We start from the raw sequence: 1153433 nt of genomic DNA, 5'->3' as shown, positions 1-1153433 counted from the left end.
TGAGGTTATTGATATTTCTCCCGGCAATCTTGATTCCAGCTTGTGTTTCTTCCAGCCCAGCATTTATCATGATGTACTCTGCGTATAAGTTAAATAAGCAGGGTGACAATATACAGCGTTGACATACTCCTTTTCCTCTTTGGAACCAGTCTGTTGTTCCATGTCCAGTTCTAACTGTTGCTTCCTGACCTGCATACAGGTTTCTCAAGAGGCATGTCAGGTGGTCTGGTATTCCCTTGTCTTTCAGAATTTTCCACAGTTGATTGTGATCCACACAGTCAAAGGCTTTGGCATAGTCAATAAAGCAGAAATAGATGTTTTTCTGGAACTCTGTTCCGATGATCTAGCTGTTTCGATGATCTAGCAGATGTTGGCAATTTGATCTCTGGTTCCTCTGCCTTTTCTGAAACCAGCTTGAACATCTGGGATTTCACAGTTCACATATTTCTGAAGCCTGGCTTGGAGAATTTTGAGCATTATAAGGAAAAAATAGAGAACAACTAATTGGAAGCTGGTGAATATTAGTTCGTGGCATCAGACGGAATTGGTATTGGCTGTGTAAATTAGTGAGAAATTTACTTCTGCAGATTTTTTTAAAAATTTTTTGTAGTTTGTTGGAGCCAATAAGATCAAGCAGAACAAGAAGTCTTTACAAAAAGGAATGCTGAAAAAAAAATAGCATTCATTTCCCATCCATGTATATATCAGCTGTGCATGAGGCACTGTGCAAGGACTAACCATACAGAATGTATAGCCTCTACACTGTGAAGCATAACATCTATGTGGAGAGATAGTTAACCCGAAGACAGTAATGTACATGAGAGAGGTATGAATGAGGTGCTTTGGAAGCACAGAAGCACACTTCTGTACTGGGGGGACATGGAGAGCTTTCCAGAGGAAAAGATGGCACGTTTTTTTCAGGTGAATGTGGGATTGTGACTGGATGGAATGTTATGTTAAGAAGTGCTTGCACTTCTGAAACACCTGGAGTATAGTTTCCTTAATAGATGGATTGTATGATATGAGTCAGATGGGACACACGATGATCAAATCATCAAAACTTATATATTCAGGAGTTGGATTTTGCTGTAGATATATTTTAAGTAGGGGACAGACATGATCAATTTTCATTCAAAAATTAAAAAACTACTTTCAAAGACTGATAAATCTGAAAAGAGGTAGAGTAATAAGGAATGTATCATGTCAACCTAGGTCAGGAGCTGGAGATCAGATTAAGCCAGAGAAAGTATGAGTAGAGAGGAATAGATTCAAATGCTGATTATGATAATGATGATGGTACTGATGATTGTTTCTGCTGTTCTTGCTGCTGCTACTGATTACAGGTAACATTTCTGAGAACTTACTATTTGACATGTTCTGTGGAAAGTTTATTATATAAATCCTATCACATAATCCTCTGGCATCCCTCAACCTATTTTTTTCTTCATTTGAAATAAAAGGAGAGATTAGAACACATATTTGAATAATGATTTTCTCAGTATAATGACAATAATACCTACTCATGCTGCAATTCCACTTGGAATAAAAGATTCCTGCCCCTTGTCATCTAATTTGCATACTCATCCAAGCTCTTATATGATGCATTGTAATAATGGTGCCATCTCCAATATTTACATCTTTACTGGCTTTTATGTGTGAGTAGCTAGACTGATAATTATAATTCTATTGCTTCTTTCATGGGCATCAATTATCATATTAAAAGAGAAAAAAAAAACTGAGAACATCCCTTGAAAATTACCTTGAGTACATGTAATTTTTTACTTGTAACAAATTTATACATTAGGGTGATTTTTAGTATTGAAATTTATGATGATCAGTCTATAAAATAAGAAAGCCAATGCTTTATCAGGTAATCTTTCCATTATGCTAAAAAGTTAGACTGATAATGATTCAGAACTTGCGCAGGAAAACCAATAATTCTAAGGTTTTACTTGAATGGCTCCTTGCATTATCAGGAACACCTTTTTGACACTGTAGATGAAGACTCTGCATCCAGGCAAGCTTGATAATGACATTCTGTCATCATATAGCACACAGGGTGAAGCCCCTGGGGAGAAAGAGAATGTCTTAAACTAAATGGACAGCTAATGAGATACTTGAAGGCACAGCCAGTGAAATGTGTTATGGGAACAAGGTCTATACAAATTTGTTTGAGGCTTCTGGTTCATTGATCTGTTTATGGAGATGTCATAGGTTGATATATCCTTTATTGCTGTTGCCAAGAATGGATTGAAGACATATTGAACACATCTTATTTGGTGAGAGTTCCCAGAGGGAGTATAAGAATGAGCAACCTCCATCAATAACATTGGAGGGTACCCTGCTTGATTAAAAAAAAATTAATTGTGTAGTAATTGCTTCTCCAGTGTTGTTTATATTGCAGCCAATTCTGAATGTCAGTAATTTACCCTGAAGAAGCAAGCAAAACCGCATGTCCTTAACATTGTCATGACTGTCCGTCTCATTTATGTGTAATTTAGCTGTGTCTAAACAAAGGAAGTAAATGAAGAATTAAACAATTAAAGAGGGAATTTATTTCCACCAGCCACACTAGATCACCATTTTATCAGTTTTCTCAGTAGTGACATTGACTCTCCACTTCTGTTTCCAATGAATATAGGTGAAAACACAAATTAAAACTGAAGCACATATTTATACAATTTGTAATCATGAGTTTGAGCAGAAAGCTGATGAAGATGGTGGCTCACTGGGAAAGAACCTGCCTGCCAATGCAGGAGACATAGTTTGATCCCTGGGTTGGGAAGATCCCCTGGAGAAGGAAGTGGCAACCCGCTCCAGTATTCTTGGCTGGGAAATCCCATGGACAAGAGGAGCCTGTTGGTCTACAGTTCATGGGGTTGCAGAGAGTCAGACACAACTTAGCAACTAAACAACAACAAGGCAATGATATCAACACTCCTAGAGGAGAATAAGAACAGTTCAATATAAATACAACTCTTTTAAATGAGAAGCTGGGAGAAAACTGATACTTTCAATAGGATTTTTCACATTTTAAGTATTCGGATGTCTGTTTACCAAAATCCCACAGAAACACAGAAAAATCAAGTTAATTATAAAACCCATAAAAGCAAGTCTAAAACGAAAAAAATTTAAGTCAGTAGGAAAGCTGCAAATACATTTAAATATATTACAATAGTCATAGCCTTGACTAGTTAGTAAAAGAGAATACTTACTATATTTACCACATCATATGTATTTCAATGTAGTAAGAAATTATTAATGATACAACAGATGAACATTTCAGTGATTCAGATTTTCTTCAGTATATCTCCTTATAATTTAACCGTCACAATGATACATCTTTGGCCAGGTGGCTAAAAATTGTAATGATGTGCAGTTTATAGCTGGAAATTACAGAAAATCGTAACATAAAAATTTAGAATTATTTTAAAAATTATAATTTCTACTGCAGATTTCAGTAACATACATTGATGATGAAAATGGACTGCTTATAATTACTAAATGGGAAATAGATGGGGAAATAGTGGAAACAGTGTCAGACTTTATTTTGGGGGGCTTCAAAATCACTGCAGATGGTGATTGCAGCCATGAAATTAAAAGACGCTTACTCCTTGGAAGAAAAGTTATGACCAACCTAGATAGTATATTCAAAAGCAGAGACATTACTTTGCCGACTAAGGTCTGTCTAGTCAAGGCTATGGTTTTTCCTGTGGTCATGTATGGATGTGAGAGTTGGACTGTGAAGAAGGCTGAGCGCCGAAGAATTGATGCTTTTGAACTGTGGTGCTGGAGAAGAGTCTTCAGAGTCCCTTGGACTGCAAGGAGAGCCAACCAGTCCATTCTGAAGGAGATCAGCCCTGGGATTTCTTTGGAAGGAATGATGCTAAAGCTGAAGCTCCAGTACTTTGGCCACCTCATGCGAAGAGTTGACTCATTGGAAAAGACTCTGATGCTTGGAGAGATTGGGGGCAGGAGGAGAAGGGGATGACAGAGGATGAGATGGCTGGATGGCATCATGGACTTGATGGACGTGAGTCTGAGTGAAGTCTGGGAGATGGTGATGGACAGGGAGGCCTGGTGTGCTGAGATTCATGGGGTTGCAGAGTCGGACACGACTGAGCGACTGAACTGAACTGAACTGAACAACAGTGTGTATACACCTGTCATTCTATCTTATTTCACCTTTTGGATCTCTGTTCTCTTTACTGTTGGACAAATTAAACTATTTGAAAAAGAGGCTTTTAAAAATATTTTATCCTTTGAAGTGAAGTGTTAATCACTCAGTCATGTCTGACTCTTTGAAAACCCATGAACTGTAGCCTGCCACAGTCCTCTGTCCACGGAATTCTCCAGGCAAGAATTCAGGAGTAGGTTGCCATTCCCTTCTCCAGCAGATCTTTTTGACCTAGGGATCAAACCCAGGTCTCCTGCATTGCAGGCAGTTTCTTTACTGTCTGAGCCACAAAGGCTCCAGATTTTAACCTTAATTTTTACTATCTGAGCAGAATTGTGATGATTAATTTTCTGTGTCAGCTTAACTGTGCCATGGGGTACCCAGGTTGAATATTATTTCTCGGTGTGTCTGTGAGGGTGTTTCAGAAGGAAATTAGCTTTCGGATATTGCCCTCCTCAGTATGGGTGGGCATCATCCAGTCATGAGGGCCTGAATAATAGAACAAAAAGTTGGAGGGGAGAATGTATTCTGTCTGCCTGGCTGTAGAGCTGGTACATTGGTCTTCTGTCCTTCAACTAGGACTTATACCATGAGCTATTCTGGTGCATTTGGACTAGATTTTATACCATCAGTTCCGATTATTTTGGTTTTCAGGCCTTTGTACTTGGAGCTATGCTAGAACTAGAACTGCACAGTTAGCTTTCCTGGGTTTTCAGCTTGCAGATGGCAGGTCATGGTATTTCTCAGCCTTAATAATTGCATTAGCCAACTCTTTACAATAAATCACACATATATATGAATTATGCAAGTATAAAGGATATATATATAAAGGAACATGGTGAGCTACAGTCCATGGGTTGTAAAGAGTTGGGTACACCTGAAGCAACTGAGCACACGTGTGCGTGCACACACACACACATAATATACATATGTATTAGAGAGACAGTAAGAGAGAACCATGACTAATGCCAGGATATTTCAATGATAGCTAGTCTTTCATGCTCCTAGTAAAGAATTCTCATGTTGTAGGTTACCTGTATGGAGGCAAAGGAGGTTATTTACAGATTATCTGTTTCAGTTCAGTTCAGTTCAGTCGCTCAGTCATGTCTGACTCTTTGCGACCCCATGAATCGCAGCACACCAGGCCTCCCTGTCCATCACCAACTCCCAGATTTCATTCAGACTCACGTCCATCGAGTCAGTGATGCCATCCAGCCATCTCATCCTCTGTCATCCCCTTCTCCTCCTGCCCCCAATCCCTCCCAGCTTCAGAGTCTTTTCCAATGAGTCAACTCCTCGCATGAGGTGGCCAAAGTACTGGAGTTTCAGCTTTAGCATTATTCCCTCCAAAGAAATCCCAGGGTTGATCTCCTTCAGAATGGACTGATTGGATCTCCTTGCAGTCCAAGGGACTCTCAAGAGTCTTCTCCAACACCGCAGTTCAAAAGCATCAATTCTTCGGCGCTCAGCTTTCTTCACAGTCCAAGTCTCACATCCATACATGACCACTGGAAGGAAAAACCATAGCCTTGACTAGACGGATCTTTCTTGGCAAAGTAATTATCTATTTATAAGCATTTTAATCCTATTTTAGCATACTTCCCTGATGGCTCTGATGATAAAGCATCTGCCTGCAATGCGGGAGACCCAGGTTCAGTTCCTGGGTCGGGAAGATCCCCTGGAGAAGGAAATGGCACCCTACTCCAGTATTCTTGCCTGGAAAATCACATGGACAGAGGAGCCTGGTAGGCTACAGTCCATGAGGTTGCAAAGAGTTGGACACAACTGAGCAACTTCACTTTCACTTTTTTAGCTTATCATTGGATTTATTATCTCACAAATATGAACTAGCTTAGTTATATTTGAGATTCAATTTAGTCTACTAAATGTTTGCATCAATTCACACTGTCATTTTTGTTATGCAGAACATAGTAGGTTATGCTCATTTAACCAAAAATACCAAAATTTCAGTTTAAAACCAGGTGGAGTATACTTATAGCTGAGTCACATTGCTATACAGCAGAAACTATGTTGTAACACAATTATCCTACAATTAAAAAGAAAAAAGAAAAGCATGTTTGTTTCTCTTCATGATATTTCTTTGGTGGGTTACTGTAGGTTTTCCTCTAGCTCACCTCGCTGCAGGCCCGAGGCTAATAGGGAAGTGACCATCTAAGCCATGCTTTGACAAATTACAGCCCACAGGCCAAATACAGCATCCTCCCTGTTTTAGTAAATACATTTTTATTGAGATTCAGCCATACCCGTCTATTTATATATTCATTTTTTCTACTTTTAACTAAGACAGCACAGGAAAACACCTGCATCAGCAACCCTAAAGCCTGCCAAGCCTAAAATATTTGCTATGTGACCCTTTTTGAAAAGTTTATTGACCCCAATCTGGTACATTTCTGTTGCTGAATGGGGAAAATGGAAAGAAATCGGGTCTGGTGAGCCATTCTCTTGCTCTTAAAGTTTAATTCCTAAATTGAATTTTATCACATTTTATCTTTTAAGCAAGGGATCATGTGTTCTATTTACCTTGACATATTTCAGTTTAGCAATATCTGCCCATTAATTTTATACTGTAAGGACAGGTAAACTGCAGATAAAAAAAATTGAATCACATTATTTTTTCCTGGAATATTTCAGTCTTTAACTATCTCATGACGCTGGATATTGATGAGAAATCTGAGATCAGTCCAATTTTTTCTCCTGCACGCCCATAAACTCTCTCCCCCTTACTTTTTGTACTGATTGCCTGAAAATAATTTTTCGTCTTGAAAATACAGCACTTTAAACAGGATGTGTCTCAGTGTGTCATTTTCCCTGGATAATCTAAACAGTTTTTTTTTTAATTAAGTAATACAACATGCGTTTTCAGTGTACTTATTTAATTCTTCTTTCAGTGGAAGAAAATATTCTGTTGTATTGGTTCTTTTTCTAGTAATTGGTGTTAACTGTGATTTTTAAGTCCTTTATGTCATTTTATTTTGGATATTTTTATTCACTTTCTCAGACTCATTACTTTGGTAATATTGTTGCTTGGTTCATGATTTTGTTCCCCTGAGTCTAAAATCCTCCTATTCGTTTAGTTTTTCACGTTAATCATCTCATGTTTAATATCTCATTTCATTCAAAGTATGCTGTGTTTAAATCCTTTAATGGAAACACCTATAATACTAGTGGAGTTATTTTGTGTGTCTGGGTTTTATTTAATGTCAGAATTAAATACTTTATCACTCTGATTTTAATGTCTTTAGTGTATCTTCTTATAGTGTTGTAGATAGATGTCATTTTGCCTCATTTCTCCTTTCACTCATGTCTTAAAAATTTTTTTTTTAATTGTTGTAGAGTTGCTTTACATTGTTGTATTAGTTTCTGCTGTAGAACAAAGTGAATCAGCTGTAAGTGTGCATCAGTTCAGTTGCTCAGTCCTGTCCGACTCTGTGACCCCATGGACTGCAGCCTGCCAGACTTCCCTGTCCATCACCAACTCCTGGAGCTTGCTCAAACTCATGTCCATTGAGTCAGTGATGCCATCCAACCATCTCATCCTCTGTCAGCCCCTTCTCCTCCTGCCTTCAATCTTTCCCAAAATCAGGTCTTTTCCAAGGAGTCAGTTCTTTGCATCAGGTGGCCGAAGTATTGGAGTTTCAGTTTCAGCATCAGTCTTTCCAATGAATATTCAGGACTGGTTGGATCTCCTTGCAGTCCAAGGGACTTTCAAGAGTCTTCTCCAATACCACTGTTCAAAAGCATCAATCCTTTAGCACTCAGCTTTCTTTATTGTCCAACTCTCACATCCATACATGACTACTGAAAAAACCATAGCTTTGACTAGATGGACCTTTTTTGGCAAAGTAATCCTCTGCTTTTTAATATGTTCTCCAGGTTGGTCATAGCTTTTCTTCCGAGGAGCAAGTGTCTTTTAATTTTATGGCTGCAGTCACCATCTGCAGTGGTTTTGGAGCCCCCGAAAATAAAGTCTCTCACTGTTTCCATTGTTTCCCCATCTCTTTGCCATGAAGTGATGGGACCGGATGCCATGATCTTAGTTTTCTGAATGCTGAGTTTTAAGCGAGCTTTTTCACCCTCCTTTTTCACTGTCATCAACACGCTTTCTAGTTCCTCCTTGCTTTCTGCCATAAGGGTGGTGTCATCTGCATATGGGCTTCCCTGGTGGCTCAGATGGTAAAGTGTCTGCAGTGCTGTCTCCCTGGCTGCCGTCCTCATTTTGCCCCAAATAAAACTTAACTCACAACTCTCAAGTTGTACATCATTTTTCAGTCAACAGTTATGGCGACCGACGAAGCAACCCAGAGTGGACTTACTTCCTTCAACCTGACTCTACGAGGAACTGGAGCTTTGGTACCAGCAGTGGCCCCTTGTACCCATCTGCCTCTTCGGTGAGGGGAGGGAGGGGCGCGGGGGGTGCAGATGAATTTGGGACACTCTAGGGTTGTTCTGACGCTTATCTCAGTAATCTTTCTTTGGATGAAGATCAGATGCTTTAAGCATGACTAGCAACCAAGACTGGAAGAAGACATAATTTAAGGAACTGTCTCCAACATGGATGGAAGGACCTTTCTATCAGGTACTCTTAACTAGCTCATACCCAGTGAAACTGAAGGGAAATTGACTCCTGGGTTAATTTCCACTTCCAAAGGCCCCTAAGCTAGACTGGTCTATGGAGAAGGCTTCTGACTTCAAACTCACCTTAAAACAATGCTCAGAGGAAACCGCACTACACTAGGCAAGAAGAAGATGACATGAGAAGCAGACAGCTTGCCCAAGATGCTGATCTGACTTTTATGATCATTTATCATGTTTTCATGATTCCTTGGACCTATGCCTATCAATCAAATATTTTCTATCGTGGACATGATTCTATGCCAGTTTAAAACTCAATCTGATTGTTTGGTTGTGGCCAGTTACCTGAGTCTAGTACTTCTGGGTTACCTTGGGGGATTTCTGTTCTCTAGGGCTCTGTTGGATACACCCTAGGAAATTTATTTCAGATCAACGTTCAGTCCTGTTCTATCTATTTGTAATATTACTAGATGGGATTCTCTCACCTGGCCAATTAACAATGCTCTGATACTGGCCATAGATTTAAGTTTTCTCTTAGGGTCATTCAAACTCAATCAGAATGATGAGCTAAGTCTGAATAAAAAATTAACCTCTTATCTGTTAATTGTGGAAAACTCCCACAATTACGGGCTGAATCTACATGGTTAACACCAGGCTATGGTCATTTAAGTTTAAAAGCTCCTTTATGTTGCTGCTGCTGCTGCTAAGTCACTTCAGTCGTGTCCAACTCTGTGTGACTCTATTGGCAGCAGCCCACCAGACTCCCCCATCCCTGGGATTCTCCAGGCAAGAACACTGGAGTGGGTTGTTGCCATTTCCTTCTCCAATGCATGAAAGTGAAAACTGAAAGTGAAGTCGCTAAGTCATGTCTGACTCTTAGCGACCCCATGGACTGTAGCCTACCAGGCTCCTCCGCCCATGGGATTTTCCAGGCAAGAGTACTGGAGTGGGTTGCCATTGTCTTCTGCCCCTCTATGTTAGGAATGGTTAAATCATACTAAAAAATGATCAACCTGATAATTACGAGACAAGGCTGGGTGCTTTATGACATATGCCTATTATTACCCTTAGAGAGAGTGATTGGTATAGAACTCAGTGGATTTGTGGCACTAATTTATGGCCCTGACATCTACAGGAATGAATATGAAGTTGTAGGATGGGAGTCCCATGAATTTAAGATTATACATGTTAACAAATTAGAGGTAACCTCAACCAATCTACCATTGGGATGATCCCAATGGGTCAAAGATCTGTATTCTACTGGTATGACCATCTAGCAGCTTTATGTGTGTGTGTGACTTCAGTGGGGTTAGAGGATGTAATCGGCCATATCAAAGCCTTAAATTTCATGAGCTTTAGATGATAGTAACTGCACTATTAGCCTATTGAATTCTGAGATCTCTCTGTTGAGAAAGTCAGTGCTACACAACTGCAAGGCCCTTGACACCTTACAGGATCTCAGGGAGATATCTGTGCTACAATTCAAAGTGAATACTATATTTTCATTCCTGAAAATCCTTTAATGTATGTAACACATTTGATGAACCATATGAAAAATCAGATTTCTGCTTTAAGTAACCCATACCCTAGTCTTGATGAGCTTTTAAAAAACTGGTTTGATGTGGGAGTTTAATGGCTAAAATATTCCACTAATAATATTAACTATACTATTTGTGTTTTGCCTGTTTCACAAGATTATTGCTTCTTGTATTACAAAATGTATGACTGAGCCTTGAACAAAAATAATGATGACTAGACCTAAAGCAGTTGATCAAACATATAGCTTGATATGTGATCAATGATTGTAACAGTGTAACTCTAGATATAGGAAGACGCAACAAAAGGGAATACTTTCCTGGACCATAACTAGAATACAGGTGTCCAGAGAACTTTGACTTTTAAGACCTCATTCAGTTCAGTCGCTCAGTCGTGTCCAACTCTTTGCGACCCCATGAATCGCAGCATGCCAGGCCTCCTTGTCCATCACCAACTCCCGGAGTTCACTCAGACTCACATCCATAGAGACAGTGATGCCATCCAGCCATCTCATCCTCGGTCGTCCCCTTCTCCTTCTGCCCCCAATCCCTCCCAGCATCAGTCTTTTCCAATGAGTCAACTCTTCGCATGAGGCGGCCAAAGCACTGGAGTTTCAGCTTCACCATCATTCCTTCCAAAGAAATCCCAGGGCTGATCTCTTTTAGAATGGACTGGTTGGATCTCCTTGCAGTCCAAGGGACTCTCAAGAGTCTTCTCCAACACAACAGTTCAAAAGCATCAATTCTTCAGTGCTCAGCTTTCTTCACAGTCCAACTCTCACATCCATACATGACCACTGGAAAAACCATAGCCTTGACTAGACGGACCTTAGTCAGCAAAGTAATGTCTCTGCTTTTGAATATACTATCTAGATTGGTCATAACTGTTCTTCCAACGAGTAAGCATCTTTTAATTTCATGGCTTCAGTCACCATCTGCAGTGATTTTGGAGCCCCCCCCAAAATAAAGTCTGTCACTGTTTCCACTGTTTCCCCATCTATTTCTCATGAAGTGATGGGACCAGATGCCATGATCTTCGTTTTCTGAATGTTGAGCTTTAGGTCAACTTTTTCACTCTCCACTTTCACTTTCATCAAGAGGCTCTTTAGTTCCTCTTCACTTTCTGCCATAAGGGTGGTGTCATCTACATATCTGAGGTTATTGATATTTCTCCCGGCAATCTTGATTCCAGCTTGCGTTTCTTCCAGTCCCGCGTTTCTCATGATGTACTCTGCATAGAAGTTAAATAAGCAGGGTGACAATACACAGCCTTGACATACTCCTTTTCCTATTTGGAACCAGCCTGTTGTTCCACGTCCAGTTCTAACTACTGCTTCCTGACCTGCATACAGGTTTCTCAAGAGGCAGGTCAGGTGGTCTGGTATTCCCATATCTTTCAGAATTTTCCACAGTTTATTGTGATCCACAAAGTCAAAGGCTTTGGCATAGTCAATAAAGCAGAAATAGATGTTTTTCTGGAACTCCCTTGCTTTTTCCATAATCCAGCGGATGTTGGCAATTTGATCTCTGGTTCTTCTACCTCTTCTAAAACCAACTTGAACATCAGGAAATTCATGGTTCATGTATTGCTGAAGCCTGGCTTGGAGAATTTTAGCATTACTTTACTAGCATGTGAGATGAGTACAATTGTGTGGTAGTTTGAGCATTCTTTGGCATTGCCTTTCTTTGGAATTGGAATGAAAACTGACCTTTTCCAGTCCTGTGGCCACTGCTGAGTTTTCCAAATTTTCTGGCATATTGAGTGCAGCACTTTCACAGCATCATCTTTCAGGATTTGAAACAGCTCCACTGGAATTCCATCACCTCCACTAGCTTTGTTCGTAGCAATTCTTTCCAAGGCCCACTTGACTTCACACTCTCTAGATGAGTGATCACACCATCATGATTATCTGGGTCGTGAAGATCTTTTTTGTATATTCTTCCGTGTATTCTTGCCACCTCTTCTTAATATCTTCTGCCTCTGTTAGGTCCAGACACTTTCTGTCCTTTATCGAGCCCATCTTTGCATGAAATGTTCCCTTGATATCTCTAATTTTCTTGAAGAGATCTCTAGTCTTTCCCATTCTGTTCTTTTCCTCTATTTCTTTGCACTGATCGCTGAAGAAGGCTTTCTTATCTCTTCTTGCTGCATTCAGATGCTTATATCTTTCCTTTTTTCCTTTGCTTTTCACCTCTCTTGTTTTCACAGCTATTTGTAAGGCCTCCCCAGACAGTCATTTTGCTTTTTTGCATTTCTTTTCCATGGGGATGGTCTTGATCCTTGTCTCCTGTACAATGTCATGAACCTCATTCCATAGTTCATCAGGCACTCTATCTATCAGATCTAGGCCCTTAAATCTATTTCTCACTTCCACTGTATAATCATAAGGGATTTGATTTAAGTCATACCTGAATGGTCTAGCGGTTTTGCCTACTTTCTTCAATTTGAGTCTGAATTTGGTAATAAGGAGTTCATGATCTGAGCCACAGTCAGCTCCTGGTCTGATTTTGTTGACTGTATAGAGCTTCTCCATCTTTGGCTGCAAAGAATAGAATCAGTCTGATTTCGGTGTTGACCATCTGGTGATGTCCAAGTGTAGAGTCTTCTCTTGTGTTGTTGGAAGAGGGTGTTTGCTATGACCAGTGCATTTTCTTGGCAAAACTCTATTAATCTTTGCCCTGCTTCATTCCGTGTTCCAAGGCCAAATTTGCTTGTTACTCCAGGTGTTCCTTGAGTTCCTACTTTTGCATTCCAGTCCTAGTCCAGTAATAAATAGCACCTTGAGTAGCCTATCAACAAAAACCTTCTTCAGAACTGGGAACGAGCCTTCCCAGCAACATGGAACAAACTGGTCATGAAATGCCCCCCAAAGTATGGTCTGATTTATGACCACAAGGGAGCCATGTCACAAGGGGGCTGAAATGACACTTACGAAGAGCATTGCCAACAACTGAACAACAAAGGCATTTGCCATCTGCCTCTACAAGAGATTGAGCTTCATGCTGCTATAGCTGTTGACCTTCAACAACCCCTGAGGGCGTTCAGGATGGAGTGAGGTGCTCTAGGGAATCTGGTGGGACAGATCTTTAGATAGTTGGATGCTTTTAGGAGAACTTTTCAGGAGACATAAGAGAAGCTGGCTTGATCCCTGGGTTGAAAAGATCTCCTGGTGGAAGAAATGGCAACCCACTCCAGTATTCTTGCCTAGAAAATCCCATGGACAGAGAAGCCTGGCGGGCTACAATCCATAAGGTCACAAAGAGTCGGACACAGCTAAAGTGACTTAGCACAGCACATCTGCATATCTGAGGTTATTGATATTCCTCATGGCAATCTTGGTTCCAGCTTGTGCTTCAACCAGCCTGGCATTTCACATGATGTACTCTGCATGTAAGTTAAATAAGCAGGGTGATAACATACAGCCTTAAGGTATTCCTTTCCTGATTTGGAACCAGTCTGTTGTTCCATGTCCGGTTCTAACTGTTGCTTCTTGACCTGCATACAGGTTTCTCAGGAGGCAGGTAAGGTGATATGGTATTCCCATCTCTTTAAGAATTTTACACAGTTTGTTGTGATCTACACAGTCAAAGGCTTTGGAGTAATCAATAACCCAGAAGTAGCTGTTTTTCTGGAACTCTCTTGCTTTTTCAGTGACCCAACGGGTGTTTACAATTTTATGTCTGATTCCTCTGCCTTTTCTAAAACCAGCTTGAACATCTGGAAGTTCACAGAGGTTCATATACTGTAGAATCCTGGCTTGGAGAATTTTGAGCATTACTTTGCTAGTGTGTGAGATGAGTGCAATTGTGTGGTAGTTTGAACATTCTTTGGCATTGCCTTTCTTTGGTACTGGAATGAAAACTGACCTTTTCCAGTCCTGTGTCCAGTGCTGAGTTTTCCAAATTTGCTGGCATGTTAAGTGCCACACTTTCACAGCATCATCGTTTAGGATTTGAAATAGCTCAGCTGGAATTCCATCACCTCCACTAGCTTTGTAGTAATGCTTCCTAAGGCCCACTTGACTTCACATTCCAGGATGTTGGGCTCTAGGTGAATGATCACACCATCTCCTCTTTTTTTATTTATGTACAAATATTTTTATTATGAAAAGTATAATAATGATAATCCATTTACAAGTCCCAAAGCACCAGGATTAAGGAGAACACATAATTTTTATACACACATTTTTCGTACAAAATGTTAATCTTTATAGGCATTTAAAATGAATGATCCATACATCAGTAGCACTGATTGTGAAATAAGTATCTTGCTCTCTGTCTCAGGATGACCAGCCTCCTATGTGGCCAAAAATTTCCTTCGTGTCTATATCACCACTGTCTTCCCAGGCATCTCAGATGGTAAAGAATCTGCCCACAGTGCAGGAGACCCCAGGTTGATCCCTGGGTCAAGAAGATCCCCTGGAGAAGGGTTTGGCAACCCACTTCAGTATTCTGGCCTGGAGAATTCCATGGACAGAAGAGCCTGGCGAGCTACAGTCCATGGGGTCACAAAGAGTCAGACACGACTGAGCAACTGACACACACACTAGGTCACCGCAGAGCATTGCGTAGAGTTCCCTGTGCTATATAATAGGTTCTCATCAGTTATCTATTTTAGTTAGATTCACTCATTTCTAATTTGAACAGTTGTATTAATATTTTGTTTTTCTCATGTGATTTAGTTAAATTTTCCTTAAGTCTTCTTACTGTTTTATCAAAGACTTGTTTGTCTCCACCTCTAACATTTTATCTGAGAGGGATAAATTGTATGTTCTCTTTGGTCTTCCAGAAGCCTGAACATATGCCAGTATTTGTGTAGGGGAAGGTGGGAGTGGGTTAGGGTCAAAAGTGCTGAGTTAGAACTATGTATTCAGTTTGGGAACTGGCAGTTAGTCAGGAGTTCTGTCACAGGGCTTACACCACCTGGTTGGAATATGTTCTATCCTTGTTAGAGATATTTTTGAGCTTTGAATTTTTCCCCAGTGCATTTGGATCCTTTTGCTTTTGGAAAACACACAACCCAGATATCCTCATCAATTACTTTTGTTAGTTTTTGAGTTGGGAAATTCCAGGATCAGCCAGTCTTTACTCTGCCACATTATTTAGGATGTTAAAAGCTATTATAAATTTTTGTCAATTTTAGAAATGCCCCCAGATCATTTTTGGAGGAAAGCAATGAATAAGTAATAAATGATAGATATGTTAGCCCTACATAGCTGGTTCTTCTGTATAAAAACCTTTTATCAACAGTTCAAGAGTACGGCTTCAGGTTATGCCAACAAAGTATTTTGAATGAAATTTAAAGCAACTCTATTAAACAGGTTCCTAGCCTAATTTTTTTCCTTATAATCCATTTCACTGCTTAATATGCAAGTGACAAGAATATTAGCTGTCAAGGTGACACATAATTCCTATTAAGAATTCAGTTCAGTTCAGTCATGTCCGACTCTTTACGACTCCATGAATTGCAGGACACCAGGCCTCCCTGTCCATCACCAACTCCCGGAGTTTACCCAAACTCATGTCCATCTAGTCGGTGATGCCATCCAGCCATCTTATCCTCTGTCGTCCCCTTCTCCTGCTGCCCCCAATCCCTCCCAGCATCAGGGTCTTTTCCAATGAATCAACTCTTCGCGTGAGGTAGCCAAAGTATTGGAATTTCAGCTTTAGCATCAGTCCTTCCAAAGAACACCCAGAACTGATCTCTTTTAGAATGGACTGGTTGGATCTCCTTGCAGTCCAAGGGACTCTCAAGAGTCTTCCCCAACACCACAGTTCAAAAGCATCAATTCTTCAACGCTCAGCTCTCTTCACAGTCCAACTCTCACATCCATACCTGACTACTGGAAAAACCATAGCCTTGACTAGATGGACCTTTGTTGGCAAAGTAATGTCTCTGCTTTTGAATATGCTATCTGAGTTCAAAATGGAATCAACTAGGCATAGGTTCAATCTTGGTTGTTTCTGACCAACTGAGTGACTTTGGGTGAACCACTTCACCTCTCTGAGCTCTAGTTTCCTCTTATACTACCAGTATCTTTGGGTTATTGTGACTTCAACTGTGGGTGAAGTATCTGGTTTATTCTGTCATAGAATATCCTCAGTGAATAGTTGTTATTAATGTTAGTTAATAATGGAGGGTTTTATTCAATTTAATAAAAGCATAAGGTGATAACTATCCTATGGTTTTACCATAAATGTAAAAACACATAGATGTAAATGTTGTGGCTATGGATTGCCGCAACAAGATATGAAAAATAATTGTCAAAAATTTTGAAGACCTGAAAACAAGTGTGTAAAAATTGTTCCACATACTGTCTTAGTATAATAGATCTGAAATTGTCCAAGTAAATCTCATTTACTCTAGGGAGTAAACAATACTTTAATTCTTTAATTTTTAGTTATTTTTAAATAACTTGATTTTCATTTATTGTGTTTCTTTCCCATTTGGAATAGTAATTTCAGTTAAAAATTTCATAGCAAATTTATACCATCTAAATTATTTAGAAAACTGAAGATTTAACAAATGTCTTCGTGAGTCACATACTTTCCAGCTTTTCTTCTTTGGTAATCAATTCTCTCATATCTTATAAAATGAGATAAACTTCCAGTTGCAACTTATTGATGCAGAAGTGTAGTATATGACTTGATAAATGTAAGTTAAATTAACTGAGTTTATTAACTGTTGAACACTTCAAAACCCTCAACATCTACCAAAGAAAATGATTTTTAAAAAAACCTCACATGTTTGGATAGGGCATTCTTGTGCTAAAACAAAATGGTAATGATTAATGTTATGTTAGTGTTACATTTTTCTGAGTGTGCTTTTTAAGTTTCCTCCAGGATAATCAGAGAAAAGGCAGTTTTTTATGTAATGGTTGTGGGTGGTTCATGTTTTCTTCCTTATATCTATTTATTATGTCTGCATTTTATTAAAAAATCAATATAAAGCAATAAAAAATCTAAAGCAAAATTAATTTAAAACTTTCTATAGGAAAAGTACATGTAAAATCAGAAAATTTGATTTATAGGAACATTTGATTTAACAGAGAATAAATGTTCAATAAAGCAAACTCCACCTAATTACATTATTTCAGTGTTTATAAGAATTATGTTTGTCCATTTATTCATTTGTTGCTTTATTTCAAAATAAAGCAACTTTTTTCTTTTTTAAAAGATCTTGACTTCACACTTATGTACATCAACAAATCCATTTGATTTTCTTACAGTATATACCTGCTGCTGCTGCTGCTAAGTCGCTTCAGTCGTGTCTGACTCTGTGTGACCCCATAGATGGCAGCCCACCAGGCTTTGCTGCCCCTGGGATTCTCCAGGCAAGAACACTGGAGTGGGTTGCCATTTCCTTCTCCAGTGCATGAAAGTGAAAAGTGAAAGTGGAGTTGCTCAGTCGTGTCCGACTCCTAGCGAACTCATGGACTGCAGCCTACCAGGCTCCTCCGTCAATGGGATTTTCTAGGCAAGAGTACTGGAGTGGCATGCCTTTGCCTTCTAGTGACCTGTTAAAGTCAGAAGGACAACCGCTATGAAATCTTCGTAGATTTTGTTGAACTTTAATTGCCTTTTTAGTATGGCTGTGGACCTCTGAACCTGTGACCTTTAATTGCTTATGGAAAACAGAAATATTACTTTACCTCCATGTTTACAATTTTCTACAAATAACTTTCCTGAAAATAATTTATTTCTGCCTAATTATGCAATCATAAGGATTTGTTCATTATAAAGTGTTATTCACTGTTTTATTGAGGAACTTATTTTCAAGATTCTTAAATACTTGTTTACATACAGAAAAGTTTTACAGGCAGTTCTTAATCCATAAGTGCAGATTTTATAAGGTGCATAACTTAAATGTGTAAGCAGAGATATCACAAAGCAAGACCACCTGACCTTAATATTCTGAGAAATGCTTCCAGGTGATACTAGTCCACTCTTCAGTATTATTCCACCAATGTGTACCACTTGTCTTTAAGCACTAGGTTCTCATAAGGATGCTGCTGTCTGTGGCAAGTTGACCTTTCACAGGGCAGTAGAGCTACTCAAAAAGTGTGATCACTGTATATTAAGCAGTATAAATAAAGGGATAGTGCATACCTGCTGACCTAGAGGGTCTTCTAACTTCTTCATTACCTCTGCCTTTGTCTTTTCCCTCATTTTCAGAAACTATGACATATTAAATGCATTCTGTGAAGGAGAGATTAGAAGCAGCATTCTCATGGGAATTACCCATCGACTTTAGGCTTTGACACAAAGGATAGAGCCCAGCCCAATGCTTTATGGGGCTAAATAAGACCTTTCATATTGCATATGTTCAAGAAAAGAAGCCCAAAATACATCATCAGAAGATTGATACATAATAATCTGTTTTTTTAGATCCAAGAGCCATTGCGCTTTGAAGGGTCAACTAATCACTATTTTCCCCATTCTTTGTCTCCCTCATAGGACAATTATGATGTCGTACTTGGAAAAACCAGAGCCCTGCTAAAATGGCATATGGCATTTAACAATATAAATCTCCATTTTCAATGCTTGCATAAATCTAATGATTTTTTTCTCTTGAGCAAAGAGTCTTTAATGCCTTCCTGGTGTGTTTTGCAGAGCACTGGATCAACATCACACATGGAATATATTTGTAAAGAGACAGGCAGGATTATGTCATACCCAGAAGGGATAATAATCAGGTAACAAGCCTGCATTTGCTGTATTAATTATATTTTTGTGACTGAGAGAATTAAGAATAGAGTTGGTTAATATACTCAAGTTGACCTTATTCTCAGTCTCTAATTTTGGTGTTTGAAATCTGTTGACCTGTCGGCGCATTGTGTCATTGATAAAGTAAGGCTAATCATGCTTAATACCTCCTCATTGGCTTAGAGCTTTGGAAAGTAAAATTTCACATTTTGCATGTTAACTTGAAAACTTTTATACTGTTCAGGTGCTAATGGCTTTCTCTGGCAAAGAAAACTAAAGCATACCCTCTTATGATGATTTAAAGATTTTTTTTTCTTAAGATTTTGTTTTGACATGTATACATTGCTTTATTTGTTTTTATTTTTGGCTGCTCTGGGTCTTCATTGCTGTTCATGGGCTTTCTCTAGTTGCAGAGAGCAGGGGCTACTCTCTAGTTGCAATGCAGGGACTTCTCATTTTGATGGCTTCTCTTGTGGAGCACAGGCTCTAGGTGCACAAGCGTCAGTAGGTGCAGCACACAGCTTCAGTAGTTGTGACTTGCCTGCTCTAGGATGTGTAGGCTTCATAGCTGTGGCACTGGGGCTCATGTGTTGTGGCTGATGGACCCTAGAGCCTGGGCTCAGTAGTTTCGGTGCAAAAGCTCAGTTGCTCCATGGCAAGTGAAATCTTCCCAAACCAGGGATCGAACCTATGACCCCTGCGTTGGCAGGCAGATTCTTATCCACCATGCCATTAGGGAAGTCCTGATTTGAAGAAGATTTTAAGTGAATAATTACATTAATATTTTAAGTCAATTGCACATCATATTTATATCATAATATTTAGGGTTGTTAGCATTAAGTAAAAATTAAAATGTAGGTATTAAGGGTATTAAGATTGAGGGAAATGATAAAATGCAGTTTTAAGGAGACTATTTGGTTTTAGGTAAGATAATGTTACATTACACCTGGTAAAAGGAAATTTAGTAAAATTTTTCGGTACAGTTTAGCATCGAATTGGAAATGAGAATGACTGGAAATGGTCATGTTTTGTTAATAAGCTTTTGGGATAAATTTTATGGAATAATTGTATGAAACAAGGTAGTTGTAATACTCGTCAAAAACCTATCAGTTGAACTAGAGTTATAAGTGCTGTACTAATAAGATATTACTATTTGTCAATCTAAAAATAATATAATAGTGATGCTATAATTGATAAAAGTCAAGAGTTTGAAAAGTCATGGATAAACAGTCTTTCTATTAAGAAATTGTCCATTTCCTAAATGATACCTCATTGCAAAGCAGTTGTACATGTCTGTCAATGTCAGCTTGCATATAGAGAAGAATACAGGATAGGGTAGAATGTGTGTTTCTTTTTAAATTAAACAATGCAGACTTTATAGCCATTTCTCATTTTTTCTTTTTAACAGAACGCCACTTTTGTTCAGGCACTGGAGAGCCAAATACTAAAGGTCATATATTTTAGAGTGTATGTACCTGGGGCTAATTTTGTTCAGCTAAGCCTATGATTATAATTCAGTTTTCATGCTGATGGCTGAAACATGTGGTTGACTTCTGGCTCAATAGAGATGAGGGAAAATCTGCAAGGAGGGTTCTAGAAAAGACTTATTCTCACTGATAGCAAGAAAAAGTAGAGGCAAAATAAGTCTTCTCTCTGATGGATTCTTTTGTGACACCTGAAACTTTGGCACTCATTTGGGAACATGACTTGAGCCAACATTAAAGACTTAGTCAACATACATGTAAGCAGAGAAAAATCATAGAAAGAATGACTCATTATGATGTAATGTATCCAGTAAATTAGCCAGTCATTCTGACTCTGATCTTTTTAGCTGCAATATGAAATTTCTATACTGCCGAGTTAGCTTGTTTGGGTTCTTCTCTAACTTGCATATAGTTGATACTTGAAGTGTTAGTCACTCGGTCATGTCTGACTCTGTGACCTCATGGACTGTAGCCCACCATGCTCCTCTGTCCATGGGATTTCCCAGGCAAGAATACTGGAGTGGGTTGCCGTTCCCTTCTCCAGGAAATCTTCCTGACCCAGGGGTCGAACCCTGGTCTCTGCTTGGTATTCAATATATTGAAGCACTTATTTGTGATAGACATTCTTTCTGAGTGGATTTGAAAGCATTGAAAGTTTATATCAATGGTATGGGTGTATCAATTAGGGTTGCATTCATTCAAATTTGTAGGACAACTTTTAGATAATGTTAAAATTTAGAACAGAGAGGACCTAAGGTAACATTTTGTACATTTTTGTTCCACCTCGCCATTTTATAACAAGTACAGTGAACTCCTGAAACATTCATTGGCCTACCAAAGAGAGTCTAGTTTTCTGTATTTAGAGCTATATTTAAATACTTGTCCTTATTCTTGATTCAATTCTCTTTGTGTTATACTATGCTTTTTCATGAAGCTTAGGAACTAAATCATATATCTGATTTTAATTATTACCTTAAAGCCTTGTTATGTAGTTGTCTTTAAAAAACTGGTGGTAGTTATGAATTTTCGATATTAACCAACAGACTTGCTTTAACTCTTGGTATTGGCTAGTCACTGTCCATGGTGCTATCATAGTGGAGAGAGGAAAAAAGCTTTCTAATGTTGACTCAGTTCTTACTTTTTGATATTAGACAGTCATATACCTGTGGCATCATTTAAATTTTATTTAAAATAAAAAATTATTTAAAAATAACTTTTAAAGTTATTGCCCACTTAAAAATATAGCATATTCACTATATTTGTCTTGAAATTAAGGTTTTAAAATTGTCTTTATTTCTTTGCGGCATCCTTGGTGGCTCAGATGGTAAGGAATCTGTCCACAATGCTGGAGACCTGGGTTTGATCCCTGGGTCAGGAAGATCCCCAGGAGGAGGGTATGGCAACCTGCTCCAGTATTCTTGCCTGGACATAGGAGCCTTGCAGGCTATAGTCCAAGGGGCAGCAATGAGTCAGATAATGATTGAGCAATTAACACTTATTTGTTTATTATACTGGTAAGAGTTTAGATGAATATCTTTTTAGATTCTATGTGGTCAATAATAGAACAGTTTAAAATTATAACAGAATAATAAAGTAATTGCATGATTTGAGTTTTAGTTAGAAGTTTTGAGCACTGGTTTAGAAGTGGTAGTTTAATATGTTTAAATCTTTTAACATATATATCAGCATCTCAGACTGCCATGAATCAATTATTCATATTAAATATAAGGAAAGTTACATACTTTCTTCAAAGAACTATAATTTCCTTACCAAGGCCAATGAGACTCTATATGATCTAACCTCCCTAATCTCTTTCATGTTCTACCAAGCTCCTCTTCTTTTACTTGCGCCAGCAACAATTGCCTTTGTGCTATTCCTGAAATATACCAGCATGCTCCAGTTTACACTTTTAACTCTTTATTGTTCCCCCTTCTAGACGGCTTTTTTCTTCACATTCATATGGACTCACTTATCTCCTTCCTTCTGGTGTTATTTAAAATGTCACTTTCTGTAAATAAATGACAAAAAGCAACGTAAAATTGATTTAAATTGCTGACAACATGGTAACAAGTCACATGATAAAAGGCCCAGTGAACCATGTTCATAAACCATCTAAATGGTTTTCGTGTCACTGATAATAGAGGTATCATCATGAGTGCTTCTTTGACCCTATTGGCACAGAACAGCTTTCTTTGTAGTATGTATTCAGCTCAACTATGAAGAATTTCACATTTAGCTTTATTTCAACTGATAAAAGGACTTATCTTTTACACATTTAGAGATAAAGAAAAAGTCAGATAACTTTCCCAAGGCCAATTGACTTGTAAGTAATACAGCTGGGAGGGTACATGCTTTTAAGTAGTAGTTGTTTTTTTTTTTAATAATAGAGATCTTTAAATATCTAAAAAGCATAATATTTATTACAAACCTTATAAAAGTGATAATTGAACTTCAGTAACTTTATGCTTTTTGGGAAGAGCATTTTAGTGTTTTTCAAATACAGGTTATGTTATTTTGCTTCAAGTGTTTTTTGTTTTTTTTCTTAAATTATTTTCAGGATAAAAGAATCTTTATCCAGTCATGCGCAAAATTCAATAAACTGAATTTTCCATAAAAATGTAGAATTGTATGTCATTCCAATCTATAAAACTCTGCAGAATTTAAGCCAACATTGTTAGGTTCCATAAACATTACAGTTCTCACCTCGACCCTGGACTCCAGCTCAGTTTCAGACATGGCTCTGTTTTGTAAAGGATATGAGCAAAACAATGATTTAAAAGAGAATAGGCTGCTAGATCAGTTGGTAAAGAATCTGCCAGCAGTGCAAAAGCCTTGGGTTTGATTCTTGGGTTGGGAAGATCCCCTGGAGAAGGAAATGGCAACCCACTCCAGTATTCTTGCCTGGAGAATCCCACGGACAGTGAAGCCTGGGAGTCTACAGTCCATGGGGTTGCAAGAATCAGACATAACTTAGTGACTAAACCACCACAGGCTGCAAGAATCTCTAATAATCTTGAAAGAAGCATTAAGTAAGCCATGAAGATCATATCTAAGTATGAATAATCTAAGTATGATCATATCTAAGTATGGATAATCCAGCGGAAGAGTCATGGTAATTTGGGAACTTTTGAGTGTCTATCACATGAGCAAAGTGGTAATATCCCAGATAATTTAGAAACAATGAATTGAATCAACTGAGTTCATTAAAACATGGCAAGTTTATACTGTGATAATTCATCTTTTCCATTAAAAGGACTTATTCAGTCCATGACCATGTATTCTGTTTGCCCACAAATATACAGTTCTTTGAAGCATTGTTATTTACTAATCCTGAAATAAACATTTTTAAAAATCAAAATTAAGGAGAGAGCTTGAAAGGAAGTTTCAAACAAAAACTCGAGAATTTTCATACTGGGACAATTAGTGAAATAAAAGGAGTTCAGTTCAGTTCAGTTCAGTTGCTCAGTCGTGTCCGACTCTTTGCGACCCCATGAACCGCAGCATGCCAGGCCTCCCTGTCCATCACCAACTCCCGGAGTTCACTCAAACTCATGTCCATTGAGTTGGTGATACCATCCAACCATCTCATTCACTGTTGTCCCCTTCTCCTCCTGCCCCCAATCCCTCCCAGCATCAGGGTCTTTTCAAATGAGTCAGCCCTTTGAATCAGGTGGCCAAAATATTGGAGTTTCAGCTTTAGCATCAGTCCTTCCAATGAACACCCAGGACTGCTTTCCTTTAGGATGGACTGGTTGGATCTCCTTGCAGCCCAAGGGACTCTCAAGAGTCTTCTCCAACACCACAGTTCAAAAGCATCAATTCTTCTGCACTCAGCTTTCTTTATAGTTCAACTCTCACATCCATACATGACTACTGCAAAAACCATAGCTGGGGATTTTATAGAAAAGAATTATTGAGGAGCATATATGGAGATGAAAACAAGTGTTGTTTCCCTAAATTCCATCATTATTTGCCCTCAGACACAGTTAACAGTAGTTTTTCCACAGATCTACCTGCTTTGAAAAATTGCCTATTGAATAAGCAACTACATGCCAGATAAATGGTTTTCTGACCATGAATTTGTTGGCTTGGATGTAATTGCACTTCCACCATTTGTTTATATACGTCATCCTACACTTTACTTTTCCTGCTGCCTCCTAACCTTTCTGCTTCAATTTGCAATAGTGGTTGATGTCTAAAATGTGTAGCCCTGCGGAGACAATCCCAAAATGAAATTGGGTAGTCAGACCTTGATACCACCAGTAGATCAGACTCATAATACTTCGGTTATGTCAGTCTAAACATAATGGAAGCTGCAGTGTGTCCTAAAACAAAATTTAAAAAACAAAAAACCTATTTTAAAACCTGCATTAAATTAGATTAAAAAGGAAATGGCTTGATTATTCTTATATGATACTGGACAGAAAATGTTGCCCAGGACGTGGTCTCTCTGTCCCTTGTCACTGATGATGAAGTGACCTTCTCTTTGACTTAAAAGATTATGTATCTCAACTTGATACTTCAATGATTTCTCATCTACCAGTACTTAATGGTGTTCCCAGAGTCTACCAACAGTACTGCAACAGTGCAGGTGAGCACTGAGTATATATATAATAGGAACTGCCATTTAAGTAAAATCTTAAATATCACTCAGCCCTAGCTAGCTGTAAAAATACCTTTTTCTTACCCTTCATCTCTTTTCCTTCTCTTTTGCATTGTCATGAGAAAACCTGAAATCTCTAAAGTCTATAATTTCAAATATCATTACTGATTTTAAAAAAGTTATAGAACTGAATGATAAGTTGGAATGATTTGTAACCCAAAATTCAGAAAACCGAGTTTGAGGCATAGGTTCATAATTCTTGTAGAAGGGTGCATTCTAAGTAGCTGTACTCAAATTCTCTACTCTTTGTGATACAGGTTTTTATCACTTCCATTATCTTTTTTTCTGTTGCCATGTATTGTCTCCACAAAATGCTCTGCACACTCTGGATTACTAGAATTAGAACTCTGCTTTTTGTAGGAGCTAGGAGTGGGTTGCCATTTCCTTCTCCAATGCATGCATGCATGCATGCTAGGGCGCTTCAGTCGTGCCTGACTCTGTGTGACCCCATAGACGGCAGCCCACCAGGCTCCTCTGTCCCTGGGATTCTCTAGGCAAGAATACTGGAGTGGCTTGTCATTTCCTTCTCCAATAAAGAGAAAAGAAAAATATGACTAGCTCACCAAATAAAGTTTTGTGTTAGCTTTTTCTGTGTAAGAAAGCTATAGAGGAAGTTTAAGTACCATTTCTAATTCAGGTCAAAAACCAAAATTTCTAAGAAAAATTTCAAGATCACCTCCAAGATCACCCCTGCTTTCCATCACTATAACATGACACATTGTCTAATGCACACTTTAAGTCTATAAACTGAAAGACACGATAACATTTTTTATATTTACATTTCAGATTCCCCCTTTCCTTCCTTCATTCCTCTTTCCCCCCTTTCTTTTTTGGTATTGTCTACACCTTCCGCTGTCTCCATTTATCCAAGATTTCTGGATTCTCACATTTTAAATCCACATGTGACTACTAACCATTTAGCACTACCATTCTTCACCATCCCCAGTTTATGTAGGCCAAGACACTGGAGCTAATTGGACAATCTATTGGAGACAGAGAAGTTATCTTTGACAGATTTGTGTATGTTCCACTATATTTAGTGTTTCAGTCTCCTTACCCTCTCTTATTTCTTCTGTGTTGTGTTTCCCAGAGTGGAGAAGTGAGTACTACCTCCTCCATGGTGGCTCCATGAAGGTTAATGACTTTTATCAATAGCAGCAGACAACCCAGTTGACTGCACCCTCTTTTTGGAACACTGGCTTCTGCAATTCACAGGACGTCACCGTTTTCTGATTTTCTTCTTACTTCTCTGGCTTTCCCTTCTCAGGTTTTTTCCTTTTTTTTAGGCTGATTTCTGCTCCTCATTGTAATCTTGAACTGGAATATATTGGGCTACATTTGAATCTTTCTTTTTTCTGTGATATATACATAATTATATGTACATGATAATATATTTTCTCCTCATATGCAATGTGTCATCTCTGTATAATGCATCTCTTAATACACAGTATATCTTCTTTACATACATACAAATGTATGAGTTTTTAAAATGCTATTGAAAAATGGAATATTAATAATTATAACCAAACAGATTCATGACTTATTAGTTTCTAAAAACTTGGAAAACAATTGTGATCAAATAGCATGTTATATAATGGAGAATATGCTTTCTAATATTAAAATTGTTTATCTTTTGAGAGGTCAGATAAGTAATTTTCCTTATTGTTTTATGCCATTTCTTTCATGTGCTTTTGTACTATATTTGCACATATATAGTATATGTGTATCATAATTAACGTATATTTGTATATAGTAGAGTAACAGAAACATTATTCTTAAAAAGTAATAGATCAATGAATAAAATAATTCTTAAATTTTACATATTACTCCATTAATGTTTATTTAGCTTATTTTTAGAAACAGATTTTATTAGACTCAATGGATATTATGTGGCATTTATAATGGAATAATAAAGGATTAAAATATTTGCATATATCATGTGGTCATCATATTTGATGGGTCATATGACCAAAATCACTTAGAATATTTTTTGTGAAATATGCTCATTATCTAGTTCTATTTTCCATAATTCTCCCATTCTACCTTGGACTTTTCCAAATAATTGAAATTGGAAATATAAACTGGAATCTAGCTAAAATAATTTATTGCTTAGAATGGTATACTGACTTTCTTTTGAGAGTGTAATGCTGAATTATGAAATACATGAACATTCAATGGCTTAAAACAATAAGCATTTATTAGCCCATGAACATGCAGTTCATTGATTTACTCTGGTCTTAGCTGGTCAGTTCTGTTCATTTTGGCTGGACTTACTCAGATCTAGTAATCAATAGCTATAAACTGATACAGGTTAGCTATGGGTAAACTGGTGCAACTTCCCTTAAATGTCTAGGTTGAGCATATTTTCTCAGTGAGGACAGAGATGCAAGGGCACAATTGAAAGCTTCCAAGTACTTTTCAAGGCTCTGCTTTTAAAATACTTGCCAATATTCCATTGACCAAGCAAGTCTTATGCCCAAATCCGTAGTAATAGTGGGAGAGTTCTGTTTGGTTTTAGGTCAAAAAACATGAACACTAGGTGGGAAGCAAAATAAGGTCAGCAATGGAAATAGTCTACCACATGTGATATGAACACATTGGAAACTACTGTAGGAGTTATAATCATCTGTGGAACATATTAACAGAAACATACCCCTCTCCCTCAAAATTCTCACTCAAAGTGTATATGTGTTCAAAAAGCCATACAGATGATTGGAATATATACACCTGATTGGGAATCACTAGCTTAATAAAATTAATACCAAGAGATATGGTGTGGCAATTGATTGGTCTAAGAATGTACTTATATTTTTGGAACAGTCAAGCAGTTTATCTGGTTCAGGGCATCCACAGAAACTTTAAAAGTAAGCCATTTATTCAAAGAAAAATTTCTTTCTGGGGCTTGTGATTTATCCCTTGTGCTTACTTTTTAAAATATAAAAATCAAGAATAATAAATATCTAACTTCAATAAAATGTTCCTCCTACATTCCCTGTTTTCATATTTTCACTTGGTTTTTCTACTTATTTCATTTTATAATCCAGTTTTTTCCTTTATCCAGACTTCCCAAAGGATCTGTCTTCATTCTCATACTTGCTCTGATTCAGTGGACTTTTCTAATAATAGCTTTGTAGTAATCTCTGACTAAGTCTATGCCACAAAATAACTCTGCCTTTAGTATTTTAGTGCCATTTGAATTACTAATACCAGAATGTTATTTTCCAGCTCCATCATAAAATGTTATTGTAGTAAAATATCAAAGGTCAGGTTAAAAATACTGAAATAAGAAAATATATATGAAAATTGACTCTTGAATACACATAAATATGTACAAGAACTCTATTAGATTTTAACATAGGAAAAAACATAGACTATTTTCTATTTTAATTTTTCCATTTTTTAATCTGCTTCATTGACTGGTTTTAAAATAACCTCTCATCTAGAAACTTCAATTCTTATGAAAAAATAAGGTTATTTTTGATGTTCAAGAATTTTGATGGCATACCCCTGTTTTTGTCTATTTTCATTTTGTTGCCTTTGCCTTGGTGTTTTATCTGTGAAACATTACCAGACCAGTGTCATGAGCTTTTATGTCTGTATACTCATCTAGAAGCTTTGGAGTCTGGGGAATTGTTTAAGTCTTCAATCAATTTTAAGTTGAGTTTTATTTATGATGTAAGATTAAGGCCCAATTCCATTTTTAAGTATGTGGATATCAATTTTTCTAAATGCCACTTATTAAAGAAGCTAACCTGTCCTCATTGTGCGTTTTTAGCACCCTTGTCAAAGGATCAGTTGACCATATGATACATGGACTTATTTCTGGGTTTTCTATATGTTATTCCATTGATGTGAATGCTTTTACTTATGTCAATACCATACTTCTTTAATTACTGTATCTTTGAATTACATTTTGTAATAAGTAAATGTGACGCCTTCTCCAAATTTTTTGGTTACTTAGATATTTTGTGTTTCCAAATATAGTTTAGATTGTTTTTTCTACTATGAAAAAATGCCATTGTTTGTTCTTCATTCTCCAAATTTTTTGGTTATTTAGATATTTTGTGTTTCCAAATGCAGTTTAGATTGTTTTTTCTACTATGAAAAATGCCATTGGGATTTTGATAGGGATTGCTTTGAATCTATTGGAGAAGGCAATGGCAACCCACTCCAGTACCTTTGCCTGGAAAATCCCATGGACGGAGGAGCCTGGTAGGCTGCGGTCCATGGGGTCGCTAAGAGTCAGATACGACTGAGCGACTTCACTTTCTTTTTTCACTTTCATGAATTGGAGAAGGCAATGGCAACCCACTCCAGCACTCTTGCCTGGAGAATCCCAGGGACGGCAGAGCCTGGTGGGCTGCCGTCTATGGGTTTGCACAGAGTTGGACACGACTGAAGTGACTTAGCAGCAGCAGCAGCAGCAGCAGCTTTGAATCTATAGATCACTTTGGATAATATGGACATTTTAAAAATATTATGTCTTTCAGTCAAACTAAAACTCTTTGGAGAAAAAGAAACAATGAATAGATTGAAACAACTACCAATAGCATTAAAAATGAACCGAGGACATGCATAAACATTTCTCCAAAGAAGCCATACAGATGGTGAACAGGTTTTTGAAAAGGTGTTAAACATCATTAACCATTAGGGAAATACAAATTATAGCTACAATGAGGTATCACTTCATACCTGTTGCTGCTGCTGTTGCTAAGTCGCTTCAGTCATGTCCGACTCTGTGCGACCCCTTAGACGGCAGCCCACCAGGCTCCCGTGTCCCTGGGATTCTCCAAGCAAGAACACTGGAGTGGGTTGCCATTTCCTTCTCCAATGCATGAAAGTGAAAAGTGAAAGTGAAGTCGCTCAGTTGTGTCCGACTCCTAGCGACCCCATGGACTGCATCCCACTAGGCCCCTCCATCCATGGGATTTTCCAGGCAAGAGTACTGGAGTGGGTTGCCATTGCCTTCTCCACCATACCTGTTAGGATGGTTATTAAAAGAAAAAGATGAGTATTGTCCAGGATGTGGAGAAATTGCAACCCTTGTAAACTGTTGGAGGAAATGCAAAAATGGTGATGCCACTATGGGAAATAGTATGGAGGATCCTCGATAGATGAAAAACAAAACTGCCTCATGATCCAGCAATCCCACTTCTGGGTATTTATTTAAATAATTGCAATTAGGGTCTTGAAGAGATAGTAGCATTTCCATATTGCAGTACTAGTTACAGTAGCCAGCCTAAATATCCATCAGTGGATATGTGGTATAAAAATACAATGGACTATTACTCAGCCTGAAAAAATATGAAAATTGTGCAATATGTGAAAACATGGATGAATTGTAGAAACATTATACTAAATGAAATAAGCCAGCCACAGGAGGGTATATATGGCATGATTTCATTTATATGAGATATCCAGAATAGTCAAACTAATACAAGTAGGGAGCAGAATAGTGGTTGCCAGGGCTAGGAGAGAAGGGGAAATGGGGAGCTTCTAACCAAAGGGTGTGAAGTTTCAGTAGTGCATGCTGAATACATTCTAGAGATCTGCTGTATGTTATCATGTCTAGAATGAACAGTTCTGCATTATACACTTAAAGATTTGTTAGGAGGTTAGAACTCATAGTAATTACTACCTGAGTAAAGGGCTTCCCTGGTGGCTCAGATAGTAAAGAACCTGCCTGCAATGCAGGAGACCGGGTTCAATTCCTGAGTGGAGAAGATCCCCTGGAGGAGGGTATGGCAACCCAGACCAATATTCTTGCCTGGAGAATCCCATGGACAGAGGAGCCTAGAGGGCTGCAGTCCACAGGGTTGCACAAAGTCAGACATGACTGAAGCAACTTAGCACTCATGCCACAGTAAAACACAAAAATAATATTATTGGATAAATTAGAATTAAATGTCATATTTGAAGAAGCTCCTCAAATGGATGATCTACCTATTGAAAAGCTGAGGCCTGGTTTCAGAAAATTGGACCAAAGAAAGTCTAAAGTGCTTGAGGCATGTTTCCTGGCACCATGTTGCATCACCTTTTCTGAGTCTGAAGCCAAAACTCATAGCTTAAAGAGTAGGATGTTGATTGTCAATGTGTTACTAATCAAAAGCTAAGCCCTAAGATTTCCAAACCAGACATATTTGCAAAACCATTGCAATTTCTTATTTTTTTCCCAGTATCAGCTATTCATCTCACACTCCTTAAAAGCAATGCATGACTTCATTCATTATGATCTGTGCTTTGGTTTGAACAATTCAGGAATATTCATCAAGATTTACCATTAATCAGTTAAAGATGTTCATAAACAAAGCCAATGAATAATTCATTTAAAATTGAGTACATGTGCTCTTATGATGAATAATCATGAACTGATCTGGAATTTGTTAATGACTTATGAATATTTATCTCTCGATGGTACTCCTGTGCAATTCACAATACCATGAAAACAGCTTGCTTTCAGATTTCACTGTGTACTTCTGCTGAAGATGCCACTGGGACCATTAAGTATCTTTCCTAAAGGATTATAAGACAATAAAAATTGTCAATGTGATGTCATCTGCAAGACTTACTAAACACACAAAAAATATTAATTTTTTTCCATAGTCTCAATCCAGATTTTTCTCAGATAATATTGCCTTTCACCATATGATCTTCTTATATGACAAGAAGATTGCTATGTGAGGCTCCCTTAACTAGTCAGATGTGAAAAATGTGAAAAAATAAGTCAAATTGAAAACCAAATGCTGGAAATAACATTTCCCTGAAGCAGCCGCTAATCTTATGCCAGGTGCAGAATGTAATGCTCTTCTGTGAATGTCTTCTTAGTGTGCCCTCTCGCCGCTTGCAAATAGGAAATTTGACAACAGCTTTGGATTCAGTGTTTATATGACATGAGATACTTCAGCCTAGGATTGTCATCAGCTGGCCCTTCTCAGGATGAGGAGAGTTAACAAGCAACGTTTTTGGAACACTTAAGGGGTTCCAAGTGCTTGGCAATCATTTACCAGTTAATCTTTGTTTGAGGGAGGTCAATTTTCACATGAATTTTCTGCCTGAATTTTCATGTGAAGTGTTTCACACAGATGTGAAATAATCTCTAAAAAGGCCACAGGGCAGCAAATCTAGGGTAAAAGAAATAATCGGATATAGACCAGGAGCAACTTGAGGAACAAGAAAATTATACCTTTGGTTGACCATGTGGATGTTCTTTGTACCAGCTATTCTTCCTCTAAACAGTCAGTGAGTCAGTTCAGTCGCTAGTTGTGTCCGACTCTGTGGCCCATGGACTGCAGCTCACCAGGCCTCCCTGTCCATCACCAACTCCCAGGATTTACTCAAACTCATGTCTATCGAGTCGGTGATGCCATCCAGCCATCTCATCCTCTGTTGTCCCCTTCTCCTCCCACCTTCAATATTTCCCAGCATCAGGGTCTTTTCAAATGAGTCAGTTCTTCGCATCAAGTGGCCAAAGTATTGGAGTTTCAGCTTCAGCATCAGTCCTTCCAGTGAATATTCAGGACCAATTTTCTTTAGGATGGACTGGTTGGATCTCCTTGCAGTCCAAGCGACTCTCAAGAATCTTCTCCAACACTATAGTTCAAAAGCATCAATTCTTCAGCAGTCAGCTTTCTTTATAGTCCAACTCTCACATCTGTACATGACTACTGGAAAAACCATAACTTTGACTAGACCAACCTTTGTTGGCATTAAAGTCTCTGCTTTTTAATATATTGCCTAGCTTAGTCAAAACTTTTCTTCCAAGGAGTAAGCGTCTTTTAATTTCATGGCTGCAGTCAGCATCTGCAGTGATTTTGGAGCCCCCCCAAATAAAGTCTGTCACTGTTTCCCCATCTATTTGCCATGAAGTGAGGAGATCAGATGCCATGATCTTCGTTTTCTGAATGTTGAGCTTTAAGCCAATTTTTTCACTCTCCTCTTTCACTTTCATCAAGAGGCTCTTTAGTTCTTCCCTTTCTGCCATAAGGGTGGTGTCGACTAAAAAAGATGTACAACTTGAGAGCCGCAAGTTAGGTTTTATTTGAATGAAATATGAGAACTGCAGCCCGGGAGGCAGCATCTCAGATAGTTCTGAGAGACTGCTCCAAAGTGGCAGTGGGAGAAAGTCAATATACAAGGTTTTGGTGAAGGGGGAGTTCAGTACCATGAAACACTCAATTTACAAAAGGTTTTTTGTTAGTCATGAGGGTCTGATGTCACCATGAAGGGATTTAGTGCTTCTCTAGATATGAGGAGATACAAGGATTGAGATCATAAAATCTGTTCCTAAAAACATCCAACTATATACATCCTGTCCCACCAGATTCCCTGGAGCACAGTGTGGCTCACTCCACTGTGAACTCCCTCAGGGATTGTTGAAAACCAACAGCTATAGCAGCATGGGGTTCAGTCTCCGTAGAGGCAGATGTCAAATGCATTTGTTGTTCAGTCACTGGCAGTGCTCTTGGTAAGTGCCAATTTGTCATTCTCAGTGGTGTCACCTGCGTATCTGAGGTTATTGATATTTCACCTGGCAGTCTTGATTCCAGCTTGTGCTTCATCCAACCCAGCGTTTCTCATGATGTACTCTGCATAGAAGTTAATAAGCAGGGTGACAATATACAGCCTTGACGTACTCCTTTTCTTCTTTGGAACCAGTCTATTGTTCCATGTCCAGTTCTGACTGTTGCTTCCTGACCTGCATACAGGTTGCTCAAGAGGCACGTCAGGTGGTCTGGTATTCCCATCTCTTTCAGAATTTTCCACAGTTTATTGTGATCCACACAGTCAAAGGCTTTGGCATAGTCAATAAAGCAGAAATAGATGTTTTTCTGGAACTCTCTTGCTTTTTCCTTGATCCAGCAGATGTGGGCAATTTGATCTCTGGTTCCTCTGCCTTTTCTAAAACCAGCTTGAACATCTGAAAGTTCATGGTTCACATATTGCTGAAGCCTGGCTTGGAGAATTTTGAGCATGACTTTACTAGTGTGTGAGATGAGTGCAATTGTGTGGTAGTTTGAGCATTCTTTGGCCTTGCTTTCTTTTGGATTGGAATGAAAACTGACCTTTTCCAGTCCTGTGGCCCCTGCTGAGTTTTCCAGATTTTCTGGCATATTGAGTGCAGCACTTTCACAGCATCATCTTCCAGGATTTGAAATAGCTCAACTGGAATTCCATTACCTCCACTAGCTTTGTTTGTAGTGATGCTTTCTAAGGCCCACTTGACTTCACATTCCATGATGTCTGGCTCTAGGTGAGTGATCACACCATTGTGATTATCTGGGTCATGAAGGTCTTTTTTGTACAGTTTTTCTGTGTATTCTTGCCACCTCTTCTTAATATCTTCTGCTTCTGTTAGGTCCATACCATTTCTGTCCTTTATCGAGCCCATCTTTGCATGAAGTGTTCCCTTGGTATCTCTAATTTTCTTGAAGAACTCTCTAGACTTTCCAATTGAATTTCCTGTATTTCTTTGCACTCATCACTGAGGAAGGCTTTCTTGTCTCTCCTTGCTATTCTTTGGAACTCTGCATTCAAATGGGTATATCTTTTCTTTTCTCCGTTGCTTTTTGCTTCCCTTCTTTTCACAGCTATTTGTAAGGCCTCCTTAGACAGCCATTGTGCTTTTTTTGCATTTCTTTTTCTTGTGGATGGTCTTGATCCCTGTCTCCTGTACACTGTCACGAACCTCCGTCCATAGTTCCTCAGGCACTTTGTCTATCAGATCTAGTCCCTTAAATGTATTTCTCACTTCCCCTGTATAATTGTAAGGGATTTGATTTAGGTCATACCTGAATAGTCTAGTGGTTTTCCTACTTTCTTCAATATAAGTCTGAATTTGGCAATAAGGAGTTCATGATCTGAGTCACAGCCAGCTCCTGGTCTTGTTTTTGCTGACTGTATAGAGCTTCTCCACCTTTGGCTACAAAGAATCTGATTTCAGTGTTGACCATCTGGTGATATCAATGTGTACAGCCTTCTCTTACGTTGTTGGAAGAGGATGTTTGCTATGATCTAAATACAGGCAGGAGTCAATTTATTCCTTGCTGTAATCTTAAGAAGTTGGTGTTAGCGTTGTGTCTATTATATAGATGATTAAGGCACACAATGTGCAAATCAGTTGTTCAGCACATGGCTAGTAAGTGGCAGATCTGAAATTCAAATCCATTCAGCAGGGCTCCAGGCTGGTCTGGTGTGTGCTTAATTGCTCAGTCATGTCTGACTCTTTGGGACCCTTTGGACTATAGCCTGGCTTCTCTGTCCATGGGATTCTCCAGGCAAGAACACTGGAGTGAATTGCCATTTCCTTCCCCAGGGGATCTTCTGGACATAGGGATCAAACCCACATCTCCTGTGTCTATATTGCAGGTGAATATATACCCACTGAGCCATCAGGGCTGGTAATCATTCTCATATGCTATCTCCACCACCTGTGAGATGTCTGCTGCCCCATATTGTGTCTTGCCAGTCAAGATTGTCCCACCGTATTTTGTCTATGCCAGCAATTATCTGTATATACAGTTCTGCTAAGTTTTAGCTAATAAGCTTGTTTTATGTCCAGTTACTCTCTTGTCTCTGGTAGGGAGCTATTCAGTTATCCCTAGTATGCAACTCTTTTTGTTCTCTGAAAGTCTTTTGAAAGAAAAAGTTTTAGAAATGCTTTTAAAATGCCATATAAGTAGGTTGATACTGTCCCTTTTAAAAGATTAGCTAGTCAGGAGGAAGTGTGGAATTTTAAATCATTTTTTCTAGAAAATCCTAAAGTGTGTCTTGGAAAAAGGGGATGCTTTTGCAGTTAAGCCAGGGAGGGGATCATAACTAACTGGATGAGTATATATTAGTAATAAGTGCAGGATTGAACCAGCAGAGGAGATCGCATGATCTTTGACTTTTTTTCCATGATGCCAGGACATTTTTCTTAAGTTCAGGTGTGGTATTTCTGGGTATATTTAGGCAAACTACTTTGAGACTGGAAATCCTGTTGATGTCACACACTGGGTGGTTAAATTCTTCAGTTTTTAGTGAAAGTTAGTGGTTGCTATGAGGTCAGTCTCTATTCCAAATAAGTATTCTATTTGGAGAGAGGAAAAATCTTTGAACTATTTTACTTTCCTTTGAGTTCAGGACTATTTCATGCAGTTTTAAGTGTTTATCTCTGGACCAAGCTTTTAGATTATGTATATACATTTTTAAAGCAGTTCTCCCCATCTCATCAAAAGGATAGTAATATTTGTTAATAACCAGGAATTATAGTTATTGGTTACTTTACAAATATTATTGGTATAATGGGAATGATATCCGACAGCTTTAAAAGAGCTGTGAATATGCAATGGTAAATATAATAATATAATTATGAAATCTGTTTAAGAAACCAAACTGAAAAAAACTAGGTTCTTAGAAACATTCCTAAAATTACCTAAATTGTTGATGTTCATAGAACTTCTTACTTTTGTGTTTAAGATTTTCTTCCTAGGAAAAAATTTCTAAGGGCCAGTAGTCTTCTAAATGTCTATAAAATTTTATGAAAATTATTCTATTCACCTTTTTCATAAATGTTGTATACAGTTGTCTTCAAATAAAATAGTCTGATTCAACAACAGGAAAATATAGCTTTATTATTAGGATTAACAGCAATTTTAAATAGACTGATTTCATATTCAGGATTTTTCAAAATTTTTCTCTTTCAGTTTGCTGACACTTTGTATAGGTCTTAGATATTACTAATACAGATTATTCTTTTGTAGATCTACTGTAAAGATACTGTTTTCTCATTTATACTTATTACTTTAAAATCATAATTGCTATTTTAACAAAATAAAATTTGTTTTTAAAATAAAAGTCTTACCTGCATTAGCTTATATACTGTCTATGATGTCTCTCGTGTACTTTTATTATACCTATATTAAAAAGGAAAAAAATTGAGACAGATTTAGTCACTCAAAGTTGCAGTTAGTATTTGGCCAAGTTCGGTTTATACATAGGCCTTTAAAATATAGAACTTGCATTCTTAAGCTATAATTTGTTTGGGTTTTATTTATTTCAATTTATATTACTTTTCTCCAGCTTTACTGAATCATAATTGACAAATTCTGTTCTGTTTCTAAATCTCTAATAGTAGTACCCAGCTAATGATAACAACACCCCCCTGTTTTTCCATCAACCATTATCACTCTCCTTATGCCCTCCATCTTCCTTTTCAAAAACTGTCTCCACATTTCTAACTAATGTAGTTTTCAGAACCATGTCTTTATTTTTCACTGTTAAACTTTACTTATGGACTTACATTATAGAAGAGGATTTACCTTGTAGAGTTCTTCCCTTTGGGATTCCACTTCTATAGCCATTCTCCTAAAATACTAATATCTAACTTCCTGGTTATGTCAGATTTCAGTGTTTACATTTTTATGGTTTTGCAAATATTGCTCTCAGTTGAGTCATTGTCAGAACTTTCACACTTCATTTCTATGCTAAAGACACTAACACTTCATTTCTTGTATGAGTTTTTCTTTATCTTGGAGTTACCTCATTCACTTCATTTGCTTTTTTCTATATACTTAACACTAACTCAGCACCCAAATGTTTTCAAAGAACTGTAAAATTATTTTCAATATGATCTAATACTTAATATACATCTGTAAGTTTTACTATTTTTCCCTTGATATGTTCTTCCTGGATCTCTGTTTCCCTTGCTCCCATCTGACCTGTTTATTCACAAAACCCACTGCACATATGGCTTTGAATATTACCATTTTTCATCATCCTGAGAATTTTCTTCCTCTGACTTCTCTATTGGATCTCATGTGTTCCATTTTGGTATTTACTTCCTAATTTAGGTGGTGTATTTTCTAAGAGATCAGGAGTAAAGCATTTAAGACCTCATACGTGTAATCATGACTTGACTTTAAACTGTAGGCTGTAATTATTTCATTGACTTCTAATTTTCTAGATTGATCTTCTAGAAATACCCTGAATACCTATAGGTTGAAATACCCTGCAAATTTTGTATGTAACCTTTTTCCTTCTCTGGAAAGGAGATCTGAATATAGGTTTGAAATATCATTATGATCTTGCCTGGCTTACTGTGATGTTTTTCTTCCTATGGAATAATCAGACAGTCTTTACATGTAATCTAAAAATCCATAGGATTCAGGTCCAAGAAATCTCCCTCCCTGTATCTTTCTTTGTTATCTCTTTCTGGAACTATTAATTGCTGGTTAAATTTTTTGATTATCAAATATTTATCTTCATCAGGGTTAACAGATGTTTCTATAAAGGGCTAAATATTAATATCTTAGACCTTTGGAAGGTCTAACACCCTTTAGAGGCTCTGGCACAAGTGTTCTGACTCTGCCTATAAAAGCAGTAATTGATGACACCTAAAGGAATGGGCGTGGTTATGTTCTAAGTAAACATTATTTACAAATACGGTGAGTAGGCTGATTTGGTCTGCAGAGAATTGTTTGCCAACCCTGATCTTGATCCACTTTACTGAAATCATCAATTTTAATTTTTATAATTTTCTAAATCATTGCTTTGGATATTCTAAATGAAATCATTCAGTTATAGATTTGCATAAACAAAACAGCACAAAAACATAGATTCTTTCTTTTCACTGCTTCAACATTCTTTGAAAAAAATTTTTTTTTGACAAGATGTTTCAAATGAAGGACTTAATACTATTGACAGCAGTATTCTAATGTTAATGTGAATGATTCTAGCATCATACTAGCTTTTAGTTTAAGAGGATTTCTTTATTTTCAAAGTTATTTTTTTAACTTTAAGTACAGTTTAATTGAATTGAATTGAATTGAATTGCCTATGCCCCAACCGGTAATGCTGAAGAAGCTGAAATTGAATGGCTCAATGAAGACCTACAAGACATTTTAGAACTAACACCCCCAAAAGATGTCCTTTTCATTATAGAGGACTGGAATGTAAAAGTAGGAAGTCAAGAAACACCTGAGGTAACAGGCAAATTTGGCCTTGGAATAGGGAATGAAGCAGGGCAAAGGCTAATAGCGTTATGCCAAGAGAACGCACTGGTCATAGCAAACACCCTCTTCCAACAACACAAGAGAAGACTCTACACATGGACATCACTAGATGGTCAACAGCGAAATCAGATTGATTATAATCTTTGCAGCCAAAAATGGAGAAGCTCTATACAGTCAGCAAAAACAAGACCAGTAACTGTGGCTCAGATCATGAATTCCTTATTGCCAAATTCAGACTTAAATTGAAGAAAGTAGGAAAACCACTAGACCATTCAGGTATGACCTAAATCAAATCCCTGCTGATTATACAGTGGAAGTGAGAAATAGATTTAAGGGACTAGATCTGATAGCTAGAATGCCTGTTGAACTATGGGCGGAGGTTCGTGACATTGTACAGGAGACAGGGATCAAGACCATCCCCATGGAAAAGATATGCAAAAAAGCAAAATGGCTGTCTGAGAAGGCCTTACATATAGCTGTGAAAAGAAGAGAAGCGAAAAGGAAAGATATAAGCATCTGAATGCAGAGTTCCAAAGAATAGCAAGAAAAGATAAGAAAGCCTTCCTCAGCGATCAATGCAAAGAAACAGAGGAAAACAACAGAATGGGAAAGACTAGAGATCTCTTCAAGAAAATTAGAGATACCAAGGGAACATTTCATGCAAAGATGGGCTCGATAAAGGACAGAAATGGTATGGACCTAACAGAAGCAGAAGATATTAAGAAGAGGTGGCAAGAATGCACAGAACTGTACAAAAAGGATCTTCACAACCCAGATAATCACAATGGTGTGATCACTCACCTAGAGCTAGACATCCTGGAATGTGAAGTCAAGTGGGCGTTAGAAAGAATCACTACTAACAAAGCTAGTGGAGATGATGGAATTTCAGTGGAGCTATTTCAAATCCTGGAAGATAATGCTGTGAAAGTGCTGCACTCTATATGCCAGCAAATCTGGAAAACTCAGCAGTGGCCACAGGACTGGAAAAGGTCAGTTTTCATTCCAATCCCAAAGAAAGGCAATGCCAAAGAATGCTCAAACTACCACACAATTGCACTCATTTCACACACTAGTAAAGTCATGCTCAAAATTCTCCAAGCCAGGCTTCAACAATATGTGAACCGTGAACTTCCATATATTCATGCTGGTTTTAGAAAAGGCAAAGGAACCAGAGATAAAATTGCTCACATCTGCTGGATCATGGAAAAAGCAAGAGAGTTCTAGAAAAACATCTATTTCTGCCATATTGACTATGCCAAAGCCTTTGACTGTGTGGGTCACGATAAACTGTGGAACATTCTGAAAGAGATGGGAATACCAGACCACCTGACGTGCCTCTTGAGAAACCTGTATGCAGGTCAGGAAGCAACAGTTAGAACTGGACATGGAACAACAGACTGGTTCCAAAGAGGAAAAGGAGTACGTCAAGGCTGTATATTGTCACCCTGCTTATTTAACTTCTATGCAGAGTGCATCATGAGAAATGGAAGAAGCACAAGCTGGAATCAAAATTGCCAGGAGAAATATCAATAACCTCAGATATGAAGATGACACCACCCTTATGGCAGAAAGTGAAGAAGAATTAAAAAGCCTCTTGATGAAAGTGAAAGAGGAGAGTGAAAAAGGTGGCTTAAAGCTCAAAATTCAGAAAACGAAGATCATGACATCTGGTCCCATCCCTTCATGGGAAATAGATGGGGAAACAATGAAAACATGTCAGACTTTATTTTGGGGGCTCCAAAATCACTGCTGATGGTGATTGCAGCCATGAAATTAAAAGACGCTTACTCCTTGGAAGAAAAGTTATGACCAGCCTCTATAACATATTCGAAAGCAGAGACATTACTTTGCCGAATAAGGTCCGTCTAGTCAAGGCTATGGTTTTTCCAGTGGTCATGTATGGATGTGAGATTTGGACTGTGAAGAAAGCTGAGTGCCAAAGAATTGATGCTTTTGAACTGTGGTGTTGGAGAAGACTCTTGAGAGTCCCTTGGACTGCAAGGAGATCCAACCAGTCCATTCTGAAGGAGATCAGTCCTGGATGTTCATTGGAAGGACTGATGCTAAAGCTGAAACTCCAATACTTTGGCCACCTCATGGAAGAGTTGAGTCATTGGAAAAGACTCTGATGCTGGGAGGTTTTGGGGGCAGGAAGAGAAGGGGATGACCGAGGATGAGATGGCTGGATGGCATCACCGACTCAATGGACATGGGTTTGGGTGGACTCCGGGAGTTGGTGATGAATAGGGAGGCCTGGTGTGCTGCAGTTCATGGGGTTGCAAAGAGTCAGATATGACTGAGCGACTGAACTGAATTGAACTGAAAACCTAAAATTAGGTTTTACACATACTGTTAATCTAAAGAAATTTTAAAGTGTTTGTATGAATTATAGAATGTGCAATTAACTGTTCTTTTAAAGCTTAAAAAAATCACTGATGAGTTATATTATCCCAGAGCTTTATCTGGATTTAATTTTTTAATTTTCATAATTTTCCAAGTTATTGATTTATTCAGTTTTTGCTTTACCCAGTCAGTTTTGTCTTTACGTATGTTTAGAAAAAACATTTAACTTAATGAGATTTCAGATTAATTGGCCTATGTGTGGGCATGGTATTTTCTTAAAATATCCTGAATCTCCTTTAAATATATTGGAAATGTTTAACAGTGTAAACTCTTGAAAGCTACTGCTGCTGCTGCTAAGTCGCTTCAGTCGTGTCCAACTCTGTGCGACCTCATAGAGGGCAGCCCATCAGGCTCCCCCATCCCTGGGATTCTTCAGGCAAGAACATGGAAGTGGTTTGCCATTTTCTTCTCCAATGCAAAAAAGTGTAAAGTGAAGTCGCTTAGTCTTGTCTGACTCTTAGCGACCCCATGGACTGCAGCCTACCAGGTTTCTCTGCCCATGGGATTTTCCAGGCAAGAGCTCTGCAGTGGGTTGCCATTGCCTTCTCTGTCTTGAAAGCTAAAGAAGTGTTAAGGACATAGGGGATGTAGAATGACAATGGCTTTCATTGTCTCTGAAAGTTAAAATATTCAGTCACTTGGAAACACTGCAAAACTCTTGAAGGTTACCTACTCAGATTGCCTCAAACTGGAAGTTGGTTTTTCAGTTGTTTCTTTGCAGATGTAAATATAGCACTTTTCAAACTCAGATAGATATCACTTAATTGGCATACGTACAAAAGGCAATTAAAGCATAAATTTGCCTTGAAGACTGTTTGAGAATTATGATATTTCTTCAGTTCAGTTCAGTCGCTCAGCCATGTCTGACTCTTTTCGACCCCATGAATCGCAGCATTCCAGGCCTCCCTGTCCATCACCAGCTCCCGCAGTTCACTCAGACTCATTTCCATCAAGTCAGTGATGCCATCCAGTCATCTCATCTTCTGTCGTCCCCTTCTTCTCTTGCCCCCAAGCCCTCCCAGCAACAGTCTTTGCCAGTGAGTCAACTCTTCATATGAGGTGGCCAAAGTATTGGAGTTTCAGCTTTAGCATCAGTCCTTCCAATGAACACCCAGGACTGATCTCCTTTAGAATGGACTGGTTGGATCTCCTTGCAGTCCAAGGGACTCTCAAGAGTCTTCTCCAACACCACAGTTCAAAAGCATCAATTCTTCAGCTCTCAGCTTTCTTCACAGTCCAACTCACATCCATACATGACCACTGGAAAAACCATAGCCTTGACTAGATGGACCTTAGTCGGCAAAGTAATGTCTCTGTTTTTGAATATGCTATCTAAGTTGGTCATAACTTTCCTTCCAAGGAGTAAGTGTCTTTTAATTTCATGGCTGCAATCACCATCTGCAGTGATTTTGGAGCCCCCCAAAAATAAAGTCTGGCACTGTTTCCACTGTTTCCCCATCTATTTGCTATGAAATGATGGGACCAGATGCCAAGATCAGTTTTCTGAATGTTGAGCTTTAAGCCACCTTTTTCACTCTCCTCTTTCACTTTCATCAAGAGGCTTTTTAATTCTTCTTCACTTTCTGCCATAAGGGTGGTGTCATCTTCATATCTGAGGTTATTGATATTTCTCCTGGCAGTCTTGATTCCAGCTTGTGCTTCTTCCAGCCCAGCATTTCTCATGATGTACTCTGCATATAAGTTAAATAAGCAGGGTGACAATATACAGCCTTGACATACTCCTTTTCCTATTTGGAAACAGTCTGTTATTCCATGTCCAATTCTAACTGCTGCTTCCTGACCTGCATACAGGTTTCTCAAGAGGCACGTCAGGTGGTCTGGTATTCCCATCTCTTTCAGAATTTTCAACAGTTTATCATGACCCACACAGTCAAAGGCTTTGGCATAATCAGAAAAGTAGAAATAGATGTTTTTCTAGAACTCTCTTGCTTTTTCCATGATCCGGCAGATGTGGGCAATTTGATCTCTGGGTCCTCTGCCTTTTCTAAAACCAGCTTGAACATCTGAAAGTTCACGGTTCACGTATTGCTGAAGCCTGGCTTGGAGAATTTTGAGCATTACTTTACTAACATAAGAGATGAGTGTAATTGTGCGGTAGTTTGAGCATTCTTTGGCATTGCCTTTCTTTGGGATTGGAATGAAAACTGACCTTTTCCAGTCCTGTGGCCACTGCTGAGTTTTCCAGATTTGCTGGCATATTGAGTGCAGCACTTTCACAGCATTATCTTCCAGGATTTGAAATAGCTCCACTGAAATTCCATCACTTCCACTAGCTTTGTTGGTAGTGATTCTTTCTAAGGCCCACTTGACTTCACATTCCAGGATGTCTAGCTCTAGGTGAGTGATCACACCATTGTGATTATCTGGGTTTTGAAGATCCTTTTTGTACAGGTCTGTGCATTCTTGCCACCTCTTCTTAATATCTTCTGCTTCTGTTAGGTCCATACTATTTCTGTCCTTAATCAAGCCCATCTTTGCATGAAAGGATCCCTTGGTATCTCTAATTTTCTTGAAGAGATCTCTACTCTTTCCCATTCTGTTGTTTTCCTCTATCTGTTTGCGCTGATTGTTGAGGAATGCTTTCTTATCTTTTCTTGCTAGTCTTTGGAACTCTGCATTCAGATGAGTATATCTTTCCTTTTCTCCTTTGCTTTTTGCTTCCCTTCTTTTCACAGCTATATGTAAGGCCTTCTCAGACAGCCATTTTGCTTTTTTGCATTTCTTTTCCATGGGGATGTTCTTGATCCCTATCTCCTGTACAACGTCAGGAGCCTCTGGCCATAGTTCCTTAGGCACTCTATCTATCAGATCTAGTCCCTTAAAACTCCCTTGCAAAGAGAACCTTAGCATTTCTTTCTTCCCACATATATTTGTGAGTTTGAATTTTTAGCACATATGGCCATTAATAAAATAAATAAAACTGCTTAAATAGAAACAATTATGTGTGCATTGTCATTTTTAATCTCATGTGTTTTCATATATTTATTTAAACTTCATTTTAGCATGTTCATTTTGAAAATCACTTTTTACTGTAATTAAATTTTGTGTATTTATGTGTTAGTTGCTCAGTCATGTCTGACTCTTTGTGACGCCATGGACTGTAGCTCGCTAGGCTCCTCTGTCCATAGAATTCTCCAGGCAAAGAGTATTGGAGTGAAAGTATTGCCATTACTTTCTCCAGGGGATCTTTCCAATGCAGGGGTCAAACCTGGGTCTCCCAAATTGCATACAGTTCTTATCATCCAGTCACCAAGGAAGCCCATTTAAATTTTGCTTTTGCTTTATTGTATAGTTTGTATTAATTTCCTTTTCTTTTCTGAAGTGGTAATCAAATTTTTGATTAAAAAAAAGGAGAACTATGTCTTCATAATATTGTCTATGTATTATATGTAGATAATAACTGAATTTTAAAAGTATAAAATATGGTTCATGCAAAATTTTTTTAACTTTGACAATTATATGACATTTTTGCCCCAGGAAGGGAGACTGTTGCATGAAATATTTATAATCATTGATTTGCTTTGTGAGACTTAAGTAATTTCACCATAGATTAAATATTTTAGCTCTTATTTTTCTCTAATCTATGTTAGCTAAGGGTTTCCCTCATAGCTCAGTTGGTAAAGAATCTGCCTGCAATTCAGGAAACCCCAGTTCAATTCCTGGGTCCGGAAGATCCACTGGAGAAGGGAAAGGCTATCCACTCCAGTATTCTGGCCTGGAGAATTTCATGGACTATACAGCAAAGAGTCAGACACGACTGAATGACTTTCACTCACTTTTAATATTAGCTAATATTTTCAGGTAAATAAAAGCAATCCTGAAAGTGAAAGTGTTAGTTGCTCAGTCATTTCCACGTCTTTGCAATCCCATGGACTGTAGCCCACTAGGCTCCCATGTCCATGGAATTCTACAGGCAAGAATACTGGAGTGGGTTGCCACTTCCTATTTCAGGGGATCTTCCCAACCCAGGAATTGAACGCATGTCTCCCACATTGGCAGGCAGATTCTTTACCACCTAAGCCACCAGAATATTAGCTAACATTTTCAGATAAATGAAAATAGTTATATTGCCTAACAGTAGTTATTAATATTACAGTATTCTTCAGTTAATAGAAATATCTCTTCTGTTAATGTTTTACCAAGAATTTTATTTGTTTTATAATCACAAATGGATGGTGATTTATTTTCTAAAATTTGAGATTTCTTTAATTCATATTTTTTTCCTCCTTTGAACTATTAAACAGTGAAGCATATTCATAGATTTCCTGATAGGTGTTCATGAATTTCTAGATTAAAGAAGCAAAAGATTATCATAAGTCAAATACAGTAAATTTTTCATTTATGATGAATATATGGTATTAAAACAAACCTACCATTAGCTGTTAAATTGATGAAGAAAAAAACAGAAAAGGCATTAATATTCAAAATAAGAAATAATAAGGAGAGATGACTATTGAAACATAAGAAATTTAAATTTAAATACATTTGTATATTTTCAGTTCAAATAAATTTGAAGACCTCAATGAAATGGATAATTTCTTAGGGAAATACACATTAACAAAAGTAACCCTAGTCGAGTTAGACAGCTTCAACAGGGCAATTCCCTAATCAAGAAAATGATTAAGGAACTATCATGTAAGTGCCAGGCTCAAATGGTTTCACAAAGGAATTCTACCAGTCCTTCAAACTAGATAATCTCATTGCTCTATAAATCATTTGAAAGCACTAGCAGTAAGGAAAAATTTAAAAATTCCTTTTGGAAAGCAATTATAACACACATAGCTTAGGTTCCTTCTTCTGTCTTCAGTACAGTTTTTCATCATTTGCTTTCATTCCAATAAGCCTGTCCACCAGAAGGAAACGACAGGATAGTGTGAAAGATCATATGGTGCTCTGTGGTGAGTTACTTTTCTTCTTCTGTATTAAAGCCTTAGCATTCTCTGTCATCAGAATATATGCGGGTGCTATTTGTATTGAATATGATTTTTCATATTGATCTGTTGCTACTTGATTTTTACTGTTTAGACATATATAGACTGAATATGGGCTCATTTTCACTAGGTATATAATATTATTGCTCCATTGCTGGCATATGTTTTTAATCCTTATGCCTTTTCAATATACATACTTGCTTATATTATAGTGTGACTTCTTTCCATATTTATTGTTTTCTGCTGTGCATGCTACTTTGCTTGAAAATTATAATTCACCTCTTTATTTTTCATGATTTTCTTATGTAGATTTTTTTCTTTTAATCTTCTAAGTCAATAGTGTCCATGACATAAGGTTTGATGCAGAGTAAGTTACTTAACATATGTAAATCACTTAGAAAAGTACTTGACATAAGTATTTGACAGTACTTATTTTGTTTCAAGTAAGCAAAATTTAGCTATATATTTAAATTTTGTGTGAGACTCTCAGTTTTTGTAAATATATGTACGCTGGGCATATCTCAGTCATGGTGGATGTCAGATTCCTTTATCCTTACCTGCCTCCTGGTCTGTTCCCTTGCTCCATCAGCTGCTACCAGGACAACTAACCCATGTGTCCTTGGTCTTCCACCCATTTGAGACTGAAGCCCAAATTCTCATCATCCTCCCACTACTTAGAGATGTACTCCAAAGTTAACCTTGCCTGTTACTCCAGGTATCTCTCGACTTCCTACTTTTGCATTCAAATCCCATATGATAAAATGGACATCTTTTTTGGTGTTACTTCTAGAAGGTCTTAAAGGTCTTTATATAACAGGTCAACTTCAGCTTCCTCGGCATCAGTGGTTAGGGCATAGACTTGGATTACTGTGATGTTGAATGGTTTATCTTGGAAATGAACCAAGATCATTCTGTCATTTTTGAGATTGTACTCAAGTACTGCATTTCAGACTCTTTTGTTGACTACAAGGGCTACTGCAGTTCATCTAAGGGATTCTTGCCCACAGTAGTAGATATAATGGTCATCTGAATTAAATTCGCCCATTTCCATTCATTTTAGTTCATTGATTTTCTAAGATGTTGATGTTTAATCCTGCCATCTCCTGCTTGACCATGTCCAATTTACCTTGATTCAGGGACCTAACATTCCAAGTTCCTGTGCAATATTGTTGTTTACAGCATTGGACTTTAGTTTCACCACCAGGCACATCCACAACATGGTGTTGTTTCCATGTCAGCTCAGCCAGCCTCTTTATTCTTTCTGGAGCTATTTCTCTGCTCTTCCTCAGTAGCATATTGGACACCTTCTGAACTGAGAGGCTCATCTTCCAATGTCGTATCTTTTTGCCTTTCCATACTGTTCATGGGGTTCTCAAGGCAAGATTACTGGAGTGGCTTGCCATTCCCTCCTCCAGAAATTGACTTCTGCAGTTGCTAGAGAATGACCAGATAATACAACTGAAGTCAGGAATATTAGCTTCTCTTGTCATGAAATTTGACTTTGACCAGCATTGGAGGTGGGGGTAGGTGTGGGGGAGTGATATCATAGATATAGTAGTGTTAGTCTTTTAGTTGTGTCTGACTCTTTGTGACCCCATGGACTGTAGCCCACCAGGCTCCTCTGTCCATGGGGATTCTCCAGACAAGAATACTGGAGTGGGTTGCCATTCCCTTCTTCAGAATAATAGATATGCAAATAAGTTAAATTACCCTTTCCATACTTTTCTGAAAGATAGTATTTTTATCCTGTTTGGCTGAGTTAATGGACGTGTCTGTTTGTGAAACTGCATGTTCATATAATTTTCTGGTGTTTTTTAGAATGTCGTTAGTTCTGTCCTGATTAGATGATCTCCACTGCATGATGATTTTCTGAAATAACCCATGTTTTCATGACTTAGTAACACAGTAACATGTAGATTATGGATGGCAGTTTTGAGCTTGCTTCAGAATCCTTTTCCATTGGGATCCACTCACAGCAAGCAACTATTCACAACTTATATAATTGAGTTGGGATATTATTCTCAAGTGTATTGTATGCTACTTCTGAAATTTCAAAAGACCTAAAGCTGTTGTCTTAGTTGTTAGTGTCAGGAAGTACAATACAATGAAAAATCTATCTTTTTATCTTAAATATCCTAGAACATCACAGACAGTTGTCATCCAGACGCCTCAATATCTATAGAATTTCTCCAATAGTGTGTTGGTAAATGTTTAACAGTTAGAACTGGACATGGGACAACAGATTGGTTCCAATATTGTCACCCTGCTTATTTAACTTATATGCAGAGTACATCATGAGAAATGCTGGGCTGGAAGAAGCACAAGCTGGAATCAAGATTGCTGGGAGTAATATCAATCACCTCAGATATGCAGATGACACCACCCTTATGGCAGAAAGTGAAGAAGAACTAAAGAGTCTCTTGATGAAGTGAAAGAGGAGAGTGAAAAAGTTGACTTAAAACTCAACACTCAGAAAACTAAGATCATGGAATCTGGTCCCATCACTTCATGGGAAATAGATGGGGAAACAGTGGAAACAGTGTCAGACTTTATTTTTGGGGGGCTCCAAAATCACTGCAGATGGTGACTGCAGCCATGAAATTAAAAGACGCTTGCTCCTTGGAAGAAAAGTTATGACCAGCCTAGATAGCATATTCAAAAGCAGAGACATTACTTTACCAACTAAGGTCTGTCTAGTCAAGGCTATGGTTTTTCCAGTGGTCATGTATGGATGTGAGAGTTGGACTATGAAGAAGGCTGAGCCCTGAAGAATTGATGCTTTTGAACTGTGGTCCCTTGAGAAGACGCTTGAGAGTCCCTTGGACTGCAAGGAGATCCAACCAATCCATTCTGAAGGAGATCAGCCCTGGGATTTCTTTGAAAGAAATGATGCTAAAGCTGAAGCTCCAGTACTTTGGCCACCTCATGCAAAGAGCTGACTTATTGGAAAAGACTCTGATGCTGGGAGGGATTGGGGGCAGGAGGAGAAAGGGACGACAGAGGATGAGATGGCTGGATGGCATCATGGACTCGATGGATGTGAGTCTGAGTGAACTCCGGGAGTTGGTGATGGGCCAGGGAGGCCTGGCATGCTGCGATTCATGGGGTCACAAAGAGTCGGACATGACTGAGCAACTGAACTGAACTGAATGAATTACTAGGTGATCTAGGATACATGTAGCATTCTGCTTGTCAGGATCAGTATGGTGTTACTTCTAGTAGTATTAAGCTATGTTTTTTTTCCCAGTAGTCATGAAGAAGGCTGAGCGCTGAAGAATTGATGCTTTCAAACTATGGTGTTGGAGAAGACTCTTGAGAATCCCTTGGACTGCAAGAAGATCAAACCAGTCAATCCTAAAGGAAATCAACCCTGAATATTCATTAGAAAGACTGGTGCCAAAACTGAAGCTCCAGTATTTTGGCCACTTGATGTGAAGAACCGCCTCATTGGAAAAGATCCTGATGCTGGAAAAGATTGAAGGCAGGAGAAAGGGACAACAGAGGATGAGATGGATGGATGGCATCACGGACTGAATGGACATGAATTTGAGCAAGCTCTGGGAGATGGTGATGGACAGGGAAGCCTGGCATGCTGCAGTCCATGGGGTCACAAGGAGTCAGACAACAACAACAAAACGTTGAGCAGGGCTCAACTTTTGAAAGAACAGTATAGCCCAGTAACACAACATAAACTGATTAGAATCAAGTGAGTCCAAGACAGAAGACAAGTCAGTTTGTCTTGATCCTCAGTTAGCAAGGTATATGACATACCCAGAAGCACCATGACAGTCTCAGTGAGTAAAAGTCAGTCAGTTGTGTCCAACTCTTTGTGATCTCATGGACTATACAATCCACGGAATTCTCCAGGTCAGAATACTGGAATGGGTAGCCTTTCCCTTCTCCACGGGATTGTCCCAGCCCAGGGATTGAACCCAGGTCTCTGGCATTACAGGCAGATTCTTTACCAGTTGAGCCATAAGGGAAGCCCATGACAGTTCCAAGACACCATCAAAAGACCAAAAATTAGCAGTGGCCCAACTCTTGGAAATCTCCACCTCTTAGACAAAGTAATTGGAATAATCCTCCCACTCATTAGCCCGAAATTACCCAGACCATAGAAGCTAACCACGCCACATTTCGAGGCAGCTGGACTGGCCCTCTGCAATGGTCCACACTGTGTCTGTGGGGTGTGCTTCTCTTTGAATCTCTGAATAAATCCACTTTATCTGTCACTGAGTACCTTCTGTGATGAGACATCAAGAACCTGAGGTCCATTAGGTCCTGAAACCAGGTACCATGGGCCTTGGCTGGGTTCAAGTCCTGGTCACGTGGGTTTGAGTCCCAACCTGCGTATTGGCTGGGTTTGAGTCCCAGCACATGGGTTCAAGTTTCAGTCTGAGGGCAACAGTTTTGTTAACACAAGTCGTGTGCCTGACAACACAGTGAGGCCAACCAAACTGAAACGTCGGAGTCTGGAGTGGAGAAAAATTTGTTTCAAGGCCATACAAGGAGCTGAGGTGGCTCCTGCGCTAAAAAGCCTTGAATTCTCCCAAAGGTTTTGGTAAAGCATTTTTTAAAAGCCAGATGAGGGAGAAAGAGGTCACGGGGTGCATGATCAGACTGTGCACATTTCTCTGGTTGACTGATGATGAGGGAACAGGGTGTCACAGGCGTTAAAATTATCAGTCCTTAGGCTCTAGGAAGCCTGGGGCTATGTGCTCACCAAGGAGGTAGTTAACATATTCCTTTTGGTAGGGGGTTTTCACATCTGCAAAACAACTCAGGAAATTTGCATCAAATACTGTTGTCTAAGTACTTCAGAGAGACGCTAAAGCAGATTATGGGAGAAGGCCTGTCCCAGGACAGTCCCATAGGGTCCTGCTCCAATACAGTAGATTGTGTATGATGTTCTGTAGACCACAAGAACATCCTGTGTAATTTTGTATGGTATATCAAAGAAAATCAAAGCCTATGTGTGTATATTATGATAGAAGAATTCATCTGAGTTCTACGTTGAAGTTGCACTGTTGGCTTTAACATATGAAAGTAAGCCGCTTTGGGGCTCCCTATCATGGAGCTCAAGAAGAAAGTTCAGTTCAGTCACTCAGTCATGTTTGACTCTTTGCAACCACATAGACTGCAGCCCACCAGTCTTCCCTGTCCATCACCACCTCCCGGGAATGGTTCAGACTCACGCACATTGAGTCGATGACACCATTCAACCATCTCATCTCTGTCATCCCATTCTCCTCCTGCCTTCAGTCTTTCCCCAGATTCAGGGTCTTTTCCAGTGAGTCAGTTCTTAGCATCAGGTGGCCAAAGTATTGGAGCTTCAGCTTCAGCATCAGTCCTTCCAATGAGTATTGAGGACTGATTTCCTTTAGGATTGACTGGATCGATCTCCTTGCAATCCAATGGACTTTCAAAAGTCTCCTCCAATACCACAGTTCAAAAACACCAAGTCTTGGTGCTCAGCTTTCACTTTGGTGCAAGTCTGACACCCATAAATGACTATAGGACAACCCATAGCTTTCACTAGATGGACCTTTGTTGGCAAAGTAATGTCTCGGCTGTTTAATATGCTGTCTAGATTTGTCACAGTTTTTCTTCCACGGAGCAAGCGTCTTTTAATTTCATGACTGTGGTCACCATCTCTAGTGATTTGAGAGCCCAAGAAAGTAAAGTCTGTCACTATTTCCATTATTTCCCCATCTATTTGCCATGAAGTGATGGGGCCGGATGCCATGATCTTAGTTTTTTGAATGTTGAGTTTTAAGCCAACTTTTTCACTCTCCTCTTTCACTTTCATCAGGACCCTCTTTAGTTCCACTTTGCTTTCTACCATAAGGGTTGTGTCATCTGTATTTCTGAGGTTATTGATATTTCTCCTGGCAATCTTGATTTTGGCTTGTGCTTCATCCAGTTCAGGATTTTGCATGATATATACTGCATATAAGTTAAATAAGCAAGGTGACAATATATAGCCTTGTATACTCTTTTCCCAATTTGGAACCAGTCCATTGTTCTACATCTGTTTCTAACTCTTGCTTCTTGACCTGCATACAGATTTCTCAGGAGGCAGGTAAGGTGGTCCGGTATTTCCATCTCTTTCAGAATTTTCCACAGTTTGTTGTGATCAACACAGTCAAAGGCTTTACCAGAGTCAATGAAGCAGAAGCAAATGTTTTTCTGGAGTTGTTTTGCTTTTTATATGATCCAACGGACCTTGGCAAGTTGATCTCCAGTTCCTCTGCCTTTTCTAAATCCAGGTTGAACATCTGGAAATTCTCTGTTCATGTACTGTTGAAGACTAGCTTGGAGAATTTTGAACATTACTTTGCTAGTGTGTGAGAAGAGTGCAATTGTGCTATAGTTTGAACATTCTTTCTCATTGCCTTTCTTCGGGATTGGACTGAAAACAGACCTTTTCCAGTTCTGTGGCCACTGCTGAGTTTTCCAAATTTGCTGTCATATTTAGTACCGCACTGTCACAGCATCATCTTTTAGGAATACAAATAGCTCAGCTGGAATTCTGTTGCCACCACCAACTTTGTTCATGGTAATACTTTGTAAGGCCCACTTGACTTTGTACTCCATGTCTGGCTTTAGGTGAGTGATCACACCATTGTGGTTATCTGGGTCATTAAGATCTTTTTTTGTATAGTTCTTCTCTGTATTTTGCCACCTCTTCTTAATATCTTTTGGTTCTCATAGGTCCATACAGTTTCTGTCCTTTATTGTACCCATCTTTACATGAAATGTTCCCTTGGTATCTCTAATTTTCTTGAAGAGATCTCTAGTCTTTCCCATTGTATTGTTTTCCTCTATTTCTTTGCATTGATCACTGAGGAAGACTTTCTTATTTCTGCTCACTATTGTTTAGAACTCTGCATTCAAATAGATATATCTTTTCTTTTCTCCTTTGCCTTTTGCTTCTCTTCTTTTCATAGCTATTTGTAAGGCTTCCTCAGACAACCATTTTGCCTTTTTGCACTTTTTCTTCTTGGCAATGGTTTTGATCACGGCCTCCTGTACAATGTTATGACACTCCGTCCAGAGATCTTCAGGCACTCTATCTATCAGATCTAATCCCTTGAATCTATTTGTCACTTCCACTGTATAATGTAAGGGATTTGATTTAGGTCATACCTGAATGGCCTAGTGGTTTTCCCTACTTTCTTCAATTTAAGTCTGAATTTTGCAACAAGGAGTTCATGATCGGAACCACAGTCAGCTCCTAGTCTTATATTTGCTGACTGTATAGAGCAGGGTAAATAGATGGGGAAACAGTGGAAACAGTGTCAGACTTTATTTTTGGGGGCTCCAAAACCACTGCAGATTGTGATTGCAGCCATGAAATTAAAAGACACTTACTCCTTGGAAGAAAAGCTATGACCAACCTAGATAGCATATTGAAAAGCAGAGACATTACTTTGCCGACTAAGGTCCGTCTAGTCAAGGCTATGGTTTTTCCTGTGGTCATGTATGGATGTGAGAGTTGGACTGTGAAGAAGGCTGAGTGCCAAAGAATTGATGCTTTTGAACTGTGGCGTTGGAGAAGATTCTTGAGAGTCCCTTGGACTGCAAGGAGATCCAACCAATCCATTCTGAAGGAGATCAGCCCTGGGATTTCTTTGGAAGGAATGATGCTATAGCTGGAACTCCAGTACTTTGGCCACTTCATGTGAAGAGTTGAGTCATTGGAAAAGACCCTGATGCTGGGAGAGATTGGGGGCAGGAGGAGAAGGGGACGACAGAGGGTGAGATGGCTGGATGGCATCACTGACTCGATGGACGTGAGTCTGAGTGAACTCCAGGAGTTGGTGATGGACAGGGAGGCCTGGCATGCTGCAATTCATGGGGTCGCAAAGAGTCAGGCATGACTGAGTGACTGAACTGAGCTGATAGAGCTTCTCCATCTTTGACTGCAATGAATATCATCAATATGATTTTGTTATTGACCATCTGTTGATGACCATGTGTAGAGTCATCTCTTGTGTTGTTAGACACAGCTGTTTGCTATGACCATTGTGTTCTCTTGGCAAAACTCTATCAGCCTTTGCCCTGCTTTATTTTGTACTACAAGGCCAAGCTTTCCCTCTACTCTGGGTATCTCTTGACTTCCTGCTTTTGCATTCCAGTCCCCTATGATGAAAAGGACATCTTTTATTGGTGTTAGGTCTAGAAGGTCTTGGGTAGGTCTTCATAGAACTGTTCAACTTCACCTTTTTCAGCATTAGTGGTTGGGTCATAGACTTGGATTACTATGATATTAAATGATTTGCCTTGGAAATGAACAGAGATCATTCTGTCATTTTTGAGATTGCATTTTGGACTCTTCTGTTGACTATGAAGGCTACTTATTTCTTATAAGGGATTCTTGCCCAAAGTAATAGATATAATGGTCATCTGAATTAAATTTGCCTATGCTGGTCCATTTTAGTTCACTTATTCCTAAAATGTCACTATTCACTCTTACCATCTCCTATTTGACCACTTCCAACTTACCTTGATTCGTGGATACAGCATTCCAGGTTCCTACGCAATATTGTTCTTTATGGCGTTGGACTTTACTTCCATCACCAGTCACATCCACAGCTGGGCTTCATTTTTTGGTTTGGCTCAGCCTCTCCATTCTTTCTGGAGCTATTTCTCTACTCTTCACCAGTAGCATTTTGGGCACCAACTAACCTGGGTAGTTCATCTTTCAGTGTCATATCTTTTTACCTTTTCATACTGTTCATGAGATTCTCAAGGCAAGAATACTGAAGTGGTTTGCCATTCTTTTCTCCAGTGGACCGCATTTTGTCAGAACTCTCCACCATATCTCATCTGTCTTGGATGGCCCTACACAGCATGGCTCATAGTTTCACTGAGTTGGACAAGGCTGTGATCCAAGTGATTAGTTTGGTTAGTTTTCTGTTATTGTGGTTTTCATTCTGTCTGCCCTCTGATGGATAAGGGTAAGAGGCTTGTGGAAGCCTCAAAGAGGAAAATTTTTGTCAAATCAGTTTCTACAGAATAAGTGCCAAAGAATGTGTGAAAATGAGTCATTCCATGTGAGATACGGCAGTTTTAATTAAGATTACCATATTGATAACACTATAGCCCTTTACATCATCATCTATTGTGATCCATATGGTTCTAACCAGAGGCCATATAAGTGAACTGAAGGGGATATGTCTGTGTCTGTCTGTGTTAGTTGCTCAGTCCTGTCCAACTCTTTGCAACCCCATGAGCTGTAGCCCACCAGGCTCCTCTGTTTATGGAATTTTCCAGGCAGGAATACTGGAGCGGGTTGCTATTTCCTCCTCCAGAGGATCTTCCTGACCCAGGGATTGGACCCAGGTCTCCTGCATTGTAGGCAGTTTCTTTAACATCTAAGCCTCCAGGGAAGCCCCTAAGGGGATATAATGGGGGCCAATCATAGTGAATCCTTCACTTTTTTATGTAGATACATTGCTAATTGCTATATTATATATTGACATATTTTTAAACTAAAATCAAATACAGGTATAATAAAACTCATTTTGTTTTAATTATGAATGATAATTATTTGGAAAGAAACTTATGGTTCAAAGAAGCTTGTCATACATATATCTTTAAAACAGTAAGAGTTATAGGTAAATAGTTTCATATATTATTATATATGTTAGTTTTCATAAATATAATTTCCTCCATAATATTTTATCTTTCTTTCTTCTTATAGAAGTGTTCAGGAGATAAACTTTCATTTTTGAAATTTTGTCAAGCAAAGACCGTATCTCAAGGGTCAAACTCAATGAGTATTCACCAAGCTGAACACAGTAATGGAACTGCCCCCCAGATTGAGAGGTAGGGCATTATTAAGATACCAAAAATCATTCTTGAGTACCCCATTTCACTTAATAACCCTAATGATAAAGGTAACTGTTGTCCTGACTTCTAAAGAGCTTAGATTAGTTCTGCTTTTTTTGCTATTAATGTAGATAGCAAAACATTATGTGCACTTCTGTTTCTGACTTCTTTGTCTCAACATTTTACTTGTGAAATTTATCCATGCTTTTGCCTTTAGTTGCAAATCATTCATTCCTGTTACTGTGTAGTATCTTTTTGTAAGGATATTCCATTTTAGTCAACCTAAAAATTTATAGGTAACAGTAAGGAATACCTTTGCAAATATTTATTGGCTTTTAAATATCTAGTATCTTTTGCAAATATCTGTTCAAGTCTTCTGTATATTCTTCTGTTAGATTTTTGTCTTTCTCCTATAATAAGTTTATTTTAAATATGTTTTTGTTAGAGTATATATACTGCAAATATTTTTTCCACTCTGTGGATTTTTCCACTCTCTGTATCTTTTGCCAAATATTAAGATGGTAATAAAAGTTCAATTAAAAGAAGAGTTCTAAAAATTTATTTGAATATATTCTATCCTTCCCTATTTATTTTCTTTAAAAAGGTGATTTTATCTCTTGATATATTTAAGAACAAACATACTCTTTTTTACCTATATCTGAATAAATAGCTTTTTCAACATTGACTCTCCATTATCTGAATGAATTATCAGACTCTTTGCCTAAAAGGGGACAATTAGTATACTAAGTAGTTTTTTTTTTTTTTACCAAATAGTTTAAGGTTCAAATATATTCATTTTTAGTAAACCAACATATTGTTGACAGTGGGATCAGTATAGCTATGAACTAATGCCTAAGTGTCAACATTTCAAGTAAATAATTTCTTATGTCAAATTCAGTTTACTCAAGGAATAAGCAAATTATTATAATTATCTCCTCTCACCTTGTTTTTAGTAGATTAATTGACAATTCTCTCTTTTTATGGATGAATGCATATATACATATGTGTGTGTGTGATGAAATGACACATACACATACATAGAGTTGAAATAGTGCCTTACTAGAGGGTAAGACGCAAATAATATTTCAGGCCTGAAGGACATTTAATTATAAGTTTGACAGCTTTTTTACTGTGATTTGCAACAAGTCTACCAGGTTCAAATATAAAGATGTTAAATTTCCTCTAAGCAAAAGCATTGATCTGAAGACTTAACTTCTTCCCCTTGACAAAATATATCAGAAAAGTGTGGGAAAGGCCAAAATAGAGCTACTTGTTCTTAAATACTTTAGACCACTGCGTTTTTTCAAAGTATGCCTTAAGATTTCCTAAAGGAAATCAGTCCTGAATATTCATTGGAAGGACTGATATTGAAGCTGAAACTCCAATACTTTGCCCACCTGATGCAAAGAGCTGACTCATTTGAAAAGACCCTGATGCTGTGAAAGATTGAGGGAGGGAGGAGAAGGGGATGACAGAGGATAAGATGGTTGGATGGCCTCATTGACTCAATGGACATGAGTTTGAGTAAACTATGGGAGTTGGTGATGGACAGGGAGGCCTGGCATGCTGCAATCCATGGAATGGCAAAAAGTTGCACATGACTGAGCGACTGAACTGAACTGATGCCTTAAGAATAATCATTAATAAAAGAAATCATTGAATAGTATTGTTGTAGCCATACGTTCTGGGAAACAAACTCACCCAGAAGAACGATGCAGATAGTGGAGAGCAGTTTATTACATTGGCAGGCCCAGAGTCTCCTCTTAGCCAAGGACCTCGACAGACTTTTGTGAAAACCTTGTATACTTTAAATGCACTGCTCAAGCCCACATCCCCGAATTCCTTAAACCTAGCCTGGAAAGTGTTAAAGGGAGATACAATCAGGTTACAGCCATGATTCATAATAAGAAGGGTCAGCTGTTTATACATTGTAGCCTGTACCAATGGGTGCCATAAAGATTACAAAGGCACTTGACTACAAGGGGATTATTACATTCTTTTTGGCAACGGGAAATCTTGGTATAGAATCTGATGTGTATCAGTCCAGGAGGCCAGTTCGGCCATAGGTATGTTATACCCATGGTTACCAGGTGCATAGTCCAAGGCTCAGTGAAAGTGCAAGATGGAGTTTCCTTCTTTCTCAAGATGGAGTCAGCTCGGCCTGTTCCTTTCCTCCCTCAGTATAAGTAGGAGAAAGAATAAAAGAGAATAGGGAAGTAGTAATATCAGTATTACCTAGAGTTTGTAACTTTAAAATTTCTAGTTTTTGAAAATAGCCTAATATTGCCTGCAGATTACATTAAAATAATTGTACAGCATTCTTTTCTTCTACAGTGACTTCCTTTTGTGTGTGACTAAGTGATTTAAGAATAAAAACAAACGTTCCTTTGAGTTGTTTTTCATTTTCAATCCATTCCTTAGGGGCCATTGCTTTTTCTTTCTTGATTGAAAATTTTAAATCTAAGCCCAAAATGTTCTCTGATGCATTAGAAACATATTTCCCCCCTTTGCTCCTGACTTTGCCTAGATGGATAAGTCATAAAAGGATGGGGGCATAAGCTGTTTTTAGATTTGTCTAATGTACAACTACTTCTCTAAATTAAAGAAGTACTCCTTCCAAGTAACCTCCTCTTCATATACACACATATGCATATTCATGCATAAAAATAAGCTAAATAAGTCACAGGAGACATATTTTTTTCTTGGACTTTTATTTCAGGAAATGTAAAATCCAGCCGAAAGGAAATGGGTTGCAGAGAATACACAGCTTATTTATTGTCAAATTCATTCAAGTTAAATGACTCAGTGGAGCCAGCAGTCATCAAGAGGAAGGGGAAGTGGAGTAATAGAAATATCCACAGTGTATTATTTAACCAACAGAGCACTGTAATGGAAGAAAAGTGAGAGTTTTGATTAGGGTGTGGGGTTCTCTCTGGAGTGGGTACTTGTTGTACCTCTGTTTCATAGGTGAAAGCCACTGGGTCTCCAGTTACTTCATTTGTGTTTGATCTTTTAGGGGGTGGAATGATTCCTGATCTCTGTGATGTAAAAGTATCTGTGATGGTGTTCTGCTAAGAGCAAATATATAAAATATCCAAATGACTATAATAATCTTCATGTTTTCACATCTTAAACATATTTTTTGGACGTTTCATTCTGGTCATTTTCTTGGACTGAATATAGATTTTTTTAAAAAATTTATTTACTTAATGAATCAGCACATTGAAGTTTATTATAGTTTAATAGCATCCTTCACTAAAGTTCCAAACAAGAATTTCTTCATCTGAGAATTATTTCAGAAACTTTTAGCCCTGTAGAAATAGCCTAAGCATCTAGATAACACCAATATCTTTGAAACATCAGAACAAATTTATAATTCCAAGAATAGCATCAACATGTTACCATCTCACTATTCAATACAGCATGCTTTTCTTTTCTAGTCAAGCCTTTGAAGGTAGGGTATTGAATTTTTCTTCAAACTTTTAAATGATCCATAAATATCCTTCCATAAAAGACCTAAAACTACTTTTTTGGAAAGCCTTTAAATTTTTCAAATGGTTGATACAATTTGTGCAAACTGAAAATGTCAGCAGGGAAAAAAGATCACTAGAAAGAATTACAAACTCTTGAAAAACAAGGAGCAACCTAAGATACAGTCTCTTCTTCTAAAAATTGAACTCTAAGTGACAAATTTCGTTGCCACAGAGAAGTCATTAAAATTTTTTTCTTCAGTCTTATACTTACAAACCTAACAGGAATGTAGCAAAAGATGAGGTTTCTTTTTCCATTTAGTAAAATTTTTACTTGAAATAAAATTCTGATAAATCTATTTTTATTCAGAGTTTTATTTTCTTTCCTGCTTCAACCAAAGTAACATAAAAATAAACTCCAAAAAAACTTTTTAGGACAGTTTTTATTGCCTTTTTGCAACTGGGCTCCATTTGTAATAGGATATTTTGTAGGACAATGGTATGTAGCCCTTCCTTCAAGGGAGTATTTGTTCAGGGTGTGTGCAGGAAAAAGTGGAAAAGTGGTGCTGAGTTTCTATTTTCAGTGAGTTTGGGATATAACATTGACCTGTCTATTCTCCATCATTCACTTGCATACTGCCACTGTCTGACAGACCCAATACACAGAACTAAGTAAGAAGGCATAATCAGTAGTGTCAGAGAAGGTAAGAATACTTCTAATCAATGCAGAACAGTAATGCCTGTGAGCATATCTGAGAGATCACATACTACCACTGTATTTTGAATCTCTGTCTTATATTTTTCAGATATACTGAAGGTGAACTGGGTGCTCAACACCAAATAACTGTGGTATTTTTAGTTATGAAAGAACAAAAAGTTTGACTTTCCATGTATTAAAATATAACAAAAGATAATGTTTCTCCCCTAGAACAGCTTTGCTATATCAGATACAAAATAACCTGTTTTATTTCTTTTTTACTTTTTTCTTATAACAAAGTCATATAAAAATCAATGTAAGCATTAAAAAATACAGAAATTAGCATAGCAAATTTACCTTCTCAAAGCATATTTTTCATAACTTGACTCATAAATATATAGAATGAACATGTCAAAGAATTTTGAACTCATTAATGAAGGAACCAGTGGGCGTTAAAATGTAGTTACCAGTGGTGTAGATGTGAGATGCTTTAGGACTTGAGGACTTGGGGGAAGAATTGTGGAAGGGAAGGGGCTCGCTGTGCTTGAAGCCTGGGTTAGATCTGGGCAGAGGACAGGTAATTCAGAATCACACCCTGGTGAAAAGGGAGAAGGAAGAAAGTGTTAGTCCCTCAGTCGTGTCCACGCTTTGCAATCTCATGGACTATAGCCCACCAGGCTCCTCTGTCCATGGGATCTCCTAGGCCTGAATACTAGAGTGGGTTGCCATTTCCTTCTCCAGGGGATCTTCCTGACCCAGATCTCAAACCTGGGTCTCCTGCAATGCAGACAGATTCTTTACCCTCTGAACCACCAGGGAAGCCTAGTAGTTACCAGTGCAACTGAATATTTTTACACATTTTAGAAAAGGTACTGTTAGAAGATTTCTAGTTCAGATACAAAACTGGAGGCAATAAAATCCTATTGAGTGTGTCTTTTCTCCAGGCAGAAATATGCAAATGACCATGTATAGTTTTCCACTTCTAGATTAAAAAACAACAACAAAAACCTTGCTACCTGATTGAATCTCCTGGTACAGCCTGACCATTGTCTAAATGATGGTAGGTTTAAGCTCCAAAGCCTAACACTGTGAGTCTAATCCTATAGGTATCAGTAATTTAAAAAATAAACAAACAAAACAAAACTTTGTTTATTGGTTTCCAGGAAAGTGAGCATACCTTTCTTTGTTGAAGATGAACATTTGCCTATATCCTATACAGAACCAAGCATGAGATAATCCAGAGAATATCTGTAGATGCTTGAGATAAATGCAGAGAATATATGTAGATGAGACCGAATAGCTGTGTTTAATTTATTACAGAACCAGTGTCAGTGTGGAGAGGAGTAAAGTTCTTTATTGGGGTATCAGGAATAATTCTTTCATAAAAATTGTATCAGCGTTGTCTCTGAGGACATGTTAAGGACAGCGAGGGCATTGACAAATCTTTAGGGCTTTCAAATCCATTTTGAAAATTGTAGAATCTCTGAAATATTTATGTAATTCACAATTTACTTGTATAAAATCGTTTACTTTGAATCTCTTTCCATGCATCTCTTATAATAGTGTTAAACTAGGCCAAGACATATGGAGCATTTCAAATAAATCTAATTTTTTCTATTTCCCTTTTGATTAAATGAGGAAAACAAGCCTTTATTATTCCCCAAATGTCTCTAAGAACTCTAAACTTAGTTTTAGATAGAAAAGACATGCATTTTTGGGACTAAATTTAGGGTTTGATCTAAAGGAAAACAAAAAAGATTAGCATGGAAAATTTGGTCATCTGATTAAAATAGGCTCCTAGATATCTAAGAACAATTAATCAGTATGGCAACATAATACTTTAAGTAAACATGAGAGAAGACATCTCAGCTCCTTCTGATATGAGCAATATATTTTTCATTGTTTAAATATCAAGGACATGATGAGGACAAAATAAAATCATACATTTATTTGGATACTCTGATGAGGCATGAAAATGTATCTGTTTGGGCATACCATTTCAATACTCCATGCATGCTGCAGTCCATGGGGTCGCAAAGAGTTAGACACAACTGAGCGACTGAACTGACTGATGTTAAGAAATGACAACATACTTAAATTATGATATTAATTGATACCTAAATTCTGTCTTGCACTAATATGTGGCTGTAAAAAATGCATCAGTTCACATTTTAAAAACTTGCTTGAGGACAAGACTACATCTTTCTCTTAAAACCAAGAACTTATTGCATACATGCAGTCATTTTTTTCTATGCCATTAAAATTCTTAGTCTAATTTCAAACATCAAAATTGATTATAACTTTCAGTCAGGTAAGTTGTATTGCAACTGAAGGTAGTGAATGATAACTGTCAGTGTCAACCATGTTGCTAGACAACAAAGGATCTGGAGCAAAATAATGGGCTACCTACTGATACCCACACTACATTTACCCATTCTTAACTGACTAAATGGACGTGTTCATTAACTCGACCACAAAGTATAGCCACTCTGTAGCATGCTAAAGTAACAAAAAAATGTGTGCGTATATATATGTGTGTATGTATATCTTACTCCTTGAAAGGAAAGTTATGACCAACCTAGACAGCATATTAAAAAGCAGAGACATCACTTTGTCAACAGAGGTCATCTAGGCAAGGCTATGGTTTTTCTAGTAGTCATGTATGGATATGAGAGTTGGACTATAAAGAAAGCTGAGCACCGAAGAATTGAAGCTTTTGAACTGTGGTGTTGGAGAAGACTCTTGAGAGTCCCTTGGACTGCAAGGAGATCCAACCAGTCCATTTTGAAGGAGATCAGCCCTGGGATTTCTTTGGAAGGAATGATGCTAAAGCTGAAACTCCAATGCTTTTGTCACCTGATGTGAACAGCAGATTCATTTGAAAAGCCCCTGATGCTGGGAAAGATTGAGGGCAGGATGAGAAGGGGACAACAGAGGATGAGATGCTTGGATGGCATCACTGACTCAATGGACATGGGTTTGGGTGGACTCTGGGAGTTGGTGATGGACAGGGAGGCCTGGTGTGCTGCGGGTCATGGGGTCACAAAGAGTTGGACATGACTGAGTAACTGAACTGATACTGATATATATACATATATATATATATATATATATAAAATTCAGACTTTGTAATATTTTACAAAGTATCTAAATATTATTTGGAGGCTTCCCTGCAGGCTCATCAGTATCTACCTGCTAATGCAGGAGACACAGGTTCAGTCTCTGAGTTGGGAAGATCTACTGAAGGAGGACAACCCACTCCAATATTTTTGTCTGGAGAATCCCATGGACAGAGGAGCCTGGCAGGCTACAGTCCATGGGGTCTGAAAGAGTTGGACACAACTTAGTGACATCATGTCTGACTCTACGACTCCATGGATTGTAGCCTTCCAGACTCCTGTGTCCATGGAATTTTCCAGGTGAGAATGCTGGAATGGGTAGCCATTCCCTTCTCCAGAGGATCTTCCGAACCCAGGGATTGAACCTGTGTCTCCTGCATTGCAGGCAGATTCCATTTGAACCGCCAGGGAATCCCTAAACAACAACAAAATATTGTTTATTAATGATTTTATTTCACGTCATGGAAAATAGAAGGGGAAAAGGTGGAAGTAGTGACAGATTTCTTCTTCTTGGGCTCTAAAATATCTGTGGATGGTGAGTGCAGCCATGAAATTAGAAGATGATTGCTTCTTGGCAGGAAAGCTATGACAAACTTCAGTTCAGTTCAGTTCAGTCGCTCAGTTGTGTCTGACTCTTTGTGACCCCATGAATCGCAGCACGCCAGGCCTCCCTGTCCATCACCATCTCCCGGAGTTCACTCAGACTCACGTCCATCGAGTCAGTGATGTCATCCAGCCATCTCAACCTCTGTCGTCCCCTTCTCCTTCTGCCCCCAATCCCTCCCAGCATCAGAGTCTTTTCCAATGAGTCAACTCTTCGCATGAGGTGGCCAGGAGCTTCAGCTTTAGCATCATTCCTTCCAAAGAAATCCCAGGGTTGATCTCCTTCAGAATAGACTGGTTGGATCTCCTTGCAGTCCAAGGGACTCTCAAGAGTCTTCTCCAACACCACAGTTCAAAGCATCAATTCTTCAGTGCTCAGCCTTCTTCACAGTCCAACTCTCACATCCATACATGACCACAGGAAAAACCATAGCCTTGACTAGATGGACCTTAGTCGGCAAAGTAATGTCTCTACTTTCCAGTATACTATTGAGATTGGTCATAACTTTACTTCCAAGGAGTAAGTGTCTTTTAATTTCAAGGCTGCAATCACCATCTGCAATGATTTGGGAGCCCAAAAAAATAAAGTCTGACACTGTTTCCACTGTTTCCCCATGTATTTCCCATGAAGTGATGGGACCGGATGCCATGATCTTTGTTTTCTGAATGTTAAGCTTTAAGCCAACTTTTTCACTCTCCTCTTTCACTTTCATCAAGAGGCTTTTTAGTTGCTCTTCACTTTCTGCCATAAGGGTGATGTCATCTGCATATCTGAGGTTATTGATATTTCTCCCAGCAATCTTGATTCCAGCTTGTGTTTCTTCCAGTCCAGCGTTTGACATGATGTACTCTGCATAGAAGTTGAATAAGCAGGGTGACAATATACAGCCTTGACATACTCCTTTTCCTATTTGGAACCAGTCTGTTGTTCCATGTACAGTTCTAACTGTTGCTTCCTGACCTGCATACAGATTTCTCAAGAGGCAGGTCAGGTTGTCTGGTATGCCCATCTCTTTCAGAATTTTCCACAGTTTATTGTGATCCACAAGGTCAAAGGCTATGGCATAGTTAATAAAGCAGAAATAGATGTTTTTCTGGAACTCTCTTGCTTTTTCCATTATCCAGTGGATGTTGGCAATTTGATCTCTGGTTCCTCTGCCTTTTCTAAAACCAGCTTGAGTGGTTCACATATTGCTGAAGCCTGGCTTGGAGAATTTTGAGCATTACTTTACTAGCATGTGAGATGAGTGCAATTGTGCAATAGTTTGAGCGTTCTTCGGCAGTGCCTTTCTTTGGAATTGGAATGAAAACTGACCTTTTCCAGTCCTGTGGCCACTGCTGAGTTCTCCAAATTTGCTGGCATATTGAGTGCAGCACTTTCACAGCATCATCTTTCAGGATTTGAAACAGCTCAACTGGAATTCCATCACCTCCACTAGCTTTGTTCATAGTGATGCTTTCTAAGGCCCACTTGACTTCACATTCCAAGATGTCTGGCTCTAGATTAGTGATCACATCATCATGGTTATCTGGGTCGTGGAGATCTTTTTTGTACAGTTCTTTCGTGTATTCTTGCCACCTCTTCTTAATATCTTCTGCTTCTGTTAAGTCCATACCATTTCTGTCCTTTATCAAGCCCATCTTTGCATGAAATGTTCCCTTGATATCTCTAATTTTCTTGAAGAGATCTCTAGTCTTTCCCAATATGTTGTTTTCCTCTGTTTCTTTGCATTGATCATTGAAGAAGGCTTTCTTATCTCTTCTTGCTATTCTTTGGAACTCTGCATTCAGATGCTTATATCTTTCCTTTTCTCCTTTGCTTTTCACTTCTCTCCTTTTCACAGCTATTTGTAAGGCCTCCCCAGAGAGCCATTTTGCTTTTTTGCATTTCTTTTCCATGGGGATGGTCTTGATCCCTATCTCCTGTACAATGTCACAAACCGCCGTCCATAGTTCATCAGGCACTCTATCTATCAGATCTAGGCCCTTAAATCTATTTCTCACTTCCACTGTATAATCATAAGTGATTTGATTTAGGTCATACCTGAATGGTCTAGCGGTTTTCCCTACTTTCTTCAATTTCAGTCTGAATCTGATAATAAGGAGTTCATTGTGGTTTTGATTTGCATTTCTCTAATAATGAGTGATGTTGAGCATCTTTTCATGTGTTTGTTAGCCATTCATATGTCTTCTTTGGAGAAATGTCTATTTAGTTCTTTGGCCCATTTTTTTATTGGGTCGTTTATTTTTCTGGAATTGAGCTGCATAAGTTGCTTGTATATTTTTGAGATTAGTTGTTTGTCAGTTGCTTCATTTGCTATTATTTTCTCCCATTCAGAAGGCTGTCTTTTCACCTTGCTTATATTTTCCTTTGTTGTGCAGAAGCTTTTAATTTTAATTAGACCCCATTTGTTTATTTTTGCTTTTATTTCCAGAATTCTGGGAGGTGGATCATAGAGGATCCTGCTGTGATTTATGTCTGAGAGTGTTTTGCCTATGTTCTCCTCTAGGAGTTTTATAGTTTCTGATCTTACATTTAGATCTTTAATCCATTTTGAGTTTATTTTTGTGTGCGGTGTTAGGAAGTGATCTAGTTTCATTCTTTTACAAGTGGTTGACCAGTTTTCCCAGCACCACTTGTTAAAGAAATTGTCTTTACTCCATTGTATATTCTTGCCTCCTTTGTCAAAGATAAGGTGTCCGTATGTGTGTGGATTTATCTCTGGGCTTTCTATTTTGTTCCATTGATCTATATGTCTGTCTTTGTGCCAGTACCATACTGTCTTGATGACTGTGGCTTTGTAGTAGAGCCTGAAGTCAGGCAAGTTGATTCCTCCAGTTCCATTCTTCTTTCTCAAGATTGCTTTGGCTATTCGAGGTTTTTTGTATTTCCATACAAATGATCTGAGCCACAGTCAGCTCCTGGTCTTGTTTTTGTTGACTGTATAGAGCTTCTCCATCTTTGGCTGCAAAGAATAGAATCAATCTGATTTTGGTGTTGACCATCTGGTAATGTCCGTGTGTAGACTCTTCTCTTGTGTTGTTGGAAGAGGGTGTTTGCTATGACCAGTGTGTTTTCTTGGCAAAACTCTATTAGTCTTTGCCCTGCTTCATTCCGCATTCCAAGGCCAAGTTTGCCTGTTACTCCAGGTGTTTCTTGACTCCCTACTTTTGCATTCCAGTCCCCTATAATGAAAAGGACATCTTTTTTGGGTTTATTTCTAAAAGGTCTTGTAGGTCTTCATAAAACCGTTCAACTTCAGTTTCTTCAGTATTGCTGGTTGGGGCATAGACTTGGATAACTGTGATATTGAATAGTTTGCCTTGGAAACGAACAGAGATCATTCTATCATTTTTGAGATTGCATCCAGGTACTGCATTTCAGACTCTTTTATTGACCATGATGGCTACTCCATTTCTTCTGAGGGATTCCTGCCCGCAGTAGTAGATATAATGGTCATCTGAGTTAAATTCACCCATTCCAGTCCATTTTAGTTCGCTGATTCCTAGAATGTTAACATTCACCCTTTCCATCTCTTGTTTGACCACTTCCAATTTGCCTTGATTCATGGACCTGACATTCCAGGTTCCTATGCAATATTGCTCTTTACAGCATCGGATCTTGCTTCTATCACCAGTCACATCCACAACTGGGTATTGTTTTTGCTTTGGCTCCATCCCTTCATTCTTTCTGGAGTTATTTCTCCACTGATCTCCAGTAGCATATTGGGCACCTAATGACCTAGGGAGTTCCTCTTTCGGTATCCTATCATTTTGGCTTTTCATACTGTTCATGGGGTTCTCAAGGCAAGAATACTGAAGTGGCTTGCCATTCCCTTCTCTGGTGGACCACATTCTGTCAGATCTTAAACTTAGACAGTCTGTATCAGTTTAGTTCAGTTGCTCAGTCATGTCCAACTCTTTGCAACCCCATGGACTGCAGCACACCAGTTTCCCTGTTTATCAACAACTCCTGGAGCTTGCTCAAGCTCATGTCCACTGAGTCAGTGATGCCATCCAATCATCTCATCTTCTGTTGTCCCCTTCTCCTCCTGCCTTCAATCTTTCACAGGATTAAGGTCTTTTCCAAGGATTCAGTTCTTCACATCATTGGCCAAAATATTGGAGTTTCAGCTACAGCATCAGTCCTTCCAGTGAATATTCAGTATGATCAGGGCTATAGTCTTTCTTGTAGTTACATATGGTTGTGAAAGCTGGACCATAAAGAAGGAAGAGCACTGAATAACTGATGCTTTCAAACTGTGGTGCTGGTGAAGACTCTTGAGAGTCCCATGGACAGCAGAGATCCAGCCAGTACATCTTAAAGGAAATCAACCCTGAATACTCATTGGAAGGACTGATGCCGTAGCTGAAGCTGCAATATTTTGGTCACCTGATGCAAACAGAAAACTCATTGGAAAAGATCTTGATGCTGGGAAAGAGTGAAGGCAGGAGGAGAAGAGGTAATCAGAGGATGAGATGGTTGGATGGCATCACCAATGCAGTGGACGTGAACTTCAGCAAACTCTGGGAGAAGGAGAGGGTCAAGGAAGCCTGGTGTGCTGAAGTCCATGGGGGTTGCAAAGAGCTGGACACTCTGGGCGACTAAACAACAACAACAACAATAATATTTGAAATGAATCCATACCTTTGGGCTAGGCCTGTCCTTAAATAAGTAAGGATATTGAACATTTTGTTAAGCTTACAGACAAAAATGAAACTGAATACTTACTAATTCTTAACTAATACTTATATTAGCATAAGGTTTTAGAAGTTTTTTCTCCCTCAGGTTTCCTGAAACTTCGTTTAGTTGCTCAGTCATGTCCAACTCTTAGTGACCCCCTGGACTCTAGCCTGCCAGGCTCCTCTGTCCATGGGATTTCCCAGGCAAGAATACTGGATTGGGCTGCCATGGGTTCCCTAATATTTGGTTTATGTGACCTTTATTAGTCTCTATAAGCTAATTAAACAGTGCCCCTTAAGAGATTTTATAGTTCAATATATTGATGTAACATGAAAGAAGGAACAATTTCAAACTCACATCAAGAGATACAGTTGTTTCCTAATTATAAATACACGGATATGTAGAGCTTGCAGGTTTGTTTTTACAACATCAGTCACAAAAATAAGCACAAAACAATAACAACAAAAAAATCAATGCTGCAAGTCTCAAAGGGCTATTCTTTCTAGTGGGCAAGAAATATTTTCTTCATCAAGTTCACAAAGAATGCAAATGAACAAAATAAAAACCTAAAAAGATTTATGTCATCTCTCACCTGACTGAAAAAGATCTCCATCACCTCAGAAAAGATTATCAAATGTTCAGATTATAGAACTAGAATCCTAATCGTTGCTGCAGCCCAGTAAGAAATAAGGTATTGGTCATACATAAAGTAGAATCAGTACCATAGTTGATCAATAACCTGAAACAAAATGAGGACAAGGGGGTGGGGGTGGGGAGTAGATTAAAGTACTGTCAGCATATTGGCACTTGGAAATAACTCTAAAGATCCATTCTAAACCTCAATAAAATGTCAAAGATTTAATACTCATTAATCAGGAAATCACTCAAATAAAAACAGTAAAGCTTATTTCAAGAACAGTCAAGAAGTTGAGAATTTATTGAAGTATACAAAGTTAAAGGAGAAGTAGGAGGAAGAGAAGAGAAGAGTGCCGTGAGGATAAGATTAATTACATACAATCCTATTTATTGTCTTACAAGGCAATAAATCCATACCTTTGGGCTAGCTTTGTCCACCAGACAGAAAGTTACAAGTTAATAGCAACATCACATTTTATGAACTACAATTAAATAATAAACAGAAAGTTAAAAAAAAAAAAAACAGATACATTCTCTTGGGTCCAAAAAATGAAAAGATTCTTATTAAAAAAGGTACATGATGACATTAAAAGGGCATGCTATATTCCGTTTTGTTGTGGTTTTCTTTTCCTGTTTGCAAATTTTATATTATTTCTTGGTACTTTATAATTTCAAGTGAAAGAGATTACTATTTGGTCCATAGAGGTTTTTTTTTTTTCTCTCATATATATATATATAATTTTACTTGGGAACTTTGTATGGGATCTTATATAGTTTGAAAGCTTCAAACTTTTCATGGTAGGATACAACTGCCTATTTCATACTTAACTCATTAAAATGGGCAACTGGTGACTTTTCTAGTGGTTCAGTTGCTAAGACTCTGTGCTCCTAGTGCAGGGAGCCTGGATTCAATCCCTGGTTGGGGAACAAGATCTCACGTGCAGCAAGTAAAAGATCCTGCATGCTGCAAGGAAGATGGAAGAGCTTGTGTGTTGCAACTAAGACCAGGCACAGCCAAATAAATTAACTAATTAAAAAAATATGGCCAAATGATTGTACATATTTTCCATTTTATCCTAATATGCCTCTCTTCATTATATTATTACATCATATAAACAGTAAAGATTTAGATCCTCATTACTTTTAATCTTAAAGAGAAATAATTTTAGGATGTAAGTATTTCTACATTTTAAATTAATAGTGTAGTGATATGTTTCTCTATTTTGTGTTATTTTTTAGTTGAGGTGTATGTCTTAGTGGTCAGTGAGTAAATGATTTGTGAATATGAGTCTTTGAACCATGTTCATTGTGTTTACCATTTTGCATGTAAACGACAAATACTTCTGTTCAGCTGGTTTCTCAGTAATCATGTATATTCAGTAGCTTTTTCTTTAGTTTGCTTTCTCAACAAAGCAAAGTCTAGAGAGACTGTGTTATTCTCTACAAAGGTTTTGTGCATTTTATTTAGTTTTCCTCTACGGGAAAGCCTGAAGGCTAGCAGTAGTGTTATGATTTAGCTAGAAATTCTTGAGATGAATAAGCAAGTTGTGAGTGGCAGAAAAGGGTCTGCAATAGAGGAGTAGGAGGAGAATAGAAAGGGAAAAGGAAAAAAAAAATAATTCATATTGTAAAACCTCAGCAACAATTAGAACTAAATATACACCATCATCTCTAGGAAATTCATTATAGGTTTATTGCAGTTTTCTTCTTTTGTAATCTGTAGAAACAATTGTAATCTACAGGAAAACAATATATTGAAAATAATACATTTTTTCTGCCCTTTTAATCTATAAAAGAAAAATATTTCTTAAATAGTTTTAAATTTCCACAATTTATTTATATTTATAGAGTTTATCTCCTAATATTCTTAAAATTTGTAGGCTGCCAAGTGACTGAAATTTTGTAAACTCTCCTAAAATATGCACACATTTTTTCATGTTATAGAATTTATTAGGTTGATTCTTTCAATTCAAATGAATAATTTTTCTCAGACATCTTTATACTCACTAAATTGCTGAGTTAGTCTGATTCTGGTTCTTAGTACTGCCAATCCCAATCTAAAAGGTATATCCTGATGCTAAATTGGTCTTTCTAAACCAGACATTTTCAATTATGAAGAAATCTGTTACACATCTCATTGGTTCCCTACAGTTTTATTTCCATTTGTTCTTCCAAATCTACCAATCTGTATATATCCTAATGTCAGTTATGGACTTGATTAGAAGTCATTTCCCTCAAAGGGGTCTCCAAAGTTTTCCATATAAGCTAATATGCACTATTCAGTGTGTTTAAGTTTACCTGTCAGATGTATCCCTTCTCTGCTCTCATCCCAAATGGGTACATTGCTACATCTAAATATAATGCCTAACTCGAGCTTTTTTTATATTTAATATTATTAACTTTATATGATATATTTTAGGATATTATGGCTTAATATTTTATTAGTAAAAATCAAACATATGAAAGTTTCTATATTTTCCCTTGAAATTAAAACCCAACTGTCTCACAGTGCATTGCATAGAGTAAAACAAACTTATAACTTGACACATTTCACAAAAAAAGGACACTAATCATTTTTATCTGGGAGCCTAGAAGTTACTACTAAATATTTGATGAGTATCAGTATGCTCATTTACCCCTAAACAAATTAAATGAGCAGTTTCTCACAGACAAATATGTTAAAATAAAATAAAATAGTTTTTATTTGAGCAGTATATTTTGTTGAACTGAATCTTCATGTCTTCTTTCAATATTTTATTAATATTGCTTTCCATGTTGTCGGTTATAATCTAAATATATTTATTATTATTGTATTTTTATGTGTTTTAGGTTCACAAATACCTTATTTTTAAAAGACAAAGCACAACTCTTAAAGTATAGATATTTTGGGATTTGGATGCTATTATGGTATGTACAGATGAATACAAATATACTTTAATATCTAGGTGCCTATAGTTATTTAATATGGTGCCTATAGTTATTTCCTTTAGGAGTCTAAAATGTGCTCTGTACAGTTTTATTTCCTTCTTCATGCATTAATTGTTCCATTTTTCTGTTTAAGAGTGATTGTATAAAATAAAACTAAAGGAGTATTCAACTCTATTTGTGTATGAATATATAATTAATATTTTACATAATATAAACAAAATATTTTAGTGAGCCTGATATGTGCAAGTCCCTGTAAGAGGCTTTAAGGAGAGAAAATAAAATCATCTTTACTATATATATCATGTATGAATAAAATATCATTAATAAAAATTTTAATTTCTGCTTATCTTACATATTGGAAATGGAGATAAATTGCTAGGCTTGCTTCTTGGCTCCGCACTTGCCAAATCAGCTGCAACCAGCTTTAAGAGTGCTTCATACAATTCTTTAATGCCTTTACTTTTTAGCACTCTACGGATTTCAAGGAGCTTTCAAATTCAATGACTCATTTAACTCATACACCCTTATGAAAGAAAGTAGGCGGAAACAGAAACAGATTCAGGGTTGTAAAGTGACTTGTTTGGGGCCAAAACAGTAACAACTGTCTGTGAATTTCCTTTTGACTTTGACTCTAAGCTCAGATCTTTTTTCATGATAACTTGAATTCTTTTTTCAGAAATACATTGATTATACTGGAAATGAAACTGTTGGTGGTTGCCTGTGGCCACTTTTCTTCACTCTCTCTGGCATCTTTGTTCCCCAGTAGAGAGGACATTGACATACTTGATGGGCCGTGTATAGACACATAGGAGTTCAAATTTCAGATGTGATGTTTTCTCACACTGATATGGAGAATTTGGACAAGAGTCGATTTCTCTGATCCTGTTTCCCACATTGAAATGAAGAACTGTGCAACTAAATGTTTGTTCAAATCCACTCCAGCCAGATTATTCTGTTCTAGGAACTGGCTGTTTCTATTCTCTATTACAGAGTTGAACTTAGCCACAAAATGATGGATCTTATTTGTCAACAAAGAGTTTCCCAGTCATGCCTAACTCTTTACTTCTGTATGTTCCATTATGCAAATAAATATCTAAAGTGTACTTGATAAAATGATAAACTTTCAGTTTATAGAGGAGGCCTCAAAGGGAGAAAAACCATTTATATAATCACAGCACTTATATATACTGGAGGACATCTTTAAACACATGTAATTATTATAAAAATCAATGCTGACCTTCTCTACAAACACTACTTTCCAACATTAATAGGATAAGTCATTTATTTAGGAAAAGCTAATATGGCAGATTTACTGACTTTTGTAAATTTGAGATTAAAAATTCCTCAGATCTTGCAAAGTATTTTCAGCATCTTGAAATGCTAGTCTTTTGAACAAGAATGTTTCTTTTCAAAATGTCCTCAGCCTGATATATTATTACTATGACGTATCAAATTGAGTTATATCATGTAATAAAACATGCTGAGAAAGATACATTATTTTGAAGTACAGCAGACTCCCCTTATCTGAAGTTTCATCCATGATTTGTTAACCCACGGTCAGCTGAGTCTCAAAAATATGAAATAAAATAATAATTCATATATTTAAAATTGCACATCATTCTTAGTAGCATGGGGTTTCCCAGGTGGTGCTAGTGGAAAAGAATCTGCCTGCCAATGCAGGAGACTTGGGGAGATCCTCTGGGAGAGAAAATGGCACTTCACTCCAATATTCTAGCCTGGAAAATTCAATGGGTAGGGGAATCTGGCAGGCTATAGTCCATGGGGCTGCAGAAAGTCAGACATGACTGACTGAGCAGTGACTATCATGATGAAATCTCATGCTGGCCCACCAGATGTGAATCATCCTTTTGTCTAACATATCCTGCTCACTAGTCACTTAGTAGTATCTTCATTATCAGATCTACTGCTTGGTATCACAGTGCTTGTGTTCAAGTCGCCCTTATTTTACTTAATGGCCACGGTGCATAAAAGTAGTGATGCTGGCAATTTATGCCAAAGAGAAGCCATCAAGTGTTTCCTTTAAGTGAAAATACTTGACTTAATGAGATTAAAAAAAAAAAAAAGTCACATGCCGAGATTGCTAAGATATTCAGTAAGAACAGATCTTCCATCTGTGAAATTGTGATGAAGGAAAAGGAAATCCATGTACCTCAAACTGCAAAGTAATAGCCACAGTACATAAATGCTCAGTTAAGATGGAAAAAGGCATTACACTTATGCAATAAGATATTTTGAAAGGGGGGAGACCACATTCACAACATTTATTACGGTGTATTATTATAATTGTTCTATTTTATTGATAATTTTTGTTGTCAACCTCTTACTGTGCCTAATTTATACACTAAACTTTACCATAGGTATGTACGTATAGGAGAAAAAGTAATATATATAGGATTTTGTGCTATTCTCACTTTCGGCATCCACTGTGGGTTCAGGAATGTATTTCTATCAGAAGTCTACTATCGTAGTCTTCCAAAACTTAGAAGAAAGCATGTCTTAAAAAAGATACAGATGTGCATATCTAAAATATCCTCACTTGCATTGTTTTTGGTAGAAAATAATCAATGTGCCCTAAGTATATAAGTAAATCATATGTAAATTTAGGCATTATATTAGCATGTCTTTATCAGGCTTTTAAAAACATTCCTCATTGAGAATTGCATGTGCAAAACTTTGAAGATTATAAGATTTTGGTAGGTAACATTTGGAAAATTGAGTGTTTAGAAGAAAGTGTCATCACTTCTTCACAACAGATAAACCTTGTCAACAAGGATTAGTTTTCATTCCTTGCTTGACAGCAAGTTAATCCTGTCTGTCTTTTCAGTGCAGAGCAGTTCCATCTGAAGCCAATGAGGAAACATATAAGCTTGCAATTACAGGAGATTTAGACATGATGACAATTTATTTGCCCTAATTTCTAATCTGTCTAACTAAGAAGCTTGGTCTCTGATTAGATTTTTGTTTTAAGTGAGGCCAGTATGTAGCAAAAATTATATACCCCCTGTATCTGTTTAAAATTCCTATTGTTTGAATATACATTTGCAGTGTACATTGCCAGACTTTCGGTTTCTTAGAGACTGTTACCAACACTAAGATTTAAGGACGCAAGTGTAGAAATTTTGAAAATTATTTCAAGAAATATAAAGAAATATTGAAGTAGTTTTGAACTCTTGAGAATATGTACAGAATAAAGCAAATATTTAAGTAGGTTTGTTATGTTGTTTAAAAATTCCAGAAATTGTACTATCTGAGGGGAAAGTTGAAAGGTTCTTACCACTTAAGTATTTCCTCAAATCCTTACTAGTCTTGGTAACTCTCAGTTCAGTTCAGTTCAGTCACTCAGTCGTGTCCAACCCTTTGCAACACCATGGGCTGCAGCACACCAGGCTTTCCTGTTCATCACGGAGCTTGCTGAAACTATGTCCATTGAATTTGTGATGCCATCCAAACATCTCATCCTCTGTTGTCCCCTTCTCCTCCTGCCTTCAATATTTCTTGGCATCAGGATCTTTTCAAATGAGTCAGATCTTTGCATCAGGTGGCCAAAGTATTGGAGTTTCAGCTTCAGCATCAGTCCTTCCAATGAATATTCAGGACTGATTTCCTTTAGGATGGACTGGTTGGATCTCTTTGCAGTCCAAGGGACTCTCAAAAGTCTTCTCCAACACCACAGTTCAAAAGCATCAATTCTTCGGTGCTCAGCTTTCTTTATAGTCCACCTCTCACATCTATACATGACTACTGGAAAAACCATAGCTTTGACTAAATGGACCTTTGTTGGTAAAGTAATGTCTCTGCTTTTTAATATGATATCTAGTTTGTTCATAACTTTTCTTCCAAGAAGCAAGTGTCTTTTAAATTCATGGGTGCAGACAACATCTGCAGTGATTTTGGAGCCCCCAAAAATAAAGTCTGTCACTGTTTCCACTGTTTCCCCATCCATTTCCCATGAAGTGATGGAACCAGATGCCATGGTCTTCGTTTTCTGAATGCTGAGTTTTAAGCCAACTTTTTCACTCTCCTCTTTCACTTTCATCAAAGGCTGTTTAGTTCTTCTTCACTTTCTGCCATAAGGGTGGTGTCATCTGCATATCTGAGGTTATTGATATTTCTCCCGGCAATCTTGATTCCAGGTTGTGCTTCCTCCAACCCAGCGTTTCTCATGATGTACTCTGCATATAACTTAAATAAGCAGGGTGACAATATACAGCCTTGACATACTCCTTCCTGATTTGAACCAATCTGTTGTTCCATGTGAAGGAAAGTTACATGGCAAAACAGCCTGGAGTTAAACTCCCCTCCCCGCGGGTCCTCCCCACCATTCTATGCAAAACAAAGAACTCTCTCACCTGAACAAAAGAATGGACATTAATGTTGATTTGCTCAACTCCCAGCTGGTCCAGCCTCTGGCTTATCTCCAGAATTCCTTGCCCCAGCCATTTAAGAGATAACTACTCTGAACAATCTTGGAGAAGAACAGGTCCCCTTAAGACAGTAGATTTCCACATAATATGCCTATATACATTTACTCTTTTCTTGGGTTAGTTGAGCAGCTCACTAATCTGATTGCTGCCCCTTCTCGCCTCATTAAAGGTGATCTGTTCCTGTAAAGTGCCAGTCTCATTCTTTCTCTGAACCTCTCTTTCTCTAACTCCGTACCCTACAACATGTCCAGTTCTAACTGAGGCTTCTTGAACTGCATATAGATTTCTCAAGATGCAGGTCAGGTGATCTGGTATTTCTATCTCCTTCAGAGTTTTCTACAGTTTATTGTGATCCACACTGTCAAAGGCTTTGGCATAGTCAATAAAGCAGAAGTAGATATTTTTCTGGACCTTTCTTGCTTTTTCAATGATCCAGCAGATGTTGGCAATTTGATCTCTGGTGCCTCTGCCTTTTCTAAATCCAGCTTGAATATCTGGAAGTTCATGGTTCATGTACTGTTGAAGCCCAGCTTGGAGAATTTTGAGCATTACTTTGCTAGTGTGTGAGATGCGTGCAATTGTGAGGTACATTGAGTGTTCTTTGGCATTGCCTTTCTTTGGGACTGGAATGATACTAACCTTTTCCAGTCTTGTGTCCACTGCTGAGATTTCCAAATTTGCTGGCATATTGAGTACCACACTTTCACAGCATCATCTTTTAGGATTCGAAATAGCTCCCCTGGAATTCTATCACCTCCACTAACTTTGTTCATAGTGATGCTTCCTCAGGCCCACTTGACTTCACATTCCAGGATGTCTGGCTCTAGGTGAGTGATCACACCATTGTGATTATCTGGGTCATGAAAATCTTTTTTGTACAAGTCTCCTGTGTATTCTTGCCACCTCTTCTTAATATCTTCTGCTTCTGTTAGGTCCATACCATTTCTGTACTTTATTGAGCCCATCTTTGCATGAATGATTCCCTTGGTATCTCTAATTTTCTTGAAGAGAGCTCTAGTCTTTCCCATTGTATTTTTTTCCTCTATTTATTTGCATTGATCACTGAGAAACACTTTCTTATCTCTCCTTGCTCTTCTTTGGAACGGTGCTTTCAAATGGGTATATCTTTTCTTTTCTCCTTTGCCTTTTGCTTCTGTTCTTTTCATAGCTATTTGTAAGGCTTCCTCGGATAACCATTTTGCCTTTTTGCACTTCTTCTTGGCAATGGTTTTGATCACTGCCTTCTGTACAATGTTACGAAGTTCCGTCCGTTGATCTTCAGGCACTCTATCTAGGAGTTCTAATCTCTTGAATCCATTTGTCACTTCCACTGTATAATGTAAGGGATTTGATTTAGTTCATACCTGAATGGCCTAGTGGTTTTCCCTACTTTCTTCAATTTAAGTCTGAATTTTGAAATAAGGAGTTCATGATCTGAGCCCCAGTCAGCTCCTGGTCTTGTTTTTGCCTACTGTATAGAGCATCTCCATCTTTGTCTGCAAACAATATAATCAATCTGATTTCAATATTGACCATCAAGTGATGTCCATGTGTAGAGTCTTCTCTTGTGTTATTGGTAGAGGGTGTTTGCTATTACTGGTGCATTCTCTTGGCAAAACTCTATTAGCCTTTGCCCTGCTTCATTTTGTACTCCAAGGCCAAATTTGCCTCTTACTCCAGGTATCTCTTGACTTCCTACTTTTGTGCTCCAGTCCCCTATAATGAAAAGGACATCTCTTTTGGGTCTTAGTTCTAGAAGGTCTTGTAGGTCTTCATGGAACCATTCAACTTCAGCTTCTTTAGCCTTACTGGTCGGGGCATAGACTTGGATTACTGTGATACTGAATGGTTTGCCTTGGAAACCTGGTGACTCTCTGATGCCTTTAAAAATAAGATTTTATTTCTCTTTTATCTGCTTTGTTAATTGTTCTTGACAAGAAAATTGGTTTGATATTAGTAAACTCCCCCACTTAGAATGCATATTTCTCTTTCTAAAATTAAAAGATAAACTGTTAATTATAGAAAGACTTGAAAATTTCAGCTATATCAATAAATATGCACAATCAAGACTTCTTGTATAATAACAGGCAAAAGTGAAGAATTCATTGCAGATGGCTAAACTGTATTTCAAGCTGCACATGTGGAAAAAAAATTCTCCCTACTTAAAGCCACACCATATTTTCCACTCAAGCCATTTGTAGGTTGTAAGGGGAACACTTTATAATGGTAAAGTGAAATTCATGACAATTTTAGATGTGTCTGCACATAGAAAAATAGCCTCAGAGTACATAAATATTTTCAAATGTTGAGTAAAACTTGAGTGCTTAGAATTAAATCCCACTTGGTTATTCTGTGTAATTCTTTGTATATATTGTTGGTTTTGATTTGCTAATGTTTTGTTAAGAATTTTGGTATCTATGATTATAAGAAATATTGATTTGCAGTTTCCTTTCTTAAAATGTCTTTACCTGGTTTGGCTTCATAGAATGAATTAGGAAATATGTTCCTTTTGCTATTTTCTGAAACAGATGGTAGAAAAATGATATCATTTCTTCTTAAATGTTCTGTAGATTTACCAGTGAACCCATCTATGCATGGTACTTTATCTTTGGAGAGTTATTAATTCATCATTCAATTTCTCTAATGCATTTGGGCCTATTGAGATTGTCTGTTTCTCCTTGTGTGACTTTTGATGGATTGCATCTTTCAAGAAATAGATCTGTTTTCTTCTAAGTTATCAAATTTGTGAACATATTTTTGTTAATAATAATCCCTTATTGTCCAATTAAAAAACATGGTATTGTTAATGATGACTAATCTTTCATTTTTTATCTGTAATTTGTATCTTCTTAACGTTTGTTTTTAATTCTTAACATTTGAGATGCTTTTATTACCTATCTGGTCTTGCATATTGTCCACTTTTTAAATTATATCCCTTAGCATATTAGTCATAGGTGCTTTAAATTTCCAGTCTTATAGTTCCAACATCTCTGCCATTTCTGAATCTGGTGTTTGATACCTGTTCTGTCTCTTTAGACTGTGTTTTTTGACCTTCAGCACATCTTGTTAACTTTTGTAAAAGTCAGATGTATTCTGTGAAGTTAAAGGAACTGGGGTAGAGAGGCTGTTAGTATGTAGCTTTATGTTTAGCTGGCTAGGAGTCAGACTTGACTCCACAGCTGTAGCTGTGGTATCAGAGGCTGAAATATCCTTGTTTTTATCTCCAATGTTGTCTTTGGGTCTAGAGAGTCCTTCAATAGGATCTAAGCCTTGTATGTCTTTTAGTTGTAATCCCTTACTATTGTACAACAGCCCTAGTGAGGTATGGAAGAGGAGAAGCATTCTATATGATTAGGTCTGTCTTCTAGTAAGCCTGAGTTGGGTATTTCTCTTTTCCCACATCAAAGACTGGAGAAGGCTATATTTTCATATTTCCCTTTCTCCTGGTCAGTTTGGGCTTTGGTAAAACCCCAGGAAGTTAGGCTCTGATGAAACAGATTCTCTTGAGGCAGTTGTCTTGTTAAAAAGCACAGGGAGTGCTCAGTGTATTTCAAACATACTTTTTCAGTTTGATCACCTTTTTTTTTTTTTTTGGTGTGTGGACTGGAGTGATGATTTACAAGCGCCTTACATATAGAATGGAAAATTTAAAGTCCTCCCTAGAACTTTACAGTAACTTCCCTGTGATGGTATGCTCAGATGATACCCTGTCACTAGAGTTGTCAGGCCCAGAGCTTCAACTATAAAGCCCTCTGTGGTTTCGAAAGTCACAGATTAATTTTCTTTACTCTCTTTATTGTTCTGTCTCCTTTACTCTGAAAATTCTATTCTCTGGTCTCAACACTAAACTTAACTAATTTCCACTTTTCTTTCAAAACTCACTTTATTGTAATTCTTGTTGGTACTGAGCTTTCAGTGCATCTCACTAGGCTTGTACTAGCTTCTCTAATTTTACTTTTCATAGTATACTGCAGCCATCTTTTAACTTGCTTGTCTCCTTGACCAGACTGCTTTGTAACACTAGAACTTGCCACATAGGAGTTGTTCTCTTGGTAGTGGTAGTTTAATCACTAAGTCTTGTCTAACTCTTGTGACACCATGGACTGCAGCCTGCCAGGCTCCTTTGTCCATGGGATTTCCCAGGCAAGAATACTGGAGTGGATTGCCATTTCCTTCTCCAGGGGATCTTCCTGACCCAGAGATCGAACCCAGGTTTCCTGCATTACAGGTGGGTTTTTTACCAACTAAGCCACCAGAGAAGGCCAGTTGTTCCATTACTGATCATCAAATAAATGGGAGAATGGCACATGTGATAGACACTACTGTTGAAAGATGAAAAGTCTGATGATGGGATTGGATAATTCTAGAGTTGCATGGCCTATAGACATTGTTTACCAATCTCTTTAACAATGTAATGAAATATTGACGCATGCTACAACATTTTTGTGTAATGTTGAAAATATTATACTAAGTGTAAGATGCGAGTCACAAAAGATCACATTTTTTATGATTTAATTTATATGAAAAGTCTATATTAGGAAAGTCTGTGTAGTTGGAAAGTAGACTAGTGGTTGCTTAGGTTTGTAGGGGTTGAGAATAAATGGAAAGTGGCTGCAAAAGGATGTGGGATTTCTTTTTAGAATAAACTGTATGTTCCAAAATTGATTGTAGTGATTATTGTACCATCCTATGAATATAAGAAAACTGTTTAGAGATGCAGACATAGATAACAGACTTGTGGACAAAGCAGGGGAAATAAAATGTGGGACAAATTGAGAGAGTATCGTTGAAACATAAGCACTGCCATATGTAAAGTGAAAGTGAAGTCGCTCAGTCATGTCCGACTCTTTGCGACCCCATGGACTGTAGCCTATCAGGCTCTTCCGTCCATGGGATTTTCCAGGCAAGAGTGCTGGAGTGGATTGCCATTTCCTTCTCCAGGGGATCTTCCCGACCCAGGAATAGAACCCAGGTTTCCCACATTGCAGGCAGACGCTTTACCGTCTGAGCCATGTGTAAAATAGATAGCTAATGGGAAGTTGCTGCATAGCACAGGGTGCTCAGCTTGGTGCTCTGTGACAACCTAGAGGGGTGGGATGGTTTGGGAATTGGGAAGGAGGTTCAAGGGTCAGGAGGACATATATATACTGTGGCTGATTCACATTGTTGTATGGCAGAAACCAACACAACAATGTAAAGCAGTTAAAAATAAAAAAAGAAAAATGTTGAATTGTAAACTTTATACGGGTGAATAGTAGAATGAGTTATGCTGTGATAAAGCTACATTATTTTTTTTGTAAAGGCATGATGCAAAGAAACAGCAGACTAGAGAACGTTGGTGACTTTAAGAACTAATTTCTATAAAATTTACACAAGGCAGAAAAGAAAAGAATACTTACCAATTTATTTTATATGACCAGCATAATTATATCAAAATCTGACAAAGACCTAAAGGAAATCTGCAGGCTAATCTTTTTAGTGAACATAGATATTAAAATATAAATAAATCAATAGCAACAAACAAATATAAAATATAAAAGACATAACACATCAAAACTGAGTTGAATTTATTTTAGATATACAAGGCAGGTTTAAAGTAAAAAATTAATGTACTTTATATATTAGTAGTATAAAAAGAGATTTATAAAGTTTTATTAATTGATGCAGAACAAACTCTTGATAAAATTACTTATGGCAGTACTCTACTTCCTCAACCCCAGTGCTCTTTTTCAGAGTTTCCTACATCAAAACATCCACATTTCCAGTTGATGAACTGGACTCCATGGTGAAGCCATGTCTAACACTGGAGGCAGCAGCATTTAGAGAAAGAAAATAAGAACAGTTCTTTTGCCACCCTTTGGCAGACTGCATAAAGCAGTCCTCAGTCCCCTTCTCATGCTGACTCCAAGATTCTGCTATGAAAACTCACCTTTAAAGCTGGTTTCTGTCTTTGGTGGGAGCTCACCAACTCTTCAGTTATCCAAGTTTCACAGTCACTGTGACCCCTTTTAGATCTCAGACAATTCTGTTAACCCTTCAGTTTTCTTTTTGCTAAGTCCTTGCAGTCTTCTGAGGTCACTGGCATAGGTATTATTTTATTAGTATTTCTTTTTGGCATTTCAATATGTTTTCCAAAAGGAGTAGAAAAAAACCTGAGTATTCAGTCACCCTTCTTGACCTAAATATATCATTATGCAGATAGTTTCTTCATCTTTAACTATGATGTAACTAGTCACTAAATTAGTTCTAAAATAATAAGCAAATTCCTGACTCCTAGCTGTTGACTGAAAGTCAATGGAAAAACAAAAGAAAGAACAAAGCAGCTTATATCCTTCAAAAACTTTACTGATGTTTTCTGATTATTGAGAATTTTTATAAGCTTCACTCTAAATTTTTTTTTCTTTGTTTAATGAAATTAAGCATCTCCAAAAGATTATAAACCAAAGTACTCAGTAAAATACCTCTAATTTCTATACCTATTGATTTAAGCTCTGGAATTTATTATGAATGCAGCTAAATATAAGTGAGCATACCCTGAACATTATGAAGTGCATTTATGCATTTTTATGAATTGGTTTCTTTCTTACCTGGTTGCAGGGCCTCCATAAAATTGAATGCCTGAAGGATTTTAATAGCAGATCATTGACTTTCCATTCATTTATTACTGCTACTCCTCATTTCTATTTTCTTGGCACTAAATAACCTTAACCATAACAGCATATATTGAGTAGTCTTGACATAAGTGGAAAATTGACATGTTATTTGCAAAGCAGAGAATTAGCTGGTTACAATGGAAGTATTGGACTGCTTTCAGTTCAGTTCAGTTCAGTCGTGTCCGACTCTTGGCGACCCCATGAATTGCAGCATGCCAGGCCTCCCTGTCCATCACCAACTCCCGGAGTTCACTCAAACTCATGTCCATCAGACAGCTTTACTATAGGTCAAATACAAACTATTGTATGTCCTCATTCAAGCACCTTTTAATATTCTTGGTTTCCCATTTCCGTATCACCACCTCAGTTCAGTTTATCTCCTTTCTAGATTCTTCCCTCTGTTGACCTATATCCATCTTGATTTTGTCCAATTATTTCCCGCTTAGGAGTCAGAGAGATTCTAATAATGTGCAAAACAGAGCATGCCATTTTCTTGCTTGAAATTCTTCAATATTTGCTCATTTCTCTTAGGAAAAAAGACAAAATTCCCTCACAGGAAAAATAAGAACGTGCAGAATCAAATTCCTTCTAAGCTATCTACCATCTTCACCCTCTGTGTTTCACTCAATGTAGTTTTGTTTTTCATAGCTCCTTCACCGAGATAAGGGCTTCCATGGTGTCTCAGACGGTAAAGAATCTGCCTGCAATGTGGGAGACCCAGGTTCAATCCCTGAGTTAGGAAGATCCCCTGGAGAAGGAAATGGCAATCCACTCCAGTATTCTTGCCTGGAGAATTCCATTGACACAGGAGCCTGGCAAGCTACAGTTCATGGGGTCACAAAAGGTCAACCATGATTGAAAGACTAACATTTCCACTTTTCAATAAGAGATGATCCTAATTATTTCAGAGTCTTTGCATAAGCTGTTACCTCTGCTTGGAAAATACTTGGTCTTTTATTTTATAACCAAATGACTCATATATTTATATTTTATCTTTTTGGTCAAGAAACTGCTCTTATTAGTTACAACATACCAGGTGCTATGATAACATTGCAGATACATGGGTGAGCCCATAAGACACAGTCTTTGGCCCCAAGGAAAGAAAAGTCAAACTAGGAAAACAGACCGAGAGTAAATTCTTGCACAAATAACCTGACAGTTATGAAAGTGCTGCAAAAGAAAAGCATGGAGCAGTATGAGAACATAAAATGAGTGTGATAAAGATATTTCACCTAATCATGGAGGTCAGAGAAAGTTCCCATGAAGAAATGATGATTAGCTGAGCTGTGGAAGAGTAACCATTAAAGGCCAAGTGGAGGAGACACAGCATAAAGGCACTGCTATGGGAGAGATCAAGCAAAAGCTGAGAAATGGCATTTCACTCCATGATTGCTATGGACTGACTTGTGTCCTTAGAGAATGCAAATGTTGAAGCTGTACAGCCCAGTGTGATGATATTTGGAGATGGGTCTTTTAGGAGGTAATTATGGTTAAATGAGATCATAAGGGTGTGGTTCTAATCAGATCGACTAGGGTACTTAGAAGAAGAGGAAGAGAAAGGCCAGGAGAAGACATAGCAAGAAGGTGGCTGTCTACAAGCCAGGAAGAGAGCACTCACCAGAAACTGGATCTGCCAGCACTTGACCTTGGGCTTCCAAACTTCTACAACTATGAGAAATAAATACTTATAAATATTACTAATGATATGTCATTATGATAGCCCAAGCAAACTAAGGGCTGCCCTGGTGGCTCAGATGGTAAAGAATCTGCCTGTGATCCAGGAGACCTGGGTTCAGTCCCTGGGTTGGGAAGATCTCCTGCAAGAGGGCATGGCAGCCTATTCCAGTATTCTTGCCTGGAGGATCCACGGACAGAGGAGCCTGATGGGCTAAAGTCTATGGGGTCACAAAGAGTCGGGCATGACTGAGCAACTAAACAACATCAAACCAGTTCCATTGCAACTGCCCTTCTCTTGATCTCACTTCAGCTTTCCTCGGTGTGTTTCTTCCTTCTGTTGACAAACTTTTGTTTCATGGTTTGGGAAAATGCTGCCCCAAATTCCAAGTTTATTTTATGTAGATCAACTTCTAGAGCAGGAATAACTCCCCACTGTTCCTCTAGAAGGGGCTTCCCTGTTGGCTCAGACAGTAAAGAATCTGCCTGCAATGTGGGAGACCCAGGTTCAGTCCCTGGGTCAGGAAGATCCTCTGGAGAAGGGAGTGGTTACCCACTCCGGTATTCTTGCCTTGAGAATTCCATGGACAGAAGAGGCCAGCGGGTTATAGTCCTTGGGATCACAAAAATCAGACACGACTGAGCATACACACACATTCATATACAATTCTAGAGAAGGATACGGATTGGTCCTGCTGGGTCGTGTGCCTAGACATTACTGTGAAGTATGCTGGGCTCACCTGTCGCCAAGATCAGAGTCGTGACTAGAAGAAAGATAGGCGAGAACCATGCCCGGCAACCAAAAGCAGCTACCATGGCACCCAGCACTGTGCTCAGGTTTATGCCCTCCACCACTTTTGGAGTCTACTTTAGTCATTTCTTTGAGAGTACCTCACTTTGAAAGATGGTTCCATCATCTTTAAATATTTAGGAAAACAACATACTTAAAGAAACTCTAATAATCCATTTACAATGTGGCGAGTGTAAACATTCTTTTACTTGATTTCAAGTATGTTACAATAGAATACCTGAAATCATTAGCATTGAGAAGTAGTTTGTCGCTGCAAGAAAAACAGAAAATTGGAAGCCAACTTTTCCAGCTTTTGTAAGCGCCAAACCCTTGTCTGCACTCACTCTTAGGACAAGAATTGGTTTGTACTAACTTTTCCATTTATATTGAAATTTACAATTTCACCCATGAAGTCTCTCAACACCTGGTAAATTCCTCTCTAGAGAAAACAGTCTATCAAGTATGGAAATAATCCATCACCCTTAAATTCTAATATGGACAAAAATAAAAATGAAGAAAATAAATAGTTTAGAGTAAACTAGATAATTTTAGATAAGTTAATATGTTAACTGTTATTTTAAGAGCTGACAGTATATTGGGTTGGCCAAAAGGTTATGGAAAAACCTGAATGAATTTTTTGGCCAACCCAATATGTTGCTTATTGTAATAAATTTTAGAATAGGGAGTGGTATTTTGCTCTGTACTTCATGAAATATTAATAAATCCATAATCCCCAGTTACTCATAGAAATCTAAATTTATCTAAAACTTACACTAAAAGTATACATAGAAACAATGTTATTTAATGAGAGTGAGTTGTTAACAACAGGTATTAATTGAGTACTTACTCTATGCTTGGCATTTTTCTAGGCACTTGGGATACATCAGTGAATAAAGCAAAATTGCTTGCATTCATAGAGCTTAAGTTCTAAAAGATTCTAATAATTATTTATACTCATAGTTAGTTGAAAACTTCAAAGATGTCTCACAGTAAATGAGGGATCTGGGATCATGTGCCTACTGAAAAGTGTTAGTCTCTCAGTCATGTCTGACTCTGCCACCCCATGGACTGTGGTCTGCCAGGCTCCTCTGTCCATGGGATTTCCCAGGGAAGAATACTGGACTGGGTAGCCATTCCCTTATCTGGGGAATCTTGACCCAGGGATCGAACCTGAGTCTCTTGCATTGCAGGTGGATTCTTTACTGTCTAAGCTACTGTGGAAGCCTATTAGACAGGTCCCTGTAAATTGGCTTTTATGTTAGTGAAATCAGTTCACTTCATAGGCCAGCCTTCAACCGCATAGCTACAGAAACCCAATATTTTGTAAACCAAATGGTGCTTCATAAATCTCTCACAGGTAGAATTCAGTTAAACTCACTGACACCAGTGTGTCTATGATAAAATCACTGGTTTACATTAAAAATTGTAAAGGCTGGTGTACAGAGACTAAGCTCCTCTATGCATTCTTTCACTGTGGACAAAAGCTATAATCAGAAGATTGCTTAGCATAAAATTACAACATGGGAACTGAAGAGTGGTTTCAGATATTTGCAATATCAGATTTTTCAAAATCTGCTAATAGTAGCTTTCTATGATGTGTGTAGCTCCAAATTTTTGTGCAAATTATTTTGCCTTTCCTGAAGTATATGCATAGATAAACACAAACATGCTTTCTTCTTGTGGCTGATTCTATAAAGAGCTTTCCAGTTATTTGGTTAAGAACATGATTTCTCAGTCTTTCCATTGTCCTTCCCTCAGATCCATGCCCCTGGGAAAAGAAAAGGAAAAGCATTCAGAAAATGTGCTTGTCTCTCCTTTAAATAGTTGCATGATCTTCATTACTTTGCAGTGCTACTGCTGCTAAGTCGCTTCAGTCGTTTCCGACTCTGCGACCCGTAGACGGCAGCCCACTAGGCTCCTCTGTCCCTGGGATTCTCCAAACAAGATTACTGGAGTGGGTTGCCATTTCCTTCTCCAATGCATGAAAGTGAAAAGTGAAAGTGAAGTCACTCAGTCGTGTATGACTCCTAGCGACCCCATGGACTGCAGCCTACCAGGCTCCTCCATCCATGGGAATTTCCAGGCAAGAGTACAGGAGTGGGATGCCATTGAGTAGACCTGCCTTAGCAAATGCAGTATAAGATTTCAATCAGAAACTCCTTCTTGTTTCTCTAAATCTCCAATTAATACCTAATTAATATCCTCTAATACCTAATTGATGTGTTTTTCTAAATATTTTTTCCCCCAATCCGTGACATTCTGTTTCTGGGTTTAGTATCTGAAAATGGTTTTTGTACACTCTGAATAATAGTTATCAATTTTTCTCCACCAATCCCAGTTTTAATATCTTAACAAACTCTCACTAGTCTTTTCATTGTCAGCTCTACTTTAAAACTGATCTTCTTACATGTTTCTGGTTCATCCTATCTGGATGAATTTATTATGTTTATTCATATTCCCTGTTATAGTGTCCTATTACTTTGTGAAGAATTGAAGTGAATTTGGTTTATATACATATAACATAATAAATGCTCCCCACTGAAGACAATGGCATTTGTGCAAAGGCTGGTATTTTGAATAAAGTGCAGCTGGAAAAAGCATTTGTGATATTGAATTACAAATGGGTTATTTGTGTCTGACAAATTCAATGCTGTGTTTGTCCTTAATGGATCACTCTGAAACTGGTTTCTGATTCACAGTACAACCCAGGTTCTACAAATTAACATTGGGAGATCTGTAACAGATCATTTTTCAAAGTCTTCATATCATGACCTGGAAGATAAACCTGAATTGACCTTTGGTTATCGTATGTCATGGATTTACCCAGGACATCCTGCTTTACTAGTGAAATCACTGCTGCCAGAATATTTATTTTATTTGTTCCTTCCTTCCTTCAAATAGTTGGTTATTGAGCTACCTGGTGGCTCAGATGGTAAAGAATCTGCCTGCAATGCAGGAGACCCAAGTTTGATCCCTGGGTCGGAATCCAGTATTCTTGCCTGGAGAATTCCATGGGCAGTTTGGTGGGCTATGTTCCATGGGGTAGCAAAAAGTTGGACACAACTGAGCAACCTATGGTGGACATGGAAGTGCCTCAAGATCCCCCTTCAAGCAAGGACTCTGGAAAGCTGTAGCTTAAACTCCATCAAGTCTACTTCAGCTTTGCCACTGAGGACAGGCTTTGCACAGAAAGGCCCCAGCCAATGACTGAGTCAGGCTGTGGCATCAGGACACAGGCACCTCTGCTCAGAGTGGGTCTTGTCAAATTCATTACAGGTTTTGCAGACTGACATACACCGTGGTTTGATGACTATCCCTTTCTAATCTGGCTTTTTCAATTTCCTTTCTCAGATATGTCTCCCAAATGTAACTTTTGTACTCCTAACTCCATATGGGTATCTGATTCTCAGAGGACTTGATGATGCCAGAACTGAAGTTTCAGAATGGGATCACTTCCTGCCTAGCTGGAAATGATAACCACATATGAAGAGGACTGTGGGGCCTGGATATTGCTTAGCTCAACATGGCAGTCCAGTTACTAAAATTTCACCTTGTCACTGATAGCAAATGCAGAGAAAACTATGCATACAAGGTCAATAGAATCTGTTGACTGAAATTAAATTCCATTCATATCCTAACTGAAGCATGTTGAAAGCCTAAAAGCTTTTAACAAATAATTGAAAACTAAGTGTGAAAGCCAGAGGGTTTTATCTCCTGCAGGAGGAGAGAAGAAACTAAAGGATTTAATAGAGTTTTAAAATTTCAATGACATTTTTAATATTCAGTTGAGCAGGTGGGAGAACCTGGGACCCTGACACATGGGATCTTGGTGAGCAAATCTGAACATTCCACTCCTCAGATTTATCTGAAGCCTCAGAGTGCACATAGGTGGCCAGTTCTCTCTGTTAAGAGCTTATGGTCTCCCTGCAAGAGAAGACACTGCAAATCCTCTCCCAACCAGGGCAACAGGGGGCCATCATGAGGATCTATCCTTACTTTCTCTTCCGTCTTCAAGCCATTAGGAAGGGAGAAGTAACTGCTTATCTTAGTCAGGTCACATATCTTAAGGGAGAAAGACAATGTCACAAGAGCAATAGCAATTATCTGCTGGATATTGTCAGGAATTGGGGTAGTACAGGTAGGACTCGGTTTTAAGGATGCTAGATCAAGAGGGTCATATAAGACTGAATTTGTTGTTGTTTAGTTACTAAGTCGTGTTTGCCTCTTTGTGACCCCGTGAACTGTAGCCTGCCAGGCTCCTCTGCCTGTGGGATTTCCCAGGCAAGGATACTGGAGTGGGTTGCTATTTCCTTCTCCAGGGGATCTACCCAACCCATAAGACCAGATAAAAAAGCCTTTATTGACTTGTAACTTCTTTTGATATATAGGATTTAATACCACACAAAGAACCCTAAAATTTACTGTGGGGATGGTACTAGAAACCTGTAGAAAGTGATGACTTTGCTGGACACAAATGTGAAATGCCAGAAATCCTTTGGCAGACAGTTGAGATATAAATTAAAAGGCTCAGGGAAGTGGGCATGAAAGAGTGGATATTCTGGGTAAAGCCTGGTGTTCTAGCAGAAGATTACATTTCTGGGAAGACCTGAGAGATGTAGCTTGAAAAGGACTATATTTTATCCACATTAACATCCTCCTTCTAAATGTCCCCTCATTAAAGCAGGGACAGTCAAATTCTGGATGAGGGCTCCCTAAAGGTATATGCGTAAGTGGACTCATGTGGCACGTAGGGAGGATGGTGGCAGATCTTCTTCAAAAAGGACTCATTGACCGGTTGCAAAGACTGTGGTCAGTCGATAGTCTCATTGCGAAGTCCTTCAGGCCAGCCTCCACTTTTGAGCTGAGATCAAGCTGACAAGTTTCTTTAAAATCTGTGATTGTTTTCAGGAACTTAAAGGACTTCATACACAAACTCAAAAGTTCTTTTCACATATATAGTTCATTTATATAGTCAAAAAACTGGTGTTTTGAAGCGTGATGATTTATTAATACTATTTTCTACTCTTGGAGAGATCTTTAAAAATCTCCAGAATATTTTCCTGGAAAATAGAAATATATAACATGCACAAATTTTTCAAGAACACATATATTGGGAGTCATTTTCATCTTGTTAGATGACCTGCTTTACCATCCATTGGGTAGAAGGCACATACTTTTTCCTACTGGCTGACCTACCTTCTACTTCTGTCCTCACAATAAGATTACTTCGTGGTTTCCTCAACTACACGCTTTGCTGTCTGCTCCCTCTTGTGGACTGTTCTTTAGTTGGTTTGTTTTTGCAATCAAGTTTAGACAGCACCTATTGCTGTATTTCTAAAACTGCTTGCAGTAACATGAGACTTATATTTTATGTTTTGAACAATGCCTGGTCAGTACATACTGATGTATTTTACATTAAAAATTTTTTAAATTAATTTAAAAAGTCAATGATTTTTTAAAAGGCAGTCAGAATAATTTTATTGAGCTATTAACTATAGGTAGATTGTGAGTGAGTTTTTAAAATTTCCTCATTTCTCAAATATCCTATAATGCTCTGTTGTTTTGCACTTATTTTTTAACCAGTTTTTCCTTAGCTAATTGAATTGTCTCTAATGTGCTAAGATAAAATTTAGAATTTAATGCTTAAATTTAACATTCAATCAGACAGAAAACTGATTGAGCAGTCTTTTGTGGTATATCTTTATTTTTTATACAATTGTGAAAGATTACTTTACATTTACAGTTATTAAAAAACATTAGCTATATTCCCCATGTTGTACAACCCACCCTTGAGCCTATCTTGCATCCAATAATTTGTACTTTCCAGTCCCCAACTCCCATACTGCCCCTATACCACTGGTAACCACTGGTTTATTCTTTGTATCTGTGACTCTGCTTCTTTTTTGTTATATTTGCTAGTTTCTTGTATCTTTTAGATTCCATATTAGTAATATTATAGAGTATTTTTCCATCCCTATCTGACTTATTTTACTTAGCATTAATGCCCTCCAAGTCTATCCATGTTGCTGCAGATAACAATGTTTCATCTCTTCAATGGCTGAGTAGTAATTCATTGTTTGTGTGTTGTTGTTGAGTCATTAAGTCATGTCCAACTCTACAACTCCATGGACTGTAGTCTGCCAGGCTCCTGTGTGCATGGGATTTCCCAGGCAAGAATCCTGGAGTGGGTTGCCATCTTCTCCTTCAGAGGAGCTTCCTGATCCAGGAACTGAACCCACAACTCCTGCTTGGCAGGTGGGTTCTTTACCACTGAGTCACCTTGGAAGCCCATGTATATGTCTTTGTGTGTGTATGTGTATACATTTTCTTTATCCATTCATCTGTTGATGGGCGCTTAGATGATTTACATATCTTGATATCTTGGCAATTGTGAATAATTATTCACAATTAGTAGTAGTATAATACTACTATATTCACTATGTAGTGAATAATTCTACATACACTGTGGGGTATTTATCTTTTTAAATTAGTGGCTTTTTTTTTTTTTCTGGATACATACCCAGAAGTAGAATTGATGGATCATATGGTAATTCTACTTTTAGACTTTTTTGTTTGTTTTTAAAGGAAACTCCATATTGTTTTCCACAGTGACTGTACCAGTATACAATCCCCATCAACAGAGTACAAGGATTCCATTTTCTCTATATCCTTGACAACTATTTATATATATATATATATATATATATATATATATATATATATATTAGCCAGTCTCATAGGTATGAGGTGATATCTCATTACAGTTTTGATTTGCATTCCCTTGATTATTAGCTATATTGAGCATCTTTTCACATGCTTCCATATGAAAATTTCTCTTTGTAAAATATCTATTCAGTTCTTCTGTCCATTTTTTAAAATTTTTTTGGATGTTGAATTGTGCAAACTGTTTATATATGTTAGATGTTAATCCCTTATGAATCATATAATTTGCAAATATTTTCTCCCATCTGGTAAGTTATCTTTTCATTTTGTTAATGGTTTCCTTTGCGGTACAAAACTTTTTAAGGTAGCCTTTTAACTAAGTCATGTTTGTTTATTTTTGCTTTATTTTCTTTTCTTTAAGAGATGGATCCAAAAAATATTGCTGTAATTTATGTCAAAGAGTGTTTTGTTTATGTTTCCTTCAAGCACTTTTATAGTATTTGGTCTTACATTTAGGACTTTAATCCATTTTGAGTTTATTTTTGTATATGGTATTAGAGAATGTTCTAATTTTATTGTTTTACATGTAGCTATCCAGTTTTCTCAGCACCACTAATTGAAGTGATTTTCTCTTCTCTATGATATATTCTTTCATATATTAATTGATCATAATGCATGGTTTTATTTCTGGGCTCTGTATTCTGTTCTGTTTATCTGTGTGTCTGTTTTTGTGCCAGTACCATACTGTTTTAATTACTGTAGTTTTGTAGTATAGTCTGAAGCCAGGGAGCATGATTCCATCAGTTCTCTTCTTCTTTCTCAAGATTATTTTGGCTAATTGGGGTCTTTTGTGTTTCCATAAAAATTTATAGATTTCTTTGTTCTAGTTTTGTGAAAAATGCCATTAATATTTGACAGGGATTGAATCTGTAGATTGCCATGAGTAGTGTGGTCATTCTAACAATATTGATTCTTCCAATCCAAGAGCATGCTATATCCTTCCATATGTTTGTGTCATCTTCAGTTTCTTTCATCAATGTCTTACAGTTTTCAAAGTATGGGTCTTTTGCTTCCTTGGGTGTTTATTCCTAAGAATTTTATTCTTTTTGATGTGATGGTAAATAGAATTGTTTTCTTTATTTATCTTTCTGGTAGTTTGTTTTTAGTGTATAGTTTATAACTTAATACTTAAATTTAACATTCAATCATACATAGAAAAAATGATAAAGCAGTCTTTTCAGTGCTAGCTGGGTAAGTAGCAGTTTTATCATTTGTTGCTTACAACTACAGTGACTAAGTAGGGAGAATTTCAGAAACTGATGATTAAATTCTGAACATATCGTAAAATGTATGAGAAGATTGCAAAAGATGCTATAAAGGAAAGAAGGAAGGGAAGTTAAAATATTATATTATTTGGTCTTGATTCTCTTAAAATGAAAATTGGGAAGGCAAAGGGAAGTCTATTATAATTTTCACATATATTTATCAGTTTTATCTATCAGTTTTATTATAGAATATGCCAATCTAAGCTTATTTTATATCTCAAAACTGTCCCTGCATCCTTATATCAAACTCAATTCCTCTTTTAATTTCCTTTTGTTCTTCCTAATAAACCTTTCATGTTTTGTCTTTTGGCCACGAATTTTACACCCTCATCTTCATTTATTTTAGTCACTGTGGATTTTCCTCCAAGACTTAATTTAGTTCCCTCATTAACACTTGCAAAGCAGTCCACTACATTACAAAGAATTACTGAAATACATGGTTATATAAATCTTTCTTAACTTTCAGCTGTGGATATCTTATATTTTCTTAGCTTATATTGTTGAAATCATATAATATTCTGAACAACCTAAATTCTTTTGTCAGTATGTATTTGTTTATTTTTATGTTTCCTTGGCTAAATCATTCATAAATCAAAATAATCAGGGGATAGATTCTTTCTGTGTTATACAGAAAATAGCTCTCTGGTATTCACTAGGATTTTTAATTATAAGGATGACACATACGTATCCTAATTCAAGTGTCTTAGTGATACTTACGTTCCAACATCATTTAGGACTGTATGATGACTGAAATATGAATGGGCAGTAAATGGGACATTTCCAAACTCATCACTGAATAATTCATTTCAAATTAATTGCTTTGGGAATATGCCATTTATTAGAAAAACCTGTTATAGAAACAAAAGAAAAGAATACACTTTTTAAACAGAGTTAAAGAAACCTTTGAAAGTACTTGAAATCGCATCTTTTTTTCTTTATTTGCCTAGAACAGTCGGCAATTGGAGATTAATATAGATTTCAAAACTTTTTATAAAAATTCTGAGGCTTACTCATGGGAAAAAAAATAAAGAGAATAATATTTATCTCCTAGTGACACTTACAAATAGCTGTGAAAAGAAGAGAAGCGAAAAGCAAAGGAGAAAAGGAAAGATATAAGCATCTGAATGCAGAGTTCCAAAGAATAGCAAGGAGACATAAGAAAGCCTTCCTCAGTGATCATTGCAAAGAAATAGAGGAAAACAACAGAATGGGAAAGATTAGAGATCTCTTCAAGAAAATTAGAGATACCAAGGGACCATTTGATGCAAAGATGGGCTTGAAAAAGGACAGAAATGGTCTGGACCTAACAGAAGCAGAAGCTATTAAGAAGAGTTGGCAAGAATACACAGAAGAACTGTACAAAAGAGATCTTCAAGATGCAGATAATCATGATTGTGTAATCACTCACCTAGAGCCAGACATCCTGGAATGTGAAGTCAAGTGGGCCTTAGAAAGCATCACTATGAACAAAACTAGTAGAGGTGATGGAATTCCAGTTGAGCTATTCCAAATCCTAAAGACGATGCTGTGAAAGTGCTGCACTCAATGTGTCAGCAAATCTGAAAAACTCAGCAGTGGCCACAGGACTGGAAAAAGTCAGTTTTCATTCCAATCCCAAAGAAAGGCAATGCCAAAGAATGCTCAAACTACTGCACAATTGCACTCATCTCACATGCTAGTAAAGTAGTGCTCAAAATTCTCCAAGCCAGGCTTTAGCAATATGTGAACCATGAACTTCCATATGTTCAAGCTGGTTTTAGAAAAGGCAGAGGAACCAGAGATCAAATTGGCAACATCTGCTGCATCATGGAAAAAGCAAGAGAGTTCCAGGAAAACATCTATTTCTGCTTTATTGACTATACCAAAGCCTTTGACTGTGTGGATCACAGTTAAAATTCTGAAAGAGATGGGAATACCAGACCACCTGACCTGCCTTTTGAGAAACCTATATGCAGGTCAGGAAGCAACAGTTAGAACTGGACATAGAACAGACTGGTTCCAAATAGAAAAAGGAGTACGTCAAGGCTGTATATTGTCACCCTACTTATTTAACTTATATGCAGAGTCCATCATGAGAAACGCTGGGCTGGAAGAAGCACAAGCTGGAATCAAGATTGCCAGGAGAAATATCAATAACCTCAGATATGCAGATGACACCACCCTTATGGCAGAAAGTGAAGAGGAACTAAAAAGCCTCTTGATGAAAGTGAAAGAGGAAAGCGAAAAAGTGCTTAAAGCTCAACATTCAGAAAACGAAGATCATGGCATCCGGTCCCATCACTTCATGGGAACTAGATGGGGAAACAGTAGAAACAGTGTCAGACTTTTTTGGGTAGGGGGCTCCAAAATCACTGCAGATGGTGATTGCAGCCATGAAATTAAAAGATGCTTACTCCTAAGAAGGAAAGTTATGACCAACCTAGATAGCATATTAAAAGGCAAAGACATTACTTTGCCAACAAAGGTCAGTCTAGTTAAGGCTATGGTTTTTCTGGTGGTCATGTAAAGACGTGAGAGTTGTACTGTGAAGAAAGCTGAGTGCAGAAGAATTGATGCTTTTGAACTGCGGTGTTGGAGAAGACTCTTGAGAGTCCCTTGGACTGCAAGGAGGTCCAACCAGTCCATCCTAAAGGAGATCACTCCTGGGTGTTCATTGTAAGGACTGATGCTAAAGCTGAAACTCCAATACTTTGGCCACCTCATGTGAAGAGTTAACTCATTGGAAAAGACTCGGATGCTGGGAGGGATTGGGGGCAGGAGGAGAAGGGGACAACAAACGATGAGATGGCTGGATGGCATTACCGAGTCTATGGACATGAGTTTGGGTAAACTCCAGGAGTTGGTGATGGACAGGGAGGCCTGGCATGCTGCGATTCACGGGGTCGCAAAGCGTCAGACACGACTGAGCTACTGAACCGAACTGAACTGAACTGAACATTGAAAATGAAAGTGAGGAAATATTTTGTAATCTATCCATTGAATGTTAAGGAAATTGACATTATTTACATATCATTTATGAATAATTTCTTTTTTATTATTTTTTAGTTTTTATTTGGAGGATAATTGCTTTATAATATTGTGTTAATTTCTGCCATACATCACCATGATTCAGCCATAGGTATATATTTGTCCCCTCCCTCTTCAACCTCCCTTCCACCTATGATTAATTTCTTATTTTAAGTAGATGGTTGTACAACTTACTTCATCCAGGTTTAAAGCACACCAAAGAAAATTTGAGTTTAGTTGTCCCAAGAGACTTAATCAATTTCCTGAGCATATAGTTTTTAGAATTATTATAACACAGTTACATTTTTATAAACTTTTATGTATTTTAATGGGCAATATGAACATTAGCCTACTTAGTTGTTATATCATGATTTAATGCTTCCAGATATGTTGGTACTAAAAGCAAAATTAATAATAATGTGATGAGTATATTTTCTCTCTTCTGTGCTTTTCGGTTTCATTTCACCCAGCCAGCCACCTTTGCTAACAATTACCAAGGTATCTGTCTCCGCCTCGTTCTCCTCCTCTGTCCCTCTTTTCCCTCTCCCTTCTTTTTCACTATTTTCCCCAGCTTCTACTGGTACTTAGATTCCCCACTCATTTAAAAATTATCCAGAATTTTTACATTGGCAATCACATTGTGCTGGCTAATTATCCCAGTGTTGTCTATTCATTTTTTACTTCAAGTCTTCTATTTTCCGTGAAAGGTAAATGTTCTCCTGGAAGTTCAACCTTTGAACTCTTCAACCTAGGACCTCAAGCACATTGAAAGTTTAAACCTTCACAATCCTAGGCGTATAATACAGTAGCTGCACATCAGAAATGCCTACTACAGGACTAGCTGTTCACATTTGCCATCACAAAAGTGAGTGGGCTCACATTACCCTCCAGCTGTAGCTATACATCTTCCTACCATTGCCTCACGTGTGCCTGTAATCCTTTGGTCCATCATTGAGAACCTTACTAAGTCTCTCATGAAGAAATAGTTCGATTAATTTCAGGTCTTCCATGTTGCAGAAACAAAGTTTAAGAACACATACCTTATCGTCTCTGTTTGTCTACTCTCCTACCCCACAAACAGTTCAAAACGGGACAGTAGTGGAAAAGGGACAGCGAGAGTTTCCCCTTAATGGGGGCAGAAATTGAACTTCAAGAAAACTAGATAAAGATTTTAGTTTAATCTGTTTCCCACTGGACTAGAAACTCCTGTAACAGACCAAACTGGGAAACATGATATATCACAGTGACCCGAAGAGCTCTGTGCCCTATTAGCCTTTCAAAGTGGTTTTGAATATTGTTGAGACAAAAAATTAAATGGACAAGTACATATAAAGAAGGCTTTTGAAAATTAAATCCAAGTTTTCCCTCTGGAGATTAAAATTTTTGTTATTATAAATACTTCCAAAGAATAATTCAGGCATATAGTTAATTTTTGGAAATGTTTTCACCTGTATATAAAGTATAACAATCAATAGATTGTTCTTATCCATCAAAGGAAAAAGAGCAGAATGATTTACATCCAAGATGAGAGTGAGAAGAAAACAAATACAGATGATTTTGTTAAAAGTAATTTTTTCCTTTTCGATTGGCCGGCAGCCAACAGAGAGGATGTTCAGAGTGTTCTGCCCTTGGGCAGTTCAGTGGGTCATGAAAGAAAACCATTTTAATTGTTTACGGTTCTCTTGACAATCTTTGGGACACATCTAACAGGCTGTCTCTATATAATATCTATCAGAGTGTCCTTTCTTAATACCTCCTTCTCAGAACTATGCATGCTTCTCATCAGAATTTCACAAACTGGATCTGAGAATCATGTGGCATGGCTATACTTGTTAATGAAATCTATACCATCTTTAGAAATGACATAACTATAATTTACTTATTCTTGGAACCATATTTTATAAAATCAGGATGAGATTTCCACATCTATCATAGCAATGGCACCCCACTCCAGTACTCTTGCCTGGAAAATCCCATAGACGGAGGAGCCTGGTGGGCTGCAGTCCATGGGGTCGCTGAGGGTCGGACACGACTGAGCGACTTCACTTTCACTTTTCACTTTCATGCATTAGAGAAGGAAATGGCAACCCACTCCAGTGTTCTTGCCTGGAGAGTCCTAGTGATGGGGGAGCCTGGTGGGCTGCCGTCTATGGGGTCACACAGAGTCGGACATGACTGAAGTGACTTAGCAACTAGCATGAATGATTAGGTATCCTAAACTTCTGATTGCAAAATCAGACTTCTAAATGAAACCCCCACCACTAATGATAACGTTCTCCTCTCTCTAAGTGCTAAGTGCTAAGTGAAGTCACTCAGTCGGGTCTGACTCTTTACGACCCATGGACTGCAGACTACCAGGCTCTTCTGTCTACGGGACTTTCCAGGCAAGAATATTGGAGTGGGTTGCCATTTCTACTCCAGGAGATCTTCCCAACCCAGGGATTGAACCTGGGTCTCCCGCATTGTAGGCAGATGGTTTACCATCTGAGCTACCAGAGAAGTCTCCTCTCTCAGTCTTTTCTATTTATTTTTCTTTTATTTTTCTAGTTCTCTGAGAAAAGAAACTTGAGAAGTGTTAAAATTCTGAGCCTAATACACATGTTTACTGCACAGCCAGAAGGTCAGTGTGGCTGGGCCTCACCTTAGCAGAAAAGCAGCAGACATAGCAATGGATAGGGGCCCATGGCCTTCAGAGGCCCTGCTCATGGAGGGGTTTTAGGGCATGATAAGAACTGTTGCTTTTCAGTTCAGTTCAGTTCAGTCACTGGGTTGTGTCTTACTCTTTGCAACCCCACAAATCGCAGCACGCCAGGCCTCCCTGCCCATCACCAACACCCGGAGTTCACTCAGACTCACATCCATCAAGTCCGTGATGCCATCCAGCCATCTCATCCTCTGTCGTCCCCTTCTCCTCCTGCCCCCAATCCCTCCCAGTATCAGAGTCTTTTCCAATGAGTCAACTCTTCACACGAGGTGGCCAAAGTACTGGAGTTTCAGCTTTAGCATCATTCCTTCCAAAGAAATCCCAGGGCTGATCTCCTTCAGAATGGATTGGTTGGATCTCCTTGCAGTCCAGGGGACTCTCAAGAGTTTTACTTGAGTTGATTTTATGTGGTTTACATTTTAGCAGAATCTCTCTCATGAGTGTTGAGAACAGAATGCAGATTTGAAAAGATGGAGTAGGTGGGATCTATTAATAGGATTATAATAACCCAGGGAGGAGTTGATTATGGGACTAAAGTATAGCTATGAAGGTGATGAGAAGGGTTCAGATAGCTGGATTAAGGATCTGTTGATAGAAAAAATGCAGGGTGTGAGAAAAACAAGGAACTCAAGATTGACTTCATCTTGTCATTTTATGTGTCTTGAACAGTCTGTTGAAGCATCCTTAATAGGATTGTGTGTCTGAACCTGTTGTGGAAATAGCCTAAATGATTAGATCAACTGCATTCATTGGGATTATTTCAGCCATCTAGATATGGAAAATCTAGCCATTTAGATAATATTCTGAACTATTGAAAAGATGCTCACCCAATCACAGTTAAATAAAGGCAGTTACAACAATGATATATTTTTATCCTATTACTTTGTCAAAATAACATTTTCTTTCTTGTTTTTTATTTTTGCAAAATCACATTTTGATAGTAGAGATATAAGGACTTGGGAAGGCAGAATTTTTCATACACTGTAGAAATGTGGGGGAGTGTAGCTTGGTAGGACCACAAGAAAGGAGTGATATTTTCTATGCATGAAAATTCGAAATTCACATCTAACTGTTAACTAGAAATTTTACTGTTCAAAATTTAAGCCAGAGAGAGATTTTTCAGGTATGTTTCATGCATATATATCATTGTTTTTTTTTAACAATAACAAAACATTGAAACTGACAACTTCCTGTAGGTCATTGGTTGAATAAATCATTATTCTTTGTTATCCATTTAATACATTACTATGCAATAGCTTTTTAAAAGTATACAATTTATCTCTAAGATATATTCTTAAGTAAAAAGTGAAAGGTGGAAAAATTTTATAATGTAGCCTTTTATTATTAAAAAGGTTTATATATGTATTGATATATATATATGCATCTATATGCATAGAAAATCTCTTGAAGAGTACACAGATGGTGAACTGACATAGCCTTTGTGAGGAGAATTTATTACCTCAGAAGAGATCCTTATGTTTGACCTCTTTTTCAGTGGTGGATTTATTTTTTTTTCATGTTCATGTACTATACATTTAATTAATTTAGTTAAAAATACAAAGCAACTGTAATGTAGAGGTGGTATGACCTAATATAGAAGACAATACTCCATAAATATCCATCTGTTAACTTCTGAATTATTTTAATTTTAGTTCATTCTGAAATATCTGCAATATCTAAGGTAGTGGTCAAAATTATCTGGGTTATTGTTTTATTATCTCAAGTTCTGTTTTGTGTTCAATGTAGGCACTGAGTTCTTCTTCAGTGTCAGCATAGCTAATAGAGGCTGGAACATTGGAATACCAATGACTTTTTATTTACTAACCATGTTTGTTTCTCAGACTTGCTTTGATTTCCTTCAGGCATTACATTGCATTGACTACCACCTATTGGTAGTTACTGTATTCTACCTTGACTTCCAGATGATCACTCTTTCTTGATTTTTTTTTCCCCCCCTCTCAACTCCTTTTCCTTCTGTTCTTTAGCTGGCAGTTGCTTCTCCTTTGTGTCCCCTTTAAGGATCAGTTCTCCCCAGGGTTCTGTCAGTGCAAGACAGGTAGGTATTTTTAACTTGAAGTTCACAGACCTCAAAGTTGTTGTTATAACTCAGAGGGGGATCTGTGAACTTGGATAAGAAAAAGAATTACAATTATATTCATTAACCTTTCATTTAAAATTTGAATGTAGATGAAACCCACAGTAGTAGTAACAGTACCATATCTTTGTGACTGCAATAGACATTGAATCGTTTTATATCACATGACAGTTATTATAGATACCCAATATATCACTTATACTCACCACTACTTTTAAATTATAGTAGTTCTTAGTTTTCTACCGGATCTTGTTATTGATTTTTTAGTGAAGAGGTGGATGTATGATCATTCAAATGTGTTTTGCCAACATTTTAGGAGTTGTGTTTTAATAAATGGTTTTCTTTGCGACCCTGTGTATTTAATTCTACACATTTAAAAAGGTTGTTTAAGGCTTTCATAGATTTACCAGTCTCTCAAAGAAGTGAATAACACAGAAAAGGTGAAGAAAGTTAAGTCTTTCCATGGATGAGCACATCACTTCCAAGACTTCACTAGTCATCTAGAGTCTAGTAATCTTTGAATCTGTGTATGTAATAAAGACTTCTTTCATGAACTAGACCATCCAGAAGTCTCATGGACATTTTAAATTCAAGTCATCCCAGTCTGGACTCTCTATCTACCATTCCTTCCCCTCCCCACCTTCAAACCTCAATCCTGTTTACTCTCAGTTTAGTTATATTGTCCACATTCATCTAGCTTTGCAAACCAGATCATTCAGTCAGTCATTCTTTGCTTCAATGGCTTAATAAAGAGAGAAAAAAAATTATTCCATCTGGCAATTTTTGTGCCAAGAGCTATTTGGGATTTGCATCTCAATTTCATTTAATCTTCACACAATCCTACACAGAAGGAAGGTTACTGGCTGCTTGGTAGGCTGAGAAACATGAGCTTAGAGAAACTCAGTAGTATTATTAAATGAGAAAATCAAGATTCAAGTCCAGGTTTGTCTGATTCAGAAATCATGCTCTCTCTATCACATAGGAGGTCAGTAGAGTCCATTTTGCTGTTCTTATCCTAGTAGAAATGCAAGAAAGCAGGAGCCATGCTTCTCCCATTCATTCTTCAGAGATTCATTGAACTCCCCTCCATGCTTTACAGGGTCTTAGCTCTCTGTTAGGAGAAAAGATAAAGTTGAATGAAACATGATACCCACTTTTAAGTACCTTGTAGTCCAAGGGACTCTCAAGAGTCTTTCTCCAACCTCTTTAGGCAGAGTGAATTGCAGAAATTGGAAAAAAATAAAACATTGTTTTAATAATTGGATAGTGTGATAATAATCAGAGAAGGCAATGGCATCCCACTCCAGTACTCTTGCCTGGAAAATCCCATGGACGGAGGAGCCTGGTAGGCTGCGGTCCATGGGGTAGCAAAGAGTCGGACATGACTGAAGCGCCCATAGCAGCAGCAGCAGCAGTGTGATAATAATACCAATTTGTTTTCAATGCCAACTAAAGAAATGAAAAAATAGGTATAGCTTCAAAGAAGCAGTTATAGAATTTGTTCTACTATCTTGAATTTGTTACACAGTCACGTCCTTATTTGTGAGTATATTTCATTCAAAGTTTCCAGCACTGCCACAGATAATAAATTTGCATACAAATGTGGAGAGGATCATGACAGAGATCATAAATCATTGTCAGTGATAAAATCTGACTTTTTACATTTTTCTCACTGTGATTGAAATAAACAAATCTACCACACATTAGTAGATTCTTGAGAATTTCCCCTGTAACTGTTATGCCTCTATTTAAATATTTGAATAATGTTTTAAGAAATGAATTTTTTATTTTCTAAAAACATTGCATGCTTGCTGTTTTTAAAAGTGCATTAGATCCAGAAGAAAAATGTAAAAGATCACCTCATATGTGCAAGCAAATACTATTAAAAGTTAGATTAACACATTTCCACATATCCTTCTCATATATTTTAAGAGAAGAACACATGAACAGATAGCTAGAAATACATAGATGGAAAAACTTTAATAAAAATTGGATTAAACATGCCACTTCATACAAAGTATGAATAGTTTTTAAGTAAACAATGTATTTTTCCTCTTAAAGAAGTTTAATTTCTTAGTGTTTTTCAAACTAAGCCTGCTGCTGCTGCTGCTGCTAAGTCGCTTCACTTGTGTCAGACTCTTAGCGACCCCATGGACTGCAGCCTCCCAGGCTCCTCCACCCATGAGATTTCCCAGGCAAGAGTACTGGAGTGGGGTGCCATTGCCTTCTCCGCAAACTAAGCCTAGTGTAGTCTAAAAATGTGGTTAGTTTCCCGAGTGAGGACAATCTGTTATAATTGCCTATGTGACCTCATCCGATATTGTTTACAAGCCTTCCAGTAACACTAATTAAAGAAGAAAACATTTGCTCAATAACTGGGAGGAAGGAAAACCTTGTCCTTGGGGAAAACCCTAAGCACTGACCCGTTTCAATAGCTACCCTCATGCTTTCTACAGAATCACTTTTGCTGGAGCCTGATGTTGTGGGTGGGTCTTTTTGATTCTGTCCACCTCCATGTTTACCCTTGGACAATGAGGAGCTTCATCATCATTCCTCCATCTATTTTTCTCTTTGTGAAACCGGACACTACCACTTGACAAGCTTTTATATCCTCTCTTCCTCCTCCCTTCATAGCCATACATTTTGGTTAAGCATGTCTATCTATTCAGAGGTGAATACACGGATGAAGGAATTAATGCATCTTTGTACCCATATAAGTTGCTTTCACAAACTGTATATCCACACTATACCAAAAGTTGCTCAACATAACGTAGTTTTATACATATTTAAGATGCTTTGTGTTCTTTATCTTGTTGAAGTCGACTAGTCTCAGAGAAAGTCTTCAGAAGAAATAAGGTATATTGCTCCCTTTTAAGAGATGGAGAAATTTAAAGAGTAGTTGTTTTGTGATTTACTGGAAGTCATAGAATATATTAGAGTACAAGCAGAACCAGGATCCAAATGTCCTGGTTTCTAAAGCAGGACATTCTCCAGTACATCAAGACACATCCCTGGCTCACTGTTCCTAGCGAGGATACAAGTAGTAAGGAATTTGTAGCAAAGTACAGAGAGAAAACTGCTTATTGCATTTTAGTATATATGAACTACTCATGCTATCACAAATTTATTAAAACTCCAAAAGATTATGCTTAATTTGATTCAAGAAAGACATTTTACTTGATTTATTTTAATTCACTGCCATCATTTCCTTTGAGAGAAGGTTCATTTACTGAACCAAAATTAGAAGCATCAGTTGTTCCATGCCATTTAGAACATTTGTAACTATGGCAAAATTGTTTTTTCACAATTGATTCTTAATGGAACCAAATATTATTATGCCTGCTAGAAAAAGAATTTTGGAATAGGCAAATTAAGTGTTTTAAGTTTGATTGACTACATTTTTATATAAGGTTATATTTTTCTTTCTGAACTAAGATACTAATTTTAGACACTTATAATTAGGTCAAAAGCTGAACATTTAAAGTATCCATAACCTGACAACTCAGAGATCCTTAGTCCTACTTCAGAATGATTAATGATTTTTCTTTCCAGAATATAAAAATAGGCTTAGAAAAAACTGTTACTGTAGGGAAATCATTGTAATGGAACCCCAGTCTCTCTCTCCTGGGTTCCCTTGCCCAGCTCTTTACATATTCCAGGACCTGTATATTTGCAGTCTGGCTGTCCTTCAAAATCCATTCAGGCCATGTCATGATACTCAACTATGATGATGATTTATCTGAAAGTACAATCTATTGATTGAGAGACTTCATTTTCCACTTGAGTTCTGTTCATTGTGCTTACTCTTTTGAACCTATATTTGAGGTGAGAGCTGTTCCTCAGGGCTGCTTAACCTTTGACATCTTCATACCAGCTTGAAACAGACTGACAGCTGAAATCTAGATATGGGTTTCATTGCTTAAGAGTCTCAAAAGGATTATCTTTGTGCCATGGTTTTGTTTCAAGTTCATAATCCATACCAGACTATAGAGCATTCACTACAGCAGCTGCGGGACAAATCACCAGGTTTTATATATTGAATCCAGAGGCCTAGAATGTCAAAGTGTGTGGCCTTGGCAATAATCATTTTTGCTTTTTTTTTTTTTTTCTCCCCTAATAATGGAATGATAATGCTACAGCAGATCTAGCCCTGGGAAGTTTTTTTCGCTATACTTAAGGTCAGATCTTGCCACCAGAGTTTCTGATTTAACTTATCTAGGGAGGGCCTCAGTCACCAGTAAGTGTTAAAGGATCCTCAGGTGACTCATTTCCAGCCAAGGTTAAAGGCCTCTGCTACACCCTCAGTGATCACAGGTCTTTATCAGCCGAGGAGGAGACAAGACGCCAGCTAATGGTCCAGGCTAGAACTCACTTGTTTTCTCTTTCAAAGGAGCTCCCAGAAAAGTACACACATGATAAAGTCAATCTCATAGCTATGCACATATTAGAAAAATAACTGACATTCATTATTTGACTTGGAATTACTTCCTTTTTGTTATGTTTAACTTTGAAATACAATATACATTCACTTTATTTATATAACTGGGATTTGGCTTGCTTTTCTGTAGGTAAGTAGTAGGTTGGGTTTAACGGCTTTGGTCCCTAGTATTCATTCCACTATGACAAAAACAGGAATAGGAATAAAGAAATAATGATTTAAACTATCTTTGTCCTCTTTTGTTTTAAGGGTAGTGTTGCTACCAGCTATTGTAAGCATGAGTACTTTGGGCATAAGAACCTTAGTTTGCATCATATATATGTATCACCTACATATATAAATGTATATAGGATAAGAACCAAAAGGATGACTTTTTTCCACATAGGTTATTTTTTAAAGAGGCTACTAAAGAGCCTCTTGATTAAAGTGAAAGAGGAGAGTGAAAAAGCTGGCTTAAAACTCAACATTCAGAAAACTAAGATCATGGCATCCTGTCCCATCACTTCATGGCAAATAGATGGGGAAACAGTGGACACAGTGACTGACTTTATTTTGGGGGGCTCCATAATCACTGCAGATGGTGACTGCAGCCATGAAAAATTTAAAAGATGCTTGTTCCTTGGAAGAAAAGTTATGACCAACCTAGACAGAATATTAAAAAGCAGAGACATTACTTTTTCCAACAAAAGTCGATCTAGTCAAAGCTATGGTTTTTCCAGTAGTCATGTATGGATATGAGAGTTGGACTATAAAGAAAGCTGAATGCTGAAGAATTGATGCTTTTGAACCATGGTGTTGGGGAAAACTCTTGAGAGTCACTTGGACAGCAAGAAGATCCTACTAGTCCATCCTAAAGGAAATCAGTCCTGAATATTCATTGGAAAGACTGATGTTGAAGCTGAAATTCCGATACTTTGGCCACCTGATGTGAAGAACTGATTCATTTGAAAAGACCCCGATGCTGGGAAAGATTGAAGGCAGGAAGAGAAGGGGATGACAGAAGATGAGATGGTTGGATGGCATTACTGACTCAATGGACATGAGTTTGAGTAAACTCTGTGAGTTGGTGATGGACAGGGAGGCCTGGTGTGCTGCAGTCCATGGGGTCACAGAGTTGGACACGACTGAGCAACTGAACTAAACTGATACCTGTGTAGGAATTATAGAGAATAGGCTCACAACTGAGCAAACAAATCTGAGGTTTTGAGATTTAAAGAATATTAGAAAGCGGAAGAATAGGGGGAAAAAAACACCACAGAAAGGATAGGGAAGCAATTGCAAAGGCAAAGGGTGGTAAATATCTCAGTTCCCATTTGGGATATGCATGTGTGTGGGCTGGAAAGTGGGGAGGAGGGAGGTGGGTTTAAAAAAAAAAAGCTCTCCCAGAACAGGAAAATATTTTGTTAAAAAGGTAATATATTTTTTATTTTTATTTTTTTTTCTTTAATTAATATAATTTTTTATTTTTTTTTATTTTTTATTTATTTATTTATTTTTTTTATTTTTTTTATTTTTTTAATTTTTAGTTTTTTATTTTTTAAATTTTAAAATCTTTAATTCTTACATGCATTCCCAAACATGAACCCCCCTCCCACCACCCTCCCCATAACATCTTTCTGGGTCATCCCCATGCACCAGCCCCAAGCATGCTGCATCCTGCGTCAGACATAGACTGGCGATTCAATTCACATGATAGTATACATGTTAGAATGTCATTCTCCCAAATCATCCCACCCTCTCCCTCTCCCTCTGAGTCCAAAAGTCCGTTATACACATCTGTGTCTCTTTCCCTGTCTTGCATACAGGGTCGTCATTGCCATCTTCCTAAATTCCATATATATGTGTTAGTATACTGTATTGGTGTTTTTCTTTCTGGCTTACTTCACTCTGTATAATCGGCTCCAGTTTCATCCATCTCATCAGAACTGATTCAAATGAATTCTTTTTAACCGCTGAGTAATACTCCATTGTGTATATGTACCACAGCTTTCTTATCCATTCATCTGCTGATGGACATCTAGGTTGTTTCCACGTCCTGGCTATTATAAACAGTGCTGCGATGAACATTGGGGTACATGTGTCTCTTTCAGTTCTGGTTTCCTCGGTGTGTATGCCCAGCAGTGGGATTGCTGAAAGTATTGGGTCAAATGTAATTATTTAGAGGGTGGCATATGAGTTGTATTAGCCCTATTTAATACAGTGAGGTTGTAAAATACATAATTTTGTTTGGTTAAATACAACGATCAAATAACTATAACTCATGTAGCCTTAGAACAAAGTATTTCAATCTTTTCAAACTGAGATTATTTTTAGAGTGCTCACTAATGCTTAATCACTCCTTCCTCTGTCTCTTTTCCCTAATTGCATCATACTTCATGCCAGGGAGATGTGAAGTTTCCATTTGATACTTGAAAGGAGTAATACCTACTGCTTTAGTCACATAAAGATGCCTTAAAAAAAAAACATTCATGATCATTTATAATACCTGTCCTGTCTTGAAATATAATTCAGGGGGGAAATTTGGCTAGTAGGCATCCAGTTTTTAATGCATGAACTAGAAATCTTCCTATATATTTCATAAATGTGTGTGTGTGTGTGTGTGTATATATATATATATATATATATATATATATATATATATATATATATATATGCTTCCCTGGTGGTTCAGTGGTAAGGAATCTGCCTGCCAATGCAGGAAACATAAGAGATGCAGGTTTGATCCCTGGGTCTGGAAGATCCCCTGGAGGAGGGCATGGCAACCCACTCCAGTATTCTTTCCTGGAGAATCCCTGTGGATGGAGGAGCCTGGTGGACTACAGTCAATAGGGTTGCAAAGAGTTGGACACAACTGAAGCAACTTACTGCGCATGAATGATCTTTGAATCTCAAATGATGACTAAGCAAATTTTTCAAGAAGTTTTAGAATCAAGCTGAAACTAAATAAACGCATAATGAGAAAAAGCATAGTTTGTTCTTGAAAACTTTAAATGAATATAAATATGTATGTGAATATATATATTTATAAATCCATTTTATCTTACTATAATTTAGTCATGATTGGTCCTAATTAGAAACTTGGCTTGGTTTAAATCATACCACAAAGTGCTTTATTGCACAGAAGAAAATGTCCTTGATTCACTTTCTATTTATTATGGAAATAAATGCTAGTTCAGGGCTTCATGGATTAATCATACAGATGATTCTCAGAAATCCTTTCCCTACAGTGTAAAATCAGATACTGTGCAAAAGGGAAGAGAGATGATTAACTTCTTTCCTCCTAGTGTATATGGTCCCATAGTCTAATCACTGCCTTGAAGAGAAAATAATTTTTTTGTAGAAGACAGCTGTGGCTAGGCATCTGGCTTAGAATTAGAAGACCAGGTGTTATTTCTGGCACAGCTCTGTGATATCTTGGGACCATGATTTATCTACTCTGACTCTAAACTCTCATTGATAAAACAAAAGTGTCAGTTTTCCCTCAGAAATTTTAAGGATTAAATTTAAATACTTTATAAACTGTAATGAACTATGCAAATAATTGTTTTCTTCTATGCTTATGACAATTTATTAAGAGCATGCATGCATGCCAAGTCACTTCAGTCATGTCCGACTCTTTGCGACCCTATGGACTGTAGCCCCCAGGCTCCTCTGTCCATGGGATTCTCCAGGTAGGAATACTGGAATAGGTTGACATTTCCTTCTCCAGGGGATCTTCCTGACCCAGGGATCAAACCTACATCTCTTGTATCTCCTGCATTGGCAGGTAAGATTATTTACCACTAGTGCCACCTCTGTGCATGCTAAGTCGCTTCAGTCACGTCCAACTCTTTGTGACCCCATGGACTGCAGTCCTACAGGCTCCTCTGTCCATGGGATTTCCCAAGAATACTGGAGTGAGTTGCCATTTCCTTCTCCAGGGGATCTTCCTGACCCAAGGATTGAACCTGGGTCTCCCGCCTTGCAGGCAGATTCTTTACCATCTGAGCCACCAGGGAAGCCCTATTAAGGGCATATGAGGTATCATATTTATAGCACTTCACTTAACTGTGTGCATCAGGAATTTGGCAAGTTGCAGCTGAGAGGTGTGTCTCTGACCCTCTTGGTATCAGGTGAAGCAGCTGGGACCAGATGACCCACTTCCAGCATGACTTCTTCATTCGCAGGTCTGCTCTCTGGGTGCCCTTTGGCTCCCTGTCTCCCTCTGGCATCACAGTGAGATGCTGACATCTTGCACCATGGTGATCTCAGGGTACTCACTTTTCTTATGTGGTGGCTGACTTCCATGAAAGAGGAGCTGTCAACCCCAGCTCAGGGTTGTGCCCAGAAGGGACACAGAATCCTCCTCAGTGTGTGCTCCTGGTCAAAGCCATCTTAAGGACTGCACAGGTGCAAGGGGGAGAGGAAGCAGATTCTATCTCTTGATAGGGTGGTGGCCAGGTCAGCTGGGCTTTAAATCAGATCTGAGCCATTATCTTCTACTGCTTGAGTTTATTTTTTTCTGATAGATATTTTATAAATGAACACTTCTAGCTTCTTACATAATACACAAAGTACGCATGCTCACAAAACAGTATATGCAAAGGCATCTATTGCCTGCTATCTTACCATCTGGAAATATCCAATCTCTGAACATTTGCACATTTGTTACTATGACAATTGATAGTTGTATTGTATGATATTGAAAGTGTGTGAAATGTCAGTGTAGAATATTTACACTTTATTTTGGCTAGGGTACATTAAGTCTAAGGAATAATGGACTTTTGATGCCTAAGACAGCCTGGTGATGAAAATATTTTAAGACATGGATACGATGGAGGCAGCCACCTCCTCTGCATAAGACTAGTCATCGTTTTTATAACTTTGCAGTGTGGAAATACATATACGATGTATCAATGTGGGTGAAATGCCCTCTTTATTCCTTAGGATAGTTAACTAACCAGAACACCACATTCCTTCATTATATCAGAAAGGAGAAGACTAATTTTTCTAAAACTGTCATAAATGTTATTAGTACTCACCGCTAGAATAGCACGAGCTCTATAATGATCTTAGTAACCATATTGTGGCTCTCCTTCAGTAATCTCAGGTGGATGTTGAGGGACCATTTACTGTGTGTGTGTGTGTGTGTGTGTGTGAGAGAGAGAGAGAGAGAGAGAGAGAGAGAGAGAGAGAGAGCGAGCTCATCCTTTTCCATTCATTCTGGGGAAATTCCAATACTGCTCTTCCTCCGCTATTTTTCCTCCTTGCCTTCTTGATGTCTGCTTTCTCTGGCATTCTCTTCTCATCTTCCACTGGTCGCCTTCCTGATAGGATTGAAAGGAAGAGTCACATTGTTTGCAAGTGGCAGGACCTTGAACTCTGTGATGGGGCCCTCTTCTTCCCTGTGTCTACATTCCCATTCTCTTGCATGCTGCGGAATCTGATCTATGTGAGGGGATCACAACCTTCAATATCAGAAAGTGCCTCACAGGAAACATAGATGAATAACATCATGCAGGCTGGATACAAATAAAATACAGTCTTCGGGATTACTGTTTTCTCCCTGGGTGGTTCAGACATGAGTAAATGGAAATACTTTTGTATAATATAAATACTTTTCTACTATAAAAATTTTATCCGTGAAAACTGACACTCAGACTCATTGTGTAAGAGACAATGAGGAGTGGTGGGGAGTGTGGTAAATGGAAGGACAAAAGCCTTATAGGAGAGGCACAGGCATTACTCGGCTCCAGGTCACTGGAATCTTGTGAGAATGCAGAGCTGTTATTACCAGATCCAATTTATGTGAATTCCCTTGATTTTTAAATGTTGATGACCATTTTCAAACAAAATAAAATTATATATAGATCAATAAAACATATCTTTGGATCAAATTTTGCCCATAGACCTTACTTGTCCATAAATTTATTGACTCTTGACTGTCATCTTCTTCCTGAGCTTTAGATTTATATCCAGCTACTCCTAAAACACCTTCAGCAAATGCCTAAAAGGCATCCTGCTTAACATGTCCAATCAGAGCTCTTACTATGTCCCCCTAAATTTCCCTATCTCTGGAAATGACATCATTATCAGTTTAGCCATCTATCTTCATCATCTTCTTTCTATTTCTTCCTGTGGCCCAATACACCAATAAGTTATGCCGTTTCTGATCTCCAGAATTTAGCTGGAACACATGTGCTTCTCTCCATCTTCACCATCAGTCTCAGCTTTTGCTCGATTTCACTTTCCTAGAACAATGTGATAGCCTTTATGTTGTCTCTCTGCTTCTGCTCTTTTCCCTTTTCATCCTTACTCTATCAGCACTGGAGAAGTACTAGACGACCTCAACAAAAACAGCAGCAATATTATTCTTTCACTAGAACCTTTCGGTGACTTCCCACTTCAGTTGGAATAAAAGCCATAATCTTTTCCATGGCCTGCCTTTTTATAATCCCACTTGCTCGCTCACTGTTTTTAAGATACACTAATCTTCCCAGTGTCATTGAAGAGGACAGGCTCTTGTCCGTCTCAAGATTGTGGTGGTTGCTTTTCTCCTGGAGCTTTGAATAGTTGGCTTCTCAATTTTTAGGTCTTAGCCCACGTGTCTTCTCAAAGAGGCATTTCAAGACCATCTTATCTAATGAAGCCCTTTCTACTCAGTTTCTATCATGTCACCTGATTTATTGTCTCCATTAATAAACTATTAATTTGATTGCATTTTTTTTACTAGTTATAACTTCCCTGCTCAAATGTAAACTCTGGTTAAAGGAGAAATCTCATCTTCTTGTTCGCTCAGAAAATTCCTGAAAATTCTCAAATCATAAATTATCCTATATTTGTCTTTTTTTAAAATGAGATATAAATTGACATGTACCATTGTATTAGTTTTAATTATTTAGTTTATGTTATTTAGTTTTTAAAAGTTTTTTTTAATTTTTAAAATTTTATTTTGAAGTATAATTGATTACTTTCAATTAATTGATTAATTACTTATAATTGATTAATTGTGTTAGTTCGTATATTTTTACAACACTTTATTCTCATATTTTAAAAATAATGTGATTACATGATAAACAGTGAGTCATTTTTTCCATGTAGGGTCTAGCTTGGATCTAGCCTGACACATGGTATTTCAGAATAAATATTTGAGGGAATAAATGGTTTGAATACTTATGCATATTTAGTATGAAGACATCACTATTTTACAAAAAGCCTCTAATTTTTAACATGCCTGATGTTCTCTGGACCTGCCTACGTTAATGACTGCAGTCGGCGCCAACTTTTCCCATTCTCTATGAACTGCATAACTCCTTGCTTTGGCATCATCACAGGTGTCATTTCCTCTGCCCAGAGTGATCCTTCAGCTCAGACTCCTCTCAGTTATCCAGACATTTTTTCCGTTCTTCCTTCAAATCACAACTGAATATTGCCTCCCAGTGAAGTTTCCCCCACCCACCTCACATCCCATCACCTGAGACATGCATTGTGTGTGTTAGTCGCTCAGTTCTGTTTGACTCTTTGCGACCCCTTGAACTGTAGCCCACCAGGCTCCTCTCTCCATGGAATTCTCCAGGCAAGAGTACTGGAGTGGGTAGCCATTTCCTTCTCCAGGGGATCTGCCTGACTCAGGAATTGAACCCAGGATTCTGGCATTGCAGGCAGATTCTTTACCCATCTGAGCCACGAGGGAGGCCCTTGAGACCTGCATTGGTTTCCCCCAAATATATTTTTTATGTCCTTTTTATTTATATCCCTTATCCCACTTATAATTAACCTATTTTCTGTTAAAATTTGTTTACCATCTGTAAGGACCAAGTCTGTCGTGTTTACTGCAACATTACAGACTTTCTAGAACAGAGGTGAAACTAAATAAATGTTCATGAACAAAGATTTGTTACTTTATATTTGAAAATAGGGAATTCACTTTTCTGCTATTCCGGTTCCCTGGGGAGTACAAATTAATTACCATTAATAGAAATTAGTTAACATGTCATCCTAAATTACTAATACAGGACCTTCATTCCCTAAAACAGTTTTCCTCCATTATTTCTGGGAGGTCTTAAGGGATTTGCACGTGTGCTCATGAAACCCTCCTGTCAGTTACCATATGTCTGCTGTTCCCTTTCCTCTCCTCTATGGATAATTTGCCACTAAAGGACCTGTGTGAATGGATTCTGCCACTGTGCTCCAAGCTCTCAGCAAGTCAAATTCCATTTTTTCCTTTCAGGCACCATTGCTTCCCAGGTGGTAAAGTACCTGGGAAAGAACGTGCCTACCAGTGCAGGAGATGTAAGAGATACAGGTTCGATCCCTGCGTCAGGAGGATCTCCTGGAGAAGGGATTGGCAACCCACTCCAGTATTCTTGCCTGGGAAATCCCACGCACAGAGTAGTCTTGTGGGCTACAGTCCATGAGGTCATAAAGAGTCAAGACATGACTGAAGTAACTTATCAGGCACCATTGCTGGTCTCTGCCACCGCATGTGCTGCTGCTGCTCTGAAAGTGCTGAGTGCTTTGAAACATTCTGTGTGGACTCACTCCATTGAATAATATACAGAGAAAGAGAAAAGACTCCTCACTCTTTCCTGAATTGTACCTTGTAACAACAATAACATCTTGTATTCCAGTCCTCTGCAGATGTTTTTAGAGAAGAAATTATTTATTTCCTGATATTTTTAAAATTTATACTCATCGCTCTTAGAAGTCAAGCACAAATTCATGAAACCCTGAGTGGGATTTAGATTTAGTGACTGTTTCTTGCTTTTCTCAAAATCACATTACTTTTCTTTTAACTGAGGCTTTGATGTGGTTGGGAGAACATGTCTCAACCATTTCCCAAGCCTGGAATACCACTGAGGTGTTCCCCACCCACCAAAGTTTGTGTCAGTAAGAAAACAAACAAACATCACATCCAGGCAGATTCAGACCCTGTGTTAAAATACGGAAAATGGCAATTGTTGGGTAGGAAAAATAATTTTCCCTCTATGCTTCTAAGTTCATGGTTGGAACACCCCCTCCATAATAAAAGTTCAACAAGAGAAAAACAAAAATTTATACCATATATATATCTCCTGTACACATGGGAAATAACTGGGAAAATTGAGTGCCAAAACCAGCACATTAAATACTTACTCCAGCTAAAGACAAAGGAAAGATATTGGGAGTGGGGAGGCCAGTTATGGGAGGTAACTGGGAGAAACAGCAAAAAAGGCTATGAAGGGAACGGTAGTTAAGTAGGTTTAGGTCACTGCCTTTTTCATTGATAAGAATTGCTGCAGATTTAGAGATTTCTCTTATAAATGTAAAGTTCTTTTGCGAAAGGGTAATTTCCACTCATTTTTCAGAGCTTTTCCTATGTCTGCTGTTTCTTAAAAATAATCAGGCTAGAATAACCTTTATTTCAAGAAGGCATAGTTTGGGGTGATAAATTCTGCTCCCCTTAACAATTTCTGCATGGCAAACCACCTGCTATTGTTATTTATTGTGACGCTATACAAAGGCTAACTAATGAACGTGGTCTCAGGATCACACAGCCAGCAATGGGCCTAGGTTTCAGATATAGGTATAGCAAATCCATCAAAATGATCAGGGATCCCAGCCAATGTCCCCTTCTTTCTGCTTTTCCCTATATCTTTGCTGATGACTGCAAGAAATTTCATAGGCTTATAAAAGGGAAAAACACTGGTGTGAGACCAAGGACTCAGAATAGCATGGCGTCTGCTCTTCAGCAGGCAGTGTTTTTTCAACGTGTAAGTGACTAAACTTTTCCATAGAAAGAATTTTCCACTCAGATAAATCTGCCATACTTTATGACCAAATGCAAAACAGGATGACAGACACCGAACAGCCTAGAGAAGGCCTGACCTGCCTTTTACATCCTTGCAAGAGCCAGCTGAGCTCTGAGCAGTGAAGAGCCTCACTGCCTGAGAAATACAGAAACACCAGGTGAGAATTCAGAGGTCTGCTGTTAAAATGCAGGAGTTGGAACAAAATAGCAAAATTGTACTCTTAGAAAATTAGTAGAGATGGAATGACCTGGGGGGCAAATGTTTAAATCAAGGGAGATAAAAATAATTAAGGGAAACAAAAATAGACTGAAGAAAGACCTTGCCAATTCTTAGGCTCTGCTTGTAAATAAGGATCAAAGGGAAAAGTGAATATGTCTAGAAATGAAAAACAACTTACTTTAACCTAGATCTCATATGTGCATGTGTGCTAAAATGCATAGGTCGTATCCAACTCTGTGTAACCCTAGCCTGCCAGGTTCCTCTGTCCATGGGACCCTCCAGGCAAGAATACTGGAGTGGGTTGCCATGCCTTCCTCCAGGGAATCTTTCCAACCTAGGGAACTGAAACCACATATGTTTCTGCACTGGCAGGCGGTTCTTTATCACTAGCACAATCTGGGTAGCCACGATCATATATGTATTACTTTTGAAATATTTAAATATATGGCATGACTTTGACTGTGTTTACATATCCATTGAAACTTCATGCTTTGTCATGTCTTGGTGATTTTTACCACCTGCACGAAGTGATGGAAGCTAATACTTCCATTCAGTGATGAGGAGGCATAAGAAAGCATTATTCACAAGTAGCTACTGATGTATTCGGATGTGCTTAACTGTTCAGATTCTTGTTGTAATTAAATGGAACTCCCACAAGGGGGAGCAAGCGAACACGTCTCAAAGCCCTGTCCAGGCAACTTTCCAACTGAAGGTACACCCGATTCCAGAGGGAACTGCTCAGTATTCCCCCCAGCCCCCCACCCTGGAGAATCATTTGCAGCCTGCATTTTACTGTGGGAAGTTTCTTTCAGATTTATTTTCTCTGGTGTGTGTGTGTGTGTGTGTTTTTTTTTTTCCCCAGCTGCTTTTTTTAGTTGTAAATCCATGCTTCGGTTGAGCAGCAAAGCAACTGCTTTGCTGGAGTTCCCAGCACACTCCAGCAGGGAAGTATTTCCCTGCAAGATTTCTAAAAACCTTGCAGAGTCAACAGAACCTTCCCCAGCGCGTTGCCAAAGGTAGCACTCTGATTACCCAGCTTGGGGCCGGGGAGAGGGACGGCATAGACGGGAAGGAGACACTTTGCTTAGGAAGCTCTGGGGAAAGAGGCTTCATGACTCAGAAAGAAGCACTGGGGAAGCGGGCAGGTCAGCACAATAGATGCAATTAGAAAAAGCAATTAGCATCGGCAGATAAATCCCTCCCTTTTGACTTTCTTCTGTGTATTGCCAAGGCAACCCAGACAGCCTCCTCCTTTCCTACCCCCTCTCCATCCCAACAACCCCGGTTGCCACCCACTCCCCCTTCTCCCCACTTCTCACTTACTGCCTCTGCCCTTGGTATTGACTTTAATCAGGTTGCACCTGGGTTAGCACGTGTCTGGGGGTGGAGGAAGGGCAAAATGGATGCGGAGAGTGAGGACCTAGGGTTTGCAGATGAGATTTTCAGTGGTGGGCTCACAATCTGGCCTTATTTTACCCCTTTTTGTGATCCTCGGCTGGCATGAAAAACACCTTTCTTTTCATCATGACATGGGAGTTTGCAGCTGCAGAGCAGTGTGCCAGGCACTTCACTATCTGCTCCAAGTGGCATCTTTACACATTTCAATCTGCCACTAGCTAGTTTATTGTAAGAGGAGCAACGTTTGGAGTTCATTTTCATGGCCACTGATAGCTGGAAATTGTGAAGAGCAAAATCACAACTCAGGAAAAGAAATGGGAATGACTTAAAAAGTGGTATATATTATGAAAGTAAAAGTGAAGTCGCTCAGTCATGTCCGACTCTGCGACCCCATGGACTGTAGCCTACCTGGCTTCTTGGTCCATGGGTTCTCCAGGTGAGAATACTGGAGTGGGTTGCCATTTCCTTCTCCAGGGGATCTCCCCGACCCAGGGATTGAACCTGAGTCTCCCACACTGCAGGCAGAGGCTTTAACCTCTGAGCCACCAGGGAAGCCTTTATGTATGCCTATAAACAGTAATATCTGAGTGAGAAGCGGTATCGAGGAAGAATGTAGGCACTTTCATTTTCTGATTTAAACAGTTTTGCCTTTTATTAAGCAACTATGTAATATTTTTAAAAATACAAAACTACTCCCAAGCTAAAATTCCTTTAAAACTAAAGACATTCTGATCAGTTGGAAAAAAAAAGTAAGATGTAGATTCGAAATGAAGCCAATAACTCCAATAATAGCAAAACCTTCCCTGAATGTTTTCTGCGTGCCAGGCAGTATTCTAAGCCCTCATTTGATTCTCACAACCACCCTGGAATGTAAGTATTTTTATCTCCTTTTTGTCAGATGGGGGAACTGAGGAACAGAGACAACTTGCCCAACATTACTTAGCGCTGTAAGCTACCAGGCCATACTGCCTTTCACTTTCACAACTGTCTGCTGTGATTTGTTATAACATTGCATTTGGACATTATTTCTATAGACAAGAAGGAGCAAAGGACAGGTAGGCAGCTTGATGGCATTAAACATAATTAACCCTTTGGTCTAGCGAGTCATCATGTAGCTCTGGAGTCAGGTGGCACAGTGGCAAAGAATCTGCCTGCTAGTGCAGGAGGCCCGGGTTCTATCCCTGGGTCAGGAAGATCCCCTGGAGGGAGGGCATGGCAACCCACTCCAGCATTCTTGCCTGGAAAGTCCCATGGACAGAGGAGCCTGGTAGACTACAGTCATGGGGTCACGGCTTAGCGACTAAACAGCAACAAATAGGTAAGTGCATGTCTAGACTTCACCACTTAGCCGACTGGCGGGATAGCTTCTCAGCCTCAGTGTACAGACGTGTACTGTAGGTCAGATAATAGCTACCTCCCTTCCAAACTACCCACTCTCCTTTCGCGTCTCATCCCACTCATCCAGTGCCTCCCACCCCCATGTTTTGGATACTTTCTTCTTTCTTGATGAAGAAGAAAGTTCTGGATAAAGACATTCAGATAACATTTTAGTTGTGCAATGCTTTTCTGAGGGAGTATTGACACTGAAATAGAACTCAACTAGAAATAGAAACACTTAAACCAAAGACACGCATAATTCTTAAATGTTGTGGGAATGAGTTCCTCACAGCAACTTTGCCCTGATTTGCACCTCTATTTATCATTTGCATTTTCTGCTTTAAGGCTTCACTATAGTTTTCTCTGTGTTAGTCACATATATAGCACATACAGATATGTAGAAATGACAGGAAAGAAGTGAGAGACTTTATAGAAGGCTTTGCATCCCTGCCCAGCCTACCCATAAGTGTGCTAAGTCTTGGCTAACATGGGTGATACAACCCAAATCGAACCTCACATTTTTCAACTGGTTTTTCCCTCCAAAGGCTGTTTTATGGGAAAAAAGAAAGACTGCCCATTTAACTTCTCCAGATTTATTGAGATATAACTGAGATAAAAATAATACACTGAGGTATTGCATAATGATCACCACCATCACGTTAGCTAACACCTGCATTATGTCATCTAATAGTCTTGCCTGGAGAATCCTATGGACAGAGCCCGGAGGGCTACAGCCCATAGGGTCACAAAGAGTCAGACATGAGTGAAGTGACTTAGCATGCACACATGCATGATGAAAATATTTAAGATCTACTCTCTTAGCAACTTTGAAGTACTTAATTCAGTATTATTAACTATAATCACAATATTGCACCTTAGATCCCTAGAGCCTCCTCATAACTGGATGTTTATACTCTTTGGCCAACATCTCTTCTTTCCCATGCCCAGCCCCTATGAGTTCAGCTGTTTCATATTTCATATATAAATGGTATCATATAATACTTATCTTTCTGTGTGACTTACTTCACCTGATGCTCTGAAGTTCTGCTCATGTTGTCACAAATGTAAGGATGTCCTTTTCGTGGCTGAATAATATTCCATTATATATATGTGTTGCATCATCTTAATTCATCCATTGACAGACACTTAGCACTTAGGTTGTTTTCATATCTTGGCTATTGCAAATAATGCTACAGTGAGCATAGGAATACAGGTAGCTCTTCAAGATTCTGATTATATTGCCTTAGGCTGTATACCCAAAGTGGGATTGCTGGATCATATGATAATTTTTTTTTTTAATTTTTGAGATGCCTCCATAATGTTTTCCATAATGACTGCACTAACTTACATTTCCACCTACAGTGCACAAATGTTCCGTTTTTTCCACATCCCTGCCAGCACTTGTTATTTCTCGTCTTTTAGATGACAGTTATCCTAACAGTTGTGAAGTGGTATCTCACTGTGGTTTTAATTTGCATTTTCCTGATGATTAGTGATGTTGAGTACCTTTACATATACCTGTTGGCTATTTGTGTGTCTTCTTTGGAAAATGTTTATTCAGTTCCTCTGCCCAGTTTTGAATCATTTTTGTTTGTTTGCTTTTTATTTATTTATTTATTTTTTTTGCTATTGAACTGCGTGAATTCTTTATATTTTTTGGGGGTATTAACCCCTATCAGGTATTTGATTTGCAGATGTTTTCTACCATTTTGTAGGTTGCTTTCATCCTTATTTTTAGATAACATTCTTGAATGGGATGTTAAATGATTTAATCTCATGGAAAAACCTGCTGCCCTCGTTGGAGACACAGGATTGAGACGTAAAGAACAGTTAGTTCACAACAGACCCATATCAGTTCACTGGCTTGAATACTTATTCCTGGCCACTAAGAATATGAAATTTTCCTTGATCTATATTCAGGCTATGACTCTTAAACACCAGGAAAAAGTACTCCATGGTACTTCTTTTGCAAGTAGTGAATTTGGTTATATGCCCCAGCTGTTCTATTGAGACTGTAGAGCTTGGCAACTCCTGAGCATGTTCACGTGCATAAACACACACACACACACACACACACACACACACACAGAAGAGAGAGAAAAATGGATCTCTCTTTGACTTAAATTTTCAGGGAATATTAACATGGAGCCCAGAGGTTACAGTAGGGACTTTGGTTTAGATTCAGAGAAAGATGGAGAATCAGAGAAAGGTTTTCAGGCTTGTACAATCCTCTTGACTTCCCTTGTTTTAGATACTAGACATAGGGAGGTAGGATTAGAAGTGGGGAGACCAGCTAGAGGAGGACGAGTGCAATAGACAGATTGGACGCCAACTGCTATTTGGATCAAGGTGGGTGAATCTTGAAAGAAAATGAATTCAAGGTAGACAAAAAAAGTAGCCTCAAAGGAGGTGGTGACAGGATGAATGTAGCATTTGAAAGAAAGAGGAGCCAGAGAAAACTACAGAGTATATACTTTGATTAGGGAAAACAGGGTTTCACGCTTTCATGATTATGGTTAGATGACGCTTAGTGGCACAGTGCTACCTGTAAATTGTCCAAAATGGGTTAAATCTAGAGAAAAAACATTCCATGGCTTTTTAAGCACTATGTTTCTGCAGCAATGGAGTCCCCTGCAGCAAAATGGGCTGGGCTTCTGCCTGCCAATCGTGGTGCTGATAACATCTCACTTTGTTACCTCAGGAAGGTCGCATCATCTTTCTGGATCACCTTCTGTTTCATTTGCAAAAGCCAAATGACTGTACCAGGCTATCTGAGGTCCACCTCAGCTCTACATTCTGTAATTCTTTGTGCCTGTTACCTGATGAGGCAGACAACTCACTCTTCAGATGTAATTGAAGCTAATGGTAAAAATGTCACACAGAAGATTATCAAATGGCTTTCTGTCAAAATGAGTCTGGGAAATATTTCAGAAATGAAAGTAAAAATTATTTTAAAGCATTACTAGTTCATAAATTGTAGACATTTCTAAAGGTCAGAATTTTAAGCCTCAGAAATAACTATTTACAAATAAGGTAACATCAATAAATCAATAATATGTTTTTGTTTGAATAAATTGCAATGTTTGCTTCCCCCCAAGAAAGACTTTCCTGGTGGCCTCTTAGCCTAATTATAAACCATAAAGAAGAAATGTTGAGTTAACGTCAGAGGCATTAGTTTTGTGCTGTTTCTGAGTAAGAGATGAAAAGAAATCATTCCATATTCATTGATAGATTCTCCAGTTTGCACAGTTTATTAACTTAGTTCTATAATATTTACTTATGAAACATCAATCAAAGAATTAAACTTTCCGAACAAAAGGATGTATTTTATGATCAAATTCAGCCTTCGATGAGTAATCTCAAAATAGTAGAGTTGTTTTATCCTCCTGCTCAAGGATCTAATCACATATTTGCTAAGGAACTATTTTTTATAAATCATTCCATAGGTTGGCTGCTTACAAACCATTAATTCTTTCATTCATTCAGTATACTATGTGCAAGCACTATTTTATGTATGAAGGATAGAAGCACAAACAAAGTCATTAGGCTTATGAAACATTGCAATAGTCTGTTTCATGTTCACTTTCTCCATGTCAAGTAAACTATCTTTGAAGAAGCTAGAGTGTGAGATTGTCTGCACTTGTTTAGAAATGTAATTCTTAAACAGATCTTGCTGCTGCATGTGTTTAAATCCAATTATTGACTACTACTTACCATTTTTTCCTTCTTTAGCTCTCAGCATTGCTATATAAGCTGAAATTTTTAATTAATTTTTCATCAACAAGGATCTTTCATGTAGGCCAGTGACTGTGTACATTTCAATAAATTGAGGTACTGTGGTTAAGAGTAAAGAAACTGGATTGGGAATCAAAAGTTTAAGCTCTGCCCTGTCATGTATTAGGAACTCAAACAGTTTACTCACCTTGTCTGAGCTGAGGCCTCCTAAGTAAATTGGATGCCTCTTGAGGTTTTCTTAAGATTCTAGTGAAATGATGTATCCTATTATTCTCACCTCTTAAAGAGCATGCTAAGATACTAATGTTTAAAACACTAATTTTTAGTTTTAATAATAACAACCAAATTTGTTGTATATTTGTAACATACTACATACACATTATAGAGAATGAGAAGATAAATAGCTTTTAATTAACTTGAAAGTTTTAATCATCACATCTTTTTATTCATCAAACATATAGAATCAGAGAAGTTCCCAAGACATATCAATTTACTTCTATTATCTTTAACTTTTGACTGACAGATCCAAATAGCACACTCAAAACAGAGCGTGACAGAAAAGAAAATGTCTTTACCTCTGTTTATCTGAAAGAGGATGAGTAAGGGTAATTCATTTTACAATGAGAGTCTTATGCATTCCAAATAGTACAAACCACTTGTGGGGACATTCTTCTCATTTCTAGTGTGATTTTACCCTTCAGAGATTTACAAAGGGTGACAAAGGTGTTCCACAGGTACTACAGATTACTTATCAGGATGTCTTAGGCTCAGTGAGATCACAAAATAAAGTGCTGATTGAGAGATTTTGAGAGTCTCAATAGAGAATGGAAAATGAACAACACTATCCCTACCAATAAGTTAAAGTGGTCTTTGAAATTTCCACAGTAAATTTAAAGACTCTAAGGGACAGAATAAAATAATGGCAGTGCCCAGGGCAGAATGAAGCATAGGTTACATGCTAAGAGCATATCAATCATCTCAAGCAGAACCAGCCATCATTCTTAGTTGAATGTTAGCCTCATATTTTATTCTCTCTGTCTTCAAGTATGTCCCTGTTCTACTGTCTTACTAGAGAAAGTGTTTTATTTTAGAAAATCTACTTTAAACATTTGCAGGGAAGCATTTTATCTTTACCTATTTAGCATTCCTCATAAATATTTGTTGTTGTTCAGCCACCGCGTCTGACTCTTTGTGATCTCATGAACTGCAGCACACCAGGCTTTCCTGTCCTTCACTCTCTTCCAGAGTTTGCTCAAATTCATGTCCGATTGGAGTTGGTGATGCTATGTAATTATCTCATCCTCTGCTGCCCCTTTCTCCTTTTTCTCTCAATCCTTCCCAGCATCAGGGTCTTTTCCAGTGAGTCAACTCTTCTCATCAGGTCTTCAATATACAGACACTAGTGCCTGAAAGAAGGAAAAAAAAATCTAAACATGATGGACCACATTATTGACTCATGTTTCTTATTTTAAAATAAGTTGATTCTTGGTCATGTGATCCACACTTGAAAATAATTTATTAACTGTTCTGTTTGCTCGATGAAGTACTAGACATATTATGGATTTGGGAACTGGCATGGGAAATAGATTAGCATAGGTCAGCATTGAGTTGACATTCAGAAACTGAATGAAGGAAAAACAAAACCAGATACAAATATCACAAATGATTATATGACTTTACATCACTGTGTAAATAAACTAATTAAATGGAAACAGTCTCATATAGAAACTAAGTAAATGTGTTTGGGGAAAGTTTCAGCTCATAAATTGATATATGATATATGTCTCACACCAACACTCTGAAGCCACTTCTTTCTCCCATGCGCTAATGATTAAATGCTCAGTGGCTGCGCTTGGCAAACCATTTTGTCTCATGCAGCCGTCCATCAATTTTGTGTAAGAGGAAAAGCAAAATTAGAACTCAACTATTATGCCATTGACAAAATAATAAGTAGAGACCCACCAAAAATGTGATTAAAGAACAAAGGTGTGAGCAACCCAGTTCTGAAGACTGTCATCTCCACCACACATAAGCCTAGTTTAATATTTCAAAGAATAAATACAGACAAGAGAATGAAGTGGGAGGTTTCCCTGGTGGTCCCGTGGTTAAGACTTTGCCTTCCAATGTAAGGGATGTGGGTTCAGTTCCTTTTCGGGGAGTTAAGATTCCATATGCTTTGTGGCCAAAAAAGCAAAAAATAAAGCAGAAGCAATATTGAAACATTCAATAAAGACTTTTAAAATGGTCCACATTAAAAAAATCTTTAAAAAAAGAGAATGAGGTGAAAATAATTGTTAAGCAGCAGTACAACAATCTATGTGCTAAAAGGGTGAGGGGGTGGTTATTTTAAGAATGTCTCATTATTGGATTTGACAATATAGACTTAATCAAACTTGTTTCCTTAATAAATCTTAAATTAATATTTATTTCTTCAAAGGACAAATAGAAGATAATCAGATAACATGTCCTATAACACAAAACTAGATAAATTTGCAGCTTCTTCCTGACTCTGCTGCAGTGGATGTTGAGGTATACCAGATGGACCACCCGTTTAGAAGTAATGCACAGGTTTCTTCTGCAGATGGGGGGGTTCCTGGCTCACAACGCTCCCTAAGAATTGTCTTCTGCCAAAGGGAACTTTCTCTCCAGAACAGGGGGAAGAGTAAAAGGGAACAAAACCTGAGCCCCTTTGCCTCCATTTGGGAAGTTTCTTAGGTAGAAGGCCAACCCCAGAACTCCCCGGGGAATCAGGTCAGCCCTCTGCGGTCACCCTTTCATAGTCTGACTCTTCCTTCTGACCAATCCTGCCTCCTTACCTCTCTTTCTGGTGTTTTTCTGAAGAGTGCTATTCAATATACCACGTGTAAACAAATGTCAGTCTCAGAGTCTACCTCCTAGGGCACTGACCTTGGCATTGGCCTCCTCTCTAATTAATTACAGTTTGAAAATGCATACACTCTAACAGGAAATTGGGAAATCTCTGCATTTTCTCATTACTTTGCCATCATTTTATTAAATTACTTTGCTGATTGTCTCAAAAAGTCTTATACCACTTCCCACTTTCTCATCTTTAGCAATCTTGATCAAATTTTGATCACATCAAGAGTACAGGACACCAACTTTTTCTTTTCTAGATGCATGATTTAATAAGGACAGAAAATTTTGAAAGGTCATTGAATCCAGTTGCAGTTCTAGTTTTCAAAAGCCAAAAGACTATGAACATTCTATTCAGTCTTCCAAATTAGCATTAGTCATCCCTGTTCAAAATGTCCCTGTCTGACAGTTCATGCAGATTTATATTCCCAGACATAGGCTACTATGAAAATTAAGTTTAAAAGAAATGAACCAGGAGTTCTATCAGGAGCAGTGCCAATTCTATTAGGTGCAATTTGTATTTTTAAAAACAACTTAAATATACAAACAATTACCCAGTATCTAATAATGCTTACTATCTAGTATGTATAACAATAAATACTTTTCCCATATTGTCCCTAAACCTCACTACATGTGCACATGGTCTAAGTCATTTTAGTCATATCCGACTCTTTTGAGACTCCATGGACTATAGCCCAGAGGCTCCTCTGTCCATGGGACTCTCTGAAGTGGGTTGACATGCCCTCCTCCCAGGGATCTTCCCAACCTAGGGATCAAACCTGTGTTTCTTACGTCTTCTGTATTGGCAGGTCAGTTCCTTACCACTAGTGCCACGTGGGAAGCCCAAACCTCACTGCAAACTACAAGTTAAATATTATTAGTATTATACAAAGAAAGAGACGTGAGTTTCATGACTTTTATGTAACTAGGCCATAATTGCATGTTTTGTTAGTGATAATTCTGAAGCTCACTGGCCAAAGGCTACCAAGGACACATCTATAGTCATACAATGTCAAGTTTATTTAGCTTGGTGTAGCAAGGGAGACGGAGAAGGCAATGGCACCCCACTCCAGTACTCTTGCCTGGAAAATCCCATGGACGGAGGAGCCTGGTGGGCTGCAGTCCATGAGCCTATGGTTGCAAAGAGTTGGACACGACTGAGCAGCTTCACTTCCACTTTTCACTTTCATGCCTTGGAGAAGGAAATGGCAACCCACTCCACTGTTCTTGCCTGGAGAATCCCAGGGGTGGCGGAGCCTGGTGGGCTGCCGTCTATGGGGTCACACAGAGTCGGACACGACTGAAGTGACTTAGCAGCAGCAGCAGCAGCAGCAAGGGAGAACACTCCACAGGCCAGCCTTGGGACTTTCTCAATCTGAGGAAATAGTGAGAAGCTTTTACAGGGTACTGGAGATTGGTTTGAGTGGTTTTAAAATGAGTTGTACAAAACAGATTATCAGTTAAGATTGGTAGAGGGAGAGAAGCAGGAGGTATTTACTGATTGGTTATGGGCTCTTAGTGTATGTGTTTAGCCTTGCAGTCGTGTCTGACTCTTTGTGACCCCATGGACTGTAGTCTGCCAGGCTCCTCTGTCCATAGGGATACTTCAGGCAAGAATACTGGAGTAGATTGCCTTATCCTCCTCCAGGGGATCTTCCCAACCCAGGGATGGAACCAAGGTCTCCCACACTGCGGGCGGATTCTTTACCATTTGAACCACCATTAACCACAGGGAAATGTTACCTCTAGTTTTCTTTGATCTAAATCTATTATTGTGGCATATGAGTTAATACTCTAAAGGGCCCATCAAGCAGTTTCTCAGTTGACCTAAACCCCATAGCCACCATCTAAAAGCTGCCAGTGGACATGAGCCCATTTTATCTTTGCAGCTCCATCATGCTGCCTTCAATCTGGGCAAAAATTCTAGAACATGGGGGAAGTAAAACGTTTTCTTTAACATTTAAAACTTAATTTAAAATATAATGTATATTATATTGTATAATTATGTATAATGTATAATTATTGTATAATATAATGTTTAATTAAAGTATAATGTCTATTGATGTGAGCCTCACCTCAGCTTTCTCTTTAGCGAAGTAAGAATGTTACTTTTTCCTTCTCAGAATTGGATATTATTTTCTACAGTTAGATATACTGATCAGCAGAGTTTCTTTTTTTAAGTAATTTTAGGATTAGTCAGCAGAAAATACTCTAGAACTGTGGAAGGACAGGAAAACAAGAATAAGAAGTTGATTTTTAATATTGCATATAGTTAAGAATTACTTTGCCAACAAAGGTCCATGTAGTCAAAGCTATGGTTTTTCCAGTGGTCATATATGGATGTGAGAGTTGGACCATAAAGAATTCTGAGCACTGAAAAATTGATGCTTTCAAACTGTAGTGTTTGAGAAGACTCTTGAGAGTCCCTTGGACTGCAAGGAGATCAAACCAGTCCATCCTAAAGGAAATAAACCCTGAATACTGCTTCCCTGATAGCTCAGTTGGTAAAGAATCTGCCTGTAATGCAGAAGACTCTGGTTCGATTCCTGGGTTGGGAAGATCCCCTGGAGAAGGGAATGGCTACCCATTCCAGTATTCTGGCCTAGAGAGTTCCATGGACTATCTAGTCCATGGGGTCTCAAAGATTCAGACATGACTGAGTGACTTTCACTTTCATTCATTGGAAGGACTGATGCTGAAGCTGAAGCTCCAGTACTTTGGCCACCTGATGCCAAGAGCTGACTCATTAGAAAGAAACCCTGATACTAGGAAAGACTGAAGATAGGAAGAGACAGTGACAACAGAGGATGAGATGGTTGGATGTCATCACTGACTCAATGGACAGGATTTTAAGCAAGCTACGGGAGGTGGTGAAGGATAGAAAGCCTGGTGTGCTGAAGTCTATAGGGTCGCAAAGAGTTGGACATGACTGAGCAACTGAAAAAGAGCAACATAGTTAGGAATTACTGACAGTTTTTAAGGTAGAAAATGAAATCATACAAATACTAGTGGAATGAATTTGGGAAACTATGAAAAGGAAAAGACTTCAAACCCATAAATGGGGCTAAGGCCTATATAATACAATACACTTTTTAAATGTTAGATGTTACAGAGCTCTGATATTAATTTTATTTGAGCAATACAGTCTTGAATCTGACTGAACAATCAGTGTTTGCTCTTTTGCAAAGAGGAAAGTTGAACTGCTCTGCTTTAGAGCCACTGATCTTAAAGGATGACATTTCTGCCCTTCTCACTTTCTCCTAGACCTTGTCAAGCAGAACATGAGTGATTTTGCATGCTTGTTATAACATTGCATAGTTTTGATTTACTGTGCAAGTGAAAGACAGTCCTCTCCTCTATTCATCACTGTGTGTCCACTACAGAAGGACAGCATGGGTGATGTAAAGACAGTGTGTCCTGTTCTGGAGCTTAATCTGGTAACATAGCTTGACAAAGACTGTTTTCAAACATACAAGGTTAATTTTGCTAAAGTCAGAATGACTGACTTAGGAGCTGTTATGGTTACCTGTTGCCCTGATAAACTCCCCTACAGCTTAGTGAATTAAAACAACAACCACTTTAATATATCTCCTGCTTTGAGGGTTAAAAATTCAGGTAGGGCTCATCTAGACAGTCCTGCTCCCCATGGAAGTGGTTTGGATCACTGGTCAGTATCCAGTTAGCTGAGCCCAACTGGAGGGCCTGAGACTGTTACACTTACATGCCTTATTTCTTGGTGGGGATTGCTGGAGTGCTGGGTTTCGCTGGGTTTCTCTTCCTTTCTTTTGCTGTGTAGTTTTAGGGCCTCACCATACAATATCTCTGTATCTCTACCAGGTATTTAGACTACTTACGTGGATGTATGGGGCTCCCAAAGACCACAGTGGAAGCTGCCCACAGTCTTAAAAGCTGAGCCCAGAACTAGCATAATTTCACTTGTGCCAAATTCTATTTGTCAGTTGTCATCTCCAGCCCAAAGTAAGGGGCAGGGCCATGAGATCCTGATTCTTAATGGGGAGAGTGCCAAAGCATTTGTGGCCATATTTAGTTTGTGATGGGAGAGTGAGAAGTTGGGTGAAGCCTCCACTCATTGCTGTCTCAAACCTGGCAGGACCTCTTCCCACGCAAGTAGAATCTATTTGTTTACTACCTTCTGACATATCAACCCTGAGGGAACCAAGGATGCTAGAAAGACTGTACACACTGAGTGATACCCATCAAGAAGCTGCTAGTATTTTTTGCTGAAAATATGTGGTTTGAGTTTATCAAGAAATGTAGCTTGTAAGCAATTTTAGGGTGCTCTTATTTGCCAACTCTTAAAGCAACTAAACAGACTATAATGTAGATGGTTGAAACTAGTGGGAATGTCTAGGGTAGCAGTATATATTTAAATGGTATGTGAACTCTGCTTTTAAATTTTGTAGATCAGATAACATATATATTTTAATTTTATGAAGATAAGCGTTACCAATTTCAATTCTGCAAAGAAATTGGATTCTCAAATGAGATTTTTTAAACAAGCACATGTTTTCTTTTGAATTTTTTTTTTTACTTAAAGATGTGTCCAAACCTAGAGTCTTATTATTGACCAATGTACTTATTTACACAAAATTATATTTATAATACATATGTAATGACTAGTTGAAATAAGCAGTAAATACCATGTGTTCTTATTTTTAATCAATAATTCATTAATGAGGACATAAGTGTAAATGATGAACATCTTTTTTCAAAACCTTTTTTATTGTGGAAAATTTCAGACATACACGAAAGTGAAAGGAGTAGTGTAATAAATCCCCACAGGTCCATTAATTAGCTTCAAGAATTATCAACACATGAACAATCTCATCTCATCTATGTGTCACTTTTCCCTCTCCATTTTTTTTAATGTGGTAGGTTTTATTGCTGATTTACTTTTAAATAAAGCAATGTGTATATGTCCATCTCAGACACTTAACTATCTCCCTTGGGTGAGTTCTCTAAATCTGTGAGTCTGTTTCTGTTTTGTAAATAAGTTCATCTGTATCAATTTTTTTTAGATTTCACATATAAGCAATATCATACTGCGTTTCTTTTTCTCTAAGATTTTATTTAGTATGATAGTCTCTAGGTCCATCCATGTTGGTGTGAATGGCATTATTTTATTCTTTTTAATGACTGAATAACATTCCCTTGTGTATATGTACCACAATTTCATCTATTCCTCTGTTGATAGACATTTAGGTTGCTTCCGTGTCTTGGTTATTATAAACACTGTTACAATGAATATTGAGATTCATTTATCCTCTTGGACCATGTTTTTCTCCAGATATATGTCTGAGTAAGATTGCATGATCATAAAGTAACTCTATTTTTATAAGGAACCTCCATACTGTTTCCAATAGTGGCTATATGAATTTATATACCCAATAGTATAGAAGAGTTCCCTTTCTCCAAATTCTTTCCAGCATTTATTGTTTGTGGATTTTTTGATGATGGCAGTTCTGACTGGTATAAGGTGATATCTCATTGTAGTTTTATTTACATTTCTCTAATAATAATAGAGGAATAGAATGGGAAAGACTAGAGATCTCTTCAAGAAAATTAGAGATACCAAGGGAAAATTTCATGCAAAGATAGGCACAATAAATGACAAATGATATGGTCTTAACAAAAACAGAAGATATAGAGAAGAGGTGGCAAGAATATACAGAAGAACTGTACAAAAAAGATCTTAATGACCTGGATAACCATGATGGTATTATTACTCACTTGCAATCAGACATCCTGGACTGTGAAGTCAAATGGACCTTAGGAAGCATCACTATGAACAACGATAGTGGAAGTGATGGAATTCCAGCTGAGCTATATCAAATCCTAAAAGATGATGCTGTGAAAGTGCTCCACTCAATATGCCAGCAAACTTGGAAAACTCAGCAGTGGCCACAGGACTAGAAAAGGTCAGTTTCATTCCAATACAAAAGAAGGACAATGCCAAAGAATGATCAAACTGCCAGACAATTGCTAGCAAGGTCATATGCTAGCAAGGTCATGCTCAAAATCCTCCAAGCTATGCTTCAACAGTACACGAAGCAAGAACTTCCAGATGTTCAAGCTAGATTTAGAAAAGGCAGAGGAACAAGAGATCAAATTGCAACACCCGTTGGATCATAGAAAAGGCAAGAGAATTGCAGAAAAACATCTACTTCTGTTTCATTGACTATGCCAAAGCCTTTGTGTGGATCACAACAAACTGTGGAAAAATTTAAAGAGATGGAAATACCAGACCACCTTATTTGCCTCCTGAGAAACCTATGTGCAAGTCAAGAAGCAATAGTTAGAACCTAGAATGGAACAACAGACTGGTTCCAAACTGGGAATGGAGTGTGTCAAGGCTGTATATTGCCACTCTGTTTATTTACGTTCTCTGCAGAGTAAATACATCATATGAAATGCTGAGCTGGATGAATCACAAGCTGGAATCAAGATTGCCAGGAGAAATATCAATAACCTCAGATACACAGATGATACCACGATTTTGGCAGAAAGCAAAGAGGAACTAAAGATCCTCTTGATGAAGGTGAAAGAGGAGAGTAAAAAAGCTGGCTGAAAACTCAACATCCAAAAACTGATAATCATGGCATCCAGTCCCATCACTTCATGGCAAATAGATGGGGAAACAATGGAAACAGTGACAGACTTTATTTTCTTGGGCTCTAAAATCACTGAGGACAGTGTCTACAAAAGCCATGAAATTAAAAGATGCTTGCTCCCTGAAAGAAAAGCTATGAGAAACCTAGACAGCATATTACAAAGCACAGACATTACTTTGCCAACAAATGTCTATACAGTCAAAGGTATGGTTTTTCCAGTAGTCTTGTATGGATGTGAGTGTTGGACCACAAAGAAGGCTGAGTGCCGAAGAATTGATGTTTTTGAACTGTGGTGTTGGAGAAGACTCTTGACAGTCCCTTGGACTGGAAGGTCAAACTAGTCAATCCTAAAGTAAATCAAAGCTGAATATTCATTAGAAGACTGATGCTGAAGCTGAAGCTCCAATACTTTGGCCACCTGATTAGAAAAGCAGACTCATTAGAAAAGACCCTGATGGTGGGAAAGGAAGGCAGGGGGAGAAGCTGAATGACAGAGGACGAAATGGTTGGAGGTTGGATGACATCACCAACTCAATGTGCAAGATTTTGGGCAAGCTCTGGGAGATGGTGAAGTACAAGGAAGCCTGTCATGCTGCAGTTCATGGGGTCGCAAAGAGTTGGACACGACTGAGCGACTGAACAACAGTAGTTAATGACGTTAAACACCTTTTCATGTGTTTCTTGCCCATCTCTATGTCTTCTTTGGAGAAATGGCTGTTTAAATCTGCCCATGTTTTTATTGGATTGTCTGTTATGATGATATACAGCCACATGTGAATGTATTAGTTGCTCAGTTGTGTCTGACTCTGCAACATCCTGGACTGTAGTATTTAATGAGATTTAAACAGCCTCTCAGTTCACTTGATAAACATTAACTGAGCTCCCACTCTTGTCAGAGTCTTCTATGAGTGTAATGATGAACAAGATGAGTGAACCCCCATTGTCCAGAAGCTCACACTGTACTCGAGGGAGAGACATTAGTAAATAAAATAAGAGTATACAATTTGGAATAGTAATTAGTGCTCTAAAATTCAATTCAAGGAAAAGGAGAAAGATAGGGGGGCAGGGTTACTCTTCTACATCACATGGTCAATCAGGTCCTTTCTAAGGAGGTGAGGTTTAACAGGGCTAAATAAATACAAAGAGTAGACTCTGTGTGATCCTGCCCTTCCCCCATTATCTTTTCTCCCCTGACTAAAGTCTCCTATGGCACTAATTAACATCATAGAACTATATATGTTATAATATCATGTATAAGATGATTTTCTTGTCTGCTCCCTTGAATAGAATGTGAATGTCAAAACTTAAGGATAGCAGATGCTGAGTCAGTCTTATCCATCATTACAGTTCTAAATGGTATATTATAAATATATCTGTCTCTAAATCTATCCAGTTCTCCAGATGAGGTAGCAAGGGCTCTTAAGTTACCAGGTGTCTTAACCCAAGTCTTAAAACCTAGTAAATAGAATGAGGAGGTAGAAGGAAGGAAATGAACATGTGCTGAGTGTTAATATGTGCCAGATATTACAATAGGCATTTATCTAAGTCTATGATCTAATATAATCCGTAAAGCAACTGTGATAGGCTGAATGTTAGCCTCCAAAGGCTCCACATCCTAATCCCCAGGACTTGTAAAGGATGCCTGGTAATAGAGAGAGACCCTATAGATGTGATTTAGCTAGGGACCTTGGGAAGAAGAGACCATTTGATCATCCAGATGGGCGGTAATCACAGGAGTCTGATAAGAAGAAGGCAGGAGATCTGAGAGAAAGCAGATGTTTAATTTGGAAATGAGGCTGAGGTGATGTAAGGAAGAGCTATGAGCCAATGAATTCAGGTGGCCTTTAGAAGTTAGAAAAGGTAAATGAATGGATAATTCCTTGGAGCCTCTAGAAAGAATGAGCCATGTCAACACCAAGACTTTAGCCCAATAAAATTGATTTGAAACTTCTAGTCTCCAAAACTTTTTAAAGATAATAAATCTGCATTGTTTTAAGCCATCAGGTTTGTGGTAGGTTGTTATAATGCTCATAGGACATTAATACAGAAGCCCAGCTAGGGAACTCAGGTAAAGGTTAGGTACCTTGTTCAGTATCACAACACCTTGGTAAAAGAGAGTTAAGTGTTCTGTGTCTGTGCTCTTGGCGCTCCAAAGTTTATCATCATAGGGAGAAATCACTCCCGTGTTTCAGACTGTCAAGTAGTTACAAGTAATTCACAAAGCACTTACAAAAAGATGATATGGCAAGCAGTTTTTTGATGGGAAAATAATTATTCATTTTAGGTTGCACAAGCTCAGCATCAAATACAGGTCTTCCATACCAGAGGCCACCTGCTCCAACAGAACAGCAGCCCTTTATGAATTAGACATTCAACCACATTCTTCAACGCTAAAGTGCCCTGCTTACATCTCTGCAAAATGAACCTAGCACTTTCAACAAGCTAATTCTACCATGATTGTGCAGCAGTAACAATGTTTATTGGGGTATAAGATCATTCCATAGTGCTTTCAGCTTAGAATGAGTATCAGTATCAGCGGGGTGAGATAGCTAAAAAGTCTGTGACAAAAATTCTTAAGAAGAAGGCCATCAACCTGATGTACAGCAACTGCTCTTCTATTCTGGAGGTAAGTGAGGACTGTGGTCCACGTGGCTTATATTTGATGTGTTATTCTTCAGTCAGAGTCCTTGTCTTCAATCAGCTCGCCTTCTCTGAGCCATCATTATTGCTTTGATAAAATATAACAGGAGGAGGTGTACCATCTGCTTCTTCATATTCACTTAATGCGGTTCTCTTGACCCTCACACTCGCACCTCATTCAGTCTAAATAAGATCTAGAAGCAAATAATTCATCTGGGTTGTTGAGCCATGAGCTCAGAAGAGAATACTGGGACATGGAGGCTCTTTCCCTCCAAGATAAGGTGACCCATGCAAAGCATATAGAGACAGTGCCTTAAAGAAAGGCAGACTGTGCTACACCATGGTTGAATGCTTAGGAGTCACAGAAACTCACAGGCTTATCTTGTGGGCTTCCTTGGAGTAGAACACAAGACACTGCTTAATTGAATCCCTGAAGGGTAGATGCCTGAATATAATGAAAGCTTTGGGCTTCCCTTGTGGCTCAGTGGTAGAGAATCTGCCTGTGAATCAAGAGACCCAGGTTTGATCCCTGGGTTGGAAAGATCTCCTGGAGAAGGAAATGGCAACCCACTCCAGTATTCTTGCCTGGTGGAGGAACCTGGTGGGCTGCAGTCCATGGGGTCACAAAGAGTCGGACATGTCTGAGCAATTAAGCACAGCACAAGCAGATGAAAGAGGAAAGCTGCCAAAAAGAGATCCCCAGGGCCTAGCACCCACAATACAACCCTATGCATTGTGGAGATCCATACTCTGCTCAAGCCCTCTGAGAAAATCCACACAGTGTGCCTAAAGACAGCAAACATACAGGAATGCTGTCATGAAAGAAAACGAAGGCCAGACTACAGAAACAGGAGAAAAGACTTTTGACCTTCTCTATTTAATTCCTCTTTTCTCACCTCAGTCCAAGAGGAAGCAGGAAAAGAAGGAGGAGAAGGATGAGGGAAAGTGAAAGATAAGTGGAAAATGCCGTTTCCCATAGGAAGCCTTTGAGCCGTGGGCCAGTCTTGAATTGTGGAGAAGAAAGAAGCTCTGAATGGAATTTGACATTGATGCTGTGATTTAGACTAGATTGAACTTTTGAAGAAAGTTGACTGAGAGTGAGTCAGAATAACTGAAGAGGAAATAGAAGTCACTTGGAAGTTACGAGATTTGCATAATGTGCTCTCAGGGAGCAGGGAAGGTTGATCAAAAAGGAATGATAATTGGAATACTTGGTTAAAAATAGACTTCCAGAACACATTTCTGTCAAATTTAGTTCACTCAATAAACCAGTTAACCTCAAATGATGTAGGGTGCGATAGTTAGGCCTTGAGAGCAGACCGCCCATCTTATTTTCAGGTTTTCTGCATCATAGCATACATAACCTGATGTCTAATATCCTTAGAAATCACCCTAACATCAGAATTTAGCCTCTCATCTCTTTCCATTGAATATGCCTCTATACTGTATTATAAAATGCAGTGATTTGGGGCTTCCCAGGTGGTATGTGTTAGTTGCTCAGTCATGTCCGACTCTTTGTGACCCCATGGACTGTAGCCTGCAAGACTCCTCTGTCCGTGGCGATTCTCCAGGCAAGAATACTGGAGTGGGTTGCCATTCCCTTCTCCAGGGGATTTTCCCAACCCAGGGATCGAACCCAAGTCTCCCACATTGCCGGTGGATTCTTTACCAGCTGAGCCACTGTTCAGTTCACGGACATAGGGGCCAGGTGGACTGCAGTCCATAGGGCCACAAAGAGTCGGACATGGCTGAAGAGGCTTATCACACAGTGATATTAGTGATCATTGTTCAACTCTATTCCTGCCTTACAGAATCAGATTAACTTTAGATTTCCTTGGTAGGTGTTTTTCTCATCTTATTGTTTTAGTTTCTGGTTTGTGTAAGTTGCCACACTTTGTTCTTGCTTGGAAACTTTCCCATTGTTTCATGTAATAGTAAAGTAGGAGAGAGACATGGGATGATAAGAAATTATAAAATGTATTTCCGGGAGCAAAATTTGGAGTATCTTTGAAAACACAAAGACAATATTTGTGTTTCTTTAGGGTTTATCCTTCTAATCGATGGAGAGAAGGAGTAAAGGAAACATTATTTTCTAAATGATTTTTGAAAAATTTAAGGTGTCTTGAATGTCAACCAGTAAAAGACTGTCAATTTAAATTAATCATGGTTATATGAAATAGCTAGAAAATAATATTGGGAAAGGTAAAGCCTATGTTTAGTCATTGAGTGGCCTATGGACATTTAGAAGATAAATAAAAGCATCCTCTAAATCTGAGACAAATTTAAACACTAAATATTAGTAACGCTATTATACAAACTGGCTTTTAAGAAGGAAAGCTCTCTTCCTTATCCTGTATTACTTGGAAATTTTAAGAGCCAGCATGTCTCAACTTTTCATTTCTGCTTTAAATCTTATTCCCCCACCAAAATAGGAAAAAAAAAAAAAATCCAAGGCATTTAAATCGAAATATGTCAGATTTAAGGATGGAATTTTCTCTCTATTCTCGTTAAATGTCGTGAAAAGCATATTTGTGCATCAAAATGTTTTGAGCCTACTATATATGTGTCATTATAGAATGATAAAGGTCTATTCTCTTCCCTGTTATAAAATAAGCCATTCAGCAACAGTCAGGTTGTCACATCTGGTTGGGATCTTAGGGCTCATCTAAATCACTCCCTTCGTGGTTGAATTCTATCATCCAGTATTTCTCATCTGAAAAGTTACAGAATTTGAATCAGTGACCATTTCTGCTGACTCTTATCCAGTACACTCATTCTTTCTGGAGAGCATTTGTCCTTTTAAATTTGGCTTAAAATAGCATACACATTCTTCCCCCTACTCCAGACCCCTCACCCCAAACTACAAAATAAACTTTGGGATAATTTTATCTTTCTATTTTTCAAAGTTCATAGTTGTTTTGCTTTGTGAAGTACCTTTCCCGTTCCATTTTCTTGTCTCTGTGTTTCTTCTGCTCTAAGCCTTAACTCAATTATTCACACATTGGGCATCTATGGACAATACTGTGGCCTAGAAGCTGGGGTCAGTTGTAGGAGAAATAGGACAATCTGTAGAAAGGTGGCAAGCTAGAGAACTTAGTTTGACCCGTTTCCCAATCACTCAGTCTGCTTACAAGGTTGCATTGTAGTTTGTGTCAGATTAGCTATTTGTATCAGCATGAAAACATGATGATTTTGACCATGTTTCCATAATCACTTCTGAGTTAGATAGGGGAGGCTACAGTGCTTTAACAATAGACCCTGAATGTAGTGGCTGAAAAAAAGAGACTTAAAAATATTAGTATTTTTCTACACAGTAGTCTAGGACAGCACTTCTCAAAGTATGAGATCTGTAAGGGAGGTAGACTCTTGAGCCCCTCTCTGCATGCTGTCGCTTCAGTTGTGTCCGACTCTTTGGACTCCATGCACTGTAGCCCGCCAGGCTCTTCTGTCCATGGAATTCTTCAGGCAAGAATGCTGGAGTTGGGTTGCCATGCCCTCCTCCAGGGGATCTTCTCAACCCAGGGATCAAACCTGTGTCTCTTACGTATCCTGCAATAGCAGCTGGGTTCCTTACCACTGGGAAGCCCCGCTGTAGATGTACTGAATCAGAAACTCTCGTCTAGAGGACCAACAGTATATGTACATTTTCCAGATATTTCTGATGTACATTAAAATCTGTGGGACAATTTTCCAACCCCGGGAGATATATGTTTATGATAGTGAAAGGGGATATCTCTGCCTTACCAAGTCATTCAGAGACCCAAGTTGATTATATCTCTGCCATCTTCAACCTGCCCTCATGAAACGGGTAAGAACACAGAGCAGAATATGTGGGAAGTTTCTTCATCTCTCTTTTTTTTTTTTTAGGTGCAATTTTTTTCAATTGTTATTGGAGTGTAGTTGCTTTGCTTTCCCAGGTGGCTCAGTGGTAAATCTTCCTGCCAGTGCAGGAGACACAAGAGACGTGGGTGGATCCCTCTGATGGGCAGATCCCTTGGAGTAGGAAATGGCAATTGCTCCTGTGTTCTTGCCTGGAAAATTCCATGGACAGAGGAGCCTGGCAGGCTACAATTCATGGGGTCACAAAAGAGTTGGACATGACTGAGCAGCTGAACACACACATAGTTACTTCACAGTGTTATGCTAGTTTCTACTGTAAAGAAAAGTGAATCAGCTACATGTATACAAATCCCGTCTTTTCTGGATTTCTTTCTCCTTTAGATCACCACAGAGCACTGAGTAGAGATTCCTGTGCTCTACAGTATACCATCCTTATTTATTTTATATATGGTATCAATAACATATATATGTCAATCCCAATCTCCCAATTTATCCCACCTCCTTCTTCCCACTTGGTATCCATGTTTCTTCTCTATTTCTGCACTGTAAATAAGATAGTCTATACTAATTTTTTCAGATTCCACATATATGTGCTGATATATGGTATTGTTTTGTCTTTCTGACTTACTGCACTCTGTATGAGAGTCTCTAGATGCATCCACATCTCTACAAATGACCCAATTTCATTCCTTTTTTTTTTCAATTCTTACATGGTAGTATACATGTTAGAATGCCATTCTCCCAAATCATCCCACCCTCTCCCTCTCCCTCTGAGTCCAAAAGTCCGTTATACACATCTGTGTCTTTTTTCCTGTCTTGCATACAGGGTCGTCATTGCCATCTTCCTAAATTCCATATATATGTGTTAGTATACTGTATTGGTGTTTTTCTTTCTGGCTTACTTCACTCTGTATAATTGGCTCCAGTTTCATCCATCTCATCAGAACTGATTCAAATGAATTCTTTTTAATGGCTGAGTAATACTCCATTGTGTATATGTACCACTGCTTTCTTATCCATTCATCTGCTGATGGACATCTAGGTTGTTTCCATGTCCTGGCTATTATAAACAGTGCTGCGGTGAACATTGGGGTACATGTGTCTCTTTCAATTCTGGTTTCCTCGGTGTGTATGCCCAGCAGTGGGATTCCTGGGTCATAAGGCAGTACTATTTGCAATTTTTTAAGGAATCTCCACACTATTCTCCATAGTGGCTGTACTAGTTTGCATTCCCACCAACAGTGTAGGAGGGTTCCCTTTTCTCCACACCCTCTCCAGCATTTATTGCTTGCAGATTTTTGGATCGCAGCCATTCTGACTGGTGTGAAGTGGTACCTCATTGTGGTTTTGATTTGCATTTCTCTAATAATGAGTGATGTTGAGCATCTTTTCATGTGTTTGTTAGCCATCCGTATGTCTTCTTTGGAGAAATTTCTATTTAGTTCTTTGGCCCATTTTTTGATTGGGTCGTTTATTTTCCTGGAATTGAGCTGCATAAGTTGCTTGTATATTTTTGAGATTAGTTGTTTGTCAGTTGCTTCATTTGCTATTATTTTCTCCCATTCAGAAGGCTGTCTTTTCACCTTGCTTATATTTTCCTTTGTTGTGCAGAAGCTTCTAATTTTAATTAGATCCCATTTGTTTATTTTTGCTTTTATTTCCAGCATTCTGGGAGGTGGATCATAGAGGATCCTGCTGTGATTTATGTCTGAGAGTGTTTTGCCTATGTTCTCCTCTAGGAGTTTTATAGTTTCTGATCTTACATTTAGATCTTTAATCCATTTTGAGTTTATTTTTGTGTGCGGTGTTAGAAAGTGATCTAGTTTCATTCTTTTACAAGTGGTTGACCAGTTTTCCCAGCACCACTTGTTAAAGAGATTGTCTTTACTCCATTGTATATTCTTGCCTCCTTTGTCAAAGATAAGGTGTCCAAATGTGTGTGGATTTATCTCTGGGCTTTCTATTTTGTTCCATTGATCTATATGTCTGTCTTTGTGCCAGTACCATACTGTCTTGATGACTGTGGCTTTGTAGTAGAGCCTGAAGTCAGGCAAGTTGATTCCTCCAGTTCCATTCTTCTTTCTCAAGATTGCTTTGGCTATTCGAGGTTTTTTGTATTTCCATACAAATCTTGAAATTATTTGTTCCAGTTCTGTGAAAAATGTGGCTGGTAGCTTGATAGGGATTGCATTGAATTTGTAAATTGCTTTGGGTAGTGTACTCATTTTCACTATATTGATTCTTCCGATCCATGAACATGGTATATTTCTCCATCTATTAGTGTCCTCTTTGATTTCTTTCATCAGTGTTTTATAGTTTTCTATATATAGGTCTTTAGTTTCTTTAGGTAGATATATTCCTACATATTTTATTCTTTTCATTGCAATGGTGAATGGAGTTGTTTCCTTAATTTCTTTTTCTACTTTCTCATTATTTGTGTATAGGAATGCAAGGGATTTCTGTGTGTTGATTTTATATCCTGCAACTTTACTATATTCATTGATGAGCTCTAGTAATTTTCTGGTGGAGTCTTTAGGGTTTTCCATGTAGAGGATCATGTCATCTGCAAGCAGTGAGAGTTTTACTTCTTCTTTTCCAATTTGGATTCCTTTTATTTCTTTTTCTGCTCTGATTGCTGTGGCCAAAACTTCCAGAACTATGTTGAATAGTAGCGGTGAAAGTGGACACCCTTGTCTTGTTCCTGACTTTAGGGGAAATGCTTTCAATTTTTCACCATTGAGGATAATGTTTGATGTGGGTTTGTCATATATAGCTTTTATTATGTTGAGGTATGTTCCTTCTATTCCTGCTTTCTGGAGAGTTTTTATCATAAATGGATGTTGAATTTTGTCAAAGGCCTTCTCTGCATCTATTGAGATAATCATATGGTTTTTATTTTTCAATTTGTTAATGTGGTGAATTACATTGATTGATTTGCGGATATTGAAGAATCCTTGCATCCCTGGGATAAAGCCCACTTGGTCATGGTGTATGATCTTTTTAATGTGTTGTTGGATTCTGATTGCTAGAATTTTGTTGAGGATTTTTGCATCTATGTTCATCAGTGATATTGGCCTGTAGTTTTCTTTTTTTTTGTGACATCTTTGTCAGGTTTTGGTATTAGGCTGATGGTGGCCTCATAGAATGAGTTTGGAAGTTTACCTTCCTCTGCAATTTTCTGGAAGAGTTTGAGGAGGATAGGTGTTAGCTCTTCTCGAAACTTTTGGTAGAATTCAGCTGTGAAGCCGTCTGGACCTGGGCTTTTGTTTGCTGGAAGATATCTGATTACCGTTTCAATTTCCGTGCTTGTGATGGGTCTGTTAAGATTTTCTATTTCTTCCTGGTTCAGTTTTGGAAAATTGTACTTTTCTAAGAATTTGTCCATTTCTTCCACGTTGTCCATTTTATTGGCATACAACTGCTGATAGTAGTCTCTTATGATCCTTTGTATTTCTGTGTTGTCTGTTGTGATCTCTCCATTTTCATTTCTAATTTTATTGATTTGATTTTTCTCTCTCTGCTTCTTGATGAGTCTGGCTAATGGTTTGTCAATTTTATTTATCCTTTCAAAGAACCAGCTTTTGGCTTTGTTGATTTTTGCTATGGTCTCTTTTGTTTCTTTTGCATTTATTTCTGCCCTAATTTTTAAGATTTCTTTCCTTCTACTAACTCTGGGGTTCTCCAACTCTTCCTTTTCTAGTTGCTTTAGGTGTAGAGTTAGGTTATTTATTTGACTTTTTTCTTGTTTCTTGAGGTATGCCTGTATTGCTATGAACTTTCCTCTTAACACTGCTTTTATAGTGTCCCACAGGTTTTGGGTTGTTGTGTTTTCATTTTCATTAGTTTCTATGCACATTTTGATTTCTTTTTTGATTTCTTCTGTGATTTGTTGGTTATTCAGAAGTGTGTTGTTCAACCTCCATATGTTGGAATTTTTAATAGTTTTTCTCCTGTAATTGAGATCTAATCTTGATGCATTATGGTCAGAAAAGATGCTTGGAATGATTTCGATTTTTTTGAATTTATCAAGTTTAGATTTATGGCCCAGGATGTGATCTATCCTGGAGAAGGTTCCATGAGCACTTGAAAAAAAGGTGAAATTCATTGTTTTGGGGTGAAATGTCCTATAGATATCAATTAGGTCTAACTGATCTAATGTATCATTTAAAGTTTGCGTTTCTTTGTTAATTTTCTGTTTAGTTGATCTGTCCATAGGTGTGAGTGGGGTATTAAAGTCTCCCACTATTATTGTGTTATTGTTGATTTCCCCTTTCATACTTGTTAGCATTTGTCTTACATATTGCGGTGCTCCTATATTGGGTGCATATATATTTATAATTGTTATATCTTCTTCTTGGATTGTTCCTTTGATCATTATGTAGTGGCCTTCTTTGTCTCTTTTCACAGCCTTTGTTTTAAAGTCTATTTTATATAGCACATCTTCTTTATCCATTCCTCTGCTGATGCACATTTGGGTTGTTTCCATATCCTGGCTACTGTAAATAGTGCTGAAATGAACATTGGAGAGCATGTGTCTTTTTGAATTATGGTTTTTTCTGGTTATATGCCCAGTAGTGAGATTACTGGGTCTCATGGTAACTCAATTTTTAGTTTTTCAAGGAACCTCTGCACTATTCTCTGGGCTTCCTTGGTGGCTCGGTGGTAAAGAATCTGCCTGCAATTCAGGAGATGCGGGAGACACACGTTCGATCCCTGGGTCAGCAAGATACCCTGGAGGAGGTCCTGGAAACCCACTCTAGTATTCTTGCCTGGATAATCCCATGGACAGAGGAGCATGGCGGGCTACAGTCCATAGGGTCCCAAAGAGTCAGACACAACTGAAGCAACTTAGCACCCATGCATGCATACTTCTCCATAGTGGCTTTATCAATCTATATTCCCACCATTGCAAGAGGGTCCATTTTCTCCACACCCGCTCCAGGATTTATTGACTGTAAATTTTGTGATGATGGCCATTCTGACCAGAGTGAGGTGATGTGTCATTCATAGGACCATTGCAGTGCTTCTTACTTACCTTTCGAGGAATTTCAGCAAGTTCTCACCGCCAATTTTAAGAGAGGCTGAAAAATGTAATGTAACTAGGTGTCTTATATCCAGTTGCTATTAAAGAAAGGAGAAGAGATTTTGGTGGATGGTCTTGGCAACCATCACATAATTATTTTTGGACAATTGGGTTTACTGGTGATGGGTTTTATCTCTCTTTTCTCTTTAATCTTACATTCCTATTGATGTTTCTTTCACTCCGGTACTTTGATTCTGACATCCTACAGGAGCATTGCATCATGGGAGCACAAGTAAGAGGGCAATTAAAGAAAGAGTAAGCAGTTAACAGTGCCAGATGCTGCTGAGAAATCGATGAAACAAGCACTAAAAATATCCCCTAGATTTGGCAAAATGGAAGTCTTTGATGACCTTAAGAAGGATTGTTCCATAAATAAATGGTACATGGCTATGTTGGCATGACGTATGCTAGTAGATGCATAGGAGAGGAGAAAATGAAGACAGCAAAACAAGTAATTTCTTTTAAAGACCAACTGTGGAGTGGCAGAGAGGTGGAAATGTAAGTAAGGGTGATATATGATAGAAGCCTAGGATGACTGCATGTTGATGGAAAAGTTCTAGCTGAGAAGGTGTGGTTAAATATTAGAGAAAGTGAAGTTAGATAATATTCCTGAGAAATTATGATGGGGTCTAAACACACAGATGGGAGGAGTTGCCTTGGATAGGAAAAGAAAAACTCCCTCTAATGTAATAGGAAAAATGGAGACATACTGGGAAAGAGAAGAAAATTTAAATCAATCATTGGGGAAACTGAGAGAGGAAGTTTCTAGAGTAATGCAGATGGACTGCTGAGCTGTATGAAAGCTCATACTGATTGAAGCTACTTTGCACAAATCTACAAATCATTATAATAGCCTGTTAATGTTATATTGCATTGCCATATTAATTTGGATGCTATCAACCCTAAAACTTGCATTTATTGAAGTGTCTGTTAATTTTTTAAAAACAATAAAAAACTGACCAAGAGTAGGAAAATCTTTTTTTTTTCTTTTTTGCCTAACTCTGCTTAATTAATCTGTGGTAAGAATTCCTTAGTCAGCAGGCTTCTTACAAATATAACACTTTGTGAAATTCAGCAACTCTCTCAAGACTTCAAAATAAGCACTCAGATGGAAGGTTTTTAAGAGGTGACATCATTTATCTGTATTTTATTGGAATTTTAGAAAATTCTGAAAAGAATCTCATCAAATGAACCAGTGTTTCATATTTATTAAAAAGTAACTAAGAAAATTGAGTGCCTCATTTAAACATCCCATTTATGTGCCAAGAAGTGGAGGGGGGGAAGGCCTTTGTCAATCATTAGACTTTTTTAAAAATGGAATCTGCCTATAAACTGTGAAGGGACTTGGATATTTATCCAAGGTCAGGTTGTTTCAGCCTTGTAACCTGGCTGCTGTCAGCATCTGGGTGTAGGATTCATTTTGCTGGAGCCCACCATGTTGCCCTGGAAAGTTAACTTCCCTTTCCAGGCTCTTACAGTCTGGATCACATCGCATCACCCTAATAATGGCAAGTACCAACTTGCTCCATGGGAGAAAAGCTATGACAAACCCAAACAGCATATTAAAAAGCAGAGGCATTACTTTTCCAACAAAGGTCCATATAGTCAAAGCTATGGTTTTTCCATTAGTCATGTGTGGATGTGAGATTGGGACCATAAAGAAAGCTGAGTGCCAAAGAATTGATGCTTTTGAACTGTGGTGTTGGTGAAGACTCTTGAGAGTCCCTTGGACTGCAAGGAGATCCAACCAGTCCATCCTAAAGAAAGTCTGTATATTCACTAGAAGAACTGATGTTAAAGCTGAAGCTCCAATACTTTGGCCACCTGATGCAAAGAGCTGACTCTTTTGAAAAGACCCTGATGCTGGGAAAGATTGAAGACAGGAGGAGAGGGTGATGATGGAGGATGAGATGGTTAGATGGCCTTACTAACTCAATGGACATGAGTTTGAGCAAGCTCTGGGAGATGGTGAAGGACAGGGAAGCCTGGCATGCTACAGTCCATAGGGTTGCAAAGAGTTGGACATAACTGGGTGAACAGCAACAACAACCAGACATCTGGGCTTCCCTCATGGCTCAGGCGATAAAAAATCTGCCTGCCAACGCAGGAGATGTGAGTTATATTCCTGGGTCGGAAAGATCCCCTGGAGAAGGACATGGTAACCCACTCCAGTATTCTTGCCTGGGAAATCCCAATCCCACTGTTGGCTACAGTGTATGGGGTTGCAAAAGAGTCAGGCACAACTTAGCAACTAAACAACAACAACCAGACAACGAAGGATAACCCTTCTGCTCATGATTCAAATCGGCCCATCCTCACCAGCCTTATAAACCTGACTCTACTTTGCCTGCCAAAGCTACCTGTATGGCTGTCACCCCGTCGCTGGTTGCAGCTCCCTGAGTGGCCCTGCCCAGCGGCCAGCTTTCCTCAGTTGCATTAAGTAACAAAGTGTTCAGCCTTTCATCTGCATTAATCAGTGTGTTGTATGCTACCATCAAAAGAATTCTTCAAGTCTTATAAAACAATTGGCGCTGTGGTCAAAACCACTGACTTGGATAACTTCTTGGGCGACCACTCCTGGCCCACTAATTGGCTCCAGACCAAGGAGAGAGCAGTTTGGGAATGGAATTCGAGCTTGAGCTTTAGTCCTGAAGCCCGAGGCCCCTTGAGCCATGCTTTTCAGGCCAGAAGATTCTGCAGGTCTGCTTTTAGTCACAGTCTGTGTTTGCCAGAGACCTGTTTGTTCCAGGGGATTCTTCTTGTCGGTGGTGGTAGTTTCTTTGTTATTGTTTGGGGCAGAATTCTGGTTGGTCTGTGTGTTTCATGGGGCCCCTGTGCAGGGAGATGTTGATTGGGCTCCCCCATAGGAGAGACCACCCCATAAAACAGAAATAGCAGCTGAGTCTCATTTTGGTGTTGCTTGAGTAGGGGTAGAAACTACTGGTCTTTGCTGCTGTGTATCTCATTGAAACTTTATGCTCTGTAGATTCTCAGGAATATCATAGGCTGCACCTTCGGGGACCTGCTGTGTGTGTGTTAGTTGCTCAGTCGTGTCCAACTCTTTGTGACCTCGTGGATGGTAGTCTGCCACACTCCTCTGTTCATGGGATTCTCCAGGCAAGAATACTGGAGTGGTTTGCCATTTCCTTCTCCAGGAGATCTTCCTGACCCAGGAATCGAATCAGTGTCTCTTATGTCTCCTGCATTGCTGGGTGGCTTATTTACCACTGATGCCACCTGGGAAGCCCATACATATATATAATATACTGTATATATTTTTAAACAAAGGTCCACAACTTAAAACAATTGAAAATCCAAAATTTACTATAATAATTTCTTCAACAAAATGATTCAAAGGCTGCTGTTTGCCTTTTGTGCCTCTAAACACAGGCTCTAAATTTACTGTAACAAGTGCTAAAGTACACCAGTTGACAAAGCTTCATGTACTTAATTGTACTGGATCTCATATTACAGTTTTGTCAAAAGATCCTACTAAATTTAAACATGGAACCCCCTCTGACCTTAGGAGAGTAACTAACTATAAAAGAGAAAAAATAGGTATTCTTCCTTTTAAGTTATAGCCCTGCCTAGGTTTCCTATAGTCATAATATCTGTTGCCCTAAAATATTCTATATTGGATGTGGACACTCTGAAACGATGAGTAATAAGTTGAAGCCAAGTAATGACTTGATATAAAAGGACTCCATGTACCTCCCAGTGAAAATAGTTAAGATGGCCCAATGAGTTAAAACAGGGCCTTAAAAAATTCAAGCTTTGTATAAGACCTAATTAATATAGGTGCTATATTAATTAGGTGATTATGTCCACCACCTCTCTATTTAATAGTCAACTTTTACCTATACTTAAACCTCTTATAATTGAAGGAAAAAAAGAACAATGCCTCACAGTGGATCACTACATTAAGGTTACTTACATCAGAAGAGATGGCCACGGTGGTAGAGAAAATGGGAGAGAAACCACAAAAAATGAAACAACTCAATGAAGTATGCCAGAAAACGTTCAAATGCAGAGGAGACAGAAAACAACATATGGAAACTCACATCCCAGTGTGTGTCAGTGTCTGAGGCAAAAGTGTGGTAGAAGCCATGCAACGGTGCTTGCTCCCAAGAGTCATATTTTCTCCCTGCTGGAGGAAAATCACCCATGTATGTGCAAACATGCTAGCTGGCGCCAAAGGTTTGCAGTAAAACATAGTCTCACAGGGAACACCATTGAGCATGATACTGATGGGCAGAAAATGAAATTTGAGGTAATAGCATCTCATGAAAAATTGAGTTGGGCCTTTCATCTCAGTGGATATATCCCTTCTAAAAGGAAGCGTCAGTGAGGCTTCATCTCAGTGGATATATCCCTTCTAAAAGGAAGCGCCAGTGAGGCTTATCTCTGCCTTAATACAGAGTCACTAACTAGTATTGATCTCAACAGCTGTAGTAATTATTCTCAGCTAAATATCAGATTGTATCATTGAAAGGACTACAAACCAAGAAGCTTAGTTATTTTCTCTCAGAAACATATTTCTCTTTACTAAAAACACTGATTTAGAAAAAAAAAATTGACAGGCAGTCCTGTTAGTGGCTCCTTCACTACAAAGGTTTTATCAACCTCTTCTCACATCTGCAGGAATTTCAGGATGCTTATGGGGCCCATAGGTTGTCCTTAGGTTTTTGATGTTAGTAGCTGAGCTTGATCCAGTGCTATACACCACGAGACCAAAAATCACTTGCCACATACTGGCCTTTCCTAGAAATGGTGGCTCTCACAGATCCCTAAGCATGTGACCTTCTGTACCCAGTTGGCAATTATGCCCTGGTTTATAAATGCAGCACCCCTCAAACTTAGCACCTCTACTTAGTCCTTCTTCTTAAAGGATGAAACCAAACCTGAGCCTTCTGGGATATTCTGCCCGAGGAGTGCTTGGTCTTTCCTATCCTCAGTCTCTTGCCAGATGACAGGCTGCTTGATAAGGCTGTCTTTCCCCCAGTTACCTTAGCTACCAACAGAGGCCCTTGGGATCAACTGATAGAAGAGAAGCGCAGTTTTGTAAACTATTAGGCGGCATTGCCACCATCATGAATGATGAAGCTCAGTGGTATAGCTATCAGGGAAGGTGCTCAGATGGTAAAGAATCTGCCTGCAATGCAGGAGACCCGGGTTCAATCCTCAGGTCAGGAAGATCCCCTGGAGAAGGGAATGGCTACCCACTCCAGTATTCTTGCTTGGAGAATTCCATGGACAGGCCTGCAGCCCACAGAGTCACGAAGAGTCCGACACAACTGAGCAACTAACATTTTGGGCTTCCCTTATGGCTCAGCTGGTAAAGAATCTGCCTGCAGTGCAGGAGACCCGGGTCCAGTCCCTGGGTTGTGAAGATCCCCTGGAGAAGGGAAAGGCTACCCACTCCAGTATTCTGGCCTAGAGAATTCCATAGACTGTATAGTCCATGGGGTTGCAGAGTTGGACACGACTGAGACTTTCACTTCACTTTGCTTCACTTCAGTGGTATAGCACTGCTCCCCATCTCCCAAGTGGTAAGTCTGTTATAAAGGACAGGGCCCAAGAGTCAGAAAATTTGCCATGCTTCAGACAAGCATTTTAGCACTGGACGCCCTCATCAGTGAATTGCTCTGTATACATTTTCCTTTTCTTTTTACGTATACATATTCTTGAGTCATTGCCTAAAAGTTGTTCCCTCTGTTCAGGATAAAAAAACTCTGTGAACCTCTTTGCTCACAGCCCAGAATAGAAATCAAGGTCACACATATCTCTGCATGTATTAAGGTCACAATATAAGGCTCCAGCAGGTCATTCCTTATCCCTTTGGGCATTCCAGACATTGCTGACAGTGATCAAGGCACATATTTCACTTCTCAGAATACACGGTGCTGTGCTGCTGGACTGGCAGCCAATAAAACTCAATTCTCCAATAGGTCCCAGACAGCTGGTCTAATTGAGAGGCCTAATGGGCCCCTCAAAGAACTCTCTGTTCAGTCAAAAGATGACAAACCACTGGACAGTGTCTATCTTGCCCCCAGGCATTAATCCCTCTTAAGTCAAGGCTTCTTAGCCAACTCATACCACACACCAGCCTTCAGAAAATCCTACCTTTAGACGTTTACTTTATTTAAAGAGAAAGATGTCTGCCTACTTGTATATAAAGATGCATTATATATGAGGTCCTTTAATAATGTCTTTTCCTGCTGTTATAGATTTCAATTCTGTTCCTCTCCCATAGACCCATTCACTATAGACTGTCTCATGGGCCAGGTTCCTGCCCATCTGACATGGGACTCATTTGAGCCCAAACTTCCACCATTCCAAGAATCTTCATCAATATTCAGGATAATTAATCTTGGCTCCCCAGCTGATTTCTTCCAGAAAATTAAAATTACTTCCCTGGGAACATTCCCTTAGACAGTGTGGGCTACCAAAAGGGAGAAAACTGGACTTAGTAAATAAAATGAAGATAACATGAGGAGATAATAAGAAAACCAACATCATATCCCATAATGATGAAGTCAGACAACCCCTTGTTGGTAATTACACACGCCAGAGGAAACCCTACATCAAACAACAAGTCTTTCAAGTGCAGTCACATACTATTCTGTTGATCTGGAGAAGGAAATGGCAACCCAGTCAGTATTCTCACCTGTAAAAATCCCAAGGACAGAGAAGCCTGGCAAGCTACAGTCCATGGGGTGCAAAAGAGTCAGACATGACTGAGCGACTGCAGAACTTGATCTTATTGCTATTGGTCTGGATGATTTCATTGGATTGCAATTCACAGGCTCCAGTCCTCCAGCTAAGTTACTGTTTCAATCAAATTTGGCAGTTTCTGGAACCCACATCCCTACAACCCGATGTCTTTACTGGCTTGCCCATTACCCACCAAATCAACAACTGAGGTAAAGGGTCCATGGTAATTGGCTAAATGGGAGGGCTTGCCTATGGGGTAATGCTGGAGCTCCACACTCAGCCACAGATATTTTAATTTACAAACATGACATCCCATTAATACGATGTACCCCAAATCGATCATGTGATTTAAAACCTGTCTGCAATAGAATCCCATTCATCATCCATCTAGACAATCTCTTGGACAGTGGGAGCTTTTAGATTTGGCCACCCTTCATTACAAATTTAATTATGTCAGTTGGGTTCTGGTGCTTTAGTTCAATTATGGCAATTTCATTGAGGCTAACATCATCTTTGTTAGCTGTTCATCCACAAAGCCTTGATTTTAAAAATGTTTTTTAAGTCAAGCTCCCAGGATCAAAATTGTCTTCATATTTTACAAGAGGCTCAGTCTTGTTATAATACTATAGAGCCACAAAATCAAGACCCCGATTAACTTGAGCGGATATCCATATATAAAGATACGTCAGTCCCATATCCCAAATTTCTTTGCCCTGGACTAGGAGTCTGTTCTTAGAAAAGATACCATGTTAGATAATACTACCTGGGCCTAAGACTTGGAAATGACTTTGCACCCTGTGACAGAGACAGCTACTCCCAAATACTGAGACCACCATCCCAGAAACACTCTCTTACTGACTCTCCTAGGATGCCAACCAACTGGACATGAACTCTTTACTTTATTTATTTATTTTTGTAGATTTGGGATTTTGTATGTTTCTTGACTTTTGCTGTTTACTTAGCCTGTGGTATGCTCCTTGCTCTGTATCTACACTTACAGACCAAAAGGGACATCTTATAAAGGTTACTGCTCTCTGTGCCATTCTAAAAATTAATAGGAATTATTTCTTCCCCAAGTAGGTAACTGCCTCACATTGGTCCACCCTTTAGTTGGACCTTCCACTCTGCAGAGCCTTATCCTGCTTCCTCTCTCCCTCCAGCTTGCCACCACAACCACTCACCCTATATGGCCACCATATCCACCTCTTCCCCTTGGCTATGAACAAATACCACTGACCTTTACATATACCTTTCTGAACTAGCAATACATGTGTGTGTATATGTGTGTGCTCGGTCATGTTGTGATTCTTCTGTGACCCCACAGATGGTAGCCCACCAGGTTCCACTGTCCATGGGATTTTTCAGACTAGAATACTGGAGTGGGTTGCCATTTCTTTCTTCGGGGGATCTTCCCAACCCAGGGATGGAGCCTGCATCTCCTGAGTCTCTTGCATTTGCAAGTGACTCTTTCCCACTGTTCCACCTGGGAAGCCCGAGATAGTTCATACTCTCCATCTATAAAATGCTGCACTACCACCTGACTCAGGGAATACAAGATAATATTATTAAAAATATATAATTTGGACATTAACACACCTTACAAGTCCAGCATGATATTGTTCAGTTCAGTTCAGTCACTCAGTTGTATCCGACTCTTTGTGACCCCATGAATCACAGCACGCCAGGCCTCCCTGTCCATCACCAACTCCCAGAGTTCGCTCAAACTCACGTCCATCAAGTAAGTGATGCCATCCAGCCATCTCATCCTCTGTCGTCCCCTTTTCCTCCTTCACCCAATCCCTCCCAGCATCAGAGTCTTTTCCGATGAGTCAGCTCTTCGCATGAGGTGGCCAAAGTATTGGAGTTTCAGCTTTAGCATCATTCCTTCCAAAGAACACCCAGGACTGATCCCCTTCAGAATGGACTGGCTGGATCTCCTTGCAGTCCAAGGGACTCTCAAGAGTCTTCTCCACCACCACAGTTCAAAAGCATCAATTCTTCGGTGTTCAGCTTTCTTCACAGTCCAACTCTCACATCCATACATGACCACTGGAAAAACCGTAGCCTTGACTAGATGGACCTTTGTTGGCAAAGTAGTGTCTCTGCTTTTGAATATGCTATCTAGGTTGGCCATAACTTTTCTTCCAAGGAGTAAGCATCTATTAATTTCATGGCTGCAATCACCATCTGCAGTGATTTTGGAGCCCAAAAACATAAAGTCTGACACTGTTTCCACTGTTTCCCCATCTATTTCCCATGAAGTGATGGGACCAGATGCCATGATCTTCGTTTTCTGAATGTTGAGCTTTAGCCCAACTTTTTCACTCTCCTCTTTTACTTTCATCAAGTTTTTTAGGTCCTCTTCACTTTCTGCCATAAGGGTGGTGTCATCTGCATATCTGAGGTTATTGATATTTCTCCTGGCAATCTTGATTCCAGCTAGTGTTTCTTCCAGCCCAGCGTTTCTCATGATGGACTCTGCACAGAAGTTAAATAAGCAGGGTGACAATATACAGCCTTGACATACTCCTTTTTCTATTTGGAACCAGTCTGTTGTTCCATGTCCAGTTCTAATTGTTGCTTCCTGACCTGCATACAGGTTTCTCAAGAGGCAGGTCAGGTGGTCTGGTATTCCCATCTCTTTCAGAATTTTCCATAGGTTATTGTGGCCCACACAGTCAAAGACTTTGGCAGAGTCAATAAAGCAGAAATAGATGTTTTTCTGGAACTCTCTTGCTTTTTCGATGATCCAGCAGATGCTGGCAATTTGATCTCTGGCTCCTATGCCTTTTCTAAATCCAGCTTGAACATCAGGAAGTTTGTGGTTCATGTATTGCTGAAGCCTGGCTTGGAGAATTTTGAGCATTATTTTACTAGCATGTGAGATGAGTGCAAAGTTGGCTTAAAGCTCAACATTCAGAAAACTAAGATCATGGCATCTGGTCCCATCACTTCATGGGAAATAGATGGGGAAACAGTGAATGACTTTATTTTGGGGGGCTCGAAAATCACTGCAGATGGTGACTGCAGCCATGGAATTAAAAGATGCTTACTCCTTGGAAGAAAAGTTATGAACAACCTAGATAGCATATTGAAAAGCAGAGATATTACTTTGCCAACAAATGTCCATCTAGTCAAGGCTACGGTTTTTCCAGTGGTCATGTATGGATGTGAGAGTTGGACTGTGAAGAAAGCTGAACACCGAAGAATTGATGCTTTTGAACTGTGGTGGTGGAGAAGACTCTTGAGAGTCCCTTGGACTGCAAGGAGATCCAACCGGTCCTGGGATTTCTTTGGAAGGAATGATGCTAAAGCTGAAACTCCAATACTTTGGCCACCTCATGCGAAGAGCTGACTCATTGGAAAAGACTCTGATGCTGGGAGGGATTGAGGGCAGGACGAGAAGGGGCAACAGAGGATGAGATGGCTGGATGGCGTCACTGACTTGATAAACGCGAGTTTGAGTGAATGCCAGGTGTTGGTGATAGCCAGGGAGGCCTGGCATGGTGCAATTCATGGGGTCGCAAAGAGTTGGACACGACTGAGCGACTGAACTGTACTGAACTTACTAGCGTGTGAGATGAGTGCAATTGTGTGGTAGTTTGCGCATTCTTTGGCATTGCCTTTCTTTGGGATTGAAATGAAAACTGACCTTTTCCAGTCCTGTGGCCACTGCTGAGTTTTCTAAATTTGCTCGCATATTGAGTGCAGCACTTTCACAGCATCATGATATTGTTAGAGACTCCCAAACTTCAGATCAGTTTTTGCCTTCAAATAGGAAACTTGGTTACAGGTTGACCTACTTATACTTCTACTTGTTTTCCTCCTTCTGACTCTCATAATAAAATATTTTCCTAAGCAATTTAGGAAATCGCTACTCTCTGATATCTCCTCTACTACCTAGGCTACTAGATTTCTTTAGATAATTGAGCTCAGAACTGATGCCAAGACAACAGAAGGTCAGCTGTAATATAGTTTTGGTTTTGTGCTGTCTAGACCCAGTTTTGAGGACCTAACTAATAAGTGGTCAGTCCACTTCTTGAGCAACTGATTAAGTCCACACTCCAGCCGTGTCCCTTATCAGGCTTCCTCCTTCAGAACCATTGTTCCTCCATGCTAACTGCCTCAAGGTCAGGAAGCAGGCAACTGAGGACTGCCCCTATGACCTGAGCCGGAAAACGCATACAAAGCAGCCAGCCCACAGGGATCCCTCTGGACCTAGCTAATCCTCTCTCCTTATCTTCTATAGCTATAGCTTGCTGGTACCTGATGGGATGGTGGGGAGGGAAATTCTTCCATGTCTCTGTCTGGTAGCCATCTCTTCTTTGGAACTCTAAATGATAGGGAGTTCTCCTTTTCATCTATCTAAATGTCAGTATATTTTGTTCCTCTATCAAAAAATCTTTAAATCTCATGAAACATGTAGTTTATTTTCCTTGACTATAAAACAATAGCGGGAATGTTTCACCCAAGTCTGAAATTTCTAAATTCTTAGGATTGCCCCAAAGCAAAAATAAGTCACCTTAAGTTACCGAAAATTTAGATAATACATTTACACCTCCAATAAAGCCTTGTGACCTAAATGTCAAAAGAACCTAAATGTCAGAAGAAGATTAAACTCTTACAGGCATTGATTCATCATAATCATTGTCCTTTTTTGTCTTCATATTTCTCCTGTCGTTCTGTTCAAATCAGTTATATCTGTTTCCTCTGATCTCAGCTTTTTTGAGCCATTGGTATTCTAGAATGGCACTCTTCAATACACTAGCTATTAGTCAAAGTTAAATAAAATACAATAGAATTTTTTATCCCTAAGTTACACTAACCATATTTCCAGGTCTCAGTAGGCATATGCTACTAGCTGTGACTATACTGGTGGGTACAAAAAGGTATTTCTTGCATTGCAGAAAGTCCCATTGAACAGCTGTCTTCTGGAATACCAGTGCCTATTAATTCCTTCAACTACTTCCAGTATTATTTGTAGACATAGTCTTATGGAACATATCAGTATTTTAGGTGAATATTTGCTAACTGAAGGATAAGATAAAACAACCTAGGAGAAAAAGTGATGAAAAGTAAGAAAGAATGCACTTAGAGGAAAAAAAATCATTTTTAACCTAAAGAAGACAGATATACCAATTATGATAAAAGATTCTATGCAATCTTGGTATCCCTAATCCTTTTGGATGAGTCTTTCTTTCTTTTTTGTCTACCAGAGATAGTATATTATCTTGGATTTGATCTCTACTCTTCTGGGTGGTAAATATTTTTCTGGGCACACGTGTAGTAATACAAAACAAAAACAGCAAGCATTTACTCTTAGGCAATGTTCAGAAGACTTTCCTAAATGCATCTGAAAATATGCTCCTGATAATGCGGTTGGCTATCCAGACAGAGTGTGGGCATGATGTGAACAGGTCATCATGAATCCTTTTGGGTTGTACTGTCTATTAAGTCTTGCTGAGTGGAAGCATGGTGACTTTCCCAATTAGATATGCATTGCAGCAACTTACACTCATCTCCGTTCAGCAAACCGCATGCTCACTTAGGACATATACGAAACATTGTCCAGCGCTGGTACTGGTTTTGAAGTAGCCTGAGCATGTGTCTGAAAGCTGGGATGGTTCCCCACATATCATGCTTAAGATTAAACCTTGATAAATTCACATTTTATAAAATGTATATTATCTGATCTGCTTTTTTGAGCAGCAGTATGTGGCCATGATTATCAGCTCATTTTATATATCCTGTGTGTGTGTGTGTGTGTATGTTCATGTGGTGTGTGTGTGTGTGTGCATGGCAGTGTTTGTAAACCTTAGCACTGTTGACATTTGAGTCATTTGCAACTGTGTCAGCCTCTGTTGTGAAGGAAGGCCTGTTCTATGCATTGTAGAATGTTTAGCAGCATCCATGTTCTCTACCTAAAAGATGCTGGTAGCGCCCCCTCATACACAGTTGTGACAAACAAAAATGTTTCCAACTGTTGGCATATGTCTCCTGGGTGGCAAAATAGCCTGTATTTGGGAAGCTCTGTTCTATGATCATTTCTCAGAATTATGAACATGTTCATATGTATGTTTCTATAAATGTAAATATAGCACATGAACGTGTTACTGACAGCAAATATTCAATATTGCTTTTGGCCTCCAATTGCTCTACACTAAACCAGTCTGAGATGCTATGGTATCAGGTAAATACTCAAATCTGCAAATATCAAATCTATGACTTGTGCAAATTACGTAAGTGGAAATAAAACCCTTGATTAATAATGCCAAATCAAAATCACCTCTATGTAATCTATCTTTATTAATAGAGCCCTGAGTAAACACATCATTTTTTTACTCAACTGAAAGATGTCCTTTTAGTGCAGAGAAATTATTATGTTTGGCCATGTCTAAGTCACTGTTTTTGAAGTGAAATTACAAGGCTGGTGAAGATGCAATGCAATGATTATAGTTTATAGTTTATCCTCCACAAAATGATAGATCTTACCCTGCTGGCACAGTCAGTGACGAGTCTGCCTGCAATACAGTAGACCTGGGTTCGATCCTTAGGTCAAGAAGATCCCCTGGAGAAGGAAGTGGGGAACCCACTCCAGCATTGTTGCCTGGAGAATTCTATCGACAGAGGTGCCTTGCAAGAGTTGAACATGAGTTAGCAACTAAACCACCACACAAATCAAAAAATGTAAAATTAAAAACCACCACCAACAAAAGCTTTTGAGTTTGGAATTTGAGTATGGTGAGGTCTCCTTTGCCCTGAGAGCCTCTTAATCCCTTTATTTTAATTAGGATTGATTACTCATAGATAAGGAATTATGACTGGCTATATTCACACATGCATGAAGGGCGTTAAGACCTCAAAATGAGGCTACACAATCAGTCACAGATACATGTTGCCTGGATTGAAAAAGAAGGCAACGTTCTTCCAAATTTAAGCCTGGGATCCTTTACTGGTTAATATCCACGGTTCATTAGGAATTACTATTTTAAAATAATAAATTCTATAATTTTGTGTGAAAGCTTAATTATTGTATCATAGTTTGATGTTAGTTTCTAAAAAGACATTTTAAATATAGAGAATTATAATCATTTTTGTGTGTATATAAAAATATATATATTTGAATATATGTATATATTTAAATATATTTATATAAATGTATATATATATATATGAAAACTATATATATGTAGTTTTCATTTTTAATATGCTGGTGACCTAAAAATGGGATTTCTCTCCATCTTTGAGAGATTCTGCCAGTGTTCTCCTTGCTTATCGTGACATCCATCTGCGAAGTGTTGGAGTAAGAGGTAATTAAACCACTAAGTGCAACATCTGAAGTTTCAATGACAACCCTTTGGCATGAAAGGTGAGGACTGAAAGTGTTTTGCCAAGATGTGAGGGACGGAATCCAGAATTCAGGACTATCATCACCATATCACTCTTGGAGTCCAAAAATATTAAAAAGGATTTAACAAAATAATTAAACCAGGCTCATGACTAGAGGAGCTTTTGCATTTGGCAAAGGCACTTGAGAGCAGGCTTTTCCTTAGCAACCACTTAATCATGATCTCATGGCTTGTTCACCCATATCCCCATCATCCATTCAGATGCTTGCTTTTTTTTGTGTGTGTGTATTTCATATATATATGGATATATTTATATATCCATCAGTTAGTCTAGAGTGTCTGTCTGCTTTGCTTAAGGAAAACACATTTACCTGTAATATATTAGATAGCCTATTTTTCAACATTTTAAAATGTAAAACGCATCAGGAATCAGCACTACTATTTTCTCAGCTAAATCTCTGCACTGATTACCATGAAGAACATTGATGTCACTATCACTATGACAACATTATGACAAGAACTAGTCACTCTCAGCTACCTAGTAAAAGGAATTGTCATCTGTATTTGTGAATAAAATGTAACACACATTAGAATCTCTATTTTCCTGCATGAATTAGTACCTTAATGGCTAGGGAGTTCTGAATCACAGTTGGATGAAGACCCCATTCCTGTTTATGTTTCCCTAAAGGTAAGATTTGACTATTTGAGGATTCTATACTTTAATTTTTCAGGAGGTTAGAAAGGAATCAGTTGTTTTATCATTATAAGGAAGTATTGGAGGCAATAAGTACTCTTCATCTGCTTTTTTGTTTTGTTTGTTTTTCATTTAAGGAAGCACAGAGCTGTGATATCAACAAACGGTCTGAATAAATACGTGAGCTTTGGGATCTTGAAGTTTTCTATGTGAAGCAGTATTTGAATCAGTCTTTATGATTTTAGGATTTTGCATAATTTTTAACTTTCAGCTTCTTGTGATAGAAGTGAGTCACCCTCTTGTACTGTTCCATTTTTAATTAAGCAAGGATTCAAAACCATGTTTTCATTGTTAGCTTTAAAAATAAGTTGCCTCTCCTGCGATCTCCGTTCCCCTCCCAATAGGGATGTCCTACAGAAAATAAACAAAGGTATGCTGTACCCTTAGAGAGACAACATTAGCCCCCATAAACACACTCCGCTGCCTACATTTTTAGATTATTTATGCTCAATTTTGTACTTGTGTTGGTTTGTACAGTAGAGTGTCAGCATTCTGACATTTGTTGCTTAGAGAACTTTATCACCACACAACATGACATGAAGCAGTTGGCAAATGTCAATCTTCCCAGGAATGTTTGCCTTTCTATTTGATCTGAGCCAAACAGAAACTCTTTAGAGGAATTCCTTCTTTATAAGACTTGGTTGACCTATAAAAAGGAAAGCAAAGGTATGACCTATCTTGATTTTGAAATTCTACCTTTCATTTTGAGAGTTAAGATAATATGACAGATATCACATAGAAACAGGAGCTGCAGTCATAGAGTTAGTCAATGTGTTCCCTTAATTACAAAATCCTTAATGAACATGATTGAAAGACTTGTCTTAATTGTAAATGTATGTTGCATCATTTGGTGCTAGACACACTGAAGGAAAAATAAACATTTTTGACAAAAGGCGTGCTATTCCAAGTATATAATTTGATGCAAAAACACTATGTTTTTGTGTTACTCGAGTATCCATCTGAAACAGTTGGGGAAAATAATTGCAAAAAATTGAACATGGATAATATTTATCTGTAAACATCCTGAAGTTTCTCTGAGAAGTGATATGATTAACTCAACATTCAATATGTATGTATTTTGGTATAAGTCTCTGTCTTAGAACACAAATGTACATATTCTGATTATATTTTTTTTCCTCACTCCCTGATTATGCTGTTTTTTAAATTAAAAAACTTTTGTTTTCCAAATTCTACTTATGATAGCTGCATTAAACACCATCTAGTATACAAAGAAGAAAACAAATATTTCAATAGAAGGTATTTTGAAAATATTTCAATGGCATCTTGAGCAAAAATTAAACACAGATAAGCATAGATATGAAGAGAAGAAAAATAATCAAGAATCTGTTGGCTACGCAGAAACTTAAGAGAAGAGAGAATTTCAGACTTGTACTTTTAGTGGGAAAAAACAACAACTTCAAATTGATTGCTTTAAGAAATTTGTTTCCATGAGGCATAATTCCCCTGCAAATTATAGTTTCTATTTTAAAGTAAGCCTTTAGCAGAGCATATTGTATATAACTAAAAAAATCTGCTCAGTATCACTCATCTAACCTATTTTTATCATATAATAACACAAGCATTAGATTTCCTGTATCCTCTATAAAGTTAACCTAATTTCTACAGCCTTTTCCCATACACACAGACACAAACACACACTTACATGCTTTTATGTTTCTTCTTCTCTCTAACCCATCTGATATGGTTTACAATAATTTTATTTTTATGTCTGTCCTTTAAAATTCTTACAAAAGTAAACCAACTTAAAACTAAGTTCCCTGAGAACAATTTTTTATTTGAAGATTTAAACAGCCATAGATATTATGGTAATCTCTGAGAGAGCTAGGGCATCAGAATCATAAAGGAGTTCAAATCTTAAGGAATATGGTTTAGATCTAATTGGATATTAATCCTACTAAATCAATCACTTTAACGTGATGAATACTCCCTCACCTAGTGTTTTAAATTTAAGTTCTGTGATTTTATAGCACGTCAGAAATAGAAGACAGTGAAGTACTCTTCTTTTTCTTTCTTTAGGATTTAAAAAGCAAGTGTTTTATTTAATTGCTCTGGAAATAAATAAAATTTATTGCTTATAAATTTAGAATGAAAGGACAGCATAATCTCTGTGTTATACACAGACTGATTTATTGCAGATTGCCTATTTAAGTTACATCAAATAGCTTTTACCGCACACAGGGAATCCTAACGTTTAAAAAACTATTCAATTTAAAATGGAAACTTTTTTCTAGTACATTTGTTAGAGTATATATCAAGCCTTAGTTTCTGTGCAATGTGTGGTAAAAATGGCATTTGTGACTAGCACGACAAAGATCCCAGACACTGATTTTTACCTTATCCAGTTCCTAAGGCAAAGTAGTCTGTCATTACTTTCCTTAAACAGTATCATCTTGATTTAGCTTAAAGTTACATTCAGTGTTCTTTTATAAGCAGGTTTAGGTATGATCAGATACTTAAAAAAAAAAAAAAAAAAGGCTTCCATGAATCGAGGAAGTTTTCCACGTTCAGTATTATATTTCACAAGCTTAATGTTAATATACCTAATTATTTTTCCTTTCCGTTTTTCTTGTATAAACCTAATTGGTTTCACAAAGTTTGTTTTAAATTCAGTAGATTTTGTTTTGTAGTTAGGAAATGGAAAATCAGATAGATATTTTTACTCACCTACAAATTTTAAATCAAATAACTGTTTAAAAAATATTGTATTTAGTGTCCACAAATGAGATATCCTGGGACCAGACTTTTCTGCTATGAATATGAGGTGAGTCTTTCGTTAATATTATGCAAAAGAAGGTAGGAAGCTTTATTTTCTGCAACATAAATGAGATATTTTTTCCTCTACCATCTCAGAGCTCAGTGTACATAGGGATACCATAAAATATATTTATTTATGATATTTATTTTGTGAGCCCAGACATGTTTCAGGCTCTGAAATACATAGGCCCTATTTACTTGCTATATCACCATCTGTCAGAAAATATTTTGAGTTGAATAGAGGCAGCAAAAGAATGAGCCGATGTGCAGATGTTGTTCAACTGAGAAATCAATTATTCCAACAATTGAAATCGTCCTTTAGGGAGTAGAGGAATTTTTTTTTTTCATTGTGATACAATAGTTTACTTGATCTGACTCCTTGGGATGGAAAGAAAATGCTAATTATTTTTCATTCAGATTTGCATTTGAAATTTCACTTTAGGACTTAGCACAAAAATGGTTCAAGAGCCCTGTGACACCTCCACCCTCTAGCCCTGTGTTCTGTGCCAACCTAGTCTTTACAGCTGATCTGCACTCAACAGAGAGATTTATAAACGGTTTCCACAGCAGGAGTTTAGGGCCATCTTTTGGAAGAGAGTCTAAGGACTATTGCACAGTATGTTCTCATTCAGATTTGTTTCCCTGTTAAAACAAGGATAGCTTTCCCAGGAGAAAAATCACCAAAAAGGCAACTTTGGGGAATGGGCAGGAAATTCTGAGGGGCAATATTATTTGCATTCTCTTTGATATTGATGAGGGAAGCATTTTGAGGTCGATTTCTATCCTCTTTGTCTTTTTCTCCTCCAAGTCATTCATTCATTTATTTCCTTTTCCCCTTGTCATTCATTCTTTAACTTTTTCATTCAACTAGTATGTACTAACCATTTTAGCATTGTAAGCCACTCTATTGGAGAAGGAAATGGCAACCCACTCCAGTGTTCTTGCCTGGAGAATCCCAGGGACAGCGGAGCCTGGTGGGCTGCCGTCTATAGGGTCGCACAGAGTCGGACACGACTGAAGCGACTTAGCAGCAGCAGCAAGCCACTCTATTTGCTGAATTTGCTCCTAATACGAGAGTTTGCGTTTTCCTATTACCATCTAGTATTTCTTCACTACTTGATGCCATCCAAACAAATGTTTGCTTCATTGTCTGTTTCCCTCTAACAATTTGCACCTTGTGAGAAAAAGAATGTCTCCACGTTGTTCAGTGCTGACTCTCCCAGATTTAGTGGGTGGCCTGGCATCAACAATAATAATTAAGTAGCTACCTTTTGTTAACATTTTTTAATGTTTGTTCGAAAATGAAAGCATGAATGAAGGAAGTCTTACTAGGGGAATCATTGGCATTGATAAGGTAATGACCAATTGATTCCATACATTTTCACTTTCAGATAACCCAAAGTTTCCTATAGTCAGAGGGTTTCTCCAATCTCTTCTTTTCATTATCTTTCCAGCCCATTGGTATTCCACAGGCATTAGAATTACTTCTTTTTTTTTAATTTTTATTTTTACTTTATTTTACTTTACAATACTGTATTGGTTTTGCCATACATTGACATGAACCCACCACGGGTGTACATGCGTTCCCAAACATGAACCCCCCTCCCACCTCCATCCCTATAACATCTTTCTGGGTCATCACCGTGCACCAGCCCCAAGCATGCTGTATCCTGCATTGGACATAGACTGGCAATTCGATTCTTACATGATAGTATTGAATTACTTTTTGTGTGTGAGAGATTAACAATGTATTAAAGAAACCATCACTTAAGGCCAAGCCCCTAATTGTCCTTATATTGTTTATGACTCAAAAATCCTTAAAGAAGACCGATGGTAACAGCAAGAGTGTATCCTTGCTTTGATTCCAACATCCTCTGCCTCTGGCATGGTTGTTGCTATCAGAGTTTTTGTTAACTTTTATTATTATTTTAATATTTATTTATTTAGACTGTGTTATGTCTTCATTGCTGCATGCAGGCTTTCTCTGGTTGCAGTGAGCAGGGTCTACTCTTTGTTGAAGTGCAAGGGCTTCTCATTACAGTGGCTTCTCTTGTGGAGCACAGGCTCCAGAAAGTGGGCTCAGTAGTTGCAGCATGTTGGCTCAGTAGGTGTGATGCACGGGCTTAGTTGCTCCAAGGCGTGTGGGAGCCTTCCAGACCAGAGATGGAATCTGTGTCTTCTGCCTGGGCAGACAGATTCCTTACCACTGGACCACAGGTCCCTTACGAATGGCAGAATGCAGGACAGGACAATGAACGTGTAGGGGCGCCATGAACAATCAAAATAATTTTGACACACAGAAAACATGTCAAAATAAAGAGCTAGTGTTTTACAAAAATGGAAATTCTTGTATTTAAGTTAAAAAAAATAGTCAGCAATGCATAATAAGAAAATGCCCAGACTATTAGTGTGAGAACAAAACATACCACATTCTTTGAATGATGCAAATGTATAGTGAATATGCTAAAAGCATGCAATTTCATGTTCTTTGATAAAAATATATGCTTAAATAAAGGATATCATGCATTGCATTTATAAGGTGGATATTAAAATTTTACTTCTGTTTCAACAGGGATGATTTGATTTAGTTCATGCTCTTCTGGAGCAAGAAACCTGACCCTCACCCCAAGGAGATCTTTGGGGAAAAAATGAATAATTGTCTCTCAGTCAAGTTACAGGGAAATTTTCCAGTAATGGGTAGTAGAAAGGAGTGTATGATATTCAAGTCCCATACAAGACTGAAACGAGACTAATGGCTAAGTAATTCAAGACTAGAAAGCAAACAAACAAAAAACCCAAACAGTAACAACAACAAAAACCCCAGAAAGAAATGGGTAAAGACAGAATCTGTTGTTTCCAGTTATCAAAAGTAGTGGATATATTAATTTGTTTTTCAAGAGAGCTCTCTTGAGAATGTATAATTTTAGTTTCACCTTATGTATTAAAAAGAGCTACAAATGAGTAATTTATTATCACAAATATTTTCATTTTCACTGTGAAAACAGCACTGTTGCATATATTTTGATTCAGCTAGCCATACATGCAGACTCAACAAATCAAAAATCTTTTAAATAAAATTTTATAAAGCCTCAAGTTATTAGAAGCTCATTTTTTTTTCCTTATTCACATTCTAGTTGCTTATCAACATACTTGCTTATCAGTTAGGAGCAGGCTTGTTCTGTTTACTGTTTCTTGACTAATCTGAAAGAAAGTCAACTGAAGCTTTTTTTTCTTATTGTGATATGCATTTTAATATTTGATGGGAAAGAAGGAAGCAAAAAGATCAAATCTATCTGAGATTTAAAGGTATGAGGATTTTTCTGCTACCATCACCATTAAGCAGAAAGTTCAGTTCAGTTCAGGTGCTCAGTTGTGTCTGACTCCTTGCGACCCCATGAATTGCAGCACGCCAGGCCTCCCTGTCCATCACCATCTCCCGGAGTTCACTCAGACTCACGTCCATCGAGGTAGTGACGCCATCCAGCCATCTCATCCTCTGTCGTCCCCTTCTCCTCCTGCCCCCAGTCCCTCCCAGCATCGGAGTCTTTTCTAGTGAGTCAACTCTTCACATGAGGTGGCCAAAGTACTGGAGTTTCAGCTTCAGCATCATTCCTTCCAAAGAAATCCCAGGGCTGATCTCCTTCAGAATGGACTGGTTGGATCTCTTTGCAGTCATGGGACTCTCAAGAGTCTTCTCCAACACCACAGTTCAAAAGCATCAATTCTTTGGCGCTCAGCCTTCTTCACAGTCCAACTCTCACATCCATACATGACCACAGGGAAAACCATAGCCTTGACTAGATGGACCTTAGTCGGCAAAGTAATGTCTCTGCTTTTGAATATGCCATCTAGGTTGGTCATAACTTTTCTTCCAAGGAGTAAGCGTCTTTTAATTTCATGGCTGCAATCACCATCTGCAGTGATTTTGGAGCCCCTAAAAATAAAGTCTGACACTGTTTCCACTGTTTCCCCATCTATTTCCCATGAAGTGATGGGACTGGATGCTATGATCTTCGTTTTCTGAATGTTGAGCTTTAAGCCAAGCTTTTCACTCTCCTCCTTCACTTTCATCAAGAGGCTTTTTAGCTCCTCTTCACTTTCTGCCATAAGGGTGATGTCATCTGCATATCTGAGGTTATTGATATTTCTCCTGGCAATCTTGATTCCAGCTTGTGTTTCTTCCAGCCCAGCGTTTCTCATGTTGTACTCTGCATATAAGTTAAACAAGCAGGGTGACAATATACAGCCTTGACATACTCCTTTTCCTATTTGAAACCAGTCTGTTTTTCCATGTCCAGTTCTAACTGCTGCTTCCTGACCTGCATACAGATTTCTCAAGAGGTATGTCAGGTGGTCTGGTATTCCCATCTCTTTCAGAATTTTCCACAGTTGATTGTGATCCACACAGTCAAAGGCTTTGGCAGAGTCAATAAAGCAGAAATAGATGTTTTTCTGGAACTCTCTTGCTTTTTCGATGATCCAGCAGATGTTTGCAATTTGATATCTGGTTCCTCTGCCTTTTCTAAAACCAGCTTGAATATTAGGAAGTTCTTTTCTGTTCTTTTCCTCTATTTCTTTGCATTGATCGCTGAAGAACCCTTTCTTATCTCTTCTTGCTATTCTTTGGAAATCTGCATTCAGATGCTTATATCGTTCCTTTTCTCCTTTTTTCCCCGCTTCTCTTCTTTTCACAGCTATTTGTAAGGCCTTCCCAGACAGCCATTTTGCTTTTTTGCATTTCTTTTCCATGGGGATGGTCTTGATCCCTGTCTCCTGTACAATGTCACAAACCTCATTCCATAGTTCATCAGGTACTCTATCTATCAGATCTAGGCCCTTAAATCTATTTCTCACTTCCACTGTATAATCATAAGGGATTTGATTTAGGTCATACCTGAATGGTCTAGCAGTTTTCCCTACTTTCTTCAATTTCAGTCTGAATCTAATAATAAGGAGTTCATGATCTGAGCCACAGTCAGCTCCTGGTCTTGTTTTTGTTGACTGTATAGAGCTTCTCCATCTTTTACTGCAAAGAATATAATCAATCTGATTTTGGTGTTGACCATCTGGTGATGTCCATGTGTAGAGTCTTCTCTTGTGTTGTTGGAAGAGGGTGTTTGCTATGACCAGTGCATTTTCTCGGCAAAACTCTATTAGTCTTTGCCCTGCTTCATTCCGCATTCCAAGGCCAAATTTGCCTGTTACTCCAGGTGTTTCTTGACTTCCTACTTTTGCATTCCAGTCCCCTGTAATGAGGAGGACATTTTTTTGGGTGTTAGTTCTAAAAGGTCTTGTAGGTCTTCACAGAACCGTTCAACTTCAGCTTCTTCCATTACTGGTTGGGACATAGACTTGGATTACCGTGATATTGAATGGTTTGCCTTGGAAACAAACAGAGATCATTCTGTCATTTTTGATAGTGCATCCAAGTACTGCATTTCGGACTCTTTTGTTTACAATGATGGCTACTCCATTTCTTCTAAGGGATTCCTCCCACAGTAGTAGATATAACAGTCATCTGAGTTAAATTCACCCATTCCAGTCCATTTTAGTTCGCTGATTCCTAGCATGTCGACGTTCACTCTTGCCATCTCTTGTTTGACCACTTCCAATTTTCCTTGATTCATGGACCTGACATTCCAGGTTCCTATGCAATATTGCTCTTTCAAGCATCAGACCTTGCCTCTATCACCAGTCACATCCGCAGCTGGGTATTGTTTTGGCTTTGGCTCCATCCCTTCATTCTTACCCCATGCCCAAGGTAAGAGAAACCCAAGTTAGATGGTAGGTTTTGCAAGAGGGCATCAGAGGGCAGACACACTGAAACCATACTCACAGAAAACTAGTCAATCTAATCACACTAGGACCACAGCCTTGTCTAACTCATTGAAACTAACCCATGCCTGCGGGCAACCCAAGAGGGGCGGGTCACGGTGGAGAGGTCTGACAGAATGTGTTCCACTGGAGAGGGGAATGACAAACCATTTCAGTATTCTTGCCTTGAGAACCCCATGAACGGTATGAAAAGCAAAATGATAGGATACTGAAAGAAGAACTCCCCAGGTCGGTAGGTGCCCCACACGCTACTGGAGACCAGTGGAGAAATAACTCCAGAAAGAAAACAGAAGGTAGACACAGATATTTCTGTTCCAGTTTTCTCTGACACATAGAACATGGCTTCATGGGCTACCACATGTTTCTCTCTATGTCTTTGCCAGAAAGATCTCCAGCAACCATTAGAGTAGATTCCTTCTTTTAAATGTAAACCTGTCTGCCTGTCTGTCTTTCCCCCTGTCTCTCAGTTTCTCAGACCCCTTGAGCTCCAATTATTTTTCTGGCTAGCATTTCCAGTAGAGTTTATTAGTTGTACATACTTTGGTAATTTTTATATTTTAAACAATATTGTTCTTCAACAAATATAATTCAAGTCTTTTCAACTCTACAATTACATGTTGCCCCCAAATCAAATCTGAAATTATGTCACATCAAAGTAGTTTTTCATAATTTTCTTTAATTATAAAAGCCATTCACCTAAAGTATCAATCACATTGTTTAAAGTTAGCAAGCTCTTCTTATTTAGGGTATGCTGTGTATAAAATAGTTTATTTCTATTTATTTGAGAGTTTAAGAATCCTCTTAAATTTTCCTTAGCACATTTGGATTAAAGTTTTCATTTAAAATTGCTTTCATCTTTCATGTAAAAAAAAAAATTGTGTAGATAGCCAGCTATGTTTCAGTCTGAAACTTAGTATTAATTCAGTAGTTTAACTGAACCAATAACTATTTTGAGGCATGTCATTAAATTGGTTCATTTCAAATACCTGGCTCCTAGAGGACTTCCTTGGTCGATCAGTAGCTAAAACGCCAAGCTCCCAATGTAAAGTGTCCAGGGTTGATCCCTGGCCAGGTAACTAGATCCCATACACCACAAGTAAGAGTTCTCATGCTTGAACTAAAGATCCTACATGTGCAATGAAGACCCAGTGAGGCCAAATAAATAAACAATAAATACAATAAATATTAAAAAAGAGAAACCTCAAATAACTGGCTCTTACAAAATTTCCATTACATGTGGAATGAATAAAACATGTCAGAATCTGTTGTAAAAATGTACAGTTTATTCATATTATGTCCTTAAGATGGAATTTTAAAGGGCTTTAGCTGTGAAGAATTTTCCATCATCTTATTTTTATATAATGATCTACAATATGGATTTTATATGGTATATTTTAACAAAATTGTGTTAGCAATCCAATGGAAGTATTTCCTTCTCTAATTCTCAGTTGTTTGTCTTTACAATATCCCTGTGCTTGAGTTAACCACATAAGAAAATTAAAAATTAATTAGACCTCCTGAGGTTATCGTGCACTGGGGCCAAGGGAAAAATCCAACTCAATCCCTCATCTGGCCAGTCAGTTTAATAGAGGCAGGACAGACTCTGGGAGTATGCAACAGTGATTGAACATGCTTTTACAAACTTCTCCCATTGCTGTCTAATTAGGATTTTTCCCTTGAACCAGGAAAATGGTGCCAATCCATTCTGATATCACCAGCATGAATCACTAAAAACTTACTTAGCAAAATTTTACTATGCTTTTAATGCTGTACTATGTGAGATATAAAAAAGCATTTTAATCCTTAGTCCTTCCATCAAGACACTGTGTCTTAACTAGGGAGACACATTAAAAAGCTAAATTGTATCTTATTCCTTCACTCCTAGGAAATGAGAGAAGGAAATGATTAGCATGGGCCGTTACTATAAAATCACCACAGAAGAAAAAGACTTGAGTCAGGCGTTGAGAATTTGGGAGGTTATAGTTTTGTTGACAGAAAGAATGAAAGATAGGTTATGATGGGAAAAATATAATTAAATATATGAGTCAGGAAGAAATAGCGTATTTAAGAGGGAGAAAGGAGTGGCCATTTGGGAGTGTGCTTGCTATGTATGAGTTGGGATTTTTTTTTAATTGGAGTGTAATTGCTTCACAATGTTGTATTACTTTCTGCTGTACAACCAAGTGAATCAGCTATATATGTACATACATCCCCCCTTCATGTACTTCCACCGACCCTGCCCCATTTCCACCTCTGTAGATCATCACTGAGCTGGGCTCCCTGTATTACAGAGCAGCTTCCCGCTAGCTAGCTATTTTTGTCAAGGTAATGTATATATGTCAATCTTACTCTCCTGATTCATCTCACCCTCCCCTTCCTGAAAATGATCTTAAATATATGGGAGTGCTGCCAAATAATGAAGAGCATTGAAAAGTCAAATATATGATTGTAGAACTGATCAGAAATTTTGTTCATAATATTTTATGTTCTTTTGATGGTAGGCCTATCCAGATTTAATAGGGTATGGATGGTGGTGTTAATATGTTATTGTTACTCTGTTCTATTTTTCTATGTTTTGAAATAAATCTGTGTTTCCTAATGATAACTAAGTGGTCTGTGTATGTAATGAATACAAATCATCACTAAACCACAATTAAGAGACAAGTGTTTTTGTTTTGTTTTGTTTAATTTAATGTCTCTTTCTAAAATGTAGATTGGAATTTTTTCTTACAGACCTTGCTATAAATGGTGCTCCAGTTTCTATCATCATTCTGCCATCTTGAGCATCACTGATTTGGTTAAAGAAATTATACTTCTTGCCCCTATCTCATTTAATGGCCAACAGTCAGTTATTCATTAGTCTTTTCTCCTCACTATTGTCAGCAAGATCTCTTTAAAATGAAAATTTAAAAATAATTTTTCACTGCCCCCAGATTACCCAACTCCTGTTTAAAAAATTTTAATTATGTTAGAATAAATTCCAGTGTTCTTTTGATAATCTATAAGATCTTATTTTTTTTATTTGGTTATCTAATTCTTTGTCTACTAAACTAATTTACATTCTTTACTTGCCATTTATCTGAAATATTTACAATTATTCAGAGTGCTATGTTATTCTGTGACTCTATGATGTAGCACTTTATATTCTTATCTATAAAATTCAACTATTAAACACATCAGCTCTTCCAAATTTTTGTCCGACATCACTTCCAATGTAAAGTCTTTCCTTACTCCTAAATTTCAACCCTTTTCCCTAAAGATAATCAAGTTTACTAATGTAAAGTTTTATATGTAAACTCCTTAGGGTAAATATCATATATTTATATTTTAAATTTTATTTATATATTTTTCTTTTTTATTGCATTGTATACTACCTCAGGGAAAGGTCTATTCTATATTTATCTACATATTTCCATTGCTTAAGGCAGTGTCTGCAGTATGATAGATTTTTATTAATATTGGTTGAATCAGAATAAATCTTCCACCTACTGAAAGGAAGAATAAAGAATTTTTGATACATGTTAGCTGTGGAGTGGGTGTATAGCTCATGCTTAACACCAGGAATTCTAGAACAAGCTTATTTGCCAGTCAAACCTTGCTCCATCACTCCCTAGCACATCAAACAATTGTCTTTGGATTTTAGTAAGGTAATTGATTCTCAAGGGCAGATATCCCACCTACTCTTAATCCAATGTGAACTTATTTAAAACAAACAAGCAAACAAGTAGGCCAAGAGAGATAAAGTTGAGTAGCAGAGAGAGAGACAGACAGACAGACAGACAGAGGGGCAGAGAACACAAATGGTTCATAAGCTCTCACTTCTGGTGGCCTTCCTTAGGACCTGTGGTCCATATCTGGCCTGAGCTCATTTTACCTGCATTTCTGTCCCTTGAAACCAATGCAATCCTAAAAAATAAAATTGAGTATATATACATATATATGTGTATTTTTATTAACAGCTTCAGGGTTTTGTATATTTGTTGAAAGTAAGATGGAAAATGAAAACTACCACTTGAAATAATCATAGAAGCATTTATTAGCTTTGCTACTAGTACTATCTTGTTTTGTGTGTACACACACACACACACACACACACACACTACACCTATATCTATTTACAAAGAATTCCATAAACATTAATGTGTTCTAAAAAGGCAAAGGGAGACGTTTCATTATACTTTGAATGAATTGCGTCAAAAATCTTGATTTGCCAGGATTGTGATGAAAAGCTCGTTTTTTCTAATGTGAACATGTACTTTCTACCCCAGGATAAATCATTTTATTCAAGACATACAATGCTAAGCTGATTCTGATCTTTGAAAAGGGTGATGCTGTGCTTTTGCTGTTGCTGCTGTTATTTTCAAGCAAAAATGTGATGTCCTCTATACTTCTGCAGCTGAAGTGAGGAATGTCATTTACGACAACTCTTTTCAAATTGGAAAGTACCTTAATCATTTCTGAAATTGGAGAAATAGGGGAGCTTAGAAATTTATTTCTCAAGTCGGAGAGTCTGAAGTACCTCATAAAAACACGTAAACCATTACGTGATCAGTAATAAGTGATGATTATTGGTGATTATAAACTTTCTCATACAGTGTTCATACTGACAAGTATTTTTTTTCACAATTCTAGACAAATGCTTGTGTGGTTGGTGAGACTATGCTTATAAAGGAGTCACAAATATATCATCCCATGTGATATCAAGGCTAAGAGGAGAAGTGTGTCTAGCCAGTGGATAGATGTCGTAATGAAGCAGCCCGCACTACGTGTCTTCATGTTATTATATTTTTCTATTATATGCAATGTGGATCCTCTGAGAAGTAGTTGCTGACGATCTATCTACTCAGAAGGGCTGTGAAGGTTTATTGTGAAGTAAAATTAAAAAAAAAAAAGAAATTTGTTAAAAAAAGAAGAAGAAGAAAGAAAAGTAGGTGAGGAGGAATTAGCAGGATTCTGCAGGAGAAATGTTCAGTCCAAGGTTTGAACTTATTAAATTCTGTCAATCCAACAGAGAAGTCTGAAAGAAAGGTTACTCATTAGAAGAGTCCTTTGTTAAGCAGAAATGACCCAACTTGTATACCACAGTTTACTCAACTATCTGCTGCATCCAAATAGTGGCCTTGGCTCAAAATTTGTGATGAATGAGAAAGACCTGGTAAATGGAAGCCATCATCTGAACCACGCTCTGCAGAGCTGGTCAAGGATGCTGTCCTTGCATCATCATGGCACATCCCTGTGATGTGCAGCCACGCCTGACTCTGAGCGACTCTACAGACTGTAGCCCATAGGCTTCTCTGTCCATGGGGATTTTCCAAGCAAGAATACTGAAGGAAATGGAGTGCCATTTCCTCCTCCAGGGGATCTTCCCAACCCAGGGATCAAACCTGAGTCTCCTGTGTCTGCTGCATTGCAGGAGGATCCTTTACAATTGAGCCATCTGGGCACACTGGAGATACATAGACAAAGAAAGGTGTATGTTAATGAAGTTAGTAAGCACAGTTCTTTGAGAAACAGGACCGTTGGCCAAAATTCTAAATAGTATGTTTTTAAATTAGAAAGGTTTTGCTTACTGAAGTAACTAGTGGTTACCAGCAGAAAGTGCTCGAGTGGCAATTGGAAGGAGAGATATGGAAATAAAATCAATATTCTGTTCAATAAAACAAAAATAAGCAGTTAACCTGCATGCATACAAATCTTTGAAACAAATAAAACACAAAACCATTTTCAAAATAGAATAAAAATTCATGGATAAAAGGAAATTGACGATGAGCATAAGTAGAGTCATGCCAAAGAAAATGGAATAAAAGAAGGACCTAAAAAAGTCTTTTCTAAACTGGAACATGTATTAAATAAACCATACAACCCCTAAAATAACTATCACCTCCAAGAATGAGTTTGCCAGATGTGCAAGTGAGTATGTGGAATTAAAACATGTAATAAATCTGTAAGTTCGGATGTGATGTTCTCTGGTGTCTGAGCCCTTCTGTCTGAGATCCTGAGGAATGAAACATTTACCAATGGCTTTTATTTTATTTGACAGAAAAAGGAGTATTTGTTATTAAAATTTTCAAAATCTGGATAGAGAAGATAAGTGGATTCTCAGTACTGAGCATACAGTGTTCACATCAACTTTAGAACGAAGCAAAAGAGGATCTGCTATGGGACATTGACAGCAGTATCACACTAGTCAGTGTCAATATAGGTTTTGGAGGAAAATCACAGTTGTCACTATCATTTTCACTCCTTGGCTGGATTTGCTCTATTAAATAAAGTGATATTTATAAATTAAATTTTCTCAAATTATAACATAAACAAGTTTGTATTTGCGTATTTTCTTTTTCACTTTCAGTAATAAAATCTAATGTTTAGAGCTTTTCATTTGTTGACAGCAGGGACTGGAAGAATAGAACTAAACTGTTTAAATTACTGAGATTTCCAGTGACCTCTTTCGGGTTGGCACATTGGAACAGGTACTTAGTGAGCTAGCACCACAATATGTAATTTAGTAACAAAAATGGTTACTGGTTACAAATGAGTTATGCCGCCCTTAGTGGACTGTAGGACTGTGAATGCCTGATTTAGTTTCCTCCCTCAAATTTAAAAATATTTAGTTCAAGAAACTGGATCATGATGGCAGATTGAGTAAATAAATGCATGTAACTCTTGTTTACCTGAAATACCCTAAAAAGATGAAAAATGTGTTTTTAAAAAAGATCTCCCTCCTGTGCTGGCAAACAAGAGAGTCAGAGCCAGGAATAAAAATCATTCTGTCAGAATCAGCAGTTCTCACATAACCCAACTATAGGCAATTATACAGTATAACTGAGAAAAACTATAAATACCAGAAATAGACCTATCAATAAAGGTGCAATTATTTTATCAAGAAATTTACAGCATTTTACTAAAAAAGTGTGAGAGATCTGAGCAAGTGGAAGCAAGTTCACTATTCCTAAATGTGAATACATATTTGTGAAGATGTCAAGTTTCGTCTAACCTCCCTTCCTGTTGATTTATAACTCAGTCCAATCCCAAACAAAATACCAAATAAAATAATCAGCATCAGTGATTTCTCTACAAAAAGAAGTTAATTTCAAAAACAATGACCACCATGAAACTTTGGAATTACATAGCTAGGTTCTTTCTTGACTTTTGATGTAAGAATAAAACTATTTATTTAGCTATGAACTGGGACCTTTCCTAGAATTTTAGAACACCTAAAAGTTCCTTCTCAAGAGAAGTTCCCATGGACGACCAAGAGACCATGGTATGGTATGGTCTCTTTCATAGGAATCACTGTGAAAAGATGAGATGTAAAGACGTGAAGAGATGATTTAAAAATTGGCTAAGGATCTGAATGGTACCTGTGTGGAGATGATCAACAAAGAGGGTGGAGCTGAAAACCCTGAAGTAATGAAAACATCAGTTACTTTAAGAACTAGAAATGGTATCTTTGGGAACTTTGGTCATAAAACCAATCATTAAAGGAAGAAAATCAGGTAGTTTGGGCTGAAAAGTATTGAACACATTTCCTGAGACTTTGACTTTCTTGCTCCCTCCCTCTCTTCCTCCTTCCTCTCTCTCTCTCTTTGCTATTTTAGTAATATCTTCTGGAAGGGGTGTGTTTATGTAGAGAGATTGGTGGAGAGTGGTGTTAATGTAATTAAACAAGAAGGCCACTAGACCGAGATGGCTCTCAGGCTTCAGGAGCGCATGGAAGCAAACCAAAATCTAAGTCAGAGTCAGTGCAGCCACTAAGTCTGAGGAGATAAAACCCAAGAACAACCTATCGCGTAGCCAACTGGGCTTTCCTGTTTAAGGCAACTGTCTAAACTATAGCCAATCAATGTCCTTGCTTTGCTTCCTCATCTTGTCTATAAAAAGATCTCCCCTAATTCCTATCCTATTCCTAGTGAGGAGTATAGCCCTCCTCACTACATTGGGTTTCATCCTACCCAATTCAAATTGATGTATGCTAAAATCAACTCTTGAAAATTAAATGTGCCTCAGCTTATCTTTTAACAGGGTTACTTAACAAGTTAAGAAACTACCCAGTTCCTTTCTGCAAGTTTACCATCTGCCATCTACTAAAATATCTTCTGTCATGAAAGGGTTCCTCTGTTGAAGATCCCATCCTCATGAGGTCACCAGAACCGCCTGGAGGCCTTCTTAGCTACATCATTGAAAATTTTGCAGATGGAAGGGAAACAAATGCCTATCACAGCAGTTGGGGATGCCAAAAGATACAATGATATGGGTGCCAGGTTGACTGGATGTTGATTTAATTCTTGTAAAAATTGTTTGAATAATATAATGATTTAGAAGTTGTATAAGGGTTTCAAAACAATGCATTTAAATTGTACATGTACAATATAATAGAGTCTGCAGTATAACAGATTCTGTGCAACTATACAAGTGTGAACTTAATTTTGAAATTTCACTGTATGTTATATTCACTCATTCATGCAAAACTCTATAAATGAGTCTATTTGCCTTATTGTCAAATTATATTATTTAGGCCTTTATGTACAATATTTTGGGACAGGTATAAAATCTGTAGTATATAGAAATAGGCATGGTAAAAATCATCACAGACTCATGTTAAAAAGAGGAGCTTACAAAACACATGTCAAGATGTAATGTGAGGAAAGGGTATCAGGGTTAATGTTAGGTGAATAATAGCTAGCAGCAGAAAATATATTCATAACCCTTCCCATCATTGTAGACACATCTGTAATATTTCTCAGTCTTCCTTGGTTGGAATTAATCTCTCTATTACCTTCTCATGTTCTTATGCTTCCCAATCCCTACTTTTAACATATTCTATTTTATATTTCTGGAGAAGGCAGTGGCACCCTACTCCAGCACTCTCGCCTGGAAAATCCCATGGACGGAGGAGCCCGGTTTTGTGATATAAGAAAATATCTCCAGTACTAGGCAGTATTATTTATTTTATCCATCCCAAAGGTATCACAGGGTAAATAACTCTTTAAGTGGGTCAAAGAAGCTTTCACACAGTTCCTATTGGGACATTTCCAGAAAGCTTCAGAAATAATATAGAAAGAAAGAAAAAAAATAGGAGAATCAACAATTTTCTCAAAGATTGCCTGAGAACTAATTTTTGGAGGCATTGAAAAATGCTTAGAGTTTTTTATTAGTGGTTTTTATGCCATTTTTGGTTTTAAAAATGAAGCAAAAATATTTAAGAAGATAATAGATTCAAAAATATGAAATTTGAACCATGAAACTAAAAAACTAAGAGGTTCACAAATTCAGATTTGGTGTTAGCATGATTGGCCTGCTACAGGTTAGAGAGACCATTCCTTTTGCAATGGAATTGTGAAGGGTGATTTAGAGAAGCCAGGGAGAGAGAAACAAGAAGGAAGGCTACATAAATGTTTTAACGTTGTTCTCTGTTCATTTGCCTTTTGTATTTTTTTTAATGAAATGTCTTTTCTCTCTCTCTCCTTTTTTTTTTTTTTTTTTTACCAAAGCAAAGTCTCATGCTTCATATACAACCCAAACTTCATCTTAACATCTGCTGTGCTGCACACATGGGTATATTTATCTTTTTCTTCTCTAAGAGCCCATATTTTTTATGCAGTTAAGTTGGTTGGTGATGTTATGATAATATTTCTTGTACAGACACAGGAATGTTGTTAGAAGCCAAGAGGTTCTAATTAAAAGCTGAGAAGCTGTCATACTCATTCATGTAGCCTCTCTGGTACAGATAGAATGCATATAATTTTTGGATAAATAGAATTAATTAGCAACACACTTTCACATCCCATAAAAATGTGGGCTCCTGTAGTATGTTACTGGGTTTCCCTGATGGCTCAATAGTGAAGAATCTTCCTGCACCTGGGTTCAATCCATGGGTTGGGAAGATCCCCTGGAGAAGGAAATGGCTACCTACTCCAGTATTCTTGCCTGGGAAATGCCTGGTGGGGTACAGTTAATGGGGTTCCAAAAGAGTCAGACACAATGGAGTGACTAAACAACAACAATGAATATGTTACTACTTGGCAGCAGATTTTGCATTTCAAAAAAGGCTTCATAAAATCTTTACCAGATATTGAATGAAACTAATGAAATAACAGCACATACATAATAATCAACTTTACAGTAACAGTACTCAGCCTTTTAACAAATTCAGAGTCCTTTATGTGTGGGCATGAAGAGTATGAAAAGACAAAGTGATAGGACTCTGAAAGAGGAACTCCCCAGGTCAGCAGGTGCCCAATATGCTACTGGAGATCAGTGGAGAAATAACTCCAGACAGAATGAAGGGATGGAGCCAAAACAAAAGCAATACCCAGTTGTGGATGGGACTGGTGATAGAAGCAAGGTCTGATGCTTGAAAGAGCAATATTGCATAGGAACTTGGAATGTCAAGTCCATGATCTAGGAAAATTGGAAGTGGTCAAACAGGAGATGGCAAGAGTGAACCTCAACATTCTAGCAATCAGCAAACTAAAATGGACTGGAATGGGTGAATTTAACTCAGACGACCATTATATCTACTACTGTGGGCAGGAATCCCTTAGAAGAAATGGAGTAGCCATCATGGTCAACAAAAGAGTCCGAAATGCAGTACTTGGATGCAATATCAAAAACGACAGAATGATCTCTGTTCGTTTCCAAGGCAACCCAATCAATATCACAGTAATCCAAGTCCATGCCCTAACCAGCAATGCTGAAGAAGCTGAAGTTGAACGGTTCTATGAAGACCTACAAGACCTTTTAGAACTAACACCCAAAAAAGATGTCCTTTTCATTATAGGGGACTGGAATGCAAAAGTAGGAAGTCAAGAAACACCTGGAGTAGCAGGCAAATTTGGCCTTGGAATGCGGAATGAAGCAAGGTAAAGACTAATAGAGCTTTGCCAAGAAAATGCACTGGTCATAGCAAACACCCTCTTCCAACAACACAAGAGAGGACTCTACACATGGACATCACCAGATGGGCAACACCAAAATCAGATTGACTATATTCTTTGCAGCCAAAGATGGAGAAGCTCTATACAGTCAACAAAAACAAGACCAGGAGCTGACTGTGGCTCAGATCATTAACTCCTTATTGCCAAATTCAGACTGAAATTGAAGAAAGTAGGGAAAACCACTAGACCATTCAGGTATGACCTAAATCAAATCCCTTATGATTATACAGTGGAAGTGAGAAATAGATGTAAGGGACTAGATCTGATAGATAGAGTGCCTGATGAAGTATGGACAGAGATTGGTGACATTGTACAGGAGACAGGGATAAAGACCATCCCCATGGAAAAGAAATGCAAAAAAGGAAAATGGCTTTCTGAGGAGGCCTTTCAAATAGCTGTGAAAAGAAGAGAAGCAAAAAGCAAAGGAATGATATAAGCATCTGAATGCAGAGTTCCAAAGAATAGCAAGGAAAGATAAGAAAGCCTTCCTCAGCCACCAATGCAAAGAAATAGAGGACAAGAACAGAATGGGAAAGACTAGAGATCTCTTCAAGAAAATTGGAGACACCAAGGGAACATTTCATGCAAAGATGGGTTCAACAAAGGACAGAAATGTTATGGACTTAACAGAAGCATAAGATATTAAGAAGAGGTGGCAAGAATACTCAGAAGAACTGTACAAAAAAGATCTTCACAACCAAGATAATCACGATGGTGTGATCACTCATCTAGAGCCAGACATCCTGGAATGTGAACTCAAGTGGGCCTTAGAAAGCGTCATACGAACAAAACTAGTGGAGGTGATGGAATTCCAGTGGAGCTATTTCAAATCCTGAAAGATGATGCTGTGAAAGTGCTGCCCTCAATATGCCAGCAAATTTGGAAAACTCAGCAGTGGCCACAGGACTGGAAAAGGTCAGTTTTCATTCCAATTCCAAAGAAAAGCAATGCCAAAGAATGCTAAAACTACCACACAATTGCATTTATCTCACATGCTTGTAAAATCACGCTCAAAATTCTCCAAGCCAGGCTTCAGCAATACATGAACCGTGAACTTCTAGATGTTCAAGCTGGTTTTAGAAAAGGCAGAGGAACCAGAGATCAAATTGCCAACATCCCCTGGATCATGGAAAAAGCAAGAGAGTTCCAGGAAAACATCTATTTCTGCTTTATTGACTATGCCAAAGCCTTTGACTGTGTGGATCACAATAAACTGTGGAAAATTCTGAGAGAGATGGGAATACCAGACACCTGACCTGCCACTTGAGAAACCTATATGCAGGTCAGGAAGCAACAGTTAGAACTGGAGATGGAACAACAGACTGGTTCCAAATAGGAAAAAGAGTATGTCAAAGCTGTATATTGTCACCCTGCTTATTTAACTTCTATGCAGAGTACATCATGAGAAACACTGGACTGGAAGAAGCACAAGCTGGAATCAAGATTGCCGGGAGAAATATCAATAACCTCAGATATGCAGATGCACCGCCCTTTTGGTAGAAAGTGAGGAAGAACTGAAAAGCCTGTTGATGAAAGTGAAAGAGGAGAGTGAAAAAGTTGGCCTAAAGCTCAACATTCAGAAAATGAAGATCATGGCATCTGTTCCCATCACTTCATGGGAAATAGATGGGGCAACAGTGGAAACAGTGTCAGACTTTATTTTTCTATGCTCTGAAATCACTGCAGATGGTGACTGAAGCCATGAAATTAAAAGATGCTTACTCCTTGGATGAAAAGTTATGACCAACCTAGATAGCACATTCAAAAGCAGAGATATTACTTTGCCAACAAAGGTCTGTCTTGTCAAGGCTATAGTTTTTCCAGTGATAATGTATGGATGTGAAAGTTGGACTGTGAAGAAAGCTGAGTGCTGAAGAATTGATACTTTTTAACTATGGTGTTGGAGAGGACTCTTGAGAGTGCCTTGGACTGCAAGGAGATCCAACCAGTCTGTTCTGAAGGAGATCAGCCCTGGGTGTTCTTTGGAAGGACTGATGCTAAAGCTGAAACTCCAGTACTTTGGCCACCTCATGCAAAGAGTTGACTCATTGGAAAAGACTCTGATGCTGGGAGGGATGGGGGCAGGAGGAGAAGTGGATGACAGAGGATGAGATGATTGTATGGCATCACGGACTCGATGGACGTGAGTCTGAGTGAACTCCGGGAGATGGTGATGGACAGGGAGGCCTGGCGTGCTGCGATTCGTGGGGTCTCAAAGAGTCAGACATGACTGAGCGACTGAACTAAACCAAACTGACTATGTGGGCATCAGAGTCATTGTGAGGAGGCAAAACTAGTTTTGATTTGGGGAAGATTTGTTTACATAAATCACTGTATTCAAAAGTCTTTGAAAAGTGTCAAGTAGCCTCACTTGAGCTTTGCCAATGTTAGTTTTAATCTGTCTCTTAAAATGATCACTTTTTCCATGTTACAGGTATTATTGTCCCCCAGAAGATATGTATCTCATACTGGCTTCGTCAATGGAACTTGTGATCATTCTTTCTAAAGAATTACATTCTAAAGGCCTAAAGTCAAATGAAGAGATGCCCACCTTCAGATATGCCTTCTGCTTATTGTGCTTGTACAGCAAATACTTACATCGTTATTACCTGTATATTCACGATCCTGTGTATCATCTGTGACTATCAACTTAGCACAGTTTCAGTCAGACATTTTATCCTGTTCTGTTTATCACTGCCTTCCATTTTCACTGGGTGTTGAAGTTTTAAACCATATCTTTCTGCCCCAGCTCCTGAACTCTTTGTTTCCAGCTGGCATCTTCTTAGACAAGCAGTTCTAGGTATTCCTGAAGCTACGTGTTCACATCAATATCATTAAATGTCTCCCTCCTCCTTCTGCTGCTTTGCAGTGTTCAGAGATGACTTTCAGGTGTTTTTTGAAGTCAGTCAGTTTGAACTGGAGCAATTTTGCTGGTTCTTTGAGCGGACTTGACTGTCCTTCCAGATAAGTCACCGTTAGTCCATGAAGCAAAATTTTATAGGACTGGCTTTTTATAGGATTGGCTTTTCTGTTCTCAGCCAAGAAGGTTGACTCTATCCCCCAGTGAACAGTTGGACCTGTTCAATATTAGCATTAATGCCAGGGTCCAGCCCCGGTGGATCCAGGGTGATTCGAAGGTGGGGGCAGAGTCGGCATCCTGGAAAAAACTTATTTAATTACAGATAGAGAGGGAGATTAGAAACAGATAGTGTAGTAGGAGAATTAGTGGAGAAAAGAGGCTGAATAACTGGTTTACATGGAATCCCAATCACCATCTATGTAGGCCACAGGCGTCTTTCCATTTTCCCAAAGGAGAGGAGGCATTGAGGCCTCCCTGGTCTGATCTCAGAAGCCCAGGCAGAATTAGCAGGCTTGGTGAGTACCCACATTTCAGATGGGAATTCAGCCAGGAAAACGGGGAGCGAGAAAGAAACGACACGGGGGAATCAGTCTTTCCAGAAACTGATCCGATTTCTTTATTTTTCAGGTTTGTTTATATACCTTTTTGTTATACATAGGGATGAATACAGAGTCACACGGGGTCAGCAGACCTGACCCTTATCACAATCAGGTGCTTCATATAAAATTATTCAAAGGTCTTATGAGTTTCATCATCTTTTAGCCATGAGGTCTGCTGACATTTTATGGCCCTTTCTGATACTGGTCAGTTAACCAGAAAACTTATTTTTCCAGGGGTGATTTTTTTTCTTAAATCAGGCGCCACCCTCCAAATAAAGTTGCATTCCTATAGGGTGAGGGTGTAGTGAGTTACAATCAAGAAACCTAAGGTTTAACCTAAGGTTAAACCTAAGGTTTAACATGATTAATCTTAAAGGTTAATACTTATTTCTCCTATATGCTAGTTATATTCATTATAAGGGCAGGAATATGGAGATTTAGCAGCAAATATTGGCTCAACAAATGTAAACCCTTCACCAATGTTCCCCTTAAGATCTATTTTGTCTTAAGATAATGATAAAGTTACATTTTTGCATAGCAAGGACACAGTGATTTATAACAAAGTACAGCGATCTATAATAAAAAAGAAAATTCATTAACTCAAAAGTCTAGTATTGCTAACATCAAAACTACTATATTTCCTTTTCTATATTCCAAATACATTGATTAATATATTCCCAGGTGCCTAAGGATATGGAGGCCTGATGGCAATTATTGACTCATCAATGAGAAAAGCCCTATGCTAATACTCCAAACTCTCTGTGCTGTTTATGGCTGAGAGGCTGTCACACAAGCTAGTCTGTCAGCAGAGAGGTTTGACCTGAGACACCCTGTCACACCCAGGGCAGGGAATTAGCAGTAATTATTGGCAGGACAAATGAAAAAAACCCTTCACCAATATAATTCCTACTAATGCTATACTAATAATCTTCTAACTTCTCAAAAGAGTCTGTATTTAGAAAGTTTTAAAACATCCTGTGCCTCTCACAGTTGGGAGGCTGTAAACAATCACATGTGGCTGGACGAGCCTGATCAGGCAGGCCAGAGAACCTCCAGAGTTCGTAAGTTGAAACACTCTTGTCACGCCCAGGAATTTTTATTAACTGGAGCTGCAAGTTAACTCCTTTTCTGAGAGAAATGGTTATGGGGGAGAGCTCCCCGTAAAGTACTCTGGTTTTGGGGGTAGACACTCGGGAATAGGGAGTTTCCTGAGGCTTGATCACACCTTTGCGTATGCCAAGCTTCCTTCCTCATGACCTTTGCCATGGGCGGAGTTCCTCACGCTGGCTCCCAACACATTAAATTTTGCTGAATAGAGGGTTTGTGACATCAGAGGACTGGCCTCCACTACAGATGGCTCAAAGGCATTGAAGGTGTATATAATGAGTTTTTTCCTCCTGTTGACTTTAAGATACTCTACCCTTCAGGCAGCAAATCCTTTGGCTAGGTCATTGCCCCTCAAAGTATGTCAACTTTTTACTTTGCAAGTAATCAAAGCAACATAAAACAAAATTCTCAAGGGAAACTCAGAGATTTGACCCTTGTGTTCATAATTCAGACAGTATCATTGAAGTACCACACAGCTGATGCAGGAGTAGTGGGAAAGCCATTTTCATAGCCATAAACAGGCCCTCTTTGGTTCCAAAGGACATTGAAACTGCCTCTAGCCAGTAGCATCAGGGTTACAGCTCCCTGTCCAAAATCCTGTTTGTGTTCTGCTTTAAAACCACTCAGAGCCTGACAACCAGGACAGACCATCAGTAAGTAAGGGGGAGGTGGGCTGGTTTTGTACGCTAGTGATACATAAATTTGATGTAGTCACTGCACAATTACAAAACATTACAATTTGTATAGTACATTGAGAAAATGTAAAGGACCAGTTACAGTCAGAGCGATGAATTGTGGCCTCTTTAGGCCTACATGGCCCCACTGGAAGGTTAGGAGATCCAAGCAGTGCTATGCTCAAACCAAACCTATTGAACTAAGAGTAAATAAACCTAGATTTTTGGTCCTTGTTCTGCCTCTTCAATAGCTTCATGAACTGGGTCTTCAAAATTGTAGCCAATATTTGCTAAAAGCAACACAGAACATAAATCATTTTCTTATGCAGTATCTTATTTAAAACCTGGCTATCTGATGATATTGGTCCTTGTCTTAGTTCATTCAGGCTTCTATATTAGAATCTCAGAACCTGGGTAGCTTAAACAATAAATATTTTTGACTATTCTAGAGGCTGAAAGGTACATGATCTCAGTGCAAACACCTAGGTTTCCAGGTGAGGACTCTCTTCCTGCCTTGAAGTCAGCCATCTTCTTGTTATCTCCTCTAATGGGGAGAAACAGACAGCAAGCTCTGGTCTCTTCCTCTTCTTATAAGTATACTGATCCCATCATGGGACAATACCCACATGTCATCTTCTATGTCTAATTACCTCCCAAAGATCCCACCTCCAAATATCACCACGCTGGAATTAGGGGCTTTGGGCTTCATGATTGGAATTTGAGGAGGACACATTTAGTCTATAACACCATCCTATAGGGTCATTAAATCTCTTAAGTGACAAACTTAGGTTAAATGGTTCTCCTAGGACATTGACTATTACATTATAGTTGGATTTTGAATCAAAACCATCTGTCTCCAACTATCATTTTTTGTTTTAAACCATTGTACATGGCTTAATAATTTTACCCTATTTTGAAAACAAATAATTTTCCAACAACATTCTTTTTGACTCTTAATACAATAGCAAAGCAACCATTTTTAATACATGTAGTATTTACCCATTTCCTTTCCAAGTATTAGCAGAATTATTCCTATATGACAAGTGCTAGTGCCACAGAAAAAAGGAGCTCACAGTGTGGTCAAGGGGACAAGTTAACACACAATTACAGTTTGCAAAGGTGCTATAATAGAAACAATGTAAGCCTGGGAAAGAGACCCAACAGCAGAGGTTGGAAAGGGGAATGGGCTAAAAACTCAGTTAATGTGGGAAAATATACCTGCTTCCCTGGTGGCTCAGACCGTAAAGAATCTCCCTGCAATACAGAACACCCGGGTTCAATCACTGAGTCGGGAAGAGCCCTGGAGAAGGAAATGGCAATCTGCTCCGGTATTCTTGCCTGGAGAATTCCGAGGACATAGGAACCTGGTGGACAACAATCCATGGGGTTGCCAAGAGTCAGACATGACTTAGTGACAAAGAGTCGGGAGCCGGATACCTAAATTGAGTTTTGAAAGATGAGTAGAAAGTAATTTTTGATGGTGTGCCCAAAAGATAGAGTTTTAAAGATAAAAGAAAGGGTTCATGTGAGAGAAAACAGAAATAACACAGTGCTTTGGGAAACCAGATGCTTTATGGTTTAAGAATTGGGTATGACAGTGAAAGTGGTAGGATACGATTTCGCTAGATTGTCAAATAGTGATATTTTACAAATTGCACATTTTGCTAAAAAACTATAGACTTCTGGTTACAAGGAAGGAAGGGAAATAAGATGATCAGATTAGATTCATGGAATATATTTAATTTGGAGAATAAATTGTGAGAGAAAGAGCACTGTAGATTGGAAAAACAAAATGCAGGTAAATTGAAAAAATATTTAAAAAAAGGATTGAAACAAAGGCTGACATATGAATAGAGTACTTGATAGAGTGGTAAGGGAGTCAGAAATCAACAGGCTGTATGGATGACTGTACTTAGTCAGGGTGAAGACTAGAAAGTCAAAGATAACTCCCGAGTTTCTGACTTGAGCAAATTTGTTGAAGTTCATGCCAATCACAGAAGAAGGGAAAACAGGAGGATGATCAAGAATACATGTGTTTATTTGGGGTGAAAAGTTGAGGTTGAAGCACCACTGATAATAGAAATCTATTTCTAGAAAGAGCTTAGGCAAGTACAAAGAAATATTTCTGAGGTCAAAGCTTTACTTAATGGAAAAGGAAAAGTTCTGATAACTTATGAAAAGTGTGTAGAATGAAAGTCAAAGAGTGGAATTCCAAGATTTAAGAAATTAAAAGAGAATTGAGCTTGCAAAAGAGATTGTGAAGCACTATTTAATTTTTTTTTTCTTTTTTGACCTAGGGTATAGCCAACTAGCAAACAGTATTGTGTGAAGCAGTAACTTTGACAAGACTTGTTCACAGGGGTTCTCTCTACTTCTCTTCTTCACTCTGCAGTTGAAAAATCTCTGGCTTCCGCCCTAAAGTTTCCATTGGACTGGCACCTGCAAATTATCTTCATTGTTGAATCAAATGTATGCTTCCAAGTCCTAATTTTATTTGACGTCTCAACAACTTATTGCAGTTGATCTCACATGATTCCAGACACTTCGTTTTCTTTATACCTGACAGTCTTCTGAGAAAGTGAAAGTGAAAGTTGTTCAGTCGTGTCCAACTCTTTGCGACCCCAAGGACTATACAGTCCATGGAATTCTCTAGGCCAGAATACTGGAGTGGGTAGCCTATCCCTTCTCTAGGGGATCTTTCTGACCCAGGCATCAAACCTGGGTCTCCTGCATTGCAGGCAGATTCTTTACCAACTGAGCCAAGTGGGAAGCCCTACTGAGACTTCTTCCTAACTCTTTGGCTTAAGTCTCTTTTGTTGGCCACTCTTCCTCTAATGAACCTTCTAATTTTAGACTTTCTTCAGACTCAACTGTATACCAGCTCCTGTTTGTGTGTTCTCCCTGCAGCTTCTATGTATTTGGAAAAATATTTACATACCAGTGACATCTAAATTTGATCCTGAACCTAAACTTATCTTCAGATCTCTGGACATATGTAGACAACTATTTACTCATAATCCCCACTTAGATATCTAGTAGGCATCTACTTTGCATATTTTATATATTCTATATTTAATATATTTTATTATATATTCTTATCTCCTTTGTCTTTACCTAATTGATGCTTTTGAACTGTAGTGTTGGAGAAGACTCTTGAGAATCCCTTGGACTGCAAGGAGATCCATCCAGTCCATCCTAAAGGAAATCAGTCCTGAATAGTCATTGGAAGGACTGATGCTGAAGCTGAAACTCCAGTTCTTTGGACACTGATGCAAAGAACTGACTCATTTGAAAGACCTTGATGCTGGGAAGGATTGAAGGTGGGAAGAGAAGGGGACAACAGAGGATGAAATGGCTGGATGGCATCACCAAATCAATGGACATGAGTTTGAGTAAACTCAGGGAGTTAGTGTTGATGGACAAGGAGGCGTGGCATGCTACAGCAGTCCATGGGGTCGCAGAGAGTCGGACACGACTGAGCGACTGAACTGAACTGAATATCTAATATATAAATAATCATTGGATTTGGTTCTTCCTCCAGAATGTCTCAACTAGGTCCACATTTACTTATCTTGACACCAGCTCTGTAATCCAAAAGAATCATCATGCTTACCGGAATGACTCTAAGAGCCTCCTGTTAACCTTCTAAGTTTCACTCTCTCTGTTCTTGCAGTTTATTCTCAATTCTGTGGCTGGAGTGATTATTTTAAATGCAAATCTCATCTTTGCACTGCTTAAATCAATTAACGGCTTACTGTAATATGATAAAATTCAAAACCTTGGTGCTCCTTGCAAGGCTTTGCATAACTTTTTATTTTTCAGCCTCACCTCATAACTCTCTACCTAATATTTAATGTATTTCTCCAAACTCATCCTCAGTGCTCATCTCTCCAAAGTGCTCTCTACCCATGACTAAAAGACTCTTTGTCATGGCCATCACCACGGACATCAGTTGTCACTTAGAAGTGCAGCATCTTGGCACATAGAGAGAAATTTATGTGGAGGTCGAAGAGTCAGAGATGACATCCAGGTTTTTTACTTGAACAAGCAGATCTACATCATTTTCTCTCTTCACGCATACTTAAATCTGAGATTCCCTACATGGATGAAACTTCTTTAGAAAAGCCTTCTTTGATCCCCTGATAGAGTGCTTCTCACATTACAGCAGCATCAGAATCATCTGGAGGGCTTGCTGCCGCTGCTGCTCAGTCGCTTCAGTCATGTCTGACTCTGTGCGACCCCATAGATGGCCTCCTACCAGGCTCCCCTGTCCCTGGGATTCTCCAGGCAAGAACACTGGAGTGGGTTGCCATTTCCTTCTCCAATGCATGAAAGTGAAAAGTGAAAGTGAAGTTGCTCAGTCGTGTCCGACTCCCAGCGACCCCATGGACTGCAGCCTACCAGGCTCCTCAATCTGGAGGGCTTAGTAAATCACGAATGTCTGGGTCCCAACCCTAGAGTCTCTTACTCAGTAAGGCTGGTATGAAAGGCTGAAATCTGTGTTTCCAGCAAGTCCCCAGGTGCTGTTCATGCTGCAGGTCCAAGGACCACACTTTAAGAAGCCTTGCTCTGCTGAGAAGTTTGCAGTCTTAGCTGCATGGTAGGAATAACTGGTGGAGTTTTTTTTTAAAAAAAACACTGATTCCTGTACCACATCCTAAGTCAGTTAGATAAGCATTTCTGGGACCTTCCTATGGGTCCTGAACTTAAGATGGCAAGCGTTAGCTTCTTCAGATACTTGGGGGACCTATAATAACATCCTGATCTCTGATTACTATATCTTAAGATAAAACACTTTAAGATTTTCTTGTCTGTTATTTCTGCTGAAAGTTAAACTCCGTGTTTGTTGTTGTGAATTTACAATTTGGAAATGTCCTCCACATTCTGATTAACCCAGTAAAGTGTTAAATTTTTGTATGTTGTAGTTAATACAGAGACTTAGCATATTTCAGTGGGATGGAGGGTGGGTTTCTAGAGGATTCGTCTGCCAAGTCACTGTTTTAAATGGCATGCTGAAAAGTTTGTAGTTAAAAAGTAAAATTTCAGTAGAAACATAAGAGGGAAGAGTTGTTATGAATTTTCATAATGAGTAGATTTAAAGTAAATAATCTTTCAGTCCAGATTAAGAAAAAAAAACAGTGGAGATAGAAAAGGGTAACATTAGGATGTTTGTAATCTCAGAATTATTCTATTTTGGATACTCTGATACAGTCTTCCTATTGAACCACATTTTCTAGACCTCAAGAATTATTTTTCTTCTCTTGACAAGTTTCTCTTCAGATAGGAGAATACAATCGTCAATATGTTATACTTAGATTTGTAAACTACCTATTAATAGAGGGGATTGCTCCAGGTGTGTTGGTTAAACAAATGACTTTTTACCCTTTATTATTTTGACCTTGGGAGGAATATATTTCGCTTTGGGTCTTCATAATATGCGGGTTTTATGTGGAAGCCAGTGACTGGGAAAGGTTAAGAATTAATGTGGAAAGTTGTGCAATGAAAGCCATAGATGAATGGTAATGGACCGATTGGAGTTATTGAACCCTCTAAAATAAAGAAAAAATGAGAGATGCATGGATAGGGCTTGCTTCAGCAGCACATATACTAAAATTTGAATGATGCAGTGAAGATCAGCATGGCCCCTGCTCAAGAATGACAAGCAAATTCATGAAGTGTTCCATATTTTTAAAAAAAAATGATTGGACAAAAATACTGGAACTGAGTACATTCAGCTATGTCTAATATATCTCTTTCAGCATTTGCTTTTCTTGAACTTCTATTTGAAGATACATGATCAACTATTTATGATACAAATTAAGATAACCACATATATTTTCAGATTTGTTTGATTTTAAAGTGTTTTCTTATGTGGATTATTCAGTACACACTATTATGCTGCTGCTGCTGCTAAGTCACTTCATTTGTGTCCGACTCTGTGCCACCCCATAGACGGCAGCCCACCAGGCTCCCCTGTCCCTGGGATTCTCCAGGCAAGAACACTGGAGTGGGTTGCCATTTCCTTCTCCAGTGCATGAGAGTGAAAAGTCAAAGTGAAGATGCTCAGTAATGTCCAACTCTTAGTGACCCCATGGACTGCAGCCCACCAGGCTCCTCTGTCCATAGGATTTTCCAGACAAGAGTACTGGAGTGGGGTGCCATCACCTTCTCTGACATTCTATTATATGATCATATAATACATTAACCTGACTCCAGTGTATTCAGAATAAATCTCATTAATACAAGAATAGTGGTTAAATATACATATACATATTTTCTGTGTTTCAAAAAGTTAAGGATGCAAAAATAAATTATTAGGTAGAAATTTACATTTGAACAGTAATTCACCTAGAAACAAGTGGAATGACAGAAACATAAATTAAAAGACTCATAAGAGAACAGTTTTGTTTTTGTAAAGGAAATTGTTTTACAAGCAAAGTGACAAATGGCTTAAAACAATATTCTTGTTGCTAGGCTCTTAGATCCCTAAACAGACCTTATACTTTTTAGGTTTAAGCATAACAAACTGAAACATTATAAAGATGCTTAGTAAAAATAAGAAGATGACTCACTACAAAAATTAGAATTTTGCTCTTCTACTAGTTCTTGAAACTGTGTACAACAGATAATTCTTTCTTCAGACTTTCTGCCTTTTTTTGTTAATCACTTGGCTTAACAACACTCTCACTATGTGAATTTTTTTATTTTAAAAAAAAATATTATTTAAATATTCTCAGGTTGTAACTTATTATTTCTTGCATGTTAGAAACAAACTATTTTATTTGGAAACATTTTTCTACTATTTCTATCTGATGAAAAATATAAAATGGCTAGTTTTGATGAATCAATCCAGTATAACAACAACAGATTAATAAACTTGATTCAAATGTTAGAAGAATCTTGCCAAGTGATATAGGTACAGTATTGAGAAAGGAATTTCAAAAGGCAGAGTAATTTTCTTTCTTTCTTTCTTTTTATTACTCATTGGCTATGTAACTGTGGGCAGGTCATGTCTCCTTCTGAAATTTTTCAACTGCCCAACTTTCATACTGACATAGATTCCTTGGGTGCAAGACAGTCAGAAACTTTGAGGTCTTGATATTTGTGTTTAATAAAGGACAGAAATGGTATGGACCTAACAGAAGCAGAAGATATTAAAAAGAGGTGGCAAGAATACACAGAAAAACTGTACAAAAAAGATCTTCACGACCCAGATAATCACAATGGTGTGATCACTCATCTAGAACCAGACATCCTGGAATGTGAACTCAAATGGGCCTTAGAAAGCATCACTACGAACAAAGCTAGTGGAGGTGATGGAATTCCAGTGGAGCTATTTCAAATCCTGAAAGATGATGCTGTGAAAGTGGTGCCCTCAATATGCCAGCACATTTGGAAAACTCAGCAGTGGCCACAGGATTGGAAAAGGTCAGTTTTCATTCCAATCCCAAAGAAAGGCAATGCCAAAGAGTGCTCAAACTACCGCACAATTGCACTCATCTCACATGCTAGTAAAATCATGCTCAAAATTCTCCAAGCCAGGCTTTAGCAATACATGAACCGTGAACTTCCAGATGTTCAAGCTGGTTTCAGAAAAGGCAGATGAACCAGAGATCAAATTGTCAACATCTGCTGGATCATGGAAAAAGCGAGAGAGTTCCAGAAAAACATCTATTTCTGCTTTATTGACTATGCCAAAGCCTTTGACTGTGTGGATCACAATCAACTGTGGAAAATTCTGAAAGAGATAGGAATACTAGAGCACCTGACCTGCCTCTTGAGAATTGTGTATGCAGGTCAGGAAGCAACAGTTAGAACTGGATATGGAACAACAGACTGGTTCCAAATAGGAAAAGGAGTACGTCAAGGCTGTATATTGTCACCCTGCTTATTTAACTTCTATGCAGAGTACATCATGAGAAATGCTGGGCTGGAAGAAGCACAGGCTGGAATCAAGATTGCCGGGAGAAATATCAATAACTTCAGATATGCAGATGACACCACCCTTATGGCAGAAAGTGAAGAGGAACTAAAAAGCCTGTAGATGAAAGTGAAAGAGGAGAGTGAAAAAGTTGGCTTAAAGCTCAACATTCAGAAAACGAAGATCATGGCATCTGGTCCCATCACTTCATGGGAAATAGATGGGGAAACAGTGGAAACAATGTTTTTCTTTTTTTGGGGGGGGGTCTCCAAAATCACTGCAAATGGTGACTGAAGCCATGAAATTAAAAGACGCTTACTCCTTGGAAAGAAAGTTATGACCAACCTACAGGGCATATTCAAAAGCAGAGACTACTTTGCCGACTAAGGTCTGTCTAGTCAAGGCTATGGTTTTTCCAGTGGTCATGTATGGATGTGAGAGTTGGACCGTGAAGAAGACTGAGTGCCGAAGAATTGATGCTTTTGAACTGTGGTGTTTGAGAAGACTCTTGAGAGTCCCGTGGACTGCAAGGAGATCCAACCAGTCCATTCTGAAGGAGATCAGCCCTGGGATTTCTTTGGAAGGAATGATGCTAAAGCTGAAGCTCCAGTACTTTGGCCACCTGATGCGAAGAGTTGACTCATTGGAAAAGACTCTGATGCTGGGAGGGATTGGGGGCAGAAGGAGAAGGGGATGACAGGATGAGATGGCTGGATGGCATCACGGACTCGATGAATGTGAGTCTGAGTGAACTCCGGGAGATGGTGATGGACAGGGAGGCCTGTCGTGCTGCGATTCATGGGGTCGCAAAGAGTCGGACACGACTGAGCGACTGACCTGAACTGAACTGAACTGTACGCTTATAGTTTTGAAATGGTAATTGAGGATGCTCTCATTGAGCTATATCACATTAAAAAGGTACAGAATTGACTACGAATTATGGAGTGTAGATTTAAATTTATTTTAATTTATATATTTATAAATTTTATTTATTTATTTTCGCTGTGCTGAGTATTTGCTGCTTTTCTCTGTTTGTGGTGAGCGTGGGGCTTCTCTCTCGTTGCAGTGCACAGGCTTCTCATTTCAGTGGCTTCTTTTGTAGCAGAACATGAGGCTCCAGGGTGTGTGGGCTTCAGTAGTTGTGGTTTCTGGGCTCTTAGAGCACAGGCTCAATAGTTGTGGCACACGGGGCTAGTTGTTCCACGGCATGCGGGATCTTCCCGGACCAGTGACTGAAGCACTGCCAGGTAGGTTCCTTACCCCTGAGCCACCAGGGACGCCCGAATGTTTGTTTTTATGCAGCATGTGTGTGTGTTTTAAGGGGAGTGAAATCAGTTTAAAACAAAGATTACCATGATTAAAATAGAAATATATTAAGAAATGAGTGTAAAAGCAAGTGGAGTCTGGCCTAAAGAAAAATGTAATAGTTAAGAAAACAGACGGTGTATTGATTTTTCTCTGCAAGAATTGGTGCGTGATTTTTTTTTTTCTGAAAACTTTCTGTCAAAGGTCAAGCTTAAATTCTACTGGAGGTGATGAGCAGATCATGAAAATCCAAAAGCGCACACAAAAAGAACTTAATAAACACATACTTTAAAAATATATTCAGTTCAGCTCAGTCGTTCAGTCGTGTCCGACTCTTTGCGACCCCATGAATCGCAGCACGCCAGGCCTCCCTGTCCATCACCAACTCCCAGACTTCACTCGGACTCATGTCCATCGAGTCAGTGATGTTTATTTTTTTGGCTGCATCAGGTCTAAGCTGCAGCGTGTGGGATATTTTGTTGCAGCTCGCAGGCTCTTCTGCGTAAGCTCCTCTGCTTATGGTGTGCAGGCTCCAGAGCCCATGTGCTCCCCAGCTGTGGAGCGTGGGCTCAGTTGTTGTTCAGTGGCTCAGTCCTGTCCTGCTCTTTCAGACCCCATGGACTGCAGCATGCCAGGCTTCCCTGTCCATCACCATCTCTCAGAGCTTGCTCAAACTCATGTCCTTTGAATCAGTTATGCCATCCAATGATTTCATCCTCTGTCATCCCCTTTTCCTCCTGCTTCAAGCTTTCCCAGCATCAAGGTCTTTTTCAATGAGCTGGCTCTTCGCACCAGGTGGCCAAAGTGTTGGAGCTTCAGCATCAGTCCTTCCAGTGAATATTCAGCATTGATTTCCTTTAGGATTGACTGGTTTGATCTCCTTGAAGTCCAAGGGCCTCTCAAGAGTCTTCTCCAGAACCACGGTTCAAAAGCATCCATTCTTAGACACTCAGCCTTCTTTATGGTCCAACTCTGACATGCGTACATGACTACTGAAAAACCACAGTTTTGACTTAATGGACCTTTGTCAGCAATTTGTCTCTGCTTTTTAATATGCTGTTTAGTTTTGTCATAGTTTTGCTTCCAAGCAGTAAGTGTCTTTTAATTTCATGGCTGAAGTCACCATCTGCAGTAATTTGGAGCCCCCAAAATAACGTCTGTCATTGTTTTCATTGTTTCCCCATCTATTTGCCATGGAGTGATGGGACCGGATGCCATGATCTTAGTTTTTTGAATGTTGAGTTTTAAGCCAGGTTCTTCACTCTCCTCTTTTTCCTTCATCAACAGGCTGTTTAGTTCCTCTTCACTTTCTGCCATAGGGTGATCTGCATATCTGAGATTATTGATATTTCTCCCAGGAGTCTTGACTCCAGCTTGTGATTCAGCAGCCTGGCATTTCACATGATGTACTCTGCATATAAGTTAAATATGCAGAGAGACATATACAGCTTTGATTTACTCTTTCCCAATCTGGAATCAGTCTGTTGTTCCATGTCTGGTTCTAACTGTTGCTTCCTGACCTGCATACACATTTCTCAGGAGGCAGGTCAGGTGGTCTGGTATTCCCATCACTTGAAGAATTTTCCAGTTTGTTGTGACCCACACAGTCAAAGGCCTTAGGATAGACAATGAAGCAGAAGTAGATGTTTTCTTGAAATTCTCTTGTTTTTTATATGACCCAGTAGATATTGGCAATTTGACCTCTGATTCCTTTGTCTTTTCTAAGTCCAGCTTGAACATCTGGAAGTACTGAGTTCATGTTCTGTTGAAGCCCTTGGAGAATTTTGAGCATTGCTTTGCTAGCATGTGAAATGGGTGCAGTTATGTGGTAGTTTGAACATTCTCTGGCACTGGCTTTCTTTGAGATTGGAATGAAAACTGACCTTTTCCAGTCTTGTGGCCACTCTGAATTTTTTAAATTTGCTGACATATTGAGTACAGCACTTTAACAGCATCATCTTTTAGGATTTGAAATAGCTCAGCTGGAATTCTTTTACCTCCACTAGCTCAGTAGTTGCCCCAAAGCATGTGGGATCCTAGTTCCCATGCCAGGGATTAAACTGGTTTCCCCTGTATTGGAAGGCAGATTCTTAACCACTGGACCACCAGGGAAGTCCCCCCATAACAAATAATTTTAAAATTGTATTCTACATCAAATTGTAGCATGAATATCCCGTTTAAAACAAAATCCAGCTTTCGGCTTTTGGCTTGGAGGCGGCAAAGGTGCAACTTTCTTCGGTCCTTCGGAATCCGGGTTCATCCGACACCAGCTGCCTCCACCATGCCGCCTAAATTCAACCCCAACGAGATCAAAGTCGTGTATCTGAGGTGCACCGGTGAGGAAATCGGTGCCACGTCTGCCCTGGCCCCCAAGATCAGCCCTCTGGGTCTGTCTCCAAAAACGGTCAGTGATGACATCGCCAAGGCAACTGGTGATTGGAAGGGTCTGAGGGTTGCAGTGAAACTGACCATTCAGAACAGACAAGCCCAGACTGAGATGGTACCTTCTGCTTCTGCCCTGATCAAAGCCCTCAAGGAACCACCAAGGGACAGAAAGAAGCAGAAAAACATTAAGCACAGTGGAAACATCACTTTTGATGAGATCTGATGAGATCGTCAACATTGCCTGGCAGATGTCGCATCAGTCTCTAGCTAGAGAAGTTTCTGGAACCATTAAAGAGATCCTTGGGACCGCCCAGTCTGTGGGCTGCAATGTTGATGGCCGCCACCCTCATGACATCATAGATGATATCAACAGTGGCGCAGTGGAGCACCCCACTAGTTAAGAACTGCAAAGGAAAAAGAAAAATAAAGGATCATTTGACAACCAAAAAAAAAAAAAGCGAAAACAAAATCCAGAAGAATAACTTTAAACTCCTTATTATAAATTCCCCCCAAATTTTATCATCAGCAGTTATTGCTTAGTGCATCTCTTCACAAGTATCACAGATTTCTTCTTTAATTAGCTAATTGCAGCATCCAAAAAGTTCTAATGCAAGCTGTTGTGTTTAAGTGGGTCCAAATAATGCTGGGTTCCTGAATCTACCATTTACAAATCTTGTAATAGTAGATAAGCTAGTGAGTCTCTATTTTTCCCAATCCTCCCATGTACAGAATATTGGCATTAGTATGTAGAGTTATTCTGAGGTTTGAATGCAATTCCTCATGTAAAGTATGTGAAACATTGGGATAATAAAGCACAACACTAATGAATTTATTAGGTCATTCAATGAAATCTAATTGTCTAGATGCTATTGACAATGAGCCTGAATTTATTTAACAATGACCCCCAGAAAAACCCTGCTACAGTGATAAAGTGACCTTTGATGGGCACATTTCTTGAGAGAAGGAGGGACAGTCTTTGTAGGGTAATAGCTTAAGAGTAATCCACAGCTAAAGAGAAGTCGAATAACACTGTGAAGGAAAGAATTGTGGGGACCAAGAGAGGAGTGAAATGCACTTGGTAATAGTAAAATGTAGTCATTAGAAGACATTTATTTGCATATTTATTCACTGTATTTTAATATACCTTGTTTAACTGTAAGTTAATTTTAGCAATAGCTGTGTTTAACAATTGAATCAGCAGAGTTTTGAAAATTCAGTAGTACAGTTGACTTTCCTGAGTTGGTACAATTGCCTTTTGCAAACCACTGAGGGACACTGATTGTGAAAATGCACGGGTGATATTTGCACAGGTGCTTTGTTATCTCAAAACAGGCATTACAATCAAAGTTCTAGTCACCAAATGTCTGGCAAAAAATATCTGCCTATTATCACACTATCTAGAAACCGGAGTCTAAGACTCATCTTCATCATTCCCTGACAATAAAAATAATGTGTAAATTCTTCTGGATTATGCGTTCATACATTCCCTGAACAGAAAATATGTCTATAAAATAACCGTTTACTTGTAATCATTGTTATCTATTGTAGGCTACACTTGATTTATTACGATAATCTGAATTTTTGTGGGGTTTTATTTTCCTATGACATATTATGTATAGCATTAGAATTCAGAAAATAAATTCATTGATGTGTATAAACATGATTTTTTCCATTCTAAAACTAAGACTTCATTAACTTTAATAATCTCTGTTTTCATCCTTCTAAAAGCAATGTTACAATACAACAGCAAATGACCTTTCATTATATCTCAAGTGAAGGAATCTGTACATTTTTTTTATACTTCTGTATATTAAATACAAAAATAAAATAAACATGCTTTTTTCAATAAGTCAGTTGGTTATCCAGTAAATATTTAATGAGCAGTTAAGTGTGCTTGTTAACTTATTCCAGGTATGAATAAAATAGAGCACATCTTTGCATTCATTTCGGGGCTTGTCCTTCATTTCATGTTGATTCATTTATGTTTGTTCTTTGAAAAGAAGAGGATTGCAAGTGAAATGGAGAAGGTATTTTAAAGTGATGAAGGAAGGACCTTAGGAAAGATAACATTTGAGTTGATGCTGAAGTAAAATAAGAAACTGTGTCATGCACATATCTAGGGGCGGGACTATCTGGAAGAGAATTCCAGGCAGAGATAGCAGAAAGTGTCGAAGCCCTGAGGCAGAAGCTTGTTTGGGGAATTCAAAGGACAGAGGGAAGTGAAGAAAGCTGCATGCGTGCCCAAGACGCTTCAGTCATGTCTGACTCTTTGCAACCCCGTGGACTACAGCCCACCAGGCTTCTCTGACCATGAGATTCTCTAGGCAAAAATACTGGACTGGGTTATCATGCCCTCCTCCAGGAGGTCTTCATGACCCAGGGATCAAACCAGAGTCTCATGCATCTCCTTCATTGGCAGACAGGCTCTTTACCACTAGCGCCACCTGGAAAGCAAGCTGGAGCAGAGTACATTGAGAACAATAAATGGAAAAGAAAACAGAATCACGGACTGAATCAATAATTGCTAAGCCCTGTTAGGATATATCACAATATTAAAACCGAAACAGGGAAATTATGACCCCCAATTGCCCCTTTATAAAAAATATATATGAGAAATAACTTTCAAATAAAATTATTATTAATAATATAATAATACAAATGAACAGGAATGAACATAGTATTATTCCTGTTAAATTAACCTGCATCTTCTGTGTACAGTTTTGTTATAATAACCTTTCTTTGGAGAAATTTGCTTCATTAATTCATTTATTTACTGAGTATTTATATGCATTATTTTAGTGTCAGGCTCTTTTTTAGGAGTAAGAAATAAGAAGTGTAATGAAAAATTTCCTTTTCTCAATGTTTTTTACCCTCTATATTCAATTTTATACTTGAAAATATCAAAGACATTTTTATATTCACTCACTATTCTAGCTCTCTAACACACTTTTGATTCATCATTTTATATGCAATTCTTTTAAAATACTGTATCTAAAACTTTAGAATTTTCATGATTATGATTATATGTTTCAACATATGTGGTTGAAATTATAATAGACTTATTTAAATATTGCTTATCTGTAGTTTAAAACATTATTATGAATAAAACTCGAAGTTCAGCTGTAGGAATATTTCCATGTAAAACAACCTGAAGATAGTATGCCATGGACTCATTTGGGATACTTGGAGCTGCAAGTAATAGAAACCTCTGCTCAAAGTGTCTTAAACAGTAGGAATCTTCATTAATTCTTTTTTATCCTGAACTAGAAGCTAGAGTTAGGCAATTCTAGGCAATTTAAAGGCTCAACAAGTCAGAATGCTACTGAAATTTATATTATACAAATTTGTACTCTTTTTCTCTGATGGCCTAAGGATTCTTTTTGTCCTCTATGTATCATGTCTTTGACCAATGTAAAGAGAGAAGCAATTCTCAACGCATGTTTCACCTCCTCATGCCTCTTTCGCTTTTGAACTGATATGAAAACCTCCATCAGGTCTCAGTAGAAATTTGTCACTGGCAAAGGAGGACAGAGTTCCTCATTTTGGACATCCATGATTCAGGATCTAGTGTGGGGACAAAGGCTCATTTTACCTAACAAATTATTTGCCTAATGTAATTTTTTAAAAATAAATTTTTGATTCTGTTTAAAAGGAAGGTGAGATTGGGGAAAATTGCTATTGAGTGGGCAAACAATATCTGTCACTTTATGTTCCTCAGTTTATTTGAACTGATAAATCTTTCATGCAATAGCAAAGATAAATCTGTGAACTAGATTAAGATAAATGAGTACAGCTCCAAAGAAACTATTACTAATTGGATTCTAAAATTGACTGTTACTTAAGTTGCATTCAAAGTAATAATTTAGTAAATTGTGAAATTATATCATGTTAAATCTATACTGCTTCTAAGCATACACTTTGTTAATTTTTATCTAAATTGTTTAGTATAATTTCTGTATCTTTCCATTATAACTAATTTCTAAAATCTAGTATTATTTTTAAAATCTTATGTGATCATTATTTTAAGTGATTAGGAATTGACCTTTCTAGCTAGTTAGTCACTTCCAGAGGATTTTTCAGAATGAGTGACAAGAAATTTAAGTTAGTACTGGATATTATTCACCAATATTTCAATCATTATTATTAATTACCTGAAAACCACCTCAAGAATTTTTGTAAACTGTCAGCCATCTCCATGAACAACGTATATGTGTATAAATTACGCACGTTTTCTGCAGTGAACACTCTCTATAAAATCCATTTAAGCACCCCTTAATTCTACAAGCCTCAGGGATTTCCCGGGTGGTGCAGTGGTAAGGAATCTGCTTGCCAATGCAGGAGACGTGTGCTTGATCCCTGAGTCAGTAACATCCTCTGGAGGAGGAAATGGCAACCCACTCTAGTATTCTTACCTGGAAAATTACACAGAGAGAGGAGCCTGACAGTCTACAGCCCGTGGGGTTGCAAAGAATTGGACATGACAGCGATTGAACACACACACAAGATAGGAATTCTGATTTAAATTACTATTTTAAAAATCATCTTTTATAAAAAAAAATCATCCATTAAAATCACACATTAAATTCTTTTATGGATAAGACAGTCTTTTCAAAAATCCTCCCCCAAACAATCTCCAATTAAGATTCCTATTCATTATATAAGATGCTACTGATTTAATAATTTTTTATATGTGCTTGAACAGATGCAGTTCTTATGATAATAACAGTTCTTTTTATAATCATTCCCACTGTCTATGCTCTATTGAAGTTAGTTGACCTTTGCTCTGAGCAAGAATAAGTAATTCATCTCATAAATTTTCATGAAAAAATATAACTCTGCTTTCCTCACATCTAATATTTAAATCATGATCCTTACCATTACAAGAAGTACGATCTGTAAATCAACTCTACTTCAGTGGAAAAAATGCTGAAGGTAAAGGTATGGTCTGTATACTGTGAGACTTCAAATAATAAATTTATGTTCAATCAAAGTTTTATTTTGGACATATGTTACTTGAAAGGAACAGTCTAAGGAATTATTAAAAACCTTTTAATTTCATGTTCCCATGAAACAAAATACCTCAAATCATATCTTACTATGATAAAATATATATATTTGAATTGAAATAGGATTTATCAGTGTCCTTAGTCATTAAAAAGAATGGTAACACAGGAAATGTTAAATTTTGAATAGTGATTTTTAATGCTTTTGGCAAGATATAGTTCCAGACAGATGTGCCTTACAGAAAAATATTGTTGCGTCTCCAGAATAAAATATTTAACTTTATACATTTGTTGATATGATCTGCTTTATTGGACAGGAAAAACAATGCAACTGAAAGTTTTATGTATTTCTTCTGAAAAGTATTGTTGCTCAGTCGTGTCCAATTCTCTGCGACCCCATGGACTGTAACCCACCAGGTTCTTCTGTCCATGGAATTCTCCAGGCAAGACTGGAGTAGGTTGCCATTTCCTACCCTAGAGGATATTTCCAACACAGGGATCAAACTGGGGTTTCCTGCATTGCAGGCAGATTAAAAAAAAAAGAAAAAGAAAGAAAACCATTTGAGCCACCAGGGAAGCCTGTCTATGAGGGAGACTCAAGCCTTATTACCTGCTCATCTATTTCAGTCAGCCCAACTCCAGTGCCTAATAGTCTTTACTCTAGGGCCCTTCTTACTTGCTGTTTTCCTCTCTTGGATGTCATTTCTAAAACTGCGTTTAAAAATCCTTTCAGGGACTTTTGGACATGGACAACATATTCATATTTTTAACCAATTTGGAATTGTGTGTGTGTTGAGGAGGTACAGATAACATGCAGAACCTCCGTGGTTTCTGTGTTGCTAATCGCATCCGTGAGCATTAACATGTTTGCCTACTTGGGTCCTTGTGTGTTGTGTGCAGGTTTACATAAGCTATAGCTGGGCACAGAGGCCGTAAAAACAGTAGAGGAAAGAAAAGGCAAGGCACAGATGTTTCATTCATGGCTTGTTTGATTGGATTCTGTCTAGGTGTATCATATATATTATTTCATTTAATTTTTGCAACAATGCTATGAAGCTGGTATTAATCATCATCCTAGTTTACAAATGAGATAACACATGTTACATGTATTAGATGTTTTAGAGAACATACATATTACATATATTTTTTTAATGTCATGAAAGAAAGAACACTGCCACTCTTGCCAGTCTCTCTGCTCGGTTAAATTTTTCCCAGAATTTGAGTATTGCATAAAGAAGATTTTAAGTGGAGAAAAACATTTTTACCACCAAGGTTAAGAATGAAACACTTAAGGGAGTGTTGGACATTTCACAAATCACTAACTTTATGCTTCCAAAATAAGTGCAAGTGATTATTTTAACATTGAGGCTAACTCTTTGTACATGCAGGAAAAAGATCTGATTTATTACTATTTCTTTCATACTGTGGAAAACATATATATATATATACACACATATTCATCACCTACTTGATTGGCACAGAATAAAATGCATGGAACAGAGATTGGCACAGAATAAAATGCACGGAACAGAAATATTAATGAAGTAGTCTAGTTTTGAAGAGTTAAAATTTGATGAGTAAGATAACTTTATATCATTACATATGATATGAAGTATGCACACAGAATGCTAAAAAAGCATGCAAGAAGAACATTTGAAGGTTTGAAGTCATCTGGGGCTTCTCTGGTGGTTTGGATGGTAAAGAATCTGCCTGCAGTGTACGAGACCCAGGTTCGATCCCTGGGTTAAGAAAATCCCCTGGAGCAGAGCATGATAACCCACTCTAGTATTCTTGCTTGGAGAAGTCCATGGACAGTGGATCCTGGTGGGCTTCAGTCCATGGGGTCACAAAGAGTTGGACCCAACTGAGCAACTGAGCATGCTTCTATAAAACCTACAAATACAATAGTTTTACTTTAATCATTCTCTATCCTGGTGTAATACTACTAGACTATTCCTGTAAGTTCAATTTCGTTCAGCTCAGTCGCTCAGTCGTGTCCAACTCTTTGCGACCACATGAATTGCAGCACGCCAGGCCTCCCTGTCCATCACCAACTCCCAGAGTTCATTCAGACTCATGTCCATCGAGTCCGTGATGCCATCCAGCCATCTCATCCTCTGTCATCCCCTTCTCCTTCTGTCCCCAATCCCTCCCAGCATCAGAGTCTTTTCCAATGAGTCAACTCTTCACATGAGGTGGCCGAAGTACTGGAGTTTCAGCTTTAGCATCATTCCTTCCAAAGAAACCCCAGGGTTAATCTCCTTCAGAATGGACTGGTTGGATCTTGTTGCAGTCCAAGGGACTCTCAAGAGTCTTCTCCAACACCACAGTTCAAAAGCATCAATTTTTCGGCGCTCAGCTTTCTTCACAGCCCAACTCTCACATACATGACTACTGGAAAAACCATAGCCTTGACTAGACGGACCTTTGTTGGCAAAGTAATGTCTCTGCTTTTCAATATGCTATCTAGGGTGATCATAACTTTCCTTCCAAGGAGTAGGCATCTTTTAATTTCATGGCTGCAATCACCATCTGCAGTGACTTTGGAGCCCCCCAAAAATGAAGTCTGACACTGTTTCCACTGTTTCCCCATCTATTTGCCATGAAGTGATGGGACCAGATGCCATGATCTTCCTTTTCTGAATGTTGAGCATTAAGCCAATTTTTTCACTCTCCTCTTTCACTTTCATCAAGAGGCATTTTAGTTCCTCTTCACTTTCTGCCATAAGGGTGGTGTCATCTGCATATCTGAGGTTATTGATATTTCTCCCAACAATCATGATTCCAGCTTGTGCTTCATCTAGCCTAGCATTTCTCATGATATACTCTGCATATAAGTTAAATAAGCAGGGTGACAATATACAGCCTTGACATACTCCTTTTCCTATTTGGAACCAGTCTGTTGTTCCATGTCCAGTTCTAACTGATGCTTCCTAATCTGCATACAGGTTTCTCAAGAGGCAGATCAGGTATCTGGTATTCCCATCTCTTTCAGAATTTTCCATAGTTGATTGCGATCCACACAGTCAAAGGCTTTGGCAGAGTCAATAAAGCAGAAATAGATGTTTTTCTGGAACTCTCTTGCTTTTTCCAAGATCCAGCGGATGTTGGCAATTTGATCTCTGGCTCCTCTGCCTTTTCTAAAACCAGCTTGAACATCTGGAAGTTCACGGTTCATGTATTGCTGAAGCCTTGCTTGGAGAATTTTGAGCATTACTTTACTAGCGTGTGAGATGAGTGCAATTGTGTGGTAGTTTGAGTGTTCTTTGGCATTGCCTTTCTTTGGGATTGGAATGAAAACTGACCTTTTCCAGTCCTGTGGCCACTGCTGAGTTTTCCAAATTTGCTGGCATATTGAGGGCAGCACTTTCACAGCATTATCTTTCAGGATTTGAAACAGCTCAACTGGAATTCCATCACCTCCACTAGCTTCGTTCATAGTGATGCTTTCTAAGGCCAACTTGACTTCACATTCCAGGATGTCTGGCTCTAGATGAGTGATCACACCATCGTGATTATCTTAGTTGTAAAGATCTTTTTTGTACAGTTCTTCTGTGTATTCTTACCACCTCTTCTTAATATCTTCTGCTTCTGTTAGGGCCATACCATTTCTGTCCTTTATCGAGCCCATCTTTGCATGAAATATTCCCTTGGTATCTCTAATTTTCTTGAAGAGATCTCTAATCTTTCCCATTCTGTTGTTTTCCTCTATTCCTTTGCATTGATCGCTGAGGAAGACTTTCTTATCTCTCCTTGCTGTTCTTTGAAACTCTGCATTCCTGTAAAGGCAAGTTTTATTGGCCTAGAAACTTGCACTCCTGAGTAATGATTTGAACAGGATGATACAGAATGATAGAAGGAGAGTTTCCCAAAGAGAAGTCTACATCTGCTCGCAAAAGAAGGTGGAAAGGATGCTGAGCAGGCAGATGAGCCTGCCCTTTTTTTACATGCAACCATAAATTGTGATCTTTGCCTCCTCGGTTCCTTTTCTCCTTCCTTTGATGTTTTCTTTAGTGGGCAGAAGAATGTTCTCTATAGACAAATCAAAGTTAAGGAGGACATTTAAGGACTGAGAAAAGGAACAGAAAGTGCCCTCTAGAGATACTTGTCTGCCGTTCCCCAAGTCCCCACTGTTATAACACAGAGAAGCTTCCCAGGAATTTCTTTTTCTTCATCCTCCTCTCCATTCTGCTCCTAAAATATGTCCGTATTCATTCAGGTGGAGTACTTTCACTTGTGATTTTGATTCAATTTAGCCAATTTTTACAAGAACTGTTCTACATCAGTTTCCTTCATTTTCGTTTGTACAATTCCCAGCTGGTGTACTCAGGCATGCCCTTTGCAGAGAAAGCAAAACAAGTTTTTCCTTCACTCTTAATACCCTCTCAATCAGTCTTTCTTTTTCTCCTCATTGCTTTCTCTCTCTCTCTCTTTTTTTTACTCTATACCTGCTAGGTTCATTTTCGTGTCCCTATTTTTCACCTACACTTTGGGGTCTGATACTGAATACTCCACAGGTTGTTTTTAAAAAGATAACTAGCAAATAAAATCGTTTCATGTGTGTCCTTACTCTTGTTACTCTCATGTTCTCTGTATTTTCAGAAAGCACCAGATGGAAACTTTCTTCTCTTTCATTTTTCAAGCACTCCATGTGTGGTTACCCTCCTACCTCTGATAGCTACTTCTCTGTCTCTGCTATGATATTTCTTACCTTCCCCACCTCCAAAATATGTCTGTTTTCTAAGCTGTTTTTCAACCATTTTTTTCATTGCGCTAAACATTTTCTGTTTAGACCTCAGCTAAATGTATAGGTATAAGTGTGACTTCTCCACTAAAAACTTTCTAACTTTTGCTTAGGTCCTTCACTTACTAAAGGGCTTCCCTGGTGGTGCAGAGGTTAAAGCATCTGCCAAATGTGGGAGACCTGGGTTCAATCCCTGGGTTGGGAAGATCTCCTGGAGAAGGAAATGGCAATCCACTCCAGTATTCTTGCCTGGAGAATCCCATGGATGGAGGAGCTTGGTGAGCTACAGTCCACGGGTTGCAAAGAGTTGGACACGACTGTGCGACTTCACTTTTTCTTTCACTTTCACTTACTATCCTGCTGTTGCCTCAACCATACCAAAATGGAACTTGCTTTCCAGCAAGTCAGATCCAAAATAGTGACACCTCTGTTCTTGCTAAGAATATCACCTTTGTTTTTGTTATCAATCCCTCTCATTAATAATTCATGGAGATGCTTCTCATCACTCAACCTCTGGCTCTGAAAAATCCCTCTTCTCAGTTTTATAGACAACAGTTCCTGACTGGCTGCCCATTTATCTTTTGCCTAGATTAGCATTTCTCAGGATGAATCCTATAGTCTTGCTACTCAAAGTATGGTTGAGACACCAGCTATATAGTTCTCATCAGGTAATTTTTTGTTTGTTTGTTTTTTAAACTTATCTTTAACTGGAGGATAATTGCTTTACAGTGTTGTGTTGGTCTCTGCCATACCGCAACGTGATTTGGCCTTAAGGATACGTGTGTCCCCTCCCTCTTGAGGCTCCCTCCCCTCACCTCCATCCCACCCTCTAGTTTGTCACTGGGCACCAGGTGGAGTTCCCTGTGTTATGCAGTAACATCCCACAACTATCTGTTTTACGTATAATAATGTATATGTTTCAATGCTACTCTAGAATTGAAGAATCCTCAGACCCTACTGAATTAGAACCTACATTTTTAATAAGATCCTTTCTTTGGTAGCTCAGATGGTAAAGAATCCTCCTGCAATGCAGGAGACCCGGGTTCAATCCCTGGGTCAGGAAGATCTCCGGGAGAAAGGAATCCCATGGACAGAGAAGACTGGCGGGCTACACTCCATGGGGTTGCAAAGAGTCAGACACGACTGAATGACTAACACTTCATTTTCTGTCAAATATGAGTTCCATGAAATTTTTTGGAGAGGCACTCAGGAATGGTGAAGGAGGGAGGGAAGGAGGAAAGTAAAGAGGGAAGGAGGAGGAAGGAAGGAAGGGGTGAGTAGGGAAGGGCGGGGGAAGGAAAGGAAGCAGCAGACAGAAGAGAGAGAGTACCGATAGGTTTTCCTCTTAAATATTCCCGGTGTGATGAGCTGCTTAAAGCCTTACATAAAGAAAGAATATTTTCATGTAATATACTTTAGAGCATATTGGACACTGGTCTAATTCACCGACTCCCTCATTTTCCGTTTCATATAGCATTATTGCTCTTATTCATGATTATCAAACCTAACTATAAACATTTATGTGACTGTTTTATGTGAACACGTTCAGTCAAAAATGCATGTAATAGCTTTATTATATTATTTTTACACAGATTTTTTTGGTTTGGAATTATATGGTAGGATATTTTTAGAAAAAAATTTCTTGATAGACATTATCTTATTTGAGGTGTTCCTGAATCGCTGAGACTCTTTCGTGGTTCGTTTAAAATCTAAAGAGTTCATCCTGCTGTTGATGTGAGATAAATTTTATTTTTCTCCTTGGTTAAAAAAAAATGCCCTCAGTGTGACACACTCACCTATCTTACACATTTTCACAATAAAGACTGTCTTCCTTTCTGGAGATTTCCTATAAAAACATCATGAATTCACAGACAGATAAGGCTGCCAAAGCCATTTTAAATTGGTACCCTATTTGCAAGCTCATTAAAGCCCGCAATGAGACAGGACCTAGTCACCACTGATCTGTCAGTTGATACGTCCAAAGTAAAGATGACACGTGAATGCTTTTTTGTCCAATAAAACTCAAAGCAGCTTAAGGCTTGTCTCAGCATTAGTAAAGTGCTTTTAGAACCACAAGACTCCAAATGTAACATTAGGCTGTAGAGAAAATGATGATGGAAAAGAAATACAGTTGTATGGGTTTTCTTTTGTTTACCTCAGTCACTGATAAAAGTCATTGAATTAAAAAAATTGGACAGATGTCAGGTACATATCAATATACCACATGGCATTTTAATCAAGCTAAGGGGGCTGATTGAAACAGACATTTCTTTTGTAATTGGTTGGCTTTATTTTTCATTTGCTTAAGTGAGTATTCATTCAGAAATATACCCATTTCTGCATATTATTTTTACATGATAAAATTTATTATATTAGATTATATTGTAGAGATATAAATAGGAACAAATTGTGGTAGAATATATATAAAAATTTACTCTTGATTATTCTTAAAATTAGCATTTAATGATTTCTTATTGTTTATAAATTCTCTACTTTGGAGTCCTCAATCAGCACATTCAAAAAGCAATAGCTTAATCTCTCAACAATGACTGAAAATAAATAAATGAAAATGAAATTTTAATTCAATGAGATCATATTGATAATTTATAGCATGCCAAGCACTCCTGCACTCAAAGAATTGATAATTTTCATATTATCAGATAATTGCATTTATAAATAGCATATTTTATTCTTATTACTAATGTTTATTTATCATATTAAAATATACTTGTAGCATATTTGCATAACGAAAAATAAGATTTGCCATTAAAATTTTTTGGAGTACTATTCCTCTCCTGTGAGTGACTTATTAAATTAGTAATTTTGAATGTTAGACATGTCAAAAGGGAAAAATAATTGAAATTATTTTTCTGCTGATCAAACGGAAGTTGAAATTATTCATGAGGTTGAAACACTGAAAGCATACTTATTGAATCTAGAGCTGACAGTTACTTTAAATGTTCGCTTTTTCCTGAGGACATTGATCATCTGCAGATACAAAACAATGAAAGGGTAGTCAGAAAGGGTGTCGTTTTTTGTGATGCCACAAAAAAAAATGCTACTGACAGGGCATCCTTTTTCTACAGAGTCAGGGGGTAGATTCTGGAGAGGATATATTGAGATGTAATATTGTTAAGGAGGCAGCCTTTCCCAGTTCTTCACTTCTGTGCCATAATTGATAACAGAGAGAATAACAAAGCAGTGCCTTGTAATTTTCAAGCATCAATTGAATAGAGAAGCTTCTGGAACCATTGAAAGTGAGGTATGTTTGTTGTTTTAAATATTAACTATAATTAATGAGCAGAAAAGCAGAAAGTAGAAAAACTGAAAAAAATGAGTTCTGAAGCTAGTTGAAATTTTACCTTCATAAAATTATTGTTTGTGTGTATGTGAAATTTTTTCTTCTCTTTTTATACATCACTTTTGGAAATTCCATCAATTGATGGGCACTTAACATATGGGGACTGCAGTTATGAGTAAGACATCATTTCTACCCTGAAGGAACTTGTGAAGTGATAAAATTAGCACAATAATTACTTAAATAAAAAGGCAGAATGTAGTAACCTTGAGAGAGGTACAAATATAGCTAGGCCTGATTCATGCAGCATGGAGTTCCCATAGATTATATGCCAACACTGTGCGAAGAATAAAAATTTAACTCTGGGAATAAGAAGAATCTTTATAAACAAATCAATTTAAGATAGGAACTAAGGGATTGATAGATACAATTTCCAGTGATAAAGAGAGAACAGGAAGACAACTCCAGGCATACAAAGTTGTCATGATGTAATGTGCATAATGGCAAGTTTAAGTGTATTCAGGTGGCAGAGAATAATCTATTAGAGAGTAAGTGGTGACGCTTTGTTGTTGCTGTTTAGTTGCTAAGTCAGGTCCTTCTCCAGGGGATCTTCCCAACCCAGGGATCTAACCCGCGTCTCCTGCATTGGCAGACAGATTCTTTACCACTGAGCCACCAGCAAAGCCTGGAGATGTGTAAGTAGATGATTAATCTGGAAGTAAAAGTATATCCTAAGTGAACTATCCTGTGGAGGTTATTGTTTCTCAGTGCCAGCTTCACCCATTTTATTGTATTCTCTGTGATATTGGGAATGAGAATCAACAAACTCCATTTCTGCAATTTCTTTACTATCTGGGAAGCGATGGTGTGTTATTGGAAGGTTAGAGAAGAGCAGGGATTGTCTTTCTCCCTGCAATTTCTATCTGCATCTTTTTAGCATCAGCAACCTCTAGCAGCTCTAGTGCTGTTTGGTACTTCTAGAGTCAACCACTTAGCATTTCCAAGGTGGCCCAAGAATTACCCATAAAGTTCCTACCATATTCCATCACCTCTTCTTCTTACACTGTAATCCCCAGCCAGGTTCCTGCATGCCACCTGGAAGCCCTTCGGTCATGATTACCATTGTTGTTGTTGTTCAGTCATTCACCCCTGTATGACTTTTTGTGACCCCATGAACTGCAGCACGCCAGGCTTCCCTGTCTTTCATCATCTCCTGGAGTTTGCTCAAATTCATGTCCACTGGGTCAGTGATGCCATCCAGCCATCTCGTCTTCTCTCACGCCCTTCTCCTCCTGCCTTCAATCTTTCCCAGCATCAGGGTCTTTTTTTAATGAATTAGCTCTTTACATTGGGTGGCCAATGTATTGGAGCTTCAGCTTCAGCATCAGTCCTTCCAATGAATATTCAGAGTTTATTTCCTTTAGGATTGACTAGTTTGATGTCCTTGCAGTCTAAGGGGCTCTCAAGAGTCTTCTCCAACACCACAGTTCAAAGGCATCAGTTCTTAGATACTCAGCCTTCTTTATGGCCCAACTCTCATACCTGTACATGACTACTAGAAAAACCATAGATTCGACTATACTGACTTTTGTTGGCACAGTAATGTCTCTGCTTTTTAATATGCTGTTTGTGTTTCTCATAGCTTTTCTTCCAAAGAGCAAGCACCTTTTAATTTCTTGGCAGCAGTCACCATCTGCAGTGATTTTGGAGCCCAAGAAAATAGTCTATCACTGTTTCCATTATTTCCCCATCTATTTGCCATGAAGTGATGGGACCGGATGCCATGATCTTCATTTTCTGAATGTTGAGTTTTAAGCCAGCTTTTTTCACTCTCCTCTTTCTCCTTCATCAAGAGGCTCTTTAGTTCCTCTTCACTTTCTGCCATAAGGGTGGTGTCATCTGCATATCTAAGGTTATTGATATTTCTCCCAGGAATCTTGATTCCAGCTTGTGCTTCATGCAGCCTGGCATTTCACATGATGTACTCTGCATATAAGTTAAATAAGCAGGGTGACAATATACAGCCTTGAAGTACTCCTTTCCCAATTTGGAACCAGTCCATTCTTCCATGCCCCGTTCTAACCATTGATTCTTGACCTGCATACAGGCTTCCAGGATGCAGGTAAGGTGGTCTGGTATTCCCATCTCTTGAAAAATTTTCCACAGTTTGTAGTGATCCACACAGTCAAAGCCTTTAGGATAGTCAATGAAGCAACAATGGATTTTTTTTTCTGGAATTCTCTTGCTTGATCTTCGGTTCCTCTGCCTTTCCTAAATTTAGCTTGAACATCTGGAAGTTCTGGGTTCACATACTGTTGAAGCCTAGCCTAGCTTGGAGAATTTTGAGCATTACTTTACTAGCTTGTGTAATGAGTCCAATTGTGTGGTTGTTTGAACATTGTTTGACATTGCCTTTCTTTGAGATGGGAATTAAAAGTGACATTTTCCAGTCCTGTGGCCACTGCTGAGTTTTCCAAATTTGCTGACATATTGAATACAGCACTATAAGGGCATACATCTTTCAGGATTTGAAATAGCTCAACTGGAATTCCATCACCTCCACTAGCTTTGTTCGTAGTGATGCTTCCTAAGGCCCACTTGACTTCACATTCCAGGATCTGACTCTAGGTGAGTGATCACACCATCGTGGTTATTTGGGTCATTAAGACCTTTTCTGTATACTTCATCCATGAATTATTGCCACCACTTCTTAATATTTTCTGCTTCTGTTAGGTCCATACCTTTTCTGCCCTTTATTGTGCCCATCTTTGGATGAAATGTTCCCTTGGTATCTCTAATTTTCGTGAACATATCTCTAGCCTTTACCATTCTATTGTTTTCCTCTATTTCTTTGTGTTGATCACTTAGGAAGGTTTTCTTATCTCTCTTTGCTTTTCTTTGTAACTCTGCATGCAGATGGGTATATCTTTCTTTTTCTCCTTGCCTTTGCTTCTCTTTTCTCAGCTGCTTGTAAGCCTCTTCAGACAACCATTTTGCCTTTTTGCATTTCTTTTTTTTGGGGATGGTTTTAATCACCACCTCCTGTACAATGTTATAAAACTCTGTCCATAGTTCTTTAGGCACTCTGTCTATCAGATCTAATGCCTTGACTCTATTTCTCATTTTTACTGTATAATAGTAAGGGATTTGATTTAGGTCATACCTGAATGGCCTAATGGTTTTCCCTACTTTTGTCAATTTAGGTTTGAATTTAGCAATAAGGAGTTCATGATCTGAGCCACAGTCAGCTCCCGGTATTGCTTTTGCTGACTGTATAGAGCTTCTCCCTCTTTGGTTGCAAAGAATATAATCAATCTGATTTTGGTATTGCCCATCTGGTGATGTCCATGTGTAGAGTTATCTCTTGTGTTGTTGGAAGAAGGTGTTTGCTCTGAGCAGTGTGTTTTCTTGGCAATACTCTGTTAGATTTGCCGTACTTCATTTTGTATTCCAAGGCTAAACTTGCCTGTTAGTCCAGGTGTTTCTTGACTTCCTACTCTTGCATTCCAGTCCCCTTTGATGAAAAGCATATCATTTTTTTTTGGTGTTAGTTCCAGAAGGTCTTGTAGGTAGTCATAGAACTGTTCAACTTCAGCTTTTTCAGCATTAGTGGTACAGGCATAGACTTGGATTACTGTGATATTGAATGGTTTGTCTTGGGAACAAACAGAGATCATTCTGTTGTTTTTAAGACTGTGCCCAAGTACTGCACTTTGGACTATTTCATTGGCTATGAGGGCTACTCCGTTTCTTCTAAGGAATTCTTGTCCACAATATAATGGTTATCTGAATTAAATTTGCCCATCATTCAGTAGTTTTGTTCAACTCCCAGTTCTGATGATACTTTTGAATCTTTTTATTTTTTTCTTGCCTTGGGGACGGCAACTACTTTTATATCCCATTTTTCCTTTAGCCTTTTGATATCTGAGTAACCAATTATTTACAGTAAGCAATCATGTTTGAAAAGCTTAGCTTGTTTCTTAATTCTTGAATGTTCCTTAATGTATATGAACAGCATCAGTAAATTTGACAAATTAGTGAATGTAACAAAGAGAAACTGATTCAGAAATACAGAGAACAAATCAGTTGTTGCCAGTGGGGAGAGGAAAGGTCAGGGGAAATACAGGGGTATGGGATTAAGAGGTAAAATAAGCTGTAAGTGTATGTTATATAACACAGGGAAGATAGCCAATATTTTATAATAACTATTAATTGAGTGAAAACTTTAAAAATTGTTAATCACAATATTGTACACCTGTAATTTCCATTAGTATTGTGTAGCAACTATCAGTTCAGTTCAGTTCATTTGCTCAGTCATGTCCAACTCTTTGCGACCCCATGGACTGCAGCATGCCAGGCTTCCCTGTCCATCACCAACTCCCAGAACCTACTCAAACTCATGTCCATCATGTCAGTGATGCCAAGCAACTATACTTCAATTAAAAAAGCATTGAAAGATTTTGCCGTGGATGTGATATAATGAGTCATGTGTGTTACAAAGTTTGTCTGTATGATTAATAAAATGCATGGTAACCTGGAAGTATGGTATGCATTTGGAAAACTGCTAGTAATTCAGATAAAGCCAAAAATGTGAGTTGGTTTAGATAGAAGGGAAGTCCGTGCTGACATCATTGTTGTTGAGTCACTAAGTTGTGTCCTACTCTTTTTCAGCCCCATGGACTATAGCCTGCCAGACTGCCCATGGGATTTCCCAGGCAAGAATTCTGGAGTGAGTTGTTATTTCCTTCTCCAGGGGATCTTCCCCACCCAGGGATCAAACCCACCTCTTCTACATTGGCAGGAGGGTTCTTTACCCATGATCCATACTCAGTGAAGCAGGGAGGCCCTGCTGGCATTGTTAAGAGTAGTTTAAATGACACGTAGAACACAGAATACAGAGAAGAGTGTGTTGAAACAATGAAGATATTAATCCAGGCTGTGTATATTTCTACTGAAAAAAAGGTTTGCTTTGAAAGAACAGAGAAATTCAGTAACAGACAAAGAAATATGTGTGATCAGAGAGATTTTTATAGTCTGGCAGAGAAAAGAACATATTATTTTGAGATGCTAGTGGTTTCAATAAAATTCTAAGGAAAGCTTGATTATAATTAGCATATTGCTAGGATAACTAGGTATTTATATAGTTAGCATTTCTTATGTATATGATAAATCTTTATGTTGCCATAATTATGTTCATTTATGAATTACTAGTGCTTGACAAATAATATTTGCTCAGTGAATATTTGAAAGACTTATTCTATATTTTAGCATATCTATTTTCATTAACTTTTATTTATAAATCTAATTTTAAATAGATTTTTTTGTTGCCAAGTTGAAAGGACTTCTGCAATAAAATTTTATTTAATTTAGATATCACAAAATTTCAAGCAACTCCATTACTTGCTCTTGTCATCTCATCTAGATAAAGTACTATGAGTGATATGTTTGTAATAGCAATACAGGAGAGAGAAGAAAAGAGCCTAGGTTCCACTCATTGTGAACGAGACCACCATCCTCCCCATCTGCATAAAATCAGGATGCACAAAATCTAAATCATCTTGAAACAGTTAAGTAGATACATCCATCGCCCAACAACTCCAACAACAGGAGGGAGTTGCCTGTATTGAAAACTTGATGCTTGATAAAGAGAAAAGAATCTCACACATACACACACACACACACACACTCACAAAAATTTAATGATATCATATTCACACGTTCTAGAGAGACAGAGTCACCACATGCCACAGATGACCAGATGGGATGAGTACTAAGAGAATGGGTTCAACCAAGCAGTTGCCACTGCTTGAAAGCTGAGAAAGCAAGGACCTGTGGACAATGCCTTTCGTGGGGTCAGGTGGAGTACACAGAGAAGCTGCAAGGGGATTACACTGGTTATTTGAATGTCACTAGCTCTCAGTCGTAAGAAAGTGAATGGGGTAATTTGTAGCAACAGCAAGCCTTATCACATTGGTGCTTATCACAGCCTTTTTGTGGGGATATTGAAACAGCCAGAAAGTAAAGTTTTAAAATTTGCAGTACAAGTTAACATTCCTCTCATCCAGTCTCAGAAGCAGAGAAGACAGAGGTGGGACTAGAACAGTATGCAAAGAAATGACGGCAGAAAACTTCACAAATTTGGTTAAAGCTATAAATCTAAAAGCTAAAGCTGAATTAAAATTTGTAAAGGATAAACTCAAGGGATCCAAGACACATTATCATTAAACTTATGAAAACTAAAAACAAAGAAAAAATTATCAAAAGTGACCGGAGAGAAGCAAGCCATTAATTGTAGAGAATCCACCAATTTGAATGATCAGTTCAATTCAGTTCAGTCGCTCAGTCGTGTCCGACTCTTTGCGAACCCATGAACCGCAGCATGCCAGGCCTCCCTGTCCATCACCAACTCCTGGAGTTCACTCAGACTCAACGTCTATCGAGTCAGTGATGCCATCCAGCATCTCATCCTGGGTCGTCCCCTTCTCCTACTGCCCCCAATCCCTCCCAGCATCAGAGTCTTTTCCAATGAGTCAACGCTTCGCATGAGGTGGCAAAAGCACTGGAGTTTCAGCTTTAGCATCATTCCTTCCAAAGAAATCCCAGGGCTGATCTCCTTCAGAATGGACTGGTTGGATCTCCTTGCAGTCCAATGGACTCTAAAGAGTCTTCTCCAACACCACAGTTCAAAAGCATCAATTCTTCGGCTCTCAGCCTTCTTCACAGTCCAACTCTCACATCCATACATGACCACAGGAAAAACCATAGCCTTGACTAGACGGACCTTAGTCGGCAAAGAAATGTCTCTGCTTTTGAATGCGCTATGTAGGTTGGTCATAACTTTTCTTCCAAGAAGTAAGCGTCTTTTAATTTCATGGCTGCAGTCACCATCTGCAGTGATTTTGGAGCCCCCCAAATAAAGTCTGACACTGTTTCCACTGTTTCCCCATCTATTTCCCATGAAGTGATGGGACCAGATGCCATGATCTTCATTTTCTGAATGTTGAGGTTTAAGCCAACTTTTTCACTCTCCACTTTCACTTTCATCAAGAGGCTTTTTAGTTCCTCTTCACTTTCTGCCATAAGGGTGGTGTCATCTACATATCTGAGGTTATTGATATTTCTCCTGGCAATCTTGATTCCAGCTTGTGTTTCTTCCAGTCCAGTGTTTCTCATAATGTACTCTGCATATAAGTTATATAAGCAGGGTGACAATATACAGCCTTGATGTACTCCTTTTCCTATTTGAAACTAGTCTGTTGTTGATAGTAGACCTCTTATCTGAAATTTATGGAAGCCAGGAGGAAGGACATGGCCTTTTTCAAGTTTTGAAAGAAAAATGTCAACTGCAAATTCTTGATGAAAGTAAACATCGAGAATGGGAAAAAATAAAGACATTCTCAGACAAAAGAAAACTAAAAAAGAACTGTTAGTGAACATTAACTTAAAATTTCACTTTTAAAAATAAGGTAAATCATTCTAAAGGGAAGTGAGATTTAAAGTTGCCATGAAGCACTATATGGTAATACCTAGAACACCCACTGAAAAACATACAATGCAATGTATCAGTAGTCAAAAGCACTATGAATAAATCAAGACAAAGTCTTTAAAAAACAAACTTTTAAAGTCACCTATAGGAATCTCAGATGGTAAAGCATCTGCCTGCAATGCAGGAGACCTGGGTTCAATTCCTGGGTCAGGAAGATCCCCTGGAGAAGAAAATGGCAATCCACTCCAGTACTCTTGCCTGGAAAATCCCATGGACGGAGGAGCCTGGCAGGCTGCAGTCCATGGGGTCGCAAAGAGTCGGACATGAACTGACCAACTTCACTTCACTATAGAAATGTAAGAAAAGTGAAAAAGAGTAAACCAACAAAATACAAAACATAAATTATCATCACATACTTAAGATCTAAGATATGAATAATTACTAAAATATAAGTAGTCAAAATACAACCATTAAAAGACAGATTAAAATAAACCCAATCCAACTATAGCAATTTTATTTTAAACATAACATACCCCGGTTGAAAGTAAAAAAAAAAAAAAAAGAAATAATATACTTTGTAGATATTAGTAGAAAATTACAGGAATACTTATATTAATATCAAATAAAGTAGACTTTAGAACATAGAGAATTACTAGATACTAAGAGAGCCCTTACATAATGAAAAAAGTTTCCATCTGCCAAGAATACACAGTGATCTTAACTATGAATGATTGTATACGCAACAAAGCCTCAAAATATATGGCTTCTGCCACTGCTAAGCTGGTTACCACTGTGATTCTCTATATTTGCTGGTCTCTCTAGTTTTGGATGATATTTTGCCTTGTGACCTCAGATCTCTAATAGTTATAAGAAAAGTCATTGATTTCCATTTTTCAGATATGTCTTGATGTGAGGATGGGAATGACAAGTTCAAAGCTCTTTATACATCAAGGGTAACATTTTGAGTCAATAGACTATCTTTTTTTCTTTCCATTTAGCACTTCATCCTTAAAAATTCTCCTCAAATATCAAGCATCTAATGAAAATTTTCATGTCACGTTCTTCCCATTTTTATTTGATTGGATTTGATCTACTGCATACCTTTCTTTACTCTCCTTCTCCTACTTTTACTAATGCTATCACCTTCATCTGTAATCTTTGAATTGCTTGGTGGGCTCTCTATTAGGAAAGTGATGTATCATTCATCTCAGTGTTTATAATGCATAGCACCATATCTAGCATGCAGGGCTTAATTTTCATATGCAACAATAATGAATATTATGATCAATATGATGCCTAACTTTAAGTTACATGTTTTAGTTGGAGTAACAGGGAAACTAATAGGTATTCTATATATAAGGTAAAAAGTACAAAAATTGCTGAGTGCACAGGTACTGCCTATGAGAGGATAAGTTTCATGTATTCTAGAGAAGAGGAACCCTGAACTCAATATGAAAGAGTTGCTTGAATCAAACAAAACAAAAAAGGGTCCCAGGGGGACCAATCTTGAAAGAACAGAGATGACATCTTGAGTGAGAGTGTGCATGTGAGTGACTGCATGGTGGGGTGAAGACTCACTGATCCATATGTTGGAACATTATGTGTGAGTCTGGCTGAAGCTGAGCAGAATGCGTGACAGTATCAACTTTCTTGGTGAAGTGGAAGACAAAGTCATTTGCTCTGAGTAAGAGGAGTGTGTCAAGTGGGAGTCTCAAGGAAAACCCTAACACCTGAAATAGTGTATTATTAAGGAAATGAGAGTAGTGACCGTTGAAAGTGGTTCAAAACAAGAAGGGGCAACTTAAAGGGAACAGAGAAGAGATTCTGGAACAAGGCAATGTAAGAAAGGGTGTGAAGTAGGGAAGACATAGAGAAGTGTAGGCCGCCATGTGTGCAGGACACTTAGCACTCTACAAAAGAAATAAGCCTGAAGCCACCATTGGGATCATCAGAGTGAAAATGGTGAGGAAGCAGACAAGGCAATGTTCAGTCACGTGCAGCCCTGTGCAACCCCATGAACTGTAAACCCACCAGGCTTCTCTCTCCAGGGGATTCTCCAGGCAAGAATACTGGAGTGGGTTGCCATTTCTTCTTCCAGAGGATCTTCTTGATCCAGGGATCAAACTCGTGTCTCCTACTGCTCCTTGCATTGTCAGGTGGATTCTTTACAGCTGAACCACTGAGGGAAGCCCCAGATAATAGGTTTCCACTAAAATACTTAGCTTTGACATTGGCATCTATTTATCTACACTTTTGTATCTAGGTAAAGTATCTGCCTACAATGTGGGAGACCCAGGTTTGATCCATGAATTGGGATGATCCTCTGGAGAAGGAAATGGCAACCCACTCCAGTACTCTTGCCTGAAAATCACATGGATGGAGGAATGTGGTAGGCTACAGTCTACAGGGTCACAAAGAGTCAGACACGACTGAGCGACTTTACTTACACTTTTGTACCTAGTGGGGGAAATGATGAATTTTGTGTCTGAAACTTGTTGTTGTTCAGTTGCTCAGTCATGTCTGACTCTTTGTGACCCCATGGACTGCAGCATACCAGGCTTCCCTGAATCTATATAACACTAAATATTTTTCATTTTAGCGCCACTAAAACAGTTCTGGCTTCTCATGTGAAGTTTTCAGCAGTTTCCTGTATTATTCTCCTGGTGCTTGTCTCTTTTGATTCTAGTCCATTCTACTCATTATCACCAAGTGAATCATCCTAACTGTTCTCCCAATGAACTCATTCTTCTGAAGCACATTCTGAGTGTTTCAACATTGCTTGATCAACTGCTAATGTTCCTGTTGCTGACCAGTGAAACAGATCCTGGCTACTTGATGCAAGATAGTATCATTCCACCAAGAGAAAATGGTTCATAAATTAAATAAACCGCAATAGGACAAGGCTTCAGAAAGTTTAGAAAACAGGCTGACTTGATCTAGACAGAAACATGTGAGGATGTTTCTATGGAAGTTTATCAGCTGCAATATCTTCATATAGTTTGGGAAACTTAAATTTCTAGTGAGAGAGTGCTACTGGCTTAAGTTAGTTCCCTTGACTTTAGGAACAAGATATCTTTATTTACCATCCAACAAAATTGTATCCAAAGGAAAATCAGAGTTTGCTACCAGAAGACAGGGAAGTAGAGCTAAGTAGGAGTAGACAGAAACTAAAACAAGTCCAAAAATCAAAACTCAGATCTGTTTTGAATATAGTCCAAAGATCTTAGCCTTATAGCCAACCTTTTTCTTTTGGTATGGCTTTCATATACTATTTTAGTGTCATACAACATTCCAACATATTGTTATACAAATAACATCACCGACTCAATGGACATGAGTCTGAGCAAGCTCTGGGAGATGGTGATGGACAGGGAAGCCTGGCATGCTGCAGTCCATGGGGTCACAAAGAGTAGGACATGACTGAGCAACTGAGCAACAACATTCCAACATATTATTATATACATTAAGTCAGAAAATAAATAACAGAAAAATGGTCTGCCAATTGAATCACTTACTAAGTTGGACGCGACTTAGCGACTAAACCACCACCAGTACTCTCACTTTTACTTCGACACCCTTGGTCTCCCATCTGAGATTAAATGAAATACAATATTGCTGCAGCTTGACTTCTCTGGCTTTTGGTACTCAGGTGCTTACAATGTACTTTAAAGCACTCATGAAAGTCTCCGATAATCATATCCATCTTTATCAGATGATTGAGACTTGGAAAAGTCAGTGTGGTTTTTGAAGGAAACCAAACAAACAAAAAGACTTACCACCTCTTCTTGAATTTATTAATTTTATTTAGATGTGAGTAATTAATAAATCATTAAACTTTAGTGACTATCTGACATTGAGCTACATGTTGAAGCTATAATAGTAAAAAAAGAAAAGAAAAATTAGAATCCTCCCTCTCATAGAGCTTACAAGTGACACTGGCAAATATTAAGCAAATAAACAATAAATGCATTATTTGATTAATAATTATCCTAAGCCCTCAAAAGGAACACATACTTCTTTTTCAACACCTGGCTATAATATTTACATAATGTAAAATCAACTGCTTAAAGTGTTTTCAGCATTTGGACAGATCCTCACACAGACACATTTATTGATACTGTGATAATTATGGCATGTTTCTAGTTTCAGTTTTTTTTCAAAGAACTAAAACCACAAAGGCAAATGAGTGTCTTTTCCTCACTGAGTTTATTGTGTAATGAGGGTGAGCCCACAGAGTAACTGTACTATTGTAGCCTGTCCCACTGCATGCAAGCATTTAAAGTTAACAAGATTATTAAAACACATAAATTAATGGTTCTGTTAATCTTTAATTTGGTATGATGTATATCAGATACAAAGTATCAGTTATAATAAATATACATCTGCCTGAAATAAATTATAAGATGAGAAACATAGCTTAATTAAGATTTTAAATTGTCAAGAAATCTGCTTCCAAGTAATTTAATGTTAATATAAATTATTGACGTTTCAAATATTAGTTACATCCTGTACTGATTAAACATAGATTAATCAGTTATCTGTTGTATTGCCTTAAGTATTCTAATTTCATATCTTAAATGATACTTCCCTGTTATAAGTAGAGAAATGATAATGCAGAGCTGTTAAGAATATGACATCTGGAGCCACATTATAAAGTTCTAGGCCCTTCACCATTCATCACTGAATATGGTCCTTGGATAAATTACCTAAATACTCAGTGCTTTGTTTCTTCCTCTGAAAACTGGAAGTCACAATAGTATCTGCCTTTTGAGATGGTTTTGATTATTAAATGAAGTACCATTGTATATTACATAACTTTTAGATTAGTGCCTAGAAGAAAATGATTTCTTATTGAACATGAATATATTTTGGTGGATGAAAAGGAAACAAAAAGTTAACATAAAGCTTTTTAAAAAAGCTGTCAAGCTTTTTAAAAATGTATTTTTGAATAAATCTTTCCAATAAAATATTTGCTTACTATAGGTGTTTGTTTCTGTAGCGTTTAAAATAATGTCATAATTTTTTTTTTGTACAAAGTATCATGACATCACAGCTTCCCAGGATTATCATAATAGGTGTAAGCTTTCCTGTAAGCATTTGACGTCAATTCCCATTGATATAGAAGTGCTTATGAGCCAGTACTTCATGGAATTATTCAACCTCAAAAACCATTTTTAGATAATCATCCAGGACAAATACAGTGCCTGGAATTCAGGTCATGCCAACTGAGGAAAAGTGACTGATTTTTAAAAATATATTTAGTCATTGTCTGTTTTAATTATGAAATTTATTTGTAGGCTGACATGTAGTGAAGCCCATTTGCAAATTTAATTTTTCATATTGGCCAAGAAATTTTAGTTTTAAACAGTGGCCTGGGTATATTTATAACTATTTAGTAAATCTGCAATGAAAAATACTGTTGTGTTTCTCCTCATATTACTCTAAGAAGAACTACAAGGCTGAATCCCAATAATGCAGTGTATACCTGATATTGCTATACATAAGAAGAATGGCAAGATTATAAAAATTGTTAAGAATGATTAGAAAAAGATAACAGGACACCAAAACATCCCCTCTTTCAGGAAATCTTTCTATACGCTGAGTGTTTTGAGAATCTGACATTTAAAAATAGTTACAATCTGAAGAGAAGAAATTACTCACTGTAGGGAGAAATGAATTTGTCTTAATAGGCATAGCTGCTTGGGGTGTACAGGTCACATATATGATTTTTCCCTCCATCAAACTGGATGCAAAAAATTCATAGAAAGCCATTACAAAGAAATGAGTTCAGTTTAAGAAAAAAAAATTACTTAAAGCTTAGAATGAGTTTCTCTATTTTGTGCATGTACTTAATATTTTCATATTTATATTTATCTCTTGGTAAATATTTATCTCACTGAGACTGAGACGTTTCATTAAAAAGATACATCCTAAGTTTCTCAAACTAATTTCAAATATCATACAGATGGCTGATTTCATAGTAGTGAAGATAAAGATAATGAATCTTGTTAAAATTTTCATGATTGTATAGCATTTGTCTTTTCAACAAAGTGCTTTGTTAAATTCACCTGAAACAATCTGTGTGTATATACATTGTCAATGCATAGTGCAGATACGCATAATTACTGTTACAGATTTTAATACAGGCTCTTCCTTTCAGGTTACTTGCCACTCTAGAAGTTATAGAAATGTAAGTTCCAGTTTAATAGAAATTTAAGTTTAAATCACATAAAGGATACAATAGAAAGCTTTTCAACCTCTATCCCTAGTCAGAAATCCCTGCATTTCGTCTTATGGCCGTCTTTCCTAAACTTAAGTAATGGAAACCATATTTAACCAGTTAAATAGCTTAAAGCTAAAGTATCTATAAATTATCAAGCTAATAAGCTTGAAATTATCCATGGGATTTCCCAGGCAAGAATACTGAAGTGGGTTGCTATTTTCTTCTCCAGAGGAAATCTTCCCGACCCAGGAATCAAAACTGGATCTCCTGCATCGCAGGCAGATTCTTTGCTGACAGAGCTATGAGAGAATCCCACATTCGCTTTTAAATATTCAGCTATTAAATGAAGACTTAGGTATTCTATTTCAAACATTGCAGTTAAAAGGATTATTTATTACAACTCCATATCAGTGCAACTGAAAAATCTTTGCGTGTTTTCTCTTTTTAAAATTTTTAACTGAAGGATACTTCTTTTACAACATTGTGTTGTTTACTGCCACACATTAACATGAATCAGCCATAAGTATACGTGAGTGTTTTATGTTTGTAAGCCACGTACAAATACAATATACATACAGTTTGACTTGTAACTCTAGGAAAAGACGAACAAATAGCTCTAAAATGTTAGAGAGAATGACGAGGTTGTTGTTCTAGGATTAGAGAATTATTTAAATCCACCTATCTGGTTTCTTAGTAACACAAAACCAGTCATTGCAGAATAGGTATGCTTTGTCTTCTTTTAAGTCATTGGCCCAATTAATAAATATACAATATAAAATATGACCATTTGCAGGAATTATCTTACAATTCACTCTGTGGATGACCACTGCTAAATCAATTACAGCGTAATCCACATCTATCATGGAGACAGTCAAATGAATGGCTAGACTGCTAATTTCCCATGTAAAACTTCCATTTCAATACTCCAACTTCTCTGTCATAGGCTTTCTGTTTTGTGCTTTAAATCATGTTTTGCTGCATTTCCTGTAATGTTTAACCATGTGTGTAGCTCAGGACTTCACACAGTGTGGATGCTTTAAAAAATTTCATTGAGCTGTTTCTTCAGTAATTCATATTATCACTTGTTCTGTCAGACCTCTTTACAATACCATTTACCATCCTTGAAGTAGAGGGGGAATTCTGTGTGATTTTAAAAAGTGTCTTTTGTCATACCAGCAGTGTGCTTGCTGCCCATAAGGGAATCATGAAGATTCTACACTGTTATTCATTTAAAGTAAATTAAATAACAGGAAAGCCGTTTACTTAAAACTTAACCTCCAGTGAGGAGGAGAGATAATAACCATAAAACGGATAGTTCTTGTGTGTGTGTGTGTGTGAATGTGTGTGCATGTGAGTGTGAGCATATGTGTGTGTGTGTGTAAGTGTGTGAATGTGTGGATATGTATGCATGTGTGAATGCATGTGTGGATGTGAGGGGAGAATTGCACGAGTGTACATGTGCATAAGTGCACTGGAACTCTACCAGGCAGTGACCTGTGTGCTTTCCACGTGCCGAATTCTTTGATTCTCTAAATCACTCTATGGCGCTGTTATTATCCTCATTTTGAGAGGGACCAAGATGGCAACATTGGCTCCCAACACCTTGCAGGAGCAGCTCACGGCAGTACCACTTGCACAGCTACATATACAGAGCTGAGAGAAACCCGGACACTAGCTGAGCGACTCCTCCACGTCGGGTGAATGAGAAAATACCCACATCAAAGTGGATAGAAAAAGCTGAGACATCCTCTCCCCAGAAACCCCACTCCTGGCACAGAGCCATATACTTAGGAGGGAATCCCTAACTCCTAGCTTCTCTCTGAGGAGTGAATGGTTTGAAGCACCCCTCAATGGACCAACTTTTAACGCTTCCATGTGAGGGATGGTTCTGAAAGTCAAAGGGGCTTATGTCCACAAGACTATCTGGGCTATAGAAAACAAAGAAGCCGTTCTTAACGGGCACTCAAGAACTGACCTAACTATCACCCCGGGGCTCAACACAGGAGGAGAAGAAAAAATGCCCACGCTCTCAGTCTTCACTTGGAAGGGATTTTATTACATGCTTCGCATGATGTTTCCTTTCTCGGGTCTAATTCGCCTGTGTCTAGGAGCAAGCTGTGATTCTGCCTGATGTCAGGAGGAGCCAGTGGGTACTTCCACTGCTTCCTTCCTCCAGTGCACTCTAACAATAAATCGAGATCACCAGCATCTTCCTGGAAACAGCTCATTTAAAGAGCCTGGGTCCCAGTTTTCATGACAACCTCCTGAGGGGTGTGGCCATCAGACCGCCTGGCTCTGACAGCCAGTACAGTTTGCATCCACAGCTCCAACAGAGCCACAGCAGAGTTGTTTTCTTCTTTGGCTTTATTTTAAGTTGAAGTAGAGTTACAATATTGTGTCAGCTTCAGGTACACAGCAAAGCGATTTGTGTGTGTGTGTGTGTGTGTGTGTATGTGTATTCTTTTTCAGATGCTTTTTCCATTTAAAGTTATTACAGAATTCAGTATAGTTCTTTGTGTTACACATTAAGCCCTTGATTGTTTTTTGTTTATGTATCAGTTCGCTCAGTCATGTCTGCCTCTTCATGACCCCATGGACCACAGCACTCCAGACCTCCCTGTCCGTCATCAGCTCCTGCAGTTCACTCACACTCATCTCCATTGAGTCAGTGATGCCATCCAACCATCTCATCCTCTGTCGTCCCCTTCTCCTGCTTTCAGTCTTTCCTAGCATCAGGGTCTTTTCAAATGAGTCAGTTCTTCCCATCAGGTGGCCTAAGTATTAAATCTTCAGCATCACCATCAGTTCCTCCAATGAACACCCAGGACTGATCTCCTTTAGGATTGACTGGTTGGAGCTCCTTGCAGTCCAAGGGACTCTCAAGAGTCTTCTCCAACACAACAGTTTAAAAGCATCAATTCTTCATTGCTCAACTTCCTTTATAATCCAATTCTCACATCTGTATATGATTACTGGAAAAACCATAGTCTTGACGAGATGGACCTTTGTTGGCAAATTAATGTCTCTGCTTTTTAATATGCTGTCTAGGTTGGTCATAACTTTCCTTCCAAGGAATAAGTGTCATTTAATTTCCTGGCTGCAATCAACATCTACAGTGATTTTGGAGCCCCCAAAATAAAGTCATTCACTGTTTCCACTGTTTTGCCATCTATTTGCCATGAAATGATGGGACCAGATGCCCTGATCTTAGTTTTCTGAATGTTGAGCTTTAAGCCAACTTTTTCATTCTCCTCTTTCATTTTCATCAAGAGGCTTTTTAGTTCTTCTTCACTTTCTGCCATAAGGGTGGTGTCATCTGCATATCTGAGGTTATTGATATTTCTCCTGGCAATCTTGATTCCAGCTTGTGCTTCTTCCAGCCCAGCGTTTCTCATGATGTACTCTGCATAGAAGTTATATAAGTCACAATACACAGCCTTGATGTACTCCTTTTCCTACTTGAAACCAGTCTGTTGTTCCATGTCCAGTTCTAACTGTTGCTTCCTGACCTGCATACAGATTTCTCAAGAGGCAGGTCAGGTGGTCTAGTATTCCTATCTCTTTCAGAATTTTCCACACTTTATTGTGATCCACACAGTCAAAGGCTTTGGCATAGTCAATAAAGCAGAAATAGATGTTTTTCTGGAACTCTCTTGCTTTTTCCACGATTCAGCAGATGTTGGCAATTTGATCTCTGGTTCCTCTGCCTTTTCTAAAACCTTGAACATCTGGAAGTTCACGGTTCACGTATTGCTGAAGCCTGGCTTAGAGAATTTTGAGCATGACTTTACTAGCATGTGAGATGAATGCAATTGTGCAGTAGTTTGAGCATTCTTTGGCATTGCCTTTCTTTGGGATTGGAATGAAAACTGACCTTTTCCAGTCCTGTGGCCACTGCTGAGTTTTCCAAATGTGCTGGCATATTGAGTGCAGCACTTTCACAGCATCATCTTTCAGGATTTGAAATAGCTCCACTGGAATTCCATCACCTCCACTAGCTTTGTTCGTAGTGATGCTTTCTAAGGCCCACTCGATTTCCCATTCCAGGATGTCTGGCTCTAGGAGAACCCCATGAACAATATGAAAAGGCAAAAAGATAGGACACTGAAAGAGGAACTCCCCAGGTTGGTAGTGCCCAATTTGCTACTGGAGATCAGTGGAGAAATGACTCCAGAAATAATGAAGACATGGAGCCAAAGCAAAAACAACACCCAGTTGTGGATGTGACTGGTGATAGAAGCAAGGTCCGATGCTGTAAAGAGCAATATTGCATAGGAACCTAGAATGTTAGGTCCATGAATCAAGGCAAATTTAAAGTGGTCAAATAGGAGATGGCAAGAGTAAACATCAACATTTTAGGAATCAGTGAACTAAAATGGACTGGAATGGGTGAATTTAACTCAGATGACCATTATATCTACTACTGTGGGCAAGAATCCCTTAGAAGAAATGGAGTAGCCATCATGGTCAACAAAAGAGTCTGAAATGTTTATATATATAAAATTAGTGTGTGTATGTTAATTTCAAACTCCTTAATTATCACTCCTCCCTTCTCCCCTTTGGTAATCATAAGGTTGATTTTGTGTCTGTGAGTCTCTTTCTGTTTTGTATATAAATTCATAGCTTTTATTTAAATTTTTTAAAGTTTCAGCCTTATTGAGGTGTAATCAACATGTAAAATTATCAGATATTTAAGGTGTATATTGTGATGATTTAATGCATGTATACCAATCAAAGGATTTCTATGTTGTTGAACATGGCAGTATCATCTTTCTCATCACTGACTAAAATTCCACTGTGTGTATGTATTATAGGTTTAATTCACCTTTAGCCATTCATTCTTTTTTGGGCACTTAGGTTTCCATATTTTGCCTATTGTGGATAATGAGGCCATGAACATGGGGATGCAGATGTCTCTTTGAGATCCTCTTCTCAGTTTTTGGATATATATCAAGTAATGGAAGTTGTGGGTCATATGCTAGCTCTATTTTTACTTTTTTAGAAACTTCCATACTGTTCTCTGCACTGACTGCACCAATTATATTCCTACCCACAATGCACAAGGGTATCCTTTTGTCTATATCCTCAGCAATACTTGCAAGCTCTTGTCTTTTTGATGAGAGACATCCTATCAGGTGAGAGAAAATACATCGTTGTAGTTTTAATTTGCATGTTCCTAGAGTCGGACACCACTGAGCGACTTCACTTTCACTTTCCACTTTCATGCACTGGAGAAGGAAATGGCAACCTACTCCAGTGTTCTTGCCTGGAGAATCCCAGGGACAGGGGAGCCTGGTGGGCTGCCATCTCTGGGGTTGCACAGAGTCGGACACGACTGAAGTGACTTAGCAGCAGCAGCAGCAGTGACTGGTGATGTGGAGCACTCTTTCACATATCTGTTACCATTTGCATGGCTTCCTTGAAAAAAATCTATCACATCTTTGTCCTATTTTGTAATGATCATTTTTTTGGTTATTGAGTAATATAAATATTATTTATATTTTGGATGTTAACCTTTTTGGATATGTGGTTTGCAAATATACTCTCTCATTGCATAGGTTGCCCTTTTATTTGTTGGTTTCCTTTGTTGTGCAGAAGTTTTTAGATTCTTGTAGTCCACTTTTTATTTTGGTTTCCTGTATTTTGATATTATATCTAAAAAAATCTCTGCCAGAAACAAATCAAGGAACTTGGACTTCTCAGGTGACACAAGTAGTAAAGAACCCACAGGAGATATAAGAGACACAGGTTTGATCTCTGCGTCGGAATGGTCCCCTGAAAGAGGGCAGGGCAACCCACTCCAGTGTTCTTGCCGGGAGAATCCCATGGACAGAGGGGCCTGGTGGGCTACAGTCCATAGGGTGGCAAAGAGCTGGACACGGCTGAAGCGACTTAGCGCAGTACAGTGTGAAATGAGGAAGTGTGTCACCAGCTTTGTTCTTTCTCAAGATTGCTTAGGCCGTTTGAAGAGTTTTGTGATTTTACGCCAATTTTAGGGCTTTTCTATTTCTGTAAAAAGTGTCATTGGATTTTTGATTGAGATTACATTTAATCAGTAGATTGCTTGGGTAGAATGGTCACTTTTAAACATTAATTCTTAGAATTCATGAGCAGAGGATATCTTTTCATGTATCTGTGTCTTCTAAAGAACTAGTTGTTAGCATGTTGATGTTTGGCAGAAATGAACACAATACTGTAAAGCAATCATCCTTCAATTAAAAATAAATGAATTTAATTTAAAAAGAAGCAGTTTTTAAATGGGAGCAGGAGTACCTCACCCCCGTACCATGATTATACACCCATATTCAACACAGAAGAAACAGGCAAAATTGCCCATCTCCCAGTTTTTCCTGGGTGGAGGCTTAACTGCATACTTTTCCAGCTGATACTCGAGGATCTGGCTCCTAATTACCCTGCTAGATACCCTGCTAGGTGCCGACTGCAAGCATTCCCTTTGGTGTACTGACAGGTCTTGGCACACCCTCAAATACTGGGAGCCACTGAGAACCAAGACTGCAGCTTGGACAATCACAAAGGATTGCGAGAAAACCCAGAGCTTGAACTGGACTGACTGATAGACTTTGTCTCCTGCAAGAGAGCAGTGTGTCAAGATTAGGAGAGGTGGCTGTCTTACCTAATGTTCAGAAACCAACTTGGAAAGGCAAGGGAAAGGAAGAAATATAGGAATATGTTCCAAACGAAGAACAAGATAAATCTTTAGAAAATGATCTTAGTGAAAAGGGGATAGGTGATTTACTGAAGAGAGGGTTCATGCAGACAAGCCAAAGAAAGCAGAGGTAGCTATGTTTATATCAAAGAAAACAGACTTTAAGCCAAGATGGCAACAAGAGACAAAGAAGGCCATTGTATGATAATAAAGAGGTCAATTCATCAAGATTATATAACAATTATAAATATTTATACACCCAGTGTCAGAGTACATAATTGTATAAAGCAAATATTAACAGATCTGAAGAGAGATACAGACAGCAGTACAGTATCAGGGGACTTCATACCCCACTTTCAATAATGGTTGATTATCCAGAGAGAAAATCAATAAGGAAAGAGTGGACTTAGGCTACATGATAGATATAACACACATACACAGAACAGTCATTCTAACAATAACAGAATACACATTCTTCACAATGCCCATTGAACATTTTCTGGGACAGATTAAATGTTAGGCCACAAAACAAGCCTTCATTTCAGTTCAATTCAGTCGCTCAGTCGTGTCCGACTCTTTGCGACCCCATGAATCGCAGCACGCCAGGCCTCCCTGTCCGTCACCAGCTCCCAGAGTTCAAACAAGTCTTCATAAATTTAAAAAGATTGAAATCATATCAGCCATCTTTTTCAAGCACAGCAATATAAAACTGGAAGCCAACTGCAAGAGGAAAAAGTGAAAATTCACAAATATATAGAGATTAAGCAGCATGCTCCTTAACAACAAATGGATTAAAAAAAAAAAATCTTGAGACAAATGAAGTTGGAGACACAACATACCAAAGTTATGAAATGCAGCAGAATCAGTTGGAAGACAGAAGTTGGTAGTGATAAATACCTACATTTAGAAAAAGCAAAGATCTCAAGTAAATGACCTAGCTTTAGACTTCAAGGAACTAGAAAAAAAAAAGAACAAACTAAGCTCATTAGCAGAAGGAAGGAAATAACATAGATCAGAGCAGACCAAAACCACAGTGATATGTTACCTTACCCCTGTTAGGATGTCTGTTATCAAAAAGACAAGAGCTAAATGGTGGCAAGGATGTGAAAAATGGGGACTCATGAATTGTAGGTGGGAAAATAAATCGGTGTGACTTCTCTATGAAGCAGTATGCAGATTCCTCAAAAAATTAAGAATACTGTATGATCCATCATTCTCACTTCTGTGTGTATATACATATATATCCAAAGGAAAGGAAATCATGATCCTGAGGACGTATTTCTCCTCCCATGTTCATGACAGCATCATTCACAATAACCAAGGTATGGGAACAACCTAAGGGCCTGTGAACCAATGAATGAATAAAGAAGATGCTTCTCCTCTGTCCTTGGACTTCTCCAGGGAAGAACACCAGAGTGGGTAGCTATTCCCTTCTCCAGGGGATCTTCCCAACCCAGGGATCGAACTTCAGGTCTCCTGAATTGTGGTTAGATTCTCTACTGTCTGGGCCACCAGGGAAGCCATTATACCCACACCCACATAACAGGATGCGCCTCCACCTCAGCATGTAAACATTTTCTGGCCACTGCAGAGCATCTGCTTCTCCTTGCCCTTCACCCTAAGTTGCATTTTTCATTCTAGACATCCTATTCTGTGTCCTCAGGTGGGTACCCTTTGGGAACCAGGGAGTAGCTCTCACTCCAGGCAGCAGCATTAGCTGCAAGAATCAGGAGTAAGGTCACTGTGAGTCCCACCCATGACCTGCCAACAGTGTTAATCCAAAAAGAGCATTTTCCTTTTTGTGGCCTCCACCACTCTGCAATTACCTGGGACACACACACACACACACACACACACACACACACATATAACTCAGCCTTGAAAAGAAGGAAATTCTGTGGTTTTTAATAATATAGGTGATCATGGAGGGCATTAAACTACATAAAATAAGTAAGAGAAAAAAAAATACTGCATGGTTTTATTTATATATGGAATTAAAAAAATACTTGAACTATCAACAGTAGTGGGAGAATTAGGTAGAGGCTGGTAAAAGGATACACACTTTCAGTTTTAAGATGAATATATTGTGAGGGCCTAATACATAACATGGTGACATAGTGAGTAAAACTATATTTTATAATAGAAATTTGCTAAGAGAGTAGAAGTGTTAAGTGTTTTCACAAAAATAAGAAAAATATCAAATATGTGAAGTGATGGGTATGTTAAGTTGGGAATGGGAATTCTTTCATAATGTATATGTACCTCAAATTATCACACTGTACACTTTAAATATATTCTAATTTTGTTGATTATACCTCAGTGAAGGGATATTTTCATCCGTCATTGCATCAGTTGCGTTTTCTGCCCATTTCTCTCTTCTCCTTCTGAGATCCTGATAATGTACATGTTGTTGTTCATTAGCTAAGTTCTGTCTGACTCTTTGTGACCCCATAAACTGCAACATGTCAGGCCTCCCTGTGCTTCACCGTCTCCCTGAGTTGTTTACTTAAACTCATGTCCATCGAGACAGTGATGCCATGCAACCATCTGATCCTCTGTCGCCCCTTTCTCCTCTTGCCCTCAGTCTTTCCCAGCACCTGGGTCTTTTCCAGTGAGTTTGCTCTTTGCATCAGGTGGCACAGTATTGGAGCTTCAGCTTCCCTATCAGCCTTTCCAATGAATATTCGGGACTGATTTCCTTTAGGATTGACAGGTTTCATCTCCTGCTGTCCAAGGGACTCTCAAGCGTTTTCTCCAGTTCAAAAGCATCAGTTCTTCGGTGCTCAGCCTTCTTTATGGTCCAAATCTCACATCTTTACATGAATACTGGAAAAACCATAGCTTTGACTATATGGACCTTTGTCAGCAAAGTGATGTCTCTGATTTTTAATATGCTGCCTAGGTTTGTCATAGCTTTTCTTCCAAGGAGCAGGCTTCTTTTAATATCATTATTGCAGTCACCTTCCACAGTGATTTTGGAGCCCAGGCAAATAAAGTCTCACTGTTTCCATTATTTCCCCATCTATTTGCCATGAAGTGATGGGACCATATGCCATAATCTTCATTTATTGAATGTTGTATTTTAAGCCAGCTTTTGCACTCTCCTCTTTCACCTTCATCAAGAGGCTCTTTAGTTCCTCTTCACTTTCTTGCCATTAGGGTGGTGTCACCTGCATATCTGTGGTTACTGATATTTCTCCCTGTAATCTTGATTTCAGCTTGTGCTTGATCCAGCCTGGTACTTTGCATGATGTACTCTGCATAAAAGTTAAATAAACAGGATGACAGTATACAGCCTTGATGTACTCTTTTCCCACTTTGGAACCAGTCTGTTGTTCCATGTCCAGTTCTAACTACTGCTTCTTGTCCTGCATACAGGTTTCTCAGGAGGCAGGTAAGATGGTCTGGTTCTCCCGTCTGCTCTTTCACAGTGGAGAAACTCATAAATAACCTTCCCAACAGTAAACCGTGATGAAATAAGATGTTAGCTTCTAGCCTATAAAATATGAAAATTGAACTAGATGAGGTCAAAGGGCCTGTCCATAGCCAGCATGTGATTATTACTTTTTAAAGTCAGTTCCATAAGATTGTATCTTTTCTGGATCTTCCCCAACTTCCCAGGCTACATCTACTGATTCATGGATTGGAAACCAGTGGAATATTCCCCATGTGACAGTCTGCTCAATTTTAGAGGTAGCTTTCCTTTCATTATCTAAGTCGAATTTGGCTAGGTTTTAAATCATGTTTGATATAAGTTTGAACTATTTTATTTTTATAAATCATAATATACTTAAATCAAAAAAAATTAATTACAAAGTAGGAATACATTTTTTATGGGGCCATATGTCCTGTGAATGCAATTGGATGGTGTTTATCTTTCCAATGCTTTGAAGTAAATGGATGTTCAGTAAATGTTTGTGGAATAAAATTAACATGACAAGGTGTTTTTAAATACCAGCTTACGTGAAAGTCTGTGATTGAACATGGACTTATATTTACTGTAAGTAATCTATGGTATTACATTATTTAAGCTTTGCTTCTCATAATTTTTTGTTTGTATAAGATTTACCTTATTTCTATTTGTAGAAGGTCAACAAAGGTCTTGCTTGTAATCACCGATTCAGGACTATTATTTTAGAAACACACGCTTAAGCGTGTAACATCCTATTTTCTTTAAGCATCTGGCCCAGTACTCATTAGACCATTTGCAGATTTAAGAGTCAAAAGTGGGAGAAAACCATGTGTTTCTTAGAGATTATATGGGTCCTGTTGTGACTGGTTTGTACAATGTTCAGGAAATGAGATTTTAGGGAATTTTATTGATTGAATTTGTATAGTAGAAAAACCATTTTGGAGAAGTACTGGGGAGAGGCATTTATTACAGTTTTGTGGGGTCTGAGTGATACGCCTGAAAGGATGCTTGAAACCACAAGAAGTGAGTCACTTCCCTAAACTGCCACAGTTATTTATCAGCAGAGTAAGGGCTGGGTGAATTTAAACATCTTTATTCCCTGTCCACTTATCTTTCCAATGCCCTGCATTCATAGGCTAATGCATTGACTCATTTTCTCATTTATTAAAAAAAAAACACCACTATTTACTATTTTAAGCACTTTGATGGATTCCAGAGATACATGAGTGAGCTAAACAAACAGAACTTCTGCCATTGTAGGTTTACTAAACTTTGGCTTTTCTTTGCAGTGAATGAGTATTATTAAATCACTGAATTTAGTTTGAGAATACATGTCTCTATGGTAAAAGAGATTTAGTTGAAAGTTAAGAAATTGTTTCTTTCTGTATTCCCATAAATTGTAGATTTTTTTGACTAATGGGAATTTATAGGACAAGTTCATTTTTCTATCACTATCTTTTTAGATTAAGTATTCAATGATCCTTAGGAAGTTTCTGAAAATTTAGAGCTGGGAGCCAAGAAGCATCTTATAGAAATGGGCATGAGTTTATGAAGCAGTTATTTTTAAGTTTTCCTCCAAAATGGAAAATACTGAGTTACAAGGGTCAGAGACAAGGATCAGCCATCAATCCCCAACCAAAACTTTTTTTCTTCCATTATCAAAGCTTGGGGATTGTGTGGTAGTCTTGTTAACAAAGTGGTTTCTTCTTTAAGTCTCACAAAAGTTGTAAGCAAGTTTTTAAAAGCCAGCCAAACTAAGTGCTCATGATCAATTATTTCAATTCTTCCTGGTTCTTTCTTTTCTGTCTAGGCTGGATCTTTAGTTTCCTGTTTGTCTATAATAAAGATATCTAAGAAATTCTCTCTGTCTTGAGAATGTTTACAACGTAACTACTCCTCCTAAATATATTTGAATTTTAAAATGAGAGTAAAAGTAAAGCTGAACCCCTGCCCCCAACCCATATTGCTGAACTATGGGATTTGAAGGGCAAAATAACTTTCACATCACATCACCTAGGAATAAAGTTAGTCTCTGTATCAAATGTGTCTTTCAGTGATGTACGCTACTTTTGGCTAGTTCCTTAGGTTCCATTGTATATAAATATGAAATGTGGAGTTACTCTTCACATTTTTTATTATGTTTTTAATTTGTTTATTTTTAATTGAAGGATAATTGTTTTACAGTATTGTGTTGTCATTCATCAACATGAATCAGTCACCAGTATACATATGTCCCCTCCCTCTTGTACCTCCTCCCCCCCCCCCCCATTGCACCCATCACAGGGTCCTGATTTGAGTTCCCTGTGTCATATAGCAAATTCCCATTGACTATCTATTTTACATATGGTAGTGTATATATTTTCATGCTATTTATTTTTCAGATTTTTAATATCAGTTGCATGTTATATGATACTTATTTAATGAAAGTGAAAGTGAAGTTGCTCAGTTGTGTCCGAGTCTTTGCAACCCCATGAACTGTAGCCTACCTGGCTCTTCTGTCCATGGGATTTTCCAGGCAAGAATACTGGAGTGGGTTGCCATTGCCTTCTCCAAGGGATCTTCCCAACCCAGGGATCAAACCCTGGGTCTCCCGCACTGCGGGCAGACGCTTTACCATCTGAGCCACCAGGGGAGAGATTGAGGCAAAAATATGTGGCTGTTTGGCATCAGTTTTCATTAGAATTTGACATTTGAAAAGTTGTAGATACTCTGAATTTACTGTATTGCATGATTTTTAAAAGAAAACTTTTTTTTTCCTGTTACAATTGTAGTTGGGTTGGTTTAGTAAAATTAATATTTATTGGATAATTGAGAAATGCTTTGAACATTAACTGGCCTTTGTTTTGCTAAAGGCAGTGATTTTTCTAATGTAAACAGATCAGGAAAAGATGTACTATCTAATCCTTTTGGGTTTCTTCCCTCCTTCTGGGTTCCCTGTTGTATTTCCAGGGGCTTTTTCTTTCTTTTTTTTTTTTTTTTTGCATTAACATCTGTTCAATTTAATCCTGACTCTACAATCTCTAACAACTGGGAAAATGTATGGCAAATATGAAGATTGCTCAGAGCAAGGTAGAGATAATTAAAGGTGTTCATTACTAATAAAATAAAAAATAATTAAGTTTATTTTTAGTTCAGAAAATTGAATGCTGAAAGAGGATTAAAAGTAATATTCAATTAAGGTAAGTGCATGAGCCCTCGTGCATATGTGTGTTCATAGCCTCCCATCCTATTACAGAACAAGAACACGAAGACAGACTATAGCAGATAAATTTAGTCATTAAGAAGTATTCTAGTCTTGGGGGTTTGGAGACCCTCTTTAATTTATAAATTCTGCTGCATATCACCTTATGTGAGAATAATCTGGAGATATAACAGGGCAAGGAACGAGCAGCCAATAAGGAGAAAGGGAACATTCATAGACAGCGGTAACCAGTAGGTTTCACCAGAATTTGTAGCCAACAGTGTTATTAACACATTGAAATCACAGTAGATGTATCACAGGGGAGCTGAGAGACACCCAGGGGCATGTATATCAACATTGTCTGCATTTAAGCTGTTAAACACACTCCTTAACAGCTGTCTGTCTTTGCACACATTTTGTAAAACAGGCATGTTTTTTTTACTGACATATTTTTATTACCCCCCAATTCATTATTTTATACACATAGTTCAAAACTTTCATTTTTACCTGTGCCCTAATTGGTTAGACATATGTACAACTCTTTTAATATTCGCCTACTCTCTCCCATCCTTTCCTTCTTCATCCTCATCCATCCCCTAATCACCTGTTCCCAGGTTACCAAGTCCGAATATAGAAAGAGTGTGTAGCTGCTACAGTTTCTAGAAGTGGGTTAGGCAGGTCATTGATGAACAATGACCCATCAAGGACTTTCGTTGGCTGAAGGGAGAGACAGACAGGTATCAGGTTTCCTGTTGGAGGGGAATTGTATTCTGAATGGTAGTAATTGCCCTGAATCAAGCTCAGTGCTTCAACGACAGCCACTCATACCTGTCCAGTCTCCTCCCTTGTCTTATAACTGGTCCAGCAGTTAAATAGCTGTAGAGCACCATCTCCTGTCTCATTTTCCCTGAGTTCCAACAGCAGTAGTAGCAACAGCAGCTGTAGAAGCGGCAGCCAGATAGGCAAGGCTGTTGCTTGCAGCCGCTGCGTGGATCGCCTCCTCCTCGCTACACACACACACACACACACACACAGACGCACACACACTTCAATATCAACGCATCTTGCTATAAATCAAGGACTCAAAGACACGAGAGAAGAGCATTAGTCATGGACAACAGGTATTTCATCTCTGACAAATTCCTCCCGATGCTTATTGGTATGGATAATAAAATAATAATTCGTGATACCTAGTTGGGAGCCTGGAGGCGGCCGCGGTAGAGGAGGGGGGAAGTGGGAGGAGTGAGGGGTGGGGAGGGGGGCTGCCAAGATGACTCTGAGGCTCCGGAAACCTCCAGCTTTCAGCCTCCGCGGTTTTTGAGTTGCAAATTGTCAGGAACCGGGAGGCTGCCGGCAGCCCGTGTTGTTGACTGGAAGTGGATTTCCATCTCTCAGACACTAGTTAGACTGGGCTGGGTGTTCTGGAAGGGGGGTGGAAGTCGAGAGGAGGAGATGCTGTGAGCAGAGTTCTTGAAGCTCCACTCCTCTGGGGAAGCCGAGCTGAGAGGGAGCCTTCTGACTGAGCGGAGCGTGTGAATTGGAAGGGATCCTGTTAGCTGGCGAGTCCCGGTTCCTCTCCGGAAAATCAGCCGCTCTGGCTCCAGAGCTGTGCCCAGCCTTCGCCTGCATCACACTGCAGCAAGTTCAGCTCGACACGGTTGGTAATTTGAGTGGCTTCTGGGTATGTGGTGCGGGGGGAAGGGAAGCTGACCAGAAATGGCGAGGAAAGTTAGAAAAGCAGAGCTTTGGATTCTCCAGGAGATATTGAATCGGTTTGTCTCTTTGACTTCCGTCCTAGTTATGCTGTGACCGAGTTACTCTGTTAGGTACCTACGGACACTGCTTGTCGGGTAGGTCTGCAGGAAGCACCCTGTTTATGGTGATTTTCGGCAACAACACTGGTAAATGCGTTTTCTAGATTTACTTACAAGAGTGGGCTTCTGAAAGTTGCTAATGCATAACAGCTTGCATTTTCAACAGAAAATTTGTGAGGAGGCTGGCTTAGATTTTCAAATGCCCAGTTAATTAAGTTTCATTCCAGACTTACTGGTAACCTGTAAAGAAGCCATCAAACAAAACAAGAGTCTTTGATTTACTTTGTTAAGACATGAAGTAGGTCTTTAAATAATTGCTAGGCAACAACCTGAGGCGACACTGATGATATGAGAAACATTCAAGTACTCTTTAGTGGGTACAGGATTTCCCCACTTTCTTACTCCAGCAATAATCTCTTCCACTTGCTAAATGGTGCCTTCTTTGAAATTTCTAAGTGTTGGTTTATTACATACATGGATTTATACTTAGATCCAAGCAGCACTGTGTTCACTGGAAAAAAAAAATGAGGCTTAAAAAACTTTTTAAGAAAATGACTTCTACTGGTTGCTCAAATTGCAGATAACCAACTTTTAAAAGGAGGTAGAAACAGGTCAGCCCATTGTAAAGCAAATGACCAAATGAATGTGAATACAAGCAGAGCATGAAAGGTCTTTTTCAAAAAGGAAACCAGGAATAATCTAAGAACACTGGGGTATTTCTAACCAGGTCCTCTCTTACACTGACTATATTTTTATAATAGAGAAAAAAAGAGGACTCTCAAGCAGAAAGAATATGTCACAAAAATACTAGATTTAGCTACAGGATAGTTGAAGACAATACTATGTTACTATAGTTTTCTCCAAGAAATATTAATGGAAAAGCAGAGGTTATCCAAAACATAATCCAGAATTTTGAGCTGAACACTTTCATGTACTGCCATAAATGCTATAGGTGGAAAGGGGTGTCAAAGCCTTATGAGGCAACTATTGTGAAATATAAAGTAATCGGAATTCTCTATTATTAGAAAAGAGGAAACAAAAGATCAGTCTTTTCCAATTATTTTAGTATAATAATCTCCAAATATTATAGTTTTCAGTTTTATCAATATTTGTCTAACTACCTGCATTTTTTTATAAACATATTCTGAATATAATTTAATTACTTTGCCTATGCATCTTAGGGATCTCCAGGTATATTTGTGGTCTTATTGCAATACACAGCTTGTTGGAGGTAGTCCATTCCACACATGCATAATTTCTCAGTGCAAAAAAACTTACATCACAAAGTCAAATATAATCCAGGGGATATATTTGTTATGATAGTGCATGCATGATGGTGGTTAAAGTTTTTAGCAAAAAAGAAAAAAAATCTATACAAAGACTAAAAGAATATGTTTGTGGTGAGTTTATAAGTAGTTCCCAGATAACTCTAGAATAAATCATTATCCGAACTTCAATAATTTAGCTAAAGAGAATAAAAATCAGCCTGAGAACCTGGTTGAAATTGATAAAAATTTAGATTGAATAGGAGTCCTTCAGGATCTCTTTAAAGAAAAAAACTTAGGCAGGTGGTATTGAGTTTGGGGAATACCTTTGCTTGGTATTTTGGTTGTCCTATTGGTAAACAAACCTCGTGTTATATCCGAGGAGAAGATTTGCAAAGCCATTTTTGGAATAAAATAATTATTTTGAAGTTTAAACCATTGGTAAGGTTTGCTGGAACAGAGTCTGAACTAGACAAGTATCCTGTGACTCATGCTTTTCCTTGCACACGTGAAAGAAGGAAGAGCTGTGGCCAGACAAGCCGGACGAAGATCATCTGGTCCCTCAATCTAACTCTGCCTACCAATCATGACTGTGACGTTGATATCCAGGCTTGAAATGATATTTTAAGAATATCCTTTCCTGGGTGCTTCTCTTCCTGGCTGGCCTCAGGAATAGAAGTGTGCTTATGTATGCTTGGTACTCTAGCGTTATTCTCTTTATAAGAGTAACGCCTTTAGCTTAGAAGCACCTGCCTGGAGGGAGTTCTAGACAAGATATTGGTGAAGCCTCTTCCTAGTGTTCCTCTTGCATCCATGGCATTTTCTTTCTCTTGCAAAACACCAGCACAAAATATGACCTCCAGTAAGAATCCCACCCACCTGTTCATCCTTAAGGTATTGACTTGATAGCTCCTTAAGTTATTTGCATGTGTGGTTTTCTCACTGTGTAACCCATTAGAAGTTCCTGGTTATAGTGAGCAGTAATGGCAGGACTTAGGTTAAGCACTTTGTTTGCTTTATAATTGTAGTCAATTTACAGTATGAGTTTCAAGTGTATAACATAGTGGTTCAGTATTGTTATGATTGTGTTCCATTGAAAAATTATAAAATGTTGGCTGTATAACCTGAGCTGTATATTACATCTTTGTATTTTATTTATTTCAAACCAAGTAGTTTGTACCTTCCCCTGTCATGCCCTTCCCAAGGTTAAGCACTTTGAATATGTTTTCTCACTTATGGGATAAGAGCTACAGGAGAGAGATGGCATTCTCTCCCATTTATAAGAAATTCAGCCCCAGAGGGAATAAGCAAATTACCAAAAGAACATATTTAGTAATGGTGGGTTTGCATTAGCCCTCAAGTGTGACTAGCTCCAACCCTTCATCACTTTGTCACTTTGTTTTATTACAAAGGTGCTCAACCATGGATCAAGTGGAATGAGCTGATTGTTTTGTGGATGGTGTGGGCTCAGAGTGCTTGAAAAATTATATCAGTCAAGAGAGAACTCTTAGCTTTACTGATACCCAAGATTGAATCTGCTTAAATTGGAACCTAAATTGACCCTAAAACCAAATGTGGCATACTTTACAATTCCAATTTCAGTGTTCTGCTCTGGCTTCATGAATCACGAAACTGAAGCTGAGGGCATCTTTGCTGGGAAGAAAGATGATGGAGTTAATGTGAGAGTAAAATAAGGAGATCACATGGTTGGAGGCTGGGCTGAGACCTTGTCTAGATTCTGTGCTCTGGGGAACTCTTAAAAACAACCTCTTTGGGCTGTGTGTGGGGTGGAGATGTTTAAAGACACAGATAAAGCAGAGACTCAAAATATCTCCTTAAATAGGTCTGATTATAAAAATTAGATTAGCCTTGTGTCCAGATAATCTCCTTTGTGTGTATGTGCGTGTATGTGTGTTCAAGAGTAAAAATGATGATTCAAAGAAAAGTAGGGATAAAGACTAGATGATGTCTGAAGAGGAAAAACAGTGCTTGGAAATATCACTGGCTCTTGCATAATCACCTTCTGAAAATTTGCCAGGAAATGAAAGGCCATCTTTAACTGGTGAGGATAAAAGCAAAAATGGTTCATTTAGGTAAAATTTGAAGTGTTAAGAATAACATGATTACTGTCATTTGTCATCTCATCACAGGAGACAAATACTAACAAGGAATAAAATGAAAATGTTATGGGCATAACGCCAAACAATATTTTAAGATTGGTCTTTCTCAGCATGCTAAATTTAAACAGCTGAAATTCTTTTTTTTTAAGTATTATCTGAGTCAACAATTGGAAATGAAGAATTTGCCTTGTAACAGGGAGTCTGTATTGCATTTTAAGTTTGAAACACAATGTCCTTGACTCAGTTATTTCTTATTGGCAATATGCCAGTCACTACAGATTAAGGAGCACGAAAGCTGTCATCTTCAAAATTAATGTATAAATGTACATGCTCCATAAGGAAAGGTGATGCTACTGAGCTGTTTTCATAGATCTGTATGGTGATGGGGCTTTGCAAATACATTCATGATGTCAGCCCTGATTCTTTCTCTTTTCTTTATCATTTGTGATACTGCCAATGGAAGTTAGGAATAGAGTTAGTTTCAAGGGTTGATTTTTGAATGTGGTGCCTTGGCTTTCTTGCCCTCATATTTTAAAAATAGTGACAGTAACTTTTATTGTGTGCTTCCTACATGCTAGTTGCTTGTTTAAGCATTTTGAGCATATAATCTTGAAAATACTCATATGGGATAATCCTATTATCATTATCATTTCCATTTTATAAAGAGAACACTGATGCACAAGAGGGTTAAATGACTTACCACACAGTTAGAGACTAGGATCCAGCTGGGATGGGAACCCAACAGTCTGGCTCTGGAGCCCATGCTTTTAACCAAGAGCTCCAACCTACTCTAATCACTGGTTTGTTATGACCCTGCATGTTGCAAGCTATTTGGGACTTCCCTGGTGGCTCAGACGGTAAAGCGTCTGTCTACCTACAATGCGGGAGACCTGGGTTCGATCCCTGGGTTGGGAAGATCCCCTGGAGAAGGAAATGGCAATCCACTCCAGTACTCTTGCCTGGAAAATCCCATGGAAAGAGGAGCCTGATAGGCCACAGTCCATGGGGTTGCAAAGAGTTGGACATGACTGAGCAACTTCACTTTCACTTATGGCTATTTTGGGGCTTCCCTGGTTGCTCAGATGGGAAGGAATCTGTGTGCAGTGTAGAAGACCCAGGTTTGATCCCTGGGTCAGGAAGATTCCCCTGGAGAAGGCTATCTCTGTCTATAACTTCTTTCTGGATACAGTCAGTCTGTTAGGATTTACCTGCTGATGCATCTGTATCTCTTAAGCTTCTGCTCTAGTATCATCACCTTCTTGAATTCTGTTTATATTCCACCTCTGGCCCCACTGTCCTTCTCAATGGTTCCACTGAAATGTGTGCTTGACTTTAAAATTGAATATGCCACAGAAGGTTGAATAATCTTATCTATGGAAACCAAACCTTTTTTATCTCTGGGACTTCAGTGCTGGTATACTGGATTCAAAGCTCTAATTCAATTCTATGAAAGAATTAGTCCCTTTCACAGGCTTTGCTGTTGTTCAGTCGCTAAGTCGTGTCTGCCTCTTTGCGACCCTATGAGCTATAGCCTGCCAGGCTCCTCTGTGTTCTCCAGGCAGGAATACTGGAGTGGGTTGCCATTTCCTTCTCCAGGGGATCTTATTGGCAGGCAGATTCTTTATCAGTGAGCCACAAGGGAGGCCCTTCACAGGCTTTACCCCTGCAAAGGAAGGCTAGAGAATAGTCTTTCAGTTGTAAGTTGCAAGGTCTGAGCCACATAGTATATTTTAATACATTGAACTCATAATTATTATAAAATTACTCACAAGATATTTCTCACCCTGTCTGGAACTGCATATCTAGAACATAGGAGCTAATGTTTTATGATATGATAGATGTCATACTTATTTCCAAATCATAATATTGAAATTTGTAATGAGAGCTAGTTTATGGTACTAATGTATTTTTAAGGGGGAAAACAAATATTGGAATAAATTATCCATTAAAAATGTTTTGCTCTGTGGGACAATAAAGTTGCGAAATGGTGCTTTTTATAAATTGTTTGTTGAACTCTTTTTTGAGGAAAAGTCTTGAGGCTTTAATTCAGTCATTGCTCAAAAATATTGAGTCATTATCTGTGACCAAACGATAGAAAGTTGACTACCACTAGAGGAAAATGAAGAAATGGATGAAGGTGAGAGTGAAAGTTGCTCCGTTGTGTCCGACTCTTTGTGACCCCATGAACTATACAGTCCATGGAATTCTCCAGGCGAGAATACTGGAGTGGGTAGGCGACAATACTGGAGTGGGTAGCCTTTCCCTGCTCCAGGGAATGTTCCCAACCCAGGGATAGAACCCAGTTCTCCTGTGTTGTGGGAGGATTCTTTACCAGCTGAGCCACCAAGGGAAGCCTGGATAATGGTGGGAAAATTAATCCCCATTTCTCCTCCTCCAAAAGAAGCATTTTCTGTTTATGGGATAATTTGGGTTTTACTTGGTAAATGATTTTTAAAATTTCTTTCAGTAAGTATGTAAATATTATAACAATGTGAACTAGATGGACATCACATAAGGCTTTCCAAAACACAATATTTTTATTAAAAATATCATCTTAGGTCAAATGATTCTATTTCAGTCTCTTTCTAATCCACATGAATTAGTTATGAAATATTAAATTATAACCAGGAAAAGGACAGACGGAATGAGAAGTACGGTAGCTATTTAAAATCTCTTTGAAATTCTGTCAACAGACTAATCTCTGGATAAGCTTTCCCCACTAAGGTGGCTAGGCCTTCTTTTGTAATATAATTACAATTAGGTTGAAAGAATCTTAGCTCATATCATAGTTTGATGATTCATCTTGAAGATGTGGAGAAGTTGACTCCATGTATAATTTCTGAACATGCAACAATGCTCATTTGAATTTCATTATTCCCTTCTTAGACACTATGATATAGGGGTTAAAACTTACATTTTATATTCAAATTGCCTGGCTGCAAATCTTTACTACTTGGATGACCTTGAGCAAGTTAGTTAAATTCTACGCTTTAGATTTCTCTTTGAAAAGCAGGGATAAATGAAAATGATACCCACTTCATAGAATTAAATGATTTAATCATGTAAGGGTCTGAGAACAGAAGGCACATAATAAATATTTAAAAGTATTAGTTATTTATTATTTCCTATTAATTTTGGGGATGTTGTCTTAGGTAAAGAATGAAATATCAATAACAGAGAAAACATTTGAAATAAAATCTAAATCTAAAAATAGTTTTTAATCTTAGTTTTATATTATTAAAAATATGACTCATAAAATCTATTAAATGTTATAATCAACATTCTCTATAGAGTCTTATTATTTTTCCCAAAAGGGTTTTGTTGAATTATAAAAAATGATAACAGTTAACCCAGATCATTTAAATAACACATGTAAACACCACCCATAGAGTGGCTGGCAAAATTTTAATTCACCTCCTCTTAACTAGAATCATAATAAGAGGTCTTTCATTTTCATTCTTCTTCTTAAAAATATAGTCACAGCTATCCCACTCCAGTATCATGCCTGGAGAATTCCATGGGCAGAGAGGCCTGACAGGCTACAGACCGTGGGGTTGCAGAGTCGGACACAACTGAGCGACTAACATATCTACATCATTCATTTAAGATACAGAATGATATTCTGTTTTCGTTGATATTGACTACTCTGCTGTTTATAGCCAAGCCTGCTGGAAAATGTGACCTCTTCTGTGAGGAGACTGATTACTCCCTAGATCAGCTCCTTTTGAATTGGATGAACTGGATAGAGGAAGAAACAGAGGTGCTGTGCAAAAGCATTATAGGATCCTTGACCTGAAAACAGGCTTAAAGCACAAAAGATGAGTTTGTAGTTTATTCAGCAAGTTGTTTTGCTGAGACAGAGAATGTAAGGAAAAGTTCTTCCTGGGCTTTTGACCAAGGAATCCCTTTGCTGCTTCCTTAATCAAAAGACACAAGAGCTGCGGAATTCTCACTTGCCTGCTCTTTGTAGTATATGTTGTAGAGATTGTCAGCAACACTCAACTATTTCTAGGAAATGTAAGGTTCAGTAGACATAATTATTAAAACCATCTCCTTAAGAAACACAACTCGTAACACCATGACACTGGATTCTGTTTCATCTCTCAGTCATGGATGGGCTACTGTCTTTGTCAGGCACTGGGCCAGACTCAGGGAAGGCAGTGGAAAATAATAGACAAGTTCCTGTAGTACTGGCCTCATTTCACTGAGAGAGAAACAGGAAGCAGATAGATTAAACAAAGACCCCAGGGCGTGATTTATTGTTGTGGTTGTTATCATTGTAATACATGCTATGAAAAAAAAAACCAAAATGCTAAACAGAGAACAAAGATCCCATTTACTGGAGGACAAACTGGTTTCAAGACCCGTAAGAACTACTCTCCCCCACACCCCCCTCTTTTTTTTTCTTTTTCATTATAGAACAAATTTCTAGTGTTCACAATGAATAGAAGGGGATTATACACCTGAGATAATCCTTTAAACCAAGACAGATGAACTCATGGTGAATCAGAATTTCAGAATTATTGAGCAAAACATTTTCATTCAGGCCAAAACATGACTCCCACATTGCTTTTCCCTTTACCTTTATATTACAGGATTATTCAGCTCGTGGCAGCTTTTAAAGATGAGAAAAATGCATGTACTCAATGTTGCTTAGTAACTTCTCTTGCCTGTCATTTTGGGCTGCACATAAACAACTCGTAACTTCCCCACACTTGTCCCAAATTACTAGAATCGGGAAAGAGCACACAAGCTGATGAGTCACTTTGCAATCCTGTTGTTCCTAATAAGAGTTCTGATTACCAGGATGGGTGCTTTATTGTTATATAATGTTATTTGCCACGCCATATGTCAGAACTTTCTGTTTGGCAAGTAGAGGTTCCTTCCCTATAACACATGGAAGAAAGCAAAGCATAAAAGCCTTTCATGGGAGGGCTGTTGTTTTGTTTTGGGTCTTTGGTTTTAAATGTGCTCTATCCAAAGTGTACTAGACAACATTCTGTGGGAGTAAAGTGGTAAGGTTTTTGAGCTTCAAATGGGGATTCTGTTTTGGAGCTACTAATGCTCCTTTCATTCAAACTACCTGCAGAACTGCGTGGTGGCACAGCTGGTGTTGAGGTAACTATATTATCTTTGTGTGCTAAGTCACTTCAGGCATGTCCGACTCTCTGCAACCCTATGGACTGTAGCCTGCCAGGCTCCCCTGTCCATGGGATTCTCCAAGCAAGACTACTGGAGTGGGTTGCCATGCCCTCCTCCAGGGGATTTTCCCAACCCAGGAATTGAACCTGTATCTCTTATATCTCCTCCATTGGCAGCTGGGTTCCTTACCACTTAGCGCCACCTGGGAAGCCCATATTATCTGTATAAGCTCACTTTCAAAAAAACCCCAAAAGAATGGTTTCAATGTGGCTGTAATAATTTTCCTATTCTGTTGGTTGAATTCTTGAAATTAATAACTTTGCAAAAAAGGAAACACTAAGAATCTGTTAGATTTGATGTATATGTCAATAGAATTGTAGTACTTTGTTGATCAAAATTTCTTTTCTGCTAAGAAGTGTCAGAGCTCTTTTGAAGGAGCTATACGTTGGTGAGTATCATGGGTGAAGAGGACGTGCCATACTCTCTGGGTCTTTGACATCTGTTTTGCTGATCCTAATAAGTTAAAATCCTAACTATCTCAAGAAATAAGGAAAAATTATTTGACAAATACCAATGTGTTTTAAGAGAAGAAAAGGGAAAGGAAGCTTTCCTTATCTAAACGTTGTTTAGTTGCTCAGTTGTGCCTGACTCTTTGCAATCTCATGGACTGTAGCCCGCCAGGCTTCTCTGTCCATGGGATTTTCCAGGCAAATATACTGGAGTGTGTTGCCATTCCTTTTCCTGGGGATCTTCCTGACCCAGGGATTGAACCCGCATCTCCTGCTTGGCAGGCAGATTCTTAACCAGTGTGCCACCTGGGAAACCCATCTACACATTAAGCAAAGTTAAATAGTTTTCCATATTAAGGATGTCTTACAATTCTTCAGATGCAAGTGTGTGTTAGATTCTCTTGGAGTGAGATTTAGTACAAACTTCTCTGACCTTATTTAATCACAGAATCCCTCTTTATGGAAGTATCTATTAATATATACTTGAAAACCCCAGAACACAATGTGTTGTTCTCATTTCCAAGCATCTACCATACATCAGATTAGTAAGTTCTGGGAAGAAAATTATAAATAGAATCTGGCCCTAACATTAAGTAGCTTCTAAATTGGGTGTTGCAGGAAGACACATAGATGTAGAAATTATAATATCGTGGCCTATGTGCAGCAATAAAAGTAGTTGCAGAGGCTTACCTGATTGCTACAGGAGATGAAGAAATAAGACACTAAGAAATTAATCACAGATCATTTAGAGTTTGAGTTGGGTCTTGAAGGAAATTTGGAATTTATCAAAAAAAAGGACCATAAAAGTATCTGCAAGGATGTATTCACAAAAGATCATTATTCTTTTACCCTCAAGTGGAAACCAGTATTCCTTTCGTTCATCCAGCACAACTCTTGAGTGAACAGTTGGCTACATGAGTAAAGAGATGAGAGCAGCAAAGAAGGGACAGAGATATATAAATTGTGTGGTACAGATGGTAATTCATTCCTTTGAAATAGATAACAATTCATGAGAAAATAATGTAGAATGAGAAAGCATATAATTTAGGGAACACATCTTGATGAATTCGAATATTTTTGAGTGTATTGGAGTAGATGGAATTGTGAAGAGGAAAATGAATCGTCACAGAGGAGGAAAACAGTGAGAGATTTGTGGTATTCCAAAGACCAGAGAAAAACCTCCCACAAGAAAGACGAAGTATTCATAGCTGCCAGATGTTGCTGAGAGGTTAAGATGAGGAGTGAAAAGAAAAAAAAAATCCTTGGATTTGAACACAGGGGGCTCCATGCTGATCTTCCTTAACTAATGGTGTGATTGGGGTGAAGCCGACATAAAAAATGTGTTAAGGATTGAGTAGGAGCTCAGGAAATGGAGATAGAGTGACTCATGCTACATGTCTGTCTACAAAGCTTTTGAGAAAAGATAGGCTGGTTCTGAAGAATCATAGACATTTGAGGAAGCTTTTTCTTTTCTAATGTGGGAGATTCTTGAGCATGTTTATATAACTATGAGATGTTGAAATAATTAAAATGTAGAAGCTAAAGGGATGTTTGATGGATACCACAGAATGTGGAATTGAATTGGTGGCTTGGCCCAAGAGTAACATTCTCTATAAAGAAAGAGGAAAGGAAGGAGGAGAAGAACAATCTTGAGTAGGTGTGCATGTTTTGTGGTGCTAAATTGAGGATATTTCTGGAATTTAAAATTATTTTGTAGAATTTGTACAAAGTGGAGAAAATTTAAAGTTTTTTGACAGTGCTGGAGACTTTATGATAAGAGAAATCTAGAATCTGGATTATATTGGGGGGCATTTAAGTAATCAATTTACAATGATAGTAGTAAATTACTGTTTATCACTCAATGTGTGACTCCTTTCAGCAGTTCAGGGTATGGCATAAAAACAGTTCATCTGAGATACATTGTTTCATTTTGCGTTGCTTTTTATATTATCATCCCCTACTGCCTTTGGTGGAGAAGGAAATGGCAACCCACTCCAGTGTTCTTGCCTGGAGAATCCCAGGGACGGGGGAGCCTGGTGGGCTGCTGTCTATGGGGTTGCACAGAGTCGGACACGACTGAAGCGACTTAGCAGCAGCAGCAGCAGCAGCAGCAGCAGCAACTGCCTTTGGTATCATCTGTCATCTTCTTTATTACTCTTTCAAATTTAGAAATCTGGATGACAGTTTTTTATATCTCCTATTTTGATAATGATTAATGAAAGTATATAGGTAGATAAGTCAATCAATACCCTACAGAAATTCCTTAGCCACCTTACCTTCGTTAACATACCACTCTGTTGCAGGTTAACCACTGGACAATGACTCCAGTCTGAATCTTGATATTACCTGAAATTTATCATGTTTGAGATAATGAATCATGAAGCAGTCATCACCTAATTCTCTCTACCTCCTACCAGTCTCTAGTACCTTGACATACCTTCTTTTCTTCCAATGCTTTTTTTCTCATTCACCTTTTCTATACTATTTGGGCAAGGCCTAGTATAAAACTTAAATAAATCACTCTTTGCTCAACCAGATCTTTATTCCTTTGTATTCTTTTCTTTCATTTTATATCTGACAAAATCTACCATCTCTCTATTGAGCACCCTGGCTTTGCTTTTTCACTTGGGGTACTGAATGCTAGTGAAAATTAAAAAAAAAAGAAAAAAGAAAAAAGAAAACTAGTACCATAATAAATTTGTGATCTCCCATCTTAGTCTCATCTTTGTAATTCTTCAAGTGCCTATGTTTTATTTCCCTTACCATTCTCCACAGCAGTCTTCTCATAACCCTGCTGCACATGTACTGTATATTTCCTTAAGAAAAGAAACACTTGAATATCTGTAACCTTTCCTCTGTGTCATTTACTTTTTTGTACTGGCATTTAAATACTTTAATTAACTTTGGTTTGAATTTTAAAAAATATGAATATCCACAATTACTTCAACCTTGTTCCCCATTGCCACCCACCTTCTCTATACCCTTGCTCAGTGGAGAAGGAAATGGCAACCCACTCCAGTACTCTTGCCTGGAGAATCCCATGGACAGAGGAGCCTGGTGGGCTATGGTCCTAGGGGTCGCAGAGAGTCAGATATGACTAAGCATGCATGGAGATAAAACTCCATGACACAGCCCCTCTTTATCTCTTCAAGAATGTCTGTTGCCACTCTGTTCTCTTCCAACCCAGTATTCTTTTGACATTAAGCTGCTTAAAATACCCTTTCTGTCAGTGCTCCTTTCTCATCTGACTTGTTCTCCATTGTGTCTCACGCTCTTTATTTCTCAGAGCTTAGAACAGTAATTGGTATAAAGCAGGTACCTAGAAAAATCACTGAATATGTAAGTGAACTTTGAAAATGTCTCTTTCTAAACTAGGGTCGATCAGTTATCTTGTAGAGCATCTCCCTGGGTCAGCAATGTTTTTATCCTCATTCTCTGAAATACATTGTTTCTTATGTCCTCCCTGTGCATTTTTCAGCATGATTTTTCACTGATTCTGAACAACTGTCTATGCTTTAGCATATGTTTTCCCCTTGGAACATAATAGTAATAAATATATTTGCTCAATTTGATATAAGTCATGTGATTCTGTTTTGAGAGAATGAGAGTAATCTTTTTTTAATTTTTAAAAATTTGTAAATTTTTAATTGGAAGATAATTGCTTTACAATGTTGTGTTGGTTTCTGCCATACAGGAAGAGATTTTTTTTTTTTATATGAGGGTAGGAATTAGAGCTTTATTTCTGCAAGATTGGCAGCTTACATTAGATTTAGGCATTTGTTTTATTTGTGACATTTATCTGCGGATTGATGATTGGCATTCAGTTGTGAACCTGAATATAAGGAGGGAAAAGGATCAGGGTTGTTTTCAATATTTGACAAGAACAAGGAGGGAGACTTTGAGGGCTTATAGGAAATAAACAGAAAGCTAAGAGGTCACCAATGTGGAGAGAATAGAAAATAACCTAGTCTGTTTTCCCCGGCGCTAGGACACTTTCTCAGAGCCTTATTTAAATGGTGATGTGCCAATAACAGAAAAAAAAAAAAGTTTTCTCAGGCATATTAGAAAAAATGTGGAAAAATTCTTATAGAAAGCTTTCATTGTGATTTTCAGGCACAATTGGTGTGTGGGTGGTCACTTGTTCAGATTCTTGCTTTCCCATAACCCCATCCTTCCTCCAGTCTTCCCATAGAAGCAGATCTCAACTAAGGAGATAACTGAGGGCATTTTCTGGAGGAAATATTATTCCTGTCAACTTTGATTTCAAGTGAATTTATTCATAGTTATACACTAGTCTGCTTTGCAATTTGGACTTTTCACTTACATGTAGTCTCAGAAATCATAGACTGAGGGTGTCCCTGAAAAAGCTTTTGAATTTCTAGTGGTTTTTTTTTCTTCCTATGTACTTTTACCTAAGCAATATAAATAAGTAAGGTTAACTGAGACCTATAAAAAACTTGTTGTTTAGTTGCTAAGTCATGTCTGACTCTTTTGTGATTCCATGGACTGTAGCCCGCCAGGCTCCTCTGTCTATGGGATTCTCCAGGCAAGACTACCAGAGTGTCATTGTGCCTAGAACACAGTATAGTATGTGCCCTCGTTAATTTTATTTCTAGGATTTAAAAAAAGTATAACTTCACAAGGAAATTAAAACTGTGTGGAAAAAGCAGCCTTTCTTTCTTTCTTTCTTTTTCTTTTTTTGAGAAGCCTTTCAAACTGGGAAGCTATTAGATTTTACATTTGGTAAATTCTGGTAAGCTGACACATGTAACTGGATATGCTAGATTTTTTCCTTTTTATTGGTTTTTTACATCACTGAAAGAGGTTAATGTATTTCTGTATAACATTTATTGTAGGCAAAACAGGAATAGCTCAGTTGGTAAAGAATCTGCCTGCAGTGCAGGAAACCGTAGTTCAATTCCTGTGTTGGGAAGATCCCAGTATTCTGGCCTAGAGAATTCCATGGACTGTATAGTCTAGGGGGTTGCCAAGAGTCGGACACGACTGAGTGACTTTCACTTTTTTAAACAGGAAAAAACATGAAAAACTAGTTTTCGGTTTTGAAAAACGACTTCCTTGATTGGTCTGAATTGAAGGTGGTGGAAGTCAAGGTTCCCCCTGTCTTACTTGTCCAGAGTGTGTTTATTCCACTTTTTTGTTTCTGTCAGTTGGGGGTGGAATTTTATTTTCTTATTTGACATCTTTCCTTTTCATTTTCCACTTTATATTGCCAAGGGATTAATTAAAAACTATTCATTGATTCACCTGAAGACTTGTTCCTCCCTATACAATGATGAGCACCTGGGCTTCCCAGGTGTTTCTGTGGTAGTGAATCCACCTACCAAGCAGGAAACAAGGGTTTTATCCCTGGGTTGGGAAGATCCCCTGGAAAAGGATGTGGCAACCCACTCCAATATTCTTGCCTGAGAAATCCCATGGACAGAGGAGCCTGGCAGGCTACAGTCCATCGGGTACAAGGAGAGGGACAAAACTTAGCCAGTAAACGGCAGCAATACCATACAATGAGCAATGTGTTGGTGGCCTGTTACAAACCAGGGGATGTTCATTGTCTGTTAGGTAATATGCAGTTCTGTTTCTTAAAATGAGCACTGATTTGTGAGGTGACCTTCCTCTCCCATCTGTTTTGGAGCGGGAGGATTTTCCCAGTGGGCTTTATGGTAGGCTAGAGCTGGGCCCTCTGCAGTTTGGTTGGTTTGCCTAATAAAGGACAGGAAAGAGAAGAAGAAATAGCTCTTTGGTGCAGCAAGAATGCCAGTTACATGAAGAGGGCTGGCCCTTTAGTACTGATATGGTCCTCCTACCGAGATGGTGATTAAAAGAACCAAATCCCAGGTCTTACACTGTGTTGGCGGGGAGGATTCCGCCCTCTGCATGATATTCTGGTACTTTGAACTTTGACTATGCCCTTGTGTGGAATAAAACAAAGCCTCAGGGAGCACCTACTCACCCACATTCTTAATCCTGTGTTTATTCTCTGCAAGGATTATTTGCTAGTGTAATTGTGAATCAAAGTGAAAGCCAAACAGAGCTGAGTCATGGTCCTAATTCTTGCCAATGCTAGAATCTGAACCAGATTTTTTTCTTTTCGCCATATTAGAGTCAGTGATGGAAAATATCTTTCCTGGGCTAGGCATAGATTCCTTGCCACGTCCTCTGTAACATCACCACTATCTGGTTCCATCGTGTTCCTTTTTATCCATTTCATACCCCCTGGAGTGCAAGATGTACACTTTTAATAAATATTACAGAAATCATTAAGTTTTAAAAAAATTCTGACAGGCCAGCAGATATTACGCTTACCAATGCTTGTTTACTTACACTTCCTAATTTCAGTATTTAAATAAGAGAGCTCAAACACTACATACATGTTACGAACTTTGAAACTTCATAGCAATGCTCTATATTCTATGCTCTACAAACTAAGATCATGGCATCTGGTCCCATCATTTCATGGCAAATAGATGGGGAAACAATGGAAACAGTGAGACTTTATTTTCTTGGGCTCCAAAATCACTGTAGATGGTAACTGCAGCCATGACATTAAAAGACGCTTGCTCCTTGGAAGAAAAGTTATGACCAACCTGATGCGGCTGCTGCTGCTAAGTCGCTTCAGTTGTGTCCGACTCTGTGCGACCCCATAGATGGCAGCCCACCAGGCTCTGCCATTCCTGAGATTCTCCAGACAAGAACACTGGAGTGGGCTGCCATTTTCTTCTCCAATGCATAAAACTGAAAAGTGAAAGTGAAGTCATTCAGTCCTGTCCGACTCTTTGCGACCCCATGGACTGCAGCCTACCAGGCTCCTCCGTCCATGGGACTTTCCAGGCAAGAGTACTGGAGTGGGTTGCCATTACCTTCTCTGGCCTAGACAGCATATTAAAAAGCAGAGACATTACTTTGCCAACAAGGGTCCATCTAGTCACAGCTATGGTTTTGCCAGTAGTCATGTATGGATGTGAGAGCTGGACTATAAAGAAAGCTGAGCACTAAAGAATTGATGCTCTTGAACTGTGGTGTTGGAGAAGACTCTTGAGAGTCCCTTGGACAGCAGAGAGATCCAACCAGTCCATCGTAAAGGAAATCAATCCTGAATATGCATTGGAAGGACTGATGCTAAAGCTGATGTGAAGCCACCTGATGTGAAGAACTGACTCATTTGAAAAGACCCTGATGCTGGGAAAGATTGAGGGTGGGAAGAGAAGGGGACGACAGAGGATGAGAAGGTTGGATGGCCTTACCGACTCAATGGATCTGAGTTTGAGTTAACTCCAGGAGTTGGTGATGGACAGGGAGGCCTGACGTGCTGCAGTCCGTGGGGCTGCAAAGAGTTGGACATGACTGAATGACTGAACTGAACTGAACTGAACATTCTAAGCAATGACCTTGCCTTCTAATTTTCAGATATATGCCTCTCTTTTCACACAAAATATGACAATGAAGAGGGTTGATCCCTTCAGATTTAAGATAGCGATTGGGAAGAGGACTCATTAAACACAGGGAAGAGAGGTATTAGAGTCTTAGTTGATTAAATGATTCAAGAAATACCAACACTGGCATGTACAATGAAGGAGACCCAGGTGTTAAGAATAATGTCTAGTATAGAATTCTTACTCTGGTGGCCTCTGTGTGCATGTGTGTGTGTGTTCAATTGCTCAGTTGTGTCTGCCACTTTGTGACTCCAGGGACTGTAGCCCACCAGGCTCCTCTGTCCATGAAATTTTCCAAGCAAGAATACTGGAGTGGTTGCCATTTCCTATTGCAAATGGATCTTCCCAACCCAGGGATTGAACCTGGCTCTCCTGCATTGGTTGGCAGATTCTTTACCATTTCGCCACCCACTAATTCTGTAAACAGTTACAGTTGCCATCAACATGCACCTAGTTTATAATTGACCTATAATTTATTAATATTTTCTGAATTATCAGGTGCATTTACCTTTTATCATTTCTTATCATCTTCAGCCTCTTCAGCATTAGCCATTTTTGATAGCTTCACTCACTGTTACATCTCTATCCTCTGTCATGTGTGAAGAATGCACTACTATAGCATCATTTCTATTTATTCAAGCAGTCAAAAGCATTTAATGACCATTATTTGCCAGGCACTCAGAAAACAATGCTATTCAAACACATAAATAGTTTCTGTCCCTACTGACCTTATAGTTTAGGGAGCTGGATTGATATTAATCATTTATTATTTAATTTAATAAATATATTTGGCCACCATTGTGGGAGATGCGGGTTCGATCCCTGGGTCAGGAAGATCCCCTGGAGAAGGAAATGGTAGCCCACTCCAGAACTGTTGCCTGGAAAATTACATGGACAGAGAAGCCTGGTAAGCTGCAGTCCATGGGATCGCAAAGAGTCAGACATGACTGAGTAACTTCACTCCACTTCACTTCAGACTACCTATGTGGTGTGAAGTTCTATTCTAGGCATCAGAAATGGAGTGTAAAAAATAGGACATTGAAAAACTTAAATTTTCTTAGAGGAGTTGTCAGTTATGTTGGACTCTGTAACCCTATGGGCTATAGGCTGCCAGGCTCCTCTGTCTGTGTGAATTTCACTGTCTCACCTAGGAAGCTCAACAATGAAATACATAATTTTATATATGAGTGTCATGAAGAAAACTAAGGACAAGAAGAAAGTGATAGAGAACAGGTTTTAATTTAAATACTGTACTATTTTATATTTATTTTAAAAAATTGTCCCATTTTCTGTATACATATTACATTTGAAATTCTTTATTCTAGTATAGGTGATTTACAGTGCTGGTTGAGTTTTAGGTGTACAGCAAAGTGATTCAGTTTTATGTATGTATATATATATATATATATATATATATAGGTGTGTGTATGTGTTTTTCATAGTCTTTTCCATCATGATGTATTATAGGATATTGAATAAAGTTCCCTGCACTCAACAGTAGAACCTTGTTGTTTATCTACTTTGTATATAATAGTTTAAAATGTTTTTGATGTATTCAAGAGGTGGTATTAAGTAGGCAGTTGGGTCAACAAAGTTGAAATTAAGGGAAGTTGTTGGAAACAAAAAAATGTGAGCATCAACAAGTCAAATGAACAAACCATGCCAAACAAAAACAGAGATACAGGGAAGGGAGTAGTGGTTACCAGAGGAGGAGGGTTGGGAAGGAAGAAGTGGGTAAAGGGGATCAATTATACAGTGATGGGTGGAAACTACACTGCTGGTCTCGGTCATTGTGCAGGGTGTACAGAAATAGAAATAGTGTTGTATGCATGAAATTCCTATAATGTTATAAATCAGGGTTACCTCAGTTTGAAAAAGTGAACATGTGTACGGACCTGGAACCAAGGGAGGTCACCTAGAGGTTGAATGTAGGTAAAGAAAGTCCAGTGCTGAGCCTTGGGGTAAACTAACATTTCATGGGATAGAGAAGAGGTGGGAGAATCTACAAAAACAACTGAGAAGGAGCGGCAGGAGCTAGCCAGCAGAGCGTATCACTACTTCCCAGGATGCCAAGTAAGAAAGTGTTTCAGTACGGTCTGCTGAAATGTGCAGTTGCCACTGAGAAGACCAGCAAGATAGCTAGCTACAGGTCGATCACAGGATTGCAAGAGAGAGTTCTTGGTTGACCTTGCAATGGGCAATTTCAGGGGAGTGGTGGGGCAAAAGTCAGACTGAAGCAGACTGAAAGAAGACGAATTAAATACCAGTGCAAGTAAGTTGGGAAATCACATACAAAATGAATGGTCCAAATATAACAGTATTACTTGACCCAGTCAAGAGGGCTTGAATGTTTTATGAAGTGATAATAAACTGAGGTCTGAAAGTATCAGCTAGATAATAAAGCAGAAATAGAAAATGATATAAGAAGAGTTAATTGCATGGCATACTTGATGGGTGAAAGAGAAGTCTTTTCAGTTTGGAGTGAGTATGTATGAGCTTAAAGAGGGGTCGGATGGTATAAAGCTGCGTTAAGGGAGCTGCTGTTAAGGAGACAATATTATCTATTTTGATTAGATTACTCTAGCTGCAGTGTGTATAGAATGAATAGCAGGTTGATGGCAGTTGAGTAACCCATTAGCAAGGCATTGTGGTGAGAAAGGTTAGTGATTTTTTCGCCTAGTTTATAGCAGTTATAGTGAAAGTCGTCGTTGTTGTTCAGCTGCTAATTCATGTCCGACTCTTTGCGACCTCGTGTGAAAAATGGAAACCTTAGAACCACTGGTGAACTGCAGCATGCCAGGCTTCCCTGTCCTCCACTCTATCCCAGAGTGTGCTCATACTTACACCCTTTAAGTCGGTGATACCATCCAACCACTGTATCTTCTGCTGTCCCCTTCTCCTCCCGCCCTCTATATTTGCCCAGCATCAGGGTCTTTCCCAATGAGTCAGTTCTTTGCATCAGGTGGCCAAAGGAGCTTCAGCATCAGTCCTTCCAGTGCATATTCAGGGTTGATTTTCTTTAAGATTGACTGATTTGATCTCCTTTGCTGTCCAAGGGAGATAAAGATAAATCTGAGTGATATTTATGAACTGTGAATAGTGCTTATAGCAATCTGGTTATGAGATGATGAGGAAATGATGTAGAGAAGTTGAAATGAGCTCTAAACTTTTATCATTTGGTGTAGAGAGGCAGTACCTTGGAGAGAAAATTGGAGCAGGATTCTAGGGGTTTGCTATTAATTTTGTGGGCCTTAATGAATTCAGTTGCATTTGAGAGACTTTTGAGCCCTCTTCATCTGCCTACTAGAATTTTCTGTCATCCTATTGACTTCTCAAGAGTATTATTAAAACTTAGTTTATTTTTATCCTCCCAACTTTCTCCTTTCCATGATCCCAGGCTCAGTCACCTAAATGTCCCCTCTTCCTGGTACCCTCTCAGCTTCCATATTAGCTGACTCAAGATCAAGCCTCTTGATCTTTCCTATCTGTTCTCTCTCACATTTTTTTTTCCTTCTTTTACATTTTTTACACAACCAGGCAATTTCAAACTCTTAAATTTTACTCATCTGTACTCTTAACCTGCTATGTAGTGTCTTCATTTTCAATCCATTCCTTGCTTTGTACTTCTTTTTTAATCCTCCATATCAAATTTTCAGTGTAAGATTCTGACTTTCTCATGTCTGTGCTCAAAATAATTCAATGTCTCCCCATTTACTTTGAAATAAGCCATAAGTTCCCCTCAGGTTTGCATTCAGCTAAAAATAAATAAATAAATAAAATTGTTGATTTTCTTTAACTTGCTACACTGTCTAAGGCAATGCTTAGGTTTAAATCTTGACTTTAGCAATTACCAGTTGTGTGATTTGGGTTGCATTGGTTAGTTACAATTTTGTTTTTCAAATGGGGTTAATAAAAGCAACTCATTTTACATGGTTGTTTTAATGTCAAAATACATGAAATTCTCCTTGCACAGCCCCTGGCACAAAGCTGACACACATTTAATACAAATTCTGGGATAATTCTGTGAGTCTTGCACTATGTGCCTGCTCTGTATGCAGACACAGATTTAACCACATCCTGAGCACACCTTTCAATTCCCTTTGGTGCCATATTAGACTCCTTCCCTGATGGCTCCGTGGGTAACAAATCCACCTGCTAATACAGGAGACAGAGGAGATGCAAATTGTAACTAAACAATGCAACCCAAATCATGCAACTGGTTTAAGTGCTAAAGTCAAGATTTGAACCTAAGCATTGGAGAAGGAAATGGCAACCCACTCCAGTATTCTTGCCTGGAGAATCCCATGGACAGAGGAGCCTGGCGGGCTACAGTCCACAGGGTCGCGAAGAGTCGGACATGACTGAGCGACTTCACTTTCACTTTCACTTTTTATTGCCTTAGACAGGGTAGCAAGTTAAAGAAAATCAGCAGTTTTGATCCCTGTATCAGGAAGATCCCCTGGAGGACGAAATGGCAACCCACTCCTGTATTCTTGCCTGGAGAATCCCGTGGACAGACGAGCCTGGTGGACTTCCATGGTAGACTACCAAAGAGTCGGACATGGAGCTCATGGCATATGGCACATACGTCTGCCTAGAATGCTTTCTCCTTCTCTTGGCAGATTCTCCACCCCCAACACAATTTCTTCCTGTTTGAATTATTTCATATCTTGAAGGAACAGGTCCATTTTCTCTCTCTCTCTCTCTCCTCTCCCTTCCCCTCCCTGTTTACTTCTCTCTCCCTCTTATAAGCGTTCCTCATTCAGCCCTTCCCCTCCCCAGTCTCAGGTTCTGTTCCCCCACATGTTTATATATGTCAACATGTAACATCTTACAGAAAAACTCAAGTGAACATTTTGCCCAACCCAGTATCTTATCAGCTCTTTGTCTGTAGCCTCGTCTGTTGCTTTCTTGCCTTAACCACCCAGTGGTCCTTGAACATAGGAAATTTATTTGTGTAGCATCCATAGTGTTTCCAGTATTTGTAAAGAAATGAGTATGGTGTAAGTGGGCAATTCCTTCAATCACCTGTACATATTCTCTCTTTTCCTTCTCACACACTGATTTTGGCTCTACTCCACATCCAGAAACATCAAATTACCTGTCCCAGATCTTTTTCCTTAAGGATAGGAGCTTTTAAGTCAGCAGGCTTCTAAACCAATCATTGCTAATGTGTTTTCCTGTGCTCTCAGGAACTCTGAGTACATTTAACTAAGCCCTTCTGGCAACAATGGGCCTGCTTTTGTGTTCCAAGTCATTAGTTGGGGGATTTTTTGGTGTCTTTTTCTCCCAGTTATTCATAATTTGGAGGAAGCAGTCTTAGCAGAGGTAGCCAAACAGCCGGCTTAATGCTGTTCCACTCAGAGATCTCCAATAATTGGCTTCTTAAAAAAAAAAAAATGTGTCATAAAAGAAGAATATTTAATATCTTTTCTGTTTCCTGCCTAATTTCCTGTGGTCGAAGTTTTGCCGAGTCCTGGCCTTTGGAACATGAGCTGCCGGTTTTTAGGGTGTTCCAAAGGCATGAATCAGGATTGATTCTTATTTTATTCATGGCTATACTTGGTGGTAATTTACACAGCCTGAGAAGAGGGTTTATTTTTCCCCTCTGAAGGTTTCAGGGATGTTTTTGTCAGGTTTTGGAAAATGTGCTCCAGGAGCAGTGATAAATTGAGTGCTGCCTTAGAGAAAGTCAGGCTGTCAGGGAACATATTTATCTCCACGTTTGGGAAGCAGGGGCAGGATAAGCACAGACCTTTTAAAAACCTGTGTGAGAACTTTTTAAGGTAAGGGAGAAGGTCAGTCTGACATGGCTTTCCGTCCATTTTGTTTAGAATTTATGGGCTGCCCAGGCATAAAGAATAATCTGAAATCTATGACTATTCAAACATGCATATTTCTTTTTCCTGCAGTAATGCAGAACTGAGGAAGATTGGCTAGTTAAGTTCTGTTTTGGGAACAGATATCCTGATATGAGAAATAACTATATTAAAAAGTACTGTCCCAGGTTTGCTTAAAGCAGATATTGGCCTGTTTTTGTAAACAAAACTTGGGAACGTGGCTGAACTCATTTGTTGATATTGTTTGTGGCAGCTTTTGCATGAAAACAGTAGAGTTGTGTAGTCGCAACAGAGACCTTTAGTCCTGCAAAGGCTAAAGTACTTGCTTGGTGACCCTTTAAGAAAAAGATCGTTAACTTCTGGCCAAGAAGGACATTTTTTTCTATTCTGTTTTCTAGAATGACATGAATAAGAAGCTTACTCTAATTGTGATAAATGACAGAATTGTGATGGCAGCTCTGTTTATTGTGTGTGTATGTGTTCAGTCACTCAGTTGTGTCTGACTCTTTGTGACCCCATGAACTGTAGCCAGCCAACCTCCTCTGTCCATGGAGTTTCCAAGGCAAGAATACTGGAGCAGACTGCCATTTCCTCCTCCAGGGGATCTTCCTGACTCAGCGTACCTCTTGCACTGGCAGGCAGATTCTTTACCCGTTGGACCACCAGGGAAGCTCATCGATTAATTATTGGTATACTATTTTACTGATTGATTCATTTGTCAGATATAATTGGGTTTAAAATAGGGCTAACAGTGAAAAGACAATAAATTTATATCAGCCTCATCCAACTAAAGTATTGATGAGGGGCTTAATTAGACGTCTCAGAGTTAGGTATTAGTTGTAGAGCTAGACAGTCTACTGGTGTGAGCAAATTGCCATTAAACCTGTAGGTTCAAGATTCTCCAAATTGTTCAAAAGTACAAATGGTCACAGTGGTTAATGTAAAACCACAAAGCCTTAAGTATAAACTCCTAGCAAAAACCCTATAGACTGTCTCACACTCTGCTCTGTCTCTGTCTCTTTCCATCTCTCACATCTCAATCTGTGTGTGTGTATTCTTCCATCTTACATATTCACTCAAAGAAACTAGAAAATTTGAATGTATTAATACTTTATATATATCTACATATTTTGTGTTCTAGTTATGTATTAAATGTTTAAAAGCACTCATTGATGATCATCTAATCAAATATTAGCACTGTGATAGGTACTAAAAGGGAGCACAAAGGCACAACTCCCAAATTTGTCAAATCTTCATAATTGGAGAGGATAAATATTTAATCCTTTTTGGGGTTCTTTAATGGACCAGAACCTAGTGATCTGGAGTTGATGATAAGAAAGTGAAAGAAAGAAAGAGGCTAATATTCTCTGGGTTATGCAGAAAACTAATAAAGCCCTAGGACAGAGCTTGTACCGCTCATGTAGGCACAGGGTGCCCTCTCAAGAATTCTTGAGAGGTCTTGAAAGCCCAGGCAGGAAAATGAGCTTGGCCTCCGCACTCCATGGAATCAGCCAGAAAGAGAGATAGAGAGAGAAAGAAGTACATGGGGACCCAAGTCTCTGGTGGAACAAAGGTACTTTAATGAATTCTGTGTGGATATATATACCATATTACAAGGTAGCTTCTTCAGATAAAGATCAAAAGACCAGACTTTACAAGTTACCAAGGAAACAAGAGTAATAGAGGCCATAAAGCCAAAAGACAATCCATATCAAAAGAGGGTCTTAGATAATCCCTTTCAGCATAAGGAAAAGCTAATGAAGGAGAGCTCTTCAAGAAAATTAGATACCAAGGGAACAGTTTATGCAAAGATGGGCTCAATAAAGGACAGAAATGGTATGGACCTAACAGAAGCAGAAGATATTAAGAAGAGGTGGCAAGAATACACAGAAGAAATGTACAAAAAAGAGCTTCACGACCAAGATAATCACAATGGTGTGATCACTCACCTAGAGCCAGACATCCTGGAATGTGAAGTCAAGTGGGCCTTAGAAAGCATCACTACGAACAAAGCTAGTGGAGGTGATGGAATTCCAGTGGAGCTATTTCAAATCCTGAAAGATGATGCTGTGAAAGTGGTGCCCTCAATATGCCAGCAAATTTGGAACACTCAGCAGTGGCCACAGGACTGGAAAAGGTCAGTTTTCATTCCAATCCCAAAGAAAGGCAATGCCAAAGAATGCTCAAACTACTGCACAATTGCACTCATCTCACACGCTAGTAAAGTAATGCTCAAAATTCTCCAAGTCAGGCTTCAGCAATACGTGAACCATGAACTTCCAGATGTTCAAGCTGGATTTAGAAAAGGCAGAGGAACCAGAGATCAAATTGCCACCATCCTCTGGATCATGGAAAAAGCAAGAGAGTTCCAGAAAAACATCTATTTCTGCCTTATTGACTCTGCCAAAGCCTTTGACTGTGTGGATCACAATAAACTGTGGAAAATTCTGAAAGAAATGGGAATACCAGACCACCTGACCTGCCTCTTGAGAAACCTATATGCAGGACAGGAAGCAACAGTTAGAACTGGACATGGGACAACAGACTGGTTTCAAATAGGAAAAGGAGTCCGTCAAGGCTGTATATTGTCACCCTGCTTATTTAACTTCTATGCAGAGTACATCATGAGAAACACTGGGCTGGATGAAGTACAAGCTGGAATCAAGATTGCCAGGAGAAATAGGTTTGTTCAGTAAGTTTGAACAATAGGTTCAATGGGTTTGTTCAATAACCTCACATATGCAGATGATACCACCCTTATGGCAGAAAGTGAAGAGGAACTAACAGCCTCTTGATGAAAGTGAAAGAGGAGAGTGAAAAAGTTGGCTTAAAGCTCAACATTCAGAAAACGAAGATCATGGCATCTGGCCCCATCACTTCATGGGAAATAGATGGGGAAACAGTGGAAACAGTGTCAGACTTTATTTTTGGGGGGCTCCCAAATCACTGCAGATAGTGACTGCAGCCATGAAATTAAAAGACGCTTACTCCTTTGAAGGAAAGTTATGACCAACCTAGATAGCATATTCAAAAGCAGAGATATTACTTTGCCAACAAAGGTCCGTCTAGTCAAGGCTATGGTTTTTCCAGTGGTCATGTATGGATGTGAGAGTTGGACTGTGAAGAAAGCTAAGCATTGAAGAATTGATGCTTTTGAACTGTGGTGTTGGAGAAGACTCTTGAACTGCAGGAGATCTAACCAGTACATTCTAAAGGAGACCAGCCCTGGTTGTTCATTGGAGGGACTAATGCTAAAGCTGAAACTCCAATACTTTGGCCACCTCATGCGAAGAGTTGACTCCTTGGAAAAGACCCAGATGCTGGGAGGGATTAGGGGCAGGAGCAGAAGGGGACGACAGAGGATGAGATGGCTGGATGGCATTACCGACTCAGTGGACATGATTTTGAGTGAACTCTGGGAGTTGGTGATGGATAGGGAGGACTGGTGTGCTGCTATTCATGGGGTTGCAAACAGTCAGACACAGCTGAGCGACTTAAATGAACTGAACTGAACTGAATGAAGGCAATCCTATGCAAGAATCCCATCTCTTTGATCTCAGTCCTGGGAGTGGCTTGCCACTCTGCTTGCTCCTATCAGGAACTGATAAGGAACAGAGGGCTCAAGAGAGATAGGAAACAGCACACAGGAATCCTACTGTTAAACATTCCCTGACAATACATCACAGACAAATTCATACTTTCACATACATGTATATTTTTTTCTCCCATTTATCTATCTATCTGAGAGGAAAGGCACAAATCTTAAGCGTATGACTCCATGAAATACAAGCTGCACACACCCATGTAGCCAAGCCAGATCAAGAAACAGAAAATTCCCATTGTTCCCCTAGATGTCCCATCCTCGTCATCCCCATCCTTCAGGGAAAAGCACTGCCTGACTTCTAACCTCAGAGATTCAGGTCTGAAATTCTGAAAGCCCTGAGTTTCTGATACACACAAATCAGGACATGTGCATGTCCGCCATCCTTTGAGAAACAGATCTTGGTTGTCCTGGGTGTGTGTACTCCCTTCTCCAGGCAACAGGAGCAGATTGACTTGCCTGGTTTGGCCACCTGCCTGGCCTGCTGATTGCAACACTTGTCTTTTGCATCTTTTGATGGCAGTTTCAAAGTCTTGGTACATTTGACCACGTTGAGGCTTTTGTCTTTTGTGTAACAAGGTAGTGTTAGGGATAAATAAGTACATCAAAAAGGAAAAAAAAAATATATGTAAAATGACAAATTTATCATGGGCCATATACAGAAGGTAAAAACAGAGTTTGTTATAGGGCATGATCATTTGGACAGAAGAGTTACAGAATCTTTTTCTAATAAAGTAATTATTTAGCTAAGGCAAAAAGTGAGAAGGAAAAAACAAGATGAGAGGAGAAAATATATCCCAGAGAAGTCTCTTTATACATTCATAATTATACTAAGTACTTCACTGTGGGACTTCCCTGACAGTGAAAAATCTGCCTCCTTTGCAGGAGACCCCGGTTCAATCCCTGGGTTAGGAAGATCCCCTGGAGAAGGGAATGACAACCCACTCCAGTAGTCTTGCCTGGAGAATCCCATGGACAGGAACCTGGTGGGCTACCGGCCATGGGGTCCCAAAGAGTCGGGCATGACTGAGCAACTAGCACTTTTATTTCACTTTTTTTTTTCCACTTCACTCTACTAATCCCATTAATTTTTTTCTGTTTGAGTCTTGGTGACCCCATGGACTATACCTGCCAGGCTCCTCCATCCATGGGATTTTCCAGGCAAGATTATTGGAGTGGGTTGCCATTTCCTTCTCTAGGGGATAGTCCCAACCCAGGGATTGAACCTGGGTCTCCTGCCTTGCAGACAGACTCTTTACCATCTGAGCCACAAGGGGGCTTCTAAAAGCTTGTTTTTATATGCTTAAAAGGACACTTAACTTTTCCATTCTCCTTAAATTTTCAGCCATTACTTTTCATGCAATTCTCAGATCACTGGAGCTGCTATTTCATGTAGAAACATGTAACAGAAATTCAAACATTTGAAACAGGAAATACAGCACTCCCTACCAAATTACAGAATGATTCCATCCCCACCCCTCCTTCTTTCTGCTAGTATGAGAGAAAGATTTGGTCCTCCTGTGGAGTCTAACGGTCTCAGCATTTGTGGTTGTTTGGTTGTGACTGTCATGTCCAACTCTGGGACCCCATGGACTGTAGCATGCAAGGCTTCCCTGTCCTTCACTATCTCCCAGAGTTTGCTCAAACTCATGTCCATGGATTCAGGGATGGCATTCAACCATCTCATCCTCTGTTGCCCCCTTCTCCTCCTGCCCTCTATCTTTCCCAGCATCAGGGTCTCAGAATACACTCTGTCAGACTCTCTCCCCTTCTGTGGACTGCCTTGTTTCCCTTAATAAGTCTCATTCGTTCTTTGTCTCATCCTTTATCCTCTTTCTTCCTCATTCTCTCAAATATATTTAGTTTCTGTCTTCTTACTTCCAAACTCCTCTACTGTTTATTTTCATCATTCTATTTGAAACCACCACATTCTCTTTCTTATAAAACTTCTGTTAAAGCTGAAGTATCTATTACTTCCAAATTCCCCCAAATTTCCTTGTGTTCTTTGGCAGTATGTGTGTGTGTGTGTATGGTTTCTTTGATTGTATTTTTGGGAAGAACCTTGACATGAGATCTAACCTCTTAATATTTTAAAGTGCACAATAAAAATTCTATTATATAAGATAAGTAAGTTCTAGAGATCTAGTGTCCAAGATTAGTACCTATAGTTAACTTCTTGAAATTTAAATCATGTGTATGTACTAATTTCAGAGAACGCAATGGCACCCCACTCCAGTACTCTTGCCTGGGAAATCCCATGGACGGAGGAGCCTCGTAGGCTGCAGTCCATGGGGTCGCAAAGAGTTGGACACGACTGAGTGACTTCACTTTCACTTTTCACTCTCATGCATTGGAGAAGGAAATGGCAACCCACTCCATATTCTTGCCTGGAGAATCCCAGGAATGGGAGCCTGGTGGCCTGCCGTCTGTGGGGTCGCACAGAGTCGGACACGACTGAAGTGACTTAGCAGCATGTACTAATTTAAATAATGTGTCTGTGTATGTGTATATATCCATATGTACAGTTAAATATATAAAACAAAAAGTGTGTATACATGTATATGTGTATATAATAAATGCAGAATATTCATAGCAAAAAATATGATTATCATGGAAGTGACTCAATATGAGCTCATTCCAAAGATTTTATTCACTTCATCAGTTACTGAAGACCTAGTAAAATGCCCAGAATGATTCAAAAGAGAATTAGACAGTGTTGAAATTTACAGAGTTGGTCACTTAGGACTGAAAAATTAACTAAATGAAAGATACAAAAGTGGTTATTATAGTAATACAAAGTAACAAATAATAGCAGTTGAGTTTTGTCATAGAAGTCATTTCTATTTCTCCTAGACAAAAATCATTTAAAATTTTCTCAAAGAAGGGTCATCGGCATTTCAATCAGTTCTACAAGTTAACCTTTACTTTTAGGTAGTTGCAGCATATCTTGATCAATAATAAATAGGAAGCTGAACAAAAGTACCCAGCCCTGGAAAGTAAAAAAATCTCCCCTTTGGGTGTGTCTGGTATATAGCAGCCAACCACTATACAGAAATAACACCAGGTAATCCTTTGGCTGTTTCCAAATAGAGACAGAAGTGCATGACTTGATTTTTCTGTGTATAGTCTTAACTCCTATTATTTTCCCTAGGAAATTGTAAAATGTTATAAATATTTTGACAGTTTTATTAGATAGAAATTTAAATCACCTTTATGAAAAAGGTATCAATTAAAATTTTAAAAATGATTTGTTGGGAGGAAATACATTTTATTCAAATAATAGTCAAAGTGCAAAATTCTCTCATGTTCAATGATGTGTAAAAAACAATTTTAGAAAAGATGGTAGAGCTATAGAAAGAACAAATTATAAAAGTGATTCTGATAGCTAAGAATATGAAATGATCCCGGTCTCAACTGTTGTCATAGAAACAAAATGATGACCATACCACCAGCACCACCAACAATAATATAATTCAGAATTCACCCATTAGATTGGAGAAATTTAAAAACACTTAAATGCTTCCAGTATTGACAAGGATATAAAGAAATTGCTCTTAGGAACTGTCAGCAATTCTGTAAATGCTGTGGAAAATTTGAAAAACATCTTGCTATAACTTATTAAAATTCAAATTTCCCATCATTTTTTGGCCCAACAGCTCCACTAATTTTTATTCAGTAAAGATATCTGAACATAAAGTATGACAGTGTTTTTTTAATTGTGGCATTATCTATTATAGCATAAAACTGGAAATAAGAGCAAATAAGCATCAATAGATATTATTGAGTAAATTATACTTCCATACATGTAATATTCGGTGGATAAAGAGAATGTTAGAATCACCGTATGTCTTTTCTGTTTTAAAAGTAATAATGGTAAACTATGGAATGTGTAGCTTATGATCAACTATTTTTTTCTTCCAGTTTTATTGAGATTATAATGGACATATGGTATTGTATAAGCCTGAGGTATACAGCATAGTGATTTGACTTACATGAAGATCATATCTTTAAAAAAGAAAAAACATCTAAGAGTAGAGCGTTAAGTATTTCCTATTTATGATGAGGTTGTATCAGCAGAGAAAAGTTACACACAAAATTTTACCAGTGATCAGATTGCAGTTATGAGACTGATATGAGGCTCCAAAATACATTTTAAAATTTGATAATTTAGCATTTTGTTTAAAAGAACATTAATGTTTTTGAGTTTACATGTAGATTTATCTTTCAAGGCACTTCTTATGGCATGAGGAATGCAATCTAAACTTCTTTCCCCATCTGTAAGTCTTTTGTGATTCACTTCTGCTCCAACTTGACCTTGAGCAACTCTAGTACTCCATAACAGCCTTGAGGAATAATATCTAATTTTTAATTTATTTTGAAAAAGAGTAATTCTTTCTTAACTTAAACACTTTCTATTCACTACCATACACTCTCGCTGGAACCATATTTCCCGAAATTTTTTTGGCTGATTCACTCTGTCACTTGCCTATAATTGTCGCTTTGATCCTTTAGTAGAAATTAGGTCCCCCAGTCATGAATTCTCAGAAGGATTCCGGAGAATTTAGTTTTTTAATAGAAACCAAATCGACCTCATATGAAGCTCAGAATTGCTAATATGAAGATTTTGAGCATGCGCTGCAAGATGAACTAGATAAATATTCATTAAATGTAATTTTTAAAAAGTAGAGCCCTATTATGAGAGAAAACAAGGGTCAGGTGTACAATTCTGGACTGTATCATTTAGAAAGGATTTTGACTTATCATGCAAAAGTCTCGTGTGGCAAGATTATTTCAACATAGTATTAATTTGCCTTGGATAAGAATGACTGTCCTTGCTTGATCTTTATTCTCAACTATAAGGTAGTTAATTGGAAACATTTTCATTGGATAAAAGAAGGGAGTTTTATAAATTTGTTTACTAGCCTAAATATTTAAGATCATAGGCCTATTTTTTGGACTTTATAGACTTAGGTTGTTTCAGATTTTAAAAAAAGTTTTGACTATTTGGTTTAGAACCTTCTAAAGACAAATATTTAGATAGAATGAAGCATTATGTTGGATGTTCTGACAAGATGAAGTATAAACTATCCAACTAACTTGGAAGAAGAGTTAAGTGTTTTATATTTAGGGGGCAAACTCCCACTGAAGTAATAGAAACAGTCTCTTTCCAGTGATTTATCTGACCAGAGTCATGTACTGAATGCAAAGAGTGGAAGCTTATCATATTAAATTGTCGCATTAGATAGGCCTGGCTAGCTAACCATAGACAAATCATATCTTAAGAGGATATCCTTTACCTTGGTTATGAATATTTTAAAAATAATGTTATTTTTATTTACTTTCTGACTGTGCTGGGTCTCCGATTCTGCACAGGGTTGTCTCTTATTTGTGGCAAGCAGGGGCTACCCCCTGTTAGTGGTGTGCAGGCTTCTCATTGTGGCGGCTCCTCTTGCTGCCGGAGCGTGGGCTCTAGGGTTGTGGGCTTCAGTAGCGGCAGCACGCAAGCTCAGTAGTTTCGGCTCTCAGGCTCCAGAGCACAGGCTCAGTAGCATTTGCTCCACGGCATGTGGGATCTTCCCAGATCAGGGGTCAAACCCATGTTTCCTGCATTGGCAGGTGGATTCCTCATCGCTGAGCCAACAGGGAAGCCCAGGTGATGAATATTTTGAAACACATCACTATAGATCTTTTTATTTGTTTTGTTTGGAAAGAGTTACATTACCCTGAGCTGTGAGCCTTGATATACAATACATCCTTAATAAAACAGATGTATCAGAAATCTGTATGATAGATTTTTCTGTCTGGTTACATGAGGCTGTGAGTATACCATTCATTATCAAAGAAAGGCATGAATTTTCGTGTCCTAAAATAGAATGATTTATAGAACTATAGGTTTTATTTTGGTGGTGATGTTTAAATAGTTGTTGGGTTTTTGATACAAGTCAAATGGCCTGGGGAGATCTTATGACCTATGCTCCTAAGCTAAAATACATGCAAGATATAAAATTAATTCAATAGGAGGGAAGCAAAATTAGTATGTAAGATATTTGAATAGATCACATAATATAAAAATATTTGCATCTGAGTTTTTTATACCCAATAAAAATATAGTTTATAAACAACTTTTCACCAGCTTACAAATTATGTATATATAGTTGTATAACTACTTTAGTTGCTGACATCACTTAAAGCTTCAGTGCAAGAACATTAGTCCAAGTTTTACTCTCCATTATTCTTTATGGATACAGATGAAATAAACGAAAGGTGGAAGTGTTAAATTCTGGATTATTTTTGGCATAAAGTTTTCTAGTTCACTTGATTTATAGATGCATATGTATAACAGTCAGACATAAAAAATTTGTTGACAGACTTTATTTGTATATGTACACAGTTCACTGATAAAATATTATCAGCTTCCCCATTAATTGGACAATTTCAAAGTCACTGTAAGTTAAAATGAAAGGTTTATTTCTGTCCCTTCTGTAAAAATTGGCACAAATATGAATTCTTTTTTTGAACACATATAAATTAGGCACTAGAGTTACAAAAAATCATAAAATGACAATCAGTCCCTCAAAGCAAGGGCTTTGGTTTAATTCTCCTATATATAGTTTTTCCTCATGACAAATCAGCATATTTTCAAAAGCTTCAAGGGACTATTTTTTTGTAGAACTCTGCTCTGTGGAGAGTTACTTCATTATCCCCTAGGAAAAGTTTCTTTAGTAAATAAACAGTGAGCATCAATCACAAGCTTGATATTCTGGAGAACATTCCAAAGCTAAAGAAGGTATATATATAAGTTATAAGCCACTGACACATGCAAACCAGCACCAGCTGCGCACAAGGGTGATGGAAGTGCAGTGCCCAAGTGATTACCCAAAACAGGGCTTTTCAAAAGAATATATCAGTAGGAATGAGACCAAAAATTTGGCTCAATTTCAGCAATAATATTGTAGACCTTAAATTACATATGTGAATTCTCAGAGACAACAGTAATGATATACAGTAGTTACGAAACTTCCCTTAGCATCCCCAGCATTGTTTCACAAGGAGAAAAACTCTTAACTAAAACTGTGGTCGAGACCTCCCTGGTGGTACAGTGGATTGGAATCCGCCTGCCAATGCAGGGGACATGGACTCAGGCCCTGGTCCAGAAAGAGCCCATGTGCTATGGAGCAACTAAGCCCGGGTGCCGCAACTACTGAGCCCGTGCTCTAGAGCCCGCGAGCTGCGGTTACAGAGCCCGCGCTCTAGAGCCCGCAAATCACAGCTACAGAGCCCGCGAGCCGCGGCTACAGAGCCCGCGCTCTAGAGCCCGCGAATCACAGCTACAGAGCCCATGAGCCGCAGCTACAGAGCCCGCGCTCTAGAGCCCGCAAGCCGCAGCTACAGAGCCCACGAGCCGCGGCTACAGAGCCCGTGCTCTGGAGCCCGCAAGCCGCAGCTACAGAGCCCGCGAGCGGCGGCTACAGAGCTGAGCGGCGGCTACAGAGCCTGTGCTCTAGAGCCCGCGAGCCACAGCTACAGAGCCCGTGAGCCACAGCTACAGAGCCCGTGAGCCGTGGCTACAGAGCCCACGAGCCGTAGCTACAGAGCCTGCGCTCTAGAGCCCGCGAGCCACAACTACAGAGCCCGTGAGCCGTGGCTACAGAGCCCGCGAGCCGCGGCTACAGAGCCTGCGAGCCACAACTACAGAGCCCGCGAGCCGCGGCTACAGAGCCCGCGAGCCGTGGCTGCTGAAGCCTGTGTGCCTAGAGCCTGTGCTCTGCAGTGAGAGCAGCCACCCCACTGAGTAGCCCCTGCCTGCCACAACTAGAGAAAAGCCTGCACAGCACAAATACCAGCACAGACAAACATCAATGAATGAATGAGTTTAGAAAACTGTGGTCATGTAAGTCCTCTTAATTTTTTCACGTGATTTCTAAAACTATTAATGTCCTTTTATTATCTTCTCAGCACTAAGCACAGTTCTTAGCACCGAAAAAGCTTCGAGATCTTGAAACGGCGAACATTAAGAAATTTTTATTTTCTAAAACAGAATTTGGTGGCTGTTACTAATCTTCATTAAAGGATACACAGGATATGAGGGCAGCAGTTTGACATAAAAGTTTTTCATGATTTGATTCTATTGATGACAATTATTTACATTGAATATACTATAGATAGTGCTGGGCACAGTAGATTTGGAGTACAGAACATGTATGTGGCCTGTTTGTTAAGGAGACATGCCCATGTCACCAAATGACACTGTACAGCATCCTGCAGTTCATCTTGAGCACCAGCTGTACAGGAAATTCAGAAATGCAGGTGAGTTACATTGAGTTAAATTTGTTGCAATTTACAATTAAAAAAACAGTATAAAGCTGATATAGTAGCACTGATATAAATAAGCATGAAAACCTAACAAATATAACAAAAACAGCTGAGGAAAATTATTTGGGTTCTAGCTTGACTCTTCTTAGTTTTCAAGGCAAAAATGTAGCCACAACAGTTATTTACTGGAATGATGCTTAATAGTGTATTAGGAAAGATAATTTCTTTCTATCTTAATACGAATGATTGTGAGTTAAGGATATGGTATGTGTGTACTAAATCTAACATTTAGCATGTATGTACATATTCATTCACATTAATTTCTAAATGGTATTCATAAGACATTGTATCAGTAGTTACCAGAAACATTTTTATTTTACAGAGGGGTGCAAATTGGTATAGTTCAAATATAAAACATTCACTTACCTCTGTGGCTTAATGAGGAAAAGCATGATGACTTCTAAAAAGTGAGTGTTAAAATATTCTTAGATTTTAAAGATACAAGCAAATATAGGAAGCAGAATTTCCCTTCCAAAATAAAGGAAGTGGTTTTGGCATTTAGTGAGGATGCCTGAAAAATAATAGAAAGTCCTAGATGGCAAATAACTTTAGAGGAACAGAACTTCTTTTGTCTGCAGCTTGTAGAGACAGCTTCATTTCTTCATCGTCACTTCTGTTAATATGTTATTGATCGAACTGTGGTTAAATTCTTGTTCTTTGAATGCTGTTCTGGATTTCAGGTAAATTCATTTTAACTCAGGGAAATTCATCATGCTGAAATTGTTAATGACACATCGAACTCCTCTGTAGATAATGAGCATTATTTTCTCACATAGAAGGAAAATCCCTTACCATGCAAAGATGCTTATGGAATTATGCAAAAATATCTAGTCATTTAATTTTCTTCCCATAAGCTAGCAAGATGAAAAAAGGGTTTGGGAAAGGAAGATATTGCAAAGCTATTTTTTTCTTCCTTCTTATTTTAGAGGAACAACTTGAAAATTTACATTCAGGGGACTGTGTGATCTAAGTTTTTCGTTGTCTCTAATAATAAATCCATGTAGGGGGACTGATTTCAAATAATGCCTCAAAGCTCAGGCTATAATGAATCTTGTTGTAATTGTCACTTTTTTCCAGTTGTTACTGAAAAAAAGCCCTATTTCAGATGACTTAAATCTTTTGCAGTGATACTCTCCTTTTTATCATATATGTATATTCAGTATTTTAACTGTATGTTAATGTTTAGTATTATCTATTAGCAATATCATATTGCTTACTGTATTTTAAAGTAATATAATATTTTTCTTGATTATAAACTCATGGTGAGATTCTGTAGATAACAAAATTGAAATTCTCATACATTAATCCATCTGATATATTAGGACAAAAGGAGGTAAACAGTTTGTTTGTGTTATTACCCTTAATGGATTGAATCTGAAATATGGAAAGTATATTCTATTTCCAGTGCTAAGCTGTATCAACTAACTTTTCTCCACAAAAATTGCATTATAGTGAATGCATGTCTACTGAAATGATCCATGAGTTCAATTATGATAAAATAAATCCTGATTAAAGAGAAGTAAATGGGGCAACTAAAGAAATAGAGCAGAGGAACTCAGGTCCTTATTTTATCATCATTTTCAAAACAGATTTCTCAAGGACAGGTGTGTGTGTATGTGTGTATGTCTGTGTGTGTGTGTGTGAGTTTGCACGTGCACACATGCATGGACATGCACACTTACATAGGTAATACTGCGGAATAACAGGATAAGTCTCTTCAACTAGAGAAATTCATTCTCTGATGCATTGACCGAACTAGTAGAATTTTATTCAGAGGACAAAAAGCTATTACTAAGAATATTTAAAAATCACAACTGTATATTTTTTATTCATTGTTAGTTACTCAGCATTCTAGTTTTTCACATTTTGACTAATAAAAATTATTTTTCCATATCTGTGTACTCACCGCCTATGTAATATTTTATAATTAATTTACTAATGGAATACGTAAATACTGCCATTACTGAATCTGCCACTTTTATTTCTTTGAGAAACTGAAAGTTTTAAATACTTTTCATTCAGTTCAGACATCTTTAGTAATAGTGAATTTGTAAGTTTGCACTTTGGTAACTTTCCCCAGGAATAGTGGAGCACAAAAGTAACTACATCATTGTACACCTATGTGTCATAAAAAACCATGCACATGTGCAACTGTATATATATATAAATGTGTGCTTGCATATATGTATATATGAACATGTGCATGTGTATATATAAAAACATATAAAAACTTAACTGACAGAAAACAACAGAATTCTGTAAAGCAGTTATCCTTCAATTAAAAAGTAATTTAAAAAGTTATTGGGATAGTTGATACTAGGTTGGTGATATTTCTATTTGTTTTGTTATATTTGGAATATTTCACACAAATTCATAAGTATAGTCTTCAAAAAAATGTGATCTGTTTGAACTTTTACTATTTGCTATTCTTGAGTAACGTTTACTTGAGTAAATTTCTAAATTTATATCTGTTTTATTATATTCTTCCTTTATGTTTTTATTTGGTCATTGTGATCAAAGTATCAGTTCAGTTCAGTTCAGTTTAGTCACTCAGTGGTGTCCAACTCTTGTGACCCCATGAATCCCAGCACGCCAGGCCTCCCTGCCCATCACCAACTCCTGGAGTTCACTCAAACTCACATCCATCGAGTTGGTGATGCCATCTAGCCATTTCATCCTCTGTCGTCCCCTTTTCCTCCTGCCCCCAATCCCTCCAAGCATCAGAGTCTTTTACAGTGTGTCAACTCTGCATGAGGTGGCCAAAGTATTGGAGTTTCAGCTTTTGCACCAGTCCTTCCAAAGAACACCCAGGGCTGATCTCATTTAGAATGGACAGGTTGGAACTGCTTGCAGTCCAAGGGACTCTCAAGAGTCTTCTCTAACACCACAGTTCAAAAGCATCAATTCTTCAGCGCTCAGCTTTCTTCACAGCCCAACTCTCACATCCATACATGACTACTGGAAAAACCATAGCCTTGACTAGATGGACCTTTGTTGGCAAGGTAATGTCTCTGCTCTCCAATATGCTGTCTAGGTAGTTCATAACTTTCCTTCCAAGAAGTAAGCGTCTTTTAATTTCATGCTGCAGTCACCATCTGCAGTGATTTTGGAGCCCCCAAAATAAAGTCTGACACTGTTTCCACTGCTTCCCCATCTATTTGCCATGAAGTGATGGAACCAGATGCCGTGATCTTCATTTTCTGAATGTTGAGCTTTAAGTCAACTTTGTCACTCTCCTCTTTCACTTTCATCGAGAGGCTTTTTAGTTCCTCCTCACTTTCTGCCATAAGGGTGGTGTCATCTGCGTATCTGAAGTGAAGTGAAGTTGCTCAGTCATGTCCGACTCTTTGCAACCCCATGGACTGCAGCCCGAGAGGCTCCTCTGTCCATGGGATTCTCCAGGCAAGAATACTGGAGTGGGTTGCCATTTCCTTCTCCAGGTGTCATCTGCATATCTGAAGTTATTGATTTTTCTCCCGGCAATCTTGATTTCAGCTTGTGCTTCTTCCAGCCCAGCGTTTCTCATAATATACTCTGCATAGGAGTTAAATAAGCAGGGTAACAATATACAGTCTTGATGTACTCCTTTTCCTATTTGAAACCAGTCTGTTGTTCCATGTCCAGTTCTAACTGTTGCTTCCTGACCTGCATATAGGTTTCTCAAGAGGCAGGTCAGGTGGTCTGGTATTCCCATCTCTTGAAGAATTTTCAACAGTTTACTGTGATCCACACACTCAAAGGCTTTGGCATAGTCAATAAAGTAGAAATAGATGTTTTTCTGAAACTCTCTTGTTTTTTCCATGATCCAGCAGATGTTGGCAATTTGATCTCTGGCTCCTCTACCTTTTCTAAAACCAACTTGAACATCAGGAAATTCACAGTTCACATATTGCTGAAGCCTGGCTTGGAGAATTTTGAGCATTACTTTACTAGCATGTGAGATGAGTGCAATTGTGCGGTAGTTTGAGCATTCTTTGGCATTGCCTTTCTTTGGGATTGGAATGAAAACTGACCTTTTCCAGTCCTGTGGCCACTGCTGAGTGTTCCAAATGTGCTGGCATATTGAGTGCAGCACTTTCACAGCATCATCTTTCAGGATTTGAAATAGCTCAACTGGAATTCCATCACCTCCACTAGCTTTGTTCATAGTGATGCTTTCTAAGGCCCACTTGACTTCACATTCCAGGATGTCTGGGTCTAGGTGAGTGATCATACCATCGTGATTATCTTGGTTGTGAAGATCTTTTTTGTACAGTTCTTCTGAGTATTCTTGCCACTTCTTCTGAATATCTTCTTCTTCTGTTAGGTCCATACCATTTCTGTCCTTTATTGAGCCCAACTTTGCATGAAATGTTCCCTTGGTATCTCTAGTTTTCTTGAAGAGATCTCTAGTCTTTCCCATTCTGTTGTTTTCCTCTATTTCTTTGCATTCAGGGCTGAGGAAGGCTTTCTTATCTCTTCTTGCTATTCTTTGGAACTCTGCATTCAGATGCTTATATCTTTCCCTTTCTCCTTTGCTTTTCACTTCTCTTCTTTTCACACCTATTTGTAAGGCCTCCCCAGACAGCCGTTTTTTTTTTTTTTTTTGCATTTCTTTTCCATGGCGATGTTCTTATCTCTGTCTCCTGTACAATGTCACCAACCTCAGTCCATAGTTCATCAGGCACTCTGTACAATGTCACCAACCTCAGTCCATAGCTCATCAGGCACTCTATCTATCAGATCTAGTCCCTTAAATCTATTTCTCACTTCCACTGTATAATCATAAGGGATTTGATTTAGGTCATACCTGAATGGTCTAGTGGTTTTCCCTACTTTCTTCAATTTAAGTCTGAATTTGGCAATAAGGAGCTCATGGCCTGAGCCACAGTCAGCTCCTGGTCTTGTTTTTCTGACTGTATAGAGCTTCACCATCTTTGGCTGCAAAGAATATAATCAATCTGATTTTGGTTTTGACCATCTGGTGATGTCCATGTACAGAGTGTTCTCATGTGTTGTTTGAAGAGGGTGTTTACTATGACCACTGCATTCTCTTGGCAAAACTCTGTTAGCCTTTGCCCTGCTTCATTCTGTGTTCCAAGGGCAAATTTGCCTGTTGCTCCAGGTGTTTCTTGACATCCTACTTTTGCATTCCAGTCCCCCATAATGAAAAGGACATCTTTTTGGGTGTTAGTTCTAAAAGTTTTGTAGGTCTTCATAAAACCATTCAACTTCAGCTTCTCCAGTGTTACTGGTTGGGGTATAGACTTGGATTACTTGATATTGAATGGTTTGTACTGGAAACGAACAGAGATCATTTTGTCGTTTTTGAGGCTGCATCCAAGTACTGCATTTTAGACTCTTTTGTTGACCATGATGGCTACTCCATTTCTTCCAAGGGATTCCTGCCCACAGTAGTAGATATAATGGCCATCTGAGTTAAATTCACCCATTCCAGTCTATTTTAGTTCGCTGATTCCTAGAATGTTGACGTTCACTCTTGCCATCTCCTGTTTGACCACTTCTAATTTGCCTTGATTCATGGACCTGACATTCCTGGTCCCTATGCAATATTGCCCTTACAGCATCGGATCTTGCTTCTATCACCAGTCCCATCCACAACTGGGTATTGTTTTTGCTTTGGCTCCATCCCTTCATTCTTTCTGGAGTTATTTCTCCACTGATGTCCAGTAGCATATTGGGCACCTACTGTCCTGGGGAGTTCCTCTTTCAGTATCCTGTCATTTTACCTTTTCACACTGTTCATGGGGTTCTCAAGGCAAGAATACTGAAGTGGTTTGCCATTCCCTTCTCCAGTGGACCACATTCTGTCAGACCTCTCCACCGTGACCTGCTTGTCCTGGGTGGCCCCACACGGCATGGCTTAGTTTCATTGAGTTAGACAAGGCTGTGGTCTGTGTGATCAGATTGACTCATTTTCTGTGATTATGGTTTCAGTGTGTCTCCCCTCTGATGCCCTCTTGCAACACCTACCGTGTTACTTGGGTTTCTGTTACTTTGGGCGTGGGGTATCTCTTCATGGCTGCTCCAGCAAAGCACAGCCGCTGCTCCTTACCTTGGACAAGGGGTATCTCCTCACCGCTGCCCCTCCTGATCTTCAACATGGGATAGCTCCTCTATGCCCTCCTGTGCCCGCGCAGCCACTGCTCCTTTGGCGTGCGGTAGCTCCTCCCGGCCGCTACCCCAGGCCTCGGATATGGGGTAGCTTCTCTCGGATGCTCCTGCGTTGTCACAGCCTGGCACTGTCGGCTGCCACCCGTGACCTTGGATGTGGGGTAGCTCCTCCTGGCCACCGCCCCGTCCTCGGACTTGTGGGGTAGCTCCTCTCGGCCGTTTTTGTGCCGTCCCAGCCTGGCACTCTCAGCTGCTGTCCCTGACCTCGGACGTGGGGTAGCTCCTTTTGGCCGTGCTCGTGCGCCGTCGCAGCCACCCGCGTTTGTGTGCCGTCGCACAAGAGCATAGGGTATCAATAAATATTTTCAGGTGTTAATTATTGTACTCCTAAGCAGGCTGTTGTTGTTTAGTCAGTAAGTTGTGACCAGCTCTGTGCGACCCCATGGACTGTATCCCTCCAGGTGCCTGTGTCCATGGGATTTCCCAAGCGAGAATACTGGAGTGGGTTGCCATTTCCTTCTCCTGGGGGTCATCGTGACCCCAGGGATCAAACCTACATCTCCTGCTTGGGCAGGAGGTTTTTCTACCACTGAACCACCTAGGAAGCCCACTAAACAGGCTACTTTCGTGATTAAGAACAAAATGTGAAAATGTTTATTTGTCCTTCATAACAACACAAGTAAAGATGAAGTTGAGTGGGTTCATATTTGAATGGAAGACTGCAGAGGGGTAGTAGGAAGGAATGCTGACTGTGTTGAATTTGTACTTTCTAACAAGAAATTAACTGCAGCCATGAAATTAAAAGACGTTTACTCCTTGGAAGGAAAGTTATGACCAACCTAGACAGCATATTAAAAAGCAGAGACATTACTTTGCTGACTAAGGTCCATCTAGTCAAGGCTATGGTTCTTCCAGTGGTCATGTATGGATGTGAGAGTTGGACTATAAAGAAAGCTGAGTGCTGAAGAATTGATGCTTTTGAACTGTGGTGTTGGAGAAGACTCTTGAGAGTCCCTTGGACTCCAAGGAGATCCAACCAGTCCATTGTAAGGAAATCAGTCCTTAATATTCATTGGAAGAACTGATACTGAAGCTGCAACTAATACTTTGGCCACCTGATGTGAAGAAAAACCCTGATGCTGGGAAAGATTGCAGGCGGGAGGAGAAGTGGACGACAGGATGAGATGGTTCGATGGCATCACTGACTCAATGGACATGAGTTAGAGTAGGCTCTGGGAGTTGGTGATGGACAGGGAAGCCTGGTGTGCTGCAGTCCATGGGGTCACAAAGAGTTGGACACAACTGAGCGACTGAACTGAAAGATGATATATTATTCCTAAGAAGTTTAACAGAGCTTTTGGAAAATTCTATTTTTGAGCCAGGATACTTTTCTTACTTTTGACAGTGATTAGAATTTTCCATTACACTGGTCAGTTCTTGTAGATGACGCCACTCTTTGATGACTTTTTTGAACTTACATTTTGGATTGCATTTGAGTATGTTATGATTATCACTGAATAGTTGTATTCCTACTCTGTTGTTTATCAAATAAAATGTTAAATTCCTTACGCCTTTCACATTGACTATTTCAGAGTTGAAATAGCTTCTCAGAGAAATATTTATTATTTACAGCATGCAAATACTGGAGCCGATTATACAGAGTGAAGTAAGCCAGAAAGAAAAACACCAATACAGTATACTAACACATATATATGGAATTTAGGAAGATGGCAATGACGACCCTGTATGCAAGACAGGGAAAGAGACACAGATGTGTATAACGGACTTTTGGACTCAGAGGGAGAGGGAGAGGGTGGGATGATTTGGGAGAATGACATTCTAACATGTATACTATCATTTGAATTGAATCGCCAGTCGATGTCTGACGCAGGATGCAGCATGCTTGGGGCTGGTGCATGGGGATGACCCAGAAAGATGTTCTGGGGAGGGAGGTGGGAGGGGGGTTCATGTTTGGGAATGCATGTAAGAATTAAAGATTTTAAAATTTAAAAAATAAAAAACTAAAAATAAAAAAAAAAATAAAAAAAAAAAAGAAAACAAAACAAAAAAAAAAGCAAATATTTTAATAAGCAAATTTCTTTGCTGGGAGCTAAGAGTGAGGCTGGAAGAATGTCTTAGAGAAAAAGCACTTATAAAGGGCACAATTCTGAAAATAACTAAAGGCAGCAAAACAAGCAGGGTTCATTTTCAGAAGTTTTGGAGCCACTTGGGTTCTTGAAACAATACTGATGATGTCAGTGCTATAGAAATAGTCACTAATAATTATCTTATTCATTCAACAAGCATTTATCTAGTACCTACCATAAATCAGTAACTGTGCTGGGCATTTGGAATATAATAAAATATATGTCAGATACTTTGTCTAGATGCTTCCTGTAAATTCTGTGATTTTAGAGCAGGCAAGAAATAGGTTTCATTACATATGCCAGCATTAATCAACTATTAGTATTTGCCTCCAGTGCTTTGTACAGAGGAAATGTCTGAGCCTGCCTGTTGGTGCCGCAGTAAAGTATTTAAATTGTTTATTTATTATCGTGGCTGTTTGAGTGTCTAGTGGTAGCAGGTATGTGATGTATTTGCTATCCCTGTTCTACAGCTTTCTTTTTTAGAATTGGCATTTCACTGAAAAAAAGTAGTTGTGCTTTATAGGTATCATATTTATATAAATATAAATATAATATGAGCAGATTAATAATGATTTTCATATTAAACTGCAGAAATGACTTATGATGCTAGAGTTGTCATCCTTTACAAACTCATATTTATTTTTAGATCTAATGAATCACCATTTGCCCTTTGCTTCACAATGAACTTAGAGAGGTGAATGTTGTTGAGAATTTTAGTCCTGTCTCAATGATAGCTTGTTTTTGGCCAAGTGCCATAACCATGATAGAAGTTTTAGCAAAAACATTAGAGAATGTTAACATTTCAAGCTTCTAAAGATCATTTAAGATAAAAAAGGACAGAAACTGAATGGGTAAACATTACAGTTCATTTTGATAGTGATTGGCTATTGTCTGCACCGTGCCATCTGTCTTTATATCTCCCCATATGTAGCAATTAACAGTAAACTTGTTTATGTTTTTACAAGATCTAAACAGTGCTGGGTACTTAGTAAAGCCTCACTGAATGCTTGTTATTTGTTAGATGGCAGGTCTATGTGTCCTAAGTCTTTTTTTCAGCTCTATACTGTGCATATTTTATAAGAAACAAAAAACCTAGTCTTTCTGAGTTTGAATTCTAGATAATATTAGCGTACCAAATGTTGAGGTATATTAACATTATCAAAGGCAGAAAACAGTAAGCGTGTTATAAATAAATAATAAACTGTATAGGACTGACCTTACGGATAGTAAATCAGAATAAAGTTAATCTTGGAAACTAGAGACAAATTTTCTCAAGAAGGTCAGGCTTAAGTTAGTCTTTGTTAGGATTTCCATAATTAGAGAAAATGAGAAATGATTTTTTTCCAAGGCATTAGAGAAAATAGCCTTAGTGGAAGGCCAAAGTATTTTCTAAAGAATTAACTCATTATTTCATGTGTGTATTTATTTCATTTCACTCATTTATTCAATGACCAAAAAATTGCTTGTGTACCTATAGTGCAGATTATAGGAAGCTGCAAAATGGAATAAACAGGGGATTGAAGCAACCACTCAATTTAAGGTATTTGTGGAATACCTAGATGAAAAGCTCAAGTTAATATATGACTCTGTGGGCTTGGATTTTACATGAAAATTAGGGCCTCAGATAAGTTTAGAAGGCTTTTTATATAGGTGTCAGTGTATCCATAGATATGGTGAGGTCACTAAGGCAAAAAGTATGTAAAGTCAAGACCCGCAAGATACAACTCTGGGCCAGTGTTGCAGAAATTAAGGAAAGTTGATAACAGAAATTAGAAAATAGAGAGGTAGAAGTATCATCAAAGAGAGCATACTATAAAAAGGAAGTGCCAGATTATAAAACATAATTTAATATTGTCTCCCAGATTATAAACTAGATCTGACATAGCATGAACATTAATGAGTTATCTCTTATTTGTCTACTGCTGTGTCATTGATAGTGACTGCTGCTGCTGCTAAGTCACTTCAGTTGTGTCCGACTCTGTATGACCCCATAGATGGCAGCCCAAGAGGCTCTTCCGTCCCTGGGATCCTCTAGGCAAGAAAATCTGGAGTGGGTTGCCATATACTTCTCCTTGATAGTAACTAGATATCAGTATATTATTATAAGTGCACAGCATAATTCATTTAAAAGTCGGTATATTTTGTATATATAATTGTTTCAAAGAAAAATTGGTTATAGAACAGAGAAATGCCCATGTATAGTAAATGTATGTTTACTTTCCTATTAGTGAACTACATTTATAAAATTTAATGAGAATAAACTTTCAGAAACTTTTATTGAGATGATTAATTATATATTTTTCAAAGTAAAGTACTTAACTGCCATGAACTGATTGATTTATTTAAGAATGGGTATTGATAACCATATGATACAACATAGCAGCATAAACATTTTCCTACAAGTGGAATGAATATTTTATTTTTGGAGGAATGTATGCTCAATTACAAAACTGTGATAAACTGCATTGGTACAAAAGAAAATGTACAGGAAATTATGGATTGAGGTAAGCCCTACGTATTTAATTGTTAAAACATGATAGAGTCCCAAAGTCTCTAGAGTGGACCATGATGTAAAATAAAAACCTAGACTGAATTCTTAATTGCATTTTCCAAGAATTACATAGGATATTTTTGGCTTTTCATTACTCACTTTGATGAGCAATGTAATTCTTTTTCTTTGTATGTAATACTCCCTTTGGCAAGATGTCATTGCTCATCTCTGTAGGTTTAAATTTTAGTGATTGCCATCACAAGGATTTATAACATTTAGTTATAAAGAATTCTTACAGTGTTTAGATTATAAAATCTAGAGGGCATGTCCTTGCAGTTTGATAAAAACATTCTGTCTTGAAGATGCAGTGGCAGGGATTTCTTTTTCCACTATTTTCTTGGAACTACTTAATGTCTTTATCTTCCTTTTGAGGCATCTGAAATTTGCCTTCGTGCCAGGAAGCAAGGAGTGCACAGCTTATTAATATAGACTGAGTGCTGAAATATGCAACAGAGACTATGGTAGATTCTTAGGGTTTCACTTTAATTCCATCAGAACCCCTTGAGGTAGGTACTGTCTTCTCATTTCATATATTAGGGAGGATTTACCCTCTTCTCCACTTCTAAAGAGGGAAACTGGAAAATGGAACATTAGAAAAGTTGAATGGAAGAGAAACTGTTCATGGAGGGAAGTGGAGAGTTAAAGCGAAGGTGGGAGGAAGGCCTGAGATTGGGGGTAGAACCAGAGTCACTGTGCATAGAACTTCTCTAAGTGAGAACATGAGCACGGGAGCTATAGAGGAGTGGTGACCAGGGTTTTCCCAGTGGTCAGGTATGGGTGTGAGAGTTGCACTGTGAAGAAAGCTCAGCGCTGAAGAATTGATGCTTTTGAACTGTGGTGTTGGAGAAGACTCTTGAGAGTCCCTTGGACTGCGAGGAGATCCAACCAGTCCATTCTGTAGCAGATCAGCCCTGTGTGTTCTTTGGAAGGGATGATGCTGAAGCTGAAACTCCAGTACTTTGACCACCTCATGCGAAGAGTTGACTCATTGGAAAAGACTCTGATGCTGGGAGGGATTGGGGGCAGGAGGAAAAGGGGACAACAGAGGATGAGATGGCTGGATGGCATCACGGACTCGATGGATGTGAATCTGAGTGAACTCCAGGAGATGGTGATGGACAAGGAGGCTTGGCGTGCTGCGATTCATGGGGTTGCAAAGAGCTGGACACGACTGAGCAACTGAACTGAACTGAACTGACCAGGGAAGGTTAAAGGAAAATATTAATAGCTCCTTCTTATGTATTGAATTGTAAAACCTTCCATATAGTCCACATTGCTGTCAGTGAGAAACTGACCTCAGGAGGGTTCTTGGTCAGACTAGAGCCAGAACAAAGTTCACTTAGATGAAGATTACATGTTGATGATGAAATGGAGATGCAGAGATGTTAAAAACAGTGCAGTCCAGGTCTGTCTGATGCCAAATCTCTTATGTTGCCACTCCATTAGCATGCCATTTGAGATCAGCTATCAATCCAAGAGGAAACACCTCAGAAACACTGCTATATCCTTTGTTGATGATAGCTTAGTAATTATTCTGTTAACGATGCCTGGATAGCTGTGTTGATTGTTTTGACAGATATCTGAGAATGAGACATCAGTCAGAGAATCAGTGCTAGTGGTTCTTGAATATAGTAATATGTCCTAAGGAAGTGTACTTCTCAGCTCTGCTGGTATTATTAAGGATGATTCTCAAAGGAGTGAATGGAAGCCTAAGTTAGTTTCACATTCCATTAAAAGTAAAGGAGAAAATATGATTCATTTCAGATATTTATATAGGTTAACTACATTTTCTTTTAATAATTTAAAAATATTCAGAGCTTTTTTACTGTTTTTCATAAACACTGCTAAGCAAATGAATTTGAAAAATTAGTGTTCCAGTTTCAAAAAACACACAGTCAGGCTTTAAAGAGTAATTTAGCAATAATATCTCATAAAATGAAACGCAGTTCAAGAATGTATATTTTTTTTAATGTTAGCAGAAAAATGTTGGCTTTAATATATTTTGCCTCCTGCTGGAAATTAGTTCTTGAAGTGCTTGAAACTCAAGAGAAATGACATTTTAGAAGAACAGTGTAAGTAGAAAATGAGTATTTTCTGAAAGTATTTCATAAATTTATGTGATTGGATTAGAACATAGTACCACTCTCTTCAAATAATTAAGAAGCCTCTAAAGTAGTCACCAGCCTTACAAATATAGTAATTTACCTAAGACTATGCACATCAATATCTTAAAAATACTAGTTTACATTACAGTGCTTTACAAGAGAATTTCTCTACTTTGCCACTATTAACATTTGAGGCCAGAGAATTCTTTGGGGCTTGTCATGGGCATCACTGGGTGTGTAGCCACATCCCTGACCTTTACCCTCTGGATGCCGATAGTGTCCTCAAACCCACCCACAGTCCTAACAATCAAGTCTCTCCAGACATTGCCAGCTGTCTCCCGGGGGAAAACGGTTACAGTGTGAGAGCTTGTGCCCCATCAAAGTCATCTTTAACTCCAGCTGAGCCACCTTCATACGCCATTCTAAGGCTTAATACCTGCTTATATTATTCATGGTGGCTCAGGTGATTAAGAATCTGCCTGTAATGTAGGAGACGTTGGTTCAATCCCTGTGTCAGGAAGATCCCTTAGAGAAGGGAATGGCAGCCCACTCCAGTATTCTTGCCTGGAGAATCCTATGGACAGAGGAACTTGGTGGGCTCCTCTGGGGTCACAAGAGTCAAACATGACTTAGTGACTAACACTTTCACACTTTCATATTATTCATAATTATTACAAAATAATTTAGATTTCCTATTTGTGCTGACTTTCACAAGCTCCGTATAATACTGTAGCTCAAAAAGTTAGTATTGTGACCCTTTCCATCTTGGCCAACCAAGATTATTTGTTACTAATGAATGAATTAATTAAAGTCGTTTTATTTGAAGATACTCTTCAGAGGAGGTAAAATGTTATTTGTGGAACATTCTGCCTGTGACTAGACTTACTTTGTTGAATGTCAATTTCTTTGACAACTACTCTCATTTTGCTTTTTAGAAATGGACTTCTTATACCTAAGGAAGAGCCCAATAAATTCAAATACAACTAAAAAAAATAGGTGCCATCTGTAATTCTAAACTTAGTTGAAACTTTTAAAAACCAGATTAATTTTTCTGACTCTCCTGTGAGCTGGTTTCTGTATGGGAGTTATGTCACAGTTGGCTAACCTCAGATAGCAAAGGAGGTGAGGTTATAGTAGGAATAACAGGAACTGTGAATAAGCAGACTAGAGCTCATATATCTCAAAAGATCATTTCATTAGAGTCCTTTTCCTTGATGATAACAAATCCATTCCTCTTCTGAAAGTGAAAGTGAAGTTGCTCAGTTGTGTCCAACTCTGTGAAACCCTATGGACGGTAGCCCACCAGGCTCCTCTGTCCATGGGATTTCCCAGGCAAGATTACTGGGAGGGTTGCCATTTCCTTCTCCAGGGGATCTTCTTGACCCAGGGATCGAATCTGGGGTTCCTGCATTCCAGGCAGACTCTTTACCATCTGAGCCACCAGGGAATACCATTCTAGAGTCCTATTAATGGAATTAATATTTACCTGGGTTGTTTGTGATCATCTTTTAGTTCATCAATAGGTCAGTTCTTTACAAAATTAGCTCTGGAATATCTCTAGAATTTGCCATTTCCTCTCCATCCCACCCCTGTGACTTTTGTGTCTAACTGTGACAGTGAGAGTGTTAGTCGCTCAGTTATGTCTGAGTCTTTGCAACCACATGGACTGTAGCCTGCCAGGCTCCTCTGTTCATTGTATTTCCCAGGCAAGAAGACTGGATTGGATTGCCATTTCCTTCTCCAGGGGATCTTCCTGACCTAGGGATCAAATGCAAGTCTCTTATGTTTCCTGCGTTGTAGGCAGATTCTTTCGGAGAAGGCAATGGCACGACTTAGCGACTTCACTTTCCCTTTTCACTTTCATGCATTGGAGAAGGAAATGGCAACCCACTCCAGTGTTCTTGCCTGGAGAACCCCAGGGACAAGGGAGCCTGGTGGGCTGCCGTCTATGGGGTTGCACAGAGTCGGACATGACTGAAGTGACTGAGCAGCAGCAGCAGCAGGCAGATTCTTTTACATCTGAGCCAGCAGGGAAGCCCATTAGAGCTCTGTTTGTACCCTTACAGAGCTGCCTCCAAAGTCACTGCAGATGGTGACTGCAGCCATGAAATTAAAAGACACTTGCTCCTTGGAAGAAAAGCTATGACAAACCTAGACAAACCTTGAAACATTACTTTGCCAATAAAGGTCCGTCTAGTGAAAGCTATGGTTTTTCCAGTAGTCATGTATGGATATGAGAGTTGGACCATAAAGAAAGGTGATCACTGAAGAACTGATGCTTTTGAATTGTGGTGCTAGAGAAGAATCTTGAGAGTCTCTTGGACAGCAAGCAGATCAAACCAGTCAATCCTAAAGGAAACCAACCCTGAATATTCACTGGAAGGACTGATGCTGAAGCTGAAGCTCCAGTATTTTGGCCACCTGATGTGAAGAACTGACTCATTTGAAAAGACCCTAATGCTTGGAAATATTGAAGGCACAGAGGAAGGGGATGACAGAGGATGAGATGGTTGGGTGGCATCACTGATTTGATGGTCATTAGTTTGAGCAGGCTCCAGGAGTTTTTGATGGACAGTCGTGAAGCCTGGTGTGGGCAGTCCCTAAGGTGGCAAAGAGTCAGACATGACAGAGTGACTGAACTGAATTGAGAGCTGCCTCACAGGAGCCCTGCCTCTAGACTTCACTGCCAGCACAGTTCTTGCTGAAATATGATTAGAACCGTGAGATTCTCCTGCTTATATTTTTGCCATAATTACCAATTTTCCAAAGAATAGTCTGGAGGCCTCAGCCTGGTCTCTGATTCCATTTTTTTTCTCCAGTTATCATCTATCATCCCTTTCTCCATAGCCTCTCTTCAATGCTTTTAAATGATTTATAATACCCTTAGCTGTTACCTGTTTATTTTTCTTTCTTTATATGTATTATTCCTTCAGCCTAGCTAGTTCCTAGTGCTTCTATAGGATTCTTCTCAAATGCCTCATTTTTTGCAAAACCTTTTCTCTAATGCCCAGTCATATGTAACTCTATTTGTATTTATCTCCTTCTCCTTTGCTGTGCTATGCTCAGTTGTGTATGACTTTCTGCAGCCCCATGGACTGTAGCCCACCAGGCTCCTCTTTTCATTGGATTTCCCAAGCAAGAATACTGGAGTGGATTGCCATTTCCTTATTCAGCAGATCTTCCTGACCCAGGGATCAAACCCACATCTCTTGCATCTCCTGCACTGGCAGGCAGATTCGTTACCACCATGCAAGCCCATATTTATCTCATTGTATTTAGTAATTTACTACATACACTCTGTCATTTGACTTAAGAACAAATAGGGATACCTACAGAAGCATATCTATTATGTAAAATAAAGATGATTATAAAGTAGCTTCTATAGGAAAATTAAATTAAGATTAAAGTTCATAATTTTAATTTTGCAAAGTCAGTATCCTACCTTTAATTTGGTATCTTTTACATTTTAATGCATGCTACCTAAAATTTTAAAATTATATTTTAATGTATCTTATAATATTCTTAAATCTTACACAACTAGAGATATGTAGTAAATATCCATTCCTTTTAGGTTTGAAGTGGTTTTCCCATTTTTCTCATATTAAATGGTATATTTTGAAGTTTACTTTCCTATTTCATTCTAAAATATGTAACTTTAATCAAGATCTTTTTAGTTTTCGTTTTGCCTTTTCGGTTTGGGCTCTGACTTTGAAGGAGTAGGTTTAGTAGATAACCTTAAAAACCTTCTCTGTGATTCACCCTTCACCTTGACTCCTTTAGCATCCCTTTAGGCCTGGCAGGTGGTCCACTCAGGGTGGAGGGGAAGACTACACACAGAGGTGCTGTTCCATGCAGTGGGGCAGGTAGGTGCTGTCCTTTCAGCACCCATTGCTCAGCTATCTGCCCCCAAAACCAACAAAGCCCCCGAAAACCTGTCAGGTGTCTCCCTTAGGTCTTTATGTTCCCACACCTTGGAACCCTACCACAGAATGGTCTGGTTTTTTTTTTTTTTTGCTTTTGCTATAATTGCAAATTATACCCAATATTTTTTGAAATTTAAATGAGAGAAATATTAATGACATATGAGATCCAAATGATTAATACCTAATATAAAAAATTAATTACATATACAAGAAAGCAGAGTCCCAGTAGAAAATGGACAAAGTGAAAAAGAAGAGACAGACAATTACAAATGTCTAATAAATATCAAAAGTTGCTCACAGCTTCACTACAACTTAAAGAAGTGTAATTTACAATGGTTTACCATTCCTGGATCATTAAATAAAATAGATTAAGAACAATTCAAAAGCATCCAGCATTTCCTCAGAGCTCAGTGCTATGGGCAAGTCTGCAATTCCTGACTCTGTACTAGTCCTCTTCTCATCACCTCTTGTCATGTCTAGTAGAAAATGAGTTCTACTGAGAGTTATTTTAAATAATAATTCCTGAGGGAAAGCACAGAAAACAAAGTAAATTTAAAGGTTTTTGTTTAAAAAAAATTGTAAAGGTGAATAAGGAGATCCATCCAAGCCACCAGGGAAACCCAAGTTAATGATACAACTGCACTATATGTTAAAAAGAAAAAAAGAAAAGAGAAGTAATGAGGGCCCTTTAAAATATTTAGTCTATAAATGAGGTAGCAGTAGAATTTAGTGGTTCCAATCCACTGAGAGGAGGTTCCTCCACTAGACCCCATGAGTTTGCCTTCTGACTCCGTCATTATTTAAGTGTGTAACTTGAGGCAAATAAATCTTCATCTCAGTTTTCTTATATGATATACGGAAATAATATTACCTCATTGCAACGTTGTTATAACCATTAAATAAATATAAAGGGTTAAACATGTATCTAGGTTATAGAGAACACTTAATAAATGTTACCTATCTTTTTATATTTTTCTATGTATTGATCATTTACTATTTTTAACCATTTCACAGTTTACTTAGATTATGCTGAAAGTTAAACATTTAAGCACATTTTCTTCTGTTGTAAAATCTATTTAGTATACTTATATTTGAAAGTATAACTGAGCAGAAATATTTTTATATATTTTACTAGAGGTTTTAGAGTCTGAAAAGAGGCTTCCGCAGCGGCTCAGCAGTAAAGAATCCATCTGTAATGCAGAGACACAGAAGACTCAAGTTTGATCCCTGAGTTGGGAACATCCCCTGAGGGGAAAATGACAACCTACTTCTGTGTTCTTGCCTGGGGAATCTCATGAACAGAGGAGCTTGGTGGCCTACAGTCTATAGGAGCACAAAGAGTCTGATATGACTGAACAACTGAGCCCACACTAGAATGAGAAAGATAACATGTACAAATGCAAATAGTGAGAAAAACCCATACATTTATATGATTCATAAACTAAATACAGTGGCTGAAGACTGTCAGGGGCCTAGTATTATATATATATGCCAGCTATCTTGAAATAAAATGAGACTGTGGGAAAAATCATCCTGAGTTTGAATTCTGAGTTTGAATTTTCCCTACAGTGGTATCTTGTATCACTACTAAGAGTCATTTTCTTACCCCAATATAGTAATACAGGGATATAATGTATCATTCACTGTTTATGAAGGAAGTGTTTGGCATCATTCAAAATTCCCAGGGGAAGTCAATATTTAAATTCTTAGAGCCTTTCTAGAATGTCTCAAAATCTATGAATTTTCTCTCTTGTTTATATACATAGTCAGACAATTTTGCACATACTAATAGGGTGTTCAAAGATTCCCTGACACTGTCTGTGAATGATTAAATATCATGAGGGGAGAAACTCAAGGAAGGAGATTGTTATACATGATCCTCTAAACGTGAATAATAATTAACTATGCCATTTGAAACTATAAAATTAGTAAATAAATATAGACTGTTATCGCTGTTTAGTTGCTAAGTCGGTCTGGCTCTTTTGCGACCCCATGGACTGTAGCCCATGAAACTCATCTGTCCATGGGATCTTCTAAGCAAGAACACTGGAATGGGTTACCATTTCTTTCTCCAGGGGATCTTCCCCACCTAGGAATCAAACCCACGTCTCTTGCATTGCAGGCGAATTATTTACCAATGAGCTACCAGGGAAACCCAGATTAACACTGGAGAAATGAAATGCCTCTTAGTATTTACATATCATCCAATTTTACAGTGTAATAAAAAGAGAATAGAGTATCTGTCTTTAGAAAATGATGCCAAAATGCCATTTTAAAATCATTTTCTTTTGCTTCCTGTCTTATCTCAGTTTTTGTCTGCCCTTCACAAAATCGTTTCCTGAGTTCCAGTTTATTAGGATTATGTACACATATAAAAGAAATATATAATGGGAGATAAATATAGATGTACATGATTGTTGTCAGAGCTCAAAGTTTGTTCAAGAAGCACTTATGTTATGAAAGAGGCCAAGAGTTTTCAAGAGTGGATGACTTTTGTCATTCAAAAGTGAATTTGTGTTCTGTAAGAAAATAATTAGCACCTTATAGATCTAAGATACAAAACATTTTAAAACAGGTGCTTGAAGTTAGAAAGTTTCAGTTTCTAAAATGACAGAAATGATAGATTATATATAAAGTATTTATTATGCTGTCTTTTATAGTCAAAGAAGTTACTTAACAAAGGAAATACTGGCATATTGTTGTTAGACTGTGCCTATCATTGAAGTATGAAAATATAAAGCCACTTTTCCCCATATATGTACAGTTAATGAAATTTTTTCTTGTCATTTTGTTTTAGTGAAAATAAGTAAATACATGTCATCAAATTGTTTCTTATTTCTTGCTACTGTTTTCTGACCATATGGCTGTTTATTGAAATCACCTTAATTTTTGCTACTAGGCCTTTTGTTACAACTTTGGCTATATTTTGCATCTCTTTGGGGTGCCCTTAATGTATATTGAAAGTGACATTATTACATAAAAGAATTTTTGGATCTAACATAACTATTGTGAGATATGCATTTAATCTAGTTTAGGTATTAATATTTGCATTTAGCAAAGAAAGGAGGTGAGAAAGGAAGGTATTTATTAAACAACATGAAGATTCCATAATTAAAGCAGCAGTAATCTTCAGTGGTTTGGTAGGAGGAGACTGGAGAAGGAAATTGTGAACTCTTGAAACAATAATGAGAGAGAAAAAAGTGTCTCTCCAACATCCTACACTACTAGTTACCTCCTTCTCTACTCTTGTTTGTCTGAAGATGAAAGCCAGTGATCTTTGTACTTCAGTTCTCTTGGTTCATCTTTTTGGAGTCAAGCTTTCCTATCTTTATGGTGCTCACTTATATTATGACTCTGAAAAAACACGTATTTGATAATGACATCTTGTCCCTGGGTATGTACTGGGGATTGGTTCCAGAACTTATTTCCTCCTTACCCAATATTGTCACATATGACTGAAGAATCAAATGTCATTACTAAGACTAGTAAGGAGACTCAACTCTGATACCACATCCCTTTACTACCTTCTTTTCTTGATATTCAGGCTTCCCTGGTGACTCAGATGGTAAAGAATCTGCCAGCAATGTAGGAGACACAGGAGATGCAGGTTTGAATCCTGGGTTGGGAAGATCCCCTGGCGAAAGGAATGGCACCCCACTCCACTACTCTTGCCTGGAGAATTCATTGGACAGAGGAGCCTGGTGGGCTACAGTCCTTGGGGTCACAAAGAGTCAGACACTATCGAGCGACTAACACTAACTTTTTGTTATATTCAGATCTCTTGTCCAGGTGCCAACCCCTTTTGCTCAGATTTTGGTTTTCTTACCTGACATACCTTACAGTCCATACTCTCTGCCTGGGTTATCTCTTGATTGCTGACCACAATGCTTTTGCTGCCTGTAAAACCCTCAGTCCTGTTCTCTGTCCCCTAGTGAACATGTTATTCAGGTCAGACTTGGATTGTACACTTCCGCTTTGTAGCTCGCCTTGATCTTTCCAGGCAGAATCACGTTCTCACCTCCGTGCTTCCAATAGTGTGCTTGTTCACTGAGCTGCCTCATATGAAGGTGAATGTGTTTATGTTTGTCTTTCCAGATAGACTATGAGTTCACTGAGATGCAAAAACACTGCTTAATTGTGTTTGTTTTCTCCAGAACCTACGACAGTGACACGCACTTGTCACTTGATGAGTGTATGATTGGAATATCAGTGCCTTGCCCACTCTGGCTGGTTTTTATCAGCTCCCTGGATGATCTGCCTGGTGGCTTTGTTGGTCATTAATGGAGGCTCCTATTCGTATCTTCCTGGTGTTCTAGTGGTTCTTTCTCTTTCCTCTCCTTCCTTGATCTGTTGCCATGTGACACCGTGACAACTTAATATCCCTCATGGCGCTCTCCCACCTAATTATAATACCCTTTTTGCAGGCCAAGTAATTGTACTCCCTTCAAAGCCAGTGCCACCTCACTGAACAAATTTTGTTTGTGTTCCATGGGGCAGGATCTTAATCTCATGTAGAGTTGATTGTGTCCTTTTATATATGCCTTCCATTGCTTTTGCATGCATTTCTATGTCTGGATACACATACTTTCTGTTTTTACTTTCCTCAGGATATATGCATTCATACCCTACAATAACATGAGAAGAATGTAGTCATGCTAGTTCTTTGATGTATAATACTATTGGTCTTCAACATCCTTTTAATTGTTATTTTTTAACCTAAAGATCTGCTGTGAACAATCTCTGAAGTATCATCTTATGGAGGCAATTGGAAACAAATAACCTAAAGTGTGGTTCTTGGGTTTTCTTCTTTTAATAGTGCTATAGGCCTGGAAAATCCCATGGACGGAGGAGCCTGGTGGGCTGCAGTCCATGGGGTCGCTGAGAGTCAGACACGACTGAGCGACTTCACTTTCACTTTTCACTTTCATGCATTGGAGAAGGAAATGGCAACCCACTCCAGTGTTCTTGCCTAGAGAATCCCAGGGATGGGGGAGCCTGGTGGGCTGCTGTCTATGGGATCACACAGAGTCGGACACGACTGAAGCCACTTAGCAGCAGCAGCAGCACAGGCCAGTATTGGCTCCCCAGGTGGCTCAGTGGTAAAGAATCCACCTGCTAGTGTGGGAGACTCAGGTTCAGTCCTTGGGTTGGGAAGATCCCCTGAAAAAGGAAATGGCAACCCACTTCAGCATTCTTGCCTGGGAAATCCCATGGACAGAGTCTGATGGACTATAGTTCATGGGGTTGCAAAAGAGTTGGAGAGAACTTAGTGTCTAAACAATAATAACAGGCCAATATTAGAAAACAGTTTCAGCTCACATTCTAAATTCTTAACACAATCTTGAATATTTATTTGGATTCTGTTGAAAGAATACTCTTAGAGGTCTTATAGGACTTTTTCTATCTTCAAACCCCTTGGCATATAATGAAACTTCATCAAAGGAGTGACCACTGCCATATTCTGTTGGTTAAAAGTAAACCACAGTTGTCATCCACAGTTAAGGGGAAGGGATTATTTAGGGGTGTAAATCACTGGGATTCAACCTCAAATGTGTCTCTCACACTCATCTTACGGGCAAAAACTTAAGCTTGCTAACATAAGTTCATTGTGAAGAAAAATTTGGCAGCATATAGTAAAGTGTGCTCTAAAAAGCCAGCAATCACATGTATACTTATGTGCCTGATAGATATATGAAAAAATGCCCAATTGCATTATTGTTTTTAATAATGAAAAATAGGAAATAAAATATAAATTCTATAAGTAGAAAAGTAGATGGACAAATTTGACATATTCATAAAAAGTTTATTGAAATAGAACTGATTCATGATGTGTAAGTTTCAGTTGTACCACAGTGATTCAGTTCTATATAGAGAGCTTGTTCTGCACATGTATTCTTTCTCAGAGTCTTTTCCACTTTTTCACTGTGCCGTACAGCGTGTCCTTGTTGGTTATCTACTGTGTACGTAGTAGTGGGTGATCATCCCTCCTACTTTGTCACTCCCTAGCCCGCTCCAGTACTTTGGCCGCCTCGTGCGAAGGGTTGACTCACTGGAAAAGACTCTGATGCTGGGAGGGATTGGGGGCAGGAGGAGAAGGGGACGACGGAGGATGAGATGACTCCGACTCAATGGACGCGAGTCTGAGTGAACTCCAGGAGTTGGTGATGGACAGGGAGGCCTGGCGTGCTGTAATTCATGGGGTTGCAAAGAGTCGGACATGACTGAGCAACTGAACTGAACTGGACCCCGCTTTCTCCTTTGGTAACCATACATTTATTTTTTAATGTCTATGAGTCTATTTCTGTCTTGTAAATAAGTTCATTGTATCATTTTTTTTTTTTAGATTCCACATAAAAGCAGTATTATATGGTATCTGTTTGTCTGACTTACTTCACTTAGTATCATAATCTGTAGGTCTATCCATGTTGCTGCAAATGGCATATTTCATTTGTTATTATGACAGAGTGACATTCCATTGTGTATATATACCACATCTTTACCCATTCATCTATCATTGGACACTTAGGTTGCTACCATGTCTTGGCTGTTGTTAATATTACTATATTAACATTGGGGTACATATATGTTTTTGAATTAGAATTTTTCTCTGGATATATGCCCAGGAGTGGAATTGCAGATAACTCTATTTTAGTTGTGAGAGGCACCTCCATACTGCTCTCCACAGTGGCTGTATCAATTTACAGTCCCTCAACAGTAAAGGAGGGTTCTTTTTTCTGCACTCTGTCCAGCATTTATTATTTGTAGATTTTTTGATGATTGGTACTGACCAGAGTGAGACAATACCTCATTGTACTTTTGACTTATGTTTCTCTGCTAATTAGAGATATTGAGCACCTTTTCATGTACCTATTAGTGATCTGCATGTCTTCTTTGGAGAAAAGTCTTGCTTAGATCTTCTGCCTATTTTTTCACTGGGTTGTTGTTTTGATATTGAGCTATATGAGCTGTTTGTGTAATATATTTTGGAAATTAAACTCTTGTTAATTGCGTAGTTTGCAATCTGTAGGTTGTCTTTTAGTTTGATCATTTCCTTTGCTGTGCAAAAGTTTGTAAGTTTGATTAGGTCCCATTTGTTTATTTTTATTTCCATTATTCTAGGATTCACATTCAAAAAGATATTGCTGCAATTTATGTCAAAGACTGTTCCGCCTGTATTTTTCTCTGAGTATCCAGCCATATAGTTTGGTCTTTAATTTTGCCTTTAGTTTTGTGTATGGTGTTAGAGAGTGTTCTCATTTCATTCTTTTGCATGTTGTTGTTTACTCAGTAAGTCGTGTCCAACTCTTTTGCAACCCCATGGACTATAACCCATCAGGCTTCTCTGTCCATGGGATTTCTCAGGCAAGAATACTGGAGGGGATGCCATTTTCTTCTCCAGGGGATCTTCCTGACCCAGAGGTTAAACTCACATCTCCTGCATTGGCAAGCAGATTCTTTACTGCTGAGCGACCAGTGAAGCCCTCTTTTACGTGTAGCTGTCCAGTTTTCCCAGGACCACTTGTTGAAGAGACTTTCTTTTCTCCGCGGTGTTTTCTTGCTTCCTTTGTCGTAGGTTAATTTACCGTAAGTGCATGGGATTTTTTTCAGGGCTTTCTATCCTGTTATGTTGATCTATGTGTCTGTTTTTGTGCTACTACCATACTCTTTTGGTGACTGTGGCTTTGTAGCATAGGCTGAAGTCAGAAACCCTAATTCCTCTAGGTCTGTAATTCTTTCTCAAGAATGCTTCTTTTGCTATTTCGTGTCTTTTGTGTTTCCACATACATTTAAACATTTTTTTCCTAGTTCTATGAAAAATACCATTGGTAATTTGGGATTGCGTTGAATCCATAGATTGTCTTGAGTAATATCGGCATTTTAAGTATTAATTCTTTAATACAAGAACATTGTGTATCTTTCTATCTGTTTGAGTGTGCTTCACTTTCATAGTTTTCAGAGTACTTGTCTTTTCCCTCCTTAGGTAGATCTATTTCAAGTTATTTTATTCTTTTCTGATACAATGTATTGATACAATGAATACTTTTGCTCCACAGAGCAGTAAAAATGAATGAATCAGAGCTATACATTCACATATATATATATAGATAAAATATATATATGAACGTATGTAGATATTTATTTATAGAAGAATTGAGTGAAAAATGCAAGATATAGAAAGTGTTATACAAAGTATATAAAGTGACAAAACATATAAAATGATGCTATATAGTGTTTATACCTACACGTATCTATCTATTTACCTATATGTTACAGACACAGTAAAAGAAAAAAAGAAGCTAGAAGTGATAAATAGTGGTGTTAACATCTGAACTTTAGAAGATGTGAGTGAGTTTGTATGCATGAAAAAAATGTATGCTTACCAGTTGGAAAAATATCAGTTGTAACTAAGAACTTTTTAATTTGTATTTCAATAAGAAACTTTTTTCGAAGGACACCTGGGGATCTATTTGCTATATTCCATGCAGACAGTTTTTAAAATTTAATCTGGAATTTTTCTGTTCTTAGAAATAAGCCTCAGGAGGCTAATAAGGTGAAGTTTATTCCTTGAAAGTTGTTCAGTTATAAGTTCCCTTATAAAAAGTATCTTGAATATTATGAGATTTCATATTTGACTATGGTATTATTTCTATCATTAAAAGTGATGGAAATCCAGAAATTGAATTGTACTATAGGTTTAGGAAAAATTTAATTACTAGTATTTATTGCCATCTAAATTGAAACTAATGCCATAGTATAACTATAAAATGATATTTTTATATATTGTCTTCTGCATGTTTTACACTGTCTTTTATTTTTTATTACTTTTGCCCTATTCTCAGGGTAAACAAATATCTTTTAAAGTACACATGAGCTATTCTTCAAAAGAATAGAGTTTTATTGAAAGCCATTTGCAATCAAAATAGAGTATTAATATTTAGAAATTAAAATGAGAACAATGAATTGAATATAGAAAGAATCTGGTCTTTCCAAAAACATCTATTCAAAAATGCTTTTGAAATATCTGAGACTAAAAGAGTTTAATCACTTTTAACTCAGGAAAGCAACATGCTCAATCAGTCTCTGACAAAATGGGTACATGTGTTTTGAGTGTGTGTGTGCCTGTGTAAGTGTATGACAGTCAGCTATGTCTGTTGATTAATGGAAATACACATTTACAGAATCGAATGTTCAGATCTTCATCCTTGTCCAGTGTGTCGTAGAAACAGTTGTAACAAACATCTCAAGATTAAAAGTATATGCCTTAAGTGGAAGGGATATACAGCTTGTCTCTGAAAGAACTTTGAAGATAGAATCTGTTAGTTGGAAAGAGTTCTCATGGGTGATTTAGGCTCTCCTTGAATTTACAAGTGCTGCTAAATTTAGGCCATTCTAACCAGGAGAGGCTGAGGTGTGCTATTTCTCTGCTGATCTCCAAACAGCTGCTGCTGTTCCTCAATCTTTTTTGAGATAGACCTGATTTAAAATATTACAACCTCATTTCACACCTTGAATTCTTCTCAGAAAGAGTGATTTAATTTCAGTACCTTTTTAAAGAAACCTCTTGTACATTACAACCTTTGTCATATGGTTCAGTTCGTCACTGTTTCTGGTTTCTGAAGGACGTCCTACAGGCTGTCTGGAATGCATTACCCTACAGCATGCTTCTCCTGAGGAACTACTCCAGAATTTTAGAATAATTCCATAATTAAAACAATCTTTGTGTATGTCTCTTTGGTTATAGAAATGTTCACTTTTTTTCCCCCTTCATGACAATTAACATATGCCTGATTTCATTAATTGATTTGTTCCTTTTGTAATTATGAGGACAAACTTCTGCAGGCTAAAAGTTTAACTTGTAACAAAAAAAAATTCCTTCTTTCCATTCAGTTATTCAGTGTAGTAAATATAGTGCCTTCCACAACATATTTAATACCCCCTGAACAGCAGCAGCAGCAGAGATTATTTATACTATTATTTTGCCCAAGGTAGTATATAAGAAATTAAATATTGTTCCAAGTAACAGTTTTAGGGCAAGGTGGCTTTGAGGTTACCATGCTAAAATTGTGTTCTCTTAGTCAGTTTAGAGTTTATGGTTTACTTCTATATGCTTAATGATACAAATTGGACATTATTCTGTAGGTAATAAAGAACCATTAAAGGATGTCAGAGGTCAGATCAGAGGTCAGATTCACAAATGCCGATGGGTTCTTAGAAAGGGTATCTTGATTGCAGTGCTGATAATGGAATAAAGAGGGCTGGGGTCAAATGAATGAGGGAAGATGTCATATAGATATTTTGTAATGCAGTGACCAGAGGGATGGAGACAATGTATGTTTTGCTTATAGAATGTCATGTGAAATTTAAACTAACCACCATTTTTTTACATAAATTTTAGGGAAAATAGTTACATTCAAAAAATGTACAAGCTCACTTCTAAAAGTTTCTGTAGTTTATGGTAAAAAAAAAAAATCACTAATCTTGAACCCTTGGTAATTTTCAGTTCAGTTCAGTCTCTCAGTCATGTCCGACTCTTTGAGACCCCATGAATCACAGCACACCAGGCCTCCCTGTCCATCACCAACTCCCGGAGTTCACTCAAACTCACGTCCATCAAGTCAATGATGCCATCCAGCCATCTCATCCTCTGTCATCCCCTTCTCCTCCTGCCCCCAATCCCTCCCAGCATCAGAGTCTTTTCCAATGAGTCAACTCTTCTCATCAGGTGGCCAAAGTACTGGAGCTTCAGCTTTAGCATCATTCCTTCCAAAGAACACCCAGGACTGATCTCCTTTAGAATGGACTGGCTGGTAAAAGATGTTTAATATTCTATTGCTGATATCTACCTGTGTGTCCGTAAATTGAATATAGCTCTATGTTTTTGTACTGTGGATTTACTACAAGCATTACTTGTTCCTCAGAGCAAAGATCAAATTTCATTTGGTGAAAAGGTCCCTGGTGTACTTCAATAATGATTTTCCTTAGGCAGTTGTGTACTGTAACTTGAGGTTGAATAACATCTTTGGAGTTGATTATTTTCAAGGGATTGAAGGTTTGAAGGATACTAGTTCTTCCAGCAATCATTAATTTACAGGAAGTGCCTGAGACTGAATTTATTATTTTTTTAATTAATAGATTATAAGCACCTGCATTCTTAATTCAATACAAAATCTGAATGTATTATATTGGAGGCTCTTCAGGAAAGGAGTTAATATTTGGAGAATTATTTTTAGTGAATTTCTGCTTTCTTAAGCTAGATGTCGAAAACAGTAAAGAAACGTTTATCAGTTTACCATAATCAACACTCTAGGTACTGTTTCTGTTGAAGAAGTCCCAGGTCAAATAGATTGAAAAAGCCTTTTAATGGCATTCTTCCTTAATCAGTGTTCCATCCTGGAGGTGGAAGGAAAGGGTTATCCTTTTTCCTTTTCATTTTCTCCTCTTTATTTGGGCTTAAATTTATACTTGGAAAATCTTTATAGAAGACAAACAAGCCTTGTTTCCTGTCAAAATACAACACCAACAAAAAACTGGCATATGAAATGTATCTTTTCTTTTTCTGAGTTCATGATCTTTGCCTTTGCGTAATATATCCTGCTAGGTTTTGATTTTTTGTTCCAAGATTCTCAGTCTTTGAGCAATCCATCACTGCAAAGTCCAAAGTTAGAAGAAAACCCACTTTAAATATTTATACTCCACTCCCAAAGGCTCTATTCCTCCCTTCAGAGGGAGATAGAAAATACTTGGCCATATGAACTTGGCTGTATAATGTAAGAATAGTAAATTAACAGTTAAACACTCATATACTCGCATACATTTTGCATATTTGAACATCTATGAAAATGTAATCACCATCACCATAGTAAAATTATACTTCTTGTACTTTTTGTGTGTGTCAAATATTGCTCCAAGACACTTGTTCTTTTCACTGTCCCATAACAAAGCACAAAATACTCTATGCTTTTAAAAAAAAAACATTTATTGCACTCATGGACTCAGTGGGTCAGGCTTTTAGAATGGGCTTCATGGTTTCACTTTTTTTTTTTTTTTCTACTCTCTTTGGTGCCTCTTCTGGGAAACTGCCAGCTTGGAGAAGGGGACTGCTTGATAACTTGGGGTGGGATCATCCGAAGGCGTCTTCACTCACATACTTGAGAGTGATTTTGGATGTTGACCGAGACTTCCCTAGACTGTTAACTGATACACCTACACATGGCATCTGCAGGTGGTCCCTTCACATGACTAACTCAGGCTCTCTTCCAGAGCATCATAGAGCATCACTTCCACTGTAATCTACTGGCTAAAAACCAGTTGTAAATGTACTCACACAAGGAGGAAACAGACTGCACCTGTTGGAAAGGTACTATATACAGAGTTCTAGAAGGGCATTTATACTCAGTTTTTTACATTGCGAAAGGTTGTGCCCAGGGCATGATCATCATTTCCCCTTACCGTCTATTCTCTATCCTGAGAGGTGTCCTCCTTGAAACTATGTGTGAAAAGAGAAAGAAAATTCACATAAAGTAATTTTCTTAAGAAGAATAAAATAGTCAGGTTAAAAACCAGGAGTACAAAATGCAGACTATTAATACAAAGCTCGATTTATTTCCCTGTTTTACATCATCAAAGATTTCCCTTGAAAGTGTTGGCAGAGTTCAAAAATAACACAATTATGAGTCTTATATTAAGCCACCCACACAGTCTTCTAAAAGGTTTGTAGACTTCTAATCTGTTTCCCGTATATGCATACTGTATATATGTATAAATTAAATACTATAGATATATCTTAGATCCTTACTTACAAAAGCAAGGAAAAAGAAACTGCTATGGAGAATATTTTATTTGTTATGCACCAAGCACATGTTATTTCATTAATAATACCTGTGGGAGGTGTGTGGTATTATCTACTTTTCATGAAAAAGGAATTAAAGCTCAGATAGATTAATTAAATTGCTTTACCTCAGGAATACAACTCCAAACTTGAATGGGGATACAGAGCTATCAGATTCAGAGTGGTAGTTTAAGAATATATTAAGAATTAACCAATTAAAATCAGGCTGTTATAATTTTAAATTAATGAAAAGCAATATCCCATTAGTTTTTAACTCTGCCTGTTGTTTATACTACATGCCTTTAATGAGCTCAGTTTACCACACTGGTGTATAATTGTTTTCAATTATACACTGTTACTTTCCTCTTCCCTTATCATTGCCTAACTAATCTCTCAGCTAATAATAGATATATAGAGATATAAAAATTGAGAAAACCAAAATTGTCAATCAGAAGTCTTTCATTTTGTCGGCACCAAATCTATAAAACCACTTGTATCTATATACATTGGTAAGATTAATTTTGGTCCTTATGTAATGCATGGACTTCTCCTGCTGTTAAGGACTTTTAAAATCCTTTATAAAAGGACTTTGAAACCCCAGTCAGTTGCTCTCTTTCCTGAAGTTTGAATCACTCTTACTATAAATTATTTTCTTCAATTTACAAGTTTTTTTCCCCAGGGAGTCCTACAAACAGATGAAATCTACTGCCCATTCTTCTCTCCTCTCCATAGCTCCTTTTGGCCGTCCATTCACCCCCACAATCACAGTTCTCAAGGAGTTGATGATATTCACAGTCTTCCCAAATCCAGTTCTACTATGCAACCCATTTCAGTTTGGCATAGTCAGCTTCAGAGAGATTGCTTTGTTGAAGTCACCAGAGACCAGCATATTGCCACTGGATATTTTAATTCTCTTCTTATTTAACTGCTTAGCAACTTTTGAAAAGTGCCTTTCTTCCTTGTCCTTAAAGATTCTTTTCTTTGCCTTCTGTAGTTGGTTTAACACCACAGTCTTTTTTCCCCCAGTGTTTTTCCACTTGTAATCGCTAATTTGGAAATGCCCTAAAGCTCTGTCTGGGCCCACTTCCTCATACCACACACTTTGTGCTGATGTGCTTGATATTTCATATTTGTCCCTTCAGATTCCCTACTTATCCTCCTCCCACTTGCGTTGGTGACTCATGGGGCGGTTTCCTATGGGCTGCACCAGTGGCTGTCTTTGCACTATGGCTTATGATTGGGTTTGGTCAGTGTGAGGCAAGGGAGGATCCTGGAGAGTTGGAGGATAACACGGTGGGGGGAAGTTATTGCCCATCTCCTCCCAGCTAAATCATTGAAAGGGAGATACATTCTAGTACCCTACTATACAAGTCTATGCTTCCTATCATGATTTTGTATACTCTGGGGTTTCTTAGCTGCAACGTAAGTTTTATTAAACTCCTACTTATTCATTTTAATGGTATCTTCTGTTTCCTATTGGGATCCTGACAAATGGGATCCTTCACCAGGAAGCAAAAAGTCTGAGATGGAGTTACAGAAACAAAGGCTTATCTGGAAGTTATTCCTGTGAAAGATTAAAAAAGAAGAAAAGGAAGATAAGGCAGAAAGAGCCTTCAGACAACAATGTAGCTCAAGTACCTGAGAAAAGAAGGAAGGTGGAAGATGCAGCATTGGTTATGAATAGCATCAGATTATAATGCAGACAGGCCAGTCTCAGCCAGTCCACTGGGGAGTTTTGGAGCAAATATGGATCTTTAAAGGGTTCCTCCATTGGACAAAGTGGCATGACCTTCATACATCCATCATCTTTCATCATCAACCTTTACTTCTGAAGAATGTGACCTTGCTTCAAAAGCTACATGTATTCTGAAGGAAAAAGAACTCAAAACTGTCAGCTAACTGAACCCTTTGCAGCTGAATGCAAGTTCTTTCTTGAAGGCAGAGCTTGGTAGCGCAGCTTTATGGTCTCTGTATCAGGGAAACTGTATTTCCGTATCTTCACATATTGTCTGTATCAGAAAATTCACAATATCATGCCACCGTATTTTTTTTATTAGTTCTAGGCTTATCTCACTTTCTAATAATCCTTTAAATCTAGAGTTCTCTTCACAAATTTACCACATCCCAAAACAAATATACTGATTTTTCTCTTCTTTTTAAACTTGATACTGCTCTTGTATTTAGAAACTTTAAAACTCCACCCTTATGTACCCTGTGTTGTTGTTGTTGAGTTGCTAAGTCATGTCTGACTCTTTGTGACCCCATGGACTGAAGCCTGCCAGGCTCCTCTGTCCAAGGGTTTTCTCAGGCAAGAAGAACTGGAATGGGTTGCTGTTTCCTTCTTCATGTCATCTTCCTGACCCAGGGGTTGAACACTTGTCTCCTGCAGTGCTTGGTGGGTTCTTTTCCACTGAGTCACCAGGGAAGCCCTCTATACACTGTGCTCAAGCCAAAACTATAGGAGTCATTCCTGACCCCCTCATCCTACACACAGTGTATCCTATTGTGTGATATGACTCCAGAAATGTATCTTGATTTTGGCTTTTCACTGTCACCTCTAGTGTGACTTTCCTACTTAAAGCCACTACCAGCTCTTATCCAGTTACTGGAATAGCCTTCTGTTTTGGCCTTCCCACTTCCATTCCTGTTATCTTCCAATCCATTGAAAAAAAAAAAAAAAAAAAAACTTTGTAAGATATATGGGGAATATGTTTGTCTCCTTTCATAGATGTCAGTGGCTTCCTAATTTACATGAGCTAAATCCTCAACATGGCCTCTAAGAAAGTTCATGCTGTGGCTTTTACCTGTTTCTGAGGTCTAATCCCCTTCCCCTCTTCCTCACCAGGCTCCATTCATACTTGCCTTCTCTGGAGGTCTTCTAATATTTATATTCTTTTGTTTTGTGTTTGTTTCTTCACTTCCAGGTTCTGCTCAAAATGTTTTTCTTCTCACTCAAGTTTATAACTATTACTCAACTTTTATGATTTAATTTAAATAAAACTTCTCTGTGCATTCTACTTTGGAACTCTTAATCTAAATCAGGGCTCTTTCATAGAGTTCTATCACCTGTGTCTCATATAACTTACTTACAGTTTGGGGTGGTGGTAAAGAATCCTCTTGCCAGGGCAGGAGACGCAGGAGGTGTGGATTCGATCCCTGGGTTGGGAAGATCCCCTAGAGGAGGAAGTGGCAATCCACTCCAGTATTCTTGCCTGGGAAATCCCATGGAAAGAGGAGCCTGGCAGGCTACAGTCAATGGGGTGGTGAAGAGTCAGACATAACTTAGTGGGTGAGCACACACTGCAGCTTATAATTATTTATTTCAGTAGTTGGTTTGTTTTCCAGGCAAGAATACTGGGGTGGGTTGCCATTTCCTTCTCTAGGGGATCTTCCTGACACAAGAATTGAATCCACATGGCTCAGTGGATTCTTTACCCCTAAGCCCCCAGGGAAGCCCCTTATCCAGACATTGTTTTTGCCTCATTCGTGAAGAGATTGATTTCTTTTCTTAATTCTGGAGAAATGTTTTAATTCAGGTACAACAGGCCGAAGAGCCTTATCCAACTCCTCCACTATGTGTATTTCCTACCACCAACTAAGCAAAGTGGCACATCCATTGACTAGTTGAGAATGCACTCCAACAGCCAGCAGAGTGGATTCTTCCTGGCTTTCATTTTACGTGCCCAGAGAAATCCCCATGCAGGAAAATAGGAAGTCTGTTGAAAGTGTCATAAGAAATCTCAGCTGAATACTGCTGTTTTCTTTGTATACATTTATACAGAGGCAGAGACTATAAGGAAATGTTGCCATCATTCCCACCTCCTTCTGAGGCATAGCTATGCCTCTTGATTTAATATTATACACGCAACATTTTTCTTTACAGACTTATGATACATTATTTCAGCTAGTTTAAAATATTTGCTTAGGAAATATGATATGTTAGTTCATCTAGTTTAAAACATTTGATTAGGAAAACCGTCTTCATTTTTACCCCACCCTTACTTATTTTCTTATTTGGCTGTATGTCATTTGGTGAGAGTTGGAAATAACCAGAATTGTGAAAATCAAAAGGCTTCCATTAGGAGAAGAGTCAGAAGGAGAAATTCTATTCAGAGCACACTGGTGTTGGGATTAACCAGATCAAATAACCAGAGAACTTACTTTGAATCCTTCAGGGATGTCATTACCCTCTAAATACCTCTTGCTGAAATGCAAATGGATTAGATCAATTCAGAAATCCTGTCCTTGATACAAAAAGTGCAGACCTAAGGTGACAAGATAATGCTAAATAAAGAAAAGCTAAGTAGTGCTTTTGTTAAATATCTAGATGTAATTTATAGATTGTCCTGGTGCTCATGTGTAAGTGTTGTTATTACATATTGCTTAACTGACAGCTCAATTATGGCATCCTTTGGAAATGCTCATTTGTACAAAGTCAATTATATTTAACAACCAAACATAGAAGCTATGGGAAGTAAAGCTTTTTTTTTTTTTTTAATTGTAAAAACTTTGTACCTCTAAGCTCAACTTATTTTGTTTATGTCCAGTCAGTTGAAGGGAGGGGAGGTGGCTTTAGGGAAAGTGGAACCTTTGGTGACTTCTGTTCCTGACTCCTTCTTTATGAACCATTTTGTCTTTATCAACTTCAGGGCCACCTTTTAACTGCCCTATCCTTGTTTTTCATTTGGAAAAAAACATTTAAGTGAATTCATTCTATAAATATTTACATATCCCAAGCACTCTTCTAAGCCCTGTGAACCAGCAGTGAACAGATAAAAATCCATGCCTTCATGGAACTTCTATCTTAGAGCACAGGAGAGGATGGTGACTCAAGATCTGATAAATATGGTTCCGATGAAAGGCAAGTTCAATAAGTATTTTTAGTTGCTTAATTCATAGCTCAGCTGGTAAAGAATCCACCTGCAGTACAGGAGACCCTGGTTCGATTTCTGGGTCGGGAAGATCCCCTGGAAAAGGAATAGGCTACCCACTCCAGTATTCTTTGGCTTCCCAGGTGGCTCAGCTGGTAAAGAATTGCCTGCAATGTGGGAGACCTGGGTTTGATCTCTGTGTAGGGAAAATCCCCCTCGAGAAGGGAACAGCTACCCACTCCAGTGTTCTGGCCTGGAGAATTCCATGGACTGTGCAGTCCATGGGTTTGCAAAGAGTTGGACATGTCTTTTTTTGATAATACACAAATTTGATATGAACATTTGATAATAAGATACTGTATTCCAAACAAAAGTGTAATGGAGGGATGGTGTGTATGAATGTTCAAGTATAAATTTAATGACCAGGTGAGACTTTACTGAGAAAACATAATTTGTGTAAAGATCTGAAGAATGTTAGTTAATCAGTCTTTTTTAAAAATAAATATTTATTGGAGTATAGTTGCTCTACAATTGTGTTAGTAGTTTCTGCTGTTATAGCAAAGTGAATCAGCTGTGTGTATACATATATTCCCCATTTTTGGAGTCCCTTCCTATTTAGGTCGCCACAAGCATTAAATAGAGTTCCCTGTGCTATACAGTAGGTTCTCAATAGTGATCTATTTTATATGTAGGTGATTTATTTTATGCATAGTATCAATAATATATATGTATGTCCATCCCAATCTCCCAATTCATCCCATGACCCCACTTCCCCCCTTGGTGTCCATACATTTATTTTCTACACCTGTGTCTCTATTTTTGCTTTGTACATAGATCATCTGTACCATTTTTCTAGATTCCACATATATGTGTTAATATACGATAGTTGTATTTCTCTTTCTGACTTATTTCACTCTTAATGCATCATTTTAAATTTGAGTTTCTTATACCAAATTAACTGAGGAATTTTAGTAAATTTCAGAGCAGATATCCAGGTGGAAACCTGTAGTTAATTAATAAATTACTATTGTAATTTTAATTAGCTTGTTGGTAATTTATCAGACAGACCTCTGGAATCATGTCAGTTCATGAACACCCACGGACAGGCCATGTTAAGGAGAGTAGAGAGACCAGGGGAGCAGGTTAAGAAGCTATCACAAAAAAAAAAAAAAAAATGAAGCAGCAGCTATCACAATCTGAGTAAATGAGAAACTAAATGAAGACACTGACGTTTTTCCAAAATGACATTTTCCCAATGTAATCAGGATTCTCGCCTTTCCTGTATTTCTTTTCGTTCCTTGTTACCTTCAGAATAGTGCCCCAACCTCTCTATTTAGCATTGAAATTCTATAAAAAATTGGCCTCTTATTGGTTTCTCTAATAGGTTTGTCTGCATTCCAGTAAAACTTTATTTACATAAATATGTGGTGAGCCAATATTTTCTGTAATCAGTTGTTTGCCTAGCCTAGGTCTACTTTATGAGACTTCCATTCTTAGCTTATGGCTTCCATTCTAGAAGTTATCTCACTAGTATAAGAAACTGCTGAATTTGTAGCCAGTGTGTCAACATTCCAGGTGGGAAGTTGGAGGCAGAGAGAAGAGATTAAGAGAGCACTTTCCAGCTCTTTTCTCAAATAGAACCTTCCTACATATCTCACCCGACATCTGCCACATCTCACTGAGTACTTCTTCATGCAAAGCACCAAAGGAATCTGTTTAGGTGGATATATTTTCATTTAATAAAGTTAGGTTTCTTGTTACGAAGAAAGCAAGAAAGAATGGGTATTGTGTGGGTTTCTAGCAGTCTCTGTCCTGTCAGATTCCTAACAATGTGTCAGTTTCTTCATTTGTCAAAATGGGAGACTGTTAGTGCCTCACAGAGCTGTTTGGTAAAGATTGAATAATCCAACTTTCTGCCATAAGGGTGGTATCATCTGCATATCTGAGGTTATTGATATTTCTCCCGGCAGTCTTGATTCCAGCTTGTGCTTCTTCCAGCCCAGCGTTTCTCATGATGTACTCTGCATAGAAGTTAAATAAGCAGGGTGACAATATACAGCCTTGACGGACTCCTTTTCCTATTTGGAACCAGCCTGTTCTGTGTCCAGTTCCAACTGTTGCTTCCTGACCTGCATATAGGTTTCTCAAGAGGCAAGTCAGGTGGTCTGATATTCCTATCTCTTTCAGAATTTTCCACAGTTTATTGTGATCCACACAGTCAAAGGTTTTGGCATAGTCAATAAAGCAGAAATAGATGTTTTTCTGGAACTCTCTTGCTTTTTCCATGATCCAGTGGATGTGGGCAATTTGATCTCTGGTTCCTCTGCTTTTTCTAAATCCAACTTGAACATCTGGAAGTTCACGGTTCACACATTGCTGAAGCCTTGCTTGGAAAATTTTGAGCATTACTTTACTAGTGTGTGAGATAAGTGCAATTGTGAAGTAGTTTGAGCATGAAAGTGAAAGAGGAGAGTGAAAAAGTTGGCTTAAAGCTCAACATTCAGAAAACTAAGATCATGGCATCTGGTCCCATCACTTCATGGCAAATAGATGGGGAAACAGTGGAAACAGTGACAGACTTTATCTTTTGGGGCTGCAAAATCACTGCAGATGGTAATTGCAGCCATGAAATTAAAAGACGCTTGCTCCTTGGAAGAAAAGTTATGACCATCCTAGACAGCATATGAAAAAGCAGAGACATTACTTTGTCCACAAAGGTCCATCTAGTCAAGGCTATGGTTTTTCCAGTGGTCATGTATGGATGTGAGAGTTGAACAATAAGGAAAGCTGAGCACTGAAGAATTGATGTGCTTGAACTGTGGTGTTGGAGAAGACTCTTGAGAGTCCTTTGGACTGCCAGGAGATCCAACCAGTCCATCCTAAAGGAGATCAGTCCTGGGTGTTCACTGGAAGGACTGATGTTGAAGCTGAAACTCCGATACTTTGGCCACCTGATGCAAAGAGCTGAGTCGTTTGAAAAGATCCTGTTCCTGGGAAAGATTGAGGGCAGGAGGAGAAGGGGATGACAGAGGATGAGATGGTTGGATGGCATCACCAACTCAATGGACATGGGTTTGGGTGGACTCCAGGAGTTGGTGATAGACAGGGAGGCCTGGTGTGCTGTGGTTCATGGGGTCCAAAAAGTTGGACACGACTGAGCAACTGAACTGAACTGAATAATCCAACACATAAATGCTGTCAGGAGAACGTTCTGTATAATGTAGGCTCTTAGTAAAACTGACACATTGCTGAAATTGCCTTATTTTCATCTTTTATGTGTTTCTTTGTTATATTTCTGGTGTCTGGAATGCTTTCAAGCACACAAGAGATTGGGAAACATTTTTTGGAATAAATTAATGAACTACCATTGCCATCAGTTTAGGTTTTTGAGTTGTAGGTAACAGAAACTGATTCTGGCCTGCTTATTTGTTATTAAAATAATGATACCTTTAGAAGTGACAGGATACCTAGAATGTCAGGGTCAAACAGGGACAGGTATCCTCATTATTGCTATAATCATTAAGACCAGAGCTATTTTCATGCTGTTCTTGCATAACTCTGTTCAACAGTTAAAACCCCATGAGATGGAGTCTGATGATCAAAATGTTTCTGAATCATCTGTCTCCCTTTGGATACAACAGGGCACCTTGTTTTATAGTCCCATCAAAATCGCATCTAACTGGAGAGAAGCAAAGAGTCAGGATGAAATCAATGTGAAGGATGAAATCAGCAGAAAGAAACTGGGTGGAAAGCGCAAAATTGTCCATCACATAGTCTCATTCCTTTTAGTTTGTGTTGCTTCCACAATGTTATGGTTGTGATTGTAAGAGCATATCCTGGGAGGAAAAGAAAAAGATCTAGCAATTTGGCCTCTGTTAATGCATTGGTATCTTCATTTTTTTTTTCCATTTAAAAGCAAACTATCACCTTGTAAAACTAATTGCCAGAACCCTAAACCAACACAAAGAGATTTGTTGTTGTTTTTTCTTTAGGGTAAGATGACAGACTGTGACAGTAAGGTTGTAGGGTTGATAGTGGAGAAGAGTAAAGAGATATTGAAAAAAGATTAGGCAATAATGCCAAATACAGGTTCCATGCCTTTAGGTAATGCCATCTATGTACTTAAGCCTTCCAGTGATTTAACTGCATAAATATCTAAGTAATTGTTTCTAAATGTTTTAGTTTCGGTAATGATGCCAGTGCCAGTCTGGTGGGTCAGTGAGCGATTGATTACTGTCTCTGATAAAAAGTTAAAGCCAGATGGTTTTCATTTTGTTTGCTTTTATAGATGTTGCAGTGAATGTAGGGCCATGAAACCTAGGAGTTTATTTTTAAGCATGATTCACAGTAATTCTATCTACTATCATTATGAAAGCCTGTCAGACATTTGAAATTGCTTTAGTTTGGTAAATTTTATTGGGAGTTTTACACATGGTAAAATTAATTTTTTTTTTTTTTTACTGCTAAGAAAACAGGCAGTTTATACGACTCCCATACTGATATGCATAATTGTAAATATATATGCTGTGGGCTTCCTCAGTGGCTCAGTGATAAAGAATCTGCTTGTAGGGCAGGAGATGAAGGTTCTGTCTCTGAGTTGAGAAGATCCCCAGGAAGAGGAAATGGCAACCCACCCTAGTACTCTCGCCAGGACAATCCTATGGACAGAGGAGCCTGGCAGGGTACAGTCTATAGGGTCACAAAGGATCAGACATAACAGAGTGACTGAACACACACACACGCACACACACACAAGCACAAATATCTGTGCTACCATTGATTACCATTGCAAACCATTGTTAGAAAATGGACAGGGCATCAGATTGTTTGTATAGGTAACTTAGATCTTACTTAGCTTCATTTAAAAATTTTGGTTTAAATATAACATTCATTTAGATGTTTAAATACTGATAATTCAGATTGATAAAAATGGCACCTTTCTTTGCTCTTGGAATATGGAGTTTATAAAGCTGAACAACATAAAAAAACTACTTGTATGAAACTAGACCTTATAAAATTTACTTCACACTTTGTATTTTTAATCATATTTCTTCTATGATTTGGTATTAGAAAATATATATAAAATGCCATTAAAGAGTGAGCAATGAAATATTATTATGCAAAATAGAATAACTTTAAAATATGTTATTTAGGAATTTAAAATCTTTAGCATTCTGTAACTTGTCAGTTTTTTTCTTCATTTAATAATGCTAATCTTTCAATCTTTATGTTTTTCTTTCTACAGTGATTTAATACCTTATTGAAACTACAAACTCATATCCACAGTGGTCTCACATTGACAGATTACATAGTTTGAAAGCATGACATATTTTATAATGAAACATGCCATGTGGAAACTTTGAAGCCTAAATTCTGCCAAAATCTGAATAAAGAATTCCTCACCTGGTATGTAAGAGATCTCCTGACCACCACCATGACAAACCAGGAAAAGTGGGCCCATCTCAGCCCCTCAGAATTTTCCCAGCTTCAGAAATATGCTGAGTGTAAGTATTCATATTGATATGATTTTACTTGGTATTCATTTTAAATGGCATATTTTATACTTTCAATAACAGATTATAGGTCCTGTTCAGCATTGGGATAAACGTCTTTTGTGTTGGCAAGTAAGTGGACTTGAAGCTACTTGTTTGGCATGAGGAAAAGGAAAATCACTAAATCTAGAAGAAAAAGAACTGGATGTTAGATGCAAAACTGAACTTGGGAACCTTCCAGCTGTAATAGGTGCGATGCAAAGGATAAAGAAGTTTGGGAGAAGAGAGATTGGTGAGTCTGTAACCAAGAAGAAGGATTAGCAGAAGTAAGAGGAAAAGTGATTTTTTTCCCCCTTGTTTGTTAGCATAACATTTCTATAAGACTGGGAACAGGGAGTCTTAGATACATTGTGGCCAATCCCACATGTATAATAAGAGGTTGTAAAATAAAATGCAGAATAGAATAGAGATTGTAAAAGAAAGAGAAGGTATTAGGGTGTGTGTATTAATATGAAGATAAGCCATGGTGATTTGCTTTATAGTGTGCAATTTTTAAATATGATTATCTTTGCACATAAACAGCAGGATTGTATTTATTGTTTCTACCATGGATTTTTGAAAATTTATATATTTCACAAATTGAGTTTCAACTGTAAATATGGGGGGCAGCTGTGTCAAGGTATTAGAGAAAATGAAGCAACTAAGAAATAGAAAGCAGCAAAAGGTTGCTGGGAGCATGATGAGTAGAGAAAAAATAAGCAGAGAATGTCATAAGAATGGTGATTATGAGTGACGAAAATGCAAGAAATGGACAGTGAGAAAGAACCAATAGCACACAGTAGTGAAGGAGGCAGAAGGTGGAGCAGCTGGCTGGAGATGCTTATGCCAAGAGTTGGGGTGTGTAGGAGAGAAGTGACAAGAATGAATTGAATGATGTTTTGAAGGACAGGTGAAGAAAAGGATTAAACTCAAATGAGGGATCTTGAATAATAATAAATTGATAGGTGAGTGATAATAAGACTGATTTATGGGGTACATATTATAAGACAGGAACTGTCTTAGAATGTCTGTTTATCTGAAAAGGCCAATAAATAGGTATTCCAGTCTTTCTAACTGGAGGGCTGAAGTGTTCTGGGTAAGGTTTTGAGAGTGCTGATGGGTATTTGTAAGGAAGATGCAAATTCCTACAAGAACCTGTGAGTTTTCTCCATCAATAATGATTAAAAATAAACAAAACAAAATAAACAGTGACTACCAAATTGGGGGGAGGAGGGCAAATAATTGATATCAAAATGTGGTCCCAGCTTCAAAAACTGTTTGGAGCCCCTTAAAGCCCGGTTCATCTCCTTATCTCATGAGGACAGCGTAGTCCAGAATGGCTGAATGCCATTTTTATGCATGTTTATGCTCAGTAGTTTTGAAGCTGACTGGATGGCATCACCGACTCAATGGACACGAGTCTGAGTGAACTCCAGGAGTTGGTGATGGACAGGGAGGCCTGGCGTGCTGTGATTCATGGGGCTGCAAAGAGTGGACATGACTGAGCGACTGAACTGAAACTGAAAAATTGGTTCACCTATGTTTTCGAATTTTTATATGCTCTTTACTGTAAATATTTCTGAACATCTTTACAGAGAGTATTTTGCTTGGCATGGTGGGAAATGAAGATATGCATTTTTGGAATTTACGGTTTAATGAAGGCTAGGAACTGACGGATAAATGACTCTAGATCTAGATAAAATATAATTGAAGGGCTACAAGCAAAGTTTAGGTATCTGTAGGGTTACAGTGTGCCACTTGAGATAGGGAGAAAGTGAAATCTTTATGAAAGAGGAATTTGAAATAAATTAAAAAAAAAGACAAGGCACATGCAGACAAATGATATATTTTAAAAGAAAAATTTAGCATATATTTGAGAAAGTGAGATGAGCCACATTTAGCTACAACACAAATTAAAGAAGTGAGTGAATTAAGGCTGTAAAACTGAGATGGAATTAAAATATACAATACCCAACCTGAGTTAGACAGTGAAAAGTATTTGTAGGATGCTAAGGGTTGGTTGTTATGAACAGCATTATAGCCCAAGAATTTGGATTTGCAAATATGAAAATAGTATTTGAAACAGACTGAAATTATGGCAGTGAGCTACTGCAATAAACTAAAAATTTGAATGGAGAAAGATGATAATAAAAACATAGATTTAATATGATATCATTAAAACTAATGGAAGAGAATTTAGGCAATAATAAAATATGAGAATTGAGAGAGAGAAGCAGATTTCAGCTCTAAAAATTTGATTGGAAAGACCGGGGAATTTGGTGACATAATTCCCCAAGTAGAATAAACATGATAGTTTTGTTTAGGTTATACTGAACTTAGCTGGACTTTTAAAATATATTTTCCAGTGCTTAGATACCTACAGGAAACATACCTATGGAGGCACTAATATAAAACAGATAAATTATTGCCAGAGCAGCTAAATTATTATTTAGAATAACTTTGGCTCAAATATTCAAATTGCATTTGAACTGATAAGTAGAATTTAATGCTAAAGTATTAAATATATTATTGACCACTACTTTTATTTTATTGGCTAAGGAATATGGGAGTACATTTAATTACATCATTAAAATCCTTCATTTTGTAATAAATTTGCAGAAATACCTATGACAGGTATAATAAAAATTGTCAAATGTAAAAGTTGTAACCTATTGAGACAAAGACTAATGGGCATTCCATAAAATAGTGAGCAGTGACCCAGTGAGTATAAGAACATTATTAAAGCAGATTTTTTAAGAAGACAAGTTAACTGTAAAGAAATAAATAGTACTGGTTCCATGATCATTAAACTTCTTCTCTTTTTTAAATAACCTCGACAGCAATGAAAAGTGCTAGATTTAATCCTTGAAGTTTCCTGTATAATTAAAAAGCAAAGACCATTACGATTAGGATGTATCTTTGTGTAATAAATTGCCATTGTCAAAACATAACTGGAAACAAATTTATTAGCCTGAAGATTATAAAAGGGATATATTTCCCATGCTATTCAGTACATGTCATCAGTTTATTTGCAGCCTTTAAATCAGATTTTTCATGTTGCAATGCAATGTTGGCAAAGTGACATTCTTCCACAGTCTATTAGAAAAATGCTATATTAGATTTTAATTGCTTTCTTGATTTTAATTGTTTTGTGACTTTCAATAAGAAATTGTTTGTATATATTAAATGACTCAATTTTTAAAAGTTATTAACTTAAGTCTATATTTGTAGCATGCCAAGGTTATATGTGATATATTTCAAATAAGTGTCTTTTATGCTTTTGGGGAATGAAGGTGTGGTTGTCAATTTCTTGGTTGAGATGAATGAATTCATGGAACTCTCACCCCCACAAAACCAAATCACTCAGTGTTAGTCCTATAATACCATATAGATCTTTTCCTCAAGTTATCTGATCTTGAGTTCTCTCCACAATTGCCATAATATATCGTGTCTTACTTTGTTTAGGCTGCTAAAATGAAATACCACAGACTGGGTAACTTATAAAGAATAGAAAGTTATTTCTCATAGTTCTGGAGGTTGGAATTCTGAGATCAGGGTGCCTGGCATGGATTCTGATAAAGGTCTTTTGAGCTGCAAACTGTCAGCTTCTTGTATTCTCACATGGTTAAAAGAGCAAAAGGGGTAGCAAGTTCTCCTGGGATTCTTGTAAAGGCTCTAATCAGAGTTCTAGCTTCAGGACCTCAGGAGAAATTGTCATTTCCTCCTCCAGGGGAACTTCCTGACTAAGGGATTGAACCAGGGTTTCCTGCGTCTCCTGCAGAGCAGATAGATTCTTTATGGCTGAGCCATCAGGGAAGCCCATTTACCTCCTCACCGCAAACCCCCACACCATATTGTGAAATAGGATTCCAACATATGCATTCGGGGAGACACAAATTTTAGTCCATTATACCCTGCAACTTTACATGTTGTTTCAACTTCTAGGCTTTCCTCATAATTAATTGGGGAAAAATTAAATGATATTGGCATAGCATTCCTGGTTAGGCAGCTAGCACATCAAACAGTTTGTGTTCAAGTCCTGGTCCCACCTTAGTGCAGCAAAGTACATAGTACTTTGTCTGACTTTCAAAAGTTATATAACATCTCTGTGTCCCAATTTTCATACTTCTAAAATGGGAAAAATAATAAATATGTCAAATGTTGTGAGTATTAAATTGAATGAGTTAATATATGTCAAGTAATAAGAACAGTGCCTTGTGAATTGCAAGTAATGTAGCTGTTTACAATCATTATTTTAATAGAGAAGGAGGGACTGTTTTGTTGGCTGTTTGAACATACTGTTGATGATCGAGTTAAAAAGTGCCACATTTTGGAGCATGAAGAACCAATGTCTTTTTTTTCTGCTACAGGACCAAATTTTTCCCACAAGGTAGAAGCTTCTGGTGCTGTTGGCAGCCTCATATCTGTGTTGTCCCCACAAATGCTCAAGGCAGCTAATGCGAAGCCCGCTATGGCCGCCTACAGCATGCTGAGCGCATGCTCCTATTTAAGTTTTCAGACTGAGTCACTCCATGGGAAGCATTTCCATTGATATGTGGGAGAGGAGTATAATTTTCTTTCCCACTCTATAAAAAGTCATCCAAACTGTTGTTGTAAAATGAAGAGCTCTCACTCCTGCCGTGTAGAGAATTGAGCTTATCAGATTACTAGTTTGTCAGTGCTTCCTGCTGTGGTTTCAAGACACAGCAAAGGGTTAAGAAATTCCAAATCTTTTCATGGATGAAAATATTTTCTATGTAAAATCTACACAGTATTTCCAAGTGATTCATTATCTGCCCACATATTGTCACTTAGGATTATCTTTTTATTTGCTATTTATAAAGAGTGTTATAGAGCATGTAAATTATTTTTGAGAAATACTGTGTTATTACAGTGGGAACACTTCTGAACTTTCATAAATTTCATACTGTTTATAGCAGCTGGCATTGTAGAGGGTTGCAAAATTATATGATGAACTTGTTCTTTTCAATAAGGACCAGTGTGCCTAATATTTGGACCAAGTGTACAATTTCTTCCATTGGAGAGAGGCGTGCAGTATGACTTTGTGGAAAAAACATAGGCTTTGCAGGCAAACTAATATTTGACAGCATTGAACCCCTGCTCTGTCTTCAACTTATTAGCCCTAGGGCCCTGGGGAGGTTATATATACTACCTGTGGCTCAGCTTACTTACCTGGAGAAGTGGAATTCCACCTCACAGTGTTGTAGGATTTAATGAGACAGTAGCCATCATCATCAATAATAGATTTTTAGTACCCTGTTCTAAATACAAGTATTGATTCATTTAATACAGTAAACCTTAGAGGAGGCAGATGATCTCTTAGGAAGATTACTTGGCCCATTGCTGTGACACAATAAGTGATGGCAAAGATCAGAACAGTAATAATTCATTTAGTATTTCTTACAAAGATCACTTTATTCTTAAACCGGCTGTTAATCATGTTTCACATGTAGGAGAAACTGGAATCCAGGATTCATCAGGTCCTCTTATCTCCAACAGCCACAACCATCTCTCAAAGGGCTTTTGTGTACAGGACAGAGCTTCTAAATGTGGCTGTGGTTTTTGCTCCCAAATATACCCTTCTGCTCTCTTATTCTGCTTCATGGCACTGGATCCTGTGTGGACTTCCATGATGCCCTGTCTTAAGTGGAGTCATTTTTCTTCATCCCGCCCACACCTCTTTCTCCTATTTCTGGAACCTCCCTTACTCTTCATTATGAAAAACATGGGAGAGAAAAGAGAGGAGAATAAAATCAGCACACAATTGTAATAATAATAAAAAAAAATTGGCAGAGTCTTTTTCCGTCTTAAGTAGCTTTCCTCTCACAAGAAACCCCACCCTTCAGCATGATGATCTGTATCTTTGAGATATCTTTTGTGCTTGATCCATACCTGAAGGTTTAAGGAAGTGGAGGGAGAGACTAGACCTCCCCTGTGCATATTCAGCTTATTGGTAAACAAGTTGAGATCACATATTAGCCCTCTGATTCATCTCAGTAGGATTAGCTCTCTTACTTTTGTCCTAGACTCTTTGTTACATTGGCTCTATTTTGGGAGGCCAAGCCACTTAATGCTAATTACTCTCTTTGCCCAGACAGAAGAATAAATGGCTCAGAGTCAATTAGCATAGTGGCTGAAAACACATAACTCCTTGTTAGGTTAAACTGGGTTTGAGTTCAAGGGCTGTGATGCACACCTTGTTTTCCTCACTATGCCATAGGACTGCAATAATGATTCAGTGTGAAGAGGCCTGTAACATGCTCAGTACTCAATAAATAACTCTTTTGTTGAGAATCCTAATGGTGGTGATGGAGGTGATTTCCTGTGAAAATGAGGACTTTGTTCTTCGATTTATGCCTACTCACTTCTGCTACTCACGCAGACTGTCTTGACTTTGCCCTGACACTTGTCTGCAGTTGGAATCTGTGACTCTATTTTAGATAATCCATGTCTTTCATTTCCGACCCTGTTTCTTCTTATTCACATTGATTAACTCAGCAGTTCCTGGCTCTCACCCAGATTTTATTTCTGGAATGTATGTTGGCTGCATAATCTCTTTCGCCTCATCTCTGGCTTTGGTTCCTATTTGTTGTACTGCTTCAGGCCGAATTTCCTGCTGGTGGCTTCTCTGGGTCCATGTAGCTTAAGTTTTTCAATACCTGAATCTTGTAGTAGTAAAAGAAAGTAATAACTATGAATGTCTAAGTTTCCGTTATTTCAGTATCCTGAAAAACCATCATTTTCAATGACTTTTAACATCTACTTTTTTTTCAACTTTTCAAAATTGCCCCAAAGCCATAAATTAAGATTTATGGTCAAACAAACTTTAATATTAAAGTTAGGATTTCTGAGAAATGTTTTGGTCAGAGTGGACCAAATTGGGCTATGATTGGAAAAATTAACAAAATCTCAGTGGCTTAATAAAACAGAAGCTTATTTCTTGGTCCTGTGTACATTTCCAAATCTGAATCAGCAAATGGTTTAATTTCACGTTGTCCTTAATCAAGTCCCAGTTAGATGGAGTAGTCATCAGCTTTAAAAATTGGCACATGCTGTGACAGAGAGAAATAGACTTTGTACTCTGGGGGCTGACTCTTAAAGCTTCGTCCTGATAATGTCATTGCTTACGTTTCTTTGGCCCAAGCAATCCACATGATCACATCTAACTTGAAAGGAGTACAGAAGTGCATTCTTTCTGTCTGTCTAGCTTCGGGGAAGATAGAAATATTTGATGAAAACTACAAATGTGAACAGTAACTCACAAGTATTTATTGTGGACCATTAAGAAAGTCATTGCAATCTCTTTCAGCTTCTGTTTCTTCACCTTATAAAATGAGGCTAGTACTCCCCACTTATAAATAATTAGTCTTGTTGTTATTACTGATATTAGTATGATGAATTGTAAAAAAAGTTATCACAAAAATTCATATAGGTTACATTATGCACTTCATCCTTAATTGAGTTGTAAATTAAAGGTTGCTATTATCTAGAAATTTCCTTAGATGCTGCCATCTATGTTTTAGCAGGAAGTACCCCCCACACATATACATACACACACACACACATGCACTAATATGAGTATGTATACTTCAGTTCAGTTCAGTTGCTCAGTTGTGTCCGACTCTTTGCAACCCCATGAACCGCAGCACGCCAGGCCTCCTTGTCTATCACCAACTCCCTGAGCCTACCCAAAGTCATGTCCATCAAGTTGGTGATGCCATCCAATCAGCTCATCCTCTGTCATCCCCTTCTCCTCCTGCCCCCAATCCCTCCCAGCATCAGGGTCTTTTCCAGTGAGTCAGCTCTTCGCTGGCCAACATATTGGAGTTTCAGCTTCAACATCAGTCCTTCCAATAAACACCCAGGACTGATCTCCTTTGGGATGGACTGGTTGGATCTCCTTGTAGTCCAGGGGACTCTCAAGAGTCTTCTCAACACCACAGTTCAAAAGCATCAATTCTTCTGTGCTCAGCTTTCTTCACAGTCCAACTCTAATATCCATACTGGAAAAACCATAGCCTTGACTAGATGGACCTTTGTTGGCAAAGTAATGTCTCTGCTTTTTAATATGCTGTCTAGGTTGGTTATAATTTTCCTTCCAAGGAGTAAGCATCTTTTAATTTCATGGCTGCAATCACCATCTGCGGTGATTTTGTAGCCCCCCAAAATAAAGTCTGACACTGTTTCCACTGTTTCCCCATCTATTTAGAGGAACTTAATTTTACTCACTGCTTGTTATTTAGCCAGGAATATTTAGTACCTTTTACTCTTAGGCAGTATGCTTGGTTTCAGATAATACAGAAATGAATATCATGGTTCTTTTAGTCAAAGAGCTTAGTCTATTCAGAGAGACTAAATACCATGGGAAATGATGATAAAGCAATAAAATACTTACTCCTGCTATTATATATGCAAGGTTCTTTTTAAATGAGATACAGTTGACATATAACATTGTATTAGGTGTACAACACAATGATTTGATATGTATTGCGAAATGATTACCACAATAAATTTAGTTAACATCTATCAACACAATGATGATTTTTTCCTTATGATGATAACTTTTAAGAGGCACTCTCTTAGCAACTTACAATTATATAATACAGCATTGTTAACTATTGTCACTATGCTGTTCTTATAAGGGGGAGTTTGTACCTTTTAAACACACTTACCCATTACACTCACCCCTTGCCCCTTGCCTTTGGAGAAGCACAATTTTGTTCCTGTAAGTTTCTGAGATTCCACATGTAAGTGAGATTATACAATATTTGTCTTTTTCTCCTCTGACTTACTTCACTTACTATATTGTCCTTAAGAACCACACATGTTGTTGTCACAAATGTCTTTCTTTCTAATGGATAGATAATATATGTATCAGTTCAGTTCAGTCACTCAGTCGTGTCCGACTCTTTGCAACCCCATGAATCACAGCATGCCAGGCCTCCCTGTCCATCACCATCTCCCGGAGTTTACTCAGACTCACATCCATCGAGTCAGTGATGCCATCCAGCCCCTTGGTCGTCCCCTTCTCCTCCTGCCCCCAATCCCTCCCAGCATCAGAGTCTTTTCCAATGAGTCAACTCTTCGCATGAGTTGGCCAAAGTACTGGAGCTTCAGCTTTAGCATTATTTCTTCCAAAGAAATCCCAGGGTTGATCTCCTTCAGAATGGATTGGTTGGATCTCCTTGCAGTCCAAGGGACTCTCAAGAGTCTTCTCTAACACCATAGTTCAAAAGCATCAATTCTTCAGCACCCAGCCTTCTTCACATTCCAACTCTCACATCCATACATGACCACAGGAAAAACCATAGCCTTGACTAGATGGACCTTAGTTGGCAAAGTAATGTCTCTGCTTTTGAATATACTATCTAGGTTGGTCATAACTTTTCTACCAAGGAGTAAACATCTCTTAATTTCATGGCTGCAGTCACGATCTGCAGTGATTTTGGAGCCCAAAAAATAAAGTCTGACACTGTTTCTACTGTTTCCCCATCTATTTATCATGAAGTGATGGGACCGGATGCCATGATCTTTGTTTTCTGAATGTTGAGCTTTAAGCCAACTTTTTTGCTCTCCTCTTTCACTTTCATCAAAAGACTTTTTATTTTTATTTATTTATTTTTGTGTGTGTTTTGTTTTATTGTTTTTTAATTTTTATTTTTACTTTATTTTACTTTACAATACTGCATTGGTTTTGCCATACATGAATCCACCACGGGTGTACATGGCTTTCCCAAACATGAACCCCCCTCCCACCTCTCTCCCCATATCATCTCTCTGGGTCATCCCCGTGCACCAGCCCCAAGCATCCTGTATCCTGCATGAGACATAGACTGGCGATTTGTTTCTTACATAATAGTATACATGTTTCAATGCCATTCTCCCAAATCATCCCACCCTCTCCCTCTCCCTCTGAGTCCAAAAGTCCGCTCTACGCATCTGTGTCTCTTTTGCTGTCTTGCATACAGGGTCATCATTGCCATCGTTCTGCTGGGCATACACACTGAGGAAACCAGAATTGAAAGAGACACATGTACCCCAATGTTCATCGCAGCACGGTTTATAATAGCCAGGACATGGAAACAACCTAGATGTCCATCAGCAGATGAATGGATAAGAAAGCTGTGGTACATATACACAATGGAGTATTACTCAGCCATTAAAAAGAATACATTTGAATCAGTTCTAATGAGGTGGATGAAACTGGAGCCAATTATACACAGTAATGTAAGCCAGAAAGAAAAACACCAATACAGTATACTAACACATATATATGGAATTTAGAAAGAGACTTCTTAGCTCCTCTTCACTTTCTGCCATAACGATGGTGTCATCTGCATATCTGACGTTATTGATATTTCTCCCGGCAGTCTTGATTCCAGCTTGTGCTTCTTCCAGCCCAGTGTTTCTCATGATGTACTCTGCATATAAGTTAAATAAGCAGGGTGACAATATACAGCCTTGACGTATTCCTTTTCCTACTTGGAACCAGTCTGTTGTTCCATCTCCAGTTCTAACTGTTGCTTCCTGACCTGCATACAGATTTCTCAAGAGGTAGGTCAGGTGGTCTGGTATTCCAATCTCCTTCATAATTTTCCACAGTTTATTGTGATCCACACCATCAAAGGCTTTGGCATAGTCAATAAAGCAGAAATAGATGTTTTTCTGGAACTCTCTTGCTTTTTCCATGATCCAGTGGATGTTGGCAATTTGATCTCTGGTTCCTCTGCCTTTTCTAAAACCAGCTTGAACATCTTGAAGTTCACGGTTCATGTATTGCTGAAGCCTGGCTTGGAAAATTTTGAGCATTACATTACTAGCATGTGAGATGAGTGCAATTGTGCAGTAGTTTGAGCATTCTTTGGCATTGCCTTTCTTTGGGATTGGAATGAAAACTGGCCTTTTCCAGTCCTGTGGCCACTGCTGAGTTTTCCAAATTTTCTGGCATATTGAGTGCAGCACTTTCACAGCATCATCTTTCAGGATTTGAAACAGCTCCACTGGAATTCCATCACCTCCACTAGCTTTGTTCATAGCGATGCTTTCTAAGACCCACTTGACTTCACATTCCAAGATATCTGGCTCTAGATTAGTGATCACATCATCATGATTATCTGGGTCGTGAAGATCTTTTTTGTACAGTTCTTCTGTGTATTCTTGCCACCTCTTCTTAATATCTTCTGCTTCTGTTAGGTCCATACCATTTCTGTCCTTTATCAAACCCATCTTTGCATGAAATGTTCCCTTGGTATCTCTAATTTTCTTGAAGAGATCTCTAGTCTTTCCCATTGTGTTGTTTTCCTCTATTTCTTTGCATTGATGGCTGAGGAAGGCTTTCTTATCTCTTCTTGCTATTCTTTGGAACTCTGCATTCAGGTGCTTATATCTTTCCTTTTCTCCTTTGCTTTTCGCCTCTCTTCTTTCCACAGCTATTTGTAAGGCCTCCCCAGACAGCCATTTTGCTTTTTTGCATTTCTTTTCCATGGGGATGGTCTTGATCCCTGTCTCCTGTACAATGTCACGAACCTCAGTCCATAGTTCATCAGGCACTCTATCTATCAGATCTAGTCCCTTAAATCTATTTCTCACCTCCAGTGTATAATCATAAGGGATTTGATTTAAGTCATACCTGAATGGTCTAGCGGTTTTCCCTACTTGCTTCAATTTAAGTCTGAATTTGGTAATAAGGAGTTCATGATCTGAGCCACAGTCAGCTCCTGGTCTTGTTTTTGTTGACTGTATAGAGCTTCTCCATCTTTGGCTGCAAACCGGTGTTGATCATCTGGTGATGTCCATGTGTAGCGTCTTCTCTTGTGTTGTTGGAAGAGGGTGTTTGCTATGACCAGTGCATTTTCTTGGCAAAACTCTATTAGTCTTTGCCCTGCTTCATTCTGCATTCCAAGGCCAAATTTGCCTGTTACTCCAGGTGTGTCTTGACTTCCTACTTTTGCATTCCAGTCCCCTATAATGAAAAGAACAGCTTTTTGGGGTGTTAGTTCTAAAAGGTCTTGTAGGTCTTCATAAAACTGTTCAACATCAGTTTCTTCAGCATTACTGGTTGGGGCATAGACTTGGATTACTGTGATATTGAATAGTTTGCCTTGGAGACGAACAGAGATCATTCTGTCATTTTTGAGATTGCATCCAAGTACTGCATTTAAATTATATATATATATATACACATAATTGTATTTACCATTTATTTGTCTATGGACAATTAGATTGTTTATCTATCTTGGCAATTGCAAATAATGCTGCAATGAAAATTAAGGTACAGAGATCTCTTCAGCATATAGATTTTATTTCTTTCAGATAAATACTCAGTTGTGGAATTGCTGGAAGATATGGTACTTCTATTTTTAAATTTTTGAAGAATCTCCATACTGTTTTCCATAGTGGCTGCACCAATTTACATTTCCATCACAGTGTACAAGGTTCTCGTGCACATCCTTGCTGATACTTGTTACCTCTTTTTGATGATGTCCATTTTAAGAGGTGTGAAGTGTTATCTCACTGTGATTTTATGTGGCATTTTCTTAATGATAAATGATATAGAGCACCCCTGTTTGTACCAGAAATAAGCATCTTTCTCTGAGCAAATGGGTGTTTCAGTCCATAGCTGCTGCACTGTGTCCTGTGGGCCAATTGAAAACTTATATTCTATTATAGACTTGTGAGACTTTGGAACATAAACCCTGTTGGCCAGGAGAGCCAGATAATCAGGGGATAAATCCGCTGGGCACAGCTGCAAACGCTGGGGTACCAGACCTGGAATATCAGGCCACCTGGAGCAAGGCAGGTAAAGAGAGAGAGAGCAAAGATGGTGCCTGCTAGCCTCCTGTCTTTGGAGAGTATTACAGTCAGCCCCTAGATGGTATTAAATTAGATGCTTGCTCCTCAGGCCACAGCTTTTAAGCTAAGAAAATAGCCCTTTTTAATGAAAAGACTGGACATCTTTCCTACACAAAATTTTGCATATTTTCTTCTGGAAGAAATAATTTTACTCATTTAAAATTCTGCATCACTCCATGATCTCTCAGTGGTATTGATTACATTAATATATCTATATCTACATCTCTCTATGTATGTACAGATGTCTGATAAACAATACATAATATAGTTTCATTTTGAAATCTGAGCATTACATATTTAATCTGCTGCCTCTGCACTGGACCTGTGGGCTTAGCCACAGTAAGTCTGCTTGGGCTGTTACGAACATTTTCTCAGTTCCCAAAAACCTTGTGGGCCTCCTAGACACAAGTCCCATTTCCTTTCACAGATAGACGTTTTGGAGGCCCCTCTTTCAAGTGAAAGGATTCAAAGCTGGGGCACCATATGTGGTGTTCAGACCCCTGGCTCATCAGGGAAAAGCTGGTAGTTATGAGTTCCCTCCTAGTTGTGAATCACCACAGTGGGGCCGGGGCTCATGGCAGAATTGTACCTCCGCCTTTAGTACCTATTTTGATGTGGATTTTTTCTTGTTTGCCCTATACGTAGGGGTCATTCACATCCTCCTTGTTTACAGAGTTCTTACTTAGGTAATTATTCCATGTAGCTGTAGAGGAAGTGAGTTCAGGAGCTTCCTGTGTCACCTTTTTGAACCAAAATCTAGCAAGACTCTTTGGGAGCTTTTAACTCTTCTTCACATGGATAGGTGTTGAAAGGGGAGAGGAATTTTAATTGAAAGTGTTGAATAGAGTTTTTCAAAAAGCAGAGAAACTCCAAATAGATATCAGAGCATGTGTTGAGGCATGAAAGAAAGTTGGGAAAGTAGGGAGGAGTTGGAAATGTGTGTTGGTGTCTGTGTATATTTAGGTCTCAGCAGATATGTGTGTACACGGACATGTGTATGAAGACAATACTAAAGAATTCAGTGCCAGTCATATAATACAAATCTGTAAGTGGCATTAATAAAACATTGCCTATCAACATATAATCATTGGGAGAAATTAAAGATACTGAGTGGAAGAGAGGCAGAATATATACAAGCTCTTCATAGAATCTTAGCCATGAGAAAAAAGAGGAAGACTCAAAGTTAATCAAATAAAAAGAGGGATTTTGTTCTTTCACATAGGAAAGAAAGACATGTTTATAGGAAACAAGTTGGGCAGCATATAAAGAGAAACACTTGGTGATGAGAGATTTTGAGCTTATGGGCAAATCTTGAATTATGTGTTGGTTTTATTCAGTTTTCTTATTCAGTCCTTTATTGAGTCCTTCTCTACTGTTTATTTTCTTAATGTATTAGTTTTGGTCATTATCAAGTTATATAACCTTTCTAAAGTTTAATTTTCTCTACTGTGTAATTAAGAAAATAAAAAGCCCACTCACAAGAATATTGTAAGTCTCAAATAAAATAATATGTGTGGAAATGCATTGTAAATGGCAAACTCCCATATGTAAGTTAACTATTGTTTTTATTGTTACTATCATTAGAATGTTCTGAGTTATCGTTCTGCTATTTCTTTTCTTTTTTGTAGTTCTGTTTCTCGCAAATACACATTTATAGTTTTATTATTTATTGAATTGTATAGTTTGTTTCTGTGAGATTATGTAAGAAATACCATCCTATTTCTTGTGGCCTAATTTTCCACAATTTATCTTCAAATCCAGTTGCCTCTTTCAAAGCCTTGCCTAGGGAACATCAGGTACAGGGATTATTTTTGCATACTCCCAAAATGTATTTTATAAGGAAGAACATGCCAAGGCTATAGTGGGTCTGAGATCTTACCGTACTTATAGTCTTAGAAGTTAGCTTGCTGTGGCTTCATGATGCTAGAAGAAGATGCAAGACTCCTGGGTCAGAAAAAGAGGAGTTTATTAATCATGTCACAGAAAACATGATGTTTCTTGTGTTGTTATTGGCTCCCCTACTTTAGTTTTCACAGGAAAACAGGAAAAGGGCCAAGTGGCCTTTTTACAAGTGGTGAGTTGAGTAAGGGGAACTCCCAAGTTTAGGGAACCTGAATATTTTATAACAGACAGTAAACAAATATGCCTTTCATTCAAAATGGGGTCACAATCTGTGTCCCTCATGGTTTTCTACTCCAAAAACATCCTTGAAATGATAGTTTGGGGAAAAAACTAGTGTGTGCCTATGCTTGCAAAACGAGCAGAAACATGGAAGAAACATTGAAAATTGTTTCCCAGTGAATATAAACACGTGATAGTCTTTACCACCATAATCAGTTCCCCACAAATTGTTGAAAACTTTCCCATCAGATTGCCTTTCAGTTCATATAAAGACAACTTCAGATTTGTGCTCAGATATCTCCTTGTCTTGGTCTCTGATTCCTCTTCTTTCCCTGTGCCCTAACACTGGGTTTTCAGGTAGATCCTATTTACACCCTACTTTTCAAGATAGGAGAGTCACCTACTTTTCTATATTCATCCAGAGAGGATGAAGGGAAATACAGTTAGTTAAAGCTATTTTAGAGTCTACTGTGAAAAAGAGGCATAATTCTTATATTTTATTTTTTTAAAGTCAGCCTTTTAAAATACAGTTACACACACAGACACACACACCTTTTTCTTGCAAGTAGCAATCATTAATTTTTTTTTTCATTGCTTCGTTATAGAATGAGCACAGAAAGAAAGGATCTGGGAGAGGGAGACCAAAAGCTCCACTCTGGGCAAATTCTCCCCTTTCGTTGAATACTTTGCCCCTTCCCTGGTGGCTCAGCTGGTAAAGAATCCGCCTACAATGGGAGAGACCTGGGTTCGACCCCTGGGTTGGGAAGATCCTCTGGAAAAGGCAACGGCTACCCACTCCAGTATTCTGGCCTTGAGTATTCCATGGACTGAATGGTCCATGGGGTCCCAAAGAGTCGGACTGAGCGACTTTCACTTTCAGAAGCTCAAATAGTAACACGTTCTGCTCCAAAGGTACTGATGACATGAGGCAGGACCCTCAACATTCATGCAATTGCAAGGAGTTCTCAAAGTGAAAGTGAAAGTTGCTCAGTTATGTCTGATTCTTTGCAACTCCATGGATTATATAGTCCGTGGAATTCTCCAGGCCAGAATACTGGAGTGGGTACCCATTCCCTTCTCCCGGGGATCTTACCAACCCAGGGATCGAACCCAGGTCTTTCCTATTGCAGGTGGGTTCTTTAACAGCTGAGCCACCAGGGAAGCTCGTTTGAGCTTCTATAGCTGCCAAATGATAAATGACTTCTAGATCTTTTTAAGACTTAGGATAAATTAGGATATCCTAATTTAGGATAATCCACTAAATTAGGATAATCCACTGTCCCTTGAAACATGCCCCCAAACTGAAGACAGTGGGAAATCAAAACTCTCACATTAAAAAAAAAAAATCAGGAAAAGAGTAAAATGGTGTTAGCCATAACTTCAACCTGGACATGAGCATCCCCCAGATGTTTACAAAATTCTGCCAAATCTTTCTCATTTATAGTTTCCCTATGGATATCAGAGGTTGGTAGTGGTAATTTTTAAATTCTTTCAAATGAGGATCTTTATCTAGAAATTTACCCCAGAAAGATATGCTTTAGTTAAGTATTCAAGGAGGTAGCCTGTAATGAAAGGAATGCCAAGGAAAGCCTGAAACAGAGTTTATATTCTGATTATTGGTGGGATATAATTTGATATGATTACTGATATATCCTGTTACCAATATCAAATAAACTGTTTATGATAGGAAAATATTATAAACACTTTTAAGCTTATGAGCCAGAATTATTTTAAAATAATAAACCTTTCTGGGAGGGCATATTTTCCTTTCTACTCCTCTCATATATTCACTTCATGAATGGCAGAGTTTTAAACAAAATTAGACATCTTAAACATTTTGGAGTCTTTGGGACCAGAAAGCTTGCACCCTCATGATATCCAGCCTCTTTTCTCTTCTTGGGTGTCAAAGACATCAGGTGTTTCTCTCAGTGTCTCTGGGAAGTATTTCTGCAGCAGCAATAAGTACTTTCACAGGCCTTTCATGAGGCACTGTTATATGGTACATTTAATGATGATTTCTGCCATTTCCCAAGCTGCTTTCTGGCCAAAGAACCTTGCAGAACTCTTCCTCTTCTTCCACTATTGGCTGCCATCAGCATTATATTGAATTCTCTGCTCATTTTCCCTATATTACATTATCTCCCAGTCTAATCTAAAAAGCATAGAGTTCAAAAGTGAAAAACAACACCGTTAACTTAAGAGTTACTTAATGTAATCCTTCAAAGGCTCCATCTTGGAGAAACAGACATTTGTAAATGGATCACAGATAAAATTCCATATCTCCTATAATTATATGCTGCTTCAGTATTCCTGAGTCCATATTCCATATAAAGTGAAAGAAATCTTTCTCCTACTTTGTAGTTAGTTTCCCTTTCATCTACTTCTTGCAGGTCCTTTGGTATCTGAAAACTTTCAATATCAAAAAAGTTTCTACTTTCTGTTGGCTCCTTTCCACTGCAGTCTATAGGCTGAGACATGTGGATTTGTTCTGATGATATTTTGACCTCTAACTGACCATACAAATTGGCACAAACACACGTAAGGGGAACATGTTAAGATACCACTTAGTCTTTCCTGTGAGAGATAAAGAATAGGTCAGTACCTAAAAGAAGTTGAAATTGACCTTCAATAGCAGCATTAGTCTGCTTACAGGTGCTTACAGGTGCTGAGTCCACATTTTCCTGAAGCCCACATTTTTCTGAGTCCACCATTTTTCTGAAGCCCTTATTCTCCTCTGGCAACTTCAGAGCCTTCTCAGTGTAGTCAACCCAGCTGCACAGATTTTTTTTTTACATTTAGACTGTAGAGATATGCCCATATTCTTTCTAGGGAAATGTGAACAGTAATGCCCAGAGGTGAACTAAATAGTAATAGTCCCCGGAGACTCTGTCCAGAATTCTTCCTCTGTTAGTGCAGATACCTTGGAATGGTTACACTTCTCTCAGGGTCTTGCAAGTCAGTAGCTCCAGCAGGACACTACTATAGGAAGTGCAGTCAGATGCAATAGTATGGCATTTTTGTCCAGCTCTAGGAAAGAGTCCACTTGAAACATAGTTACCAGCCTGTACTCTGCATTTCTCCAGAATGTCTTCCTCAGTAGTAGGTGGGATGATTTTTTTGAAGTGAATCCTGTAGCTTGCCCACTGTATTGCTTTACTTCATGAGGTGAAAATTGGAAATTCTCATTGCAGCCACATAAAGTGTCTACTAACATCTCAGCTTTCAATTGTCTGTATCTTATAAGTTGATATGATCCTTGCTTTATCAACTTTTTTTTTCCTGGTTCACCATAACCTCTGACTTTTCTTGATTTGTTTGAATTAATAACAACCACAGAGATACCCAGACATCTATGAGAGGTGGATGGCTGGCAGAGCATGACACTGGACCATATAATTGCTCCTATGAGGTTTTGTTTGAATTGTACCTGGCTTTCTTTTTCTTAGCCCTCCTCTCCAGCATATTTTGTAAAAACTTTCTAGTGTATCATAGAATTGCATTTATCTTCCATTGCCCAGGTGATCAAGAACTTAGCATAGGTATCTGGACATTTCCTTCTCTAATAAAAATTTGAAACCACTTTTGAAACCACTAATAGCATAGAACTCGGTATACAGAGATACTGCCACTTTCTCCAATTTTTCCTCGACACACGTGTGCGCGCTTACACAGACACACACAGACACACACAGACACACACACACACACAGAGTATAGCTTGTTCCTAACTTTTGAATGGAGACATTATTCTCAAAGCTTATGTTCCTCCTTCAGGTTCACTTCAGAGTCCAGGATATCTCCATGCTGCCAGTGCCTTTTCTCTTAAAATGCTCTGTGACTCTACTGTCAAGTAAAATACCACAGTGGAAGTTTCTGAAACTGTCTATTGTATGCTTGAATGTAAGTGAAACCATTCTGAAGGTCAAAAATCCTGAGCAATGCCTTCTCCAACTAGTCCCATGCTATTACTCCATACTAAGTTCAAAGGGTGTTCAGGAACTGTCCATGTTTCACAAAAAATGTAATACCATGAATATCTGATCAAAAACATAACCTAGAATACAAAAAAATAAGACGAAACATTTGTTCATCTGTTCTGCCCTTTATTCTCCTGTTTTCCTTCTTCTCTCTCTCTCTCTTTTTTTTTCCATAGCTCTTTGCAGTGTCTTGGCTCCCTCCTGCCTGAGTCCCACTGGATCAAAGCTGACAAGACCACTGTTTTGGTGTCCTGGGTAGTTATGATCAGCTATTATCCATAGCTTCATCCCATGAGGGCAAAAGATAGCTCATTGCAGACCTTGGGTCTATTTTAGAGTATTCAGAGTGGTGCACTTTTAAAGCAAGCCAAATGTTTGCATGCTGATATTTATTATTACTCAGAACACATCTTGGATGACAAATATAATATACTGTCTAATACTTACAAAGAGTTTACCATGAGTTCATTTTGGTCACATTCTTCTAAGTACTTGTGCTTTAACTATACCGACATATTTGATCCCCATAGCAACTCTATGAGGCCAGCAATTACTGTGATTATCTCCATTTTAAAGATGAGGAAATGAAAGTCTGGAGAAATTAAATAATTTGCCTGTGGTCACAGAGGTATTAAAGTATAGAGACATGGTTCAAATCAGGTGGACTGTGTCTTGGATCCCTGCATTTAATCACCATGCTATACTGTTATCCTTTGGTTGATCATTAGTTTTAAACCAAGTATAAACAAACAAAATTGCTGTCCAGCAGAAATGAGAATAGGAAGGGGAAAAATGAATGAAGGTCCTAAGAAGTTCAAATGATTCATAAAGGATGTGCATATTCGCTATGCCCAAGAAGACAAAATATAAAGTATGGTATTTCTTGAAGGCTGCTGGGCTATGAAATGAATCATTTTCCAAGTGTTGGAAAAGGTGTAAAAATACACCTTTTAAGGCAGCCTGAAGATAGTTCCAATGGGCAGGGAGTTGGAGTCACTTGAAAATAGTCAGAGTCTCATGAAAAAAAATTAGAGATTATGGACAGAAGCTTTGATGAAGAAGCTATATTTCCCCCAGGGCAAAATCTATTTCTGGACTTTAGTAGGAAGAAGCATGATGGGGTCTGCCAAGTTATTTGAGGAAGCATTAAAGGCTTGGCTCCTTTTTATTGCAAGTTTAACACTACTGCTCTGTGGAAGTCCCTGAGCAGTGTGGGCAAAATCAAATAGGCTGCCTCAGGCAGCAGCAGTAACAAGAAATGCTGAAGGTATAATCTAGTAAGTGGGCAAAGGGAAGTTTGCGATTGGAGAGTTAATGCAATTGACAAAAATGAAATGAATCGGCCAGGAAGCCCAGGATAGCTCTGTGTTTGTGTTCCTTTTGCACTCCACCTCATACTCTATCCTTTGTTGCTAGGATGTAGAGGTAAGAATTCAGTTATGTTTTTGTTTTAAATGGGTAGGAATTCAGTTATCCTTTTCTTTTGAATAGAGAGTTGATTTTAGGGAAAGGAGAAATAGCCTGGATCGCTTGTTTAAATTGTGACCGTTTTGAAAAGTATTTTTGTAGAGTTGGGGCAGTGCCTTGTTAGGTGGTAGCCATTGAACAGCCTAGTACATGTAAGGGATACCTGGCTCTAGAACGGGGATCTTCAGTTCAAGCCTATAGGGTACCATGTATTTCCCCCCACCTAGAAAACATGCAGAACAATAGCTGAATGAATGCTCTGTAATAGTTCTGCTCACCTGGTACATAATTTTCTTAGTTTGGCTCCAATTTCTATGTCCATCAAGCAAGCTGTTTCTGTTGGGACTAATCCATATGAAATGGGTCCTTTATCATGAGAATTGAAACATCTAAAATTATTATTTTACAATCAATAAAAATAGATCCTTAAGGGTTGCTTTATATAACTTTGTAATGTGATCTCAAATAACAAAGACTAATCAAACCATCAATTTAGTGATTTAAATAAATGGTAGGTGTAAATAAACTTAATGTGCCTCTGATCTCTGGAATAACCCAACTTCACTGTGATACATCAAACGGTATACACAAACTTCTCCAAATCTAGGCTATTGAAGAAACTTTCAAATATGTTAATATATATATATATATATATATTAGCTATATGATGTAGCATTCTGAATTGTAATCAGTAATGAAAATATTTTGCTACTAATTTTCCTCTCCTAAGTAATTGAATTTGATCCATCTCTCATCCTCTTTTCTTCTCAGGCCGTATTCTATCGTCATTCTATTTCACTCCTATTTTCTCCCCTCAAACACCATTTTTTAATGATAATTCTGAGAGAGAAAGTTATCATCCTAGGAAAAATTAGTATCCTCATTGGAAAAAACAAAATTATTTTATTCTCTGACATGGAATTTTGCATCATTTATTACTTGCTGTTTATTTAGGGAGAAAATAAATGAGGTGAAAAAGATAACACATCTAAAACAAAAGTTAATAGGGTTACAGGTTATGCTAATATAGACTGGGGAGTGAGAACAATGAAATGAATTAAAATTATTTTAAAAGCCATGTATTTCTTTTCAGGTAATCTCTAAAATATAGAGAAAGAGGGAAAAAATGTAACACCTTTAGTTTCACTTCTTTCTTCATTGTTAATCTATTTTTCTAAGAGTTGTTTGTTTGGAGGTAATTGATTTTAAGGAGATGCAACCAGTTCATTCTAAAGGAGATCAGTCCTGGGTGTTCTTTGGAAGGAATGATGCTAAAGCTGAAACTCCAGTACTTTGGCCACCTCATGCAAAGAGTTGACTCATTGGAAAAGACTCTGATGCTGGGAGGGATTGGGGGGCAGGAGGAGAAGGGGACGACAGAGGATGAGATGGCTGGATGGCATCACCGACTCAATGGATATGAGTCTGAGTGAACTCCTAAAGTTGGTAATGGACAGGGAGGCCTGGTGTGCTACAATTCATGAGGTTGCAAAGAGTAGGACATTACTGAGCGAATGAACTGAACTGAATTGATTGTAAATATTGCTTATTTTTCTCTCAGTTAAGAAAATAATCATAAATTTAAAAATTTATCTTTGATATTGTAAAGTACTATCAACTTTTTGCATTCTCTCAGTTGAGATTAACTGAACTATAAAGCTTTCTATGTCCCTGTATTATTTTTACCTTTAGTAAGATGCTATAATAGCTATGTGTTTTCCTCTAAAGACTAGTTTCTTTTTTAAGGTAATTTTTATTGGAGTATCAGTTGTGTTACATCCAAAAACTAATTTCTTTTTTTTTAATTAATTTTTTTTTAATTTTTAATTTACTTTATTTTACTTTGCAATACTGCATTGGTTTTGCCATATATTGATATGAATCCACCACGGGTGTACATGCGTTCCCAAACATGAACCCCCCTCCCACCTCCCTCCCCATAACATCTCTCTGGGTCATCCCCGTGCACCAGCGCCAAGCATCCTGTATCCTGCATCAGACATAGACTGGCGATTCGTTTCTTACATGATATTATACATGTTTCAATGCCATTCTCCCAAATCATCCCACCCTCTCCCTCTCCCTCAGAGTCCAAAAGTGCGCTCTATACATCTGTGTCTCTTTTGCTGTCTCACATACAGGGTCATCATTGCGATCTTTCTAAATTCCATATATATGTGTTAGTATACTGTATTGGTGTTTTTCTTTCTGGCTTACTTCACTCTGTATAATCGGCTCCAGTTTCATCCATCTCATTAGAACTGATTCAAATGTATTCTTTTTAATGGCTGAGTATTACTCCATTGTGTATGTGTACCACAGCTTTCTTATCCATTTATCTGCTGATGGACATCTGGGTTGTTTCCATGTCCTGGCTATTATAAACAGTGCTGCGATGAACATTGGGGTACATGTGTCTCTTTCAATTCTGGTTTCCTTGGTGTGTATGCCCAGCAGTGGGATTGCTGGGTCATAAGGCAGTTCTATTTGCAATTTTTTAAGGAATCTCCACACTGTTCTCCATAGTGGCTGTACTAGTTTGCATTCCCGCCAACAGTGTAAGAGGGTTTCCTTTTCTCCACACCCTCTCCAGCATTTATTGCTTGCAGACTTTTGGATCGCAGCCATTCTGACTGGTGTGAAGTGGTACCTCATTGTGGTTCTGATTTGCATTTCTCTAATAATGAGTGATGTTGAACATCTTTTCATGTGTTTGTTAGCCATCCGTATGTCTTCTTTGGAGAAATGCCTATTTAGTTCTTTGGCCCATTTTTTTAATTGGGTCATTTATTTTTCTGGAATTGAGCTACATAAGTTGCTTGTATATTTTTGAGATTAGTTGTTTGTCAGTTGCTTCATTTGCTATTATTTTCTCCCATTCAGAAGGCTGTCTTTTCACCTTGCTTATATTTTCCTTTGTTGTGCAGAAGCTTTTAATTTTAATTAGATCCCATTTGTTTATTTTTGCTTTTATTTCCAGAATTCTGGGGGGGGTGGATCATAGTGGATCCTGCTGTGATTTATGTTGGAGAGTGTTTTGCCTATGTTCTCCTCTAGGAGTTTTATAGTTTCTGGTCTTACATTTAGATCTTTAATCCATTTTGAGTTTATTTTTGTGTGTGGTGTTAGAAAGTGATCGAGTTTCATTCTTTTACAAGTGGTTGACTAGTTTTCCCAGCACCACTTGTTAAAGAGATCGTCTTTATTCCATTGTATATTCTTGCCTCCTTTGTCAAAGATAAGGTGTCCATAGGTGTGTGGATTTATCTCTGGGCTTTCTATTTTTTTCCATTGATCTATATTTGTGTCTTTGTGCCAGTACCATACTGTCTTAATGACTGTGGCTTTGTAGTAGAGCCTGAAGTCAGGCAGGTTGATTCCTCCAGTTCCATTCTTCTTTCTCAAGCTTGCTTTGGCTATTCGAGGTTTTCTGTATTTCCATACAAATCTTGAAATTATTTGTTCTAGTTCTGTGAAAATTATCGCTGGTAGCTTGATAGGGATTGCATTGAATTTGTAGATTGTTTTGGGTAGTATACTCATTTTCACTATATTGATTCTTCCAATCCATGAACACAGTATATTTCTCCATCTATTAGTGTCCTCTTTGATTTCTTTCATCAGTGTTTTATAGTTTTCTATATATAGGTCTTTAGTTTCTTCAGGTAGATATATTCCTAAGTATTTTATTCTTTTCATTGCAATGGTGAATGGAATTGTTTCCTTAATCAAAAACTAATTTCTAATTTGGCAAAAATATCCTATATTCAGTGTATACAGACATAATGTTTTTAAGAAGCCACTTTAAAAATCTGCTGGTTTAGGAATCAAAAGTTGTTTTGAGGATATAAGAAATGTTAATCAATTAATAATTAAATGTTGCATCTTATCTACACATTTCAATATTCTATCCATTAATTTAGTCATTTCTTTGTCCTTCCTACTTTAACTTTAGTTTGCACTGAGATCATACTGCTTCCTCAATTATAGGTTTTGAAAAGTTTTTTTCCTTCTTAGTTTTCTTTTAATGTATGAGGAAATTTTAGGCTCATAACTTGTCTCAAATGATATAAGTAGATATAAATTTAATTATCAAATGAATTGTTCACAATTGTCCATGAAAAAAAAAATCTGTTGATTTAAGAAAGAAATGGAAAATGTTGTCTGGGCTAAACTGAGCATACAACCTGGGAGCAACAACTCAGAAAGCTCTGAGAACTCTTCCACCCTTTGGAAGCCAAAGCACAGTTATATCAGTTTTTTGAAACAGAGGGCTGTCCATTCAATGATGTATTATTGAGTTTACACAAGGTAGATCTGCAAGTACAAAGTGTTGGGTCATCCTGACCCCTTATAGGATCAAGAAGGAATGTATCTTTTAAGAAGCTGTCCTGTTGATGCTAGGAGAATATTGTATTTTATGGTGGAACAGGTATTTCTGCCAATGGGGAGGTTTGTTTAATGCATAATGTAGATATACAATGCAAAATTGGAGGGAGAATGGAGGATAAAGGGCAGAGAAAAGTTTTTTTATGTTTAAATTTTTCATGTTTCACCATAAAATATGAATTTCATTTCACACAATAAAAATATATAAATTAGTTTAAATCTTGGGTGAATTTAGCTGAGAATAGATTATATCATTCAACTATACTTAAAATATTAAGTTGAAAAATATTGTAGTTTTAGATATACATGATTTCTGAGATGAAAGAAAAATCTACAAATAAGCCATCATAATCAGAACTTCAAAGTCTTAAATTTGTGATTTTGTACTTGCAAGAACAGTTGTAGAATGCTCTAGTAGTTCCATCTGTCTTTTAGTAGTTTATGCTTATCCTTTCATAAGCTCCCTTGTCCCTTTATGTAGTCCCTCATTATTCTTTCACTATGAAGGGGAACATAATTTGCCATCCCCCAATATACCTCTTTGGCATAAGTAGTTCATGGACAGAGGAGCCTGGTGGGCTGCAGTCCATGGGGTCACAAAGAGTTGGATGCAACCAAGTGACTAACACTTTCACCCAGGTGGTGTGTACACCAGACAAGTGAGACTTCAAAATTGCAGTTTTGAGGGCTTCCACTTATAGTCCCAGACCAAAAACTGATATAGTCATCAGCTTGTGAGCAAATTGCAGGTCTAATATCACATTAATCTTTTTTATAATGTTATTTGTTTTATCTTATGAGTTATAGGATTTCGTTAAGCCCTATGCACGGTTTGCTATACCTCCTCCAGGGGCTTAAGAATTCCAAGACTTGCTCCCTATTTTATCTATATTGCTGCTCATCTTACTGGTAATAGTCCGTGCACCTACTGGCAAATACCTAGTCAGCACAGTGTCCAGGCAGGTCAGAAGCAAGGTCAGAGGCCTGCTCTGCTTTCTTGTCTCTAAAGCCTGAATAAGACTATTTCCACTTAATTTCCCTATCACCTCCCCTAAATGATCTTCCCTACATCAAAATCTTTGTTTTGTCTTTTGCTTGAAACAGTATTTAAGGTGGTGGCGATGGCCATTTTGGATGCTCAAAATGGCTATTTTGAGTTTTCCTGGGTTTCTGTCACATATACAGGATATATTCTATGCTCAGTCACTCAGTTGTGTCCAATTCTTTGCAATGCCATGGACTATAGCCCACCAGTCTCCTCTGTCCCTGGAATTTTCCAGGTAAGAATACTGAAGTGGGTTGCCATTTCCTCCTCCAGGAGGTCTTCTGGACCCAGGTATCAAACCTGTGTCTCTTGCATCTTCTGAATTGGAGGGCAAATTTTTAACTTTGTGCCACATGAGAAGCCTATATAGGATGTATACATATTATTAAAATTTTGATTTCTTCGTTGGGAATTCAGTAAATTTCCAGGCATTTAAGTTAGCAAGACTGAACTTTCAATTTATCAAAAAATTATGAAGCTATTTTTAAGTATATATATACCATAAAACATGGGGGTTTCCATGGTGGCTCAGAAAAGAATCTGCCTGCAATGCAAGAAGGCAATGGCACCCCATTCCAGTACTCTTGCCTGGAAAATCCCATGGATGGAGGAGCCTGGTAGACTGCAGTCCATGGGGTCGCTAAGAGTCGGACATGACTGAGCGACTTCACTTTCACTTTTCACTTTCATGCATTGGAGAAGGAAGTGGCAACCCACTCCAGAGTCCTTCTTGGAGAATCCCAGGGACGGGGGAGCCTGGTGGGCTGCCGTCTATGGGGTTGCACAGAGTTGGACACAACTGAAGTGACTTAGCAGCCACAATGCAAGAGACCTGGGTTCTGTCCCTCAGCTGAGAAGATTCCCTGGAGAAGGAAATGGCTACCCACTCCAGGATTCTTGCCCAGAGAATTCCACGAACAGAGGGGCATGGTGGGCTACATACAGTCCATGGGGTCACAAAGAGTCGGACACGATTGAGAGACTAATGCTTTCACACTTTCACCCTAAAACATGGGGCTTCCCAGATGGTTCAGTGATAAAAAATCTGCCTGCCAATGCAGGAGATGCAAGTGACATGGGTTCAGTTCCGGAGTCTGGAAGATTCACTGGAAGAGGAAATGGCAACCCATTCCAGTATTCCTGCCTGGAAAATTTTATGGAGAGAGGAGCCTGGCAGGTTATAGTCCATGGGGTAGCAAAGAGTCAGACATGACTGAGTGACTGAGCACACACATATACACACCCATACACATACACACCCACACACACCCTAAAACATAATTATTGCAAAAGGTTTACTTAAAAACTCTTATCCTACTTATATCTATCCACAATAAGTCAATTGCTTCTAACAGTTTTGTTTGGATTATTCATGAAAACTCATGAGACATTAGACAAACTCAGCCATTATCTCAAGCTAATTTTCTTGCTGACAAATTTTGTAAAGGATATAATATGAATTTATATGACTAGTAAACTCAGGCAGAATTAAAGTTGTATGTCTGAATTATATGAAATACTTATAACTCTGAATTGTGCTGTGTTCAGTCATGTCTGACTCTTTGCAACCCTGTGGACTGTAGCCAACCAGGCTTCTCTGTCTGTGGGATTATTCTGGCAAGAATACTGGAGTGGGTTGCCATTTCCTCCCCCATGTATCTTCTAAGTCAAGGGTGGAACCCATGACTTCTGCACTGGCAGGCAGATTCTTTACCACTGAGCCACCTGGGAAGTCCTTGTAGCTCTGAAGATATGCTATTTTAATTAAGCCAACAAACTTCAACTAGCTTTTATTTATGGAAGATTACCCCAGATTATATGAACTTGAAAAAAATTTGGGTTAGTTTCTATATTTCTGAGAATTTTAGTATACCCCAACACCACCCTTATGGTTGAAAGTGAAGAGAAACTGAAGAGCCTCTGGATGAAAGTGAAAGAGGAGAGTGAAAAAGTTGGCCTAAAACTCGACATTCAGAAAACTAAGATTAGGGCGTCTGGTCCCACCACTTCATGCAAATAGATGGGGAAACAATTGAAACAGTGAGAAACTTTATTTTTTGGGGCTCCAGAATCACTGCAGATGGTGACTGCAGCCATGAAATTAAAAGACACTTGTTCCTTGAAAGGAAAGCTATGACCAAATTAGACAGCATATTAAAAAGTAGAGACATTACTTTGCCAACAAAGGTCTGTCTTGTCAAAGCTATAGTTTTTCCAGTAGTCATGTATGAATGTGAGAGTTGGACTATAAAGAAAGTTGAGCACTGAAGAATTGATGCTTTTGAACTGTCGTGTTGGAGAAGACTTTTGAGTCCCTTGGATGGCAAGGAGATCCAACCAGTCTATCGTAAAGGAAATCAGTCCTGGGTGTTCATTGGAAGGACTGATGCTGAAGCTGAAAGTCTAATACTTTGGCCACCTGATGAGAAGAACTCATTTGAAAAGACCCTGATGCTGGGAAAGATCAAAGGTAGGAGGAGAAGGGGACAACAGAGGATGAGATGGTTGGATGGCATCACCGACTCAATGGCCATGAGTTTGAGTAAACTCCGGGAGTTGGTGGTGGACAGGGAAGCCTGGCGTGTTGCAGTCTATGGGGTCACAAGGAGTCGGACATGACTGAACGACTGAACTGAAATCTTATATGAGGATTGCCTGCCTTATATACTTGCAATTCTTATATGCTTGCCTTCCACCTGACTAATTAACCCTCTTTTACTAATTAATGTTGGTAATATCATCCAGTGGTAGAGAAATATTCTATCTAGAGTGTACCTGTGTAGACACAAATAAACATAAATACAGACACAGAGAATTTATATAGTTTTAATAATTGTGGAGAGGATTTTTCTCTTGCCCAATTTCCAAATACCCTCCTTCTTATTCTTTTCTTCTTGTTGATTAGAAACATCTCTCTAAAATTTGCATTTCAAAGAATGGCTCTTAGGTCCTAGAAAACAGGAGTGCTAGACAATCCAAATCACAAAATCACAGAGGAAGTTTCCAAATTTTTGTTTTTTGGCTTTTGTTTTTTTCCAGGATGGAGTTTCAGGGCACATTTGTTTATTATCACAGATCTAGAGTACTTAGTATTTAATTTTTTTCTCTTCTTAGGTGGAGAACAATTCTGTTTGTAATCTCCCAGTACCTACAGGCCTTTGGGGATGAATAAGGGTTTGGGTCTTGGTAGGGCTTAGACTTGGCTGTGGAACCACACCACTGGCCTTGTGGAGATTTTCTGATGGGATGGTTCAGTCACTAAATCATGTCGTACTCTTTGTGACCTCATGGACTGCAGCATGCCAGGCTTCCCTGTCCTTCACTATCTCCTGGAGTTTGTTCAGACTCATGTCCATTGAGTGGCTTATGCCATCCAACCATCCTATCTGCGGCTGCCCCCTTCTCCTCCTGCCTCAGTCTTTCCCAGCATCAGGGTCTTTTCCAGTTAGTCAGTCCTTTGCATCAGCTGGCCAAAATATTGTAGCTTCAGCTTCGGCATCAGTCCTTCCAGTGAATATTCAGAGTTGATTTCCTTTAGGATTGACTCTTTTGATCTCTTTGCTTTCCAAGTGACTCTTGAGAGTCTTCGAGGGAATGGTTACTTCCAAATTCTCAAAGAATTGGATTGTGTATTGAATATCAAGCACTGGCTCACTCATCAACTAAATTATCTTCTATTTCCTTTATTATATCATGTAGAAGATTTCCAGCTAAGATGGAAACCAAAAGATTTATACCTTTGTAAACTCTGGATAAAGCTTTCTAACAAAGGCATTTGGATATTCTTTTTCTAAGTGCATGATTCAATCTCAGACCAGTTCACTCTAAGGGGAAAAAACCTCTAATGTGGCTTCTATCAAGCCTCAACTATCAGCTTCTAGCTTCTGTGCCATACTGTGTGATTTCTGGCAGTTTTGTTGGTCCCCTTAACATGTACAAATAATACTGCTTAGCCCTATATGCCTTCTGTTTTTACAGTACTGGATAAAGTATACATTCACCATCGAGCTACAGTGTTCATCCTCAAAATACAAGTAGAAGAGACACAGTCACTCTACATAAAGCTTGTTAAAGTATACCATTTTTCCTACTGTCCATGAAGAATTAATCAGTTAATATAAGAAAAAAGTAGGAAATTTTCTTAGAGCCAAATTGTGGATTATAATCCAGCCTAGTTTTAAGTCAGCATAGTTAGAATCCATCAGTTAGTATTCAGAGCACAGTGATATGTTTTTGAAACAGAAAGCTCTGCATTAAATGATGTATAACTGACAGTTTACACAATGCAGATCTGCAGGTACAAAGTGGTAGGTCATCATAACCCCTTACAAGATCAAGAGGAAATGTTATCTTTTAAGGAGTTGTCTGATAGGTGCTAGGAGAACATCGCTCTTCATGGTTGAGCTGGTTGTACATGGGGAGGTTTGGTCCATGTGCTGGGGTCCAGCCCTGGTGGATCCAGGAAATTTGAAGGGGAGACGGCGTGGTGAGGGAAAACTTACTAATTTAGAAATATAAAAGAAATTAAGAAGAAATAATATGGTAGGAAAATTTAGTGGAGAAAAGAGGCTGAATAACTTGGTTTACGGGGAAAGCCAATAAAACTTCAGGACAAGAAGTTTGTACCATCTACGTTAGGCCACCGGCATCTGTTTGAATAGTGGAGAGTGCCCCGCCTTGGGCTCCCTCTCTCATGGATCTTAGAAGCCGGGGCAAGTAAGTAGACATGGCGAGCCTCCTCGCTTCAGATGGGAATTCAGCCTGAAAAAGAGAGAAGGAGAATAGACCACACGGGGGAAACCAGTCTTTCCAGTGACTGGCCCATCCCCTATTGTTGTAAAGGCTTTTTATACCTTTTTTTTTTGCACATAGAGATCAATGGATAATATAAAATTATGCAGCGTCAGCAGCCCTGACTCTTATGGAGAGCAGGCTTTCTCTCTGCATACTTAGTTGTATACACAAGCCTTAAGTGATTTACATCATCTTCTGGCCAGAAGGCCAATTAACATTTTACGGCCCTTTTCTGATAAGGATTTGTCAACCAGAAGACTTATTTGTGTTGTTCTTGCCAAAGTCTGGTGCCACTCTCAGAAAGCACTAAATAAAGTTACATTCTTCATAGCAAGGATACAACAATTTATAACAATGAAAGAAGTACAGTGATTTATAACAAAGAGAAAAGTAATTAACTCAAAAGTATAGTGTTGCTAACATCAAAACTACTATATTCCTATTTCTGCATCCTGATTACATTGATTAATATCCTCCCAGGTGCCTAAAGATAATGAATATGGAGGCCTGGCAGCAGTCATTTAGTCAACGGTGAAAACCCATCACCAATATAATTTTTAGCTCTTTAGAAAAGGCTCTGTATCTTTAAGATGCTTTAAGCTTTGTGCCTCTCGAGGTTGGGGGGCTGTAAGCAATTCACAAGTTGTAAAAAGTCTGGGGGAACCTGTCAGGCAAGTTAGAGAGCCATCGGAGAGGTTTGAGCTGAAACATTCCTTTCATATGCAGGAGACTGAAGCCCTGAATTAACTTTTTTCCAGAGAATGTCAGAAGAATGAAAAGCACAGGACAATAGCGCAGGCCAACTCTGGTTTTTTGGGGGGTAGATGTTCAGGAAAACCCAGGGGGAACCCCTGAAGCTTGATTACACCTTTGCGTTTTGTCGGGCTTCCTTCCTCATGACCTTTGCCATGGGCGGGATTCCTCACACTGGCTCCCAGCATCCATGTATAATGCAATAATGGGGAGAGAGGAGGGGCAGAGAACATTTTTTCAAAGTTAAAATTTTTAATGTCTTGCCATAATACATGATTGTTACTTCACACTGTAAACTTTGTACTTAATTCCATCAACTCTTATATCCTAACTATAAGAATATAGTTAAAACTTCAACAAGTTTTGTTTTTACGTAGTGAATACAAGTGCTCCTGGCCAGACATATCTTTTCCCACAAAGTATTCAGGTAAAACTGACACAAGTTCTTTACATAAAGCTTGTTTAAATGTTATACTCTTTAGAATCCTATAATCCCTTACGTTCCTGTAGTCTTTCAGACTAACTGTTGCCCACACCAGGGCTTCATCAGTGGTTTTTGGGCCACAGTGCATGAGTCTCCTGCATACTCCCAGAAACTTTCTTTCCTTCACCTCATGATGGTTTTGCTGACTCTTGTGTAAAACGCTGTGGGTACTCAGTGAGGAACTGAGCCAAGGGACGCTGGCCCTTTTGTCAGCCTTTAACTTGACTAACCTGCCTAAGTGCTAACCCAAATGGTTGCTGGTCTGATATTTCATTGTAATTTCTACCTTCCCATTTTAAAATTTCTTCAAGCTGGAGTAACTAGAGTGTACTAGTTTGGGACCTTTAATTTTGGGGGACCAACAGAAGGTGGTTCCTTTTGTCACACGAACCTTTGATTGTGTTGTATCAAAACCTTTGCTTTAAGTCCATCTATTTTATTTTTGTTGTTGGTGTTCAGTCACTAAGTCCTGTCCAGCTCTTTGCAACTCCATGAACTGCAGTATACCAGGCTTCTCTGTCCTTCACTGTCTCCCAGAGTTTGCTCAAATCAATGTCCACTGAGTCGGTAATGCTATTTAACCATCTTAGTTTTTGCTTTTCCCTCCTCTTTTTGCCTTCAGTCTTTCCCGCATCAGGGTCTTTTCCAGTGAGTTGGCTCTTTGCCTCAGATGACTCAAGTGTTGGAGCTTCAGCATCAGTCCTTCCACTGAATGTTCAAGATTGATTTCCTTTAGGATTAACTGGTTTGATCTCCTATAGTCCAAGGGACTCTCAAGAGTCTTTTCCAACACCACAGTTCAAAAGCATCAATTCTTCAGCACAGCCTTCTTTATGGTCTAACTGTCACATCATACATGACTACTAGAGTAACTATAACTTTCAACCTTTACTTTGACTCCATCAGTGGTTGATTTAACCAGTTCTTAGTAAAAATCTAAAGATGTTTACAATGTTGGGATGAGTCCTCTTACTCTCCCCTTTATGTTTCCTCTTTGTTTTGACCCAGTCAGTATTCAGTTTATTCTTTAATTATAATTTAAAATTTTCCACCTTTTAGGGAAGTTTCCCTTTACTGTCCCCTTGGCCTCCTCTCTTACTCTTATTAATTAACTTAACGTTTTTATTAGCATCTGTAAGACCCTTAAGAGGAAGATCAGACAACAAATCTAATGAGCTTTCCCAAACTGCTTTTAGGTTTTGCAACAATAAGATTATATGAGGTGCTCCTGTGCAAAGGACCCCTTAATTATAGCATTTACCATGTGACCTGGGTAGTGAGCTCTTGGGTCTATATCAACCGAAACATGCTTTTCTACTCTGGCAGCCATGTCTTCAAAATCGAAGACATGACCTCCAAACTAATCACCCTTGTTCAGCAAGTTTGAACTTAATCGTTCCAATTACTGTAGGATTTTCTCAATAAATATATACTATAGTACTACAAGATTTGTAGTAGACTGAATCCATGTATGTAGAATGACAAATACTGAGGGATAACAGGAAAATTATACGTGGATTTTCAACTGTGTGAGGGGTTGCTGCTAAGTCGCTTCAGTCGTGTCCGACTCTGTGTGACCCCATAGACGGCAGCCCACCAGGCAGCCCCCATCCCTAGTATTCTCCAGACAAGAACACTGGAGTGGGTTGCCATTTCCTTCTCCAATGCAGGAAAGTGAAAAGTGAAAGTGAAGTCGCTCAGTCCTGTTTGACTCTTTGAGACCCCATGGACTGCAGCCTACCAGGGTCCTCTGTCCATGGGGTTTTCCAGGCAAGAATATTGGAGTGGGGTGCCATTGCCTTCTCCATGGGAGGGGTTGGCTTCCCTAAATCTTGCACTATTCAAGGATCAACAGCATTTCAGTAGTTTCTTTAGGAACCTGATGACACTGATCTACAAAATGAAACAACTCCTTATACCCTCTGATTTCCATAGTGTTTTGAAAATCTGCCACTGTCCAGGAGAACTGAATTCTTTGCATTGGGGATCCAGGATACATCTGCAGAGGACATTGTATAAAAATGTCTAAAGTTGGCAGATCCTGATTACAGAGGCCTGGGAAGTAACAGTGTTACTGAACTCAGGTTTGGCTGCTTATAGCTTGTAAGCCAATATGTTAGAGGCAAGTGTTGGTTGAAAGGAAAGATGGCTTTATTTAGGAGGCCAGCAGACAGGGCAGAAGGCATATTCATGTCCAAAACAAATGAAAACATTTAAAGGGAGAATCATTTGGGGAAGGAGTCAGAATGCATGTTATCTACAACTTTCATCAGAATGGTTGATTTCGTGGTAACAGGGTGTTGCTCCAGGAATCTTGTGTTCAGCTTAAAGTTACCATCCTCCACCCAAATAGGGGCCTTAGTTCCTACTGAAGAAATCAAACGTATTGTTCCGTATATTATGTATATTCTTTGAGGAAGAACCAGGACCCTGCCCCAAGGCTGTACTATTGTTTCTTGACTGATTCTCCATTTTTCTTCATCCCCTTCCTTCCCTGATTCAGTCAGTTCAGTTGCTCAGTAGTGTGAGACTCTTTGTGACCCCATGGACTGCAGCATACCAGGCCTCCCTGTCCATCACCAACTCCCAGAGTTTACTCAAACTCATGTCCATTGAGTCGATGATGTCATCCAACCATCTCATCCTCTATTGTCCCCTTCTCCTCCTGCCTTTGATCTTTCCCAGCATCAGGGTCTTTTCAAATGAGTGAATTCTTTGCATCAGGTGGCCAAAGTATTGGAGTTTCAGCTTCAGCATCAGTCCTTCCAGTGAATATTCAGGACTGATTTCCTTTACGATGGGCTGGTTGGATCTCCTTGTAGTCCAAGGGACTCTCAAGAGTCTTCTCCAACACCACAGTTCAAAAGCATCAATTCTTTGACTCTCAGCTTTCATTACAGTCCAACTCTCACATCCATACATGACTCTGGAAAAAACCATAGCTTTGACTAGACAGACCTTTGTTGGCAAAATAATGTGTCTGCTTTTTAATATGCTGTCTAGGTTGGTCATAAATTTTCTTTGAAGGAGCAAGCGTCTTTTAATTTCATGGCTGCAGTCACCATCTGCAGTGATTTTGGAGCCCCCAAAAATAAAGTTTGTCACTGTTTCCCCATCTATTTGCCATGAAGTGGTGGAACCGGATGCCATGATCTTTGTTTTCTGAATGTTGAGCTTTAAGCCAACCTTTTCACTCTCATCTTTCACTTTCATCAAAAGGCTCTTTAGTTCTTCTTCACTTTCTGCAATAAGGGTGGTATCATCTGCATATCTGAGGTTATTGATATTTCTCCTGGCAATCTTAATTCCAGATTGTGCTTCTTCCAGCCCAGCATTTCTCATGATGTACTCTGCATATAAGTTAAATAAGCTGGGTGACAATATATAGCCTTGACGGACCCTTTTCCTATTTGGAATGAGTCTGTTGTTCCACGTTCAGTTCTAACTGTTGCTTTCTGACCTGCATACAGATTTCTCAAGCGGCAGGTCAGGTGGTCTGGTATTCCCATCTCTTGAAGAATTTTCCACAGTTTGTTATGATCTACACAGTAAAGGCTTTGGCATAGTCAATAAAGCAGAAGTGGATGTTTTTCTAGAACTCTCTTACTTTTTCAATGATCCAATGAAAAGCCACTGGAGTGGTGGCTGTGTGGTGTTGGAGCAGCTGTGAGGAGATACCCTATTTCCAAGGGCAGAGAAACCCCAGCAAGATGGATGGTGCTGGAGCGGTGGCTGTGCGGTGCTGGAGCGACTTTGAAGAGATACGCCATGTCCAAGGGCAAAGAAAAAGCCCCAGCAAGATGGTAGGTGGAGCAAAATGGCATTTAAAATCAAACCCCATACCCGCCAGAGATGCTCAGAGGGCTCAAACAAATCGTGTGTGCACCAGGACCCAAACCCCACAGAAACTGAGACAGAGCTGTGTTTGAGTGTCTCCTATGGAGTATGGGTCAGCAGTGGACTGCCGCAGGGGCAGGGGCTCTGGGTGCAGCAGACTCGGGTACGGCATAAGCCCTCTTGGAGGAGGTCGTCATTAAGCATACCAGAACTTACACAGGACTAGAGAAATAGACTCTTGGAGGGCACAAACAGAACCTGTGTGCACCAGAACCCAGAAGAAAGGAGCAGTGACTCCACAAGAGACTGACCTGGACTGGCCTGTGAGTGGCCAGGACTTTCCCGTGGAGGCGTGGGTTGGCGGTGGCTCTCTGCAGGGTTGGGGGCACTGAGTGAAGGAGGTCGCCATTATCTTCATTACCTCCACCATAGTTTGGCCCCAGGTAACTAACAGAGAGGGAAAACAGCTCCATCCATCAACAGAAAATTGGATTAAAGGTTTACTGAGCATTAGTCATAGCAAACGCCCTCTTCCAGCAACACAAGAGAAGACTCTACACATGGACATCACCAGATGGTCAACACCGAAATCAGATTGATTCTGTTCCTTGCAGCCAAAGATGGAGAAGCTCTATACAGTCAACAAAAACAAGACCAGGAGCTGACTGTGGCTCAGATCATGAACTCCTTATTGCCAAATTCAGACTGAAATTGAAGAAAGTAGGGAAAACCACTAGACCATTCAGGTATGACCTAAATCAAATCCCTTATGATTATACAGTGGAAGTGAGAAATAGATTTAAGGGCCTAGATCTGATAGATAGAGTGCCTGATGAACTATGGACTGAGGTTGGTGACATTGTACAGGAGACAGGGGTAAGAACATCGCCATGGAAAAGAAATGCAAAAAAACAAAATGGCTGTCTGGGGAGGCCTTACAAATAGCTGTGAAAAGAAGAGAAGTGAAAAGCAAAGGAGAAAGGGGAAGATATAAGCATCTGAATGCAGAGTCCCAAAGAATAGCAAGAAGACATAAGAAAGCCTTCCTCAGCCATCAGTGCAAAGAAATAGAGGAAAACAACAGAATGGGAAAGACTAGAGATCTTTTCAAGAAAATTAGAGATACCAAGGGAACATTTGATGCAAAGATGGGCTTGATAAAGGACAGAAATGGTATGGACCTAACAGAAGCAGAAGCTATTAAGAAGAGGTGGCAAGAATACTCAGAAGAACTGTACAAAAAAGATCTTCATGACCCAGATAATCATGATGATGTGATCACTCACCTAGAGCCAGACATCCTGGAATGTGAAGCCAAGTGGGCCTAAGAAAGCATCGCTATGAACAAATCTAGTGGAGGTGATGGAATTCCAGTTGAGCTGTTTCAGATCCTGAAAGATGATGCTTTGAAAGTTCTGCCTCAATTTGCCAGCAAATTTGGAAAACTCAGCAGTGGCCACAGGACTGGAAAAGGTCAGTTTTCATTCCAATCCCAAAGAAAGGCAATGCCAAAGAATGCTCAAACTACCGCACAATTGCACACATCTCACATGCTAGTAAAGTAATGCTCAAAATTCTCCAAGCCAGGCTTCAGCAATACGTGAACCGTGAACTTCCTAATGTTCAAGCTGGTTTTAGAAAAGGCAGAGGAATCAGGGATCAACTTGCCAACATCCGCTGGATCGTGGAAAAAGCAAGAGAGTTCCAGAAAAACATCTATTTCTGCTTTATTGACTATGCCAGAGCCTTTGACTGTGTGGATCACAATAAACTGTGGAAAATTCTTCAAGAGATGGGAATACCAGACCACCTGACCTGCCGCTTGAGAAATCTGTATGCAGGTCAGGAAGCAGCATTTTGAACTGGACATGGAACAACAGACTGTTTCCAAGTAGGAAAAGGAATATGTCAAGGCTGGATATTGTCACCCTGCTTATTTAACTTATATGCAGAATACATCATGAGAAACGCTGGACTGGAAGAAACAGAAGCTGGAATCAAGATTGCTGGGAGAAATATCAATAACCTCAGATATGCAGATGACACCACCCTTATGGCAGAAAATGAAGAAGAACTAAAAAGACTCTTGATGAAAGTGAAAGTGGAGAGTGAAAAAGTTGGCCTAAAGCTCAACATTCAGAAAAAGAAGATCATGGCATCCAGTCCCATTACTTCATGGGAAATAGATGGGGAAACAGTGGAAATAGTGTCAGACTATTTTTTTGGACTCCAAAATCACTGCAGATGGTGATTGCAGCCATGAAATTAAAAGACGCTTACTCCTTGGAAGAAAAGTTATTACCAACCTAGATAGTATATTCAAAAGCAGAGACAGTACTTTGCTGACTAAGTTCGGTCTAGTCAAGGCTATGGTTTTTCCAGTAGTCATGTATGGATGTGAGAGTTGAACTGTGAAGAAGGCTGAGCGCCGAAGAATTGATGCTTTTGAATGTGATGTTGGAGAAGACTCTTGAGAGTCCCTTGGACTGCAAGGAGATCCAACCAGTGCATTCTGAAGGAGATCAGCCCTGGTATTTCTTTGGAAGGAATGATGCTAAAGCTGAAGCTCCAGTACTTTGGCCACCTGTTGCAAAGAGTTGACTCATTGGAAAGACTCTGATGCTGGGAGGGATTGGGGGCAGGAGGAGAAGGAGATGACAGAGGATGAGATGGCTGGATGGCATCACTACCTCGATGGACGTGAGTCTGAGTGAACTCTGGGAGATGGTGATGGACCAGGAGGCCTGGCGTGCTGCGATTCATGGAGTCGCAAAGAGTCGGACACAGCTGAGCAACTGAACTGAACTGAGCATGGCCCCACCAATCAGAACAAGACCCAGTTTCCCCTTTAATCAGTCTCTCCTATCAGGACGCTTCCTTAAGCCTCTTACCCTTCTCATTCAGAGGGCAGAGAGAATGAAAACCACAATCACAGAAAAGTAGCCAATCTGATCACAGGGACCACAACCTTATCTAACTCAATGAAACTGTGAGCCTTCCCTGATTAGCAGCTGTTTGAATCTGCCTTTGGAACTCAGGGAAAGCCAAGTTTATTTCCTACAAAGAAGAGACAGGGGATATGGCAATAATTTGTACCTGGGAGAGTCCCACAGAGTCCTGCTCCACTTCAGGAGGAGTGTTGAGAGATAGCAAACTGAGCCCTACTGCCTGTTCTAGGTTCTTTCGCTAAATTCACCTCCTGGCTTTCAGTATTTACATGACTAACCTGTATACCAAGGTCCTGGAAATCAGGCTGGAGTGATCTTAAATCTTATAAGATAAGGGAAGCTAAAACAGGCAGATGGAGGGAGATTTTGTGAAGAGAGTTTACATTGGATGTGGACCTTAATTTTTATTCTAAGTCCATTTTCTGTTCTTTCATTCTATTAAGGAACTCCTACAGCCTTAGAAGAAGTATAAGGTGTTATACTTCTTTGTGTCCTCTTTCCTTAGGTATCAATAATACAGTTGTTCAGGATGAGAGCAAAAGATCCATTATCTGTCTGTTGATGAGTAGGGTCTATTAATCTCAGTAGTAATTTAAACTAATATGCCATTTTGTGGCTTGACTAAGGGTGTAAGAGGTAAAACACAAGAAGATTTGGAAAGTTCACTCCCAATGTTAGCCTAAGAAAGCAAGAACTTTCCTTGTCATAGAACATTCCAGGTTCCAAGAATGTGAGATGCTTCCAGCAGTAGACCCACTAATCTCTGACATTGTTCAGGTGCTACCTGAATGGGACTTTCCTAGAACTAACAAAACAATGAAGCTTGTGATGACAAAGACCCTGCATTGCAACAAATTTTTGACAAACTCCTCTGAGAGCCATCAAGGTTGAACAAGGAGAATGCTGCTTATTGGATCAGTAGCCTGTTGAGCTGTCCACCAAATGCATCCCAGTACATACATCCTCCAATTAGTGGAGACCAGAGGGAATATTCTCACTGGTAACAAAGTCAGTCTATCAGGACATAGAACAAGATGAAAGGAAAACCTCATCAGACTGTGATTTTCCTTCTTATACCAATGACACACAGAACAAAACAATAACTATCTCTGAATCATAAAATGAGAGTACTTAAAAGAAATTATTACCGAAGTCGCTATGAAACCCTTAACCTCAGATAGGGACTTGAATCCATGAAGGCAGAACTCAAACACAGCCAAAACCTAGTTTGGAACTTGAACCCATGTGGCCAAGACTCGAACCCAGCCAAAATCCACAGTCTTCCAACTGGTATTACAGACCTGTTTTCAGGACCTAATGAAGCTTAGGTTCTTGATGTCTCATTGCAGAAAGAAATCAGTGAGAGACAAAGTGATACAAAGAAGTAGATTTATGCAGAGGGAAACACAATCCATAGACAGAGTGTGGGCCATTGCAGAGGGTGAGTGTGGTTGCTCCAAAATGTGGTGTCATTAGTTTTTATGGGCTGGGTATTTCATAGGCTAATGAATGGGAGAATTATTCCAACTATTTTGGGGAAGGGGTGGAGGAATTGGGCCACTGCCCACTGTTTGGTCAATTGACAGTGCTTTGGAACTGTCAAGGTGCCTCTGGGTGTGTCATTTAGCTTGCTGATTGAGGATCAAGGGCCAGTGGAAGTTAACTTGTCTGCCATCTTGGACCCATTTGATTCTAATCAGTTTATGCTGTGTTCTCTGGCTATGTCATTCTTTCAAAAGTTGTGCCCTGCTGCGTTCCCTCTGGTTTTAGCTATACTCACATAATTAATTTCACAGGTATTTTCTCCTGCTAAGCTAAATTTAGAAAAATGAAAGGATTCCAACTTCCTCAGACCCTATTGGCAGAGATTTGTGAAACTGACATCATAAGAATTCTTACCTTGGACTTCCTTTGTGGTTTGGTGGCTAAGAATCAGCCTGCCAGTGCAGGGAACATGCGTTGGATTCCTTGTCTGGGAAGATCCCACTTGCCTTAGAGCTACTAAGCCCACGCAACTACTGAACCTGTGCTCTGGAATCTGGGACCTGCAATTACTGAATGTATTTTTGTTGTTGTTGTTACAAAAATGTAACTTGTACTTAGTTTTCAGAGCTTTACTTTGTGTTGACCGTTTCTTAAAAACAGCCAGCTTAAATAATCACTACGCCAAAGAAGCATGTGTTTTATTCCTATTCACTTACCTTCTAAAACTCAGCTTTCATTTCCTCTTAAGTGAAGTGTATAGGACAATGACTTCCAGATGTATATTTCTAACCAATCCTCTCCCCTCAACTTCAGCTCTAAATATGCAGCTGTCTAGTAGACATCTTCAGCGGGATGTCTCCTTGACATTTCACATTTAACAGATCTAAAATTGAATTCTTAATTCCCTTCTGTTCCATCAAAATAAAACAAAAGTTAAAATACAATTCTGTTTAATCTATTAGGTTGCTGCATTTTGAATTTGTGCTATTATTATTCCATAACTTTGGAATTCACAAGTGTATATCCAACTTTAAACATAGCGCTTAACACACAATGGGCATTGAATAAATAAGAAACTACCGAATTAATGAAACTTAAGATAGAGAAAATTGCTCTAGTCTGTGTATATAGAACGGGACATGATAGGATACTCAAAAGTAAACAAAAATAAACTTTTGATACAAAGATAAGCTTTTCTAACTTAAAGATTTCCCTTCTTCTAGTCATGGGTATATTATTGACTTAGATGTGAAGAATATAAATAGACCTTTATTTTTCGTCTTCTTTTTTAATCTCCAAGTAATAATGTGTCTGTAGGACACCCCTTTGGAATCTGGTTGAAGATATTCACAGAGCATACAGAGAACTTAGCATATTTATTGCAGATATATGAAGTGTTTCTAAAAAGCTTAGTCTGAGATTATAACTATGAAATTTTGGTCAAAAAGTATTCAGTGGACTCATTAAGGTTTTCCAGGTCTGATTTAACAACAAAGGCACACTTTGTTCTATACTTTTCAGAGTTCTAGTTCTGAGATAAATCTCTTTGATAGTTTTAGATTAACTTTGTTAGAGTTTCTGGGCTTAAACCTGATTAAAAAAAAAAAAAAGACATATCAAGGTCTATCTCCCTCAAAGCATTTCATACACAGTCCACTTACATTAAACATTTTCCAACTGTCTACCCAATGATCAACTCTAAGTTCACTGAGAGTATTTTCTTCTTTTTTGTATTTATCTTTGAATTGAAATACTTTGAATTTTTCAACAAGATTTTTTTTTTTGAGCAAGCTAATTTAATACATGACTTTAGCTAATGGGAAACCATAAATAATAAATACTATTTCCTGCTTATATGTGCAGTTAAAATTTTTAAAAAATGTTTAAAAATGCTCAATGCAAGGGCATTTCTCCAAGTGTTAAATCATCACACACTACAAAATGCCAGTATCAAGGTTTTTTGGTTTTTGGGTTTGTTTGTTTGAAGATTTTAGTACTTAACGGAACTAGATTATGGAGATAGTCAACTCTATCTTGAAATAGAGTGTGGTCTAAGCAATTTGGAAAACAATGAGACACTACTATATACCAGTGCTATATAATACAAGATTGCCTGCATATTATTATACTAAAAGGGTAGGATTTTCTGGATGATGTTTAAAAAAAGAGGTTATTTAAACTGAGTTTAAAAGTTTTTTTTTTTTTTTAATTGATCTAGAATCTCTGTTGTTTATATAGAAGGTGACCAAGCATGATTTAAGGCACAGGGCATCATTAGATGAATGATAATTGAAGGTTACTAGGTCTTTGTTCAATGAACTGGCATGAGGCAGTATATTGAAAGGGTGAAAAAAATGGGTAACTTCTCCCTCTCTTCTTCCCACCTTCTCTTTTTTTTTTCTAACTTTTTCTCTTACCCACAGGATCCCCAAACATATGGGGTGAGGGAGGAGGGTTTTCTTTCTGAATATTTCAACCTATCCTAATCTCTGTCTTTTCAGAAGTTATTAGATTTATTGGATATACCATTCATTTTACTCTTCATTTAATGACTTAACCTAATGTTTATGTACTTTTTAAAAAACTCTAAGTCATATGATATAGTGGTTAAGAATGTAGTCTTAGAATTAAGCTGCTTAGGTTTGAATTTTGCTTTACAAGCTAAGCAGCTATGGACAAATTGCTTCATTTGTGTTCTTCAGCTTCCTCATCTGTAAAATGTAGATGATTATAGTATATATGTCATGGGGACGTACTGCCAGTAAGTATAATTTTTACTTCTTATCATTATTGGTCAATAAACCAATTAGTTTATCCAAATAGAATACATATAACTGGACATCAATGTTTCCATGCCCATTTATTCCCCTTTTGTATCATGTACACTCCGTATGTATTAGAAAAATGATAGATATTGTTCAAAAGAAAGCAAATTTGAAAAGTGTATCCTTTGCATCTGGAAATGATTGAGAATGGAATAATGGAAGCAAAAATGAAAAGCGAGTAGCGTAAAGACAAGAGCAAATGCTCTAATGATTAAGTGCAATCAGTTCTTTTAATGAATAATTAAATATTTGTTGCTTTATATTTATTTTTAAAATGCATCAGAACTAAACTTGTTTTTGTAACAGGCACTCATGCCTGACTTTGTGTTTCTGCACATCCTTCCAGCCCCATTATCTCTAGTTGTTCTCTCTGTCCCTCGTTCAGATAGTACCATCCCTAATAGAGGAAATTTGAGCATGCTGCTGCTGCTGCTGCTAAGTCGCTTCAGTCGTGTCTGACTCTGTGCGACCCCATAGACGGCAGCCCACCAGGCTCCCCCGTCCCTGGGATTCTCCAGGCAAGAACACTGGAGTGGGTTGCCATTTCCTTCTCCAATGCATGAAAGTGAAAAATGAAAGGGAAGTCGCTCAGTCTTTTCTGACTCCTAGCGACCCCATGGACTGCAGCCTACCATGCTCCTCCGTCCATGGGATTTGTCAGTCAAGACTTCTGGAGTGGGTTGCCATTGCCTTCTCCAAAATTTGAGCATACAGTGATCCAAATATAGTTTCAACAACATAAACACGCAATCGTCTTTATCATTATTCCCTTCTTCTTGATTGCAAGGTGGAAACTTTGCTTAACAACTGGAAGTTGGATTTAGAATGCTGACTAATATAATAACTGGACTGGAGGCAATTGTGTTTTTTAGCTCTTTTTCTTTACCAAACAGCCATTGCCTCTGCTTCTGTTTCCCTTATGTTGCAGCTGTTTTATTGTTCCTTTGTTCAAATCCTCTACTGACAGCCCTACCCAGTTTTCTGGTGCTGTGACAGGAGGGAGAAGGGAAAGGGGCGCCTGCAGGGGTTTAATGGACTGTTTCTCCTCACTGCTGGAGAGCAGAGGGGGCCACTCCACCTGGCTCTTTACTGCTCTCCTTTGATGTAGGCGGGTTGGCATTCTCATCTTAGCCTGCTGGTTCAAGATTCTAGAACTGCATGCATTAGAGGGGGCAGAGTTAAAATAACTGAATTAAGAATAGAATTTGGACCACCCCTGATTTCAGTCACTGTATTTTTATTTCTGGAAAATACCTTTCAACCACTTTCAATAGCCCCTTGTAGGAGGATTGCTACAATGTCTCAAATTCTCCTGATATTTTTGAAACAAATGTGCTTAGTTGTTCAAACCTCCCCTTCACTGAGCCTATAGCAGTTTCAGGCTCCTAAGAATTCATGTTCTAATCTTCTGGAACGTTGATATTATCAAAGCTTCCTAGCAGAAGTCACGATTTGTATACCCAAGAGAAAACCTGGAGTTTTTCCCAGTTGTTATCTGGGTTGCTTTCTCTTATATTAGCACATAGTAGAGCAATTCAGAATTAAGCCTGGCAGATACATGCGACGCCTACTGGTACTTTATTGTTGTTTTTGCAAGAATTGATTCTTGCTGTCAGCATCAGGCCATGATCTCTGTGCTTCTGCAAGCACATGTACATTTGTATTATTATATTTCACGGGGAAGTGATTAAAAATAGACTTTACTTTGTACTGTATCATTATTGTCAATATCTGTGACAGGGATATGGGAATAGACACTAAGACAATTGGTTTTGACAATATAATCTAGACATTGTGTCAGTTATGTTTGATTTAGATGAAAATGTGTATTTCCCTAGTAAGAAGCAAAAATGTATGTTAATTAACATATCTACTTCTGATTCAAATTCTAAAATCAGTATATTACTAAAGAAGCATACGTTAGACACCTTAAAAAAATATTTTTTAAAACTCTTCAAACTCTAATCTAATATTTACTTGGTTTTATTACTAATCTCTCCTTGATCATTTTTGTTGTAGTTAACCCCTTGAAGCTTTTATGTTTTTACTTATATAGTTGGTTATTTGAGTTTTTAAAATTATAGTAAGAATGTCAGACTAGATTTCATCTTTTTTTTTAACTAAAGCTAAATATTATACCTTTTTTTTTCTTTTTTTGTAATTAAATTCTTATTCTAGTATAACTAGACATTAATATTATGGTTAACAAATTAAAACTTGCAGCATTTACTAGACGATGAGATGGGTTCTTAGTGGGACAGATGACTTAAAGTATCTCAATGACATTTAGTTTTATGTATGTGTGTGTGGTAGTTGCAGTTACAAACCAATATCCTCAGAACAGAATGTCACAATCCCTGAGCGAGATCATGATCAAATTAAAGTGGGAGATGAACTTCATGATACTCTTAGCCCTAAGGTATTTCATGAAATCTCAAAAATTGGAACAAGGTCTGAACTTTAGAAGGGATTTGAAATGAGGAAAATAAAAAAACAAGTATTGATGCGTAATATGAAATGGAGCATATTACAGACAGAAAAATGGCAGTAGTCTGTGAGCTCTCTTTAGTAAGTGTGTCCTGGGCTGCCGTCCATGGGGTCACACAGAGTCGGACATGACTGAAGCGACTTAGCAGCAGCAGCAGCAGCAGTGTAGAACATAAAGTCATACTTTGCGACAAGAGTTCATCCCTGAATGATATGTGCATAAATATGTCAGCTTTCCTACAGGGCATCTTTCATTCAGGTTTGTTTCTTTTTGTGAACATTATTATTATAAGCCATGTTGGTTCAGAAACTTGAGTGTTTGCTGTTGCAGTAAAAGCATTCACAGGGAATACAGGTTATCATCCTATAATATCATGCGCCCATATGTAAAGCAGTGTGATATGTCCTTTGCTATTCTTTACAAGAGACAGTACTATTTATACTATTTTTTAGACTAAAAAGTTAAACGGTTTTTTTCTTTCTTATTTTTATTTTTATTGAAGTTAGTAACTTTTTCTGTTTGTACTTATTCTTTCTCCCCCAATTTTTTAAGGCATTGATTATATATTATTGTATCTGATTCGTGGCTACACGCGTATTCTTCTCATACATTTTATTAATCTCTCGACATCATTTTCATAACATTAGAGCATGAGGAGTTACATATTTTTTCTTAGAGAAATCCTTTGAGAAATGCTTTCATCTGAGCTTCCCTTGTTTTCTTTTTGCTTTCATCCTTGGAATTCCCTTTACCTTTTTTTTGAGTTTGTTTACCCACTTCATGGATTTTATGCCTTCTTCTTTCTTTGTTTTACTCTCTTGTTCAAAAGGCTGCATCATTCAGTAATTTAGTCAGGTTGAAAATGACAAAAGACATGATGACCGCTGCCCAAATCCTGTCTCCTGAATTGCACTGCTTCAATCTGAATAAGTGCTTTGCGGGTGTTCTGTCTTAACTATGCCTCCCTTTCCTTTTTGTCTAGTTTTGGGGTTTTTCTCTCTGTTTTTTTAACTTCTTGGTTTATTCTCATATTTTGGCAACACACATTTTCCACTCTTATTAAGGTAGGCACACTGTTTTTGTGTCCTGGTTTTGTTTTTTGTTTGTTTGTTTTGCAACTTGAATATCTAAAAATATCCCTGTTTTACCTTGCCAGTTGATGGAACACTTGGCTGAGTATAGAATTCTATGTTAGAAATAATTCTATTCCAGACTTTTGAAGGCATTACTCCATTGCCTCCAATGTGTATTTAGATCACTGTTCCTTTATATGTTCCCTGTATTTTTTTTTTAATACATATGGTTTAATAGTTAAGTCGTGTCCGACTCTTTGCAACCCCATGGACTATAGCCTGCCAGGCTCTTCTGTCCATGGGATTCTCCAGGCAAGAATACTGGAGTGGGATGCCATTTCCTTTTCCAGGGGATCTTCCCAACCCAGGAATCAAACCCAGGTCTCCTACATTGCAGGCAGGGTCTTTACCAAATGAGCTATGAGGGAAGCCATACATATATATATGTATATATAATCATCAAAGTATAGTTGAGTTATAGTGTTTCAGGTGCACGGCAAGGTGATTCAGTCATGCAGACACACATATTATTTTTGAAATTATTTTCCATCATATGTTATCACAAAATATTGACTCTAGTTCCCTATGCTATAGAGTAAAGCTTTGACATGACTGAGCGACTGAACTGAACTGAACTGAAAGCTTTGTTGCTTGTTGCACATCTATTTTTTAATCAGATATATAGCATTCTATTGATCTTTTTTTTTTGGTGTTCTAAAAGGTCTTGTAGGTCTTCATAGAACCATTCAACTTCAGCTTCTTCAGCATTACTGGTTGGGGCATAGACTTGGATTACCGTGATATTGAATGGTTTGCCTTGGAAAGGAACAGAGATCATTCTGTGGTTTCTGAGATTGCATTCAAGTACTGCATTTTGAACTCTTTTGTTGACCATGATGGCTACTCCATTTCTTCTAAGGGATTCCTGTCTACAGTATTAGATATAATGGTCATCTGAGTTAAATTCACCCGTTCCAGTCCATTCTAGATCGCTGATTCCTAGAATGTCGACGTTCACTCTTGCCATCTCCTGTTTGATCACTTCCAATTTGCCTTGATTCACAGACCTGACATTCCATGTTCCTATAAATATTGCTCTTTACAGCATCGGACCTTGCTTCTATCACCAGTCGAATCCACAACTGGGTATTGTTTTTGCTTTGGCTCCATCCCTTCATTCTTTCTGGAGTTATTTCTCCACTGATTTCCAGTAGCACATTGGGCACCTACTGACCTGGGGAGTTCCTCTTTCAGTAACCTATCATTTTGCCTTTTCATACTGTTCATGGGGTTCTCAAGGCAAGAATACTGAAGTGGTTTGCCATTTCCTTCTCCAGTGGACCACACTGAGTCAGACCTCTCCACCATGCCCGCCCGTCTTGGGTGGCATCACATGACATGGCTTAGTTTCATTGAGTTAGACAAGGCTGTGGTCCTAGTGTGATTCAGTTCAGTTCAGTTCAGTTGCTCAGTTGTGTCTGATTCTTTGTGACCCCATGAATCGCAGCATGCAAGACCTCCCTGTCCATCAAAACTCCAGGATTTCACTCAGATTCACGTTCATCGAGTCAGTGATGCCATCCAGCCATCTCATCCTCTGTCGTCCCCTTCTCCTCCTGCCCCCAATCCCTCCCAGCATCAGAGTCTTTTCCAATGAGTCAACTCTTCGCATCAGGTGGCCGAAGTACTGGAGTTTCAGCTTTAGCATCATTCCCTCCATTGAACACCCAGGGATGATGTCCTACAGAATGGACTGGTTGGATCTCCTTGCAGTCCAAGGGACTCTCAAGAGTCTTCTCCAACATCCCAGTTCAAAAGCATCAATTCTTCAGTGCTCACCTTTCTTCACAGTCCAACTCTCACATCCATATATGACTACTGGAAAAACCATAGCCTTGACTAGATGGACCTTTGTTGGCAAAGTAATGTCTCTGCTTTTGAATATGCTGTCTAGATCGATCATAACTTTTCTTTCAAGGAGTAAGCGTCTTTTAATTTCATGGCTGCAGTCACCATCTGCAGTGATCTTGGAGGCCAAAAACAAAAAATAAATAAATAAATAAAGTCTGACACTGTTTCCACTGTTTCCCCATCTATTTCCCATGAAGTGATGGGACCAGTTGCCATGATCTTCATTTTCTGAATGTTGAGCTTTAAGCCAACTTTTTCACTCTCCTCTTTCACTTTCATCAAGAGGCTTTTTAGTTTTTCTTCAATTTCTTCCATAAGGGTGGTGTCTGCATATCTGAGGTTATTGATATTTCTCCCAGCAGTCTTGATTCCAGTTGTGCTTCTTCCAGTCCAGCGTTTTTCATGATGTACTCTGCATAGAAGTTAAATAGCCAGGACATGGAAACAACCTAGATGTCCATCAGCAGATGAATGGATAAGAAAGCTGTGGTACATATACACAATGGAGTATTACTCAGCCGTTAAAAAGAATTCATTTCAATCAGTTCTGATGAGATGGATGAAACTGGAGCCGATTATACAGAGTGAAGTAAGCCAGAAAGAAAAACACCAATACAGTATACTAACACATATATATGGAATTTAGGAAGATGGCAATGACGACCCTGTATGCAAGACAGGGAAAGAGACACAGATGTGTATAATGGACTTTTGGACTCAGAGGGAGAGGGAGAGGGTGGGATGATTTGGGAGAATGACATTCTAACATGTATACTATCATGTGAATTGAATCGCCCGTCTATGTCTGACGCAGGATGCAGCATGCTTGGGGCTGGTGCATGGGGATGACCCAGAAAGATGTTATGGGGAGGGAGGTGGGAGGGGGGATCATGTTTGGGAATGCATGTAAGAATTAAAGATTTTAAAATTTTAAAAATAAAAAACCAAAATTTAAAAAAAATAATAATAAACAGGGTGACAATATACAGCCTTGACGTATTCCTTTTCCTATTTGGAACCAGTCTGTTGTTCCATGTCCAGTTCTAACTGTTGCTTCCTGGCCTGCATACAGATTTCTCAAGAGGCAGGTCAGGTGGTCTGGTATTCCCATCTCTCTCAGAATTTTCCACAGTTTCTTGTGATCCACACAGTCAAAGTCTTTGGCATAGTCAATGAAGCAGAAATAGATGTTTTTCTGGAATTCTCTTGTTTTTCCATGATCCAGCAGATGTTGGCAATTTGATCTCTGGCTCCTCTACCTTTTCTAAAACCAACTTGAACATCAGGAATTTCACAGTTCACATACTGCTGAGGCCTGGCTTGGAGAATTTTGAGCATTACTTTACTAGCATGTGAGATGGGTGCAATTGTGCAGTAGTCTGAGCATTCTTTGGCATTGCCTTTCTTTGGGATTGAAATGAAAACTGACCTTTTCCAGTCCTGTGGCCACTGCTGAGTTTTCCAAATTTGCTGGCATATTGAGGGCAGCACTTTCACAGCATCATCTTTCAGGATTTGAAATAGCTCCATTGGAATTCCATCACCTCCACTAGCTTTGTTCATAGTGATGCTTTCTAAGGCCCACTTGACTTCACATTCCAGGATGTCTGGCTCTAGATGCATGATCACACCATCATGATTATCTGGGTTGTAAAGATCTTTCTTGTACAGTTCTTCTGAGTATTCTTGCCACCTCTTCTGAATATCTTCTGCTTCTGTTAGGTCCATACCATTTCTGTCCTTTATCCAGCCCATCTTTGCATGAAGTGTTCCCTTGGTATCTCTAGTTTTCTAGAAAAGATCTCTAATCTTTCCCATTCTGTTGTTTTCCTCTATTTCTTTGCATTGATCACTGAAGAAGGCTTTCTTATCTCTTCTTGCTATTCTTTGGAACTCTGCATTCAGATGCTTATACCTTTCCTTTTCTCCTTTGCTTTTCGCTTCTCTTCTTTTCTTTTTTTTTAAACTAAAATACTTTTTATTTAAAAAGTAAAAAACACATTAATGTAAAAGAAAGATATTGCTTTGAATTACCATGATTTCTCTTTTGTAGAATTCTTTAAGACTACTGTGTCTGAGACCTGAATTGTGTCTTTCAATAATTCCAGAGAAATTTTAAAAAATATTTTCTCTATTAGCTTCATGTACAAGTAATTCCAACTGAACTTATAATGTCTCCTATATATTTTATATTCTTTTATTCATATTTCCCCATTTTTAAATCTCTGGACAAATTTATGGATATCTTCTTTAGCTGTATCTAATCTGCTTCTTTCTTTTCACAGCTATTTGTAAGGCCTCCCCAGACAGCCATTTTAGTTTTCTGTGTTTATGGTTTCAGTGGGTCTGCCCTCTTGCAACACTTACCGTCTTACTTGAGTTTCTCTTACCTTGGCCGTGGGGTATCTCTTCACAGCTGATGCAGCAAAGCGTAGCTGCTGCTCCCTACCTTGGAGGAGAGGTATCACCTCACTGCACCCCTCCTGACCTTGAACGTGGAATAGCTCCTCTAGGCCCTCCGGCGCCCACTCAGCTACTGCTCCTTGGACATGTGGTTGCTCCTCCTGGCCACCACCCCTGGCCTCGGGTGTGTTGCAGCTCCTCCTGGTCGCAGCCCCTGGCCTTGGGCGGAGGTATCTCCTCTCAAAAACTCCTGAACTGTTGTAATACTTCACTCTTGGCCTCCACCCCTGACCTCGGAGGCAGGGTAGCTCGTCTAGCCTGCCGTCCCTGACCTCGGACAGGGGATAACTCCTTTTGGCTGCCGCCCCTGACCTCGAACGTGGGGTTGCTCCTCTCCGCTGCACACAGGACTGGGAAAGATCAGTTTTCATTCCAATCCCAAAGAAAGGCAATGCCAAAGAATGCTCAAACTGCTGCACAGTTGTACCCATCTCACATGCTAGTAAATAATACTCAAAATTCTCCAAGCCAGGCTTCAGCTGTACATGAACCATGAACTTCCTGATGTTCAAGCTGGTTTTAGAAAAGGCAGAAGAACCAGAGATCAAATTGCCAACATCTGCTGGATCATGGAAAATCAAGAGAATTCCAGAAAAAACATCTATTTCTGCTTTATTGACTATGCCAAAGCCTTTGACTGTGTGGATCACAAGAAACTGTGGAAAATTCTGAGAGAGATGGGAATACCAGACCACCTGACCTGCCTCTTGAGAAACCTATATGTAAGTCAGGAAGCAACAGTTAGAACTGGACATAGAACAACAGACTGGTTCCAAATAGGAAAAGGAATACGTCAAGGCTGTATATTGTCACCCTGTTTATTTAACTTCTATGCAGAGTACATCATGAAAAACGCAGGGCTGGAAGAAGCACAAGCTGGAATCAAGATTGCAGGGAGAAATATCAATAACCTCAGATATGCAGATGACACCACCCTTATGGAAAAAAGTGGTGAGGAACTAGAAGGCCTTTGATGAAAGTGAAAGAGGAGAGTGAAAAAGTTGGCTTAAAGCTCAACATTCAGAAAATGAAGATCATGGCAACTGGTCCCATCACTTCATGGGAAATAGATGGGGAAACAGTGGAAACAGTGTCAGACTTTATTTTTTAGGGCTCCAAAGTCACTGCAGATGGTGATTGCAGCCATGAAATTACAAGATGCTTACTCCTTGGAAGAAAAGTTATGACCAACCTAGATAGCATATTGAAAAGCAGAGATATTACTTTACCAACAAATGTCCATCTAGTCAAGGCTATGGTTTTTCCAGTGGTCATGTATGGATGTGAGAGTTGGACTGTGAAGAAAACTGAGTGCCAAAGTATTGATGCTCTTGAACTGTGGTGTTGGAGAAGACTCCTGAGAGTCCCTTGGACTGCAAGGAGATCCAATCAGTCCTTTGTGAAGGAGATCAGCCTTGGAATTTCTTTGACGGGAATGATGCTAAAGCTGAAACTCCAGTACTTCGGCCACCTCATGCGAAGAGTTGACTCATTGGAAAAGACTCTGATGCTGGGAGAGTTTGGGGGCAGGAGGAGAAGAGGATGACAGATGATGAGATGGCTGGATGGCTTCACTGACGTGATGGACGTGAGTCTGAGTGAACTCCAGGAGTTGGTGATGGACAGGGAGGCCTGGCGTGCTGGGATTCATGGGGTTGAAAGAGTCGGAGATGACTGAGTGAATGAACTGACTGATTCTATTCCTACGAAGTCAAACAAGTGGAATCAAAATGCCATACATTTTTTAGTAAAGCACAAATTCATGTTTTATATATATATATATATATATATATATATACACACACACACACAAAAGCTTTTCTACTACACTGGATGAAGACTTGAGAAAGAACATTAAAAAAAAAGATGGAGAAATTAGAGAATATAAACTAAATGATATGGGAGCACTGGACATGAAATACAAAAAATTAAACAAACTTGATAATAGTAAAGATCATCATATCTTCCATTTGTTTTTAAATATGACTGGTCATTATAGACATATCTGGAGCTCTGGAGATAAAAAGGAATACCTAAGCATTTATATTTTTCAAAAAATTTCAAGATAAGTCTGATATGCATCTGGATTTTACAAAATGATTACAGATTTTTCTTTTAGATCTTAGTTTTGGTGATACAGACTTGTATTATTTTTCTGTTGACCGATCATGATAACAATGGTATTAAATGAGTAATAATTACATAATCACAATAGTAAAAGATATTTATTAGTTTTTATAATTAATAGTCAGATGAAATAAATAAATAAGTAAAGATAATTACAAGCCAAAATAATTGTATACAATTTGGGTGGGGATGGGGTCATCAAGCAGAGTGATGTGGTAAGTGGAAGTGCATACATCTATCCAGTCAGTCTATGTCTTTTGGTTGGTGCATTTAGTCCATTTATATTTAAGGTCATTATTGATATGTATGATCCTATTACCGTTTTCTTAATTGTTTGATTTATTTTTTGTAGGTCTTCTCTTTATCTTGTGTTTCATGCCTACAGAATTCCCTAGGTCATTGGTGGTGCTGAATTCTCTTAACTTTTGCTTGTCTGGAAAGCTTTTGATTTCTCCATCAAATCTGAATGAGAGTTTTGCTGGGTAGAGTAGTCTTGGTTGTAGGTTCTTCCCTTCTGGCTTATAGAGTTTCTGTTGAGATAGCCTGATGGGATTCCCTTGTATGTTGTTTGTTGTTAATCCCTTGTTGCTTTTATTATTTTATCTCTGTCTTTATTTTCTGTCAATTTGATTACTATGTGTCTCAGTGTATTCCTCCTTGGGTTTATCCTGCCTGGGACTCTCTGTGCTTCCTGTACTTGGTTGACTATTTCCTTTCCCATGTTAGGGAAGTTTTCAGCTATTATCTCTTCAAATATTTTCTCAGCTCCTTTCTCTCTCTCTTCTTCTGGGATCCCTATAATGCGAATGTTGGTGTGTTTAATGTTGTCCTTGAGGTCTCTTAGACTATCTTAATTTTTTTTCATTCTTTTTTCTATGTTCTATTATATGGCAGTGATTTGCACCATTCTGTCTTTCAGTTCATTTATCCATTCTTCTGCCCCTGTTATTCTGCTTTGGATTCCTTCTAGTGTATTTTTCATCTGTGTTTGTTTGTTCTTTGGTAAACATTTCTTGCATCTTCTCAAGGTTTGCCTCCATTCTTTTTCCGAGATCCTGAATCATTTTCACTATCATTATTCTGAATTCTTTTTCTGGAATGTTGCCTATCTCTACTTCATTTAGTTGTCTTTCTGGGGTTTTATCTTGTCCTTTTATCTGGGACATAACTTTCTGATTTTTCATTGTGATCAACTTTCTGTAATATGGTTTTTGTTTTAGCCACAAAACAAAATGTGAGATTTTGGTTCTTCTTGCTTCTGCTATCTGCCCTCTGATGGATGAGGCCAAGAGGCATGTGTAAACTTCTTGATGGGAGGGACTGGCAATGTGAAAAACTGGATCTTGCTCTGGTGGGCAGTGCCTTGCTCAGTTCAGTTCATTTCAGGCACTCAGTCATGTTTGACTCTTTGTGACACCATGGACTGTACCACGCCAGGCTTCCTGGTCCACCACCAACTCCCAGAGCTGACTCAAACTCATGTCCATCAAGTTGGTGATGCCATCCAACCATCTCATCCTCTATTATACCCTTCTCCTCCTGCCTTCAGTGAGCTTTAAGCCTTTTTCACTCCCCTCTTTCACTTTCATGATCAAGAGACCCTTTAGTTCTTCTTCACTTTCTGCCATAAGGGTGGTCTCATCTGCGTATCTGAGGTTATTGATATTTCTCCTGGCAATCTTGATTCTAGCTTGTGCTTCATCCAACCTGGCATTTCTCATGATGTACTCTGCATATAAGTTAAGTAAGCAGGGTGACAGTATACAGCCTTGACATACTGCCTTCCTGATTTGGAACCAGTCTGTTGTTCCATGTACAGTTCTAACTGTTGATTCTTGACCTGCATACAGATTTCTCAGGAGGCAGGTCAGGTGGTCTGGTATTCCTGTCTCTTTAAGAATTTTCCACAGTTTGTTGTGATCCACATAGTCAAAGGCTTTGGCATAGTTAATAAAGCAGAAGTAGATATTTTTCTGGAACTCTCTTGCTTTTTTGATGACCCAATAGATGTTGACAATTTGATCTCTGATTCCTCTGCCTTTTCTAAATTCAGCTTGAACATCTGGAAAGCTTTAATCCAATTATCTGCTGATGGGTGGGGTTGTGCTCCCTCTCAGTTGTTTGGCCTGAGGGGACCCAGCCCTGGGATCTAGGAGCTCTTTGGTAGGGTTAATGGCAAACTCTAAGAGGGTTTATGCCAAAGAGGACCTAGCAGTGCTCCCAAACCTGTGGTGAGCACCTGCCAACTTATGCCTCCACAGAAGACCCTCCAACACTAGCAGCAATTTTGGTTCAGTCTCCTGTGAGGTCACTGCTCCTCTCCTCCGGGTCTTGGTGCATGCAAAGTTTTGTTTGTGCCCTATAAGACTGGAGTCTCTGTTTACCCTAATCCTCTGACCTATAATCAAATCCTACTGGGCTTCAAGGCCAGATTCCCTGGGGATTCCCTGTCCCTTTGTCTGGTCCCCTTTGTGTCTGACATGGTGTTGCAAATCTTCACAAGAGTGCAAGAACTTCTTTGGTATTATTGTTTTCCAGTCTGTAGGTCACTCACCTGGCAGGTATGGGATTTAATTCTATCATGATTGATCCCCTCCTACCATCTTGCTATGGCTTCTTTGTCTTTGGATGTGGGGTATCATTTTTGGTGGGTTCCAGCATCCTCTTTTCGATGGTTGTTCAACAGCTAGTTGTAATTGTGATGCTCTCACAGGAGGTGATGGGTGCATGTCCGTCTATTACTTCAGCTTGAACCTGAAGCCTCAGGTTAAGGTTTTAAGAGGTGGCACAGCTTTACTGTGTAGTCAGAAATGGAATATGTGTGTGTCTGATTACATACTCTATGTTCTTTTTTCATTTGCTATTCTGTTGAATGGTCACAATTCTTTCTGTCCTATAGCAAGTAGAAGCCAAAAACAATGATCAATGATAATTTTCAACCATCAACATGGATAAGAGCTCAGAAAAACGTTGGATAAAATGGCAAGTTGGAAATAAGGAAGCACCAAAGAGACAAACAAACAAAACATAAAAGTAGCCCCTCCTTCCTAATCCCTTCATTTCCTGATTATAACCCTTTATATTTATTCATAATTCATCACATTTCATGTATAATTCATACTGTTTCATTTAAAATAATATGGATTGCCAGGAAAACAGAAAATATGAAGACTGGAGAAATTATAAAATACTGTAATTGAAATGCCAGAACAAAGAGCAGAAGAAACTGATCATAAACAGTAGTTAATTATATATTAGAATATGCCCTTCTGAGCTGAAGGACACATGTCTACTGACCAAAAGGGTGAACAGAGCTAATAAAAAGAAACACTTACCTAGGATACTCTCATAATACTTTTAACTTTGAAGGATAAGGAAAACATTTATATGTACTTAAGCAGGTGATTTCTAAATAAGAACATTTGATCAGATTTCAGATTTCCCTCTTCAGAGCCAGTTTGCAGAAGAAAATGAAGTTATGCTAGTTAAAGTTGAGTGGAGAATAGGTTTAAGATTTGGAAGCTAACCCTTTCATAAATGAACACAATGGAGATGAATACCCAGATATTTATATGAGTTTTGTGATCTTGAAATCAGTTGGTTCTTTATTAATCAAAACACTATTACTTGAAGAAATTCTTACTGTCAACAGTATTTTGGGCCACAGTAGTAGAAATCCTGGCTCATAGTGGTTCCAACATTTATATGTATGCCTATATTTTTTCCATGTCATCTCTCTTTCTCTCTCACTGCTTTTCATTTCTGTGATAGCTTGATGTTCCCAAGAGCAATCTTGGCTGGGAAAGCTGGGGAAATATGCCTTAGGTATACTAAATATGAGAGTAGTTTTTCTGTTGCAACTGAAGCAAAAATTGAATGCTGCATTATTTACATCTGCTCATCTATATCTCTCTTCCTCTCCTACTAAGGCTTGCTAAAGGAAATAGCTGCAAGTCAGGAGCATTGAATGTGTTAGAAATTCAGACAGTCAAGGTCCTTGGAATAGTGCTGCTTATTAACAAAATGATCTTATGCTTCTCACAAGTCTTTGAACATTTTAAGTATGGCACTGCGAAAGTAAGAGAACAGGCTGGTTTTACTTTGTGCATCAGTTCCCAAGATTTTATGAGCTTTGTTTTCATATTTTGAGATCATACTTAGTACATCATTGTGTTTATTTTTCTCCTTGGTTTGGATCTTGTGCCCTCAAAGCCGTATTTACTAGAGGGGAAGAAATTACAATTGAATCCAAGTTGTGGATTGAGGATAAAAGGGAACTGGAGATAGGAGAAACACTTACTGATGCTGCAAAATTGCTAAGGTGCAATTTCACAAGGCTAAATTTAACCTAACAAGCACACATGGTATTTTAGTTGTTGAAATCGTATTGCTTTAAAAATGAGTTTTTAATACCAAGAATAGTTCACGTGTGGGAGCTGAGAGAACGAATAGAGTGAAGAGAGGGTTGAAAGATTGAAGCCTGAAGTCTGTGACAAGATGAATTCCAACCCAAATGTGAAACTGGGATCATTTATCTGGGACCCAGGGAGCTGTAGGTTAGAATATTCTACAGATATTTTTAATTTTCTGAATTCATTATGCAAATATTTCTACGTGGACAATGACTTAATATTAAAGAATGATAATCTTAGAAGAATATAGTGAAATAAGAACTAGGGAGCAAGGGGCAGAAAAAACCGGGATGTTTCAAGAGAATATGTTTGTCTATTCTATTAGGAAAATATATTGTATTGCCAGCACTAAGAGGCAAGATTTTATCTTAGAGTGAAAGAAAAATCTGCTACCATTTTAATGAAAGAAGAATAGGAAAGATAAGTGCTCCACAAACTTCAGTCAGTTCAGTTCAGTTGCTGAGTCGTATCCGACTCTTTGCAACTCCATGAATCGCAGCACGCCAGGCCTCCCTGTCCATCACCATCTCCCGGAGTTCACTCAGACTCACTTCCATCGAGTCGGTGATGCCATCCAGCCATCTTATCCTCTGTCGTCCCCTTTTTCTCCTGCTCCCAATCACTCCCAGCATCAGAGTCTTTTCCAATGAGTCAACTCTTCACATGAAGTGGCCAAAGTACTAGAGTTTCAGCTTTAGCATCATTCCTTCCAAAGAAATCCCAGGACTGATCTCCTTCAGAATGGACTGGTTGGATCTCCTTGCAGTCCCAGGGATTCTCAAGAGTCTTCTCCAGCACCACAGTTCAAAAGCATCAATTCTTTGGCACTCAGCTTTCTTCACAGTCCAACTCTCACATCCATACATGACCACTGGAAAAACCATAGCCTTGACTAGACAGACCACAAACTTAGGTAGGTAATAAAAGCAAAAGCCCAGAACTCAGTTATTTGTATGCTCCAAGTTCATAGTGGCATTTTTCACAAAGCTAAAAGGTAGAAGAAACCCAAATGTCCATCAAATGATGCATATATGAGCAAAATGGAGTGGAAAGAAATATTACCCTTAAAAAGAAGGAAGTTCTGATACATTCTCTTACTTAGATGAACCTTAAGGACATTATGCTAAGTGAGATATTTCAGTCTCAAAAGACAACTATTGTATGATTCCACTTGTATGAGTAATTAAAGCCCTCGGAACAAAGAGCAGAATGTTAATTTCCAGGGACTAGGGGAAGAGGGAAAGGGAGAGTTATTATTTGATGTGGGTAGAACATGTCATGTCCTTGGGGGAGGAATAAAAAAGTTCTGGAGATGGATGCTGGGGACAGTTGTAGAACAACCTGAATGTACTTAACGCCACAGAACTATACACTTAAAAATGGTTACAACAGTATATTCTGTGTTATGTGTATTTTACCACAATAAAAAAAAATAGTGAAGCCTCCCCCTCCCCAATTTTAGAAACTTTAAGGGATGAGATGAAAACAATCAACTTAGGAAATTGTGATCTTAGGCTGTTTTAACAAATTATGTACATAATTTGAATATTCTTTCATTCAAAGTAGATAATGTACTCATTTCCACTTATATAGAATAAATAAAAAATATTGAAAGTACTTCATATCTGAATAATAAAACCTTAATGAAAACTATGAATTTTGTTTTAGAAGAGCCATTGTTTTAAAGTATGTACTCTTTCTTCTTGTATAACTCCTAGATATAATTTTTTTTTTTTAACTTTGGTCAGTGCTGGGTCTTCATTGCTGTGCATGGGCTTTCACGAGTTGCAGCAAGTAGGGGTGGTCTTCTGACTGCTGTGACTTCCCTTGTTGTGGAGCACAGGCTCTAGGCGTGTGGGCTTCAGTAGTTGCAGCACATGGCCTCAGTAGTTGTGGTGCATGGGCTTAGTTGCTCTGCAGCATGAGAAATATTCTCAAAATAGAGATTAAACCTGTGTCCCCTGCACTGGCAACTAAATTCTTACTTACTGCAATACCCAGGGTGGTGGTTTAGTCGCTAAGTCATGTCTGACTCTTGTGACTCTTTGGACTGTAACCTGCCAGGCTCATCTGTCCAAGGGATTCCCCAGGCAAGAATACTGCAGTGGGTTGCCATTTCCTTCTCCAATAATAATTGGAGAGTGTTATTAATCTCCAATTAATTATTAATCTCTAGTTAATTATTAACACCAGGGAAGCCCATAATTCTTTATAAGTAAACACCAAGAATAATTTAACATTGCCCGTCCTATTTTTTTATTGAAGTATAGTTGAGTTGCAATATTGTATTAGTTTCAGAAGTATAGCAAAGTGATTCAGTTATACATACATATACATCTTTTTTTTCAGATTTTTTTCCCTTATAGGTTGAGACAAAATATTGAGTAGAGTTCCCTGTGCTATATAGTAGGTTCTTGTTCATTATATATATATTTAGTAGTGTGTATATGTTATTCTCAAACACCTGATTTATCCCTTACTATTTGGTTTTAAAGCAACACAACTTTATAAGTATTATATGAATAGAGATTGAGAAGTATGGACTATTTCAAATAGGTCTCTTCTAGTCCTCCAAAGCCCCAACTTTTAGTTATACTATGATAATCAAAGGGCATTTAAATAATCTTCCAGCTCATGGCACTCTACTTGGCACTGTTTAAAGCTTTTGAAAACTGAACATTGCAGAGCTGCATGGTCTAATACGGTAGCTACTGCCATGAGTGGCTATTGAGTGTGTGACTTGGTATTACTCCAATTTTCAACAAACATGAAATGAACACTATGTTTCAAAACTTAGTAAGATAAAGGTATTAATTCATAATTTAAAATATCAGTACATATATTCATTCATATTTTAAAATATCAATACATGTTGAAATGTTGATATTTTAGGCATTGTGAATTAAATTTATTTAAAAGTATTTTGCCTATTTCTTTTTATCTTTGTTCAATGTGGCAACTACAAAATTTTAACCAACTTTTGTGGCACTTTTGTGGCACCTTTGTGGCTTGCATTCTATTTAAATGATAGCAAATGCTGTCCTAGAATGTTATTACCTAAACATAACAACCTCACAATGAGAAAACCACTTCAGGATGAGATGCATTCACTTAGAATAGAGATTAATTGCCAAGAGTGACTAGGTTTCAGCTAGATTACCAGAAGCAAGACCATAGCTTGAAAGTGAAAGTGTTAGTTGTTCGGTCGTGTCCAACTCTTTGTGACCCCGTGGACTGAAACCTGCCAGCCTCCTCTGTCCATGGAATTCGCCAAGAATACTGGATTGGGTTGCCATTCCCTTCTCCAGGGGATCTTCCCAACCCAGGCATTGAACCCTCGTCTCCTGCATCGCAGGAGTATTCTTTACCATCTGAGCCACCAGGGAAGCCCCAAACCATAGTTTCCTTCTTCCCAGATCTCTGCCATTTCTTGAGAGCTGCAACATGGATGCTTCTGCCACTGATCTCTGAGTAGAGCCTTTGAGAGTTATTTTTCCTAGTTTCAGGACAATTTCTAAGTTAATAAGTCATTCAAGTTTGCACTATAGTACATTCTTTCAAGTCTTTGGGAAAAACTTAAATAGGAGACTAAAAAATGTGGAATTCAGTGAGCTGAAAGAGTTAACACAAGATCCTAACAGGCTTAACAGGAATTTGCTTGTGCACCAGAGTTAGTGGAAAAGAGGCAGGTAAGCACAGTATTGGAAATCTACATAGATGCATTTTTTCCTATTAATGCAGCACACTGATATCATTAAAATGTGCCTCCTGAGTAAAGGATCTGTTGTTCACTTTCGTATATGTAATCTAAAGCAACAAGGTTAAAATTTCTTGAGGAAAGAACTGCATTTACTGTTCTGAATGATGTTTTTCACTCTGTATCCTTTTACTGCCTAAAACTCTGCTGCACTGTTGACTCTAAATTATTCTGTTTTTATTTGATATCTGTTGATCAGACATGCATTGGAACTGATTTTGTAAAACATTTCCTAAAACCTAAGACTCTTCATGGAAAAAAAATTGCCCACTGTTAGACATTGTTTACTAATGAAAATGAACATTTATTAGAGAATCCCAAATGTGTTAGAATATTTGTTTAAAAAAAATTCCTGCTTTTCTTATCTGAGTGGAAGGTAAAATAAGACCTCCATGTTTCTGGGAATGATGGCACCTCTCGTATAATTCACAGACTCCTTGACCCTAGCTTCAGTTGAACTTGAAATCTTAAACTTACTGTTCGTTCACTCCTTTTGATCTGACCTTGAAAATATGACCTCTATTAGTAGTTGACCTGAACTATCATATATTAACCCTTGGCCTACAGCGAGAAACCTGGTGCTTATGGGCGAATAATTAATACTGTTGTAAATTAAGTCACAAATTTCACATGCAAATAAATATTTAAATATAAACACTTATGTTACTTAGAAATAATTTAGTGAGAATCTTTAAACTTATAAATAGACTTTCTTATGAGCTTGACTTATGAGTTTGAGCAAACTCAGAGAAATAGTGAAACACAGGGAAACCTGGCATGCTGCAGTTCAGGAGGTTGCAAAGAGTCAGATATGACTGAGCAACTGAACAACAACAATGAGATACTTTGATTTATGTCTTCCTCTTAATTAGTTACACTTCCCACAAGAGCTAGAAAGAGGATGCTAGGCAAAAACTTGGCCTACATTTAAGTTTTCACCTTCTCAAGTTTTGTTTCTAGAGTTCTCCTGTTAAAAACTAAGAGCTTTTATATCCACATCATTTGAAAACTTTAAAATTTAAGTGTGTATGAAGGGTGTCTGATATGGTCGAGCTACTCCTGAAGTAAGAGACACTTGGAGCTGTTACCTTAGTTGTCATCTGTTTTGTCCCTCAGATCCCAGGAGGCCTAGGTACGTGAGTTATACAGGGTCACATAGCTAAGTAGTGACATATCTGGGGTGAAGACCTGGAATATCTGTATCTTGGTATAGCTTTTTCCACTATTTCTGAAGAAGCTCTTGGCCTTTCCTGGCAAAATGAATCGTGTGAATTAAAGGCAACATTCTTCTCTTGTCTGTTTTCACTTGGGTTGCTATGACAGCCCAAGTCCATGCTTTATTTCCTTTTTGTAATCTCTTGTGCTACATTCAGGCTGTGCTGTGCTTGGTTGCTCAGTAATGTCCGACTCTTTGCGACCCCATGGACTGTAGCCTGCCAGGCTTCTTTGTCCGTGGGGATTCTCCAGGCCAGAATACTGGAATTCTTCCCTACTGAAGGGTCGAACCCAGGTCTCCCACATTCCAGGCAGATTCTTTACTGTCTGAGCCACCAGGGAAGGCCAAGAATACTGGAGTGGGTAGCCTATCCCTTTTCCATGGGATCTTCCAGACCCAGGAATTGAACCAGGGTCTCCTTCATTGCAGGCAGATTCTTTACCAGCTGAGATACCAGGGAAGTCCATATATATATATATATACATATATATATATATATATATATATATATGTCCCCTCATTTTTAGATTTCCTTCCCAATTAGATCGTCACAGAGCACTGAGCAGAAGCAACTCTAGGGTTGTATATTTTATTACTGAATTGCCCTGGCTATCAAGAATTTCATTTTTGAAATTAAAAATGAGAAATTTAAAAATTTGCTACATTTATGTCTTCCCCCAATTATTGTCTTCATCAAGTCTTTATCCTGTACAATACTCCTTCACTGACTACTCATTCCAGTTCAGTGTCCTTAAACTGTCCTTGAAATCTTTTTGATTTGCAATCTCTCTCTCTCTCTTTTAAATTCAGCCTTACTACATTTCTTTCGAACTCTTCAGAGTTTTAATGGAGGGTGATGAACTCTTAGTGTTTATGCCTGACTTGAATAGTTCAAAATCTTTTGTACAGCTACTCCACTTGTTAACAAATGTGTCCTCTTATTTATTACTTTTGTACAGAACTCTTCTTTCTGAAGCACTTATTTGCTTCATAATAATATTTTATGTATTGTAAATATTAACAAATTTTAGCAGTAGTATTTTGGGGAGTATTCAGGTAAGGAAAATCTGATTTATTTGTTCATAGAAACAGTACTCACAGGAATCCTGTTAGTTTAGAATAAAAAGACTGAATGACCACTTGCAATGCATGAATCTAATTTAAAAAAGGAGACTAATGTACTTTCTTATGACAACTGGGGATATTTGAATATGGTTTAAAGACTAGATATGAATTTTTGTCAGTTATTGTAGGTGTCATAATGGTGTTCTAACTTTGTCATGATCCTTATTCTTAGAAGTTATATGATGAAGAAAGTATAGGTGAGGTGTCATGTCTATAACTTATCATAAAGTAACACCGAAACATGTATTTATGCAGATAAATGACAGATAAACAAATATGACACAATGCTACAATTACTGAAGCTGGTTTGAGGGCATGTTTTTCATACTGTGAAATTTTTTATAAACAAAACTGAAACCAAACAAAGGACTATTATACTAAGAAGATGCTCTAAAGCAGTAATACCCAAATGTTTCTCTCCTATTTGTTGGATAATATAATTTTGGAATGTAGGAGCTCTATGACAGAGATGAGAAGATGTGTGTTAGGAGGCATTTCTAGGACTTGCAACACTATCCCTTTCAATGCCACTTATATAATTTCTGTTACACATCGATATTAATCTTTCCTCATCAGTGTGATTTGATGCCATGTTTTTCTAAACTAATGTTCCAGTTTTTCATAGTAATCCCCCATGGGGCAGTGTAGAAGGAAAATAATATTTATTTGGTGCCAGTTCAAAATATTTAACCCAGACTTATGGACAAAAGTATCAATTATTTTAAATTATTAAGATCTAGTCTTATAGCTATGAAAATTGATGCTTATTCATTTGTTCTTTTTTTAATTAAGTATTTGAGTTGGACACTATGATAGAAACTTAACATAAAAGGATTAAGAAGGCATCATCTCTGTTCTCAAGAGACGTAATATAGTGGGTGATACAAAGGAGAGAATGGGAAATTATATGATCTGGGAGGTAAAGCTCCTGCAATTACAGAGAAGCTAGAGAGAGAGAATTTACCTAATTACCTGAAAAATTCCAGGACTGTTCTAGCTTTAGGCATAGCTTCCTGCTTTCAGGAATTTGTCTCCATTTCTCAACTCTGATTTTTCTCTCCCTGAAGCTTCCTTGTCTTTCCTTCTGGCAGCAGGGTGCCTTGAGCAGTGATCCATGAATACCTTACTGGTGTACAAACCTGGCAAAAAGAGCTGTGATTGTGATTGTTCAGGGAAATCCTAGAGCTGATGATGCTAAATAGCGTCTCAACTCACTCGTTGCCACAAGTGCCGTGGCTTTGACTGTCTGGGCCTCTATTATAGTGCCATCCAGGGAGGGCCTCTGGAATAACACTGAGAGTACGAGGGAAGTGGATTCTAAAGGAGATTGGTAAGTAGGCAAATGTGACAGCTATTCATTACAGAAAATGAGATGTGACAAATAAGATGTTACATGGTACTTGGGGAAGCTTAGGAGGGATATTGTACATCAACCAAGGTGACTCCATGTGAATTAAGGACAAGAGTATGATTTCATATTCAAAATTTTCCCTCTTGCTAGCTATAGCACTATACATACATTCACATGGCTTTTATAAAGCAGAGAAAACGTTTCCTGTTTGTGTTTACTTTTCCCTTTATTTGGGATCATGTATTTACAGAACTAGTTATGAAGAACTAGGTATTGTGTCATGATTTTCACTGTATTTTAATTTATACACGTGTAAAATCCAGATACTCATTAGGAACTTTATAGAAGACCTAGAAGACCTATAGCCATATCACCAGTAAATACAGTACAATGCTAGGAGGTAATCTCATATACATATGTGAAAGAGTACTAGAATCATTCAAATATAAACTAGTTATAGAACATTTTTTTAATCTTTCTGAACTTCACCTTGAATTAAAGTTAGCTATTCAGGAATATTGTAAATTAAGATAGAGTTATAAGAAAAATAGAAGCTAAATACTACTGTGTAAAATTATGATGGAAAAATCAGAGAATAACATGACATATAAATTTGCACAAAGTATTCAAATATTTTTGGAATAAAATATGAAGAATTATTAACATCCTAGTGTATATGTAAAATAATAGTGGTTATTACCAGAACATTGTAAACTGCAAATTCAAGTAAGCAGACATGATTTGAATTGGTATAAAGATCTTTTTAAAACATGATTACAAATATAGGATATATTTTAATTAAAAATATATAAATACACTTGAGATTTAAATTCTGTGAATTCTTAGTAAAATTACTTTGGAAGGAAAAGTTATAGGCTTAAAAATTTTGAGAACCAGAAAGAAGCATAGAGATCATTTCCGTGGAATACTTACAAGATGGAATTATAAGGTCACACCTTTTATTTAAAAATCTTACTAGTGTTGATCAATTAGGTATTTCAATAGTTGAAAACAAAATCATAGTTTATCTTAAAAAAAACTATACACTTCCATGGACTAGAAACTGGAGAGAAACGTGAAATAAGATGTGTAATTAAATATGTAGGCATCCTGGAATTTTCTTTTAGAATCGTATATAAGAGGCTGAGATTTCAGTGCTTGTGTATCCCTGAGAGCTAAAAGGACCCCACAAAAGATGAGATGCCAGAAATATGGTCAAAGTTAGGAAACAGGTTCTTTGGTGAGTCTAATCTGTGAGAAGAAGCTTGAAAATGATGTCCTTGTTGCTTAGAACATCAAAAACAAGAAAGGGGAATAAAGCAGCTAGAATCTTAGAATGGCTACCCACTGGCTTATAACTTCTTCTGTGATAGTTTCATTTTCACTTGAGTAGTATTGCACAGGGCAGCAGCTTGCAGTGGTTAGATGGATGGTATACTGCACAATGCTCAGGGTTATGATTTGCATTGTAGCCCAAATAAATGGATCCACTAGAGTTGCGTGGTCTTAGGATAACAATTCACCAACCTACATCTTAAGGTTAGGCAGTGGACTTTAAGACTGAATGAAGGCAATTATATAATTTCTATAAAGAAAGAGATGAGCATAAAACAAGGAATAAATCTGCTCAAAATAGACCTAAAAATGTAAATATGATAACCAATAAGGAAAAAGAAAACAAGCAAACAAAACGCAGCCAATAAAAATCAGTTCTAACAGAATTTTAATAATTTTATGACTGAAAAATTTCACAAAGAACTAGAATTTATGAACAACTGCAGGAATAAGACAAAATGAATTACAACAAATAGAAGTGAAATAATAATAGGTGCATCTGAAAAGAGGCGAAGAAATCTCTGGGAAAGAGAATATCATTACTGAGATGCAATAAACTGAATGGGTAGAAAAATGCCTAAGTTGGAAATAAGTAGATGAGTAAATTGGAAGATAGTAGAGGATGATTCCCCATGTAGAACAGATGAAGTTAAAATAAGAAAGCGACATTACAAAGACACGAAAAATTAGATTGAAAATATGTGACATGTGACTGTTGGGAGTGCTAGAGAAAGAGAATGGAAGTTGTGAGTTGATGTTTGAAAAATGTTTCCCCTGAATTATCTAGAACTGAAGGAAGACACAAATCTTCTGTTTGAAAGTGAATGCCCAGTGTTGACCAAGAAAGATAGAAAGGTGGAGGGATGGATAGATGGATGGATGGTTGAGTAGAAATAAAGAGATACATACATGCATATGTAGATTAGCACAGAAACACAAAAAATGTATTGAGACTATAATGTTGAAGCTGCAGAATATATAAGAAGTAAATATTAAAAGAAATTTGATGAAGAAGACAATACCTGATCTATTTTTTAAATGCTTAGGGGCTGAAATCTTCTTCAATAAGTGAAATCACCACACAATGAAAAAATAATTCAAACTGCTCAAGGAAATTAACTGGAAAAAATATACTTTTTCAAATTGATGTCAATTGATTTAAAAGTAGAGGCAAGTAAATACTCAGCCTCAAAGCTTAGCCCCAAAACTACCTGAATTTAAAAAACTACTGACAAAAACACCAAAAACAGAAGTGAACTCAATGTAAAGAAACATACAGGAAGCCACGTGGTAAATGTAATGCACTGTTGAGTAGAAAAATTAATAATAAGGATTTTTTTAAGTTTCAAAAGAAAATATTACAATTCTAGACAATAGTTACAAGGAAAATAATGGCAGTATTCACTTGTTATTGAAATATGCTAACACCCTTTTGAAACAGTAATGGAAAAACAGAACTATTTTAGATATTAGAAATATTGGCTCTTGGTATAATACATATAAGCATAATCAACTTAAAACATCGTGTCTAGTTTTCTAAAGATAAAACAAAGAACAAATGGTGCAAAAAGCACACCCCAACTACACAGATACATAGACACTCACATATACCATGTGATAGAAATAAATTCAATTAAAAAGCAATCATAATTAAGTCAAACACATTAACTCAGTCATGAAGGGATGGTGCCTAACAGGTTTGAAGAAAAAGACAGCCATTGGATATTTTTAAATCAACCAAAAATGAAGACATGAGAAATAAACAAGACAGGGTGAAACTAAAATAATGGCAGGAGATATTTAGGTAAGTTGTCATCACTCCTTGCACACAAACACACTCAGACAATTAGCTGGTATAACGATGCTAGAAAAAAGAATTAAAAGCAAAAGCGTTAATAAAAATAAGTAGGCTGTCTCCTGGTATTGAGAGATCCAAACCAATGTAATTATAGGGGAGGAAAATAAAACACTCTCTCCTCTTAAAATGTTTGCTCAAATGACACCTTCTCCAAGAAACTTAAAATTCATTCCTCTATTTATATTGAAAACTACCCTCAGCTCAAACACTTCAAACCCTCCTTTCTTGCTTTATTTTTCAGCCTTGTCATTTCTGAGATTTTTCATTATGTTTATAGTTTGTTTTTTAGTTGATGAATAAAGATAAATTGCTAAAATTTTTATGAGAAAAATTTTCTGCAAGTATTAAATATATATACTCTTTCTGTTTCTGAATTCATAAATATGCAGCAAATGTAAAAAGAAATCAGGATGGCGAAGATCCTCTTCAGTTTTATGATGTGGTTATTTGCAGGTAGTATTGATAGGAATATGTTTACAGGCTTAATGAATCTTTTTATTTTGAATGGATTTTATTTTGAATTGTTAAAAGTGAACTGAAGAAAAATATAATACAGCATTTGTTAAATATGTGTGGTGGGTATACTTATGACTATAATTTTATTCTCTAAGCTTCTCTGCATTTTTGAAATATTACTAATAGAATAATAATTTCTTCAATCAGAATTTGATAACATTTCAACCTTGTTTCATAAATTAATTACATTATAAATGTAATAACAAATGTTATTACAAATGTTAATGTTACAAATGTTAACAAGTAAAGATTTAAAAAAAATTCAGAGATGATCACAGAAATTAAAAATAATATTTTGTGTGATCTTCACAAAATAGCCTGAGAGAAGCCAAATACATACTGCTGGCCTTATTAATATCAGGCTGGCTAGATTTTAATGGATCTACCAACTTAATGGATCTACTCCACATTCCTACTGGTTGTAATGAACATTTGCAGAAAAATAATTGCATTTGTAAAATTCATGACAGCAGAGAAATAAGAGAGGCAAAAAAGAATTGTAGAAAGGAGTACTCCTTTAAAATTAGATTGCAGTTACAGTAGTGGCAGTGATTTTGTAAACTGGAAATTAAATCAAGCACAAAAATGATTAAAATCAACTTAATAGGCTTTAATTTATAATATAATAGTGAACTCTTGATTTAAAAGGACCATAAATTTGGGACAAAATCCTTGACGTTGACAATAGATGTAACTTTAGATATAAGAATTTCTCAGGGAGATTGCTAATCTTATCACAAGTTTGCTTTTAAAGTCAACTTGTACATATATTTTTTTGTAAAACCTGAGATGTGTGTACATCTCTCTGCTTCTGGAAAGCAATATTATTGTTGTTCAGTCGTTCAGTCGTGTCCAACTCTTTGCAACCCCATGGACTATAGCACACCAGGTTTCCGTGTCATTCCATCTCCCAGAGCTTGCTCTGATTCATGTCCATCTCATCCTTTGTCATCCCCATCTCTTCCCGGCTTTAATCTTTCCTACCATCAGGTTCTTTTCTAATGAATCACCTCTTTGCATCAGGTGGCCAAAGTATACAAGCATTATTAATCGTCTTCTTTAAAATTCTGAGTACAAAGTATACAAAATATTTGAGGGATACTTTAAAATCATACAGTTTCCCCTGATTTCTAAAGACTGAGTATTGTGGTAAGATTCAGATACCCAGACAGAGAAGGCAGATGCAGGGTCAATGCATTATGGAAGCTGAAAGAGGAAATACAGTATTTGAATATCACAAGTGAAGGATGGAAGGAGAAGAAGCAGGAACGCTCTCTTGGGACGTTAGTGGTGGATTGACACATCTTGATAAGTCATGATGAAGAGAGGAATCCCATTCAAATAGTTTTGTCTTTTCTGAATCTGAGAAGCTCCATGGACTATTTCTTATAGTCCATGAGTCTTTTGCCAATAGTCTTTTGCCAGAATGACTGCCATTATTTTTCTTAAAATTCACTCCAATATTAATGCAGAATAGCAAATGCATGTTTTTCCTTTAGGAATTCTAAGAAGCTTCTCTAGCTGTTGTCTCGGATGTTTTCATTTCCCTTTCTTCTAAGATGTATATTATAATGTATATTATACACAAGTATGGTTAATGCAGTGCAGTCCTTTTTAAGCATCTCAACTGGTAATTTTGCCTCATCTGATTTTTTTATATCGTGTATATATTTTCATAGACATGTGCTTTCCTTTTCTCCTTAGTGTTCTGCTGAAAGAATGTATTTCTTTAAATTTAATTGTCAGATTCAAGAAATTTACTTTAACATGGAGATAATTTCCTATAGAATTTCTTTTTACGAAACTAATATTATGTTTCCATGTGGGGAAATTTTCTAGTGGACTGACTTAAAGGTATTTGAACGGAAAAAGTATGAAGGGCTTAATGATAATTCTGGAGATATGATGCATTTTCCTTAAAGACATTTTGCAAAAAGATGAGGTGTCATTATATTAAACAAACCCCAAATGCTCTAATATTATATTTACAAAGTAAGTTTCAAAGTAGACAGAACAGTTTAGTTCTATCATTGTGCAGCTACTTGAGACTGTTCTACTCCTTCTTTGAATGGCTTCTGAGAAGTATTGTCTGTTTCCTTTCCACTTCATGATGAGAATGATGATTATAATGATGGCAGTTCTTTAAGGTGTGTAAGTACCTTGCAATCATTATTTCATTTAATTTTCATTATATCCTATTGATGTCGATACCATTATTACTACGAATATAACTGAAACTCAGAGATATTAAGTAACCTGCAAGTATCACATAGCTAGGAAACAAGAAAGCTAGAATTTAAACTCATGACTGTTTGTCGCAATGTCCAATCTTGTCCCAACTGACATTACAACTAAGCTTCTTGATCCTTTACTTGAATGGAACAGTAAATGTTTGTGATCCATTGCTGCTGCTGCTAAGTCGCTTCAGTCGTGTCCGACTCTATGTGACCCCATAGATGGCAGCCCACCAGGCTCCCCTTTCCCTGGGATTCTCCAGGCAAGAACACTGGAGTGGGTTGCCATTTCCTTCTCCAATGCATAAAAGTGAAAAGTGAAAATGAAGTCGCTCAGTCATGTCCGACTGTTAGCAACCCCACGGACTGCAGCCTACCAGGCTCCTCCATTCTGGGATTTCCCAGGCAAGAGTACTGGAGTGAGGTGCCATTGCCTTCTCCAAGATCCTGTGCTGAACAGCCCTTAAGGTTGTCCTTATCAACTGCTGTCCTCACTCTTCTCACTGTCTGAAATGGGTCCTTAGTTTTCTCTTTAAATTATTTTTGAATAGGTTGAATATGTATGTGGTTTAAAAGTTAGACAGTAAGAAAGAGAATAATCTAAGAAGTCTCATTCCCGTAACACTGAAGGGCTGTCCCTATTCATTCCTTTCCTCATCTCTGGTTCCCTGTTGGTAACTCATTTTATTGGTTTCTTATTTATCTTCCCAGGGTCTCTTTTTGCAAATATAAGCAACATCTAATATACATCATTTTCTTTCTTACTTTTTAAGCAAAACTTATCTGAGATATATATTTTTTCTTGTACTCTGCTTTTTTACTTAACTGGTACTGTTTCCCTAGCTGTATATAAAGATCTTTCTCATTATTTCTTAATAGCTACATTGTATTCTTTATTATCTAAGGAAATTTTCCCTGTAGCAGTCCTATTTCAGTGATCCTCAAAGCATATGTGTATATATATATATATATATATATATATATATATATATATATATTTGTTTTAGAAATTGGGAAGGATCTTTTATTCACTCCTGGCAGTTACCAAACTCATCTCATACTTCTATGTAATTACAGAGAGAAAGTCATTTCAAACTGATATATCAGAGATGTGGTGTGAATAAAAGACAGTGTAGTTATTGAGATGCCAGGAAGTTAATTGATGAATTAAAAAGTGGAATGATACAATGAGAGGTTTTGGAGACCAAACCGCCTCCCCTAAAATATAGTCATTAGGATCAGAGAGACCTGGATTTGAAGTCTTCATTGCTACTTACTGAATCCATGAACACAAATTAGTTGTTTAGCATCTCTGATCTTCATTTACTTCCTTTGTAAAATGAGAAAAATAATAGATGCCTCAGAAGATCATGATGAGGGTAAATGAGGTAATTAATATGAACATAGAGAGTATGCAACATATTGTAGCCATATAGTAGAAAATTATATCTTCTTTTCTGTATGTTATTATTCAAGTTAATATAAAAAATATGAGTATGCTTTTCCATCTTCCTCATCCAATCTTGTCAACGAATGAAAATGAAAATGTTTAAGATGAAAACGTCTTTCTTGGTGTACAGCAATGTGGTTTTCTTTTGAACTGTTATATAGTCTCCGTCTTTCTATTTGGTCTCTTTCTGTGCTAGGCTTCTGATGATTTTATAAGAAGCATCTTAAGTGATCAAGGCCACCCACTGTTTTTAATCAGAGCTGCAGAACTGCATGGAGCTAGAAAAGCATGAGAAGGGTAGCTACATGACAAGGTTGAATGCTAATTGGATTTGAGGATTAGAGTGGCATGAATAAGCTCTGTACTTCTTCATTCTCATATTTGGTGATGTTAGAACATTTTGCTCTGGGAAGGCAAAGCAGATTATAGCTCTTGAAACAAGGGGAATGACCATACAACTCAGTCTGAATTCTGTCAAGGCTTCCTGCCACTTGTAAGCAAATCTATTCCTGGAACAGTAATAACCACCACACCCAGCTAGATGGCTATTTTAAGTAATACAGTACTGAAAATGTCAGAAAATTCTTCAGACAGTTTAAACTGGCAAGATGCCCTCTGATCTGTGATTCATCTCATTGTCCACTTTTTATTGCTTTTGAACATTTGACAGAGGACTAGCAAATAAGAAGACACATGTGTTCATATTTAATTCCTGATGGGGACTGTAAGATGCTTTATGTTCTGGCTGAAAATGACCTCTATGAACTCTTTCAGAAAAGCAGATTAAAGACAGCTTTTAAGATGCACCAAATAATTTTCCTATTTATTTTTAATATTTTTATGGATATTAGCAAAACAAAGCTGATTATTCCACCATTCCTGTGCTTCTGTTAGCTCTCTTCAAGGACTGGTTTGCGTTTTCCTAGGTACTTCAATGTTATTCTTTTACCTCTTACTCTCATAACCATGGGACGGATCATCGCCTTACAAGACTGAACTTAATGAAAATGCAAATTTAACATATCAATATTTGTGGGACGTGGTTAATGAAGACTGAGAGGGAAATCGACAGCACTAAATGCATATATTAGAAAGAGGAACAATTCAAATCAATATTCCAATCTCTCACTTCAAGAACCTAGAAGAGTAAGACCAAACTAAATCCTACCAAGAATGGAGGATGAAAATTACAAAGACAGCAGAAGTCGATAAAATTGAAAACAAACAACAACAACAGAGAAATTACATAAACCAAAGAGCTGGTTCTTTGAAAAAAATCAATAAAAATTGACAAATCTCTGGAAACAGTGACAGAGTAAAGAGAGAGAAGACACAAATTGCCGCTATCAGGAATGAAGCAGGGAGCAGAGCCAGTCTTAGCTCACATACTATGAAGTGGATAATCTGAATGGCCCTGTCAGTTCAGTTCAGTTCAGTTCAGTTACTCAGTTGTGTCTGACTCTGTGACCCCATGAATCGCAGCACGCCAGGCCTCCCTGTCCATCACCAACTCCTGGAGTTCACTCAAACTCACGTATATTGAGTCAGTGATGCCATCCAGCCATCTCATCCTCTGTCTTCCCCTTCTCCTCCTGCCCCCAATCCCTCCCAGCATCAGAGTCTTTTCCAATGAGTCAACTCTTCGTATGAGGTGGCCAAAGTACTGGACTTTCAGCTTTAGCATCATTCCCTCCGAAGAAATCCCAGGGCTGATCTCCTTCAGAATGGACTGGTTGGATCTCCTTGCAGTCCAAGGGACTCTCAAGAGGCTTCTCCAACACCACAGTTCAAAAGCATCAATTCTTCAGTGCTCAGCCTTCTTCACAGTCCAATTCTCACATTTATATATGACCACTGGAAAAACCATAGCTTTGACTAGACGGACCTTAGTTGGCAAAGTAATGTCTCTGCTTTTGAATATGCTATCTAGGTTGGTCATAACTTTTCTTCCAAGGAGTAAGCATCTTTTAATTTCATGGCTGCAATCACCATCTGCAGTGATTTTGGAGCCCAGAAAAATAAAGTCTGACACTGTTTCTACTGTTTCCCCATTTATAACGATCAAATAAATTGAATTTGTGGTTTGATAAAATTTCCTAAAAGAAATCTCTAGTCCTAGATGACTTCACTGAAGAATTCTATCAAGCAGTTAAAGAAGGAACACCAGTTCTACATGTACTGATCTATTAAATAGAAAGGAAGGGAATACTGAGCAGTTTGTTTATGAAGCTAGCATTACCCTGATACCACAACCAGATGAAGATAGTAGAATATCAAAAAATGATAGCCTGCCATCCCTCACAAAAATGGCGCAAAAATTCTTAATAAAATTTTGGCAAATACAATGTGTAAAGCAACACAGTACATTTAAGTTTGGCTATATTCCAGGGATATAAGAGTGACTCAGTATTAGAAAATCAAACAATTCAATATACCTTGTTAACAGGCCAAAGAATGAAAACCGCACAATTATTTCAATCAATGCAGAAAAATCACTGGATAAAATTAAATATATGTCATAAAGAAAAACTGTCAAAAAAAGAGAGAGGGATATACTCAACTTGATAAAGAGCATCTATACAAAAGACACAGCCAACATTCTGCTTAATGGTGAAAGACAAAATGTCTCTCCTGAAGACTGGAACAAGGGAAAGATGTTTATTTTCCCCTTCTAATTCAAAGAGTGTTTGAATTTCTAGTCAACCCAATAAGGAAAGGACAGGAAATGTTGTTTAGTCACTAAGTCATGTCTGACTCTTTGTGACCTTATACATTGCAGCACACTAGGCTTCTCTGTCCTCTACTATCTCCTGGAGTTTGCTCAAATTTATGTCCATTGAGTCAGAGATGCTAGCTAACCATCTCATTCTCTGCCACCCCCTTTCCCTTTTGCCTTCAATTTTTCCCAGCTTCAGGGGCTTTTCCATTGAGTGGGCTCTTTGCATCAGGTGGCCAAAGTATTGGAAAGGGAAGTAAAAATAAAAAAGAAGAAATACATCTATCACTATATGCCGATAAAATAGTTGTCTTTGTTGAAAATCCTCAGAAATCAATTTTTAAAACTTAGAATTATTAAGAGAGTTTCTGTTTTCAAGATAAAATATAAAGATTCCCGTATGTGTTGTTTTCCTGTGAATTAGAAAAGAACATAGGGACACTGAAGGTCAAAACAGTATTGTTTATAATTAGTCAAAATATACTTAGATGTAATTCTAACAAAATATGCATAAGACTGGTGTGCTCAAAATTAAAAATTGAGATGAAGGAAATCTAATAAAATCTTAGTAAATGGACAGATATGTTCATGGTTTGGAAGCCTCAACATAGCAAAGATGGAAATTATCCCTAATATAATATACAGATTTAAGGCAATTACTATCAAAACCTCAGCAAGATTTTTTAAGTAAATACAGACAGTATTTTTCTAAAATATATATCAAAAAGCTGAAGGAACTAGAATAGCTAGAACAATTTAGAAAAAGAATAAAGTGAGAGGAATTAATTACTCACTTTCAAAATTTTATTGTATAACCACAGTCATCAAGACTGTGTGTTTTTTTTTCAGGTTAGAGACATGATTAATGTAGACAGAGGACACTGAAATAAACCCACAAACAATATGCCTAGCCAATTTTTGACAAAAGTGCAAAACTTAATGGAGAAAAGAACTTTTGAAACAAGAAGTGCTTAAGCGATTAGGCATGCTTTAGCTAAACATTAAGCTACAAATAAATGAGCCTAAATCTTAAAATTTATTAAAAGATTAACTCAAAATGAATCACAACCTTATTTTTAATGATATAATACCTTTAGGGAAAAACCAAATGGAAGAAAATCTTGGAGATTTAATGCTAGACTTGATACTATAAACAACGTCCATAAAAGGAAAACCTGATAAAATGGACCTCATCAAAATAAAACATTGTGCACTTGACTCTGTTACAAGGAAAAAGAACAGGCTACTCATTGGGAGAAAGTATTTACAAAATGTGTGTGAAAAAGGATCACTATCTAAAATATTCCAAGAACTCTCAAAACTCAACAGTAGAAAACAGAACAAACATTCCAATTAGAGCATAGACAGAAGACCTGAACAGTTATATCCCTGAAAAGGATATGCAGATGGTAAATAAGCATGTGGAAAGATGTCAATATCATTGATGAGACATCACTACTCACCTATTAGAATAGCTAAATAAAGAAATAGTGGCAACACCACATGCTGGAGAGAATGTGGAGAAACTGCCCATTCTTTGCTGGCAGGAATTTAGAATGTTACAGCTACTCTAGAAAGTAGTTTGGCAGTTTCTTAGTAAACTAAGCATGCAACTACCATATAACCCAGCAATGCCACCTTGGGCATTTATCCAAGGGAACTGAAACTATGTTCACATAAAAATGTGTACATAAATCTTTTAAAAAGCATTGTGATTACCATAGACTAGAAACAACCTAGTTTCTTTTCACCTCGTGAATGGTTAACAAACCTTGGGAGCTCCATACAGAAGGATGGTACCCAGAAATACAAATGAGCTGACTATTGACACATGCGACAGCCTGGATAAATTAAGGGAGGCTATGCTGATAGAAAGAAGTCATCCAAAAAATATTCTGTGCTGTATGAGGTCATATATATCATGGTTTCGAAAATACAAAGTTATAAAGACAAAGAAGAGACGAGTGTTTGTCAGACTAAGAAGGAGGTGGCAGCTAGAGCAAACTGGGAAATGGCAAGATATTACTGTTGAGAAAAGCTAGGAAAAGAACACATGAGATTTCTCTGTTTCATTTCTTAGAACTACATATAAGTCTACAGTTAGCTCAGATTTAAATGTTTGACTTAACCCCCACCCCCACCCCCCGGTGGTAAACTGCAGCTGCACATTGCCGAAGTTCAGGGTGGGAGTACTGAGGGAGTTTTCTCTGTGACCTTGCTGCATCCATTGCCTCTTTCAGCAGACCCTCAGTGCCTATGGCACAGATGAAGGTTTGTTGCTGCCTCCCATCCTACAGTAGTAGACTGCGGTCCCCTGTTGCTCGGTGTAATGTGTTTTAAAAATACATTATATTGGAGAGTTTGATATGGATAGGTACACACTGCTATATATAAAATGGATAACCAACAAGGACCTACTGTGTCGTATAGAGAACTCTGCTCAGTGTGATGTGGCCGCCTGGTTGGAAGGGGAGTTTGGGGAAAATGGATACATGTATACATTTGGCAAGTTCCTTTGCTGTCCGCCTGAAGCTATCACAACATTGTTAGTCAGCTACACTCCAATAGAAAATACAATTTAAAAAATAGATTGTATTATTATTAGGTGTAGCAAGGCTAACAGATCAGGAAATGCTGGCAATTGAGAAGATAGCTTGATGCATTCACAGATCTTAAGAGAACGGGCACATCCTGTGATGAGGGGCTATATGTGGAAGTACCAGGGCCAATCAGGAGGCAAAGGAAGCGAGGAGAAAGCTTGAGTGAGAGCCTTTATTATGATTTCTGTGAGAAAGAATAGTTGAGGCAGGGAAAGAATGAGTGAGGCAGGGTAAGTCAGTTTAGGATCGGTTAATCAGCAAGCTGTGGGTTGTTGGACCTGGCTCTGGTTGCATGGTGCTTGACTCTGGGGTAAACAGAGCAAATAGATGGTCCACAGTAAAAATCTGATTAAGGAGAGGTTGGACTGTAAGTTCTGGATTGAGATGAAAAGGTCTGCTCACAGGCAAGAAGTAAAAGTGTTAGTCACTCAGTCATGTTCGACTCTGTGACTCCATGGACTATTCCCTGACAGGCTCCTCTGTCCGTGCAATTCTCCAGGCAAGAGTACTGGAGTGGGTTGCCATTCCCTTCTCCAAGGATTTTCACAACCCAGGGATCGAACCTGGGTCTCCTGCATTGCAGGGAAATTCTTTACCACTGAGCCACCGGGGAAACCCCACAGGCAAGATTGAAGTGAAAGTCACTCAGTCATGTCCGACTCTTTGTGACCCCATGGACTGAAATTCTCCAGGCCAGAATACTGGAGTGGGTAGCCATTCTCGTCTCCTGGGGATCTTCCTAACTCAGGGATCAAGCCCAGGTCTCCTGAACTGCAGGCAGATTCTTTTAACAGCTGAGCCACAAAGGAAGCCTGAGAATATTGGAGTGGGTAGCCTATCCCTTCTCCAGGGGATCTTCCTGATCCAGGAATCGAACTGGGATCTCCTGCATTGCAGGTGGGCTCTTTACCAACTGAGCTATCAGGGAAGCCCACAGGCAAGATTGAGAGTTAGCTCACCCTGCAAGGAACCATCCCTTCAGGTTCAGCAAGGCCCCAAGACATCAAAGCGTGATAATACAAAACCCAAAGGCATGGGCAATATACATGCTTTTGATGGAATAGGAACGACAGTGGAGAATTTCATATCATCTGTTGTGTTCTCAGACTTAGAAAGATTCTGTGGACCTTCTCCTCAGGGCTCCTGAGGTTCCGAATTTTCCTGGCCTTCCCTCAGAGGCAACATACCTCTGCTCTGTATCAGGGCCATATTCTGAAAGGCATTAGAGATTTTCTTGCTCCTCTTTCAATAGCAGCAAGCTTATGCTTGGTATCGGTTCAGAGGGCTGTCTGTCCCTTCCCCAGCGGTGTCCTACTGTTGCTTGTGACTCAGCCCAGTCCCCTGGGGTCCCGTGGCATGTCTTTCTTCTTCTGCTCTAGCCTAGTCTTAGCCATGAATTTTTTTCAGAATCTATAATACTGTAAATGTATATGTTTGTGTATTCCTGAAAAATTTTTGAACCTTTGCTTCCTATGAAGTTTGTAACAGGGTCTGTTATTGCTTAGGAACATGAAAAGCAAAAAAAAAAAAAAAAGAGAGAGAGAGAGATAGGTGATGCTTCCTAATGACTTTCTGCTAATGAGTTCAAACACTGTAAATAATTATTTGAACTTATGGGACAGAAAGTTATAATATAGCTTTCTTTGATCCACAGATCTTTCAGCTGTAGTGAAAAAAGAAAAATTCTTCCTTTGATATCTGAATATTGCACTTTTCAATACTATTGAGGTAAATTTGATTTACCCCAAATTTTGGTATATGAAATAAATATTTATGTTAATCTGGTATTTCAGAAATGATCTTATTTATGATTTTTTTGGATGTACAGTGTCTGTACAGTTTGTGATTATGATTCAATATTTGATTTTCTATTTTGTGTTTTCAGCTTGGAAAATCAGACTTGACTTTCTTTGTGTCACACTCATCCTGTTACATGCTCTTTCTCACAAGTTTTTGTTTTCATGCAGGAGGCCTTAGATTTCTAGTTCAGTTCTCTATTACATATATGTATGATTTAGTTCTCTATTACATATATGGATGATATATGATTACATATATGTATAATCATACATACATGTATGATTTTAATGACCTAACAATATTACAGCCAAAATATTTTACTTAAAAATAAATCAAATGACAAGGCAAGGTTAGAAAAGCATGACCAAAGGCATTTCTTCAGTTCAGTTCAGTTCAGTCACTCAGTCGTGTCTGACTCTTTGCAATCCCATGAATCACAGCACGGCCGGCCTCCCTGTCCATCACCAACTCCCGGAGTTCACTCAGACTCACGTCCATCGGTGATGGTATCCAGCCATCTCATCCTTTGTCATCCCTTTCTCCTCCTCTCCCCAAACCCTCACAGCATCAGGGTCTTTTCCAGTGAGTCAACTCTTCACATGAGGTGGCCAAAGGCATTTCTTAGAGCCAGTAAATTTGCCAGTCATTTCCCATACTTTTCTTGAGATACTGAGAATAAGATCCCTGAAAATGATTTTGAAAAGCTGATTAGCTGATTCTAAATCTTTGAAGTATCATATTTTTATATCATATTACTTCTTACCATGCATTTTTCTGAGACTTTGATATGAGAAATAATCATATGGAAAATAAATGTAAACTGTCAAGGGAAAATGGAAAATAGAGATGAAAGTCGTTCAGAGTATTTAGATGACTCTGACTTGCTCTTTATCATAGAAAGCACATTAGTACCTTCATCTTCTGGTACATAGCGATGCAGGACATGTTACTGTGACACAGCCAGCATCTTAGTTTATGACAGCTGGGCTCTGGTAAAGGAAGGAGAGAGTCTTTCAGCAGTGTGGCAGTCTAGCCATGTTGAGAAGTTTTGCAAAAGTAGGCATGCATTAAAATATATTGTTGTGGAACTCACACACACACATAAAAACCATGAAAAATTTCCAAAGGAAAAAACACACAAACAAACAGAATGGGTAAGAGAACAAAGAAACCTGGTTACCCTGGGGAAAAGAATAATTCAATCACTCTTAAATATATAGATAATCATAATAATTTATTATGAAGACTAAAAAATGCATAGTCAGAACTCTAATCAACTTGCATATAATTTGGAAGGGAGGTGAATATATTTAAAGTATTCAATGGCTCTTTTGTTGTTCAGATTTTTATTAAAATTAGACTTTATTAATATAAGTATAATCTTATCTCATGTAACCATTCAAATAATATTTTACAGAATAGGACGTACAAAGCAGAAAAGTACAAAAAAGAACATGAGCTGAGGGCAGCAAGTCAGTAGATAGTGATAGTTGAAAAAATTATTAATACAGTATATCCTAATCTCACTATATTTACTCCAGAAATGAAAGTTTTTGACAGTAAAAGTACAATTAAGGCAGTTTACAATATCACATTATGCTTGAAAAAGGAGCATTAAAAACATTTAATAAAAGTCAAAGACATTTTTGATTAAAAATTATTTATAAACTAGAAAAACAGAAAAAGTCTTTAACTTGATTAAAAGCATTTAGCAGAAAAGTATAATAAGTATCATTTGTAATGGCAAGACAGTATAGGTGTTTGCTCTAAAATCTAGAACAAGGATGCCCATTGTCACTAATTCTGTTGAACATTATAATGGAGGTTCTTATCAGTAAAATCAGAAAAGAAACAAAAGATACAGGGTTGGAGTAAGAGGAGCAAATTAATATAGCCTATGAGTAATATCTCCTGTACAATGTCCCAAACATCCATCCATAGTTCTTCAGGCACTCTGTCTATCAGATCTGATCCCTTGAATCTGTCACTTCCACTGTATAATCATAAGGGATTTGATTTAGGTCATACCTGAACTGTCTAATGGTTTTCCCTACTTTCTTCAATTTAAGTGAATTTGACAATAAGGAGTTCATGATCTGAGCCATAGCTAGCTCCTGGTCTTGTTTTTGCTGGTGGCATAGACCTTCTCCATCTTTGACTGCAAATAATATAATAGTCTGATATCAGTGTTGACCATCTGATGATGTCCATGTGTAGAGTCTTCTCTTGTGTTGTTGGAAGAGGGTGTTTGCTATAACCAGTGTATTCCCTTGGCAAAATTCTATTAGCCTTTGCCCTGCTTCATTCTGTACTCCAAGGCCAAATTTACCTGTTACCCCAGGTGTTTCTTGACTTCCTACTTTTGCATTGCAGTCCCCTATAATGAAAAGGACATCTTTCCAGGGTGTTAGTTCTAGAAGGTCTTGTAGGTCTCCATAGAACCATTCAACTTCAGCTTCTTCAGCATTATTGGTTGGGGCATAGACTTGGATTACCGTGATATAGAATGGTTTGCCTTAGAAACGAACAGATATCATTATGTCGTTGAGATTGCACCCGAGTACTGCGTTTTGGACTCTTTTGTTGACTATGATGGCTACTTCATTCCTTCTAAGGGATTCCTGCCCATGGCAGTAAATATAATGGTCATCTGAATTAAATTCACCCATTTCAGTCCATTTTAGATTGCTTGTTCCTAAAATGTCAATGTTCATTCTCGCCATCCTGTTTGACTGCTTCCAATGTGCCTTTATTCATACCTACCATTCCAGGTTACTATGCAATATTGCTCTTTACAGCATTGGATTTTACGTCCATCACCAGTCGAATCCACAACTGGGTATTGTTTTTCCTTTGGCTCCATTCCTTCATTTTTTCTGGAGTTATTTCTCCACTGATCTCCAGTAACATATTGGGCATCTACCGACCTGGGCGGGACATCTTTCATTGTCCTTTTCACACTGTTCCTGGGGTTCTCAAGGCAAGAATACTGAAGTGGTTTGCCATTCCCTTCTCCAGTGGACCATGTTTTATCAGGACTCTCCACTGTGACCCATCTGTCTTGGGTGGCCCCACAGGGCATGGCTCATAGTTTTATCAAGTTAGACAAGGCTGTGGGCGCTGTGATCAGATTGGTTAGTTTTCTGTGATTGTGGTTTTCAGTCTGTCTGCCCTCTGATGGAGCAGGATAAGAGGCTTATGGAAGCTTCCTGATGGGAGAGACTGACTGAGGGGGAAACTGGGTCTTGTTCTGATGGGTGGAGCCATGGTCAGTAAATCTTTCATCCAATTTTCTGTTGAAGGGCAGGGTTGTGTTCCCTCCCTGTTATTTGACCTGAGGCCAAACTATGGCGGAGGTAATGAGGATAATGGAGATTTCCTTCAGAAGGTCCCATGCATGCATGCGGCACTCAGTGCCCCCAGCCCTGCAGCAGGCCACCACCAACACACACCTTACCAGAGACTCCTGGACACTCACGGGCAAGTCTGCGTCAGTCTCTTTTTGGGGTCACTGCTCCTTTCTCCTGTGTCCTGGTGCACACAAGTTTCTGTTTGTGCCCTCCAAGAGTGCTGTGTAAGTTCTGTGGCTCTATGGTGGGGTTAATGGTGAGCTCCTCCAAGAGGGAGTATGCCATACCCAGGTCTACTGAATCCAGAGCCCCTGCCCCTGCAGCAGTCCACTGCTGACCCGTACCTCCTCAGGAAACCCTCAAACACAGTTCTGTCTCAATCTCTGTGGGGTCTCTGGGGCCTGGTGCACACAAGGTATTTTTGAGCCCCCTGAGAGACTCTGGTGGATATGGGGTTTGATTCTAAACAAAATTTCACCCCTCCTACCATTTTACTATGGCTTCTCCTTTGCCCTTGGACATGGGGGTATCTCCTTAAAGTTGCTCCAGCACCATGCAACACTCAATATGCCAGAAAATTTGGAAAACTCAGCAGTGGCCAAAGGACTTGAAAAGGTCAGTTTTCATTCTAACCCCAAAGAACAGCAATGCCAAAGAATGCTAAAACTACCATACAGTTGCACTCATCTCACGTGTTAGCAAAGTGATGCTCAAAATTCTCCAAGCCAGGCTTCAACAGTTTGTGAAGCATGAACTTCCAGATGTTCAAGCTGGATTTAGAAAAGGCAGAGGAACCAGAGATCAAATTGCCAACATCGATTGGATCATAGAAAAAGCAACAGAATTCCAGAAAAACACCTACATCTGCTTTATTGATGATGCTAAAACCTTTGTGTGGATCACCACAAACCTTTTAAGAGATGGGAATACCAGACCACCTGACTTGCCTCTTGAGAAATCTATATGCAGATCAAGAAGAAACAGTTAGAACTGGATATGGAACAACAGACTTGTTCCAAATTGGGAAAAGAATATGTCAAGGCTGTATATTGTCACCTTGCTTATTTAACGTACATGGAGAGTACATCATGCAAAATGCTGGGCTGGATGAAGCGCAAACTGAAATCAAGATTAGTGAGAGAAATATCAATAACCTCAGATACACAGATGACATCACCCTTATGGCAGAAAGCAAAGAACTAAAAAGCCTCTTATGAAAGTGAAAGTGGAGAGTGAAAAAGTTGGCTTAAAGCTCAACATTCAGAAAACTAAGATCATGGCATCTGGTCCCATCACTTCATGGAAAATAGATGGGGAAACAGTGGAAACAGTGTCAGATTTGAATTTTGGGGGCTTCAAAATCACTGCAGATGGTGATTGCAGCCATGAAATTAAAAGACACTTACTGCTTGGAAGAAAAGTTATGACCAACCTAGATAGCATATTGAGAAGTAGAGACATTACTTTGCCAAAAAGGTCCGTCTAGTCAAGGCTATGGTTTTTCCAGTGGTCATGTATGGATGTAAGAGTTGGACTGTGAGGAAAGTTGAGCTCTGAAGAATTGATGCTCTTGAACTGTGGTGTTGGAGAAGACTCTTGAGAGTCCCTTGGACTGCAAGGAGATCCAACCAGTCCATTCTGAAGGAGATCAGCCCTGGGATTTCTTTGGAAGGAATGATGCTAAAGCTGAAACACCAGTACTCTGGCCACCTCATGCAAAGAGTTGACTCATTGGAAAATACTTTGATGCTGGGAGGGATTGGGGGCTGGAGGAGAAGGGGACGACAGAGGATGAGATGGCTGGATGGCATCACTGACTCAATGGATGTGAGTCTGAGTGAACTCCGGGAGTTGGTGATGGACAGGGAGGCCTGGCGTGCTGCAACTCATGGGGTCGCAAAGAATCGGACACGACTGAGCGACTGAACTGAACTGATCTGAAGATGTAAGACAAATACAGAAAACATATCTACATTCCAAAAATGACAGCAAGAAAATGTAATTAAAAAGAAAAAAGATGTTATTCAAAATAGCAGTAAATATATACTGTACTTAAAAATAATTCTGACAAAATACGTACAATAGCCTAATGGAGAAAGTCATAAAATTTTATTACAGTTTATTGAAGCTGACATAAATATAAGGTGTCATATTTCATATTCATGGCTAGGAAGCTATAAAAAAACATCACCTATTTTCCACTAACCAAGCCATAGATTTAATTAATGTTTTAAAAAAGCATTTGTAAATATTATTGTTACTAAGAAATTCTCACTAAACTGTTAGGGAGATTTAAGAAATTTTGCTATATAATAAAACAGCAATTTTATGATGAAGTAGGAACAAAGATTAGCAAGACATTTCCAATGTTAAAATTATGATGCCAATAGTAAAAAAATGTTGAGTAATACAAAATAATGTATAGGTGAAGAAGACCTTGATGCTGTGAGTGTAAATAATGGATCCATTTTGCACAAAGGGCAAAATAACAGAGAGCTGTAAAGTCTAATATTCATTTAGTAAAAATCTTAGAAATAATAAAGATGTTAGGGAATTTGGAAAAAAGTCTACATAAAAATATCATGTTCAAAATGCTGTGCAGACTAAAATGTGTGGAATGGGCTGTTTGAGCTGTTGACTAAGAAATGGCCTCTACTTGATGCATTTCTAATAACATAAGATTAGCTTTACAGCTATTTTCCTCAGGCAGAAATCACATTATTTGTTTAAGAAGTAAATGTTACTAGTAAGTGCTTATTTTTGTAAATGCTGAGTGGTTTTGAAATTTTAGAATCAAAGAACAGGGAAAATATTGAAGTGTGTTTGTTACATTGAACTCAGGAGCTCAAACAGAGAGAACTAAACTTTCTTTGATTTATAAAAGGAACAAATTTATACCCTTCCTGCATAAAACGGGTAGTGCATGTTCCAGATCTGTGGGTGGTTCTACATCACAGAGTCATTTCCTTTTATCTTGTGGCCTTGCCAGAGCACACTCCAGGCTGTGAGTAGGTCCTGTTCATTTGCCAGCTGGCAAAACCAGGAAAGAGAAAGCCTGAAGAAGGTGCATCACTATCAAAGTGTCCCAGTTTGGAATTAGCACAAGTAACTTCCTGGTATTCCATGCCCTATTTTTACATCTAAGCTGGCCATATGCCCAGCTACTACATTAGAGGAATCTCCATCACAGAATAAATATGTAAACATAAAGACATGGTTAAGAAAAATTGGGAAAAGTAGTAGTGAAATAGTGTAGACCAATTTTCCCAGACTGCAGAGAGAACAGATATATTGAGACTGGAGGATCAAGAGATAGAGTTAATCAAGAGAACTAAAACTAGGGATAGAACCAGTAAAATTTTGCATAGGTCTGTGTGTTTTGGGAAAGGTTTATTTACAACACAGTTCTTTTCTTTTGTAATAAAAGATATTGTGACAAGAAACAGATCACTGAGCAGAACAGCAGATAGAGATGGCAGAACAGAGATAGCAAAATGGTTAATTCTGGCGTTTGGGTGAGCTTTTTACTTTCATACCTTTTGGTACCGATTGAATATTTTAATCCAGCGTAAAATAAATACTTTAACCATATTACTCTTAAATGATGGTTACAATAATAGTATTTCCGTAGTTAAAAATACAATAATGTTAAAACATGATAGCTGTGTCTCTAAATTAAACCTTTCAACTTCTCTTTGGTAATTTAGGCCTTTGACATAAAGATAAGAACAGATGTTTTCTTCTTTCTACTAAGTAATTCATATTGTATTTAAAAGTTACAAAAATGAAGTAATACATATATTGAAACTGTAGTGCTATCTCTACAAGAATAAAAGGTAAAGGTCAATTTCTTCAGTTCTTTCAGCTGAAGGCAAGAAATAAGAAAATAATGCTTTCTTAGTTGACTGGATATTTTGTATCAGAAGTGTTACACGAGACCTCAACCTTTTTCTCTTTACTTTCTAGAAAAAATCAAGCAATTAGGAAAAATGATTCCATCTCCAAAGGGTTCTAGAGTAATTAATACTAGAAAATCAATTCTTAGTTTATTTTGATACAATCTTATGAAATGAGATTTGGTTAATAAGCAGCTAGTGTACTCATTTATGAAAAGATTTTAACATAATCAGTGTACCAATTATGAAAAAACTTTTATGGAAGTACTTTATATATCAGGTGCTGTGGAAAAAATTAGGAGTAAGTCATAGTCATTTACCTAATGGAGTTTGCAATATAGCATATACAGAGTGTTTTACAACTGGAAAAGGCTTAGAAATTGCCCAATCTATCATCTCTGTTTACAGATAACAAAAATTAGGTCCAAGGAGTATATTTGCCCTAGTGGTACTGCTCTCCTAACTCCGAATCTTGTGTTCAGTCCACTTGAGAGCACTTTTATTCTTCAATCTGTTTATCTTGATATTCTTTAAGAGCATGATGTTCAGTAATCACACTGCTACAATGCAAGAAAAAATAATTTACTAGTAATACCTATGTCTACTTAAGGCTTTCCAGGTGGTGCTAGTGGTAAAGAACCTGCCTGCCAATACAGGAGATGAAAGAGATGTGGGTCCCATTCCTGGGCTGGGAAGACCCCTTAGAGGAGAGCATGACAACCCACTCCAATATTCTTGCCTGGGAAATCCCATGAATAGAGGAGCCTGGTGGACTACAGTCCATGGGGCTGGGAAGAGTCGGACATAACTAACGCAACTTAATTATTAATATCCATAGCAATATAGAATCAGAAATTAATGTGGCATTTTTACTTGAGCACATGATCACTGTAGTTACAATGCAAGTAGATTTGCACCACGTTTGAATCATGTCCAGACTCTGTACCCAGTACCACATGTACACTGTGATGACAAATTAAATTGGTTCAAACTTGGTGAAGAGCAAATCAACATGATGGAAAAAAAAGTCTTAAAATACGTTAAACCTTTGACACATCTATGTTTCCTTCAGGAATTCATCCAAGGACAGAAGTGAATACGGTGTAAAGATGCATGTATATATATGTCATGTTCATTATGGGCTTCCCAGGTGGAGCAGGGTAAAGAAACTGCCTGCCAGCGCAGGAGACACAAGAGACGTGGGTTTAGTTCCTGGGTCAGGATGATCCCCTGGAGGAGGAAATAGCAACCAACTCCAGTATTCTTGCCTGGAAAATCCTACGGACATAGGAGCCTGGTGGGCTACAGTCCACGCGGTCACAAAAGAGTTGGCCATGACTGAATGATTGAGCATGCACACATGCATGTCTATGATGCTTTCAATATTAACATATTTTAAAAAATAGTTCTTAAATATAAGAGATTCATAAATGAAACACACCCACACAAGGACATAATTTTCATCCAGTTCTAATGATACTAATGGCGTGGATATATGTCTATCAACTTAAAAAAAGATTTAAAATACAGTAAATATAAAAGCAACTTGAAAATGTGATGTAATCTGTAATCACATTTTTCATAAGTTCTGATGACAGTTTTCTAAATATATATTTATACATGCATATTGAAAGCATTCCAGAAGAGTATCACATTGTTAATACTAGTCATTTGCAGGTAGAGAGATTATAAACGGTCATATCTTTTTAAATTTAAGTGTATTCTGTTTTTTTAATGAGCATGATTATCTATATATTCATAAAAAATACAATGATCTTGCCTTTATATATGAAAATCTTAATGGCAAAGGAACACACACCGCTTAACATGATGTCATTCTGGGCATTGAGAGCTGAGACATGGAAAGTAATGTGCGACAGAAGGGAGGAAAGGAATTGGAGAATACTAAGACAATAACAAATTATTGTTTATAATGTCATAAGTTTGGATAAATTGGCTGCCAGTTTCATGTAATTGGTCATCTGTCTTGGTTAACTCAGACTTTCTTAGAAAATCTAATAATTTGGAAAAGATTGTTGCATATGATACATAGTTTCTTAAACTTAAAAAAAGAATGATTGATATTCCATTGTAATCTGTTTAAGCTTTAAATAGCATTGGCGAAGGGACAGTTGTTACAGACTGAATCTGATAACTTCAGAGTAACATTCAAGCAAAACCAGTCAGTATGCCACAGCAAAATGACAATGATAATAACAAATGAGTAAGAGAAAACCTAAACCCTTTCACCACTTTCCATTTCACACTATTCTCAACTTTTCCATAATTTCAGATTTCAACTGAAACAACTTTCAGAACTATTTAGAATTTCTTTATAGTTGTGTATGTACTTGAATTATGTGCCTGAGTTACATAAAGCTCTTGCTAGATAATAATGAGTTTATTTTAATTTCTTGGAATTCTCTTAAGCTATGGAGGAGATACTTTCTCAGTTTTCTCAGTCTCTCCTATCACAGAAACAACATCAAGATGATTTCACCATAGCCTGTAAATCTCTTATGCCCAATCATTCAGGCTTGTAACTTGTCTGTATGTGTGTGTGTGTGTATTAGTCTCTCGGTCATGCCTGATTCTGTGAGACCCCATGGACTGTAGCCCGCCAGGCTCCTCTGTCAGTGTGATTCTCCAGGCAAGAATACTGGAGTGGGTTGCCATGCCCTCCTCCAGGGGATCTTCCTGACTGAGGGATCAAACCCAGGTTTCCCACGTTGCAGACAGACCGTTTACAGTCTGAGCCGCCAGGGAAGCCCAACTTGTCCTTATACTCTTCCCAATTCTGTAAGTGAGAGCAAATATTCTGATGCAAATAAGGGCCAAAAATCCAACAAGGCAGCTGGCTGTTACACATTCTAGTAACTCAAGCCAATTTACAGAAGTCACACTGTCAGGAAAATGAGCTTATTGTCATTTTTTTTCCCGTTTGCTGCAGACACTGCAAAAAAAATTTGTGAGGCAGTATGCGTTTATGAAGGATCTCTGTGGTGACTCGGTAAAGAATACACTTGCAATGTGGGAGACCTGGGTTCAGTCCCTTGGTAGGGAAGATCCCCTGGAGAAGGGAACAGCTACCCACTCTAGTATTCTGGCCTGGAGAATTCCATGGACTATAGGTCCATGGGGTCACAAAGAGTCAGACACGACTGAGAGGCTTTCACTTTCACAGGTTTATGAAGACATCACTGTCTGATACAAAGGTGCTTTTATCATGATGTTTGACAGGTTACAACACAAAAGAATTTCCCAGAGATATTGCCCAATATAGTCATTTTTACTTATGGTTCATTTATGTCTCCTGATGATCTCATATTTTGTCCTCTGATACTCATTTCCTGACATTTTCTACAGTATAGTTTAATTATGTATTCTCTGCTCTTCACTATTGATGACTTCACACTTTTTTAAAATACACCTGAGAATATTACTCCTTATTTAGAACAACTGATACTGGGGATCATACTGTTCAGGTTTGCCTGGATCCTCTGATAGACTGCATTAAATTCCAGTACTGTTCTTGGCTTTTCTCACTCTTGTAGTCTCTTCCTCATTACCTTGGTTACTCTTCAGTTACTTTGAATTCGCTGGGTGTATACATTCTATTTCTACATAGTAATTGGAATGTATGCATCCCTCATTATCTGTATCAAATCTATTATTGAAAATGTGTTGACTATTGATTTTTTAAATAGAAGTCTTATGCCATTATTTTTAATAGGAAAGTTAAAATGCATTCCCAGCCTATAAAGACACCCAAATTTTCCCAAGTTGTAATGAATACTGAAGCACCTATATATTGATAAAAATTTCACAGACTTTTGCATAATGTCAAGCACTAAAGCAACAGTTACTTAATCATTTAACACAATTATTTAGCACTTTGGAGTGTGTTAGTATATATGTGTGCAGTACATAATGACACTGACATGTAAAGTATTAGAAATACAAATTACCTTTCCTCCTAAGCACAGACTTGAAGAATGATTAATGTGTTAAAGATGAAGTAAATAAAAATAATCTTTAGAAAAGGGAAACAATGAAATGACAAGGTAGATTTTAAATTAAACTCAGACTTTTTGATTGAAGTTTAGTGGTGAGAAAAGAGGTAGAAGATATAGGCAAAGCTGTTGCTGCTTGCTGAAGTGGAAAGAGGAGCAGGGAGGGGGCTGGTGAAAGTGTGAGCGAGGCAGGAATAAATGCCTGAGGCTTGACCATGTCTCAGTACAAAGCCATGACCAAGTACATGCAACCAGTAGACAACTTTGTCCTTTTGGCCCTTTTGGCTCTAGAAATGGATGCTTGTAAAACTATCAGCTGATGCTATATATAACAACAGCAGGCTAAAACTCTTAACTCCACGTCCATTTCCATTCCCTTTGTTTGTGTCAATAAAACGTGATAATATGACAGTCTGAGCTATTCATATTCCTGTCATGATAACATGCATTTATTTTAAAATTTATGTAGTTAATTAAGGGTGTCTTTGAATAAGCATTACAAATAATCAGTTTAATTCAATCTTTGCAGTTGAGTGTGTCTTTTTAATATTCGATGTAATAAAAGATTAATAAGAAATATGCATTAGTAAGGGGGTTCCCAGTTGGCTTGGTGGCAAAGAATCTACCTGCCAATGCAGGAGAAGTATGTTCAATCCCTGGGTGGGTCAGGAAGATCCCCTGAGGAAGGAAATGGCACCCCACTCCAATATTCTTGCCTGGAGAATTCCATGGATAGAGAAGCCCGGAGGGCTACAATCCATGAAGTCTCAAGACTTAGTGACTAAAACAATACCAACATGGCACTATTAATTCTGATGGACAGAGAAATATGTTTTCCCAAGGAAAAGCACTTGCATAATTATTGGAGGTGCTAGATGAATTAATCTCTTTTCTCATAGGATACCAGTTTTAGTTGAAAGAATAATTGACAGACTATGTTATTTAACACGTTTTGCCAAATTGTTTTTATCTGTATGATCTAATATTTATTTAAAGATTTGCACCAAATATTTGTATTTTCTCTCAATTTATAATAATACTTTATTTGAATGAATTTCTTGCTGCAATTCCTTGCTGATGCATACAAACTTATTCTGCAATATTTTTACTGTTCATAGTAGTAAATGTGACCTCTATGTTAGACCCAAGATGTGTGTTTGGTTATTTCTCTTCATAAAAGTTTTGAAAGTTTAGCAGCAAAGTATAAAACAAGGTCTTTTTTTCGTATTTTATTTATTGTTAGGCATGAGATCTGTTTTGTATCCCAGTTGATCGATTTGAGTATCTTTTTGATATCAGGACGATTATAATTAATCTTCCATCAGAGCAAAGTCATCTGCGTCAGCATCCCACCACAGATACTGCATCACATCATATATCTCCAATATTGCCAGTATCGCTGGCTGTAACAATAACAGTGGTAAGGGGAGATAGAAAGGTTGCTTGCATATTATCTCATAATCAACAATCCTAGAAGGATGTCCTTGCGCAGGACATGCCCTAGATATAGCAGAAAAGATGTTTGTAGGGGTTTCTTTCTTCTTGAAACTTCTTTTAAATTAATTGTTATTGCAGTTTAGTTGCTTTGCAGTGTTTTGTTAATTTCTACTGTACAGCAAAGGGAATCAGCTCTATGCATACATACATCCCCTCTTTTTTGGGTTTCCTTTTCGTTTAGGTCACCACAGAGTAATGAGTAGAGTTACCTGAATTATACAGTAGGTTCTCATTAGTTATCTATTTTATGCATAGTATCAATAGTATATATGTATCAGTCCTAATCTCCCAATTCACCAAACTCCCCCCACCCCCATTTCCCCTTTGCTGTCCATATATTTGTTCTTTAAATCTTTGTCTCTATTTCTGCTGTACAAACAAGATCATCTGTACCATTTTTTTTCTAGATTCCACATATATGGGTTAATATACAATATTTGTTTTTCTGACATACTTTCCCTATATATGATGGTCTCTAGGCCCTTCCTTGTCTCTACAAATGGTCCAATTTCATTCCTTTTTATGGCTGAGTAGTATTCCATCTGGGTCTTCCCAGGTGGCTCAATAGTGAAGAATCCACCTGTCAATGCAGGAGGTATAAGAGACGTGGATTCAGTCCCTGGGTTGGGAAGATCCCCTGGAGGAGGGCATGGCAACCTATTCCAGTATTCTTGCCTGGAGAATCTCATGGACAGAAGAGCCTGGCAGGCTACAGTCCATGGGGTCCCAAAGAGTTGGACAGAGCTGAGCACACACACACACACAGTATTCCGTTTTATATATGTACCATACCTTTATCTATACCTTTGTTAATGACATCTAGGTTGTTTCCATGTCCTAACTATTGTAAATAGGGCTGCAATGAACAATGAAACTTCTGGTGAACGGTGGCAGGAAGCTTGTCACTGAGCTGTGACTGCCTCTTCATCATGTACGTGTTACGCTTTGGACTCACCACAGTCTTCCTCCTGGATTGCTCCTAGGCAGTGACCAAGCATGATAGTGTTGGCAATAGATCGAGTTTTCAACAGGACAGGCTTCCAGTGGGTGGTGTTTGCTCAGGAGCTCCTCGCTGCCCTGGTGGAGATTTTCCCAGAGCTGCAGCACTTCATAGGCCTGGCTTCTCTTTTCTCTTCTTTCTCATCTCCTTCCTCAAGTGCTAGACCAGCTTTAGACTCTGGGTTCTCCCTGCCTGCTCCCTCTCCCTTTTATCTTTCACACATGTTCTCCATTTTTTTACATGAACATCTCAGAAAAGCTGAGATAACATACCGTTTAACAAAAAATTAACCTCACAAGATGCCGTTAAGATCCCTGAGTTTTCAAAGCAATGCTGCCATAAAGGTTTTGGCTGAACATCACCTTGAAAGTTTCTGCCTGAATCTAGCGTGCAGTAGGTAGAATAGTGCCCCTCAAAAAGACATGGCCAAATTCTAACCCCTGGAAACTGTTGGAGGAAAATGGTCTTTGCCAATGTCATTAAAAATCTCCATATGATCTCATCCTGGATTTGTAGAAAGCTCTAAGTCTAGAGGCCAGTGTCCTTTATAAAAGGCAGGAGAGGAGCAGATACAGTGAAACAGAGAAGGCTGTGTTCCAATAAGGACAGAGATCATTGTGATGGGTCAACAAGGCCAAGATTGCCAAGGATTTCTGGCACCAGAAGCTAAAGAGCAGGCAGAAAACAGATTCTCCGTCAGAGTCTGCAGAAGGAACCATCCATGATGCTACCTTAATATCAACTACTGGCCTCCAGAACCATGAGAAAATAAATTTCTATTGTTTTAAACTTCCTGATCTGTTGTATTTTTTTTTTTAACAGCAGCCTAAGAAACACCTAAACTGAGTTAGCTTACTTTTGGCAGCTTTTGTATTGGTGGCAGGTGTTTTTTTTTCCTTCTCAGACATGACTGAGAATGTTCTCTGTAGTAGAACACTTTGATCAATGGATTCCTGCAATTCCCTGGGGAGACTGCTACAGCCCCATTCAATTCTCTCATTTCTGATTCTTAACTGATGCAATGGTGCACAGTCCTTAAAGCATTTCTGGCTGCTTTGTAACTAAACTCCTTTACAAAATCATCACCCTTAATCATTCCCTTCTTTTCTATAGATCTTCAAAAATATTTAAATATTGTGGGGCAAGCTTTTACTCTAATAGGTGAATGGCTGAAACACAGTTAAACTGCATCAGAAATAAATCCTTTCACTCAGAATAGCCACCACATTTATTAGCGTTTTAGCAAGATTTTTTTTTTTTAGTTTGATTGCAGATTATGGTAAAGTCAGTTTTAAGTTGTTATAGCAAATATTCCAATGTAAGTTGTAGAATGTGAGAGAAACCATTAAAAAAAAACGCCATAAATTTATCTTCTGAATACCGATAGTGATATTCAAAACACTAAGTGACAATATCCAAACCCAGTGTTTTATCTCCAGTCTACTTTCTGATCAATAACTTGTAAAAATGTAAAGATTGATTGTCACATGGTAGGTAAAATTTTCGGTTTAACATTGTCAGTTTAAGGGAATGTAACCAAAGCCAATCACTTTTCAGAGTAGTCGGTATAGTTCTAAATACATTTCTCAAATATTGATACCTGTGCTACTGTTACTAGAGGTTCTGATGTCCCGAGGAATTTGGCATGCCAGAAAAGCATATTCCTTTTAGACCTGGATTTCTTGCTCCTCTCTCCTTTTCTCACTTTATCTGGTAGTGGGATCAGAAATCTCCAACTGCCTCAATCTGAACTTTCTATTTAAAAATTGGATAATATTTAAGAGAAGTTTGAGAAGTATTTAAGAGAGATGAGCATATTAGGAAGGGAACGTTTATGGCATGCGGAGCTGAGTGTCCTTCTAGCATATCTGGTAATGTTTTCAACTATGAGTCGTTGACTGTTGTGGCTGGAAGAGTCCTTAAATACTGTTTCTTCTAATTTCATCAGTGTTAGAGGGAGAAACTGAAGGTCTGTTTTATGAGAGGGCTATACTATAGATCAGGGGTCCCCAGTCTCTGGGCTGCCAGATCAGCAGCAGCGTTAGATTAGAAATAAAGTGCACAATAATGTAATGTACATGAATCATCCTGAAACCATCCCCTCCACCTCCATCCATGGAAAAATTGTCTTCCATGAAATCAGTCCCTGGTGCCAAGAAGGTTGGGGACCACTGCTATAGATCATCTGAGATCCGGGGTCTAGAATAATTCCATGTATGGTGACAGCTCTCCTTCTCACATTAAAGCTTTCACTTTCTCCAGAGGCATGGTAAGGATGAGTGGGTGCAGAAAGCTGCAAGATAAATATGGCCCATTTCCCTGAGTTCTGCTTTGAATTTAAAACATGGGGACAGTATTTTAGAGTTTTATGTTCTTTAAAATATGTATGTGAGCAAATTATGTTCTTTGAAATCTGTATTCCAGCAAAATAAATAAGTTTCCATTTTTCCAGATTGCATAATACTGTGTATGTTAGTAAATGTACAGAGTGCTGGAAATTTTCACAGTCAGAAACTATTTAGAAATTTTGATGATTTTTGTATTGTCTTAAAACAGGGTATTGTTAGCATTGCAACTACAGAATATAGTATTGTTTCCAGAATGTCTGGTTCCTCAGTACATGTTTTGCAGCCCACAAAATAACTTAAACAGTAAAATAAAACTTACATATCTGAGCTTATATGAGTTTCAGAATTTTTAATGATGTATAGATTAAAATTATAACTCATAGTTGCATTTCATTAAATATTTTGATTGAAGCACATATACATGGCCATTTAATTCTGTTGCCTATAAGAGTGAATTTCCCATAAGATTAAAATGAATAATTTAAATATAACTTTAAGACATTTTATATTATGTCTTGGTTATTGCTGTAAATAAGAAGTTTAAAATATCTAGTGAAAATGCAAAGAGAATGAAAATGAATAATAATCCAAATTAAGGTTATGACAAAAAAAACTAAACACTCCCAGAGCTCAGTGTAAATCTGACAGCACAGATGATGATAAGGGCTCACAGTTAAGATGGTACGCGGAGGGAGAAGGGTGGGGAGGGAGGAGGGTGGGGGTGGAGGGGGGTTCAGGATGGGGAGCACGTGTATACCTGTGGTGGATTCATGTTGATGTATGGCAAAACTAATACAATATTGTAAAGTAATCAACCTCCAATTAAAATAAATAAATTTATATTAAAAATAAATAAATAATAATATAATAATAGTTAAAGTGTCCCGGGTACTAATCTCAGCAGAAGCACAAGGAAGGTATTATCATTATCCAATTTACAAATAGCAGTTTTTCATCACAAATAGTGAATGCTAGTTATTTAACACTATGCTTAGTCACTCAGTCGTGTTCAGCTCTTTGTGACCCCTTGGACTGTAGCCCATCAGGCTCATCTGTCCATAGATATTCTTGAGGGAAGAATACTAGAATGGGTTGCATGTCCTCCTCCAGGGAATCTTCCCAACCCAGGGATTGAACCCAGACTTCCCGCCGTGCAGGTGGATTCTTTACCATCTGAGTTACAAGGAAAGCCCAAGAGTACTGGAGTAGGTGGCCTATCCCTTCTCCAGGGTTCTTCCCAACCCAGGAATCGACTTGGGGTCTCCTGCATTGCAGACAGATTCTTTACCAGCTGAGCTACCAGGGAACCCCCTTAATTAGCACTGCTGCTGCTGCTACTAAGTTGCTTCAGTCATGTCCAACTCTGTGCGACCACATAGACAGCAGCCCACCAGGCTCCTCCATCCCTGGGATTCTCCAGGCAAGAACACTGGAGTGGGTTGCCATTTCCTTCTCCAGTGCATGAAAGTGAAAAGTGAAAGTGAAGTCGCTCAGTTGTGTCAGACTCTTTAGGAATCTAAAAATCAATATTTAGTTGAAAAGGAACTCATTAATTTGAAGATGTTACATCATATGTGTGAAGGGGCTGCTTGAACAATACTGCATGAAATGATTGTTTCTTGCCACTGTACATCTGTGTCTATCTACCTATATATCTGTCTGTATAGTCTTTTTCTGGAAATACATATTAATGCAACATATTCAGTATGTAAAGCCTACCTTCACTGAAGCTGATAAATAACTTAAGATGATGTTTTAAAAGAAAGAAAAAATTATAGAGAATAAATGAGCTTGACTTTAAGTTCAAAGACTGGGGAAAGAATAAGTAATTTCAACCACACACGAGTTAGAAAGTGTCATCAAGGAATGGAGAGTATTAAGAATCATTTCACTCTTTATTTTTCACCCTCTCCAAAGTGAATTGAACGAGTCCGTACTGGCGTGGGTGGAGAATCATCCGACAGGCAGGGAAGAGCAAGGGTGGTAGAAAAGGGGACAAGAGTCTTATCCTGCCTCTCTAGAGAAATAATCCTTTTCATTATGAATAGTGATGACTCGACTTAGAGCTGAACTGCATGAGCTTTCTATTTTGTCTTCCTCTGAACAAGGAAGAAGGCTGAAAAGGACCATTATTGAACAGAACATTGTGAGTCTAAGTGTAATTGGACACTTAACAGAATAGAGAGAAAATGGAAGGAACGGGAGCACAAAGAAAGATGAGGACAACTGAGGTGCTGTTGGCTCCGGGGAAGCACACATAGAAAGCAACCCGAGGTGCCAATTTCTCTCTTCCACATCCCATTATAGCTGGTACAAAGGAGGTTGGTGTCTAAGAAGGCATAAAGCTCTGAAAAGCACAGCAACTGCTCAAAATTGTTCTTTCAAACTCAAGAGGATGACCAGCAACATCACAGTGGAGTCTTCCCAAGTTGAAGTAATGATCTAAAACCCAAGGGCAGCCCCCATGAGAAGTCATTGAACTTGAACCCTTGTTTCCTCCTTTAGCTCTCTGGCCCTGTCTCACTCCATAGCACTTGGATGGACAAACCATAACCCTAGGTAACTTGAACTCTTCCCCCGCAGTATATCTCACTGGTTTAGTGAGATAGTCATGCCCTATTTCTCTTATCTGTTCACTTTGGCTGTCTTCTGCATGACTTTTCAACACCCCAGCATGTATGTGCTAAGTCTCTTCAGTTCAGTTCAGTTCAGTTCAGTCACTCAGTCATGTCCAACTCTTTGCAGCCCCATGAATCACAGCACGCCAGGCCTCCCTGTCCATCACCAACTCCCGGAGTTCACTCAGACTCATGTCCATTGAGTCAGTGATGCCATCCAGCCGTCTTATCCTCTGTCGTCCCCTTCTCCTCCTGCCCCCAATCAGAGTCTTTTCCAATGAGTCAACTCTTCACATGAAGTGGCCAAAGTACTGGAGTTTCAGCTTCAGCGTCATTCCTTCCAAAGAAATCCCAGGGCTGATCTCCTTCATAATGGACTGATTGGATCTCCTTGCAGTCCAAGGGACTCTCAAGAGTCTTCTCCAACACCATAGTTCAAACTCTTTGCGACCCTGTGGACTGTAGCCCTCCAGGCTCCTCTGTCCACGGGATTCTCCAAGCAAGAATATTGGAGTGGGTTGCCATGCCATCCTCCAGGGGATCTTTACACCCAAGGATCAAAACCACATCTCTTTCATCTCCTGCATTGGTAGATGGGTTCTTTACCACTAGTGCCACCTGGGAAGCCCTCAAAACCCCAGACCTTTCTTCAAATCTCCATGAATTCCTCTCTTCTCTTTTCTCAGCTAATGCCCTTTCTTTCTTCTTCATTGAGTAAAGTACAGTAAGTCATCTATGTACAAACAAGTTCCATCCCAAGAGCTCATTTGTAAGTCCAGTTTGCTCATAAGTCCAACAAAGTTCATGGGATTCTCAAGGCAAGAATGCTGAAGTGGTTTGCCATTCCCTTCTCCAGTGGACCACATTATGACAGACTTATTGGAAAAGACCCTGCTGCTCTGAAAGATTGAAGGCAGGAGGAGAAGGGGCAACAGAGAATAAGATGGGTGGTTGGCATCAATGACTCAATGGACATGAGTTTGAGCAAACTCCAAGGCAATGGTGAAGGACAGGGAAGCCCGTTGTGCTGCAGTCCATGGAGTCGCAAAGAGTTGGACACAATTGAGCAACTGAACATCAATCAACAGAGTTAGCCTAGGTACCTAACTAACACGATTGGCTATATAGTACTGTACTGTAATAGGTTTATAATTCCTTTCACACAAATGATATATAAAAAAGCAAAGGAAATATTTTTAATTTCACAGTTCAGTGCCTTGTACAGTGGTACAGTACAACTGGCATACAGGGGCACATTTTTGAAATTTCACAACTTGAAGGTTTGTATGTAGAAGACTTACTCTAATCAGAAGAGAGCTTTACATATACCAACTGGACACCTAGTTGCCCCAGCACATGAACTCATATACTCTCCCATCTCTCTTAGGTAAACTGTCCAAACCCCTATCTAACCCAGACCTTCTGACTTCCTGCTATGAATGAGATTGCATCATTTCTTTCCCACTATTTTAGTGGTTTTTCTCTTTTTTTTTCTCTTCATCTTCAACAATTCCCCATCTACTAGATTATTTCTATTAGCATGCTGTTTTCTTTTTTCTCCTCTTAAAAAATCATCTTGAGTCCACTTCCTGCAGTCTAGCTACTGCCCAAATTCTTTGCTTCCATTTGGAGCAATCTTGTTAATGAGTTGCCTCTGTTTGCTGCACCTTTCCTCATCTTACTTTCTCTTAATTCACTCTGACTGGGCTTTTTCTCAGCCTCTAAACTGAAACCGTTGGGAGAAGGCGATGGCACCCCACTCCAGTACGCATGCCTGGAAAATCCCATGGGCGGAGGAGCCTGGTAGGCTGCAATCCATGGGGTTGTGAAGAGTCAGACACAACTGAGCGACTTCCCTTTCACTTTTCACTTTCATGCATTGGAGAAGGAAATGGCCACCCACTCCAGTGTTCTTGCCTGGAGAATCCCAGGGATGGGGGAGCCTGGTGGGCTGCCATCTATGGGGTCACACAGATTCGGACACGACTGAAGTGACTTAGCAGCAGCAGCAAACTGAAACCGTTATTGACAAAACATGAATGATGTTCTTCTTGCTAAATCCAGTCTGCTCTTCATCTTACTTTACATTATATAACACTTTGCTTTCATGCCTCTTTGCTTCTCCTGGTGTTCTTGTTATTTCACTCAGTTCAGTTCAGCTCAGTCGTGTCTGACCCTTTTCAACGGCGTGGACTACAACATGCCAGGCTTCCCTGTCCATTACCAATTCCTGAAGCTTGCTCAAACTCATGTCCATTGAATCAGTGATGCCATCCAACCACCTCATCCTCTGTCATCCCCTTCTCCTCCTGCCCTCAATCTTTCCCAGCATCAGGGTCTTTTCAAATGAGTCAGCTCTTTGCATCAGGTGGCCAAAGTATTGGAGTTTCAGCTTCAGCATCAGTCCTTCCAATGAACACCCAGGACTGATCTCGTTTAGGATGGACTGGTTGGATCTCCTTGCATTCCAAGGGATTCTCAAGAGTCTTTTCCAACACCACAATTCAAAAGCATCAATTATTTGGCACTCAGCTTTCTTTATGGTCCAGCTCTCACATCCATACGTGACCACTGGGAAAATCATAGCTTTGACTACATGGAGCTTTGTCAGCAAAGTAATGTCTCTGCTTTTTAATATATGCTGTCTAGGTTGGTCATAGCTTTTCTTTGAAGGAGCAAGTGTCTTTTAAATTTCATGGCTGCAGTCACCATCTGCAGTGATTTTGGATCCCCCCAAAATAAACTCTCTCACTGTTTCCACTCTTTCCCCATCGATTTGCAATGAAGAGATGGAACTGGATGCCATGATCTTAGTTTTCTGAATGTTGGGTTTTAAGCCAGGTTTTTCGCTCTCCTCTTTCACTTTCATCGAGGCTCTTCAGTTCCTTCTCGCTCTCTGTCAAAGACAGTGTCATCTGCGCATCTGAGGTATTTTACTCAGTACTCATTCTTAGTCTCCTTGCATGTTCCCCCTTTTTTCTCGACATCTGAACCTTGGACTGTTTCTGGTCTCAGTCCTTGGTATTCCTTTCTACATTCACTCTCCACGTAGTATCATCTAGTTCTGCATTTAAATGTCATTTATACAAATCACACTCAAAGTTAGTTCTTTAGCTCAGACCTTCTTCTGAAGTCCACACTGAGTAGCTATTGCCTCCTTGATGGACACATTTGGATGTCTAGTAGATTTCTCAAATATGAACTGCCTTAAACTAAAGTTGAGAACTCTCTGTCTCAGTGCTCCTTCTGTGGTGTTCCCCGTCCCCCTTTACGGCAATGTCATCCTTCTAATTCTTGAAACATATCAACAAAATTTGGGGATCCTTGTTGATTCTTCACGTTCACAGTCCATATCCAATCCATCCGAAAATCCTTTTGACTCTGCTTTCAAAATAGCTGCTCCAAGACTAATACTTTCATGCAAAGTCATCATGTCTCTTGACTGAATTGATATAATACTTCCATAATTATTTCCCTGCTTTTATCCTTCTTTTCTACAGTCTGTTTTTAATACAATATAGTGCTCTTTAAAAAATATTTTGAAATAGTGATAGACTCACAGAAACGTACCAAAATATATGTACAGGAGGATCCAGGTACCAGTTGCAGATGGTTACTTCTTATGTAACTACAGTTTATAAAATTCTCTCAAAACCAGAAAATAAATGTCGGTATTATCCACAAAACTTATTCATCAGTTTTACATGAACAGAGTACTTCTTTTAAAGTATAAATTAGACAGGGTTTTGCCCAGATCTTGCTTTTTCACAATAGTCTGCTCTAATCTTGTTCTTTTAAACCATAAACTTTCTGCAAGCGGATAATCCTTCTTACCTTATAATATTTCTCCATAGTAGTTGAAATCTCTTAACATACTATACTTGTGTATTATGTTTATCTTCAATCTTCTTGTACTAGACTATAAACCCAGTGAGCTGGAATATTTTTGGTTTTGTGCAATGATATATATTTCAGGGACTTAGAATAATACTTGTTCTAGACAAAAATATTTGGAAGAATAATTGCACACTTAAAACTGGGGTTTTTGTTTTTGTCTTTATCTCTGTTTGTTATGAAAGACCTGTTCTTTCTCCCTGAAGTATATTTTATATAAACATTTTGTGTTTATTAGTTCATTGAATACTGTCCATATGAGTCCAGTGTTATCATCTCTTCCCAATTCCACATTCATGTCTCGTCGAAGGCTTGAAGTGGCCACGATGGGAATATTTATACGAGCTAAACCAGCAAACACATCAAGTCAGCACCCTGTATCCTCAGTAATTGTTAAACATTTGCAAGCACAACACTGCATCTGGCCAGTCAATTCAGCCACCAATTAAAATTCTTAAATAAAATTGTTTTCCTTATCAATTTTGTGATGTTGTATATATGAGTGGCTCAAATAAAAGTATATATTGTCATAACGAATTTCCTATTGAATACAGTGTGTATACAATATATATTATTTCACTGGCTTTTAGGACAGTATCCAGATGCCTTCAGTTTGTCAACAAAATTCTCAGATGTTTTGTTTATCCAAGATTCTCTCCGAATATCCTGTCCAAGACATCGCGGCAGAGGCACACATCAAGAAGTTGAGTATAGGTAGATGAGGAAGGGAAGAAATAAGAGCAAATGCATAAAAGTGTTTTCAGGATTAGTTGTTTAAGAGCATTATCAGCAAATAATGAATAATAAAACGAGAAAGGAAATTTTCATAGTCTCAAACCAACAGTTATTCTGGAATTAAATATTTGGAATAAATTAAATATTTATTCTGGAATTAAATATCTTTCTGGAATAATGGAGATAACTACTGCAATGCCTGTAGCCCCTTTCTCTATGATATTATGGCCGTCACCTTGTAAGTTAATAGTAATCCTGAGAAATTTGCAAGAATATGTGGAGAGGAAACATACACTGAGAACAGGTCAAGAGTTTATTTTATATCTCTTCTCTATGTATTTGTATCATTAGAATATTCTTCTTAGGATGTTCTTTTAAACTACAGGTGTATAGGTTTCCAGTAGTGCTACACTCTGACTCTTTACTTTTAACAAGTTACCCTTTTTTTTTCAGTCTCTTGGTGCTTTTACTGTAATTTTCATACAGAGAGATGTGAACTTCTGTCTCCTGATGACTAGTTCTCCAAATATCTTATTTTATATTGCCGTAGGTGTTCCTTTTCTGCTACTGAATAGAGTGTAAGTAGAGCATCTTCTATATCACCTGAGCAATTGCTTTAACAGCAATATCAATTTCTGGATTTTCAAAATACCGTTTTTTGGCCATTGTAACTGGAGTGAGAGTTCATAAATTTTTAAATAAAATGTTCTAATACAATTTTATTTCATGGATTGAAGCTAGTTGAGCAATAACCAGACTACACACACACACACCACACACACACACACACATGCATAGGAAAATGCAGCAGGGACTAATTGCTGATTAATTCTCAATTTATTTATATATCTTTTAGAGAATTAGATCTATGGTTAATTCGACCTTACCTGAATATCAGAATCATGTGAGGATTTTTTAAAAAATCCTGGTCTTTGAGATCCATCCCAGACCAATGTACTGTTTATCACAATGTTTTTGGGCCCAGGCATCAGTATATTTTAAAAGTTACACAAGTGATTGTAATATGGATCTAGGTTTGAGTACCACTGGATTAGACACAAAACTGTTTGGGTTGGTCAAAGATAAAGCTTTTTGTTGATGTTCAGTCGCTAAGTTGTATCCTACTCTTTGAGACCCCACGGACTGCAGCACACCAGGATTCTCTGTCTTTCCCTGTCTCCTGAAGTTTGCTCAAACTCATATCCATTGAGCTGGTGGTGCCATCCAACCATCTCATCCTCTGTTCCCCTCTTTTCCTCCTGCCCTCAATCTTTCCCAGCATCAGAGTCTTTTCCAGTGATCTGGCTCTTTACATCGGGTGGCCAAAGGATTGGAGCTTCAGCTTCAGCATCAGTCCTTTCAGTGAATATTCAGAGTTGATTTCCTTCAGGATTGACTGGTTTGATCTTGCTTTTCCAGCACCACAGCTCAAAAGCATCAACTCTTCCTCCCTGAACCTTCTTTATGGTCCAACTCTCAAATCTGTATATGACTACTGGAAAAACCATTGCTTTGACTATATGGACCTTTGTCAGCAAAGTGATGTCTCTGCTTTTTAATGATCTATCTAGGTTTGTCATGACTTTTCTTTCAAGGAGGAAGTGTCTTTTAATTTCATGGCTGTAGTCACTGTCTGCAGTGATTTCAGAGACCCCCAAAATAAAATATGCCACGCTTTCCATTTTTGTCTCCATCTATTTGGTATGAAGTGATGGGACTAAATGCCATGATCTTAGTTTTTGGAATGTTGAATTTTAAGCCAGCTTTTTCACTCTCCTTTTTCACCTTCAACAAGAGGCTTTTTAGTTCCACTTCCCTTTCTGCCATAAGAGTGGTGTCATCTGCACATCTGAAGTTATTGGTATTTCTCCCAGTTATCTTGATTCCAGCTTGTGCTTCATCTAGCCTGGAATTTTGCATGATGTACTCTGCATATAAGTTAAATAAGCAGAAGGGCAATATACCATATTGATGTACTCCTTTCCTAGTTTTGAACCAGTCTGTTGTTGTTTGTTGGGTTGTAACTTTTACTTCCTGACCTGCATATATTTTTCTTAGGAGGCAGATAAAGCAGTCTGGTATTCTCATCTCTTTAAGAATTTTCCAGTTTGTCATAATCCACACAATAAAAGGCTTAGCATAGTTAATGAAGTTGAAGTAGATGTTTCTGAAATTCCCCTGTTTTTACTCTGATCCAACAGATATTGGCAATTTGATTTCTGGTTTCTCTGCCTTTTCTAAACCCAGCTTGTACATCTGGAAGTTCTTGGTTCATGTACTGTTAAAGGCTAGTTTGAAGAATTTTGAGCATTACTTTGCTAGCATGTGAAAAGGGCACAATTGTATGGTAGTTTGAGCATTCCTTGGCATTGCATTTATTTGTGAGTGGAATGAAAACTGACCTTTTCCAGTCCTATGGCCATGGCCATTGGTCAGTATGACCAATATGTTGTCATATTGAGTGCAGCACTTTAACAGCATCATCTTTGACAATGTGAAATAGTTCAGCTGGAATTCCATCACCTCCACTAGGTTTGTTCATAGTAATGCTTCATAGGGCCACTTGACTTCACACTCCAGGATGTCTGACTCTTTTGCTAATTTTAAATACCGTATGTTGCTAAGGGAAATGTTAATTATCACATATAATTTTGTACTGTTTACAGATAGTCCTCAACTTATGGTGGATTAACTTATTGCTTTTTTGATTTTAGGGTGGTTCAAAAGAAATATGTATTCAATAGAAATTCTACTTTGAGTTTTGGATTTTGATTTTTTCCCAGGCTAGTCTGCAGTACATTACTCACTCATGATCCTGGGCAGTAATAGTGAGCTGAAACTCCCAGTCAGTGACAGGATTGCAAGGGTTAACAACCCACATACTTACCACCATTGTCTACCCATACAATCATTTGGTTTTTCACTTTCTGTACAGTATTCATTGGAGGGACTGATGCTGAAGGTAAAACTCCAGTGCTTTGGCCACTTGATGTGAAGAGCCAATTCATTGGAAAAGACCCTGTTACTGGGAATGATGGAGCGCAGGAGGAGAAGGGGGCAACAGAGGATGAGAAGACTGGATGGCATCATTAACTCAATGTTTATGAGTTTGAGCAAACTCTGGGAGACGGTGAAGGACAGGGAAGCTTGGTATGCTGTAGTCCATGACACGACTGAGCAACTGAACCACAGCAGTATTCAACAAATTGCTTGAGATATTCCACATGAGATCCACCTAGCTTCCCAGGTGGCACTATTGGTATTGGTAAAGAAGCTGCCTGCCAATGCAGGAGACATATGAGACGCAGGTTTCATCCCTGGGTCATGAAGATTCCCTAGCGAAGGAAATGGCAACCCACTCCAGTATTCTTGTCTGGGAAATCCTATGGACAGAGGAGCCTGGCGGGCTGCAGTTCACGGGGCCTCAAAGAGTAGGACACGACTAGCATCTGAATGCACATTCCCCACTTTATTGTAAAATTGTCTTTGTGTTGGACGATTTTGCTGTATCACTAAAAACATTAATGTACATGTTCTGAGCACATTTCCATTAGGCTAGGCTATGCTGTGGTGTTTGTTGAGATATTAGATGTCTTAAATGTGTTTTCAGATTATGGAATTTGTAGCTTATGTTGGGCTTATTAGAACATTACCCCATCAAAATTATGAATATCTGTGCCAGTATGTTATACACATGAATGCTAACTCAGTACGTACATTATAAAAGTATGTCTAAAGTGTGTGTCTCTTTACACAGTTGCAGCTAGGCAACCCTACTATTACAGGGTTAAAACAGCCACTGCCAAGATGCTTCTGACTGGGCACAGGAAAGATTTCTAAGTCACAAATCTTTGTGATAAGGGGAAAACCTCTGCTGATAAGTCTACGTTTTGAAGGAAACTTTTGAAAACACTGAGTTGGGAGAACTAAAAGATGGTTTTTCCATAGTCCCATCTAACATGAAGATTAAAGGCATTGTTAGCCTCTTTCAGGTTATCAAAGCTTTTATTTTTCCCTGAAAACCCCATGTCCTCACTGAAGGAGGGACCCATGGCATTGTTTAGTTTGGCAAATAAATGACAAGATTATTAATTTATTATGAGTTCTTTAAAACTTGTTATTTTTTAAAAATGGCAAATGAATTTGACAAGTTGAATAGTCGTGCTGTTAACCCGTGGGATGATTATCTTCTCTTATTAGTTATGACTGTTATTTGGACGGTAAAACTATTGGCTGTCCTGTGTCCCCAGGTGAGACACTAGGGACTTGCCTTTCCAAAAGTCAAGTAGAGGTTGCCTTTGGGTTGTAGATCCAAGATCAGTAGATGGGTCCAACCCAGGTTCCTTTCAAATTACTCCTTTGCTCTGGGTCTCAGATCATGTGAAGACTTTGTGGGCACCCTTTAAGGGGAGAGTGTCTGTTTCCCACCATCCTTCCATCCTCTTGAATACCCGTCTCACTCTCCAGCACCAGATGTCTTTCTAGTGCAAGGCTTCCAGGTTGCGCCTTCTAGTTTGTAGGTCTTGACCATACCACATTTCTATCCCTTCTCTAGTCTTGTGGCTTCTTTGTAGCTATGGTTTTATAAGATCTTTCCTGCTGGTCTTTAGATTGTTTTCATTGCTGTTTGCTCTGTAAGGAGTTGTAATTTTGGTGTGCCGTGGAAGGAGATAAACTTCTACTCTGCTGTCCTGGCCCCTCCTGTTATGCTTGTTGTATACATAGATGATATTTCTTCATCTGTTAATTTAAGTCAGTAAAAATATAGACTATTTTCTTGTACTAGAAAAATAAGTAATATAATTTTCTGAACTCACAAAAGTCATGGATTCCAAAGAAGAAGACCTGGCTGTAATGGAAAATTCTATTACTTCTTTTTCTATCATAAAAAGACCAGATTTATGTTATATAAAAGAGTTTGGATCACTATGTTACTCTCTTTTATCTGTGAGACTTTGAATAATAATGGCTTCTTTAACCTTGATTTTGTATGTGTTAAGTGGGGAGAAAGTTTGATTAAGTAATAAGGTAATTTTGAGTTTTAACTAATTTAAGATAAAACACTGCAATCTCCAAAACACTCTACGCACACAAACTTTAATTCATAGTGTTCATAGAATTCAGAGCATAAAGCAGGTATAGATTTTAAGAAAATTGTGATGAGGAGCTCCACACAGGGCAAATTGTTGTCTGCTATAGTTCAAGATGACCCTGAGAGTTTTGCGGACAAGGTGTCAGATAAATATGGGATACACTTGAACTTGATATTGAAGGGGATGCTGGGTAAAAAGAACGTCATGAAGAAAGGAAGGACTCTGAAATCATGAGTTGCCTTGGGAATTAGATGTCTGTGTATTGCTGACAGGGAAGGCACAGAACAGGATTATTTACAGGTAGCTGTAGATCATATTTTGACACATCTGTGATGCCAATAGGAGGAGCTTGTACTTCAGTTCAAAGGCGAAAGGAAGCATTGAAATATGGTGATATGTTTGAAGTCTGTTTAGGATGGAACACGAAAGGAAAAGGAATTTATTGGATACTTGACACTTTGCTGTACACAGTGTTTCCAGGCCTGTGTCATTGTTATAATGTTAAGTATTAGAAAATTGAGCCACAGAGAGATTAAATATATACCCAGGGACATTCAGACAAAGAGTTCTGGAGCCAAGACTCAAATCCAAATTTATCTGCCTTTAAATCTTCCCAAGACTCTATGGGACCTTTGCAATTAATCTGACAAATGCTCATTGAGCTTTTTTGGAATAAGGAAGCAAAGAGGCAGTGAAATCACAAAGGAAGCTCATTTGAGATGCAACAGACACCTAAAGAGATATGAAACCTATTTTTCAGCTGTGTTTTATAGGACCTTTTAGTTTGATTCTTTTATTTTCTCAACGTTGCCAAATACACTTTATTTTTATGTCAGAATTATGTAAAAGGATTTAAATTTTCCTTGAAAATCATGTACACATTCAGAATTTTACTAGCTATACATTTCTAAAATATAACTAGTTTAGCTCTTTTGGCATTAGATTTTCTGTGACTCAGCCAAACTTGAAAGGATTCAGAGATTGAACCCTTTAGAAGACTTCTGGAACAACTCATGCAGTAGAGCAGGTGTTAGAAAGAGAAGCCAAAATCTCCTCTATCAATTCCCAGGTAAATTTCCTCCATTCAAGCACACATCAAAGGCATTTGCTGAACAAAATTACCCCTGCTTTTAGACTCGGTACCACCTTGCTTTTTAGATCATGCTAAGAGTGATGGAAAAGACGAGCTAAAATGAACCCATTCTCTTTGTTGTGGCTATTAACATTAAACTACTTCCTCGTAGGATCGATATGCTAGTCAAAGGCAGCAATTGGTATCCAGTGTTCTTCTCCAAGTTTCCTTTCCTAGTAGCCAGGGCAAGCTTTGAGGACTCTGGAATTAGCCCTGTATTTCAGAGTTGCCTCAAGTCACAATCCTCCTTGGCTTTGTAGGAGACTCGGTATTTTGTGCTGAGCATCTATGCTGATTCCTTATTCCAAGGGTTAAACCAGCTGTTTGAATCTGGCTGCCCAGTATTTCAGTTGTCAGTCTTTTTGGAAGCTGGACTTTTGTCCCATTACAAATACATATTAACTGTGAATTGATCTCCCAGTTCACAGCTGCCTGCCTGTTTGGCTTCCTGCCTGGATTTCTCAGCCCAGAATCTGTCACTGTGCTCTTATACTTGAAGCTCTAATATTAGCTGAACTATGACTGAAATTATGTCTTTCACTCAGCTGCTATCTGTTCATCTAGGCGTCACGTCCTTGGTATATCTTCTGCTAGAGGGTAGGATGAATATAGCTAGGCATCCTTTCTTCTCTTTGTTGCTCCATTTTTTTGTTTGTTTGTTTTTGTTTTCTGGAGGTGCCATGTGGCTTGTGGGATCTTAGTTCCCTGGCCAGGTATGGAAGTCATGCTCCCTGCAGTTTAAGCTAGTGTTCAAACCATCAGACCACCAGGGAATTCCTGCCCAGTATTGTTTTAGACAGACTTGATTTAGAGTTGATATAAGCAAAAAGTTAGCGATATTTATGATTATAGGTAATAGGGTGAAATCCAGAAAAGCAACTGATATACAAAATAAGTTAGTATGTAATTCTCCTATAAAGGCACTTAGCACACAGCAGTAGGTATTTCACAGTCTAGCACAATTTGGGAATCTAAGCAGATGTGTAGACAATTTATATAAGGGGATTCTGTTTAAAAAGCATGAGGCTAAGACAAAATATCTGGAATGTTTCGATATTCTGTACCAAAATCTCTGTCTATAGAAGGTTGGCTAGAAAAGTCAAGACCTCAGTCTTTGAAAGATTGGACCCAAGAGGAGTTTCTGGGACATGAATAAAAGAGCAAGATAAGGTTCCAGGTTCTAAACTAGACTATGGAGTGGGGATTGGATTGTGGGTAAACTTCAGATGTCAAGACGTTAAAAATGGAACTTGAGAATTGGAAGAGGAGTACCAGTTGAGCTGATGGTGATTCATCTGAACATGAATCAGAGCTTCTTAAATTGTCCCAGACCCTGATCATCACTGAGTCTCAGATCATGGAAAATGCAGTCATCAAAATAGAGATTTTGGCTTTTAATTCATTAGTTTGTTCTTAATGGTCTCCCTCTAAAACTATTCCAGGGTGAACTATGACCAGAAAACTGTTAAAAAGTGACAAGAAAAAATCTGAAGGCTGCTGTCTTCTCTTGGGGCATTTATAAATGATTACTGAATGTGTTTTTCATTTCTGTGCATGCTTAAATGAAAAGCCCATCTTCAGGTGGTATCTCTAAAGTTCTCTGTAAGGCCTGCGTATCGGAAACCAGAAACCATTTTCTCTCTTTGGTTTTATTATGGAGCCAAGGTGTGGTTAAAATAGTCCACTGGGATATATTCTATTAGGATTATTCTAGTTTTTACACATATGAATATATGTATGTCTATATATGTGTATGTCTCTGTAGGTATGTACAGAAGGTTATACACCTAAATCTGTAAGCAAGAGGAAGTAAAAGATTTTGTCCTAACTTAGACTAGTGCCTTTTTTATCTACAGAGAAGGATTTGAGAATAAAGAATCAGCTTTTTATTCTTTTTTAATATAGCGCCTGGTCTCTGAAATAGTATGTTTCTGCCAAGGTGCCTATCAAAGCAATTACTGTAATTTGTTGTATTTTAGGAATAGCTCTGATCATTTCAATCCAAATATTTATTGCAATTCTATTGCTTCAGCTTTGTAATAAATTGAATGTTGTTCAAAAATAAAACTGTACATTTTCTTCTCTAGGGTCACCTACAATCTAACAGGGGACACAATAAAACAATTTAACCTGGAGCACAGTATGGAAATTGCTAGCAAAATATATAATGAAAAAAATTATTTATAGAAAGCTGCACAGGCTTTAAGCATGTTATAGTGCATGCACACACAAACACTCACACCAGAGAACCTCAGCCAAAAGACAAAACAATCCACTTAAAAATGGTCAAAAGTCTTGAAGAAGATATTCAGATGGCCAATAAGCACATGGAAAGATGTTGAAGATCATTAGTCTTTAGTAAATGACTACTCCAGTACAAATCGTAATCATTTTATCCATCAGTTCAGTTCAGTTCAGTTCAGTCGCTCAGTCGTGTCTGACTCTTGGTGACCCCATGAATTGCAGCACGCCAGGCCTCCCTGTCCATCACCAACTCCCGGAGTTCACTCAAGTTCAGATCCATCGAGTTGTTGATCCCATCCAGCCATTTCATCCTCTGTCGTCCCCTTTTCCTCCTGCCCCAATCCCTCCCAGCATCAGAGTCTTTTCCAATGAGTCAGCTCACATGAGGTGGCCAAAGTATTGGAGTTTCAGCTTTAGCATCAGTCTTTCCAATGAACACCCAGGACTGGTCTTGTTTAGGATGGACTGGTTGGATCGCCTTGCAGTCCAAGGGACAAAAACTAAAAAATAGCAAGTATTGACAAAGATAAGAAAAATTGGAACCCTTACACATTGCTGGTAGGTGTGTAAAATAGTACAGCCATGTAAAAATCTGTTTGGCAGTTCCTCAAAACTTTAAACATAGAATTACCATATGACCCAGCAATTCTCCTCTTAGGCATATACCCAAAGAACTGAAGCATATATTTGAATAAAAACATGTATACGTGAATGTTTGTAACATTTTTATTCATGGAAAAAACTCAATCGTGTATGAGCTGATGAATAAAAAATAAAATGTGGTATAATCATAAAATGTAATATTTTTAGCTGTAAAGAGGAATCAAGTGCCGACATGTACTACAACATACATTAACCTTGAAGACTTTATGCTAAATGAAAGAAGTCAAACAGAAAGACAATGCCTTATATGATCCCTTTTGTATGAAATGTCTAAAATATGGGTTTCTTTTTGATGTGAAGAAAATATTCTGGAAGTAGATGGTGGTGATGGCTACACAGTGTTGTGAATATACTAATAAACCAGTGACTTGTATAGTTTAAAATGGTTAAAGTGGTAAGTTTATGTTCTGTGAATTTTATTGCAGTAAAAAAGTACAGTCACATACACTTAAAACTAAACACAATTTGCAATAGAAAGAAAATTATAAATTCCAAATAAAAGTATCATTTGTAAAATATAGGCATGATGCACTTAATGGGCATCTAAAAGTGAATTTTCTAAGAGTTTTTCGAAAGCTCATTTGTAAATTAGTTGTTTTGGGAACTGGAAAATGTTTTATGGTGATTCAAATATAACTGAGTTTTGAGGGTAGGCAGGAAGGATTATATTCAAGTGCTGGGAAATAGTATCTGCTCCCTATCCCGTAATAGAAAACTAAAAATCTGCTTATTTCCCAGATTTTAGTTTCAAACTCATTTTATTATTGTTATTTAAACTTGATTGAATATTTAAAAGACAATGATACTTGTGTAACTTTCTTCTTTAAATATATTGTAATTCTTAGATGTCTTGGTCAAAATTGTATTTTGATATGATAACATTATGTTAGCCGATTGACGACACACATTTTTATTATATTTATATATAAATTTTAAGCTCATAATTGTGATCTTTCATGACATGATTTCCTGTGTTAATTTTTTATTTTTACTTTATTTTACGTTACAATACTGTATTGGTTTTGCCATACATTGACATGAATCCACCACGGGTGTACATGCGATCCCAAACATGAACCCTCCTCCCACCTCCCTCCCCACAAAGGTATAAAACTTTTGGAAAATCATAACTTAAAATGCTTTTGGTAACATATCTAAACTTTTTTCTTAATTGACATAAGGTAAATTGAGCCTTATGGATATTTAGAAAATTCTCTCCTGCAAAATACTAAGATGTATAGTTTGCCTCTGAATGGATCCTATTTTTCTTATTTATCCAGCAGGGCTATTTTTAGTTAATGGAGTGATATATGGAAAATGCCCTGTGTATGGTAAAGTTCAACAAAGAATAGCTAGGTTTTCTGTTTTTTTTTTTTTTTTAAACTATGTCATTCACTTAAATGTTATAAAGAAAAGAAAGGGGAAAAACATGCTACTGATTCATTATTTGCATATTAATTCATATAGTAATAAACAGTGGCCCCATTCTTGGACAGAACATGTTTTCTTCTGTTTCTTTTCTTTTTTCTTTCTTTCTTTTTTGCCACACACACAACTTACTGGATCTTAGTTCCCTGACTGGGGATTGAACCTGGGCCCAACAGTGAAAGCGCTGAGCCCAAACCCCTGGACCACCAGAAAATTCCCATTTCTTTCTTTCTGTGTGTATGTGTGATTGCCTTTTCCAATTATATATCCCTTCAAAAATGATAAAGAATGTTTTGCATATTTATCTTAAAATTTAGTATCTGATGGTATTTATTTATATTTTAAGAAGTCTTTGTTTCTGAACTGGGTTATGCAAGCGTACTAGCATATATAAACAATGTGTTTTCTATTTCTTATAGATTCTACAAAGAAATTAAAAGATGTACTTGAAGAATTCCATGGTAATGGTGTGCTTGCAAAGTATAATCCTGAAGGGGTAAAGCCTTTTTTTTTTTCTTTATTTAAGTTTCATGTAGATGTTTGGAGGAGGGATTTCTTAACGAAGAGTTCTTGGAAACATATATTCATATCCAAAATGAAATTCATAATGAGATGCTATTCTGGAAGACACATTAAATGGTATACTGCTTATTTTCATCCAAAAATTTTTTTGCTATTGAAAATTGCATTTCTATATTGTATGCTTGGTAGTGTATAGATTATCTATAATATATGCTAGGTTCTTTTCCTAAAAGTCAGGAAAAATTTTTAGATAGAAAAAGAGAGAAAGTGTGTCTGACTCTCTCTAAGACGGACTTAATGTTAACTCAGCATCAGGGCAGGAAGTGGTGCCTTGACTGAAGAAAAATTCTGTGATGGATATCAGATCTATTACTTTAAAAAGCAAGCTTTGATACAAAGAGAGGAATTTATTCTCCTTATCTTGTTTTTGTCTGGTACCAGTAAGCTTTTGAGTCCCTGAAATTCTTTCCCTATAAAAACCTGATGTACTGTCCAGTTGCTTTGAAACCCCTTTCTTAAATGAATGCCTTTCTCTTCCTAATTATTTGTTAATAATCTTGTCTTTTATGTTAGCTGAGAAATGCTACATAGTAAATGTTTGATCACCCCTGCTCTAAGTTATTTTGCAACTTTACCAAGTGATAGTTGGATTTTATGGGAGTTAAACTGCCCAGATAGTTGGGTTGTATGGGAGTTAAAACAAATTGCCCAGAACTCTTTTACCTGGATATATTATTTAGTTATTTAGACAGATTTGTTTGCTGATTAAAATGTGATTTGGTTTTTGTTATCTTTGTTATTGTGGTTTTGAATGTTCACAAAATGACAGTTCTTGGCTATCCTTAATATTTTGCTTCTCTGGGAGTTATAGAACTAATGTTTTAGTCAAAACCCAATCTTTAAATTCTGACCTCCTTTTGGTATTTTCAATACTTACTATTTTTATTACAATAGTTACTCTTTTTCCTTTTATATTTTTATTCTGTCTGCATTCCAATACATAACTATACTTTTTAAAACTTTTTAACCTGAGATTAATTTTGTTTTTTTTTTTAAAATAAAGTTAATGTTTAGTGCCTACAAATGATACAGAAAATAGACAACTTAAAGTCATTTCCATTTGCCTATATCATGGGGGAAAAATCACATATTTGCCCTCATTCTGCTCAGATTTTATTTTCCTAGATCTTTAGAGAGAGAGGAAAAAAAAATGTTGGCAGGTAAATTTGTAGAACTGAAAATCTCAAACACCAAGAAAGCAGGGTTGAAAAGGTAAAAATGACAGCTTTACTGAATTGTTACAAGACATCCAAAATTCAGTAATTATTTACATTCTCAAACATAGTTGAAAACCTGCATGTACGTATTTATATACAGAGAGAAAACCAGTTTTCTCTCCCTAAAGATAGTTGTCATCTATAAATTCATTTGGAATGTGGTCTTGTTTGCAAATAGACTTTTTGCTTCAATTATTTCTTATTTAAAGGGCTTTTAGGACTTAATCTGACTGATAACTGGATTTATTGAGGTAATTACTAGATTTGTTATTAGATATATATGATGTCAGCCTTCTCAATAATGTAATACCTCTCCATAATTGCACAGATTTGCTCTTGAAATGCATTATTAAAATAATGAACAGTTGAAAAACAAAAAGCTAGATCTTATTAAGACTCAAAATTATCTCTAATTTGAGTAAAACCTCTCTCAAATTTTAAAGTTGATGGGTATTTTCCTTTCAGGAGAAAAATTTAAAGTTTTTATGACTCTTTTAAACACTAGTATGTATTTTATAAAAATCAATAGGATATATTTAAATCTAAATATTTAAATATTTAGATTCAGTGTTTAGAATTAAAACTTCAGGGTCTAAAGATTCTGTTCAGTGCATACCTTCATCAAGTTTATAAAAATTTGCTCTAATAGTAGAAAATAATTCATACTGTCAACTCACATGTGTGAAAATATCACTCTATTGACTGTTCAAGTTGAGCTCAGAGTAGACATAGTTGAGTACCTAATTAATGTTGAGCTATACAAGAAAAACTAGGAAAGTGATTAATCCAGTCATGCTTTATAGTAAATGACTAATACTTTGCTTTCTAAAATAGACATAGTCTGTATCATCCATGGAAAATGTATTTTCAAAGAGACTACAACCTAAATCTCTCTCAAATCATTTTCTCCTTTACTAAGTAAAGTTCCTTAAAGGGTAGATGCATTATTTTTGTTATCACTTACTTGAGCTACTGAATTATAAAAGCTGTGTATACAAACTTAATCGAATGAAAATGTGACCTGTTTTAGTCTATGTGAACAGAGAATATTAAGTGTAATATATGGATGAATCATTTATTTTTAGTTCCTATGCAGACATAAATGACAGAATCATAAAATATACATTTAAACAATGGCTTTAAAGATGTTTTAAGCATAAAAGCTTGAGGAAGGTCTTGAGAGAACCAAATATGATGGTAAATTAAGAAACTCACTTTAAGAAGAGTAAAATGCCTTTCCCAAGATGCACCATCTAGGTTTGTGACAATAACTATAATTAAAATCTAGATGTGTGTAATCCCAGTTTAAGATATTTCCTGTTTACTTAATTGATGAAGCCATTAGAATGAGAGGGGAAACCAGGGGATATGAGAAGGATGAGGGGAAGGAAAACCTATTTCCTATGCATTGAATGGCATAACTTATATATGAGCATGGTATGTTCCATTGCACCCAATTACCACTAACTCGTACCCAGTAAGGTAAGAGATGCCTATTAGTTTCACCTAATCTTATGGTGAACAATGTAAAGCTTATCATATAGGTAGATTGTAATGGCCATCCATTCTTAGTGAGAAGGTTCATAGTAAACCAGTCAGAACATCACAGATATAATAGATTCATAAGAGTAGTAGAATTTTGTAATATGACCATCAGTTTGGCATTGAAAATGTAAATATTTTCCTCTGGATTTCAAATTCCATATCAAACTGTTTTGTTGGCATCTAAAACAATGGGAAGAAATTAAGTAGTAGCATATACATAGAGAAATTAAATGTTTACCTTTAAAGAGATGGAGAGAAGCTAGGCATGTTATTCTGACAGGAGGAATCATTAGAAGTGGGGAATAAGTATAATCAAATATACCTTTATATATTCTATTATATATTTATATTCTTCTCTGGAAGGTTTCCATTATACTGTATGTGTTATTCATTATATTTTCCTGTGTCAATTAGAACTGTTTGCTTATTACATTCTAAGACTGATCTACTCAATGAGTCTCAAGTTTTAGCTGGCATCAGAGTCACCTGGGGTCTTCCTAAAATAGTTTGCTGACTCCCCACTTTAGTTTCTGGAATGGAGTTCAAAAATTTCTCTTTATCAGTTTCCCAGTTGATGCTGAAGCTATTTCGGAACCATATTTTGAGACCCCTGCATCTAAAGTGTGTTTTCAAATCAATCTGTAAACTTGACTTTGTAGTTACATTATCAGCAGTATGAGATGATGAGTATAAATTATCTTACATTAACACATGTATTCTTTCTTTCCTTGCATGCACAGAAACAAGACATTCTTAATCAAGTAAGACATTTTCTTTTCTATTAAAATCTGTCTTTTCTTTCTTTATTCTGATGTGAACTATGAATTTCTCATCTATATCACTGAGCTATACTTTTGTACAAGTGAGATGCATATATAAGATTAACTGTAATACTTATAAAGATAAAAGTGACTGATATTTGTTCAAGTTCTCAAACAGAGAAACTATACCTCAATAGAATCAAAAAGGGTCCAGAGTGCAGGCTTCAGTTTTGTAGACTCTTGAGCTTAATTTTTCTAATTTCACCAAAATATCATCAGGCTCTGGTAAAAAGATTTGTTTAATGAAAGTCTTAAATTGTTAATTTATGATGAGAGATTTAACAATAGGCTTTAAATGCAATTGATAAGAACATCTGATTGGTCTACAGTGCTATTAGCATATGTGAGGGAAATATGAATGAGAAGCTCTTGATTTTCACCCTCCTGGGAAAAAGAGTAAACCCATCTGTGGTTTCAACCACTCTCTCTTAGTCATGTCCATTTCGTAAAGGAGGTTTTAGGTCCATAGTTCAGTTGGATGCACAGAATTACAATACATTGTCGAGTTCTCTGAATGGATGTTTATATCCCAGTAGGAATGTGTGCATGCGATTTTACTATTAATAAAATGCACGAGCTGTCTAAAACCATATTGTCTCCCTTGGACCATACTAGGTATGTATTAGCTGCTTATTTTTTTTAATTAAAATATATATTTTATTGAAGTATAGTTGACTTATAATGTGTCGGGTACACAACTCAGTTATACATATGCACATATATTCCATTTCAGATGATTTCCACTATAGATTATTACAAGATATTGGCTATAGTTCCCTGTGCTATACATTTAAACTTTTTGCTTGTTGTATATCTATTGTTTTAAATTAGAAATCTAGCATTCTATTCATATTAAGTCAAACAAATGGAATCAAATGTAATAAAAATTTTAGCTAGGAAAAAATTCATGTTTTCAAAAATATATATATTATACATAATACACTAAAGAAAAGGCTTTTTTCTATGCTTGATAAAGGCTTAGAAAGAACATCAAAAAAAGAAGAGATAGAGAAATTGGAAAACATAAACTAAATGAAATGGAAGCATTGAGTATGCAATAGAAAAAGTGAAACAAGCTGGATAAAGGGTCATCATTGTAGTCCAGTTGCTTTTAAGCATGGCTACTCATTAGAAACTCTGTCTAGAGTTTTGGAGAAAAATGCACTAGCTGCTTCTTATTTGCTAGTTTCCATGTTGTTTCAGTGACAGCATGCACTGTAGTTTTGTCCCTGACATGTTTCAGTATGATTGATTACATCAGAATGAACTTGACTGACTTAGATGCTGATCCTATATATTACACTCTCCTAGGTTGCAACACAGCTGAAATGGAAATTCACTGGCGGTGATAATTGTTACTAGCCCCTTTCAGACCTGACCTCTCAGGAAACCTACTAGCTCCCCCAAAGGCAGTTCCCATGAGGTTTATGTTATGAGGCGGCAACTCCCATGGACAGAGGAGCCTGGTAGGCAACATTTCATGGGGTTGCAAAAGAGTCTGACATGATTTAGCAACTAAACAACAACCACCACTTCAGAATAAGCAGTTGTTTTTATGAAGCAGGCTCTAGTTTCTGAAGGGCATTTGTTGTATACTTTGGTTCACAAACACACCATCCCACACAACTTGCCTTCCCGCTCCAGGCTGTCTGAAAACTGGTGGCAGCTCAGCCTGTCTCTGTATGGGGTCAGCCTGGTGAGCTGCCTCCTTCCTGTTCCTTGTTCAGTCTTTGTTCTGGATGTAGTTAGCAGGGAAGCCATTTCAGTTGCAGAGTATAAACAACACAGAAGCTGAGGGTAGCCCAAGGGAAACAGTCGTGTGAGGCTTGCATACTTATTTCTCTCCATCTGTGTTTTGTCTACCTTGTCCTGTGAGTGTAAGATTTTCTTTTTACATTTCCTGTCAGTAGATGATTCTTGGCTCAAGGCTGAGTTAACTTTTTATCGCTCCCTGGGTATACCTTATCTTTGTACTCAGTACTCTGTACTGGGTTTATGCTAATGTGCATAGCCTTTATATTCAGACAAGTGAGTTGCCTCAATCCCTTAAGAAGAAACTTGGGAATTTAGAACCTACATTTTGTAGTGTTGCTGGCTAATGTATATTTTAAATGTCTTTAAAAAGGATATTGATGCTATTATAATTAGTAGCAAAGATAAACACCCTTCTATTTTAAGCTATAATTGTCCTTCCAGAATCAAATTCAACCTTTGCCATTAAAGAAACCACCTTGAAGTGTAATAGAGAAAATACAGTCTTAGGAATCCAACTGAACTGAGTTCAAATTCCACGTCTGCCACATACAAGCAGGTCTTAGACGAGTTACTTCATCTCTCCTAGCCTCAGTTTGTTTACCTATCAAATGAAGAGACTATTGCCTCTGCTTAGTTGTGGAAAGGGTAACATTCTCAAGTAGATGTAAAATATTTAACCCCTGTGTCTTACAGGTGTTCCACTGATGTTTTGAGGCAGTGGTTGTTGGTCACATTGTACGGATCAACAGGCTTTCAATGAAACTTCTGGAGAACATATAAACGATAAAACCAAGAATATCTGAGATATCCCAACCAATCCTAGAACCTCAATTTTCTCATAGCCTCAGTGTTTCTCATCCAAAAAGTTAGGAGGTATAACACGGTAACTCTGATGTCTTTTTCCATCGCTCAATTGATTTCCTTCTAATGTATGAGTGGAGCACAAGTCATGTGATTTGCTTCCCCGATCAAGCCTTGTTGTGATCTAGAATGCTGTCCTGGTGGTCGAGTTAGGGTGTCTGTTGTTCCCCACCCCCCACGACTGCATAAATGCTAGGACAATTAGTTAGCAAGGAGTGGATGTAACATGTTTACCAATATTTCTGCTTCACTTCTACCCTATTGCTATCAAAATACTTTCAGTCATCTCCTTCTCTTATCAAACTTATAGCCAGAACACAGTTTTGAAAACATACCATGAAATGGAAGAATAAAATGCCTACTATCATCCTGTCGGGATTTTGATTATGTATTACTTATTGTTGAAATACTTTGTGACTTTTATTTCAACACGTGGCCTCAGTTTTTATGCCCTTGATACTCCAAGAATTACTCTCACATGGAATGGACCATGTCCAAAAATTTGAGAAAATATTTGCCTAGCTCCTTGTGAGATTAATTAGTTATGTCATAATTAAACAAATCAATTTGAATAACTCCTTGCAGGTTTCTAGTAATTGCACTGAGGAGCAAATCTCATCGTTTCCAAAAAAACACACTGTTTTATATCTGTGAAAATATTTAGAATTTGAGAATGGACCATCTGCCACATCTTATCCTAAATTGCAAGCTTAATGATTTAACTGATTAAAGTGACTAGGTGATATCTGTCACAGTCAACATGTCACAAATGATCCATTTTCCCCTTAATGTTCTGTAATAAATATACAGAAATTTGAAAATAGGTAAATATTTAGAATATACAAAATGTAATTATACTAATTGCTTCCAATTGCTTTTTCTACAGATGAGCTGCTAAAGCAAGCTTAAATAATTTGAAAAATAGGCTGCTAACTCTCTTTAATTTGATGATAAGCACTAACTTTGACATGTAGTAAACATTCTGTATAGGTTACTCTTCCATTTCTTTCTTTTTTTTTTTTCTTAACACCATACACAAAGATAAACTCAAAATGGATGAAACACCTAAATGGAAGACCAGAAACTATAAAACTCTTAGAGGAAAATATAGGCAGAACACTCTATGACATAAATCACAGCAAGATCCTCTATGACCCACCTCCTAAGGTAATGGAAATAAAACCAAAAATAGACAAGTGAGACCTAATTAAACTGAAAAGCTTTTGCATAGCAAAAGAAACTACAAATAGGTTGAAAAGACAGAATGAGAGAAAGTAATAGTAAATGGAACAACTGACAAAGGATTAATCTCCAAAATATACAAGCAGCTCATGCAACGCAATACCAGAAAAACAAACAAGCCAATCAAAATGTGAGCAGAAGACCTAAACAGACATTTCTCCAAAGAAGACTTGTAGACGGTCTTTCATTTTTTTATAACAGTTATTAAATAGTTCATATAAAAGTTAAAAATCAGAGAAAAAGTGATGTTGGGAACTTCAGGTGATCTTTTTTACTTGTTTAAGGAAAAATAGGGGCTTCCCTGGTAGCTCAGCTGGTAAAGAATCCAGATACAATGCAGGAGTCCCCTGTTTTATTCCTGGGTTGGGAAGACCCACTGGAGAGGGATAGGCTACCCATTCCAGTATTCTTGGGCTCCCCTGGTGGCTCAGACAGTAAAGAATCTGCAAGATTCTGGAAGATCCCCTGGAGAAGGGCATGGCAACCCACTCCAGTATTCTTGCCTGGAGAATCCCTGTGGACAGAGGAGCCTGGCAGGCTACAGCCATGGGTTTGCAGTCAGGCATGACTGAGTGACAGAGCACAAAGGCAAAGAGAGAAAATTCTTTAGGTGCTTGCTACACCTAAAACTTATCTGAAGGTTTGTCTATTGTGTTTATTTGTATACTTGCATCAATAGGAATAGATTTTTTCAGCAGGAATACATTTAAGGATATTAGTGGAAAATCTGGACATTTGTGTATAAGGACTTAGAGTGTCTAAGGAGTTTAAATTTTTTTTTAATAGCTAGAGGAAATGATAAATGATATTCTTAAGATCAATAACCAGTAACACTGAAGAAGCTGAAGTTGAATGGTTCTATGAAGATCTATAAGACCTTCTAGAACTAACACCCAAAAAAGATGTCCTTTTCATTATAGGGGACAGGAATGCAAAAGTAGGAAGTCAAGAAACACCTGCAGCAACAGACAAACTTGGCCTTGGAGTAAGAATGAAGCAGGGCAAAGGCTAACAGAGTTTTGCCAAGAGAATGCATTGGTCATACCCAACACCCTCTTCCAACAACACAAGAGAAGACTCTACACATGGACATCACCAGATGGCCAACACTGAAATCAGACTGATTATATTCTTTGCAGCCAAAGATGGAGAAGCTCTATACAGTCAGCAAAAACAAGACTGGGAGGTGGCAAGAAAACACAAAAGAACTGTACAAAAAAGATCTTTTTGACCCAGATATGATGGTGTGATCACTCACCTAGAGCCAGACATCCTGGAATGTGAAGTCAAGTGGGCCTTAGGAAGCATCACTACGAACAAAGATAGTGGAGGTGATGGAATTTCAGTTGAGCTATTTCAAATCCTGAAAGATGATGCTGTGGAAGTGCTGCACTCAATATGCCAGCAAATTTGGAAAACCCAGCAGTAGCCACAGGACTGGAAAAAATCAGTTTTCATGCCAATCCCAAAGAAAGGCAATGCCAAAGAATGCCCAAACTACCACACAATTGCACTCATCTTACCTACTAGTAAAATAATACTCAAAATTCTCCAAGCCAGGCTGCAGCAATATGTGAACCGTGAACTTCCAGATGTTCAAGCTGGTTTCAGAAAAGGCAGAGGAACCAGAGATCAAATTGCCAACATCCGCTGGATCATCAAAAAAGCAAGAGAGTTCCAGAAAATCATCTATTTCTACTTTATTGACTATGCCAAAGCCTTTGACTGTGTGGATCACAATAAACTGTGGAAAATTCTGAAAGAGATGGGAATACCAGACCACCTGACCTGCCTCTTGAGAAACCTGTATGCAGGTCAGGAAGCAATAGTTAGAACTGGACATGGAACAACAGACTGGTTCCAAATAGGAAAAAGAGTACGCCAAGGCTGTATACTGTCACCCTGCTTATTTAACTTGTATGCAGAGTACATCATGAGAAATGCTGGGCTGGAAGAAGCACACGCTAGAAACAAGATTGCCAGGAGAAATATCAATAACCTCAGATAAGCAGATGACACCACCCTTATGGCAGAAAGTGACGAAGAACTAAAGAGCCTTCTGATGAAAGTGAAAGAAGAGAGTGAAAAAGTTGGCTTAAAGCTCAACATTCAGAAAACGAAGATCATGGCATCCGATCCCATCACTTCATGGCAAATAGATGAGGAAACAGTGGAAACAGTGGCTGACTTTATTTTTTTGGGCTCCAAAATCACTGCAGATAGTGATTTCAGCCATGAAATTAAAAGACACTTACTCCTTGGAAGGAGAGTTATGACCAACCTAGACAGCATATTCAAAAGCAGAGACATTACTTTGCCAACAAAGGTCCAACTCTTCAAGGCTATGGTTTTTCCAGTAGTCATGTATGGATATGAGAGTTGGAGTATAAAGAAAGCTGAGTGCCGAAGAATTGATGCTTTTGAACTGTGGTGTTGGAGAAGACTCCTGAGAGTCCCTTGGACTGCAAGGAGATCCAACCAGTCCATCCTAAAGGAGACCAGTCCTGGGTGTTCATTGGAAGGACTGACGTTGAAGCTGAAACTCCAATACTTTGGCCACGTGATGCAAAGAGCTAATTCCTTTGAAAAGACCCTGATGCTGGGAAAGACTGAGGGCAGGATGAGAGGGGTACGACAGAGGATGAGATGGTTGGATGGCATCACTGACTCAATCGACATGAGTTTGGGTGAACTCCGTGAGTTGTTGATGGACCGGGAGGCCTGGTGTGCTGCGGTTCATGGGATCACAAAGAGTCAGTAACGACTGAGCAACTGAACTGAACTGAAGATCAATAAGTTAACTTTTCTATTTATTAATTTATTTCTAAAGCCAATGGGAATAACAGGCTTGCATTCAAGAGAAGACCAGGTATATATTATTGAAGAAGTCCAATCAAGTGATGAAAACTGGAATGGCAAGGAGGATTATAATAGAGCCTGAGGGCAGATTTAGAATATTTTTCAGATATGTGGTCAAAAGCAGTAGGTTACATTTAGAATATAAAAAAAAAATTATAGTCAACTCAGAGTTTTCAAGATTGTCGAACTGAGATAATTCATCACTGTTTATTTTTATATTTGTTTCCCTTTTTTGTCTAATGATTAGCTTATTGTTAGACTAGTCAACAGAGTTGATGGTGACAAACCAGTTGTACTAGATATGGATTTTGGAAAATCAAAATCTGCCTATAGAATTATACTTAACTGTAACATAGAAGCTTTTAAAATCATAAATATTTAGCTCCTTGGCAATAAATAGGAACCTTTAACTTTGGGCATTTTACTTGATTTTTCTGACGCTCAGAAAATTAGTTTTACAGCCTTCCTGGCTATAAAATAGGAGTGATAGTTGCATTTGCTCATGGAGTTATTGTGATTATTAAAGTATAGCATACACATAACATACTTAGTCCAGTTCCTAGAACACAATGACATTTAGATAAGTTTCCATATATACAACAAATACTTTAAAGAAATTCTAATTTAATTTTTTCATTTATAGATAATAGAGCATATTACTGACTATAAAGATTAAAAGGAGAGGTTGAAGTCTTTAAGAAGTAGTTTGGCAAAAAAACAAACAAACAAACAAAAAACCAGTGAGGATAAACATATAGAAAGTGAGAAAAGCACTTGGAAGAAAAATTACTGGGTTGCATACCAAATAATGCATGTATATTATGTATCAGATATTGCTCCCTGGTGGCGCAGACAATAAAGAATTGGCCTGCAGTGCAGAAGACAGGAGTTCAATCTGGGTTGGGAAAATCCCCTGGAGTAGGAAGTGGCAACACTTTCCAGTATTCTTGCCTGGAGAATCCCATGAACAGAGGAGCTTGGTGGGCTGCAGTCTATAGGGCTGCACAGAATCGAACGCTACGGAGCGACTAACACTTTTACTTTTACCTGCGTTGTATCTGGACATGTGGAAGAAATAGAAATGGTCAAGATGATCCTTGCTACCAAGAAGTATCAAGCAATTAAATATATTTTACAAACTGCTGGCCAAATACTTCAACTAGGGAATCTTCCCTGTAGCTCAGATGGTAAAGAATCTGCCTGCAATGCAGGGGACCCAGGTTTGATCCCTGGGGCAGGAAGATCCTCTGGAGAAGGGAACGGCAATCCACTCCAGAAATCTTGCCTGGAGCATCCCATTAACAGAGGAGCTTGGTGGGCCACAGTCCATAGAGTCAGAGTCGGACATAACTGAGAGACTAACGCTAAACTACTAAGGAATTCTTAAGTCCTGAAAATAATCAATGAGTTCCCTGACCCCCTTGTAGACTCTCAATCCCTCACTCTCAAATGGTAGCTGAGCATTTCCTGATCTGTCTTCTACACCTTGTCATCTTGATGTTTCTCCCAATAAAAACCCAGACATATTTGGACCTTGATGGATTAGAAAGAAGATAATTTTTAGGATAATATGTATTTGAAATCATTCCAAATATTTGGTTATATTCTTATCAATAGTTTTGTTGATTTAGTTTTATTTTAATTTGCTACAATATTACATATATATCCATATGCTATCATACTTTAAAATAATCTCATTTGAGATTTATTAAAACAATATATTCCTGGTCAAAAACTTTTTGCATTTATTCTATTTCACAAATTCTTACCATCCTACCTGAATCAGTTTTCTTTCTTGCTAGATGTCATACAAAGAGGTATTAAGTGAAATTGTGCTTCTGTCTTTGTTTTTGCTGTTCCAGTGTCCATATTTCACATATATCATGATAACCTGCAATGTAAAAGAATTATGTTAAGCATTCTGTGGTGCAGAGTTGTGTTGGATCTTATAGTCTAGCAGGAAACAAGAGATACTTGTAATTCTGCCTGTACACATATCTGCATTAAAAGAGTCATTTGGTAATTTTTAAAAATTTATTTTTTTCATTGAAGGATAATTGCTTTACAGAATTTTGTTATTTTATCTCAGACATCAACATGAATCAGCTATAGGTGTACATATGTCTCTTCCCTCTTGAACTGCCTTCTCATCTCCCTCCTTGAAGATGCAAGTATGCAATCCTTAAAAACTTACAGATGCATGGTTATTCACAAAATCTTTATTCTGTTTTATTTTTCGAGGAGAAATAACTTTTAGAGCATTTGGTGTGTGGTTCAGTTATAACTCACACCAGTTCTAGTGACAACACTGAAACATAGGCAAGACAGCATCCTACGAGATGAAGGTGGAGTCTATTTTTAAAAAATGGTACAAATGAACTTGTCCACAAAACCGAAATAGAGTCACAGATGTAGAAAACAAATTCATGGTTAAGGGGGTTAGAAGAGGAGGGATAAATTGGAATGTTGGGACTGACATATATTTATATATATATGCTATGTATAAGAGAGATAACTAATGAGAACCTACTGTATAGCATAGGGAACTCTGCTCAATACTCTGCAGTGGTCTATATATATGGGAAAAGAATCTAAAAATAGTGTTTATATGTATATGGATAACCGATTCACTTTGCTAAACACCTTAAACTAACACAACTGTGTAAATCAACTATACTCCAGTAAAAATTTTTTAAAAGAGTAGATTTCAGCTGAAGTACAAAATTTAGTTGGATACAGACTCTTGATCACAAGATATACTGAAAATCACAATAAAAGTAACCCGCTTAAAATTTTTCTGATCTATTATGTGCATTTCATAATTACTAAAATAATTTGAAGTATCATTGTTTGTTATTCTTGCCATTTGCCATCTCTTGCTGAAAAAAAATGTCAATTTTTCTCGGTGAGACTTAATAAATGTTAGTTTTAAGTAAAGACTGGTACAGTTAATAAATAATGCACTTCTGAGGTAGTGAAGCTAATTCCATTTGCCAAAACTAAGTTTTAAATATCCAATGTGAAATTTACACTTTCACTCTTTCTCTTTGATGGAAGTTTCTCCGTGGCAGGGTAGGAGATTATCAAGGAGTGCTCTGAAATCTGAAGCAATGTACAGTCTATTGCAGAATCAATTTCAGTGCTGCTGCTGCTGCTGCTGCTGCTACTAAGTCACTTCAGTCGTGTCTAACTCTGTGCGACCCCATAGACGGCAGCCCACCAGGCTCCCCCGTCCCTGGGACTCTCCAGGCAAGAACATTGGAGTGGGTTGCCATTTCCTTCTCCAATGCATGAAAGTGAAAAGTGAAAGTGGAGTCGCTCAGTCGTGTCTGACTCTAGCAACCCCATGGATTGCAGCCTACCAGGCTCCTCCATCCATGGGATTTTCCAGGCAAGAGTACCGGAGTGGGGTGCCATTGCCTTCTGATAAGCGTAAGCAATAAGACATTTAAAATGTAGATTTTCTTTTCTGAAAATATTTTAATATCAAAATTATTTATTTAGAATCTCAGAAAGTTAGCCATACTACATATTAATATATATGTTTTGGTTCAGTAACCTTTATATCAGTGTTTGATTTAACATAATTAGTTAATGATATAAATTAGTTATAAACTTACATATAATGATACAAACTAGGAAAATTGATATGGAAATGGTGAAAGAAAGCCTCTGACTAACAAATTACTGCCTACATCATTTGAGTTCTTTTGCTGGGTAGCCAGCAGTATTGTACACATAGTAGGCACTCAGTCAACACTTAATGATAAATGAATTGAAGTAATTTCTTTGTTAATGGTTTTAGCTACTTAATCTTTGATACTTCAGTGATTCATTTGTGTCTTTTAAAGATCACCTATTAATCAGCGGTGTATGCAAGCTCACTAGCAATTGTGAAAATTGGACTTTTTTTCTGATATAAATGTTGTAAGATCCTGTTATATAAAACAATCCTATTATTATTAGTCTTACTATCCTATTGTGATCATGAAAGTGATAGTTGCTCAGTCATGTCCAACTCTTTGTGACCCCATGGACTGTACCCACCAAGCTCCTCTGTCTGTAGAATTCTCCAGGCAAGAATACTGGAGTGGGTAGCCATTACCTTCTCCAGAGGCTTTTCTGGACCCAGGGATGGAACCTAGGTCTCCTGCATTGCAGGTGGATTCTTTACCATCTGAACCACCAGGGAAGCCCTATTATGATGATATGATCCTGTTAAAATAAGTTAGATCACATGATTTCCTGCTGCAACCCTCCAATAACTGTTCCTCTCACTCGACTTTAAAGCCATAATGGTTTATTTTTAAAATTTATTTATTTTTATTTACCTATTTATTTGGCTGTACCAAGCTTAGTTGTGGCTTGTGTAATCTTAGTTCCCTGACCAAGGTTTGGACATGGGCCCTCTCATTGGGAGTATAGAGTCCTAACCACTGGACCACCAGGAAAGTCTCACCATAGCACTGTATTGATGGTCTAAAATATTTTTTACAGAGTCTGCCCTCATATACACACCACCAAAGATCCTGTCTTTTACCTCCTCTCTATAATTCTAGTCCTTCCTCAATCCTGCTCTAGTCTCTTGCTTTTCTTCAGTACCTCTTATAGAAAATCCTCTAAAATAAGACTATCTTAATGCCTCAGGACATTTGCACCACCTGTTTTTATCTCTCTGGAATGTTTTTTCTCCAGAATACGTGTGAAGCTTGCTCCCTCATCTCATTTCAGTCTTTATTCAAAGAACAGATTCTTATTACCTAATCATCAGGTTTAAAACTACAAGCACCACCCCCAATATACAATATCTTCTTCTTAATTTCTTATACAACATTTAATTGGGCTCCCTGGTGGTAGTGCTAGTGGTGAAGAATCCACCTGCAATGCAGGAAAAGCGGGAGATGTGGGTTTGATCCATGGATGGGAAGATCCCCTGGAGAGAGGGCAGTGGCAACCCACTCCAATATTCTTACCTAGAGAATCCCACAGACAGAGAAGCACGGTGAACTACAGTCCATAGGGTCACAAAGAGTTAGATATGACTTAGCACATATGTACACACTGCTTAATACCTTCAGACACTATACATTTAAGCTATTTATTATTTTTTTCCTTATTCCCTTTATTAGAAGATAAGCCCCTTGATGGAAGGATTTTGCATGTATCAGTAACATCTTTACTCCACGGCCTACAACAGAGCCCAGTACAAAGTGGATATACGCATAATGTACACTTGCTGAATATGAGAAAATCTTCATCCTGAAACTGCCAAAATAAATTAATGATAGAGTGATGGCATTTCTTTTCATTCACTTTGAATCTTCTTGGATGAATACTCGAGCTATTTCTTTAGTATTAGCAGGAATTTAAACATCAAGAATCCAGATGGTCAGATAGAATAATGAAAGGCACATAGAAATGTGTTTTGAATTTGTGCCAACTTGGCAGCAAGCTCTGAGCAGCTTCCCGAGTTTGTATTCTTTAGAAATTCTCTCTATCTCCCTAAATAGTCTGTGGCCGCTCCTTCAAGTTAAAAAAAAAGAAAAAACAGTTTTCAAAATCTTAAATATAATTGGGATTGTGTGTCTCTGAACTTGCAGCCAATTTGATTTTTGAGAACTCATTTGGTTGTTTGATCCTGATTTTTGCGTTAGTGTTTCTATTGCTATGCATATAAATGATTTCATTCTATTTAAAGGTCACGATCTTCAGAAACCAATGCTAATGCTGCTACATGACAGCAGTAGAAAATAGGAGATATAAATTTGGAAATATTCTGCTAAATCGTGAGATAAGAAAAATGTACAGATTGAGGATAGTATCAATGTAAAACACAAAATTTTAGAGAAGATTGGAAAATCTTTTGCTAATGAGAAGTAAATGACTTAACCAGGAAAGGCATTGAAGATTAATTCCTCAATGAACATGAAACACTGAAGCAGCTGCCTTTTGGCTTTGAAAAAGTTTGGGTTTTACAACATTGTAAGTTGAGTGTACAGAGAAGGCAATGGCACCCCACTCCAGTACTCTTGTCTGGAGAATCCCATGGATGGAGGAGCCTGGTGGGCTGCAGTCCATGGGGTCTCTAAGAGTCGGACACAATTGAGTGACTTCACTTTCATGCCTTGGAGAAGGAAATGGCAACCCACTCCAGTGTTCTTGCCTGGAGAATCCCAGGGACAGGGGAGCCTGGTGGGCTGCCGTCTATGGGGTTGCACAGAGTCGGAAATGACTGAAGCGACTTAGCAGCAGCAGCAGCAGCAAGCTGTGTGTAATGACAGGAAATGTAAGAGAAAGGAAGTTTGCTCCTACCAACACTGTAAAGAAGCTAGAGGAAGAAGCTGACATCATCACTAATACATCAGTCCTAAATAGGATGACATCATCTTGTGGAAATCATTTAAGAACTAAGGAACTTTTTATTCTATTCTTATGTCTTTGAAAGGCTTTTAGTTATTTTAAAGTAAGTTAATCTCCTTTTAAAGGCTTGTTTTCTGAAGGCAATCATTTGCCAATGTTGCCTGACCCAGAACAATTACAACACAATATCTAAGACACAAAAACTCTGGGTTAAATTTGGAAAAATGCAATGAAATTCTAATATTCTGAATCAATAGACTAGGGCAAATTAAGGTTATAAAAGTCTAACTTCAAATCAGTGCTTCTTTTTATTTATTCACTTTTCTTTTTTAACCTGTTTTATTTCTTTTACATCCTTGATGCCCAAGGGTATTCACATCCTTGATGGCCAAGGGTACATTAAGTGCTTTACATCAATTTATTATTATGTGGAGGCAGCACTGCTGAATGGTTCATCTTATATGGAGGAAATTAAGGTATCGAGGTGTCAGATAATAAAAATAAGCTATTTTTTTTTGCTTGCTGAGCAAGGGAGAGCTGCAACACTGGAGCAAGTTCAAAAACGTTTTCCTGAGACCTGAAAAAAAAAGTATCAAGGAGAAATGTATTCCTCATTAAGAGAGATGTCATGCATTAGTTCACTTTTTCTTTTTCCTTTGGACTGGCTATTTTCCTGGTTTTCATCATTAAATCACAGGCACCGATTTCAAGGATGTTCTATGTGGGTGATGTAGGGCTCTATAAAGGGCATAAACACACTTGGGATGAGGCAGAGTTTTCCTTAAAAGAGCAGATGCATGTCTTGCCCCAAATCACTCAGGTGGTGAGTGGAGGTATTGGAATATGAAACAAAATTGTTTTGTTCTGAAGTCCTGGTTGTTGTTTTTGTTGGTTGGCTGTTGTTGTTTTCCTGTGTTAAACCCTTAACTTGAAAAACTTCTGTTTTAAAATGTAATCTTACTGTAAAGGAAGACTCAGAGGAAAAAATTCAGTAATTACAGTCCTTGGTTCACACTTAATTACCAGATTTCTCAAAAGCAAAAACAAAGGAAAAGCAAATAACAAACAAACAAAAATGCCCAACAACAAAGAAAAGTGGACTAGGTAATGATCTATTAAAGGCAAATGGAAACATTTATGTTGATTTGGTTTAAGATTCATTCTTCCAATATTGTTGGGATTTTTTCCTAACAAACTAAGAGATTGTTAATATAAATGAAGAACTTGAGTCATAGAGAGATGAATAAATTGCCTACTGTCACACAGCTGGATAGTGTTGGGTCAAGAGTTGATCCAAGGAGTCTGACTTCAAGACCATGCTTCTATCATGTTATGTTTCCAAACATAAAGCTGACTTACCAAAGGGTACAGAGAGAAGATATACTATAAGTAACTTTAATATTAATCATGATACTTGTGAATATGTTTATCACACAAATTTCCTATAACTTTTTGAATTAACTCCTGGTTTCCTTGTTCACTTGTTGTAGCAAATGCTTTCTGAAAGTGCTTCAGCTGATTGATGCTGTTCTTTAAATATTCATGATATTCATAGATGTTAGTTTTGTTGTTCAGCTGCTTGTAGACTGCAGTCCATGGGTCACAAAGAGTCAGACACAACTGAGAGACTGAACTGAACAACTAGTAGAATTTGTAATATTCTGTGGTGGTGATGATTCATTGAACATGGAAAGAAATGAAGTCTTTTTACCACCGCCAATATATAACCAACTATACATATATATATATATATATATGAGAAGGAACTGGCAACCCACTCCAGTGTTGTTGCTTGGAGAATTGCATGAGCAGAGGAGGCTGGCAGTCCATGGGATTGCACGAGTCAGGGACGATTTAGCAACTAAACCACCACTGCCATATATATAAATATATACATATACACACACATATATATAAATATTTGAAGTGCCCTACTGAGAATGAATAAGCAAAACAAGACTTAATTAAAAATGTCAGATTAAGTTGTAGACAGGATCTTAGAACATTAATAAACAAAATAAGTGTTTTTTATATTGGCTTGAGATAATATTTGGTACAAAAGCATACATAGTATATATAGTTAAATGTTATATGATCTAATATGCAAAAATTTACTTTCTCATATTGATATCCTCATATGTCTTATTCCATTTTAGGTTTATTCGAAGTAGTACAGTGATAAAATTGGTCATTCCCTACCACCATATCCCAATAGTTTTATGCAGGAAAAAATAAGCTTTTTGTATCCAAAATTTGCAGTTTATGGAATTAAGTTTATTCTCATCTGCCAGGAGTTTTAAAAAAATTGGTAGTTTTTTTTTGCCTTATTTTTAGTTTCATCTAAATTGGTAATTGGTAAGAAAAAAGAAACCTTTTAAGGGCTTCCTATGAGGCCTATAGCACTTGCAGTCCTTTGATCTGGACAGATGTGGCTTCATTTCAGTTTCTTCTCTGTAAGTCTCCCAGTCCCTTCAAATGGCCTAGTAGATAGTATCCAACACAACTCCAGGGGCCTTCTCTTCCATGAGGTCTACATCTGTTTCCCAGACAACATTTATGCACGAGTGTCCCTGCAGTGACAAGGAGAGTTGGCTAAGCCCAATGCAATGCCATTGTGCTGTTTCGGCTCTAAAGTACCTGCACCCTTGTTCTCAGTTTCCCAGGCAGGAGTCAGATCTTGGCCCACTGTTCTCATCTGCTTGGAGAAAGCAAGCTCTCTCAGTAGCTCCTGTGAAATTCTCCCATGAACTTGAGAATAGAAGGTAGCGCCCATCACCATTTCCCCAAGTGGACATGGAGATTCTCAGTGTAGCAATGGTTCTTTGCATGCAAATGTCAGCTCTTTTATAGCTCTGCTCTGAGTACGAGTGGGCAGAGATCTTGAAGTAGATTTCTTTGACAATTGCCTAGGAAGATTTAGAATTTCACTTTAGGATTTTATATCCATTGGTCTTGGTGTTAAGGTAAAAACTTTCATGTTAACCACTTTCTCCAGTGGTTGAAATAGCATTTATTATTAGAGACAAAGAAAGGAGTCAAGAGGGATAACTTTCTGTGTTCATGCTGTGTTCTTGATTCTGCATCAGCACCTTCACATAGTTGTCTGATTTAATCATCATAACTCCATGGAATTGTGACTATTCTCCCCAATTTACAGAGGAGGAAATTAACTTTCAAAGAGTAAAGTTTTTAAGGCCACACAGACACTATGGAAATAGGGATGCCTGACTGGAAAGCTCCTGTTTCTCTTGCTCCGTTGCTGCAGGTAAGACATCTAAATCTAATCACCAGTGTCAGTGTAGGACTGCCCGGTTTATTTCTCCAGGAGTTACCTTCCTTTTGTAGACTTGGATGTACGCATGTCTGAGATCATTTCTCCTGCTAATGCTCTTGAACGCTGCAAACAGTCTTAACATTGGCTGAGTCTTAAAATATATATTTAAATTTTTTTTTCAGACAATAGATTTTGAAGGTTTCAAGCTATTTATGAAGACGTTCCTGGAAGCTGAGCTTCCTGATGATTTCACAACACACCTTTTCATGTCATTTAGCAACAAGTTTCCTCATTCTAGTCCAATGGTAAAAAGTAAGCCTGCTCTCCTCTCAAGTGGTAAGTCCAAGAATTTACTAAAAGTCTGTATAATGCAAAAAACCTCAAAGGGCAATGTCAGTACAGGTTCTCTATAAGATGAGATGATTTGCTTAGAAATTACCTTTGTTGCAGGATTTATCTTTTCAAACTAAGATTGTACAACTAAACATTAGAGAAAATATACTTTATCATTATACATCACTTGTCATTACAGTGTCTTAGAAGTCTATGTTTTAGGTAATAATTTTAAGAGATACTTCCATAAAATTTAAGAAAGTGCTCTTTTAAATGACTGGAATGTATATAATATCATATATCATACACCATGTATCATATATCATATATCAGTAGTCACAAGGCAGTTATGTCTAGAAAACATAGTATTTAATATCACTTGTTCAAATTACCAGTATTCTTTCACATTTTTAGATTTGTAACCTCAGAGTATTAATTTTCCTCTTAGATACTTAATTCAATTTTGTCACCATAGAGATGTTTAGGTCTCTTATTAGGTGTAGGTTTTAATGCATTACTACCTGTCACTAAGTATGTCATTCTCCACACAGTCAGGAAAACAGAAATCTCACTATGTTACTTTGGGGAATGTGAACTAGGAAATGGGTAAAACAGTGTTGGAGAGTTTGAAATGCAAAGATGAACACTGAGGCATGCGGAGGTACAACCACAGGAAGCAAATGCCTCCCCCAGGTTGGAGTCATCAAAACCCAGAAGCTAGGAAGGAGGACCTCTTGAGCCGGAAGGCAGAGTTTGAAGGTGGGGGATTTTGCCTGGCAGATGGTGACCATCAGACTCCTGTGCAGAGGATCCTTCCTGACAGGCTCTGGTAGCTCAGACACTCAGGGAGGAGCCCACAGCCCTGGAAGTCAGACCTCTTTCAACATCACCATGGTCTCTGCAGGACTGAATGGCGGGCTGTAAGCTGCAGACTAGAGGACAGTTGCTGCTGGAACCAGGTTCTGCGAGAGTGAGATGTTGGAAAGGTCTAAGCGGAAGTGCAGGTAGAATGGCAGGAACCAAGCCCTTCTCTCTTCTCCCTTCTCAGGTCTCTTTCATGCCCTCTCTGAACCCAGCCAGATTCCATCAGTCAATGGAGAAACGTAATCTTCAGCAGTATGTCTCAAACTCTGATCTAGGACTCTTTAAGGCTTCTAAAAAAATCCTTCAGTTCAGTTCAATCGCTCAGTCGTGTCCGACTCTTTGCGCCCCATGAATCGCAGCAAGCCCCGCCTCCCTATCCATCACCAACTCCCAGAGTTCACTCAGACTCATGTGTAACAAGTTGATGATCCCATCCAGCCATCTCATCCTCTGTCAATCCCCTTCTCCTCCTGCCCCCAAACCCTCCCAGCATGAGAGTCTTTTCCAATGAGTCAACTCTTCACATGATGTAGCCAAAGAATTAGAGTTTCAGCATCAGTCCTTCCAATGAACACCCAGGACCGGTCTCCTTGAGGATGGACCGGTTGGATCTCCTTGCAAACCAAGGAACTCTCAAGAGTCTTCTCCAACAGCACAGTTCAAAAGCATCAATTCTTCGGCGCTCAGCTTTCTTCACAGTCCAACTCTAACATCCATACATGACGACTGGAAAAAACATAGCCTTGACTAGATGGATCTTTGTTGGCAAGGTAATGTCTCTGCTTTTCAATATGCTGTCTAGATTGGTCATAACTTTCCTTCCAAAGAGTAAGTGTCTTTTAATTTCATGGCTGCAGTCACCATCTGCCGTGATTTTGGAGCATAGAAAAATAAAGTCTGACACTGTTTCCACTGTTTCCCCATCTATTTCCCATGAAGTGATGGGACCAGATGCCATGATCTTCATTTTCTGAATGTTGAACTTTAAGCCATCTTTTTCACTCTCCTCATTCACTTTCATCAAGAGGCTCTTTAGTTCCTGTTCACTTTTTGCCAAAAGGGTGATGTCAACTGCATGTCTGAGGTTATTGATATTTCTCCTGGCAATCTTGATTCGAGCTTCTGCTTCTTCCAGCCCAGCGTTTCTCATGATGTACTCTGCATATAAGTTAAATAAGCAGGGTGACAGTATACAACCGTGATGTATTCCTTTTCCTATTTGGAACCAGTCTGTTTTTCCATGTCCAGTTCTAACTGTTGTTTCCTGACCTGCATATAGGTTTCTCAAGAGGCAGGTCAGGTGGTCTGGTATTCCCATCTCTTGAAGAATTTTCCACAGTTTATTGTGATCCACACAGTCAAAAACTTTGGCATAGTCAATAAAGCACAAATAGATGTTTTTCTAGAACTCTCTTACTTTTTCCATGATCCAGCGGATGTTGGCAATTTGATCTCTGGTTCCTCTGCCTTTTCTAAAACCAGCTTGAACATCTGGAATTTCACAGTTCATGTCTTGCCGATGGCTGGCTTGGAGAATTTTGAGCATTACTTTACTAGCATGTGAGATGAGTGCAATTGTGCGGTAGTTTGAGCATTCTTTGGCATTGCCTTTCTTTGGGATTGGAATGAAACTGACCTTTTCCAGTCCTGTGGCCACTGCTGAGTTTTCCAAATTTGTTGACATATTGAGGGCAGCACTTTCACATTATCATCTTTCAGGATTTGAAATAGCTCCACTGGAATTCCATCACCTCCGCTAGCTTTGTTTGTAGTGATGCTTTCTAAGGCCCATTTGACTTCACATTCTAGAATGTCTGGCTCTAGGTGAGTGATCACACCATAAATCCTTAAAGATCCCCAAACGGTTTTATTTATATGTGTGATATTTATTTCTATTTATCATATTAAAGATGACACAGTCTATAAATGATAATGATCAACCCACTGTTGTTCAGTCACTGAGTCGTGTTCAACTCTTTGTGACCCCATGGATTGCAGCATGCCAGGCTTCCCTGACCTTCACCATCTCCTGGAGATTGCTCAAACTCATATCCATTGCAACGATGATGCCATCCAACCATTTCATCATCTATTGTACCCTTCTCTTCGTGCCTTCAATGTTTCCCAGCATCAGGGTTTTTTCCAGTGAGTCAGTTCTTCACATCAGATGGCTAAAGTACTGGAGTTTCAGTTTCAGCATCAGTCCTTCCAATGAACATTCAGGACTGATTTCCTTTAGGATTGACTGGTTTGATCTCCTTGCAGTCCAAGGGACTCTCGAGAGTCTTCTCCAACACCACAGTTCAAAAGCATCAGTTCTTCAGTGCTCAACCTCCTTTATGGTCCTTCTCTCACATCCATACATGACTACTGGAAAAACTATAGCTTTGACTAGATGGACCTTTGTTGGCAAAGTAATGTCTCTGCTTTTAACATGCTGCCTAGGTTTGTCATAGCTTTTCTTCCAAGGAGCAAGCGTGTTTTAATTTCATGGCTGCAGTCATCTTCTAAGTGATTTTGTAGCCTGAAAACAGAGTCTTTCACAGTTTTCTCTGTTTCCTCATAGACTTGCCATGTAGTGATGGGACCAGAGATCATGATCTTAGTTTTTTGAATGTTGAGTTTTAAGCCAGCTTTTTCACTCTCTTTGATCTTCATCAAGAGGCTCTTTATTCCTCTTTGCTTTCTGCCATAAGGGTGTGTCATCTGCGTATCTTAGGTTATTGATATTTCTCCTTGCAATCTTGATTCCAGCTTGTGCTTCATCCAGCCAGGCATTTTTCATGATGTACTCTGCATATAAGTTAAATAAGCAGGATGACAATATACAGCCTTGGTGTCCCCAATTTGGAAACTGTCTGTTGTTCCATGTTTGGTTCTAATTGTTGCTTCTTTACCTGCATACAGGTTTTTCAGAAGGCAGGTAAGGTCATCTGCTATTTCCATCTCTTCAAGAATTTTCCACAGTTTGTTGTGATCCACTCAGTCAAAGGCTTTAGCACAGTCAACGATGCAGAAATAGGTGTTTTCTGGAATTCTCTTGCTTATTCTATGGTCCAAAGGATTTGGCAATTTGATCTCTGGTTCTTCTGCCTTTTGTAAATCCAGCTTGAACATCTGGGAGTTATCAGTTAATGTACTGTTGAAGCCAGCTTGAAGAATTTTAAGTATTACTTTGCTGGTGCAAGAGATGAGTGCAATTGTGTAGTAGTTTGACATTTTTGGCATTGCCTTTCTTTGGATTTAGAATGAAAACTTACCTTTTTCAGTCCTGTGGCCACTGCTGAGTTTTCCAAATTTGTTGGCACATTGAGTGCTGCACTTTCACAGCATCATCTTTCAGGATTTGAAATAGCTGAGCTGGAATTCCATCACCTCTACTTGCTTTGTTTGTAGTGATGCTTCCTAAGGCATACTTACCTTTGCACTCCAGGCTGTCTGGCTCTAGGTGAGTGATCACACCATCTTGGTTATCAGGGTCATTAAGATCTCTTTTGTATAGCTTCTGCTTCTGTTAAGTCCATATCCTTTCTGTCCTTTTTGTGTCCATTTTTGCATGAAATATTCCTTTGGATAAACTCCTTAGATGTTGACAACAATATTATCTTTATGAAAAATGATTATTTTCAAACTAATGAAAAGGTATACATTATATTACACTGTTAGAAATGACTACTGTCCAGCTACATAGAAGACAGCTGAGTAACCACATTTGCTTCTGTGTCAACATATATGTCATGTAACCCCTTAAAAACTCCAGTGTACCCTCATGAGGAAATGAGAGTGAAAAAAGCAAATGACAGCTCAGAATCCACACTTATGCCATATTGACCTTACATATCCCCTGAGAGAGACTCAGCTATCCTATGGGAGCCACAGGTCTAGAGACTTCCTGCTCCGACATTACAGTGTAGAATATCAAAGTGTGGGTAAAGAAGTGATGAGAGTTTTACTAGTTAGCACTTGACCCAGAGAGATGGTATGGGGAGGGAGGAGGGAGGGGAGTTCAGGACTGAGAACACGTTTACACCTGTGGCGGATTCATGTTGATGTATGGCAAAACCAATACAGTATTGTAAAGTAAAATAAAATAAAGTCTGAAAGAATAAAATAAATAAAATAACAACAACAAAAAATAAAACATGTAATTAAGAAATAGATGATTGAGTCATAAACCAAAAGTGAGCAATCTGATGAAGAGTCCACACTGTTAAGTCTTATACTGTACTCTTTCCCTTTCTTTTAGAAAAGTCATATATTTTTCCTTGAGTAATTATGTTGTTCCCTGCTTTTTAAACGGAGAAGGCAATGGCACCCCACTCCAGTACTCTTGCCTGGAAAATCCCATGGATGGAGGAGCCTGGTGGGCTGCAGTGCATGAGGTCATGAAGAGTCAGACATGACTGAGCGACTTCTCTTTTACTTTTCACTTTCACGCCTTGGAGAAGGAAATGGCAACCCACTCCAGTGTTCTTGCCTGGAGAATCCCAGGGACGGGGGAGTCTAGTTGGCTGCCATCTATGGGGTCACACAGAATCAGACACGACTGAAGTGATTTAGCAGCTGCTTTTTAAAACAGAAGTACACCTTTCATATGTGATATTTTGATCCCTTTGAAATATTAAACAATTAATATGCCTTTACCCATCAAATATTTTAGTTCCTCAAATAATTCCCCATATCTCATGAAGTGAGAGGACTCCCCACACTTGCTGATTCTCTGAGTGGAATTCATTTAGTTTATTCTGATGTATCTGTTTCAGCTTACCAGTGTTCTGTGCTGCATATTTTTAAATGGTACAGATTCTTACTTGGATCTAGAGATTAAAACTTCTGTATTCTCTGTTTCATTCTATAAATGGTTTGCACATTCAGACATAGCAAAGTTGTCCCTTATTTAAATTTACATGAGCAAGCAATACTGTCCTTGGGTTTTGAAAAAAAAAGCGGGAATATTTTTTGATATGTTCTCTCTCTGAGTCAACAGATTCAGACTAATTGTGTCAGACTGGGAAGAAAGAGACAAGTTGAATTATTTTGGTAGTTTCATAAGGAATTCAAGTCTCAAACCCTCTTTTCTTTAGATAGCATATAGTAAGTGCTACATGTAAGATGCCAAATTTACAAGGAGTAGAGATCAAATGGGGTTTCAAAATGGGGAAAAAATAAGGACTAACAGCTTGTACTTCATTTGAGATAATCACACATTCTGCAAAGACCTGCTTGAAAGGAATTATAAGGTAGGCTATGTAACTCTTATACCACAAGAATAAATTAAACCATGATGCCTTTTCAAAGCATGGCCTCCAATTTTAAAACATAGGTGCATAGTGTCCTTGGTAGCACTCTTTCTCATTCTATGTACTTTGCAGGATTACCTTCGATAGTTTTTTTTTTTTTTTCCCCCTGGGAAATAAAGAACACTGGATAATAATAAAATTTTCAAGATCTGGGGTAACCTTGACTCAGAAACCATATATATATATATAATTCCTTGAGACTTAAAATAATCTAAGTTATCTACATAAGATGTATTCATGTTTGAAAACAAATCACAAATTATTATTGAATAATGAGGTGCTATAATCTGCTTTGTTGATCGCTCTGAGAAGTCATCTGTTTCATCACCACATTACCATCAGGAATATGATAGCCATTTTTGATTATATAGACTGAATAATAAGAACTTCTTAACAGGAAGACATACATTTTAAAAGGAAAAACTATTGTTCTTATTAATGAACAATGATCATGTATTTGGTAAAAGTAAAATACTTAGTTTTTATAGAATAAAATATTTTAAGATAAACATAAGTAAGTATAAGGAGAAGGCAATGGCACCCCACACCAGTACTCTTGCCTGGAAAATCCCATGGACGGAGGAGCCTGGTAGGCTGCAGTCCATGGGATCACTAAGAGTCGGACACGACTGAACGACTTCACTTTGACTTTTCACTTTCATGCATTGGAGAAGGAAATGGCAACCCACTCCAGTATTCTTGCCTAGAGAATCCCAGGGATGGGGGAGCCTGGTGGGCTGCTGTCTATGGGGTCGCACAGAGTCGGACTTAGCAGCGACTTAGCAGCAGCAGCAGCAGCAGGTATAAGTGTTTTGAGTGTGTAGGTAGTTGTGTTTGTTGAACTTGTAAAGCCTAATGATCCACCTGGCATTTCATGTAGCAGATGATATATTGTTTTGGAACATTTTGTTGCCGATAAGTGCCTCTTATCACATATTTAAACACATGATGATTAATTCTATTGTTCCCATGTTGTACTCTTAGTTTTTGAATGTATCTCCTATGTACCATCTTTCCACCTTTCCCATAACCTCTTCTGCTTCATTGTAAATGCCAAATCCTTCATCCCAAATCTCTTTACTATTCCAATGACCCATTTCTCATTTTACCCTCTCTAGAATCTATCACTTGAACTATTACCTTTACAAAAAGGTTTTCTCATTTGGAATCCCTTTTTTTTTTCTTCCTTTCAAGAGGCTCACAAACCCTCAGTCATGGATCACTATTATGATCCCATATTTCAGTCCCTACGATTTGAACACAACATGACCAGAGAGAAATCTCATAAATACACAGATTTTTGCCACTATAAATTCCTAACACCAGGTATCTTTTCCCTTCTATTTTTTGATTGGGGTTTAACTGCTTTACAAGGTTGTGTTGGTTTCTGCTATGCAACAACATGAATCAGTCATTAGTATACGTGTATCCCTTCTCTTCAAAGCCTCCCTCCCAGTCTCTATCCCTCCCTCCCTCCAGGTCATCACAGAGCACAGAGCTGAGTTCCCTGTGCTGTACCTCAGCTGCCTGCTGCTGCTGCTAAGTCGCTTCAGTCGTGTCCAATTCTGCGCGACCCCACAGATGGCAGCCCACCAAGCTCCTCCGTCCATGGGATTTTCCAGGCAAGAGTACTGGAGTGGGGTGCCATTGCCTTTGCCACAGCTTCCTGCTAGCTATCTAATTTACTCATGGTGACTGAACACCCACGGGCTTCCCTGGTTGCTCAGTGGTAAAGAATCTGCCCCACAGTGCAAGAGATGCTTGTTCGATCCCTGGTTGGGGAAGATCCCTGGAGAAGCAAATGGCAGCTCACTCCAGTATTCTTGCCTGGGAAATGCCATGGACAGGGGAGCCTGGTGGGCTCTAGTCCACTGGGTCTCAAAGATAATGGATACAGCTTAGCAACTAAAGAACAGGCTAACACCCAGTATTAACAGTCTTAACACCTCTTCAGCTTTAAAAAAAAGAAAAAAATCTATTCTGAAAAGTATTTATTCTTGTTCTCATCTCCTAGATCAATTAGATTAAACTTTTGAAACCTCCTTTAGTTTATTCGTATCTTTCCCCTTACTCTCAACAGATGACATTTATTTTTTAACATCACACACACACACAGCAGGCATTGTCTAACATAAAATGCCTCAGTTATTTCTCACACAATCCAAAACTCTTTATTACCCTTTCGGAGAACGTATATTCCTATATTCCAGATGGAGCCCTTTGTCTGAGTGTTCCATAAGGAATCAAACTAATTGTATCTGAAAGTCAAATAATTATATTCTACCCAAATCTGCTTCTATGCCTATCTTCTGTCTTGGTGAATGGAACCTGAGTATTTATCAATTTCCCTACCTGAAAATCTTGGACTCTCCCTACCCTTCACTGCTTTTCTCCTCACTTTTATTTAATCGAAAAGTGCTCTCTGTTACTCCTTGTAACTTCTTCTTCTCAAACGTTCTGCCAGTGTCATTTGATTCATTGTGTCATAGACTTTTAGTTAGCATGACTCCCAGGCCCTACCCTTCTGTGTGCAAAATGGTTTTTCTAACACAGCAGTGTGATAATATTATTTTGAGGTTCTGGCTTTCACTGTCACCTGCTGGAATGTTCTTTAAACCTTTATTTTCCAAGTAAACGTAAATCCTAGTTATTTAAAGTCAATTAAAGCTGAGTTCCTTTGCTTTGGGGATGGTACGGGAGAGGTCTGAGTACAAGGAAGTCCTAATCTTTCTGCCTCCCTCCTACACCCTCATTGCCACCCCCTTCCCCAGGCTGGATACACCCCCTCCTGAAGTGCCCTTGCTGAGCCTCCAGGGCCTGGGCAGGACAGTTAAGAAGGTGACAAAGTCTGAGTTTCATAGCATTAAGTCCATGCCATAGGCTTCCCTTGTGGCTCAGCTGATAAAGAATCCACCTGCAATGCAGGAGACCTGGGTTCAATCCCTGGGTTCAGAAGATCCCCTGGAGAAGGGAAAGGCTACCCACTCTAGTATTCTGGCCTAGAGAATTCCATGGACTGTGTAATCCTTGGGGTCACAAAGAGGACACAACTGAGTGACTTTCACCTCACTCAGGAGGTTTCCCAGATGGCCCTAGTGGTAAAGAACCCATCTGCCAGTGCAGGAGACCTACCAGATACATGTGCTGTCCCTGGGCGGGAAGATCCCCTGGAGGAGGGCATGGCAAGGCACTCCGGTATTCTTGCCTGGAGAATTGCATGGACAGAGGAGCCTGGTGGGCTACAGTCCATGGAGTCGCAAAGAGCTGGGCGTGACTGAGCACACACGCAGGCGTGCACATCAGCTGGCATAGTCGGCCTCCAGCCCTCACTCTCTGTCTCCTTGCCCCATGCACCCAGATCCTTTTCATGTCCAACTGTTAGCTGTGACTTAACACGAGCTTTGCTTACTCAGGACTCTGAACTTTTCTGCATGATGCTTCCTCTGCCCTTATTTCACAGCAAACACCATTTCTTCATGTCTCAGAGAGCGCTTCATTCTAATTCAAGAGGATATGCTGTGTTCCATATTAGGGGTGCAGTGATGGGAGAGATGGGGTCCCTAGAGAATGCAGCTGGGAAGCACCCTGGGCACCCTTGTGAAAGTCCCACCATCTGCCGCTTGCAGGATAGCTGGCATATCCATGCCTGTCTCTAGCTCCCACCTGTGACTGTTGTAGCTCATGCATTCCTAGAAATAATGCATTTCAGCTAAATATTACTTCTTTTTGTGTAAGATAGCAATTCAAAGTAGATATTTGTGACATTTGTAACCTTCCTTTCTCTAATAATATGGCAATTAGAAGAGGAGGTTGTATGGTTTATTAGATGCTTCAAACACTCATTCTGTATATTCCTGTTGGGCTCCCAGGGTCCAGAATATTAACTTTATAACAGAAAAGTGAAGTGAAGTGAAGTCTCTAGCTCTTTGCGACCCCATGGACTGTAGCCCGCCAGGATTTTCCATCCATGGAATTTTCCAGGCATGAGTACTGGAGTGGGTTGCCATTTCCTTCTCCAGGGGATCGTCCCAACCCAGGGATTGAACCCGGGTCTCACTCATTCCAGGCAGATGCTTTACCATCTGAGCCACCAGGGAATCTCCCTTATAAGAGTAAACGTTCTTTATTAGCCATCAGTTCTCTTCAGTTCCTCAGTTGCCTCCGACTCTTTGCGATGCCATGTGGTGCTGAAAATTATAAAACTACATAATTGGATAATAAACTTTGTCAGTCCACTAGAGGCTGTCCCTGAGTGTCCTTTTCAGAGTGCGGTTCTCCGAGCCTTACAGTCTCCGACTCTTTGCGATGCTATGGACTGCAGCACACCAGGCCTCCCTGTCCATCACCAACTCCGGGGGTTTACTCAAACTGATGTCCATTACATTGGTGATAGCATCCAACCATCTCACCTTCTGTCGTCCCCTTCTCCTCCTGCCTTCAATCTTTCCCAACATCAGGGTCTCTTCAAATGAGTCAGCTCTTAGCATCTGGTGGCCAAAGTATTAGAGTTTCAGCTTCAACATCAGTCTTTCCAATGAATATCCAGGACTGATTTCCTTTACTATGGACTGGTTGGATCTCCTTGCAGTCAAGGGACTCTCAAGAGTCTTCTCCAACACCGCAGTTCAAAAACATCAATTCTTCAGCACTCAACTTTCTTTATAGTCCAAATTTCACATCCCTACGTGACCACAGGAAAAACCATAGCCTTGACTAGACGGACCTTTGTTGGCAAAGTAATGTCTCTGCTTTTGAATATGCTATCTAGCTTGGTCATAACTTTTCTTCCAAGGAGTAAGTGTCTTTTAATTTCATGGCTGCAGTCACCATCTGCAGCGATTTTGGAGCCCCCCCCCCAATTTCTGCCACTGTTTCCATTGTTTCCCCATCTATTTGCCATGATATGATGGGACCTTGCTGCTGCTAAGTCGCTTCAGTCGTGTCCAACTCTGAGCGACCTCATAGACGGCAGCCCACCAGGCTCCCCCGTCCCTGGGATTCTCTAGGCAAGAACAGTGGAGTGGGTTGCCGTTTCCTTCTCTAATGCATGAAAGTGAAAAGCCAAAGTGAAGTTGCTCAGTCATGTCTGACTCTTAGCGACCCCATGGACGGCAGCCTATCAGGCTTCTCCATCCATGGGATTTTCCAGGCAAGAGTACTGGAGTGGGGTGCCATTGCCTTCTCCGATGGGACCTTAGGTCAGTGTAAAATTTAGGTGGTTATTTCTTATTAGCTGTTTTATAGGGTACAAAGAGACCATTTTCCTAGTATCCTTTAAATCAGATCTTGCAGTGAATTGACCAGTTGTGCCATATAATTATTCATTTTACTATTCATTAATTCATGCATATATTTCTTTTCCAAAACATACTATGTGTCAGGAATTCCATAAGGAACAGAGGATCCTTTAGAGTCAGGGAGGAAAACAGGCAGTTAGGTGATCAATTATCTAACAGTAAAATAAATACTCCCCTCTATTTATCAGGAGTGTCTGAGATTTGAACCATAAATTTAAAATATCCAGGTTAGCTAGAGGTAGGGGTAGGTATGAGTGGCAGTGGATTGGAAGTTCCAGGGATAGAAAGCAACCTGTACATTTCTCTTTAAATATTAAAATCATGTCCCATCACAGTACAGAGCACAAACTTTAAGACGGTCAATATTTATTTATTCAAAAATATTTACTGATCACTTACAATGTGCCAGGTACTATTAAAATTACTGGGAGTACATCGGTGACCAAAATAGAACTAACCTTCCCATAGTCACTTACGTTCTAGTGGGGAAACAAAGACTAATAAAAAAGTTAAAAAAAATTATATCAGGTTGGATGGTAATGAGTGCTTTTGGCAATAATGAATCAGGAACTGTGGGTAGAGGCTGAGGATGAATGAAAGTCCTAGGTTTCGCAAGGTTGATTGAAACTGGGATGAGGGTCAGAAGGAGGTAATTTTTGATGGTGCCAGAGTGGATAGTAGTCATGACTTTGGAAGTATTGGGCTCAGCCTGGAGATAGGGTTGGGGGAGGGGTTCTGGCAGGATGAGAGTCCTGATGGCCTTTGGAATGGGCAAGAAGGTAGGCTTTTTGGGTACCCTGAGAGACCTAGGCTGGGCTTTGACTCATTTAGACTGGGACAGATGACATGATCAGAGCACAGATGAGTTGGGTAGCCAGGATCCCATGGTGGAGAGCGTTGTCCATCATGCTGCGTTTTGAATGTTATCCAGAAGAAAATAGAGAGCTGTGGAAAGGATGTAAGGCAGAAAATACCCACTGTCAGGTGTGTGGAAGCTATCGTGGAGGCAGATGAGGTTGAGAGTATAAAAAAGATTGAGAATAATAAACACCATTTCTGACAAACGTTAAGGTACTTTTCATCTTGGGTCCGCTCTCATTGCCTGTTTGATGTGGCCACAGCACAGTGGATTTGTTCTGAGATGCTCCATTATCAATAATGGTATTTCATTCTTGTCATATTGTCTGCATAACCAAACAGTCATACCACAAGGGCTTGTTTTAGACAGAAAAGGTGAAGCAAATCCTTTTGGTTCATAAGGAGGTTAATCAACTTAAGAACAGAAAATTGTATAGTGAAAATGAGGTACTTAAACTTTGGGAAAATGTTCCTTTGCCGAATGACCTTGCTGAATGTTCTTGCCAGAAGACACACTTCATTAATTGTGCTGAGAAGAAAGTATTACTCTTATCAGGACTGTCTTAAGGATATTCAGTGGATGTGTGTGTGTTTGTGTGTATTTACTGTAAAGTAGTTTTATAGGTCTTTTGTGTCTAATAAGCTATTCAGTTTCCACCATGCAAACATAGGCGGGGCAGTTGCCCCCAAACGCAAACTGAACACAGTTCACGATGATGTAACTATGAGATGAGTAGATTCTTGGCACACAGTAGGCCATTTTAAAGATATTTGAGCATTTATTAATGTAGATATACTTTATTGATAATAATGATTAGAGTCTGTGCAGTTTATGTGCCTACATACATATGCTTTAGAAATAAAGATAAGAGAATTTTTATACACTGGCCAACTAGCATTTATATATCTACCATTACATTTTTTGTACCTCTATAGTGCCAAATTCAGACTTCTAATTAGTACTATTATTAGTAGTAATGCTTACATTATGTTACTCCAATAAATCTTGTATCCTGAAACCCTATAAGGGCAATATAATATTTATTAGTTTCAGTGCAGTTCAGTCGCTCAGTCGTGTCCGACTCTTTGCGACCCCATGAATCGCAGCACGCCAGGCCTCCCTGTCCATCACCAACTCCCAGAGTTCACTCAAATTCATGTCCATCAAGTCAATGATGCCATCAGCCATCTCATCCTCTGTTGTCCCCTTCTCCTCCTGCCCCCAATCTCTCCCAGCATCAGAATATTTTCCAATGAGTCAACTCTTCTCATGAGGTGGCCAAAGTATTGGAGTTTCAGCTTTAGCAACAGTCCTTCCAAAGAACACCCAGGACTGATCTCCTGTAGGATGGACTGGTTGGATCTCCTTGCAGTCCAAGGGACTCTCAAGGGTCTTCTCCAACACCACAGTTCAAAGGCATCAATTCTTCACTGCTTAGCTTTCTTCATAGTCCAACTCTCACATCCATACATGACCACTGGAAAAACCATAGCCTTGACTAGATGGACCTTTGTTGGCAAAATAATGTCTCTGCTTTTCAATATGCTATCTAGGTTGCTCATAACTTTCCTTCCAAGGAGTAGTGAAGTGAGTGAAGTCCTTCAGTCGTGTCTGACTCTTTGCAACCCCATGGACTGTAGCCTCCCAGGCTCCTCTGTCCATTGGATTTTCCAAGCAATAGTACTGGAGTGGATTGCCATTTCCTTCTTCAAGGAGTAAGCGTCTTTTAATTTCATGGCTGCAGTCACCATCTGCAGTGATTTTGGAGCCCCCTAAAAATAAAGTCAGCCACTGTTTCCATTGCTTCCCCATCTATTTCCCATGTGATGGGACCAGATGCCATGATCTTTATTTTCTGACTGTTGAGCTTTAAGCCAACTTTTTCACTCTCCTCTTTCACTTTCATCAAGAGGCTGTTTAGTTCCTCTTCACTTTCTGCCATAAGGGTGGTGTCATCTGCATATCTGAGGTTATTGATATTTCTTCTGGCAATCTTGATTCGAGCTTCTGCTTCTTCCAGCCCAGCGTTTCTCATGATGTACTCTGCATATAAATTAATTAAGCAGGGTGATAATATACAGCCTTGACATACTCCTTTTCCTATTTGGAACCAGTCTGTTGTTCCATGTCCAGTTCTAACTGTTGTTTCCTGACCTGCATATAGGTTTCTCAAGAGGCAGGTCAGGTGGTCTGGTATTCCCATCTGTTTCAGAATTTTCCACAGTTTATTGTGATCCACACAGTCAAAGGCTTTGGCATAGTCAATAAAGCAGAAATGAATGTTTTTCTGGAACGCTCTTGCTTTTTCCATGATTCAGCGGATGTTGACAGTTTGATCTCTAGTTCCTCTGCCTTTTCTAAAACCAGCTGGATTAGTTTGCAGAGCTTCAAATCAATCATAGGTATCGTTTACTTTGTGATGTGTTCTAAAAATATTTAGTAGCAAGCTAGAAAATATGCCATGATATTAGGTATTTGCTTTTAGGCGCTAGAACAGAAGCCCTATGAAAATGGGATTTTCATCTGTGTTGTTCAATATTTGATCTCCTGTGCCTAGAACCTAGTTTTACATGAATAACACTAAAGGTCTTTAATATGTATTTAGGTTTGGGACTTCCTGGTGGCTCAGCAGTAAAGAATCCACTTACCAATGCAAGAGACAGTGTTTTTTTTTTTTTTTTTTAATCCCTCTGTTGGGAAGATCCCCTGAAGAAGGAAATGGCAACCCACTCCAGTTCTTGCCTGGGAAATCCAGAGAGCTTGCTAGGCTACAGTCCATGGGCTTGTAAAAGAGTTAAACATGACTTAGTGACCAAACATAACAACAACATGCTTATAAAGGATATGCTAGTTGTATACCTATTAAACGAAAAGAAAAATCATTCATAATCCATTTCCCTCTGAGAAAATGCATGTAAAGATTTGGTAAATATGTATTTGTATGTGTGCATGCTCATACATGCAAGCCATTGTATACAGTCTTTTCACAAACCAGTATTAAATAGATGGCCCAAGGACTGATCTGAATGGAAGGTGAACATTTAAGAGCTCTCAGCCATGGCTAGGATCTCTAATTTCGTTCCAGAAGTTTATGAAATAATCAATATAGGTACTCTTGAGAGTCTTGAAAACCAGTCTTAAAAGGTCATTTATTGAGAGGCAGGAGACAGATTTCACCGATTTGGTTTTTGCTCTCTAGCGCTACAAAAGTATACTTAAAGCTTGAAATAATCCTGCATCAGGTTGCCTTTTAAATTGTGGGTACACAACCGGTCTTTGTTTTCTTGAATGCAAAATGGAAATAATATCTGTCTTACTGGGTCGTGTGAGACTCAAAAATGTAATTTACATTAACAATGCCGGCTATTACTGTTATTCACAAATAGGTCATTTTTCTGTATTTCAGTTTGGCAAATACAGAATAAAGATCAAATTCAGTGTAGTCTTTTCCCCCTTACAATATCATACATCCAGAAAGAGCATAGTAAAATTTAAAGAGTATTATTAGGGACTTCCCTGGTGTTACAGTGGATGAGAATCTGCCTGGCAGGGCAGGAGACATGGGTTCGATTCCTGGTCCAGGAGGATCCCATATGCGATGGAGTGACTAAACCCATTGGCCCCAAATACTGAGCCAGTGCTCTAGAGCCTGAGGGCCACAACTGCTGAAGCCTTGCGGGCCCGAGAGCCCATGCTTAGCCAAAAAAGAAGCGCCGCATGAGAAGCCTGTACACCGCACCTAGAGAGTAGCCCCCACTCACCTCAGCTAGAGAGAAGCCTGCATGCAGCAATGAAGACCCAGCACAGCCAAATTAGTTAATTCCTTAAATAAAAATAAAAAGTATTATGGAGATTTCATTTTAATATGACAAATACAGGAATTTTGGTAACATGACTTTTCACATGTGGTGGTTTAATTCCCACACTTAGAGTATATTTAGGGAACTGAGATTAATTCAACCAACTCTCAATACACTGCCTGTGGACAGACAATGTGTCTGCACTGTGCCTGCACTGTGGTTGCCACTAGCTCAAGGTAGCACTGAAATCTAAATTCAACAATCAATTAAAACAACTCAGTTCTTTACTCAAATACCAGCCACGCTCTAAACAACTGTGTGTGGTTAATAGCACTGTTAAACAGTGCAATGTACAGAACATTTTTATCACTGCAGAATATTATACTGGTCAGGACTGAGAGAAAAGTCTTGTTTTTACTGCTTTTTGAAAAGAGCCAGAAGTTTGAAATAAGATGTGCTTGTATGCTCAGTCGCTGAGTCGTGTCTGACTCTTTGTGACCCCTGGGATTGCCAGGCTCCTCTGTCCATGAGACTTTGCGGGCATAAGTACCGGAGCGGATGGCCATTTCCTTCTCCAGGTGATCTTCCTGACTCAGGGACTGAACTCACATCTCCTGTGTCTTCTGCGCTGGCCAGAATATTCTTTACCACTGAGCCACCTGGGAAACCTCGATATGTGATTATACTATGTGATAAACTGCTTGAGAAGCCTGACAAATTTCTGCAAATTGAACCAGTATAAAAACTGGAAAAACCAAATTACCAGAGTGTTTTCTTGTGTGATAGCTTCAGAATTTTAATTTGTGTTATTAGCTTTGAATATTTCATTTTAATAGAGGACGGGAAAGAATGGAGATAACACTACCGTTTTCATTATCTGGAATGCTAGTGTTTGAAAATAAAATAAACTGGAGCAGAGACGGAAATTGAACATGTACCAAGACAGATTTGCTAATAATTGAACCTTGAGACTGGAATTAAATGTATCTAATAGAATAGAACCTTTAAAATCATTGTTTCAAGAAATGGAGTATCCATATCAGAATACAATGAAAATAAGGTGTTTAAAGAATTTGTTAGTTATAAACAATATTCAATTTGACTAATGTTAGTTATTTTTGTACTTAAACCTTTGCAGAGAAGAATGTTTATATATATGTATACATATATATAAAATCATCATAAAAGCAGAAAAATGCCATCAGAGTACAGTTTAATTATTCCCAACAAAATTAATAGACTCTAATTGCCATGCTTATTTTTCACTTTATTTTGTACTTTGTTGTACCTTGTAAAATATATTATATGTGTATAGCTATATATGGGTCTGTGGACATAAATGGCATATGTGCAGATGTATACTCTTCACTTTTGTGGGGAAATATTTAAAGAAGTATAACCTTGGGCAAGTCAGAGAATGTGTGAATTTGGGTGTCAATCACATGATCTTCAGAACTAAATATTGACCGCTTGAGGCAAAACAAATACACCTTGCTTTTATACCTAGCTTCACGTACAGTTCCAGTTGCGAAGAGAGAGTTTCGCCAGTGATTGGATGGGTTAAAACGGGCTTTGTTAAAGGGAAGTAGGCTTTTGAGCCTCTTCTTCAGAGGCTATTACTGCTAAAGAGAATTGGGGATTTCCCCCACTTCATGAGATGCTGTAGGCAGGAAACCAGGCTTGCTATGTTCATTTGCCGTTTGCAATCTCCTGTGTTTTCTGTATAACCCTTAGCACAAACTGCTTAAAAGGAAAAAGACTTTTCTCCAGGGAAGTGTACTTTCTGAGAGATGAGTAAGTACTGGGTAAGACCTACAGCCAAATTTAGGGACAGGAAAAAAAATTTTACAGGGTAGAGTACAGATGTAAAAATAACCTCTGTGAAGACAGATTGAGGCCCTATGACCTGTTTTCAAAATACTAAATGAAAAAATAAACATTTTCATCACATAAGAAAAAGTGAGCTGATCTAAGGGAGAAGGTTAGGGCAAGAACCATCCCAAGCGTTTTTAATGCAATACCTCGAGATTTAGTAGTAGTCCAGCTCTCTCTCTATTTTTTTGCTGTTGTAAAGTAATTGTGAAAAAGGCCTTTGACATTTTATTTGTTTTCTCTGATGCACCCTATAAATCTTTGCAAAAAGTATACATGTTACCTCTCAAATTTAGCTGAAATTGGGCTTAAGGAAAATTGGATTCATTCTTCCTTGTATGTTGTCATATATACCCATAATTTCTTTTTAAATAACTTTTCAATTCTTTTATATGTGAAATTAAGGTGCAATTCAAAGCATCATACAACTTTTAGTTTATAACATATCATGAATTGCAAATGGCAAATGGTCCTTTTGTCAAGCAGAAACAATTTTAGTAGAGTAACATGTTTCTTGACCAAAAGTAGTATTAAATTTAAATTATACATTTGTGTTTATGTTCAGTATGTACATTACATACAAGAAAGGCAAGCAGAAAACTGTGATACTCATGTTCTCCAAATTTTCATGTTCAGTATTATGAAAACTGATACTGAGGTACCATAACCTTCGTTTTATAAATAAAGATGATCATAAATGAAAAGATGTAAGTGAAAATGGATACTTTTTGTCTTTCTTCCAGATGAATGTGACAACACACGCTTTTTAGTCTTTCTTATTTTGTGCTGAGTTGTGGTGTAAAAGAATTAAATGTAATTTATTAAATCAGTGCCATAAAGGGGGAGCATGGAAGAGAGGATTAGCTCATCATGCAGGATGAGTTAGGTCATAGTTTATCCAACCGTAATTCAAGTGCTGTATTCTCCAAGTCTGGAAGTTATGGCCATGTGAAGGATCAGTGCCAAAAAGTCTTTTATCATAGACTGAAACTGCTTATTCCTGCAGCTGGTGAGGCTTTAGATGGTTAGTTAGAAGTAGTCAGGTATTTTCTTTTTAAAGCTCAGGATTATCTTCTATTTTCTGCCCTTGGTTTATAAAAGTGACCATATTACTTTGCATTGGCTATACAGTGACACTTTGTCAAGGGGGGGAAATCAATTTATAATGTATGTATGTGTACATGTATATATGTGTGTGTGTATATCTTTTTCAATAACGGTAAACAGAAGTAGCATTAATGTGAAGCATAGAGTTATATTTGAACTAAGGCTTTGGTAAAAATGAAAGATGTAAAGCACTGGTTTTCAAACTGTGGGTTGTGGCCCATAATGAATTCAACTTAAGGGGTCTTGGACAAAAGAATTTTAAGAACGAAATAGAAGAGAATAGGTTAGCAGTGGAAGGAAAATATTGGCACGTCTAGGAAACCTCCTAGTGTGTGTGTGTGTATTTGTGCTGGATTAAGACGTAAATTGTTTTCCTTACTTTTTCTTCCTATTGGCCTTGAACAAAAATAGTCTGTAAGCGATTAGTGTAGACTAAAGAGGACAAATTTGCTAGTTATGAAACTCTGGCAATTAATTTCACTAAGGTTGCTTCTCATCTGTAAAATGGTAATAATGCAGTCTCCTTCACAGGGTTAATGGGAGAGTTAAGTAAGACGATGTTTCATGTTCAAGTGCCCAGCGTGGTTCCTGGGCATATCACACAGTCAGTAAATGACACATTTTCTTAGTAGTAACCTTGTGACTACTAAACTAACTTCTGATTTTTCATAATGCATGAAATTGTATTCCTGGATATCTTGACATGGCTGAAGGAAGTGACTGGTATTTTATCAAAGTTGCACGTGGAAGGAAATAAACTAGAGCAACAGATGTCATTAGGTTGAGGTGTGCTGGTGAATGACAGATGAATGACAGGCTTTTAGACTGCTGTATTTGGTTAAGGTTATTCCTTCCATTCCAGTAACTCCTGGTTGATTAGGAACCATGTGGCCATTCGCCCCATTAGCCGTCTCACCCTCATACTTTTCATATGACCAAACAGACCTCAGAGGATGATCGGGGTTTACCTTGCCAGATGCATATGGTCTTGTTTCAGAGGCTTCTCTCATAAGATGGAACTATTTATTGTGATAAGGTTTCAGCTTATTTATCATCATCCAGATAATCTGCAGTCATTAGCTCTTATGACTAGACATTCAAGTTCACTACCCTTGTCTTGGAATAGGCACAGTAAATAGGTGTCAGAAATAAAGTATGGACCGTATTTAAACTGCAGTTGTGTAGTCTTACTTCGCTAATTAAATCTGTCATGTTTATCCAGGTTTTTTGTATGTTCTTTTTCTCTTACCCATGGAAAGATTCCTTGATGGCCAAAAGGATGTCTTTTGCATGACTGGACACAAATGCACGTTTTTATGTATGAATGATACCTGGTTGTCAGCATGTAAATCGTATTGTGACATTTCCTCAGCTTTTTTTTTTTTTATTTTATTTTAATGAAAGACCATTTTCAGTCTTCCAAATGATTTACAGCTGTCACTGCCTAAAGTGGAGAAAGGTGGAATAGGAAAGTAGTGCTTCATGCTTTGGGTTCTGTCCACCAACTAACCCTGGGCAACAGAATTCTGACCCACATACCCTCCAGTGAGTCTGCAGAGCAGCCTAGTGTCCCTGAATGCCAAAGAACTCTCCATTACTTAAAAGAGTCACGGAATGTTTGTCTCCGTTGTACTAGTACCAGAGGTCTGGGTTGTTTGATGCCTAAGAAATATACAGTTCTTTATATGGTCTATGTATTCATTATCTCTCCATTTCCTTTTTTTTTTTTTTTTTTTTTTTGTTTGAGAGCACTGTGAATTTCTTTAAGTATGTAAAGACAAATAATTTGTTTTCCAGGTCTGAAAATGAATAAAGGTGCCATCACCCCTCCTCGTACTTCTCCAGCAAACACGTGTTCCCCAGAAGTAATCCATCTGAAAGATATAGTCTGTTACCTGTCTCTCCTTGAAAGAGGAAGACCTGAGGATAAACTGGAGTGTATGTGCTTCTTCATTTAATTTACTTATCATGATTGGGGTGGGGGAAGGGCCTGGATATTGACAAACTTAAAATTGTTTCTGCTATGGTTGCCTACATTCTTATTAAATGAAGTGACCTTGGTTATTAATAATAAAAAATCCTCCAACTGAAAATCAGACAGTTAAAAGATACTAAGAATCTATCAATTTTAGGTTATTATTGATCAAAGTCTATTTATTTCTGAGTATTTGAGTATGTTCATCAATTGACCTATTTTTTTAATTTGCTCAGTTTGTTAACCAGGTTATGTTGAAAAGTATCTTTTGTGTTCTTTTGAAAAAAAAAAAAACAAAAAACGCTTACTTCTAATATATAAAAGATCTTCTAATATATAAAAGATCTTCTCATTGGTCAGAAAGAGGGTTCAGTTCATTATACACAGTCTACCTGAGCCTTTCTCTTTGGAAATCTTCCTTGAAAGCTTCTGGACTAAGTTTCTTTGCTAGGAACAAATAATTTCTTAAACGCCAAATATGAGAGTTTCATTTCTAGAAACTAGCTCTGAATATTATAATTAAAGAATAGCTATTTTCCTTCTAGCATGTAGCAGGCATTTCTTTTTTTTTTTATTTATTTTTATTTATTTTTTTTTAACTTTTTTTTTATTTTATTTTTTTTAATTTTTTTTTTTTTAGTTTTTTATTTTTTAAATTTTAAAATCTTTAATTCTTACATGCATTCCCAAACATGAACCCCCCTCCCACCTCCCTCCCCAGAACATCTTTCTGGGTCATCCCCATGCATCAGCCCCAAGCATGCTGCATCCTGCGTCAGACATAGACTGGCGATTCAATTCACATGATAGTATACATGTTAGAATGTCATTCTCCCAAATCATCCCACCCTCTCCCTCTCCCTCTGAGTCCAAAAGTCCGTTATACACATCTGTGTCTCTTTCCCTGTCTTGCATACAGGGTCGTCATTGCCATCTTCCTAAATTCCATATATATGTGTTAGTATACTGTATTGGTGTTTTTCTTTCTGGCTTACTTCACTCTGTATAATCGGCTCCAGTTTCATCCATCTCATCAGAACTGATTCAAATGAATTCTTTTTAACGGCTGAGTAATACTCCATTGTGTATATGTACCACAGCTTGCTTATCCATTCATCTGCTGATGGACATCTAGGTTGTTTCCATGTCCTGGCTATTATAAACAGTGCTGCGATGAACATTGGGGTACATGTGTCTCTTTCAATTCTGGTTTCCTCGGTGTGTATGCCCAGAAGTGGGATTGCTGGGTCATAAGGTAGTTCTATTTGCAATTTTTTAAGGAATCTCCACACTGTTCTCCATAGTGGCTGTACTAGTTTGCATTCCCACCAACAGTGTAGGAGGGTTCCCTTTTCTCCACACCCTCTCCAGCATTTATTGCTTGCAGATTTTTGGATCGCAGCCATTCTGACTGGTGTGAAGTGGTACCTCATTGTGGTTTTGATTTGCATTTCTCTAATAATGAGTGATGTTGAGCATCTTTTCATGTGTTTGTTAGCCATCCGTATGTCTTCTTAGCCAAAGCAATCTTGAGAAAGAAGAATGGAACTGGAGGAATCAACTTGCCTGACTTCAGGCTCTACTACAAAGCCACAGTCATCAAGACAGTATGGTACTGGCACAAAGACAGACATATAGATCAATGGAACAAAATAGAAAGCCCAGAGATAAACCCACACACATATGGACACCTTATCTTTGACAAAGGAGGCAAGAATATACAATGGAGTAAAGACAATCTCTTTAACAAGTGGTGCTGGGAAAACTGGTCAACCACTTGTAAAAGAATGAAACTAGATCACTTTCTAACACCGCACACAAAAATAAACTCAAAATGGATTAAAGATCTAAATGTAAGATCAGAAACTATAAAACTCCTAGAGGAGAACATAGGCAAAACACTCTCAGACATAAATCACAGCAGGATCCTCTATGATCCACCTCCCAGAATGCTGGAAATAAAAGCAAAAATAAACAAATGGGATCTAATTAAAATTAAAAGCTTCTGCACAACAAAGGAAAATATAAGCAAGGTGAAAAGACAGCCATCTGAATGGGAGAAAATAATAGCAAATGAAGCAACTGACAAACAACTAATCTCAAAAATATACAAGCAACTTCTGCAGCTCAACTGCAGGCATTTCTGATAGAGAATTTCAATCTAGTTGAAAGGAAATGTGATCTCTTTAATAAAATACAGTTACTGAGCTCTCTCTGGTGGCGGACTGTACTCATTGCAAGGCAGGAACATACTTTTTTTTTAAACCTTTACTGTAAGCCCAATCATTTAATAATCTATTCTGTCTCTAAAGTCCTTGCTAAATAGAGAGCTGATGGTTTGTTTGGTAATCTGATTAGCCTGGTTATATTAGGTAGCATTAAAATGAATTTAACATTGCTAGCTACTGGGATGATAGTAAAGACAATGAATCCTAAATTTGATATTTTAAAATCAAATATAGAATATTATGACAGCTCAGAACTATGATTAGGTAGCATGATTGGTTAAATTTAATGATAACTTTTAAAATAATATTTCTGTTACTAGTAAAGAATTTAATATATGATTATTTAAGTCACACCTGCTTAGGTTATGAATAAACCATATTAACATCATTCTTTAAATACATATTTATTAGTTCTAAATGTTGAATATTTGCATTTCAAGATTTATTTGTATTCCTAAGAACCTGTAGAAATCTCTCTCATTCCAAAATAAATATTAATGTTTAGTGAATTTGTATTGAAGTAAAGGCCAGCGAGAAAGTTTTCTCAGGTGTTATCAGGGCCAGGTTTGGGATGATTTTAAAAATCCAAAGACAAATATTCTATTCCAGGTCTGAGAATGAATAAAGACAACATTACTTCTCCCAAGACAGTCTTTGTGTTCCAGTTTAATTATTTTTAGGTCAACTGGAAGTATTTTGTTTTTAAGGTAGAATTCTTAAGAGGTATGTTTTGGTATGTTATAAGTTCTCTGTTTGAATCTTTGAATCCGTAGTCTTTGTCCGCTATTGCAAGGCAGAATGTTAACCCAGGAATGATTCAAAAACATTTGATGAATCAAGTCAAACCTGATCTGCCGCTTACCTTTCTTCAGTGTTATCACTCCCCTTCTCTCTGTTCTGTGAGTTTTCCAGCTCTTTTTTGAGTTTATAACATTCAGTTACATTTTCTTTTTGTCTTAACCATATCTTTAGCTTTTCCTCATAGACAGACCTGTTAGCTCCTGCCATTACCACTGTGGTTTTCACCAGGTCTGGAAAGTAAATGCATTTCAAGTTCAGAAGCACATGAAGGTACCAGCTATATTGTGGTTTTCCTCTCTACCATCCTCAAGTTTAGAGGACCTTAACCTGGTTCTTACTCATCTGGAGCTTCTGTTTATGTCTGTTTCTTAAATGCCAGTGTTTGGCTCCTTGCTCTACCAATTAAATCAGAAACATTTCTTTCATGTACTTCCCTAGCCATGTACTTGTACATTTTCCCTTTTACAATTGCACATTTACAAATTCCTATATGCAGGTCAGGAAACAACAGTTAGAACTGGACATGGAACAACAGACTGGTTCCAAATAGGAAAAGGAGTACGTCAAGGCTGTATATTGTCACCCTGCTTATTTAACTTATATGCAGAGTATATCATGAGAAACGCTGGGCTGGAAGAAGCACAAGCTGGAATCAAGACTGCCGGGGGAAATATCAATAACCTCAGATATGCAAATGACATCACCCTTATGGCAGAAAGTGAACAGGAACTAAAAGCCTCTTGATGAAAGTGAAAGAGGAGAGTGAAAAAGTTGGCTTAAAGCTCAACAGTCAGAAAACGAAGATCATGGCATCTGTTCCCATCACTTCATGGGAGATAGATAGGGAAACAGTGGAAACAGTGTCAGACTTTTTTTGGGGGGGGGGCTCCAAAATCACTGCAGATGGTGACTGCAGCCATGAAATTAAAAGACGCTTACTCCTTGGAAGGAAAGTTATGACCAACCTAGATAGCATATCCAAAAGCAGAGACATTACTTTGCCAACTAAGGTCCATCTAGTCCAGGCTATGGTTTTTCCTGTGGTCATGTATGGATGTGAGAGTTGGACTGTGAAGAAAGCTTAGTGCCGAAGAATTGATGCTTTTGAACTGTGGTGTTGGAGAATACTCTTGAGAGTCCCTTGGACTGCAAGGAGATCCAACCAGTCCATCCTAAAAGAGATCAGCCCTGGGTGTTCATTGGAAGGACTGATGCTAAAGCTGAAACTCCAGTACTTTGGCCACCTCATGAGAAGAGTTGACACATTGGAAAAGACTCTGATGCTGGGAGGGATTGGGGACAGGAGAAGGGGACAACAGAGGATGAGATGGCTGGATGGCATCACTGACTCGATGGATGTGAGTCTGAGTAAACACCGGGAGTTGGTGATGGACAGGGAGGCCTGGCGTGCTGCAATTCATGGGGTCGCAAAGAGTCGGACACGACTTAGCAACTGAACTGAACTGAACTGAACATTCATATGTTGTATTACAGTTACAGATTCTGAAAAGTTTTTCAATAAGTTTTAAAAAAAATTTAATGGTTGTTAATTGGTGTGCCTGTGTACTTAGTCACTCAGTTGTGTCCGATTCTCTGCGGCCCCATGGACTGTAGCCCCCCAGGCTCCTCTGCCTATGGGATTTCCCAGGCAATAACACTGAAGTGAATTGCCATTTCCTTCCCCAAGGAATCTTCCCAACCCAGGAATCGAAACAGCATCTCCTGCAGCTCCTGTGCTGCGGGTGGATTCTCTATCATTGAGCCATCAAGGAAACCCCTGGTAGTTAATTTAATACATACTTATTTCCAAAATGGTTATGACTTATTAAACACAATATATACTGGAGAGAAGAAAGTAAGAAAATTAAAATTAACACAAAAGTGGATATGATGAAGCACCTGATATAATTAACTTTTGCAGCTGAGTGTTGTTTTGGAATCTCAGTTTTCAAGTAGCTAAGTAATAAAGGAGTAGAGACACATTGCCTTAGGTCAGAGATTCTTGAACTTTATCACATGTAAGAATCACCTGCAGGACTTATGAACACACTTACTGGGCCTCAACTCTAGTCATTAGCAGGCTTGGAATGGGATTTTAGAATTTTCAGGTCATGCTCATGTGGCAGGAACCACATTTTGAGAAGCATTGGTTTATGCAATTCCTTTTGTCTAATGAAAATACATAACACACACACATACACAGACACACAATTCACCTGAAACTACAATTGTTTCTTGGAATTGTCTGTGACAGTATTTGATATGCTTTCCCTGGATTATTAGAGAAGGAAATGGCAACCCACTCCAGTATTCTTGCCTGGAGAATCCCATGGACAAAGGAGCTTGGCAGGCTACAGTCCATGGGGAGTCGGACACGACTAGGTGACTTTCACTTCACTTGCCTGGGTTATTACATAAATGAATGGAACTGTTTTAAATTTCTTCCCCCGACAAAACAATGTTTTATAGATCTATTCAGTGATTGCTGCCACTTCTAATCTCTCCACCTCTCTTCTCTGCCAGGCATTTACAAAATGTTTAGAAGAAAGCATTTTTTTTTCCCATTGAAAGTAAACTAACAAACCAAAGCTCTTGAACTTTCCCCTGATTACATCATCTTCAACTTGCTTTCCATCACTGGTCTTTAACTCAACGCTAATGCCCAAATGTGGGCTTTCCAGGTACTGAGACCACCCTCCCCGCCCTCCCCCCACCGATCAGTACAAGGTATTTATTCACCTGCTCCCACGCACCCTTGGAAAGTAGGTGTGAATGTCCTCAAGTTGTGGAGGAATTCTATTTTTATGTCTCCTCGTTGGCACAAGTTACCAACCATCCAGACGCATAGATGAGAACATTGTGCCAGGGCCGACTTGCCCTCTTTCCCTTAAGCCCACAACAGTGCTTTATGGAGAGTCATTCAGTATATCCCTCCTAGAGTCTCCTTACATTCCTCAAATCTGTGACCTCACCTCCATTTTATTTCAGCCACTCACTTTTGTTACTACACCTTAAAACCTGTAGGGCTTCCCAGGTGGTGCTAGTGGTAGGGAACCTGCCTGCCAATACAGGAGACAGAAAAGATGCAGGTTCAATCCCTGGAGGAGGGCATGGCAACCCATTCCGGAATTCTTGCCTGCAGAATCGCATGGACAGAGGAAGCCTGGTGGTCTACAGTCATAGGGGCGAAAAAGGTCAGACACGACTGAGATGAATTAGCACACATGCACAAGGCTTGTAGTTTCCAAAGACTGCTCTCATTCTAAAAATTTAAATTCTGGGGTTTTACTTGTACTACAGCCTGTGTTTACTTAACTTACTTTCCAACTTTTACTTCAAATATTTATAGCACAGTTCTCGAGAACTTGGACCCTTCATTTCACTAATTGAATGAATCTTAGCTTTGACCCTTACTATCTAAGTGATCTGGGCACATATGTAAAACCTCTCAGGCCTTAGTTTCCTCAACTGTAAAACTGATATAATAATAGTGTCTATCTTGTATGTTCCTTTAAGAATTAAATGAACCATTATTTGCTAACATAAATTCCTTTACATTTCTGTGAATGTTAAGTGAAATAAAAATGAGAATTCTCACCCCTTGACCACTTCCTCTTGCTTGAGCTTGCCTGCATTTTTTGCATCTCCCACCCCATCACGTAAAGACTGATTCATAATCTGTGAGGTCAACCATTCCTTTTCACTTAGGTTCGGACAGTCCAGTTTATTTGCTAATATACCAGGCTGCCAGAGATATTGTGAAATACAAATACAGTTCAATGGATTATAACTCTACTCACAAACCTCAGCTGGCCTTCAGTGCCTTTAGTGTTTCTTTAATCATTGATATTCCTCTAGTTAGAAGTTCATTTAGGTGTTTTGCTACTTCAAACACCTACTATGTAATCATCATTTCACTGATCTGTGAATTCTTGTAACTTCCTCTCATATTACCTAAAACGTGTCAGCTTTTACACACCTGTACTTTCCTCTTTCTTTTCTGGCTCAGGATGAATGTGTGCCTTTGATCATTCCCTACTGAGTAACACACAAAAGTGAGCCCTTAACTTAAGCATCCATATACAAATCCAGCTCCACAATTTGACCCCAACCTACTGGGCTCATCTTGCATTTGGCTTTGATTTGCATAAAAAGTCCCAGGCTCATGAGTCTACTTTTTAGTCACTGGACAAACCCGGAGCTTCTCCAGCTTCATGCCTTTGCTTAAAATGTGCCTTTGCTGATGTGTATATGTTTCCCACAGTATATTAGATCCAGTCTGTGCATACATGATAAGTCGCTTCAGTTGTGTCTGACTCTTTGCAACTCTGTGGACTGCAGCCCACCAGGCTCTTCTGTCCATGGGATTCTCCCACCAGGGAATCTTCCCGAACCCGGGACTGAGCTTGCATCTCTCATGTCGCCTGCACTGGCAGATGGGTTCTTTACCACTATCGCCATCTGGTATAGTCTGCACTTGAAGCCCTGCCCCCATCATGAATTGTGTTGCCATCTCTAATGAAAGTATTTCACTCTCCTTCCTTATACCCTTATGCTGGGTATAAATTCCCACTCTAGTACCTACCACTTGAGTCTGTGTATTTTTCAAAAGATACATGCTTGATTAAGGATAGTTATATGGAACTGTAGACTATGGGTGCTTGACAAGAGAAAAATAATGGAAATTATTGAAGGTATCTCAGATAAACCATTATATCTACTACTGTGGGCAAGAATCCCTTAGAAGAAATGGAGTAGCCCTCATAGTAAACAAAAGAGTCCTAATTGTGGTACTTGGATGCAATCTCAAAAATGACAGAATGATCTCTGTTCATTTCCAAGGCAAACCATTCAATATCACAGTAATCCAAGTCTATGCCCCAACCAGTAATGCTGAAGAAGTTGAAGTTGAATGGTTCTATGAAGACCTACAAGACCTTCTAGAACTAATATCCAAAATAGATGTCCTTTCATTACAGGGAACAAGAATTCAAAAGTAGGAAATCAAGAAATGCCTGGAGTAACAGGCAGATTTGGCCTTGGAGTACAAAACAAAGCAGGGCAAAGGCTAATAGAGTTTTGCCAAGAGAATGCACAGGTCATAGCAAACACCCTCTTCCAACAACACAAGAGAAGACTCTACACATGGACATCACCAGGTGGTCAATACCAAAATCAGATTGATTATATTCATTGCACCTGAAGATGGAGAAGCTCTATACAGTCAGCAAATACAAGACTCGGAGTTGATTGTGGCTGAGATCATGAACTGCTTATTGCCAAATTTAGATTTAAATTGAAGAAAGTAGGGAAAACCAGTAGACCATTCAAGTATGACTAAATCAAATCCCTTACAATTATACAGTAGAAGTGACAGATAGATTCATGGGATTAGATCTGATAGAGTGCCTGAAAAACTATGGATGGAGGTTTGTGACATTGTACAAGAGGCAGTGATCAAGACCATCCCCAAGAAAAAGAAATGCAAAAGGCAAAATGGTTGTCTGAGGAGGCCTTATAAATAGCTGAGAAAGGAAGAGAATCAAAAGTCAAAGGAGTAAAGGAAAGATATACCATTTGAATGCAGAGTTCCAAAGAATAGCAAGAAGAGATAAGAAAGCCTTCCTCAGCGATCAAGGGAAAGAAATAGAGGAAAACAATAGAATGGGAAAGACTAGAGATCTTTTCAAGAAAATTAGAGATAGCAAGGGAATATTTCATGCAAAGATGGGCACAATAAAGGACAGAAATGGTATGGATGTAACAGAAGCAGAAGATATTAAGAAGAGGTGGCAAGAATACACAGAAGAACTGTACAAAAAAGATCTTCGTGACCCAGATAACCAAGATAGTGTGATCACTCACCTCGAGCCAGACATCCTGGAGTCAGAAGTCTTGTGGGCCTTAGGAAGCATCACTATGAACAAGCTAGTGGAGGTGATGGAATTCCAGCTGAGCTATTTCAAATCCTGAAAGATGATGCTGTGAAAGTGCTGCACTCAATATGCCAGCAAATTTGGAAAACTCAACAGTGGCCACAGGACTGGAAAAGGTCAGTTTTCATTCCAGTCCCAAAGAACGTTCAAACTACTGCACAATTACACCCATCTCACATGCTAGTAAAGTAATGCTCAAAATTCTCCAAGCTAGGCTTCAACAGTACATGAACCATGAACTTCCAGATGTTCAAGCTGGATTTAGAAAAGGCAGAGGGACCAGAGATCAAATTGCCAACAACCGCTGGATCATGGAAAAAGCAAGAGAATTCCAGAAAAACATCTACTTCTGCTTTACTGACTACTCTAAAGCCTCTGGCTTTGTGGATCACAACAAGCTGTGAAAAATTCTGAAAGAGATGGGAATACCAGAGCATATGATCTGCCTCTTGAGAAATCTGTATGCAGGTCAAGAAGCAATAGTTAGAACTGTACATGGAACAACATACTGGTTCCAAATCAGGAAAGGAGTACATCAAGGCTGTATGTTGTCACCCTGCTTATTTAACTTATATGCAGAGTACATCATGAGAAATGCCAGACTGGAGGAAACACAAGCTGGAATCAAGATTGCTGGGAGAAATATCAATAACCTCAGATACGCAGATAACACCGCCCTTATGGCAGAAAGCGAAGAAGAACTGAAGAGCCTCTTGATGAAAGTGAAAGGGAGAGTGAAAAAGTTGGCTTAAAGCTCAACATTCAGAAAACTAAGATCATGGTATCTGGTCCCATCACTTCATGTTAAATTTATGGAGAAACAATGGAAACAGTGACACTTTGTTTTTGGGGGCTCCAAAATCACTGTAGATGGTGACTGCAGCCATAAAATTAAAAGATGCTTGCTCCTTCTCAGAAAAGCTATTACCAACCTACACAGCATATTAAAAAGCAGAGACACTGCTTTGCCAACAAAAGTCTGTTTAGTCATAGCTATGGTTTTTCCAGTAGTCATATGGATGTGAGTGCTGGACCGTAAAGAAAGCTGAGCACCGAAGAATTGATGCTTTTGAACTGTGGTGTTGGAGAAATCTTTTGAGAGGCCCTTGGACTTCAAGGTGGTCCAACCAGTCCATCCTAAAGGAAATCAGTCCTGAATATTCATTGGAAGGACTGATGCTGAAGTTGAAACTCCCATGCTTTGGCCACCTGATGCAAAGAACTGACTCTTTGGAAAAGACCCTGATTCTAGGAAAGGTTGAAGGTGGGGGTAATGGAGAAAACAGAGGATGAGATGGTTGGATGGCATCACCAACTCAATGGACATGAGTTTTAGCAAGCTCCAGGAGTTGGTGATGGACAGGGAAGCCTGGTGTGCTGCAGTCCATGGGGTTGCAAAGAGTTGGACTTGACTGTGCGACTGAACTGAACTGTTTGAAGTTATCAAGTAATATTAATTTTACACATTTTATTTAAAATACTTGCCATTTAGTTTTGAATTAGTGTTCATCAAATTATTGATGACTTAGCTAGAATAAGTTCTAAGTGAGCTTATAGTTAGTGAAAAGGAAATCAATACAAAAATATCCAGAAAATAGATAATTGACATACAGATAATGAGAACTACCCTGTACGTTAAAGTTACTGCTATGTCTAGAATCAATCTTAGAACTACTGAAAATTAACATTGAAAAGACCTTCAGTTCAGTTCAGTTCAGTCACTCAGTCATGTCCGACTCTTTGCGACCCCATGAATCGCAGCACGCCAGGCCTCCCTGTCCATCACCCACACCCGGAGTTCACTCAGACTCACGTCTGTTGAGTCAGTGATGCCATCCAGCCATCTCATCCTCTGTCGTCCCCTTCTCCTCCTGCCCCCAATCCCTCCCAGCTTCAGAGTCTTTTCCAGTGAGTCAACTCTTCGCATGAGGTGGCCAAAGTATTGGAGCTTCAGCTTTAGCATCATTCCTTCCAAAGAAATCCCAGGGTTGATCTCCTTCAGAATGGACTGGTTGGATCTCCTTGCAGTCCATGGGACTCTCAAGAGTCTTCTCCAACACCACAGTTCAAAACCATCAATTCTTCGGTGCTCAGCTTTCTTCACAGTCCAACTCTCACATCCATACATGACCACTGGAAAAACCATAGCCTTGACTAGACAGACCTTAGTCGGCAAAGTAACGTGTCTGCTTTTGAATATACTATCTAGGTTGGTCGTAACTTTTCTTCCAAGGAGTAAGCGTCTTTTAATTTCATGGCTGCAATCACCATCTGCAGTGATTTTGGAGCCCCCCAAAATAAAGCCTGACACTGTTTCCACTGTTTCCCCATCTATTTCCCATGAAGTGATGGGACCGGATGCCATGATCTTCGTTTTCTGAATGTTGAGCTTTAAGCCAGCTTTTTCACTCTCCTTAGACATCATCTAGTTAATCTTCCTGTGTTGTCAACGAAAAATCTAAAGCCCAGAGAGGTTTATTATTATTTATACTATAAGTTTAGCTGGCTCTGACTAAAATGCATGATTTCTGACCTGCTGTGTGTCTGTTAGTCATTTTCATGTCTGACTCTGAAACCCTATGGACTGTAGTCCATCGGCTCCTCAGTCCATGGGATTTCCCAGTCAAGGATACTGGATTGGGTTGCCATTTCCTTCTCCAGGGAACCAACCCAAGTGTCCTGCATTGCAGGCAAATTTTTTACTGTCTTAGCCATCAAGGAAGTCCCTCTGACTTGATGCTCTTTTTATTTTGCAAAGCTGCCTTTCCTTTTTTAGATTACTGTTTCTATTGTAGAAAATAGGAAAAAGTATACCACCATTACCTTAGATGCCAAAACTCTAAGTATTATTTTTGCCACTGCCCTTGTGGTTTATTAAGTAGGTCTTGAAATACATAAGACAGTAAAAAATTATGAGTTAAAGAAATTTTGGCTTAAATGTCTTTTAAAATATAGACTGTAATCTTTAAAAACAATTTCCATAATAATATTTTCATATCAATAACATATTATGCAAAAAGCAAAGACATATTCAATGCAAAGATAGATTAAAAACCTGAAAATCTTTTGGAAAACAAATTAATTCTAGATGAATTATCCTCATAGTACATAATGTGCCTTTCCTTTGATCTTTTAACCAAATTCATGTGTGGGCATATAATTGTTTCTATATAAAGTGTAATTGCATGAGCATAAAAATAGAAAAAAAGTAGTTTAAATGAGTTTGTGATTTCGTAACAGGTACCATCTTTGGAAGGTATCGTGTTGACAGAATAATTTTAATATTGAGCTTAAATTATTTTTGCACCTAAAATTCTATGTCCTTATATATTGGCTTTAAAAATAAAACCTATTGGTTCAATAATTCACTTGACCTTGGAGACTAATTGTATTTTTAAATTCTAACAAAAATAGGCTTATTATAATGTTTGAGGATAGGTATTAATTTTATCAATATTATTCAGACATGATTTTAGAACAGAAGCTATCTATAGGCTTTCTGCTGCTAAGTCACTTCAGTAGTGTCTGACTCTGTGTGACCCCATAGACAGCAGACCACCAGCCTCTCCCATCCCTGGGATTCTCCAGGCAAGAATGCTGGAGTTGGTTGCCATTTCCTTCTCCAATGCATGAAAATGAAAAGTGGGAAAGTGAAGTTGCTCAGTCGTGTCTGACTCTTAGTGACCCCATGGACTGCAGCCTACCAGGCTCCTCCATCCATGGGATCTATAGGCTTACCAAGCCAAATAATTTTCATCTTCCATAATGTTAATAACTGCCTTATTTTCTTTATTTGATTAGTTTTTCTATTCCTATATAACTAATTAATTTTCAAATCTTTCACCCTAAATTCTGGTTTAGAAACTTGTGCTCTTCATCCGTTCCCTCATCTTTCATTTTTAGTTACCTTCCACTTTTATCTTAATTGCTCAGTCTTTGAAATCACTGTTTTTAGATGTTACAGTTTCAAGACAGAGCTTATAATATTGTTAAATCATACAACTTGTTTTCTTGTGTCTTTTATTTGACATCTGAGACATCTACTATGGGCTTCCAAGGTGTCACAGTGGTAAAGAGTCAGCCTACCAAAGCAGGAGATGAGACACAAGAGACAGGGGTTTGATCCCTGGGTTAGAAAGAGCCCCTGGAGGAGGAAACAACAACCCGCTCTGTATTCTTACGTGGGAAATCCCATGGACAGAGGACCCTGGCGCTCTACGGTCCACTGGGTCCCAAGGAGGTGGACATGACTAAGCACATCTTCTACATCTATGATGCCTTTTTTTTTTAACTCTTTCTAGCATAATTTGCACTTCACAGAGAATCCATTTTGTTCTCAACCCCATCCTTATTTACCTTTATTATTATTTCATAGCTTGAGACTTTCCTCTTAGTTATAAGATTCCCCTTCCTCCTTTCCTGCTTGCTGGTTTCTTCCAAAATACTTTGCCTTGATTTGAAACAACTGCTTGGTGCTTGTGGGTAGGTGGGTGGGTGGGTGAGGTTTAAGCCTGACTCATGAGAGATGAGGAAGGGGGAGTTAACTTTTCTCAGTGTCCAGTGTATACACCTTCATGTGATTACAGTCTGTTTGGTATGATACACCTACCATCAGAATACCTGAACACCCTGAGCTCAGAGCCCCTGTGGTTTGACTGCTGTAAAGGTCAAAGGTCCAGTATTCTATAAGTCAGGGGGGTTGGCATACCCTCAGGTCCAAGGTGTGAGGAGGTTGCACTGAAAGGACTAATTTCTCTTTATGAAAAATGTTAATTAGTTTCCCTTTCTGTGTGAATCTGTGCTCCCTCTTCACCACCAGCTTAAGTTTATATTCCTTGGGTTTCTCGGTCAGTCCCCATGTCTTTTCCAGGTTTTAAAATTTTATGATTCTTATTTCCCCTCACGTTTCCTTTGTACTTGTGGGTTTATGCCTGTTTCATCCCTAATTGTTGCCAGTGGACTTTCAATAGAAAGGTAACATAAATGTACATGTTTAACATTTCATATTTTGCACGACCCCACTACAATTTTAAATTAGGAAAGTGGACTTACTTTTGAAAATAGAAGTTTTAGAATTCTTCTGTCTCATCCAGGATCAAAGAAAATGTTTGTCTTTGATTTATACTTGATGAGATTTGGACTACTGGATACTTAGTGCTCAATATATGTATGTTATTTTTATTAATGCTATAATAACTAAAACTTGAATTTCTCCAGCTTTCTTCCCTGATCAATTTGAATTTGTAGACAGCCGTTAACTCCTGTTAATGTGTTTAGAAATCAACACTAAAAGTATACTAGGGCTTCTATTTCATTCGGTAGTGAAACTGTTTCCGAGTCCAAGCTTGCCCTGCTCGCCGCATGACAGGCCAGTGGATCTGAGAGAGGAGGTGTTGAGGCAAGGAAAACGACTTTATTTGGAAAGCCAGGTGACTGAGAAGATGGCAGGCTGCTGCCTCAAAATAAACTGTCTTATCAGGGTCTGGATGCCAGGTTCTTTTATAGATCAGAAATGGGGGAGGGGGGGAAGGTGAGGAAGCAAAGTAAAACAGCTATTAATTTTGCAAACATTTTCTAGAATGGCAAGCCTCTGGCAGGGGGTGTGTTACTTTCTCCCTTCCTGCCAATTACAGGTGGACCTCTTTCTGAACAAAGGTGCTTTAACAGTGAGGTAGAGGGGCAGCATTCTCTGAGGCAGGCCATTCTGTATGATAATAATAACAAAAGCAACTAAAAGCAAGTCAAAGAAACAGTTCCAACATGGAGTCAGAATTGGCTTCTTTTCTGCAACAAAAGTGTTTTCAGATCAACTTTCCTGCTCAAAACAACTAGAACATTTAAACTCTATATTAAAAAAAAAAGTTTGTAAACTTATTAAGACAACGTTGTCCAAGTTGTGGGTCAATTTCGTGGGAGTGGGGAGCCAGGTTTTTGCCAATATTTTTATTTTTTTTTAATTTTTATTTATTTATTTATTTTTTTGTTTTAATAGTGAAAAAGTTGCCATTCTTTATTTGGGGGAAAAAAAAGTTTATCCTTCTTGTTCCCAAGAACAGAAAAGAAAAAAAAGGGCAGTTTATTATTTTTTTTCTTGGCAAACACTGGTCCAGCTCTCCTTAGAGGGTCCTGTAGCCCTACTCTTACCATCACACAATTAATAACTTTTGCCTTTCCTGTGGGAAACAAGCGTGTATAACAAAGTCTGCCTGTTGATTATAATACTGAAATTTAAAAAAAAACAAAAACAAACAAAACTGAAACCTGTTTCTAACTTTTCCGAAAGACAGTGTTCAAAAATTATAACTTAAATTCATCTAATGCATGTACATAGACTGTATTTCATCTGTTGGAAATGTGTGTCAATTTGCTGTTATGTCATGCTACCAAGGAGCAGAGAGAAACCTGCCCACTGAAACTTCTGTGTGAGACATGGAATTATATCTCTTATCTGACCATCATTTCCGCCTTGAAGGCGGTAATGAAATTGACAAGAAGTCCCTCCCTGAAGCAGCAGCCCAGCTGGGAAGACCCTTTATATTCATTTTCCTAGAGGGTCAGCAATTCAGATTTCCTCAAGTGAAAGGCTTAAACTTTCACTGTGGATGAGACCTGATTGCTGTTTAATTATTTGCAATGGATGCTAAACATTAACCTATCCTATTCTTAGTTTCTTTTGTCCTCCTCATTCCAAAGGATCAAAACTAGGCCTAGTCCAGGGAAGGGAGTCATAAGGTCCTGATTTCTATGGGCTGTTCTACTTAAAGGAAGGCAGCTTCAATGGGGAAAAATCTTCCCCCCTACCAAAATGTAACCATATTTAGGGATATATGTTATGCTCCGAGCCCGTATCTCCAAACCGGCCGAGAGAGCAAGTCCACCACAGTAATGCAAAAACAAGAAGGGAGTTTATCTCTAGCGCGCTAGGGCTCAAGTCTCATCCCACACAAGGGAATCTGACGAGAGCCGCAAACAAAGGAGTATGGCGGCTTATATACAGGCAGTTCTTTGTCTCAGTTACAGGAGTAGCTGGCGTTACATGATTGGCCAGGCAGGATGAGCGCATATCCTGTCTCTTTCTGGTAAACGTGACTCAGGTCCTAGAGACCGTCGTTTGGTCCCTAACATTCCCCCCTGTCCTTAGATCATATAGAGGAATCTTCCTCTCGGTCCTGAGACACAGTTTGATATTGTTGTCGAAGCACAAACAGCTGTACGGTATTTATGCGTTCCTTTACAAAGGCTACAAGTCTATTGATAATGCATGGGCCAAAGGTAAGCATTAGTAAAAGTACTAGCAGGGGTCCTAGCAAGGTGGAGATTAAGGTAGTCAGCCAAGGGGATTGTTGAAACCAAGATTTAAACCATCTCTGTTGAGCCTCACGTTCTCGTTTACGTTGGGCTAGTCCTTTTTTTACTTTTTTGCCAATATTTTTAAACTGAATTTCTTAGATGGCTGAGAGGCTGAAAGGTTAAGAGCTTTGGTAGACAGATCTTGGGGGAAAAACTTGAATTCTGGTCTTTCTAGTAAGTGTATTATGCTTCTAAGTGCGATTTAAATTTCCAATTTCTTTATAATGGATAACTTTGAGTACTTTATTATGATCAACTACTCATACATCTTCCTTTTTTGAAGCATCTGCTTGACTTTTTGCCTTTCTTAAATGCAGGTTTTTTTTTTAATAACTGAGCTATATGATCTGTTCATAATATTCTAGAAACAAGCCCTTTGCTATATAGATGTGTGTTCTGAAAATATTTTTTCAAATCTGCAGCTGACTTATTTTATTAATAGTCTTTTTTTTTGATGAGCAGAAATTCTAATTTTGATGAATTTTAATTTAACTACTAAAAAATACAATCTTTGATGGTTCATATTGGCTTATGTTGATTTATGAAGATGTTGTCCTGTATTTTCTTCTAGAATCTTTAAAGCTCTGCCTTCATGTAATTCAATTTGAGCTTAATGTTCATACGTGGTGTGAAGTAAGGGTCATGGTGATTTTTTAGTATGAATATCCGTCCAGCTGTTCCATCATTGTTTTTTGTAAAGACTTTTCTTATCTCACTGAGTTGTTTTGGCCCTTGTTGACCATGCATGTATGGATCTCTGTCTGTCCTCTATAGCTCCCGTTGTTTTATTTGCATATTCAGTATGCCACTGTCCTGATTCCTTGGATTTTTATCAACTCTTGAAGTTAGGTCATGTAAATCCTTCAGATTTGTTTTTTTCTTTTCAAAGTTGTTTGGATATTCCAAGTTTATTTTTTTAATTTTTATATTTCTGTGCTTAGTTGCTCAGTTGTGTCCAACTTTTTGAAATGCTTTCGACTGTAGCTCACCAAGCTCCTCTGTCCATGGGCTTTCCCAGGCAAGAATACTGGAGTATACTGTCCTTTCCTCCTTGATGGGATCTTCCAGACCCAGGGATTGAACCCAAGTCTCCTGTGTCTTCTGCACTGCCAGAAGATTCTTACCTGCTAAGTCATCAGTCATGTGAATATTTAAAACAAAGGTGCTGTTATTTTTGTTGAGATTGTCTCCATTATATGGAACAATCTGTGAAGAATTTACATTTTAATGATATTAAATATTTCAATTCATTAACATAATATATCTTTTCATTTATATAGGTTTTATGTAGTTTTTCTTGGTGAAGTTTTATATGGTTAGTACAAAGGTCTTGTCCAACTCAATAAATTTTTCTTACATATTTAAGTTTTTGAATATTACTGTAAAAGGTATATTTTGTTTCAATTTCTATTTTTTGTTTTTCTCAATTTCAATCTTTTGTTTTTTTACAAGAAATAAAACTGCAGTTGTACTTTTATCTTACCACATCATTGAATATGTATACATATATATAGTTATAGGTAAACATCTATATCAGTATTTATACATTATAATTTCTAATATATATAGCATATGTTATATAAGATATACTACTTAACATAGTTATATAAGTTCTAATATAGATATAATAAATATGATATATATGTTTCAATGTAAGACATATCTATATATATATGATGGGGCTTCCCTAGTAGCTCAGATGGTAAGAGCAGGAGGCCCAGGTTAGATCCCTGGGAAGATCCTCTGGAGAAGGGAATGGCAACCCAATCCAGTATTCTTGCCTGGAGAATTCCATGGACAGAGGAGCCTGGTGGGCTACATACAGTCCATGGGTTTGCAAAGAGTCAGACATGACTGAGCAACTAACACTTTCACTTTCATATATATATATATATATATATATATATTTGTTATATAAGTTCTAATACATATGTAAGTTCTTATATATATGAAATATATATTTTTATATATAAATTCCAATTCTTTTTGATGATTCAATAGAATTGTGTAAACATACAGATGCATCATTTGTAGTTAAAGATAGTTTTAATAATTATTTTCTTATATGTATGCCAACCCCCCGCTGCTACTCTGTGCACAGACGGCACCTTTCAGTGTTAGCCCCCCGTCACACACCCTTCTCTTCAATTATCACTGCTGCTGCCTGTCCTCACCGTGGGTTATGAAAAGGTCCTTTTTCCTTGGGTCACTGCCATCTGACTAATCTTCTAGGCTTGTGCTTCTGATCGGTGGAGGCTGCCTCTTGTGCAGACTCTATTTTCAAGTCAGGCTGGTGGAGAAAAGGCTCTAACTTTTCAGCTTTTATGGTGCTTTATAAAGTCTGGCTTTTAGAATCAAGGAAGAAGTTTCAGATGCTGCCCAAAATGAATGGCAGATACCCACACATTCACACCACTTGTGTGTGCGTCTTTGAGCTCATATTTCCACAAAAACTTGCCAGTAGGCATAGGTTTTCCACATAGCAGAGCTGTATGAAATTGTTTGGCATTTACTTAATCCTTATTCCAGTAAAGATTAACACAGTCACAACTGTCCCTCATTGTAAAATATAGTTAGGTTTTTGAAAGTCCTTGCCTTGTTCCTGGCATTTAACCCCTTCTTTGAGTGGTGTAAGAATTCTTGCCACTTAAAAGATATTTTTATCATATTATGCTATACTGAAAAATCTTTTTCTGTTTGTTTTTTTATAAAATTTATTTTAATAGGAGGCTAATTACTTTTTACAATATTGTGGTGGGTTTTGCCATACATTCACATGAATCAGCCAGGGGTATACATGTGTTCCCCATTCTGAACCCTCCCTCCCACCTCCCTCCCCATCCCATCCCTCAGGGTCATCCCAGTGCACCAGCCCTGAGCACCCTGTCTCATGCATTGCACCTGGACTGGTTCACATGTAATATATATATTTCACATATAATATACATGTTTCAATGCTATTCTCTCAAATCATCCCACCCTCACCTTCTTCCACTGAGTCTAAAAGTCTATTCTTTACATCTGTGTCTCTATTGCTGTCTTGCATATAGGGTCATCGTTACCATCTTTCTAGATTCCACATATATGCATTAATATACTATATTGGTGTTTTTCTTTCTGACTTACTTCGCTCTGTATAATAGGCTCCAGTTTCATCCAAATCATTGGAATTGATTCAAATGCATTATTTTTAGTAGCTGAGTAATACTCCATTGTGTATATGTACCACAGCTTTCTTATCCATTCGTCTGCTGATGGACATCTAGGTTGCTTCCATGTCCTGGCTATTGTAAACAGTGCTGCGATGAACATTGGGGTACATGTGTCTCTTTCAATTCTGGTTTCCTCGGTGTGTATGCCCGGCAGTGGGATTGCTGGGTCATATGGCAGTTCTATTTCCAGTTTTTTAAGGAATCTCCACACTGTTCACTATAGTGGCTGTACTAGCTTGCAATCCCACCAACAGTTTAAGAGGGTTCCATTTTCTCCACACCCTCTCCAGCATTAATTGCTTGTAGACTTTTGGATCGCAGCCATTCTGACTGGTGTGAAATGGTACTTCATTGTGGTTTTGATTTGCATTTCTCTGATAATGAGTGATGTTGAACATCTTTTCATGTGTTTGTTAACCATCTGTATGTCTTCTTTGGAGAAATGTCTGTTTAGTTCTTTGGCCCATTTTTTGATTGGGTCGTTTATTTTTCTGGAATTGAGCTGCAGGAGTTGCTTGTATATTTTTGAGATTAATTCTTTGTCAGTTGCTTCATTTACTATTATTTTCTCCCATTCTGAAGGCTGTCTTTTCACATTGCTTATAGTTTCCTTCATTGTGCAAAAGCTTTTAAGTTTTTTTAGGTCCCATTTGTTTATTTTTGCTTTTATTTCCAGTATTCTGGGAGGTGGGTCATAGAGGATCCTGCTATGATTTACATCAGAGAGTGTTTTGCCTATGTTCTCCTCTAGGAGTTTTATAGTTTCTGGTCTTATGTTTAGATCTTTAATCCATTTTGAGTTTATTTTTGTGTATGGTGTTAGAAAGTGTTCTAGTTTCATTCTTTTACAAGTGGTTGACCAGTTTCCCCAGCACCACTTGTTAAAGAGATTTTCTCCATTGTATATTCTCGCCTACTTTGTCAAAGATAAGATGTCCATAGGTGCATGGATTTATCTCTGGGCTTTCTATTTTGTTCCATTGATCTCTATTTCTGTCTTTGTGCCAGTACCATGCTGTCTGGATGACTGTAGCTTTGTGGTATACTAGAAAATCTTGAAATGCATAGTATTTATGTTGTGATAAGTTCTTTTTTTTCTTCCTGAATTTTATTATTTAGTATATAAGAACAATTATCATGGTCTGCAAGATATTTATGTCATTAAGCAAGCCTAACATTGTATCCTTTAATTCAATAGGTATACATTTTCCCCTTACTTTTCAACATCTTTAAAGTCTGTTTCCATTTTATAATAAATAGAACATCATAGCTAGGTTGGTAGCATTTTTTTTTCCTTTTAGTGATATGCAGGCTAGTTTTCATCACTGACTCAATGGACATGAGTTTGAGTAAATTCCAGCAGATAGTGAAGGGCAAGGAAGTCTAAAGTCCTGTAGTTCCTGGTCACAAAGAGTCGGACATGATTTAACAACCGAACAACAGCAGGCTAGTTTTGCATCTTATAAATATCTTAGAATTTTTAAAATATAATACTTATTTTTAAACATGAAAAATAATGAGTTACAGATTAAAATCATCTCATAGCTATGTCTCCTAGTTGTCGCTGTCTTTAGTTCATTATAAGCCTCAGACATCAAGACTCTTCAGAAAATTATACAAACCCAACACAAGCCCTCATTTCCATTCCTCTATTTTTACAGCTGTGGCATTCTTCTCTGTTGATCTCAGCCCAGCACCTGCAGCCTTTTCTGTAGTATCCTGGTGGTGTGTGAGCTCTTCAAGGGGTCGTTAGGCCAGCCATGGACCTCTGCCATCCTGCTTTCCTGAGCTCTCTGTGGTGGAGCCAACAGCATCTTTTTCATGTTTGATTTGTTCAAAAATTGGTTACCCCATGAAACTACAGCTCAGATTTAAACAAATATATCATTATAACCCATGACAATAACACAGTTTTGTTTCTGCATCTTCTATCAGAAAAACTCCCGTATTTTACACTAAGTTTTCCTTTCACGTACTGTCTAATGATCAGTCAGATCAATGGCTTATATGTGTGTTATGACCTATAGCTTTTGATATATGTGTGTGTGTATCATCTTGCTTAACTTTTACAACAAATATGTGTCTTAGGACATGGTGAGGATTCTCATAGTATAGATAAGAAAGCAGTGTTTGACTAAGCTCACATAACGGTACATGGCAGTTTTCAGATTATAATTGATCTCCAAACCTCTAAATCAATTATTTCTTCTTATCCACAGTGTTTTTTAATATCCAGACTCTGAATGTCCAAACTCCTTCTCTTCTGTTATTTTTGAATTTCCATTTAATGATCTTGTAAAAAAATTTGAACAAACAATAGTAGTTTTTCATGATTTCTAGCTGAATAACAAAAATCAGTAGAACTTAATATCTGATATCCAGTACTTTTATTAATGACTAATGATTAATTCACATTGAAAGCTTAAGAAATGATCCCATAAATCAACTACTTAAAGGTGGGGAGGGATTTAGTAGTGTTTATTTCTGACAGAAAATAAATTTTCAAGAGTATGCCTTATCCTAGCATTGATCTTACTCACCTCTAATCTTTTTTTCAACACCTCTTTTATTTCTAGTTATGTTTCGCCTCTATGACACAGATGGAAATGGCTTCCTGGACAGCTCGGTAATTTTTTTCTTCAAATTTTCTGTGAAAATTTCAGAGTAGTTTGTTCTGAAAAATGCAATGAATAAATTTATAGCTATTACCACAGAAGACATAATATAATTTCCATGCACTCATACAACATTTTTATCATCTGACTCTCTGAAAGCAAGTGATCTGAGGAAACTATTAGGATTATAGTTGTTCTATTAAATAAGTTTACTACAAAAAAGTGACTTTTTGAACAAAGAAAGAAAAAGACTCCAGCCCTGTCTGAATAAAGTGTAAGAGAAAGATGAGGGCAATGCTCTAAAAAGGTATCTATCTCTCTCTCTCTCTATATATATATATATATATATATATCAATGAGATTTGACACTTAGGAAAATGTCAGGAATACAGGTAGAATTTAAAGGAATTATAAAGTCAATTCAGTCATTTTATTATTTTCCCACTTTTTAAAGAGGCTTCCCAGGTGGTATAGTGGTAATGAATCCTCCTGCCAATGAAGGAGACACAGGTTTGATCCCTGGGTCGGGAAGATCCCCTGAGGAAAGCATGACAACCCACTCCAGTATTCTTGCCTGGAGAATCCCATGAACATAGGAGCCTGGCAGGCTACAGTCCATGGGGTCACAAAGAGTCAGACATGACAACACATAGCACCCACACACATTTTAAAACTACTCTTAGTCTCATATGTTGATAAAATTGGCAGTGATCTTTAAAAATGCTTTGGTAAACTTCCCTTTGAAACATACCTTATCCCATTTTACACTCTATAGTTTTAGTTATAAAAAGATATAGAAGAAAATACAATCTCACAGAAAGCAATAAATAAATGTTTATTTTATTCATAATATAGGTGTATCATTCACAGGTTTCAGAGGAGTAGTTAGCTTCTTAGTTCTCAAATCAGAGCCTTATAAATATATCTGTTTAACAGATGGATGTATATATGTATTTCAGATATATTTTCTAACATTTTGCATATTATATCATGTCCTATTGTATGAAGAAAATATAAGAATATTATTAAAAGAATAAGTGTCAGATTATGGAAATTTTGAAGTACATAGGTACCTATAAAAACAAATGTTTCAATATACTGAATACTGATTAAAATAAACACTTCTGACAATGAGTTTTTCTCATCATCTGATGTACTTCCCAATGGCAGAACTCAAACAGATTTTACAAGCAGAACAATGAAGTTGGACACACATTAATGTAACACTGAGTAGGATAATGGTACATTAGCTTCTCCACAGAGAGATAAAAATATGTAATTCCTCATTTAGAAAATGACCACCAATGAACTGATGCTGTGATTGTGGGATTTCTTATGTTAGGGTATTTCTGATTTTTCAAATACTGTTATCTTTAGTGCCTAGTAGTGTTCAGTTTTCCATTTAGGAATATTAAGCTGCATGATACATTCGCTCATTTTCTGGGGGCATTTCATAGCTAGGCATTTAGATTTCTTCTGCCTATGTCAATATGCTTATTGTAACACTTCTGACTATACTAATGTAAATTTATTTTAAAATCAGATTTGTTTTAATTTTTATTTTTTTAATAGTTCTATTACTTTATTTTTAAAAAATTAGTTTATTTAAATAATTTTCTTTTTAATTAAAGAATGTGTCTTTACTAGACTTTTAGCCATGGGTTGGCAACTGATTTGAAAATCCAGTCAAATGCTTCTTTTGGTCTCTGGATATTTTTTGGTTAACATATAGTTAGATTACTAACAATATTTATAATTATATTCTGAATATTACACAACAAGCTGAGGATAAATGTTTGCTTATGATTGAATTAGTCTTTTTTGTAAATAAAGCTCTATGGTTTTTGGCCACACAATTTTCTGCCCCAGGAGATTTCCTTCACCACCAGGTTGAAACTGCAATTCCAATCTCATTTTCTTAGAAATTTAAAGGCTTAGCTGTTCATATATTGGAGACACAGCAGAAGAAAATTAATACTTTGAGAAATGACCGATATGTCTAATAACACTAGTTAATGTTTATTGATTACTTGTGTCCGATAAGAGCAATGTATTTTATATAATGTATTTAATCTTTGTAGCAACTCTATGAACTAGGTACTATTAGCATATCAATTTTTACTGTTGAAAGAACTGAATCTTTGAGAGGTTAAATGACTTATCTGATATCACATGCCCATACAATAGCGTACCTAAAATAGTTTCAATTTCTCAAAACATATCCAGAGACCTCAATGGTCCCAAATCATTGTTGTTTAGTCACTAAGTCATGTCCACTTCTTTTGCAACCTCAAGGAGTGTAGCCCACCAGGCTCCTCTGAGCATGGGATTTCCCAGGCAAGAATGAGTTGCCATTCCCTTTTCCAGGGGATCTTCCTGACCCAGGGATGGAAGCTGCATCTCCTGCATCTCTTTCATTGGCAGGCAGATTCTTAACCACTGGCCCACCAGGGAAGCCCAATGAGGGGATTGTCAGAAGTAGGAAGGTGTACATACGCAAAGATAAAGTATCTGGAAGATTTGTTACACACACACACACACACACACACACACACACACACATAAATTCTAGCCTCTAATTCCAAAATAGTAGTGTTAATTTCCCAGTCGTGGCCAACTCTTTGCCACCCCACCGACTGTAGCCTACCAGAGTCCTCGGTCCATGGGATTCTCCAGGCAAGAATACTAGAGTGGGTTGCCATTCCTTTCTCCAGAGGATCTTCCAAATCCAGGGATTGAATCCAGGTCTCCTGTGTTGCAGGCAGATTCCTTACCATCTGAGCTACAGTGAAGTCCTGATACTACACTTGATCCTGGCCAAATGTGTTTAAAATTGTTTCTTATCTGTAATAAATAAATACATTTGTATTTGCATTGTTTCTGAGACAGCCGATGTTATAAAAATAATACTTTTATGATTAGAGTTATATTTTTCAGTTTCTCAGAAGGATCCACAAATCCTTCTATCAAGGGAACCTCTTTAACCATATTTTCTTCTTCATTTTATATTAACCATATATATTAGATTAGAGATTTGAGTAGAACATATTTATTAATATGCTTTTCAGCTTTCTTCTTTTATACTTCTTATACTTTAAATTATCATACTATAAAACACTACTTCTAATTATATCATTTACTCACTATTAAAATTATTAACATTCACAAAGTACATTTAGTCTGTTCTAAAGATACAGAAGAATTAAAACATTAAATAAATCGACATGAAAATATATTTTAAGTTATTTAGCCAAGGCATCTATATTAACCAGCAGTTCTTCACAAAGTTGTCACTGAGCAGAAGAATGTGAAAATTCAAACTAAAATTCTGTCTCCTCATAAAATAAATTCTACATGCCTTAGCCCCCAAACCTTGACCTGAACTCACCTCTAGCAGAGCAAATTATACCAATAAATGGCTAAAATAGTCAATATACATTCTCATTTTATCAGAATAAAAATAAACCTCAGAGTTACCCTCAAACACTTCCTCCCACCCTTCCACACCTGTTTTTCAAGCTGTGGAGTAAGGATACTTGGAGGGAAGTTGGAACAGAGGGAACAAGGGTGTACCTGTGGCTGATTCTTATCGAAGTTTGACAGAAAACAACAAAATTCTGTAAAGCAATTAACCTTCAATTAAAGAACAAATTTAAAAAAAATGACAGTTTGTGAAATTATGCTTGCTCCTACTTTCATCAGATACTGCTTTCCAAACAAAACTTTTGCTAAAAATCTTCTGCTGGAAGGAACTCTTTCTTTGTATAATTGTGCCCTCTCCTGGTGAAGCTTTCTAGACAAAGTCCAGAAGGAGCAGATGTTTAGTACAGTCGACTTCACAGTTGGCACAGTGGTGAAGATCCCTGCTGCCTATGCAGGAGACACAGGAGATGCTGGTTAGATTCCTGGGTCCGGAAGATACCCTCAAGGAGGAAATTGCAGCCCATTCTAGTATTCTTGCCTGGGAAATGCCATGGACAGAGGCGCCTGGAGGACTGTAGTTCATGGGGTCTCAAAGAGTTGGACATGACTGAGCATGCTTGCATATGTTTACCTTTTTATATAAAAGTAATCATTGCACTCTTTTAGTGTTTGAGCTACATGTTGAACAAATCAATTCCTGCAAGTCAAAGCTGAAGAACTTACTAAGACCTTGCATTCACTCTCTCTCTCCCCCTCCCCTCTCCTCCAGGAACTAGAAAACATCATCAGTCAGATGATGCATGTGGCCGAGTACCTCGAATGGGATGTCACTGAACTGAATCCAGTAAGTATAGGGATGATTTAACTCTTGGCTATTTTCTAGAAGGCACTTGCCTCTTTCATCTTTTTTGCCATCCTAGTATGTAACTGGCATTTGATTTTATCTTTTCATAACTCTTAAGTTACTATTTATAATCAGTAGTCAAAGTGGAGTCTGAGTATAAAATAATGTATTTGGTTTTCTGAAGTTCTTAGCAGTGATATCTTGCTTTTCTTTCTCACGGAAATTAATCTGAATGATGGTCTTAAATAAGTGTAAGTAAACACGCTGTTGATGCCACTACCAAGGTCGTACCATGCCATGAAAAAATCAAATAGACACGTGTTTTAGGATCTCCATGTTTTCCCTTATATGGGAATAGCTGGAGTAGGCAACCTGAAAGAGGAAGAAGGTGATTATGCAGATGATAGTGATGTAGTCTGTGCACAGAACACTGTTATCTTTCCATCTGTGTTATTTAAGGCTTGCAACCCTAAGAGGTAGATACTGCTGTTTGACTCATTTTACACATGAGGAAATTGAGATCCCAAAAGTTTTTGTTTTAATTAATTTTATTGAAGTATAGTTGATTTACAATGTTGTGTTACATTCTACTGGATGGCAAAATGATTCAGTTATACTTATATACACATTCTTTTCCATTATGGTTTATCACAGGAGTGAGTATAGTTCCCTGTGCTATACAGCAAGACCTTGTAGTTTATCCACCCTATGTATAATAGTCTGCATTTGGTAACCTCAAACTCCCAGTCCATCCTTGCCATCCACCTCCTTCCCGGCAAGCACAAGTCTGTTCTCTGTGGCTGTGAGCCTGTTTCTGTTTCATTGGTAAGTTCATTTGCATTATAGTCTAGATTCCGCATGTAAGTGGCATCATATGGTGTTTGTCTTTGTCTGGCTTACCTTGCTTTAAATGATAATATTTAGGTCCATCCTTGATGCTGCAAATGGCATTATTTCATTTTTTTTTTTAATAGCTGAGTAATAATCCATTGTGTCTATGTAACAGGTCTTATTTATCTACTTTTCCATCAATGGACATTTGGTTACTTCCATGTCTTGGCTGTTGTAAAAAGTGCTGCGATAAATATTGGGGTGTGCGTATCTTTCTGAATCGTAGTTTCCTCCAGATACATGCTCAGGATTGCAGGGAGACCCCAAAATGTTAGTGACTTGCCCCAAACTCTCTAGCTAGTTAAAGATTGATCTAGGAAACATTAATCATATTGTTTAAAGAAACAGTATCGAACAGTGCCTATAGAGCATAAAAACGTCTTGTTTTCCATAGATGTATATCCAAGTTACCAATATTATTCAAATATGTATTAAAACATACATGGTTTGAAATTTTTACTTCAGTCACAGGTAATATTTGGGGGAGAGTTAATGAATGTTATTGATTTTAGTTTCTGTTTGAAACCAACTCAATTTAGGAAATTGTACATTAATTAAGTAAATACAAATCAATTTAATTTAAATGGTTTACATTTTATATGAATTCAGAGAGCCCATTTAACCACATAAATTCCCATTTATGCAGTCAGCTCCATGGTGATGGCATGATAATGTGATAGGAGAGCTCAAATCACATTTTCCTTGCGTTGCAAACTAATGCAGTTAAAGCACAACCAGATCAGTGCAATGTTGTGCACGGGGCCAGTACCATTCTTACTGGGATTAGGGTTTTCCACGTTTTAACTCACCTGGTTTTTCTTTTTCCTTTTTGAATGCGGAAATGCATATACTGTACACATAATGAGTGGCAGATATCATTGACAAACCTCCAGTTTGCATACGGAATAATAAAGTAGATGGTAACGTATTTAATTAGAAGAATATCTCTTGATTCACTGTGACACCGTTTTCACTGAAATCAAAGGACTTCTTGTAAGTTCTGCTGCCTTTGTTGGTTGTGTTTATGTAAAACAGCTTTCTCTATCATACTTAATACCTGTGAATATAATTTATCTATTAATCAAGCCTCTTGTGCTCACTGGAGTAATAAAGGGAAGAGAACCTTTTTTTAGTCAGCTTTCTAAGCAGATGGAAGTACCACTACATCACAACAAAAGTATTTGGTGGTGGTGCGGTTTGAGAAAATGGGGATCTGGATGCTCTATGGAAGGGACAGTGGTGGCTGGGTGGTCTAATTAGAACAAATACATACCAGAAAATGCGATTAATAAGCTAAATAACACTATTAGTCATTTGTGGCATATACTACTAAGTCTGTCCTTTCTGTGGGCAGTATAGAGTGTCAGGATAAAAGCCTTGCCTGTGTCTGTAGTTGCTGTCATAGTAACTGCCTCATCCTGCCTGATGATTCAGCAACTCTCCCCATTTCAAGCCTGTATACTTTTATATACATTGTTTGACTCTTAAATTGGTGTGATAAATAACGAGAAGGGTACATTTGATGTTGATGGCAGTTAGTAGGGGAGATGAGATGTCCTTGAACAGAGTTCTTAAAAACTAACCCAGGCTCTCCCATTAGATAACTAAGTACAAAATGAATGGATCAGTTCTCTGAAACAGATGCTCTGTGTTTTAGTTCTCTTCCCGTTTGTTCGTTTCCACTAGTTCATGAGAGTCCCTTCAAGAGGTAGAGCCAATCGCCAGTCCAGGTTCGATGCAGGATATAGGATGCTCGGGGCTGGTGCACTGGGATGACCCAGAGGGATGGTGGGGGGAGGGAGGGGGAGGGGGGTTCAGGATGGGGGACACGTGTATACCCGTGGCGGATTCATGTTGATCTATGGCAAAACCAATACAATAATGCAAATTAATTAGCCTCCAATTAAAATAAATAAATTTAAATTAAAACAAAACAAACAAACAAAAAAGAGGTAGAGCCTTTTAATCAGACCTTATGTCCAATTTTAAATGAATTCCCTTGTCCTTCATTTTGAGAGTAATGAAAGTATTACAGCATCATTTTTTCCCAAGACTCTTTCCAATACCTATGGATATATTTGTTTCTATGAAGGAAAATAATCTGATTTTAAAATACTTCTTGAGGAAAAACACCAATCAACCAAGTTCAGCGATGTTGAGGCAAATGATCCTTCTATCAACAAACATATCCAGTATTCCATTTATTGCACCTCTTCACATTTTTCTTCTAACACGCTCTGTGTTTCTTTCTTTCTTTCTTTTTGAATGGATTAAAACTTCCATATTAGATAAAGGTGGTGAATTACTTCCTTCCCTGGATTCTTCCACATTTTCCTCTTTGGTGCCATTAGATAGGAGTTACTATGCCTTTCCAGCAGCTGAGGGTAATATAATTTCTGCTAATGTAACATAGGGCTTCCCAGGTGGCACGAGGGTAAAGAATCTGCCTGCCAATGCAGGAGACACAAGAGACGTAGGTTTGATCCCGGGTCGGGAAGATTCCCTGGAAAAAAAACAGGGAAACCCGCTCTAGTATTCTTACCTGGAGAATTCCATGGGCAGAAGAGCCTTGCAGGCTACAGTCCATGGGCCACAAAGTCGGACATGACTGACCCACTGAACAGACAATATAATGCTAACAACACCTATATTAAACTTACTATGTATGCTAGAAACTCTTCAAAGATACTTATACTGTATTAGCACATCTGACTCTCACACCAACCCTTGGCATTCACAACACACATTAGCACTATGCAGCCAAGAGGTAAATGTATCACACATACTGTGGAGAACACTTTGAGACACTGTATGCAAGTCGTCTTTAGAAAAGAAATCTAATCCAAATGGTCTGATTGTTTAACTTCTTGGCTCTATTAAGTCCTGATAGGCAATTAAAAGTGACTTAATTCCCCTGCCCCATACCACTTAGCAAAGAATTATTTCAGCTCTTTGCCATGAAGTTAATTTGTTCAGTCATTATCTGGCATATATTTGAATTAAAAAAATAATCTAGAGACAGCAATTAAAGATCACTTTCATCCATAAATTAAAGGTACCTTTTTGTTTGAGCTCTGTCATTCAATGACAAAATATTAAAAAGTTAAGCAATTATGTTTAAAAGTTGATCAGTATAAGTAATCATGATCTAGAAATCATAGCAAAACTACTGTTATCCTCAATGACAGGATTAACATTGTACCAAGTTATCTAGATAGTCACCTCAACTTCCCAGTTAGCTGCTGGGGTGTGTGTGTGTGTGTGTGTGTGTGCCTGTGCACATGTGGGTATGCATACTGAGTCATGTCCAACTCTTTGCAACCCCCTGGACTTTTAACCTTCCAGGCTTCTTTGTACATGGAATTTTCCAGGCAAGAATACTGGAGTGGGTTGCCATTTCCTACTCCAGGGGATCTTCCCAACCCAGGATTGAACCCGTGTCTCCTGAATTGGGAGGAGCCAATCGCCAGTCCAGGTTCGATGCAGGATACAGGACGCTTGGGGCTGGTGTGCTGGGATGACCCAGAGGGATGGTATGGGGAGGGAGCAGTTCGCTGCTAGTCACAGTTTATTGGGCTTCCAAGTGGGTCAGATGGTCAAGAATCTGCCTGCAAGGCAGGAGACCCGGGTTTGATCTCTACCCACTCCAGTATTGTTTCCTGGAGAATCCTGTGGACAGAGGAGCCTGGAGAGCTATATAGTCCATAGGGTCGCAAAGGGTAAGACAGTCCTGAAGCAACTTACACACACACACACACACACACACACACACACACACACGAGTTTATTATAATCAATTCATTGTAATACTTGGTTGTATCACATGAAACTTATTTTATTGATTCATTATCAAATTTTTCCTCATCTTCTCTATTCCAGATCCTCCATGAAATGATGGAAGAAATTGACTATGATCATGATGGGACAGTCTCTCTGGAGGAATGGATTCAAGGAGGCATGACAACAATTCCACTCCTTGTGCTCCTGGGCTTAGAAAATGTAAGTATTTACACAGACGAGGTAACCTGGTGGTGAGTCACTGGAGGCCTCTTTTATATATTTTGCTTATAAATTCATCTGTTTTCTACAATTAAGTATTTATTGAGTGCCTGATCCTTCTAATAGGTATGACGCTGTGCAATTTAACAGTAGCTCCTTGTATAGTAATACTTGCCATGAATATATTAGTTCATTTTAGGTATTACCTTATTGTTTAATACATGATTGCTCTCTTTTCCCCACTATTTAAAGTGCAATCTAGTTTACAAAGTATTGACCTCATTTTATCTAATGGAAGAAACGCCCCAGCATGATTGCATGCTGTGGTTCTTACCACACTCCATCCATTTCTATACTTCCTCTCCTCGTGAAGATGATCTAGTTTATCGGTAAACAAACCCATAAGTGGAGGAGCCAATTATAATTGAGGTGGTTGACTATATGTACACGTAAGTGTATGTATATTTTGGACTTGGGCTTCCCTGGTGGCTCAGACATTAAAGAATCTGCCTGCAATGCAGTAGGCCAGGGTTTGATCTCTGGATCAGAAAGATTCTCTGTTGAAGGAAATGGCAAGCCACTCCATTATTGCTGTCTGGAGAATCCCAGGGACAGAGGATGGCTATAGTCCATGGGACCGCAAAGAGTCGGACACAACTGAGTGACTAACACTCCACAGCACTCCATATATATTGTTCAGTTGCTCAGTCATGTCCGACTCTTTGCAACCCCATGGCCTGCAGCACACCAGGCTCCCCTGTCCTTCACTGTCTCCCAAAGTTTGCTCAAATTCAAGTCCATTGATGCAGTGATGCCATCTAGCCATCTGATTCTCTGCTCCTTCTCCTCCTGTCCTCAATTTTTCCTAGCATCAGGGTGTTTTCCAATGAGTCGGCTCTTTGCCTCAGGTGGCCAAAATATTGGAGCTTCAACTTCAGTATCAGTCCTTCCAGTGAATATTCAGGGTTGATTTCCTTTAGGATTGACTAGTTTGATCTCCTCCTATCCAAGGGACTTTGGGAATCTTCTCCAGCACCACAATTAGAAAGCATCAATCCTTCAACGCTCAGCCTTCTTTATGGTCCAATTCTCACATCTGTACATGACTACTGGAAAAACAATAGCTTTGACTATATGGACCTTTGTTGGCAGAGTGATGTGTCTGCATTTTAATACGCTGTCTAGGTTTGTCATAGCTTTTCTTCCAAGGAGCAAGCATCTTTCTGTTTTCCTTACATAGCAGTAGTCTGCCAAAGTTTTTCCTTCTAATCCTGTCAGCATTTTCTCATATCACTGCCTCCAGTGGTAATTAAAACTGGTGGTTTGGGGAACAACATAGCAACCTAAGATCAGAATGTGATATGATAGTGACTTTGAATCTAGAGCTTACTACCCAGTTTGGTTGAATTTCGGTAATAGTTAATTTAAAAATTCAATACTGGATTTTTATGCTTAGCTTTAATAAACAAGACTTAACTATCACCTTCAGATAGTATAATGTATAATTCAATTCAAAGAGCATTACTAATGGAAAGCAGCATGGCACGTAGAATAGCTAGAGTTTTGAGATGCAGGATCATAGTGTTCATTGCTCCTCTGCTGCCCCCCAAGCTTCTCATACTTTCTAAAGTATTCATTTACTTTGCTGCCCTGAGTCTGTGTTGCTGTGTGTGGAATTTCTCTAGCTGCAGAGTGGGCTACTCTCTAGTTGTGGGGCGTGGGCTTCGCATTGCAGTGGTTTCTCTTGTTGCGGCTCCCATGCTCTAGAGCACAGCGTCTGTAGTTGTGGCAGCTGAGCTTAGTTGCCCTGCAGCATCGGGGACTTCCTGGACCAGGAATTGAACTGGTACCCCTTGCACTGCAAGACAGATTGTTATCCACCAAACCACCAAGGAAGCCCCTTTTATACTTCTTGTTACCAGCAATAACAGTTTTCAAATTCAAGGCTATGCTCTAGTTAACTCAAGATACCCAATTTTTATCCCAAGAGCTCTTGCAGTCTGTGTAAAATCTGTGATAGTGTGTAAAAATATGTTGCACATTTTTACATATTATTTTGGGAATATATAAATGGGCTTTGGGATGGTGGAATTCGTCTGTTTCATCTGGATCTTCAAATTCTTCTACATTCAGGTTAATCTTATGGGGCCCATGGGATTTTAGAAATGGTCAGAGGAGGGAAAAGTAGAATTACTAATAGATGATAAATAGGAAATTAATCTTAAGGTAAATAATTTATTAAAACAAAAATAATATAGGCCTTATTAATAGATACATAGTTCCACATTTTGAGAATTAATAAAGCAATACTTCTTGTGTCTGATGTTCTTATACTATACATAACCTAGTATCTTCTTGTAATAACTTACTATGTATCTCTGCATCAAAAATATTTGTTTCATTTTTTAATATACTTTCTGACAAAGCATATGTAAATCAGAATATTGGGTGAAACAGAAAATAAACTGACAAAATCCTAACTTCAGAAGGTTTGGTGTATGTTCTGTACTGAAAAATAGTTGGCAAATGACTATTCAAGATGTTCCAATGATAGTGGTTCCCGAGAATGGAATTTTATACTTTTAAAACCAAAATTTTTTTTAAACATTTATGGAAATTTTAGTATGAGAGAAGATTTAGGAACGAGCAAGCAAATTATTTGATAATATCAGGTTTGACGGGAAAATGGAGAATTGGAAACCTCTATATTTTTAATATCCCCCCAAAATTTTGAAATAATATTTTTCTTTGGAAGACATTGCTTACAAGTTTTTTTACAGCTTTACTAATAAGTACAGATATTTGTGAAATTATGAATATTGCCTGGGTCCACAAATCTGTATGAATGTTAATTAAAAATATTTTAAACAAATATGGTATACCCCAGATACTAGAGGGCTTCCCTGGTGGCTTAGAGGGTAATGTCTGCCGCAATGCAGGAGACCCGGGTTCGATCCCTGGGTCGGGAAGATCCCCTGTGGGAGGAAATGGCAACCCACTCTAGTACTCTTGCCTGGAAAATCCCATGGACGGAGGAGCCTGATACGCTACAGTCCATGTGGTCGCAAAGACTCGGACACGACGGAGCGGCTTCTCTTTCCTTTCCTTCTGGTTTCTAGCAGCAATTTCTTTAATTCAGCGGACTGAAAGTTCCATGCCATTAATATCCATCATGTTAATGTTCCATAATTTACTTTATATTGGTATTCTTAGATTTATAGTGTATGTGTTTCGTTAAAAGATTTTTTTGCGAGGTGCTTAATGAGAGAAATTAATTCAGGGTTCAAAGAAACCTGAGCCGCGTTTCCAGTGATGGCCACTAGATGGCAGGGCTACATTGTTTAACTTTTGTAGATGGACTACAGATTGGATGTTTTCCCTGTGAAGAACAATTCTGAGAGTGTTTTCTTCACTTCTTAAAAAAAAAAAAAAAAGAAGCTGAAAATGTTTTTAATATTGTCTTTTAGAAAATAGAGAAGCCATTAATTTTATTCACAAATCAGAGCATCTGTTTGTTAAAAAGAGCTTTTTAGTTCCCAGACATGGTAAGTATTTTACAAACCAGGATTGACACAATGACAACTGAGTGATGAGGGCCTTTTCTTTTTAGTAACTGAGATTTATTTCCTTTTTTTGTAGGCGATTAATGTGCTACATTATTACCTGTGGAGAATTTAATTCATGGAGCCATTTCCCCCATACCCTACCCCCTACTTTTACTTTTCGGATTAGAAATCTGAAAGTTTTAGGTTGAATTCAGCCACTTAATATGAAGCCTGTCTTATTATGTTGTCCTATATATTCTTGTCTATTGTTTAGTATGAGCTCAGGGAGTGGATGCTAATTGATAGTGCATGTTAAATACCACAGTGTATTTGACAATGACCGTGGTGTACTAGCCCAATTACACAGAAAATTGTCCTGGGAGAGCAGTCGTCACTTGTAATGTTAGGCAGAGCAGTTGTGATTTTACTGTAGTTCAGTTTTCTCCACCAACAGGATCTTTAAATCTACGCTATTTTACATTAGACCTATTTTGGTGCCAAAATCAGAATCGTAGTTTACCGGAACCTTGTTCTTTATCAAATGCTAGAGGGTAAGAGTCATTGTCTTTCCCTTAGAAGAAGTCCTTCAAACTTCATGAGACCCAGTATAAAATGATATAGTCTGTCATTTTGGGGGGCATTTCATTACAATAAAAACGTTATGTATGACACTGAATCATTCTTCCTTCAGCATTCATCTCAATTAAGAATATGTTTTTTGTTAAATCTACTTTGAATGGATAAAATGTATTAAAATAACTGTGTCTAGCAATAAACTCTGAATGATGACAAACTTTGCCTGTTAAAGGACAGATAGCAAATAGTTTAAACTTTGTGGGTCATAAAGTCTCTGTTGCAACTGCCGGACTCTAGCACCTAATTGAGAGAGCAGGGCTGTGTTCTAATAAAACTTTATTTACAAAAATAGCTTGTTGGCTATGTTTGACCCAAGGGCCATAGTTTGCTGACCCCTGATTTATTCTATTGTTATTATGCCATATCACAAATTACATATTATATATTCTGTCATAAAATACAATGAGTTTTAACTGGTTTTAAATCATTTTGAAAAGAAAAGCCTGATTAAAAAAAAAAAAACAGATCAGTTAGATCATTCCGGTAAGGACCAATGAAGAGATGATAGAATGGCAGTTAACATTATCAAATTGGCCTTCACCCTGACTTGGTTTGGAGAAGAAAATAGCAACTCACCTCCAGTATTCTTGCCTGGGAAATCCTGTGAACAGAGGAGCCTGGTGGGCTACAGTTCATGGGGTCACAAAGAGCTGGACATGACTTAGCGATTAAACAACAACAATAACTGGCTTGGTTATGAACTAACGAGGTGATTTTGTGCCAGACAGTCATCTTCTCTGGACACATTCAAAGAAGTTAGACAGGAATATCCCTTTCCTTTTCTAATATTCTTTCAGTTCAAACGTTTGTTGTACTAGATAAACAAGATAAATAATGATGCTGTGAGTGTGTCCTAAGTTGCTCAGTCGTGTCTGACTGTTTGTGACCTCATGGACTGTAGCCTGCCAGGCTCCTCTATCCATGGGATTCTCCAGGCAAGAATACCGGAGTGGATTGCCGTTTCCTCCTCTAGAGGATATTCCCAGCCCAGGGATTGAATCCACGTCTCTTAAGTCTCCTGCATTGGCAGGCAGATTCTTTACCACTCGTGCCCCCTGGGAAGCTCCAATTAATGATGCTCCAAATCCTGAAACCTTTTATTTAGGATCATTGTTAGATATTTCAAAGAAAATTTCTAAGTTCACACTATCAAAAAACTGGAATACAGATTTAAATAGAAGCCTGGCTTAAAATAAGGATACCTTAAATTCTCAGTCTTGGATTGTTGGTGCCAAGTCTGGCCTGCGTGATTTTTGAGTGGTTATTTATTTTGATTTCTTTATTTTTGTTCAGAGTCTTGGTTTTTAAACCCTATAGGCAGTTTACAGTTTAAACTTTGCCATTGTTTGAAATGTTTTGGTATATGTATTTTTGTGCCTGATTCAATAAAGTAAAAGTATTGTTTGGTTTGATTTCTGATGAAATTTGTCCCCTGGTGAATGTGAATGGGGAGCAGAAGATGATGTATTCTTCTAAGCTGTATTTGGAAAAGTCGTGTTTCACACTCTATTTTTTAAATTTGGTTGCAATGTTGTTCTGCTGTTTATACATTGCTCAATCAGGGAAGGAGTTATGAAGCTGGATAAATGCAACCATTCTTGAGATTCCACATCAGGTCATTTAAGGAAAATGACCGTGTGATGTTACAGTCTTTTGAACTGGCATTTGAACCATAAGATTATCAGGGTCTGAGCCTGACTTCAGAAGGTGTGATCTGGAGAAGGATGGTTGTAGCTCTGCTCAGAATTTTAAAACTTCTTTCTACCTTTTCTTTTTGTCTAAAAGGGCAGTTTCTTTTGTATTGTTATATTTTTTGAGACATTGAACAAAAAAGTAAGATAATTTAATGGTGCTTATTGTTGATTGAGTTGGAATCCATTTGCAACCTTAGCTCTCTATGTGTTGTCATTGAAGGCAGCTGAAATGAGCCTAGCAGGGGAATGGGAGCATTCTGGCTTTGATATCAGTGAAATTTCTCCATGACATTTTTAGAAAATGTGTGTGTGTGTGTGTGTGTGTGTTGGTTGCTTAGTTGTGTCTGACTCTTTGCAACCCCATAGACTGTAGCCCACCAGGCTGCTCTGCCCATGGGATTCTCCAGGCAAGAACACTGAAGTCGGTTGCCATTTCCTTCTCCATCTATAGAAAATAATGATATTTATAACATCCCTAGTTCACTTGAGCACTGTGTACAATCCTGAGGTATTTAGGGGAAAAAGCCAAAACTTTACAAATCACTAGGTAAAGAAATAGTTTTCAGTATTTTCCAAAGAGCATTCTTCTCTTTGAAATTTCCTTTTAACTTAAAAGGTCAAAAGGAATTAAAAGGTGAGGAAAACCCTGATGCTGCTCTGAATTTTCCTGGATTTCATTAAACATTTCTCTGACGTCAGCACAGAACTGAACTACTTCATTATAATATACAGTGTCTACTAAATATCAGGAATACATTTTTATTAAGAGTAATGTCTAGTGATGGAAAAAAATAGGAGAACACAATTTTTATGAAATAAACCATTTTAAATCTACAAACATCCTTCTCAAATCTTTTAGCTGAAATGCTGGGATGTTACACAACTCAACCCAATGATGGTAATAATATTTGCTGTTTATGTAACACCAATCTTCTGAGGAGCTAAATTGACTTCACAGGTATTGTATAATGAAACCTCACACCACGGTCTGTGTGAGGAAAGTGGTTACTGTCATTTTATTAGAGAGGAAAATAAAGGTGAAATGGCTTATCCACATTTTCATCAGGGCCAGGAATCAAGCCTTCCAGATTTGCTCTTCATTGCCTTTTTAGAAAAATGAATTCCTTCCTATGACAATAAATATTTATTTGCAATAGAAGTACTGATAGGCATATGCTGTCCCCGCTGATGGAATATAGTAAGGGACCCATCCTCCCCCACCCCCACCAAGTTTACCATCTCAATAAGACAAACAAGACAAGACATGGAAATACAGAGCGTTGGAGTGTAATTTGCACTGCTGAGAAGTAGTTGGCTCCTGGTTTCAATTTCTTCTCTTGAAGTCACATACATATTTCATCCTTTGCATAGTTTGGCGATGTATCCGGCTAAGAGCTATAAAGCTATTTAATTTGTTTTTTGGTAAAACGTTTTATGTCTGGATAATGGATTTGTACATCAGTGGCAGCCTGTAACATGGCTAAGTGTTCTGATTGACAGAACACCCACGTTCAGACTTGTTTATTTTTTGATAAGGAAAATGCCAGCTAACTTAGTCCATATGTGTTCTTCCACGGGAGGAGGCTTATTCACAAGGAATGGACACTCATTTAAAAATAAAATGACAGGGATTATGAGAACAGTCATACATATGAGAATTAAATTTTCCTTTCTCTTTTTCACTTAAAAATGTTTTTTAAGCATCAATCCTATTACATAATATTTAATGCTAAATTTGTCAATATATTTTTTAAAAATTCACCTCTTAATCTTTTAGTATCAGGCTACCTTATTCTTATTTGAAGGAATAGAAAATTTTAAAATATAGACAGTTTATTATAAACTATAGCAGAATTAAACAAATATATAAAGCTTTCCCACCTGGGCTTCCCAGGTGACTCGGTAAAGAATCCTCCTGCCAATAAGAACATACAAGAGTAACAGGTTTGATTCCCGGGTTAGGAAGATCCCCTGGAGAAGGAAATGGAAACCCATTCCAGTATTCTTACCTGGGAAATGCCAAGGAGAGAGGAGTCTGGCAGGCTACATGGGGGTCACAAGGAATCTGACATGACTAAGCACACACTCGCGTAAAACATTCCATTCATAGAAGATACTAGAAATCTTATGACTCAAGCAAACCAGAATTGGATTCAGAAATTACTATAGAATCTATTTCTTAAGTTTTTGGGAAAAAAAATGAAACCCCATTGTCTTGAGATGTCCTCTCCATGACACCCTTTGCAGAAGTGTTTTTGTGGAGAGCTTGTGAGTCTTTTGTCGGGAAAATGAAGCTGAGTATTATCAAGAGCTGTGAAGGTTCTAAGAGTTACCTACTTGTATGTGAACAAATGAGCTTGCCACAGTTCTGTGGGTGCTGGCAGAGGACATGTGTCTGGGTCAGAAACCAAGATTGCTCTCTCACAGCAAAGAAGCAGTAAGAGTCTCAGAGCTGATCTAGTTCTCCAGGCCTGCAAAGTCTTGGGGTGATGCAGAGAGGCCCAAGTAACAACATCAGAGCCAACCCTCTGGCCTGGGGTACCTAAAGTGAAAGGAAAAGTGTGAGTCACTCAGTCATGTTTGACTCGGCAACCCCATGGACTGTGCCCGCCAGATTCCTCTGACCATGGGATTCTCCCGGCAAGAATACTGGAGTGAGTAGCCATTTCGTTCTCCAAGGGATCTTCCTCATCCATGGATCAAACCCAGGTCTCCTGTGTTGCAGGCAGATTCTTTATGGTCTGAGCCACCGGGGCTGAGCCATATTATCATAGGCAGTAAACAAGCTTGCTTAACCTTTGCCTATGAAAGACAGATTATTTTCATTATATCAGACTGTAAGTAAACCTGCCCTCTGCTCTGGAGGGAGATATGTCTCAAAATGCAAGGCTGTACATTGTTAAAAGAGGACAGTTCTGCTTACAAAATGTGCAGATGATCAAGAGACCCACGGAGAACTATCTCCCAGGAAGCATTTTCATTAATGTTTCATATTATGATGCAAATTTGACATTTCTGGTTCTAATGTAAGAATCAGTTACTATGAATTTAATTGAGTGCTTCAAATCTGGTGGTTTATGTCTTGACTAGGAATAGGAAAAAGTGGTTAGGAAGCATTATTATTAATATTTTATTATTTAGAGAAACAAGATGATCAGGACATGTTTATATTATCTCACTCCCACAGAATTTGTATTAGTGACTCAGCACATAATAGGTGCTCAAAAAATTATTAGGTCTGTGTGTTCTAAGAAATATGGCAACTTGACTGACCTGAAGAACCAAGACCTGCAGTGATTTCTATAGAATACCAATAAATGCTGTCTAAAATTAATCTGAGTTGGATACAGTTTGGTGAATGATGTGCAAGGAGTACATGTTAATACAGAAAATGATGGTGGTAAAAGTAATGAATATATAGTAACTTCATTTAATATCTTGACCTCCTTGTAAGGAATTCAAGAGATTTGTAAGCATCCTATTATTTTGTTTTACTTCAGTGTTGGGCAATGCAGATGTAATTCAGTATCTGATAGAGGATAACTATTATGATATTATATAGAATTTTAGAAGAATAAATGATAATTACAGTTTTGCCAAGATTTTGGATTAATTAAACTCAAGATTTTATTGTGGTAAAGAATGATAGAGATTGTTACAAATAAAGACAATAACTTAATATTTTGCCATTTTTTCACTGAAATTAAATTCATTCATATTTTTTCTTTTCTTATGATCATTCATGTTTTGCAAAAGAGAAGTAAAGAAAAAATTAATTAGAGCCTTACAAATACTTATTTTTTTTTTAAATTTATCTATTGGAGACACACAAAAATATATGATTGTAAATTATAACATGTAAAGAATCCCCCAGCTGAAGCCTTAGAATACCATCAGTAACTTACTTCTAAGTCTTATGTTTTCATCCTATCCTACCCCTCTGCTTCCTTATAAGAAAGACCTAGTCACCACCATGAAATTTGAATATTTGTGCTATTAAGCAAGGCTTTGGAGCTACCCTGGTAGCTCAGTCAGTAAAGAATCTGCCTGCAGTGCAGGAGACCCAGGTTTGATCCTTTGGTCTGGAAGATCCAATGTTAATATATTCAGTCTAGCTTTTCACCTCTTAGAATCTTCTAATCAAGAATATTTTGTCCTTCTTTATTCACGTATTTATTTATGGAATTGTCCTAAAAATGAAATATCCAGGTGAGGCAGACACGCCTCTGTTCTCAGGAGTGCTCAATTGGGTGGACCGTGATGCTGGTTCAGGACCTCCTGTTGAACTGTTGACATTAGATGGGAATCTGTGGGTTGCTGTAGCATCTGAGATTTGTTCGCAGGATCTCATTCCACTAGAGCACATGTTTTTCTAGACTCCGTGGCGATCTTGCAGAAAGTCAGGGATGAAGTAACAGATTGTCTTCAGATGCTGCCGTCCAGCTCTGAATTTTATTGGCATTTTCTCATCCCACTGTCTATTTCATTAAGTGAAATCTGTTTCCCTTACGTCCCGTGCAGAATGTGAAAGATGACGGGCAGCATGTGTGGCGACTCAAGCACTTTAACAAACCTGCCTACTGCAATCTTTGCCTGAACATGCTGATCGGCGTAGGAAAGCAGGGCCTCTGCTGCTCCTGTGAGTATGTTCCCCTTGCCTGGACAGTGTCACCTCCGGTGAGGAAAGGTTGATTTCATGGCACAGTCCTCTTTGTAGACAGAGTCAAGAAATTAACCGGATCCTTCCTGTGCCTATGATTTATGTCTCCCTGTCGTATGTTTCTGAAGACTTAGGTCATTCTAGTTTTAACTTCCTTCAATTTTGGAAAACCCTCTCCTTGGGAAAGGAATAAAGACATTTTCCAACTCACAAGCCATTTTCTTTCCACTGTAATTTAGTTTATTCATGATTCTCACTGCTTCTGCGAGTATTAGGAAAATTTCCACTGGCCTCTCATGCTTATATCTTACATTTATGCATATTGGTCCTTTTTCCCCCAAGTTAGATGCTTTATTCACATTGTTTTCCTATAATGAGCTTATTCCTTTCAGTCTTTTAAAAATAATTACTTGATCAGTTTGCACTCAGATTAAGAAATCACAAGGAATAAAAACTAATCTTGTACCTCAGACACATGAGTTTTAATTCTATCATGGAGAAGTTCTTCATATATGGTTAATGGGTATTAGAATGCAAAGTTTTGCCCATTCATGAATTGCAGCCATTATTTTTATTTCAGCACACTTATCTTTGCAATATTTATTTTATTCTACAGAATGCTGCCCACTAGAATTTTTGAATAATGCTTGCATCGATTGACAAAAGGCACTTAAGAATTTTTAAACCAACAGCATGTACTCCTGAGGAACTTCTGCATTCTGTGCTGCTTCTGCTAAAACAGGGGGAATACTCAGTCCTCCTCACTAAGGGCGACGTTGTCTTAGTCCAGCACGTTGCCCAACCATACCCTTTTCTGCAGCGTATGTTCGCTGAACCTGTCAGGTTTATTGGACACATCCAAAAACCAAATGCATTTTTGTGCATTTATAATAAATCTAATTTCTTACCTGGCTTCCATATAATACATACTTTTCAGATATTAATTTTAGCTAATGGCTTCTTTGGTAGCATATTTGGGAGAAGACTTTCAGATGTTTTATTTGACATTAAAAACCATATTTTAGGACCACTTTTAAGTGTTTATGGATTTTAATAAAGTAACATAAAATTACCTCATACCACTTCAGAGGGCTGTTTCTGGTGGCCACATTTAAGAGGCTGGTTACCCCAGAACGTTCTCCATATACAAAGGAAGTAATTTATTTTCAAGGATTTATTATTTTTAAGGGAAATAATTTTTCAGAGTATTTTCTATTGATGGGAGCTTATGAAACAAAATGGTAATTCTCAAATAATGTGGGCAGTGACATGTAAGAGTGAGAATCTTACTCACAAATTTTAACTGGTAAGTGTAGAAAATGTAATATATAACATTATTACCATTAGGGAACAGAAGAGGAACTAGCTTTTCTTCCTCACTGTTGCCAAAGGGAGTCACAGATGTGGCTATTGGGGAAGAGTTTTACTATATAAGTATTATGTGAACTTAGTATTTTTTTCATTCTAATTCCATGTAGTGGTTAATTTCTTTTTGTTTTGTTGAGAGAGCTATCTGGTTGCTTTTTTACTTAATTTTTATGCCCTGTATTTATGCATTTATTATTCTTAATTAGAAACCAGTATTTTATTAAAGACTATCTTTATAAGTCCCTGAGGTATACTCAAAATCAAGCTATGTAGTGATTTACAGATGCCAATAAACTGTATATGTTGGCTTTGTGTCACATTCTACACACACACACCCATATATGTCTTTGTATGTGTGAATACATGCATATTTGTGCTTAGTCGCTCAGTCGTGTCTGACTCTTTGGAAATCCATGGACTATAGCCTGCCAGGCTTCTTTGTCCATGGGGATTCTTCAGCCAAGAATATTGGAGTGCGTTGCCATGCCCTCCTTCAGGGAATCTTCCCAACCCAGGAATTGAACCTAGGTCTCCCGCATTGCAGATGGATTCTTTACCATCTGAGCCACCAGAGAAACCCATATATATTTGCATATACATATTAATTTTGTATATATACATATATACCATAAAATATAAATATACATACTCATTTATCTTTGTATATGTGTATATACACATTTGTGTATATATATTAATTTTTGCATCTATATATCATAAAATACATATATACACATGCACACACCCACACACACATACACACACACCATATGCTGTCTAGCAAAGGTTTTTCCTTTTGGAGACAGATTGCCATGATGGCTATGAAGGGTGAAGTTTAGCTGAAGGCCTGGCATGTATGAGGAAATCTATTCTCTGGAAATAGACTAACCAGCTATTTAAGATTTAGATAAATCAATAGACAAAACAGCAGAAACTCATGGGCTTTTACTCCCATGCCTGCGAGCTGCTCTCATGCCTATACTCTGTAAAATATAGATCTTTTCCTTCTAACAAATGACACCAAGCCATTTGGCAGTCATCAATTTGTCTTTAATATTTTTGTCATCTGGGAATCATTGTGAAAAATCTGAGTGAGGCCTGATTTAATTAAGCATTTCCTGCTGTGCCATGAGAAAAGAATCTTGGTTTTTCACATGCATAATATTTCCTGTACTAATTGGCCTGTTGTGTTCCATGGTCAAAACAGTAGACTTGGGCCTTTTCTTGATGTCGCTGATTGGATTGATTAGGGAGCAGTGGCTATGAATCAAGGTTCTGTTAACGTCATTCTTTCTCTGTAAAATTGCAGTCTGGGCCCGGATGAGCTCTGAATTTGTGTACACGTTTTCTTTCAGTTTGCAAGTACACAGTCCATGAGCGCTGCGTGGCTAGAGCGCCTCCTTCGTGTATCAAGACTTACGTGAAGTCCAAGAAGAACACTGATGTGAGTGCATGGCTGTGCTGGCTGCTGGCGTGCGTTGCTTGTGGATGCTGCTTCTCACTGCAGCGCTCTCGTTCTGTTCTAGGTGATGCATCATTACTGGGTTGAAGGCAACTGCCCAACCAAGTGTGATAAGTGCCACAAAACAGTCAAATGCTACCAGGGCTTGACGGGACTGCACTGTGTTTGGTGTCAGATCACAGTGAGTAACATTGGCAAATATATCTCTTCCATTCACTCTTGATGAACACGCTGTATCCCATGCTCTCTGATGAGTCTTAGAAGGCCATCTTGAATGTTAGACTAAGTCCAAGTTAGCATAGCATAACGGGAACCTCTCATCTCACGTGTGGCTCCCAAAGGGATAAAGGTCAGAGTCGAATTTGACCTCAGAGGGTCCAGAATTTTAGAGCTAACCTTACAGATAGTACTGTCATGAGGCTTTCAAACTGTGCTCTTTGGAGTTCTAGAAAGGTAACAAGGCACCGTGGCTGTGGGTGGGCAGTGAGCCTGGAATATTGACTGGGTAGAGCTCAGCTAGTTCTCTGCCCTGAAACTCCATTTTGGTAGAATTTACTATTCTACATATTCTATACTTATTTTGAGTATAGGATCTATTAGGCTTAAAAAGGGTAGAACCATGAATAATGTGATCGAAAGACTTTAATTTTATAGTGAAGGTACTAAGACCAAGAAAATTTAAGCAAATCATTAATGACCACACAACTAAGTAGAGATGCAGGCGTGTCCATATTTTAGTTCTTGATGATTCTAAGAACTCACTTAATCATTCTTTACAATATGTTGTTGCCTTGCTCCTTTCATTAAGTCATAGATTGAGGGATACAGGTATGGATGTAAATGCTAACCATTAATGGCATTGACAGTGAAGAAAGAGGAGGTCACTTGGTCTTTTCTGGGAAATCTGTACACTCTCCCAGGCTTGCATAATTGAAAAAGCTGCTTCAGATAATTTCTAGGATAAACACATTTATTAGGTGGAACCTCTAGTATTTCATGTTGTATTTCTGGAAATTAATCAGAACGCACATTTTTAAGAATAACCATTTTTTACCATTTAGTACAAAAACATTTATGGGGCTGAATTTTCCCCCCATTGACTTTGTTTTCTCTTTACATCTAGTATATGAGTCATCTTATTTATAGGATAAATTGTTCTTGCATTGTGGGAATTAAACAGTAGAGAGCAGTGTATCGCTTAAGCAAATAAGTTTCTGTGTAGTGCCCCTGAGCAGTCCTCCCCAACATACACACCATTTAAGAATTTTCTTAAGTACACATACACATACAGGATAATGAGAAAAACAAACTGTGACTTGTAATTCAAAAGTACAATTAAGTACTTTTTTTTAAATGAACACATTTTCTTCAATCATTTTCAGCTATTACTCAGTTAAATTATATTTACATCTGAAATTTCCTCAATTATGAAAGACAGTTTTATTTTTTTGAAGTGATTGGGTGTTAAAATGTCTAACAATGATTTAAACTATACATGTGAATGACTTAAACATATTGATTTCTCAGTTTTAAGAAGACCATAATTATTTTATTTCTTAAAAACTTGTGCTCATTAAAATATTAGTTTTCTTTTCTAAGCATCTATAAAAAATTTAATTTTTGTTTCAGATTTTATATAATTCTATTCCTCTTATTTTCCCCATGGAGTACATCTTTTGTTAGTTATACCTTTATTTTATTGTAAACTGAAGTTGGAGAATATCAGAATTTGTTTCTTCCTTGTATTTCAAGTTATTTCCCATCATTGATACATTTCAAATGTGTTATATTCTTTCCCATTTTCAATTTCTTTTTTTTTTAATTGGAGTATAGTTGCATTACAATGTTGTGTTAGTAGTTTCTGCTGTACAGCAAAGTGAATCAGCTCTATGTACACATATGGTCCCTCTGTTTTGGATTTCTTTTTCGTGTAGGTCACCACAGAGCACTGAGTAGAGTTCCCTGTTCTATACAGTTGGTTCTCATTAGCTGTCTATTTTATACATGGTAGTGCAAATATGGAGAAGGCAATGGCACCCCTCCAGTACTCTTGCCTGGAAAATCCCATGGACAGAGGAGCCCGGTGGGCTGCAGTCCATGAGGCTGCTAAGAGTCTGACTCGACTGAGCGACTTCACTTTCACTTTTCCCTTTCATGCATTGGAGAAGGAAATGGCAGCCCACTCCAGTGTTCTTGCCTGGAGAATCCCAGGAATGGGGGAGCCTGGTGGGCTGCCGTCTATGGGGTCGCACAGAGTCAGACACGACTGAAGAGACCTAGCAGCAGCAGCAGCAGCAGCAGTGTATATATGGTAGTTCCTATCTCCCAGTGCAGTCCACCTACCCTTCCTTTCCTGGTATCCATACATTTGTTCTCTATGTCTGTGTCTCTGTTTCTTCTTTGCACAGAAGTCCGTCTGTTCCACCGTGTATTTGTGTTAATATACAATATTTGGTTTTCTCTTTCTGACTCATTTTAGTCTGTATGACAGTCTCTAGGTCCACCCACGTCTTGGCAAATGGCACAATTCCACTCCTTTTCATGGCTGAGTAGTATTCCATTGTCTACATGGACCACATCGTCTTTACACATTCCCCTGTTGATGGACATCTAGGTTGCTTCCATGTCCTGGCTATTGCAAATAGTCCTGCAGTGAACACTGCAGTATGTTTTAAATTGTGTGTTTAGAATTTGAACACTATAAAATTATGCACTGCCTCCTTTCCTGATATAAAAGCTTTTAGAGATTTTAAGCTTCTTTATTTGATTCCTCTTCTGTTTACCTGATTTAACATCTTCTGCCTTTTTCATTCTGTGGGAATTACTCTCCTCAGAGTTACCATTGCTAATAGTGTCTTAGTGATAATCAAGGCATCTTGAAATGTGTTTTCTTATTTTATATTCCATTTTGCTTTTCTTGCTTTCTTTCTTTTGTTGCAGTGGTTCTGACCCTGAAAATTTACATTTCTAGCCCCATAAATCTCCAGTTATACACTTATTCTTGGTCTTGATCCTGATCCTAGTCTTATAAGAAATTAGGCCTTTCCTTTTATAGGAAAGAAGACACTGTGTCTGAATAAACCCTGCTTTTATAATCTGAGGATTTCAGGTCCAATTCAGTTCAGACAACATGCCCCTAACATCTTACTCTTAAGGTCAATGTGTACCTGAAGATGACTCTTTTGTCACTACAACAAAGCACAATATAAACTATAAATGTCTTCAGATCCCACCTTCTACCCAGAGTATGGGCTAACAGGGAACACGGAAGGGTTTAATGCAGAGTCAGAGGGAAATGAAGCTTCTCAGGGTGCTTCTTAGCTTACTAAACTCTCCCAAGACCTGAAGCTTCTGGGTAACTTCAGCCTTATTTGCTATAAACTGTGATATCCAGGGTTCTGTGTTTGGTTCATGAAACAAAACTCAAAATTAAAAAAAAAGTTCCCATGTTTCCAGAAGAAAAAAAAATATATATATATATACACATACATATATATATATATATAAGCTTCTTAAAGGTAGCTTCAGCTTCTGTACTCTTTTGGCTTTTTAACGTTAAGCAATTATATGAATGTATTTATCAATTTATTGATTTTCTGCCTAGGTTAAATAGAAGATGTCTACCTCTGACCATTTCTATATTTACTATGATCTATACTTTGTTCTTGAACTATTGTATGAAGATTTCAGTCTAAAGTTGATCTGGTCTTGACTGACACACTCCTGATTGCCTTTATTTTTAAAAAATGTTCATTTATGTGTTTGGCTGCACTGGCTGTTAGTTGTGGCACATGGGTTCTTTAGTTGCAGCACATGTGATATAGTTCTCTGACCAGGGGTTGAACCGGGGGCCTCCTGCCTTAGGAACATAGAGTCTTAGCCACTGGACCACCAGGGAAGTCCCCTGCTTGCCTTTAAACAAACTGAATCTACTTTCTTATGTCTTTATATTCCCAGAAAGTGCTATAAATATAGGAAAGAGCTAGCAGAAGCTGTGAAAGTGATGGGATATGCACCATCAGAGCTGAGTGTTAGGGAGGCCTATCTGAATGGAGTCTGTATGGAATAGATTGTAGAGAGGAACAAAGAGAATGAAACCTGGTTTCATTTCAGTGGTTTTACAAATGCTATCACTTCCTTTAAACATAGGGCTTGAGTCTTAATTTAGTCATGCTAGACTGACCATATTCCTATAAGTGTCTCTGTTCAACAACTAAGGCAGTAGTTGTATAATCTTGGACAAAGTATATACAAGCTTTGGCCAGTTTCTTAATTGTCAAAATGAATATAATGTTACCTATCTTGTAAGATGTTTTTTATAAAAACTAAATGAATTAAAAAAAAATCTTTATAAATATCTTTACTGCAGAATCTCATACACAACAATGCTTGCATGTGTGCTAAGTTGATTCAGTTGTCTGACTCTTTGTGACCCCATGGATGGTGGCCCACAAGGATCCTCTGTCCATGGGATTCTTCAGGCAACAATACCAGAGGGGGTCGCCGTTTCCTTCCCCAGGGGATATTCCTGACCCAGGGATCAAACCCGAGTCTCCTAAGTCTCCTACATTGGCAAGCATGTTCTTTATGTCTAACTCCACCTGGGAAGCCCATACTAGTGCTTAGTGATTGGCAATTACTTTCACAGCGAAGGCTAGATAAAACGTCGTGTGTATGTGTGTGTGCGTGTGCGTGTGTGTGTGCTCAGTCGTGTCTGACTCTTTGCGGCGCCATGGACTGTAGCCCAACACACTCCTCTGTCCATGGCATTTTTCAGGCAAGAATACTAGAGTGGGTTGCCATGTCCTCTTCCAGGGGGATCTTCTCAATCCAGGGATTGAACCCACATGCCTTGTGTCTCTTGCATGGGCAGGCAGATTCTTTACCACTAGTACCACCTGGGAAGCCCAGGTAAATTGTCATGTGGGGGCACAAAACTCAACCTCTGGCTCACAGAGGGTACTCCATGAATGTTACTCAAACCATCTCTCTCCCTTCTGGAAGGATCTCTAATTTCCCAGTCTAAGAATAACACCTGCATGTTCTAAAAGCATCCAGAAACATGTGGTCGAATATCACTAAAGCCTAGACTAAGCTGATTTATTTATATTCACAAACTCTCTTCTATGAAACATAGTAACATCATGCTTGCAATGATTGGAAATAGAGCTGGAAGTCAATCTCTTATCCTTGTCTTTCACCTCTATCTCATTTATTCAACCTGTCACTGAGCCTCTAAGTTTCCTCCTTAAAATATCTCTCTCAGATTTGGTTTTTGTCTTCACCATTCACAGCCCAAGTGCAAGCTCTTAGCACCTCTTAACTAGATTAGAGTCAGAAATCTTGGCTTACTTCCCTAACAGAAGGTACTTTTCCTATAACACAGGCTGCAAACCACCTCCAGAATCAACTTCTGAAAATACTGTTTTGTTATCATATGCCACCTTTGGCAACCCATAATAGTTCTGTGAAAATAAATGCAGCCCTCACCTCTTCCTACCTCAACCTGGTTTTCATTTCCCCAAATATGAGAGCGAAGCCTAAGTGCATGACGTATGTAATATTCCCCTCCATGCCCAGGCCCTGCTATAAGTTGAGTATGTCTGTGGACAGTTCCCAGGGAAAGCCATACTTCACCCCCATGTTATTTAGCTCACTTTGCTTTATTTTATTTTTTAGTATTGTTAAAGATTTTATTTGTTTATTTGGCTGTGTTTGGGTCTTGATTGCCACATGTGGGCTTGCTCTAGTTGCGGCAAGCGAAGGCCACTCATATTCAGGCTTCTCACTGCTGTGGCTTTTCTTGTTGCAGGGCACAAGCCCTAGGATGAGTGGGCTTCAGTAGTTATGGCACCTGGGCTTAGTGGCCCCATGGCATGTGGGGTCTTCCCGAACCAGGGATTGAAACTGTGGCCCCTACATTGGTGGATTGTAACCAATGGACCACCATGGAAGTCCCTTGCTCACTCTGATTGTCCTGGATGCACCCACCTCAAATTCTAACTACACTTCAAGAACCAAATTAATTTCCGTATTTCCCTTGAGATCTTCCTTGACACTATATATTTACTTTTTCAGAATACTTTCTAAACTTTTATTCCACACCAAAAGAGGACTGACATGCTGTCTAGAACTGTCACGTGTGCATGCTAACATTGTCTGCACTGCTCGATCACAGTCTTATCCAGCTCCCAATCCCATATGCACCTGTGGGTCACCCTGATCACCCTAAATCTTGGTTCAGTGCCGAATACAGAGGATATCCTCAACAATTTCACCTTCATGACAGGCATCCTTTTCTTCTTACTGCTAAATAGTGAATTTTAAAGGTATGACTTAAATTTTTTTTTTAAACATCCTGTAATCCTCAAATATACATCAGGTATACAAGTGTGTGTATACAAATATTTAAAGGTAAAAAAAAAAAGTATTAGTTGCTCAGCTGACGGGGTCCAGCCCCCACAGGATCCAGGGGAACCCTCAGGAGAAACGGCGTTGGCAAATAAATGAATGAGAGACGAATAGAGGAGAGAAAGAGGCTGATATTCCTTGGTTTACACTGAAAGCCAATAAAGCCAAGACAGAGCCAATAAAGAACAAGACAAGGAGCTTGCTCTGTTCACGGAGGCCACAGGCGCCCTCCCGGTCTCCCGAGGGAGTGAAGATGCAGAACATCTTCCCGTTCAGGTCTTAGAAACCTGGGCAGATAAGTGAACGCAGGGAGCCTCCATGCTCCAAGGGATCAGCCTGAAAAAGAGTGTAAGAGAGAAAAGGAAAAGAAAAAATAAGACACGGGGTGACCAAGTTTCTTCGAGTGAGGCCCGTTACTTTATTTTCAAAAGGGACTTTTATACCTTAATTTGTACATAGAGGGAAATGAAAGATACAAGGTCAAACAGAGTCAGCCCAAACATTCCAGCAGTTGTGCCCTTATCAAAACCAGGATTTTTTCTGCATACCTTTCCCACAAATGATGTTGTGTACATTATCTTCTGGCCTTGGAGGCCTGTGTACATTTTTGACCCTCTTTTGATAAAGGCTGTTCAACCAGAAAACTTATATTCCCTCAAAAGTGTTTTTTCTCTTATATTTCTAATCTATGTCAGCCCCAGAAAATGCTAAACAGAGTTACATTTCTCACAGAGCAAAGGTGCAATGAGTTACAAGAAAGAAAGAACCAATTAGCTCAAAGGTCTGATGTGGTTAATTCAAGGCTACACTTGTTTTTCTTACATTCCAACTATGTTAACTAATGCACTCCCAGGTGCACAGTGGATAAGAGATATGGGAACTTAGCAACAAGCATTGGTCCATTAATGAAATCCTACACCAGAACTACTCTAATAACTTTTAACTCTTTGAAAGGCTCTATGTTTTAGGCTTCCCATGCCTCTCACAGTTGGGAGGCTGTGAATAATCACATGTGTAGCTGCAAGAGTCTGGATAAACCTGCCAAGCAAGCTAGAATGCTAACAGAGGGGGTTTGATTTAAAATATTCCTCTCATGTCCAGGAGACTTATTAGCTAGAGCCCTAAGCTGATTTTCTCCAGAGAAAGGTGGTCGGGATAGCCCCCTGTTAATGTCGGGAGAGTTGGTGAAAGGCACAAAACAGTAAGACAGACAGATTCTGGTTTTGAGGTAGATGCTCGAGCTGGTCTAGGGAGCCCCTTGAGTCCTGAAACCTTGCTTAACAGTTCTCTTCCACATGACCTTGTCATGGGTGGGATGGCCCATGCTGGCTCCCGGCACTCAGTAGCATCCGACTCTTTGCAGCCCCAGGGACTGTAGACCATGAAGCCCTTCTGTCCGTGGAATTCTCCAGGGATGAATAGTGAAGTAGGTAGCCATTTTCTTCTCCAGGGAATCTTCCCAACCCAAGGATCAAATTCAGTTCTTCCACACTGCAGGCAGATATTTTACAGTCTGAGCCACCAGGGAAAACACCCCTTTTTATTCAGAACCTGTGGATTCCTGATGTTACAGAATTTTGCCATCATTTAGATAGAAAGTTAGGCTCTTAGAACTGAGTTTTATCTCCTTTTGTAAGTCTCACCACTTAAAAATTAAAACAGGAAAATCCTAAGAAAGAACAATATAATCCGCCTTGTGACATTTAGGCAGCCGCTTTCCTGTGCTTTGTAATTCAGTTATCTGGGCTGAATGTCTTCATCGCTTCTTTTTTCCTCCTCTTGCTGATATTCTCTGATCCTTAAGATATCACTGTTTAATCACTATTATTAGAGAGATGCAAATTCAAGCCACAGTGAGGTATCCCTCACACAGGTCAGAATGGCCATCATCAAAAATCTACAAACAATAAATCCTGGAAAGGGTATGGAGAAAAGGGAATCTTCTTGTACTGTTAATGGGAATGCAAATTGATGCAGCTACTATGGAGAACAGTATGGAAATTCCTTCAAAATCTATGAATAAAACTACCATATGACCCAGCAATCCTACTGCTAGGCATATACCCTGAGGAAACCAGAATAGCTAGGACGTGGAAGCCATCTAGATGTGAGTTGACAGATGAATGGATAAAGAAGTAATGGTACATATACACAATGGAATATTACTCAGCCATGAAAAGGAATGCATTTGAGTTGGTTGTAATGAGGTGGACAGACCTAGAGCCTATTATACAGGGTGGAGTAAATCAGAAAGAGAAAGAGAAATATCATTTATTAATGCATATATATGGAATCTAGAAAGATGGTACTGATGAACCTATCTACAGGGCAACAATGGAGAGGCAGACATGGAACAGACTTTTGGACACAGTAGGGGCAGGAGAAGGTGGGATGATTTAAGAGAGTAGCATTGGAATGTATGCATTACCGTATGTAAAATAGATAGCCAGTGGGAATTTTTTGTATGACACAGGGAACCCAAAGCTGGTGCTCTGTGACAGCCTAGATGGGTAGGATGGGGAGGGAGATAGAAGGGAGTTTAAGAGGGAGGGGGCATATATATAGCTATGACTGACTCTTATTGATATATGACAGAAACCATCATAATATTCTAATCATTACTCAATTAAATTTTTTTTTAAAAAGATCTCACTGTTGATACCTGTTGATTTCTACCATGAAAGCATTTTCTTGACATTCTATTAAAATAGGTTGTCATTTGCTCCTGGTTGTGGTAAAATGTCCATGGTCGGGCAGGACTCACAGTATTGGTAGATGATACTTTTCATTTGAGCTTGGCAAATGCAAGCCTATATTGTGACTATAGATTATTGACTTTTGGTATCATGTAGGACTACTACTTCTTTTAAAATAATCAACTCCTAACAATAATGTTTAAAGGTTTCCAATGACTTTACAATAGAGAGATTCATGCTTTAGCAAATGCCAGCGTTAACGCAGCACCTGAAATGGAAAAATGTTAGAGATAAAAATACATATAAATCAACAAATATTCCTCTAATCTGGTCAGTTCACTTTTCAGCAGAAAATCTATTTCTTTTTTCTTCCAAATTCTTACAGAAATTTATTTTCTATTTTTCTTCCTTTCAACTTTTTAGATTCTGTTTTCTTCTCGGTACAACACCTTCACTCTTTTCTCAACTCCATCCCATAAACACATATACATATACACACATACACACAAGCTTATTCACACATTTTCTTTTTCTTCCTAAATTGAGACAGCTTTTTTCGATAAACACAGATCTGGCTCTAAATTAAGTGCTATTAGAAATGTTGTAAACTCTGAAATTATTTCCAAATGTTTAATTCACTTCCAGAAATAGCTGGTTTATATTTTATGAATTTTCTAGCTATGATACTGCTACGCTTACGCAGAAATGGAAGTTTTTGTACATATAATAAAATATGACCTGATGATTTCTATGCCTTACTCTAAAAATGCAAAGTTAACTGTGAACAAAAATAAAAACACTTTAAAAGGTAACAATTTCTTTACTCTGGGGCTCCATTGGCCATTCCATTTAAGAGGCAGGACCCATCAGTGTTCTAGTTTACTGTTCTTCTTGATGAGGCTTTTCCTCTGTTTTGCTGATTTAGAATCTGGGTTATCTTTAAGATAATTGTCAGACTTCAGTATCTTACTGTCACTGAGAAGGACTCAGTTTTGACTTTTTTTTTTTTCTGTAAAACGGCATGGTGATGAGTTTAAGCAACTTGTTATTACTACTGTTTATACTCACTTTATTCCTTTTTGCATTTTTATTTGAAACATATCATACATACAGAAAATTATAAATATCCCAGGGAGAGAGCTCAGTGAATTTTGCACAAATGAACACTATGTGTAGCTAACACCTGATGGAGAAGCAAAGCATTGCCAGTAACCTAAGATACTTTTAGGGGCTAGTGGCTTTTAAATTCTAGTATATGGTTTCTATTTTGTTGATATTTTCTATGTTGTTAAATAGACTACATTTGTTGCAAAGTTTTAATTTTACAGCAAAACTTATGTACACTTTTAATCTTGATAGTCTTGGGAACCATAAGCATTTTCCCATTGTCCTTCATATTTTATAGTTTGTCTTCAAGAATGTTTATGCACAATATGGTCAGTGCAGTAGACCTGCTATACACACTGTGGAAAAATCAGTATTTTCCAATGTGGTGTCCTCAGCTTTGATACTTCCGGCTACAAATAATGTCATGATGTTGATGGACACCCACACATATTTAGCAGCTGCCAGATTCCAGTCTTAAGAGAAATGCAAGGTACCTTATACGTTATTAGTTAATACAGACTTCTTGAGGAGGAGAATTTTCTTGCACTGTCTTCCTGTTTCACTGATGATGCTATGGTTACTGACATCCTTGTAGATCTTGCTACATGCTTATGTTCCTGCAAGACTCTGTCTCATAGCCACCTGGACCACATGGCAATCAAACTGGGCAGTGCCATGCTGAGTTCATTTAGCTCTGCAGGGAAGCCAGAGCTTCCCAGGTGATGGTAGTGGTAAAGAACCCACTTGCCAGTGCAGGAGACATAAGAGATGTGGGTTTGATCTCTGGATTGGGAAGATCCCATGGAGGAGGGCATGGCAACCCACTGCAGTATTCTTGCCTGGACAGAATCCCCATGGACAAAAGAGCCTGGTGGGCTACAGTCCATGGGTTGCAAAGAGTCAGACATGACTGAAGTGACTTAGCACACAGCACACATGCAGGGAGCAGTGTTTCATAGGACCCGTTCCAGTACCTATGCTCTGAAACCCTCGAACCTCAATGTGAAGAGGTACTCCATATATTCTGTTTGGCTTATCAACTTCGTGATTCTTTCTGAGTGCTCAGTTCCTTGTTTGTTTTGCTGGAAAACTAGCTTAAATACCAAAAAGCTGTCATTAAATTCATTTTATTTTTGTTGTCTTTTATTACATCTGGTAACCCTCAAATAACTGTATAGAGAGGTTAGTCATCCCTTCCCATATCGGTTGCAGATGGTTAGAAATGCATGGGATGGAGGCAGGGTGGAGGCTGAGCTGCTCAGCTTGTGTAGGTGGTCAGTGATGGCAAGATCTTAGTATCCTGCCTCTCTGTCCTTCAGAGTTGCATGTAAAACTTCAGTCACTGCAAGCAAGTGTGAAAATTCAGTTTTTTCTCACTCTGTGCACACAGAAATTTTATCTTAGAGTCTTGAGTTGTCAGTTTTAAATAGGTAGTGCAGGCTCAAAAAGCAGAAGCTTTTTCTCTGTGACACCACGGTACAAAAGTGCCTTCAAGACACACAGCCTGACTTTGATTTTTGGTTCACTTTTCATAGCAATTGGTACATTCCTTTCCAAAGGCTACCATAACGAAACGCTGAGAATGAGAGCAGAAAGTTATTCTTTTCATAGCTCTGCTGCTGCTACTGCTAAGTCACTTCAGTCATGTCCAACTCTGTGTGACCCCATAGACGGCAGCCCACCAGCTCCCCCGTCCCTGGGATTCTCCAGGCAAGAACACTGGAGTGGGGTGCCATTTCCTTCTCCAATGCAAGAAAGTGAAAATTGAAAGTGAAATCATTCAGTCATATCCGACTCTTCGCTACCCCGTGGACGGCAGCCTACCAGGCTCCTCTGTCCATGGGATTCTCCAGGCAAGAGTACTGGAGCGGGGTGCCATTGCCTTCTCTTCATAATTCTAGAGGCTAGAAACCCAAGATCAAGATGTTAGCAGGCCATGCTCCCTGTGAAGCCTGTGGTGAAGAATCCACCCTCAGCTTTTCCTCATTCTGAGAGTGGCCCCCAATCATGGGTGGTCCTTGGCCTTTGGCTTCATCACCAAATCCCTGCTTCAGTTGTCACGTGACCGCTTCCCTCCATGTCTGTCTCTTTATATCCAGATGTCTCTTTTCTCATAAGAAAGCCAGTCATTGGATTAAACTCCAAGCTATTTCAGTATAACTTCAACTGAACTTGAATATGCCTACAAAGATTTTAGTTTTCAATGAGTTCATATTGTACAGATACTAGAATTCAGGACATTAACTGGGGAAAGACTCAATTTAACCTGCAACCCTTGATACTCTGTTTAGTCTGAATCCCAAATTTCAGGGTCATGATTTATTCTGAGAAACTCGATGAAGTCTAATATTTTAATAATATATTTAAACCAGTCACTAATTTTATTTTGTGGAAACTGTGCCTTTCCACTTGCCAGATGATTGCCTGTTCATTTAGTTCTTTTTGCATATGGCTTCGAGTGCTTCTTTATCTTGAATACCCCTTGCCTCTTGACAAAGCAATGCCTGGTAAGATGAAACCACTTTTTTTAATAAGGAGTTTACGTGTCACTGAGAAGCAAAACTGCTAATTATGGATGAATGTGTAAAGGTATTTTTATTTCATGTAATGTGGCCTAGCGTGAGTTAATTACAGTACAAGTAGCCTTAATTCCAAGGCAGGGCGTTACCATGATAGATGTTTTAGATCCAAGGACAACAGAGATAGCCCTTCAGTAGTGCGCTACTCAGGTGAGCTATTATCGCCAGCAGCACATCTCCTCATTAGACTCCTGTGCTTTGTGTTAAGGAACTGTTACAAAGGTAGGCTTGTGTTGGAAATTAATATAACCAAGATTTAAATGGGGTGGCTTTTGGTTCAGAACTGAAAAATGAGTCAACTCCTTTTTGGTTCTGAACAAAACCTATTATTTTATTAACATCTGTAAGTTTTTTAAAAGCATGACTATTTCATATTACATTGATAGGGAGCTGGGGATAAAGGTGTCCATAGGTGCCTTTAAACAACTATTACCTTAACAATTCTATATGGCTCCAATAAGAATTATCACCTCAATTAAAAAAAATCACTTATTTAATATACCATAATATAATACCTTAATTTCAACTTGTGGCCGGGTTTGATAAAAATATCAGTTTAAATTCATACATGTTGAAAAGTAAATTACACTTATGATTATATACTTACTTAATGTAGAGCTGATAAATACAATATACAGATAAATTTTTATAATCGTAATCATCTTCTTATATTTATATCCTGCTCCTACTGAGATGAATCTCTGGTTACATTTACATATTGAATTAGAAAGTTAAAACTAATGATGGGATCAATTATGCCCCATACTGAGCTGTGCACTTTGGAATGACTTTGAGAAAACAGGAGGGTCAAAAAAAAAAAAAAAAAGCAGCTACAGTGCACAGTAGTTTCAAGATTATGCTAACAGATAGGAAGGATTGTAATGGATGATAATGTGTGTTTGTCAAAGAAATCAGGCTTTTCAGGGGAAAAACCTAAAGGACATTTCTAATATAAACATTTCTGAGAATTAGAAAATATATAGGCTGGGTCACAGAAGTTGCTGCACAGTTTATTTAAGGCAGACTGTATAAGAACAGATGTCATAGGAGTCCCTTTATGATCCTGTTTGTTTGTTCTTGTAATTCTTTAAATGTATTTGCTGCATCTCAGGTGAAGTAGAACCTGCTTCATGTTTGCTGTTGTTATGCAAAATGATGGTTTCCTCTTTCTCCTTCCCTAGCTGCATAATAAATGTGCTTCTCATCTGAAACCTGAATGTGACTGCGGACCTTTGAAGGACCATATTTTACCACCCACCACAATCTGTCCAGTGGTACTGGTGAGTTTTTCCTTCTCATCATTCTGATATAACTTGGGATTTCTGTAACTAACTGGTGCACCCTACCACTCGATGCTTTCAGACGTCATTTTCCATTGATCAAGGCAGAGCTCAGTAGACCTAAAATGCCTCCTTACTTCAGAGAAGACCTCTTTGCCCACTATATTTCCTTTTGCCTTCATGGCACAATAAACTTCTCAGTGAGGTATGCTCTAACTGAAGCTGACTCAGGTTTTATCACTCAGTCATGTTGTACTTACCAGAAATTGTATAGGCAGAACACTTCCACATTTTACGTGTTTTATAGATCGAGCTTCCCAGAATAATGAAGTTATTCTTATGGGCAGTTTTGCTGGAGATGCACATTATGTGTCTGCAATTGGGAAGTCTCTTACCTAAGTCAGAGGCTACCTAGAATGAGGACACACACCTGAAGAGAGCTGTGCACTGCCACGAGGTGTATTTTATCTTCTATTAGAGAACAGTAAATTTAACTACCTGCAAAACAGTTCCTTGATTCAATAAATATACAAGCGAAAAAAAAAATGCCTAAGTAAAGTAACCTTGATAAGAGCAAATCCTGATAGAAAGAGAAGCAGCTATTCAAAGATAATATTCACATTACCTTTCAAAATCCAAATTGTTTCTAAAGTGAAGCAGTTATTTTACAAAACAAACCATTTTATATCCCTAATGCAGTTCTCATTTTTTTTTTAAACAACATGGAAATTAACTAGCTGGAACTTCAGTTTGATGTAAAAAAATACAACAACTAAGAAATGTTAGACAAATACTTTTCTAAAGGTCAACTTAGAAATTAATCAAATTACTCAATTTGCACCCACTTATGATTCATTTTGTAATTATCTGTAAAATACTGGATGTATTTAAATGCCTTTATTTAAAAAAAAATTAAAAACTCTTTATTTTTTCAAACTGCAAAGAAAAAGCAGAAGAAAATACCTCCATATTGCTGAGGATAGCAATAACCAATTCTAAATTTCCCTTTATCATGTAAGAATTATAAGACATCCTGTAGTAAATAAGATTAATTAAAATTAATGAGAGCCATATTAAATTTTTTATTCTTTTGTAGTATTTTCTTAAAGAGAAAGAACTTGTAGAATTTTTATATATTTGCATTTAAAAAAATACAGAGTAATTTGTACTGGTTTAGATGCATTCTTAATCTCAGATTTTAACTCTAAGGAAAAAAATCTATTATGTCGTTCTATTATCCAGCTATCTGTGTAAAACCCTACTAAATTCAGTGAGCCAGGGGATAATTTCTTTGACCTACTTATGTCAGCCTCTAGTCTTATAAGCTCAAAAATGAGATAGATTCTTTTATTATCCCATCCTTTCCTTCTTTGAAAGAATCAAAGGTAAAGAACATGTGTTGAATAAATGGTTTTGTCTTGAACAGTCTTGCAGACTCTTTCGTTGCTTTTGTAGACACATTTGATTCTGAAGATTTGTTTTCTCATTAAATCTTCCTAAAGTTTTTTTATCATGATTTGTATCTCAGCATTTGTTGTATTATCATTTTCTTGGTACTAACTGAAGTATTAGGCACTGTTAACCACCTCATCCTTCATGAATGTCTACCTTCCTTGATTCCCATTATCCCGCCCTCTCCTGATTCTTCTTGTGTTTCTCTAGCTACTTGCTTCTTATATCTTTCCTGGATTTCAAGAGGTCAGCCTGCCCCATGTTGGCTCCCATCCATATGCCCTACCCTCACTCACATGCCATGGCTTTCTGCTCTTAACATTCTTCTCAGTGAGATCTTGCTTATTCATTTATTTCATTACTGTATTAATTTATATTAAGTTCAACCTCCACTTATGAGTCTCAAGTGCTCAACCTGGAGGTTCCATGTTGTTTACATGCATGATATATTATTATAAGTAATAACAGCAACTTCTACTTGTTGAGCACATATATTATACCAGCTACTATGCTAAATATCTTAGTCCATTTGAAAAGTGTTTATTGTTTAGTATGCCCAATAGTATTAACAGTGGGAAGAAGCCCAAATAAAATCTTTGCCTTCATAAAGTTTTCATTCCAGTGGTGTGAAATAGGCAATAAGCAAAGCAATAAGTAAGTGATTTAGTATCTGTTTGTGCCTCAGATGGTAAAGAATCTATCTGCCATGTGGGAGACCCAAGTTCAATCCCTGGGTGGAAAGATCCCCTGAAGAAGGGAATGGCAACCCACTCCAGTATTCTTGCCCAGAAAATTCCATGGACAGAGGACCCTAGAGAGCTATAGTCCATGGGGTCACAAAGACTTGCGCATGACTGAGCAACAAACACTTTCAATTTTATATTAACTTACTGGTGGTATTTAAAGTTTAAAGGACAAAATTAAAGTGGGAAAAGAAAAGAAGAAATGTTGGAACTGCAGTTATAAGAGAGCAAGTGAAGAGTTCAAGGAAAATAGAGTTCAAGGAAATAGCCGAGCCAAGAGTTGAAGAATGTGAGAGAGTTGCTATCGTGGCTCTCTGGGGACAGAACTCTGTAGACAGAGGAGTCACCGAGGAAGAGAAGCCCAGGCTCCGGCAGGAGAAGCCTGACATATCTTAAGACATTAGTGCCTGGGTCTGTTTTGCAGCACGAATAATCGTAGAGAATTTCAAATATGTCTTAAGATTTTCATATGCCTAGGACAATTTAGGTTATTCTAAGGTCTTTAGCCTTTCAGTTCAGTTCAGTTCAGTTGCTCAGTCGTGTCCGACTCTTTGAGACCCATGAATTGCAGCACGCCAGGCCTCCCTGTCCATCACCAACCTTTACTGTGAAAGAAATTGGAAGTCAGACCAGATGAGAGAATGATCTGACTTATATATTTAAAAGAACATCAGTCTAATTGGTGTGTTTAGGGGCTAACAGTGGGAAAAGGAAATGGCACTTAGATTTTCTTTAGAAAAGTAGGAAGCTGGCTCATTGCTGAGAAAAAGGATAGTTTGAGAGTTTTGCGGATCAGGAGGAAATTACACAACAGTCACTTGGAGAATGGGAGCTATGTGGATCAAGGAAATACCAGATGATTGCCAGGGAATAAGGAGCAGTCTCAGGTTAATAATAGTGAATTTAGAACAAGATCAGTAAACTTGAATGGGTACATTTCTCTGGTGATATTCAGTCTTATTTCTCCAGTTATATTCTAATTCCAGGAGTAGAATAGCCATGAGTCAGCTTTAATGAGACTGTGTTTTACCCAATATGATCAAAGGAGAGGGAATCAAAGGAGTTGAGAGTGTATGCAAGCAAGTAATTGGGATTCGCTATGGAATTTAAGCTGGGAAACAAGGGAAGTTAAGGACATGGAGAGTAAAGTACAGTAAGGGATGTTAGGAAACTACATTTGTGGGTTACAGCGGGATCAAAGATTGTTGAAATCAACCTTATTAGTGTCAAGTTACAAGAATGAGTGAGATAACAATTGAAATTATGGAGGGGTTGCAGTTATTGATGATGATAGGTATGAATTAATTTAAATATCACAGTGATGCAAAAAAAGTAAATATTGCAACTTTCTCGATTTTACCTATGAGAAAAGTGAGAAACAGAGAGATTAAGTCAATTTTCGGTGTCAGGTGACTATGAAGTAGCAATCCAAGATTGGAACCCAAGAACAATCATTCCAGAGCTTGTACACTGAGCTCATCATTTCTAGCCTTTCTCCAAGTCCCAAGATAGGTCTTCTGCTATTGGCCTTTTCTAGAGCCTTCATTCTCCAACCTTCCCAAGCCGGAAGCCTAAGAATTATCATTGGTGCTTCATCTTGAATGTCAGTTTTATCATTAGGCAGCCTATACTGATGTTCTTACTTCTCTCTTTTGCCTTCAACCCAACTGTAACTGTCGCATATGTTACTCGCAAATTGTTTTCCAGAATTTTCCTAATATTAGTAGAATTATTATAGAATTGCCTCTTCTTTTCATTCTCTACACTGCTTCCGGGATCCACTTTCAAAAACACAATAAAAGATTTTCCTACTCAAATATGTTAAAATACTTAAAATATTTTTAGTGATTCTTATTTGAATTACAAAGTATCTAGCAAGGTAAATAAGGCTCTTTAACTGAATCACTCCATGTAATCCCTTACACACTGTCTTATACGCTAGAAATCAAGGATTTCAACTACTTGAAATTCTCTAAGTATACCTGCTCTCCAAAGCCTTTGTAGTTTTGTACAAGTCAATAAATTGGCCTGAATCATTTTGCCTTGCTGCCTTGCTAAGTAGAAATTAAAGTTTGCTTTCTGATCATGGAATTAGTGCTTGATTCTTAAACCCATTAGCTATTTAAATACTAAAACTTTAAACAAATTAATAAAGTTGTTCTTCACACAAAATTGCTTTAATATGCTTCAACTGATAGACTCTGAGGCTTTTTAATTTGTGAATTTTCATTAACTTCCCAGGAATGATTTCACACTGTATTTGCTACTGGAATTTTTAAACTTTCATTGAAAGAAAATCCTTAGTCCTCACACATAATACAATATTTTTTATTATCTAATAATAACTTTCTTCTTAAAAATATAAGTTCTCAGTTTCTCATAATCATGTGAGTTTCAAACTCAGTAGCAATGTGGTCATTAACATTATTTAATAGCTCATTCTAGAAAATATGGAATGGAGAATTAAAACCTAAGATTTCATTGAAGTTTTTAATCCCTTTGACTCTGTTGTCAGGAATCAGTTATTGAATAAGCAATGTAAACTTACTACAGATTAGATATCTTATCTCTGGTTGAAGCATTTTAATGGCATACTTCTAGGTCAAGATCAGTAGCAACAATCTTCTTATATTTTAGAGCATCCCTTCAGGTATTAATTTTATTCATTTATTTTTAAAATTTCTATACCTCTCTTCTCAGACCCCAAATTCTCCCAGATACTGATTAGCTTTAATGATTCAATAGATATGTGCTTACCTGTTATGAAGATTAGCCAAGTCAGCATGTTCTTTGCACTGATGACATGCTTTTATAAGTGTACACTAAAAATTACTTCCGCAGTTAATTTGTCTTGATAGTGTCTACTTCCATAAAATAAAGCCAACTATTCTGAAATTAAAATAGAAATGTAATCAATGATTCCATATATCAAATGTAATCATGGATTTCTGGAATTGCAGTTGATTTCTAGCATATTTTAAGTATACGATCAAAAGAAGCTTCATCGTGTAAAAGTTATCTAGGTTCTCTGTGACTGTGTTTATGAACCTATAATGCTTTCTCTGAGGATTTTCCAGCAAAAAAAAAAAAAAATTAAAATGACTAGAACTATTCTCTCTCTGCTTCCATACTAAGGATAATTCAGGACTGTTTTACAAAGGTAAATTTCTTGTAGGTCTATCCTCATCTCACTTCCAAACACCTGGAAAGTGAATCCAATCCAGTCCAATTAGTCAGGACTCTTGATCAGCAGCTTAATTTCTAGAAAAAGCCATTAACCCTTACCAAATGACAGTCAAAACAGATGTTCTTCCTTTAATGGACTCCATGAAAAATGCATTCCTGATTCTTGTTTTGGATCACTCTCAGAAATTTCAGATTCCTAATCCCAATCAAATGTCAATGTAAAAACTGTAATAATTTTATATACACCATGACCTGATGAGCATGGAAATTGCCCACTCTTTTATGAGTTTTACTCCTAACCCAAGCAGATTTGGCCCATGTTGTTTTAGTCCCTCAGAGGTTTGCTTTAATTATTTTGTACCACTGTGTCATCAACCTACACTGAAAGGCTTTAAAAAAATAATATGAATCTGCTCCATTGTAACAAAAAAGGTATGTTTTTAGAGATTCTTTCATTTTCTAACAGAAGTCCCTTTCCACTCTGTTTATTATCGTTTAATAACCTCTGAATATTAGTATTATTATCATGTTTCATCTTCTATCCTTAAGAAGAATAGAGTAAAATTTATTGTGACGTTTGACTGTGATGCTCAGTTGTATGTTATTTATTTCCGTGTGCTAATCTATAAATCTGTTGTTATCCATTTCATAAATTCAGTTCACTATAATAGTCTCATTCAGTCCTTCTCAAATTATTTTTGATAGTACAAAATTTTGTTAAGTCCCAGAAATCAATGGAATAGGCCAGATAGAGTCCATCTGATTTTCAGAACAATTTTATAGTGGAAGCTTTAAATTTGATACTTCCCTAGAACTAGGAGAAGTTTTACATTAATTGTAAATTTTATGTATTTTTTTCTAATGATCAGGGTAACTGAGTGTCTATGATTACATGTGTTTTTATAATAATTTTTCAGTTTGAGTTGGGGTTTTATTCAATTAATTCTGCTCCTGTCAACAAATGAATACTTGAGATGTCTCCTGAGGAAGTAGCTTTTTTAACTTTATATTTGAACAACAAAAGCTGATCATCATAAAAATCATTTCTATTATATTTAGCTCTGTGATTTAATTTTCTCTTTATAAAACAATTACTTTACATTAGAATTTAAAAGCAAGCTTCTATTCTCTAACTAGCAAGGAGCTAATTATTTAGTAATTTTCTATATCAACATATATTAGTAAAGTTGATAAAATATGGGGACTATGTAATGTTGATTACTTTAAATCTGGATTTATATTACATATAAGTATCCATTCTTCATGTAACTGTTAAGACTATGCCTTTAAATTGTTTTTCAGATCATTGCTGATGAACAATGTATATTATTTTTATTTATAATAGCTGCAGTGCCAGATTCCTCCTGTTTTTCCTTCTCTTTCCTTCTTTCTTTCTTCCTTCCTTCCACTGACTTTTATAGAAGTCACCAAAGCTAAAAATTCATATCAGAACAGTTCTCTTATTCACTGTAATTTTGACTCTGTTGGGCAAGACAGGCAAGGAGATTACATATTCCAGTGTGGTAAAGCTTGGCTTACTGGGGCTTTTCAGTGAACAGAATCTTCATCTATTCTGAGGGTAATTCAAAGAGGAAATGAAAATTTTCTTTAATGTAAGATGCTTGAGCTGAATCTTGAATAAAACAAGGATTTGGCCAGCGAATGCAAAGTGAGCTTTATATGGATAGTCTCAGAAATAAGAGAGCGCAGGGTGAGATCTTGAAACAGCAAAATGTTTAGTAAGTTTTATGAAGAAATGCGAGGTGTGGAGAGACAGACAAGACAAAGTCTGAGATGCTGAAAATCTTGACCTTTCTTGTCAAGGAAGTGGGCTTCATCCAATATAAATAAAGCACTACATGATCAGATTTGTGTTTTAGAAAAATAATTCAAGTACAGTAAATTTAAAGCAGAGAGCAGAGGAGATAGGAGAGTACAATTACTAGGTTGTGAGGGAAAAAAATCACAAAACACTAACAGAAGAAGAAAATGAGGGAAAGAGGACAGAAGATCGTAGCAGAGAACAGAATATTAGGGCTTGATTTTGTTTTAAGATAAATTTATTTCAAAGGATAGTAAAGTCCATTATGTTGAACCAGAAAATGAGTGTTAACCCTTTATTATATGAGAACTATGCATTTATTGTATATAACTTATTAAAACAAAATGAAATGACTAGGAAAACATTTAAAAGTCTCTAAAACAGTTATATAAGAACAATTATGGACGTATCAATAGAACCACTACTTTGGAGAAGGCGATGGCACCCCACTGCAGTATTCTGGCCTGAAAAATCCCATGGACAGGGAGGAGCCTGGTGGGCTGCAGTCCATGGGGTCACGAAGAGTCGGACACGACTGAGTGACTTCACTTTCACTTTCACTTTCATGCATTGGAGAAGGAAATGGCAACCCACTCCAGTGTTCTTGCCTGGAGAATCCCAGGGACGGGGGAGCCTGGTGGGCTGCCGTCTATGGGGTCACACAGGGTTGGACACAACTAAAGTGACTTAGCAGCAGCAGCAGCAGCAGCAGCAGCAGCAGGACCACTACTTAAGTTTACCTGTTGATGTTTAAATGTTTATTTTGGCATTTTTGTAATTAACCTTGACATATCATGTACCATCCTATTTTAACATATAAACTGACATCGTTAAGTGTCTATATATTTCTACATACTGTATAACATCACTATTAATGGTTGTATAATATCTCATTAATTGAAGACATAGTTCAGTTGAAACAGTATTTATATTTAGCATATTTGCAATTCTTACTTTGATCTTATAAATAACACTCTAGTGAACATCTTCACGAAGAGTGTCTTTTCCAAGTTGCTCTCTAATCAGAACTACAAAGTATTACTTCTTCCTCAAACAAACTTACTTTCTTCTGCAAATGAATCAGATTTCACAGTGGTTTTGTTTTTTCTGTGCTATGAACACACCTCCAAGTCAGGAATACAGAACAGAGTTGCATCCTAACGTCAAACACTAGTTTTACAGTCACAAAGAGTCGAACATGAGTGAGTGGCTGAACTGAACTGAACTCATTCCTTATTTAAACATTTAAAAGATTAATTTGGTGGGACTACTTTATCTTACTTTTAAACAAACATAATATTATCAGAATATACTGTAAAGATAGTATTCATTGACAGGAAGCGATATAAAACAAAGAATATGTTCAGCAACATGCTTCTTTGGACCAATTGTGGTGTGTTCTTCCTGGAACATTTTCTCTTATTGTAATATCCTCTATTACCTTAAATTCACCTTTATGAATGCCAATAAAATAAATAATAAAACTTGTTAGCTCGGAGAAAGGAAAGCAAAACTACTGAGAGAATATAGGTTTTAAACATAGTCTTTAGATTTGATTCATATGATTCTAATTCTACCTTTCTCTTCTTTACTGTGACTTTGCAATGTGTCCAAGTCATGGTATTGCTGAGGCAGCAATCTGTGTATCTCTAGGTATAACAGCCTCAGAGAACCATATGTCTCTATTAACTTTTCCTCTTATTCCGATCTTTCTTACTCTTCCACTATTATAAGAATTCGACTAAATTATGCATTGTAGATATGGTAAGTCTTAAATAGCAGAGAGTATGTTAAATCTTTCCTTCGAGCATGTGTTTACTACCCAGTGATGTCAGAGGCCTGTTAGGGAGTGGAAGTATCACATACGCTTTCTTTGTCACAGTCCCAGGATTCTGAATTCTTCCTGTCCCATCTTTCACTCAACCCTAACCAGTAACTGTTAATAGCAACAACCTCAATACCAAACATCAGCTCATTAAAAGAAGGAGGGAGATATTTGAATTCTCTGTGATTCTGAATGTTAGATATTGAATTCTCATTAACCTTATTTCCTGAACTAGTCAGAGAGTGCACAGAAGTGTAGAGAGTCTGGGAGAGAGGTGTGAACAGTTGGCTAAGGATGTGACTTGCTGCACGTTTTATTTAACATCATTTCAGCTGCTTCATTTTCCATTTACCTCTTTAACCTTAACCACAGTTACTAAAGTCATCTATTTCCTTGAAAATTCTTTATGTAAGGTACCATAGGTTTGCGCCTATGTAATTTTCACTTTTTGTCTAAAGAGTGGAACAAAGCACATTGTCAGTGCTCAATAAATGTTTCATCAGTGTCATTACTTAATATTCATTTAATTAATATTCATTATAGATCAATTCATAATTGTCATCAGAGTAATGATAGGCAAGAAGGAATCTCATTTTTCCCCATATTTTGAAAATCTAACTCAGACTCAGTTTCATGGTATTATTCATAAAGGAGAGCTGCTTTTTTAAATTTATTTTTTACATATATAAAATTAAATTCTAAATGTTCTTATATTTTTTGCCTGTGGTTTTTTGCTTCAAAATCCAATGAAGGATATATTATTGGAGAGAGCTATAATGTTTATAAAATATCTGTAGATCCATTTTTTTGGGGCATAGTCTTCATGTACTTTAATGGGCCATAGTACAAGAAGGCTGAAAAGGACCCAGCATCGTTTAGTGATGATTCCGTCATCTGTACTTGTGAGGTTAACCATTTATATATTACTTTGTCTTAGTCAGTTTTATTGGTTTCTAAAGAACCCATCGTTATGCTAACCTAGGCTATATTAGACAGAATATGTATACCCATAGGCAGGGTCTAATATAGCAGAAAAGTTAATATATCAGAGTTATATTCTTACCTAGTGATTATGGTAGAATTCTATTTCTGAGACTAAATGTTTTTAGTTTATTTTTAATAGGACTACAGAAATATTCCTACAAGTTTCTATGATATTTTATGTCTAAACTATTGCTGTATCCAGAGCAAGTTATAACATTTTTTTAAAGAAACAAATATATACCTTCTTGGTTTTGTCAAAAATAAATCACTGGTACTTCTCTGGTGGCACAATGGATAAGAATCTGCCTGCCAGTGCCGGGGACAGGGGTTCAATCCCTGCTCTGGGAAGATTCCACATGCCTTGGAGTGGCTCAGCTGTGCACCACAACCTCCAAGCCCATGCTCTAGAGGCCACAAACAAGTACTGAGCCTATGTGTTGCAACTGCTAAAGCTCGTGCACCTTAGAGCCCACAAACAGCAACTGCTGAGCCCACGTGCTGCAACTGCTGAAGTGTGCATGCCTAGAGCCTATGCTTTGCAACAAGGGAAGCCACCACAATGAGAAACACACGCACTGCAGCTAGAGAGTTGCCCTCACTCCATGCAACTAGAGAAAGCTTGTGCAAAGCAACAAAAACCCAGCACAGCCAAAATTAAAAACAAGCATGCAACTCCCCCCCCCCCACCAAAAAAAAAAAAAAAGACTAATATGGCATAAACTGGAAGTTCAGTTACTTGAAAATCTGATTGAAATCTAAAACATGTAGACAAAAATGAAGCATTAAAAATCTATGAATAGACTCAAAATAAAGAATATCATATATATGCCTGACTTTAATGTGAGGATGTAAGATTATCTGTTCGTGAATTGTTATTCTACAACTTAGCACCAACAATATTCTAGGTAACTTATATGAATATACAGTGAGCAGTAACATAAAACGTAATGTTTGTGCCAAATTGTTAGACTTAGAAATTTATGTAAAGTATCCTAAAAAGTTGACAAAGATAATTCAAAAATTTGTACCTGAGTTACTTAGTAGCCTTCAGAAAAGGGGGAAAATATTGATTTGACCATTCACACCTTAAAAACAAATGATTCTCTTAGAGGAAACTCTTCTTTTTGTTAGTGTTATTACTAAGACTCAAAATTAATTTCTTCCATGTGAGATCATATTGGTATGGGACTACACTTTAGTAATATTGCTGTAATCGGTCTGGTAGTGTTTGTTTCCTTTGGTTTCACTTTTTATAACAACTTGTCAATGCAGAATGATGGCTTGTGGCCAAAGTGCATTTTAGTGTAAATGAGTCTGCCTATTGCCAAAATAATATAGTAATAATTCTGCAATAAGTAAATAAACAAGCATAGCAGTTAAAAGTTTAGATGGATGTAATAAATAAAGATTGATTGGAGCAATCAGACAGATGAAAATGCTGATAAAATTACATGACCAAGAATACTAAATAAAACATCTCTTTTACAACATACTGATTTGAAAGGGATATATAGAAGGTCAAGGAAATATGTGGAGAAAAAAAATAATGCCTTAGCAGAAACTAAAATGTATCAGTATCCACATAGGGAAAACCAACATTGAGAACAACTGGATCAGTAATTCGGAGGAAAAGGTTAAGAAACTCCTACAATGAAAAGGAGAATGAGAAGATAGAGAGACTTTACTACCCCCTAAACAAAAAATTATATCTATTATGTCTAAATATTGAAGAAAGTCAAGTTGAACTAAAAAGTGAGTGCTCAGTCTTGTCCAACTCTTTGAGACCCTATGTACTGTAGCCCACCAGGCTCTTCTGTCCATGGGATTTCCCAGGCAAGAATACTGGAGTGGATTGCCATTTCTTTCTCCAGAGGATCTTCCCAACCCAAGGAATGAACCTGTCTGTGTCTCTTACATTTCCTGCATTGGCAGGTGGATTCTTTACCACTGTGCCTCCTGAAAAAGAGCCTACATTTCTTCAAATTTGCTCATCTACCTAATGCAATTTCCATGTAATAGTTTTTGCTTGACAAAATGAATCCAAAGTTTGCCTGAAAGAATAAATGTGCACAAACATATTATAAATTCTGAGGAAGGAAAGTAAGGAAAGACCTGTATTAACAAATCTTAAGAATATATTTACTAAAGCTACAGTGATCACATTGATGAAATAGTAGCTCTGGGAGTTACAAAGAACTGGAAGAAGATATAAAACATACTGAACTATATGTAATTGTGTGGTATATGATGAATGTTACATATCCAATCTGATAGGGGCTAATGGAATTTATGCATGTTGAGATTACTCTATAGCCACATAATAAGCTAAATTAAGATAAATTCTACTTTCCACCTTTTCCAAAATCAAACGTGGATTGAGGATTTAATTTTTGCCTTTTGAAAGGCTTTTTATTTTTTTTCCTAAAGAGAAAAATAAAAGTTGACAGCCTTGGCCATTCAAAATTTTCTTTAGAAAATGGTAAAGGCTAAAACATACAAATCAAGATAAACACAGTATTGTAACAAAAAGCCCTGTTGTGTAAAAATAATGCAAATAACTGAAAAACAGTTTTAAGACTAAAAGCTTATGAATAGTCAGGACTATCACACTGAAAAATGAAATAAACTTTTTTGAAATGATATTCCTCATTGTTGAAAAGGATTAAAAAATTGGCTATTCTCTTCAAACATTGATAAGATCAAATTGCCCTCAACTGTCTTAAAAGCTCCCAAATACATTTTAGGGTTGATATTTCTGCTTGTTCCCCCAATCCCATTCACCTCACCAAAGAAAGATTGAGGTTAGTACAGGACAAATATACAGATCTGATTTCATTACAGTAGAAATACATGCTTTATATCATTCCTTTCTTCATTTTAAATTTTGAGTTCAGTAGACATTTAAGAATAAATCCATCTTGCAAAGGTAACCTATGTTGGTTAAGTTTTTGTGGCTTTAATGATTCTAGGTGAAATGGTGGCACTCATGAAGTATTTATATACATGCTTTCTTCTGTTTTACTGTTAAATATAACTTGTCTATTCTCAACTTTCACTTGAAACCTGAGCCAGAATTGATTTATACATAACTTTTTGTCCATACATCAATTTAGTGCAAGTGCAGTGATTTTTTTTTAACTCAATCTTAGGTCAACCTATGTTTTCTCTAAATATGGAATAAGGATAGTTTAGTTCTGTGGGAGACCTCCATGCCCACTCTTTGCTTTTCAGTCTAGATGATAAAATCTATCATTCCAAATTCTGTTCCTAACACTAAATAGGAACTTTCACCAATTCTTTCTTGTTTGCCCAAGGAAACCCAAGTTCTAGAGGACTACAGCTCATCACCTCTTGTTTTATTCCTATGACATTACTCTTACTTCATCCCCACCACTAATATTCTCAAATTATGTCGTGTGGTTACCAGTTCTCCAACATCCTTGAGTTATCCAAGGCCTATATTCCTCCAATTTCTTTCATTCAAGCATTGTCTGCCCTCTCTTTCCTAGAACTCCCCAATTTTTTCCTTTTATGATATTAGTCACAGTCTAATAATATACTGATTTGCAAACTTCCAATTGAAAAAAATCTCAAACAAGGTGTAATTTAACATGTTTATGATAGGTAGCATTTGATGGCACTATAATTTGAGCTCAGCACTTGAACTTCTCTGTTTATACACTTAGGTGTTTATTTGTCAAAGAGCCCATGCCAGATGAAGGGGCTGTTTTTTCTCATGTGCAATGTTGTTTTCCATAGTTATGTATCGATGTTGTCTTTTCCTGCCTCTTAATGTAGCCATAGGTATATGCAGGTGTATATTCAGTGTATAGGTATCTGCAGGTGTAAGGATACATTCAGTGTATCAAACTTCCTCCTTCCTCCTCAACCTACATTATTCTAATTTCTGACTGTAAAATGGGTCTAAAAACTACTTTGGCTTTCCTAAATCCAAGGACACTCTTTTTAGTTGGATTCCCAAGGAGTAGAACATGAACTCGGTTTAGTTGTGTGTGATAGGAATATTTCTTTAATAAAAATAATCTTTTGAAGAAGGAAATGGTAACCCACTCCATTATACTTGCCTGAAAAATCCCATGGACAGAGGAGCCAGGGAGGCGACAGTCCATGGGGTCGCAAGGAGTTGGACACGACTGAATGACTCAGCAAAAATAATCTTTAAGGGAGGAGAAAGCAGAAGAGGCAAGAGGCAGGCTTTGAGCAAGGAAGTGGTCATAGAGAGAGTTTAAACCTTGGCCTAAATCTTGAAGGCTCTTGGACAAAATCATATCATAGGATTTTTCTTAAAACAAGGGGGTGGCATTCTTAACCCATGTGTGCGTGCTAAGTCATTTCAGTCGTGGCTGATTCTTTGAGACCCTATGGACTGTAGCCCACCAGGCTCCTCTGCCCATGGGATTTTCCAGGCAAGAATACTGGAGTGGATTGCCATTTCCTTCTCTAGGGGATTTTCCCAACCCAGGAATTGAGTTCGTATCTGTCTACCTGTACTGGCAGGCAGGTTCTTTACCACCAGTGCCACCTGAGGAGCCCCTCTGTAACCTGTTCAGTTCAGTTCAATCGCTCAGTCGTGTCCGACTCTTTGAAACCTCATGAATCGCAGCACACCAGGCCTCCCTGTCCATCACCAGCTCCCGGAGTTCACTCAGACTCGCGTTCATCGAGTCAGTGATGCCATCCAGCCATCTCATCCTCGGTCATCCCCTTCTTCTCCTGCCCCCAATCCCTCCCAGCATCAGAGTCTTTTCCAATGAGTCAACTCTTTGCATGAGGTGGCCAAAGTACTGGAGTTTCAACTTCAGCATCTTTCCCTCCAAAGAAATCCCAGGGTTGATCTCCTTCAGAATGGACTGGTTGGATCTCCTTGCAGTCCAAGGCACTCTCAAGAGTCTTCTCCAACACCACAGTTCAAAAGCATCAGTTCTTCAGCGCTCAGCCTTCTTCACAGTCCAACTCTCACATCCATGCATGCTACTGGAAAAACCACAGCCTTCACTAGACGGACTTTAGTCGGCAAAGTAATGTCTCTGCTTTTGAATATACTGTCTAAGTTGCTCATGACCTTTCTTCCAAGGAGTAAGCATCTTTAAATTTCATGGCTGCAGTCACCAACTGCAGTGATTTTGGAGCCCCCCAAAATAAAGTCTGACACTGTTTCCACTGTTTCCCCATCTGCTTCCCACGAAGTGATGGGACCAGATGCCGTGATCTTCGTTTTCTGAATGTTGAGCTTTAAGCCAACCTTTTCACTCTCCTCTTTCACTTTCATCAGGAGGCTCTTTAGTTCCTCTTCACTTTCTGCCATAAGGCTGGTGTCATCTGCATATCTGAGGTTATTGATATTTCTCCCGGCAGTCTTGATTCCAGCTTGTGCTTCTTCCAGCCCAGCGTTTCTCATGATGTACTCTGCATAGAAGTTAAATAAGCAGGGTGACAATATACAGCCTTGACGTACTCCTTTTCCTATTTGGAACAAGTCTGTTTTTCCATGTTCAGTTCTAACTGTTACTTCCTGGCCTGCATACAGATTTCTCAAGAGGCAGGTCAGGTGGTCTGGTATTCCCATCTCTTTCAGAATTTTCCACAGTTTATTGTGATCCACACAGTCAAAGGCTTTGGCATAGTCAATGAAGCAGAAATAGATGTTTTTCTGGAACTCTCTTGCTTTTTCCATGATCCAGCGGATGTTGGCAATTTGATCTCTGGTTCCTCTGCTTTTTCTAAAACCAGCTGTATCAGTCATTTATTAGCTGTGGCCTCTTGCAGAATAGGAGGTGCTCCCTGGAGAGCCTGCTCCAATGAGCAAAGGATAATTCTGCTGAAAACGGGATAGCTGCGAGTTCTCAGCAGTCAATACTCAGAGCGGTTGGGGATCAATGCTCTGTTCAAGTAACTGCGGATCTGCTTTGGACTGCTAGCAGCATCTACGAGACACCCTTTCCAAGGATGGTCTTTTTTGAATCCTCGACAGTATTTGACAGTATTTGGAATGCTCTGTTGTCATATTCTGTCAAACTCAACTATGACATTTCTATTAGCTCCTGCTTCTGTAGCCACACATCCACATCGCTAAATTCCTAGTCCTCTTTCTATTCTTAAATATGTGTAGATGCCCATTTTAAGTTATATTCTCATGTCATTATGTTCTATATAAATTACCTCATCCAATTTCATGAGCACAACTACCGCATTTGAATATATCTGTTCTCCCTTACACCCTTTAGATCTGAATACTCAATGTCACATTTTAAATTTCCTTTCGAGGCCTCAAAGCCAATGTACCAGGAATGGTGTATCTCTTTATGTCTAGCACCTAATTCAATTTGACATATAATAGATGCTCAACGAATATTTACTGAGTTAATGAATAACAGTCAGCTCTTTTATTCCAAACAGTCATCACTCTCTTTCCTGAGTCAGGAAGAAAATACATCACACAACGATAGAAATATTAAATACAAGTTAAAGTGAATATGCAATCACGAAGCTTATATTTTAAAAAATGGTAGATAACCTATGATAATTGAATTTTATTGTTATAAGCTAATAAAATTGAGTTTGAAGTGTGTCATGATAATATTAGTGAATGTCAAGTTAGGATGGTATTTTTGGAGTGGCATTTGAGGTATTTTAAAATTATTACTATACTTTGAAAAATTTGTGATTGTTATGGTGTTGTAGTTATATAAAGTATCCAATAGATGGTACTGTAAAATGCCTAATGTTTAAAGTGGTATTGCAGGTAGAGTTTAAGCAAACAGTTAAAAATTCTGGGAGAATTAAGATGTTTTCTCCTGGATATTAAATTATATTTAAAATTGGATTTTAAGAATATAGCTTAAGTAGCACAGTAGTTCATGTGAAATATTATAAATATTTTCTTAATTCTCAAAATTCATGTATACTACAAGATGCAATTTTTAAATTATTCGTATTATATTAGATTTCTTTTTGTTCTTTTTGTGGTGATTATTATTAGTACCTGTGCTATTTTAGTTAATGCTACTCAAATCGCAGCATTTTCAGTAAGGAACCATAGTTGCATGTCTGTTAACTGAAGTTCTAAAAAAACTTTTATGTTCAAAATAAAGCAAACTAGTATGTGATAATCTCCTTGCTTAGCAAGAATGAGTCCATTATTTCTTTCAGTTTTGGGTTTTCCTGAGACCAATCTAATATCTGAATGAAGCATTATATCATTTTGTAAATATAACATGCGTTCAGAACATTTACAAATATATAATTTATGAAGTTAAAATATCTTATAAAAAGTAAGCTATAATTATCAATATTGACAGATTGGTTGGAGTTTGCTTCTAAAGCATGTATGAAAAAGAGCAATTTGTAGATGGCTTAGTCTATCTTAGAGCTCATTCAGAATTTCCATTACAAATTTCCTCTGTATATTTGTTTGTAAGTATGAATACTGAATTTTGATTACCAGTATAAAGTTTTATTAAACCTACTTCTAAAGCTAAAAATGTCTGAAGGATTGTGTAATATAGGTTTTAAATTTTCTGTTTAACTTAAATATACAGAGATGCTACATAGCTTTAAAATTTTTTGCTGCTGTTTATGATATTGCTCTCGAATAATGCTGAGTATTCCTTTGTGTGATGCTTATTTATCTGTTAATTTATTCAGTAAAATTTTATTGTATATGACACTATGCCAGGTATTAAACTAAGATAAATAGCTTTTAGGAAGAATGACTTTATGTGAATCAGCAGCTTCTTGTGTGATATGCATCTCATGTCCTGTGGCTTCTTTATGTATTTACTATTTTTTCCATATTTTGTATAATCAGAATATGTGATGTGATATTATATGTACTCTTACAAGGAATATATCCTTAGGTACACAGGAATCTTCTGCTTAAAGGAAATATACAATTGAAGGAGCTTGATCTAGCATGAGTAATTAAGGATATCTTCTCTATTAAAAGAAAATAGTGCTTTTCCAACCATTATCTCCTAAGCCAGATTAGAATAAATAGATGAGACTTAAATAAAAAGCTATGAGATGAACACCTAATTGCCTGAATACTTCAAGTTAAAAATATTTTTTTTTCCGCCCAATATGTTCCATGTGATGATAACAAATTTATGGATTCATCAGGGAATAAAGGGGCCTCTGGCATTTTATCCAGATTCTTTAAGATGTGTATATGCATTTTGTATTATGCTCTTTTCAGAAATAATGACACACACTGACTCATTTACTCAGATTTCCTAACATGCTGGATGTATGTAACATCATGGCAAAGTTCCTACATGAGCTAAATGGGATTAAATATAAAGTGCATGCAGAGCTCCAGTAATAGTCTCTTAATAGATATCAGATACTTTTTATCGCTGCCCTCTTTTATTTCAGTAACATTTTAATTAATTCACACTGATTGAATAAATGTACATTGAGACTTGTTTCCTAATGAGGGCGCATTTAGAGGAAAGGTTTTGCATCATTCTGATATCCTGTGGGTAATTATATTCTAATTATATGGTCGGGGGAAAAGAGTCTATAACTCAGTACTGATATTGTTCATTGGACCCAATTAATTACATGCACATAATGAAAGTTCATGATAAGGTTGACTGGCAGTCAGTGTAAAATTCTAGCTCAACTGAATCTAAGCCAAATGTGAATACAGAATTGGACTTTAACCTGGTTAGATAATGCTTTGGTGTGAGATCAGCGGATATTTAGAGGGGCAGAGGATGAAAGCAAATTTCATTATAACTTATTCATTTCTAAATTCAAGGTATTTTCCAAGATTGATGAAGAGGAAAACTTAGCAGCCTAATGCTTTAATTCTAAATATTATTACCAATATTATTTCATTACCTTGAGAGATTTTTCTGTATTTTAGAAAGTGAGTCACTAAAGATACAATGAATGGTACATTTCTAGAACAGGTTCATATATTTGTTGAGAGAAAAAAATAGGCATAGCAGGAAGAATTACTCATTTAATGGATGTAAATTCAGTAGACATTAATCTACTGTATTAGGGTGCTTTATTATTTCAAACTACCATATTTCATTCAGACTCTTGCCCCCCACTTTCAAAGGATAATTATATATACATTCCCATAAATAGGTAACTTTTAATTATCTATTTATAAAGTAAGTGTTGTAAAGAATAATCTGAAAAAATAACCAGTAAGTCATGTATGTTTCATTTTGGAATGCACTTTGGCGATGTTTAAATCTGATATTTAGAATTTTGTAATATTTCAAGACAAAGTCTGAGGACATGGTCTAAATATTGGTTCTCATCCTTTCTTTACTCAATTTCATTGTTTCCTTTGCTCAGATTTTGGAAGAGACATTCTCCAAGATTGAGGAGGCTAGCTTTTTCCAACCCTCTTGTCTTCTAAAACTATTCGCTTATCCTCTCCTTTTTGTTCATTGCTTTCTGCTTTGATCACTTCTCTTCACCCCCACCCCCTTTCTTTCTTTCTTTCTTCTAATAATCCTCACATCCTTTCATTAAAAGATAAATCTGCCTGGTACCATGTCCTTATTAGCAACAAAAGTGTTTTCTGATGAGGAAAATACAGTCAGTCCTTTCTTGCTGAGCCCTGAGCAGGCAGTAGAAACGTTTGGGTTCTACAGTTCATAAAACAGTTAACATTAATTGGGAACTTACTTGCCAGACATCCTTTTAATTCTGAAGGTGATATAATGATGATATTCCCTCTGCATTTGAGGAAAGTGAAGCTTAGAGAGAAGAAGGAATATACTAAGTTAACACAACATGCAAGTGTTAGAAGCAATACCTGCCTTACCCTGAATCCCATGTTGTAAACTTATCTTTTATGTTTATACGACCATCCTCCAAAATTGGTGATATGAAATAAATTTGGGGCATCTAGACCTTCAAAAAAGGAATGAGAAGAAAAATGCTGAAGAAAAATACTGAAGTAAAGTAGAGGAGAAAAGAAATGAAAAGAGAATAATAGATCAGAGAGTAGGCAAGCAATGTAAGCAGTCTTTGTGAAGTTACATTTATTGTGAATCACAGCCAGAAAGAAATTGAAAACACTCCCTTCACTGTACTGGCTTCTGATAATTTTATGAGACCTAACCAAATAGGATAATATTTCTAGTGGCTTTAATTCATTAGGTAATCAGGGAGGCAAACGATAACATTATTCTTGTTGATTGTTTTTATATATAGATAGTGATGTTTGAAATGATTTTGATATCACCATTAAACATTTTTAATATTTATACTGAAAACATTTGGCACCACTTTTGTTTCCAGTTGTCCATTTTACCGGGTATATGCATTCCCAGATGGTTCAGTGTGCTTTCTTTCTGAACACAGGCACAAATATTGAGTGAGCTTATTGAGATAAGGAGGGAGCCCTTACCTTCAGTATCTCCTGAACATACTCTGCAAACACACAGAAACAGTCACATCAACAAAAGTAAGAATAGAACACCTTTGTGAGTGATTGTAAGAGAGTGAAATCATCTCAGTTAAAAATATGTTTATCTTTAAAGTTATGTTGGTGCAAGGTTCAAAATTTTGCTCCAGTGAGAAGTGGTTAGGCTAAGAACACTGGATAAGATTACAGTATGTGTATTTTCTAAAAAAAAAATTTTATTGAAGTATAGTCAATTTACAATGGTATTTCAGTTTGTGGTATACAACAAGGTAGTTCAGTTATATATATATATATAATCATATATATACATATTAATTATTTGTAATGAATATATGTTCATTATATATGATGAATATACATATTCTTTTTCATATACTTTTTCATTTATTATAGGATACTACAGGATCTTATTGTTTATCTGTTCTATATATAATAGTTTGCACCTGCTAATCCCAAACTCTGAATCCATCCCTCCTTCTCACATATTAATCAGATATGTCAAGGGCCAGGGGAAAGGAGAAACAATTCATGTTTCTTCTGATACACTTGCCATACATTGAAATAACCTTTGGTTAAAGATGTTAATAAACAACAAAAGCATAAAAATCATTTTGATCCATTTCCTTTAAAAATTTGTATTGTGTTCAGATTTGTGAGTGTACATACTTAAGAATGTGCAAAATCATAAAAAGTTAAATAAATTATGACACTTCAATGTAAAATATAAAATTCCTAGAAACATATTAGGCTTCTATACCTAGAGATGTCCTCGAGCTATATATATATATAATTTATCATGTGTGAGGAAGGAATAATTTACCCTCTTAGGGATAAGCAGTGCAGAGAGAAGGCAATGGCAACCCACTCCAGTACTCTTGCCTGGCAAATCCCATGGATGGAGGAGCCTGGTGGGCTGCAGTGCATGGGGTCGCTAGGAGTCGGCACGACTGAGCGACTTCACTTTCACTTTTCACTTTCATGCATTGGAGAAGGACATGGCAACCCACTCCAGTAGCTTTATTTGGACACTTTAGGTTTATCATGGCACTGAAAGTTTTTGTATTTAACTAATCCATGCTGACATGCAAGCCTGTTCTCTCAGTCAGAACAGGAAAACACTGTGGTTTATAACTATTTGGCTGTGTTTGTCAACATTTAAACTAATTTTGTTTCCAAATCACTTAAAAAATAGAGGTGGTTATAAAACAAAATCTTTGAAAAAAAGTTTTTGTTAAGTCTGCTTTTGTTTTAATGACTCCTGCACAGAGAAGCAATAGGTTTGAATTCTTTTTTTTTTTTTTTTCAGACATAGACTGGTGATTCAATTCTTACATGATAGTATACATGTTAGAATGTCATTCTCCCAAATCATCCCACCCTCTCCCTCTCCCTCTGAGTCCAAAGGTCCGTTATACACATCTGTGTCTCTTTTGTCACTAACTTTATTTCTTGGCTAGTCATCTAAACTTTTTGATTCTATTTTCCAATTTAGAAAATGGGATATCTTGTTTTACTGGGAGGATTAAATGATACCACAAGCATTTTCAAAAATGTATAAATATTCTTATATTGGTATAAGGTATTAATATAATTAATAATGATTTATAACTAATTAGACATTTTTATGGAGAAGGCAATGGCAACCCACTCCAGTACTCTTGCCTGGAAAATCCCATGGTCGGAGTAGCCTGGTGGGCTGCAGTCTATGGGGTCGCTAAGAGTCGGGCATGACTGAGTGACTTCTCTTTCACTTTTCACTTTCATGCATTGGAGAAGGAAATGGCAACCCACTCTGGTGTTCTTGCCTGGAGAATCCCAGGGACAGGGGAGCCTGGTGGGCTGCCGTCTCTGGGATTGCACAGAGTCGGACATGACTGAAGCGACTTAGCAGCAGCAGACATTTTTAATAAGCAAATACATTTAATGATATAATTCTGTTAATTTGGTATTCTGTTGAAATAACTATGACCCTTTTAATGCTAGCACTATACTATGATTATATTTTAAACATTGTCAAACTTCTAATCTCTCCCACCAAAGATTTTTCCTTTGTCTTATGACAATTTGAATTAAATTGTCAATTTAAAATGATTACATGTTAGAAAATATGAAGACAAGAGATATCTCAATACTTAAGAATAATAGGATTTTAAAAAATTCTTAATATTAAGTTAAACTTAATAAGTGCCCTGAAGGCAAATGTATCTTTTAAACTAATTATCTGTTCTTTGTATTCTGTTTAATATTAAAATGGTACTGATTAAATAAAATCAATCACATTCCTCTGTAGTCACACCTCACATTTGCTTAAATAAAACAATACACATCTCTTGTATTAATTCTGATTAAAAATACATTACATATAGAGTTACACATTCATGATAATTTTTTAAAAACTGAAACATTTACTCTGCTCACCCTTGATATTTAAAAATTATATACAGAAATTAAAAAAAGAAGTATGAAATTTCTGAATTTGTTTTCTGTCAAGTTGCTTTTTTAAATTTTTCCCAGATGCCATGTTTTCTTATTGTAACTCAGGCTACTGATAAGCAAGTTAATTTAATGTATACTCCTTGCCTACATATCTTGATTGAAACTAAGCTCATGTATATGTTGTTTCCATCACCTTTATTCTTGGAGTAAATTTCTAGTGTTGCTGTCAGATGGCTGAGCATTGATGGTGAAATTCTCAGAGCTGGTTGTTTTCTCTCTTATGTATTTATTACTTTTAGGTCCCACTGAGCTCTTAATTTCTCTTGATCCTGTTCTTCATCAGCTGCTTTCCCATTTTCTGGGAAATAGTGACAAAATTTGTTCTATTTCCTATATTTCTTCCTCTCTACTACCTCTCTGCCAAATTTACTCACCCTCTGTAGATAACTCACATCCCCCCTACTCTTGAGAAAGATGAAGCTTACAAACATGAGTATCTGTAAGTAACAGATTCTCTATGAAAGTGATAGTAGGCAGCCAGGCTTCAATTTCACCCCATAGTGTTTTCATGGGGGATACCTTAAAATCGGATTTTTATTTTCCAACTTGGCACAGTCTTTGCCTTTCGTGGCATTGGGCCCAATTGTATTATCTTCTTGGTCCCTATAGACTTTTGCATTCCAAACCCCTGTGAGTACAATCTCAGAGCTGTTTTTTTCACCATTTGACACTCCCTCAAAGTGAATAGTGGCTTAGAGAATTCTCCAGGCCAGAATACTGCAGTGGGTAGCCATTCCCTTCTCCAGGGAATTTTCCAAACCCAGGGATCCAACCCAGGTCTCCCACTTGGCAGGCGGATTTTTTACCAACTGAGCCACCAGGGAAACCTGCACCATGCCCCCCTCCCCTCTCAACGGCCCCTCCAAAAGCAATCTGGTAAAGAATCCACCTGCAATGCAGGAGACCCCAGTTCAGTTCCTGGGTCTAGAAGATCCTCTGGAGAAGGGATAGACTACCCACTCCAGTATTCTTGGGCTTCCCTGGTGGCTTAGTTGGGGGCAATGCGGGGGACCTAGGTTGGATCCATGGATGGGGAAAATCCCCTGGAGAAGACAACAACTACCCACTTCAGTATTTTGGCCTGGAGAATTCCACTGATTGTGTAGTCTTTGAGGTTGCAAAGAATCAGACGCAACTGAGAGACATTCGCTTTCTTTCTTTCTTTCTTTTCACTTTCAAAATGAATAGATTTGGAAAAGACTAATAGCTTTTATATAAGCTTCTGCCTCATCTGAAAAAAGTTTTTGAAGTACCTCCTTTTATTTTTTTTTTCAAATGGTCCCTCTGTGTGTCTCTCTGCTTCTTTCTCCCAGCAACTTGGATGAATATCTAATTTTTTTTAATTTTGAAAAGAGAACTCTTGAATCTCCATGAAAATAGTGCTCATTACTGCCTGCCACGCACATCATGCTGTCTCCACCTAAACTTTTAGAATTTGCCATGTTTTCATGGAAAATGTATATGTATATGTACACATATGTATATTTTATTTCACTATAGATTTTGCACTCTTTTAGGAACTAGAGGATGTAGGTAGAAGGTAAAAAGAGAGATCGATTTTTTCCACAAATTTCATTACAAGTATTCTCAAACACAATACATATGAATCCAGTATATCCCCAAGCATGTACGAATTATCAGTCATTCTTATGATATATATACATATATATATAAAATGATTGAATTTTTAATGATTCTTATATATGTATATATGGCTATATGTATGCATGTGTATATATTTCATAAAAATACACACACTAATATATAATTTATTAAGTTGGACCTTTTGAAAGTAAATTGCAACTAGTATGACACCATATCTCTAAATATTTCAGCAGGTAAATTCTAAGATAAGAACAACATTTATGATATTATTATGAAAATATTAGCTATTCCATAAATCAGTAATAAGTCTTTCTATATTTCTATGCCGATAATCGTCTAAAAATGACTTATGTAGATTGTTTTATCTCTTTGTTGGTAGTGCTGGGGTGGACAGGAGCTATTTGAAGTTATTGCCCTACACTTGGCTATTATTCTGAACCATTTAATAACTGTAGTTTTTTCACCTGGTATAGAAGGCATATGAGATTCATGCCCTTGTTGTTATTCAATCTCTCAGTCATGTCTGACTCTTTGTGACCCCATGGACTACAGCATACCAGGCTTCCCTGTCCTTCACCATCTCCCAGAGTTTGCTCAAACTCATATCCTTTGAGTTGGTGATGCCATCCAACCATCTCATCCTCTCTTGTCTCCTCCTCCTGTCTTCAGGCTTTTCTAGCATCAAGATCTTTTCGAATGAGTCAGTTCTTCTCATCAGGTGGCCAAAGTATTGGAGCTTCAGTTTCAGCATCAGTCCTTCCAATGAATATTCAGGGTTGATTTCCTTTGGGATTGACTGGTTTGATTGCCTTGCTTTCCAAGAGACTCTCAGCAGTCTTCTCCAGCACCACAGTTTGAAGACATCAGTTCTTCAGTGCTCAGTCTTTTTTTCTCACATCAATACAAGATTACTGGAAAAACCGTGGCTTTGACTATATGGACCTTTGCAGGCAAAGTAATGTCTGAGCTTTTTAATACCCTGCCTAGGTTTGCCTTTGCTTTTCTTCCAAGGAGCAAGAATTTTTTAATTTCATGGCTGCAGTCACCATCCAGTATGATTCTGGAACCCAAGAAAATAAAACTCTAGCGCAGTTTCCATTGTCTCCCCATCTATTTGCCATGAAGTGATGGGACCAGATGCCATGATTTTTGTTTTATGAATGTTGAATTTTAAGCCAGCCTATTTTCACTCACCTATTTCACTGTCATTAAGAGGTTCTCTAATTCCTCTTTGCTTTCTGCTGTAAGTGGGGTGTCATCTGCATATCTGAATTTATTGATATTCTCCCTGCTCTTGTTTCCAGCTTGTGCTTCATCCTGCATGGCATTTTACATGATGTATTCTGCATATACGTTAAATAAGCAGGATGACAATATACAGCCTTGATGTACTCCTTTCCCAATTTGGAACCAGTCTGTTGTTCCATATCTGGTTCTAACTCTTGATTTTGACCTGCATAGAGGTTTCTTAGGAGGCAGGTATGATGGTCTGGTATTCCCATCTCTTGAAGAATTTTCCACAGTTTCTTGTAGTCTGCACAGTCAGAGGCTTTAACATGGTCAATGAAGCAGAAGTAGACATTTTTTCTGGAATTCTCTAGCTGTTTTTATGATCCAATGGATGTTGGCAATTTGATCTCTGGTTCTTCTGCCTTTTCTAAATCCACATTGTACATCTGGAAGTTCTCAGTTAACATACTGTTGAAGCCTAGCTTAAGGATTTTGAGCATTACTTTGTGAAATGAGTACAATTATGCAGTAGTTTTAATATTCTTTGGTATTGTCCTTTGGGATTGGGATGAAAACAACTTTTCTAATTCTGCAGCCACTGCTGAGTTTTCCATACTTGCTGGCATGTTGAGTGCTGCACTATAACAGCATCATCTTTTAGGGTTTGAAATAGTTCAGCTGGAACTCCATCACCTCCACTAGCTTTGTTTGTAATGATGCTTCCTAAGGCCCACTTGATTTCACACTGTAGGATTTCTGGCTCTAGGTGAGTGATCACACCATTGTTGTTATCTCAGTCATTAAGATCTTTTTTGTACAGTTCTTCTGTGTAACTTGCCACCTCTTCTTAATTGCTTCTGTTAGGCCCATACTATTTCTGTCCTTTATTGTGCCCACCTTTGCATGAAATGTTCCCTTGGTATCTCTAATTTTGTTGAAGAGATCTCTAGTCTTTCTCATTCTATTGTTTTCCTCTATTTCTTGGCATTGTTCTCTTAGGAACACTTTCTTACTTCTCCTTGCTATTCTTTGGAACTCTGCATTCAGATGGGTGTATCTTTCCTTTTCTCATTTGCCTTTCACTTCTCTTCTTTACTCAGCTATTTGCAAGGCCTCCTCAGACAACATTTGCCTTTTGCATTTATTTTTCTTGGGGATGGTTTTGATTACTACCTCCTTTGCAGTGTTACAAACCTCCATCCATACTTCTTCAGGCACTCTGCCTATCACATCTAACCCCTTGAATCTATTTGTCACTTCCACTGTTTAATAGTAAGGGATTTGATTTAGGTCATAACTGAATGGCCTAGTGGTTTTCCCTAACTTCTTCAATTTAAGTCTGAATTTTGCAATAAGGAGTCATGATCTGAGCCACAGTCAGCTCCCAGTCTAGTTTTTGCTGACTGTACAGAGCTTGTCCATCTTGGCTGCAAAGAATATCATCAATCTGATTTTGGTATTGACCATCTGGTGATGTCCATGTGTATCATGGTTGAGCATCTTCATTTGATTTCTTGAGAGTCCCTGGAGACTCTCTCAGGTCATTGCCATAGAATAGGATAAGCTACTTAATCTGGATTTAAGGATATCACACATTGGTATATTGTAATAAAGATAGAAGAGCTACATCTGTGTCTTTAAATGTTTATTTAGATCTAAACTTCAACCAAGAAGTAAGAAAGGTAGAAGGCTGACAAAATGCTCTGAGCTGGCCCAAATAGAAGCTAACACACGCAATTTCCCTACCTCCAATTGCCCTGGGTGTTATATTGACTGACTTGGGCTCAGAAGTCAAGCATATTACCAACACCAGAAGCTTTCAATGAAAGTCCTATCAAACTTGTTGTCAATCCATCTGAGAAACAGCATTGGTGGCCCCCAGAGGCTTCTCCTGTTAATGGGATAGTTGTCCCAAGTTCATCTTCCCAGACTCCATAATTTTTTTGATGGAAATCTGTAGCTACAGTATTTTATGCTTATTCTCTAGAAATATATTCTAGTGCTGAATTGTGGTTGTTATTGTTGTTCAGTTGCTAAGTCATGTCCAACTGCTTGCAACCCCATGGACCGCAGCACACCAGGCCTCCTTGTCCCTCCTGGAGTTCTCCCAAGTTCATGTCCATTGAATTGGTGATTGTATCCAAAAAAGCCCTCATCTCCTTTTGCTTTCAATCTTTCCCAGAATCAGGGTCTTTTCTAGTGAGTCGGCTCTCCAGATTAGGTGGCCAAATGATTGGAGCTTCAGCTTCAGCATCAGTCTTTCCAGTGAATATTCAGGGTTGATTTCCCTTAGGATTGACTGGTTTAATCTCCTTGCTGTCCAAGGGACTCTTAAGGGTCTTCTCCAACACCACAGTTTGAAAGTATCTGTTCTTCGGTGCTCAGCCTTCTTTATGGTCTGACTCTTACCTCCATACATGACTACTGGAAAGACCATAGCTTTGACTGTATGGACATTTGTTGGGAAAGTGGTCTTTGCTTTTTAATACACTGTGTAGGTTTGTCATAGCCTTCCTTCCGAGAAGCAAGCATCTTCTAATTTCATGGATGAAGTCAGTGTCCACAGTTATTTTGGAGCCTAAGAAGAGAAAATCTGTCACTGCTTCCACCTTTTCCTCTTCTATTTGCCATGAAATGATGCCCCATGATATTTTTTTTTAATGTTGAATTTATGCCAGCTTTTTCACTCTCCTCCTTCACAGTATAAAAAGGCAAAAAGAGTTTTATTCCTGAACACTGATTTCCTCTAGGGCTGTCCTACACTTGTTTTGTTCTGCTCTTGGATGTATTGGATCCTTCTAGTCCATCCCTGTACAAGTAGCCATGAACCTCTTATGTAGGCATTTATTCTTCTGGGTTTGCTTCCTTTCTGGTGTTCTACTGGGTAAGGGAGTAAACTAATATCTGAACTCTTAGCTCTTTCATTCTCATTTTGGGAGTTCTCCTCACATGGCTTGGTACAGGAGAGGAAACTCAAATATTCCGAGTGTTCTCTTCTTTCTAGAGACACACAGTGTCTAAGAACTACCTTCCTATCAACCTTTCCTACTCCCGCTTGAACCAAAGAAAATATTTATCTAGTATGATGAGTGTAATTTATCACCTGTTCATCCAGATTTGTGTTTTATGGTATGAAGTCCCATAGGCCACAGCCTTTTGGAATTTGGTAAATGAATCTCTGTTTCTTGCCAGAGAAAATAAAAACAAACAAACAAACAAAACAAAAGAACAACAAAAAAACATGCCCCATGTGACTCAGAAAAGGATGGATAGTGGATAATTGGAGATATACTATCACAAAGACTGGTTTCAGTGTATTTAACTTAATCTTGTAATAATTATTCTCAAGTAAAGTTTTCCACTTATTTCATTATATTTTGAATTCTTACTGCTATTAATAGAATATATACTTTTTATTTCTAGAATATCACAAATTAATTCAACTCCATAGCTGTATCTACATCAAAAAGATGAGTGTTTTTGAGATAGGATTGAGAGTTGGACTGGAAAGTGAAATAGTGGGCTGAGTAAATGGGCAAGTTAAAAAGTTAGTAAGAATGGTTTATGAATGATAATGGAACTTGGAGATGAGGTCTCATTCCAAAATATGAGTGTAATATATCACTGTTATTATAGAGAGGTCTGTGAAATTGACCAAATATTAGTCTACTTTAAACATATGAAATTATATTTTGAATAAGTAACTCTATAACATGATCTCTTCTGCTTTAGAATGATCTTTATTTCATGAAGAGATCTTTGTTTATTAAACAAAGTAAGAAGAAAAATTATGACAAAGAAATGCATTTGTAATGTACTCAATTATTTCACAAGTGTATAGTGATATAATAATTTTCATGGTATTTGCTTTCAGTATGACATTTTTTTCGGCTTTAATATGAACTTCTCTTTTTCAGCAGACTCTGCCCACTTCAGGAGTTTCAGTCCCTGAGGTGCGTAAGCAAAAAAGGTTTTCACACTTACGATTATAGGTCATTATCTATCTGTATTGTTATAAAGACCATTTTGGGCTATGAGAGTGACATACTAATGTTAATTCATATGTTTTATTTTGTCTCATATTCTTGTATTTGGAATTGGGATCTTTGCATTAACATTTTCATATTGGGATAGACTTGAAGCCTATACCATCTACCTGCGTGCCAGACATTAGGGAAACAAGAAGTTATGTGGCACAGAATAAGCAGGATAAAATTATAGTGACTTTGCAGAGTTTTGACCAGTATGTAAGAATAGCGTTATTCCTATTTGTCACATTTAAACTTCGCAGAAAACCCAAACAGTTCACTAGTGTAAGCCCTTAAAATGTAGCTTGCAGTGATAGTAAATTGAGAAACTCTTGTTCACATTGAAGCGCCTGTTACTTCTAAAAGAGTACATCTACATTAATCACTTAGCCTATAACATTGCATAGGAAGTCATAGGAATACAATATCGTCATTAAATAAATTACTTTGATTTTGAAAATAAATGTAGGCATTGCCACAGCATTTATTTTCAGTAAAGTGTTAACTTTACCTTCAAATTAATGAAGTAAAGCCTCTACATTTTTCTGTGATGATCCCCATTCAGTTGCTATTATCTTTAAAGCATATGCTCAGATGATATTTTTTCACTTAAAATTATAATTTGAATCTGCTTGCTTAGAATATATTACTCATGATATCTAAATACTATATGAGTATGATTTATTTTCAGTTCAGTTCAGTCGCTTAGTCGTGTCTGACTCTTTGCGACCCCATGGACCGCAGCACGCCAGGCCTCTCTGTCCATCACCAACTCCCAGATTCCACCCAAACTCATGTCCATTGAGTTGGTGATGCCATCTAACCATCTCATCCTCTGTCATCCCCTTCTCCTCCTGCCCTCAATCTTTCCCAGCATCAGGGTCTCTTCAAATTAGTCAGCTCTTCACATCAGGTGGCCAAAGTATTAGAGTTTCAGCTTCAACATCAGTCCTTCCAATGAACACTCAGGACTGATCTCCTTTAGGATGGACTGGTTGGATCTCCTTGTGGTCCAAGGGGCTCTCAATAGTCTTCTCCAACACCACTTAGAACATTACATAATTGCACAGAAAGTAATAACCTCTCTCTCTTCTGCTCTAAAATATTTTCTAATCATTGTAGACTGCCTCATTACATTTTTTTAAATTTTCCTTTTATAACTATAGACATACTTAAAATATACTAGTAGCTATGATTGATATATACGGTTTCTAATCTGAGAGATATTAAACTATTTTGGTATTCTTTAAGTCAGCTGATACCATTATTATTATAATTATTCTAAAGTAGACATGTTAAATTACACACTCAGGTAACATATGTATTAGGAAAGTTTATTATTTAGGCTACTTTTTTTAGTGTCAGAGAATTAACTTTATGGTTAAGATAATTGAGTTTATTTTTGCCCCATCATAGCTCATTAGATAATTAACTATGAATTTAAAAATTTTCTCTTTAGACATTAATCTCAAAAGCTCTCCCATATATAATTATGTAATTTATACACTATAAATAAAATTAATAGACCAAAATTGCTGTTTTCAAAACATGATTTTTTTAAATTTGTCAATGTTTTCTGCTATGAAGTTTTAAAAAGTCTTCCTATACTGGTATATAAAGCTATATTGGTTTTGTGTGTGCATATATGTAAATGTATATTTCTTGGCTAAACTTTTCACATGGGAGCAAGAGCTTTTCTTTGTGGATACATCTAATATTTAGAAGTGGCATAGACCCTTTCTTGCATACATCATAGCCTTATTGCCCACAATAAGTTTCAATTATCAATTGTTTCAAAGTATAACAAAAGCATACCATATTTTGTGAAAAAGATATTTGCTTAGTAAGAAAATACTTTCAATTGTTTAAAAGTATAAGAAAAACTCACAGACATCTACAAATCAATTTCAGTGTAAAAAAACCTCTCACTTTTTATTACTAATTCTCAAATCTTTTATAGACATTGTGTCCAGGCCAACTTGACTGTTTTTCCTACACACACACACACACACACACACACACATACATACACACACACACGTATCTTGTTTTATGTGCCTTTCCAAAGGATGTAAGTAATTTTTCATGGTAACACCTTATTTTATAATCAAAACTTATTGGTTTGAGTGATAATTAAATTATACAGTTTCAATTAAAAGATAAATTCTACTTAGAACTTACATAAACAGATAGGGGGCTACATAGAAATTACTAAGTTAAGCTTTTAACTCACCTGATAGAAAGAGATAATGACTATGAAAATACAAGAGAGCTACTTATAGATTTTTAACCTTCAGTTTTCCATGGTCATCAATTATTACTGTTTATCAAAGGAATGGAGAGTGAGTGGTGTTGAGCTCTATACACCGGCACCTAATTTTCTAGTGGCCCAGCCATAGCTAATAAACAGCTCAAATGATTTTGGTGTGGACTTTCCCATTCCTAAATTTCATTTCTTCCAATCAAAATTTCTTGAACAGAAATCTTCTAATCTTTCGTACTTAACATTCAGTATGAAATTATGCTAGATGAGAATAGACATTATCATGTGTGATATATGAAAACCAGGGCTGTGGATCAAGGTATAAATTTTACCTTCAGGCTGAGTTGGTGAGTAGCACCTACATGTATGTTAAGACTAGGAATGAGTCTTTCTCGTTTATTTTCCTCTGTCTTCCTACAAAAGACTCAGATTATCACACCGAGTTATGGTGACATCCTTGAAAAACAAATAAAATACTGTAAAGTAAATAAAGTACTTCTTTGCAATACCCATCTTTACTAAACAGCTAACCTGAGTTAATGATAAAATGTAGCCTTTTTTTTAAACTATTTTAAAAATCACTGTCATTTACCGAGTGCCTAATTTATGCTAGTGCTTTATGCTACTTAATGCTTTTTCTCAATTTGTCATCACATGAAACTTCCCATTTTATAGATGAATTAAGGGATGGCTTAGAAAGGTAAATAACTTACTTGCCCGTCTTTACAGAGACAAAGCTCAAATACAGCTTCCAAGCTCACATGTTTTGTTTGCCTTTGTACAAAATATTTTTTGCTTTTTGAATAAGTATTTAACTAATTAAAAAGAAATGGAAATCTTTATATCATTTGTCATAGCTATGCTTAAAACTATATAAAATATTTATAAAAAATCAAGACTACTTTGCTACTCAGCTGTGTTTCACTGCAACTTCTAAGGATTTCTAGTAGATTTTGAGCCTTCACCATGATTGTAATGATTTAATGTTTCTCAGCAGGAACACGTTTAAATCTTGTAATAAGGTTATGATAATTAAAGGTGCAGCTTTGCAACTGTCATTAAGTTGCTTTCTTGGAGTTTGTAACTTGTCTAAATCCTGATGAACATGGTAACACTCCTGCTTCAGGGAGATATTTTACACTGTGTTCCTCAGGTTAAAATCTTAGAGTTTCAGGGAAATGCTTAGGGACTAGCTCCAGTGGCAGAATGGGCTAAGTCACCACTTGGGCAAGTAATGCAGTAGCTGAGAAAGCAGGTTATGAGATTCCAGTAAAGGATACTGTTGGCAGGCAAGCAAAACTCGGCCCCACCCTTTGTGGCTTTTGTACCAATCAAGGCGCTTTGCCACTGCCTGTCTCTCATGCTGAGACTGGACAAAGAGAAGAAAATCCTGTGCTTGAGGTAATCATCACTTGCTGCTTGTCGTTTGTGAGTGATCGATAACAGCAGGCTTAAGTATTGTGGTAAACGTCTCTTTTGTGAAAGCACTTTTCAGCAACTTACAAATACTCCTGAGAACCAGCATGAGATAGAAAAAGACTTTTTTTAGAGCACATATTTAAAGTGACGTCTTTTTATTTCATTTATCGCATCTTTCTGTTTTCTGTGGATTGTCTTTTCATCTTTTCTTCTCTGTTTACGATGATGGTGATTATTTTGGAATTCTAATAGAACATATTACCCAGCTGAGATCTGTTGTGCCACTAGTGGAGTCTAAGGATCACAAGACACTGAATTCTATGTTTTAAATGTCTGCATAGCAAACACAAGTGGTTGATATTTGAAAATGCTGAAATATTGATAACTGTATTTTATATTTTGTAGTTACATGTTCTATGTTCTTTCATTTTTTTGGTTAAAGCAGCTCTTTTCAGTGTTTGAATAATTCCTATTGATTGAAGCAATAATTTTCTGACTCTTTATATCTAGGATAATTTATCTGGCAGAACAAAATTTACCTTAATTATAACAAAGTAATTTAGTTTGTGATTTAGAGCCCCAAAACATAAAAATAGATCTGAAGGTGAAGTGATAAGTACTGCCCCGTATTATCACAGAGCACTTTTATCCTGAATAAAGATACAAAATAATGCTGGCAGGCTCTTCCTGAAATTTTTCTATAACTTTAGCATTGGAAGTAACATTCTTAGATATCATAATAGAACTTGGCCAGTCAGGGAGAATCAACCCCCAACGCGGGCCAGTGACATTTTGGTGGACATCAGAATTTTCAAAGATGTAATTGTTTGGCCCTTCCTGTGGCTCATATAGAATTGAAAAGAAGTGAAGATTTTCTTAGTGGAAATAAGGAAAAGTATTCAAATACCCTCCTGTTATCCTATGCTGCTTAAGTAAAATATAGTGAATAGCTCAGAGAGACTTCCATACAATTTGGAAATAAACATGAAACAAATGAGTATAATACAAAGAAAACCATGGAAAAATATTAAATGGTTTATGAGGCTTTCTTGTTTTTAAATAGTCAGTCTGATTAATTCTAGAAATTCCAACCACTAAGCATATTTCCATCAAACAAAGAAACCACTTTGTTCTCGGTGGTATGTGTGTGTGTGTGTGTGTGTATTTGAATAAATATGTTTCATTATCTAGATTATATAGTAAAATTCACCTGCTGATGAGTTGACTGAAGTTTTTTTCATAATCTGTGATATACCTCTTATGATTCTAGACTTTAAAAATAAAGTTTTAACAATTGAAAAGTCAATTTAAGGTTTTTAATTTTTTTTAATTTTACAATTGCTACTAGAAATAGCTTTAGTTTTGTCTTGTCTGCAGTTTTCTCAGAGGGATGACCCCCCTAGAAAGAAATGAAATCACTTAAACAAGTGCTTTCTGCCAGCTAGAGATTCTCAGCCACACAGGATTTTCCCCAGCTATACACTTTTTTATTGTTTTGTTGCTAAGTCATGCCTAACTCTTTTGGGACCCCATGGACTGTAGCCAACTAGGCTCCTCTCTCCATGGGATTTCCCAGGCAAAATACTGGAGAGAGTTGTCATTTCCTCTTCCAGGAGATCTTCCTAACCCATGGATCAAATGTGTCCAGCATTTGCAGGTGGATTCTTTACCGCTAAGCCACCAGGGAAGCCCAGCTCTATGGGCTAAGAATAAAATATTATTAATTGATAATTTGGTAATTCTTTACAGACATACACTCACATGTTTTAAATGCCCAGAGTTACATTTATAAATAGTCTGGATGCAAATACTGAGTTCCATTGTGACCAATCAACTTAAATTTTATTTATATCTTATAACTCAAGCATTTAGGAATTTAATGCTAAATAGCAATGTTGGATTACAAGGCAGAATATATGATGTATAAATGATAACTTTCACAATATAGATTTTTATAAAACACTGTTACCATGTTTTATTTACCTGAATGTTAGAACTCAGAAAAAAAAAATCCCCTTACCCACCAAGTAGTACATGCTTGAACTCAGCACAACATGCTGTGGATTTTCAAATGTAGGTTGCTGAGCTTTACTCATTTAAAAATATACCGATTGTAATTAGTTAACTTTTTCATATATATATATTTGAAAATATAACAAACATTTTACATAATGGTGATATTAAAGAGCACCCTAATGGAAGAACCATACCTATTTTACATTATTCACAATAACTTTCATTTATTTAGCACATGCACTAATATAGGCACAATATTAGAACTTTATATATTTTCTTTTAAGTCATATACAACTTTAAGAAATAGGTATTGCTGACTCCATTTTGAGTAAGACTCAATTCTCTAAGGCTACATAGTATTTAAGTAGCTGAGATGGATTCCACTTGGGATTTCTGACTTCCAATCTCATCCTATAATTCACTCATTTATTCATTATACCCTTAACTATCTGTGGACAAAGTGTAAGTTGCAAGCTGAGAAAGAATGATCTGTTCCTTAAAATATCAACATCTTTGCCAGAAATGCTGCTTATATGAGAATATATCAGTTTCCAAAGAATTTGAATTTCAGGAATCCTATTGCACAAGCCATTTTTATCTACACAAAAATATATTCAGTGCACCATGAAATTGCAAGGACTATAAAAGGGCTATGCTGATTAGCATTTATTTTGGTCCAAGAAGTTTTCTGTTCCATTTGGCCTTAATATATATAAAAAGAGCTTTACTTTTAATTGCACTTAAATATATTTTCCTAAATGACAGTAATTGAGAAGTAATTGACAAAATACATGCAAATATAGGAACAGAAACGTATATATGTATCTGAATATATAACAGAGAATACATGGCACTCAAACCTTTAAGCACACATGGGAGACATTGGTAATTGATCAGGACTGTTTTTCACATCAAGCTTAGACATGCCTTAGGAGTTCTTCTCAACACAATATTTCAGGCACTTCAAATTGCTTGATTTTTTGAATGTTAAGATTGATTTATTTCTGCATTCATTTATAGTGATTTTATCAGGCACTGATCTAGGATTTAATGTGAAACAGTTAAGCAAAGTCATTTCTCTATGAAGCTTTGATTAAAGTGTAGGAAGACCATTATTAAATAGATAACATTTTAAATTATATACAAAAATATGCATACACACAAACATATAAAGGAACAGAGTCTAATGTTTGACCAGGAGCAAGAAGAACTGTCCAGCAGAGTGCAGAATGGATGTAAGAGCCCAGTATTAAAAGCACAATTATTGTGATCAAGAAACAAAGATGGGGTTGGTATAGCTGGATTGCAATAATAAAGGATGAGTGTGGCTGTTACATAGAGAATCAACTGGAGGGAGACAAAATGGAAAGTGATTGACTCATTAAGGTGATGGCCACAATAATTAAGGCAAATAAGATAATGGGGGCTTAAAACATGTAATGATAGATGTGATGAATAATCATCCAGTTCAGGATTTATTTTTAAGGTGGATAGGGAGAAACTTTTAATTAGTTTTTATTGTTTCAGGATTCATATGCATTCTAGATACTTATGTGGACAGAGAGAAAGTGCATTTATTTATAGGAATTAAGCTCCTGGGGAAAATCTGAACAGTGTTAACTTAAAAAAATAGTTACAACCTAAAAGCTCACGGTTATGTTTTATTTGGTGGGAAATTTTAGGACATCAAGCCCGGGAGACAGCCTTTCAAGTAACCCTGAGAGAATTGCTCTGAGGATGTGGGGGCAGGAGTCAGGATATATAGAAATTTGCAACAAAAGGCATGTAGTATGAACATCAAAAATAGTTTTGTGAATTAAAACCAGATATCTCAGGTTAAGAAATTTGGAGCTTTTTCTGTATGGGAAGATGCAAGAATCTGGACACTGAAATCATTCCCTTCATATGCATCTCAGCTATCTAGGACCAGCATGCTGCATTTTTTTCACACCCTGAGTTCCTCAGTGCTCACCATAGGGAGTGGCTGCAGCAAGGTGGTATTGTTCTTCCTGGTTGCCCTTAGGGGTCAGAAATCCACATTTAGAGGGATGCAATTGCTGATCTCTGTGATATCCTTGTTTACTGATATGGCAAGAATATTCTTTTTCTCAACAGGGAGTATAAACTTAGTCTTCATTATCAAATTGAAGTTGAAAGCCTTGGGTGTAAATGAAGTTACCTAGGGAGTGTGTGTAGACAGTGAAGATGAGAGGCCCAAGGGAAAGGTCAAGGGTTAAACATTGAGATTATAAGGCTGGAGGAGGAAAAACAGAAAAGACTTAGGGAGAAGTTAGTAAAATTAAGAGGAGAGCTAAGAAAAGTGTTCTGGAACCCAGTTGAACTAGATTTTCTAGAAGAAAAGGTCAATTCTGTCAAATGCTGCTTAAAAATTGAGAAGTTAAAGACTGATCAACAAGTGTAGCAAATGAGCAGGTCACTGGTGATTTGAATAAAAGGTGATTTGGTGCATTAATGGTGATAAAGGTTTATTAGGTTGGGTTGGAAAGAGTGAGAGGAGAAGTAATAGAAACAGAAAGAAGACAACTATGAAAATGTTTTCTGTTCTGGTGAATATAAGTATTAGCTGGGAAGGAATGTGTGTTTTAAGTTTTATGTCACTCTTGATCAATAGTAGTTTAAGGGTCTATTTTCAATATTGCATGTATTTATAAGCATTAAATTTAGTGCTCAGTACAAATTCCTTTACAGTCCTGTAGTATTATCTGTACCATTGTTTATGAAAAGGATTAGCTTTAGTAGTCCTTAGGAACTTTTAACAGAGTCATAATTGGGCACCTATGATAATATGTTTTGGTTTTCTTTCACCACCTTTACTTAACTGATATTTTGGTCATGCATCTATTATATATTTTGAGCCAGTTCTAAGCATCTGGTTTCATATTATTCACTAGAAACCCCAAATTAAGAAGCTGGGTCCAAGTTAGTAGCCATGAGATTCTTCTCTATGTTGCCTTTGTAGCAAAGCAATTAAATATTTTCAATATTTTGATACAAGATTTTTTCCTAACAGGAAAGACAAGCAACAGTGAAAAGGGAAAAAGGTGGTTCCCATCAGTCAAACAAAGTGACCGACAAGAACAAAATGCAAAGAGCCAACTCCGTTACTATGGATGGACAAGGCCTGCAGGTAGGATTATTTTAATCCAAATTTTAGTAGCTTTCATATTTGTTACTTTGGTGCTCTTAGAAGGGCATATGTCCAGCTATCAACACATTTATTTAATGTGCAAATTTGTTCAGTAGATAATTTTAGAAACATTTTTATTAATTTATCAAGATGTCAGTTTTATAGTTGATTGACAGAGTGACATTCTGATTAGATTAATCATTTATGACATTGTCTTCATTTAAACTTAAATTTATAAGAGATCTTTTGTCAATCTGAAGCTTTTGCAAATTAGTATAAAATATATACATTTGTGTTATATATATGCATTATTTATTTCCAAGCATACTTTCTCCCTGTATATATTATTGTATCTATTTGGAAGTCATTTTGACTGAAAAACATGTTTTCAGAAAATAATAAAATGAACTCTTCTGTGTAGAATTTTTTTCAAATCAATAATAAAAATAAAGAATCCATTATAATTTATCCATATCTTCCAGTGTTTTAAGTTGACACTGAAACTGCATATATGTATCTGTTTTAACACAGGTAACCCAAAATGATGTTTTTAGTACTTTAAAATTCTCTGAGTTACCCCTAGGGGTCCCTGACATCAACAGAAACATTTCTTACCATCTATATATTAAATGATTAATATTAATTAATTAATTAATAGTTTACTGTGCTGTGTCTTCATTGCTGTGCACTAGCTTTCTCTAGTTATAGAGAATAGGGGCTACTCTTCCTTGTGGTGCTCAGCTTTCTCATTGTGGTGGCTTCTCTTGTGTCAGAGCACAGGCTCTAGGCACTCAGGCTTTAGTCGTTGTAGCATGTGGGCTCAGTAGTTGTGGCCCCCTGAGCTCAGTTGCTCCATGGCACCTGGAATCTTCCTGGACCAAGAATTGAACCTGTGTCCCTTTCAAACATGAACACAATCAAAGAACTTGGCTTAATCTATGGATTAAGTTTTTGTTGTTGTTTTGTTTTCTGAAGTCATTTTTGTTTTGTTTTCCTATCTGTATGTTTCTGTCTTCCAATTTCTAATTCTTTTCCTTAAGAATATGCTGCAGTTTTCATGTTCTCCAAGAAAATTTACCAACCTCTTACTACACAAAGATATAGTATGTTACATACGTCAATTCAATATACTTTATATCTTTTTCACTTACTATTTTATCTGTGGTTCTATGGGTTATGTCTTTTATGTCCTCAGTTTGCAAGGACAGTTGAGATCACGTGGTAGTTGCCTAAATGCTTTCTTTTTCATTATTTTCATTCACTGAAAACAATAATTATGCTAATGATAATCAGATTACTGATTTTTTGACATAATAAAACATTGTAAATAGAAAATTGTTTATGAGTCATTAAATAAAAATGTAAAAAGAGGAAATTCTGAATGATAAACTTATTTACATTGGTTAGAGAGTATAGAAGTTAATTATCAAAAGAGGAAGTCTACACATTTTGAAAGGCATACTTGTGTGTTAAGCAATCTCATTGAAAGTCCCAAATATAAAATTTATCCACAATTATGATAGTAAAAACTTTTAGGTTAGTGATCCTGTGAAATTTTTAGTGAAAAATAGTCAACATTTGTAGTTTTAATAGGTCAGTTGATGATATTGGTTAGTTTAAATCTATAGTTAATCTGGGTTCTTGCAATAAAAATAACAAAAGGAAACCTAATTTTGAAATTTAAATATTTTCCACAGATTTTAAAATTCAAATATATTTCACAACATACTTCCAACATACATGGATGGGAAATATGCATCATTTGTTAAACAGTATATGCTAGCCACTGTGATAATATTTTATGAATATTAAGTGATCTTTCTCAATGATGTCTGAGATAATTATGAATTCTTGTCTCCAACATATAATAAATATTATTATTACCACTTTAAAAATGAATACATTGATGTTCTAAAGTAAAATTATTCCTAGGGCCTCTCAGTTAGTGAGGTGAGAATGAAGGCCATCAGACTCAGAGTTTGTGTTACACTCTTGAGATCCTTGTTCCCTTGGTTAACAAATTTTAACAGGTCTAGAAATGCTAAATTTCTGATCTCCTTGCTCTTCCATGTACTACTTTTGCAAATTTTGAAACAAAAATTTGAAAGTGCTAGAATTATAACTGCTTTAGTCTCTTTCTTAATATTTCTATAGTTACACCTGTCTTACCTCAAACATCAAAACCAAAACTAAATGGTGCATGCAGAGTGTTCTAAAGACTTTAAACTGACATAGCAATATAAGATGTATTTTCTTTTTTTATTCTAAAGGATGCAAATTTTTCAATCTTATTATAACTAAATCATATCCAAAAAACAGATGGTTAACTTTCTCTGTGTATGTGTTTCCTTTTTCTAACCAGATAATAACTTTATAGTTTTCTTTGGCATATAAAATTGTCAGGTAAATTTGTTGGTTAGCAAAGGGAAGGCATCAGCCCTTATAACACATCAGTAAGTGAATACTATGATCATCATCACTTTAATGTTTATCTTAAAAATATTTGTACATAATCACTTCACTTTCGCTTTCACATGCAGTCTCTTTCACCTCAGCAGAACGGACTAAAATATGATGCACATAGGTATTCACATAATTTGGGAGAAAATATTTAAAAAGTGGACAATAAATTATTGGATAGCTATTTCATACAAAATGGAAAAATAATTTTTGTTGTGGTAATCAATTTTAAAATAATAAAATGCTTATTCTTTGTCACAAAATTTAAAAATATCTTCCAGAAAATTAATTTTCTGTGAGTTATAAAAATATATATCACCAAAAAGCATTGAGTTGCAGCCCAGTTTGCATATAACTCAGTGACAGAAGAGATCTACATGGCTTATAGACTATTAATCACAGTTAAGCACATTCATCTTACTTCTTTCCAGCTAACCAGCATAATGATCAGGATTATTATTTCTAATTAGAGGAAGTAATAGATCATGTATAACCTTAGGATGAGTCTCATTAATTAACCCGAGTCCTAGGGGACTTCAAATAGAGGTGGTTAGGCACTCTGTCTTTGTCATCGCTCACACCACAGGTTTACATTTAATACATATGATCAGATGTAACTGAAACATGCAAACGATGTGAAAATACAGATGATTAGCTACATGAGAACAAACAATTAGAAAAACAGAACAGTTGTTTAAACTGTTTTATGCCGATGTTACCTTGTCCCTAAACATTCTTTTGAGAAAAATTTCCGAAATGTGTCACTTACAAACCAAGAAGTCTATTTACTCTTAGCAAAACATAAAGAGGAACCTTTATAATGAAATATCTGTGCCACAACTGCTCTTCTCTTTCCCTACTGTTTTTATTATTTACAATTATCTCATTCTTATAATTCCCCAAACTGTAAACTACGCATGCATATATGCACTATACAGAAATGTATAGCATGGGTATCAAATTTATTCTTTTTCTTTGATTATATGTATATGTATGTCCACTTTGGGATCCTCAGGCTTACTGATTCTTATAATCAGCTCTTCATTGTCATTTTAAGTCTCTTAAGTCTGGAATTCCTATTCTATATTTTGGGTATTATAACAACCTCTAAAATGAGTTCTGGTCTCCATATATATAAAATGTGCTCAGTTATAAATGAAAATATGGAACTGAATAAGATGTGTCAGGGCTGAGAATCGGCCTTGTGTATAATTTATGTAAGATAGAGAGATTGGGTCTCATTAAGAAGTGAAGAGTAGGGGCATTGCCAAGAGCTTTGGCCCATGCACTGAAATGATGGAGTTGCCGTGGCCTGAGATGGAGGGGGTTTGGATAAATAAAATTTGTAGTAAAATGTCTGATGCTGTTCAACATCCAAATAGAAGTATTGAGTGGGCAGACAGATATGTGAGTCTAGAATTCAGGGGTGAGAGTAGATATGAATTTGGGACAGAAAGGCATATTGATTGCACTTAATACCATCACATATGAATTTGCTAAGGGAGAGAGTATATGTCGAGAGAATGGTTGAACTGGGATCTCAAACCAGTCTGACCCTAAAGCCATATTCTAAAGTGTTTACAATATATAAATGGAACTGCTCCTCTATATGAGTAATTGCGATCTTGCATGATTTATTTTTATAGAGGAGAACCCAGTATGAGCTCTTTCCTTCTGCATGTAGTGCCTTCACACCTAATTTAGAACCATTCTGCAGGATTTCAGGTATCACACATGCTATAAAATACTCCTGAACACTTTCCCCCACCATCAGTGTTTTCTTTGCTATGCCGTATTACCCATTCCCAATGTTTTGTTTTTGTTTTTTGAAGACTGCTCTGAGAAGGATTCCATAGACATACCTCCAGCACAAGAGTCGTGTGATGGGAAGCTGAGAACAGGTTCAGGGTTCTTTTACACATCAGACAGAGTAATTTGCTTTTCATCTGTTTTATATATGGTTCCACTTGAAATTATTTCAAGCGCTATATAAATATTTACTTCCAAGGTCAAAGAGTTGGGAAGATCCCCTGGAGTACGAAATGGCTGACCACTCCAGTATTTTTTCCTGGAAATTTCCATGGACAGAGGAACCTGGCAGGCTACAGTCCATGGCATCGCAAAGAGTCAGACATGACTGAGCATATACACAGGCACAACAGAATTTTAAACGTATTTGTATTTTTGTCTTACTCTTTCCCATCCCACTAAAATCTATAACAAAATGCATATGAGATTTTAGGATGACAATAAATCAGTTTTCAAAGTAATTCTTTTGCATTTTATTTCAGAGTTATTATATAAAAGTAAAAATTCAAAATGTGTCCTGTTAAAGACTATATTAGGTATAATTCAAAAGACAATTAGTGAACTTGAATGTAAAATTGATGTATTAGTGCTATCTAATCTTGAGATTTCATTCTAGTTTCATCAGTTGTCTCGATAATGCTTTTATAACAAAAGAAACTAGTTCAGAATCATGCTAGCTTCTTGATTTTTATGGTTGTGTTATGCATAATAAGAGAATGTTCTCATATGTAGGCAATCCTAAAAGCCTGGGCTTCTTTTACTGAGGATGAAGAGGAATATGAGACTTAATTTACAAATTATACACTCTCACTAAGATGCTGCCTCTTGTTGTTGTTCATTTGCTCAGTTATGTCTGACTGTTTACAACCCCGTGGATTGCAGCACACCAGGGTTCCCTGTCCTTCACCATCTCCCAGAACGTGCTGCTTCTCACTTCAGGACTATAAGTGAACACAGTAGTTGTTTATTTTTATCTCATCAGACTTGAAAATGGCTCTGTAGTACTGTAGGTCTTTGGCTCTCAAATCTAAAAACACAGTCTTTGGTCTCCTACCCAAATTTAGTATGCTAGACTTTATAGTAACAAAGTTTAGCAGAATTCTGGAGCTTTTTGATTGAGCGTTGAAAAAGATGCTGATTTGCCTGAAACCATCACATTTCTTACATAAATACCACCATTGTTAAATGATCCCCTGATACCAGAATTTCTGTGGTTCTGATATGGAATCACATATTGCTCCTTCAATGGAAGTTATGTTAGGTCAGGTGACTTATCTATTAGAATAATGGTCAAATAGGCACTATTGTGTAGTCTCTGATAACTTACAAATAAATATTGAAGTGTTTAATGTTTTATTTTTATACAGTGTTATTTAACAAGTCTAATTTATGGGAAGGGGCTCTGTGAGGAAAAGTTTGATAGCTTGGTTTTATTTCTGTTCTTCCATTTGTTTGGTACTTAACTTTTGTGATGTGTAGAGTATCATCATTATCCTAAATTCTTTATTTAGATTCTCTCATATTTTTTAATCCATTTGACATAATTATCCATCTACTGACTCCTAAAAATGACATCTAGGTTTTTGTATCTTGAGATCCTCGGCAGACTATATTGGAGCTTCCCTAGTGGATCAGTAGTAAAGAACCCACCTGCCAGTGCAGGAGGTATGAGTCTGATCCCTGGGTTGGGAAGATACCCTGGATAAGAAAATGACAACCCACTTTCCTGAGAAATCCCATAGACAGAAGAGCCAGGCAGGCTATAGTCAATGGGGTTGACAAAAGTGTTGGATAAAACTTAGTGACTAAACAACAGATTATACTATATTCTGGCGGGATCTTCATAATAATGTTTCCTCAGAACACAATTTGCTGTTGCATGATACCAACCTTTTTTGATAAATCATAATTATGTCTTTCAACATTTTAATTAATAAGCCTTTCTGAAAGACATTCCAGGATATATTTTCAAGTGAATTAGAAAATTTGCCCACATAAATGTAATGTAATCTCATGTAATGGTAAGCTGAATGTTGAATTTTCAGATGATCACCCTAACTTAGTATTTGGGTTCAGAGGCTATGTTTTCCTAAAAATTTTTGTTTACCTTGAGAATGCCACTTCCATTTAAAAATAAGGACTAGCAATTTAAATGACGTTAAAAAATCAACTAAGATCCACATCTATTACTTTTTTGCATGTGAAAATGTTAGGAGTGCCATCTGATTTGTAATAGAGTGAGAAGTAAAGGAGACTGAATACTAGTTGTCAGAGGTGTGTTTTGGTGTTCAGCTTTTAATGAGAGTGAGGGGAAGACGCACTGCAAGTTTGTAACACAATGGCTTAACCTCAGAGGCACCTTCTGTACAGTAATAATTGAGCTCATGGAGTTCAGGGGAGAAGAGCTAGAAACTTACTCCAGGTTCAGCTCATCCATCTCATCTCCCAACTGAATGAGAGACTAATCAGAAACAAAATCCATGTGCCCTCTTTACAAAGGGAAGTAAAACTGAGTCAGAAAAAATAGCTTGTGAGAACAAGAAGTTAGGTAAGAGTAGAACTGTGAATGTTTTATTCAACCTCCTCATACAGTCTGAAGATGTCACCAATTTCTCAGTGCCTATAATCATTGGAAAAATGGCATTTCAGAGGAATTAGAAGAAAATAGATTGGTAGGATATTTTAACATATTGTTTAACAAGCAAAAGGAAAAAAGATGATATGATGAAATGGTTGTTTTTAATCTCCTCATTGAATATTTCAAGTACTTTCTAAGGGAAAAATACCAGAGCAATAAAGGATATTTCGAATCTACTTTCAAAAAGTAGACTGATCTAAAACCTTTCAACTTAATATTTATTTAGAGAATTATGTTAGTTGCATGTTTTATTATTAAAATATTATTATCATCAAACTATGTTTAAATGGGAGTTACATAGTTGTACATTGAATAGAAATATTTTTATTTAAAAGAGCTTATCTGAGTTACATAGTCATACATTGAATAGAAATACTTTTATTTAAAAGAGCTTATCTCTTAACATGGAACTTAAGTAAAATACAAGTGTTCTTTGCCACTCTATCAAAAGATAATTTCTCCCCCTCGTCAATGAAATGCTATTACCTTACCTGCTTTGTTTCTGGTGATACTTTTCATTACTAAATATATATTTATTTGTTTCTCATGTTTATCTCCCAGATTATAAGCTCCACTAGAGCAGGCACTTTTTTGGATTAAATCAAGTATATAATGATGAAAAGTGCATGGTGTATAGGGACTCAGTCAATTTAATGAATTCCTGTTTAGCAAGTAGCCTGGATTAACTGGCATTCTGCTTCTCAAGTAGGAAAAGAAAGCATTGAGGAGGTGCTGTGCAGATGGGGACTCAGGCTGAAGGTGGCCTCAAACGATCTTATTTAGAGTCTCGTTCACAAGTCGTTGGGAAGATGGATTCCAAATGTGCTACAAGCTCTGGAGTAGGGATCATTTCTAAGATGGATCTAATTTGAGCTCTTTCTTTCCTAACTTTCTTCCCCACTGTATTCTGCTTTATTCTGGGTGGTTTATTCAGTGTCCCACAATTGGACCTATTGTTTTCATCTCATAGCTACTGAGAGGTTATTCTCTTTCCATATTATACCTGTCTTACACTCTGCCCCTGTTCCTAGTGGAGTGGGTATTCCTGCTGATACATATGGAGACAAAGTACAGGATTTAACTAGGTTATTAAATAGATCTAGTATCTAGTATCTATCTATGCTGTTTATCTCCTCATTACAGGACAAAAGAACCATATTCTTGAATTTGCTAATTGGCATGTCGTAAAGTAGAAATAACAAGGAGTTCTCTTTATATCTAATGTAAATAATTTGTCCACATATTCAACTTTTCTTTTAGATCACTCCAGTTCCTGGTACTCATCCACTTTTAGTTTTTGTGAACCCCAAAAGTGGTGGGAAGCAAGGAGAACGGTATGTTTTTAAAAATCAGCTTTATTTACTGATTTTTTAAAAAATATCAGCTTTAGTACTATGTCATATACATATAAAACTAAATTTATGGTATAAAAACATTTAAAACTATTATCCTTCATGGTTCAGTAATTTTAACGTGAAATAAATGGTGCTGTCATCTCTGTGTAACAATGTATATTGGTATGATCTCTCCCTGTTTTACAGTTGAAATTTTAATATAGTAATGGCCTTTTGCAGAGATTTTATTATCATATCTCAGATATCTGAATTCTCTCCACCCTGCCTATTAACTTCCCTAGCCATTAATAAAGAGCTTTGCATATAGCACAGCTCCATAAATACAGTTGGATGAAAATTCATTCTCTAGAGGGTCAACAGGTGACTTCAGGTAAATCATCACCCAGTAGTAAGGAACGAAATTCATCGCCTGCCCAGTAGTGAGAAATGGAATTTACATTCAGCTTCTAGACAAAATATATTTTAATGATTATCTGCATGTGTGTTTGGAGAACATGATGACATATACACTGGAGAAGAATAGTATATTTACTCAGAATAGTAATGAGCTGCATTACCTATAGTCTCAGTATTCTTGTGGACACTATTTTTTTTTCCTTTTTGTAAAATTAATGATTAAATTCTAATAATTACTAAAGATATGAAAGTTGCCACACTGAAGAGTAAATTTTATGTCATCCTCAGTTCAGTTCAGTCGCTCAGTTGTGTCCGACTCTCTGCGACCCCATGAATCGCAGCACGCCAGGCCTCCCTGTCCATCACTAACTCCCGGAGTTCACTCAGACTCACGTCCATCGAGTCAGTGATGCCATCCAGCCATCTCATCCTCTGTCGTCCCCTTCTCCTCTTGCCCCCAGTCCCTCCCAGCATCAGAGTCTTTTCCAATGAGTCAACTCTTCGCATGAGGTGGCCAAAGTACTGGAGCTTCAGCTTTAGCATCATTCCTTCCTAAAGAGTGTCATAAACAGAAATTTAGTTGTTACCTGATACCTTAATAATTTCTAGAAATTTTTACTGATCCCAGCCAAAAAATGAGCAATCAGATAAAAGCATTCACAAAAACACTATGATAATAAAATAGAAATTTCTATTGTGGTTTTACCAAATAACAAAGTTGAAATGTTTCTATGAATAATGGAATTTTGAAAAGTAATTTACTTTTCTATCATTTAACTTTCCAACTTTATTTCAGTTAAATGAAGAAGGGTCATTTTCCATTCAATAAAATATTATTTCTGCTTAAAAAGTTTTCCCTTTTTATCACCATATATATTTTAAACTCTGCTAAATATGATAGAAATTATTTTAAATAACTAGTGGCTTATTGATATAAAGTATTTATAATGTTTTACTAAAAAGAATAGTTGCCTTACTTTTAGATACATGAAATAGTAAATGATGATGATAAAATCATTTCCTCCTTTACTACTCATAGTTTGTTGTTGTTTATGTTATAGATATCTTGAAAAGAAGCACACTCTTCACAAAGCAATAGATGAGACTAAAATTCATATTTGAAATTAGAAACAAATGGAGTATAAAGTGAAAAAATTTTTCAAGTGGAAAAATCTCCCTCAAATTAAAATAACATTAATCATGCCAAATGACCCTTAAATGAGATATCTTTCTCCCTCTTCTCCTAGTACCTAAAAATAACTCTTTAAAAAATATAGATAGATACACTGAAATTATCAATAAATTAAATTTAATGGGGCAAGGAGGATATTTGAGTTCTCCTGTATGCACACTCCATGGGGTCGCTAAGAGTCACACAGGACTGAGCGAATTCACTTTCACTTTTCACTTTTATGCATTGGAGAAGGAAATGGCAACCCACTCCAGTGTCCTTGCCTGGAGAATCCCAGGGACAGCAGAGCCTGGTGGGCTGCCGTCTACGGGGGCGCACAGAGTCGGACACGACTGAAGCGACTTAGCAGCAGCAGTATGCACACTCACTCACGTTTTGTCCTTTATACACTAACAAGGACCATTCAAAATCAAAAGAACTGTAAATATGTTTAAAGGAGATCTATTATGTGTGTGATCATAAACGCATAGGAGCCATCTTTCACAAATAATGGGATTCTATTCAGGGTTTTCTTTTCAAAATATGTTTCTTCCCTGGTGGCTTAGATGCTAAAGAATCCACCTGCAATGCAGGAGACCTGGGTTCAATTTCTGGGTTTGGAAGATCTCCTGGAGGAGAGCATGGCAACCCATTCCAGTATTCTTGCCTGGAGAATCCCCACGGACAGAGGGACCTGGGCAGGCTACAGTCCATGGGTTCACAAAGAGTCAGACATGACTGAGTGACTAAGCACACAGCACAGCATTCAGGGTTTTCCTTTCAAAATATGTAGATTTTCTTCTTTGATGTATTAGGTAAGAAGGAAAAGGTCACAGAAATAAATATTCACACATAGGTAGTTTCCCATACCCATCAACAGCTGTGGAAGTGCTCACACATCATTTAGACGGCAACACTTGAGAGAATCGAGTCTCTGCTAGAAACTGGGGACGAGATAGAAGATATAGTCCTACAGGGAGGCAGACACATAAATAGATTTTCTACAGCAGCCCCAAGGTAGAAGCTTAGTTAAGCGTGTTTAAAATAAAGTTGCCATGGAAGTTCAGAGGAAAACAGTCATTGTCTCTGAAGACTCAAAAGTCTAGCTTTTGAGTTGGTTCTAAGTACTCTTGCCTGGAAAATCCCATGGATGGAGGAGCCTGGTAGGCTGCGGTCCATGGGGTCGCTAAAAGTTGGATAAGAGTGAGTGACTTCACTTCCACTTTTCACTTTCATGCATTGGAGAAGGAAATGGCAACCCACTCCAGTGTTCTTGCCTGGAGAATCCTAGGGACGGGGGAGCCTGGTGGGCTTCTGTCTGTGGTGTCGTGCAGAGTCGGACACGACTGAAGTGACTTAGCAGCAGCAGCAGGTATTAGACAGGTAAAGGAAAAAAAAAGACATAATTGTGGATGAGTGTGCTGTTTTGGTAGGGAGCCAGAAGATATTCATTGGGGTTGAAATTTAAGAGGAAGGAGGAGAAAGATGAGAAAATATAACAAAATATTGTATATGTTTCCTGACTCGCAGTGATTTTTCTTCTTGGAAACAGCATGACTGTACTTAAGTAGCAGAACAGAAGAAGGCTGTATAGGCAAGACTTTCACAAATCTGGTGAGAGAACTTGAAAGCCTGAAGTAAGGCACGAGATAGAATAACCAGGTATGGTAGACATTACTCAGTTAGAAGGTACAGGATCGTCCTCTGTTTCAGGTGCTGGGGAAAAAGAGGTCCCGAGAATGACTAAAATCATTCTTAAGACACTGGGTGGTAATCATTATTCAAGATCTAGAATGCAAGGGTATTGCTCAAGGAAGCAGGACAATATAAACAGATATTTGGAGATTTCTATCAGTAAACCTGTGTGTGTATGAGAAAGTCATTCAGTCATGTCCAACTCTTTGTGACCCCATGGACTATACAGTTCATGGAATTCTCCAGGCCAGAATACTGGAGTGGGTAACCTTTCCCTTCTACAGGGGATCTTCCCCACCCAGGAATCAAACTGGGGTCTTCTGCATTGCAGATGGATTCTTTACCAACTGAGCTATCAAAGAAGCCCTATCAGTAAACATGAGATGGATGCATTAAGATATATAGTAATATTTTCACATGTATGGAAAAGCTAATTTTAAAAACTAAAAATATTTCTTTACATGTGATATTTTGCCTCAGAATTCTGATATGGGATTGTGTGTATACTTGGAAACAGTTCTATTGTATTGGTTATACAATGATTAATTTATTTCAGAAAAAAATGAATTGTTTGATATGTTCCTGGTGAAATATTTTAGTAATTTTGTGAGCTAGCTCATCAAGCTGATTGTTTATGTGGAGTAATTAAGCAGATGGGATCACAGTCTTCACTAACATACGTACATACATACAAAGTGTCCAAAACCATTATATATATGGGATAAATAACTTTCATCTCTGTTAGGGTGGTCCAATTTGTAAATTACACAAGGATCTATTAAGAAAAGATATTGAACTAATTTTATCCTGGTATTTTAAAGTATTTATTTGAAATCTTATTAGATAAATAATATGCAAAAGCAGGATAGAGAATGTTCCAAATCAGTGTGCATTTTAGAATAAAAACTTGGAGGTACCACTAAATTTAATTTTTTTCTTCTATGTTTTCACCTTTATAGAATTTACAGAAAATTCCAATACCTACTAAATCCTCGTCAGGTTTACAGTCTTGCTGGAAATGGACCAATGCCAGGGTAAGTCTAAATATATTATTGCCATTAACTTATTTACTACTAATTAATTAAATAAGCAGCCTGACAAACCTAGAAATAATGTTATTCAAATACAGCAGCCAGATTAGTATAGATAACAACACTGAATATCAACTACATAAGAGTAACTAATGCTGGTTTTCAAAATGACCTGTTTCAATCAGATTGTCCTCCTTTTAAAAATATTGTGAAGTAATTCTCATACTATGCTAATGTTAATAATAATAATAATAATAATAATTGCACCACAAACATACACGTGTATTAGCTGGATGCTCAAATAACTAAACCATCTTTTGGTTGGAAGTGCTGCTCTCTTTTCCTTTATTAAGTGTAAGATACAGATCTACTACAGAAGAAAAAATGCTGGTTAACAAAGACTGGAAATCATAATGTGATTTTTTCATTTACTACCTACCAAATCCAATAGCTATCACTCTCTTATAAGATACCTTGTAATAGGCAAGATGTAGTGAAATACAATTATTTTTCAACAGATACCATATACTTTTGATGTCATCAGTCTGTACTGAAATAAATCATTATTAGTTTGGCCCGTTTAACTAATTAATGTCATCTTTCACTGATCTGATTTCTGTCTGTCAACATGATAGGAAACATTATACCAGATGAAGTAGAAAAAAGGTCTATAAACAAAGTTCTTTTTGAAAAATATGTCAGTTGATCAAAGTAAGTCTTCTAGGTTATTCTCAGAAATGAGAAAGCAAATGTTAAAGTTGTCTCTTAAATGCTCAGAATAAAATGTATGCCATCAAATCTTCTGTTAGATAAATGAAACTATACGCAATTAATTAGCACAGGCTCCCACACTTATACTCATCTTTTTCTTCCCTCCCTGCTACCTGTTGTCCAGGGCCAGTTTCAAATGCTGAGCAGTGATGGGTGGAACCACCTTGCTGTAGAAGGCAGGCTCCCCATAGGAATTTAGTTCAGAACACTGCCTTTGTCAAACTCCAGTAGAGGATCATGATCAGATTACTGACTAACTCAGCCACATGCAGTAAGTTCCAGCCTTGTCAAAGACAAGCAAAAGTAAAGCCTTGATATTAACACAGATGCTCAAGCAGGGCACCTCTTTTTCTTGTTCTTTAATATTCTCTGCACTTCAAAAAAATAGCTCTTACTCTGCAGGGGCTTCCCAGGTGGCACTAGAGGTGAAGAACCTGTGTGCCCATGCAGGAGCTGTAAGAGATGCGGGTTCCATCCCTGGGCTGGGAGGATTCCCTGGAGGAGGGCATGCCAACCCACTCCAGTATTCTTGCCTGGAGATTTTCATGAACAGAGAAGCCTGGCAGGCTACAGTCTATAGCATCACAGAGACCTGGACATGACTGAAGCAACTTATTCAGCACTCACTGCAGGATTAAGGAACTGTGCTTTAAGAAGTTTAGCTACTCCAAGACCTCTGTAGCTCCACTAGACCAAGTAAATCTAGGATTTGCTTGTATTTTATAGTTAAACTAAATGTCTGCTGACTCATAATTATAAACCTCATCATTTAACTGCCCTGTGTTGTCATAATCTTCTCCATGAAATGAAGAAATAGGACCAGCATCATAGGATAGTTATGAAGTAAATTTGGGATGAGTTCCATGAAGTGCTTACTACATAATATGTCCCTGATGAATTGTATTTGTTATCAGTATCATTTGAGGTAATGTTAGTTAATAACATAATTGCTGTGTAGCTTTATGTAAATACACTGTAGTAACATTGATGTTAGCCTTATTTTCACATTTCATTTTTTCTACTATACTTTAAATATATATTACATGTTTCCTTTTACTCTTTGACTGTTAGGCATCCTATTACCTTATCTATTTTAATATTTTGAAAAATAAAAGTAAAATATGCACTTGTATAATTCTACACTACAATGAATATAATTTAGAGATTCAGTTAAGGGCCCCATTTTAAGGTCTAGCACCTTTCAGGGTATTATCATTGCAAATTGTTTGTGTGTATCTTCTAAGACCTTCTATAAATATAGATATTAATATATGTATATTAGAGCTTCCCAGGTGGTGCAATGGTAAAGAATCTGCCTGCCCATGTAGGAGATGCAAGACACATAGGTTCAATTCCTAGGTCAGGGAGATCCTTGAGTAGGAAATGGTACCACACTCCAGTATTCTTGCCTGGAAAATTCTACAGGCAGAGGAGCCTGGCAGGCTTCAGTCCCTGGGATCACACACAGAGTCAGACATGACTGAGTGAATGCATTTGTATATATACAGTGTATTCATATTTAGACCTACATGTATGTTTTGTATAGAGAAATAGATCTTTTGTATAATTTAGAGTATAGTTTTTTTATTGCTCTGCAGCTTGCTTCTTTTTGCTCAAAAGCATATGGTAAATATTGTCCAAATTCAGTAGATACTGATAAGCTTAAATGTTTTTAAGAGCTGTACAGTATTCCATAGTTGTTGTTGTTGTTGTTTTTTTTTTAGCTACTCTTACTGGGAAATATTTATATTGCCTGCACTTTAAAATTATTGGAATAATTTAACAATCAATCTGTTTTTAGAAGCATATTCAAATATCTTAAATTTTACTTGTCAGGTTCTGTTGAATTACTATACAGAAACTTTGTATTGAATTATAATCTCCAAAGCAATATATAACGTTTTATTTCCCATAACATCTTTTAAATTGGCTATCTTCAGTAATTTCTATTTTTGTCAAAGGTAAAAATATATCCTTATTTTTATTTGCATGGTAATCAGTTTTAAAGTTGGAAATGGCATTAGTTAGATATACTTTCCTATAAATAACAGAAATAAAATCTAGTTTCTGATCCAAAATAGAGTTTACTGAAAAGTTATGAAGTTGCTCATAGAATTAATGGAAAAATGAAGAAATATGTTTCAGAAAAGATAGGAATCAGAGCAGTTTGAGGCAACTCCTCAAGTTGGAATGGCTGATTCTTGTTAATGTATGACAGAAAACCACAAAATTCTGTAAAGCAATTATCCTTCAATTAAAAAAAAGAAAGAAAGAAAGAAAAGAACAGTTTGAGGAAACTCTGACTAAGAAGACAGAGTCCATAGTTTACTCCTAAGAGAAACTGATTCCAAATGCTTTAGGTATCCTTATTCTTCTATTCAAATCCTTAGGAGAATCATATTTTTGGTTTTCCTTGTTTCCCATGTTACAGTGTTAGCACTTTGGAATAGGGCTTCTTGATTTACAAGATTACTATCAAATTATTTGTTTCCTCAAAGCCAGATGAGGATGTCCTAACCTGAGCATGAAAGACAGATTCTTGGCGGGCGTAAACAGTATGTGCTCACCACCATCCAACCACCAAATTATCCAATATCTTTTCTTTTCTGAAGATAAAAGTTGAAAAAAAAATACCAATCATTACTAATGCTACTAAATATGTCAGCAAAAATACACGTCTTCCTAAAATGTAGATAACCCAGAATCTTGTATAGTTACTATATCCAGCTTCAAGTCCTGGTTCTTGGAAACATTTCTGGAAATGAGTATTTTCTCCTTTATCTTTATCCATTTGATCTCAATGTACATAAATACAATAAGAAAAATATATATTTAACTATAAGTGAATTTCATTAAATGACAGTGTTAATAATACAAAGAATGAAATGCATGTAAAATCTATAGGCCTATAGTCCTAGTTTTACTACTGATTAAAAGCTATAGCTGAAGCATAAAACATTTCTCAGCTTCTTGGAAATGTTTCCCTAGTGTAGGGACTCAAGTAGTTTTAGCGGATAGGTCTGAGATTTTGGTTGTACTGCTTGTGTAGAGCAGAATTCATTTTTCACTTACTTTGAGTGACAGGTGTGGTAGTACATGGCACTACTAGAACTGTTTAGCAAATATTTCCAGATCTCCTTCCAGGCACTTGATTTTGACTTTACTCCTTTCACCTTGGTATTAAGCGTGGTGTCTGACTTTCTCTTACAATAAAGTGTGACCAGAAAGTAGAGTTTCCACTTTTTCTCTTCCTTTACCACAGTGATCAGCAGCATTGGCATGAAAATATGGTGAGAGAGGGCCCCTCTCCCCAGCCTTGCCCAACCAAGATCTCCATAGAATGAATGATAAATAAGCTTCTGAAAGATTATGCCACTAATACTGGGGGTTGTTTGGTACTGTGTGTAACCTCCCCCTTACAACTAAACCAGCGATTGGAGCAGAAATCTTATTTAGTACTCCCTACTTCCATTGTAGATCAGTGAATCTATTTCTCCTTGGGAGTTAGAGTCAGTTTTATACCAATCAACATCATATTTGTCACTTTTGCCTATTTGTCTAGTGGTATGAGGCACCTCAAAATGTCCAAGTATTAGTTTTCAGCTTCAATTCAATGAAAATTTTATCTCAAATGGTAGCATTCCTCTTTGGTGTTAAAACATTTGAAACATAAGAGTTAAATACCTAGAGAGTCTGAAGCAAAATGTTTGAAAGAGTATATTAGCCAGTATTCTTTACTGGAACAGAACCAATAGTATATATTATGAAGAAAGATTTATTATACGGAATTGGCTCACATGTTAATTGAGGCTGACAAATCCAAATTTATAGAGTGGATATTTATTTTTTCTTTCGCAGGCTAGTAAACTGCTATAGAACTAAGAAGTGTCAATATCCTAGTTCAAAGGTGATCACACTGGAGAATTCTCATTCCTGGGATAGGATCAGCGTTTTGTTCTATCAGACTTTCAATTGATTGGATGAGGCTCACCTGTTTTAGAGAGGGCAGTTTGCTTTACACAGTCTACTGATTTAAATGTTAAATCTCATTGAAAAATACCCTCACAGAAACACCCAAAATAATGTTTGATCAGCTCTCTGGACATCCATTGCCTAGCCAATTTGACACATAAAATTAAGATTCACAGTGAGTATTAACTATAATAAATTATAAGTTTCAATACTCAAACTCCAGAATCGTTTTGGCTCTAGAACCATATTTTCTGAATTGGATAAGACAGCATCATATAGTTCAAATATATATATATATATATATGATATATATATATCATATATATATATATAGTTCATATAGCATCATATAGTTCAGAATATATGACATAGCTGTTTCTTAGTGCATCTACTGATTCAGTGACTGAGTCTTTAGTAGGTCATTTCAATGTGCTATGAACAACTGTTTCTCCCTGATAAAACATATAAGACGACCTTTATGTCTCTAGGGCATCAACCCACTCTCTTTCTTCCTTCTCAGTGAAAGGCATTTCTTGAAAGGAAACAGCAATATGTGAGACATCATGATAGTTTATTAGAGAAATAAATGGCAACCCACTCCAGTATTCTTGCCTGAATAATCCCATGGACAGAGGAGCCTGGTGGGCTACAGTCCATAGTCTCTCAAAGAGTCAGACCTGACTGAGTGACTGGGCATATGATAAAGCATTCAGTAAGCCATTTGCTGTGACCATTGACAAAGGCATAATGGGAAGGAAAGGTTAGTACAATTTCTAGAACCAGTGTCTAGGTAGTAAGGACAAATGGCTGCAGTTGTATTATGGAAAGGGACCAGTGACTTTAGGCTACCCTTAAATAAATGGGTTAAATTCCCTTGAGTTATGGTAACATATTGGAATTCACTAATTGGTTCATTCAATGACAATTGAGTACTCCAGAGTCAGTAACTACTCTTCTTATTAAAGTTAAATTCGTGTTGTTTATCCCTTCCAGAGCTTCTGTCCCTACCAACATGAACATGAGTGTTTTGAACACTCATGGAGTGACTATGAAAAATTGCCAACTGGCATTTCTTTGGAGCAGGAAATACTGGATCCACTCTGAGAAATTCACTTGCATAAATTTTCCTCCCATCACTAATAGTCCATTCTTATCTTTTCCAATTCCTTAATAGTGTGACACATATTTGTTATTAGTCAGTATTATTGAATTCATGTGTTTCTCAACTCTGAACATCTCTCTATCCAGTAAAGGTAAATAGAAAATTTTATTGTTTGAGATATTGCCCACTGGTCAGAGGTCATTTTTTTCCTTATACTCAAATTATTCCTGGTTTAGTTGTACTGCCACTATAGCCTACTGCCAGCTACTTCTGATATATCATGGAGAGGCACTGGAAAATGAGTGCCTCTTATTTTATCCTTAAACAATGAGAATGGAGGACTCCCTATGAGGGCATAGGTATGGGTTGTAAGAGGGTTTGGGAGTACAGTCTGATGTAGAATATCTGAGGTGTGGGCCTAGACAAAGCTCCCCAACTGGTTATATGGAGATGGCATGGATAACCACTGATTTAGGAGATTAATTGCTATATAATAGGTATTATAAGCCATACTGATATGATGGAGTTGGAGTAACTTCCCAATTAAATTAATAATAAATAATCACTTTAAATTATTTGACAACCATGAATCTTTTGTGTTACCATTTTTGTAGGTTGCCTCATATGGCTGAATCAGGAATCTATTTTGATCTTTATTCAAATTTAGAAAAACAGTGTCTCATAGACCTAGGTTTGGCTACATGCTTATCCCATTGTTTGGGTCAATATAGCTGGCTTCTTTGTTTGATAGATGTTCTGATATTGTATTCAGCAGCATATTTCCTCTATAATCAAATAAGGCCAAAGCAACAGATGATTCAAACAAACACTTTTTCTTACATATATTAACTTTTTATTTCCTATGTAAAGCATATGCCCTTTTACTTGCCTGTTTTCATTTTGATTTGTCTTTTCTCATGTTCATTTTAAAATCTTACGGCATAAGTATTTACATCATCATTTTATATATGTTGGAAGAGTTTTCTTTTACTTTGTTCTAGTTGCTTTCAATTTATATAGTTCTTTTTTGTCCATATAAATACATAAAAATTTCATCTGTTAATTCTATGCTGAATGCTTTCTCAATTTTATGTTTTAGAAAACTTTTCCTCAAGCCAAAATTACTGAAATATTCTTTATATATTTTAGTCTTTATATTTTGTTTTAAATTCTAATCTTTGAAGATTACAAGTTTTTAGAGATACATGGACAGAAAGGATGACATCAGAATGGAATGCTTTTTTCCTTCAGATCAAAATCTAGCTGTCCCAACAAAAGTTGTTCATTAGTTCACCATTTTACCACTGATTTGACATCCTTCATGTAAGGTGAAAGCATATTTATGTTAGACTATCATTGCACTTGTCTTTGCTTCATTGATCTTCTTATTGATTCTCACTAGTGACTGTCTTTTTGTAAGTCCCTATTATGCCCTCAAAATTTAATGACATTTACTCTCCTCAATATGTTGCTATTGTCTTGAATCTTAAAATATGAGTTTGAATGGAATTGGATTGAATTTCTAGTTTAATCTTGATCATTTCCTTTTATACTATTTAAAATCTTTATTTCCCCCCATGATTAGCAAATGGGCTTCATATTAGTTCAACTGGAAATTTTCTTCCTTTAGTTGCCTTTCTCATTGACCACACTGTTGGCAGGAAAATTACTTTCCCATTGGGGAAGGGTGTCCTGTTTTATCTCTGATGTCAGTGCCCAGGCTGCATGGCTAGTGGTAGACCCGCATTTCTAAGAGAGCTGCTCCTCAGATGTATTCCAGGAGGCAGGATTCTGGTCAGGCGATGCTGTAAGCCTTCACTAATCCCATAGCTGACCTGCTCACTTGTTATAACTCCTCCCATCCCTGCTTCTAGCTGTACCATCCCTGATCCTGGGTCAGCTGCAGGAGGTATCTTTACAGTGGTGCCCTTTCAATGTATTGCTTTTGAAACTGTTTTATTCTGTAAAGTTTCTTTACTAACCTAATAACCATTGTGATTTTATTTTTATTTTTGGTTTATTACTTTTCCAATGCTACTTTTAAAAAGTAGATATATTTTTTAAAAATACACATTTTATCTGCCACCTTGAACCTGCAGAAACTTTATTCATTCTTTTAATTTCCTATTTTTCATTTTTCCTTTTCCCCAATTTTTAAAATCTTCTGGAGTACATTCTTCTCTAATCTTATCTTTATTTCTTTTCTCACATTTTGTTTAGAAGCTTTTTTTTTTTTTAATGTATTGAAGCCTTGCTGATACCTGGTATGAGTTAGCTAGAACTACCAAAACTCTCCAGTCACTTCCCTTTTTATCTTTGTTTTTAAGACATAAATAAGTGTTTGTTTGTTTTTATTATTTCTCTTTACATAACTCTTTCACTCTGGTAATGACTATTTTAGTTAAACATATCTGAAACTAGAATCTGTATCCTATAACTTGTTTCATCCTAATGAACATATTGTGATAAAACTGAATAATTTGTTTGCTGGTACAAATGTGTTGCAAAAAAGAAATATATATGTGTGTATATATATATCACTGGTCTTCATAGAATGAGTTTTCTTTCCCTCACAACATGATAATAAATATGCACATCTCTAGCTGTTATACCAACTGCATATGCTAATGTGACTTATGAAAAGTTAATATCAAGTTTTCTGTATACGTGTGATATTGGTTATTCACTCTGACTTTAAGCTTCATGAAAGTACAGATGGCTTATTCTCATACCATCCCTAAAATATTTAAATAAAAAATAAAAAGTATTTATTGAATTTAAAAAAATATATAAGATCAATATTTTTAAATTATGTAAACTTTTTTCCAGATCTTTCAGCATAGTTAGGGATAAAGAATTGTTCTGGAATGAGTGCCTTATAAAAGTCTTTGGTTTCATCTACCTGAACTAAATGTAGAACATATATAATTTAAAAAAAATGAAATGTAACAGTCAACATACAGATTCACATATTCCAAGTATTACACATATTTCCATATTAAAGCCTTGGAATATATTCTCCTGTTAAAATAAATTTGTAATTTAGAAAACACATAACACATTCCATAGATTTCATGACTTTCTTAATTTAAAATGCTATTTTATGTAACAAAATTTCTACCATATTTTACTTAAATAAAAACCCTCTTGAATCAGAATTTAAGACCTATTACTTATGTCTCTTGTTATGAAATCTTGTTATGTCAGAGAGCTTAACAAATCCTTAATACGCTAAGAAACTGTTAATCAAAAGAAGAAATGAAGAACCCCAGGGTTAGTAGAAGGAAAGAAATCATAAAAATTAGAGCAGAAATAATTGAAAAAGAAACAAAGGAGACTATAGCAAAAAATCAGCAAAACTAAAAGCTGGTTCTTTGAGAAGATAAATAAAATAGACAAACCAGTAGCTATACTCATCAAGAAAAAAAGGGAGAAGAATCAAATCAACAAAATTAGAAATGAAAGTTCAGAAATCACAACAAACAACACAAAAATACAAAGGATCATAAGAGACTACTATCAGCAATATATGCAAAAAAAAAAAAAGGACAACTTGGAAGAAATGGACAAATTCTTAGAAAAGTATAACCTTTCAAAACTGAACCAGGAAAAAATAGAAAATCTTAACAGACCCATCATAAGTACAGAAATAGAAACTGTAATCAAAGATCTTCCAACAAACAAAAGCCCAGGACCAGATAGCTTCACAGGTGAATTCTACCAAAAATTTAGAGCAGAGTTAACACCTATCCTACTCAAACTCTTCCAGAAAATTGCAGAGGAAGGTAAACTCTCAAATTCATTCTTTGAAGCCACTGTCACCCTAATACCAAAATGAGACAAAGATGCCACAAAAAAAAGAAAACTATAAGCCAATATCACTGCTAAATATATATGCAAAAATCCTCAATAAAATTCTAGCAAACAGAATCCAACAACATATTAAAAAGATCATACATAATGACCATGTGGGCTTTATCCAAGGGATGCAAGGATTCTTCAATATTCACAAATAAATCAATGTGATACACCACATTAACAAATTGAAAGATAAAAGCCATATGATTATCTCAATAAATGCAGGGAAAGCCTTTGAAAAAATTAAACACCCATTTATGACAAAAACTCTCCAGAAAGCAAGCATAGAAGGAACATACCTCAACATAATAAAAGCCATATATGATAAACACAAAGCAAACATTATCCTCAATGGCGAAAAATTGAAAGCATTTCCCCTAAAGTCAGGAACAAGACAAGGGTGCCCACTCTCGCTATTACTATTCAAAATAGTTTTGGAAGTTTTAACCACAGCAATCAGAGAAGAAAAAGGAATAAAACGAATCCAGATTGGAAAAGGCGAAGAAAAGCTCTCACAGTTTGCAGATGACATGTTTGGGAACGCATGTAAGAATTAAAGATTTTAAAATTTAAAAAATAAAAAACAACAACAACAACAAAAATAAATAAATAAAAAAATAAAAACAAAAATAAATAAATAAAATCAGCAAAGCAGGAAAAAAAAAGAAAACCCTAAAGACACCATCAGAAAATTGCTAGAGCTAATCAATGAATAAATGAGTAAATTTGCAGGATACAAAATTAATAAACCAAAATCCCTTACATTTCTATACACTAACAATGAAAAAATAGAGAAATTAAGGAAACAATCACATTAACCATACGATGAAAAGAATAAAATACTTATGAATAAATCTACCTAAAGAAACAAAAGACCTATATATAGAAAACTATAAAACACTGATGAAGGGAACCAAAGATGACACAAATAGATGGAGAAATATACCATGTTCATGGATCAGAAGAATCAATATAGTGAAAATGAGTATACTACCCAAAGCAATCTATAGATTCAATGCAATCCCTATCAGGCTACCAACCGTATTTTTCACAGAAGTAAAACAAATAATTTCACAGTTTGTATGGAAAAAAAAAAAAAAAAAACCTTGAATAGCCAAAGCAATCTTGAGAAAGAAGAATGGAGCTGCAGAAATCAACCTGCCTAACTTCAGACTATACTACAAAGTTACAGTCATCAAGACAGTATGTTCGTGGCAGAAACACAAAAATATAGATCAGTGGAACAAAATAGAAAGCCCAGAGATAAATCCACACACCTATGGACACCTTATCTTTGATAAAGGAGGCAAGAATATACAATGGAGTAAAGACAAACACTTTAACAAGTGGTGCTGGGAAAACTGGTCTACCAAGTGTAAAAGAGTGAAACTAGAACACTTTATAACACCATACACAAAAATAAACTCAAAATGGATTAAAGATCTAAATGGAAGACCAGAAACTATAAAACTGCTAGAGGAAAACAAACAAAACACTCTCTTCCATAAATCGCAGCAGGATCCTCCATGACCCACCTGCCACATTAATGGAAATAAAAGCAAAAATAAACAAATGGGACCTAATTAAACTTAAAAGCTTTGCACAACAAAGGGAACTATAAGAAAGGTAAAAAGACGTCCTTCAGAATGGGAGAAAAAATAGTAAATGAAGCAACTGACAAAGAATTAATATCAAAAATAAACAAGCAGTTCAATACCAGAGAAGTAAACAACCCAATTCAAAAATGGGCCAAAGAATTAGACAGACATTTCTCCAAAGAAGACATACAGATGGCTAACACACATGAAAAGATTCTCAACAGCAGTCTTTATCAGAGAAATGCAAATCAAAACCACAATGAGGTACCATCTCACACTAGTCAGAATGGCTGCTATCAAATAGTCTACAAACAATAAATGCTGGAGAGGGTATGGAGTAAAGGGAACCCTCTTACACTGTTGGTGGGAATGCAAGCTAGTACAGTCACTATGGAGAATGGTGTGGAGATTCCTTAAAGAACTGGATATAGAACTGCCTTATGACCCAGCAGTCCCACTGCTGGGCATACTCACTGAGGAAACCAGAACTGAAAGAGACACGTGTATCTTAATGTGCATTGCAGCACTGTTTACAATAGCCAGGACATGGAAGCAACCTAAATGTCCATTGGCAGACAAATGGATAAGAAAACTGTGGTACTTATACACAGTGGAATATTACTCAGCTATTAAAAAGAACACATTTGAATAATTTCTAATGAGGTGGATGAAACTGGAGCCTATTATACAGTGTGAAGTAAGTCAGAAAAACACCAATACAGTATCAGTTCAATTAAGGCATATATGTGGAATTTAGAAAGATGGTAATGATGACCCTATATATGAGACAGCAAAAGAGACACAGATATAAAGAACAGACTTTTGGACTCTGTGGGAGAAGGTGAGGGTGAGGTGATTTGAAAGAATAGCATTGAAACACGTATATTACCATTTGTGAAACAGATGACCAGTCCAAGTTTGGTGCATGAAACAGGGCAATCAAAGCCAGTGTGCTGGGATGACCCATTGGGATGGGATCGGGAAGGAGGTGGGAGTGGTGTTCAGGATGAGGGACACATGTACACCCATGGCTGATTCATGTCAATGTATGGCAAAAACCACCACAATATTGTAAAGTAATTAGCCTCCAATTAAAATAAGTAAATTAATTAAAAAAAATTCAATCTGGCTCTACTGGAAATTTCCAGAGAAATAAGCATTGTTTTGGTAGTGTAAGAATAAAGCTCTCAACTTACCCTTTCAATCCTAATTAATCACAAAATATGCTGTAGATGGTTTTGTAACCCCCCAGTTAAATGTGTGGGCATAATTCTGTCTCTGCCTTGATCATAATTCTGTCTTAGCAACTGAGTCTGAGAATCAATCTATGCTTCTGTACTAAAGATCTGCAGGTTATACAAGTAACAAAAATACAACATGCTCCTAGAGTTAACAAAGTCATATAACTTCCAGTCTTGCAAAAGAATTTTGGGTATTACAATTCTATAGTCACTTTCCACAAACATCAACAAATTGATTATGACTTTAAAGATGTTGAAAAATCTGAACTTTTATCATTCATTTCACAGAGAAAATAATAGCTGAACAACAGTTTATAGATCCTAAGCTATTGTTAGAGGTGGTTACTTATCCAAATTATTGAACACTGTAAAAAAATGATATTTTCTCCTAAATTGGCTGTTGGAAATGAATCATTCATTTGTCTATATCCTTTTACCTGTTGCTTATTTTATTCTAGGAAAGTCAACTTTCTAATAAGTATCATAAGCTATTTTAGTTGACTGTCCTCAGTTTGCTGTTACTAAGTCTGTTAAGCAAGCTCCCTGGCATAACTTTATTGTCAGCCCCAGGGAGTCAAATAGCAATGTCTTACTAATGAGTGAAAATAAGAAAACTCATAGCAGATGATTATCTCAGAATCCTTTATTAATGATAATTTAGTAAACTACTCCTATATTAGAAATAATAACTGGACTATTAAATGTAGTCCACTCTAAACAGAATAATGATGCAACAACTAAATGTGAAATGGTAGTTTAATAATAACAACATATATGGGTATATATATATATATATATATTTAATATTAGTAATGTAAATTGATTCAGCATATATTCATTCAGTGGCTACCAGTTGCCAGGAAAAAGTGTTAGCACTGCCAACCCAGTATGAACAAAAGAGACAACACTTTCTGCTCTCATAGTCTTATATTTTAGTAGAAAAAGGCACACATTAAAGTAATAAAATATATACATGTCAGCAGGGAAGGCAAAGAGTGTACATTGATAGTCAGTGTTCTGTGACAGTTCTTTTAAATAGGCTGAGCAGGGAAGGACTCACTGAGTATAGACATGAAGGAGATGAGCGAACAAGTCACTTGGTTATTTATAGACTAACATCTGGGCTTCTAAGGTGGCACTAGTGGTAAAGAACCTGCCTGCCAGTGCAGGAGATGTAATAGCATTTAAAGCAGAGGAAAGAGCAAGAGTAAAAGCATCATGATTGGAGAATATTTGACATAATTGGGAAACATTAGCAGGAAGGTCAGGGTGGCTGGAGCAGAATGAATAGAGATAGCATATTAGGATAGTACTGATGGGCCAGATCACATAGGGTCTTACAGCTACTGTGACCATAGTAATTATTTTACCTGGGATTCTCTTGGTTTATTCCTGGTGTTCCAGCATCCAACCCAATTTAGTATTAGCATAAGACTTTGGTATTTTTAATTTAAGTGTGATTATTAATGGGTATGTTATATAATGGGTACATTATAATAAACTTGAGGGGTTTGCAATTTGTCTAATTTGTTCATCATGCTTATACTGTTATCCTCTAACAGGATGCAAGATGTCTAATGAACAGAGTTCATGAACACATCTAATGAACAGAGTTTTCATTTTGACTTATAATTATTTCATCTAAAAAGGCAGGGAAAAAACCTCTTTTCCTAATCCTTCCCACATAAAAGCAACAATTTCTTCTGAAATACAATATACAGAGAATTCAAAGATAAAATTCAGTGTTCACTGGAAAACCTTGTTGACCGACTGGTATACTTGTTATGCTAGTCCATTATGCTGTGGCCTGTGCCTCTCATCTCCTTGTAAGATGAAAAGGGGAACAGATATAATAATCAGCATTGTCAGTGTAGAACTGAGAAATCATAGAATAGGTGGACATGAAATATATGTGAGGAAGAGAAGTTGAACAGTCTGCTCAATACGTTTAATGAGGTTTGAATACTCTTCCTAAGGGTCTTATTAAACAAATATATCATATATAAATATTGTGTTGAGCCTTTCTGATTAAAATACTTTTATAGAAAACATTTTTTTTGCAATAAAACTTTTCATCAAATATTTCTCAAAAAGGAAAATGCATATTAAGTGAAAAATTAAGGTCTGAATTTCTGTGTTTTAAAAAGTATTGATGATGAATACATCATTTGTATGAAATATTTACCAATCTATTCCATTTGTGATGGGAACTTTAGTGATATCACAGACCATGTGGAAACCATAAACACAAATATGCTAAAGAAGCATCAGTTTCTGTTTCAAATTAATAGTGAGTTCTCTGCTTGAAAGCAATCTTTTAAACTGAAGAAAATCTGTTTCCATATCACTCTTTTAAATATGGGGCTTACCACATGGTGCTCATGGTCAAGAACCCTCCTGCCAATTCAGGTAGATATAAGAGATGCAGGCTCAATCCCTGGGTAGGGAAGATGCCCATGTAGAGGGCATGGCAACCCTCTCCAGTATTCATTCTTGCATGGAGAATCCCATGGACAGAGGAGCCTGGCAGACTGTAGTCCATAGGGTTACACAGAATCAGACACAACTGAAGTGACGTAGCACATGTGCACATTTTTAAATATGATTTTTTCATTTAGATATAGTGTGACTTTTTAATTAATGTACATTTTTTATTTCAAACTTTCTTCTTTGTGGTATAAGTAAGAATATTTATTAAAATTTTGGTTATACAAGTAAAACAAAAACTTTTAAAACAGAAAGTGATGCCATTTTTACATCAGAGGCATCAGAATATTTTAAATAGAAAATTCATTTATTGCAATAATTATTTTAGTGCATTCAATTTGTGAACTCACAATCAAGTTTTTGGAAGTTCATTTCAATGATGGAAAACACTGGACATCACTGATAATGTTATCATAGACTCAGTTAAAAAGTACAGCCCTGAAGATTCAATTATTTGTTTTTGTGGTGATAATTTAAATAGACATCTTGGTAAACCACATCATTATGACAGAAATGTTTTTTACTAAAGTAAGAAACATAGATAAAAATATATGCTTTGAATTGGTTGTGGCATGCACATAAATCATAATTGCTTTCAAAGACACTTTAACAGTCTTATGAATTACAATGAAAGCCTTAATTGTCAAGTTGTATGCGTAAGCACATGCTCACACACATTCGCAAATTATTCAATCATTCTCTTACTGATTCTACAGACACTAAGGGACCTTTAGGGGGAAAAAAGTAAGACTCAAATCTTAGGTCACTGAGGTAATGAAGTCTTCAAAATCTCTATGGATAACACTATACTGGCTCGACTTTTTCAAAGTATGCCCTCCTTATCAATGTAAAACTGTAAAACTCAAGTTTAAGATAATCTGATACGGAGGCAATCAGCTTATAGAAATATACAATTTGATCTTTTCATTTTTCATAGAATTATTGTTCAAAATTATTCATATGAAAAGCCAGTTAAATGAAAAAATTTAAGTATATCAAGCTAATTAATATAATTGTGTTTTTATTCTTGATTTTATGATGATATCTATGAGCTACCTTAAATTTTCAGTGTTATGATTTATTTTAATAAATTTTATGTGTATATTATATATTGATTTATATATGTATAATAATCTATATACACCTAAATTTGTATATATTTTTGCATATTTTTTAAAGAGGATTTCCAATTTTTCTAAACATCACATTCCAGAAAATCAGTATTCATCCTTAACCCTAATTTATCAATCAGAGGGCATGGCAAGTAAATTATCTCAATTTATTTTCATTACTCCTGCCCTGATGAACATGTTGATATTCATACCCATCCTGACTTCCTTCCCCATTCTCTCACTGAAGAGGCATCTCTCCTCATACATAACGTATATTCAGCTTCTGTTCTGGGTGCCTGCTCCTCTTGCTTCTTTGATACTCTATTTATATCCACCTCATCTCATTGCTACATATTGAGCTATTCCTATACTACTGGCTTTGTATTTCAAGTATGTAAGCTCTCTTAATATATAACTACTCTGCATAAAATAATATGGGTTAGTGTATGGAAGCATGTGTGATGATTAAAGTGTTATAATCACAGATTAAACAGGAATGGTAAGAGGAGAGAGGTTCAAGAACAAAGGGGAAAACAGAATCACATTTCCTAGGTCATTCCAGAGTTGCAAAATGTGAGCAACAGGTTAACTTGAGGACACTTTCATTTTTAATTAGAACATCTTTGTACAAATGCATAGCTACTTACCTTCCCAACTCTGTATGCATATATATAAATATATATATATACATACATACATATATATATATATACACACCCCTAAACCTAATAATAATCATATATATATATATATATCATATATATAAAACCACATGTTCTTTATCCATTCATCTGTCAATGGACATTTAGGTTGCTTCCATTTCTTGGCTATTGTAAACAGTGATGCAATGAACATAAGGTTGCACGTATGTTTTTGAGTTATAGTTTTCTTTGTATATATGCCCCAAAGTGGGATTGCTGGATCATACAGTAGCTCTGTTTTAAGTTTTTTAGGGAACCTATTCTCATTTCATGATTTTGATTGTCAAGTGTACATGGATTCCTTATGAATATTTTCTTGCATCTCAGATTTATCTCCCCATGTAGAATTATTTTATTAATTAGTCTACAATTCCATGCTAATGTTCCCTTAGTTAAATTCAGTTCAGTTGCTCAGTCATGTCCGACTCTTTGCGACCCCATGGACTGCAGCACACCAGGCTTCCCTGTCCTTCACCAACTCCCAGAGCTTGCTCAAACTCAAGTTCATCAAGTCAGTGATGCCATCGAATCATCTAATCGTCTGTCGTCCCCTTCTCCTCCTGACTTCATCTCAAATTTTACATTTTATACATTTCATTCTCTCATTCTTTTCCAAACTTGCTCACTGACTATAACTTGATGAATGGAAAAAAAAATTTTTCACTTTCCTATGCATTTATTCTCCTCTCGCTGCCGCTGCTGCTGCTGCTGTTGCTAAGTTGCTTCAGTCGTGTCCGACTCTGTGCGACCCCGTAGATGGCAGCAGGCTCCTCTTGCTAATCTGCATTAAATGCATTAACTTTTTTTCAGAAAACATCCCATAGTGATATGAACTGGATATTTTCTTGTCTTCCTTCTCAATTAAGATACTTGATGGCAAGGACTCTGCCTGCTTTTGAGTCTCTGGACTGTAATCTAGTTTCTGGTACACAGTTGTTGTTAATAAATGCATATTAAATAAGAGAATTGATGCAGGTCCTATATCATTCATTAATTTTTTTAGGTATATGGATTTTGGATTAAATGTATCCCTTTCTATAGATATAATTATTCTTTTGTATTTGATATTAGTCAAAGTAAAATTTTATCTTTATGTATGTCTAGATTATTTCCTAATTTAGAATAACTTCTTACTTCACATTCTGAAGTCACTTGGTAGAATGATCTGATGCATATGAAATAAAATTTATCCTAATTATTTAAAACATTGGGATAACAGAATGGATTTGAGTGGCCTTGCCAAACAGCCCCAAACAAAAGTGATCACTTTTACTGCTACATGTTAGGGGTTTAGACTGTTGTTTGTACCACAGTTTATAAGTCTGTGCTTTCCAGTTGAAAGTATTAAGAATTATCATGAGTTTTTTCAAGTTAACTTTGTGTTTTTTTTTTCCATGGTTTATTTTGATTTATTCTTTTTTTTTTTAGTTTTTTTATTTTTTTAATTTTAAAATCTTTAATTCTTACAGGCGTTCCCAAACATGAACCTCCTCCCACCTCCCTCCCCATAACATCTCTATGGGTCATCCCCATGCACCAGCCCCAACTTTGAAAAGACGGAGAAGGCAATAGCACCCCACTCCAGTACTCTTGCCTGGAAAATCCCATGGACAGAGGAGCCTGGTGGGCTGCAGTCCATGAGGTCGTGAAGAGTTGGGCATGACTGAGTGACTTCACTTTCACATTTCACTTTCATGCACTGGAGAAGGAAATGGCAACCCACTCCAGTGTTCTTGCCTGGAGAACCCCAGGGACAAGGGAGCCTGGTGGGCTGCCGTCTATGGGGTTGCACAGAGTCGGACACGACTGAAGCGACTTATCAGCAACAGCAGCAACTTTGAAAGATCAGGAAATATGTATAATTTCTGGCTAAATTAAACCCCTTATCATAGTTTTCACTTCATTCTAAAATTGTTAGTCAGTTTTACCTGTGTTGTAGTTGTATGACTTACAAACTGAAAAATATTTTAATTACATTTAAAAAAATATATTTTTAATATATAAAAATGCATAGTTCTTTTTCAGATGGGCTGCAACAGCAGTAATAATATCAATGATATCAAAGTATGTATAGACACAGTATGGGTATACTAAATCAAAGTGGAAGGTATTAAGAATTGGTTTTTAGACCAAAAAGAAAATAGTTTCAAATCATAACAATATCACAGACCAAATATTTTTGCCTAATTTTAGCGAGACAGTTGTGAAACCATCTAATCTTATAAGTGTAAGAATAATATGTATCTGTGTATATGTAGGTATGAGGGCTTCCCTGATAGTTCAGTTGGTAAAGAGTCTGCCTGCAATGCAGGAGACCCTGATTCGATTCCTGGGTTGGGAAGATCTGCTGGAGAAGGGAGGAATGAATATGAATTGAGCTGAATAATAAGAGTTAAATATCCTTGTTTCTGGCTCAAAATGTTTAAATCAAAATGTAGACCTTTTTAAAGGCAAACTCTTGAAGTAAACTATTCTAAACAAAGAGAAGGAAAAAATGAAAGTGAAAGCGAAAGTCCAGTCCATGGAATTCTCCAGGCCAGAATACTGGAGTGGATAGCTTTTCCCTTCTCCAGGGGATCTTCCCAACCCAGGGATCGAACCCAGGTCTCCCGCATTGTGAGTGGATTCTTTACCAGCTGAGCCACAAGGGGAGCCCAAGAATACTGGAGCAGGTAGCCTACCCCTTCTCCAGCAGATCTTTCTGACCCAGGAACAGAACCGGGGTCTCCTGCATCGCAGGTGGATTCTTTACCAACTGAGCTATCAGGGAAGCCCTTATTTTGGATCCTTAATACAAAGAAGTGAATATGTACAATGAAATGAACATTCACTCTGGATCATTATGCTGACAATATTTATCAGTCTCACATTTATTTCCTATAAGTATCAAAGAATATAATTTTGCAATATATAATGTACAATATGTACATTTAATAACCATATGTTTATATTTATATGCTCAATCTGATATATAAAAATTATATACAAATGGCAGTATCACTTATTTTCTATCAATAATAAAATGTGAAATTGGAATTAAAAGAAATTCCTACATATTGTGCTTTAAAAAATCCGGTCATGAGACACTTTCCAAGATAATGGAATCAGTGCTGCAGTTTTTCTTCTCTCTTAGCAAGTTTTTCTGGTGTGCTTTTTAGATATTGTTATCAGACACAAGTGAAAATTTCCTAATTTTTCTGTACCTGTTTTATCCTAATACGTACTTAAAATGGAAGGTAGACTTCTGAATCTTAGATGAAATACTTTTACTTGCTTTTAGTGGCATTAACCATCTTGATCTTACTACTCACTTTTTTTTTTTAAGTGTGAAGGCATTAGACACAGAGTTACTTAACCCACACATTACATAGGCTCTTGCTCGAGTTTAGCTATCAGGGATAAATAAAAAATACTCTGGGAGAGTCAGTGCTATAATGATGAACACTGAAAACGCAAGAATCATTGATTTGCTTTAAAAAGTGTCCCAATTTATTTTAAAAAAATTTCCATTAAATGACAAAAAAATAAATTCAGGACCCATACATGATTATTTCATTGCAAAATGAATAAAAAAGAACCTACTGGTTCTTCAAGTGAAACGTTTACCTTCACAGATAAAACATAGAATCTACAGTACAAAAGTGTGCACAAAGGGGAATCTTTTCAAACACTCCTCATTCTCTCATCCTCCGCATCCTTGGTATGACTTAAGAAGTATGAGCCTCATAGCTGCTGGTTTTTGCAGCTTAATGAATGAAAAGTCAGTTGTCATACAAAGTCTTCCACTTTGACTCTGCCAAGTCTCTTGCCTTTGTTTTCAGGCAGAGCTGTTTTCCTATGCAATTTCTGTCCCCATTGCCGTAAGTAGGTCTCCCAGTAGTTTCTGCTGGGAGATAGGACTTTCATCACTGCCCAGCTTTGCTCCTAGAAAAGGCTATTTTGTCAGAACATGATGGGTGAAGATGGTGGTAAAATAGAGGAGGGACAATCTGATTTATAAAATATATTTACTACTTTTCATAAAGAGAAAATTATTGAATTAATAATATCTCTGGATTTTTGTTGCTGTTCAGTGCTCAGTAGTGTCTGATTCTTCGCGACCTGTTGGACTGCAGTGCACCAGGCTTCCTGGTCCTTCACGGTCTCCTGGAATTTCCTGAAACTCATGTCTATTGAATTGGTGATGCCATCCAACCATCTCATCCTCTGTGTCCCCTGTTCCACCTGCCTTCTATCTTTCCCATCATCAGGGTCTTTTCCAATGGGTTGGCTATTCACATCAGGTGACCAAAGTTTTGGAGCTTCATCTTTAGCATCAGTCCTGCCAATGAATATTAAGGGTTGATTTCCTTTGGACTGATTGGTTTGATCTCATTGCTGTGCAAGGGACTCTCCAGAGTCTTCTCTAATACCATAGTTTGAAAGCATCAGTTCTCTGGTGCTCAGCCTTCTTTATGGTCCAACTCTCATATCCATACATGACTACTGGAATAGCCAAGCTTTGACTATATGGACCAAAGTAACATATCTGCTTTTTAATATGTTACCTAGGTTTATCATAATTTTTCCAAGGATGAAGTTTCTTTTAATTTTATGGCTGCAGTCACCATCTGCAGTGATTTGGGATTCCAAGAAAATAAAGTCTGTCACTGTTTTCATTGTATCCCCATCTATTTGCCATGAAGTGATGGGACTGGATACCTTGATCTTAGTTTTTTAAATGTTGAGATTTAAGCCAGCTTTTTTACTCTCCTCTTTTCCTTTCAGCAAGAGGATCTTTAGTTCCTCTTTATTTTCTGCCATTAAGAACGTGTCATCTGCATGTTTGAGGTTACTGATATTTCTCCCCTAATCTTGATTCCACCTTGAGCTTCATCTAGCCTGGCATTTCACAAGATGCACTCTACATAGAAGTTAAATAAATTTTGAACCAGTCCATTCTTCCATGTCCAGTTCTAACTGTTGCGTCTTGACCTGCATATAGGTTTCTCAGGAGGTAGGTAAGGTGGTCTGGTATTTCCATCTCTTTAAGAATTTTCCAGTTTGTTGTGATCTACACAGTCAAAGGCTTTCGCGTAGTTCATGAAACAGAAATACATGTTTTTCTGGAATTCCCTTCCTTTTTCTATGATCCAATAGATGTTGGCAATTTGATCTCTGGTTCCTCTGCTTATTCTAAATACAACTTGTACATTTGGAAGTTCTCGGTTCTTGAGGCCCAGATTGAAGGATTTTGAGCGTTACCTTGTTAGCATGTGAAATAAGTGCAATTATGTAGTAGTTTGATGTTCTTTCGTATTGACCTTCTTTGGGAGTGGAATGAAAACTGACCTTTTCCAGTTGCGACCACTGCTGAGTTTTCCAGAGTTGCTGCATATTGAGTGAAGCAGTTTAACAGTATCATATTTTAGGATGTGAAATAGTTCAACTGGAACGACACCTCCACTAGCTTTGTTCTTAATAATACTTCCTCAGGCCCACTTCACTTCACACTCTAGGATGTCTGATTCTAGGTGAATGACCACACCATCCTGGTTATCTGCATCATTAAGACCTTTTTTTGTACAATTCTCCTGTATATTCTCTTCTTAATCTCTTTTGCTTCTGTTAAGTCCATACTCTTTTTATCCTATATCATGCCCATCTTGCATGAAATATTCTCTTGGTATCTGTAATTTTCTTGAAGAGATTTCTAGTCTTTCCCATTCTGTTGTTTTCCTCTATTTCTCCTCATTTTCCACTTGAGAAGTCTTTCTTATCTCTTCTTGCTATTCTTTGGAAGTCTGCATTCAGATGGGCATATTGTTCTTTTTCTACTTTGCCTTTCACTTTTCTTTTCTCAGCTATTTGTAAGGTCTCCTCAGACAACCATTTTGCCTTTTTGCATTTCTTTCAGGGGCATGATTTGATCACCACCTCCTGTACCATGTTACAAACCTCTATCCATAGTTTTTCAGGCATACTCTAAGATCTAATCATTTGAATCTATTAGTCACTTCCACTGTATAATCATACGGATTTGATTTAGGTCATACCTGAATGGACTAGTGGTTTTCCCTACTTTCTTCAAATTTATCTGAATTTTGAAATAAAGAGTTCATGATCTGAACCACAGTCAGCTCCTGGTCTTGTTTTTGCTGTCTGTATAGAGCTTCTCCATCTTAGGCTGCAAAGAAGATAATCAATCTGATAATGGCATTGACCATCTGGTGATGTCCATGTGTAGAGTCATACCTTGTGTTGGAAGAGGGTATTTGTTACGAGCAGTGCGTTCTCTTGGCGAAATTGTTATCCTTTGCCCTGCTTCATTTTGTACTCCAAGGCCAAACTTGCCTCTTTCTCCAGGTATGTCTTGACTTCCTACTTTTGCATTCCAGTACCCTATGATGAAAAGGACAACTTTTTTGGGTGTTAGTTCTAGAAGGTCTTGTAGGTCTTCATAGAACCATTCAACTTTAGTTTCTTTGACATTAGTTTTGGCACATAGACTTGAATTACTATGATATTGAATGGTTTGTCTTTTGTTTTTGAGATTGCATCCGCGTACTGCATTTTGTACTCTTTTGCTGACTATGAGGGCTACTTCATTTCTTCTAAGGGATTCTTGTCCAAAGTAGTAGATATAATGGTCATCTGAGTTAAATTCACGCATTCCCATCCATTTTAGTTCACTGATTTCTAAAATGTTGATGTTCACTCTTGCCATCTCCTGTCTGACCACTGTCAGTTTACCTTAATTCATGGACCTAACTTTCCAGGTTTCTATGCAGTATTGCTCTTTACAGCATCAGACTTTAGTTTCACCACCAGACACATCCACAACTGGGTGTCATTTCCACTTTGGCTCAGCCTCTTCATTCCTTCTGGAATTATTTCTGTGCTCTTCTCCAGTGGCATATTGTACATCTGCCAAGCTGGAGGGTTCCTCTTTCAGTGTCCTATCTTTTTGCCTTTTCATTCTGTCCATGGGGTTCTCACGGCAAAAATGCTAAGTGGTTTGCCACTCCATTCTCCACTGCCCCACGTTTTGTCAGAGCTCTCCAACATGACCTGTCTGTCTTGGGTGTCTCTACAGAGCATGGCTTATAATACAATTACATTTATATACACCCTTTGTTTATTCCACAAAACAGGCAAATAAAGCAGGAGGTATTAATTCCATTTTAAAGATACAAAACTGAAGCTCTCCTAAGGCTACTATTCAAGGCCCTGGAGAAGGGAATTAAACCCACTCGAGTATTCTTTTCCTGAAGAATCCCATGGACAGAGGAGACTGGCAGGCTACAGTCCCTGGGATCACAAAGAGTCAGATATGACTGAGAGACTAACACACACACGGTATTCAAGGAATGAATGAAGTAAGTAATGAATTAATCTCTAGGGAAAAGTGCACGGATGGAGTAGAATAAGAAGTTAAGAGAGAGACGTCAGTTTTTCAATCCATTTAGCAATCAGTTTACAGAGAGTAAGCTGATTTTACAGTCACACACAGTTTATTGTTTGGGGGTAGGGTCTTGGAGAAGAATCAAAGATGACCATTTTAAAAGAAAACAAGAATGAATAACCGATGAAACACCACCATGGAATAGAAGAGCAATGGTGAGTCATATGGGTGATTAGGCTTTTACTTGAAACAGTTATGGTAAACATTTCAGATACTGGCATATTTGAAAAGCTTTTAGAGACTTTAATGATAAGATCTTTGAAAATGTAGGAGACAGACAAATTAATACAGAAATATAGTTGGTATAAACTAATTTAGGAAGAATTAAAAAATATTACCTCTTTCAATAATTATTAAAGGAATTGTAATGTTTAATGCCTCTTAATTAAAAAAATCAAAGACTCACCAGAAATTGGGTAGTTGCAAGTGCTAACAATTTTTATATACAGATACTCCAAAATAAGGGCATATTCTGCAAGGGGTTTTAGGCAATGGAATAATTTGATAAAACATTAGAGGTAGTATGAAGAAAAATATATTAAATCTGTTGTGTCCATGAATATACATGAAAAGTTGTAAATAAAATGTTAGCAAACCAAACCCAATTCTCTATAAAAATGTTAATAAATAGTGTCAATTTGAGCACATGAAAGTATAGTAAGAATGGTTTAGTGATACATAAATATGTAAATGTATACTTCCACATTACCAGTTAAATGAATCATATCAGTATTTCACAAGGTACAGAGAATATTAACATTGAATTATAATATAAATTCTTTCTATATGAAGAAAATTTTATTAACCTTATCTAAGATGTTACTCAGAAAAGAAGAAGAAAATGCCTACAACAGACATCATCCTAAGTGGGGAAATTCTGAAAGTATTCCATTTAATTTCAGGAACAAGCTATGCATTGTCTAATTCAGCAAATTATTGTAGCCATCCATGGGCAGCACAATAAGACAGGGAGAGAAATAACAATTATAAGGATTGAAGATCAGTAACAGTACCATTGTCATTAGCACCTGATACAGTTGTTTAAATAAAAATCCAAATAAGTCTACAAATAAAATATAGGCAATAGAAAAAATGAAGAATAATGTGGCTGTTTATAAGATCAATAAAGAAAAGTCAAATGTATTTTACATGCCAGCAAAAAAAAACATTAATAAACAATTTAAAAGTTTAAGATACTAACACAAACTATAAACCATCTAAGAATAAATGTAACAAAGACTTGCAAGCAAAAAGTTTTAAAAATGTAAGGAGGTTAAAAGAGTAATCAAAACATCCTATATCCATGGATGAAGAAATAAATAACATCATACATAGGCTTCATGTAACTCCAATTTTTAAAAAATAATGATTTTTTATGGCTTTTATGGAATATGAGAAATTAAATTCAATATGTATATAGAAAAGCGAAAGAGAAATAATAGCTAAAATTTTTCATGCTCATTGAAATATTGACTAACTATAAAGCTGTACTATTATAATAGTGTGGTACGGTGCAGAGAGGGACACATTCATGAATTACCAATACAGTATTGTAAAGTAAAAAAATAAAAATTAAAACATTTTAAAAAATTAAAAATAAAATAGAATAGAGTCTAAAAGAAAAATACCCACATATGGAAATTTGATTCATGATGGATCAGCGTGATATTACATTGAGTTATTCAAAACATGAAAAGATGGATTTACGGATGGAAATTGTTTCACAATTCTTAAAGGAAGGAAGACAGGAAGTGAAAAAGGGAGAAATGGAGAAAGAGAAAGAGGGAGGGTAGAGGAAGAAGAAAGGAGGGAAAAGAAAGGGATCCTTTTTTGACACAACCAGTGTAGAATGCTGTGAATATTTTATGTATAATATATATTCTCTTCTATGTTAATACTTCATACCATCCTCTCTCACATCACCACAGACAAAAATAAAACTGAAAATTTAAGAGAGTAAATGTGTTCTCTTCTGACCACTGAGGAAACAACTATTTTGTTACACAAAACAAGCTAAAGTGCTAGCCATTTATCATAAGATGGATAAACTTCAGTACATTAAAACTAAAATCTTGTTTGTTAAAATACTCATTTAGGAAAGTAAAAGAAGAAACTTTCATCCTGGAGGAAGTATTTGCAGAAAACCACAAACTAAAAAAACAAACAAAAAAATCCTTCAGAAGATTAAAAGTTAAAAAAAGTGAAGAATTTTTACAAATCAGCAAGAAATAAGGAGTAAACATGGGGAAGACATTGCACATATGAGGCAACACATGACATTTTTAAAAAAGTGACATTAAAGTATTAGAGCAGATGGGCTCAGCACACTTTTTCTAATATTCCTGATAAGTACATGCATTGCTATAACTACTATAGGATACCAATTTGTAATATCTTGTCAAACTGCAAGAGTGATCACTGTCCATGTGCATTAGAAACTATCCTGAAAACGGATTTTTATAAGAATATAAAATACTCCAAATATCCAATGGCATGGATTTTAAAAAGCATAATCACACAAATGGTATTGAACACAGCAGTAGGTATAAAATAACTTCAACAACTCATGGATGGAAATTCAACTACTACATGGAGGAATCTTAGTAACAATGCTGTGAAGAACAGGCAGAATACAAACAATGTGTTGTTTATGGCATGTACATGATAACCTGAAATTCAGAATAATGCCCACCTTTGTTAACAAGGGAGGAGGGTCCTATGGGGAAGGAACACAGAAGGATATGTAAGTTATTAGAAATGTTCTGCTCTCTGGGGTGGACAGCTGGTACATTGTATTGCTTATATAATCTAAGCAAACTAACCCAGTGATAATCTGGAAGAAAATTTTGCAATGTGTCTAACAAAAGGTAAATATCCACAATATACTACACAACAAAGTACAGGACAATTTTGTGCTCTAAATATCTGTGCTTCCTGTTACTATGTAGTGGTGGTTCAGTTGATTTGTTTATATTACTGTTATATTTACACATTTTGTGTTATATTATCCAAAATTTTAATGATGCTAATTTGAATGAAAATATTACTAATCATGTCTAGTGTTTTTAAGAATAAAATACAACTCATGGGAAAGAGGTACAATGCTTTGATGATGCAGTTCACAAAGGAGGTAACAGGTCTGTGAGCCTACAAAAATATGTTCAACAACTAGTAAACAGGGGAATGTGATTTTACAATAATAGCACCATGGTTTTTTTTTTTTTTTTACTTATTGGAGAAATATCATAAAGTTGTTTATAAGTAGTGTTTTGGAGTTTCAAGGAAATGGACACGTACATTTTCTATAGCGGGAACCATCCAGAGGGTAATGTGTTTTTGAAATGGAATATTTCCCTTCTAGAAGATAAGCTTTCAAAACTGATACACTTATTCAAATAAATGTATCCAAAACTATAATACCTGTTATTTTGTGGCAGTGAAACACTAAAAATACTTTAAAGTACATGAAATGACAGTATTTTTAATCATAGAATATTATATTGTGTTAATCGCTCTGTCATGTCTGACTCTTTGTGACCCCCATGGACTGTAACCCGCCAGGCTCCTCGTCCATGGAATTCTTCAGGCAAGAATACTGGAGCTGGGTTGTCATTCCCTTCTCCAGGGGATCTTCCCTACACAGAGATTGATCCTGTGTCTCCTTCACTGCAGGCAGATTCTTTACTATCCGAGCCACCAGGGAAGCCCCAGTGTGATAAAATTGATGTGTACGTTTATATATGTAATCTTAAAGAAAATTTTCTTAGATGACTGCATACAGTCTTCCCTTGATATCCACAGGTGACTGGTTCCAGGACTCTCCAGATAGCAAAGTCCACAGGAGCTTTAAGTCCCTTACATAAAGAGGCATTTGTTGGCATACACTTAAATGAACTTTATGTTACTTATAATACCTAATAAAATGGAAATGCTATGTATATAGTTGTAAAATACAATATACCTGCTTTGTAATAAGTTGTGATTCACCAAATTCAAGTTTCACTTTTTGAAACTTCCTGGATTTTATTTTTAAAGATTTTCAATTCCTGGTTGGTTGAATCTGCAGATGCAGAACCTACAGATAGGAAGAGCCAGTTGTATTATATTGTTACCACCAGGGCTAGAAAATTGAAGAGACACATTTCCAGATATTCTGTCCTGTTTCAATTTTTTTTTCAAGAAAATAGGCATGTATGATTGTATAACTAGATGCATTATTTGTCTTTGTAGTTTTCCCCAAGGTAGGTTGCATTAATAAGCATGCTACATGCGGTAGCAGCAGAAGTGGTGAGCATTGTCATAACCAACCCAGACATTTTTGTGTATTCCTGGGTGGTAAACACTGACACAGAGGTCAAAAGAGAGGAGGAAGCCTGGCTTCTATTCACAGATTCAAAGTCAGAAGGAAACCCTGAAAACAGTTGGCTAAAACCTCAATACAGCCTGATCAATTTCTCCCAGTAAGGGAGAAGGCAGAAAATTCTCAAAGACATTTTTTACTGAGCTATTAGTTACATGTATATAAGTGTTCAAGAGAGAATTGTTGGTAAATAAAAAGTAGTAAATAAAACAAGGTTGTATACATATGTCTAGATAATCTGTATAGTCTAGGTAAACTGCATATCACATATGGGACTGTACCTTAATGAAAATTATTATAATTTATTAATTTTATTTTTTCACTTTAGTGTTGTTAAAAGGAAATATATTATGGAATATAGAAATTATAATGATAACATTTAAATTAAGATATGTTGATACTTCTATTTTAGAATTTCATTGTAGATAAGGGTTTGCTATTTTTCAACAAAACCTAAATCTTTCATTAGATGAAATGCTAAATACATAAAAATAAAAATGTCCTAACTTTGAAATATCAATCATATGCTGTAACATGCTTATTTTTCAGGTTAAACTTTTTCCGTGATGTTCCTGATTTCAGAGTGTTAGCCTGCGGTGGAGATGGAACTGTAGGGTGGATTTTGGACTGCATAGGTAATGAAGACATGTATTTAATGTGGCTTGGGCCAGAGTGGAAACCTTAAATTCTGTGTATTTCATTTGTTTATTTAACACATCCATATCTTTGTTAAATAAAATACACAGTGATAACAGACATCTGGAATGTTGATGGCTTAATTTATTCTGTATTTCAGATTTTTAACCATCAAAGTAATTTACAAATAATTAGAAATGCTTGTTTTCTCATTCATTTTTTTCATGGAATTTAATAAACCTGCTTCCTTCGTGGCCCAGCTGGTAAAGAATCCACTTGCAATGCAGGAGACCTGGGTTCAATCCCTGAGTTGGGAAGATCCCCTGGAGAAGGGAACAGCTACCCACTCCAGTATTCTGGCCTGGAGAATTCCATGGACAGTATAGTCCATGGGGTTGCAAAGGGTTGGACACGACTGAATGACTTTCACAGATACTTCCAGATCTGTACTGACCAATTCTTTGTTAAAAATAGATCCTTTCTTAAAAAGGAAAGACCTGATTCAAAAGAAGCTTTACTATCTATACGTATTGAAGCAAAGTTTTATTCAATCAATGCAGTTGAGAATATTTGAACTTTTCATACCCTCAAAAATATTCAGATTAAAGATGAATACATATTGTCAACACCCTTTTGGTAAGCACCTAACAATTTTACTCTACTAACTTTTTTTTTTTTAATTTTTAAAAGAAAAGGGAAAATTGTATTCTTTGGCCCACCAATAAACAATGTCAGTAGTATTGATATTTTAAGGACAAAACCAGAGTTCAAGAAGGACCAAAATTAGGGAGTCCTTTGAACAGTGTCTGAGGACTTGTAAGAATTTTAGTGAAAACAGTAGGAATTACTGGTTTTCATTAGTCCCTAAAATCTAAGCCTTCGGTAGTATACTGTGGCACATCCCTGCATATCTATTCCTTACCCATTTTTACCCACATATGCTTACTCTGAGGGGCGGAGAAGGGAGAAAAATAAAGTAATATATGTTTGTGAGGTGTCTTCAGTGACTCAAACAAAAGCATGTGGAATTTCAGTGATATGATCTTTTCTGAACCCAAACACTATGTTATATTAACTTGAATCTCAAACAAAACCTGGTAATGTCTTCTGTTGTTGACTGTGACCCAGAGCAACACAACCATTGTTAGCATTTCACTAACTTTTAGAATTCAACTGTTTTCATTAGACTTGATGTTGCCAAAGGACCTTTCTAAGGAGCCTACTTTTCCACTTTAGTGATATCCTTGTGTTGCATATACCTGCACCCTTGAGAATTTCAACTGAGTTAAGTCAAACGTGCTACAATTTTTAACTAAATTAACATATTTAAAAGTCTTTCCTCACAAATAAGTCTTAAAAATTCCTGTCAGCCTGTGAATTATGGTATTTACTTGTTTTATAAATTTCTACAAATGCATGTTCATCAGAATTTATAATTGTATATATCTATAAAATGTGACTTTTTCTAAGTACCCTGTACAATGCCTTCCATGCCAAGCTGTGTGTTTTTTCTAAATTGTTGTTCAGTCAGTGATCAATTTTTTTTTCTTTTAATTTTTCAATTATACAGAAAAGGCTAATGTAGTCAAGCATCCTCCAGTGGCTATTCTGCCTCTCGGGACCGGCAATGATCTAGCAAGATGCCTGCGATGGGGAGGAGGTAAATAGAAATGACAAACCAACAACAACAAAAATCTTAAAAACAGTAATATAGTGCAGAGTGCCCTCTTTCAATAAACGCAATTTAGCGTTTCTTCACTGCATGACAGCTTTCATGTGCTTTTAGCAAATGAAATTGCTGTCAGATATGTAATATAATTTTGAATAATAGTCTGGGGTAGAGAAACAAATGGTGGACCAAGAGTTAGACTGTGATTGCTAATTATACACTAGATGAGAGGGCAAGTGTCTAACTTTCTCTGGTTTGGGGGTTTCCAACTTAAGAAATGAGGTAAGCAGGGGTTAAATTTAAAATAATGTTCATATTTATAATCTCTGACTTGTGTGAAAGAATCACAAAGGAAAAATGTTGAAAGGTGAAAGGAAAACTTGTCCAGGAATGAGTACAAGATGTAACCAATTTTCTGAGACTCACTTTGCATTGTGTGGTATGTTCTGCACTTGGAATAGACAGTTAAGAATAGAAAGAACACAAGATCTGCTTTATAAAGGGCCTTAAATTCTAGTGGAATAGGAAGTCATATGTAAATTGTGAGACTTCTTACTGACAAGCAAGATACTAATCAGCATAATGAATGACCTTACTTAGGAACTGACAAGGTAAAATAGGGAGAACGTGAGGGGTAGTGGTGCTTTAGTCACTAAGTCCTGTCCCACTCTTGTGACCCCAGGGACTGTAGCTCACCAGGTTTCTCTGTCCGTGGGATTCCCAAGCAAGAATACTGGAGTGGCTTGCCATTTCCTTCTCCAGGGATCTTCTCAACCCAGGAATCGAACCCAGGTCTCCTGCATTGCAGGCAGATTCTTTCGGTCTGAGCTAAGAGAGAAGCCCCAAATAAGTTCAATCGCTTAGTCCTGTCTGACTCTTTGCGACACCATGGACTGCAGCACAGCCAGGCTTCCCTGTCCACCACCAACTATTGGAGCCTACTCAAACTCATGTCCGTCGCGTCAGTGATGCATCCAACCATCTCATCGTCTGTCATCCCCTTCTCCTGCCTTCAATGTTTCCTAGCATCAGGATCTTTTCAAATAAGTCCAGTCTTCACATCAGGTGGCCAATGTATTGGAGTTTCAGCTTCAGCATCAGTCCTTCCAATGAATATTCAGGACAGATTTCCTTTAGTATGGATAGGTTGGATCTCTTTGCAGTTCAAGGGACTCTCAAGAGTCTTCTCCAACACCAGAGTTCAAAAGCATCAATTCTTCGGCACTCAGCTTTCTTTATAGTCCAATTCTCACATCCATACCTGACTAATGGAAAAATCATAGCTTTGACTAGATGGACCTTTGCTGGCAAAGTAATATCTCTGCTTTTTAATATGCTGTCTAGATTGATCATGGCTTTTCTTCCAAGGAGTTCAGTTCAGTTCAGTTCAGTCACTCAGTCGTGTCCGACTCTTTGCGACCCCATGAATCGCAGCACGCCAGGCCTCCCTGTTCATCACCATCTCCCAGAGTTCACTCAGACTCATGTCCATCGAGTCTGTGATGCCATCCAGCCATCTCATCCTCGGTTGTCCCTTTCTCCTACTGCCCCCAACCCCTCCCAGCATCAGAGTCTTTTCCAATGAGTCAACTCTTCTCATGAGGTGGCCAAAGTACTGGAGTTTCAGCTTCAGCATCATTCCCTCCAAAGAAATCCCAAGGTTGATCTCCTTCAGAATGGACTTGTTGGATCTCCTTGCAGTCCAAGGGACTCTCAAGAGTCTTCTCCAACACCACAGTTCAAAAGCATCAATTCTTCGGCGCTCAGCCTTCTTCACAGCCCAACTCTCACATCCATACATGACCACAGGAAAAACCATAGCCTTGACTAGACGGACCTTAGTCGGCAAAGTAATGTCCCTGCTTTTGAATATGCTATCTAGGATGGTCATAACTTTTCTTCCAAGGAGTAAGCATCTTTTAATTTCATGGCTGCAGTCACAAGTGTCTTTTAATTTAATGGCTGCAGTAACTATCTGCAGTAATTTTTGAGGCCTAAAAGATAAAGTCTGTCATTGTTTCCATTGTTTTCCCATCTATTTGCCATGAAGTGATGGAACAGGATACCATGATCTTAGTTTTCTGAATGTTGAGTTTTAAGCCAACTTTTTCACTCTCCTCTTTCACTTTAATCAAGAGACTCTTTAGTTCTTCTTTGCTTTCTGCCATTATGGTGGTGTCATCTGCGTATGTGTGGTTATTGCTATTTCTCCCAGAAATCTTGATTCCAGTTTGTGCTTCATCCAGCCCTGCATTTTGCATGATTTACTCTGCATATAAATTAAAGAAGCACGGTGACAATATATAGCTTAACGTACTCCTTTCCTGATTTGGAACTAGTCTGTTGTTCCATGTTGAACCCAGGTATCCTGCATTGCAGGCAGGTTCTTTACCATCTGAGCTAAGAGAAAAGCCCCAAATAGGGAGTACTCTAATAGGTGGATAATGACAGAGCCATATAGTATTGAAGGTGGACTTGACAGGCAGAAGAAACATCAGGTTTAAAGCCCTAGAGATAGGAAGTCACTTGACATACTGAAGGAACTCAAAAATGGAATACTGTAGATGGAACAGATGAGAAAATGGAGAATATTTCAAGATGAAATCTTAAAATAATTTGAAATATCATTAATAGGCTAAACTTACCTAAAGATATCAAAGAAAAGAAAACCATATTTGCTAAGAAGCAAGAACTGAATCCTAAATATTTTTAGCATCTAAACCCAGTGAAGTTTGAAAAGTGTCTATTAAGACAGTGTGAATCAGAAACCCTTGGGGAGCTTGTTAAAGACACAGTGGACTGACCTCACCTCATATATGTTGAATTGGAATCTCTCGGGATGAAACTGCACAGGTGATTTCCTTTTTAAGCAAACTCCTTAAGAAACTTGCTGCTGCTGCTAAGTCGCTTCAGTCGTGTCCGACTCTGTGCGACCCCATAGACAGCCTCCTACCAGGCTCCTCCATCCATGGGATTCTCCAGGCAAGAGTACTGGAGTGGGGTGCCACTGCCTTCTCCGAAGTAACTTGATTCACAGAAAAATTTGAGAACAATTGTTCCATTTGTTCCTGGATAACTTATGGACTCTACGACGTGTATATGTATTTGTGTAAATGACAGAATTTGAAACCAAGTTAAAAACATGGCATATGATATATTTGTGATTTTCATTAAGGATATAACAATAAAAGAATATTATAAAATGATATGTTAAATTGTATAGAATCTAAAGATAGATAGATAGAAAGAATGAACCATTGCTTATGAGATGCTCATATATTCCAGTGTTAATATTTGTATATTGATTAAAAAGAAGAGACTCGTTCATGTGGCTTCTTATATATTCTTCTCAAAAGTATTTTTTGTATTTGAAAATTAATAACTTTATTCAGTTCTAAACTGGCAAATGACTTAAATCTCAAAATTGAGTATAGAAGTTCCAGAGTATCCTCTAATTTTTTCCTTATAAAACAGTTTTAAAGATATTATTGTCAGTGGACAGAGACAGGTGGATTATAGTATTTGTTAGAGTGTATATTGATGATGAACTCTTTGTATCTAGTATATGTTGGTACTGTTCAAGGTGCTAAATAGTGAATGAAAAATAAAGGGCTTTTACTATTTGATAATTATATTTTCACTGAGTATCCAGGCAATAGATCAGTGAATAATGAAATATATAATTACAAAATAAGTCAAGATTATAAAAGAATCAGAATTTTTTTTAGAGAATAATAGAGGGAAACTCCCCTGGAGGAGGGCATGGCAACTCACTTCAGTTTTCTTGCTTGGAGAATCCCATGGACAGAAGAGCCTGTTGGGCTGCAGTCCATAGGGTTGCAGAGTCGAACACGACTAAGGTGACTTAGCATAGCAAGACACAGAGGGAAACTATTCAGCTATATAGTCAAGAAGATGTACTTTAGGAAGTACCATTTAAGCTGGGTTTAAAATATGCGGAAAAAGAAAGAGCTCTCTGTATTGAAAGGAATGAAGGAAGAGTGATGATGTAACTCTAAGAGGTTGTTGGGTGACTGGTAGGTATGGCCTCCGGAGGGAGGTGGGAATAGTATGATGCTGGAGAGAGGAGGAGGAGCAGATTATGTAGGTCTTAGTGGTCATGATAGAAACTTATGTTATTGAAGCACATAGCAAAGCTTTGGAAGAGTTTCAAAGGCAGAGTGACACAATGACATTTACGTTTTCAAAATAAGTTAATTTGGGGACATAAAAATGGTAAGAAAATGTGGAGATGTGGGGAAGCATAGTTTTAGAGGCCAGAACTTGTATTACCATTGAAATTAGAGGATGAACAGACCAAGCTAGGGCAGTGGCCATGCTAATGAAACAAGTGGACACGCTGACATTTTCAGGGATAGGCTGATACAGCTTGCCCGTGGATTGGGTGGGGGCTTTGGTGAAGGTGGGGTATTAAGGGGGCACTGCAAGATGCTCAAGATGAGCAGTTAGGAAAATGAGGGTGCCATTTGATAGAGTTTACTAATAGACACACACTCTGAAGTGGTGTGAATTATTTCTTGTCAGGTGTCTAACTTTGAGCAAGTTGCTTAAAACTGTGTGCTTCAGATTCTTCATCAGAACTTCAGGTTCTTCATCAGAACTTGAAGAAAATAGCTGGAGGTGGCACTAGTGGTAAAGAACCCGCTTGCCAGTGCAGGAGACAGGAGAGACACAGGCTTGACCCCTGAGTTGGGAAGATCTCCTGGAGAAGGGTATGACAACTCATTCCATTATTCTTGCCTGGAGAGCCCATGGACAGAGGAGCCTGGCGGGCTATGGTCCATAGGATCTCAAAGAGGCAGACATGTCTGAGCGACTGACACTTTGCACTACGAACCCTACCTTGAGGGTTCTTACACCCCAGATATCAAGTTATTTGCCCAGTGTCTGAGCCCTTCTTGTAATTATACTAATTATCATTATACTTAACATTTGGGAAAGAAATTACTTTATTTGACTAATAATCATTTGGTTCACTTAATGTTACTGGAATCTATTGGCTGGAAGTTTAATTTTTATGAATGTATTATAAATTTTGGAAAATATAACATGTACAAATGTAGGACTTAGGACATTTGAGAAAATAATTTTCATTTCCTTTGCAGTTTTTTTCTGGCAATACTTAATCCCTCAAACAAAATTCTGAAAACTATTGCAAGAAAAAATACTGTGAAGAGTAAGGGAGAAGAGACAGAGTTTTAGATGGAACACACACTTATAAATGTTTTATTCATGTGATTTTAAATTTGTAAAAATGATTTTCTAGATAGATTCAGGTATTATGATAACATCGTATCATTAAATGGAAGATAAATACTAATTATGTTTTCATTTGATTTTTTAGCCTAGAGTGATTATAGGCTTTAAATCAAAATAATAGAAACAAAGTAGCATCATTCTTTTCTAGAGCAAGCTTTTGTTTGCTTGTTAGTAACTTTATCTTTTTTTAAAAAAATATAATCATACTGAGTTCAGGAATGCTATTTATAGTTATGAATAATTATATAACAAGCTTGAGCACAGATAAATACAAACATGTAGGGCATAGATATCTGTTAAGTGGAGAACAACAATTTGGAATTCTTCACCTTTGTGAATTAATACTGAACTTCACGTATGATTCTCAAAATAGATTTATTGCCTCTCTTTCCATTTTTACTTGGCTAGAAGACTAATTGATACCGGCCTTTCTCATCTGTATGTTAGTCTCTCAGTCATGTCCAACTCTTTGCAACCCAGTTTACTGTAGCCTGCCAGGCTTCTCTGTCCATGTAATTCTCCAGGCAAGAATACTAGAATGTGTTGCTATTTCCTTATCCAGGGTATCTTCCAGACCCAGGGATCAAACCCAGGTCTCCTGCATTGCAGGCAAATTCTTTACCATCTGATCCACCAGGGAAGCCCAGCCTTTTTCATACTTACCCATAAAAGCTTTGAGAACATTTCCAGCGCTAAGAATTTAAGTTGATTGACCCTACTTAATCTCACTTTATTAATATTTTCATTAACTTCAATTCTGTTGTGTTCTTTCCTCATCAGTTCCATTCCTCCATTTTTCCAGTGTTATGTTGGCAGTGCTTCTATTAACATAAGCTGTAGCTGAAAAGAAGCTCAATGTTTGTTTAAAGCATTATCATTTACTTATATTTATGCTTAGTGTGTGTGTATTTCCATACTATATTATACAATATTAGTTTAATATATATAAATTATTTATATCTAAAACCATCAAACTTATTTTCAAATAAGAGTAGAATTTGGAAAATATATGAATATAAACTCCTTTTATTCCATTCAATGTGGAATATATATATATATATATATATATATATATATATATATATATAAAATTGGGAGCTTTAAAAGAAATTTTAAAAGGAAATAATGAGCATGGAACTATTAAGAAGATCTAAAAAATTAGTACACTTAATTTTTGTAGCCTTGCAGTTGAAACAATTAAGTGTTTTATCACTGAGTACTATTCTATGCATTTTATATATGTTCATCAATTTTGAATTATGTTATAAATATGATATGGCATCTATTATTTCCTTTAATGTTTATGTCAGTGTAATCACTGTTTATTGTACTCTTTGCTCTGTGTATTGAATAGTGCATAATTATTTTTTTAGACCTGTGTATGATAAGAAGAGATGTAGGTTCCAGGATGAGTATTCCTGATTCTTGGTTAATAGTTAATCCTCTAATAGTTAATTCAACAAATACACCATAAATATAATTTATTTGTCTTTAGAGAATATTGGCATATTATGGTACCTACTCATTTTTTTTAATCCAATTCATTTTTTAAGTGTATGTTAACACCTCTAATGAGGACTTATAGCCTCTGGCATATACTTATTCAACAGATAAATTATTAAAATATAAACCTGAGTTGGACACAGAAAAACATCTATGAAAATGTTCCAACTCAAAACATCATTTCAAGAATCTGTGTGTATAGAGTTAGAGGGAGATACATTAGTTATTTCATATCCTAATGTCATCATCAGTATTTTTGTTGACAACTTTCTATTCTTTTGCCTCATAGACTAGGACCTTTTATGCATTTTCTCTTTTTTCCTCACTTCATTCTCACACCAAAGCTAAGTTTTTATGGAGAAAGAAGCTATTTAGAATGTTAAAAGCAAACACTTCAGTAAATAACACAGCTAGGATTAGGCCACAGCCCTAATTTATTATAATGTTAGATAACTAAAGGTACTTTTAAGAGAAAATACAATATTAAGCAATAACTCTCAGGCCATGGTTACTATCTATAGTAGATTTATTTAAAATGGATTTGTTGAGCATTACTGGAAGGTACATCTGGGAAAAGGAACATCTAAGGAGAAAGATGTCAATAATTATAGTGCAGTATACTAGTTCTGTGGTATGGCTGGTTTTGAGAACTGTATGTTATGGTCCTGTATAGAATCTATCATTTTGGGAGGGTGACTTCTGGGAAAAAGTATTATCAAATGTAAAGCCTGCAGAGAGAGTACAAGCAAAGGACAAGTTCAACATGGCAGCAAGAACTTTTATTTTAGCAAGTGGGTGGAGGGTGTCATCTTTGGGAGCGAGAATTCACAGGAGGATGATACCCAAACAGATCATCAATTCCATTTTGAATATATTGATTAAAAGTTTTGTGAGGGGTATGCAGTGGCTATACTGAGAATTTGTACCACAGGAGAGAAATATGAGTTGCAAATTAAAGCTACAGATAAAATATTGATGATATGAGTATAATAAGATTGGTCTTAATTCTTCAACTTGCATTAAATTTGCTTTGAAATGCATTATTTAGCTTTAGAATGATACAAACATTCACACACTTAAATACATATAAGTTATAGCTTTTATTGTTTGGTTATATTTTTCCTCAAGATAATTTTTTTTCATTAGGTTATGAAGGTGAGAATTTGATGAAAATCTTAAAAGACATTGAAAACAGCACAGAAATCATGTTGGACAGGTGGAAGTTTGAAGTCATACCTAATGACAAAGATGAGAAGGGAGACCCAGTGCCTTACAGTATCATCAATAATTATTTTTCCATTGGCGTGGTAAGATTTTCCACTAAATGTTCTTTTTTATTAAACCAGTTCTGCATAATCACTGACATAAACTCTTATTTATAAAGATTTACTGCTTATAAGTAATTTATTTTAGCTTTGTGTCAACAAAACACCTCTTCTAATGGGTAATAATAGTAAAACTTCTGAATTTATTTAAAATCAGAGAATCAGTGATAGATTTTTTATGTGCTAAACAAAGGAAAGAAGCTATATGTAATTGTTTGATCACTTTTTAGTAAAATTAAGCTCAGAATGGTTTATAAGGTTTGTAAAATGGTTTATACGGTTATAAGTTTCACATTACTAAAATTGTGACAGGAATGCATCAAATGTTATCTTATTTTGAAATCTATATTACAATATCACAATGTATTACTTTTCTACTTATAGACATTATTTTTTAAATTATGATTTAGTTTAAAGGCTAAGAAAAATGCTGTTAGTATTTTCAAGTGGCTAATCAGTCAAAAAACTAACTTTTGTCTTAATTTCTTAAAATTTGAGACTGAAATTAAAATATCATTTGGCAATTTAAAGAGTTATTGAAATTTCAATCCCTAAGGAATTAATAAATTTAACAGTGATTTTACATGTAATTATATAAATATATTACCCAGACTTATGAAGTCTTAAAATATATATCTACAGCATTACATTTTATTGAACATATTCACCCAGTATTAATGTACGTCATGTCTCATTTCTCTTATGGATGTGCATGTACACACACACTCACACACACACAAACACAAATAGCAAACTATAGAAAGTATTGGTTGAGTCCATTAACTTAGGAGTCAAGCTACCTTGGTAAGAGTTCTTTAACAGTTTTTTTCTCTTCTTAGTTTTCAACAATTTACCTGTTTCATGATGGTTATTATTTTCTCCCTTATAGTTATAAATAATGTGGTTATGCACGTAAGAAGCCTCATATAACGATGCATAATGAAGGCTAAGTATACAATTGTTACTATAGTATGATAATAATTATTTATTTCAAGAAAAATGTAATGCATTTGATCCATAAAAATGCCATTTATATGAATGTGCACAGCAATATTTTAACACAGCTCTACTGACCTAATTCACTCATTTGAAGTAAACCTTTTAATGATTTTAATAAGCCTGTCTCATTTTAAAATGTTTTTATCACCAAGGCAAGAAACCTCATACCCACACGTAGTCAATTCTGAGTCCTTACCCTGGCTCCAAACAACAACTAATCTTTCTATCTCTAAGGTAGAAAGTTTATGGATAGTTCATATGAAACAAATAATACAATATATAGTCTTTTGCATTTGGTTTCTGTCACTTCACATAATGTTTTGAGGTTCACTTATATGAACTACATGAAATACTGTATTCCTTTTATTGCTGAGTAGTAAATATCCCATTGTATGGACATATATTGTCTATTTCTTCACAATTTGATGTAGATTTAGATTGTTTCCAGTCTTTGGATATTATAAATAATGTTACTCTTTTAAGTCCCTGTAATTAATTTTTTTTTAGTTTGGTTAGTATACTTTTTAACTCAAGGATTTCTATTTGATTATTTTTTATATTTCTAGGCGTTTAATTGGCATTTTCTATTTGAATAGTCATCGTTATATTTTCATTTATTATTTAAGCATAGTTTACATGAGTTCTTTGATGTATTTATAATATATCATAATTTTATATAATACATCAAAATACATATAATATTGTTTTGAAGTCTTTGTCTGCTAACTCCAACATCTAGAATCCATCAGAGACATTCTTTGCTTTTTTCCAAAGTATGTGTTACACTTTCCCATTCCTCTGCCTATTTGTGAACATTTGGTTGGAAACTAGAGATTATAACATATTGTAACAGCTGTGGATTTGCATTCTCCCACAGGGGTTATGGTTGTTCCTGTGTTTGTTTAGAGAGTACCCAGAACTAATTATATGGAGCTGTTCTCTCTTCTAGTGTATAGATATACTGATGCCTCTGAATTTTTGTTTTTCCTTTTGCTTTTATATTAACACTGGCTTCTGGGGATTGTTCCTATGTCAGTATGATTGACCAAAATTTGTGTTTGAACCCCTTGAGACAGTAGGTTTTCATCCCTTTGCTGCTGTATCTGTATGTTCATTGGGGAACACACACAAACTTCAGGCAGTTATTAATTCAGCTTTTAATATCAGTTGGCCCTTTTATGTCTTGTGCTCATGTACAAGGCCGCACACTTAGCCAAGGATGTGTAGATAACTAGGGCCTGGGTTAGTCTGTCCTGAACACATATGCAACCCTCTTTAGTCTGTCCTGCACATATATACAACTATGCATATAGTGTTTCAGACAGCAAGGAATATGTGGCAACTTATCAGGCCCATGGGGCTTCCCTGGTGGCTTAGATGGTAAAGAATCCGCCTTCAATGCAGGAGACCTGGGTTCAATCCCTGGATTGGGAAGATCCCCTGGAGAAGGGCATGGCAATCACTCCAGTGTTCTTGCCTGGAGAATTCCACAGATGGAGGAATGGGAGGCTACAGCCATAGGTTTGCACAGAGTTGGACTTGACTGAACCAACTAAGCAGCAGCAGCATTGAGGCCCATTATGGCTGTATCATTCCCAAGATCTCCTATTAAAATTTGGCTAGTTGCCTGGTTAGCTGCTTGCCTTAATCAGTTTTGCAAACTTAGGCAAGCTGCTACATTTGCCACTGAGATGACTATTATTTTAGATAACTCTCTGGGTAACGGAATTTCTCTAGCTTCCACTCCAAATCATGCTAGCTCCCCTGACAGTAAAGTTGCTTGCTTTCTTAGTGTGCCCAACCCTGCTAGAACTATAGCACTGATGGAACTGAAGTGTGAGGTAGCAGCTCAAGATTGAAACATCACAGATTGCCAGCATTCTTATCTTAGGTTCAGTAGTGGTTTTCTTTTTTTTTTTTTGTAAACAGTTGTCAGTTTGTTATATGCCTCTGATGAATTTTCAGTGGTCTTCAAGAGAAATTATTTCTGTTCCATCACAGGAGACATTTGGCAATGTTTGGACACACATTTGCTTGTCATGGGTGAGAGAATATTGCTCTTGCCAGCTAATGGGTAGAAGATAGGAATGCTGCTAAACATTCCCATTTTATAGAACAGCCCCCCAAATGCACAAGAAAGAACCACATAGTTCAACATGTCAATACAACTGAGGCTGAGAAACTTTAATATTAAGAAAAAAATATTAATTACAAAACTCCAGATGTTGCAAAATGGAAAATAGCTAAAACCTAAAGAAATGAGAAGGAAAAGCTGTAATAGAAATGATAGGACATATAGCAAAGAATAATCAAATCTACTGCAAAACTGACGTTTTAAAAATATTGTAAAGAGAATTGCAAATAATATAGAATGATAAAGACCAAAAATCGCTCCATAAAGACAAAAAGTAATATCCTAACTGAAAATATATTAAGACTAAATAAGGGAGTGTAGCATGGTTACTGAATATAAAATAAATTTATTCAATAATATTCCATTATATAAGCAATAATCAACACATTTACAAAAACAGCAAGCAAAAATGGGAAGTATCTACAAATTGATAAAGAACATACAAAACCTACAGATAGAAATGTTAAAACTCTCTCCAAGACATAAAAATGAGAATAAATAGAGATAGTTTCTATTCTTAGATGAGATAGCTTAATATAATATTGCACATTAATGTATACCTTTAACCTATAACTAATCAAAATTAGAGCTGGATTTGTATGAAAAATTTGAAAAACTTTTTCCAAAGTATATGTAACAAAGTAGCTCATTGCATCTTAATAAGAAGAAAGAATTTCACCAAATTAGACATGCTTCAAATGAATTGGATAATTAAAATGGTGTAATGAATTAGCAGATGAAGAACTCAATGGAAAAGCAGAGAGACACATACAGAAACTTAACAGAATGGATGTAGCCTGAAATCTCGTTGGAAAAATAATGGTGCTCAGTTGATATGTGTTCAAATACTAGCTTCCTGGGGAGAGGAAATTTTGCTAGAACTCTGTCTCACATTACATAGGCAATTGCTAGAAATACTGAAGTACGAAAGTTGAAATGCAAGGTTTAGGGCCTAATAAAAGTATAAAATAATATGCAATGGCACTCATTTATGATTTTAAGGTAGCACAGAACTAAACAAGGCAGCTTTTAATTGTTTTCTTTAGAATAGTGCTGTTCTATTTAACTTGCAGCCTCTTTCACTGAATATGACATAGGAAGGAGAGGTGTGAAAAGAGGGAAAGCATTCTTGCCTGAAATATTTGCCTCTGTCCCAGCAAGACGGAGGATCAACACTCAGTGTCAAAGCAGACCAGTAGACCTTATAGAGTTCAAGTTCTGGCTTTCACTCAGTGAGTTCTATTTATCAACTTATGATCCTCTGCCCCGGTGAGTAAATCCACCAGACAACAAAAAGAACTGAATCATGCACCTCAAGTTATTGCTGAGTATGCAATAAACGGTTGAATTGGAGCAATGAAAGTATAAGGGGCACATTTCAATTTTTTTGCTATCACCAGCATGAGAAAGCTTAAGATGGCTCACAATTTGTACTTGAAATTATCTCTAGGAACCCTCCTACCTCCTAATTGTAAGATATTCTCAAAACTTTACCGTCGATGTTGTTTTCATTATTTCGATGGTTGCCTTTCATATGCTGACTGTAAGTGCTTTACAGTTTACATAAAGCCTTGCTTCAAATTTTTAGAGAATCTGTGAGTTAGAAATATACAAATATAATCTTCACATACAGCATGATATAACCTTTGTATTAGAGTGGGTTTTGGCACAACCTCAAAAATTAGTGGCCTGACAACTGAAGATTAGTTCTTCCTCCACATGTTAAGACAGAGGAGTTGGCTTTTTCGGAGAGGCTCTATTCCAGTTGGTCATCGACCCAGGCTCCTTTCTGTCTTATGGCTCTACCATCCTGTAGATACAGAGTCCTCTCTATTCAACAACTGGGTGATAAAAGAGGGTGAAATATTGGCATTTGAGAGTGTTTTTTCTTTTTAAATGGACCAGGCCTGGAAGATGTTCAGCTTATAACCCACTGGCCGTATCCTAATCAATTAGTTACGCCTAATTGTAAGGACGGGCTTCCCAGGTGGCAATAGTAGTAAAGAACTCACCTGCCTATGCAGGTTAGATGTAAGAAATGCATGTTTGATCCCTGGGATGAAAAGATCCCCTGGAGGAGGGCACAGGAACCCACTCCAGAATTCTTGCCTGGAGAATCCCATGGAAAGAGGAGCCTGGTGGGCTATAGTCCATTGGTTCGCACAGAGTTGGATGTGAGTGAAGCAACTTAGCATGCACATGACTGTGCAGAAAGGAATTCTGTTTGCCCAAGATGAAAAGGGGGAATTGGTAAATAGCCAGTTTCTCCTAATTTTTCCTTTGTAATGCCTTTCACTTTTAGCCAGAACAGTGGAAATAATTCTGAAGTCACAGTTAACTCTGTAAATAGGTATTTATCTACAGTGGTGATCCTTAAATAAAAGATTCTTTATTAATTATTTTCTTGTGTTAGATGCTGTTTGAGGATTGGCAGTGAAAAGGATAGAAGAAGTCTATGTAATCACTAAACGTACAATATTGTGAGGTGAGACAGAATTGTCATGAGAGACTTACCATCTGGGTTTTAGAAATACAGATGATGGAAATTAACAAGAAAAACTGATAGTTGCTACTTTTTAGTCTGATTTTATACTTTAATGACTATAGATAATCTCAGAACTTACAGTTAGAAAATTTTTCATCGACCGGATAACATCAAATTCATATATACCATTAGTTTCACGCTCATTGTTGATTCTTCATTCATCAGTATCTACATTCATCAAAAGTATCTTTTTTTTTTTTTTTTGGTCAGGCCCTGGAGTTGTAGAAATGAATAAAAGAGACAGATCACCTCATTATTAAAATCTGGATCTTAATAGTAGAAGTATTAAAAAATGCACAAATAGAACTTTTTGGGGGAAACTGTGATATATACTGTGAAAGACAACAAAAGTTGCCAAGAGCTAGAATAAGGGACACATTCAGTTCTCATAGTCAAAGAAGGTCAGTATAAACAAGGTGCATTTAAGAGAGGATCTAAGGAATACATGTAAGTCAGGTGGACACCAAAGAGATGGAAAGTGCATACCAAGCAGGTATAACTATATGTGAAGAGCCTGAGGAGAGAAATGGCCCGGTGTGTTCTGACCTACAAGGTCAGTGTGCCTGGAACATAAAGAGAGAAGCTGGGAATGAATAGCAAAAAAGACAATAGCAGAAATGGCTGCTTCTGTGTCTTAAAGATGCTTTGAAGCCAAAATGTGGTCTTTGTTTTTTAAGAGAGGCCATTGAATGACTCAGTGAATACAATCAGGAAATGAATTAGTCCAATTTATGTATAGCAGAAGGTCTTCTACTAGAGGTGAAGTTATACATTAATAGAAAGGTAAAACAAGTGTCATAAAAATGATCCATATAGCTTTGGATATTTCATTTTAACCTAAAATCTATAAAAATAATTGAATTGACCAATTTTTTCTTAAAGGCCCAGCTACTGTCATTTATTTGAATGTCGGTCATCAACGGGGGTTCTACAAAGTTTGCTTGTATAAATCACACTCCGTAATAAACCATCTGTTATTTCCATTTTTAGATTCTTTTAAGTGGAACAAAAACTCAAGAGATACTTGTGAAGCAATCTGAGTATAAAATCCTTCTAGATTTTTACAATAGTTTCAAAAACCTTTTATAATGCTCTCTCTTACATATAATTCTATGGCAAAGAACATATAATTCTATAGCAGTTTCACAACTGCATTTATATCCAATCTTCCCAAATCATCTTTGTTTTCATATATAAAACAAAGGCTCTTTTTGTAATTATATTTTCCATTGCTATAATAGGCAATTAAATTATATAATTATAATAAAGACTAAAATTGGCATAAACAGTGTTGGAAACCACACAAATGACTCTTGGTAAGTATAAACCTCAGAATGTGGAAACACTCGCAGAAAGAAATAGTTGAGAAGGGCTGGAATTATACTGAGTTACAGGCAGCTTCAGTATGTTCAGGGGACGATAGGAAAGATGTAAGTGGGCCTCCTCTGGGGCAAGGATGAGCGTGTCTCCTGGATCCCTGAGCAAATAGGACTCTGTTAGCATAGCTAAGAGGGGGACTGCAGCCAGGTTACAGGGCAGCCTCAAGAGCCATAGTCTTGGGACTTCCCTGGTGGTCGACTGACTAAAGACTCCAAGCTCCCAGTGCAGTGGTCACAGGTTCGATCTCTGATCAGGGAGCTAGATCACATCTACTGCAGCTAAGAGTTCTCATGCTACAAGTTAAAGATTTCGCATGTTGCAACTAATACCCAGGACACCAAAATAAATAATAAATATATATATTTACATAAATCTGTAGTCTGCATTTTAAAAAGCAATTTCTCCAGTCTCAATTAACCAGGCTGGAGAGAGAAACACCTTGTCAGCCCAACTAGGGATCCCGAGGCTCTCTAGGCTCTTTTCTATAGATGGATGAACTCCTCACCTCTCCTTCCCTCTTGGAGAAGGTAGGGGAGAGGCAGTTTTAGGATTGCTTTCTCTCATTCCCCAAAGCCTGGCTGGGTGCTGAGCGCCACCTGTGTGTTTTCCTTAGGACAGAGTCCCCAAATGCTCACATTTAGAATCTGCCTCTAGTCGTGAAGTTAGCTTGCCATCTAGAGGTGCTCACCTGCTCTCGGCTTGCTTGCCCACGTGAGACGCATGCACGCACGCACGCGGCACACGCAGCACACGTGCATGTGCACGGAGCGCCAGCCAGGAGGTGGGGAGAGAGGAGGCCCGCAAACCTGTGCAGGCACCAGGTGGGTCAGTTGCCTGCTGAAATCATCAGTGTAGGCTTCAGAAGCAGCTCATGGGCCACGCTCCTGGAGGAATCTCTGCTTTGATCTGTAGGCTCCATCGCCCCTCATTGAGGTCCAAATGCCCTAGTGATTGTGGAGCCTGCTCTCTCCTACCTGCTCCCAGTCTCTGCCACCCACTTCCCACCAAACTAGTGCTGAAACCCTCGGTTCTCCATGTGAGTCGAGAAAGAAGTGGCCTCTGCGGCAGCATCCTGCAAGGCACAGGAAGCTGAACACTCCATCCTGATGCTGAGGGAAATCTGAGCCTGAATGGAGCCTTTTTTGGCACTGAGCTGGGCCACGCTGGGGGAGGGGACATGCCAGTAAAGGAAAGGTGTTCGCAACCCCTTCAGTGGAGCTGTTCTTGGATGTTTTGCTGTGCTGGAACTTCTCCGCTGGACTCCCTGACTCGGCTAAGGTACTATCTATTCCTTAGTGATTGTCGAAAGCTGTATTTCTTGAGGTGGGGATGGGGGGAGGGTGACTGCAGAAAACGCCCCCTGCACTATCTTGCCCACTTCTCCGCCAAGATTTTTTTTTTAAACAAAAGGAAATAAACACAGAGCATAGTAAATCTGAAAATACAGCCACAGTTATGGAAAATATTTCAATGGTTGTAAGAGTAAATCATGTGCATCTGTGCCAATAAACTTTACAATGTGGAAGAAATTGAGTATTGCCCATCTAAATGGAAAAAGTGAAACATGCTGAATGGCAGCGGTGCCCAACATTTTTTTGGCACCAGGGACCGGTTTCGTGGAAGACACTTTTTGGGGGGCTGGAGGGGGTGGTAGTTTCAGAGTGATTGAAGCACATTACATTTATTGTGTATTTTATTTCTGTTATTATTATCTCAGCTCCACCTTAGATTCTTACAGATTAGATTCAGGAAATTGGGAACCCCTGCTGAAGGGGTAGGAAATCTAAGGTAGTAGTTCTCAAACTTAAGTATATATCAAAATCACCTGCAGGACTTTTTAAAATGCAGATTGTGACCCTCAAGCCCAGGCTTTTGGTAGGTCTGAAATGGAGTCCAAGAATTGACGATTCTAACATCTCCCAGGTGATCCCAGTATCTCTTGTCCATGGTCACACTTTGAGAAGCATTTCTCTAAGCATACAACCAAAGAGGAAGAAGTGAAAACATAGTAAAAGAGCTATTAAAACTGGTGTCATTTAAACAGTCTTTCATAGCACAGATAATTCTTATATTTTAAACACTGTTCCAGAGTATAAAGATAGAATGTTTTCCCTTTCATTTTGTATAGCAAACCTCAATATAAAAACCTCTCTAACACAACCCCCAAAAAGAACAAGTATATAAATACAACAGTTGCAAACAACAACATTAGCAAGTAAATTCAAGTATTGAAATTAAGGAATACAACCTATTGACAGAGCAGGGTTTATTTAAACAAAGACAAATGTGTTATTCCCATAATTATTTAAATAAAAAGCAGGTTTGTGAGTTTTATAATTGAAAACCACTGAAAATGTGTAAACCATTTTCTACAAATTAACATGTAATATCATACTAATAGTGGCATACTAGAGGCATCCCAAATAAAATCAAAAAGAATGCAGGGATTATATTTGTCATCACTGTAGTTAGTATTTCTTGGAAAATGAGCTAATTTAATAATAAAAATTTAAATGTGTAAATATAGACAAGAGACAAGCATAATGTTATTTGGAGATGATATGATGTCATATATAGTCAATATGCATCAGCTAAAAATGAAACTAGTAAATCAACTTCAGTTGCCAAATACTAGGTAAATATATAGGAAAATGACCCTAAATCCTTCCTTTATAAAATTACCTATTAATATAAATATAAAAGTACAGGAGACAGGGACCAAGACCATCCCCATGGAAAAAAAATGCAAAAAAGCAAAATGGCTGTCTGGGGAGGCCTTACAAATAGCTGTGAAAAGAAGAGAAGCTAAAAGCAAAGGAGAAAAGGAAAGATATAAGCATCTGAATGCAGAGTTCCAAAGAACAGCAAGAATAGATAAGAAAGCCTTCCTCAGCGATCAATGCAAAGAAATAGAGGAAAACAACAGAATGGGAAAGACTAGAGAGCTCTTCAAGAAAATTTCATGCAGAGATGGGCTCAATAAAAGACAGAAATGGTATGCACCTAACAGAAGCAGAAGAATTAAGAAGAGGTGGCAAGAATACACAGAAGAACTGTACAAAAAAGATCTTCACGACCCAGATAATCACAATGGTGTGATCACTCACCTAGAGCCAGACATCCTGGAATGTGAAGTCAAGTGGGCCTTAGGAAGCATCACTACGAACAAAGCTAGTGGAGCTGATGGAATTCCAGTGGAGCTGTTTCAAATCCTGAAAGATGATGCTGTGAAAGTGCTGCACTCAATATGCCAGCAAATTTGGAACACTCAGCAGTGGCCTCAGGACTGGAAAAGGTCACTTTTCATTCCAATCTCAAAGAAAGGCAATGCCAAAGAATGCTCAAACTACCGCACAATTGCACTCATCTCACATGCTAGTAAAGTAATGCTCAAAATTCTCCAAGCCAGGCTTCAACAATACGTGAACTGTGAATTCCTGATGTTCAATCTGGTTTTAGAAAAGGCAGAGGAACCAGAGATCAAATTGCTGACATCCACTGGATCATGGAAAAAGCAACAGAGTTCCAGAAAAAACATCTATTTCTGCATTCTAGACTATGCCAAAGCCTTTGACTGTGTGGATCAGAATAAACTGAAGAAAATTCTGAAAGAGATGGGAATACCAGACCACCTCACCTGCCTCTTGAGAAATCTGTATGCAGGCCAGGAAGCAACAGTTAGACCTGGACATGGAACAACAGACTGGTTCCAAATAGGAAAAGGAGTACGTCAAGGCTGTGTATTGTCACCCTGCTTATTTAACTTATATGCAAAGTACATCATGAGAAACGCTGGGCTGGAAGAAGCACAAGCTGAAATCAAGATTGCCGGGAGAAATATCAATAACCTCAGATATGCAGATAACATCACCCTTATGGCAGAAAGTGAAGAGGAGCTAAAAAGCCTCTTGATTAAAGTGAAAGAGGAGAGTGAAAAAGTTGGCTTAAAGCTCAACATTTAGAGAATGAAGATCATGGCGTCTGGTCCCATCACTTCATGGGAAATAGATGGGGAAGCAGTGGAAACAGTGGCTGGACTTAATTTTTCTGGGCTTCAAAATCACTGCAGATGTTGACTGCAGCCATGAAATTAAGACACTTACTCCTTGGTAGGAAAATTATGACCAACCTAGATAGCATATTCAAAAGCAGAGACATTACTTTGCCAACAAAGGTGTGTCTAGTCGAGGCTATTGTTTTTCCAGTGGTCATGTATGGATGTGAGAGTTGGACTGTGAATAAAGCTGAGTGCTGAAGAATTGATGCTTTTGAACTGTGGTGTTGGAGAAGACTTTTGAGAGTCCCTTGGACTGCAAGGAGATCCAACCAGTTCATCCTAAAGGGGATCAGTCCTGGGTGTTTATTGGAAGGACTGATGCTGAAGCTGAAACTCCAATACTTTGGCCACCTGATGCGAAGATTTGACTCATTTGAAGGGACCCCGATGCCGGGAAAGATTGAGGGCAGGAGGAGAAGGGAACGATGAAGAGGATGAGATGGTTGGGTGGCACCACCGACTCAATGGACATGAGTTTGGATGGATTCCGGGAGTTGTTGATGGACAGGGAGGCGTGGCGTGCTGTGGTTCATGCGGTTGCAAAGAGTTGGACTTAACTGAGCGACTGAACTGAACAATACACAAGTCCAAGTTTTTTTTTTTTTCTTTTTCTTTTTTCCTCATGTTGAAAACTTTTGAGACCTGCTTTCTTGTATAGCACCTTGGAAATAGCCAATTCTGTATTACTGACTATAGTTTCTATGCTGTATACTACATTCCAGTCACAGTTGCTTTATAGTTGGCAAGTTATACCTTTTGACCCCTTCACCCATTTGCATCCCCTCTCCTGGCATCCACTAGTCATTTTCTGTATCTATGAGCTTTTTTTGTTTGTTTATTTATTTTGTTAGATTCCACATACAAGTGAGAAACTTACAGTATTTCACTTTAACTTATCTCACTTAGCATGGAGTTTTCAAGGTTCATCCATGCTGTCACAAATGGCAATATTTCTTTCTTTTTATGGCTAATATTCCATTGTGCACTATGCCTCATTTATCTGTCCATCCATCAGTTCAACTTAGCTTGTTTCAAATCTTGACTGATGTAAATAGTGCATGAAGGAACTTGGGGGTGCATGTATCTTTTCCAATTAGTGTTTTCTCCATTTGCTTCTTACAACTCCACTTTCTCTTGTCTATCTTCCCTTTGGGGGTTTGGCCTTATGCATCCCAAGTGTATCAAGGTACTTATTATTAGCCTTAAGACTCCTGGCTCATTAATTTTATTTTTCAGCTTTCTGGTTTTTTCGATAGCTGTCGCTTTCCCCGTCCATAATGACACTGACTCTGCCTTGTCATGTTTTTGATTTTGTGGCTTTGCACTGGTGAGTCAATTCCTGGTGAGTCAATACTCATCGGAAGTGTGTACATCTGGAGACTGTAGAACTCATACTCTGTGAAAGTTCTCTGTTGATTCACTTTTCTTACCAGTAAAGAAAGCAAGAGAGATTATATATTTAAAATGCAGAGGGTATAGTTCAAATTAGTAATAGCTACCTCAAATACACAAAAAGTTCATTGAAAGTGAAAGCCACTCAGTCGTGTCTGACTCTTTGCAACCCCATGGACTATATAGTCCATGGAATTCTTCAAACCAGAATATAGGAGTAGGTAGCCTTTGCCTTCTCCAAGGGATCTTCCCAACCCAGGTCTCCTGCATTCCAGGTGGATTCTTTACCAGCTGAGCCACAAGGGAAGACTCAAAAGATCATTATAAGTCCCTGTAGCTATTAAGTTTTCCCTGCCCTATTTGTAATCATCCACCTAAACAAAACATGCCATATTGCAACAAGGAGAGGATTCATGTATAAGATCAGTGAAGGAAGGTTGTTAATACCAAAGGTACTCCTAGTGCAGGGTCCAGTTTAAAAGAGTAGCAGAATATTCTTATGGGCCATTTACTAGAATTTATAAATGGCATATAGAATAAATATTTCATAACTTCTGATTATACTTACATTAACATGTAAAATCTAAAATATTGACTCATCATGGTCATATAGTACCCTAGTTCTGATTAGTATTTTAGTCACAAGGGAGTTTATTTATTAGTGTATTCTACAAATATTTATTCAGTGCCTGTTATAGTTCGTGATAAGCATTATAGTGGGTACAAAGATGAACACTGAGCCAGAAAAAAGTATGAATTCCACCATGTGGAACATAAATCATTACACACATGCATCTTTCCTTTAATGTGGCTAGAAGGTATACCAATAAGTAATGTTTCAGGGAATTAATTTTTGTCCCTTTAAAGTGTCAGCATATTTATCTTATTGGAGGTTTACTCGCTGAATCATGTCTGACTCTTGTGAACCCATGGACTATAGCCCACCAGGCTCCACTGTCCATGGAATTTCCGGGCAAGATACTGGAGTGGATTGCCATTCCCTTCTTCAGGTGATCTTCCCTACCCAAAGATCGAAACCAGGTCTCCTGCATTGCAGATAGATTCTCTACAGCTGAGCCATCAGGGAAGTATTTATCTTATTATTTTAAGGTTATGATATTAACTGAGAAATCTGTATGCAGCTCAAGAAGCAGCACTTAGAACTGGACTTGGAAAAACAGACTGGTTCCAAGTCGGGAAAGGAGTACGTCAAGGCTATGTGTTATTCACCCTGCTTATTTAACTTACATGCAGAGTACATAATGCAAAATGCCAGGCTGGATGAAGCAAAAGCTGGAATCCTGATTGCTGGGAGAAATATCAATAACCTCACATATGCAGATGATACCAGCCTTATGGCAGAAAGAAAAGAACTAAAGAGCCTCTTGATAAAAGTGAAATAGAAGAGTGAAAAAGTTGGCTTAAAACTCAACATTCAGAAAACTAAGTTCATGGTATCTGGTCCCATCACTTCATGGCAAATAGATGGGGAAACAATGGAAACATGAGAGACTTTATTTTTTGGGCTCCAAAATCACTGCAGATGGTGACTGCAGCCATGAAACTAAAAGACACTTACTCCTTGGAAGAAAAGTTATAACCAATCTAGACAGCATATTAAAAAGCAGAGACATTACTTTGCCAACAAAGGTCCATCTAGTCAAAGGTATAGTTTTTCCAGTAGTTATGTATGGATGTGAGAGTTGGACTGTAAAGAAAGCTGAGCACCGAGGAATTGATGCTTTTGAACTGTGGTGTTGCAGAAGACTCTTGAGAGCCCCTTGGACTGCAAGCATTTTCCACCAGTCAATCCCAAATGAAATCAGTCCTGAATTGGAAGGACTGATGCTGGAGCTGAACTCCAATACTTTGGCCACTTGATGTGAAGAACTAACTCCTTTGAAAAGACCCTGATGCTTGGAAAGGTTGAAGGCAGGAGGAGAAGTGGACGACAGATGATGAGATGGTTGAGTGGCATCACCAACTCCATGGACAGGAGTTTGAGCAAGCCCTGGGATTTGGTGATGTACAGGGAAGCCTGGTGTGCTGCAATCCATCCACGGGGTCACAAGAGTCAGACACAACTGAGTGACTGAACTGAACAATGATACTAAGTATAAAGAGAACAATACATAATTATAGAGAATACTTAGCTTTCCAAAATAGATAGGATTTTTAGGATGTATGTCAGCTATTACCTTACTGTTAATTGGACAATCAGTGTATAATAAAATAAATATACAAACATCTGTATTACCTTTTAGTACCTGGGTTCGATCCCTGGGTTGGAAGATCCCCTGGAGAAGGGAAAGGCTACCCACTCCAGTATTCTGGCCTAGATTATCCATGGAGTGTATAGTCCATGGGGTCGCAAAGAGTTGAACACAACTGAGCGACTTTCACTTTCACTGCAGAAGCAATAGTATGACTCAGTGTTTCAACCATAATAAATGTTAAAATAATGGAAGATATAAGAAAACCCATTTCTCACTAAGTATATCAGTGATCATCTTTGCAACTGAGAATATGCATAACTATGCATAATTAAAACCCATGAGTTATCTCCCCCACCCTCTAGGTTTCTAAGGGCTATTCTGAAAAGACCATGAATTATATCCGTGGAAATGCTTCCACTAACATAAATTGTATCTGGCTTGTTGACATTGCTAGATATTCAGTCACAGACTAGTGCTCATGTAAGATCATCTTAGTCCAATTCTGTTTTCCCTACATAGAGTATTGATTTTGTAGCAGCTGTTAATCATCTCAGTAAGTTCCAATTTGGACACTCTTCAACACAGAAGTCAGCACTGTGAGCAGAAACAAGCAAGGCAATAAGAATTTCAAAGGCTTCTGGAAAGGTCCTCCAGTTTTTGCAGAACGTATCCAGAAACAAGTTAGTATCACACGCTGTGTAAAAAGTGAAAGCCAACATGAAATTTAAAACCTTATTCATATTTGTACTTCTGAAATTGGAAGTGGGTCTGTTATCCCTGTAGAATTACTCTCTGAGTCTGGAAGAAATCTGAGAAAGACTAAGAGACTTTTAGTGCATCGTATATATTACCACCCAGACGTCCTATCAAATAGATATTTGCATGGCTGTGATTTAATAGCCTTCAACCCTAGTCAGTCACTAAGAGCTTCTTACTTCTCCAGTATAGGAAAAATGTGACTACTTAATTCTCATAACCATAAATATCAAGTTAGTGGAATAGTTAGCAATCAGAGTTCTTATAGTCATTACCCTTGTCTTACATGTTTCCTTACGCCTTTACTGCAAATACAAAGGAAATATCTTAACCTTATACATTTAGCTGGACTTCCCAGGTGGCAATAGTGGTAAAGAACCCACCTGCCAATGTAGAAGACCTAAGGGGCATGGGTTCAATCCCTGGGTCACCTGGAGGAGGGCATGGCAACCCTTGCCTGGAGAATCCCTTGGACAGAGGAGCCCGGCAGGCTACAGTTCATACAGCTGCAAAAAACAGGACTGAAGCAACTTAGTACACATGCATACATTTAGCTATGATCACAGACTGGTTAAAAACAGAGTTTTTGGTCTGGTCCTGAAATCAGTTAAATTAGACTCAACAGATTTGAGGCTGTTTAAATTTAAACAGATTTAAACTAAACCTGTTTTGTTTTAAAATCTCATTTCCTTGCTTTGTCCACTTCATTTACCTTTTATTATAAACATTATATAATTTTTAATAAAGATAATTCTGTTATTAAGCCAGTCATTGTGTATTTTCTTAAATGAGAAATTTGGATTATACATTTTAGAAATTAGAAACATTAATCAAGTAACGTCTACAATTCTCATTATAAAATGACATTGTTTTGAAATGTGTTTTTCCACATTTTATGACAAGGAGAAATTTATAATGATATTAGTGCTATATTGAATAATATGTTTTTCTGGATAGTTAACTTCATATTTTTGTTGGAAGAGTCCATTTCATTAGATATATGTTTCTGAAATAGGCTATTTTAAAAAGATTTATAGTATTTGAGTAAATTGCCAACCACCAAAAATTAGTGATCTCAAATACTTGATAAATTTACCTCACAGCAATTTATCTACAAAATTTCAGTGCAAATTAAGTTCTAACCATTTTCTTAAAATTACATAGTGTTTCTTTTATTGGCTCAGCCACATTAAACTCTTTAGTAAATTGCAGAATAATCAACTTACTCTTTACTGAATGATAATTTATTCATTAAGTGTCATATAAAATATTGAGAATTCTTTTCAAAACAGTTCAGTTCAATCGCTCAGTTGTGTCCAACTCTTTGTGACCCCATGGACTGCAGCACACCAGGCTTCCCTGTCCATCAATAACTCCTGGAGCTTGCTCAAACTCATGTCCATTGAGTCAATGATGCCATCCAACCATCTTATCCACTGCCATTCCCTTCTCCTCTCTCCTTCAATCTTTCAGAGCATCAGAGTCTTTTCCAGTGAGTCAGCTGTTCGCATCAGGTGGCCAAAGTATTGGAGTTTCAGCTTCAGCATCAGTCGTTCCAAAAAATATTCAGGACTGACTTCATTTAGGATTGACTGGTGGGATCTCCTTGCAGTCCAAGGGAGTCTCGAGAGTCTTCTCCAACACCACGGTTCAAAAGCATCAGTTCTTTGGTGCTCAGCTTTCTTTATGGTCCAACTCTCACATCCATACATGACTACTGGAAAAACCATAGTTTGACTGTATGGAACCGTGTTGGCAGAGTAATGTCTCTGCTTTTTAATATGCTATCTACGTTGCTCATAGCTTTTCTTCCAAGGAGCAAGCATCTTTTAATTTCATGGCTGCAGTCACCATCTACAGTGATTTTGGAGCCCAAAAATATAAAGTCTCTCACAGTTTCCATTGTTTCCTCATCTATTTGCCATGAAGTGATGGGAACAGATGCCATGATCTTAGTTTTCTGAATGTTGAGCTTTAAACCTACTTTTTTACTTTTCTCTTTCATTTTTATCAAGAAGCTCTTTAGTTCTTTGCTTTCTGCCATAAGGGTAGTATCTGAGTATGTAAGGTTCTTGGTATTTCTCCCAGCAATCTTGATTCCAGTTTGTACTTCATCCAACCTGACATTTTGCATGATGTACTCTGCATTTAAGTTAAATAAGCAGGATGACAGTATACAGCCTTGTCGTACGCCTTTCCTGACTTGGAACCAGTCTGTTATTCCATATCCAGTTCTAACTGTAGCTTCTTGGCCTGAATACAGATTTCTTAGGAGGCAGGTCAGGTAGTCTAGTATTCCCATCTTTTTAAGAATTTTTCACAGTCTGTTGTGATCCACACAATCAAAGACTTTGGTGTAATAAATAAAGCAGATGTAGGTGTTTTCTGTAACTCTCTTGCTCTTTCAGTGATCGAACGAATGTTGGCAATTTCATCTCTGGTTCCTCTGCCTTTTCTAAATCCAGCTTGAACATATGGAAGTTCATGGTTCATGTTCAGTTGAAGCCTGACTTGGATAATTTTGAGCATTCCTTTGCTAGTACATGAGATGAGTGCAATTGTGCAGTAGTTTGAACATTCTTTGACATTGCCGTTCTTTGGGATGGAATGAAAACTGACCTTTTTCAGTCCTGTGGCCACTGTTGAGTTTTCCACATTTGCTAGTATATTGAGCGCAGCACTTTAACAGTATCATATTTTAGCATTTGAAATAGCTCAAGTGGAATTCCATCACCTCCACTAGCTTTGCTTGTGTTGCTTCTTAAAGCCGACTTGACTTTGCATTCCAGGATGCCTGGCTCTAGGTGAGTGATCACGCCATCGTGGTTAACTGGGTCGTGAAGATTTTTTTTTTTGTATATTTCTTCTGTGTATTCTTGCCACCTCTTAGTATCTTCTGCTTTTGTTAGGTCCCTACCATTTTTGTCCTTTATTGTGCCCATCTTTGCATGAAATGTTCCCTTGGTATCTCTAATTTTCTTCAAGAAATCTCTATTCTTTCTCATTCTGTTGTTTTCCTCTATTTCTTTGCATTGATCATTGAGGAAGGCTTCCTTACCTTTCCTTGCTGTTCTTTGGAGCTCTGCATTCAAGTGGGTTTATCTTTTCTTTTCTTCTTTGCCTTTGCGTCTCTTCTTTTCTCAGCTATTTATAAGGCCTCCTCAAACAACCATTTTTTGTTTTTGCATTTCTTTTTCTTGGGGATGGTCTTGTTCACTGCCTCCTGTCCAATGTCACAAACCTCTGTCCATAATTCTTCAGGCACTCTATCAGATGTAATATCTTGAATCTATTTGTCACATCCACTATAAACTCATAAGGGATTTGATTTAGGTTATACCTGAATGATCTAGTGATTTTTCCCTACTTTCCTCAATTTAAGTCTGAATTTTATAGAAAGTATTTCATGATTCTAGCCACAGTCAGCTCCCAGCCTTGTTTTTGCTGACTCTATTGAGCTGTTTGAAAAACAGATACATCAAATAAGAACTGATAATACTATAATTAGATTTTACCCCCAAAACCAAAAACTCCAAACTACAACGTTGTATCTGAAGTTGGGACAAATTTGTTCATATATTAATAAATGTTCAAGTATTGCTCTTTCATTAAGCCTCTGATTGCTGTATTTTCTGACTGTTTTTTTTTTCTCTCCAGGTATTCAGTTTTTCTAATGTGCCTGTTTAAATACTTTGAGTTAGTTATCCTGCACTTCCTTTATCACTCAAGAAAATTTATAGTGGTTTTGATTATTGACACAGATCTTTGATCTGTGAAGATGATACATGCAGTGTTTAAAATCCTTAATTAAAACATTAAATAATTAAATATTAAATAATTTCAAATGAAATATAAAATTTTATTGTAAAATTTTAAATAGAATATAAAATTTGGGAAAGGAAGGAAGTGTAAAACACACATTACATTTAAAAGAAGAAATATTTATCCTTAGGTAAAATCTCAGTCCAAAGAATTTTAGTTGCCCCTACTTCCTCTCCCTTTTGCGGAACCAGTACAAGATGGCTTTATTATCTCTTCTTTCTCTCACGCCACTTTCCCAAAACGTCTTTTTCTTTTGTTATCCTTGACCTTCAGATTCACCAATTCAGTGACACTGGTTTCCCAATATTTTGCTGCACTTAACTGTGAATCACTTTGTATTTCTTGGTGACTCACTGTAAATAATCCATCTGCTAATGCAGGAGGCATGTGTTTGATCCTTGGGTTAGGAAGGTTCCCTGGAGAAGGAAATGGCAACGCACTGCAGTATTCTTTCCTGGGAAATCTCATGGTCAGAGGAGCCTGGTGGGCTACAGTTCATGGGGCTGCAGAGTTGGATACAACTGAGCTACTAAACAACAACAAACTGTGAATCACTTTCTGTTTACTGAATTTCTTTTCTCACTTCTTTGCACTGCCTTGGCCCCATACCCTCTCAAAACTTAGAATGCTTTTCTGACCGCCTTGCTGACTATGTGTCACCTTCATGTACTTTTCTAACTCCATCTCTCCTTTAATTGTAAATAATCACCAGCTCTGCACTTTTTTCTCTGTGTCTGGTAGGCTATTTCATTCCTCCTCATGGTTTTAGTCATTATCTGGAAATAGGGTAGCAATCTCTGTATCACACATGTGGATGTCTTCTGGAGTTTCACAAATCTCCACACCTAATCAAGGAATTGTGATGGTTCTGTATGTGAATATTCTGTGTTTCCTTTTCAATTTTCTTTTATTCTGCTTTGGTTTCTTTATTTTTTATTTGTTTATTTTTGTTTATTTATTTTGCCTCTAAGGAGCTCAGACTCTTATCACCTCTAATTTTCACTGTTCTGGTTTCTCCATGTGGCTCCTCTCTGCCTCCATCTTAACTCTTCAAATCCAGGCTCTGCCTAAGCAGCTATGCCTTCAGTGGCTCAATATGTCATATAGATGAACTCTAACCTCCTTATCATATCTGGCCCTGACATATCTTCAGCTTTATCTCTATTTTGGAAACTGCCTGTCCTTTCTGAAATGCTTTTCTGTAATCTACAGTTTTTCTCATGCCAGCAATTCTGTCAGGGTGAAACAGATCACCTTCATCAGTCCCCCAACCCCCATCACTAATTTTCCCCAAATATATCTACCCTTTTCTAATTCGCAAATTATAAGGTTAGCAGCAGTACGTTTGTGAATAATCAACTCATGCTATGTTTCAGTTAAAATTCTTTCCTGAGCTGTCAGACTAGGTTTGACACTTTTCTTGTACCTCATGTCTCTCTTCACATACCTTTATTTAACATTAATCACATTTTATAGTCATCTGTTTGTCTTTCCCTAGAATCTGAGCACTTTGAGATTAGCAATGTAAGTTATTCAAGTATGCCTATTCTTTGCACACACATTAGCATATAGCATTTGTTAATAGATATTAAATGCTCATTTACTGTGAATGAATAAATATTCCACTCTTTTCCCAGCTACAGTCAGATCTTTGTGGTTCTTTTTCTTGTTCACATTTATTTAAGAACATTCTTATTGTTAGAGAAAAGCAAGCATTAAAGAATTTCCATCATATCTTAACACTTTTCTATATATGTAGAAAGTTTGACATGGTATTCTTTTGACTATTTTTACTAATTTTGGAAAATAGGAATGTTTTAAATCTGCCTAAGGTGTATAAATGAATTCATAGTGTGTTGCATATTTTTCATACATGTATTTCAAAGCATGGGGTTTTCTCAAACAATCTGTAAGTACAGGAGAGGCCTTTTCTGACTTGTATGGTTTTAACAGAATTTTATTTTCATAAAGTCATTTAATTTCTGGGACATGGACTTTCCTAATGTTCCATAACTAATTTAATCTTACCTGGTTTTAGCTGCCATGTGCTTTTAACAACTAAACATGCAAAATGTTATCACAGACAAGGAATTTTTTTTTAATATTAAAAAAAGCCCTACACACTTGGTAAGAGCTATAATGCTGCAAGTGACATTGATAAATGAGACTGTATTCCTGAAGATGTAATTAATCTGCAACAGGGTGAGAACAGCTCCTTAGGTAAATGAAACTAAATCAGCTGTGTAGTCTGTAATTAACTTACAGCCATATTAGTCCAAGTGTAATGTTATTCATTATATATGTAAGGTATTATTTTCTCCATATGAAAGTTGTAATTTGCTAAGTAATGATTAACAGTTCATCTTAATACTTCAGTCATATTATCATAATATAATTGTCATCCATTTTCATTTTATTCCATTTACCCCTCTGTTTGAAAGGCAGGATTAGATGTCAGCTCTTCACATTGTATGTACAGAAATGAATAAATTGAAGATAAAGCCTGATTTATTGTGATTATCTCTGACTGACACTTCATGTAGCAGGCCTATTTTGAGTTATTTGAGAATGTGGAGATGTATACAATAAATATAAAAGCAGAGGTGTGGCATTCAGTCTGCATTGAATGCATGTAAAGGAGAAAAGATTCAAAGGAAGCAAGTAAATACTGACTTTTAAAACCAGGTATTTATTCCATACATTCCATACTGAGTACTGAATCTTCACAAGTTCAGGCATTCAGTGATTGTTATGGATATGAGTTAGCCAGGAGAGAGCTTACTTTGTTCAAAGTATGGTGCTTTTCTAGACACGTTTAAGAACATTTTAGTGAATTAGGAAAACAAATGAGACTCAACACAGATATAAAACATGATTTGGTTCTAAGAACTGCTTGGGATTCACATGGTCAAAACCCAACTCATGCTAGTTTAAGCTAAAATGGGAATAATTTGACTCACATAACTGATCAGTAAGTAGTGTTTCAGGCTTCAAGCTGGGTTTAGAGGCTAAACACAATCATCAATACCATATTTCTTATTTTATCCCTCAATTCAGTTGATTTTTGATTTGTTTTCTAGCTTTGGTCCAGATAGTATTATCTGGATTGAGTATTATCTGCATAATTCTGAAATTATCTCAGTTTTCTGGTCTACTTCAGACTCGCCTCATCTAGAGGAATAACTCATTTCCTGAAATTCTACATCCATAGTAGAAAGATGCAGTCTTGCCTCATAGTTGCAGCCACAAGCCCTAGGGAGGCATTTGATTGAAAAACTTTTGAACCTACATTCAAGATGGGCTACATAATTTGTGAGGCCCAGTGCAAATTGAGAAGGAAGAGCCTTCTGTTCAGCAGTTAAGAGTTTCAAGAATAAAACAGTAGAACGTACTGAAAGACCCTCCTGATGATGAGGCCCTTTTTGACTACACAAGTCCTATGCCCCTGAAGCTCAGCTCAGCATGGACTCTTGCCTGAAGCAATCCCCGTGTCCTGGGGAACTGTTGTACCAAAGAAGGGTGGTGCTGATGGTGATGAGCTTATTTCTTCTTGAGTCACAAGGAATAAGTTGTCCTTTTTAAAGTGAGATTTTATTATGAAAAAAAGAGGAAGGGGATATTTGGTAGGTAAAGCCAAAACCATGCTTACCAAAAGTCATTAAAAACTTGGGAAGTTACTAAAGAAGGAAACTGAGAGATTAATTCAAGTAAAATTTTATTGAAATCCTGGGTTTCTACTTGTGTGTGTGCACTCAGATGCCTCAGTCATGTCTGACTCTTTGCGACCCTTTGGACCATAGACCACCAGGCTCCTCTGTCCATGGGATTCTGCAGGGGAATTTATCTGACCTAGGGATCGAACCTGTGTCTCCCATGTCTTCTGCATTGCCAGATGGGTTCTTTACCACTAATGCCACCTGGGAAGCTGTGGTTTCCACATGCATGGACATAATTCCTTGTTGGTAAGAATATTACTTAAGTACCATAATAATTGTTATTTCCTCTAAAAATGATTGCAAACTAGCTGAGAAGATTAGAAGAATCATGAAAAAACTGAGTTGTTATTTCTGACTTATTTTTACAGATGCAATTACTAGATAAAAGCAGAATAACAAGTTAAGTAAAAAAAAAAAAAAAAGAAAAAAAAAGTGTATTTGCCAAAACAGACTGGGTTATGCTGAGGAAACAAATCCTCAAAATCTAGGAGCTTAAAAAAATCAGAGGTTTATTTCTTGCTAATGTGTTACATATTTGTCACAGTCCAGAAGGCACAGTATTCTGGGTGTGCTAATTCAGGGGACTCTGGCTGATGGAGTCTTCCCCATCCAGAACATCTCCTTTCATTATGGCAGGGCAAAATGGTATTGGATTTGATGTTGGATTTAAAAGCTTTTGCCCAAAGCTGACACAAAACAGTTTTACACTTCATTATCAAAGGAAATGTGACGCCCCAGATAACTGTGAGAGGGCAAGGAAGTTTATTTTTGCCCCATGTACCCATTAGAAGAACAAGCTCAGTGGTAAAGAATCTGCCTGCCAGTGGAGGAGACCTGGGTTTGATCTCTGGGTTGGGAAGATCCCTTGGAGAAAGAATTGACAAACCGCTTCAGTATTCTTGCCTTGGAAATCTCATGAACAGAGGAGCCTGTCAGGCTACAGTCCATGATGTCACAAAAGTTGGACTTGACTTAGCAACTAAAAAACAACTAAATAACACACAACCCATTAGAAGAATAATATTGAGGAATATGTGCAGTGATTAGCAGAATTAGATCTTTTGGTTAGGAAATAGTGTAACCTCTACACTATACCCAGTACACTTGTGCTCTGATCAAGGATGCCAACCCTACACCCTTAGCCAGTCACATCCAAACTGGTCACAGTCCACAATCTCTGACCTAATCATACTTGTTTCTTCTTCGGGAGTTGAGAAAGTAGTCTATGTCAGTTCTTTGTTTGACCTCTCTTGAGTTAGAAACGTAGAATTAAAAATAGCAATTTCCTGCCCTCTTTCTCACCATGTATATGATGATTCAGAACAAGATGACCCAAATACATGCTCCTACAAAGGGAAAGAATGGAAATCACCCAGCTGACCCTAATTTTTAGCATTTCTTAAAGGTTCTTGAGCCTATATAACCGTAAGGGTTCCAACAGTGGAAAAGTGTTCAATTCAATTCAGTTCAGTTGTTCAGTCATGTCCGACACTTTGCAACTTCATGGACTGCAGCACTTCAGGCCTCCCTGCCCATCACCAGCTCCTGGAATTTACTGAAACTCATGTCCATCAAGTCGGTGATGCCATTCAATTGTCTCATCCTCTGTATTCCCCTTCTCCTCCCGCCTTCAATCTTTCCCAGCATCAGGGTCTTTTCAAATGAGTCAGTTCTTCACATCAGCTGTTTCAGCTTCAGCATCAGTCCTTCCAATGAATATTCAGGACTGATTTCCTCTAGGATGGACTGCTTGGAACTCCTTGCCATCTAAGGGACTCTCAAGAGTCTTCTCCAATACCACAGTTCAAAAGCATCAATTCTTCAGCGCTCAACTTTCTCTATAGTCCAACTCTCACATCCATACAAGACTATTAGAAAAACCATAGCTTTGATTAGACAGATGTGGTCCACTGGAGAAGGAAATTGCAAACCACTTCAGTATGCTTGCCTTCAGAATCCCATGAACAATATGAAAAGACAAAAGATAGGACACTAGAAGATGAACCCCCCAGTTTGGTAGATGCCCAAGACACTACTGGGGAAGAGTGGAGAAGTAACTCCAGAAAGAATAAAGAGACAAAGCTAAAGCAAAAGCATCACCCGGTTGTGGATGTGACTGGTGATGGAAGTAAAGTCCAAAGCTGTAAAAAGCAATATTGCATAGGAACCTGGAATGTTAGGTCCATGAGTCAAGGCAAGTTGGAAGTGGTCAAACAGATGGCAAGAGAGAACGTCAACATTTTAGGGATCGGCAAACTAAAATGGACTAGAATGGGTGAGTATAAGAATACCTTAGAAGAAATGGAGTAGCCATCACAGTCAACAAAAGAGTCCAAAATGCAGTGCTTGGATGCAATCTTAAAAATGACAGAATGATCTCTGTTCGTTTCCAAGGCAAACCATTCAATATCACAGTAATCCAAGTCTATGCCCCAACCAGTCAGTAATGCTGAAGAAGTTGAATTTGAATGGTTCTATGAAGACCTACAAGATCTTCTAAACTAACACCCCAAAAAGGTGTCCTTTTCATTATAGGGGACTGGAATGCAAAAGTAGGAAATCAAGAAATACCTGGAATAACAGGCAAATTTGGCCTTGGAGTACCGAAATGAGCAGGGCAAAGGCTAATAATTCTTTACCATCTGAGCCAGCAGGGAAGCCCATTAACAATGGGAAATATCTTGAGCCAGTTTAATAAATTGAAAAAAATAATAATAGGTATAAACCTCATACTCTTTCTTTATAAAAACTGAGTTTTAATCTGCTTTTTTGTTTCTCTAAAACTGTGTCAGTTTTATCTTGTACTGTATGAGATTGAGAAATTTCCTCTTCCAGCCCTAATGAATTATCTTTATCTTCTTTTATTTTTCATTACAAATCTCCAGTTCTTTTCTGTGCTTATTTCTTTCTTGAAAGACCTTGCCAAATGCTAGCAGTGGCAACCAACACACAGTACTTATGTTAAAGGTTTCTCCTAGAGCTCTAGATATTTAGTGTGTATGATCCTGTTCATTTTCACCAAGGTGTAATAACCTTCTTTCCTACTATCTTTGATAATAGTTTCCTTACTATACAGCATCCTCAGCCTAACTGCTATGCCAGTGTCGTAAGGGTTTCTTTCTCTTTTTTTTCCTTTTTCTTCAAATCATGATAATTTCCTCTATAAGATAACAATTTCTGTTACAGTGTGGTAACAAAAAACACTCCAAGTCTCAGTGGATTAAAAACAGTTTATTTTTCATTCAAGCTCTGTGTCCAGCATATGTTGCCAGGATTCTCTGATCCATATCATCCTCATTCATGGACCATAATTGGATGTTGTCTCTACAACTTGGAAAGTTGATGGTTGTCTTGGCAGCAGAAAAGAGATACAGTGAATTACACACAAGCTCTTCAAAGCATCTGACTGACAGTGATATGTATCACTTTGGTTCACTTATTTTTTTTTTCCCTTTAACAAGTCACATGCCCACTTCCTAATTTCTGTCAGTGCCTGGGAAAAGGAAACTGAAATACGGATAAACAGCCCTAATGATTATCCTAGATTGAATGCATAAAGAGGAGTAGAGAAAGTAAATGCAATTTTAGGAAAACCTGTAAAAGGGATAAAACATTTAGCAATAGAGGGAGGTTAGAGGGATGGTGATAGAATGGGTAGAATAGCAGGTATAAAGGAAATGGTAAACTTTCAAAACCTGAGTTTATTAAAAAAAAAAAAAAAGCATGTCTTGGCATCACATGAAGAAGCATCTGACAGTAGGAATACAAGTGGGAGTGAATGAAAGGGAAAATTGACATTTGGGAGCAAGCCTAGAAAGCAAAGGAAGAACTGACTTACATAGAGAAAAAAAAAGTGTGATAGGCCTGAAAAGCAAAAATGGATTTCTATAAAAAGAGAAAACAACACTACTAAGAAATTTATTAACACTCTTGTCCTAGAAGAATTTTCCTGTCAAATACAGCGTGTGTAGTCTTATCATTACTATTATTCATAGCCCAACACATTTGACTATTCATGCAATCCTAATAATAAAGGTGCCAGATAATCTGAATATTCTTTGAAAACCAACCCCAAATTGTTTTCCACTAAAGACAAAAATTTGACTTGTGTATCAAGAGTGTTAGGGACCCATGAGAATCAAATATAACTGGACATTTTCATACCAACAAAATGAGGGACTCTCCAAACGTGTTGGTGAATTTTAAATTTCTTTAATGAAGATTTTCTATTATTTGAATGATTCTGTATGTTAGGTGTATTTCCTTTGTTTTCTAAGCCTATATTCCTTGACCAGTATCTTCAAAGCTCATGAAAATCACTGCTCTTCTACTAAACATTTTTAAATACAAAATTACGTAAGATTTTCTAACCTTATTGAGATGTAAATGATATATCAATGACATATAACACTGTCAAAGGTTAAGATGTATAGCATGTTGATTTGATACACTTATAAATTACAAAATGTTACCATCACTGTGTCAGCTAACACTTGCAGCATGTCACATAATTACTATTTCTTTTCAGTGATGAGAACATTTGAGATCTCTTCTCTTAGCAAGTTTCAAGTATATAATAGTATTGACTGTAATCACCATATTCTACTTTAGATCCCCAGGACTCAATTCATCTTATGGCTGGAAATGTGTACCCTTCGACAAGTGTCTCTCCACTCCCACTACCCCTCAGACCCTGGTAGCTACCATTCTCATTTGTTTCTATGAGTTCAGCTTTTTTAGATTCTAGGTTTAAGTGATATCATACAGTATTTATCTTTCTCCAGTTTATTTCACTTGGTTTAATGCCATCCATGTCCAACCATGTTACAAGCAGCAGAATGGCCTTCTTTCTCATAGTTGAATAATAGTCCATTATATTTATATAGGTGTCCTTGGTGTCTCAGTCGGTAAACAATATGCCTGCAATGCAGGAGACTGCCTGCAGGAGACCGCCTGCAGGAGACCCAGGTTCTACCCCTGGGTCAGGAAGATCCCCTGGAGAAGGAAATGGCAACCCACCCCAGTAATCTTGCTTGGGAAATCCCTTGGACAAAGGAGCCTGGTGGACTATATAGTCCATGGGCTTGCAGGAGTCATACATAACTATGTATATATATCATTTTTCCTTTAGATAGATATTTTTGATTGTTTCTGTAACTTGACTATTGTGAATAGTGCTGCAGTAAATATGGCAATGCAGATCTCTCTCCGAGATCTTGTTTTTACTTCCCTGGCATATATACTCAGAAATGGAATTTCTGGATCATATGATCAAGAATCTGCCTGCATTGCAGGAGACCCAGATTCAATTTCTGGATTGGGACAATCCCCTGGAGAAAGAAATGAATACCCACTGCAGTAATTTTACCTGGAGAATCCCATGGACAGAGGAGCCTAGGAGGCTATACATGGGGTTGCAAGGGTCAGACATGACTTAGCGACTAAACCACCACCACCACTTTTAATTTCTTGAATAACCTCTATATTGTTTTCCATAATGACTGCACCAATTTATACTCCCACCAGCTAAATATTCATAAATGCAACATTATAAAAATTATATTGTATAATTTTTATTTGATGAATTTAGTCATTTAATATTCAAAATGACTGCACCTAAAGAGGGGATTATTTTCTTTCATTATTATAACCTGAGCCAACACAAAGACTGTCTTGTGATGTCCTGCTGAAATGTCCTAAATATATGTGATTTTTACATATCTGATGGTTACCTTATAACTGTAACTTGAATATTTTTTAATTATCTCAAGGTGACTTGAAATTTCAGAATTAATGGCTAGATCATAAAGAAGTAAACCTTCTATCCTGAAAACAAAGTAATATGCTTAATATATTAAAAAAGAATTTTAGTTAATATTCTTTTTATCAACGTGTAATTTTTATAAAATGCATATGGTGTTCTACATCTACAATGTTCTTTCTATCTCTTTTGAAATCCCTGACGTATATGAAGATGTCCAGAAATGATTTGTGGAACTCTCTCCCTAGCATTTGTAACCAATCCATAGCTTTTGAGGTAGCAGTGTCTTGATTTTAAATTTATTACCATAATAATGACCTATTGTTTATTGAGCTTCTTCTATATGTGAAAGTTACTTGGTACTAGATGCTTTACAAATTTTAATTCATTTGATTATCTTCACATCACTGTGAGCTAGTGACTACAACTCCTCTCTCATTCTTGTTGATGAGAAAACTGAGATTCGGGGAGATCATTTTTACCATATTGATGCAGCTGATACAGGAGAAGGTGATATAAAAATTCTTACTTTTTCAGGTAGGTTTTATAACCGTTACTGTTATCTCCTTCTTTATAAATATATCCTTTTAAAATACTGTAGCCTTGATAATATGGAAATTTTTTCATCACTTTGTATATAGAAATTTATTTCTCACCTTTTTAAGAAAGAATAAAATATGATGCAGACCTGTAATATATTATGGTCCATAGTATAAAACTGTGCAAATAACTCTTTATTGCAGAATCCTTAAATGGTTCTAATGGAACCACTCTATTTTCAAAGCCATCACAGCAAAATCAGATAATCCTTTATTTGGGAGCAGTTTAGTTGTAGAGATAGGGCATTTTATTTGTACATCAATATCTCCTAAAGTACTGTGGCCTCAATAGTAACCTGGCTGGCATTCTACTGGGAGAGAGGAGAGGAGGCATGACTGAAGACATCCCCAAGCAGGATCTTCCCCAACAGAAAATCTGCAAATTATGTGCATGGGCCACTGACAGGCAGAAGTGTTATATTCTTATCTGAATGTCTGAATCTTTTGGCTCCACAAGAGAGAGGCAGCTACAGGTTGGCTCAGGTGACTAGGCAAATTAATGAAATGTAAAATTGGTAAAACTGTACAGAAAATCTTTTTCTCCAGAATTATATAAAGGAGTGTAAGCGTTATCTAGGAAAATGAAGTATGCGCAGTTTCCTGGACAAGAAGAATGATGTGAGCAGTTGTGAAGTAGGGAATTAGGCAGCACCAACCATGTTCTTTCCCTGGTGGCTCAGACGGTAAAGCATCTGCCTACAATGAGGGAGACCTGGGTTCAATCCCTGGGTCGGGAAGATCCCATGGAAAAGGAAATGGCAACCCACTCCAGTATTCTTGCCTGGAAAATCCCATGGATGGAGGAGCCTGGTTGGCGTCTGTTCATGGGGTCGCAGAGTCGGACACGACTGAGCGACTTCACTAGACTAACCATGTTCAGGGGAGAGGGAGAGTGGCCACCGTGACTTAACAGGTATCTGCTGGTAGGTGACCCTAAGAGAGTTCAAAAACAGCAGTCTGCTTCCCCATGAAAAAATTGATAAGGAGTTTGGAGGCTAACGTACCGTCTGTAAAGAACCATTGAAGATTTTAGGAAACCAGTTGATCATTTGAAAGGAATGATACTTTAGGAAGAATAATCTGACTGCAGCCAATAAATGTATTTAAAAGTGCTGGCAGGCAGACCAGTAATGAGCTCAGAGGCTAGCAGTTTCCATGGTATTAGGTGATGATGTAATGAAACAGAAGAGGATTATTAGAATGGCAATATCAGAAATCAAGCTATGCTAAAGACCTGAGGAACAATTGAGAAATTTTGGTAATGGATTTGAATTGAGGTCCATATGGCTAGTAAAAATGTTATGACTTCAGAACCTTCTGATTGAATTGAAAATTCAGGTCTGTAACACAAAAAGAGGATGTGGTAGTAAATTTGAGAGTAGATTATTATGGGATATCATTGGGAAAATCCTATAGAATGTAAAAAAATGTGGTCTCTGAATGAGAGAATAAGTCATACCTTGAGGACTTTAAAAATGTTTAGTTTGCTTCTGTGCAGTTTTCTAAGTAACCCCCTCCAGTGTTCTTGCCAGGAGAATCCCAGGGACCGGGGAGCCTGGTGGGCTGCCGTCTCCGGGGTCGCACAGAGTCGGACACGACTGAAGTGACTTGGCAGCAGCAGAGGCAGTTCTCTAAGTATCAGAAACAAAAATGTCTATTGTTTCTTAGTATCGGAACTCTAAAGAACAAATAATTACTTTAAAATATGTTATTCTATATGTGTATTTGTGGGGAAATCTCAGTGATATTTTATCTTTTATTATTTATACTTGGGCTCAGTTCATTCTTGCTTCAATTTTCATGTATAGCAAGTAACAAGATATATTTCCTACAGTCCCATTTGGGCTATAAAGCACTGCCAAGTCTTTAACTCAGTTGGGAAGCACTTCACTATGCCTTACAAGTGAAATGGTACTATAACTGACCCACATCTCTGAATAATTCTTATTTCAATGTTTATGAGCATAGAATCATTATTTTTGTAATGCTGCGATTGTCATTTACTTTGAGTTATTCTTTGTCCACAGATCTTTGGATAGGGCATCACTTGTCATATGAATGTGTCTGGAAAAAACATTTTTAATGGAATATTTTTCCAAGTGTAAACCATGAACCACTAGTGAATATTGATGACCTATCAAATGTCAGCAAGGTGTCTGGTGGCTTAGATGGAAGCACAGTGGAGTTTTGTCCACATATGTCGTGCTAATTTGAAAATAAGATTAATTACTCTTTTCATAAATACCCTATTATACTATAATAATAGTTGCATTTGAAAGGATATAGCCATGCTAAAAGGACAGTGTTGATCACTTGTCTTAAAACATGTTCAAATAACAGGGTGAATTTCCTTTCACCTGATATGTTCATATTACTTGCATTTATTGCTTGCATGTTATAAATATGCATTTGTCATTTTTACTGTTACGTTGAGTTTTATCCACAATTCATTGAAAGTTAACTAGAGCCTCAAAATGGGCCATTCAAATATAAATATAATGAAATCAGTCATGAAGTTGTAACTCAAACTGTGAACCAGACTGTATTGTAAGTGTAGAAGATAAAACTGAATATTCTCAGGGAAGCACATTAACAAGTGTAATGACTTTGCACAACAGCCAAAACAGAAAATGATATGATAGGAATTATGAAGATAAAAATCTTTTAAAATTAGATTTTATTGGATTAATGACTTTTTATACCTTACCCTAGAGCTTTTTAGGTTAGATATCTCTGACAATTGGGGGTATGAACTTATGCTTAATTTTCAAACAAAGAACAATAATGTCTGTGGCAAACCAATTGAGTTATTTCAGAACAGTCATAATACAGTGTTTACAAAATTGATTACTATTACTTTTGCCAAAGGCAAGGAAAAGAGCAGCATTTTAAAGGCATTATTAAAGTCACATTTTCATAGGAAATATGTCACATGGTTGCTGAGAGTATTATAACAACATCTGCAAGGTTAGTAAATCTCATACCCCCAAAAAAATGATGTATGGGAAAATTCCTGTATCAAATGATACTATTGATTGTATCATAACATTATTGACCTATACCTTAGAAGAACAAACAAGTGAGTTTTGCATTCTATTACATATTTCGCTTAAAAGATAACAATGATATGATGAGAGAAATGAGCTCAGTGATGTTTTATCTGCTTATCATGTGAAAATTTGTACTGAGGAAGATTAGTCAAAATTTTTCAAATCACTACAGAGAATTAAAGGTATGTTACAGTCAGTAATTAAAAAGTCTAAGTATTACATTTTGAAGGAGTTACTCCTGAAAGACAGTCCCCATACTGTGACTGTTTAATGATCAATATCCACCTCTGGATCTTGATTAAGTATAGACACAAATCAGTAGTGTGAAGGTGACCAAAAAGTGTGTCCTAAATATAAACTATTTTAGTATGCTGTTTGAGTAACTGGATAGCAACTGTAGGATTGTGCTATTTTATTTATTGCTTTTTTTATTGGAGGATAGTTGCTTTTCAATGTTGTTAGTTTCTGCTGCACAGCAAAGTGAATCAGTTTTACATATACGTATGTCCCCTCGTTTTTAGTTTTCCTTCCCATTTCGATCATCACAGAACACTGAGCAGAAGCAACTTTAGGGTTATATTTTTTTTATTACAGCCTGAATGCCTCTGGCTGTCAAGAAGAATTTTGATTTTGAAATGAAAAATGAAAAATTTAAAAATTCTTGTGAAATGTAAATGTAAGTAATTTACTCAGGTTTCATATCTTGGCGGTATTTTTAAAACATTTAGGAAATAAAATTTACACACCATAGAATTAACTCATTTAATAATAAAGTTCAATGATTTTGGGAGGCTTCTCAGGTGGCTCAGTGTTAAAGAATCCAGTTGCCAATGCAGGAGACATGGGTTCTATCCCTAGGTCGGGAAGATCCCCTGAAGAAAAGAGATGGTAACCCACTCCTGTATTCTTGCCTGGAAAATCCCAGTCCCTGGGGTTGCAAAAGAGTCAGACATGACAGGGTGACTGAGACAACAACAAATAGCATCATAACATCTAGTTCAGTATCATGGGGCTGTTTCCTAGTTACCCACTATATAGCTGCAAACTCTTACATATATAAATAAATTATATGTATCTGTGTATATATATATATATATAATGTTTGTCACAGTAAGTAGGACTCAGGTTGGCTTCCCAGGTGGTGCTAGTCATAAAGAATCCACCTGCCAATGTAGGAGGTGTAGGAGGTGCTGATGGATCCCTGGGTGAGGAAGATCCCTTGGAGGAGTATATGGCAACGTACTGCAGTATTCTTGCCTGGGAAATCCCATTGACCAAGGAGCCTAGTGGGCTGTAGTTCATGGGTTCGCAAAGAGTCAGACTTGACTGAGCACCGACACACAATGATTTTTACTACCTTTGTATCACTGTGTAACCATCTGCATAAAACAGTTCTAAAACACTTCTGTCATCCCCAGAGTACCTCCTGATTTTGCAGTCAGTCCTTCATGCAGGCAGTTCTGTAGTAGTCACCTCCAACATCTAGCAGTTTCCTTTCAGTCTCTTGTTTCTTACTTTATTGCACTGACTACAATCTGGTAAGTGGGTATACTTTTCTTGTTTACAATAGTAGGGATAAACTTGAGATTAGCAGTTAAATTCAAGGGTCTTTTCTAAAGGTGAGAAACTTCCTTTTTAATGCTGGATTGTTGATAGATCATCATGGTGAGTTTTATTGTACTTTACCAAATTATTTTTCAATACCTATAGAAATGACAGTGTTTTAAAGATATCAGTTTCCCTCTGTGCGTCGCTTTAGCTCCAACCCATACTTTTTTTTTTTTCATGTTTTGATATCTGTTCAGACATTTTCTAGTTTCCTTAATGATTTCCTCTTTGACCAATGTGCATCCAGAAGTGTGACATTTAACAAATATTTGGTAATTTCTCTGTATTTTTTATGTGATTGATTTCCAGTTTCATGTCCTGATTGAAGCACATCCTTTGAAGTGACCCATTACAGTTAATTTACAGTTGCTGATTCTTTTTATTGGTTTAAATTGTTTATCTTGGATGATACTTCCCATACACTAGAAGAGAAAGTGTAGCTTCTATTCTTGGGTCTAGTGTTCAAGAAATGCCAGGTTAGTCGATATGGTTGGTAGTGTTGTTTTAGCCATCTATTTTTAAGTTGGTTTACCTAATATTAAGAGTGAAATCTTTAAATCTCTAAATATAGTTGTTAAACTGTCTGTTTTTCTTCCAGTTTTGTCACTTTTTATTTTGTGTGTCTTGGGATCTCTTGTGATATGAGTTTACTTTATGATTATCATACCTTCCTTATGTTTGACAGTTTGTCGTTGTGAAACTTGTTGCCTCTAGCGGTCTTTCATGCTGCAAAGTTTATTTTCTTATGTATTACTACATTGACTCCAGGTCTCTTAGGATTACTGCTTATGTGTTATCACTGTTTTCCACCCCTGTGCTTCCAACCTAGTTGTGTCTTTGAATCTAAAGCATGTTTCTCGTAGACAGATTATAGTTGTATCTTGTTTTGTATCCAGGTTGATCATCTCTGTGAGTAATAAGTCCTTTCAATTTCTATAATTACTGGTATGTTTTTCACATCTGTTGTTTTGTCTTTATTTTCTGCAGATCTCATGAAATTTTGTTCCTTTGTTTTCATTTACTGCTCATTTTTTGGATTTTAACAAATTTCTATTGTGTGTCATTTTTATTCTTCTGATTTTTTTACAGCAGTTGAAGTATAATTTACACAGTCTAAAACTGAGTCATTTTAAGTATACAATTCATTGGTGTCTTAATGTACACTTGAAGCTACTACCAGTCCCATCTTCAGTCAAACTATTACTGATATACTATGTCTGAATATATTTGTCTTTTTAGATATTTTAGTTAGTTATTTAGTTCACTTGCTCAGTCATGTCTGACTCTTTGCAACCCCATGAATCACAGCACACCAGGCCTCCCTGTCCATCACCAACTCCCTGAGTTCCCTCAAACTCATGTCCATCAAGTTGGTGATGCCATCCAGCCATCTCATCCTCTGTTGTCCCCTTCTCCTCCTGCCCGCAATCCCTCCCAGCATCAGGGTCTTTTCCAAAGAGTCAAATATTCACATCAGGTGGCCAAAGTATTGGAGTTTCAGCTTTAGCATCATTCCTTCCAGTGAACACCCAGGACTGATCTCCTTTAGGATGGACTGGTTGGATATCCTTGCAGTCCAAGAACTCTCAAGAGTCTTCTCCAACACCACAGTTCAAAAGCATCAATTCTTCGGTGCTCAGCTGTCTTCACAGTCCAACTCTCACATCCATACATGACCACTGGAGAAACCATAGCCTTGACTAGACGGACCTTTGTTGGCAAAGTAATTCTCTGCTTTTCAATATACTATCTGATTGGTCATAACTTTCCTTCCAAGGAGTAAGTGTCTTTTAATTTCATGGCTGCAGTCACCATCTGCAGTGATTTTGGAGCCCCAGAAAATAAAGTCTGACACTGTTTCCCCATCCATTTGCCATGAAGTGATGGGAGCAGATGCCATGATCTTAGTTTTCTGAATGTTGAGCTCTAAGCCAAACTTTTCACTCTCCTCTTTCACTTTCATCAAGAGGCTTTTTAGTTCCTCTTCACTTTCTGCCATAAGGATGGTGTCATCTGCATATCTGAGGTTATTCATATTTCTCCCGGCCATCTTGATTCCAGCTTGTGCTTCTTCCAGTCCAGCGTTTCTCATGATGGACTCTGCATATACGTTAAATAAGCAGGGTGACAATATACAGTCTTGACGTACCCCTTTTCCTATTTGTATCCAGTCTGTTGTTGCAATGTCCAGTTCTAACTGTTGCTCCCTGATCTGCATATCATTTTATTGAGATATAATTGTCATATGACACTGTATAAGTTTAAGTTGTGCAGCATAATGATTTGAATAATATATATCATGAAATGGTTACCACAATAAATTTAGTGAACATCCATCATCTTATATAGATATAAGTTAAGTCAGTTGCTCAGTCGCGCCTGACTCTTTGCGACCCCATGGACTGCAGCCCACCAGGCTCCTCTGTTCATGAGATTTTCTAGGCAAGGATACTGGAGTGGGTTGCCATCCACAACTAAATAAATCAAAAGTGTTTTTCCTTGTGATGAGCTCTTCAGATTTACTCTCAACAACTTTCATATATAACATACAGCAGTGTAAATTATTTATCATGTTGTACATTCCTAGTACCTATTTATCTTATAACTAGAAGCTTGTACCTTTTGATTGCCTCCATCTAATTCTTCCTTTCCCCACCCTCTACCCCTGGTAACCACAATTCTGATCTCTTTTTCTATGACCTTGTTAGCTTGTTTAGTTAGTGAAATTTAAGTGATCTGTAACACTATGGTAATTTCTGATAAACAGCATAATGATTGTTATTTCTATACATTTCAAAATGATCACCATGATATGTCTAGTTACTGCCACTGTTCCGAAATATTTTTATTTATTTATTTTAATTGGAGGCTAATTACTTTACAATACTGTAGTAGTTTTTGCCATACATTCACATGAATCAGCCATGGGTGTACATGTGGCCCCTATCCTGAAACCCCCTCCCACCTCCTTCCCCATCCCATCCCTCAGGGTCATCCCAGTGCACCAGCCCGGAGCACCCTGTCTCATGCATCGAGCCTCGACTGGCGATCTGTTTCATATATAATAATATACATGTTTCAATGCTATTCTCTCAAGTCATCCCACCCTCGCCTTCTCCCATAGAGTCCAAAAGTCTGTTCTTTATATCTATGTCTCTTTTGCTGTCTCGCATATAGGGTTATCGTTACCATCTTTATAAATTCCATATATATATGTTAATATACTGTATTGGTGTTTTTCTTTCTGACTTACTTCATTCTGTATAATAGGCTCCAGTTTCATCCACCTCATTAGAACCGATTCAAATGCATTATTTTCAATAGCTGAGTAATATTCCATTGTGCTGGGAATGATTGAGGGTAGGAGGAGAAGGGGACAACAAAGGATGAGATGGTTGGATGGCATCACCGACTCAATGGACATGGGTTTGGGTGGATTCTGGGAGTTGGTGATGGACAGGGAGGCCTGGTGTGCTGTGTTTCACGGGGTCGCAAAGAGTCGGACACGACTTAGCGACTGAACTGAACTGAATATTCCATTGTGTATATGTACCACAGCTTTCTTATCCATTCATTTGCTGATAGACATCTTGGTTAATTCCATGTCCTCGCTATTGTAAACAGTGTTGTGATGAACGTTGGGGAACAGATGTCTCTTTCAATTCTGGTTTCCTCAGTGTGTATGCCCAACAGTGGGATTGCTGGGTCATATGGGAGTTCTATTTCCAGAAATATTGTGTAATTGTTAACTGTATCCCCCCACTGTATATTTTATAGCATGACTCACTTATTTTCTTACTGGAAGTCTGTTTCTCTTGATCTCCATCACCGGTTTTTCTCCTCTCCCCAGCTCCTCCCCTCTGGTAACCACTTTCTTATTCTGTTTCTGACTCTGTGTCCATTTTGTTACATTTGGTCATTTGTCTTCTTTTATAGAGTCCGTATATCAGTGAAATCCTACAGTATTTGTCTTTCTCTAACCTTAGTTAGCACAGTACCCTCTAGGTCCATTCATGTTGTTGCAAAGGGCACGGTTGCATCCTCTTTATGGCTGAGTGATATTCTGTTATACATATATTCATGTATTTCTGTGTATATGTATATATATATATTAATATAAACATATATATACATATCACATCTTTTTGATCCATTTTTCTATGGATGGATTTGTCTTAGCTTGATCCTATATCTTCAGTACTGTAAATAATGCTGCAGGGAATATAGGGCTGCACTTATCTTTTCTAATTAGTGTTTTCATTTTCTTTGGGTGAATACCCAGTAGTGGAACTGCTAGATTAAATGGTGATTCTACATTTAATTTTTTGAGGAATCTCTGTACTGTTTCCATAATGATTATACCAACTTACATTCCCATCAATAGAGCAAGAAGGCTCCCTTTTCTCCACATTCTTGCCAAAACTTATTATTTGTTATCTTTCTGACAGTAGACATTCTGACAGGTGTGAGATGGTATCTCATTGTGATTTTGATTTGCATTTCCTTGCTCATTAGTGAAGCTGAACATCTTTACATGTGCTTGTTGGCCATGTATACGTCTACTTGTATGAATGTCTATAAATATTTATAAAACTAGAATCATAGACTTTGGCATTTCTTTCACTTAGCACAATGTTTTAAGTTTTGTAATATAGCATATGTCACTAGTCTGTTTTTTTAATTGAATGGTGTTCTGCTATATAGTTATATCAAGTAGTGTACATTCTTTCATTAATTAATATGTATTTGGATTATTCCCAGTTTGAGTTATTACTAATATAAATAATGCTGCATTCATATGCATTTCTTCATGTGGATACACATGTTCATTTCTGTCAGATAGATTCCTGCTTAATTGTTTGGCAAGTACCTGGTAAACATTTTAAGAAACATGAAACTGCTTTTCACAGGGGCTCTGTGTGCTGCATTATGTTCCTACCTGCGTTACGTGAACAGTTCAGTTCCTCTACACCATCGCTAACTCTTGATATGGTCATTTTTTGAGTCATCAAGAAGGGGGTGTAGCAGTGTCTCATGATTTTAGTTTGCGTTTTCCTAATGACTAATGACAATGATCATTTATTCATGTGTATATTAGGATATATAGGATGTATCTCTTTTTGGTTAAATATCTACTTAAAACTTTGTCCATAAAGAAAAAAAAATGGTCTCTACTGTTGACTATAAGAGATGTTTGTTTATTCTGGGCATTGTCCCATTATCAGATATATGTTTTTAATGTTTTCTTCCAGTCTGTGACTTGTCTTCCATTTTTGAATTGTGTCTTTTGATGTTTAACAGTTTTAATTTTAATGATGTCCAGTGTAAAAAATTTTGTGGATCTTTGTTTTTTGGTGTGATGTCTACAAACTCTTTTGTCCAATCCAAAGGTCATGAAGATTTTCTCCTACATTTTCTTCCAGAAGTTTGGTAGTTTTAACTCATCTGTTTGGATATAGGATCCATTTTTAGTTAATTTTTGTGTATAGTTTGAAGGAAAATCCTAAGTTCTTTGTGTGTGTGTCTTTGTTGATATCCAGCTGTCCCACTGCTATTTGCAGATATTCTGTCCTCTTCATCATTAAATTGACTTGATGTCCTTGTCAAAATTCAGTTGACCTTAAATTTAAGGGTTTATTTGGGGACTCTTAAACATGTTCTATTAGTCTACATGGCTATCATTATACCAATGCCATATACCCCATTGCTACAGCTTTGTATTAAGTTCTGAAATTAGCTTGTGTATGTCTTTCAATTTTTTTCCTTTTAAAAATTGTTCTTAATATTCTCGGTTCTTTTTATTTCCACATATGTCATATGATAATCTTGTCAGTATCTCCAAAATATCCTACTGGCATTTGATAAGTTAGTCAGTTAGTCCGGTTGCTCAGTTGTGTCTGACTCTTTGCAACACCATGGACTGCAGCATACCAGGCTTCCCTGTCCATCACCAACTCCCGGAGCCTACTCAAACTTACATCCATTGAGTCAGTGATGCCATCCAACCTCTCATCTTCTGTCGTCCTCTTGTCTTTCTGCCTTCAATCTTTCCCAGCATCAGGGTCTTTTCAAATAAGTCAGTTCTTCACATCAGGTGGCCAAATTATTGGAGTTTCAGCTTCAGCATCAGTCCTTCCCATGAATATTCAGGATTAATTTCCTTTACGATTGACAAGTTGGATCTCCCCACCATAGAACCATCAGATCTTACACAGCTGGGGAAACAGACTCTTGGAGCGCACAAATAAAACCTTGTGTGCACCAGAACCCAGGAGAAAGGGGCAGTGACCCCACAAGAGACTGAGCCAGACGTGCCCGTGAGTGTCCAGGAGTCTCTGGTGGAGGCATGGTCGGCAGTGGCCTGCTGCAGGGCTGGGACACAGAGTACAGCAGTGGGGCACAGGATCTTTTGAAGGAGTTCGCCATTATGTTCATTGGCTCCACCATAGTTTGGCCTCAGGTTGAGCAACAGGGAGGGGACACAGCCCTTCCCATCAACACAAAATTAGATTAAAGATTTACTGAGCATGGCCCTGCCCATCAGAACAAGACCCAGTTTGCCCCCTCAGTCAGTCTCTCCCATCAGGAACGTTCCATAAACCTCTTATCCTTCTCCATCAGAGGGCAGACAGACTGAAAACCACAGAAAAATAACCAAACTGATCACACAGACAGCTCATTGAAACTATGAGCCATGCAGTGTAGGGCCACCAAGACGGATGGATCATGGTGGAGAGTTCTGACAAAACGTGGTCCACTGGAGAAGGGAATGGGAAACCACTTCAGTATTCTTGTCTTGAGAACCCCATGAACAGTATGAAAAGGCATTTGATTAGGATTTCATTAAATCTGTAGTGCATTTCTGTAAAGTTGTGACGTTGACAACACTGTTTTCCAACCCATGAAAATAAAATGTCTCTCACTTATTTCGATTTCCTTCAGTTCTCTTAGCAATGTGTTGTTCAGGTATTTTTAAAGAATTTTAGTCTTAGGAACTATTATAAATAGTATTTTGTCAGTTTGCTTTAAGATTGTTCATTACTAGTATGTAGAAATAGAATCAATTTTCCTAGATTAACTTCTGTATCTTGTTTTAGTAATTAAAAAAATTTTGTGTATTTTTGATGGTGCTGGGTACTCACTGCTGCGTTGGGCTTTTCTCTAGTTGCAGTGAGTGGTGGCTAGTCTCTCGTGCAGGCATGCCATTGCAGTGGCTTCTCTTATTGCAGAGCCCTGGCTTTAGGATGCGGGAGCTTCAGAAGTTGCGACACATTGGCTCTGTAGTTGGTGCTGGGCTCTAGAGCACAGCCTCTGTAGTTTTGGTGCACAGGCTTGGTTGCTCCATGCAGGTGGGGTCCATCTGGATCAGGGATCAAACCCATGTCCCCTGCATTGACAGGTGAATTCTTTACCACTGAGCTACCAGTGAACTCCTTGTTTTAGTAATTTTCTACTGGGCTTGTAGGAGTGGAGGAATCCTTTTTCTGCATAAAGGATTATGTCATCTGCAAATAAAATGCAGTTTTCCTTTCTTTCTTTTTGGACATATGTAATTCCTTTTTTTTCCCTTTGTTTCTGTAGCTGTAACCTTTAGTGGAAGCTTTGATTATAAGTGATGAAAGGATATTCCATTTAGTGTAGCAATTTTTAAGGGCTATCTTCAAGTGAATTTGAGGACACAAACTTTGCTTTTTATGTGTTTGCCAATATAAAGATGTAATGTAATTGTAGAATATTTTTGACAATATTTGATAATGTTATTAAACAGACTAAAATTACTTTTTATTACATATTATATAGCAATTTTTAATGTTTCCTGTTAGATTTAGAGTCTTTAGGTCTACTAGATATTTTTTAAAATTGTTTTATAGGGGGAAACAGCCTAGATAAAATGAACTGGAAAACTTGGTATCCATTCATGGCATTTTATGCTACCTTCTTTATTTTATGAGAAATGTTATCCTGTACTAGAGCAACTAATTAGTAAGGGAAGGGAAGACAAAGGAGATGTTTAGTCTAATGGTAAATTACAGAAAAGATTCATGGTGCGATTGTTAAGTCGGTTTAATCTACCTTTGTTGTCTTTTGTATGATGGCATGTTTCTTCTCAGGAACTTAAATATGAGTAGCTTGATCTCATGGATGTGTTCATGAGACACCCAATATTGTATGGTAAACACACATAAAACATCTTTTCATACTTTATATATGCCATTCACTTTTCACGGTTCCCTCTTTATAAAGGAGACAGAAATTTTAAATTGTAGGCTATTTCAGTTAAATAATCAAGGGAGGAGGCAACTTGAAATGAGTTATTGTACATACAGACTGGCTAGCCATGTTAATTACTTACCAACTCCTTTCTTCAGGCTGACCAAAGGCATTACTCAATGCATGATCTTTATTTATTACCTCCCAATTTTTTATGCTTCATGAAGCAGTGTATAATAATTTATTTTAAAAATTAATAGTGTAACGATTCACTTTGGGAAAGCATTTATAAATAATTTTTAGTTACAACATTAAAAAATATAGCCTCAGTAAAGTGGCATTCCTGTCTCTGAAGGATTATTGACATTTTTATGTAAGGCAGAAACCTTTAATGAGATCTCAATCAAAAAAATGCTTCATTAATGACATAAGAATTAATCGATGCTGATCAAATAAATCTACCATAGTACATTCTGGATTTCACTTTATGAGTAGCTGCCCAGGTCAAAAGACTAACAAATTCATAAGTGACTACTAATAGCATTTCACTTGACTATGCATTTGTATCTGGCTAATTGTACAGGACAATATTTGAAAGTACTTCAGATTATAATTTATTGTAGTATAGAATTCCTTGGAGAAGGCACAGCAGGCAAAACAATATAAATTAAGGCTTAATCCAAAATAAACCATGCAGAAATACTTTAAGGTATATGTTGTATTTCATGGAACTGTGGGAAAAAAGACAATTCCTAGAAATTAACAGCATTTGGATTATGTTGAAAAATTTTGCAAAGATTTGAAAGTAAGCAAGCTCCAATATGATAGCATTATCATTTCTTTGGATGCTGTCAAATCATCTTTATCCTTTAGGTAAGAAAATTTTATCTTTTGCTCAAAACATTTTTTTCATGGACAACGATGGTACTGACACATTCCAGAGCTCCATTTCAACATTACATACAAAATATCATCATAATTACTTTGTAATGGAATTGACATTGTATCTATTTCAGGGCTCATGTTACTGATGTTTTTAATTATAATATTAAATAAGAAATAGTAGCTTAAATTGATTTTACAGATTTTTAATTCCTTTTTGAGTTACAAGGAATAAGTTGCTCATTGTAAAGAGACATTTTATTATGAAAAAGAGGAAAGCATTATTTGATAGGCAAAGCCAAAAATATGCTCACCAAAAGTCATTAAAAAAACTTGGGAAGTCACTAAAGAAGGAAACTGAAAGATTAATTCAAATCCTTGCTTTCTACCTACATGAATGTAATTGTCCTTGTTGGTAAGAATATTATTTATGTACCATAATAAGTGATATTTCCCTTAAAAATGATTATAATCTAGCTGATAAGATTGAAGAACTATGAAAAAATTGATTTGTTATTTTTGACTTAGTATTTTTACAGATACAATTACTGGATAAAAGAGTAACAAGTTAAATAAAAGTAATCAGTGTATTTGCCAATGTAGAATTGTTTATGCTGAGAAAACAAATCCTCAAAATGTAGGAACTTAAAGAAAGTTTATTTCTTGCTAATGTGTTATATATCTGTCACTGTCTAGCAGGCACAATATTCCTGGTGTGCTAATTCAGGGACTCAGGCTGATAGTCTTCCCCATCCAGAGCATCTTTCACTGTCACAGGGGGAAATGGTATTGGATTCAGTACTGGATTTTAAAGACTTTTACCCAGAGTTGACAGACAGTTTTACGTTTTATTACCAAAGTAAGTATGCAATTCCAGATAAGTACAAGAGGGCAGGGGCATTCCTCAGCAAAATAGTTGATCTTCACCCTCAGCAAATACATAAGTAAATCATATTCCACGAAATCCTTCTCCTGGTATTTATCATTGGCACGCTGCACTTTTAATAATTGTTTAGGTTTTTAAATTCAGACAATATCAATTAAATTTTCAGGAGAGAATCCATAATTATCCATTTCCAAACTTAAAGTCGAAGCTTTGAAAATAATTTAAGTAAATATCTTTGTTGTGCTTCGTCACTCAGTCATGTCTGACTCTTTGTGGCCCCATGGACTATAGCTTACCAGGCTTCTCTGTCCATGGGACTCTCCAGGCAAGAATACTGGAGTGGGTTTCCATGCCTTCCTCCAGAGAATCTTCCCAACCCAGGGATTGAACCCAGGTCTCCTGCATTTCTGGTGGATTTTTTTTTTTTTTTTTTTTACCGTCTGAGCCTCCAGGGAAGCCCTGAGCCACCAGCGAAGATTCCAACTTGGGTCCTCAGTTCAGTTCAGTCGCTCAGTCGTGTCCGACTCTTTGCCACCACATGAATCGCAGCACGCCAGGCCTCCCTGTTCATCACCATCTCCCAGAGTTCACTCAGACTCATGTCCATCAAGTCCATGATGCCATCCAGCCATCTCATCCTCTGTCGTCCCTTTCTCCTACTGCCCCCAATCCCTCCCAGCATCAGAGTCTTTTCCAATGAGTCAAGTCTTCACATGAGGTGGCCAAAGTACTGGAGTTTCAGCTTCAGCATCATTCCCTCCAAAGAAATCCCAGGGTTGATCTCCTTCAGAATACCAATTAGTAATACATTTTAAGTTTCACTCTTGGTTTGGATTCTGCCACTAAACACCAGTGCAAATGATCAGTCTCTGAACTTATTCTGCTTTGACCTTGTAATATCCTTCCACTTCTCTTTCCCTATCTTATTTGCCATTTGCCCTGTCATCTTTGTTGAAGCAATATGCAAAAATATTACACAGCTGTTAAAAGATACAATCAGAGGTTTACTACCTATCTTGTAAAATGTATCTCCCCATTCACATGTTTTTCTAATGAACTGTGTGATATGTTTGGTTACCCATATGCATGCTCCATTAGTATAACATATTGATGACTTTTTCTGTTATGCTTTAGAGAATGTATATTACAATATAGCTACTCTGCAATTACCTTTGAGGAGACCCACAATAAAAATACGATTTCTACAGATTACTTCATAATTATACTTCAAGTTAGCATGTAGTTCAATGACTAATCATCATGTTACTTGCAATTTTTATATCTTGTAAGCCTGCAGTTTAAAAGACAGAAATAATTAGATAATTAGTCTTTGATTACATAGTACTCACCCTGTTCTTAAATGTACTTAAATGGTCAATAATTACCATGTAATTACAGAGCAATTATTGTAGTGCATTCACACCAGCATATGTAAGGCATGTCAGTGATTTCGTCCCCTATGTTTAGGTATTCATGACTCAGGCATGGAAAGGTCACTGCAGGCTGCATTGGGGAAGAACTGCCTGAGGGAGTGGGGCCATGTTTTAAAGGTGAGAGCAGGTGGCAGTAAGGTAGAAAGGCCTATTAAAGTGAAGTAGTGGTTTTTGAGATTTTTGACATTTTTAAAAGTAAATATAAAATATGTACAGAAAGAAAAAACCTAGAATTTATATTAACTGTTTAAAATTTGGTAGTCCATCACTTTGTTCTTTTCAGCAAGTCAGTTTTTCTACAGTATCTCTTTTCACTTTTTCCAAAGATGCTTTTTGGGGGGCTACTAATAGACCATTTTAAATTATACAGTACAAGGTTCACACACTAAAAATTCCCGTCTCACTTTCTTATAGCTAGAAGTTTTAAGTGCCAGCACCTGGCACTCAGCAAAAGATCATAGTTAGCACATTTTCTTTTTATTGAGTTGTTGCATGGCAAGAATTGATAATTTTTCACTTTGAGAGTTAAATAAAAGTTGATGCTTTAAAAATAGCTGTACATGGTTGAATTGCATACTGAGCTATGTAATTCTTTTAATGCTTTATTTTCTACATGTTTATTTTAATTATAGTCAAGTTTCATGAAAAGAAATTGGCATTATTGGTGTTAAGAGGAAAAAAGTAAATCTCAAACCCAACCAAATTTGTAACATTTATGGTCATATTGTCCTACACTTTCTCTGAAGCTCCCAAAAGCAGTTCAGACAGAAGCAGGCATGTCTAGAAATCCCAGGGAAACTCTGAGTTGAAATCTACCTAACCTTAATTCTCTTAAGTAATATATCTATGCCAAAACTGGCAAAGTTGGTAGTTCACCAGTGGTTTGGATGTGTACTTTTATTATTCTTTAATTTCGACTTTTCTTTGATGGAGATACTAAAAGTTAAGGTAACCACAAAACAGGGAAAAATGCTTCTCAATTTAAGTCTTAAACACTTACTCAGATTTTATTGTCATCCTAATACTTTTCTTTGTACAGTGGACAGTGCTAACCAAATGAGCTTCCTGTTTACTTGTAGACATAAAATCAACCAGAGAACAATGCTAAGATATGCAAGCATATTCAAAGTAGTTCAAGGCTGTTTTTGAACTTACGTGTTCATGCTATTTAGAATATATTTTCAAAAGCCAAATAAATGAATCACTTATACTTGCAGGCTTTGTAAATGTGTGTGTGTGCTACATCACCTCATATATGTCCGACCCTTTGTGACCGTATGGACTGTAGCCTGCCCAGCTACTCTGTTTGTGGGGATTCTTCAGGCAAGAGTACTGGAGTGGGTTGCCATGCCTCCCTCCAGGGGATCTTCCTGACCCAGTGATTGTTGAATCCATGTAATGCCACCTGGGAAGCCCAGACTTTGTAAATACCTAAGAAGAAATTCGGTTAGCTGTTCAACTATGTTTAACATTATCACTTGATATTTTAAAAAGGGAGGTGGGAGAATAGGTTAAATGTTAAGTAACTAAAAATTAACTTTTCTCATATCAAAATGTGTGTGTGTGTATTTACCTTTGGCCAGTTTTGGTTTGGATGTGTTAAGGTTTAAAATTCATTCCTTTTCTATGATGAACTGTTCTAGATCAAAATATATCAAAGCAAATTGGTGAAAAATGCATTGCTTGTCTTCCTATTATTTCCTGGCGATTATAAGCAACTTAGATTTTAAAGCCACAGCTCATTGTGGTACTCTCTTTTAGATCCTCACATTCAGTAAACATTACTTGAAATTATTTAGTTTAAAAATGTTTTTAATTGAAAACTTCTAATTTCAATGCCTTTTTCAAAATTCTTCATGTCTTGTTCTTGTTTTACTCTTCCTGTTATTTGACTTATAACCCTTTGGGAGTAATTAGAATTTAGGTAGATGCAAAGCAAAATGTACCTTAAAGCATTGGTTCTCAACAGCAGGTAATTTGGTCTCCCTAGGCACATTTGACAATTTTTGGAGATGAGTTGATTGTCACGACTTAGAAGGGATATTACTGACATCTATTAAATAGAAACCATGGATTTTCCTAAATAGTATATAGTACAGTCCTTAGTATAAATACTATACACAGCAGTATACAGTATAGCCCACCACAGTGAAGAATTACTCAGTTCTAATTCTATAGACCTGGGATTGGAAAACCCTGCTTTAAAGGAATAAGCATACATTTGCCTTAAAAGTCTATAATTAACCTTATAGAATTTTAGCAGAATGTTTTCTGTTTTGCTCAAATCTTTTAAAACATACACAAATGAAGAAAAAATTACATGAGATTGAGTTTGAAAAGTATTATAAACTGTAAAGTAAAAATTAGCCTGCCTAGCTTTTTGGAAGCAGGCAGATAATTTTCAGCATATGTAAAAAGCTACACTAAATCATTATTCTTAATGACATAAAAATCCTAAAATTTTCCCTTTTTAATGCTAATTTTCTTCAAATACTTCTTTCATAACCAAACTGTGGACACAATTGTAATGATGCTATTAATAGAGATTAATAACTCATAGGGAATATATTTAGATGGGTAGATGGGTAGTTAGCTTAGTAAATCATAAAAAAGGCTAAATATTTTTACTGTTGCACATGTAAAACTGTCTCAGTCTGCCTACTGGTTATTTCTTTCGAATTCCCAGTGTCTCTACATCCATTATAGCAATTGGATCATCACGTCTTGCCTTTTATGAACAGCGTATGGCTCTAATTTAAAGGTCATTAGACCAAGTCACTTAAGTGACCTGTCAAGGGCATGTACCCAATGATTAGCCAAATGAGAGAGAAATCCTTGTTGGGCAGAATGATTTTTCCTGTGCCGCTTCATGGAGACAACTTGATAACACTCTTTTCGAGACATGGTAGAAATGTAGCAAAAGAGTATAATTTCCAGAACAGTCATTCTTGTTTCCAGCAAAGTCTAACTTTTAAACCACTCAGAATGTCTCTCTCTCTTTTTTATTTTCTTCAATCTCAATCTAACATCACAAATGAAACTTAGAGCTCCCCTGAAACAAATAAAGATGAAGTTTGGAATCATGCATAAAGAAAATTTTAACTGAAGTTGGAGAAAGTTACCAAGATCAGAGTGACAGAGTGGACAAAAACAGAAAATACTAACCCACTTGCCTTAAAAATGGTTTTTCTATTTATATTCATGGCAGGGCCACCAAATCAGAGATAATGCTAAGAATAACGTTAAGGGGATTTAAAGTAGTGATAGTTTTCTAAAATAGAAAAAAAAATAAGTAGGAATAGTTAAAAAAATAACTTTTTACCATGGAAATCTTTAAATCAGAAAATGTAGAGAATAGTTATATACTTTTAAAGCCACTTCAATAATTAATAGAATCTTGCCAATTTTTATTTCAGCTGTAAGGATTATAGTATGTGTCTCTAACTGCTAAAGGCATTATTATACAGTTACTATTTATCACATTTAACAAAATCAGCAATAATTCCTTAATGTTTTCACAATCCTAATAGAAAAAAATGGCACATTCAAATTGGGCTAATTGGGTATAGTTTAATGAATGAACTATTTTGAAATATGTAGATAGGATCTGGGGATTTCACGAGTAACAAGTGGCCTGGCTCCAATTTGGGAAGAGAGTGTTGCTTTTACAATACTCTTGCCTGGAATTCAGCAGGGAGTGAGAATAGTTGCCTACACTCAGAGAAAGGAACTATAACCAATTCACTGGGAATGCTGTTTTCCAAGAACGTTGGATTTTGTTTTTTTCAAGTTTAAATTTAAACTGCTAGTGTGTTTCCTAGGAAGCTCTTTTGGAATGTATCTTATAATATTTTGAATATAATGCAATAAATATACAATACAAAAATTTAATAGACAGTCACTCTCAGGTCTTAGTAAATCAATCTTAGACATTTCCAAAGTGACTTTTTGAGGAGATACAAAGCAATTCATTTATTCAGTATGCCTATATGCCTCCATTCAGAGCTGGGGGTGCAAAGAAAAGGACAGGTTTTACTTTTGGCATATATGTCAGATACTTTAATAATTGTCTTTATACAGTATAGTGCATCATTTAGTTGTTAGAGATATACAGTATAGATGCTATTGCAATCCTTGTTATAAAGATGAGGAATCTGAAGAAGAGAAAGACTTAATCACATTAATCACCCAGCTAATATGTAGTAGAATTAGCATTCAAACATTGATGTGTCTTAATCTGAAACTCACGTTCTTTTTACTGCAGTATGCTGTGTTTCCTATGAAACATATTTAGCAGCAGTTTTACATCTTGTGACTCATAATTATTTGTAGAGAACATTTGTATATAATAATTATATCCAAACAAGATGGCATATGACTGTTTCATTGACATCATCCATTTACATTGTGTTCTAATATATAAACATTTATATTTTGTATGTAGCCTTGATTTGGAGTGTAGTTTTAACAGATATTCTCAGGGATCTAGAGCTTACTGTAGGTGAGCCTGTCTTCTAGGTTGTTAACTGAACTATGTGAAGGAAACATTTCTTCAGTATAGAGGAATAACCTATTTTTTTGTTAATCAAAAAGGCTGTACCTGTGACAAACTTGCTTGGGGAATATCTTATACCAGTTGTTCGAAAGACTGTAATCTCTTTAGTTTAAACAACTTTCATGAACAAGAGAAATTGAAGTCTATCTTCTCAGTTTCCATGATATCTTCTGTCAAAGGAGATGTTATCAAAATTAAATGACTTTTAGAGAACTTATGACTGATCATTTTTACCTTCAAATATGTTTTTAAAGAGAATTTTTTAAGAAACAGAGGAAAGGATATTATCCATTGGATCTCAATTTGCAGCTTCCTATTATTGACATTTATTTTTTATCTTAGCATCAAAAAATTCTGACTTTTATGGCTCAGAAAACACTAAATTCTTGATAGTCCATTCCTGGGTTTGCTCAGACACTAAGTTGTGTCTGACTCTTTGTGACCCCGTGGTCTGTAGCCCACCAGTCTCCTCTGTCCATGGGATTTTTCCAGGAGTGAATACTGGGGTGGGTTGCCATTTCCTCCTTCAGGGAATCTTCCGAACCCAAGGATTGAACCCGTGTCTCCTGTGTCTCCTGGCTCAGGAAGCATAATGTGATAGTTGGTATGGGGCTGTTGATAAGAGGTGGGTTTAGGTTCAACTTGGTCGAACACATTCAGTTCAGATCTGGTTAGTTTTATACTTTTTCCTGTCTCAGTGTTTTCTTCACAAAAAGAGTTAGGTTTCTTGATCTCAATAGCTTGTTTTATTTTTTTAGTAATCTTCTGTAAATCAAAAGTCAGTGGGTGGCATAACCAAGTGAAGAGTCAACAGATCCTTTCACCCCCCCAAAGAAGTCTAAAGCTGGACAAACATAAAGCAAACAGTTATTTGCTCTAGAATTAAAGCAAAAATATAAAGTGAAGGGTGTTGATTCATGAAAAATGTGAACTTTAGGCAAAAACGCTTCAAGTCTATGTATCATTTTTGCCTGGGTGTGCTCCCACACTCCCTTCCCCTGTGTCAGTCTGGTAGTTAAATCAGGGAGGGGACTTTCTTGCTGCCCCTGCCAACTGTGGCTCAGTTAGTTTGGAGTATTGTCACTTAAAGTGGTCATCTCAGGAGCAAATTGACAAAGATAATGAATACTTTATTAAGACTTAGTGCACAGGCCCGTATGGCATATGCAGGTCCAGGAGACTGTCCACAAACTTAACAGATGTTTAGGAGGTCAGGAAGACATAGAGGGCTTGGCAAACTTTCCAAGTATCACAAGTTGACAAAAACTTAGGTGCATTCTTTTTAATTTTTTATTAATTAATTTATTTTAATTGGCAGCTAACTACTTTACAATACTATTGTGGTTTTCGCCATGCATCGTCATCAATCAGCCATGAGTGTACATGTCCCACCATCCTGAACCCCCCTGCTACCTCCCTCCCCACCCCTCTGGTTTGTCCCAGAGCACCTGCTCTGGGTGCCCTGCTTCACGCATCAAATTTGCACTGGTCATCTCTTTTACATAGTAATGTAATTCAATGCTATTCTCTCATTTCGTCCCACCCTCACCTTCTCCCACATTGTCCAAAAGTCTGTTCTTTACATCTCTGTCTCTTTTGCTGTCTTGTTACAGGCTTTCTTGTAACAAAACAGTCCTAAGAAACCTGTAGTCTTTGGCTATAGACCCACTGGGTGGCACAGACATCTGAGAGCCTTGTAAGAAGTAAAACCCAGGAAGAACTTGAAAACACAGTCTAAAGTGTAAGTGTACTATCTGGGTCACAAGTAGACCCATCAGAAAATAAAAGCCTTAATGGCTGAGATAGGTGAGCACAAACAGTGACCAAATTTTTCTTTGGACACTAAGCTATATAATAACAGAGGCTGCTGTTAACAGTGCCAGGCTTGAAAAAACCAACTGAACAGAGAAATACATTGTAGATCACACATTGCTGGGGAGAGAGATTTCATAGATTTAGTCTGGGCACAATATGCTAGCAGAACAACAGCAATATCTTTAAGCAAAGAAAACAATACTCTGATTGTTTTATTATCTAAAAAGCCCAATATTCAACAAAATTATGAGATGTTCAAAGAAACAGTATGACCCTACTTATGAAAAAAAAAAGAGAAATTTGTCTGAATTTTTCCAAATGTTGAAAATGGTAGGCCAAGTTTTTGAATTAGCTATTATAAATATGTTAAAAAATAAAACAAACTTTATTAAAAGAATTCAAGTATATATGAAGATAATGACTCAGTGAATAGATTATATACAAGGGCAAAAATATTTAAAAAGCAGTGGGAATTTGAAAGTGATAGTACAGTAACTGAAAAATGAAAAATTCACTAGAAGGGCTCAATAGCAGATTGATGAAAAGAGAGAAGGAAACGAGAACCAGTGGACATGAACACAGAGCAATAGAAATTTTCTTATCTGAGCACACAAAAATACTGAAGATAAATGAACAGAGTGTGGGACTTTGGGGACAATATTACATATACCAAGATACAGATAATGACAGTCTTAGAATGAGAAAGGGGGTTTGAGATACAGGGGTTGAAACCCCTCAAAACTTGATGAAATATACTAATTGAAACTTCTGGAAATCAAGAAGTAATCAAATAAGATAAATATTAAGTGAATCACACTGAGACATGCTGTATGTCACACTGTTCGAAGATGAAATCACCATCTTGAAAGTAGCAAGAGAGAAGCAACTCTTACAGAACAAAAAATCGGCAACTTCTAATCAGAAACAGTGAAGGTGATAAGAAGGTGGAGTAATTTATTCAAAGTACTGCAAGAAAAAAACCTGTCAACAAGAATAACTTATTGGGCAATATTATCCTTAGAAATAAATGTGAGTAAAGATCTTTTCAGACAAAGACTGGAAGATTTCCTATACAATTTCTTGCCATGCAAAAAGTACTATAAGAAGTCTTCACGATGAGAGAAAGTGACACCAGTGAAGAACTCAGATTTACAGGAAGTAGTTAAGATTGCTGGAAATGGTAAATATGTAAGGAAATATAAAAAGATTCTGTGAGTCCCATTTTCCTGTTTCACTTGTTAATTATTTTAAAAAACACAATATGGTATCAAGTAGTCATTATGATGGACTTCCCTGGTGGCTCAGACGGTAAAGCATCTGACTGAAATGTGGGAGACCTGGGTTCGATTCCTGGGTCGGAAATATCCCCTGGAGAAGGAAATGGCAATCTACTCCAGCACTCTTGCCTGGAAAATCCCATGGACGGAGGAGCCTGGTAGGCTGCAGTCCATGGGGTCGCAAAGAATCGGACACGACTTCACTTTCACTTTTCACTTTCATGCATTGGAGAAGGAAATGGCAACCCACTCCAGTGGTGTGGAGATATATTGGAGCAAGATTTCTATATTTTAGCAGGATTAAGTTAAATTAGATTTTGATAAGTATAGTTACATATTGATATCACTAGCAAATCCACTGAGAAAATAACTGACGTGTTTAAAATTAGCAGAGAAATTAAACAGATACACTGCAAACATTTATCACAAAATAAGGCAGTATATGAGAAACAAAAAAGTAAAATGCCATTAAACAATAGGAAACAGTAACAAAATAGCAAGCATAAATTCAGCCTTATTAATACTTTCATTAAATAAGAAGGACTAAATACCCAAATCGAAAAATAGAAATTGTTAGACTGGATTTTAAAAATCCAGTTATATATATGTTATTTGTAAGAGACTAACATTAAATTCAAATGCAAACATAGGCTGAATATAAAAGAATAGTGAAAGAAATATGCAAATAGAAACCATAAGAGAACTGGAGTGCTTAAAGATGACAAATGGCAGTACATCAGGATTATTTAAGACTTATAAATGTCTATGTACCCATGGAATTCAGGATATAAACATACATAGACTTCTAAATGCATGAAGCCCCTAAATACATACTGCTGCTACTGCTAAGTCACTTCAGTCATGTCCGACTCTGTGCGACCCCATAGATGGCAGCCCACCAGGCTCCCCCATCCCTGGGATTCTCCAGGCAAGAACACTGGAGTGGGTTGCCATTTCCTTCTCCAATGCATGAAAGTGAAAAGTGAAAGTAAAGTTGTTCAGTCGTGTTGGACTCTTAGCGACCCCATGGACTGCAGCCTTCCAGGCTCCTCCATCCATGGGATTCTCTAGGCAAGAATACTGGAGTGGGGTGCCATTGCCTTCTCTGCTAAATACAGAAGCAGGAGCTAAAAGATTAAAAATAAAAATGAAAACTTTAATATCATTGCCTTGATTTTTTGATACGTCACTCTTTGTAATTTATAGGAAAACTGACAGAAAATAGCAGTTATATAGGAGTTTTTAACAATACAATCAACCAACTATATTAAATTGGCATATAGGGAACACTCCACCAAATGACTGCAGAATACACATTCTGTTCACTCACTCACACTCATGGCACATTTTCCTGTAGAAATTATTTGCTGTTCCACAAAACTAGTCTCAATAAATGTAAAAATATTGACATACAGCATATATTTATGTAGTATATAATTTGACCACAGCCTAATTACATGAAAAAGCCACAACAGAAAGAAACCTGGGAAAACCCCAAATAGTAGAAATTAAACAAGACACTTCTAATCATACATGAACAAAGAAAAAATCACAAATAAAAATATTTTAGCTAAATGAAAATAAAACCCCAGCATATTTACGAGATGTAGTTAAAGCAATGTTTAGAGCAGAATTCATAGATTTAAATGCCTATATCAGAGAAGGAAATGGCAACCCACTCCAGTATTCTTGCCTGGAGAATCCCATGGATGGAGAAGCCTGATAGGCTACAGTCCACGTGGTCGCAAAGAGTTGGACAGGACTGACATCAGAGAAGAAGACAGGTCTTATATCAGTTACCTAGTTTTCCATTGTAAGAAACCAAACTAAATCCAAAGCAAACAAAAGGGATGAAATAGTAAATATTAGAGCAGAAATCAGTGAAATAGAAAATAGAAAGTAATAGAAAAAAATCACTGAAACAATTGAAGATTTATTTTTTGATAAAATGAACAAAATTGATGAAATATAGCTAACCAAGAAAAAACGAGAAAAAAATACAAGTTACCAAAATCCAGAATAATAACTAAAACTTATAGAGGAAAACTAGGCTTCCCAGCTGGCTCAGATGGTAAAGGATGTGCCTGCAATTCAGGAGACCCGGGTTCAATCCTTGGATTGGAAAGATCCCCTGGAGAAGGAAATGGCAACCCACTCCAGTATTCTTGCCTGAAGAATATCATGTACAGAGGAGCCTGGTGGGCTACAGTCCATGGGGTTACAAAGAGTCAGACATTACTGAGTGACTAACACTTTCATTATGGAAAACTGGTGAACATCTTTGTGACTTTGGATTAGGCAAAATGAGTTTAGGCATGCTAGTGAAACCATGACCCACAAACTAAAAATTGAAAATTAGGACTCCAGTAAAATTAAACATTCTTGTCCTTTAAAAGACAGAAGTAAGAAAAATATCAAAAAGCTAAAGTGGGAAAAATATTTGCAAATCCTATGTCTGATAAATGACTTGTATCCATATTATGTAAATAAGTATCCAAGAATAATAAAACAACTTGATTAATAAAATGGACAAATGAATATACATTTCACCAAAAACTTTTATTTTTTTAAGGTGCAGAATAAATTATATTCGATTTAAAGCTTTTAATAACAAACATTAATTTGTTCAAAGGTATATGACCCTTCAGATTGAAAAAAGTCACTTTGATTCTCAACTCCTCCTCCTCATTGTAGGCCCACAAATGACTGAGATTTCCAGGAAATTGTAATTTTGAGAAAATAATTCTGGGTTATTTCAGCATTGCATATGATATTGACTTAAATTTTTTTTCAGATACTTTTTAAAAAACAAGTACATGAAGAGCATAGCATTCTTAATCAATAGGAAAGTAAATTACAATAATAAACCTCTGCAGCAGGTCAGTTCAGTTCAGTCTCTCAGTCGTGTCCAACTCTGCGATACCCTGTACTGCAGCACACCAGGCCTCCCTGTCCATCACCAACTCCTGGAGTTTACTCAAACTCATGTCCATTAAGTCGTTGATGCCATCCAACCATCTCATTCTCTGTAATCCCCTTCTCCTCCCGCCTTCAATCTTTCCCAGCATCAGGGTATTTTCAGATGAGTCATTTCTTTGCATCAGGTGGCCAAAGTATTGGAGCTTCAGCTTCAACATCAATCCTTCCAATGAATATTCAGGACTGATTTCCTTTAGGATGGACTGGTTGGATCTCCTTGCAGTCCAAAGGACTCTCAAGAGTTTTCTCCAACACCACAGTTCAAAAGCATCAATTCTTTGGTGCTCAGCTTATAGTCCTACTCTCACATCCATACATGACTACTGGAAAAACCATAGCCTTGACTAGATGGACCTTTGTTGGCAAAGTAATGTCTCTGCTTTTCAATATGCTATCTAGGTTGGTCATGACTTTCCTTCCAAGGAGGAAGCGTCTTTTAATTTCATGGCTACAGTCACCATTTGCAGTGGTTTTGGAGCCCCCAATAATAAAGTCAGCCACTGTTTCCCCATCTATTTGCCATGAAGTGATGGGACCAGATGCCATGATCTTAGTTTTCTGAATGTTGAGCTTTAAGCCAACTTTTTCACTCTCCTCTTTCACTTTCATCAAGAGGCTCTTTAGTTCTTCTTTGCTTTCTGCCATAAGGGTGGTGTCATCTGCATATCTGAGGTTATCGATATTTCCCCCAGCAGTCTTCATTCTAGTTTGTGCTTCATCCAGCCCAGCGTTTCTAATGATGTACTCTTTATATAAGTTAAATAAGCAGGGCGGCAGTATACAGCCTTGGGAACCAGTCTTTTGTTCCATGTCCATTTCTAACTTGCTTCCTGACCTGCATACAGATTTCTCAAGAGGCAGGTCAGGTGGTTTGGTATACTCATCTCTTTTATTATTTCCCACAGTTTGTGGTGATCCACAGAGTCAGAGGCTTTGGCATAGTCAATAAAGCAGAAATAGATGTTTTTCTGGAACTCTCTTGCTTTTTCGATGATCCACCAGATGTTGGCTATTTAATCTCTGGTTCCTCTGCCTTTTCTAAAACCAGCTTGAACATCTGGAAGTTCATGGTTCATGAATTGTTGAAGCATGGCTTGGAGAATTTTGGTCATTACCTTACTAGCGTGTAAGATGAATGCAATTGTGTGGTAATTTGAGCATTCTGTGGCATTGCCTTTCTTTGGGATTGGAATGAAAACTGACCTTTTCCAGTTCTGTGGCCACTGCTGAGTTTTACAAATATGCTGGCATATTGAGTGCAGCACTGTCTTAGCATCATCTTTTAGGAAATGAAATAGCTCAACTGGAATTCCTTCACCTCTACTAGCTTTGTTTGTAGTGATGCTTACTGAATTGTACTGCTGCATACCCAGTAGGAAATCTATGATCAAAAGTCAGATAATACTGAGTGATGGAGAGAAGGTGCAAATCATGAGACCCACATTAATTTCTGATGGGTTATGTGGAACAACCGCTTTCAATACATTAGGCAATTTCTTAAAAATTTAATTCATCCAAGGGAAATGAAAAGTTATGTCGGTGTAAATACATGTATCTCTATTCAGTAACATTTAAAAACTTTAATGGAGGCTTATGATTTGTTACTTCTTACTCAAAAGAGAATAATGTACATCAGTGTCACAGTGTAGCAGAAGAAGTATCCCTGGAAATGCAAATTATCAAACATTACCCCAGACATTCTGAATCAGAAACTTTGGGCAGGGGAGGCAGCAGTCTATTTTAGTAAGCCTTCACCTTGATTCTGTTGTATGCTTGAATTTCAGAGCCACATACCTTCATATTCCTATAGTAGTGTGGTTCTCTGAGTGAAAATAAATACACAGCTCCTAAGTCTCCACAAGCCAAATGCTGTTTTTATTTATTTTTTTAAGGTTGAATAGGCAAGTATTTTTTAAACATAAGTATTATATACAAAAGCATAAATTCATGTTTCTCTTGAAAAAAACCACAAGATGAGTCAGTACTCCTCTGGTCTTCCCTCCATGGCAGTATTGAGCTGGAGCAGGTCCTGTGTATCCCTTGAGACACAGAGGGCTCTTCATGAGTCTTCATCCCACACAGCTTCCTTCACGCATCTTCATTATCTCCATGACCCTTTTGGGTCTAATTTCCTTACCTTTAATTTTCAATTAAATCCCAAACTACTTCAGTACAAATTACAGATTTTGGAAACCACATTTAATTATTCAAATATGCAAGAAAATATTTTTAATATAGTATTGTTGTAACAGTTCTGAGAGATAGTATGTAGAGTTTGATTTTGTAGCCATATTTTCAGTTAGTTCAATGACTTTGTTCACATTGTGTACTTATTTGGAGGGTTTACTTTTTTTCTTTTTAAGTCTCAGGACTCTCAGTCACAGTTTAATTATTCCTAGAGTGGATAGATTTGCTTATGTTGGTAAAAGAGTTTTTGCCTTTTAAAATAATAGAACTTCTGTGATGGCAATTTTCAATGAGAAATCTTCTTACATTTCTGTAACAACCACACTATTTATTTATAACCTATATAGCTTTAAAAAAAAGATAAGGTGATTATTTAGATAATTTAATGATAAAGTTCTTATTTCTAGGTGAAAAGGTAGAAAGTTGAGGTGGTGGCCAGATTATACCAAGCTGTGTGAATATTTTTTTATTAAACCCTTGAAATGTGAAATTCATTGATCTTTCCCTCTCCCTGATTCATACTTTTTTTTGACTAGATTCCTAAGTCGTTTTGAAAACAGTGATATTCAACTTAATAGATTAATGAAAAGATAGTTTAATAAATTTAAATTATTGAACATGTTAGGTTGTTTGAATCAGTTTCTGATTTATTCATAATAGTGAAAGGAGAGGTGTTTGATTTGCCTGTCAGGAACAACTACAAGATAATCCATCTCAGAGCAAACAACTCCTTTTCTTATTTTGAGACCTTGAACACTGCCGCTGCTGATTTCATTATTTTCCTGGCAAATAGTCACAGAATCTGCTATAATCAATTTTCTCAAAGATTTGGAACAATTTTCCTCAAATTAGTAATGAAATAGAAAGAAATGAAACTATACTTATATCATAATTAGTGTCCCCATTTTTTATTTTTGCTGATTTTAATATTTACTAACTGACCTTCTGATTCTCTAAACATGAGAATTGTTAGTTAAAGATTTATATTGTTGAAGGAGTATCTCAGCTCTGAGTGGGGGATCTCGAAGTTGCTAACTTTTTGTCTACTAATCTTTTAAATTGGGAATTTAATAGCACCTTTCTTGTAAAGTTGTAGTAAAATATTAATTCAGAATATTCATTTTATTACTATACTTGATACAAGGTAAAGTTAAAAATAGATTAATTTGATACAAAATAATAGTTCAATATCTGTTGATATCTGTATGCTTCTTATTACCACCTTTTGCTCATAACATATTTAATCACTTGCTTGTTTTGTAATTAGATTACCAATCCATAGTATATTTCATATTCAGATATTAAAAGATTATCTGCAATTATAAGCAACTCTGTGGAGTATAAATAATAGTATTCAAGTAATAAATTCTTATACAGTTCGACTTGAGTATAACTTCTAAGAAAGTCAAGTTAATGTCCTATGTTTAAAGTTATTTTGAGGTAGGAATATGACCCTCATATATTTTCCTTTGTCAGTTCCAAACAAAAGTTTTGAAAACAAGTTACTTTTATAGTGGGCGAGGTACCTGCATGATTTAAAAAGATCAAAGTTTGGTTTATTATTTACATCACAAAAAGTATTTCATTAGCTAGAACTATAAAAGCCTTGTGATTTAAACAGTATCCAAAATATAATTGGTTTTCAAGTTAATTAGTAGGGTTTTCATTGGCACTTTTATACAGTTAACATTTATCATTTATCTCCTGGGTTTAAAGATTTTAATTTGCCTTGCAAAGAAATGGAACTTTAAAATGAGAATCAGATTACTTTTTGGTAATTAACTGCCTAGAAATGTCGGTAACCCAAAAGCAGAACCAGCAAATTTAGGCACAAAATAGCAGGTAGAACATTTTAACCAGTAGTAATCAGTGGAACATAGTAACTGCATAGAGGAGTTTTATATTTAGAAAATCATCCATATGTTCACAATTTTAGTTTCATTCTAACACTCTTTCATTAAATGAAACATTATCCTAGGTCCTAGGGAATAAGCAAAGCTGAATAACATATAGTTCTACCCATAAGAAGATTTACAGCCTAGTAAAAGAATGTATTTCAGTATAAAATTTTGGCAACACTAATGATAAAAAATTGACCTTCAGCTATAGTGTTTAAAATCTAGTAGGTATGTTGAAAAAATCTTGTTTTAGTAAAACCTTTTTGTTGGTATAATAGGAAAATGTAGGTAATAATTATTTAAGTCTTAATTGATTCCAGAATTAGAGTGAGTCTGTCTCTTAAAATTTAAATGAATAAACTCTCAAAAAACTTCCCCCATCACGGTCACAGAGCTAATTCATTTTGTTTATTTTTTTAGTGAGAAAGTAAAAGTGACACAATTTTGCATGTAGTAAAAGCAGAATAAGCATTTGACATAGATACAATTGTTCTAAACGCACATAAGCATCTACTATGTTCTATAGACATTAATTTTCTTTTTTTACATTTATTCTTAATTATATGTAATACCCCCAAATGTGGTCAAACCTATTTAATACATAGAAGATAGAATAATAAAGTATGGATTCTGTCTTAATCACTCTGTTCTATTAAATATTAAAGGTCTGTTATTAATAGCGCTTTTATAATGGATGTCATTTTCTACCTTGGATGAAAATCTCATCTCCTTTCATGTATTCATTGCAGAAGTTATACAATCTTTTCAATTTGGAATCTTGTACCAGAGGAATTTTCTGTTGACCACATACCATATTTTCTTTGTAACTGCCTCAGTTCTTGACATGTAATAAATGCTCACCAGTTGTTTGGTGAATGCGTAAATGATCTTATGATTAAATGAAAGAAAGAATAAAAAAGAAAAGAAATGAATTGTCACAAAGCAAAAATCTCTTTCTTTAGTTCAGGTAAACTGTTTTCAGGTTTTGGTATGTAAACTTCTACTGCCAGGTAGATTTTTTGATTTGTCATCTTTTGAAACCTTTGTAATGGCGAACTTTTTGATAACTGAGTACTATGGTATATTAATGGACTGGGACTCTCAACTATATTTAGTAGGAAAAATGGATGACACAGTAAGTTTTTACAAGTTGTATACCTTAATTATAATTTGAGAGATGTGTATGATACTCTTTGTTTTGGCAATGGCTATTAATGCATTTTCTAAAATCTGAGCTATCTATAGGAACATTTTAAGACAAATTAAAGATACAGTTCTCCAGATGACATTTTAGAAGATTCAAGCTATCTAAGGGCATAATACTACCACATATGCAGGTACACTTCAAGAGATAATTTATTTCTTAACATTTTACTATCTTTCAAGAAAAACAAAGGTATGATTGAAAAAACTTTACTGTTTGAGTAGTCATTAAATATATATCCCTTACATAGATCCTCCTTGGTAATCAAATGAAGCAGAATAATTCCATCTTATAGGAAAATAAGCATTATAGCGGACTTCTCATATACCAGTTTCTGTGACTGTATTTAATGTTGTACAAATGTGAATATGTTGTATTGGAGGTGTGTATTCATCATTTGGTAAATAAGATACCTATAGATAATGGATGCAAATTGACTGGAATCAAGATTAAAATTTGATATCAGGTCAAAATCACTGCAGATGGTGACTGCAGCCATGAAATTAAAAAATGCTTGCTCCTTGGAAGAAAAGCTATGACAAACTTTGACAGCACATTAAAAAGCAGAGACCTTACTCTGCCAACAAAGGTCCATATAGTCAGAACTATGGTTTTTCTAGTAGTCATTTGTGAATGTGAGAGTTGGACTATATAGAAGGGTGAGCACCAAAGAATTGAGGCTTTTGAAATGTGGTGTTGGAGAAGTCTCTTGAGAGTAACTTGGACTGCAAGGAGATCAAACCAATCAATCCTAAAGGAAATCAGTCCTGAATATTCATTGGAAGGACTGATCCTGAAGCTGAGAGTCTAATACTTTGGCCACCTGATGCAAAGAGCTGACTCATTGGAACAGACCCTGATTCTGGGAAAGTTGAAGGCTAGAGGAGAAGGGGATGACAGAGGATGAGATGGTTGGATGGCATAACCGACTTGATGGACACGAGTTTGTGCAAGCTCCCAGAGGTGGTGAAGGACAGGGAGTCCTGGCGTGCTGCAGTCCATGAGGACACAAAGAGTCAGACACAACTGAGCCACTGAACAACAAGAACGTTAAAACAGTAGTGAGCAGTCTAATTGTAGAAAAGACTAAATGTCTGTGTATACTATACGCAATGAAATTGAAGAAAATTATGAAAATACAACACAGTTTAATCAACCATTTAGAAAGGACAACTTGTTTCCTCCATTCCTGATTGAAATCTTATATGATAGTAAACATTTCAGAAAAGGTCAGTTAAAAATTGAATATAATATTCCTATTCACATCTTAAACTGTAAATGTTATGTAATGAACTAATTCAACTCTGTAAGATGGAAGGATAATGAGATAATAACAATAGCATTGGATTTGGGCTCAAGGAACCTGAGTTAAATATATGACTCACTCAGTCACTTTAAATATATTAATTAGGTTATCTAGGTCCTAAATTAATATTCTAAGTATTTTCAGCCTCAAAGAGTTCAGTATCAACTTATCTAATATATGTTATCTCTAAAACTAATTTAATAGGAATTATGCTTAGTATGGGTGTCCCTGGCAGCTCAGATGGTAAAGAATTTGCATGCAATGCAGGAGATCTAGTTTGGATCCTAGGGTTGGGAACATTCCCATAGAGCGCATAAGTAAGGAGAAAGGATTCTGGGAGTCTTTCCCAATAGGTCCACAAGGCCTTTGCTGCAATAATTGCACATCATCTGTCCCCCAAATCGAAATCTTCTGTTGTTTCTTCCCTAAGAAAATGTTTTCCTTCGAATAGGCATCTTCAGGAGGTAAAATAGCTTAACCTAAGTAGCAGTAATTTAAGAAATTTTAGGCAGCCTGTCAAGACAGTAGGGAAGGCATTCTTTAAGTCGATGATCCCTTTTCAGTTAAGTTCAGTTCAGTTCAGTTCAGTCGCTCAGTCGTGTCCGACTCTTTGTGACCCCATGAGTCGCAGCACGCCAGGCCTTCCTATCCATCACCAACTCCTGGAGTTCACTCAAACTCACGTATATTGAGTCAGTGATGCCATCCAGCCATCTCATCCTCTGTTGTCCCCTTCTCTTCCTGCCCCCAATCCCTCCCAGTATCAGAGTCTTCTCCAATGAGTCAACTCTTCGCATGAGGTGGCCAAAGTACTGGAGTTTCAGCTTCAGCATCATTCCTTCCAAAGAAATCCCAGGGTTGATCTCCTTCAGAATGGACTGGTTGAATCTCCTTGCAGTCCAAGGGACTCTCAAGAGTCTTGTCCAACACCACAGTTCAAAAGCATCAATTCTTTGGCGCTCAGCTTTCTTCACAGTCCAACTCTCACATCCATACATGACCACTGGAAAAACCATAGCCTTGACTAGATGGACCTTTGTTGGCAAAGTAATGTCTCTGCTTTTGAATATGCTGTCTAGGTTGTTCATAACTTTTCTTCCAAGGAGTAAGCGTCTTTTAATTTCATGGCTGCAGTCACCATCTGCAGTGATTTTGGAGCCCCCCAAAATAAAATCTGACACTGTTTCCACTGTTTCCCCATCTATTTCTTATGAAGTAATGGGACCAGATGCCATGAGCTTCGTTTTCTGAATCCTCAAATCATGTACTGTCCATTTCAGGTGCTCACAGATCCAATCCTGATAATATTTTACTAGTTTTTACAACAATACATTTTTGAGCACTTCCCCAGTTGTCCAGTGGCTAAGACTCTGTGATGTCAATGCAGGGCCCCCAGGTTCCATACCTGATCAGGGATCTAAATCCCGCATGCTGCGACTAAGAATTCACATGCTGCAACTAACGGTCCAACACACTGCAACAAAGATGGAATATCCTGCATCCCACAACTAAGACCTGGCACAGACAAATGAATAAATAAATATTCTTTAAAAATAAGAAAATGAAGCAATATGTTTTTTGATCACACAGATAGAAGGGTGAAAGGTGAATATTAACAAAGCCACAGTTTGAAGCCTGCTATATAATCGTTGTTCCTAGCATATAGTTTCCTGATTTTTTTACAGTATATATGAATAAACCCAAGATACACCTTTTCCATTGTTTATAACTGATTTAGTTAGAAACAGTTTTTAAAGAGTCCTGCCCAGTTGTCTCTTGGAGAGTTACCTGGGTGATAGAAGACTGTCATCAGCCTTTGTAGCAGTATTGCCTTGTAGCTATTATCCTCAGCAACCAAAGATGACTTTAAAAATATTTTATAATGCGAATCTATCAGTGTTAGATGACTGTTGACAAATCTGTGTATCTGTGAGCATGCACTATAAGCTTAGGATGGACAAGTGTTTGGACTTTCATGTCTGGGAATTGTGCCATCAGTACACACAGTTAAGTCACATGTTTTGTGGTGTTTTTTTTTTTTTTTTGGCTCCCCCCCACACCATGCCATCTGTGTGTTTGGCATTATGCCCACTTGTAAGTTGGTCAGACCTGTGCCAACATAATGGAATGTAGATGGATGGTACATAGAATGCTGCAAAATGTAACATTTTAAAGGAGAAAACCTGCTTCAGGGGGCACCACGTTGGTTCAACATATGGCCTTCCATGGATACCTGAGGAGAAAGGGTGAACAGAGACAAGAAATCCATAGATACTCCCAAATGGCAACAAAAGTAAGAATGCTGTGACGATGTCTATACAAGTACAAAATGAAAACATTCTCATACACCTTATGGCTTGACATATTTAAAATTAAGTCATATGTGGAACCTCCATGACAATGTTGATTAGTAATAGACCATTAAGATTTTTATAGGCACATTTACTATTTCAGGAGCATATCTGATAATATGCTCAGAGAGTTAAGTGTTTCATTAAAATCGCAATATTCCTTGGAAAAAATAATCAGAGCTTAAATGATACTTTTGAGTTTTGTGGGTCAAAGAATAAGATGCTAGGTTTTAGAATTTTCATGGAAAGCACCGGTTAATCTTAATTTTTTATGCCAGTGAGTGAGACTTTTTAATATTATATAGTTGTTTGAATTAAGCATATGTGGTGTTGGAGAAGACTCTTGAGAGTCCCTTGGACTGCAAGGAGATCCAATCAGTCCATTCTGAAGGAGATCAGCCCTGGGATTTCTTTGGAAGGAATGATGCTAAAGCTGAAACTCCAGTACTTTGGCCACCTCATGCGAAGTGTTGACTCATTGGAAAAGACTGTGATGCTGGGAGGGATTGGGGGCAGGAGGAGAAAGGGATGACCGAGGATGAGATGGCTGGATTGCATCAATGACTCGATGGACGTGAGTCTGAGTGAACTCCAGGAGTTGGTGATGGACAGGGAGGCCTGGCGTGCTGCGACTCATGGGGTCGCAAAGAGTCGGACATGACTGAGCGACTGAACTGAACTGATAGCTAGATGATTAGTTTAATGATATGAGTTTGAGCAAACTCCGGGAGACAGTGAAGGACAGGGAAGCCTGACGTGCTACAGTCATGGAGTCGCAGAGTCTGACATAACTGAGCAACTGAACAAGAACAAATGCTAGCTGATGCTGCAGCAACAAACAAGCCTTTAAATCTCTATGCTTTAACCCAGTAGACATTATATGTTGTCCATGGGTTAGGCAGTTGTCTTCTAAATACCCCAGGCCCTTGCAGCTACTACCTCTGCCATGTTGTAAGTACATCGTCACCTTGGTATCATCCAGCCTACAGAAGGAGTGGGGAATAGGGCAAAATGAAGGAGCCCTGGACAGGTAACTACACCTGGACACAAGTTAGCCACTTCTCCTACTTCCTCCACTTAAAATCTACTGGCCAGAACTAGCCAGTGGTTAACCTCCTAGGAAATACAGAGGAAAAGAGAGTATCAGGGAGTGTCAGCAGCCACTCCTACAGCAGCAGATGTCAGCAGTAAATATTTTTTTGTGTGGAAGATCCAAGGGCGTCACGATGTTCCTGCCCATTCACCTGCCGACAGAATCTTGAATTTTCATATACCTTGGGGATCCCAGGTGTCTTCTCCTCACAGGTCTATTCATGGCTTTCTGATTCTATGTTTCCAGTGCCTTGCACAGTCGGTGGCATGTTTTTGTTTTATGAATGAATGAAAACTCTTCTCCTATAGTACTACTCAACTCAAAAGAGATTAAATGATTCTTATAAATATCCAAAATAGCCAGATCTTCTGATTCCAGGTGAGGCTCTGTTCCAATACAGAGGACACTTTATTTGCAGATTTTCTACCTTTTTTCTTTTTTTGGCGTAAATATTTTGAAGCTGGACAACATCATTGTTCACTTTAAGAAATTTAAAAAATGATTAAAAAGTCATTTTTGACTGTAGGAGTTTGCCATTTTGCCTCCCCACAAACGTGCATTGTGTGACAGTCTGGACTTGCCGTAAGCATGCTCTGTGCAGTCAGGACAACGTCCTTCCTATGGGTGCATTTATAGTTATTAGTTTGTGGGAGGCCTGGAATTTTGTTCTTCCCTATTAAGAGGATTCTGCCAAAATCTTTCTTGTGAGTTATCAGGAAGTGTGGTTAGTCATAGTGGTAGTGCATTGTGAGTTAGAGAGTATACATTCAATAATGCCATAAGTTCTGCCTGGTGGTCCTTACACTTGAAAATGCGATGCAGCCCTTACAGAAGAATCTGTGTGTAGCTAAAAGTGAAAGCATTTTAAGTCACGTTGCTGGCAGGGGAAGAAGGTTTCTCTGTCTTTAGAATCACAAGTGAAGAGACCTAGATATTAAACAAATGTGCTGCAGATCAGAGAGAGGATAGAGAATTTACATGTGGACTTTGTAAAGAAGCAAATAAAATAAACTGGGGTTTTGAGCTTCATTCACATGTGTACTACCCCAGCACTTTGCTATTTCCATACTCTTTGTGACCGCATGGACTATGGCCCACCAGGCACCTCTGTCCAAGGGCTTCTCCAGGCAAGAATACTGGAGCGGGTTGCCATTTTTTCTCCTCCAGAGGATCATTCCAACCCAGAAATCTCTTTAAGTCTCCTTCATTGGCAGGCTGGTTCTTTACCACTAGCGCCACCTGGGAAACCCATCTTCTTGAGGAATGTCAGTTAAAGATTTGTTTTCTGTTTCAAAAAGAGGAAGGGTTTAAAGAATATTGAATCAAAGCCTAAGGCAAATAATTATATACATATATGTTTAGGAGGCAATTTTAAAGGTGATTTTTGAAGGTATAATTTGAATAACATGGACTAAGCCTTTTTAAAATCTTTGCAAAGGCAGTGAACTTGTGACAAGTAGAAGGCAGTCTACACAAGATAATGGAGGATGCAGATGAGTGTGGGAAATAAGGTTAGGCAGTCTTGAACCAAGATGAAACAAAAATTAAGAACATGAAATAAATAGTTGACAAGTTCAGAAAAGGGGATATTATTTCTGAGCTCTATGCCTTGACTGCAGCAGGGGCTAAAAGAACAACATTAGAGAGCTTTGTTGGAACGTAAAATCTTATTTTCTGCTTCTGATCTTTAGAGTGTAACAGGTATTGAATGCAAATCCTTGTGAATTTGAGGATTTGAAAATATTTTAGCACATTCAAGGAGTGATTACATATAGAAGTAACTAAGTTACATGACATGCTTTACTGGTTTGTTAGGTTGAAAGAAATTTCATTTTCAGTGACACACAGACTAGTGCAGTTGGAGTCAAATTTTGGAGATTATCCACTAAAATGCCAGCGAAGAAGAGTCTAAATAAAAATCAATTTCAGTTCAACTATGAAGTTTTTGTGAGAATCATGTCTTTATCTGTTTGGTTGAAAGAAAAACAGTACTTACTGGTGATGATTTTGTTTTCATATATTGACAACTTCTTAGTGATGCATGTAACTAGTCACTTTGGAGTATTTGTTCGCTTTAAAAACAGTAATGGAGAGTACTTAAAATTTTATAGTAATTACACATCTCAAATGGATGAATGGTACCCTGTGAATCACGAGGAGAAACCTATAGGGGAAAAAGTCAACAAGTTCATTTCTAGATGCCTCTTAGCTACAACCTTCTAACCACCCTTCATTTGTCAATGCTGAACTTTAATGAGTCCGGATAAGAAGCAAGTCAATGGATATCCATTTAGCTAGAGATAATCTGAACTCCAGCTGATTGTCCTAGCAGCTGTGTGACTTCATTACCATTAGAAAGGCATGCAGCCAAGCCAGCTGGTACCCAAACCAGCTACTCAGTACACAGAGCATATCCATTTGTTGCTTTACACATCAAAATTACACAGGCTCCATGAAAAGTTTGGAGTAGGAAATAGAATCTGCATAAAGCTTTAATTTAAAGGGTTTATCATTACTATGCCAAGTACAGCTAGTTTGTTTTGTTTTTGTTATAATATGGTATATTGTGGTGGTTTTCGGTTCTTCCATAAATGCAGCCTCCGTGCAGAATTTGCATTGACGTACCAAACATAACTGCACATCATAATTTCCCAGTTAAGAAAACATTTTTTGGTTGTGTTTGTTTTAGTACTCAACAACAGTACATTTTCATTTTTTGTTTCAAGGCAGCTTTTATAGAAAACAGTTGCACAAACTTATTAATAGCTAGTTTAGCTGCCATCTGTCCCCTCCTTTCTATCCATAATTCCGCTGTTTAGATCAGGCTTCTGGTTGGCTCTTCATTACACTTTTACAAAGGTCTTCTAACTGAACCCGTTTGCTGGTCTGTCACTTCTTTATGTAACTAGTAGACTTTTATCCTCATTGTATAGAGCACTCTTTACACTATAGTCTCTGGACCAGAAACCTCTGGAATGCAGATTTTAAGCTCTTTTCCAGATCCTCTGTAAAAGTCTAGGAATTGATTTTATTTATACTAATCTTTGAAAAACACTTCTGTAGTGAAAATTGTTTATTGTTTAGTTGCTAAGTCGTGTTCAACTCTTTTGCAGCCCCATGGACAATGTAGCCCAACAGGTTCCTCTGTCCATGGGATTCTCCAGGCAAGAATACTGGAGTGGGTTGCCATTTCCATCTCCAGGGATTCTTCCCAACCCACGGATCAAACCCATGTCTCCTGCATTGTCAGGCAAATTCTTTACCGCTGAGCCACCAGGGAGGCCCCACTTTGGGCAGAATACCAGTATGTAAAATATACTCCCAGTTTAATAAAATGATTAAACTTTTACCTAAATAAAAAGGAATTGAATATAGATCATAAGTTCAAAGTATGTGAAAAATCAGTGTATGTAAGTAACCCTTGTAGTGTTATAGTAGAAAGAAAGAGGTTTGTCAGTCTCCTCCGTAAGGATAACAAGGTAGACGAGGGTTGGTCAGTTCCTGAGAAAGATAGTCACAAATGCAGAGTTTGTACAAGAATGCAGACATTTCTAAGGAAAGACTAGCAACAGCATACAGTCATCTACATTAAATCCTGGAGAAACACAATATCACAAGAGGAAAAAGACAAAAACTTAATTGCTGGAGTGAAAGCAAATATTCAAAAGAAGGACAGAGCAAGACCTTTGAAATCTTAAGCTCTCTAGTGATGCTTTCATTGATTCCAGTTTTCGTTGTTGTTGTTTTTTAGATAAGAAAACTGATCCTTGAATGGAAGATTGGGGGACAGTGTAGCCCACCATTGGAGGACAATGTAGCTGAGGGTAGTAGAAAGTTCTTAAGTGAAGGAGAAAGGAAGTCTGAGAGTCAGAACACTAGGGAAGGTTTTTGAAATCTGGTAGGAAATGTAAGGGGCTTTGGGTGATATGGACAAGCAGCAAGAGCAGTTTTGCAGTTGGGATGCACTGTGATGGGAGCAATAGTACAGATCTTATCATATTTTCAAGAACTATGTATTGGCATTTTAACAGCAATTATAAGACTCAAGACAATCTAAATCAACTTTGAATTAAGTTGTCAATCTAATGTCAAATTTTGTGACCTTTTTATTTCCATCAACTGCATTCAAGGCTCAACTTTTATTAATAACATTTTAGTGCCAGAAAAAAACAATTGCCAAAGGATTTCCAAATCATAAATGAATAGTGAAATGACAGGATAGGTGTATTTGGCATAGTTAAAAATTATTTTGTCGTTGTGTAACACACTAATTCAAACTGTGAGGACTTAAAACTACCATTTTATCTTTCTCACGATTTTGAAGGGCAGAGATTTGGAAAGTATCAGTGGGTGATTTATCTCTAATTCATGGACATTATCTCTGGCAGCTGGGTCTGTGGGATCTAAATCCAAAATAGGTTCTTCACCGACATATCTGGCCTGGTGGTGCTCTACTTGACTTTCCTCTGCCTCGAGGATGGCAAGGCTCTTCTCTCTCTTACATCATGGAGGTCTCAGCTTAGTTGAGCTTCTTACATCGAGGCCCGGTAGGTCCCCCGCAAAGCAAATATTTCAGAAACAGCACTCCAAGAGACTGAAGAGGCAGCTGCAAGACCTGGAATATCACTTCCACTCCATTCTGTCAGTCAGGCCCAGGTACAAAAAGAGGCCAATACACTGTACATTTGACTGCACTGCATTTCATGTGGGTATGATACAGGAATAGAAAGCAACTGCTATTGAGACAGCTATAACATTCACCCCTCCTCAAATTTATGGCCATGTTACATGCAGAATATGCCATCTCCTTCAAGAGCCTCAGCCCAGTGTGACATCAGCTCAAATTCCAGAAAGTCATTATTGAAATCAGGTGCGAGCAAGGATGAGGTTCCTGAGTGCACCTCCTCTACTACAATTCCTTGAGTATGATTTATCCTGAAATAAAGATCTATTAAGAGCTCTCTACCCTCTGTACACACCCAACATACAATGACATGGGAAAAGAAGCCGAAGACACTCCCACTCAAAAGTAAGGAAATGCGAAGTATCAACACGTAGCAGTGACTGGTTCATAACAGTTCTGAAATTCACCAGAGCACATCTTGTCAGTTTTGTGTTTAGCATCTAGTTCAGGCTTCTGGAGATGATTTTCGGAATGCCTAGTCCTGCTTTCTGAAACACTGTTTTGTTTCCAGAAAAATGTAGTCCGTATTTTCTGTTAAATTCTTACTCAGCTTTCTGTCTTCCCATAGTACGATGGGGCTACAGCAACTTCTTTTCATTCTGTTCTGTGTCTGTCCCCATCGGTCCAACTGGAAGAGTTTCTTTAAAAAACTTTTCATGCTGCCTACATGTCAAATGATAAATCCACCCCACTAGACGGCAGGCATACCCCTATATATCTTCCTGATAGACTTTTCTCTAACTTGGCTTTCCTGAGTCTCCTGTGGGAGAATTCTCTTAAGATTTTTAAAACCCTATTAACTGAAAGTCTATAAAGCATACTGTTAAGAGTCTTAGAAGACCCACTAAGCAAGATCTTAAAATTTTTTGATATCTTAACAAAGAACCATAGTAGCAACTTTGTGATCTTAAGCCTGGTTCCATATGTTATTTGTGGTACCTGGGTTTTATCTTCCCTCTGAAGCCGGTTCTTGAGAATATTTGATGAGAGGGATTGAGAATGAGAAACAATTTTTTCAAACCCATCAAATCCTGGCTCATTATTTTTTTTCCTTTACATTTTACTTTAAAACTTCCTTTATTTGGTTCATCTTTCCCTCCCTCTCTGTCTTGCATTTTATTACAGGCAACTAGAAGATGTGAAAGGATTGTTTTTTACCTTTTGCCTAGATAGTTTTGCGACCATGTTCATGAATTTATTAGATACCATTCCTTTCTTCCATGTAAGAAGGAGGAGAAATGTTACTCAGCATTTCACCACTATATAACAAAGGTCCTCTTTTCTCCAGTTCCCAGTACCATTTTTGCACTAGCTCAATGGACATAAGATTGAGCAAACTTTGGGAGATGGTGAAGGACAGAGAAGCCTGGCATGCTGCAGTCCATGGAGTCGCAAAGAGTTGGACATGACTCTGCGACTGAACAACAATTCAAATTTCACCAATAGGCGTTCTGATATCCTTTGAGTTTCTGCACATCAGCCACTCCCAGACCAATACTTTTAGCAAAAATGCTTAGAGTACCAGTAGATTGCTTATGTTTAGGTACAGTATATATCATTTACTTGTTATTTTTATTATTGTTAATAGTAATCGTAGAATCAGAAGGGTGGAGGTGAGATTTTACAGAGTGCTTCTGATTATCCCACTTTAGGAAAGTTATGCTAGCAATAGAAGATCAAGGAACTTTTCAATCATGTCCTTTTGTTACTCAAGCCCTAATTCTGGTACCAAACATATATCAAAATTCAAGTGAATTAATAGTAAAAATAAGAGCAGTTTTTAAAATTGTATTTATTTTATTGGAATCTAATTGTATAAGGTTGTTTGGGTTCCTGTTTTACAACAATGTGAATCAGCTATAAGTATAAATAGCATCCCCTCCTTCGTTAGGTTCCCTCCCACCTTCCGCATCCCACTCCTCTAGGTCATCACAGAGCAGCAAGCATAGCTCTCTGCCGTCTACAGCAGCTTCCCACTAGCAATCTGCTTTACACATAGTACCGTATTTATGTCAATGCTACTTTCTCAGATGGTCCCACCCTCTAAGTCCTTTCTCTACGTCTACATCTCTATTCTTGCCCTACCATAAAAAAAGAGCACCATAAAAGAGCATCTTAAGTACCATCAGTACCATAAAAAAAGAGCAATTTTTAAATGCAGAGAAAGGTAAGATAATTTTGTTTGAAAGGTTGATCAATAAAACCATGAAAATCTTACAAACTTTTTATCCCCAAAAGATGAAGTTTTAGATGACTTATAGTCTAGGTTGGTAAAGTTAAAAGGGCAAAGATGTTAATCAAACTAAAAATACAAGAAAATTAGCCATTGTTTGATTCTTGAAAGTTAACGTTGATTTATACCAAATAAAACTCAGTCAAGAATATTATCTATAGACCATATAAAATTGGGAAACAGAGAAATATATAAAATATTCAGAAAAGCTATAACAGATTCATGATAATAACATCACAAGGATAATTGTGCTTCAGCTTAATGTATTTTCTAATTTGGGGCTTGACCTGTGGGAGGAGAAATGTGTCCTCTTCTCATTGCCATGGCAAGAAAGAAAATACTAGAACAGCCAGGCATCTTATCCATGTTGACAGTTCTTAGACTTTCTGTTTTCAGTATGTAGAAAAATATTAATTGTTCTATATTTTCTATTATTGCACTCAGCCATGCTTTGAACAACTTCTACCTCTCTTCAGAAAGCATTTGATTTATTTGCTACTTGGCATCAAAGTTAGATTGTATAGTATAAGGGCATATGCTAGGACTCAAGAGACAGATATTGCTGCCACAGCTCGTTAACTATTTGCAAATCATTCCATTCAGAGTGTTTCCCTCAGTTTTCTTGCTTGTACGAGATATTTCAAACAAGATGATCTGTGAGATTACATATTTATGATTATGTTAATCTCTCCCTGGTCTGAAATATCTTAATTTCATTTTCAGTATTTAGGAATTCTTGCACCAGAAGACAGAGGAGTCAAACCAAAAATGAATCTTTCAAAAGTGATATTGATAGCCAATACAAATCATGTCTTTGTAGATTGTTGTTCAGCCACTAACTTATGTCTGACTCTTTCCAACCTCATGGACTGCAGCACGCCAGGCCTCCCTGTCACTCACCATCAGCCAGAGTTTGTCAAGCTTTGTATGGTAACAAAAAACTCACTAATCTCTCTTGAATAGTTCCAGATAAACAAAACATACTGAAAAATGGAAACATTTATTATTTTAATTAAACAAAACCTTGCTTCCCATTAAAGCTGGTAACGCTGTACCTCAAATAACTACTTGATGCCAGCTCAGAACAGAATTATATTGCTGTGCAAAACCAGGGAAAGGGACAGAAAATAGTTTGAGCATAATTATATTTGGGACATTATTTGCTGCATTTTACCACTTAAGAAACACATGTAAAAACCTTTTATTAATGTTGTGATAAGGTAAGCTTTCCAAAACAGAATCACAGCTATCTTTTTAGACTGAGACTCTAAGATATACCCTTTACCCACTCTGTTCAAGAATATATGATGAGGACTCAATTGTCAATCAAATCAAATTAAAACTCTTTGCCTTCACATTGTCACAGCCCTTTCATATTCATACAAATGTCTTTTTTTTTCTCTTAAAAATCCAGTTTTCTTCCAACTTCATCTCCATGTGATTCTTCTGCTTCCCTATCAATTATAATTGTTCCCCATATGTGAGCAATTAATAAATGTAAGGCAAGTAAATATATATCACTATTTAAAGTAATTAGTAGTTTTGACATTTTCAGTCTGTTGGGATGAATGTTTTCTCATTGTACCATCCAAATTAGTTTGGTCCTATGTGCCCTTGCTAGCAAAAAACTGACAAGTGCTTATAGATAAATCTTGATACTCATTGATAGAATTCTATACTTTTTGAGGAAAAAAAATTGATAATTCCCTGAAATTACTTCATGACCTTAATTAAAATGATTTAATGTACAATGGATTTTGATTTTGAATGATTTGTTGTACAGATTATCCTCTGAATCGATGACCCTCGAAAGCTTCTTCAAGTTTTTAGAGTTCCATGGCTTATTACTTAATGCTGTTTTTCTTTTCAGTTTTTAGCTGTATAATTTTATAATACTGTGTGTTAATTAGGTTAGTGATATTAATGCATCCTTAGTAGAGGAGTTTATTTTTAATGTAACAGTTATGTTTGTGAATATATTTTAATGAGCTTTAAAGGCATTTAAGCAAAGTAAGCATCTTCAACAAATGCTATTAAATAGAATGTATAAGGCAGCAAATTTGCTTTTCCAAGATAATTTTTGTTTGTTTCAAAAGGTACTTTTCACAAATTAAGAAATAGTTAAAAATTACATAACTTTTGAAATGGAAAATATTCCTGGACTGGACTTAAACCCTTCAGATAGAGTAAAATATGAGTATTTCCCCATATATTTTAAAATTATAAGAATTTAATTCACTATAAGTGGGATATAAAAGTTTAAAATCAAAACACTTTAAATATATATTTATATTAATAAAATTAAGTGTACAACCAAACTTTTGCTTTGAGATTTAGTAATGCTAGGATGTCAATGGCACCCCTCTCCAGTACTCTTGCCTGGAAAATCCCATGGATGGAGGAGCCTGGTAGGCTGCAGTCCATGGGGTCACTGAGGGTCGGACACAACTGAGTGACTTCACTTTCACCTTTCACTTTCATGCATTGCAGAAGGAAATGGCAACCCACTCCGGTGTTCTTGCCTGGAGAATCCCAGGGACGGGGGAGCCTAGTGGGCTGCTGTCTATGGGGTCGCACAGAGTCAGACACGACAGAAGTGACTTAGCAGCAGCAGCAGCAGGATGTCAAATGTTTGACATAGCATTTGAGTAGCATTTGGTGATAGCAGTTTTATCAGCATTGGTGACATGTAAATCATATAACCGACTGTCTCCTAGAACAGAGCTATTTGAATCCCACTTGAAACCAGATATTGATTTTAAAACATTGCACGATTATTGAGCATTGTTGAACGTCAGTTTTTTCAACTATATATACAGTAATATCCAAACTCAGTGGATTATTTTTATTTTCAATTAATTTTTTTGAGTATAGCTGATCTTCAATGGTGTATTAGTTTCAACTGTACAGCAAAGTGAATCAGTTATACATATACATATACCCACTATTTTTTAGGTTCTTTGCCCAGATAGGTCATTGCAGGCTATTGAGTAGAGTTTACTGTGTTATACAGTAAACACTTATTAATTATATCTATTTAAATATAGTAGGGTATATATGTCAATCCTAATCTTCCAATTTATCCCTCCCTGCCTTACCTTGTTGGTAATCACAATTTTGTTTTCTATGTCCATGACTCTATTTCAGTTTCCTAATATGTTCATTTGTCCCAGTTTTCAAGATTCCGCTTATAACTGATAACACATGGCATTTGTCTTTGTCTGACTTACTTCACTCAATGTGACCGTTTCTGAGTTCATCCTTGTTATTGCAGATGGCATTGTTTCATTCTTCATGGCTGAGTAATATTCATTGTGCGTACACACACACGGCCCCCAGGTCTTTGTCCACTCCTCAGTGGGCATTTATGTTGCTTCCATGTTCTAACTGTTGTAAACAGTGCAACGATGAACACTGGGGTCCATATATCTTTTTGAATTATGATTTTCTATGTTTATTATTCTTGGTGATCCTGCCAAGTTTCGGTTCTTGCTTACAAACTCTGGGTCATTTGGTCTTCTCTTAAGTTATGTAGTGCAGGCTGTTTAAGCTTACTTGTCCCTGTCTAGATGTGTGTTGGGAGACAGAGTGACACATTCTGTTAGATGCCCTGTTTGAAGAACCCAGGAGCATGAAGTTAGCCACAGAAGACATTCTCTGTAACATGGGGGATGAAGTTCAGAGTTCGATGTACTTTTCCCAAATAAATAAAGTAATGTCAATGTGGAGAGCTAGTGTTTAAAGATTTTTCACTTTTTATACCACTCTCCTGCCTTGTACAACCTACATCTTGAAGCATTCTCACTTATCTTTAGAAATACATTCCTATTAGGTATGTCGACTTTTTGATACTCTACCTGAAATTGGAATTGCATAATCATCAACATAATTATAGAGCAGTAATATAATTTCTGTAGATACCTGAAGCAACTCCACCTTCTGTTTTCAGTTTTATTGCAAAAAACATTGCTGCTTCTGTTTACAAGAACGTCAGAGTATTGTTCCTGCCTTTTTGTCACTGTTGCATCAAAGAAAATTAAGACAAATAGAAATTTACAACTGTTGTGATTTTCCTAAGCACAGGTCTAAGTATGTTTAATTTTGTCAGCTTGGAACCCATCACAATGTTTAGCCAATAGTAGATTCTGAATAAATATTTATGCAAGAAATGACTTTGAAAGTTAGTTTGATGAAAATGGTCATTTTCAATAAAGTACAATAATAATATACCCCTGTACCATTCTTTTTTTTTTTTGCTGGAATCACTCTGATTTGAATAAAAGAACCTGAGGCCATTCTGTTAAGAAATAACAGCCATTTGTAAATAAGAAAAAAATACTCATACATTGTACTATCTTATCACCTTTTATTTTTTTAATATGCCACTAAGGTAAAAGTCCGACAACAGAATGCTTCAGGCAGTTATTAAGTTTGACCATATGGGCATTACTTCTGCAATCTACATGTGAAATAGGAAAACAAATCTTACACACATGTTTGATAAAACATGGACTATCTATTTGTTAAAGGTAAAGCAAGAAAATGCTACTTCAATAAATTTTTAAAACTGCAAGTCAGTAGGTTAAATATTAATTTCAATGTCTACAATAATGGGTACTTCTGCTATTTAAGGAAGTCATTTTTCTACTTTGTAGTCAACAAGCATATTGATTAGAATTAATTCACTGCAAAAAGTCTCTCATCATTTTTAACATTAGTTTTTCCTCTTTAACAGTAGCCTGAAGCCTATCTTTTTTTTTTTTTTTTTTTGAGTGTGGTCAATTTAGCAACAAATTTGCAATTAATCATTCCCTGATTGCAATGAATGATCTGTCAATAATATGCAACTCACATTGCTAAAAGGGTTATTCTGAGCTTTATTGTTTTCTTTTTGTCTCGGGAATGCTTTGACTAGCTATATTTCCTAGAATGGATTTGAATAGTTGTTTTGAGGTAATGCATGCCAGTTTTAAAGAGACGCTTCAGACTGCTCTGAGGGTATTAATCAAGATATGCCCTTACTTTCTTTTGGCATTACAATATTTGGACATCTGTTCTGACTCCTTATATGTGAAACAAAACTCATACCAGATAGTAGAATAAATGAAGGGTTTCATTATCTTAAATGTCATAACATTTGTTTGAATTATCATGTGTAAATTTTAAATGCTGAAATTGTCATTTTGGTTTTGTTTCATCTATTTTGCTGTCCTTTCAAAAGACTATATGCCTGAAAAAATTCTTTTCTCCATTGAATTAATAATTTAAAAGAAATAATTTACTATTTTATGCAATAACAATGAAATTGTTGTGGATGAGCTATATATTCTGGTAATTTATAAAGCATAAATATTTTACTGAGAGAAAGTTACCCTTTTAAAGCACAAAAGGTTTCTTGTTATAATGGGAGTGTGTTTAGTGACAAATAGTACATTTTTTAAAAGCCATTTGTTGACTATTATTATAGTTCTCTTTGTGTAATGGTATTATAGATTCTTAGGCATTCACTTATTAAAGTCTTTTCCATTGTGTGTATCAGAAAAGACTTGTTTCTGAATTCCATGGTGCCACTAATTAGTGGCATCTAGATGTTCACAGGTCAACCTGAAATATAATAAGAATGTATTTGGACTTTTCATTTAAACAACACAAATAATTTGATTGTGATAGATATCAAAAATAATGTCAAATTTGATTTTAACCACCTTAATACCTTTGCCTTTCTGAAGGATTGTTTTTAGTTTATTTGTTGAACCATTATTATTAATCATGGAAAGATAACTGTTTATCATGAATCCGTATCACATATATTCACTAAGCTTGCCAACAGTAGTCATACTAGATACTGGGTTAGTGTCTCTCTCTATATATATATATTTTTTTTTCATTTCACATTAGGGTGAAAGAATAGTATATAATGTAACTTACGTAAAGTGATTTAACTAAATCATGGAAGCAAAGTAGTATTTTACAGACATTTAATTTTGAATATCTTTAGAAAGCCATAGGTGCTTTCAACTTTCTATTTTCATAATGATGTCAGAGTCAGTGATGTTTTACCTAGCAAACCATTTCAGTCCGAGGTGCCCCATAATATTTTGCATGTGAGACTAATTTTAAGTCATTATAATTCTTTTTTTTTAATTTTTATTTTTACTTTATTTTACTTTACAATACTGTATTGGTTTTGCCATACATCGACATGAATCCACCACGGGTGTACATGCATTCCCAAACATGAACCCCCCTCCCTCAATTGAAAGCTATTTTTATAAATGTTGGTAATATGAAACAAGATAAAGTTTAAATTTATCTTTTTATATTTGCAAAAACTGAGAGATTTTGTACTTCTTTTAAATAATGGGCTCCTGAGTTAAGACCAGCACAAAAATGAAAAAATTATCCCACTGGAAATATTAAACATGGTTTGTCTTAAGCTGTGCATACGTTTTGAGTTAGACATCTAAAATCTTGTCATTTTATGAAGCACTAAATAAACTAAAATGCCAGATTACCATATAAGATAAAATTATAAATACTAAATGAGATAAAATACTAAATGTACTAAAGATTTACTCTTTAAAGGACAATTTTTATAAGACAATACATTTTAGTCATACATCTTCTCTAAGCAGGGAGAGGGAGAATTTATAGTTTGAGTTGGAAAGCACTTTTATATGTTTAAACATTCAAAGCCCCTAAAAGACTGAAACTAATATGTTGGTACCAAAATATGGAACTTTTTACCCACTCACATATTTATGGCATTTGATTAAGATCTCATTTCTGGCTTCCTTGGTAGCTCAGACGGTAAAGCATCTGCCTGCAATGTGGGAGACCTGGGTTCAATCCCTGGGTTGGGAATATCTTCCTGGAGAAGGAAATGGCAACCTACTCCAGTACTTTTGCCTGGAAAATTCCATGGATGGAGGAGCCTGGTAGGCTACAGCCCATGGGGTTGCAAAGAGTTGGACACGACGGAGCAACTTCACTGGTTCATTTCTGTTTAAGTGCTCTGATGAGTAAATAACTACAATATGGAACTCTGTGATGATTTTTGTGCTTAAAGTTAAAATGATATGTGGAATTTTTCATGGTGAATGAAAATTTTCAGAGTCTTAGAAATTTAATTTTCAAATAGCAATATGGAATGTGAAACTCCACTTTTAATTTATTCAAATAAACAGAATTGAACATAGTTGTCTGCCTAATCATAGTACCATTTTGCTAAACACATTGATATAAAATTATTTTATCAGAAAATAGTAACAGTAGGCAAATATGTCTCTAAAAAGTGTTTGCATGGATTAAGCATTCAAAGTAGATATATTGAAAATGCTTATGTCTGAGTAAGTATGTGTGTTAGTTTGACTTATGCAAAGTTTGCCTGTGGTTATTACTATTCATTAAACCTACAAAGAGTATAATTAACAGATTTTTCACCTTTTCAACTCCACTCAAGTTTAAATGTTTTATTTTCATGTACTGTAAATAAATACTTTTTTATTGTTAGGATTTGTATTGCTATTGAATGTAGAATATCAAAATGATTTGAATTTCTTGGCACCTGTTTCTTTTAGAGATGACCCATGTTTCTTCATTTAGAAGGTTCAGTAATTACATAAGGTACTCAAAGCAGTTTTCTGTTTGTGAAATTACTTTATAATGGCATAATAGATATATGTACTAGTTAATTGCAAACAGAGGAGTTGTGATAACAGAAGTATAAAGATTATATTTAAATATTCATAAATATTGAATAGATTCCCAGAGCTACTAAGTTTTAAATGTTAGAGTGGCCAGGGAATAAAAGGGCTTGAAAGCTAAGCCTCAAATTTTGAACTAGCGTAGCTTCAACTGAACTTGATAGCTTCAGTTAGATCTATAGGACTGATTATTGACTGGATGTGGAAGACAAGGGAAAGTAAGAAATAACTTTTACTCTGAATCCAAGTAGCTAGGATTTGGATGAAGGCATCAGTGATGGAAATAACAGTTTGAGAACTGCATCCATTTTGAGGGGAAAAGATGATGTTGGATTTGAATTTTCAACATGGGACCTGAATCGCAGAATAAAGTATGGATTTGGAAGCCTGGGTCTGAACAGAACGAGAGCAGCCGAGGTTGCAGATACTGAACTAAATTTTATCAGAATAGCTGAAAGCTGTAGAGAAGAGTGTAAACAGAGATGCGGAGATTTTAAGAGCATTGGATTTTAAGACTGTTTCTTTTGGAAGAAATGAAGGACAGTGTTGTAGGGCAGGAGAACAATTCTGAAAAACACTTTGGAGTTCAGTGACTTGGGATTATTTTCTCACACTGTGGACTACTAATAACTTTGATTTCTCATCAGAATTGTCAGTGAAATATTTCTCAGTATCACTCAAAAAAGATCTTGAAACAAATATATGGCACATTTTTAAACGTGTAAATTTTAAGAATTGCTGAAAAGATACAGAGAATCTAGGAATAAACCGATAATTATATCTATATTAAGTGTATGAAGTTACTTTTCTGAAGGAAACATTTTATTTAAAAAATAGACCCAGATATTGTATACAACATGAAAGTGAGGAACATTTTAACTGGTATCCATAAAAGATAATAATACTTATGCTGCTGCAGCTGCTAAGTCGCTTCAGTCATGTCCGACTCTGTGCGACCCCATAGACAGCAGGCTCCTCCATCCCTGGGATTCTCCAGGCAAGAACGCTGGAGTGGGTTGCCATTGCCTTCTCCAAATAATACATATAGTTATTTAAAAATCTTGTGAAATCATAAATGTTACACTTTTCTTATAATTTTTCAGTAACAAGTTTTACATTAATCATTGATCAGTGGTCAATGCAAAGAAATAGAGGAAAACAAAAAGTGGGAAAGACTAGAGATCTCTTCAAGAAAATTAGAGATACCAAGGGAACATTTCATGCAAAGACAGAAACAATAAAGGACAGAAATGGTATGGACCTAAGAGAAACAGAAGATGTTAAGTAGAAGTGGCAAGTATACCACCTTCTACACCTTTTGTGTAGAAGAACTACACAAAAAAGATCTTCAAGAACCAGATCACCACGATAGAGTGATCACTCTCTTTGAGCCAGACATCCTGTAATGCAAAATCAAGTGGGCCTTAGGAAGCATCACTACGAACAAAGCTAGTGGAGGCAATGGAATTCCAGTTGAGCTACTTCAAAGCCTAAAAGATGATGCTGTGAAAGTGCTGCACTCAATATGCCAGCACATTTGGAAAATTCAGCAGTGTCCACAGACTGAAAAAGGTCAGTTTTCATTCCCATATCAAAGAAAGGCAATGCTAAGGAATGTTCAAAGTACTGCACAATTGCACTCATCTCACATGCTAGCAAAGTAATGCTCAAAGTTCACCAAGATAGGCTTCAAAAGTACGTGAACCATGAACTTCCAGATGTTCAAGCTGGATTTAGTAAACACAGAGGAACCAGAGATCATTTGCTAACATCTGTTGGATCATAGAAAAAGCGTGAGAGTTGAAGAAAAACATCTATACTGCTTTATTGGCTATGTCAAAGCCTTTGACTAGGTGGATCACAACAAACTGTAGAAAATTTTTCAAGAGATAGGAATACCAGACCACCTGACCAGCCTCCTGATAAATCTGTATGCAGGTCAAGAAGCAGTAGTTGGAACTAGACATGGAAAACAGACTGGTTCCAAATCAGGAAAAGAGTACATCAAGGCTGTATATTATCACCCTGCTTGTTTAACTTCTATGCAGAGTACATCATGCAAAATGCCAGGCTGGATGAAGCACAAGCTGGAATCAAGTTTACTGGGGAAAATAGCAATAACCTCACATATGCAGATGACCCACCCTTATGGCAGAAAGCAAAGAATTAAAGAGCCTCTTGATGAAAGTGAAAAAGTTGGCTTAAATACTTCAGAAAACTAAGATCATGGCGTTCAGTCCCATCACTTCATGGCAAATAGATAAACAATTGAAATAATGAGAGACTTTATTTTTGGGGACCCTAATCACTGCAGATGGTGACCACATTCATAAAATTAAAACATGCTTGCTCCTTGAAAGAAATACTATGACCAACCTAGATAGCATATTAAAAAGCAGAGACATTACTTTGCCAACAAAGGTCCATCTAGTGAAAGCTATGGTTTTTCCAGTAGTCACAAATGGATGTGAGAGTTGGACTATGAAGAATGCTGAGCATCCAAGAATTGATTTTTTGATCTATAGTACTGGAGAAGACCCTTGAAAGTCCCTGGGACTGCAAGGAGACCAAACCATTCCATCCTAAAGGAAATCATTCCTGAATATTCATTGGAAGGACTGACACTGAAGCTGAAACTCCAATACTTTGGCCACCTGATGTGAAGAACTGACTCATTGGAATAGGCCCTGATGCTGGGAAAGATTGATGGCAGGAAGAAAAGGGGACAACAGAGAATGAGATGGTTGGATGGCATAACTGACTGATGGACAGGAGTTTGAGCAAGCTCCAGCAGTTGGTGATGGACAGGGAAGCCTGGCATGCTGCAGTCCATCAGGTTGCAAAGAGGTGGACACAACTGAGTAACTGAACTAAACAGAACAAGTTTTACATTCAGTTCAGTTTAGTCGCTCAGTCGTGTGTGACTCTTTGCGACCCCATGAATTGCAGCACGCCAGGACTCCCTGTCTATCACCAACTCCTGGAGTCCACTCAAACTCACATCCATTAAGTCTGTGATGCCATTCAGCCATCTCATCCTCTGTCATCCCCTTCTCCTCCTGCCCCTAATCCCTCCCACCATCAGAGTCTTTTCCAATGAGTCAACTCCTCGCATGAGGTGGCCAAAGTACTGGAGTTTCAGCTTTAGCATCATTCCTTCCAAAGAACACCCAGGACTGATCTCCTTTAGAATGGAATGGTTGGATCTCCTTGATGTCCAATGGACTCTCAAGAGTCTTCTCCAACACCACAGTTCTAAAGCATCAATTCTTCAGTGCTCAGCTTTCTTCACAGTCCAACTCTCACTTCCATACATGACCACAGGAAAAACCATAGCCTTGACTAGACGGACCTTTGTTGGTAAAGTAATGTCTCTGCTTTTGAATATGCTATCTAGGTTGCTCATAACTTTTCTTCCAAGGTGTAAGCATCCGTTAATTTCATGGCTGCAGTCACCATCTGCAGTGATTTTGGAGCTCAAAAAATAAAGTCTGACACTGTTTCCCCATCTATTTCCCATGAAGTGATGGGACCAGAGGCCATGATCTTAGTTTTCTGAATGTTGAGCTTTAAGCCAACCTTTTCACTCTCCTCTTTCACTTTCATCAAGAGGCTTTTTAGTTCCTCTTCACTTTCTGCCATAAGGGTGGTATCATATGCATATCTGAGGTTATTGATATTTCTCCCAGCAATCTTGATTCCAGCTTGTGCTTCTGCCAGCACAGCGTTTCTCATGATGGACACTGCATATAAGTTAAATAAGCAGGGTGACAATATACAGCCTTGACGTACTCCTTTTCTTATTTGGAACCAGTCTGTTGTTCATGTCCAGTTCTAATTATTGCTTCCTGACCTGCATACAAGTTTCTCAAGAGGCAGATCAGGTGGTCTGGTATCCCATCTCTCTCAGAATTTTCCAGTTTATTGTGATCCACACAGTCAAAGGCTTTGGCATAGGCAATAAAGCAGAAATAGATATTTTTCTGGAATTCTCTTGCTTTTCCCATGATGCAGCGGATGTTGGCAATTTGATCTCTGGTTCCTCTGCCTTTTCTAAAACCAGCTGGAACATCAGGAGGTTCACGGTTCACGTATTGCTGAAGCCTGGCTTGGAGAATTTTGAGCATTACTCTACTAGCATGTGAGATGAGTGCAATTGTGCGGTAGTTTGAGCATTCTTTGGCATAGCCTTTCTTTGGGATTGGAATGAAAACTGACCTTTTCCAGTCCTGTGGCCACTGCTGAGTTTTCCAAATGTGCTGGCATATTGAGTGCAGCACTTTCACAGCATCATCTTTCAGGATTTGAAATAGCTCAGCTGGAATTCCATCACCTTGACTAGCTTTGTTCATAGTGATGCTTTCTAAGGCCCACTTGACTTCACATTCCTGGATGTCTGGCTCTAGGTGAGTGATCACACCATCGTGATTATCTGGGTCGTGAAGATCTTTTTTGTACAGTTCTTTTGTGTATTCTTTCCACCTCTTCTTAATATCTTCTGCTTCTGTTAGGTCCATACCATTTCTGTCGTTTATCAAGCCCATCTTTGTATGAAATGTTCCCTTGGTATCTCTAATTTTCTTGAAGAGATCTAATCTTTCCCATTCAGTTGTTTTCCTCTATTTCTTTGCATTGATCACTGAAGAAGGCTTTCTTATCTCTTCTTGCTATTCTTTGGAACTCTGCATTCAGACGCTTATATCTTTCCTTTTCTCCTTTGCTTTTCACCTCTCTTCTTTTCACAGCTATTTGTAAGGCCTCCTGAGACAGCCATTTTGCTTTTTTGCATTTCTTTTCCATGGGGATGGTCTTGATCCCTGTCTCCTGTACAATGTCATGGACCTCAGTCCATAGTTCATCAGGCACTCTGTCTATCAGATCTAGTCCCTTAAATCTATTTCTAACTCCCACTGTATAATCATAAGGGATTTGATTTAGGTCTTACCTAAATGGTCTAGTGGTTTTCCCTACTTTCTTCAATTTAAGTCTGAATTTGGTAATAAGGAGTTTATGATCTGAGTCACAGTCAGCTCCCAGTCTTGTTTGTGCTGACTGTAGAGAGCTTCTCCATCTTTGGCTGCAAAGAATATAATCAATCTGATGTTGGTGTTGACCATCTGGTGATGTCCATGTGTTTACATTAGTAAATCCAAAGGAATTAAAAAAGAAAATAATTAGCATTTTTATTATCAAGTATTTTCTATAATGCTATTAGTTTGACTGCTTTACCAAATTATTTTCTAACTTAATCCTTACCGTAACTTCAAAGAGTAGAAACTCTTTCCCCAGGATTCCACTGCTAGTAAGTGATGGATAAAATATTTAAAGTAAGAATTATTTAATACTGAATCATGTTTGTTTTTTTTTCCCAGTGAAAAATTGAATGGTTATTCATTTAATGTATAAAAAAATAAGAGTAGACATTGCTGGAATAATGAAGTAGCAAAATCTGAATTATTCATATACATATAAGCATTCCATAAATTTATTCATATATGTAATTTAAGTTTTATCTAAGCATTGATGATTTCCAGTTTTCAATCAATCAGTTCACTCAGTCGTGTCCAACTCTATGCAACCCCATGAACTGCAGAATGCCATGCCTCCCTGTCCATCACCAACTCTCAGAGTCCACCTAAACCCATGTCCATTGAGTCGGTGATGCCATCCAACCATCTCATTCTCGGTCTTTCCCTTCTCCTCCTGCCCTCAGTCTTTCCCAGCATCAGGGTCTTTTCAAATGAGTCAGCTCTTCGCAACAGGTTTCCAAAGTACTGGAATTTCAGCTTCAACATCAGTCCTTCTACCGAACACCCAGGACTGATCTCATTTAGGTCAGACTGGTTGGATCTCCTTGCAGTCCAAGGGACTCTCAAGAGTCTTCTCCAACAACACAGTTCAAAAGCCTCAATTCTTTGGCACTCAGCTTTCTTTATAGTCCAACTCTCTTACCATACACGATCACTGGAAAAACCATAGCCTTGACTAGACAGACCTTTGTTGACAAAGTAATGTCTCTGTTTTTTAATATGCTATCTAGGTTGGTCATAACTTTACTTCCAAGGAGTAAGCTTCTTTTAATTTCATGGCTACAATCACCATTTGCAGTGATTCTGGAGACCAATAAAATAAAGTCAGCTGCTGTTTCCAATGTTTCCCCATGTATTTGCCATGAAGTGATGGGACCAGATGCCATTATCTTAGTTTTCTCAATGTTGAACTTTAAGCCAACTTTTTCATTCTCCTTCTTCACTTTCATCAAGAGGCTCTTTAGTTCTTCTTCACTTTCTGCCATAAGGGTGGTGTCATCTGCATATCTGAGGTTATTGATATTTCTCCCGGCAATCTTGATTCCAGCTTGTGCTTCCTCCAGCCCAGTGTTTCTCATGATGTACTCTGCATATAAGTTAAATAAGCAGGGTGACAATATACACCCTTGATGTACTCCTTTTCCCACTTGGAAACAGCGTGTTGCTCCATGTCCAGTTCTAACTGTTGCTTTCTGACTTGCATACAGGTTTCTCAAGAGGCAGGTCAGGTGGTCTGGTATTCCCAACTCTTTCAGAATTTTCCACAGTTTATTGTGATCCACATAGTCAAAGGCTTTGGCATAGAAAATAAAGCAGAAATAGATGTTTTTTGAAGAATTTTAAGCATCACTTTACTAGTGTGTGAGATGAGTACAATTGTGTGGTAGTTTGACCATTCTTTCGCATTGCCTTTCTCTGGGATTGAAATGAAAACTGACCTTTTCCAGTCCTGTGGCCATGGCTGAGTTTTCCAAATATTCTGGCATATTGAGTGCAGCACTTTCACAGCATCATCTTTTAGGATTTGAAATAGCTCAGTTGGAAGCCAGTTTTCAAAGAAAACATAAATTGAAGAAAAAAATCACTTTGTTAATACTATAGCAACATATCACATAAGTTTACATTTGATATTCTAATAGTCTTAATATTTTCTAGTTAACACAGTCTCTCCTGTTAATAATAATCTCATTAGTCATCAGTCTACTATATTGTTTTGTTATTTAAAAGTCATTCTTGACACTATGACATAATTATAGTTTCATATAAGTTCATAAATTCAAGAAATAACTTTAAGTAGGCTTTTAGCCATTGAGCCTTTGAAAGACATAGGCAATGAGTCTAGTCAAATTGCATATTTTACTGTAATATTTAGGTGAAGCTTTGTGTATATAGGTGTTTGTGTAATTTTTATATATGACCTACACTTGAGTCAAGTCAGGAACTCACTACAAAATCTTATAGGAGTAAAATTCTGCTTTTCATGATGGGACTAGACTTTTGGTGACCTCACAAATGTTCAGTTTTTGTTGTTGCTCTGAATGTTAGTTACACAGTTGTGTTCATTTATTCATTGTAAACACTTTTATAAATTAGATGTTAAATTTCAGGGCAAAGTTTAGCAAAAAGTTTCAGTATGATCACAGAGGATTTTGTTATCTCTGATGAACTTCCTAATCTTATTCTATCTCAGTTGGAGGGAGTTATCTTATGAATCAGATTACCCAAACCCAAAACCAGTGAGTCATTTCTAATCCTTTCTTCCTGCTTAGCACTCAGTCACTGCCTAATCAATCAATCATCAGGTATTGTTTGAAGTATTGACCTTATAAATATTTTATGAGCAGGTACATTCCTTTCCACCCTTACTATTATACATATTGTAGTTCTAACTCAGTAGTTATTTTGTATCTCCCTAATATTGAGCCCACCAAATAAATCATTCATACAGTGTCCAAGTGATAGTTCTAAAATGCAAACCAGATGCCTGGTATAAAACATTTCTGTAGTTTCATGGTTTTAAAATGAAGTCTCATCTTCCTAACATGAATAGTCTTTACTTTTAAGACCCAGTCATGTAGAGTTAGTAAAAAGGAATATGAGGATTGAATTCCAAGAAAGGTCATTATTGAAGTGATATGCAGAAAAGCAATGAAGTAATCCAAGATGAAGTGGCCTGGAAAATAGAAGGAAAACCAGGAGTTGAGTTGGTCCGATACAAATCAACGAAGGAGAGTATTAAAGGAATAAAACAAATTAGAATCTGATTTACCTTGAGATCAAGGCTATCAGTGATAATGGACTGATAAATTATACTCTAGATGGCAATACGGTAGGGAGTAAAAGTAGAGAAAGCAAAGAGGGAAATCATAGGTGAAAATTTTAAGTTGTAATACTGAAAGCCAGACTTCGGTATGGTGAGAGAGACTGACAAAGTGAAGTCAGAAAGTCTAAGTCAGTATCTTCAAGAAGTCTGAGTAAAAAGTGAGAAGAAAAGTGTCAATGTTTCATAGTACAGGAGTTTAAGAGATTACTGTTTACATTATGGAGACCTAAGCAATTTAATGTTATAAAAAAAGAGCCAATAAAGAGGAAGAGGATGAGGTACTGGAGAGAAAGAGTATAAACTCCTGAGGTATTGTGATTCTTAAGAGGTCGATAAGAGATAGGATCTAAGCATGGGTTTGGGGGCTGATCTTGGATTGGATGAAGGGGACCTGTGTTAGAGCGGAAGAGAACTGGTATATTTGGAAAGTTTCTTTGGTTAGCTCTGTGTGTGTGTCTGTGTGTGTCTGTGTGTGTGTGTCTCTTTGTGTGTATGTGCGTGTTATAGGTAATAAGTCCACCTTCACAGGTGTGAAAAGAGTAAGAATGTCTAATATGTCCAAAAGGTCAAAGTCATTCAGTTAAAAACTGTAGACCAACTAACTTATTTTGGAGTAAAGTTCAGTTTAAAGGTTGAGCCAAACAGAATTATTTTCCTTGAACACAACTCATATGAACTCATCTCTGCTGCTGCTGCTAAGTCGCTTCAGTCGTGTTCAACTGTGTGACCCCATAGGCGGCACCTCTAAACTCCCCAGTTCCAACAGCACTCAACGGTTTCCCTTGCATTATGTTGCCTTCTTCATCCTTGCATTCTTTTTGATGACACAGCCCCACAAGGTGTGCATCAGATGTATTATATTCCCATTCAGATATTATATCCTCTCTCTGGGTATTGTAATTATTTTTATGTTGTTTTATTATGGTAAAAAAAAAAAAAACCACTGAGATTCAGCCTCTTAAGAAAATTTAAAGTGTCCAGTATATACAGACTCAGGTACAGTGTTGTTCAGCAAATCTCTAAAGTTTATTCATATTATTTGACTGACAGTTTATGCCCTTGAATTAGTAACTTTGTTTTTCCCTCTCCCCAGCCCCTGACAACCACCATTCCACTGTTTGATTCTATTAAGTTGACTCTTTTAGATATCTCATAAGAAATGGAATTATTTGTCTAATAGTGCTTTCCTCCAAAATTCAATTTAAGAGGTGTCTGAACTTTCCATTTGTAATAGAGAAAGAGAAAAAGAAGGGGGCAAACATCAGAGAAGGAAGTTGTAAGTTCTTGGGTGTTTACAGTGTATCCTATCACAATTAGTGTTTTATACATTAAAACATGTAAGGGTTACATGTCTTTATTTGTCACTATGATAAATCTTTTGTAGGACAAACAATTTTGTTTTGGAGTTGTGTGACAGACGGAAAGGACAACTTTCCCTTATAATTTTAACTTTTCTTAGATATTGAGTAAACTTTTTTTAATTATTATGTTAGAAGGAAAGTACTTTTCTCTCTGAAATCTCTTGCAAATTTACTTACCAATATTACTAATTCATAACAGTAATGTTATAGCCCTTTATCCTCACTAGCTTACTTTTGTGGGAGGTCTGTAGTCGCTTTGTATGATGTTCTTTGTAGCACTAAGGCAAAAGGTATCTTGGGTAAGGGATTTTGGTCAAGTTCTTCTACCTTAGATGAATCAGGCATCTCTGATTATGGTCTGAAGCTACTGACTTACCGATTTTATTCTCTTCAAGGAGTGAATATAATTATAGGAAAGGACAGCTAATGTTACATTTGTTCTTGAGGACAAATAATAAGGGCAAATTTATTTATTTAATGACTACCAGTCAACTTCATTTTGTTTCCCAGACTCACCTAGGAAATACATCATTAATTAAATGAAGCTTACTGTTACACTGCAAATAGAGTTATGGATGCAAGCAGTGTCTCCTGATTCTCTAAATAATAATAGTTGTTTTAGGAAATATGCTGATAGCATTAACAGCAGTTAATGGTGAAATACCTCTTGAAAAGAATGTGATCAAAAGGAACATTAAGTGACCTGTCCATATTGCTGAATTAAATAAGGGGGTCACACCATGAGCAACGGACTGGGGGATGAAAGACTGAAGTCATTTGTCCATCTGGTTAGGTGTATCACCTCAGGAAGGGCCATTACACCCAGGTAGATCTTTTCATTCTGAAATAAAGATATTAGTATCTGTCTTTTCTGTCAAAAAAGGCAAATACCTAATTTTGTAAAATGAATGGAGTCAAAATAGATAATTTTCCAGAAGTCCTTTAGAAATCATATCTCTGTACAAATATAGCAGTTTGAATTTTACACATAAGGAAAAATAGTTGAGGGAAATATTTCCCAGAAATCACCATGACAGAATTTGCAGACTCCCTGTCATGTTTTCAGAGGAACAAGTTGCTCCCTGATGGCTCAGGCTGTAAAGAATCTGACTGCAATGCAGGAGACTCAGGTTTGATCCCTGGGTTGGAAAGATCCCTTGGAGTAGAAAATGGCAACCCACTCCAGGATTCTCGCTGGAAAATTCCATAGACAAAGGAGATTGGCAGGCTACAGTCCGTGGAGTTTCAAAGAGTTGGATACGACTGAGTGGCTAACATTTTCACTTGAATTGTCATTTTGTTTTCAGAGGAATGAGTTGCTTAGGAAGTTATCACCTGTGTTTTCTTCTATTGTATTTGACTTTATGAAGCAATTACAAAATGACAAATCAGGGGATCCTTTTTTTTTTTTTTTTTTTTTGGGCGGGATATCTGGTGTTCAGGTGCTACTATGACCATCAAGATGTTTTAAAGAATCAGGCTTCTTATTTTTTTCCTTTACAATTTTCAGCAGAGACTTTTATCCTTATGTTTTCAAGTTATCTGCTTATACCTCTTAGGAATTACACCCAATTTCCTGTGATTAAATTGGTGGTGGTGGTGGTGGTATTCAAGGATGGAAAGAAACTATATCTAGATCACAGTTCTTTGCCATAAAGAGGAACCTTGAGGATTTAGGGTGTGCTTGCTTCTTGCTTGATCATGTGTTTATTAGCTGGGTGGGTACACAGCTGCCCAGATGAGATGAGAGTTCCATTGGTTAAAAAGAGGACGGAAATATATATTGGAAAGGCATAAGGTGGCATCTGCCACAGACCAGATTAACCCTATTAGAACCAAATGCCATGGGTAGGTATACTGTTCTAGGAAAGGAATATCTTGGAGAAAAATAAAGATGAAATCTACCTAAGGGACTTTTAGTATGTGTGTATTAAGAAGACAGAGAATGATGACAGATAGATAGGAAAGAGAAGGTGGAGGGACAGGAATGGGAAAGAGGACAGGAAATGAAATATAGTGCAGTACTCCAGTGAGCTTGTCCTCTAAGACAGACTAACTAAGAACATACACTGTCACTTCCAGGTACCTTATTGAAATCAACCATTTCTTAGTATCATTTTTCAGACATAAAGAATATAGTCATATTTGGAAATCATTCTTTAATAAAGCTAGAATTATTTTGGAAGCAATTGGCCTTTAGAGACAGTGGATTACTTTTTCCTGTGTGTATGTGTCTCTGTGTGTGACTATTCCAACTTGGTAACCTATGGTAGGTTATACAAACTGATGAAACTTCACTGTTTTCTTTACCATAGTATTTAGCTTATAGATTCACATGGCATTGTTGTTGCTGTTGTTCAGGCACCAAATAATGTCTTACTCTCTGTGACACCATGAACTGCAGCATGCCATACTTCCCTGTCCTTCACTATCTCTCTAAGTTTGCTCAACCTCATGTCCATTGAGTCAGTGATGCCATCTAACCATCTTATCCTCTGTTGCCCCCATCTCCTCTTGCCCTCAGTCCTTCAAGCATCAGAGTCTTTTCCATTGAATTGTCCCTTTGCATCAGGTGATCAAAGTATTGGACTTTCAGCTTCAGCATCAATCCTTCCAATGAATATTCAGGGTTCATGTCCTTTAAGACTGACTGGTTTGATCTCCTTGCAGTCCAAGGGACTCGCAAGAGTCTTCTGCAATAGCACAGTTCAAAAGCATCAATTCTTTGGTGCTCAGCCTTCTTTATGGTCCAACTCTCACATCCATACATGAGTACTGGAAAAAACATAGTTTTGACTATATGAACCTTTGTCAGCAGAGTGATGTCTCTGCTTTTTAATACGCTGCCTAGGTTTCTCGTAGCTTTCTTCCAAGGAGCAAACATCTTTTAATTTCATGGCTGCAGTCACTGTCCACAATGATTTTAGAGCTCAAGAGAATAAAATCTGTTACTGTTTGCACTTTTTCCCCATCTGTTTGTCAAGAAGTGATGGGGGACCAGATGCCATGATCTTTGTTTTTTGAAAGCTGTGTTTTCAGCCAGCTTTTTCACTCTCCTCTTTCACCTTCATCAAGAGGCTCTTTAGTTCACTCTCTGCCATTAAAGTGGTATCATCTACATATCTGAGGTTGTTGATATTTCTCCCAGCCGTCTTGATTCTCACTTGTGATTCATCCAGCCTGGCGTTTCACATGATGTGCTCTACATAAAAGTTAAATAAGCAGGGTGACAATGTACAACCTTGACCTACTCCTTTCATAAGACTGATTCAAAGGAACCAGTCCTTTGTTTCATGCACAGGACTAACTATTGCTTCTTGACCTGCATACAGGTTTCTCAGGAGGCAGATCAGGTGGTCTGGTATTCCCATCTCTTGAAGAATTTTCCACAGTTTATTGTGATCCACACAGTCAAAGGCTTTATCTTAGTTAATAAAGCAAAAGTAGATCTTTTTTCTGAAACTATCTTGGTTTTTTGGTGATACAATGGATGTCGGCAATTTGATCTCTGGTTTGGCCTTTTCTAAATCCAGCTTGAACATCTGGAAGTTCTGGGTTCATGTACTGTTGAAGTGTGGCTTAGAGAATTTTGAGCCTGGCTTGGAGAATCTTCAGACATACTTTATTATTTTATGACTGTTTTAATCACACCTGTAGTCAGAAATCTCATGTAAATGTCATCACCTCACAGTACCAAATCCCATCTTCTAAATCATCAGAATCAGTTATAGATGAGACTCATAAAAAATTATTTATTGTATAAAACTAGAAACCAAGTTAACTGCTTTCTATGGTGATGAAACAAACACAGTATAATAGTTAAACATTCCTGCTTGAAAGAAAGGGCAAGATAGCACAGGGTCATCGACCCCAAGGAATATCAATACTTGAGTTGGAAACATCTGCAAGAAGTTTACAAGGTTGTAGGAATTAGGTTTTAATGCCTTCTAGGAATTAGGTGGCCACCTTTCAGCCTACTACAGAAGACATCATGAAAAATACTGACTTACATGTAAAGAGAAAACCTAAGTAAATCACAGAAATTTTAAAAGTTGTCATAATGTTGCTTCTTCCAAAAACTGCTAGGCCAGTAATTCATACATAGTCCTTTAAACCCTTCAAAGAACAAACTCTTTGCTTTATTAACTATTGTGAACCATAAAATGGAAACCTGATTCCCTTTATTAAGCCAACACAATGAATATCAATATCTGACAAAAATCTGCCTATGAAATAATCTTGTCTGTAGCTATTGATGTAATGTTCTCAAATGAAATATTAACAGGAAATATGTTGTATATTTCAGATATTCAGGTAAAGAGTGTCAGGAGAACACAGATTGTTAACTGCAGATGGGTAATATATTATGGACTGTAATCACTTATTTAAAACTTCAAAACCTAACAAAGCTCAGAAAACTAATATTTTCATTATTTACTTTGTGAGATGTATAATCTGAACTGGCATATTCTTTGCAGTGTTGATTTATCTTTCTTTAAGTCAATATCCATATGTCCTAGTACAGAAATATGTGAATTTTACAACATGTTGTTCCTGACCCTTTGGGTTTGTTATTTAATTTATCTTTTATGCATAGTGTAACTTTTCTGAAGTCCACAAAGTTTTAAATACCAAAGCCCAACTGTCTCATAAGTACTTCATCTAATGCATATAGGAATTTATTTCATTTACTATACCAGTAAACCAAAAGAGAAAATCATGTGACTCTCAAAGTGATAAATATATTTCTGTAATAATAAGAGCTAGCATTTATTTGCTTGCTTTATAATGTCAGGCACTATTTTATTAGAACATCCATGTCTTCATAGTAAAGCAGGTAGTGCTAGTATCATTCCTATTTTAGAAATAGGAAATTAGAAACAGTGATAGCCTAAGCAACTTTTTAATGTCAAAGATCCAGTTAAGTTTGCAGCAGGTCTCAAACCCAGGCAGTTTAACTCCAGAGTCCAAGTTCTTAACCTCTCTGCTATCGTCAGTCAGTATCTGGTGATTATTTTAATAATTCGTCCATTCAGTCAATCACAATTTGAGTACTTGATCTTTCGTAGGCTAGTAAAATGATACGATTTCCAATTCTGTGGTATGAAAGTGAATCAGGCAGGTAGAAAATGTGTATACTCACTGAGCTTTCATCACCTTGCACGGTGCTTAAGAGGAGAAGATGATAAAAAAGCTGCAAAAGACAAATACATAGCCTGTCATATTGTGTTAGCATGCTGTGTGTAAGATGATAATTGGTATTAAAGAAAAATAAAGCAAGAAAGGGAAACAAACTCTTAATAAAATATAACTGAATAAAACATCTCTAATTCTGATAAAAACATAATTTCTCAAAAGTGAAGCAAGAATTTTGAGTAATAACAACACATTACATATATTATTATTAAATTAAATATGCAAAATGTGTACCAGCATTTCCATTTGGTATTGTTCTGGCTGTACTATGTAAAGCCATTAGATAAGAAAAAAGACTTAGAGGTGGAAATGTCTGAAAGGAGCTGGAGAATGTTTATAGATGGTAGGGCTATGTTCCAAGAAAAAATGAATCAATTGAAGGGAACCATATAAAATAACAGAATTATGAGATACCATTTCACATCAGTCAGAATGGTTGCGATCCAAAAGTCTACAAGCAATAAATGCTGGAGAGAGTGTGGAGAAAAGGGAACCCTCTTACACTGTTGGTGGGAATGCAAACTAGTACACCCACTATGGAGAACAGTGTGGAGATTTGTTAAAAAACTGGAAATAGAACTGCCTTATGACCCAGCAGTCCCACTGCTGGGCATATACACTGAGGAAACCAGGATTGAAAGAGACATGTGTACCCCAATGTTCATCGCAGCACTGTTGATAATAGCCAGGACATGGAAACAACCTAGATGTCCATCAGCAGGTGAATGGATAAGAAAGCTGTGGTACATATACACAATGGAGTATTACTCAGCCATTAAAAAGAATACATTTGAATCAGTTCTAATGAGGTGGATGAAACTGGAGCCGATTATACAGAGTGAAGTAAGCCAGAAGGAAAAACACCAATACAGTATTCTAAGGCGTATATATGGAATTTAGAAAGATGGCAATGATGACCCTGTATGCAAGACAGCAAAAGAGACACAGATGTATAGAACAGACTTTTGGACTCTGTGGGAGAGGGAGAGGGTGGGATGATTTGGGAGAATGGCATTGAAACATGTATACTATCATGTAAGAAACATATTGCCAGTCTAGGTTCGATGCAGGATACAGGATGCTTGGGGCTGGTGCACTGGGATGACCCAGAGAGATGATATGGGGAGAGAGGTGAGGATTCCCAATTCAGGATTGGGAATTCATGTATACCCGTGATGGATTCATGTCAATGTATGGCAAAACCAATACAGTATTGTAAAGTAAAATAATAAATAAATAAATAATAAAATTTTAAAAAAGATTAATAATAAATAATGAAAATGTTTCTATATAAAAGATAGCCAGTTAAAAAGACAAAATAATAAAGAATCATCTTATGGTAAATACAAAAGTAAGATAAGTATGTATGAAATTAATAAAAATATATTGGACTTAATGTGAAGAAAATTTTGGACCCTACTAAAAATCATATGAGAAAATATAGTAAGCAGAGAAATATATCTTAAAAAATAGAACATAATATTATAAAACATTCTAGTTCTTCCAAAATTTATCTATCAAGTCAGATCTAATTGCAAAACCCAAAGATTTTAGCTGAATATTCATAGCAAGGTAATGTGAATAAAAATGATGTCAAATTTTATCAAATCTTTTAAATAATCATACATTTTTAAAAGAGTTAAATGAGGAATATGACCCTTGCCCAACAAATATGAAAATTGATTATAGAATTACAATAATTAAAGTAATTTGGTATACTGGTTCAGAGTAACAGAGAAATGCAGAGATGGACACTTATTATATATAAGTTTTGTCTTTCAAACAAAGAGAGAAATGAACTGTTGACAAACTCGTATTAACATAAATAATATGTCTTTTGGCAAAAATTCAGCAAGATTTCTGCTTAACTCTTATGCCAAAATAATATGAAATGATTCAGATATTACACTGTAAACTATGAAGTCATAATGGCCAAGATATACAAAAAGTAATATTATTCCTAAATTGGAGAAAAGAAAGAGATTTCTAAGCATGACTCAAAACTCAGAAAATTTTGATATAACTGAAATATAAATAGTTTAAACTCTACAAGGTAAAAAAGAAAACAAACTTGTGAAATATTTGCAATGCATGACTTTTTCTATACTAGAAAAAAAGGCATGAAATGCCTGCATTCTAAAGATGCTTCTTGTATTCAACTGTTAATTCCATAGCCCTTTCTTATATGGTCTGGGATGATTAAAAACTCTGTAATCCTATTTCCTAATTTGTAATGCTATAAAACAATAGCTAGCTCATAAAATTTTTTATGGGGTTAAATGAAATACTACATATAAAGCTTTAAAACAGTGCTTCAGTAGTAGTAACTATGTAAGTACTATTTCCTCACTATGGTTATTAACATAAATAGTTTCTTAATGTACACAGACAAAATGGATAATGTACTTAAGTAGGTAGTCCACAAACGAATAAATATAAACAAAAGCATATGAAAAGATCATCAACTTCAATCAACAATGACAAAACTTTATTTAAACAATTGTGTCATATTTTTTAGCCCATCAAATTCAGAAGTTGATAAACCTAATGATGATTAGTCACGTTAGACACTGTTAGTGAGAATGTGTTAACCTTTTGGAGAGTAATTTTTCACTACACAATAAAACATAATACTTACCTACACTTTCAGCCAGGAATTCCATTTCTGAGTATTTGTTGTAAATATATATTCACAGGAGATGCATGAAGGTTGTATAGAATTTGGTAACAAAACATTAAATAATATTAATCTTGGTAGCAAAATAGTAAACCCAAACCACTACAAATAGGAGATAGCTGCATAAATAATAGCACATCTATTAAGGACAATAGGCTACTAGAATTAAAAAAATAAGGAAAATTCTTGTTTCCTGGATATGTATATGCTTTATTGATATGTGAAAAAAGAAATCCCAGTTTCAGCACAGTGTGTATAATTCTATTTTCTAAATATGCAGTTGTGCATATGTATTTTCATACATTTATGCTTTTTAGATAGGCTGTTTTCAAATGATGCATGAGAAAGGACCTTGGTTATTATCTGTCAGAATTAAAATTGGGGAAAGGTGGTTCTTTCACATTTTATATACTTTTTTATACACTGAAATTTTTAATATTGCTTTTATTTAAAGTATATGAGCTTCCCTGGTGGCTCAGATGGTACAGAATCTGCCTGCCATGCAGGAGACCAGGTTCATTGCCTGGGTCCAGAAGATCCCTTGGAGAAGAGAATGGCTACCCACTCCAATATTCTTGCCTGGATAATTCCATGGACAGAAAAGGCTGGCAGGTTACAGTACATGGGATTGCAAAGAGCTGGACATGACTGAGCAACTAACTAACTAACTAATGCTGCATATCAGTCCCTGGGTATGAAAGATCCCCTAGAGGAGGGCACAACAACCCATTGCAGTATCCTTGCCTGGAGAATCCCATGGACAGAGGAACCTCTAGGGCTATAGTCATAGGGTTTCAAAGAGTTGGACAGACTGAAGCAACTAACAATTTTACTTCACTTTTACCAAAGAAAAAGATCATAATCAATTTGAGAGCTCAAGTTCTTTAAAAAGAGATACCCTAAGATATTCTCTGAATATCTTTTGAAGGAATTAAAAAAAAAAAATCCTTTGAAATCCTTGAGGTTGTGCATGGGATGAGTGTTGAGTTGAATGCACAAATGGACTTTCAGAGTGCTCATTGCTATTTTCTAATTGTTGAATATAACAAAGCTGAGAAGATATACTAAAAGCTGTGAGATTGAATAAATTGCGATAAAGCTTGAAGCATTTATTAAATCTGTACCAGAGCTTTGAAATCCTATAATTTTACCAGAATTGACAGACCCTTGTACTGAAGCAGATAGTGTGACTCAATAAGGGTTAACGCTCTAAAACAGAATATCATTTCTTCAGTTCAGTTCAGTTCAGTCGCTCAGTCGTGTCCGACTCTTTGCAACCCCATGAATCGCATCATGCCAGGACTCCCTGTCCATCACCAACTCCCGGAGTTCACTCAGACTCAGGTCCATCAAGTCCGTGATGCCATCCAGCCATCTCATCCTCAGTCGTCCCCTTCTCCTCCTACCCCCAATCCCTCCCAGCATCAGAGTCTTTTCCAATGAGTCAACTCTTCTCATGAGGTGGCCAAAGTACTGGAGTTTCAGCTTTAGCATCATTCCCTCCAAAGAAATCCCAGGGCTGATCTCCTTCAGAATGGACTGGTTTGATCTCCTTGCAGTCCAAGGGACTCTCAAGAGTCTTCTCCAACACCACAGTTCAAATGCATCAATTCTTCGGCACTCAGCTGTCTTCACAGTCCGACTCTTGCTTTACATGACCACAGGAAAAACCATAGCCTTGACTAGACGGACCTTAGTTGGCAAAGTAATGTCTCTGCTTTTGAATATACTATCTAGGTTGGTCATAACTTTTCTTCCAAGGAGTAAGCGTCTTTTAATTTCATGGCTGCAATCACCATCTGCAATGATTTTGGAGCCCAAAAAAATAAAGTCTGACACTGTTTCCACTGTTTCCCCATCTATTTCCCATGAAGTGATGGGACCGGATCTTAGGAGGGTAAAATTTGAAAAGCCTATCAAGAGTGACTGTAGATGTGGAGTATTGGTAAAGATGTGGAGTAACTGGAACTCACATACTTTACCAGTAGGAATGCAAAATGGTGCAAGTACTTTGAAAAATAAGTTTTTTAAAAAATATGAAGTTAAATGTACTCATACCATCTTACACAGCAGTCTCATTCCTAAGTTTTTACAAAGAGGCGTAATCACATATGTATACAAAAAGAACTGTGCTCAAAAGTTCATAGCAATTTTATGCATAAAAGCCAAATGTCAGCAATTAATGAATAAACAGATTGTGGTATACTTATTTAATAGAACACTACTTAGCAATTAGAAGGGAGAAACCCCCAACATTGGAACAAATGACTGAATCTTAAAGACATTATAGTAAAATGAAAGAATCCAGACATGAGAGTACTTGTACTTTCCATTTATAGGAAATATTAGAACAGACAAGCTATAAAGACAGCAGATCAATGATTTGTATGTGTATATATGTATGAAAGTACATAAACGCAAAGGGCCTTATGGAACTTTTGGGGTGATGGAAATTTTGTGTATCGTGATTGTTGAAAGTAGTTATTAAAACCTTCCTCAAGACATTTAATTGTACCCTTAAAATTGGTAAACTTTATTATATGTAAATAATACATCAAAATTTCATTTAAAAATCTTTGAAAAATATTCCAAAAATAACAAATGGAACATCACACATTTCAGCTTTTGAAGCTCTTGAAGAAATCGCAGTTATTATAGAAGAAAAAGCTTACACACAGGAAGTCATTTATTCATCAAAAACTAAGGAGGAACTGAACTATTTCAGGAAATCAATGAAAATTCATCTAGTATACAAAGTTTAATTTTAAATTCTATGGTTGCATTTGGAATAACTCTTGATAACATCCATTTGTCATTGGTTAGATTTATATTCTATCATAAACTGTAATGGAATTGAGAAAATGTTTATTTTGCTATAATATTCAGAAATAAATTATTTGTCAAGTTTTGTAAAAATAATTATCAGAGAAATATTCTTTAAATGAATTAAAAATATAGTACCTATGATAATATTTGGGTAAGTATATTTTATACCTCAAGTAGAAGATTAGTATTGATAATGTCTTCTTAGTAGAGTTTGCTTTTTATAAATATCTCAGCAATTTTGTTTGCTCTATTTAAAATTTTATAACCTACAGAAAATAATCAAGTCTTTCATAACTTAAAATGCAACTTTGGAGATTTAGGGTAACTTTATATTTTAAAAAAATAATAAGCTCTCATAGGAAAAGAAAAAAATCAGTCTTTAGAGAAATACCAGTACAGAGTATTAAAGGTAGATATGGCTAAGAAGCTAATTCTTTGATATATTTGTATGCAAGTGTGTGTATATATATATATATACATATATATATATACACACACATATACATACATTTATATATGTATGCATATATATTCACACACATATGTACATGTTTACATATATATACATTATAAAGTACTACACAAAATACTCTGCTTTGAAAATCAACCTAATGAGATTTAATTTTTTTTTGCTTTAAAAAAGATCAATAAGTTTTATTTCCTCTATCTGATTTTATTTTTTAAATTAAGATGAAATTTTTTTTAATTCAGGAAATAATAAAACCAAATTGAGAGTCAGTAAATATATTGCAAAGAGTTGGACACAACTGAGCGACTGAACTGAGCTGAACTGAACTGAAATATATCTTTCAAAATTATCCAATTCAACTATTTTTTAGCATTCTCTTTAACTTTTAGTAATAGTCTAATGTGGGTGTAGAATATATGAATACCCCAGTTATACAGGAGACTATTGCAATTGTTATATAGAATAATCTAAAAATATCTCACCAGAGTACTTTTATCAAGTGGTATTAGTATCTTGTAAAGATAAGAAAACTGTGACTCATGGTAAATAAGTAATTTGCTCAAAGTAACAAGTCTTGAAAGTGAAAGTCTGTCTGAACTCAACATTTAACCATTCTAGGATATGAAAGAGATGCCAGTTTAGGTTTTGTTTCCAAAAAACTGTAATATATAGAGACTGAAAGGGCAAAGTTCATGTAAAAAACCAACATTGTGTGTGTGTGCACACTCAGTAGTGTTCAGCTCTTTTGTGAACCCATCGACTATAGCCCATCTGGCTCTTCTGTCCATGGAATTTTCCAAACAAGAATACTGGAGTGAGTTGCTATTTCCTCCTCCAAGGAATCTTCCTGACCCAGGGATGAGACCCATGTTGCTTACATCTCCTGCATTGGCAGGGAGGTTCTCTACCACTGTGCCACTTGGGAAGCCGGTGTTTTATTATTTGGTCTTCTTAGAGACCTTTAGTGTCCCTGAAATATGGCTGCTGGGTAAGTTTGCAGGGCTTGGCAGTTCTCTTTGAAGTCTCTTGGGGTTATGCCAAAGGGACAGGGTCCCATGGGAATTTAGTCTGAATTTTCATCCAAATGAACACCTGCTGTCATTGTCCCTTACCCATCCTTTAGTCAGCAATGCCAGCTCTCTCTTTGTGGTGGGACCCATTCAACACAAGGAAAAGGCATGCCAGTGTTCTTCACTAGCTTTTATTTCCCCCCCTCTCTTTCCCACATGATTCATTGCCTGAGTGTCTTGGAAATAGAGGAGCTAAGGCTAAGTTTATCTTTGGCTGTGTGTTGTTCTGTATTTCTAGGAATTTAGTCAGTTATAGTCCAGTCTACATAAATGGTCTTTTGATCCGATCTCTCCTTTCTCTTCTCTTCTCCTCCCCGCCTCCCTCCATCTGTCCTATTTATGTTGTTTTGGAAAGGAAGAGATCTATTATTGCAAAAATATATGCTTATGAAACAATCTACTTTTAAAAGTTTCACTTCTATAACTTAGAAACAAATAATTCAAGCAGAGGTAAATTCACTGATCATATCCCTGTGGATAACTAATTTGACCATTCATTCTTAGTACTTGATTCATGTTTCTTTACGTTTGTTTAAATAGTCTATTGGATGAAGGCATTTAACTATATAATAAGGTATTCCAAATCAATTTTGAACCAGATTAGGGATAAAATCAAAATAAAAGATTTTTAAAATTTAATTAATGATAATGCTGTATAATACACCATAAATAGCCCAACTCAGATTTTTCCTATAATTTCATACCATAGCAACAGAACTTTGCTTTATTTAAAATGTATTTTTATGCGTTATTAGTGAAAATTTTTTTAAAAGGAAGAAACTTTAAGTTTTAAAGCTACTGGACTAATAAGAGTAAACACCTTGATATTCATACTTAGTAAACCAGGAAATTGACCATGTATGTATAACAAAATTATATCAGAATATCAAAACAGAATTTTTCAATAACTTTTATTGTACAAGTGTTGTTTCCGTACACATCTGTCTATACCTTTGTGTCCTTTACTCTTATGGATTAATTCAATTACTCAACAATTTTTTAGAGGATAAAATATGCACAAACATTTAGAGTTCTATCACATCTCTATCTTGGGGGAAAGCAGCGCTCTGTCTGCCATCTGCAGAGGGCATTGGTCCCTCTCTTGTGCCTAATGCTTTGTTATGCATGAGTAAGCACATTAGCCTTTTCATTTCATTCATTAGACTTTTAATCCTTGATTAGTGTTTTCAGGATTCTTTCAAATACACAGCTTCTTTATTTCCTTTCTGTTTGGTTTATCTTTTTCTTTTATCCCTACTAGGAAACAAAATTAACAGTTATTCACCAAAATTGCCCCATTTCTTCTGAGATGACTGGTAAATATATTAGTTTCTCATTGGAGTGATTAATCATGTGTCGATGGAGAAAGGGAAAATATCTCCTTGCTTAGAATAACAGAGACAACTATTAAAAGTCAGAAAGAACAGCAAGTTGAGAAGCATGAATCACAATATTCCACCAGTCTCACATATTGTGTGATTCTGTGTCATAGAAACTCTGAAAGCATTTCCTAAATGGAAGAAACATCCATTAGGGTGTGGAACTGGTATATTTGGGATCTCAGAGTTTAGTTACACTTGTCACCAATTTTCCAAAAATAAATTTCCCCTTTGTTATTTTTCTCTGGTAAGCAAGATAAGTCAGAAAGTAGCTTGTGAAATGAGCAGTTAATAACTACATATCCAATACATTCTTAGCAAACTTTGAAGTCATGTATTAAACTTACCTTTACTAAATAGAAACACTCACATTATATTTTTACCCATAATTAATCTCAAAAGATGAGACTAGGAGCTTCTCCACTCAATCATTTCTCCACTGACACCATCTTTCTAGCTTTTGTATAACAAGAATTTTAAATATTTTTGACATTTATGTACATATGAACTATTTTAAACATTCTTTAAGCATAGACCAAAGGCATGTAGATGAGGTGTATGCGTTATATAGAAATTAATTCCTTGAAGTAAATATGAAAAGTAACCAATAGTGACTAATTCATACTTGTGCAGAATTTATGTATATTACTCATTTCTGCCTAATTACACAATATCTTCTTGACAATGGTATTTTTTAGGAAAGGTTAATTTAAAATATTGTTCATTAAGTTTTTCTCTTTTAATTGTTTCCACAAGATATTAGGATCATAAACTGTCCTGTCTTTTGTTTCTCTTTCTTTCCTTAGGATGCTTCCATTGCACACAGATTCCATATCATGAGAGAGAAACACCCAGAAAAATTCAATAGTAGGTAAGATGAAAAAATGATTCATTATAATTATGGTTGCTGTTGATGGACTGTGTCATAAAAAGGGTCACTGTATGATATAAAACATTTAACATATAAATGACTGAATAGGGCTTGGCGTGTGTATAAGTATTAAGACATAAATGTAAACATTTAATTTTCCTTGCTAAATTTTAGGGAGGTTAGAATATGGAATACAATGTGGTCATCTTTGGTTCATTTTCATACTGAGAAGAAAGATATCAAGTATAAGGTGAAAGTAGTTATTAGGATACACTGGAAGCCTTTTCATGGCCCAGTATGTGAGGGGTGATCATCCTCAATCTGAAGGAGAAATGCGAGGCTCTGATTTGGTCATGCTGAGTAACTGTACATTCCATAGGTATCATATAAGACCTCTAATTTTTGTACTATCAGTCCTGTACTGGCTTCAGCTAAGTGGAAAATAAACCAGAGAAATATAAGTGCTGACAAAAACTACTGGTAAAGACTTTCTCTTCAAAGCAAAAGCCCTTGAAAGCCAAACTTAGTTTTGCTGCTGTAACAATACACAGACATTATTTCCTCAGAATTGTAGATACTGACTTTTGCTGATCTTCAGGGAAATTGAGAAAGATTGGCTTTGTTATTTTCCCCATTTCTAGAAGGAAATATGGCCATCTCCATCCCACTACCCAGGAGATTTTGGGCAGAAGGGTATTTTGTTTAATTATACCCATTTCTACTTTGTTCATTTCCCAGTTACAAAATAATAGTCAACATTTATATATACATATTTAAGTGATTTATATATTAATGTTCAAAGTCAAAGGCCCTGGGATCTCTCTATTTGGCTAGGTTGACATTATACCATGAGTGTTATAGAACACTTAGAACTACTGGAAATTCCTCTGTTTATTTCAGTTTTGTTATACACTAGGAGATTGACATAATTTTCTTCCATGTGATTCCATAATAAATGAATGTATTTTAAATCTATTTTAGATGTTTTAACAATAGACTTTAGTGTACTTCTTTATATAAGAATTATCATATTAGTTTCATGTGAGATCCTACCTAATTTTTCATTATATTGATCTATTTAAATGTTTTAGCAAGACATATGAAAATGTATTTCTAAAATGTACCCCAGGTATCACCTTGAGATCTTCCTACCCTACAGATGATAAATCATGATGCTATGGTTTACTTTTTCTTTCATAGTTCAAGCATCTGTGATTTTGTCTTAAGGAAAATGGAAAAAAGTATGTAATAAATATATATATATATATGTGCATATAATATCTTTAGAAAGATTTGCAAAAATCTTTTAACTTTGGTTTCTTCTAGAAAAGGGAAAGAAATGGATGGGATGGATACTGAATTTTTATTGCAGTATTTTAATTTTATGCCATCTATATTACAAAATTAAGTCAAAAGTAATTTCTTAAAAACTTTACACCATTTTTATTTATATCTAGACTATACATTTTCATTTTATAAGATTTAATTTTATTTCATGAAATTTATGTAAAAATGATGTAACAATAAAATTACATTTACCTTGTAAGTATTTTAGCACTTGATGATCCACCTTGAATATACTGGAAATGAACACATTTGTTAATGCACATAAAGCCATACTATAGAATCAACTCTCTTATGCTTTCCCCAGTGCCATTCTATGAGTCTTTCAGGTGTTGATGTTCATATATTAAAATAGGTTTCAAGCCAAAAAGATACTATTTGAGAAATACTGCATGCAGTGCACCCCTATAGGAGATTTACAGTTTAAAAGCCCATCAATGCATTAAAATATGCTTACAGGGGGAAATTTTTGTTCCAAACTTATTCAACAGAGATAGGATAAGGGAGAGAGTGGAGAAAACCAGAGAAACAGAGAGACATGTGCGATGGGAGGCAAAAAGGAGAAGAGTACAGAGCAGTGTATCAATATATGAGATGCTCAAGTTTGATGGCCTTTATTAGAATGCCAGTATTTATAATGCTCCTTCAAAGCTAATCAATTCTGTCCTCCAGAATAATTTTAATTATTTTAATAATGAAGACTTCTATTATTCATATATGTCTATTTAGGTTTTTTATTATTAACTACAGTACTAATCTATGACATTGCTCACTGCCTAACATGTGGTTAGATGCCACTGACTACAATGTGTTTATGTATCCCAAATTAGAAGATGTAAAATTGCATCTTACTGAAACGTTTAAGTGTAAATTTAAGTCAAAAGTAACTCTCGCTTATATAAAGGGAGTATTTCATTTGGAATGGTAATAACATAGAAAATCCCTTCTATACTGACACAGCTCACACGTTTCTAGTATGAGTTCAAAGACTGCCAGCTATATCAGTAGTTGCTCAGTGAATTATCGCTATTTTTTTTAGGTTACAGTCAGCCCTAAAATTATATATATTGCCAAGTTAACTATCCATATTTATTGAGTCTGTACTTTTGTAGATTGTCTTCACTCAGTGTTATGAGCATTTATGTAATTCCCTGACTACAATGCAGCATATTCAGAATATGAAAATATTCTAATAAATTTATATGAGGAGGAAGGCCAGATAGTGTGCACAAGCACTTTCATACTCACAAGGACAACTTTCTAGATTTCAACATTGATACAGGTTCAGCTAGACTTTCATATGTTCAGGAATTTGCAAATGGATTTTTTTAAGTACTCCTAATAATGGTGTTTCAGATCAGATCTCTTGTCACAATAAATCATATGCCATTAATATTATCCTCTAGCATGCTCACCTTGAAATTCATTTATATTTTAAAGAACATGATGTTTCTAACATTATCTTAAGGAAATTAATTACCAAAATATATAGTTCTGTTCTCTATGCTTCTTATGACAGAAATTGAAAGAACTGAGAAAGATAATGATTTTTCTGGTGGTGCTTAAGCAAGTGCTAGTTGAGAGGGTTATATCATTTTTTTCCAAAATTTCTACATAAATCTATGTTAACTGTTAAAAGGAAATGTGCTTTTCAACTTTCTAAACTTTAAGATAGTCTTTAATCAAACTGAATTTAAATACATATTTCTGTTCTTTTAGGCTGGAAAAAATAATTCTTGAAGTATCTGTGCTACTATGTCTTATGCTCATAATTCAAATTCATTATATTTTTCCTAATTTTATTTAGAAGAAGAATTTTAAGTTTTCACTTTTCCTAAAAAAATTAACTAGACATAAACACACTAAAATATTAACATAATTATGAAGGGTTATAATAATTTGGAGAAAATGGTTGAATTCTATGTGTAAATCTGTGTAACACTGACAAGGACTTATAAGTAATATGCAAAATGCAGCTAACTATAGAAAAAGCCTTAGTGATTTGCAGAAATTTCTTAATAATGTAGTCATCACTTGTTTTTAGAGTACAAATTCTAATTCCTAACATACAACACTTAATGAACCTGCTATCAAACATCAAGGGCTAGCAGTACTCCACAAAGATGCTGTTTCATTATGTCATGTTAATCACTTAAAAGTATCTCATCTCTAACTCCCTGAATGAAACAAAGATCATTTTCTTAGTCCCCTGTTCAAGAGGTATGAGCCTTATTTCTGTCCTACTTTCTGCTGTTTTATGAAGAAATCTGTAAGTAGAAAACTTAAATTGGTATGTAAATTTTAATAATGCAGTTTAACTAAGAATCTAGGTAGTGATATAAGACATGACAGAGGAGCTTTGCCTTCTAAATGTATGAGAAGAAACAAAACTGAAAAATTAGTATTCTAGACTGATAATTTGATATTACCATATTAACAAGGGGCTTGCCTCAACAGCTCAGTTGGTAAAGAATCTGCCTGCAATGCAGGAGACCCAGGTTCGATTCCTGGGTCAGGAAGATCCCCTGGAGAAGGAATTGGCAACCCACTCCAGTTTCTTTGCCTGGGGAATCCCTTGGACAGAGGAGCCTGGTGGGCTACAGTCCCTGTGGTTGCAAGAGTCAGACATGACTTAGAGACTAAGCCACCACCACTATATTAATAAAACCTAATTTTGAAAAGAATCTGTGCTCTGCAGATTGCTCAGATTAATAGTCAACATGAATTTAGGAGATTTGCCTCTGCCTTTAAGAACACACGCTGTGGAGTGATTCTTGACTTCTTTCCCTGACAATAGGCTTTGAGAGATCATGGAATGAGACTCTTTCTCTCTGGGACTTTAGCATCTATGTAGCGCATGGACTCTAACGAGCACTCAACAGATATTTACTAAATTTATTCATTAAATTATACATTATTAAGTGGTACATTTGTTTTTGAAATCACTACTTATTGCCGAGAAAGATAATGGAAAGAGAGTTGAAATATGCCTACAATGAGTCTTGATTCTAAATAACTATTCCTTTAGGTATTATAAGATTTTTCTGTATTCATATATTTAATATCCCAAGACCTCAGCCAGCAGTGTTAACACATTTTTACTATATAAATCCCTGAGCACTGTGAATGCTTTGCTAATTAATAGCATATGCTTACTTATAGATTTGTTTTAACAACACTTGTATTATCAACTTTATAGGTTAACAATATGTAATTCTCAGTTATTAATATTACCTTGGGCTTCCCAGGTGGCGCTACTGGTAAAGAACCCGCCTGCCAGTGCAGGAGACATAAGAGACATGGGTTTGATCCTCGGGTGGGGTAGATCCCCTGGAGGAGGGCATGGCAACCCACTCCAGTATTCTTGCCTGGAAAATCCCTGTGGATAGAGGAGCCTGGCAAACTAGAGTCCATAGTGTTGCAAAGAGTCAGATATGACTGACATGACTGAGGCAGCATGCACCCTGTGATGGTGTTTAACTAAAGAGTGAATAGAAAAGGTCTCTCTGTATTACCTTCTCTGTACACAGGTATATGCAATAATTATTTTGCAGTTGTATATCATGTGATATTAAGTAAAAGATAATAAACTAAATCTTGCCCAAGTTATAACAATCTGAAGAGATATTTTACTACACAAATATTTTTTATCAGTCAAAACCAGTCATAATATATTCTTGTGTGTGTGTGCTCAGCTGATTAGTCATGTCTAATTCTTTGCTACTTCATTGGCTGTAACCCACTAGCGTCCTCTGCCCATGGAATTTTCCAGGCAAGAATACTGGAATGGGTTGCTATTTCCTTCTCCAGGGGGTTGTCCTGACCCAGGGATTGAACCCACGTGTCTTTTGTCTCCTGCATTGGCAGCCTGATTCATTAAACACTAGTGCCACCTGGGAAGCCCGATATATTCTTAGAATTCAATAAAATAAACGTTCAAAGCTTCACAAGCAATGTTCAAATTCTGTGTGGCAGTTTATTTGAGGCCTTTGACCCCACTTTTGCATCCACCAGTCAAGACAACTTCATTATTGCATAGTGAAACATGTTTTTCTATTTAAAAATACAGATTATGTTTCATTGTAAACTTCCACATTTGTAAATGATACCATCTTTTAAAAACCAACTAGGGAAATGACATTATTGATATTAAAATTTTAAATATTTGTCATTTAGTATTTTGAATGAAGCTGTATTCATTAGAATTTTTCAAATTGAACAGGGACGTTTTAGACAGAATTATATACTCATGAGATTCTCATGACCTAAAGCATTTTTATGTCTTTATTGTCTGTGTACCTAGACAACTTTGATCTATGTTTAAAAACAAAACTTACTCATTTTTCATTGGCACTTAGAATGACTACTGAATTATATCATTTAAATAACATTTCTTTCATTTTTTGTATAAGCATTATTAGGTCAGCTTTTACAGATGGCTGGACTATTATCCTCATATAAGATATATTGTGTAGATATATAGATGGGTATGTAAACTATAGATTTATACTTTTGTGTACATATATACACACCTTCCCTGGTGGCTCAGTTGGTAAAGTATCTGCCTGCAATGCAGGAGACCCAGATTCTATCTGGGTCAGGCAGATTCTCTGGAAAGGGGAATGGCTGCCCACTCCAGTAATGTTGCCTGGATAATTCCACAGACAGAGGACCCTGGCAAGCTCTATAATCCATGGGGATGCAAATGTGCGTTTGTGTTGCATAGATTTATTTATCTGGGTACATTTATGCTATATATGGGCTTCCCTTGTGGTTCAGCTGGTAAAGAATCTTCCTGCAATGTGGGAGACCTGGGTTTGATCCCTGGGTTGGGAAGATCCCCTGGAAGAAGGGAAAGGCTACCCACTCCAGTATTCTGGCCTGGAGAATTCCATGGACAGTCCATGGGGTCGCAAAGAGTCAGACACGACTGAGCGACTTTCACTTTCACTTTCACATGCTATATATATTTTCTGAGAGTTTCAGCTTTTCATATCATACTGTTTTTCATGATTATATGTCATTGCTGTATTTGTAATATAGCAGTTAAAATAATTTAGTTACTAAGCTACCCTATCCATATAATTTCATTTGCATGTTGAAACTCATTAAATGTGTGTCTGATCTGAGCAGGTGGAAATATAAATGGTTAAGCGAGTTAAAGCCTTGTGAACACTGACACAAGAGATTCGATTCCCCTGAATCTTTGTGCATTATTTCCTGGTACCATTAAACTGAAATGCTAACTTTTATATCAGAGTTGTTCAAAACCATGTTTGTAAGATAGCTCTTTGGAATAGAGTGAGTGAGAACTGGAGCATAAATCAGGAAAAGATTCAGTAACTTTTTCTTCTATCTTTGCCTCTCACTCTGTCTTTTCTTCATTTTCTCCAGCTTTCTTATTCCTGTTCTCTCTTTTTTTTAATTTATTTTTGACACTGCAGGGGAGTAAGAAAAGGAATAGTGATGGTCTTGAAGTTGGATAAAATATCGGTGTCTGCTATTGATTTGGTTGACTATTCTGTAGACATTTAATAAGTAGTTCTTTTCATGTAATGGGCAGCGCACCAGAAGTTGAGTTTTTAAAGTCTCTAAGGCAAATGAGGAAAATGAATTTGGGGTTATACAGAAACCATAAATGGTTCTAGGTCCTGCAGAAGAATGTAAACTGGGAGAAAAGTCGACATTGTAACAGTACAGAGGGATAATTTATGGGGCTCTCAAGCTAAGGTGAACATTGAGCTCTAAGGAGTATTTTAAGGGTTGCTTATATATTATCTGATTTAGCTGAAGAAGAAACATTCCTAGTTTTTGCTTGCAAGATACTTTTAGATATTTTATTAGTATCATCTCCATGCAAATATTCCAAATTTTTCCTCCTTGATTTTGCCTCTCTATTCTCAGGATTTGTGTTTTTGCTTTACATGAATTTGCAAGTGTTTTATGCAAAACTTTTGACTCACACACAAACACAATTCCTAGGATACCAAATTAGGAAACCAAATTTGTGAAGTAACAGTGGTTAATTCAGAGATGATGTCTGAAAAGTCACAACTGAATAATCCAAGACATAAATAATCAAAGATATAAAGTATTTTCTTACAGGGAAGAATTTAAACAGAAGGCAACTTTAAAAGAATTTCTGCTCATTATTGTAGATTCTATGTGTACATGGAATCTTTCAGAAAAGAATTATCAAATTGAAACACTAAATTATTTCTTGTTTAAGCTGACAGCATATATATATGTAATATATATAAATGTGTACATATATATACATACATATAATTTTAAGAAATCTATGATAAATGATCAATTTTAAGAGAAAAGCCAAAGATAAGCCTAGCCATAAGTTAAAGCTGCTGTTTTTTAAGCTCTGAATTGAAGATAGAGCCCTAAGAACCCTATCCTCAATTTACCAAGTGTTTTAGTGTTGGAAGCACTGAAGCTTCCATTCTCTTTGTGTTCAGGCCTCTTCCCGGGTTTAGCATTAGTCTAACTGTAACAAGAACCTAGTGTGCTCTAGGGGCTGAGGGGATCCACTGCACTAATTAGACCGTGGACAAAAGATTTTGGGGAAAGAGCTTGTAACACTGACCAGTGTGAAGGACAGATTTTTTTTCCTTTAATGTTCATCGGTAATCTAGAGGCTTGCATTTGTAACTCATTAAGAGTTCAATTCCTACATTCTTTAGTATAGATAAAGATAGTCCCAGATAAGTTAGTTAATTTGATATGAAGTTTAAAGGCCTCATTTATAGTATCCAGATGCTTTAGGATTTATTCCTTCAATAATACAATAGAAATATTTTGGGGCCTTCCAAAATAAAATCTATTGATTCCTGTTAAAAATTATCCCTGGCGTGGATCCTTGAAGACCCTTTTTATACCAGTTCTTTATGGGACATATTAAGTGTAAAGTAAGTCTATCTTGAACTCTTTCCAAAGAGGTTAATCACCTCATTATAAGGTAATTTTACCTGGAGAGTAATCCTCCTGCATGGCTAATTGGAACTAATTAGATGCTCTCCATTGCTTCTTGCCCCACCTAAGCATTAGTTACTAATGCTTTTCCTTTTGGAATACATGTTCTTATACGGGTATGCTCGGCATTATTTTCTGACTAAATATAATTAATTCTTAAAGATAACCTTGAATGGCAGACTTACTTTTTTTTAAAGAAACGGTTTTCCCACATATATTTTTCTTTGGAGAGAAAGATGATATTCTCAAATATGCAGCATCTTGAAGTTTGTGTTTTCTGCTTTGTATTTCTACATGACCAGTATTTTCAGAAAGTGGGGAATCTTTTGTTTTTTTATCCTTTAATTTTATTTATTTTTTTTTTATTTTTTTTTAAATTTTAAAATCTTTAATTCTTACATGCGTTCCCAAACATGAACCCCCCTCCCACCTCCCTCCCCATAACATCTCTCTGGGTCATCCCCATGCACCAGCCCCAAGCATGCTGCATCCTGCGTCAGACATAGACTGGCGATTCAATTCTTACATGATAGTATACATGTTAGACTGTCATTCTCCCAAATCATCCCACCCTCTCCCTCTCCCTCTGAGTCCAAAAGTCCATTATACACATCTGTGTCTCTTTCCCTGTCTTGCATACAGGGTCGTCATTGCCATCTTCCTAAATTCCATATATATGTGTTAGTATACTGTATTGGTGTTTTTCTTTCTGGCTTACTTCACTCTGTATAATTGGCTCCAGTTTCATCCATCTCATCAGAACTGATTCAAAGGAATTCTTTTTAACGGCTGAGTAATACTCCATTGTGTATGTGTACCACAGCTTTCTTATCCATTCATCTGCTGATGGACATCTAGGTTGTTTCCATGTCCTGGCTATTATAAACAGTGCTGCGATTAACATTGGGGTACATGTGTCTCTTTCAATTCTGGTTTCCTCATACACAATGGAGTAAAGACAATCTCTTTAACAAGTGGTGCTGGGAAAACTGGTCAACCACTTGTAAAAGAATGAAACTAGATCACTTCCTAACACCGCACACAAAAATAAACTCAAAATGGATTAAAGATCTAAATGTAAGATCAGAAACTATAAAACTCCTAGAGGAGAACATAGGCAAAACACTCTCAGACATAAATCACAGCAGGATCCTCTATGATCCACCTCCCAGAATTCTGGAAATAAAAGCAAAAATAAACAAGTGGGATATAATTAAAATTAAAAGCTTCTGCACAACAAAGGAAAATATAAGCAAGGTGAAAAGACAGCCTTCTGAATGGGAGAAAATAATAGCAAATGAAGCAACTGACAAACAACTAATCTCAAAAATATACAAGCAACTTCTGCAGCTCAATTCCAGAAAAATAAACGACCCAATCAAAAAATGGGCCAAAGAACTAAATAGACATTTCTCCAAAGAAGACATACGGATGGCTAACAAACACATGAAAAGATGCTCAACATCACTCATTATTAGAGAAATGACAATCAAAACCACAATGAGGTACCACTTCACACCAGTCAGAATGGCTGCGATCCGAAAATCTGCAAGCAATAAATGCTGGAGAGGGTGTGGAGAAAAGGGAACCCTCCTACACTGTTGGTGGGAATGCAAACTAGTACAGCCACTATGGAGAACAGTGTGGAGGTTCCTTAAAAACTTGCAAATAGAACTACCTTATGACCCAGCAATCCCACTGCTGGGCATACACACCGAGGAAACCAGAATTGAAAGAGGCACATGTACCCCAATGTTCATCTTTTCACCTTTTAGCTATTGTGAATAGTGCTGCTGAATATTGGTATTTGAATATCTGTGCAAGTCCTAAGCTCATTTATAAAATTACTTTTAAGCTGCCTGAAAGCTTTAAAGGAGTTACAATCAGCATTAAAATAATTTTATTCTATAAAAGATGATAGGGCCTAGCATAGCTAGATCCTCAAATAATTAGGTAAATGTGAATTTTCAAATAATTAAGTAAATGTGAATTCTTTGGGTCTCATTTTTTCCAGCTCTCTCTTTGTCTCCTCTGTCTTTGGTGTGCAATGGCTCATCTCTGAAAATTTTTCTAAGTGCCGAGAGAAAACTTGAGTATAAGTTTCTAAGAAACTGTCTAACTAATCAACAATAGATTTACCCTATAACGAAAATGTTAGAAGTGTACCATGTATATACATCAAATATATATAATTCTCTTAGGCAAATATTGACTCTCGAAAAATTAATCACTTAGTTTATGGCTGAATGTTTTAAATTTCCAAGAATACTCATATATCTTATTCAATAGAGAATTAAAGATTTACACAGTTACAGTCTATTGATAAAAGCAAAAAAAACTATTACTACCAAATTTTAAAAAGTTCCACAATTTTAACACAAACACGCTTAACACAGTTTCATATTTTTCCATTACTTTTTAAATTCATCTTTAATTGAAGGATAACTGTTTTACAGTATTGTGTTGGTTTCCTCCATACATCAGCATGAATCAGTCATAAGTATACATATGTCCCCTCCCTCTTTTACCTCCCTCCCACTCCACCGCATCCTACCCCTCTAGGTTGTCACAGAGGGATTGAGCTCCCTGTGTCATACAGCAAATTCCCACTAGCCATCTATCTTACATATGGTAATGTGTATGATTCCATGGTACCCTCTCCATTCAATGTGTGTGTTAGTCACTCAGTCATGTAACATGAGAGAAATGTTTATTCCCGGTCTCTAATATAAAAGTGCTTGGAAAATAAGTGAGGTTAATAATGAAATATCCTCCCTGCCCTTGAAAAGCCTCTAGGGCAGTGGGGAAGACAAACCAAACATGTAATCACCATAAAATGTGGTAAAATTATCGCTAAAGTTAACTGTAAAATTGAGTGCAGTGTGCTACTAGGAGGAAGTGTCTGGTTCTGTTGGAGGTAAGAAGGAAAGAGGCTATTACCCTTAAAAGTTAGTCTTCTCTATAGCCATGTCCACTGCTTACAGCATCGTCACCAAGTCCCTCCTCTGAAAGTCACACATGTCACTTCTGCTCACGGTGTGATTCTGAAACAGCCATCCTGAAAGGCAAGAGCTCGGGAAAATGTGGTCTCCCACTGTGGGGATAGGTGCCCACTTGAAGCCTGGGAAGCGCTACACATAGGAAGAAAGGAAAATGGAAGTTGAGCAGCAGACTCTGCCAAAATCTAGATGTATTGTAAAAGTGAGTTGGGCTGTTCATGGACCTTAGGGTACTTAGTTCACTTTGTCAGGTCTCAGAAGTCAGTTATGTCTGAATTTCTGTGGTCCTCATCTTCTATTACGTGTGCTTAATAATGTAACAAAAATACTTGATAGTGTGAACAAAACCTTACATAATAAAACCTGTTCATAATACAAGTGGTCAGTCCCACATTTATCAGCTTTGTAACTTTAAATCTTTACTTGTCTGTTTATCTCTAGGCAGGGCATATGCCACTTATGTCACCCTTCTAGTTTGCTGAAAAGTTCATTATTTACTGTGACAGCATAATTTGTTTTGGATTATTTTTACACATAGACATACTCACTTCTTTACAGGTATTTTTTACATATTTTCATCTTGCTGTCATTACATTTTTCCCTTACTTAATACATTTTGCTTTAGTTTTTAAGGCATATTCAAATTACAAAGGTCATTTGGAATTTTGATAATAACTTTTGAAGTACAGAAACATTCATGTCCTTTAATTCATGTAATCTGTGAATTTATGACTATAACTATAGTTATAGTCATACTCAGTCACTTTACATTTATTGGCATTTTTACATTTCAAACTAGATGTTTTAGCCTGTTTTGTATTATCTAAACAGTATACAGATATATACAAACTAGCTGAAACAATTACGTGACATGCATAAAAGAATAAAAAGTCTAATAAATACTGTATTGTTTCTCTTTATTCATTTTCATTATTAGAAAAATTATTTCATTAAGAAATACCATAAATTACCATGAACACTTAACATAATATCATATTTATTAGTACCCATCTTATATTCTCATAGCCTAGTAGTTACAAATCTGATAGTTGTATTTTGTTCTAACCATGTACTATAATAAAACTCATCACAAATGTCTTAAAGGCTCCACCATGTTCTAGTTACGCTACCAAATGGTTTTTCTGTATTATTTTATTTAATCTACACACAAACCTACGACATTGGGGCTACCATTATTCCCACTCTTTGTTGGGAAATAGAGTTAATTATAAGGAACTTGTTTAATTTACATATTCAGCAAGTTAACAAGCCTTCGGTTTTGATGAGCAGTCATCTAGTATATATCTACTAACCAGAAAATGGTTTTATTGCTCAGGGTAAGAGATGATTTTGATACAGTTCCAGTGACATGGAATCTATTGCTTAATAGCAGCTTCCCAAGTGGCTCACTGGTAAAGAATCCCTCTGCCAATGCAGGAGATTGCAGATTTGATCCCTGGGTCAGGAAGATCCCCTGGAGGAGGACATGGCAACCCATTCTAATATTCTTGCCTGAAAATCCCATGTACAGAGAGGCCTGGTGGGCTACAGTCCATGGGGTCACAAAGAGTCAGACATGGCTTAGCAACTATGTACACACATGGGAAAAATATTTACCATACTATGAAATGAATGCAGTAATCACAGCATCATACCTAAGCATATGAAGGTGAAGATAATTTTCATGTGGTAGCACAAGGGAAGGCTTTGTATAAAATGTGATTCCTGAACATGGTTCTGAAAGGTGATTGTGGCGTTAACAGAAAAAATATCATATGTTAAGGTAAAGAGGCATAAAACACACCCATATGTAGTGAGAACCATAAATAGTTTCAGATAGATGGATGGATGGATGAATGGATAGATGATAGATAGATAGATAGATAGATAGATAGATAGATAGATAGATAGATAGATGAGTTTGAAATGTAAAAAATATTAAAAAATTGAAGGGTATTTGTTGATCATATTCTGATCACAAAGAACTTGGATAGTGTCACTGGAAACTGGGACTTTATATCCTTGAGGTAATATGAAACAATAATAGGGTTTATGACAGGATATAGACTAAGGAAATGGATTTTTAGAAAAGGAGCCAATGTTATCAGACTTAGTAATTGACATGGCTGTGAATATGGGCTTGAAGGAAATAGGGGATGAAAATATTTGAATGAAGGCAGAATGGTAGCAATACCAACCAAGAGGCGAATATAGGAAGAGGAGATGGTATGTGGGAGGAAGATTATGAATTTGATTCTCTGCTTGTTGAATGTGAGATATCTGTCTGTGGAAAAGCCAGATCAGTTCCATGGACAGTAGATCCTTTTACTGGCCTGGCATTCTATGGAGCGTCTGGGGTTGAGATGAGGAGCTATTAAAAGAACCATTCTTGGCACATCATCTATAAGCTAGAGCACTGGTAAAATCCGGATTAGTGATAACTCTGTCATTTGACTGGGTTTGGATGCTTTGAACTATACTTGCTATAATAAGTGGCTTTTTGAAGACACTGACTTAAAGTTATTAGTGAACTATTAATGTATTTTCACATATTATAAGATAAAATTATATTACATATAACTCTAGTAATATAGGTAATTATATACATTATTAATAACTAGTTTTGGAAGAGGCATTTATGTAGATTATTTTCTTTATTTGCTTATTTAGGCTATTTTTTCAGAAGCATTATTCATTATTTTGGAATATTAGCTGATTAAATTCTGTCTTTAATTGTTTCGGGATAAGAAATTTAAGAATCTACCTTTATTGTGACCCTCACAGAAAACTTCATTTTGTTAGAACTCCTGGAATTAAGTTTGAAGTTCACATTCTTACATAGTTTCCTTTCCATAGAGCCTTAATTCCAGAAGGAAAGACAGGACATCCTTATCATCACAAGTCTTGAAATGATTCTTTAAAGAAGTTGAAAAATCAAACCAGCAGAGGGCGGTGGCCCACACACACTCAGTCATTGCAGCAATCCTTGTCATCAAGGCAGGGAGTTCGTTCTTAATAAGCTCACTGGCAAAGCAATTGTTTTGCAGAGAGTTTTGTTAGTACCAGAAGGTAGATATTTATACCAGTAGTCCTTATCTTGTGTAAATATGCATCTGTTTTAGCAAAGTGCACTTTGAGTTGTATTTGAACACTTGAGAGTTTGTTATAAAAAGTCAAAATCTGAGCAATCTGTGTTGAGAGGTCAAAGGACATTTGTGTACCTTAGTCCTGCTAACCAATTAAGGAGGTTTTGATCACAATTGATAGACAGGACCAGATTTAATCTGATGTGGAAAGGATGTTACTTAAGGCAAACTAAATGTCACTGTTTTGATACTTTCTTAATTGTAACGTTACTAATTTAAAAAAAGCCCAAATGTCTGTAGCAATTGTCTAATTGGAACTGAGGGCATTCTAAGAAAAAATATTACTTAAAACAATTCTTAGATAATTAAAGACCAATAACATTACTATGCTATAATACATAAATTATTTCTAAGATTTTTTTCAACATCCCTCCCCTCCTGGGCTTAGAATATTTAATGATCTTGCAAAAATATTATTTTCTAAATATTAGAAAATGTAATATTTTTCTTTAAAAAGCATTTTAGCTAATTTCATATTTTACATATATTTATTATTATTTTCTTAAATTTTCCATTTAGATAAGAAAATAAGGAAAACATTTTTAAGTTCAGAGAAGCTTTTTAACGTATATACTTTATTGACAACTGTGTATTTTAGGTAATTGCTTCATAATATTAATTTGTTTTTAATGATGCTGGCCCTTTTAAATGCCCTCTTTACCAGCACACACTGATTTCTTGTTGTTGTAACGTGAAGCATACTTTTAAACTGTGTTCGATTAAATACATGCTATATCTGTTGAGTTGCCCAAATCTGTTTACTTTTAAAAGCTGTTGTGAAATATGTTTGCTTCATATGTTATAAAGAGAAGTTAAAAATTCTCATTTCTACTTTATGATCCAACACAGTGAAAGTGTAGTAAACTGTTTAGAAACCTGCAGGAAGTTAATTTTAATGTTTAATAGTGTGAGGGGGTCCAGCCTCTTTTCTTCATTTGATGAAGCTTGTAACAATTTTGTTTGCCAAGTTTGCCAAGATGATGATTATTTAATAAAGTGACAAACTGTCCCACTGATAGGATACATTAATTTGCCTCTAAAGCTGTTCCCTGTCCTTCATAAGAAGGTGATAATTAGGTTTTCAGATTAGAATAAAATAATCATGTCTGTTATATAGATGCAAGTTAAAATATATTTAATCCTTTATACAAACTTGAAACAATTAAAAGCTGTAAAATATTATGCTGTGTGAACTTTTAGGTGACTACAGCCAATATACCAAGTTAATTTAAGCTAACATTACTCTTTGGAAGGTTAACAATTGGAAAAATAATGTAAGAGGTGATTAACTTTTTAGGTAAAGCAATAGTATTAGGCTTTGCTGGAACATTTACCTAATAAAACTACACTCATTCATATCCTGATTTAATTTCTTGCTCTGTCCACACAGATCTTGCAGTTTAATCTTTCAGAAGTCACATAGAAGCAGTTTGTGCATGTATATTAACATCCTCAATTTCTAATGTTGAGGGCTTAAATCATTGTCAGATACTATAAATGATTATATTTCATTTTTAACTTTATATTACACAAAATTAACTCAGTCCCACAAATAGAAAGACTACTGAAAAGTACTCTATGGTGTTTGAATTTCCAACAGTGAAAACAGAATTTATAAAAGCAAAACACTAAGTGATTTTTTAAAAAGAAAAACTCTTTCATTGCCTGTGCTTGATGATGGCACGTTGTCTTAAATTTCTAAAGCCTCATTTTCTCTAGCTTTAAATAACCAAAGGTAATTTCCTCTTCTTAAAGTTTTCAGAGTATTAAAAACTTTCCTAAATCTATTTCCTGAACCAAGTTGGAGACTGTTCAGTGCACATTCATTTAAAATACCTTTAAATGTTCTGATTCAATTATTTTTAATAGAGTGAAGATTGTTTGGTGTAGCTTTGACCGTACATCACGAAAAGTTGGGTTTTAGTTAGAAAACATAGAGAATTAGCTCCTGCTCAAAGATAATCTGTAGAGAAATGTAAGTAACCAGAAAACCTTGTTACATACACTGCAAATGTCATGTACTTTCTTTATGCATGTTATATACAGAATTATGACATAAATGAAGTTAAGGTAAGACACTGGCAAGATAAAAGGAGATTTTATTGATAATATGCAAAAATGCCACATCTGTTTTTATTCATTCTGCAATTATTTCTTTGAGGGAGCTTTTACACAGCTGTGAAAACCTAGAGAATTTGCACAAAACAGCTTGACAAATGTTCATGATTCCATACCAATGAAATGCATTTTAATTTCATTCTGAATGTTTCAAGCTCTCTAGCACATAAACAGTAATAAAACTCATATTGAAGTTATTTCTGTGATTTTTAACTTTATTGTTCAAATGATACAAGCAAGTTTTCCTGGTCCTCATTAAGAATTGTTGAGACTCTAAACAGAGCTTACATAAGAAAAAGCAGACTGATGATGTGGAAATTTGAAATTGGCCTGTCATGTTGTCATAGCAAGTGCACACAGTGTGTGAATTCTATTTCTGCTTTCTACCAGCTCTGAAACTTTGGGCAGATTATTTCCAATCAGCACCATTTTATCACTTAAAACAACAGAAACAGTTACAGAATAATAAAATTCCTAGTTCTCAGCATTGTTAAAAGATTAAATTGAATAACGCAGAAGATATAGCTAAAGTAATTCCATTTTCTTTGCTTTTTATTCCCATCAGAATTTACTATCATTTGAAGTGCATAAGGAATACTGATGTCAGAATAAACGGGCCAGTAATTCTCTGGAATTTAGGAAGGCAGGTGAGAAATACTAAGTGTTTTACAGAAAATGGAAAATGAAGTAGGAGGTTTTTGAAAAATTTAGTATTTAACAGGTAAATAGCATGGGACTTCCCTGGTGGTCCAGGGGTTAAGACTCTTCTTACAATGCAAGGAGCACAGGTTCGATTCCTAGTTGAGAAACTAAGGTTCCCACATGTTGCATGGCCAAAAAAAAAAAAAAGATAGCATGTGTCTGATAATCACATATGATTTTTCTATGTAATGCAAAAATTGTCTGATAGTAAAAAGAGCACAGAATTTAGATTACAAAGTATGTTATTATTCCTGGTCGTGGAAGTTACCTCCTCTAAACTGGAATGATTTTGATCAGACACGTCATTGGTTCACTGTACCTCTCTGATGTGATGAAGTGAAGTGAAGTCGCTCAGTCGTGTCCGACTCTTTGCAACCCCATGGACTGTAGCCTACCAGGCTTCTCCGTCCATGGGATTTTCCAGGCAAGAATACTGGAGTGGGTTACCATTTCCTCCTCCAGGGGATCTTCCCAATCCAGGGATTGAACCCAGGTCTCCCACATTGAAGGCAGGCACTTTAACCTAATGTTCGTGAAAACACAGGCTAGCACAGGAATTTGCTCAAGATGATTTTCCAATAAAAATCATGGTCAAAAAGAGAAGATAAAGTTGATAGATACATACAGGTAGCACTAGTGATAAAGAACCCACCTGCCAATGCAGGAGACATAAGGGATGTGGGTTCAATCCCTGGGTTGGGAAGATTCCATGGAGGAGGGCATGGCAACCCACTCCAGTATTCTCCTATGGAGATTCCCATGGACAGGGGAGCCTGGCGGGCTCCATAGCGTCACAAAGAGTCGGACATGATTGAAGCAACTTAACCCACGTGTACATACAGAGAATGCTGTAGAATTCAGCAGTATCTCTAGATGGAAGAGCATTTTCAGAATATCCTTCCCTCCTGAAGACAGCACAAGCTATGATCACTTTCTAGTATAGCCAAGCAAGATAGATCAGGGGTTGGAAAACTATAGTGTCCCATACCAGTTCTATTTCTCTGATTGCTTTGTGAAAAAAAAAAAAAAGGTGTTTTTTTTTTTTCAGAACACAGCCAAGTTTCTGGGTTTTTCTGCTATCTATGCCTGTATGCAAACTACGTGAGCAGAGTTGAATTGTGACAGAGACCATGTGATCCGCATAGCCTAAATAGTTACTATCAGGTCCTTTACAGAAGAATTTACCCCCTGGAGGAGATAGAAAACTATAATTATGTAGAAAATGTTCAAAAGAGTGAGGGTAGATATCAGAGGGTATGAAAGGAGGGGAGAAAATTCCAGTTCTATACCATAGGGACATAAACAATAGATACAATTGAGAAATACAGGTTTCCCTCACTATCTGAAAATGGGCCATTCTTATGATATCTTTTGTTAAGCCAAAATAACGTAAAGCTAAGAAGCTAACTTGTGGATACACAAGATAATTCAAGATAAAGTAGAGATGCTCACAGATGCAGTTCAGAACTGGGATGACTTACTGCTGAAATGCCGAGTTTAGTTCTCAGGGAAGGAGCTTGAATGTGTTACTCTGTTGTTGGGGTGCCTGCTGTTACTACAAAATCAACCTGAACACTATTTTTGCTTTTCTCCTTTTTCCATATAAAGTGAAGACCCTGTCAGGATTTCTTTAAGTTAGGAAAAATAGTCTTTCACAAAAGTGAAATGACATAAAGCAAACTTGTAATACATGGGGGCTTACTTGTACTGTGGATGAGGAATTTAAGTAGACTTCTAATCTTAAATCATGTGTGAGTTTTGAGCAATTGTGGAGAAAAGAGTTCTCTGCAAAAGGTAATACATTCTAGTTCTGATCCGTATGTGTTACACAAAATTGTGAACTAGGACATGTGAAATAGATACTCTGTGTTTAGTCTGTATCTGGTTCAGCTTTGCTTATTTGTTAGGATACCAGAAACATTTAATTTGATCTTAGAAATGGCTATAGTGATGGTGATGGCTATAGTGTCCTCAACGACAAGGACACGCTCTGGAGTCTGACAGCCTAGATCTCAATCCAGACTCCTTTGTTTACCAATTGGGGGAGCAGGGCACCCTCTCTGTGCCTTGGTTTCCTTCTCTTTAAAAAGGCATGACAGTAATTTCTGTCCTTGAGAGTAGGAAAGCAGTGTATGAGTTAACGTAGAACTCAAAGAACTATGACTCGCATGTACTAGTCACAATATGCATAAGCCGTTGCTACTTGTGTTTCCATGCACATGCATATATTAGTTTATATTACCTGTACCATTTCTGTTTACTATTTATGATTTACATTGTGCAGTGTGAACTCAGTCAGTCTCATTTGACCTTTTTTTTTTTTTTTTTTTTTGGCCTTCATAGGGCTCTGGTTTAATTTTACCTTCATATAGATATATCTGTTTGGACAAATGGACTCTTATCTGAAAATTTCAGTCAAGAAAGTGTATTATAAAGTGATTTGCAAACAATAGTTATCTAAATGTTAGTCGCTATATAAATATTTCTTCAGGGCTTCAATAGATGAAGTGAAGCATAAATACTTTTGTACTAAAAGAAAAAATTTGCAATTCTAGGGTTCTGAGTTTATCCTTATTTTCAAATTAAATATTATCTTAAAATACATAGTTGAATAGTTTTAAATTCATATGAGAATAAAAGTGTTAACATATCCTAGGTAATTATCAGCTTGTTTTTTGTGTTCTAAAAAAATTTTTGACCTTTGTCATTATTTTTTAAATAATAAAATACATGTACATACTGATGTACAATTTTTAATTTACTTTTTATGCATTATTTTGTGTGATCTTGAGATGTTCAAGCTCAGAGATGTATGTCACGTATGCTCTTTTCTATTTGGCAGGAAATATTGCAAGCATATTGATGGTGATAATTAATATTTTCTAAACAGTCAGAAAACAGGTGTACCTTTCCAAATAGATCTCAAAACAAACTTGTTGAGTGACTTCAAAAAGAACTTTAAAAAAAAGTAGAAATTGTCTTGAAAGTCTATTTTGAATGTTGTTACAAATGATTATGTTAATTTTTAAAGATAGAGATCATGCTTTATTCATCTTTGTACCTTCTTTATCAAGTGCCTAGTACACAGTAGATATTCAAAGTGTATCGAAGGATATAAATTTTAAATGTCTCTTGTTACCTTTCAATGGAAGTTTTAATGATCTCTAAATATTTGTGGAATAGAGTTAATGGTAAGAGTAGCTAAGTTCATTTCATATTATTATATAAAAATTACTAGCCTTGGCAATAAACTATATTAATACAAGCAGTAAAATATAAAGCAATCATAAATCTGTGCAAAAAAGTGCCTTTCTTTAATTTCTATAATTGATCTCTTCTTGTTTTTGAGTCCCTATTCTCACTGAAGGAGTAAACAATTGGTTTTGTCAATTAAAATGTTTGTCATTTCTATTAAAACTTTTTTCTCTTTATTGTATGACATCCCTTACATGCAAAATCTAAAGAGAAACAGTACAAATGAGCTTATTTACAAAACAGAAACAGACTTACAGAGAATGAACTTCATGGTTACCTGGGGGGAAGAATGGGGAGAAGAGGTAGGGAGTTTGGGATCGACATGTAGACACTCCTCACTGCTGTATTTAAAATGGGTAATCAACAAGATCCTGCTGTATAGCACAGGGAACTTTGTTCAGTGTATGTGGCAGCCTGGATATAAGAAGAGTTTGAGGGAGAATGGATACATGTATATCTATGGCTGAGTCCCTTTGCTATCCTTCTGAAATTATCACAACTTTGTTAATTGGCTATACCCCAGTATAAAATAAAAAGTAAAAAAAAAAAAAAAAAAAGATTTAACTTTGTTAATTGGCTATACTGCAGTATAAAATAAAAAGTTAAAAAAAAAAAAAGATTTTTCTCTTTCATTTAGCTTCCCAGTTTTTCTAGGTATCAGTCTCTACTCACTGCCTTTGTCCTGCCCATTTTCCTTCCCAGAACAGTGTTTGGATACAAAAGGCATAAGACATTTCCTCTTAACACAGAAAAAACTATCTGATCTCTATCAGGTGGCCTCTATCTCTAATGAAATGCAGCAGGAGTCACTGGGCATCTTCCTCTGTCTGATATCCTCTGTGGAGATGGCTGATACGTGCTCCTCAGGACTGTGGACTGCGTAAGGGCTTTCTTTCTCAGCATTCTGCACTCACTACCAACTTGTCCTTAATCTATGCCTCCTCCTCTTTCATCCTCTTAACACTTTTGAATCCATGTTTTGGAAGGGTCTTAGAATTCCAAGATGCTTTTTCTTTGCCATACTAAGGTCTCTGTCACCCTCAAGGTCTTTCTCCAGATGCATTTGACTGGACACCTCTTTCACCATTACTACTTCACTTGGCCTATGCCATGTAGGGCATGGAATTATACAAACATTGTTCTTTCTACTCACAGATGGAATGTCCCTAGGTTGCTCATAGGTTCTTTGATTGCCTCATCCTATGTAGGTATCTTCCTTTTCCAATCTGAGTGGTTGACCAGAAGAGTGAGGGAAGCAACACTTGGACATAATCTCTTGTCTTTCCATTACCAGCAGTTTTTCTCCCATCTTGTCACCCACCACTGCCACCCAATAACAGTAGGGCTTTGCCCTTCTCGTTTAGCAGAGATCACTACTATGTCTCCTTATTGTGCAGTTTCTGTGCATTAATTCATTTCAGTCTTCTGGTACCTGTCTCTTGAAGTGTAAATCTCTGCTGTGGAAGTAACAAAGGCCCCTTGTCTTTCAAGTAGGCCTGGTTTTTTAAAAAGTCAGAAATGTGTGTCTTTAGTTGATTAGCTGGATAATGCCATCCCCACAATGATATGCATGTTTATGTAATTAGTAGGTGATTCACAGGCATTCATGATTTTGTTATTAACCAGCAAGACAAACATGAATGTAATATTTCAAAAATAAGAAAAACAACTTTGTTGTATCTATGTGGCATAATCACAAAATGTGTTCTTATATTATTTTTTATTCTATGAAATAATTTATCAGAAATATCATAAAATTACAGTGTTATTTTTACCTTAAAAGTAAACCATACTGAGCTTTGAAAATCAAAGTCCACTAATTTAGTTACACAATGTACTCCTTTGTTTACTTTCTATGCTATGTAGTATGTTTATAAAGTCACCAATTAGATGGTTTCACTGAATGTTCTCCATGTGAGTCTGGCCCAAAACTGGAACAGAATAACTAACTGGGTTGGCTAAACATTTTGACTCAAGAATCACACACAAATTAAATGTTAATTCTCTTATTCTTTTGAAGCTGGTATTTCCTTAATCAGCCATGAAAGAAAAGCTTGCAAGAATATCTATTAAGGGAATGTAGATGTTTGAGAGAAGGTTAAATACCATGATAAGATATTTTAAAAAATATCTCATGGAATTTGTAATGGTAAAATATGTCAGCTGTGCTCAAGAAAGTGGATGTAGATATTATAGGCAATTGAAAGTAGTAGGTGGTTATTTTAGCTGGAATGCCTCCCAGAGCAGATGGTTTTTTAGGAGTTTTTGAAGGAGAAGAGCAAGGTGGCCTGCCTGCCTGGCATATATTAATTGAGTGCCTGTTCCAAGTGTAGGGGGTGGTTGGAAGAATGTGTGATATCTTGAGTGGGCGAATGATACAAACAGGCATAACTTCAAAATAACCTGAAATTTATATCCCAGAAAGCTTACAGACAATTCACAAAGACATAGTTAACGGCTGTAAGGAATCAGAAAAATGCAAAATTACACAAACAGAAAGTTAACATGTAAAATAGAACTTAGCAAACCATGGTCAATATTTTCACAGTTAACACTGGGCTGTTGCTTATCAACAAAAAATAATTTACTAATTAGGTAAACTTTACTAATATGCCTTCTGAGTTTGAGTTTTAAAAGATCAGATTTCATCAAGCATTTAAAAAATATGATTAACATCTAAGTTTCATACACATGGATTGTTTGAGAATTGACATGGATTAACTTGTGTAGTCATTATGTTTGTTATCTGAGTTCACAATGACTCTCGAATTTATCCCATCCAGCCATTACTTACAACCTCCATTCTGGTTTAAATAACATTACCCCATGCAAGTACCACTGGAAAATCTAATTCCATTCCCAGCCTTTCCAGTTAAAGAAACCAATATGTAACATTCAGATTGATTTTCTTAAAAATTGGTTTTACTCATTCACTTGATAGATTCATGGATAAGAATATAAAACTTGGAAACAGACTACCCAGGCTTGAGTCCCAGTCCTGCCTCTTCCTAGTTATGATCTTGGGCAACTTACTTAACTTCTCAGTTTACTAGCTCTAAAAGTATATATCAAATACATGGATGTTAAAATTACTTACCTCAGAAAGTTGTTATAGATACAAAAACTCAACCTCTGTGCACCAGTGCCAAATCAAATATTGGAGACAGAGTTTTGGGTGAAGTCTAGCGTTATTGCTTTGCCAGGCAAAGGGGGACAGAGGGGCTTGTGCCCTTAAAAACTGTGTCCCAAGCTGTGAGGGGGTGAATTTGACAAGGAGTTTTATGGCAATGGTTCAAGGGCAGGGTTGCTGATAAGAATCAGTGTGTGTAGGGCCGGCATCCCTTTCATCTGGCCTCCGGTGGTCTTCTGACGATCTGCGGTTTTCAATGTTATCACGCTGCGACCTTCTCTATGGAGTGAAGAATGCTTCCTCTGGATGGGGTGGTAATTCTATAGAAGAGCTCAAAGATTTTGTTATGAGTATCCCTTGAGGCGGAACCAAGACCTTGCCCCAAGACTGCACTGTTGTTTCCTGGCTGTTCCTCCCTTGTCTCTGCATCTCCTCCCTTTCCCGTTTAGCAACTGTTTGAACTTGCCCTTTAGAACTCAGGGAAGGTCATGGAGGCTGAAACTTATTTCCTACAAACAAGAAACTGGGAACACAACCGAGAAAGGCTTTGGTATCCGGGAGTACCACATGGTCCTATGTGGCTTCATTAAGAAGAATAAATGTGTTATTATTTGCAAAAGATTTAAAGCGATGCTGGACACCTCTCAAGTGCACTGTGTTTGGCTAAATAAAGGTCATGATCATACTCAGAAAACTTTGGGACTCTCTGCTGCACAACAGAAAAATAAAAATTCTTAGGCATTCAAGGTCTTTTCAACCAGCCTTTGATTTTCCTGTCTTAACCAACCTTGTTTCCATAGGCAGGTATTCTACCATCAGTATTCCATTCCTTTTGTATTTTCCTGCTTGCATCTTTTAACCTGTAGCTTTCCTCAAACTAGGATGCTGATCAGCATTCCAATACCATACTCATGTCCATCCATAAGCTGTATATTAGATCAGGCACAACATTCAGATACCTCCTTTACCCTGTCTCCTGTGTCTTGGTTTTCTTTTGCACCCTCTCCTGATGTAATTTTCCCCTTTCAAATTCCTCAAACACACATATAACGATGTTGTATTGGTAATAAATTGTTTTTGTAATCCGTAGTGTCTCTCTAGCTAAGTTGCTAAATTCTTAAAGAGTGTATGTAGCATCAGCACTCAGTGCCTATCCTTGCACGCAAAAGATGCTCCTAAGTATATGGTGAATGAGAAAATGAATATGCAGATAAGTAAATGCATGCATAAATTGGAGTATCCAACAAATGGATTTCTTGTGTTTTAAAGAGATTAGAAGGCCTCAGGTTCTCAGAATTTCAGTGTCATTCTGTCAGGTTTAAGAAAATGTCTCTAGTCAAGAGCCCACTAAAAATCAGATACTTAGTTTAAAATTTTCAGTGAAAGCACAGAATTAGTGTTACTTGAGATGACCAAAGTCAGAAAATCGTTCTGATACCCACAGAGGCTTAGAAACAGTTAATGGGTTTTATCTTGGAGAATGCCAGTGGATGTGCTATGACAGAAGCAACAGCTGTAGCTGTCAACTAAAAACAGATGCACTTGAGAGTTGTAAGTTAAGTTTTATTTGGGGCAAAATGAGGACTGTAGCCTGGGAGGCAGCATCTCAGATAGCTCTGAGAGACTGCTCCAAAGAGACATTGGGAGGAAGGTCAATATGTAGATATGAGGAAATGCAAGGATTGAGATCATAAATCTGTTCCTAAAAATATCCACCTATGTAAAGACCTGTCCCACCAGATTCCATGGAGCAAAGAGTGCTTCACTTTACCCTGAGCTCCCTCGGTGGGTTTTGAAGGTCAACAGCTACAAGAGCACAGTGTTCAGTCTCTGCAGAGGCAGGTGGCAAATGCCCTTGTTGTTCAGTTATTGGCAATGCATTTGGCAAGTGCCAATTTGTAGTTGATGTGTAAACTACAAATTGGCACTTGATATGTCAACTCTGTAAAATTGACCCTTGACCTCATGTCTATAAAAGCACTAAATCCCTTCATGGTGACATAAGATCCTCCTGACTAGCAGAAAACCTCCTGTAAAGTACACACTTGATTGCATTGGACTCCCCCTTCTCCAAAACCTTATATATTGAACTTCCTCCCAATGCCTCTTTGGAGCAGTCTTGCTGAGCTTTCTAAGGTATTGCCTCCCTGGCTACAGTCCTCATTTTGCCCCAAATGAGATTTAACTCACAGCTCTCAAGTTGTGCATCTTTTCTTCAGTCAACATAGCCTCTGCATGATTATTAGCATAGGCCTGTTCCTATTAAGAAGGGTTTTCATTATTTCAAGTCTAAGAACTGGATGTGTTGGCAGTTTTAGTACCCAGTGACTGAGAAAATAATTATACAAAGTAGCATAAATATACTAATGCTTTAAAATGAGTGTATCTTATAACCTAATTAAGATAAGTATCTTTGAGAATTATTTGTGTATATAGGTGCAAAATATTTCTAACTTGTTTTCTGGATATGTGAATTTTTAGACCCATTGTAATATACTGATGTACCCTACCCATGATCCACATTTTGAAAGCTACTAGAATAGAACCTGGCATTAATGAGGTCAAAAAAAACATGAACTCACCTATCATTTTGGGAGAGAAGCTTTTAAAGGCAAAATTTGGTGTGAGGATTACAGGGTATGAGACTTTCTTCTCTTTGACTGGTGGTAAGGTAACAGGGCAGTTTTCCAGGAGTCTTTTGTTCATTGTGTTCAGCTTGAAGTAACCGTCCTCCACCTGGGTGGGAGCCTTAGTTCCTACAGAAGAACTCAAAGATAATGTCATGTCTGTGTGTATATAAAGAATGCAGAGGAAGAACCAGGACCCTGCTCCAAGGCTATAATTGACCATTCCTCCTTTGTGTCTGTATTCCCTTGCCTTCCTGATCAGCAACTGTTTGAATCACCCCTTTAGAATGCAGGGAAGGTCAAGGGGAATGAATGGAGCCTGTTTTCTGCAAACAAGAAACAGGAGACATGGCAAGAATTTGTACCAGGGTGGGCCCTACAGACCCCTGCTCCATCCCATTAGTTTCTGCTGTACAGCAAAGTGATTCAGTTTTATACACATAAATACACATATATTTCAGATTCTTTTCCATTATAGTTTATTAAAAGATAATGGATATAGTTCCCTGTTCCATACAGGAGGTCCTTGTTGTTTATCTATTTTATATATAGTAGTATGTATCTGCTAATTTCATACTTCTGATTTATCCCTCCCACCATTTTTCCCCTTTAGTAATTTTTTTTATGTGTATGTGTGTGTGTGTCCATGAATCTTTTTCTCTTCTGTAAATAAGTTCATTTGTATTGGTTTGTTTTTTTTTTTTTAGAATCCACATATAAGTGATATAATATACTTATCTTTGTCTGACTTCATTTAGTATGATATTCTTTAGGTCTATCCTTGTTGCTGCAAATAGCCTTATTTCATTCTTTTTATGACATTCTTTTCTGTTGTATAAATACACCATATCTTCTTTATCCATTTATCTGTCAATGAACGCTTAGGTGGTTTTCATGTCTTGGCTGTTGTAATAGTGCTGTTGTTGGGGTGCATGTATATTTTTAAATTAGAATTTTCTCTGAGTATTAGCGGAGGATTGGGATAGCTGGATCATATGTTAGCTCTATTCTTAGCTTTTTAAGGAACTTCTGTACTGTTTTCCATAGTGGCTGTACTGATTTGCTTTCTCATCAGCAGTGTAAGAAGGTTTCCTTTATTCTGTACCCTCTCCAGTATTTATTGTTTATAAATATTTGGTGATGGCCATTCTGACCTGTGTTAAATAATACCTATGAGCTTGTTTTTATTTGAGCCTCCATATGTCCTTGGATAAGTTCTTAGCCAGAACTCTGGAGGAGACACTTTAAATGTGTCCTTAGATACAAATTGAGAAAGTGGTAAGCTGAGTAAGAGAGAAATACAGAAAGCTCTTAAAACACATGAAATGCAAGTTGGTATTTTATCATAATTCTTTGCAAATATTATTAATCAAAGATTTGATCATTGGTCAATGTTTAATTGAGCTTTTTGATTGACGTTTATGATAACATGCAGTTTCTGGCTACATGTCATGTGTTAAAGTCATATATGGAGTGTGAAAAAGCTAACAAAGCAGTTTCTATTAAAGAAAACTGTGCCTCTTTCCCCCCTTGTATCATTCTTAAGGAGTTAATAGAGCAATTGATAAAACAACTAAGTAAACCAATTTACCTAAGTTCTCACGAAGGTTTGCTGAGGCTCTTAGACGTGGTTCTAAGGATGTGCAGATAACTGTCTTAGAAAAGAACACATTTTGTTGGAGTGGAACATTAGTTAAGCAGCTGCCTTTCAAAACACACAGAGTTTGTATGATTCTTGGGTCCACTGTTGACAGGGTTTTCTCCATTCCTTTTAGAACACAAATTGACTTCAAAGGGAATTCATTTCATGATGTATGGGGAGGCCCTATACATTGACTGAACAGGAGATTGCTAGAAGTGTTGGAGACAATTTTGATTGTGATGTATATAAAAGAGAGGATAAACAGCCAAAGAAGTCAATGAAAAATGGATTTTCCTCATGTTACAAATTATGCTGATTGAAATTTAACTTAAAATCTAAAAAAGAAAAAGCCTCTAAAAAATTCAGTGTAGACTTCCTCTTCTGATAGAACTGTGAACTCAAAGGAATTTCTGCAACAAAAAGTAGTTGAGTTTCATAGAAGGCATTATTTTAAGACTTGCATTTGTTTTGAAAATCATAATTCTAACAAAAAAATAGCATTTTGATAGATGTCTTGGTTTATAAGAAACATGAAACTTGTGGCTGTGTTTGATGAATATATGGCATTATAGACACTTTATCTTTGAAGATGCAGGGTTTTCTTTATGATCCTTGGAAATAGTTTCCAGCTCTTAAAATTAAAGAAAATGATTTATGTATTCTTATTATTATGATCAATTAAAGCCAAAGTTCATACTTGGGGCTCCATTATTATGACCTTCATTCCATTATTTCTTTTCTGCTGCTTCATCTTATTTAATTATATTTCTGAATTTTATGTGTACTAGTAAATTATTATGAAATAATTTGGGGAAATAAAAAGAAATATGATCAACAAATAAAAAAGACATGCAAAATTGGGATATTTCTATTTGGATTTTTTTTTTCAGTATAGATCAGTTTTTGCTTTGATAATGAACACTAATTTCACCTTGAAGATAATAATGCAGTGGAATGTGGACAGTCTTTGAGACAGCATATCCAAAATATATCATGAAAATACAGGAAATTAAGAGATAAGGGGCTTTACTTCTTCATTTTCTTCAGTTTGTCATACTAGAAGCCATGCACATTTTAAAATATACATCATGACAAGGTGCCACAAAGAAAAGAAACAGCAAGAATTAAGAAATAAGCTAGGGAGATGATTAGTTCAAATTTTTAACAATTATACTTTTTCTGAAATGATTTTGCAGTATGTAATAAGTTGTTTTGATATTATACAGTTTTTTTTTTTTTTTAACAGCTGGAGCATTAGGATTTGGACATTTTCCCCCACTTTTCTTTCCTATTAAATGTCTCTACAGAATGGTCATCTGCTAAAAGATGTTGCTAAAATTTGCCTGCACAAATTTTTCCTGGGAATGTTTAATTAGTTTTTTAAAATTAAATTGGCCATAATAACCTTTAAGTGCTCATTTATTTTTGAACAATTCCTTGAAAATAGTCGTCTTGAAGATCTAGTGTAGTTTATTTTTTTTTTAATTTTAGTTTTTTATTTTTTAAATTTTAAAATCTTTAATTCTTACATGCATTCCCAAACATGAACCCCCCTCCCCCCGCCCTCCCCATAACATCTTTCTGGGTCATCCCCATGCACCAGCATCAAGCATGCTGCATCCTGCGTCAGACATAGACTGGCGATTCAATTCACATGATAGTATACATGTTAGAATGTCATTCTCCCAAATCATCCCACCCTCTCCCTCTCCCTCTGAGTCCAAAAGTCCGTTATACACATCTAGTGTAGTTTATATGGTTACATGAACTTAAAATAAGAAATCATTCAAGGATTAACATTAAGAGTGACTGTTGATAGTTGGTTTGTTTTCTGTTTTAAGTTTTTAAATTATTTAGGTATGTGATTCTATGTATTAGTCAGTCGGTCTTTCATATTAAAATTGTATTTTCTTTTGTCTTCCATGTTTTGTAACTCAAATGCCTTCATTTTACAGCTAATAAATATGTACCTTTTGATAGATTTTATAGTATTGTAAACTCATTCAGTGAAGGAAAAATAATATATACAGTCTTTTTTCATTTGTAACATGAAAAATAGACATTATAAAAATTTCATAATTAATAGATCCTATACTTGAGAAAAGATTAACATTTCTCCTTGATTTTCTTTGTTTGACCTTCAAAATATACTCTGCTATTTGTTTTATATTAGTGTAAGAAACCTGGGAATTGGTATCAGGTAACCATAATGATGGGAGAAGGCAGTGGCACCCCACTCCAGTACTTTTGCCTGGAGAAGCACAGATTCTGTGCTGTGGGGTTGCACAGAATCAGACACGACTGCAGCAACTTAGCAGCAGCAGCAGCAGCAACCATAATAATCAGAAAAGAAATTAGTACTGGATCTTATAGAAAGATAAAGGAACCATCAGGATGGCTGTTAAAGGAAGATGTAGAAGTATACAAATGACAGAGATGTTGGAGACAATAGTAGATAATCAGAAATATATTAAAGGTTAATGCTATGGCTTTATTACTCATTCAGTTCAGTTCAGTTCAGTCCCTTAGTCGTGTCTGACTCTTTAATTGGAAAATTAATTTTTTTTAATTTAGCAAACAAATAGCTAATCATGATATTTCTCAAGTAAATTTGCTACAGGACATAAATAGGTATATTCTGGGGTGGTTTAAGGTATTTCAAATATAATATATTTTTTATTATTTTATGCCATTTTAAATAACATTCCTTCAGTTCAGTTCAGTTCAGTCACTCAGTTGTGTCCGACTCTTTGCGACCCCATGAATTGCAGCATGCCAGGCCTCCCTGTCCATCACCATCTCCCAGAGTTCACCCAGACCCACATCCATCGAGTCAGTGATGCCATCCAGCCATCTCATCCTCTGTCATCCCCTTTTCCTCCTGCCCCCAATCCCTCCAGCATCAGAGTCTTTTCCAATGAGTCAACTCTTTGCATGAGGTGGCCAAAGTACTGGCATTTCAGCCTTAGCATCCTTTCCTCCAAAAAAATCCCAGGACTGATCTCCTTCAGAATGGACTGGTTGGATCTCCTTGCAGTCCAAGGGACTCTCAAGAGTCTTCTCCAACACCACGGTTCAAAAGCATCAATTCTTTGGCGCTCAGCCTTCTTCACAGTCCAACTCTCACATCCATACATGACCACAGGAAAAACCATAGCCTTGACTAGACGGACCTTAGTTGGCAAAGTAATGTCTCTGCTTTTGAATATACTATCTAGGATGGTCATAACTTTTCTTCCAAGGAGTAAGTGTCTTTTAATTTCATGGCTACAATCACCATCTGCAGTGATAAAACACGGTATTCATGAGTTTATCTTGAAATTGTAGGTTTTAAACTTAGTAATACTAGCTATAACAATACATAAAGATAACATACATTAATTTGGGGGGTATTTATAATTTAGTAGGTATTAAGCTAAGGGCTTTATATACATCACATATATTTGAAAGTGGAAATAACAATAAGACCTCATTTATCATTTCCTGTGAAGATGAAAAGTCTGATCAATAACAAAAGTTTAGTGCAAATTTCAGGAAATTTTCAACCTTATCTATTTTGTCATTGCTGTTATTTTTATTGTTACTTTAGCACTTAATGATACAGTATTCACTATTCAATTTTCCAGATTTGGAATTGAAGGTAAGTAAGAGAGGTCACATAAATTGTAAAACTTAATTATTGGATAGACTATTTGAATTCTTATCTATCCATCTTTCAAGTCTATCCATCCTTAAAATCTGTCCATCTTTGAAGTCTATGACTTTGGCAAACATGCTATGTTAATAAACAAGTGTACCATATCTTTTTTTCACATGATATTGCTGTGACATTAAAGTTTTATAAAGAAAAATAGTATACAATTATTAGTGAGAAAAACAGTGCTAATACATATCAACTGAATAATACTACAAATTATAACAGCCATATATTAATATAATATCAAAATCTGACCCAGAAATTTAGAATTATTCAGTCAGTTCAGTTGCTCATTGGTGTCTGACTCCTTGCGACCCCATGGATCACAGCACACCAGGCCTCCCTGTCCATCACCAACTCCCGGAGTTCACTCAAACTCATGTCCATGGAGTTGGTGATGCCATCCAGCCATCTCATCCTCTGTCGTCCCCTTCTCCTCCTACTCTCAATCCCTCCCAGCATCAGGGTCTTTTCAATGAGTCAACTCTTCACATCAGGTGGCTAAAGTATTGGAGTTTCAGCTTCAACATCAGTCCTTCCAATGAACACCCAGGACTGATCTCCTTTAGGATGGACTGGTTGGATCCCCTTATAGTCCAAGGAACTCTCAAGAATCTTCTCCAGCACTACATTCTTCGGCACTCAGCTTTCTTCACGGTCCAACTCTCACATCCATACATGACTGTTGGAAAAACCATAGCCTTGGCTAGTCGGACATTTGTTGGCAAAGTAATATCTCTGCTTTTCAATATGCTATCCAGGTGGTCATAACTTTCCTTCCAAGGAGTAAGCATCTTTTAATTTCATGGATGCAATCACCATCTGCAGTGATTTTGGAGCCCCAAAAAAATGAAGTCTGACATTGTTTCCACTGTTTCCCCATTTTTCACCATGAAGTGATGTGACTGGATGCCATGATCTTAATTTTCTGAATGTTGAGCTTTAAGCCAACTTTTTCACTCTCCTCTTTCACTTTCATCAATAGGCTTTTCAGTTTCTCTTCACTTTCTGCCATAAGGGTGGTGTCATCTGCATATCTGAGGTTATTGATATTTCTCCCAGCAATCTTGATTCCAGCTTGTGCTTCTTCCAGCGTTTCTCATGATGTACTCTGCATATAAGTTAAATAAGCAGGATGACAATAAACAGCCTTGACGTACTCCTTTTCCTATTTGGAACCAGTCTGTTGTTCCATGTCTAGTTCTAACTGTTGCTTCCTGACCTGCATATATGTTTCTCAAGAGGCAGGTCAAGGGGTCTGGTATTCCCATCTCTTTCAGAATTTTCCACAGTTTATTGTTATCCACACAGTCAAAGGTTTTGGCATAGTCAATAAGGCAGAAATATATGTTTTTCTGGAACTGTCTTGCTTTTTTGATGATCCAGCAGATGTTGGCAATTATTAGGGATGGATAATTTAAAATCTCCATGCAACTTAATTACAGCTTACAGATATAATAAATCATGAATATTGTTGAGAATCATCATTATCAAATTACTACAGTTGTAGATATAAAGAGGATTTATAAAATTTGGCAGTATAATAACTAAACTTGAAGAATATTTGCAGTGAATATGATTTTTAATTATATTTATAAAGTATAATTATTTCCATGTAATAGCCAACGTTTATAAATTTCTTCTCCAAAGTAAAAAATGCAAGTAATTAAATAGTCTTTTATTTCTTTGCATTATGGTGATGGGCTTCCCTGGTGGCTCAGTGATAAAGAATCCACCTTCCACTGCAGAGATGTGGGTTCGATCCCTAGGTGAGGAAAATCCCATGCAAATGGCAAATGGCAACCCTCTTCAGTATTATTGCCTGAAAAATCCTATGGACAGAAGAGCCTGTTGGGATATAGTCCATGCAGTCACAAAGAGTCAAACATGACTTAGTGACTAAACAACAATTGTAATGGATAGATATTGTGACGACCCTCAAGCCAAACACTTAAAAATGCTGAGTAAAATATAAATTCCTGGCTATGATAAAATGCAAAATATAAATTCATGGCTGTGTTGCAATTCACAGGGAGTTTCCCAGTGTTTTAAAACTAGGAGAGGAACATTGATAATATAAGTTTAATTGGAAGCAAAGCTGCTTTGGGTATGTCTACAGAATTTAGTATTCTAAAAAATTACATTTTACCTATTCCAATGGAGTCATTAGCTAAGATTTTCAGTGTCTTTAATTTAGTTTTAGAAGGTTACCATCCCACAAAGCTGAACACTTGAAATGCTTTAAACTAAATGAAAAGAGAGTTGAAAGAAAAGTCCATCCTCAGGCAGGAAAAAAAAGAACAAACCTATTTTGGCCTAGACACAAAGTTGATATAGTAAAAATAATAATCCAAAAAGTAAGAAAAAAAAAAAAAAAGAAAACTTCCAGATTCATCTTAGTAAAACGACAGAGTACCAGAGAAGGAGAGAAACAGAGTGAGAGGCTTAAAAAAGTGCCAGAGTGAAAGGACAGGGTTTATCTCCAATAAACTTTTACTTCAGGAAGTTCTCAATTTAACTTATGTTCAGAATAAAATTTAGCATGTGAGGAGATATTTGTGTAAATGAAGACAAGTCTAAGTATTGGCTGAATAAATCAATAATGTCTAACTGAGAGGTAGATAACAGTATAATTCAAACACATAAGTTGAGAGAGGAATAAAGGGGTATAAAGATTTTAGGTTTACTGTATGCTTCAGAACCCTACTTCCAAACCAGTAAAGAAAAAAATAAGGAATCAAATGTCAAGTAAAACAAAGGAAGATAAAAGAATTTGCAAAACAGCTACAGAAAATGGAATAAAATAGAGAAAATAAAAGTATACCCAACATATTATTTTGAATTAAACTTGACAGGTACAGAACAGTCATTGGCAATTTGTATTTATGAAAATGCCTCATATGTAAGTGATATTATCTATGTTTTCAAGAATCATGATAATGAAAATTATATTTTTATACAAAAAGTTAATCAGCCATATCAATTATAATCTATAACAGAAAGAAAATAAGTAAAACCCTTATTTAGAAGTGCCAAATTAGAGATCAAAGAAAGTAGTCATATGGACAGCAGAAAATATTTAGAAATGAAGTATAATGAAAATATATTAAAACTTTTATGATAGAGTTAGTGTGTAATTAAAAGAAAGTTATAGCTGTAAATACTTATCTTAGGGGAAAAAAGGTAAATTAATGAATCCATCATTTAACTTAAAAAGTTAGCATACCCTCAAATAATTCACAGATACTTTAAAATATTTAGTATCTTTAAAATATTTATAAGAAAATGAAATGAAATGAAGTCGCTCATTCATGTCTGACTCTTTGAGACCCTCATGGACTTTAGCCTATCAGGCTCCACCGTCCATGGGATTTTTCCAGGCAAGAGTACTGGAGTGGGTTGCCATTTCCTTCTCCAAATATTTATAAGAGATTATATTAAAGAAATATATATAGAACAAAAACAAATTTGAAAAAAAGTTAAATATTTGCTTATGGAGAAGATAAAATTTTTTAGCAAGTTAGGTCACAACAGAAATAATAAAGAATTTTAGGAATTTTGTAAGAGAATTGAAATGCAGAAATCAAGATAATAAAAATAAATAACTTGAATACAGTGCATCTGGAAAGAGGGCAGTTTGTAAGATTAATACAATTTATAAAACTTAACAAAATTAAAACTTATTAGGAACGGGAGGAATCAACTTGCCTGACTTCAGGCTCTACTACAAAGCCACAGTCATCAAGACAGTATGGTACTGGCACAAAGACAGACATATAGATCAATGGAACAAAATAGAAAGCCCAGAGATAAATCCACACACATATGGACACCTTATCTTTGACAAAGGAGGCAAGAATATACAATGGAGTAAAGACAATCTCTTTAACAAGTGGTGCTGGGAAAACTGGTCAACCACTTGTAAAAGAATGAAACTAGATCACTTTCTAACACCGTACACAAAAATAAACTCAAAATGGATTAAAGATCTAAATGTAAGATCAGAAACTATAAAACTCCTAGAGGAGAATATAGGCAAAACACTCTCAGAAATAAATCACAGCAGGATCCTCTATGATCCACCTCCCAGAATTCTGGAAATAAAAGCAAAAATAAACAAATGGGATCTAATTAAAATTAAAAGCTTCTGCACAACAAAGGAAAATATAAGCAAGGTGAAAAGACAGCCTTCGGAATGGGAGAAAATAATAGCAAATGAAGCAACTGACAAACAACTAATCTCAAAAATATACAACCAACTTATGCAGCTCAACTCCAGAAAAATAAACGACCCAATCAAAAAATGGGCCAAAGAACTAAATAGACATTTCTCCAAAGAAGACATACGGATGGCTAACAAACACATGAAAAGATGCTCAACATCACTCATTATTAGAGAAATGCAAATCAAAACCACAATGAGGTACCACTTCACACCAGTCAGAATGGCTGCGATCCAAAAATCTGCAAGCAATAAATGCTGGAGAGGGTGTGGAGAAAAGGGAACCCTCCTACACTGTTGGTGGGAATGCAAACTAGTACAGCCACTATGGAGAACAGTGTGGAGATTCCTTAAAAAATTGCAAATAGAACTCCCTTATGACCCAGCAATCCCACTTCTGGGCATACACACCGAGGAAACCAGAATTGAAAGAGACACATGTACCCCAATGTTCATCGCAGCACTGTTTATAATAGCCAGGACATGGAAACAACCTAGATGTCCATCAGCAGATGAATGGATAAGAAAGCTGTGGTACATATACACAATGGAGTATTACTCAGCCGTTAAAAAGAATTCCTTTGAATCAGTTCTGATGAGATGGATGAAACTGGAGCCAATTATACAGAGTGAAGTAAGCCAGAAAGAAAAACACCAATACAGTATACTAACACATATATATGGAATTTAGGAAGATGGCAATGACGACCCTGTATGCAAGTCAGGAAAAAAGACACAGATGGGTATAACGGACTTTTGGTCTCAGAGGGAGAGGGAGAGGGTGGGATGATTTGGGAGAATGGGAATTCTAACATGTATACTATCATGTAAGAATTGAATCGCCAGTCCATGTCTGACGTAGGGTGCAGCATGCTTGGGGCTGGTACATGGGGATGACCCAGAGAGATGTTGTGGGGAGGGAGGTGGGAGGGGGGGTCATGTTTGGGAACGCATGTAAGAATTAAAGATTTAAAAAAAAAAAAAAAAAAAAAAAAAGAAAAAAAAAAACTTATTAGGTATAAAACAAAAAAATTTAAATAGCAGTTAAAAATTAAAGCACTCCTTCATTAACAAATGTTTTTTTAAAACATGCTTGGACAAATACTCAGGATGTGTGAATTTAAATAGTGAACATACCACTAGAGAGTATAAACCATTCATTTTATTTTTTGAACATATTGATAAGCATAGTCCAAAATAGAATGATGAGAACTAAACCTGATTTCATATATTAAAATAGCTGCAAAATTCTAAGCAAATGCTTGGAAATCAAATCCTAAACCAGATTTTAAAATATTAACTATACTATATCAAGTTAGATTATCCCAAGATTACAAGAATTATTCAAAATTAGAATACTTTTTTAGTAGACATATATCAAAAGCAAACATTTAAAAATAATTTTTATATATCCCATTAAAATATTAAAAGAAAGACAATAAATACAATTAAGAATGCTAATTAAAATCCTTAGCAACTGGGAATAAAAGATAAAAAATGTTAGAAAATTTAACAAACTTGATAGATAATGGTGAAAATTGAAAGTATATACTTATGTATATACTCAAGTATATACTTATGAGGAAGAATACAAAGATTCTTCCAATCTCATTATTTCTCTGGAACACTATACCAGAACGTATCAGATTAGTAAGTCAAAAACATGAAGTAAAACAAAATTTACTATGACTGGGAAAGAAGAAACTAGATTGTCCATGTTATTTGTTATATACATGATTATATGGAGAACACTAAATAGTCTACATTCAAATTATTAGAAACAATATGAGCCATCTGATATTTTGTAGTTTTCAAATATAATCCAAAGGAAAGATAATTAAGTCCTATTTACAAACATGTCATAAAATAAAAATCACACTGTATAAATCTAACAAAGTTGCATAAGACCCTCAAGAACAAAAAAAAATAAGATGCATTTATTGTGTTAGTGTTAGTCGCTCAGTTGTGCCCTGATTATAGAACTTGTTCAGGAGGGCACAGCCAGTAAATGTTGAAGTTAAGATTAGACCCTATGCATGTCTGATTATTGCCTGGTGGTGTTTAGTCTTGCAACCCCATAGACTGTAGCTTGCCAGGCTCTTCTTTCTATGAAATTCTACAGGCAAGAATACTGGACTGGGTTGTCACGCCCTTCTCCAGGGGATCTTCCTGGTCCAGGGATCAAACGTGGGTCTCCTGCATTGCAGGCAGATTCTTTACCATCTAAGACATTATAAAAGGGTGTTAAAAACCTATTCATTAGTAAGAAGGCTATCATCAAAATGTCAGTTCACCTTAACTTTTAATTCATTTACAATCCTAAAAACGTATTTTTTAAATGGAACTGGACAAGCTTATCTTAAAATGTATATGGAAGGCAAATGTTTACAAACTATCAAGATAGAGTATAAGAGTTTGTGTTACCAAATATTAATATGTATTATGAAGCTATGAAAATTAAGGCAATGTGAAATGTGATTTGGGTGCAAAAATGGAAAAATACTGTTAGAAAGGATTGCCTGAAAACAAGCCCACCCAAGCCCCCCCCCAAAAAAAATAGGAAAGCATAATATATGACAAATAGCATTGTAAATCAAAGAGGATATTATTTAAATTTATTATTTAAATTTATTATTTAAATTTATTATTAAGTGCTGTAGAGAAAAATATTGCATAAGAATCTGGAATGTTTGCTCTATGAAACAAGGTAAATTGAAAATGGTCAAACAGGAGATGGCAAGAGTGAGCACTGACATTTCAGGAATCAGTGAACAAAAATGGAGGAGAAAGAGGAGAAGGGGACAACAGAGGATGAGATGTCTGGGTGGCAATACTGACTTGACGAACATAAGTTTGAGCAAGCTCCTGGAGTTGGTGATGGACAGGGAAGCCTGGCGTGCTGCAGTCCATGGGGTCACAAAGAGTCAGACCCAACTGATTAACTGAACTGAACCAGATTGGGAGACCAGATTGGGAGAATTTAATTCAGATGACCATTATATCTACTAATGTGGGTGAGAATCCCTTAGATGAAATGGAGTAGCCCTTATAGTCAATGAAAGAGTCCAAAACATGTACTTTAGTGCAATCTCAAAAACAACAGAATGATCCTTATTTGTATCCAGGGCAAACTATTCAGTGTCACAGTAATCCAAGTCTATACTCCAAACACTAATGTGGAAGAAGCTAAAGATGAATGGTTTTATGAAGACCTAAAAGACCTAGAGTTGACACCAAAAGAAAAAGATGTCCTTTTCCTCATAGGGGAATGGAATGCAAGAACAGGAAGTCAAGAGATACCTGAGGTAACAGGCAAGTTGGCCTTGGGATACAGAATGAAGCAGGACAAAGGCTAAAACAGTTTTGCCAAGAGAATGCACTGGTCATAGTAAACACCTTCCAACAAGCACAAAAGTGATGATTCTACACCTGGGCATCACCAGATAGTCAACACTGAAATCAGATTGATTATATTCTTTGCAGCCAAAGATGGAGAAGCTGTATATAGTCAACAAAAACAAGACCAGGAGCTGACTGTGGCTCAGATCATGAACTCTTTATTGCAAAATTCAAACTTACATTGAAGAAGGTAGGGAAAATCACTAGACCATTCAGGTATGACCTAAATAAAATTCCTTTTGATTATACAGTGAAAGTGACAAGTAGATTCAAGGGATTAGATCTCAGAGTACCTGAAGAAATATGGACAAAGGATCATTACATTGTAGAGGAGGCAGTATTTAAAACCATCCTCAAGAAACAGAAATGCAAAAAGGCAAAACAGTTGTTTGAGGAGGCCTTACAGATAGCTGAGAAAAGAAGAGAAAGGAAAGGCAAAGGAGAAAAGAAAAGATATACTCATTGAATGCAGAGTTCCAAAGAATAGCAAGGAGAGATAAGAAAGCCTTCCTAAGTGAATAATACAAAGAAATAGAGGAAAACAATAGAATGGGAAAGCCTAGAGATCTCTTCAAGAAAATTAGAGATACTAAGGGAACATTTCATGCAAAGATGGGCACAATAAAGGACAGAAACAATATGGACCTAACAGAACCAGAAGATATTAAGAAGAAGTGGCAAGACTACACAGAACTATACAAAAAAGATCTTCATGACCCAGTTAACCATAAGGGTGTGATTATTCACCAAGAGCCAGACATCTAGAGTGCAAAGTCAAGTGGGACTTAGGAAGCATCACTACGAACAAAGCTAGTGGAGGTGATGGAATTCCAGTTGAGCTATTTCGAATCCTAAAAGATGATGCTGTGACAGTGCTGCACTCAATATGCCAGCAAATTTGGGAAACTCAGCAGTGGCCACAGGACAGGAAAGAGGTCAGTTTTCATTCCACTCTCAAAGAAAGGCAGTGCCAAAGAATGTTCAAACTAATGCACAGTTGCACTCATCTCACACACTACCAAAGTAATGCTCAACATTTTCCAAGCTAGGCTTCAACAGTACGTGAACTGAGAACTTCAGATGTTCAAGCTGGATTTAGAAAAGGCAGAGGAGCCAGAGATCAACTTGCCAACATCCATTGGTTTATAGAAAAAAACAAGAGAATTCCAGAAAGACATCTACTTCAGTTTCATTGACTATGCTAAAGCCTTTGACTTTGTGTCAAACTGTAGAAAATTCTTTTTTTTAAAATTTATTCTTCAATGTAAATTTTAGTTATTTTCTTATTCTTAAAATGAAATCTGTTTTTTTTTTTAATTTTTATTTTTACTTCATCTTACTTTACAATACTGTATTGGTTTTGCCATACATTGACATGAATCCACCATGGGTGTACATGCGTTCCTAAGCATGAACCTCCCTCCCACCTCCCTCCCCATAACATCTCTCTGGGTCATCACCGTGCACCAGCCCCAAGCATGCTGTATCCTGCGTCGGACATAGAAAATTCTTAAAGAGATACTAATATCAGAACACCTTAACTGCCTCCTGAGAAACCTGTATGCAGGTCAAGAAGCAACAGTTAGAACCAGACTTAGATCAATGGATTAGTTCAAAAGTGGGAAAGCAATACATTAAGGCTGTATATTGTCACTCTGCTTACTTAAACTTTTATGCAGAGTACATCATGTGAAATGCCGGGCTGGATGAATTTCAAGCATTACTTTGGTAATGTATGAGATGAATGCAACTGTGCATTAGATTGAACATGAATCAAGATTGCTGGGAGACATATCAGTATCCTTAGATATGCAGATGACACCACCCTTGTGGAAGCAAGTAGGAATAACTAAAGAGTCTCTTGATGAAGGTGAAAGAGTTGGCTTAAAACACAACATTCAAAAAACTAAGATCATGGCATCCAGTCCCATCACTTTATGGAATATTGATGGGGAAACAATGGAAACAGTGACAGAGTTTATTTTCTTTGTCTCTAAAATCACTGCAGATGGTGACTGCAGTTCATGAAATTAAAAGATAGTTGCTGCTTGGAAGGAAAGCTCTGACAAACTTAGACAGCATATTAAAAAGAAGAGATAATACATCGTCGACAAAGGTCCATCTAGTCAAAGCTATGGTTTTTCCAGTGGTCATGTATGGATGTGAGAGTTGGACTGTAAAGAAAGCTGAGTGCTGAAGAATTGATGCTTTTGAACTGTGGTGTTGGAGAAGACTCTTGAGAGTCCCTTGGACTGCAAGGAGATCCAACCAGTCAATCCTAAAAGAAATCAACCTTGAATATTCATGAGAAGAACTGATACTGAAGCTGAAGCTCCAATACTTTGGCCACCTGATGAGAAGAGCTGACGTAGTAGAAAGGACCCTGAGGCTGGGAACGGTTGAAGACAGGAGGAGAAGGAACGACAGGGAACGAGATTGTTGGATGGTGTCACCAACTCAATGTACATGAGTTTGAACAATCTCTGGGAGATGGCCAAGGATGTGGAAGCCTGCTGTGCTACAGTTCATGGGGTCACAGTTTTGGACATGACTGAGCAACTTAACAGCAACAGCAATTAGAAAGGAGTGCCTGGATACAAGTCCCACCACAGGAAAGCATAGCATATGTCAAATAACATTGTAAATCAAAGAGGAGATTGTTTAAATTATCTATAGGGGTTATTTGTCTATTTCAGAAAAAGTAAATCAGATCTCTATATCATATCACAAACTTAAAAAAAAGTTTAATGTTAATAAAATTGACTTCAGATAAGTTGACAACATCTGTATCTCAAATAAAACTTCAATACAAAAGATAAGCTGTACCTAGGGAGAAATAATTGTAATGTCTGTAACTGTTAAAGGATTATTATTTAGAACATGAAAAAACTTTCTGTGGTTATAACCAGAAATGTGAGGTTTTTTCTTAGTTTAAATGGACAAAAGATATGAATAAAGCAATTCTATAAGGCAAAATGTGTACCCAGTAAATACAAAGTATTCAATTGGTTTCAATTAGGAAAAAGCAAATTAAAAGTTACCATTTTATAGCTTTCAGAATAAGTAAAATTAAAGGTCTGATAACACCAAGTGTTGGCATACATGAGAAGCAAAGGCAGATCTTAAACACTGCCTATCATGTTTATGTTGATAGAAACACTTTGAAGAACAGTATATCAGTAGATGTAAAGATGTACATATGCTAAGACTCCGCACTTCTATTTCTAGCTATGTATTCTAGAGAAATTCTAACATATATATGCCACGAGATTTGTTTGAAAATGGTAAACATTCTTTGCATTGTTTGTACTTGAAAGATAAATTTGAGTCTTCCTACTGTGTCATCAACAGTGAAGTGAAAGCCGGTCAGTAATGTCTGACTCTTTGTGACCACACTGACTATACAATCCATGGAATTTTCTAGGCCAGAATAATAGAGTGGGTAGCCTTTCCCTTCTCCAGAGGCTCTTCCCAATGCAGGGATTGAATCCAGGTCTCCCACACTGTAGGCTGACCCTTTACCAGCTGAGCTACAAGGGAAGCTCATGCCATCAACTGTTCAGTTCAGTTCAGTTCAGTCACTCGGTTGTGTCCAACTCTTTGCGACCCCGTGAATCGCAGCACGCCAGGGCTCCCTGTTCATCACCATTTCCCAGAGTTCACTCAGACTCACGTCCATCGAGTCAGTGATGCCATCCAGCCATCTCATCCTCTGTCGTCCCCTTCTCCTCCTGCCCCCAATCCCTCCCAGCATCAGAGTCTTTTCTAGTGAGTCAACTCTTCTCATGAGGTGGCCAAAGTACTGGAGTTTCAGCTTTAAAATCATTCCTTCCAAAGAAATCTCAGGGCTGATCTCCTTCAGAATGGACTGGTTTGATCTCCTTGCAGTCCAAGGGACTCTCAAGAGTCTTCTCCAACACCACAGTTCAAAAGCATCAATTCTTCAGCGCTCAGCCTTCTTCACAGTCCAACTCTCACATCCATACATGACTACTGGAAAAACCATTGCTTTGACTAGATGGACCTTAGTCGGCCAAGTAATGTCTCTGCTTTTGAATATACTATCTGGTTGGTTATAACTTTTCTTCCAAGGAGTAAGTGTCTTTTAATTCCATGGCTGCAATCACCATCTGCAGTGATTTTGGAGCCCAAAAAAATAAAGTCTGACACTGTTTCCACTGTTTCTCCATCTATTTCCCATGAAGTGATGGGACCAGATGCCATAATCTTCGTTTTCTGAATGTTGAGCTTTAAGCCAACTTTTCCACTCTCCTCTTTCACTTTCATCAAGAGGCTTTTTAGCTCCTCACTTTCTGCCATAAGGGTGGTGTCATCTGCATATCTGAGGTTATTGATATTTCTCCCGGCAGTCTTGATTCCAGCTTGTGTTTCTTCCAGTCCAGCGTTTCTCATGATGTACTCTGCATAGAAGTTAAATAAGCAGGGTGACAATAAACAGCCTTGACGTAGTCCTTTTCCTATTTGGAACCAGTCTGTTGTTCCATGCCCAGTTCTAACTGTTGCTTCCTGACCTGCATACAGATTTCTCAAGAGGCAGGTTATGTGGTCTGGTATTCCCATCTCTTTCAGAATTTTCCACAGTTTATTGTGATCCACACAGTCAACTGTAGGTCAATAAATAAACTGTGGTAGCAAATTCAAACAGTGGAATAGTGTTCAGAAATGGTAATGAAAGAATTTGAGTTACATCTGTCAGCCTGAATATATCTTATAGACCCCAATGCTTGATCTAAAAATGGAAAGTGCAGTAAAATGCATATCTCTAATAATATTTTCAGAAAGTTTTAAAACTTACAAACATTTTTATGTTTTAGAAACTCATACATAGAGAAAGCATAATCAATCTAGTAGATGACAAGTGTCAAATTAAAGACAGTAGTTATCTATGTGAAAGAAAGTAGTTATCTATGTGAAAAGAGGAGGGGAACTATCTGACGCAATCACCAGTATTTTTATAATACTTCTATTCATCATGTTATATATGAAATATTTTATAATAATATTTCAATAGAAATAGAAAAGTATATGGCTTTTATATTGCAATACTTTAACAAACATTTGCAAATGCCATAAAATCTCTTTTTCTTCTCTACTGAAGTAGGAGTAACACTGACATTGCATCAGCTTATTTCAGGAATGAGTGTGATACAGAGTAAGTATAAAGAGGAAGTTTAGATATAAGTACATGTAATAAAAGCAAGCCTACCTTAGGAAAGCCACACCTCCTTTCATGTTTATTTCCCTTAAACACTCTTTATTTGGTGATGTCTCATCTGACTATGTTTTCAATTAAATATCAGGCACTCTTGACTTGGAGAAAGCCTGAATTAAAAAAGCATAATGCTATCTCCCAGTAATATATAATTTTTTCATCATTAAAGGATTTGAAATGTTTAAAATGTTAGAAATTGTTAAAGGTTAGGGAATATATTCAGTTCAGTATGTATTTTTTTTTCCTTATTACTTAGATTTTAAGACATGGAAGTGTTAACCTTTCAAAAGGCATAGAGAAGATAATTAGGTGATACTTAATTGAATGTTTCTTTAAGGAATATATTTCTAGATTGAAACTGATTCTTGCTGCCAACACTTACTTAGATTGCTAGAAGGACATCTTGCTTCACAATGTCAGGTCTAATTTGAGATAAAATAATGCATCTAACAATGCTGTCATCTATAATTCATGGCCACTCCTAAGTGAAGTTCATTGAAATCTCACCCATGCTCCAATCTCCGTCACTCCAGGAAGCAAGATTCACTGCACTTTCTGTTTTTATCTAAATTACTATGTTGACTGTATAGTGGGTTTGGGTAGTAAATGGTTCTCAGTAACACATAAGTCTGCTTGACAGTATTCCTTTAATAAGAGAGTCCACATTTACTTTTTTTTTTCCTTTTTAGAACATCAATACAAAAATAACACTGCTTTTGATGGTTTCTTTACTAAGTCCTCCTCCAAAATGTCACGTTTTGTTAGACTGTAAAAAAAAAAAAAAAGACTACCTTTGCTCTCCCTCTTTTTTTTTCTGTAGTAATTTATTTTATTTTTAAATTTTTTTAATTTAAATTGATTTATTTTAATTGGAGGCTAATTACTTTACAATATTGTATTTGTTTTGCCACACATCAACATGAATCTGTGACAGGTGCACACGTGTTCCCAATCCTGAACTGCCCTCCCACCTCCCTCTCTATACCATCCCTCCGGGTCATCTCAGTGCACCAGCCACAAGCATTTTGTATCCTGCATCAAACCTGGACTGGCGATTTGTTTCTTATATGATATTATACATGTTTCAATGCCATTCTCCCAAATCATCCCACCCTCTCCCTCTCTCGCAGAGTCCAAAAGACTGTTCTATATATCTGTGTCTCTTTTGCTGTCTTGTATTCAGGGTTATTGTTACCATCTTTCTAAATTCCATATATATATGTGTTAGTATACTATATTGGTGTTTTTCTTTCTGGCTTGCTTCACTCTGCATAATCGGCTCCAGTTTCATCCACCTCATTAGAACTGATTCAAATGTATTCTTTTTAATGGCTGAGTAATACTCCATTGTGTATATGTACCACAGCTTTCTTATCCATTCACCTGCTGATGGACATCTAGGTTGCTTCCATGTCCTGGCTATTGTAAACAGTGCTGTGATGAACATTGCGGTACACATGTCTCTTTCAGTTCTGGTTTCCTCGGTGTATATGCCCAGAAGTGGGACTGCTGGGTCATAAGGCAGTTCTATTTCCAGTTTTTTAAGGAATCTCCACTGTTCTCCATATTGGCTGTACTAGTTTGCATTCCCACCAACAGTGTAAGAGGGTTCCCTTTTCTCCACACCCTCTCCAGCATGTATTGCTTATAGACTTTTGGAACGCAGCCATTCTGACTGGTGTGAAATGGTACCTCATTGTGGTTTTGATTGGCATTTCTCTGATAATGAGTGATGTTGAGCATCTTTTCATGTGTTTGTTAGCCATCTGTATGTCTTCTTTGGAGAAATGTCTATTTAGTTCTTTGGCCCATTTTTGATTGGGTCGTTTATTTTTCTGGAATTGAGCTGCATGAGTTGCTTGTATATTTTTGAGATTAGTTGTTTGTCAGTTGCTTCATTTGCTATTATTTTCTCCCATTGTGAAGGCTGTCTTTTCACCTTGCTTATAGTTTCTTTTGTTGTGCAGAAGCTTTTAATTTTAATTAGGTCCCATTTGTTTATTTTTGCTTATTTCCAATATTCTGGGAGGTGGGTCATAAAGGATCCTGCTGTGATTTATGTCAGAGAGTGTTTTGCCTATATTCTCCTCTAAGAGTGTTATAGTTTCTGGTCTTGCGTTTATATCTTTAATCCATTTTGAGTTTACTTTTGTGTATGGTGTTAGAAAGTGTTCTAGTTCCATTCTTTTACAAGTGGTTGACCAGTTTTCCCAGCACTGGTTGTTAAAGAGATCGTCTTTTCTCCATTGTATATTCTTGCCTCCTTTGTCAAAGATAAGGTGTCCATAGGTGCATGGGTTTATCTCTGGGCTTTCTATTTTGTTTCATTTATCTATATTTCTGTCTTTGTACCAGTACCATACTGTCTTGATGACTGTGACTTTGTAGTAGAGCCTGAAGTCAGGCAGGTTGATTCCTCCAGTTCCATTCTTCTTTCTCAAGATTGCTTTGGCTATTCGAGGTTTTTTGTATTTCCATAGAAATTGTGAAATTATTTGTTCTAGCTCTGTGAAAAATACCGTTGGAAGCTTGATAGGGATTGCATTGAATTTGTAGATTGCTTTGGGTAGTATACTAATTTTCACTATATTGATTCTTCCAATCCATGAACATGGTATATTTCTCCATCTATTAGTGTCCTCTTTGATTTCTTTCACCAGTGTTTTATAGTTTTCTATATATAGGTCTTTAGTTTCTTTGGGTAGATATATTCCTAAATATTTTATTCTTTTCATTGCAATGGTGAATGGAATTGTTTCCTTAATTTCTCTATTTTCTCATTATTAGTGTATTAGGAATGCAATGCAAGGGATTTCTCTGTGTTGATTTTATATCCTGCAACTTTACTATATGATTGATAGTTTTACTATATCAGTGATTAGCTTTAGTAATTTTCTGTTGGAGTCTTTAGGGTTTTCTATGTGGAGGATCATGTCATCTGCAAACAGTGAGAGTTTTAATTCTTTTCCAATTTGGATTCCTTTTATTTCTATTTCTGCTCTGATTGCTGTGGCCAAAACTTCCAGAAGTATGTTGAATAGTAGTGGTGAGAGTGGCCACCCTTGTCTTGTTCCTGATTTTAGGAAAAATGCTTTCAATTTTTCACCAGATAGATAATGTTTGCTGTGGGTTTGTCATATATAGCTTTTATTATATTGAGGTATCTTCCTTCTATTCCTGCTTTCTGGAGAGTTTTTATCATAAATGGATGTTGAATTTTGTCAAAGGCTTTCTCTGCATCTATTGAGATAATCATGTGGCTTTTATTTTTCAATTTGTTAATGTGGTGTATTACATTGAATAATTTGCAGATATTGAAGAATCCTTGCATCCCTGGGATAAAGCCCACTTGGTCATGGGATATGATCTTTTTAATGTGTTGTTGGATTCTGATTGATAGAATTTTGTTAAGAATTTTTGCTTCTATGTTCATCGGTGATATTTGCCTGTAGTTTTCTTTTTTTGTGGCATCTTGGTCAGGTTTTGGTATTAGGGTGATGGTGGCTTCACAGAATGAGTTTGGAAGTTTACCTTCCTCTATAATTTTCTGGAAGAGTTTGAGTAGGATAGGTATTAGCTCTTCTCTAAAGTCTTGGTGGAATTCAGCTGTGAAGCCATCTGGACCTGGGCTTTTGTTTGTTGGAAGATTTCTGATTACAGTTTCAATTTCCATGCTTGTGATGGGTCTGTTAAAATTTTCTATTTCTTCTTGGTTCAGTTTTGGAAAATTGTACTTTTCTAAGAATTTGTCCATTTCTTCCACGTTTTCCATTTTATTGGCATATAATTGCTGATAGTAGTCTCTTATGATCCTTTGTATTTCTGTGTTGTCTGTTGTGATCTCTCCATTTTCATTTCTAATTTTATTGATTTGATTTTTCTCCCTTTGCTTCTTGATGAGTCTGGCTAATGGTTTGTCAATTTTATTTATCCTTTCAAAGAACCAGCTTTTGGCTTTGTTGATTTTTGATATGGTCTGTTTTGTTTCTTTTGCATTTATTTCTGCCCTAATTTTTTAGATTTCTTTCCTTCTACTAACCCTGGGGTTCTTCATTTCTTCCTTTTCTAGTTGCTTTAGTTGTAGAGTTAGGTTATTTATTTGACTTTTTTCTTGTTTCTTGAGGGATGCCTGTATTGCTCTGAACTTTCCCCTTAGCACTGCTTTTACAGTGTCCCACAGGTTTTGGGTTGTTGTGTTTTCATTTTCATTCGTTCCTATGCATATTTTGATTTCTTTTTTTATTTCTTCTGTGATCTGTTGGCTATTCAGAAGCGTCTTGATCAGCCTCCGTATGTTGGAATTTTTAATAGTTTTTCTCCTGTAATTGAGATCTAATCTTACTGCATTATGGTCAGAAAAGATGCTTGGAAGGATTTCAATTTTTTTGAATTTACCAAGGCTAGATTTATAGCCCAGGATGTGACCTATCCTGGAGAAGGTTCCGTGTGTGCTTGAGAAAAAGGTTAAATTCATTGTTTTGGGGTGAATGTCCTATAAATATCAATTAGATCTAACTGGTCTATTGTATCATTTAAGGTTTATGTTTCTTTAATTTTATGTTTAGTTGATCTATCCATAGGTGTGAGTGGGGTATTAAAGTCTCCCACTATTATTGTGTTATTGTTAATTTCCCCTTTCATACTTGTTAGCATTTGTCTTACATATTGCGGTGCTCCTATATTGGGTGCATATATATTTATAATTGTTATATCTTCTTCTTGGATTGTTCCTTTGATCATTATGTAGTGTCCTTCTTTGTCTCTTTTCACAGCCTTTGTTTTAAAGTTTAATTTTATCTGATATGAATATTGCTACTCCTGCTTTCTTTTGGTCTCTATTTGCGTGGTATATCTTTTTCCAGCCTTTCACTTTCAGTCTGTATGTGCCCCTTGTTTTGAGGTGGGTCTCTTGTAGACAACATATATAGGGGTCTTGTTTTTTTATCCATTCAGCCAGTCTTTGTCTTTTGATTGGGGCATTCAACCCATTTACATTTAAGGTAATTATTGATAAGTACGATCCTGTTGCCATTTACTTCATTGTTTTGCTTTCGAGTTTATACACCTTTTTTGCGTTTCCTCTCTAGAGAATATCCTTTAGCATTTGTTGGAGAGCTGGTTTGGTGGTGCTGAATTCTCTCAGCTTTTGCTTGTCTGTAAAGCTTTTGATTTCTCCTTCATATTTGAATGAGATCCTTGCTGGGTACAGTAATCTGGGCTGTAGGTCATTTTCTTTCATCATTTTAAGTATGTCTTGCCATTCCCTCCTGGCCTGAAGAGTTTCTATTGAAAGATCAGCTGTTATCCTTATGGGAATCCCCTTGTGTGTTATTTGTTGTTTTTCCCTTGCTGCTTTTAATATGTGTTCTTTGTGTTTGATCTTTGTTAATTTGATTAATATGTGTCTTGGGGTGTTTCACCTTGGGTTTATCCTGTTTGGGACTCTCTGGGTTTCTTGAACTTGGGTGATTATTTCCTTCCTCATTTTAGGGAAGTTTTCAACTATTATCTCCTCAAGTATTTTCTCATGGTCTTTCTTTTTATCTTCTTCTTCTTGGACTCCTATGATTTAAATGTTGGAACGTTTAATATTATTCTGGAGGTCTCTGAGATTGTCCTAATTTCTTTTAATTCATTTTTCTTTTTTCCTTTCTGATTCATTTATTTCTACCATTCTGTCTTCTACTTCACTAATCCTATCTCTGCCTCCATTATTCTACTATTTGTTGCCTCCAGAGTGTTTTTGATCTCATTTATTGCATTATTCATTATATATTGACTCTTTTTTATTTCTTCTACACCCTTGTTAAACCTTTCTTGCATCTTCTCAATCCTTGTCTCCAGGCTATTTATCTGTGATTCCATTTTTATTTCAAGATTTTGGATCATTTTCACTATCATTATTTGGAATTCTTTCTCAGGTAGATTCCCTATCTCTTCTCTTTTGTTTGGTTTGGTGGGCATTTCTCCTGTTCCTTTACCTGCTGAGTATTCCTCTGTCTCTTCATCTTGTTTATATGGAGTTCTCTTTATTGTGGAGTTTCTTTGCTGTGGGTGGGGTTGTATCCGTGGCTTGTCAAAGTTTCTTGCTTAGGGAAGCTTGTATGGGTGTTCTGGTGGGTGGAACTGGATTTCTTCTCTCTGGAGTGCAATGAAGTACCCAGTAATGAGTTATGAGATGTAAATGGTTTTGGAGTGACTTTGGGCAACCTGTATATTGAAGCTCAGGGCTGTGTTCCTGTGTTGCTGGAGAATTTGCATGGTATGTCTTGCTCTGGAACTTGTTGGCCCTTGGGTGGTGCTTGGTTTCAGTGTAGGTATGGAGGCATTTGATGAGCTCCTGTTGATTAATGTTCCCTGGAGTCAGGAGTTCTCTGATGTTCTCAGGATTTGGACTTAAGCCTCCTGCTTCTGGTTTTCAGTCTTATTTTTAAAGTAGTCTCAAGATTTCTCCTTCTATACAGCACTGTTGATAAAACATCTAGAATTAAAGATGAAAAGTTACTCCACAGTGAGGGACACCCAGAGAGGTTCACAGAGTTACATGGAGAAGAGAAGAGGGAGGAGGGAGTTAGAGGTGACCCGAATGAGATGAGGTGGAATCAAAAGAGGAAAGAGCAAGCTAGCCAGTAATCACTTCCTAATCACTTCCACAGTCTGGACCACTCAGAGATGTCTACGGAGTTATACAGAGAAGAGAAGAGAGAGGAAGGAGATAGAGGTGGCCAGGAGGATAAAAGAGGGGAATGGAAAAGAGAGAGACAGATCTAGCCAGTAATCAGTTCCCTAAGTGTTCTCCACCATCTGGAACACACAGAAATTCAGAGTTGGGTAGAGAAGAGAAGGGGGAGGGAGGAGACAGAGGTGACCTGGTGGAGAGAAAGGAGAGTCCAAAAGAGGAGAGAGCAGTCAAGCCAGTAATCTTGCTCCCAAGTAAAAATGGGTACTGAAGATTGGGTTCTTAATGGTACAAAATTGATAACAAATACCAAAAAGCAAAGATTAAAAATCTAGAGTAGAGGTTGGATTTTAAAAATACAATATTAAAGAAAAGAAGAAAGAAAAAGTCACAAAAATTATTTAAATATATATATATGAAGTTTGCTTTAAAAAAATAGGGTCTTTTTTTGAAAAGTAATAGTAGGTTATAAAAATGAAAATTAAAGAAGTAATAGAGGACTTAAAAATTTAAAAAAGTTAAAAAAAAGAAAAAGAATGACCGTAAAAATAGTAAAAATATTTCTAGGACTTTCTCTGGTGTTGTGGGTAGTGTGGGGTCAGTTCATTTTCAGATAGTTCCTTGGTCCAGCTTATATTTCTCAAGATCTATAGGCCCCTTCCTATGTAGTCGGTACTAACTACAGGGTTTTAATCTATTGTACCTGTCACTTCCAAGGCAGTTCCCTCTGTTTTAACTTCTTCTGTTTGCTGGTCTCTTCAGTGTCTGATTTCTGCCCTGACACAAAGGGGGCGGTGGTGGACACTTTTTTTAGGCTCACTTGTTCAGTCGCGCTGTGGGGAGAGAGGGATGCTGCAAAAAAAATAACACTGGCGTGTGCTCACAGTGCCTCAGCCACACTGGGCCTGCCCCCACTCACGGCGTGTGTGCCCTCCTTACCCACATTGCTCAGGCTCTAGGTTGCTCCACCAGGAATCATCTGAGGCTGGCCCTGGGCTGCATGCACCTCCCAGGTCTAAGCCGCTCAGGTTCAGGCACTCGGGTAGCCCTCAGAGGTGCAGACTCCACTGGGCCTGCATTTTGTGCCCTTCCCAGGTCTGAGCAGCTCAGGTGATGAGGTGTTTGGTGAGCGTGGTCACTGTGACTTATCACCTCTCCCGTGCCTGCTGCTTGGTTTCCTGGGTGTTCAACCGGTGCACCTTCTCAGGCGGATGATGACTGTCCAGAACCCCAAGAAGTCTTAGTTAGCAAAGAAGCCTGCTTGCAGTTTGGTAGATAATGTCTCTCTGGGGCTTCAATTGCCCCCTTCTGGCTCTGGCTACCTGTCACCCAAAGGGGATGGTCTGCAGCCGGCTAATTCTGTTCAGTCCTTTGTTCTGTGCACGGTCCTGGCAGTGTCTTAGGTTAGAGCTTTTTGCATGGTAACTATCCCGCAGTCTGGTTTGCTAGCCCAGCTTAGTTCACTCTGATTACCCTTGGGGCATTCAGGCCGGATCCTTACTCTAAGCAATGCAGCCCACGCCTCCCTGCCCAGCTCCCGCTTACTAGGGGCGAATGCAGGCGTCTGCGCTGCTTCTCCACTGGGGGAGTTACCATTGGGCTCGTAATCTGTGGGTTTTAATTATTTATTTATTTTTCCTCCCTGTTATGTTGCCCTCTGTGGTTCCAAGGCTCACCACAGACTCGGCAGTGAGAGTGTTTCCTGGTGTTTGGAAACTTCTTTTTAAGACTCCCTTCCTGGGACAGAGCTCCATCCCTACCCCTTTTGTCTCTTTTTTGATCTTTTATATTTTTTCCTACCTCTTTTCGAAGACAATGGGCTGCTTTTCTGGGTACCTGATGTCCTCTGCCAGCATTCAGAAGTTGTTTTGTGGAATTTACTCAGCGCTTAAATGTTCTTTTGATGAATTTGTGGGGGAGAAAGTGGTCTCCCTGTCCTATTCCTCTGCCATCTTAGGACTGCCTCCCTACCTTTGCTCTCTTGACCAACTAATGCAAATCCATTAGGCTCACTAAGCATCAGTGTCAGGGTAAAACCCAATAACACGGTGGAGAGATTGAGCCCCATTTTCTTAATCCTGGCTATTCTAATGTTACACTGACAAGTTGGATCAGCAAACTCTCCAGTCTGAATTAATTTGTCCTAGTATCCTTGCATTTCTGTTTGATTTAGATAGATACACATAGAACACAATACTTAAAAACTTCAGAAACTGCAGACTTGATAATAAGGCTTTGCCATCTAAGTATTGTCACATATTAATGACTTTTGTTATTTGTTATCTTGTAATATAATATTTAAATTTTGTAATTTCATCTTTCCCATACTGAGCAGAAAATGTTAACCTGTAAGCTTCCTTTTCTTTGTCTTATTTTTCAGTTACTTAAAGGCCAATAAATTCTGCCTTGAAAATGCTTTCTCTAGAATTCTCTAAGGCACAATCTTGCAGTTATTTTCTAAGAAAGACTTAAAGGAGAATACTAGGGGAAATTTGAGGGGTTACAGAGTGTAAGTGGGGAAATTGACTTTTGAAAATTTCATAATAAATTGTTGAAAATATTTTAAATCCCCACAGATTAAAGACAATTCTCTGTTTTGGAGGTTGCCTTTTAAGATTCCAATTAACACAGTTATCTTAGTTGAAAATATATTTAGGAGATAATGCAATTAAAAATAATAAAGCACTTAGAGAAAGCTGGCTTGTACAGTCACATTTGGTAAGTAAATAATTTCTAATGAAAATTTTAATGAATATATTTAGCACACTTTAAAGAGTGGAACATACTTTCTGTATTGCTCCTCAACTTAAATTAAATTTTACTTTTCTAAACCAGGAACCAATAAATGTGGAGGAAATTTGAAATAAGTAAAAAAATATGAATACTTTTAAAAGTATCAAAGTCATTTTATGTTAATTCTGTAGTACTAAGTAATGTAAAAATTCAGTCTCTACTTTCATGGACTTGGTTACTGAATCAATCAACTCTAGCTTAGTTTTTATTTATTATCACTTTTTCTGAGCCTCAATATAAAGATTTTTTTCTGTTATTATCATTTCATCTCCTTTATATATTTAAAAATGAAATGCATCTCCATAAATCATAAAGTCTTGGTTCCCAGAAAAGTGTTTTGTGTATAAAAATGAAATTTATGGTTTGCTGAGGTTGCAGTTCTTTACTGCAGAAACACACGAATAAGCAAAAAGAGAACCCCCCCCCAAAAAAGCCTTCATGCAAATTAAGTTCATTAAGGAACATGAAATTAGTTGTCTTAGTAAATTCTGTGAAAGCATTTTAACAATTACATAGTTTTTAATAGTTCACTTAGGTAATTTCAGTCTTGAGAGTCATTAAATGTTTTCAGATTATGCTTGCTTTTTTGTGTTCTAGTACTTTTAGTAATATTATACTGAAAATTCTAATTAAAATGAAGGTCAGCCTCCTAGAGTTTGAGCTAAGGCAAGACTATCTTGAATGAATTTTATGAGCAAAATAGATATACTACTTGCTGATGAATCACTAAGAAGTCACTAAGAGTGAAACGAAAAACTTAGTTAAAAAACAGTTTTTTGTTTTTTGTTTTGTTTTTTAAGGGGGGTCTTCCCAAGTGGTGCAGTGGTAAAGAATCCAACTGCCAATGCAGGGGATGCAGATGTGGCTTTGATCCCTGCTGCAGCCCACACAGTTGCAGAGTCAGACACAACTAACTGAGCACACCCAAACACTCTCTCTGAGCTAGAGTGGTCAGAGGTTTATAACACCCTTCCCCTGAGTGAACACCCTTCCCCTGAGTGGACAGCCTCCCAACACAACTATCCAAGGAGGCAGAAATGCCTGTGAAGACAGGGATCAAGAATTCTCAGTCCTTAGCCAAACAAGAGAAGGCAATGGCAACCCACTCCAGTGTTCTTGCCTGGAGAATCCCAGGGACAGTGGAGCCTAGTGGGCTGCCGTTTATGGGGTCGCACAGAGTCGGACACGACTGAAGCAACTTAGCAACAGCAGAAGCAGCCAAACAAGAGGTGCGATATCCATTCCGTTGTTAAATGAATCCAACTCTACTAACAACTATTAGTTTGATGAATTTAATGTTTAACTTTTATTTATTTCATAATTCTCTTTGCTCAAAGTTAAACATTCAGTACTGTTAAAATTAAATAGGAATTAATATTGGTATTGGAAATTAATTTTTAAAATTCTGCATTTTCTCAAGTGCTAATGCATGTAATCAGGATAGTTAGACATTAAATTCCATTTGAAATACTCTTTGCCTGAAGAACACTGATAATTTGTATCGATCCTTTCTTTGGTATTTTTCTAAATCATAATCAATTCTAGCACTCATTTTCCCTGTATTTCCAGAAAAGAAATGTTAGTACAACATGTGTCACATTTAACAACTATATCTTCTTGTTTGAAGCTTGGAACATATTTCTAGAGATTGCTTTCATAAATATATTCAGAAAACTTGCTTTCTGTCATGATTTACAGTAGAAAATTAAATAAATAATATTTTCAAACATAATTAAATATTCAAATTGATGAAAGCAAGTAAGTTTGCTTTTTTCTTGCATAAGAGAAATAACAGAAATTAGAAAAATATGTGAAATAAAGCAGATAAACCATTGAAGATAATATGACATTGATTATCATGTTGGGAGCATTGTCATGGCATTATTTATTACTTTTATTGATTCTTATAATAAAATAATAATAAATAATGTCATTTATTAATAAGTTGTTTGTTTTTTTATCTAGTTGCCACAATACTTTAATTGCATTTACTGTACTCAAAATCACCCCATTCGGTCAGTACAGCCTGCTTTTCAGAAGAGATTTAGACATTGAAATAAATTTCTCAATATCACATACTGACCCAATGAGGGAGCAAAAACTGAGCTTAAGTGTATCTGACCACTTAGTCCTATGCATGAGTCATGAAGATTATATTAGTTTTCTTTTGCTGCTGTGCATATTACCTCAAACCTAGTGTCTTACAGCAACAGGGGGTGATGGGGCATAGATGTGATTTGGGAAGGGATATTCAACATTGTCTCTGATTTGTTACTTGAGATATAAAAATTTCAAATAACAAATGTTTAAGGTTTTGGTTTATCAAGACCACGACATGTTACAAGTATGTGATAAACACTGTACAGCAGACACATTTTCTCATCCTGTAGTACTGGTTATCTCCTTTTGAGAATCTGACCAAAATTGAGTTCTCTTCAGACAAAGAAAGAAATTCTTGTATATACATAAATAGTCTAAATGTAGTCTACATTAAATGTAGTCTCTAGGAAGTTACATACTACTTAGAAAGGAAATCAAGAACCCCCAGAACTTATTATTTATAATTTTGCAGTTTGCTAGGTCAGAAATGTTTGCCACACGTTTGTGTTAGGTATTAGGCATTGGCGGGGCTGCATTCTTCTAGAGGAGAACCATTTTCATGACTTTCCCAGCACAATCCCTGTTCTCTATCTTCAAATCCAGGTTGAGTTCTTTTCACATCATATCTTCTGATCTGTTTGGTACTATCACATATCCCTTTGATTTTCTTCTGCCTTCTACTTTTAAGAACATTTGTGATCATAGTGAGCTCAACTAGGTATCCAGAATAATCTCCCCATGCAAAGTCCTAAATTTAATCATATCTGGAAAGCTCTTTTGACTATGTACTATCACATTGTCATCGCTTTGTGGGGTGAGGACATAAAAGATTAGACAGCTTTGAGGGAGGTGGGGATTATTCTGCCTAATACAAACAGTAAACTTTCCTGGTCAAAACAACAACAACAACAACAACAACAACTAACAGTAGTGTGAAACTGCTTGTCTAGCTTAGATTTATTGATACAATTAAAATAGCTTAAAGTCTTTTTGATTCTGAGATGACTGTTTTATATTCCAAAAATGGTAATTATATATTTTTAACTAACTGTGCTTGATTGCCCTCTCATTTTCACCAATCTCCCTAAAGTTAGAAAGGAATATATATACACATATATAATTATTGAGTCTTTTCTACAAAATAATGTGTTTTGAATAATGTGTTATACTATTTAATTTGTTATACTATTTAATTTGTTATACTATTTAATTTTTCACTTGAGTCATTTTTTTCCAGATAATCAGGTTGCACAAATCCATGATGTCATTCTCATAAAATACAATACTGTTGCCTTCATATTGCCATTTTTTGTTGACAGAACCTGAGGATACTTAAGAACCCAAGGTCACACAGCACATTAAAATGCTTGGTTTAAAACCCAGATTTCTCTGACCCCAATGCCTATAGTTTCAAGTCAAGTTCCCTAGAAAATTATTCTGAAGTGGAGTTTTGTATACAGGAAGTACATTGGTATCAACAATGATGAGGGAACAAAGAGATTATGATTAGAAGTGTTGAACTTTAATTAAATCTCAAAAAAGTTTCAGTTGATCCCATGGACAGTTCTAGAACTAGAATTAAAGCAAAAGGTGAAACTTCTCTGTCTTTGATTGACCTTCTTCCCTAGGAGAAGCTGTGATGTAAGGCTAGAGGTTCTTCCTTGCCCAGCTGTGATCAGCTGTCAGTATTTCAGCAACTAGAAAAATGGGAACATTAGTCTTCAAAGGGAGGAAATAGGAAGATAACTAGAGTATACACTGTCCTCATGTGTTATTTCCATCTATGCCTATTAGAGTTCCATCCATTTACTGCATTTGATTTTCTTCCCTAGGACTGGTTTCTGGGCTTCATACTTCCTTATTTCTCCTAGGCACATCTGAAATGTGTCACTTGAGAAAGAAAGATGGCTCTGGAGCAGAATGAAGAAAAGAAAACAGGAGGAGAGATAGAACGTGAAGCATGGAATGAGGGAAATGGAGGCAATGAACTTAGAACTGGGACAAGGCTAAAGAAGTCAGAATTTTGGCAGTGGGTAGACACACAGGGGAACCACTCCTCAAATATCCTTCTTTGGGGGATTATGGTTCATAGAACCATATATTATGGTTCATAGATTATTAGTTCATAGATTATGGTTCATAGTATCTCCCTGAATTTGTGCAAACTCATTTCCATGTGGATCTTACAGGTCAATTTCTGTGTATAACTTTTAAAAGTAGTAGCAAGCCAGTAAACCCAGGGAATACAGATAAAGCCAAAGACCATGGAGGGCAATTGAAACTCTTTCTGAGAGATGAGGGCTGCAGTCCAAACCTGGGGAAGTAGAAGTAGCATCACGAATAAGAAAGGGAGAAGAGGTGGAAAGACTTTGGGGCTGAATCAATTTAGAGATATATCCTGAAAGAGCAAAGAGATTTGAAAGAGACTGCAATACACAATGATAGTGTTTGCAGCCCAGTTTTCACTGAAAGAGGTGGTGAAGTAAGTGAAAGTCGTTCAGTTGTGTCCAACTCTTTGTAACTCCATGGACTGTAGCCTGCAGGCTCCTCTCTCCATGGAATTCTACAGGCCAGAATACAGGAGTGAGTAGCCATTCCCTTCTCCAGGGGATCTTCCCAAACCAGGGACTGAACCAGGTCTCCCGCATTGCATGGTCTCTGGCATTACAGGCAGATTCTTTACCATCTGAGCCACCAGGAAGTCTAAAAAGAGCCTGGTGGTGATATATGAACATATGACTCTTGCTGTTGCTGTTATCCAGTGGTAAAGTCATGTCCGAGTCTTTGCAACCTCATGGACTGCAGGATGCCAGGCTTCCCTGTCCTTCACTATCTCCCTGAGTTTGCATAGACTCATTTCCTTTGAGTCGGTAATGCCATCCAACTATGTCATCCTCTGTTGCCCCCTTCTCTTGTCCACCATCTTTGCCAGCATCAGGATCTTTTCCACTGAGTTGGCTCTTCACATCAGGTAACCAAAGTGTCGGAGCTTCAGTTTCAACATGAGTCCTTTCAGTGAATATTCAGGGTTGATTTCCTATAGGACTGACTGGTTTTATCTCCTTGCTGTCAAAGGGACTCTCAAGAGTCTTCTCCAGCACCAGAGTTCAAAAGCATCATTTCTTTGGCACTCAGCCTTTATGGTCCTACTCTCATATCCACACATGGAAAAACAATAGCTTTGACTATTTGGACCTTTGTCAGCGAAGTGATGTCTCTGCTTTCAGTGTGTAGGTTTGTCATAGCTTTTTTCCAAGAAGCAAACGTCTTTAAATGTTATGGCTGCAGTCACAGTCAGCAGTGATTTGAGGGCCCAAGAAAATAAAATTTGGCACTATTTCCACTCTCCCCCCATCTACTTGCCATGAAGTGATGGGACCAGATGTCATGATCTTAGTTTTTTGAATGTTGAGTTTTTAAGCCAGATTTTTCACTGTCTTTTACCCTCATCAAGAGGTACTTTTGTTCTTCTTTGCTGTCTATCATTAGAGTGGTATCATCTGCATATTTGAGGTTGTTGATATTTCTTCAGCAGTCTTGATTTCAGCTTATGACTCATCCAGCCAGGCATTTAGCATGATGTACTCTGCATGTAAATAAAACATAATTATTGGAAGGGTTATTATATGGACTTCTTACTACTTTCTCTTCTGAAAATTACAGAATTCATAGTCAAAGTGACAAAGAGAACCCTTTATAGGTGTAACAATAAGGACAGAAAGTTACAAAGGGAAACATTTCTGATTTGATGGTAGCAATGTCTTCACTTAGCAGTGAGAAACCAATAATTGTAAGGGATTTTATAAATAGGGGGGTTTGCATATATATAAGCTGCAGCAGCAGCAGCAGCAAGAAAGCATATTGAAGTCTGTTTTTATCAACAGAAATAAAAACGTGTAAATATTAGGAGAAGAGTCATCATTGTTTTCATATTTCTGGGCAAGCACTTTCATTTTCCACTGAAGCATATCTGGCATACCCTTTCACAGCTAACAAATGTCAAGACATTGCAAAATATACCTTATAAATAATCATGTTAATGTGCAAGTGAAGCTCATAATAAAGACATGATCTCTCTTACCATATATTCATGTGGCTTTCCTGTAATTCAGTTCAGTTCAGTTCAGTGGCTCAGTTGTGTCCGACTCTTTGCGACCCCATGAACTGCAGCATGCCAGGCATCCCTGTCTATCACCAACTCCCGGAGTCCACCCAAACTCATGTCCATTGAGTCAGTGATGCCATCCAACCATCTCATCCTCTGTCGTCTCCTTCTCCTCCTGCCCTCAATCTTTCCCAGCATCAGGGTCTTTTCAGATGAGTCAGCACTTCACATCAGGTGGCCAAAGTATTGAAGTTTCAGCTTCAACATCAGTCCTTCCAATGAACACCCAGGACTGATTTCCTTTAGGATAGACTGGTTGGATCTCCTTGCAATCCAAGGGACTCTCAAGAGTCTTCTCCAACACCACAGTTCAAAAGCATCAGTTCTTCAGTGCTCAGCTTTCTTTATAGTCCAACTCTCACATCCGTATATGACCACTGGAAAAACCATAGCCTTGACTAGACGGAACTTTGTTGGCAAAGTTATGTCTCTGCTTTTGAATATGCTGTCTAGGTTGGTCATAACTTTCCTTCCAAGGAGTAAGCGTCTTTTAATTTCATTGCTGTAATCACCATTTGCAGTGGTTTTGGAGCCCAAAAAAATAAAGTCTGACACTGTTTCCACTGTTTCCCCATTTTTCGCCATGAAGTGATGGGACCAGATGCCATGATCTTCGTTTTCTGAATGTTGAGCTTTAAGCCAACTTTTTCACTCTCCTTTTTCACCTTCAACAAGAGGCTCTTTAGTTCTTCACTTTCTGCCATAAGGGTGGTATCATCTGCATATCTGAGGTTATTGATATTTCTCCCAGCCATCTTGATTCCAGCTTGTGCTTCTTCCAGCCCAGCATTTCTCCTGATGTACTCTGCATATAATTTAAATAAGCAGGGTGACAATATACAGCCTTAACATACTTACTCCTTTTCCTATTTAGAACCAGTCTGTTTTTCCATGTCCAGTTCTAATTGTTGCTTCCTGACCTACATACAGGTTTCTCTGTCTATCAGATGTAGTACCTTAAATCTATTTCTCACTTCCACTGTATAATCATAAGGGATTGATTTAGGTCATACCTGAATGGTCTAGTGGCTTTCCCCACTTTCTTCAATTTAAGTCTGAATTTGGCAATCAGGAGTTCATGATCTGAGCCACAGTCAGCTCCTGGTCTTCTTTTTGCTGACTGAATAGACGTTCTCCATCTTTGGCTGCAAAGAATGTAATCAATCTGATTTTAGTGTTGGCCATCTGGTGATGTCCATGTGTAGAGTCTTCTCTTGTGTTGTTGGAAGAGGGTGTTTGTTATGACCAATGCATTCTCTTGGCAGAACTCTATTAGCCTTTGCCCTGCTTCATTCTGTACTCCTAGGCCAAATTTGCCTGTTACTCCAGGTGTTTCTTGACTTCCTACTTTTGCATTCCAGTCCCCTATAACGAAAAGGACATCTTTTTTGGGTGTTAGTTCTAAAAGGTCTTGTAAGTCTTCATAGAACCATTCAACTTCAGCTTCTTCAGTGTTACTGGTCAGGGCATAGATTTGGATTTCCATGATATTGAATGGTTTGCCTTGGAAACGAACAGAGATCATTCTGTCATTTTTGAGATTGCATCCAAGTACTGCATTTCAGACTCTTTTGTTGACTACTGTGATGACTACTCCATTTCTTCTAAGGGATTCCTGCCCACAGTAGTAGATATAATGGTCATCTGAGTTAAATTCACCCTTTCCAGTCCATTTTAGTTTGCTGATTCCTAGAATGTTGATGTTCACTCTTGCCATCTCCTGTTTGACCACTTCCAACTTGCCTTGATTTATGGACCTAACATTCCAGGTTCCTATGCAATATTGCTCTTTACAGTATCGGACCTTGCTTCTATCACCAGTCCCATCCACAACTGGGTGTTTTTTTTTGTTTTGTTTTGTTTTTTGCTTTGGCCCCATCCCTTCATTCTTTCTGGAGTTATTTCTCCACTGATTTCCCATAGCATATTGGGCACCTGCTGACCTGGGGAGTTCATCTTTTAGTGTCCTATCTTTTTGCCATTTCATACTGTTCATTCCCTTCTCCAGTGGACCACATTGTGTCAGACCTCTCCACCATGACTCGTACATTTTGGGTGGTCCCACATGGCATGGTTTAGTTTCATTGAGTTAGACAAGGCTGTGCTCCATGTGATCAGATTGGCTAGTTGTCTGTGATTGTAGTTTCAGTCTGTCTGCCCTCTGATGCCCTCTCTTAGCGCCTATCATCTTACTTGCGTTTCTCTTACCTTGGACATGGGGTGTCTCTTTGGACGTGGGGTATCTTCTCTCGACTGCTCCTGCACCGTGCAGCCACTGCTCTTGCAATTACATACATATAAATTGTTTTTGCTTCAGTTTAATTTTTATGAGAAATCTCATATAAATCAATATATAACTCTTTCTCCTTAAGAATTTATCAATACTTTAGTAATATAACTTAATTATTGGATTAAGTATGAAACTAAAGTATTGTCAGAAAATATTTAATACTTAATTACAGATGAAGCTTAAGGCTGTTAGAGTATTGCCTTTAAGAAAGTAAGTACTTAATGTCATTTGAAGATAATTTTAAAATCTGCTATGTAAGAGCTGTCAGATTGTTCCTTTAGTTCATGAAATGGTTTTAGAGTGTTGAAGTAGTTTTATTTTCCAAACATTTTCAGCAGCACAGTTTATGTCTACCCTTAAGATTAAGTTGATCCAATTAAATTTCTGTCATTCAACTACTTTTTCACCTAGAAAAGCAGAAGGCTTGTGTTTCAAATGGATATTACCGTGCAACAGTTTAAAGTAGTATCTCACTAGAGGTAGATAAAAATGTAAAGCTTAAGGAAATTCAACTGGTAGTAAAAATGAAGCTGTAGAACAGATAGTTGGGTCAGATGCCAGGTAAGAGGTCAGGAAAGCAGATACCAAATCAGATAAGTCAGGGGAGAAAATCACCCAGTCACGAAAGGAAAAGTCTAAGAAGGATATGTAATAATGAAGTAGAAAACCAGCAGTACAAGAGAGAAGTAACTATTTACACTGGGAGATGATCAGAGATTCAGAAAATCAGCCACAGCTAGGAAAGAAAGCCATGTTAACTGATAGAGCAGAAAAAGGAAGGCAAGAGACTGAGCACAAGGAAATGATGCTTTAGAAGAAATTCCTCTCTGATATAGGCAACTCCAGGTATATACTTCTAGATTAGATATTTCTATGTAGAATTGAAAAAGAATCTAGAGCTAGTATTGTCTGGGGTAGGGGGTGATGGTTAGAGTTAGAAAATCTATGTGGTGTGGTATGAACATGCTGTACTTAGTTGCTCAGTCTTGTCCAACTCCTTGTGGGCCCACAGACTGTAGCCTGCCAGGCTCCTCTGTCCATAGGATTCTCCAGGCAAGAATATTAGAGTGCACAGGGTCGCTAAGAGTCAGACATGACTGAGCGACTTCACTTTCTCTTTTCACCTTCATGCAATGGAGAAGGAAATGGCAACCCACTCCAGGGTTCTTGCCTAGAGAATCCCAGGGACAGGGGAGCCTGGTGGGCTGCTGTCTATGGGGTTGCACAGAGTCGGACATGACTGAAGTGACTTAGCAGCAGCAGCAGCAGCCATTTCCTTCTCCAGGGGATCTTCCCAATCCAATGATCAAACCCGGGTCTCCTACATTGTAGACAGATTCTTTACTGGCTGAGCCACCAGGGAAATTAGATAAATGTTATTTTCATCTAAAATATAGGCTAATGATATCTAAGTGCTGGACATAACAAATATTTACTGACTCAGTATATTAGAGATATGGTTTGGAATGTTTTGTTGCTTATTAATCATAGAAATATGAGATTTTAGATATTGAAACTATGGACCTGGCTTTGAATTACCTATTCTGAATAAGAATAATGGAACTATAGCACATGGTAAACAGTCATGGATTTTTGTTTCTGGATGTAATAATTTAAAATAATGATAAATTGACAGATTACAATATCTTCCATGGCTAATATGCAACAACTTATTTTACTGATTCAAAATTATAGATGAAAGTCACATGAGTCTCAAAAGATCAGCCAAAATGTAGCCAATATTATTAGGCATTAAAGAAAAAGCACCATAATTTGTAATATTTTATTTATGTATTCATTTTTATTGAAGTTTAGTTGATATAAAATATATTCATTTCAGATGTACAACATGATTCAGTACTTCTATAGATTACATTCCATTTAAAGTTATCATAAAATATTCTCTATATTCTCTCTAATGTACAGTGTATCATTGCCTCTCATTTTATACATGGTAGTTTGTATGTCTTAGTCTCCTGTCTCTATGCTGCCCCTTCCCCTTCTCCTCTTACCACTGTTAACCACTGGTTCATTCTCTGTATCTGTGAGTCTGCTCCTGTTTTGCTATATTCAATTGTTTATTTTTTATAATCCACATATATGAAATAACGTACAGCGTTTGTCCTTCTCTGTGTGACTTACTTCACTAAGCGTAATGCCTCTGGGATCATCCCTGTTACCGATGGCAAATTTTCATTCTTTTTTATGACCAAGTTGTATTTCATTGTGTGTATTTCCCACATCATCATTACCAGTCATCTCCTAATGAACCCTTAGTTTGCGTCCCTATCTTAGCTATTGTAAGCAATGCTTTATGAACATTGGGGTACATGCAGCTTTTAGAATTAGTGTTTTCTTTTCTTTTGGTGTATACCTAGGAGTAGAATTGCTGAATTATATGGTAGTTCTGGTTTTAATTTTTTGAGGAATGCCCATGCAGTTTTCCATTCTGCTTGCATCAGTTTACATCCTCACCCAAAGTGTACTAAGGCTGCCCCTTTTCCATGTCCTCACCATCACTTATTTGTATTTTGATGATAGCCATTCTGACAGATGCCAAGTAATATCTCATTGTCATTTTGGCTTGCATGTCTCTGATGATTAAATGTATTCAGCATCATTCTGTTTGCTTGTTGGCCATCTTATATCTTCTTTGGAAAATTGTCTATTCAGATTCATTGCCCATTTTTAAATTGAATTGTTTGATATTGAGTTGTATGATCTGTTTATGTATTTTGACATTGGCCCCTTATTGCATATTCTGTGAAAATATTTTCTCCCCCTCATATGTCGTTTTTCCATTTTGTCAATGGTTTTGCTGTGTAGAAAGCATTTTATATTTAATTAGGCCCCATTTATTTATTTTACTTTCGTTTCCTTTGCCTTCAGTGACAGAGACAAAAAAAATATTGTTGCAATTTATATCAGAGAGTGTTCTGCCAATGTTTTCTTCTGTAGTTTTAAGGTTTCCAGTCTTAAATTTAGGTGTTTAATAAATTTAGGTGCTTAATCTATTTGGAGTTCATTTTTTGTACATGGTATGAGAAAAATGAACTAATTTCATTCTTTTACATACAGCTGTCCAGTTTTCCCACCACCACTTATTGAAGAGGCTGTCTTTTCCTCATTGCACATTTGTGCTTCCATTGTTTTAGATTAATTGGCAAGTACGTGTGTTTATTTCTGAGCTACCTATTCTGTTCCACTGACTTATGTATCTGTTTTTGTGCTAGTACTATAGCTTTGTAGTATTGTCTGAAGCAAGGGAGTATGATATCTTCAGCTTTCTTTTTTCTCAAGATTGCTTTGGCTATTCAGGGTCTTTTGTGGTTCCATATAAATATCAGGATTATTTGTTCTAGTTCTGTGGAAAATGTCATGGGCATTTTGTTAGGGATTGCATTAAATCTATATATTGCTTTGGGTAGTATGGACATTTAAAAAATACTAAGTTTTCAGTCCTTAAAAATGGAGTCTCTTTTCATCTCTTTATATCATCAGTTTCTTTCATCAGTGTTTTGTAGTTTTTCATAGCATACCTTGGCTATTGTTCTTTGTTGTTCTTGTTTCCAGGTGCAATTTTAAACCAATTGTTTTTCTTTTTTGCTTTTCTCTCTCTGATAGCTTATTAGTAAATAGAAAAACCAAAAACAATTTCTGTATATTAATCCCTTATCCTGCAACTTTACTGAATTCATTTATCAGTTCTACTAGTTTTTTTGGTGGAGACTTTAGGGTTTTCTATATATAGTATCATAGCATTGGCAAATAGTGATGATTTAATTCTTCCCTTCCAATTTTATTTCCTTTTATATTTTTTGCCTGATCATCATCTAGGACTTTTACTACTATGTTAAATAGAAGTGGTGGGAATGTGAAATATTTTTAAAAGACAAATGTATGGTGGGATATAAAAGCATAGATCTTATTCTGAGTCTGTCTTCATTTTGCTCAGAAAGGTTCCATTGATATGTGGAAGTGTAAGCTAATCATTGCCCTGCTGGGGGCCAAAATGGACCAAAGAGGACTTTGTATACCTTAACAACAAATACAGTCTAGCCCAACAGCATTTCTATGAAAGAATGAAAGTAAGAAGTCTAGAAAAAGGACAAAATCAGTAAAACCAAAGATTTTACTAAGGGAAGCCAGAACAATATGTGTTAAAACTAGTAGCCTTGACATTATTTCCCCATAATAGGTTTTCTTATGTATTCTACAATCCATCAGAAAGTAGAAAAATACCAGGATGAAGTGTAGATTAGATTCTTTGAGATATACATTACATGTGACAAGGATTAAAGACATTCAAATCATGGGACATGGCTGAGTGACTAATACTTTCATAGGCTTGCTTGATGGCTCAGATGGTAAAGAATCTGCCTGCAATGCAGGACAACTGGGTTTGATCCTTAGGTGAAGAGGATCCTCTGGAGAAGGAAATGGCAACCCACTCCACTGTTCTTGCCTGGAAAATCCCATGGACAGAGCAGTCTGGCAGGTAGTCCACGGGGTCACAAGAGCTGGACATGACTTAGTGACTAAACCAAACAAAGCATTACTATGATAGTAAATTACTGTCATGAATAACACAAAAATTCCTCTTTTTCCTGACTAAATAAATTTTTTTCCTTCCTAAAACAAGTAGCCTGTTTATTAATTACATGAAGGTTTCTAGCTACATATGATACAAAAGGCTCAATTTCCTTTGCTTTTAGGTCTTCCCTTAATCTGAATTAGTAAATATCAAGGTTAAAAGAGGAGAGAGTTTATAATGTAACACATGCATACTTGCATATATTTGCACAAATATGTTTTTCTCCTAACAAGCTTTCTCTAAATCAAAAATGCCTCTGCTGTCCTGCCTTAGAGTTCCCAACTTATCCCCATGGTCCAAATAAACTGAATACTTCATTTAAAAGCAGTAATCAATAAAAGGTCACAGTGCAGACTCTATACACTGGTACAGCAACAGAGAAATACAGGCTGAGAAAACGCACCAGAAAAGTATTGCCATGAGCACAAAGAAATCACATCTGTCTTATTATTGTGAAATACACACTCCCTCAGTCCCATCAAAAGCCTCAGTGCAATAAGTCAAGAAGGCAAAACTTCAATACCTCAGGATTTACAAAGGTAAAACCTGAACTGGAAGAGAGAGATTAAGAAAGATGTGGAAGATATATTTAAGAAAACAATTACAGAAAAGAAAATCCCAGGGAGAGTAATGCAGAATGCCACTGATGGAAGCAGTGCGGGATGCAGAGAACAGAACTGATGAAGCAGAGCAAACTGAAATTAAATGAAAGTAGAAGTGACTGTAAAAAAAAATTTTTTTTCTGACGCATACACATATGTATGCGTCAGAAAAAATTATAAGACAGAGCCTAGCACAGTGTCTAGTGCATAACAAGCCTTATTATTGCTGATTGCCAGTTGAACAAATAATAAACCTATATAAAATGGGTGTTCTGAAAGAAAACTGCACACATAAAAAATAATATAAATATATACTTAAATGAATATAGACTTGAATTTACAGTTTTATAGGGCCAAATGTAAATGACCAACCCTAAAACATATTGTATTATTATACAGAAGAGCCTGTTCTGACTCTGTGATCATTCTGTTCCATTGACTTTAACCTTTGTTTTTCATTGCTTTTGCTTTTATAATCATACATAGTGCCCTGCCTCCAGGAGCCCTGTCCCTCTGCTGGAAGAGATTAATACTTCCCTGCCCTGAGGTTGGCCATTCTGGAAGATATTTGCAAGATAACAGTCTATACTTCCTCAACCACGCCCTTTCTCTGACCTATAAAAGAATCTGACATCCAGACCCCCCATGATGAATATTTTGAAACATTAGTCTGCCATCTTCTTGGTCAGCTATCTTTCTGAATAAAGTCCTATTCCTTGCCTCAACACCTTGTCTCTTGATTAAATGGCTTGTTCTGTGGCTAGCAGACCAAACTTGGACTCAGCAACAATATTACATTAGGTTTGAAATATAGATAAAGACTCTCTGAAGTATCTAGGCAAAAAATTTCAAGTTGGCCCTAAAGAAAAACATTTCTGATTGGTCTGAGACTTATCACACAAAAAACATTCAGTGCTAGAAAATAGTAGGAAAAATTTCCTATGAAATTCTTAAATGTGTAAAGAGTGAATTCAAGATTTTTAACCAGCTAAAATGTTATTTTGACGTAAATATTTTTAAACATGCAAAAAACATTCCTAAAGATACCTTGATGAAAGAACTATAAGTTGCATGTTGTTGTTCAGTAGCTAAGTCATATCCAAATATTTGTGACCCCATGGACTGCAGCAAGCCAAAACTCTCTGTCCCTCACAAACTATCTGTTTGCTCAGATTCATGTCCTTTGAATTGGTGATGTTATGTAACCATCTCATCCTCTGCTGCCCTTTTCTCATTTTGCCTCAGTCTTACAGGTTGTATATATGTACAACTGAGACTTAAATTGAAGAAAGTAGGGAAAACCGCTAGACCATTCAGATATGACCTAAATCAAATCCCTTATGATTGTACAGTGGAGGTGAGAAATAGATTTAAGGGCCTAGATCTGATAGATAGAGTGCCTGATGAATTACAGAATGAGGTTCATGACATTGTACAGGAGACAGGGATCAAGACCATCCCCATTGAAAAGAAATGCAAAAAAGCAAAGTGGCTGTCTGGGGAGGGCTTACAAATAGCTGTGAAAGAAGAGAGATGAAAAGCAAAGGAGAAAGGAAAGATATAAGCGTCTGAATGCAGAGTTCCGAAAAATAGCGAGGAAAGATAAGAAAGCCTTCTTCAGTGATCAATGCAAAGAAATCGAGGAAAACAACAGAATGGGAAAGACTAGAGATCTCTTCAAGAAAATTAGAGATACCAAGGGAACATTTCATGCAAAGATGGGCTCGATAAAGGACAGAAATGGTATGAACCTAACAGAAGCAGAAGATATTAAGAAGAGATGGCAAGAATACACGGAAGAACTGTACAAAAAAGATATTCACGACCAGATAATCACGATGGTGTGATCACTCACCTAGAGCCAGACATCTGGAATGTGTAATCAAGTGGGCCTTAGAAAGCATCATTACGAACAAAGCTAATGGAGGTGATGGAATTCCAGTTGAGCTGTTTCAAATCCTGAAAGATGATGCTGTGAAAGTGCTGCATTCAATATGCCAGCAAATTTGGAAAACTCAGCAGTGGCCACAGGGCTAGAGATCATTCCAATCCCAAAGAAAGGCAATGCCAAAGAATGCTCAAACTACCACACAATTGCACTCATCTCACACGGTAGTAAAGTAATGCTCAAAATTCTCCAAGCCAGGCTTCAGCAATACGTGAACCGTGAACTTCCTGATGTTCAATCTGGTTTTAGAAAAGGCAGAGGAAGTGGAGATCAAATTGCCAACCCCTGCTGGATCTTTGAAAAAGCAAGAGAGTTCCAGAAAAATATCTATTTCTGCTTTATTGACTATGCCAAAACCTTTGACTGTGTGGATCAGAATAAACTGTGGAAAATTCTTCAAGAGATGGGAATACCAGACCACCTAACCTGCCTTTTGAGAAATCTGTATGCAGGTCAGGAAGCAACAGTTGGAACTGGACATGGAACAACAGACTGGTTCCAAATAGGAATAGGAGTATGTCAAGGCTGCATATTGTCACCCTGCTTATTTAACTTATATGCAGAGTACATCATGAGAAGCACTAGACTGGAAGAAACACAAGCTGGAATCAAGATTGCCGGGAGAAATATCAATAACCTCAGATATGCAGATGACACCACCCTTATGGCAGAAAGTGAATAGGAACTAAAGAGCCTCTTGATGAAAGTGAAAGTGGAGAGTGAAAAAGTTGGCTTAAAACTCAACATTCAGAAAACGAAGATCATGGCATCCAGTCCCATCACTTCATGGGAAGTAGATGGGGAAATAGTGGAAACAGTGTCACACTTTATTTTTGGGGGTTCCAAAATCACTGCAGATGGTGACTGCATCCATGAAATTAAAAGATGCTTACTCCTTGGGAGAAAAGTTATGACCAACCTAGATAGCATATTCAAAAGCAGAGACATTACTTTGCCGACTAAGGTCCGTCTAGTCAAGGCTATGGTTTTCCCAGTAGTCATGTATGGATGTGAGAGTTGGACTGTGAAGAAGGCTGAGTGCCGAAGAATTGATGCTTTTGAACTGTGGTGTTGGAGAAGACTCTTGAGAGTCCCTTGGACTGCAAGGAGATCCAACCAGTCCATTCTGAAGGAGATCAACCCTGGGATTTCTCTGGAAGGAATGATGCTAAAGCTGAAACTCCAGTACTTTGGCCACCTCATGTGAAGAGTTGACTCATTGGAAAAGACTCTGATGCTGGGAGGGATTGGAGGCAGGAGGAGAAGGGGACGACAGAGGATGAGATGGCTGGATGGCATCACGGAGTTGATGGACGTGAGTTTGAGTGAACTCCAGGAGTTGGTGATGGACAGGGAGGCCTGGCGTGCTGCGATTCATGGGGTCGCAAAGAGTGAGACACGACTGAGCGACTGAACTGAACTGAGACTGAGAATGCCATTCTTTAAATATTTTTAATAAACAAATGAAAATATAAATAAAAATAAATAGAAACTGAAAATTTAACTTTTAACTTTTTAAATTAAATAATTTTTAAAAATAATTTTAAGTTATTTTAAAAAATTCAGCTGAGTTTATTTGAAGATCTAGTTGGTTTATACAACATTTCATGAATCAGGCAGCAGCATCATCTAGTAAGCTGAAAGACACTGGGATGTGCTGTACAAAATGGAAGGCTTTCATAGGCAGAAACACTGTGGGACAAGAAGGGTATTAGTGAAAGAAAAGAATACATTGTTTTGGTAAGGTCACCTCTTCTTAGGGACCAGGAAGAACTAGCGTCTTATCAGGCAGATTATTTTGCTAGCCTTGAACAGGATATTCCAGACAGACTGGTTTATAATTCTACTGGGAGAGGCTAGAATTGCAATTAGGTTATGTATTAAGTTTTGATGGGGCTAAAAGTGACTCCATTTTGAACCACTTATTTATTTTTAACAATTTTATTTAAATAATGAAGCAATACCAGTCTATATATTTAATAATATATGAAGTATTTTTGTTATTATTATAGTATATAAATTAATTTATTATAAGCTTAACTTTTAATTTATCTTAGGTAAAATGTTAGTTGAAACCATAAGCAAAGTCAAAAATGTCCTCATATAATGATGTCAAGAAGGTTGTTTAAATAAGTGCTTTTGATAAATGAAAGTACTTAGTTCCTTGGTCTTACTGCATTTAATCAATCCTGGTTTGAGATGAACTGGATCTAAGATGTCAAGTCATATAAATATGCATAACAAAATAGTTCATATGGGCAACTTTATCATTAGAAGTAGTAAAGTGGTCACCTATTTATATTAACCATTGTTTTAGCACTGGTATGAACTTTATGGGGCTAAGGCTGCACTAGTGGTAAAGAACCCGCCTGCCAATGCTGTGCTGTGCTTAGTCATTCAGTTGTGTCTGACTTGTTGCCCATGGACAATAGCCCAGGAAACGTATAAGATTCTGGCTTGATCCCTGGGTTAGGAAGATCACCTGTAGGAGGGTATGGCAATCCACTCCAGTATTCTTGTCTGGGTAATCCCACGGACAAAAGAGCCGTAGGGTCGCAAAGAGTCAGACGTGACTGAAGCGACTTAGTATATTTACATGAACGTTATGGTCAGTTCAGTTTTCACATTGGAGAAATGTGAGCTATTCAAACTGAACAAACAGATATAAAATATTTTAAAACTGAATTAAAGAAGAAAAAGATGCAAGTTAATGGAAACTTGAATAGATTGAATTAAAGTAAAGTAAATAAATAACAAGGAAATGGCTTAAGTACCTTAAGCTGGGAATACTTTGATACTTTTTAGTGATATAAGAAATATTTAATTATTTTAGGTTTTGAATCATTTTTTCTGCAAACAGACTTATTTCAAATCATTTTTTAAATGTAAAAAGGTCATAATTTTCACTCATTAAACAATAAAACAATTATGTAACAAATGAATTTAGGGATATGACTGTCCTTCAGTAAAAATAAAGTTTCCATAGTAGTATTGCTTAATACAGATTTAGTAGAAGTAATTGCATTGGATTCAACAAACTTTAAACACAAGGCTCAGTGATAGCTTTCATGACAATCGTGATCTGCTTAATAGTTTCTTTCTTCTACTTATAATTTGAATAAGAAATGACTGAAATACTTCACTACCAAAAAATTGCTTAAATCTGAGGCCAAGCAGAGGGGTACAGTAAGGTTTACAATGTTTTAGTCAAATTATTTTGCAAAGGCTTTTTATTTCCCACTCTGCCCTTCCTTACTGTGATGGATGGCTTTCTTATATAAGGAAATTTCTTATATTAGGCCTCTATCCATACTTCATTTAACAATCATTTATTGATCTCCTACTCTATTCAAGGGGAAGTTTATTTTTACAGTAAAGAATCAGGTGTGATTTCAGATATCTCACAAGTCCTCAAATCACTTATCTTAGTGTACAGATTTCTAAGTCCAGCTTTACCCTTTAATGTACATATAGCAAATTTCCATTTGCAATAAGCTTTTTTTTTTTTAACCCCAAAGTAGACTGAACAGCTTCAATACCTGCAGGTATTTTGGGTTAGGTAATTTGTGTAATGGGATGCATAAGGTGTGTGCTGTGCTAAGTTGCTTCAGTTGTGTCTAACTTTTGTGACCTTATAGACTGCAGCGTGGCAGGCTCCTCTGTCCATCAGATTTCCCAGGCAAGAACACTGGAGTGGGTTGCTGTTTCCCACTCCAAGAGGATCTTCTGGACCCAGAGACTGAACCCATGTCTCCTGCGTTGAAGGTGTATTCTTTACCAGCAAGCTATGAGGGAAGCCCCAAAGGCTGATTTATATATAAACAAATGTATGGCAGAATCGATCTTTATCTTTCACTAAATATAAAAGCAAATCAAGAGAATTTGTGTTATGGCCTTAATGCCAGTGGTTCATCACAAAGATTATAAAAGAATATGCTTTTATATTATGGTTAAAAGTATATTTAAAGGCATTCCTAGTTATCATTTTAGAGGAATTTTAATGCATGCATTTGTCCAGTGTGGACATTGAAAAGTGAGAAGTTTAACAGTTACATTATTAAGAGGATAGAATAAATTAGCCAATAAAAGGAGGAAAAATCAGTGGGAATCATGTCTCAACTCTAAACAATTTCTGGGATAAAGTCAGTATTGGTGATGTTCTTTATAATATGAGTACTTTTCTTATATTTCAACTCCAACCAAACCATAGAACTGAAGTAATCATTTACTTAAATGAAAGTTGGGTAAGTGAGTAAGAAGCTGGGAAGACATGCAGGGTTAACACATATCTTAGACAGTGTGATGCAGGGGAGTAATCGCCAGGTTTGATCAACTTAGGTTTGAATCCCTTTTCTACCATCTACTTGCTATGGGATCCTGAACAATTTTCTTAAACTCTTCACTCTCATGTCCCTCTGTTAAAATGGGAGAATTCAGAAGAATACACAAGATGGAATAGTTGGAATAGTTGAAGAGCAAGAGCTAAAGACTCTGGTGACTCAGTTTGAATCTTAGTCATATGTCTAGAGAATTTGTTAAATTTTAGTAAGTTACTTAAGCTCTCCAGCCTGCTGGATGAAAGAGAAAGAATAAAACCCACTTCTTAAAGTTGTTTTTGAAGATTGTGAGATAGTGTATATAATACATTTACAGGGTGCCTGGAATATTAATCTAATGAAACTTCCAGAAAGAAAGTGATGGAGCTTAACTCTTGTATATAAGAGAGGTCAAAAAAAAAAAAAAAAAAAAAGCTTTTTTGCTAAATGGCATTTGGGCGGAGACTTAGGAAAAGGAAAGGGATCTGGGAACTTGCCTGGTAGTCCAGTGGTTAAGACTGTGTGCTCGCAGTGCGAGGGGCATTCCTGGCCAGGGAACTAAGATCCTGCTTGCGAATGTGATGCACAAAAAATCTGGAGTGAAGAGTATTTTGAGCAACAAGGAGAACTGGTATGAAAAACCAGGAACAAATCCAGGCTTGGCATATTCAAGGCAATGGGGCAATGTCATAGGAAGAGAATGAACAAAAGGGAAAAATGGTGGGGAGGAGCAGAATGAGGACAGAAGAGCAGAGGTCCAGGCCACATTGGGCCTCTCAGAGTGATAAGGACTAACTTTTACTGATTGGTGGGGTTTGGCAAGTTGCATTGGGTCAACTCTGATTTCTGCCTGGAATAATGACTGAATGGAAGTAAGGATTTAAGTGGCAAGACCAGTCTAGGCAGGGAGTGATACTAGTTGGAATGGGGTGAGATGAGGCTCAATTCTGGATATGCTTTGAAGGTGATTAATGGGATTCATTGGTTGATTATATGTAGGATGTGAAAGATAAATACATGGTAAACTTTAAAATTTATGCCTGAACAACTAGGAGAGTAGATGAACCATTTATTAAGGGGAGACAATTGTAGGAGAATCAGATTGATGAGGAATAGATCATGAGTTTTATTTTCAGTTTATTTCCATGTACCAAATTCAAAGATTGAAATAGTTATAAATGTTAAATATATGTCAGTGGTTTAGATGTAATCACTGTATGAAATGTCAACGATTTCGGTTAACTTTTTTCAGAAATTCTCCTTTCTGAATTTTAGTTAAACTTTATATGGAATAACATTCTTGAGTTAAAAGATGCAAAGCTACTGCTAACTCTTTCAAAATATTTCCAAACCAGTTTAATGAACTGCTAAGGAGTAATGACAGTTAAATAAAAAATTTATGCATAACAAGATTCATTGGCTTTTATATACTAATTACGGACCAGATGATATTTGAGCACCTATTTGGTAAAGACTAAAAGTGTAAATTATGAAGCCATTTAAAACTTCTTAAATGTCAGATAATTTTATTAGTGTTCATGCAGTTAATATTCCATTGCTGATTTCAGAAGACAAATAGCATTATTCTCTTTGACAGTTATTTTAAAGATAGGCTATTTCATTCATCTTACCTTTCAGACTAAAATACAAAGTATGTAATAAGTTTAAAGAATAATTTCTAGGATGGCAAAAATATATTATGTTATTGAGTCTCAATATCATATAGATATTGTATTATTTACTGTCTAGCCATCTGGCTATCTTGTCATATAGTTATCCATTTATTAATTAGGTCAGCTGTAATGTTCCTATTGTCAGGACTTTTAATTTACCTAATCATAATGGTGTTCTCTACAAGAGAGAGAGCTTGATCATGAAATACAAGCTATATTCTCAGAAGAAAATTAAGTCCAAGCATTTCCAGTGTTTACCTATAAAATAGTACATCAGTCACTTTGTACCTAAAGCCTAGCTTTCTCATCAAAATATGCGTTGACTTCATAGAGGTAATTTAATGATGTAATGTATGAAGAACTTAACACCATACCAGAGATATAAATAGTACCAATAATTGCTTGCAGGCAATATTTCTTATATTGTTATTAATCTGTATTGTTATTTTGATGATTTTACTGTACTTATGCTCTTTTTGATAGCTCAAACTTGAGATGAATAACATAGCATTAAGCATTAAAAATATGTTAATGTGAAGAACTTGTTAGCAGTTAAGATTAAAAATATCCTGTAAGAGAAATAAAATCTTAAAACAATACTATCAAATAAAATACATCAAAGGCATTTTCTTTTCAAGAGCATCCTTTGATATTTGAAATAAATAAATCTTCGGAGTTCTTTTTGTTCCATGTTGCTATATGTGAATAACTGTGGAAAAATTGGATGGTCTTTTACCTGAATAAAACATTCATGAATTTTAAGCTTTTCTGATTTAAAAGTAATCATTTAAAGACAGTATTTGTTGTTGTTGTTCAGCTGCTAAGTTGTGTCCTACTATTTGCAACCCCAATGACCGCAGCACGTCAGGATTTCCTGTCCTTCACCATCTCCTGGAGTTTACTCAAGCTCATGTCCATTGAGTCGGTGATGCCATCCAACCATCTCGTCCTCTGTCATTCCCTTCTCCTCCTGCCTTAAATCTTTCCCAGCATCAGGGTTTTCCAATGAGTTGGTTTTTCACATAAGGTGGCCAAAGTATTGCAGTGTTAGCTTCAGCATCAGTCCTTCCAGTGAATATTCAGGACTGATTTCCTTTAGGATTGAGTGATTTGATTTCCTTGCAGTCTAAGGGACTTTCAAGTGCTAAAGGGACTTTAGCACTACAGATCCTAAGCATCAATTTTTTAGTGCTTAGCCTTCTTTATAGTCCTCTCACATCTGTACATGACTACTGGAAAAACAAAACGTAACATCGATGCTGTTTGTGATGCCAGTTGTCTTGTTGTTCACACTGTCCGCACTGTTTGCTGAACCCGGGGTAGGCAAGGGGCAAGCTAAGAGGCTGGAAGAAGACTCGAGGAGCCATGGGAACTGCAGACATATTTATTCTTTCCTGGCTGACCCAACAGCTGTAGGAGCAGCCATAGCATAACCTAACACAACACAACCTCTCTCCTGGCTGACACAGCGGCCGTTAACAGTGTCTCTCCTGGCTGATGCAGCAGCTATAGCAATAGATAGGCTATATTCACTCCTCTCAGAGTAGACCCAATGGACACAGCTGTAACACAGCAGTAATGACGTGACTTTCTAAGTGAAGCTCATATATGCATACAGCACACAGCCTGGGTCCAAATGAGTACCTCGTGATGCACATGCGCAGTGCTATAAATGACCTTAGCTGTTACATAGTCATTATCTACAAAACGTGGAGCTAGAGAGTTTGAACACGGCATCTTGGTTAATTTGCTCTCTCCCTACACCGTGGCTTTGACTATACGGAACTTTGTCAGCAAAGTGATATCTCTGCTTTTTAATACCGGGTTTAGGTTTGTCATTGCTTTTCTTCCAAGGAGCAAACATCGTTTAATTTAATGGCTGCATTCATTTCCTGGAGCCCAGGAAAGTAAAATTCTGTCACTGTTTCCATTGTGTCCCCATCTATTTGCCATGAAGTGATAGTACCAGATGCCATGAATTAGTTTTTTGAATGTTGAGTTTTAACCCAGCTTTTTCACTCTCCTCTTTCACTTTCATCAAGAGACTCTTCAGTTCTGCTTTCTGCCATAAGGATGATGTCATCTGCCTATCTGAGGTTATTGATACTTCTCCTAGCAATCATGCTTCCAGCTTGTGCTTCATCCAGCTTGGCATTTCGCATGATGTACCCTGCATATAAGCTAAATAAGCAAGGTGACAGTATACAGCCTTGAGGTACTCCTTTCCCAAATTTGAACCAGTCCATTGTTCTATCTCCAATTCTAACTTGCTTCCTGACCTCCATACAGCTTTCTCAGGAGGCAGGTAAGGTGGTCTGGTATTCCTATCTCTTTAAGAATTTTCCAGTTTGTTGTGATCCACACAGTCAAGGCATTAGCATAGTCAGTGAAACAGAAGTAGATATTTTCTGGAATTTCTTGCTTTTTCTATGATCCAACAGATGTTGGCAATTTCATCTCTGGTTCTGCTTCCTTTTCCAAATCCAGTTTGTACATCTGGAAGTTCTCAGTTCATATACTATTGAAGCCTTGCTTGAAGGATTTTGAGCAATACCTTGCTAGCATGCTACAGTCCATGGGGTCACAAAGAGTCAGATACAACTGAGTGATTGAACTGAACTTGCCAGCAACTGAAATGAGTGCAATTGTGCGGTAGTTTGAAGATTGTTTGGCATTTCCTGTCTTTGTGATTGGGATGAAAACTGACCTTTTCCAGTCCTGTGGTCACTGCTGAGTTTTCCAAATTTGCTGGCATATTGGGTGCAGCACTTTCATAGCATCATCTTTTAGGTTTTGAAATAGCTCAGCTGGAATTCCATCCCCTCCACTAGCTTTGTTCATAGTGATGCTTCCTAAGGCCCACTTGACTTCACACTCCAGGATGTCTAGCTCTAGATGAGTGATCACACCATCATGATTATCTGGGTCATTGAGAATTTTTTGTATAGTTCTTCTGTGTGGTCTTGCCACCTCTTCTTAATATTTTCTGCTTCTGTCAGGTCCATACCATTTCTGTCCTTTATTGTGCTCATCTTTGCATGAAATGTTCCTTTTGTATCTCTGATTTTCTTGATGAGGTCTCCAGTCTTTCCCATTCTGTGGTTTTCCTATGTTTCTTTGCGTTGTTCACTTAGGAAGCCTTTCTTATCTCTCCTGTTATGTTTCTTTCTTTATTTTATAGAAAAACAGAGGTTTTATTTGCATACATTTATGCAATGGCAGTCCTCAACATAACAGAAAAATAAACTTCAAAAAAATAAATAGTTATTCCCATTAAGGGAACTGACCCTTCACTTGATATTTCTAGAGGCCAGCAAGCAAATTCTGAAATAAAGTGATACCTGGTTGACTCTAGATTAATCATATTTAGAAACAATTAAAGAACACTAAATTTAATTGTATTTTTCCTTTTAGATTACTGGAACTGAAGATGGTAACATGATTCAGCAATATGATGAAGGAGATTAGTTGTCACAAGTGCACTTTTAAAAATAGATAAACATAATATATTAATATTTATATATATACATTCTATAAATATTCCTATTATTTACCCAGGAGGCTGTAATAGCTTTTTTGGATGCTAAATATTGTCTGAAGTGAATTTTTATTGCCTGTTATAAACTCCTAAAAGAAGGGTTTATAATGGGAACATGGTGAGACATTTAATATCAGCACTGAAATAGGTACTTTTGAGTTCCATATTTGTTTGAGATCAGTAACAGCAGTCAGAGTTTCTCCCAGAGGTATAGTTTCTTTAGCTGTCTGTCTAAGTGTGTCTAATTACAGGAGTATGCTTTTTGCCTATTCAATGTTGATACTAAACATTGTTTTCCATTCCAACAATATTCTTATTTTAGAGCTTTTAAAATATACTCTACCCAATAAAATATATATGGAAATTATATTTTAAGATTGAGTGAACTGTTTTCCATTGATAAAGGTTGAAAGGCAAATTTCTTCTTTTTAAATGATAATTCTAGATAATTTGAGTGACTTATTTTAGAACAAATATCCACTTTCCACTTTATTTGACTTGGGGGGGGCATAGAAAACATGGGCAATAACTGATAAATTATGTAATAGTTTACAGTTTAAAAAGTACTTTTAAAATACATTATTTTATTAAGCCTGAGCAAAACCTATGAAATGTGTTATCTTTATCATTCTGTCTGTCTCTCTATTTGCATGCATGTTTGCTAAGTTGCTTTAGTCACACACAACTCTCTGAGACCCTATGGACTGTAGTCTGGAGGCTCCTCTGTCCATGGGGATTCTCCAGTTGAGAATACTGGAGGGGTTTGCCATGCCCTCTTCCTGGACATGTTCCTGACCCAGGGATTTATCTGTCCATAAAATCATTTGTTTATGGCCTAACAGCGAGAAACTGCCACATAAGGCTCTTCTGAAATACCCTGAGCCATTTCGATGGATGAATGAAGTAAATTCTGAGAAACAAATGAGCGTATACATTTGTCATGTGTGAATGATAGCTTCTTTCTCATCACTTAGGTAAGGATTTAGTTAGCTCATATCTGAACTTAACTTATGCATCAGAGGGCAGACAGAACGAAAACCACAATCACAGAAAACTAACCAAACTGATCACATGGATCACAGCATTGTCTAGCTCAGTGAAACTATGAACCATGTTGTATAGGGCCATGCAAGATGGACGGGTCATGGTGGAGAGTTGATTAAATGTGGTCCACTGGAGAAGAGAATGGGAAACCACTTCAGTATTCCTGCCTTGAGAACTCCATTAACAGTATGAAAATGAAAAAAGATATGACAATGAAAGATGGACTTCCCAGGTTGGTAGGTGCTACTGAAGAAGAGTGGAGAAGTAACTCAAGAAAGAGTGAAGAAATGGAGCCAAAGCAAAAACAACACCCAGTTGTGGATGTGACTGGTGATGGAGTCCAATGCTATAAAGAACAGTATTGCATAGGAATGTGGAATGTTAGGTCTATGAATCAAGGTAAATTGAAAGTGATCAAACAGGAGATGGCAAGAGTGAACAGTGACATTTTAGGAACCAGTGAACTAAAATGGACTAGAATGGGAGAATTTAATTCAGATGACCAGTATATCTGCTACTCTGGGCAAGAATCCCTTAGAAGAAAGGGAGAGCCCTCATAGTTAACAAAACAGTCCAAAATGCAGTACTTGGGTTTAATCTCAAAAATGACAGAATAATCTCTGTTCAATTCCAAGGCAAACCATTCAGTATGATAGTAATCCAAGTCTATGCCCCAACCACTAATGCAGAAGAAGCTGAATGGTTCTATGGTGATGTATAAGACCTTTTAGAACTAACACCAAAAAAAAGATCTTCTTTTCATCATAGGGAACTAGAATGAAAAAGTAGGAAGTCAAGAGATAACTGGAGTGACAGGCAAGTTTGTCTTTGGAGTACAGAATGAAGCAGGGCAAAGGCTAACTGAGTTTTGCCAAGAGAACACACTGGTCATAACAAGTACCCTCTTCCAAAACACAAGAGAAGACTCTACCCATGGACATCACCAGATAGTCGATATCAAAATCGGATTGATTGTATTCTTTGCAGCTGAAGATAGAGAAGCTCTATACAGTCAGCAAAAACAAGACTGGAAGCTGACACTGGCTCAGATCATGAACTCCTTATTGCTAAATTCAGACTTAAATTGAAGACAGTAGGGAAAACCACTAGACCATTCAGGTATGACATAAAGCAAACCTCTGATGATTATACAGTGGAAGTGACAAACAGATTCAAGGTATTAGATTTGATAGACAGAGTGCCTGAAGAACTATGGACAGAGGTTTGTGACATTGTACAGGAGGCAGAGATCAAGACCATCCCCAAGAAAAAGAAATACAAAAAGTCAAAATGGTTGTTTGAGGAGGCCTTACATATAGCTGAGAAAAAAAGAGGAGCTAAAGGCAAAAGAGAAAAAGAAATATATACCGATCTGAATGCAGAGTTCCAAAGAATAACAAGAGGAAATAAGAAAGTCTTTCTCCATGATCAATGCAAAGAAATAGAGGAAAACATAGAATGGGATGGAGGTTCATGACATTGTACAGGAGACAGCAATCAAGACCATCCCCAAGAAAAAGAAATGCAAAGAGGAAAATGGCTGTCTGAAGAGGCCTTACAAATAGCTATGTAAAAAGGGAAGTGAAAAGCAAAGTAGAAAAGGAAAGATAAACCCATTTGAATGCAGAGTTCCAAAGAATAGCAAGAAGAGGTAAGAAAGCATTTCTCAGGGATCAATGCAAAGAAATAGAGGGAAACAATAGAATGGGAAAGACTAGAGATCTCGTCAAGAAAATTAGAGATACCAAGGGAACATTTCATGCAAAGATGGGCTCAATAAAGGACAGAAATGGTATGGACCTAACAGAAGCAGAAAATATTAAGAAGAGGTGGCAAGACCACACAGAAGAACTGCACAAAAAAGATCTTCACGACCAAGATAATCATGATGGTGTGATCACTCACCTAGAGGCAGACATCCTGGAATGTGAAGTCAAGTGTACCTTAGAAAGCATTGCTACGAACAAAGCTAGTCAAGGTGATGGCATTCCAGTTGAGCTATTTCAAATCCTAAAAGATGATGCTATGAAAGTGCTGCACTCAATATGCCAGCATATTTGGAAAACTCAGCAATGGCCACAGGACTGGAAAAGGTCAGTTTTCATTCCAGTCCCAAAGAAAGACAATGCCAAAGAATGCTCAAACTACCACACAATTCCACTCATCTCACACGCTAGTAAAGTAATGCTTAAAATTCTCCAAAACAGACTTCAGCAATACCTGAACTGTGAACTTCCAGATGTTCAAGCTGGTTTTAGAAAAGGCAGAGGAACCAGAGATCAAATTGCTAACATCTGCTGGATCATGGAAAAAGCAAGAGAGTTCCAGAAAAACATCTATTTCTGCTTTATTGACTAGGCCAAAGCCTTTGACTGTGTGGATCACAATAAACTGTGGAAACTTTGAAAGAGATGTGAATACAGACCACCTGACCTGCCTCTTGAGAAACCTGTATGCAGGTCAGGAAGCAAGAGTTGGAACTGGACATGGAACAACAGACTGGTTCTAAATAGGAAAAGGGGTACATCAAGGCTGTATATTGTCACCCTGCTTATTTAACTTATATGCAGAGTACATTATGAGAAACACTGGGCTGGATGAAGCACAAGCTTGAATCAAGATTGCTGGGAGAAATATCAATAACCTCAGATATGCAGATGACACCACCCTTATGGCAGAAAGTGCGGAGGAACTAAAGAGCCTGTTGATGAAAGTGAAAGAGGAGAGTGAAAAAGTTGGCTTAAAGCTCAACATTCAGAAAATGAACATCATGGCCTCCAGTCCCAACACTTCATGGCAGATAGATGGGGAAACAGTGGAAACACTGGCTGACTTTTTTTTTCTGGGCTCCAAAATCACTGCAGATGGTGATTGCAGCCATGAAATTAAAAGATGCTTACTCCTTGGAAGGAAAGTTATGACCAACCTAGACAGCATATTAAAAAGCAGAGACATTACTTTGTCAACAAAGGTCCATCTAGTCAAGGCTATGGTTTTTCCAGTAGTCATGTATGGATGTGAGAGTTGGACTGTGATGAAAGCTGAGTGCCAAAGAATTGATGCTTTTGAACTGTGGTGTTGGAGAAGACTCTTGAGAGTCCTTTGGACTGCAAGGAGATCCAACCAGTCCATTCTAAAGGAGATCAGTCCTGGGTGTTCATTGAAAGGACTGATGTTGAAGCTGAAACTTCAATACTTTGGCCACCTGATGTGAAGAGCTGACTCATTTGAAAAGACCCTGATGCTGGGAAAGATTGAGGGCAGGAGGAGAAGGGGATGGTGGAGGATGAGATGGTTGGATGGCATCACTGACTCCTTGGACATGGGTTTGAGTGAACTCCGGGAGTTGGTGATGGACAGGGATGCCGGGCATGCTACCGTTTATGGGGTCGCAAAGAGTCGGGCATGACTGAGCGACTCAACTGAACTGACTGAATAGAATGGGAAATACTAGAGATCTCTTCAAGAGAGAATCTTCTCCAACCCCACAGTTCAAAAGCATCAGTTCTTCGGCGTTCAGCTTTCTTTATGGTCCAACTCTCACTTCTATACATGGCTACTGTGAAAACCATAGCTTTGATTAGATGGACCTTTGTTGGCAAAGCAGTGTCTCTGCTTTTTAATATGCTATCCATGTTGGTGATAGCTTTTCTGCCAAGGAGCAAGCGTCTTTTAATTTCATGGCTTCACCATCATCTGCAGTGATTCTGGAGCCCAAGAAAATAGTCTTTCACTGTTTCCACTGTATCCTCATCTATTTGCCATGAAGTGATGGGACTGGATGCCATGATCTTAGCTGTTTGAATGTTGAAATTTAAGCTGTCTTTTTCACTCTCCCCTTTCACTTGCATCAAGTGGCTCTTTAGTTCCTCTTCCCTTTCTGCCATAAAGGTTGGTCATTTGAAATGGCTCAACTGGAATTCCATTACCTCTACTAACTTTATTCATAGTGATGCTTCCTAAGGCCCACTTGACTTCACACTCCAGGATGTCTGACTCTAGGTCAGCGATCACACCATCATGGTTATCTGGGTCATTAAGATCTTTTTTGTATAGTTCCTCTGTGTATTCTTGCCACCTCTTATTATCTTCTGCAAGTTCTCATTAGTTATCTATTTTATATATAGTAGTGTGTATACTGTACGGATGCATGCATGTTCAGGCACCCAGTTGTATCCTACTCTTTGTGACTCCATGGACTGCACCATGCCAGACTCCTGTGTCCGTGGCATATTCCAGGCAAGAATACTGAAGTGGGTTGCCATTTCCTTCTCCAGGAGATCTTCTTGACCAAGTGATTGAATCTGTATCTTCTGCATTGGCAGGCAAATTATTTACACTGAGCCACCAGGGAAGCCTGTTAATGTTTTTATATGTGAACCCCAATCTCCCAATTTATCCCTTTCCCTTTTTCCCCTGGTAGCCGTAAGTATGCTTTCTTTATCTGTGACTCTAGCTGTTTTGTAAATAAGTTAATTTGTATGGTGAATGATTTTTATTCATTTTAAATGTTACTTATCAAATCTTTCTGTTGAAGTTCAAGAATAATTTTTTCTTGGGTGAAGTAACAGGAAAATATTCAGAAACTATATGAAAATTTTCACAGTCTGAAATAAAAGATGATTACTTATTCTAACAGCTTTTACCACTCAAAAAATTTATAGCTTATCTCACTGAACCATAGTAAGTCTGTTTGTTATGTTTCTCTGAAGTGTTTTATGTGAACACTGAAGTGAAGTGAAGTGAAGTGAAGTGAAGTGAAGAAGCTCAGTCGTGTCCGACTCTTTGTAACCCCATGGACTGTAGCCTACCAGGCTCCTCTGTCCATGGAATTTTCCAGGCAAGAGTGCTGGAGTGGGTTGCCGTTTCCTTCTCCAGGAGATCTTCCTTACCAAGGGATCGAACCTGGGTCTCCCGCATTGCAGGCAGACACTTTACCATCTGAGCCACCAGGGAAGCTGCGAACACTGAAGTTCCTAGTTATTTCACAGTTTTTATTTTATTTTAGTGTAGTGTCAATATATAACAACAAGAAAATAAGTGTAAACACTGAATTCTTTGATATTATGCAATTAATCATCATAAATATACTCAAAAATGTAGAATCCTATAACTTGGAATGAGATTTCAAAAAACACTTTTGTTGTTGCTCTGTCCCTCAACCATGTCCAACTATTTGCTACCTTATGAACAGCAGCATGCCCGGCTTCCCTGTTCTTCACTATCTCCTGAAGTTTGCCAAAACTTGTGTCCATTGAGTCGGTGATGCCATCCAACCATCTCATCCTCTATTGACCCCTTCTCCTCCTGCCTTCAATCTTTCCCAGCATTATGGTCTTTCCCAGTGAGTCAGCCTTTTGTATCATGTGGCCAAAGTATTAGAGCTTCAGTATTAGTCCTTCCAATCAATATTCAGGATTGAGTTCTTTCAGGATTGATTGGCTTTATCTCCTTGCTGTCCAAGGAGTTCTCAAGAGCCTGCTCTAGCACCCCAACTTGACAGCATCAGTTCTTTGGCACTCAGCCTTCTCCATGGTACAACGCTCCCATCCATACATGAGTACTGGAAAAACCATAGCTGTGACTAAACAGACCTTTTTCAGCAAAGTGATGTCTCTACTTTTTAATACACTGTCTAGGTTTGTCATAGGTGTTCATCCAAGGAGCAAGCATCTTTTAATTTCATGGCTTCAGTCACCATCTGCAATGATTTTGGAGCCCAGGTAAATAAAATTCTGTCAATATTTCCATTGTTTCCCCATCTATTTGCCATGAAGTGATGGGGCTGGATGTGATGATCTTAGCTTTTTGAGTGTGAGTTTTAAGACAGCTTTTTCACTCTCCTGTTTGACCTTCATCAAGAGGCTCATTAGTTCTTCTTCACTTTCTGCCATCAGGGTGGTGTCATCTGCATTTCTGAGATTATTGATATTTCTCCTGGCTATCTTGATTCCAGCTTGTGTTTCATCCAGCCCAGCATTTTGCATGATGTACAGTACATAGAAGTTAAATAAGCAGGGTGACAGTATACAGCCTTGAGGTACTCTTTTTCCAATTTTGAACTAATCTGTTCTTCCCTGATTGTTTCTGTTACTTCTTGACCTAAATGCAGGTTTCTCAGGAGGCAAGCAAATTGGTCTCATATTCCTGTCTCTTTAAGGATTTTCCAGTTTGTTGTGATCCACACAGTCAAAGGCTTTAGCGTAGTGAATGAAGCAGAAGTAGATGTTTTTCTGGAATTCCCTTGCTTTCTCTATGATCCAAACAATGTTGGCAATTTGATCTCTGGTTCCTCTGCCTTTTCTAAATTCATCTTTAGTACTTCTGTAAGTTCTTAGTTCATGTACTGTTTAAGCCTAACTTGAAGGATTTGGGGCATTACCTCGCTAGCATGTGGAATGAGCACAATTGTGCAATAGTTTGAACAGAAAACAATCCTTTAGTAGAGAAGCAGAGAACTTATATATCTTCCCCAATGTCATAGAATGCTTTATTGGAAAAGTGAAAATATATCAGTTCCTATGATTCTCACTCTTACTATCATATATATATATATATATATATATCTTTAATATCAATGATATACATAGTAACTGTTAGCATGTGATTGTATCAGAAACTTAACATGAAGGGAAAATAGTCAGCCCATGAGCGATGCCTGGTGAGCAGAGCACAGTCTTGACCATTGAAAGCATGAGCTGCAACTTAGAAAAGATTTCCGTGAGTCACCCACCAAAGGAAATGTTGAGTAATTTTGATTGGAGTTATAGAAATGAACTAATTTAAATTATTTATGAATAAATTTAAAGTTAAGTGCAAGATTTTTGTCCTGATACATAATCTAAGAAAATTTTAAATTTTGATCTTGATAATTTAAAAAATTAAAGTGAAATCTTCCAAAATATCAGAAGTTCCCCAGTTTCATAAGACAGCTGAGAAGAAGCACCACATAATTTTATGCATTTAGATAAAATAAAATCAAAGCAAAGCCATATTTATAAATACATGAATATAATATGACTCAAAGTTAATCACTGATTTTATGCATAAAGCCAAACCAATTTAAATACTTACTAGAAAATAAAGCTTCCAAAAAGAAGTAGATGTATTTACTTGTAATTACCTTATATGTCATTCATTCACTATTTTTGCACACTTTTTTTTTTAACATGTTTACATCAGGAAATATGTGTTAACTTTTAAATCCATTCTTCACTAATACTCTGTTGTAGTATTTTATTGATTTAAACATAAATCACATTAAAAAGTCTTGAAATGATTTGCTGTCTTATTTGGAGTATTTAAATTATACATAGTTATCAAATTATGTGCACAAGAAATAAAATTTTAATGGATAAGTTACTAAGGGGATAAAATCAAATGACTCAGCTTGTCAGAAATGTGAAGTGCCCTTCACACATCCCTAAGGCTGGAGAATGTTATTTCACAACTCTGCCAACCTATTCAGTATTAAGCCAAGGAATGTGTGGAGCTTTTATTCCCAGTTACAGGAATCTATAATTTTTTAAAAAAGTTCTATCATGTTATTTGAAAAAAAAAAACATTCTATATCATGATATACAGATACTTCAGATTATTTCAGGGTTGGTTGTTTTTTTTTTTTTTCTTGCACCGTACCTATTCTCTTCTTTAGGTAGCAGAAGTAAAGAATTTTAGTGCCGTAAGAGACAGATAATGTAGGCAAATTCTTGAATTATACTTGTAAAGAAACTAAAACTTGGATTAATTAAATATCTGAAACAGGTGCCCCTCTTTTTTATTGGCAGAGATGAGAGCAAGCCCTTGCACCTGACTTCTGGAAAGGGACTTTTCAGCTATACTATACTGTTACCATCTCCAGGGCAATATGGAAATGGCCTTGATACCATGTGATTCTTTTCAGCTGTTCAGATAAATTTAAAAATCATCCCCAAATTTGCTCTGTTCTGCTTTCAGAGCATAAACTTTGCTTAACCGCCTTCATATTCCTTATACACACCTTTTCTCTGCCCTGTCTAGTATCTTACAAACTTTCACTTTCCAAACTTTCTCACTGTGAGAAAGTTTGGAAAGTTTCACTTTCTAACTCTAGACATATGGAAGGGATATTCATTTGTCCTTAGTATTCATCTGCTTCATCTTTTTATTGTTATGTATTAAAGCATCTTTTACCAGTATTCATTTACTCTTTTTCTTGAACTGCCTGAGAAAGATTATAAGCCTGTAAAGTTAAAATATGTACAATCTATTTAAAATAATGTAAATATTACTGATTCATTCTTCTGCTCATTTTTTAATAGTTTTATTAATTTTTTGATGTTGAGTTGTGTGACTGTTTATGTATGGTGAATATTAACACCACATCAGTCATATCATTTGCAAATATCTTCTTTTCTGTAAATTATCTTTTGGTTTTTTCACGATTTCCTATGCTGTGCAAAAAATTTTAAGCTTCACTAGGTCCCATTTGTTTATTTTTGCTTTTGTTTCCTTTCCTTTAGGAGGTGGATACAAAAATATATTGTGATTTATGTCAAAGATTGTTCTGTCTACATTTTCCTCTAGGAATTTTGTAGGTTCTGGTCTTACATTTAAGTCTTTAAACCAATTTGAGTTTATTTTTATATATGGTATTAGAGAATGTTCTGATTTCATTATTTTACAATTAGCTGCCCAATTTTCTCAGCACCACTTACTGTAGAGACTGTTTTCTACATTTATCTTTTGTTTCTTTGTTGTAGATTAACTGTAAGGGTGAGGGTTTTTTTCTGGGCTGGATTATTGTAGATTTAGCCTCTAACTTCTAAGAGCAAACCTCTATTCTTAACATGCCCTAATCTCTCCCACTGGAAAACAGAGTCTTTTATTTGCATAGTTTATGCCCTTCTATGATGGCTCAGATGGTAAAGAATCCGCCTGCAATGCAGGAGACCTGAGTTCAGTCCCTGGGTCAGGAAATCCCCTGGAAAAGGGGATGGCTACCCACTCCAGAATTCTTGCCTGGGAATCCCATGGACAGAGGACGTCCATGGGATCGCAAAGAGTTGGACACAACTCTTTGCTCTTATGCTTTCATGCCCTTCTAGCTAATCTGCTTTATAGCCCCTTTTCTTTATAGCCAAAATGCTGAAGGAGTTTTCTATATTTCCTGTTTCCACTACTCAAGTCTGATCCAATCTTACCTACGTGGATCACACGTTTTTTTGTGGGTGCCAGTGACTTTCATGTCACTTTCTTCAGTGAGATTCCTTTTAACCAATTCTTACATGAGCTTTCTGCAGGGTTCATTACAGTTCAGTTCAGTCGTGTCTGAGTCTTTGTGACCTCACGCACTGCAGCATGCCAGGCTTCCCTGTCTATCCCCAACTCCCTGATCTTGCTCAAACTGATGTCCATCGAGTTGGTGATGCCATCCAACCATGCCATTCTCTGTCCTCCTCTTCTGCTCCTGCCTTCAGTCTTTCCCAGCATCAGGGTCTTTTCCAGTGAGTCAGTTCTTAGCATCAGGTGGCCAAAGTTTTGGAGCTTCAGCTTCAGCCTCAGTGCTTCCAGTGAATATTCAGGACTGATTGCCTTTATGATTGACATTACAGTTGGATACTTCTAAAAACATTTTTTTTTCACTTGAATACTATGATAGCATATCTCTAGCAACTTCTACTCTATCTCCCCTTCAGGATTATTCCCCTTTCATCTGGAATAGTTAAAGACTCATTATTAACCCCTTTTACCTTTACTTTGTTGACCCCATATGTAATTCTTAAATGTACATGCAATCCAGATTTCTCCTCAGAACCAGGCTAGTTTATCCAATTGCCTCATTGCCATCTGCTCTTGCAGGTTTTGAAGGTAAATTCAAGGTAGGATATATAAAATGGATTTAATAACTTTCCTCCTGAAACTTGATGCCATTCCAACATTTGCTGTCTCTTGGAATGGCAGCACTGTTCTTCTCATTTTGCAAGTTAGGGTCCTAGAAACCACCTTCATCAGCTCCTTCTCACTCAGTATTGGCCCTTTCTGTGCCCTGTCCCTGTACTGACTGTTTAAGTGATGTACTGTCTTTTGATTTTCATAACTCTAGAAGGAAGATACTATCATTTTCTTCACACTGTACTCTCCATATCCAATCCACTGTTATATAATTTTAGTTTTGCCTCATAAGTAAATTTTAGATTTATCGCTTCATTTCATTTCTGTTGACACCTTCCTCATTCAAGGTCCTGTAATCTCTCACTTGCATTTCTCAGATAACTTCACAGTTCTCTTCCCTGTTACACACTTTTCTATACATTTTTCCTTTACAGCATTATTCCAATTATTATTTGAAATCTGTTCATGAGATTATTCTGACAATATCTGTCTCCCCAGATTGTATTATACAAACTTGTGCTTTGTGTTTATCTTTTCTGAGAACTTTTATCATCAGATATTAGTGTGGTATCTGCTTTATAGCAGGAATTCATTATATATATTTTAATAAATGAATGTTTAGATGTCCATTTTTCTCTGTGCTTACACATGTATGTACACTGTTATGCATATGCATCATACCATGTCTACACATGACCTTCACATATAAATAGCTGCTCTTAAACCTATCCCATATACATATGGATACAAATTTTGATAATCAAACATATGTATACAATCTTTTTTTTCTTATATCAACATGGCCTAGTTTTATTAAATAATTTTATTATTTTTTCTATAGTAATACTTAAATGGCTGTGTATTATCCCACCACACGAATGTGAAAAGATGTTTTAAATCACCATCATCTTATTTTACTGTTATAGATGATAACTTGGTTAACATCTTTGATATTAAGCTCTGTTTGTATCTGTAATTAGTTCCAGATTAAAACAAGGAGATAAAGGAGCATAATGAAATACTAGCAGTTTCAATCCTTCAGATTAATTGCTCTTAAAAGCAATTATTATTTGTCAGATCTAATGTTTGTTATGTTGTTTATTTGACAAGCATTCTGAAAGATGGTTATTATGATCTCCATTGTACAGAAAGGTAAGTTAAGACTCATGGCATGAAGGAAACTACTGGGATTATAAGGCAAGCAAATGGAAAGTCAACAATTTGAGTCCTAGTCTATCTAATTACATTAAGACTTATTAATAATAGGCTATACTCATTTTAAATTTCTTTCCCTCCAGAGAATTTATACTAGTCTATACTTCTGTATTTCCATATCTGTGCCATCGGTACTAATGCTCTTTCTAGTCTTACTGGGGAAATATATTTTTTCCATTTAAAGACATATGAATTTATTTTTAGTACATTGTTATATGTTTGAGTATAAATAAGTTTCAGTACATTTGTATCTTTCTCTTAGTTGCCTGGTCTTTTATCATTTGTATTGGTATATATTTTTAATATGATAGATTCTCCAGAGCTCTGTCTATATTAAGGGCATTAACTATGTGCCTCACATGTTACAGGTGTTTTCCTATTTTGTTAATTTTCTTTTAACTTATTTTATGAATTATATATGTGTATGTGTGTATTTACTTTTAATGTTGCAATCAATTTAGCTCTTGTTTAGTCAAATAATTTAAAAATATATGCTTTTATCATATTGAAGATTTGACTTTTGACAACATTTTAATAATGGGTAAAGGTTAAATAATTCTTGAAATAAGTGTGCTTAGAAATATAAATTGTAAAAATGGTTGGTTATATAAGTAGATAAAATTTATTTCAGGTGTGTCTTCCTGAGTAAAAATGTCTTAGAGATAGGAATAGCAAAAGGTTTTAGAAATAGAATGAACGTACACATGAAATGAGTTTGGAACAAAATGAATAGAAAGTTACCCATCACCAGACTTCATAAAAATATATGCTATTATAAATTTTAAAATATGTTAAAAGATTCTGCTAAAAGATTATTTTTGAAAAGTATGTATATGTGTATGTATGTGTGTCTATACATATATGTGTATATATGTACGTATGTATATACATATATATGTATGTATATTTACACATGTATGCATATACATATATATCTGTGTGTGTATTTACATATATATATGTAAACAGGCTTGGTGTGATTAAAATACCAAAATAATTGATGGAAGAATAGCTAAGGGATTTACATATGGATAGGGTGCTGTAAATTGTAGTATCATAGTGTTATATTCAGTGAAATTCCATGACTGTTGCTATAATGAAGAAAAAAATGCAAAATGTTAAAAAATTTAAAATAAAAAAATGCAGTGAACTAGAGGAAATAAGATTATAGAATAAGTTAGAAATGGCAATAGTTGCATAAATTTGCAAAGTACCTCCCCAAATTACTTTGCTCCCACCTCAGTATAATAAAAGAAAGTGAAAGTGTTAGTCTCTCAGTCTTGTTGACTCTGCAACCTCATGGACGGTTGCAACCTCATAGCCTGCCTGACTTGTCTGTCCGTGTAATTCACCAGGCAAGAATATTGGAGAGGGTAGCCATTCCCTTCTCCAGGGGATCTTCTTGACCCAGGGACTGAACCAGTGTCTCCTGTGTCTCCTGTACTGGCAGATGGATTCTTTACTGACTGTGCCACCGGGAGCATCCCATGAACAGAGGAGCCTGGCAGGATAGTCAGTGGGGTCTCAGAGTTGAACATGACTGAGCGACTAACACTTCCAGTATAATAAATTATCCAAACATTTCCTGTTTATCTAAAAGCCTGGTAATATTAATAATGTGGTTAACTTCACTCTCATATATGCTGTGTATATGAATGCTTTGTTCTATAATCCTTCCATATAGCCTATTGTGTGTGTGTGTGTGTGTGTATGTGTGTGTGTGTGTTAGTTGCTTAGTCGTGTCCGACTCTTGGCAACCCCATAGACTGCAGCCCACCAGGCTCCTCCATCCATGGAATTCCCCAGGCAAGACCACTGGAGTGGGTTGCCATTTCCTTCTCCAGGAAGAGAAGGAATGACTCAATTTGAGTCATTCTCTTCCTATTTTAACTGAACCATACTGATCATATGGTTGTCAATAAATATATAGCTTATTGATTTGAAAAATTTCTTTATTTCAGTGCTTACTCTCCCCAAGATAAAATTTGAAGTACTTCCATGATAATTGACATGTTTCTGATTTCTTCTGACACCCAGAACTTATTAATAAGGCCTAGCTGATTGTTAAACTTCAGAGACCAAAACTTCAAATGAGTAACTGATTGCTACACACTGGGTAAAGGATATGTTTTACTTTGTCAAGAACCACCATATTTTTTCTTCATAACTTTATGTGCAAAATGTGTTCTACCTCCTTAGAGTATATATTATATAACCTTAGCTCCAAGTGAATAACAGTTATCAATATGGACCCCCAAGAATTGAAAAGTGATGTCTTCCAGTGTTGTTGGATTTTGTATTTTGTACAAAACTGTTTTAGAATTGACAATTCTCTCACCTCTAACATCTCCCTGTGTCAATATGCATAGTTTCCAACAAGTGTATTTTACTGGTCATATACTGTTTATGCAGAGAAAAATACAGAGAACATAGTTAACACAAAGTTACCCACACACCCCCTCCATGTGTTTCCCAGAGGATGGGAGCTTCTATTCTTAATGCTGCATTATTGTTCTACCCAGGCTGTTACTCTTGTTTTCATCTAGAGGAGAGCGGCAGGGTTTAATCTTTGAAATTTAATTCCTAATTCTGTTTATTCTATCTGTCCTTATTGGTAGTTCTGTTGACCTCCCATTCACTTGCCAGTCATCTCAAGGTACCTGATATATAATATTTGTCTTCATTCTTATTGCATCATCATTTGAATTCTTTACTCTCTATCTTTAATCACAGATTTTGTCATATTACTTTGTAATATAACTCATTAGAAAAGGTGGATTATTTTTCCCCACATCATTAATCTCAATTTGAGTCATGTAATTTATTTGGGGCGGTACAATGTTAGTATATATTAATTAAGTTAAGGCTCTCATTTGTTTGTATGGTTAGACTTGCCTCTTGTCCTCTTGTCACCCAAAATAGGAAGAACATGCCGAGGCAGTTTCTTTCCCATCAGCTTGGCCACCCAAATGAGAACAACATAGGGGAGATCAAAATATTGCAGCAGAGATCCCACACAAGCACCTTAGCACAAAGTGGCCCAGGTGAGCCCAACCTTGATCAACTAAATATAGTCAAACTGAACACCCATGGGCTAAAGACCATAATGTTTATTATTATATACTAGTGAGATTTTTGAAATTGTTTGTTAGTGACCAAAGCTAATAAGCAGATATTATAATTACTTAATACATTTGATGAAGCCAAATCCATTTTAGCAACTTTTTAGCTTTTAAGATTATAGTTTCTGAAATTCATGAACTAAAAGAACTATCATTTCCATTGTGTTCCTCTGCTCCTTGTCATATTCATATGTAAAATATATCATTGCCCTCACTCTCTGACTTCCGTTTTTTATCCTTTTTGCTCTCTCACTCCTGCATTCCTTCTTAATTGCTTTTTGACCTCAAAGAAACCTCATGTATTGATGCCTCCATTTTTTCCCCATAACTGTCAGCATCTCCTTGAGTTGAACTTTCCATTCAATACAGAACCCATAGTCACTCACTTGAGTAAATCCTCACCTAGGCTTTCTCTTTCATTTGCTATATATCTTTCCTGCAAATCCCAAACATAGATCAAGCCACAATTTATATTCTTTCTTCAGTCAGACTAGTAGTATAATTGTGGGAAATTGTATGACTTAAATAACTCCACAAAATGAGATGCAAATATTGCCATAGCTCATGAATTATTCAAGATACTACTTAGCTTAAGAGCAGAAAGTGTAAGATCTTCTAGAGGTTTCTCTCACTCTCTTTATTTCCCAGAGTGAAAAGGTTTAGACAGTCGCAAAGTGGGCCAGTTCTCTGCACCCTTAAGCTTGTTTTCCTTCTAAAGAAATCAAGGTCACTATCAAAATTTATTTCTAGTTTTCCATACAGAGCCATCTTTCTAGGAGTCATCCAGATAGGGCCTGTAAGTGTGGTCTTGATCAGGAATATGTAACTTTTGTCTGTTTCCTATCTTCTTATATCAGGGATAGGCAGTATTTTTCTTTATATCACTAAAAATATAGTATTTACAGGTCATCATCTTTCACTTCACAGTAGGGTCCTTTCCCCAAAGTATTGAATATAGTGAGCCTTAATGACCTGAAGAATCTTCTGCTACTTCTAGCCCACTGTGTTCTCAGATCAATTCCTTGACCTTTGCTTTTTCTGCTAGAAGGTTGAATTCTTAGGATGAATTTGCCAGGTTATTGGGTCATCTGGCGTTGGATTTGGCTTTCAGCCACTGAAAGCCGTTGATAATGAATATTTTTATTAATAATGGTACAGTGGGGGAAAAGGAAAGAGAAGTAAAGAGCACTTTTGGTATATTAGAGAAGACTGACGATTATCGTATACTAATGCATATGGCACCCACTCCAGTACTCTCACCTGGAGAATCCCATGGACGGGGGAGCCTGGTGGGCTGCCATGTATGGGGGTGCACAAAGTCAGACACGACTGAAGCGACTTAGCAGCAGCAGCAGCAGCAATGCATATACATGGAATCTAGAAAGATGGTACTGATGAACCTATTTGCAGAACAGAAATGGAGACATGGACATTGAGAACACACTTATGGACATGGTTGGTGGGGAGGAGGGAGAAGGTGAGATGTATGGAGAGAATAACATGGAAACATACATTACCATATGTAAAATAGGTGGCCAAAGGGAATTTGCTGTATGACTCAGGGAACTGAAATCAGCTCTGTAACAGCCTAGAGGGATGTGATGGGGAGGGAAGAGGGAGGGATGTTAGAGTGGGAGGGGACATGGATTGAGGTTGAGTGGGAACATGTAGGATGAGGTAATCAAAAAATACACATGTCCATTCCCTATGTCTGTTTCTCCATTGTTTCCCTGTAAATAGATTCTTCAGTACCATTTTTCTAGATTCTGTATATACGCATTAGAATATGGTTTTTATCTTTCTCTTTCTGACTCATTTCACTTTGTGTAATAGCTTCTAGGTTCATCCACCTCATCAGAACTGACTCAAATGGTTCCTTTTCATGTTCATTTTAATGGCTGAGTAATATTCCATTACTGTGTGTATGCACCACAGCTTCTTTATCCATTCATCTGGCAATGGACATCTAGGTTGCTTCCATGTTCTAGCCGTTGTAAATAGTGTTGCAGTGGGGAGGCAAGGGTGAGATGTTTGGAAAGAGTAACATGGAAACTTACATTACCATATGTAAAATAGATAGCCATTGGGAATTTACTGTATGACTCAGGAAACTCAAATAGGGGCTCCATATCAACCTAGGGGGGTGAGATGGGAGGAAATTTCAAAAGGGAGGGGATATATGTATACCAATGGCTGATTCATGTTGAGGCTTGACAGAAAACAGCAAAATTCTGTAAAACAATTTCCCATCAATAAAAAAATAAATTAATTTTTTTAAAAGTACATACAGACCACTGCATTGGGAAGTTCATTATGAAATGAGGTTGCATCTCTCTTTTCATCACTGGGCTCAGTTTCTGGCATATGGTGACTACCCAGTAAACGTTAATTTCATGCAACAGGATCACCTTGAATATTGAGTTATAATTTTATTTGAGGAATAATTTATAGCAGAGTAAATCAATTGAGTGTATATGCTAGTTTGTTCCTAGGGAGAATGAAGAATGAAATAAAGTCCGTATGTGGATTTGCGCTTTTAAATGTTTAGTTGACCAGGTTGGAAAGGTTTGGATGACATAGCATAGCATTCAATAAAGAGAAGCCAATGATAGCATTTTTGTTTCAGATTTCTGATGTGGAAAGCAGAGTGTGGCTTCTTAAGGAAAGAGTAGGTTAAATGGAGAGATCTGAGAGTGTGTGTAGATACATCTCACAATATCAGCATTAAACAGTTTCTAGCCTACTTTACTCTGACATTTTTACCTAATACCTATGTTTGACTGTAGGAGGAAAGGATTTTCAACCTTTCTAGACTGACTGTATATTACAGTAAGCATGACTTTGGCCAGAAGGATATATACTTCTTTCTGACATGATAAAATAGATGAACTCTCTGAAAACTATCTTCCTCAAAGGAATTCTTTTACTTCTTTCTTAAAAGAAGGTCTTGTGCTCATGGCTAAAAAATTTTAACAATTAGATAAGTGTGGGTGCTGGTATAATGTAACCTTACTTTTACATTCAGTGAAGATGATAATCACTAAGCAGATTAACAAAGTGCACGCACGCACACACACCTGTATCACAGGTCTTGATTTTAGGTGTCTATCCTCCCAGTTTCCATGATTCATATAGAGTTTACTGGTTTCAATAACAATCTTTGTCAAAGGCTATTTGAAAAGAGCAAGTCACTGTGGTGGTTAGGTAGATGACAAAGTGGTCATATGTAAATAGTTTCTGAGGTCTTTATGTGAGAAGTTCACTTCCTTATTGAAAACTAATGGATACTTTGGGACACTAATTAGTGTTCCCTAAGAGTTCTCCAAGAGGAATTGTATTGGAATTGATGTGAATTGGCAGAAAGCAGCATAAATTGATTTGATCACTAAAAGGCCTTGCATTTGAGGCTTTTTTTTTTTAAGTGGAAAATGGTCCCCCAATGAAAACATATATCATAGAAGAATGAGGGAAGAGAAGATAAAGAAAATTGAATGTTTGTCATTGATCAATTATTCAGAATCAATTATGGTTTGTGAAGGAAAGCATGCTGTGCCAAAGCCAAACCAAACTCAAATATCATGAGAATTAATTACTTTCATGCTTGTATAAGGCTAGAGGAAGGAGGGTGCAGTATCTGTTGGCAGAAATGTAGTAGGAGCAGAAAATTATGATGATACAGTGAGATTCCTTACTCCAGAATGTCAGATATTTTGTTATCAAGGAAGGGATTCTGAAGTCAGTTTAGAAGAGAAGTATTGGAGTTCTCTAAAGAGATAGAACCGATAGAATGGATATATACTATAGTATATATATAACATATGTAATAAAACATAAAAGCTTATATGCACATGGTATATATGTATGTATGTACATATATATGTATATATACGCATATGTATATAAGAGAAAGCATGCTAAGTCACTTCAGTCGTGTCTGACTCTGTGCGACCTGATGGACAGCAGCCCACCAAGCTCCTCTGTCCACAGAATTCTCCAGGCAAGAATACTGGAGTGGGTTGCCATTTCCGTCTCCAATATAGGATAAAGAAACATTTTATGAAATCGACTCATGTGGTTGGATTGTGGGACTGACAAAATTTACAGAGCAAGCTAGCAGGCTGGAAGTTTTGCCTAAACTAGCATTACAGTCATGAATCCAATGACTGAAAACTCAGGCAGGTTTTCTGTGCTGCAATCTGGGGAGCAGAATCCCTTCCCCCAAAGGGACCATTGTCTTTTTTCTTAATGCATTCAACTGATTGGATAAGGCCTACCCACATTCCGGAGGGTTACCTACTTTATTCAAAGTCAGCTAGTTTAAATGTTAATCTGAAAACCACCTTCACAACAGCACGTAGACTGATGTTTGACCTAGTATCAGTGTTTGAACATCATGGGCTGACCAAGTGGACACCTAAAATCAACTAACAGACTTAACTGTACCTACTTATAGCCAGGTCTGTGCTATAGATAATAAACTCTCACATTTTGATGACTAGTTTTACATACTATATAGTCATAAATTTCATATTCTCCCAACATTACTGCAAGTTAAGCAGGGAAGCAAATTTGAGTCCGTTGACATAAATAAGGGAACAGAATCATTCAAAACATTAAAGTCTTAAATTGTACGTTGGAGTTCACATCCAGTGTCATAAAGAATATAATTAGCAGCCAATAGAAAATTGTTAATAAGAAAATATATTCCTAGAATTCAAATTAGGTGTTATTAGGGTTATTTTTGGAGAAGGCAATGGCACCCCACTCCAGTACTCTTGCCTGGAGAATCCCATGGATGGAGGAGCCTGGTGGGCTGCAGTGCATGGGGTCGCTAAGAGTCGGACAAGACTGAGCGACGTCACTTTCACTTTTCACTTTCACGCATTGGAGAAGGAAATGGCAACCCACTCCAGTGTTCTCGCCTGGAGAATCCCAGGGATGGGGGAGCCTGGTGGGCTGCCGTCTATGGGGTCACACAGAGTCGGACACGACTAAGCAACTTAGCAGCAGCAGGAGTAGCAGGGTTATTTTGATATGAACATCTTTATCATTAAATTAAAATTATTCTATGCATTTGAATTTGTAAACAGCTTCAATTTAGCTTGAAATATTTTTACTTAACAGAAATTGGTAAACTGTGACAAAATAATTTTGATGGTAAGAATGATTCTGTCTTCTTTTGAAAAATGTGAAACTCATTTAAGAAATGAAACATAGCTACTTCTCTCAGATAACCTATATCTATATCTAGAGGGAAGGAGAGAGAATTAAAGAGGAATCCTTCAGTCTCTGCAAAGGAATCTGAAGTCCCCCTCCCTCTGAAGGAGATTGAAAAGCCTTTTCACAGTTGAAAAGGGGCAGTGATTCATATTTGTTGAACAGGATGTGTGTATGCCTGTGTGTGCATATATAAATGATAGGGTTTTTTCCCCTTGAGATGGATTATCCCTCCTATGGAATTACTCTTATTTGCAGATGTCATACATAAAGAGAGAAATTTGTCTACCAGTATTTTAAAAGTCTCCCCCAGTGAGGCAGTGTTTCCCTTTCACTGCCCCTGAGTTGAATTTTTTGAGCTGAGAAAGGTTGAAGAGTCTCTCCATTTTTAAAGAGTGAATTTGTTAACTCTAAAGCTAGAAAGACATTATTATACTAATTATCTAAAACATTTTAAAACTAGCCTAATGCAAACGATTATGTTTGGAGTTAATGAAGCACCGATTCCCCTAATATAGTCGAGTAAAGGGAAGAAAGATCTTTTGCCAATAAAAATCTCATCAGGTGATGGCCTTGACAGAACGTCCCACTATTCCTGTCAGCCAGAGCTGTCATAAACAAACCACTGATGAGACAATGACAATAATTAACACTGTGTTAATGGGATATGGAACTTCACAGTTATTTTTTCAGCTACAGTGAACTGAATGAATGCCAAGCAGTGCACATGGCTTAACATCATAACATGTTTCTCCTTTATTTACTGGGGTTATGTTGGCGCTCTTGTGTTACTAACCAGAGATATGCTTCCTTAGGCTCATGGGATGGTAGATAAGGATACTAATATGTTGGAAATACAACAGCTATGTTCACATCACCATTAAAGGTTAAGAATAAATAAACTGACTTCATCTGGACTTTGTTTTGATTAAGACTATGGCAGTTTGACCCTGTACAATGGAAGATACTTTGGATTATGATTGTAATTCTAAGGGAGGACATCTTTAAAAAAAAATCAGAAGTTTGAGCCCACAGTTAAAATAATAAGAGGCAATGGATTGTATGAGAGATATGGTCACTGACAGAATTAGATTATTAAAGTCAGGAGAGGTGCTGGCTAGTGCTGCTACAAGAAAGAATTTTTGGTGGTATTTTTGTAGCAAGGTGTCACATTCTAATACAGGGTACCAAATTAAGTTAAGAAGCAGTGAAGGATAGCTTGGCCCATAGGTTCCATGGAACTTCCTTTATTGTACATCTCTAGACCCATCACTTCGGTCTAACATGCTTATACTCTCCTGTAATTTTAAATGTGTATCTAAAAGATCTCTCCCTCTTGGCATTGCTTCTTTTCAATAAGATATTTATGGAACACAGGAATACTTCCTACAGCCGCCTTTTAGGCTTAATAAATTTCATCTTACATGAGGAACAAACATGGTAAGTCTAGACAGATTTTTTTTTTCTTTCATTTTAGCTTCTCTGCTTGAACTTGAATCAAAGGAAGTAACTGTATTACATAAAATGCATTCACTTGTAGAAATGGAACTGTTTTGATCTCTATTAAATACTGGAATTTTTTTTTTTTTTAAGTTTGAATGTACTCTAAAAAGTGGGATTATTTTTACCCTCCTGAATGACAAATCTTTCTGAACAGGCTTTCCAGCAATTAGTCTTGCTCTAATGCTATTTCTACACTGGCAAGACGAAGCCTGTGACTTGCCAGATATCTGGAGAATATGGTGCTTTCTGAACAGGCACCAGCATTTGTCCAAAAGCCAGAGTATACGCTTGTACTTGGCCAGTGTAGAAACAGCAGAAGAGGCCTGAAGTACTAAGATTGTTATTGGATTAGCTGGGTGATTTCTCTCAGGAATCACTGCTTTACTTCTCTAAGAGTCACAAATTATTAAATGTAATGCAAGGAGATCTGTAGGTTATTCTGTTTACTGCATATGCATTACATTTGGCATGACTGAGAATTGGAAGGAAGTAACATCATGATCCTAACTCTAAGGGAGAGCATATAGGGTGTTTTCATCTTAGACTCACAACTTAATTGAAAAAAATTATATGGGATTTCAAAATGAACTTTTAGAAAACTATTGCTACACACACTCTAGTGTACAAATGGTTTTAATAGTCTTATAAATACTTGTGTAAACCATTCTTTGAAGTACTTTGAAATGAAATTCTATTATTCTTGTCAGAATTAATGGTCGTTTTCATAATAATTTTTTTTGTTGATATTGTCATTATGTATCTCTTCTATCAAAATGGAAAAATCTTGGCAGTCTGAAGATTGTTAAATTTTCATTTTGTTAGATTCAAAGATTTCAAAATAATCTGTTCCCTGTTCTGCCTCATTCTGAGAACTTCAGGAGAAATGGCTTTTTAAAAGGACACCATGTTGAAGTAGATTTTCTTTGTCATTCTAGAAACATACACTTTGAATGTCACTTCCCAGTCTGTCTCAATTAAAGTGTGATCCCGTCTGTTTTTTTTTTTTTCCTTAAGCCGAAGGCAAAACTCATTTTTTCATAGGAGTAAATGTATAGGATAATCACTGTACATGGTAATCAACTTACTTGTCTCAAACCTTAGTGCTTGGCTATAGAATTAGTTAAAGGTTATAATGTGGGTCAATATAGAGTCTAATATTTTCATCTTTGTTTCTATTAGAGAAATATCCTTGTTTTAGAATTGAGGTACTAAGTGATCTCATGTGTTAATGATACAATATAATGATTCTGGATTTGACTAATATCAAATAAATTTTTCTGAATAATATTTCAGTTGATGGCATAAAATAGAGCTATCAATAATTACTGAAGAACTGAACATTCAAGTGGTAAATTCCTTTTAATCCCCACAGTTATATCTGTATTCAAAACACAGTTTTGTTGTTATTCAATTTCTCATTCATGTCCGACTCTTTGCGACCCCATGGACTAAAGCACACCAGGCTTCCCTGTCCTTCACCATCTCCCAGAGTTTACTCAAACTCATGTCCACTGAGTCGGTGATGCCATCCAACCATCTCAATCTGCTGTCGTCCCCTTCTCCTCCTGCCTTTAATCTTTCCCAGCATCAGAGTCTTTTCTAATCTTTTCTAAGGCTCTTCACATCAGGTGGTCAAATTATGGGAGTTTCAGCATCAGTCCATCTAATGAATATTCAGGATAGATTTCCTTTAGGATTGATTTGGTTCATCTCCTTACAGTCCAAGGGACTCTCAAGAGTCTTCTTCAACACCACAATTCAAAAGCATCAATTCTTTATGTTCAGCCTTCTTTTTATGGTTCAACTCTCACATCTATACATGACTAATGGAAAAACAACAGCTTTGACTAGACAGACCTTTGTCAGCAAAGTAATAGCTCTGCTTTTTAATATGCTGTCTAGGTTGGTCATAGTTTTTCTTCCAAGGAGCAAGCATCTTTTGATTTCATGGATGCAGTTACCATTTGCAGTGACTTTGGAGCCCAAGAAAATAAAATCTGCCACTGTTTACCCATCTATTTGCCATGAAGTGATGGAGCCAGATGCCATAATTTTAGTTTTTTGAATGTTGAGTTTTAAGCCAGCTTTTTCACTCTCTTCTTTTCACTCTCATCAAGAGACTCTTCAGTTCCTCTTCACTTTCTGCTATAAAGCTGGTGTCATCTTCATATCTGAGGTTAGTGATATTTCTCCTAGCAATCTTGATTCCAGCTTGTGCTTCATCCAGCCAGGCGTTTTGGATGATAGACTCTGTATATAAGTTAAATAAGCAGGGTGACAGTATACAGCCTTGACATACTCCTTTCCCAATTTGGAACCAGTCTGTTATTCCATGTCCAGTTCTAACTGTTGCTTCTTGACCTGCATACAGGTTTTGCAGGAAGCAAGTAAGGTAGTCTGGTATTCCCATCTTTTGAAGAATTTTCCACAGTTTGTTGTGATCTACATAGTCAAAGACTTTAGCATAGTCAATGAAGCAGAAGTAGATGTTTCTCTGGAATTCTGTTGCTTTTTCTATGATCCAACGGATGTTGGCAATTTGATCTCTGGTTCCTCTGCCTTTTCTAAATCTAGCTAGAACATCTGGAAGTTCTCAGTTCATGTACTGTTAAAACCTGGCTTGGAGAATTTTGAGCATTACTTTGCTAGCATATGAAATTAGTGCAATTGTGCTGTAGTTTGAACATTCTTTGACATTGCCCTTCCTTAGCATTGAAGACGACTGATTTTTCCAGTCTTGTGGCCGTACTGAGTTTTCCATATTTGCTGGCTTACTGAGTGTAGCACTTTAACAGCATCATCTTTTTACTGAGCATGGCCCTCCCCACCAGAGCAAGACCCAGTTTTACCGCCAGCCAATCCCACCCACCAGGAAGCTTCCACAAGCCTCTTAACCTCATCCATCAGAGGACAGACAGAATGAAAACCACAGTCACAGAAAACTAACCAAACTAATCACCTAGATCAAAACCTTTTCTAACTCAATGAAACTACAAGCCATGCCGTGTAGGGCCACTCAAGATAGACAGGTCATGGTGGAGAGTTCTGACAAAATGTGGTTCACTGGAGAAGGGAATGGCAAACCACTTCAGTATTCTTACCTTGAGAACCCCATGAACAGTATGAAAAGGCAAAAAGATATGACACTGAAAGATGAACTTCCCAGGTCAGTAGGTTTCTAATATACTACTGGAGAAGAGTGGAAAAATAACTCCAGAAGGAATGAAGAGGCTGAGCCAAAGCAGAAACAACACACCGCTGTGGATGTGTCCAGTGGTAAAAGTAAAGCCCAATGCTGTAAAGAACAATGTTGCATAGAAAACTGGACTGTTAAGTCCATGAATCAAAGTAAATTGCAAGTGGTCAAACAGGAGATGGGAAAGAGTGGGCATCGACATTTTAGGAATCAGTGAACTAAAATGGACCAGAGTGGGTGAATTTAATTCAGATGACCATTAAATCTACTATTGTGGCAAGAACCCCTTAGAAGAAATGGAGTAGCCCTCATAGTCAACAAGAATCCGAAATTCAGTACTTGAATGCAATCTCAAAGACAACAGAATGATCTCTATTTGTTTCCAAGGCAAACCATTCAATATCACAGTACTCCAAGTCTGTACCCCAACCACTAATGCCAAAGAAGTTGAAGTCAATTGGTTCTATGAAGACCTGCAAGACCTTCTAGAACTAACACCAAAAAATGATGTCCTTTTCATCATAGGGGACTGGAATGCAAAAGTAACAAGCAAGTTTGTCCTTGGAATACAAAATGAAGTAGGGCAAAGCCTAACAGAATTTTGATAAGAGAATGCTCTGGTCATAGCAAAAACCCTCTTCCAACAAGACAAGAAATGACTCTACATCTGGAAATCACCAGATGGTCAATACCAAAATCAGATTGATTATATTCTTTGCAGCCAAAGATGCTGTGGATGGTGCTGCAGCCATGAAATCAGAAGATGATTGTTTCTTGGCAGGAATGCCATGAGAAACCTAGCCAGTGTGTTGAAAAGCAGAGATATTCTTCTGCCAAAGAAAGGTCTGTATAGTCAAAGCTATGGTCTTCCAAATGGCCACATGTAGTTGTGAGAGCTGGACCAAAAAGCAGGCAGATTGCCAAAGAATTGGTGCCTTCAAACTGTGGCACAGGAGAAGACTCTGAGAGTCCCTTCGACAGCAAGGAGATCAAACCAGTCAATGTTTGGGAAATCAACCCTTAATATTCACTGGAAGGACTGATGCTGAAACTGAAGCTCCATTGTTTCGGTCATCTGATGCAAACAGCCGACTCACTGGAAAAGTCCCTAATGCTGGGAAAGATTGAGGGCAGAAGGAGTAGAGGGCATCAGAGAATGAGATGCCTGGCTGGCATCACCAATGGAGTGAATGTGAACTTGGGCAAAATTTGGGAGATGGTGAGGGACAGGAAGTCCTGGCATGCTTTAGTTCATTGTGTCACAGAGTCAGACCCAACTGGGTGACTCAACAACAAAAAATATATTGTTTACATTCTAAAGTGCTTTAAGCATTTTTAATATATTTCTTTTGAGAAATATATTAAAAGCTCAAAAGCTAGAGACTACTTTTGTTTTAGGAGTAGTAATGGTGATGATGATAATAGTTATAATTCCTTTTTTTACCAGTAAGAAATTGAGGCTTACAGAATTTAAAACATTGGTTTATATTCATATGTTTTATCAATTACAGGGTAAATTCAGGAGATTCATTTTTTATTCAAAATTTCTTACTAATTTCATACCTTTTTTTCAATTTGCACCAGGTGTAAATGTGAGTAGGAATCCTTTATCTGTAGAGTTTGCAGGTGTATCTCAAGATGGCTTGTTAAAAGTTGTATTTAAATAGTCCTTAAAGTTTGTAGCCTTAGACTGGTCCCACCACTGACTTAGCCAGCTTAGAAACCCAAATGACTTTCAAAATAAGACCTTAGGCAGGCCGTTACCTTTTGTTTTTGCATCCTTTTAGTCATAGACTATGGGTTAACATCTATGCTCACATTACTTCACAGATGACTCCAGATAATAAATGCCAACCACTGTTCATTCTAATTCCATTCCCATGATGTGTTTGTAACCACTGTTCTGTCTGCACCCTCATTCTAGCTCATCAGAGAAAATTACTACTGAGTCCTTTATTCCAGTAGATCATTTTCTCTTTTGAGAAGAAAAAATGGTAGTAAAAACAGAGTTCAAGGCTTTGCCTTCACACATGCAAGTTAGTTTTCTTTTTTCTGGAAGTAGTTGTAACTTTGCCTCCCTGTGCATTTTTGAAGTGATAACATGAATTTGTCAGAATCATTAATCTGAATTTGTGCTCAAAGCCCTGCCAATTTTGAAGCCTTTGAATGAATTATACCTTTAGAACCATTTACCAATCACACTGATATCCATTGTAAGGTGTCTTTCTGTCTTTATAATTATTCATTTTGTAATCACAAGGACGTTTTCAAAACCTCAGCTCATAGGAAACATAGGAGACTATTTGTTGGTAAATGTGGTTTTACATAATGTTTTACATGGATACTATAAAACTTGGCATTTCTTGTTTTTTACCATCTTTAATCTTTCAGCTGGTCATGATCACTGACCAAAATCCTTCAAGAGGATGAGATCAAAATAGATATTTAAGTAGTTGCGTACAGTATGTGAGCATTTATGGTGCTTATGTCACATTTTCTGCAATGCATAAAGCATTCTTTGAAGTGAATCCAATTTTTCTATCAATGCTAAGTCTTCAGAGATTTCAGTAAAATTTTGGTTATCTGAAACCAGACTTCTTGTTCCCCCATGTATCTTGAAAGAACATGAGTAGAAGAAGGCTCCAATTCCTTGAAAACAGAGTCTAATTGTTAGGCAACCAGGAACTAAAGCTATCTAAAAGAAATAGAAGACTCAAAGATTATACTTGATATAATAAAGCAGCCAAATAGTATATACTCTCATCAGCTGATAAGAACCATCCACTTTTTTTTTTCATATGAAAGCTAAGAAGCAAAAGAATAGCAATATTGAACAAACCCAAGTGAAAGTGGAATTGTGTAGTGAAAAGGGAAGACACAGTAAAGAAGGGTTCATTGGACCATGGTAGTGACGATGAAGGTAATGATAGTGATGCAAGTGGTGAATGAGACTCTAATGCTAAAGAAAATGAACGGAACCATGAAGAGCCATAGTAGGAAAAGTGGCTTTTTTGGTAGAACCACAGTGGTTCTGGACTCCAGAACTCATGGAAAGTATATACTAGAGGTGAGCTACCTTAAAAGGAGAAGAGAAGCTAAGGTCTAACTCACCACATTAGAACCTGAAGATATGCCTATAGATTCTTTCCAGTGACTGGGTAATATTGGGAAGGGAGAAAGAGGTAAATGAACAGAAACTTCTGTAGTTCCCAAATAGTCTGCATGTTAAAAGTAGACCAGCCACTATGTTTAAACAGTTTGAGGATGGCAAACATCCACAGCTAATGCACTGACAATTCTTATCACCTCTTCAGTTCTGTGCTAGTGAAACTGACACCTCTAATTTCAGCTCTTCACAGAGCATAACACATGTCATTAATGTTAATAATCTCATCTGCCATCATTAATTAAGTTTGTCATGTTCGACTGCCTAAACAATATTGAAAGAAAACAGTAATTCTTTTGGAGATTCCTGTGCCCCGATTCATATAAATCAGTATAAAACTCTCTCAGAAAACTTGAAAAGTTCCTTGGACAGAATATTATATCCCTCCAATATCTTCATGTAGCATAATTTTTACAATAGAAAGCTTGGGAAGTGATTAGTAGACAACTTCTCTACCCAATTCAGAGTTGGGAATTCTCCTTGCTCTGAATTAGTCAGATGTAGATAACAGGGCAGCATATTCTGCCTCTTTTATTCAGTAACAAACCTGTTTGGTTTTATTTTTCACTTGGTCTTTAGAGTTCTAGTACTCTATCAGTTTAGTAGATATTTACATAGCATGGCAGCTTCTGCTGTGGGAGAGCTGGATGTGGATTGAATCATATTATCACCCTGGTATGAAAGGGAGCGAGAAGCACTATAAAGCACAGTTCTTACAGCATTTTAAAAATGAAATACTAATTCTGTTTAAATGTGTAATCAGCTTTGTTCTTCTTGTAGTTATTTCATTACTAAAGTCATGTCCTACTCTTTTGCAACCCTATGGACTATAGCCCGCCAGGCTCCTTTATCTGGGGTATCTCCCAGCAAGAATACTGGAATGGGTTGCCATTTCCCACTCCAGAGGATCTTCCTGACCCAGGGATCGAACCCACATCTCCAGCATTGGCAGGCAGATTCTTTTCCACGGAGCCACATGGGAAACCAGCCTGACGTACATATCATCAATGTTGTTTAATATGCTGTTTGAAAAATCCCAATCAACAACAAAAAAAGCTCATAACAGCTTTTTGGCCCATAGCAACAAAGACCTGGGCTGCTTCTTGCTTTGGAGTGAGCTTGATTATTGTTTTTGTTCTAGATCTTGGTATGTAAGGTTTAACTAATAATGGCTCTGAGTCCATAATTGATGAGATTCCTAATGGTAAGCGAACATACTTTATTTAGAAAAGATAATCTTTTAATAATTTAGGCAAATGGCCTAAGATATTTGTTCCATATAAAGTTTTAGACACTTAGTCACCATGCAGAACTAAACTTCTCTGCTTCTTATTTTTTTATAAGATTGTTTTATTGGATTTTTAGCTTCATACTATTTTTTTTTGAATAAATCCTCAGTAAAATTTAGAATAATATTTGGGATTTCTTTGGTAACATTTTGCAATCAAACTAAACTCTGGGAATTTACATTTACTTTCATTTAGTTATTATATTTAAAATATATTATTTCCTAACTTACTCCACATATAAAGAAGCAAATAGAAAGCATCTTTACAGAGGTGCAAAGTTGACCTGCTCTGTCATTCTTTGGTGACATAGTCACATAATTACAGTCTAGGAGAGCAAACTAATTCATATATTGATGACACACAATGGGAAAACTTATATTGAAGGCAGTTCTTCAAATGCATATTTTATAACCAAGAAATTTTATGTTATGAAAGTGATATATGGAGTAGCTTGTATTGCTTCAGTGAAGTCATTTTTAGGGGGGAATATTTACCATTTTCTTGGAGAAATTCAATAGGTAGGCCTAAATGTTCAAGGATTTTATTATCTTAAATGAACTGAGTTTATTGTTTTATCAATTACATAATTTATACCTTGTTTTTTTTATAGAATGTGAATAACACATTAATTAAACCTAAACTTGTTTGATAGATCCAAGTATCTAAGATATTGCCTATTAGGAATTTGTACATATTTATATGTATGGTATGGTAATGTACATATTTGTCCATATGGTAAGATATCATTTAGACATGACGGCTCTCTAAAATGTTTTTATATGAATTTTAGAGTGCTGAATTCTCATTTATATATTAAATGGTAAACGAACATCAACATTTTAGAATTACCTTCTTTAAATTTTTTACCTAGATCTTTAACTAAAAGATTTTTTATGTTTTTACATTTATTCCAGAAATAATATCAAACTGTTAACTAACAGATTTATCCATTATATATTTGAAAAGCATAGTAATAAAATTATGAAGAAATATTGTTAACCAAAATTTGCTTTGAATTACAAAGATTATTTTAAAGATTTTTCTAATGTATGAGCATGAAAAAGAGCAAATGGTGGGATGGAAGTAAGAGATAGTAGTGAAAATATTTTATCATTGTGTTCATTACCATAAATCAAAGGCACTGTAAGATTTGCCTTTATGTTTGGAAGAACAAGCTTTTTATTGACTGTCTTTCATAATTAATAGCATTTACTCTTTAAATCAAATTAGTCCACTTTTCCTGTTAAAGCCTCATTGTAGGATCATTTTTTAAAGCACAAAATGACCTTGACAAAAATAAAGGATCGATAATATGTTGATTAGAAGTCTATTTGGTCTAATAGCAACTGTTTCCTTGTCATTAGTTCCTGCTACAAAACTCTCAGAGGTCATAGTTCATTACTATCTCCTGGCAGCGTTATTTTCTCCATACAGAAAATGTTGACCCTACTGAACAAAACACTGATGGATTGACTTAGTCATATATATGGATTTTCTTAATACTTCTTTAATCAGCTAATTTTGTGATTCAAGGTTGTATTACAGGATATCCATCAACTGGGCAGGAAGAAGAGAACAATATGCCAGGGAACCGAGCATCCTCAGAATTTCTTGTTAGACGTAATCAATGAAGGGTAGAGAGGCTGTGCTTTATTGCAGAAAAAGAAATGCATAAAGTGATTGAGGTTTCAGAAAATCAAAATGCAAGCATTGACAGGGAAACACATGGCAGGAAGAAACTGCACATATAAGAGCAAGTTATATAGGTGTGCATGGTTTGACATGTTGAAAAATAAAGCTAGAAAATATTCCACATAAGCCTTTGGAATCCTTGCTGAATTTAAGAATTTCTCCTATGAAATGTGGTAAATTTTAATATAAACACCTCCCTTTCACAGTAATTTGAGCAAAGAAATACAGATATTTATGAAACAACACATCCAATAAACAGAAACCATTACTTGTACATTCTTTATCCATAATATATGTGGATTTCACTGGTATAAAATATATGTAGTCAAAGAAAAAAATAGTTTGCTTTGGTTAGCCAAGGGCAATAAAGGACAAATGAGATGCAATTAAGCACAGAACAATTTAGGATAATTCTAATAGCAAAGTCTTTAATGATGCTTTGATACAGATGAATTTGATTTAGAAATATTTCCTAAGTTAAGTTGTGGAAACCTATCTCTTCAGTCACTTAAATTTGGACAGGCAGAAGTTATTATGCTGAATGAGAAAATGGAAACCTTGGAAAGGAACTAAATGACCTAATTGATCTTCTTTTCCATCACTGGTTTCTAGATACTACTGTAAATTAAGTGGGAAAAGATTACCTTCTTACTATTTAAAATAAAAAGAAATGAACTGGACTTGCAAGTGCTTATTATATATATCTTTTTATAAAGTTTAGGAAGGTGGCATTAGTGGTAAAGAATCCACCTGCCGATACAGGAGACATAATGAAACGTGGGTTTGATCCTTGGGTCAGGAAGATCCCCTGGAGGATTGCAGGGCAACCTACGCCAGTATTCTTGCCTGGAGAATCCCATGGACAGAGGAGCCTGGCAGGCTAAAGTCCATGGGGTAGCAAAGAGTCAGACACAACTGAACAACTTACACACACAGCATAAAGCCATGTCTCAGTTCAGCTCAGTTCAATCACTCAGTTGTGTCCAACTCTTTGTGACTCCATGGACTGCAGCACACCAGGCTTCCTTGTCCACTCCCAGAGCTTGCTCAAACTCATGTCCATTGACTTGGTGACCCATTGAACCATCTCATCCTCTGTTGTCCCCTTCTCCTCCAGCCTTCAATCTTTCCCAGCATCAGGATATTTTCAAAGGAGTCAGTTCTTCACATCAGGTAGCCAAAATATTGGAGTTTCAGCTTCAACATCAGTCCTTCCAATGAATATTCAGGACTGATCTCCTTTAGGATGGACTGGTTTGACCTCCTTGCAGTCCAAGGGACTCTCAAGAGTCTTCTCCAACAGCACAGTTCAAAAGCATCAATTCTTCAGCGCTCAGCTTTCTCTATAGTCTAACTCTTGCATCCATACATGACTACTGGAAAAACCATAGCTTTGACTAGATAGACCTTTGTCAGCAAAGTAATGTCTCTGCTTTTTAATGTCCTGTCTAGGTTGGTCATAACTTTTCTTCCAAGGAGCAAGTGTCTTTTAATTTCATGGCTGCAGTCACCATCTGCAATGATTTTGGAGCCCCCCAAAATAAAGTCTCTTACTGTTTCCATTGTTTCCTGGTATATTTGCCATGAAGTGTTGGGACTGGGTGCCATGATCTTTGTTTTTTGAATGTTGAGTTTTAAGCCAGATTTTTCACTCTCTCCCCTTTCACTTTCATCAAAAGACTCTTAGTTCTCTTGATGACTAAGACTAAGAACTAAGACCCTTAGTTCTTCTTTACTTTCTGCCATAAGTGTGATGTCATCTGCATACCTGAGGTTATTGATATTTTTCCCAGCAATCTTGATTCCAGCTTGTTCTTCATTATGTGAAATGCTGGGCTGGATGAAACCCAAGCTGAAATCAAGCTGTGTCTATAGCCACCTTTTTGCCTGTGTCCTTTCCTGATATTGTTCTTAGTGGCTATGAGGTGACATACGCAATATTTGTGTTATATAAATCACTTCAGATAACTGGATGATAGTTTTTCTAGAACAGAGTAGTAGTCACAGTTTCCTGTCCTGATTTAGAAACAAATAAATCATTAGAAACTATAAAACCTTTATCCTTGGATTGCTCCATCAGCAGCTGGAAACCCGGTAAGACAGGTAAATAAATGGTAAGGGAAACACACAAAAAATGAAAGCCCAAAGATGTTGTATCAGGTAAACTAGCAGTATAAACATTTTATGATCTTGAGGGAATAGAGCAATAATACCCTATTCTTAAAGGGGTTCACAAACTTTTTCTGTAAAAGCAAATAAGAAATGCTTAGGACTTTCAGGGTAAGGTGCAAAATTAACAGTATTGTATATGTTATTACATAACAAGAAAGAAAATACATTTTCATATATTTTTATTGATAACATTAAAATATAATATTTGTTGAGTGCTATATTGGTAATACATGTTTATTAATGAGAATGGATTTTCTATTTTAAGGGAGTAATACTTTGCTTAACTGTTTCAAATTTTGTGTTCCTTGTCATCAAATCAGTTGTAAACATACAAACTATATAGAAACAGATTTGTTTTGATCTGCCAGTCCTTGCCAAGTCCTTTCTTTATTTTGGACCGGTGGTAGAGATTTTTCTATAGATGTTTTATCTCTTGTTTGGGAAAATTAGGTGAAATCTTAGCCCAAAGTTACCTGAAATATCTGTATTTGGACCCCAAACTAGAGCTGTACCCAAAGTGTAGAATAAAGGTTTTCTAGTCAATTAAATGTGATCAAATATCACTGAATTCTTTCTTTTTCTTATTTAGAAGCTTTGTTTTGTAATGAAAGTTGTGTTTCTTTTTACCTAAGATATAATCAACATAAAACATGATATCAGTTTTAGGTACACAAAGATGACGATTTGACCTGCATATATATTGCAAAATGATAACCATAACATAATTAACATGCATTATCACATGCAGTTATCAATTTTTTTTCTTATAAGAAGAATTTTCAAGGGAAAATCTTCTCAAAAGATTTCAAATAGACAATAAAGTATCCTATTTTGTTAGTTGTAATCAAAATTACTTTTTACCCATGAGTTTTGGAATTTCCAATAGATTTTGACCAAAATCACATATACTCAACCATTCTTTACTTTCTAAGCGCAGCCCAGAATACCAATCTGCTTCACTTGCTGATTTCACGCTAACAGTGATTTTTGGTGCCCAAGTGAGACCCAAAAGATCGATGGATAAATGGCCTAAGCTTCTATTACAGAAACAAAATGATTGTTTATTTATATTCATATATGTTAATTTACTTATTAACTATGTATACTTTCGAAACAGTCCTATTGAATACATAGAATAATCCACTCATTGATAATTATGAGGACACAGAAATATTTTGTGAATATTTTAATGAATGTACTGTCCTAAGTCACTTCAGTCATGTCTGACTCTCTGTGACCCAGTGGACTGTAGCCTGCCAGGCTCCTCTGTCCATGGGATTCTCCAGGCAAGAATATTAGAGTCGGCTGCCATTCCCTTCTCCAGGGGAATCTTCCTAATCCAGGGATTGAACCCACATCTCTTGCAGCTCCTGCATTGCAGGTGGATTCTTTACCGCTGAGCCACCAGGGAAGCCCCATTTTCATGATTACATCATGATATTAACTACATAAAGAAATAAGCTAGACCTTTGTTACCTGTCTTCTTGTACTCACAGTTCCCAGAAAAAGGTTACAATTGTACAGTCTTAGAAAGTTTTGCCTGAAAAATTCAACAGTGTATTTTCTAGGTAAATTAGTGTTTTTCAGAGATCAGAAGAAAGAAGAAAGTAAAAGCAGAAAATGTACATGCTTTAAAATTTCTAAAGCAGTTAATATCAAAAGAACATGAAACTTTCTTGACAAAGAAAATACGGTCAGGTACTTTTTGGTGTTATCATGCTATTCACATATTCTTTGAGGAAGCACATGAAGTTTATATAAAATATACCCTTAGAGGTATTGCTTTTATGTATATTTTTAAGGAGTTTTAATATAGCTCTTTTCACAGGGATATTCAAGTAAGTGTGTGTGTGCATGCTAAGTTACTTCAGTTGTGTCTGACTCTTTGTGACCCTATGAACTGCAGCCTGCCAGGCCCCTCTGTCCATGGGATGCTCCAGGCAAGAATCCTGAAGTGGGTACCCATTCCCTTCTCTAGAGGATGTTCTCCACACAGGGATCAAACTCGGGTCTCTTGTGTCTCCAGCACTGGTAGGCAGGTTCTTTACCACTAGAATCACATTGGAAGTACAATCAAAGATAAAAATCAACTCAGTGTTCTAAATCAACTATTTATCTAATTCTCATCTATAGGTTTAGTACAGTCTCTCAGTATTATATCTTTCCAATCCAGAGATACAATGAAAACATAGAATTTTTCATTTTATCTTTAGCATATATGTATTACCAAAGAACTGGAAGTATGAATTTTAAGTGTCCATGTATCATGTCTGAAAGACACAGATGGCCATTTTCCAATATCTTTCAAGTTATCTCCTTCCATTTTCCTTAGAATGGCTCAAGTAGGATGATAGAATATGAAAGGCTGTGGGGAAAGAAAGTTGACTCAACTTTTAAGTGTCAAAATTTCAGTCAGACTCCTACCGTAGACTTAAACACAGCAAAAAACAAAATAGATAAAATTATACATTTCCATACACATTTGGTTTTATGTGGTTAATTAAAAGTGAATTAATGTGATATTGTTACTAAATGTGTTCTTTTAATCACAAAAATACCCCTAACTAGCAAGTGGAGATAATAAATATGTCAAACTGAATACATACTGGTTCATGTTGATTTTTCTTGAATTTTATTAATTTTTGCTAAAAACAAATTTCCAAAGAATTAAATATTTTCTCTAATTTAAGTTATAACTTATTTGAAGCTAAAACAAACATTCCAGAAATTGAAGAGGTGAGTTCTTAAAGGAAACAGCAAAAATGTCTCCTCAAAACAAGTCATTTTATCTACTCTACATCAATACTGGTTAATTGGTACACCTTTCTCACCTAAATGAGTATTTTATGCATACCTATTCCATCTTCTAAATTCTTTTGCAATATTTAATGTAAATAATTTTATTTCCCCTTCTCAATTCTCTTGTGATAATTTAACTTAAGTAAAATCATGGAAAAGATCTCTGAATGAAATATAAACCAAGATAAAATGAAATACCTTTGGCTCTTGGATATGTGAAAAATAACCCCAATTTCTTCTGTTTTGTTGTTGTAAGTTGTCTTTTTGTTGAAGAAATGTCTTGTGCACTATAAATATGTTCAAATTTTCAGATGATTATAATTCATCTTTTTCTTTGTGGTTCTTGTCAAGAAATTGATGAAATGACATAAGAATTAAGGGTATAAAATAGTTCAAAGATAAATTGTTCCTTCATTATAACTTTCTCATGTTAAGCCATGGATGGCACTTAAAGGAGAATTTTAGTTTATCAAGCTGAAAGGGCAAGTAAAAATTTATTTCTTCAAGAAAATCTCTCTTCTTCAATAAAATCTCTCTTCCCTAAGATTAGCCTCTTCTAGAATCCTCAAGACCTTTATTATCAAGTTATTAAGACAAATAAGTAAAGTTAAATTTTATGAGTATGAGAGATTTTCGTCTGCTGACGTAATACAAGGAAACATTTTGGCTTGCAGCATCAGAAGAGAAGAAAGTTCTGAGTAGCTCTTACCACTTGGAATTACACTAGTATTTAAATAGAAATATTGAAGAGGGATTAGTAGGCATAATGAAAGATTCTGTTAGCAGATAGTTTTATGTGTGGCTCACAGTTCACTCAGAAAATCGGAAGTAGTATTTTCTCTCTGGAAACAGCTGTGATATACTTCTGTCTCCTTACATTCAAATGACTGCCTGCACCCCCGCGTAGAGTTTGGAGGTCATTTGCCAACCAGTTATGATGCCCCCCACCCCGTACATGTTGGAAGTGTTTCACTATAAAGGGGCTTAAATGGCATGCCCTCATCTTTTAACTTTAACAAGGGCCGTTGATGGATGTGGTCCATTTAAATGTACAACAGAGAGCTGAACTAGATAACGAACTTATTATTCCTCTCGGAGGATTATAGGTTAGTCCCGACGGAGTGCAGTAAGCCAGAGCAAATCCATATCTACTGGCTAAACAATAGCCAGAAGGCTGACTAGAAATATTGATTTACTTTCTAGGCCATTTAGGCCTTAATGGCGGAGAAAAGCTGAAGTGCTGTTTACTTTTCTGCCAGAATCGACCAAACAACCAGTCCATTTTTTACAGGTTTTTGATTGATTTCGCTTAGAAGAATTAGAGGTGATTTATTTTTAAGCTGAAAGCAACTCGTAAATATCTTCAACTGCATGGGTTCCCTGAGAGGAAATGTTAAGTGGAAAGACTTATTGAGAAAGACTTTGTTGCAAATCAATGGGAACAAGGTATCATGCCTCACTATGAACCGTCAGATGTCATACACCTTTCCAGAGCCCTGTCAGGACTATAATCTCATCACTTCAGTGTCTGTCCTTTTGAAAGCTCTCAAGTTCACCAAGCTTGAATAAATTTAATCGCCTGACTGAATTTCAGCCAAATGCACCCCGCTGACTTTCAAAGGGTCCTAGATGGGACAACATAATGGTGTGCAAGGCTCGCATGGAGCATTTTCGATGTTGATGGGTGAAAACAGTAATTTATCACACAAGTGGCAATTTTCCATGATTCCTCAATCCCATACACAGAAAATGTGTAACTCCAACAAAGGAAGGAAGCCTACACACAAAGGAGGGCTCATCCCAGATGGTACCTTGTTAGTCTGACTATTAGAAAAAGACGTCAACACTTAAATCAGTTATAATATTGAAAGATATGCTTCAACAATAACAGCGAAAAATTGCCTGTGACTTACTGTTCACTCGGGCAAGGGCATGACAAGACTGCAATGAAAGGGCAGTTAAGTGTTTTAAATGACCTTCCCGAGAGTGCCTGCCTTCATGTATAGAATGAGTTAACAAAGGGGTGAAGGATGGCCCTTGAAATTCTATATGGAAGTTCTCTATTCTGCGTTGGCCACAGAGGGAGAAAGGAGTTCAACAAGCTTCACATTTCATCTCTGTGCTCTTCTCAGTTGTCGTCACCATAACTGTCTTTTAAATTTTTGATATTTTGCTCTTTGGAAAAATTATCAGGGATTATTCTTTCTCACCTTACTGAAAGAATTTTAAAAACTGTATTATCAGTAAAAATCAATTGAGAACTTTGCACTCATCAATCGATTATTATAATTTTAATAATATACAATTATCTTTATAATATTTTTTCTTAACAAAATCATATTTGCATGTGGCAGAAAACTTAGGTAATAAATAAAATTTTAAGTATTAAAAAGATCACCCATAAGTCCTTCAGTCTAAAATAAGTACTGTTATCTTTTAGTATTTTTCCTTTCAGTCTTCTTCTGGGGAGGGGGGTTTTAGGTTTGTATGTATATTTGCTTAATATTAAAACCAAAACTTTTGAAAAATTGCCTATTGTTTCATTTAAATTATTTCAGGAGCATTTTTACATAATCTGTCAAAGAGAATTTTCCTTCAAATCACAGTTCCATTATGATGGGGAACTGTGGGTTTTGAAAAGGACCCTTCTCCATCTGACAGTAATAACCTGTAAAATGGGAATAATAATAGAGCACATACCACATGAGATATTTGAGAGGATGAAAGTATTTTATAAAGTAATAGCAGTGGTGATCAATCATTTGAATTTATAGCTTAAAATTTGGTTTACCTGATTCTTTCATTTATTTTGCTTTCACAATACAAAATTTAGCTACCTGAGTTTTCTGTTATATCCATTAATTGTTATTAAAATGGCAAGTGCTGCTTAGTGAAACCATAACATAGAAACCTCCTATTTGAAAGACCTTCTAAATATAATAAATGCAAAAATCTAATTGATGTTAATAATCTTTTTGTTTCTCTCTCTTCCCCCTCCCTTTTGTCCTTCATTTCTCCTATCAAAATATTTGATCATTTAGAGGAAGCTAGACCTCCTGGGAGAGGAGTGGTACATGTCAAGCTGATAAGCTTGAAAAAAACATGTTTGCTTGAGTTCACCAGAGGGACAGTTAGCCACCGCTTTGCTGTAATCACTGTAGACCAGGGACAGCAGTAATTCATGGGCTGACAATTCACACTTTCTTTCTCACTTATCTCTTTCTTTTTACTAAAATCTCTGCCACTGTTTCAGCAACCGGCACATAGTTATGTTATGATCCCTGTGGCATGCAAGCCCTTCTCATCACAGATCTTTCTTGGTGAATGAAGTTGTTGAATTAGAAAAGAATCATCCTTGATACATAGTCACATGTTAGGGCAGAAGGTCACACTCAGCCCTGAATCCCTAAGTGTAGAGTGATTTTATCCTTGGAATTTAAATGGAGATACTTGATAGGAACAAGTAGGAAGCTCAAAGAAAAATTTTAAAAATTTATTTCTGAAAGTGAAATGTATCATTAAAAAAACAACAGCTGTTATCAGGGAGCTGAACTGGATTTGAAAATGCTAGCTTAAAACAATGATTATAAATGCAATACTGCATTATGACATTAGAAGCTTCCAGGCCGAAAGCACTAGCTTAGAGCAAAATTTCCCACATGCCATGTGGAACTGTAGTTTTGAAATAAATTAATAGTTCTCATATTTAAACAAGTTCAAATAAGTACTATAACCCTCACTCTTGGAAATTCACAATCCACATAACATTTTAAAGGCTCTATGATATTTTATATTTTAGTTTTTACTAGCTTCTCATTGAAACTCAGTATTTCCTTTGATTTGAATGAAGATACAAAGCTCTACTAGTTCCTGAGTCTTTGTCTCCAGTTACAAATTACAGATGTTTTCATATCAAATTAGGGTTATTGCAACTATTATGAAGAATTGTTTATACTCAACCCTATTTTAAACTTTTTGTAGGTATTTGACCTATTACTAGATTTTATTTAATATGTTAATAAATACTTGCATTGATATTTGCCACAAACTTATTTTTATCTTTTGATAATGGCACTTCAGTACAATTCATTTCTTTTGAAACTCTATAGATTTTGTTTTGTGTATTTAATAACATTTTCCTGAAAAGGGATGGATGACTGTCAAAAGGATCTCTTACATGAAAAGTAGTTAAAAACCTTTGCTAGGGATAAACTTATTCAACTATGTCTAACCTAGTAATTTCAAAATTATTTATTTTTGAATCCTTATTTTTCCCACTGACAATCAAGTTGGAATGAGTCTTCCAGGGGACACTTTTGAGAAAATTTTGGCATGACCTTTGCTCCATGGATCTACCACATTATTCTAGAGTTCTGTCTATACCTGGCTGCCTCAGTGGGATCAATGTACCTGAGGTTCCTAGGTTTTTTTTCACCCCCAGACTTCTCAGAGCCTATGTAAATGTGAATCTCCAAGATGACGTTACTATGATATTCTAAGCATCCTTCCCCCAATTCTTTTTTGCCATGGAATCCTTTTCTCTTTCAGAACAGAACTTAAGAGCTAGCATTTAACATGATAACCTGTGTGGGAAACATTGTGTTAGTACATTTAAGTGATGAATGGAAAACATTGAGTTGATAAGTGCAGGTAAAAATGGTGTTTTGGTTCAGAGAGAGAAAAAAAAAATAGGTGAGGTATGAGCTATATTCATACACTGAGATAGAATATCACAAGACACTTTCTTTCAAGGGAAGTGATTGATCATTGGCAACCACTTGTTCATGTTCTCACTTGCCACTGGGTTTCTCAACACACACCGTTGGCATGTGGGGCCAGATAGTTACAGTAGGCTGCTATGTCCTGTGGATTGCAGGATGCTTATTATCACCCTTGGCCTCTGCTCACTAGATGCCAGTGGCAGCTTCTTGCACCCTTCCCTGCCTCAGTTGTGACAACTAAAAATGTCTCCAGATACTGCCAGACATCTCCTGGCAGGCAAAATTGGACCCATTTGAGAACCAGTGGAGTAAATATCTATAAGAGAAAAGAATTTGTCATTCTTTAGGAACATTTCAGAGTCAAGGTGAAAACTGATTGATCTGTTATATAATTAATGATACAGTTACACAGGCAGTTTTTCAAGAGTGTTCTGTGGCCCTTACTTCTAAATGTGAGGAAAATTCAGTATGCCCTCCTATTTATTTTGTTAGGCCTTATATCAAATATCAGCATACTTTTTCTGTGTCATCAGATAGTAAATATTTTAGGCTTTGTGGGTCAGACCGTCTGACACACCTGCTCAGTTCTGCCATCATATAGTGAAAGCAGACACCAACAATATGTAAATATTTGAGCCTCTGGGTATCAATAAAACTTTATTTACACAAAAGGTATGGTAAGCTAAATTTGGCCAGCAATCTAGGTTTCTCACTCTTGCTTTAAATGCTGTTTATTAATTTTAGATCTAGAATAAGAAAAAATGATTTTTAAGAAACATATTCTATGTATTCAATATATATTCAGCTAATAATTTAATTATACTAATTTTCAAAATTGACACTGTATCATATCTAAAATTTTGTTTATATAAATTAATGAATCAGTTTGACATATTCCTCACAGATTTGTTAACATGTATGTATCTTGTGCCTGAAAGTAAGGTAGAAATGAGTAAGTGGATTGTTACAGAAATGTTAGACAATACATACCTCATCTTTAAAAGCCTTTCAGTACATGATTGATTATAACCAAAGACAGCCACACTGTATAGTCAATCTTGGTTCCTATAAACAAACTATATGCTTTATTAAAACCTCAGTATGAAAGCCAATTAACATGTCCTCTATGGACAGGCTATGTTAAATGATACTACTGCATAGCCATATTCTCCTTTCTCCTTAGAATTAGAACCCTGGGTTTACTGCAAGGTGATAATGCATTCAGCTAAAAGACTACATTTCTCAGGCTCTTCTCCAGTTCCGTGTGACTGTATGACTCAAGCAGTGGCCTAAGACATAGCTCATAGATGTGTTGTGCAGGATATTCAGAAAGGATGTTTTTAAATAGTTTACTAGCAAGGAGCCTCTTTTTGTTTTCCTTGGCATCTTTGTTTTCTTGGCCTGGCATGTTGATATGAGGGCTTTAGCAGTAGAGGCCCTGTTGGACAATGGGGATAGAAACCACACATTGAGGATGGCTGAACAGAAAGATAGGAATCTGGGTCCCTTATGACACTAAGAAGCCAACACAAAAGACTGTGTACCTACTGATGTCTGCCGCATGAAAAATGAATGCACTCCTAACTTTTTAAACTAATGTGGTTTTGGATTTTTATGTTATGGGCTATAAAATATAATCACACTTGACTGAATTAGTCGTAAGTTTGAAAATGGTTATAATGTTCATTGGATGATCATATGAAACCCTGACTTCCTAAGTACTTAAGGAACTGGTATACTTAAGACCAACTACCTGGGCATGCAGGCTAAGTCGTTTCAGTCATGTCAGACTCTTTGCGATCCTATGGACTGTAGCCCACCAGTCTCCTCTGTCCATGGAATTCTTCAGGCAAGAATACGGAAGTGGGTTGCCATACCCTCCTCCAGGGGTATTACCTGGACACCAGTCCCAAAAGAAAAGAGGTGAGGAGATCTGAAATATTATTTGGAAACCCTATGTTCTCCAGAGATGTTCTTCCCTGAGAACCATCATAAATAGGAACTATTTATTGAAAAAAAACCAACAAAAAAAAACCCTTTGCTGTTGAACTTTGTTTTTATCAGAAATCTTACTTTTTAGTTTACTCTAAAAGAAAGGAAGAGGAAATTCTTCATGCTCAGAACTATCAAAATGTTACCCCATGGGCAGTCAGAATATCAATGAGATTAGTTTCTTTCCTGCCCTGCATGCTGTTATTATATTTTCCATACTTTAAATTTCCTGAAGGATCTCCTCTTGACTCTTCACTGTTGCTTCCACATTCACCACCCAATGGCCCCTGTTGCTGATGCATAGTCCACCTCATTGAGAGTCACCAGCATTGGCTATCCAGAACCCCCATGCACCATCTTTGTTCTTTCTTCTCAATCTATAGCTACAGGGGAAAGCCCATGGCATTAAAACCTCATAAACTTTATGATCCTTCCTATTTTAAACACTCTTCTTTTACAAACCTTTGCATGCTTGGGCTTCACAAGTGGCCCTAGTAATAAAGAACCTGCCTACCAATGCAGGAGACATAAGAGGCACGAGTTCCATCCATAGGTAGAGAAGATCCCCTGGAGGAGGGCATGATATCCCACTCTAGTATCCTATTGGAAACACTCTTATTTTACAAAATATCTTTAGGTCCTCTGAAATGCTTAATTTTGTAAGAATTGTTACTTTTTTGGGCTTCCCTGGTGGCTCAGAGGTTAAAGCGTCTGCCTGCAATGCGGGAGACCTGGGTTCGATCCCTGGGTCGGGAAGATCCCCTGGAGAAGGAAATGGCAACCCACTCCAGTATTCTTGCCTGGAGAATCCCATGGATGGAGGAGCTCGGTGGGCTACAGTCCATGGGGTCGCAAAGAGTCAGACACGACTGAGCGACTTCACTCACTCATTCACTTTGGTTTTAATACTACCTTAGCAATTGTTTTTAGGTAATCATACCTATCAGTAAGAAGTATAATTTCTTCTGTGAACAGAATCAAGGTCTTTCTTACATAATGTTTTACCCATTTGGGGACATGTGTGTTTATGTGTGCATCAATGTATGTGTGCTATATATGCAAGTACTTAAAAAGGTCTTTGGGGATGGTTGATAAGAAAATAAAAGCAAAGGAAATATGAAAGAATACAAGGTATATTCCTCTCTATATGTTGTGCGCCTCTTTGAATAAAACTTTCTGTTCAGTTCAGTTGCTCAGTCATGTCCGACTCTTTGCAACCCCATGGAATGCAGCATGCTAGGCCTGCCTCTCCATCACCAACTCCCAGAGTTTACCCAAACTCATGTCCATTGAGTCGGTGATGCCATCCAATCATTGCATCCTCTGTCGTCCCCTTATCCTACCCTATTTGATCTTTCCCAGCATCAGGGTCTTTTCAAATGAGTCATTTTTTCACATAAGGTGGCCAGAGTATTGGAGTTTCAGCTTCAACATCACTCCTTCCAGTGAACACTCAGGACTGATCTCCTTTAGGATGGACTGGTTGGATCTTCTTGCAGTCCAAGAGACTCTCAAGAGTCTTCTCCAAAACCAGTTCAAAAACATCAATTCTTTGGTGCTCAGCTTGCTTTATAGTCCAATTCTCACATCCATACATGACTACTGGAAAAACCATAGTCTTGACTAGGCGGACCTTTGTTGGCAAAGTAATGTCTCTGCTTTTGAACATGCTATCTAAGTTGGTCATAAATTTCCTTCCAAGGAATAAGCGTCTTTTAATTTCATGGCTGCAGTCACCATCTGCAATGATTTTGGAGCCCCCAAAAATAAAGTCTGACACTGTTTCCCCATCTATTTGCCATGCAATGATGGGACCAGATGCCATGATCTTCATTTTCTGAATGTTGAGCTTTAAGCCAACTTTTTCACTCTCCTACTTCACTTTCATCAAGAGATGCCGGGAGCCAGCATGGGAGATCCCACCCATGACAAGGTCATGCCGAGAGACCTGACGAGCAAGGTGAGTCAGGTCTCAAGGGCTCCTCTGCCTGAGCATCTACCCCAAAACCAAAATCTGTCTGTTTACTGTCTGCTATACTATACTCCTCTGACATAACAGGGGGCTATCCCTGACCACCTTTCTCTGGAAAGAGTTAACTTAGAGCTCCAGTTAACAGTCTCCTGCATAGGAAAAGAGTGTCTCAGCTCAAATCCCTCTGATGGCTCTCTAACTTGCCTGACAGTTAGAGACTTTTACAACTTGTGATTGTTTACAGCCCCTCAACTGCAAGAGGCACGCAGCTTAAAGCATCTTAAAGATATAGAGCCTTTTCTAAAAAGCTAAAAATTATATTGGTGATGGATTTCACTGTTGAGTCAATGACTGCTGCAGGCCTCCATATTCTTTATCTTTTAGGCACCTGGAGCATATTAATCAATGTAATTGGGATATAGAAAAAGGAATATAGTAGTTTTGATGTTAGCAACACTAGACTTTTGAGTTAGTGAACTTTCTTTTTGTTATAAATCACTGTATTCCTCTTTCCTTGTTATAAATTGTGTCCTTGCTATATAAGAATATAACCTTAATTAGTGCTTTCTGAGAGTGGCACCAAGCTATAGTAAGAACAACACTTTTAAGGCAAATAAGTTTTCCGGTTGACAGACCCTTATCAGACAAGGGCCATAAAATGCTAATAGGCCTCCTGGCCAGAAGATGATGAAAATCACTTAAGACTTGTGTATACAGCTAGGTATGCAGAGAGAAAGCCTGGTCTCGATAAGTCAGGGCTGCTGATGCTGCATAACTTTGTATTATCCATTGATCTCTATGTACAACCAAAAGTATAAAAAGCTTACCTGGATAATAAAGGATGGACCAGTCACTGGAAAGACTGGTTTCCCCTGTGTGGTCTTTTCTCCTTCTCTTTTTTCTGGCTGAATTCCCATCTTCAGTGTGGGGGCTCACCATGTCTACTTTCTTTCCCTGGCTTCTAAGACCTACGCAAGAGGGAGCCCAAGATGAAGGCAGGGCACCCTCCGCTATTCAAGCGGGCACCAGTGGCCTATGTAGGTGGTGCAAGTTTCTTGTCTTGAGACTTTATTAGCTTTCCACGTAAACCAAGGAATACAGCCTCTTTCCTCCTCTAAATTTCCTACTACACTATTCTTTCCTAATCTCTTTATATTTCTAATTAAATTAGTCCTTTCCCAGACGCCGACTCCATCCCCGCTTCGAATTCACTGGATCCATCGGAGCTGGACCCTGGCAAAGAGGCTCTTTAGTTCTTCTTCACTTTCTGCCATAAGGGTAGTGTCATCTGCATATCTGAGGTTATTGATATTTCTCCCAGAAATCTTGATTCCTGCTTGCGATTCATCCAGCCCAGCATTTCTCATGATCAACTCTGCATATAAGTTAAATAAGCAGGGTGACTATACAGCCTTGACATACTTCTTTTCCTCTTTGGAATAAGTCTGTTGTTCCATGTCCAGTTCTAACTGTTGCTTCCTGACCTGCATACAGATTTCTCAAGAGGCAAGTCAGGTGGTCTGGTATTCCCATCTCTTTCAGAATTTTCCATAGTTTGTTGTGATCCACATGATCAAAGGCTTTGGCATAGTCAATAAGGCAGAAATAGATTTTTTTTCTGGAACTCTCTTGCTTTTTTGATGATCCAACAGATGTTGGCAATTTGATCTCTGGTTCCTCTGTCTTTTCTAAATCCAGCTTGAACATCTGGAAGTTCACGGTTCACGTATTGTTGAAGCCTGGCTTGGAGAATTTTGAGCATTACTTTACTACCGTGTGAGATGAGTGCAATTGTGTGGTAGTTTGAGCATTCTTTGGCATTGCCTTTCTTTATGATTAGAATGAGAAGTGACCTTTTCCAGTCCTGTGGCCACTGCTGAGTTTTCCAAATTTGCTGGCATATTGAGTGCAGCACTTTCACAGCATCATCTTTCAGGATTTGAAATAGCTCAACTGGAATTCCATCACCTCCACTAGCTTTGTTCGTAGTGCTGCTTCCTAAGGCCCACTTGACTTCACATTCCAGATGTCTGGCTCTAGGTGAGTGATCATACCATTGTGATTATCTGGGTCGTGAAGATCTTTTTTGTACAGTTCTTCTGTGTATTCTTGCCACCTCTTCTTAATATCTTCTGCTTCTGTTAGTTCCATACCATTTCCGTCTTTATTGACCCCATCTTTTAATGAAATTTTCCCTTGGTATCTCTAATAACACTTTAGTGGACAAAAATGCTACCTCTGTGCACAAAGAACCCTGTTAATTGTGGGTAAGAACTTCATAGATGGCATACCCCAACTCTAGTCTTCTAAGTTGCTCTGCCATACTGTATCCACATGCAATCCCATTGTCCTTCTCTGTAGGACCATTCAGGCAACTGTTACCAGACTAGCAGGTGAAATATGATATGAAGACTATTTGTAGTCTAAGACTAAATCGTCTTGTAAAAATAAGTTGAAGAAGGATGGCTGAATTTGAACCCATGTGAAATACATAATTCAGGATCCAGAAAGATATCATGCTGACAAAATGAAAAGACTGCACTATTACAAAGAGTTGGTAGAATCGGTAACCAAAGCTAAAGGTTGCTGTTTGGGTGCTATTCCACTTTAAGCACAGAAGGGAATTGAAACTGAATATTAATCACCATTCCTCTAAGACCAGTATGTTTTAGGAAATGGTTTGCGATTGTTGTTCAGTTGCTAAGTCGTGTCTGACTCTTTGCGACCCTATGGACTGCAGCACACCAGGCTTTCCTGTCCTTCACCATCTTACAGAGTTTGCTGAAACTCATGTCCATTGAGTCAGTGATGCCATCCAATCATCTCATCCTCTGTTGTCCCCTTCTTCTCTTGCCCTCAGTCTTTCCCAGGATCAAAATCATTTTCAGTGAGTTGGCTCCAATACAAATTACTGGAGCTTCTGCATCAGTCCTTGCAATGAATATTCAGGGTTGATTTCCTTTAGGATTTTCATTTAGGTTTATGATTAAGCCATGGCTAAATACAGAAAGAAACTGAGGAGGACATCCACTACCTCAATGCCAAGAAAGAAACAGTGCTACAAGCTCTGTGCCTAAAAGGAAAACCTGTTAGTAAGATACATTTCTACTCCTGTAACTTCCATTTTCTTATCTCTAAAATGTGTGTACAAAGTGATTTATCTCAATGAGTTGTTATCTGAATTTCATAAAGTAGTACATGTAGAACTTTTTACATAGTGTCTGACACATAGAAGCCACTTAGTTAAATTTTAATCATTGGACTATTATTCTCAGGGTTGTACCTGCGGATTTTAGGACTTAGAAAAAAAAAGTAAAAATGGAGGTCCACATACCATACATATATCTAAATATTTATAAGTTTTAAGTCGATCCTAATGGAGTAGGAGATGGCACCCTACTCCAGTACTCTTGCCTGGAAAATCCCATGGATGGAGGAGCCTGGTAAGCTGCAGTCCATGGGGTCGTGAAGAGTCAGACACAACTGAGTGACTTCACTTTCACTTTTCCCTTTCATGCATTGGAGAAGGAAATGGCAACCCACTCCTGTGTTCTTGCTTGGAGAATCCCAGGGATGGAGGAGCCTGGTGGGCTGCTGTCTATGTGGTCACACAGAGTAGGACACAACTGAAGTGACTTAGCAGCAGCAGCAGCAGCAACCAACTTGTTTATTAATGCTGAATAAAATGAGTTGTATCTGATTAACTTGGCACAACAACATAGAGGGCCATGTTCCAATTTTGTGAAGTTTCTCACTTGGAGATGACAGCACAGAGAAAGTGATGCCCTAGCCACAGCCCTCATCCAGGCCTTTCCTCTTCTTTTCCCAACCACAGCTCCGTGGAGCATTGTAAGGGGCTTAGCTTTCATCTACAGGGCACCTCAGTCTGCACATACCTCCTGAACACAGCATCTCCTTGGACAACCCTTAAGCCTAAGTGTCCCCACCAGCATATTCTGTCATCAGGAGAGAGGACTGCCCAGTCTCTAGAGGTGGGCACAGGTCTATCTGGGAAGAGATTAAAAGAGGAATTATTTTATTAAAAGCAGTTGCTTAAAATCAGCTGAAGTCATCAACTAGCCAAACACATGGCATCAGTCAGGATTCCCCCCACCCCACTCTATTTCCTCTTTCCCAGAAGCATCAAACTTCCATATATGGACTAGAAATAAAGCTGGGGGAAAAAATCAACTCCATAATTTCTTTGAGGCACCTAATGATGGATTTATCTTAGAATTTCTAGTAACTGTGGTGTGTGAAGTTGGCGCAAGACAAAAATGATTTTCTACGTGGAGTGTAAGGTATAGTTTAGGCCAAGGCAGAAAAGAAGGAGAGACCACCTCAGCGGAGGTAGGTTACCTTTATTCAGGCAAGGAGGGGCGACAGCCAGCCTAAAGATCAGGCTGAGGTGAGAGGGATCAGGGAGGCTTCATATTTAAAGGGAGGTTTGTGGAAGTGATAAGGGAAACATTAGTCAGGCAGGACATTTTGGGTTATCTTTAGTTGAGATGGCATTTGTAGTTTAACAGGGGATGGGAGGTTTCTGGGGAGGGGGTGATAAGTCCCAGCTAGATGCAACAGGCCAGGGGTATCTGGGTGGGACTTGAAGTTTGGTTTTGTTTTCCCTGAAATCAGATGATTCAGCAAGGGCCTTTGAGACAGTTGTTTTCTTTTCTAGACCCAAGGACTCCTTCATGGAGGACTTACAGATGAAAAAAACAAATAACAGGTTTTACTTAGAGGGTTCAAAACACTCATTGAATTTAGCTTAATAAGACAAAATGAAGTCAGTAAAATGAATTTGACTTAGCAATAACACTTTAGAAACTGAAGGTATCTATTGTAGTAGGGAAAATTCTTAAAATGTGTGTGTGTAACATAACTGTCTTCAGTACTCTCAAAAAATAATGTTGGTTAAAACTAAACAATAAATTTAAAACTTCTTCCACAGATGACATTTTCCTCAATGTCATTATGCTTTCTTTTTAACCAACATTTCTTCCTACTCTTTCAAGCCAATTTTTCTAACAACTTCTTTTCTATTTCATCAAATTGACTAAGTATTTATAATAGACAGGAACAGAAACATTCATTTCCCCCCTTCCCTTCTTAATCCTTTGTGTAAGTACATAAGTAAAAAAGAGATCAGAAGAAAATAAGTAGGTAGATGCTTGCAGGTAAGCAGTTTATTAAAAACAAGGGTTGGTTTTGGTCCTTTTGAGTTTTTCAGTGTTCAATCTGTATCCCACTGCATGCATTCCCCCAAGTCTCTAAGTGTGTTACACAGAAATACTTCACTGAAGCATTTGATGTTAGTCTATAATAAAAGGACTTCCGTGGTGGCTTAGATAGTAAAGAATCTGCCTGCAATTAGGAGACCTGGGTTAGATACCTGGGTTGGGAGGATCCCCTGGAAAAGGGCATGGCAACCCACTCCAGTATTCTTGCCAGAAGAATCCCTGTGAACAGAGCTTGGCTGGCTACAATCCATGGTGTTGCGAAAAGTCAGACAGGACAACAACTAAGCACAGCACACACACAGCTCTAATGGATGGAAACTACGTAATTTTCCATCTTTTATATAGACTAAATTCATCATTCCCTAGTGTGTACTTGACTTTTTTTTCCCCTTTTATTAAAATATTTTTTTAATTTATTTTAATTGGAGGCTAATTACTTTACAATATTGTGGTGGTTTTTGCCATACATTCACATGAATCAGCCATAAGTATACATGTGTTCCCAATCTTGACCCCCCTCCCTCTTCCCTCCCCATCCCATCCCTCAGGGTTATCCTGGTATACCAGCCCTGAGCACCCTGTCTTGTGCATCGAACCTAGACTGGTGATCAATTTCATATATGATAATATACATGTTTCAGTGCTATTCTCTCAAATCATCCCAGCTTCGCCTTCTCCCACAGAGTCCAAAATCTGTTCTTTACATCTATGTATCTTTTGCTGCCTTGCATATAGGGCCATCATTACCATCTTGCAAAATTCCATATATATGTGTTAATGTATTATATTGGTGTTTTTATTTTTGACTTACTTTGCACTGTATGATAAGTTCCAGTTTCATCCACCTCATTAGAGCTGCTTCAAATGCATTCTTTTTAATAGTTGAGTAATACTCCATTGTGTATATGTATCACAGCTTTCTTATCCATTCATCTGCCAATGGACATCTAGGTTGCTTCCATGTCCTGGCTATTGTAAACAGTGCTGCAATGAAAATTGGGGTACACGTTCTCTTTCAGTTCTGGTTTCCTTGGTGTGTATGCCCAGCAGTGGGATTGCTGGGTCATATGGCAATTCTATTTCCAGTGTTTTAAGGAAACTCCACACTGTTCTCCACAGTGGCTGTATTGGTTGCCATCCCACCAACAGTGTAAGAGGGTTCCCTTTTCTCTGCACCCTCTCCAGCATTTATTGTTTGTAGACTTTTTGATAACGGCCATTCTGACTGGGGTGAGATGGTGCCTCATTGTGGTCTTGATTTGGTCTTGATTTTCTCTGATAATGAGTGATGTTGAGCATCTTTTCATGTGTTTATTAGCCATCTGTTTGTCTTCTTTGCAGGAATGTCTTTAGTTCTTTGGCCCATTTTTTGATTGGATCACTTATTTTTCTGGAATTGAGCTGCAGGAGTTGCTTGTATATTTTTGAGATTAATTCTTTGTCAGTTGCTTTGTTTGCTATTATTTTCTCCCATTGCACAGGCTGTCTTTTCACCTTGCTTATAGTTTCTTTCATTGTGCAAAAGCTTTTAGTTTTGTTTGTTTTTTTAAGTTTTATTTTTACTTTATTTTAGTTTAAAATACTGTATTGGTTTTGGCATACACTGACATGAATCCACCACAGGTGTACATGAGCTCCCAAACATGAACCCCCCCCTCCCACCTCCCACCCCACACCATCCCTCCAGATCATCCCCGTGCACCAGCCCCAAGCATCCTGCATCCTGCATCGAACATAAACTGGCAATTCGTTTCTTACATGATAGTATACATGTTTCAATGCCATTCTCCCAAATCATCCCACCCTCTCCCTCTCCCTCTGAGTCCAAAAGTCCACTCTACACATCTGTGTCTCTTTTGCTGTCTTGCATACAGGGTCATCATTACCATCTTTCTAAATTCCACATATCTGTGTTAGTATACTGTATTGGTGTTTTTCTTTCTGGCTTACTTCACTCTGTATAATTGGCTCCAGTTTCATCCATCTCATTAGAACTGATTCAAATGTATTCTTTTTAATAGCTGAGTAATACTCCATTGTGTATATGTACCACAGCCTTCTTATCCATTCATCTGCTGATGGACATCTAGGTTGTTTCCATGTCCTGGCTATTATAAACAATGCTGCGATTAAGTTTAATTAGGTCCCATTTGTTTATTTTTGCTTTTATTTCCATTACTCTGGGAGGTGGGTCATAGAAAATCCTGCTATGATTTATATCAGAGTGTTTTGCCTATGTTTTCCTCAAGTTTTATAGTTTCTGGTGTACATTTAAGTCTTTAATCCATTTTGAGTTTTTTTGTGTGTATGGTGTTAGAAAGTGTCCTAGTTTCATTCTTTTACAAGTGGTTGACCAGTTTTCCCAGCACGACTTCTTAAAGAGATTGTCTTTTCTCCATTGTATACTCTTGCCTCCTTGGACAAAGATAAGGTATCCAATGATTCGTGGATTTATCTCTGGACTTTCTATTTTGTTCCATTGATCTATATTTCTGTCTTTGTGCCAGTAGCATACTGTCTTGATGACTGTTGCTTTGTAGTATAGCCTGAAGTCAGGCAACTTGATTCTGCCAGTTCCAATCTTCTTACTCAAGATTGCTTTGGCTATTCGAGGTTTTTTCTATTTCCATACAAATTGTGAAATTATTTGTTCTAATTCTCTGAAAAATACTGTTGGAAGCTTGATAGGAATTGCATTGAATCTATAGATTGCTTTGGGTATTATACTCATTTTCACTATATTGATTCTTCTGATCCATAAACATGGTATATTTCTCCATCTAATTGTGTCATCTTTGATTTCTTTCATCACTGTTTTATAGTTTTCCATATATAAGTCTTTTGTTTCTTTAGATATATATATTCCTAAGTATTATATTCTTTTCATTGTAATAGTGAATGGAATTGTTTCCTTAATTTCTCTTTCTGTTTTCTCATTGTTGATGTATAGGAATGAAAGGGATTTCTGTATGTTAATTTTATATCCTGCAACTTTAGTATATTCATTGATTAGCTCTAGTAATTTTCTGGTGGAGTCTTTAGGGTTTTCTATCTAGAGGATCATGTCGTCGGCAAAGAATGAGAGTTTTACTTCTTTTCCAATCTGGATTCCTTTTATTCCTTTTTTCTTCTCTGATTGCTATGGTCAAAACTTCCAAAACTGTATTGAATAGTAGTGGTGAAAGTGGGTACCCTTGTCTTGTTCCTGACTTTAGGGGAAATGGTTTCAATTTTTCACCATTGAGGATAATGTTTGCTGTGGGTTTATCATATATTGGGTTTTATTATGTTAAGGTATGAAATTAAAAGACGCTTACTCCTCAGAAGAAAAGTTATGACCGACCTAGATAGTATATTCAAAAGCAGAGATATTACTTTTCCAACAAAGGTCAGTCTAGTCAAGGCTATGGTTTTTCCAGTAGTCATGTATGGATGTGAGAGTTGGACTGTGAAGAAAGCTGAGCACCAATGAATTGATGCTTTTGAACTGTGGTGTTGGAGAAGACTCTTGAGAGTTCCTTGGACTGCAAGGAGATCCAACCAGTCCATTCTAAAGGAGATCAGTCCTGGGTGTTCTTTGGAAGGAATGATGCTAAAGCTGAAACTCCCGTACTTTGGCCACTTCATGCGAAGAGTTGACTCATTGAAAAATCTCTGATGCTGGGAGGGATTGGGGGCAAGAGGAGAAGGGGACAACAGAGGATGAGATGCCTGGATGCCATCACCAACTTGATGGATGCGAGTTTGAGTTAACTCCAGGAGTTGGTGATGGACAGGGAGGCCTGGCGTGCTGCAATTCATGGGGTCGCAAAGAGTCAGACATGACTGAGCAACTGAACTGAACCTATGTTCCTTCTATGCCTGCTGTTTGGAGGGTTTTTGTCATAAATGGATGTTGAATTTTGTCAAAGGTTTTCTCTACATCTATTGAGATAATCACATGGTTTTTATCTATCAATTTGTTAATGTGGTGTATCACATTGATTGATTTATGAATATTTAAGAATCCTTACATCCCTGGGATAAAGCCCACTTGGTCATGATGTATGATGTTTTTATTATTTTGTTAGATTCTGTTTGCTAGAATTTTGTTAAGGATTTTTGCATCTATGTTCATCAGTGATATTGGGCTGTAGTTTTCTTTCTTTCTTTTTTTTTTGTGTGTGGCATCTTTGTCCGGTTGGTATTAGGATGATGGTGGCCTCATAGAATTGGCAGTTTGCCTTCCTCTGCAATTTTCTGGAAGAGTTTGAGTAGGATAGGTGTTAGCTCTTCTCTAAAGTTTTTGGTAGAATTCAGCTATGAAGCAATCTGGCCCTTGGCTTTTGTTTTTTTGGAAGATTTCTGATTATAGTTTCAATTTCTGTACTTGTGATGCATCCGTTAACATTTGCTATTTCTTCCTGGTTCAGTTTTGGAAAGTTACACTTTTCTAACAATTCGTCCATTTCTTCCAAGTTGTCCATTTTATTGGCATATAGTTGCTGATAATACTCTCTTATGATCCTTTGTATTTCTGTGTTGTCTGTTGTGATTTCTCCATTTTCATTGCTAACTTTGTTGATTTGATTTGTCTCTCTTTTTTTTTTTTTTTTCTTGATGAGTATAATGATTTGTCTATTTTATTTATCTTCTCAAAGACCCAGCTTTTAGTTTTGTTGATTTTGGCTATGGTCTCCTTTGTTTCTGTTACATTTATTTCTGCCCTAATTTTTAAGCTTTCTTTCCTTTCACTATCCCTCAGGTCCTTCATTTCTTCTTTTTCTAGTTGCTTTAGCTGTAGAGTTAGGATATTTATTTGATTTCTCTTCTGTTTCTTGAGGTAGGCTTGTACTGCTATGAACCTTCCCCTTAGCAGTGCTTTTACTGAATCCTGTTGGTTTTGGGTTGTATGTTTTCATTTTCATTCATTTCTATGCATATTTTTATTTCTTTTTTTATTTCTTCTGTGATTTCTTTGGTTATTCAAAAGTGTGTTGCTTACCCTCCATATGTTTGTATTTTTAATAGTTTTTTCCCTGTATTTGACATCTAATCTTACTGAATTGTGATCAGAAAAGATGCTTGATAAGATTTCAATTTTTTTTTTTGTTTTTGAAATTTACCAAGGAAATATTTATGGCCAAGGATATAATCTATCCTGGAGAATGTTCCATGTGCACTTGAGAAAAAGGTGAAATTCATTGTTATAGGGTGAAATGTCCTGTGGATATCAATTAGGTCTAACTGGTCCATTGTATCATTTAAAGTTTGTGTTTCCTTGCTAATTTTCTGTCTGGTTGATCTATCTGTAGGTGTGAGTGGGGTATTAAAGTCTCCCACTCTTATTGTGTTACTGTTAATTTCCCCTTTCATATTTGTTAGCATTTGCCTTACATATAGTGTTGCTCCTTTGTTGGGTGCATATATATTTATAGTTATATCTTCTTCTTGGCTTGATCCTTTTATCATTATGTAGTTCCATTCTTTGTCTCTTTTCATAGCCTTTATTTCAAAGTCTATTTTATCTGATATGAGTATTGCTACTCCTGATTTCTTTTGGTATCCATTTGCATGAAATATCTATTTCCAGCCCTTCACTTTCAGTCTGTATGTGTCCCTAGATTTGAGGTAGGTCTCTTGTAGACCACATATATAGGGGTCTTGTTTTTGTATCCATTCAGCCAGTCTTTTGGTTGGGGCATTGAACCCATTTACATTTAAGGTAATTATTGATAAGTATGAGCCTGTTGCCATTTACTTTGTTGTTTTGGGTTCGAGTTTATAAAGCTTTTCTGTGTTTCCTGTCTAAAGAAGATCCTTTAGCATTTGTTGGAGAGCTGGTTTGGTGGTGCTGAATTCTCTGAGCTTTTGCTTGTCTGTAAAGATTTTGATATCTCCTTCATATTTGAATGATATCCTTGCTGGGTATAGTAATCTGGGTTGTAGACTTTTCTCTTTCATCACTTTAAGTACATCCTGCCATTCCTTTCTGGCATGAAGAGTTTCTATTGAAAGATCAGCTGTTATCCTTAAGGGGATTCCCTTGTGTGTTGTTTTTCCCTTGCTGCTTTTAATATTTGTTCTTTGTGTTTGATCTTTGTTAATTTGATTAATGTGTGTCTTGGGGGTGTTGTGTCTTGGGGGTGTTGTGTCTTGGGTTTATCCAGTTTGGCACCCTCTGGGTTTCTTGGACTTGGGTCGCTATTTCCTTCCCCATTTTAGGGAAGTTTTCAACTATTCCTCGAGTGTTTTTTCATGGCCTCTTTTTTTTTTTTTTTTTTTTTTTGTCTTCTTCTTCTAGGACTCCTATGATTCAAATATTGGGGCATTTAACATTGTCCCAGAGGTCTCTGAGATTGTTCTCATTTCTTTTAGTTCTTTTTTCTTTTTTCCTTTCTGCTTCATTCGTTTCCACCATTCTATCTTCCACCTCGCTTATCCTATCTTCTGCCTCAGTTATTCTACTGTTGGTTCCCTCCAGAGTGCTATTTATCTCAGTTTTTTTATTATTCATTATTGATTGACTCTTTTTTGTTTCTTCTAGATCCTTGTTAAACTTTTCTTGCATCTTCGCAGTCCTTGTCTCCAGACTATTTATCTATAACTCCATTTTATTTCCAAAATTTTGGATCACTTTTACTATCATTATTCTGAATTCTTTTTCAGTTAGACTCCTCCCTATCTCCTCCTCTTTTGTTTGGTTTGGTGAGGTTTTCTCATGTTCCTTTACTTGCTGAATATTTCTCTGCTTTTTCATCTTGTTTAGGTTGCTGTATTTGGGGTGGCTGTTCTATATGCTGGAAGTTTGTGGTTCCTCTTTATTGTGGAGCTTACTTCCTGTGGGTGGAGTTGGATGAGAGGCTTGTCAAAGTTTCCTGTTTAGGGAAGCTTGTATCAGTGTTCTGGTGGGTGGAGCTGGATCACTTCTCTAATAGTACAATGAAGTGTCCAGTAGTGAGTTTTGAGGTGTCTATAGGTTTGGTGTGACTTTTGGGCACCTGTGTCTTAATTCTCAGGGTTATGTTCCTGCATTGCTGGAGAATTAGCTTGGTATGTCTTGCTCTGAAACTTGTTGGCTCTTGGGTGGAGCTTGGTTTCAGTGTAGGTATGGAGGCTTTCGGATGAGCTCTTGTCGATTAATGTTCCCTGGAGTCAGGAGTTTTCTGGTGTTCTCAAGTGTTGGATTTAGGCCTCATGCATCTGGCTTTCACTCTTATTCTTATAGTAGCCTCAAGACTTGTCCATCCATACAGCACAGATGATAAAACATCTCTGTTAATGGTGAAATGATTCTCCACAGTGGGGGACACCCAGAGAGTTTCACAGAGCTACATGGAAAAGAAAAGATGGAGGAGGGAGATAGAGGTGACCAGGAAGAGAATAGGGGGAATCAAAAGGGGAGAGAGCAATCTAGCCAGTAATCAATTCTCTATTTGCTCTCCACAGTCTGGAACACGCAGAGAGGTTCATGGAGTTCCATAGAGAAGAGAAGAGGGAGGAAGGAGACAGAGGTGACCAGGAGGATAGGAGGGGGAGTCAAAAGGAGAGAGACTAGTCTAGCCTGTGATCAGTTCCATAAGTTTTCTCCACAGCCCGGAACTTCCAAGGAGATTCAGAGTTAAGTAGAGAAGAGAAGGTGGGGAGGGGGAGGAGATAAAGGTGACCTTGGGGAGAAAAAGGAGAGTCAAAAGTGGAGAGAGCAATCAAGCCAGTAATCACACTCCTAAGTAAAAATGGGTACTGAAGATTAGATTCTTAAAGGTACAGAATTGATAACAAATACCAAAAAGCAAAGATTAAAAATCTAGAGTAGAGGTTAGACTCTGAAAAATACAATATTAAAAAAAATTTCAAAAGTTATTAAAAAATGAAATTTGCTTTAAAAATAGGGTCTTTTTTTTTCAAGTTAATGACATTAAAAAATGAAAATTAAAGAAGTAATAAAAAACTAAAAAAAAAACAATTAAAAAGTGATAGTAGTAATATATATCTAAGAATTTCTCTGGAGCTGTTAAGGGCAGTATGGAATGCGGTTGATAAGAAGTCTGGGGTACCTAAGGAGGAGAAAGTGTCTGGGGCTCTCAAGGAAGAGAAAAAGACAAACTTTCTTTTTTTTTCCCCCCTACATTCCTTCCTCTTAGTCACAGTTTTTTTTTTCTTTTTCCCTTAAGCCCAGGTCTAATGATTACACAACAAAATAACTCACCTTGCTCCAGGGTATGTTCTTCCTTAAATGCTAAACATTATATAACAACAATGTATCCTGATGGAGGACATGTTTCTCCTTCTTAAGCACCTTCTGACTAATCCTGTTATCTAAAACATATATTATGGGAGTGGGAAGATCTTTCTATTATTAATTCTAATCCTGTTATCTTAAAATGTAAATTATGGGAGTGGGTCTGGTAACACCTTTACAACCTTGACACTTTCTTTCCATTTATTGTTAATAACCAGTAGAGAGTATATAGCTCCCTTGCTAAAACTAGTGACAGGCTCCTCTCCCTTCCTTTTCTGGTGTCTGTGTCAGAAGCTCTCCCTGTGTTTTTTCACTGTAATAAAACTTCTGCCACACAAAAGCTCTGCGTGATCAAGCCTGGTCCCTGATCCTGAAGCTAAATCTTCAGAGATCATGAATCCAACACGAATCCTACATCCTACATCTTGATTCCAGCCTGTATTTTTTCCAGTCGAACGCTTCTCATGATGTAATCTGCATATAAGTTAAATAAGCAGGGTAACAATATACAGCCTTGACCTACTCCTTTTTCTATTTGGAACCAGTCTGTTGTTCCATGTCCAGTTCTAACTGTTGCTTCCTGGCCTGCATACAGATTTCTCAAGAGGCAGGTTAAGTGATCTGGTATTCCCATCTCTTTCAGAATTTTCCACAGTTTATTGTGATCCACACAGTCAAAGGCTTTGGCATTGTCAATAAAGCAGAAATAGATGTTTTTCTGGAACTCTCATGCTTTTTCCATGATCCAGCGGATGTCAGCAATTTGACCTCTGGTTCCTCTGCCTTTTCTAAATCCAGCTTGAACATTAGGGAGTTCACAGTTCAAGTATTGCTGAAGCCTGGCTTGGAGAATAGTGAGCATGACTTTACTAGCGTAAGAGATGAGTGCAATTGTGTGGTAGTTTGAGCATTCTTTGGCATTGCCTTTCTTTGGGATTGGAAAGAAAACTGACCTTTTCCAGTCCTGTGGCTACTGCTGAGTTTTCCAAATTTGCTGGCATATTGAGTGCAGCACTTTCACAGCATCATCTTTCAGGATTTGAGATACCTCTACTGGAATTCCATCACCTCCACTAGCTTTATTCGTAGTGATGCTTTCTAAGGCCCACTTGACATTCCTAGATGTCTGGCTCTGGATGAGTGATCACACCATTGTGATTATCTGGGTCATGAAGATCTTTTTTGTACAGTTGTTCTGTGTATTCTTGCCATCTCTTCTTAATATCTTCTGCTTCTGTTAGGTCCAGACCATTTCTGTCCTTTATCAAGCCCATCTTTGCATGAAATGTTCCCTTGGTATCTCTAATTTTCTTGAAGAGATCTCTAGTCTTTCCCATTCTGTTGTTTTTCTCGATTTCTTTGCATTGATCACTGAAGAAGGTTTTCTTATCTCCTTGCTATTCTTTGGAACTCTGCATTCAGATGCTTATATCTTTCCTTTTCTCCTTGGCTTTTCGCTTCTCTTCTTTTCACAGCTATTTGTAAGGCTTCTCCAGACAACCATTTTGCTCTTTTGCATTTATTTTCCATGGGGATGGTCTTGATCCCTGTCTCCTGTACAATGTCACGAATCTCAGTCCATAGTTCATCAGGCACTCTGTCTCTCAGATCTAGGCCCTTAAATCTATTTCTCACTTCCACTGTATAATCATAAGGGATTTGATTTAGGTCCTACCTGAGTGGTCTAGTGGTTTTCCCTAGTTTCTTCAATATAAGTCTGAATTTGGCAATAAGGAGTTCATGATCTGAGCCACAGTCAGCTCCCGGTCTTGTTTTGCTGACTGTATAGAGCTTCTCCATCTTTGGCTGCAAGGAATATGATCAGTCTGATTTCGGTGTTGGCCATCTGGTGATATGTGTAGAGTCTTCTCTTGTGTAGTTGGAAGAGGGTGTTTGCTATGACCAGTGCATTTTCTTGGCAAAACTCTTATTAGTCTTTGCCCTGCTCCATTCCGCATTCCAAGGCCAAATTTGCCTGTTACTCCAGGTGTTTCTTGACTTCCTACTTTTGCATTCCAGTCCCCTATAATGAAAAGGACATCTTTTTTGGGTGTTAATTCTAAAAGGTCTTGTAGGTCTTCATAGAACCGTTCAACTTCAGCTTCTTCAGCGTTACTGGTTGGGGCATAGACTTGGATTACTGTGATATTGAATGGTTTGCCTTGGAAACGAACGGAGATCATTCTGTCATTTTTGAGATTGTATCCAAGTACTGCATTTCAGACTCTTTTGTTGACCATGGTGGCTACTCCATTTCTTCTGAGGGATTCCTGCCCACAGTAGTAGATATAATAGTCATCTGAGTTAAATTCACCCATTCCAGTCCATTTTAGTTCACTGATTCCTAGAATGTCGACATTAACTCTTGCCATCTCCTGTTTGACCACTTCCAATTTGCCTTGATTCATGGATCTGACATTCCAGGTTCCTATGCAATATTGCTCTTTACAGCATCAGACCTTGCTTCTATCACCAGTCACATCCACAGCTGGTATTGTTTTTGCTTTGGCTCCATCCCTTCATTCTTTCTGGATTTATTTATCCACTGATCTCCAGTAGCATATTGGGCACCTACTGACCTGGGGAGTTCCTCTTTCAGTATCCTACATTTTGCCTTTTCATACTGTTCATGGGGTTCTCAAGGCAAGAATGCTGAAGTGGTTGCCATTCCCTTCTCCAGTGGACCACATTCTGTCAGACCTCTTCACCATGACCTGCCTGTCTTGGGTTGCCCCGCAGGCATGGCTTAGTTTCATTGAGTTAGACAAGGCTGTGGTCCTAATGTGATTAGATTGACTAGATTTCTGTGAGTATGATTTCAGTGTGTCTGCTTTCTGATGCCCTCTTGCAACACCTACCATTTTACTTGGGTTTCTCTTACCTTGGGCGTGGGGTATCTCTTCACAGCTACTCCAGCAAAGCACAACCACTGCTCCTTACCTTGAATGAGGGGTATCTCCTCCCGCCGCCCTTCCTGACCTTCAATGTGGGATGGCTCTTCTAGGCCTGTCTGTGCTGGGACAGCCACCACTTCTTGGACATGGGGTTGCTCCTCCTGGTTGCTGCCCCTGGCCTTGGGCTTGGGGTTACTAAATAATATTTTGAGTCAGATATGTTTTGGAAAGAGTTTTGATTTACAGAAAAGTTGCAAAGATGGTATAGAGAATTTCTATATACCAAGAGATGCACAGAGATGGAGAAATCCACAATGATGAAATAATTTCATCTTCTACCTGCTTTCCACTAAAGTTAACAACTTAGTCATAAAACATTTGCCAAACTAAGAAGTAAACATCCCAAACTGATTAATTAACATTACTATGTGGGTTTTTTTTTTTTCTGTTTATATATGCCAACGGATTAGAATGTCATTCTCTTCCCCTAGAAATGACTGAATCTCCAAAAAGAACCAATGCTCATAAAGAGGTCAATTTCAAAATTAGTAGGAAGGAAAAGGGCCTCTTGAGCCTTGAATTAAATTCATTTGCTTTTCATTATTTTCTTGCTTTCAGTAGAAGACTTTCACCCCTGCAGTCACACAGCTTACACAGTTTTGGCTGTGCCATCCTGAGCACAGTCTAAACTATTTTGAGAATGTCTCTGACAGGGTATCTTTGATAGATTTCAGCTGCACTGCAGAATCACTGGGGCCCTGAGTAGGCTGGCAGGCCTGGTGCATTTCCAGTGTAGGAAAGCCCTCTGTGGATTGAAGAGACAGTTGTTTTAGGTCACCATCCAAGGAGCACTATGAAGACAGGATGGTATTGTACTGTCTACAAATACACTTCAGAGGGAAAACCTGACTATGAACAGTTGTTCACAAAGCTAAAGAAGCACATCCTCCCAAGGGAGCTGGTGACTGCATTTGGCAAGAATCCCCAGAAAATCCAGGGATCCTGGACAGGGGCCCAATGTGAGGTATATGATTATTGATGGGAGACATGGTACTTTGTTGTTACCATAGATAACTTGGGGTCCTGGTAAGGTGTGTTGTTTTGATATGCACTTTTTGTATATGCAGCTTTGGGGGCTGCATTTGTTACCAAGTTTAATGGTACTAGTGGTAAAGAATCCGCCTGCCAATGCAATAGACACAAGAGATTTAGGTTCAGTCCCTGGGTAAGGAAGACCCCTTGGAGAAGAAAATGGAAACTCATTCCAGTGTCCTTTCCTGAAAAAGTCTATGGACAGAGGAGACTGGTGGGCTACAGCCCATTGGGTCGCAAAGTGTCATGCACAACCAAGCGCTGCATTTAAATACATATTACCATTTTTTATTAAAATCAGTTCAGTGATTCCATACCTGTCCTTAGAAAGATAAAAATGTACACTGAGGAATTTTAAAATAGAATACAAAAGCATGCCCCTCAAGAAAAGCAAGACCATACTTTAAATCATAAAGAGAATTTTAAAAGTTTAACAAGACTACCATCATTGCAATTTTTCATCTTTCATTTTAGATTAAATCATGGGAATAAAAGAATTTTCTTTTTTTCTTTCTCTCTTAAGAGTTCAGTACATTATAATAGATATGATGTTGAGTGATTGCTAAATTAATGAAACCATTGTTAGAATTCTCTACAAGTGTAGAGATAGATTTATAAAAGGTACACTTGGGGGCTGGCTGTTTGACCCCATTTTTGTCCCTTTTAGCTTTGAAAGAACCTGATTAGGAAACCATTCTGTACAATGGATCAAAGGATAAAGTCCCTTGAGCAAGAACTCAGAATCTCATGGCACAGAATTGTCTCAAATTTAGGGGTTCTCATGGTTAATAACCCCCCACCACCACCACTTTAACCCATGTACTGTAGCATCATCACCGGAATCGGCAAAATGCAGAGACAGTCGGGCACTTACATTTCCTAAATACTGGCTTGTTACAGAAGCCTTGGGCTGCCTTGTGCCCTGGAAATTTTCCACATGGTTTTGGGAGCAAGAAAGAGGTCCCAGACTCTCACACCAACTGCAAACTTCTCTTCCAAGTTCTGTTATTTATAGAAAGATTACTTCTGCTTTAAAAAACCAACTTCTCACCAGTCTGCCTGCATGGAAATATGTGGGTGATCCTTTATCACCTTAGAAAATTATTTAGCACATAAGTCTTTATAAGTTGGCTTTACATGAGTTTATATTTAAATAAGCAACACACATGTTGCTTGAGGGGCAGAGGTGGGGCAGTCATGGTTTTTCTGAGGCTTTTATCATTCTCTTTGCTAGAGTTTGGAGCACTGTAACAATGGTTTCTAGAATTTGAATTAGAATTAGAATTTGAATTAGAATTAGAATTTGAATTCTAGAATTCAGCATTACCTCTGCTATAAAGTGCTTGACTTTTAATAGGTTTCTGGAGACAGGAATTTAAAATGGAAAATTGCATAATTAGTAACTTTGTTTTGGAGGCATACTGGTAGACTCTTCAACTGATGTAAGGTTATTTTTATGATGAAAATACATGTCTGTTTTCATAATCTTTGTGACAAGAAAGATAGAAAATATATTTAAAATATTACTTGATGGATTAAGTAACTCATGAAGTTAAAGAGAGTGTTGAGAAATACAGTGTTGAGAAATACAGTTACAGTCCTTTGACCAGCAAGGAGCTCAAACCAGTCAATCCTAAAGGAAATCAACCCTAAATATTCATTGGAAGCACTGATGCTGAGGCTAAAACTCCAATACTTTGGCCACCTGATATGAAGACCTGACTCATTGGAAAAGACCCTGATATTAGGAAAGATTGAGAGCATGAGGAGAAGAGGCTGACAGAGGATGAGATGGTTGGATGACATTATCAACTCAATGGACATGAACTTGAGCAAACTCTGGGATGTAGTGAAGGACAGGGAACCCAGAAATGCTTCAGTCCAAGGGGTTGCCCTATGGGATGCTTTCTGGAGAGAAGAGCTTATTTAATTTGGGTCAGCCAAGTCTAAGATAAGTAAGAATTTTCTAAGTGAAAAATGATACAAAAGGAACCCCAGCAAAGGAAGTATCCTTGATGAAGTTTCTAAGACAGAAGGTAGACAGTTTGTCCATTCCTCAAGGCTACATCTGGTCATGTCTGGGGACATTTTAGATGGTCACAAGGCAGTAAATGCTACTGGCATAAGTAGGTGCCAGTGTTAGTCACTCAGTCGTGTCCGATTCTTTGCGACCCCGTGGTCTGTCCATGGAATTCTCCAGGCAAGAATACTGGAGTGAGTTGCTTTTCCCTTCTCCAGAGGATCTTCTCAATGCTGGGATTGAGCTCAGGTCTCCTGCACTGGGGGCATGGCAACCCACTCCAGTATTCTTGCCTGGAGAATCCCCTGGACAGAGAAGCCTGTTGGGCTACCTTCCATGGGGTCACAGTCTGACACGACTGAGCAACTAAGTACACACACACTCTTACACTGCAGGCAGTTTCTTTACCATCTGAGCTACACGGGAAACCCAGTAGAGGCCAGGGGTGCTGCTAAATATTCTATAACACACAGGACAATGCCCACAACAAAGAATGATTTGGCCCTTATCCTGCTATAAGGCAGGAAAATGGTCTAATGTGAAAAAAAAAGGAAGACCCCTATGACTAGACCTTATCATCAGAGGGTGATCAAACAATCACATAGGACTTTATAGGCTTAATTAAATTGTATCCTAAATTCAAATTAATTCACTGTAGGATCTGTGGGGGGCAGTGGTGTGACGTTGTTGGGGGGGAATGGATTTGGCAAAACTTGACTTTTATTTGGAGCAGATTATGATAATGGGAGTCTCCGCTGAGGCACGTACATTCCAAAGATGGGTGCTTATACAGAACCAATATGTGACTTGTTAAAATGTTCTACCACAGCAACCCTGGAGAAGGAGATGGCAACCCACTCCAGCGTTCTTGCCTGGAAAATCCCATGGACAGAGAAGCCTGACAGGCTACAGTCTCTGGGGTTGCGCAGAGTCGTACAGGACTGAATGACTGAGGACACACCGTGCCAAAGTACCAAAGAGTCTAATGGGTATAAACTGGAAGGTTTTTGAGGCGGATTTCTCTGAAGGAAGATGTACTATTGGGTCCTTTTCACCCTCCTAGTGGAGTCAGTCCCTGCAAATCCCACCTCACCCATGTTGGGAAAGGAGATTTAAGGAGTTGACTTGGAGAACTTTCTCTGTCTCTGCCTCTTTGTGGGGCATTGCATGGGATTTGTTTCTGAGCGAGGTAAACGGTAGGTGGCTGACTGAGGCAGCTGTTGATAGCAGAGTGGAGCACTGCAGTTTGAGAAAGGATTGTGCTCTCTGGGTTTTCCAGGGTAAATCGTTCAGCTTGAGGGCAAGATGCCATGTGCAGGGAGAGGAGGTGGAGTAGGAGAGGGGAGAACATGAGCTGCTCTGGGATTGTTCTAGATCCTTCAAAAAGGACAAAGTGGCTGCAGCAGGAGATGGAAGTTAGATTGACTGTCTTCCAGAGAATGTGGAGAAGGGCAGAATGAGCTGGAGTGACAACAATCTTGACTGTGTCAGGGGACTGTGGTTAAATAGCTCCAGTGTTGGAGAAAAGAGGTGGAGGACAGTGTTGGGAGAAATTTCTAAAGAATGAAAGCGAGGGCCCAAAGGAAAAGGGAATTTTTAAGATATTACAGAACTAAAAGTACAGAAGTTTTCCCACTGTGATACAAAACAAATGAGAACTATCTTGCTCTCCTTGCCTCTTCTGCTCCTTGCTGTAAATCAAAAGGGCCAGAGAATATAGATAGTAAGATGGAGCAGGAAAAGAATAAGGCCTAGGTGAGAAAAGAGTGAAGAATTTGACTCCCTTTTCCTTACTATAGGCATTCTTCTCTCACCAACCATTAGCAATGGCAGGGAAGAAATTTCAACTTTAAATTAGATTAAGAGTTTTGATGAAACTAGCATTTTAATTAATGATGTAAAACTTTTATTTTGAGCAAAGAACTAATTATAGAATAAATTTAAAGCAAATCTCAAAAGTTATTTTTTGTGATAACCTCACTTTAATCACTTTAATTCAATATAACTGTTACATAATTGAACAAATAAAAAAAAAAGTCTACTTTTTGAGAATAGTTTGGGAGTGGAACAGCATGTTTGGAAAGATATGTTAGAGCATGTTTTGAACATGTTAAGGAATGTTATGCTAAGATAATAAACAATCCCAAACTAAAGGTGACCAAAAACCACCAAAGATTTGTCTCCATAATGCCCTCAATTTCTTTGCAGGCACAAAGGAGCTTGGTTTACTTTGCCCAATCAAGGATCCAAGTTGATAGCACAGCCATTTACTTGTACTTTGTCATTCAGTGTTCAAGAAAGGAGAGAATTTCAGAGGAGCTCTCTAGGACAATTAAATATTCCAGTCCTGAAATGACCCACGTTGTGTTCATTAACATCCCATTAGTCAAAAGTAGCCACATGGCCCCATCCTACCATACATGGACCAGGAAATATAATTCATCTTGTTCCCCAAAGGGAAAATATTTATCCAGTTGTGTGATTAAATGATCAAGGCAATTGATGATAATGACTGAGATTAAAGTAACAGAAATAAAACTTTAAATGGCTGGATTTGAAGGATCTACTTGAATAAAGTCTTCTAGAGGTATAATTTTGAAAGCGTATTTATGATTTATATGAGTTCTAAGAAAGTGTATGAGTAAATAAAACAATGTGAATATGTAAAGTAACAGATTAATAAATATAAACATAACACATTTGTTACCATCTAATGGCTCTAGGGATTGCCTTAGGAAATCGTGACTATATTTAGTTCTTTCTGTATGTGCATTCCTCTAATGGTAAAGATATCATGAAACAAAGAGAAGCTGAGTCACAGGATGCGGATATTTCTATGGCAGTGCTTTGGCATATTTTTTAAAACTTTGCTACTTGTTGCCACAAATTATGATGTATACAGTACTTTCATTATAGGCTATATCACCAACTATATTTTCCTTCATATTGTGTTTAGCAGAATTTCTAATATGTTTAATACCGTCAGGGATATAATTATAAAAGTATATTCCTCTCTAGAGGAAATCCTTGAGGCAAAATTTAAGTTCAAAGCTAACATTTAGCTTTTAATATCCTCTATCTTGAATACTAATTGATTATTTCAAAAATACACCTAAGTGTGATGTTAGATGACAAAATCACTGTGCACTTCATATTATTTGTGGAATTAAGAATATAGATTTGGATTTGGCTTCAGGTATAATAATTTGTAATATGAAGCAAAAATTAGTTCTTTGCTATATATTAAAATAAATGAGAGAAAAAGAAAAATTATTTGAGAATTATTATTTTCAAAGTGAAAATAATGTGATACATGTAAAAATACTTCTCTCTGTAACAGCAAATTAGGGACTTTCCTGGTGGCTCAGATGGTATAAAATCTGCCTGCAAAGCAGGAGACCTGGGTTTGATCCCTGGGTTGAGAAGATTCCCTAGAGAAGGGAATGACAACCCACTCCAGTATTCTTGCCGGGAGAATCCAATGGACAGAGGAGCCTGGTGGGCTACAGTCCATAGGGTAACAAAGAGTTGGATACAACTGAGCAATTAACAGAAGTCAAATGTCAATGTATTTAGGATACAGTGAGGTAAATTTGCAGGAGGTAGAATTATAGATTGAGGATTAAAACTCACCCATAAAATATAATCAACTCTAATTTTGTGAATTCTTGTTAGAGTATCAAAACAATAATATAACTATAATATCATATCCTTAAATTATCTACCAAATAGTAAAATATGGCCTCTCAGTTTAAAATGATGTTTCCTAAGGCTAAAGCTGAAACTCCAGTACTTTGGCCACCTCATGTGAAGAGTTGACTCATTGGAAAAGACTCTGATGCTGGGAGGGATTGGGGGCAGGAGGAGAAGGGGACAACAGAGGATAAGATGGCTGGATGGCATCACTGACTGGATGGACATGAGTCTGAGTGAACTCCAGGAGTTGGTGATGGACAGGGAGGCCTGGAGTGCTGTGATTCATGGGGTGGCAAAGAGTCGGACACGACTGAGTGACTGAACTGAACTGAATGAAGGCCCACTTGACTTCACATTCCAGGATGTCTGGCTCTAGGTAAGTGATCACACCATCGTGATTATCTGGGTCATGAAGATCTTTTTTGTACAGTTCTTCTGTGTATTCTTGCCACCTCTTCTTAATATCTTCTGCTTCTGTCAGGTCCATACCATTTCTGTCCTTTATCGAGCCCATCTTTGCATGAAATGTTCCGTTGGTATCTCTAATTTGCTTGAAGAGATCTCTAGGTTTTCCCATTCTATTGTTTTCCTCAATTTCTTTGCACTGATCACTGAGGAAGGCTTTCTTTTCTTTCCTTGCTATTCTTTGGAACTCTGCATTCAGATAGGTATATCTTTCCTTTTCTCCTTTGCTATTCACTTCTCTTCTTTTCACAGCTATTTGTAAGGCCTTTTCAGACAGCCATTTTACTTTTTGGCATTTCTTTTTCTTGGGGATGGTCTTGATCCCTGTCTCCTATACAGTGTCACAAACCTCATTCCATAGTTTATCAGGCACTCTGTCTATCAGATTTAGTCCCTTAAATCTATTTCTCACTTCTGCTGTGTAATTGTAAGGGATTTGAAATAGGTCATACCTGAGTGGTCTAGTGGTTTTCCCTAGTTTCTTCAATATAAGTCTGAATTTGGCAATAAGGAGTTCATGATCTGAGCCACAGTCAGCTCCCGGTCTTGTTTTTGCTGACTGTATAGAACTTCTCTATCTTTGGCTGCACAGAATATAATCAATCTGATTTCAGTGTCGACCATCTGTTGATGTCCACGTGTAGAGTCTTCTCTTGTGTAGTTGGAAGAGGGTGTTTGCTATGATCAGTGTGTTTTCTTGGAAAAACTCTATTAGCCTTTTCCCTACTTCATTCTGTACTCCCAAGGCCAAATTTGCCTGTTACTCCAGGTGTTTCTTGACTTCCTATTTTTCTATTCCAGTCCCCTATCATGAAAAGTGAAGCGAAGTGAAGTTGCTCAGTCGTGCCCCACTCTGCGGCTCCATGGACTGTAGCCTACCAGGCTCCTCCATCCATGGGATTTTCTAGGCAAGAGTACTGGAGTGGGTTGCCATTGCCTTCTCCAGGGGATCTGCCCAACCCAGGGATTGAACCCAAGTCTCCCGCATTGTAGGTAGATGCTTTACCATCTGAGCCACCAGGGAAGTCCTATCATGAAAAGGACATCTTTTCTGGGTTTTGTTCTAAAAGATCTTGTAGCTCTTCATAGAACCATTCAGAGTGACTGAACTGAACTGAATTTAAAATGGAATAAGTTATCTAATTATTTTATGTAGATAATGAGAAAATACAGTTTGAAAATGACATTTGTGCTCTAACATGATAAATGCTGTATCAAGTAACTTTGAGTAAGAAATTAAATATACTTTATCTTTAAGATCTATCATTTACAACACATATGACCTAAGATTTTTGTTAGTTCCCAAGGTTGCAAATATGACCATAGTCAGGAATTTTAACTTGAATTTATGTAGTTCTGGACAGTATGAGTAGAATTCAGGAAGACTGTAAAACTCTAGAGGTTTTAGGCATAACCTTTACATATGTGTCCTGTGTATTTCAGCACAGAAGGTTTATGACTCATTGAATTCTCAAGGTGTCCATGACCTATAGAAAGCTATGAACCATTGCTCTTTGTATTTACTTCACATAATTCATAAAGCTAGTTATAGACTAATTGGCTGTTGCATCTAGGTTTCTTTTATGTGCTCTCTAATTTATTTTTACAAAAGTGAGATAAAAGACTTTTTAACACTTCACTGGAATTCCTGCATACATGGTAACATGGAGAATTATGAAGCCACATTACACTGGGGATGGTAGGAAATTTAGATTGACTCAAGTGTTAATATAAAACCCATGCCTCATCTTTACCTGTAATTCCAGGTCCTTGCTTTTGTAGTATTTGCAAAAGGTTAAGAATATAATAGTTAAAATCATGGGGCTAGATAAAGTCCATATTGAAAAAGGTCAGTATTTTTTCAAGTGCTTAGTACTGAATCCTTTTTCTTGTGCATGTGACAGAATTTGATTGATACTATAAATGCCGGGCTATTTGCTGCCCCTCTGTTTTTGTGTTGATTCATATTGCAGATATTACTTCAACAGTGATTGAATGAGGCAAAAAGTGGAGAATTATGATGATGGAGACAGAAAGTTTTAGAAGACACTGTCATATTGATCGATTCTCAGAAGACTTGAGTCTAATCCATGTCTAGCCCCAGTTCTACCCACTTTAGATCCTCATTCACAGGGGGTGGGGTGGGGGGTAAAAAGAAAAAGCTCTGCAGTACTTTTCTGCTCTAAAAGTGGGGATTCCACAATTAATGTTTGTTTTCATCATTGATTTTGTAAGTATTGAGTACTTCTAAGCCTGTGGCACTATGAAGAAGATTAAAATGAAATTAGCATGGAGTCTCAGAGAAGGCAATGGCACCCTACTCCAGTACTCTTGCCTGGAAAATCTCATGGATGGAGGAGCCTGGTGGGCTGCCGTCCATGGGGTCGCTAAGAGTCGGACGCGACTGAGCGACTTCAGTTTCACTTTTCACTTTCATGCATTGGAGAAGGAAATGGCAACCCACTCCAGTGTTCTTGCCTGGAGAATCCCAGGGATGGCAGGGCCTGGTGGGCTGCCATATGTGGGGTCACACAGGGTCAGACACGACTGAAGCGACTTAGCAGCAGCAACAGCAGCAGCAGTAGCATGGAGTCTCAATCCTTAAAATGTTGACTCTCTAAGAGGAAACCATAAATGATCACAATACTTTAAAATGATGTTTCAAAAGAAAGGTATATATTTGATGTTCACAGCCAGTGTCATAAAGTGGAATTAGGACTACCAAATATATTCATTTATGTGACACATTTGCAGATGGTGACCTTCTATATGATAATCTTGGTGCATTTCCTTACGAAATTCTGTTTTTCTGAAGTCTGTTGCTCCACGACTTTTGGTTCTTGAGATTTATGCTCCCGTGCAGTCTGGGCCTGAGCTTCATTAGCACCTGATTTACCATGAGTGCAGATGGTTATTGGAAATAAAAAGTCAGCCATTTCCTATGATTAAATCTCTCATGGGCTGCATCTCCCTCTTAGCTATTTCCTTACTATTGCATATGATTCATTCGCAAGCAGAACAGTGATTATTATATGATTGTTAAATCTAAAGTGGAAAGGAAAGTAGATTATTAGAAAAAGTCTAGTAGCTTATTAATATATATTATGTGCTACAATGAAATGATTTTACCAAAGTATTAGCAGGATGATAGATTTATGGATGATGAGAGAAAATTACTCTATTGTGACGATTGGGTGTAACAAAAAGAATTCAGATTCTTTTTTTTCTTTTCTTTCTTTCTTCTTTCTGCTTGCCTTACTTTAAGGGGTTCTTTCTTAAACCAATAATCTCCCCAAATGCCTCCTCATCCTTTGAGCAATCATTTAACTGTGAGTCTAATAAGCAAATGAAGGGAAATCCAGGAACATTAATTCGCTATATTTTTTGAGCTGAGAGGAAAGCAAGACTTTGTTCCCAAAAGAAGTATTTTAGTAGCTTTATCTGATTGGAAGTAACTGACTGTTACTTTTTCACTTGACACTTCCCTTTCATGCGAACAGTGAGAGTCTGAGAAATTGTATCTCCCTTTCAGAATGTTGCATCCTCTTTATATGATGCTGAATTAATGAAATTTATGACCACGTAGTACAGAGTCAACTTGTACAACAGAGACTTGTTGATTTGCCTGGTTATTACTGTATTTAATTGCCCTATCATATTCCTCTTCATCTGTGTAAAAGTCTAAATCATTCAATTGAAAGACAAATACAACCACAGTTACCAGAGCTCTCTTCTCTCTAATTCATTTCCATTATTAAATTTATTCAGGTTACTTAGTTTCAGCTCTGAGGCTTTGGTTATGCACAGGGTTTTAACAATGAAATTCAAGCATTTATCTGCTGATCTTTTAGGAACGTATTTTGCTGCCACTTCCTGAATGCTCATGCAGCAAATAATTGTATCAAAAGAAATAATATACATAGACAAATACAAATTCAGTATAAGTGCTGCCACTGACAGTATTCATCATAAGAAAAATATGCTACACAGCAAAGTGTCTGGCCTCCTCTAGCAGCACTTAGACACACTGAGCTAACATTCTAGTCTGGGTTGTTTGGTCTCCTCCACTTGGCTTTGGGTGTTTTCTGCCGCAGGGCCTTTGTGCTGTCGCCTGTACTAGAAATGTGCTTCCCTCCTAGTAATTATAACCTCTCATGAAAACATTCTCACTTTTCCTCCTTCCCATGGTACCATAGCAATTTCACTTGTGTGTGCTTGAGGAATTACTATCTTTCCCACTATACTGTAGGGCAGAGTCTCTAAGGCAGAATTGATGGAAGCTTTTGCTGACTTCTTTATATGTTATGCTTGCTGCTAAGTCTCTGCAGTCGTGTCCAACTCTGTGCAACCCCATAGAGGGCAGCCACCTTGTTTAGCACATTATAAAACTTACAATGTGTAGTAATGTATCATGTGTATTACACTTACGTGTAATAAGTCTGTGTCTTTTATGCATTTTTACACGGCTCACCACACCAAAACTTGGTGCCTGAAAATAACAGCAATTTATTATTTTTCATACTTTTGGGGTTAGCAAGGCAACTCTTCAGCTGCAATAAGCTGGTGGATTTGCTGGGCTTGGGCTCAACTAGGATATTAGATCTTTCTCATCCCATCATTTTCCACCCTATGCAAGAGGTTCTTAAGACAGTGCTCCATGAGAGGGAGGGTGGCCTTTAAAAAGCTGTTGAGGCCTAAGCTCTTGAACTTGCACAGCATCATTTCTGTTTTATTCTGTTGGTCAATCACTAGGGCTAGTCCAGATGCAAGGGGGATGAAGAAAAAGATTTTCCTCTGGAAAGGAAATGTAGCATAGTCCTGGTGCATAATGGCATTTATGCAGGATTGGGAAGAATTTGTGTCTGTTAAACAGTCTACTGTTGTATTCGGTAATATTTTAATTAATTATAAATGCAAGTATAATTTAATTTTGAAGCTAGTCCAGGAATTGGCTGATATATATGTTTTACGATTTGTTATATTTGCTTTGGGTTTTTATTTTATATACACTGTTCTCTAAGAATGAGAAGAAACGGAGAGAGTGGTTCATCAATTCTAAGAGATAATAGGTGATCTAATCTCACATTTCAATAAATAAAGGCTGTGAGCTGTATAAGAGCAGGAACTTAATCACTAATGAACTCCCAGCAATTAGAACAATTTCTGGCACATAAGAGGTATTTATTAAATATTTGTTGAATAAATGAATGAATGAGAAAAATTAGAGACATCCCTTTCTTTGGTCTTCATTTTTACATTCTTAAGGAAGTCACTTTTTCTTGTCATCTGTCTCAAATGATTAGGTTCTAAATTTTTAGGGAAAAGACTGAGGGACAAGTAGTGTTTCTGCTCATCCATGTATTGAATTGTCCAAAAAGTTTATTTGAGTTTTTATGTAAGATATTTTTTCCATGAATACATCCATGAATCCATAATAATGAATTCTGTCAAGATTTAGCAATAATAAAACATATTACATACATATGAATAATCTTATAATTATGTTACATTTGACCACTTACTAAAAAGAGCCTCCAATAGATTTTATTTTCATATTGATTGATAAAAATAACCAGATATCCTCTGCAATCTCTATAGTCTGCTCATAATAGGAAACATCATTGAGTCACTAACCTAAATGAGTGACTATAAATATCCAATAATATTCAGTATGAAATGACTTCAGTACTGTATCTGGATTCAGCAAAATTTTTGTGAACAAAGGTATCATTTTGTTCTTCCTCAGCTGAAAAATACAGATGACTTTTTATTTAAATTTTGGGAAGTGATGCAACGTGTTGCTAAGTATATTACTATAGCAAAAAATGTTACTTTATTGATTTGTTGATGGTAATACAGATTAGAAAAAGTTTTATCTTATAAAACATCTTCAACTATAATTCATCTCCACTTATTATCTGCTTATTTGAGCATAATTTCAAACAGTAGAACATAGAATATGGGCTTGGCATAATTTTTAAATAAAAAATAGATAATGCTAGAGAGAACAGACATGGAAATCTTTCTTAGAATTGTCTAATGTGTACTTGAATGTACCAGCACAATGATTAATCCCCAAATAATAATGCCTACATCTGTCAATTAGTTCATATACAAGTCAACCTGAATATTTTATATAAATTTTAGTATCTTGACTGGAAACAAAAACAGATCATGATATTTCAGGGAGTCATCTGGGTCCCTCAGGATATAAATCAGTGACAAAAAACGCAATCTAAATTGTAATAGATTTACTTATTCATGTGTTAGACTACATAATTCTTCAACTTGATGGAAAATATCAGTATTTTCAATATAACTCAAGTAGTCTGATTCCTATCCTTATCATTTTTATACAAATAATTAATGTGTTGGTAAAACCATCCCTCCTTAACATTGGGAAAAGGAGGATTGTCTCATTTTTAATTCCAGTGTGAGAGAAGTTTTAAGGTGAATAGTTTTTTCAAAATGCACAGCTGTGGTTCTTGCTACAGAATTAGAAAAGGACTGCTGATGTGTGAGGAAAAACAAAAGTAAAACATTAACTAATATTCAGAGAGTAGAAACAAGTTGTATCAGAAGTAATTTTTTTTTTAAGTTGTGAAGCTGTGTTAGTCCTCAACACAATACAGGCAAGGGAAGTAACGTGTGAAGGAGCTGCTGCTGCTGCTGCTGCTGCTAAGTCGCTTCAGTCGTGTCCGACCCTGTGCGACCCCATAGACGGCAGCCCACCAGGCTCCCCTGTCCCTGGGATTCTCCAGGCAAGAACACTGGAGTGGGTTGCCATTTCCTTCTCCAATGCATGAAAGTGAAAAGTGAAAGTGAAGTCACTCAGTTGTGTCCGACTCTTAGCGACCCCATGGACTGCAGCCTACCAGGCTCCTCCATCCATGGGATTTTCCATGCAAGAGTACTGGAGTAGGGTGCCATTGCCTTCTCTGGTGAAGGAGCTAGATAGGTGTAACTTTTTTTCTTTATTTTTTGTAAGTTTTACAAAATACAGCATCTAAAAATTATTTGAGAGAAACATTAAAAATATAGCAAGGTGAAATATGTTTTAATGATTCACCATTATTGATTGCAAGCTATTCTATGACACAGAGGATAGTAATAGAAAAGAATTAATTGGCCTTTCAATAATGAAAAGTAGATGTATTTTGCAAAAATATTCATGTAATCTTTTTCACATGTTGAATTCCCTATGTTTGAAACAAGTTTAGTGATTTCAGATGTCATTAATATTTTAACATGCAGAGCAAATGCGATTAAACAGTTAATTAATTTAATAATGTTGACTCCTTCTCATAATTGTCAAATGCACAAAGTTATAAATTAATTCATATTCTAGCTTTAAAGACTTGTCCATGAGTCGGGTCAGAAAACTGGAGCTGTTTTTACTGTAAGTCTACTGAAACTATTACATTTAGTTAAATTCCCTGAAACTAGGGAAACTGCCTCAGTTGCTGTCTTGTTTGACTCTTTGTGACCCCATGGACTGCAGCCTACCAGGATCCTCTGTCCTTGGGATTCTCCAGGCAGGAGTACTGGAGTGTGTTGCCATTTCCTTTTTCAGGGATCTTCCTGACCCTGCGTTTGGACCCACATCTCTTGTGTCTCCTGCATTGGCAGGCAGGCTCTTTACAACTAGTGCCACCTTGGAAGGCCTTATATTCTTGTATTTAGTGCTTAAATGCTTGATTGGCTTAGTACATTCCATAAAAGCAAATAAAACAGAGAAAAGAGAGAGACAGAGACGGAGACAAATACAACCAAGAAAGTCAACTGGCAAATAGTAGAAAGAGAGAGAATATAGCAAGAAATTGTTTTACTATCTAGATCAACATACTCGATTTGTTATCAAGCTAGTTGTCTTGTGGGGCTTAGCAGCCTTTAAACCTGTCTTATAGACATCTTCCCAGGGAGCAGTATGTTGACTGTGTAATCCTAGCCCAGTTTCATCCTCATTTTTAGAAAATGGAAAAACATCATTGTATCATGACACCCAGTAGTGATCGGGCTGTTAATCACTTGCTGAAGTTACCATATAATAAAATGTATGAAGAAGTGAAGTGAAGTCGCTCAGTCGTGTCCTACTGTTTGCGACCCAATGGACTGTAGCCTACCAGGCTCCTCCCTCCATGGGATTCTCCAAGCAAGAGTACTGGAGTGGGTTGCCATTTCCTTCTCCAGGGGGATCTTCCTGACTCAGGGATCAAACCCAGGTCTTCTCCATTCCAGGTAGATGATTTAACCTCTGAGCCACTTAAAATAGGGGGAAAATAGTGGTGATTCCTCTCCAGAGTAGAATGAACAGTTCCATAATTCAAGACATCATATTCATGATATCAAAATACATGGAATTTTAGAATAGCTCCAGATTGCTTATTAACTATGGTATTAGAGCAAAGGAAAGGGATGGGTCTTAGACTCTGAAAAACCCAGCCAATTTCCTTCCTTAAAGAAATTTGCATTTCCTTTTTACCGTGTTTACTCTTATTGCATCCTATGAACCTCCTGTTTAGAACTCATCACATTTGATATTAGATCATTTCATATACTTTTTTTTTCCTAACTAGAAGTTCAGTGTAATGTGAGCAGAGACTTCTGTCCTGTGCCTGTGTGCAGATCTAATCCCATCGTCTGTCACAGTTTCACGTCTAGAGTAGGTGTTCAGAATATGGATAAATGAATTTTCCCCTATAGAGAGCAGAAGTTTCTCTCCTTTCCCCTGACGTTCAGAGTTAGGCATGGAAAGTTCCTAATTGCTGCATTTGTAGGGCTTTCCTCTCCATGGACAGAGGAGCCTGGGTCACAAAGAGTTGGACATGACTGAAGAGCCTGACCGCGCACAAACACCTTGTTTTGCTTTTATACATACTGAAAGGAATTTTTATATTAGGGACATTTTCTGTTTACGAATTCAACAATCCACTGGAAAGAAGTAGACCTTTATTTTATATTGAGGTGTATAAACCTTCATTACAGTTTCACTGTCAACTTCAGCTAGGCTGTGTAAAGGTGTTCCTATTTATATTAGTGAGAGATACTCTCCCTTAAATATTTTTGTACATAATCTCAGATATCATGGTGTATTTTATTAATTCAAATATCATTGACTTGATTTCTAAGTTTTTGATATGGGACAGAGGAAAGTGGGAAGTGTGAACTTACCAGCTGGTTTCTAGTCTATAACTATGATAACAGTATTAGTTGCAAATTAGGAACACTTCAAAAAGGGGTGGTCTGTGACTTTTTCGCTGAGGTTATTTCAAGTCTATAAACATAGAAATCATTCCTTAAAATTTAAGGTGATAACTTTTCAGTGATATTTGCATATCTAGTCACAGGATAAGCACAGGGAATTATGCTAAACAGAAATTCACTACCTTAACTCCCTTAATTCAGCTACCACAAAATTTCACATCTAGAAAAATTGTATTGTATAACAAATATATATATCTTTTGGGTTTTCCAAATATCTCACTGGTAACAATATTGTGAAAATTCTCTTTTGAACTATAATGGACAGTGCTGTCAGTATGCTTTTGGCTACACGTAACAGGATATATGAAGAATATATGAAGAACAGAATATTATTTAATGAGTTTATTTACAAATCTCACATGAGTGGAGACCCAGTAATGGACTGCAATGCCATGGACTATAGCCCACCAGGCTCCTCTGTCCATGGGATTCTCCAGGCAAGAATAATGGAGTGAGTTGCCATGCCCTTCTCCAAGGGATCTTCCTGACACAGGGATCAAACAAACCCAGGTCTCGCACACTGCGGGCAGATTTTTTTACCATCTGAGAAAGAATGAGCCTTGCTTTCACATTCTACATGTCTCTTTTTTAGAATGGAATATCTCTCAGGTCACATTGGTCTGTTCTAGAGATTACATTGTCATCTTTAATTGACTTATTTCAAGAAAGGGAGTTAAAAATACTTTCAAAATAGAAATATGAACCAAAGAGTCATTTAGTGATGATCACCCATCTGACCTCTAACATTTCCCTAATGGCTTTAGAAAAAGGGTTCATGTGATGCTGCATTCATTATTATATTTAATAAGAGGCAGTATGGGAAAAAAGGTAGAATTTCTGGGTTAGATTTTGCTGCTTCCCATATTAGGTTGGGTGAGTGACTTTAAACCTCTTTGGGTTCACCTGTGACAGTGCCATGCTGAATGATCATACAGATATTACTATCACAGATTTCATTTAATCTCCCTAATAATTTTCTTTAAGAATATTTTATGATTATGAAATACTTATTTTAATAATAGAGATATAGAGATCTAGTTGCTATTGAAAGATACTAAGTTCTAAACATCTTGAACACCCATTTAAACACATTTCATTTAATTATTAATTCATCCTTGTTCTTTGAGGTCTTACTATATATATATATATATATATATTTTAGATTTTTCGATTTTAGATTTTAGAATTTTAGATTCTGTAATATGACATTAGTACTGCTTTTATACTTTTCCATTCTAACACTCCTAATTCTTTCTAGTGTGGGCTGCTCAGTCGTGTCTGACTCTGCGTCCTCATGGACTGTAGCCTGCTAGGCTCCTCTGTCCATGGAATTCTCCAGGCCAGAACACTGGAGTGGGTAGCTGTTCCTCACCCAGGAATTGAACTGGGGTCTCTGGCATTGCAGGTGGATTCTTTACCAACTGAGCTACCACGGAATCAAAAAGCAGGAGAAAGAACATTTAGGAAAGAAATAATTGTTTTCTGTTAAGGAAGAAAGTCCTCTTATATAAAAATAGTCTTATATAACCACATATTCTTTTTCTTTCTTCAAGAGAATTAAAACATACTAAAATATTCAATTTTGAGAGCAGCCTTCATCTTACATATGAGCAACTTTGATCTTATACAAGTAATTCACGTTAAAAATTGCATTTTTAGACTACCCATCTTTTTTTTTTTTTAAGATGCTAAGATAGAATGTTTTATGATTCTGTCTGCAGTTTCTGTAGCATGTTTCATTGTCTCCTGAGGGCTTAACAAGTGTGCCTTAAGGATGCACATTAGATGCAAGCATTTTTATATGTCATTTAAAAAAATATATCTTTACCTGTTGTTTGCAAATACGAGGAATGTTTGCTGTCTTCCATATGAATATAAAGTGACTCCACTGTAGTCATTACAGTCATGTTTCTTCCTTACGAACTAGTATTATCATCATTATTCTTTTGCTATGAGAGAATATGACTTCCTATTTAAAAAAAAAGCATAGATTTGAGGGTTTCAATAAAATGTAGTTCTTTTTGTAAGATATAATCATATTAAGAGTAACACCTCACCTCGTTTAGGAATAAATGAGTAACTCTGTTACTTGTTTTTGGTGTAACATTTCTTGGCAATGAAAAACAAAACTGCACTGAGTTTTACAACATAAATGTACCACTTTCAACACTTACCCTATTGCTATAAGTCAACAGTACAACATCTCTCATCACCAACATTGTTAGCCAAATTCAAAATTCCTGTTTCTAGAGTATTCCATCAAATTGTGAGACTGAATTTTTATTATTAAAATAAAGTGAATGAAATGTTAGAAGCATTGTTCTCCATAGAAAATAATTTTAAAACAAGTTTTGAAATGACTTCGGAATGCTTACATAACAGGATAACAGGGCAAAAATGAAGGCAAGCTAATATAAATGAGGTTTTTGAAACATGCTTAATGAGTAAAAAAATATTCATTTAAAATCCATTTTGACTAAGCTCCTGAGGGCTTCATGTTTTTGCTTTCATTTGAAAAGCAAAGGTCAGAATTTTATTTTATCTGATGAGCATGTTATTCAGATAGTATAGATATAATCCCTTAGCTAAGGATGTCTGATAATGCATTCAGTTGTCTATTAGTAGACTTCAGTTTTACACGTATAGAAATGGTCTTCCAGTATCTCCTACATCACCACTAAATACATGAAAAAAAAAAAAAAAGGTGCACACCTGTGAGAGAAAAAAATGATATTTAAGAGTAATTTGACTGAATTAAAGCTTTTTCTGTGTTTATGACTTTCAAGTTTGCTACAGTAAGGTAAATGAGGCAATTTCACCCTTTTTATGTTGTATCTCTGTTAAAGTGAACTTCATATCTAATTAGCTTCCTCAGTATTCTTTTCTGGGAATTGCACTGGCAGTTCATGTTTTGCTTGTTTTGTTTTATGTTTGTGACATTATCATTACTTAGCAGACAAAAGTTCAAAAAAAGTTGTAAACCAGGAAGACAAGTTCTAAGGTTAAATATATTGCTAGAAATTAAAATGCCTATTTGAACAAAACTTGTCGAACTAAATATTACCTAAATTTCACTGTGACAAGAATAATTGTTTTTCTGAGCAATATCTCTGATAGTTCACATTTTCCTGAGAATGTGTAAAAGAAGCAAAGTTACTGGTAGTAAGAAAAAAGAATGCCTGGCAAATCAATGCTAATTTCATTTTTACCTGAACATCTGGTAGCCAAGTACTTTAAATATTAAACTGAAGGCTGTAGACTTACAATTAAATTCATTGAAATAGGATTTACTATATTAATAGCTTAAAATTATAATAGGATGAATAACTGTTTTTAATTTTTTTTTTGGAGGACTTATGTCATCATACCTATAATCACGAAACTTGTCTAAGAATACCATAAATTTGACGGTGGTGTGAACATTTCATAGTGGGTTAAATGTCCTGTTACCTTGTTCTTCAAATCCAAAGCTATATGTTTCCTCTGACAAATTTGAGTTTGAATTATTTGGATCATTTTCTAATGTGAGCCATAAAAATAAATAGCATACATGCTTAAATGTGCTTTTTGCATTTCTACAACCTAAAAACCAGTTTGGTTGAAAAAAATAAAATTTAACAGCTTTTAATTTGTCATGTGGAATCTGATCCTATGTGCTTTTTATTGCCTCCATATATTTATCTAAGTGAAACATAAAATGGTTGTAATAATGGAGAATTTAAAGCAGCTTTTGCACATGAGCAGTAATGCTAACTAATATGGTGAAAAAAGACTGAATGTAAATTCTCAGAATTTCTGTTTCTTGTGATGTGTTTGCTAAAGTAAGTATATCCTGGTTAGCTTATAGAATCTCCTCATCATCCTGGATAAGCTATGAAGAACTTTGGGGAAAAAAAATTGGGAGTAATCATTTACATGTAATTTGAAGTCATATATATAATTTTCAAACTTCAATACAGTGAATTTTGAAAATTTCACCAAACCTGTCAAAATGTAAACTCATAAACTCTTAGTCCCCCTTTCTTTCCCTTTGATATCACCACATATACCTCCAGAGATAACGCAGGTATGGCAGAAATCAGTGTTATCTAATACTACCAATTCGTATTGATGCACCCTAATTTATGTCTCTTAAATTAAGCCTCTTCTTCCATTTTCCTTGCCCCTTGGTTTAGCCCTTCAGTTATTTTTCACTTGCGCTATTCCAGTTACCACATTTCTGTCCATAGCACTAACAGTTTCGCCATTGCCACTCAGTTATTCATTTATGTTATTTTATCCATATAACAAGACTGGCCACATCCCTCCAGTGCTAACAGACTTCTATAGCATCCTGTAAATCTGTAATATCAAGTCTAAACCCCTTAACTTGGCATACCCCTAGTTAGCCCATGCTCAGCAATCTCTTTAAGTCATTCTGCATGCTTTTTTTTTTTTTTTAACTTGGAGCATAATTGCTTTACAGTGTTATGTTGGGTTTCTGCCATACAACACCGGGAATCAGTCATAAGTGTATATATATCCCCTTCTTCTTGAGCCTCCCTTCCTCCTCCCATCCCTAACCCCCCAGGTCACACTGAACTCTTAAAAACCTGCCCCAGAACTTGTCTGACTTTCATCCTGTTTGTCTTCCGCTTATCCATTATGATGTCACCTTCTTGTCTAAAGCTTTCTGGATCCTGGAGGTAAAAGCAGGAGATTCACCAAACTGTTTTTTCACAATATTTCAGTCATATTTAATTTAGAGAATTAGCTTTTTAATTATTTTATATGCCCATAAACTTTAACATTCTGAGCTCCTTAGAGACAAAGATAATCATGTTCATAGTTGTATCTTTAAGATAAACATAGAGTATGAAAGTTAATGTTCTCACTGAAAGTTGATTGCATGAGTGATGAATAAATGAATCCAGGAAGGTCTGGATAAAAGGTCAACAGAAAAGTATTATTAGAAAACTTGTTGAATGTAGAAAGACAATTCCAAATAGCAGCAGCATAAAACATATACTAAATATTATTCAAAGATTGTCTGGAGACTATTGGATACTGAACAATGTCTTCCTATCAATTTATTGAATGATATCTTTTTATGATAATGATGCATTAATAGGAAAATATTTTTAATTTTCCTTAACTTCAACCAATGTGTAAAATTGTGAAACTACATTTAATCTATAAAGTAGACTGTTTTCATTAATTTAACATAAACGTATATGTGGGCCTAGACCCATAGATCTTATTGTTAAATGTTTGTCATTGTTTTCTCTAACTAGTTATCATCTATTTCTGTCTACTCAGACATATCAAATCAGGCCATATCCAAGGAAGACAGTCTTGAGAAAAAGAATGATAATTCATAGTGCTAGAATCCTCTGAAACTTACCTTGGTTTTCAGATTATTGGCCTTAATATGGTGATTAATGCAAGAAGGGCAAGTGAAAGTTTTATAAGCAAATAAACCTTGTATGAAACTAAATATTATTGGATGTGTCTAGGTAGATAAGATTATTTTTATAATTCATAATTTCATATCAGAGAACTCTGTACAAGACAGCATAACAATAAGCACTCCTGTTTTTATATAACAGGCAATAGTATTTGCATTAAATAGTAAGGTCCTTGCAAAGTGTCTTTTTTAATTGTCAAAATGTTTTACGTTCTAATGTGAAAAGCACATGTCAGTGTTTATAAAGAAAAAAAATAATTTGCTGTTTAGTGACATTTGAATATCATCAAAATTTTCTTTAGTTTTGCTTTCATGTGTGAAAACATATATCTCATTTTACCTGTATTTTCTTCTGAGGGCATGACAGTATGTTAGACTATGTATAATTAAAAACTGCAGCTTTTTGTGAAAATTAATTTTTAGATCCCGTACTAGATTATATAAAAATCTAGTCAACCTTTGTACAATTACTTTAAATGACCATTAATTTAATTACTTGTACAAAGAAACAAAGATATGGTCACTGATTTCTGGGAAAAAAATAAATTTTGAATATCTTAATTCCAGGTTAAACACTGTAATAATTTGAAACTATATTTTATTTGCAACTTTGTCATGCTGATAACTCCACTCCAGTACTCTTGCCTGGAAACTCCCATGGATGGAGGAGCCTGGTGGGCTGCAGTCCATGGGGTCGCTGAGAGTTGGACACGACTCAGTGACTTCACTTTCACTTTTCACTATCATGCATTAGAGAAGGAAATGGCAACCCACTCCAGTGTTCTTGCCTGGAGAATCCCAGGGACGGGGGAGCCTGGTGGGCTGCCATCTATGGGGTCGCACAGAGTGGGACACGACTGAAGCGACTTAGCAGCAGCAGCAGCCGCATGCTGATAAAATATTGTTATTACTTATTTAGTTCTATCAGGCTGTATCATAATTTCCCACTGTCATTCATGTAACAGAGAACAGTATCTTTAAATGATAATTGATAGTTATAAAAAAATGCTAAATTTTATCCTGTAGATAAATATTTTTTTATTTTTAATATACTTTCCAATCATGGTAATTTCTAGTCAATGCATGGCCATCTAGAAAAATTGAGCATATTTAAGTTCAGTTTCCTGAAAAAGGAAAAAAAAAAGATCTCATGAAAAGTCTAGACTTTTTTTTTTTTTTCTCTTTCTTCTTATGATTACAGAGTGGCTGGTCTCAAATCAAGTTGTCTAAGAACTAGCTACAAATCATAAGCACTAAAACCATATTTTAAAATCTGAGCAACCACTGTTATAGAAAAGGCAAAGATATACTTGAATCTGTCAGATCAACACATCCCTATAATCCCCTCCAGGACAATCACATAATTTGACAATAGCACTTAAACTTTGAAAATTATGTGAGCATTTTTTACATAACAGATGGTACATGTCCTCACACCTTTTCTATCACTCATAATACAAGACAGGTCTACCCCATTTTTAAAAATCCCTTCTGTTATTAATAATTGCCTAAGCTGCTTCTTCCTTTCCTTTTTCAGAATGAAGAACAAATTTTGGTATTTTGAGTTTGGCACATCTGAAACTTTCTCAGCCACCTGCAAGAAGCTACATGAATCTGTAGAAATAGAAGTAAGAAAATGAATTCTCTTTATAATTCTATGAAATGGTTTGAGTTTATTAATTTGTTGTGATAGCCCATGGAAGAAGTTAGAATTTTAGCAATCCTCATAGCTTTACCCAGTATTCTAAAATTTCATTTCTGTCACTCATTGAAAATCTAGCACTATCTGAAATACTAATGAAAAGTTAAGTGTGAGTATGCATTGTTTAATACAGCATAAAAGAACTGAGAGGTGGAAACAACTGTAGATATCACTGGATATAGTATGGACAGAAAGCTGTAAGATAAAAGAAAGTACTTGAAGGGAAAGAAAAAAAGTTGCAGAATACATGAAAAAAACATTATTTTTAGGTCTCAATATCATATAACCTTTAAAAATACAGTTCACTAAAATTGTACTTACTTTCATGAATAAAGGTTAAAAAATATACTTTTCCATTTCCTATGCCCATTCATTAGCTAGGTTTTCTTGGTTGCTGAGGTTGCCATTTCCCCATTACATTTGTAGAAAGTGAAAAAGTCAAGAAAGAGAGCAAAGATAGCAAGAAAAGATAGACTTTAAAAAGGTTTGGAGCAAATATGTCTATCAAAATTAGATACATTGTAGGACTAAAAATTTTGGAGACAAGTTATAATAAAAAATGGCTTAGTTTTATTTAGAGATTTTTAGGGGTTAAAGAAAAAGGAAAAGTTAAATTTTGATAAGTAGTAAAGACAAATGAACAGGATCATGAAACAAGGATGCCTAATGACTAGCTTATGTGAATTGAGAAATACTGGCTTTAACACTTTTCATTTTAAAAAGAAACAACTTGTCAGCTGAGACCTAAATCTTTAGTGGCAACTTTTCGGGTAATAAGTTTGGTAGACAAAAGTAGTTAGGGACCACAGAGAAATATGATCATCTGGCTAAGTTCTTCATTATCCCAGCCTTCTAATTTACTGTTAATAACAGCAAAAGTGGTACTAATTCAGACTATATCTTTTCGGACTTTTTCCTCATCATGATTGATAAATAAAGTATTCCAGATAAAATTGATTGTCATGATACGGGAAAGGTGCTTCATGAATGAAACAGCTCATAATCCTGAAAAGGATTATTTTCACAAAAGGTGAAGGATTTGGGCTCAATATGGACTTTCTGTGATTGCTATTTGTGATGATATATGTGTGTATGTGTTATACATATATATATATACACACACTTATATAGCTATATGTGCATATATATATTTATAAAAACCTCATTAATTAAAACTCATTATTTAAAAACTTATTATATAGTAGATTTTAAATATTTCTGCCCTCAAAAACTGTTGCTTAAAGAAAATCTGTAGCAAAAGGCAAAAATGAAAAAGAAAAAATTGAAGTGTGGCTTTGGTTGAATATAGGGTAAATACTGTGAAACCTCTTGCACTTCTCTGTACCTTCACCTACCAATGAACACAGATTGAACATAAACTGAACATAAACTGAAAAAAAAATTATCTGAGAGAGATACTTCATGCTCATGGTTAGGTAAACTCACGGTGGTAGTGATGTTAGTTCTTCTCAACTTGAGCTAAAGATTTAATGCAATCCCCAAATTCGAGCAAATTATTCTGTTAATATCAGCAAACTGATTCTAAAATTCATCCAGAGAGTCAAAAGACCCGAATAGCCAAAACAATACTGAAGGAGAACAAATTTGGAGCACTGACACTATCTGTCTTTAAGACCTACTACAAAGTAATCATCTGACTTAAATTCACCCATTCCAGTCCATTTTAGTTCACTGATTCCTAGAATGTCGACGTTCACCCTTGCCATCTCTTGTTTGACCACTTCCAATTTGCCTTGATTCATGGACCTGACATTCCAGGTTCCTGTGCAATATTGCTCTTTACAGCATTGGATCTTGCTTCTATCACCAGTCACATCCACAACTGGGTATTGTTTTTGCTTTGGCTCCATCCCTTCATTCTTTCTGGAGTTACTTCTCCACTGATCTCCAGTAGCATATTGGGCACCTAATGACCTGGGGAGTTCCTCTTTTGGTATGCTATCATTTTGCCTTTTCATGCTGTTCATGGGGTTCTCAAGGCAAGAATACTGAAGTGGCTTGCCATTCCCTTCTCCAGTGGACCACGTTCTGTCAGACCTCTCCACCATGACCCCCCCGTCTTGGGTTGCCCCACAGGCATGGCTTGGTTTCACTGAATTAGACAAGGCTATGGTCCTAGTGTGATTAGATTGACTAGTTTTCTGTGAGTATGATTTCAGTGTGTCTGCCCTCTGATGCCCTCTTGCAACACCTACCATCTTACTTGGGTTTCTCTTACCTTGGGCGTGAGGTATCTCTTCATGGCTGCTCCAGCAAAGCACAGCCTGCTCCTTACCTTGGACGAGGGTATCTCCTTACCGCCGCTGTTCCTGACCTTCAACGTGGGATAGCTCCTCTAGGCCTTCCTGCACCTGCGCAGCTCAGATGACCATTATATCTACTACTGCGGGCAGGAATCCCTCAGAAGAAATGGAGTAGCCATCATGGTCAACAAGAGAGTCCAAAATGCAGTACTTGGATGTAGTCTAAAAAATGACAGAATGATCTCTGTTCGTCTCCAAGGCAAACCATTCAATATCACAGTTATCCAAGTCTATGCCCCAAACCAGTAATGCTGAAGAAGCTGAAGATGAATGGTTTTATGAAGACCTACAAGACCTTTTAGAACTAACACCCAAAAAAGATGTCCTTTTCATTATAGGGGACTGGAATGCAAAAGTAGGAAGTCAAGAAACACCTGGAGTAACAGGCAAATTTGGCCTTGGAATGTGGAATGAAACAGGGCAAACACTAATAGAGTTTTGCCAAGAAAACGCACTGGTCAAAGCAAACACCCTCTTCCAACAACACAAGAGACGACTCTACACATGGATATCACCAGACGGTCAACACCAAAATCAGATTGATTATATTTTCTGCAGCCATAGATGGAGAAGCTCTATACGGTCAACAAAAACAAGACCAGCAGCTGACTGTGGCTCAGATCATGAACTCCTTATTATGAAATTCAGACTTAAATTGAAGAAAGTAGGGAAAACCGCTATACCATTCAGGTATGACCTAAATCAAATCCCTTGTGATTATACAGTGGAAGTAAGAAATAGATTTAAGGGCCTAGATCTGATAGATAGAGTGCCTGATGAGCTATGGAATGAGGTTCGTGACATTGTACAGGAGACAGGGATCAAGACCATCCCCATGGAAAGAAATGCAAAAAAGCAAAATGGCTGTCTGGGGATGGCTTACAAATAGCTGTGAAAAGGAGAGAGGCAAGAAGCCAAGGAGGAAAGGAAAGATATAAGCATCTGAATGCAGAGTTCCAAAGAATAGCAAGAAGAGATAAGAAAGCCTTCTTCAGTGATCAGTGCAAAGAAATCAAGGAAAACAACAGAATGGGAAAGACTAGAGATCTCTTCAAGAAAATTAGAGATACCAAGGGATCATTTCATGCAAAGATGGGCTCAATAAAGGACAGAAATGGTCTGGACCTAACAGAAGCAGAAGATATTAAGAAGAGATGGCAAGAATACAAGGAAGAACTGTACAAAAAAGATCTTCATGACCCAGATAATCATGATGATGTGATCACTCACCTAGAGCCAGACATCCTGGAATGTGAAGTCAAGTGGGCCTTAGAAAGCATCACTACGAATAAAGCTAGTGGAGGTGATGGAATTCCAGTGGAGCTATCTCAAATCCTGAAAAATGATGCTGTGAAAGTGCTGCACTCAATATGCCAACAAATTTGGAAAACTCAGCAGTGGCCACAGGACTGGAAAAGGTCAGTTTTCATTCCAATCCCAAAGAAAGGCAATGCCAAAGAATGCTCAAACTACCACACATTTGCACTCTTTTCACATGCTAGTAATGTAATGCTCAAAATTCTCCAAGCCAGGCTTCAGCAATACGTGAACTGTGAACTTCAAGCTGGTTTTAGAAAAGGCAGAGGAACCAGAGATCAAATTGCCAACCTTCGTTGGATCATGGAAAAAGCAAGAGAGTTCCAGAAAAACATCTATTTCTGCTTTATTGACTATGCCAAACGAAAATTCTAAAAGAGATGGGAATACCAGACCACCTGACTTGCCTCCTGAGAAATCTGTATGCAGGTCAGGAAGCAACAGTTAGAATTAGACATGGAACAACAGACTGGTTCCAAATAAGAAAAGGTGTACGTCAAGGCTGTATATTGTCACCCTGCTTATTTAAATTATATGCACAGTACATCATGAGAAACGCTGTACTGGAAGAAACACAAGCTGGAATCAAGATTGCCAGGAGAAATATCAATAACCTCAGATATGCAGAAGACACCACCCTTATGACAGAAAGTGAAGAGGAACTAAAAAGCCTCTTGATGAAAGTGAAAGAGCAGAGTGAAAAAGTTGGCTTAAAGCTCAACATTCAGAAAACGAAGATCATGGCATCCGGTCCCATCACTCCGTGGGAAATAGATGAGGAAATAGCGGAAACAGTGTCAGACTTTATTTTTTGGGGCTCCAAAATCACTGCAGATGGTGACTGCAGCCATGAAATTAAAAGACGCTTACTCCTTGGAAGAAAAGTTATGACCAACCGAGATAGCATATTCAAAAGCAGAGACATTACTTTGCCGACTAAGGTCCGTCTAGTCAAGGCTATGGTTTTTCCTGTGGTCATGTATGGATGTGAGGGTTGGACTGTGAAGAAGGCTGAGTACTGAAGAATTGATGCTTTTGAACTGTGGTGTTGGAGAAGACTCTTGAGAGTCCCTTGGACTGCAAGGAGATCCAATCAGTACATTCTGAAGATCAACCCTGGGATTTCTTTAGAAGGAATGATGCTAAAGCAGAAGCTCCAGTACTTTGGCCACCTCATGAGAAGAGTTGACTCATTGGAAAAGACTCTAATGCTGGGGGGGATTGGGGGCAGTAGGAGAAAGGGACGACAGAGGATGAGACGGCTGGATGGCATCACTGACTCGATGGAGATGAGTCTGAGTGAACTCCAGGAGATGGTGATGAACAGGGAGGCCTGGCGTGCTGCAATTCATGGGGTCGCAAAGAGTCGGACATGACTGAGCGACTGAACTGAAACTGACAAAGTAATCAAAACAGTGTGATATTGGTGAAAGAACAGACAAAACAAGAAAACACTGTAGAACCCAGAAATATATTCCCATAAATATAATCCCCTGTTCTGTGACAAATGAGGAAAGCCAATACAATGGTGAAGAGAAAGTTTTTAAACAAATAGTGCTGACATGACTGGAAATCACTGGCAAAAAAAAAAAAAAAAAAAAAACACCTTCACAGGCCTTCATCTTTAATAAAAATCACTGAAAATGGATCACAGAGCTAAATGTAAAATGCAAAACTCTCAAGCTTCTAGAAGATAACATAGGATGAAATCTAAATGGCCTTGAATATAATGATGCCTTTTAGATACAACACCAAAGGTAAAAAACAAGGAAAAAAGAATTGATAAGCCAGACTTCACTGAAATTTAAACTTCTGGTGTTTAAAAGACAGTGTCAGGAGAATGAGAAAACAAATCACAGACTAATATTTGCAAAAGACATATTTGATAAAGAACTTTGTATATTCAAAATGTACAGAGAACCTCTACAATTCAACAGTAAGAAAATAAACAACACTATTGAAAACTGGGTCAAAGACTTTAACTGATACCTCACCCAAGGAGATACACAGATGACAAATGAGCAGGTGAAATGACACTCCAGGTCATATTTCATAAGGAGAATACAAATTAAAACAATAATGATACTGCTACACACCTATCAGGATATTGCTAAAACAAAAAGCTGGTGAGGATATGGAGCAATAGGGGGTCCAAATCATCTCCACTGGGAATGCAAAGTGGTACAGCGACTTTGGAAGAGAATTGGGAAGTTTCTTACAGAGCTAAACATGCCCTTACCACATGATCCAGCAATCCTACTCTTTAGCACTTACCCAGAGGAGTTGAAAACATATGTACATGCAAAAACATGCCCATGGATGTTAATAAAAAATTATTTAAGAATTGACACAACTTGGAGGCAAACAAGAGGTCCTTTAGCAGATGAATGGAAAAATAAGTTGTGGTATATCCAGACAATAGAATATTATTCAGTGCTGAAAAGCTACCAAACTGAAAAGACATGAAGGAAACTTCAATGCATCTTCCTAAGTGAAAGAAGTTATGGTGAAAAAGCTATATGCTGTATAATGCATATGATATTCTCAAAAAGATAAAACATTGTAGATAGTAAAAGATCAGTAATTGCCAATTAAGGAGGAGGCGGGGAGGAACAGGCAAAGCACAGAAGTTTTTAGGGCAATAAAAATACTCTATATGATATAATGATGATGACTACATGTCATTATACATTTTTTCAAAGCCATAGAATGTATACCAAGAGTGAACCCAAATGGAAACCATAAACTTTGGGTGATTATGAAGTGTTGGGGTAGGTTCATCAGTTGTAACAAATGTACCACTCGGATAGGGGTTGATGATAGTGGGAGAGGCTATGCACTTGTAGGAACAGGAAGTATACAGGAAATATTGATGCCTTTCCCTCAATTTTGCCATGAGCCTCAAACTGCTCTAAAAAATACAGTCTTAATTTCCAAAAAGAAAACACATCACTCTATCATACAGTATTATGTTTGTCACAAAGTGAAAAAAGTTCAAGGAGAAGTTTATATCATATAGCAAAAGACATGGGATGAAAATAAGTATGGAAAACATTGATTTTAACATTACAAGTGGTAAGATTCAGTGATTTTGTTCCACCAAGCTTTACTTCTTGGGAAGAACTCTTTAGGGTCGTGTTTCTACATGTCCTCCAAGTCTGGCTTCCCAGCTCTACATTTACTGCGTTATTCTAGCCACCACTAGGGTAGCATTTATTAAGTCAGAGCCAGCGCTGTGCACTCCTCATTCTATTGTTGTATATCTTGAAATACTGTTATAATTTGTATGCATTTATCTTACTTCTAAAACTTGGTTTGTGTGTGTGTTTGTGTGTATGGATGGTGATGTAAAATCTGCTTCTCTACTCACCTTTTAATGAATCCAGTCTATCATATTAGCAGAATATACGCCTTTGTACCCTCAAGGTTACTTCCTAATTAAATATAATAAAAACAGCAATTTGGAAATTTGATTCTGCTTGCTCTTGCTTCCTGTTTGGCCTAAAATTATACCAACTATGGTTTGAAAATATATAACAGAATAAAAGCACTTCAGTACAAGAGTACCTCAAGTAATAGGTATATATTTTTGATGACAGCTTCTTCAAAACAAACCATTTGCTGTGTGACCCTTTATTTCACATCTTTTATTTAGGAAGCTCTTTTTTTCCCCAAAGAAAGTGAATATTTGGAATAATGTTAGTATCAAGAGGTAATAGGGTGTGCTGCAGTCCATGGGGTTGCAGAGTCAGACATGACCGAATGAACAATAATAGTTGATAGTAATAATAGTTAAGATTTATCAGTTATTAAGTATATCTCATGCTTGGTGCTAAGTAATGCACATCCGTTACCTGATTTAGTCTTCCCCCAAATCCTTTCATTTAAAGAGATTCTATTGTTTCTCCAGTGCAGAGACACATATGAGCATTTTATTTCATAATTTAAAGAAACAATAAGAATTGTATTGCTTGCTGCCAAAATATTTAAATCTAAGGAAACAAATCAATTGAAGAATGAATACACACACATACACACACACATATTTTTGTTGTTTAGTCACTAAGTCGTGTCTGACTCTGCAACCCAATGGACTGCAGCACGCCAGGCTTCCCTATCCCTCACTGTCTCTTGGAGTTTGCTCAAATACTGTGAAAGAGATTTAACAAAGGTGAAATTTTTAACTTGAAGAGTTTCTTATCTTCTAACTTCATAACAAAATATAAAGAAATTTAAAAATTAAATTAATAGTTTAAATTTACAAGGTAATATATTAAAAGCAACATTTATATTAAACTGGAGCATGGATATGTACCTAACACTCTCATGTCGTCAACTGGGATTGAAGCTTATGAAGTTCGTGAATTTTTAATTTACTCTTTGTACTGGCAAGGTTCATGAGAGAATAAAATGCCCCATTCTCCAAAAAGTATTTCAGTCTTTTGGTATTTTGTGAGACTTGGGAGGATGGTATTATAAGGCCAAAACTTCCATCATCCAATCCTGAGTTTTGTTTTAATGATTAAGATGTAAAACTTAGATATTTCCATAAAACCTAAATGAGTTCAAGAATTAACAAATTTCAAGAAGTGTGTCTGGGACACAAAGCTAATTAGCAGAATTAGAAAGACAAGATTCTGATTGACCAGTAACCTGGAAAGCACAATTATTAAAGACAGTAAGGCAGATTTTCACAGCTTTGTCTATGCTCCATATATCAAAATCATCCTGGATGATATCTCAACATGTACTTAGAGAACCCGAGCCCAGCCTCCCCCCTCCAAAAGACTCTCTTGGAATGGGAGAAATAAAACTTTGGATGAATATTCTTTCTTAAATTCTTTATGATGCATCAGTTCAGTTCAGTTCAGTTCAGTTCAGTCGCTCAGTCATGTCCGACTCTTGGCAACCCCATGAATCGCAGCACGCCAGGCCTCCCTGTCCATCACCAACTCCTGGAGTTCACTCAGATTCACGTCCATCGAGTCAGTGATGCCATCCAGCCATCTCATCCTCTGTCATCCCCTTCTCCTCCTGCCCCCAATCCCTCACAGCATCAGAGTCTTTTCCAATGAGTCAAGTCTTCACATGAGGTGGCCAAAGTACTGGAGTTTCAGCTTTAGCATCATTCCTTCCAAAGAAATCCCAGGGCTGATCTTCTTCAGAATGGACTGGTTGGATCTCCTTGCAGTCTAAGGGACTCTCAAGAGTCTTCGCCAACGCCGCAGTTCAAATGCATCAATTCTTCGGCGCTCAGCCTTCTTCACAGTCCAACTCTCACATCCATACATGACTACTGGAAAAACCATAGCCTTGACTAGACGGACCTTATTCGGCAAACTAAAGTCTCTGCTTTTCAATATGCTATCTAGGTTGGTCATAACTTTTCTTCCAAGGATTAAGCGTCTTTTAATTTCTTGACTGTAATCACCATCTGCAGTGATTTTGGAGCCCAAAAAAATAACGTCTGACACTGTTTCCACTGTTTCTCCATCTATTTCCCATGGAGTGATGGGACTGGATGCCATGATCTTCGTTTTCTGAATGTTGAGCTTTAAGCCAACTTTTTCACTCTCCTCTTTCACTTTCATCAAGAGGCTTTTTAGCTCCTCTTCACTTTCTGCCATAAGGGTGGTGTCATCTGCATATCTGAGGTTATTGATATTTCTCCCGGCAATCTTGATTCCAGCTTGTGTTTCTTCCAGTCCAGCATTTCTCATGATGTACTCTGCATATAAGTTAAATAAGCAGGGTGACAATATACACCCTTGACCTACTCCTTTTTCTATTTGGAACCAGTCTGTTGTTCCATGTCTAGTTCTAACTGTTGCTTCCTGGCCTGCATACAGGTTTCTCAAGAGGCAGGTTAAGTGATCTGGCATTCCCATCTCTTTCAGAATTTTCCAGTTTATTGTGATCCACACAGTCAAAGGCTTTGGCATACTCCAAGAGGCAGAAATAGATGTTTTTCTGGAACTCTCTTGCTTTTTCCATGATCCAGCGGATGTTGGCAATTTGATCTCTGGTTCCTCTGCGTTTTCTAAATCCAGCTTGAACATCTGGAAGTTCACGGTTCACATATTGCTGAAGCCTGCCTTGGAGAATTTTGAGCATTACTTTACTAGCGTGTGAGATGAGTGCAATTGTGTGGTAGTCTGAGCATTCTTTGGCATTGCCTTTCGTTGGGATTGGAATGAAAACTGACCTTTTCCAGTCCTGTGGCCACTGCCGAGTTTTCCAAATGTGCTGGCATATTGAGTGTAGTACTTTCACAGCATCATCTTTCAGGATTTGAAATAGCTCAACTGGAATTCCATCACCTCCACTAGCTTTGTTCGTAGTGATGCTTTCTAAGGCCCACTTGAGTTCACATTCCAAGATGTCTGGCTCTAGATGAGTGATCACACCATCATGATTATCTTGATCATGAAGATCCTTTTTGTACAGTTCTTCTGTGTATTCTTGCCACCTCTTCTTAATATCTTCTGCTTCTGTTAGGTCCATACCATTTCTGTCCTTTATCAAGCCCATCTTTGCATGAAATGTTCTCTTGATATCTCCAATTTTCTTGAAGAGATCTCCAGTCTTTCCCATTCTGTTGTTTTCCTCTATTTCTTTGCATTGATCACTGAAGAAGGCTTTCTTATCTCTTCTTGCTATTCTCTGGAACTCTGCATTCAGATGCTTATATCTTTCCTTTTCTCCTCGGCTTTTTGCTTCTCTTCTTTTCACAATTATTTGTAAGATTTCCCCAGACAGCCATTTTGCTTTTTTGCATTTCTTTCCATGGGGATGGTCTTGATCCCTGTTTCCTGTACAATGTCACGAACATCATTCCATAGTGCAAAGGCACTCTATCTATCAGATCTAGGCCCTTAAATCTATTTCTTTTTTTAAAAATCTATTTCTCACATCCACTGTATAATCATAAGGGATTTGATTGAGGTCACACTTGAATGGTCTACCTGTTTTCCCTGCTCTCTTCAATTTAAGTCTGAATTTGGTAATAAGGAGTTCATGATCTGAGCTGCAGTCAGCTCCTAGTCTTGTTTTTGTTGACTGTATAGAGCTTCTCCATCTTTGCTGCAGAGAATATAATCAGTCTGATTTCGGTGTTGACCATCTGGTGATGTCCATGTGTAGAGTCTTCTCTCGTGTTGTTGGAAGTGGATGTTTGCTACGACCAGTGCATTATAGTGACAAAACGCTGTTAGTCTTTGCCCAGCTTCATTCTGTATTCCAAGGCTAAATTTGCCTGTTACTCCAGGTGTTTCTTGACTTCCTACTTCCTCAGCCATGCCCGCGGGGCAACCCAAAATGGGCAGGTCATGGTAGAGAGGTCTGACAGAATGTGGTCCACTGGAGAAGGGAATGGCAAACCACTTCAGTATTCTTGCCTTGAGAACCCCATGAACAGTATGAAAAGGCAAAATGATGGGATACTGAAAGAGGTACTCCCCAGGTCATTAGGTGCCCAATATGCTACTGGAGGTCAGTGGAGAAATAAATCCAGAAAGAATGAAGGGATGGAGCCAAAGCAAAAACAATACCCAGCTGTGGACGTGACTGGTGATAGAAGTAAGGTCCGATGCTGTAAAGAGCAAAATTGCATAGGAACCTAGAATGTCAGATCCATGAATCAAGGCAAATTGGAAGTGGTCAAACAGGAGATGGCAAGAGTGAACGTCGACATTCTAGGAATCAGCGAACTAAAATGGACTGGAATGGGTAAATTTAACTCAGATGACCATTATATCTACTACTGTGGGCAGGAATCCCTCAGAAGAAATTGAGTAGCCATCATGGTCAACAAAAGAGTCTGAAATGCATTACTTGCATGCAGTCTCAAAAATGACAGAATGATCTCTGTTCGTTTCCAAGGCAAACCATTCAATATCACAGTAATCCAAGTCTATGCCCCAACCAGTAATGCTGAAGAAGCTGAAGTTGAATGGTTTTATGAAGACCTACAAGACCTTTTAGAACTAACACCCAAAAAAGGTATCCTTTTCATTATAGGGGACTGAATTATGAGGCATAGTTGACGTCTGTAAAACTATACATATTTAACGTAGACAACTTGATGAGTTCAGAGAAAAGAAATGCCATGGAATTATCACAGTCAAAGCCATTGACATCTCATCACCTCCAAAAGTATCTCCTTGCCCTCTTTCTACATGTGTGCACATGTGTGTGTATGTGTGTGTGTGTACACATATGTGACAAGAACAGTCAAAAAATCTTCCCTCGCTTCTAAAGTTACACAGGTGTTCTGTCTTTTTTTACTTTTTTGGCAATGCAGTTCTAGAAGCAAAAATGAAGGGAGACAGTAAGATGTGGATCTCAACGAAGATGATCATAGGAAACAAAAATTGAATTAATTAAGTCCAAAACAAACAAACAAAAAAAAAACCTCCTTATTTCAGGAAAAAATAAGAAATGTGGTGGGGGGGTCAGACAGTGTTACCATTTCATTAAGTTAAATATATTTTATATTTTCTTACTGAGGCAGGTAAGGAAGAAATGAGACAAGTAAAAGTTAAGGTGAAATTTCTATATTTACCAGAAGTTATTTTTAATAGCTTTTAGTGAGAAATTTAATATCCCAACTATAATTTCTGGGAATCTCCTAAAAAGAGAAACATGCAAAATTAAAGTGTTTTTTTACTAATGCTTATGGCTAGTGCTTGCCACTCCAGTACTCTTGCCTGGAAAATCCCATGGACGGAGGAGCCTGGTAGGCTGCAGTCCATGGGATCGCAGAGTCGGACACGACTGAGAGACTTCACTTTCACTTTTCACTTTCATGCATTGGAGAAGGAAATGGCAACCCACTCCAGTGTTCTTGCCTGGAGAATCCCAGGGACGGGGGAGCCTGGTGGGCTGCCATCTATGGGGTCGCACAGAGTCGGACACGACTGAAACAACTTAGCAGCAGCAGTGGCAGTGCTTGACTCTTGAACCCAAAGAACTATTGCTATGCTCAACATGTTCAGCAGCTGTGTATGTGCATACATGGCACCAGTTTTAAGTGTTCCTGTTTTCCAGGTATGCAGCTGTGCTTCCATCTTCCTCTCCTTTGCCTGCTGTCTCCCCCTCCACTGTAAAAAAGACTATGCGATTATCTGTAATCAGCACTTTTATCACCATCACCAGATTACCGGCTAATACTAAAATTACCTAAAAGGCATTCTGAGTCCCTATATTACAGTGTGTTTTGTGGATAATACTTTTAAAACGCATTTCAAAAAACATGGAGCTTAATCACTGATGAAATACAGAGTACACAGCCTTCAAATATCAGAAGTCCCATTGAGCCACTTTTGCGTACGTGTCTGTTTTAACTTGCAGGTTTGCTGCTGTAGTTTTCTGTAAAACGTAATTTCATACTATGAATTACCCATAACTTTGCAGAAACTCTTTTAAAAACCAGGTTTATTTAAGTCATTTTACATCATGCCATTTTAAACAATGAACAAAGCAATGTTTCATGTTTTATTAAGTAAAATTATGAATAATTTTATCTTACCTGGGCATAGAATTAAACTCACTATGAAAAAATATTTACAGTTTATCATCAATCATATCTCATCAGATTTATTATGCACACTTATTGCTCGTCAAAGTTCTTCACATGTTTTGAATGCTCGTTAACTGGATCTCAAACACTAAAATCACATATAAAAATTTTTCTTTAATACTTCCATGTAGTATGGTGCATGGTATATTTATAATTTAGGATTAAAATATATTTGAAGAAAAATGTAAACCATTTTCTTTTCTTTTTGGTAAATTTGTCTCTAGAATGAGATCTTCCATTTCAAAACTGAAATGAGTGGACAGTGGCCTGACAACCTTGCACTCTGCAAATGGCTCCCAGAGCCCTATATGTTAATAAACTTTCTTCAACATAATAAAAATATTCAGGATTTATTGACTCACTGAGGCTGTTGGCTTTTAAATTCTTTTCCTCTGTAGCTACCTTTTAAAAAATATCGTAAATCCTCCAAGTGGATGAAAATATTATCTGACACAATATTATAACTTGTTTATACTTCATAGCCTTCACTTCAGCTTTTATTTCCATGCACTCAACTGGTATGCCACAACTCCTGGTCTCCATCAGAACCAGCTCTGGAAATTTCCAGACTAATCAACACAGTGTTAAAGCCAACAGAGGAAGATAGCCTACAGTCAAGAACTAGTAGAAACAAATTGTTAATAAATAGGCATTTATGTAAGAACATTGTCCACCTTTCATAGGAACCTCAGTGTTCTTCATCGGTCCTTCTTCTTCGGGATTTCTTAAGGATTTTTTTCAACTTTTCAGAGAGCTGCTTACTATTTCCTTAAACCTACATGTGACAAGAGAGTGAAAACATGAATAATAGTATACACTGATGTTTTTAAGTTGTCACATGTGATTCCCTGAGTTCAATTAAAAGCAAACAAAAAAAACCTATTTGCAACATGCTCTCCTTTTCTGCAGATGAACAAAGGAATACTCCTTCACTAATTCTGAAAGTAACTTGTCACAGTGGGGTTCAGAGGCCTAGTCAAATAATTGTCTTAGTGTACTACCTGCTGTGTTCAATATTGAGTGAAAATGGAAGCCAGGCCCCAACTCCAGCTTATTTCACAATTCTTCTGTTATTTAAATGATTTTAGTCAGTTTGGGGGAAGCCAGACCTTTATAAATTAACAGCAGGGAAATACCAAAGGTGTCAGATTGCATATTTATCATCTTTTTCGTGTAATACTTAAATATGTATTAAGAAGTGACTGACATAAATTAGGCAGATTTCAGAAGCCACAGGCCGTGGCTTGTAGAGGACCCCCTTCTGCTTGACATTTCATCCTTGTCAAAGATCAAATTATTTTAATTTAGGCTGCAAATTATAAGGAATGAAGACTTCTTTGTGGGAATTCCCTGTGGTAATCTGACTTTTGTTGTTACTGCTGCTTGTCAGTGTGCAAAAGATATAATATGCATGCAAATAAGGTTAAAAAATATGTACTATCTAATTATCCAGCCAGTACATTCCACTTGAAGACAGTGGGAGGCCTGACACACAGTATGTGTTTGATTCATTGAGGCCTGCAGGGTATTTACACAAGATTACTTTTAATTATGAAATTAATATCTGTTTATCTAGAATATATAGCAGTAAGTGAGTATACACATGAGCAGAATTTTTTAGTAAAAAGAAATTGTCTTAATTTAATATATGAAAAGAAGGGGGAAAAAATCAGTTGTTTCTGAGGCAGAAAAGAAAGGCATCACCCAGATCTTGGTTTCACCCTTGGTGAAACAAATTGACTGAAAACTTGGCACCTTCTCTAGAATTTGTTTCTAGCTCCTCCAAGTAGGCTCAAGATGTGTTGCTTTATTCACAGTTTTTATATCTTAGTGAACTAGATACAGTGTTAGATTCAGTATGATTAGGAAAATGTGGGAGAAGAGATGTTTGTAGTTTTTTTCTTTTATAATTAATTTTTTTGTGTTTTTATAATTTTGGTGGCAGATTATCTCTTCTAAGTTCAAAAATCAATGATTACTATTTGAAAGAAAATGATGAAATTATGTCCACATTTTTTTCTGTAATAAAAACACAGCAAATAAACAATCCCACTGAAGCTATACTTTAATATGTGAAGTTCATATTCCAAATAATATTTACTTGTAAAACATAGGGTTACTTACTGGTAAAGCAAGTTAATCTGCTCATATTAACTTCTAACTAAAAATGGCAGAGGAATATCTGGGATATATTTATAAACTACTCTAATGATAATTTTAGAAAACCCAAAGCAAATGAATAAATAATAATACTTTAAAAATACAGTATGGCCTTGTCACTTTCCACCCATTTCCATCAGTGGAAATGTATAGAAAATTTGAAAAAGTAAACAGTGACCATTCTGAATAAGTATCTGGTAGAATGTTTCCTATTTGGCACCGTCAGAAGGGTGAAGGATGTCTTATTACCCAGCAAACACAAAATCTGGCTGGACTAACTGATTCCATTTTTCAGTCTTTTGTTACAGCAGTTCCTAGTAATGACAGGATGGGAATTCCTTTTACTGCTGCTGATCTTGGCATTTCCTTTGCTCAGCTTCTCTGCTCCTCCATACTCATCTAAATAGCTGTGCATCTCTCTGCCTTTGACACTGTGCTTGGAACTTAATCTAGTCCAGGAAAATATCCTTGGCCACTTGAGTGTAATTCATATCTCTTTGAATTACCTTCTCTTTTCGGAAATCTTTAAGCCATTTCTTTCTCTGCTCCCCCAAAATGAGACCCTGAATTATGAATTCTGTTTCTTCATTTTCCCCCAATAATATCTTGCAGTGTGTTCTAAATAGGAAGCAGTCATTACAGTTTTGGTCTGAAATGTGACCAAACTTAACAGAGTCAACCTCTTTGTAACACAATGGAAATCTGCAGCTCATTATATATGCAGACACTAAAGTGTGCCTTCCAAAGGTGTTCATTCTGTAAGCAAAGATACATCAATGACTTACTTTGATCATTTTTAAAAACTATTCATGATACCTGGTAAATGTTATTGACTGCTTTATCTTTTATATTGACCTTTAGGGTAACCATTTAAGTGTTCTTAAAAGATTAATTTAGAAAGAATAAGATTATAGATTTAAAAATTCTTACCAAAAGATGAGAAAATGCAAAAGATGAAATCATATTGTTTCTGTTCTTTTCATCTTTCTGATCAGTGTGATGGAGTACAGATTGATTTAATAAACATCTCTCTGGAAGGAATTGCTATTTTGAATATACCAAGCATGCATGGAGGGTCCAATCTTTGGGGAGAGTCTAAGAAAAGACGAAGCCATCGCCGAATAGAGAAAAAAGGTTCTGACAAAAGGACCACGCTCATAGATGCCAAAGAGTTGAAGTTTGCAAGTCAAGGTAAGTTTTTTAACATTTAATTGTTAAGTGGCTTAATAATCAGCTCTTGAAGGCTACTCTAAAATGAAAGTGTTTTCCATTTTCCTATAGTCTGTATATTTATATGGCTATATTTTTAATGATATTAGATATACAAGTGAGATTGTTATAATAGATTCTAAAAGTCATGTATAAACTGGCTATATTTTCATGGACTTTTTCTCCTTTATTCTCCTTTTCTGGATATAGTTCTTTACACAGGAAGTAAAATGTATGTGAGTTTTTAGTAGATTATAATATAGGATTATTATACATTAAATTCTAGAATGTGATCATCTTGGTTAAGATGTTTGAGTTGCTATAAACATGGCCTAGATTAACACTTTTCCTGAGGTGTGTTGCAGGTTTTATTCTTAGCTTTCTTACGTGAAGCCGTTGTCATAAACATCATATATATGGCATGTTTAAATATCCCATGGTCAGTTTTGATTATCTACCTCTATTTTTCCAGAAATTTAGTAAAACTTGGAATGCCTGGAAAATGAAAAGTAACGGGCTAACAAAATAGGGTGCCATAGTGATGGATTAATTTTCAGTTCCGCTGAAATAGAGTTCACATTGGGACATGACAGTGAATTCTTGATGATAGATTTTATACAGACACCAAATTGGTGGTATTCTGATAATTGATCATGTCCCAGTTTATGTGTAGTATCCATACTATTTTTTTAGCCTTCTAGAATCTGCCTAAAACCACAGATGGCATTCAGATGGCCAAGAAAACATATTGGCCCAGCCGTGTGTAGCAAAGACAAAATGGGAAGTGGTTACAAACTGATGGGATAAATAAAGTAAATAAAAATTTGTTTTTTTAATAAAGAAATAAAGTGTGAGCATGGTTGATTGCGGGGGTCCAGCCCCGGTGGATCCAGGGAATTTGAAGCGGGGATGGATTTGGCGTCTAGGAAAGGACTATTTAATTAGAAAAGAGAGATTAGGAGAGAATAGTGTAGTAGTAAAATTAGTGGAGAAAAGAGACTGATATTCCTTGGTTTACACAGAAAGCTTATAAAGTCTTAAGACAAGAAACTTGCACCATCTATGTTAGGCCACAGGCGCCCACTTGAATAGCAGAGGGTGCTCCACCTTGGGCTCCCTCTCATGTGGGTCTTAGAAGCCCGGGCAATAAGTAGACACGGAGAGCCTCCGCATTCCAAGGGATCAGCCTGAAAAGGAGAGGGAGGGATAGGGAGAAAGAGAGAGAGTGTCGACATGAGGGAGGCCAAGCTTGTGCAAAAACCCCATAACTTTATTTTTAAAAGGTGTTTATATACCCTAAGTTTTACATAATGGAAGATACAGAGTCATGCAGGGGCAGCAGTCCTGACCTTTTCTGTGTATCTTTTTGTATATAAAGGTCTCAGGTGATTTACATTATCTTCTGGCCAAGAGGCCTGTTAACACCTTATGGCTCTCTTCCTTAATGAATGTTAATCCCATTTCCCCTGAAGTGTTTTTCTTTAATCTGCATCACCCTCAAAGCACTAAAGTTACATCCCTATAGAACAATGGTGCAGTGGGTTATAACAAAGAAGGTACTTAACTCAAAGATCTATGTTGCTACTTGTTATTTTTTATATATACCAACTATATCAACAAATAAAAGATATGAAAATTTGACAGCAAGTATTGGCTCAACAAATGAAACCCTTAATTAGTCCTATTCTAATGATTTTGACTCCTTGGAAGCCCCTACATTCCTAGGATGTTTTGAGCTTCCTGTGCCTCTCGCAGTTGGAAGGCCACAAACAATCACATGCGCAGCTGTAAGAGTCCTGTAGGCAGGCTAGAAAGCCATCAGAGGGGTTTTTGGATTGAAACACATTTATTATGCCCAGGAGACTTATTATCTAAAAGCTCTAAGTTAACTTTTTCCAGAAAAAGGTAGTGGGGGGACAGCCCCTGTTAATGTCAGAAGCGTAAGACAAAAGCATAATGCAGTATGGCAGGCAGACTCTGGTTTTGGGGGTAGATGCTCGAGAAAATCCAGTGAGGCTCCCTTAAGGCCGGAGTTGCCTTTGCCTGTCGGACCCGTTAACCTCATGACCTTTGCCACGGGCGGGACTCCCCATGCTATCTCCCGGCAGTTGATCAGCTTGATGCTGGTGGGAAATAGCTTCATGTTTTGGTGTCTTCAGGTATCTGATTCAAGTTTCAGTAGAGACTAATGTAATGTGGAATTTGGTGACCATGAAGGTGGAAAAAAACTGACAGATGAACCAATTAAGTATCCTCTTGAAAGTCTTTATTACAACCTGCCAATAACAGAAAGCTTTTATGCCCATTAAATGTATTGGTGATCCTCAAAAGACAAATCTTGTAGAGTTGTGGAATTTAATGCACAAAAGTGTGTACCAAATTAACTAAGAAGCTTTATATTCAGAATTAATATAACTGCATGAAAACATGGAGAAAAATGGTTTTGGGAGAGATACATAGAAAAAATGATTCAATTTGTGCCATATGAATTTTAAAATGAGGGGAATTAGGTATAACTATTTATTTCTAGGAGTTGTTGACACTAATAATGTAGATTTCTAAAAAGATTCCTAAAAAATTTCTACGTTAAAAAATTAGTTCAAGAAACATACTAAGACCAAACCTAAAAATCTCTGCTTCTATCCCTAGGGAAACAATGAGAACATATAATAATATAGTCCACCGAGTTAAAAAAGAAGTTATGTGTGTGTGTGTGTGTGTTTGTATACAATATGTATGTAATAATTTCTACATTTATTTTTTTCTGTTTTATCACTATATGTTAATACTTGGCATGTCCTTTGCATGTAGGTATTTCAGGTGTGTATCTGAATTGATTCTCAATGCTCAGCTGCCGACTATGTTTACCCAATGAGATGTTAAAGTTTGTAAAATTCATGGCTGTGCTCCACCAGGATAAGTGTCTGTAAACTCACTATGGATCTAGCATCCTGGTGGCACTAGTGGTAATGAACCTGCCTACCAATGCAGGGGACATAAGAGTCACGGATTGATCCCTGGGTCAGGAAAATCCTCTGGAGTAGGAATGGCAACTGACTCCAGTATTCTTGCCTGGAAAATCCATGGGTAGAGGAACCTGGTGGGCTACACTCCATGCGGTTGCAAAGAGTTAGACACAACTAAAGTGACTTAGCACACATGACCTCATTCATCCCCCTTGGTATGCTGAAGACTACACATTTGGAGTGAAGAACAGACAGATCAGCCAGAAGTATAGACTGTCAGTGCCTATAACTCTAGAAAAAGGTCTCTCTTCCCATCCTATCTTCTTGCTTTGTACTATGAAACTATTGGTTTCGAGTTTCCATAATCTTGGGAAAGAAAGAAGTGAGATCCTACAGAGTTTGTGATTTAAGGATACATTTTTCTCAGTACAAATGAGTGAAGTCGCTCAGTCATGTCCAACTCTTTGCAACCCTGTGAACTGTAGCCTACCCGGCTCCTCCGTCGATGGGATTTTCCAGGCAAGAATACTGGAGTGGATTGCCGTTTCCTTCTCCAGGAGATCTTCCTGACCCAGGGAGTGAACCCAGGTCTCCCACATTGTAGGCAGACGCTTTACCATCTGAGCCACCAGGGAGTACAAAGAGGAGGAAAAACATCAGAGATCAGAGTTTTCAAAAGTTGTATTAGTACAAAAACATGCTTTATAATGGATTTGGCTAAACTGTTCTTCTCCTCTCTGTACCAACTGTGCTTGTAAGGTTGGATTAGGTTTTACTTCAAGATCGGTGTGCTTGCTCGGTTACTCAGTCGTGTCCAGCTGTTCATGACTCCATGGACTGTAGCCCACCAGGCTCCTCTGTCTGTGGAATTTTCCATGCAAGAATACTGGAGCAGGTTAATGCTTAAAATTACCTTATCAGCTGAATATTTTTAAAAAGATTTCTATATTAACCAGTCTTTCCTTTTATTAATTTTATCAAGATTTTTTCATTTTGATATGTTTCACAACAGAATAGTTAAGAATATCTCAAAATGTTTCTAAGTTTTGATTTCACATTTATTCTATCAATTCTTAAATGTTATATTTAATTATCAAAAATGAAAGAAACTTACTACTTCAAATATCTGCATGTATCCCTCTTTGAAATGGTAATTGTTTCTATCATTTGATCTTGTTTTCAATTTCTTGATGCCAAAATAATAGTATTAAAGGTCAATCAGTATTTCAAATCTAACTGTTTTCAAATTTACATAAAAGGACAGGTATTGTCTGTAGAATGAAATACAGAGAATATAATTCTAGTCCAACAAGTTTTCTTATTTAACCTAGGTTCAAATTAATAATTTCACTCTTAGAAAGATAGAATTAAATAAATTAAATAGGTTAATAATTTAAATTTCTTCTTTTTAAGATGCGCTTCTTTAAATATTAACTAGCAACTTTCTGATATGGCTCTGTAAAAAGATTTAAAGTTTAAACTAAATTTTTGCTGTATTAAAATATAAGCTTGTTGCCATAAACTTTAGGAAGTTTTGGTGGTTGGGAGAGGGAAGAAGCATATCTAACTTGATTCTTGAAATGTTAAGAAAAAAGTTTGCAAGTTTGTTTTAATTTTTTTTAATGTCATAGATATAAGGTACAAGGTGAGGTTTGGAGCATGACATACTCATTTATACTTTGCCCTACATGATCTGTAACTCCTGCACAATTTATATGCTTGCAATCTTTGAAGACACTCAGAGTATCAGATCAGAGTATCATCACTCAATAAACTCACTAGGAAACTTTATGGTTGATTTAATTTGAGTTGATCAAAATTATAAGTAATTAATTTAATTACATTATTGTTCTAGTAAAATATTCTAGAACAGTTGGATGCAATTCTGAAACTTTTTTGTACATTTATCTAATGCAGACATTTTCTTTGTGCATTTGTCTTTTTGTTTTATTTTTTTTGTTGTTTGCTTTCTTTTACCTCTTTAGGAAATACAAATGTGTGTATCATATATTGCCAGCATGGTCTTTAAGCAAAATTGTGAAATCATCAAATTTGACGTTCAGTGCCCTTAGCTATAATAGTCTTTCCTATTTCTTTCAGTTGCTAAGTAAATATTTTTCTCTACTTCTTCTGCATTAAATCCAAGCATCAGAAAGATATCTAATAAATTCCTTCACATTAGTATATAAATGACTGATTGCCCATGAATGTAGAGGTATTTGCATTTTAAAAGAAGCAAAGGCCTTCAGCTAAGCCATTATTTTTCACACTGTGTTCCATTGAGCTATAACTGCAGTTCTTGTTTATAATTCATTTCTGTCATGTTTTGAAACAACAGAAAACCTATAACAAAACCCTATAAAGTGCATTCTATAGAAACAATATGTCATATTGATGATTCTTAAATCATCAAATTGTGTTACTAGACAAAACAGCTTCCTTTCCTCCTCCTGTTCCACCTCCTCTTCTTCCCACCGGCTGGATTGATCTGTAGATAGGTGGAGAACATGATAGTTATTTCTTTCCACACACATGTTTGTAAACATATGTCTAAATGAGTAAATAGATAAAGGTGACATTACTTGGAAAGTTCTAGCTGTGCAATGGTGATTTTAATGTATATCATTGTATATGTAATGAGGAAAATTGTACAAATGGGTTCATTACCACCACAGTGTATGTGAATCACAACTAAAAGGCCAGGAAGCTCAGGTACTTTTGCTTGGCACAAACAATAAACAGAGCTTAACAATCAAAGGAAATGAAAACAAGGTGGTGATAATAATGCTAGTTAATACTTTTAATGAAAATGGAAGTCACTTCTTAGAAAAGTTTCTTCGTTATAAGAAATTGCATTAGTTAATGGTCTCTGCCAAATAATAAGTTTGTACTATTTTGTATATCAAATGGAGTTTTAACAGAGATTTATGATACAAACATGCTCACTACCGCTGCTGTTGCTAAGTCGCTTCAGTCGTGTCCGACTCTGTGCGACCCCATAGACGGCAGCCCACCAGGCTCCCCCGTCCCTGGGATTCTCCAGGCAAGAACACTGAAGTGGGTTGCCATTTCCTTCTCCAATGCAGGAAAGTGAAGAGTGAAAGTGAAGTTGCTCAGTTGTGTCCAACTCTTAGCGACCCCATGGACTGCAGCCCACTAGGCTCCTCTGTCCATGGGATTTTCCAGACAAGAGTACTGGAGTGGGGTGCCATTGCTTTCTCCGAAACATGCTCACAAACATGCTCACAACTTCTGCTAAAGAGACAGTGATGAAACTGAAATAGTTTCAGATAATATGCAGAAATAAGACAAACTTGACTAATTGAAACTTTGAGTTAATATCTGAAGCATGCAGCAAGTAAATTTTATTGACAAAGTTGAAAAACTACTAAAAGGATACTTGTAAAAAGTATTTTTTAACAGCAAGGACCTCTCAAGTAGTGTGAGCAGTTTTCACATATTCTAATGGTTTTAAGCTTTGATGATACAAGTCTAACTATACCATTTTCCAGTAAGGAATGCAGAATGGTGCAAGACTGTCAAGTGAGAGGTACAAAGTTTATGTCATTTACAATTACATATCTGTCTTGATCAGGATATTCCCAATATCATACAACAACAAAAAAACCTCCAGAAATCAATGAAAAATAGGCTGCCTATAACACTGCAGCTGCTCTCCTCATAACTCCATTATTCCCATAGAGTGACTATATCACAGGTGTTAGCAATTTGAACCTCTAAAATATATTTGCAGACATAAAATTCTAATTTTCTCTTTAATTTACTGGTCTTAAAAATATTGCTTCATTAAAAAAAAAAAGGTTGACTGCTATAAAAAGTTTGAAAACCAGTGAGCAAAAGTAATTACATTCAAGCCGTAGAATTTCAAACATTTGCCAAAAGCTAAGGGAGGTACTGTCAGGAGCAGCTGGACTTCCTGCTTGAAACCTCATTAACTAGGTGACTGTCTACCCCACATATGGATACAGATAGAAAAGTTTATTTTAAAAGCTAATTAACGTATGATATTGTCGATAAAATCTTCAATGTTTTCATTCCCATTTACCAATGCTAATTCTTTTCTTTGGGCCAAATTTCTCAGGGTAGTATATACTCCACTGAAGGAAAACTGAGCTGTACCCAGATGAATAGTTTAAAGTGTGATAGTTTTTAAATGTACAGCGGCTGCTGTTTTCTTTTTGGTAAGAGGTACTTTTTTCTTAATTTATAATTTTAAATAATTTCATTTTTGAAATAAGTTCATTTAATTAAAATAGTGCTGTGCTAAGTTGCTTCAGTAACATCCAACTCTTTGTGACCCTCTGGACTGTAACCTGCCAGGCTCCTCTGTCCATGGGATTCTCCAGGCAAGAATACTGGAGTGGGTTGCCATGACTTCCTCCAGGGCATCTTCCCGGCCCAGGGATTGAACCCATGTCTTCTGCAGCTCCTGCATTAGAGGCAGATTCTTTACCACTGAGCCAAAACTAAAAAATAATAGAGGAAGTATATGGATATGGGAAAAACGGATGGTGGGACCAGAAAGACTAAAGTGTGGAAAACTCCATCAAGGCTAATATTACAGATTCCAGCACTTTGTTTTATTTGCATAGCCCCAATTTTATATACTTAGTGTAAACATTTTTTTAAAATTCTTCATTATCTTGTATGAAATTTACTATGTATAAGTTCCCCCTAAATAAGCTTACACTGCACATACCCCTACCCCACCTTATTTGATGTCTGTACTCTGTACAGGGGAGACTAAAACCCTCATTCTTTTTAGGAGCTAGAGGGTAGAACTGTGTACCTGATTAACTGTCATGGACTCTCTATATCAAATGACTTTATCTATTATTTTGAAAACTCTGAAGAAGTAGAAAGGAAAGAAACGTCAATCCAAGCCGAACTGATCAAAGAAAACAAATGAGTTGATATCTGTGACAGCTTGGCTAAAGTTGAATTTTGTTTCTGAAAATAAGGTTATAGGCTTCAAGGTCTTTATCATTAAAATGGGGACCGTGAGTTCTTGGAGTTGGGATTAACCTATGTGTGCTCTTATTGTATTGCCTAGAAAACTGTACAAGGGATATTTAAATAATAAGAATCGAATACTTCCTACTCCTTGTAAAAGTTATAGTTACCTGAAATTTTGGAGAAGGAAATGGCAACTTGCTCCAGTATTCTTGCCTGGAGAATCCCATGGATAGAAGAGCCTGGCAGGCTACAGTCCATAGCGTTGCAAAGAGTAGTTCACGACTGAGCAACTAAACCACACCTGAAAGTTGATAAAAATGGACATTTGTCATGCATTATCAATTTTTCTAGACATTTCTATGGGTTATGTAGGGTAATTTAGAAGGCACCTTTTTTTTTAAGTTGTCTAAATATAACTGCAACATTCATTTTAGAACTGTAGATGATGAATTTGGCATTCAAACACCAGAAAGTAGAACAATTTCCAAGCATTTAAATTCAGTGATTAAATCAATTACATTTAGAAGCAAAAGAAGGATTTCATGTTGCATTATTATACCTCGATGTTAAAATTGCTGAAAAAAGATCATGGCATTTGAGATGTTGCATTTTACAGAGATATATGCATATACCAATACCATGACAATTTCATTAGTTTAAAACAGATAAATCCACACATTTGCTGTCTAGTAACCTTTAAGGAGATGTCTCAAGTTGAGCTTCTAATTGTATGTTTTTAAACTACCTCCTTTGAAAATTTCTAGCAATGGATAATGCAAATAATAGCAAGTACTTAATAAAGCCATCTAAATATCAAAATTTCTGTTTGCCATTTGAAAATTACATCATATACCTGTATATCTTAATGTGATAGGTCTCTCTCCTTTTTTTATTTTTATTTTTTACAAAAAGCATGAATTTAAAATTTGTACTAGTCACTCTTTCTCAAGCACTCTGTCACTACTCAGTGAGCTCACAAATAAAGTGGTCAGTGTGTCAGAAAAAAAAAAAAAAAGAAAGAAAATGTTTAAACATCTAGTAATATTATGCATAAAAACCAGGCTAACTAATTCAAAATCTTTCCCATTGGATACTCATTATTTACAAGGGCCAAACAGGTCTGAAGCAAGAGCAGAAAACAACTTATGAGAATATATTATATATATATATATAAAACAACTATAAAAAGAAGTTATAAAATGCAAAACATTTCTTATGTATAAAAATATATTTTCAAAATATAAGATCATGTGCTCTTGTATTTGGCCTTTCAGTTCAGTTCAGTTGCTCAGTTGTGTCCGACTCTTTGTGACCCCATGGACTACAGCACACCAGACCGTCCATTGAGTCGGTGATGCCACCCAACAATCTCGTCCTCTGCCATCTCCTACTGTCCCCTTCTCCTCCCACTTTCAATCTTTCCTAGCATCAGGGGCTTTTCAAATGAGTCAGTCAGTTCTTCGTTTCGGGTGGCCAAAATATTGGAGTTTCAGCTTCAACATCAGTCCTTCCAATGAATATTCAGGGCCAATTTCCTTTAGGATGGACTGGTTGGATCTCCTTGCAGTCCAAGGGACTCTCAAGAGTCTTCTCCAACACCACAGTTCAAAAACATCAATTCTTCAGCACTCAGCTTTCTTTATAATCCAACTCTCACATTCATGCATGACTACTGGAAAAACCATAGCCTTGACTAGATGGACCTTTGTTGGCAAAGTGACGTCTCTGTTTTTTAATATGCTATCGAGGTTGATCATAACTTTCCTAGCTGTCCTATAAAATCATGCATATATTGAAGAAGTATTTATGAAATTCCTGCTTGTCACGACACTAAAAACTTAAAATATCCATCTTTAGAAAATTATTTTATTCATTATGGAGCTATATGAAATACCATTTTGTGACTAGGATTATTCCCATATACCCCATGTTCAACAGTCAAAGTTTCAAAATCTGACATACAATATAATTATAGAAATAAAATCTGACATGCAGTACAACTCTTGAATTTCTTATAGTGAAATCAATAAGGCTACAAAATTATTTTGGACAAGGCAATGACACCCCACTCCAGTACTCTTGCCTGGAAAATCCCATGGATGGAGGAGCCTGGTAAGCTGCAGTGCATAGGGTCGTGCAGAGTCAGACATGACTGAGCGACTTCACTTTCACTTTTCACCTTCCATTGGAGAAGGAAATGGCAACCCGCTCCAGTGTTCTTGCCTGGAGAATCCCAGGGACAGGGGAGTCTGATGGGCTGCCATCTATGCGGTTGCACAGAGTCGGACATGACTAAAGCGACTTATCAGCAGCATGGTATAAATTATCATTTAAACAGAAATGTGGTGTTTTCTTATACATATTAATGATATCATTGAAATTAAAGGTTTATTCCTGAAAACAAATTGAAAATAGGAAAATGAAGAAAATCCAAAGAACAGGTAGATAGGAATTGTAAAACAAGGAGCCATTTGCTTTCACCTACTAAATCTAGGAAATTTGAAAAAAAAAATGAGGTTTTAGTAATGGTTGAATTTTTAAAAATATGTGATTTGGCAATTGATTTAATAGATGCAAGGGAAAAAGGAAAGGAATTTGTTTACTTGAAGTTTTAAATGAAGGTTTAGCTGTTACCTTCTCTGTCTTCGAAGGCAAAGTATCTTCTTCATTTCATTTTTGGGAATAATGCTATTCCCAGACTCTTCTGTGTTTCTAACTATTATTTCTGTGTTTCTAACTATTTTCTAACTAAAATTCAACTTCTGAGTTTAATTTTAAATTCAGAGAAAGATGGAAAATATGAATGCTTTAACAGGTCATTTTCTCCACAATGCTGATGTCTAATATTAGGGATAAGACAACTATCTTACTTGTTTCTGTGAATAACATACAGTCATGAGTCTTTTTTAAATAATGGCAGGTTATTTACCCAGGCTAAAACTGCAGTATAAATTTTAATCTGTTTAACCTCTGCATGGTAGAAATACAAGGCATATTTCCAAGTTAAATAAATATTGGCTGATTATGTAAGTCTCACCTCCTTAACACTGATACAGCATGCTTTCAAATAGTAGTCACATAAAGTTTCCCAATATGAGGCCATTCATAGAAATGTCCTAAATATAAAGCAAATATATACAAATAACTTTGTCATTTGAGGGTGATGGTTTGACACTCAGCTAATAGGGAAGTTAAAATAGCTTTCCTATTATCAGTACATGTAAAAATGATTTCATATGTCCTGATAATAGGGGAATATTTTTAAACAGTAAAGACAAAAGAACTATCAAAAAGACATGAAATCAGCTACATAAACTGTTAAATATAAGTCAAGTTTCTATTTTTTTTTCTATTTGTATTAAACACCATATTTTCTTTTCCATCGAGAGAAAATAACCAAGAAAACATATAATCTTATTGAGAATGAAGCTTTAATTATACCATCTTTTGGAGTGATAGTATGTCTCATGATTTCATGTCATGATAGAGACACTGAACTTTTTATTTTACCCCTCTTTATTTATAAGTGTTTTATTTCTGATTACTTTAGTGGATATAATGAAAATGCCACAGTCTGGCTCCTGGTATTCCTTACACACAGTTGTCTGAACTACCAAAGTGTTCCAGGGTCAGGGTAGGGTATAGCAGAGAGCAAAGAGACTTGTTCCTTGGAAGAATCAAATCTCACCATAAGTAATTATCTTTGACCTGTATGTACCTTTAACCAAAACGACTAACCACTAGAGCTCCACTGCCGTGAATTTTAGTTTTTACAAATACAGTATAGAGCTAGTTAACATAGAAATGGTAGCTTCTTGGACAGTATCCAGCCAACTCTGTTTTTGTGGAAATTGATAGAGATTTATATAGATCACGATTCCTTCCATACTGAATAATTATTCTCCTGGTTAACAGTCATATTGTTCTTCCTTGGATAAATTATAGATTTATAACTTGGGTGCAGGCAATGGCACCCCACTCCAGTACTCTTGCCTGGAAAATCCCATGGATGGAAGAGCCTGGTAGGCTGCAGTCCATGGGGTCGCTAAGAGTTGGACAGGACTGAGCAACTTCACTTTCACTTTTCACTTACATGCATTGGAGAAGGAAATGGCAACCCACTCCAGTGTTCTTGCCTGGATAATCCCAGGGACGGAGGAGCCCGGTGGGCTGCCGTCTATGGGGTCACACAGAGTCGGACACGACTGGCGCAACTTAGCAGCAGCAGCAGATGGTGTCTGTTTGAGGCATTGTCTATTGGCTGGTGTACAGTACAGCTATTAATCAGAGTAAATTAAAAATTGAGGCCTGAATGTTGTAAAGTGACAGTCATTTGAAAAAAGACTAAAAACCTCTATGGATAAACATAACTAGTTTAAATGAGCCCCCAAGCGGCTTTTTTGAGAAAGTTCAAATGCTGCACTGTTACTCTAATTATCCCATAATATGGTATAAAATAACCACCTCACTTTATCCTTATATTTATAAAGCTGTTCCCATTATCATTATATTTTACCTGTTCAAGTTCTGAAAGATTGCCACTCGTTGAGAGGTTCATTAAGAGAATAATTATATCTCACAGATTGACAGAAAGAAAATGTATCTTTGAACAATTCCATTTCCCTGAACAGTTTGTTTCAAGGTGGAAGACAAGTCTATTAAGTATCTTCTGCCCTTTTTAAACATGTCAAAGCTAACCATTAATACTGAAATTAGTAATTTGGTTCTGATTTAATGAAGGAATCAGCTGCTATTTGAGATGAACTCAATTTCTATGAATGAAACAAACATTTTTAACATTGAATAGCAAAAGTATTTAAGAATCTTCTTATGTACAGTGATATAACTTATATCTCTTCTGATAGTTAAAGCCCTTAGCATATAGTCTTCTTCACTACTGATGCTTGAGAATATTTACTTCATCCAAATATTATATCATACTATTTTCTTACTAAATAAATGTCGTTCACATTTTAAGAGTATCTTTTTAGAAAAATAGTAAGTAGAAAGTCAACCAATATCAAAGAACTTTCTGTTTTTAAACTGCAAGAAAGTTGCATAGAATTTGTGAATAAATGACTTTTCAAAATTAAAAGGAAATTCATGTGCACAAAAATGTAACTTCAATAGAAAATAGGTCTAAGACATAGCACCTCATATTTAAACATGTTGGTATTGTGAAATAAGCTACCCATGGTCACATGCAAGTCAACTCATCATAAATCTATATGGTAAGTAACTGGACAATAATAAAATAATATATCAATCACTGATGATTTTGCCAAGCCTATACTTGATGATAAACACTTTCTTCCTGGAGTTCTTATATCGTAGTCTTTTTTTAGCATCATCCAGCCCAGATTGCTAAAACTGTAGTACAGGATATCATATTCAGTGAGCTTAGTGGGAAACAGAGTCAGTGCATCTTTTATTCAGTATAAAAATACAGATGTATAGAACAGTCTTTTGTACTCTGTGGGAGAGGGCAAGGGTGGGATGATTTGGGAGAATGGCATTGAAACATGTATAATATCATATATGAAACGAATCGCCATACTGGATGCTTGGGGCTGGTGCACTGGGATAACCCAGAGGGATGGTATGGGGAAGGAGGAGGGAGAGGGGTTCAGGATGGGGAACACGTGTATACCTGTGGCGGATTCATGTTGACGTATGGCAAAACCAATAGAATATTGTAAAGTAATTAACCTCCAATTAAAATAATTAAATTTATATTTAAAATAAACAAATAAATGTAGAGAAAAAAATACAAAAGATGCTATTTGGGTTTTTTAAGACAGTAATTGTATCAAACATAAACAGCAATTTTAAACATGTATAGGATCTGAAGAACTCTCAGAGCTGTGAAATGAAATAATCTGTGTCTCATTTTATATGTATACAACCAAAACATGCTGATATATTAACGATGCTATTTTGAGTCAAAGGTTGAATATGAAGTATTGTACATTTTTGTAGTTAGGTGTTATTTTTATAATTCTTCTTTATATATTTTTCTGTCCTTTTTTATTAATGAAACCTGTTTCTTCTGAAGGGATTATATAGGTCTTCATCTCTTTTTGTTAAGATAGACTATTTTTAGATTTCTTTTCTTTTCATTTTTTAATTTGTGCTATTTAGCTTCTGAATATTTTATATATGTTACATTTATAAGCATTTCATCCAATATTCATACAAAAGTTAGGGATTAACAAGGGATTATGATAGGTATTTTGATTCTTGAAGAAGGGAATGAATATCTTGTTTATGGTAGATATTGAAATTTAACTTCCATTGCAATCTAAAAAATTGTCAAGTTATCGAAAATAGCAAACAAAAAATGCAGTAAATGTGTTAATTTACACTTAAAAATCGAATTAAAATTTTTATAAATCTGACACTTTAAATACCTTTGGTAGACTTTATAGAAGAGTGTATTAAGTGAGTACTCAAATAAAATGCCTTGATCATGTATATGCTGTGACAGAGTTTGTATGCGTGTGTGTCTTTGTAGACAGACATATGCTGACAGTTTATGGGGTGAGACGTATGGACATGCAGATATCCCAATGATGCATGGAAGTAGATCACTTGAACACAGTTTATTTTGGAAGTTCCAATCAGAAAGAAAAGCAGGGGAAACAAAGCATTGCTTTAAGAAAGGAAGGGAAATTTTATTTTTGTTTTAATAGCAATAGAAGGGAACGTGATAGAACAAAGCATTCTCTAAAATATAAATCATGATCCCATTATTCCAAGGGAAAAAGAGATGAAAATAGGTAGAAGGGAATTCTTTATTCCCTTCTTACTTTCCTTTTTCCCTCACTGTATGCTATCCTTTGGGAATAATGCTGTCTTCAGATTCCCTTACTCTTCCATCTTCAGACAAGCAAGCCCATCCCAGAGTGACCCTGTCATGTAGCCGAACACTCTTCATCTAAACCCTCTTGATCAATCCTTGCAGTATGCTGACACCTACTTATGAATCAGAAGACAGTAGTTTCTGAAAGTCCATAGGAAAATTGTGTCGACTTAAAAAAAACACACAACATGAAAGTTGCAAGTTAAGTTTTATTGGGGGCAAAATGAATATTAGAGCTGAGGAGACAGCACTTAGATAGCACTGAGAAACTGCTCTGAAGAGGTGGGGGGAAAGACAGTGTTTATGTGATTCTGGTGAAGGGAGAGTACATGCAGTCAAGCCCATATTTTTCCAGAAGGATTCTACTAGTCTCAGAAGCTTTCTGCCAGTCACAAGAAACAGTCGTTACTGTGAAGGATTTTAAAGCTTTTCTAGATGTGAGGAGATACAAAAATTGGGCTCATAAAATTGGCTCCCCCAAATACCTAACTATCTGAAAACCTGTTCTGATAGTTCTTCCAGAGCACAGAGTGCCTCATTGCTGCTCTCCACCCTGAACTCTCTTCAGGGGGTGTTAAAAATCAGCAGCTGCAGGAGCACATGATTTAATCCTTGTAGAGGTAGATGGCAAGTGCCAATTTATAGCTGACATTGTTTACCAATGCAGCATTGACATTTCTCTCTTTCATTTTTAAAGTTGAACTATAATTGAACGTATAACGTTGTATAAGTTTAAGCTGTACAACTTTGTTGATCTGATGCATTTATATTTTTGCAATGTGATCACCACCATTGTGTTAGCTAAACCTCTATCATGTCATGTAATTATTATTTCTGTTTGTGTTGAGAATAACTAAGATCTAGTTTCTTAGCAACTCTGAAGTTTATAGTACAGTGTTGTTGACTATACTGTATTCACTTTTTATTTTTTGATTATATGTCTTCTCATGATGTGTGTGATAAAAAGAAGTTATATTCCATGGCAAGAAAAAAAAAGGGCTAAATAATATCATGCCAATTGTTTGTCTTAAACAAAATCCTCATGCCAATCCAGACTGTCTTCTTCCTACTGTCTTTTCAAATCAACAGCCCCTGAGGGGAAAGACTTTTGACATGGACAATGTAGGTCAGTGAATTTCTTAAAGATAGACTTTAGTTTTTGATTTTCTGGACTATAAGAATATAGCAATAATAAGTTATTTATGGAAAAGAGAAAGAAATCTGTGACCTCAGACCAATTGTTAACTTGGCAAATCTGTTTTCTAACCTGTATATAAATGAAAAGAATCCTTTCTGATATTTTCACCTTACAGAGTGATTTGTACATATTAACACATTTCAGATAATTTACTGTAGAAATGTAAGGTGCATATTTGATCAACTTACGGATATGCACAAAGCTATCACCCTAGAGTATATGGAGCACTTGTATGTTTGGCCTGCATTTATGAGAGAGGAGGCAAAGATTAAGCAGTCATTCTCCATCCATGAAAAATTTAGCCCTTCTCAGAATTAATCCTCACTCTTCAGAATTATAAAAATAACTAGGATTCTTACTTCACATTATGAAAAATATTTCTTTTCCTGAGAAACTGTTTTATGGTTAAATAGTAGAATTCTCAATACGTGAAATCTTTAAATGAGATCTGACAGGGAAATAAGTACTGATCTACCATTGAATTAAAACAATTATTAATCATCCTTTCCCAAGAAAATGCAAGTTCCTTATAAAATATGTGTGCCAACCAAAGTTGATTAAAATTCAGTTCACTCTTTCCAGGTGTTGAGATGATTGAAATGCTTTGTTTATGCTGGTTAGTTTCTTAGAGTCTCATCTGCTCATTCATTCCTCTCTTCTTCACGGTGAATTGTGGAAAATGTTTCCTTTCTGAACTCCCTTTGATTGCACACCTTCCATCTTTCTTTCTCACAAAGATCTTAAGATTGTGGTGGCCATAGTACTGATTCTTTAGGAGCCAGATGAGCAAATTGCCCACCAAGTCACTTTGCCCATCAGTTCAGATTGTACCTGCTGCTCTTAAATTTTGGTATCCCCTCCTGGCAGCATTACTGGTGATTCATAGAGATGTTTGTTTATAAGTGAAAGTGAAAATCGCTCAGTCGTGTCCAACTCTTTGTGACCCCCATGAACTGTACAGTCTGGAATTCTTGAGGCCGTAATAGTGGAACGGGTAGCCTTTCCCTTCTTCAGGGGATCTTCCCAACCCAGGGATCTAACCCAGGTCTCCAGCATTGCAAGCAGATTCTTTACCAGCTGAGCCACAACGGAAGCCCAAGAACACTGGAGTGGGTAGCCTATCCCTTCTCCAGCAGATCTTCCAGACCCAGGAATTGACCCTACAATGAATCCCTCGCTTAAGTAAGCTGTACTGGAGAGGACAAGCTGTGTAACAAATTACTGACTTTGTGAGGTGCTGCCTGCTGGAGTGAAAATAAATTTTAGGAGAGGGCAAGGGGCAGGTAGTGGGAGCTAGCTAAGCTGCAAAATTCTTTTCTAACTGGTACTGCCTGTGTGCCAGTTGAGGTGGCAATAATGGTCAGCAAGATTTATGGCCCTTTAACATAGACTTAGTAAGGAAAGGAAAATCAGAGTTTTCTGATTTTGTTTAAAGCCTCCTGCTTTAGAGCAGCTCCTTCTAGGCATCAGGCTTGCAGTGTCGTTACAGGTCGTTCACAGTTCTCAGGGAACTCTTTGTATTGTCTCAAGACTTTGAATTGTTATTTTGTTGTTATTGTTTGTGTTGTTTTACTATTGTTGGTGATGTTGACAGTAGAATTTTTAAACTGATATGGAAAAAGTCTCACAGAGTTAGAGTGTGGTATAGTCAGTCAGTAAGTTCAGTTGCTCAGTCATGTCCAACTCTTTGTGACCCCATGGACTACGGCACGCCAAGCCTCCCTGTCCATCCCCAACACCAGGAGCATGCTCAAGCTCTTGTCCTTCGAGGTGGTGATGCCGTCCAACCATCTCATCCTTTGTGGTCCCTTTCTGCTCCTGCCTTCAATGTTTCCCAGTATCACAGGGTCTTTTCCAATGAGTCAGTTCTTTGCATCTGGTGGCCAAAGTATTGAAGCTTCAGCTTCAGCATCAGCCCTTCCAATGAATATTCAGGACTGATTTCCTTTAGGATTGACTGGTGGGATGTCCTTGCAGTCCAAGGGACTCTCAGGAATCGGCTCCAACACACAGTTCAAAAGCATCAATTCTTTGGCGCTCAGCTTTCTTTATGGTCCAACTCTCACATACATACATGACTACTGAAAAAACCATAGCTTTTACTAGACGGACATTTGTCAGCATAGAAATGTCTACGCTTTAATATGCTGTCTAGGTTGGTTATAGCTTTTCTTCCAAGGAGCAAGCATCTTTTAATTTCATGGCTGCAGTCACCAGCTGCAGTGATTTTGGAGCCCAAGAAAATAAAGTCTGTCACTGTTTCCATGATTTTCCCATCTATTTGCCATGAAGTGATGGGACCAGATGCCATGATCTTCTTTTTTGAATGCTGAGGTTTAAGTCAGATTTTTCAATCTCCTCTTTCACTTTCATCAAGAGGTTCTTCAGTTTCTCTTCACTTTCTGCTGTAAGGGTGGTGTCATCTGCATATATGAGTTATTAATATTTCCTGGACAACCCTAGTAGAGATTGACTTTTAAGTGTGATATGTCCCTTTAAAGTATGATCTGTTTTTCTGTTTCCATTGATATTTCTCCTGACAGTCTTGATTCCAGCTTGTGCTAAATCTAGCCCGGAATTTTGCATGATGTACTCTGCATTTAAGTTAAATAAGCAAGGTGAAAATATACAGCCTTGATGTATTCCTTTCCCACTTTGGAACCAGTCCATTATTTCCATTATTGCTGGATTGCTGGTGCAAAGTCTTATATCTAGCATTATCTCTGTGTAAACCTTCATATATTTATGTGTGTGTGTATATATATATATATATATAGGCAGCAAGAGAGATTGCATGTAACTCTTTTTTTTCATAAATGATCAGTGAATGAACAGATTATGCTTTTATTAACATTTTTTTCTCAACCTGTTTTCTTGATTAACTAATGGTTTTTGTCTTCATTAAAAATTGTGTAGGATGGACAGAACTTTAAAAATTAAGTGAAACAGGAATAAGCTCTTCAATTGAGCAAATTTATTTCCCTCGTATAAAATCTGTTTTTCTGAAGTTGAGGTGAAGGTGAAGTCGCTCAGTCATGTCCAACTCTTTGCGACCCCATGGACAGCAGCCTGCACCAGGCTCCTCCATCCATGGGATTTTCTAGGCAAGAGTACTGAATGGGTTGCCATTTCCTTCTCCAGGAAGGAGAAGTATTTTTAAAACCATTTTACAGTGTGCTATGTATACTTAGGGCTTCTCAAGTTGTTCAGTGGTAAATAATCTCCCTGCCAGTGCAGGAGACACAGGAGACACGTGTTTGATCCCTGGGTCGAGAAGATCCCCTGGAGTAGGAAATGGCAACCCACTCCAGTATTCCTGCCTGGAAAAATTCAATAGACAGAGGAGCCTGGCATGCTATAGTCCATGGGTCACAAAGAATTGGGACATGATTGAGTGGCTGAACACACATGTATGCTTAATGTATAGGTAACAAAGAACAATGATATTAAGACCAGAAGCAACAACAAACCCACAAGATGTTCATTCAGTTGTTTCATACATGACCAGCCAATTGGACTTGTGATCATCTCCTTCTAACTTACTCCACTCATGCCAAATTTATCTTTTTGATGCTCATCACAAACACCAAGCATGGCACCATCTCAGAGCCTTTGCACTGATATTCCCTCTGCCTGGGATTTTCTGACCTTAGCTCTTCACATGGTTTCACTTCTTTAAGATTGCTGATAAAATATGCTCCCTTTGGAAAGGGCTTCCCTGATCTCATACCTACCTAAAATATCATGCCATTCCTTCCCACTCACTACTCCCTGTCTTACCCCTGTCTTACTGTGTGTTATCCTTATTAAAAAATTGAACACGTTAGTGAACTAAAACACTTGTACAGAAAATTGTACATATCATAGTTGTACAACAGGTGAGTTTTGGCAAGTGAACACATCTCTGTAGCAACTCTTCCAGATCAATAGACAGAATATCACCAACCTCACAGAGCCCAAACCCATTTCCTCCTCAGTATCCTGGCTTTTATTACTATGAATAAGTTTTGTCGGTTTTTAAACTTTACAGAAGTACAGTCATGTAGCATATATTCATTTATGTCAAGCTTCTTTAATTTCATAATTTTATTTTTCAATTTTATTCATTGTATTAGTATGCTATCTTTTTCATCATGGAGCTATTATAAATTCTAATGCTATGAACATTCTTGTACAGGTCTTTTGATGTGTATATGCATTTATTCTGGATATAGACTAAGAAATGAAAATTACTGGATCATAGGTTATGTATATGTTCAGCTTTAGTAGATACTGCCAAAAGTGGTTTTACCAGTTTTCACTCCATTCAGCAGATAAGACTTCCAGTTGATTCCATATCCTCACCAACACTTTGTATGATGAGTCTTTTTAATTTAGTCATTCTGTTTTGTTGTGTTTTAAAAATACATGTTACTGATTGACTGATGATGTGGAGCCCCATTTTATGTGAACAGGTTATTTGGATATCCTCTAGTTTCTTGCCTATTTTTTATTGGGTCAATCTAGCTAGCTCACTGTGTATTTATATTTGAAAGAACTAGAGCCTTGTTGGTTCTGTGGATTGATAATTTATTCTCCCACTATGTGGCTTACTTCTTTATTATTGATGTCTTTTGAAAATCAGAACCTCTTGATTTGATTTAAGTTTTAGTATATTTATTCCTTTTTGATTATTGCTTTTTATCAGTGGTTAGGTTGTTTTTATTATTTTTCTAAATCTTTTAACATCTCCTGTGTTATTTTGGAGAAGCTTTATTTGTTTAACTTTTAAATGAAATTGATTTTTGTACATGGTTTAAGATTGAGGTCAGAAATAATTGCTTTTTGCATATAATTACTCAATTTACAAAGCACACTTTGTTGAAAAGCCTCCTTAACTCCATTGTTTAGTGGTAACATAATGTTGATTCAGGTATCTGTTTATGTATTGACTTATTTCTGAACTCTATATTTCTATACTAAAAATAGGCAAACTTCTCTAATGTCAGAGAATAAATATTTCAAATTTGGGGGTCATGTGCTCTCTATCACACCTATTCAACTCTGTCACAGTAGCACAAAAGCAGTCAAAAACCCTACATAGATGAATGGACATGCTCTGTTCCAGTGAAAGTACTTCCAAAAACAGGTGGCAGGCCAGATCTGACTCATAGCTACAGTTTGCTGTTCACCACCATCAGCCTATTTGTCAATGTTTATGTCAATACTGCACTGTACTCATTAATGTCTTGTTTTTTAAGAAGAATATTCCCTTTAAGTTTTTCTTACACATCTTAGAATCAGCATGTTAACTCCTCCAATCAAGAAATAAATAAATAAATAACTGAAGGGATTGTAATTGGAATTACATTGGTGCACTTAGGCAAAATTAATATGTTTACAATCTATGTCTTCCAATTCATGAGCTTACTATATCTTTCCTTGATTTAGCTTTTTAAAAATGTTTCTCAAAATAATGATTCATAATTTTTGATGTATAGTAGTCTTATGCCTAGATATTTGATGTTTGGGTATGCTATTCTAAATAGTATATTTTCTGATATTTACTTCCTAATTGTTGCTGTTATACAGATATAAAACTTTCTGAAGCTAGTTATCAGTTCTGACAGTGTATACATCAATTCTGTTGGATTTTAAACATCTGTTTTCATATCAGGTACAAGTGATAGCAGCTGTATTTTTTTCTTATAATAACATTATAAGAAAGTAAGTAGTGATGATTCTCATGAATGCTAAATTATGTATCTATGCTATTATGTATTTAGACCTTTCCATTTTACTCTTCTTAGTTCCCTTCTTAATGTTTGCAGTAAAGTGCTAAATGCAGGTGATGATAGCAACTTTGATTTTGGAGACTGAAGAGGTGATTTTCAGTATTTCACTGTTTATCTGATGTTTGCTGCATGCTTTTACAGGTACATCTTAGACTAAAGATTTAGCCTTCAAGTTTACTAAGTTTCTACTATAAATGAGTGTTGAATTTTATCAAATTTTGGTTCCATATGTATTGAGAAAAGCATGCAAATTTACTTTTTCATTCCCTGAATTACTTTAATTTTCAAATTTTAAAGCAACCATGCATTCCATTGCAAAATCTAACTTGGCATGATATCTTGTCGTCTCTGTGCAGCACTGGATTGAATTTACTGCTAATAGATTTAGCATTCATGAGAATCATCACTACTTATTTTCTTATAATGTTATTATTAGGTTGAATTAACAAGGTAAACCAGGTTAAGCTCATTAGTTAAGCTCATTAGCTAGTTTAAAGTTAATACTATGCCAGCCTTGTAATACAAGTTAAGGAGTTTACTATCTTACTATATTTTCTGAAGCCATCTGCACCCAAAATTCTTATGTTTAAAAATGTAATTATCTTAAAAATATATACTATGACTCAGCTAGTATTTCTGCTGAACTGGGCAGCTTATCTGATGGATTTGTCTGGATCCTGGTCTTTCCTAAACTATGGGTCCTTACTTAGCCCCTTTTCATTAAGCCAGATCATGGAAGCATCAGAATATTTTCCTATAGTAACCTAAACATCAGACCTACTGTTCCCTGCTCCCTCTGCATCCATTTCCCCTTGAATACCAGGATCTGTGGCTCCACAGAGCCTAAAGGTGCAGGAATTGAAGGCACAGATTTTCAAGATGGGTTATTTTAAGAGTGATCATAAGTAAGACCGCTTGTGCTTTCTTTCTTTTGTTCTCAGATGCATGCATTCCACTTACTGCGAACAAAGCACCAAACAACCATTATTAATTTAGAATGTAGACTGTATCTAGAGGGTGACAGTCCATCCTTGCAGTACTTCTCCTGGTTGGTACTTCAGTTGAGTCTTTAAATAGCATTCCACTGTGCTATCAGTTCAGCATTTTCTTGGTAGCTGAGGTGAATGAATCAGTGTATTCAATAATAATATGCCCTCTGCTCTACTTCTTTGCTGAAAGAGAGGTCCCTTGATGATATGATCCCCTGGAGAAGGGAATGACAATCTGCTCCAGTATTCTTGCCTGGGAAATTCCATGGACAGAGGCGCCTCATGGGCTATAGGCCATGAGATGCTGAAGAGCTGGACACGACTGAGCAACTAATACTTTCACTGGCAACATGATCAGTTTCCCATATTAGTGAGATGAGTAATTCTGTCTATCTGGATATATTGTGGAGGAAATGCTACGTCTATTCATCTATGAGTAGTATGTTCATCAGGTGTTCATCTATGATGCAGAGATCTTCAAACTTTGTTCCCATTCCTCTAAATTCATGTGCATGCATCTTTGGAACTCTTTATCAAGATATACATGAGTCCATGTAAATTTCACCTTATGTGACTTTTCTTTCCTTACAAAGGATGACTTTCCAGAATTCTGTTCACTGGGAGAACTTCCCTTTACTTCCATCTTTAAGAAGCATTTTAGAAGAACAGCAGCTGGTTTTTGATGTGCTCCAACATAACAAGGAGCTTTCCTGATGGCTCAGATGGTAAAGAATCTGCCTGCAATATAGGAGACCGGGGTTTGACTCCTGGGTCAGGAAGATCCCCTAGAGAAGGAAATGACAACCCAAACAAATATTCTTGCCTGAAGAATTCTATGGACAGAAGAACCTGGCAGGCTATGATCCATAACATGAGACAAACCATCTATTAAACTTGTGTAAATTTCTTCCTTCTCTTACATCTTGTCCTAAGAGATATAGGAGGGAGCTGAAGGAGAGGTGCTCATTCAGCAGTGGTGAAGACCAGGCCCACCTTTTCCTGCAACTTTCCATACTTCCTGGCCCTACTCATGTCTGATCCAGGTGCCCCACTTCCATCTTATGACTTAGTGCATCCTTCTGTACACATTATGACAGGTCAAGAGACTTAACAGGGCCCCAAACTAAGAATCTGTAGTTTACTGTTGTGTATTTCACATGGATATAAACTTATTTTGATTCTTCCTTTTGAAAGAGAGAGAAATAAATACATTCTCCATACCTCACACTGAAGGCTGTGTTACTCTGCTCCAGAAAAATACCATATCTTGCAGAGCAAATGCAATTGATGTTGCTATTTTGTAAAGTTTAGTTTTCTACTGTTCTAGGCAATTATCCATCCCTTATTTTTTAACAGATGTTAGGCTGGTGTCACAAGTGAGAATAAGACAGAGACTACTACCTCTGCCTTCTTTAAATCTTTGTAAATGACATTAATTATACACAGAACAAGAAACCAATGGGAAGGATCTGCCAATTAGCAAAGATGTGCAATCCAATAATATATTTAGAGGTCTCAGAAAAGACCACCTGATGGGTCTGTGGACTACCATGTGCCAGATGAAGGCCGGAACTCTGTTTATTATCTGGCTCCCTCCCATGTCTTTTCTATTAGGAAGACTGTTGTATCATTTGGGGCCTCAGGATATCAGTTTTAGTTTTGACTCTGAGTGAACAATCCTTGAAAGTTCTGCATATTTCTCTTTATCTAATGCATAGTCCCTTGAGTAAAGACCCTTAAGAATCTTTGGAAAAGGAGTATGGGAATTATGACTTCATGCTATTGTAGTACTGCTCGGTACCACCTCTTAGAGATCCGTCCTGTCCTTCAGCAGATAGTCTTCAAACAAAAGTCTGAGACTCAACCCAGGTCTCCAAACTGTGCAAGAGATGGTGAGTGGGAAGCAGGAGTGATATAGAGGGAGGAACAGATCAAGGAGGGAAACCTGAGCTAGTCTTCTATTCATCCGTTCTTGATTTATTCTCATAGTGTAAATTGAGCAACACCCTGCCCATCTGTCTTGATGTGGAAACTCTGTATTCTATTTATTTACTCTATCTTCTTTTTTTAAAGGTTATACCCAGTTTTGCCACGCCTGTGTTCCTGCTCATTGCAATGATTGCATCTGCCTTTCTTCTGGTCATTAAGTGCCACTTCTTGGTATTTATTATTTAGAGATTCTGTCACTCACATTTTTATCAAGAATCCCAGTTCTGTAATGTCATTTCCAACCTTGCCTACAGAAGACAGCTACCGCTGAGCTTCTCAGTGATACTGAGTACCTCTCCACAGCACATTCTTAAGTATTTGGTAAATGGAGCATCTGATGGGCTCGCCCCTAGATTATAATTAGCTGGTGGGGTTTCTGACCTTACATATTTATTTTTTCTGAGGCATGCCCAATTCACTGAGTCTTTGATCTGTTCATCCTTCATCTCCCACGGCAGTTCTAGAATTTCTACCCACTTAGCATAGGTCATAAATTTTCTCAAATTTCTAAGAACCATCCTGGCAGCTGCTAATTCCATCTCCTAGGATATGTGCCAGGGTTTTAAATTCTGTATCACAGGAAAGTGCTCATATCAATTAACTACTGTATCTCAATGTGTATTCTGTCACCTGTTGACAAGGACCCTCAGGACACATGCTGTGCATACTCTCCCGGCTCCTGCAGATCCTTCACCAACTTCATTGATAGCCCCTCCATCTCTTAGCACCCCATAGCATCTCTGGTCTGGTGGTGCTGATATGTGACCATTAACTTTTTTCTGGTTGTCAGGGGGACTGATGTCAGCAAATCCAAAGGGAAAGCAGGATTACATATCAGAAACCTGCCTCTTGTCAGGCCTCTGCCTGGTCTACAAGTTGGGCTGTGGAGAGTAGATCTTATAAAAAGAGAGATAGAGCCACTTTTTACAAGCCCAGGGAGAATCTAGGAAATCTGATTTCTGAATTGCATCTATCCAGGTATTACAGTTGTGGCTCTCAGGATTCTTCTCTCTCGTTTTATTTTTTTAATGTGGACCATTTTTAAAATCTTCGTTGAATTTGCTACAATACTGCTTCTGTCTTATGCTTTGGTTTTTTCAGCCCTAAGGCATGTGGGATCTTAGCTCTTCTACCAGGAATCAAACTCACATCCCCTGTATTAGAAGGCAAAGTGTCAACCACTGAACCACCAAAGAAATTCCACAATTCTGAAGGTTCTTCTGATCATGGATTAGGAGATCAAACTCCTCTGAAGTCCGGTGCTTTCATGACTAAGTGCCAGGCCTGGTCCTTCGCTGTCCTTGCTCTCTGGCTATAGAAGATTAGATATCCTTCAATTTTGCATAAGAAGCCCTCTGGCTTTCCCTTTTTGCCTGGAATTACTGATTAATCAAGTATACTATTTACTTTCACTTGAGGAATTAAAAAAAAAATTGTATGGAAGAGCTGTTTCAGGCTAGGCCCTGAGTATACACAATGAACAAGAGAGAATGTTCTACCTCTAGCAGATCCTTTCATTTAATCTTAGCAACAGTCCTGCAAAGAAAGCAGAGCTATGCCAGTTTTTAAAGGTGAAGAAACTCAGGTCATTTATCAGTAGTAGAACAGAGAGCATAGACACTGTTGGAGACCTACTTATAGAAGTGAGTGAAGTGTGTCCCCTATTTTTAGCTTATTCTAGAAGCAAGACCTCATTCTACCCTGGCACAGCCTCTAAGGGGCTTTGTCCCCTTAGGTTTTCCATCAGATTTAATAGTCCCTGGTTCCTCCCTCATGTAGCCCATACATTTCCCCTCTGTCTATATTAATACTTATAGTTCTACACTTATTTCTAGATTTACCTAATAGTTCTAAACCATTGTTAAATGTTTGTCACCTTGTAACTAGTTCGATAACCTCACCTTATGTGTGTTAAAAAAAAAAAGATGCTTATGCCTCTGTATTATTCTCTTTTGTTATAAGATTTGACAGAGATGTTTGTAATTAAAAGAAAAAAACATGTTTTTGTTTTGGCTATTCTCTGAACAGATATATTTATACCATTTAATAGCATGCTAATATTAGCAGTATAGTGTAAAAATTTAGGTCCTTTAATAAGCATTATTAAGGAAATCTATTAGAAGTTAATAAGTAGAGAAGAAACTTAATCTAAATATATTAATTTCATAAAGAGAAATGTAAATGTCCAAATTTAGGGAAAATGTTATACTAGTTATGGCATAGCCATCAAAAATCATATGTTGAAGTGCTGTTTTGTTTTACATTTATATTTTCACTTGGTCTTTTATTGACATATAATACTGTATAGATTTAAGGTATACATGTGTTGATTTGATACATTTATATATTGCAATATGCTCTCAGAATTTTAATAATATTTAAGGATATTTATGATGTTGAATTACACACAAAAAAACCTGATATAAAACTATACAAAAAGCATTATTATTATTTTATTTTTAGTATATACATATATATGAAGTACATAAAGAATTATCTCCAAAATGAGATAATAGATTATTTTTTACTTTATTTTTATATTTTCAAATTTTCTATAATTAGTTTATGTTTGTGTGTGAGTCACTCAGTTGCACCCAACTCTTTGAGACCCCCTGAACTGTATAGCCTGCCAAGCTCATCTGTCCATGGAATTCTGCAGGCAAGAATACTAGAGTGGGTACTTTTCAAAATAGGAAAATATAGTATTTCACAATATTTTATTTTTTAAAAATCTTATTGATATTTACCCTAAGTCCCTAAGCCAATGGAATTATTAGTTAATTGATACAACTGAGCTAAAGTGAAGCATGTTGTTGTTGTTCAGTTACTAAGTACTGTTTGACTCTTTGTGACCCCATGAACTGCACCACACCAGGCTCCTCTGTCCATGCAGTTTCTCAGGCAAGAATACTGGCCTGGGTTGCCATTTCCTTCTCCAAAAGTGAAAGATACTTACACATAATTTCAGAATGTCAATATGGGAATATATCAGTGGGTTTGAACACATCTAAAGAGCTTATATAAAATTTTGAGGAAGATACTATGATTTTAGAAGAAAAAGAAAAATTAAGTGAATGATGCATTATAATATTTAGGGAAAAGCACAATGGATGTAGTTAGCAACATGTAAGTGAAACAAATTACATGCTTTAAGTCTGCTAGCATTACTGTTATTCATATTAACTACTGATACTGAGTTTACTATCACAGAGCAGTTTGTTTATGAGTTGGCATTCAGTACTGTACATGGTAAAATTTATATTTTATTTGTACACATATGGCCACATTTCTCTAATCCTAAGAAAGTTCCAGCTGTTCTTTTCCTATATGCATATATAGCAGCCAGCAGCTCATCTTTCATTTAGAAAATTCTCTAGTCTTTAACCTTTACTGTTATTTGACTATCTAATTAATATGCCCAGTCATACATTAGAAATATGTTAAAACTAGAATTAAATGTCTTAGATGAAAGCTTATAATACCACATCATTTTCTATGAAAGACTTTAATTAATTGAAGTCTAGAAATATTAAATGACTCTAAGCATTTTTTCATACTGTTAAAATTTTTCCTGTTTTAGAAATTAGAGATAAGTACAATTTGAGATAGTGATAATAGTTGTTAGGTATTTGATCTCTACTGTGCTCCAAACAGAATTAAGCATATTACTCAATTATTTAGCCATTTTTCTACTAGTATTATTGTGCTAGTTTATATGTCAAGCAATGTGATAGATTTGAATAGAAGGTAGAAAATAAAATTAAACCAGCAATTATAATAAAGTATGTGCTCAGTCATATCTGACTCTTTGCAACCCCATGAACTGTAGCCTACCAGGCTCCTCCCTTCATGGAATGATTCTCCAGGGAATCTCCCTGATCTAGGGATCAAATCCAGGTCTCCTTTACTGAAGGTGAATTATTTTCAATCTGAGCCACCAGGGAAGTCCCATAATAAAGTATATGATCAGCTATAAGGGGAAGTACTAGTGATAGAAATATATACTAGGAGCACCACAGCTTGTGGAAGAGATCAGGGAAGTTAGAAAACAGATGACATTAAGTGAAGACTTGAAGAATGAGAATGAATTAAGTATCTAGAGATATAGATAAATGTTTTTATTATTCTAGGTTTCTGATGGAGTTTCACTGGTGGCTCCGTGGTAAAGAACTCAGGTTTAATCCCTTGGTCAGGAAGATTCCCTGGAGAAGGAACTGGCAACCCACTCCGATATTCTTGCCTGGAAAATTCCACCAACAGAGAAGCCCAGAGAACTATAGTCCATGGGATTGCAAAAGAGTCAGATATAACTTAATGATTAAATAATAACAACAGATTTCTGGTGGGACAGGAGGACACATTTGAAGAGCTGAAGACATTCAGCAAGAAGTCCCATTAGGACTGGCTAATGATTGGCCTGATTATTTGCATTGTGTCCCCTTCTCTCCTGCTAAACTGTGAGAATCATGAGGGCAAGGAGCATTCTTTTCTGTTTCCTTTCATATTCCCCTGGACTGAGCTTGGTTCCTGGTACATAGTAGTAACTCAAGGATTAATTGTGAAAACAAAACAAAACTAGAGGAGAACTGGAAACCCTGAGGCTGAGGACAAACTTCTTACACATTAAATAGATAAATTTAATATTAACCCTACAAGTGATGTAACTGACCCAGCTTTTAAAATAGTGCTCAAACTCACTGAGTATACAGTGAAATGAAGAACTCAGTTCTGCCCAAAGCCAGAAAGATTTCCAATATACATCATAACTCTTTAGAAAAAAAACAAAACCACAGGCCTAATTCTAAAGTATGGAGTCATAGGAGCTAGGGAACATTCTATTTTAGTTCTTTGTCAACCTTGCCAGCCAAAAATTCTGAGAAAAAAAAATCACTTTACTTGATAAAAGCCACAATATAAACATATAATAACCACTATCAGTACCTATTTCATTGTTATTAATATTGGCAAAAAAAAAAAAACACCACTTTCAAGTCCCAGCCATATTCTTGCTATATTAATTAGCAGCCCCTTCCTAGAAACCAGCTATAGGATCATTAATCCCTCTACTAATTCTTTTGCTTTTCAACTAGTATCTTTTATTTTATTCCCTTCTTGCTCACTTTATTTTATACATTATTAAGCTTTTAAAAAACTTTTTATTGGCATATAGTTGATTTACAATGTTGTGTTAATTTCATGTGTATGGCAAATAAATCAGTTATACATATATGTATATCCAATCTTTAGATTCTTTTCCCAGACAGGCCATTACAGAGTATGGAGTAACAGTCCCTGTGCTTATGCAGTTGGTCCTTATTAGTTATCTATTTTATATATGTGCTATGTCCTTAGTCGCTCAGTTGTGTCCAACTCTTTGCAACCCTATGGACTGTAGCTTTCCAGGCTCCTCTTTCCATGAGGATTCTCCAGGCATGAATACTGGAGTGGGTGGCCATGCCCTTCTCCAGGGAATCTTCCCAACCCAGGGATCAAACTCAGGTCTCCTGCACTGCAGGCAGGTTCTTTACCGTCTGAGCCACCAGAGAAGCCCCATTTTGTATATAGTAGTGTGTATATGTCAATCCCAATCTCCCATTTTACCCCTTCCCATCCCCTTACCCCTTGGTAAACCATCTAATTTGTATTTCTCTTTTGTAATTCACTCAGTATGACAATCTCTAGGTCCCTCCATGTTGCTACAAATAGCATTATTTTGTCCTTAGTAGTGGCTAAGTAATATTGCACTGTATGTATGTACCACATTTTCATAGATAGGAATCTATCTGTTCCTCTGTTGATGGATATTTGTTTCCATGTCCTGACTACTGTAAATAGTGCTCTACAGTGAACATTGAGATGCATGTACCTTTTTGGATTATTAAATTTTTGTTGATTCTAGTCTAACTTCTTTATCTTGCTTTACTGTGATTTATCACAAATTACCTATAAACGTCACCAAAATATAGATGGGTATGGGTATGTGGGGAGAGAGAGAGAGAGAGAGAGAGACAGAGAGAGAGACAGAGAGAGAGACTCTAACTGACTCAGTGCCACTGGACAAAACCAAACGATTCCAGATAAGTAAATAGTTTCTGAAAAATTTCAACTGCTTTGGAATGAATTTAAAAATCTTACTTGGGACTATCAGCTCTAAGGGAAAAAGAAAGAAAAAATATCACAGATGTTAGGCCAACTAGTTGAATAAATCTAATCTTCAAATTTAAGTCCTAGAATTAAAATTGGTCTCATCCATTCTTTCTAACCCTTGAAAATTCATCTGCTTTTGCACTCTGCTGTTCTCATGCAAAGTGACATTATCATTTAGATAAAAGTTTAAATACAAACATCTGAAAAAAATACTCAAGCTGGCAATCTAGTCATCTTGTCAAGCTCTGGCAATTACTAGAGAACCTTCTGCTTTCTAATATTTATCTTTTAAAGTAAGAAACCTGCTGCTCTATACTACAGGGAGCCCAGCCTGGTACTGTATGATGACCTCAGTTCAGTTCAGTTCAGGCGCTCAGTCATGTCTGACTCTTTGCGACCCCATGAATCACAGCACGCCAGGCCTCCCTGTCCATCACCAACTCACGGAATTTTCCCAAACTCATGTCCATCGAGTCGGTGATGCCATCCAGCCATCTCATCCTCTGTCATCCCCTTCTCCTCCTACCCTCAATCTCTCCCAGCGTCAGGGTCTTTTCCAATGAGTCAACTCTTCACATGAGGTGGCCAAATTATTGGAGTTTCAGCTTCAACATCAGTCCTTCCAATGAACACCTAGGACTGATCTCCTTTGGGATGGACTGGTTGGATCTTCTTACTAGAGAGGTAGAATATGGGGAAGGGATCCTCAAGAGGAATAGAGATAAATAATTATGACTGATTTGCATTGATGAGACCACAACATCGTAAAGCAATTATCCTCCAAAATTTTTTTTTTTTTTAAGTAAGAAACCTGAAAAGACTTTAGGGATCACTGCTATGATAAGTTCATTGCCAAATCACAGTCTTAAAATTACACTGATGCAATATATTGGAACAGTGCCAAGAAGACCTTCTTGTCTCTGAAGTTAATGACAAGCGGGCCATCTGATGGATCACAAACCACTGGATCTATATATGAAAATTGCCATTAGACATGTTCAGAAAGCCTTGAATTTCAGCATTTGAATAGTGATTGTGAACATACATCCACATATATGAGAAAATTCATTGTCTTTAAAATCGGTTCTTTCTAATCATGACTGCCTTATTGCCCTGCATGTCAACCTCACACCTGACTACAAGAGATTAGGTCCCTACTTGATATCATTGGAAATGAGGCAAGAAAGAAACAAGCAAACCAAAAAATATTGTGCAAGTGGATTGAATTCACTAAATAATAACTGTTAATAACAACAAAAAAAGAAATGAGGTACAAATCTCAAATAGTATTTTTGAGATATGTATGTACTTAGAGTAAAAAGTCACAGATAATACAGTAATAAACTGTGTAAACTTCAAAACTGGAGGTTGCTTTCTGTCATTGAAATAATTCTATAGTATTGCCAAATGTAGTCAGTATCAATAATGTAAACTCATAATGGTTTTCACTAGGCTTAAAATAGACCTACTGTGTCATAAATGGACAATTTTTTACTTTATTGAGAAGTTGAAAAATTCCACAAAATTTCTATTAAAATTCATAGCATATTAAAATAGACATTTTATTTCTCAGTGTAAAAATTGAAAGTCGAATGACATTTATGAACTCACTACTGGACACTAAACTGGCAATGATTGCTTACCAGGGGAAATGTCTGTGAATTGAGCTTTGGCTAATGTTTAAAGAGAAAACAATCTGCTTGGACTCTAATGTAAAAAACTAAACCTGCAGTTTCTTTTCTTGAAGCTCATCTCATTACCTGGCCTTCTGAGGTAGAAAACTGGATGTAAGTGAATGCTATGAGGCTTAGCACAAAGTGACACTGTGGAATGTTATGACAAGAAAATCTGGAAATATTGCAGAAATCAAAATGCTCCTAATGGTGCAATAAAAAAAAATCTATAAAACACCACACTGCAAAAATAAGCTGTCTTACATTAACTGCGTGTAATGATGCCAAATGTAGAACCCTGACAGGCGAGGCAGATATCAAAAAAATAAATAAATAAAAACTAAAAATAAAAAGATAATTCATCTTCAGGTCAGTCATTTTAGCCTGAAGCAAATAAACTTGAACATGAAGAATTACAGGTTGATTTGTTATTTTTGAGAAAATCTATTTGCAGCTGCCCCCTATGCTTCAGTTTTGTGTATATATAAGGATGTGTGTGTGTGTGTGTGTGTGTGCGTGTGATGCTAGTTTTACAAGAGGAAGCTATGTAAACTAACAGACTTATAACATAAAAAATAAAACAAAATAAAAATGAAGAAGCAAACCCATCTTCCAGTTTAGGATTTCATTAAAACTTTGAATTATTTGTGTGTATGATACATTTATCCTCTAATGCATGATAGATTTTTAAGTCCTCGCATGATTTTCATGATGGCAAAAGAAGACTGAAAACAAGCTGCATAAAAACTCTGCAGCCTGCACTCAGAGGGCTCCTGGCCACTCATTATTCATAACTAAAGAAAGAACTTCAGTGTTTACCTGGAGCTATTGTTTCAGTATAAGTGGCAGTTGACCTTTGGGATTTCTATCCCTGTTTAAACTGACTTTCTCTAATGCTTATAAGTTAATAGAGAGTACCATCATGATTCAGTGAATGTATTTGAATTTGAACACAAGCACAATGCAGCTGGATCAAGACCAGGTCCGGTCTGAACAAAGAAACATCAAACAGCAAAGGAAAAAATAAATTAAATGGGAAAGTAAACCAGGGTTTAAAGGGTAAATATAACAGGTAAGTTATTATATTTAATGAAGTAGAAAGAAGCACAGTATCAAAAGGATCAATAATCAGTAAGACATACATTGTGAATTCAGGCTAAATATCCATTTATTATCGTGGAGGGGTGAATGTGGTTTTGTGTGAAACATCCTTCCTAAAATGAAAGAAAGAAAAATAAATTCATCTTACTTTTCCATAAAGGGAAAAATAATCATAAGCACCAAGATAAATTTTCTTGAAGAACCTATGCAATTCCTTAAATAAAAATGAAATACAGTCATGTTTGTCAGTATGTTGGGCTTCCCTGATGGCTCAAATGGTAAAGAATCTGCCTGCAGTGCAGAAGACTCAAGTTCAATCCCTGGGTTGGAAAGATCCCATGGAGAAAGAAATGGCAACCCACTCCAGTGTTCTTGCCTGGAGAATTCCATGGATAGAGGAGCCTGATAGACTTATAGTTCATGGGGTTGCAATGAGTTGGACATGATTGAGAGACTAACATTTTCACTTTCACTACACTTTGTTATATTACAATTAAACTTTACCACCTATGGTCTTCCCTTTCCATGTTTCATAATGTCCCTGAGAGAAGTACTTCACTTAGGTATGCCAGAAAGAAAGTCATTTTGAATACATATGAAAATTTGTCTAATATAATTCTATATAGCTGGGATAAATAAATTTCTTTTTGCCTTGCAACATATCTATGATAACCATATTATACAATGAGATCTTGGGCTTCTCCTAACTTCCATAGTATAATAGACTATTCTTGAGACTCTTAAAGATTTTTTTTTTGGCCAAAGATTCATTCTGTGTTGAGAATAAAGACTAAAAGAATACCTGCTGTCGAAGATCTTACATTATAGCAAAGATTTTACATTAAGTAAATATACACAAAAATTTACAAATTCAGTGTCATCATATGGTGCTTTCTGATATGAGAGAAATAAACAAGATGGGATAGAGTAATTGATGGATGCCTTTCTATTTAGAATGAGTGGTGAGGCACGCTTCTCTAAGAAAGCTTCCTTTACTTTGAAGCAGAAAAATGAGGAAACAGTTATGTGATGAGCCAGTGAAGGTATATGGCTGGTAAAGGAGGAAGTTGAATTGCAGAGATCCTGATGTGGGCAAAATATTTTAGTCTTTTTGAGCAAGAGCAAGGAACTCTGTGTGCCTAGAGTGAAATGAGCAGAGGTAAGGCAGGCTATTTACAGATGAAAATAGGAGACGACAATGGCAGATTATTGGAAGGTTTTCAGTAGGGACCATGATCTAATAAACACTTCATTAATCTTAGGACAAAATATAGCACTCATGTACACAAGTGTCAAAACAAAAAATACCTTGCCGTGACTTATCATGGAATGATTACCTGTGTGACATCACCAAAAATATAGAACATTGGCAACACCCCAGAAAATTACCTTATGTTTTCTCTTCATCTTCTAGCCTTGAACCACCACATTAGAGACGCTTATCCTGACCTTGATGATAAATGCTTTCATGATTTTCCATCTAACTTTAACACCTAAGAATGTATCCCTAAACATTATAGTTTAACTTGTGTGCTGAAATAAATTCAGTCATTTATTCTTCTGTATCTACACTTACTTATTCAGTATTATATTTGTGAAATCTGCTCATTTTGTTGTCTTTGACTTTGGTTTGGTCATATTTGTTGCTATTCAGTATTGCAGAGACTGAGAAAATCAAAGTAGAATGCAGTCCCTGTGAGAATTGCATGATTTCAATGGGCTCTTATTGCTAGAGTTCTGCCATTTGGGGTCCCAAACCAAGGCAAACTATTTCGCAAGCCACCTGCTTTGGTGGCCTGGAACTCAGCCCCATGACTGTGACAGAAACACTCTTCACTCTCCTGGAGTTCCTCCTGAAATGAAGGAAAGCCCACAGGGTAAAAGTAATCCACTCCCTGGATATCTCCATCCTTAGTCAAAGGGTGACCCAGGTTCTTTACTTCCTTATTAGCTTTCTAAGCCTTCAAGTAGATGGACATATACATTTACACACCCATGCATATATATACACATTTCTTGTTTAGTTGCTGAGTCATGTCCAACTCCTTGCAACCCCATGACTGCAGCACACCAGACTTCCCTGTCTTTCACTGTCTCTTGGAGTTTTCTCAGACTCACGTCCATTGAGTCAATGATGCCATCCAACCATCTCAGCCTCTGTCGCTCCCTTCTCCTCCTGCCCTCAGTCTTTCTCAGCATCAGAGTCTTTTTCAGTGAGTTAGCTCTTGGCATCTGGTGGCCAGAGTATTGGAGCTTCATCTTCAGCATCAGTCCTCCCAATGAATATTCCAGTTTAATTTCCTTTAGGATTAACTAGTTTGATCTCCTTGCTGTCCAAGGGACTCTCAAGAGTATTCTTCCGCATCACAGTTCTAAAGCATCAATTCTTCAGCACTCAGCCTTTTTTTGTGGTTCAACTCTCACATCCATACATGACTACTAGAAAAAAACATAGCTTTGACTATATGGACCTCTGTTGGCATATACACACATACCTGGGCATGTACATGTATATGGATATGCTTATGCATATGTACATGTATTATACAGCAACACTACTTATTTTGTTTGTAGAACTGGACCAAATTACCTAGTTCTTATCACAATAAGTAAAGCCTTCCTAATTTATATTTTAAAAATACTGATTACCTTAAGAAGAATGGAGTTTACTTAAGTGGTAAGAATTAAAGACAGAATATAAGCTAGATCAATAATTCTGTTGTCTGCACAATAGATGAAGATATCTTTGGCTGGATATGATATCTGTGGAGAGAGCTTATTTTTCTTTAGGTAGGACTCTCAGGGCTTGCCAGTTGTCAGGTATGTAGGATATGGGAAATATAGATGTTAAATAACTTGACTTCCAAGGGAAAATTCTGTACAGGATAAGCTATTCCTCTTTCATTGCAGCTTGATATGTTAGTCAAATGAGATTGTTTTCTTTGCTGTTATTTTTCCATTTTTAAAATATGTTCTCAGATTTTGCATTTTGGAAATATCATTATAGGATGGTGCATTTATTAAATAAAATTTCAAATGCCACAGATAAACTAAAGGAAAAGTACAATAATTTATTTTTTAAACCTTGACTATTAAAATCATGGCAAGTGTATTGCAGGTAATATGTGCCATATGAAACTCCAATGCCTAATAGTGTAGGAAAATTAAATCCAATCAAAGCTGCATCCAGTTGAAGGATCTCCTTAAGAAAACCCATCTGGTTCAAAACAAGTCATCTTTAACTGATAAACTAATGTCTAATCACTTTCTCTGCTGAATGAATCAGTGAATTCAACAACCATTTGCCTTAGTTGAAAGGAAGTCTCTTAAAGTTCCTTGTTGAAGCTAAAAGTAAAACTATTCAAAGCCAGGAAATGAAAAAAAAAAAAAAAGAGTAGAGCTTCAGAGGAGACTTTTCTATGAATGATGTATTTGCTAAAACTGGATTCTGGATGCTTAAGCAAGTTAGGATTAAAGGACAAGTATTAAAAAAAATGAAAGAAACATCTAATGTAGGAGTGAAATATAAAGTTGACAAAATGTTAAAATTGATCAAAAGTACCTAGACAGCATATTAAAAAGCAGAGACATCACTTTGTTGACAAAGGTCCGCATAGTCAAAGCTACAGTTTTTCTACTAGTCATGTACGGATATGAGAGCTGGACCATAAAGAAGGCTGCACGTGGAAGAATTGATGCCTTCGAACTGTGGTGTTGGGGAAGACTCTTGAGAGTTCCTTGGATGGCAAGGAGATCAAGCCAATCAACTCTAAAGGAAATCAACCCTGAATATTCATTGGAAGGACTGATGCTGAAGCTGAAGCTCCAATACTTTGGCCACCGATGCAAAGAGCTGACTCACTGGAAAAGATTGAAGGCAAAAGAAGAGAGTGGCAGAGGACAAGATGGTTAGATAGCATCGCTGACTCTATGGACATGAATTTGAGCAGACTCCAGGAGATAGTAAAGGACAGAGAAGCCTGGTGTGCTGTAGTCCATGGGGTTGCAAAGAGTCAGACATGACTGAGCAACTGAACAACAAATGGTTGTAAATACAGGGATTTTGGTGGGTGTGTTGTTTCTCTTTGGGCTCAGTAATATCAAGTATAACACAAACTATTAGCAATAGCCTGATAGACAATTTGTCTCGGGCCTGAGGAATGTAGGTTGTGCCCCATGGGGACCTGTAACACAATATAAGAGAGGTACCAAGTGTAAAAGCACCCCCAAGTGAGTTTATAACTGTCACCCTTTTTCTGCCTTTCCAGAAACTCTTCATATACTCTCCCGTCCATGTGGTCTAAACCATGTGACTCAGTGTTCAATTCATAAAATTTTATCACAGTGGATATACATTGTGTGTGTGTGTCTGTGTGTGTGAGAGAGAAAGAGAGAAAAAGAAAGAGGGAGGGAGGGAGAAAGATAAAGAAGGATGAGCTGAAATGGGTATAATACTTTGTAGTAGTTGTTGGTCTAAATGAAGTACATTAGTCTTAATATCAATAGTTTTTTGTTTTTTTTTTAGCTTTCTGTACTGAAGCAAATCTTTCTCCCTAAAATTTTAAAAATATATTCTGTCATTTATTCATTCACCCGTTTAATACTGAGTCCTTAAAATGTATCAAAAACTATTCTAGAAGATTATGATACCTTGATCAAATGATTCTTATTATAGAAATGTAATTTTATATTTATTTAGGCTTTTCCACATAGCCATTTTTTCATTTGCTTTTTTCCCTGGAAACTCTACATTGTAGCTTGCCTGGAACTTTTATAAAATGCCCTTTCACTTTTTCTGCCTGCTACTACTTACCTTTCCTCTAATATCCACTTCCACAGTCAACACTTCCACTAACTTTGGATAAATATGAATTGAAATTATGAGGATTGTTAGAAAAGAACCAATTATAGAAGGTCATGAAACAAGGTAGAGGAAGGGTTGAAGATTCAGATACTTATTTACTGGGAAGCAAGAGTATGTTCTGTGTTTTTTGAGAGAGTATGTAAAAAGTAAACTATCCAGAAAACCATGTCCAAGAAAAAGATAAATGAAGTTGCAGGCCCCATAACCCTGAACTCGGATAGAAAATGGAGAGAAGGTGGCTTAGACGGTGAAGCGTCTGTCTACAATGCGGGAGATCTGGGTTCGATCCCTGGGTCGGGAAGATCCCCTGGAGAAGGAAATGGCAATCCACTCCAGTACCATTGCTTGGAAAATCCCATGGACAGAGGAGCCTGGTAGGCTACAGTCCATGGGGTTGCAAAGAGTCAGACACGACTGAGAAACTTCACACAAAGATCTAAAGCACAAATGCCTTTTAACAGATACATGCAGGTTTGGAGCTTTGAAAAATTATAATTCAAACACAGGGTTTGGTCCCTGAAGCTCATTTAAGAAATAAAAGGAAATAATGTATTTTATTCTATAATTCTAAATAAATAAATCTAATATAAAGTGACCCATGAAACATTTATTTGAGGTTAAATTTTACCAAAATGAGATCAGGCAATGATGGTGACATATTTGCTAACTGAAAGTAAAATAGGTTACCAAATAATTCATCCAGTACAATGCCCTTTTCATAAAGAAAAAGTGTATATTTTCTATACATGCAATCATACTGACTTTCATTAAATATTTATACAAAGCTTACTGTGTGCCAGGAACTGGACTACTGCTGAGGAAACAGTAATGATCAAGAGAAAGATCTTTTTCTCTCATGGGGCTTTTGAGAGGAAAAAGATAACAAAGAGAGAAATGTAGTACCCAATGACACATCCCATCCCTCAATAGCTGGTCTGCTCCATTTTGAAAAATTTCTGGAACTTTCCTAGTCTAAAAGGTCAGGTAACTCTGGTTAGTCTCTTTTTTAGCCCCCATAAAGATCCTGTGAAACCTAAGCTAATTGTTCTTATTAGCCATCTGATTCTGTCATTGAACTGGTGAGTCACTTAAAAGCCCAGTCCTAGGTCTTATTCACAACTATCTCCCCAAAGTCATCCCATAATAGATTTTCAGATAACCTTTTGAATGACTGGATAACAGACAGCCACCAAAATGCAAGTTGCAATAAAACATATGACATACTTCCAAAGAAATTATATAAAAAGAAAACAGCCTCTATTTGGTAAATCACAATGAACAGAGATCAGTAGAACAAAACAAGTATTTTTATTATCTTTCATAAACGTGGAATACCTTTACCCTCATCCTCATGTCCTCCTCCTCTTTTATACTTTCCATTGGCAATATTCCAACATTTCCAACTTTTCAAATAATTCATTAGGCACAGCATGACACTCATCGCATCAGAGTGGCTGTCAACGGGCAACCACGGGCTCTGTGTGCTTGATGCTCTTGAGGGTAGTGGATAGCCAGCTTTGACTTTCCAGAGAATGATTGAGAGTGTAGTCAACAGTGTAATGCTCCCTACTCTGCAAGAGGATCGCATCCTCATTTCTGGCATCTGTGAATTATGTTGTTATGTAGCAAAAGAGAAGAGGGTTGCAGAGGAATTAAGGCTGCTGATCCACGGACTTTAAAATAAAGAAATTATATTTGATTAACTGGTTAGGTCCAGTGTAATCTTAAGGGTCCTTATAATTGGACGAGGGAATTAAAAGAGAGAAAACCAGAAAGAAGGCGGCATGAGAAAGGCCCAGCCAAAAGTTGCTTGCTTTGAAAGGGGCCCAGGAGCCAAGCAATGCAAATGGTGTCTGGAAGCTGCAAAAGACAAGGGAATGGATTCCCCTTCATAACCCCCAGAAAGGAGCATATCCACCAACGTTTTGATGTTAGTTTATTCAGACCCACTTTATACTTTTTCCCTCCAGAAGTGAAAGATTAACAGTTTGTCTTCCCCACTGAGTTTGTGTTAATTTGTTTCAACAATGGAAAACTAATAAAGGGGAGGAGAGTAAGAAAACCAGACTGTACACAATCAGAGGGGAAAGTTGTGAAAGATTCAGCAAGAACAGCATATAAGGACTTTGAAATTTATTCAGAGCGAAGTAAGAAACCATGGAGGGGTTTTACACTATAGAATTTTATAAATTAAACTCAGTCCATTCTGTGGAAGATGAATATTAGGTAAGCCTGGAGGATAACACCTAGAAAAAGGATGCAGATAGAAGGAAGAAGGAAACCCAGGAAGAGATGAGGAGTAGAAAAAGAAAAAAGTACCAGAAAGCCAAAACATGTTACCATTAGCTGTTTTGAATTTTGACATACCAGGTAATTCATGTGTTTTCTTTTTTGTTTTTTTTTTCTTTCTGTTTTACAAGTTTCTTTATTGAGCACATTTTACATGGTATGCTAAAAAAAAAATCAATAAGTGGCAAAGAACATAGAGAATAAATCAGCCACAGATATGAGATAATTAGGTCCTGTTCTGTGAAGAGAAGAGAAAATGACATTGGGTATCCCATGATGGAATGAAATACAGAAACCATGGGGAGATTTCATGGTTTCCTCTGTTCCCCTTCATCCTGGCAGGTACAAATAGAAGCTGGGCACTGAGATATTTTTATCATACAGCTGCAAATTTAGATAAACTGTCTTTCTTGACATGATATCTGAGGTGTTTTTCTATTTTTAAGTGAGCAAATTTATAAAAGAATCTTTATTTCCAAACTATTCAGTGATTGGTGTTTCTAAGTATAATGTATGCACTAAATGTACATGTTCAACAAATAGCAGTATTTCTAATTTAAATAGAAAGAAAATTATTTTTGAACAAAGAGGTTCAAAGGACATGTCAGTAGGTGTCTACTGAATTTTTCTTCCTTCTATTTTCTCATCCTAAGAATGATTTAGAGACAATCATTCTAGCTTTCTCAATCTGTGGTTTGACCATCCAGAAGACCCAGTACACTAGATGATTAATTTTTGATCTGGTATTTTGCATCATGTAAAGATGGTCTCAGATGAAACCAGTAGTAGCCAAAGCTCTGCATACTTATACTGTTTTTAATGAGGGCTTCCCTGGTGGCTCAGACTGTGAGGAATCTATCTGCAATACAGGAGACCTGGGTTTGATCCCTGCATGAGGAAGATCTCCTGGAGAAGGGAATGACTGAAGTAGGAGCCATTAACACCAGCACCTCTGAGAAATCTGATTTCAAAACCAGAAACTGCTCATCTCATGGTTTGAAATCATATAGCAGGTATGCAGAGGCTCTCTCCATGTGCAGATAGGTTAAATAATTTTCTTAAGATGGTAGTATAATTCATCCAATAAGTAAGACCACCCAGGGTCTGAATTAGAATGAGCCATTTAATAACATGTACTTTCACCTCTGGTTTAAGGATTGATACTCCTCCAGAAAGAAAGATAATAGATATGTCCAAAGATTGGTTCCCTATTTAAAAGTTCCAAAACACTGCTGAAATATACCTTTTACTTTGTACCAGTTTATTTAAAAAAAAAGAACCAGGTTTAAAATGTAGTTAAGCCAAGATATGAGTACAAGCAAACAGAGTTCAGCTGACAGAGAATGGGAGTATTGCTGCAACACTTTTCACAGCTTGAATGCACTTAAAATACTGTGACAAAGACAACATTACCCTATTCTGCATCCTGACTCAGTGCCGATGGTGAAGCACCACTTTGCAGGGGAAGACCCAGCAGGAGAAAGAGAAGACCACATAAGTGAGTCATGTCATAGCCACCATAGATAAAAGTGCAGTGAAAGACAGAACTTCTCATAGAGAAGGACTTTTGTATTTCAACATTATAGTTAACATGTTCCCAAAGACATTAACAATTACTTTTTAAAATCAAAAATATATTAAACCAAAGTGCATTTTCACAAACAAAATGAGTAAGTTGTCATAATTTCTACTGCTTTTCACAACATACTATGTTAAACATAACATTCAGACTTCAAAAGCAAGCATTTATCCCTCAGAGATTGTGCCGCTTTTATGAAGAAATTGAATAGGAGGTAAATGGTAGATGTTACTAACAATTTCCAGAAGTTACTTTGTCTGAAACTCCTGAGATTAGCCCTTGGCTCTCTGGCCAGTGTTTGCTTTGTTGTCTAAAATAACCTTATGATCTGTTGCTTAGAGAAGCAAAATGTTTAGGGCAACAAGATCTTTGTTGCCTACTTATAGGGTTTGTGATTTTACTAGCAATGGCAGAATTTTCTGCTTACATTGAATCAATTACCTCGATATATTCCTGCTCTTTACTATTTGAAATCTATAAAAATTTCTGAAAATAAAATTATAAAACTGGAGCTTTTTTCTGGGTCATGTAAAAGGGATTATACTGAAAAATTTTCTCATCAAAACAAAAATGGTAGAGAGAATTTCAAACTTCTATTAGGCCAAAACTATAGATAACTCTAAGAGTGACTGGAGAATGTCCTCTAAGAAGGATTTTTTAAAATGATATTTTAAATTTATGATCTATTTTTGGCTGTGCTGGGTCTTTGTTGCTACATGGACTTCTCTCTAGTTGTGGGGAGCGGGGTCTTCTCTCTAGTTGTGGGGAGCGGGGTCTTCTCTCTAGTTGTGGGGAGCGGGGTCTTCTCTCTAGTTGTGGTGTGCAGCTTCTCATTGCAATGGCTTCTCTCATTGCAGAGCATGAGCTCTAGGGCACTTTCTTTGCAGCACATGGGCTCAGTTGCTCTGCAGCATGTGGGATCTTCCAGGACTAGGGATCAAACCCATGACCTCTGTATTAGAAGGAGGATTCTTCATCACTGAGCCATGAGGGAACCCCCTGAGGAAGATTTACTTGAATCAAAACAACTGGGGATTACCAAGGAAAGAGCCAAAATCTGGAGACATTTTAGGACCAATTTCACTTCAAACTCATGTCTCCTTGAGACATAAATGAAATTCTTCCTTGTACCTAGGTCAATAATAAAGAAATTGCTTAAATTTACAAGTTAGGAAATGATTTAATGTTTCATCTCTTTGTAGTTAATGATGAGCAGCATTTGTCTACTTTTCAGATAATGTGGTATTTTGGCACTTAGGCCCTAGTAGTACTCTGTGGGGGTAGGGGAACAATGGGTCTGTTATTTGTGATCATTTTCCTTGACTGTGCAATCCCAGTCCATCCAAGAGTCTGACATTCCCTGATTCAGCTCTACTTAACTCCTGGAAATTAGGTTGCCTTATTATGCTATCTGTGGCAAACTGAATTATTGTTCACAAATATTCCCCTGACAGAAGAAAAGGATACATATGCTCCTATAACCTCTTGACCTCCTGTGTGACATGTGACCCTTTATGCTGAATAGCATATGAGAAGAAGTAGTTGGTGTCTCCTCTGGGCAGAACCTTCAAGAAGCAATGTATAGTTAGCAAGTCTCCCTCCACCCCCATCACAACAGTCAGCAGTGCCCCAGATAGTTTGAAGGAAATATGCAGCCAACTTAGAATTCATCTTGAATGTGCAGCACAGATAAAAATAAAGCTTTGTGGGTTTTTTTGTTTTTTTTTTTGTTTGTTTTTTTTTTCTTTTTATTATTATTATTATTTTAATTTTAAAACCTTTAATTCTTACATGCATTCCCAAACATAAACCCCCCTCCCACCTCCCTCCCCAAAACATCTCTCTGGGTCATCCCCATGCACCAGTAACTCACCAAGAACTTAGGTTCTTTGTGCAACAAGATAAACTAGCCTTTCTTGACAGATTGATCTCTCATCATTGATCTCTCAGAACCTATGTTTTCCAACGCCAAAAGTTCAATCTAAGAAGTCATTCTTTTCAATATGTTCAGATTGTAGAAGATGAAATAATTAACTTTCAATCAGTCTCTGGAATTCAATTTAATGTCTTTCCCAAAGAGGGATAAGAGATCTAATGTTAACTCCTCTGTTTCCCAAATCTCTTTCTTGGAATGCAGTACCTTAAAAACCTGAGGTTGCTTAGAATAAGGAATACAGCTTTTCACCCTGTACATGTGCTGGGCTTTGGGGTCAAGCCAGAGCCTCTCTTTCCTTTACTGTGTCTATGTGCATCTTTCCATACATGTGGTTGCATGTTGATTGTAATGTATGCCAAATCTATAACAGTGTTACATGCCCTTTGGATTGGGTTCTACCATTTAATTTTGCACATTTCCTGAATGTCAGTTAATGAGTTTGTAGTTCAGGTTGACCACTCCAGAGTAGCAAACATAAAGGACAGAAAAATACAGCTGTTTTTCTTGATACTAATCATACAGATTTGCAAGTTCAGTTCAGTTGCTCAGTTGCGTCTGACTTTGTGTCCCCATGGACTGCAGCATGCCAGGCCTCCCTGTCTATCACCAACTCCTGGAGCTTACTCACACTCAGGTCCATTGAGTCCGTAATGCCGTCCAAACATCTCATCCTCTTTCATCCCCTTCTCCTCTTTCCCAGCATCAGGGTCTTTTCCAGTGAGTCAGTTCTTCACCTCAGGTGGCCAAAGTATTGGAGTTTCAGCTTCAGCATCAGTCCTTCCAATGAATGTTCATGACTGACCTCCTTTAGGATGGACTGTTTGGATCTCCTTGCAGTCCAAGGGAATCTCAAGAGTCTTCTCCAACAACACAGTTCAAAAGCATCAATTCTTTGGCACTCAGCTTTCTTTATAGTCCAACTCTCACATCCATACTGACTATTGGAAAAACCATAGCCTTGACTAGACAGACCTTTATTGGCAAAGTAATGTCTCTGCTTTTTAATATGCTATCTAGGTTGGTAATAACTTTTCTTCCAAGGAGCAAGCGTCTTTTAATTTCATGGCTGCAATCACCATCTGCAGTGATTTTGGAGCCTCCCATCCCCAAAAAAGTCTCTCACAAAGTCTCTCACAAAGTGTTTCCATTGTTTCCCCATCTATTTGCCATGAAGTGATGGGACCAGATGCCATGATCTTAGTTTTCTGAATGTTGAGTTTTAAGCCAACTTTTTCACTCTCCTCTTTCACTTTCATCAAGAGGCTCTTTAGTTCTTCTCTTCTTTCTGGGTGGTGTCATCTGCATATCTGAGGTTATTGATATTTTTCCTGACCATCTTGATTCCAGCTTGTGCTTCATCCAGCCCAGCATTTCTCATGATGTACTCTGCATATAAGTTAAATAAGCAGAGTGACAATACACAGCCTTGACGTACTCTTTCCTGATTTGGAACCATGTCTGTTGTTCCACGTCCAGTTCTAACTGTTGCTTCCAGACCTGTATACAGATTTACAAAGCCACACTTATATTTTATCAAGGCATTTGCTTAGAAGAGGCTAACAATATGTCTCTCTAACCCACTTCTCTTATAGAATTGCTTTTGTTACAATTTTGTGGAATTTTTCTTTTTTCTTTTTCTTTTTAAAGTATAGTGATAAAGAAAGGTATTTTAAAAAACCAAACTAAAATTCAGACAGTATTTAATGGTATTATCCTTTTCTGTTATTGCATCTTATCAAGACTTAGAAATTTATGTTATTACTCTTTCAAATCACTTATAACAAAATATTTTCTGGTTAAAGTTGTGTGATTAGTATGGTGTATGGTGTCTAATATAAATGCATACTTTTTCAGATATATTATTTGTGTTCAGAAATTACCTGTATTCTAGAATGCCTTCAAATACATTTACTTCAGTTTTAAATATTTTACATTTATTCATAAATTTTCACTGCATTTTTCCAATTAAAGTATCAGTACATTTGTCTCATTACTAATATTCTTCTTCCCTCACTCTGAAAAAACACTAAAAACTAGGTGTTTTTTCAAGCATGAGTCTGTTGCAACATTTCAAAACAATTTCTAAGACATCTACAGTAAATGTTGACTTTAATATTAAATCTATCAATTGCTTCCAGATCTATAGACATTTTCAAAGACTGTTTCTATAATAAACCATGTGTCTTGGGAAATTAGGAGAAATCTGTTCTTAGATCCTGAAGAGCTATGCCAAAGAACAGCATGCTACAAACAGTACTCCAAAACTCTGTTGTCGTCACATCTATCTGTATCACTGTATGTGCTAGGGGCTGAGTGTTGGCTGAGACCCAGCCTGCGTGGATGCTATCGCAAGCCTTGCATTCAGGAGCAACAGTGCATATGGGTGTGGGCTGTGCTTTCTGGTAGCAGAACCAGACTGACCCACCACAACACATCAAGGAACCTCCTGTTTGGGTACGTCTGTCTGTGAGGAGGTTTCCAGCTGGTCTATTTGCTATACATTTGGATGCTTTTATGTAAACAACGAAAACATTGAGGGAATTGCCCGTGGAGTCTGACTAACAAGCACAGGCTGACTTTGGCTACTCTACAAGGATAAAATGATGAAGGTAAAGAGAGTAGAAAGAGGGTGCCAATTAAATGGAGGGTTAAAAGGGAAACAGAAAAGCATGGAAAATGTTGCAAGGAAGAACACAGGAGAAGGTAATGGTTAAAAGTACAAGGGGCACTTTACTCCTGGGAGTATATAATTGGTCAGAAGTAAATCATAGCAACCATGAGTGAGGCCTAACGACTAAAATGTGTTCTTACAGTCAGTTCCTGAGTGAGTTCTTTTCAAATTATGAATGTGCAAGTGAAAGTGTTAGTCACTCAGTCGTGTCTGATTCTTTGCGACTCCATGAACTTAGTATATTAATTCAGTGTATGAAATATACCATAGAGGTGGTGGTGCTAGAGAAAAGTATTGAGAGTCCCTAGACTGCAAGGAGATCAAAACAGTCAATCCTAAAGGAAATCAACCCAGAATATTTGTTCTAAGGACTGATGCTGAAGCTCCAATTCTTTGGCCACCTGATATGAAGAGCCAACTTACTGATAAAGACTCTGATGTTGGCAAAGATTGAAGGCAGGAGGAGAAGAAGACAACAGAAGATGAAATGGTTGGATAGCATCACCAACTCAATGGACATGAGTTTGAGCAAACTTAGGGAGATACTAAAGGACAGGGAAGCCTGGCATGCTGCAGTCCGTGTGGTCACGAAGAGTGGACATGACTTAGCAACTAAACAGTAACAACAATGGCACTAAAAATATTGAAAGATAATAAATATAATCTCTCCCAGGCCAAAGTCATCCTGGATTATTAATAGTAAAAACTCAGATAGATGCCTCATTTCCAGAAGGTCAGAAGTTCTAACACCTTCAAATTCTTGCCAACCAGTTCAGAAAGTTCAAGATACTTCTTATATACCCACAAACATGATCTTGGCTTAGACATGGTATTTGTCATTCTGTCCATTTCTGATCCTGAGAACATTAGGATCATAAGAATCTTAAGAAAACTAGCAAAGAAAGCTTCTATTATTCCTGAAGTGTTATAGTCTCAGTTGCCTGTGCCATTTCCATTCCATTTCACATTCCAGTGTACCCCAAAAGAACCAAGGTGAAAATGAGACAGTGCCATGGGGTTAAGTTGTGCTTAAAATTCTGACCTTTCAGATATATTTCACAGTAGGTTCTGTAAGGCTCAGCCCATTGGAAATGGCCCTTCTATTAAAGTAAAATTATTAAAATGCCTTAGATGTAAGCATATTCATGAAATCTGTTATTATTTCATGTTGTATAATAAAACAACAGTTTGGCACCAAGTTCTAGGACACATGTACTGAAAAATCTCTGCACTCACTTTCTCTACTGTTCTCTCATTATTCTACCACCTAATTTAAAGAGCGCTTCACTTAAATGTTTTGTTTGAAGCCTACTGTTGTCAGTTATTCCTAGTGCAGATCTAGTACCACGTGAACCATGGACTCTAATCGTGTGTTTACAGTGACATGGCTTCCATATCAGTCATGTAGTCCATGCAATAGACGTAGGTGAAAACCATCAATAAATGAGTATTAGTTCAACACATCTTTGTTGTGCATCTACCAACTGTTAACTATGGTAACACATTTAGAACAACTTAGAAGTTCCTAGAAAATTTCCATTAAAAATTCTGGAGATAAGTAAAAATGGCATCACAAACCCTACTTGTTTGAATTAACCCTAACCTAATTAGAAAAGAAATACTGAAATGTAGAACTCAGGAACTCATTGTTGTTGTTTAGTCATTAAGTCATGTCCAGCTCTTTTGTGACCCTATGAACTGTAGCCCACTAGGCTCCTCTGTCGATGGGATTTCACAGGCAAGAATACTAGAGTGGGTTGGCATTCACAATTTTATGTTTTTGGTGCCTTCTTTTCAATGGAAAGAAGCTTCCTTGGTGGCTCAGAGGTTAAAGCATCTGCCTCCAATGCAGGTGACCTGGGTTCAATCCCTTCCCTCCAGGGGTCGGGAAGATCCCCTGGAGAAGGAAATGGCAACCCACTCCAGTATTCTTGCCTGGAGAATCCCATGGATAGAGGAGTCTGGTAGGCTACAGTCCACAGGGTCTCAAAGAGTCAGACACGACTGAGTCACTTCACTTCACTTCACTTCGCTTCTCAATGGAAACATTTTTCTAACATTGTCTTAGATTTTGGCATGTATTTTATAATTCTAATAATAACTAAAATATGTTAAGTTGTAATGTGCTTATGTATTTATAACTGCAGTTATTGAAAAACAGTCTAGAATCTCAGAATTTATCCAGACATTTAATGATCAATGAACTAACGAAAAAGTTCTTATGAACTTACAAAAGTTTCCCATCCAAAAAGATCTGAAAAATGTTATGCAACACAGTTTCTATTTTTCAGTCTCTCAGTCGTGTCAAACTCTTTGTTGGACTCCATGGACTGCAGTACCCCAGGCTTCTCTGTCCTTCACTGTTTCCTGGAGTTTACTCAAACTCATGTCCATTGAGTCAGTGATGCCATTCAACCATCTCATCCTCTGTTGCCCCCTTCTCCTCTCGCCCTCAATCTTTCCCAAAGGATTGCAAAAATGAGAGTTTAGGACAGTGAACAGTATACATGAATGTTATTTTTAAGTAATCTTTTCCATGTATGAATGCTTACCCAATTCTCAGTTCAAACTCCTCCTCTTTTGAACATCATTAGTTACCATAATAGATTCTGAAATCCAAATCCAAATTTTGTCTCCTCTCATATTCTTTAGTACAAGATATTAGTGTTCAAGCAGTGCTCTCTATTATTCATTTCACTTTTAAAAATCTAGATGCCATAAAGCCCATATTGTTGGCATGCTAATGTATGAAGTTATATTATTCCTTAAGTTTGTCCAGTTATATGTACTCCACCCTTCCAAAGTATTATGCTCCAGTGCTCAGTGAAGTACACACTTTGGATAGATAAGAAGTGATACCACACAGACCTGGGCAAAGCTGGCTCACAGGTGTTGTCTGTTACATAAGATAGATTTCATGAAGGGCTTCCCACAGTGGTTGAAGAGAATGCTCAGCTGTATACTTGCACTAATTATAAATAATGATTTCTGACATTGAAAATTTTGTGGGTCAGTAGGCAAAGAGGTCTCTAACATCTAATTGCTGTCACTTTCTAAAGGGAATTTTTTATAAAAGAAAAACCTATACCAGTCCATGGATGTATACAGAATAATTTCTAGTAATACAGAAAAGGAAGTTCCAAACATAGGTCTTTCTAAAAATGTTAAACACAATATAATGTGATATTTAACTATTTGAAGTTAATCCAGAAATGCTGACTGTTATCAGGGTTATTAAGGTCAAGGATTTCTCAAACGTGCTAAATTTGTGTTTCTCTAAATTACTTATGTAACATCTTCCCACATACATAAATGTACCTTCCCAAAGTATGTATCATAATTGATTTCAAAAGTAAAAAGCATTTAATGTCCATCTTTGGCGCTTAGTTAATTGGGGTCCAATTAATGTATGTTGTGAGTCATCAGATGCAGCTCGGTATGTTTAACCATCAATGAGTCAAACCCAGCTGATTTGTCCTCCACAAAGTGGTCTATGAGACTTTTGTCTCAAATAACATTTCCTTACCTCTGCTAAACTATTGTACACATAATTTTAGTTCTTTGTCAGTTCTCAGTCTGCTGCATTTGGAATGCCTTTGAGAAAGATGAATATGATGAGCAGCTTAAACCCCTAGATTAGGGTATCTTCATCACCTAAAACGGCATCTTCTCTGAGACATTTACTTATTGCATCCTTCCCACCACTTAGGTCCATTACCACTTCGTAGCCTCTCTATTATAGCAGTAACTGTGATGCAATCAATAACTTTCTGGACACACTAGTAAGTTTCATGTCTTGTTCGATTTTGTAGCACCCATGCAATGGCAGTACATTTTATTAGTGTACTTAGGGCTCGGTGTACATAAATGATCAAATTGATAAAATATACATATTAGGAATGAGTTATTTCTAATAAGTTATTTTATTTTATTTTTATTTTCTTTTTTCTTTTATTTTTTTTAATGTTTCTTTTTTTTCAGTTTTTTATTTTTTAAATTTTAAAATATTTAATTCTTACATGCGTTCCCAAACATGAACCCCCCTCCCACCTCCCTCCCCACAACATCTCTCTGGGTCATCCACATGCACCAGCCCCAAGCATGCTGCATCCTGCGTCAGACATAGACTGACGATTCAATTCTTACATGATAGTATACATGTTAGAATGTCATTCTCCTAAATCATCCCACCCTCTCCCTCTCCCTCTGAGTCCAAAAGTCCGTTATACACATCTGTGTCTCTTTCCCTGTCTTGCATACAGGGTCATCATTGCCATCTTCCTAAATTCCATATATATGTGTTAGTATACTGTATTGGTGTTTTTCTTTCTGGCTTACTTCACTCTGTATAATCGGCTCCAGTTTCATCCATCTCATCAGAACTGATTCAAATGAATTCTTTTTTACGGCTGAGTAATACTCCATTGTGTATATGTACCACAGCTTTCTTATCCATTCATCTGCTGATGGACATCTAGGTTGTTTCCATGTCCTGGCTATTATAAACAGTGCTGCGATGAACATTGGGGTACATGTGTCTCTTTCAATTCTGGTTTCCTCGGTGTGTATGCCCAGCAGGGGGATTGCTGGGTCATAAGGTAGTTCTATTTGCAATTTTTTCAGGAATCTCCACACTGTTCTCCATAGTGGCTGTACTAGTTTGCATTCCCACCAACAGTGTAGGAGGGTTCCCTTTTCTCCACACCCTCTCCAGCATTTATTGCTTGCAGATTTTTGGATCGCAGCCATTTTGACTGGTATGAAGTGGTACCTCATTGTGGTTTTGATTTGCATTTCTCTAATAATGAGTGATGTTGAGCATCTTTTCATGTGTTTGTTAGCCATTCGCATGTCTTTTTTGGAGAAATGTCTATTTAGTTCTTTGGCCCATTTTTTGATTGGGTCGTTTATTTTTCTGGAATTGAGCTGCAGAAGTTGCTTGTATATTTTTGAGATTAGTTGTTTGTCAGTTGCTTCATTTGCTAATAAGTTATTTTAAATTTAACATTAAGCAATAATTCTGGGAAGTCCTAAGATGGCAGAGGAATAGGACCGGGAGACCACTTTTTCTACCACAAATTCATCAAAAGATCATTTGAATGTTGAGCAACTTCCTCAAAACAACTTCTGAATGCTGATGGAAGACACCAGGCACCCAGAAAGGCACCCCATTCTCTTCGAAAGGAGGTAGGACAAAATATAAAAAACGAAAAGAGAGACAAAAGAGTTAAGGATGAGTCCCATCCCAGGGAGGGAATTGTCAAGGAGAAGAAGTTTCCAAATACCAAGAAACACTCTCACCAGTGGGTCTGTGGGGAATTTTGGAATCTCAGAGGGCAACGTAACTGGGAGGAAAAAAAAAAACACACACACACACACAGAATACGTGCCTAACAACAACTCTCAGTGGAGAAGTATCCCAGACGCTCGTGTCGGCCACCAGTTCGTAGGGGCTGAACACCCAGAGTTTCAGGTTGCATGCTTTGGATAGGGACCCAGCCTAAATGCCCTGAGGACAATCTGAGGGAGCTAACATGAGATAGCCACTAGTCCAACCCCACCCACAGGAAGCAAGCTCCACAATAAAGAGGAACCACAAACTTCCAGCATACAGAAAGGCCACCACAAACACAGCAATCTAAAAATGAAAAGGCAGAGAAATATTTAGCAGGTAAAGGAACATGATAAATGCCCACTAAACCAAACAAAAGAGGAGGAGAGAGGGAGTCTACCTGAAAAAGAATTCAGAATAATGATAGTAAAGAAAATCCAAAATCTTGAAAACAAAATGGAGTTTCAGATAAATAGACTAGAGACAAGGATTAAGAAGATGCAAGAAATATTTAACAAGGACCTAGAAGAAATAAAAAAGAATCAATAATGAATAATGCAATAACTGAGATCAAAGGCACTCTGGAGGGAACCAACAGTAGAATAACTGAGACAGAAGATAGGATAAGTGGAAGATAGAATGGTGGATATAAATGCAGCAGAGAGGAAAAAAGAAAAAAAATTAAAAGAAATGAGGAAAACCTCAGAGACCTCTGGGACAATGTTAAATGCCCCAACATTCGAATGATAGGAGTCCCAGAAGAAGACAAAAAGAAAGGCCATGAGAAAATACTTGAGGAGATAATAGTTGAAAACTTCCCTAAAATGGGGAAGGAAATAGCCACCCAAGTCCAAAAACCCAGAGAGTCCTAAACAGGATAAACCCAAGGCAAAACACCCCAAGAAACATATTAATCAAATTAATGAATATCAAACACAAAGAACAAATATTAAAAGTAGCAAGGGAAAAGCAACAAATAACACACAAGGGGATTCCCTTTAAGGATAACAGCTGATCTTTGAATAGAAACTCTTCAGGCCAGAAGGGAATGGCAGGACATACTTAAAGTGATAAAAGAGAAAAACCTAAAACCCAGATTACTGTACCCAGCAAGGATCTCATTCAAATATGAAGGAGAAATCAAAAGCTTTACAGACAAGCAAAAGCTCAGAGAATTCAGCACCGCCAAACCAGCTCTCCAACAAATGCTAAAGGATCATCTCTAGACAAGAAGCACAGAAAAGGATTGTAAATTGAAACCAGAAACAACAAAGTAAATGGCAACAGGATCATACTTATCAATAACTTCCTTAAATGTAACTGGGTTGAATGCCCTAACCAAAAGACAAAGACTGGCTGAATGGATCCAAAAACAAGCCCCCTATATATGCTGTCTACAAGAGACACGCCTCAAAACAAGGGGCACATACAGACTGAAAGTGAAGGGTTGGAAAAAGATATTTCATGCAAATGGAGACCAAAAGAAAGCAGGAGTAGCAATACTCATATCAGATAAAATAGACTTTGAAATAAAAGCCATGAAAAGAGATAAAGAAGGACACTACATAATGATCAAAGGATCAAGCCAAGAAAAAGATATAAATATATATGCACCCAACAAAGGAGCACCACAATATGTAAGGCAAATGCTAACAAGTATTAAAGCAGAAATTAACAGTAACACAATAAGAGTGGGAGACTTTAATACCCCACTCACACCTATGGATAGATCAACTAAACAGAAAATTAGCAAGGAAGCACAAACTTTAAATGATACAAGGGACCAGTTAGACCGAATTGATCTCTATAGGGCATTTCACCCCCAAACAATGAATTTCACCTTTTTTCTCAAGTGCACACAGAACATACTCCAGTATAGATCACAATCTGGGGCTTGAAAAATTTGGAAAAATTGAAATCATCTCAAGTATCTTTTCTGATCACAATGATGTAAGATTAGATGTCAACTACAGGGGAAAAAAAAACTATTGAAAATATAAACATATGGAGGCTAAACAACATGCTTCTGAATAACAAAAAATCATAGAGGAAGTCAAAAAAGAAATCAAAATATGCATAGAAACAAATGAAAATGAAAACATGACGACTCAAAACCTGTGGGATTCAGTAAAAGCAGTGCTAAGGGGAAAGTTCATAGCAATACAAGTTTACCTCAATAAACAAGAGAAAAATCAAATAAACTTTACGCCTAAATAAACTAGAAACAGAAGAAATGAAGAACCCCATGGTTAGTAGAAGGAAAGAAATCACAAAAATTAGGGCAGAAATAAATGAAAAAGAAAGAGTGGAGACTATAGCAAAAATCAACTAAACTAAAAGCTGGTTCTTTGAGAAGATAAATAGACAGACCATTAGCCAGACTCATCAAGAAAAAAAGGGAGAAGAATCAAATCAATAAAATTAGAAATGAAAATGGAGAAACCACAACAGACAACACAGAAATACAAAGGACCATAAGAGACTACCATCAGCAACTATATGCCAATAAAATGGACAACTTGGAAGAAATGGACGAATTCTTAGAAAAGTATAACATCTCAAAACTGAACCAGGAAGAAATAGAAGATCTTAAGAGACCCATCACAGGCATGGAAATCGAAACTGTAATCAAAAATCTTCCAACAAACAAAAGCCAAGGACCAGATGGCTTCACAGGTGAATTCTACCAAAAATTTAGAGAAGAGCTAACACCTATCCTACCCAAACTCTTCTAGAAAATTGCAGAGAAAGGTAAACTGCCAAACTCATTCTATGAGGCCACCATCAGCCTAATACCAAAACCAGACAAAGATGCCACAGAAAAAGAAAACTACAAAGCCAATATCACTGATAAACATAGATGCAAAAATCCTCAACAAAATTCTAGCAAACAGAATCCAACAACATATTAAATAGATTATACATCATGACCAAGTGGGCTTTATCCCAAGAATGAAAAGTTTCTTCAATATTCACAAATCAATCAATATGATACACCAAATTAACAAATTGAAAGATAAAAATCATGTGATTATCTCAATAGATGCAGAGAAAGCCTTTGACAAAATTCAACACCCATTTATGATTAAAAAAAAAAAAAACCCTCCAGAAAGCAGGCATCAGTTCAGTTCAGTCACTCAGTCATGTCCGACTCTTTGAGACATATTAAATAGATCATACATCATGACCAAGTGGGCTTTATCCCAATAATGAAAGGTTTCATCAATATTCACAAATCAATCAATATGATACACCACATTAACAAATTGAAAGATAAAAACCATGTGATTATCTCAATAGATGCAGAGAAAGCCTTTGACAAAATTCAACACCCATTTATGATTAAAAAAAAAAACACAAAAACCCTCCAGAAAGCAGGCATCAGTTCAGTTCAGTCACTCAGTCATGTCCGACTCTTTGAGACCCCATGAACTGCAGCACACCAGGCCTCTCTGTCCATCACCAACTCCCGGAGTTCACTCAAACTCATGCCCATCGAGTCGTTGATGCCATCAGCCATCTCGTCCTCTGTCGTCCCCTTTTCCTCCTGCCCCCAATCCCTCCCAGGATCAGGGTCTTTTCTAATGAGTCAACTCTTTGCATGAGGTGGCCAAAGTACTGGAGTTTCAGCTTTAGCATCACTCCTTCCAAAGAAATCCCAGGGTTGATCTCCTTTAGAATGGACTGGCTGGATCTCCTTGCAGTCCAAGGGACTCTCAAGAGCCTTCTCCAACACCACAGTTCAAAAGCATCAATTCTTCAGTGCTCAGCTTTCTTCACAGTCCAACTCTCACATCCATACATGACTACTGGAAAAACCATAGCCTTGACTAGACAGATCTTTGTTGGCAAAGTAATGTGTCTGCTTTTGAATATGCTATCTAGGGTGGTCATAACTTTTCTTCCAAGGAGTAAGCATCTTTTAATTTCATGGCTGCAATCACCATCTGCAGTGATTTTGAAAGTAGGCATAGAAGGAACATATCTCAACATAATAAAATCCATATCTGATAAACCTATAGCAAACCTTATCCTCAATGGTGAAAAATTGAAAGCATTACCCCTAAAGTAAGGAACAAGACAAGGGTGCCCATTTTCACCACTATTATTCAACATAGCTTTGGAAGTTTCTTCTCAATCAGAGAAGAAAAAAGAATAAAAGGAATCCAGATTGAAAAGAAGAAGTAAAACACTCACTGTTTGCAGATGACATGATCTACGTAGAAAACCCTAAAGACTCCACCAGAAAATTACTAGAGGTAATCAATGAATATAGTAAAGTTGCAGGATATAAAATTAACACAGAGAAATCCCTTTCATTCATGTAAACTAACAATGAGAAAACAGAAAGAGAAATTAAGAAACAATTCTATTTGCCATTACAATGAAAAGAATAAAACACTTGGGAATAAATCTACCTAAAGAAATAAAAGACCTATATATAGAAAACTATAAAACACTGATGAAAGAAATCAAAGATGACACAATTAGATGGAGAAATATACCATGTTCATGGATTGGAAGAATCAATATCGTGAATATGAGTATACTACCCAAAGCAATCTATAGATTCAATGCAGTCTCTATCAAGCTACCAACAGTATTTTTCAGAGAATTAGAACAAATAATTTCACAATTTGTATGGAAATAGAGAAAACCTCGAATAGCCAAAGCAATCTTGAGAAAGAAGAATGGATGTGGAGAAATCAACCTGCTTAACTTCAGACTATACTACAAAGCTACAGTCATCAAGACAGTATGGTACTGGCACAAAGACAGAAATATAGATCAATGGAACAAACTGGAAAGCCCAGATAAATCCACACACCTATGGATACCTTATCTTTGACAAAGGAGGTAAGAATATACAATGCAGAAAAGACAATCTCTTTAAGAAGTCGTGCTGGGAAAACTGGTCAACCACTTGTAAGAGAATGAAACTAGAACACTTTCTAACAGCATACACAAAAATAAACTCAAAATGGATTAAAGATCGAAATGTAAGACCAGAAACTATAAAACTCCTAGAGGAAAACATAGGCCAAACACTCTCCGACATAAATCACAGCAGGATCCTCTATGACCCACCTCCCAGAATAATGGAAATAAAAGCAAAAGTAAACAAATGGGACCTAATTAAACTTAAAAGTTTTTACACAATGAAGGAAACTATAAGCAAGGTGAAAAGACAGCCTTCACAATGGGAGAAAATAATAGCAAATGAAGCAACTGACAAAGAATTAATCTCAAAAATATACAAGCAGCTCATGCAGCTCAATTCCAAAAAATTAAATGACCCAATCAAAAAATGTGCCAAAGAACTAAACAGACATTTCTCCAAAGAAGACATACACATGGCTAACAAACACATGAAAAGATGCTCAACATCACTCATATTCAGAGAAATGCCAGTCAAAACCACAATGAGGTACCATCTCATCCAAGTCAGAATGGCTACTATCAAAAAGTCTACAAACAGTAAATGCTGGAAAGGGTGCTGAGAAAAGGGAACCCTCTTACACTGTTGGTGAAGATGCAAACTAGTACAGCCACTGTGGAGAACAGCATGGAGATTCCTTAAAAAACTGGAAATAGAACTGCCATATGACCCAGCAATCCCACTGCTGGGCATACACACTGAGGAAATCAGAACTGAAAGAGACACGTGTACCCCAATGTTCATCACGGCACTATTTATAATAGCCAGGACATGGAAGCAACCTAGATGTCCATCGGCAGATGAATGGATAAGAAAGCTGTGGTACATATACACAGTGGAATATTACTCAGCTATTAAAAAGAATGCATTTGAATCAGTTCTAATGAGGTGGATGAAACTGGAGCCTATTATACAGAGTGAAGTAAATCAGAGAGAAAATACCAATACAGTACATTAACACATATGTATGGAATTTAGAAAGATGGTTCAGGATGGGGGACACATGTATAACCATGGCTGATTCATGTCAGTGTATGGCAAGAACCACTATAATATTGTAAAGTAATTAGCCTCAAGTTTAAATAAATAAATTAATTTACAAAAAAATAATAAAGCAATAATTCTCTCCACAGATGCAGACTGAGAAAGTCTGGTTAAGTAATATTATAGAAATAGAATTTTCCAGTTTATTTTTTTCAAAATAATCTTTAAAAAAATTTTTAAATAGTCTCTTTCTTCATCTTTAAAATGGAAGTTATAATAGTACCTACACCATTTGGTTGTTGTATTAACCAACATAATCCACAGGAAAGATCCTAACCACGTGGTCAGCATACAATATTTTCTAAATGCTCATATTATTTTTGTAATACTGAAATGCACCTTAGGAAAAATAGATATAATGCATAGTAGTATGATCTAGTAATAAGTATAATCCCTCTAATAATTTAGTGTATACTTCTAATTACTATTCTGTATATATTACATACATACAATAAAAATTTGATATAGTACTGGGTGTATAATATTGCAAAACAAATTTTCAGTTAAAATGCACCCTGGGCATCTACTTTATACTGTAAATATATTTAATGCAATTTCAGTAGTGTTTAATATTCTATCTTTTAAATCTACTGTAATTTAACTCATTTTATGTCTTTATTAAGTAAAAAGTTGCTTTTTTGAAAACAGTAGATTTTCAAGAAATGTTGACCTAATAAAAGAAGTTTGTTTGAGAGGAGGAGATAGGATGTAAGAATATATGTAGTTCTACTCATATAACAATGATAAGCAGGTTTACTTGACTTTATTATAGGGACTGGGGAGCTGTGTGGTATCACTGTTCAAAAATATTTCTGTCTCTAAATAGTGAGGCTGTAGTCCTTAGCAGGGCTGTTGTAACTGTGTGCTAATATGTTAAGAAACAGTTAAGCTTCAATTACTGCATCACAGCAACATGAATTTAATACCTTCTGATTTTTGAGTATTAAAAAAAGAACAAAATATTTTCTGTATACTAATAGATATTAGGCTGGCAACTAAAATCATGAATGAGATTTCAGAACTTCTTGCATTTATATTCCTAAAGAATAAAGAAATATCTCTTTATGAATGAACAATTAGAAAAGCACTCACTTTAAAATATGTGATTAAATGACAATTTAGCTTGTTACTTAGAATTTGGATTGTCCTAAAATTTGATTAGCTTCATCATCATTATGAACTAGCTTTGGAGATGTGTTTCCACACTTTTGGAATTCTAATCTTAACTGGGAGAACATCACTGACATTTTGGATTTGTTAAGGGCTATTAAGAATTGCTAGTTGATTTTCCCAAGAAATTTTGTATTTTCTTAGTTGTGTCTTATCTTCTGCCGGATGTCTTAAGCAGAGAAACTATGGCTGTTCTAACAAGCAGAGACCCTGTTTGAATTGAAACTGTTAAATTTCCTTATGTGGACTTTATTTGATTCCTTCTAAGACTCTGATGCTGGGAGGGATTGGGGGCAGGAGGAGAAGGGGACGACAGAGGATGAGATGGCTGGATGGCATCACTGACTCGATGGACATGAGTCTGAGTGAACTCCTGGAGTTGGTGATGGACAGGGAGGCCTGGCATGTGATTCATGGGGTCACAAAGAGTTGGACATGACTGAGCGACTGAACTGAACTGAACTGAACTGAGCTGAGGCCTACTGCGATTATGTGCTTGCTAAATGTTGCTTTCCTCTTTCTGAATAAAAAAAAAAAATTAGAAGGAAAAGTGTGGAAAGATTTTAATCTTTAATCCATAAGAAATGGCTTATGTTTAATTATGACCCAGTACCTTGTGTTCTATCACTGGGAAAAGAAAGTTTATAATAAATGTTTGTGCAACAAGGTTTCTCACAAAGACTTTTTATTGATTAACCACTCTATGTCAGGGTGAATGGTAGGAATTGGGATTATATAGAATTGTGAGTTGTGGTGTCTGCCTTAAGATTCAAAAAGATATATACACATTTAAAAACAGAATGAAAAAAAGCAAAAACCATGGGAGTTAAGTATATTCAAAGCAATTGTAACATAAAAAGTGTCCATTACTTCTGCCCAAAGGTGGTAGAGGAACGTTTCAGAGGTAGTGATGCTTAATCTAAATTTTAAACAAAGAAGAGAAATTTATCTAAGGCAAAGGGGAAAGCCTTAGATAAAGCCTTTCAAAGTAGACAAAAATGCATTTGTGCTACACATGCAAGGAGAAACAGCAGAATGTGAGAAGCTAGCTATAAGTCTGATGTTAAAAGAACAAGTATCAAGTGATCAAAACAATTTAAAGCCAGGTAGGGAAGAGTCAGTTCATAAAGGGTGTTTTTTGCTATACCAGCACATTTGAATTTGGAATAACTAGAAATCACTGATAATTTTTCATAGATTTGAGGAAGTAGGCATCTTAGTAAAACAGAACAAAACAAAAACAAAACTCTGACGAGATATATAAAACTAGGATTAAGTTGTTACAAGAGGAGAACGCAAGGTTAAAAGTTGGAGACTATTGCAGGACAGATCATTGTATAATACTTGCAAAGAACCTTCTAAATAGAATACCAAAACCCAGAGGAAGAAACTGAAGATAAGACTGTCACATTTTGGCGGTGAGGGTGTGAGGTGCTGCCTGGAGCAAATAGGAAGTCATTGACTACACAGGAAGTTACCTTTTACCTCAAATCCTGGGTGGTTTATGCACAAGAGCATGCAGGTTGTGATGCTGTCTTACTAACCAAAGTCCCATCTAAGCACATTGCTCAAGCTCATAAAAAACAGGGACATAGATGGTCAAATCTAGGACAGTCTTTCACAATTCGATGAAATCTAAGTATGCTTCCAATGATTTAAATCCCTCTAAAAATCATTCTGCAAGTAAAATATGAAATAACTCCATATATTATCATATTGCTTATCTGTGGGTACAAAATGAAATTACTAATATGCAGATATATTTTTGTAAAAATGCACGCACACTCTCTTCAACATGAACAAAAGGGAGAGAGTGAAGGAAAGGAAAGGAAAGAGAAGGGAAAGTAAAGACCATTTACTAGTAACAACTGAGTAATGTGTCTATGCAGTTTTAGAACATGCCTTGGCAGAACAAGAGATGAATTTTGTCAGTGAAAATATATAATACACAGCATTTGTAAGTAGAGTTGTCAGTCAATTATAATCTATTCTCTGTACCATATTACATGAATACCAGCCATTATAATATACTATGCTAACGGGAACAGTAAAGAATCTGCCTGTAATGCAGGAGACCCAGGTTGGATCCCTGGGTCAGGAAGATCCCCTGGAGAAAGTAATGGCAACCCACCTCAGTATTCTTGCCTGGGAAATCCCATGCACAGAGAAACCTGGCAGGCTACAGTCCATGAGGTCACAAAGAGTGGGGCACAACTGAGTGACTGACATTTTCACTTTTGTGCTAATCAGAACAGTAAGATCCTTGTTGTTCAGTCGCTCAGTTGTGTCTGACTCTTTGTGACCCCATGGACTGCAGCATGCCAGGCTTCCGTATCCTACACTGTCTCCCAGAGTTTGCCCAAGTTCATGTCCATTGAATCAGTGATGCCATCCAACCATCTCATCCTCTGTCACCCCCTTCTCCTCCTGCCTTCAATCAAGATCTTTTCCAGTGAGTCGGCTCTTCACATCAGGTGGCCAAAGCACTGGCACTTCAGCTTCAGCACCAGTCCTTCCAAGGATTAGCACAATCCTGAAAGTGAGTGAAGTCGTTCAGTTGTGTCCGACTCTTGGCGACCCCATGGACTGCAGCCTACCAGGCTCCTCCATCCATGGGATTTTCCAGGCAAGAGTACTGGAGTGAGGTGCCATTGCCTTCTGCATAGCACAATCTTAATCAATCCCAAATCCAGCCCTCCAGCCTTGCCATCGTTACTAGCACAATGTGATAAACCAGAGAGCTCACAGTGCTTCATAGAAATATACTGGCTATGAGTATTAAGTAGTCAACCTGAATCTATAAACTACACATGCACATCAGTTTCATGTTCTTATTCTCTTATAGAATCTCATCTGAAATGAGATTGCCAAACACATCATCACATCTGTTGAGGAAAGTTGTGATCCTTGTTATGAATTTAGGCTGATGATGGGACACATATTGAGTTGCATTATCTTCACCTCTTGGTTCTGCTATTCTAAATATCTTATTATCAGAAACATCCATTCATCCAACTATTCTATCTACCACCAAAAATAGGCTCCCTAATCTCAGTACTACCATCTCTATAAGCTGCATTTTTATTTCCTGCTTAAATCTTTTATTATTCAGAATGGATTTGCAGTTGGAATCTTTCATTTAAGAATGCTGGGGCAACAGCCATTTCTAAAAGATAAAAATTCTTATGAACTACGAACATCTCTCGGTTCTTATGTGATTTATTTTGTTATATAGAGACAGTAACGGGTCAGAGAAAAAAGTGTTTTCAGTTGTGGATGTTTAAACATTAAAGGAGTGAAAATAAGCATAGTGAAGAAGATTCTAACAATAGGGCAGAAAAAGAAACTACAGTGTAATCTTCAGCTAACTGCATAGCTTCTTCAAAGACATAAATCTCAACCAAAAAAACGGTTGGAAAATATGATTTTCTTATTTAAAATTATAAATGTTCTTCCGTAGTTCATGGTCCTCTACATAGATTTAAAAAACACATTCCTTTTTTATCACATGAGATTTTTCTTCCAACCAATAATCTTGCACATATGTATATGGTAGTAACGTTGTTGTTGTTCAGTCGCCCAGTTGTGTCTGACTTTTTACAACCCCAGAACTCCAGGCCTCCCTGTCCCTCACCATCTCCCTGAGTTTGCCCAAGTTCATGTTCATTGCATCCATGATGCTGATCAGCCATCTCATCCTCTGATGCCCTCTTCTGCCCTGAACTTTCCCAGCATCAAGGACTTTTCCAATGAGTTGTCTGTTCTCATTAGATAACCAAAATACTGAAGCTTCAGCTTCAGCATCAGTCCTTCCACTGAATATTCAGGGTTGATTTCCCTTCCCTTAAGATTGACTGGTTTGATCTCCTTGCTATTGAAGGGACTTTCAGGAGTCTTCTCCGGCACCACAGTTCAAAGGCATCAGTTCTTTGCTATCTGCCTTCTTTATGATAATAATAATGTCTGCCATTTGTATAGAATTTTTTACAATTAAAGAACTTTAGTATTGAGAGTCTGTGACCAAGTGCCTTGCCAACCTGATAGGGATATTGAAAGGTTACTTTCACATACATCTTTTACATTTCTTTAAATTGAAAGATGATTAATTCATCTAATTCTCCAAATAAATATAATATCTTCCTGTGATGTTGGTGAAGGATAATATATAAATGGCATAATTAGCAAGAGTTCTTTGCTTTTCAGTCTAACTGCTGCCTTCAAAGCAAATTAAATTGTCACATCCACACATATAGTATTGTATGCTTGTTTACTTGTTTTAAATCAAAGTGTCAAGGAAAGAAGGCTAGAGACATGGAACTGTAATGTGAACACACTGATGGGATATGGCCATAAGCGTGATCTTTCCATAACCAAACCAGGCAAGAACACAGAGATTTCTCTCCTGCTCTCTTTATCCTCATTAGCAAAACGTTAGGGTTTTGTTCTAAATAAGAAACATAGTATTGTTAGATTTTTGGCAAATCAGAGCTTGCCCTTACCCCCACTCCCTCCTCAGCAGCACACATACAAAAGGATACTGGTGAAATCAAGTTCTTGGGAGCTATTTTCTTTTTTTCCCTTATAAATCCCAACTAGAAGCCTTTGTGTTAAGGGCATTTAAGTGGAGAATACCTTTTTTGTAGTGCTCTCTTTCAGAGCACTCAGGCCATGTGCTGTGCCACTATTTTAGGATGGTGATGCTTTCCCTTTAAAGATGCTTATCCTGCCCCTCAAAGGCACCATTGTCTGCCCGGGATTCTCAGTTTGGTTGCTTTTAGCCCCTGATAAATTAGTAATGGAACAGAATAGGAGGCACTGTGGCTCCTGTGCCCTGTTATTAAATTGTGGTTTGGTGCTAAAATGTATACACCACAGCCTCTGTAATGATAAGTAACTCTCTGACTAATTGGGCCAGACTCAATAGAATCACAGAGCTACATGGATTTTCAAATTCTTCGGTCTACGTCATTTCATGTTTTCAAGGAAGACTGAGACCTTGGAAATTAAGACTTGTACAACAACATAAAACAGCAAGCAGCATAGCTTGGTGCATGACATATTCTCTTTTTCATACTATTTCCCTTTGAATGGAAGTTCTGATATCTATTAAAGTATTGAGAAAATGAATTTAAATTTAGCTACAGACTTCTTCTGGAAAAGGTCTGAGAGTCTTATAAACCATTTTTAAAAGTTCAAGGCAGTTCTTTAAATTTTTTAGTCAGTCATCAATTCCTAAATCATTGTTTACTCATAAGAGAGCCTGTATTCCCATAGGACTCTATTCTTTTCAAAATGTATTCCTACAGTCTTTTCCCTTCGAGCTTGATGCATATTATATCAGGCAAAATACTGTATTTTCTATAAAGTTTTTAAGGAAGATATTATTTTCTGTGATTTATGGTGGCTCAAATGGTAAAGAATCTGCCTGCAATGCTGGGGGCCCAGGTTCAATCCCTGGGTCAGGAAGATCCTCTGGAGTAGGAAATGGCAACCCATTTCAGTATTCTTGCCTGGAGAATTCCATGGACAGAGGAGCCTCGTGAGCTACATTCCATGGGGTCACAAAGAGTCATACATGGCTGAGCAATATGAGAATAATAATAATAATGGTTTATCCAATTTTAATCTGAATCCTAACAGCTACATATTTAAATTTTCTCTTTTAAAAAGTCATTTTTGCTTTCTTTGTTTTTACACTTTAAATATTTTAAGATACAAAAACCTTAAATATTTTACCCATTTGTTTACATGCTTCATCCGTCCTGTTAATCACTAGAAGCTTTTGAAAGTAAACAAACTTCTTAAGCATCTTTCGGAACTCCACAAGTTTTAGCTATGGCTTCACAGAAAGAAGCCTTCAATATGTCTATTTAGTTACCAAAATGAATTTGTCTTTGACAGATAAAACATATGTATGAAATTATTTTCTTGAGGTCACATAGGAAATTAGTAGAAATATAGGATGAAAATAGTGTATTCATAAACTCGCCTATTTTCTTAAACATTGTACTGCTTGAGCAGGTACTAAGAATGCATGTTCCACCAAAAACCTTTTTCTGAGAGGAGCTAATTTCTCAGGTCTCTTCCTGAAGAGGCAGTGTTTTGCAGCCCCGTATGCCCACATTTACCCCAGTCAGAGCTGATGGAAAGGACAGGTGAGGTCCTGACTCGAATTACACAACACAGAACCTGGGCTGAGGAGTGACTTCACAGCTGAAATGCATGGTTTACAGAGGGGTGAGACCAGCTAGGATACCAAAGGCCAGCTCAAGCTGGGAGGGAATAGAAGTTGTGAGTAAGCATAATGGCCTGGTTAGGAGGGAGGAGGAGAGGAAAATGTAGCCCATGTGCAGTAAAAAGTGAAAGTGCCGTGAGAGACAGAGTGTGCAGCCTGTGAGAGGCTCAGTGAGAGTGGCCTGACCCTGGAATTGCGTCACTTTTGATAGCTGTTCGTTTCTGTTTTTGCTTGTATCCACATACGTCTTGAAAATTAAACCCCTTTCCAATTCTTCTTTTGAATAGCAACAGTAAAGAGCCTTATTCCCTGGTGGCTTGGATGGTAAAGAATCTGCCTGCAATGCAGGAGACCAAGGTTTGATCCTGAGTTGGGAAGATCCCTTGGAGAAGTGAATGGCAACCCACTCCAGTATTCTTGGAGAATTCCATGGACAGAGGAGGCTGGCAGACTACAGTCCATGGGGTCGCAAAGAGTCCGACCCGACATGACTGAGCAAGTAACACACACACACACACACACACACACACACACACACACACTAAACAATACACTTAATTAAAGGCATAGAATTCCTTGACCCCTGATTTAGAAAAATCAGTTAATTTCCATCTTTTCACAGTGCCTACCCATTAATTCTCGATCTTATGAAATGTTACAGGATTTTAAACACAGATAATTAAATATTTGTGACCTGTCTTAAGAAGTATCATAAAACCTTCTCTGTGTAGTTCATTCTAAGATGTATTTTAGAGTCAAATCAGATCCTGATATTTCTCAGGAGTAAAACCAAATTTCCTTAACAAGTAAAACAAAGAAGAAGAATGGATTGCATCTAAACAAAAAGTTTCTAAATCTATGAATGGCAGTTCAGTGCTGGTTATTTTCCTCTGATCTAGCTAGTACCTTGACCTGAATTGCTCCCACACTGCCAGAGTATGAAGTTACATTTTGAGAGAATATATTTGATTTTTGTGAGACTGAGTGGTGGAACTGGAGAAATGTGAATTCAGAAACAGTCCTTGAAAGAATATAGTCTTTAGAACGATATACTACCTATGACTCAAAGCCGTGCAGTGTGCACTAGACAGTCACCAAACAAACCGATGGAGTTGATTCTTGGCGAGTCTTTGAGCCTGGCACTCAGTTGAGTTCAGTCACTCAGTCATGTCCAACTCTTTGCAACTGCATGGAATGCAGCATGCCAGGTCTCCCTGTCCATCACCAACTCCCAGAGTTTACTCAAACTAATGTCCATTGAATTGGTGATGCCATCCAATCATCTCATCCTCTGTCGTTCCCTTCTCTTCCTGCCTTCAACCTTTCCTAGCTCAGGGTTTTTTTCAAATGAGTCAACTCTTTGCATCAGGTGGCCAAAATATTGGAGTTTCAGCTTCAGCATCAGTCCTTCCAGTGGACACCCAGGACTGATTTCCTTTAGAATTGACTGATTGGATCTCCTTACTGTCCAAGGGACTCTCAAGAGTCTTGTCCAACAACACAGTTCAAAAGCATCAATTCTTCGGCACTCAGCTTTCTTTATAGTCCAAATCTCACAGCCATTAATGACTAGTGGAAAAACCATAGCTTTGACTAGACAAATCTTTGTTTGCAAAGTAATGTCTCTGCTTTTTAATATGCTGTCTAGGTTGGTCATAACTTTTCTTCCAAGGAGCAAACATCTTTTAATTTCACAACTGCAGTCACTATCTGCAGTGATTTTGGAGCCCAAACAATAAAGTCTGTCACTGTTTCCGTTGTTTCCCCATCTATTTGTCATGAATTGATGGGACCAGATGCCATGATCTTCGTTTTCTAAATGTTGAGCTTTAAGCCAACTTTTTCACTCTCCTCTTTCACTGTCATCAAGAGGCTCCTTAGTTCCTCTTCACTTTCTGCCATAAGGGTGGTGTTATCTGCATATCTGACGTTATTGATATTTCTCCCAGGAATCTTGATTCCAGCTTGTGCTTCATCCAATCCAGCAGTGGTGATTTTAAAATACATTTAGAAATTCTTTGATATTGCTCACAGGTGGGGCCTAGTTCTCCTCTTGAGTCCAGGGTAGACTGGGTGGCTCACTAGCAGTGACTAGAATAATTGTCCATTGTGGTATGTGATTGCAGAGACTAGGGCAAAAGAGGCATTGCAACTCCCTCCTTTCTCTCTGACCCCTCCCTCTTGTGTCAGGAGAGATCCACAGGCAAGGAACTAAGGCCGTTGCCAATAGCCAGCGAGGGACTGAGGCATCCAGCCAGTAGCCATGTGAGTGAGCCATTACCAGATGCAGGTCAGCCCTGGTAAATCTTCAGATGCTTGGTGACCGCTTGGCTGCAACCTCATGAGAAACTAAGTTATAATCAGCCTGTTTGATTCCTGATCAATAGAAACTCTGCATTTATACATGCTTGCAGTTTTAAGCTGCTAAACCTGAAGTTCGTGTGTCACCTGTAACAGATAACTAGTACACTACCCTTGGGGCTTCCCTGGTGGCTCAGATGGTAAATAAGCAGCCTGCAACACAGGAAACCTGGTTCTGTCCCTGAGTTGGAAAGATCCCCTGGAGAAAGGCATGGCAACCCACTCCAGTATTCTGACATGGGAATGCTACGGACAGAGGAGCATGGTGGGCTACAGTCCATGGGGTCACAAAAAGTCAGACATGAGTGAGCAACTCACACACACAAACGCACACACACACAGAGGTATACATATACACCCTACCCTTACATTCTATAGAGAGACTATCAAACTCAATGGTACTTAATGTTGTGATATTCAAATTATTTGTCAATAATGGCTTCCCTATCAGAAATGATACATAATGTACCCTATTTTCAAAATGTTTAGTGTGTATTCTAAATATGTTATACTTTGTAAAATATTATACTTTTAATTAAATTGTTCAACCAACAGAAGATTTGCATGCTTTTCTTAAAGGAAAACAAGATTTACTTTCTCCAAAACCAATTAGTAATGCTAGGAATTCCCAAAGATTCTATATCCTCTAAAACATGTTTATTTCTTAAATCATGCTAGCTTCAGTTTTAAATTTTAAAAGAAACCAAGAAGAATTTCTTATGTTTTTACATTGTTATTCTGAGGATTCTTTGAGCACCTCTTCATTTTGAATTCTAAATCAATAATTTTGCATATGCTTAAAGAATCTTGTATTTATACACATATATACACAATATATGAATACTAAAACGCATATGTTCTTTTTCATTCCATTTTTACTTTATTTATTTATTGGCATTGAAGGTTAATTCCTCCCAAGAGGCAGCTGCCTGTGGGTGGAAGGTGAATTCACTGCTTACTTAGCTCACAGAATCTTTATAAGATGACTTATAAAATTGGTGATGAGAAGTATGTGGAGTGTGTTTGTGTTGTTTTGATGTTTAAGATAGATGTTTAAAATCTGCAAGTCATATTGTTCTGTTCAGTGATTAGATCAGTGGGCTAGAAACGAACAGACCTGATATCTCTAAAACAAACATAAACATAGGGTAATACTTGGTTGCCATCCCTGAGATTTTTCTTTAGCCCTGGGTTTGAGGACTTTATTATTTCATTATTTCTGTATATTCTTATAATGAATTAGTTTCTGACATTTAGATGTTTGGCCCATTGTAGCCTACTTATTAGAATGGTTCTGAAATAGTTTCATGAAAGAGAATCACAAAGTGGAGTGTCAAGGCAGAGATTCACACCATTTACCCTTGTTATTTAGTCACTAAGTTGTTTCTGACTCTTCCACGACCCCTTGTACTATAGCCCATCAGGCTCCTTTGTCCCTGGAATTCTTCAGGCAAGAATACTGGAATGGGTAGCCATCACCTTCTCCAGGGGATCTTTCCAGCCTAGGGATCAAACCTGGGTCTCTTGCATCTCTTCCATTGGCAAGTGGATTATTTACCACTGAGGCACATGAGAAGCCCTATGTTCTGATTATTTCTTGTTTTTTAACAAAATGCTCAAAGTTTAGTGGCTTAAAACAACAACAGTTTAGCAAAAAACAAGGTTCTTTGGGTCAGTAATTTGTTGAGTATTTCTTCTGTTCCCTGTGGTATGACTGGGATCACGTCACTTCCTGGACGCCAGCTCGGCCCTAGTATAGAGCTGAAAGGTCAAGTCCATGTGGGTCCATCTAATGGTTCCAACAGACAGGAGGTGGAGGCTGCCAGTTTTCCTAAGGGCTTCCCCAGAAATTGGCACAGTATAACCTCTGCTGTTGTCTTCTGATTTAAATAATCCAGAGCTTTCTAGGACATGATAGGAAAAACATCAAATAATTATGGCAGCTTTAATCTGCCACATCCTGGAAGACTTGCAAAGATATGCACTTATGCACCAGTATGTCTCATACACAACAGATAACTCTAGAGGGATCCAACTTGCTCATAATTTATATTTCAAGTGAAATTGGTTTTAAAATAAAAGGTAATGTTGTTGTTGTTCAGTCGCTAAGTCATGTCCAGCTCTTTGTGACCCCATGGACTGCAGCATGCCAAGCTTCCCTGTCCTTTACCATCTTTTAGAGTTTGCTCAAACTCATGTCCATTGAGTCAGTGATGCCATCCAACCATCTCATCTTCTGACCTCCCCTTCTCCTCGTGCCCTCAATCTTTCCCAGCATCAGAGTCTTTTCTAATGAGTCAGCTCTTCCATCAGGTAGCCAAATTATTGGAGCTTCAGCTTCAGCCTCAGTCCTTCCAATGACTAATGACAGAGAAATTAAAAGACAAAAGCTTCAGTTACACTGAAGCACATTTGCTGGCTTAAGTATTACTGCATTGTAATGCTGGTGGTGATCTAATATTAGTATCAAGGAAATGGATTAGATGATCATTTTAAGTTATGAGATTGTATTAAAATGAACAACATTGTCCATTTAGTTAAAACAATATATTTTCTTTGTGTATTTAAAGGCAACTGAGCCATTAAAATAACCAGAGAGTAAAATTGTATAAAAATATAAAATGATACAGTAGAATATTGTTTTATTTTGGACATGTTGGATAAATAATGGTGAATATATTTTGGTACATTGGTATTTAGAATCTCAATAGAAATACTTAAAAGGTCAAACGCACAGAAGCCTCTACCTGTAGCAGCAAAATGACATCATCTCTAGCCTTTATAGCTGCAAACATTTTTCAAAGACAGCAATTATGAATGCTCTTCTAAGAACCAGTCGATATATTAGCTTTCTTTAAAATATACAGCTGCAGCTGTAAGCCACATATATTTTATTTGGCCTTGCTAATTTTCTCTGAGTTCTAGGAGCTATGGATTTTTGAGATATTTGGCTGAAACTCAAAATGAAAAATCATTTTAAAAAATAGAAAAGCGTTTCATTCTTTAAAAATGCTAAAAATATATGATGCAAAATGTCATAGTTTGGCTGTAATAGCAAAATTCTTAGAATCAATCAGTCAAAAATAACTGTGTTATTTAAGTGCAATTTGAAGACATACAAACTAAAAACAGTATTTTAAAACCATCTATAAGAGCTTGATAGCTTCTCTACACACTGATAGCTATTTGCTTTGTAAAATAACAATTGAATGAGCACAGAGAATAGACCACCATAGAAAAGGTTGCCTTTTATGTAGCACTAACATACACTCAGTAGCATTTACCTACTTAGTCTGGGCCAAGGGCAAGAGGGTACTTCAACAACAACCCAAACTACCCTGTTTTAACCACCATTTTCACTATATAATCCCCTTGCAATAAAAGCAAGTAGCACACTAAAACTCACATAAACACCCCAAATTGGAAGACATTTTATGTATGTTTACTTTGCCAGAAAGAATATTATATTATGAAAAAATGAACAACTGCTTGGCTCAATCATTTTTTTTCATTTTCTAACTTATTCATTTATTCAGAATATATTTAAAGAACATACTATGTGCCAGATCCTATGATCAATGCTTAGGCTAGAGAGAAATAGACATAGTTCTTGCCTTCAATAGAGTGAGAACCTAAAGGGAAAATACACATAAACAGATAGTTGGAAAATGCAGTTACTGGGACAAGGATGGGATAACGTAACATCCTAACTAAGTTTTGGAAAACTGGGGAGAGATTTCTCAAAAGAAAGACCAAAAGGACATTTTGAGAATTAGCTCAGTCAAGGAAAATATTTGGAATATGGAAGGAATATGACTATCAGGAGCAACTAACAGTATGGGTGGGTAGTAGAGGAGTGTGGAAGTTTATGTCATAAGTTGAATCACATATGAACTAAAACTGCTAAGGAAAAAACAAAAAGGAAAATGCAGGAGAAAGGGAGGCGTTCCAAACATAGAGAAAAGTTCCTGAAGCCAAAATGTTGTGCTGATGGTTGGGGCCAGAGGTGAAAAAGCATGATCATGAAGTACCAGGTACAAAAGTGAAAATTTTTATCCAACTTCTAAAGAAGTTACTTTGAAAGTTTTAAAAGCTGACATGACATATTTGTTTTCAGAATGAGCTCTGGCTTGGGAAAAAAAAAAAAAAAAAAAAAAACAACCAGAGACGGGAAGGTGAAGTTGCTGTTACATAAATGTGAGTCAAGGATGGAAAGCTGAAAGAAGAAGCCTTCCAGCTCTCACGACTGTCTTCTCAAAGTCCTTCCCTTCCAGATTCTGCCCGATCCTTGTCAGAAAGACAATGCTGCATATTTTTGGTTTGTTGTTGTTCCATCGCTAAGTCGTGTCTTGACTCTTTGGTGACCCACGTACTGCACCACACCAGACTTCCCTGTCCTTCACTATCTCCCGAAGTTTGCCCAAACTCTTGTCCGTTGAGTCAGTGATGCCATCCATCCATCTCATCCTCTGTCGCCTCCTTCACCTGCCCTCAATCTTTCCCAGCATCAGTCTTTTCCAATGAGTTGGCCCTTTGCATCAGGTGGCCAAAGTATTGGAGCTTCAGTGTCAGTCCTTCCAATGAATATTCAGGGTTGATTTCTTTTAGGATTGACTGGTTTATGTTTTAGCAAAACCATACTTCTGGTAATGTTTCAGCTTTATTACTTATTGCCATGTAACACATGTGTATGTGTGTTTTTGTCGCTAAACCAACCTAGATTTTAGTGACTTAAACAACCATTTTCTTTTCCCATGATTATGTGTATTTACTGTACTCAGCTTGGCAGGTTTTCTGCTCCTGGTGATGTCGGCTGAGGCTGTGGTTCATCCAGGTGCACAAATGGGAGGAAACATCCAAGACATCTCACTCACATGCTGCATCCCACGCTGGGACACTTGGACAATTTGGCCTCTCTTTCTTTCCCTGAAGGCTTGAGACTCATTCTCCACGTGACCTCTCTAAAGTTCACTCCATGAGAGTAGTCACATTTCTTATAAAATGAGTTGGAGTTCCCAAAAGTGCAAACACAGTAGCTCCTTAGCCTTTTTAAGGGGTAGGCCCTGTTCACTGATGATCTCTGCCACTCACAAGAGTTGAGCCTACACTCTAACAACATGCTCAGTTGCTCAGTCAGGTCCAACCGTCTGTGACCCCAGGGACTGTAGCCTACCAAGCTCTCTGGCCACGGATTTCTCTAGGCAAGAATACTGGAGTGGGTTGCCATGCCCTCCTCCAGGGGATCTTCCTGACCCAGAGGTTGAACCCATGTCTCCTGAGTTTCTGGCGTTGGCAGATGGATTCTTTACCAGTGTACCACCTGGGAAGCCATACTCTTAAATAAGGACCTTAATTATGATCAGGACTTATGATCATTTTAGGATTCCTACCAGGAAAACAAAACAACAAGAGCGTTCCTAGATGGCCTACTGAGGTATCCCTGGAAACAAATGTTTTAATTTATCTTTGGGTTTATTTAATGTAGAAAAGCTAAACCCATAATGTTTGGTATGGCTTTTTCAGAGAGATTTCTATAAAGATATATGAATACTAAAAAGTTGATCTTTTCATGGTTTCCTCCTTCCTCTAGTTGTAGGGTATCATCACAAAATAAACACATAACATGTTAATACTGCCCGCTTTTAAAAGGTTACAGACTTACAGTTTACTCAGGTATGTAGACAACATTTAGTTTATTTTACCAATAATTAATCAGGTCTGATTTACTACCACCTGCTGAGTAGCAGGAAAGAAAAAAATAATAGTCCTATCTGTTTTAAAATGCACTTAAGACACCCAGTGAATCTCTTTACATAATGTTTAGTGATTCTAAGATAAAATGTACGACCCCTTCTCAGATTTTCAGGATCTCATCTGGATATGTGATGAGAGGGGTGTGGCCTAACTCACCTCATGATAGGAAGGGAAAGTGTGACTTGTTGGATAAAGTGTCTTCTATCTCCCTTGAGTCTGAGTGATAAACCTTATCTTGCTCATCGCTGCTTGTCCAGTTCTGAGCTACAGTTTGACTTGAGCTACAGTTTGGTGTTTTGAGCTACAGTTTAATGTGGTCTGACTAGTAGGAGCTGGTTTGGCCAGAACCCTGTGTGTGGCATCTCATATCCTCTTTCTGTCTGGGTGTTTCACAGCTCCATCTGCTTGAACTATGCTTTGCAGTTGCCCTGTGGCAGGTCCCTGGCTCTGAGCCCAGGAGGCACCCCAGCCATTCCTCCAGGTACAGTGTATCCATCTGGGTTTCAGCCTTGCTACAAGGCAAAAGAGATGGCTCTTTCCACTCAACACCATTAGATATTGAGTTTATTTTGAGAAGCTGAAAATTCAGATTCTGTGTTACCATCTGGAGAGTTCTGAATCTTTAGAAAACTCCCTCTGCCCTCACTAAGGCCAGAGAAGATAAATCCCCATTCTTAATTATTCACCACAAAACCCCAGAATTTATTCAAAGTCTTCTGTAACATATAAAGCAGATTTTACTAAGCAGTCTTATTCTCACAGTTTGTTCTCAAGTTATTTCATTAGGAAGCTTTACAGGGAAGAATTTGTTTTTGTTTTGTGTTCATAAGGATATCTTTTGGAATACTGCATGTCTAGTTAAAAAAGAATCAGACCATAGGAATATCAAATCCTGGTACTTAAACAGTTAAAAGATACCAATAATGTACCTTTTTTTAAATAGCAAAAATTACTTTCTATGTTAGAATAAAATATAGCTATATAGACCATGTTTTAGTTTCTTCCTACATCCATTTTAAGGAAGAGGACCTTGCTCAACCTTATTTTATATTTGATTATGTGTATGTGCTGTGCTGTGCTTAGTCACTCAGTCATGTCCGACTCTTTGCAACCCCATGGCCTGTAGCCCACCAGGCTCCTCTGTCCATGGGATTCTCTAGGCAAGAATACTGGAGTGGGTTGCCCTTCTCCAGGGGATCTTCCTAACCCAGGGATTGAACCCAGGTCTCCTGCATTGCAGACAGATTCTTTATCAGCTGGACTACCAGGGAAGCTTGATCATATGTATACTATATATTAAATTTATTATGGACTAATTGAATCTAAATATAATGTCTATTTTAATTTCTAAGAATATCAAGTCAGTCCTAAAAAAGCAAAAATATCAACCTAATTCTAGGTGGTTTGGAATAGCTGTGTCCCAAACTTCTGTCTCTCATTCTTCACCATCTGCAGTTTACAAAGGGAAACAATTTCATTTCTTCAAATAATTCATACCAGCACTTATTTCTGCATAAAAATATGAAGGAGCTAGCTATACACATTTTGAAAATATTGCTTGAAAAATAGCAAATCCAGTCTATGCATTAGTTGCTTTATTTCTATGATACCCAAACATATCTATTTGACTGAAATGACAGATTTTTGCCACTGTAATATTTGTCTGAATTATTTTGACATCAAGCAACCCAATATGTTGAAGAAGGGAATGAAAAAGCATACCTTGCATAATTTAAAGCAGTTAAAACATAGTTAAAATCATCAAGCAGTTGCCCAGTTCATTTATTTAATCTTCTTACATTCTGCAAGTGTAAATGCAGTCATGCTAAAGAAGCTTTGATATTTATTTAGCTAACTGCACTTAGTGAATAAAGTCCCAGAATTATTTTTTATAATGGTTTTCTTGACTTTTAATTACAGTCAATGTATAGTTGACAATATTCCCTTTCTATTGGGTAGACAAAATCTTAATGAGCAATAAAGCGTATCTTTCTGTGGGCTTAAAGCAAGTTTTAATCATAACCTTACCTGAGTTAAATGTTAACATTTTGGTTAGTAGTAAGGTTCACAGAAATGAAATGTTACTGTAATTCCATGGTATTAAGTGGTCACACATAGACCCCAAGAGTGGCTAAAATTAACTAAAAATGCCTAGTTGGCTGACCTTTAATAAGGTGAAGTCTCACTCTTAATTATATTGGTTGAAAGTTCCTAACCTTACTGATGCAATAAGAATTGAAAGCTGGAGATGCTGCCTTATTTTATTATTTGTAATAGTCCCTTTTATTTGAATGACGGATAACGTCTAGGAGTTCTTATGATATCTTGGATGTCATGAAAACAACAGTCTCATCTAGCTGTGAGCCCACTGGCTTATGTTGCTGGATGATCACCAGCAAGGTTTAATTTTAAACTTGCTAACACAAAATAGTAACTGGAAAGCAGTTTGTTTCGCTTTTTTCTTAGCAAAATTATGATGGAAAACTGTTCACCTGGGAAAATCCAAATTCATATCATAAACATAATCCTGCTTATAAGGAGTACTAATGATATACTTTATGAATTTTAATTTCTGTTTGGAAGTCAGCAAGTGTGCATTCTATAAATGTAAACCATCTGTTGGCACCTCCTAAAAGACTAGATTTCAGTCCATCCCAACATGAATTATTTATTTTGATGGATTTCTTTCCTAAGCAAATTCAGGGTTGTGTGTGTATAAGTGTGTGTGTTTTAATCTGTTTTTAATCGGCAATAAAGTTTCAAAGTCAGGACATGCATAATTGCCAACCAAGAAGATAAAGTGCTCAACAAATTGTATTTATTTTATATAATATAATTCTTGTGAAATTAAGAGACACCATTTAACATTCGAGCAAAGGTGAAAAGAGGAATAGGAGGAAATGCAATTAAAAATTTCTTTGATATTAATGTTTCAATGACATCAGAAGTACCTATTGCTTATTTAAAAAGAGAAACCCATAGCTTTCCATTGACAGTATCATATACTGCATAGTTGTAAGGCAAATACAATGAAAATCAACATTTTAAATATGTTCACTTAACTGGATGAACATTTACTGTATTTTGAACAAATACAAAAAATCTCATTGAAGTTAACAAACCTTGTTATGTTGCCAGTGTTGCATTGTTTTAAAAAATAATTCTTGTTAATAAATATTTGAAATAGCCCTTTTATGTCAAAGTTTATTGAGCATAGTTGTATACTTCTGAGTTTGCTTTTAACTTTTTTCTTTCAATGAAAATTTTCACTAGGTAGGACAGAGACCATCAATGCCCATTAGTGAATCTGTAATCTAGGTAGGAAAGAGATGGATGTCCAAGGAATTTCTTAAATCATGTTAACAGGAAATGGTGTAGAGTTCAAGGGGGAAAAAAGCTGTGCTATTGAATAGTTGCTTCAAACCTGTTGAACAAATTTCATATTCAAATACATAAGACATCTGCATTATAAATTAGAGCAGTATTTGATTCATGCTTTAAGAATCAGAATTTTCTGGTTTTAAAATAAATGCCTTCCAATAATAATTTAAAAGCTACAGATTTTCCTAGGGCTAATCACTTTTTTTTTTTTTTTTGTGGACCCTAGTTGAAGAAACACACTTACCCTAGAGCTCCAGATCCCTTTTTCATTCCTTATTGAGTCATTATTCCATCTTGTGACATGGGCAAATTAAATCAACTGTGAAAAGTCTGTTCCTCTTTGTACCAAAGACCAAGTTTCTGCTGTACATAGACTTGATTGTGCTTATGTGTATTTCCATAACACTTGTTGCCATTGGAGAGCTACAGCTGCAGTTGCCATCTCTGGGTTGTTCCCTCCCATCTCTTTCACCCTCTAGCAATTTTTGTTCTCTTCCATTCAGGCAAATTTGAACTGATTAAATGTTCTTGGATTATGCAAGGAAGCTATAAGACAAAGTGTCCTGTTGCATTTCACTCTAAATTCAGCAGTTTGTAAAATGCATATTTTGGTCTTGAAAATGTACCTTTAGTTATTCCTCTGGGCTACAAGTCTAAAATGCATTTAATTCAGAAAGTCTATTGATTCTTGACTATGAAAAAAAAATCTTAAGACACCAACAGAAATGAATCTGTATTCCTCTTCTTATCCAAAGTTCCTTCCCTAAGCTCAAGTCTTCCTATCTCTAACACAAACACAGCATTTTATTCTGGGTGCCCATCAAAAATTAAGGATATCAGGGAAGTGAAATCTAACACAAAACCTTATCGGTTTTAAAAACAGTGAATGTTAAGCAGGATTTGTTAATATAAAGGCTTTTCACAGTCTCAAGGAAGTCCTTGTACTGCTATGTACATCAATTTATTCTCATCATGGTCCTTTGGTTTATTTGATTTTTCCTAGTCAGGACACTTCCAAATAAAGAATACCATTGTTTTACATTGACATCTGTTTACTAGGATAATAAATATGTATCATATCTGTGTTTTTGTTAAAGGTGCAATTCATTAGTGCAGGCTCAGATAACTTAAAGCTTAGACCCAATATGAGTTACACTTATTATTTGATTAGAAAAGACTCACAGAAAAAGTACTTACTCCTGGCCCTTGCTCACTCTTTACTCACATTTCTTCTATGTTTCTCATGATGCTGCTATTTACTTTGTCTTTGGTAACTCAATATTTAGAGGGAAAAATATCTAGCTATAATGTAAGTACTAGGAATGAAGAAACATTAAAAATTAATAAGTTAATAAATTAACTTAGAATGTTAGGAAAATAGCATAAATGCAAAAATCATGTAAGGGGAAAAGCATATAAAAGGTAATAGTAGAAACTGATTTACTAGAAAACAAAAACTCCATAGATAAGCAAATAAAAGGACTGGTTCTTCGAAAGTCTAGTTAGTTGCTTAGTTGTACCTGACTCTTTGTGACCCCATGGACTGTTGCCCACCAGGCTCCTCTGTCCATGGAATTCTGCAGGCAAGAATACCGGACTCAATTGCCGTTTCCTTCTCCAGGGAATCTTCCTGAACCTAGGGATTGAACCAACCCAGGGATTGAGCCCAGGTGTCCCACACTGCAGGCAGATTCTTTGTGTCTGAGCCACCAGGGAAGAGTTAATATAATGGGGAAAAAAAGTACTGAGCTTTAAAAGGAATGGTAAATAAACAATGAGAATTGTAAGAGGACATTAGAATGAAGAGATTGAAAGGAGAATTTCTGGAAAGAGTTGTTCACAAGCCCCCTAAAGTTCAAGAGAAAAAGAAATGAAATATATGTGTATTATGTCTAACACTTGGCAGGACCTCAGTGATCTTTTCTGGTACAGATTCAGTGGGTTCAGAGCACATGATCAAAGCTTGAATGCAGTTACATAAGAGTGAATGGCAGGTGAGGAAGCGTAGAAAATAAAGCTCAATAATTTTGCTAAAAGCTGTGAAGAGAAGATGAGGAGAAAAAGCTGGGAGGATAATTCAATAAAGAAGTGGAGCTTTTTCGCAAACCACAGTGAGAGAATTAGGAGAGGGAGGTGAGTTTGGGGGCTGGAAGCTTGTATTCATAGTAATATTCTCTGTGTGAAAGTCTTTGGAAAAGACATCATTTTAGCTTTCTTCTCCACTCTTACCTTTGAAACAGCAGAGAGGTCTGCAAGTAACCTCTGGCTGTGGTTCCTGTTTACAGGTCTCTGAAAATATTTCAAGATACTTTTTATAGGGTTTTTTTTCCCCCCACTTAATTAGGGGCCAAGGGACATACTTCGAGTAGAGTGAAATGTCTTTAATTGAATTCTGTGTCTTGGTTTGTGCCATTATAAGAGTATACCCATATTGACTCTGCTGATTGCATTATGTGTAGTAGCAATAGGAGGGTGATTAATATTAAAATATTTTAATCATTAAAACACCTCTAATTAAATTATTTTATTTTTTCCAAGGCTTAATATGGGAATGTTTTCATCTTTGTTGCAACATTTATATCTGTCTTTCAACAAGACTTTTCAAGTTTGTTTTGATTTCCAAGAATTCTTACTCCAACAATGGGGACAACTTTAAGAGAAGGCAAATTTAATTGGTTTGACAACCCACTTAGACATCCTCCCATTGTCCTCCACATCTGTATTTTGTTTTATAACCCTTTTTCTTGCTGTAATCATTTTTACTTGAAAGAAATTTGTGAATTTTTCTTTTGAAGTTAATTTAATGGATCAGATGTGGGACTTCCTTCAGTTTCCATTGACTGCTCTGCCAAGAAGAAAAGAAAAATCCTATTGTTTACACTTCTCAGTGCTAAGGAGCATTGTTCACTCTTGGGAAATCATCAGTATTTTTTAATATGTACAGAAGGAAGAATTCTATGTGAAGTATTAAGCAACGGTTTGAGATGAGATTTTAAAAAGCAGGGAAATTCAATTGGGTTCTAGTTTTTATTTCTTATCTTTTAGGGTAAACTTGATAACGTGCTACTGTGTTTACCCTCAAGGAAAAGCAGGGAAACAAACACAGTTTGGGACATTTAGAAAAGATTTTTAAGTATCAAGAAGTAGCTTAAAATAATTGAAATATATGAAGTACTCTGTGTGTGTGTGAGAGAGAGAGCAAGAGAAAGATTGGTAAAACATATGATAAGCACAAGAGTGTAGAGAAGAACTCTTACAAAGAACATAGAGTCCATGCTGGAATTCAGGTGATAGCAGTACAAGGCAAGCATCTTGCATTCAATTCAAATTTCGATACTTGTCATATCCTCCCAAAAGTTTTTCAGTCCCTCTGTGTTTCAGATTTTTGCCTATATGGAATGTAGCTATTTTTGTTATTTTTCTCCTCATTCTTCTTCTATTCCTTCATCTCTTTCTTCTTCCTCTTCTTCATAAATGAAAGGAAAACCAAATGTTATTGAGTTTAAATGCCTTATTATTAGGAAAATGTTTCATATTTACATTGGAGAGCCAAAAATAAATTTAAAAAAATTTCCCCATAACCCTCATGAATTTAGCAACCATGTTTTGGCATCTAAGCATAAAATCATTTTTCAGATCCTATTAAATTGGTCATAACTGATACTAGATAACCATTAGTACTTAAACCAAAGTCACATCTCTACACAGTATATTCTGGAGAACAATGGACCATTCTCCACACAAGGACGAGCCAAACAGACGTGTTCACTTCAGAAGATGACTGATGGAGGCAAGCAGATCTGTCCTCTTGTGGAGTACGGCAGGGTGGAGGGGGAGAGGCCAACAAGGGTGTGTGGTGGAGTCACTCACCATGGTGGAGCAGACACATGCTTCTGAGAGGAGGACAGAAGAAGCAGAGAGGCCTTTTAATTTTCACTTCCAAGAATAAAAAGATTTTATTGAAGGTGTCTATAAAAAATTGTCCTCGTTACTGTATTCAAAACTCTAATCTGGCAGGTGGGAAAAAAAAAATGGTTGCCAGAGAGATTTCAGACATAAGAGCATTAAGGATAGAGAAATAGGGAGCGGTAGCTATTTCAGTGGTTAATAATCAATTATTAAGAGTAGGTAATACAGGCCTTTCAGGAGACATTAGATAATCCAGTGCTGATAGCCAGGGCCAGACAGCCGGGACCCAGGAAAGGGAACAGACCCAAACTCACAGGCCTTATCACTGTGCCTCACTTCTTGTTACCCCTAGTTCTTTTTTTTTTTCTTTTTTTTTTCTTTTTCTTTTTTTTAATTTTAGTTTTTTATTTTTTAAATTTTAAAATCTTTAATTCTTACATGCATTCCCAAACATGAACCCCCCTCCCACCTCCCTCCCCATAACATCTTTCTGGGTCATCCCCATGCACCAGCCCCAAGCATGCTGCATCCTGCGTCAGACATAGACTGGCGATTCAATTCACATGATAGTATACATGTTTAGCACCCTCCCCTGCAAAAGACCAAAGCAAAAACATAGAATTTTATTTCAAAAGCTACAGAGTGCATTCTTTAGAATTATAACTTGTTACATAGCTGTACAGTGAGTTATATGCCATTCTTAGCACAGATTTTCATTATTGTGGTTTAGTTGCTCAGTCGTGTCTGACTCTTTGCAACCCTAGGGACTGTAACCCACTAGGCTCTTCTGTCCATGGGATTCTCCAGGCAAGAATACTGGAGTGGGTTGCCATTTCCTTCTCCAAGGGAATCTTCCCAACCCAGGGATCGAACCTGAGTCTCCTGTGTTGGCACAATTACTTTACCACTGAGACGCCTGGGAAGCCCACTAACTTCTCGAATACCTCTTTTCATATGCTTATTTGGCTCATTCACCTTCCTTCTTTTGTTTTGTGAGATATTTTCCCCAAAGGTCATGATATCATTAAACATGTCATTTTGTTGTTGTTTTTACTTAACTGCAGTCAAATTTCAATCTTCTTTACCTGACCACATCCTTAAATAAGAGTAATTAGAATTTGAGGTTTCATCAAAGTTTTCAGGAGGATATTTATTTTACCAGATAGCCTTTTCTTTTATTATTACCAAAGTTTATCATAGTGTGTGTGAATGTTTGTGTGTGTGTGTATTTCCCTCATATAAATGAATCTGATAGATTAGTTTCAAATTTTGGGAAGACTCCTCTATGACATTTCCATGATTATCATTCCTCTCTCCACTCAAAAACTGTTTCCTATACCTCTCTCTCTACAGATGAAGTATAAAGAGTAAAGATAATGAAAGTTGCGGGAAAATTAGTTGTTGGCACTTAGTGACACTGCTCAAAGATTTTATGATAAAATGAATTTTGAGAAAATTGTTAAAAAGAACAGTGGTGGGTAAATTCATTCTGACTTCCTTCTCTAGTTTTCTAACATCATTCTCATTATTCAAGGCCTGGATCATGTTCTATTTCCTCTTTATGTCTTCCCCAGTCTTTCTCATTTTGCTAGAAGTCTCCTTATTCTCTTTATTTAGTAATAAGCACCTGTAAGGTGGATCTCTGCCTCCCACACTCCCACAAAATCCCTCATAATATCTTATATAGAAGGAAAATATCAATAATAGGAATTTGCATTTAGCAATCTCTGCCTCCTCCATGGAGTGGTTGGCATTTAGTGATACTGCTCAAAGATTTTATGAAAAAATAAATTGTGAGAAAATTATTAAAAAGAATGATGGTGGATAAATTCATTCTTACTTCCTTCTCTATCTTTTTAACATTATTCTCATTATTCTCATTATTCAAGGCTTGGATCATGTTTATTATTAAAATGAGAAGTAAAGTTAGAAGATTTGACCAGTATCAAATACCAAAGATGGGGCTAGAAATCAGTTATTGTGACTCTCAGTTTAGGTTCAGATTATGGCATGGCTGTAGAAATAAAAGGATAAAGTGAAGTGAAAGTCGCTCAGTAGTTGTGTCGAGCTCTTAAACTAAGCGTTATTCCAAAGGAAACATTGACAATATTATAGGCTAATTTCAGAAAGAGGCTACAGTCAAAGGTAATTGTCATCTCAGTTTTATCGGGAGGACAGTAATAGTATTAAGAGGGGAGATTTTATGTATCAGATATAGTATGCTAAAGAAATAATCCAACTTGAATATTTTTTTGTCTACATGAAGTATTTGAATAGCTGTGTGCTTTGGTGTGCTAATGCTTCAAAAGAGATTCCTGAATCTGTTTGCTTTGGAAACTGAAATGCCATATCAGGAGCTAAAATTGTGCTTTCCCTATGTTGAGTATGTCTTAAGTGGATGAGATGTTGGTAATTTCAGCATACGACCTTGACTTTTAAAGATAAAAATCAGGATATCTGAGTTAGTTGTTGCTGCTGCTGCTGCTGCTAAGTCACTTCAGTTGTGTCTGACTCTATGCAACCCCATAGACTGCCTCCTACCAGGCTTCTCTGTCCCTGGGATTCTCCAAGCAAGAACACTGGAGTGGGTTGCCATTTCCTTCTCCAATGCATGAAAGTAAAAAGTGAAAGTGAAGTCGCTCAGTTGTGTCCGACTCTTAGCAACCTCATAGACTGCAGCCTACCAGACTCCTCCATCCATGGGATTTTCCAGGCAAGAGTACTGGAGCGGGGTGCCATTGCCTTCTCCATCTGAGTTAGTTACTTGATATTAGAAGCAAATAAAAAGCATTCATCTACATCTAGTTCTAGGAATTTTTAAATGTATTGCTTGTGTGTCATCACCAGCTCATCACTTATTCACTTCCTTTGACCTGTCTGCCCCTTGATAGAACTAAAAGTCCATTTCTGTCCATAGGAGCGATAGGTTTCCAAACGCTGCAGTCACAGTACACACTTTCTTCAGTGCAGATTCTGTCTCCCACTCATTAGAAAGCATTGGGTGCAGCTTTGGCAACCTTTGTACAGCCTCGGACCAACGTGCAAGTTTCTCTCCAAGTCTCTCCCCTTTTATATTTTAGCTTTTTCTTATCCATCTCCTCTTTTCTTAGTCTAAGAAAAGCTAAATTGCCTAAAAATAGGCTTAATGCATTTGCTTATGGACTTCCTCATTTATTTGCATTTAACATCAAACTACATTTTCAAAGAAAGATTATTCTATTACTGTAATTCTTTTCCCATCAGATCATCTTCAAATTACCAATTTTCATATTGTCATCTTTATTAAGAAATATGTGTTTGCTTCCTATTTGCATGAAGTCCAAATTCTGAATTCTTGCAGTGTCTCAGAAACACGCAGAAAGCTTCACACACACACACACAGACACACACACACTCACACACACAAAGCCTTCATATATTTGGATGTGGTTCTTCTATATTTATGAGACTTCTATAGAATTTAGAAGCAGTAACATCATCTTCAGTTATTATTATTGACTTGGAAGTTATGAAGGGTATAGTTGAATTTAAGAACTATGACCTTTCTCCAAGGTTACCAATTAAATTTTATAACGTACCTTATGAAAAGCCGGAGTCAAAAGAAGAGCAGAATAACTTTTTTCTTCCTTCAGGTTGTAATATAATTTATGAACAACCATCAGGATACACTCAAAGTATTTCCACAATGTAAGATATTGCTTTGAAGGGCCTGGGTGGTGTTACTGGATGAATTCTGACCTAGATTCCTAAGAGAAGCAGGCCGCGTGGCTCTGCGCGCCTTCTCAGACAAACAGTAATCTGATTCTCAAGCACAGAAGGCTGTCAGGATTTGTGACCTTCACTGTGAGTGATATAAGCCGCACCAAAGTGGAGACAGAATTACCTCTTACCTTGCAGAAAGTCACTCTTAAGGTCATTTTCAGGACAATGCAAGGAGAGGTGCCCTACTGCTTCTTTGCCCCATGAGGCCTTTCTCTTTGACTGATTTATCCATCCTGGGTACACCCCGTTCCAGTAATTCAAAGAGAATTCATTCTCCACTAGATGAGATCAAATCTGGTAACCACCAGAAATGGTTTCTATGAAGGAAAATGATGTCAGCCTGCAGGCAGGTCAGGGACTGGTGGAATCAAATGAAATCAGTGTAGGTTTTCTTGTCTGCCAGGCATCATATGCCTAATAAATATGGACCAGAGACTGTTGATTTGTTTCACGCTGGCCTTTTGTACTGATGTGTTGAAATATATAAATCACTGCAGATCAGTAATGTAATACAATTTGTTCTATTACCTCAGCTAGCTCGTTGATACCTGTTACTTCTAAAAATAAGATGTTGCAAGGGAGTTTCTTTATATTTATTTTAATCACTAAATTACAATCATTTTATAATATTTGTAAAATTGCTTCTTTCTTAATATTTTCTCCAGGACTTCACATGCTATATCCCTCACACGTGCCTTCTTTCTGTTCTTATATCTGCGTAAATATTCTCATGATATATGTAAGTTCCCTGGAGTTCAGGCATATCAATATTATTCATTCATTTTACTTTACTTTCCCACTTTCAGGTAAAAGCCAATCAGCTAAAACAGAACATTTTTAATTCAGTTAAAATTTTAAGAGCCTGTTAATTTGTACTGTTTCATGTTAAATGCATATGAGCTGCTTAAAAGTCATTTTAGGACATGCATAATAAGTGTTATAGAATATTGTATGTCATTTTTCATAAGTTGTATGAGTTGGGTTTAGGGATATAACACTCACATATGTAATTTTAATATATTAAGATTTATGTAGGACTCTTCTTCACATGGGTTTCGCTGGTGGCTCAGAGGTTAAAGTGTCTGCCTGCAATGCGGGAGACCCGGGTTTGATCCCTGGGTCAGGAAGATCCCCTGGAGAAGGAAATGGCAACCCACTCCAGTATTTTTGCCTGAGAAACCCCATGGATGCAGGAGCCTGGTGGCCTACAGTCCACAGGGTCGCAAAGAGTCAGACACAACTAAGCGACTTCACTTTCCTCTTCACGTGATCAAAGTTACTCAGGATTTTGATAGCCTTTATAGAGTTATGAATCACCATGGAAGAAAATGCTAAGATAAAGATCTTAGCTAGGAGAAAGTGGATATTTGAACTACTAAGAGAAAATCAGGCTTTTGTTGTTGTTCACTTGCTAAGTCATGTCTGACTCTTTGCAACCCATGGACTGAAGCATGCCAGGCTTCCCTATCCTTCACTATCTCCCAGAGTTTGGTCAAACTCATGTCAATTGAGTCAGTGATGCTATCTAACCATCTCATCCTCTGATGCCCTCTTCTCCCCTTGCCATAGTCTTTCCTAGCATGAGGGCCTTTTCCCATGAGTCCGTGCTTTGCATATGGTGGCCAGAGTATTGGAGCTTCAGTATCAGTCCTTCTAATGAATACTCAAGATTGCTAATTGTCTTTATAGTTTGAGTTTTTATCTGATATACAGTATGCATAGGAATTATTAATGTTATAGTTTATAGCAATAATAATAATGACCATTTACTTTAATTATATGCCTGTGGAATGAGCTTAGAAGAAAGCTCCATACATTTAATTAATGATCTGACTAAATCTAAGTCAGTTAGCAATTAAGTCACTTCTGGACCATTTCTTGGTGGTGTTTGAGTTTCTAACGACTGGTAGGCATTTATTTATCAAGAGGCAAAAAGGAGGATAAAGGTCACATAGACTCTAAGAACATCTGTGGTCATAGTTACTTGAAAGAGACTTGAAGAGAACTTCCCCAAATGGTTTGTGAAATGATTAACTCAGATTCTACAAATTCAATGAAAGAAAGAAAGTGAAAGTGAAGGTCACTCAGTCCTGTCTGACTCTTTGTGACCCCATGGACTATACAGTCCATGAAATTCTCTAGACCAGAATACTGGAGTGGGTAGCCTATCCCTTCTCCAGCAGATCTTCCTGACCCAGGAATCAAATCGGGGTCTCCTGCATTGCAGGCAAATTCTTTACCAACTGAGCTATGAGGGAAGCCCCTCAAATTCAGTAAGAGGTACTTTAAAAATTTCCAGGGACTCCTTAGGCTTATTAGTTTTTTAATTTTTTTAATAGCATAGCACCTCTATTCATCTTTATAAATAGTAACCATTTACTGAAGATGTCTTAGCTTATCAAGAGTTAATTACTGAGCAACTGGAAAACAACAAGGAAGAGCAGGATGTCAGAGCAAATGCAGCTTCTCGCCACTTGCTTTCTCTTTATTTTTTGATAAAAGTAAATAGGAGTCCCAAATGGCAGAAGCTAAGCCCTTTCTTCAAAGATCTTTCTTTTGGGGAGGGAACAAAAGATAAGGGGCACTTTATGACATTTCTGGTTGAGGGGATTGAAAGAGGGAAGTGGTTTATTTTTTCTTATAAGGCATCTTGTGCTACAGTGACCGTGCTGATAATAATAAGGAAGCACGGACATAGGTTTCTGAGGAGAATCCTGGATGTCACAGGCCAAAATAAAATCATTTTGCCACCTATCACTTAATGATAGCTTAACTTCTCCAAAGATAAGAACTTTTTAAATAATTACACAGCTATTTAAACGTTGACACTTCTTGGTTATTTTGGATGCAATACAAATGGCTTGTTAAAATGCTATGATTTTTCACAAGTACTGCTAGTCACCAAAGAAAAATTCTTTTAAGCAGAACCTTGGCTTTGGAGGATCACCTTGTTATTCTGTTGCCGCCCTGGGATGTAGAAGGTTGAAATCATTTAACAGAGGGAGTTAATAATGAAATCTCTTAAGCATAAAAGTATTTTTCTGGATAATGGCAGCATATTAGCAACGCATAATTGGTAAGGGGGACACAGAAGATATGTGGACCTCTACTGTGCTGTCTTCTTCTCTTCCTCCCCTTTTCCTTTCCATTAATGTTTTAAAAACAATTTGTGTATCATGGCCAGTAAGGCGATTACATTGTTTTAAAATTATTAATATATTTCTCATCAACATTAAATGTGTTCCTATAGGGTCAATAAATTGTAATAAGGTTAAATACATCTATCTCTATAGGTTTATCTTTAAGCTCTCATCTCATATTAATCCCTTGTACCAACTAAATGTCAGTCTCATAACAATCAGGACAGCTAGAGGCATGGTCTCATCACCAGTGACCCCACTCAGTGTTCTTTTGGAAATCCTACCCTATCTTAACGGAGAAGGTTATGGCAACCCACTCTAGTGCTCTTGCCTGGAAACTCCCATGGACGAGGAGCCTGGTGGGCTGCCGTCCATGGGGTCTCTAAGGGTTGGACAGGACTGAGCGACTTCACCTTCACTTTTCACTTTCATGCATTGGAGAAGGAAATGGCAACCCACTCCAGTGTTCTTGCCTGGAGAATCCCAGGGACAGGGGAGCCTGGTGGGCTGCCGTCTCTGGGGTCGCACAGAGTCGGACACAACGGAAGTGACTTAGCAGCAGCAGCAGCCTATCTTAATAGGCTCCAGTAGAAGTCTTTGGCTTTCATTGAAAGAATCTCTGGTGGCTCAAAGGGTAAAAAATCTGCCTGCCATGCAGGAGACTGGGGATCGATCCCTCAGTCAGGAAGATCCCCAGAGAAAATGGCAACCCACGCCAGTATTCTTGCCTGGAAAATTCCATTGACAGAGGAGCCTGGCGGGCTGCAGTCCAAGGGGTCGCAAGGAGTTGAACAGGACTGAGTGACTTTCACTTTCACAGTACTGTTGTAAATCTGAGAAAACTTTTCGGCATCCCACACCATAGAGTATTTTGCATTATTCAGATAAAATTCTCACCCTAGTCAGAACCAATTCTGTGTGACATTTTCAATATTTTTAACTCAACCAAGCCTAAGTATTGATAGTATTGTATACAAGGACTTTATCATGATTTTCATTGTTTCTTTTATTGTGCCTATCAAGATTTAAGGAATGTAATATTGTCATGGTTAATGGGCTTTATATATGAAAGAATAACACTGCAGTTGCCTTTTATAGTTATTTATGTTCTTGCCTGGAAAATCCCATGGACAGAGGAGCTTGGTGGGCTGCAGTCCATGGGGTCGCTAAGAGTCACACAGGACTGAGCGACTTCACTTTCACTTTTCACTTTCATGCATTGGAGAAGGAAATGGCACCCCACTCCAGTGTTCTTGCCTGGAGAATCCCAGGGACGGGGGAGCCTGGTGGGCCTCTGTCTGTGGGGTCGCACAGAGTCGGACACGACTGAAGCTACTTAGCAGACTTAGCAGTAGCAGCAGCATAGCTGTGAAGGCTTATTGAACAGATTAATATGTATCTGAATAGGGAAAAGAGCAATTAGTCCTAATAATCTACAGATCATCTCATGTAAACATATGCAACTTTCACAAAGAAAGAAGTGTAAGTGTGTTCTGAATTCATGAGTTTATACAGATGTCTTGCTTTTGATTATCTGAATAGGCTTTATGGACCTTCAATTTTATTTTATTTTATTTTTTCTGAATATAACCTAGCATTATGTTTGGGCCCAATTTACCATGTTAAATCAGATTCTTATGAAACAATGTAGCTTAAGGAGACCAAATTAATCATACAGAGTTGAAGTTTTTATTCTGGGGAGAATAAAAAGGCTTCAGAGAATCCATAATCATCCCTCAGAAATAAAACATAAAAATTTTGTGTTCAGGGGTGCTTGCACTTATTTGCTCAGTCATCTTCGACTCTGCTACCTCGTGGACTGTAAGCCACCAGGCCCCTCTGTCCATGGGGATTCTCCAGGCAAGAATACTGTAGTGGGTTGCCATGCCCTCCTCCAGGGGGTCTTCCCAGGGATCAAACCCAAGTCTTCAGTATTGTAGGCAGATTCTTTACCATCTGAATCACCAGGGAAGCGCATGTTCAGGGGTAATGGGCTTTAATTACCAATAGAGTCTTATTTCCGGAGAAGGCAATGGTAACCTACTACAGTACTCTTGCCTGGAAAATCCCACAGACGGAAAAGCCTGGTAGGCTATAGTCCATGGGATCACTGAGTCGGACAAGACTGAGCGACTTCACTTTCACTTTTCACTTTCATGCATTGGAGAAGGAAATGGCAACCCACTCCAGTGTTCTTGCCTGGAGAATCCCAGGGACGCAGGAACCTGGTGGGCTGCCATCTTTGGGGTCACAGAGTCGGACGAGACTGAAGCGACTTAGCAGCAGCAGCAGCAGCAGCAGTCTTTCTGAATTTGAGAACACAATACTAATTTAAAATCACACGTAGAACTATGCTTACATAAACTGAGTTCCAAATTATGTTTTACTCTCATTGGTTCGCAAGAAGCCTGGGGCAACTATACTGTGGAGTTTTTCCTGGTTTACATGAGGCTGGATGGATGTCTGGTAAATGTAAATTCTAGTCTAAGCTCAGAGATTCATTGACCTTTTGACCTAGAAGATAATTTAACAAATTCTTCTTCTTCTTTTTTTTTTTTTTTTTTTTTGAGTTACTATGAAGATACTAATCATCTACCTGGAAAGTTCAGAGTACGTAATGGATGAGCAAACACATGATGAAATGATGAAGTGCTATACAAATGTAAGAAATTACTGTGACTGCGTTGCTTGAGACTTTGGTATGAAAACGTACAGTCTACAGAAAATTGCACAAAGCAGTCTGCCATGTAAAGATCAAAGTGAACTCTTTCCGAAAGCACTTTTTAAATTCCATGCTCTCTGATTTTCGAATTTATCATACCTATGAGCTTTAAACTTTGCTGAATGCACTTTAACATTTTTTTAAACTTTTTGAAATCAGCAATAACATTCCTAGAGCTGTAAAAACATGATGTTCCAACTGCACTTTTTTATAAGCTTTGTACCCTTTTCTTGGTTTTATTGCCAAAACAACCCATGGAAACAAAAGATGCAGAAAAGATATGAAAGGAAGTAACGACTGCTGAGCAGTTATCCTGTAGATGAATAATAGACAAGTACATAAACAGATGCAAGCCTAACATGAATGCAAAATGAATGAGAGGAAACTAACAGAACACGCAGTTACAAAGTTAGGCTTTGGGAGTGGGCATTCATCTATCTCCCTTGGAAGATGTTCTATTGCTGACAGAACAAAATCTCTCTTTACTGTAATATAATCATTGCTTTATATGCCTCTATCTCCTTTTGACAAGTTAAAAGAAAAAAAAAAAAACATTAAGACCTAACACAAAGCATTCTAACTTTCTTAGGCAATATGCCTATGATACTTCAACAAGCATCGGAAAGTTAATCATCATTTATACATAGATATAGTATGTAGTTAATCAACTAATATTTTCCTCAAATATTAGTTTGAAGAACTATATGTCAAATCAGATACAGCTTTGACTTAAGTTTTTTACTAGGAATTGTTGCTGTATAGTCACTAAGTCGTGTCTTAACTCTTTTGCAACCCCACGGACTATAGCCCTCGAGGCTCCTCTGTCCATGGGATTTCCCAGGCTAGACTACTGGAGTGGGGTGCCATTTCCTGGATCTTCTCAACCCAGGGACTGAATCCACATCTCCTGCATTGTAGAAAATTTTTTACTGCTGATTTACTAGGAAATACCTGTTTGGATTAACTGAATTTACCTTTTCTATGGTTGTTGTTGTTCTTCAGTTGGTCAGTTGTGTCCAACTCTGTGACCCCATGGACTGCAGCACACCAGGCTTCCCTATCCTTCACCATCTCCCTGAGCTTGCTCAAACTCATGTCCATTGAGTTAGTGATGCCATCCAACCATCTTGTTCTCTGTCGTCACCTGCTCCTCCTGCCTTCAATCATTCCCATCATCAGGGTCTTTTCTAATGAGTCGGCTCTTTGCATCAGGTGGCCCAAGTATTGAAGCTTCAGCTTCGGCATCTGTTCTTCCAATGAATATTCAGGGTTGATTTACTTTAGGATTGACTTGTTTGATCTCTTGAAGTCCAGGGGACTCTCAAGAGTCTTTTCTATTCTCCAACACCACAGTTCAGGAGTGTCAGTTCTTCAATGCTCATCCTTCTTTATGGTCCAACTCTCACATCCATACATGGCTACTGGAAAAACCATAGCTTTGACTAGATGGACCTTTGTAGGCATAGTAATGTCTCTGCTTTTTAATATGCTGTCTATGTCATAGCTTTTCTTCCAAGGAGCAAGCATCTTTTCATTTCATGGCTGCAGTCACCATCTGCAGTGATTTTTGGAGCCAAAGAAAACACAGTCTGTCACTGTTTCCATGGTTTTCCCACCTATTTGCCATGAAGTGATGAGACTAGGTGCCATGATCTTAGGTTTTTAAATGTTGAGTTTTAGGCCAACTCTTTCGTTCTCCTCTTTCACTTTTATCAAGAAGCGCTTTAGGTCCTCTTCACTTTCTGCCATAAGAGTGATGTCATCTGCATATCTGAAGTTATTGATATTTCTCCCAGAAATGTTGATTCTAGCTTGTGCTTCATCCAGCCCAGCATTTTAGATGATGTACTCTGCATATAGGTTAAATAAGCAGGGTGACAAAATATAGCCTTGACAGACTCCTTTCCCAGCTGAAACCAGTCCTTTGTTCCATGTCTGGTTCTGACTTGCTTCTTGACCTACATACAGATTTTTCAGGAGGCAGGTAAAGTGGTCTGGTATTCCCATCTCTTGAAGAATTTTCCAGTTTATTGTGATCTACAGAGTCAAAGGCTTTGGCATAGTCAATAAAGCAGAAGTAGATTTTTTTTTTCTGGAATTCTCTTTCTTTTTCGATGATCCAACAAATGTTGGCAATTTGATCTCTGGTTCCTCTGCCTTTTTAAAATCCAGCTTGAACATCTGGAAGTTCTCAGTTCATGTACTGTTGAAGCCTAGTTTGGAGAATTTTGAGCATTGCTTTGCTATTTTGTGTGAAAGGAGTGCAATTGTGTGGTAGTTTGAATATTCTTTGGCATTGCCTTTCTTTGGGATTGGAATGAAACCTGACCTTTTCTAGTCCTGTGGCCACTACTGAGTTTTCCAAATTTGCTGGCATATTGAGTGCAACACTTTCCACAGCATCATCTTTTAGGATTTGAAATAGTTTAACTATAATTCCATCACCTCTACTTTGTTCATAGTGGTGCTTCCTAAGGCCAACTTGACTTCAGACTCCAGGATGTCTGGCTCTAGGTGATTGTTTACCAGACTGATTTACTGATCTTCTATGATGTTATGAAAAAATTAGAAAATGGAGGGTAAATATTACATTAAGACTTAAAGGAAAAGAAGAAAAGTGCCCAGGAAGTAAAACAAAATAGACCTAATATTCTGAAAATGTTTAGTTGCCCATAGCTTATTTTCATCAAAACTTTTTTCCAGTTAGTTTTAATTTTTTAAATATAGTCATCCTATTAGTATTTCTTGTGGAAAAACTGAATTGATTTAAGTCTATTGACTTGATAAGTTAAGGTTGATAAATGTTTTGCTAGCAACTATGTCAGAAAAGAGAAATCTAGGATTAAATTACTTCTCATAAATAATTCAGAGTTGGGAAAAGTTTAATTGCTTTGATTTTTAGAAAATTCTATGAACATTGTTTTTTTTTCAGATAAAGATTTCCCACTATTTCTAAAATTATTTAAATCAGAGGACTGTGTTACATTCATCAGCTGTGTGAAATTTGATTCTTAATTTGATGTTCATTGAAAACTCAAAATTGTCCTTTTATCAAATATATATTTTTAATATTTTACCTTTTTTCTTCTTCAATGACATTATGATAAATTATATGTTCTGGAACAATAGTGATTTGTTCAAAGGGTCTCTGGTTCCTTAGCTTGGCAGAAATAATAATTTATCATTACTTTTCTTCCTTAATTGTACTGAATAAACTTCACTTTTCTAAGAAAACTGCTGTGCCATCCCTACTTATTTGGGAAATGATAAGCTGCCTTTTTTGTTGATAGTTACTTGTTCTGATGCTTGGTTAAATTGTAACAATTATAATTCATTTTAAATGATGATTATGAAGTATTATTGGTTCTTCAAATGGTATCTGTAATTTGAAAAGTCTGTAACTGCAAAATAGTTACATCACTCTTTGAATTCTATTTTAAAATCAGGATTAAAATGCATATTTTGCAGTAACTTTTGATAAAAATTATCAAATAAGTACATGAGCTCATTTTTACTCATTTTCTTTCAAAAGTCAGCCTGACTTAGTAGTATCATAAATTAACTGTGCATGTGTGTTGTGTGGCCTCCTGTGTTCATACATGTGTGTGTGTGCATGGGGGCAGAAGCACTGGAAAAATATGGTTGCTATTTATGCACATTATTGCCATAACATTTTATAGATTTACATAACATCCAAATTAGCTTCAAGAAGCTAAACATTAATTCATTGTTTTTCAGTATGTAAGGATAGTTTAGCTTTTCAGAGGAGAGGTTGAAGCAGAGTTAAAGAGAATTAGTTGGCATTTTGAAATACATTTATCTATCTATCGGTGCGTTACTTCACACGTTGCCTGATTACACTTTTAGCAAGTACCATATACAATATGCTTCAATGATGTTTAATTATAAATTTTTATTTATGAAATTACAAACCACTAATTTTCCAGAGAGTAGTGATCAAATATTGGCATTGTGCTTCACTGAAGGTGACAAAAACCCTTGATAAAATTGATATTCACTCCCGCATCCTGAAATAGGGTCCCATTTCTGAAGCCCTTCTCTGCTGTACAGAATGACAGTTTAGTTTCTTAATATCAAATTCCTTTGCCTGTTCCAAGCAAAACAGATGGTTAAGATAATTATAATGGAAATGGCATGCTGAGAAAACTGTGGAGAAACCATTCCCTTCTTTTATCCTTCCTTTTTCCTCTTTCTGAATGCAGTGGATAAAGGTATGGAGCAGTAAACAGAATATGCAAGTCAAAAAAAAAAAATAGTGAGTTCTAACTTTAACCCATGGAGGTGACCTGGGAGAGTCAGATGGAATCAGCCAACCTCTGCAGGTCCCAGTTTCCTTGTCTGTAAAATCCAGATGAGAGACTTGTTTACCTCCGTGGAACCTCTGTATCCACCTGGCAAAGGCTCCCTGAAGAAAGAGGAGGAGGAGCCAGCTTGAGCAGAAGAAATGGTTCCTTCAAAATCAAACCCAAGTTACTTTTTTGTTGACCAAAAGAATTTTTATGCAAAAGGCATTTCAAATGCATTTAAAACAGAGAGCAGAAATGAATCCGAAATGCCTAACGTATGCTTTTTCAGCACTTTCTAGCAATTATGACAATTTAGGTGGTTATGTAAATTACACAATTCTTGTAAAATGACATAATTATGAAATGTTGGGGCAGAAACAGAAAAGGATTACATTGCTTTAAAATGAATACTTCTATGATCTAAGACTAGATCCATCACCTTTTCTAATTTCTTTGGAATTTTACTGTTGCCGGTGGAAAAGTATCAATAAGGAAGTAATGTTCCAAGAGTGTAAGTATTGATAAAATCTGGACAGGGTGGTATACTATAATGAGGCTGTTTTAAACTGAATTTTATTGTTTTGATTCAGATTTTCAAATCTGTCTGCATAAACAATTCATCCACATGAAACTGTTTTCGAAAATATTATCTTTATTTCTAGCAATTAATTTGGCATTTAGAGCATTTGTAAATATTTGTAAAAATATTTATAGCAAGTGTTTCTCTTAGCATTGTATTTTTCACATTTTCAAGAAGAGGAATATTTTATTGGGGAGATATTGCTAAGATAGTTCCAAATAGTCTAAGAACCATAAAAATACATATGTGTGTTTGCATGTTTACAGAAACCACATTTACTTTTGGAGAGTAGTATATGAAATGTATTTTCTTTTTAAATCTGTGGTTAATACCTTATCCTTAATTCCCCAGTTACTTAGCAATGACAAGTATATATGTAACTGTGTTTGTGAGAAGGAATAGAGGACTTTTTTTCCTTTCACGGTTTTGTAGTGTGTTGAATTTCAAAGTCCGTCACGAAGTTCCTTACTTTTCCTCCAGGCTGGAAAATTTTACCCCAAAGAAAAGTAGAAGAATGAGCATGCAGGCAGAGGTTTATAGCTCTCAAGAGCTGTTACTTGCCTGGTAAGGAGTACTTTGAAGAGACCATGTCTTCTAGGCAACTTGGTTTCCCTTTTTTGAACCCAGACTAGGTGTACTTCCTCCTCTGAGCATCACAGTTAAAATCGTCCTTGCCAGGCCTTTCCTCTGGCTAAGGCAGTTGTGATATTGTTTAGTCACTCAGTCGTGTTTGACTCTTTGTGTCCCCATGGAGTGTAGCCTGCCAGACTCCTCTGTCTATGGGATTTCCCAGGCAAGAATACTGGAGTGGGGTGCCATTTCCTTCCCCAGAGGATATTCCTGACCCAGGGATCAAACCCGCATCTCCTGCATTGCAGGCAGATGCTTTACCATCTGAGCCACCAGGGAAGCCCCTTGTTATCTAAGATCATCATTATCTAAGACTATTAAGAATATTCATTATCTAAGAATATTAAGTTATATGGAGCTGGGAGGGGGGCAGGTAGTCCCAGAAGAACATTATCTGTATTAAGAACATTAAGAAACAGGAAGCAGAGCAGAGGGAGTGGGTGAGGTGCATGTCTCCATAGATGGAGAGAAGAGAGCTTCCACCTCTGTCCCTGCAGTCTCTACTCCTACCCCCAGAAAGGGAAAGAAGCAGAAAATAAAGCTTCCATTTGTCACTCTCCATGTCACAACTGAGCTTCCGCAGTGGCTCAGTGGTAAAGAATCTGCCTGCCAGTGTCGGAGATGCAAGAGATGCAGGTTTCATCCCTGGGTCTGGAAGATCCCTTGGAGAAGGATATAGCGACGCACTCCAGCATTCTTGTCCGGAGACTCCCATGGACAGGAGCCTGGCAGACTGTAGACTGTGGGGTCACCACGTGTCGGACACGACAGAGCAAGCACACACTACATTATTACCTTTACCTCAGGGAGTTATTTCCATCCCTCTGGCTAAGAATGGTTACTACTGAGCAGTACAGACCTCTGATGAGGAAGGACTTTTTCTCCCAATCACCCTCTCTCACACTTGCTAAAAAGACAAAGACAAAGGAACAAAAGGAACAAATGAGAATATTTACATTGCTAAGTTTGCAACTCAGAGGGGTAAAACAAAAAATGAGTCCTGGGACTCAACAGGACATCAAAAAGGAAATTCTGGAACTCAATTTATGGGAAAGAAGAAAAGACATTGGCATGAATTCTTTACAAAATAGCAAATAGCTTCCCTTGGCTCCCTTAGCCTCCCTTGGCTAAGAGATAAAGTACAAGGAAAAGAAAGACAGAGATACTCATACACTGCTCTTCACTCAGTCTCTCCATATAGTCCAGTTTGTTGTTGGCTCACCAGACTAGGGTGGTGTGTTGTCTGGAAAAATCATTTCCCACTACTTCCTGTCCATGTTCCCTTTCGTCTTTCTTTGCCTGCTCATAGCTTAAGGCAAGCCTTTTTAATACATAGGCTTGTGTTGTCTTGAGTTCCCTTCATGTCTTCCAACTCTAGCCAAGACACCTCAAGAAATCATTCTTCCTTTTTTAAACCATTAAAGCAAAATATCAAGCATGGATAATAAGCTTGAGTTGTCTCTGTGTGTCAAGGACAAAATGCTATTTTTAAATGGTCAGCGGATTCTTCCTGTTGGTCTGGATGTAGTCTGTATCTCACAATTGTTGGAGCTTAGAAGCAGATATCTTAGGGCTTGTGAAGAATTTTTGCTTCACAAGGAGCCTGAAATTTGTCCTCTGAGCAGGCATGCTCATCATTCTGGGAACTGCACTTTGCAGAGCATGTTTTAGTCATACAGATACCTGTTCATGGCTCTGAGAGACACCTTGAACTAGTAACTAGACAATTCACAGTAAATACTAACTTAACGTGTCTTGGGTGCTTCCTAAGAGGTGCTTCTTTCCCATTTTGGATGTCCTTAAAAGGTTAGTTAATTCCAGTAGGAATCTGAGCTCACCCTGTGCTTAGTGCATGCATGTGCCAGGTAGAGTGAGACTGAATCACATAGATTTTGAGAACCAGTCATTCTCCTTTAAAGATTCGCTTGCCTTTGTCTCCATGGTCTGGACCATCCTGTACGGTAGGCTGTAAATATTCTACTATAGCAGATACATGGTCACACTTTTAAACACACAAACACAAAGGAAACTTTGGGATCCTGATGGAAAGAACTCTTTTTTTTTTTTTCTTTCCCCTCCTAAATTTCCCTGAACTTTGCATGGAAGGGATTTTGAGCAGCCATTTTTCTACTAAAGACACATGGCTTCTGAAACTTCCAAGTACTTAAGGACTCAGGATAAAGAGGGCCCATAGGTAGGACTTCTGGGGAGGTGAGACTTACACATTCTAGAAGCATGAGAGCTCAATTGTGTCCGACTCTTTGCGACCCCATAAACTGTAGCCCACCAGGTTGCTCTGACCATTGGATTCTCCAGGCAAGAATACTGGAATGAGCAGCCATTCCCTCCTCCAGGGGATCTTCCTGACTGAGCAATCAAACCTGAGTCTCTTGCACTGGCAGATGGCTTCTTCACCACTGAACCATTTTAGAAGCCTGCATTCTAGAAGAGGGGATATTTAATACTCACTGTAATCTGTTACCTTCCTTCATTTGATTCCCTCCTGTTAAATCTTTGTTGAGTTGTATCATAGATGGTAGGGGAATTAAAGGAGAGGCAGAAGAATGCAGAAGGAATACAACAATCTGAACCAGCAGTTCATAGCTCACTGGAGTGGACCAGCAGAAGAATCTGGGCAGTGGTCACTAGGAGATAAGTCCTTGGCAGGTTTGTGCATCATGAAAGCATTCCTGAGAACTCTTAAAAATATTAATAGGAAAATTCAGTAAAATCTAATCAACTTCTCCCCAACTCAGAGGAAGGGGCTTCCACTAAATTGAGCATTGTAAGCCAGACTTGATAAATTTGGAATATTTGAATAATATTGTACTTTTTTCCCTTATAAATGCATATCAACTAAATTTTTTTTCCCCTTCAGAAACTCAGTAACCATGATTTTCTTTCATCAGAATTACAATATGATAAAACTTCAGGCATTGTCAAAGACATAACATAGTAACTAGTTTTAGGCAATATTTTTCCTGAATAACAAAAAATTATCTTTCATTCCATACCAAGAGGCTATGTATATAAGTATACAACACATACATATATGTAGAAATCCACCCGTATATGTGTATGCTTCTCTAGTGGCTCAGATGGTAAAGAATCTGCCTGCAATGCAGGAGACCCAGGTTGGATCCCTGGGTCGGGAAAATCCCCTGGAAAACATGAATGGCAACCCACTCCAGTATTCTTGCCTGGAGAATTCTGCGGACAGAGGAGCCTGGCGGGCTATAGTCCATGAAGTTGCAAAGAATCAGACACGATTGAGTGACTAAAACTTTTTAATAAATGTATATACCATAAATACAGCATACATGTGCAAATATGCACATACATATATGCACATAATATGTAATTTGACCATATGCCAAACTATTCCTTTTGTAGAAGTTATGTCATTAATTTCTGATATAGTCAGTTCTTCAAAATGCTAATGAATTACTTTTTTACAGAATAGTTTTCTTTTGTAGAATAGTATTAGCAAATATGGCATCACCTGAGTAGTCCTTAAAAGGTACACTCTTGCTTAATCCAATTTGTCAATCAAAAATGAGCAACAGAAAAAAAAAGAGCAACAGAGACTTGAAACATGTGTTCCAGGAGGACTACAGCATAATAATGAAGATACAAATATTTGCATAATAATTATTTAATTGTTTTAAAGATATTCATAATAGATCTACACCTTCACGACATGTTTCATCTGGTAGGATAGAAAGGATGACTGCCCTAAAGTATTTAGACTTAGCAAAACATAGGGAGAAGGTCATTTTCCAGACAGATATATTAGCATGTGTGAGAGATACACTGAGTAGAGAAGGCTAGGTCTTGATTGTTTTTAATTGTTGTTCAGCTGTTAAGTTGTGTCTCTTTCCAACCCCATGGACTGCAGCATGCCAGGCTTCCCTGTCCTTCACTATCTCCTGGAGTTTGCTCAAACTCATGTCTGTTGAGCTGGTGATGCCATCCCCAACCATTTCATCCTCTGTAGATGCTCTCTTCTCTTGCCTTCAATCTTTCCCAGCATCAGGGTCTTTTAAAGTGAGTTTACTTTCCTTATTTCAGCTAAAGAAAGTAAACATAAAAGAGAATGGAAAGGGACAAGATTAGTGAGAATGGTCTACTGATCTAGCAACTTTATTCTGAGGCTTAACATTTTAAAATACTTGTGAATCTGTATTGCTATATGAAATGTAGCAAAGTTGTTAATGTTACAATAATCTTCTGGTTATACCAGTTTTTCAGTTGAATATCTTAGTTATTGCTCTGTCTTATCTTGATGTCATTAATTTCTCCTTTTCCTTTCTTTGTGGAAGATATTTAACGTTACAGATTACCTCACAAAGATTTATGTAGGGAAGCCTGGTGTGCTATGATTCATGGGGTTGCAAAGAGTCGGACACGACTGAGCGACTGAACTGAACTGAACTGATGGCTGATTCATGTGGAGGTTTGACAGAAAACAAAATTCTGTAAAGCAATTATCCTTCAGTAAAAAATAAATTAATTTAAAAAATAATTCTTCAGTTAATGACTTTTCAGTACAAGAGTTTTTGAAAATATATAGACTAGATTTCATATTTTTCACAGTGAAATGACATTTTCCCCCAAGAATATACTAAATGACTTGACCATAAGAGGTTTTATGTTGACATTAGTGTTTTAGGCAAAAATTTACTCACCCATTTGTGGTAAGTCAGATGTTCTAATAAAATAATTCACACAAAATGAATTGTGTGAATTTGCCAAGTGAGGAACTGAAGAGAAAGCATCTTTTACCATATGTTAAGTTAACCTCTTCTTTTGAGGCCTATTGTGTTGAGCATTTTTGTCCTAATAATGTTTTCTTGGTCCTGGTCTATGACTTTAAAAATATATATATTTTAGTGCGATTTTAGATTTACAACAAAATTGAGAAGAAATACAGAGATTTCCCATATCATCGCTGCTTCCCACATATGCAAAGGGTCTCTAATTATCAATATCCCACACCAAAGTGGTACACTTGTTGTTTTTTCTTGTTCAGTTCTTAGTCTTATCCAACTCTTTGCAACCCCATGGGCTGTAGCACATAGGGCATCCCTGTCCTTCACCGTTTTCCAGAGCTTGCTCAAACTCATGTCCACTAAGTCGGTGATGCCATCCAACCATCTCATCCTCTGCCATCGCCTACTGTCCCCTTCTCCTCATGCCTCAATCTTTCCCAGCATTAGGGTCTTTTCTAATCAGCTGGGTCTTTGCATCAGGTGTCCAAAGTATTGGAGCTTCAGCTTCAGGATCAGCCCCTCCATTGAATAGTCAGGATTGATTTCCTTTAGGATTGACTGGTTTGATCTCCTTGCTGTCCAAGGGACTCTCAAGAGTCTTCTCCAACACCACAGTTTAAAAGCATCAATTCTTCAGCGCTCAGCCTTCTTTATGGTCCAACTCTCACATATATACATGACCACTGGAAAAACCATAGCCTTGACTATATGGACATTGTTACACTTGTTACAACCAGTGAATCTCCATTGAGACATAATAGTTATCCAAAGTTCATAATTTGCATTACGGTTCCACATGATATTGTACATTCTGTGCATTTAGACAAACATGTAATAACATGAAGCTAACATTATAGTCTCATGTGGAGTACTGAACTGACTGACTGAAAAATCCTCTGCACTAAGCCTGTTGATTTGTTCCTCCCCACTAATATATGGCAACCGCTGATCTTTTTCCAGGTTGGCTTTTTCCATTAGTGTGTAAGTTGTTCAGTCATGTCTGACTCTTTGCAGTCCCATGGACTATAGCAATCCGGTTCTTCTGTCCATGGAATTCTCCAGGCAAGAATACTGGAGTGGGTTGCCATTCCCTTTCCCACAGGAGCTTCTGAACCCAGGGATTGAACCTGGTTCTCCTGCATTGCAGGCCAATTCTTTACCACCTGAGCCACCAAATTTCCTCCATGTCTTCTCATGGCTAGATAGCTCATTTCTTTTAATGTTGAACATTGTTGTTCAATCACTCGGTCAATCACTTTGCAACCCCATGAACCACAACACACCAGGCTTCCCTTTCTTATCTCCTGGAGTTTGCTCAAACTTATGTCTGTAGACAGACTCATGTCTATTGATACCATCTAGGTGTCTCATCCTCTATTGCCCCCTTCTCTTCCTGCTCTCAATTTTTCCCAGCATCAGGGTCTTTTCCAATAAATCGGCTCTTTGCATCAGGTGGCCAAAGTATTGGAGCTCTAGCTTCAGCATCAGTCCTTCCAATAAGTATTCAGATTTGATTTCCTTTAGGATTGACTGGTTTGATTTCCTTGCTGTCCAAGGGACTCTCAAGTGTCTTCTCTAGCACCACACTTCAAAAACATCAATTCTTCAGCACGCAGCCTTCTTTATGGTCCAGCTCTCACGTCAGTACATAACTGCTAGGACAAACAGCTTTGATTAGAAGGACCTCTGTCAGCAAAATGATGTCTCTGCTTTTTAATATGCTGTTTAGGTTTGTCATAAATTTTCTTCCAAGGAGTAGATGCCTTTCTTGGCTGCAGTCACTATCTGCGGTGATTTTGGAGCCTAAGAAAATAAAGTCTTTCATTGTTTCCTTTTTTCCCCCCATTCTGTTTATCATGAAGTAATGGGACCGGATGCCATGATCTTTGTTTTTCGAATGCTGTGTGTTAAGCCAACTTTTCACTCTCCTCTTTCACCTTCATCAGGAGGCTCTTTAATATTACACTCTTCCAAATTACTACAGTTTATATATCCATTTACTTACCTAAGGATATCTTGGTTGCTTCCAAATTTTAGCAGTTGTGAATAAAGCTGCTATAAACATCCATGTTCATATTTTTGTGAAGACCTAGTTTTAAACTCCTTTGGATCAATACTAAAGAGCATGGTTGCTGGACTGTTTGGTAAGAATATGTTTAGTTTTATAGAAACCTCCAGTCTTTCAAAGTAGCTGTACCATTTTGTATTCCCAATAGGAAAGTGTAGAGTTCTCATTGCTCCACATACTTGTCAACATTTGGTATTGTCAGTGTTCTGGATTTGGCCATTCTGATAGCTATGTTGTGGTACCTCATTTAATTTGCATTTGCCTGATGATATATAATGTGTGTGGTACCTCATTTAATTTGCATTTGCCTGATGATATATAATGTGAAGCATCTTTTCATATGCATGTTTTCATCCATATATGATTTTGATGAGGTGTCTGCTAAGATCATTGGCCTATTTTTTAATTGGGTTGTTTGGTTTTTACTGTTGATTTTTTAAGAGTTCTTTGTTTATTTTTAAGAAGTCTAAACAGATGTGACTTTTGCAAGCATTTTCCCCTTTTGCAAGTATTTTCCCCTGTGGCAAGTATTTTCCTCTAATTCTCTTTATGTGGTCTTTTTCAGAGGAAAAGCTTTTAATTTTAATGGAGTACAGCTTATCAATTATTTCTTTCATGGGTCAGTATTATGTCTAAAAAGGCATCACCATTCTCAAAGTTATCTTGGTCCTCTCATCTTGTAGGAGTTTTACAGATATATATTTTACATTTAAGCCTGTTGTCCATTTTTAGTTAATTTTTGTGAAGAATATGAGGTCTCTGTCTGGATTCTTTCCTTTTTCCTTCTAGATGTCCAGGTTTTCCAGTACCATTTGAAATTAAAAAAAAAAATAAAAAAAATAAAAAAATGACCACCTTTGCCTCACTGTATTGCCTATGCTCTTTTGTCAAAGATCAATTGACTTTTTATGAGGGTCAGTTTGTAGGCTCTCTGTTTTGTTCCACTGATTTATTTTTTATTCTTTAACTATTAACACATTGTCTTGATTACTATAAATTTATAGCAAGTCCTGAACTCAGGTGGCATCAGTCTTCTAACTTAAGTTGTTCTCCTTCGATATTGTGTTGACTATTCTGACTCTTTGACTTCTCCACATAAACTTTAGAATCAATTTGTCAACATCCATAAAACAGCTTGCTAGGATTTGGCTGCAGCTGCATTGAACAGTTGGACACGACTGAGCAACTTCACTTTCACTTTTCACTTTCATGCATTGGAGAAGGAAATGGCAACCCACTCCAGTGTTCTTGCCTGGAAAATCCCAGGGACGGGGAAGCCTGGTGGGCTGCCATCTATGGGGTCACACTGAGTCGGACACGACTGAAGCAACAGCAGCAGCAGCAGCAGCAGTATTGAATATACAGATCAATTTGGGAAGAATTGACACTCTGACAACATCGAGTTTTCCTATCCATGAACATGGAATATCTCTCCATATACTTGTTTGACTTTATTTATTGGAATTTTGTAGTTTTCCTCTTACAGATCATGTATATATTTTGTTAGATTTATACCTAAGTGTTAAACTTAGGAGGGTGTCAATGTAAATGGTATTTTGTTTCAAATTTCAAATTTCACTTGTTCATTATATGTATATAAAAAGCAAGTGATTTTTGTTCTGTAGCTTTACTGTAATTGCTTATTAGCTCCTGGAGTTTGTGGAGTTTTTTTTGTTTTTGTTTTTGTTTTCAAACTTTCTCTATAGATGAGCCTGTCAGCTGAAAACAAAGATAATTTTATATTTCTTTTTCCATATCTTGGCACCATTCCTTCTCTTTTCCCTGCTTTATTGCATTAGTAAAACTGCCAGTCTGATGTTGACCAATGGTAATGAGAGAGGATAACTTTATACCTGAAAGGAAAGTTGTGAATTTCTCGCTATTAAATATGATAGCTGCAGGTTTCCTGTGAAAAGTGAAGTCACTCAGTCATGTCCAACTCTTTGTGACCCTGTGGGCTGTAGCCCACCAGGCTCCTCCGTCCATGGGATTTTCCAGGCAAGAATACTAGAGTGGGTTGCCATTTCCTTCTCCAGGGGATCTTCCTGACCCAGGGACTGAACCCAGGTCTTCTGCATTGTGGGCAGATGCTTTAACCTCTGAGCCACCAGGGAAGCCCAGGTTTTCTGTAGATATTCTTTATCAACTTGAGAAAGTTCTCCTCTGTTCCTGGTTTAGTGAGAGCTTTTATCAAGAATGGGTATTGCATTTTGTCAAATGCTTTTTCTGCACCTATTGAAAGAATCATGTGATTTTGCTGTTTTATCTATTGATGTGTTGAAAACAGACATAATTGTTTCTCCCATGTTAAGCCCATCTCGCATAACAGATAAATCCTACCTGGTCATGGTGTGTAATACTTTTTATACCATTTTGGACTCAGTTTGGTAATATCTTGTTGAGGAGTTTTTCATGTAAGTTTCTGAGAGATACTGGTCTATAGTTTTCTTATAATGTCCCTGTTCAGTTTTGGTGTTACAGTAACACTGGCCTTATAGAATGAGTTAGGAAGTATCCCCTCTGCCTCAAAGCAATAATATAGAATTTGTACAGTTTCTTAAAAAAAAAAAAAAGTTTGATAAAACTCACTGTTGAGCCCATTTGGGCCTGGTGCTTTTTGTTTTGGAAGATTGTTAATTGTTGATTCAATATCATCGATATAGTCCTCTTCAGAGCAAATACTTCTTGTGTGAGTTTTGGCAAATTGTATCTTTTGAGGAATCGGTCCACTTCATTGTATTTTCAAATTTGTGAATATAGAAGTGTTCATAGTAGTCCTCTATTATTCTTTACATTTCTCTGGCATCTGTAGTGATATCTGCTCTTTCATTTTCTGATATTAGTAATTCGTACCCTGTCTCTTTTTTCCTAGTTATCCTGGGTAGAGGCTTATCAACTTTATTGATTGTTTCAAAAAGCTAGCTTTTGGTTTCATTGATTTTTCTCTATTGGGTCCCTGTTTTCAATTTCATTGATTTCTGCTCTAATTCTTTTTATTTTCTTCTGCTTGCCTTGAATTTAATTTGCTCTTCTTTTTCTAGTTTCTTAAGATGAAAAGTTACATTATTGATTTTAGATCTTTCTTCTGTAGTAATGTATGCATTCAGTGCTATAAATTTCCTTCTAAGCATAGCTTTTGCTGAATCCCACAAATAAGTTGTGTTTTCATATTCATTCAGTTCTTTGATCCATGTGTTATTTATAAGTGTACTGTTCAATCTCCATGTACTTTGTTTGGCATTTTCCAGTTATCTTCTGTTACTAATTTTTTATTTAATTCCATTGTGATCTGAGAGTAGACATTATTTAAGATTTTTTTTTAATAAAAGTGTGTTTTCTTGTACAGAATGTGCTCTGTTTGGTGATGTGTCCTATGAGCTTGAGGAAAATGCATATTCTTCTATTGTTCAATGATATATAGATATCAATTATATTCATTTGATTGATGATATTGTTGAGTTCAGCTATGTCCTTAGTGATTTTCTTTCTCCAAGATCTGTCTGCTTCTGAGGAGATGTTGAAGTTTACAACTATGACAGTAGATTTGTCTATTCTTTCGTGCAGTTCTGTCAGTTTTTGCCTCATTTTATTTGATATTCTGTTATTAGGAACACACACATTGAGAATTGTTATATCTTCTTGGAGAATTTGTGCCTTTATGATTATACAATGTGCTTCTTTATTTCTGAAAATTTCCATGCTTTAAGGTCTTCTCTGTCAGATATTTAATATGACTACTTCTGCTTTCTTTTGATTAGTGTTAGCATGATATATTTTCTTCATCTATTTACTTTTAATCTATTAATACATTCCCTTAACGTGGTTTTCTCATAGACAACATATAGTTGGGCTGTAGTTTTTGATCCTCTATGGCAAGCTCTGTCTTTTAACTAGGGCATTTAGACCCTTGACACTCCAAGTGATTAGTGAGGACTTCCCTGGTGGGTCAGTGGTAAAGAATCTGCCTGCCAATGCAGGAGACATGGGTTCGATCCCTGATCCTGGAAGATTACACATGCTGCGGAACAACTAAGCCCGTGCACCACAACTATTGAGCTTGTGCTCTAGAGCCTGGAGCTGCAACTGCTGAGGCCATGTGCCACAGCTAGTGAAGCCCACATGCCCTAAAGCCTGTGCTTTGCCACAAGAGAAGCCACCACAGTGAGAAGCCTGTTCACCACAACTAGAAAGTACACCACACTTGCCTCAATTAGACAAAATCTGCATGCAGCAATGAAGACCCACCACAGCCAAAAAATAAAACAAGTAGATCTTTTAAAAAATGTGATTATTAATACAATTGGATTAGCAGCTACAATATTAATTCCTGTTTTCTATTTATTGCCCTTGTTCTTTGTTCCTTTCTTGTCTTCCACTCTTTTTCTGCTTTTTGTGATTTTGAGCATTTCAAATAATTCTGTTTTTGTCCTTAGCCTATCTCTTATAGTTGTGATATTTTTAACTTTCTCTAGTAGTTATTAAAAGTTCACCTTCAAATGAAGCCATATACTTCATGAGTACTGTAGGTACCTTATAATAGCAAAATAATTTTAATTCCTTCCCCTCTTCCCTTTTTTCATTGCTGTCATTTATTTCACATACATAAGCACACATAAGCATATATATGAATACATTGTTGTTATTATTCTTTTGAATAAATTGTTACCTGTTAGATTGATTAAGGATTAGAAATAAAACATTTTTTTCTTTTATCTTCACTTATTTCTTCTTTTTGGTCATCCTTTCTCCATGTACATCTGAGTTTCTGACCTGTATTGTTATCCTCCTCAGTAAAGAACTCCTTTAAATATTTCTTACAAGGCAAGTGTACAGGCAACATATGTCTTCTATTTGTGCTTGTCTAAGAAAGTCTTTATTTCCTTCTCATATTTGAAGAGTAATTTTACAGGGTACAGAATTCTAGGTTGGTGATGGTTTTTTTTTTGTTTGTTTGTTTGATAACACTTTAGATATTTTATCCAAGCTCTTTTTACTTGTACGACTTCTCAGGAAAAGTTGCATGTAATTTTTATTTTTGTTCCTCTCTAGATGAAGTGTTTATTCCTTTGCCTCTTTAAAAAAAATTTTCTTTGCCTTTGATTTTCTCTAATTTGAAAATGATATGCCTAGATATAGTGTTTTTGGCATTTATCTTGCTTGATATTCTCTAAAATTGTTTGATCTGTGATTTGGTATCTAACATTAATTTGAGAAAATTCTCAGTCATTTTTGTTTCAAATATTTCTTCTCTTCCTTTTCTCTTTCTTCTTCTGATACTCCCATTACATGTATGTTACACCTTTTATAGTTGTCCTACAGTTCTTAGATATTATATTCTGTATTTTTCAGTCTTCATTCAGATTCTTTCCTCAGTCATCTTCAGTTAAGCCCATAAAGTGAAATATTAGTCACTCAGTCATGTCTGGCTCTTTGCGACCCCAGGGACTGTAGCCCCATAGGCTCCTTTGTCCATGCAATTCTCTAGACAAGAATTTTCTAGACAAGAATACTGGAGTGGGTTGCCATTCCCTTCTCCATTTTAAAAATTTCTATTAAAGTGGTGTGTTTTTTTTTTTTTAATCTCTAGAATTTTCTTGAAATTCTTTATTAGGATCCCCGTCTCTCTGCTTATATTCTCTATTCTTGCATACTGTCCTCATTAGAGTACTAGCGTATCAATCATACTTGTTTTAAATTCCTGATCCAAAAATTCCAACATCCCTGCTGTATCTGGTCCTGATGCTTGCTCTTTCTTTCTAAAAATTTCCTTTTTGCCTTATTCTATGCCTTGTAAAATTTTCTTGATAGTGCAATATGATGTGTCAAGTAAGAGGAACTACTGTAAGTTGACTTTTAGTCATGCAGTAGTGTGGGTAGTGAGTTGTCAGAGAAAGGGAGCATTCTGTGGTCCTACACTTAGGTCTCAGTCTTTTAGTTCTCTTGACTGTAAACTTCAGAAGTATTTTTGCTTTTTTTCTCCCTCTTTGTGTGGCTCCTTCCCTGAATGGCTTGAATGGACTGGAGTTGGGTATTTCCTTTACACTACTCAGTTAAACTCTGGTAATACTACAGCAGGTTAAGCTATGATTAATTAGTCCTTACCCCCTTCCCAAGACAAGCTTTGTCGAAAAGAAAAAAATATTCTGGTATATATTTAATGGTTCCTTTTATTGTCCCCATGCACAAAGCCTGAGGGGATTTTTCTCTGATATTTAATGTGGGAATCTGGTTATGATCTTGGAGGTAAATCTTACAGTATTTTGAGGGCTCCCTATGACTGAAGCCCCCTGGAATTTTTAACTCTGAATTGTTCTTACTGAGCCTCCAGCAATTTATCATTTACCATTTAGCTTTTCCTACTCAGCAGTGATGCTCACAGCATTTTTTGCTTGTGAGTTGAGGTCTGTTGCAGTAAGCCTAGATTCCCTATGTTTGCCTGTCAGTTGGAGACCAATTTGATCTGTGTTCTCCTCTCACCTAAGGATCCAAGAAGAGTTAATTTTTTCAGTCTATTTGTCTTTTTATTTGTTTTGACATTTAAGCTCCTAATATATAAAACCAAAAATCCCCAACTTCAGTAGCTGTTTCTATCCTGTGGTCACTAGGCAAATAGCATCAGTTATAAAATAAAATTAAAATAAATTACAGAGAACCCTATTTCTAGAGGAATTAGTGAGCCACAGAAGCTCATGACATAGCAACCTTAGTTTTCAAAGCCAGAAATTCTTTATGATACTGATTTTGCGTTATCTGAGCCCAATGAATATGAGTAGTTAAACCACTCTGTACAGTAGCTAGTCAGCATAGACAATAGCTTAATAAATGCTGTTTTAATTGATGATACACTTGGCAGACACAACAAACAACACTAATGAGCCTCACTAAACTATTTTATTTAATATTTTCAGTAGCACACATAGTTGTCCAGAATTCTGAAGACAGATATGATCTTCTGTGCAAGAGATGAGAGTAGATCAAACTTTAACAGAACCTCAGGTTTTAAAGTGAAAATGAAAGTTGATCAGGTGTGTCTGACTCTTTGCAACCCCATGGACTATAGTCTATGGAATTATCCAGGCCAGAATACTGGAATGGGTAGCCTTTCCTTTCTCCAGACCAACCCAGGGATCGAACCCAAATCTCCCGCATTGCAGGCAAATTCTTTACCAGCTGAGTCACAAAAGAAGCCCAAGAATACTGGAGTGGTAGCCTACCCCTTCTCCAGCAGATCTTCCCCACCCAGGAATCCAATCGGGGTCTCCCGCATTGCAAGCTGATTCTTTACCAACTGAGCTATCAGGGAAGCAGTTTTATTATACCTGCAGTTTTCCATTTTAATGAAACCATAGATAAATATTACATATGTATATATGAAGTATGTATGAATTATATCCCTTTGTTCCATGCTTTGGGTATTTGCATATTTTTTCATTGAGTCAGACATGAAGGACTTAAACAGTAAACAAAGTTGCTGACTCTCTTTTTCTCTTCTTCCTCGTTCCTTTTCTCTTCTCCTTGTGTAATGTTATCAAGGTAGAACCCAGTGAAATTCCATACTTGAAACAGAAATTCAGTTGATACTTATTCCTGGTGAATTGATCTTAGAAAGTAATTTTGTTTATTTTTATTATATAGTCTACTTTTAAAATTTACACTGGCTATTTTTGTTTGGCTATTTACTCATAGATTTCTCTAGTACCTTGCACATTTGGGGAAAATATTTTGAAACTCAAACACTTAATTATTATGTTTGAGTAAAAACTTAAGAAAAGGGAACTTTTCAAAGTGTAAATCTAGTTTTAATTTCCAGTGTGTTATAAGTGAGGATGAGGTAACCATATATCTCTCAAACTCTCCAGAGTGAGATTTTTCTGGACAGGAGTTCATCAAGATTATGAAAAAAGCATAGTTCAAAGTAGAGTAGACCAAGACTTTCATAACCTGTAGTATAACACTGGATATCTCACTCAGTCATTAGATAAATTATGTAAACTTTGTAGACCTCAGGTTTCTTATCATTAAAATTAAATATTTTAACCATATGACCTGTTAGCCACTAGCTTCAAAAGTTTATGATTCTAAGTGAATGTTAAAGACAGCATAAGTGTCTCATCTAAAAAAGTAATTATAGAAATTAATTCTAATGCCATAATTATTTTTACATGTGATTAATTTCATGTATTATAAGTAAGACCACTGGATATTGATAAGTAGTTGCTAATTATCTGAAAAAAATTGCCATTGTAGATTTGGTAAACTATATGATTCAGTTTGATATGTGTATATATCATAAAATAATTATAAAAATATTTGTTATCATTTGCTTTATGAGGTCTTGATTTAAAATCTTCCTTCAAGAAAAATAGTCATGAGGCTGAAATTAATAAGAGAATTATAAAAAAGAGAATTACAGAATATCAGTTAAAATAGTTAAATGTGTAATTCCTTTAAAAAATTAATACTGAAAACCATCTTCTCTCTTTATCAGTTTGGTTATAATTCACATTTCAAACTTAAAAATAATCTAATTTTAAAACTCTTAGAATCAGAAAGAGAAAAAATATCTATTTTGCTTACATATAATCCTCCTAACATTCACATGCCAGATGGTGTTTCATATCAGGTCAGAAATAATGAAGGAATCTGACTTTAAATCTAAGAATCTGGGAGAAAATGAATAACTAGGGATTACATATTTGTAATAACATTTTCCCTGAAATTCAACCTTTTGTAATAATTTTTGATATGCTTCTGTCTCTGTGTGTGGATTTATTTTTACTTATTTCATTTCTATTTTACCTTGTTGGGATTCTGAAACGTTATTTATGATGTGATTAGACATTTTTTTAATCCTTGGATCTCTGTAGCTAAGTAATAATTTGACCTTCAGATATTTCAAACTGAAAGTCAGTGACTAGTGTAGAAACTAGAAAATCAATGCCTAATGGGGAGAGAAAAATAAATAGAAATTCTACTAAGTATGGAGGAGAATAATATTTTTCTAATTCATTTTAGAGAAACTAATAAAAAAATTAAATGTCCTGAATTGTTATGCTAAAATAATAAGTTCCCTTCATACAGAAATAGCACATGTCATAGGCATAAACCTGGCTGACTTTACAGAATAAATTAGGAATTTTTTATTGCATGGAAATTGAAAAGTTGTATTCTCAGTTAATAAACTCAGTTTTATTATTGTCTTGATTTCTGTCAATTCACCTTAATAGATCACATGATTGTTTTTTTCTTTAGCTAACCTAATTAAAATTAATTCATCACAATATTCTACCAGTCACTGGCTGTTTAATGTCTGTATATAATAATTATCTGCTTCTGTGACTTGACTGCACCAAGCTGTTAAAAAACAGGACAAACATTTCAAGTAAAAATGTGGCTGAATTATGTAAATCCGGTCCCAAATTTCAGCCAAGAAAACACCTCTAAAGTTTCATTTTTGACATGGTAGTCCTTTTGGACTTTTTAGTTCTGTGGATTCACTCTCTAGTGAAACTGATAAAAATTGTTTTAAAAAATTGCCTCCAGAAATGGTCCTAAGGAAACATTCAAAGTCTCTTAAGTGGTTCTAAGCAAGACAAACATAGACCATATAATGAACAAATAAACACTCAAAATCTGCTAGAATTATTGTAAATTCAGAGAGAAGCATTCTATCATCCCCACTTCTGCTTCAGAGCTTGAGCTCGGACCTCCACATCTTCCCACAAGAACTGACATCATCTGCAATAAAATGTAGAGAAGTTCAAAGTGAAGAATACTCTCAGATATAATTGTGGTTATGAAAAAAGGACAGTTGGGAGGAGACTGACAGCTTCAGTGGAAATATAAGCTAACCCTTAAGTTGGCTACTTCAAGGGGAAGAATCAGTGACAGATGTATCTGAGAAGTGGCTTCCTTGGATTAGAACAAATTTCAAACAAGAATCTCAGTAACTGTTCTTTCAGATGATCTCAAGTTTGATTGGATCAGTCTGTCAACAATTTATGGCTCAAGGCATTGTTGAAAATAAGAGCGCAGATAATTACCAAGTATTAGGCCTGGTTGTGGTAAGGGAAGGAGACAAAGAGAGCCCCACAAAAATTCTTGTTGTGCCAGAGTGACTGTAGCAATATCCCAGATTGTGTTCCCTGAGAAGCAACATCAGAGGCTTAATGCCAAGCGGTGTGAGTGGAGAGTTGGCAGTAGTGGGAAAATTGACTGAAATAATCACTAAACAAATAAGCAAATAATAACAAGCCCTTAGGATAAGAGGGAAGTACCCTGAATTGCCAAAGCACACTATTTATAAAGTGTCAAATTTCAAAAAAAAATAAAAAAGAGAGAGACAACTACAGAGAAACCCAAAAGTATGATCCATATACAAGGGGAGTCGGGGTGGGGAAGGAAGACAACAGAAACTTCCTATGATTAAACCAAATGTTAGATTCAACAGGCAAAATCTTCAAAGTAATCATCTAAATGTATTCAAAGAAATTAAAAAAATGATAAAAGAAGTAAAAGTATGATGACAGTGTTACATCATAAAAATGTATATTAAAAAAATAAGCACAACCAGAAAATTGAATATTATGTTTTATTCAGCTGACTTACTGTGTACTTGCTGTGTAAATCCTGCAAGTGAAAAATTCAGTAGATTTCAACTGAACTAGTGACTTGAAAATTGCTTGATAAAGATTATACAGTTTGAAGGGTAAAAAAGAATTAAGAAAAATGCAGTGCAGAAATATGAGACACTATCTAGTGTACCAAAATATGTATAATAGGAGTACCAGAAGGAAAGGAGAAAGAAGCATAAATACCATTTACAAATAATAGCTAAAAACCTTGCCAAATTTATTGAAAACATTGCACATGCAGGAAGCTCAACAAATTTCAAGTCATATAAACTCAAAGAGGTCCATAGTCAGAGACATCACAGTATAAATATTGACTCCAAAGATAAGGAGAAAATCTTCAAATCAACAACAAGAAAAAACACTCTAAAAGAAAGTTCCAATGAGATTAATAGAACAGTGGAAGCCAGACAAAAAATGTGGGAGATGTATAACATTCTAAAATTGCTCAAAGAAAAAAAGTCACCAAAAATTCTATATTGAGCAAAACTATTTTATAAATGAAGGCAAAATAAACATATTCCCAAATGAAAGCATAGGAATTTATTTCTAAGAAACCCACATGGTTTGAAATACTAAAAGAAAATCTTTAGGCTAAAAGCAGTTGACCCCAGATAGTAACTGGAATTTACCAAATCATATGAAAACAGTAATAAAGTTAACAATGTAATGATAAAATATAGCATATTTATATATTTTTTCTCCTTTCTTAACTGACTTTAAAGGCGAAAAACTTTATGTATTATTTGGCCTGTAACATATACATGTGTAATACTTTTGGCAAAATAATATAATGGAAGTGAGTAATCTAAGCTGTTTTGGCTAGGAAATTAATTCCAAATAATAACTTGATTTACAGGAACAAATGAAGAGATCAGAAATGATAAGGTTAATTAATAAAAGCTAGATGGTAATTGCAGCCATGAAATTAAAAGACGCTTATTCCTTGGAAGAAAAGTCATGACCAACCTAGATAGCATATTGAAAAGCAGAGACATTACTTTGCCAACAAAGGTCCATCTAGTCAAGGCTATGGTTTTTCCAATGGTCATGTATGAATGTGAGAGTTGGACTGTGACGAAAGCTGAGAACCAAAGAATTGATGCTTTTGAACTGTGGTGTTGGAGAAGACTCTTGAGAGTCCTTTGGACTGCAAGGAGATCCAACCAGTCCATCCTAAAGATCAGTCTTGGGTTTTCATTGGAAGGACTGATGCTAAAGCTGAAACTCCAGTACTTTGGCCACCTCATGCAAAGAGTTGACCCATTGGAAAAGACCCTGATGCTGGGAGGGATTGGGGGTAGGAGCTAGAAGGGGACGACAGAGCATAAGATGGCTGGATGGCATCATCGACTTGATGGACGTGAGTTTGAGTGAACTCCAGGAGTTGGTGATGGACAGGGAGGCCTGGGGTGCTGCGATTCATGGGGTCGCAAAGAGTCGGACACAACTGAGTGACTGAACTGAACTGAAATGATGCTTATTTATTCTCATTTCTTTTCCCAACTTCTTTAAAAGACAGAAAATTTTGTAATGTGATAATCATGAATATAATATTAAAATATTAGCATTTATAGATATAATTATAAAAATAATATCACAAAAGGATAGAAAAAGGAATACAGTTATAGGACTACCACTTTTATATGTAACTGCAATTGAGCTAGTATTAATTTGAAGCTGATTTTTATAAATAAAAATGTATTTGGTAGGCCTCAGGGCAAATACTGACATGGCTCAAGAACATAATGATGAAAAAGTCTTTAAAGTAATTAAATCATTAAATTAATTGAAATACTACATTAGAAAATATTTACTTGCAAAAAAAAGCAGTACAAAGATACAAAAACGATATGATCCATACCAAAATAAACAAAAACATAAAAGTAAAATGACAGACATAAATCCAATTATATAAGAGAGACATTAAATATGACTAGTTTAAAAACCGGATCAAAAAGCAGAAGTTGTCAGAGGGGAAAAACAAACAAACAAAAAACCATGATCCTACTCTATTCTGTCTATAGAATACATTTTATATTCAAACATAAGACTCAGTTCGGTTCAGTACAGTCGCTCAGTCGTGTCCAGCTTGTTGTGACCCCATGAATCACAGCATGCCAGGCCTCCCTGTCCATCACAAACTCACGGAGTTCACTCAAACTCATGTCCATCGAGTCGATGATGCCATCCAGCCATCTCATCCTCTGTCGTCCCCTTCTCCTCCTGCCCCCAACCCCTCCCAGCATCAGGGTCTTTTCCAATGAGTCAACTCTTCGCATGAGGTGGCCAAAGTATTGGAGTTTCAGCTTCAGCATCAGTCCTTCCAAAGAACACCCAGGACTGATCTCCTTTAGGATGGACTGGTTGGATCTCCTTGTAGTCCAAGGGACTCTCAAGAGTCTTCTCCAGCACCACAGTTCAAAAGCATCAATTCTTCTACATTCAGCTTTCTTCACAGTTCAACTCTCATATCCATACATGACCACTGGAAAAACCATAGCCTTGACTAGACGGATCTTTGTTGGCAAAGTAATATCTCTGCTTTTCAATATACTATCTAGTTTGGTCATAACTTTCCTTCCAAGGAGTAAGCGTCTTTTAATTTCATGGCTGCAATCACCATCTGCAGTGATTTTGGAGCCCCCAAAAATAAAGTCTAACACTGTTTCCACTGTCTCCCAATCTATTTGCCATGAAGTGATGGGAACAGATGCCATGATCTTAGTTTTCTGAATTTTGAGCCTTAAGCCAACTTTTTCACTCTCCCCTTTCACTTTCATAAGAGGCTTTTTAATTCCTCTTCACTTTCTACCATAAGGGTGGTGTCATCTGCATATCTGAGGTTATTGATATTTCTCCCGGCAATCTTGATGTACTCTGCATATAAGTTAAATAAGCAGCGTGACAATATACAGGCTTGACATCCTCCTTTTCTTATTTGGAACGAGTCTGTTGTTCCATGTCCAGTTCTGACTGTTGCTTCCTGACCTGCATATAGGTTTCTCAAGAGGCAGGTCAGGTGGTCTGGTATTCCCATCTCTTTCAGAATTTTCCACAGTTTATTGTGATCCACACAGTCAAAGGCTTTGGCATAGTCAATAAAGCAGAAATAGATGTTTTTCTGGAATCTCTTGCTTTTTCCATGGTCCAGCGGATGTTGCCAATTTGATCTCTGGTTCCTAGGAGGTAGGAAAACTATCTCTATTCTTATAAAACATGATCTTTTATCTAGGAATTTTTTAAAATCCATAAAATACTATTAGAACTGAAATTGAACATGCATATCAGATACTAGAGCATTATATAAAAATCAGTTATATTTCTAACATTTGCAATTAAGCAAAAAATGAAACTAAAAAATGTCATTTATAATAGCATCATAAAATAATATACCAGGAATTAAACAAAATTCAAAACTCAACCAATACTGCAAACTAAAAAAATTGTTGAAAGATTTTAAAGAAACTCTAAACATTTCCTTTTCATGAATGGAAAATTTTAAATTGTTAAGATGTTCAGTTCAGTTCAGTTGCTCAGTCATGTCTAACTCTTTGCAATCCCATGGACTGCAGCATACCGGGCTTCTCTGTCCATCACCAGCTCCCGGAGCTTGCACTAACTCATGTCCATCCAGTCAGTGATGCCACCCAACCATCTCATCCTCCATCGTCCCCTTGTCCTCCTGCCTTCAATCTTTCCAAGCATCGGGGTCTTTTCAAATGAGTTAGTTCTTTGCATCAGGTGGCCAAAATATGGGAATTTCAGCTTTAGCATCAGTCCTTCCAATGAATATTCAGGACTGATTTCCTTTAGGATGGACTGTTTTGATCTCCTTGCCACCCAAGGGACCCTCAAGAGTCTTCTCCAGCACCACAGTACAAAATCATCAATTCTTCGGCACTCAGCCTTTTTTATGGTCTAACTCTCACATCCATACATGCTGCTGCTGCTGCTGCTGCTAAGTCATTTCAGTTATGTCTGACTCTGTGCGACCCCATAGACGGCAGCCCACCAGGCTCCACCATCCCTGGAATTCCCCAGACAAGAACACTGGAGTGGGTTGTCATTTCCTTCTCCAGTGCATGAAAGTGAAAAGTGAAAGTGAAGTCACTCATTCATGTCTGACTCTTTGTGACCCCCATGGACTGCAGCCTACCATGCTCCTCCATCCATGGGATTTTCCAGGCAAGAGTACTGGAGAGGATTTGCATTGACTTCCTGGTGGCTCAGATGGTAAAACGTCTGTCTACAATGCGGCAGACCTGGGTTCGATCCCTGGGTTGGGAAGATCCCCTGGAGAAGGAAAAGGCAACTGACTCCAGTACTCTTGCCTAGAAAATCCCATGGACAGAGAAGCCTGGTGTCCTTGGGGTCGCAAAGAGTTGGACACGACTGAACAAGTTCACTTTCACTTTCTCTGTACATCCATACATGACTACTGGAAAAACCATAACTTTGACTAGAAAACAGACCTTTGTCAGCAAAATAATGTCTCTGCTTTTTAATATGCTGTCTAGGTTGGTCATAATGTCTAGGTTGGTCATACTGTCTAGATTGGTTAAGATGGTTAAGTCGCTCAGTTGTGTCCGACTCTTTGCGAACCTGTGGACTGTAGCCCTCCAGGGTCCTCCATCCATGGGATTCTCCAGGCAAGAATACTGGAGTGGGTTGCCATTTACTTCTCCAGGGGATCTTCCCAACCCAGGGATCGAACCCAGGTCTCCCACATTGCAGGCAGACGCTTTAACCTCTGAGCCACCAGGGAAGATTGCATGTATTGGTTAAGATGGTAATACTCCCCCAATTGATCTACAGACTCAGTGTGATCACTGTCAGAATCACAGCAGACTTTTTGTAGAAACTGACCAGCTGATTCTAAAACTCCCATGGAATTGCACAGGATCCAGGATGGCCAATAATCAGGAAAATGATGAACAAATTTGAAATATTCTCACTTCCCAATTTTAGAAAGTAGTATAAAGCACTAAGTAATCAAGACAGTGCTGCACTTGGATAAGGACAGACATATAGGTCAATGGAATAGAAATGGGAAAGTCATGTGTCTGTGATCAGCTGATTTTGACAAAGGCACACAGACCATTAAATGGGGAAATAAGAGTCTTTTCCACAAACAGAACTGCAACACCTGGACAAGCCAGCCACATGTAAAGAATGAAATTGGACTCTTACCTTATAACATTTACCAAAATTAACTTGAGTCAAAAACCTGAATTGAGGGTCTAGAACTATGAATTTTTTAGAGGAAAATGTTGGGGTATATCTTGATGCCCAAATTTGACAATGGATTCTTATGTAAGACACCAGTAGCATGAACAACAAAAGAAAATATATATGTAAATTGAACTTCATCAAAATTAGGAGTATGTGCTTCAAGGACACTATCCAGAAAGTGAAATGACAGGGCAGATATAAGGGTAAGTAATGGTGAATCATGTATCTGACAAGAGACTTGTATCTGCAATATATAAAGAGCTCTTACATCTCAATAACAAAATGATGAATAATCCAGTTCAAAAATGGGGAAAGTTCTGAATAGATATTTCTTTGAAGAAAATATACAAATGCTCAATAAGCATATGCAAAAGTACTTGACATCATTACTAATCAGAAAATTGCAACTCGAAACCACAATGAACTACCATTCCATATCCATTAGGATAGCTAGAGTTAAAAAGTCAGATTAATAATACGTGTTGAAGAAGAAGTAAAGAAATCACCGCCCTTACACCTTGCTGTTTGGATTGTAAATGATTGCTACCGCTCTGGAAAGCAGTCTGGCACTTACTCAAATGGTTAAACATAGAGTTAGCGTGAAAGTGAAAGTTGCACGGTTGTGTCCGACTCTTTGTGACTCCATGGACTATACAGTCCAAGGAATTCTCTAGGCCAGAATAGTAGAGTGGGTAGCCTTTCCCTTCTCCAGGGGATCTTCCCAACCCAGGAATCGAACCCAGGTCTCCTGCATTGTAGGCAGATTCTTTACCAGCTGAGCCATAGGGAAGCCCAAGAATCCTATCCCTTCTCGAGCAGATCTTCCCAACCCAGGAATCAAAATGGAGTCTCCTGCATTGCAGGCAGATTCTTTACCAACTGAGAGTTAGCATATGACCTAGGTAAATTACACTTACACTCCTAGGTAAATTTCCAAGAGAAATGAAAGCATGTGGTCACACAAAGAGTTTTATGTTAATGTTTATAGCAACATTATTTATAGAAGTCAAAAGTTGGAAACAACCAAAATATCCACCAACGGATAAATAAACAAAATATATTCATACGATGCATTATTGTTCAGCCATGAAATGGAATAAACTATTGATACATGCTACAACATAGATGAACCATAAAAGCATTATGCCAAGTGAAAGAAGCAAGTCACAAAAGGCAACATATCATATGATTGCATTTATATGCAATATCCAGAATAGGCAAATTTATAGGAATTGAAAGTAGGTTAGTAATTGCCAGGGAGAGAAAGGGACTGAGAGATTTGGGGATTAGGGACTAAGGGGACAATATTAAAGGATACAGGGTGTCTTTTAAAGGGTATAAAAATGTTCTAAAGTTTACTTTGAGTATATTGAAAAACATTGGATTGTATACTTTAAATGGTTGAATTCTACAGAATGTGAATTCTGTTTCAATAAAGCTGTAAAAAACAAATAAACAAATAAAACAGTCTCTGCCCCAGGTGGTTTAGCTACTTCCCCAAAGTATGTAGTGTGAAAAGCCCATAAATGGACAAAAATATGATCAGCTTCTTCTTATCTTCCTTTAGGCCATATCTTATTCATTATGGGCAAGAGCCACTTCCAAAGTAGATCAGGTCTTCATTCCCATTAGCATTTGGCCTTTGGTCAATTTACAGCACAGAAAGAGCTTTCTCTGGCAGACAGTTTTAGACCACCAACAAATTCACCTATGAGGTCGAGCAAGTATCATTGTGGTTTTTACAAATTTTTTATTAGAGTGATATTTTTATATAACTATTGAGTGCTTTTGCAAACTGATTTCAATGTTGAGACATATAATCTTGATCAAGATTTATAACTTCTTAAAACTACCTTTTAAATATGATTTCAAGGGTCATAACTAAGTTAGGTTAGAGCTCAAATTTAGTATCTATTTGAAAAAGATTTCAAATTCTTTCTCCATTTTCTCTGAGTAAACCTGTGCATTCCTTTTTCTGTTCTCTATTTTGAACACATTAATATTAAATACCTCATATTGAAAATGATTATTCTTTTTGCTCAAATTATTTTTAAAGACTGCAGTCATAGGAACATAAAGCCACGTCTGGTAGATATATCTATGTTTATATGAATCTACCCTACCAAATAAAACTTATCTTATTTCAAAGTTAAATGAAATTTAACATTTGCCCATTAGTAAGGGCCCTAACAGGAAACTGATTAAACACTCAAGTAAGGCTAATTTGAGGAGGGTTTATTTACAAAGGTCTTTTCACTTACTACAAAAGCATGGGTAGGACCAGGGTATCAGATGCAGTGAAGTTGTTGCTACCTAGACCTCAGCGAATGAAGGGAGGAAGAGGGGAAAGAGAATGAGCTGCCTTGAGAGGAGCATACCCTTCCCTCAAGGCTCAGTTCACCTGGCAAACTTGTGGTGACTTCACAGGGAGGGAAAGAAATTAAATAGCTTCAAGTCTGAATGGAAATTTTCATTCATCTATATGTGAAGGAATGATGCCGTTTTTTCAGATTTGTGTATAACTTTACTTTAGCTTATTTTGAGGTCTGTTTTGCTGTTTTCCATTTATGTTCTAGCCAGATCTATTGTAATTACCTCTATGACCTCATCACAGACTTTTTTCTTCCAGTTTTATTGAGATATAATTGACATAGAGTACTGCACAGGTTCATGGTATACATTATAATGATGTGACATAGATCATGAAAAGATTTTCCCAATATCTTTAGTGAATGTATCTCATAAAGTTACAATATTAAATAGGAAAGAAAATTTTCCTTGGGTTGAGTACTCAGGATTCACTGTCTTAATAGCTTTCATATATATCATACAGTAGTGTTGATTACCTATATCATATTGTATATTACATTCCTAGTATTTATCTTATAACTTGATTACTTAGTTCCCACTCCCTTCACTGGCTACCTGTGGTAGCAATGAATCCGATCTCTTTGAATTGTTTTTGAAGTATAATTTTCTACAACACTTTGTTAGTTCCTGTTAAAAAGCAGTGATTTGGTATTTCAAGAAGACCACCAAGATAAGTCTAGTTACCATTTGTCAACCTACAGGGATATTACATAAGTATTGCCTATATTCCCCACATTGTGCATTGCATCCTCATGACATTTATGTTGCAACTAGAAATTTGTACCTGTTTATCTTGCTCCCCTGTTTCTCTTCCCCCCTCATGCCTGGCCCCTCTGGCAGCCACCTCTTTGATTTTTGTATCTGAAAGTTTCTGTTTTGTCACATTTGTTCATTTTTTAAAATTTTTAAAAAAAATTTTAGTGTTTATTTTTACTTTATTTTTCTTTGCAATACTGCATTGGTTTTGCCATACATTGACATGAATCCACCACAGGTGTACATGTGTTCCCAAACATGAACTCCCCTCCCACCTGCCTCCCCATAACATCTCTCTGGGTCATCCCCGTGCACCAGCCCCAATCATCCTGTATCCTGCATCGGACATAGACTGGCGATTCGTTTCTGACATGATAGTATACATGTTTCAATGCCATTTTCCCAAAACATCTCACCCTCTCCCTCTCCCTCTGAGTCCAAAACGCCGCTCTACACATCTGTGTCTCTTTTGCTGTCTTGCATACAGGGTCATCATTGCCATCTTTCTAAATTCCATATATATGTGTTAGTATACTGTATTGGTGTTTTTCTTTCTGGCTTACTTCACTCTGTATAATCAGCTCCAGTTTCATCCATCTCATTAGAACTGATTCCAATGTATTCTTTTTAATGGCTGAGTAATACTCCATTGTGTATATGTACCACAGCTTTCTTATCCATTCATCTGCTGATGGACATCTAGGTTGTTTCCATGTTCTGGCTATTATAAACAGTGCTGCAATGAACATTGGGGTACATGTGTCTTTTTCAATTCTGGTTTCCTCGGTGTGTATGCCCAGCAGTGGGATTGCTGGGTCATAAGGCAGTTCTATTTGCAATTTTTTAAGGAATCTCCACACTGTTCTCCATAGTGGCTGTACTAGTTTGCATTCCCACCAACAGTGTCGGAGGGTTCCCTTTTCCCCACACCCTCTCCAGCATTTATTGCTTGCAGACTTTTGGATCGCAGACATTCTGACTGGTGTGAAGTGGTACCTCACTGTGGTTTTGATTTGCATTTCTCTAATAATGAGTGATGTTGAGCATCTTTTCATGTGATTGTTAACCATCTGTATGTCTTCTTTGGAGAAATGTCTATTTAGTTCTTTGGCCGATTTTTTGATTGGGTGGTTTATTTTTCTGGAATTGAGCTACATAAGTTGCTTGTATATTTTTGAGATTAGTTGTTTGTCAGTTGCTTCACTTGCTATTATTTTCTCCCATTCAGAAGGCTGTCTTTTCACCTTGCTTATAGTTTCCTTTGTTGTGCAGAAGCTTCTAATTTTAATTAGATCCCATTTGTTTATTTTTGCTCTTATTTCCAGAATTCTGTGGGGTGGATCATAGAGGATCCTGCTGTGATTTATGTCGGAGAGTGTTTTGCCTATGTTCTCCTCTAGGAATTTTATAGTTTCTGGTCTTACATTTAGATCTTTAATCCATTTTGAGTTTATTTTTGTGTGTGGTGGTAGAAAGTGATCTAGTTTCATTCTTTTACAAGTGGTTGACCCCTTTTCCCAGCACCGCTTGTTAAAGAGATTGTCTTTACTCCATTGTATATTCTTGCCTCCTTTGTCAAAGATAAGGTGTCCATATGTATGTGGATTTATCTCAGGGCTTTCTATTTTGTTCCATTGATCTATATGTCTGTCTTTGTGCCAGTACCATACTGTCTTGATGACTGTGGCTTTGTAGTAGAGTCTGAAGTCAGGCAAGTTGATTCCTCCAGTTCCATTCTTCTTTCTCAAGATGGCTTTGGCTATTCGAGGTTTTTTGTATTTCCATACAATTCTTGAAATTATTTGTTCTAGTTCTGTGAAAAATATCGCTGGTAGCTTGATAGGGATTGCATTGAATTTGTAGATTGCTTTGGGTAGTATACTCATTTTCACTATATTGATTCTTCTGATCCATGAACATGGTATATTTCTCCCTCTATTAGTGTCCTGTTTGATTTCTTTCATCAGTGTTTTATAGTTTTCTATATATAGGTCTTTAGTTTCTTTAGGTAGATATATTCCTAAGTATTTTATTCTTTTTGTTGCAATGGTGAGTGGAATTGTTTCCTTAATTTCTTTTTCTACTTTCTCATTATTAGTGTATAGGAATGCAAGGGATTTCTGTGTGTTGATTTTGTATCCTGCAACTTTACTATAGTCACTGATTAGCTCTAGTAATTTTCTGGTGGAGTCTTTAGCGTTTTCTATGGAGAGGATCATGTCATCTGCAAAGAGTGAGAGTTTAACTTCTTCTTTTCCAATTTGGATTCCTTTTATTTCTTTTTCTGCTCTGATTACTGTGGCCAAAACTTCCAGAACTATGTTGTATAGTAGCGGTGAAAGTGGGCACCCTTGTCTTGTTCCTGACTTTAGGGGAAATGCTTTCAGTTTTTCACCATTGAGGATAATGTTTGCTGTGGGTTTGTCATAAATAGCTTTTATTATGTTGAGGTATGTTCCTTCTATTCCTGCTTTCTGGAGAGTTTCTATCATAAATGGATGTTGAATTTTGTCAAAGGCCTTCTCTGCATCTATTGAGATAATCGTATGGCTTTTAGTTTTCAATTTGTTAATGTGGTGAATTACATTGATTGATTTGCAGATATTGAAGAATCCTTGCATCCCTGGGATAAAGCCCACTTGGACATGGTGTATGATCTTTTTCATGTGTTGTTGGATTCTGATTGCTAGAATTTTGTTGAGGATTTTTGCATCTATGTTCATCAGTGATATTGGCCTGTAGTTTTCTTTTTTTGTGGCATCTTTGTCAGGTTTTGGTATTAGGGTGATGGTGGCCTCATAGAATGAGTTTGGAAGTTTACCTTCCTCTGCAATTTTCTGGAAGAGTTTGAGGAGGATAGGTGTTAGCTCTTCTCTAAGTTTTTGGTAGAATTCAGCTGTGAAGCTGTCTGGACCTGGGCTTTTGTTTGCTGGAAGATTTCTGATTACAGTTTCAATTTCCGTGCTTTTGATGGATCTGTTAAGATTTTCTATTTCTTCCTGGTTCAGTTTTGGAAAGTTGTACTTTTCTAGGAATTTGTCCATTTCTTCCATGTTGTCCATTTTATTGGCATATAATTGCTGATAGTAGTCTCTTATGATCCTTTCTATTTCTGTGTTGTCTGTTGTGATCTTTCCATTTTCATTTCTAATTTTATTGATTTGATTTTTCTCCCTTTTTTTCTTGATGAGTCTGGGTAATGGTTTGTCAATTTTATTTATCCTTTCAAAGAACCAGCTTTTGGCTTTGCTGATTTTTGCTCTGGTCTCTTTTGTTTCTTTGCATTTATTTCTGCCCTAATTTTTAAGATTTCTTTCCTTCTACTAACTCTGGGGTTATCCATTTCTTCCTTTTCTAGTTGCTTTAGGTATAGAGTTAGGTTATTTATTTGACTTTTTTCTTGTTTCTTGAGGTATGCCTGTATTGCTGTGAACTTTCCCCTTAGCACTGCTTTTATAGTGTCCCACAGGCTTTGAGTTGTTGTGTTTTCATTTTCATTAGTTTCTATGCATATTTTGATTTCTTTTTTGATTTCTTCTGTGATTTGTTGGTTATTCAGAAGTGTATTGTTAGCCTCCATATGTTGGAATTTTTAATAGTTTTTCTCCTGTAATTGAGATCTAATCTCAATGCATTATGGTCAGAAAAGATGCTTGGAATGATTTCGATTTTTTTTAATTTATCAAGGTTAGATTTATGGCCCAGGATGTGATCTATCCTGGAGAAGATTCCGTGAGCACTTGAGAAAAGGGTGAAATTCATTGTTTTGGGGTGAAATGTTCTATAGATATAAATTAGGTCTAACTGGTCTATTGTATCATTTAAAGTTTCCGTTTCTTTGTTAATTTTCTGTTTAGTTGATCTGTCCATAGGTGTGAGTGGGGCATTAAAGTCTGCCACTATTATTGTGTTATTGTTAATTTCCCCTTTCATACTTGTTAGCATTTGTCTTACATATTGCAGTGCTCCTATATTGGGTGCATATAAATTTATAATTATTATATCTTCTTCATGGATTGATCCTTTGATCATTATGTAGTGTCCTTCTTTGTCTCTTTTCACAGCCTTTGTTTAAAGTCTATTTTATCGGATATGAGTATTGCCACTCCTGCTTTCTTTTGGTCTCTATTTGCGTGGAATATCTTTTTCCAGCCCTTCACTTTCAGTCTGTATGTGTCCCTTGTTTTGAGGTGGGTCTCTTGTAAGCAGCATATAGAGGGGTCTCTTTTTTTGTATCCATTGAGCCAGTCTTTGCCTTTTGGTTGGGGCATTCAACCCATTTACGTTTAAGGTAATTATTGATAAGTACGATCCCGTTACCATTTACTTTATTGTTTTGGGTTCGGGTTTATACACCCTTTTTGTGTTTCCTGTCTAGAGAATATCCTTTAGAATTTGTTGGAGAGCTGGTATGGTGGTGCTGAATTCTCTCAGCTTTTGCTTGTCTGTAAAGCTTTTGATTTCTCCTTCATATTTGAATGAGATCCTTGCTGGGTACAGTAATCTTGGCTGTAGGTTATTTTCTTTCATCACTTTAAGTATGTCTTGCCATTCCCTCCTGGCCTGAAGAGTTTCTATTGAAAGATCAGCTGTTATCCTTATGGGAATCCCCTTGTGTGTTATTTGTTGTTTTTCCCTTGCTGCTTTTAATATGTGTTCTTTGTGTTTGATCTTTGTTAATTTGATTAATATGTGTCTTGGGGTGTTTCGCCTTGGGTTTATCCTATTTGGAACTCTGGGTTTCTTGGACTTGGGTGATTATTTCCTTCCCCATTTTAGGGAAGTTTTCAACTATTATCTCCTCAAGGATTTTCTCATGGTCTTTCTTTTTGTCTTCTTCTGGGACTCCTATAATTCGAATGTTGGAGCATTTCATATTGTCCTGGAGGTCTCTGAGATTGTCCTCATTTCTTTTAATTCGTTTTTCTTTTTTCCTCTCTGATTCATTTATTTCTACCATTCTATCTTCTATTTCACTAATCCTATCTCTGCCTCCATTATTCTACTATTTTTTGCCTCCAGAGTGTTTCTGATCTCATTTATTGTGTTATTCATTATATATTGACTCTGTTTTATTTCTTCTAGGTCTTTGTTAAACCTTTCTTGCATCTTCTCAATCCTTGTCTCCAGGCTATTTATCTGTGATTCGATTTTGATTTCAAGATATTTGATCATTTTCACTATCAATATTTGGAGTTCTTTCTCTGGTAGATTCCCTGTCTCTTCCTCTTTTGTTTGGTTTGGTGGGCATTTTTCCTGTTCCTTTACCTGCTGAGTATTCCTCTGTCTCTTCAACTTGGTTATATTGCTGCATTTGAGGTGGCCTTTCTATATTCTGGGAATTTGTGGGAGTTCTCTTTATTATGGAGCTTCCTCACTGTGGGTGGTGTTGTATCAGTGGCTTGTCAAGGTTTCCTGGTTAAGGAGGCTTGTGTTGGAGTTCTGGTAGGTGGAGCTGGGTTTCTTCTCTCTGGAGTGCAGTGGAGTGACCAGTAATTGGTTATGAGACGTCAGTGGTTTTAGAGTAACTTTGAGCTGCCTGTATATTGAAGCTCAGGGGTGTGTTCCTGTGTTGCTGGATAATTTGTGTGGTATGTCTTGCTTTGGAACTTGTTGGCCCTTGGGTGGAGCTTGGTTTCAGTGTAGGTATGGAGGCATTTGATGAGCTCCTATTGCTTAATGTTCCCTGAATTCAGGAGTTCTCTGATGTTCTCAGGCTTTGGACTTAAGCCTCCTGCTTCTGGTTTTCAGTTTTATTTTTACAGTAGCCTCTAGACTTCTCCATCTATACAGCACCGATGATAAAACATCTAGGTTAAAGATGAAAAGTTTCCCCACATTGAGTGACACCCAGAGAGGTTCACTGAGTTAAATGGAGAAGAGAAGAGGGAGGGGGTAGTTAGAGGTGACTGGAATGAGATGCAGTGAGATCAAAAGAGGAGAGAGCAAGCTAGCCAGTAATCACTTCCTTATGTGCGTTCCATAGTCTGGACCACTCAGAGGTATCCACGGAGTTATACAGGGAAGAGGAGAGGGAGGAAGTAGACAGAGGTCGCCAGGAGGATAAAAGAGGGAAATGAAAAGAAGAGAGACAAATCCAGCCAGTAACCAGTTCCTTAGGTGTTCTCCACCATCTGGAACACACAGAGATTCACAGGGTTGGATAGAGAAGAGAAGGGGGAGGGAAGAGACAGAGGCCACCTGGTGGAGAAAAAGGAGAGTCCAAAGGAGGAGAGAGTGGTCAAGCCAGTAATCTCACTCTCAGGTAAAATTGGGTAGTGAAGTTTGGGTTTTTAAATGTACAAAATTGACAACAAAAACCAAAAAGCAAAGATTAAAAATCTAGAGAGAGGTTGGATTTTCAAAAATACAATATTAAAGAAAAGAAGAAGAAGGGAAAAAGAAAAAAGAAACACACACACACACACACACACAAGAAAACCAAAAAAAAAAAAAAAGCCACAAGAATTATTTAAAAACACCACCAACAACCACACAAAGACTATATATGGTGCTTGCTTTTAAAAATAGATTCTTTTTTTTTTGAAAAGTAATAGTACGTTATAGAAATAAAAATTAGAGGAGAAATAGAAGACTTAACAATTTTAAAAAGTTAGAAAAAAAAGAAGAAGAAGAAAAAGAAAAGGAGAAAAAACAACCCCACAACAGTGTCAACAAAAAAGAAACAAAAAAATGATTGTAAAAATAGTAAAGATATATCTGGCCCTTTCTCTGGTGTTGTGGGCAGTGTGGGGTCGTTTCCAAGGCGGTTCCCTCTGTTTAACTTCTTCTGTTTGCTGGTCTCTTCAGTGTCTGATTTCTGTCCTGACACAGGGGGGACGGTGGTGGACACTTTTTTTTTTAGGCTCACTTGTTCAGTCGGCTGTGGGGAGGGAGGGATGCTGCAAACAAATAGCACTGTTGTGTGCATGTAGTGTCTCAGCCCCGCTGGGCCTGTCCCTGCTCACGGCGCACAAACCACTCCAGCTCTACGATGCTCAGCTGGGAACCATCTGAGGCCAGCCCTAGGCTGTGTGCACCTCCCCTGTCTAAGCCGTTCAGGTTTGGCGCTCAGGTAGCCCTCAGAGGCGCAGATTCAGTTGGGACTGCGTTTTGTGCCCTTCCCAGGTCCGAGTAGCTCAGGAGTTTGGTGAGCACGGTCGCTGCGACTTGTCGCCTTTCCTGTCCCTGCTGCTCAGTTTTCTGGGTATACCGCTGGCGCCCCTTGTGAGGCAGATGGTGACTGTCCAGCACCCCCAGAAGTCTTAACAAAGAAGCCTGCTTACAGTTTGGTAGGTAAAGTCTCTCCAGGGCTGCAGGCATCTGTGCTGCTTTTCCACTGGGGGAGTTACTGGTGGGCTTGTAATCTGTTGGTTTTAATTATTTATTTATTTTTCCTTCCTGTTATGTTGCCCTCTGTGCTTCCAAGGCTCGCCACAGACTCGGCAGGGAGAGTGTTTCCTGGTGTTTGGAAACCTCTCTTCTTAAAATTCCCTTCCTGGGATGGGCTTCCCTTCCTGGGATGGGCTTCCCTTCCCGAGACGGAGCTCCCTCCCAACCTCCTTTGTCTCTTTGTTCATCTTTTATATTTTTTCCTACCTGTTTTTGAAAACAATGATCTGCTTTTCTGGGTGCCTGATGTCCTCTGCCAGCATTCAGAAGTTGTTTTGTGGAGTTTGCTCAGCGTTGAAATGTTCTTTTGAGGAATTTGTGAGGGAGAAAGTGGTCTCCCTGTCCTAATCTCTGCCATCTTAGGACTGTTCATTTGTTTTGTTTCTTACATTCCATATGTAAGTGAAATCATACAGTATTTGTCTTTGTCTGGCTTATTTCACTTAGCACAATTCTCTGTAGGTCTATCCATGTTGTTGGAAACAGCAAGATTTCATTCTTTTTTATGGTTGAGCAATAGTCTGCTGTGTGTATGTGTACATATGTATATATGTATGTTTGTGTGTATTGATATATATATATATATATATATATATTTGTATATCACCTCTTCTTTATCCATTCTTGGGCATTTTGATTGCTTGCATATTTTTTGGCTATTATAAATAATGCTACAGTGAACATGCAGCTGCTGCTAAGTCGCTTCAGTCGTGTCCGACTCTGTGTGACCCCATAGACGGCCGCTCACCAGGCTCCACCATCCCTGGGATTCTCCAGGCAAGAACACTGGAGTGGGTTGCCATTTCCTTCTCCAGTGAACATAAGGGTGTATATATCTTTTCTAATTACTGTTCTGAATTACTTTGAATAAATACCAGGGAGTGGAAATGCTGGAGCATATATTAGTCCTATTTTTAATTTTTTGAAGAAACTCAGTACTGTTTTTCTTCATAGCTATACAATTTACATTCCCACCAAGAGTGCATGTAGGTTCCCTTCTCTCCACATCCTGACCAACACTTGTTATTTGTTCTGTTTTTTGATAGTAGCCAGTCGAATAAGTGTTGGGTGATATCACTTTCTGGTTCTGATTTTCATTTACCTGGTAACTAGTGATGTTAAGCCTTTTCATGTGTTTATAGACCATCTGTGTGTCTTCATTGGGAAAACATCTGTTCAGCTCCTCTACCCTTTTTTAATCAGGTTGGATTTTTCAAAAATGAGTTGTGAGAGTTCTTTGTATATTTTGGGTATTAACCCCTTATCTGATATATTGTTCAGTTCAGTTCAGTCACTCAGTCGTGTCCGACTCTTTGAGACCCCATGAATCGCCGCACGCCAAGCCTCGCTGTCCACCATCAACTCCCGAAGTTCACTCAGACTCACGTCCATCGAGTCAGTGATGCCATCCAGCCATCTCATCCTCTGTCATCCCCTTCTCCTCCTGCTCTCAACTCCTCCCAGCATCAGAGTCTTTTCCAATGTGTCAGCTCTTTGGATGAGGTGGCCAAAGTACTGGAGTTTCAACTTTAGCATCAGTTCTTCCAATGAAAACCCAAGACTGATCTTTAGGATGGACTGGTTGGATCTCCTTGCAGTCCAAAGGACTCTCAAGAGTCTTCTCCAACACCACAGTTCAAACGCATCAATTCTTTGGTACTCAGCCTTCTTCACAGTCCAGCTCTCACATCCATACATGACCACTGGAAAAACCATAGCCTTGACTAGACGGACCTTAGTCGGCAAAGTAATGTCTCTGTTTTTGAATATGCTATCTAGGTTGGTCATAACTTTTCTTCAAAGGAGTAAGAGACTTTTAATTTCATGGCTGCAATCACCATCTGCAGTGATTTTGGAGCCCCCCCCCCAAAAAAAAGGCTGACACTGTTTCCACTGTTTCCTCATCTATTGCCCATGAAGTGATGGGACCGGATGCCATGATCTTCGTTTTCTGAATGTTAAGCTTTAAGCCAACTTTCTCACTCTCCTCTTTTACTTTCATCAAGAGGCTTTTTAGTTCCTCTTCACTTTCTGCCATAAGGGTGGTATCATTTGCATATCTGAGGTTATTGATATTTCTCCCACCAATCTTGATTCCAGCTTGTGTTTCTTCCAGTCCAGTGTTTCTCATGATGTATTCTGCATATAAGTTAAATAAGCAGAGTGACAATACATAGCCTTGACATACTCCTTTTCCTATATGGAACCAGTCTGTTGTTTCAGGTCCAGTTCTAATTGTTGCTTCCTGACCTGCATACAGATTTCTCAAGAAGCAAGTCAGGTGGTCTGGTATTCCCATCTCTCTCAGGATTTTCCACAGTTTATTGTGATCCACAGTCAAAGGCTTTGGCATAGTCAATAAAGCAGAAATAGATGTTTTTCTGGAACTCTCTTGCTTTTTCCATGATGCAGCTGATGTTGGCAATTTGATCTCTGGTTCCTCTGCCTTTTCTAAAACCAGCTTGAACATCAGGAAGTTCACGGTTCACGTATTGCTAAAGCCTGGCTTGGAGAATTTTGAGCAAAACTTTACTAGCATGTGAGATGAGTGCAATTGTGCAGTAGTTTGAGCATTCTTTGGCATTGCCTTTCTTTGGGATTTAAATGAAAACTGATCTTTTCCAGTCTTGTGGCCACTACTGAGTTTTCCAAATGTGCTGGCATATTGAGTGCAGCACTTTCACAGCATCATCTTTCAGGATTTGAAATGGCTCTACTGGAATTCCATCACCTGCACTAGCTTTGTTTGTAGTGATGCTATCTAAGGCCCACTTGACTTCACATTCTAGGATGTCTGGCTCTAGATGAGTGATCACACCATCGTGATTTTCCGGGTCGTGAAGATCTTTTTGGTACAGTTATTCTGTGTATTCTTGCCACCTCTTCTCAATATTGTTAGCAAATGTCTTCTCTCATTCAGTAGGCAGCCTTTTCATTTTGTTGAAAATGTGCTTCATTGTGCAAAAGCTTTTTAGTTTGATGTGGCCCCACTTGTTTATGTTTGCTTTTGTTTCCCTTGCTGGAGGAGACATATCCAAAAAAAGTATTTCTAAGATCAATGTCAAAGAGCAAAATGTCTATGCTTTCTTCTAGAAGTTTTATTATTTCATGCCTTATATATATCTTTAATCTATTTTGAACATTTTTAATGCATGATGTGCAAAAGTCCAGTTTGATTCTTTTGCATATAGCTGTCAAGGGTTTCCAGCACCACTTATTGAACAGAGCATCATTTTCCAACTCTATACTCTTGCCTCCTCCTCATAGATTAATGGCTCACGTAAGTGTGGATTCATTTGCGGGCCCTTTATTCTATTCCATATATCTATGTGTCTGTTTTTGTGCCAGTACCATACTGTTTTGTATACTGTAAATTTGTAGTATATAGTCTAAAATCAAGGAGGTGATAGTTCCACCTTTGTTCTTCATCAAAGATTGTTTTGGATATATTCAGGTTATTTTGTGTTTCTATATATATTTTAGAATTATTTATTCTAGTTCATTGGTACTTTGATAAGAATTGCATTGAATCTGTGGGTTACCTTGGGTAATGTGATTATTTTAGCAACATTAATTCTTCCAGCTCATGAGCACAGTATATCTTTCCATCTGTTTATGTTCCCTTTAATGTTTTTCATCAGTATCTTCTAGTTTTCCAAGTACAGTTGTTTTGCCTCCTTACTTAGATTTATTTCTAGGTATTTTATCCTTTTTGATGAGATTATAAATGGAATTGTTTCGTTAAATTTTGTCTAAAGTTTTTCTCACATTTCTGAAATGATCCCATAATTTTTATTCTTCCATTAATTAATACCCTCTATCACATTGACTGATTTTCAGATTGAACCATCTCTTCAACTTTCGTGATTTCCACTATTCTGCTTCCAGTTTGCTGATCCATTCCTCCATATCATCTAATCTATTCTTGATTCCTTCTGGTGTGTTTAGTATTTCATTTATTTTATTCTTCAGCTCTGTCAGTTTCTTTATATTTCCTAACACTTTGTTAAAAACTTCTAACTTCTTACTGTGTTCAAACAGTCTTTTCTCAAGCTGTTTGAACGTCTTTATGATCTTTACCTTGACCTGTTTATCTCCACTTAGTTATTCTGTAGTTTTGTCCTGCTCCTTAATTTGGAGTATATTCCCTTATGACCTTGATACTGTTTTTATTTCTATACATTTAGTAATTTGGTTATGTTTCCTGATCTTGGAGGAGAAGACTGTTGTAGATATCCTCTGCATCCCAGCAGTGCATTCTGCTCATATCACCCAAGCTGTATGCTCTAGGGATGTCCTCTATGTGGGCTGCACAGGCCCTTCTGTTAGGCTGTTTACTGTGGTCAGTCAGATAGGTCTGTCTGACCCCTGATCTGGGTGGTTGCCGTTCCCTACCTAGTATGGACGCTGTGTGGCTTCTGGTTGGTGAGGAGGAGTCACAAGGCTGATGTCTGTGGAACCCCATGGGTTCCTGCAGCTAATCCTGGTGCACAAGTGTATGCAGCTGGGTCCTGAGTGCATGATGGCACAACTGGAGGTCCCAATCTAGTGTTGGCCTGCTGTTTAGCCGGCCAGTTCCTAACATGGCTGGTTGAAAGACCAGGGTGTCCCAGAGTTAGTATTGGCCGTTGGTGAGTGGGGTAAGATCCCAGAGAAAGGTCCAGGGTGTCTCAGAGCTGCTGTTGACCTGCTAGTGAGTGGGCTGGTGCTCTCATCCAGCTAGCTGCTTGACCTGAGTTGTCCCATACGAGTGTAGAAAAGCTGGGGGTTGAGGCCCAGTCCTAGTATCACAAGCTAGAAGAGGATTTAAAAATGGCATTTGCTAACCGCAGTGTCCAAGTGGTAAAACATGCTCCCCAAAATGGCTTTGTGTCCCCAAGATGAGCTTCACTTGCCTCAAGCCTTTCTGAAAGGCTCTCCAAGATCTGTAGGTAGATTTGACCCAGGCTCCTTTCCGATTATTGCTTTTTCCCTGGGTCTTGGAGAATGTAACATTTTGTATGCATGCTTTTAAAAAGGAGTTTCTGCTTCCTACAAACCTCTGCCTCTCCTCAAAAGTAAACCCCACTAGCCTTCAAAGGCAAACATTCTGGGGTTTTGTCTTCCTGGTACAGAACTTGTAGGGAGGTCAGTGTGGGGCTCAGACTCCTTGCTGCTTGGGAAGAACCTGTGCAGTTGCAATTATCCTTCCATTTGTGGGTTACCCACCCTGGGTTTGGGACTTGACTTTACCACCTCTCCTCCCTCCTACTCATCTCACTGGAGCTCCTCCTGTATAGATCTTTTCTGCTTTTCAGGTCTTTCTCATCAGTAGTTACTCTGCTAACAGTTGTAATGTTGGTGTTGCCATGGGATGAGATGAGATCATGATATTCCCCTACTCCACCATCTTCACCACTCCTCTCATCTCAACAGAGTACCTTGTGATGATAAATTTTTCAGTGCTGTCTGTAAAAATGGATCTTTCCTAGTTCTTGAGGCACCTGAATTTCTTGACCCCTGGCATTCTTCTCTTCACTCTTATACTCTTATTATAGACTTTTAGATAAGCCTGGTATGCTTAATCATTTCAGAATTTGGCAATGATAATGAAAGATTGTAAATACTTTAGACTACTAGTTCAGATTAATAATAAAAAATATTTATGATATTGCTTTTCCTATAGGTTAATGAAAATGGGAAAATTAAAATTATAGAGATTGCACCTGGAGTTCAAGCTTCAAAGATTTGGCATCTAGAAAAAAATCCATATAACATGGAAGCAAACAAAATATTAAACTTAATTAAGGCAGAGAAAATCAGTGGACAGTTACTTACAATTATTAAAATTATTACTGGAAATGTATTATTTATAAATAAAACTGAATTATTTTCACTTTTTAGAATTTAATATCCAAATAGTACTTTAGAATCCTCATGCATGTCCTTTAGAAATATAATGCACTTGGGATCTATAAGTTGCCTCAGGGACCTTCCAGAGCTTTCTCTAGTTTTTTGAGGCATATGTTGGGATGTAAAGAGAAAAGTGACTTTCTCAACCCCTTCACATTTTCATTAAGTGGGCGAAATGAAATAGGAATCTAGGTTAGCGATACAGAATAATTTTTTTTCATATATTATAGATTTATGTATTTTTAAATGAAACATAATATGTAAAATTGATAAAAATCAAATTGTTAGTTGTTCAGTCATGTCTGACTCTTTGTGACCCTATGGACTGTAGCCTTCCAGTCCCCCCTGTCCATGAAATTCCCCAGGCAAGAATACTGGGGCGGGTTGCCATTCCCTTCTCCAGGGGATCTTCCCAATCCAGGGATCAAACTATTTTCTGAATTCACAATCCTTCATCTCCAGGACCCTCCCACACATACTCACTGACAAAAGTGGTAACATACCATTTCTATTTTCATAACAATCATTTTCTTTCTATAATTTATAATAATATTTTAAACAAAATTTCTCATTCATGACATAATGAATACACTAGCATAACTTTAAGAAGTCCAAAACTATTGGGCATGGCTGAAATTGGAGAAATGTTCACCATATTTTACCCATGTCATTCTATTCTTTCTTAAATGTACTCCTTACATTCAACTTCCAATCTGATTAAAAAGGTAAAGACTAAAATTGTGTTCCCTTATTATTCTTTCCCCTCATAGTATATTGTTCATTTCCTTCATAGTAACTTGCCCACCAGTCCATCCTAAAGGAGATCAGTCTTGAGTGTTCATTGGAAGGACTGATGTTGAAGCTGAAACTCCAATACTTTGGCCACCTCATGTGAAGAACTGACTCATTGGGAAAGACCCTGATGCTGGGAAAAATTGAAGGCAGGAAGAGAAGGGGACGACACAGGATGAGATGGTTGGATGGTATCACGGACTCGATGGACATGGGTTTGGGTGGACTCCAGGAGTTGGTGATGGACAGGGAAGCCTGGAGTGCTGCAATTCATGGAGTCGCAAAGAGTCAGACATGACTGAGTGACTGAACTGAACTGATTCTTTATAATTTGTTAATCTTAGGTTTTTTTTTTTTTTTATTAATCTGCTAATGTTGTTAGCCAGTAAACTCCCAGAAGGCAGGAATGGTATCTAATTGTTTTCAACCCTTTGAAGTTCTAGCACAAACCTTGAGACATAGTAAGAGCTTGGCAACTATTTGTAAGTGAAACTATAAGTTAATCTGATTAAGGAAATAATATCCAGGCCATGTGTACACAGTGGCACACTTATAGAGAAAATAAGCTTAGCATTCTATAAACAAATGTTTCAAAATGCTTGACTTTTGTGAATAAAACACATGCCTTCTGAGTCTTTGTTCTCTCTCTGTATGTATATGATTTTAGTATACAGAGAAATAGCATCAGTACTAATCATATTAGAGAAGACCTCAAATCCAAAATCAGATTCAGTTCAGTTCAGTCACTCAGTCGTGTCTGACTCTTTGTGACCCCACGAATTGCAGCATGCCAGTCCTCCCTGTCCATCACCAACTCCCAGAGTTTACCCAAACTCATGTCCATCGAGTTGGTGATGCCATCCAGCCATCTCATCCTCTGTCATCCCCTTCTCCTCCTGCCCTCAATCTTTCCCAGCATCAGGGTCTTTCCCAATGAGTCAGTTCTTCACATGAGGTGGCCAAAGTATTGGAGTTTCACCTTTAGCATCAGTCCTTCCAATGAACACCCAGGACTGATCTTTAGGATGGACTGGTTGGATCTCATTGCATTCCAAGCGACTCTCAAGAGTCTTCTTCCACACCACAGTTCAAAAGCATCAATTCTTCGGTGCTCAGCCTTCTTCACAGTCCAACTCTCACATCCATACATGACCACTGGAAAAACCATAGCCTTGACTAGACAGACCTTTGTTGGCAAAGTAATGTCCCTGCTTTTCAATATGCTATCTAGGTTGGTCATAACTTTCCTTCCAAGGAGTAATCTTCAGTTCAGTCTCTCAGTTGTGTCCGACTCTTTGCGACCCCATGGATCGCAGCACTCCAGGCCTCCCTGTCCATCACCAACTCCCGAAGTTCAGTCAGACTCATGTCCATTGAGTCAGTTATGCCATCCAGCTATCCCATCCTCTGTCATCCTGCTTCTCCTCCTGCCCCCAATCCCTCCCAGCATCAGAGTCTTTTCCAATGAGTCAACTCTTCGCATGAGGTAGCCAAAGTACTGGAGTTTCAGCTTTAGCATCATTCCTTCCAAAGAAATCCCAGGGTTGATCTCCTTCAGAATGGACTGGTTGGATCTCCTTTCAGTCCAAGAGACTCTCAAGAGTCTTCTCCAACACCACAGTTCAAACGCATCAATTCTTTGGCACTCAGCCTTCTTCACAGTCCCGCTCTCACATCCATACATGACCACTGGAAAAACCATAGCCTTGACTAGACAGACCTTAATCGGCAAAGTTAATATCTCTGCTTTTCAATATGCTATCTAGGTTGGTCATAACTTTCCTTCCAAGAAGTAAGTGTCTTTTAATTTCATGGCTGCAGTCACCATCTGCCGTGATTTTGGAGCCCCCAAAAATAAAGTCTGACATTGTTTCCACTGTTTCCCCATCTATTTCCCATGAAGTAATGGGACCGGATGCCATGATCTTCGTCTTCTGAATGTTGAGCTTTAAGCTAACTTTTTCAATCTCCTCTTTCACTGTCATCAAGAGGCTTTTTTGTTCCTCTTCACTTTCTGCCACAAGGGTGGTGTCATCTGCATATCTGAGGTTATTGATATTTGCTTACTTGCTTGCAAATCCCATCTCTAACATTAATTAATTAGGTCAGCTAATTAACTCTACTTCAGTTTTCTCACCTATAAAATAGAGATACTAGTAACTTCTTTTGGGGACAATTTGAGGATTAAATAAGGTAAAACATATAAAACAGTTGTATACTACTGCTTCTCTTGGGCTTCCCTGGTGGCTCAGATGTTAAAGAATCTGCCTCCAATGCAGGAGACCAGATTCGATTCCTGGGTTGGGAAGATTCCCTGGAGAAGGTAATGGCAACCCATTCCAGTATTCTTGCCTGGGAAATCCCATGGACAGAGAAGCCTGATAGGCTACAGCCCACAGGGTCGCAAAGAGTTGGACATGATTGAGTGAAAGTGGTTTCCATTTCCATACTTACTACACTTATAAAATGTTCTTAACATTAATATTAGTGTTATCATTATCATCACTATTATTGTGGGCTTATCTGCATGCATACACTGGTATGAAATTTAAGAGAAAGAAATTACGCACACAAGTGATAGGAAAGAAAGAACATTAATACTTATGCTTACCATGAGCCTGCACTTGGCTTAGCTGGTAGGGAATCCACCTGAAATGTGGAAGACCTGGGTTCAATCCTGGGTTGGAAAGATCTCCTGGAGAAGGGAACCCACTCCAGTGTTTTGGCCTGGAGAATTCCATGGACTATATAGTCCTTGAGATTGCAAAAAGTCAGACAACTGAGTGACTTTCACTTCACTTCACACTTTGTGAAGTGCTTTTACTATATTATCCATATTTTACTCTTACAAAAAAATTTGTCTTAAAACTTTCATTTTCTCCCAGGTTTCTCATTAACCAACTTGTCACAAATGCATGCTGATATAACAGGTTCCTCTCTTATGAAATTGTTTTTATTTGCCTAAGTTGAAACCTTCTTGTTTCCCTCATATGAAAAATCTCACTGCAACCTCAGCCACCGAACACATGTCCACGTTGTCCTTGAGGCTCCACTCAAATGTCACCTCTCATAGTAACCATTGTCTTCATGCTTCTGTCTTATCATTTGCCATCATGATGAGGGTAGGTGTTCCTAGATCAGCTCCTCCATTTCACCATGAGCTCCTTGACTTGTTTAGCAGCCATCCTTCCACTTCACTTCACTTCACTTCAGTTCAGTCCAGTCGTTCAGTCATGTCTGACTCTTTGCGACCCCCTGAATCGCAGCATACCAGGCCTCCCTGTCCATCACCAACTCCCGAAGTTCACTCAGACTCACGTCCATCGAATCAGTGATGCCATCCAGCCATCTCATCCTCTGTCACCCCCTTCTCCTCTTGCCCCCAATCCCTCCCAGCATCAGAGTCTTTTCCATTGAGTCAACTCTTCGCACGAGGTGGCCAAAGTACTGGAGTTTCAGCTTTAGCATCATTCCTTCCAAAGAACACCCAGGGCTGATCTCCTTCAGACTTAGATGGTGCGTACTGAGTGTTGTGTGGGAGGAGGAACAGAAGAGTGTGAACAAGAGGGTAGCAAAAGCTGAGACAGCACTGTGTGGCTCTAAAACTTCTCAAATAGTCAATGCAATTTTCCCTCAGCTTAATGCTGTTTTTCCTTAGTTCTGATTAATTTGAAGTTAGTTTAGGTAAGGATAAAGAAGCAGTTCACACACTTAATCTTCTCTTGCTGTTTTCAAATTTGTGTTGTATTCTTGCATGTAGAACCATGCACCACATTTGAAGTTCCATTGTTTTGTTGTAATAATGTGATAGAAGAGCACAAAATAATGGCCAAAAAAAAAAAAAAGATTTTGAGAAAATATATTCTAATTAAAAGAGAGGGAAGTGGCAATGGCAAACCACTTCAGTACTCTTGCCTGGTAAAGTATAAAATATGTTTGTTTCAGAAAAGGGAAGAATATGGAATTAAAATAACTAAAATAAGAAATAGGTATTGATCTGACAACCCAGAAATAACTGCCATGTAAGATTTCTCTATGTTTTCTTCCTATACTTGTATTTATATTGCAATGTACAAACAGAACACACTTTTTTAAAAATTTCTTATTTCCAAAATATGAAATCATAATAAATTTCTTTGGAAATATAAATTTGAAATAGCATATTGAATTTGACTTTATAAACGAACATCCCCTAACCAAGTCTATAGCATAATCAAGAAAGAGAAAAGCTATATTTGCTGTAGAAAATGATGACAAGAGGTGATGTTATCTGGCCTTCTCTAAGTCATTCTGTGGGGAATAGGGCTTGGGGAATCAGTGCAAAACTACTGATATTATGGCTACTACTGTTGCTTAGAGTATAAAACTAAACTTCATCTGTAATCCAGGAGTCTTGTGTCTTCCACCAACATTTATAAAACTGTGATGATAACCATATAGTTTATATTCTCACCATAGGAGTATAGAGAATACCATCTTCACCTTACTATAGCTTCTGATGTATAGTTTATAGTTTATTTCAAGAAAGGAGCAAAGAGGTGAGCAGGGAGAAGAAAATATGAGGCCATGTTGGCTCTGTCAAGGGTTTGGAATTTTGAGAATAATCAGCAAGACTAAGTTTGTTTAAGACCATAAAGAAAGCTGAGTGCTGAGGAATTGATACTTTAGTACTGTGGTGCTAGAGAAGACTCTTGAGAGTCCCTTGGACTGCATGGAGATCCAACCTGTCCATCTTAAAGGAAATCAGTCCTGAATATTCATTGGAAGGACTGATGCTGAAGCTGATGCTCCAATACTTTGGCCACCTGATGTGAAGAACTGACTCATTGGAAAAGCCCCTGATGCTGGGAAAGATTGAAGGCAGGAAGAGAAGGGGACGACAGAGGATGAGATGATTGGATGGTATCACGGACTCGATGGACATGAGTTTGAGCAAGCTCCGGGAGTTGGTGATGGACTGGGAAACCTGATGTGCTGCAGTCCATAGAGTCACAAAGAGTCGGACAGGAGTGAGGGACTGAACTAAACTGACCTGAAGTGTATTTAACCAGGAAAGTGATGTGATCAGATCTGCATCTGAGGGTGACCGATTCCCTGGAGGAAAGCATGGAAGCCCACTCCAATATTCTTGCCTAAAGAATACCCAGGGACAGAGGAGTCTGATGGCCTACAGTCCATAGGGTCGCACAGAGTTGGACACAACGGAAGTGCCTTAGCATGCACGCACACAGGGTGATGCAAGGCTACTAGTTCAGAAGCTGCTGCAGTTACTTTGGGCTAGGATGGTGGTATCAGAGAACAGAAGTGAGAAAGTGCGAGAAGTAATTGGGAAGGAGCAAATGGAAAGAGCGAGAGCCACAAGGGAAGCCCGAGTTTTAGAAAAGTGGTGATTAAAATGTGTACGTCAGCTACAAAATTGAACTGAAATCATGTTGGTGAATGAGGATTTCTAAAGAATGAGTATTAACAGGACTAAAAAAAAAAAGAAGCTCGCAGAATTCCATTTTTTAATTGTTAAAGAAAATGGGGAGTGAATACATAACTAGGAATATGTAGCCAGAAATGCAGGAAACAAAACATGAAGGGATGTTACAAACCAAAGGTTAAGAGACTGCCTGAGAAAGAGCAGTCACATATATCATATGCCACAGGCATCTCTAATAGCATGATGAAACCCTTTGATTTTAGCATCACAAAGGGGATGACTTATGACATCAACATGATGAATTTTAATGAAATGTTAAGGAAAGCAGCCAGAGTTGAATGGTTTGAGAGGTAAGTGGGAGAGGAACAACATAAAGAAACGTGTAAAAATGTTTAGTTGTGAAAGAGGTGAGCAATGGTGAAAGGTAACCATTGCAGCAGAGCAAGCATCAGTGGGGGTTTCTTTTAAGGAGGGAATCCTGAGTGGGTTTAATTCAGAGGGCAAAAATCCAGTGGAAAGAGAGAGAGTATGAAAATTCAGGTAAAGGTGAGGATATAATGTAGATGGAAATGGGTTTGCTCTATAAAGAGCCCACAAATCCACTGTAATGGGAAACAAAGGGGACCAGGTGGGTGCTGGGTTGTGCAGGCTCTAAAACAGTAAACTATTGAAGCAGTGCCCTTCTAGCGATTTCTAGTTTCTCAGCAGCAGGTGCTGTGGTCATTTCTTGAGAGTAGGGGAGGTTTGAGAGAGGGACATAGTCTATGTGAGACTCCATGCTGCAGAGACTGCTGGATGGATGATCTTTACCGTCCTCACCCTACCGTGCTGATTGATTCTGAAGATGAGTTGTATGCAGAGACTGTGTGCCAAGCCAAGCCACATTAAGACTCTGTTTCAATTCTCATATTAAAATCTGTCCTTTTCCTGGCAATAATATGTAGAGACAGAATTGTAAACTGAAGAACTAACCTCCATATTACGCTCATGGATTCATATCTAACTAAATGGAAAAGATGAAAGCTGCCATCTTTCTGGAGTGCTGTCTGCTAACCAGCCTCAGAGAATTGGCTGGCTGCCCTTGATTCTGAAAAGAATTCCTCTTTGCCTTTGTGTTGAGTGAAAGAGTCAGGCATTCACCCCCCAGTGGTGGAGGCATCGCTCCTTCGTGCTTGGCCATGGCACCACCAGATGTATCACATAAATGCTCTAATGGAGAATGGTGGACTAGGAATACAGGAGATAATCTCAGGCAGGCAGATGCTAGCAGTCAAGATTACTCAAGCTGTATTGAAATTTCCTTTGCACCTGGCACTGGAGGTGTTAGCCATGCCAGTTCAATCCTTGCAACACAGATGTTCTTGTTGTACCACTTTGTATGTATAACATTTCAGTTTCTGTTCAGCTTTGCCATAGCACACATAAATACTGTAATCCAAAGACCACCCATTTGTTAGTGCACCTGCGTCTTCAACCAGATTTCTTTCATCCTTTTCAATGACTGCTCAACATTTTTTTAATGAGAGAGCTATAGAGTAAATAACCTTCTGTATCTGCCAGATAACTTGACAAAAATGATGATGATGATGATAAAAATAACAATGCCAGATCCCCCCTCTAAGAAAAATAAATAAAATAAAAACAATGTTATTAAGACATTGAAGTAAACTGAATTATCCTTAAGCAAAGATAATTTTATGGACCTCCAGTTTAAGCTTTTATTTCTGATTAGTGAAGATAGGTTATATAAATGGATTATTTTGTTCAAAGCTAAACTCTCCTGTTCTCTTCAAATAGATTGGTAGAGCTTACCTCTTAAGGAGCAGATTTTCCTGTATGTGAACCTCTGAAGGCCCCATTTTAAATTAATAGCAGAGAGCTCTGTGCAGCTGGAGACTGGATGTGACCTCCTGAATATGGGATAAAAAAACCTTTGGAGGGAGGCAAGATCATTACTCTAGAGAATACCCTTGTGTAGTTGCTATCTTACTGAACTAGGGAAAGGGCATCAAAATGTTTTGATCTTGTTTTCATAATTGCAAGCAGCGTCTGTAGCCTTCCAAATAGCTAATTTTGAAAGATCTCTCTCTAGGAGAAGGAATTTCAGTGCTACTTAATTTTGGTCTGGGGGGGAAATGGAACTGCCTTTCATTATTCATTTGAAACAAATAAATGTTTAAACATGAGCTATATTTTAAAAATAGATAAGTGGTGATGGTTTTCAAACTTTTTTCATCAGTAGTAATAGTTTTCCAGGTTTATATTCATGTCCTGTTTGCTTCCCATTCTGCACATGGCCACAATTATATTCTCCCTGAGACTTATACATGTGCCCACAGAGAAAAGGGAAACAACACATGCCATTATATCAATATTACTGTAGTAATTTAGTAATTCTTTGTGCCGAATATTGAGGCAATCAAGAAGCCAGCTAATTAAGGGATGGAGTAGAAAGAAGAGGAGAACCCAAGAGGAAGAATGAAGAAACGAAAGAAGTAAATGAAAAAAATTAAAACTGGTTATACCCAGAGCCCAGAAGGCTCTGAATGTCCTTTTATTTATTTCTGACAACTCTTGGAGCTCTAAGACAGGACTGAACAAAACACTGGCAGTGTATTCAGTGAATAGTTATGGAATTGGGCTTGCTGTGGAGGTTACCTAGTAGTGCTGTATTCCAAAGTTAAAGACATAAGGCTGGAATGCAGAAAAATCAAGAAGGAAGCAGTAAAAGTAGTTTCTTAAATATTTTAAAATTAATGCAACTATTTCCATTTAGAACTCTTTGATTCTGTGCAAAAAAAAAAAAAAACCCGGCATATGAGTACACATAGGTGCAAAGAATCATCAATCCATGACTTGGAAGAAAGAAAGAAGAAGAAGACATATAAAGAGGAAGAACTCAGGGCTGTCTGGCAATCCCTGCTGCTGCTGCTGCTGCTGCTAAGTCGCTACAGTCGTGTCCGACTCTGTGCGACCCCATAGACGGCAGCCCACCAGGCTCCCCCATCCCTGAGATTCTCTAGGCAAGAACACTGGAGTGGGTTTCCATTTCCTTCTCCAATGCATGAAAGTGAAAAGTGAAAGTGAAGTCTTTCAGTCATGTCCAACTCAGTGACGCCATGGACTGCAGCCCACCAGGCTCCTCCGTCCATGGAATTTTCCAGGCAAGAGTACTGGAGTGGGGTGCCATTGCCTTCTCCAATTAATTCACTAGTTTACCATGCAATAAAATAACAACGGCTTCGAATAAGTTAAACTGGCTAGTAACAACTAATCAGTTTTCTTCAGTGATTACTGTTCTTCTACACAGGCAGGATAATTAATTCACGGATGGTCTTTCTGGTCTATCTTCAACTATTCTTACACTACATAATCAATTAGGGACATCTTTTTACAGATATACGAAGAGAACACAGGTGGCTTTACGTAAGTTGAGTTTGCTAAATCTATTTGTTGTGATAGGGGATTTCTGACACAAACATTGCTCACTGCACACTGAACCCCAGAGAAGTGATGAAACTAGACAGCGGATGTTAGGAGGTATATGGGAGTGGGGTCGTTAGGATTTTTACAAATTATAATAACAGGACAGGACACAAAGCTGGAATATTGGAGTTTGGGATACAAAATGCTCCCCCATCAGTATTTATACTGATCTCTCAGTTCAGGTCAGTCGCTCAGTCGTGTCCGACTCTTTGCGACCCCATGAATCGCACCACACCAGGCCTCCCTGTCCATCACCAACTCGTGGAGTTCACTCAGACTCACGTCCATCGAGTCAGTGATGCCATCCAGCCATCCCATCCTCGGTCATCCCCTTCTCCTCCTGCCCCCATTCCCTCCCAGCATCAGAGTCTTTTCCAATGAGTCGACTCTTCGCATGAGGTGGCCAAAGTACTGGAGTTTCAGCTTCAGCATCCTTCCCTCCAAAGAAATCCCAGGGTTGATCTCCTTCAGAATGGACTGGTTGGATCTCCTTGCAGTCCAAGGGACTCTCAAGAGTCTTCAACACCACAGTTCAAAAGCATCAATTCTTCAGCGCTCAGCCTTCTTCATAGTCCAACTCTCACATCCATACATGACTACTGGAAAAACCTAGCCTTGACTAGACGGACCTTTGTTCACTCAGACCTAATTAAAAGAGTCTACAACCCTTATTTGTACACTGTTAATCAAGTCATTAATGCAATATAAGTTATCTGTGAAATGAGTCTTTGATCTTTCATACAAAGAATTATTTTTTCATTTAAAACAAATTCACATTTTTTTTAAAAGTTACTGTTTTGAGCACATTTCTTTGAAAAATGTTGATGGTTTTGTAATTATTTATTTTCTTAGATTTCTTTTGCACTATAGTTTTTAGGATCCTTTTGGAAATAGTATGACTACTGCATTTTGCAGCATGATTGGTAGTAAATGGTCTTAAGTTCTTAACAACAAATGGATTTCTCTAGAGAGACCGAAATGGTGACTTATCAGTTTTTCTCATGCCCCTTAAAAAGTGGCTCTGCTTCAACAGATACTTGCCAGTTTTTAATTTATCCATGACTTCTCACCCTACCCCACTCCCATATACCATGACTTCTCACCCTACCCCACTCCCATATACCTCCTAACATCAGCTGTCTTGTTTCCTGGCAATCCCTAGCATCCAGTATAAACAAGAAATGTTTGAAATAGACTTGAGCCTCCATTAATCCTCCCGGCCACCTACTTCAAAAATGAGGATAAAATAGAATATACTTCTTTATTCTGGACTAATCTTTGTGCTTTTTTATTTTTCTAAGGCCTTCTAATACTACACTGCCACTCCAGTTCAAGAATCTGGACCACTGGGACTTCCCTGGTGGTCCAACTATAAAGAATCTACCTGCCATTTCAGGGGGACACAAGTTTGATCCCTGGTCCAGGAAGGTTCCACATGCCTCGAGGCAACTAAGTCTGTGCGCAGCTACTGAAGTCTCTGTGCTCTAGAGTTTGTGCTCCACAACAAGGGAAGTTACCACAATAATAAGCCCATGCACCATAACTAGAGGGTATCCCCCTCTCACCACAACTGAAGTCTGACCACAGCAATGAAAATCCAGTACAGCCAACAATAAATAAGTGCAGACATAAATAAATTCACAGATACATAATTTGTTAAAAAGCATCTGGAGTACTAGTACTCACTATTGCTATTCAACCCTTGGAATGCTTTGCTATTTAAATGAAACGCTTTTATTGTTAACAATATTGGCAACCGCTATTTAGCACCAAGTATGGTGCTTTTTTTTAAACATATTCTCTTATAGATATTTTATTTTGCAATCAAAGAGACAGGTACTTGCAAAGTCTAAATATTTTTCAAGGTCACATAATTAGTAACTGAAGTCACCACAATGTGGATTTAGATCTCATAAAGTTTGCATGTTTAATCACTAGCAAACTTTACTGAGAAGATCACAGAGCAATTTTACAAACAAAATTCTGTAGACATGTTCAAGGATCATATGAGAAATGGTATTAAGTAATATTTAAATTTTGAGATTGCTAATTTGTAAGATTATATTTTACTTTGCCAAGAGGATATAGGATTGGGTTGCATTTTTTTCTCCTATTTTTTATTTAATGGTATTAGTAGCCCCAGAGTCTCTCCAAAGGACAGAATCAGGCTTAAAAGCTGCACTGCCAGGAACCACAGGCAAAGTCCATCGCCTCACTTTTCCACAGGGAACGCTACTGTCACGGCTTCTGTGGAGGAGCACGGTACCTTACAATAGATGCTACCTTCTGACAGTCTTCCCTCTGAAAACACTTTCTCCATGCCATCCTGGCCAGAGTCCTTTCTGCCTTGGCACCTCCTTCAGGGCTCACATTCCAAATGAAAGCCTCACATGATGTGCCTATTGGCAGTGCCCACATCACATGCTGCTGGATCCCATGTGCTGGGTCACGTGCAGGCATACCATGTGTTGGTGGGTCACAAGCTGATGGATCATATGCTGACTCCAAAGGAGGCAGAGCCAGGGAGCTGCTGCTCTCTGCTGAAGGCAGAATTTATATTCCTGAAACACAGGGAGATGACTTTAAAAGTGCTGGGCAGCAAGGGGGGAAAAAAAGCAAATGTCTTCACCGCTGAATAAGAGAAAAGATGAAAAGTTATTTTCACCACCTTTATTCTCCATCTCATACTTTTTTTTACCTTAATACTTAACATTTTCTCTATCATATATGTCTTTTAGTTGAATATTTTCTTAGCAAATGCTGTAAATTCTCCTTTACCACTGCGGTCCAGAAATAAAATTTACTTCCCTATCAGACTTCTTGCTACAAAATAGTTGAAAGAAATTACTTTTATTCAATGTGATGTTTACTTGTATCTTAGAGTTGGCTGCACTCTAGCATTTATTATTTGACCACTGCAATAGTCCAATAAGACAAGCTTGTTATATGACATTATTTTCACTTTACAAATTGAAGAAACTAGATTTCAGAGGGGTCTCAGTGCCCCAAACTTGATTTTGTTATCTGTCACATAAAGTGTTTCAGTGGAAGACCAGCAGCTCTTCAACATAAATTCAGACTCTTTCAGGTAGTTTATAAAACCATGTGCCCAGCACTTGCTTATTTTCTGAATCTAATTTGCCTCTTCCTTCATAATCCCTGAACTCTAGTCAGGGATTGATCCCTGGGTCAAGAAGATTGATCCCTGGGTCAAGAAGATCCCCTAGAAGAGGGCAGTCATACTGAACAATTTCTGAGTCATTTTAAGCATCAGGATTTTTCTCACTTTTCACTGTACCTTTACTCATGCTATTGCTCTGCTGAAAACCACCATTGCCTACCTGTTCACCTAGCTGAGTCTCATATTCTCAGGTTGTTGCTATTCCAGGTTCCTCTGAGAAATCTTGCTTAAGGATTTCCCTTCTTCCATGCTACCCAGCATCTTGAACTTAGCCCCATCTTAATCCCTATCACATTTTTCCAGTTAGTGTGTTGGGAACTGTTTGCCTATGTGAATTCCCCACACCACCTCCTCTCTTTATCAGGCTGGAATCTCTGTGAGAATACATACCATGTCTTCCTAATTCTTCTCAGAAACACTAGCTCTGTAAGGAAATTGACAGCTTTTATTTAGTACATACATTTCTTCTGAATATGTGCATTAATAAATTATCACCTGTTCAGTATGAAATAGCATATACTGTCTTATTCAAAGTCTAGTTTTTCTTGTTTACGTCTGCTTGTTCGTCTTTCTGGCTGCATCTCTATTTTATTTATACACAATATATTATTATTTGACTTGTCTGCCTGTATTTTACCATTCCCAGTTTTACAGATACAGTAAGACCTTTCCATGTTCCAGCTTGGGATTTTTTTGCAGTTAATATCATCAACTCAGAAGACAAAGTCACAACTGCCAAGTGGAACCAAAAGTGAAACACTCTGGGCGGGAACGTGGTTGAGTGCGACAAGGAGATTTGCAACGAGGACAGGTTGGCTCAGTGTTGCCAGATCTTCCTGCCTTTCAAGAATCTCAGAATTACCTTCTTATGTGGAATCTACTTTCTCTAAATGTTAACCAAATGGGGAGAAAGTATTGTATGTATCTGATAATCAGTAAATATCCAAAATATATAAGGAACTTCCCTCCAACTGATTAGCAAAAACAAAACAAAAACAAGATAGGCATTTCTCCAAAGAAGACATATAAATTAAGAACAGGTGTATAAAAGGTACTCAGCAACAATACTCATCAGGGAAATACAAATCAAGACCACAATGAGTTCTCACCTCAGATCTCTTAGGATAGCTATTTCCTATCCTATGAAAATTTAAAAAAAAAAATTGTTGGTGAAGATGCGGAGAAAAGGCAACTTTGTACACTGTTGATGGGAATGTAAAAATTGGTGCAGCCCCTGTGGAAAACAGTATGGAAGTTCCTCTGAAAGTTAGTAGAATTACCATATTATCGAACAGTTCCACTTTGAGGTATATTTCCACAGGAACAAAAATCAGAATATTTAAGCAGCGTCTGTATTCTCATGTACACTGCAGTGTTATTCACAATAGGAAAGACCTGAAGGCAACCTAAATGTTTATGAATAGAGAATGGGTGAGTGAATTAAGAAAATGTGGTATATACATACAATGAAATATTGTTTGACCTTAAAAAAAAAGAAGGAAATCCTGCCATTTGTGACAGTATGGATGAATTAGAAGACATTATGCTAATGGAAATAAGCCAGACAAAGAACAAATACTACATGATCCCACTTATATGAGGAATCTAAGAGTCAAATTCATAGAATTTGTGTTAGTGAACTGTCAGTGAACTGAGAATCTCCTAGCGTAGGAAATGTCAAGCTACTCCAGTATTCTTGCCTGGGAAATCCCATGCATAGAGGAGCCTGGTGGGCTGCAGTCTATGGGTTGCAAAGTCTTGGACACAACTGAGCAAGCAAGCAGCAAAGAATAAAGAGCAGCGGTACCAGGGACTGCAGGAACAGAAAAACAAGTAGAGTTTCTTCAAAGGATACAAAGTTTCAGTTGTACAAGAAGCAAACTCCTAGAGATCTATTGTAGAGCATAGAACCTATAGTTAACTACACTGTATTATGTACTTTAAAAGTTTTCTAAGAGGATAGATCTTATGTTGTGGTGTTATCACAAAAAAGGAGGGAAGGAAACTTTTGGAACTGGGATGTTTATGGCATAGATTATGATGATGGTTCCATGGATGTATTCTTATTTCCAAACTCATCAAATTGTATACATTAAATATATTCAGCTTCTATATGTCAGTTATACCTTAATAATGTAGTTTTGTTTTTAAAAATTGGGAGATTATAAAAAGGTTTGACATTCATGTTTGTTGTCTAGTTGCTAAATCCGTGTCCAGCTCTTTTGCGACCCTGTGGATTATAGCCCGCTAGGCTCCTCTGTCCTTGGAATGCTCCAGGCAAGAATACTGGAGTGGGTTGCCTTTCCCTTCTCCAGGGGAATCTTACTGACCAAGGGATCAATCCCACATCTCCTGCATTGGCAGGTGGATTATTTACCCCTGAGCCACTAGGAAAGCCCAATAAAAAGTTAGCAACAATTTAAAAGTTTAGAACTTTTGATAGTATGAGTCAAACAAGTATGTGAAGCAGATTCATCCCTCTGGCCAACAATTTGTGACTTTTGCTCTCTGAAAAGATGATATGAGATGTTCCAAAGAAAGAGGAACTTTAAGGGGAAAGGAAAGATTCTGCTAGACCAGCCAGGGAGAGGGTTGCTGTGGATGGGTCCTGAGAACAGCTGTAGCACCACAGTCAGCACCCTGGAAGAGTCCTGAGAAGGTGATAAGGTGTCCTCAGATGGAAGGGCTGAGAAAAAGCCCCGAGACAAGTCTCAGGAATCTTCCTCAGTTCCACACGTTCATGGCATCAAAATGAAAGCTTGTGCCCCTTGAATAATCATGGTAATACGACACTAAACATGAGAGCCTGTTTTCAAACTGTCCTGGATATTATACAACTTTCAGAGCGGAAAGGTTCTTTAAAATATCTGAGATGGAGTGTACAGAGAAGATGGATAATGGGAAAATGTTAAGCACAATTAAGTTGATTAACAGGAAGTAAAGGCTATAATATTTTTGTTGAATACCAAATGTGGGCTCACGCACACACACACACACACACACACACACACACAGTATGCTTTATTCACATGATTATTTTTTTCCAAATAAAAGCATATCCCCTGATTTCAAAGAGTTGCATGAAAATAACTACCAGAGATAAAGAACAGAAACAATTAATTTATTTCTTTTCTCCTTGAATTGATCCACCTGAGCATGTGTTCCTCTCCCATACCCATGACCTTCAAGTGTGGAAAATAATTGCTGCCCTTTTGTTATGACAGGGATCTTGACTATTTCATAGTATTTCAAAGACACGGTCTCCTTTTAGCCAGTTCACTAAGAACTGAAACCTTTTCGTTCTCATGAGGAAAAAGCTAGTGAAGATTTTTATGAGATAATTTAGATCATATTAACTCTTCAGCCAATCATAAACCCTATATTTTCTCAGCAGTTTTATATTTCCCAGTTTAAAATGTGTGTAACAAGTTGGTCTCATGTAGTGGATTAGAGTATGGTCAGTGACTTAACCAGAGACTTCAGGCTAACCGTTTCCTTGCTCATATTTATCTGGATAGACAAACACACTTAGACACATTTAGAAGGTTCAGTTTACCTACTGAGGCTGCTTGTGGATCTGTGTAGAAGAGCTGAACATTTAGGTCATGTCAGAACTGAACATGAATGCATATATTAAGCCTCAGTATACAAGTTCCCAGGGTTTCCCAGGCGGCACAGTGGTAAAGAATCCTCCTGCCAATGCAGGAGATGAAAGAGACTCAGGTTTGATCCCTGGGTCAGGGAGATTCCCTGGAGTAGGAAAGGGCAACCCACTTCAGTATTCTGACCTGGAAAATCCCATCGACCGAGGAACCTATCAGGCTACAGTCCATGGAGTCGTGAAAGAGGGCAGGACTGAGCATACACAAAACAAGTTTCTGTGTGTCCAAATGTCATCTACTGTAGCACAGCGTGTTGAAATTTGTGAACAAAAGAACTGTCCTGTCCTCATTTTGCAGTGTGTGGTTTAATATAACGTATATCAGTGATTTACATAAAGGTTAAGTAGCTGAAAAAACACTACGGGACAGTATTTTTAAGTACAGTTGCATCAACTCATTTTCCTCCTAGTCAGGCATATGCTCATCTTTGTCAAGTAGTTGGCTCTGGGAAGCTTGGTTAACATGACAAAAGGATAGCTGTCTTGAAATTCCTTGGGAAAGGAGAGGATAGGAATGATGCTCAAGTACCTTTTACGGGTGCTGTTCAACTAGCAGCTCCAGCCTATCTAAATATTACAGGTTGTCAGTTGGCATCAAGTTTTTCTTTGCCCCACACCTACTGACATAGAGAGATGAAGACTGGACATCCTTCCAGAGGTCACCACGATATGTCTCATGGAGACAGAAATGAAGCTTTGTGAAGAACTTGCATCTCATTTATCCCATCTAAATAAAACTCTTCACATTTCCTACAGCTTCATGACATTTTCCAGGGCCCGGGGTCTGTCATTATATAGGATGTGCTCTGTGAAATCTGAGGAGAGGCCATTCACTTGACAAGGATGTGAATGGTGACCCAAAAGTGATGTGGTATGCAACCTGGACAGCTGCACGCACTGACCTGCAGCTTTAGTGACCTCTAGGACCTGAAGCTTTTCTTTTTGTTACTGTATCCTGGCTGACTCACTCCAGCTTACAAGCTTTAATGCTGAATATTCCAGTTTACATATATGACATTTCTCCAAACGTGGATGAATCATTGCTGTCCCTGGAATTTATTCATTATCAGAATAAAAAATGCATGAGAACAAGATTAAATCAAAATATATATCCATCTCTGAGTGCTATTATAAATTTTGTAGTTTATTATTTTCTCCTCATGCCAATTTTTACTGGCTAATCCAGTTATGAGTATTAGGGAAAATCCTGAGAATGTTCATGTGTGTGTCCTTTCATGTAGTGCAGAAAAACTTTAGAGTATAGAAAGAATAAAGCTTGAAGCTTATTTTTTTGGGCTACTGTTCTTTTTGATACCCCAAGCAGAGATTATTCGCACATCTGTTGATTTTTTTTCACATTGCACACATTTGCACCTTTTTTTTTTTAATGTTGACTGAATCACTTAATTGTAGAAGAACATTCATTTTAATGTAAATCTTACAGTATTACATGAGTGAATGTATGAAAATAGCTTGGAATAGTTTAAATTGGGCAGAATTCAGCTTTGATCATAATGTGCCTCTTCAGCATTAAAATAAACTTGCAACATATGCTGAAAAACATGTGTAATAAGTAAGTGCCTCTTGCATGGTGACTTCTTTGGAAAAAATAAATCATCATTTAATAGAATTCAAAATTCATAAAATAATTCTAACACTTAACCACGTGAAGATATGATTAGCATCTTATACTGACAGATGAGTATCTATTTCTAATTTAAAGAAAGAATTTTTTAATTTTAAAAATCTTATCAAATTATAATCAGTTTTGGAAATATTTGAAACAAAACATTTAGTTGGCAGTTGTATAATACTTTATTGTATTGTTATAGACATATTCCTAATTTATTTTTGTGGTTTAAAATATATCAAAGAATGTCATCATCAATTTCAGTTTTTAAAAGTAAAAACAGTGACATAGTCAGTAAAAATAATGAAGTTATCCATATTTTTGAGTCGTGATAAAGGTTAAGAAGAATTAATAATGACAAACTAGTTACCAAAAACAAAATAGCTAGATAACAACTGTTTTTGCCTTTGAAAATAACCTTGATTTATTAATTAATGACAGTTTTCCGAAGAGTCCAAAGAATCGTTCTATCAGACTCCTTGGGATGCAAGGAGGAATTTTGATACCCTGAGAAGAACCCTAGACACCCTAATTTGTCTTCTGTGACTTCTCCATCTGCAAAATTGTATCAGTAAGAAATCTTCCATTGCAAATTTTAAAATTCCATCTAACCATGGCTTAAGGCTAGTCCTTAAGTACTATAAGTGTATTAAATCATGAAAAAATGTGGGAAACTAAACAGAGGCATATAAATGTAAGAAATTACCACTACATAAAAGATAATCTTGTAAAGGACAGTGAAGCCTGGTGTGCTGCACTTCATGGGTTCACAGAGAGTCGGAAGCGACTTAGCCACTAAACAACAACAAAAGCTAATCTATCAGTATTTATCTGTAATCAAAAAGAATACATTGTTTGTCCCTTCAAGAATGTTTCTCTAAAATCAGGAGCCTCTTTGTTCCCCAGCTAGCACTCGTTATAAAACAGATTGAAAAGTGAGCCTGTCTTTCTTTTGGAGACTCTTATAGAGAAGTATCAGAAAGCTTGAAGTGTACTTAATACAATACATTATTACTAATTCAGCATATGCTTATTGATTGTCTGCTCTGTGCCAAGTTGTGCATTTGAGGATCTAAAAACAAACTCCAGAGCAACACAGTGTACGATTCTCAGTCTTAAACGTTTTAAGTTAATTTGGCGCTAGTGTTCATATCTACAGATTCGTTTTCTTCAGGCAGTCCTCTCTGGAGTTTTAGAGTGCTCTGCATGAATGCCTTCACAGAGACTGGTGATATCAGCTTGAGTGGGTGCTAAGTCACTTTAGTTACGTCCGACTCTTTGTGACCCTATGAACTGTAGCCCACCAGGCTCCTCTGTCCATGGGATTCTCCAGGCAAGAATACTGGAGTGGGTCACCATGCCCTCCTCCAGGGATTGTCCCCACCCAAAGATTGAACCCTCATCTCTCACGTCTCCTGCATAGGCAGGCAGGTTCTTTACCAACAGCGCCACCAGGGAAGCCCATGATATCAGCATATCCTAAACTAAATTCACCATGTTTTCGGCTTTTCTGTTGACTTTCCCCATCTTGGTTGTTGGCATTGCCATCGGCTGGCCTCACAAGCATGAACCTGGGCATCACTGTGTCTTCCATCACACCCCGCCTCCCAGTTCACAGAAGGTCACTTCTGCTTCCTGTGCGGTTTCCCTTCCATGCTTGTGGTCATGGCCTTACTATAGCTCCTTGTCATCCTTACCCAGGGTTCTTCAGCAGTGTTCCAGTTGCCCACTCTGCTGCTTACCTCGTTTCTTTACAATACATCTTCCACATCACTCCCTAACTGTTACTTTTAAATTTAAATGTATTCACTTTTCAGCTTAGAAATCTTAACTGCTGCTGCTAAGTCACGTCAGTCATCACATCAGTTGTGTTCGACTCTGTGCGACCCCATAGACAGCAGCCCACCAGGCTCCCCCGTCCCTGGGATTCTCCAGGCAAGATCACTGGAGTGGGTTGCCATTTCCTTCTCCAGTGTGTGAAAGTGAAAAGTGAACGTGAAGTTGCTCAGTCGTCTCCGACTCAGCGACCCCATGGACTGAAGCCTACCAGGCTCCTCCATCCATGGGATTTTCCAGGCAAGAGTACTGGAGTGGGGTGCCATTGCCTCCAGTCAAATGCAGGGAAAAACCCAAGCTTCCAATCAAGGTTTATAAGGCCCTTCATGAGTGAGGCCTCATTACCTCACTTCTCATAACTTTTCCCTGTGCTTCTCATAACCCAGGGAAAATGGAGACTTTTATAATTCAATGAACATACCATGTCATTTTAAATGTCGTTTTGTTTCTATACACTTTTCTTATCCTGGAAGAGCTTCACTTAACCCAACATCAGAAAACTAAAATTTATCATCATCATCATCACTCCAGCAAGACTTTCCCTAAACTTCTTCTGTCTGACTCTCCCCACCCCCAGGTACCATCCATGGAATTAAACACTCAACACTGTTTTCAATGTATTCTTAGAATATGTGTCTGCGTGTGTGCTAAGTCATTTCTGCTGTGTCCGATTCTTTGCAACACCATGGATTCTAGCCCTCCAGGCTGCTCTGCCCATGGGATTTTCCAGGCAAGCATACTGGAGTGGGTTGCCATGCCCTCCTCAAGGGAATCTTCCCAACCCAGGGATCAAACCCACATCTCTTAAATCTCCTGCATTGGCAGGTGGTATTTTTACCACTAGTGCTCCCTGGGAATCCTGAATATGTGTCGACTGTAGCATTATTTATGCTGCATTATAATTTTTCTTTACTCTTTTTATCCTTTCTCGTAAGAATACTGACCTCTTTGAAGTCAGGAACTGTAACAGCTTTCGCATCAGTCTCAGTCACTTTCCGCAGCGCTGGGCACATATTGGCCTACTGAGCATCTGCTTGGCGCTCAGTGTCACTTTGTTGTACGAAATGAATGGATAAAGGAACACATGAATGTTAATTATTCTGAAACAATATATATGATTTAACAAAATAGAGATGACATTTAAATCAGGGAAATAAAAATTCTTGCCAAAATTCCTAATCAAGATGGAATAAAATTAGATCATCAGAAATTCATAATACCCATGTAAACGTTGGGATTACTTTTATGAGTAGTGTAGGGGGAGAAATCAGAATTGGACTAAAATATCAATAACAATTACATTCAACAGTTAGAGCTTTCATGTAGTCCATTAGGCAATGAGATGACCAAAGTGAAAAGTGATGTGTGTCATTTTTTTAATTGCTCGGTGTGGCACTCCATGATGCACACTATATGAATCTTCGGTGTTCTGTTTGCTGCCTCACAGCGTGGGTTGAGTGTCAAAAGAATCATAAAGATAGAGTGTTTTTTTAGCAGTGGGTTGGTGGCATAAAAGAAAGTACAGAAAGAGGTGTTATTAAGCTAAGCCTTAAAGGATTAACAGAGTCTAAGTCAGTGAGGAGAAAGCTTTGCTTAATAGTGAGGAGCAGAGTAGTAGCAATGGGACAGATTTTAGGAACCAGAAAAATACTAGTTTCAACAAGGTGTGAAAATTTGCATAGAGGAATACTGGAAATAAAATTACGGACAGCTGAATGCCAAGGTTGTTGCACTTTAAGGAACACTAAATGCAAAGAAATAGAGGAAAACATTATAATGGGAAAGATGAGGGATCTCTTCAAGAAAGCTAGAGATACCAAGGGAACATTTCATGCCAAGATAGGCACAATAAAGGACAGAAATGGTATGGACCTAACAGAAGCAGAAGATATTAAGAAGAGGTGGCAAGAATACACAGAAGAACTGTACAAAAAAGGTCTTCACAATCCAGATAATCACAATGGTATGATCACTCACCTAGAGCCAGACATCATGGAATGCAAAGTCAAGTGAGCCTTAGGAAGCATCACTACAAACAAAGCTAGTGGAGGTGATGAAATTACAATTGAGCTATTTCAGATCCTAAAAGATGATGCTGTGAAAGTGCTGCATTCAATATGACAACAAATTTGGAAAACTCAGCAGTGGCGAAAGGCCTGGAAAAGATCAGTTTTCATTCCAATCCCCAAAAAAGGCAATGCCAAAGAATGTTCAAACTGCCACACAATTGCCGTCATCTCACATGCTAGCAAAGGAATCCTCAAAATTCTCCAAACTAGGCTTCAACAATACGTGAACTGAGAACTTCCAGATGCTCAAGCTGGATTTAGAAAAGATAGAGGAACAAGATATCAATTTAGCAACATCTTTTGGATAATTGAAAAAGCAAGAGAGTTCAAGAAAAATATCTATTTCTGCTTTATTGACTATGCCAAAGCCTTTGTCTGTGTGTAACACAACCAACTGTGGAAAATTCTTAAAGAGATGGAAATTCCAGACCACCTGACCTGCCTCTTGAGAAACCTGTATGCAGGTCAGGAAGCAACAGTTAGAACTGGACATGGAACAACAGACTGGTTCCAAATAGGAAAAGGAGTATGTCAAGGCTGTATATTGTCACCCTGCTTATTTAATTTATATGCAGAGTACATCATGAGAAATCCTGGGCTGGATGAAGCACAAGCTGGAATCAAGATTGCTGGGAGAAATATCAATAACCTCAGATATGCAGATGACACCACCCTTATGGCAGAAAGTGAAGAAGAACTAAAGCGCCTCTTGATGAAAGTGCAAGAGGAGAGTGAAAAAGTTGGCTTAAAAGTCAACATTCAGAAAATTAAGATCATGGCATCCGATCCCATCACTTCATGGGAAATAGATGGGGAAACAGTGGAAACAGTGTCAGATTTTATTTTGGGGGGCTCCAAAATCACTGCAGATGGTGATTGCAGCCATGAAATTAAAAGACACTTACTCCTTGGAAGGAAAGTTATGAACAACCTAGACAGCATATTAAAAAGCAGAGACATTACTTTGTCAACAATGGTCCGTCTAATCAAGGCTATGGTTTTTCCAGTGGTCATGTATGGATGTGAAAGTTGGACTATAAAGAAAGCTGAGCACCAAAGAATTGATGCTTTTGAACTGTGGCATTGGAGAAGACTCTTGAGAGCCCCTTGGACTGCAAGGAGATCCAACCAGTCCTTGCTAAAGGAAATCAGTCCTGAATATTCATTGGAAGGACTGAAGCTGAAACTCCAATACTTTGGCTACCTGAGGTGAAGAACTGACTCATTGAAAAAGACCCTGATGCTGGGAAAGATTGAAGGCAAGAGGAGAAGGGGACCACAGACGATGAGGTGATTGGATGGCATCATGGATTCAGTGAACATGAATTTGAGTAAACTCTGGGAATTGGTGATGGACAGGAAAGTCTGGCATGCTGCAGTCCATGTGGTCACAAAGAGTTGGACATGAGCGAGCGACTGAATTGAACTGAATCAAACGTGTCAGAGAAAGAGAATGATACGTCTCAAGTACACTGAGCAGGGTGAATTTTACAATGGTAAGAACTGTAAGTCATGACACTCAGGTGCCCTTCAGTTTGCAAGTGAGAGAAACCCAATTCAACCGACTAGATAAAACAAGGCCACTTTTATTATAAATATCTAAAATGATTTTGAAAGATACAAAATTTATACATTTGATCATGTAGCTAAAAAAAGAAGTCAATGACAAATTTCAGGAATAGCTGAGTCTAAGTGCACAGACAATTTATTAACCAGAATGGCTCCTCCCATGCAGTGGCAAGTTGCCCTGTAGAAGCTTCAGATATGTTCATTTGGGGACTTATATTACAATGTGAAATTCCACTGTCCAAAGATTGTATCCAGTCTTTGTTTATGTCTTGCTCACCACTGTACCCTTAACACCTAGCTTAGCAACTGATACATGTAATTTTAATCTTTCTTTGATTTTTTCTGTTTTAACATTTTTGTTTCTGTTATTCATGATATTATAATAAGCATGTGGTTAATAAGAAATGTCCTGTTTTCCAGTAGTCTTCCCAGAGATCTAAGATATTGTATACTTGCATCACTAATATTTTTATTTCAAAAATCATAAAGAATAGCAGTACAATTATTGTATTAATTTAATGATCTAAGAAAGATCTTCATTACAATGGGCTACCTATAGCCTACTTATGTTTCAGCTTTGTTCTACCTACCAGTTCAATCCCACTGAACATTTGGTTCTGGTATGTCTTGCACCAGGAACTCCTGGGCATCATCTTTTCATCCTCATTCTTCATGGAAATAATGTGAAAACTGGGCTTTATTTCTGCCCCTGGGTTTACAGTGAGCCCACTCCTATCCCAAGAAGCCTGCAAACTGCTGACATAGTTTCTTTCCTGTCTTTGACTCTAAGGTGGAAATACTCTTTGCCTCACCTTGTGGAAACCAGAGTTCAGGGCACTGACATTAGTGTTGTGGGTGATAAAAGTCTTGGATCTCTGACTCCAGAAGTCCATATCTTCTGCCAGACTCCCTCAGATCATGGCAAGTTATCATGGTAGCTTTCAAGAAAGGTAAAATCTTAGATACTTCCTTTCTTGATCATGATATACATTCTCTGGCGTAAACTTCTCCTCTCACCTAGGTTCTTTCTAGACACCTGCTCTTTAATTTTTTCTTATTACTCTCATTCTTATTGATGATACTTGCAGAACAGTCTTTTCACTTGCAATTTATAGTAACTTAACATTCTGAACATGCTAGTTTTATTGAATCCTTTACTAAGATAAAAAAAAGGAAAGAACTGAATATCTGAGTACAGTTTTAAGATGCTACCAAATAATTCAATTATTTGACCTCACACTTCCAGCCCAAAAGTATGGATTTATCAGTCCAAAATTAGGCCCTCGGCTCATTTCCCCTGCATGCACTGTTTTATTTCATGCCTGATGACCTTAGTTTGGTGGTCTACACCAGGGAAAAGTTGCAGTTCCTTCCATAGCACTTGTTCGGTAACGTGCACCTTTGCCCTGGGTAGACGTATACCAGCCATGCTCGTCCAACAGAAACCGCTAGTAGGTATCCTTTAAAATGCTCATCGCAGCTATACAAACGCTATTTGAGGGGTAGACATTTCTAATAATATTTTCCCAATAAAATTGATACTCATTCTGCATTTTTACCCAACTAAGAGAAAAAAAAAAAAAAAGAATAGGAACTTTCTGCACAGGAGCTTTAACCTTTCTGGTAGAAGTGGCGATCAGTCCAAACACATTAAAATTCTATTTTCCCTTCCAAGTGTTTGCTGCAGATGACCCCCACTGATCTTAAATATATTTCTGTATCTGTAACTGAATAGAGGTTTTCCGTACAGCATGTTCTAATGGCACTCTGGCCTTTAGCCAACAAGGCACTGAATAAGGCTATTTTTAAAATACAGAAACTGGGAACAGCTGCAGCAATCAAATTTGATAAAAACAGAGAGGAACTTTGCTATTTTTTTTACGGTTTGTCCAAGTTTAGACTTCTTTCATAGAACTGCTTTTGTTCAGCTGTATGAAGGGCTACAAGACCAATACAGTAAAGCATTTTTAAGTAAATAACTTTTCAAAGAATGATACTAAATAGAATAAATTTTCTCTGTGTGGAGGGTATCAATGTGGTAGTACTTTAAACTATTTTTTTAAGGGTATATCTCTTATATGAGGGGGTAGGAGAAGAATGAGTTATGTTAGTAAAGTTTGTGCTACCAAAGAGGTTTTGGTTTCCCCCACACCCAAAGGCAGTCCTTGAAAGGGGAGATAAAGTCCTGTGTTTCTTAGCATTGGAGATCTGAAAGTTTGCATTTGAACTTCTATTGTGTTCTCTAGTGTTTTTAAGGGTGAACATACTTTGAATGTTCCATTTCTACTTTTCCCATTACTATTAGTCATGAATGTTGCTGTGTTTCCTGAAAGATGAATTAATATCAGTGTGGTTCTTTTCTAAAGTTAAAATGACATGCTTTTTAATATGTAAAGAAAAACTTTTTCACAGAGACCTTTTGTACTTATTTGAGTCCCTCAACATGTCTACATACAAGGGCTTATTCTTTAATGTTTTAAAAAATTCAAGCTCTTTGGAAGCTTGTCAGTACATGATTAATAAGTGTCATGAGTTGAATAGACACTGCAAAGCTCCTACACAGTAGTAGGTTACAGGTTCTCGCTTCTAAGTGATCACATGTGTGTAATGGATTTCTCTGCTAACTTCCTAATTGACATGACAAATGATATTGTATTTCTTATAAGTATTTACAAATGGGATTAATTTAAAAATCTCATCCAAATAAAACTACTTATGTCAACATTAATTCAATTTAGTAATCCAGAATGTAATTTAATTCTTCTTCTGTGGCCAGAAAGCCATGAAACAAAATTATCTTACTGCATAAGGAAAAAAACAAGGAGGATAGATAGAAAACAGAAGAATTCAGGTGTATTTTAATCTATACTAACTTGTTAACAGGTAGCATATTAGATACATTACCCCATCTGTCTGTAGTTTATCATAAGCCAAATGAAACAGTGTCTTCTCTGACTTGAATGAATCAAGAAGCGTTCCTCTTTAAATGGTGAGGCAATGATGATTTAAGTGTGTTGTTTCTCAGGGCTTGAGGCTGTCACAGTTCTTGTCTCAGTCCTGTTCCTGTGTCCTGTCCTTGGTTGTTTGGGGCGAGTGGTGGTCCTTGCCCCTGCATAACAGTAAAACTCCTTAAACGCACTCTATGTGACCCCATGGACTGAAGCACACCAGGCTTCCCTGTCTTTTCCTATCTCCTGAAGCTTGCTCAAACTCATGTCTGTTGAGTCAGTAACACCATCCAACCATCTCATCGTCTGTCACCCCTTTCTCCTCCTGCTCTCAATCTTTCCCAGCATCAGGATCTTTTCCAATCAGTCCATTCTTCACATCAGGTGACCAAAGTATTAGAGCTTCAGTTTCAGCAACAGTCCTTCCAATGAATATGTAGGGTTGATTTCCTTTAGGATTGACTGGTTTGATCTTCTTTCCGTCCAAGGGACTCTCAAGAGTCTTCTCCAGAACCATAGTTCAAAAGCATCAATTCTTCAGTGCTCTGGGCTTTATGGTCCAGCTCTCACATCTGTGCATGTCTACAGAAAAAAAACATAATTTTGACTATACTGACCTTTTTCGGCTTAAGTGATTTCAGGATATAATCCTATATCTTAACCACTACCAAAAAGTTCCAAAGAAGATTACTTGGATTTAATTCTGATTAGTCCTGTAGCCTCTTTTCAGAAAACAAACTGCCAGGAGAGTAAGATTTACTTCTGACCAGCAGTACTTTTATGCAAATGGCCTCAGAAAGCACACTAACCCCAATGTATTACTCTTGCTAGGCATATAATATTTATATGTAACCAGGAATAATTGGATATCAAAGCCAGCTCTGTTATACAGGACAATTTTTAGTATAAATCACTATTCCTCACAGTTATATTTGGTCTGTATTTTAATTTGCAAGTGAGTTCCAATGTATGACCATGTTTGTGTTTCACATTTCATTAAAATTAAAGTAAGGAGACTGTTGGACTATACTATTATATTCTATAATAGATTTCAAGAAAATAGCTCATTTTCCTAGTGCTTCTGGAAACTGAATATTAAGATCACATCATGCTCATGCTCAGTTGCTTCAGCCTTGTCTGACTCTTTGCAACCCCATGGCCTGTAGACCATTAGGCTCCTCTGTCCATGGGATTTCCCAGGAAAGAATACTGGAGTGGGCTGCCATTTCCTTCTCCAGGGCATCTTCCCAACCCAGGGATCAAACCCGTGTCTCCTGCGTTGCAGGCAGATTCTTTACCTCTGGGCCACCAGGGAAGGCCAAATATCACATAGTGAAAGTGAAGTCGCTCAGTCGTGTCCGACTCTTTGCGACCCCGTGGACTGTAGCCCATCAGGTTCCTCCGTCCATGGCATTCTCCAGGCAAGAATACTGGAGTGGGTTGCCATTTCCTTCTCCAAGGGAATCTTCCCGACCCAGGGATCAAACCCAGGTCTTCTGTATTGCGGGCAGACACTTTAACCACTGAGCCACAATAAGATCACCGCTGTCCTCTCTTAAGTTGGATTTTAAATTTTTTTTTAATTATTGGAACTACTTATTTCTTAGAAGGTAAGGGTTGGTGATCTTCCTGGTCACTTTAGCCTCTTAGATAGATTCAGTTGCTCAGTTGTGTCCCATTCTTTGCAACTTCATGGACTATAGCCTGCAATGCTCCTCTGTCCATGGAATTCTCCAGGCAAGAATACTGGAGTGTGTTGCCATTCCCTTCTTCAGGGGATCTTCCTGACCCAGGGATCGAACCAGGGTCTCCGGCACTGCAGGCAGATTCTTTACCATCTGAGCCACTAGGGAAGCCTTTAGCCCCTTAGCAGGCTTCAGTGTTGGAATTCAGGATGCCCCCCCAGAAGTTATTCAGACTTTGCTGACATCAGCCCTCATTCATGTGCACTTGCTTTGTTTGGCGATGGCACTAATGCGAGGAGACACGTAAAGTAGTTTGGTTTATGAAAGAGGGCACGGGAAGCATGATGTTGTGAAAACAGCCCCTCACACCCTAATGGCTCATTCACACAGAAAACAAGCATCAGCCTTCAGTCCCTCCTCAAAGCTTAACAGGAACAAACCGACTCAAGACCCCAGAAGCAGCAGTGTTCAGAATCACTGCTAGCTTGTACTCCTAAACCCTACGCCTACATTTACTGATAATACTCATTGCCAGTCATAGCAATAGCTTTCTGTGGGGAGTCTTTAAGCTGGCTCTCTATGGCCTTGTGTATGAAATGTCCATGACTTCTGGGGTTGTGTGTCCTCAGGTGAAAGTCCTCTTTCAAGTATGCCATAATAAAGCGATTGCCAGCCCTGGACCTCTTTGATTGCAGTAGGGCAGTTGTTGACAGTATGCCAGACTACTATGATTCTTGTGTGTGTGGTTTTTGGTTTTTTTGGTTTTTTTTTTTTTTTGGATCCATTTAGGGAAGTTCAGAATGTTAGAATGAAAATACATGAAGTTATAGTCAGCTCTGGCTGGTTGTGTTTTTTGAAAAACAGATGGCTTTAAAAGAGATGATCAAATCTATTCTTTAAAAGTCATTTTTAAAGTCAGGCATGTGATTCTGCTGTGTGTGTGCGTGTGTGTGTGTGTGTGTGTGTGTGTGTATGTGTGTTTCTGTATATACCTTAACTCCTTATTTTTCAGATTTAATCAAAGAATGGGATACTTCACACTGCTAGATTTTCCAAGTAACTCTCCTTAATCCTTTATGTACAACACTTTAACCTTTTTCATTTTTATTTTCTAACCATATTGGATAGAAATTCTTTCAAAAAGTGTTCTGCATGTCTTAGACTTCTTATGAAAATGCTTCTAAGTATAATTCATTTGCATGACCTGGAGTAGTCACAGTGAATGAGAGTTTTATACTATATTATAATTTGGTGACAGCATCTGACCTGATTCAGTGGTATGATTATTAATGGCACCGTTTAGGGTATCATATATTTCTTTGTTGTATTTTTGTCTTTCAGTCACTGATAACATTTAATCAGTTAGTTCTTAACTGTTTTCGATATGCCCAATTACATGGATTTTGGAGTGAAGCAACCTAGTTGGAAAACCATACTATCAACTGTGTGTAAAGACTTGAATAGATAACAGTTTCCTCCTCAAAAAAAAAAAAAAAAAAAGAATACTGGCCTTAAGGTATTGTTGGAAGTCTTAACTGGAAAAATGCCTATAAATCTCTTATCACAAAGTCTTCTCATAGTAGGTGTACCATATACATTATATATATATATATATATATATATGTGTGTGTGTGTGTGTATATATATATATATATATATATAATCTCTATTTCCTTGACAGACTTATAATTGTATCATATGTTCCATGAGATGCTAGAAGATTGCTTTAAAGATACTTTAAAAAGGTCAGTTTTCATTCCAATCCCAAAGAAAGGCAGTGCCAAAGAATATTTAAACTACTGCACAATTGCACTCATCTCACATGCTATCAAAGTAATGTCCAAATTTCCCCAAGCTAGGGTTCAATAGTATGTGAACTGAGAACTTTCAGATGTTCAATCTGGATTTAGAAAAGGCAGAGGAACCAGAGATAAATTGCCAACATCCAGTGGATCATAGAAAAAAGCAAGAGAGTTCCAGAAAAGCATCTACTTCTGCTTTATTAACTATGCCAAAGCCTTTGACTGTGTGGATCACAAAAAGCTGTGGAAAATTCTGAAAGAGATGGGAATACCAGACCACCTTACCTGCCTCCTGAGAAATCTGTATGCAGGTCAAGAAGCAACAGTTAGAAGTGAACAACAACAGTTAGAACATGGAACAAAGACTGGTTCCAAATTGGGAAAGGAGTATGTCAAGGCTGTATATTGTCACCCTGCTTATTTAACTTATATGCAGAATACATCTTGTGAAATGCCAGGCTGGATGAAGCACAAGCTGGAATCAAGATTGCCAAGAGAAATATCAATAACCTCAGATACACAGATGACACCACCCTTATGGCAGAAAGTGAAGAGGAACTAAAGAGTCTCTTGATGAAACTTAAAAAGGACAGTGAGAAAGCTGGCTTAAAACCCACCATTCAAAAAATGAAGATCATGGCTTCTAGACTCATCACTAAATAGCAAATAGATGGAGAAACAGTGGAACAGTGACAAAATTTATTTTCTTGGGCTCCGAAATCACTGCAGATGGTGACTGCAGCCATGAAATTTAGAAACACTTGCTTCTTGGAAGAAAACCTATGACCAACCTAGACAGCATATTAAAAAGTATAGAAATTACTTTGGCAACAAAGGTCTGTTAATCAAAGCTATGGTTTCTCTAGAAAAACTGGATGTGAGAGTTGAACTATAAAGAAAGCTGAGCACCAAAGAATTGATGCTTCTGAACTGTGGTGTTGGAGAAGACTCTTGAGATTTCCTTGGACTGCAAGGAGATCAAAAACAGTCAGTCATAAAGGAAATCAGTCCTGAATGTTCATTGGAAGGACTGATGCTGAAGCTGAAGCTCCAATACTTTGTCTATCTGGTGCATAGAACTGACTCATTGGAAAAGACCCTGATACTGGGAAACATTGAAGGCAAGAGAGAAGGGGACAACAGAGGATGATGGTTGGATGGCATCACCGACTCAATGGACAAGAATTTGACCAAGGTCTGAGAGTTCGTGATGGACAGGGAAGCCTGGCGTGCTACAGTACCTGGGGTTGCAAAGAGTCGGACACTACTGAGTGACTGAACTGCACTGAACTGAACTTGAAACACAGTTCATGTTAATACATTTTTGCTTTAGCTCTCTCCACTCAGCTGCTTTTCTACTTGCATTTTCTAGTTTATGGAGGTTGGAGAAACCAGCTTTATGTTCATGAGGCATATATATAGAAATAGAGCTACCATGTGACCCTGCAATCACACTCCTGGTTATATCTCCAGAGAAAACATGGTTGAAAGGATACATGGACTCATGTTCATTGCAGCACTGTTTAAAATAGCCAACACATGCAAGCAACCTAAATGTCCACTGACAGGAGAATGGATAAAGAAGATGTGGGGTGTGTGTGTACACACACAGATACATAAATACAATGAAATATTAGTCAGCCGTTAAAAGGAGTGAAATAATGACATTTGCACCAACATGGACGGACCTGGAGATTCTCTTACTGAGTGAAATAAGACAGAGACAGAAAGACAAATATCATATGATACCACTTTTGTGTGGAATCTAAAAAATGATAGGAGTGAACTTACTAAACAGAATGAGACTCACAGAGAATGAACTTATAATTGCTGGAGGGAAGAATGGGGAGAAGGGATAGATAGGGAGTTTGGGATGGACATGTACTTGAAAGTGAAAGTGAAGTCGCTCAGTCGTGTCCGACTCTTTGCAACCCCATGGACTGTAGCCTATCAGGCTCCTCCATCCATGGGATTTTCCAGGCAAGAGTGCTGGAGTGGACGGCCATTTCCTTCTCCAGCGGATCTTCCTGACCCAGGAATCGAACCCGGGTCTCCCTCACTGCAGGCAGACGCTTTACTGTCTGAGCCACCAGGGAAGCCACTTACTTACTGCTGTGTTTAAAATGGATAACCAACAAGGACCTACTCTACAGCACATGGAACTTTGTTCAATGTTATGTGGTAGCCTGGAGAGAGAGGAGTTTGGGGGAGAATGGATACGTGTGTGTGTGTGTGTGTGTGTGTATATATATGACTGAGTCCCTTTGCTGTTCACTTGAAACTGTCACAACATTGTTAATCAGCTGTACCCCAGAACAAAACTAAACTGTTTAAGAGTCAATTGGCAGGGACTTCCCTGGTGGTCCAGTGATTAAGAATCTGCCTTGCCATACAGGGGACAAGGTTAGATCCCTGGTGTGGGAACTAAGATCCCACATACCACATTCCATGGAGTGACTGAGTCTGCTCACCACAAGTGAAGATCCCACGTGCCACAACTAAGACCCAGCCAAATAAATTAAAAGTAAAGAATCAATGGGTAATAGACGGACATGCTACAAAGTCATCCTTGAAGCGTTCACTTTAGTGGAGTAATTTCATATACCCCTAGGGGTTTTAAAGTTTATTCTGGATCCTCAGGCATGTTTCAAATGTTTGCTAGCTAAAACAAGCATTGCTGGAAGGCATACAGTCTTAGCCCTTAGAAGGTGCAACTCCATAGTTAGCCTGGTGTCACCTTGGCCAATAAGTCCTTAAGAGTTGTGATATAATTAGCAATTTAGGTGATGACAGAACGTCCTTTCTGAGTCACTGAGTGTACCCCCAGGACATAGCTGGCCTCTGTGCCACAGCATGCTGCTGGACACCATGCACAAAGGAGTGTGCCCTGCCCTGTCTCCCCATCCCTCTCCCTTCAGTACACACTCTATTCAACGAAATGCCAAAATGCTACAACCCACATTCAGTCTGTGTTTGTCATGCATCCTCTTCTGTTCCCTACATATGGCAGTCTGAAACAATTACATAATGAGATGTATTATCAGTGTGTAACTGTCAAAAATGAAGAGCCTAAGCTATGAATAAGTATTATCCATGTATTAGCTGTGCTGCTCCTGTGTTCTCAAATCTATACTGCACTACTGACCTTCAGATTTTCTGTTCATACCCCCAGATTACCTGTATCTCAATATGCAGCACTAGTAATGTTCAGGAAAAGTTATACAAAGTCAAAGGCAGATTAAAGTAGAGTTTCTTACCATATTTGTGCTATAGTCCTCTTTGCCATTCTGGTTAAATCTACTGATTCTTCCTTGGAGTAATGTTTTAAAATTCATTAAAAAATATGTAGGCTTCAAAGGAAACCCATAATTTGAAATGTTAAGACTTCAATTCAGTAATATATGTGCTTCTTTTCTAAATTTTTATTTGAGTATAGTTGATAAACAGTGGTGTGTGGCTCAGACAGTAAAGAATCTGCCTACAATGCAGGAGACCCAGATTTGATCCCTGGGTGGGGAAGATCCCCTGGAGAAAGTGAAAGGGTTAGTCAATCAGTCATGTCCGACTCTGCGACACTGTGGACTATAGCCCGCCAGCCTCTTCTGTCCATGAGATTCTCCAGGCAAGAATACTGGAGTGGGTTGCCGTGCCCTCCTCCAAGGGATCTTCCTGACTCAGGGATTGAACCCATATATCTTATGTCTCCTGCATTCAGGCAGTTTCTTTACCCGCTCAACCATCAGGGAAGCCTTCCAGCATTCTTGAAATCCCATGAACAGAGGAGTCTGGCAGGCTATAGCCCATGGGGTCGCAAAGACCCCATGTTATACGTGTGTGTGTGTGTGTGTGTGTGTGTATCCACTCTTCTTTAGATTCTTTTCCCATATTAATAAATTACTTTTAGAAATCTAGCAGAGGCTTAATAATTATTAAGATGTCAAAGATTATAAAAATAGAATTTTAAATATAAATAGAATTCTTAAATATAAAGTATAAATAGAATTTTTAAATATTGCAACAACTATAATGTGATATGGAAATATGTATGATATCTATCAGTGACAAAGTCAGAGGTATTTCTACCACAACTGTGGTTTCTTGCCTGAATTTATAATTGAAAGAAGTTCTTAATTTTAATTAATGTTGGTAAAAAAGTCATATTTTTCTGCATTCAGAGTCACTGCCCCTGTGTTAAGAATCTTGTTCTACTATACCCAGTTTTTGTTTTCCATGACATCTGTTCCCTCTGAACACCTTTTCTAGACTTTCTATTTTAAAAATGGAAATACTAAATTTGGCAGCTTTCCTTGCCTCTGTTATACCCATGGAGGCATTTGGAAAGATATGTTAACTCTTTCATAAATGTACTGTTTTTCCTCTTCAAAAGTAACATTAAATTGATCAAAAGCACCATTCTCCTTGGAATAGACACACTTCCTAGTATCAAGAGGTCAGGATTTCTCAGTACTCAGCTGGAGACTCTCACAGGTAGACCTCTCACGTGTGTCTTCAGGCCTGCGTGCAACTTTCGCCTTCCTACCTATGACTGAACTTTCACACACAAGAAGGCTAACCAGATGCAATGAATGAGCATAATGTTGAACATTAAGCTGCTCTACTTTCTTTTGTAACAGGGTTATTTAGAAACTCCGGTATTTCACGATCAACAACAAACTGATTATAGGACACCTCACAGTATATGAGTATGGTGAGATTCCATAGTTGAAGTTCTTTTATGAACCAGCACACACACTAAGGAATGAGTGCTCAGACATTATGTCTTTCAGGCAACTGTGATGCCATTAGGATTTATAGAGGCAGTACTAAAGTGAAACCCAGGCTTCCCAGGTGACTCAGTGGGGAAGGAACCTGCCTGCAGAGCAGGAGATGCAGGAGACGTGGGTTTGATCCCTGGGTCAGGAAGATTCCCTGGAGGAGAGCATGGCAACCTACTCCAGTATTCTTGCCTGGAGAATCATTCCCATGGACAGAGGAGCCTCCTGGGCTACAGTTCAAGGGGTCACAGAGAGTCCTACATGACTGAAGAGACTTAGCAGGCACCATGCACTAAAGTTGAAAACATCAGTGGCCAGAAATAGTTACTATTTCACTCAAGCAGTCAGGCAGAGCTTGCTTGGCACTTTCTTTCTAAAGGTCTGAATAATAAACATTGTAGGCTTTCTGGGCCACGTGCTTCCTGCTGCAGCCACTCTCTTCTGCCATTATAGTGTGAAAACAGACATAGACGAAACCTAAACTAACCGGGGTCTGCTTCCAATAAAAGCTAATTAATGAATGCTGAAGTTTGAATTTAATGTATTTTCAGCTGTCACAATGTATCAATTTTTTTCCCATTTGTCAACATGTAAAAACTGTTCTTGCAAGCCATACATAAACAGACAGTGGGCTTGATTCAGTTCATGAGCTCAAAGCAAATAGCCACATAGCAAACCAATTAAGGAGGATCTGGTTGGTTATGCCATCTCAAGGGGACCTGTGCTTAAAATAAATTTTAGCTAGAATGTGAAGTGAGGAAGTTTTTGATGTTTCTAGATGATACCACAGGTAGAAATAGAATTCAAAATTATGTCGAAATTATCTTTGTCTGAAGTCAGTGAAGACACTGCCCCCAAAGATAGTAGGTAAGAGGCAGCATTTGTATATAAAATTGTTGTGTTATGGGAGCAAATTTGTGCAGCACAAATTAGGATTTCCTTTTTTGTGAATGCTTAATTAGAAGGAATATGTTGTTAATTTTGCACTAGTCAATATACCACTATTTCTATACAGTTCTTTGTGTTAGCAAGAACATAAAAGGTTGAATGCCTACATCTTCTAAATCTATAAGCAGAGCCTTCATTACCAGTGATTAATGGTAGAACTGATTTTTGGAGCATTTTTGCAGGGAGAAAAACAAAGACAAATTAAAAGAAAGAAAAAAAATCAGAAAGAGGGTGGTAGACAGTAGCAATATGGTGTAGATGTAGACAGTCCCTGTGATTCATGGAAAAGTTAGGGCTCACAGATTAACTCTGTCGTGAGAAAGTATTTCATTTCTTGTAGAACAGTTTCCATCCACCAGATCATTACAGAAATCAGTGTAAAATTTCACCTATTTAAGAACCAAGCAGTGGAAAATACAGAATACTGAACACGAACTTCATTTTTGTGGTGGTTGCTGTTGTTGTTGTTGTTTTATAAATATCACCAGACACACATCTGGGGTTTTAGTGCTTGCCACAGTGCAGTTTTCTGGTTGACATATATCTAAGAAATGCGTATATTAACACCCAGGCTATAGAGCCAAGCACATTTTAGTGCCGGCTACAGCTGAAAGAATATGTTTCCATTCCTTGTCCATCTGTTCTTGGCAACATAAATTTTAACTAGAAACACAGAATAAGTTTGATGAGAAATCAGTCTAAATATCGTTTAGAACAGCAAGGTGAATGCTCTAACATACTATGACTGGTTAGCATTTGATTCAGTAGCTGGATAGCTGTGTCCACATGTGAAGAAATCTCCTGCTGCAGCTAGAGCTTAAAGTTTAAAACACAATGGTTTTTAAAAGTCAGCTCAGTTCAAAAACGTACAGTGGATTGGTCACACATTGTGTTTTCAGAGCTTAGATAAAATGTGCCAAAGATCATGGGCCTAACAAATTTTGAGGTTTCAAAGTGCTCCTTACCACACATATGAACAACACTGAAAATATATCATTCATCTCTCTGAACTTTGTGCTAAAATGGATTCACTAGTGGGAAATGAGGACTTTCTGTACAAAATGGAGTACATACAACACACATATGCTGGTTTTGCTTCAAGTCCACGCTCAGCTATGACTAGTTATCACACAGTTAACTTGTATAATCATATCTTACCTTATACCACTCTATTCCACCCCTCCAGCTCTTTTTGCTACTGAAAACAATATTAAGCAATTTATTTGCATTTGAAAACACATGGGATTACATGAAAATATCATGATAGAGAAGGACCATATATGTACACCTAAAATTTTTCCTTCAAATCAAGGGTTCGGGCATTCTGAGTCAGGTAAGTGAGTGGAGGGGCTGTGTGCCACAGTTGTGCTCTTTAGGGTTTTACTGATAACAACTATCTCCTCTGCTACTCTGGAGAGTGAAAGTTTGCAGGTTGGAAAGGGACCTTGCAGCTCACGCAGACACCACTGTCACTCCCTCAATAAGAAATACTTCTATCAGTTTTATTTTATTTTATTTTATTTTTTATTTTTACTTTATTTTACTTTGCAATACTGTATTGGTTTTGCCATACATTGACATGAATCCACCACGGGTGTACATGCGTTCCCAAACATGAACCCCCCTCCCACCTCCCTCCCCATAACATCTCTCTGGGTCATCCCCGTGCACCAGCCCCAAGCATGCTGTATCCTGCGTCGGACATAGACTGGCGATTCGATTCTTACATGATAGTATACATATTACAATGCCATTTTCCCAAATCATCCCACCCTCTCCCTCTCCCTCTGATTATCTCTCTTTGGTATGGCTGATTCACCAAATATAACATTATGATTACACCTTAGATTTTGGCTCTGTCACTTCGTCTTTATGTTAATATAAATAAATTGAGTTAACTTCTCTGATTTTCAGCTTCTCCGTCTGTAAATTCTAATAATCATATTTGTCGTAAATTGGTTTTGCCAGGGGAGCAAGTGAGATGATATGGAGTGAGTGCTTAGTCAGTGACAGGTACTTTGGAAACACTCGACAAGCGATACCTAAGACTGTTAGCCTTTTTTTTTTTTCTACTGTCCTCTGGTTAAAAAAAAAAAAAGAAAAAACACTGTATTAATATGGTGATAATTATCAAACCTACTCTAGAATTTGGTAGCATATTCTTTACCATCAGGAAAACATTTCTGTTTTCAAGGTCAAGAAAAATTGCACAAGTTTACCTATGACTGTGGCATAAAGAACGTGCCTGCCAATCCAGGAGACATAAAAGAGATGTGGGTTCAATCCCTAAGTTGGAAATATCCCTTGAAGGAGGGCATGGCAACTCACTCCAGTATTGTTGCCTGGAAAATCCCATGGTCAGAGGAGTTTGGCAGGCTGTATAATCCATAGGGTTGCAAAGATTTGGACACAACTGAAGCAATTTAACCCGCACGTGGACAAGTCACTCAGTGCCTTAATGCCTCATCTTCTTATCTTTAAAATAAGAAACTTTAATTCCATGATCTCTAAGATCTTTTGTCAGAGTAATTCAACAAAATCATGTTTGACAGCATGTCCTCATACTTTATTTATAATACTGAAATGTGTATTTGCTGCCAAATGTCTGATGTGGGGGGTATAAATGTTCCAAATATACATGTGGAATAACGTTAAGTTTGTTGATGTTAAAGCTACTGGTATATTTTTTGGCATTATTTGGCTCAGAATCCTTTCTTCCCATTTTGTTGTAGAATAAGCTGACAGCACATCTTTCCCCACAGGGCCTCAGGATTTGCTTAAACTGAGAGTTTCAGAAGAAGACAGACCATCTTTTTGTTACTTTTAGTATGGTATCTGAAACAGAGAAGCCTTCTTTCTCAAGAAGCTTTTATTTTTCATTTCCATAATGTCTAATGGCACGGCATTGTATGCATATGCACTGTAATTTACAAGGCTTCTGTTTCCTTTCAGATCTGAGTGATCAGCTGCTGGAGGTGGTTGGCTTGGAAGGAGCCATGGAGATGGGGCAGATATACACAGGACTGAAGAGCGCTGGGCGGCGGCTGGCTCAGTGCTCCTCTGTTGTCATCAGGTAGCCCTTTCTCTGTAATTCAGCAAGGAGGCTGACATGTGAAAAGTGAAGTGGAAGTGTTAGTCACTCAGTCACGTCTCACTCTTTGTGACCCCGTGGTCTGTAGCCTGCCAGGCTTCTCTGTGCCTGGGATTCTCCAGGCAAGAATATATAGTGGGTGGCCATTCCCTTCTCCAGAGGATCTTCCTGACCCAGGGATTCAATCCCCAGTCTCCTGCATTGCAGGCGGATTCTTCACTGTCAAGCCACCGGAGATGGCATAGCTACAAATTATTTAGATTAATGTTATACAAGATTTTGATAATGATTTTGTTTCATCTATACATTGTTGTCAATGATTAATACTGATACCTTTTAAAATAATGGAAATTGACAGAATTTATAAAGATTTGATTCACTGTTACTTATCATGTTCGTTGGAATTTGATAACCTTTTGTTGAGACCATGGATACAATTCTAACATACAAATTCTACCTCCTCTAGTCTGGTACACACCGGGTTGAATCTGCAGAAGCACTGAAGTATCTAATATGCAAACTACCCAGTGAAAATGCTGTTAAGGCATCATTAACATACATTCTTTCATGAAGTCCACCATTGCTTCTATAAATTAAATAATGAATTATTATGAAGTAAAATTTTATATGTATATTGCATTTAAATCTTTTGAAAACCCTTTTTTCAAAATTATGCCAGTAAAACAAAACTCTAATATTACCCTACCATGAAACTACAGATTATAGCACAGATATAACTGATGTTATATTAACATATATGAAAGAGTTAATACTGGAAAATGTGAGATAGCAAACACCTTTCCTCCACGTTTGCAATGTGGGATTGCATGGAAACAAGGAGGCTCGTTTTGCTGTTGTTCTTGTTCAGTCACACAGTCATGTCTGACTCTTTGCCACCCCATGGACTACAGCACACCAGGCTTCCCTGTCCTTCACTATGTCCGTGAGTTTGCTCAAACTCATATCCATTGAGTCAATGATGCCATTCAACCATCTCATCTTCTGAGGCCCTTTCTCCTTTTGCCTTCTATCTTTCCCAGAATTAGGGTCTTTTCCAGTGAGTGGCTCTTCACATCTGGTGGCCAAAGTGTTGGAGCTTCATCGTTTACATCAGTCCTTCTAGTGAATATTCAGGGCTGATTTCATTTTGAATTGACTGGTTTGATCTCCTTGGAGTCCATGGGACTCTCAAGAGTCTTCTCCAATACCATATCTCAAAAGCATCAATTCTTCAGCATTCAACTTTCTTTATGGTCCAGCTCTCATCCATGCATGACTACTGGAAAAAAACAAACCTTTGACTATACAGACCTTTGCTGGCAGAGTGATATCTCTGCTTTTCAATATGCTGTTTAGGTTTGTCATAGCTTTTCTTCCAATGAGCAAGCATCTTAATTTCATGGCTGCAGTCATTGTCTGCAGTGATGTTGGAGCCCAGGAAAATAAAGTCTGTCACTATTTCCATTTTTTCCCCATCTATTTGCCATGAAATAATGGGATTGGATGCCATGATCTTCGTTATTTGAATGTTGAGTTTTAAGCCATTTTTCACCATGCTCTTTAATCTTCATCAAGGAGTCCTTTAGTTCCTCTTTGCTTTCTGCCATTAGGGTGGTGTCATCTACATATCTGAGATTATTGATATTTCTTCTGGCAATCTTGATTCCAGCTTGTGCTTCATCCAGCCCAGCATTTAACATAATATACTCTGTATAGAAGTTGAAAAAGCAGGGTGACAATATGCAATCTTGACATACTCCTTTCCCAGTTTGGAACCAGTCTGTTGTTCCATGTCTAAGTCTAACTGTTGCTTCTTGACCTGCATGTAGGTTTCTCAGAAAGTAGGTCAGGTGGTCTGGTATTCCCATCTCTTGAAGAATTTTCCAAAGTTTGTTGTGATCCACACAGTCAAAGGCTTTAGTGTAGTCAATGAAGCAGATGTTTTTCTGGAACTCTCTTGCTTTTCCTATGATCAACAGATATTGGCAATTTGATCTCTGGTTCTTCTGCCTTTTCTAAGTCCAGCTCGTATATCTGGAAGTTCTCGGTTCATATACTGCTGAAGCCTAGCTTGAAGGATTTTGAGCATTACGTTGCTAACATGAAATGAGTGTAATTGTGCTGTAGTTTAAACATTCTTTGGCATTGCCCTTCTTTGCAATTTAAATGAAAACTGGCTTTTTCCAGTCTTGTGGTCCTGAGTTTTCCAAATTTGCTGACATATTGAGTGAAGCACTTTCACAGCACTGTCTTTTAGGATTTGAAATAGCTCAGCTGGAATTCTATCACCTCCACTAGCTTTGTTCGTAGTGATGCTTCCTAAGGCCCACTTGACGTTACACTCTAGGATATCAGGCTCTACAGGAGTGACTACATCATTCTGATTATCCGAGTAATTAAGACCTTTCTTATAAAGTTCTTCTGTGTATTCGTACCACCTCTTCTTAATGTCTTCTGGTTCTATTAGGGCCATACTCTTTCTGTCCTTTATTACACCCATCTTTGCATGAAATGTTCCCTTGGTATCTCTAATTTTCTTGAAGAGATCTCTAGTCTTCTATTGTTTTCCTCTGTTTCTTTTCATTGTTCACTTAAGAAGGCTTTTTCACCTCTCCTTGCTATTCTTTGGAACTCTGCATTCAGAGTTTCATTCTTTCCCTTTCTCCTTTGCCTTTCACTTCTCTTCTTTTCTAAGCTATTGGTAAAACCTTCTCAGAAAACTGTTTTGCCTTCTTGCTTTTATCCCCCCGCTTTGGGATGATTTTGGTCACCGACTCCTATACACGAGTACAAACTTTCAACCATAATTCTTCAGGCACTCTATCAGATCTAATCCCTTGAATTTATTTGTTACTTCCACTATATAATCATAAAGGATTTTCTTTAGGTCATACTGAAGGGCCTACTGGTTTTCCTAAACCCTGAATTTCACAATGAGGAGTTCATGATCTGAGCCACAGTCAGTGCCTAGTCTTTTTTTGCTGACTGTATAGAGCTTCTCCATCTTCAACTGGAAAGAATATAATCAGTCTGATTTCGGTATTGACCATATGGTGATATACACGTGTAGAGTCATCTCTTGTGTTGTTGAAAGGGTTAGCTCTTGGCAAAACTCTGTTAGGCCTTGCCCTACTTCATTTTGTACTCCAAGGACAAACTTGCCTGTTACTCTAGGTATCTCTTGACTTCCTACTTTTGCATTCCAGTCACCTGTGATGAAAAGGACATCTCTTTTTGGTGTTAGTTCTAGAAGGTCTTATGGGTCTTCTTAGAACCACTTAGCTTCAGCTTCTTCAGCACTAGTGTTTGGGGCATAGACTTGGATTAGTGTAATGTTGAATGGTTTGCCTTGGAAACAAACCAAGTAACTCGGATTGTGTCATTAACTGTACACCCTACATTTGTCTTTTGTTATCCAGAATTTTTTGTGTATATCATCACAGGAAGCATTTAACATTCCTGTAACTAAGATACAGGGTATTCATTGATAGTCAAGGTTTGTGCTCAGTCATATCCAGCTCTTTATGATCCCATGGACTGTAGCCCACCAGCCTCCTCTGTCCATGTGATTCTCCATGCAAGAATACTGGAGTGGGCCACCACCTTCTCCTCCAGGGAAATCTTCCTGGCCCAGGGATTGAACCTGCATCTCCTGAATTGGCAGGCAGATTCTTCACCATTGATCCTCCTGGGGACCCCAAGTCAAGAGCTGAAGTTCCTTTTGTAAAAGACAACTTGAGAACAGAGCCCAGCTTTTACCATATTTGTATTCCCTGGTCTCATCATTTTATATGGGACATATAGTCTGCTGTATAAAGTATTTCTGTGCTAGACTTGGATTTTTTTTTTTTTTTGTTCCTCCAGGACCAGCAAGTCTCTGCCAATGCAGATTGATGGGGAACCATGGATGCAGACCCCATGCACTGTGAGTCCAGAGTAATTAAAACCTTATGTCACTTTCCTGTTTGTTTCCCAGATATTATATCCTGCCATAGCTAACTAATCATATACTCCTATAAGTAGATAATCACCATACCTAAGCTTTGGACCTATCACCAAGTGCCTTTTTTGTTGTTTTTTATATGAGCCATTGCATTCAGGTATTAGGCAATGTATGCCTTTGCCAATGATTTAAGAGTTGAATGCTTATGTTAGCCAGAGTGTAATCTTTAGATACCATAGTTATCTATATATAGCCACATATAACCACAGTTATAAACGTGAAACTAAACAAATTTGTTAAGGTTTCTCTTAACCTTTCTTGTAATTATTTCCGAACACCTTATAAGAAAAATATTTATGGGACCTTCAGACATGATTCTTCCTAAATGTATTACTCATCTCTTCTTTGCCTCCAATTGGAATTTGAGGGCTTCCTTATACAGAAAAACTCCATTATAGTTGTTCTCTCCGTATGAGATATTTTTTAATTTAGACATTTAGACCTTGCTAAATTTCATTTTTATAGTGAATATTTTATTACATTTCAAAACTATGTTAGGTGCTAATCTTGGCACTAAAAATAGAAACTGATCACATAATAAAACATTGGAGTAATAAGAACATGAAATAGAATGTATTCAATAATATAATTGTCCTCAAGGAACTTACATTCTGATAATAGATTAAGTAAATTAATAAATCAATAAATATAGACAAACATGCATAATATAACTTTTGATTGCAAGAGTTATGAAATATGATGAAGAGGAACTAAAGATGGAGCATGAAAAAGACAACTTCAGGTAAGTGTGTCTGGGAGGTCTTTTTCAAAGAAGAATCCAAAAGCTCAGTGTGTTAAATAGTAAGAGGGACAGTGTGACCAAAGTTTTAGATGTAGGGTGAGAGTGTAAGAGGCGAAGTAGAAAAGATGGGCAGGAGACAGATAGAGTAGAAAAAAATGATGGTGAACAATTAACGTGTGGTTCAGAGTACGCTAGGAAGCTGTTGAAGGCTTCACGCATCATCTGATTTACATTCTTAAAGTTCACTTAACTGCTATGTGGAGGATGGATTGCATTGAGTAGCAACTGGGACATAGGGTTCAACAAAGTGCTCTGCTCTTGGACAGCAATAGTGGCTAGGACGTGGATGGATTTGAGGTACATTCTGGACGTGAAAGAGGGAGAATTTGTTAATGAGTTCCCTTGGGATGAGGGATAGGAATGAGGGAAGGAGATGAATCATGCAGGTAGCTGCCATCTGAGAATAACAGCACCATTTACTCTGCAGTTTAGATTGGGAGGGAAGCGGTGTAAGGAGTGACAAGGTAGGTCTTATTGTTTAGTTGCCCAGCCTGTCAGACTCTCGACAACTCCATGGACTGTGGCCTGCCAGGCTCCTCCGTCCATCGGATTTCACAGGCAAGAATACTGGAGGGGGTTGCCATTCCCTTCTCCAGGGTATCTTCTCAACCCAACAATCAAACCCGCATCTCCTGCATTGGCAGCTGATTCTTTACCTCTGAGCCACCAAGGAAGCCCCAGGTTAGGTCTTAATCTTTAATACAAGCATTGTGCCAATGTGCTGGTGTTTCATGGTTATAGGTGAGTGTTGTGTTGGGTGTTTTTTTAGAGGAATAATTGACATACAACATTACTTATTAAATATTCACACAAACTCTAAATAACATATATCACCATTTTTCAGAGGGAGAAAACTGTGTCATTAGAAGGTCACATAACTTACTCAAGGTCAGATATGTAGCACATATGGAACTCTAACCCAGGACTCTTTCATCATTCATTAATCACTAGTTTTTGGCTACCAATTCCAGAAGCACAGCTTAGCATATAATATGGGAGTTTGGGGTTTTACCTTTCCATTGGTTTTGACTCTAAAGCATTTGGCTCATCAATCTTTGGTATAGCACATAAGTGTGACTTTTTGTTTACTGCTGGCATATTTCTTGTAGTTAATTGGCCCCAAGTGTGTGAAATCTACTAATTCTATAATAATGATGTAAGACAAACTTGCAAAAAGTCTTTCGAGGATGGCAATTTCTTATGCCTTCTCGTATCTCTGTGCTTGATTCCAAGTATGTTTTAAAAATCTCCTGTTCCTCCTTTTACCAGCAAGTGTATATTTACATCTTGTTTCTTATTCTTTACTCTCCCTGTGACCTTTACACCTGTACACTCACATGCATATTAAAGGTCTTGTTACTGTTGCTGCCAGTGGTGGTGGTGATACGCTGATTGCAGAGACTGGGATGGTGGTCTCTGGTGGTCATGGTGAAGCTTGTGGTGATGGTCGTTCTGATGATGTTGGTGCTAGTGGTGATGACGGCCAGTGGTGGTCAAGATGAACTGGGAGAGGTGCTATCAGTGTTGGTGGTGCTCATGGTCACAGTGGTGGTGGTGATTGTGGTCACGATGCAGGATGGTAGTGGTAGTAGCAGTCTTCTTGTTTTAATGAAACGTCACTGGTCTTCAGTCTGGGTCACAAAAGAATAAATGAAAGACAGTGAAACCAAACAGCTTCCGTGAGTACCCTGCATTGTTCTGGACTCTTCTCAGAGAGAAGCGAGATTTAGTCCCTGTGCCATGTTTTAAATCAACAAAGATTAATGGCAACAGTAATATATAACATTTATTAAGCTTTTACTTTGTGCCACTTGACCTGTATTGACACATTGAATTCTCACAGAAAGCATATAATAAGCATCATTTTATGGGTAAAACAGCTGAGGCAGACAAAGGTTAGTTTGCCTGATTCCACACATAGTAAGCGGCAGAGTAGAAGCTAAAATGCAGTTAGCCTGGCTCTGCTGTCCGTCTCCTTCATGGCTGCTCACCACCTAAGAAGGCCCCAGGCCATCCCTGTGGCCTGCCACGCTAGAGCATGACCTTTGCTATTAATAAATCACCTTCTGCCTCTCCCCAGCCAACAGATGAAGTCTGTTATCTATTAAAATCTAATGAATATTTTATAATACTTATAGCATATTCCACACAAGCTTTTCTAATGACTCTTTTGTTAACTTTCTCTCAAAGAATAATAAGATATTCATTTCAGCTATTAATTATCATGATCTAAACAATGGTTAAATTAGTAACAAGTTTTATATAATGTCTACTTCAGTTTTCACTCTGTGTAATCTCTTATTCATTTAAGACATTTATTGCAGTCTACACAGTGGGCCAAGAACTGTACTAGACTATGGCTCATTATTGTTATTTCACATTCTGGCATACCCTCTTTTTCCTAGAACCACATGGAAATCTGAACTTTAAATTTCATTTTAACTATAGAGAATATTTAGTATTCATAGCATTGGTATGGTTGGACTAAAGAGTGTTCTTTGCTTCACTTGAATAACACGTTGTTCCTCTTACAGAACATAAAAATGATAGCATGTTCAAATTCTTTGCTGAATTTAAATATCCATAAGCTGATACTCAATTTATGAAGGGATTGTTTTAGATATAATTTTAGAGCATAGCAGAAGTTCTGCTTTTCTGTAAGTGAAATATTTAAAATAGAAAAGCAAGTGACAAATAGGTCTTGACTCTTCAATCAATGAACACTTTTTAAAAACCAGAGTAATACAAATTCTGGAGATGGATGTGGTGATGGTTGCCCAGTAGCATGAATGTACTTAGTGCAATTGAACTATATATTTTAAAATGATTACAGTGGTGAACTCTACATTACATATGTTGTACCACAATTTTTAAAAAAAAGCAATTGAAAAAAATTAAGGTGATATTCACTTACAGATTTTACCAATTCTAAGTTCAACTATCAGGTCGGGGGCTGGGGGGAGGGGAAAGCAAGAGTTTAAAGCTATCTCTTCAAATGTATGCTTTGCAATTATTTTTATGATTATCAACTTACTATAAAGTAGTCAACAGAAACTTGTTAGTTATGCCTGTGTTCACAGTTTTGTAAGAGTCACTGAGTTAATGGAGAATAGATTTTAACCATTTAACAATTGTTGTTGTTCAGTTGCCAAATCGTGTCAGACTCCTTGCGACCCCATGGACTGCAGCATGCCAGGCTTCCCTGTCCCTTACCACCTCCCGGAGTTTGCCCAGGTTCATGTCTGTTGAATCGGTGATGCCATCCAACCATCTAATCTTCTGTTGCATAAGCATGACAAATTAAAGACACAGTTGATTCTAGAAGACATTATGTTGAAGCAGTTTATGAAGAGCCTTTCTTCAGGGTGGAGTCTAGAACTTAACTATGCTCCCCTTCCTATCTTCTTCCTCCCCAGTCCTTCTCCCTGAGGACTTGGTATATACCGACTTTGTTGTCAGTATGTTCTCATTGTGGGAAGAAAAAAAAGAATAGTTTCAATAGGAGAAAAGGGAGAGTAGTAATGTATGAGAGGTCATGTACTAGGTCAGATTTCGTATTGGATCTGCACACCCAGCCCTCCCACCCCAATTTATTACAAGTGATGGGTGCCTAATTTAAGTTTCATTAAGTGAGGAGCAATCATACCAAGCCTTAAATTCAATGTAACCAAGATGGACTCTCCATGCACCTTCTTCCATCTCCTCCCCAGCCACTAATAATGACTTTTTCTTAAGTTCCTTAATTCCTATCCTTCCTTTCACCATATTGAGCTAATGGAGCTCAGTGTTCGTTTCCTAAGCTAGAAACATAAGGTCATCCTGTACTTCTCTTCACACACTAAAATTCAGTATCTGTGCACACTTGATCAAGTGTCATACTTCCGGGTCTTTTCTTTTAATCCCTACCACCATTGTCCTGGATTTGGCCCATTTCATTTCTCTCTCTCATCAGGTACCTCATCAGTCTTTCCCCCTCTCCATTTTTTTTTTCTATTTAAATCCATCCTTAGCTTTTCTACCAAAATGATCACTATAAAATACTAATCTCACCCTGGCACTCTTCTAATTAAAATATTTAATTACTTTCTATCTGATAAAGTATATTTGAATCAAGCTTCCTGTTTCATTGCAGTCATCAATTACTTCTTTTTGCTATTTTCATATACTTTGCTTTTGCCCAAATAAACTTTTCTTTGTCTTCAGTTGAATTATACAACTTGTCTTTTGAGACTCATTTCATGCTTCCACTCTTCCTTTTTTGAATATCACCCCTCCTTTCATTCCATCTCATCTCTGATCCCTGCTAATCTAAAAACTCAGCCCCAGTGCTATATGGCTTTATCAAAGAGCTTCCCATGTTAAACTGAAATCATTGGGTTTTTGACTAGCTTCTTGGTAGACATAAGCTTACTGAGTGAGGTCAGGCACTATGATTTTGGTCAACTCTCTACCTCCAGAGAATACCACTGTGCCTCATACATCATTAGTGGCCAACACCATGCGTATTTTGAGTTTGTGTTCCTTAACTAATTCTTGGAGAAGTATAACAATTTTGAAAAATGCTTTCTACTAAATCTTTCACTGTACATAATATAGGTTGGCTAGAAATTCATTCTCATACTTTTCATATATACATACATGTAAAAGTTATTTTAAGTTATCTTTATTCATTACATTCTCAAAGCAAAGAATTTTGAATATACCAGGAAGAAATACTTTCTTAACCTTAAAAGGCTTAATCTCTGTTTCCTGATATAGGACAATTAAATTTCTTGGGCCACTTCCTTCTGTATTATCAATTATGTATTCATTTTACACATTGTATAGGCTGCATTCTGTTAATATGTTGAAATATTAATAGTCATATGTGAATTATTACTTGTGTTACTTTTATGAAAAGTAATGCCAAAGAGGTTGTAATGCAATATCACTCTGGGTGCTTTATGTATGATTAATTCAGAAAGGATGCCTGAAACTTTCTTCCATGTGGTAGAGGATGGGAAGGAAGTCAAGAAAACATCATGAACTAAATGGTGAAATGACCACAGGTGAAATATGAAGGTGATAGCTGAAGTCAAGGCAACTTCTAGTGAAGGCGTTTACAAGTGTTTTGGTCCTGCTTAGCCTTTTTTAAATACCTTCCTTTGTATGATAATTCTCAGGACTCTGACCTACTTGCCCAATCTCAGCCTCTAATATTAAATACCTTCAACACTCGACTCAGCCCTGACTCTGTAGTCAGCCAATCCCAGCCAATCCCTGCCAAGCCTGGTAGTCTTGCTGCGTGATCCCTAGTATTTGTGGGACTCATACTTGCTCACTGAGTGCCCATGGACCAACTCCCTCCTTCGGTTCCCATTTCCACTGTGTGAGCCATTCTGTGAGATGCTGTTTTCTGACTTGCACACCAGTTTCCTTCTCTTGCTCTAGCTTCTAATTGATTCAGACACTGGCTAGTTGCCTCCTAGCCTTTGCCTTCCCCCCCCACCTTAGGAAGGCTGGATCTTTTTCCTACAGCCCTAAACACTGAAGTTACTTGGAGTTTGTCTTCATTTTGACACTTGTTTTTATAAAGAGAATATGTTCAGAACAATTTTAAAATGCAAACTCTTTAAAAGAGAAACAGAGTTTTGGGGCCTAATAATTTTACTGATGGGCTTGTTGTAATTATTTAAAATAATCATAATTTTAAAGTGTTATTTTATCTGAAACCATTTGCTGAAATACAAATTAATCTCAGGACATTAAGACAGAAAGCACAAATTTTATAAATGTAAGATTTTCCAGTTCCAGGAATTTAGTGATATGTAGATGAAGGCTAATTGAATTTTAAAATATTTAGATGTCATTAAGATGTTTGGAAGAAACCATAGTAATACTATTTAACATTATTTAGAATCATTTACCAGTTTCTGTTCTGTATATTCATATTTTTATTTGATCCTCAAAACAACCCTAAGAAGTCAGTAAAGTTATTGTAACTGCTATGTGTGTGCTCAGTTGCTCAGTCATGTCCATCTCTTTGCAGCCCCATGGACTGTAGCCCACCAGGCTTCTCTGCCCATGGAATTTTCCAGGCAAGAATACTGAAATAGGTTGCCATTTCCTACTCCAGGGGATCTTCTTGACCCAGGGATAAAACCCATGTCTCCTGCACCTCTTGTATTGTCAGGAGGCTTCTTTACCACTACACCACCTGGGAAACCATACCATATCATAAATTAAAAAATTAAAACCCTGAAACAGATGACCCAACCGCTTTGTTCAAGGCCACACAATTAGAGGTAGTCAGTGGGCTCTAATGCCTTTTCCCTTAATTATGAGGCTTTGCCGCCTCACTCAGTTGCTTGTAGTAGTAATCAATTACAACTTATCATTTATGACAGAATTCAGTTCTTTTTCACCTAGTTTACATTTTCCTCTTTATTTGATACATTATTTTTTGCTTCCCAGTATAGCCAAAGCCATCCATCTGATTGCCAGAATTATACTGAGCAACATAATTATGATCATCCAACTTCCTGATCTCAAAGTTCATTGTCTCTTCATTTCTTACAGCATAGAGTTCACTGTCCTTGTCATGTCATTAAGTCATTCTCCCAAGGCCTCCATCTGCCAGCTATACTTCGTCGGGACCACTCTCCAAAGGCTTTCTATTCATACTGCTTAATTATGTACTTAAAATCTCCATCCCTTATTTTGTGGTTTAGAAATAGACACATTCTTCTTGCCTTCAAGCATGCTCACAGGGAATCTAGTTTCTTCTAGCAGTTCTCTGCTGCTGCTGCTGCTGCTGCTGCTGCTGCTAAGTCGCTTCAGTCGTGTCCGACTCTGTGTGACCCCATAGACGGCAGCCCACCAGGCTCCCCCATCCCTGGGATTCTCTAGGCAAGAACACTGGAGTGGGTTGCCATTTCCTTCTCCAATGCATGAAAGCAAAAAGAAAAAGTGAAGTCGCTCAGTTGTGACCGACTCTTAGTGACCCCATGGACTGCAGCCTACCAGGCTACTCTGTCCATGGGATTTTCCAGGCAAGAGTAGGACTCATTTAATCTTCCCTATGGTTTATTATTTTGCCTGAATTAATTATCCTGTGCTGTTGGGATATGTATATTTTTGTACGTTACTTTAAAATCTTTCTGGAAGGCAATAGAATATAAATGCACATATACCAAAAATAAAATAAGATCTCTTCCTTCAACAGCAAGCTTAGCATCAATTTCCTCACGAAACCTTTTAAACTCCCTGTCTGAAGTAAACTGTCTGATTCTTTGCACTCCTGTCACTCTCTATTGATATTGTCCAGCTCTTCTGACTTAATTGTAAGCATTTTATGATTTCACCTTTACTTCCTCCTCATACTTCATGTGTATAATATAGTTTCTGATGCAAAGTCCATATTTGAATTATTGCTCTGCAATATATAATGCATCATTTTTCCAAGGCTGCTTTCAAGAATTTTCTTTTTTGTCTTGACTCTTCAGTGTTTTGATTTTGATGAGTCTGGTTATGGATTTCTTTGAACTTATTTTTGTTTTGGTTTCTCTGTACTTCATGAATCTGTAGGTTTATGTCTTTGGCCACGTTGGGAAGTTTCCAATCATTATTTGTTCAGATATTGACTTAAGCCCACACTCTCTACTTTCCTTCTAAACCCTGATGACATGTTTTAGATATTTATATAGTATCTCAATATCTGAGTCTTAATTTTTTCCTTCCTCTTTGTTCTTTCTATTCTTCATACTAGATAATATCTATTCACCTATATTCAAGCTCACTGACTTTTTTCTCCCTTATCTCCATGCTGTTCTTGAGGCCATGCAGTTAACTTTTATTTTGGTCATTGATTTTTTTTTTTTCTGTTGTAAAATTCAGTTCTCTATGTTAGGCTTCATAAGGTCAAATCTATGCATATACTGCTCAGGGGAAAACTCAGGGGATCATATACAACTTTAAGAGATAGTCTTTTTGAGGCCTCTCTACTCCAGGATCTCCTTGATGGTTTTTGATTCCCAGGGCTCCTCTGATTATAAACACAAGGCTTTCGTTTCTCTGCATTGCCATGTACTTCTCCATATAGCTCCTGCCTCCAGGGCCCTATGGTAAGGGGACAAAGAGAGAAAAAATCAGTAGGTATCTGCCCACGATCTGGGGACGATAGTTTCATGGACCAGAGAAAGCGTCCCTGGAGCTGTAGGCACCTGCCACTGCTATGGAGCTCCCAGGTGACTGCGGTAGGAGAGATTGAGGCGGCGAGGGGAGGGGCGAAATGAAGCAAGATACCTCTCTCACCCTCTCTGACCTCGGCCTACAGGTCATTCATTTCCTACGCCTTGAACCAGAAACAACGGGGATTTTTGATGGAGCTCTCCATCTGTACTTGTACAGTTCCAAGTGTTAAGCCACCTTTAACTCCAGACTGGGAAATATGAGAGGGGAGGAAAAAAACAGGAAGATATCACTGGTTCAGGGACTCTCTCTGCTCTGGTTTCCTTCCCCAGCCTGCCTACTCTCACTTGCTTCTCAGCAGTCCATACTTAGCTGTGCCATGCGTTCTGTGCAGGGTTTGTAGTTGCCTTCAGTGGGAGAGTCACGGAATGTGCTTACTTCTTTTTGACTAGAATGGAAAACACCACCACTCTCCTTAGATTTTGTATTTGGCTGTATTGAGCTCTGCATGAATAGTCCCCATAAGATTGGTGTATTATTAGCCAGAAGTACCTATCTGTCAACGTCAGATTTCACAGTATAGTCCCCACTTACATGTATTTTATAAAAGTTCTAAATGAATCTCAGAAGTGCTCTAAACCTTGAATCATAAATCTTATTCTTTATGAGAAAACGTCCTCAATTTTCTTCCATTCCTGTGTCCTGCATTTAAGCAGAGACCACATTTACCTTGTCACTTGAGTAAAAGTAGTCAACCAAAAAGACATAGATTTTCTACCCTCCTATACAAATAAAGGTAAGTTTTAGGTATTTGTCTAGACAGTAATGATGTGGATGACCATATGAGGGGTTTTTGGTTTTTTTTTTTTAGATTACTTCGTGTGTAGGTAAACATGTTTTAAGACTATTGCAAGTAAGTTATGTGATTTTATGGGAGGATTTTAGACTGTGGCAGTGAGGTTAGGTGAATGTTCGAGGTCATGAAGTAAAGAATTATGAAACTGGGACTATTTCTAACTTGTTTTTTTTCTAGTCTCATCATCAATTCATTGGGCTTATTTGCCTAAGGATAGAAAGTTCAAAGAGGAGAAAATACAAGGCCTCTGAAATTTTTGTAATGCACAGTAGAGGGAAAAGGAACGCAGGTGTAAAACAAACAGCCAGGTGGTGAGATTTTCTTTGGCAGCTTCTGACCACTGCAAACCAAGCAGAGGGCACCTACGTAGAGAAGCAAATTGAGTAGCTTTAAGGAGAGAGATTGTTTTAATGGCCCTTTCAGCCTACTTGTAAAGTTGAATATCATGAAAATCCTTTCTTCTTGGGAATACCATTTAAATGAGAATTTCATGTGATATTATATTTGAAAATACAATACTATCAGATGGATTGTTTTTGTTCAGTCGCTAAATCATGTCTGACTCTTTGTGACCCCATGGACTGCAGCCAGGCTCCTGTGTCCTCTGCTGTCTCCCAGAGTTTACTCAAACTCATGTCCTTTGAGTGGGTGATGCTATACAGCCATCTCTTCCTTTGCCACCTCCTCCTTTTGCCTTCAGTTTTTTCCAGCATCAGGGTCTTTTCCAATGAGTCGGCTCATCTCATCAACTGAGCAAAGTATTGGAGCTTCAGTATCACTCCTTCCAATGAATATCCAGGGTTGATTTCCTTTAGAAGTATCTGGTTTGATATCCCTACTGTCCAAGGGGCTTTTGAGAGTCTTCTGCAACACGACAGTTCAAAAGCATAGATTCTTCAGCACTTAGCCTTCTTTATGGTCTAACTCTCACATCCATATATGACTACTGGAAAAACCATAGCTTTGACTAGACGAACCTTTGTTGGCAAAGTGATGTCTCTACTTTTTAATATGCTGTCTATGTTTGTCATAGCTTTCCTTCCAAGGAGCAAGCGTCTTTTAATTTCATGGCTGCAGTCACCATCTGCAGTGATGTTGGAGCCAAAAAAATTCAATTCTGTCACTGTTTCCACTGTTTCCCCACCTATTTGCCATGAAGTGATGAGACTGGATGCCATGATCTGCATTTTTTGAATGTTGAGTTTTAAGCCAGCTTTTTCACTCTCCTCTTTCACCTTCATCAAGAGGCTGTTTAGTTCCTCTTTGCTCTCTGCCATTAGAGTGGTGTCATCTGCATATCTGCGGTTGTTAATATTTCTCTTGGCAATCTTGACTCCAGCTTGTAAGTTGTCTAGCCCAACATTTCACATGATATACTATGCATAGAAGTTGAATAAGCAGGGTGACAATATACAGCTTTGACAGATTCCTTTCCCAGTTTGGAACCAGTTCCATGTTGGATTCTAACTGTTGCTTCTTGACCTGCATACAGGTTTCTCAGGAGGCAGGTAAGATGGTCTGTTACTGCCATCTTTTGAAGAATTTTCCAGTTTGTTGTGGTCCACACAGTCAAAGACTTTAGTATAGACGTCTTTCTGGAATTCCCTTGCTTTCTCCAAGATTCAATGGATGTTGGCAATCTGATCTCCAATTCCTCTGCCTTTCCTAAACCCAACTTGTACATTTGGAAGTTCTTGGTTCATGTATTGCTAAGGCCTAGCTTGAAGGATTTTGAGCATAACCGTGCTAGCATGTGCAATGAGTGCAATTGTATGGTAGTTTGAACATTTTTTGGCATTGCCTTTCTTTGATATTGGATCACTTGTTTCCATTGTTTATGTGCTTATACCTCTCTCTTGATTACCAAAGGTATGATAAATATTTTTAAAGGCAAATCATGGTCAGAACAGTGTTTCCTGACAAGAAGCTACTAAAGTCTAAATATAAACAGTCCATGAAAAGATTTATGGGGAGAATGGGGCAAATAAGAGAAACTGGCATCTATAACTAAGTCCACTTATCTAGCCCATTAGCAGAAATTCAAAGTAGTCTGAGGTTAAAAATATTTTTCATTCTTTGAAAATAGTGTTTTATGGTATTTTCATAAGGAGGGGAGGAAAAAGCTGCTTAGAAATAGTATAGCAAAATACCCATATCCCAATGGGAAGAAAACAGAAATAAAAGCCAGAATCTGGGATATCATATTTGTTGTATTGGTAACCTCTGGACTTCAGAGAATTACTTACTTATGGAACTGTTTATTTATTACTAAAACCAGCTACCTACAAACTATGACAGTACTGGAGGGTTGTTGAAAATTAGTTTGTACCTCATTTGTCAACACTAAAAAAATATTATTTTCTAGTGTTTATTAGTTTTGTTATAACCAATAATATACATACATTTTCTTCTTTTTCAGTGTTTAGACTAACTTCCTTGTTATTCTGAGTCATACAGGGAGAGAAAATAGTTAAATTCATGGTATTTTGTGTTGGGATAGTAGTTAATATCTTTTTGAGATTTAGCCAAGGTGTTAATAGAAAATATAGCAGTGAGTTTTACTGTTTTCCTGTAATCATTTACAGATAAATTCATATTGGAAAGGATATCACTTCACCATAATATTTAGCATCTTTCAGTTCAGTTCAGTTCAGTCACTCAGTCGTGCCCCACTCTTTGCAACCCCATGAACTGCAGCACACCAGGCCTCCCTGTCCATCACCATCTCCCGGAGTTCACTCAGACTCACGTCCATCGAGTCGGTGATGCCATCCAGCCATCTCATCCTCTGTCGTCCCCTTCTCCTCCTGCCCCCAATCCCTCCCAGCATCAGAGGCTTTTCCAATGAGTCACCTCTTCACATGAGGTGGCCAAAGTATTGGAGTTTCAGCTTTAGCATCATTCCTTCCAAAGAAATCCCAGGGTTGATCTCCTTCAGAATGGACTGGTTGGATCTCCTTGCAGTCCAAGGGACTCTCAAGAGTCTTCTCCAACACCACAGTTCAAAAGCACCAATTCTTCAGCGCTCAGCTTTCTTCACAGTCCAACTCTTGCATCCATACATGACCACTGGAAAAACCATAGCCTTGACTAGACGGACTTTAGTTGGCAAAGTAATGTCTCTGCTTTTGAATATGCTATCTAGGTTGGTCATAACTTTTCTTCCAAGGAGTAAGCATCTTTTAATTTCATGACTGCAGTCACCATCTGCAGTGATTTTGGAGCCCAAAAAAATAAAGTCTGACACTGTTTCCCCATCTATTTCCCATGAAGTGATGGGACCGGATGCCATGATCTTCGTTTTCTGAATGTTGAGCTTTAAGCCAACTTTTTCACTCTCCTGTTTCACTTTCATCAAGAGGCTTTTTAGTTCCTCTTCACTTTCTGCCATAAGGGTGGTGTCATCTGCATATCTGAGGTTATTGATATTTATCCCAGCAATCTTGATTCCAGCTTGTGCTTCTTCCAGCCCAGAGTTTCTCATGATGTACTCTGCATATAATATTAAATAATAGTTGATTAATCAGGTTGACTTCCTAGGAAGTCTTATTTTGAAAATTTGATAAAAAAGAAACTACTTTCTCATTAAAAGTTACACAGCTATTGTGACGTGACACTTGCCTCCATAGCAGATACACCATTTTTAAGGAATCTTAAGGTTTTAATGGGCTTACTTTAGAAAAGGGGAAAAGTAGACAAGGTAACGTGTATTTTTGTTGCTAAAAGGAAAGAGGTAACCCACAAATTAGCAGAAGAAAAATTGTTAATGGGTGGATGTACACCTGAAAATTACTATTTACTTAATATTTAAATACAAAGTAAGGATGAATCTTAAGATTCTTCATTTGTTATGGGTATAAATCTTGGTATTTTGAGGAAAAGAAAATTGGCTATTGATAACAGTCTTCTGTCATCTGGAGACATAGTTGAATAATCAGATGGCTGTTCTTGTGGGTATACTTTTTAAGGTATGCGTGGTAGTAAGTCTCCAAAAGCAGTTCAATACAACATAAACTAAAAGCCTCCTTTTACCTAAGACTTCACTGGTAAATGCTCCTGCATAGATTTATATTTCTAAGCCTCTTCGCCCCAAAGACTGGCATGTTAGTGTTTAGTGGCACTGTTTTGTGTGTTCCCCTATTACTTATGCATTAATTAGTTTTGTTTACCTGTGCATAATTTTTTCCTAATTTCACAACAGTTGTTGTTTTTGTAATTGACAATACAATTTACTGCATGTATGCTTTCTGGCCTGCAAACAAAGATGTTAAGGTGTAGAGCACCAACCTCTTCATATTAGATTGGTTTAAAAAAAAAAAAAAAGGATTGGTTGTGACTAATTTCCAATTAATTTGCAGTGGTTACAGGGAACAAAACAATTGCACCTACTAATTAAAATTTAAAATATTCCAAAGTGTCATCTTTAGATGTCTGTGGAATATATAATTTCCATTTTGGTTCATTGCTGGATCTGTAACATCCGTGAGCCTGACAGCTCTATTAATTTAAAGTCTCAGTAATACCTATTAGTACAAAACATGAAAAAACTACCATTAATCATTTATTTTAATTTTGCAGCTCTGTCATTTTCTCAGTATGTTTTAAAATTATGATGACACCATAATGTGCACAAATTGACCTGGGTGAAGGGAAAACAGATCGCTCTGCTTAGGAGAGATACTGAAGTACATTGTTAGAGCTTAATTGATGCCAAACTAATTAGATTTGCTTGCATTTTGCACAAAATTATTTTAAACATATTCAAATATTTTAAACATATTTAAACATTAAAAATATTTTAAATATTTTCTTCCTGAATTGTATTTTAAAAATTATCCCAAATGAGTTATGTTTACAGTTAGCCTTACACCTTTTTATAGTTCTTTAATGCATTCTGTTTAAATATTGTGAAATAAACCCACACTGTTCTTTTATTTTTCATTTTGCAACCTGGATTAATCTACACCGTTTCAATTTAGAAAAGGTCATTTCCGCTTAGTTTGAAGATAATAGTATTTTCATAGATATGTTCTTGGGTAGGAACTCCAAACCCAAAGTGGACACAATGTCCAAATACATGAAAGGGCAGAAATTGAAATAAGAAATATATATGTCTATAATACATTATGCATTTTTATTGATGTGATCTGGGACTGTTGAACATGCTAAAAGTGATGAAATTATATGCACTCAACAGAATTTTGTCATTAGCTTTCTAAAGGGCCAGTAGATATTTATATTTAAATTTTGTTCAAAATTAAATATATTTCTGTAGAATGGGTAAAGTTAGTAAGTCTCTTAATTGATGGGCATTATTGTACCAGTAGAAAAGTTTGATTTTTTTTTTCTTTCCAGAGCAGTCAGAGGTCTCTTTTTCGGATACAAACTATAGATTCATTAGGCCTGAATCTGATCTTTCTCCCTTGTGAAAGACTTTATCTAGTTCATCATTTCTTCTGATTTTGTGCATTAAAAATTAGAAAATATGGCTAACATATTCTAAACTTTTCCTCAAAATGTAACATGCAGTATTGCTAAAAGTTTTCAAGAGTAAACATTCTTTATCCATGAACAGAGCACAGTATTTCATAGAAATAGTCCCAAGATGGGTTACTAATTTCAAATTAAAATTTTAATTAAAAATAAAATACACTGAATAAAATTTAATCATTTATTGTTTTTATTTCCTTGAATAGTCAGAACACCATTGCACATGTCTAATTTGAGGATATTTTTTTAAAAGAGAGGATTTTAACATATTACAGACATACCTAGGAGATAATGCAGGTGTAGTTCCCTACTACTACAATAAAGCAACTACAGTAAGTCACATGAATTGTTTTGTTTGCTTGTTTCCTAGCGCTTGTATGTTATGTTTACCGTACACTGTAGTATAGTAAATGTATGATAGCACGTTTCTAAAATAGAAAGTGTAAACCTAGATTAAAAAAAAAAACAACTATTTATATTTGGTCTTTCAGTGAGTCATAATCTTTTTGCTAGAGGAGGGTCTTACCTGGGTGTTGACATCTGCTAACTGATCAGGGTGGTGGTTGCTAAAGATTGGGTGGTTGTAGCAGTTTCTTAAAATAAGACAACAATGAAGTTTGCTGCATCGATTCTTCCTTCCCCCAGTCAATTCCTCCGTAGCATCAGTGCTGTTTGACAGCATTTTACCTACAAGAGAACTTATTTCAAAACTGGGCTCAGTCCTCTCAAACCCTGCCACTGCTTTATCAACTAAATGTATGTAATCTTCTGAGCTCTTTGTTCTCATTTCCATACTCTTTACACAGTATCCACCAGGAGTCGATTCCATCTCCAGAAACTACTTTTTTTGCCCATCCACAAGAAGCACCTCCTCATGGGTGGAATTTTTATCGTGAGATTACCACAATTCAGTCATATCTTCAGGTTCCACTTCTAATTCTTGTTCTCTTGTTATTTTCACCACATCTATAGTTACTTCCTCCACTGATGTCTTGAACCCCTTAAAGTCATATATGAGGGTTGGATCAACTTTCAGACTCCTGCAGTGTTGATATTTTGATGTCTTCCCATGAATCAAGAATGTTCTTAATGATGTCTAGAATGGTAAATCCTTCCCAGAAGGTTTTCTGTTTACTTCACCTAGATCCATCAGAGGAGTCACTATGTGTGGCAGCTATAACCTAACAAAATGTGTTTCTTAAATAATAAGAATTGAAAGTCAAAATTAATTCTTGATCCATGGACTGTAGAGTGGATATTGTGTTGGCAGGCATGAAAACAACATTAATCTCATTGTATATCTCCATCAGAGCTCTTCAATGACCAGGTACATTGGCAATGATATTTTGAAAGGAATCTTTTTTTCTGAGCAGTCCATCACAACACTGGGGTTAAAATATCCATAAACCATGTTATAAACAGATGTGCTGTCATTTAGGCTTTGTTCTTTCATTTATATAGCACAGGTGGAGTAGATTTAGCATAATTCTTAAGCATCCTAGGATTTTCAGAATGGTAAATGAGCACTGGCTTCAACTTAAAATCACCACCTGAATTAGCCCCTAACAAGAGAGTCAGCCTGTCCTTTAAAGTTTTGAAGCCGAGCATTGACTTCTCTCTAGCTATGAGTACTGACCCCTGGTGGCTCAGTGCTAATCTGCTTGTAATTCAGGAGACTTGGGTTCAACCCCTGGGTTGAGAAGATCCCCTGGAGAAGGGAATGGCAACCCACTCCAGTATTCTTGCCGGGGAAATCCCATGGAGCTTGGTGGACTACAGTCCATAGGGTTGCAAAGAGTTGGACACAACTGAGCTGCTAACATTTTCGCTTTCTCTAGCTGACATCTTCTTCCCGTTTAAGGCTGTTTTGTCTGCACTGAAAACGCATTGTTTAATGTCACCACCTTAATTAATTGTCTTAGCTAGAGCTTCTGGATAGTGTGCTGTGGCTTCTGCATCAGCACTTGCTGCCTCACCTCATACTGTTTTGTAATGGAGATGACTTCTTTCATTAAACCTCCTGAACTAAGCTCCGTTAGCTTCAAACTTTTCTCTTAAGGTTTCCTCATAGAACTCAGCCTCCATAGAACTGTGGAGAGTTAGGGCCTTGCTCTTTATCAGACTTTGGCCTAAGGGAATGTTATGGCTGGTTCAGCCTTCTGTCAAACCACGGAACCTTCTCCATCTCAACAATAAGGCTGTTTTGCATTCTTATCATTCTTGTGTTGACTGGAGTAGCATTTTTGGTTTCCTTCAAGAACTTTTTGTTTTTTGCAATCACAACTTAACTGTTTGACACAAGAGGCCTAGCTTTTGGCTTGACTCAGCTTTTGACATGCCTTCCTCACTCACCTTAATAATTTCTAGATTTTGATTTAAAGTGAGAGATGTATGACTCTTCCTTTCATTTGAACATTTTGAGACCATTGTAGGGTTATTATTTGGCCAAATTTCAATATTGTAGTGCTCAGGGAATAGGGAGGCCTGAAAAGCAGGAGAGAGATGGAGGAATGGCCAGTCACTGGAGCAGTTAAAACACACAAAATTCATCTGTTAAGGTTGCCATCTTATATGGGTACAGTTCATGGTGCCCTACAACAATTACAACAATAACATCAAAGATTACCTAGCACAGATCATCACAACAAACAGAATAATAATGAGAAAGTTGGAAACGTTGTGATAGTCGCCAAAATGTGACACAGATACATGATATGAATGAAGACTGTTGGGAAAATTGTGTGAATTGTGTGCATTGACTTGCTTGATGTGGGGTTGTCACAAGTTTTCAGTTTGTATTTAAAAACTACCTAATATCTGCAAAGCACAATAAAATGAAATGCAGGAAGTATGCCTGTACATTGCTTTATCCATGTGACAATTTGCTATGTGAAAAGACCACATAAAAGAAGATATATAAAATATTATTCATGAAAAGTAGAATCTCAAATTGTGAATATTGTTAATATTCTCCAGTTACAGTCAAGGAGAAATATTTTATTGTTTTGTTCTTTTTTAAAATTTTTGCTTTTTTTCCATATGATCAAATATTTGAAGAGACCCTTGAAAAGAAAAATAGTTTCTAGGTTAAGTTGTGAAATCATTTTTCTGCAAAGACATGAAAATTATAAAAACAGTTTTTTACAATGTCATTGACCTTCCTGGCTACCAGCTTATAATGAGGAAATAAAATGAAAACCAAATTTATACCTTAAAAGAGATTTCAAACCCAGGTATGAATATTTCCTCTGCTGTGTGGACAAATAGCCCATCACTTTCAGGAGAAAGTTTCTCTTTTCTTATTGTCATACCTATTTAAAATTCCTGTGAATTTAATCAGCAAGTAAACCTCTCAAACCCATTCTTTTAGAGATTTCATTGTAAATCTCCACAGTGATTTCTTTGAGTTTGATGTTAGATCAAAGACTTTGACATTAAACTTGGAAATTACTATCATTCCAGAAAATAATGGCTGGAATCATAAAGAAGCTGGCGCAGGGATTTTAGAAAATTGTTATGTTTCATTGCTTTGCTTTTTGGCAGTTATGGACCTGAAAAATTTAGCATGCTCTTTATTCCCTCTGTCATATGGCTCAGCTACACGCATGAATTCAAAATGGTTTCCATTATTGGAAAGAGACACTCTTATTCCAGAATCAAGCTAGGTAACTTTTAATGTTCCAGATAATTGCTAAATTAAGCTCTCTCTGCAGATATTTTATGGCATTTATTTTGCTCTGAAAACCCCATTCATTTTTAAGGTAGCTGAATAAATCCAGTGATAATAAAGTCTTAAAGAGATGAATCAGGAAAAGAAAATTTTGGCTAAATGCAGGGGAAATATTTAAAAAGGAAAATCCTACCTTCTGAGATACTCTCTAAGAAGCACAATATTATTAAGCCCACCCTGGTGCAAAGCAATAAAGAGATTAAACATTGAAGCCAAATTTGATCAGTTGATCTGTTACTAAAATTGAGAAAGCTAGTATATATTCTAATTCAGAATTTTCACAGAATAAATTCTGAATGGTGGCACTCAGTATAGCAAAGAGATGCCATATGAGACTATTTCCACTTTTATTCATCTTTTGGCTTGTTGCTGTTTAGTCGCTAAGTCGTGTCTGACTGTGACCCCGTGGACTGTAGCCCACCAGGTTTCTCTGTCCATAGAATTTCCCAGGTAAGAACACTGGAGTGGGTTACAGTTTCTTTCTCCAGGCGATCTTCCTGACCCAGGGATTGAACCCGTCTCTCTTTCATTGGCAACTGGATTCTTTGAGCCACCTGTCAAGCAGTCTTTTAGATATTGACCCATTAAGTCATAATTTTAAATTAATGTTCATTATTTGACTGTAATTGCATCAAGGGTCAGCAAGTTTAATCTTTGAGCCAGATCTACACAGTCACCTGTTTTTGCATAGTCTCAAAGACTTAAGAATATTTTTTTATATTTTTAAGTGGTTGAAAAATCCAAAAGAATAATAATAATAGTTCATGATGTTAAAAGTATATGAAATGCAGATTTTAGTTTTCATACATAAAGTTTGACTAGAACATAGTCATATCCATTTGTTTACATTTAGTCTGTGGCTACTTTTGTGTACAATAGCAGGGTTGAGTTGTTACAGAGACTTCATAGACCACAAAGCGTAAAGTGTTTACCATATAGCCCTTTACAGAAAATATTTGCCAACCCCTAAATTGCATAAGCATCTTACAGTAATATAACTCTCAAATATGATTTCTAGATTTAGAATTAGCATTAGTTTAGTAGTTTACATAACTTACATGCAAATCATGGTGAAAATGGAGGCATGCCTAGCCTCAGTTCAGTTCAGTTGCTCAGTTGTGTCTGACTCTTTGCGACCCCACGAATCACAGGACGCCAGGCCTCCCTGTCCATCACCAACTCCCGGAGTTCACTCAAGTTCATATCCATCGAGTCGTTGATCCCATCCAGCCATTTCATCCTCTGTCATCCCCTTTTCCTCCTGCCCCCGATCCCTCCCAGCATCAGAGTGTTTTCCAGTGAGTCAACTCTTCGCATGAGGTGGCCAAAGTATTGGAGTTTCAGCTTTAGCATCAGTCCTTCCAAAGAACACCCAGGACTGATCTCCTTTAGGATGGACTGGTTGGGTCACCTTGCTGTCCAAGGGACTCTCAAGAGTCTTCTCCAACACCACAGTTCAAAAGCACCAATTCTTCAGCGCTCAGCTTTCTTCATAGTTCAACTCTCATATCCATACATGACCACTGGAAAAACCATATCCTTGTCTAGACGGACCTTTGTTGGCAAAGTAATATCTCTGCTTTTCAATATGCTATCTAGGTTGGTCATAACTTTTCCTCCAAGGAGTAAGCATCTTTTAACATGTAATTTGAATGTCTCACCTTCATTAATAGAAAACGAGTAGGCCACATTGAAGACAGATTTGAAATGTTCGCCTGATCATACTTCTTTCTAGTTTTTTCTCCTAACTCCCTGGTTGCTGCTGCTGCTGCTAAGTCGCTTCAGTCGTGTCCGACTCTGTGTGACCCCATAGATGGCAGCCCACCAGGCTCCCCCATCCCTGGGATTCTCCAGGCAAGAACACTGGAGTGGGTTGCCATTTCCTTCTCCAGTGCATGAAAGTGAAAAGTGAAAGTGAAGTCACTGAGTCGTGTCCAACTCTCAGCGACCCCATGGACGGCAGCCTACGAGGCTCCTCCGTCCATGGGAGGGTTACTTGTCCTCATATTCTTTCATAGTATATAATTTCCTGTTTCACTGTTATATATCCATGTTCCCCCATTATGTAATACAACGTCTGATATTCACGTTTGAAACACACATCTGTCCTTTAATCATCTCTTTCCAATGGATAATGTTATTTACAGCATCATTACATCCAAATCTGTCTCAAGACCCATTCTCTATTCTGAACACCAGACCTACATATCCCAAAGACACTGAGCATCTCCTCTAGAATATCACACTCTATAGGAGTTCACCAACTTACTGCCTTTCACTCATGCCAAAAAATACATCTCTTTCTGTGAAAAAGCATCACCACACACACAACAAGCAAAGCTAAAAGCATGAAAGTCATTCTAGAACCTTTCTCTTTTTGATTACTCCCGGCATCCATCATACCCTGCAACACGTGCCTCCTTGCTATCTCTCAGATCTGCCCTCTATTCTGTCCCCATTGCCAATGACACAATTAAAATCCAGTTTACTTCTTTTCTAGACTATTTTATTCACCTCCCATCTGATCTCCCTGTTTCTGGTATGACATGCAGCCCCTAAGCCATGCTTCTGAGTCTCACTGCTAAGACTCAGTTTAATTATGTCCTGTCCTTCACCCATGATCTGAAGGACATTATTTTGTGTTCCCATTGCATTCTGAGAATGTCTCCATAGCACAACGTGAGTCACATCCTACTGCTACATATGTTACCCTCAGTTTACCCTGTGCACCTCAGTGATGTTTTAAAGAGTATCTGTTCAACTTGGAATCCCCATCACTATACTGAAAAAAGCTAGACCTAGTAGATGAACAACCAAGCTAATTAAAATTGAGTTAAATTAGGTTATTTGGTTCCCTTGACATTAGCTTCCAGCAATATGTCTGGGGGATGAGTGTAAGAAGGTGCTGGTCATTCATTTATTCAGTCAGTCAACAGATTCCTACTGGTCTTACCCCCCTAGCAAGTGACACACAGACCAAGGCTTCTCAAAGGTGAATGCGTGTGTGAATTACATGGGAATCTTATTATAAAGTGGAATCTGATTCAGGCTTGGGGTGGGACTAGGAGACTGCACTTCTCACAATGCTGTCAGTGTTCCTGGTTTGTGGACCACATTTGGGGAACCAAAACACTAGAGAGAAAAGCTGTTTCTTGCCGAAGGGTTTTTATTGTTAAATACATGTACCAAAATTATAGGTATGCATTGAAAAGAACAAAACGTATGGAATTTCAAGGAAAATGACTAGCTTCTGTCCCACCATTTGGGTCACCAGATCCATTCTTTGATTCTTTGGCTGTCTCTTCTGATTGAGGCTTCCCCCGTGGGTCAGACAGTAAGTCTGCCTACAGTGCAGGAGACCAGGGTGTGATCTGTGTGTCGGGAAGATGCCCTAGAGAAGGGCATGGCAACCCACTCCAGTATTCTTGCCTAGAGCATTGAATGGACAGAGGAGCCTGGCAGGCTGCAGTTCATGGCGTGACAAAGAGTTAGACACAACTGAGTGATTAACACTTTTTTCACTCAAACAATCTGCTTTGCTATAGTTTTTTTTTGGGGGGGGGATGTTGTATGTTTTTTTTACTTAATAGTTTTAGGTATATTCTGCTTAGTTCACGCTTTACAAAAGTGGTTCATAACATTACTCCATTTAAATCTTACTAATAATTAATATCTGCTGGGTGATTGTTATGTGCCAGAAAACATTCTAAGCATTTTGTATGCATTGATTCATTTAGTCCTTACAAGCCACCAATGAAATAGGCACTATCTCTATGGTATAGATAATGAAAATGAATTAGTCATCTGCCCAAAGTGTCCAGACAGGAAGTGGGGATCCTGTCGGTCTGATTTTTTAACCAGTATTCTATTCAGCTTCTGAAAAAAGAAAATTTAAATCCATATAAAACAGAATGATTGAGATTATGAAAATGTCATCAACTATAGAACCAAGTTATTGACACACAATTACATTTTTTTCCTACAGAGCTTTTATCATCTCTTTTCCTTTCTTTGTAAAGCATCATTATAATAATTCTCATTTCTTAAACACTGCACCATATCAATTAATCTATTATCCCCACTCCCTTCTTTATATGGAAGAAGCCCTTGACTGCAGGTTTCTTCCTGAGTTTCTTGCAGATCAGGGTCTCAGTTGGATCCTCTTTTTGTTGCCATTGTTGTTTTTAAGAAACTTATATTTTACAGCACTTTGAGGTTCACAGTAAAACTAAGGGGAAGATACAGATATTTCCCATATAGCTCTCATCTATAGACACATTGTGTTCACTCAAAGTCCATAGTTTGCACTGGGTCCATTCGATGTTGTTCATTTCATGGGCTTGGGCAAGTGTATAAGGTCTTTATAATAATAATATACCTATTATTATAACATCACAAGGAATGTCACTGTCATGAAAATTCTCTGTGCTTCATTTACTCATCCGTCTCTCCCATAACCCCTGGCCCACTGATCTTTTCACTGTCTCCATAGTTTTGCCTCCTCCAGAGTGTCATATAATTGGAATCTTACTGGATATAGCCTTCTCAGATTGATTCCATTCACTTAATAATGTGCATTTAAGTTTCCTCCATGTGCATTCATGGCTAGATAGCTCATTTCTTTTTAGCACTGAATAATATTCCTTTGGGCTTCCCAGGTGGCGCTAGTGATAAAGAATGGGCCTGCCAACGCAGGAGTCATAGAGACATGGATTCGATCCCTGGGTCATGAAAAGCTGCTGGAGGAGGGCACAGCAACCCCCTCCAGTATTCTTGCCTGGAGAATCCCATGGACAGAGGACCCCGGTGGGCTACAGTTCATAGGGTCGCACAAAGTCAAACACAACTGAAGCAACTTGGCGCGTGCACAGACACAGTATTCCTTTGTCTTGATTGATGCAGCACAATTTATTTATCCATTCACCTACTGAAGGGCCTCTTGGTTGTTTCCAAGTTTTGGCAATTATAAAAAAAGCTGCTGTAAACATTTGTGTACAGGTTTTTATGTGGATGTAAGTTTCCAACTTTTTTGTGTAAATTCTATGAGTGCAAACACTGGATCATATGATGAGTATATTTAGTTTTATAAGAAACCACCAAACTATCTTCCAAAGTACCATTTTGCCCTCCCAGTACCTATGTATGGGAGTTCTTGTTGCTCCACATCCTCACCAGTGCTTGGTGTTGTCCATTTGATCCTCTGTTTTTTGAATCTCTTTCTTAGCTCATACATCTGTTTTGCTGGAGAACACCCTCAAATATGTTTTAAAGGGCATATAAAGGGCAAGCTCTCTAGATCTTTCTATGACTGAAAATATATTCATTGTACCCTTGCATTTAATCGATACATCAACCAACATAGAGAAATCTAAGACAGGATTAACTTTTCCCCTGAGGTTTAAAGGCGTTCCTCTGTTTTCTTCTACCATTAATGTTTTTGAGAAGCCTGATGCCATGCTGATTTTCAGGTCTCTGTAAGTGACCCGTTTTTCCTCTCAGAGGGCATTTGTTGTTGTTGTTGTTGTTGAGTCGCTAAGTCATGTCCAACTCTTTGTGACCCCATGGACTGCAGTGTGCCAGGCTTCCCTGTCCTTCACTGTCTCCCAGAGTTTGCTCAGACTCATGTCCATTGAGTTGGTGATGCCATCCAACCCTCTCATCCTCTGTCACCCTCTTCTCCTCCTGCCTCCAATTGTTCCTAGCCTCAGAGTCTTTCCAGTGAATCAGCCCTTCACATCAAGTGGCCAAAGTATTGGAGCTTCAGCTTCAGAGGACATTTAGAATCTTCTGTATGTCATTGTGCTTTGAAATTTCAAAATAATGTGTGATTTGAGCTGGGAAGGACAGGGATCAAAGTTTGCTGGAAGGTTCTCAAGAGCACTGCTTGGCACAAAGATTCAGAAGCAGGAATCAGCAAGGAGTGCTTGGAAGATTTGAGAATCAGCTTTCAAACCCAGCCCTTGCATTAACCGACTTGAGTGGGCATTTCAGGTTACAGAACCTAAATTTTTGTCCTGTATTATAAAATAAGGGTGTTGACACCTACCTCCTTAGGGCTATTGGGAGGGTATACTTAGATAATATGTAAGTAAAGTTATGAAAAAAATATTGTTTTGGTATTAGGTATGATAATTCCTTGAAGATAGATCCATCCTCATTCTAATCTTATTAGGATGCTCTGATAAGTACTTGGTTTGGTGGATGTGGCATACAGAGACTGGGTGTTAAGCAGGGTGTTCCTATAACATGAGGAAGAAAAATAATACTCTTCACAACAAAGAGTAGGTGGAATATTCAAAGCTGAAAAACAAGGAGCTAGGAAAGAAAATATCAATGAGCTGGGCCAAATAATGCCTGGAGGATGAATCCAGAAAGACTTTCCTCTCTTCCTCAGTTTTAGTTGAACTAAAGTCAGCTAAATTTGGAAAACTCAGCAGTGGCTACAGGACTGGAAGAGGTTGGTTTTCATTCCAATCCCAAAGAAGGGAAATGCCAAAGCATGTTCAAACTGCCACACAATGGCACTCATTTCACATGCTCAATTTCACATTTCACATGATAATGCTCAAAATCCTTCAAGCTAGACTTCAGCAGTATGTGAACTGAGAAATTCCAGATATACAAGCTGGAATTAGAAAAGGCAAAGGAACCAGAGATCAAATTGCCAGCATCCGTTGAATCATAGAAAAAGCAAGGGAATTCCAGAAAAACATCTACTTCTGCTTCATTGAATACACTAAAGCCTTTGACTGTGTGGACCACAACAAACTGTTGTAAATTCTTAAAGAGAAGGGAATACCAGACTACCTTACCTGCCTCCTGAGAAATCTGTATGCAGGTCAAAAAGCAACCGTTACAGGTAGACATGGAACAATGGACTGGTTCCAAATTGGGAAAGGAGTAAGTCAAAGCTGTATATTGCCACCCTGCTTATTTAACTTCCATGCAGAGTACATCATGTGAAATGCTGGGCTGTATGAAGCATAAGCTAGTATCAAGATGGCCAGGAGAAATATCAATAACCTCAGATATGCAGATAAAACCACCCTAATGGCATAAAGTGATGAGGAACTAAAGAGCATCTTGATGAAGATGAAAGAAGAGAGTGAAAATGCTGGCTTAAAACTCCCCATTCAAAAAATGAAGATCATAGCATTCAGTCCCATCACATCATGGCAAATAGATGGGGAAACAATGGAAAGAGTGACAGACTTTATTTTCTTGGTCTCCAACATCACTGCAGATGGTGACTGCAACCACGAAATTAAAAGACACTAGCTCCTTGGAAGAAAAGCTATGACTATCCTAGACAGGGTATTCAAAAGTAGAGACATCACTTTGCTGACAAAGGTCTGTATAGTCAAAGCTATGGTTTTCCCAGTAGTCATGGATGGATGTGAGAGTTGAACCAAAAAGAAGGCCGAGCACTGAAAAATTGATGCTTTTGAACTGTGGTGTTGGAGAAGACTCTTGAGAATCCCTTGGACAGCAAAAAGATCAAACCAATCAGTCTTAAAGGAAATCAATCCTGAATATTCATTGGAAAGACAGATGTGAACGCTGAAGCTCCAGTATTTTGGTCACCTGATGGGAAGAGCCAGCTCATTGGAAAAGACTCTGATGCTGGGAAAGATTGAGGGCAAAAGGAGAAGGGGGCAACAGAGGATGAGATGGTTAGACGGCATCACTGACTCAATGGACATGAATTTTAGCAAACTCTGGGATTTACTGAGGTATAGAGAAGCCTGGTGTGCTACAATCCATGGGGTTGGCAGAGTCAGACATGACTAAGAAACTGAACAACAACAAAACAAAGTCTTTGGAGAGAACACAAACAGCTAGTGAACTAGACACTGTTCATCATGTACTGTAAGCTATAAACCTCTCCTCTATCCCTTTTAGAACATAGGTTTTCAATTCTATGTACTTTGATAATAATACTTTTATGAGAGTAGACTTTTGTCAAGAGCAACTCAAAGAGAAGGATGAGACAGGTAGCATCTGAATACCTTGTGTAAAGCACTTAGTGTAATAGTCTGCATACGCTGAGTCAAATCTTGTCATTATTAGTGTTAATATTATAATTATAAGGTGGGGCCACCTATCATACTATATAACCCTGACAGTTCTATACAGACAAGAAAACTGTGCCTTGTAATCCTTCATCTGGTGTCTATATGCACATTTTTATTTCATATTAAATACTTATAAAACTGAAACCAACTATTTTCATCTTTCTATTTTTAGAGATGCTCAATCTTAATTTGACATGGGAAGATGGAAGTAGAAAGAGTCATGAGATTTTCATGCTGTTGCTTTCTAAAGGAATAGCTAAGTAGAAATGAAAAAACTATACAAAACGTCGTTCTAATTCTGGCAATATTTATCTTAGCAATGCTCTTCTACCTTCATCTAGAGAAGGGAATGGATACGCACTCTAGTATTCTTGCCTAGAGAACTCCATGGACAGAAACACCTGGTGGGCTACAGTCCATGGGGTCACAAATAGACACGACTGAGCGACTAACATTTCACACTTCTACCTTTATACAGCTATTCCAGCTCCTAGGAGCCCCATCACCATTGCTTAGGATTGCCTACAGGTCTCTCTCAGTTATAAACTCAGATTCCCTCCAAACAAAACAGTCAAGTTGCAAACTTCCCTTGCTTATAGTTGGTGCTCAATAAACATTAATGTATTCAGAAACAACTAAGTAACTACCCAACTCTTAAAATAATGGAAGCACTCAAAGAGACCCTAATGTTTGGTTTATGTTTTCAGACTGTGGAGATTTAATCTATTCTAATGTCTGTGAGGGATACGTTACTCCTTTCTCAGTGTTGTTTTCCTCATGGATAACAAGTTTAAAAAATAGTAATAAAAATATAAGAGTGTGGAGTTGGAACAGGCATCTGAGTCATTATTGCATGCCTATTGAGACACCCTTAACCAGGGTCCCCCAACACGAACCATCTGAACATAAGTAACACTTGAGTCCCTACAGCTTTCTGAAGCCTACACCTAGAGTTTCTGTGATTATAAAACCATCAGTTCACTCTGGTACTGGACTGGTATTATTCTCATCCTTATTGGAGTAGAGTTTGCTTCTGCTGAAATATTCGAAGATCTATGATTATTCAATGAGGCAATGTATGCAAAGAGCCTGGGTACATAATAGAAATCTCATGAGTGCAACTTTCTTCCATGGTATCTCCCTGAGAGGAAAACAGCCAGTTGTTTCTCATTTTTATAAAGAATGGACAAAAAGACAGATTTCAGTTTTTACAGAAATAATGTGAAAGAGTTGTGTGTGACCAGAGAAGTGCTTAAACAACTAAGAGGACAGAGGATAGATGATTTTAAAAATAAGACTGACCATTATCCAGCTTAGAAACTAGAACTAGAACTTCAAAGTAGTCAGTAGCATGGATTAAGGGTCCTACTGTGTCAAGAGCACTTAGCGAGATATTGTTCTATTTTCAAAGGAATAGTAACATGTGATTTCTTTTAAAAGATATTGTTCATAAAAAGATAGCCATGATGAAGCAAAATCTAAATAACCTAAAAATTTTAATACAGAAGGCAAACAAAATCTCATACACAATAAGTTGTGGTATTTTGGTTCTACTTTGTTATAAATTGATGCTAATCTTTTTTAAGTGACTAGCATGATATATTTCTTTTCCTACAACAACAATAGTTTGGTAATAATGACATTGTTTTCCAAAAGACCCTAATAGTAACATACCCTCTAAAGGATTTAGTCCAATAACTGTGAATCAGAAATCTTCACTTTCTTACCATGGCTTCTTATATTCTGTTTGAATCTAAGATTATTATATAAGTAGCATGTGTTAACTGCATCCTCACATATTCATTTTTAAAGGACATTTTGTACGAAAAGATTCATTTTTATATTCAGCATTAAAAAATAGTACCTTTCTGTTTAGCCTCATACTTCAGCATCTATAACACTATTGAACATACTTGTTAAATTTCTGATTCTTACTTGACTAGAATCTATTGAGGGTAGAGATTTGTGCTTTTTCTTTTTGTTAAAGGCTCTTGGTACAGTGTCTGAAACATAGTAGGGGCTCAATACATTTGATAAAATGAATGAATGATGGTATATTAGATACTCTAGAGGAGTGTAAAAATCAATGGTAAGAGGTACAGTATAAACTAAGTGTGAATTATTAGGAGAGAAAATCTGGCTGAGATCTTTTTCAATCTACATAGATAGGTACATTCTGACATCTTAAGTATCTGGCTATTGATCTCTCAGTTAATAAGATAACAAAAGTAAAATCAAATGAAATCAGATATCCAGAGAGTTTGAGGCTGGTTTAACCTGGTGGCCTTTTACAGGTGCAATTTATTTTTACAGTACAAAGAACACTGAATCTTCCCAGAATAACCTGATTCCAACAGAGTTCAATAAAGTTGCTCATTTATCCTGATTTTTGACATACTTCTGTCTTTCTAGACTGTCTAGAAAGATCTCTGTTTCCCAAAAGCCTCAGTGTGAATTTTAATGATCCAGTCCATGTGACATCCTTTTTTTTTTTTCATTGCTATTAGTGAATGACAAGTGAAGGGTATTCATTTTAACTTGAAAATGTCAGCTATGCACTTTAAGAGATATATTTTTGCAGCTTGTAATGAGGTGGTGTTTCTTTTTGAAAGAAATACTCATCTCTGATGCAAGTGCTGTGCAGGTGACAACTGATATTTAATAAGCGATGGTTCTTATATTAGTGGCAGTTCTCTAAAGAAAATGTCTCAGATTGCTTTTGAAAAACTCTTAGCGTCACTAGCCCAAAGGCATGATGTGACCTTTTTATTACATAATGAGAATCATTTATTATCTTACAATGTATCTTAAAGTCACAGACAAAATGCCACTTTGATAATTGCTTTCAATTAGCTTTGAGCATAGCATATATTCATAAAATGTCTTCTCTAATTTAGACTTGAATTAGAGAAAATTACAGACATAATCTACTTTAAGGTTGTCTCATTTAAGGTGATTCGTAGTTTTATTTCAAAGAAATCAAAAAGAAGAGCTTTAGAACAGTCTTTCAGAATGTTTTAAGCAGGCTTTTCAATATTTGATTCTATTCTATTACCAATTAATTAACAAATTAGAAAGCTAGTTCATCATTTCTGACCTTTTATGCACGTTAGCTTTTGACTTTCATTCTTAATGATTGTTTTGAAATTAAGGTTTGCAGTTCGTGTTGAAAGAGAGAAACAATCTGATTAACAGGGTAAATAAGGCTTGCCTTGGTACCAAGTACATCTTGATGTGGGGCTATAATTGAGATTCTGAGTACTATAATGGTGCATCCTTTCCTGTCTTAAATAAATAATACATAACTAATGGTCAATAAATTATACTAGATAACCATGTGGCATGAATGAGGAATTTGGGGGTTTAATACAAGCCAGGTTAGAAGTAGTATAATACTTAAAATGTAATTTCAATTAAGTTTGGTTTCTTGTTAGCACCCTGAGCATTGGTATATAGTTTAAGTTCATATCTTCCTTAAAAATATTTTTGCAATAATGGAAACTCTGAAACTACATTTTACGCTTGTGCTGTTTCAGTAACACAGGCAATGTGATTAACCTTAACAGAGATTCTCAGAAATTCGTATTGTACCCAAGGATTACTCCCTCCTCTTTCTCTCTTTTTTTCCCTAGATAAAAATTATACACAAGAACCAAGCCCCAATGCTGATGGGCCCTCCTCCCAAAACCGGGTTGTTCTGCTCCCTCGTCAAAAGAAGCAGAAACCGAAGCAAGGAATAATCCTGTATCATTCCATTGCTGGCACTGTGATTGTCATAATTGGGCCATGGAACACTTATGCTGGAAATCTTTGAACAAGTTTAAGTCTCCTGCTCATGTAGAATCTTGGAATTGGTTTGACAGTTTTTGTGACTGAGTTAATGTATAATTCAGCTAATAGGAAATTTATTGTCTCAGTTTTTACAGGCATCTTTGCATGAAGAAAGCGGAAGTTTACACGAAGTGATACTGCATATTTTTGTTGCATGCATTCCCATAGATTTTTATGTCTCCCATCTATTCCTTCACCAATTTCCATGTACTAACCTGTAAGAAAAATCTGTACAATAACAACAAAAAAAAAGGATATGTCACAGAAAATGTGATTCCAGTTATTAATAAGCACTACTTAATAATGCTTCAGTGATCATAATTGCAGATTGCTATACTTTTCCCGTTAAGAATCAAACAGCATATCAATGATCTTCAGCCTATGACTTGAGGAGCAACTTTTAATTGAAAGGTTTTATTAAATAGTTGTCTATTTGCTGTATCTAAATAGTTTTTCTTTGACTTCTTGATGCTTTGGAGTGGAATTTATTAATAAAATATCAGGTGTAAAGTTTTCTTGTGCTGAGAAGTAGGAAGTGGTTTTATTTTGTTTAGTTTTGTTTTTAATTCTACACATAAGTGAAATCATGTTACTTGGCAGTAAAGTGTGTTAATATGGCAAGCCTTATTCACTTCTGCATGTGAATCTAGAAGAAAATTCTTAATCGCAACAGTAACCAAATAGATGTTTGAAACTATGTGCCTAACTGTATTTCCCACCAAAGATTCAGAAAAAAGATGCTTGAGAGAAATGGGTTATGCATAATTAATTAAGCATCACGAAGAAAATTTATGGTTCTAATGATTAATTTTGTGATGGCTAAAACTCTGGAAGAGAAAGAATTACCCATTAATTATAATTAAAAATCTCCTTTCACAGACAATAAGCTATGCAACACAATCAAAGCTCAATAGCTAATTTCTTGCTTTTTTGATCATTTGTGAGTATAGTTGTCTGTAATTTTGAATGGGTCAGCTAAGTACGCTTGAGAAAGTAAATGATTGTATCATTTCCTTTCGAGTATAAATTGATCCCTGTAATAATTTTGAGCTCTTTGAAGTCAATCATGCATGCAGTTAGCACCCTCCCTTTCAACTACCACACTCCCATCTCCATGACTTTTCAAATATTTATTTGGAAATAATGCCCTAGATTGTTATTAAAGTTTTTCATGGCATGGCTAAATTCTCTGATTGTTTGAAGACATTATGGAATAGCATTTTTAAGTGTTTCATTTAAACCTATGATATAAAATTAAATGCTTGTTCTGAGCAGTTTTGGTATTGTTCATTCATATTGAGCTGTATCTCCTCGTTGCATGTTTTGTTTTGAAACATGCCATAAGGAAAACAAGTGCTTGAAATGCATGATTTATTAGTTTCTCTCTCCATTCTGCATTAAAGTACTAATGATGTTCAGTTCTGTTTTTCTATTGATTCATTCATCTTTGAATTACAGAGAGCATTTAGTGATTCTTGAACATAATCTTGTACATGGACTTATGGATTTCCAATTAAATTGCTATAATTTTTGTTCTTTGATTGGAAGACTCAACTGAATGTTGTTATACTACTCTCAGGCAATGTGCTATCCTGGAAGATTATGTCTAAAGCGTTTTCTTTTAGTGTTTCAGGAACATTGGATGGTAAATATAAATCAACAAACGTTTAATTGCTTTAAAAATAAAATCTTTTGAATAAATTAAGACATTATTTAGCATTCTCAGGAAAATTATCATTATAGTTGCAAATGTAGCAGAGCAATCACTTGCCCTAGTATAATAAAAGTTATTTGGCAGAGCAGTTATCTAGACCAGAAGAAATCTCAAAGCAGTAACAAACGCATTACTGACATAATGTTACATAACACACACATTGATTTTTGTGTATCTATGGTTACAGGTAATAAATATTTTCACACAGACTGACAAAATTTTCTGTAATGGGCCGGCAGGCTTTGTGTCAGAAACATACTCTGAAGGCACAAATTATTTTGTGTTCAGGACAGCATGCAGTTATTTCCTGGCTACCTTTCATAGTTTGAAGGCAGTACCAGTTTGTGAATCAGTTTTAACAATCTGTGCACAACTGTTGAATAGACAGTGAGATGAGAGAAATCAAGCAACCTGCTTACGACCTCAACAGTTGAAATAATGGGCTGTAGCTTTCCTTCAGTGTAGCTAATAATTGTAGTTACATCTTCAGTCAGTGGGATTCATTGGTACCAATAATAAATGTTTAAACAGGAATCAAACTTTCCTCTCCCCAACTCACTTTCTAAAGACACTGATGAGCTTGCCCTTCAAGAACACTACTCAAGGGGTTTGGAAAGTGATTTTTAAAAACTAGTTTGATAGTTTTGAAATCAGAGAAGATATTCTCACCATTTTCTGACAGCTTCAAGTGAAGAATACATATTTTAAGAAACATTCCAAACTTAAAGCTCTATGGTATATAGAAATATTAAATACAGTTAGCTTTGTTAGGTGGAAACTTTTCTTATATGTGTGTGGGTGAGCGTTTGCGTTGTTGAGTCAATCTCTTCTAAATACGGTAGATATAGTTGTATAAAGTTTTAAATGGATGAAGCTCTTGAGTAAATATTATACTGGGATTTCTGGGTTCAGAGGAAAATGGGAAAAGAGATATGTGCTTTGCTTAGTATTGCCATACAATGAGTAGATAAATAGAAATTCCAGAATAAAGCTGGATATCTATACTGCTAACAGGAAAGGAGGTGTCTGTGTAGAATGGAGAATTTTAAAGGACATAAATGTATTCCTCTACTTACATGTGTATACCATGTATATCTGATGCTGTTAAATTTATTGTGGAAGGAAAATATATCTGATAGGAAGTAAAGAAAATAGAATTTTAAAAGAGTTTTTATTTTTAAACAGATTGTGTGATTATAGCCAGAATAAAGCAAAAGACTCAGATATTTAGTGTATTCTACTGCAGGGGGAAATTTAACTCCAGTGAGAATTATTGAATGACATATATGTGTTTTTTTCACATTTTGTTCTTTTTTCCTTATTTAGGAGGATGGGAAACAGTTGTGCTTTACAAGGAAGAATCTGTTTTGAATCTCAGACTGTATTCTACTTGAATAAGACAAAACTTTCAAACAGCCCCCTTCCTTCTTGTGTCAGAAGTTTGTTTCTCATTGGTTATAAAAAGGAAAATGTTCCTTTCTTGGCACATATTAGCCCAAAGAGCTATTTAAATATAGTACATATATTCTAAATGAAAATATTAAGCCCTTGTAATATATGTTGAGGATGTAAAATTTAAATAAATAAATAAACAAGCAAAACTTTGCAAAGGAGCTTTTATTTGGGGAAATGCAGAAATCACCCCTTAAGTCTCTCAGTGAAAGTGCATTCTATTTAAATAAAGTTTGAATAAACTCACATTTAAAGGATTCTCTATATCCTTATTGTGTTTAAAAACATGGAATTCATTTCATTATACTATCTTATTTTCTCAGAAAGTGTTATTATATATAGCATCCTGCTTTTTAAAATAAAAATGTTAACACTCGGTTATGTCATTCCTTTCCACCATTTTGCCCAAATTTTGTCCATAAATTAGTTCTTCAAGCAGCTGACAATCTACCCCAGTGGATATCCACTGGGGGTACCAGGCAGGCCACCTGTCTTTTGTCAGAGATAAAGAGTCTGAGTACTGGGGGACTGAATTTGGTGTCGTTAAGAATTGAACCATTTCTGCTTTGCTTGGCCCCAGGATTCTGCTAAGAACAATGTTCCACCAATTTTATAAATTCCAGGAAGGCCAGCAAACCCACTGATAGCATCAAGGGAACTGAAAGACTAGACTGGTGGTTCTGTGAGGGCTTCTTGCATTGAATTTTCTGGATGAAACTGATTTCTGGTTTTATTTTGGGTAACAGACTTCACTAGATATCTCATGGGCACTGAGTAGGTACACAATATTTTACAAAGGAGCTGCAGAAATTAAAGAATTTTTTAATGATGTAAGCCTCTAAGTGTCTTTCCATCTGTTGGAAGAGTTAACTAAATTGTTGACTAAGGTAAGGACCAAGTTGGGCTTCCCTGGTGGCTCAGTGGTAAAGAATGCACCTGCACTGCAGGAGAGGCAGGTTCAGTCCCTGGGTCAGGAAGACCCTCTGGAGGAGGGCATGGCAACCCCTTCCAGTATTCTTTCCCGGAGAATCCCATGGACAGAGGAGCCTGGCGGGCCATGGTTCATGGGGTCACTGAGAGTCAGACACAACTGAAGCAACTGAGCACACGTGCATGAAAGGACCAAGTTAAGCAAAATGTGATACATATTCAAATGGGAAAAGATTACTTGGTTGAAGGAATTCCAAAAATCCTCTAGAGAAGATAAATCTGCAAACGGCTTTTCAGGCTAACTTGTCTTTTACATGAAGAGACAAAGAGAAAGAAGGAGCTCTTGAATCAGAGAAGATGAGTGAGGGCATGGGGTTAGAAACCAGGTCCTCGGGCTTCATTGCCTCAATTATCAAAAGACCAGGGAATTCATAAATTAGACATTTGAATCATGGGTCTTTTAAAAAATTATTAGAAGCAAGAGAAGGGAAAAAAGGAGCATGGAAAAAATAAAGAAGGGAAGTAATTTGGGAGGGAGAGAGAATAAAGGCAAAACCCCAAATTAGGATTAAGTGACTATCAATTAATTTTGCATCCTGGAATCAAGGAAAATCAAGGAAAAATAAAAATACAATTACCAAGTCTGATTTGGAAAGCTTCCAAGCAATATCTGGCCAGCCTACATTTTCAGAGAGTTTTAACTAAAAGTGTCTTAATAATATAATGTTATAAACTCTCTAAAATTTAAAGAAAGCTAAAGTAATAGAGAATACTAATTGTAGAATGTGTTCATGAGAACAGTTTTGTAATATTTTTCTACAGAGCAAATAGTCTTTTCTCTACAATGGTTGAATAAGTTTTTTAATTGATAATTTCAAATTTCATTTTGCCTTTCTAGTTCCTGTTGGTAATATCCCATGGTCATTCCTCCAAAATAACATTTTTGTGGTTAAACATTTCTGAATTTCTATTTTATATTGTCATATAGTTGACTAACACTATTGTGTTACTTTCAGGTATAAAGTGATTCAGTTCTTTTTCAAATTCTTTTTCCATTCCAGTTCTTAAAGAATGCTGAGCAGAGTTCCCTGTGCTATACAGTAGGTCCTTATTCTTTACCCATTTTCAATATAGCAGAGTGCACACGTCGATCTCAAACGCCCAATCTATGCCTTCCCCTGACCCTTCCCTCCCGGGGAACCATAAGTTTGTTCTCTAAGTCAGTGACTCTGTTCCTGTTTCGTAAATAAGTTCATTTGTATCATTTTTGTGTTGTTTTTACATTCCTCATATGCCTCATATCAGCTGGTATTGCCGAGAATTCAGGCCCTTTAACCCCACTAGTCATGGTCTAGTTCATTCACATCCTTACAGGACCCAGAGGCCAGTATGCCAGGATGAAAATGGCCACTGAACTCGGAGTAGAGCTGTGTTTGTTGGGGTCCCTTTCATTTGAGGTCAAGATTAGTTATGGATGCTTACCTAGGCTGGACTTCCACAGTGGCTCAGGAATAAAGAATCTGCCTGCCAACACAGGAACTGCTGGAGACTTGGGTTCAACCCCTGGGCTGGGACGACACCCTGGAAGAGATTGAAATGGAAACCACTCCAGTATTCTTGCCTGGAAATTCCCATGGGTAGAGGAGGCTGGTGGGCTATAGTCCATATGGTCGTAAAGAGTCAGACACGACTGAGCGACTGAGCATGCGTGCAAGCTCACCTAGGCTACGTAGGGTGTTGCCTGACGTCCTGATGGATGAGTTGGTCCCCAGAGTGAAACAGTGCTCTAGGACTCAACTGTGTGACTGAGCAGCCTGCTGCTCCGCCCCTGTATTCATCAAGCTTTGGAGTGGGCCCGTGCCAGTGAGATAAATGGAAGATCCGGCGTGGGAACTTCAAGATAACTCTGCCTTTGGGAGCCGTAAGAAGGCTCTTGACACAGAGATGTAAACTTTAATCCCAGCTGCTTTTTTCACAGAATATGTTTCAGGAGAAAATCAATCTCTCTAAGCCTCAGTTTTCTCACCTGTAAAATACAGATAAACACAACACCCATTTCAGGGTTATTGTGAGATTAAATCGAGGTAACTTTCAAAATTACTTTCTATTGGCAAGCATTCAAATGACTCTTTTCAGCTTTAATGGAAATGTAATAATAGGAATTTTGGTAGTAGCAGCAGCAGGAAAATCCTCTTTGTCCCTGCTTCAGCCCTTCCTCTTCAATGCCAACTGTATTTGTCTGGAAATAGATGATTTTCCTTATTGGATCACTGTTTTTTACATGATAAAAGTTCAAAATCCTCATGCAGAGAGGGCTTTCATAAGCTGAACCTTGTCAACCTTTCCTGTATCTTCTACCCTCTTATCCCCATGTGCAAACTTAGTTACAGCTATCTGCCTTCACCAAATATACCATGTTCTTTCAGGACCATGCAGTTTGTTTTTATATAAGATTTTTTTATGCAAGATTTTATAATCACTGCCACATTCCCTTCCTCAAGGGTTTGTTTACCTCCATTCAGAAGGATTTCTGGAGCCACCCTGGTCTTGAATGCATTAGAATGAGTTATTCTGGTGAGGTTTGTTGTGGTGGTGGTGGTTTTTTGTTTGTTTGTTTGTTTTTGGTTTGTTTTTGGTGCTCCTTTAAAACTCTGACATCTATTCTAAAGTTCTTTCACTCTGTATTTCAAATAGTTACATACCCGATTTTCTCATTAAACTTATGAGTCATTTGAAAGCTAGCCTTTGGTCCTCATCATTAACTATTCCCCTGGACTATCCTGTATTAGATATCCAATAATTTTTGAATGAATAAATAACAGCCACTAAAATAAGTCCCAGTCACTATAAAATGTATTCCTTGTTTCAGAAGAAAATATTAAAAAGGAAGGAAAAAGTCTATAATACATCATAAAATTGATATTAATACCACAGAAGAAGTACTTTATTATGCCTTATAAACATTGGGTGAGTAAACTTATACTTTATCCTAATGTCCTTTTCATCCCGTCACTTTACCGTATGCAATAGTACAGTATTTCCAACTTAGTGAATCTAGTGACCGATAGTGGTAAAGAATCTGGCTGCGATGCAGGAGACACAGGGGACTCAGGTTCAATCCCTGGGTTGGGAAGATCCCCTGGAGGAGGAAATGGCAACAGGCTCCAGTATTCTCGCCTGGGAAATCCCAGGACCGAGGAGCCTCAGGGGCTACAGTCCATGGGGGTGTGAAGAGTCTGACAGGATGAGCTCACTCATGGCACACTTCAACTCACAAATGGATGTTAGTCAGTCTGCACGGGATCTGCATGCCCGTGCCAGTAGTTAGAGCAGTGGACAGCTGCCTTCTCCAAAGAAAGCTGGGGAGATGATAAGCAGACTAATGGCCCCCTCATCTTTGGAACCTGTGAATATGTTACAAGACAACGAGGAATTAAGGTTCAGGAAGAATCAAGAATGCTACTCAGCTGATGTTAATATAGAGTATTCTGAATTATCCAGATGAGCCCAATGTAATCTCAAGGGCCCTTTAAAGTAGAAGCAGTCAGAGGTCAGAAGAGGAGATCAGAGTCGGAGAGGCTTTGAGGGTGCGTTGATATACTTTATCCTGGTTTTAGTTATTTGGAAGTTTGTAGTATGATTTTTCCCCTTCTTGGGACACCAACGACACTTGCAACTTTTGCCTGGAGGAGGAAGGAATGATAAAAGATGACTTTAAAGGGCAGGTTTAGAGTTACCTTCTCAAGTTAAATTATTATGTCAGTCCCACAGTTTCCTGCACGTTCCCTTCCAAGTTCAGCTTCAGCGGGAGCAATAGCTGAACAGAGTCAACTAATGAAGCCACCCATTCTTCCAGGTCAGAGCCCTACTTTTGCTTTTGGAATGCTATCCCAGTTTGAAGCCTTGAAAGAGTGTGCTTGGTAAATGCTAATTAATTTAAACTGGTTTATGTGAAAAAATATCAGATAATTTGAGGGGGAAATTAAGATACCTTGCCAATATTTTACAATGTAAAAGACATACTGGATTCTATTTCTAAACAAGAATTTCCCAAGTCAAAGGAAGATTGCAGCCAGATGAAAACTTGAACCTAGCATATATTTAACCTGACTCCTTTTCCTATTCCAGAACCTTCACTATGGTGAGTTGCACACACTGAAATTGCCATCCACCCACCTGGGGGAAATTAATCAATTCGGTGGTCTTGGTACAGTTTAGTGACAAAAATTCCCTCCTTGAACTTTGGGCTCCCCTTAACTTTTCTCCAACTAAGCCTCAACTTTTGGATTTCTTTGTCTCTGCACTGTCCAGCTCCACCAAGAATCCTGTTGAGGCAATTTAGCCAGATTCCCCAACCTCCACATCTGATCATGAGATAGCTAATCAGGTTTCTCATCCCCACCACTACCCATCAGATGACACTTGATTACTGTGCCTGCCTTCGGTGAGAATGCCCCCTTGCCCCAGATGGTGCTTCTGAGTAATTTTCCATCCAATTCTAAGTAATTTGCCCCTTAGCTATAAATCCCCACTTGCCCATGTTGTATTTACAGTTGAGTCCAGCCTCTCCTCTATTGTAAAATTCCGTTGCAGTGGTTCTATTACCGAACCAAACTTGGGTCTGCACAGTAAAACCAATCTTCTAACACTGGCTTGTGGTGAAGGAAAATGCAGTTTTTACTGCAGGGCACCGTGCACTGAGTCAAGGCAACTAGTATGCAAAAGGCGGGAACTCCATGACGGCTTTCAGGGAGAGGTTTTTAGTGGCAGGGTGAGGGAGAATTGCCAGGTATGTCATCAGCTTGTGGAGAAAGTTCTGATTGGTTGCTGGTGAGATCACTGGGAGACAACAATATCAAGGTTTCAAGGGGTCTGGGGTCTATGTGCTTTGAGGCAGCATGAAGTTAACTTCTTCCACCTGGTGGGGGTTTCAGCATTTGCAAAGCAGCTCAAAGGATATGGCTCAGAATATTATTTAGTTCCCTTGAGGCCGAACTAAAGGTCCTTGACTTTATTTAATGGCTAAATTATTATTTTGTCTTGCTTGACTGTTTTCCTTCATCTCTGCATTTTCTCACTTCTCTGATTAAATTTATTCTTTGCAACCTGGTGTAGCCCTAGGAGGCTAAGATTTTTCTACAAAGAAGCAGTTGAAAGACATGGGGCTCAGGGGTGGAGAGTCAGGGTGGGGAGCTCCCTGGAGTCAGAAAGGCTCCATGAGGTCCTGCTGGGTTACAGTGCCTGTACCTCTCTCCATAGGCCCTGCCCCAATAATGATGTTCTTACCCTGCTTAAACAAGTGTCAGGGAACAAATGTCAATGTTTTCATTACCATTAATCTCTGGTATAATGAAAAATTCGTATAATGAAGGCACATTACCAGAGTCTAAGGACTGTCTCAAAGTTCCAGTCCTATAAAATAATATTCCCTTTCAGAAACTTATCTTCCAAATAATTTGATTAAATGGAATCAAATAATTTGAAAAAAAAATCAGAATATAGGAATAACTGCTATTGCCCTTGGAAAGATTTAAAAAAATTGATGGCTTGCAATTTGGTGATATAGGCACTTGTCAAGAGCCATACACCCCAGATCCTGAGTTCACCTGCATCTCTGGAAAGGTCCTTACACTGACCCTTCTCTGCCGGGAACACTCATCTGCAAGGAATTAAACCTGCTAGGGCATGCCTAGGCTCCACTCGGAAGTGAAGCCTAGTGTTAGCCCCTAGCTCAATTTTCAACTAGTTGGAGTGGAATTCCACTGATAGATGTCCCAGCTTCTCTTGTCCTTTTAGTCCTGACAATTCAGAGGTGCATTTTCTCAGAGGGTTCCCAGTGAGCCTGAGTCCCAGTTGCCTAGAGCAGTAGCCCCCTCACTGACATACACTTTTTTTTTACCTTGTCTTAGGTCTCTTGCCTTCCTCTGTTTCTCACTTTTGCTTCCTGGTTTTACCTTCGACATGAACTCAGTTCAGTTCAGTTCAGCCGCTCAGTTGTGTCCAACTCTTTGTGACCCCATGAATCACAGCACGCTAGGCCTCCCTGTCCATCATCAACTCCTGGAGTTTACCCAAACTCATGTGCATCGAGTCGGTGATGCCATCCAGCCATCTCATCCTCTGTCGTCCCCTTCTCCTCCTGCCCCCAATCCCTCCTGGTATCAGGGTCTTTTCCAATGAGTCAGCTCTTTGCATGAGGTGGCCAAAGTATTAGAGTTTCAGCTTTAGCATTAGTCCTTCCAATGAACACCCAGGACTGATCTCCTATACCCAATCTCGCTCTTCTTTGGAAGGAGCCTTGTCTGGAGGGAGCTTTTCTGAGCACAAAGGCAGCACAAACATCCTACCTAAGACTGCTGCTTTTGTAAAGGGAACTAGTTATCAAAGCTTAAGGGAAAGGTGACAAATACCCAAAAAGGCCAAGAGGATGTGAAAAGGTAAACTGAGTCATGTTAAACATGTAGAGTTAATTTGAGTGATCAGTTCAGTTCAGTCGCTCAGTCGTGTCCAACTCTTTGCGACCCCATGAATTGCAGCATGCCAGGCCTCCCTGTCCATCACCAACTCCTGGAGTTCACTCAGACTCACGTCCATCGAGTCAGTGATGCCATCCAGCCATCTCATCCTCTGTCATCCCCTTCTCCTCCTGTCTCCAATCCCTCCCAGCATCAGAGTCTTCTCTAATGAGTTGACTCTTTCCATGAGGTGGCCAAAGTACTGGAGTTTCAGCTTTAGCATCATTTCTTCCAAAGAAACACAATAGAATATTACTCAGCTATAAAAAGGAACACATTTGAGTCCGTTCTAATGAGGTGGATGAAACTGGAGCCTATTCTACAGAGTGAAGTAAGTCAGAAAGGGAAAGACATACTGGACATTAACACATACATATGGAACTTTAGAAAGACAGTACCAAGGATCATACATGCAGGGCAGCAAAGGAGACAAAGATGCAAAGAACAGACTTTTGGACTGTATGGGAGAAGGTGAAGGTGCGATGATTTGAGAGAATAGCATTGAAACATGTATATTATCATTTGCAAAAAAGATGACCTTCATGACTATGCATGAAGCAGGGCACCCAAAGTCAGAGCTCTGGGACAACCCAGAAGGATGGGGTGGGGATGGAGGTGGGAGGGGGAGTTCATGATGGTGGGGACACATGTATGCCTGTGGCTGATTCAGGTTGATGTGTGGCGAAAACCATCATAATGCTGTATAGTAATTATCCTCCAATTAAAATCATCAATTTTTTAAAAAGGCAAAAATCAATTAGAATCAGTCAGCATCTAATTTAGCAAAAAAGAAAGGAGCTCCAAGGACTTGTTCAAAATGAAAGCCTTTCATACACAGAAGGGAGCAGGAACAAAGAAGTAATCTGAGGCAAAAAGCTGAGTGGTTATTGCAAGGTTACTTTGCTTGAGTGAGAGGCCAGAATCTTATCCGCACTGACTGGTTTAAGATTCCATTTCTCAAGGGCTGAAACTGTATTTAAGTCTGTTTCATGTGAAGCTTAACATAAGCAACTCTATTTTGAACCTGTTTCTACCCCCTCCCCCCACCTTAACAGGGGTAACATAAGGACCATAGCCCTTTGGTTAAATCATGTAAGTGGGCATTGAATAAAGGTGAGAACTGTGTCAGAACTGACACACGAAAACTTGGTTTATAGGTCGCTGGAGCCACATTGGGGCAAGCAGATTGCTGCCAAATGAGAAAGGTATGCTGACATCACCATCTCTTCCACTTTCCAAGAGGAATGGCAAATTAAGATTTTTGTATGAAGTCTTTTAATTTTAACATGCTGTGTGGCTAACAAACAAGCCAAAACACTTGTATTAGTGTTGTTCAGCCCCAAATGTTTAAGTACTAAGAATTTTTTCTCTTCTGTAGTTAGGAAAAATAGGGATATCTGTCTACCTGGTAATGATGAGACTCACTACTATCTTACCACATTCTCTCTCTCTGCTAAGAAGTCTGGATCATTGTTGATGTCAGTTGTTTCAACTGAGGTTAAATATGCTGAAACACTAAGATGAAAATGATGTGTATCTCTTGATTCCTTTAACAAATTTAGTATGTGTTTACTGCTGCTGCTGCTGCTAAGTCGCCTCAGTCGTGTCCAACTCTGTGTGACCTCATAGATGGCAGCCCACTAGGCTCCTCTGTCCCTGAGATTCTCCAGGCAAGAACACTGGAGTGGGTTGCCATTTCCTTCTCCAGTACATGGAAGTGAAAAGTGAAAGTAAAGTCGCTCAGTTGTGTCCAACTCGTAGCAGCCCCATGGACTGCAGCCCACCAGGCTCCTCCACCCATGGAATTTTCCAGGCAAGAGTGCTAGAGTGGGTTGCCATTGCCTTCTCCAAATGTGTTTACTAAATGCCTGTAAATGTTTACCAAATGCCTCAGGAAGCGTGTGACTAAAGCAAAGGTCATTGTCCTCATGGAGATTATTAATATATTCTAACTGATGGGACAATGGAGCCATTTAAAATGCCAGTACCTAAAACTTTTAATTAAAAACTTTCATGAGGCCATACTAGGGAAGTTTATAAACAAGTAGTTTATAGGAGAAGTAATAACTTTCGTATTATCACTAAGTTTAGGACATTTTTCATTCTTTATTCAGTTTTCCTAATCAAATTTTATTAACTCTTAGTTTCACTCAGAACTTTTCCTGAAATGACTTTACATAATAAAGCAAAGTTCAGTTCAGCTCAGTTGCTCAGTCGTGTCCAACTCTTTGCGACCTCATGAATCACAGCACGCCAGGCCTCCCTGTCCATCACCAAATCCCGGAGTTCACTCAGACTCGCGTCCATTGAGTCAGTGATGCCATCCAGCCATCTCATCCTCAGTCGTCCCCTTCTTCTCCTGCCCCCAATCCCTCCCAGCATCAGAGTCTTTTCAAATGAGTCAACTCTTCACATGAGGTGGCCAAAGTACTGGAGTTTCAGCTTCAGCATCATTCCCTCCAAAGAACACCCAGGGCTGATCTCCTTCAGAATGGACTGGTTGGATCTCCTTACAGTCCAAGGGACTCTCAAGAGTCATCTCCAACACCACAGCTCAAAAGCATCAATTCTTCAGCACTAAGCCTTCTTCACAGTCCAACTCTCACATCCATACATGACTATTGGAAAAACCATAGCCTTGACTAGATGGACCTTAGTCAGCAAAGTAATGTCTCTGCTTTTGAATATACTATCTAGGTTGGTCATAACTTTTCTTCCAAGGAGTAAGCGTCTTTTAATTTCATGGCTGCAGTCACCATCTGCAGTGATTTTGGAGCCCCCCAAAAATAAAATCTAACACTATTTCAACTGTTTTCCCATCTATTTGCCATGAAGTGATGGGACCAGATGCCATGATCTTCATTTTCTGAGTGTTGAGCTTTAAGCCAACATTTTCACTCTCCTCTTTTACTTTCATCAAGAGGCTTTTTAGTTCCTGTTCACTTTCTGCCATAAGGGTGGTGTCATCTGCATATCTGAGGTTATTGATATTTCTCCTGGCAATCTTGATTCCAGCTTGTGTTTCTTCCAGTCCAGTGTTTCTCATGATGTAGTCTGCATATAAATTAAATAAGCAGGGTGACAATATACAGCCTTGACGTACTCCTTTTCCTCTTTGGAACCAGTCTGTTGTTCCATGTCCAGTTCTAACTGTTGCTTCCTGACCTACATACAGATTTCTCAAGAGGCAGGTGAGGTGGTCTGGTATTCCCATCTCTTTCAGAATTTTCCACAGTTTATTGTGACAAACAAATAAATACGGTAGATGTTTTATTTGTATTACATGATGTTGCTGTTTTTAATTAATGGAGTTGAAGATAATTCAGAGTTTTTAGCTATAAGGAGATTGAATAGGGGCTTAAATCCTACAAAGTAGTTCTCATTATTCAACATATACATGCCTTTTAAGGTAGGGTGTCAAAGATCAAGTATTTGGGATTCCCATATCTACCTAAAATGTGTGAAAAAATTTTATGTAAAAACCAACAGAAATCCATACACATGTTTAAAGTGGAACAAATATTAACGTGAAGCTTCAGGTTTGCAATAGGTCATTGAAAATAGTCCCTCGAGTTCTCTGGTTTATTACATCAGGACTTTGGACAATGGTTTGGGTAAAGCCCTGTTCCATACTTAAATCTTCACCAAGAGCCCAATCTCATTTCGAAGCCACAGACCTAATCCAGCTGCCTCCTGGTAACTCTACTTGGATGTTCCACAGGTATCACGGACTCACTGTGCTGGAAATTTGACTCTTCTACATTCTCACCTGACAAACTTCCTCTGGGTCTGTAGCTGGCTTTTCAATTTAATGGAAATGGTATGACCCACTATTTCATTGGAGTAGGAAATGGCAACCCACTCCAGTATTCTTGCCTGGGAAATTCCATGGACAGAGGAGCCTGGTGGGCTACAGTCCATGAAGTTGCAAAGATTCAGACACGACTAAGCACACAAGCATAGCACTGTTCAATATCTAATCAGTTACCCAAGGTTTACTATTCAGTTCGTTTCACATCTTTTCATTTATCTTCTACTTCTATTCCCCGTGTTGTTGGCTAGCTTTTCTTGTTTATCTCTCATTTGAACTCTTCTCAGTAATTATGTAACTCATCTACCCACTTTCACTTTGCTCTGCTTTCAGTGATCCTACCGCATGATACATGTATTTTTTTATTTTTTTTATTTTTTTTTTTTAGTTTTTTATTTTTTAAATTTTAAAATCTTTAATTCTTACATGCGTTCCCAAACATGAACCCTCCTCCCACCTCCCTCCCCATAACATCTCTCTGGGTCATCCCCATGCACCAGCCCCAAGCATGCTGCATCCTGCGTCAGACATAGACTGGCGATTCAATTCTTACATGATAGTATACATGTTAGAATGTCATTCTCCCAAATCATCCCACCCTCTCCCTCTCCCTCTGAGTCCAAAAGTCCGTTATACACATCTGTGTCTCTTTCCCTGTCTTGCATACAGGGTCGTCATTGCCATCTTCCTATTCAGTTCAGTCGCTCAGTCATGTCTGACTCTTTGCAACCCCATGGACTGCACCATACCAGTCTTCCCTGTCCTTCACCAGCTCCCAGACCTTGTTCAAACTCATGTCCATCGAGTCCATGAGTCCCTGATGGACATCTCATCCTCTGCCGTCTGCTTCTCCTCCTGCCTTCAATCTTTCCCAGAGTCAGGGTCTTTTCCAGTGAGTCAGTTCTTCACATCAGATGGCCAAAGTATTGGGCTTCAGCTTCAGCATAAATCTTTCCAATGAATATTCAGGACTGACTTCCTTTCAGGTCAGTTCAGCCACTCAGTTGTGTCTGATTCTTTGTGACCCCATGAACCACAGCATGCCAGGCCTCCCCATCCATCATCAACTCCCAGAAACCACCCAAACCCATGTCCATCAAGTCAGTGATGCCATCCAACCATCTCATCCTCCGTCGTCCCCTTCTCCTCCTGTCCTCAATTTTTCCCAGCATCAGGGTCTTTACTAATGAGTCAGCTCTTCGCACCAGGTGGCCAAAGTATTGGAGTTTTAGCTTCAACATCAGTCCTTCCAATGAACACCCAGGACTGATCTCCGTTAGGATGGACTGGTTGGATCTCCTTGCAGTCCAAGGGACTCTCAAGAGTCTTGTCCAACACCACAGTTCAAAGCATCAATTCTTCAGTGCTCAGCTTTCTTCACAGTCCAACTCTTATATCCATACATGACCACTGGAAAACCTGTAGCCTTAACTAGACAGATCTTTGCTGGCAAAGTAATGTCTCTGCTTTTTAATATGCTGTCTGTGTTGGTCATAGCTTTTCTTCCAAGAAACAAGTGTCTTTTAATTTTATGGCTGCAGTCACCATCTGCAGTGATTTTGGAGTCCCCTGAAATAAAGTCTCTCACTGTTTCCATGGTTTCCCCTATTTGCCATGAAGTAACGGGACTGGATACTATGATCTTCGTTTTCTGAATGTTGAGTTTTAAGCCAACTGTTTCACTCTCCTCTTTCACTTTCATCGAGAGGATCTCTAGTTCTTCTTCACTTTCTGCCATAAGGGTGGTGTCATCTGCATATCTGAGGTTATTGATATTTCTCCCAGCAACCTTGATTCCAGCTTGTGCTTCATCCAGACCAGTATTTCACATGATGAACTCTGCATATGAGTTAAATAAGCAGGGTTACCATATACAGCCTTGACGGACTCCTTTCCTAATTTGGAACCACTCTGTTTTTCCCAGTCCGGTTCTAATTGTTGCTTCTTGACCTGCATACAGATGTCTCGAGTAAAGTAAGGTGATCTGCTATTCCCATCTGTTGAATAATTTTCCACAGTTTGTTGTGATCCACACAAAGGCTTTGGTGTATTCAATAAAGCAGAAGTAGATGGCTTTCTGGAACTCTCTTGCTTGGCTATGCTCCAGCGGATGTTGGCAATTTGATTCTGGTTCCTCTGCCTTTTCTAAATCCAGCTTGAACAATTCATGTACTGTTGAAGCCTGGCTTCAAGAATTTTGAGCATTATCTGGCTAGCATGTGAGATGAGTGCATTTGTGTGGTAGTTTGACCATTCTTTAGCATTGTCTTTCTTTGGGATTGGAATGAAGACTGATCTTTATGGCCACTGTTGAGTTTTCCACATTTGCTAACATATTGAGTGCAGCACTTTAACAGCATCATCATTTAGGATTTGAAATAGCTCAGTTGGAATTCCATCACCTCCACTAGCTTTGTTTGTTGTGATGCTTCCTAAGGCCTACTTGACTTCACATTCCAGGATATCTGGCTCTAGGTGAGTGATCACACCGTCATGGTTATCAGTGCAATGAAGATATTTTTTTATAGTTCTTCTGTGTGTGTCTGCCACCTCTTAATATCATCTGCTTCTGTTACATCCATACCGTTTCTGTCCTTTATTGTGCCCATGTTTGCATGAAATGTTCCCTTGGTATTGCTAATTTTCTTGAAGAGATCTTTAATCTTTCCCATTCTATTGTTTTCCTCTATTTCTTTGCATTGATTACTGAGGAAGTCTTTCTTGTCTCTCCTTGCTATTCTTTGGAACTCTTCATTCAGATGGGTATCTTTCCTTTTTTCCTTCGCTTTAGCCTCTCTTCTTTTCTTAGCTGTTTGTAAGGCCTTCTGAGACAACCATTTTGCCTTTTTGCATTTCTTTTTCTTGGGGATGGTCTTGATCACTGCCTTCTGTACAATGTCATGAACCTCCATCCATAGTTCTTCAGGCACTTGGTTTATCAGATCTAATCCCTTGAATCTATCTCTCACTTCCACTGTATAATTGTAAGAGATTTGATTTAGGTCATACCTGAATGGTCTAGTGGTTTTCCCTACTTTCTTCCATTAAAGTCTGAATTTTTCCATAAGGAGTTCATAACCTGAGCCACAGTCAGCTCCTGGTCTTGTTTTTGCTGACTGTATAGAGCTTTTCCATCTTTAGCTGCAAAAGAATATAATCAAATCTGATTTCAGTATTCACCATCACCATGGTGGTATCCATGTGAAGAACTTTCTGTTGTGTCATTGGAAGATGGTGTTTGCTATGACCAGTGCATTCTCTTCGCAAAATTCTGTTAGCCTTTGCCCTGCTTCAATTTGTACTCCAAGGCCAAATTTGCCTGTTACTCCAGGTATCACTTGACTTCCTACTTTTGCGTTGCAGTCGCCTATGATGGAAAGGACATCATTTTTGGGTTTTAGTTCTAGAAGGTCTTGTAGGTCTTCATAGAGCTGTTCAACTTCAGCTTCTTCAGCATTAATGGTTGAGGCGTAGACTTGAATTACTGTGATATTGAATGGTTTGCCTTGGAAATGAAGAGAGATCATTCCGTCATTTTTGAAATTGTACCCAAGTCCTGCATTTCAGACTCGGCTACTCCATTTCTTCTAATTTATTTTTGCCCACTGTAGTAGATATGATGGTCATTTGAATTAAATTCGCCATTCCAGTCCATTTTCACTGATTCCTAAAATGTTGATGTTCACTCTTGCCATCTCCTGTTTGACCACTTCCTATTTGCCTTGATTCATGTTTCTAACATTCCATGTTCTTATGTAATATTGTTCTTTACAGTGTTGGACTTTACTTCCATCACCAGTCACATCCACAACTGGGAGATGTTTTCACTTTGGCTCCATCTCTTCATTCTTTCTGGAGTTATTTCTCAAGTCTTTTCCAGTAGCATATTGGGCACCTATCAGTCTGAGGAGTTCATCTTTCAGTGTCCTATTTTTTGCCTTTTCATACAGTTCATGGGGTTCTCAAGGCAAGAATACTGAAGTGGTTTGCCATACCCTTTTCCAGTGGTATATTACTCATACACTACTAATAACATAGGAAAACATGTGGAATAAAATGAATTCTTTTTCATGTACATGCAAATAGCTTTAAAAATCTTATAATATCTTTACTCTGTTGCATATAGAATAAGCTATTTTGACTGAAGGAGGAAAGAACAAGAGTAATAAAAATACACAGCAATCATCTCATCAAAATCACAGTCCAGAATCAAGTTAGGTATGTTACAGTGAAGAAGGGACCTTAGCCACCACATATATAGAAAAGCATTGAGCAATAGCTAACCTAGGAGACTTTGAGCAGAACTCAGAGCTCATCAAGGAATTTCAGGACCTCTACTCTCATATTCTTTTACTCTCTAACATCCTTGTAATCTTAGAAAATGCAGGGCTTTTAACATCCTATTATTTATTAGAGAACTCATTAATGTATTCCAAGCTTGTTTCACTGCCTCCAGTGATTAAATTGTGACTTACAATGTAATTGTGCAAGAAATAATGGATAAAATAGGAGTTTGAAACACTTAGCATCTATAAAGAGCTGCAGATGTGCTAATAAATATTTTCAAAATGTTTGCACATATTTGTAACTTTTTCTGTGCTCTCTAGTAACAGCATGCTGGGAGCTCTATTTTTCACATCCACGAAGAATTACTTGGGTTTTGGCTTTAATATTTTAGATTACCTTAACATATGTAACTCTAAATATCTGGCATGTCTTTTAAAGTTTTTATATCATAGATTTTTTTTTCTTGTTCTCACTGTGTGTTTTCTACCTATTGGAGAGGTTCTTTGAAAAAGACACAAGTTTTGTCTACCACTCATTTATTCACACACACATAACACATGCTACCTCACACACAATTTGGCAAAGTAAATCTAATTGAAGAATGGGGGAGTCAGTTATAACCTGTATCAATTTCAAGGCATTAAGCTTTATAGTGTTAAAGGAATTTTGAATGTTATGGAAAATGCTTATTCAGTTGTTTATTTTTTATTTTTATGAAAGAAAACAAATAGGCCAAATAGATGTTCCCTTTGGTCCATACAGCTGGAAGATCAGTGGTGATTCTTTGGTTAAAAAAGTAATACTCTATTCCTTAATGAATGCATAAATTAAGGTTTCTAAATGATCTTTTGGTTTCAAATAACTTTGCTGCTAAACACATAGTTTTGGCATTTAAGAACAATATTTAGAAGTTCAAGAATAAATTTTTAACTCCTTTGCTCTTATTAGTGATTTTATTCTCCTAATTTATAAATGCTCCTACACTAGAAATGTCTGTTGATTTGAGAGAAGGGGTAATGGGCATTTGAAAATAGAAAACAATAGCATCAAATCAGTATTCCATCCTAGAACTCAATCTTCCATTGGTTTCTAGTCCATATATTTTTTGACAAGTATAATAGCATCTAATTTTATAATGGTTAAATTACTGAAATATCCATTTCATTTTTGAGCTATTTTGGAATTTGACTTTTATAAATTAAAAAAAACACAATTTTTTATAGCTCATTTTAGTTTTTAAATTGTTTTTTAAGTCTTGGGATTTGTACTTCAGGTATGTGAACAGAATTCTCATTCTCTGGTGTCTTTATCTTGTCAAAACTATCATTTACTTTCTACCATATTTTTAATTTATCTAAATCAGCCCCAGTAACACTTTGCACTCTTAGAACCAAATATTTAGGGCTGTAAGAACCCCTCATTAAACATACTTTGAAAAATTATGCTTGCATAGATTAAGTTCTTTGTCTACGTTCTCATAGTTAAGTAGGAATAAAGCACCCACCTATTCCAAGATACTTCTTTCTCCATAAATAATTCAAATTGTTAAAAAATACCAAATTCTAATAGACTTTTCAAATAGAATTCTAGTCAAGTCTGAATTCTCCAATAAAAGTCTATAGTAGTATAGCTATTTTTAAAACACTTGGTTTCAGAGAATAATTAATTGTAGCGGCAATTTGCATAATTATATTTTATTAGGCAAATATTAAAATTTGTTTCTTCTGAAAGAATGATACCTGATAATGGAGATAATTGAGGAGTGGAGTGGACATGAGTTGGCAAGGTTATTCAGAGTTTTAATATGTCCTGGGTAAAATGCAAAACCCCAAATAAGCTAGGTAATTGAAATAACTAAGGATAATGACAACAACAATATGGGAACCTAAGCATGAATATGCTTAAATTAACTATTGGTTATTTGTTATTTTAAAAGTTGAGGCTTCCAGATTCTTTCAAGTTTTTATATCTGTTTTGTTTAGAAAACTTGATTCAGAAACACCACAGAGAAGAACAAGATGGCAGAGGAGTAGATGGTCGTGGAGTACATGTCTCTCCACTGGATACATCAGGAATACACCTTCAGACACAGAAGTGCATGCAGAACACCAGCTGAAGCAGACAGGAGTACCTGACCAGTGGAAAAGAATATATAGAACCACACAAAACTCGGCAGGAGGAAGGAACCAGGGGGAAAACAGGAGTGTTAGTAGGACTGGACCTGCCCTTGGCAGGTGGGGGAACTGAAGCAGGGGTCCGATCCCCCACACTGGGGCAATTATTTAAGTCAGAGGAGAAATATTTAAGGCTGAGAGTGAAACAGCTGATCTGGGGCAGCCTAAATGGAATGAGAATCAGACAGCCCTTGCCGCAGCCATATGTACCCTGGACAGGGACTCAGGTCCCCTAGAAGGCACAGAGGCTGGGAGCTGGAGTTTAGGGATTGTGGAGCAATCCCAGGGAGAGGGCTGCTGTTGACTGCAGAAAGACAGATTGAGGGGACGTGAGGGAGGAGACTGTGGTGGGAAATGCCTGTGGAGGAAAGCCAGTGGAAGCAAAGTGATACTGCTGAGTCACACATAAGGGATTGAGCCATCATCATAGCCTCTCTCTCCCCACATGCCAGCATTGGCAGCTGAACAGTGGAGAGGCTGACCCACCAAACTCCTGACACACTCAACTACAGAGTAGGACCCCACCCAGTGTGTCTCTTTAAGTGCCTGATGCACCAATCTACAGAACAGGACCCCTGCCAGGGGGGCCTCTCTATGTGCCTGATGTGCTGAACAACAGAGAAGGACCCCAGGCAAGGGAGCCCTCTAAGTGCCTGAAAAGGCAGAGCTATGGAGAAAGACTGGCCAAAGAGGCCATTTTGATCATCAGCTACAAGCTAAAAAAAAAAAAAAAGACCCTGACAGGGCCATAACTCCTGTGGCAGAGGCAGTCAGTGCCCTTAATACTTGGCACCGCAAGGGTCCCCACAAGCCAAGCAGCTGTGCCACCTTCATGCTCAACTCTCACTGGAACAGAGATGTCACAAGCAAAAATATTCTTGTGTCTATGCATGCAGGGTTGCACTTGTCGTGTCCAACTCTTTGTGACCCCGTAATCCAACTCTTTGTGACTCTTTGTAACCTGCCAGGCTTCTCTGTCAGGGGAGTTCTCCAGGCGAGAATACTGGAGTGTATTGGCCAATACTGTTTGCCATCTCTTTCTAGAACACTATATTTCCTGCTGCCCTGACCTCCATCTCCCCTGAGTACCTGGTGCTGCCAGAACGCCTGCAACCCAAGCAGCTGCACCACCTCCACCCCTGGCCCTCACAGGGGAAAACCCAAGTTCTCCAGGGCAGCTTCAGGAGCAAACCCCAGTGGACAACCCACATGAAGAAATGAAAATAAAACCACAATTGAAACCCAGGGGCAGTGTGGCTAATGAAGAAGACCTAAACCTTCCCACCAGCTCTACAAGCTACAGATTAAATCCACACAATCAACTCGGCAGACTCTCTCTATGGAATTTATAAAGGGACACTGAGAACTCCACAAAAGAAAATGCACTAGCTTTGATAGCTGTGGACGTTGGAGGCAAGAACACACAGGAGCCAGATTAACATCTGAGCTTCCCCCAAGGTAGGTCCAGAGACCAGCAGTGTTGGAGGGCATCCTAGGGAGGTGAGGTGGACTGTGACTCCCAGCGATGGAAAGGACTCTGACAGCAGAGACTCAAGAAAAACATTTATTAATTTTATGTTTTGACTTGTTCAGTAGATTCTTTTGGATTTGTTTTCTTTTTCCTTTTATCCCGCCCCTCCCCCTTGCTTTTTGTATTTGTCAATTTTGTTGGTACTAGGAAATCTAATAAACCTCTGCCTCTATGTTGAGCTTTTGCAGTTCTGTGGAGTTTTCCTTTCTTTTTTTTTTTTTTCTCTTTATCTTTCTTTAATTTTAATTGTTAACTTTTAAAATTTATTATTGTTTTTTCTACATTTATTCATTTGTTTTCTTATCCTACTGTTCTTTTCCTCTTGTAGTTAATCTTTAATGTATATAAATCTTCTTTTCCTATCTCTACTTAACTTTGCACACCTATTCTTTCATTTCTTTCTTTCCTTCCCTCTCAACATATTTGTTAGTTTTTATTTTCATTGCATTATTCCCCAATTGACACCTTGCTTTAGTTTTGTTTTCCAGGTTGTGCTTTAGTTACTTTTGTTCTTAACTGGTAGATAGAATTTTTGGTTTCCTTTGTTCTCCAGGTCAGTCTACTGTTGTTTATTTTCATTGGACTGTTTTGACTTTGCTTTGGGGTGTATATGTATATGTCTATATTCCATCATTTTAATTATTATTTGCCTGATTCTGTAACTGTCATTGTCTGGGATTCCTCTTTGGTTTATTGGGTTTGGGTATTTGTTTTAATCTCACTTAATGCCATAACAAACCACTTGTGGAATCTCCGTTGCTGACCAGAGATCAAACCCTGAGCCTTTGGAGTGGAAGCACTGACTCCAAGAGCCTAGACTACCAGAGAACTACCCCTAGGGAGAATCAAATTGTGAGAACTCACACAGAGGAAACTAGTTGAATTCAAGACCCAGCATCACCTAACCACCAGTAGGATCCTGTGCAGGATGCCTCATCTAAACAACAAAAAACGAAAATACAAACCCAAACATCAGAAGACAGGATTACCACCTCACTCAGCCTTGTCCGTCAAATGAAAAACAAACAGACAAACAAAAAAGAAAAAAGAAAAACTCAGCGTAAATCTCAGCCTATATGAAGCTTACACAAACCACTGGACCATACATAGGAGGGGAGAAACCAAAAGAAAGAATCCAACCTTGAATCCTGGGAAAAGGAGACCTCAAACCCAATAAATTTAAAAAAATAATAGTAATGAAAAGGCAGAGAAATACTACTCAAATGAAGTAACAAACTAGAAACACAGAAGTCCAAATAAATGAAGAGGAAATAGGCAAATTACCTGAAAAGGAATTCAGAATAATGATAGCAAAGATGATCAAAAACCTTGAAAACAATATGGAGAATATGCAAGAATCAATTAACAAAGACCTAGAAGAATTAAAGAATAAACATACAGGGACAAACCACAAAATTATTGAAATTAAAAATACTCTAGAAGGAATCAGTAGCAGAATATCTGAAGCAGAAGAATGATTCAGTGAGCTGGAAGATAAAATGGTGAAAAAAATTTCTGAAGAGCTGAATAAAGTAAAAAGAATGAAAAAAAAAACAACTGAGGATAGTCTCAGAGACCTCTGGAACAATATCAAATGCACCAACATTCGAATTACAAGGGTCCCAGAAGAAGATGAGAAAAAGAAAGTATGAGAAAATTTTTGAAGAGATTATAGTTGAACATTTCCCCAACATGGAAAAGGAAATAGTTAATCAATTCCAAGAGGCACAAAGAGTCCCATACCGGATACGCCCAAGGAGAAACACATCAAGACACATACTAACCAAACTAACAAAGACTAAACACAAAGAAAAAATATTAAAAGCAGCAAGGGAAAAGCAACAGGTAACATACAATGGAAACCTCATATGCTTAAGAGCTGATCTTTCAGTAGAAACTCTGCAGGCCAGAAGGAAAAGGCAGGATATATTTAAAGTACTGAAAGGAAAAATCTACAACCAAGATTACTATATCCAGCAAGGATCTCATTCAAAATTGATGGAGAAATAAAAAGATTTTCAGACATGAAAAAGTTAAGAAAATTCAGTACCACCAAACCAGCTTTACAATATATGTTAAAGGGACTTATATAGTGAAGAAATACAAGAGAAGAAAAAAGATCTACAAAATCAAACCCAAACAATTGAGAAAATGGCAATAGGAACATATATATCAATAACTACTTTAAATATAAATGGATTAAATGCTCCAACCAAAAGACACTGACTGAATGGATACAAAACGAGACCCACATATATGCTGTCTACAAGAAACCCACTTCAGATCTAAAGACACATATATACAGAAAGTGAGAGGATGGAAAAACATATTCCATTCAAATGGGAAGCAAAAGAAAGCTGGAGTAGTAATCCTCATATCAGACAAAATAGACCTTAAAATAAAGATTACAAGAGATAAGGAAGGACACTACATAATGATCAAGGGATTAATATAAGAAGAAGACATAACAATTGTAAATATCTATGCACCCAATGCGAAGAGTTGACTCATTGGAAAAGACTCTGATGCTGGGAGGGATTGAGGGTAGGAGGAGAAGGGGACGACAGAGGATGAGATGGCTGGATGGCATCACCGACTCGATGGACGTGAGTTTGAGTGAAGTCCGGGAGTTGGTGATGGACAGGGAGGCCTGGCATGTTGCGATTCATGGGGTCGCAAAGAGTTGGACACGACTGAGCGACTGAACTGAACTGAACTGATGCACCCAATGTAGGAGCACCTCAATACATAAGACAAACACTAGGAGATATAGAAGGTGAAACTGACAGTACCACTATAATAGTAGGGGACTTTAACACCCCACTCACACCAATGGACAGATCATCAAAACAGAAAGTTAATAAGTAAACACAAGTCTTAGATGAAACATTGAATGAGATGGATCTCCTTGATATCTTCATGACATTCCATCCAAATGCAGAAGAAAACACCTTCTCAAGTGCACATGGAACATTCTCCAGGATAGACAACATCTTGGGTCACAAATCAAACCTCAGTAAATTTAAGAAAATTGAAATTGTATCAAGCATCTTCTCTGACCACAACATTATGAGACTAGATATCAATCACAAGAAAAAACAACCACAACAACTGTAAGAAACACAAACACATGGAGATTAAGCAACACATTTCTAAATAACCAACAGGTTACTGAAGAAATCAAAAGGGAAATAAAAAATTTCTAGAAACAAATGACAATGAAAACACTACAACTCAAAACCTATGGGCTACAGCAAAAGCAGTTCTAAGAGGGAAGTTTATAGTAATACAATCCTACCTCAAGAAACAAGAGAAACATCAAATAGACAACCTAGCTTTACACCTAAAACAACTGGATAAAGAACAACAACCAAAAAAACAAAATTAGTAGAAGGAAAGAAATCATAAAGAGCAAAGCAAAATAAATGAAAAAGAAATGAAAGAAACAATAATAAAGACAAATAAAATTTCAATAAATTAATTTTTAAAAGTTGGTTCTTTGAGAATATAAACAAAATTGACAAACTTTTAGCCAGAGTCATCAAGAAAAGAAGAGAGAAGAATCAATAAAATTAGAAATGAAAAATGAGAGATTACAACAGTCAATGAATGAAGAAATACAAAGAATTATAAGAGACTGTTATGGACAACTATATGGCAATAAAATGGATAACCTGGAAGAAATGACAGATTCTTAGAAAAGTTCTATTCAAAGACTGAACCAAGAAGAAATAGAAATTATGAACAACCCAATTACAAGCACTGAAACTGAAGCTGTAATCAAAAATATTCCAAAAAACAGAAGCCCCGGACCAGATGGCTTCACAGGAGAATTCTATCATACATTTAGAGAAGAGCTAATGCCTACTGTTTGAAAACACTTTCAAAAAATTGCAGTGGAAGGAACACTTCCAAGTGCATTCTACGAGGCCACCATGACCCTGATACCAAAACCAGACAAAGACAACACAAAAAAAGAAAACTACAGGCCAACATCACTGATGAACATAGATGCAAAATTCCACAACAAAAATTTTAGGAAACAGAATTCAGCAACACGTCAAAAAGCTCATACACCATGATTAAGTTGGGTTTATTCCAGGAATGCAAGGATTCTTCAAAATATGGAAATCAATCAATGTGATACACCATCTTAACAAATTGAAAGATAAAAACCATATGATAATCTCAATATGCAGAAAAAGCATTAGACAAAATTCAGTACCCATTTATGATTAAACTCTTTAAAAAATGGGCACAGAAGGAATCTACCTCAACAAAGTAAAGGCCATATATGATAAGCCTGCAGCAAACATTATTCTCAATGGTGAAACACTGAAAATATTTCTCCTAAGATCAGGAACAAGACAAGTGTGTCCACTTTTACCACCATTATTCAACATACTTCTTGAAAGTCCTAGCTACAGAAATCAGAGAAGGAAAAGAAAGAAAAGGAATCCAGATCAGAAAAGAAGTAAAGCTCTCACTGTCTGCAGATTACATGATACTGTACATAGAAAACCCTAAAAATAGTATCAGAAAATTACTAGAGCAAATTTAGCAAAGTTGCAGGATACAAAATCAATATACAGAAATCACTTGCATTTCTGTATACTAACAATGAAAATGCAGAAAGAGAAATTAAAGAATCAATCACATTTACCATTGCAACAAAATGAATTGAATCAGTTCAGTTCAGTAGCTCAGTCACACGCCAGGCCTCCCTGTCCATCAGCAACTCCCAGAGTTTACCCAAACTCATCTCCATTGAGTCGGTGCTGCCATCCAACAATCTCATCCTCTGTTGTCACCTTTTCCTCCTGCACACAATCTTTCCCAGCATCAGGGTCTTTTCAAATGAGTCAGCTCTTTGCATCAGGTGGCCAAAGTATTGGATTTTCAGCTTCAACATCAGTCCTTCCAATGAACACTCAGGACTGATCTCCTTCAGGATGAACTTGTTGGATCTCCTTGCAATCCAAGGGACTCTTAAGAGTCTTCTCCAACACCACAGCATCAAACATTCAAAAGCATCAATTCATCGGTGCTCAGCTTTCATTAAGTCCAACTCTCACATTCATACATGACTACTGGAAAAAATCATAGCCTTGACTAGATGGCAAAGTAATGTCTCTGCTTTTTAATATGCTGTCTAGGTTGGTCATAACTTTCCTTCCAAGAAGTAAGCATCTTTCTATTTAGTGGCTGCAGTCACCATCTGCAGTGATTTTGGAGTCCAGAAAAATAGCCACTGTTTGTATTGTTTCCACATCTATTGCCATGAAGTGATGGGACCAGATGCCATGATCTTCGTTTTCTGAATGTTGAACTCTAAGCCAACTTTTTCACTCTCCTCTTTCACTTTCATCAACAGGCTCTTTAGTTCTTCACTGTCTGCCATAAGGGTGGTGTCATCTGCATATCTGAGGTTATTGATATTTCTTCCAGCAACCTTGATTCCAGCTTGTGCTTCATCCAAACCAGCATTTTGCATGATGAACTCTGCATATGAGTTAAATAATCAGGGTGACAATATACAGCCTTGATGTACTCCTTTCCCTGTTTGGAACCAGTCTGTTGTTCCATGTCCAGTTCTAACTGCTGCTTCCTGACCTGCATACAGGTTTCTCAAGAAGCAGGTCAGGTTGTCTGGGATTCCCATCTCTTTCAGAATTTTCCACAGTTTCTTGTGATCCACACAGTCAAAGGCTTTGGCATAGTCAAGAAAGCAGAAATAGATGTTTTTCTGGAACTCTCTTGCTTTTTCCATGATGCAGCGGATGTTGGCAGTTTGATCTCTGGTTCCTCTGACTTTTCTAAAACCAGCTTGAACATCTGGAAGTTCACGATTCACATATTGCTGAAGCCTGGCTTGGAGAATTTTGAGCATTACTTTACTAGCATGTGAGATGAGTGCAATTGTGTGGTAGTTTCAGCATTCTTTGGCATTGCCTTTGGGATTAGAATGAAAACTGACCTTTTCCAGTCCTGTGGCCATTGCTGAGTTTCCCAAATTTGCTGACATATTGAGTGCAGCACTTTAACAGCATCATCTTTTAGGATCTGAATAACTCAACTGGAATTCTATCACCTCCACTAGCTTTGTTAGTAGTGATGCTTCCTAAGACCCACTTGACTTCACATTCCAGGATGTCTGGCTCTAGGTGAGTGATCACACCATCGTGATTATCTGGGTCATGAAGATCTTTTTTGTACAGTTCTTCTGTGTATTCTTGCCACCCCTTCTTAATATCTTCTACTTCTGTTAGGTCCATAGAATTTCTGTCCCTTATTGAGCCCATGTTTGCTTGAAATGTTCTCTTGGTATCTCTAATTTTCTTGAAGAAATCTCTAGTCTTTCTCATTCTGTTGTTTTCCTCTATTTCTTTGCATTGATCACTGAGGAAGACTCTCTTATCTCTCCTTGCTATTCTTTGGAACTGTGCATTCAAATGGGTATATCTTTGCTTTTCTCCTTTGCTTTTCACTTCTCTTCTTTTCACAGCTATTTGTAAGGCCTCCTCAGACAGCCATTTTGCTTTCTGGCATTTTTTTTTCCTTGGGGATAGTATTGATCCCTGTCTCCTGTACAATGTCATGAACCTCTGTCCATAGTTCATCAAGCACTTTATCAGATCTAGTCCCTTAAATCTATTTCTCACTTCCACTGTATAATCATAAGGGATTTGATTTAGGTCATACCTGAATAGTCTAGTGGTTTTCCCTACTTTCTTCAATTTAAGTCTGAATTTGGCAATCAGGAGTTCATGATCCAAGCCACAGTCAGCTCCTGGTCTTGATTTTGCTGACTATAGAGCTTTTCCATCTTTGGCTGCAAAGAATATAATCAATCTGATTTTTGATGTTGACCGTCTGGTGATGTCCATGTGTAGAGTCTTCTCTTGTGTTGTTGGAAGAGGGTGTTTGCTATGACCAGTGCGTTCTCTTGGCAACACTCTATTAGCCTTTGCCCTGCTTCATTCTGTACTCCCAAGGCCAAATTTGCCTGTTACTCCAGGTGTTTCTTGACTTTCTACTTTTGAATTCCAGTCTCCTATAATAAGAAGGACATCTTTTTGGGGTGTTAGTTCTAAAAGATCTTGTAGGTCTTTATAAAACCGTTCAACTTCAGCTTCTTCAGCGTTACTGGTTTGGGCACAGACTTGGATTACCATGATATTGAATGGTTTGCCTTGGAAACAGAGATCATTCTGTCATTTTTGACATTGCATCCAAGTACTGCATTTTGGACTCTTTTGTTGACCATGATGGCTACTCCATTTCTTCTAAGGGATTCCTGCCCACAATAGTGGATGTAATGGTCATCTGAGTTAAATCCACCCATTCCAATCCATTTTAGTTCGCTGATTCCTAGAATGTTGACGTTCACTCTTGCCATCTCCTGTTTGACCACTTCCAATTTGCCTTGATTCATGGACCTAACATTCCTGGTTCCTATGCAGTATTGCTTTTTACAGCATCAGACATTGCTTTTATCACCAGTCACATCCACAACTGGGTGCTGTTTTTGCTTTGGCTCTGTCTCTTCATTCCTTTTGGAGTTGTTTCTCCACTCATATCCAGTAACATATTGGGCACCTACTGACCTGGGGAGTTCACCTTTCAGTGTCCTATCTTTTTCCCTTTTCAAACTGTTCATGGTATTCTCAAGGCAAGAATATTGAAGTGGTTTGCCATTGCCTTCTCCAGTGGACCACATTCTTTCAGACCTCCCCAACCATGACCTGTCCATCTTGGGTGGCCCCACATGGCATGGCTTAGTTTCATTGAGTTAGACAAGGCTGTGGTCCATGTGATCAGACTGGCGAGTTGTCTGTTATTGTGGTTTCTGTCTGTCTGCCCTCTGATGCCCTCTTTCAGTGCCTACTGTCTTAACTGGGTTTCTCTTACCTTGGACGTGAGGTATCTCTTCACAGCTACTCCAACAAAGTGCAGCTGCTGCTCCTTACCTTGGACGTGTGGTAGCTCCTCCTGGCCGCTCCTGCACTCCGCAGCCGCCACTCCTTTCTAGGAATAAACTTACCTAAGGAGACAAAAGAACTGTACACAGAAAATTGTAAGACACTAATGAAAGAAATCAAAGACCACATAAACAGATGGAGAGATATTCCATATTCCTAGATAGGAAGAATCAATATTGTGAAAATGAGTATACTACCAAGTGCAATCTACAGATTCAATGTGATCCCTATCAAATGACCAAGGACATTTTTCACAGAACTAGAACAAAAAATTTCACAATTCATATGGAAACACAAAAGACCCCGAATAGTCAAAGCAGTCTTGAGAAAGAAGAATGGAGCTGGAGGAATCAACCTTCCTGACTTCAGATTATATTACAAAATTACAGTCATCAAGACAGTATGGTACTGGCACAAAAACAGAAATATAGACCAATAGAACAAGATAGAAAGCCCAGGAATAAACCCATGCACCTATGGGTATCTTATTTTTAACAAAGGAGGCAAGAATATACAATGGGGCAAAGATGCAGCCTCTTAAATATATGGTGCTGGGAAAACTGGACAGCTACATGTAAAAGAATGAAATTAGAACACTAAACACCAAACACAAAGATAAACTCAAAATGGATTAAAGACCTAAATGTAAGATCGGAAACTATAACACTCTTAGAGGAAAACATAGGCAGAACATTCAATGACATAAGTTAAAGCAAGATCCTCTATGACCCATGACCCACCTCCTAGGGTAACAAAAATAAAACCAAAAGTAAACAAGTGGGACCTGATTAATCTTAAAAGCTTTTGCACAGCAAAGGAAACTATAAGCAAGGTGAAAAGACAACCCTCAGAATGGAAGAAAATAATAGCTAAAGAAAAAAATGACAAAGGATTAATTACCAAAACATACAAGCAGCTCATACAACTCAATACCAGAAAAATAAACAACCCAATCAAAAAGTGGGAAAAAGACCTAAACAGGAATTTCTCCAAAGAAGACATACAGACGGCTAACAGACACATGAACAGATGTTCAATATCGCTCATTATTAGAGAAATGCAAATCAAAACTACAATGAGATAATCACCTCACACAATGGCCTTCATCAAAATGTCTACAAACAATAAATGCTGGAGAGGGTGTGGAGTTGGTGGGAATGTAAATTGATACAGCCATTATAGAAGACGGTACGAAGACTCCTTTTAAAACTAGGAATAAAATCACCATATGACCCAGAAATCCCACTCCTAGGCAAATACACAAAGGAAACCAAAACTGAAAAAGACACATGTATCCCATTGTTCACTGAAGCACTATTTACAATAGCTAGAACATGGAAGCAACCTAGATGTCCATCGATAGATGAATGGATAAAAAGTTGTGGCACATACATCTGATGGAATATTACTCAGCCATAAAAAGGAATGCATTTGAGTCAGTTCTAATGACATGGATGAACCTAGAACCTATTTTACATAGTGAAGTAAGTCAGAAAGAGAAGCATAAATATCACATTCTAACACATATATACAGCATCTAGAAAAATGGTACTGGAGAATTTGTTTACAGGGCACCAATGGAAAAATAGATACAGAGAATTGACTTATGGATATGGGAGAGGGGAGGAGAGGGTGAGATGTATGGAAAGAGTAACATGCAAACTTATATTACCATACGTGAAATAGATAGCCAATGGGAATTTGCAATATGGCTCAGGAAACTCAAACAGGGGCTCTGTATCAACCTAGAAGGGTGGGATGGGGAGGGAGGTAGGAGGGAGGCTCAAAAGGGAGGGGATGTATGTATAGGGGATATTTATATGCAGGAGAGTGGGTTTGATCCCTGCATAGAGAAGATCCCCCTGAGGATGGTATGTCAATTCGCTTTTGTTTTCTTGCTGGGAAACCCCATGAACAGAGGATCTGGTGGGCTACAGTCTGCATGTTGAGGTTTGACAGAAAACAACAAAATTCTGTAAAGCAATTTACCTTCAGTCAAAAATTAATTAAACAAACAACCATAAAAATAAATAAACACTATAGCAAGGTATGTTTTCTAGTCATAACATTAAGTGTAAAGTGATAACAATATTTGATGCTTAGATTAAAGAAGAGTATACTATTCTTCCTTTAGGTTCAAAAACAATTTCTTTAAAAACTGATTTGTAGGAATTTTATTAATAAAATGAAGTTCTTAGTTTAACACTTTGAAGAGTGAATACCTCATATATATTTTGTGCTGTGTGCAATCAGTTGCTTCGGTCATGTCCGACTCTTTGCCACCACATGGACTGTAGCCCACCGGGTCCTCTGTTCATGAGGTTTCCCAGCAAGAAAACAGAAGTGAATTGACATACTCTCCTCAGGGGGATCTTCTCAATCCAGGGGTCAAACTCGCATCTGCTGCACTGAAGGTGGATTCTTTATAGCTGAGCCACTGGGGAAGCCACATTTTGTAGTATAGACACTCACGTTTAACTTACCTCTACCAGCTTGACACGGGTTTTAAGTTAGGGTCAAAGTCACTCCCGAGGCTTGTTTTCAACCTTTGGTTTGCACTGGAAGTGACAGAAGTGACTCTTCCTTCCCGCCATTGCCCGTGCTTACATGGACACGCATTCCTGCTTCTCCTCTCTTCTGGTGATGATGTCTGAATCACTTCCTTGTACCTTTTCAGTGGATTAATGGACTTTCTAGGTGGCTCAGTGGTAAGGAATTCATCTGCAAGGCAGGAGATGCAGTTTCAATCCCTGGGTGGGGCAAGATCCCCTGGAAAAGGAAATGGCAACCCACTCCAGTATTCTTGCCTGGAGAATCCCAAGAACAGAGAAACCTGGTGGGCTACAGTCCACAGGGTCACAAAGAGTCAGATACAGCTTAGTGGCTAAGAACAGAAACAAGCAGATTAACAGAGTTTTCTTCTGGCAGATAGAGAAGAAAAGGTATATGTGTTCAATCTTTGACCTGCTACATCAACTCAGGATTCTAAAATAGTCACATGGCATTTATTTTTACAATTGATTGCTCATGTTTTCACATATCCTGTTCTCATGAAGCCCAACTCATACCTCTTTCTGGTGCAGGAATCACCAGGGCCTGTAGTGTGAGCAGAGGAAAGGATGAGGGGATGGTACAGAGAGAGGCCAAGAGGAGTCTTGACCCCTGCGATTGTGCCATTGCTTGTTTCAGCCGCTAGGTGACGCCACTAAAGTTTATCAGCACACTTCCTGTTGGTGATGCTTCTGCTGGTGCAGATCCCTGCGTGCCATAGGAGTTACTGCACCCCGAGCATAGCTTCTAAAGTTGGCTTTCCTTTCCTTTATTCACAGTGTTTGGCCATTTCCCGCCAATATAAAATATAACACCAGGCAGTGGTTGCTCTATTGGGATGGACTTCCTCCTCCAAGGGAAAGCTTTATTCACACCAACCCTTCTTCAAAAGCATTTAGACCTTTGTCTTATTGTAAACACCACCTTAGACTTTACCTTTCCTCACAGCTGTTTTCTTTTAGGAGTGATGTTTACTTTCCCTGCCAGTAGGTCTTTTTGAAAACATCCTGTTCTACTTTGGTCTCTTTACCTTTCCATTTCAGGGGCCAAGGGTCAAGATTTCCAATCTCCCACACGTATGCCTGCTGCTTGCTTTTTCCCCATCACCAGTGAGGGACCTCAGGAAATCAGTCATGACGAAGTCACAAGGTTCTATCCTACCATTCTGCAGGATTCCTGCTGTCCTAGCTCCTCCCTTTCACAATTCCATAAAACCTATACTTACCTGCAGCTCTTCTTGGAGAAGACACATACATACATACACATATATAGAAACAATCATAAACATTGCCTGATCAAGTACCTTTTATTCCAGCATGTGTGTCCTGATCTGGCCTTGGTCCAAATCACAAATTCAGCAAACTTAACCTTCTTTCAGTGTTTTTTTTTTTTTCTTTTTTCCTTCCATGTTTCTCATCTTCTTTAAGGGTCCCCTTGTGAATCTCAACTATAAATTGTTACATTCTACCTAGAATGCATAATGTTTCTCACTGAAACAGATCTCACTTGCCTCTTGGATCAAGAAACTGATAACATGATCCCTGTCTATAAGAAATGTTTATAACCAGGTCTAAGATATTCAGGGATTTTTAGTTTTTACAAAGTCCTTCCTTTAAGAAACAGCCTTGGGTAGCAGAAGGTACACTGGCTTTGCTGTCGGCTTGACTCGACTCCAAATTCCTAAGAAAAAAATGAGAGAAGGAAAAGGAAGAACAGAATAAGAGCCCAAAGATGAGTGAAAAAAGGAAAAACTGCACTCATGCTCTAGGTATTACTCTATTTGGACTCTGCCACTTGGAAACTAAAATGGATGATGTGGTATTTATACTTAAAGGGAGTTTGCCATGAATTTGAGCAATATAAATAATGAATACTGAATTTTTAAGAAGGTAGGCCTAGTGAAACTTTAAGGGAAATTCCAAGGAAAAAAGTATTATGACTTCAGCTTAAAAAAAAAAAAAAAAAAACACTTCGCTATGTAACAAATAAACCAGATGTCATCAGGAGCAGATGCCAATGAAAGTTTTCTCTACTGACTTTAATAGAAGGGAACATCATCTGTGACCATTTCCTTTCATGAAAAAGGAGGCTGACCAAATCCTTAGTATTCAAGTTCACGGTGTCGGAAATGAAATCCACAAGTAGAAGCCAATTTAAATAAAAAAGTGTTGAAGTATTAAAAGAAAATGCTTTAAAAGTAAGAATAATTAGTTGCATACCATAGAGGAGATTGAAATGCATTGAATGAAAGAAGAGATGGATTTTTCTGTAATTCTAACTTGGTTAGGAGTTGACACAAAGTATTTGGTTTTGATTTTTTTTTTTTTTTTAGTTAGTAGCTTTCTCAAGTAAGCTATATGTATGTGTGTGTGTGTGTGTGTGTGTGTGTGTGTGTATGTATATATATATATATATAATTTTCTAACCTCTATGTAACAATTTATGAACTGAAGTGGAAGTGTTAGCCATGTCTGACTCTTTGTGACCCCATGGAATTCTCCAGGCAGGAATACTGGAGTGGGTAGCCATTCCCTTCTCCAGGGATTCCCTGACCCAGGGATTGAACCAGGGTTTCCTGCATTGCAGGCAGATTCTTTATCATCTGAGCAATCAGGGAAGCCCCTGACCATATCTATGTTTCCAACTTTCCTGTAAGGGTTTGTTTACTGTCCTGGAGGTGATATATTGCATTTCATGGAAACATGCCATGTTAATTTATACTTAAGTAGGATTGGCTGTTTTCAACCATTTGTAAGTTTTAAGAAAAAATATTTTCAGATTCCTAGAAGTTTTATACAATTTGCTTTAACATAAAATCAGAAGAATGATTTTTCTTTTTCCCTGTGAAGTTTTTCTAGTCATTTGCTAATGGCCTACTTTTTTTTCCACCAGAAATGTAACTATTTTGGGGGAGTAATTCAGAGTAAATAAATTATCACTAGTCTTGGGTTTTGGTAACACAAGTGTTAATGTTAGCAGATACCACAATCTCATTTGATTTCTACCCTTTTCCTGTTATTTACCAAGTGTCTCCTTCTGTGCTATAAATAATTTAGAGTTAAAGTGAACTTTGCCACTAAGTCCTAGAAAGCTTCAAATCACGTTGATTTTATTTGTTAATGTTTCCCTCATAGAACCAAGCTCTGAAACCTTTATACTTGCTCTCTAATCTTAAACAAAATCTTCTTATGATGACAGCTGTAAGCTTCTGGCAAGGGGTAGAATAAATCTAATGTCCAAAGTGAACTGATACAGAACCGTTCTTATATGTATTAGTAATGACAATATAATATTCTTACGATGTGCATCTCATATAGGAAAATCTGTGTTTAACATGACCAAAACAAAAAAGGATTCGAAAACTCAATATGGATTGATTTGTAAAGGGTTGTATTGATACGTTATTCAACAGTGGCATCTAAAATAAAGGAAAATTAAATTTACATGTGTTTTGAGTGAATATGTACATAACCAGCCTGCAACCCTTGAAAGAATAACAATTGTAATTGAATATTTCTTGCAGCAATGTCTCATGAATAATTTTAAATGTTCACTTCAGCGTGTTGTGAAAAATGGTACAGCAGATTCTTCACAGTCGTGGAAAAATGTTGCTGCTTCCCTGTTGTGGTTTCTTTATGCCAAAAAGCAGTCAGTTCAAATGATTCAAACGATTTGTATTTGTTTTATTTATATGACCTTGGAACACTTTTTGAAGGAGACGAGATCTAACAAAATCAAGATCATACTTTCATTGCAATGATTATGTAAAGAGAGGTCCAAAAAGTTTTCACTTTGCCAAAGTTATAAATTGTGACAGGTTTGAAATGAAAGCCCCAAGATTATGATGGCCTACTCTGGCCATTTTCCTGCCTTTAAGAAGGTTTGTGACACTCTAAAACTCTTTTACAAATATGTCCCACAGACAAGTTTAAGACACTAATAATAAAGTGTCATTACAAAAAAAAAATAGTACTTCAAAAGAATATCTAACTTTGTTACTAATTTTAATGTCTTGCTCGAAAACAAACTACAGAAAATGCTTTTTAATCTTCCATTTTAAGTCAGATTAGAAAATAATAGTTTTTTAAAAGGGACTAGAGCTTATTTACTAATTTGTGTACGTGGCGTTGTATCTGCATCTTCTTTACCTCCTACATTTAATAAGAACAATACTAACAAGAACAGTATTTAGCACCACTGCAGACTCTCTCTAAGCTTGTATGCTTGTTTATGTTTCCTGATATCTGAGGGCTTTTGTGTGGACTGGCCTTAGGGATACATGTGAGAAATTAACCTAGTACCTGTTTTGGTTTCAGTAAGGAGAAGGCAATGGCACCCCACTCCAGTACTCGTGCCTGGAAAATCCCATGGATGGTGGAGCCTGGTAGGCTGCAGTCCACGGGGTCTTGAAGAGTCTGACAGGACTGATTGACTTCACTTTCACTTTTCATTTTCATGCATTGGAGAAGGAAATGGCAACCCACTCCAGTGTTCTTGCCTGGAGAATCCCAGGGAAGGGGGAGCCTGGTGGGCTGCCGTCTATGGGGTCGCACAGAGTCAGACACGACTGAAGCGACTTAGCAGCAACAGCAGTATTACTAAGTGAATAGCTTTACCAAATCATCATCTCTTAAGATTATCTGGTTCAGTTACTCTTTTACAGGAAACATCGTTGGTTGTTTATGTCCGTAAACTCTTTGCCACTACAACTGCAAGTTAACATCGAGAAATCCATTATGAAATGTAAAGAGACTAATATAGTCTCTCAGACACATGCAATGAGGCAAGCACTGTCCTGGATTATTTGCTTTGATTCATAGATTATTTGCTTTGATTCTCTCAGAAATCCTATATGTCGGATATTAAAACCTTCATTGTCTTATGAACACTCAGTTCAAAGCAACTGATTTGGCTAAGACTCCATAGCTATGCTTGCTTTGAAAGCCATCAATTTTCTAGTCTATCAGGTGACTATAAAACCTGAAAGATCATGTAACTTTGAAGCTAGAAAAGAATTATTTACTCCTCTATTAGAAAAACAAAGGTTTATAAGCGTGTAAAATCCCATCCCAACGTGTTGCCCAATATCAGTGAACAACAGGCTGAAAATCAATTTCTGAATGCTGTTCCAATGCTACTGGCTTTAAGTGTTGAGGTCGAAGTTAGATTTTTGGAATTTCTGTCTTCTATAATTTCAACATGCTTTTGAATTCCCTTTCTCCCAGTCAAATGCCAAAAGCAAGCACTACACAGACACACACACCCATGGAGTCATCTGCCTCATTTCCTTCATGAGAGAGTAACCGTGCTTTCTCTGATGTGTATCTTGCCTCACTATGCAACATTAACCTGACCTCCTATCAGGTCCCTTTCCATGGTGCCAAAGTAGAGCCTTCAGGACACTTTCTCAGGTCCTTCCTAAGGCCTTTACAAATAAATCCTGGTTTGTAAACAAACCTGGTTTGAAAATCAATTCCCAAATAAAGTTTTTCCAGCTTTCACATGAGTAAGATCAATTGCCTTTCCTTAGCAATATGTTCCAGGTAATATGCTAAGCATTTGGCACATGTGTTCTTATCTAGCAGTTATTATAACTGAACACAGTTGACACTGGTCCTCACCCTTATTTTTCAAGTGGGTACACTCAGAAAGACAAAACAAATTACACAAAGCAACAGAATAAGTAAGAGAAGATTCAGGAATGCAAGCCAAAACTAGCAAGTCTTCCATAGTCTGCCTTTTCAGCCTTCCATCGGGTAAGCAAACTTCTGAGCTGCTCACATGTTCAGTTCAGTTCAGTTGCTCAGTCATGTCTGACTCTTTGCAACGCCATGGACTGCACCATGCCAGGCCTCCCTGTCTATCACCAACTCCCGGAGCTTGCTCAAATTTATGTCCATCGAATCAGAGATGCCATCCAACCATTTCATCCTCTGTTGTCCCCTTCTCCTTGTGCCTTCAATCTTTGCCAGCATCAGGGTCTTTTCCAGTGAATCAGTTATTCGCATCAGGTGGCCAAATTATTGGAACTTCAGCTTCAGCATCAGTCCTTCCAGTGAATATTCAGGACTGATTTCCTTTAGGACTGACTGGTTGGATCTCTTTGCAGTCCAAGGGACTCTCAAGAGTCTTCTCCAACACCACAGTTCAAAAGCATCAATTCTTCGGCGCTCAGCTTTCTTTATAGTTCAACTTTCACATCCATACACGACTACTGGAAAAACCATAGCCTTGACTAGGCAGGCTTTTGTCAGCAAAGTAATGTCTCTGCTTTTTAATATGCTGTCTGGGTTGGTCACTTCTTTTTTCCAAGGAGCAAGCGTCTTTTAATTTCATGGCTCACATGTAGTACCTTGGAGAATCTCCATGAGCAGCAAGAAGTGTTTGCTCCTTTCCATGTTCCCAACTTTTCCCAACCAGAAAAAACAAAAACAAACAAACAAAACCCAGGTATTCGAAACTGTGTTCATGGAGAATAGGAACCTGTTATATACAACCATTTTCTTGACATTTTTGGATCAAATGGGGCTGCCCTGGTAGCTCAGACAGTAAAGAATCTTCCTGCAATGGAAGAGATGTGTGTTCACTCCCTGCGTTGGGAAGATCCCCTGGAGAAGGAAATAGCAACCTACTCCACTGTTCTTGCCTGGGAAATCTCATGAACGGAGGACGGATGGAGGAGCCCGGCAGGGCTATAATCCACGGGGTTGCAAAGAGTCAGCTATGTAATCCCCGGGGTTGCAAAGAGTCAGATATGACTGAGCAACTGACACTTTCACTGTTACTACCTATATCTCTGTAACAATATCAGGTACTTTGCTTTCTGAAAGAGACTCTGTTGCCATTTTCGCTCCCAAGTGTTAAATGTGCTCTCCTTTGAAACCATAATGTTTATGTAAAACAAAATGAATAAAAATCTCCGCAAACTTTGTACTCTAAAATATCCTATACATTCTGTTAAACTTTCCAACTGATCATAGAAAAACCATTTTCGAGTTTAGTTATGATGCATGTTGCTGAGGAAATTTTGGATTTTTCTATTAGTGCTCAGATGGCTGTAATGTAGACAGCTGCTGGGGAAATTTGGCAGGTGTCCAAATGAAGTTAGAAATGTACATGTTTATCACTTAGAAGCTGCATACACCTACTGTTCTTCTTCACCAAAAGATAACAATCCCACATTATATAGGCAATTTTCTTTCCTTTTTTTGTCCCAGAGGCTCACCAAAATTCAATAAGTTTATTTTAGTGAAAACCACCTTGCTGCACTCAGCATCTTGCCTAAGCAAAATTCCCTAAAATAAAGTGAGCAGGAGCCATTTAGCAGAGTGAACAAAGCCAAAATGATCATGAGCCCATTGCTTTCCAAATGAGCCCATTACTATTAATTTCTCCTGTCCTTAGAGAATATTTGGAAAAAGCAAGTTCATCAGGAGAGTTAAATAAGTGTAAAAAAAAAGTTGGTAAAAATATCTCTCCCCTTCAAAACTGCATCCTAAGTCAGGCGATCCCTATAGGACACTAACTCCCACAGGCACAAGCTCTGCTACGTGTTTCAGATGACAAGCTGTGCATGAGTGCAGGATGTTTTGACACTGGCATCAAACAGGAGCTAAATATTTGTAGAGCCACTTCAGTCTGTGCACATAATACAACAGATTCCATTCTCAAAGACTTAGAATTTTCCCTCTTTGGAAATCTAGGGAGACTGTCATGGAAAGAATGGACTCCATAAGTTAAAAAATAAATGACATCGAAAGACTCACTTACTGCAAGTCAAATTCCCTATCACTCCCTGCCCTGCCTTAAGGGGGGGCATACGGCTGTGTGTGCAGGATGGGGTATGTGGTTTGAGGGCACAGCTAGAGATGGGAAGTGGGAGGTGAGCAAACCAATCTTTCTTTGGTGCTCTTCTGAATCCCAGAGCTTCCACTTACAAGCTGTTTCACACTGGACTTCTCAAATCACAGCACTCTTGGTTTTTAATCTATAAAATGAGAGCAGTGATAGTTCTCACCTTATAAATATAAGATATTAAATGTAAATAGCCTAGAACAGTACTTGGCATGTAATAAGATTTTTTTTAATGGTTATGAATTTTTATGGACTTGGACAGCAGTTTCCATCTCCTCTCTTTCTTCTCAAATGGAGAGTATGGAAAAGTAAGCATAAACCTGATTCTCTGCTGATGAAAAGTCAAGCAGGATGGGTGGGATTTGGGGTCACAAAAAGAGTGAGGTGGCTGGCCCAACACACGTTTTTAAGAGAGGGAGGTATTCTTTTCCTATGAGTTGAGTCTTCAATGTTGTTGTTCAGTCACTTAGTTGTGTCTGACTCCCTGAGAACCCATGGGCTGCAGCACACCAGGCTTCCCTGTCCTTCACCATCTCCTAGAGCTTGCTCAAACCCATGTCCACTGAGTCAGTGATGCCATCCAACCATCTCATCCTCTGTCGTCCCTTTCTCCTCCTGTCTTCAATCTTTCCCAGCATTGGTCTTTTCCAATGAGTCAGCTTTTCCCATCAGGTGACCAAAATACTGGAGCTTCAGCATCAGTCCTGCCAATGAATATTCAGGGTTGATTTCCTTTAGAATTGACTGTTTGATCTCCTTGCAGTCCAAGAGACTCTCAAGAGTCTTTTCCAACACCACAGTTCAAAAGCATCAATTCTTTGGCACTCAGCCTTCTTTATGGTCCAACTCTCGCATCCATACATGATTATTGGAAAAACCATAGCTATGACTAGATGAACCTTTGTTGGCAAAGTAATATTTTTGTTTTTTTTAAAATATGGTGTTTAGGACTGTCATAGCTTTTCTTCCAAGGAGAAAGTGTTTTTTAATTTCATGGCTGCAGTCACCATCCATGTTGATTTGGGAGCCCCCCAAAAATAGTCTGTCACTGTTTCCATTGTTTCCCCATCTATTTGCCATGAAGTGATGGGACCAGATGCCATGATCTAAGTTTTCAGAATGTTGAGTTTTAAGCCAGCTTTTTCACTCTCCTCTTTCACTTTCATCAGGAGGCTGTTTAGTTCCTCATCATTTTCTGCCATAAGGGTGGTGTCATCTACATATCTGAGTCTTCCATGCTTTCTTACTATATGAAGATAGTCTTCAAATGTAAGCTTGGGAAGAAGATTAGGGTAGACTGAGTTTGACTTAATCTGAGCCTTAAAGAAGCAAAAAGAATTTTCTTAGATCACATAAAGTCCAGCTTACTTTACCATGATGAAAGACCAGGTAAGGATTTGGTGCTACTTGAAGTATTCTCTACTGTATACATGTTCTCCTCCTGGAGCCCTGTAATAGCACTGGAAGTCATTAAAACTCAGGTATCAGGGATTTTTCTTAATGACTTAGAAACAGCACTTTAATCTCCAACCACTACCACCTCTGGTTCCCTATCATTGGTTGTCTGTTTATCTGTGCATGCATGCTAAGTCGCTTCAGTTGTGTCCACCTCTTTGCAACCCTATGGACTGTAGTCCACCAGGCTCTCTGTCAATGGAATTCTCCAGGCAAGAATACTGGAGTGGGTTGCCATTTCCTTCTCCAGGGGATCTTCCTGACCCAGGGACTGAATCTGCATTGCAGGCAGAGTCTTTGCCACTGAGCCACTGAGGGGAAGCCCGTCTGTTTTGTATCTCCAAATGATTATTTCTTTCCCAGCAGAGAAAACATGAACTTTATCACAACTTCTGGCCCTTTTCCTTGGTTAGTTGACTTCGTTGACTGAATGATAAACCAGATAAAATGTCCACATACCCAAAGCTGGAATGCCACTGGTTAGTTGTCTACGAGTAATGCCATCAGTATTAAGAACAGAGACACACATTTGAAAGAAGTGGCTGCTCTTCTTTAGTAGCATTCAAGCTGTTAGAGTTAGTATTATAGAAAATGGAAATTGAGAAAGTATTATTTCATTTAAAAGCTAGGGACGGCCAAGTATTAGTAAGAAAACATTACACTGATGACACAGGCAGAAAATTCAAGTTAACACTTGACTTCTAGTGCTTGAGATGGTGGTTTCAGTGTTTGTTAACCAAGACATCATTAGTAAGATTTTCAAAGCAAATTCTCGAAACCAAACAAAAATAAGATGATCCTTGAAGTGTGTACACCTTTATTTTTATTCTAAAATGTTGACAACATTTAAATAATAAATGACCTTTTCTGAGCCTACTTCACAGACTGGATAACCAGTAGTATTAAACATG

At 37.5% G+C, this 1153433-nt stretch overlaps 1 protein-coding gene, 1 long non-coding RNA gene, 1 other non-coding gene and 1 pseudogene across 9 annotated transcripts; 3 read left to right on the top strand and 1 right to left on the bottom strand.

Annotated features, from left to right (window-relative positions):
• Positions 1-189030: 189030 nt before the first annotated feature.
• LOC138439866 (U6 spliceosomal RNA) lies at positions 189031-189133 on the top strand. Its single transcript, XR_011256813.1, has one exon. It is a non-coding gene; the product is annotated as a U6 spliceosomal RNA (small nuclear RNA).
• A 5802-nt stretch (positions 189134-194935) lies between these two features.
• LOC138439684 (large ribosomal subunit protein uL11-like) lies at positions 194936-195465 on the top strand (annotated as a pseudogene).
• A 40512-nt stretch (positions 195466-235977) lies between these two features.
• Positions 235978-1113576, top strand: DGKB (diacylglycerol kinase beta). 7 transcript variants are annotated; one of them, XM_069587578.1, is made up of 26 exons: positions 236341-236725; positions 310966-311224; positions 425012-425088; positions 428677-428697; positions 445291-445444; positions 466338-466478; positions 488619-488668; positions 492850-492924; positions 497695-497814; positions 508211-508328; positions 511073-511161; positions 511244-511360; positions 525154-525252; positions 554930-554965; positions 563770-563886; positions 572054-572127; positions 576370-576444; positions 605637-605722; positions 607294-607383; positions 615322-615482; positions 720153-720217; positions 884262-884352; positions 900803-900998; positions 1075173-1075293; positions 1079176-1079236; positions 1110069-1113576. In XM_069587578.1, exons 2-26 carry the CDS (start codon positions 311155-311157, stop codon positions 1110174-1110176), a joined length of 2412 nt encoding a protein of 803 aa, XP_069443679.1. In that variant the 5' UTR covers positions 236341-236725; positions 310966-311154; the 3' UTR covers positions 1110177-1113576. The 7 variants fall into 7 exon arrangements, with proteins under 7 accessions (XP_069443683.1, XP_069443681.1, XP_069443685.1 ...); XM_069587582.1 differs by lacking the exons at positions 236341-236725; positions 428677-428697 and adding an exon at positions 235978-236189 and having other exon boundaries at positions 554933-554965; XM_069587580.1 differs by lacking the exons at positions 236341-236725; positions 428677-428697 and adding an exon at positions 235978-236189.
• Positions 981655-985902, bottom strand: LOC138439177 (uncharacterized). Its single transcript, XR_011256591.1, has 2 exons — positions 985735-985902; positions 981655-982140 (listed from the first exon to the last, which is right to left on the bottom strand). It is a non-coding gene; the product is annotated as an uncharacterized lncRNA (long non-coding RNA).
• Positions 1113577-1153433: the final 39857 nt, after the last annotated feature.

Source organism: Ovis canadensis, chromosome 4 (genome assembly GCF_042477335.2).
Source record: "Ovis canadensis isolate MfBH-ARS-UI-01 breed Bighorn chromosome 4, ARS-UI_OviCan_v2, whole genome shotgun sequence".
NCBI classification, from domain to species: Eukaryota; Metazoa; Chordata; class Mammalia; order Artiodactyla; family Bovidae; genus Ovis; species Ovis canadensis.
Note: the sequence above shows the minus strand (reverse complement) of the source record. Positions and strands in the feature narration are given on the sequence as shown.

What these genes read in the sequence shown, in the direction of transcription:
- DGKB (XM_069587578.1), top strand. Translation starts at nt 311,155, where the DNA reads ATGACAAACCAGGAAAAGTGGGCCCATCTCAGCCCCTCAGAATTTTCC. An exon ending in GCCTGCTCTCCTCTCAAGTG is followed by an intron (nt 445,445 to 466,337) that starts GTAAGTCCAAGA and finishes TTTGTTTTCCAG; the next exon opens with GTCTGAAAATGAATAAAGGT. An exon ending in GGAAATGGACCAATGCCAGG is followed by an intron (nt 576,445 to 605,636) that starts GTAAGTCTAAAT and finishes CTTATTTTTCAG; the next exon opens with GTTAAACTTTTTCCGTGATG.